Raw genomic sequence first — 1,153,433 nt, 5'->3', positions numbered from 1 at the left:
CAAAATATTAAGTGCAATATTGTGCAAATAATACAGTTTTGTTAACTATATGCACTGTGTTATATAGCTGATTTTTAGAATGTATTCATCTTGTATAACTAAAACTAAAAGGTTTTATTTTATTTTATTTAGAAATTGTTATTTATTTTAGAGGGAGAGCGCATGGACAGAAGAGCACAGAAGAGGGAGAGAGAATTTCAAGCACGCTCCCCACTGAGTGTGGAGTCCAATGCTGGATGCCATCCCAGGACTCTGAGATTATGACCTGAGCAGAAATTAAGAGTCAGACACTTAACCAACTGAGCTATCAGGCACCCCTGAAACTAAGATTTTAAAATGAATTAGGAAGATGGTAAATTGTGAACACTTGAAAGCAATAAGATTCATGAAGACAAGAGAGTATATTCACTAGGAACAGCTAAATTCAAAGAGGTCTGTTACCTCTTTTTGCCGAGGTTTCTAGATTAATACATCAAAGAACTATGGCAAAAACAGATTATTTCAATTTCAGCAAAAGATTTCATATGATTTCTTATGTAAGGGAGAAGATTTGGTGAATAACCTTTTTCAGAGAGGTAGATTAGCAGGCTGATTTACTTAGAAAAGAGACATCTTTGGGTATTATGTAAGGGTTCAGTCTCAGCTTTTTTTATTCATTATCAAGCAAACGTTTATCACATAACTGCTATATGCCAATCCATATGCTAAACACCTAGAAGAAAAAGGCTTTTACCATCAAGTATGGGAGACTTAGCCAAAATCAGGAAATTAGTGTTGAGGTATCTACAGATGAATGTGGAGGGGATCCAAAGAGAGATCTACAGAAAATCAGCTTCTGAACTGAATTGTTGACTTAAAGCAAAGTTAAGATTACTTAGAAACTAAGAAGAGTGACATGTGGAGGCCAGTTAGCAAGTGCAAAGGAGATAGGGCAAGAAGATTTATGGTTCACTCAGAAAATTATAAGCAAGACATAAGGCAAGGGAGAATGTGGTAAAGATATGAGTCTGGTATTATAATAAGGATTCAGAAGAAAATGTGAAATGTAAGCCATGCTAAGAAGTTTATAATTCATCTTAAAAGCTGTAGGAAAATATTTAAAAGATGATAAAGATGGTTTTGTCAACTTGAAAGATTACTCCAATTGGATGGAAAGGGACATGAGGATGGGAAGGAGGAAAGTAGTAAAGAATGTATTGCAATCAGGCATTCAAGTGGCAGTTTAAAATCATGGCATTGATGAAGGGATGGAGACATCTTTTAAAAAGAGTAGTTAATAATTCATCCAATAACTATTGAGCATTTATGATATTTACTGGGCTAGGCGATGGGGCTTCCATGCATCAGTGAGTGTCACTGAGTGTCAGTAATTCAGTTTTTACAAGGTGATGAGTGCTTATCAGGTGCCAGGTACAGTACTGAGGGCACATTCTCAAGTTACCAAATTCTATTTTAGTTCTCATGCCAACTTGTGAGGCCCATACTATAATTCCCAGACACTGAAATGAGGAAAAAGAGTCTCAGAGTTGTAAGGAATATATCCAAGATCACCAATGATTTGAGAGAGGCTAATACAAACATTTTATCAATCAGGTTTTCAGTCAGGGAAAGGGAATATGGATATTCCATTTAGTTAGATGGACAGATAACAAATTGTTTTTAAAAGTGACTGAAGAGCATAGAAGAAGAAAATGATTAGGAGGTAGTCCAGAGATGAGCCAGAACTGCAAGAAACTATCACTACACCTAGAACTGGAGGTACTATCAAGAGAGGGACCCTGAGCCACAGCTGAAGAGCCAGGGCTATATCACTGGAAGCTCTAACTGCAAAGCAATTGTAGCCATTTTTAAAGACAAAGGAAGAGGTATTTCTCCCTGGTTTCTCCCTTCTAACTGTTCTCTAAACTTTGTCCCACCAATGTCTTCCAGAAACAAGCTGGTAAGAGAAACAGTGAAAAGGAGTATATACCATTACCCTTCTGCCCATGCAAGAAAGAAACCTATGTGCATCTTCATGGAGTTTGGCCTTTATCCATCGGTGTTTGAGAATGTATCAATTTTCTTAAAATAGTGAAAAATAGATTAAGATTTGTGTTTTAGATAGATCACATCCCAGCTGGAGCATCAGTAGAGGACTTGGAGAAAGCAACACTGAAACCAGAGAAGCCCCTAGAAGACTTCTGCATTAGTTCAGAAAAGACTGAGAACTCTCATGCTATGGGATACCATTAACCCAGAAATGGGACAGGAGAGCAAGAGCAGATTAGGCTGGGAAGAGAAGATCATTGATTTGGAAAATACTAAATTTAAGGTGTTCCAAAGAACTACAGAATAGGGAATCTGTAGCTTGAGTTGTCAGAGGGAACATTTTTCTTTGAAAGCCATTGGTTAATATAGCTAGTATTTGAAGCCATGGGTGTGGTTGAGACAATTTAGAGGGAAAAGAGAAATATATAATGTCACGATGTCCCCAGAATTATGCCATCAATTCTAACTAGTGTGAGGAAAATCAAGTAATAAGCCTCTCCATAACATTTTGTAAAAATACGGCTTATATGGATCAATGAGCATAGAGCAATGGAGGTGAGCTAAGTGGTCTGTGAAGGGTTCTCTTTTGTCCATTTAGTGCCACTAAAGTGCAGTGAGCCAAGTAAAAGCAGGAAGCCCGAAGAAACTGGATAAATCTTTTACCTTTTAAAGCATATATGGGGTAGCTATCAAATTTGAAGTGTAAAATATCTATTCTAAAAAATAAAATCCCCTCTGAAATTTCAGATTTTACTATTATTCAATAGATTTGTATTTCTTTATATGAACTAAATAATATCTGTACTTGGTCCCTTAGATAATGAAATATTTTATAGAGATGTTTTAATTCATATCTCAATAGAATCAAGAATTTATCCATCAAAGAGATTGTATATATATAAACATGCGTTAATATATGTGCATATGATATACCATTAAAGAAGTTTTCCTAAAACAATAATAGGTACTGATTTGAAATGCCCCACAATAATCTGAAGCAGACATGTGATATATGAAAGAAGTCATAAAAGAAACATTTCTCCGTTCAAAACACTTTCAATATTTCAGACAAGCAACACCTGGAAATTACTGAAAAAAAAATGTAGAAAGCTATATATTTGTAATCACAATAGTAAAACCCAGAAATTTATCTGATTACTTAATGAATCACAAAACCTTTAAAAAATAACTGGGAAATCATCGGCCGAAGAAAACACCGTTTTCCATCAGAACAATTTTAAAATACGCTAATATGTAAGTTATTTATACACACTCACCCATACATATATTTTAAGAACTACTCAATATCTTAAAAGCAATCACAAAATCAGTCTTTAGCTTAATCCTCATCTGCATTTTAATGATTTCAAAATATAGCCACATTATAGGGCTTGAGGTTGCATATTGCTACATTACTAGTTTCATAGCATTGTGGCTTTCCATCTTGATAGCAATGAATTCTAGTAAACAGAGCCATTAACAGCATTTTTGTAGGGTCAAATGGAGCTATGGCACTAGAAGTGTGGTGCTAACTAAAATTTGAAGGCTAGTATGTTACACTTAACTATTTATTAAGGCATTAAAATGAGGTCTCCTCAGGGATGTTTGAATGTTTTTCATGATCTTTGCTCCCCTTGACAGTTTTAACTTTTATGTGATAATTTTGAGGAAAAAAAATCACCTAAAGTTTCACAAAGTCTGAAGTTCTCATTAAATTATGAGATTTATAAAAGAATATGGCATTCTAAATAAAAGTAATCAAAACTAGGTAATGAGTAAAATGTTCATGATCATATTTAGAAGTATCTGTGTGGGATGCTTGGGTGTCTCAGTTTTGATCATCTGCCTTCAGCTCAGGGTGTGATTCTGGGGTCCCCGGATGGAGTACCACATTGGGCTCCCTGCATGGAGCCTGCTTCTCCCTCTGTGTCTCTGCCTCTCTCTCTCTCTCTCTCTCTCTGTGTGTGTGTGCCTCTCTCTCTGTTTCTCATGAATAAATAAATAAAATCTTTAAAAAAATTGAAATTTCTGTGTTATGTTAATAATATGAATACAGAAATAATTATTTTGAATTATGCATAACATAGGGAGCACCTTTGATCAGTACAATTCAACAAAAGTGGGATTCCCTAGTCCTCCAAGAATGTGGTAAAGATTAGTTTTGTCTTAATAAAATGAAATACCAATATAATATCACACTATAAAACCATCCTTTAGTTCAGAAAATTGTTCTTTACACACTGCATGTTTTAGTTTGCAAAAACATAAGTAATATTACACATATATCATTTTACATGAGCATAAAAAATGGAAAAAGCTATATAAATTTAAATTTTCTATTTTGACTTTTGAGTGCATAAAAATAACATTCCTTGAAATAATAGATTACATAATTATATCCTAAATATCTACAATATCAATTAGATTCTAACATAATTTGGAAAGATATTAGCGTTAAAAACAAATCTGGTTCTGTATCACTAATGATATGGAACACTATTTTACTTGTTCATAGGCAAACATGTTTTATATAAGCAAAATGTATTTATTTTAATGGAAATTAGAAAAAAGAGTCAAGTGTCTGCTTTAGAAGAACATATGCTAAAAAATTGGAAAAATACAAAGAAGAACCTGCACAAGGACAACACACAAATTCATGAAGCATTCCATATTAAAAAAGTGAAATTTTATGCACATGATTTCATAGCCAGTATTATTTGGGTTAGAGTATAAACTTTGGAAACTGAATTGACTTAAAATAATACTAAATAGTAGCAAAAATGGCACATAGATATATGATAAAAATCTTGCAAGTGATACTTGAATAACTGATATTAGAGAAGCATGAACGTAGTCCATTCCCTCTGCAATATTATAAAAGAAGTTGAAGTCCAGAGAGCTTAGATGATTTACACAATTTGACAAAACTCTTGAGTACACAAGCAAGTCAGAATACCTGCCTCTTAGGAATAGTACCTTCTGCTGTGCTAGGATAAACCACCTCCTTACCACCCCCTTGATAATTGCATTAATTGGAATAGAATTGAATGTACAAATTATTAGTGGATTCATATAACTAACTCTTTTAAGAAAATTTTAGACAACTCTTTAGCAATCAACTTAAAATGAAACTGCCAAAACGAAACTTAAAACGAAACATAGGTACATAGGTATATATCTGAGCAATTTCTAGAAACAAAAGGAAGGACACATTGTCTTAACCAATTAGGTAGTTCTTTTTATGAAAATGAGTGTTTATTTTTTATTCAATTTTGACAAAATTGTCCTTGTATTAATTTTCTTACCAAATTAAAGTTTTAAATAAACATTTATTTAAAATCTGACTTCCCATCTTTTTACTTCCTTTGTTCTGGTACCTCTGTATGCCATTGAATACAGAAGTATTTCAAAAAATGGTCAACTTGAATATAATTTACATACACTTGGGATCCCTGGGTGGCGCAGCGGTTTGGCGCCTGCCTTTGGCCCAGGGCGCGATCCTGGAGACCCAGGATCGAGTCCCACGTCGGGCTCCCGGTGCATGGAGCCTGCTTCTCCCTCTGCCTGTGCCTGATAGTCTCAAAGTACATGGCAACCAATAATAAGTGTTTGATCTAATCATCTACAGTTTCTTTAGTACGAACAACATGAACCCTGAGTAGAACTAGCAAATGAATTGAGGAATGTCAGTATATTTCAGGCTTCGACTAAAACTTACTTAAAAGGTCTTGATTTTTTTTATTGCGGAAATATCTTGCTTTGTGTTCCCACAAAATCTGGCACAAAATGTTTTAGAATATTTTGCATCTTGTTTAAAAAGAAATGTCCTATATTCTTACTTGTTACATGGAAATCTGTACAATTTATTAAGTGATTTGTCTTTAAGTAAATGAATTGGGTATTAATTTAAATTTTTAACTGCACTGTGTGGTGGCCTTTAAATCTTCCTATTTACATCAAAGTGTAAATTTATGAAGCCATTGATTTCACCCTGCCATGTTTAAAGAGAAACTTAAGGTGGACTTTGAGTGTATTATTCTAAACTTGCTACAAGATAAACATTTTTATTCCTATCCTGAAGCAGGCGCATGCATTTCAAAACACACTATGTGGCCTTCCACTGAGCTAACTACTATGTGATTCTTGCACTGAGTTTAATGTTGAGGAAGTAAAACGTATTACAGCTGAAATATCAACTGAGATAATATGGCCAAGATAACATCTAGATTTCTCCAGACATTTTAAAGTTAGTTTAAATCTCAGAGTGATATAATCTTATAACTCTAAGGATTTTCATTATTCTAAACCAAAGTATTGTCATAAATCTAATAAATGTATTTAGCAGTTTCATAGGATACAGTTTTAATGTATGAAATCTATTGTATTCCTATATTTTAGCAACAATTTAGAAATGGATTTAAAAAAAAAAACAGTACCACATAAATAACATTAAAATGGGAAAAATTTTAAGGGATAACTAACAAAATTTGTGCCAGACTTGTTTAATAAAACAAAGAAAATATTTCTGAAAGAAATCTTAAAGTTATAAAAAAAATAGAGATGTACAAAAAAAAATAGATCAAAGACTCAGCATTGTTAAGATGATAGTTCTTCCCAAAGTTAATTATAGATTCATCAAATCCCAATTAAAATCACTTTTTTTGTAGACATTCACAAACTAAGATGCTACATGTAAATACAATGGATCTAAAATAGACCAAATAATGAAATGTGAAAAACAACAACAAAGTTGGAAATTTTACATTATATGATTTTAAGATTTACTACAAAACTACAGTAATTAAGACAATGTGTTTGATGTAAAGAACACATATAGATTAATGGAATATAATGTGTATATATAGATATATATATATATAGACTCTTTCATACACAGTTGATTTTCAACAAAGATGTTAATGAAAAGAAAGATCCTATAATTTAATTAAATAGGAAAGAATTATCTTTGAGGAAAACCGTGGTGAAGTAACTGGCTATCCATGTGGAAAAATATAAATACTAACCCTTATTACACGGTGTTAAAAGTTTAACTCCAAAAAAGATTAAAGACTACAAAGGAGCAAGGAAAACAACAGAACTTCTTGAAGAGGACATTGGAAAAAATCTAAGTGGCTTTGGATGAGCAAATATTTCTTAAGTAGGATACAAAAAAGTAAGTTAGATTTCATCAAAATTTAAAACTGGTGTTCTCCTGCAAAGAGGGAGAGTTTACTCCACCCCAAGATTGCTAGAACTCATACAGCAGTTCAGCAATGTGGCAGGATACAAAATCAATGCCCATAAATCAGTGGCATTTCTATACACTAACAATGAAACTGAGAAAAGAGAAATTAAGGAGTTAATTCCATTTACAATTGCCCCCAAAAGTATAAGATACCTAGGAATAAACCTAACCAAAAAAGTAAAGGATCTATACCCTAAAAACTACAGAACACTTCTGAAAGACATTGAGGAAGACACAAAGAGATAGAAAAATATTCCATGCTCATGGACTGGAAGAATTAACATTGTGAAAATGTCAATGCTACCCTGAGCAGTTTACATGTTCAATGCAATCCCTATAAAAATACCATGAACTTTCTTCAGAGAGTTGGAACAAATAATCTTAAGATTTGTCTGGAATCAGAAAAGACCCCAAATAGCCAGGGGAATATTGAAAAAGAAAACCAGAGCTGGAGCATCACAATGCTGGATTTCAACTTGTACTACAAAGCTGTGATCAAGACAGTGTGGTTCTGGCACAAAAACAGACACATAGATCAATGGAACAGAATAGAGAACCCAGAAATGGGCCCTCAGCTGTGTGGTCAACTAATATTCAACAAAGCAGGAAAGACTATCCACTGGAAAAAGGACAGTCTCTTTAATAAATGGTGCTGGGAAAATTGGACAGCCACATGCAGAAAAATGAAACTCGACCATTCTCTTACACCATACACAAAGATTAACTCAAAATGGATGAAAGATCTAAATGTGAGACAATATTCCATCAAAATCCTAGAGGAGAACACAGGCAACACCCTTTTTGAACTTGGCCACAGCAACTTCTTGCAAGATACATCTATGAAGGCAAAGGAAACAAAAGTAAAAATGAACTACTGAGACTTAAGATAAAAAGCTTCAGCACAGCAAAAGAAACAGTCAACAAAACTAAAAGACAACCTACAGAATGGGAGAAGATATTTTCAAAAGACATATCAGATAAAGGGCTAGCACCCAAGATCTATAAAGAACTTATTAAACTCAACAGCAAAGAAACAAACAATCCAATCATGAAATGGGCAAAAGGCATGAACAGAAATTTCTGCAAAGAAGACATACACATGGCCAACAAGCACATGAGAAAATGCTCCGCATCACTGGCCATCAGGGAAATACAAATCAAAACCACAATGAGATACCACCTCACACCAGTGAGAATGAGGAAAATTAACAAGGCAGGAAACAACAAATGTTGGAGAGGATGTGGAGAAAGGGGAACCCTCCTGCACTGTTGGTGGGAATGCGAACTGGTGCAGCCACTCTGGAAAACTGTGTGGAGGTTCCTCAAAGAGTTAAAAATAGACCTGCCCAGCAATTGCATTGCTGGGGATTTACCCCAAAGATACAGATGTGGTGAAAGACTGAGACACCTGCACCCCAATTTTTATAGCAGCAATGTCCACAGTAGCCAAACTATGGAAGGAGCCTTGGCGTCCATCGAAAGATGAATAGATAAAGAAGATGTGGTTTATGTATACAATGGAATATTACTCAGCCATCAGAAACGACAAATACCCACCATTTGCTTCAATGTGGATAGAACTGGAGGATATTATGCTGAGTGAAGTCAGTCAATCAGAGAAGGACATTCATCATCATATGGTTTCACTCATAGGGGGAATATAAAAAATAGTGAAAAGAATTATAGGGGAAAGGAGAGAAAATTAGTGGGAAAAAATCAGAAAGGATGACAAAACATGAGAGACTCCCAACTCTGGGAAATGAACAATGGGTTGTGGAGGGGGAGTGGGGGGGGATGGGGTGACCTGGTGATGGGCACTGAGGGGGGCACTTGACGGGATGAGCTTGGGGTGTTATACTATGTGTTGGCAAATTGAACTCTAATTAAAAATATATGCAAACAAAACAAAACAAAACAAAAACTGGTATTCTCCAAAGACATCTTAGGAAAAAGAAACAGCAAACAACAGACTGGGAAAAAGTATTTGCCAACTATATATCCAGTGAAAAACTTATATTGAAAATATATAAATAACTTACAATTCAATTAAAAGAATTCAAGGGATCAAAAAGAAAAGGTTGCTTTAAAGAGATACTTCACCAGAAAATATATTAGAAATGGCAAATAAACATGTAAAAAGATACTCAACATTCTTTTTTTTTTAATTTTTTTTAATTTTTATTAATTTATGATAGTCACAGAGAGAGAGAGAGAGAGAGAGGCAGAGACACAGGCAGAGAGAGAAGCGGGCTCCATGCACCGGGAGCCCGATGTGGGATTCGATCCGGGGTCTCCAGGATCGCACCCTGGGCCAAAGGCAGGCGCCAAACCGCTGCGCCACCCAGGGATCCCCTCAACATTCTTAATTATCAGGAAACACAAATTTCAAATATACACACTAGAAAGACTCAAATTTTAAAAAACTAACAAAATCAAGCCTTGGAAAAAGATATGGTGCAATCAAATCTCTCAAACATTGCTAGTGAGAATACAAATGGTACAGTCAAAAAAACAAACAAATGGTACAGTCACTTTGGAAAATATATTTTGGAATTTCCTTATAATACTAAGCATTTGTTTATCACATGTTCCAGAAATTCCAGTGTTAGGTTTTTAACCCACAGGGAAAATATATTTTCATACAAAGATGTGTGCATGAGTATTTGTGGAAACATTCATCTTAATAGCCAAAAACTAGGGATCCCTTAGTGGCACAGCGGTTTAGCGCCTGCCTTTGGCCCAGGGTGCGATCCTGGAGACCCGGATCGAATCCCATCCATCCATTTATTATCCATTTTCCCAGCACCATTTATTAAATGTTGGGCTCCCGGTGCATGGAGCCTGCTTCTCCCTCTGCCTATGTCTCTGCCTCTCTCTCTCTCTGTGTGTGGGACTATCATAAATAAATAAAAATTTTTAAAAATAGCCAAAAACTAGGAAGAACTCAACTACCCATCATCTGATGTATGTGTAACCAAGTTATGATACATCTAAACAACAGAGCATTATTCAGCAATTTAAAAAATCCTATTGATAGATGCAACAATATGGTTGAATTTCAAAAACATTCTAAATGAAAGAAGCCAGATGCAAAGACTGCAAACTATATGATTCTATTTATATGAACTTCTATAAAAAGGCAAAACTATAGGATACAGGGCGGTTAGTGTTTGCTAAGGTGGACAGCAGGAGGAGGCATGATTGCAAGGTGATGAGGGAATTTCTGGAGGGTGATGGAAATGTTCTGTGTCATGATTATGGTGATGATGACAAAACAGTACACATTTGGCAAAATTATATGGCTAAAATTGATAGATTTTAATTTTGTAAATTATATCTCAAAAAAATGAGAAAAAAAATCATCAAAGACTCAAAATTGCTTTTGTTTTCATGGTTTAACTCTATTGATACTTAGTATATTATAAATTAATACTGTAAAAAATATAAAATACTTATTTAAAAACAAATAAAAATTTATGTGCACATAATAATAATCTATAAATTAAAAATATGATGGGGCAACTGGGTGGCTTGACAGCATCCAGTTCTTGATTCCGGTTTCAATCATAATTCATACTCAGCCTGGAGTTTCTCCCTCTCCCTTGCCCCTCCCCACCTCCTCACCCCACCCTTGCTCATGTGTCCTTGCTCTCTAAATAAATAAATAAATAAATAAATAAATAAATAAATAATAAATACTATATTAGGTATTATGAAAATATATTTTAGAATATTTTACTATCTTTCAAAAAGTAAATCTATTACATATTTTATGACAAAACCTGTATATTCAAAACAAAATTAACTCCCTGAGAATAACATTGTGTTATATTTTTGCAAATCTCTTTAATGTCTGCCTAAATAGGAGATTCTCATATCCACTTCTATATTTAATTTGTTGTGGTATATTTATTTCTTTGAATATTTATTTGACAGAGAGAAGGAGCAAGAGCTAGAGAGGTAGAGAAAGAGGGAAAGAGAATATCAAGCAGATTCCATAATGAACAGGGAGCCTTACTTGGGGTTCTATCTCACAACCCTGAGATTATGACCTGAGCCAAAAATAAGAGTTGTTTGCTTAACTGACTGTGCCACCCAGGCATCCCTGTTGTCATAAATTTATTAAGAAAATATAGTTACACACACATAAATATTTTGAATAAGGAGGAAGATTTCGTGGCTTTTTCAATGATAGTTTCTTAAAAATGAGTTGCACTGTGGAATATGAAACCCTATAAATCCTTCTTCTACTGTTGTGTTGGATCTTAAATGGATCTATAACCCATGCATGCAATAACAAACATTGGCTAAGATATGAAGCAATAAGATTTATTAAGCATTGCTTCTTGATAAAAAAAAGTGATAAACACAATGAAAATAATTTGACATTATCTTTTAAAGCTGAATAGGTATAGATCTTTTAAAAATATTCATATCTTTGCCCAAACAAATAAGTATAAAAATATTCATAGCAGTATTGTTTGTAATACCAAGATACTGGAAACCTTCTAAATGCCCATCAGAAAATAATGTATAAATAAATAATAGCAAAACCATACAATGGAATATAATTATAAAGCACTGATCAAGACAGAACAAAGATACATTCAACAGCACATACGAATCTTAGAAAAGTACTGTTGACTAGACAAAAATAAATTGCTTAAGAACATACATTTTATAAATGAGGTTGAAAAACAGAGAAAACTGGAAAAAAATATTGCTTAGGGATATATGCATATGTAACAACTGATAATACAGCAAGTAAATGTTAGGGAAAAATTTAAAAACGAGTCATTCTGAAGGGAAGGCATGGAGAGGGAATTGAAAAAGAAAATATAGTATCTTCAACCAGGGGTAATGTTTTATTTCTAAAATTAGTGTGTTTTATTAATTATTATTATGATTCATAACATATTCTACCAGCATGTGTGTTATGCATGTTATCTATATATATATGTTCTAGGATTCTTTTAGTAGGATTTCCAAAGAGTTTTGAGTAAAAGACTTTCCATCTGCTTCATAGCCTGCTGAGATTCCATACAGTCACACTTGTTTAAAAAGAGGGATAACATAAAACAGTATCATATAAGATTTTCCTGATAGTATGATAAGAAAAAAACCCATATTCAAATCACAGATCATTTCTTTCAAAAATCAACATAATATGCACAAATATAATATGCATAATATGCACAAAGTATACACTACACATTGTCTTATGACTCAACACAATTGAGACTGAATCATTGAACCCACAGTTTTTCTTTCCATTCTTCCATTAATTTCTACTCTAAGCAAACACAAGCAGTGCCTCACATGAAATATGCCCAGAAATTGCACCACAAACATCCATTCTTGTGAAACAATGAAAATCAGAAGCAAACAAACAAAAAAAAAAGTTTCTCATTCTACTCACACTTCTCTCATTTTGGCTCTTGGGTGGTTCTTTTTAGACCCACACAGATTCATTTAAGCTCTGCTGATGCAATACAGCATTTATTTTCATGACTTTCCCATCAAATTTAACAATCAAGCAGTAACAATAGACTATATATTTTCATGGCATTCTTTCAGGAAATTGAAATATAATAACTTTGAATTCTGGCCTTATTTTCAAGGTCAGACATACAGTTCATGAAAACAGTGTATTTATGGTTCTGTAATAGAATATTTGATGTTATGCAGAAAAAAATTCTCTGTAGGATTTTATAAGGAACTGTCACGGATGCATTTATTTGATGACATCCATTGTAGGATATGGAATGATGTCAAGAAGACTATTATTTGACATACAGCCTCAGTGGAATGGTCACAATTACTAGACGAGCAACATTAGTGATGTTATTTTCATCTTTTATTTTTCTGATTATCTAGCCCTTAATTTTAGTTTTTATTGGCTTTGATGTCTTTCAGGCTAAAGACAGCTTTGTAAAAGTATTAATGCACTCTATCCTCATTATAAAGGTGCCTTTAGGAGTCATACATTTTGATTGTAATAAGTAGGCTGTGTTATGTTAAGGATAATTATCATTGACAAATTAACACATTTATGAAACCAGTGAAGAACCAGTGGTTTTATATAATTAAAAATGCTTTAAAAAGAAAAGAATATGTGATCTTTAATTGACAGTACAACTTTTATTTCTGGATTCTGAATAATAAAGCCAAAAGTATTATAGATTATAAAGTACTGGAGGTTTTGTCATTTTGAAAGACTTCCTTTTTATACATGCCATCAATATAATAAACATACTATCTATAATAAATCTATTATTGTTCTTTATTTTTTATTAAATGAAAGTGTATGTAAAATATCAATTTTATATCAAAACACCATAAATGAAACACTGCATCAAGAAGAATACTATTTTTTCAAGCATAATTAATAGTGTTATATTACTTTCAAATGTGTAATACAATGATTAAGCAATTCTACACATTTCTCTGTGTTCATCAGGATAAGTGTGCTCCAAACCTCTTATTATCTATTTTATCTATTTTGCCCCCCTCCCTAACTACCTTCCCTCTGTCAATCACAACTTATTTTCTGTATTTAAGAATCTTTTTTTTTTTTTTTCTGGTCTCTTTTTTTCTTTGCTCATTTGATTCTCAAATTCCAAGTGAAGTTATATGTATTTGTCTTTCTGTCACTGACTTATCTCATTTAGCATTGTACCCTCTGGGTCCATCCATGTGGTTGCAAATGGGAAAATTTCATTTTTTTGGCTGAGTAATATTCCATTTTTATATATATTTATATAAATTTTATATATTATATTATATATTATATATAATTAAATATATAAAATTTCCATTTTTATATATGTGTATACACACACACACACACTATACCATATCTTTATCCATTCATTATCAATGGACACTTAGGTTGCTTCCATATCTTGGCTATAAACAATACTGCAATAAATATAGAGATGCATGTATCTTATCAAATTGGTATTTTTCATTTTCTTTAGGTAAATACTCAGTAATGAAATTACTGGATCATATGGTAAAGAGGAATACCATTCTAATTATAAGATACTCACAGTTTTATTTTATCTTCATGGATATAGATAGTAATAACAAGTGATGAATTACCTTTATGTTCTCCATACTCACAATAGTCATACAAATACATAACATGTCTCTAATACTAATTTACTTTTTTATTTTTTTATTTTTTTAGAGACAGAGTGTGGATGTGCATGCAAGTGGATGAGGGGCAAAGAGAAAGAGAGACTCTTATGCAGGCATGGGGTTCTATCTCATGATCAGGTCTGAGATCATGATCTGAGCTAAAATCAAGAATTGGACGCTTCAGCAACTGAGCCCCCCAGGTGCCCTTCTAATACGCATTTTTAAGAGTTATTAAATGTGTGACCCCTTTAGACTTAATACTCATAGGCTATAACCTAGAAAACTAGGGAGTCTCTCAAAGTCAGACAACCAATAATCTCAGTATTTTGCAATTAGGGATGCTTGAAGTATGTTCCTCAGTTCTTCCATGATGTCTGTACAGTTCTTCTAAAAACTGATTCATAATCCCTAAAATTGTTGAAATGCTGGATTAAACCTGGGAACTACTGTTCACCTGTCATATAGGTGACAATTTGGAAATTAGACTGTAGAAGTTATATCCCAAAGTTACATAAGCTAAAATGAAATTGAAGAAGGTTGGAGACATCAAGGTTAGAGAAGAAAATGACCTATCACTGGAAGTTCTAAATTTGTCCCTGTTAAATTATTCTGTTCTAAGTGAAACAGATATCAACAGGAAGTTGATATCTTCCTCACTGATACCTCAAAAATGTTATCCAAATAATATATATTCATTTACTAAAATAATACACAGTAAAAAAATGAACAGTTTGGTTGTGCACTTTTCTTTCTTTTTTTTTTTTTTTTTTTTTTTTGGTTATGCACTTTTCTAACTGGCATTTCTAATTTGAATAAAATAAGAGGCTAGTTCATTTAATGCCAAGTACAAAAGCTTCATCTGAGCTCAAATGAAAAAAAAAAGTTTTAGAATGAAGACAATAGATAGATTTTCCTGGATTTGTAGCTTCTTTATAACTTTTATTCCTCACCTTCCCTTCTCCATCCTGACTCCACACTTGTCAGGTGACAGAATAAACAACCATAAACTTTAAAATTTTCCTGCAACTACCTCATGGGGCACGAAAGTGATATAAGGCTTAAGAAGGAACCCTCATCTGTGGCTTGAAATAATTCATTTTGGCCAGCAGAACAAGCTTAACATTAGGCATACAGTCTCAATGCATACAGAAAAGCATTTTCAAAGTAGCTAAAACTCACTCCTAAACAAATTTTTGGAGACTTGACCTCTGTGGGATAATACTCTCTGAGAGGCACAATATATGAAAGGCTATAAATAAGGAACATGACATAGGGAGGGGGAAACTAAAAGTCTGATTCCTCTTTAATTTTTTTAATTATTAAGTTCTACTTAAAAAAATCAGAATTTTAAATAATGTCAAAAAAGTACCTGTTTTATTATAAATTTCCTAAATTTGAAGACTTGTATGATGCTGTTTTATCAACCCATTTTTGTGTAACTTCTATAAGAGCATAGACTTAGGAGACCAGGTACATCTTGTGAAAAATTAAGTAAGGTACTTTCCAATTTTTATAATAATAATTACAAATAAAAGAATGAAATCACAGGATAAAAACCATGTATCTAAAAGCCTTGTTAGAAAAGTCATGACAATTACTAAAAATTAAAAAAAAACTAGATCTGTTTGTCTTTTATACATGAATTAATCAAATTCATCTAATAATTTTCTACACCACAGTAAATTTTCCTGGAGTAGTATGTATAAAATTTGGCCCAGAAAGATTTTCTTTATTCTAAGACACACCTAAAATAAAGTTTAATACATCAGTAGAATACATTTTCCATTGTACTTACTATATTTCCCTTAAGATAATGAACATTTTTGTAGCTTAAATCCAAAGGCTGGGATGGGATCCAGGATGGGAGGATATAGAAAGGCAAGATGTAGGACAAAAGTCTCTGTAGGTTAATATCATGCCAAAATCCTACAGAACTGTCTCATGGGTTTTTAGTACATCAGAGCCAGTTCTCCTGAAGCTGACAGAAATCTCTATATCTAATTGTTGTATAATTGTAGAGGAATAATATAACCCTGCTTTGATTTAGCAAATGGAATTTTTTCCAGCAAACTCTATATCAAGGTTCAGTTGAAACAGCTGTGCAGTTCTTGCATAAACCAAACAAAGGCAGACCTTTAAAGGATAGACAAAATTCCATGCTTTCCTAAGCTACTTTGAAACAGCAAAGAAATGCTTTCTTTCCAATAAGAATAATGTGGTGTCCTCACAAGGTCATTTTTAGTAGAGCCAAAAATCAAATTATGGAGGGGTTTTTCCACTCTTTTTTAATGATAATCAGAGTATATGACAAAAACTGAGAAGAAAACAGTGGCATCTCCAGTTTTGAAACCACACTCCCTCTGTCCAGTGCCTCTTGGATTATCCACTTAAAAAGCCATTTGTCATGCAACACAGATACTGTAGAAAGGAGCCCTTAGCATATATGTGTTGAATTATTCTTGGACTTCTCTTTTTTTTTTTTTCCACAGATTTGCTGAACTGATCTTTAGCATAAATAAGAATTTTTTTAACTAAATTTTAAATTTTTGAAAGGTATTGAATGACTACTGATATAAACAATGGAAAAAAAATTAGCCCTTATATTCCCTACATAATGTCTCTAAGCTTCTTGATTTTTAATTATATTTTTAGTATTAAAATTATGTCTTGATTAAATAAGAACTCAAACAACAAGTTGCACACTTCTCAGGCTTATAAAAATGGATGTAATGCAGACTTTAAGCTCAAAGAGTCCCATGTGGAAGAGAACATGTGGATCACAGCATAGGATGGCAAGGATTAGATGAAGTAGTGCAGGACTGGTCAGCTTGTAATTGTAGAATAGACTTTTCACCAAGAGATACAGAATGCTGCACTGTATTGCAAGTAGGGCCATGTAATCCTAAACATCGATATGAAATGAGAATATATCACTATTAACCTATACTCTTTTTGAGGACTTACCTCCTAACTTTGAAATTTCCATCATTGTGTAAATCTTTTTAAGAAAAAATTATAGGGGTACCTGGGTAGCTCAGTTGATTAAGCATCCAACTCTTGATTTTGACTCTGGTCATGATATCAGGGCTGTGAGATTGAGCCCCACCTAAGGCTCCTCAATGGACAGAGGAGCCTACTTGGGATTCTTTCTCTCCCTCTCCCTGTGCCCCTCCCTACCTCTCTCTTTCTGAAGAAGAAGAAGAAGAAGAAGAAGAAGAAGAAGAAGAAGAAGAAGAAGAAAGAAAGAAAGAAAGAAAAGAAAAAAGAAAAAGAAAAAGAAAGAAAGAAAAAGAAAGAAGAAAGAAAGAAAGAAGAAAGAGAAAGAAAGAAAGAAAGAAAGAAAGAAAGAAAGAAAGAAAGAAAGAAAGAAAGAAAGAGAAAAGAAGGAAGGAAGGAAGATAAAGAATTTGGGGGACACCTGGGTGACTTAGCGGTTGGGCAGCTGGCTTCATTTAAGGTCGAGATCCCGGGATCCAGGATGGAATCCTGCATCTGTCTCCTGCAAAGAGCCTGCTTCTCCCTCTGCTTACGTCTCTGCCTCTCTCTCTCTCTCTCTCTCTCTCATGAAAAAATAAATAAATCTTTAAAAAAAAGAATTTGGAAACTGATAGGACAGGGCTCAACTAAAGACCATATTTTGAGTTAGTCATGTTGACAGATGTAGAATTTATCTCCACACATGTCTACTTTCATGGGATGCTTTAGCCAGAAGGACACCTGTGAGAAAAAAGTTCTCTCTGTAGCCGGGAGACAGGGAATTAGAACATAGGAGAGGGTGGATGATTTTTCCACTTCTGTATAGAACAGAGAACTAGGATTTAATGTGTCAATGAAAGCATGGAAGTACAGTAGGGGTGAGCCGGGGGAAAAGGAATACCCACTGAAAGGCAGCAGTGCTCTTTGGTTGAACATCGGTAATTTCTTTTAAAAGTAACCTTGTTCAAAAAATTCTTGTGAGTGGGGATGGGAAAACTCTTCTAGTGACCAAAGTCCTAGGGTTGAGCGGGTTAAGAGGATGATCTAAGAAGATAATAATCTCAAGATAAATGTAACCTCATTTTTTTTTCTGTCACCTTATTTGTAACTGCAGGCTAGTGACAGCTGGGGAAATTCAAGTTACTTTAGAGAGATTCAGGTAAAACTTTATTTCTTTCATCAATTTACCCAGGGACTTAATTAGGCGACTAAAAAAATGCAGTTGCCTAAAATGATATTTGAATACCAAAGGGATTACAAGTGGTCTCACCTCACTAACTTCAGAGAGCTGCCAAGAGAATGTTTTCCAGAAATAAATATGTATGGAAGTATCAGACAAAGAATCAATAAAGCACCTTGAAAATTAATTTTACTCTTTTTATTATAAGTTGTACAATAAATAACCTTCATCATTGCTTCAATTGGTGGATCTAGATTTTAAAGTTAAAAGAACTTTTGTCTCATAATTTCTCTTCAAATTAAGATTTTAGCTACAGTAGGTATCATGTTTTCATAGTATGGCTTTATTTTGGTATTTTATTAAGACAGATTTCAGAGCCACAAAAAAATATATACAAATTAGGACAACTTGGAAAGTTTTTATTTTACTCAAAAGATCTATTTTGTGAGTAATAAGAAAGCTAATATACTTAGGGAATTCAAATTATCATTTATGTATAGATGGGGGAATTAACACAAATTATGATGCAGTATATTCTTCATCAAAACACATTAGCCAGGGATGCCTGGCTAATTCAGTCAGTAGAGCATGCAACTCTTAATCTCGCGGTTGTGAGTTCAAGCCCCTTGCTGGGTTAAAGATTACTTACAAATGAAATATTTTAAAAAAATAAAATAGGAGTGCCTGGGTGGTGCAGTCGATTAAGTGTCTGTCTTCAACTCAGGTGATCATCCCAGGGTCCCCACTCAGCAGGGAGCCTACTTCTCCCTCTCCCCCTGGCCCCCCTTACGCTCGCTCGCTCTCTCTCTTTCTCTCTCAAATAAATAAAATATTTTAAAAGAAATAAAAATTGAAAATAAAATAAAATCTTAAAAAATAATACAATATCCAGTCATCATCCACAAAACTGGAGGCATACTCAGTGCAACATTAGCAAATTTTGCTTGTCACATTGAGGGATAGGCACAGAATTATTTGCAAGGAGTCCAAGGCCATATCTCGGAGCATCCTGACATTTGAATATCTCTTTGCTAGCATGACTGTGAGAGCAGATCCTTAAAACAGCTCAGGTAGTAATATCAGTTCAAATATACTCTCCTATATGTTTTCACAACCTACAGCCTGAAAGCACCTTTTAATAACTCCTCCCAAGGGCTGCACTGACCATAAGAGATAGCATGCTACCAGAAGAAACCATCCACAGGAGAACCATTTAGCTTTGGTGGCTACAAGGTATTGAATTTACAGTTGTACCCAAAGGGTGTTGCTTGAGGAAAAGTAGGAGAACATACAAGATATATGTCATTTTTACTCATTCCCTTATAGTCAGGGAAAGGGTGTACTAAGAAATAAATGGAATCTATGGAAGCTTAAAAAGAGAAGAATAAAGATATATAAGCATTTCTTGCAAAGGATAAAAATCTTTTTTGTTCTAAAGAAGTGATAAAGTTGTTATACACATCATTTTTGTGAGGCAAGGTAGAAAAAAGCTTCCATATCTCTGGTGTTGAAGACTCATTAATGTATCCTCTACTCCTGTCTGTTTATTTTTTGCCATGAAAGGAACTTCAAATGTATTTTCCTTACAGAGATGGCTATCTCAAAATACCTTCAGAGAATCAAAAGAAATTTTTTAAAAATAAAAATCACTGGTCAAATATTGTGTTGTTTTGTTGCACCTGGTAAAATATTGCAATACTTTCAAGTGACAGAGTTATAAAGACAAAATGGTCTAATGTAGTAAAAAGCCAATGAAGATCAATAGAATTTGTCTTTAGGAAAAATAAATCACATGTAAAACCTCCTTTTTCCTACTCTCCCTTGAGGATTTTCTTTATAAGTATTTCATTGAATTTAAACAAGAGGATTTGTGCAAATAGCCAATGACACTTTTAACAACTATCTGTATACTTACAGAAGAGCAGCTCACAGTTTTTTGAAATAATTATATTTTAAAGATTTATTTATTTACTTACTTACTTACTTACTTAAGAGAGAGAATGGGAAGAGGTACAGAGGGAGATAGAGAATCCTATCTCCTTTTTCCTACTCTCCCTCGAGGATTTTCTTTATAAGTATTTCATTGAATTTAAACAAGAGGATTTGTGCAAATAGCCAATGACACTTTTAACAACTATCTGTATACTTACAGAAGAGCAGCTCACAGTTTTTTGAAATAATTATATTTTAAAGATTTATTTATTTACTTACTTACTTACTTACTTACTTAAGAGAGAGAATGGGAAGAGGTACAGAGGGAGATAGAGAATCCTGAAGCCGACTCCCTGCTGAGCAAGGAGCCTGATGAGGGGCTCAATCCCAGGACTGACACACCCAGGCATCCCTTGAAATTACTTTAATATTGTGGATGGAATAAAGAATAAGAGAGAACTTACATTGTTTGCATACTAAAGAATTGGGAGAAGTTTGGAAGGTATTGCCTTTTTTATAATGGATGTATATGATCTAGTAACATAATCAGAGCTCTGTTAAATATGCATTGCTACTGAAACCATGTAATCAGTGAAATCCTTGGATAAGCATTTTGGGGGAGGGGATAAAATATATCTAAAAGAAACTGAGCACCGGGTGGAGATGGCATTCTGTCACAGGAGATAATTATTTAGATAATTGTTTATCTGTCAAAATGGTCCTGCAAATGAGCTCATAATCAGAGGTGTACCTCTTTCCAGATACAGAAATATCATGTGCTATGCTACAGAGATCATCACCATCATCACTCTCTTCTTCCTCCTCCTCCTCAAGTTCATGATAGCTACCATTTATTAATTTTAAAATGGGCTAGCACCAGATTAAAGAGTTATCTCATATTGTTTTAGTTCATCTTCACAACATTATGTTAATACCATCATCTTCAAAATTCCTTTTTCTTCATTTCCCCCAAAGATAATGCTACTGGTCATTGGGGCAACATGGCTCTTTATAAGGCAAAATTATTGACTGACTTAAAATGATAGATGGGCATCCTGAGTCTCATAACCAGGTAAAATCTGACTAATCATGTCAGTTCAATATATTTCAAGTTAGTCAATTAGTCAACAGGACACGACCTTGGAGATTTATATTTAGAGTTTTTATATAGTTAGGCAATATTCCCAAGACCAGAATGCCTGGTATATATTGATGACTTCCATTGTTTTAGCTTGAATACATTATTTATATTTTTAGGTTTAAGATATATTGTTTGCACAAGAAATAGGAAAAACAAAAACTATCCCCAAATCTATGGGCAGAACCTACATAGCTAGAAATGTGGTATGTTCCCTTGGTGTAGTGTGTTCACATGAATATTGAAATGTGGCCAGCCTAAACTGAGATGGACGGCAAGTGTACAATGCACACCAGATTGTGAAAATGTATTTTAAAAATGAAGTAAAATATCTCATTAATAATTTTTTGTTGATTATGTATTTAATGATAATATTTTGGAAATATAAGCTTAAATAAAATATATTAAAATTAGTCTCATCTGTTCCTTTTTACTTTTTTTAAGATTTTATTCATTTATTCATGAGAGACACAGAGAGAGAGGCACAGACAGAGGCAGAGGGAGAAGCAGGCTCCATGCAGAGAGTCTGACAAGGGACTCAATCCTGGGTCTCCAGGATGAGGTCCTGGGCTGAAGGCAGTGCTAAACCACTGAGCCACCCGGGCTGCCCTCCTTTTTACTTTTTAATGCAACTAATGAAACATTTAAAATTATATCATTCACATTTGTGGCTTACATTCAGTTTCTCTTGGACAGAGCTATATAAACAGATATTTAGGTTTCTGGAATAAAAAGGATGCCAGTGACCTGGGACTAAAGAAATATCCCCACTGCCCTAGAGACTGTTAGGATGAGGCTGCCTCATTCTGATGACAATATGAAACATGACCTATGAAGTCAGAAGTGGTTCAGTACGTCCTGTTTAGTAGCATAGTAGTCTTTATATAGTCTGTAGAATTTTTAGGTGGTATTACCAACAGCAGTTATCTCTGGACTTCATTCGTGATCCCTTGCAAGTGCCCACCCAGGCACTTCACACCACACACACACACGTGCACACACACACACACACACACACACACACACACATCTAGATCAGGAAAGAGTGCCAAAGGGAAAAACTACAAGCACAATATAGGATATAGAAATACATGTATACGTGTATATATGCGTATAATTTATTGAATATATAATATTTGTTGTTTATTAAATGTATAATGCAAATGTAAAATAGATTATACAAATAGAGACTTACTTAATATTTCTCTATCTATTAAGCCTGGCTCTGGTTGTAAGAAATTTGTGTACCTTGTAAAAGAGCTTGAATTTTATCATGTCAACAATAAAGAGACCATCAAAAAGACTTAAACCACAGCAGTGGCATGATCAGATTTTTATTTTGTAAAGATCACCATTGCAAAATACTGTCTTCTAGGTTTATGGTTCTCTGTGAAGACAGTATTTTCCAGTGGTGATGTTAAGCAGGTAAAAACTAGATCAGAAGAGAAACACTTTCCTTAGTCATCCTTGGGTAGATTTTCTCTAGTTTACAACGTAAAATTGAAACTGTGGTAAAAGTGAAATCACCCATTACTCTTTTTATTCACACAATGTGACTCACTCAGTCTCACAGAATGGTCATCCTTGTTCTGTCAGGCTTCCAGCAGCAGTTACGATGAGCAACACTCAGTCTTGCATTCTTCTCTTCCATCATATTCCCAGCACAGAGCACATACCAACTAGCTACTCTGTTCTCATTTGTTCCTGCACACAAGTCTTCTCCCTTTCAATATGCCTATAATCGCTGGCTGCAGAGTAGAGGTCAAAACTCGAGCTCAGAGGTAAAGAATATGGATTTTAAGATCCACTTTAGCCTGTGTGGGTTTTTAGAAGTCACACAACCTCTCTGTAGCTTAGTTCCAAACATCTGAAAAAATTAGGTTAAGAAAGTTCCTGGAAATGCAAATCAAAACCACAATGAAATATCACTTCACACCAATTAGGATGGCTGCTATTTAAAAATAAGCAAAAAAAAAAAAATTAAAAGTGTTGATGAGAATGTGGTGAAATTGAAACCTTGTGCACTGTTGGTAGGAATGTAAAATGTTATAGACACTATGGAAAGCAGTATGGCAGTTCCTAAAAGAAAAAAAATTAAAAATTGAATTACCATATGATCTAGCAAATCACTCCTGTGCATATATCAAAATTCAAATATCTTGAAGAGATACTTTCCCACCCATATTTATTACAGCACTATTCACAGTAGCCAAGAGATGGAAGCAATCAGTGTTTATCAGCTGATAAATGAATAAACAAAATGTGATGAGTGTGTGTATCAATAGAATATTACTCAGTCTTAAATTCAGAAACATATTACAACATGGATGTGTCTTGAAGACATTATGCTAAGTGAAATAAGCCAGCCACAAAAAAAGACAGATACTGTATGATTTCACCTATATGAGGTATCCATAGAAGCTAAATTCAGAGAAACAGAAAGTAGAATGGTATTTTTCAGGGCCTGAGGTAAGGAAAAAGTGAAGAGCTATTGTTTAATAGATATAGAATTTCAATTTGGCAAGTTGAGGAACTTTTAGAGATTGGTTGCACAACAGCATGAATATAATTAACACAACTAAATGGTCAGATGGTAAATTTCATGTTATGAAATTTTTACCATTTATGTGGTTTTTACCACAATGAAAAAAATAAGTTTAAAAAGTAGTATCCAGGACCACCTGGGTGGTGCAGTCCGTTAAGTATCTGACTCGTGGGTTCGGCTCAGGTTATGATCTTGGGTCCTGAGATCAAGCCCCATGTTGGGCTCTGCACTCAGCCTGGAGTCTTGTCGAGATTCTCTCTCCTGCCCCTCCCACTTGTGCTCTCTCTCTCTCTCTTTCTCTAAAATAAGTAAACAAATCTTCAAAAAAATAGTATTCAGCTCACGAGGCTAATGTGAATGTTAAATAATCTGTGTAAAGTGCTATGATAAAGAACAATACTTGAAACATTACAAGTATTTAATAATTGTCAACTATTATTACTACTTTAGAACTGAATTTCTTCTACATCCACCATTTCTCTTTGGTCAGTGCTTTGGCTGGCTGATCACTGTTGAGACAATGAATGAATTTTATATAAATTTGCTTTTATAACTGAAGAGTTGTGCTCTATCCACAAAGCACACCCATAGTAGGCATAACTCATGGCTTAATCCCACTAATTCAGAACTTCTGGCTCTCCCACACTTGAATTTTTCCTTTAGAACCATTTCATTTATTTTCTATATAGGCTACAGAAACCCACTAAATCAGATAGAAATATAACTCATAATACATATTTGCGGTTTGTTATTTTTCAAAATCAACAGTTTAGAAGGGGACTTATATATATCACTTCCATAAAATAATCTGAATATCATTATTTCTGCCAAAATGTGGACCAGGGTTGTTTTATTTTAATCTCCCTGGGTCCTATTATTCTTGACCACCATCTGTTTCTTCACTCATAGTTTATGAAAAAAAAATGAATAAAATCAAGGTTAAGGTGTTTTTCATGTTTATCTAGATTTAAGGAAAAATTGCAACATCACACATAGCTATGATTTCTATCATGATCTGCTATTTTTATACATAATAGCAGAATTTGTAGTTTTGTCTTGTTTGCAAGCTTACCAAGATTGCTTTCTGCATATGATTGAGAGTTGCTTTGCAATCCATTCCTGTGTTACCATTTCCATAAAAGTACATACTAGCCTGCTGTCACTCCCCAGCCTGTTGCCACAAAATATATACATTGCTCTAAGACATAAATCTCCATTTTCAATGGTGTAATGGGTTATAGATGAGCAATCTAAATTTTTAAGATGAAAAAGCGAGTAAAAACCTATTCCACAAAATGTCACAACATGCTATATACCTGAAAAAGAATTCTTATAGAACCCCCTTCATCATTGTAGCAGCTGTGATTGTAATCACTTTTAAATGATGTGTTCCACTGAAAGGAGTTGATCACATACTTTATGCAAAGTTAGAGTACCCAAATATATCTCCTTGTCTTGTTTTGTCATCAGATGAATGAAAGCTTATCTGCTGCGCTTTATAAAGTCTAAAAAAATCCTATACACCTCATCAATGTAAAACAGTTTCTATCCTTGAAGCCTAGCCCTGAATTACTCAGCTGTGATTCATCTGTTTGATGTGTTCCTTCAGAGTAACAAACTAAGGGTTCCTGGTTGACTCAGTTGGTTAATTCAGAGTCTACTTGTCCCTCTCCCTCTGCTCCTCCCCCACTCTCTCCCTCTCTCTCAAATAAATAAATGCATAAAATCTTAAAAAAAGAAAGTAACAAACTAAAATACAGGTAAATGACATACATACATATATTCCAAAAATTCCTTATAAGTTATGGCAATATTCTATTGTTAATAAATTTGAATCAATGTGAAAATGTGGTGTTCTTTCCTCTACAAATATTTCTGGAAAACTACTAAGTTTTCTATGTCTCTTATCCATAAATTAGAATGAATTAAATTGTTTCTCTTGGGCTGAGGACACTACTCATCTGTCGTTTTGAAAAATATAATAGGGCAAATAAATGTGGTATGTCTATTACATAGCTAGTCTACATACTGGAGTGTATAATTTTAACAAAGCATGTTCCTGATCCATACATAGAATCATAAATTCCTACCAAAATTGTTCACACACATAACCATGAATACAGGATCCACCCTAAGAAAAATGGTCCACACGTTGGCCTAGAGAAAATAAGTGTTGTCTACTCCGGAGTTTTTGTACTTCCTATACTCAACCTTCTTTTGGTACCAACCACCTAGATCATCATGTGACTATCTTTAATCACGTTGCACAGGACATCTAATCCTCCTAGAAATACCAAAATATCCTCCTCAAGTACTCTATGGCTCTCCTTTTCGTCATCCACCGTAGCCTCTTCAGATGGAATACAGAATGGTCACTAACTTCACGTCATATAACACAGCATAAGCATCCTTCTCCATAATTTGGATTCTGATTTAAATTTGCTTTCTATTCATTCCTGACCCCCTACTCTCCATTGGTCGATACTGGTGGAAAAATCCATGTAAGACAATAATCAGTCACAAAGCTCTCATATTCTCTACTGTCACCCAGATTACCTACTAAACTCTGCTACCTACTTTGTGTATCACAGGCACCCGTGTGCTAAACTGCTGGCTCTGCTCTTCTTTTACTGTGCTTCTGAATCTGGATCAGTTATTCCACATCTGTTCCTAGAGGCAGGTTTCCTCCCCAGTTTCTGATCATCCCTTCTCCCTGATACAGTCTGATACAGTTGCGTTGATAGGAGTTCCTCCATGCTTCATGCTTACACCTGACTAGTGGCATGAGCCACTGAAATAACACATTGGGACTAGACTCTAAATTCATGGTTTTAACATGTATTATGCACACAGTATGATTTTGCTACTAAGCATTAATAACATGTATTTATCATATTATACTTCATTATTTTTAAAATAATTATTTGAAAAGGCATGTTACTAAAGCAGTGAGTAGCAAAATTCCCAAATAATGGCATGGCTGCTTACTGGTTTTGTTTCTGTAACTACATAATAAAATTATTCTGGATACTCTTATTATAAATGAAATCTTTAAATCCTTTTTACAGTATGTTTAAGCTTTCAGCAAGGCCTCCATCTGAATAGCCTAATTTAGATACAAATTCTATTTTGTCCTCATCTGCTTCTGTCACTCACTGCTAACTTCTCTGCTATATTTCATTATTTTCTTGTGATGTTAGTTTACCTATTTTTAGTATCAGAAAATAGCTATCCCATTTATTAAATATGAACTTGGTAATACTATATAATATTATTTCACATTCACACCTTTAGGAGATAAGTATTTTAAATGTCATTATATAACATGAAGAAGTGGTAAATTTAGAAAGGTAAATTTTTGTCCTAAGTTGCCAGGTCAGACTGCAACGACCATGCTCTTTCATCTCCCCTGTCTCCTTTTTTAATAAAGCTGGGCACTTTATCCCTTTTTATCCTGTTCTACATCTATCACATTTATTCATGGAGTGACAATGGCTTCAAATCTATTTAAGAGCTTATCTAGTTATTTGCATATGAGAGCATGCGGATGGGATTATACTACAAAGACAGGCAACACAAATAGAAAGGCTTAATCTTGTGCTTTCCAAAGTATCACTCTTTTTTACCTCTGGAACCCCTTTCAATCATCATCACATTTTTGAGCCTTCATATTGTGCTAATCCCTCCAATATGTATAGGAGGAAATAAAATCAAGAATGTATTCTATTTTACCTTCTCATGTTTTTATTGTATTAGTTTAACTAGGATATACACACTCTAAAAGTTTGTATGTACTAATATATGAATTATGCACATTATAAACACTATAACTATATACACTAAAATGCATATCACAAATACACTATAATTTACACATTATGTACATATAAACACATATAACAAATTATATATACTTAGTAAATATAAGTATATATTAACACATATGTATACATTAAAACGCTTTTTAAAATTCCATTTCCAATAGTTTTTAAAAAGATTTCACAAACAAATCTTTGTTTCTCAAACAAAGATTGTTTGAAAGAGAGAGATAGTGAGAAAGAGAAGAGCAGGGAGGAGGGCCAGAGAGAAAAGCGAGATCCCTGCTGAGCGGGGAGCCCCAGGGCTCATCCTGGGACCTTGGGATCATGACCTCAGCCAAAGGCAGCCACTTACCTGACTGAGCCTCCAGGCACTACTTTTTTTTTTTTTTTTAAATTTTATTGGTAAGTAATCTCTAAGCCAACATGGGGCTTAAACTCACAACCTTGAGATCAAGAGTCACATGCTCTACTGACTGAACTAGCCCTCTATTGCCAATATTGAATTTGCATTACACACACACACACACACACATACACACACTACGTACAGCAAGGGCAAGCCAAAGTATGTTTTCTCTGAGGATCACCACTTGGTTAATCTGAAGGTATATTTTCTTAATGATCCACATGTTTCTTTCTACTAGAGTCCACATTATTTATGCACATTTATATACATTAAATGCATCATATCTTCTAGGACTATCTCTAAATAAAGAAAACTCTTTTATAAACGGTTTAAAGAAGTATTAAACCTATTGTCTCAGAAACAGTGGGACACTATTCAGAGAAAAATAGCAGAATCTAGAATCTCTACAGTTTAACATCAACAAATCAGATACAGGTAGAATCTACCTCATTCTTGTTTAGGACTCGTCATTTAAGCCTTAAACTCACATCATTTTTACTTGTGAAGGACTAAATGCTTTCTACCTAAGATCAGGAACAAGGCAATAGTATCTGTTCTCACTTATTCTGTTTAACATCACAACCAGTGCAGCAAGGCAAGAAAATGAAACAAGATGCACAATTATTAGAAGGAAAGAATTTAAATGGTCCTTATTTTCAGATGATGTGATCGCATACAGAAAACCCAAAGGATATACAAAAAAATTACTGGAACTGATAAGTAGAATTTAACAAGGTTATAGGAAGTAATATAAATATAAAGTCAACATAAAAAATAATATGCAAAGTAGTAATATAAAAAGTAATTTATTGGGAGGCCTGTGTCGCTCAGCAGTTGAGCTTCTGCCTTTGGCCCAGAGCGTGATCCCAGAGCCCCGGGATTGAGTCCCACATCAGGCTCCCTGCATGGAGCCTGCTTCTCCCTCTGCCTATGTTTCTGTGCCTCTCTCTCTCTGTCTCTCATAATAAATAAATTTTTTTCAAAAAGTAATTTATTCTTATATTAGCAATGAACAATTAGAAGATGAAATGTTAAAACACCCCCATTATAATAACATCAAAAATACTTATGAATATATTTAATAATAGATATGGCCAGTTGGTCAGATGTACAGTAACAACTTTGATTTGCGACTGGCATCTGAAGTGGAAGCGTGATCTTGTGGCCCTGAGCCCTTAACCCATGGGATCTGATATTGTTTCAAAGTAGTGTCAGAAATAAGTTGAACTGTAGGATACCCAAAGACTTGCATGGTGATATGGGGAAAAAATATAGCCCTACACATTGGAATTGGTGTCAGAATCTTTAGCAACCAAGTGTGATTTGTACCTGAAGTTGCAAAATGGTGTTTTTCTCACACTTTTTATATTTCTTTTTTAAGAAAGAATTCAGAGCCCAGCTCTCAAGTAAGCAAATGTGTAATAACATTCAAAGTACACTATCAAGATAGGAAAGGTCATGCTCATAGGTTGCAACTGCACAGGGAGTCAGGGTTGTCTTGTTTTTTAATGCTTAAATGGGTTATGGGAGATAGCTAGGAAGGCCTCTGACTGAGGTTACTTTCAATCATTTAAGGAACTCCTGGCAATGGGTCAGATGGGAGAGTTTTTGGCCCTATGTGGTCCTTTTAGAATCAGTCATGGCAGCCTTTCTAGAAAGGGATGGGGTGAGAACCTCAATGTCCTAATGTAGCTGTAGGGTACTATAGGCAGCAGTTAGAGGGAGGAATGTATGTGTGTCCCAGAGGTCTTCCTGTAATCTTTGGAACTTGGTTTCCACCCTTTTCTATCCATCAGAAAGCATGTTTCCTGCTCACATCTAGCTAAATGCCTCCTCTGTCAAAATGTCTCCAATCATTCTATGAGCACTGTCTTACTTTCTGGAACAAGATCTTTCAGATCCTTCCCCTTCACCTTCCCCTTCAGTTTGAACATCATCCTATAAAGGAATAACTTTGATAATAATAGTATTTAAAAACCAAGATTTGGGAACTAGAAGTGTTCATTGGCATGGGGAATGCCGTAGGCTCTAACAAACAGAGCTTAAAACATATATATGTATTCAAATCACTAGTTTAACCTGACACCTCAAGTTTCAGTCTGATACAATGGGATACTTCCTTTCCCTCCACCATTCCTCAGTTATATCCCCCACTTCCCATGATGAAAACCCTGACTCCAAAGATCAGCAATATATTTACTCATTTGCTAAATACAACTCTACATATGCACACACAAAAAAATAGTTTTGGAATACTGGATAAAAACAAGATATTAGGGATCCCCAGGTGGCTCAGCGGTTTAGCACCTGCATTCGGCCCAGGGCGTGATCCTGGAGACCTGGGATCGAGTCCCACATCAGGCTCCCTGCATGGGGCCTGCTTCTCCCTCTGCCTGTGTCTCTGCCTCTCTCTCTCTTTCTGTGCATCTGTCATGAATAAATAAATAAAATCTTAAAAAAAAAACACGATATTAAGTAAAGTTCATGATGTTTTTCTGGTTCCTTCTGTCTGTAGCCTGAGCTTATACTGTGAAAGGACAAGGGAGTCTGCTTCTCCCTCTCCCCTGCTCATTCTCTCTTTCTCTCAAATAAATAAAATATTTAAAAAGATAAATAAGTAAAACTTTAGCATACCATGAGAAGTCAAAACCATTTAGAATATGTATAGAAAATCAGGGTACTGTCAAATCCTCACCTATCCCTTCCACATGTTTCTTACATTGCAGTTTTTAGTAATGAACTTTGTTAGTTTCTTGTTTATTCATCCTCTGTTACCTTCCAAACCTAAGCATGTGTATGCACACCCACATACTGGAAATCACTTAGCAGCTTATAAATAGCTGCATTGTACTGTATTGCATAGAAATAAAATAGTTCAGTTCTTCATTTTTTAGTTCTAATCATTTAGGTCATTTCCAGGATTCTGTAGTTAGAAACAATGAAACTATGAATCCCATTGTGTAACTGTATGGATGTGTTTTGTATTATGAGATGGCATAAAATACAGCAAATTCCCAAAAGTAAGACTGGCGGTATCTTAGCATCCTCAGACAGTCGTAACAAAATGCCATAAACTGGGCAGCCTAAACAAAAGCAATTTATTTCTCCCAGTCCTGGAGGCTGGCTATCCCAAGGTCAAGGTGTGGAGCAAGGTAGGTTTCATTCTGAGAGACCTCCTCTCCTGGTTTGAACACAGCCACCATTGCACTGTATGTTCACATGACTTCTTCCTGCTATCTGGGTCTGTTCTTATAAGGACACTGACTCCGTCCTACCACGGCCCCACCTTTATGATCTCATTGAACTGTAATTACTTCTTTATAGGACTTATCTCCAAATACAGTCACATGGGGATTAGGACCAACATTTGAATTTTGGGAGGACATGTGTTTAATCCATAGCAGATGTGTCAAAGGGTACTTTTCCCCTGTCATTGTTTAGATTCTCTACCACAACTTTTTCTCTCTATTTTTTTTTTTTGTAAAATGTATATATGATAAAATGCAAACATTTTAAATATGAGTTGAATATGTGTTTAAAAGATTATGTACCATTACCCAACACAGACTATATAGAACATCTCTATCATTCTAGAGATTTCACTCATGCCCCTTTCTGGGAAACTCAATCCCCTCCAGAGGCAGCCACTTTCAGACTTCACTTAACATAATGTTTCTGGAGGTGGGGCAAGATGGCAGAAGAGTAGGGTCCCCAAGTCACCTGTCCCCACCAACTTACCTAGATAACTTTCAAATCATCCTGAAAACCTACGAATTCGGCTTGAGATTTAAAGAGAGAACAGCTGGAATGCTACAGTGAGAAGAGTTCACGCTTCTATCAAGGTAGGAAGACGAGGAAAAACATAATGTTTCTGAGATACAGATGTGGTAGTGTAGTTTGTATATGTATCCCATTTCTTTTTATTCAACATAATGTCACTAAAATTCATCCATCTTGCTAAGTGCATTTAATACATTCCTTTTCATTTCATCGTATGAAAATAATTTTTTTAGTTATTTCCTGACTGATGGATATTTGTGTTGTGTTTAATTTTTGGCTACTATAAATAAGGGTAGTATAACCATTCTTGCACGAGACTTTAAACACATATTACCATTTCTATTGTGGATATGCAATTGTTGTATTATAGAAATGTGTTTCATTTGCAAGAGATTTCCAGTTTTCAAAAATGTTGTGCCATTTAGTGCGTCTTCTGGCTGCATATAGAGTTGTAGCTACTCCATTTTTTGTCATTATTTGCTATTGGCAATCTTTGATTTTAGCCACTTTTGTGTATTTTAATTTGCATCCCCTAATTAATAATGACTAACACCTTTCTTCATGTGCCTTTTTTTGGATATCCTCTTTTTAAAAACATCCACAAGAATCTGAAAAGAAAGACACACACACGCAAAGAAAACCTCTACACAATTCTAATGCCTTTTGGGGAAGACATAAGTTTCCCTTTTTAATGTTGTGTTCATTATGTAGACTAGATACAAATCCTGTCAGATCAATGTAGTGTGAATCTTTTCCAGTCTGTGGTTTGTCTCTTTTCTTGACCATGTGCTTTAATTAAATTGCTTGCTTTATCTCTGAAAGCTTGGTTTAGATTTTTCCCATGGAGCAATACATAGTGCAAAGATCTTGACAGTTTCTCAGAAACAGGAAGGGCAGGTGAGGGCAGTCCGAACACAGGTTCGCTCCTGATTCATCCTGGAGGTGTTGAATCACTTCCACTCAAGCTGCCATGGCATTGAAGGAAGTGCTAACCTCCTAGAACTGCCGGAGACCTTAGGCATGTCCGAGAAATGTACATACCTTTTTTCACTGTTGAATTACTAAAACTTACTAGTTTTAAAGGACTGTTTATGAAATTGCAATATTTAGCATTAATTGATATAACCACACACTATATATTATCAAAATAAATAAAATAATATGGAGATTTGCTTTTCATTGTGCTTATTCTTTTCTTGTAAATAACCAAAAAGAATAAGGGAATGTTAGATGTGTACCAGTAAATCATTGGGCTTTTGTGGGATTAGCTTTAGCCATAGGAGTGATTTTTTCTTTTTCTTAAATCATTAAACCTTTTTTTATATATAGTCCTGGTCACAGCTGAATTTGCCCTTTGTGTCCTCCAAGCTGGACTACTGTGAGGAATTCTAATCAAGGGTTTCTTGAAGAGCTTCTCATAAGTTTCCTGAGTTGCAACCTGGGGAGAACACAGCATAGAGCTTGTTAACTGCTTCTGATTGTGAACAATGTGTGCCCAGAGGGAACAGTCAGGCGATCTGCCTCTGAATAATGCCTCCAGCTATGTAAACCTCCCAAGGTGCTTCATTTGATATTAATAGCTGAATCAAACTTTTATTTACTGGAAATCCTCTTTCAGTCACTTAAAGATGGAGAATTTAAAAACTTTTTTAAAAAGCCTTACCATATCTAGGGCTTTCCCATTTTCCATCTTTTATCCATTTCAATATAAAAGCCAGGGTCAGGTTAGCCTGAAAAGAAAATGTAAGAGTGCATGTCTGCCTCTGTCTCTGTCTCTGTCTCTGTCTCTCTTTAAACCACAGGGACTGTTAAGTATTTATGTTACTCTTCTTTTTTTATTTTTTTTTTAAGATTTGTATTTATTCATAAGAGACACAGAGAGAGAGAGAGAGAGATGCAGAGACATAGGCAAAGGGAGCCTTTGCCCCCGCAGGAAGCCTGATGTGGGACTAGATCCCGGGACCCCAGGATCAGGACCTGAACAGAAAACAGATGCTCAACCGCTGAGCCACCCAGGGGTCCCTATTTATGTTACACTTAAGACAATATATGCTTTTAGAACAATTAACCTTAAATATCCATCTCTTTGAAGTATATGTATATGACATAAATACATGCTTTTTCTTATGTATAATATATAAATATATGCCATCTTATGTACATATAAATAGCAAAGGTTTAACAGTCAAAATTATAGCCCCAATTCGCAGAAATTAGTGATGTTTGTTATAATACATTTTGGCATAGCTATTCCTCTGAAGCCATTTGATGTCATAGCACACAGACCATAAAGTTAAATATTTATAACCTATGCCTTTCTTAGCCCTTCCTTTCATGAGGACAAGATAATTGCAAAAGTAAAGCCTGCTCTCCAACAAATATTTCACAGGGTTGCTAACAAGGAGTCACACACAGAATGAAGTTTCATTTGAGCTTACATCCTTCCCTCACACTCACATTCTGATAATAAAGAGAACTGCAGTGGCCAAAAGTTCAGAAACAAGAGCCAGTAGAATATGGCACTGAGGTCCAAGATGATGGAAGAATTTGAATAAATGGTTCTTGACCCCTGCGATCATTGCTTTATATTGTTGTATGAGCCATATTCTGTCTGCAACAAAGAATGTAGCTCAAGTTAAGAAGGCAATTTAATAATACAAATTCACAAGGTTATTCATCTTGTTTTGCTTCTGTTGCAAACAAAACATTCTAGCCCACTGAGAGAGTACTAACTAAATAGTACATTTTTAATACTTCATATTTGTAGAACACATCCACATGCAGAATACATGCAGAAATATTTAATATGTCTTGCAATTTTTTTCTCTTTTATAATTGAGGAAACTGAAGCTTGAGAAATTTTGTAGTCCTAAATTCTACAAAACTAATAAGTATCAGATAATTGATTATGACATGCTTTTTAATCTGTACTTATACTAACTCTACTTAATATAAATGAATTCTATTTATACTACCCATTTAATGAGAGTGGTAAATGTTGTGCCCAAGATTGTGAATCCGAGAAACCACCAAGGAGCCGACACCGATGCAAGCGCATGAGGGTTTATTTACAAGCTCGAGCTTGGGTCCAAGTATACTCGACACAGCGGAACAGGGACTTGGACCCAAGCTCGAGCTTGTAAATAAACCCTCATGCGCTTGCATCGGTGTCGGCTCCTTGGTGGTTTCTTGGATTCGCAATCTTGGGCACAACATTTGGGGGCTCATCCGGGATCCGAGAGACCTCCAGGATCCTATCTGGAGGGTTTCACGTGTGGTGAGTGCACTCAACTTTTTCCACCTTTTGCGTGCATATTCTCTGAGAGCTCTACCTGTAAGAATTCCCATCTGTATTGGGTCGGCATTGGCTTAGGTGAATGCGCTGGCGGGCGGTCGACCAGGGGTCTTGAGGAGATGTCCCTTGCCCACAGAGAGGATGGGGTCCTCATCTGCAAAGAGGGCCGGCTGCCAGCCCTCTGGGTTGCTTTCTGTTTTGTCTCTGCCGCTGCACTGGAAAGTTTGTCTGTTACTGTGTTCTTGTTACCTGTTTTGTGCGCTGGTCTGTGTTACTGTGTTCTTGTTAACTGTGCATTTGTCTGTGTTACTGTGTCTTTGTTAACTGTCATAACTGTTTACATAAGGAGAGGGAAATTTCAAACTCACTGCATGTCAGAATGGCCAACCTTTGGCATGGGATGACCCCGAGAAGGAACTTTCCACCTACCTACTATCTTACAGGTTAAGGTCGTGATCTTCAGGGACAAACCGGATGGCCACCCTGACCAAGTGCCCTACATCCTGGTCTGGCAGGACGTGATCAAGAATTCCCCTCCTTGGCTAAAACCATTTTTACCCCCCAAAGTGCACAATTGGGCTGAAGGTAAGGAGAGATTCTGGGTCCACCGCCAGACTCTAGGGGTCTCCAGGCTGCCGCGGGCAAGCCTCCCAATCTGGCCGAGGTATGGCTATGTAAGACAGGGTAAGGATGAGAGTCCAGCAGCCTTCTTAGGAGAGAAGAGCTTGCAGGACTTATAGTAGCAGAAAAAGTCAATAATAATAAAGTCCGGAAGAGCAACAAACCAAACTAAGTGACCGGCAGACCTGAAACCTGGCCAATATCCTGCTGGCCACAACCATGGACGACCCACAGGAAAGATGGAGGCACCTCAAGAAGCTGGCTTCAAGGACAGGTAAGGAGGATGGCCCTGGTCCCCGTCGGGAGCACCCCAAGCTGAAGAAAAACCAATGTGTTTATTGCAAAGAAGAGGGCCACTGGGTGAAAGACTGTCTTAACAAAAGACCTAAGGCCCCTGCCAAGATCTTGGAGATGGAGGACCTGGACGACTAGGGGAGTTGGGGTTTGGCACCCCCTCCCCAAGAGTGGAGGGGCAACCTGTTGAATTCCTAGTGGACACTGGGCACAACATTCGGTTTCATTACAACCCCAAGGGAAATTGGCAAACAAGACTTCATGGGTGCAAGGGGCCACGGGCACAAAACAGTACTCATGGACTACCCGAAGAACTGTGGATCTCGGCATGGGCAGGGTATCCCATTCCTTCATGATCATCCCTGAGTGTCCCTACCAGTTGTTAGGTCGGGATTTGCTCACCAAGATGGGGGCACAAATTTGCTTCCAACCCAAAGGGGCAAAAATCCTAAACAAGGAGGGGCACCCTATTCAGATGGTTGTCCTGAGTTTAGAAGACGAATATCATCTCCAGCAAATGCCCTCAGCCCCAGTGACTGACATTGACCATTGGCTGCGGGAATTTCCCCAAGCGTGGGCAGAAACTGGGGGAATTGGGCTGGCCCAGCACCGACCGGCCATATACATAGAACTAAAGCTGGGCCAGACCCTGTCAGGCACCGCTAATACCCCATGCCTCTCATAGCACGTAGGGGAATCACACCCCACATATGGTGACTACTGGACTCAGGCATATTGAGGCCTTGCCAATTGGCATAAAACGCTCCCTTGCTGCAGGTTCAGAAACCGCACTCTAATGATTACAGGCCAGTCCAGGACTTAAGGGAAGTCAACTGGAGAGTAGAGGATATGCACCCTACAGTCCCAAACCCATACACCCTCCTCTATTTAAAAGATGCCTTTTTCAGCCTGCCTTTAGCACCCAAGAGCCAAGACCTCTTCGCCTTTGAATGGAAAAGAGACCTTGAGAAAGGCATCAATGGCCAGCTCACCTGGACTTGAATACCACAAGGATTCAAAAATTCACCAACCATCTTCGATGAGGCCTTACACGAAGAATTGGGTGAGTTCCATTCCAAGCACCCTCATTTAATATCCTTTTGGTGGCAGAGGACCAGGACACATGCCTGAGAAGCACCAAGGACTTGCTCCAGACCATAGCGGCCCTAGGATACCGGGCCTCAGCTAAAAAAGCCCAGATCTGCAGAGCAGAGGTGAGCTACCTTGGGTACAAATTAAAGGATGGACAAAGATGGTTGATGGATGCACGGAAGGAAACCGTCTTAAGGATCCCACAGCCGCAAACTGTCCACAGGGATGGACAGAGGATGGACACCAAACATGCAGCACAGACCGTGACCAAGAAACTGCTGGAAGACATCTTACTGGCGTATGGCTTTCCTGTTAAGACTGGATCAGACATCGGCCCACGATTCGTCTCTAAGGTTAACGCGGGCAGTGGCACTAGTACTTGGGGCAGATTGGAAATTACATTGTGCATATAGGCCCCAGGGCTCAGGACAGGTAGAGAGGATGAACAGAACATTAAAGGACACCTTAACTAAATTAGCCCTGGAGACTGGCAGGGACTGGGTGACTCTCCTCCCTTTTGCCCTCCCTTTTTTTTTTTTTTTTTTTTGTGAAGTACCTTCTTTATTGCCCTGGGGGATTGCCCAAGGAAACCTATTTCATTTTGCCTGGGGAAACGGGAATGGAATTACAGTGGTGGTCTCCTGGGAACTATGGAGGCTGGGCCACTTTCATGGACTTTGAGGACACCTGCAAGGTTAGGTGAGAGCATAGGATGGGCTCCACCCCATTTTGGGCTTTAATATAAGATATTCTCATTCATCTCAAGGGCTGAAGCTTTCATCTGAGTTTACCAGGTTACGGCAGGCAAACTCATGAAGCCCAAGAGAGTCTTATGCCGTGAAGGGGCAGAGTGCCTGGTACACTGTGCACGTGGAATCTTGCCCTATATAGGCAAGATTATATAGTATTTTGCCCTATATAGGGTGAGGAACTCCCCATATAAGATGGGACTGACTCCCTATGGGGCCATATTTGGTATTCCTCCACCTATTATCCCCAATTTAGCAGCAGGTCTCCAAGGTGAACAGCCTCTGGCATGTTGGAAGGTGCAGAAGGGTTCCATGTGAACAGCAGTTGAACATGGGTCAGTCGGTCCTGAGAGATGGGCGAGCGCCATTCCGAAGGGACTGGCGATGGCCTCCGTTGCCCTCAGCTGATGGAAAGGGAGTCGGGTTCAGATCCCCGAATCTGGAGTAGTGGAGATGGGTGCTGCGAGGCGTCCAGTGCGGTAACGCAACCGATCCCGGAGAAGCCGGCGGGAGCCCCAGGAGAGTTCTCTTTTCTTTGTGAAGGGCAGGGCGCCCTGGAATGGGCTCCCCGGGAGAGAGGGGCCGTGCCTTGGAAGCCTCGCGGTTCCGCGGCGCCGGTGAGGTCTCGCTGGCCCTTGAGAATCCGGGGGAGAGGGTGTAAATCTCTCACTGGGCGTACCCAGACAACTCCTTTTCTCCCTCCAAATGTTACAACGAACCCATGAGCAGGTGTGGCCTAAGCTGAGGACCCTCTATGAGACTGGGCCACCCCCGGACCCCCATCGATACCAGCCGAGTGCCTGGGGGTACACGGAGATACCAACACCAGACACTTCAGCCTCGCTGGAAGGGACCTTACATCGTGATCCTGACCACTCCCACCGCTCTCAAGGTCGACGGGATTACTCCCTGGGTCCACTACACCCACGCCCGGCCAGCTGACCCACACACCGTTCTCAAGGACTTTGTTAAGACTGTGCCGTTCTCACTTACCCCACTAATGTTGCTTCCCCATTAGCCATTTAAAAATGTGCTGCCAATTCAGCCTTGCTTTTAAAATCTTTTAAGGGTTAAAAAGATGGGAGCATCTTAACTGTAGAGAGGCTTTTGCTAGCGGGTGGGGGGGGGGGCTATGTGTTGCCCCAAATGAGGAGTGTTGCTTCTTTTTTTTTTTTTTTTTAAGTTTTTTTTTTTTTTTTTTTTTTATTTATGACAGTCACACAGAGAGAGAGAGAGAGGCAGAGACACAGGCAGAAGGAGAAGCAGGCTCCATGCACCGGGAGCCCGATGTGGGATTCGATCCCGGGTCTCCAGGATCGCGCCCTGGGCCAAAGGCAGGCGCCAACCGCTGCGCCACCCAGGGATCCCGAGTGTTGCTTCTTTACTGACCACTCAGGAATAGTCCGGGAATCTATGGAAAAAGTCAGAAAATGTTTGGCTAGATGTAAACGGGAGCAAGAACAGCAACAAGATGGTTTGAATCATGATTTAATCATTCCCACTGGCTCACTCTGAGACCAACCTGGATCCATGATTGGGTCCTTCCTTAGGTTCCTCTGAGAGGGGGAAATGTGGAGGCCCAGAAAAATCAAGGCCATTCCACCTCAAGTTTAGCGTTAGCACAAGTACAGCCATCCCAGGCCCCTGTGAATAAGAGCTGAAATTTACATTCCTTCAGTTACAGGAAGAAAACAGCTTACAGCTTAAGGTCCTAGAAAGTCCCATATTAGAATAAGAACAGAGCCCAAGCCAAGGGCAGGAAGCCTCTATTAGAATAAGAATAGAGCTCAATGCCCTTGAAAGCCCCATATCAAAATGTAAACAGAACTTGAGAAATTCCTCCACCCCTTCTGAAAATCCCCTAGACCAGCCTATAAAAAACTAAGCTAAAACCCACCTCCCCACCTCGGGGTCCAAGTCCCTGATGTGTTGGGTACACTTGGACCCAAGCTCGAGCTTGTAAATAAACCCTCGTGAGTTTGCATTGGTGTCAGCTCCTTGGTGGTTTCTCGGATTCACAATCTTGGGCACAACAGTAAAACTTAGGTCTTTAATAGTTAAGATATTAGCAGGGGGAAAATAACACTGGGTTGGGGTTAAAAGAAGTATTTGAGGGCACCTGGGTGGTCCAGTGGTTGAGCGTCTGCCTTTGGCTTAGGTCTTGATCCCAGGGTCCTGGGATCCAGTCTCGCATCGGGCTCCTCTCAGGGAGCCTGCTTCTCTCTTTGCCTATGTCTCTGCCTCTCTCTTTGTCTCTCATGAATAATTTTTTTTTAGATCTTAAAAAAAAACAAAAAACAAAACCTGTTTATATAATCAGGCTGGAAAAGCATGACAAATAGCCATAAATTCCTGGATCTAATCTGGCAGATAGAGCCTGTAACTGGAATTTTTAAGGAATATGCGTTGTTGAAGTATAGTGTACACTAGCATCATGGAACAGGACTCGACTCTTCAGCACAGTGTGGAGGGGAGAGGATAAGTAACTAGGGCTTCATCAGATGTTTTGGGGCTCAGGCCAGGTTGCGGCCAAAATTAGTATTGAAAAAAAAATCAGTAGCCAATTTGTATGTAAGTTGACAGTGGACAGTTAAGAGAAGGTACTCTATGTGGAGGTCGAGAAAATTAAGGCCATTCCACCTGAAGTTCAGTGTTAGCACAAGTACAGCCATCTCAGGCCCCTGTGAATAAGAGCTGAAATTTACATTACTTCAGTTACAGGAAGAAAAACAAAAACAAAAACAAAAACAGCTTACAGCTTAGTGCCCTAGAAAGCCCCATATTAGAATGAGAACAGAGCTCAAAGTCCATGGTAGAAGGTACCATATCCGAATGAGAACAGAACTTAATGCTCTTGAAAGCCCCATATCAGAATGTAAACAGAACTTGAGAAATTCCTCCACCCCTTCTGGAGGTCCCCTAGACCAGCCCATAAAACTAAGTTGGAACCCACTCGGGGTCCAAGTTCCTGCTCCGCTGTGTCAGGTATACTTTGACCCAAGCTCGAGCTTGTAAATAAACCCTCGTGTGTTTGCATCGGTGTCGGCTCCTTGGTGGTTTCTCAGATTCGCAATCTTGGACACAACACTCTACATGCTTAAGTTCAAACAATTGGGAAATGAGAGAGGTTGGAATTTCATATATACTGATGTGGTAGAGACACATATAATTTGGTTCTCAATTGCTGACTCTTCAAACAGGCCAGAAAAACTTGTTGATCAAAGTTAAGTTTATTAGATTTATCACAATGGAGACCACAACCTTAACAAAGTCTTAATAGTCCTAAAATGGGAAATTAAGGCAAAATGTTTGTAGAGTTTTAGGAGACTAAACTGGATGGTTTTAAGAGGATCTTTCTCAAGTAGAAATCAGTCAGGATTTGGTAGCATTTAAGACATCATAACTTTATCGGTGGGTACATAGAAGCAAGGGTCTTGAAGCAAGTTTTGATCAGGAAGCGGTTAGCCTTGATAAGTAATCCTTTTAGTTGGTTCATACTCTTATCTTCTAGAAGCAGGTATTTCCTGGAGCAAGCAACTAAATTAATTTTGCTTGGCTCCAGCATAGTTTAATACAAGGACAGGGAATTATCTTGGGTTCTGTTCCATAGCTTAGAAGAATTGAGTTTTAGTGTCACTGTGTGTGATAGTGTGTATGTGTGTGTGTGTGTGTGTGAGAGAGAGAGAGAGAGAGAGAGAGAAAGAGATTGAGAGAGAGAGAGAGAGAGAGACTGAAGTTGTCAAGCCTTGGGGAGAGGCTCAAAGAGAGACTTAGAGAAAATTATAAGTGTGGATATATATTATCCTCCTGTTACTGTTACTGAGAGTTACTGAGGTGGAAAACATAATAGTGATATTCCTTCAGTGTTCTCAGTCCTGTATGCTGAAACTATGATTCATATATCTAAAGTACTTTTTTCAGGGGCTCTTGGGTGGCTCAGGTGGTTAAGCATCTGCCTTCGGCTCTGGTCATGATCCCAGGATCCTGGAATCCAACCTGTGTCGGGCTCCCTGTTCATCAGGGAGTCTGCTTCATCCCTTGCCCACGCTCCTCCCCGCCAACCATGGTCTTTTATGATATCTCTCTCTCTCAAGTAAATACATAAAATCTTTAAAAAATAAAGTATTTTCTCATAAATTATGACTTAACAAACATAAGTAAATGAATGAATCTTGGGCTCAAATGAAGAAATGGAAATATCCTTCAAACCTAGAAAGTTTGAGGAATTTTCAAAAATCAATTTCCTCTTTGTGATTTTCACCTTACATGTTGACCACAGAACCTCATTCTGCATTAGTTATTATTCATTCTTCCAAAGTGTATGTCATTGGCCTTAGTGTGCTGACTGCTGTAGTCAAAAGAAGCCCAGGAAGGAAACAGGCATGAGTTTGTAGGTATCTGGCCTTAGGGACACCAGCTAATTAGAGATGAAAGGGCAGCTGACACCTTAATATTCATAGCCATTACTAAGTCTTTGCAAGAAGGCAGAAGAGGTAAATAGAAGAATGCTATAGACAGGCAGATTTAACTGTATTTAAAACAGTGCTTTCAGGCACATTAAAACAACATATTTTAATAACCTTACCCATTTCTCTAGATGCCTTTGCTTTTTGCCTAAAATATATGTAAATAAATTTATTGGAAAGTGTAAGAAACACCAGAAAAGTACTATACAAATAACTATGATGATTCAATAGCTCTATCAAATATTCTGACATTTCTGTGCTAGTTGTCTGGGTTTCATATATTTATTTAAAGCCCAGGGAGAAAAAAAGAATTAATCAAATATCTTAAGTGTTATAAAAGTTTATATCATGTACCCCTAAAGTTTCTTCATATACCCCTAAAATGCATATTATCAGATTATTTTCTGACAAAAATTTTACATATGCTCCCAAAATAAGAACACTGGTAACTGGTAATATTTTTATTTTATTCTGAAAATAGAAGACTGAATTGCATTATTATTGTACAATAATAGTCATCCTAGAAGGTTCCATTCAGAAACGTGTGTTATAATAAAAATAAATAATGAAGTATTTTGTTTTTAAATTATAACTGTTCAAAGATAGAATACTACTGCTTTGTGAGATAATGACTTTAATTGTTAGTGGAACTGATAAGATATTTTGTGAATGACTGACTCAGAGTCTACCAAGAAGAAATTTCTACATTGGGAGAATGGGCGGATTTCTTAAACTTTCCTAAAGAGGATTTTAAAAAGTAGTTCAAAACCTTGGTAGATAAGTTGGTATGACATCACACTTTAGTATACAGTTTCATAACAACCAAGGTGATCTTAAGTTTTCCCTCAGCTTGACCAAACTTCAGAGAGGTTTCTTCCTGCTTCTAGATCCCTGACCTCCCTTTCCTTAGAGCATTTATGTTACAAAACTAGTACTTGTCATATCTGCACCTTTGAGATATAAATTCTTTAAAGCTCCTGTCAGTTTTACAATCCAGGACTGTCTTTCTCAAGGACCTAGGAGCTATCCCTTTGAAATACTATCATCAAGGAAAATAGTGCCCTGTCTCTGTGGGAGAATAGGAGCCTCACTTCAGTAGTAGACTAACTACAGGAGGCCCATTGGTCCAAGCTATAAAACTACCTCCTATCATGAAGATACAAGATTTACTTTTCCTTTGGATAGGGCTAATTTGCAAATACAGAAGGCTTCAGATTTCCTCCATCCCAGTTCTTAACAACTCTCTAGCCCTTTGTTTCTTTTTCTCAAAAAGAAAAAAATAAAAAGATAAAAGGTTTTTTTTCCCACTAATTCGCTGATTTATTCATTCAACAAATATTTACTTAGAGCTTCTTTGAAGGTACCAAAAGGATACAAGATGAGTATGTTTTCTGAATGAGATCAATTAATCAAGATATATAAGTATATAAACAAGAATAATACCAGAAAAATGTAGATAGAAATGAAGTAGTCTGAAATATTAATAGGAGTGAAATGATTTGTACCAGGTTGGTGAAGAGATGGACTATTCAGAGGAAGATTCATGGAGAAACAAGTATTTGAGCTGGGCCTCTAACAATGGCAAGGAATAGTGCACTGGCTTTGGATCCATAGAGAAGAATGTTTTAAGGAGGAGGCTTTCAAAGCAAAGGCAAGAGGACAAACAGAGCTGTAGACTCCTCCAAGACTTAAAAGTAGTGCAGTGTAACCAAAACAAGGTTTATTTAGGGGAAATAAAACCAGAAAATTAGGCTGGCCTAGATCTTGAGGGCTCTTGAGAACCAAGCCAAGGATTTGGGATTTTATCCTATGAATAATGAGAAGCTATCAAAGCATTTTTAACTAGTGAAAAAAGTGTCCATATTTGCATGTTAAGAGGTGTACTTGGCAATGATGCAGTAGCTCTCAAACATTTTTGCTCCCGTATTACTTTAATTATTTTGAAATAAAAATATAGTAACTCATTATAAAGATGTTTTCCCCAAACTAACACTTTGAATCAGCATCTTGTGAAGAGGACATGGAAAAGAAGGACCAGTATGATACCTTGATTACAGAAGCATTTTTCAGGCAGGTCAGTTCCAGAACAAAACACCCATGGAAATGGAAAGTGTGGAACATGATTCCCTTAAGATCATCTGGTCCCATGTATTTCTTGGCAAACCTTTGCCACTCCTATAGACAAGCAGGTAGATACAATATTCTAAACATTACTGAAGGACAGTGCAATGGTGAATATGAAGACTGGAGACTGAGTTAACAATAGAATATTTTTATTTTAGTCCATGCACAAGTTGTTAGTGCACAAGATACGGCAGCAGAAGTGGTTTTAGGTGCTGCTGCATAAAAAGTTACTCTACACTTATTGTCTTAAAATAAGAGCCATTTGTAGTTGCCTATGAATCTCATAAAGTGAACAGAATCCTCTGGCTCTAGGTTGACTCACTCATGCATCCACGATTTACTAGCACACAGGCTGGGGACCCCCCAGTCTAGGATGGCCTCATTCACATATATCCAATGCCTGTCATTTGAGGAGATGAGGGTAACTGGACCATGTGTCCCCTTATGGCTCAGGTTCATCTAAGTGTGGCAATATGGAGATGGCAGAGTTCCAAGAGAAACAAACAAGACATTTGGAAGCCTAGACTTGAACCTGGCACATTACACCTGCTGTATTCTATAAATAAGTATGTTACAAGACCAGCACAGAATCAAGGGGTCACAACATAGACTCTAATCTCTTTCTGAGAATTGTTGCAAAGTCATATTTCAAGAAACATGAACACAAAGAAAAGAAGAATTGTGGTCACATTTGCAATCAGCCACAATGGTGATATAGAAGGCTTCTGAGATTTTAGAATGGGGCTACTTTAAAAAGAATCTTCTTGCAGGAGCGGGTAGGTCATATCAATGGGAAGGCCGTCTAGGGTGTGAAGATTAATGAAATAGCGGAGATTTACTTGATATAGTGTGGTAAAGTAGATGTAGTCAAGAGAGAGTAGATGTAAAAGAAAAAAGACTGGGTGAATTATTGGCTATAGAAAGAGTAAAGTTCTTACTAAAATTAATTGTAGTTGAATTGTAAGTAATATGGAGTTAATTAAAATTCATTTTAATTGGGTCAATTAATCTATTTGTAAATTTGGGCAACTTTATCACGGATAAAGAGAAGCATTATATTAGTTTTTGATTGACAAAGCCTTCAACTCCATCTAATCCAGTCCCTTCCTTAACACATGAGAAAATAGAATGTATCAATCAATAATACATAGTAATTATGTTATTTAACCCATAAATAAAAAGCATTTGCCATAACACACCTGAGTCCAGAACTAGTAATTTTAGAGACCAAGTAACTCAATTATGTGCTCTGAGAAGTATTGTCAAGGTACAAGTAAAAGAAATCTACAGGTAATGTAAAATTCAGTTTTTCATCATCAACTTCAACCGCTTTTCAAGTCTTTAATAACTGATCTGCATGTTGTCCCAAATCATATTTGAGAATAAAGAAACATTGAAGAAAACCTAGTCCATTTGTTTTAAAGCAGTGTTTTAAAGCACATGATGGCTTAGTTCAACACACTTACATAAAATGATATTGAGCAAAAGTGCAACTAAAGTCACTTGCTGAAGACATTAGAGCTAGTTGTTGGCAGAGCTGGCTCAAGGACATATTTTTTCAGACTCCCCAAATGGCTGTCCCCCTACCCCTACTTTGAGGCAGGCAGAGGAGCAGGAACAGTGAAAGGAAGACAATAAGGAATAGTATTCAGAGGCATAATGTGAATCCCAGATGATGGCCTGAGAAATATGGAAACGCCTGCATCTAGAACACGTTTGCTGTGTAAAGAGTGGTAGACACAGTCCTAAACACAAGCCCATGTGTTTGTGAATGTCACTGACCACTGAGTGCTCTCACTCATCAGAAGATGCAGATCTTTAGACTCACAGATTTGTGAAGAGAATCCATCTGTTCATCTTTTATTTTACTCATTTGTGCCTCATTTTCTTCCACAGATAGGATCAGAGGGTAGCTAATCAGTGCTCTATTTAATCAGGTCTTCTGATTAATAGTACATATTTTGCAGGTAATTAAATTCTCCAACATTAGGATTCAAGTAAATATCTTTGACATTAAGTCTATACCAAGCAAAATATAATTTTTCTTTGTTGAATCAACAACCCTAATAGTTCAGGGTTATGATGATGAGTTTCATTATCATCTTATTGCTAAATTGCAAAAGGGTCTATCCACTGAGATCCCTGAGCTCCAGGATACTACACAACAGACAGAGCGTGCATAACAGAAAGAGAGAAAGAAATCTCCCTTTCTGCACATCCTGCACAGAGCTTCCTGTTTCTGTTTATAAATTTTATACATTTACAAATGTTCATTTTGGATTGTAAATAAAGACTGAGGAAGAAGCAGCCCGTAGCATCTTGATACTTACGACAGATGGGGTTAACCATGTGGAAACGTTTAGAATACAGAAAAATAAATGTTACATAGTGAGGGCTCTGTCTTACACAAATGTCTGGTATAATGCAAATCAATTAATTCTTGTAGTATTTTAAAACAATATCTAGTGAAAACAGGAAGAATTAAGGAATAGTGTAACAAAATTAAGTAATAAACAAGTAAAATTAAGTATTCATTCCAGACATAAAATAATAAAATGCAGTAATCCTCAGTCTTTAAATATCTTTTCAAGCTGAATTTGAAAAGGCAGTGTGATCTCTAAAGCAGACAAGTTTTATTAAAACAATAATTTTATTCAAAGAAGCAAAATTTCCCTATGATTAGAATATAAGTTGCTAGGAAAACCTCAAGGCAAAAATATTTTTCAAAATATTTCTTCCACACTTACGCCCCACACACACACCAGAAGCTCCATAACACCCTGAGAGAAGCTCCAATAGCATCTCTGGCCTTCCTGGGAAACCCCCCACTACACCAACCCAGGCCAGGCTTCTACCTCGTGGTCAGCACCTGCCATAGTGTTAAAAAGAATTGATTATTTCCCGATGCAGGGGCTTGGGTGAAGGCACCAGCTCCCTCATCACAGGTGAAAAAAATAGCTGCAAAAATATAATTTCTTTAGAATTGTAAATAATGTATCCAATGGCCCCCATCTATCACAGAGAATCGACACCCACCATCAAACATTTAAAAATATACATGCAAGGGTTCTCTTAATGGCCAGAAATTTTACATCATTTCTTTTTCTCCTTTAACTCATATTTATATTCCAATTCCTTTACAGACTTAATGTAATATTAATGCAGTACATTTTTATCTGTAGGTTTTTTTCATTGATCACCCTATCAGGCCACTGTACTGCCTAACCCCAGGGGGCATTGTTCATATAATACATATTATTTCTTAATTCCTTGAAAATGAAGTATGTTAATTTAAATTTGTTTTCTTTACATTTCCCAATTTCCCATGACCATAAAGCCCTAAGATTTTAAAAAATTTCTTTGGAGGTCAAGTTACAATTACAGCAATGACTAGTACACAGTAAAAATAATTATATTACCTATTATGATAATATTGTAAAATAAAAATAATAAAATGATACTGAAAATTAATTTTAAGTTAACTGGGCCTCCTTTTATAAGTAATGTGTCATCAATTAATAGCATTAGTTGCTAGAATATGAAAGAGTTCAGTACCTACTCTATCCTTCCTTAATTCTCACATTCAAATGTGACATCTGAAAAATCTTGTTTGCATAAATAAGTGGGTGGATCTGGAAAGAGTTTTGCAGCTAAATTCTCTGAACTACAGAGTTATATGGCAAATATCACCTAAATATCTTTCATCAAATTTTATTTATGTTCTGTTAGAGGATAGTCTAATTTCTTCCCCTTTTAATTTTGTAGGAAAGAATGAAGTAAAAATACCTGATTTGGAGCATGGTTGTTACCTATCATTAGATTCATTCACTTTTTCAAAACCAACACTTACTTTAATGACCCCCAAATTCTTTTTTCATTCCTTGAGAGATACTCCTATATATTTCACAGTATGAGGTGAATATCCCAGTTTAAAGACCAGTAGACTAGGCTATCTGACTGTTGTGTACCCTATTTCCTATGGATATATTGAAAATGTATTGCTGTACAGGCAACACTAACCTCATCCCTTCCAGTATGTGCAAAGGTGGTGAGGTTATGAGAGGCAACAGAAGAAATGCAAGTATTTTCAGACAGTGATGGATGTTACATGAGATAGAACAAAACACTCCATAATAGGAACCATCATGAAAGTCAAAGTACAAATCATTCAAGAAATGACGGTGCCTCATTTAAAAATAGCAAGGGACAAATGTTTAAACTCTTCTTAAGTAATTTAGAACTTATCAATAATCTTTCAGAACTTAAACCACTATTAAATGGAAAAGTTCCTGTATCCCCCTAAAGGTAATAGAAAACAGGAACTATTGATTAGTTGCCAGTCCTACTATTTCTAGTTCACTACTATTCACTCTTCGGTAATCTGAACTAGAACAAGTAACTTAGATACCAGCTAACAGGCTTCTACCATTTCTCAAACTTAAATCTTAATACTAACCAGTACCAATAATTTCCAAACATCTAGCAACTTGTATGAGAGAAGAGACAAAATAAACTTGCTTAAACTATGCCCAGTTAGGTAAATATGGGCTCAGCACTCCTCATCTGCTGTGAGACTGTGGAGAAAGCTCTGAGGTCACCATACTCATCCATGGTCTCATTTAATATGGAATAATCCTGCCAATATAAAGTTGATCTAATAAGTGTCCAGAATATGATTAAATCAGGTGACTATTTCATCCTATTAAGCAGGATTGAGAAGGTATAGAGAGAATCACCCCTAATAATGCAAAATAGTATATTGATATAAGTACAAAAAATTACCAACTTCATCCATTCCAGGCATTAGATATGGAACATGGTAGGCATGGTACAATAGTTGATTGTAGTTATTTAAATTAATTAAAGGTAAGTAAAACTGAATTTTCAGTTCTTAAGTCCTACTAACCTCATTTCAAGGTGCTTTATAGCTGCATGGCCTAGTGGGAATCACATTGGACAGGGCAGATGCAGAACATGTCCATCATGGCAGGATGTTGCATTAGACATATCAAAACAGTAGAAAGCCAATTTTAATTTTTTGTTTAATAGACACATGGTTTCTTTGTAATATAAATATTGTATGATTAACGTAAATATTATATGACTCATCCCTAAAAGAAAGAAATAAACAATTTATTTTAATGGATGTTTTAATGGGTGGTGGCATCTTTAAAATCATCTGAATATCATATGATATATGGAAAGATGAGATTTTGTAACTCTACTCTGGTGGCCAACAGGTTAATAAGCTTCCAAAATTGAGCGATTTATACTTTTACAAATAAGAAAAGGCCAATTTCAACCAATTTCATTATGTAAAAATAATTTATAATCAAGCCACTCATCAAATATTGAGAAATATGCAATTAAAATAGATTATTGTATGAGTAGTAATTTTAATCTTGACTTTAAGGCTTCAAAACACATATATCGTGCTTATTATATTGTGTGTATGCATGTGTGTGGTGTGTGTGCGTGTGTATCTGTGTATGTTAGTTTTTTTATTCAAACTTCATGCTTTACATACTCATTTTAAGTGCATTGATTGGTCAATTTTAGCAAGTATGTGGCTATATAACCACAGTCAAATTATAAAAGATTTCCATTGTCTCGAAAGTTCCAGTGAGCCCCTTTGCAGTCGTTCCCTACCCCAATAGAATCCGTGGAGACTGCTGATCTATTTTGCATCACTATAGATTAAATATATCTTTTCTGAAATTTCATGTAAATGGAATTATCAGTATGTACCTTTGTGTCTGGTTTCTTTCAGTCAGCATAATATTTTAAAGAATAAATCATGTTGTTTTGTGTATTAATAAATAATGCCATTGATACTGAATGTAATTACATTATATACCATTATATACCATAATTTGTTTAATCATTAGATGATTGGCAAAGGTTGTTTCTACTTTTTGGCTCTTACAAATAAAGCTGTTATGAACATTTACACATGAGTTTTTAAGTGGACAAATGTTTTCATAGCTCTTAGGTGAATAATTGAGAGTGGAAGATCAGGATTATGTGAAAAATTTAATTTTAAAGATTATTCCAAGCTATTTTAAAAATCACTTGTACCATTTTAATTTTCAATACCAACATGTGAGACTTCTGTGCAGTGATATTTCTTCTAGCTTTAATTCTCATTTCCATAATGACAATAGAAGCATACTTTCAGGTGCTTATTGGTTATTTGTATACCTTATATGAAGTATGTGTTGAAATTTTTATCAGATTGTCTGTCTTATTATTTAGTCCTAAAGATTCTTTATATATTCAGGATACAAATAAGATATATTCATTGTGTATCTTCTCCCAGTCTGTGGTTTGTTTTCTTCATTTTCTGAAAAATGTCTTTAAAAGGCAGATCTGCAGACTGAATAATGGGCCTGGCACCACCTTGCTCCTTGTTGATGCTGGGTGGTGGCAGAGGTTCAGATTTCTGTTGGAACCCACCAATGTCATCCTGGGGAAGTATTGGAACATCGCCTGTTTCCATCAGGAGGTGAATGAAAGATAAGCTCCTTGTTTAGCTTTGGAGATACCACCCCACAGGGGAATCTGTGAATATGAATATGCTGCCCTCTTCCCTAAGGACAAGGCAGGAGTGGAATGGAAAATCAACTTGGGACCCAATTAGGTAAGGGGTAGGCTTACAAATATTTTGTAAGTGCTTGACTCTAGTAGGGTGGATTTTGCCAAAAAAGGTGTTGTTAGGTCACACTCTTTTTCATCCTTTGGCTGGAGGAAACAGGCTTTTCTTGGAGTTTGTCTGTGAATCTAGGAATTTGACATTTCTGGGTTAGAGGCTCCTGGAATGCACTATTTGAGATTGTTGAGAAAACCAAGAAACTCACTGCCTTGCATTTCACAAGTCCCAAGTTCCCTAAGGAACACAATTCCTTCCTTCTACCATTAAGAGACTTTCTAGGGTTCCCTGGGTGGCGCAGCGGTTTGGCGCCTGCCTCTGGCCCGGGGCGCGATCCTGGAGATCAGGAATCGAATCCCACATTGGGCTCCCGGTGCATGGAGCCTGCTTCTCCCTCTGCCTGTGTCTCTGCCTCTCTCTCTTCTCTCTGTGTGTGTGTGACTATCATAAATAAATAAATAATTTTTTAAAAAAAAGAGACTTTCTATAACTATCAGTTATGTTTCAAGGGGTCTTTAGTTTTAGGGAAGCTAATATTTCTATTTGCCAGGAAAAAAAAAATATATATATATATATATAATTTTTAAATCTCATTAGCAATATAATGAAAATATTAAAATACCTAATAGCTACTTAATGACTTTCATAGAATACAAGATAAGGTTTTATTTTAAAATCTACAAACTTTAAGATAAAGATAGAAATAGGAAAAGATATCTTGTTCATGGATGTAAAAAATCAATATTAGAAAAAAATCATTTTTTCTAAAATAGAGTTATTGATTAAATGCAATCCCAATCAAATCCCTAAATGTATTTTCTGGACAATGAACTCATGTGATCAACTAGCCCACTCAGTCTTGTATTTCTTGGGAGAATATTTGGCATAATCGGAAAATCAGTTTGTGAGAGCAAACAGAATGTATTTAATTTCATTAATATTAACTAGGAATCATAACATAAATATCAAGATCTTTGCCCTCTCTAGTAATTATTGGAATCAATTCTGAGTAAGTTATATCTTAGACCACATAAATATTCTCAATATCTTTAAGAAGGAATTATAGCAAATGTTTAATTATGTCTAAAACAAAATAATCTGTAAATATTATTTCTCTTCCAGTTTCCTGAATTTTTTGTACTTAAGTAGAACTTCCTAAATACTTATAAACCATTACATCTTCGTGATTGAGTCAGTCTCATAGTTCTTTATTACAGGACAATTGTGAGTGACTTATACTCATAAATCACCTAGGGACATTATACATTATGATGGCTCTGAAAACTATTGGATTTTCAGTAAGATAACGGCAGACACTAGATTTTAAACATACTTTAATGCACATGGTACTAAAGCACAATAACAACTTACAAAATAATGTGGTTGTTCTTAGACTTATTAAAATTCAAGTCTCACTACAATTTCTTGTAAATATTTGCAGAGTATCAGTTTATAAAGATGGGCATACTCTATAACGGTTCAACTTCATTAAGAAGATATAAAGTTCTCTTTTATACAAGTAATTAAATTCAATTCTTTCTTGCATACATTTCTTTTGCAAGATTGACTAAGGTTTGATAACAGAAATGCTTTCTGGATAGGCTTAATCAACTCTAGATGGTCACCAAGGGACAAGGCCCTGAGCACACATGAGCAAAATCAATAGCTTCCCATCTCGTGTGGTTTGAAATGCTCAGAGAAATCAGCACATACAAACCTCTCCCCCACTGATTACCAGCAGCTTTGTAATCTAAACTGCTCACATTTTCAGTTAAAATGGAAACTCTTTGTGTAAGATGTAAATGCTGCCTGAGAGGGTATTATTTCAAGTCAATTTTCAACCATCTAGTTATTATTACGTTTATTAATTAAACACTTGGCAAAACCTCAGAGACTTGGTCTTAGGAGTAGTAAATTTTGGTAGGTGTAGAAGAGGTCCAGAGTATAGAGTGTAACAAACTTGTTGGCATTTTAACTATGAAGGCTGAGCATTCACGGGTAACTGCAGAAGACCTGTCAGGCAGAAAAAGTAGAGAGCAGAAAATAGGACATGAAGGATAGAAATAGGGACTTAAAAGTAAATTCCATGTGCCTCAAAGCTGGAACATATTTTGCCATTGCACAGATGTTGCAGAATCTTTTTAGAGATGCTTATGGGTTCATCTCTTCAGGCTATATTTACGCAGGTCAACAGTTGAGCAGTTTGATGTAGCATATGCGTGCTTACATCATAGTTGATGTAGCATTTAGCCCACATGTAAATCTGTGAAATTTCCAGATCACAGGAGAGATCCAGTTTGCTATTTTCACACCACAGACTGGCTGCCCAAACTCTGCTGTATAGAGGAGCCTCTTGATTCCTCTGTCTGTATTACATGGGTATTCCTACATGCTTGATATCAATTAACACAGACAAGTGAGACTGTATGGAACTTATCCTTTAACATGACATGCATATATCACTATCTGGTTGGGGAAGAATGAGACAAATGAGTCCCAAAGTTTGTTTGTAGTAGGCTTTATTGATTTTTGTTTCCAACCAAATAATTCTTCCTCTGCATGCTCCACATAAAGTTAGAAATGTGGCCTTTGGGGTAAAGGAGAGGCAAGGAAATGATGCCATGTCTGTCTCATCTCCATTCTCACAGTGTGTCTAAGAAGAGACTCAAACCTTATTGACTGCTGCCAGGACCGACCGGGGCAAAATAATTTCATTAACAGCATTAACATGCAAAAGCTGACTGCTCAATACTCATTCCTGGCCATGTCCTTCCTATGCATGGTAAAATCAAAGGAATTAAAGTCCCTATGTCGCACTCATAGTATGCGTTGTACAGAGGTGAAGATCAGTTTGCCTCCTCCCAGCATCGCAGGAAGTCCATAAAGTCATGAATTTGGGGGTGGAGGGAGGGAGTAGTACTTAGTATGATTCAATGAAGATGTTGATCATTCTTGAAATTTCATAGAAATTATGAAGCTATTTGCTACTTGAATTGTATCACACAGTCAGAAAGTAGAAGAAAAATGGTTCCCACCTTCTGTTCCTGAAAGCAGACTCTTAATCTGTGAAGTGAATAGCGGAGACCACGATGCTCTAAATCACTGGAAGAGAAATGGATAACTGGAGGAAATTTGTTAATCTGAGCTGCTTTCTAAAGTAGCCACAGAAGCTACTATTGTTTACAAACTTCAAACCAAAAAGCTGAAAATGTACTCTGCCTAGCCTGGGTACGCAGTTTTCAAAATGTGGGAGTCTTCTTTTAGGATGGGGCTCTAAATCAGCAAAGCAAATGTTATTCATCGAGCAACAGGGCCAACAAAAATCTGTCGGCTGTGCAAGCAAAACTTCATGCCAATAAGGTTGCCAGGCTATCTGCCAATGAATATTTATTTAGGAAATACCCTCTGAAACTCTTATTAAGGTTTGCATCTCTCAAGATGCTGTAGCTTTCATAGACATTGCCACTTGTTCTCAAAACCTGACACCCATCAACTACTACTCCAGCTTGACATGAAGTTATCAGTTCCATTGTGAGAGTCCACCAATAGATAAATGTCTCCTGTCTGCTCATTGGTCTTCCTTTCTACAGTACTTTTCTATCTCCTTAACAGAGCTGTGCCAAATTCTATTGTTAATGTTTTTATTTTGTATTTACCATGTAATGTTTTATTCTAGAGTTTACATTTATTACTAGCTTAATTGTCATAACAATCTTATTACATGGTTGATAAACCCACTCTACAGGGATAGAGGATGAATATTGACTGAGTAATTTTCTCAAAGGCACACTTTTTTTAAGTGTGAATCTGGGTGTAGAACCAAAGATTATTTAATCTAAACTGTCATGCTTTGCTGCCTCTTTGGTACCAGCCCATGATGGATCAAAGCTGAGGGAAAGTTGAAATATTAGTGTAGTACATTCTAAGAGTCTTACTGAATATGACTGTTGTTTATTTACTTGATAGTATACTCAAAAAATATGTCTAACAGAGACTCTGCCAGAAAAAGAATAAATATGGTGTTTCTTAGGGACAAAAAGATTGCAACATGTTTTCCCAATAAGGACTCAAATAGAATAGATTCTCAAAAGATTACTTTGAGTGAAAAAACAAAAACAAAAACAAAAACAAAAAAATGAATGAATAGGTTTTCATTCCAGCACATGAGAAGTTTGAATATAACCACTCCATCCTACCAATAAGTAAAAAGCTGAACAAACTAAAATATCTACATTTCTTCAATGTGTAAGAAGTGAAATCATAGGGCAAACTACTGCCCTCCAAATTGGAGCAACCCTTGGAGCAAATACAAGGAATCAGAACTTAGCAGGGCAGAAACCTATGATCAGGAACCAGTGCTAGGATAGAGAAACTTGAGCTGTATTGCTGAATAGAGTTGAACATGAATATGAAACTATATATGAATTGCTGGAGGCTCATTGTGGACATTGCTGAGATATAGAAGCTCCAGGGGCACCCAGTCATAGGATGCCCCACACTTTTGTTAGTTTTATCTCCAGGATCTCTCCTAGATCTTTATGGGGGATCAAGGAGAACAATCGCCTTGTACTTTTGGTAGGAGAAGAAGAAAAGGAACATCTTTTTAAAATGCCAGAACATTCTATTCTTTTTAACAAGTTCTGCCCTCAGGAGAAACTATTTAACCAGAGCCTAACTAACATGGAAGAAGGAAAACACTCAGATCTAGCCAGCTCTAGACTTCCTGTTCCACATATGGGCAGGGGAACTACTAAACACCTCTGAGGGTCCCAGTCCAGAAGCATAGGCCCTAGAAGACAAGAGATCTACTCATAGGACTAGGGAATATCCTCCTCCCCACACCTTACTACTGCATTACTAAAGCCTATTTATAGAAATCTCTGATCTACTATGTAATGCCCATCTATCAAGAAAAAATTACAAGATGTACTTAAAGGCATAAACTAAGTTTGAAGAGTCAGAGAAAACATCAGAACTGGATGCAGATAGGGCAAGAATGTGAATTATCAGACCAGGAATTAAAACAATTATGATGGATATGTGAAGGGCTCTAAGGGATAAAGTAGACAGCAGGTAAGAACAGATGGGCAATATAAGCACAGAGATGGAAAATATAAGAAAAAAAAAAGGAAATGCCAGAGATCGGGGGACTGGGTGGCTCAGTCAGTTAAGGGTCTGCCTTTGGTTCTGGTCATGCCTCTAGGGTCCTGGGATAGAGCCCCAAGTCCAACTCCCTGATCAGCCGGGAGACTGCTTCTCCCTATCCCTCTGCTGCTCCTCCCTCCACTTGTGCTCTCTCTTGCTCTCTTTCACTCCCTCAAAATAAAAAATAAAATCCTTAAAAAAGAAAAAAAAGTAATACCAAAGATCAAAACCGCTATAAAAGAAGTGAATTGACTTTAATGGGCCTATGAGATTGGGAATGGCTGAGGAGAGAATCAGAATGTGAGGATATCTTAGTAGACACCTCCAGAACTGAAAGCAAACAGAAAAAAGCCAACAGAAAAAAAAAGCCAAAATGGAAAAAATTTTTAAAAAGAGCAATATATTTAAAAACTGTGGGACAGCTGAAAAATCTGAAACGTACATGTGGTAAGAAGACCATATAGAGAAGAAAGAAAGGAACAGAAGAAATATTTGAAAAAATAATGATCGAGTATTTCCCCCAAATTAATGTCAAACACCCAACGAATGATCCAGGATGCCCAGAGAAAATCTTGCAGGATGAATACCAAAACCAAATAAAAGAAAAAGCAAACAAAGAAACACTAAATATAGGTATATCATTTTCAAACTACAGAAAATCAAAGGTAAAGAGAAAAATTCTGAAAGAAACCAGAGGGAAAAACCCCTCACCCATAGAGGAGCAAAGAAAATAAGAATTACATCTCATTTAGAAAAAAAACAAAAAAACAAAAAACTTAAATCCAACTTCTCCATAACCATGAAGACAAGAGAGTGGAGTGAAATATTTAAGTGTTGAGAGAAAAAGACACCAGCCTGGAATCCTCTAACCTGTGAAATTATCTTCTAAAAGCAAAGACTTTCCAGACAAGCAAGAATTGAGGGAATTTGTTGCCAGTAGACCTATTTTGCAAGAAATGTCAAAAGAAGAGCATTAGAGACAAGGAAAATGATATTGGTCAGAAAGCCAGCTCTTCATAAAGAAAGGAAGAACATCAAAGAAGGAATAAGTTAAAGTAAAAAGACAAAATTAAAACTTTAATTTTTCTTATGTTTGATTGAGCTAACTGATAACAGTTAAGCCATGGAGAGCAAGCTTCAGAGGAAATGAAATTTAAAATGAAATGGAAAAGAACAGAGAGGTTAAAAAGATTAGGTTGATAATAATAGACAACAGATGACAGATAGCCAACTTAGACATTGCAAGTGTCTCCACAAAAGAAAACTAAATAAATGGAAGAAGAAAAAAAAACATTCAAAGTACAATTAGATACAATATATCAGATTTAGAAAATTAAAAGTATGCAACATGACCAAAGAAAAAAATAATACAGTCAAATCAAACCAAGGTATAAAATAATAAAGATATGGAATTTCAGAGATTAAAAAAAATCTTTGGACATCTAGACAAAAATATTAAATCACCCAAGGGGAAAATAATCAGATTTTTGGTAAGGAAATGAAAAATGGTAGGTTAATTATTTCAAAGTCCTCAAGGAAAGAGAGTATGAATCCTTTAGAATTTTATATCCATATAATAAGGAAAGGGGAATAGACAATATCTTTACTCATTCAAGATGCCTTGAATCCTCCTTGAAAAAGACCCAGCCAAGTAAGAGATGAATAGAAAAGCTGTGCCAAAGGACTCGGAGTGAGCATTGAGGCTTTTTTAAATATAGGGTTAAGCCTAAATATCAGTGGGAATTTTTCTCACATGAGAACATTATGTAATTTATAAATTTATAACATTTTACAGTTATTGCCCTGAAAACATAGAAAGGGTGAAAGGGATGAAATATAAGAACAGAGTAGCAAATGTGACATTAAGAGTTTATAAACTGAGCATTATAAATATAATTATGTATTTTCAATAAATAATGAAACTTCTAGAGGACTAAAAATGTAATAGTTACAGCAAGGGGGAGGGAAGGAGGGTAGAAGGCATTGAAAGTACACTAATTATATCATGTAGAGTGGAGAAGCAAATATATTCGCTAAAAATGAAGAATTATGCACAATAATATTAGTATTATAGTTAGCCACAAAAAGGACAAACCAAAATTTTCTGAAAGAGCACGTACATACAGAACAGACAAAACAAACACCATCTTATGGTGAAAGCAAGAAGGAAAAGCAAAAGAAAGAAGAGAAAGGAAAGAAAAACCACAGGAGCATAAAAAAGGAAAACGGAAAGATCCTAATATGTAGATCAAATGCATCTACAAGTTAAAAAAATAGATAAGCCAAATTTATTATCATAATATGCAAATGTCCAGATTAAGTTTAGCTCACATTGCACAATGAAGATATGTATTTACAGAAGGGGAGTGTCGTGACATGTGGAAGTAGACACACACAGTCCTAGCCCTACCTTCTATAAGTGTAAATAAAATATGAAATATTGGGAAAACACACAAACAACAAACAATGTGCATCAGACCTCATCTTCTTGGCACACTGTGGCAAGGAATACACCTGTATTGGACTCACCAAGGAAAGGGTTTCAGGAGTGAAAACTTGCTCCATATTGCTTTCATATTTATAGAGAAAGGAGGGGATGAATAGGGAGCTTATAATCAAGGAAGTGGCTTCAATGAGGGCTTCCAGAGCTCTACCCTGACATCAACTTGCTTATTCAATCAGATAAGTTATTGGTAAACATAAATATGTATTCTAACTCATTAAGATAATTCAGGTCCTGAGCCAGCTTCTAACTTAGCTACCTCAGTGGTAGCTGAGGGATGAGCTTTCAGAGTATCTGGATCTGTCTCCCTTCAAATGTATCTAAAGCAAAATTAGCCAGGATAATTAAAAATCAAATCATGAGTCTAATGAATAGATACTGAGGGCAAAGCCACATACCACAAACCTTGAGGTAAGACCAAGGTTTAAACTCAAGGCAAAGCACCTTCAGAAATAGTTTATAAAACGTATAATAATAAAAATATCATTACAATATTCCTAACATGTTCAGGTGTCCTAAAGCATTCACAAAAACTACCTCATGTTAAGAGGATAAGTAAGCCATCAATTAACCAATTTACTAAAGTAGAAATAGTATAGATGTCATGATGTGCTCATCGTTTAAGGAAACTGGAAATTGATAACACCATTACAGACCAAGGAAAGTGAGCAAACATATAAAACCCTACCATCTGGAAATGATGATGATGATGATGATGATGATGATGATGATGATGATGATGATAAACCTTGAAAACTACAAAATATTTAGAAACTTTTGCCTCAGTTGGAGGTATGAATTTTATGTATGGAAATACAGGTAAAGTACTTAAAAAATGCCTGGAATTTAGTGAAATCATAGGTATTTGTCCTTCCCTGGCTAACTTATTTCACTTAGTACAATGCTTTCTAGCTCCATCCACATTGTTGCAAATGGACAGATTTCATTCTTTTTGATGACTAAGATTACGATGTATGTATACACCATGTCTTCTTTATCCACTCATCAGTCGATGGACATTTGGGCTTTTTTTCCATTATTTTGTTGTTGTCGACAATGCTGCTGTAAACGTCAGGGATCATGTATCTCTTCAAATCTGTATTTTTGTGTCCTTTGAATAAATACCTAGTAGTGCAATTGCTGGATGGTAGAGTAGTTCTATTTTTAACTTTTTTTTAAATTTTTATTTATTTATGATAGTCACACACACACAGAGAGGAGAGAGAGAGGCAGAGACACAAGCAGAGGGAGAAGCAGGCTCCATGCACCGGGAGCCCGACGTGGGACCCGATCCCGGGTCTCCAGGATCGCGCCCTGGGCCAAAGGCAGGCGCCAAACCGCTGCGCCACTCAGGGATCCCTATTTTTAACTTTTTGATGAACCTCCATACTGTTCGCAGAGTGGCTGCACCAGTTTGAGTAACCGGGGGAGTTTCATAAAGACACTTTATTTTTAATCTTTCCATCTCCAAAAGCTAAGCCAGCATCTGGTTGGTAGGAAAGAAATATTACACATACAATACATAATAAATAACAAATTTTAGTATCAAAAATAACTCTTCAGAAAATCATTTGCTGTCCACTAGGAAGATACTGACTTATGTTTGTTCTATTGGTTTAGACTCTGCAAGGAAATCCTATACGGGGAAAAGTGGGGTAGTAATCACCACAGGTATAGTCCAGATTCCCAACCATGGGGTTGGGAATATAGTTAGCTGCCACCATGGGGTATGTAGTGAGCCAGAAAGATTCAGAGTGCCAGATGCCCTCAGGTGATGTTTTTGCCCTTTTCACCTAGAACAGTGCTGGGACCCTAATGAGATTTTGGCAAATGTTAATATAAACAAATAAAAAAGGGAATAAATGTCGATATTGATGCATACATTCCATATGGATTATGTGTCATTGACTCTTTTACATAAAAAACTAACTTTCTAATTAACCCAGGTTTGAAAATGAAATATTAAAGTGAAATGCATTAAACCCATAAATAAAATAATTTTTTCAATTTTTTTTTCACTACCAGCTTGTTTGGTTGAGTTATCCCCCTACTTTAGACTGTTTAATAGTTCCCTAATGCCTTTAGACCCAAAGTTCTGTGATGGCCTCCTCTGCTCAACTCTCTGGTGTCTTTCATTTCCCAAGCTCACATTTGGCCCTTGAAACTGGTGATCTCCTGGATTGAAATAAAACAAAATGTTTTGAGTGAGTAAATGAATGAATTGGCCACTAAGAATTCAATTATCTGTTTAAAAATAGAATTGGTTGTTTTTAGGTTTTTAAAATGCCTGTCTTTTTAAATTTTGCCTATTAACTATTTCATCGCACATGAACCAACTTAGAATGTCTTTCCTTTTAAGGTTAATATTGCAAACCCTAGTTCTAGTCCGTGGTAGCACAATGCAATTACCTTTCTTCTTCACAGCCTCACACTATAAGTGAGTGATATTTCAATGCAATTATCAGGAAATGTGAGAGAAAGATAACTGTCTGATTGGGCAGCAGTGTGGAATGGAAGAAGTCTCTTGGGATCCCCATTCTGTGGGATGCTGCTTTGCTGGCCTTGCAAAGAACTTAATTGTGTGGCCTTATCCAGTGTTTTTAGGGCAGAAATATGTGAATAATTAGGACACCAAAACACTGAAACAGAAACATTTTGACTTAAACCTCTCACTTAGGAGTAGAAATGAGTTAATTTTGCAAAACACTGGAATGCATTTTTTTTGGCATTTATTGAGATAAACGCCCTTAATTAAAGCTTGAAATATAGAATACTCTCTTAACTGCCATAAATTAAAGCAAATTGTCTGCATTTTTATTGTGATAAAATACTCAGTAAGTGCCAGTCTCAAGAAAGTGACCTCAGATTATAATACAATGTGTTTACTTTTGCTTGTTTCATTTTAATTGCCATTCTAATTATAAGAAAGAATGTAGAGTATTCGGATGGTGCCAAAGAATATGTATTGGTTCATGCTTAGGTTACAGATCCAAAACGTATGCCACTAAATAAATAAGCACTAGACTGTGATTTGAATGCATTTTCTATATATAATAGTTTAAACTTGATCAGAGCAAGACCCTTAATAACTGTCCCAACAGCAAAGCCTCACATGTATAGGTTTATCAAAGTATAAATCTTATTCTACTTTAGACTCCATTTACTCATGTATTGGTAAAACTAACAGGCTATTTGAGCTGACAATCATCAAAGCTATTTTTTTTCTGGCTATCGTAAGCAAATCAACAAGTTAAGATGATAATGTAGTATTAGTAGCAAAAACACCAGTTAATTTTTATTGGGCACTTACCATGTTGCCACTTTTCTAAGAATTTTATATGTACTAATTTATTTCTTCTGTTACATTATGCTCAGAATGAACCTTTGAAGTATATATTTTTATCCTTCTTTTCCAGGTGAAGGAACCGTCTCCAAATTTGCCCAAGGTCATGTGGCTAGTATGCAGGCAGGCTACTAATGCAGTCAGACTCAAGGGCTGGCCGTCTTAACCATTAGACTGTACTTAATTGTATCAGTGTATGCATGTTTGAAATGGCCATGAGAAGCTAAATTATTATAGGCAAACTCTTAGGAGATTGACTCCTGATCCAGGTGCTAATTCATTATTTGATAACTTGCCAGTAAACAGATAATTTCATCTGCACATAGCTCTCAAATTAGGTTAGATCTTAATTTTTTGTATGAATATAGAATCAGAACAAGAGAGGCTAAGTATTACTAAGGGATGTTTCTATCAAGTTTCCATAATATAATGAATAAGTCATTCAGCCTTGGGGTATTTTTAAAAGAAAAGTGTTATTAACCTCTGATTATTTCTGGGTGATACTCTTTTTCTAGACATCATAATATTTCCTTCCTACAGTGATGCATTTGTCACTTCTGACCTTTTTAAAAATTAATTATTAAGGTTTTGCCTTTCTTTTGTCACTTAAAACTTTCCACTTCTATTAACCAAATACAAATTCATTTTTATTAATAATAGTTTAAGTGTCATTATTCTTGATTCTAATTTTTATAGTACAAAAAACTCAAGTTATTCTTCTTCCTACCTTAGAAAGTCAATGTAATTCGGTAGATTGTGGATGAAATTCAGAAAATATTGAATCTGAAGAATAGAATGAAAAGTTTCCTGAAATACTAAACTAAACATCAGTTAAAGACTTAGAGTTTCTAAACTTATTTTAAAAGTTAGTAACAGAAATTATGGGAATGCAAAATTACTAGAAGAGTCAGAAATGTAGACAATTCTATTTAGTAGAGTAAATCAAATAATGTAAAGAGCTTATTACAGTTTAAAATCCCATTCCAAAATCTGAATCATTTATGATACAGTGAGCATGTGGTTTCATAAGAAGAATAGGAAAAACAACCAAAGAAGGGCAAAGTCAAGTGGTATCTATGAGATTGTCATTAATTTTTCTTTCTTCCAAATTTAAATACACTCTTCAGAGGCCTGTGGGCTGCCAGGAACATCTGTGAATGTTTTTTAACATTTAACATGTTTTATTATCATTGTCAAGGTTGCACTTTCTATTTGAATCAACATTTTTTTGTGTTATAAAAAACAATATGTATCCATTATCAAAGATGAGATATTTGGGAAAATTTTAAAATGGAAAATTTAAGGCACTCATATTTCTTTAACCAAAATAAGACAAATTTAGTTTTTATATAATTTCTCTCTTTTATATTAAGTTAATGCTTGATTTATACTTTATATATTATTTTATAGTTTGCTATTTTTTATAATAATATTATTTTCTGAGTAATTTTCTACACTACAAATCTGCACAAACTATATAATAGCAGTATAAGGTTCTCATTGAATGAAAAGATCATTTTTTGAGGATTTTCTTATTGTTGGATATTTTTGGTTGAGTAAAATTGTTGTTTATGTAACCAATAATACAATGATTGCTTTTTACATCTATAAATGTACACAACTCATATTATTATTTTTTAGATTATTATTTAGAATAGGTTCTTGGAGATATAATTATTGAGATAAAGGATATGCACATTCTAGTTTTTATTATATAAAAGAGTTTATTATTATATTTTATCCTTCCTGCGGTGTATGAAAGTACCCAATTCATGACACCTTCACTAGCACTGAATATCTCTACCTATATATCTATATAGAGAGAGGAAGAGACAGAGAGAGAGAGAAAGAGATGGAGAGAGAGATTTATTATAAGGAATTGGTTTATGTGATTATGGGTGCTGAGAAGTCCCAGGATCTGCCATTTGCAAGTTGAAGACCCAGGAAAGCCAGGGATGTAGTTCTAACCCAAGTCTGAAAACTGATGGTATAAGACCCAGTCTCACTCTGAGGTCAAGAGAATACCAATGTTCTGGCTCAGTCAGGCAAAGAGAGAGAGAGAATGAGAGCAAGAACACAGCCAGAAATAATTACCCCACGATCCAGTCAAGTTGATATATAAAATTAACCATCACAGCATTATTTTTTTAAAGATTTTATTTGTTCATGAGAGACACAGAACGAGAGAGAGAGAGAGAGAGAGAGAGACAGAGAGGCAGTGACACAGGCAGAGGGAGAAGCAGGCTCAGTGCAAGGAGCCTGACATGGGACTCAATCCTGGGGCTCCAGGATCACACCCTGGGCTGAAGGCAGCGCTAAACTGCTGAGCCACCTGAGCTGCCCATCCATCATAGCATTATTATTTTTATTTTTCTCTTTTCTGACTTTATAGGTGAAAACTTATCTTCTGTTGTTTTCAGTTGATTCTCTTTTATTATTTATCATATTTTAGATATTTATTAGGAATTTGTTCCTCATCTTATTTCAGCCTACACTCTTTTTTTTTTTCTATTGAGGCGTTATTGTTCTGCTTTTTTTATCAATTCTTTATATTCTGAAAGTAACATACAAGTATGTGTGTTTAAATATTACTTTTAGTTTGTTTAATGTTTCTAATAATTTTTATATGTGATTTTACTTGATTATATTTTAAGAATGGCTGCCCCCGAAAAAGAAGGTCATCTCTATTTCATCTGAAATCATAGAATGAGGAACATCTGGTAACTTGTGCGAATAGTTAACTCTCTATAGAAATGGATCTGTATTATTTTCAGTGTTAATTTGTGGCACTTGTTGACATCATCATTAGATTTTTTCATTTAGCTCTTTATATTTTTAGCTCCCTATCTGTGTTCTATAGAATCCATGTCACACAAGCTACTTTCAAGGTAGACATCATCCATAAAAGCAAAGAAAATATTCTCAAACAAAAGTGTGTAGAATAAAAAGAATGCTCATGAGTGGATATGGACTAATCAAGCTTGACAAAGGACTAAGTAATTGGAGGGCAATTCAACTGCCCTTTGAGGAAGGATTCTTGGCCAAATTCAGACTGCTAACCTGCACTCTACCAACATTATCCTGCCTTCTCTTCATGCAATTCTTCTACTCAAGAAACGGTTTAGAAGTTATCTCAAGATAACATGCGTCTTTATCTCAGTGCAAAGAATTTTTGTTTAAAAAGCCCATAATAATATATATTTTATGGAAGAAAATTAAAGCTTGTGCCTGAGAGAACAAGTGAAATACTGTTATGATACCCAAAGAAATAAAATACAAATCAGTCTTACTCTTCCACCTCATTATGAGCTCTGTATATCTCCACATGTGTTTGTGGCTTCCTATTCTTCCCACTTGTGTTCAGTTGTCTGTCCACACAGGTATAATTTGTTGTTCTTGTAGCAAAATTTCTGCCATGGATCAGCAGACTGTGTTTATTTAACTCCAATGTGCAGTGAGTGAGACATTACTGGTATTGTTATAAAAATGGTCAGTGTTCCTCAGTATTTATCCTATTCATTTTCCAGTACTTGCACTGAACTCTGTGGAGTCACTGGAAAGGGGACATTTTTCACAGCAGGGAAGGATGGTTCTCTGCCCAGACAACCAAGGATTCCTGGTCTCAGGGGACCTGTAAACTTGTGTGACATACCTGCAGAATTTCATCTTAGAAGAAGGAAGGAAAATCCTGTGAATGTGTGTTAATTTTTCTATTTTAAATATTTGTATTTTCTAAAAGTGAATTGTATAAAATATTCCATGGCTGTTTAAATCAATTGCTAATGCTCTTTAACAATTCACAGAGACATAGTCCTTCCCATAATATATCTGAAAACAATACACAAGAAATGTTTTTTATTAGTAGATATTCCAAGAAAAATTTTGTTTACATTGATGTTTAAAACAATAAAGCCAATTACCAATCTATCAGACTTTAATGTTTATATGTGAAGATATATTTAGGTGTAGGAAAGTCAGTGTTTCAGATGAAACATTATTTATGTGGCATGAATTTATGTTATCAGGAAATGATCCTGAGGTCATGCTTCCCCCATTTTACTAATGCCTGACACTTCTTATTAGACCTCTGTAGGTTTTTTGTTTTAGTTTTTTCTTTTTTTAATTTAGATGAAAAAGCTTTCTACTGCTTTAAATAAAATTCAGATGCCTTGCTTTGGCATATAATGTACCCATAATACAGTCCCTACCCTACCTCATCATCCATCTCTTGCACATTTTCTTCTGTACTCATAATCATTAGATATAATGTCCAAACTCAGATATTCAAGACCACAAGTTAATGTTCTTATTAACTATGCCAGGATAACAGGTGCTAACTAGAATGATTCCAGGAAATGCAGAATATGCTGTCACCACCTCACCTACTCCAGACTTCATGCATCTCTGATAATCTCCCAAATGCAATCTCGGTGTCCACACGTCATCACTGATCATGCTACTTCTGACTGAATTGCATCCCTCTTCCTCCAATTCAGTACATCCATATGACAAATTTGCTTCAAGTCCTAGTTCAAGAGAAGCCCTTTCTGTGCACCACTGTGCTCAGCACAGGACCACTCAAAGCTCACATGTTATGGAGAGTAGATTGTATAGGTTTGTCCAATCAATAGACTTTGTATTGAGATGTCCAATGAATAAATGGGTAGAAAAACATTCCATGCACTTAGAATTGTGAGTCATCTATCCCAGAGTATTATTAAATTTATCTAATCTTCCTGAGAGAATATTTTAATGAAGAGAAAGAGAAGAAGTGTGCGTGCTGGGTGCTTTCAGAAAAAAGGGAAAAGGAGCATCATTTTAACATGGAAAAGCATTGAGTAAAACATTACGAACAGTGAGAGAACTCCCTTCTTCACAGTCTCACAAAGGTCCAGCCCCATTTGAATCTAATTGTTAGGTTCCAGGAGTTGGTTTATTCTTAGAATGAAGTATTTTGTTTTAATTAAATGAACCTCATACTCATTTTGCATTTAGAATAGATTTCTAAATTAATTTTTCCACTCCCTCTTGTCATCCAAAAGCATCTAAGGTAACGCAATTTTCAACAATTTAAAAACAAATGGCTTCAATTCAACTGGCCTATATTTTATGCCTTTTAAAAAATTAACTGTTATCACAGCTCAATGTGCCAAGTGTCAACCTTATCAAATTTCTCAGTGCCCAAGAAAATGAATGTAATTGCTTCCTCTCTATGATATATTGTACATAATTGGCTTCCTATCACAAAGCAGCTGGAAAATATTCACAGATTCTGAAAGAAGGCTGCATTTGCATGCAGATAATAGCCTCAAATGTGTATTTTCACTTTAATATAAGTTGTGACAAAAGCAAAAATAAAGTTTTGTTGATATAAGGAAACTAGCAAAACAAATAGAAAGACCAATCAATATTTTTAAAAAGAGGAATGCCTGGGTGGCTCAGTGGTTGAGCATTTGCCTTCAGCTCAGGGCATGATCTTGGAGTTCTGGGATCACGTCCCACATTGGGCTCCCTGTGAGGAGCCTGCTTCTCCTTCTGCTTATGTCTCTGCCTTCTCTTTTATGCCTCTCATGAATAAATAAATAAAATCTTCAAAAATATATTTTTAAAAAGAGTTTTAAATATATATACATATATATATACACACACATGTAAATACAGCTATTGAGGTCAACTCTATAATGTCTCTCTGATATTTTATATTCCTACTTTTATAATTGCAATTGCCTATCACTTCAAATGTTTTAACATAAATAGGAGTGCTAGTATGGAGATTTAGGAATTTTCTGTACCACCTAGAAACCCATATGGAACATAGATACCAATAGTGACATTTATTCAATTGTAATTTATAAGGCACTTGTAGTTTGTCAAGTCTACTCAATGAGAGCGCAAATCCCCTATTGGCTTGACTGTATCCCCATCATGTTGACAACTAGCATGCTTGGGGTACCTAAGGGAGTGATGCAGGAGAACCAGATGAAATTACCTGTGTGAAAGGTATCACTTATCTACTACTGGGAGGAGAGTTGACTAACAGACTTGACCCAGCTGCTGTCCTCTGGATCCACCACTCTATATGATCCAAGGCCATACCTCTCATTGACTGCTTTCAGTCAATGCAAAACCATAGCAGGGACACCAAAGCTGTCTGTTGTTGCCTGATCTGGAACTTTTCTTATGGAGGACTTTGGCACATGGACTCTCACTAGCTGCATTTTCTTATAACTCTACTGCGGTCTGATACTGTTTGCAAATAATCCCTCATTTTTCCCCTTCTTTCACAGACCCCATCACTGCCTATAAGCTCTATGTTCTTTATCTCTCTTTTTTCTTTTACTGGAATTTCTTCTGAGAAATGTCTTAACTGTGTAATCCCATCTTGGCATCTTCTCTAGAGCCTTGAAAACACATTGTTTACTCCTACTTTGAAATTTTATATCCCAAATGCTATCTGTTCTCAGGCCCTGAGAACATCACATCTGCAACTTATTCTCAAACACTTCAGAAAAAAATAGATATATATAATAGACAATAAGAGAAAAAGAAAGCAAGAGAGAGAGATGGATATAGTAAAAGTTATAAAATATTAACATTTGGGAAATCCAAGTGTCCATGGGATTTCTTAATAATCTCATAATTTTCTACAGGTCTGATATCTCAAAATAAAATGTTCAGGAAACAATCCCAATTGAGAGCCAAAAACATATTTTACTAGCATTTTATTGGAGATATGGGGACCAATCACCTTCATTCATTACCTTAGCCAAAAATATACATTATAACATTGTTACTGTCCTACTGTACAGGCCTTAATAAATGAGTTAATAAAGAATACTAGAGATATATAATTATGAACTCTAAAAAATTATAAACTCAAAAAATAGAAATTACAAATTAAAAATTTTAGGGACATCTGGGTAGCTCAGCAGTTGAGGGTCTGCCTTCGGCTCAGAGTGTGATCCTGGAGTCCCAGGATGGAGTCCCACATTAGGCTTTCTCCATGAAACCTGCTTCTCCCTCTGCCTATGTCTCTGCCTTCTCTCTCTGTCTCTCATAAATAAATAAATAAAATCTTTTAAAAAATATTTAAATAAGTAAATCCACAAATAAAAAGCTATTATTGGTAATTAGGTTCAGATATATCAAGATTCTAACTAAGAAGCCAATCTTTGGTTGATATGCATAAATGGATGTAAGTGATTGTGTGTGTGTGTTGAATACAATAGGAGAGACTTGGTGACTATACTCTAGCACTTATCTCTGTCTTCTCTTTATAAGCTTTTGTTATAAGCTTTTAATAATATCTTTCAGCATCATGAGGATATCACTAGGATCTTTTCCCATTTCTGTCACCCACAAAGCTGATAACTATAAAAATTTAATGCATATAAATTAAAATCAAAATAGAAGAGAGAAGCCTAAATCGTGTAAGAAAAAAAATCACAAATTTCTATCAGTACATCATTTGCTAAATAACATGACCTAATATAGGAGAGCATAGAGGAAATGCACACAAAGAAAGATCTGACTCCAAATTTCAGCCCGCTAATTGGGGAAGACAAAGCACTCTTTCATTTTAACTGAGGCCAGTTTTAAGCAGCCAAAACATGTCTATACATTCCATAGAGAAAATTGCATGACTGAATGCTGCTCCATGCCCCAAATATGTCATCAGTTCTCAGTTCAAATGCTCATCCAGATGTGAGTTTTCTCTAAAGTTATGCGTGGATTCATGAGATGACTAAAACAGGAGGAAAAAATTTTGGCTGTCTCCAATGTGAAGAATATATGGTAGTAAATGCCATAATAATGCATAGTGTGTGATATGGGGTTAAAAAGAGGAGAGTCTATAGAAGTAATAATCTCTCCAAGTGAGAGAAATTGATTGTGAATTTTCCACATAAGCAGTATGGACCAGGTATACTAGTAGATGCTGTGTACTACCATCCAGATCCTCCTTCAAGACTGAAAGACTTCTCAGTCTTAGATGTTCATCTTCTCAACTAATTGCCCTCTGCTAAGGGGAATCACTTTCCCCAAAGAAACACACTCTTCCTGGAGACATGACTGGTTGACATGGGAGTATAAATATCTAGCCTTCTTGTCCTGTCATGAGACAACCCTACGAGCCAGTCCAACTTCGAGTTTCCCAAGGTCAGCTGAGGCCTTGATATGACTGTACTGCAGCCTAATTTCTACTCCATTTATTTCTACTCTCCTTTGTCCCTACACAGGTCGTTTCCAAGAGACTGATCGGTTAACTTCTTGCATGCTAGTGTGTGTCTTGGAGTCTATTTTCCTGGAAGCCGAATTGATGCAGTTGGTAATGAAAGTGGTTAAGGAAAGCAGAATCTAAGATAAAATTTTGGAGCTGGATCACACAGCACCTGTCTAGCAATGAGGACCCCAACACTGGCAGCAGATGGAGTATTGATATACCCTGGAACAAGGTAATGGTGTAATTCTTAAAATTATCATTAATGGTAAACTTGAATGGTATTCTGATGAAAGTAGCTGCACCAATCAGTAAAATGTATCAGATGGTTTGAAAAGCAATATAAATGGTCAGAAACAAGCTGAATCTGCCAAGGGAGGAATGACAGGAATCATAAGAGTACATATGAGATTGGAGTCTGAAGGAACTGGAGCAAGAGGCTCAGGAAGAAAATAAAGTTAGATAGGGACAGTTTATCAAGATGCAACCAGTCCTGTAAGATCTGGATTTAATATCCTGGCATCAACCCTACAGAACATTACAAACATGCCATGAGAATACCCCTCAAAGCTTGAAGAGAGTGAAGAGAGATACAAGAATTGCCATGGCAGACAGTGAAAAAACCCAACCAGTCTCTGTTTTTTCTTCTTTGGGTTGCATTCTCAAATGAAGTATATAAATCACAAACAATTGTTACTGAGACTCTACAGGACAATAAAACTACAAACTATGATTTATCCTGAAATACATGTGTTATAGTAAAACCCAATCAACCTCTGTCTCAAAAATAATATTTGTCATTAGGATATATATTAGGAATTTTTTGGAAAATCAGATAATTAACCAACACTGATCTATTGAAATCAAAATTTACTATTCACACACACACACACACACACACAAACAAGGATGATTCTCAAGAGATTAAATCAGTTATTCTTTCAGAGAAAAAGTATATAGTGTTTCTGTGGCAAAATGCCCTTTTCTTGTAGTTTGCCAGCCAGAATGTAATGTATGTCATTCTCTTCTTACTGGCAAGATGAAAGTGAACACAAATAGAACCAAGGGTTCTCCATTTCCTCCACACATTCACACATTTTTTCTTTGTGACATTTTGGAAACTTCAGTAAGAGCTTTGAATGTGAACACGGAGGAGATGATTGAAGGGCCAAAGTCCAATGATGGTGCCAGACATAAAGGAAAGCCTCAGAGTGTAAAATGATAAGGTATTCAGAGAAAGTCATATCCCTCACCTATAGCAGCTTACTGGACAGAAATACAATCAATCATCAGAATTGTCAAAAATTTGTTGAGGCCAATGGCTGGAGGAGCCTGATGAGAATCACCAGATCAGACTTAGTCTAAGGAGCTTCATGACCAATGTGCTGCACCTCATACATGTACACATGCATGCAAGCACACACATACCACATGTCTCCAACTACAGGAAGGTAGCTTGTTACTACTCAGAGTAAATAAATTATTTATCTTCCTTTGCCAAAGACCTGATATATTAGAATCTTCATCTTCTTTGATTTTCTTTAAAGAAAATTAAGTATATTTAATTTCTTATTTTGAGAAGTGTGGCCTTCCACCGAAAAGAAAATATAATTATTTTTAAGTCTTAGTGAGATAGAAAGTTGCATAGCACCTTTCTAAATAAAAATCTGTCACTTATTTATAGCAAAATACTTTGGAAATATTGAGATTAACTTTGATAATTAAGCATATCTAACCCAGAGATGCAGAAACTTAGAAAAGAGTGGATCACAGGTAGAGTTTAGTGACATTTGGTAGTCTGGCAGTCAGCTCAGTTTTAGTATTACCATCTGAATTCAGGATTTTTCATTTATTACTTGAAATAACCTTTTGCTGTAACTCAACAATAATAATTTAAATGATAAACAGGATAGGAATATTTTAATGAAGTGCTTCACTATTTTAGGTGGAAATCTTTCCCTAAAATTTCATATAACACTGATTTAAAAGTCTGCTTTAGTGAAGAGGGCTATAGTCTAGTAGATGTCAACACAGAAGAGATGGGCCAGGCAGACTCCAGTCATCTGCTTTTCAACTTCAGGTACATTCTGCAACTCTACATGCCTCATTTTCCTTGACTATAAAAAAAAAAGATAACAATATTTCCTAACTTATAAAGTTAATTATAAGAATTAAATGGATTACTGTAATGTAATTAGTATAATTAATGGATTATGAAAGCACTTAACCCAGTGCCTGAAACATAGTAAGTTTTCAATAAATGTTATTACCTTTCATTCCTCAGTTTAAAGAATGTGGAAATTAAAGATCATGTTCATATCTGTTCAATAGGAAGGAATAAATAATCATTGAAAAGTTATTCTGTATTTAAAGTCTATTCCTCTCTCTTCTATATTCAAGATTCATTAGTTCCTTAACACAAATAAGGAACCTGATAACTATAGCAGCTTGGGAATCTGCCAGGTATCACAGAGAGAAGATAGAAGAGTGGGAATTTAAACCCAGGTCTTTCATACTGCAAAAGTCCTACCTTTTCACCATCGCCCACTGCCTTCTAAATTATGTTTGAAAGATGATGCCTTTTAAATTTTATATGGAGTTGAAAATCGCATTAGACTGGAAATATTTAAGTGCCATATTTTCTTGGATATGAATTTTAAAGTCATAAATATGGTTCTTTATGTCTGTTCCATGGCAGAGAATTTTATGCCAAGGGTCAATTAAGATAGAACAAAGATCCAAGGTAGAAATTTTGTGGCTTTTCAAATGTGTCATTATTATTTCTTCCCCTTTTTGCCCAGAAGAAAACATTAGGAGCAGAAATATGGAGTGGGGAGAGGTAGAAGGATGTAGAATCTGCAGCTCACTCTCTGCTGGTGTTGGAGAACAACAGCCTTCACCGGTGGTGGCTGGACACAGAACAATGCCAGACTTGTGGGAAGAGGGATGGATGCTAGAATCCTCCTTAGGGAACTTCATAATGAAAATAGTTTATAAAACTGCTCCCTCCTCTGGACGTTTAGTAAAGCATTAGAGTCAACTGGCTGTTGTCCTCCTCTGCTTAGTGGAAATCCTCAGCTTATCTGATCCCTCTATGTCCTTGGGAATCTCCCGGCTATCTTCTCTGTAATCTGGATTCGTGCATGGGCAGATAGTTGTTGCTGTCCTCACATTTATCTCCCAGGACTGAATGTTTTACACAAATTAGTGGAATAAATAAATAATGAGTGAAATAATTCACATATTTTGTGAATGGACACATATACACACAAACACAGATCTTCACTGTCATCATAAAATAAGGCATATATGTATTTATGTATTTGTAAAGATTATATCAGTATGTCATTTGGAACTCTTTTTCTAAACGTTACCAACTGGAATGGTATTCTGAAAAATTCTTTGTACTTTTTTTTTGGTTTTGGGTATAATGAAATATATCCCAAATGTGAAAACAAAATTAAAAATTAAATGTCTGTTTTTTTTTTTTTTCAGTTCTTGAATCAACTTCAAACATCTGGATGGATAATTACCAAATTTGCATGATAGGTTTCTAGAATAGGACGTGTAGGGTGCTCATGATTCTATTTCAGGTTATCCTAGTAGGCACCTCAGAGAAATAAATAGTAAAGCAGACTCATAAATACAGAGAACAAATGTTGTTGTCAGAGAGGAGGAGGGTGAGAACATGGGCAAAATGGATGAAGGGGAGTATGAGGTACAGGTTTTCAGTTATGGAATGAATAAGTCATGGGGATGAAAGGTACGGCATAGGGAATATAGTTGATGGTACTGTAGTAGCGTTGTATGGTGACAGATGGTAGCTACACTTGTAGTGAGCACAGCATAACGTATAGAGTTGTTGAATCACTATGTTGTACACCCGAAATTAATGTAACACTGTTTGTCAACTGTATTAAAAAACTAAGAGAAAAAGAAAAATATGCTACCAAGGAATGCTTTCTGACCTAGAGCGACAACCATATAAATCATGACAGTATGAACAGAAAACTAACAGTGGTTTCAACTACAAACTCCAAATTGGAAACCTTGATGGCCGATCCTCTAAATTTGGTTGCTGATTTGTAACTTAGCTGCTTCTCACATGGGTAGTTCTATATACTGTGTCCCAGAGGTTGTGGCAACAGAGACTTATTTAATGATGTTTAATAAAATACTCAAGATAAAAAAAAAATTAAAAAAAAATACTCAAGATAAACCAGGGATTCCAGCCAAGTGAATAATAAAATTAAATTTTAAATAAAATAGATCATGGTATTTATCTTCCATCCAATATAAGATATTACTTTTGTCTGATACTTTCCTTAAATCATTAATTAAATCCCTCCTCATTTTTCCTAGGATTGATGTCTGATTTGCCCATTGAATAGAGGATACTATGGAAAAATATTGATCAGGAAGGAGAGAGAAGAGCTCTGAATACAGATATAGTTTGTGATTCTGTGATTATAAACAAAATAAGGTTCTATCCAACTCCCTTCCTGGCCTGGAACTTTACAGTTTTGCATTAATGAAACAAGAGTTATTGACTCCTCCAGAATCCTAGAGAATTTATGAAGATAAATGCAAATTTTTAATGTAGATTTTCTTAAAGTGTCAGCATGTACTTGACAAAAAAACTGAAAATTCCTGCTTAAACATCTCTCCTCCAAGAACCTTCCTGCTAATTGTACCTGCTTAAAATTACTCAGGACATCTCTCTTCCTTCGGCACTGCTGTCTCAAATACAGACTATTCTGATGCTCTCTCTCTCCTCTGCATCTTCGGTAATCACACAGTCCTTATGCTTAGCTCCTTGGGAAGACTCTTCTCCTCTCAGGATAATCTGAGAGAACTGCTCATCTCATTATAATCAGTCTTCTGCTGTCAAACCCCTCGTCCCCACCCACCTACTTTGGAGATTCTACTTTCACAGCCCTAAGCAACATTTCCTCTGACACCTCTTGAGCTGGGTTATGAAGAAAAAGCCCTTGGGATATATAGCTTCTTTCTTTCTTTCTTTCTTTTTCTTTTTTTCTTTTTCTTCTTTCTTTTTCTTTTTTCTTAAGAGTATAGGGACAACATATATTTTTGTGCATCATTCATTACATTTATTTACTCAACAAATGTTTATTGAGTGCCAAATATGCACCTGACATGGTTTAAGGCTTTGGAAATGCATAAGTGAAAATAACAAAAGTCTCTGCCTTTGTGGAGCTTCTATTCTATTGCAGAAAAGGAGGGGAAGACTGGTAATAAAATAAAAGGTAAATTTACAGTGTGTAATAGGTGATAGGTGCTTTGGCAGGGGGAATGTAAGGTAGAATTAGGCAGGGACCGAGATTTCCAGTTTTAATTTGAGTAGTTAGGGCAGTCTTTACTGAGAAAGTGTCATTTTAGTAACCATATGAAGGTGATGAAGGAGATATCTGGGGGGATCGTATGTCAGAAGAAACAACAGGTGTGAAGTCCTTAGGCAGGACTGTGTTTCAGAGACAAGGAGGCTAGTGTGACTGGTGCAGGGCATTGAGAAGAAGGGGTAACGAATGTAATCAGAGAAGAAGCATGGCTGTGGTGAAGTCTAGGGTGGGGAGTACACATTATTTCAGACCTTCTAGTCTGAAATAGACAGACTTTGGCTTTTACTGTAAGAGAACTGGAAAGCCACTAGTTTGTTCTTAGGAAGACTCACAGGATCTGATTTATTTTTCAACTAAGCCACTCTGGCTGCTGGTTTGAGAAGAGACTCTGGAAGCAAGTAGCAAGAATGCAAGTTGGGAGCCCAGTTGATTTTCTTGCAATAATTAACATAAGAGGGGCATCTGGGTGGCTCAATCAGTGAAGTGTCTGCCTTCAGCCCAGCCCACGATCCCAGGGTCCTGGGATCAAGCCCCATGTTGGGCTCTCTGCTCAGCGGGGAGCCTGCTTCATCCTCTCCTTCTGCCTGCTGCTCCCCCTCATTGTTATCTCTCTTTCTGTCTCTTTCTTTCTAATAAATAAATAAGATCTTTAAAAAAATAATTCATGTAAGAGATGGAGATGATGGTGGTGGGATCATAGTGGTAACAATAGAGGAAGTGAAGAGACATCTAATTCTGCATGCATTTTGCTGGTAGAGCCAACAGTAATTGCTGGCATGTTTGAGTTGAAAATATGAAGGGAAGAGAGGAGTCAAGGATGGTTCCACGGCTCTGGATCTAAGTAGCAGGGAAGGATGCAGTTGCCATGACCTAAGATGGAAATCACTGCAGGTAGAGTGAATTTTTAGGAGAAGCTCAGAAGTTCAGTTTTGGAACTGTTAATATATGCAGTCCTCTCTTCACGTGGTAATGTGGGACCTTAAACTGATCATGTTAGCTAAAAGCAGGCAAAACAATTTTAAAACCAATGGGGAAATTACAATTGTGTCACCACCTTTAAAAGTTTTTATCAAAATATTTAAAAACTCTCTTACTCTTATATAGGGAAATGAAAAAGTACAAAATAATGTTCAGTACACTAAAATTTAAAACATTAGGAATACTAAAAATTAGAATGTTTATTTCCTATAGGAAAGAAGCTTATCAAAAGCAAGTTGAACAGTGCTTACTTTCTTAGCATATAGCTTGCAATATGGAACAAGTATCTCTTCCATGACTTGACAAATTATCCTACTCCTTTCCAAATTAGGATCTTTTGAGCTTCCAATATTGTAAAATTTCTGGAAACTTTTTTTAATATGCATTTCCTCACTGGCATCATTTTCTCTGGGACATCTTCATCTCCTCCGTTACAACCACTTTCCCCATTTATGTCAGTATGTTTGCTTTCACTAAGCTCCTCTGACTGCATATGTATAGTGTCTCAAAGCGGGAGAATGTTAACATTCACAAAAACAGCTCTGTTTTCTGTAACTTCGTGTTGGTTGTATTCAAATTTCATTTCTAGTTTTATGAGCTGTCACTTTTTGTTTCTTTTTTTTAAAAAATATTCATTTGTTTATTTATTTGAGAGAGGGAGGGAGTTTGTGAGCAAGTGCACATTGGGAGGAGCAGAAGGAGATGCAGAGAGAGAATCTCAAGCAGATTCCTAGCTGAACACAGAGGCTGACTTGGGGTTCAACCTCACGACCCTGAGATCATGACCTGAGCTGAAATCAAGAGTCAGAGGCTTAACCAACTGGGCCACGTAGGCACCCTTCATTTTTTTGTTTCTTTGCTACACTTTCTTCATTGTTAGTCAATATCCTCTGTCAATTATCCCTTTTTGTAAAATATAACATGGGTTTGTTTTGAGGAGGTAATGCAACCACATGCTTTGCTGTCTGTGCAAATACACGACACCCAGTCACAATTGAATTTGAAAGAAGGGCCATGATTGGTCACTGATTATAAAATGTATCTACCATTTATGTAGCTATTTGTGGACTAAAGAGATAGCAGTAAAGGCTATATTTTATGCAATGACTTAGAGTTAATATTTTATGGTAACTGGAATTTGAACATGTTTTCAGAAGACTGATATAATTTAACTAAACTGTGGGGACTGGATGCACCTGGGTGGCTCAGTTGGGTAAACACCTGCCTTCAGCTCAGGTTATGATCCCAGAGTCCCCAGATCAAGCCCCACATTAGGCTCTCTTCTCAGTGGGAAGTCTGCTTCTCCCTCTGCCCCTCAGCCTACTCATGCTCTCTCTCTTTCCCTCTCTTACTCTCTCTCTCTCAAATAAATAAATAAAATCTTCAAAAAAATAAAAATAAAAATAAAAAAAACTGTAGAGACTGAAATTTGTGAATACTGAGACCATATAAAGCAAAGGCTGCTTTATTTAAGATGTCCTTTAGACAGTCTCATGTAGATATTGAGATAAAGAAGTCTGGAGTTTGGAGAGATAATCTTGGTAGAGAACTAAAATTTAGAGTACTTGAAAACAGGAAGCAGACAAAAATTCTGGATCAACCTTATAATTTTCTCTCATATGTAGAGTGCATTCCAAATGCATAAACTTGATGTTTTACTCCCAACATTAGATGTCAGGAGGTCTTCATGTAACATGTAGTTTATATATTCTAGAGTACTTAATGATCTCAGGCCAAGCTGTTAATGGTATACCTAGAATTGTACTTTCTAAATTGATAAGACCAAAGAACACTGTATGTATGCTTAAGGTGATACAGATATGAAATAAGTATTAACTTGTGTTGAGTCATTTTATTCTTTGGTATAGCACTTTATTTGAAGAAATTCCATTTAGTTTATTTATGCAGTGAAAGAAAATTAAAGAACTTACTGAAATACTCTAAAAAGTTTTGTCCAAATATTTCAGAGAATAAAACCTTCAAATCTCTATTAGTTCCAAGAAACATCAACTCCAAACTGAGCATGAGCTACCTGGTTATGTGTAATAGTTTTCATAAGAACAATTTAATATAAGACTTGGGAAAAAGTAAAACCAGATAAAACAAACTATTTGGTCTTAATGTCTGGTGGGCATGACTACTTAAAACTTCCCATTTATATCCTCTGATTCAAAAATTAGAACTAAATCTCCTTTAGGCATGCTGATATTAAACTCTGATGGTTTCTTAATGAAATAAACATTGAAATGTAGCCTTGTTCTCACACTAAGAAATTTTCTTTGTTTTTATCTTAACAACATAATATTGAGAATCAGAATATATCTAGAACATGCTCTGTCTAAGACCTTGAATTAGAAGAAAATAATATTCTGAGTTTTTAGACAATGAATTTTGTTATTCTTTCTATCTACACACCCCACTTACAGGGCACCACTGTCAAACATGCTAACCTCAGCATTCTCCTCCTTCTAGTTTTACCATCTCTCTTTCCTCATCATGGTGCTTCTTTCCCCTGGATTCCTGAAAATCTGTGTAAGCTTCCCCCTATTTGACAGTCCTTCCGGTGAAACTACATCTTATCTTTTTCTCCTCCATCAGATTTGCCATACTCTAGATCTTCCCTTCTTCATTTTCTCATTTCAGAATGTACCTGGTTTGTCCCTACACTTGAAAATTGATGTAATAAATTGTTAATAGCTAACAATATATTAATACCTCCATGTGGATTTACATTTTAATCAGAAACCACTATACATGCAATCCCATCAAAAGGATTTTGCTCTATGGTGGTATTTCTGCCACCATGGCTAACTACTTAGGAAGATATTACTGATTAATAACCTGAATCACTCTGCAGCTGGTTTCCTTAGCAACCACTGCAGTAGGTTCTTTCTTAAAGTTTCTTCCCCGGGTCTAAATTCTGATAGAGATCTTGAGTAAAATTTGCTTTTATAAGGACATTGGTGGGATTTCCCCCCCACCTTGAATTTAAAATCATAAATATCAGAGCTTGAAGGCAACTTTAAGGTCACCTAGCCCAACACTTTAATCTTACAGTTACAGAATTTGTGACCCAGATAGGTTAGGTGACTTAGGCAGAGTCCCAAAACTTCCTGACAGAATTGGTTCTTAAACTCTTAGTCTCTCTACCATGCCTTGTGAAATGTACAAAGAATATAAAACACGTGGTTTAAGTGACAGAGCTTAAAGCAAAGCCTGCATAAAAGTCAATGGAATAGTGAATGCTGTAATCCCTCAACAAGTGGTTGCTGAGCAGTTACCTGTGGACTTGGCTTCAGTGGTGACTTGTGTTGCATTGTCATTGAGATGGAGAACTGCCATCACTCAGCATTGCTTGAGGCTACACAGTGAGGAAGACATTTCAGAGTTTGAATTTTTTTTAAAATAATTTTAAGAGTTGTTTTTTTCTAAAGATTTTATTTATTTATTCATGAGAGACATACAGAGAGAGAGAAAGGCAAAGACACAAGCAGAGGGAGAAGCAGGCTCCTTGCAAGGAGCTCAATGTGGGACTCGATCCCAGGTCTCCAGGATCACACCCAGGGCTGCAGGCGGCACTAAACCGCTGCGCCACTGGGGCTGCCCAGAGTTTGAATTTTTGATAATCAATAGCCTGAGCATTCTCTATAACCAAAATTATAGTAGATGAGTAAACCAAGACTTGTTCAAGTTCCTGAAAAGTGAGAAAGACACTGAAGGCAAGTCGGTATTTGGACCAACAGCCCCTGACTTCTCTCCACACAAAGAATGGCAGTAAACACCTTTCGGGTCATAGAAGTGAGCCATATGGGAGACCAGAACTATTTGTTTTTCCTTATGTGCAAAATTACTCGGGTATTTATAGTGTATGAATACAATAATGAATTGTTTAGGTTACAACTTGTTAACTCAGAGCACACCACACAACTAATGAGGCCAAGGTCACAAGTTTATTCCTTTGAGGACAAATTTAATTTCATTCTGTTCATGCCCTCTGACTGCAACCTGCTACAGCTCTTAGGGAGCTAGAGGAGCTTTATTGTACTGGAAAAATAACTTGACACTCTTGCTCCATCAGAAAACACACACACACACACACACACAAGTTCATTTATGTATTGGCAAAGAGGTCATTGTTTTCCTGAATAGTTCACTTAATTTGTACTCAGACTCATGTGACTAGGATGGTTTAATTTCACTTCATTTTAGATAATCAGTGTAGTTGTATGATGTAAACTGCATGTAAGAATTAGAGAAAAAAATCAAATTTTATTTTTGGTGATTTTTTATTTTTATTTTTTTTTCATTTTTATTTATTTATGATAGTCACACAGAGAGAGAGAGAGGCAGAGACATAGGCAGAGGGAGAAGCAGGCCCCATGCACCGGGAGCCCGACGTGGGATTCGATCCCGGGTCTCCAGGATCGCGCCCTGGGCCAAAGGCAGGCGCTAAACCGCTGCGCCGCCCAGGGTTCCCTTTTGGTGATTTTTTAAAAAGATTTTATTTATTTATTTTAGAGAGAAAGCTCATGAATGGGAGGAGGAGGGGGTGAGAGAGGGAGAAGGAGAGAGAATCTCAAACAGGCTGCATGCTGAGTGCATAGAGCCTGACGTAGAGCTCAGTCTCAGGACCCTGAGATCATAACCTGAGCTAAAACCAAGAGTCAGACACTTCATTGATTGAGCCACCCAGGTGCCCCAAAAGCAACATAGTTCATTCGTTCTCTTTCCCTTCTTTCTTTCTTTCTTTCTTTCTTTCTTTCTTTCTTTCTTTCTTTCTTTCTTTCTTTCTTGATTTTATCTATTTATTTATTTTAGAGAGAGTGTATGTGAATACCAGGAGGAGACAGAGGGAGAGGGACAAAGCAGACTCTGCACTGAGCATGGAGCCTGAATTGGGGCTCACAGGCCCAGGACCCTGAGATCATGAAGTGAGTCCAATGTTCAACCAACTGAACCACTCAGGAGCCCCCCAAATTTTAATTTTTAAGATTAAACATATACATAGACATTTATAAATATATTGTTTCCAACTCCAGGATCTCCTTAACACATGTGTTTGACTCATTGAAAATATAGTCAAGATTGACATTGAAAATGGATTTAGGAAGTGCCTTTTAGTTCTCTTTTTAAATCAATTGCTGAAAGAGGAGGAAAAGATAGAGAATTAGAATAAAAATGAGAAGAGGGTGAAATTAGAAAGAAGAGGTGAAAACCCCAAATACATTCTTTTGCATTTTCTTCTGTTAACCTCATAGTTTTACCTTAAGTGTACCTATAGTTCATTTTAAAATGCATTAATCTAATATCTCTTTGTGTTAGTGTTAGGTGGAAAGCCAGGGAGATTTAATGAATCAGTTCCTCGCCAACATCTGGAAAACACTCTTGCTAAATTTTTGATAGCTGTTCATGCACCTTTATTCTTCCATGAATATTTAATGATAAGTTTATCAAATTTCACAAAACAATCTCAGTGAAAATTTTACAAATTAATTTTATGAAAATAGACATCTTTATAAAATCAAATTATACCACCCAAGAGCATGATGTGTCTCCGCATTTATTCAGATCATCTCCTACGTCCTTCATTATAATTTTAAAAGTTTTCTCATTCTCTGTTCAGGTAATTCTTGTGGTTTGCTTTATACAAATATTTAGGCTTTAATATTTTAACATGAAAATATATTTTCTGGCACTCTTAAATTGCTTTCCAAACTCCTGCACACTGTTGGTATAATGATTAAGCCAAACAAACTTGGGACATTCTTTGAATAATTATTTAGGGCCTTGCTATATAGATGGAGCCCAAAAATAGAGTACAACCCCCGAGACATAAATTCAGTACAAAATCCTGAAGCTGAGAGGGCCAATTTATATTGCACTTGAGAGTTGCTATGTATCCCTCTTTTGGGGGACACATTATTGCCAAATGAAGAGAAAATATAGTTCTTGATAGAATTAGCATAATGGAAGCCTGCATGATCTGTGAGATTGATGTGAAGATGGCTAATTATAGGTTTAGGTTGAGGAAAACATATCCATCTAAATATATTAGAAAACATACAAATACAGATAACCAAAGTGTAAATTCAGTCAGATGATTGAAAGGCAGGTGTTTGACATAAGACCTATATTGATACTTTAATACTCTTTTAGAAGTAAACTGACAAAAAAAATTGCCTGTTAATTTTAGTTGGGAGCAAAAAATAAGGATACTAAAAAAAATAGTGCTACTAAATCTCTGAGGCAGTAAATCTGAAATTAGAAGTCCACATATTTCAATGTCTTATAAAGTGGTATCATAGGATAAATAAAATAAGTGATTATTGAATTTCTTGAAATAAAGTAAAACAGTGAATCAAAAACAACAAAGATATACTTTATAAGGCAAATAAAGTAATTATGGAGTTGTTAACCTTCAAATCTCCAGACTTTTAAGATACTTTATTTACAATTTTCTTCCTTGCCCCTGTTCTCCTCTATTAGATTTTCTAATTAACTCTCATTCCTTTATCAGATGTCTGCTCAGATTTAACTCCAACCAGGTATCCTTATTAAAAACTATTGCTTGATGGCCAACCTTCAATGTTTGCTTACTGAACAAATGAATGAATGAGTAAATAGATGAATGCCAAGAAGAGGAAAGCCCAGAAACTGACTCATTTTTTCTTTCCTTCCCCTTCCTTCTACCTCTCTCTTAACAATCCTCAAATCAAATTATCTCGTACTGTGATTAGTCTCATCCAAGTTGTGTCAAGACTATTTTACAGAAATAATTAACTACGTTAATACCATTTTTAAACTTTATTGTGAAGCATGGAACAATTATGGATGTAATAATATACCATTCATTTCCTTTAGGTATGTCAGAACTCAGAAGAAAGTAGTAGGTACATCAAGATAAATGAAAAAAAAAAAAAAAAAAGGAATAGGAAGCCGAAAGCAAGCATGGTAAACTGGGAATGATATTCAGTTGTTTACTTGCCAATCTCAGTGAAAAGGAGATTTGGTTTTAGCATGAATTAAAAAATAGGAGACCAGTTTGGAGCTAATTCAAGTTGGGTAAGTGAGAGGGGTTGCACAGATAAAGCCTGGATCCTCAAATGGTGACAATCTCAATAAAAACAAAAACTAGAAATAAACAGTTTTAAAATCTATTTGTGGGAGTGGAAGGAATGGAAGGATGTTGGTCAAAGGGGACAAAGTTTCAGTTGTGCAGGATAAATAAGTTCTAGAGATCTAATGTACAGCATGGTGACTATAGTTGATAATACTATATTGCATAGTTGCTGTGTGCTAGGAGACTAGATCCTAAGTGTTCTCACCATATACCTATAAATGGTTAACTATGTGAGGTGAGGGATATGTTAATTGACTTGACTGTAGTAATCTTTTCACTTGTATATGCATATCAAAATATCGCACTATATATTGGGGCACCTGGGTGGCCCAGGCAGTTTTGCATCCGACGCTTGATTTTGGCTCAGGTCATGATCTCAGAGTCCTGGGATTGAGCCCAACTTTGGGTTCCATGCTCAGTGGAGAATTTGCTTGAGATTCTCTCTCCTTCTGCCCCTCCCCCACGGGTATTCTCTCTTTCTCTCAAATAAATAAATACATCTTTAAAAATTATATCACATTGTATATAAATATGTATTTAATACATTTTAATATATTTAATACATAAATATGTATTTTAATATATTTTTAATATACAATAAAATGTATTTAAATATATACAATTTTATTTGTCTATTATACATCAATAAAGTTAGGAAAAAAGGCAGGAAATGAGACTTCATGAATTAAAGTCTTCCTTTTCATCCTCAAGTTTCTAGGCTTCTATGATTTCTTAGCAAGATGTGAATATACAGTTTGCTACTTATGTCTTAGTTTTTTAAAAATGAGATTACTGATTCTAATAAAAGACAAATGATTTTTTTAAAACTTTATATTCAGTCAAGGAAACTTTTCTCTTTTGTGATGAAGTCTTGGAGTAAAAAATTAATAAAAAATGTTTACCTTGACAATTCTTAGCTATGTTAATTTAGATTTAGGTCTTATAGTTTTGATAACAATACAGCACCCAAACTACCAAAAAAAAGCAAAATAAAACAAAAACACAAACCTTAAAATATTTGGTATGGAAGAAATTTCCAAAAGCTGATAAAGAATATTTATAAAAATGCAATAGCAAACATTACACTTTAGGGTTAAACATTAGAACAGAAAGCTCTAGAGAAATATAAGAATCATTACTTCTATCTGATACTGTACTTGTGGTTCTAGGCAGTGTAGTGTAACAAGAAGAATAGTTTTAAAGGGAGCAATGTAGAAAGGGCATGCCATATTGAAAAACTGTAAGATCACCTATGTAGAAAATTTAAATCTCTACAAATTAATAGAGCTGATAAGACTATCAGCAATCTCTGTGAATATATGGTTGATATAAAAACTAAGATCATTCTTGTATATCTGTAGCAAAGCATTAGAAAATGTAACCAAAACCAGAATGTAAATAATACTAGCAATAACATATAGAATATACTTTTTTTTCTAAGATTTATTTATTCAGAGAGAGAGAGGCAGAAACACGGGCAGAGGGAGAAGCAGGCTCCATGCAGGGAGCCTCATGTGGGACTCGATCCTGGGTCTCCAGGATCACACCCCAGGCTGCAGGCGATGCCAAACCACTGCACCACCAGGGCTGCCCTATATAGAATATACTTGAAAATAATTATAACAAAAGATATTTAAGATCTTTGAGTAAAAGATAAATATATTTATTGTTTGGGAAAAAATTACAATCAAAAGACATAAAAAAAGTTTTAACTAACGGAGATATATCTACTGTTCTTGATAAGTAAATTCAATGTAAAGAAACTAGTATTATCCAAATTAATCTATAAATTCAGTTTAATTACAATAAAATTCTGATTGTGAGAGGAGGGGCAAGATGGCGGAAGAGCAGGGTCCCCAAGTCACCTGTCCCCACCAAATTACCTAGATAACCTTCAAATCATCCTGAAAATCTACGAATTCCGCCTGAGGTTTAAAGAGAGAACAGTTGAAACGCTACAGTGAGAAGAGTTCGCGCTTCTCTCAAGGTAGGAAGAGGGAAAAAAATAAAGAAATAAAAAAGCATCCAGTGGGGAGGGGCCCCGCGAGGAGCTGGGCTGAGGCCGGGGCGAGTGTCCCCAGGACAGGAGAGCCCCGTCCCGGAGGAGCAGGAGCTGCACCAACCTTCCCCGCGAAAGGGGCCCGCAGGGAGTTAGAGCAGGACCCAGGAGGGCGGGGATGCCCTCGGGCTCCCGGGGACACTAACAGGCACCTGCGCCCCGGAGAGTGCGCCGAGCTCCCTAAGGGCTGCAGCGCTCGGCGGGACCCGGAGCAGCTCGGAGGGGCTCGGGCGGCGGCTCCGCGGAGGGGGCTGCGGGGCGGGAGCGCGGATCCAACAGGGCAGGCCCCGGAGCTCAGGGCGCCAGGACACAGCCCGGGATCCGGCCTCCCCCCGGTACAGGCAGAGGCCGGGAGGGCCCAGGACAGCGAGGACGCTCCTGCCCCGAGCGGAGCAGATCAGCGGCCCCGCCCAGGAGCCTCCAGGCCCTGCAGACCGAGAGCTGCGTAGTTACTGCGGGAGCTGACTCCAGGGCTCTAGAGCTGGCCACCACCACTGGGGTTGTTCCTCCTGGGGCCTCACGGGGTAAACAGCTTAAACGTCTTTCACTGAGCCCTGCACCAGGCAGGGGGCTGAGCAGCTCCACCAAGTGCTAACACCTGAAAATCAGCACAACAGGCGCCTCCCCCAGAAGACCAGCTGGACGGACAAGTTCCAGGGGAAGTCAAGGGACTTAAAGTATACAGAATCAGAGGATACTCCCCCGTGTTTTTTCTTTTTTGTTTTTGTTGTTGTTGTTGTTTTGCTTTTTGATTTCTGTTTGCTTCCCCCACCTTTTTTTTTTTTACTTTCTGTCTTTTTCTTTCTCTTTTTCTTCTCTCTTTTTTCTGTTTTTCTTCCTTTTTTCTTTTTCCTTTTTCTCTTTTCTTTCCTTCTTTCTCTCCTCTCTTTTTCTCCTTTTCCCAATACAACTTGTTTTTGGCCACTCTGCACTGAGCAAAATGACTAGAAGGAAAACCTCACCACAAAAGAAAGAACCAGAAACAGTCCCCGCTCCCACACAGTTACAAAATCTGGATTACAATTCAATGTCAGAAAGCCAATTCAGAAGCACTATTATACAGCTACTGGTGGCTCTAGAAAAAAGCATAAAGGACTCAAGAGACTTCATGACTGCAGAATTTAGATCCAATCAGGCAGAAATTAAAAAATCAATTGAATGAGATGCAATCCAAACTAGAAGTCCTAACGATGAGGGTTAACCAGGTGGAAGAACGAGTGAGTGGCACAGAAGACAAGTTGATGGCAAAGAGGGAAACTGAGGAAAAAAGAGACAAACAATTAAAAGACCATGAAGATAGATTAAGGGAAATAAATGACAGCCTGAGGAAGAAAAACCTATGTTTAATTGGGGTTCCCGAGGGAGCCGAAAGGGACAGAGGTCCAAAATATGTATTTGAACAATCCTAGCTAAAAACTTTCCTAATCTGGGAAGGGAAACAGGCATTCAGATCCAGGAAATAGAGAGATCCCCCCTAAAATCAATAAAAACCGTTCAACACCACGACATTTGTTAAGCTTGCAAATTCCAAATATAAAGAGAAGATCCTTAAGCAGCAAGAGATAAGAAATCCCTGACTTTTACGGGGAGAAGTATTAGGGTAACAGCAGACCTCTCTACAGAGACCTGGCAGGCCAGAAAGGCCTGGCAGGATATATTCAGGGTCCTAAATGAGAAGAACATGCAACCAAGAATACTTTATCCAGCAAGGCTCTCATTCAAAATGGAAGGAGAAATAAAGAGCTTCCAAGACAGGCAGGAACTGAAAGAATATGTGACCTCCAAACCAGCTCTGCAAGAAATTTTAAGGGGGACTCTCAAAATTCCCCTTTAAGAAGAAGTCCAATGGAAAAAATCCACAAAAACAGGGAATGAATATATATCATGATGACACTAAATTCATATCTCTCAATAGTAACTCTGAACGTGAACGGGCTTAATGACCCCATCAAAAGGCGCAGGGTTTCAGACTGGATAAAAAAGCAGGACCCATCTATTTGCTGTCTACAAGAGACTCATTTTAGACAGGACACCAACAGCCTGAAAATAAAAGGTTGGAGAACCATTTACCATTCAAATGGTCCTCAAAAGACAGCAGGGGTAGCCATCCTTATGTCAGATAAACTAAAATTTACCCTGAAGACTGTAGTGACAAATGAAGAGGGACACTATATCATACTTAAAGGATCTATTCAACAAGAGGACTTAACAATCCTCAATATATATACCCGAATGTGGGAGCTGCCAAATATATCAATCAATTAATAACCAAAATTAATACATACTTAGATAATAATATACTTATACTCGGTGACTTCAATCTAGCACTTTCTACACTCGATAGGTCTTCTAAACACATCTCCAAAGAAATGAGAGCTTTAAATGATACACTGGACCAGATGGATTTCACAGATATCTACAGAACTTTACATCCAAACTCAACTGAATACACATTCTTCTCAAGTGCACATGGAACTTTCTCCAGAATAGACCACATACTGGGTAACAAATCGGGTCTGAACCGATACCAAAAGATTGGGATCGTCCCCTGCATATTCTCAGACCATAATGCCTTGAAATTAGAACTAAATCGCAACAAGAAGTTTGGAAGGACCTCAAACACTTGGAGGTTAAGGACCATCTTGTTAAAAGATGAAAGGGTCAACCAGGAAATTAAGGAAGAATTGAAAGTTTCATGGAAACTAATGAGAATGGGGATACACCGTACAAAATCTTTGGGATGCAGCAAAAGCAGTCCTGAGGGGGAAATACATCGCAATACCAGCATCCGTCCAAAAACTGGAAAGAACTCAAATACAAAAGCTAACCTTACACCTAAAGGAGCTAGAGAAAAACAGCAAATAGATCCTACACCCAGCAGAAGAGAGTTAATAAAGATTCGAGCAGAACTCAACGAAATTGAGACCAGAAGAACTGTGGAACAGATCAACAGAACCAGGAGTTGGTTCTGTGAAAGAATTAATAAGATAGATAAACCATTAGCCAGCCTTATTAAAAAGAAGAGAGAGAAGACTCAAATTAATAAAATCATGAATGAGAAAGGAGAGATCACTACCAACACCAAGGAAATACAAACGATTTTAAAAACATATTATGAACAGCTATACGCCAATAAATTAGGCAATCCAGAAGAAATGGACGTATTCCTGGAAAGCCGCAAACTACCAAAACTGAATCAGGAATAAATGGAAAACGTGAACAGGCCAATAACCAGGGAGGAAACTGAAGCAGTCATCAAAAACCTCCCAAGACACAAAAGTCCAGGGCCAGATGGCTTCCCAGGGGAATTCTATCAAACGTTTAAAGAAGAAATCATACCTATTCTACTAAAGCTGTTTGGAAAGATAGAAAGAGATGGAATACTTCTAAATTCATTCTATGAGGCCAGCATCACCTTAATTCCAAAACCAGACAAAGACCCCACCAAAAAGGAGAATTACAGACCAATATCCCTGATGAACATGGATGCAAAAATTCTCAGCAAGATACTAGCCAATAGGATCCAACAATACATTAAGAAAATTATTCACCATGACCAAGTAGGATTTATCCCCGGTACACAAGGCTGGTTCAACACTCATAAAACCATCAATGTGATTCATCATATCAGCAAGAGAAAAACCAAGAACCATATGATCCTCTCATTAGATGCAGAGAAAGCATTTGACAAAATACAGCATCCATTCCTGATCAAAACTCTTCAGAGTGTGAGGATAAAGGGAACATTCCTCAACATCTTAAAAGCCATCTACGAAAAGCCCACAGCAAATCTCATTCTCAAGGGGGAAGCACTGGAAGCCTTTTCCCTAAGATCAGGAACAAGACAGGGATGTCCACTCTCACCACTGCTGTTCAACATAGTACTGGAAGTCCTAGCCTCAGCAATCAGACAACAAAAAGACATTCAAGGCATTCAAATTGGCAAAGAAGAAGTCAAACTCTCCCTCTTCGCCGATGACATGATACTCTACATAGAAAACCCAAAAGCCTTCACCCCAAGATTGCTAGAACTCCTACAGCTATTTGGCAGTGTGGCAGGATACAAAATCAATGCCCAGAAGTCAGTAGCATTTCTAAACACTAACAATGAGACTGAAGAAAGAGAAATTAAGGAGTCAATCCCATTTACAATTGCACCCAAAAGCATAAGATACCTAGGAATAAACCTAACCAAAGAGGTAAAAGATCTATACCCTAAAAACTATAGAAAACTTCTGAAAGAAATTGAGGAAGACACAAAGAGATGGAAAAATATTCCATGCTCATGGATTGGCAGAATTAATATTGTGAAAATGTCAATGCTACCAAGGGCAATTTACACGTTTAATGCAATCCCTATCAAAATACCATGGACTTTCTTCAGAGAGAAGAAATTATTTTAAGATTTGTGTGGAATCAGAAAAGACCCCAAATAGCCAGGGGAATTTTAAAAAAAGAAAACCATAGCTGGGGGCATCACAATGCCAGATTTCAGGTTGTACTACAAAGCTGTGGTCATCAAGACAGTGTGGTACTGGCACAAAAACAGACACATAGATCAATGGAACAGAATAGAGAACCCAGAAGTGGACCCTGAACTTTATGGTCAACTAATATTCGATAAAGGAGGAAAGACTATCCATTGGAAGAAAGACAGTCTCTTCAATAGATGGTGCTGGGAAAATTGGACATCCACATGCAGAAGAAGGAAACTAGACCACTCTCTTTCACCATACACTAAGATAAACTCAAAATGGATGAAAGATCTAAATGTGAGACAAGATTGCATCAAAATCCTAGAGGAGAACACAGGCAACACCCTTTTTGAACTTGGCCACAGTAACTTCTTGCAAGATACATCCACCAAGGCAAAAGAAACAAAAGCAAAATGAACTATTGGGACTTCATCCAGATAAGAAGCTTTTGCACAGCAAAGGATACAGTCAACAAAACTAAAAGACAACCTACAGAATGGGAGAAGATATTTGCAAATGACATATCAGATAAAGGGCTAGTTTCTAAGATCTATAAAGAACTTCTTAAACTCAACAGCAAAGAAACAATCCAATCATGAAATGGGCAAAAGACATGAAGAGAAATCTCACAGAGGAAGACATAGACATGGCCAACAAGCACATGAGAAAATGCTCCCCATCACTTGACATCAGGGAAATACAAATCAAAACCACAATGAGATACCACCTCACACCAGTGAGAATGGGGAAATTAACAAGGCAGGAAACCACAAATGTTGGAGAGGATGCAGAGAAAGGGGAAACCCTCTTGCACTGTTGGTGGGAATGTGAACTGGTGCAGCCACTCTGGAAAACTGTGTGGAGGTTCCTCAAAGAGTTAAAAATAGACCTGCCCTATGACCCAGCAGTTGCACTGCTGGGGATTTACCCCAGGATGCAAATGCAAGAAACCCCGGGACACCTAAACCCCGATGTGTATGGCAGCAATGACCACAATAGCCAAACTGTGGAATGAGCGTTAGTGTCCATCGAAAGATGAATGGATAAAGAATATGTGGTTTATGTATACAATGGAATATTACTCAACCATTAGAAATGACAAATACCCACCATTTGCTTCAACGTGGATGGAACTGGAGGGTATTATGCTTAGTGAAATAAGTCAATCGGAGAAGGACAAACATTATATGGTCTCATTCATTTGGGGAATGTAAATAATAGTGAAAGGGAATACAAGGGAAGGGAGAAGAAATGGGTAGCAAATATCAGAAAGGGAGACAGAACATGAAGTCTCCTAACTCTGGGAAATGAACTAGGGGTGCTGGAAGAGGAGGAGGGAAGGTTGTGGGGCTGAATGGGTGATGGGCACTGAGGGGGGCACTTGACGGGATGAGCACTGGGTGTTATTTTGTACGTTGGCAAATTGAGCACCAATAAAAAATAAATTTATTATAAAAAAATAAAATTCTGATTGGTGGAATTTTTTTTAGGTTATTTATTTATTTATTTATTTATTTATTTATTCATGAGAGACACAGAGAAAAAGAGGCACAAAGACAGGCAGAGGGAGAAGCAGGCTGCATACAAGGAACCTGAAGCGGGACTCAATCCCGGGACTCCAAGATCATGCCCTGAGCCAAAGGCAGGCGCTAAACCACTGAGCCTGCCAGAGATCCCCTGTTTTGTGGAATTTAATAGTGATTCTAATTTTACATGGGTGCCGTGAAGGACCAAGACCCACTATGGTAATTCTGATAAAGTGGAACAAAGTAGGAATACTTACAGTCCAGATATCAAAACCTACCACATGATTGTTGTGAGAGCAGTGTGACATTGATGGAAACAGAGATATATTGTTCAATCGATAAATAGAAAGATTTCAAGGAGAAAAACACAGTAAACTTGGTATCTAATAAAGATATTGCCTTAATGAGGAAAGAACAAATTATTAAATAAATGCTTCTAGATAGTTGGATATTTATGTGTAAACTTTTAAAATTAAATATGTTTCATAAAATATGTAAAAATCAGTTCCAAGTAGATTAAAGCATAATTTGACCTTTTTAAGGAATAGTGAATAGTGAATATTTTAGGACTCACAAATAATATCATAAATTATATACTCAGAGAAAAAATCTCCTACAAGTTTACACAGCTAGTTGTATGAGAATATGAGAATTTTTTTAAAATTTATTTTTATTTATTTATGATAGACATAGAGAGAGAGGGAGAGACACAGGGAGAGGAGAGGGAGAAGCAGGCTCCACGCCAGGAGCCCAACGCGGGACTCGATCCTGGGACTCCAGGTTCGCGCCCTGGGCCAAAGGCAGGCGCGAAACCCCTGAGCCACCGAGGGATCCCCGTAGTATGAGAATTTTTATGTTTTTGTGATGATCAAGAAAAGGGGAAAAAAGGAAATCGCACAAGTATCCATCAATAGAAAACTGGACAAATAAACTTGTGATCTGTGTAGATAATGAAATAATTTAAGGCAATGAAAATGAACAAATATGAGCTACATGTATCATTTTGGATCATACCATAATGTATGATCAAAAAGAAAAACAAGTCTCAGGAAGAACAACATGGTAAAGTATAATTTCTATAAAGAATGAAAAACAGAAACTATATAATATATTTGGAAAGTGGATAAATACACATGCATGTATTCATGAAGAAGATAAACAGTAATATCAGGATAAAGTGGTCATTATTGCTGTTCACCAGTATTTCTGGTTACTATGCCTTCTAAGTAGATGGTAGCTCTCTACACTTTCTCATGCCTTCTGGGTTAATGGGACCAGATAAATTACTCCATCCAATGATATGTAGTTGGAAGTAACGTCATTTCTATTCAGGTAAAGCATTTAGTTGTTCCTGTGAGATTTTCCAGAAATCTCACTTTTCTTACTAGCATGGAAGTTATAATACTTCAAAATAGTGGCTACTCTGGTATTCTGGGTCTGTGAGTGTCTACCTATATGAACTTTTACCATAAGTAAGAAATAAACTGTTGCTATTTTTGCATGACTATCATTTAGGGCATAGTTTATTATCCAGCCTATCCTGATTGATATACAAGTATAGTTAGCTCTGATGTGATTGTGGAGAGATAGTAAGATTTGCTGTAATTTTAATGTTTTATCCTTTTAGTGGAATTACAAATATAATTTTCCCTTTTCTCACAATTTCATTTGGTTTGATTGGAAACTTTATGGCAAAATGAAATATACAGTAGACAGCCTTTAAAAAAAAAGTTGATAGGAGGTAGGTTGTGTAGTAAAGTGGAGAATGTTCATGTGTTTGGAATTAGTATTTCTGACTTATCCTATCTTTTCCTTCTTCTCATTTTAATTCCACTCTCATTTAGTCCCTTCACTTGCCTCCCCACACCACCTCTTTGACTCAAGAAAATCCAGAGTAAGCATTGTTTTACATAAGGCAGTATGGTCTGTCCACAGCTCTTTGTTCAGGAATATGCATGAGTCAATTATTAAGTTGGAATCCATACAATTTGAAAAAAATGAAAACTCATTACAAGGTAGATGGGTTGATGATGATGATGATGATGATGACGATGATACTGATGATGATGATGATGATGTTGATTTACAATAGTACCCAACTAAAAGAAATCGTATTTGATAAAAATTTTTAGTATACCTTGGGGGACCTTAAAAGGAGATATAGGCCTATTTTTGAATAACATTACATACCTATTTCCCTTATCATGGGTAGAAAAAAACCCAGTTTAAGATTGCTTCAAGAAATAACAAAGGAAGAGAAAATTTGTTAATAATACCACTGCATTTCAGGAGATGAATATATGTAAAAGCCAAATGAGCTTTTAAGTCATGAAACATTCCTTCACCCTGTGGAACACAGCTGAAGCAATGTTAATTATTTGCTTTCTACTCAGAATACTTCAATTTATTTCTATGGTATTACATTATTGTGGTATCTGAACTGAATAAATAATAGAATATTAGTTCCCTGTAGTAAATTAAGAAAGGAATCAGTATAATAACCCTCTTCAAGAAGAAGAGATAAGAGCAGTTATACAATCCATTCATGAATCATATTTATTAGCTTCTCAGCAGGGATTTCTATTTAAAAATCAATACTTTTTTCCCAATATGCACAATTACCTAGAAATTAGGTATATTATGCATGGAAGAATTTGTCACAGGAAGTTTACTTTGGGATCTGACTAACCTACATTCTGCTTCTATCATTTGCTATAAAATCTTAGGCAATTATCTTTTTATACTCACATAAGGAAGACAATATTTCATTCACATGTTTTAGGAATTAAATAGGTCACATAAGTGCCTATAATAGAAGCTAGCACATAGTAAATGTTAAATAAATGGCATTAACATCATTATCATCACCATCATCATCACTGACTTTGTGACTTAGATGTTATTGTCAATAGCTTACATTCAAGGAAACTGAGGCTCTGATAAGTTAATTGACTGGTCAAATTTCATACAGATGTAGAGTAAAACACTAGAATTCCTAAAATCGTCAACATCCTTGTAGAACCAGATTATTAGTTTGTAATTTGAATGTCTCTAAAACCGTCAGTATAACTTTTTAGTAAGATGTGCAAATTCAAATGCATGCAAGTGAGGGATCCCTGGGTGGCGCAGCGGTTTGGCGCCTGCCTTTGGCCCAGGGCGCGATCCTGGAGACCCGGGATCGAATCCCACATCAGGCTCCCGGTGCATGGAGCCTGCTTCTCCCTCTGCCTGTGTCTCTGCCTCTCTCTCTTTCTCTCTGTATGACTATCATAAATAAATAAAATTAAAAAAAAAATTAAAAAAAAAAAAACAAATGTATGCAAGTGAGTGCGGTAAGTACTGTCTTTTTTGAGGAAAAAAAAATGCAGCCATGTTGTCCAAACCTTGATTGGAAAAACCTATAATTTTTATTTATCAATTGAAATCAAGGTTGAAATATTAAATCTCAAGTCCCTAAGTCTTATGATTAGATTCCTTACCTATGAATAACTGGGTACCAAAAAGAAAAGAGAATACTTTCAATCCAATGATAGATGTGTACCCCAAATTAAACCTTGTACAAGCATCTGAATGCACCAGTGCACCTTTTGTTGTGTATCATGGTTCATTTTTGTCCCCATCCACTAAATATATATTATGTATCTATTACGAGCAAGGATGTGTATAAAGCCCTGGGCATACAACAACTCTATCCCTACCTTGGAGGGACGCACTTTCCAAAGTGGGAGAGCAATGTTGAACCCCAAATCATAACAGACTTATTAACCCTGTGATTGAAGTAAGCAGAGTGTTCAGCTTCCTTCTCAAAGTAAAAGTCTAAAGAATTGCTACGGAGGAATTTGAACAAAAAGAATGTTGTGCATGAAGATATAGAGATGAGAGAAATAGTGTTTTCAGAGAAGGGCAAAAAGCCAAATGATTGAGGATGGACTAGACATCAGGTGAATGGTGAAAGCTGGCATAAAATATGTTCCCAAATTTATCCCACATCATGTAGGCTTCATATTTAAGGCCAAGGAGTAAAAAACCCAAAAATCAAAGATGAGAGTGACATGTTAGATTTACAGTTTGAAAAATTATTATGACTACAGCCTACAGGATGGTAAGCTGAATACACCTTTCCAGTGATGCATGCAATCGTTTATTCATTTATTCATTGTTTGTTCTTTCATATGTGTATTCTTTAAACATATGTTTTGCTCACTTACTGCGTGTTGAACAGTGTAGCACATGATGGAAGTTCAGTGTAGAACAAAAAAGTAGTCATTCTCTTCCCCTTCCCTTGGTGTCCCTCTTTCCCACTGTCTCAAAAGTTTATTGAGGAGTGTCAGAGTGTCAAAGACTGACAGTAAACAAATATTGGCTCAGTTACGCATCCAACTCTTGGAGTCAGCTCAGATCATGATCTCAGGAGTGTGAGATCGAGCCCCACGTAGGGCTCCATACTCAGTGTGGAGTCAGCTTGAGATTCTCTGTTTCTTCTCCCTCTTCCCCTCCCTCCACTTTCTCTCTCTCTCCCTCTCTCTAATACAAACAAATAAAAAATATTTAAAGAAAAAAGGATTAATAAAATAATCTAGTAGATGAATATAGTAAATCACATAAGAAATGATGAGGGTTTGAAAGAAATATCTAGTGGTAGAATTCTAAAGGCAAGAATAGAAAAGAGAAGTATTTAGAATGTAGAACTTACGGGACATGGAGACAGATTGAAAGTAAAAAGTAGAAGAAAGAAAATCTTAAAAGAACTGTAAGGATTCAATTCTGACATTTTGATGAAACCAAAGCTACTGGCCTACTGTGTTCCTTTACTGGATAGGCTAAATCAAATTGTGTGCTACAAAGTAAGGCACACATTCAGAGTTTCAGGTATTTATCTACAGGTAGTTTTTCACTCATTTTTCAGGATTAGAATAATTAACTTATGGTATCTATTAATGCTCACACAGGTACATTTAGAGAGGAAATACGTGTGTTTGAGTTTTTTGTACCAACTCCCATTGGCTTATACTCACGTAAGATATAATGGTCCCAAGACACAGCATTCAAGTCTGAGACCACTGCTACCCTGGCCCAATGTGATAATCGGATTATCATGATCTGTCACGATCGAATCCGTTGGTGGTGGGGGGTGGGGTAAGTGGGAATTCCAGAACATTTAAGAACATCAGGTAGGTGAAGAAAGGGAGTAAACTTAGTGCATACCCAGAGTATGATCTGTGTACACAGCCATGCCTACAGTAATGGGTTTATATGGAAGAGATTTTTTTTTTTAAATGGACACAGCCTGGAAGCCAGGAATCTTCAAATCATCCCACATACTAGTAAATATTTAAGATATGAATGACAAACTCTGTGGTGGCTTTATGCAAAGTACACACCCATTCTTAGCAGGTGGCCCTAGAACCAGGCATACCTTCTGACTTTCTAATTTCCTTTATAACTTGAATTGTAATTCTTTTTTCTTAAGACAACCTTTTCTGGGATGCAGATGGCTCAGTGGTTGAACACCTGCCTCTGGCTCAATGTATGGTCCCAGGGTCCTGGGATCAAGTCCCACATCAAATCCCAAGAAGAGGGAGCCTGCTTCTCCCTCTGCTTATGCCTCTGCCTTTCTGTCTCTCATGAATAAATAAATAAAATCTTTAGAAAAAGAAAGAAAGAAAGAAAGAAAGAAAGAAAGAAAGAAAGAAAGAAAGAAAGAAAGAAAGAAAAAGAAAGAAAAAGAAAATCTTTCCTACTCAGCCAAAATCAAAATCTTTGACAAAGTCAAATTTTGGACAAATCCTCCATCCTTTTAATAACTCTGTGGCTTTCAAATTAGCCACTTTCTCCAAGCCAAAAATCAGAGATATCTTATTTTGCATATTTCCTTTCCCTTCCTATTCTCTTCTCACATCTCTCGCGTACTACCTGAGGTGAAGTTCACCCAGTTGAACCTTATGATATCTATGTAGAGAAAGAAGAGAAAGAGAGGAGGAATGGAAAGTTATTTGAGTTCTTGTTGGAGTTAGTAATTCCACTTTGAATGGTATACGTTGCTGTAGAACCTATTGTCTCTTTATCATAGTTTTCTCCTCTTACTTCACTTCCCCCTTTTTCCTTCATCCACTCCTGTCTTCCCTGAAGAATTATGTAGCAGACTGCCATTAGGGAAGCAAGAAGGATCCCACTACATTGGTACCCCACAAATTGTGGAATTCATTCTATTAACCTTCCTCTCTAAGGAAGATCAAGTAGCCATCTACCTCTCAATTCTTTGTCATGTTGACATTTGGGAGGACAGGTTGCTATGGCAGTGGCAGGATAGCATGCTCCAAGTTTGGCCACCATTTCTGAATGGTTTGGAAAGGTCCTTAAATAGAAAAAAAAAATGATGGCAGAAATGCCTAAGAATAAGATAAGACAGTAGACAGTTTTTGAAATTGAGAAATAGAAGACTCTTTCTGGAAAAATGAATTGACATTATAGTCTAGATGAGGAACACAGATGCAGAGATCATATATGCAAATATAAATAGGAAATGTAACTTCTATAGATTCATTCTAGCTCTGACAATTAATACCCTCAAGGTAAGTTGCAATGAATACAAGAACTAATTTCTTAAATAGAATTTTAGAAGTAATTTTAGAAGTAATCTACACTTGCCATAAAGATGCTTTCTTTATTCAGGTTCAATGTGTCACTTTTATACTTTTATAACCTATTTAACATGTGGCTATAGATAGCCAAACTCCATAAAGCAAGGTGACCAAACAGTAATAAACTGAGAACACAGACAGATTATAGAGGAGGTATAATTTCCATCAGGCCTCCCCTGCTCTATTCCAGACCTAACTAACATTTCAGGCAAGTGAGGGTTGCTTGAGTCACAGGAATCAAGTTAATTAACAAAAGCTAACACAACCTTTCAAATATATGAAAAGAATATATTAACTCACAGAACATTTTTTCTTCACTCTGGAAACAGAAAGAGAGCACAAAAATAAAACAATTTTGCATAACTGGTGGGCAAATGCCTCTTGGCTAATTTATAACCTACTTACTACCACTCTTTAAAGTGATCCTAACTCCATAAATGGCTTGCATAAATGTAAGAATAATTTTCTAAAAAACAAATTCCTGAATCTTTTTAATTCATAGAACTTCTATTAGGAACATCTGTAATTCCACATGGGCATTCTGTCCCTTTAACACTCATATGGATGGACTCTATTTTATTTAAAAGCACAACGCAGGGAGAAGAAATGTGTGGGAAATATCAGAAAGGGAGACAGAACATAAAGACTCCTAACTCTGGGAAACGAACTAGGGGTGGTGGAAGGGGAGGAGGGCAGGGGGTGGGGGTGAATGGGTGACGGGCACTGAGGGGGGCACTTGACGGGATGAGCACTGGGTGTTATTCTGTATGTTGGTAAATTGAACACCAATAAAAAATTAATTTATTAAAAAAAAGAGGGAAAAAAAGCACAACGCATTAAAGTTATGTAAAGGAGTATACATATTTAGATTCATTCAGCAAGCATTTCTTTCACATGTACTAAGAAATGTTTTCTACCAACAAGGAGTATGTGAACTAAAGGGAAGATAGTCACTTATGCAAGTTAATAATATAAAATAAAATTTAAGAAATGCAATAAGGCATTGTTTAAATGGTGATATAGGAAAGAAATTTAGAGGAGACATTGAAGCAGAAGAAGGTAATCAAGAAATCATAAACCAATGAATATATACTAAATTTGAACCACACTGAGTGGAAGGGATTATGCAAGATAACATTGATTATAGAACATATATCACTAGCTCAATTTTGTACAGGACATGACCAATGTCAGTGAACAAAAATGCAGGCAATGTATGATAAATCTCCAATGAGTACAAGAGAAACAATTTCTATGAACATTTAGAAGAAGCATATAACCTGTTATAATGGTGGAAGTTTTTAGGTAGGAGGTAAGGTTTGGATCAAGCTTTTAATAATAGCTATAATCTGATAGAAATGGAACATTTTAATCAGAAGAAGTCTGTTTTGTTTGAATGAAAGATTTCTAAAGTTAGCATTTGCCTCGGAGAGGATACTGGAGCCTAGTGCCTAGGATTGGTTCCACATGTTCAGAAATTTGATTTTGTCAGCATTCCAAGAGTAGGTCAATTGCTGAGGATGAAACTCACATTAATCAAGTTCACGGAGCCTGAAGTATAAATGAGAATATCAATTTATTAATTTACAACACAAGCAGAAGTAGTTGGGAAGCCAACTTACAAGAAATTTGCCTGGTGAACAAGAAGCCAGAGGTAGAATATAAGAGGAGTTTTTTGTTAAATATTCAATATTGGGTTATGTTAATCACTTACTGCCATCTCCAGAAAAATTCCTGACAAAATTAGCTGAGTTTACAGTTTGCAAGTCAGTCATATGGCAGGGGGTGGTGGAGGGGGTGCTTGTGCAATCATATGGATGGAAGGATGGATGGATGGATGGATGGATGGATGGGCCATGTTAATATTTGTCTCACTTGATCCTGTTTCTCAATGGCTCCACAATACATATGCTCAGCTGTCTACTGAAAGATATTCTTTACTGGGAAGAAGTATGTTTAATATTTGATAAAATTTGATAAATTTGATATTGCTAGTAAATCCAGTTAGAACTGTAGAATATCGCAGCATTTAATTCACCACTAAGTGGTCTTTATTTAAAAGCAGTATATGTTCATTATAGAACACTTTAGAAAATATTGAAATATTCAAAACAAAAAATGAAAATCTCCTTCCTCTACACAGGGCTTGCTGCCTTCATTCTTTTTCTCAGCTGTAACTACTGTTAACGGGTTGGGATGTAGTTTTCCAGCACATATTTGCATGCATATGCAAGTAAAAAAGCATGTGCATATACTATTTTTAATTTAATCAGACAACATATAGTGATCTCCAACTTGCTTCTTTCACTTAAAAATATAATTATGCATAATCTTCTTATAGTAATACCCATAGCTGTAACTATAACTCACTTTTCATTAATAGCTCCATAATATTGCACTGGCTGGATGGATCAGGCCACCATATGCACCCAATTCAACACATTTTGTATTGCAGTGTACATTTAAGAAGCTTGTTTGAGTAAATCTTATCACAGACTAAATTCCAAATGACATATATATTTTATATTTTGAAAATTTGTGGTTTCCCTACAAAAATTGGCATGAAGCATCTGTAAACTTCTGGCAAAAGCGAATGATCGTACAGATTTCCCCATGGTTTAAATAACAGAATTTTATAAATGTTTACAATACTTGCTAGTCGGCGAAAAACAGATAAATTTTGTTTTAATTGGCATATTTTAATTAAGTGAGGTGAGCTTTTATGTGTATTATTAGTCATTTATATGAAATGCTTGTGCGAGACAGAGAGAGAACTGGCTTTTCAGGTCTTTTGCCCATTTTATGCAGTTGCTTATTTATTTTAAATAAACCATTACTGTTTATTTATAGAATAAGGAAAGTACGCCATATGTATTGCAAACACTTTTCAGAGCTTATTGTTTTGTTTTTGAATTTTGTTGACAGTGAATAATTTGGGATTTATTTTGTTAACAAAGGTAAGAGTTCAGCTCTTTTTCCTCAAAACATAGCTAGTTATCCTAATCCAGTTTATTGAGTAATGTGTTTTCCATCACTGAGTTTTGAAACGTATATTTATCATGTACTAAATATCCCATACAGAGGGTTCTATTTTTGTCCTCTTTTTTGTTCCATTGATTTTTCAACCCCTAAGCCATTACTGCATTGTTTAATTAGTACAGCTTAGTATATACTTAACATAGTAGTTCTCTGCCGTTAAAAAATATTCTTTGACTTTTTCTTCTTATTCTAACACATTTATTTATACATCTAAATTTTAGCAAGTTTTTTCTTTAAGATTGAAATCAAAAAGTAGAATGAGAAGGAGGAGGGGAGGAGATGAGAATCATAGTAGTAATTGATTTAGATATGTTTCTTTACTATTTGAACTTCCAGTAAATTGATGCCACTATTTCTATGCAAGCATAGGGAGTACTGTCTGGTTGTTCGAATTTTCGCTCATGTCCTGATAAAAATATAAATTGTGCTTACATATATTCTGCAAATGTCCTTTTTTTAAAAAATGATTTTATTTATTTATTTATGAGAGACATAGAGAGGCAGAGACACAGGCAGAGGGAGAAGTAGGCTCTATGCAGGGAGCCCGATGTGGGACTCGATCATGGGACTCCAGGATCTCGCCCTGGGCCAAAGCAGCGGCTCAATCTCTGAGCCACCCAGGAGTCCCATATCCTGCAAATTTCTTGTTAAGTTTCTTCCTAGGTGTATTGTGCTTTATTGTCATTTGAAAGGCATCTTTTCTATATAGGAAAGCTGCTCTTTGGTTCATTTTTAATTTGACCTGGTCACAGTACTGATTGCTTTTACCTAATGGTCATCACTAACTTCAGTCTTTCCCATTACCACCCAAATCCATGCCTTTGTCAAGTTCTCTCATTAATGCCTCCTAAGTACCAATAACGTTCAAATCTATTCTGTCCTCTCTGTTGCTATAAATCATGCTCAACTTCAAACTTGTTATGGTGTATGCCCTGGACTATGACATGCTCCATCTCATCCTTTAACTAAAGTATGAATATACATATTTTACTTCCTTATTTAAAACTCTTCAGTGGTTTCCTATAATATACATAAAAAGGAGAAAAAATCCAGGCTTCTTAAACTTGCACCAATATCTCTCAGTCCTCATCTCTTTCTCTTCCTAATTCACATTTCATACCTCGTAAACACCCAAACAGGCCTCCCAAGGTTTCTGCCTCTGTACTTTGGACTTCCTTGATATACCCCTAATCATCTCTCCCTTTGCTTGAATAGATCCAACCACCCACCCCTGGAGTAAGCAGCACATCTTCCTCAAAGTTGGTCTGGCCCCACACTGAAATGTATTTATACATTTCCTCAGTGCTCCCCATAAATCACTGTGTATAGACCTATTTCATATTACACTTTGCACTATAATTGTTTGTTTAAACAGTTGTCAGCCAAATATATGAAATCTTTAAAAACAGATTCTGTTTCTTAGTTATCTTAGAATTCTGTACGTAAGAATTTGTTTAGGTAAACAGATGAATGAATGTAAAGATTAAATATTATTAAAGGCCTGTTTTGCATCAGAATCACAATTTAAGGTGCTGTATATACAACAGTGAACAAAACACACAAAACTACTTGCCTTCATTGATGTCACACTCCAGTGGAAAAATGACTGTCAATCAAAAAATAATGAAGGAAATATGTAGTATATCAGAACTTTGTAAAACTGAAATAAGTGGAGAATATAGCATGTCACAGAAAGTTTCAATTTTATAATGATAAAATTATATGTACTTCATTTCAATTTTAGCAACTCAGGTTTTATTTGCAGAACTGAGAAATCGATCATTTTTTATATTATTTATTTATTTATTCATGAGTGACACACAGGGAGAGGCAGAGACACAGGCAGAGGGAGAAGCAGGCTCCATGCAGGGAGCCCGATGTGGGACTTGATCCCGGGTCTCCAGGATCATGTCCTGAGGCAAAGGCAGACACTCAATCACTGAGCCACCCAGGCATCCTGAGAAATCTATTTCCATATTTTATAATAAAAATAAAAATTAATGAAAATTTCAAAAGGTAGTAGAATTAATGACTTGTGGATCTCAGTGGAGTTTTTGTAAAAGGTAATAGAGGGAGTGAGTGACCTGGAGAAAGACATAAAACATAAACTCAAATTCTTATTATAATTAGATTTAATGAATATGTAAAACAAACCTATCAGTTTGTTAAAAAAGCATCTAAATGGCTACTCTTAGATTCTGTTCTTAGCAAGTGTGGATGAGGTAAACATGGCATCGAAGTAGGATAAGCAACTCATCCTGGTGGCCTGGATTTCCTGGTACTCAGAGAGTGGCTTCATTAGAGATATTGGTAAGGACAAATTTTAAGATATGTCCACAGACTTGGAAATCCCAGCAAGAACAGGGTTATTAGAGATCAAATATCTAAGAGTCCAGGAGAAGAGCACTCACATGATATTAAAATCATCAAGAATCATTGACAGAAGCAATTTTGGAGAAAAGAACGGCACACCAGCAGGTAAAATCTTTAAAGAATGAGGAAAAATAATCTGAGGTTATGTGAAAAAGTGTTCCTCATAATGTGGTCCACAAATGGCTACGCAACCAGTGAGGTAAGAGAAGAGATTGCAAGTAGCCATTTACACACTCTCTCAGCAGATTATTAAGTTTGTTTTTAATACCCATTAAATCTAATAATAATAAATTGAACTTCTGTTTTATGCCCATTTTATTTCATTGTCTGTAATTTAATTTTTATTGTATTTATTGATCTGAAATAGATTGGGAAGAAAAAAAAGTAAACTAGTCCTTCCCCACAACAAGTTTGCTAATCACTGGTATAGCTGACTGCAGCAAGGGGTTATGAGTAATATGCTAGGATGGCATGAGAAAGCCAGTAGCCTCTATGAAGACTAGGTGGTCCAAAAGTGGCAGCAAGATAGGATGGTCAGCTCATCCAGATTTGCATGGGACTTTCATGGTTTTAGCACCAAAAATCCCAAGTCCAGAAAATTTTTAGGTCCCAGGTAAACCAGGACAGAAGCAAAGAAGACACCTACTCCACCTCCACAGCTTAGTGGTGCCGGTTATGAGGTAGAAAGCATAGCCACTCCTTTCCAAACTTCTAATGGTCTCCTATTATGGGAGACCGAGGTGGGGATAGTCCCATCAGGAGAACCAGGAATAGGAATTGTGTTGACTCTCTTCTTAATCCCAGAGCATGAGGATTTCCTTATGGCACCATAGAAACAGTAGGGGAAATGGAATAGCATGCTACAGCTTTACTTTCAATTTAACAAGATGAACTGGGGGCAGGAGTTGTGTATATGGGGATTTACTATTTATAGAATGGTAATTACATTAGTATTAAGACATGATGACATCTGGAGCTGCCAGCTCTCTCCCCGTTGTTGCCAAGGACAGGGGGGTAAGCAGAGGAAGCTGTTTTACCTGGAGCATATTTTCTCTCCAAAGGAAGGCACAGATCAAGTGCAGTAGTTAGTAATTCAGCTCAACACTATTACTGACCAAAAAAATAGTTGTGTTGGTTAAACAATTAATGTTGATTATTTTATATCAGCCCTTTCATAATGGTGAACTAGATCACAGCTATTCCTCATCCAAGGTAGTGTCTTCCTTTAGCAACTGCCAAATCTTTAGACCAACATGAAAGAGAGTAACACCACCCAAATTTGCCTAAAGAGATTTGCAACAGAAAGCCATTTAAATAATTTATAACAAGGATTGGATTTACATACCATCTGGTAAATGCAGTTGGGGAACTGACCTGAGAAGGTGAATTAGAATAAGAAAATTTTGCTTGATGAATTTGGAATCAGAACATAGGTAGTAAAACAGCCTTAAGCAGCCATTCGGCAAGCCCTGGAAGTTTGGTAAGACTGTCTGTTCTAAATAGATATAGCTGTCCAATGGAAGGAGTGTTTCTGGTGACTGGTGATGACATCTTCTCTGGATGGTGCTAAAGAAACAATGACTGATTCTTAATTAACTTTCACTTTTCTAGATTCCATGGGGACTACCAACTTTCAGTCTGAATTTGTTGTTGTTGTTGTTATTGTTTTATGAATTTATTTATTTATTCATGAGATATAGAGAGGCAGAGATAGGCAGAGGGAGAAGCAGGCTCCATGCAGGGAGCCTGATGCGGGACTCAATCCCGGGACTCCGGGATCACGCCCTGAGCCAAAGGCAGACGCTCAACCACTGAGCCACCCAGGCATCCCTGCATTTGTTATTATAGCATTATCCATTCCATGTTTCAACCTACAATTACCAAGTAGGTAGATTATTTTTCATCAATTACATTTTAGAATGCTGCTCCATGAAGACATATGGAAGTGCATCTTTATCTTACCTCTGACTTATCTTAAAACAGCCCCATGGTATCAGCTGCCTCAGAGAAGATTTTCAGTAGACAGTATTGAACCTCAGGGATTGGCAGCTAATACCACACATGCAATACACAAGCAGTCTTATAGATGGCTGTCATAGAGAATAGTACTGCCTGCCGTGTCCTTAAATTGAATGTCCTATCTTAATACTAATGTAATTACTTTTCTATAAATAATAAATCCCCATATATGCAATTCCCATCCCCCCAGTTCATCTTGTTAAATTGAAAGTAAAGCTGTAACATTCTATCTTAGGTGGCACCCTACAGTACTTTATGGATGGTATGTTGGCAGTGCTTCTCCAACTTTAATTTGTATACAAATTATCTAGAGATCTTATACAGATTCATAAGATCTGTTATAATGCAGATTCAGCAGGAACAGGCTGAGCCCTGAGATTCTGCGTTTATAACAAGCATCAGCATTGCTGTCTGGAGACCACATTTTGAGTAGAAAATGTTTAGGGGCTTTGTCACTAGCATCATGTCACAGTGATGCTTTGCAGGTTGCACAGTAGCAATTGCTCCCATCAGGGGATTTTCACTATTGATGGTTCTTCACTTAGTCTCTCCACAACAGATCCTACTTTGGGACTTCAGTCAGGTTCTTGATGTCTCTTGCCCCTTTACAAAGCTCCCTTCAACAGGTGGATAGCTCAGGGCAGCATAGTTGTGTAGAACCTGGGCTCTACCATTTAAATGAAAAGTGACTTTAGGCAATTTTCTTAATTTGTATAAAGTCTTGGTTTCCTCACTTGTAAAATGGATGAATAATAATGGTGATATTAATTGTAATATCATGTAATTCCTAAGAGTGTTATTAAGATCAATGAGATAATGCACATACAATTCTAAATATGTAGCACTTGATATATATACATTTTATCGTTGTTATTATTATTGATATCATTATTATCATCCATTTCATGTTATCTCATGGAATCAATATCTTATCTGCCCCTGGATCCTTCTTTGCATTCTGAGGCATCTTCTCCTTAGCTTAGCTTAAGGTGAGGTTTCATTCCCTCATGAGGCTGCACAAAAGGCTTATAAGGCAGTATCTGCCAGTACCTCTTAGCAATATCTGAATTCAGATCTCAACGAAACTAAGAACAAGCTCCAGAATCTTCTTGACGTTCTCATACCACTCATCCATTCATTGAATTCGAGAAATCCTGTATTTTTTTTAAAGTATAGCTATTATGAGTTACTTAGGGAAAACAATTGTTTACTTAGGGCAGAATCTGTTATTCAAACTACATGTTTTGGGGGGCACCTAGGAGGCTCAGTTGGTTGTGTCTGCCTTCAGTTCAGAACATGATCCCAGGTCCTGGGATTAAGTCCCACTTTGGGTTCCCTACTTGGGGAGGAGAGGGATGTTTGTTTCTCCCTCTGCCTCTGCCACTCCCCCTGCTTGAGCTAGCTCTCTCTCTCTCTTTCTCTGTCAAATAAATAAATAAAATATTTTTTTAAAAAAGTACATGTTTGGCAGCTGCTAGGTAGTAGCTGGATGTTAAGTAAGAGAGGTGAATTAGCATGAGACAACTCTATTTCTCAGAGTGTTTGTCTATGATTAGGTTGATTTTTTTTTCTGTATTTAGCAACTAAGAAAGAAATTTAGGAATGATTTAATTAATCCTTGAATTCTGTCAATTTTACTCTCCACTGGAGAGGCACTAAGAATTTGTATTTAAGAAAACTGTCCTTCTCTTGTATCACCTGCTGATTTCTGCAGGAGACCTACCTAGCCCGGTAATTTGTATTCCTATTTTTAAATTATGTATAACCAACATCTAGGTAACTCCCATTAATAGACATCCCCAGGTGCAAGAACAAAGAGTGGTCTTTCTATGAAGCAACAATGCATGCTTTTGCTCTCACCAGGAGCAATCTGTGGTTCACTGATTTGCTTATCTGTGTACTTCCTGAAGAGCCTCCCCTTTATCCTAGGAGAGGACTATCATTTAGAATCCATAGCATTTTAGATAGCATAGTATTTTGTTTCTTAAAAAATTCTATCCCTTTTGGTCACAGCAGTTCCTGGCAAGTACAGTAGTCATTTTCCTAAATAAGCAATAAATTATCAGAAACTCTCAGATATCCTGCATCATCTAAATTAATGACCTACATTGTAGTTCTTTATTTTCTAAGATGAATGGAAGTGGTGAACTGTTAAATAAGAGACTCTAGAATTTAGAAAGAAGATATAATATTGGCTTGGTTTGTAGAGTAATTAAGGCAATCCTAAAGCAAGTGGCTTGACTGTCACAAGTTCTCTCTCAGACTTCCCGAGCAAGTGATGGAATACAGAAAGCTGTCAACTCAGTCACAGACCAGCAGTCTAACAAATCACTCACCAGTGAAATAAAGTATCCTTTATTCTGTCCTCACCTCCCAGGCAGATTTACACTCGAATTAGCACAGCAAATGAACCCATGGAGAGGAATTTTGCAGAAGTGGTACTCTGCTGTCATAGTCAAGAGGGTGGGCCTCCCTACTCCTAATATGCAAATATGAGCCTGTGTTGGATCTTACCAAAAGTCCAGCATCCTGTCTTCTGTCAATAGCTGGTAGGATTATAGGCCAATGCCAGTCCCAAACTACTGTAATTGTATTTTCTCAGTTCTGTGCCTGTAAGCTCTAGCCAACAGACTTCCTCAGTGTTACTTAGAAATACTTTATTCACTAAGGAAATTTTGGAGTCATTTTAGAACAACATGAAACAAATACCACATTTATCACAATTAGTCAATGTTTAAAAGTGGGTGATTTTTTAAAAGAAAACAATATTAAGTGAATTAACTATTCATTGTAGATCTAATAATTTAACTGTGCATTGTTTCATAGAAATATTACTGAATTTTAGAATATTTTGACCAGCACTTCTTTTTAAGTCTCCTATAAATATCAGTATTCTCTCCCAGAGAGGTATGATCCTAGCAACACTCAAAAAAATGTCAGTCATGCCTATGACTGTGCAGGTACACACACATACTGGTTGACTTTTTTTGACAGATTTGTCTACTGTAAGGATTCAGAAGGATCCAGCTGGTGCAATTGTCAACATGGCCTATGTATCAAATGTTGTCAGGCTTAGTTGAAAATGAGTTTATTTTCTTAGCATCGCTAACAGCTATCTTAATAAAGCTGCCAACATTGCCAAATATAGCTTGTTGGTGTCTGAGATGTTCAAGTCATGTAAGAACTTATATCACAAATCTAGAGAAATACCACCTGGTATACGGGTTGGATTTGCTGTTTGTTTGTTTGAAGATTTATTTATTGGATACAGAGAGAGTGCATGTGCTCGAGCAGTGGGAAAATGTAGAGGAAAAGAATCTCAAGCAGACTCCCTGCTGAGCACTGAACCTGATGTGGGGCTCAGTCTCACATCTCATGATAACATGACCTGAGCTGAAATCATGAGTCAGATACTTAACTGCCTGAGCCACCCAGGCACTCCAGATTTACTGTTTCCTTTTTGATGCTTGATAAATAAGTTGTAAGTATCTTCAATGCTTGTTCTACCCTCAATAATCAAAATTATGAAAAAGAAGTTTGTAAGGGGTGAGTGTGTGTGTGTGTGTGTGTGCACGCACACATGTGTTCAGCTCTTTGGAATTAAAGTTGTGCTTTCCTGAGTTCTTTCTATGTGAATTGTATAATTCACATTTTTTTTCAAAGTGAACACACACACAAACACACAAACATCTGCCTAAGGTGAAAATATTTTGTTTGATAAAGCAGTTTCTCCCAAATTTTTTTTTTTTTTTTTTTTTTAGTTTCTCCCAAATTTAAGGACACATTGTTTAGCACTTATTATGCAGTTTTTATCATTTCAACTTGAACTTGTTCTTATATTGTCTTTTACATTTTCTCTAGTTATTTCAAATAACTAGTTTTCCTATTAACAAGATTAAAAGTCAATGGTAATGACTGTCTTCCACATTCTTTTGTATTTCCCAAGCATTGAAAAATGTGTTGCACACAGAGAAATTGTGAACTCAATAAATAATAAATAAATGCAAATATATTTATTAAGTGTTCTTATATGGCATATATGGGCATAGGCCTCATCAAACATGGCTACTTTTGTGGCACCTGGGGCTAAATCATTTGAGTATCTGACTTCAGCTCAGGTCCTGATCTCAGGATCCTGGGGTCAAGCTGCATGTCAGGCCCCCTGTTCAGGAGGAGTCTGCTTGTCCCTCTCCCTCTGCTCCTCCCCGCTTCCTACTCATGTTACCTCTCTCAAATGAGTAAATAAAATCTTTTTTTTAAGTAACTACTTTTAATGGTTTCCTATGTATTCTCTCAGAACACATATACATATGCGAGAATGTACATGCACATACATACTTGTAGAAAATTATCTAACAAGACCATAAATCAGCTAGCTATGTTTCTTGATTTAAATAAACAGAGCATCTTCCCATATCACTACAGACATATCAATTTCATTTCATTTAATGGCTGCTGAGTATAACTATATCAGTGTACTGTATCTAATTTAACCAGTTCCTGGTCAATGGTCATTAATTTCCCAGTATTTTTGCTATAGGAAACAAAGCTATATTGGAGATCTTTGAACATATATCATGACATAATTTTGTAAGCATGTCTATAGAGATCATTCCTAGCCACAGAATTGCTGGCTCAGAGACCATACAATTTTTCAATTTGATGAATATTGACTATTTGACCTCCATAGCATTTATACTAGTTAAAGAGTTCATGGTATATCTATACTCCCCACAAAGCTCATACTGTTATTAACTGTAGCCTAACCAATAAAATCATTAGGGAATTTCTTTTGAGATAGTTCTGGATAGTTCAAATCAGAATTTCAAAGTGAAACCCACAACATAAAGTTTTTTAACTCTGGATTCAGGAGCACTTGAAAATGTTTATTTGGGCACTTTCATTTTTCCCTAGGGAAAAGTCCATAGTTTTTTATATTTTCAAAGGACTATGTGACCCACTCCCACCTATACTTGCAAAAATCTACCTATTTCCAGAAAAAAGTTTAAGAAATACAATTATTTGTTTTATTTCTTTTTACTAATTTAATCTAATAGTGAAAGTAAGATTTCCTTTTTCTAAATTCTTGATTTTTTTAGTCCTCCTGGTAGGAAAAAAAGAAAGCAAGCACATCCCAAATGGAAGAATGTGACATCACTTTGATTATTATTTAAAGGTTTTTTTTTTTTAATTTTGAGACTATGTTCCTTGTGTTTCTTGTCCCAAATATATCTGAACCAAGAATGAATCATTAACATTCTTCTCTCTCTTTTCTCTTTTCGCATCCCTGTGACAGCTCTTTTTACAACCTCTTATTTTATCCCTCTAGTCTTTGCAGGCAGTGCTGCTTGTGCTGTTTGTACCCACTCACTTGTTTTCATCAAAGTAAATGTAAGCGTATAAAGTGGGCCATCATCTCTTTGGTATTACTTTAGGGTGATCCTGAATTAGTCAGGATAGGTGACTTTATACTGTAGGAACAATAACCCTAAAATCTCAATTGTTAGAAAACACAACATTCATTCAGGCTGCTTGAGTTCCAAGGCTCTTGCATCTTACCATATGCCTTGTGGTCTTTGTGGCAGGACAACAGAGTGCCTGGAGAATCTACTGCTAGCTCTCTCATTATAGCCTGTTGATTAAAACTTATTGCATGTCCCTGCCTAACTGTAAAGGTAGTGGGAAATTTAAAAAAACAACTGAGGTATTTGAGAATAACTATTGTCTTTGCCACAAATACCCATCCAAGAATTTTTTAGTTACGAATACCTAACATTTAGGATTAGCATTTGTCTGATACTGTTCTAGGAGACTTGTATGTATTATCTCATTTAATTTTCATGTAAATCCTATCATAAAATCAGAGATTGAGTAACAGAGAGGTTATATAACTCGATCAATGTCATCCAGAAAGTAAGTAAAATATACAGGAATCCAAACTCACCACCTCTGGAGCTCCTGATTTTGCCCACTATTCACACTGCCTTTTTCAGGTTTTCAGGTATTCCACAAATCCTTGCCAAGAACCTGCGGTGTACCTGATACTGCAATGTGTGCTAATGATGTATCTCATCCTGGTCCAGGGAGCTCATAGCCGTAGGAGGGGCACAGGTCAGTGGGGACAGGGGAATGAATTCAAGGTTAGGAGGTTGGAATATATAAAGGTGAGGAGATATGAGAGTGTGTGGTGGGTTAGAAGGGACTGGAGTGTAGGCTAGAGCGAGCAGTGACAAGATATTTGATGGGAAAGACATGCAGGGACCAGAACCGTAAGAGCTGTTGATGCTGGAATACAGATAATGAAAAAGGAAACAATAGTCTCTTTTCATATTGCTAAAATTAAGTTCTCCTAGAGGAGTAACCTCTTCTAGGAAGATCATGTTGACTGCTTCCTTTGTGGTGGGTCTCCCTCCCATGGTGGTATCCAGCCTGCCCTAGGGAAACTCCTTCCCAGTACTTCTCCTTGATTTTTGGAAGCTCCTCACGCTCTTCCACTAGACTATCATGATTGAAGGATGCATGTGGTTGTGCTGAAGTTTGGATCCCCAGCAGGAAGTTCCAGGCCCATGATAGCATTTAGCACTTTCTTTTTACTCTTTGTGTTCTCTTGAATAACAGGATATTTCCCAAAGCCTTGGTTGCCTTAGATCAATTATAGAATACTGTTTTATCAAAAAACAAAAACAAAAACAAAAAAACAGCTCTTTCTTTTTTGTTGTTAGAATTTGGTATTGTCAGATGCAATGAAACACTGGGACACCTGCACCCCGATGTTTATAGCAGCAATGGCCACAATAGCCAAACTGTGGAAGGAGCCTCAGTGTCCATCGAAAGATGATGGATAAAGAAGATGTGGTCTATGTGTACAATGGAATATTACTCAGCCATCAGAAATGACAAATACACACCATTTGCTTCGACGTGGATGGAACTGGAGGGTATTATGCTGAGTGAAATAAGTCAATCGGAGGACAAACATTATATGGTCTCATTCATTTGGGGAATATAAAAAATAGTGAAAGGGAATTAAGGGGAAAGGAGAAAAAATAAGTGGGAAATATCAGAAAGGGAAACAGAACATGAAAGACCCCTAACTCTGGGAAATGAACTAGGGGTGGTGGAAGGGGAGGAGAGTGGGGAGTGGGGGCGAATGGGTGATGGAAACTGAAGGGGGCACTTGACGGGATGAGCACTGGGTGTTATTCTATATGCTGGCAAATTGAACACCAATAAAAAATAAATTTATTTTAAAAAAGCAAGAGTCATGCAAATGAAAAAAAAAGAATTTGATATTGCAGAATGTATTCATGAGTGAAAATATGCAATGTATTAGCTACTCTCAAATTATGAAAAGAAAGGATAAATCAAGGCCAGGAAAATACATACTACTGAAATAGCTATCTCTCTGAAATTATTGAGACTATTCTTTTTAGTCTTCATATATAAAGGAAAGCAGTCTTGTAAAGTTATAAATCAAATAAGTATTTTGTAAGAAAACTGAGGTTGTAGGTGATTTTCTAAAAGATCATCTCCTGGTACATCAGTAACTGGCTTTCTCTTTTACTATTCATCAATTCTTTTTTTTTTTTTTTTTTTTTTTATGATAGTCAGAGAGAGAGAGAGAGGCAGAGACACAGGCAGAGGGAGAAGCAGGCTCCATGCACCAGGAGCCTGATGTGGGATTCGATCCCGGGTCTCCAGGATCGCACCCTGGGCCAAAGGCAGGCGCCAAACCGCTGCGCCACTCAGGGATCCCCCTATTCATCAATTCTTAAACTGAATATCTTATTCCAAATAATTGATGTAAGGAGAAAGGATTCTCCCTCTAGATATCAGCATGTTTCATGTTGGAAAATATCAATAAAATCTCAGATAAATTCTAAGTTACAGTTTGAATTTACCTACCCCGTCTGTTGGCCAGCATGAGTGATCACAGTCTCCGGTGCTATGAACAAATAAAAATGCTAGATAGTATTCTTTTGCCTTTCAGGTTTAACTTAATTTACTTCTCCAGTGTATTTATTAAACCACTAAAAGCCTAAAAATAATTCTAGTGCATTGTCTTCTACTTTCCTAACACTTATTAAAAACATACTGGGCAATCTGCACCTTCAGCGTTCCTGATGTTTTCCTCTATGGCCTTTGATGATCATGTCACAGAGATGAATTTTGAATCATTTGTAGTCTGTGTCTGTCTGAACTGAACTTCCAGGCTCAGACCTCTCTGTGGAATGGAAACTTGAATTGTGTTTAGCCTGTTACCTCCAGCTGAGTTTCGCGTTGACTTGACATATCCTGCCTTTTATTTTGTGTTATTTTCCCTGTTTCTATTGAACTATTTAAGAGAGAAATCTGGTTCCCTTGGCATTTTTTTCCCTCCTAGTTCAGGAGCATAAACATAACCACAGCAATGGCACCTTGTCTCTCTGAGTCCCACTTCAGTTTATCTGACCAGTGTGTATGTGCCTGACCTTTACCATTTCTCATTTGTATTCTTCTACCTTTGTAATACCCAGTAAAGATATTCCAGTCTATGTTACTTACCCCCTAAGGGCTTGCCAAGAAGGGTCAGAAGTGATAAAATGCTGCAGACCTGAATATGACTTGTTTTACTGATGTATTTCTTTAGCTTTAAGAAGCTATCTAGAAATCTCAGCACTGGAAAGGGCTAGCAAACATTTGGAAACAGAAACCACATTTTACAGGGAGCTGAACAATGGCCTGGAGAGTATGGGTGATTTAGACAAAGTCACATAGCGACTCAGGTAAAGCTATAAACAAGAGTCTGGGGAGCCAGAGTCACTTCTGCCTTCATACCATATGAGTTCCCTCCTTTGGAACAGCTTCTAGTGTATATTTGACTTTTGGGATGACCAGGATCTATAATCATATGTATGGAAATCCAAAAAAGATAAGGCAGATCCACTACCCTATATAGAACTAAGAAAAGGTTAGGTATTCCTTTCCTCCTCAGGTTCTATGTGACCTGAGCGTGACCAGTCAGGTACCTTGTTTGATTCTTGAGGAACTGAAGCAAAAGGAAGGTTAGTGAAGGATTTTTTACAGCTCCTAAATAGAGTTTAGAGCCCTGTGGTGTGGTTACAGGAGCTAAGAATACTGCAGCCCAGCAACAAAAGGATAATAAGAGGTGATGCCACTTGCAGAAGTCGCAGTTGATAGCCATTGGTGATGACTGGATTGTCTTGACTCTCTCTTGTTTGGCTCTTGCTATAACCTGTATCTGGCCTTCTTGTAGATTTTCTGAGATATCCCCTGCAATTCCAACACACTCATTTTATATTTAAATCAACCAGAGTCCATTTTGTTTATTTGTGATTAATAGAGTAGCAATAATAAACCCATTAGGGATGCTGCTGCTAATTTCCTTGGCACAAAGGCAATTTCTCTTCCCTCTTGTCTATTGTTAGATCTTACTTTTTGGTTTTATTCACAGTAAAGCTCCTATCTATTTCACAGCACCTGCTGCCATAGAAATAATAAAACAGTAATTGTGAAAGGAGAAAAAGAAATGAAAGAAAGAAAAAGGGAAGAAGGAAGGAAAGATTAGAGAGGGAAATGGAAGGAAGAAAATAGGAAAGAAGGCAGGACCTTCCACATTTTCCCTTTTCTGAGGCCAATCCTTTAATAAAAATAGCAGTCAATGGTGCTGAAGGCCAACAAAAGTTCAAATAAGGGATGACAGAAAAGTAACCATTGGATCTGGCAACACTCATAAGCCTGGTGGTGGTCTTCATTAGCACATACATTAATGGCCTTCATTAGTACATCTTCAGTGGAGTGGTGCAGAGAAAAGTCTGATCAGAGTGGATTGAGAAGAGATTAATAGATAAATAAGTAGGAGTAGCAACTACAGGCAGCTCTTTCAAGATGTGTTTGTTTGTGATGAATTCGTATCCTTAAATCATACACTGAATTCCAGCTGCCTCTTTTCATCCAAACACAAAAGTCTCAGAAGCCCCTCAAATGGAACAGCCTGTCTCAAGGCAGCCTCACACTGGCTCTCTCTTTTGTGCCCACAGGAAACAAACCATTTGCTCCAACAAATCCTAGAAGGCAGTGTTGACTCATCCCTAACTCAGCAATTTCTCCTCTGCCCTGTTGTTTACAGTCAACTAGTTTATCCCTCATCTCTACATATAAGGATATAAGACAAGTCTATCAGTGTACTACCTCCACCTTCAGGAGACACTTAGCAATTCTGCCAAATGGTCCACTGAAGTACCATTCCACAGTCTTGAGGTGAGGAGCTGCAACTCTCCGCATACAGCATATTTCCTTCCTCCGTGGTAGTGATGGGGGTTATAACACATTTCAAAACTCATTCTTAGGAATGTTCTTTCTCAACAACTTCTGGAGCTTTTATTCCTAAGATGTGGGAAATGTATCAAAAAACCATGAAACTTTTTTTTTTCTTTTTAGCTGAAGCATTAGAAAATGTATGACTTTCACACCTTTTTTTTTTTTTTGGATGCATTTCTCTATTGTATCCTGGTACCTCAGCAAATATTTTCCTTTAACATCCTTCCACGTCCTGTTTTATATAGCCAAATTATCCATTTCTTTGGAGTCCTGGGACTTCTCTGTAGTGCTTACTGAGTGACAAGCAGCAGAGGCTGAGAGATGTCATACCCTCAAAGAGAAAGCCGATTCCATTAGGACTCTTCCTACTTTCTTAGCCCCCATGCCAATTAGCTACCAAAGTTAAACATTTTTTTCTAGAATGTATTTCCCAAATCTGTCCCAACCCCCTTTATCTGTTCACATTATCCTTCAAGGAACCACTGAGATCCTCTTGAATACTTCATCTAGTCTTGGCCCACCAAACCACTGTAATTAGCTTTCAGAATCACATATGTGGTTCTATCTCTCCATTGCTTGAAAATCCTTCCATGACATCTGATTGCCTGCTCTATAAACTCTAAATTCGCAAACTGGTTTTCTAATTCCATCTCCAGAATTATTTCCTGCCAGCTCACATATACTTCCAGTGATACTGAACTGTGATCTGCACATAGGGATGACAGCAGGGCATTTCTCAAATAGTTGGAAATTAAAAAAATATACATTCTCATAGTTAAATCATAAATCATACCACAAGGGAAAAGAGCAGAGATATGCAAATTCACCTTAAAGAAAGAGTATGATTTCTATTATCGCAAGCAGATCAGAAGAGAAAGAACAGAATTACCACCAATAGAAGCTGACCCTGACTTCCATGAGGAGGTAGACTTGCTGCTATATATTGGAGGCTGTGTGGAGAATAGAACTCAGGGATTGATTCCCTCAGAGGCTCTGGATGTTTCTATAACTGGTAATGACCATGACTGGCCAACTGCAACAACATCTCACCAAAGAATGCTAATCAAAGCCTTAGACTCCTCAGGGATAAAGATCTGAGGACTTGTGGGCAATGATGATTGGTAGAGAAGGAAGAGAGTAAATATCATTTCCTCAGAAGAAGCTGTAGCTGCAGGTATATCTTACCTGACTACAACTCATTTTATAAGTCTTTCCTTTCTTTTTTTCTTTTTTCTTTTTCTTTCTTTTCTTTTCTTTTCTTTTCTTTTCTTTTCTTTTCTTTTCTTTTCTTTTCTTTCTTTTCTTTTTTTCTGCCGTCCTTCCTTTTTTTTTTTTTCCAGAAATTGTGAGTGACCGCCAATTGAAAGCATCATTCAGAAAACAGATTGAATTTAACATGGGTCAGAATTGATTCTGAAGTGGTGCAAGGGATTGATCTCCCATACTGTTGCCTTGGATTAATGAGCCCACTTCATGTTGGAGCTTGGATACAACAGTGAGCCATGACCAGAGAATCCAATGAATCCACCCTATGTCCCAGAAGTTGACAGCTAGTGGAACACTGGAATATCCCCTTAAAAGTGCAGGTGAAGTGTTAGCTTTGGGATTGGATGTGATTGGTCAAGATGCAGCACATACACTGTGAACAAACTCTGCTTCGGAGGGCTTATGTTCCTTAAACCAGAAGACATGGGTTTGGAACCAAAGAGTAGGCATAGGAGATCTCATTATTTTTCCTACTGATTCTTTTGGGGGAATTTGTGCTTTCCTTTTCCACAGTTTTAGTTTTCACCAGACTGTAGAGTTTCAGGGATGGAAATGCTTCTAACAGGGAACATAAAATATTTCTTGGTATTTAAGCATGAGATTGTAGCCTTTTCTGAACCACACCCAACCAGTGTTCTCATCCCAGGTCTCAGGGTCCTGAGTTGAGCAGAGAAGACTAGCAAGGGCTCCCTGAAGTCAGACTTGTTTGAAAATCTACTAATCTCATAATACTATCTGAAATGTAGGTTTTAATCCATTCTGCTCTCTGGTTATAATGATAAGACTCTCTTTAAATGGTGCTCAAAGACCCTCTGGCTTTTCCACTATGCCGTTGAGTTGGGAGTTGACTGATTTAAGCCAGTCATTTGTTTACTTTCACTGTTTTAGTGACACTTTAGTAACAACCACATGACTTCACACATCTTACAATTGCTGTTACCCCAGTATTTCTCAAATACTAGAGATATTGTATAAGCAATGCATCTGCTTAAACTATATCCAACACAGCTCAGCATAGGTGAACATCTTAATCTTAATCACTGTGAGGTCTCAACATGCCCATTTACCATCATTAGTGCTGGCACTTCATCCTGAGGACTTTGCTAGGAGAAACCAGACCCTAACCTAGCTGGAAGAACTCTAGAAGCCAGTGTAGAATATGCTCCTCAGGGTTGTCCCACTATACAGGCAAGGCAGTAGGAGTATTTTAACACCAGCTACTGAGAGTATTGGCTAAGCAGTGAACCCAGGGAGCAGTAATTCCCCAGCCATTTTGACCTGCTGTACTCATGGCTAAGCAGGCATCAGAGACAGAAGAGCCCTTCAACAAAGAGAGATGCTGGAAGTTAGCACCCCTTCAGTGGACAGGACAGTGGATACAGGTAAGGTCAATGTTACTAGAGTCAAAGCCTGGAAATTTTGAAGTTTTCAAGATAGTTGCTTTTTATCACTTAGCTCTCCTCCTAACCAACTCATGGCTTTCAGAAACTCTTTGTTTCAAATTCCAGTAGCACTATTGGAATTGTCCTGATGCCTCCACCAATTTAATTGCTCTATGCCCTTGTGCACATCATGTATTAGAATATCCTCCTCTGATACTAGCCTAGACGACTATTCATCCAGAGAATTTAGATTTCCCCCCTTCTCTAAAGCATTATCTGTTTCCGTGGTTACTTCTGTTAATAAGTCACTCCTGCCTTCTTATTTTAGTGGAATTTCCAGCTTTTATTACGGTTCTCATCATACTGCATTGTAACCCAGGATATATTCCCAACTATGCAGGAGGTTTTTTATGGCCTTACTCATCATAGCTTAGCCTGACGTCTGGTACATACTAGACAGTTATACTGTGAGAAAAGAGATTGAAGAAATCCATTAACCTTAGGAAGCATTTTCTGCTTTGCTTTAGGTATCTTAATGAAAAGATGGGAAGGTAGATATTATCTAGAAACAAACAGAGGCTAATTTCATTAGAAGCCAGTTACTAAGTCATCATTATATATTACAGACACTTTTTTAGAAAGGATATAGGAAATCAAATTACAACAAAATATACAGAATTGGTTTATTAAGAGGGAAATATGAAAGCAAACTGAGCTCAAGACCAAGCATGCTTGTGGCTTGGTCTGTTAAATAAAAATGTAATTAAATTACTGGATAGTACCTGTTACTATATTCCCCCTTCCTCCCGTGCTCTACAGCCCTCAGCTTCCTCTTTCATTTTATTTTTCCCATAGCTCTTAAAACTGTAGCATCTGAACCCCCAACTAGAATATAGGCTTCATCAGAATAGGTTTTTTTTTAAAAATGATTTTGTATTATTATTGAATTTCTCAGTGCCTAGAAAAATTGCTGGCTCACAGTAGGAACTCAATTATCAAAAGACTGAATAAATTTAACATTTTAAGCAATATTCAAGTGATGTATTACTTTGATTTGTTTTTTTAAGGGAAAGAAACAAAAATTAAAAGGTTAAAAAACAGTGCTGTTAAAGACAACATATAATTTGTTTGTTTAAGGTAACAATTTGAGTTATTTTTAAATTAAAGTATATATTAATGCAATTTTTAAAATACAGACTAATATTCAAGGAAGTTATTTGGGGGTGAGAATTTTTAAAGCAATAAGAGAATTTAGTTGGGAATATCTATACTATAGAATGTGTTAAAGAATTACTATACACCCACATACACATAATAAAATTATAGCTATTATAGCATATATTGAATTTCTCATTATTACAGAGTTACTGAAATCTTTAACCAAAAATGACTAAAGGAAATGTATATCCTCATTCTTTTCCCCCCTCAACTCTGCATCATATTGTTGTTATATGATTTAATCTATAACAAGGTGGTCCCATTGAATTAGAACTTCCTATTTATTCATAGAAGCATCGGTGTCCTATCTACCATTGCTCAAAGAGCACATTTAAATTATAATCTTCACCAACTGTATGTTTGACACTGCTTCTGCTTCTAATTTATTACCAATCAATTGATATACTACTACTACTCACTGTTCTTTTTAAAAAGCCATGATTCTTCAAAAAGAAAAGAATGATTTGGTGTAGGCATCTGTCAAAGCAAGAAGAATCTTTCTAAGTTGCAGCCCTGGTGTGTGAATGCCACTCCTTACCTATTTGCTTCTGCTCTGAGATGCAGTAATGAGGTGGAGAATATAAGGCTTCCTTGGGTTATGACATGAAGACTTCTAAGTCTGAATCACCCTGGTTATTGCTCCTATAATGCTTCCTCTGTCACAGTGTGAGATGAAGATCTTCCAATTAATCACCAGCTATGGACTCCATAATTGTTGCTTCATCACTTATTTAGAAAATAGTGAGGCAAGTTTTTCTCCAGCCTAATATCCCTTTTATGAATGAGGGGGCTTGGGTCTACTGCTTGGAAACATCATGAGTTTTGAAGTAAATTCTCTGACCTGAAGCAAGAGAAAGAAATCTGGGACAGACTTCTGAATTCATCTTTTAGAAAGACAGGAACTATTAGACTCTAGAGAAAATAAATAGCAGCTATAGAATGTATGGAGGACTCTAGGTTGGGTTAGAGATGTCAGAAATAACTAAGGTGTTCATTTAAGGGCGACTAAAGGAAAATAAAAGGATTTGAGGTGTTTGTCTTAGCTGAAAGCACTTTAAATGGAGAAAGGCAACTTCAGAACTTATTTATAAGCTTAGGTAAAGAATTAAATTGAATTTCACTGGGTTCTGTGATAGCTCTTGCCATGAACTTAGCCTGTATTTTATTGGATTTCATTCTAAGACCATCTTTTGACCAAATGAGGTTTTCCAGGATAAAATATTTTGAAAGTAGCGTCAGATCTACCTTTCTCTAAAAGGCGTTTATTCCTGTTCACTATCATAATGAATAGATGCATTTTTCATCTTCTCTCTGGGAATAGAGTCACATTACTTGGTTATATAACAATAATATTTTTATTTATTGAATTCCCATGTGCTATGCACTGTAGATACATTCTATCACTTAATCTTCACGGACATTTGGTATTTTCTCCGGCTTATTAATGAGAATCATAATGGTTAAGGAACTTGTCTGTGAATAGAAAACTTGATGGCAAAGATACCCCTCGAAGTCAACTGTTTGATTTGTGGTAAACAGCACTCAAAAGTAAGATTAAAAGACATGTCCATCAGAATCATATGAGAGGCTTTCCAAAATGCGTAGCTCAGGCTCTGGCCAGAGCTAGTACCAGGACTTTGAACAAGCTACATGGACAGCTAAAATCCTACACTCTAGGGGAGGAATCCAAGTCTCATCCCTCCAGTGTCCTTGTTTACAAATAATGCTGAAGGCAGTAATCCCAGCCATGCATACATATGTAGGATACGTGACAGGACCTCTGGCTAGAGTTCTACTTATTTCAATTCTGTGCCTGGTGGGTGTAAATTCAGGAGCTATTACCTTTATCACTGAGGAGTGGGGAGGGCCAAAGGGTTGGAACCCAATTTTATTTGTTCTATCTAGGAAGAAAATAGTGAGGCAAAAGGAGAGTCCCAAAAGAGATTAGAAAAGTCATTTTCTTAAATAAAGTTCCAGGAAATCAGAAAATGCTAAACTCATGTTTCTTTTTGCATTCAGGGCTTCTAATTAAAGTAGCCCAGGATGGCTTGGACAACCTGGTTCAGGATGGCCACTGATGCCCTGTGCAGTGGAGGGAGGACACAGCATAGAGAATGTGGTGAATCATCGGCCATCAATGAGGAGAGCCATGAAGTTGAAATCTCCCAGGGATGCTGCTAATAGCAAAGGATGGTATGATAAATTACGTAAGCAAAAAGCAGTCAGTCTTCTCTGCTATGTTCCCCCAGAGGAAACAGTTCCAACTAGGGGTTGTTTATGCATTTATTAATTTATTAAATAAACATTTACTAGATATCTTCTCTGTACTTGTCCTAGGTCCTTAGGAAGCAAAGTTGATAAATTGGTCTGGTTTTTAGGAAGAGAAAAAAAAAGGCTTCAATAAATGGATGTGGCTAGCTTTTGAATTGCTGATAATTCATCTCCTATTTTGCTTTTTGCTACTTTAGAAAGAAGCTCTTCTACCCATTCCTGGCATGAGAAATGTATCAGGAAGTAATAAAATAATGCCTACTCCCATCCAGGATGGGAAGAAAATCTTTCTACCTCTCAAAACTGGATGATTAAGGTTTTGTACTCTAAAAGCTGAAGTCTCCTTATGAAGGTTGATCAAGCCTTTTTGGACAAATCATCAAGTCCAATTAAAGAAAGAGAAGGGAAGGAACAAAATTAAGGAAGAAAATTGTTCCTTCTTCCCCTCTTGTTCTAATAATATACTGAAAAGGAGTGACAGGGAAAAGAAATTTGTGTCCTGGAGTTTACATACTTGGCTTTCATCCCTATGATATCTCAGACTATCTAGGAGTGTGCTCAGGAATAGTTTACCAGGACGATGAATTACTGTCAATGACTAGGCCAAGATAAATTATATTTTCAGCTCTGTGTCTAGAGTGACAGGATACTATGATTGTCAGTACAATCAGACCAGGACAATAACAGGGAGAATAAGAATGGCTCTCCAAAGAAAGAACTGTAGGACAGATATAGACACTGGATAAATCTGGTGTGAGAGGAATAGTCAACCCACTTGAGGTCTACTACATCTCTTTCCAAGAAATCTTAAATTATCTATCCATTCATAAAAATACAGAAACTATATTAGTCCTTTATAAGAGCTTAATAAGTATTAATGCAACTAAAATAAATGGAGGCTAAAATCTTTTAAGTATATGCAATATGTCCATTTTTAAACCTGAAAACTGATTTAGAGGAAATTGTTTTTTAAAAATTATATTAACACCAGATGTGTAGAATTCAGTAAATGGTGTTAGAACAATTACATACCCTTCTGGAAGAAAGTGAAAGTAAATTTTTTTCATAATTTTCAGCATAAGAAAATGGATCAGTGATACCAATTTTGAAATCATAAAAATACCAAATAATCCAAGTATAAAAAATTATGTTGAAGATTCTTTATAAATATGGAATAAGACTCCAAATCCAAAAATAGACCTTGATAAATTTGATGACATACATTTTTTAAAAATCTGCATTGATCAAGCTTCCAAAAGCAAAGCCAAAAGAAAAATAATTTGTTTCTTTAGGAGACATAAAGTATTGGTATATCAATAAGAAAATGTCCATCAACCCAGAAGAAAAAAAAAACATAGGTAAACAGAAAGAAGGAAGGGAGAGGATTCATAGAATAGGAAACACAAATAATTTTTTAAAATATGAAAAGATTTTTAACTTACCTCAATCCAAGAGATATATGATTTTATTTTTTAAGATTTATTTATTTATTTGAAAGAGAAAGGGTAAATGCACCCAAATGGAGCAAGGGGCAGAGGGAGAAAGGGAGAGAATTCTAAGTAGATTCCCCGCTGAGCACAGAGCCCAACTCAGGGCTCCAGCTCATGACCCTGAGATCATGACCTGAGCTGAAACGAAGAGTTTGACTGAACTACCCTGGCACCTGGAGATATAAGAATTTAAAGTAGGTTTCTATTTATTTGCTATCAAGTAGATCAAGATAAATAATCAATAATGTACTGAATTAGCAAAAGTATGTAGTAACAGGATTTTCAGACATAGAATATAAATTGAAGCAACTTCTAGGGAGTCTAATTAGGAAATAATAATCAAAGTGGGAAATGCACATTCTCATTGAATGGTTTATTTCTCAAGATCTGCTCTATATGTTAACTGATATGTGTAAGAATAGGCTCTTGTACAAGGATATGCCATGCAGTCCTATTTGGAATAGCAGGGTAAAAGACTTCTCTAGCCTTCAATTCATATGATGATGGTTTACTGATATGATGGGATATTATACATCTTTGAACAACTAGGAAGAAAAAGGTAAGTGTTATGGTAGGTTTCTATTGCTGGTACTGTAACAAATGAACACATACCTAGAAGCTTAGAACAAAACAAATGTATCATCTCAGAGTTCTTTGGTCAGACTGTAGGTAGGGTTCTTGCCCAAGTAATTCTGAGTATTGTCAGGATTGTATTCCTTTTTGGAGGCCCAGAGAGAATCTGTTTCCTTGCTTTTGCCAACTTGTAGAGGTCACCCACATTCCTTGTCCCATGGGTTCTTTCCTTCACCTTAAAAGGCAAAAACATCAAACCCTCTGAATCTTACTCTGTGGGCACTCCTCTCTCTCTCTCTCTGATCGCAACTGGAAAAGGTTCTCCACTTTTAAGTATTCGAGTGTTCAGATTGGACCCATCTGGATGATGCCAAAAGTCTCCCGATCTCAAGGTACAGACTTGTAAGCACATCTGTAATGTCCCTTTTACCATGTAAATTAACCTGGGCACCAGTCCCAAGGTCCCTAGGTCCCTAGGCATCAGATGTTCCAAGGGATGGACATCTTTGCAGGCCATTATTCTACCTACTGCAGTACATATCCATGCAAATATAGTGCTAATGTCTTTTTTAAAATGAAGATATTATATATATAACAAAAATAAAAATAGTGCTAGAATTACATGTAAAACCATTGATATTGGTTACCTGCAGAAGATGGATGACATAGAAGAGAGAGGGAGAATTTTTTCTTGTGCTTTCTTTTGTACCTTTTGAATTTTGAATCATGTAAATTATTATCATTACAAAACCCACATGTTTTTTAAAGGATAAAATCAAACCTCTTTGCAAAATGTAAAAGGAAGATACATGTAGATTGATTTCATTCCAGTCAGGGACTGTGAACCCTAGTATTTGATGAATAATAAATGTGGCTTAGAAACACTCCAGGGCCCTTGTGGAGGAGAACCTAGTGGAGAATGAGCTAAGAGAACAGCTACCAGGCAAGAACAGCAGGGGTTGACTCATTGACCTGATCCTACTACTAGGGCATCCCTGTATCTTTATGTCAGCCATTCCCCAGAGCCTTAAGAGAAACTTGCATTACAACCAGCCACAGGAGAGAAATAAAAAGTGGGGAGGGAGATTCCTCTAATTTTATTAGCATTATTCCTTACAAACTGCACTGATGGATGCTTTGATTATGAAAGACAGATGACAGAAGCAAAATTAGAAGAGTTGATCATGTTTTAAATACAGGGTACTGTTCATATATTGCTCTCACAAAAGAAAAATAGGCTATGTGTTAGCCTATATGCAAGAGTCTTTAAAATATTGTTGAACATTTTATCTCAACCTAAGTAAAAAAGGAATTGTTGGTTAAGTCAGTAACGTTTGTGGTCTACTCTTCTTTGGCACTAATAACCTTGTTTCAAAAAACTAGTTTCGTATATTAATCTGTATATAAGAAAGGAAATATTTGTGTTTAATTAGCTATATTAGTGTCTATGTGGGAACATAGGAGAAATTAAAGTAGTCTTGGTGCTGTTATGTATCACTTCAGGGATGACTGGATTCAGTATTTTTTTCTGAAAGTTTTGAGTCCTGAAAGTCTGGAGTAATCAAAGTTATGGTGCCAAATTCTCTTTGGTGGGTTGTTTTTGTTTATGTTTTTGTTTTTGTTTTTTTTTTTGCTTGTATTATAAAATAACAATTTTTCTCTTCCTGGTAAATAAGTTTTCCCCTAATATGTGAGAAACATTTTAAGCTCTTTAAAAAGAAAAAAAAACTATCTTAGAGACAGATTTTTTATGTAGGAGGCTAAATACCATTGATAGAGTAGCAAAAATTCTCCTCGTGGAGATTTAATGAGTTAAAATTGGCGATATTTTTAAAGAATGCAATCCCCTCCCAAGAAATCAATCCTTAAGACAATGAAAAATAATTGAATAGAAAGCTAGACAAAGATGCTAACAGGAAATTCAAAGATGTGAAAACCTAAGTGATTTAGCTAAAAATCACATGAAATATTTAGCAGCTGTTAGTGAAAATTAAATCCAAATCAAAGTAAAAAAAATACCATCTTAAATTTAATAGATTGGCAATTTTTAAAACTTGATAGTGCTAAGTGTTGACATAGATGTGAAGAACTCTTAGCTTTGTAGTATAATTTAGCAAAAAACTAGTAGAGTTGAACACACACATACACTACAACCATAGAAATTCCACCACCAACTATGCACTGATGAAATTGTCATTTGTCCAAGATGTACAAGATTGTTCAAAACAGCATTGAGTTTTATATGAAAATAATGGAAACTAAGTAAATTACCATCAAAGAGAAAATAGATAAGTGAATTATAGTCTCTAATAGAGTATCAGTGAAAAATGAACAAATAAGTGTAGAAAATGACATCATGGATTAATCTCTCAGACAAGAAATCTTTCAAACAACTTGTGGAAGACTACAGTCTGGTGCTATTTCAGTCTGCTGGGGCTGTCATAACAAAACACCACAGACTGAATGGTGTAAGCAACAGTTATTTCACACAGTTCTGGAGGCTGGAAATTGAAAATAGAGGGGCTGGCATATTCAGTTCTTAGTGAGAACCCTCTTTCTGATTGCAGACAGCTTCTTCTCACCACCAGCGAGAAGGATACCACACTGTGTCCTGTGTTCTCACATGGTGGAGGAAGAAAGAGCAGAAGGGAGCCCTCTGAGGTCTCTATATGGTGAGGGCCCTGCCCATTTGAACTCATCTAAGCTTAATTACCTCCTAAAGGCCCCACTTCTAAATACCATCACATTGGGGATTAGAGTTTAACATATAAATTGAGAGTGTAGGGGACTGGGGGACACAACTCAGAATATAATAGGGTCCTATATATTCAATTTTAAAATCTTAAAAAAAAAATATTTTCAACCTTTGTAGTAAAAGTATGAACATCATAAGTCAGAATAGTTATTCCTTTGGGACATGGGAGAGAAGAAAGAGATCAGTAAGAGATAGACCTGCTGAGTCTCATGTTCACCTTCATGAATTATAAGTATGGGACATGTTGTGTAAATGTGTCCAAATAGAAGTTCATAAACAGAATAAAATGTGCTCATTAAAAACAAATTAAAATTCTGAGAAATAATACACTCAAGGTGCTTAGGCTGACTCATCTTTTTTTTTTCTTGGAATAACTTTGTTTTTAGTTTCTTGCTTAAAAGTCCATTCAACTACTCCTTTTTAAAAAGAAATGAATTCCTTGGTTCTTGGAAATTTTCCTTACCATAATAAGTTACTGCCTTCTTAATGTGAGTGATACTTTCATGCTATAAATCCAAGAAAAGCTTGTGGGCAAATATCAGACTCACCCTTATCATATTATCACTTTGATATATGATATATATATCATTTATATATAAAATATATATCATATATCTCTCATATTTGAGAGAATGTTTTTGCTCTCCATCTAGCTCTCCTTAAATGTGGACAGCTCAGTCATTATGATGCTGGCAACTTTACATCTCTCCTTTCCCTTCCTCCAAATCTCATCACTTCTTTAAGAGGTCTCAGTTTGTTATATATATAAAGGCTTAGCAGTTTGGTATAGAACATTAACCTCAAATTTTGAAAAAAAAAATCATTTCTGAATTAGTTAAGATTAATATGTCATCCAAATAAATAATGTAAACCAACGGGTCTTGGAGACAGATTGCTGGGATTCTAAACTCTGACCCTCACTTAACATAGTTACTTATCTTCTCTAAACCTCAGTAACTTTATTTGCAACTGGGAATAATGTTAATACCTCATAGAGTTTTCTAAAGTCTCAAATGAGAAAATGCAGGCAAGGAACTACTCATAGTCATTGCATTTTTAGAGCTTACTTCCTACCAAGCACTGATGTAGGTCATTCCTTCCCATCCTTCCAACAATCCTTTAAGCAGTTACTGCTTCTATAATCCCGTTTACACATGAATGAGAAGCACAAAGGGTTACACAGTATGTATACAGTCAAAAAGCTGAGGTTAGAATGTAGGCATCCTTAGGGGAACATTATTCTATTCACCACATGACCAAAGATAGAATGCCAGGACTTGGTGACTGATTGGGTGAGAAATAAAGGAGTGAATCGACTGTTGAAGGATTCATAGGGGGAGGAGAAGTGGAGGAGGAGGATTCATAGGTTTGTAGCTGGTAGAAACAGATAAGTAGGTTGTGACAAGTGTCTAAAATGCTGTGCATAAAGCTATGAGCAAAAGGTAGTGATATCTCAGAGTAAGAAGCTTAACCGCCTGTGAAAATTGGAGAAAGTTTCCCATAAAAAATGGATATTTCGGGGATCCCTGGGTGGCGCAGTGGTTTGGCGCTTGCCTTTGGCCCAGGGCGCGATCCTGGAGACCCGGGATCGAGTCCCACATCAGGCTCCCGGTGCATGGAGCCTGCTTCTCCCCCTGCCTGTGTCTCTGCCTCTCTCTCTCTCTCTCTGTGTCTATCATAAATAAATAAAAAAAAAAAATTAAAAAAAAAAAAAAGGATATTTCCCTGGGTCTTGAAGAGCTACTGTAGTAGAAGCTTAGCAGGCAGAGAAGTGTAGGAAGGGCACACTAGAAACCAACTGGGTAATGCCAAGAAATGTAATGCAAGGTACCAATCCCTATGCAATTCTAATTTTCTGTTTAATCTGGTTATTTGTGAGCTTTGTGAAAATGGAGTTTAGCTGGATCTCGAATTCAAAACGACAGCAAATAGTGAGCTTCCAGGGACACCAAGACCAATATTACACATTCCATATGCTCCATTTCACTACAAATGAGCAGCTTTACAACCTGACTCCCTTGAGAGTCTTCAAATAGAGATTTAATTAGAAAGCATTAGAGAAACTCATCCTGAAATAACAAAGGCAGTGGTAGCCATAGGAAGACATTACCCTAGTGAGAACCTGGTTCACTCACTGCAGATTCTATCAGGAAAATGGACAAATGAGAAGATTATCTCCAATATCACAAAAAGTACTGACATATAAACTTATAGTTAGATAATAAATATTTTTAAGAAGTGTTTCATTCAATGAAACTAGTTTATTAATTTCTGCATTATCCATGGAAACACAGCAGAAAGAAGATTGTAGAAGATACAGTAAAACAGAAAAGAGCTCTTGAAAAATGATCATAGCTCTTTTGTAATGATGACTTTATTATAATTAATAATTTGCATTATATTAAATTACCAGTGTTTATACTAAATATTTATAAATATGATCCAAGTTTTTTGATTGACAAATGACTGATAGAGCTATTGATAATGTGATCCTTATTTTAATACTGTTGATATAATTTTCTAAGTTTGTATGATCTCTTCAGAGCCAAGTATTCATTATGCAAACAGTGCTAAAATACATATATGCATGAGGTTGTAATTACTATCTATCCCAGAATCATAGATAAGCTCTATTTTGGGAATAACTGATTTGTGTCTAACAGAAGAAATGAGGGATAATTAATTGTCTTGAATCACGTATCCTCATTTATATGTTGGAACTTACCTGTGGGCCATACTGTTCTGTAATCCTTGTTTTGAACAGCTCTTGCCAACAGCTTTTAATTCCTAAGTATATTTATGTGAATGTCTGAGGCTGACATAGCCCATATTTGAGGTGAAAGTATTTCTTACCCACTGATGTATCAATAAAACTTAATGTTTTGTAGGAGAGCTAATAGGGTGCATGGTAAGGGATATGGTAGGGGTAAGTGCTTCTTAAGATGGATGATCATAATGAAAAGTAAAGGAAAAAAGGAAGAGAGAGAGAAAAAAGTAGCAGTTGTGTGCATGCGCTTGCAAACATGTACACGGACACACACATACAGACCTATTTGAGCATCTGCTATGTGCCAGGCACTGAGGATGCAGTGAGCATATATGCCCTGCATTCACAGTGCTTGCATTACACTGTAGGGAGACCAGCAATAACTGGAGGAAATTAGTATAGGAGAAAAATAACCTAGTTACGGATCATAGAGAGGTGAGAAGGGAGTAGCAATGGACATGGAAGCTCTCAAAGATAAGGGGATATATCAGCAAAGATGTAAAGTCTAATAATAGCAACCCATTAGGATGTTTGAGGAAAGAGCATCTTGGCAGAATGAATAGCTACTAAGAAGGTCCTGAGATGCCCGCCATGTTCCATAAATGGTGGGAGAGCTGGAGGCTGAGAATGATAGAAATGAGGTCACAGAATTTGAGAGGCTAGACCATGTTGGGGTTGTGTTGATCATACTAAGGACCTTAGGCTTGTGCCATGTAACACTGTAGTCACTGACCAAAGGTCACTCTTGAGCACTTGAAATGTGTCTAGTGTGACTGAATTTTAATTTGATTTTATTGTAATTTTAAATTAAAACTTTAAAATTGATACTCAACTCAGTTATTGGGAAACTTCTCAGTATGTTTGAACAACTTGGGTATGCAAATATATTTTAACTGTAAATTTAATTGAATCTAAACATGAATCAAGTGTTTCCAATTAAAATACAGTGCCTGAGTTGAGATGTAGTAAATATATAAAATACACACTGACTCGAAGATTGAGTGCCAAAGAGGACTTTATTTATTTATGTATTTATTAAAGATTTTATTTATTCATGAGAGACACACAGAGAGAGAGATGCAGAGACATAGGCAGAGGGAAAAGAAGGCTCCCTGAGGGGAGTCCAATGCAGGCCTCGTTCCCAGGACCCAGGGATCACGACCTGAGCCAAAGACAGAGGCTCAACTGCTGAGCCCCCACAAAAGACTTCAAAATATCTCAATTTTTGTATCAATTATATGCTGAAATGACAATATATATAATCTGATCATAAACCATCCTAATAGGCAGAGGAGTATTAATGTGTGAGAAATGAATACTGATAAAATTCTATTGGGAATGTATATTAGAGCATTTTCTGGGAAATATTTTTGAGAAAATACAGCAAAAAATTAAAACAGAAACTTATTTATCAAGCAACTCCACATGTAGAAATATATCATGCAGAAATGAGTATCACAAGAATAAAGCTATAAACATGCCCCTTACAACTTATTTAAAATAGAATCAAACTAAACAGCCCCAAATGAGGGACACATTAAATTTGTTATATAGTCATACAATGTAATACTAAGAAGTCATTTAAATTATAAATGTATGTGTATCATTATGTAGGGGCAGTTGTCAATTAACCTGGAGAAGCAGTCTATACATATTGACACCATATCATAAAATTTCATGAAATATAAATAATTCCATAGAAACACATATTTAACTTAATTTCTGTCTTTTTCTGAGAGTTACACATTATAACTTTAACAACTTTTTCTGATGTAGCATAATGATATAGGTGATTTTTACTTTCTCTGGCTTCTTAGACTCTAAAATTGCATACATTTTAGGATATAAAGACGTAAAGACTGCAATGATAATAATAATGTGAAAAACTAAAGTGTTGCTGTTATTTTCCTTGCTGAGGGACTTTAAGAGTATTGTTCAAAAAAATGCAGGTATGTTTCAAAATCATAGATCATTGTGGAAATTTAATGATCTCCTTTTGGTCATGGAGATGAAATTTTAATAGATGCTATCAATGATAATGATCCCATTTTTTTATAGTTGAATGAGTTTTAAAACACATTTTGTTAAATAACCTTTGCATATATACCAATGAAGTACTAAGGAAATCTTTCTAATGCAATAATATAGGTTATATTTTTTTAAATCAAAATAACAAAAAAAAATCAGTTTGTAGTTCAGAATTCCATGGTGTCATGAGCTCAGCCTTAGATGAATGTAAGTTCTTCCAGGACTCTGCTTTATTTATGGCCCTTTATGTGAGTTTTGCTGGCTGTGCTAACTCCAATTTTTAGGTGAATAAAATATCATTATGACTTCTTTAGTGGAAAAGAAAAGGGAAAATTCATTCAAGGTATGCAGAATATTATTAAAGATTACAGAGACAGAAATGAGCAGAGTACCAGGGAATGACATTAATGTGGCCTGCCTGACAATCTAGAGAGGAAGAAGAAGTGTGTGCAAGTAACAAGTGGGAATCATTCATGGCAATCCAGAGGACTAGCACTGAAGAATCTGAATGTGATGAATCTGGTGAGACCATTCTAAAGACCTGTGAAGGCTCCATATCAGGGGAAAGAATATTGACAGTCTTTCTGGTAGTTTCCAATGAAGCTATCACCTCTACCTAGCGTCACTGAAATTAATATTATCTAAGGACCATTTTTAGACCTTGGAGTCTACATTTTTTATGTATTGACATAGGGGCACATGCTCATGCTCTACCCAACTCCACCAATACAACAATTTTGTAATTGCTAAACTAGAGTTTAAACAAAATGCTGTCTGGTTTTTATTGTTGTTGTTTTTTATTTGCAGTAAAGACTTTCTATTGTGCTGATGATCTAAGTCAAGGATCGTAAATGCAACATAGGCCTTGCATAAAAGAAATACATATTTTGTATACACAAAGCTTATGCAGTGGACCTTCAGCTTAACCCCCCCCCCCCCCAAAAAAAATAGGACAATGAAATTGCTTATATTAGGATATATCTTTTTGATCTTCCTTAGGTAAACACTAATGTCCATCTTCTACAGAAAATCCTTTAAGATTTTACTTAAGCCTTCTTTATCTCCTTTACCTAAGTGATCTTTTTAAGAGAAATCACTCTCTATGAACCACTCCCAGGGAATTATATAAACCACATTTACAGTGTAGACCCAGACACAGAATGTGTAGATAACACTAAAAACACATCTTAATATCTCAGTTTACTAAATTATTTTGAAGCTTAGTAACATAGATTCCAGTCAAACCAGGAAGAATGTTTAATCAAAAAGAGCGTGTATTTCAAACTTCAGTCTTGTTCCATGAAATATTTCTCCATTTCCTATGAGACAGAAGAGAGAGAAGAAAGAAAAAGACAGGCTTGGGCTTTTTGGTCTTGAATATGTTTACATCATTTGCATATAAAATACAGAATAAACTTGGAGTTTAAAAAGTAACAAAAAATAAAAAGAAAGAAATATTTGCTGTAGTTTTTGTCATGACATGATGAGGCATCAAAATAAATGACTTGGCTCAAAGGCTGAATGAGCCACAGCATGATCATCCAAAAGAAAACACGGTAAATTACTCAGTCAAAAGATTCAAGCAGCAAAGATCACTGGAAGAAAAGTCTGAGTCTTTAGGAAGGCCAAGGAGATGCTTCTGTTTTAAGTCTCTGGTATTAGAAATGATCTCTGTCCTTACAAGCTCCAAAAAGCTGTGGATCCACGTTTATGGCAGAATAACCTTGTTAGCTGCTAGAGAAAGGTCAGAATTCTCACCCAATCCACCCTTAAGTCTTGTCGCCACCATCACAACTTAGTGCTGGTTAAAAGGGCTCAAAAGGCCTGTTAACAGAAAATTAAGGTAATGAGTTTTTTATTTTCCATGTTGAAGTAGTTCCTAATCCGTTCTCTCAGCTGTGACCACTCAATCATAATATAGTTTAAAATAGATTGGCTGCCTCACTCAGTAGCAAATGGGAGTTCAAATGAACTCTATTCCTGTTTGGACCATTAATAACAATAAATCCGCTGCAACATGAGGGACTTTATATAGATCCCTCTCATGCATTTCACACTCACTGAAAAACCTATCAGCAAAGTTTGCTCAGAAGTAGCTAGGAGGCCAATATCATCAACGTCGCATTGCTCAACAGAATTATTTCGTATATACATTGTCTCTATTACTAATTTCATTTAGTGCCTTTATTTCTGAACATGTCAAATATATTTCCCATATCAACTTTATTCAGCTTGTTCTCACAAGAAATTTTATACAATATTATTTATCAATGTACATGGATTCTTCTATTCCTTTTCTTCCCGCACTGAGAAGTTCTGATACAGTCTGTTAGAGGATTATGCCTCCTTTTTAAGAATCAATTATATGTGGAATCTAAAAAAAGCCAAACTCACAGAAACAGAGTAGAAAAGTGGCTACCAGGAGTCTGGGGGCAGGGGGAGAATTAAGGAGATGTTATTCAGACTTCAGTAAAAAGAGGAGTACATTTTGGGGATCAAATGCACAGCATTGTGATCAGAGCTCACAGCACTGTTACTGTATACTTGAAAATTGCCGAGAGTAGATCTTAAGTGTTCTCATCTCCCAAGAAATGATAATTTCATGGTGGAGATAATCATATTCCAATATATAAGTGTTGCCGTAGTGGTAGTCATACTGCAACATGTAAGTGTATCAAATCAATATGTTGTACATTTTGAACTTACACATTGTTGTATTGTAACTCGATTATATCTCAATAAGGCTGGAAGAAAAAAACTTCACACTTCTGTGTCTATGAAGTTTGTTTTTCCTTTGGACCTAAGAGCTGTCAGTCTGCCGAAATCACCAATGATCTCTGTAAACCAAATTCTTCACTCTCAGCCCTAATTTTCCCTCCCTAGATTCCTTCCCACTTGATAAGGTCCCTCATTTACCTCCATAAATGTTTTGTTCTTGACCATAACTTTTATCCTGCACATAATTTCCCCAGTGAGTGCTATCCTGCACTTGCTCCACATCTGCTTCCCTTCCCTGCCCAGGGCCGAGTGCCCTCCTCAGTCCAACACACAACACATTTAGAATATTCCATTGATTCTTGGTCATTTACCCTGTTCTACGCTTGAAGTCTTCTGACTTTTAGTCAGGCAGTCATTTCTCTGAACAGTTTTAAGTAGATTCCCAAGGAATAATAATTAAAAACACCCAAACTGCTTCACTGGTTTGCAGATAATTGGTAGTGTAATAGAACCTCCAAATTTCCGGGAAAGCATGTGCTCACTTTGAATTTGAACTTACAAATACTTTCATTTATCTTTATGTCTAAATAGGATTCTATAAATGAATCCATAAATATAAAATCCCTTTTATAGCTATTTATTCTTTGACATAAACTGAGAGTGCCTAGGACTAAAATGTCGAATATATTTAAAGGCAGGTAGTCTGCTACACAACAATATTATATTCAAGGCAGACACCATGTTTGCTTGTTTCAAATACACTAGTTTAAAAACATGGTTGTCCCTCTTTATTTGTGGTTCCCATTATCCGAGGTCAACTGTGGTCCAGAAGCAGATGATCCTTCTTTGAATATATTGTCAGCAGCCTAAAGCTAGTGCCTGAATCCTTCACCTCCCTTCCTCTCATCGCATAGGCATGTTATCATCTCACATCACCACAAGAAGGATGGTGAGTACAGATATTCAGATATTTAGAGCGAGACAGAGAGAGACCACATTCACATAACTTTTATTACCGTATAACTGTTCTATTTCATTATCGGATATTGTTGTTAATCTCTTACTGTGCCTAACTTATTATTAAACTTTTTCATAGGTATGTATAGGAAAAAACATAGTATATATATAGGGTTCAGGGCTGTCTGCAGTTTCAGGAGGCCACTGGGGGTCTCCCCACAGATAAGAAGGAGCTCTGGTACTTTAAATAGGTACGTCATATTCGTATATTTGAATAAATATGATCAATTATTCAGGCATCCCTCTGAGTATGTAAGCATTTTTTAAAAGTGTATTGTCTTCTAGTTTTCTTTTTTTTAATATTTTATTTATTTATTCATGAGAGACTCGGAGAGAGAGGCAGAGACACAGGCAGAGGGAGAAGCAGGCACCATGCAGGGAGCCCCACACCGGACTTGATCCTGGGTCACCAGGATCACACCCTGGGCTGAAGGTGGCACCAAACCACTGGGCCACCGGGGCTGCCCCCCCCCCCTTTTTCTTAAGATGTCTTCTAGTTTTCTCACCCATTTCCTAATTTCCAAGTACATACAAATTACTGAGTCTAAGCTTTTCATAGATACATGGATTAACAGAATATGTGTTGAGGAAGCAAAGTCCAGGAAATACAGGGTTTTTTTCTTATGGAAAAGAATAGAAACTATAAAACTAATTTTTGTTTTGTTTGTTAACAGTGTTTTGAGAATCTTATTACACAGTTTGGCTATTGAATGGAATTCAACTAGAGTTGGTATCTTTATACAATACTTGGGGATGTTTATCAGCTCAGGACAGACCCACCCATAGTTATAATTCAGCTTTCTAGGTTAGAAGAGCTGAGGCTTGTCTGTAGCATTATCATTCCTTGCAATCTGTGGGTTTTTTTCTTTCATGGTGACTGACCATTATCTTCTCCTTCTCTTATTCCTTCCTCCCACAAATACTCTCACCATTCAGGATCTTTGGATTTATGCATATTTATTTACTCAGAAACTATATTGGTAAGTTTTAAATACTCTAATTTACTGGTAACAGTCACTATGTTACCTTCTGCTGTAGACTACTAATGTTAACACACGAACAAAGAATTCAGCTAAAATACTGTAGCTCTAAGAAATCTCAGGTTTTAGTAAAGGGATTTGGAGATGGGTAGGAGATTAAGGAATTTCCCTACATCCTGGGAATAAGGAACTCTACTACATATGTACCAAAGCCAATCTCAGTCCTACAGCCTGGGGCACAAAAGACTGTTTTGTGATAATACATTAAGGAAATTATTTCACTCTAAGCACATTTGTTATATCTCATGAAAAGATATAGATCATTAAACCATGTGAAGGATTTTAAGTCTCTCAACTTCATATAATATCAATATTTTTTATTCTTTAGGTGAGGATAAGCATACAGACACAAAGTATATTTTAGGAGGCTATGAACATTTAATAAGTAGCTTTAAAGTGCCATGTTGTGCAAATGACAACAAGGCATTATTTACCTGTCTTACCCATTGTATTAGGCTAAAGTTTATCTGCTTCATTAAGAAAGACAAAACGTCTTTTCAAAAGTTTTCTTCTTTTTTTAAACTTTTTTTCTTATCATCAGCATAATTCCATAACATAGAAGCATGCCCTCAGTACATAAAAGCAAATTTCCTATGATAAAAAATGGGAAATAATTTATTAAAAGATAAATTAATCATTTTATTCTTTACTCATATAACTCATGATATCTCACATGTGTCTGGGTAACTCCTGTTAATTCCTTTCATAGTGCTTTCATGAATGTGGAGGCAAAGTTCACGGTGGTGCTCTGAGCTCTGGTAGCCCTCAGCATTCCTTGGCTTATGCCCACATCTCTGCCTCAGTTGTCATAATACCTTCTTCACTTCTGTGTGTGTGTGTGTGTGTGTGTGTGTGTGTGTGTGTGTGTGTGTGTGTTCTCCCTCTGGCCCACTTTTAGGAAGATCTAAGACTTAGGGCATTTGGAGCACACCTGAATAATACCATATCATCTCCCCATCTCAACATTCTTAGCTTAATCACGTCTAGCAAGATCTTTTTTCTTTTTTGACATATCAGTAGCCAAGGATTAGGATGTGGGTTTCTTTGGGAAGCGGTGGTTCAGTTTTAAGCTCGCCACAGAGATATATATTGTTTAGAGTATTCCCCCATTTCCATGTGGAACCATATGTTTCTATAATTGATTCTTAGTGCTATTTCTCCAACATCCCCATCTCCCCGCAGCAGCCATTCTGACTTCCTCTACCTAGTAGGAAGAGGGAAGAGATAAACGTACCACTTTTAGTCTTCTTCTTTAATTAAGAGAAAATAAGTGTGATAGACACGGAGTCACGTGCCTGATATGCATCCCCACCCTTTTGCTGAAAGAACTTCAATTTGATTCTAAAGATGATGCATCTGGTCCTAGACAGGTGCTCAGGATAAGGTGAAGTCAAGCACAGGTCTGCTGTCCCCCATCGTTCCCCAGACTTCATGCAGCCACATCTGGCCAGTGATGCAAAGGAAGTCTGTGACAGTCTTCCAGAAAGGATTGTGCTTTTCTAATAACAACTTCAAGCTCAAAATGTATATATCAGGGGAGACAAGAGGTAGGCAAAGGGAGAAGGATCTGAAGGCAAACCGTCTTGACCCCCATTGTTGCTTTTCACAGGTTAACACTTTTGAAGTGTATGGTGTAGGAATGTATGATCAAGTTACTGCCAATTAATTCATTTTGCTTATGTTTCTAATTGATGTTAGTTTATTAGGTGGTTTTTTTAAGATTTATTTATTTATTTATTCATGAGAGAGAGAGAGAGAGAGAGAGAGAAGCAGGCTCCATGCCGGGAGCCGGACGTGGGACTCAATCCCGGGACTTCAGGATCGCGCCCTAGGCCAAAGGCAGGCACTAAACCACTGAGCCACCCAAGGATCCCCTATTAAGTGTTTGAATTGAGAGATGTTATGACCTTACCTTTACTCCCCCCACATTTAGCTAGGATATTCTGTTTTGGTTTTCAATCAATGTGTTTGCTACTGCTTAGATTAAGGGCAAAATATATATATATATATATATATATATATATATATATATATATATATATTATATATTATAATATATATTATTATATAATATATATATTATATATGAGGGCAATATATATGTGTGTGTGTGTATATATATATATATATATACACACACATAGAGAGGGGAGTATATATAGGTATATATAGGTGTATATACAGAGATATATAGGTATATAAATATCTATGTGGTTTTACACCTCAACCAGCTTTGGAAGTATACCTAAATGAACATAAACTGTGATCTATGATAAAGGATGAAAAGCAATTTGGCTTTGATGCTTGGAGAGTTTTTAAAATAAAAAAATTTACTAAAAATCTAAAGATGGTGCTAGAATTTGAAATACTGACCAAACAAAAAGCTAGACTTCTACATAATCATATGATTTTTGGAAATGCATAAATAAATGTCTTCTGAATTGTCATTTTCAGGAACAAAATCAAATAATAACAAAATAAAAGGTAAACATAAAGTTAAATGCTATAATGGAGCAGTGCACAGATAACCTAAAAGGTGTGCATACATAGACTCTTCTCATGTTGTTCTCCCAAAATTGGATCAAAATTTAGGTCAAAAAATAATTGGATCAAAAAATCCAATTATTTTGTACTATCTGTCTCTGGATGGGGAAGTCTTATTGGTGATCTGGAATAGTGCTGTTGAAATCGAAGGGCCCTCGCTGTGTAACAGTGAAGAACCATGTCTAATTGAACATGCCTGTTTTAGTTTCTATTTCCTTTAAAACAATAAAAATCACTGAGAGCTGTCCCTAATGGAAAAAAATCAAATGATGCTGATAAAGCAAAGCTGAAATGACTGGGGAAGTCCAGAAATTGCAAGTGAAATTCAAAAGGATTTGCATTTGCTGTGTAAGTTGGCTGATGTGGCAAATCACATTTAATGCTGACAACTGTTAAAAATAATGATAAATGGAGACCAAAAATAAGCAGATAAATGAAGCAAGCAAACCAGAGCCACTGAGTTCCTAATAGATGACAAAAGCTCTGACATGGGTTGAAATCCTTTGAATGGTAGAAAATGCAGAGGATGGAGGAAACTTATTTACAAATCTCAGGAGTTTGAATCCCAAGTGTGAATATTGTTTCCATATTAATATTTTATCCATCTAGTCAGCCTCAAGTCACAGGTGCAGTGGTTTTAAAATATAGATCATATGCTTCTTTAGGTTATGATATGTTCAAATTTATAAACTCATAGAGAAAAATTAGTTTGAAAGTAAAATTGTTCAGTTGTATTTTTAAAAATTAGTTTTATTGCAAAGGTTCCAAAACAATTGGCAAACCTTAACGTTATCCAGTTTATCTGAAGCTACATGACAAATATTGAAGTTAGAACTCTTATAGGTCTTGATATTAAAAGAGCATCCCAATCCTTATTCATACAGAGAGGACTACTGCACCTGGTCTGAGAATTGTCTTTCATATATATGGCAAAAATAAAGATATTTGGGGGAAGCAATAGTGGTTTTATGAGTCTATTAGGCATTATAATAGGAAATAACTATGTTTCTTCAATCAGTTCTAAGTCAGCTGTGTTGGAAGGAGAGTATACCAGATGGCAATTATACATGTGCAGACCTGCATGAGCATTTGTGCAGATATATTAAATATCAGCTTCATTGGAGAGGACTGCATACTTTTACCTGCTAGATAAAATGACTATTAAATGCCTATGAAAGCACTTTGTATGCTTCAGGTTGGTCTATCAATATGAAAAAGCATATATCACAAATTATTCTGGGCTGGTTCCCTCCTACCCAGAATAACCTTGTTCATTTACTCTAGATTGTTAAACAATTTTTATTATTTCTATATATGCCATGATGTCAGAATTGGGGAGACAATAGATAATCCAATATAGGATTGCAAAATGGATTGGCCTCATCTACAGAATACAGAGTAGCAAGTCCAAGATTTGGCTGAGAACGCAGAGTTAGTCATTGCTGCTAAAATTATCAATATAATTAGTTTTTGTGTTTTGATCTTCTATCCAACCAACTTGCCAAACTTGTTGATCCCAATGATATTCTATAACTGACATTTTGTTCTAATGAAAGGATTTTATCATGTGATAATAGACAGTTTTGACAGTCTTGCTTTTTTCTTGACTTACCATATAGCTCTTTTTGTTTGTTTAACCTGTGTTACTATATTTGTTGATGAGTCCAGTAAAATATGAAGTAGATTCAGAGCTGGTTTGTGTCTTTGCTCATCCCTGAGTGAATGAGAAAACTTTCAATAGTAAGCATATTTTTACTGTAGAATATTGGTAGATAATTTAACAGGTGAAGGAGTTTCCTTTTATTCCTAATTTACTAATTTTTTTTTTATCAAGAATGGGAGCTAAAATATACCAAATATTCTTTCTGTACCTTTTAAGGTAACAGATTGTTTTTCTTTTATCTATTATGATGATGAATGTCATTTATAATACTTTTTAAAATAACTCCCTTTGTCTTCCTGTAATATACCTGACTCAGTGATGATACTTGATTTTGTTTTCTGGAAGTTCCTAAATTTGTTGTTTTCATATTGTGATAAAGTGGTTACAAATAAGTTGAGATGTGTACTGCTTACCTTTCATAAATCATACTGGCCTAGTTTTAAGGTTCTAGGTTAAGCCAGCGCATAATTGAGCAATGTTTTCCCTATTTTCCACGCTCTGTAAGAGTCTATATGATCCTTATCCCTGGCATTTTTTGAGGCTTTATAACCAAGTGCACGCTCAACTTTTATGTGTGTTTCTTCCATGCTTGAGAAGAATATGGGTTCTCTAATTCCACATAGGTCCATTAAATTAAGCTAACTGATTGTTCTATTCAAACATTTAATTTCTTCACTAATTTGCATGTGTTTAAGGTGATTCTTGGTATGATCATGATAACAAATTTGTAGTTTTATTAATATTAGCTTTATATATTTTGATTTCATTAGAAGCATTCAAATTTAGAATTTTTATATCGTTCTAGTAAGTTAAAAGTTTTAATATTATACAGTTTATCTCTTACTCATACAAAGTCCTTTGTGGATTAAGCCTCTTGCTTGGGTGTAGGGTGATTTGGAGATAGAGATCATACAATATAGTAGCAACAACTTCATGGCTTCATTGTCATTTCTTAAAGAGTAGTAGAAAGGGAATGAGGATACTCATTGGTCTCAGCCTGGAAGGGATGTGCCACTTATGTTCGTATTTCATTGGCCAGAATGAGTCACGTGGCTATTAATGATCAATAAGAGGACTCTGTTCCTGTTATTCTTTTTAGACCAGGCAGAAGGAAAGCTCCATCTCTGAGCTTCTTTAATGGTGAAGGTATAAAAAGGGAAGAGGGAAAATTGTATCTGACTTCTAAAGTCTTCACCTGTAAGTAACACATTATTTCTATTCACATTTTATTGGTCAAAGAAAATGCCTATGCCTAACTTCAGCAGGGTGGGAAATATATCCTTGACATGCCCTGGGAAGCAGACAGTTCAAAATACATAGTGAACATAACTATTAACTAGCATATTAAGAAATGTTAAGAAAACGTTAAGATGATATGAACTGAGGAAGTGGCAGATATGGACATAAATAAATTCATTTTAATATATTTGCATGCATAAGCAGCAAAATTTATTGAATTTTTAGGTAATGAAATAAGTGATCCTTCCAGCATCCCATCTGAGTAGGTTAATAGTGTCTAAATTATGTGGAAAATGAGGAGAAACAGGTTTTATTCTCATTGAGGCAGAGGGGAAAATGAACTTTATCTTTTACTAAAGAAAGGAAAGTTAAAATAATGTAGTATATAACCTTGTATCTAATTCTTATTCTTTATTCTCATTGAGGCAAAGAAGGAATTAGGTGCATCTTTAATTATAAAAGTAAAGCCAAAATAGTGGGTTATATACACATGTTTTTAGTTCATTGCCTCTGCATTTAGAGTTTGGGTACCCAGAGCTCTCTAAAAAGCTATAAATAAGAGGAGGATAAGAAAAGAAAGAAAGAAAACCTAGCTCTTTAAGCAGGCATATGAGAAAGAAGATGTTTTTTTTTTTAAAAAGGAAAAAATCCCTTATTGTGCCCAAGGCCATACCAGTGTCTGTTGGTTGCACTCTTATCTTAAAGTCCACTTTTTCTATGACTCTTTTAAGAGGCTCTTGTCAGTTTAAATTTCTTGACTGTCAGGTGCAATGGTGATGTGTTTCATCTGGCTGTGTCAAGTACATCACTTTATTCCTGTTCACAATGAAAAGATTTCAACTGGAAAGGCATGCTTTGGAGAAGACTTCAAACCAACTAAAAACCAAAACGTACCTCTTGAAAAGAATCAAATTAAGTTTGACATGAAGTATGGCAGCCTGGACCGTTCAGATCACAATTAACTTTGACAATGTTCAATCGATTACACCTTCCATTGTGGTTATACAGAGACTATATTGCATATTAAAAGTTTCAGGATGTTAGCTAGCCAAAATTTAGATCTCCTTTATCTCTAACTGCAAAATTATATAATTTGATATTTGTTATAAAAAAATTGTTCCTCACACAAAAAAATCATAGATATCTCCACAATGCTTAGGAGAAAACTTTTAGTAAATTTTCAAAATCATTCATGTTTTGAAAGCTAAAACCTTACTTCTTAGTCTTATTTTCTCCCAAACCACCACACAGGCAGACACATACCCACATACAAACCTTATGAATTTTTATTTGACTAAGCTATAAAAAAGGGGGCGTTCAGGCTCAGGTTCTATTTCTCTAACATCGTTTTTTTTTTATTAACATATAATGTATTATTAGTTTCAGAGGTAGAGGTCAATGATTCATCAGTCTTATATAATACCCAGTGTTCATTACACCATATGCCTTCCTTAATGTCCATTGCCTAGTTACCCCATTCCCCCAGCAAACCTCAGTTTGTTTCCTGTGATTAAGAGTCTCTTATGATTTATCTCCCTTTTAGCAATTATTTCCTCCAGGGTACTCTAATCAAGCTATTCTTACTCATGGTAGCATTGCAGCATACTATCCAGAAAAGAAACATCTCTTCCAGTATCTCCTATAGAAAGATAAAAAACTCATACAAGCCAAATATCCAGAAAACATCTTCTTCAGTCTATTTTATCCAAACTACGTTGTTTATATATGAGCCATACTCTGTTACTGGAGCCTGAGAGTTTGGCTTTATCCAATTAGTCACCATCAAGAATAGAGAGTAGGGGTAATTGAGGTCAATCTGTATCAAATATTAATAAAGAGGAAGGAGTAGAGATATTTGAAGAAATTATAGTCAGAATTTTCCCAGAATTAATGAAAAACATTAATGTACACATCTAAGAAGCTCAACAAATTTCAAGTAAAATAAATTCAAGGACACTCACATGCATCATAATCAAATTGATAGAATCCAGTGACAAAGAAGGAAGTCTTAAAGGAGCAAGAAAGAAAGAACTTTTACAGGAATCCTCAGTAAGATTAACAACTGATTTCTCATTAAAATTATGATGGCCTGAAGGTAGTTGTCTTAGTCAAGTCAGGCTGCTATAACAGAATACAATAGTCTGGTTGGCTTTCTCACAGTCCTGAAGATTGGAAAGTCCCAGGTCAAGGTGATGACAGACTTGGTGTCTAGTGAGAGCCTGCTTCCTGGTTCATAGATAGACATCTTCTGGCTATCTTTTTTTATCCTCGTAAGGTTGAAAGAGGTAGAGAGTTCTCTGAGATCTTGTTTATAAGGGCAACGAAACTCATTCATGAGAGCTTTACCTTCATGGCCTAATTGATTTTAGATAATTTAGATTTCTAAACTTTCTTTTTTATTTTATTTTATTTCTAAACTTTCTAATTTAGAAGATTTAGACAAATTTTTCCCACTTAATGGGAAAAAAATGGTTTTTCAACAAATGGCACTGAGAAGATTAGATATCCATATGATGGATGATGATGAATCTGTACCCTTACCTCACATCATATGCAAAAATGAAGTCAAAGTGGATCAAAGACTAAATATAAGAGCTAAAACTATAAAACTTTTAGAAGGAAACATAGGCATATGCTTTTGTAACTTTGGATTAGGCAATTGCTTCTTAAACATGATACCAAAAACCTTAAGAATACTAAAAGACAACCCAGGGTTACCTGAGTAGCTCAGTGGTTGAGCGTCTGCCTTCAGCTCAGGGCATGATCCCAGAGTCCTGGGATGGAGTCCCACATCTGGCTCCCCATGGGGAGCCTGCTTCTCCCTCTGCCTATGTCTCTGCCTCTCTCTGTATCTTTCATGAATAAATAAATAAAATCTTTTTAAAAAATAAATTAATTGGGTAGCCCCAGTGGTGCAGCGGTTTAGCGCCACCTGCAGCCCAGGGTGTGATCCTGGAGACCTGGGATCGAGTCCCATGTCGGGTTCTCTGGGTGGAGCCTGCCTCTCCCTCTGCCTGTGTCTCTGCCCCTCTCTCTCTCTCTGTCTCTATGAATAAATGAATAAATAATCTTAATAAAATAAAATAAAATTAATTAATTAAATAAAATTTAAAAGATAAAAGACAACCCATAGGTGGGAGAAGATATTTTCAAATCATAGATTTGAGAAGGGCCAACTATCCAAAATATACAGAGAATTCTTACAGCACAACAATAAAAAGACAAATAACCTGATTAAAAGGCAGAAAAGGGATTTGAATAGATATTTCTTCAAAAATATATATATAATGGCTAATAAGTACATAACTTGATGCCATGCAAAAAAAAAAAAAAGAAGAAAACCCAGAAAAATAACAAGTTTTGGTAGTGTTGGTGAGTATGTGGAGAAGGTGGAATTCTCATACATTACTAATGGGAATGCAAAATGCACAGCAATGTGGAAAACAACTTGGAAGTGCCTCAGTAAGTTAAACACAGGATTACCACATGACCTCGCAATACTACTCCTAGGCGTATACCAAGAAAATTGAAAATATATGCCACACAGAAACTTACACATCATGTTAATAGAAGCATTATTCATAATACCCCAAAAGTGAAAACAAGGTTAATGTCCCTAAGCTGGTGAATGGTCGCAGAATGTAGTGGGGGAGGCACCTGGGTAGCTCAGTCTGGTAAGTGTCCAACTCTTGATTTCTGCTCAGGTTTTGATCTCAGGGTTATGAGTTTGAGCCCGATGTCAGTCTCTGAGCTCAGCATGGACTCTGCTTAAGATTCTCTCTCTTCCTCTCCCTCTGCCCCTCCCCCACTCTCACACACTCCAAATAAATAAATAAATAAATAAATAAATAAATAAATAAATAAACAAACAAACAAACAAACTCTTTTTAAAAATGTGGTACATCTGCACCATGAACAGCCATAAAGAGTAATGAAGAAAATACTGATACTGATACTAATGCTACAGCATGGGTGAACCCTGAGAACATGAGACTAAATGAAAGAAGCCAGAAACAAAAAAAAATCTTACATTTGCATGTCTGGTATACAAAATAGACAAATCCATAGGCACAGAAGGTAGATTAGTGGTTGCCAGGGAATGAGGGAAAGGGTGAATTGGGAGGTTTAGTGTTTCTTTTAGAGGTGTTAGATGATGTCTGAAATTAAGTAGTGATGGTGGTTTCACAACATTGTAAATATACTTAAAATCATTGTATATTCTAAAAGGGCAAACAAACAAACATCGTCTCATGGTTACCATCCTACATCCGCTGAAATCCACTTTCACAGTCCCAGCTTTGGGAGATCTCCCCGTCCAGAAGGATCTGTTGCAGTGAAAGATGCTGGCCCCATGTATGCTGGCCCAGTAAGCCCCAGCTTTGCAAATATAATTAATCAGCTTCCCAGAGAAAGGCAGCTGTAGGGCAGCCGCTATGAGGCTAGAAGAATGACAGTGCGGGCAGCGCCCAGACACGCGCTCAGTTAACCTCTGCACCAGGAAAACATCACGTAAACTCAGGAACGGAGACAAAGTCAGAGTGCCCTGGAAAGAAGGCTTTCTTGTAGAAGCAGCATTTTAAAGGAACCTTGAAATTAAAGTGAAATGTAATTATGAAGTAGGGAGAAGAGGACATTGAAAGTGGAGCTAGCAGCATGAACAAACGCCAAAGAAATGGTGTGACTGAGGACAGAACGCAAAGAACACATGGTGTCCAGAGATGAGGCAGGGTAGGTGAGGCTTCTCAGAAGGGAATAACAATTTGTAGGAACATAAAAACTCCAACCCAGAAATTGAGATTAAGTTCCTTCTTACTACTGTTGCTGTTGTTGTTGTTTTAGGAAAAGAATATAAAATGCTTTGACAGTGGCTTCATTTCCCTTGTAGAATGCTACCCTTGTCTCTGGGGTGCAGTAGGGGAGATGACAGCTGCCAACGACTCTGTGCAAGAAAACTAGGAATTTTTTAGATCTGAGAATCTTACATTTTTGCTGTATCCCAGTACATTTATAATTTGGATTCTCATCAGTTTTCAGGAAAGATGTATTCAATCATTTTATGCTTTCAATAGAAAAAATTACAGACAGCTGGGCTTTCTTACCCTATGCTCTACTTAACATTGACAAGATCATATTCTATTTTAGGGAAAAAGCAATTTCAATGCCTGGCATCCCTTGTTTCCTTTCTCCACTCCCCAGCTGTCCAACCTTCCAGAAAATTATTTACCTTCAAAATCAGGATGAAGCCAAATAGCTGAATACCTTGAAAGTGAACTTATGAAGTTGAATTTCTTACACAGTGTTATTCAAGAAGATTGAAGAGGAAGGGAGTGATCTGATTCTACATGTGGACCTGGGTATACTGACTTTTAAAACAGCTTTATCAAATGCATGTTTCCGGTGGAGTCCAAAACCACATCATACTATAGACTTTGCCTTGGTTTTGCACCTTATAATAAAATAATTGTAATTAAGTACTTCTTTGGACTTTTGATTCTCAGTACCATCAACCGCTTGGATGCAGGGACACTGGAAATGTAGGTATATCCTAAAGGACGTTGGTCAGCTGAAAGGCATTTTAAGTCTTTTCCAAGACAAAATATTACTGCACTATTTTTGTATTTGCTCATCAAAAAAAAATCAAATTTTGTTTGATCAGGTACTTCATATTACATTATTAGAAGGTCATATAGCACAAACTGGTCATTTTGGGATGGAGAAAGCAAATTACATTGTAATTCAATGCAGACTGACAGGTTTTAGATCAAAGAGTGGTTCCTGGCAATTTTCGTAATTAAGAAAATATCTATAAACATGAGGTTTGCAATACTTAATTTGAATTCAGCATGGACCACTTTCTCCTGATGCATATATAAATGTGTTATTTACTTTTAAATGAATAAACATGACTTCAGTAACTTAGTTCTTGCTTTAAAGATAACATGCTGATAATTCTCTTAAAAATTACTTGTATTTGAGTAAGTTCACTTGTTTAGAGTTTGGTGTTCATAAGATTCAGGCATCTAGTGTGAGCCGGTTAGTTTCCCTTTGCTGCATGGTTTCAGACAATATGCCTAAGCTTGGCTTGTTATTACAAATAATTATGACTCATCTCAAGGAGGATGGGCTAAAAACTTTATATCCTCAGGCAGCCCGGGTGGCTCAGTGGTATAGCGCCGCCTTCAGCCCTGGGTGTGATCCTGGAGACCCGGGATTAAGTCTCACGTCTGGCTCCCTGCATGGAGCCTGCTTCTCCTTCTGCCTGCGTCTCTGCCTCTCTCTCTCTCTCTGTCTCTCATAAATAAATAAAATCTTTAAAAGAAAAAAAAAACCTTATATCCTTTAGCACAAACCCAATCTTAGAAAAGAGAGCAAAGTTTATTATGGAAAACCAATTTATGTCCTTAACCCAGATACAGGTTTCCTATTATTCTATTACGTTTTACATGTTTGGTGTTCATGCTGTATTGGAATGAGAATTTAACCAAAGGAACATTGTGAAATATTGCTCTGGGAAAGGAAGGTTTTTTTTTTTTTTCTTCCTTATGTGTTCTTTAATCAGAACAAGTACTTTGGAGCTAGGTTAGAGAAAGGCATGCCCCAGTTCCTGTTTTGTCCATCTGGGAAATATAGTATCAGCAATTTCCTGAGACACTGGTATCCAGACTAATTTTTACCTTCTTTTATAACCCTTCCAAATGCCAAAGGGACATCCACAGTGTCAATAATCATCCAAAGTCATTTTTATTGGGCATCTAGTAGATAGTGTTTTCAGCCAGTGAGAAGAAAGCCTCTGTAAGTAATGTATTTGTAATCAATACATTCGTGTATTGTTTCTTGTTTTTGTTTTTGTTTTTGTTTTTTGAAGTCGAGACAATAGACTATGACCTCAGAACAACAGTTAATGATGCTGGGTTAAGGATGAATTTACAAGGGGCAAAATGGCAGTTTGGGATGACTGGGCTCTAGTGTAGAGGAGGAAATGCAGAAGTTGGGAAAACACAAAACTGAAAGTGGTGAGGAAATCTGCAAAGAATGTGCCACGTAGCTTGCGAATCTCCATAAAACTCTTTATAAAACAGAATAACCAACGAGCAAACACTCAAAATCAATGCACAATATTTCCAATTACCTGGCGACATATATCCTCCATGAATTCCAAAATACAAGTGAAAGGGAATCATCTCCAACATACTCAAGACAGGCATTGTGTTAGCGTCCACATGGGAAGAAGTAGGGATGTGTGAGAGATCTCAGAACAGAACTGAGAGCCCATATGCCTGCACTGGAAAACATATCAGGCTGGTGACTAAGGAGGAATGTAGATAAGTTCAATAGTCTTACTGTGATATAGGGGAAATAAAAGGAAAGAATAAAACATTTATTCTGAGGTGCCTGGCTGGCTCAGTCAGAAGAATGTGTGACTCTCAGTCATGAGTTCAAGCCCCATATTAAGTGTGGACATTATTTAAATAAATTAATTAAAATAAAACATTTATCTTACTTTATCAATATTATTGGATACTTAAATAATAGTTGAGGGAGAACCTCTATATATAAAATTATTCCAGTCAATAAATGAAAGATAAGTGATAGAAATAGAATATTATTACAACTCCTATCAAATTAATGGATCTAGGTCATGGCATTCATAGCTGCCAATATTGAAGAAGAAGAAGAAGAAGAAGAAGAAGAAGAAGAAGAAGAAGAAGAAGAAGAAGAAGGAGGAGGAGGAGGAGGACAACCAAACTACATGTGAATCCTAATAAAAGAACACAACTTGTGGTGTTGCCAAAGGGACTGATCAGACCTCTAAATCAGCTGCAAAGTTGTAGGAAATATAAAGGACAGAGGAATATTCAAAACTATAGGTCAAACAGACCTAGTTCTTCAATAAATTGTAAGGAAAAGTAAGGGATGGAAGGAAAAGCTGCAAAGTAATAGTGACTTAGACACATCCACAAATTATCAAAAGATAAAAAAGGAAAAAAAGAAAAACCTCAAAAATCTAAAAGTAGGTGAGATTCAAGATAGTTTTCATGGATGCACACTCAAGAATGAACCATCAATGATTTAACTTGTTTGGGGACTTACTGAATTTGTGCAACTTACAAGGCTCTGTGTTAGTCCCTTGAATACTTAGAAGATAAAACTGTAAAGAAAGTGGCTAGTTTTATGGGGAGTGAGGTAATGGAGCATATATAGGACCTCTGTGTTCTGGGCATAGTTCTCTCTCTTTTAAGATTTACTTATTTATTCATGAGAGACACACACACACACACAGAGAGAGAGAGAGAGAGAGAGGCAGAGACACAGGCAGAGGGAGAAGCAGGCTCTTCACAAGGAGCCTGATGCGAGACTCAATCCTGGGCCCTGGGATCACGACCTGAGCCAAAGGCAGTTGCCCAACCGCTGAGCCACCCAGATGTCCCTATAGTTCTCTTTCTCAACATGAGTGTGGTACTAGGGTGTTGATCTTAGGATAACTCATTAAACTATACATTTATTTATGTGTGTTTCTGTACCTCTGCCTTATTTACATTTCAGAAATTACAAAAAAAGACTGAGAAAATAAGTCTATATGGTCAGATCCAGAAATAAAACAGGAAATTGTCATTTTTAATTCTTTGATCTTTTCAGTGCCAGGTGACATGGCAGGTGTCATGCAGGGGACCAGAACTGAGCTCACATTTCCAGATTAAACCTGCTTTAGTTTTCCTATGGTATCTCTAGAGATCTAAACAGAGACTAGCACACTGTAGGTGCTCAATATATATTTGTTGAATATTAGTAACTAGGTTCCAAGTTTTTAACACTTCAGAAAATGTTTAAATCCAAAAAAGGATGTTCTTTCAATGCAAGTTGAGGAAAAACTGTCCCTTTGCAAGGTTTAAGAGAAGCTGGCCTTATAATTTGAACTCTTCATCATAATAAGGTAGGCATTAAGATGTTTTCATGAATGTACAGATGAGAAAATGTTGTCATTGCTTTTGTAAAAGTTAGGTACACCAAAATACAATGTGTCCCTGATTCAAAGCTAAACAAATTACAGTTGAAGTCCTGCAAATACACACATGTCAGAAAACACTATTAGGCCAATGATCAATGATGTGTAAGTACCTAATTTAAAAAAATTTTAAATACCTTGTTTATTTTCGATTTTGTGTTGGGAAAATTCACTATCAAATCATTTTTTGTTATCCAATTTCATTTCATTTCATATATAAAACTTATACATAGAATGAATTTTCTTATTCAGGTAGCATTAGGATTATAGCCACAATTTTAATATAGTTATTAAAAGTAAATAAAAATAAAGGACAATATGTGCTGGTAAATATTAATTTTCCCTTTATATTTTAACAGTGAAGCCTGTACCCAGAACAAAATGGTAGTAGATTTCAACAGAAGCACATACACTTTTAATACCTTTGATCATATTTAAATTTTTGATTCCCTCCCCTTCTAGAAATAATGGAACAAGAGCATAAATGGAAATTAAATGAAAAAAATCAAAGCAAATGTCAGAAACATCTTTCCATAAAAGATTAGAAACACTTAAAAAAAAAGAAAGAAAGAAAACTATACAAGCAAGACCTATTCAAAACACAATTATACTAGATGCCATCCAGAGAGGGTTGGCGGAACCTAAGCACTAAAAAAAATAAGCCTCAACAAGTGGACTGATGCTTACATACTAAGCCTTTCCTTATTCTCCCAAAGGCTCACTTGTACTTGGATATTGGTTACTATGTGTCAGTCCATAGATTAGGTAAATACATTTTGCTTTCTCCAGTGAAAGGTACACAACATAGGAAAATAATTAAAGCATACATAAAGGCCTTAAAATGGCTTTGATTGTTGCAGTTCCTAAAAGGGTAGAAAGGGACGAGGCCAAAAATTCTGAGAGAATTTTTTCTTGCAATTTGTCTCCCATGCAGTGTCTTAAAAATGATAGGCTTGGGGCCCCAGGGAATCACAGTAGGCTAAGTGCTGAACTTTTGGTTATGGTTCAGGTCATGATCTCACAGTCATGAGATCAGGCCCTGTATGTGGCTTCATGCTCAGCACAGAGGCTACTAAAGTTCTCTCCCTCTCCCATTGCCCTTCCCACACTTGCTCTTTCTCTCAAGAAAAAAGAAAAGAAAAAAAGAAAAGAAAGAAAAAAAAGAAAAGAAAAGAAAAGAAAAGAAAAGAAAAAAGGAAAGGAAAGGAAAGGAAAGGACAGGAAAGGAAAGGAAAGGAAAGGAAAGGAAAGGAAAGGAAAGGAAAGGAAAGAAGGAAAGGGAAGGAAAAGAAAATAAAAGATGAGAGTCTCCCAAGGAAGAATCACTGAAGTCCTCCCTGGATGGCTGATCCAGTTAGCAAGTTTCAGCACCCTGTACAAGGTTATGCAACTGCTGAGGTAGGACATCTCTCATTCTCCCCAGATACCCAATTGTGTTTCAAATCTATTAGAATCTCAATTTTTCTGATGTCTCTTAGGCATACTTGCAGTAGCAGTGTAAGGTGTGTTCAGATGTGTCCTCCATGACAATATTGTAACTTCCAATTGAAGGAGTTTAGAGACGCTACTTGGTTGTTGTCAGTTTAGTAACTACTACTGGCAGTGCCTTAGATATAGGCCTCCTCCTAGTGATTTCTTCCTGGATTATGTGTTTCTTTTCAAAATAAATATTATCAGAATGCTATTTTGAAAATCATTAATGTGCTTTCTTTACTGCATTTCTCTTTGAGCTTCACTTAAGGCATCTATCTTGCTGGGGTTTCATTAGGTTTTTCTAGGAATACCTAGAGTAAGAAATGAAATAATATTTCATTTTTGGCATTCAAAATGGGATTTCCTAGTGAGACAATGGCCCTACAAACAAAGACATTTTCTTGAGAGCAGAGTTTCCAGTTTCTTCTATTATGTTCAATTCGGTAAGGGTTAAATCTAGAGGACTGGGCTCACAGAGTCGCCAGGTAACGATGTGGTAGATTGGGAGTATGAGGTCACCAGGCCTGCTGATCAAAGGCAAGAGGAGGCTGAGGCACAGGCCAAAGGCAGAGAAGAAAAAGATAAAACAGACTATTTATCCCTGGCCCTAAGGCACTGTATAAAGTGAAGTTAAAGAGGCAGGTGTGAGGTGTGGGCTTAGCACACACACCTGGCTTTGGCTTGGACAGGGAGAAGTAACAATTAAATAACAGGGGAAAGCAGGAGTCTTGACCCCACTCCTCTGTTGGAATCTTGAGAGGAGGCTGTTCTCAGCAACCAGAGGTTCAAGTTGAAGTTTAACATACAGTAGACTCTGTCTTTCCCACCTGTCTACAGCTAAGCCTCAAGTCAGGCACATACCCTAACACCTGATAGTACTCTGATCTAACAGCTTGAGACAAATTTTTTAAAAGCTCTGAGTTTCAGCTTCTAGATTGGTAAAATAAAGAGACTGGACAGAATCCTTTTTAATATCTCCTGCAGATTTAAAATCAGATGACAGGTTTACTTAAAACAAACAAACAAACCAAAAACCCTCTGTGGCCACAGTTTGCTAATCAAAAAGATATTTCTGCTTGGCCTACATGTATTTTTTTCTCTTGTGTTCCTTTATTGCTTGTACTTATCTTTTAACAAACAGTGGGAGTTAGCTAGATATATTGAACTGTAGTTTCATTTTGTAAGAAAGAAAAGATTTATGAAAGTTATAGAATTACAACTTATAGTAATAAGGCAAATGACATTTCTTCAAGAATCTTAAGAATTACAAAAGTAGAGGTGGGTCAACAAATCACAGATTGCAGAGAAAATAAAGTAAGATCTGAATAAAAATTATATAGATTAACTAAAGTTATGAATGTGAATTTCTAAACATATCAATGAATTACCATCAGAAATGGTTTTCCTCTAAAAAACCACATAATCTATCCATTTGGGGGGAAATTTCTCTTACAAAAGCTTTATGACTGTAGGAAGGAGAAGTTGGGTTCCTACTGTTTCTTAATATTACCCTCTCCATTTTCATGCAAACAAAAGAAATAGGAAAATGAATACTACGTTTGGTTACTTCTTCCCAGTCTAATGCATCATCTTAGCCAGAGAAGCAATTCTCTTTTTTTCTTAAATTTCTGCATGATTGAATTGTCATACATCTATCTCATAATCTACTCAAAGTAAGTGATATATTTCACCAAAATCTAAAGGGTTCCTACATAAATATCTCATTTTCTTTTAATGTTATTTAAACACTTGAGTTATCTTATTATCATCCCAGCCACAAATGACTTTCCTGATGGCCACTCAAATGAATTTGAAGAACAATTCTGACCTTGCCTCTACTATGAAGGTATAACTCTCATTCTAATTACTTCATTTGTCCTTCTTTTGGACCTTGGGCTGTCAAGGAGGAAAAAAAGATGTAACATTCCTGGGGCTACAGTTATCTGACTCATACTTACTTAAAATAGCATTGTTATCCACCACTTGTCCTGGTCACAGCAAACATTGATAGAGATATACTTAATGGAAGGAATTGAAGGCTAATTAAGATAAATGTGCAGACAAAGTAAATGAAAATTTTATGGAAAAGATAAAGTAAGATTTAAGAAAAGAAAATCAAGGTCACAATCTATGCTTGGTTATCTTTGAGCTTATTTATACTAATATGATAAAGAAAGGGGAAAAAAATCAGGTAATTGAAATGATACATATTTTATGGGGAAAAATCACCTTACAAGAACAATTTTGGTTGACCAACAAAGGCAGGACATATGGTAGGAAACCTTCAGAAATTAGAAACTTAGAGAAAAAATTAAACAAGTCAAGAAAAGCCATTCATACAAGCAGAACAAAATAGCTAATTCAATTATGTGAATGATTAAGAACAATTACAGACAAAAATACTTGCTGTTGAGAAAAAGAAAAAGGTTTTCCCTGTATTATCCAGGTTGACTGGTTGCATTAATTTAATCATTGGATTGATTAATCACTTAGCTTTGTTCTTATCGGCACAGCCTTCGTGTCCTAAAGCCTTAAGCCCATGGGGTGTATTTAGTCTCATTCTCTTCAAACTGAATCTTTGAATCGATTAATCACAGAATGCTTACTTATTGTGCTTCATCTAGTTTTGTGTCTCAAAAAAAAAAATCATTTGTATTTAGAATATATGTTATTTATGTTTCACATAAAGCAGTATACCAAAGTTCAAAAAGATTATTTATTTTTCAAAACAGTGTAGCTCAATAAATAATAACATCTATTAAATGTCATCGAACTATACACTAACTCTTTATTAACTTAAGTAATGACAGATATAACCAGATATTCCTGTATAACCCACCTTCAACTTCTGCAGCCTTTCAAGATCATCCTTCTTTTTTTTTTCTAAGATTTTATTTATTTATTCATGAGAGACACAAGAGACAGAGGCAGAGACATAGGCAGAGGGAGAAGCAGACTCCCTGTGGGGAGCTTGATGTGGGACTCGATCCCAGGACCCCAGGATCATGACCTGAGTTGAAGGCAGATGCTCAACCACTGAGCCACCCAGGCATCCCAAGATCATCCTTCTTTGATACCCACATTGCCTCTGTCTTTTGGTCAGGAGAAGCCAAGTCTTTGCCCCTTTCTGTTCCTGAGCAATCTCAATAAATACATTTGGGTTTTATGCAGCCTAATGGTCACTTACTCCCTCTCTGCCTTCATAGTCCTCTACTCTGCTGTCAAGTCAACTTTATACTGCTTTTCTTCCATACTGTATGACCCCGAAGGATGACATATGCCCTTCTCTTAGTTCTCCAAAGAAATTATCATAACTACCTTTTTTTTTTTTAGCAAAAACTCACCAAAATCTTAGAGATAATAGAAAGATAAAGAAATGCAAAAGTAGATTAAGATAAAAGAAATGAAAAAAATGGATGTTCCTACTCATGTAGCTGTACAGGTTCTCTTCCTGGATGGATGTGGTTCTCAACTCCGAACCTACTATAATTTCAAGAACAGAAGAGTGACCCTTTCTCTCTCAGGCTGTCTTGTCTGAAGTCTAGACCCTCACCCTTTTGAAGTTGTTGATGAGGAAGCAAGAGCTTTCTTCCATTGTTTTATGTTTTCCATTGTTTTTATTTCCCTGAGTGTAAACAATTGCAAAGCTGCAACTTAATCTAAAAGAAAACAAACTTTTCATTATTATGCATATTTTCATTAATATTTGGTTTTTCCTTACCTCTAAATATTCCCTCCCAGACTGGAATATTGACTTTTACTTTAGAAAATTTAAAGACCTACAAACCCTGTTCTCTTTTCCCTCAAAGTTAGGATGCAGTCTGCTCTCAAAATTGAATCCAAAGTGTATGTCATGTTCTGGAGACTATGGGGGGAGGGGGGGAGTGGCAGTTTTCCTCACAACTAACCATTTAGGCTTAAATAAATACTTGGATCCTGTCCCAGCTAGTGTACTCTTACTACATTAGACATTGTTTACTAGCTAGTTAGTATCCAGTTATTCCTGAAATTAATAGTTGTGTGAATGAAATCAGCAGAGAATTCCTAAAGCAATTTGCATATGGAGTTCAGTAATATGTCTGAGTTTATGGATGATTTGACAGTGTTTTTTCTTAGTCCTATATCCTGGAAACTTAAAAAACACAGGATGCATAAATTGACTTCAGTTGAATATGGCTTGTATGGAGCTATTAGTCTGCTCACTTATTATCTAACTGAATTTCACCTTTAAGTCACCATGTGGGAATTGTTCAGAGCATTTTAATTATCTTAAAAAAAGAAAAAAACTCTAAACACTTAAAACATTGAGTTGTTCATTTAATCTCCTTTTCCCCAAAAGAAAAAAAAGAAATCATCCACAACTTTCCACGTAGACAGAGAAGTGCAATTCTTTAAAAACCATGGATACTTTTGAAAAAAGACCCAAATATTTTGTCTCGTTCCCTGGAAAAAAACACTCATCCCACATGATACTAAATTTTCTGACTTACTTGAAAATGAAGTATGGATTATTCAGGGGAAAAAGGCAGAACTGAGTTCTAATCCAAAATTTGGAAATGATTTTTGGTTGGAAATTCTTCTACAGTTATCATAGATTATGATAGCCATGCCATCAAAGTTGAATAAACTATCCATGATTCATCAAAGCCCTGAATAGATCAAGTGCAAAGCTAATAGGATGATATTTACAGAGCACATGTTTTCCTTTACCTGACCATTAGAAATCTATTCAGAAAATGAAGAGGGGCACCAGGGTGGCTCAGTGGTTGAGCATCTGACTGGCTCAGGGTGTGATCCTGGGGCCCTGGGATTGAGTCCCTCATCAGGCTCCCTGTGGGAAGCCTACTACTCCCTCTGCCTATATCTGTGCCTCTCTCTCTGTGTCTCTCATGAATAAATAAATAAATCTTAAAAAAAAAGAAAATGAAGAGACTAAAGATATTAATAGCAAAAAGGAAAATTGTACAAAAAATTTATTTTAATGATGAAGAGTTTGAAATGTTTACTTACTAAATACACATATATACCTCCCAAGTATCCACTTATTTGTTTAAATAGATTTCCTCAAACTAGTTTATGTTCACCCAGAGCCCTACTCAAGCTTTTCTTCTCCAGCAATCTGTTGTAGATTCATGATGGTTTTGTAATTATTCTCTCCATGGCTAGTCCCTTCAACTGATACCTAAATTTCCCTGGAAAATAATTATCCAACCCTGCCTAAGCCTCATACATCTTTAACAGTTTATTATTCTATATAAGACACGCTAGGATGATAGCTACCTTGGTGACAGGAAGCAAGCTTCTGCCACCACCAATTACTTTCTTCATGTATACATTTATTTATTCACTCAACAAAAGTTTAATGAATGAGAATGATGGTACCATTGGATTTATTTTCTGCACTTAGAAAATAAACATGAAAAGAACATCCTTGATGAGCATGATCACTTACTAAGGGATTCTTACTAGTCTAAATATTGAAATTTTTATGCGTTAATTATATGGAAAATATTGATATTTTATATTTAAAGATGCTAATAATATAACTAATTAATGAAACACATTAAATCATTTCTCTTTGTTCTTCCTAGAAATTATTATGAGTCTCTGGTATTTCATCATAACTAAAGCAGATGAAAACAAGTAGGTAGACATGACTACTAGATAGCTATACTCTGTTATGACAGATGAAGAACTCAGTACTTAACTGGGATAAATAAGTATTTAGTTGTCCTTGTCCTGTGCTATGAAAACATCGTATTAGCCTATAAATGTGAAGGTTTACATATTCTGTTATCTTTAAGTTTTCTAATGAAAATTCTCTGGGTCAAAAATACACCGAATTCAGCTGGATATAGGGATGAAGTACTATATCCTGTACTTTGGAGTATGTGACATACACTTAAAAGATATTTAAGATAATAATGTAAAAATCTTAATTTGGGAGTCATATCTAATTCCAGTTAAAAGGAGGAAATGTAAAACAGAGATGAAATCTGCTCAGTACAAAATGGCCAGTCACAAACTAGATCACTGAACACTGAGATCAGTCACTTTGTATTGAAAGGCAGACACCAAGGATTTGACCCTAAATACCACCATTTTGATGGGATAGTCCTTTGCATGAGTTATCTAAATTGCACTCTAGTAAAAATAAATAAATAAATAAAAAGGAATGTGGTACTAATTATAGAGGGATAAAATATTAAATGCGTAAAGTTCAATCAAAATAATGAATGTGTGAAAGAGGTTGCCCTGGGATCTGGCTGGGATATCGAATATGATCACCTAGCCATCAAAAACACTGCATTAGTCCAGAGCCAGCTAGTTTACTCAGCCCTAGGGGGAGCTGGGTTGCTGTAGCATGGGTAAGAATCCATGAGCTCTTGAAATTGAATCTTCTCATCTCAGATTACACTCTCACGTTAAAGGAAAGGTAAAAAAAAAAAAAAAAAAATGGGGCACCTGGGTGGCTCAGCAGTTGAGCATCTGCCTTTGGCTCGGCGTGATCCTGGAGTCCCGGGATCGAGCCCCACATTGGGCTCCCTGCATGGAGCCTGCTTCTTCCTCTGCCTACATCTCTGTCTCTCTCACTGTGTCTCTCAAGAATAAATAAATAAAATCGTAAAAAAAATAAAGGAAAGGTAAAAAACATAATATATGTATTAGTAGTACAAATATTTGTGTGATCATGGAATTTAATTGTGTATTCAAATTTTTATAATTGTTTTAGTAACTCCATGACCCAGGGATGTTTTACTTAAACTTTTAAAATGTTGAAATAATTATAGACTCAGATCTACAAGAAGATTCAAAGATAGTGCAGAGAGGTCTTGTGTACCCATCAGCCAGCTCCTCCAACAGTGACACCTTACACAACTACAGAACATTATCAACTCCAGGAAATTAATTAGAATGGTATAATTAACTAGACTACAGAGCTTACTCAGGTTTTGACATTTTTGGTACTCAACTTTTTGTACATCTTTGTGATTCATTCTATGGCAATTGATCATACGTATAGATTCTGAATAGCCATCATTATTATAATGAAGACACAGAACTGTTCCAGCACTAGAGAATGCTTCCTCACACTGTCCCTAACTCCTCTTCCCTAACCCCCAGCAGCACTAATCTGTTTGCCATCTCTTTAATTTGCCATTTCAAGAATACTGTATAAATGGAAACACACAGTGTGTTTACTTTTGAGGCTGGCTTGTTTTCTGGCAGCATAGTGCCCTTAACATTGAACCAATTTGTCTCATGCATCAATAGTTCATTTCTTTTTATGTCCAAATAGTATTATGCCATTATCTGGATGCACACAATTTGTTTTATCATAGACAGTGAAGGACATTTGGGTCATGCCCAGTTTTTGGCTATTTTAAAGAAATCTATTATGAATATTCATGCACAGATTTTTGTATAAACATAAGTTTTCATTTTCTAGGATAAGTGCCCAGAAGTGCAAGTGCTGGGTTATATGGTAAGTATATGTTTAACTTTGAAGAAACTGCCAGACAAATTTTCTAAGTGGCTGTATCATTTATACTTCCACCATCAATGTAGGAGAGACTTAGTTTTTGCACAACCTCACTGGCATTTAATATTATCAATATTATTTTTATTTTAGCCATTTTAATAGATATGTAATGGTGTCTTATCATGGTTTTAATTTGTATTTCCTAATGAGTAATGTTGTTGAATATCTTTTCCTATTTTTATTTGCCATAAGGATATATTCTTTCATGACATGTGTGTTAAAATCTTTTGCCTATTTTCTTATTGCATTGTTTGATTTCTTACTGTTGAGTTTAGAGAATTCTTTATATATTCTGTATATGAATCATATGTCTGATATGTGATTTGCAAATGTTTTCTTTAAATCATTGGCTCATCTTTTCAATTTCTTAACGTGGTTTTCTACAAAGCAAAATAATTAATTTGGAGGGAGTCCAATAATTGAGTTATTCTTTTATGAAACGTACCTTTGGTGTCATGTCTAAGAATTTGTCGCCTGACCTTAGGTCATGAAGATTTTCTCTTACATTCTTTTTCTTTAATTTTAAAGTTTTATATTTTACATTTATGTGTATGATCCATTCTGAGTGAAATTTTTGTGTAAAATATGGACTTTAGGTCAAAGTTCATATCTTTTGAAATTGATGCCAGTTGTTAAGAAGGCTCTTTTCTTTCATTGAATTGTTTTTTTTTCTCCTTTGTCAGAAATCAGCTGGGCATATTTTTTTTTTCACATCTGTTTTTTTAACCGGTGAAAGAGAGAAGAGAGAGTTCATGCTCTTACCAGCTACATGGAGATAGAAAGATAGGGTCTTTCTTTCAGGTGGGCATGTGTTCAGCTGAAAACTGGAGTGTCCATTACTAAATAAGAAGAGGATAATGAATATTCAAGGACAATTTAGAAGTCTACCAAAACAGCCATCCTTTAGAAACAAAAACAAAACCTGATTCAGCAATTTGGCAGGTTTTCCCTCCCATCAGGGTCTGGCAGAGAAGCAACATGGCTGACATCTTTGGGTCTGATGGTCCCCAGGTGCTTTCTGCCTGCCTTACTAAGAAAGCTTTAGCATTGGATCCCAATCCTTTGCCTTCCTCTCTTCTTAATTATACATTGACTGCAGTTTTCCAGACTTGAACCTGGCAAAGCACTCTTGATTTCTTTTTGGTGACTGTTTTATTTGTGGTTCATGATCTTTCTATTTCTGACTCAATTCTGGTCAAGTTTAGATCGCTAATGACTTGTCCCCAAAGTTCAATTATTTTGGATTTTGAGACTTTCTTGATTCAGGTAAAACATGACAAGAGCCACAGTTCCTGTCTCTGAACACTGGAAATTACAAGGGAGAAGCGAATGACACACTTGATAAGTATAGCTGTATTTCATCTCAGGGCAAGTACACCTTTATGCCATGAAACTTCAGACCCAAGCTGTGGAGGCTGAGAGAATGAGAATATGCCCTTTCTCATCTTTACCTGTAGTGCTTGATCACACCTGATGTTCAAATGGTGTCCAAGTGAGTCTTGGTATTTTCACTCAGGTAAGGAGAAACTAAGCATTGTTAGAAAAATCTGTCCTGTTTAATCATATGCTGAGTCCTTTTTGGTTCCAAGAGAAGATGAGGCTGGTTAGCATCCAGTTGATTTGGCCCCTAGGTGCAGCTGGAATGGGAGCTTGGCTAGTATGAGGAATGAACGTTGTCAAAGATGAACCTGATTGCCTGGGACCCATTGCGAGAAAAATTGACATTTCTGTTACATTATTATGTTTTTTATATCCTTTGAAAGGTGTTAAATTTGTAAATGTGCACTAGGCTTTCACATGAGTAATAGACGGATGGATCGATAACTTAGTATTCTCAAAGGTGCCTTGGAAAGATGACTGTAGCTCTTTTTTTAGTACTGCAAATATGAATATTTATGGTCCCAAATCCTTTTTAAATTGTAGAAAACTGAGAAGTTAGGTCAAACAATAATAACTCTATCAGCGTTAGTGCTGGTTTATATGAATATGTCAAAAAAATTCACATAACTACCATCATCAGGTGTTAAATTTTATCATTAATGGCAGACGTATTTGACACATTTATCTTTGAGCTTTGACACATATCCAGAGAAGGTGTTTAACAATCAACTTTGACTTACATTTCACTGTACAGGAAAGGTGAGTATGAGGTAAAGGGAAGTAACGTAAGCACTGCATGTGTGGGTGGTAAGTGGTTAGCAGTGAGTGCTATGAAGTCAGATATCTTGGAACCACCATTTAAAAGGTGGTAACCTCAAAAAAAATAAAATAAAAACTAATAAATAAATAAATAAATAAATGGTGGTAAACTTAAGTGAATTATTTAACATCTGTGCCTTATTTTTTTCACTAGTAATTGAGAGTCATATTATTAAATTCCAAATATGATATAGTAAAAGATAATCGATATCAGTTGTTTGAACAATTGTAAAATATTTTATTCTTATCACATATTTCAATATTTCATAAGTATTATTCATTTATTTACTCATTCAACAAATACTGACATACCTAAATACCCAGTACTTAAGTATTTAAATACTTTAAGTATTTAAGTACCTAAATATCAAGTACTTACTATTCTGGTTTAGAATTTATTAGTGAAAAAAGCAGAAGAAAACTTTTGCCCTTGGGAAGGTTTCTTTTCCCTTTTGTTTTTATTTTTTTTAAATAATAAATTTATTTTTATTGGTGTTCAATTTGCCAACATACAGAATAACACGCAGTACTCATCCCGTCAAGTGCCCCCCTCAGTGCCCGTCACCCATTCACCCCCACCCCCCTGCCCTCCTCCCCTTCCACCACCCCTAGTTCATTTCCCAGAGTTAGGAGTCTTTATGTTCTGTCTCCCTTTCTGATATTTTCCATACATTTCTTCTCTTATATTCACTTTCACTATTATTCACTATTTCACTATTATTTTACTATTATTCACTATTATTTATATTCCCCAAATGAATGAGAACATATAATGTTTGTCCTTCTCCGACTGACTTACTTCACTCAGCATAATACCCTCCAGTTCCATCCACGTTGAAGCAAATGGTGGGTATTTGTCGTGTCTAATGGCTGAGTAATATTCCATTGTATACATAGACCACATCTTCTTTATCCATCATCTTTCGATGGACACCGAGGCTCCTTCCACAGTTTGGCTATTGTGGACATTGCTGCTAAAAACATCGGGGTGCAGGTGTCCCGGCGTTTCATTGCATCTGTATCTTTGGGGTAAATCCCCAACAGTGCAATTGCTGGGTCGTAGGGCAGATCTATTTTGAACTCTTTGAGGAACCTCCACACAGTTTTCCAGAGTGGCTGCACCAGTTCACATTCCCACCAACAGTGTAAGAGGGTTCCCTTTTTTCCGCATCCTCTCCAACATTTGTGGTTTCCTGCCTTGTTAATCTTCCCCATTCTCACTGGTGTGAGGTGGTATCTCATTGTGGTTTTGATTTGTATTTCCCTGACGGCAAGTGATGCAGAGCATTTTCTCATGTGCATGTTGGCCATGTCTGTGTCTTCCTCTGTGAAATTTCTCTTCATGTCTTTTGCCCATTTCATGATTCGATTGTTTGTTTCTTTGGCATAAGATACCTAGGAATAAACCTAACCAAAGAGGTAAAGGATCTATACCCTAAAAACTATAGAACACTTCTGAAAGAAATTGAGGAAGACACAAAGAGATGGAAAAATTTTCCATGCTCATGGATTGGCAGAATTAATATTGTGAAAATGTCAATGCTACCCAGGGCAATTTACACGTTTAATGCAATCCCTATCAAAATACCATGGACTTTTTTCAGAGAGTTAGAACAAATTATTTTTAGATTTGTGTGGAATCAGAAAAGACCCCAAATAGCCAGGGGAATTTTAAAAAAAGAAAACCATAGCTGGGGGCATCACAATGCCAGATTTCAGGTTGTACTACAAAGCTGTGGTCATCAAGACAGTGTGGTACTGGCACAAAAACAGACACATAGATCAATGGAACAGAACAGAGAACCCAGAGGTGGACCCTGAACTTTATGGCCAACTTATATTCAATAAAGGAGGAAAGACTATCCACTGGAAGAAAGACAGTCTCTTCAATAGATGGTGCTGGGAAAATTGGACATCCACATGCAGAAAAAGGAAACTAGACCACTCTCTTTCACCATACACAAAGATAAACTCAAAATGGATGAAAGATCTAAATGTGAGACAAGATTCCATCAAAATCCTAGAGGAGAACACAGGCAACACCCTTTTTGAACTCAGCCACAGTTACTCCTTGCAAGATAAATCCCTGAAGGCAAAAGAAACAAAAGCAAAAATGAACTATTGGGACTTCATCAAGATAAGAAGCTTTTGCACAGCAAAGGATACAGTCAACAAAACTAAAAGACAACCTACAGAATGGGAGAAGATATTTGCAAATGACGTATCAGATAAAGGGCTAGTTTCCAAGATCTATAAAGAACTTATTAAATTCCCTTTTGTTTTTAATAATTGGAGTTATACCGAGTATCCAAAATTTTGCTTAATCCATTTCATGGATTTATTTTAAAATGGCTCATTTTTACTACATCTTAAACTTTCAAACTTCAACTCACACATCATCATCAATTCTAATCATGGTGTTGTCTCTTCAGAGATTATCCAGAGAAGTTGGTTTCAATTCTGATACTGAGTTGATTTAATAGAATACCCGTTATGAAAGAACATCCGTGGAAGGGTGCTTGCTTGTCTATGGGCAGGCACAGATGGTAACGCCAACTTTCATTCTTTAGGCTGTGGCTCTGTGATATCTGTTTTCTCCATTCAGCGTATTTAAGAGAAGGGAACAGAGTGTCACTAGCCACATTCTGCCGTCACTTACACTGCATGAGAGTAAATAAACTTGCATCTTTTCTTAAAGAATATAAGAACAAAAGTTATTTAAAGAAGACTAAGATTAAAAGCCCTCAAATGTACAATGTTAACTACATAGAACTGTTTTTCTTCCAGACCTATTTTTTTAAAAAGCTGTGCTTTATTTTTGGTAAAAACAAGTCTTTTCTAGAGCTATTTAATTGTACTAGCAAAATTTGACAACTGTATAGGATTTTGATTTCTAAACACCATCCTAAGTTTTTCTTATACATATATATATGTGTATGTGTATGTGTGTCTGTGTGTGTACATATATATGTACATATATATACACACACTTGTTTTATAAAAAAAATAATTTATCACCATAGTCTTGATGTATTACCATAAGATTCAGCACACTTTTAGTCAGGGCTCCTTTCCATGAAGATTTTCAATGGCCCATTAAAATGGTCAGAATAATTGCCAGGAAATTCCTCCCTCTGTGTTGTTCTTGAACCGTACACATGTTTGGAAATGCGATGAAAAATATATAAATCACTTCTAAGATCTTATTATAATGTCTCAGTTTCTCCAGCTACAATAAAATCATTCAAAGATGGTCCTCACTTCTGCTGTTTTCTTGCAACATCTATTCATACTGCATTTTTGCCTCCTTTCTCTTCCCTTTGCCTCCACAAATATAGTAGGAAATGAAGAGCCAGACACATTTAATTTAAGCAGTAATCAGAGGAGAAAGCTTTGTTTTCCTTTTATCTCAGGCCTAGAAAGCAGGCATGTATGTGACCATCAATCAATTTTAAAGTTGCTTTGCAAACTACTCAACTATTTAGCTTTTTGATCTTAGTGATATGCTAACCAACACATAAACTACCTCCTACAATCATTCATTCATAGTTTTCACAGCCATTTCTCCACGATAGCTAAAAGAATCCTATTACAGCTCCCAAAAGCAATGCAATGTTTTGCCTTTCACTAGCAAAGAAAAGCAGTATCTACTGAATTCACAGTAATCCGATTCGTGAATTCAGATACTTTTGATCCAAGAATTTTTGTTTTTTTTATGCCTACCCCATTTAGATGGGCTGTATCCATAGCTCAGAGTTGGCTGGGAAATTGGCCATCCCTCTGTTTTGACAGAGTCAATATTGATAGTGGTGGAATCACTGATAGCTCCAAGATGTTTTATTTTGGCAGGGGGTAGGAAAGTTGGGGGATCTGTGGAATCCAATTTAATGCTCATTCATATTGCCAAAATATTTTCACTGAAATCAGATAATTTAGTTTTAAAGAATCACACCAATCTCCCTACATATTTTCTTCTTTCATAGATCAACAGGAAATAAGTTGACACATGTGGTTGACATCATTAGGTCAGATTTGGGTTATGGAGACAGAGCTGCCTTCAGCATTTTAGGCTTCTTCTTTGATTTAGAAACCCACCTAGAAGAAAAGATTGTCAGGTAACCCACTGCTTCCTGATAACATTAATATGCTTTTTGCATAGCAATATTCTCCTTTAGGTTTGAAGATATTTATATCGTTCTGACATAAGTGATAGCCAAAGAAGAGATTAACCAAAATATTTGAGTCATTTTGGTCTTCTTTGACAAGGTCTCCTACTGCCTCAGCTCAGTTCAACCGAAGCCCAGGAAATGGGTGTCTTATTTAGTGAGTTCATCGATTTAAGTAGCTGAATCTTAAATTTATTACTGTCTACTGTACAATTCTCCTTCATGATCTGTAAGTACTCCATGTTACAATAAGCCTTCAGTTAGAAGTACACAATAAATATATTTTAAATTTATCAGATTTATCCAATTGTGTTTGAATTTGTATCATCTGAAAAAGTAAAGCAAAAACAGGCTTTAACAAATATTTTTCTTTTTAGGAAACAAAGGCACATGCCTTTGACAAGTGCTATTGTTAAGGGCTACTAATGTGAAGAGAAATATATAGTCCATTTTCCTTGAATTTATTTTGACCTTGCTATTTTGTGCAGTGCTAGGTTTTTCATTATTATTATTTGTTTCCTTTTTTGATCATTTGCCTTTTTCAAGAAACAGTTCATTTTCTTAAACGAAGAAAGAGATTCTGAGAAGCAGTCATTCCAAACAATCTCCAGAACACAATTTCAAGCTACTGGTCCAAAGCATTTGGCACTTTAGGCAATAATTTATAATCTTCCATTAGACCCTGCCATTTGAAATAATCACACTTTTGTTATTTTATCTTGAAAATTGTGTTCTCTGGGGCTGCCATTCAAAGAAAAATATACCAAAAGGTAGATAAAACCAATCATTCTGTCATTCCCTGTTCTGCATTTTAGTGGAGATGATGGTGACAGATGAAAATTCTTTGAAAGAAGGATTGCCTCTGTGTATCAACTCAAATATAACTTGTTTTGCATTGTCAGATAACAATGCTGACTGGAGCAATGGAAAAATAAACATGGACGGGGCATCAGTGGAAAAGTCCATCACTCAATTTCTACCAATAATAAATAAATGGAGAAAAAAATATATATTCATTACATGGTTGAAAGACCTAAAGCCCATAACATTTAGAAATGCAATTTCCAAACATCCTGTGAGCATTTTCGGAAGCGGTAGCTGAATATCAATGGGGTATTTGTTCATCGCCAAAGTCATGTTGCTATTCTTTTTTTCTTCACCATGTTTCAGTCTGACCTATTTCCTTCAGTGATGCAATGGGACGTAAACCTTGACCAAGTGTGGGTCAGAGCTGCTATCAAGTTGACAAGCACATTGGAGGTGAGAAACTGGTGAAACTAGGTATCAATCACCGAATGACCACCCATCCTGAGGTTAAAGCTTTTTCAAACGTTCTGAATTAAAGAAGTTGTACTCTTGGTCACCTGACATTGTTATGAAGTGAAGGTTCCAAAGTTTTTCAGCCATGTCAACAAGATGCACGAAAGTGTCCCGGATTGATGAATGCCAGATAAAAAAGTCATAAAATCACTAGAAATACTGCTCTGCATTTTGAGGATTGTATTCTGAATCTAAATGTATCCACTAACTGCATTTTTTGACTGATGACTAGACTGACTAGTTTGTCTTCAGACCAACAATTGAAATGGAGAAGATAGCCCCTTTGTGAATTAGATCCAGTCTTCAAAATCTGGCAACTGAGTGACACATGAAAACAGAATACTTAATAGACAGTGGGTATGCTTTCAATTGTTACCTAAAATGAATTTATTTTCTCTGCCTTCTGTTTAATTTTCCTCAGAATGAAAATGGTCATCTGACTTGAGTCTATAACTTTCCCAATCTTAATGTCTACAGTATCATTTCTGCTCCCTCCCTGTTTTATTACATGGAAGAAAAAAAAAATAAGGTATATAAGCTCCAGAGAAGTGAGTTGAATCTAGAAATTAGTCAAGGTGCTGCTTTTTCTGCTTTCTGCTTTTGTTTATAAGCACTCCCACAATATTGGGCAACATAAGAACTCCACATCCCATTAATGTTGAAGGAACTCAACATTTTGCAAGTACAACAAGTTCTACCAGATTACTTGTCAGGAAGATTTTTTCAGGAAATGCATATTTACGAGCATTCACCTTCACCAGATGCCTGCTGAATGGCGTTTGGCTTCTTGAGTTGTTCTTGCCACAAAATGCCTCAACATGTCAACAGCAGGACAATTGGATTGAGAGTATTACAGAATTTTTGTGTGTTGTTCACGTGAGGTATAAAATTAAAATATTTCAGATTAGATATAAAAGTAATCATTACCAGAAGCACCTGGGTGACTCAATTGGTTAAGCCTCTGACTTTTGATTTGGGGTCAGGTCATGATTTCAGGGTCATGATCTCAAGCTCCAAGTCAGGCTCCGAGCTGGGCCAGGAGCCTGCTTGAGATTCTCTCTCCAACTCTCCCTCTGCCTCGCCCTCCAGCTCATGCGCATGAGCACTTGTGCTCTCACTCTCTCTCTCTAAAATAATAATAAAATGATAATAGTAATAATTACTAGAAAAATTTCAGTTGCTTCTGATTTAGAAAGCAAAATGAAGAATTTTGCTGTTCTTTAGGTTTGAAGAAATCGCAATTCAGTTCAGGTAAGAAAGGGACACTCTAATCCCTAAATTCCTTTAGATTAATGCCACAGGTGCATAGATTGCAAGGAAACTGCAACTGCGCATGTAACAACAGCAATCAGAGATGGAAAGACCCTCAGAGAGGAGGGATTTGCAACTCCTCCCCGGAAGTCAGAGCGGTAGTAAAATAGTCTCACTTGAGACAGAGCCGGGCCTCAACCACGTCTTCTCCCTCAAGTTGCACACTGGAGACATTTGTCAGAACAGAAACGGATTAATTCAGATTCCATTAATGGGAAATGTTATAATTTGACCTGGTCTTTTTGTATTCCTCTTTGTATTTGCTCTCTTTCAAACAGCAAAACATAGGGAACATTATAGAAAATATGTTTAACCTGTTTGAAATAACAATATTTAACTACTTTATCACAGTAATTCATTTTACATAAGCCCTGTTGCTTGCAGACCCTGGAATCTTAGGTCAGGACCTGGAAAGATCCTGAATAGTCATCTAGGTTAGCTATTTGCTTCCTAGCCCTTTGAACACTCCTCTACTCATTTTGTAGTAAAATCTGCTGATGAAATGAGGCCAGCCAGTACTTGGAACTCTCTTGTGAGCTGTTAGTTTTATTGTCATCATTATTACTGTTTCTCTAAGTGTAACAAGACTGCATTTTTAAAGTATTCTATAATTCAGATTTTCTCCCAGATTTGATTACCTTGTCTCCTGATTAGTACAATTTGGAGGAGTATTACTATGTTTGTACCTGCCTTTACTCAATTTTTATGTACAGAATTAAACCCTAATTTGTTGAAGTAATTGTTGCGTTTTGTTTATTATATCTAAAAACTGTATCCAATTATTGTTTTGTAAATGATCAAAACGTTTTCATTTTCCTCTGACATATTCCTGTTAAATTATATTGTACTCTGTATGAATGGCAAGGAACATAAATCTGGCATGGTGAATATATGTGTATTTACAAGATGTAACTATAAGTTAATGGGATTGATTGAAGGTGTGATTTGGGAATTCAGTTTTATAATTTCATAACCACTCCTTATATGGTTATAGATTCATTTTCCCCAAAACAGTTCATATTTACAGGGAATACTGCCCTCCAGTCTTTTCAGAAACAGAGTTGCTGATAAATAAATTCAGAAATATAGCACTGCATAATGCTCTGCAATCATCTTATTCCAGGAGTCGATCACTTAAATTGGACTGGACTGCTAGAGCTCTTAAAGGCCTTCAAGCCAAATAAGCAAAGGGGGAAAAAAGACTTCTAGGGAAGCTACTGATATTTGCTAAATGATTTTCACTTACTATTCTACTTATAAAATTAACTCCCTTCCTGGGTCTCCTGTCTGACTCTTGTGCTCTTGCGAGGGAGGGGCTGGCCAGAAGTTAGGAATATCAGCCAATCTTCCTTCCAGTCCTAGTGGGCACATGGCTCCTGCTCTTTCCAAAGTGAATCCATACAATGACCAGGAAAAGAGAGAGACAGTATAAAAAGTACAATAAGCGGGACGCCCGGGTGGCTCAGCGGTTTAGCGTCGCCTTCAGCCCAGGGCCTGATCCTGGAGACCCGGGGTCGCGTCCTGCATCGGGCTCCCTGCATGGAGCCTGCTTCTCCCTCTGCCTGTGTCTCTGCCTCTCTCTTTCTCTCTGTGTCTCTCATGAATAAATATATATATACACACACACACACACACAATAAGCTCCAGGTAAATAGGAATTTAAAGTCCTTATTACCCACTTGTGTTCGTTTGAGTTAGCCTGTGGGCCGGTCTGGGATTACCAAGTAATGGCAGGAACCGGAGAGGAGGAAGTAGGGTTGGTGGGAAGAGTCAGAGGCTCTGCGGGAGCGATGATGCCTGGAGCGCAGAGAAGCCGGCGGTCACGGAGGCTTCTGTGACTGCAAAGCGGGGGGACGCCTTCGGGCCGGGGTGCAGGACGCCTCTTCCCCTCTAAGGGATCTTCAGCTCGGGAGCTCTTGCTCTGTGCCTGATCCGTGCGGTGCCGCGTCCCTCCCCTGGCGCGGGGCTCATTCTGGTCCACCTTAGATTACCTCCGGAACCCCCAGCTGCGATGATCTTCTATGCCGGCCCTGGCTCCTATTGCAGCCACCGGCCACACGTGGCTACTGAGCAACTGAATGTTTAATTTTCACTAATTTAAAATTAAATGGCCACCTGTGGCTGTGGCTTGGAAATAGCATTGGCTTGGCAATGTCACACATTCTGCAACTTGGAGCGACTTCCTAGGGCGGGTTGAACCTCGCTTTCTTCTCCAGGGCAGGACTGGCTGGAGGGGCCTGCTGCCTCGGACAATCGCCATCCCGAGGACATGAGAGGTGCCCACCTCTAGGGGGAGCCCGAGACCTTCTCTGAATACCGCTCACTTGCCGCTGCGGGAGAAACCCGTGTCTTGTCAGGCCCTTCCTACGGGGTGAAATCAAGTGGGTTCAGAGTACAGATTAAAGCCCTGGCCAGGGGATGTGGAGCACAAAGATAAGGGTTGTAAATACCCACAGAACTTGAATGGTAAGGAGGCAACAGACGCCTGACGCCCAGAAAGGGAGAAGGGCTGCTGGCTGGCCCTCACAATACCCGAGTTCAGTCTCTCTCTTTTCTTCCTTCTCATCTCTATTCTAGGACAAGATTGAGATATTTAGAAGCCCTACACTCTTAAAGACTGTGGTGTTTCACCCATATATCATCATAAATGCAAATGACCTTAGAGAGTAAAATAAATGCAAAGGAAAGTCAAAGTTTTTTTCCAAAATGCTGTTGCACTAAGCACGCTGGTGAGTCTGCCTTTTAGATTATCAGGGACTTCCCTGTCTCTACCCCAGGCACTTTTTTGTCAATCCAACAACACTCACGGCATTTTTGGAAAGACTTCCTGGTCTTTGGGGCAGGCAGCCCAAACCCATAGCCCTCTAGGGACAGTGAAGTACATACTTTCTCTTCCTATTCCTGTTCTAACTTTGGAGCTGCCTATTGCCCCAGTCAGAACGAAAAACCAAAGACGTGGGATAGACTTTGGAGAAAGCAGGAGGGAAGACCCAGTGGCCATTAAATTTTGTAGTTCCTTTAGGTTAGGGCTTCTTAAACTTGAGCAACACAGCAGAATCACCCGGAGGATGTGTTAAACCACAGACAGAATGGCTTCATTCCAGAATGTGAGACTTGGTAGGTTTGGATGGGACCTGGGAATTTGCATTTCTAATAGATTCCCAGATGATTCTTATGATGCTAGTCTGAGGACAATACTTTGAAAATGAAAATAATTTCTTTAGGTCTTGCTTTGGAATTAGGGTCCAAAGTCCTGCTGCTGTAGGGAAGTAGTCTTGGCTCCTTTGCCAGCTCTGTAGTGTGTGTGTGTGTGTGTGTGTGTGTGTGTGTGTGCGCGCGCGCACGCGGGAGAAAACCCGTGTCTTGGGTTTTGGAACAGTTGTGGCTGAGAGCAAGATCCAGCATTTCAAGTCTCCTAACCAAATGCAGCCTTTAAAATAATCTTTGAATACCCTTTAAAATAATTGAAAACCCCAAGAACAGGACCCAAATATTGCTTCTATTTTTTATTCTTCTTTCGATGTTGCCATTTTTTATAAACTCTACTCTCCCTTAGTGATCCTATGACTTTTCATTTCCTGAGCCATATTTTAGACTCAGGGATACTGGCTAAGACAGAAGCAAGTCAAGCATTTCTGTTTTACTGTGCCCATGAGAGATAAGAAAACAGAACTGTCCCCCATGACATCACCATTTTTTCTACACCTATGGGAGCAGTAAAGCCTGAAATGGTGGTTGCTGGGCCAATGATAGGTCTATACAGCCAAACTTCCTTCCTTGGTGTGGAGAAGTTGTGGTTGAATTGGAGGTCTTAGGAGGTTGTGGAGAAAGATATGAGGTTGCCTAAGACCATTTTCTAAACAGATAATTAACTTTGAGAATGTGTTGATCACCTGTTTCAGTAGAGCTCATCTGAAAATGAGCCCTCATCAGTCCCCTTGTGGGGCTTTCACAAAATACAGCAACCTGGGCCTCATTTCTAGAGGGTCAGATCTAATGAGTCTCATTTCATAAATGATGGACCTGAGATTTATTTCATATCACACATACTGGCATGGTTGAGTTTGAAATGCAGTTGCCTGACACCAGCCTGTGTTGTTTCTATATTAGCTGCTTCTATTTAAATTAGGTGACAGTAATGATACTCCCCCCAAAAGAGAAAGATCCACCTTCATCCCCTCACTTAAACATGATAGCATCACTGATGGCTGACATTGCAAGGGAAAAGGAATTTTAGTTTTCTGACCTTACCACAGATTCAAAAGTTGTAGGGACAGGAAGAGTGTATTATGCTTACCTCTTCTGTGAGAGCGCTTTTGTAAATAGTCTGCATATCTCAGGGCTCCAAACATACACTTTATAAAAGTCCAGATGTTAACAGACGCTCCGCAATCAATTTTAACCTTGGGTAATTGCACTCTTCCTATCCAAGGGCAGTTTCAACAGGATGTGATCTATTTTGTTTTTGGTTGCTATAAGTACCTATAGCTCAAGAAGTGCTGCTATAATAACCCACTTTATCCCAGCTAGTGGCTGATCTCCAAGGAGCTCCAAACGTTTTATTGGTTTCTTATTAGTTATCAAAATTGAGGTCTTCTGAAGGAAATAGAAACTCTTATAACTTCCATTTCACAGGTAAAGCAGTCAAGGCCCAAAGGCTAAATGATTGTTTTGTGGTCTCACGGAATCTGGAGCTTTTGTGTTTCTGGGGTCAGGAGTCAAGGTCTAGAAATAAAGACAAAAGCAAAATTCTGCTATATGAAATATCTGTCTTGTCATCTCCCATCCTAAAAGAGAATGGAACTTTCTTTCTGGCAAATTCATCATAACTTCTACTTGACTCATAGAATAACAAAACATTTTTCTTTCTCCCTCATTTTGTGCTGCTTTTTAAAAAGTAGATGTAGGCATGAGATATTAAATATCAACTTATAAGAAATTTAACTTATATTTTTCTTTTGTATAAATAATCAGAAATATTATAATATTTATATTTCATATAACATATTATAATATTCAGAAAAATCTCCCTGGATTTGGAACTTTGTAAAAGCATAGATGGTACTTAGAAACTGTGCTATGCCATGCATTCATCTTTGCGCTGTGCTATCTTTGTGACAAGTGTGGTTGTATACAAATACTAATAGTCTGTAGGAGGAAGAAGAAACTGTAGGTTAGGTGCCTTCTATTTGTTTCCAGGGCAACTTGTGCTCCCTTCCAACATAATGTCCAACCCACCACTCTGGAGTTAACTAGTCACTGGTCTGAGTTGCAGGGGGGCAGAAGCTGTTTCCTTTATCATTATACCCCAAATACACAGAAGACAGCCTTGTGTCTACTTAGCATGTATACCTGATTTATTGCATTTGCCACTCTAGAAGCACTTTCTATCTGTGGCTTGTAGACAGACCCACATGGAAGCTATTCAGGAGGTTCAGCCAGTAGGAGGCATCACAGGAGATTTAGGGCGGAAGGAGAGCAGGAATATAGTGGGGTTTCCTCTCTCTCTCTCTCTTTCCTGGGTTGCCATGGGTTAGTGCTATCTATTTACCAAAAGTCCTATGACAGTGTTCAAAAACATTTCATGATGCTTTCTTTTTCAGAAATGACAGATGGATTTTAAAAAAATGAAAAGAGAAGAAAACAAAAGAAAACAAAAAATAGCCAATCATTTGAAGGTGACCCTTTCCAGAAACTTGAAACTTATACTAGGCTGAGTGTCAGAAAACTATTTAAGGAAATTGATATGGTTCACTGTTAAAAAACCAATAAGTTCTAATGTACTGTTATTTGCCTTTTTACAATGTTTATTTTTATTTATTGGCGAATTATACACATTTATACCCGAAAGAGACCCACTTCAGACTGATATATGATTAGTGGTTTAATTGTTCTTCAGAAACACCTTAAAATCTTCCGCACTCACCGTACCAGTCTCTATGGTCAGGATCACGCGTGAGAGAATAGGAAACTTCTCTGATCTCTTAGATGACTTGGTTCCAGGTTATTTAGAGTTGACAGATTTTAATCCTTGTTTTATCTTACTTGATGTCACATTGATAACTGCATGATGAATCTCAAAACTTAGCACACTCAAATCAGAGGTTCTTAGAGCTGAAATATTTCTCCACTTTGAAACCTCATAGGATTTTTTAGTATTTCCTGTATCTCCCATCACTGTTGAGAATGTAGATGTCTTTCTTCCTGTGCTCTTTGCAGCCCTTGGCAGGGTGATTGGCACTTTATAGATATTCAGCTCATAGTTGCTGGAACAATCTAAGGGATCATCTAGTCACACTTTATGATATAAAACAAGAAACTTCTGTACATAATTTCTTAGGGATGGTCATATAGCTTCCATCGAAACTTTGTTACATGCAGGAAGGCAGTTTAAATCTGCCATAGTAACTTAACCAGGTTCACTCCTTTTTCTAAGGACAGTTTGTGTATCTGAAGTCAGTTTTCTTGCTTTTTACTTACAAGTCTACTCTTCTAATTTAACACACTTGGTTATTTTTTTCTTTTTTATCAAAATTCCCTACAGCATAATGATTCCAATTCATGTTCACCTGATTATACTTGTTTGTCACTACCTCTCTATTTGGCCCCAAATACAAACTTATAGATTTGGTCTGATTACTATAGACTGTGAAACTCTTCCTCTCATGTTCTGATCATGCTTATTTTAATGCTGAATGAGATTCCATTGCCTCCAAAGAGTGAGTTTTGTATCATAATCATCCAAATGAAACAGTAACTGTTGGTGTTTTTGAGAAAAGAAGGACAGTGGTGTGCGGAACCACACAGCATTATCCAACTGTTCAACGAGAAAAGGGGTCCCTCCTTAAGAGGGTTAAAGGAAGTCTGACTTCTCAATAGAGAGAGTTTCTAAGTAAGTTTATCCTGTGCAAGAGAGGCAAGGTGCTGGACAAAACACAGCATGAGTACATATGGGTTTCTTTTATTTGTGCAAAAATGCATTCCATATACCATTGAAAAAAAAGTTTGGTAACATGAGGCAATACTGTGGACAAAGAAGAGAGAGGATATATTAAACCTAGATTTGCACACAGGTCAACGGTTTTAGAATTTTTAAAGAATAATTTGTAATTCCCATAAAGTGGACTCACCATACGTCTCTGTTATAGCCAGTAGTTAGAATCGAACAGATTTGGCATGCCATGTTTACTCCCTCGGAACCCACAACATTATAAACTATATTTTTTATTCCTTGCTTGGGATACAAGACCAAACTATTGGTGGGAGGATAACCTCTATTGTTCATGAGAACATTTAAATGTAATTCTACTGCTTGGGAGTGGGAGGGGGTGTAGAGTAAGGCTAGAGGAAAGTCTTCTCTAATTTGCCAGATTGAGAAGTAGATGTTCCTAGAATTTATTAAATAGAGAAAAGTAAATCACGATGGTAAAGACTTTTCATTTAGATCAAGAAAAAAGCCAAGATAGAGTTTTCATATCATGTAGGAACTATAAATGGTCATGGCTGTTAAAAAAATTCTACTATAATTTCTTAGTCAGTTAAAGCTTTCATACACTTATAGGTATTCATAGTGTAGTACCAAGAACCTATAGAAATTGGGCTAAAAATAGTAAAATTTGATGACAAAAGCTATACTTAAAATGCATTATAAGTATTTAACTATAGTTAAATGCAATGTATATCATGGGCCATTTATAAGCTAGAGTTCCTCTAACTCATCCAGCCTAGTGGTTCTCAAACTTATTGAGCACCAGATGCTCAGAGATACACATTAAAAATGTAGTTTTCAAACCCCACACCCTGAAATTCTAATGCAATAAGTAGGTCTCAAGCAGGACTTCATAATCTACATTTTAAACCACCTTCCTGTTGACCCTGACGCAGTGGTGTTCTGCCCACTGGCTTGAAATCATGCATAAAATGTTTTCATTTTAATTGGTTTCTGAAATATCTGTGCCCCACTTTCCCCTCAAAGGAAACTGCTGGAGCCCATAGGTACTAATCAAACAAGAGAGGTGTGAGGCAGATTTATGGATTTTTAAAACTTTCATTTTCAACTAATTTTAGACTTACAGATTTATTGATTATTTTAAAAGGCCTAGTTCTTAAATGGTCCTTTGATGGTGCTCAGCATGGTGAAATGATGTGTGTGGTAGAAACATGAGAACTGAGCTCCTTGTTGCCTCTCGCCTACACTGTAAAATGACATACTCACGTCTATTTATATAGGCTTTATGAATCTTCATTTAGAAAATCCTCACCATTTATTGATATATGGTATACCCTCTTCTTTTTCTCATATTTTTATGCTTCAAAATATGAAGCCAGACAGCTTCATATGTTGAGGAACTATAACATGCTCATAGTATTTAAATTAAGCCTTAAAAATCATACAATTTTAGAACATACTCTGAATATTTACTGCTAAATTTTTCATTAAAAAGAAGTATGTGTAGTCTATGCAATAATAAATGAATTTTGTCCAGCTATTGAAAATTCAAAAAAAGGGGGGGGGGTGTGCCTGGGTGGCTCAGTAGTTGAGCATCTGCCTTCAGCTCAAGGCGTGGTCCCAGAGTCCTAGGATTGAGTCCCACATCGGTCTCCCCTCCAGGATCCTGCTTCTCCCTCTGCCTCTATCTCTGCCCCTCTCTCTCTGTCTCTCATGAATAAATAAATGAAATCTTTAAAAAAAAATTCTTTTAAGTTCAAAGAAAAAATTTTTCAGTATATAGAAATGTTAGTGACCTGTGCACAGTCTTTAAACAAAATACCTCCACTAAATATTTCAGTTACATAGTATGGTTGAATTTTGTCATTCTACCATGTTCGAAGTGATTTTAAATATTTAGTTAGCTTAATTCAGCGTGAGTCATTTCCTCCTGGTTTTAATGCTAACCTCAGAACATATAATGATTGAAAGAAGGGATCATTATTATGTATTAATGGTAAAAATTAAAGTATATTTTAACACACTTGTGAATTTCTAAAGCTGACAGCAGTAAGGAATATACTAAGACATTTTCTCTTTATTATTCATATTAAATATGCCACTTTTAAATTCTGTAGGCAGAATGAGACCCATAAATATGGTAATTATATTTGAATACTATGAAGTCAATATACTTAGAAATTAAATATGTTGAAGCAGCCAAATTCTTTTCTTATTGGCTACTAGTTAAAAAACAAAACAAAACAAAAAAACAGAAATAAAAACAAAACCGAATACCTCCTCAATGAGGGACCACTGTTGCGGTTAGTTAACAGTCCCTACTGTGTAAATTGGTATTTAGGTACACTCTGAAAATTGAGGTTTTTGGGACAATCGGCTATTATAGCTTCTTCATAACGGTTAAGGCCTATCACATAAACCCTTCTGTGTTTTGGTTTGCTGACCTACTCCATCAGAGTCATTACGAACTATTGTGCCCATCAGCAGCCCCAGTTTCACATCTTAGATCTCTGCTGATAGAAGACACATGTTCTCAAAACCCAGCTACAAACATCAATAGGTATAATGATTTTTTAAATTTGAAACTTCCATTTTACATAACTCAAATCGGGTCTAGATTTTGCTTCTGAAAAATCATCACACATATTGGAGAGCGAGAAAGTAATGCAAGGGGATGAGTAGGGGAGGATCCAATTGGACTCAGACTGTTGGGACTTGAAAACACCCAGCAAACCTTTTTCCCAAATTGGTGACTGAATCCATCCAGCACCAGCAAGGGAACTATCAGCTGAGGATGCAAACACCCTCCTTCTTCCTTCTGGCCTGGAAGATTTGGACCAGCCAGAAGGAAGCAGCAAGGTCTTTGTATTTTAGCTTTGCCACGAGTTTCCACTCTAATAGACCTCAAGAATATAGACACCTTCTGTTAACAATACTAAGGTTTTGGGCCCAAAACATAGCTATTAGGTAACAACTGTGTTGAAGACAGAATGACAAGAGCCAGGTCAGTGTGGTCTGAGAGAGGAGGGATTAGCCCAGCATTGTGGATTGTAAGGTACTATTCTTGGCTTAATTACTGGTGGATGATCTGACACTGAACTTTAACGATTGTCAGCCCTGATCTTTCTAGCTGGAAGACGTTATGATAATATCTATATCCTATGCAGGAGATCATGCAGTGGTTACCTAAAAGACTACTTGTGCATGAAAGAAACAATCACGGCTTGCCATTCTAAGGGTATAATAAGAACACATTTGCAAATTATTTAAATGAACTTTTGAATACAATCACTTTAAATATAGCAAACTATAAAACTAGGTTGGCGTCTGAACTTAATCCTAAGTCATAAGTAAGTCCCTCAAGTCATTTTTTTTCCTTATTTCTTTCATAGTGTTTGAAAATTTTTAGATGAGATAAGTCATGAATCATGAGGAAAGAGGGCTACATTCCATAGCTGGTCTTGTGATTTGCATGGATAACTTTAAAAACTGCACATTAGAAGCAACTCAATAAAAATGAAAATTCATAATCAAATACAATAGGTTGGCATTAACTTGAATTTATCCAAAGATTATCCCTCCCTCTAAATATATTTCCCAAACTAAGGTTAGATAGCTCTCCTAGAACAGATCATCATGCACAGCATATTGATAGAAGAAATCAAATCAGAAATCAAACCAAGAATTTCCTTCATGGACTTGGGCCTAATTTTCCCAGCTGACCCCTACAGTATTTTGTCCTCTCAGCCGACACATTCCATCTGATACCACAGCTCTGTGCAAGCTCTGCACAGAGTGCAGAGTGCACTCGTGTACTCCTTAATCTCCAGCAAGTTAGCTAATCAACCTTTGTCTCCATTTTGTCGTCTTTAAACAGGGGTAATAATAATAGCCATTCTACAAGGCTGTTGCAGGATTTATTCCAGTATAGCACTTAGCAAGCTGTCTGGCATAAAATGGGAGCCTTGTAATCTTACCTATTATAATACAATTATTATAATTTTTGTAATTGTCATTATGAGGTATCTTATCTCCCAGCTAGTAAGGGTTCACATCTCTACCTAAGAATATATGACTTTTCACATTGTTCTTATTGAAAGAATGAATAAATAAATGATTGAATAAATGAAATAATGAAAAATAAAGGCAAGCCCTAGAGAGATAAGGAGCTTGGATACTATTAAACTGCAGCCCTTGCTGTTTATAATTTCAGCCACTCTCCCCTTCTTTACTTATTCTTTGCTCCAGACAGATAGTTGTCCTTCTTGAGAAGGCAGTTCACCTTCTTAGACAAAGAAAGAGTCTTGATTGGGATAAAAGATTGGATGTAAAGGATAATTTTCCTGTGGTAGATTCTGAGGAGCACCATTCACTTTTAAATAACCAGAAGCCAAGGAAATAGAAAGTCAAAGATTTTAAAGTTGACCCAAAGGCTTATAGTCCATTCTTTGGAGAAAACAGCACAATATCAAAAACAAATACAACATTAATCAAACAAATTAGAAAATAACCACAAAAGAAATGGGATATGAAAGTGTTATAGAGAAAAGCTAGGAAGAAGAAAAAATTGGCTCAGGATTTAGCCTGGAGGAGGGGGGAGAGTTTGGTGACATCAGAAGATCTGACATCCCAGGGAAAACATCTTGGAGGGAACAAGTTCATTCTCATAGTATTTCTTGTCTTCAAATTTATCCCAGGATTTATAGAGTTGTTCTAATTAATGACCCATGCATCTTTAAAAATGCAGACTTTGGAGTCTGAGAGGGCAAAGATATTGGACATTCATACTCTGGGATGAATGGTATTTCCCTCAACTCGGTCTTCTCAGTCTCCCCCATCTCTGTAAACAGCAACTTCCAGTTGCTCAGGTCAAAAGCCCTGGAATGACCTTTCTCTCTCTGTGCACATCTAACCCATCAGCAAATTCATAAGCTCTTCTGCCAAAATACACACAGAGTTTAAGCACTGTTTACCACCTCCACTACTCTGCTCCACCCAATCCAGGAGAATCTCTGCCCTGGATCATCCAAGAGTCTTCTAACTGGTGTCTAAGCTTCTGCTATTGCCTCCTTGAGGCTAATCTCATACATCAGTCGGAAAGACTCAGTTAAAATTAGGACCCATGGTGTCACTCCTTTGCTCAAAACTCCATTATTGCTCTCCTATCACTCAGTGTAAAAGTTACAATTTTTTTTCAGTGACCTACAATGCTCCACAAGATGTTGCAGTGCACCTCACCCTACATCCTTCACCTTGCCCTGATCTAGACATGCTCCTGCCTCATGATCTACCTCCATGTTGTTCCCTCTGAATTCCTTCAGAGTTCTCTTCCCCCCAGACACTGCATCCATCCATCCCTCACTTTCTTCAAATCTCTCATCAATATCACCTTCCCTAGCTACTCACCCTAAATTTCAAACCCTGCACTCAACAAAAGCTACTTCCTGACTTATTTCCTCTCTATCCACTTTCTTGGATTTAATTGGTTTTTCAGCATTTATTACTGTCTAATTTATCCTATATGTATATACTTACCTTATATTTATATTTATACTGTTTACCACTCATCTCTCCCACAGAAATAGAAGTGCCACAAGGGTCAGAGTTGGGGTATTTTTTGTTTGTTTTTTGGGGTTGTCTTGGTCCATTTTTTTTTCTCATCCCCTAAAACTTCTACTACATAGCAGGTCCTCCATAAATAGTTTCCAAATAAAATGAATGACTAAATGATCTTAATTATATGGTTATTATTTAAAACACAGCTGCAGCAGATTCCCTAGAGGACACCAGTATGCCTCTTTGACATCTGTGTGTTTGGGGATTGGGAAAAACTTTGACATAGAAAAGTAATTTGGGATTGAGACATTGGGCCACAGGAAAATATCAGTGAGTCCCAAAATGGAAAGTGAGAAAAGTGGATCCCTGAGTATCTAGAAGGTATACTGAGGATATTGTTCAGCTGGGTGACATTTTCAAGAGGTATAAAGAAGTTCAAGAACAGTATGAGGGAAAAAACCACAGAAAAACAGAAAAATTGATAAACCATATTTCATCTATTTTATAATTTTGCCTCCTACAGCCTGCCTCTTCTTCCTTCTTCCAGGAACTTAGTAAAGATCCATAAAAGGGGCCACCTAGCCCTGATGCTTTTAGTACTGCTTTCAGAAGATGGATTCTATATGGAGAGAGTCCTATGGCCTTACACCCACCATTAACCTGCTCTCCCAAGCCTAGAGTGCCAGAGAGGAGTGAGTGGTAGATTGGGGTTCTTAAATTCTAGGCTATTTGTGGAAAAGCAGAGCTCTATTCATCCAAACCTGTCCCCTCTCTCTGAGAAGACTTCACTCTTGCTTCTCCTGCCTGGAAGATGCCCACAGATCCCTAAAGAGGCTTTGTTAGAATAGGCCAGATATATTAGCCAATAACAAATAGGAGGTAGGCTTGGAGATACGGTAAATTATTCTTGATTGTCATCTTCAGAAAAACTCTTGCAAAGCACATTTCCTCTTTTAGGGCTGTATACTACAGAAAGAGAGAAAAAATACAGGCTAGGGATGACAGTGCCCAGGGGGCAACGTTAAAGTCACAAGTCACAAATTATTTGTGGAACTATCAGATAGGGAACTGTAAATTGAAGGCAGCCATGCATTTATTGATATTTATCCTCCATATCATTTTATTCAATCTAGCCTCTGAATTACTCTGTCTCCAGAGGAAAGAGTAATGATAGGAGAGAATAATTAAATTAATTAAAGGATTATTAAAACACAGCCTCATCCTGGAGCCCTTCCTACTAACTTGGATTATCTTAATATGATTTTAGGTGTATGTGTGATCTTTATCATTCAAATACTGGTAACATAATTCTTAAAACTAGGGGAAGCAAAAAAAAAAAAAAAAAAAACTAGGGGAAGTACAACAATGAAATATCACCCATCAGAAAAATAATCCAAAACTTGGAAATAGGCAAGGGATAGTAATTTAGTGCAGAACTGAACTTTAATCAGTGTGGTTACTTCATACTTCTGAGGTACAGATGTTAATTTGTTGATTTTAATTGATGGACTCAAAGAATTTCTGTCCAATGAAATAGAAAACCTAAATGTTTATATTTTATTGTACTATATGACACTAACTAGTTTTATATCTAGCCTTCTAACCTATCCATATATATATGGATCTATATACTACTACATGGATATATATATATATATATATATATATATATATATATATAAAACTAGCTTCTCAAATGCTCTTTGGACTAGTTTTAACATATTACTGGTTCCCCCATTAGTCAATGGACCAAATAAAATCCTTGACTTTTTTGTTTTACTTCTGTATGAGAGTTATACTTCTAACTTTTGAAATTATACTTTAATATTTAAAGACTCTTTGTTAGCTCTCAAACACCATTCTGTGTTCTAGTGAACTTATCTAATGGGACTTAGTATATTGGTAAATAATTTTATGCTTACTTCAAAAACTGAGATATTACATTTGTCATAAATTACATAAATGTGTAATTTACATATTACATTTGTCTTTCCTGTTTTTTTTATAACCACATCACCTGTATCTCCAATCCAAGTCATAACATAGTCAATTCCTACTTTTCTCATAGATCCCACTCCATACTTGGCAATCATGACTCTGCAACAAGTTATTTGTCAAAGGTAGCTCTGCCTAAGCTGCTTAAACAGTAGGCAACTAGAAAAAATATTTAATAGATCAATTTTTTTCTCTATCCTTATCATTCCAGAAGCAGATATGTAAATCAAAATTTTATACAAGACTTTACACTAAGCTCAACAGAGAGAAAAATATCCTAAATGTCCTGTTGTAGCATTAAATTAAATGAGAAATAATGGCGGCCAAAGATAATAACATCATTAAATGTTATGGTGCAAAAAAGTTTTAAAGAAGAAAAAACTGAAAATGAATACTCACAGAAAATACATTTTTAAAACAATTATTGTTCTGCCTTTGCTCCTATGCCTTTAATGTGACACTTTCCAACAAGGACAGCAAGTTTCTGAACATTCACAGATATAATTTCTTCTTAAGGAAATCTTTTCTTCTAGTTATGGTCAAGTTTTTCTTTATTATTCACATCTTCATTAAAGGGAAACCATAATAAAAGCAAAAGAAACATTTCTAAAGATGATTATATATGATTAGCATATTCTACAATTTGGTATTATTTTCATTCATCCTGTCATGCAACTTCATTGTTATTTTTAGCAATTTTATTCCAGAAAATGGATGAACATTCTGACATTAAAGGGAGTTAAATAAATGAAATGAGAAAAATTGGTAAGTTTGCATAATAGAGTTTAAGAATGCTGTTTCTTCTACTTGCTGACTGAATAAGTATCAGTGTTGGTTAATATAATTTTGAAAACTCTTGGTTTTCTTTCTACAGTGTTATCAGTAAATAATAGAGAATATAGAGTTAAAAGGAGAAGAAAATATAAATGATGCAAACTTCTGTTCCAAGTGAGATTCCTTGTGATATGGTTTTTAATTAAGTTTAAAAAGTAAAATCCTATTCATTTGAAATGTCAATTTCTTTTGGTAAAAAATTTCTTGGGACCCTTGGGTGGCTCAGTGGTTAAAACGTCTGCCTTCGGCCAAGGGCGTGATCCTGGAGTCCAGAATCAAATGCAAGATCATGCCCCGCATCTGGCACCCTGCGTGGAGCCTGTTTCTCCCTCTGCCTGTGTCTGCCTCTTTGTGTGTCTCTCATGAATAAATAAATAAAATCTTAAAAAAAATTCTTAAAAACTCTAAAAATTAAGTTAGCCAATTCGGTTCCTATTCATGTTCATAATGCTCTCCTTCAGGTTTAAATTTATGAGTAGTTGTTCTTAACGAAGAAAATTAGTTCATAACACATCAGCCATCATTGATTTAGACACCTTTAAATATTAACTAGTATAAGCTAATTTTTTTTTAATTGAGGTCAGATTTGGCCCAAGGTCACACTAAAATATTGCTCACTGTCTACTAGTGACATTTGCTGAATATTACCTTGGGCTACATTTTTAGCATTCCCTCTGGCATGCTGTGATTAGATGTGACGTTTCTTGGCCAGAATAAAACACAAGGTCGATTCTGAAGAATATACTATATCTTTTTCCAGGCAACTTTGCATTTGCTTATCTATAGTACACAGGCAGTTCGTTTTAAAGCATAGGACTTATGAACCACTACTAGCACATGCTAAATCCTTCGCCTTACAGGATGCCTCCCTACATTGTCCCAGCCTATGACTACCTCCTGAGCCCTCAACAAAATCCCTGAGGAAAAAAAAACACAGCTGAGGTCAGAATTCTCCAGCTCCAACTGTAATAGGCTGTGGGAGTTTATCTTCCCACTGCCTGGGAAGGGTGATCATTTTCATCAAGAAGAAAGCCCTCTCCCCCCACCACTCCCCAGATAGTGTTATAAAAGATGATTGGGATATGTAAATCTATAAGAATTATTACTCAACTCTGTTATGAGTTACATAAGACTTTGTCAAACACCAAACAAGTATCAATTATTTATAAAAATACTTAGAAAAAACCAACCCATTGGTATGTTTGTGATAGGAAGAACAATTTTGAAATGTCATGAGCTATGCTTGATATTTTATTTTTCTTCCTAAAGCCTTTAAAAAATAATAATAACCACCTTTGGCCTGAGAGAGCTGGCTAGGCTCTCATAATCACCCTGTTGCATCCACTTACCCTGATTAGAGAAAATTAGTAAATGAAAACATACTTGAATTTTGCTCTTCGAACGAAATGCACGGCTTGTAAAATTCAAGCATTTTTCTCAACCAAACATATGGATACTGAATAATTAAAATTAAGTAAAAAAAATCCTTAAAAGCCACTAATAATCTCCAATACAAGGAAAACAGTCAATTTAAAAATTAAAATACAATTATAATTATTTTTCCTGGTATGGCTATTGATTCTTAGATACATGCACAGTAAAATATACTAAATGTGCAGATATGATTTTCTTTTAAACTATGTTTTATCTAGAAAGGCACACCTAGAGGTGGGTTTAGAATCCAGGATTAATAAATACATTTAATAAATACATTTAATAAATACAGGATTGTATTTATCAGTAACTCAGATTATCTGAAATTTAGAAAATAATCCCCTCACTCCTTGATTTAAATATTGTCTAATGCTATTAGGAGAAACTCAACAAAAGGCCAATAAGGACACGTCTCCTTCTGTATGCAGCTTTCTATCTCTGTAGGTATCTAAGAAACTTTACTACATGGTGAAGGAGGCTGAGCTGTGCTCCTTCAACTCCCTATTAAATAAAGTGACTGTCAATATCTGGGTCAAAGCTACGGAGCATAGATAGTTCTTTATATCTATAAGGAGTGCAATGAGCCATCCAAGCTAACTCAGCAGAGAGAACATTTACTAACAAAATGATTGTAGAGACCCATTGACTTGATGGATGTCAGGGATTGTATAGAACCAAGGAGCCCAGATGAAAATGGTAACAAATTTGAAAGCTTTTAACAGGCTCCTTTTATTCACCCTAGCATGGTTTATTAGCATGACATAGGCTTCCTGTTTTCTCTCTTTAATGATACTGTGCTATGAACCAATGAATGTTTTCATTTGGAAAATAAGAAAGCATTGACATGTTATTTGAACTGTGGTTTCTTTAGTGATGCCAAGGGAATAAATATGCTAATTCTGTGCTTTGAGGAATGTACTTGGTAAGGCCCATTACTTCACTGATTTCAGTGGATACCAGGCCCAGGTAAGAAAAGGCTAATAGCACATACCTTGAAATCTTCCAATGTGCAGAAGTTTTGACTTAGAAAATGGAGAATTTCAGTGACCCTTCCACATACTTTTGATGGTGATCTTCATATTATATTCTCCATAGTAAAGTTTAACTCATCATTTGTTAATTAGAATACTTGAAGCAATTTACCTCAAGCTATTGCTTGATTCTTCATTTAAAAAAGCAGTTTACTATGAAAAGTTACCATATCCGTTTTGAAATACTCACAGACTCTTACACAAATAATGCTTTTTCATAGAGGAATAAAGGACAATCTTCTTCATATACACATGAATGTACAAAGACACAATCTTTGAAGAAATCAACCACGGATCACTAGGGCTTTTACATCAGGAGCTAACAGCAGAAGTGCCACCTCGAAAGAGTGTTCCTTGGCTTTAAACTGGAACGAAACAACTCTCAACATTTGCAAAACATTCCTTTATTATTAGAAATAAATTATTTGTATAAAAAATTGCATGCGTCAACCATTGCATTTATTTTTAGCACAACCCAAGGCTTCAATCCGGTCAGCCATTACAAGAAACAGATTCATTGTCTTATACAAGTTGAACAAGGTGGGACAGGAACGGGAGTTCTCACAATCACAGAAAAATACTTACAAGAATAACATCAGACACGGTTTATTTCAACAGCATTTTTTTTTCACAAGCTAACATTAGTTTTCCTTTTGTGATTTTTTTTAACTGCTTATGGGTAAGCAATACTTTAGCTTGACACTCATTGGTTGTACTGTATAAAATGTTTTTTTTTTTCCACTCTGTTTTTGATACTTTTGGCTCATGGCTACTTTGTGTTCCTTACAAGATTGACTATTGATTTGATTGATTGTAGTCTACAGAGATCTCCAGGAGTGAGTTTTGGCGGTGTCATGTTTATTGTTTAACATCACATACCAGATTTCTTCACGTTATACCATTTCCCTGTTTCAGATTGAATGATTGCTGTAGCTGATATATGTTGTCTTAGTAGAGGAAGCTGTTAAGACAAATTAAGACAAATTAATAGGATATCAAAATAAATTATTTTGCTAAAATGATTTTAAAATTCAAATCCTAAAATCACTATTTTATGATATTCCATTTTTACAACATGTTACATATTTTTTAAACCATGTAGTAGGAATTCAGTGATAACAGGAATAATAATGCAGCAACAATTTTAATTTGTAAAACCACTGCTATTTATAACTACTTAGCAGAAAACTAATAATGGAAAAATTCTAATCATAATAAATTTAGATGAAATTCAATTTAAATGTGTTTTGAGTAACAAAGATACACAATATGAAAAATGAAAGAACACATAAATGATCTGCAAAAGACAAAAAAATATTTTTTTACAACCTAAGTTAAAGACTTCAATTCTTTGAGTCTGATTTGATAACCAAAAACAGGTAAGTAATTACAACTACTTGTGCTTTGACAATGAGTATTTTTCAATTAAAGAAAATAATACTTTTATTTTTTCATTGTTTATTTGGGGGGTGGGGGGCAGAAGGAAGGGAAGAGAGAATCTTAAGCAGGCTCCATACCTAGTGCAGAGCATTATACAGAGCTTGATCTCATGATCTGAGGTCATGACATGAGCTGAAATAGAGTTGGACCCTTAAGCGACTGAGCCCCCCAGGTGCCCCTTAAAAGCAAATAATACTTTTAGACTCTAGAAGTAAACATGGTATACTTGTATGTTCTATAAAGTACATAGAATATTTGTAAATATTAAAGTACATATGTGTATTGCAGGTACATATTTATGTTCCGGTTTCAGCTAAAGGATACAAATGGAGGTGTTTAAAAAAAAAGACTCAAAGAAGGAAATAAATATTTTATTCTTCTGATACCAACTCACTATAAAGTAAAACCTATTATTGTAAGATTATTAGAAAGCTATAAATAACAAAGTATTCTAAGTCAAATTTATTATACTCATGTTTAAGTTTTCAGAGAATATAAACAAATCCAAATAATCCCTTTGGTTTTTTTGAAAGATGTGATGGAATAAATCTCTCTTCTAAAATTCAAATGTGATGTCCTATATTTCAGTGGAATTCTGGAATGCATAATCATAAGAAGAAAAATATGAAATAATGCTAAATATGTATGTATTTCACTACATAAATCCAATTCAAGATGAAACAGATTTTTAGGTAATTATTTAGTTTTTGAACGTTAAATAAGCAAATTATAAAGCTCCTCCTCTGAAATAGAATCAGTTTATTTACATCAATATAATTGACCTGACAAGTTCCTAGCAGAGATCGAGATCACACAAAGTTCACAATCACAAAAATAAGTGCAGAGAGCCTTAAGGAAATGCTAATTATATGTGTTTTTGCTATTTTTTTTATTTCATTGAATATTATGAGCTTTATGCCAAAAAAAAGCTAACGTATCTGCTTCTCTTGTCTCCATTATTCACACTTCTAGGCTATTATTGTGGCACATAGAAAGGAAGTGGGTTTTTGATATGGTTTTAAATTACATTCTGTTCCCTACAAAATGAGTTTAAAAAGATCTGTGAATCAAGTCACTGGGCCTCAGTTTCATTGCTAGTCCAAAATCCACAATATTGGGTTTTTGTGAGGATGGAGGTGACTAGGTTTGTGGGGGAGCAGCTGCTGTCTGAGAGAATGAATATGGAATCCTACTTTCCTACTGACCCCTTCCAAAAGGCTAGATGTCTGTGATGTTCAGTTGGTGTGAAGTGAGACAGTGATTTTTATGCTTGTGTACTATTTTTAAATTTTTAGAAAATTTTCTAAACATATAATGCCCTCATATACCTCTAAATTCCCTCTACAAAAACAAAATCTGTTCTTCAATTATGTTTTTGAAGGACTTTCATATAGTCTTTGAAGAAAGATGAAGAAAAATTGTCATAACAGAAAAACAACCCTTAAAATGGTTGTTCAATGTCCTGCCATATTCAATATCTTCAACGGTAGCTAAAAATGTAGGAAATATGTTTCAAGTTTGTAGATAACTGGGAAGAAAAATTATGGTTGAAACAGAGTAATAAGACCCCAATGGCCTTGAAGAAGATGATGTTTGGAAGATGTTAAATTAACAGAAGGTGATTTGGATCAGACCACTCAAGGATCATTCCAACTTTGAGACTCTATAGCTAATTAAAGATTCATACTTCATTTTTTGAACTCTTCAAAGCTATCCCCAGGGAAAAAGAAGGTAGAATTCTACTGAGAGCTCTGACTATAATTTACAAAAAGAAAGTTATCTTAATTTTTCTAATGGTTAGAAAAAGGGATGCAAGGCTATGGACATGGATGATTTAGTCAATGGGAAAACAGTGACAAGGGACAAATTGTGGAGGCAGAAGTCTTGGGAGAATCTTTATACTGGAAGTTTTACAGAGCGAACTGGATCAGAGATGTACATGTGAGCTACTAGGGAGTTTTTACAGTGGCTATGAATATACTTATGTGACAATCAGTTCTGGAATGCAGCAATGGTGAATTGCCTTGTGGACACCACACTGTGTTCATAAGCTAGAGAAAGCAGTTCCACCTCCAGCAGCAGCTGTTTTCATGAATTATTCATGAACATAGCTTAAGAACTACCATGTTACAGCATTTGTTAATTGGGTACAGTTGATAAATTCATACACATCAACTTGCTTCTAACTCCCTTTCCACACACTTTTATGAAACAACACTTGACCTTTTTTTATGTGAAATGTAGTACTCTGCAAATTCAGTAATTAACATGGACTCATTGGCCTCCCTTCCAGCTTCACATTACTTATATTTATTCTGTGTAGATTTTGAAGCTTGAAAACCTTAAATATGTGGCCAGAATTTCTGGCATTAACAAGTAATCTTTAAGATGAAGTTTCTAAGTGCAAAGGACTTATAGAGCTCTATGGCCATGAAGGAAAAGCATTGCAATGTACATCATAAATACATTGCTAATTGGTCCGAAAAAATCCCAGCAATGGAATAGCAGACATAATTATCCAAATCCTCCACATATTAAAAAATGAAGAAAGAGGGATGCTAAAAGAGTAGTTTTTGAATTTTAAGTCTTTTCTACTAATGACAGGGCAATCTACATTTTCCAAGGCAGCAATGACACTTCTATCTTACTTATATGGTGATTCATAGTTTGCAAAACACTTTCTCCTATGTCACTGCAATGGTGACTTGTCACAAGTCTCATAACAGAAAGCATGAGAATGCAGCAACATGGATACTGTTCCAGTAGATTAACTAGCCCCTAATTAATTGAGAACAGACTCCACCCAACCCCAGAGGAGGCATTTTAAATCTGAGGAGGCATTTTAAATCTGAGGAGGCCTGGGTAACTCAGTAGGTTGAGTGGCGGACTCTTAATTTTGAAGGACACAGGTTTTCCAATATTCAGTTCTACTTCTAAAACATAGGCACAATTTTAGAAGAAAAATCCTGCATTTAAGTTATTACAGTCATTGATACTTGTAGGGAGTGTGATTTTAAAGACTTGCCTCAATTAAAACCACTAGTACGTGTAGTCAAGTTAATAGAGACATATGGAGTCCATGATACTTGGTGATACAAGTGAACAAAGATCAACAGTGGTTACCTGGAATAGGACTGCAGGAGAATATGCACTGTCTTTCCTAAATGTGTAAACTATAATCACTTCATTGGACCCAATTTACTAAAATCCAAACTACTTAAAAGATAAATATATTTAAAGTTGCCAAAGTACAGTTTAACTACCTTTTAGGTAGTAATTGACTTTATCTTGATTCACCTTTTAAATTTTCTTTTACCTTCCAAAAGTGAGCTTCTGACTCTTCCAGAATAGTATAGGCATACCTTCCATTAAGATCTTTCATTCTTATTTCAGAGAAAGTAGGGAAATGCATGCTTCTTATATAATTTCCATTTCAGTATCAACCAAAAATAATAGAAGGAAAACAAAGAACATGAGACTTGCTTCTATTAAATATGGGATTAGTCTTTATCAGTGCTGGGACTATTTCTCTTCAGGGAATTTATTTATTTTTTAAAAGGGTGGTAAAATTTTATTGATTTTTTTTCTCCTACCACTTTCTAGAAGTAAGTCTGGGATGACTGGTATTTATTTCAATTTTGTTTGGGTGTTCCCATTTGCAACCACATTACAGAAAGTTTCCTGGATTGTTGCTAAAAAAAAAAAAAAAAATTCCAACTACAGACTCTGATGAGTTGTAGTGGGAAATGCCAACAGCCGGCCAACAGCAGCTTACCAGCATCCTACAACAGGTTTTAACTGGCTGCTCTGATGCTTTCAAGGTAGAAAAACACAGATAAGATTCTGCCCTCAAATCATAAGCATTGAACTCTGACACTTTTGATAGTAGCTATAGTGCATCTTTTGCTAAAAGACCAAATAGGCCCATTATTACTAAATTGCTTACCTATAATCAGAGATGATTATAATGATTTGTTACCAAAACCAGTCTTTATTGTAACTACTCTTGCAGTTTTTCAAGGTTTCATGTTTGCAGAAAGGTGAATATGTGGGGAGTGTTTGTGGAATTTTTAAAAGACTTCTTTATGTACAGGTGACTAAATTTGGTTATTAGGGAGCTGAAGGGAATCTTCCCAGAAAATCTGACCAATAATTCCAAGAAGTCTGATAGCAATTATAGCCAATAAACTTAATTGATCAATACTTATCTTTTAAGGCCATTTTTGCATATGGGGCATCAGAGTAGACAATGTTCATCTGGAAATCTTTATGTAAAGAAATGTTTATAAATCTAGTGCAGATTCTGTTGTTATAATAACTAAATTGGATAAAATCCACACTTCATCTTGCCTGTATTTCTTGTCAGAAGTATAGAGAATAGGGAATACAGCCTGCTGGAGGAATCTGAGAGGAAGAGAGTATTTTTGTATAGGGTTTTATCCTTAATTATTAAATACTTGTTATATTTCCAAAAGACAGGAAGTCTGAGGTCTAATGCAAGAATCTTAGCTTTTATATCTTTTTGATCCATCAGAAGCTAGTAACATAAAGATTGCTTTTTTTTTTCTGTACTCAGCTATCTGGTATTTTACAATACAGATCTTCAACCTGTTCGTTACTCTTCCATAGATACCAAAATGGACCACTTAAACTCTACTGGATTAGCTTAGTAGTGGTGTATTGTTATGGTGCACTCCTTCAGGGGTGACTACAGAGAAGAGGAAGGTAGGTGAGGAAGGGACAAGTAGACCAGTAACTGCAGGAAGGATCCTATTTTCAAGGTCATGAAGCTTTGAGAGAAGAGCTCTAATTATCTTAATATAGCCAAAAAGGGGGCCACTTGGGGATAATAAGTATTAACTATGATTTAACCTAACATGTTGGCTCACTAGTTTTCTCATTTCCCTAAATACCTATATATCATATCATTTATTTGTGTAAGATCATTGAGCAACAAATAAATCAATAAAGAACAACAAATATTGAACTAACAGACTGGAGAGTAGTTTCTAAGTGCTACATAATAATTCTATAAATGGAAGATAATTCCAAGCTTCAGATGCTTGGTTATGCCTCAAAAGGGAGCCACAAATGTGATACTTTGTAAGAGATTTCGTATGCATAGTTATGCTCTAGAGAAGAGCCACTCGCCTTAAAGTTATTTGGTTCTAACCAAATGGTTCTAACTGCCATGATGGTCTCATGGTGTGCGAGTACCACCGTGCCCGTGGAACTATGCAGCACAGTCCCCAAGACTAGAAGAAGAATGTTCAACGTACATCTATTAGGAAGTGCTCCCGCTCTTGACCATCGGAAAGTCTACAGATGACTTACTGTTGGTTTCAAGACTCTCACAGAGTTCACTTTTCACCTCTCCATTTGGTCTGTCATTTCCTTTTTGGATCAGTTTGCTTTGCATGGTGGCAGCTGTCACCACAGCCTTGAAGCTCCTCTTGCGTTTTTGAACATTCTGCTCTGGATGAAAAATTATAATATAAACCTTGGGCATATACAGCATGCCTAGAGACACCGAAGCACTTAAACTCATGGAGACAGTAAGTGTTGTTGTCTGGATGTACATCTGAGGGGAGAAAAAAGAAAGAATCAATGTTGGTAAGCCTGATCCAACATAAAGTAAATTGCACAGCCATTTTTCTATAACGGATTATTGCAGCTTCTCTGTTCAGGGTGCATTAGAAGGTACTTATAGAAGTTGCCCTTAATAATAGTCAAGCAATTCTCTATTCCTACCTGCAAATGTGGGTAAGGTTGTATTGTTTATGGAGCCTAAATCCTCAAAACCAACACAAACAATTAAGCTGATGAAGTTTAGTTTCATTTTTAGATTATAATTAAACCTATACAAGAAAGGGAACAAAACCATTCTGGCCAAAGACTAACATTTTATGCCACACATCCTTTCTTCAGAGAGGTATTAGAGGGTCGAGTGTAATTCTTTTAATAATAAACTTAACCTAGAAGCTTATGGTGGAAATGAGTGGGAGTGAAATAGAACACTGCTATTGCCCACCATTGCTTGAATAATGCCAGCTAGCATTTGCATTTTCACATCATGACTTAATTTCAGCTATCAAACTTGATAAATCATAAGCATGCCATAAGGCCTTGATTTTTTAATACCCCCCCCCCCACCACCACCAAGTATAATCCCAAAGGGTTTCTCAATGGTGTCATCATATCAAAATAAACGTGGTTGCTTTTACAAAATACATACCACTCTTTCCTCCAACATTTAAATATGCCCTCTGGGGATAGTATCTTGACATCTGCATTTTGAAAATTCTCCTCCTATGCTCATTCCTTATACTTATTGCACTGAAATGGACTGCCCTGGTACTTAAAAAGAGCAGTCTCTCTGGAAGATTCTTCTTCCCAGAATCTAGAGGTCAACAAGCTGAAAAAGCCAAATCTAAAGTCACTGCTTTTGGCTTTTTCATTATGGTATGAAAACAGACATGATAGCATTTTAATCTTTTTTTTTTTAATTTCTCAGTGTTACTGAGTTATAACTGAAAAACAGAAATTGTGTATTTAAGGTATACAACTTGATGTTTTGATAAACATATGTACTGTGAAATGATCTTTGCTCTCAAGTAATTAACATATCTATCACCTTATGTAGTCATCACTTTTTTCTTTCCTTGTTTCTTTTTATGTTTTTGTACTGAGAGTGCTTAAGATCTACCCACTGAGTGAATTTCAAGTACCTAGCACAGAATTGTAAACTACAGTTGCCATGCTGCATATCAGGTCCCCAGAACTTACCCATTCATAACTGAAACTGTATGTGTTTTGACCAACATCTCTTCATTTCCTCCTTCCCCTCCTCCTAGCAAACACTGTTCTATCCTCCACTTTGATGAGTCTGACTATTTAAAATTCTACATATAAGTGGATGATGCAGTCTTTGTCTTTTGTGTCTGGCTAATTTCATTTAGCATTGTGTCCACCAGATTCATCCATGTGGATGCAAATGACAGGATTTCCTTCTTTTTAAAGAATGAATAATATTCCATTGTAGGTACATACCACATCTTTAAAAATAAAAACCTTTGACCTACTTCTGGTTTTTGTGTCCTGAGCTCAAAATATAATTCCCCCCAAATAACTTGGAATACTGGGGCCACAAAGAAGCTCTTGGAGGTCCCCTTTTTCCTTTATTTCGTTAATATCTGTTCACTCTAACAGTATGAAAATATAAAGTTGTCACGTTGTGTCAGGCAATCCCCAGGATCTAAACTAATTGTATCTTTTTAAATAAAGGATCAAAAAACATTCACCTTCAATGCTAAGTACCTGAATCAGCACATCTCTTAACAGAAGGCAAAGCTGTCAGGTAAAGGACTGTCTAAGCTATGAGAAGAACTTCCAGTACTAGTACTAAGAGACTATCCATGTCTGTGAAATTCACACCATACTGAGTTTACTGTTTGTTTACCACTAAGGCTGTCTTTTGCATAAGACCTCATTGTGAGTATGGAATTACCCTTCAACAAGGTGATATAGATGGGTTTGTTTCAAAGTTCACTTCCTCCAGGAAGTCCGCCACGATAAATCTTACCTTAATTATAATGTTATAATGGTGTCTTATTTTACTTCTAAGCACTAATGCATTGAAAAATTAATACAGCAGAGCACTTACCAATGCATAACTACATAATTATAACTGTGATTTATATGTACTTATAACTGTGATGTATATGAACTTAGCAGTAAATTATATGAAATGCACAACTAGGGTATAAACTTCCTTAGAGCCTGTAACCTACATTCTTTTCCTTATAAGCCACTAAGAAATTATACAAGATTCTACACACACACACACACAAAAAAAAACTACTAGAAACTGCTAATTATTCTTGGGTATGTAAAGATCTTCAAGAAGATCAGGTTTCCACTAGATCAGGTTTCCACAAGATCTCATTTACACAAATCATACAGAATATGCCTTCCCAATTTCTCCATTCTGTCAAATGGACATCAGCTCTGGCTACAACATAGGGTTGAAGACATTTTAAGTAAGAAACATAAAGTGACAAGGTATGAATCCAGATTCTAGGTTGGACTCACATGTATTAGCTCCCACAGAAACACGATTCAAATACATTCTTCTGCCAAATGATAAATTACTACATGTCATGACCTCTCCAATCAATAAGTGAAATCCCCTGTTAAATCTGAGAGAACGAAGGATCTACTACAATTAAGAAGGTCCTGATAAAATGTGGTTTATGTACCTTCAAATTCCCCTAAGCTTTGCCATCTACTTTTAAGCAACTTATTATTATGAATACTCAAACTTCAAAGTGTTAGTTAATTCTCTCTAAATTTCTACTTATTCTCCAGTGAGCATTGCTGCATGAAGCCTTTGCAGAAAACAGGCTATAGAGAAAGGACATTCAAGTAGGGAAACAATAACCCCAAATGCAAACTACAGACATAAATATCCCAAAGCCACTGAAATAGGTAACCATCAGTTTTGTCCCAGTCAGAGTCAGACCCTGCCACCTCACTTTAGCTTAAAAAACAAACAACAAACCAACACAAGACCTCTAGAGGTCAAACAGACACGAAATGATGGGAATACCCACACTGATTAGCTGGATTCTTTATATAAATCTTAATCTGTTGGTCTTGCTAAATGCATACTACTAGTTTAAATAATACATAAATACCTTTCTATTTTGAAAACCTTGTAAATTTTCTCTGCTACCATCAATATAAATGGTAATTTTCTTCCCTGATTCAAAATCATGTCTGTAATATATAATAAATTTAATCTTGCTAAATATTAGGCACGAAGAAGATTCGGGATTGCTAGTTTCCATATTAAATATGTTATTTCAGTCTATCCTTTAGGCAAACCAACTCAATGGAAGATCTAATAAACAAAGACATGAGGATTAAACAGCACTATGCTTAGTGTCCAAGCTCTCTATCAGACACTATGTTTTCAAATTATACCAAAATGCTGATTTTACTCATGTGCTTTCTTAAAGCAGCTTCTGAAAAATGTTCATGTGAAGTTCATACAGAAAAGCATCTATACAAAACTGTACCCTAAAATCCAGAACCTTACAGTGATCTAGCATTTGTTACAGCACATTGCACTGTAAGTGTTTGAACGTCATTTTTGAATATTTAATGAAATGAAAAAGGCATATGTACATAACCCCAGTGAAAGCGACAATGGCATAACACACAAATAAATAAAAATGGCATCTGTTCTCATTCTAGAGAGACTAAATCTTCAGCAACATGGATTATTGCATTCCAAATATCTCTCATACATAAAAATAAATGTAGAAATTAGAAGATTGAAAATGAGTGTTTGATTCCAAAAGGACTCGTGGATTTTTGTATAGCTATAGAAAATTCTAGTTGTCTGAGCCCTGTAAGGAAGGAACACCACAGCTTATAGTTTTTGCTGTTGTTTTTAAGATAAAGAAGTTTACAGGAAACTCTGGAGTTGCCTTGTGGGTGGTAAAAGCCTCAAGTCAACCCACCAGGTGACAATCTAAACACTAATAAAACTTCCCTGGCAATTGATCTTATTTTCATCTCTGACCTTTAATTTCTTACCTATGAAGTTGGGGGAAAATAATACTTTTCTCATAGAAGGGTTACAGAGTGGAATGACATAATCTTTATAAAATGCCTCACAGGTTCAAAATAGCAGTAGCTCAACAAAGATCATTTACCTTACAACTTTGAATCTAAAAGGACATTAACAAAGCATCCTTCCAGGTATACAGGATTAGAGAGGGGCCTATGAGTCAGTATCTGAAGCAGTTTTGTTTAGTGAATAGCTGACTGCTATGCTCTAACAATACGGTGTCAAGGGAAAGCCTTTTGTAATCTGACTTCAAAGCAGGCAGAATAAAAATTTTGCCCAAAAGTCAACTCTATTTGCTGATGTCAAGGCTATATGCACTGTCTGGGCTACAGTCCTAGGATAACATATTAACTCTCTGCATCGAAGTTATACCTTCCCGGAAAGCAGAAGGGAACAATACTAACTCCCTCTAACCAACATAAATCCATCGAGGGATGCTGACAGTGGTATTGGGTATGTTAATGTATCCTTGTTTTGTCCAACTTTTTTTTGTGCCCCACCTTCTGCCCCCTGTCACTTCAAAATATTAATAACTGGAGGAAGGTGACTACCTTCTCTATTATGGCCATTGGCAGCCTGTCACTTCTGCCTCCACACTCCAGAGACATTTTGAACCTGCAAGAGTCAGATGCACTAAAACAGGTGTCAATGATCTGTGGAGAAGTCAGGAAGAGCTGGCACAATGGGGCACACTACCACGACACCTTTTCTGGGACCTGCTATGGTAACTCTTCATTGTCCAAAGGGGTCATTTGTGCCCATCCAGGGTCTCTTGAATGTAGCTCATGGCCTGGAATAGTTGAGGAGGGAGGAGATTATACTACTTCAGGAAAAATGTCAGTCTTCTACCTGCACAGAGAACTCCATAGACTCGTACAATCCAATCTGGTAAGTTTTCATCCCCTTAATAACAAAGGTGACGTATTTTGAGATCTAAAACCCAAGGCAGGTTTGTGCCATGTGATAAGAAACAAATTCATTATTTATTCCTGAATATTTATTCCTGAATATCTCTGCCTTTCCTTGGATGGTTTAATCTCACTTTTTGCTACAGTCAGCCAGATTTATTTGGCTATTGTGCACACAGTTTGACCAGTGAGACAGTTATGTTAACACTTAAAGCCTGCCTTTCTCTGTTTCTATTATCTATCCCCTCATCTGTATCTCCCTCAAAGTGCCACCTGAATCCAGAAATGAATTTTCTCCTGCTTTTCAGCAGGGCTTCAGTCAATGGACCGCAAATCTCCTTACTAGAAGTTATTAAAAAAATTTTTTTTAAACGGACAAGTTTACAAAGAAACTGCGGAATTGCTTTGTGGTGGTTAAAGCCCCAAATCAACCAATCATGCAACATTCCCTAGCAATTGGGTACAGCAAACATCAAAGGCAACAATACAACCCTTCTGGCTGAGCCTGGATGCTGGTGAACCATCACCAAGTCTCTATCAAACATTTTGTAAGGGGCATCTGGGTAGCTCCGTGGTTGAGAGTCTTGCCTTCGGCTCAGATCGTGATCTTGGGGTCCTGGGATCAAGTCCCACATCGGGCTCCTTGCCGGAAGCCTTCTTCTTCCTCTGCCTCTGTCTCTGCCTCTCTCTGTGTGTCTCTCATGAATAAATAAATAAAATATTTTTAAAAATTTATCATTGCTTCTGTATTATTTATTTCAAATACCTTGCTGGCTTCCTCTATTCAGCCAATTCTGAGGGATCTTCCTCATGTCTGTGTCATTTTTGTACTGATACACCCCAGGCCTCAATCCTTAGGTATCTAACTCTCTCCCTCTCTCTCTCTCTCTCTCTCTCTCTCTCTCATCTCCCTCTTTTTGTGTGTTCTCATTGCTTTCTTGATCATCACCTTTGGCATTATGGCCTTAAACCAGGACTGGCTTCCTAAGTGTGCTACCTGCACACAGGTCCCTTCATTCAGAGCTCCCTTCACGCTTGATTTAATGCTCTGACATCACTGTCTTGAAATTATTAATAACTTTTGAACACATACACCTGCATTTTGATATTTCCCTGGGCCCTACAAATAATATAGGTAGCTCTGATTTGAAAAATTATTTAGATGAGGACAAATTCCAGACTTCCCTCAGGAAATCTAATCACCTTCTGGGTATTCCCTTTGGATGTCTGACATATAAATAAAACTAACAAGCATCTGAACGTCGTCTATTCCTAAACTTACTCTTCTGGTCATCTTCTTTGTTTTAATTCCATCATTAATTGTCCAAAGGACAAAACCCTTGAAATTGTCCTTGACTCCTCTCTTAACACTCTTTATCTATGAAGAATCCTAGTGATTCTACCTTCAGTATTTATTCAGACAGGTCATTTTCTGCTACCCCTACTGGAACTACATTGCTCTTAGTCAACATCATCTCTCATTTGGAATATCACTAAAGCTGTCCTATTGACTTCTCTTCTTTTCCCCTTGCTTCCTTCTGCCTGGTCATCAGATTGATCTTAACACAGCAGCCAGAATAGTACCATTATTCATAAGTCAGGTTAGGCCATCCCCACTCCCAAAACTTTATAATGACTTCCCATTGATGGTGTGCCTACTATGACCAAGAGGGTCCTCTGAAGTGACAGGGCTTTATTCTTTCCCTCATGCACTCTCTTCCCACCATACTGGCCTACTGGCTGATCCTGGAATATACCAACCTCACCTTTGAGGTTGGTATATGATGATTCAAAAGCCTCACCTTTGAGGCTTTTATATTTTGAAGGCTTGTTCCTTCATTTCATTTAGTTCTTTCTTGATCTGTTCTTCCCAGTGAGATCTCTCCTAAACTATTAAATACTATAACTCCCATCCTCCACCAGCAATCCTCAGCTTTATTTTAATCCTCAGCATCTAACATTTTCTAGCATAAAAGTCTATATATATTTTACTAATTTAATCTATGTATTGTCTATTTCCCTTAATTAGAATAAAAATTCCATGAGTACAGAGGTTTTTACCTATTTGGTTCGCTGCTACAAACTCAACCCTAGGAACATTGCCTGGTCAGCATACATTTGTTACATCCTGGGATATAGGTCTTAACTCTTAAATTTGGCATTTAAAGGAAATGACCTATGTAGTTTCAAGAGGGAAACAATAAATCAGATTCTAAAGCTGGAAAATAGAAAATGTCTCAAATCAACATCTAAGGTGAGACAGAAACTCTTGGATGGATAAACATGATGCTCTTATTTTTAACTGGAAATATGACAATATTCTTAACTTAGCAACAGACAATATAAATTAAAAGTCAATGGTCTCCATTTGGAAATATGAGAGCTCTGCACTCAGCCCTGGATCTTTCCCAAATATTAGAACATTATAGCCGAGGGTAATCCAGTCACAGTATTTGTAAGCTCCACAGACCTAACTTGAAGGACTTTAGGAGACAATCAATGTAAAATATTGGCACAGCACCTGGCACATGGTAGTCAGTAAGTGATACCTACTAATTTCATAACTTAACCTTGACCCTGTTCTCTATTCATCTTCCTCTGTCCCTCCCACAGTAAGACTTAATAGTACTGCTCTTTCAAAACCTCAAGATTTTTAGTTCTTTTTTTTTTTGATTTTTAGTTCTTTAAACAAAAAACACACACATGCACCCACACAAGATATGGGCACGGATTATCTATTCATATGGAAATATTACTTATGCATGTGGGAAAATCTAGGGTCAGTATATTCAAAGACTCATAGTCTAGTCTCATTCTGGGAAAAAGCACCACCCTGAGTGTTGTGCTTCTCTTGTCGGGTAGAAATCAGTGTTGCTGACCCACCCACAGGTCAGAAACATTACACTGTGTTTTCATTAGGAGAGATGGAGATGGTTTGCTCTGACCCACCTGCAGTCTCTCACCATATCCCCTTTTGCTCAGGACACATGTTAAAAATGAAGAGTCAAATATGCAGAACTGGGCTGGTTCACATGTGAGGTCTGAATCCTTAACCTCAGACTTATTGGGAATGGTGGGAACCAGATGCACAGAATAATAAAGCATCAACCAACAAGTAAAATATCAGCTCTGCCAAGGGTAGAAAAGGACAAGTAGAAGCAAACTCATGATCCTCTAAAGAGGAGTAACAGATATTGGATTTATAATGAGTGTTTATAATTAAATATACATGATATTTAATATTGAGTTAGTAAATACAGTAATTTATTTTTTATTAAAGTCTGATAGACATTTTATAATGTGGATGTTTTAAAGTAGAGCATGATTCAATAAAATGTAGACTTTAATTTGCAATTATTCTCCATAAATATTATTTATAGAAACATAATAAAAAATAATTTCTTGAATAAAGGTGTCACATTTTCTACAGTAACATATGCAAATGAATGTGAGACATTTAATTGCTGAATGTTTATTGGCTTATCTCTTACAGGTATTTTTCTCCATGTTTCCCTCCATGGACTCCTGCTTCCATGCTGCCTTTTAGCACTTTATCATCTTGCAACAGCATGATCAGAACTAAAGATAACGGTAATGGAGACACCTTTAATTATAGTAATTTCAATAGTATCTATTTGAACAGATAGAAAATACAATAAACATAATATTAACAAATAAACAAGAGTTTAAAGAAAGAAGCAAGGGGGAGGAAATAATTACTGCAAGAATGAACTTTATCTGTGAGCTATATAATCCTTTTTTTCTTGGCAGTCAGCAAAAAGAAAATATTTTATTTATTTATTTATTTATTTTGAAAAGAAAATATTTTGAATCCTACAGTTATCATTGTTTGGAGATAGAAGCTTTGCTGGAATTTAAATTAGAGGAGAAATTTATTATTTAGGTTGCATTACTGAAGGAAATTTGGTAACGTTATGGAAATGGTTCCAACAATAATTTTGTAAAAGGTACTAAATCTTTATTCCTCTAGATACATACATCCCATATAACCCTTTCTAAAGCCAAAATAATTAGATCAGTATCTCAGTGCAGTAACTTTTGTGAAGGCATGTTATAGAAATACTATTTTTTCCTGGTGATATTACTTTATACAGTAAATAAGAACCAACAGAGATGGTGTTATGGCTGAATTACATCCTCCTCAAAATTCATGTGTCAAGTTCCTAATCCTAAGTGACAATATTTGAAGAGAGAGTCTTTAAAGAAGTAATTAAGTGAAAATGAGGTCTTTAGGGCGGTCCCTAATACAATCTGACCGGTGGCCTTATGAGAGATGAGAGCCAACAATCACATCAGGGATGTGTGTTCACAGAGGAAAGACCCGCTGAGGACACAGAAAGAAGGTAGCCATCAGAAAGCCAGTGATAGAGAGGCCTCAGAAGAAACCAATACTGTCCACCCCTTGATCTGTGACTTCTAGTCTTTAGAACTATGAGAAAATAAACTTATATTAAGCCACCATGTCTTTGGTACTTTGTTATGGCACCCTGAGCACGTTGAACACAAGTGGGGAAATAATATCACTCAAAGAGTTCTATCAGTTCTATCATTGTAATTAGTCTGTGCTTCAATATATCAACAATATCTCAGATTTCTGATTTTATTTAACATATGAATTTAGGAGCTACACAATACTTATAACCAAAATACCTATTAGCTGTTGGGGATAGTAAATCACCATTATGCCAAATTTTTTATGTACATTAACCCCTCACGATAATTTTATTAATTCAAGAGTGGGTCTATTTTGGAGAATTTAAATATCATTTTCAAACAACTCATGAAGATACAGCTGAGGTTTGTCTCTCTTGAAAGCCCATATCCTTATACACAAAATGGCTCCAATAGATACACAGCAATGTGAAAGAGCAAGGCAATAATGATTTGAATCTTTACCAATTTGGAAAACAATCATTTTTCTATTAGAATTGGGTCAAATTTCATAAAAATTAAGAAACTCAGCTAAAGCACCAAATTAATACTAAACTGAGAATTCAGAGTTTTGTTTTTTTTTTAAAGACTGCAGCTATTGGTCAGCTACTTTCCTTATGAACTTTACCATTGATCCTAGAGCAGCTTTCTTAGGATTCTATCTTGTTGAACTTAATAGGATCATCAAGCTGGAAATATTTGCCCAAACAGCTGGATAAGTTAATCTTTCTAAATAAAGATATTTGCATTGAGTTTGCACTGGCCAGAGCAGAGAAGTACCTGATGGAACCACTGGCCACCAGAGAGTCAAGGATTCTCTTCATTTAGGAGACAAATTGCCACCACACTGTTTCCACATGTACACCACTCCATCTCTCAGCCAACAGACACAAGCTGCGGACAACACAGTAGGCAGAAAACTGGGAATCACAAATACAGATGAATATACAATCAAGAATTAGCAAATACTTATGGAGAACCAATACTATGAAAGAGAAGTATCAGACTCCACAAAGAGAATAATAAAAACCCAAAGGAAGTGATCCAATAGAGTTAATGCAAGACCTTCGAGGTAAAATTAATTATCTTTGAAAGCTTTGAAAGAATAATGAATGTGTTCAGAAAAAGTATCCAATCAATATCAGAAAAGTTAACGTTTTCATCATTAAAATTAAAACCTCAGAATAGAAAGACTTTTGATTCTGGCTATAAAGGAATAGCTATAATCAAACCAAGCCACCCACTGAGAATAACTATTAAAGAATCATGAAGATAAAAAAGAAAGAAAGGATGTTTGGAGGTATCAGAGAAGAACCAAGGCAGCCAGGACTCAAGGGGCCAAGATCCTAGGAAGGAAAAAAAAACAAAAACAAAAACACAAACCTTGATGTGAGCCAGGCATTCTCCACTTTTATCCATAAGGAGTGTGCTGATTCAGTGTATGAGTGTTGGAGGGCAGAAATCTTAAGAAAGACCTTTCAGCAGTCTCATGGGGCTGAGGAGACAAAAACTGGAATTCAAGGTTATCAATGCAGCCAGGATTTGAACACCCAAGATTCCAAGGTACCACAGAGAAGTGAACCTGATGTTTTATACTGATTTTTTTTTCTTGAGACCTTGCTGAATCCCAAGTGTGAGGAGTAACAGGCTAAAGTAATAATAATAATAATAATAATAATAATTTAAAAAATCAAACATAATTCAGATTCAGAGGGTAACAAGCTATATGGCATATGCAATTGTATCGTGAAGGCAGAGAAACAGAAGTTGGAATTCAGGTCCTTTAATTAGAATGAGTAGTCTTAAACATCCTGGACTTTTAGCTAATATATCTGAAGACATATCCTCTAGGATAAAAGAAATATCAAAAATAGACAAACCTATAGAATTGCAATCCTGGACTATTTTAAGGTGAAATGCCTCTACTTTAACTGTTGACTAGTAAAGTTGAAGCTTCTCTAAAGGAAAATGAAACATCTGTAACATCTGCATTTTTTTAATGTACAGTGTCAGGTATTTACTTAAAGATAACCAACCAGGCATGCCAGAGCACAGGAACAAATGACCAAAGTCAAGGGGGAAAAATCAAAGGGTGAAAGTGATGCTACAAGTGATCTAGATACTGGGCTTCTCAGACAAAAGTTTACAAAAACTTGAACATAAATATATTGAAAAATGTAATAATTGAATTCAATAGATGAGTTTAACAGCGGGTTAGATACAGCACAAGACATGACTAGTGAACTGGAAGATAGCACAGTAGCAAATGTCCATACTGAAGTATCAAGATTATAATTAAGAATTTTAAAAATACAGAAAACATGATTAGAGATGTATAAAACATGATACAAAACTTGAATATATATGTATTTGGAGTCCCAGAAAAATAAGAGAAAGATAATCAGTTAAAAGAAAAAAAGAACTTAAAGAGATACTAGCCATGAATTTTCAAAACCTAACAAAAAATGAACTGTTAAATTACACAGAGAAAAAATTTACTACAGGACTACATTCCGAGCAGTCTTCACAAATTTCAAAGAATTGAGGTTTGGAATATATTATCTGATTAATGTGTAATTAGGGTGGAAGGTAGAATCAGGGCAGAGATAAATAACAAAGATATAAGAAAAGCACCAAATGATTGAAAATCAAACAACACATTTCAGAATCACTTGTAAATCAAAGAAGAACCAATAGTGAAAATTAGAAAATATTTTGAACTGAATAGTAAGATACAATGTATCAAAAGTTAGAAGATACTGCTAAAGCAGATAATATATATTAGAAGAGATCCAGCTATAAGTATCTACCTCACAAAACTAAAGATAGACATTAAACCCAATGAACATAAAAGGAAGAAAATAATAAAGGTGAAGGATAAAACTCAATGAAATAGAAAGCAGATGCAAAATAGAGAACAATCAACAAAGTAAAAAATTCTGTGAAGGGACTGTAAAAATAACAAACTGCTCACAAGGCTGACCAGGAGAAAAAGGAACAAGACACGGTATAAAGTTTAAAAAATATAGTACTAAACTAGTATTAGATGCTGTTAGGAAAAAAAAACTAAAACAAAATACAAAACAAAAATATAAAAGTATATGTTTAAAATTTGAGGGTGACCTAGGAAAAAATTGAAGTAGAATCTACACTTCTGAACAATCAAAATGGAAAAAAAAAAAAAAAGAAAGAAAATCATTGGTTAACAAAAACTCAGAAAAGAAAAAGAATAGAAACATGAGATTATAGTAAACATAAAATCAAGTAAATTGGCAAACATAAATCAGTAGTTTTCATGATACAGATTAAATTCCCCACTTAAAAAACAGAGCTCATCAGAATAGATTTTAAATGTTATTTCAATAAAGAGAACACTATAGATGAAGGCTAAGAATGAACTAAATGGAAAAGATGTACCAGAAAAAAAAAGTAAAGACAGGGGAAGATGGAATGGCAATATTAATATGGAACAAAATATGCAAGGGCATGTGAGTGGCTCAGTCAGTTAAGTGTCAGACTCTCGATTTCAGCTCAGGTCATGATCTCAGGATCCTAAGATTGGGCCCCATGTTGGATTCCGTTCAGCAAGGAGTCTGCCTGAGATTCTCTCCTGCTGCCCTCTCCTGCTCACATGGGCTCTCTCTCTCTCATTCTCTAAAATAAATATAACCTTTAAAAAAATCTTAAATTATACAAAGATCGATCCATGTAACTACCTATCCAACTACCTGTCTATCCAACAGTACATTATTACAATGTGTGAAGAAGCAAGTCATAGATATACAAGGAGAAATCGACAAATCCATTTTGTGAGATTTTTAAATCACCTTTTCAGAGATTTAAATTTAAATATACAACATAAAATTAAGGTTAAAAATAAATAACTCAAGTAACAAAACTGCCATTTTAATTGCATTATTTTAAAACATCATGGACTCTTCACAGAGATTGATTATGCATTAGATTACCAAAAAACACAAATAAATTCAGGAACATATAAGCTACCTTCATCCCCCCTAAAAGGCAATCAAATTAGAACTATAACTAATAAATAAATAAAGGTTTTTGTAAAATAACTGGCACCCCTGTAAGTAGTTTGCATTAAAAGAAAATTATGAACTATTTAGAAAAGGACAAGCATAAGAGCAGTACATATGAAATTTGTGGATTCAACTGAAATGATGCTTGAAGAAAAGTTCAAAGACTAAAATGACAACCTTAGGAAACAGTTAAGTCTTAAAATTAACTGTGGATCTAGTCAAAGTGAAAAATAAACTCAATAATTGTAGAAGGAAGGAAATATCTGCGATCTGAGATAAAGAAATGAATGAGGCAAGAAACTAAAGCCAGTAGACATAGTCAATAAAACCAAGTCATATTTGGCTGTATTTTATCAAAAAAGAGATAAGACATGACTAATAAACATACACATTATAAAGTGGTTATAAATACAGATACAAATTAGATTCTCAAATTATAAAAGCAAATTATGCATAACTTTGTGCCACTAAATATACACATCTAGGGAAAAAATGCATTATTGCCCAGGAAATAAGGCAAAAAATGCTTTATTGGCCAGAGGTGGGGGGGGGGGGTACTGATAGATTGAGAACCATGTGGGAAAGATGAAAAAGATAGTGCATAATTGACAGAACAGCGCATTCTCTCACCACTCCCTGGAGTGGAAACAAGGAGCGTGACCACCGCCCCCCCACCCCCAGCTCCCATTCTGTCCCCACCTCTCACCCTTTGACATATTTACATCAGCACGTTCATGGTGCTTTTGATCTCATGATATGTGGGACCTCAGACTTTAGAAAGTACAGTCCCGTTCAGATTAGAGATCCAAGTGCTCAGGAAACACAGTCGGAAACCATTTCTCGGAGATCCAGTCTCCTCCCCTAATGCCTGCAGCGCCTCGCTGCTGTGGAAAGGAGACAGGTGGTGATGAGCAGCCTCTCTGGAGTGCTGCGAACACGAACTGAAGGCTAGCGTCCACCCACCCCTCGTCCGTGGTCCGTGGACTGTCTCTAAAGAGACAGAATATCAAGATTGGCTGCGTTGCTATGATCAGCCCTAAGACAGGTGAGCTGGGGAAGAGATCAATGTAACTCTCTCGGAAGGGCTGCGGCTCCATATCGGGCGCTGTCGCAGATTCAAAACCCTCCCTGTGTCCCAGGCTCTGATGAACGGCATCTCATAACTCAGGGGTCAGGACTCCTCTCCCCAGCAAGGTTTTTACCTCCTCTTGTCTTGTGCGCATGCCCAGTGCCTAAGTGCTGGTAGTTCTGGCCTCACCATCTCACCATTTCTGAGACAAGCTATAAAGGGATGGCTTGGGTGTAAGCAAATCTCATTCCTGGAACTGATGCTCCCACAAGAAGATGAAGGGCAAAGTAGCCAGATTTCTATGGTGGAAAAGCCTCAGACCTAACATTGTTTTAGACTTTGTACTACTGTCCATCTGTCATGCCTGATACAGACACAAGGATCTGCCTGAATGCCAGCTATGGCAGAAGCATTCAGGAGAACTAAAACTTTACATATATGTGTGTGTGTGTGTGTGCGTGTGTGTGTGTGCGTGTGTATACAGTGACCTCCCCAAGTCATCATACCTAGCCATGGTGAAGGCATGCTGCTAAAACCAGGCCAGTGATCTGCTCAGTGTACTGTGCACATACATTGACACTAAGTACCTCATGTTGGAAGCTCCGTTCTTTGTGGTAATGACAGCTTTCAGGAAAAGAGAATTCTTTCAAATGGATCTGAGACATCGAAACACTCAGAAATCACAGACTAAAGAAGTTGTGGGTATCAAATAACAACCAGCGAAAGGTGGAGAATGCTTTCAGCGGGCTTATACTTTTCGGTCACAGCTAAAAGTTCCTCTTCCTACAGATAGATCATTCATAAACTCTGTGGTGTGAAAAAGAGCTTGGTTGTTCTACAATCCCATCTAAAACTGAAAAACCGTATCCAGCTTAACAGAGGCATGTACTCTGAATGAAGCTTCTAGAAACTAACTCAAGGTCTTTACCGCAGTAGTTTTAACCAGCCACCAGGACTATTTCTTGACACTCATATTACCCTCCTGGTAGTGCTGCAAATGATGTAAGTTAGAGAAAGAGACTTGTGAAGTCTGACCTAAATCAAGATTCTTGTAAAGCATATTCTAGGGCCAATAATCAATGAGAAATCCCAAACATCGAAATCTCCTGGGAGAGTGAACCCAGAAGTAATCCCAGATGTCCCCCCTCCCAAAAAGCATGGTACCAGAACTGGTTTCATTGATATGCTGAATGCAGATGATTCATTCTGACTCCCCTCAGATTAGCTGGACCACTGCTTCGGTCCTGAATGGCCTGACTCACTGGTATCTAAGGGAGTCTTCTCCTCCTGGAGCCCTATGTTGTTCTGTTGAGACTAAAGTCACCAGATGACTCTTGTAATCATCAATCAGCTTTCAAAATGATGACGCTCTAACATTAAATATTCTACTGAACTATCCAGAGAATACTGGAATTTTCTTGAAACTCAGCCAGGTCTTTACTCCACCCTCACCTGTAAGCCAATTTTAGAGTGCTCGGTAATGCCGACTGTCCACAAACTCCTCTATAGCCCCAGCCTCTCCTCCCTACCTCTACTCTGTGGCCTTAACTGAACTTGTTCTCTCTTCCTAAAAATATCATCTCCCCTCCCAGGTTTCAAGTGATGGCTGTTTTTATTCCCTTTATCTATAATCCCTCAAGGAAGACAATAAGGTTAAGGCAATCGTTAGTCTCCTTTGCTACTTCTGGGTCATTGCAGACTTATCCTTTTTCTCAAATACCTTGCCTTATTAACTGTCACAACATTCAGCTCTCTATCCTCTCTCATCTTATTCCTACACCTGCCATCATTTGCCTTTTCACTGGAGGATCTAGCTCTGGCTCACAGCCTTGCTCTCTATCTCCAGCAACATGGTTATTTGTGATAAATTCTACATCTATGTACCTGATTGTTCCATCCCCTTGATCTATAATTCAGATTATTTTCCTTATCCTCCTCATTTCTAATGATGTTTTCCTTTACTCCATCCATCTCAGCCACTCACACTCACAATCACAGCCTGGATCTTAAAGAGTTTTTTTTAGCTTCGTAATAAAAGCCATAACATATTTTTGGTTTAATATATTGTTTTTTGGTAAGAGATTATTTACATTATCTTGTACTTTTCCTTAAGTCATGCCATTTTTCACTTAGAATAAATGGAGAGTAATGTTCACATGCTTCATTGATGTGAACACTGTTGCCCAGGTGTGACAAGTAGCTAATATCCAGAAGGGATGGGCATTTCTCATTTCTCATAATGCATGTTTCTGTAAGGAAATGGCTTGCCAGACAGCCTATTAAGGTACCAGAATTAATGTAAATGTGTACAGGGATCTTTTGCAATAAAACTGGTTATGACTTGTTCCAAGTATTTTAAAATCGAGGCTGTTAACTTTGATCATACTTCACTGTGATAGAAGGTGGACTTTTCCAAGTGTGAAAACACTTGTATTTTCCTAAATAATAAGGTACCATAACTTGTATTTTCCTAAATAAAACCCAGTTATTATCAAATAAAGTACATGCAGTTATAATAGCTATTTTCTATATTATGGTGTCAACATTTTTAATTCAATATTTTATATTCAGAAAATGACTTTGCATATGTATGTAGGCTTCTATGTTGATTACCAACATCACAACAACAATATTTACTACAGTTTTCATTGCAAAGGTCCTATTAGATGATGGATTAAATGAACTTTTATGGATGGCATAAAGACAATTGCCATATGTACCACTGTATGTATAAAATAATATCTCAAAGACCACAAATCAATTATAAACAGAATTCTGGAACATAAACTATTTTTAAGTTGGAGGACCATCTGGATGCTGTTATTAAAGTGTGTTCCTAAGAGTAGGAGTAGAGAATTATGTGGAGAAATTATTCCATTGGTAAATCTGATAGGTTGAGTTCCAATATGTTCAAACTATTGATGCTTCTGACTTCAGAGTAACTGCACCCAAGTGAAACCTTTGAAACAGCACTGAGTACCCTCTCTTTTAATGTTTCAGAAAAAATAGGCCTGTACTTTTCATTTCTTTTCTTTTTTTTAACCAAGCAATTTAGGTGCAGAGTTATAAATATAGTAGCTTACCAAGGAGAGTATTTTGAGGGGAAAAAAACAGGTATTTGTAATTGGCACAATGGGTATGGCAAAGGTATCAAAATGTGTGTTCCTCCTTCCATTTTATGGAATTGTTTCTGGGAAGTTCCTGATCAGTCAGAGACTACTCTGACTAGGAACAGTGTGGCCTTTTAAATAGTTTTCAACCAATATAATGTGAAAATAAAGGACAAATGTCATAAAAGTGTTTTTATAGCATTTACTACAAGAAACTAGGAAGCATGTGTACTCTCTCCATAGTTCTTTCCCTTTTCGCTGACTGGGTGTTTAGGCTCATGAAGCACTAGAGGATGGGAACACTATAGCATCAAATAAATAGGGGTCCCTGAATCACCACATGGAGAAGAGCAGCGAATGAGAAACAGCCTCAGACTTCTGTGAGAGGGAAATCCAATTGTACACTCAGAGCTTTCACTTTGAGTTATTTTTCTACAAGTGGTGGATTTGTACTGGCCAAGTGGTTAGTCAGTTCCTCTGGCTAATGTGTGATAGCTGAGCAGGGTGAAGGATAATGTCTATGGCTATGTCAGAAAAACGAATTTACTGTATCCTCAGCTGGACTCTAACAATTGACCTTGAGTACATCATTACCATGTTCTAACAAAATATCTAGTCTATCAAATATAATCCCAAGCCCTTAAATTTATTCCTAGGTTCAGTGACCTAGGAATGCAAAAAAAAAAAAAAAAAAAAAAAAAAGGAAGGAAAAAGAAGCAAGCTGGGTTTTCTATTAAATTTTTAAAGAAGAATCATTTCAGGCACTTTATATAGGTTTTAGGACCTGACGGAGTTTATAGGAAAGTAAGCCTATATAACTCAGCACTTCCAAAAGGGAGTTGGACTGTCAAATTAATAGTCTGAAATTCCAAAGTCAGCAATTTAGCACCTGTGCCTGATGTACAGCTTTTGCTTTTGCCTTTTTTCCTCAGCTAGTCCACATCTGACACTGCCTCCAACCAACTTCCTTGTCACTGGAAACAACTATTGTCAATCTCTGGAAACCTAAAATTTTAATAAATAAATAACCTGCAGACTTATCATCGATAACTCTTCTTCTCACACAGTAAACTTTTCCCAGGTTCTATAACCTCTTATTTCTTTTTTTTTTTTTTTTGAATATGTATGCTTTGCTTCTATTACAAAGACTTCCCTCTGTGTCCTTTTCAATTCATGCATTTCTCTTATATATTATTGCCCTCAATTATTTACTCTGCTCTCCCCTATAGTAAGATTACACATCTTTGCCCATTGTCATATGATTTATGAACTGCTCCTTGGGAAAGGACTTTCTTCTTCATTTCATCCTTATCAAGGTTCATCATGTGATACATTCTAAACAATGAGTTGGAACAGATATGATGGATACCATGCCTGAGCAGAACAAGCTTTAAGCATCATTGTGTAGTTGCTTCTTGCTCTTCTCTCCTCCAGGAGAATGGTATATTCCATATGGAGGCTGTCCTTCGGCAGTGCAACTGTAAATCCCTGACAAGCAAAGCAGGTGAGAAAAAGACCACTGTTTTTGCAAGCCACCGATTTTTGAGTCGTTTATTAAAGCCTAAGTAATATATTCTGGTGACTCAAATTGGTGCAGTTGAAAGGCCATTCTATTGAGAGAGTCAGAAAGCTAAAGTTAAATGCTTGACTTGGCCACCCTTTAATGTGGTAACTCCAAGCCAATAAATTAACTTCTGAGTCTCTTTTTCTTATCAAAACAAGAAAATTTATTCCTGACCTGATAAGCGAACAGGGATGATTATGAATACTGTATAAAAAAGTGTTCTGTAAGTACTGAAATAACATACAGATGGTTGGATGTTAATGTTATTCAGTTCTGATATATTTCCTCAAGTATTTCTACCCTCAGGCTTTCTGTCAAATATAAGGGATTTAGGAACATCTGGTTTTCACAAAGAGTTGATCAGGAGCAGTACAACTGAAACAATACAACCAAACCAGAGAGGTAATTAGAGGTAAAGATCAGGTCATCCAGCCAAAACCATGATCCAATTGGGCACCCAGAAAGCCCTAGGCAGGGTAGGAAAAGCAAGCCTTACACACTGGAGGAAAACCCAAGAGATACTAGAAGGGAGAGTCTCCCCAAGCCTAGGATAATAATAAAGTATATTTACAATACTGTTTACTATGTGCCAGACTCTTTATAAGGACTTCTCACGCACTCTCTCTTGATATGAATTCACACAGGCCTTTGAAGGAGGTACAATGTCTATCCACACTCTGCTAATAAAGAAGTGAAGCATAGAAGTGTCAGGCCACTTGCCCAAGGTCACAGGGCTTGTGAATGCCACAGTGGGGATCTCTTTGACCAGATGGGTGATTGTATGGCTTTAAAAAGGAAAGGGAGTAAAGTCTCACAAATTCTGAGAAAACACTGGATTCAAAAGAAAAACATAAAAGAAAATAGATAATCAAGGCAAACCTATCCATTCCTTAAAAAAAAAAAAAAAGTACTACCATCAATACTAAAAACATCAGGAAAAATGAAAATTGTTAACCTGATCATTTGTTGTTTTCAAGCCAATAATTTCTATTTAAAAGAAATCTCCTTTGCTCTTCCTGCCCCCTCCACATCCACCCCTCTCTGTCTTCTCTGCACTGGGATCAGTTCTCCTGCCGCAGCCCCTCATCGCCTGAAAATGTACATCTGTGCAAAGTTTGTCTTCACTCCCTTCTTGGTCAGGATCACCTCTCAGGGATCCCTGGGTGGCGCAGCAGTTTAGCGCCTGCCTTTGGCCCAGGGCACGATCCTGGAGACCCGGGATTGAATCCCACGTCAGGCTCCCGGTGCAAGGAGTCTGCTTCTCTCTCTGCCTCCTCTCTCTCTCTCTCTGTGTGATTATCATAAATTTAAAAAAAAAAAAAAGGATCACCTCTCAGCTGCTGAGCCCATCACTGTCTGCAGTGGTGCTAAAACCACCAGAGACACTGACAGATCAGAGCCTCAGCCACTTGGCAGCCCCATCCCCCTGACCTCAGTTATTTTAGCTGGAGCTTCTGAACCATTTCAAAGGACATTTCAAGGGGCATTGACAATAGCAGCCAAGTTCACTGGGGCTGGGGCTGCCACAGTTTGCCCTCCTGGGGCCATGGGGCTCTTTTGCCTGATGGTGGCTTTTCTCATCCTCATCCTCTCCTGTCATGTGATGGAGCCCCCTCTTCACCTCCCATAGGTCTTTCTCCCACGTCTCATGTACCTTGTGTGTTCTTTTTCCTATACTTCCCCAGGCAGCCTGAGGAAAGTAGTTGGCTCAGAGTTTCACAGAGGGAACACAAATAAATACCATATTAGTAAAAAATATATATATAATAAAATCAGATAAGTGAACAAAGATTTATTGACAAAGATGCTTATTAGCATAGTGTAACTCAATGACCAAGAATAGAATGAATAAATAAATAAATGGCACAGCCATGGGAAACTATAAAGAATAAAATATGATCATAAATAAATTAAAAAATTAAAAAAAATTAAAAAAAAGGGATCCCTGGGTGGCGCAGCGGTTTGGCGCCTGCCTTTGGCCCAGGGCGCGATCCTGGAGACCCGGGATCGAGTCCCACGTCGGGCTCCCGGTGCATGGAGCCTGCTTCTCCCTCCGCCTGTGTCTCTGCCTCTCTCTCTCTCTCTCTGTGACTATCATAAATAAATTAAAAAAAAAATTAAAAAAAAAAAAAGAATAAAATATGTTGAGACAGACTGCATCTTTCCTACCATCCCAAGACATTTATCATTAACCTTGAGTATTCATGAGAGGTAGAATCATGGGTAATGGTATCTCTTTCTGGTTTTATGGTCTAAATTTTTCAAATTTTCTACACTATATATAAATTACTTTTACAAACTAAAGAGATACGAAACAAAGGAGATACACCCTTCATTTTACATGTGCGTGAATGTATATGTGTGTATTTTATTAAAAACAACAAAGAGAACAACTAATGAAAGGATATAAATGAGATCATCTTTTAGTAGCTCCCCATTGCCACTGAGCAAAGTGGGATGAAGCAAGCCATATTCACTCAATATCCCTTATGTACTAGACAAATTATTTTTTTAAGATTTTATTTATTCATTCATGAGGCAGAGACAGAGGCAGAGGGAGGAGAAGCAGACTCCCTGCAGGGAGCCCCATGTGGATCTTGATCCCTGGACTCTGGGATCATGTGCTGAGCCAAAGGCAGATGCTCAACTGCTGAGCTATCCAGGCGTCCCTACTAGACAAATTAATAAAAATATGATTGTATTGGGGTTTGCATGACTCTTCAAACATGACAATGAGAAAAGCTAATTGTCCTCATAGAGAATTACTCCTGTCTTTGAAGTAGAGATTATCTTAATGAATTATAAAATAAAATTTTAAAACTCATAGTTTTTTTTTTAAATTTAGGAATGTAATAATTGAATGATTCTTTGCAAATATAAGCTTATGGACTATTTATTGTTGATTTTGCAATCCTTTTGAACACTAGCTTGCATTATTAATGTATTTTCACAAGGTCAATAAGAAATTCTTTATCGAGGCGCCTGGGTGGCTCTGTTGGCTAAGTATCTGCCTTCAGCTCAGAATATGGGCCTAGGGTCCTGGGATGGAGCTCTGCATTGAGTTCCCTGCTCAGCAGGGAGTCTGCTTCTCCTTCTATCTCTCCCTCTGCTTGTGCTTTCTCTATATCTTTCTCAAACAAATAAATAAAATCTAAAAAAGATTATCAACTATCTTACTTCAAAAGAACTATACATTATATGCTTTCAGTCCATTGATAACTCAGAGTTCTACAATGCCCACTTTTAGTGAATTTTGGTGTGCCACAAGACAATTTGATACCATATATTTTCTTTTTATTTTAGGAAATTATGATCTTTTCATGAGACTAATTTCCACTTCAGAAAGTAACTCATTTTTAGCAAAAACTTTCAGTTGATACATTTTATATAATAAATTACATTTTCATAATATATTTAAAGGAACATACGTTTTACATAACTAAAATGCTATGATTATTAAGTATTTGGCCATAGACATTCAAAAGCACTTCTTAGATCTTCATGTTTACAATCCAATTTTAATAGCTGCATAATCCCACTCCTATTGACAACAAATTAAAATAACATCCTAATGTTATATATTTACATTTTTCTTTCTAATTTCGGCCCATATTATCTAAAATTATACTCCTTATCACTCCTTATCTATATTTTAAAGCTTGAACTTTTAGCCTATCATTATGTCCTGTTTACTACATACTATTTACTTCCTTCACATCTTTTTCTTAGGTATTTTTACTTCAAATATAACATTTCTTTAGAATTACTACTAGAAATGGACTTATTTAGACAAAAATATTTATAGATTGCATCAGGATTCGACCAGAGAAGCAGAACTAATATCTAATATATAGATAGACAGATAGATAGATGATAAATAGATAGATAGATGATGGATATATGGTAATGGATAGATACATGATGATACATAGCCTGGAATATCTTTTGTCCTTTATAATTCCATATCAATTTTCATATATATCCACAAACACATCCCTACTGGAATTTTTCTTTTTAAGATTTTATTTATTTATTTTGAGAGAGAGCGAGAGCATGAGCAAGGTGAGGCACAGAGACAGAGGGAGACAATCCCAAACAGATTACACATGGAGCATAGAAACTGATGCAGGGCTCAATCTCATGACTGAGATCATGACCTAAGCTGAAAACAAGAGTCAGAGGCCTACCCAACTGAGCCCCCAGGCGTCCCCACACCTACTCAAATTTTCACTGGGATTGCATTAATATATATATCAATTTGATATCTTTGCAAAATTGAGTCTTCCTATCCAGGAATGTTTTATATACTTCTATTCATTTAGGTCCTCTTATTAGTATATTTCCATAGTATTTAGTAGCTTCAGCATAGGATCATGTTATTTTGTCAGATTTATTTCTAGGTATTTGATATTTATGTTATTATAAGTGATTTCTTTATAAAATTTCACTTTCATGTATTCATAATTTTACATAGAAATACAATTAATTGCATATATGTATTGCCTTATATCCAGTGACTTTTTAAATTTATGTATTAATTCTAACATCTTAGCTGTAGGTTCTTTTGAAATACCTATATTCACAATTCATGTCATCTGTAAACGATGAGTTTTTTCTTTTTAAACTTTAATCCTTTCATTTGTCTTTCTTGTCATCTTGCATCCTTTATTTAAATTGTGTTTTCAATCTTTCAATGGAATCCTGCAATTTTCTTAAACAAGTATTATGTTTTCTTGTTAGAATTATTCTTGGGATTTTATGATTCCATTACAAATAGGGTATTTTTTAATACATTACATTTTCTAACTAGTGTCTGGTAGGATATAAGAAAGACATTGATTTTTTTATGTTTATAATGTATCCAGTCATTGTATTGTGAGCAAAAATTTCTTACTAATGTAAGAAGCATTTATTTGATGTCTTTTGATATTTGAGAGATATGATAGTTGGGGGGAAAAAAGGTACTTTTCCCTCTTCCTTGTTAGGAAGTAGAATTCTTAATTCTGTTTTATATCTAATTGCATTGGCCTAAATTTGTGGACAAATTCTAAATAGAATTGATTCAAATAAATAAAAAAAATAAATAAAAAATAAAAAATAAATAAAAAATAAAAAAAAGAATTGATTCAAATAAACATCCTTATTTTGTTGCTAATTTTGTAATAGTATCTCATCATTATGAATGATACTAATTCTTTAAGATACATACATTTCATTATAAAACGGGAGCATCTCTCTAATATTATTCTTCTCACAGATGTTTTTCTTTTAAAAAAAACAGACATTGAAAGTTTCACTTAATAATCAACTGATAGGATCTTAAGGCTTTTATGTTTTAACCAACTAGTTAATTAGATACTCTGGTATATATATTATCTTTTTATTTTTTTAATGTTCTGTTGAATTGTTGCTCCCAGTATTTTACTTACTTTTATATCTATATTCATAAGAACAGTGTAGCAACTTTTAAGTAACATGTACTTTCTCTTTTTAATGATTCATTTATTTATTTTAGAGAGAGAGCATAAGTGAGAAGGGCAGAAGGAGAGGGAAAGAGGATCTTAAGCAGATTCTGTGCTGAGCCCAATGCAGAACTCTATCTCAGGAGCCTAAAATCATGACTTGAATGGATACTAAGTGTCTGATGCTTAACCAAGTGTGTCAGTCAGGCACTCCACCATTTATATTCTTAATAACATATTGCCTTACAATAAGTAAGGTATCTTAAAAATACTACAAGTTCTTAAAAAATAAAAGCACTCAGTGTTTAAGGACAAGACAGAAAAAAAATATGAAAGTGTATTTTATCATCAAACTAAATGTGTTTTAGAATTTAAAAATAATACATTTTCTTATCATAAATTCCCATTGCATAAAAATGTTCATGCAAAGGCAATGCTTTTATAAGAAGATCAAAGGATGAGATAAATATATTTGGTTTTGAGACTTCATAAATTTCTTCCATTTAACAGGCTTAAACCATACCCTTGTGGAATATGTTCCCATGAAAAATCCATCATTTCCTAGCCATACCAACTTTGGCAAATGATTTAATATCATCAAACTTCAATTTCCTCATCTGAAAAACGGTTATAACAATGCCATCTCTAATTGCCTCACTATATAACTATGAAAATAAAATGAGGTAATGCATGTGAAATTGTCTCATAAACCATAAAGACCACAAAGTTCTGCAGGACATTGTGGATATGTGGTATTGACCATAAAATTTCAATATCTGCCCATGTCACAGGCCTAAATTCAGAGAGAAATAGTTGTTGCAAATAGAATGAAAATGCCAAATAATAAGAAAAAGAACAAAGTACCATTTATGTAATATTGAAGATTTATCAGACTAATTATTTCTCTCTCCTCCCAATGTTGTCAATATCAATCTACATTGATCCAATTCCATGGCCTCTCAGTTTCTTGCAACTTGCAAAAGTTCTTCATCCCATTTGTCTTAATAACTGCGCGTTTGCCAAAGTCCCACCCTTAAGCATTCTAAGCTCTGACCACCATTTTACTCTTTCAAGTCTCTTCCTTCAGTACCAATGCCAATAATTCTTCAACCTGACACTTTCCTCCAATACACCAATAGTTAAGCCCTCTCGCATTCCTCATTCCCTCCTTATATCTTAGATTTCATTGCCATTAAAAACAACGCTTGGCAAATACCCTCCACTCCCTTATTCCTCTCTCCTGTTAATGCTTGTTCCAGGATACTGAATTCCAAGCCTGTTTAAATTTAACTCACTGCTGCTTGTATGCCTGCACCCACTGGAAAGCTAAAAGAGAGCTTGTAAATTAGCCTCATTTTAAATTGTTGATAAGCCTCGACGGAGCCTCTTTCAATTCTATTAGATTGTCCTCAAGTTACTGTCTCACTCTTCAAGAACATGACTAATTCCCTTCTCAAAACTGTAATAACTACTCTTCTTCTCACCTTTATTTGATAACTAGGAAACAGAAAAGACAACTTTCACATACTTCTAAACCACACCAATAACCTCCTGGCTCCTGTAATAATTATCCACCTTTTCTCTGGTCACTAAGGCCAACTCACCATTTGTATGCAAGATTCCATCTCTTTGATCTGTTAAAGGATGGCAGCTCATTTTTTTTAAGGTTTTATTTATTCATGAAAGACACAGAGAGAGAGAGAGAGAGTGAGGCAGAGACATAGGCAGAGGGAGAAGCAGGCTCCTCCAGGGAGCCTGAAGTGGGACTAGATCCCGGAACCCCAGGACCACTCCCTGGGCGGAAGGCAGATGCTCAACCATCGACCCACCCAGGGGTCCCAAGGATGGCACTTCTGATGATTTCCCCTCTTTAATTCTCAACTATTAAAAATATTTATTTTCACCATTTTACAGTAAAATTCAGTGGAATTATTATCGGTATTTGCTGAATCCACTTGCCTTTCTCCATCTCTGCTGAACCCACTCCAATCTAGCTCTGTAAAAACTGCTCTTTGTCTTCACCATAATGTTGCCAAATCCAATGACCATTTCTCAGTCCTTATCTCTCAGAAACATTGGACACATTTAATCAGCTAATCAGTTTCCGTTGCTGTCCTAAAACAATTTGGCATATTCTATTTTCTACATTCCAAAGTGAGATGTAGTCCTCCAACTACACAGGATTTTCAAAACAGGCAGTCAAAAATTATATGTATTTTTAGAGGATTTTATTGATTTATGAGAGAGAGAGAGAGAGAGAGAGAGGAGGGATGGAGGAGCAAAGGGACCACAAGCAGACTCTGCCCTGAGAGCAGAGTCCTACACGGGGCTCATCCCATGACCCCAAGATCATGAACTCAGCTGAAACTAAGAGTCAGACATTTAACTGACTGAGCCACCCAGGTATCCCAAAAATTATATGTATTTTTAATCCTCAACTGACCATCCATCTTCATCCTCAACAGGAGATTTTACGAACCACTGAAGGGATGACAACAACTGCAAGTATGACCCTATCCAAACAAAATCGGTCCACAGTATAGATTGACCACAACTCATTATCTCCTTATCAGATTTTCATTTTTCCAAAACCTTTCTATTCAGACTTGAGCATCAACCACCACAATTTTTTTAAAAAGATTTTATTTACTTATTCATGAGAGACACAGGCAGAGGGAGAAGCAGGCTCCATGCAGGGAGCCCGACGTGGGACACAATCCCGGGACCCCAGGATCACACCCTGAGCCGAAGGCAGATGCTCAACCGCTGAGCCACCCAGGCATCCCAACCACCACAATTTTTATCTCAGGTATTTTAGACTAGTGCTCTGCCTCAACGATAATTACCCTATCTGAAGGCCTCAATTTATAAAGTGTTTGCTTACTTAGTGCTTATGACGCAAATGTCACAGTTCAAGTACTTGATGGAGAAAAATATTAAATGAAGTGCACTTGTTTTGAAGATAATTTCATTTAACATCTCCAAAGCAGGGCATAATTAAGTTACTCTGTCATACAAAATGATGGAGGCCTTAAATAACTAACAGCTGGTTACCCCAATGATGGAGCAACAGCAGGGCAGCCGTTGGCAAAGAAGCTGTGCAAACTCAGCCCAGGCAGTATGCTAATAGGCCTACAGGAGGGCAAAGGGAATAGCTGAGATAGGAAGACACCTGAAAAAGCCAGCAAACAAGTCTCTGTAGTTCCTAGTATGCATTTCAGTGGCATTAATGCACAGAAATATTAACGACAAGCACTTACCTATCAGTCCTGTAGTCAAATGCCTTTCTGTGTCCAGATAAATTTAAAGTTGGTCATTGTAGGTCAATGAGCACATTTCTTAGCAAGTGCTCATTTAAAAATGTACTGTTTAAAAACCATATTTAATTCAAGTAAGAGATTAAGGTTAGCTTATTCATTCATTTAATATTAGCACAGTAATTTACAAAATCACAATCCCTGTAACAAATCAATATGATTGTTATTTCCTTAACTCTTGCACAGATTTTCATGAAATCAAATTTGCAACAATGATCTTAAAATGTTAGAGTTGGCCTTTGTAAAATAAATGTGCTATTAAAAATACTAAATAATTGCCTCCCTTTTTGGAAAGCTGAATAGAGTTGTGTTTGCATGAATCTATTGTTGAAGTTTTGGGGTTTTTTTTTTTTTTGACAAAGCTTACTGTTGCTTGATCTGCATGTCAACAAGGAGAAAAAGAAAGTAATTTATGTACTTGTGTGTGTGTTTATCAGAATTGTTAAGTCATATTGTTGACCTTCTTGACTTGAAATCATTTTGAAGTCTGTTACCAGATTAACTCTCCTAATTAGTATTTTATCATTTTTAAAACAAGAATTTATTATCATTTACTAAGCATTATTAAACAAGCAAATTTAAATCAAGCAAGCTTTTTTTTTTTTCAAGCAAGCGTTTAAAGTAACAACCATGTCAGTCACAAGGTCTGTGTCCTCAAGAAGTTTATTAATCACAAGAGAAAACAGATACAGAAGCAAAAATGTCACAATAATATGCTAAATGATATAGAAGCAAAACAAGTAGTATCTAACCCTGACTGGGAGTTCAGTTACAGTTTCCTGAGGGAGATGTGCGCAAAATAGATCTTGATAGACACATTAAATACAGGAAGGGGGATAAATGAAGAGTTTTCCAGGCAAGGGGAACAGCAGGAGCAAAAGCACGAGGGTGTGAAATAAGCATAATAGCATTTGCCCTTGGTCTTAATAAGTAATTGATATCCACGAAATGGTTAGTGGTATCTGGGGAAGAAAGCTAAGGGATATTCATAGGGGCTTTTATATGAAATGTTGACTGTTAAAGAGCTTGGTCTTTAAGGAGGTTTAAAAAGAAATTAAAAACCACAGCTCTCTACTGTAGTATATACAAAGGATGGGTATAAGCTAGACAAAACGGAAGACTCACAAATCTTTCGTGGTTGCCTTTCTGTCAAAGTAGCAATTCTCAACCTTTTTGGCCTCAATATTTCAAAATCTTACAAATTATTAAGGACGCATAAGTGCTTTTCTGTTTATGAGGCTATATCTGTCAACATTTATAGTATTTGAAATTAAAAGAGAAATTTAGAAAATATCTATGACGCTTTAAAAAAATAATAATGTTCAGTCCATTATACGTTTAAAAAGTGAACACGTTTTGAAAAGTATCTATTCAAAATATTATAAACAAATAAATATTTGTGTATTTATTTATAAACATTGAGCAGCAGCTTTTTGTTTTGTTTTGTTTTACATTTTTGCAAACAGCTTTAATTCCTGGCCTAATAGAAGACAACTGGACTCTACTATCTTCTCTATTCCATCTGTGGTTATATGTTGTTTCAGTTAAATTATATAAAGAAAACCCAGTCTTACAGGGATAATGTAGTTGGAAAATGGATTATTTTAATAACCTTCACAGATAATATTCTTCTTTGATTTTACCCTGTTACTCAACCATAGTAGTTTATTAAAGGTTAGTTGTAATGTGGAATCCAAAACAATGTCAATAAAGTTTCCATATACCATTACATTAAAATCCATTGGTCCATTTTGCACTTTGAATGGATCTTTCATCCCTACATGATGTTGTAACATCATGTATTTATTACTGAGTAAATATTTGCTCACCAGGCTATACTAGTCTTTCATGTTGACACATTCATTATACATTATCAAAAGATTACACTTGGTAATATCACCATTGATCTTATCAGAAAATTCTTCAAGAATTCAAAACCTATCAAGCTTACAGTGATAGTATATATTTTCCAAAATTTTACTTCTTGCTTGAAAGCTCAAGTTTTATCATTGGCAACAAATACTGTCAGTTGTTTTCCTTCAAATGACAAGCTTACTCCATTCATTTTCAAAGAAATATCTGCCATATACCCAACTTTGAATAACCATAATTTATCTGTCAGTCATTTCTGTAAGCAAATCTAGCATTCCATGAAAAAGCAGCTAGTTCAGCTTGCAATTCAATTTCATAAGACTCTTTCCTTGGGACAACCATCCTACTTTGGAAGTTTAGAAGCGCTTCCTTTTTCATCATGTAGAAATCTGGTAAATTGAGATTTAGTGAAATTAGTAATTCTCACTGTTTCATCAATAGCACCCAAATGAAATCATTTTCTCCTCCAATTTAAGTGCATGGTGGCAAAGAATATGATGATTAATAGTATGGATTTGGTGTCAGTGTCTTGATTCATCTTAAGGCACCAGCACTTACCTGCAAGTGCTTTTGCATCAATAATGCAAATATCAACCCAGTGAAAAAGACAAATGGTATTTTAGTATTATTATGAAAATAAGTTTTACTTCAAAGATACCTAAAACATTTGGGGGGACCCCCAAATATCCTCAGGCCATACTTGGAAAAATGCTATGCCAAGCCTCAAGTGTAAATTCCTATGCCTGACATCCAAATACAATCTGGTTCCACTCTACTAGGCTTACTCCACTGGCCCCCCTGGTGCTTTGGACAAGAACTGAATTATACCATTGGCCTTCTTGGTTCTCCAGCTTGTAGATGGCAGATCATGGGACTTCTTGGCCTCCATAATCAGGTCAGCCAATTCCTGTAATGAATCCCTTCATAAATCTCTATGTCTAGATCTAGGTCTAGACATCTTAGTGGTTCTGTTTTTCTGGATAATTTTGGCCAATGCACATGCCATTTGTGATTTTTCCTTGGAAATTAGAATGATCTCCTAAACTAGACTGTAAAATCTCCACAGATGTCTTATACTTCCTCCTACTTTACTATCTATAATACTTGGCCCAGGGTTGAGCATATAATAAATAATGATATTGATATTTTGAATTTTATGTCAATATTTTTAGAGTAGATCACAAATACACATGTGCTTCTACACATGTAAATATCCTTATATAAAAATATTTTAATATAAACTATTTTTAAATATCTTTTTTGAGTAATTAATAAATATCAAAGATGTACTTAGGGGATCCCTGGGTGGCTCAGTGGTTTGGCACCTGCCTACGGCCCAGGGCATGATCCTGGAGTCCCGGGATTGAGTCCCATGTCAAGTCCCACGTCAGGTTACCTGCATGGATCCTGCTTCTCTCTCTGCCTGTGTCTCTGCTTCTCTCTCCCTCTCTCTGTGTAACTCATGAATAAATAAATAAAATCTTTAAAAAAAAGATGTACTTAGTAATATGGAATATCAATTTATAAAGTAATGTACACCTTATAACATACAGATATGATGATAATGTAGCTATGTATAGTGGAAAGGAAACTGGACTGGGAAATAGAAAATGTCCATACAGAATAGACCTAGAAAGCCATATGCACTTAGAACAGCCACAAAACTTGGGTCCCAATGACTTTAACAGCAAAATACTTTCCTTTACCATGATATTTAAATAAGAAATTTTATGAGATCTTTTTTCTTATAAGCAAAGTAATATTCAAATGCAATCTTTTGATGTTAACTATTACCCTGAGACTTGTAGAATAATTGTGAATTAATATCAGGTATAAGATGACTAGATGCACAGCCTGACAATTAGAAGGACTGGACACATCAATGAGATATCATTGAGTGTTCTGTTATACATTGAAAAAACCATCCAAAAATAGCTGAGGTACATGATACTCCATTTAGAGGATGGCTTGAATACTGGTTAAGAACTCTGTACACATCTCACACGTAACCTATGTAAGGCAGAGAGCCTCCATGGTCCAGTGTTAGCAGTCTAGCTTTGAAAGCCTTCAGGAATGCAAGACTCTGAAGAGGTGGTACAAATTTATACAGAGCGCCACACAGAAAAATTTCATAGAAACCATTAGGTTTCTCTCTTCTCCTTTAAAGCTTTACCCTTATCCTCTGCAACCCTCACCTCTCTCTCAAAACCTGCAGTGTCCTGTCCAATTCCTCTATCGCATTGTACTCAGGTTCTTTTTTTTTTAAGATTTTATTTATTTATTCATGACAGACACACAGAGAGGAAGAGAGAGAGGCAGAGACATAGGCAGAGGGAGAAGCAGGCTCCATGCAGGGAGCCGGATGTGGGACTCAACCCCGGGTCTCCAGGATCTGGCCCTGGGCTGAAGGCGGCACTAAACTGCTGAGCCACCTGGGCTGCCCCTGTCCTCAGGTTCTTGAATGTGAACACCCCTCCACTTCAGCCAGGCCCCTGCCTAAGAGCACTTTCCCCTACTCTGCCTGCCATCCTCTTCATGATAATAGCAGTAGCCTGTTGAGTAAAGTCTTCCGTCTTACACATAAATTCTGAAGGTGAAACAGTGGAAGGTCAAACCTTGGAGAGTTTTTGCAGTCATAACTGCACACCAGGACCAAAAAAAAAAAAAAAAAAAGTATAAGCATGTGACATTTCTTAAAATTAAGTTGGGAAAAAAAAGATCCTTACAGAATATTCCTTTTATGCAAATGGATAAGTAGGGGAGGTAGTTCACATTTTTAGAGGTCTTCTTGGGAATGGGTCCTCATGGACTCTACACATACCCTCTTACCTCAGCTTCCTTGCCTGTCTCAATCACCATATTCCCTCACCGCTACACTCCCTGATATTTCTTCTCAAATAAATTACCTACACTCAAGTCTTTGTCTCAGCCTCTGCTTTAAGGGAAACCCACACTCAGATAATCACCATCTTCTATGAAACATGCACTACACTCTAGAATCTTCACACAGATGACATCCAGTCCCAGAATAAGGCTGGTAGAGTCCTCATTTTAAATGTAAGGAAATGGTGCTTTACAAAGATTAATATGCCCAGAGCCATGTAGATAATATATAACAAAACTTGAATGTGAGTATTTTTGGATTATTCATCTCCAAAGTTATACTATTTCTTCTACGCTACACCAATTTTGTCAATAGTCCCAAATATGAGTAACTCCTATATGTAGTACCTTTGGGAAGAACAGTTCAAATGATTAGGGAAGTTTGTTTAACCTATGTTTACCCTATTCACTGTGAAGTCTGAGGTTGGAAGTTTCTAATCAGATTAGTTTATCTCAAGAGTTCAAAAGTAAGCATTGCTCTATAAGTACTGGTACCATTTTATGGGTTTTATAAAATTAGATACTATTTCACAGAAACATAGTTTTTTTTTCTATAGACCCTAGACAATTTTCTCAATGTAGACCATATTCTTGTTTTATTTTACCAAAACTTAATTCAGAACTATTCCAAGTGTTCAAAAAAGAAACAAGTCTTAAAATAGTGTTTCTATTATCTTCACTTTACAGGCAAGTACAATGGAATGAATATTGTCATTTAAATTTTCATAAATACTTTATGTGCTTTTTCAAGAAGCTTCAGTTTAGGAAAGGGATTACTCACAAATTTAGAGAGCTTGTATTTTATAAGTATGTAAATGTAAATGTACAAAACTTAACAACTTTTACAAAGTTGCAAACTGTTAGAAATAATGGGATGTCATACAAACAACAATCAACTGGGAATGAAGAGTACGTGAATTCTTCTTATTATCCCTTTCTTGCAGAGTCCATGAACATTTGGTCAGTTTATTTTATTTATTCTTAGCCACAAGTGTCTTATTTGTAAATTAAGGTTAATAATCAGGAGGACTATTGAAGGAATAAAATAATGGTTGGAAATAACTTCAGAAATAGAAAAAAATAATAAATCAGTGGGTGTGAAATGATTGCTTCCAGTCTAGCCTTCAATAAATTTCAGAATATTTTAATCATGTGTACAGATTATATATGTTTCCACAAAACCCGCTTCTTGATTGATTGTCTTTTTGAACTAATGTCTAATTAGGGAAGTTGACTTCAGACAGGAATAATAAAAGAAACTATCCTTTCTTTCATTGTATAGTATTAATTATGCCAGATCTCCACAAGCCTTAAAAATCCAATAGTTGTGGGGTGCCTGGGTGGTGCAGTCCTTAAGCATCTGACTCTTGGTTTGGGCTCAGGTTGTGATCTCAGAGTTGTGAGATCAAGTCCCATATCAGGCTCTGTGCTCAGTGCCGAGTCTGCCTGGGATTCTCTTTCCCTCTGCCCCTCCTCCCGCTCCCCTCTCTGTAATAAATAAATCTTAAAAAAATATATATAGGAGGAGGGGCAAGACGGCGGAAGAGTAGGGTCCCCAAATCACCTGTCCCCAACAAATTACCTAGATAACCTTCAAATCATCCTGAAAATCTACGAATTCGGCCTGAGATTTATAGAGAGACCAGCTGGGATGCTACAGTGAGAGGAGTTCGCGCTTCTATCAAGGTAGGAAGACGGGGAAAAAGAAATAAAGAAACAAAAGGCCTCCAAGGGGGAGGGGCTCCGCGAGGAGCCGGGCTGAGGCCAGGGGGAGTGTCCCCAGGACAGGAGAGCCCCGTCCCGAGAAGCAGGAGCTGCACCAACCTTCCCGGGTGGAAAGGCGCCCGCAGGGAGTTAGAGCAGGACCCAGGAGGGCGGGGATGCCCTCGGGCTCCCTGGGACACTAACAGGCACCTGCGCCCGGGAGAGTGCACCGAGCTCCCTAAGGGCTGCAGCAGGCACGGCGGGTCCCGGAGCAGCTCGGAGGGGCTCGGGCGGCGGCTCCGCGGAGGGGGCTGCGGGGCGGGAGCGCGAATCCAACAGCGCAGGCCCCGGAGCACAGGGAGCCGGGACACAGCCCAGGATCCGGCCTCCCCTGGGACAGGCAGAAGCCGGGAGGGCCCAGGACAGCAAGGACGCTCCTGCCGGGGGCTGAGCAGATCAGCGGCCCCGCCCCGGAGCCTCCAGACCCTGCAGACCGAGAGCCCCGGAGTTACTGCGGGAGCTGACTCCAGGGCTCCAGAGCTGCCGCTGCCACTGTGGCTGTTCCTCCTGGGGCCTCACGGGGTAAACAAACCCACTGAGCCCTACACCAGGCAGGGGGCAGAGCAGCTCCCCCAAGTGCTAACACCTGAAAATCAGCACAGCAGGCCCCTCCCCCAGAAGACCAGCTAGACGGACCAGTTACAGGGGAAGTCAAGGAACTTAAAGTATACAGAATCGGAAGATACTCCCCCGTGTTTTTTTTTTTTTGTTGTTTCTGTTTTGTGTTTTTTTTTCTTTCTTTTTGATTTCTGATTGCTTCCCCCACCCCTTTATTTCACCTTTCTTTTTCTTTCTCTTTTTCTTCTCTTTTTTCCCTTTTTTCTTCCATTTTCTTTTTTTCTTTTTCTCTTTTCTTTCCTTTTTATCACTTTCTCTTTTTCTCCTTTTCCCAATACAACTTGTTTTTGGCCACTCTGCACTGAGCAGAATGACTAGAAGGAAAACCTCATCTCAAAAGAGAGAATCAGAAACAGTCCTCTCTCCCACAGAGTTACAAAATCTGGATTACAATTCAATGTCAGAAAGCCAATTCAGAAGCACTATTATACAGCTACTGGTGGCTCTAGAAAAAAGCATAAAGGACTCAAGAGACTTCATGACTGCAGAATTTAGATCCAATCAGGCAGAAATTAAAAATCAATTAAATGAGATGCAATCCAAGCTAGAAGTCCTAACGACGAGGCTTAACGAGGTGGAAGAACGAGTGAGCGACATAGAAGACAAGTTGATGGCAAAGAGGAAACTGAGGAAAAAAGAGACAGACAATTAAGAGACCATGAAGATAGATTAAGGGAAATAAATGACAGCCTGAGGAAGAAAAACCTACGTTTAATTGGGGTTCCCAAGGGCGCTGAAAGGGACAGAGGGCCAGAATATGTATTTGAACAAATCCTAGCTGAAAACTTTCCTAATCAGCGAAGGGAAACAGGCATTCAGACCCAGGAAATAGAGAGATCCCCCCCTAAAATCAATAAAAAACATTCAACACCTCGACATTTAATAGTGAAGCTTGCAAATTCCAAAGATAAGGAGAAGATCCTTAAAGCAGCAAGAGAAAAAAAGTCCCTGACTTTTATGGGGAGGAATATTAGCGTAACAGCAGACCTCTCCACAAAGACCTGCAGGCCAGAAAGGGCTGGCAGGATATATTCATGGTCCTAAATGAGAAGAACATGCAACCAAGAATACTTTATCCAGCAAGGCTCTCATTCAAAATGGAAGGAGAGATAAAGAGCTTCCAAGACAGGCAGGAACTGAAAGAATATGTGACCTCCAAACCAGCTCTGCAAGAAATTTTAAGGGGGACTCTTAAAATTCCCCTTTAAGAAGAAGTTCAGTGGAAAAATCCACAAAAACAAGGACTGAATAGATATCATGATGACACTAAACTCATATCTGTCAATAGTAACTCTGAACGTGAAAGGGCTTAATGACCCCATCAAGAGGCGCAGGGTATCAGACTGGATAAAAAAGCAGGACCCATCTATTTGCTGTCTACAAGAGACTCATTTTAGACAGAAGGACACCTACAACCTGAAAATAAAAGGTTGGAGAACCATACCATTCAAATGGTCCTCAAAAGAAACCAGGGGTACCCATCCTCATATCAGATAAATTAAAATTTACCCCAAAGACTATAGTGAGAGATAAAGAGGGACACTATATCATACTCAAAGGATCTATCCAACAAGAGGACTTAACAATCCTCAATATATATGCCCCGAATGTGGGAGCTGCCAAATATTTAAACCAATTAATAACCAAACTGAAGAAATACTTAGATAATAATACACTTAAACTTGGTGACTTCAATCTAGCTCTTTCTACCCCCGATAGGTCTTCTAAGCACAACATCTCCAAAGAAACGAGAGCTTTAAATGATACACTAGACCAGATGGATTTCACAGATATCTACAGAACTTTACATCCAAACTCAACTGAATACACATTCTTCTCAAGGGCACATGGAACTTTCTCCAGAATAGACCACATACTGGGTCACAAATCGGGTCTGAACCGATACCAAAAGATCGGGATAGTCCCATGTATATTCTCAGACCATAATGCCTTGAAATTAGAACTAAATCACAAAAAGAAGTTTGGAAGGACCACAAACACGTGGAGGTTAAGGACCATCCTGCTAAAAGATGAAAAGGTCAACCAGGAAATTAAGGAAGAATTAAAAAGATTCATGGAAACTAATGAGAATGAAGATACAACCGTTCAAAATCTTTGGGATGCAGCAAAAGCAGTCCTGAGGGGGAAATACATCACAATACAAGCATCCATTCAAAAACTGGAAAGAACTCAAATATAAAAGCTCATCTTACACATAAAGGAGCTATAGAAAAAGTAGCAAATGGACCCCACGCCCAGCAGAAGAGAGTTAATTAAAATTCGAGCAGAATTAAATGAAATCAAGACCAAAAGAACTGTGGAACAGATCAACAGAACCAGGAGTTGGTTCTTTGAAAGAATTAATAAGATAGATAAATCATTAGCCAACCTTATTAAAAAGAAGAGAGAGAAGACTCAAATTAATAAAATCATGAATGAGAAAGGAGAGATCACTACCAACACCAAGGAAATACAAACGATTTTAAAAACATATTATGAAAAGAAAAAAAAAATCAAAAAAAAAAAATAAAAAAAATAAAAACATATTATGAACAGCTATACGCCAATAATTAGGCAATCTAGAAGAAATGGATGCATTCCTGGAAAGCCACAAACTACCAAAACTGGAGCAGGAAGAAATAGAAAACCTGAACAGGCCAATAACCAGGGAGAAATTGAAGCAGTCATCAAAAACCTCCCCAGACACAAGAGTCCAGGGCCAGATGGCTTCCCAGGGGAATTCTATCAAACGTTTAAAGAAGAAATCATACCTATTCTACTAAAGCTGTTTGGAAAGATAGAAAGAGATGGAGTACTTCCAAATTCATTCTATGAGGCCAGCATCACCTTAATTCCGAAACCAAACAAAGACCCCACCAAAAAGGAGAATTATAGACCAATATCCCTGATGAACATGGATGCAAAAATTCTCAATAAGATACTAGCCAATAGGATCCAACAACACACACACACAAAAAAAAAGGATCCAACAACACATTAAGAAAATTATTCACCATGACCAAGCAGGATTTATCCCCGGGACACAAGGCTGGTTCAACACTCGTAAAACAATCAATGTGATTCATCATATCAGCAAGAGAAAAACTAAGAACCATATGATCCTCTCATTAAATGCAGAGAAAGCATTTGACAAAATACAGCATCCATTCCTGATCAAAACCCTTCAGAGTGTTGGGATAGAAGGAACTTTCCTCGACATCTTAAAAGCCATCTACGAAAAGCCCACAGCAAATATCATTCTCAATGGGGAAGCACTGGGAGCCTTTCCCCTAAGATCAGGGACAAGATAGGGATGTCCACTCTCACCACTGCTATTCAACATAGTACTGGAAGTCCTCGCCTCAGCAATCAGACAACAAAAAACATTAAAGGCATACAGATTGGCAAAGATGAAGTCAAACTCTCCCTCTTAGCTGATGACATGATACTCTACATAGAAAACCCAAAAGCCTTCACCCCAAGATTGCTAGAACTCATACAGCAATTTGGTAGCATGGCAGGATACAAAATCAATGCCCAGAAATCAGTGGCATTACTATACACTAACAATGAGACTGAAGAAAGAGAAATTCAGGAGTCAATCCCATTTACAATTGCACCCAAAAGCATAAGATACCTAGGAATAAACCTAACCAAAGAGGTAAAGTATCTATACCCTAAAAACTATAGAACAATTTTGAAAGAAATTGAGGAAGACACAAAGAGATGGAAAAATTTTCCATGCTCATGGATTGGCAGAATTAATATTGTGAAAATGTCAATGTTACCCAGGGCAATTTACACGTTTAATGCAATCCCTATCAAAATACCATGGACTTTCTTCAGAGAGTTAGAACAAATTATTTTAAGATTTGTGTGGAATCAGAAAAAAACCCAAATAGCCAGGGGAATTTTAAAAAGAAAACCATATCTGGGGGCATCACAATGCCAGATTTCAGGTTGTACTACAAAGCTGTGGTCATCAAAACAGTGTGGTACTGGCACAAAACAGACACATAGATCAATGAAACAGAATAGAGAACCCAGAAGTGGACCCTGAACTTTATGGTCAACTAATATTCGATAAAGGAGGAAAGACTATCCATTGGAAGAAAGACAGTCTCTTCAATAAATGGTGTTGGGAAAATTGGACATCCACATGCAGAAGAATGAAACTGGACCACTCTCTTTCACCATACACAAAGATAAACTCAAAATGGATGAAAGATCTAAATGTGAGACAAGATTCCATCAAAATCCTAGAGGAGAACACAGGCAACACCCTCTTTGAACTTGGCCACAGTAACTTCTGGCAAGATACATCCACAAAGGCAAAAGAAACAAAAGCAAAAATGAGCTATTGGGACTTCATCAAGATAAGAAGCTTTTGAACAGCAAAGGATACAGTCAACAAATCTAAAAGACAACCTACAGAATGGGAGAAGATATTTGTAAATGACATATCAGATAAAGGGCTAGTTTCCAAAATCTATAAAGAACTTATTAAACTCAACACCAAAGAAACAAACAATCCAATCATGAAATGGGCAAAAGACATGAAGAGAAATCTCACAGAGGAAGACATGGACATGGCCAACATGCACATGAGAAAATGCTCTGCATCACTTGCCATCAGGGAAATACAAATCAAAACCACAATGAGATACCACCTCACACCAGTGAGAATGGGGAAGATTAACAAGGCAGGAAACCACAAATGTTGGGGAGGATGCAGAGAAAAGGGAACCCTCCTGCACTGTTGGTGGGAATGTGAACTGGTGCAGCCACTCTGGAAAACTGTGTGGAGGTTCCTCAAAGAGTTCAAAATAGATCTGCCCTACAACCCAGCAATTGCATTGTTGGGGATTTACCCCAAAGATACAGATGCAATGAAACGCCGGGACACCTGCACCCCGATGTTTCTAGCAGCAATGTCCACAATAGCCAAACTGTGGAAGGAGCCTCGGTGTCCATCGAAAGATGAATGGATAAAGAAGATGTGCTCTATGTATACAATGGAATATTACTCAGCCATTAGAAATGACAAATACCCACCATTTGCTTCAATGTGGATGGAACTGGAGGGTATTATGCTGAGTGCAGTAAGTCAGTCGGAGAAGGACAAAAATTGTATGTTCTCATTCATTTGGGGAATATAAATAATAGTGAAAGGGAATATAAAGGAAGGGAGAAGAAATGTGTGGGAAATATCAGGAAGGGAGACAGAACATAAAGACTCCTAACTCTGGGAAACGAACTAGGGGTGGTGGAAGGGGAGGATGGCGGGGGGTGGGGCGGAATGGGTGACGGGCACTGAGGGGGACACTTGACAGGATGAGCACTGGGTGTTATTCTGTATGTTGGTAAATTGAACACCAATAAAAATTAATTTATTAAAATGAATAAATAAATAAAATTAAAAATATATATATATAATAACTTCAAATTAGCATTTATAAGGCACTTTTTATATGTCAGGAACTGTGCTAAGAACTTTATATTCACTATCTTCTTTCAGTTTAATCCTAACACAATCAACAAGTCAGGTCTTATTCACATTTTATACATGATGAAATTTGAGCTATAATGGGGATAACTGATGCATGAAGCAAGTGTCACACAGTGAATCTTAGAGCCAGCCTTCATGCTAGGTTTCGTATCTTCTGAAGCTTTGCTCTTGCTACTTCATCTCATGACAGTTATTTATCAATATAGGTGAGTCTTAGCAACTACATAAAATCATTTTCATAAAAATTAGACTTATCTACTATTGAACTTATGTAGCTTTATTATATGGCAATAATTGATTTTATAGATCAAGATGTAGACAGACTTAAAGATTGGTATTCCTTATACATAGATCTCAAAATTGAATAATTCTGTTCTCTTTTCCTTTGTAAAGCTGCCATACAAACTAGAATTCTGAATATCTGTTAGTCAAAACAGTAACAATTAGAAATCACAAATGATTGATTTTAATGATAAATCCATTTGAATACTGCCTGAAATGCTTCTTAAAGTCCATAAAGATATTTTTGCTAGGATAAATGAAAAGTGTTTCTGAAAAGGCAGTGGTCTATATGAGAAGAAGAAAGTGCTAGGAAGTTCTTTTTTTTATTTATTTATTCATGAGAGACAGACACACACACACACACACACACAGGCAGAGGGAGAAGCAGGCTCCATGCAGGGAGCCCGACGTGGGACTCCATCCTGGGACTCCAGGATCACGCCCTGAGCCGAAGATGGCACTAAACTGCTGAGCCACCTGGGCTGCCCAGTGCTGGGAAGTTCTGTTCACTTACTGATTTGGCTAGAGAAGGTTGTTGAGGGTTTTTCGTTTGTTTTGTTTTTACTAGAAAGTGGATAAAATATTTTCATCTAATAAAATTGTTCTATGAGGAAATCCTCTCTCCTCCCTTAGAAAAAGGGGATCGAAAAGCAACTGACTTTAAGAAACCAGGGGCTCAGTGGCACGTGGGTGGCTCAGTGGTTGAACATCTGCCTTTGGCTCAGGTCATGATCCCAGGTTCTGGTATCGAGTCCTGCATCGGGCTCCCTGCAGGGAACCTGCTTCTTCCTCTACCTATGTCTCTCATAAATGAATAAATAAAATCTTTTTAAAAAAGAAAAGAAAAGAAACCACATGCTCTGTTGCCAAATGCAAGGGTGAGACTAACAGTTGGGGAGGCAGGGGGCCAAGTCTGTCTTGGGCAGAGTAGAACACGGTGACCCTAAGACTAGACAAACACTGACACTGGGAGAAGTAAAGCTTTTCCCAGACAAGGAAAAGAGTAGCATCTAGCAACAAGATTAACATGGATGTGCTGAGAGTAATGATCATCTTTCCCTGAAGAACAGATTTTAGCATGAGGTGGGGCTGAGTTGTTGAAAAAAATCCTATGGCAGCCTCTGTGTGAGAAGAACATGAACAGATGTGTGCATTAGCACAGGTTTATAGCTGTGCTGCTTTTTAGACTTTAATTTTTGTTTTTTATTAGTTTTCTTTTGTAATTATAAGTATAATAACATACAGTGTTATATTAGTTTCAGGTATATATTTGATTTCACAATTCTATACATTTACTCCGTGCTCATCAAGATAAGTGTAGTCTTCATCCCCTTTACCTATGTCACCCCTCCCCCTCACAAACCTCCCCCCTGGCAGCACCAGTTTAATTTGTTCTCTATATTTAAGTGAGATTTTTTTTATTATTATTTACGAGAGACACAGATAGAGAGGCAGAGACCTAGGCAGAGACAGAAGCAGGCTTCACGCAGGGAGCCTGATGCAGGACTCGATCCCGGGGCTTCAGGTCACACCCTGTGTCAAAGGCAGGTGCTCAACCATTGAGCCACCCAGGAATCCCTTAAGTGAGATTTTTTTTTTGTCTTTTCTCTTTGTTTTGTTTCTTAAATTCCACATATGAGTGAAATCATATGGTATTTATCTTGACTTCTGTCACTTAGCATTATACCCTCTAGGCCCATTCATGTAGTTGCAAATGGCAAGAGCTCATTCTTTTTATGGCTGAATAATATGAGTAACATTTATTTATTTATATATTTATATATATATTTATATTTATCAATATATATTGATATTTATTTATATATATATATTTTTATCCATTCATCTATCAATGGACACTTAGGTTGCTTCCATATCTTTGCTATTGTAAATAATGCTGCAATAAACAGAGGGGTACATATAGCTTTTCAAATTAGTGTTTCCATTTCCTTTGGGCAAATACCAGTAGTGAAGTTACTGGGTCATATTGTAATTCTATTCTTACTTTTTTAAGGAACCTCCATACTGTTTCCCACAGTGTCTGTATCAGTTTGTATTCCCACCAACGGTGCATGAGGGCTCCTTTTTCTGCATATCCTCACCACTCCTTATTATTTCATGTCTTTTTGATACTAGCCATTCTGACAGGCGTAAGAGGATATCTCATTGTGGTTTTGATTTTCATTCCCTGATGATTAGTGCTGTTGATGTGCTGCTTGCTTTTGACTAAATTGTTAACTATCAACTCTACATGGAGATCTCCTTGATCTATCTCTAACTCAGACATCTCCCCTATGTTTCATTCTGGAAGATGGAGTGATTTATCTGATCGATAAAATTAGGCAAAGGCATTAAAAATGCACAACTCCACTACTTCCAGGCTCTCTTTCTGGAATCAGTTGGCTGTAGGAGGCACATTCTTCTCTCTGTGACTGCTGTCATGAGGAATGACTTCCCACAGCGTGACTGGCAGGGGAAATCTCGGCTCTGTAGACCTGCTCACTTTCTTATAATGAGTCTCAAGAACCAGACTTAGCCACTGGAGAAGGGAAGAGTGTTAGAAAGCTGACATTCAGCTCTCAGATCCAAGCTGTATTCGTAACCCATATTTACTATAGTGAAGATGATAATTTTTAAAATTTATTCATAACTGTATTAATCTTGGAATTGGTTTAGTATCTATGGAAAGAGAGGAGCATAATTGTGATTCTCATACAATAACGATTCTTTTGATATAAAGTATTGTAAATTGTCATCATTTTTTAAAGAAGCAATCTAACCAGTGGCTCAGATACATAGGCACAGTACTTAGTATTATGTAAACTAAACATAATTTCAGTCTTAGAGAATGTCTGCATATTAATCATATGTGGCTTGTCAATGTCATACACTTGATTATAATGGCTTTTGGGGTACCTTTAATAGCCTCATTCATCTACCACATCATACTCAAGTCTCTGTGTTCATAATTTATACTTGTATATCTTTAAACAAACAAAATAAGCAAAATATAAGCCAATAGTACAGTAGCATAGTAATTGTTTGCAAGCACTTAGATAAGATGTCTTAAGAAAATGCTTGGGGAAGACAGGTAAATGCATATTATACTTTGTTTTCCTTTATTTTCAAAGAGCCCTTCAGACATTTCTTAATGCATTACCAAAAAAACAAAAAAAAGTAGAAAGAACTGAAATCTTCAAAAATAGAATTGCTATACATTTGAATGCCACTGCCACTGACTGAAAGTATAGAATTTCAAATTGTACTTCCCTTGAAAACATGTTGCTACTCTGCTGGCTTGGGTTACTAAAATCACAAACTGAAATGTTTAAGATTGCACAAAAATCCAGCTCCTTCAAAGCAAATCGAAGACTGGAAAATACTATATACTTGGTTAATATGGATGACAACTGAATTAAGTCCACAATGTTCAATTGAATTCACAGGATAAATCATTTCCGATGAGCATTTACAATGGACCTTTTAGAATCACAAAAACACGAAGTTAAAAATCAATTAAACAAACAGAAAAATGCGACATTTATGTATAACTGTTTATTCTTTCAAATGGATATGGCCCATTAATAATGAAAACATTTGCAAATTGTGCTACAGCACTGGGGCAGAGACCATGGCTCTTGCTTAAAGGTCAGGAAAGAAGTGAGAATATAACAGTCCCACAGCAGGACTCAGTGAGCCCTCTGAAAACATGCGGCCTTCGAAACAGAGGTCAGTCAGTGCAGGGCTTTAGAACAGAAAGCTAGGTTAGAGCCAGTTAGCAAGTCAAAGTCCCATCATAACTAAATGACAAAATCAGAAACCAGAAATGAAGAAGATCCAAATATTTTAGAACTAAGTATAGTAGGTAGATTAAAATCAATTAATCAAGAGATGCCATTAAAGTGCAGTTATGATAGTACGGCAATCAGAACAGATTTGACACATTGAAAAGGATCACGGGTCTTGATAATTTTTCATTCTAGGTTTGAAAATTGACTTTATTTGGAGTAGAAACCAACTATCCAGGAACTTAAAAGTAAAATAATAATTGGGATCCCCAAGTTGAAGAAGGGAGTGTATGACTAGACAGGGATTGCTGAGTAATAAAAATTGTTAATTATTTTATCATTCAGTCTTCATGATTAGGGGTTCTTAAAATACCAAAAATTGTGTTAGCAAAGAGAGCAACCATCAGTTAAATCATGATACTGAGAACTAATGTGTGAAGATTAGTCCAGCCTATTCATGTGACAATTATTGACAAATATCCTGTTAATGAATACCAGCAAATGCATTTATATTTTTTTGCTCCACTGAGAATGCAGGAAATAGGATAATATTAAATATCAGATACATAGAAGGAATTTGATATGTAATGGGAATAGTGATTATGGCCAATTCAGCATAAGGATGGAATAAAGAGCAGCATAGTGTCAATATTCTCTCCAAATTAAAACAAAACAGAAAAAGTAGCAGCCTGTGGAAAGAAGATGGAGGCACAGGTGGGAAATGTTCCTAATTATATAACTGTGTACTACACTATCAGTGCTTTGCATTTTACATTTGCTATCTCATTCATTTTCATAAGAATCTTATAAAACTTTTTAAAGATAAAGAAACTTGCATGCAGAAAGTATAAATTGAGCTTCGTAAGGAATAGTGGATGGAGGGACTATCCTTCACACCTGGGTATGTCGTCTCCCAAATGCAGGTCTCTTTAAAAAAAAAAAAAAGATTTATTTGAGAGAGAGAGTGTGTGTGCATGCATGTGCATGTGAGTGGAGGGTGGACAGGAGAGAGAAAGAGAGAGAGAGAGAATCTTAAAAAGACTCCCTGTTGAGCATGCAGCCTGATGCAGGACTCAATCTCAGAACCCTGAGATCATGACCTGAGTCAAAACTAAGAATTGAATACCTTAACCGACTGGCCACCCAGGTGCTCCAAATCCAGGCCCTTTTCATTAGCACATTGCCACCTAACTTGGCATTTTCAAGCTACATCAGACTGAATTTACTGATTTATAAAGAGAGATTAAGCAGCTATTCTCATCAGACAGACCCAGCTGGAACTGCCTTGGCTTTGATGGGCAGTCTCCTTGGCTTTGATGTCCTTGCCCCACTTCAACCATTGTAACAACTGAGAAATTGGTTTAACATCTTAAAATTCTTCTAGGTGGAATATTTTCTATCCCTCCTGAAGAAATCACAATACTTCTGTAATTAGTATATGTGAAACTTCAGAGTTCCTACCAGAATATAGGGATAAGGCTCTTTGTATTGAAGTAGAAATATGAGTCTTAAATGATAGGCAATTGTAACCTTTGATGCTAAGAATGCCTATCAAAAAGGGAAGGTGGAATTGCAATCAGATTTGTCATGAAAGAGAAGCACCAAGGGGTTATTTTTCAGTAGAGTTTAGATAGAGACCTCCTGCATGTTGAGTGGAACACAAAATTCATGGGAATGATCAGACTGGTGCAAAGCAATAGATTTCTAGTTGAAGACTCGGAAATCAAGGCTAAGACAAAGAAGTCCCTTCAACTTGAAATGTGTCCTAGAGAAGACAAGAGACAGATTCTGGAAATTTAAGAAATTAGGCACAGACTTCCGAGGGTTAAAGGATTTCATAATGAGAAATCCTCTGGGCTCTGAGGCCATAAACATTCTCAGGCTTCACTGCAGGACATGAGAGACCTGAGTAGAGAGAAAGAGAGCTTTGCATACTGAAAGCTACTTTAAGAAACTCAATTTTTTCTAAATGCTATAGTCTTGCCTGGGATATTTTCCCTTATAAAAAAATAAAACAAAGCCTTGACTGTACATACATGCTGACCTGTGCTGGATGAAGTAAAAGAAAGATGGAATCCTGGGACAAAGAGAAGCCTAATCTCAGGATTGAGACCATAAAAACAGAGTCATTAGCATCTTGACCTCTGAACATTGGTGGGGGCCTCAGGAGATCAGCTTTCAATGGAGTGCCTGGTATGTAGGCCCCACGGAATTAGATCTCATCTTGAGAAGCCCCTTTCTGGCACATCTCTGTGAGCTACTAAAAATTGTTCTGCAGAAAACACTCATCCACATAGGAGACATCGTGTCTCCAGAAAAGTGGGGGTAAATGGCATTGCTGGCTGGCTCTTTTGTTTTTGTCTGATTAATGAGTTGGCAATTAATATTAAATAATTTATAGCACAATTTACTTCTTTATTTTTTTCCACCTTCTGCCCTGTTTTATACTAATACATGCACGCTTCACTTTGGCAGTACCAATAAAAGATGAACTCTAATGGACATAATGTAGCAATGGTGTCAAATTGGGCCTTTTATTACATGAAATTTGATTATGGGTCATAAATTATGTATTTATCTTGCATTAAGTGATGAAAGTAACTTGCTAATTGGAAGAAATCAAAGTTATTGACCTATAGTGAATCTCTTCTACATTTACTGTTGGCATAAAATAGGGTATCATGACATGAATACAGCTGCATATTTATTTTGTTACTAGACATATATCTTCTTTTTTTAAAGTTTCCGAGAAAACAAATGTAGTCCCTTCAACTTGAAATGTGTCCTAGAGAAGACAAGAGACAGATTCTGGAAATTTAAGAAATTAGGCACAGACTTCCGAGGGTTAAAGGATTTCATAATGAGAAATCCTCTGGGCTCTGAGGCCATAAACATTCTCAGGCTTCACTGCAGGACACTCTTCTCTTTGGAAGAATTTATGAGAGATTTATTCAGAATTCAGATTTATTATCTTTTAAGGTTATGAAGTCAGGTTGTCTCTTAGCTACACAACCACTCTTATATATAGTCTGGTCTGTGATGTGGGAGCATCTTTGTAAACTACATTCATTCTTATTAGCTGGATTTCCAATTTGTTGTGCCAGGGGCAGGAGGAAGTCTGAAGACAAGGTAAAAAAAAGAGGGGATTTTCTCTTTCCTAAGAGTGCCCAGCAATGACCTCTACCAACATTTGGCTTGGTCTCCATTTCTCATCTTCACTTCTAGAGTAGCCTCAGGTACTTTTAATAAGAATTAGCCAGCTGGGCAGTATTCTTCCTCAAAGGAAAGAATTCTAGGTCCAGGACACTTTTCTCCAAGCTCCTGAGGTACCAGTAGCAGATGGGCAGGGCTCCCTACTCAGAGATCTGAGATCCAGCTTTGAAGCACCAAACTCCCCTGAGTCCTGAGGTGCCAGCTCCACCCACAGCAGACCTTCCTGCAACCCCACACTTGAAGCGTGAATCATGAATCCATAGACCCCCTCCCCCAGCTTTAGATTCTGATAACTCAATTTTTTTCCTTTATTTTCCAGCCCTAGGGAGTAATAGCTGCTTTTTGAATGTATTACTATATTACTTCAGTGCTCTCTTTCATTTTTTATTGCCCCAACATCTTTGTAACCATCTCTCTCGCTCTCTCTCTGTTTTTAAAGATTTGTTTTATTTATTTATTCCAGAGAGAAAGAGAGAGAGAGAGAGCGAGTGCACATGAATGTGAAGCAGGGGAGATGCAGAGGGAGAGGGAGAGAGAAATTTAAGCAGACTCCACACTGAGGGCTGAGCCCCACCCAGGCCTTCATCTCACCATCCTGAGATTCATGACCTGAGCCAAAATGAAGACTTGGCTACTTAGCTGACTTAGCCATCCAGGCATCCCTAACCAACTCTCTTTTCAAAGTTTTCTCTGCTATAATACCTCATGTTATTTTTTTTCTTTCTATGGACTCTGACTGAGCATAGTATATGTATATCAAAAAGTTCCCTGTAACATAATTAGAAAAAAGTGCCTCAAATTAACAACTTTGACCTATCCAATATTTAACAGCTTTGTTGTTGTTGCTTTTGTTTTTCTTTTAAGTGGGCCAGAGCACAGGACTAGGGCTGCCATCTTTAATAATTGGCTACTTTACATCTGGGAACTCATTTGGATGTTTAACTTTATTTTTGTTACTTTTTAATTGATATATAATACAGATTCTGAAACATACATAGAAAGCATTAATCTTATATTTATAGCTGGATTAATTTTGTATATTTATGTAAAGATCCAGATCCAGAGGTAGCTCATTTTTACCACCAGAGACTTTCATAAGAACTCTCAATAGCAGATCGTTCTCTATAAGGAGAGAACAAAAGAGAGCACACTCGTGTTAAGGTCCAAGATAAAGCATACAATATTTAGTGGTATCAATACAAGGCTAGTAGTCTGACCATTTTAAATAAAAATTATAACTGATGGGGTGTCTTGGTGGCTCAGTAGGTTTAGCATCATCTGCCTTTGACTCAGGTCATGATGCCGTGATCGTGAAATCAAGCCCTGAGTCAGGCTCCCTGTTCAGTGGGGAGTCTGTTTCTCCCTCTCCCTTTGCCCCTCCTTACCATGGTGCTCTCTTGTTATCTCTATCTGAAATAAGTAATTAAAGAATAACTGATATGAAACTGCTTTTCCCTCCCCACTAATAAGTTAAACAACTTTGCTCATATCTTCTGGCCATAGAGTTTAAGTACACTAAATTGTGTAATCAAGAGAAATCATGAAATATCATTTGTTATTTTACTCAGAAGAAACTTTCCAAACATCTCTTTTGTGCCAAGGATCTGGTTAAATATTAAGGTTATTGAGAGGAATCTAGCATGGTCCTTACCCTGAGTATAGCTTCAGTCAAGTGGCAAATATACGCACTGGTACAGATTAAGTTTGATAGGGATAAGAAGAAGGAAAGAAAGAAGGATGTTATGAGGCCATAAGTTTGGTGCTTTCCAGACAAGAAGAATAGGAAATACATATTTTAGAGAAACCACATTCAGGAGCAATAAAAAAATGTAGAATGGCTGATGCATCAGGAGAGATGTGGGCTTACGAGAACACTAGAAGTTTGGACCTCCAGAAATCCATGAAGATTTTTAATCCAGAGTCTTTCTTTTTTTCTCTTTTCTTTTGTTTTATATTTAGGAAGGTAATACTAGATGCAGACTGGATAGCAAACTTTCGGGGTAAAAGGGGCTAATGATTAGGAGATTGATAGATTTTTGTTAAGTTAGTAGAAAAATAAAGAAGCCTTGAACCAACTGGAGGTAGCAATAATGAAGTAAAAAGGCCAGATTTAAAAGGTTTCTGGAGAATTTTGGAACTTGGAGATTTTGGTGACAGATTCAATGTGAGGAATAAAGGAAACGGAGGAGTTGAGTATCACTGGGGTCAGGGCATGGGCCATTAGCAGAGATTAGACATTGAAGGAAAGCAATGATTTCCATTTTTGATTAGTTCCTCCTGAAATACCTTCTAAACACATGAGTTGGTATGTTCAGTGGCAACTGGACATGCAGTTCTGGTGCTTAGAGAAAAAGTCAGAGATCAAAAGAATATGTTTAAGAAACAACATCATGAAGGAGGAGAAAGGAGTTCACCCAAGGAAAGAATTCTGAGTTAGAGAAGTAGAGAACCAGGAGGAAGAACACCATTGTTTAGGACTAAGGAAAAGAAAGAAGAAGCAGCAAAAGTCACAGAAAAGGAATATTTACTGAGGTTGGAGAAGAACCTTTAAAGTATGATGTTTTATGTTATACAGAGGCAGTCTGGCTGGATAATTCAAAGTGTGGATCCTGGAGATAGACAACTGGGAGTTGACTCCATTCGTCACCATCTAAGATGTGTGACCCTGGACCAGCTGCACTCAGATTCTTCTGTGTAAAAAGTTACCAGATTCTTCTGGTAACTACTTCCCAGGGGAATGGAACTACTTTCTGAGAAATTGGTACATTAATACATGAAAGAATACTCAGAACCATGTTTGGCATGTAATAATAAGTACGAATAAGCATTAGCAATTGCTATATACCAGAAGCTTGGTTTTTGCCATTCATCTCAGAAGGTCTTCCCTATATAGCTTTTAATACATTATAACATAAACTATGAGGTACTATATCAACCCAAAGGGGATTAGACTTAATTGAATGGCATTATATCAGAGTACCATTTTGTGAATGTTTGCTTATTTTGCAGACCATTAAGTTATTTGTCATCTGTTATGCCTCTTTAGTTTTTATCAAACCATATTTAATTTTTCTAACCTTTAAAAAATAAATCATTTTTAGTACTGTACTTTATTCTTATGATTCCTTTCTGGATGCTTTCTATTTTGTTTACATCCAACTGGTAATAATATACTTATTTAAATAATGGTAAGAGTTTGTACTCACATCACATTCTTTATGAAAGGATTTCCAAAAGTTCTCCATGAATTATTTATTTTAATGGCAGGGTAGTTAAGAGAGTAAGTGCTTAGTATTTCCATTTTACAGATTTTTAGAAAATGAGTACAGAGTTGGAAGATGATGTTTTAAAATTCATTGAACAGCTGAAGGAGCATGGCTTCATTATATTGAGGTGCACTGAAAAGTTGGCTATCCAGAAATCAACCTTCCACAGCCATAGTATTTGCAGACAAAGAAATAGTTTTCAAGGGAAATGAAAGTATTCATCACATATCAGACTGCCCATATGATTACAGCTGTAAGTGACAGTCAATGGTAAAAACAAACAGGAAAGGTAAGTAAAAGGAAGAAGGGAAGGTTGATAGGTCAGCAGCAGAGGCAGAGATAATACTTGTTAGAAAATAGTAAGTAAAAGGTGGATGAAATGAAAAAGCAAACACTTGTCATCATAGGGTCTTGATGTCTCCACACCAGATTAGATCAGGTAGGAAAAGTTCTAGAGACCTGGTAAACTCATCAGGAGATCGAAATACCAAGTGAGAAAGCAGGTAATGCAGGCTGTGAATGGGTATTAGAGTGTGACAATTAATGAAGAAGGGAGGGTGTCACATCAGTGAAGTCCAAGAAGGGCTGATCACAGGTCTGGGCAATAGCTGTCAGCAGTCTGGACTTGGATCACCCAGGAGGACCTGGATGCAGCAGCAGGATGCCTGTGACAGAAGTGATCAATTTATGGAAGATAACAGAGACTTCTAGAGTGTTTTCAGGATTTGATGACTAGAACCAGTTTACTTTTTAGAGCAAGTACAGTAGCAAGGTGGGTTGAAGAGTTATCATATGACCTGTTGGTTTCAGTTATAAACTCTTTGTCTTTTTTAAAAAAGATTTTATTTATTTATTCATGAGAGACACACAGAGAGAGGCAGAGACCTATTAGGCAGAAGGAAAAGCAGGCTCCCTGCAGGGAATCTGATGTGGGACTCCTGACTCCATCCCAGGACTCTGGGATCACACTCTGAGCTGAAGGCAGACACTCAACCACTGAGCCACCCAGGCATCCTATAAACTCTTTGTCTTAATGGTGAAGAACCTGCCATTGTGAGAGTAAGTGACTTTGCCTTTAAGTCTTTGGGACTGGGAATGTTCATTCCAAGAATGAAAGAAGGAAAAAAAAAAGATTTATAATTTGGTGATCAGTAAGAAATGGGAGAAAATGGGAAAGAGCTAACTGCCCTTTAATGCTATAGCAGTGAAAGTCACCATCTATCTCTCTGTTAGCCTACACCAGAAAACTCTAAATTTAAAGGATAAAAAAGAATATTTGTACTTGATTTTTACAAAGAAAGTTTGGTAAAATGTTGACAGAAGAAGAAAATATTGGCTCATGTACTGAGGCCATTTTAGTAAAAGCTTTTGCAGATTCTTAGTATTCTAAAATTATTACAAATATTACATATGACATATATTAAATATCATAATACATATACAAATATGTGATAGTCAAAAACAGAACTTCAGATTCTTATTCTTTATGACTTACTCTTTGTAAATAATTTGAGAATGCTCTTATCTCCAATTTAATGCTTATTTTGTCACATTTTAAAATTATTTTGTTTTTAAAATTAAAAGGACATAAGAATGCTATTCACTAAATATATACTTTATAACACATAGTTTAGAGTGTCTAATATAAACACAGAGTTAAAAGAGTAGATATAATTATCAAACACGGTACAGGAGATACCTGGGAACAGTTCCCTGATCTGCATTCCAGGGGTTTCCATCCACATCAAGCAAAGGCCCTTCTGGGCCATCTACCATATGGATTATCATGGGTCCCATATCCTTCATTAGGATTGCATTCTTCTGGCAAGCGAGATTGGCTAAAAGTTAGGGAGTAAGACTCAGGAGCAATCAAGCTGATTCCGAGGACCTGGTAATATTATTATCAGAGAAAGAATTTCTCCTTCTGCTGGAGTTGCTACACTGAGAAGCTGTGATCTGGGATTATTGACCTTCATCTTCTCCTTCATAAAGAGAAAACTTATCTGCAACTGAGAAAATGAAGCCCACATGAAAAGGAAAGCAAGAAAATAGCAAAGAGAGGGATAGCATGGAGGAGGGGGCCCGAGCATAGGAATATAAGATGAACATGAGCTGTGGCTCTGACCAACTGACTTTCATATAACTAATTTGCCTAATGTTGCCTTAATCAAAGTTCAAGAGCGCAAAAGATGTTGACCAAATTACTTATGTTTTGGGAAAATCAAAGAGTGATACAGGCATATTAGAAAGTCAGGAATATAGAATATATGGCAAGAAAATAATGACCGAATCATGATTTTTAATTTTCAAAGACTTATTTTTAGCCACCAAATATGGTGGTACTTTATTAACAAGTATTTCAAATCTGGCATATTTACAAACTGGACTTTAAATTTTTTTAGCTTGATATATACTTCTAATATGGACTATATTAAAGTAAAAACAAACAAACAAAAAACACTACACATTAAGGAACTGTAAAATTAACCACCATGCCAAGACAGTTACTGCTCACTAAATGGTGTTGTGGTCTCCCACGTTCCCCAGGCTCCTGCTGACTAGGTCAGAGCGCTGATGGCAGAAGTAGGGGTGTGTATTACTTGTGTGCTGAAGCATTTGAGAACCAGTGCTCGACCCCCTCAGCTCCTTTTTCCCCTGCCACAGTGGCGGTGCAGGTTACCTGCTGAGCTCATGGATCCACCTGGTGGAAGCATTTTTCATTGCTGAGTGACCACATAGAGCAGAGTGGCTCCCAAGGGTTACAGCATACTTCGCAGGACTAAGAAATAAACTTCTGTTCTGAAGTTTGGGGGCTGTTTTGTTACCACAACAGAACATAGTCTCTCATCACTAGTATTTCCTTTTTTATTTCCTGGGGTTCATTTTGCTCATGGGATTTCGTTCAACAATATCTGAGAGAGGCATTTCAAAAAAAAAAAAAAAAGGTCCAAAACCTTTTCACGTGAGTACCATTGGACCATTGGAGAAATATAGATGTGATTTGTGAAGATTCTATTTTCAAGGAATCATGCATATGCTTATGGTTGCCAAATGTTTCATAATTACTGATCAATTTCTGCATATTATATTTTAACAAGACACATCTTATTAAATTTAAAATGAAACATTCTAACACTCACTATAATTTTTCTTTTTTCATGTTAATCCAGGTTTTCTTTTGGTAGTATAAGTCAAAATTTTTCCTTCCTCAGGAACATGAACTTTTTTCCTACTGATTTATTTTTTCCTATTCACTACATTTATAATATGTATATACAACAGCATCAGTGTACTGACAATTTTGCAGCTAATAACTATTTTAATTTTTATGTCTCAGTAGACATATAAAGCATTATGTTTTTCATCAATCACTTCACCAATTATTTTCCAATTATTCTGCTAAAATTATACATGTATGTAATAAAATAAATTATGGCATCAATTGATTGTTCCTGGTTAATTTTTCCCAACAAAGTATTTACTAGTGTTTAGAAAGGAGATGATTTTGTGCCTGAAATCTTTAAAAAGTGTGCTGGAAAGAGCTTCTTGCTCACCAGTTTCCAAATAACTAAGTTTTTTTACTAACTATAGTGCAAAAATATCAAATTCACAAGCTAGCAAGTAATGATAACTGGTAGTAGAACCAAATTATAGAGGTCTTTCATGTGAGGAAGGAAAAATAAAGGTCTTCAACTGTGTAGCTGGAGTAGAGTTTCAGTTTCAAATCTCCAGAGTGGAATAATGAATAGGAGAGTCAACTCTTGTCACTGGTTAGGTTTTTAGATTGATGGATGTAAGCAAACCCTTACTAGGACTAAAAAAGACTTGTTGTATAACCAGACTCATAGATATATAAAAACCACAACCATTCTGCTTTCCTTCTGTCACCACCTAAATTTCTTCTAGTGTCTTAATTGCATAGGCTTACTAATTGATCTAACCACTAATTAACATGAACATTGACAAGAGTGGCCCCAATTCAATACCCTCAGTATCTTCTTGAATAGATATTCAGACTGCAGATCTTTCCAGGAAGTTCCTTATAGAATTTATATGTTGACATATTTTTCACACACACACCCAATCTAAAGCTGGCTCCTATTCAGTGAAAGCAGTCCAGTATAGTAATGGCTTGCAACCCTTCAGAGCCTTGGGCAAGACCAATGTCCCCCGAAATAAATGGAGCAAGAAAGGGGCACTTTCTCAAGCTCTGAGAATTGTATTTATCTGTAGTTGAAGGTAAGTAGAGTCAAACCAAGAAAAATTCAGTGAACAGAGTGTCAGTCTTGGTCTGTTTTTTCTGTGCCTCACTTTATGACACTTCTTTCAGACATGTCCCTTGCAAAACCCTTGCCTTAGGCAAAATGGATTTTAGATCTTTTGCCTTTTCTGACTGGAAACTCCCAGGAGGGACTCGTCTTTCCCAATAAGCCCTTTTCCACCTCTGAAAACCATACTTATCTTTTTTTTGTTTTGTTTTTTTTATTTATGATAGGCACACAGTGAGAGAGAGAGAGAGGAAGAGACACAGGCAGAGGGAGAAGCAGGCTCCACGCACCGGGAGCCCGACGTGGGATTCGATCCCGGGTCTCCAGGATCGCGCCCTGGGCCAAAGGCAGGCGCTAAACCGCTGCGCCACCAAGGGGGATACCCAAGTATCCCGCATACTTATCTTTTAAAGCCTCACTAATTTATTTACTGGAAGAAACAGGTCCCCAAAGTCTTTCTGTATGGCCTCTGCTAACTAGGATGAATAAATGAAAAGCAATTCCTCTCTTAAAGGAAATAACAATCGACTGGTGAAGACAAATCTAACCAATACGTGAAATATAATACAGTATACTACATGGCCATGACATACTAAAGTTATCACAGAAGCACAAGAAAATGGACCTAATCCAACCTGAAGTCTTCCAAATCACCCACCATCAAATAAGTGCATCTCCGTCCTCTACTTACCCCATACAATTTTCCTTGTGGCAGGGTGCACTGTGATTAAGAAACTGATTTTGAAGTCAGCCAGGGCTTCAGATCCCAGCTCTGCCACTTTCCTCACTTTGTGATTTCGGGCAAGTCAGCCTTACCTCTCTACACATCCATGTTTTCACCCATCTTATCTCTAAAATGGAATAATAACAGCACTTATGGCTGCAGTGTGAGGATGCACTGGGTTACTACAACATTTTGTTAGATCAGTGACTGGAATTTAGTAAATAATAAACATTGGCTATAAATATTTTGTTTTTTTTTCTTTTGCAATTAGAGATTATTGCTAGCATAACTGTAATCTTTGATAAATTATAATTTCCTTTGAGGAACCTCTCTGTGTTGCCAAAATGCAAATGGCAGGGAGTCAATAACTGCTTCTTGATCAGCACTCTTTCTGCCTACATTTCTGTATTCTTAACCTTTTTGAAATCTAATTTATTTGTATTTTCCCTCCACTCCTGGCAGTATTAAAGTACCAACTTTCCTTTGACCAGGTTCAAAATGATGGCCAGGGCCTGAATGAAGCATCTGTTCCTGTTAGCAGTTCCTTCTGTGGGGGTATGTCCCATCTTTGCAAGAAACATTACCACACAAAACACCCCCACCCTTTGACTCTCTTTTCCTGTGACCCACCACCAAGTTTTCCAAGTTTATAATTTGTTCAACAATAATGTCAGTTCTATTAATTCAGATATCTTTTCTGGGCTCTGGGTTCTCCCTCTCCCCATCTTCACCCTTCAGTATGAAATCTTCATTGCTATTGTTTTACTCATTGTTGAAAAATATCTGCACTGGAAGTACAGGTATGGGATGGCAACATGTAAGCATGGTTAGCAAACCCTTACCTTAGAGTAGTTATTAGTTATGACTGAAGAAGTAAAGATTTCTGATTTCAACTCTTGGCCTAAATTTCATGTCTCAGTATATCTTTGTATATTAAATATCTTTTTGGTATTATAAATGAATAAGATTTGTTTTACTGCCATCAACTAAGAGTTGAGAAGTTAAGTTGGTTAAACAAATGGATTGCCTCTCAAATAAATGATCCAGCATGTATTTTGAGGAATGGATGACATATATAAGGGAAAATCTAAAGAAATCATGTAACCCTAGAATGATCTGAATTATATGGAATTCTATTCTATTGACTAAATCAAGACCATTAGTAAATAAATATCAGATAAAAACTGTTTGCAAATACTTATTTGCATATGAATGGAGAGCACCAATGGAAGCGGCTCTACAACATAGACCTTCCCAAGGTGATCTATATATGGTGCCTCTCCATAACACAAACCTACATGTGGGGACTTAACAAATTAACTAAATGCTACTAACTCCTAATTATTCTGGGGAGGGTGAGGAAGGGAGACAAATGATTTGAGGATAAGTTTGGGAAGTATACTAGAACTCTGAAAATGGGCAGGGAAGTAAATATTGGAGATTAGAAATCATTTTTAATGATATTTTCTTATAATTTATTGTTAAAATATTGGAATAGATAGATACATGACTGGTTAGAGAATGGTTAGCTACATAAGTAATGTCATATTATAGGATTTTGATTTCTGAGATGTTGCATTTGCTACGAGAGATCCTTGAGGAGACAGAGTATATCATTTTGAGAGATCCAAAACTGTATTTTTGTCCAGAGAATGCCTGATATGATCACAAATAATTCAAACTGAACATGGAATGGGGAGAGGAATAAAATCCCACATTTTGTTGTGAAATCAATTACAAATTGAGCACATTATGAAGTTAAATGCAGTGTAGAAACCACAATATAACCAAGTAATAATAAAAATAAGTATTATTGCCATTCATTGAGTGCTTAATATTTCCCAGGCACTTGAAAGATATCTATTCAATGTTCCAATGTCCCTTTGAGGTAGGTAGTTATTGCTTCCAATACACAGGTTGTTTCAAATGATGCTTAATTGATTTACATCACTTACTAAAACTCTCATAGCAAATGGTGGAGATAGAATTTGTTTTAGGGGAAAACAAGAAAAAGCTTGATCAGAATGAATGGGTGTAGTCCCCATCCTGAAGCTCTGGGTCATTTTCTACATGAGGAGCCCTGGCACCAGTCTGTGTTGGGGTAGAAACAAGAAACATTGCATGGGTGTTTTATCAAAGACCAATGAAACTCAGGATATCCAAAATTAAAAATTTTGACTTCCCGTCACTGGCTCTACCTACTTCATTTCAGTTTCAGTATTTCTTAAACCAAGACTTCTCAGGGAAGTTCAGTGGGAGCACTAACAGAATGGTACCATGCAGCTGGGAACAGCTGGCTCCCAGAACCCCTTCCCAGTCTGCACCAACGCTGTCAGCATAATGTTCATCCCCAGTTGCTCTCTGACCATTTACTATCATGTCACAGCCTGTGTTCTCCTTCATCATCAGCTCTCTTCCCCTCCTCTTACCTTTATCCTCAGACACTTGGATGTGAACTCAGATTAAACCTGTTTTTTCGGATGATAAAGAGGAGAAACACTGAGAAGCAGTTAGTGAGACAAAGGAGGCTTAGAGTCCTGTTAGTCTACAATTAATTCTCAATCAACCTAAATAGATTAAATATTTATTCCAAACCCATCACAGTCAGAAGTGTATATTATGAAATGTATAACTCTCTTCATATATGCTCACATACAGTTTTTTTCAGCATTCTCTTAGGGTGTTTCAAGAACATAATTTCCAACATCAGGTTCTGAAAAGAAACAATATGGAGAGAATAGAATTGGCCTTGTTCATGCACTTGCACACGGTTCATTCCTTCCACAAAAATTACCTGCATATCTACAATGTATCAAGCACTGCACTGTGTGTATAGGAAACAGAGATAAAGAGAAGAGTATTCTAACCTTCAAGGAGCTCAGTATCTCATAATTTAAAGAGCAAGTACTGCAGATGCTGGAGTTATGGTCCATCCGATTTTGTTTCTCTGGTTGACTTGCAACTAGAATATCAACAAACAGTAATAGCACTTCACCCCATGTGGTTAAGGTATACTTCAATTTTTGTGTGGTTTTATAGTAGCCCAGTTTAATAAACGTGTAGAGAACCCCTAAAATGAAAGAGTACAATATAGTTTAAACAATTCAGACTTTGGAAACTTTAGGCTTCAGAGCCAGATCTGGATACCCAAAGTAAGTACTGTCTATACAAAGTCTTATAAGAATGTATGAAATTCAGAACATTCTTTAGTGTCCATGCCAATTTGAATTAGTATCACTAGTTCACAAGTCAGCTTGAGAAAGAATATTATGATCCACAAAAAATGTCCTGTTTTTATTCTATAATGATTTAAGGAACTTATCCTGAAGTAATAATGAAAATTGTGGAAAATCATATTTGGATAAGGAATTTATTTCAAAGGTATGTATCACAGTATAAACAATTTATAATTCAAAGGAAGTAATGTCTACTATCAGGAATATTTAAAAATAAACCTGGTATATTACTGGCATCCACAGATGACATGTTACATAATCTTTTTTCAAAACTGGTTAAAACTCACTTTTGGAAGAAAATATTCTCCCAAACTACAGAAATTACTTAGACGGGTAGGATTTATAAGTGCCTTTTTTTTTCTATTTTCCAATTTTCCTATAAAGTCAGTATTTTATATATCTAATTAGTATATATACTTTGTTTTTAAAAAGGGATATTATCACATTAATGAACTTAGAAAATATAGAAGGCAATTCATATTTCATTTCACTTTTCTTTATGTTGTTATATAAATTTCTTGAGTAAACACATTTTTAAAATTTAGTATTTCTCAAGAATGTGTGTCAATAAAGAATCAAGCTAATCTTGTGTCTGTTAAATAAATAAAATATTTAAATATGAAAAAATGCAAAGATAAAGCATCTCCATTCACTATGCATATGTGATTAAATATAAATTAAAATGTTTAATGACTAGTATATCAGCTTAATATACTATATTTTAAAGTATGCATTCTTATACTTTAAAAAATATTTTAATATCAAACATATTTATATAATTATAATAATAATATTATTATTACTATTATTAGAAAATTGGTCTTAAATAATGATATACCATGTCTGAAAATAGCAGACTAAATGATTAAAATGACTAAAATCAAGATGTCGGCAGGGTTGCTATCTTTCTAGAGGTCTTTTCATGCCTTTTTCAGCTCTTAGACGCTGCCTGCATTCCTTGGCTTTGAACTCCCTTCCATCTTGAAAGTGAGCAATAGCCAGTTGAATCTTTGTCAGGTCACATTACTCTGATGTTATCTTCCTCCCCCACATTTGAGGTCTCTATGGTTACATTAGACCACTTAGATAATCCAGAATAATCAACCTACTTTAAAGCCAGTTGATTAGCAACCTTAATTCCATCTGATACCTTAATTCCCCTTTGCCATGTAACATAACACATTCACAGGTTCCAGTGATCTAGAACGTTTGAGTCTGTGGACGGCTGTTGTTCCACTCACCATGGCTGTTAGTTATGGAACTTTACATTATCTATCCAATTAATAAGTTTAAATACACATTGATCTATTTTGATACAACTTTTCTTGCAATTTAAACTTATATTTGCATTGTTAATTAGTGTCTTTGTGTCTTAAATATACACATAAAGCTTTACTAAATTCTTATAGCAAATAATTTGAAGATTTTGACTTTATGTGTATTTACATTTGTTACATAAATCTAGTCTCATTAACCTAGTATAAAATTGCCTGACAAGATACAGGACACTTAGCTGAATTTTAATTTCATATAAACAACATGTAATATCTTGGGATCTCACAAATATTGTACAGAACATATTTATACAAAATCATTCATTGTTTATCTGAAATTAAAATTTAACTGACTTTCTCAATTTTTACTCAATGAATCTGGCAACTTTAACCTAATATTTTTTTTAAAGTAAGTTTATGGGTGCCCTGGTGCCTCAGTCAATTGAGCATCCAACTCTTTATTTTTGGCTCAGGTCACGATCTCAGGGATTAAGCCTCACATTAGGCTTCCTGCTCAGCAGGGACTCTGATTAAGGATTCTCTCTCTCCCTCTGCCCCTTCTTTTTTTTTTTTTTTTTTTTTTTTAATTTTTTATTTATTTATGATAGGCACACAGTGAGAGAGAGAGAGAGGCAGAGACACAGGCAGAGGGAGAAGCAGGCTCCATGCACCGGGAGCCTGATGTGGGATTCGATCCCGGATCTCCAGGATCGCGCCCTGGGCCAAAGGCAGGCGCCAAACCGCTGCGCCACCCAGGGATCCCTCCCTCTGCCCCTTCAACCCCACTTGTGCTCTCTCTTTCAAATAAATAAATAAATCTTAAATAAATAAAAAGTAAGTTTAGGAAATGATGACTTAATATATACTGAGTTACAATGTAAAATGGAATAGATATTTTTTTGCTTGTCAGCACTCCATATTGAAATAGAATATTTTAATATTATAAATATTTATAATTTTCCTTCTATACATATAAACATATTCCAAGTTTGCTTTGCTATTCGAGGGCATTGAGATTTCATGATGTTATGATAAAATTATATTTTAAAATATAGTTATATAGCTCTTCTTTTGATGTTATTATATGTGCAATTTCATTTCAATAGTGGGAGAGATGACCTGAAAAGGACCAACTATCCAAAAATAAAGGTAAAATATTGAAATTGTGAAATAAATAAGAAAATAAAAATTTAAGCTTTGGAGAAAAATGTGCAACAGAGTCCCTTTGTAACCTACCATTCACTAAAAGGAGGATTAATAAGGAAACTCTGGACATTGTTCCTCTGGAGAACGTAAAGAGAATTTGTGGAATCATATGGAAGACCTCTTACAGGAAACTAACACCCAAACATGAATGTAACTGACAATAGTGGAATGGTTTCAAATAAAAGCTGGAGTTTGTTCAGATTTTAAATGACCAAAAGTAAATATTTGGCTACCAGGAATCAGAAGAAAGTATGCTGCTATGGCACATGGGACTAATGTAAGCAAGCATCTATGACTTCCTTTTTTTTTTTTAAGATTTTATTTTTTTATTTATGAGAGACACAGAGAGAGGGGGAGAGAGAGAGAGGCAGAGACACAGGCAGGAGAAGCAGGCTCCATGCGGGGAGCCCGACTTGATCCTAGGACTCCAGGATCACGCCCTGGGCCAAAGGCAGGCGCCAAACCACTGAGACACCCAGGGATCCCCTGCATCTATGACTTCCTAACACAGACTAGAAAACTGGTAGTGAAGTGGGAAGAAAGAAGGTCCTCTGGTATATCATATCATATAGAGTAGCCTTAAATTATGGTAATATTCTGAAAAGGAGAATGTGAAGCAATTTGAAAATGAAGTCATGCTTTATGAATTTATAACATGGGGCTTTAAATTAAAAAATGGTATGACATATATAGTTAACTTTGCCTAAGATATGTTCCAGGAAATATATCAAGTAAATTTTACTACATAGAAATGTATGTTCCCATTGATTGACATTATATTCAGGCTGTTTTTTTCCAGAAAATATACTGTTCATGCTTTTTAATCATATATTACAAATATATCATTTTTAATACACAGTTAAAGATTACTTCCTGATAGAATATATTATTAGTTAAGAGTGGGGAATAGGACAAAAAACCCTTATAAACAAACTTATAACATCTTCTCTACTATTTAGAGTCATACTGCAGTCATAAAAAGAGTCATAAAAATAACTTTAAACATAAAATCATGTAATAATTTATATTAAATAATTAGGCTCTACTCTTTTAAAGCAGATGAAAGTATGAAACATTTATTATCCCCTTGTGGCTAGATCTACACTAAAAGCACTGGCTGCTGGAGTTAGGGCAGATTTACATAACAAGAATAGAAACTTAAAATGTCTCAAGTATTCAAATACATCAGCACAAAATATGGAGATGGAAGAAGATGCAGAATGTCAAAGCAAAACTTGATGGAACTACCACCCCATGCTGCCTCCATGCAGCTAGACTGAATGCAGTGTAATTTTTAAGTATATTATTTAAATTGGTGTACAGTTTATAACTATTACACATTGTGATCAGTTATAATTGATCCTAAAATATTTTCTGTTTTAGAAATATGTCCTTTATGTTTCAAAATAAATATATATTTCTCTGTTGGTCATACAGGATTCTCCACCAAGAGGAGGAAAACTCTTGGCACCGATAGGTTTTCCATACTCAAATTAAGCCTTAAAATATCATGAGTTACTTTTCAAGAAAATAATAGCTTTTTTTTTTTTTCAGTTACAAAAGGACTTTAAAGTATCAGCTTCCTCCTCTTGTCCGTTGTCCATAAGATGAGTGAAGTTAGGGGGAAAAAAAACACATGGAAGAAAAATTCACCGGTCCATAAGGAAACTTAACTGGCTCTTGTTACCAACGCTAGAATTTGTCACAAGAGGCCTGCTTAGTAGACATTATTTCCTTCTCTCTTCCTACGGCATTGTGGCAGAGCAATTTATGATACTGTATTGACTGGAAGCGCAAGGAAAATGTGGTAGAAGGGGATAAGGAACTCACTAATGTGAGGTGAAATAAAAATCAATCCCTAACAAGAGATTATTTTACACGTTAACTTCTCTGGGGTCACATCAAAGTCTTCCAGCCAGTGGCTCATGTATTTCTAGCAGGGGAAATGATCTGAATGATAAACAAGGAGTAATGATGAGTAGAATGTACCAAAGAAAAGCTAGGTAAATGTGAAACCAGCAAAATCTGATGAGCTAGGAGATGTGTACTATCAGCTATACCTGATAGCCCACCCTTCTTGATTGTTTTTCTAACTAGAGAGCAAAGAAATTTATAAATTAATTAGAATATTGAGTACTGAGTTGCCTTTTTCATTTTCCTGCCTCAGATATCTCTGTAAAACCAAAAGAAACATAATAGGGTTTTTTGGAAAAGGAATTCAGATTCTGGATCATATGTTTGTATCATGCTGTTGATGTGAACACACTTGATTAAGGTTTCTGAGGCTGATGGCTGCCTTAAGCACATTTGTCTTCTGAAATGCTCCATGCATTAATCAGCATCCTTTGCTATATATACATAATCATCTTCATGTGCATTTGCTTAAACATTAGGTCATGCCTCTGAGTGATTGGCCATTTCTTACGTAACTGGCAATTTTCTTTAACAATAAGAGTGTCTTAGAATTAGGGCCTTAGAGAAGTGTGAGGAAATCCTGGGAGCAACTATTCCCTAGGCTCTAACATTCCAAATGAGGTTGGAAAAAAAACCACACGGTCAAGCCCTCATTTTATAGATGAGGAGACTGTTTCAGGAAGTTAACTTGTTTTATGAAGGCCACAAGGATGTGAAGGAGACAAGAGCCATTCAACCCATTTTCCCACTTTTGTCTAACTCACTTTCTGGCACATACTTACTCAGAATTGGCTTCAAAATGTTTACCACTTTCCTATTCACCTAATTCAACAACAGCCTTTTAGCTGACAGTTATTTGCAAAACATACTTATCAAGCCATTGTGGGGTTAGCAAGAAGTGAGAGTCAGGAATAAACGCCCCCCCCAAAAAATATATATATATATGATTATTGCCTCTACCGAAAGGGTTTGTGGATGGGGATACAACCATAGGTACAAACATAAATGCATAAATGTCAAAGAATACAAACTTGGAAGTGTAAAATATTAGATGCCCAGATAGAGTCCATGTATGCTCAGAAGCTGTAATGTTTAATAAATTAAAGAAGATTTTAAAGATTGGTTGATTCGATAAGAACACTGGTTTCACTGAAATGAAAGGCTGTCGTAGAAAGGCAAGATTTGAAGTTTAAGTTTGAGCAACTGGTCAAGAGGAAATAACTTAAGAATGCTTCATAGAATCTTTGGTAACAACTATAGCAATTTCTATTAAGGAACTATTCTACAATTATCAGTTTAATGTTGGTCTCCTCTACCAGAATTCAAGATGCGTGAAGGCAGGCCACCTCTAGATCCATGAATACTGTCAGCATTAAGCAGAATGAAGGTGTTAAGTAAAAATTGGTTGATTGAATAAATATATTTTTTTAAAAAGTGACAAGCAGAAGCAGCATGTGGAATAAGTTCATGTGGCAGAAATCTGGAAGTCACTCTCTAGGTGCAAGTCCAAGAGGTCAGGTTATATCACCAAGGACACCTAGATTTAGACTAAGGATCTGACCTTGGAAGTGGAAAGGAAAGACTGGATCTAGGAGCAGTTTCAAATGAGTAATACGATTTGTTGACAGTATAGGCAGGGGGAAGGCAAGAAGAAGTCTTCTGTTAAGTCAAAGTGTGGAGCTCTGAAAAACTGGTAATGTTGATAGAAAGGAGGAATTAACATAAGATTAAGCATAATGGAGAAATATAAAGCAGCAGCTAAAATCAGGAGATGGAGACGTGGAGTCAAACAGGGTAGGTTCAGCCCCAGGCACAGCTCATGGTAGCAGCGCGAATGCAAAAATTCTTAACTTCTCTGCATCTGTAGGAGTTGAAAAGAGATTATTTATACATTAAGTACCTAGTCTGGTTTTTGGCACACAGGAGGCATTCAATAAATAGTGACTACTTCAAAGATGATAAATTTGGATTTTTAGATATCTCAATCTCACAATTTGGGTTTTGGATTACTTTCAGATTCTGGTTTTAGATTGTGTAATTTCACATTTTTGTACATGTAAAAGAGCAGGCACTAAGAAAGCAATTCAAAAACACAAGTGTATCTTTTATAGCAGAAGCCACGTGAACAATGAGAGCTCAAGGGAATGGTGCCTGGGAGAAAGGCCAAAATCAGGGACAAGTTGAGCAGAAGGAAGATGAGATCAAGGAGACAAAGAAACAAAAGATATTCAAAGCGATGTGGTTTCCCAGAGTGTCAGGGAGGGGAAAAATATAAGATGGGAGTATCATTAGTGATCACAAATGTGTATGCATGTTGTCTCTATAAAATACACTAGAAAGTAATAAGTGAGGGAGAAATAAGTAATTAGAGGGCTTTTTTGGGAGACTGTACTTTATAATCCCTTGTTAGAAACTGTCTGCTCATTGTTGTTTTTCTTACCACCTTCTATACATATTTTTCTTTTTCGTTCCAAATGAAATTCTTTATTTCATGCTTGTTATTGTCAGTTCTTTACAATATGTAGGCAACACAACCAAATGTTCAATAAATTTCTGTTTGATTGGACATTTTAGCACGAGGAAAGTGTTTTGCTGAAGAAAGGACAGTGCTACAGTGATAAGCTGCCTGCTGATGTAAACACTTTATGGTTTTATGACAGGCTCACAATCTACCAATACTCTTTTCAATTCAATTCTATTTGTGTGGATGAGGATTTTAGAGAAAACAGCTGGCAAGAGAAACATATGACATTTAATATTGCCTGAGAAGATGAAATCTACAAAACTCTGTATATGTGTGTGTGAAATGTGTGTGTTTGTGTATACTCACAAAGGTTATATTGGGAGTCGTATTCTACAGGGTTTGGGCCAACAGACAGCAGAAAACATCACATCCCTTGGTATTTTTCCAGAGATACACTTGACTGAACAAATAACCCAGCGACTCTAAAATTCCAATGAAAACATTCGACTGATTGCAATTTTTGAACTAAAAAGATTTTTTCCAAAATGAGAATAACCTCAAGGCATCCTTAACAAACAAACAAATAAACTTACATCAGTGGTGTAGGTTTGGATTGGTTCAAAATCACTCCCTGTGAACAAGATTCAGAACACTACCAAAATGGGAACCTTGCAGATAACTGCATGGAAACACTACATGACATTTTAGAAATGATTTTAAAGAGAAACAGCAATAATATTGAAATTTGACTTATTCAGATGTTATGTGCAAGGTACCTGAAGTTACACAAAAAGGAGACATACAGTAAAGAAAAACTATTGAATGAATTTGGTCACAACCATGACAAATAGAGACAGCCAAAATTACCATAAAATTTGCCCAAGATTACCAGAATATAAAATCCATTTAATACCCAAATTTACATGATGACAATAGTGATTTTATATTTAAATTGATTCATAATCATTCAGAAATGACTTTTATTTCTAAAAAATTTGCCTTTTTATATCAACTATCAAAATTCATTTGAATATCACAGCAGATTTGTTTACTCAAAATCACAGTCTACCAGAGATTCTTTTCCCTTGTGTCCTTACCTTTGCTTTTATCCACACAAACTGATTTATACTCAATGCCACTATTTAGGGCCCAAATATCCTTCTCCATACTTGGTTAGATGCAGTCATCAGCAATTGAAAAGAATCATTTTCTCTCCTTTAGCCCAGAATGAAGGGAAAACAGCAGACTCTTGCTTTAAAGTTAATTAGATAGAATCCTTGTGGTAGCCACACAGAAGGTTGAAATCACAAAAACCTTATAGTGTCAGTGCCGCCCTTCCTACTCTGTCTTCCTCTGTTCCCAATTCAATTGGAAATGAGTCTCTTTTTTGTACTTTCTATTGTCACACGTCAAGCCCCCAATATTTCTTGCCTAGATTTCTTCAATAATCTTCCTATTGTCTATTTTCCTATCCTTGCACACTACAATTCATCTGACTCACCACTGGCTGACAAATCTCACAAAATGGAACTGTACTGAGAAGACAACCATGCTCAGAAAAGATTCAAATGTACTCAAGTCCCTAGCAGATACTCAGGTACAAACTAGACGTTAAGCCCCACAGCAAAATGGCTGCCAGTTATCTGACTGCCTTCTTTGGTGTGTACTCTTATAATTTATTGCCCAAAGTACTTTTTCAATGTTAAAGGAGTGGTATTAACAACAGGGCTTATCGAGATATCTAGGTCACCCACCTCTCCTCCTGACTATGCTAAACTCAGAACACTTCCTCAGTTACAGGTTTTACCCACAATGCCCTGACCTTTCCTTCTCTGAAAGTTTAAACCCCCTGCTCCTATTGCCTAGAAGGTGGCTTCCATCTGTTTCTCTCCACCCTTCATGACCTGTTTAATGCACACCTCCTTCATGCAGACTTTCTTGATTCCTCAAAAGGACAGGCTAACTTCTGTTTTTCTCCATCTGTGGCCCTAAGACCTCAGAGTAGGCACTTTGCCTCCATTTATGTTACTCTGCCTCAACTGGTCAACCATGGGCTTGGTTTGGCCCCTTACTGGATCCTAAACAACTGGACAGCAAATTTTGCTCATCTTTGCATTTTCCTAAACACCAAGCAAAGGTTCCTTTTTATAACAAACATTTAACAACTATTTCTAATGAAATGTCATCACTGGCAGTAAACTGATACTTAATTTGTGGCCCCTAAAAATACTTATTTAGTAATGGCATTAACCCCAAACAAGAGGAAATTCACAAACTGTTCGTGACAACCAAAACTCTTGAGTCATTTTACAAATTCAAATTCATTCACCCGTTTTTGTGTCTAAAAGTTTCCACAAAATACACATTATCCAACAAAAGCCTGAATATGACAATGTACATTCATGTTGTCTTAGATAAGTTTTTCCTAAAACTTTCACTTAAACCCTTCTATATGCAGTCATTTCTATTTTTATCATATAAATTTACTTATTAAATGAAATAAAATCTAAGTATTTGTAAAATAAAAATCCTCCATCATTCATCTTCCAATATCCTGATACTATTCTAGAGAACTAACACGTTTGAAGAATTTTTGTTTTGTTTTTTGTTGTTGTTGTTATTTAAATGGTGCACTTATATCTGGGTTATCAATTTTACATTGTGTGTGTTGACTACTCCAGTAAAAGATGAGTGATTTAATGTGCTTGCACAACCCCTCTCTATGTTGCCTCTCCTTAGTCACCACCCAAGTTTTTAAAGTTATGTTACTATTTTTAATTTAACAAAGTTTACAATATTTATATTCACTTCCATAGAAAATTAACATTTCTATATTTTATACCCAGATTTCTTCTAATATGTAAGACCAAAACAAAAAAGTGATTTTTGTATATGACTACTAAATATTACTCCCTTCAGATTCATCCAAGTAGCATGGTTAGCATTGCAGAGAAAGAATAACTATAATTATTAACCCTACCTTTTAAGAGGTAATTAGACAGTGGGTCTAATAAGTACTCTTATAATTCCCTTTTAAATTTCTTCATTTCTTCTAGGTTACATGCAAGTGCCACTGTTATTCGTTTCATATCAGATGTGCTTTTTTGTTGTTGTTGTTGGATTACATCTAGAATAATTCATACATGAGATATGCAGGCATCAGATTTTCTGAGCCACATACATTTTTAGCTTCACATTGATTGATAGTTTGGCTGGCTATACAACTGTAAGTTTAAAATACTTTCCATCAAAAAGTCTTTGCTCATTGCCTTCTAGAACCCAGGGAAGCACGTAAGGTCTGATTTTCACGCCTCATATGTATCTTTCCTCCCCTCCAAAAGTTCTTGGAATTTTCTCTCAATTAGTGCAATTTTAGTGAGATGTGTGGGCTTTTCAATTTTAAAAACTGTCTTTTGGGGCACCTGGGTGGCTCAGTGGTTGAGCGTCTGTCTTCGACTCAGGTCCTGATCTTGGGGTCCAGGGATCAAGTCCCACATCAGGCTCCCCACAGGGAGCCAGCTTCTCCCTCTGTCTGTCTCTTCCCCTTCTTTGTTTCTTCTCAATGTTTGTTAGATACATTTTAGAATTCTGTATCTACACTCAAAGTATTTTAAGTTTTCCTCAGATTTCCTTTTTTCCTTTTTCTCCTTTTCTCCTTGGATTTTCCTCTGATTTTACACTTCGCATCTGCACTCCAGTGTGAACCCCAGCCATCCCACATTTATGTCCAGCCACTCAGCTTCTGATTTTCACATTAGTATTTTCATTTCCAGGACCATTTTATTTTCTAATCGATCTTTTCCACAGCAATCTATGCATGTGTGTATGCTCCATATTCTCTTGATTCTTGGAATGCCCATTAAAATTTATTTTTTAAAGAATTCTCTTATATTTTCTGAGTTACCTCTGATTTTGTTCTGTGTATGTGTGTATGCATTTTTTAAAAAAGATTGTTTATTTATTCATAGAGACACACACAGAGAGAGAGGCAGAGACACAGGCAGGGGGAGAAGCAGGCCCCCTACAGGATGCCTGACGTGGGACTCGATCCCGGGTCTCCAGGATGACACCCCAGGCTACAGGCAACGCTAAACCGCTGCACCACCGGGGCTGCCCTGTATGCATCTTTTTAAATTGTGATATTGGGGAATGCCTGGGTGGCTTGGTGGTTGAGCGTTTGCCTTTGGCTTTCGTCTTGATCCCGGGGTCCTGGGATCGAGTCCCACATCAGGCTCCCCACAGGAAGCCTGCTTCTCCCTCTGCTTATGTCTCTGTCTCTCTTTCTGCATCTCTCAAGAATAAATACAATCTTTTTAAAAAAATAAAAATAATCAATCAATTGTGATACTGGTTTTCAGCTATCATGACATGCTTGTCTGTAGCATGATTATGATTTAGGACAGGTTGATTGATAAGGATTACTGGCATGGTCCACATTCCTTTGATGTGAGAGCAGACTACAGACCTGTGTAGGTCAGTGACTCTTAACCTGACTGGCTTCTCTCAAAGATGCATGGCTATAGGCACACAGACAGGTTGGGGACCTACCATAGAAGGTACTTTTCCTAAGAGTTAAGAAATGTATCATGTCTCTATCTTGTATAGAAGATGTATTTCAGATTTCCCACCTGTTCATGTCTGTCTGAAATAAAGTTACTTCCAATTTTGCTTCATTTCTCTCTCAGTGTCTTATACTCACACAAGGAGCATAAGATAATTCTACCATCAGACAATTCCCATTTTTTAGAGCAGAATTCTGTAACATCTGTACTCTATCCTTGTTAAGTTAGAACAGAAAGAAAAAGCAAGAGGCCAACCTGTCCCAGCTATTTTGAAATGCAGCTCTTGACATAATTTTTCTGATGGTCACTCCCATGCCCAAGTTGGGTCTTTATACTAACCATAGGTTTAGAAATTATTTGAGACTATCATGGTAAGAGTCATTTCTGTCACTTGGGCTGTACTGTCCTTCTTTTAATTTCTCTATAAATCATACCCATTGACTTTTATTTTTCAGGATTTTCTCAAATTGTTCTACCTTCTGTTGACTCTAAAAATATGATGGTGTCCTCTTATTTTCTCTCTCTTTCCTGTCCTCCTTTTCTTCCTCTTTTCTCTCCTTCTCTTTTTATTTCTTTTTTTTTAACATCATTGTTGCCTTAGAGGAAAAGGATATATATATATATATGTTTGTGGCAGCCCATACCCTGAACCAGAAGGCAGACTAAGTTTATATATATATATATATATATATATATATATATATTTCTTTTAATGATGCCAATAAGTCTGCTTTGCATTTATATTTAATAACTGGAATTTATACAATATAAATAAATAAAAAATAAATAAGATACAAATAAATATTTGGTTAAATATTTTTCTACACTTTGGGGTGGGTTGTACTAGCCACATGATACTGCATTTAAAGATTTTAAAAATTTTCATAGCATAAAAATGTGATATGGTTACAGCCAAAGGAACTATTTGCTTGCAATCTGCTCTTCCTGGCACCCTGTGTGCTCCATAAGATATAAGCATCTACTGAATCATGGAAAATGCAATTTGAAGTTACACAAGTAAATTAGTCACTGCATTCTGTACTATCAACAGTCTGGGGTGTCATTAAAGTTCTGTCTAGATAGAAGAAAAATGAAGTCTATTTGTATGGCATTCCCCCTGAACATTTTTGAAATAAGGTCATGGTCACTATGACTAAAAAAATTTCACAGTTTAGTCTTCATCAAATCTAGCAGTCTAGCATTTTAAACATATTAAGAAAGCTAAACCATTTTAATAAGATGAGTTAGTTGAGGACTTAGTTCCCAGGTTGACTCTAATCGTATAGTTGATTAAATTATTATAATCTGGCCATAGAAAATTCAAACCCTTTGTAAACTCCATTTCAATTTAAAAAAAAAAAAAAAAGAGAGAGAGAGAGAGAGAGATGAATGAGTAAATAACACAATCTCACTAACAGCCAAATTAAGTAGCCCTAGGCCTCACAGTTTTTCAGAGCCCCCAGAAAAGAGGAGCCCTTGCTTGGACTCTAAGCAAGGTTCATTGAGCAAATATTCCTTTATGCTGTCAAGTAAGATAGGCATCCCCCAAAAGAATTGCCCTAAATGTGTAAGTTGGCAATTTTCTGCAGCAGTAATATGGAACACAACCGGGGGAAAAAAAAAGTAATCAGCCTGGCTAGGGCAGCATTCCCTAGGAGAGCCACTTAACAGGCTGGCCTACGCTGTGCCCTAGAATCTCCTTATTTCATTTTTTTCCTTCTGTATCTTCATAAGCATATCATTTTAAGTGAGTGCGCAAACGAGATTACATAAATGTTTTCTTTTCTTGTTGCCTTTCCTTTTTCCTTTTCTATGTGGTTTTCCCTTTCTAGAGTTGATTGCAACTCTGTATGACTGATTTTGCCGGGACATCATCTACCACGATACCTGAAATAGATGTCCCAATGGGTGGCACCATCCCTTGGGACACTGCAAAGCCTTCAAAGGGATCTGCTTCAAATGACTGTAGGTTGACAGGTAAAGAAAACACTCTTCTGTTTCCACTTCCCTCCTGTCTAAGGACACGATGCACTGCTGAGAGAGACACGTGTGGCTGGAGAACTACCTCTGGCTGCTCCCTTTTGAAAGTCACTTCCATTGTTGTCTAGGGTACACTGAAGGTTGCTCAGCCTGTTTTTCTCACCTCAACTATTCCCTAAAGCAGGAATTTTATTATTCTCTTCCAAACTAACTCTCACCATGCTTGTTAGAGTTATGCACTTTTCAAATCTTAACCTATTTCCGAAATTGCTTTCTGATAACACCTCACTTTCTTCCAGTATTTTAGGCTAAATGTATGAAGGCTGTTACATGTTGCCTCAGGTACAATTCTCTCTTCTCTTTGTCCAAGTCCTACAGAGTCTGGTTGCCCTCTTCAATCTACTTAATCCGCATAATCTACCCCCTGGAGTAAGTCTCTATGTTCAAGGAAACACATCCAGTGAGGGTGCTGCACAGACATGGTTTCAAGGGCTGGGGATGTTGAGGCAATTATCTGGTTCAATATGAATGTATTCGGTCATCAAACACATTCTTTCTTGAGACTCTATGTTGGCTCAGCCCTTGACTCAGTGCTAAGGATATGACAGTGAGGAAAACCAAAAAAGGTCCCTGTCCTCATGAATTACAGCTGAAGAGTAGCAACGGCCAATGTTTTAATGGTCGCTTATCACATGCTAAACACCAGTCATAATTTAGCTCTTGAAATTCTCAGTAAAACTACCATACTGTTGGGGGGATGCCTGGGTGGCTCAGTGGTTTAGCGCCTGCCTTTGGCCTGGGCGTGATCCTGGAGTCCCGGGATCGAGTCCCACATCAGGCTCCTGGCACGGAGCCTGCTTCTCCCTCCTCCTGTGTCTCTGCCTCTCTCTCTCTCTATGTCTATCATAAATAAATAAATAAATCTTAAAAAAACTACCATACTGTTGGGCTGGTGAGACTGGGGACCTCAAAACCGCCGACCCCAGGCCAGCAACCTCCCAATAAAGCCGCCTTGCCCCTCACCCCCATCTTCCTGCCAACTCTGCCTTGCTGCCCTACTGTAACTTAGCTTACAAGACCTGTAACCCTTGTCCTAGTCGGAATGCCACCCTGCTCCCATCTTCCCGCAGAAAACTCTTTATAGACCCCCCCTGCAGATTGCCTGGGCGCAACTTCCCTGGCCCGGGAGTTCCCCGCTGTCTCTCCCCCCCCACCGCCCACTCGTTGAGGCCGCGGAACCTCACCCAAGAGCCCGTCCCATTAAAAGCCTGTTTCAACCAACTTTTGCCTGGCCTCTCTATTCCATTTCACTACCGATTGGATTAAACCTGACACATACGGCATCTATTAAGTACCAAAAACAAAAACAAAAACAAAACAAAAAAACCACCATAATGAGACGACAGAAGTTTGGGGTTTTTGTTTTAAGTCACCCACCTTCCTGCTTTTTCCTAGAGGATATGAACTCAAGTCTGCTCTAGTTCAAGAATAGGGCTGGGTGCAGATGGCAAGGGACTGCTTTATATTGCTATGTGAATTTGCATTCTCTGGGAGAATTTATTATTATCTTCAGATGTGTAGCCCTTGCCTACATTTCCCCAGCCGGTTTGGCAGAGTCAGGACTGGAATCCAAATTCACTTTCTCCAGAGCTTATGCTCTTCCCTACTCCCCTCATCCATCTCTGCACCCCCACAGGCTTCTGCCTTTTGATAGACAGTAAAAGAACGAGGGAGGGAATGACAAGGCAAAAGTATTTGATTAATTCTATCAATTCTCCTTTGTTCTATGTATGCTAAACAGAACTCAGACAAGTATCATAATTCCTTTTTGCCTTTCTCCCTACATATTTAGCAGCCCTATTTCAGAATAAATGGTAATGACAATTTTTTTTTAAAAGAAATGCATATGGCCCATCATTGAAAGAAGAAAACTTCTCTTTCAGGAAAAAAAAAAAAAAGAAACTGTTGTAATGGGGATCAGTATAAGATGAAAATAGAACATTCCCATGACATCCCAGTCTACCTTAAATCAGAAATAAGCATTATAATATTATATTAGGTTGTTCTTGTGTAAGGCAGTCCATTCACATATTGGGTGGTCATTCGCTGGGAAGGGACTACATGAAAGGCTCTGTTAAGAGACATATTCACTCAGATACACATCTGATGGCCACTGCTTCCCCTCCAGGAATTTTTCAAGGCTGACATTTGCAGGTGAGAGGAAGAAATAAAGGGGTGGGAGCATGCAGAGGGAGCAGTCTAGGATGATTCCCAGGTTTCTGAGTTGAACTACTGGATGATGCTGCACCAGAGGAAGAAAGGTTGCTTTGGGAGATAGGTGGTGGTGGTTGTTGTTTTGGACATTTTTGAGGTATTATATTTCCTACTTTAAGGGTGTTTTGTTTTGTTTCCACTCAATGAACTGGCTGAAGCACTGTGTTCCTTGGAGCTTGGCAATATCATAACCTTTGTCTGATTATCTCAGCTTTATGAGTGCAATTAGAGGTGGTAAAATGTGTATTTAAGAGATTTCTGCCATCCTAACAGCCCCTCACCATCCCAGAGGACTTTTTTTCCTTACAATTACATTATTTATATTTTACTTTTTAAAAATCTTTTCAGCATAATTATGAGTTTGTGTGAGTCTATATTCAGTCTCAATGTGTCCACCCCTCCTTCACAACAACTTTTGTATAGGAAAAGAAAAAGTGCATTTATACTACAGCTAGTAGAATGCAGCAGTAGGCACAAAGCTAATAAATGATGTCATTAAAATCTATTGGAAAAATATAATTCAACTTATTTTAAAATCTAAAAAAAAGTAGGGAAATTAAATGGAGTTTTATCATTGAATAAACATTTACTTTACAGAGGTGTCTTCATGAATGCTAAAATGGACCTTTATAATTTTATTTTACTCAGGGGTTTTCCAAAACAATCTGTCTATATTATTCAACTAATTTTACCTTTTATTCCTACTACTGTTATCATTTCAGGGATACCTGTATGGTCATATGAGTTTTTCTTTTGTCGATTACTCTAAGAAGCATAAGTAAATACGTAGTGAAAGAAATTTTGCTCTTGTGCTGTCTCCTGTGTTACAAATCCTACATCACTGATGTACAATTACATGATGCATAGCTCTCTTTTTTGCTTTCTCGTCTCAGATCTGAATCCTCACCGTGTTCCCCTGCCCTTGAGCTTGATCTTCTCCTGCCTTTGAGCCTGGCACCTTGCTGGTGCTGGCAGGCATCAGGCAGGCATGGGCTGGGAGCCAGGCTTACAAGGAAGGCTCCGGGAAGCAGACTGACATGGGCTCAATAATTAGCACAATACTGGACACAATGCTCGATAAGGATCTACTGAATTAATGGATGTGTGTACTGCCTGACTGCTAGAAACACTTCAAGTTGATAACATGGGCTAATTGGCTGAGCATTATAAATGAGAATGGAGGACTGACCAGCTCTTTGGTCCTCCAAAGTCTATAAAACTTATGTAAAGCCTTCTTTTAAAGACATAGAGCTTTATTCACCTTTAATATCTGTGTCAACAATTTTAGCAAGGTGAAAAATATAAATATTCTCATGAATTTTGTGTATTGCTACTTTGAAAGAGATTAACAGGTAGCAAATTTTAGGTAAAGCCTTAGGATAAATGTAATTATATTACATAAAGTACCTCAGTAGCCAAACCTTAGCTACTTATAATAGCTCTCGATGTAGAGCAGGTCCAGATTCAGCAACTCCAAAACTCACTAAATAATTTGAGGACTTCACAATGTTCTGAAAATTCCTACAATTAGCATTTCTTCCTGATTTCTTTAGTCTTTTCCATATTCAGTTATATCATGAAAACAAAATAAATCCAATTAACATATTTTATCATTTGTCTTACAATGTGGTTTTTTGACTTACTTTGATTCCAAAAAGCCAAGAGGGAAAAAAACATTTTATCTAACATTCAGTCATATTTCCATAGGTGTGGATATATCTAGCCCCAAAAGTCTATACATAAACTCCAGGGTTTTGGAGGATGTACCGTGGAGCCCATAGGCTCAGCAGCACTCTGCCACCCCAGCATATTCACCTGTCCATTTCTTCTTAAAATTCTTCCTATCTCCATCACTGCTGTGAGGGGACAGCTACAACTTAGCATGGTTTTAGTTCTGAGAGACAAGGGCCATTTTTTTTCGAGTATGTTATAAAAAAGCTTATTAGTATGATACATGTTTGAACTGCTGTGATAATAGTATCCTATAGCTAAATGCTGTACCACAAATTTACTTATGCTAAAAAATCAAGGCACTGAAAGACTTATCTAAATAGAAATAACATCAAAAAAAGAGATATAACCTCTTATTTGTGTTTGCCCTCACCCACTGCCCTTGCAAGTCACAATATGAGAAGTAAAAATGTAAAGCAGGAGAAAGAAAAAGAAAAGGAAGTTAGATGTCAGAACTCAGGAGATTTTGTCTGGGTATATATTTATTGCCCACAAGAAAGCAAAATAAACTACTTATGGCCCTTTTCAGATAGAACAGTATATTAAAAAAAGCAGTCCTCTGTTCAAATACAAGAAAGAGTACCACTTAATGTTCTTAATAATTCACATAATGCAGACATTTCCAGACTCTGAAGAACATTGTTTTGCCCTGACTAGTTCAACTAACCATATCAAAACAGACCCAACAGACTGTGAGAGACTTATTTTCCAGCCTAAGTATTCTCTCCTAAGTCAAATTTACAAGTTTGATCCCCATGAATTTCTATCTACATATGTCAAAAATATAATGTTTATTAGGTTTAGAACATCAAATTGCATTACTCTCCTTTCCTGCTATGTGCTTGGTCCCACATAAAATATTCATGGGCTTCTATCAGGCCACCTACGTCATGAAAGGTCACAGATCTGGAACCCAAAGTAAGATTTTTCTATTCAGCAGCAAGTTTGCTGAAGTACATTTCTTTGTGTCCAAACATGGTTGAAAGCCACATTGATCTCGTAAGGGATGAATGCTCATACTAATGAGCTCTCCATGCCCATGTTGAGTACTCTTTCCTCTGAATTAGTTGGGATTTTAAGAGTCATGCATGACCTCACTTGGAATGTTAGCGAATGGGGAACGTAATTGTGCCCAGGATGCTTGATTTCTCCCTAACTTCTGATGATAGAGGGTGAAGCGATCTTTAAATTCTCACTCTGAGAGCTTTCTCATCTGTACAGTAAGACTGAAGGACTATTCTTTCAGAAAGATATCATTTCCTTTGTTTCATAAGCTGACTTATCTCTGTTAAATTAGCCAAACCTTGGGATCCATGTTTAACGTTAGTTCCCTGCTTTTCTGGACAGAAAACTATGTGTGTCCACTTCAGCACCTGCTTCCTTTTTCATATAAATCCCCTGCAAGGATTTACGTGGAAAAGGTTAACTGGAGATTAGTGACAAAAGAAAATTATTTTAAGAGATTTAATTGATCTTCACCCTCTGAAATATCATAAACTGCCTTATATAACTGCCCACTGCTGTCTTCTTTAATCCTTCCACATCACCTTGCACATATGGAAAAGTGATAAGCACAGGGGCTGAGGAGAAAGAGTAAGATGGTTCAGATCAAACTAAGCCATTTCAATTTCTTTTGTTCTTGTCACTTTACTAGAAACCCTGCTTCCATGACTAAAGCCAATCATAATTATGAAGGAATAGCTTTTTCCCAGAGACACACAGGAACCAGGAAAGGAGATATTTGTCATACAATGGGATATCTCTGTGATAGCTCATTCCTATGAATCATATCTTCCTTTTCTCCCATCGTCTTTTAATTAACATTAGGAAAAGAACAATTATCTTTGTAGATAACAGACCTGGGAAGAGAGACCCAGAAAGTAATGTGAGATCTGTCAATTTTCTACCTTGCTAAGGAGGACACTTTAAAGCCTTCTTCATGGAAAATCAACCTTAGTCAACACATATTCAAAGTTAAGTAACTTTGAGGGATTATATATACATTTCTAAATAAGAATAATACAGACCGAATCATCTTGAGAGAATATAAATGAACTGAAAAGATGGAGAAGCATACTAAAGAAAGAAGTTAAATCCATGGAAGTGTTGGCATATGCATATCTTGCACTTACCTTTTCTGCTGACTGTGCTGTACCAAAAAAGATAGGAATGAAAGCTAACCAAATGATGCAGGTGGTATACATGGTAAATCCAATAGGTTTGGCTTCGTTGAAAGTCTCTGGGACACCTCTTGTTTTAATCGCATAAACAGTACATGTGACCATCAAGAGGATACTGTACCCCAGTGAACAAATGAGTGACAGATCAGAAATGTCACACTTGAGAACTCCCCTGGCATTCTCTGGGTCTAGAGTCCGCTGTTCTCCATAGTCAATGATGATGTGGGGAGGGTCTACAACAAACCAGACGCACACGCCCAGGAGCTGGACAGAGATGAGGCTGAAAGTGATCACCAGCTGGGATGCTGGACTAATGAACTTGGGTGCTGTGACTGATTTCTTCCCTTGTTCAAATATCCGGTGGATTCTGTTTGTTTTGGTAAGAAGGGCTGCATAGCTGAAACACATGCCAAGTCCCAGAAAAATCCGGCGGAAGGAACATATGATTGTATCTGGTGCTGCAATCATTAAAAAGGTGATTGAATAACAGAGAAAAATCCCTGTTAGGAGCACATAACTAAGTTCTCGTCCTGAAGCCCTTACAATAGGTGTGTCATTATAGCGGACAAAGGTCACGATCACAAAGGTGGTGGCAATGATTCCCAATATTGCAATGAATACAGGCACTACAGCCCAAGGAGAATGCCATTCTAGTTTGATGATGGGGATAAGCTGGCAACCTGTGCGGTTGATGTTTGGTCTCTGATCCAAAGGGCAAAGTTCGCAGGAGAGCTCATCCACCTGGTAGTTGTAACCTTCACAGCGCTCACAGTGCCAGCAGCAAGGGACTCCTTTCACTGTTTTCTTCCTCTCCCCAGGCTTACAGGGCAGGCTGCAGACAGACGCTGGGTGAGTGTGTTCTCTATTAGCCCACTGCATGTCTTCCACCTGTGGGGATAAAAAATTAATGAGCCTTCCATTTTTCCCCATTTATAATATCCTAATCCTAGCCACAGGTTTGTAATAAATCCCTGAATGCTGACAGTGCAAATACAGTTTACTATCATAAGAGCCTCGTGTCTTTCCCCAATATTGACTTCTTTATGAAAGTGTTAAATGAGTGGGCCCAATAAATCATTCATATCATCAACTTGATGAGTGTCATTATTTTCCATTTGCCTCCTCAATGTTGACCAATCTGTCATTTGTAGAAGGATTTATTGACCCAAACAGTCTTGAAAATATAAATACATATATATATAAAAGCCCCATGGAAATATGTTTTAGAGTTAATCACAGATACAAATGCCAGGATCCCTGAAACACTGGCTTCGGGTATAAACGTGTACATAAAACAGTGATACAGAGCTCCTCACCATACTTGTGGAAATTCAAACCACACTGTGTCAGTTTTGAAAGGAAATGGCCAAAACTACTTTAATCTCTGCTAATCATCATGTACTCGTGGTGATGACTTTATTAATGTTTTTGCCCCTGTTTAATCATGAAATATACTCCCCCCCCCCCCAGTCTTGTATTTCCACCCTGTGAAAAAGACCATGCTGAATGAGGCAGCGTGATGGTAATGTTTTCCATTGAACAAAAGTAGTCTTATAAGTGGCTTAAAGCAGTGAAATTGGTACAAATGAGAGAGCTCTCCTAGTGTACTTAGTATCTACTTCAGAGCCCTAAAGTTCCACCTTACTCTTTTGGATTAAATCACAGAGTACCTCTACTAAGACAAAAATAATATTTTAAGGGGACTCTGCCAATCACTGACTTCTCACCTTGCTTGTTTACTAAAGGTTCTGGAGCCAGTTCCAACATGTTATGGGGTAGGGAAGAGGAGGTTTCCCATACTACCAACAATCTCAGACACCAGCTGGGTGTCTGGTAAGTTACTGCACTTCTGACATGATCTACCTGGAGACAGCATCAGATCCCAGAGTTAAAGCTCAACCTGAAAGACTGGCTCCTCCCACTTCATATGTGGATTGCAAATCCAGGTTGTCACATATGGTTCTGATTGAAGGTTCCAACAACACTTGCCTTGGGTTCAACTGGTTTGCTAGAGCAGCTCAGAGAAACACTTTACTCACTAGGTTACCACTTTATGATAAAAAAAGGAAGAGATGCAAGGACCAGGTATGTGGGAAGGGCACAGAGCTTTCAAGCTTTCTGATTATGCCACTCCCCCCAAATCTCCACCTGTTCTCCAACTCTTAAGCTCTCTGCACCCCACCTTTTTGGATTTTAGGGAAGCTTCATCACATAGACATGACTAATTAAATCAATGGTCATTGGCACTGATACAACCTTTAGCCCCACTCCCTCCCCAGACGTCTGGGGTGGGACTGAAAATTCTAATTCTCTAATCATGTGGTTCGTTCCTTGGGCAACTGGCTCCCATCCTTAGGTCATCCAGACGGTTTCCAAAAGTCACTTCATGAACATAAAAAAAAAGACACCTTTATTGTTCTTATCACAAAAAAATTCCAAAGGTTTTAGACACTTTGTGTTACCAGCAAGGTCAAAGACCATATATTTCTCATTATAAATCACAATATCGAATTTACCTTATTAGAAACACAGTGATTTTAGCAGAATGCTAATAGGATGAACTGGAAATCATTGATCATCGGAGACAACTTACTATGAAAAGCAGCTACTATAAAAGGTAAGTTCTATGAAGAGAGTGATATTGTTCACTCATGTGAAGAGACTGGCACACAATTTGCCCTCAAATCTTTGCTGAATTTGTGAAAAAGTAAGGATAGTGTTAAAAAAGAAAACCAAAGGCCCAAAATGGCATCACTTAGGTTAAAGCCCCAACTCAGTAAACTGTTGCTTGAATACCTGTATCTAATTGCAGTTTCAACCTTCCCCAGTAATATAGTCTCTTTTTTTAAAATATTTTATTTATTTATTTATTTATAAAGATTTTATTTATTTATTCATGAGAGACACAGAGAAAGAGAGAGGCAGAGACACAGGCAGAGGGAGAAGCAGGCTCCATGCAGGGAGCCCAATGTGGGACTCGATCCCAGGACTCCAGGATCATGCCCTGAGCCAAAGACAGACACTCAACCACTGAGCCACCCAGGTGCCTCTCCCCAATGATATAGTCTTATCAGGGTCAGTCAGGAATTTTCTGATGGATGCCAATGAGTCTGCCACTTGGGCCTTCTCCATTCTCCAAAGGAAGATTAGGCAAGCTGCATGATAAGATTTCCTGCTCTCCCCACTGAGGGAAGGTGACTTTGCCTGTAACAATCCTTTCTTTTGCTTATAAATTTCTTGCCCCACCCTCCTTCTTATAAAAACCTTCCATTTTGCCCAACTCCTTGGGGTATACCTCTACTTGTTAGATGAGATGCTGTCCAATTCATGAATCATTTAATGAAGCTAATTAGATCTTCAAATTTATTCATCTGAGTTTTGTTTTTTGGCAACAGGAAGGATATGACAGCAAAGCCCTGAGAAAGAAGGGGTCAACTTGAAAGTACTGGGACCTGGTGATAGAAGGTTGATCAAAGCAGCATAGGGAGCCCAATGAATGGTTAAAAAACACAACAAAACAAAACACAGTTTATCTTCCCCAAGATGAGCTCAATAAGAATTACCATATTCTGTGTCTCTAAAATGGTTGCTGATAACCTCACCTGGAATTTGTGAACTCATGTAGTCCTCTCCAACTGTGAGTAGGGTTGATTTATGTAAACCATACTACATAGTAGAAACAATTACATGTGATTTCTGAGACTAGGTCATAAAAAATATTTTGGCTTCTGCCTTGCTCTATCCTGGATCAGTCACTCCAGGAGAAGAAACACAGATTCAAGAGACCTCTCAAACAGCCCAATGGAAAGGAATGCAGGCCACCTGCCAACAATCAACACCAGATTGTCATACATGTGAGGCAACCACCTAAAAAGTGAATTGTCTGGCTACATTCCAATCTTCAGATGACTGCAGCCCCAGATGACACCATGACAGCAGCTTCATGAGAAATCCTGCACCAGAACGAGTCAGCCAATAAGCTGCTTCTGAATTTCCAATCTTCAGAAACTGTGTAAGATGATAAATGTTTTGTTTTAGATTAAATTTTGCAGTTGTTACACAGCAATAGAACACTAATACAACTCAAAATATGCTTCTCCACCCATTCTGTGACTATCACCAGTGTAGTATTCTCTTGAGAATCTACTCAGAAGGTGGTGACAGCTGTCATTTCCCAAAAACATGCCCCAAAGTGGCTTATGAAGGCAATATGCTTTCATAACCCGAAGGTTGCCTCCCTTTGGAGAACTATGAAACTGAGACTGTTCTCATGAATAGATCTATTACTTAAGAATGTTTTCCTTTCTTGAATGTGGAGTGAACAATTGAGGATAGAGAACTATGGTCCCCAAGATCACTACTTGCAGGGGGCTATCAAATCTCCCCAAGATTGAGTAGAAAATTCATGCCTGTTTAATTTCAAATATTCTCCCTTGAGAAGATAGGTGGTATTTGATGTGTCATAAGGGCACTCAAAACTATTAGCTTACTCTGTCTTTTCACCACAAAGGCATAGCAATCTATCACAACCCTGCTAATTTTCTATTAGGTTTTAACGATTTAGAAAAGTTATTTTACTTATGTGTAGAATTCCATTAGGAAAGAAAAAAAGTTAAATTGGAAGCATATAGTGGCTTCTCTTGAAAATATTGAGAAAAATGAAATGCTCCACTGAGCGGCTAAAGTATTGATTTTCTACCCTAATGGACTCTTAAAAGATAATAAAATACTTTTGTGAAGGTTATGTTTCAAAGCTAATTAATGTAAAACCAAAATTGCATTTTGTTTGGGGTTTCTATAGATTTATGATGTTACTGTAAAAAAAAAAAGGCAGCCAAATATCTCAGAAATATTAAACTTCAAGATTGGTAGGGACTTTAAAGGTCAGCTTTCTAACCACATGTGTAATTCTTTAATTCTCAATACATTTCATTTTCCAGAAGGAAGTAAGACTTGTTAACAGAGAAATATACCTCTTCCAGATAAACCTCATTACATAGTATAAATATTTATCATTGTAAGTTAAATATTAAATTTTCTTTGATCAGTTTACTATGTATTGAACTAATGGAAAAACATTTTTCATAAATAAAAATAAAGTTGTAAGATAATGGGAAAGAAATATCATAATACTTTAAATAGGCATTTTCTTTAAGAAAAAAACAATATAGTCAAGCCATATCTGTGACCTTCTTCAATATAATGGAGAAAATATTAAGTATATTTTTGTAAACATGATAAATACACAACTCCATTTCTATCAAGGAATCTATTTATATATAATTTTATTGTGTTTTGATGCCATTGCTGAAGTCTGGGAACCAACAAGTATCTACCTCAGGGAAGAACAAAGAGCAAATGGGCACCTGGGTGGCTCAGTGGTTGAGCATCTGTCTTTGGCTCAGGTCATGATCTCTGGGTCCTGGGATTGAGTCCTGCACTGGGCTCCCTACAGGGAGCCTGTTTCTCCCTCTGCCTGTGTCTCTGCCTCTCTCTCTGTGTCTCTCATGAATAAATAAATAAAATCTTTAAAAAAAAAGCAGCTAATACTTGCATGAGGATCTTGTAAATACATTAATATTTGAGTCAAATAATTTATTTTGCATATGTTGTTTAATAGTGATTTAAAACAATTCTACTTGAGAGTAAAGACTTAATTTTCACAATTTTGCTATAAGGCATAAACAAGGATCATTCAGCCCTTTTGTATGGCTATATTAACTAATTATGCTATCTTTCATACGTGTATCCATGCATTTTTAAATGCATTAAAAATTTAACACATTCCTTGTCTTTGACATTATCCTGGTACTAGGATTTCTTCCTAAAATATATAGTCTAACAAATGGATGACAGTTAGATAGACAGACCATCCAGGGACAAAAACATAGCCCATTCTGCTCTTGATAATGTTCACCAACAATGATTCATTCTCTAGGCTCCAATCCAGTACCTCTCATAGAATGTGAGCCATCAGCTGGTTTCTGCTGTCAAATCCTATTATAACTGCAGAAAAATACACCAACAGCCACAAAACCAAAATTTTCTCAGTGATTGTGCTTCTATGGTTTAACCTTTAATCTTTCCAGACCATTCTGCCTAGAGTAATTCTTCATAAATTCTTTAAGTAGATCTTATTTTTATAGAACAATTTTCTTCTGTATAGTTTTAGTAGCTCTTGGAAAAAAAGATTACAGGAAAGTTTTCCAATTCAAGGACCCATAATAATCATTTCCAGTATTCGTTACAAAATTTTTTCTCAATGTAATATCTTAATTACAATATTTTCCCCACATAGTAAGTGGTATCTTCACTGGTGTGATTACCCTACATGTGGAAACATTTTAAATACTAACAGATAACTGATAACTAATCATAATCACCTCTTTCATTCTGCTCTATAAATCACAGTATCGATAATCATTTCGGTGACTAGTTTGCCACCCCAGTATTCAAACACCTAACCCTCCATCTGTCTTATATAATGCCGTATTGTACATCTAAACATTTTCAGTGAAACTAGGTGTTTTTAAAAAGCTTTACTCATTTATTTAGAAATAATCAATAGATTTAACAAGTGCACCAATTACCATTAATTATTTAAAATGTCAAAATTTGGGAATTCTGAGTCACTTAGTCAGTTAAGCATCCAACTTTTAATCAGCTCAGGTCTTGATCTCAAGGTCTTGAGTTCAAGCCCCACATTAGGCTCCACACTGGGCATGGAGCCTAATTAAAAAAAATAAAAATAAAAACTAAATAAAATGTCAAATTTTGGTATATATTGTAAATTATGATTCACATATGAGTGAATACATGTTGTACAGTTAATTTGATACTGTGACTCAAATAAAGTTTCTCAGTATACTAGTATAAATATTCTTTTAAGAATAAATATTGCTTCCTTAATATTCATCCATTCCTTTGGGTCATGCACAGCTTTCTATTCCTATTCAAAGTAATTTTAGTGTTCTTTGAAAGCCTAATATGTGCATGTGAGATGATCCCCATAATAAAGCCCTGACTTTATCTAATATTACCTACATAACTTTTAAAATGCAGACTTCTCCTACGTAGAGAACAACTTAAAGGAAATTTTAGCATCAAAAAAATAAAATATTTGCGCAATAAGCGCAAGATTTTTTTCACTAAAACCTATAAATATCATTTAAAAAATGAGAGATTTAAATAAGTGAAAAGAAACCCCATGTTAATGGATAAGAAGATGTATATTGCTAAAATGGAAACAATCCCTAAATTAATTGACTGATACAACGTAATCCCTATCAAAATCCCACCTGGCTTCTTTGTAGAAATCAACAAACTGATTCTAAAATTCAGATGGAAATGTCAGGGACCCAGAATAGGCAAAACAATCTTGAGAGTGAAAACAAAGTTGGAGAATTCATACTTCTGATTTTATTTTTTATTTCTTTTTTGTTGTTTATATGTTTTTAAAATCCAATTAATTAACATATAGTATATTCAATTAATTAATATATAGTATATTATTAATGTATTATTAGTTTCAGAGGTAGAGTTCAGTGATTCATCAATCTTTTTTTTTTTTAAAGATTTTAGTTATTTATTCATGAGAGACAGAGAGAGAGAGGCAGAGACACAGGCAGAGGGAGAAGCAGGCTCCATGCAGGGAGCCCGATGTGGGACTCGATCCCAGAACCCCAGGATCATGCCCTGGGCCAAAGGCAAGCACTAAACCGCTGAGCCACCCAGGTGTCCCTCATCAGTCTTATATAATACCCAGGGCTCATTACATCCTGTCCCCTCCTTAATGTCCATCACCAGTTACCTGCCCTCCAGCAACCTTCAGTTTGTTTCCTATAATTAAGATTCTCTTATGGTTTGTCTCTCTCTCTGATTTCCTCTTGTTTTATTTTTCCCCACTTCTGATTTTAAAACTTACTACAAAGCTATAGCAATCAAGACAGAATGATACTGGTATAAAGATAGACAAATCAATGAAATAAAATTAAGAGCCCAGAAAAAACCTCTCACATGTATGGTCAATTAATTTTTGACAAGTCTTTCAAGCAAATACAATGAAGAAAAAATAGTCTTTTCAACAACTGGTGCTGGGACAAGACATGACACCAAAAATATAAGAAACAAAATAAAAATAGATGAATTTAACTTTATCAATATTAACTCCTTTGTGATTCAACAGGTACCATTAGAAGAGTGAAAAGACAACCCACAGAGTGGGCATAATTATTTCCAAATCATGTATCTGATAAGAATTTGTATCCATAATATATATATACACACACATATAGTATATATAATAAACATATATAGATGACATATATTTTAAAAACTTTAGAAAACGTTTAAAAGGTAAATAACCCAAATAAAAATGAATTGAAGAGACATTTGTCCAAAGATGATGTATCAAAAGTGCCCAACATCATTAGTCATCAGGCAAATGCAAATAAAAAACACAGGATTCACTAAGATGATTATAATAATAATCAAGTGTTATTGAAGATGTGAATAAACTAATACTCTTGTGATGCATGAGTGGCTCAGTGATTGAGCATCTGCCTTTGGCTCGGTCATGATCCCAGTGTCCTGGGATCGAGTCCTGTATAGACCTCCCACAGGGAGCCTGCTTCTCCCTTTGCCTATGTCTCTGCCTCTCTGTCTCTCATGAATAAATAAATAAAACCTTAAAAAAATTAACACTCTTTATATTGCTGTTGGGAATGTAAAATGGTACAGTTATTTTGGAAAATAGTTTGGCAGTTCCTTGAAAAGTTAAACATAGAGTTACCATATGACCTAGCAGTTCTACTTCTAAATAATTCCAGTCCAAGAAAACTAAAGACATTTGTTCAAAAAAAATCTGTATATTAATGTTTCTAGGAGGATTATTTATAATAGCCAAAAAGCAGGAACAACCCAAATATCCATTAACTGATAAATGGATAAATAAAATGTGCTATATCTATACAAATATTAAAAGTAAGTAAAAGGAATAAAGTGTTAAAAATAAATTTAAAAGAATAAGTTCTAATATATGCTCTAAAATGGATGAACTGTGAGAATTTGTGAAGTGAGAAAAGTTAGTCACAAATACCACATATTGTGTGATTTCATTTCATATGAAATATACACAACAGGCAAAGGCAAAAACAGACAATAGATTGGTGACTGCCGGGGCCTAAGAAGAGAAGGGAACACAACTGTGTGCTCAATGGTACAGGATTTCTTAGGTAATGGCCTAAAATTAGATGAGGGAGATGGATGCACAACTCTGAATATACTGGAAAATACTGAATTACACACTTTAAAGGGGAAAATTTTATGGGCAAATGTGGATTATTTAAATAAAGCTGTTCTTTTAAAAATATGCAAACTATTTAACTTGATACATTCAGGAAGGATAAATATTCAGTATTATTTGGCATGTAAAAAAAATGTTGCAGGGCAGCCCAGGTGGCTCAGTGGTTTAGCACCGCCTTCAGCCCAGGGCATGATCCTGGAGTCCCGGGATCGAGTCCCACGTCGGGCTCCCTGCATGGATCCTGCTTCTCCCTCTGCCTGTGTCTCTGCCTCTCTTTCTCTCTCTGTGTGTCTCTCATGGATAAATAAATACAATCTTAAAAAAAAAAAAAAAAACATTGCATACTCACCGTTCAAGACACAAGGTTCAATGTAAGGATTTATCAGTGACCAAGACATGGTTCTTGACCACCAGAGACAGTGTAGGTGGGGAAAGAGATAGGCAAAGAGCCTGTTACACTTCAGTATGAGACTCCCTAGAAAGGAGTTAGGAAATGGTGCTGCTATAGGAGCATCCAGCAGGGCCATCCAGCCTAGGCTTCACAGGTATGTGAACAGTAGCCCAATGGATGTGGAGGAGATAACCCAGGAAAGAGGATGGCAAGAGGTCACCAGGAAAGAAAAGAAAGGAAAGGAAAAGAAAAGAAGAGAAAGGAGGGGGAGAAAAGAGAAAAAAAGAGAGGAAGGAAGGAAGGAAGGAAGGAAAAAGGTCATTCTAAGCCACTGAGAGGGGTTTGGATGCTGTCTTACAGGTGGTCCAGGGGATCCTCTGAAGGATTATAACAATGATAGAGGTGGTGAGTTTCATGGTTTAGAAGAATCCGTGAACTGTAGAGAGAAGACTGACAGAGCCTAAGACTCCAGACAGGCTAGTCACACTGATGTAGAATTCCAGGTGAAAGGTGATGGTGACAGGAATCTGAGCATGCAGTGGACAGGGGGAACTTTGGAAACAGCAATAGGTTTTCAGACTTTACTGTCCAGGCCACAGAAAGTGATGAGTGACTAAAGGATTTTAAGCAAAATATGGTATTATAGCTTTATGTATGTATGTGTATAATTATTTATTTAGGAGATCACTGTGGTGACAAATCAGAGAAGAGAGTGATACAGAAGCAAGAGTAAGAATTAGAGGGCACATTTTATAATTCCTGGCAAGACTAGAGTCTGGTAACTCTGTTAGGAGCAGTGATGAAGAAGATGGGATGGATTTGATATATATTAAAGAAAACAGAGAGGAATTAAACAATGGCATCCAGACTTTTGATTTGAGAGTCATCCTTAGTATTTGCTGACTTCCACTCTTCATGTCTAATCAACCACCGGCAACACGACTTACAGGATTTTGCCCCTAACTCCCAGGGAATGGCTAACTATTGAATCAATCCTCCCTACTTCCCTATCAGACACTCACACAGTACCTTGTATTTCAGTGGTACTTTACAGTATATAATTATGTATTTATTTGATTTTCTTTTTTTTTTAAATAAATGGTTTTATAAAGGTTAGGTTATGTTCCTCAAAATTACATAATGGGTTTACTCAAAACACAGATCCCTGGAGCTCAGTTCTTAGAGATTATAATTCAATAAGTCTGGGAAGGAACCTCAGGTTGGGATTTTTAAAAGCCCTTCTTCCTGTGATTCTAACAGATGTAATCAGTAAGCCATACTTTGCTAAGCACCAAATAAAAATTTATTTTCTGCAGAAGAGTAAGAGCCAGGTCTGTTTTTCTACTGTTGCATCCCAGAGCCAATTGTGGTGACTAACCCCCAATAGGTATTAGTAAATATTTGTTGAAGTAAGGAAGGAGTGAAAGAACAGTGAACAGGTAATGGTGCCTTTCATTGAATAGAGGCACCTAAGAGAACGACAGTTTTAAAAAGTAGATCATGTCATGGTTCTCTATCAGCTCAAAGTCCCAGTGAGGCTTCCAAGCCAAGAAACTCACAACTCAGATGGACACTTGAGCTATATTCATGAGTCAGGTTTGCAGGAGGTAAAGATTTCAGAGGCACAATCATGTTCAAGACAATTGAGATCATGACTATTTATTAGCAAATTCTCATCCACAGAAACAGAAACAGTGATAGAGTGAAGGGAAGCACAAATGGGGCCCTGGAAAGAGTAAATTTTAAAGAGCAGACTCAGGAAGATCAGTAAAGGAGGACGAAAAAACATGACCAGATGGAAACTAGGGAAGAATATAGTCCAAGGTCCATGACACCAAAGACAGAATTTCAGGAATGAGGAAATGGTCAGTGACGTCCAAAGATAAAATTTCATGAGGATAGGATTTGAAAACTGAGAGTCCCTGCTTACTCTTATGAGAGAAAATTCAGCTTTTCTGTGAAGTCTTCTCTCATGTACCCTATACTAGGCAGGTAGGTATGTTTCTCCTCTGTATTTATGTTTCATTATTTTATCATAAATCTTTGGAATTATAATTATCTGTTGATGTGCCCATTTCCCAACTAGAGAGCCCAGTAATCTCAGGGACAGATTATTTTTTACTTTTCTTTACCTGTTTTAATACCTAGGATTCAATAGGAAGTCAATGTTTGAAATACATACTGATAAATACATAGAATGTTTGACAAACACACCAATGATTATCATTACTCTATTTAGTGTTTTGAATAGATGTGGCTTCAGGCAGTAGGCAGATTTGAATAGTAAATTTATACACACATACACACACACACACACACACACACAATAATTTAAAAAGATAACTTGGGGAAATTTTGCACTCTGACACATACCTCACAGGGATATTGAAAAGATCTAACAAGTTAGTATCTGTGAAAGTGTTTTGTGAACAGAAAATGTGAAAGACAGAAACTCCATATATATCCCAATTTATGGTGAGGCAGCACTGGGAAGAATGTCCCTGCTCTCTACCTATAATTATAGTTGCTGTCCAAAAATTATGTCAGAAGCAATAAGTAAAAAGCCACCATCTCTGGATTTCATCCAGATCTGCTATTTCTTGCTTTTATTTTCCCACAATATCAGCTCTTAATTTAAATTCCTGGTAACTACCACATGAGATGACCATCTTTCACCCAACTCTATGCAGAGAAAACCCTTCAGGAGAGTGCCTTCTGCCTTTGGCCTTGAGCTTAAAGAGGGTGGCATTTTTAAAAAGATTTCATTTATTCATGAGAGACACAGAGGGAGAGAGGCAGAGACATAGCCAGAAGGAGAAGCAGGTTCCCTGTGGAGAGCCTGATGTGAGACTTGATCCCTAGGACCCGGGACAGGACTTGATCCAAAGGTAAACATTCAACCACTAAGCCAGCCAGGCATCCCCAAGAGTGGCAATTTTAAGTGTACATGTTGGCATGCATATTGTGGGATGGGTGGATTCAGGGAAGAGTATAAGAAGTCAGACCCACAATACTTTGGATAAACAAAATGGTCAAACCTTATGATAGAATTTCATCCCAAAACAGTACTTATGGGTGGTATTTAGAGCAATAGTGTTGAGCAATTTTTTTTCTTAATTTTAAATTTGTGATAAAAGTTTTTATATGAATTCTATGGAGTAGTTATTTTTAATCATAAGCCATTGAGCTATGACTGCGATACTATGTTTATAATTATATTCTAGATAACCAAAATTAGTTTCAAATAATTTTCTTAGGTTTCTTCTCATGTAGGATTAACTCATCTGAATGTTTACTATAAATGACAATTTTAACTTCTCAAGATGATCTGGTATGTTAGCTCTTTTTTTGAATATAATTTAAAAGCATTCATGTTATTAATTTAAAAGTTAGCACTACCTTAAAATATGACTTACATGTCATATGTAAATATCTACATTAAATACATTATGCCAGTACTTTGTGATGACTAAATTCAATTAAGCAGATCGTTCATTGCTAATAATAAGTAGAAGTAAATAATATGAAAATAGGCTCTCTATGGGCAATTTTGTAAGCTTGTAGAATATTCCTTTTAATTATTTACATTTTTTCTTTTTCCTACACTAAGCTGATTATTAATGCATGCAGAAACTAAGATAATTCATTATAAACCATTTTGTGATATTCTAAACAACATAATAGATGTTCAGTGCAAAATGCTTTTCCATTTTTGATCTTGGCCCATATCAGTCAATGTACATTTAACTCCATCCATGGAATGTTACAGGAAGGAAATAACTTCAGAATGTGAAAAGATAGAAGGATTTGAAATGAATATTTTCCATGGTAAGCTACTTTATATTGTTCAGCAAACAAAACATAAAAGGATGATGATGGTGGGGTGCCTGGGTGGCTCAGTCCATTAAGCATCCAACTCCTGATCTCAGGGTTGTGGGATTGAGTTCTGTGTCAGACTCCATACTGGGCATGGAGCCTGATTAGGGTTTTTTCTTTCCCTCTCCTTCTGCCCCTCCCGCTCGTGCTCTCTATCCCTCTTTCTCACTAAAATAAATAAATATTTTTTAAAGTGATGATGATGATGATGATGGTGGTGGTCTGACAGTGATAGCTAACATTTACTGAGGGCATACTATGTGCCAGAACCATCCTAAGCAATTAACATTAAATGCTTAAATGATGCTGAGTTAGATATCCCATTTTGTTTAAGGAGTCACAAAGCAATAGGTAACTGACCACACATTACAGTTATTAAATAATGGAGGCCTGAAGCCACAAACTCAATCACAGAATTTTATTACCTCCACAATTTTACCTCTCATACCAGTACATGACACATGATAGACAGTTAAAAAAAGGAAAATTGAATAAACATCCAGAATAGGAAGCAGAGGAGATAGGAGGCAGGAGAGTAGGTATAAGGTATTTGAAATAATAGTCTGGGTGGAAGGAGCATGTCACCTAGATAGGAGAAGCCTTAGACAAGAACAAGAGATGAGCAAGTGAGACCACGGCAGTCAGTTTATTGGAAATAGAAAAGAAAAGGTGAGTCTAAACCAGATTGAGAAAGAAGAGTAAAAAAAAAAAAAGTAATAATTTAAAGGATTTCTTCACCCCAGGCCAACACAAAGACCTTAAGATAAGACAAACAGTTGTTTCATAGTTTGACTATGTTTTATCCTACTGATTCCTGTCCCCTCAGAATCATTACAGAAAAGTGTCCTCTCCAGCAAGGATTCTTCTAGCTATTTTATTCCAAAGAAGAGCATCATAAAGTTAATTTTATCAGCTTAGTATTATTCAAAGTACCTACACGGTACCCTTCCTGTCTGAAAGGTATATATATAACATAATCCCAAATGAATATATGTAAAATCTGATACTTTATTTGAATTAAAAACAGAAAATACCAGTTTTAAAAAATTTTCTATTCCATATTGAATTCTTAGGGCTCCTATATTCCACCCTCATAGAGATAGATGTGAAACAGCTAAACACCAACAAAAAAGGCTGCTGCAGCCAGAGAGGAATAGAGCTATCACAACTGAGACACACTATAAAAGTAAATGATTTCTGAAAAATGGAGAGAACCTGAGGTTGCCTTTCAGTCCCAAACCTAGAGGGGAAAGGTTCTTCTCGCAAAGTGTGGCATAGAACAGGAAGATTGAGAGAGATTAAGACAGAGCTCACTTGGATTCAGCATGAGCAAAGTGACCAAGCAGAAAAGAACAGAAATGAAAGAGAAATTGAATAGGAAACTATGGATGGCATTTTGGGGACTATGACTCACAAAGACATACTTTAATGTTTTCCAGAATTGTTTGTATCTGTGCTACAATAAATAGTACTAAATGGTAGCTCCAGCTAGTAAAATGCAATGTAAAGAATTGTTTAGAATGTGAACTCTGAACCACAGCAGACATAAAAATTGAATTGTCTGAAACTTGTTAGGAAAGGCCTACATGATATTAAGACATGCTTATTCTAATACAGAAGTGACATGCAATGTATCTGAATTAAGGCAACAATATAAGAAAAGGAGCTCTATGACATCAAAAGAAACATTTCTAGCCAGCCATAACTAGCTAAGGGTTTCCTCAATGTATTAAGTAATAATTTATTCATTTATTTAAATATGAATTGTAATAACAGTATAATCAACAGGGTGTGTACTAGGAATATAAAAATAAATGAAGCAACATTTATGCACACAAAGAGCCCATTTAGAAGGGATTAGAATTAAACACTAAAATCATGTGATCAAATATTTGATGTTTGTGAAGCTGGGCTACTTTCTTTCCCTCAACCTGGCAGAAGACTAGGGATTTACTCTCTAGAAAAGGTGAAACATAGGTTCTCTTGGATGCAAGACACCTGGCACAGTGGGTCCAGTACCACATTAAAAGTAGTCATGGCAAGTGGAAGCACGAATATTGAATTGTGAGCTTTCTAATCCCCTTCCCCTACTTGGCTCACAGAGTATTAACAGCCTAGTTTACATCCTCCAAGCAGAGGATTAAAATATTCATCTTTGGGAGACTTTTAGACTCCTCAGCCTAAAAGAAAAGATCTAAAGATCTAAACATCCTGACACTTAGGTGATTTCCCAAGTGATGTCCATTATCAACAAACACAACCATGTGCAGAGAGTTTTCAATCAGCTTTTTAATGTACCTTTAATTGAGTGGAATCCAAGTATCACTGGTCACAAAAGATTTTCTACCATGCAAAATAGACACTAAATCAAACAAATAGAAAAAAAAAATATTTCAGTAAAGAGAGGCTATGCCTAAAAAGAAAGCCATCTAAAAATTAATAGCTTCAGCAATTTTTTAAATTTATTTATTCATGACAGAGAGAGAGAGAGAGAGAGAGAGGCAGAGACACAGGCAGAGGGAGAAGCAGGCTCCATGCAGGGAGCCCGATGCAGGACTTGATCCCGGGTCTCCAGGATCACACCCCAGGCTGAAGGTGGCACCAAACCACTGGACCACCCGGGCTGCCCAGCTTCAGCAATTTTTTTAAATGAATGCCTAAAACAAGAAGCTGTTTATATAAATAAAGGAAAATTCAGAGAGCACAAAAGAACTCTTATACATCAATTATAATTATTATTATAAAAATATACTTACATTCATTATAATTAATTATTTATGATTAATGATAATTATAGATAATAGAATTAATTATAATATTGAATTATGATTTTAGAAATGGAAGCCAATAAAAAAACTAGAAGGTTGAAGTAATCTCCAAGAAAGTGATCAAAAAGACATAGAGAAAGAAATCAGGAGAGGATTAAAGGATTAGTCTAGGAAGCCCAAGACCTAAATAAGGATCCCAGGAAAAGAAAATGAGGAGTTGGGATTTCAAAAAAACCATTTTCCCAGAAGGAAATGATATAGAATCCTAGATTAAAAGGTCCTACTGAGTTCCCAGCATAATAAATAAAATATACACATAACTAGGATATATCCTGTGGAGTTTCAGAATAAAGAGGACAAACAGGAAGTCTTAAAAGATTCTAAGGATGGAAAAAAAAAAAGGAAAAGTGAAAAATTTACAAAGAATCAAAGGATCAGAATGGTCTAAGATCCAAGAAAAAAAATGAAGTAGTGCCTTCAAATTCTAAAGTAAAATGATTTCCAATCTAGATTTTGATAACATGTTGTTTAGCATAATGTCAAAGTGAAGATATTTTTATATACACAAGTTCTTTAAAATTTCTAACTTCCATTTTCAGCCTCAAGTGCTATGGGTGGGGGGCACCTGTGTGGCTGTGTGGCTCAGTTGGTTGCGTGTCTACCTTCAGCTCAGGTCATGATCCCAGAATCCTGGGATCGAACTGAGCTCACATTGTGCTCCTTGCTCAGGTGGAGTCTGCTTCTTCCTCTCCCTCTTATTCTGCCCCTCCCCCTGCTCATGTGTGTACCTGTACATGCTCGCTCTCCCTCAAATAAATAAATAAAATCTTAAAAAGAAGCAGCAGCAGCTATGAGTTGATGTGCTATACCCAAACAAAATAATAAATGAAGGAGGGGCAGTTGGATTACAGAAAATAGGAGATGCAATACAAAAGAGATGTGAAGAAAATCCCCAGAATTATAGTAAAAGGAGATTCTGGGATGCAAGCTATGCTGTACACTTGGATACCAATCTAAGTTACAGAAGCTGGAAGGATGTCTCCAAGAACTTAAATATAGCTAACCAGATGTCCTCTGGAGAAAAGTTTGGGAGTGAATTGGTCTTTAGTATATAAAAAGCAACACACACCAAAAAAAAAAAAAAAAACCCAAAACACTAAGCAACCAAACAATTTCAAAGTGATGATTATTAGTTACAAGGGCAACAAAAAATTTTTCCAGGAAAGTACATAACTCATCTGTACATTATGTGCATCTATATTGGGAAGACGGTAGGACAGGAAGTGTAAATGGCAGATGACAAGTATAAAGGAAATAATTCCTTCCATCCCATAGCAAGAAGTCAATAAACTGGCACAGCAGAAAAATAAGAAGTAGAAACTAATGTAAGCAGGTTATTTAGAAATACAAAGTAAAACATATCAAGGAACATTGCACTGAATGTAGGCACATTTGAGGAGATGTTGTTTTCCAAATAAACCTTATAGAACCGATGGACTTTTAAAAATCCTGTGTACCAAAAAGAAAAGAAAAGTGGATAAGAAATGGATAAGGAGAGACCTAAAAATGAAATACCAACTGAAAATCCATACAAGGTGCACTGATGTAAAAGGAACAGTTTGCACAAAATTATTGACATAGAGACCAAACTTGTAAAGCTTCTCAAATCATCGAGGAAAAAAAGCACAGAGACAGAAACAATGCTAGAAAATATGGAAGACAATAGAAGACAGTATGCAAAAATTATAGATAACTAATATATCTACACGGGAAACCAAAACAATTGTTATGCTAAAATATAATCAAAGGAATGAGGAAGGAAAACATTTCTCTGCTCAAGAGACCTCTGTGTGAATAGACTGTAAGGGAAATTAATGCAAGAAACACGATAAAACATAAACCTTTTGGGAGAGAGGGACAAGATTAAAGAAAAGCCCAACAAATCAAACAAGACTAAAAATGGTTACCTAGTTAAAACTAAAAATGAGGATGATCTCAAACATTTCCACCACAACACAACTGCAGAATAAAAACATATATTTTTTAGAAGAAACTTTTATGATGACATAATTAATAACCTGCAAAGTTTTCTTTCACATTTGAGGACAAGAGGAAAATTTTATTAGATATATCATTACTGAGAAAACATAACATTTTAAAATATACTTAATTGGAAAACTTTTGTTCGAATATGTAATCATCTGCTGAAAATTAAAGCAAACTTGGGAAGTTCAGAGAGGAAGCCATAATATAAAAGGTGTCACCTCAACTATTGAAGCAAATGAGAGATCTACAGAAATGTGAGTAAATCTAGTATACAAATATTAAGCTTTAAAGGATGTACAATGTAAACCAAAAAAAAACCAATTATAATCATCTGAATTCCAAACCCCCATGTTTAATGAAAATATAACTTGCATGTGCTTTTACAAGCAACAAAGCAAGCAACAAGAAAAAGAAATGTTAGAAAAGTGATAAATTGATAAATTCTAGAGCTCAGAGAACATGTATTTAAAAATGAACCCTCAGTTTGTTCTCTATAGTTAAGAGTCTCTATCTTGGTTTGTGTCTCTCTCTTCTTTTCTCTTTGCTCCTTTGTTTTGTTTCTTAAATTCCACATATGAGTGAAATCATATGGTATTCATCTTTCTCTGACTGACATTTCACTTAGCATAATACTCTCTAGCTGTTTTAACCATGTCATTACAAATGACATGATTTCATTCTTTTTGATGGCTGAATAAAATTCCATTGTGTGTGTGCGTGGAGGGGGGGCACATCTTCTTTATCCATTCATCTATTGATTGGCATTTGGGCTCATTCTATATAAACTGACAGTTACCAGAGGGGAGGTGGGCAGGTGGATGGGTTGAAGATTAAAGAATGCACTTGTGATGAGCACTGAGTGTAGTGTGGGTGTATTGAATCACTACATTGTACACCTGAAAATAATATAATACTGTATGTTAGCTAATTAGAATTTAAATAAAAACTTAAAAATGAATCATATATAAATTTTTAATAGATTGTGACAAAACAAGATGACCTTGTTTAGATCATATTTTCTGATGACAATTTCCAGTGTAACTGGAAATAAAGTCATAAACATAAATGGAACTGCTTAGAAATTAAACAATAACTTCCTTCAAAAAGTCGTCAAAACTGCAATTAGGGCAATTCAGAAATAAAAGATAATGAGAATATTGCACACAGTGTTCTGTATTTAAAACAAAAATTCATATTCTTCAATGCTTTTATTATAAAATAAGAAATAATAAAAATAAATGAACTCAGCATTCAACTCTAGAAGCTAGGCAAAAATAATAACATAAGACTAAGAAAAGTAGGAGAATTAATAAAAATAAAAGTACACATTAAAGACCAAGAAGACAGAATAATAGTGAATTAATTAAAACCAATAACCAAGAACAGGTTTTTTTTACGGAATAGCCAATAAAATTTACAGATAGCTGGCAAGCCTAAATTGTAGGGGAAAAACAAAAGAAAAAACTCAAATACAGAGCTTTAATTCTGATACTACAGATGTAATCATAGATACCAAAAGGGGGGAGGAAATAAGAAAATACTAAATTTAATATATAGTATAGAAAAATACAGTGTAATATAATACTATATTGCTTTATAAACATTCCCTGATCTCCCAGATCTTGAAAATAGTCTATGACATAGTTGTATTCTCTAGCTGCTGTGTTCCTTTTCTTTTCCTTCTTGACTCATCTTGTACAAACACTGTTTTATTCCCTCTGCACTATCATCCCCATGCAAACTAGCCTTTGCAATGCACTCATCTTAAACACTGTGTGAGAAAACATCAGCATTCAAATCCGATCACCTCTCCTCAACCCATCTCTTCTTCGAAACCCTCCTTTCTTAACATCTTGAACACTATCACTATTGTTTCTCTTAGTGGCATAAATGTTGGTTCTCCTTCTCTGTTGCTTCCCTTAACTGTACCCACAGTTCTATCCTTCATGTTTTCCAACTTGGCTTTCTCTATCAGATGTCCTCCCATCCTTCCCCTGGCTTCAAACAGCTCACTGCTCTACTTCAATGCTGAGCTGGTTTCTTGCCAACTTGTGCATTTCCAATGTCCTGCTGACCAAGCGCTTTAAGACAGCGACAAAGCATGGGAAACAAAGTTTATCATGTCTAATCTGTATTCCTCATCTGGCCTAAGGAATTTTCTCCTTGATTTCTCTAATTTTGTCCAATTGATTTTCATACCCAGTATCAGCCACAGTGTAGATTTTTTTTCATTTACCCATCCATTGTTTTGTCTAGCTCTACAAAGTCATTTATCATGATGGTATTTCCTGACCACCATAAAAGGCTTGCAACTAGCCATCCTTTGTCTTTTGATCCATCTTCCACATATATATTAGGGCCAAATAAAGATATCCTAAACATCCTCTTTTATTTGTTTCCTTGCTTAGTAGAAACTTATAATGACTTCTCACTGACAAAGCAAAAATAAAAATTGGTAATGTTAGTTAAGCCCTCAAACCCTCTATCCCAGTCTATCTTTAGAGTGTTACATAAAAAGCATATTCAGGAATTAAATGCCTGATTCAATTTTTGTATTCATTTTTCTTGAATATATATTTTGGCTTTCTTTTTCTATTTACTCCTGTTTTGTCTCTGCCTAGAATACCATCTTTCCATTTTTGGCCATCAAAATACTACTATTCCATTCTACATGTAAGTTATTACTCCATCCTAACAACATGTGAAAAGCTGAACAGACTGAGAAATCAAAAATGCTTCTAAGACAGGTGAGGACATAGAGGGCATGCCCTGTTCCTGAGACTGGAGTGACAAAAAGGCAAATAGAGAAAGTTACAGCTTACTGGACCAGAGACTCCCTTGCAGAAATCACCTTGGGAAGCAGTGCTGGGGTAGAGAACCCTGACCTGTAATTGCTACAGGCTTAGGGTGGACAATTCTAAGACTTAAAACTCAGTGGCACCCAGCCTTAGTGGACCCCATAATTTTCTCAGATTTATTTCCAGGAGCCTAACTAGGTTCTCAAAGTAAATATCAGGGAAAAATCTTCTCATGCTTCTCATGCCAAGTACTCTGGTTGTTTTCTTTTGTTTTTAAGTAGACTTCACATGCAGCCTGGAGCCCAGTGTGGGGCCTGAATTTACCACCCCGAGATCAAGACCTGAGAGGAGATCAAGAATCAGATATTTAACCAACTGTGCCACCAGAGTATTCTTTAACAAAGCCTGCCCTAGGTGAAACTGTCAAGCAGGTTAGCTAACTAGAGTCTAACCTACTGGAGGTATTAGCAGAACCCAACTGACCTAGGGGAAGGGGAATACCCAACCCCGTCCCCCTCTAGCCATTTTGTCACGGGGCGGGCGGAGGGGTGGAGAACAAAACTGAAAAATACTTGTGAAGTTCACATTCCAGAGGCACAGGCTCATTAAATGACTGAGTACTAATCCTGAAATCATACATCGCTTCCCCTCCCCACACCTTACCACCACATTACTAAAAGCCTATTAGCAGCAGCAACTTTTACCCAACACATCTTGTCTAGCTATCAGGAAATTATTACCAGGCATACCAAAAGGCAACAAAACTTAAAGAGACAGAATGAGTACAAGAATCAGACATGGCAGAGATGTTGAAATTATCAGATTGAACATCAGGTTTTGGAATCAGATCAGGATTTAAATTTCTGTTTTAGGGGCACCTGGGTGACTCAGTGGTTGAGCATCTATCTGCCTTTGGCTCAGGTCATGATCCCGGGGTCCTGGGACCGAGTCCCACATCAGGCTTCCTGAGAGGAGCCTGCTCCTCCCTCTGCCTATGCCTCTGCCTTTCTCTGTGTCTCTCATGAATAAATAAATAGAATATTTAATAAATAAATAAGTCTCTGTTTTAAAACTTACTAAACATATTCCTCTGAGTCTAAGTTTCCCCATTCGTGAAAGCAGGTCAATAATAGGTTATTTCAATTGACCTTAAATTCATCGACAACACCTCCCAGTTTGACCATGGGTGATTCTAGACTGTGGAGAAGAAAGTATTCCTGGGCCTAATTAAGAAAGACCGAATTGCAAAAGAAGAAGAAACTTAACATCAGGAGCAGATTATACAGCTGGTGGGATATCAACAAAAATTATTTTGCAGTGGAAAAAAATAATACCTTACTCCAAATGGGTTTTTTTCTCTTTTAAAAAAGATTTTAATTATTTATAGACAGAGAGCAGGGGAAGGGGCAGGGAGAAGCAGGGTCCCTACCGAGCAGCAGCCCAATGCAGGGGTCCATCCCAAGACCCTGTGATCATGACCTGATCCCAAGGCAGATTCTTTTTTTTTTTTTAAAGATTTATTTATTTATTTATTTTTTATAGAGAGAGAGAGGCAGAGACACAGGAGGAGAGAGAAGCAGGCTCCATGCTGGAAGCCCGACGTGGGACTCCATCCCGGGACTCCAGGATCGCGCCCTGGGCCAAAGGCAGGCGCCAAACCGCTGAGCCACCCAGGGATCCCCCACAAGGCAGATTCTTAACCAACTGAGCCACCCAGGCATCCCTCAAGTGTTTTATTTTTTAAGGACTGATTAAATGAATACACACAGAAGTCCTAGAATAGGGAGCATCATCACCAACCACCATCATTAGTTCCTCTCTCCACTTATTTACCTGCTCAGCCTGTCACTCTGCCTGCACTAGTCCTCTTCCCAAAATATATCTGACATATACCTTTCTTCCTGTTTGAGTGAGATATTCTATTTTATATTTCCTACTCTGTAATAATTATAATAAACAACAGACACATTGTTGGAAAAAACCTCAAATGTTCCATTCTCTGCACAGATTTTTTTCCAAAAAATGTATAGCTCCCATATATCACTGCTATAGTCTCATTACTGTGTGACTGACATATCCTATGGACTGTTTTCTTTTTGGTGATATTAATTAAATAAACACAAATAGCTTAATGTCAAATAGCTTCCATTATTCAGAGATCTCTGTACACTTGCTACACTGATGATGCAGCTCTAAAAATTTATCTTGTCATTTCAAAAATGGATATAAACTAGTAAAATGTCAGCTTTGTTACCTTGTGTCCCTGAAACAATATTTTGTTTGATCAAAAGAAACCCCGAAAGGTGAATTTATCATATAAATGAATGAGTCTCACTGAGCACTTTGCTTTCCGTGGATTAGAATGTGTGTATATCTTCCAAAGCATGACACAAACTCTCTAATACATCCAGTCTGGCCTAGCAATCTGAACTCAGATTCACAGATTAAGCTCATAGAAGCTAACCCAACTGTATTGATTACAATATGAAATATGACTCCATTGCATTCCAACACACAAGCTTATTTCACTATCTCTAGAGGTTTGTTAGGTGATAATGTTCCTGAAAATTGTACACATGTAACTATGGCTCTAGCTGGAAAGCAAATCAATGACAGCTTATCAATAAAAATATAATAATACACATAAACTCAAAATAGAGGCTGAATGCATTCTGGATTGCCAATGGCAGGGCAGTTAATTTCATTACTCACCAAACCACTGGTGATGTGAAAAAGGTGTTCCTTCCCTGCTCCCAGATCTCATGGTACTCTTTGGTTGATTTCTTTTTTCCAATTTCAAAGCTTATCTTGGGTATGCACATATATAATAATTTGTCAATGTTTTATATTTATATAAGCAGGCACACATATTTTCCCAAATAAAACTTAAAATGAGCTAAATTAAATGGAGCTTTGTAAAAATGTTTAACTTTCTGGTTTAAGTTTGAAGGGATAGAGTTGCATCCCTGTAATCAGTAATGTATGGGTGCAGACATAAGAATATCAAAAAAAAATTGTAGATAAAAATCAAAGTTAAGTTTTGAAGAAACCACTACAGAATAAATCAAAACAGTGATATAGGAGAAAATAAGAACAAAAGACAAAGCCCATATGTAGAACACAACCTAGAAATAGTTCTCTGCTTAAGAGGAAATCAGAATAAACAGGAGAGTTAATTAAAATTATTTTTAAGTCTTCAGATGTAGTTTTTCATTTGTTTCTTTTCTGATTTTTTAGCCTTCCTCTTTTTTGTTAATATGAGTTATTTTTCAAGGCACTGAATTATATAATTTTGTTTAGAATACTGTAAGAGCATTGCATGGTTAATATTTGACTTTTTAAAACAATTCTGTTTCCTGTTTTGACAATAACAGAATAAATGAAAGAAGAAAGATTAAATTGTGGACACAGATCAGTCTTATTTTTAGAGGAGTATCATGGAAATAAATAATGTGTGGCCTATAACTCAGAATTGAAGGGATAAGAGCAGTTAGAATAAATTATAATCTCAAAGCTCAAGGAAACACCTAAAACCCAAATATGAACATAAATGAACATAAATAAAATTATATAGAACACAAATGCCAATAGAACAAAACAGATGCAAAAAAACAACAACAACAAAAAAAAAGAACAAAACAGATGCAATTTATGTTCTTGATAGATTCATAGGAAGCTTAATCTGGTCCATGTGAGTTGAGTGCGGAGGTACAATTTAAAGCCTAATCCCAAAACACTAAACCAAGTTGCAAACAGGATGTCCATAGCTATATGTGAAGAAGCCAAGCATGCAAATAATGAAAGGAGCTTCATATGAATATTTTGGGCCAAGAGATGATCTTCATAGTCCAGGTTAAGAGCTAGGTTGGAATCCAACGGGGTCTGGCTAGATTTACCTTACTTCACTACTATCAGCTTACATGATGCTGGGAACATCTATAGACCAGAATCGTCATGCATAAACTGTTGTGCCCAAGATCGTGAATCCGAGAAACCGCCAAGGAGCCGACACCGATGCAATCACACGAGGGTTTATTTACAAGCTCGAGCCTAGGTCCAAGTATACCCGAGGCAGCGGAGCAGGGACTTGGACCCCGAGACTACGAGGCTTAGCAACTTTATAGGGGCCAGTGGCCAATGGGATACACATAAAGTTGCACAGTCATGCTGGTCCGCTGAGCCGAATTTCCGGTTAGGGCGTGTCCTGGTCTTTGACTAGGGCGGGGCAGTGCCCTAGGAAATAAGCAGGTCAGCACAAGGCAGGTGCAGCCCAAAATAGTCCTGCTCTGCCTGTCCAGGGGTATGGGGTTTTGTTCAGTTACCTGGGTCCCATAAAACCACTCTGTAGAATTTATGACCATTATTGAAATGAATAATTATCACAAACACCAGCATTTACTATACTTGCTATGTTCCATATCCTTATCAGTTGTTCAAGTTATCAATTTATTGTTTATAATTTTTCTAATTATTTTAATTGATTACTACATTAATTTGAATGCAAATAATTTATTCTGAGAGTTTTGGTATCTGACACTTCAGATCATTAAATGATCAATTTGCTAACATTTTTCAGTTTTAGTTGTTTTCTTTCTTTTTATGTTTGGTATTTGTTCATTTGTACTGCTGTAAATGCCCAGATACTATATTCCTCTTAGGGTAAAATAAGGGTGGAATACTAATGCTCTCGATAAATGCATTCCACTCTGAACACCAGATTTGAATCCTCTCTGCTTAAAACTTGGTAATTCCCATGAAAAGCAATTTGATTTGCTGTAAAAGGACATGCCAAGGAAAAGTCATATCTCAGAATACTAAAATAAAATACAATGGCTCTGTCTATAAGGAACCAAACACATCCACTTGAAAACCGAACATGTTCTCATCTTGGAAATGCCAAAAAAAAAAAAAAAAATAGCTTGAGTGCTTTCTTATCCTTACTTCTCCAAGTAATAAATTATTTTGGGGTTAGATACACACAGCTAGAGAAATAACCCCTTTTGTCTAAAGTCAGTCCAATGAAAAACAAAACACTTTGTATCAATGAAACAAAATTGTTCATGAGAACAGATGCATGTTTGAATAATTTCAGTTCCCAAAGTGAGGCAAGCAGTTAAAAACAAAGTTATTGTTTTGTGGTTTTCAGATTGGCACCTGGATTGTAAAGCTTCAAAATAGGTCTCAGGGAAGACAATATAGCTAGAGTTACAGTGGAAAAGCAGTCCTCCTTAAAAAAAAAAAAAAAAGTGTACATACTTTTATAAATTTTAGCTAGAAACTTTTCCTCATTTTCAGAAAGAACTTCCAGGCTTGCAGACATCAATCATCCTTGAGACTATTAAAAAAGAAGAAAGAAAAGACTCTAATTGTAACTTGCTTTTTGCTCCAAAAAAAGTATTTTGCCTCTGAAGAGTGTATTAATTCATTTGCATTGCCCTTAGTTACTTTCTCTAATTAGGTATAAATGCAAAGATTTCTTAATTGGGGTTTTTAGTTTTATTTAGAATCCATAAAAATACATTACCAAAAATGGGTATGATAATGGGTATCATTTTTAATAGAGGAGTTAGGGGACAGTATAAAGAAGAAATATAAAGAGAAAAACAAAATAGAGTTCTGTCCTTGCCCTGATTAGCTGCCTACAGGGAGGCTACCTCCTAAAGAAGAGATCGCGGATCTTATCCCATCACATTCACTATCTCTAGACAGACTGGCAAGTGCATCAGACTGCAGCAATGCCTCACTGGTGATTTCCTCCTTGACAGGATGTTGGGAAGAACAAAACTTTGAATTCTTAAGGCAAAGCAAAGGCAGCTGTACCAAGGTGAGACCAGGTAATGCTCAGGGTCAAATGCCACAAGGACTGCAAATAAGTAAAAAATCTAACACAAGTTAGATATGACAAAGCCAGGCTCAGATGCCCTGTTGCCATGTTAGTAAAAGAGGGACTGGTACTGATGCAAGGCACTTTATATGCATTTTGCCAGAGCAAATCACGGTATGTGAGTGATATGAGTCATGTGCACAAGGGAATGGGCTGCAGAGTTGAAAAGGCAAAATAAGTCTAGTACTGATCTTGAAGCAAGTGTCAGCTGCTAGTCATTTCAACACCAGTTGAAGAGTTTCAACTTCAATGAGATTCAAACCCCATCTCAATTTCTGTCATGCTGGATAATTCTTGAATGGATCAAATCGTCTGATTGGACCTCGGTTCCCTCTACAATGCCATTTAAATGACTAAACAACTTATAATGAGACTAGAGTCAGAGAAATGTGTTTAGAGTCAGAGCTAAAAATGCTCAACTGATTTGGTGAATTCTTCCAATTGTACAGGAATATTTAAGGATACGTTTCAAGGCTCCACGTGGTAAGAGTATAAACCATTATTTTCAATGGGAACTGAAAATTTCAATCTCACTTTTTCTGTTGCATAGCTTTAGTGGGATAGTAGTGAGTTGAATACCTCTGAAAGTCACATGTGCCCTATTTGCATTTGGATACACTATGTTTTTTCTTTGAAATTCTGGATAGTACTGAATAGCAACATCTGTAATCACGTCAACAGACACATCATTTTATGATCTGGGAAAGCTAAAGCAACAAATGTATCGCTGCTTGAAATCTAACCTCAAGATAGAAAGCTGTGTTTTCAGAGGGAAAGGCTAATCTGCACTTATGTATCAGCAGCAACACTTACATCCTGCTCTGCCTTTGCTCCATTTTTTAAAGACATGACTGAACTTCTTTTTCAGATGAAAGAACATAAAAATGTTGGGCAGTGAAGTTTTTCAAACCTGTATAATTTTTAGTCTATATTAGTGATTATATGTCATTGATTTTTTTATCTAGAAATCGAGTTAGTAGCAAGGCTTCTAATTATAATGAATTGCCAATATTCCATCTGGTTTAAAAAGCCCCCAAATAACATTGATCTGTTTAATGGAAAGGTAGGAAATAATAGAGAAAAAAATTATATAAAACTATTGCATTCTTGATTCATATATTTTAGAAAGATGTTTGTTTACATCTCGTGATCTCAAACAATAGAAGTATGTTCAGTCAGCTTCTATTGTTATTTATAAATGAGTTAATAAATAAACGGAAATCTCTGCATGGAAATGAAATGAGCCAGCAAAATACCAGAGTACAATGTAAAAAAATAAATACCACAGATAAGATTTATTGGTCCAAATATGTCCTTTTTGTATAAAAACACAGCATGATGAGTAGTTAGGTCTTATATAGAGAATAGATTACTTTCTCAAAGGTTTGTTCATGAAAACTAAAGCACTGCATAATCACTGCAATAATTCTATAAGCACCATTCTGCAGTATGAACATTCCAGTTTTGAAGACTATACTAAACAATTCTAAGATTGATGGTATTTAGGAATAGAGTGAAGATAGTGTGAGAATAAATAAAGTGTCTATTTACCAAATTTGTTAAATAAAAATATTAACAAAATACATCAATAAATGACAATCCTGTACTTAATTTAATAATTATTTTCTTTCTTTTTATTTTTTAAAAGATTTTATTTATTTATTCATGAGAGACACAGAGTGAGAGAGGCAGAGACACAGGCAGAAGGAGAAGCAGGCTCCATGCAGGGAGCCCGACCTAGGACTCAATCCTGAGTCTCCAGGATCATGCCCTGGGCCGAAGGCAGCACTAAACTGCTGAGCCACCCAGGCTGCCCTTAATCTAATTATTATAGTGGCCAATGAAGTTAGGAGAACTTCTCCAACTCCTCTCCTTAATGTGAGTTTCAATACAAAAATCAGCTCCATCTAAAATTTTATTAGTCAATTTTCCTCCCTCTGACAGAATCATTACATGATCTACTGATCCTACCATCTGTCCACACACTGAAATATATATTCCATTATTTCACCTGGTCCACCATAATTATTATTACTAGCATCTTCCATCTTGTACTTCCTTAGGAAAAAAAAAAAAAAAAACAAAACTACAAAAGTAGTAAAACAAAACCCACCTCAGGATGCTATGCCATATTATTAGCAAAACGATAATATGAATATTCTTGCCAATAGCAACAGCTGATAATTTCCCATCCATCCATGGATTTTCTTTAATTCTTAAAATGGGTGTATGATGTCTAAGGCATTTTCTTTTATGATGTCTAAGGCTATTTTAAAATAGCCAATTGATTTAGACTTACACAAAATTTCCCAAAGCCCTGAAACTTAGCAATATGATCCACAAGGTGCATATAAAAAAGTTATAGATGATAAAATTATAACCTGCCAAGCTGGATGAGTCATTAAAAGGACTAAACTAAGGCTGAGAGGTAAAATGCCTTGCTGTCCAAAGCTTTATAAAGAAGTGTGTGGGGTAAAATTCTTGATAAATAGAAATGAGATAAGATTACATTTCTGTCAAAGGCATCACTAAGACTTTGTCATTTTCTTGTGATAAAAGAAATGTGCTCACTTCCAATTCATCCTGAACTACTTACCATGGGTGATTCGTAATGGCTGGTTGGCTTCTAATCAATATCTTAGTCTTAATTGACCAGAGTCCTAGCATGAGGGATGTTGGCTGCATTGAGTTTCATTCAAAGAAATGCAATACCAAGTGTTTATTGTTGAAGAAATGCTCACAGTAAACTAAATAAGAAGTTTCAATGTGGCACAAAACTTAAGAATCTAAATTAGGAAATTAAACTTAGGTATAACTTACCTTTTTTTTTTTTCCAATGGGTATAACTTACCTTAAAAATAAGCAAAGGCTTTTAATAAATGGCTCTAAATGTCAAAAAGATGACTAAAACAAACAATTACTAAAGAAATGTATGGTTAAGTAAGTTGCTAACAGTATTCAAAATGTTGCAGCACTTCCCAGTGTAGAATAGGTAGGCATAATGTTTTTAGGCTTAAAATCCCTTTTAAAGAATGTGGCAATCCTAAAGGCCTCTGGGTACTCATATGTACTTCCCCTGGTTATAAAGCAGTTAATAAGGCTTTTGGCTCTATAGAGGACATAGGCATTGCACTCCACTCTCAGTTAATTATGACATCAATGGTATTTTTAAATTCTTGATATTTTTGAACCATTCTCTCTTAAGTTCTCCATATTATAAAGAATTACTGCTTTCCTTATGAAGTAAAAAGAAGCATATTTAGCCAGAAACATTCATTACGTCTCATGCCACCAGTGAAAACACTAAAAAATCATAGTGTTAACATAATGTTGGATGGGACTTTTACTTTACCCCAGAAATCCAAGACTTAAAGCTCAAAGGTCCAAGAAGAGTTGCCTTTGACTTACATTCAGAAAAGTCAGCGGGCTATCATGAAGGCCAACCAAGCTGCTCCAGCAACACCCCATGTTAAATAAGCACCCACCTCACCCCAACCATAATATCTCATCATGTAGGGAACAAATTGGTGGAGGGGGCATCCATCTAAGTCTCATCAGCCTCCAGAGAAAAGCAATATTCACGGTAGAGGCTACTGGCTTCCCTCGTCAGAATGAGGGTTTGCCAGCCAAACTACTTATAGAGACTACTGGTATCTGCATGAAAAGATGTTCTGGGTGGATGTTTGCTGAGCAACAGATCCCAGGTACAACTGGGGCTACCACTAGAGAGATGGGTGGTAAGATAGTTTTTCAGAATCTCTTGATGTATGTCCCAACATATGTGAGGCAGGTCAACCGAGAGAGTGCTTATTGCTAGAGATTTCTAAAGGCTGGAGGCTTGCTGGAGGAACCTGAACAAATTGGATAAAAAATGAAGATAACAGAATATCTCACCCAGTTCAGAGTAAAAAATTAGGGTGATGATTATGGTTATGTTTAGGGATAGTGGGTGGCTTCCAGAATCTCAGCATTGTGGAAAAGGATTTAGTAGTTCAAATGGCTTTACTTTTATGTGAAAAAAAAAATATGTAGAAGTTAGATACCAGGTCAGAACCATAGGTTTTTCCAGCAGCCTCTGAGTCACACAATGAGTTCAAGTCACATGTCCTACTCAAAGAGTTTTGACTGGAGATTTTGATCAACAGCAAGGAAGGAGGGATATTACGGATATTTCTGAAGGCTTCCTCATCAAAGGAGATGTGAGGCTGACGCTGAACTCAACTCAAAGAACTCACACATACTACTGATTTGAAAACTCTCTGTCAGCCAAGATCACTAACAGACAGAACCAAAACTGAATCAGAGGTGAGAACAAAGGTATTTTCCTACCACTGACGAGCCTCCAGTTAGATAAGATGAACATAGTTTCACCTATTGCTCTTCCCTGCCTCCAATCAGCTGTAGAGAAAAGGAAATAAGAAGCCCAAAGACAGAACATCAACCCTGGACACACACTCCTCCTCCAATCCCTGCCCACAAGCCTTCTCTCACACTTCAGTTGGCCAAAATAACAGCACCATTCTCCACTGGAAAAATGAGGGGTAGAGCCTTGGAATAGAACATGAGATTGCATCCAGGTGATGCTGGATTTGTTTTGGTAGCCACAAATGACCAGAAAGCTATGGAATTGGGACTCAACTTTTCTAAAAGACAGGAAAAAAAATAGTATTTTCTTTATACCACCATAAACCAAAATTATTTAGAAAAACATTTTTCATAACAAGAAAGGAAGAAATTTGGCTGCTGTTTCATATCAGTTTGAGGATCTCAAAATTAGAACAAAGAACAGAACAGAGAAAGCAAAAAAGGGGGGAAACTTCAAAACACTATTACCTCCTTTTGACTCAGAAGTTTCCAACATGAGTTCATTACTCAGTTTAAGATTTTGTGAATTTTCATGACATCAAATATATTATTCACACTTACACTGATGATAACAACACAAAAGGATACATTCTGAGAAATAAAATATTTCTAAATTATTTCATTTTTTAAATTAAAAATTTCTGTTAACATAAATTAACATGTCAATTTTAAAAACTAAACAGTTTAGGGTTATCTGATCAGCATACAAAAACGTATGGTTCTCTGCTTTACAAAAACTGCATGGCTTTCTCTCTTGTCCCTCTGTGGACTGTTATTTTAACTTCATATAATTACAAACTTTTTAAGATTTTTTAAAAAAAGATTTATTTGCTTATTTTAGGGAGAGGGAGGAGCAGAGGGTGAGGAAAAGAGAAACTTTGGCAGACTCTGCACTGAGCTCAGAGCCCAAAGTCAGGCTTGATCTCATGACCCTGAGATCATGATCTGAGCCAAAACCAAGAGCCAGACACTCAACTGACAGTACCACCCAGGCACCCCAAATTTTTGAAAATTTGGGGATTTGTAATCCCCAAAAATAAACCAGAGTAGAACAATGCCTTTGCAAATTAACTGCTAAAGAGCAGATTTTTTAAAAGCTTAATTTTGGGCTAAATTAAATTTATGTGGAGATCATTAATTTGTTGTCTACTAAAAAACATTATAGAAGGGCACAATGCTTTCCCTCGGTTCAGTTGATAATGAAGCTGGAGGGGGGAGGTTCTTGTCTCATGGAGTCAAAGAATAAATCTCGAGGACAATGGAGAGTGAGTAAATATGAGCGATAGGGTTTTATTAAACAAGGTTACGAAAAAAAAGCTCTCAGGAGTGACAGTGGTCCCAACAGGGTTCCCAACATGGGTGTCCACTGACAGTCTTTTATTTAGAACTGACCAGGGAGCTTGTGGCCTCAGCATTCTTGTGATGTCTTGGTTTGAGTAAGGACTAGTGATAACATCTTTAATGGCTTATTTCCTTTTCAGGGTCTGGTAATTGTTGGTCAAAGTGACTGTTACAACAAGACCCCACCTCTGACACCCAGAGAGGGTGGTCTGGTTTGTTCCACCATCTCTGGCTTCGTTACACCTCCACATTTTGGGGATTTTTGTGAGCCTGATCCCATAGCCTTCTACCTGTTTCTCTGTATCTAGCCCTGCCTGTCCCTTACTCAATGAGACCCTTCAAATGTTTATCAATTGTCTTGGGAGATTTTCAGTTGGAAATCATGAAAAGGATTTGGATCTAGCTCAGATGAAACATGCTAATCAAATGTAAAATCTCTAGGTTGATGGTATTGAAAGGGAATTCAGGGAGAAGAGCAAATCAAGACATGTAATCCCCAAAAATAAACCAGAGAAGAACAATGCCTTTGCCAATTAACTGCTAAAGAGCAATGATTCAGCCCTACACACATGACTCGTCAAAATCCCACTCTATGATACTTCTCAAAATTATTCTTTTTTAATTTATGCCTCAAATGTGAGCTGCTCCAAATGAACCACAAAAGCTTCACAAATACCTAATAAGGAAAATGTTATTTCTTTTCTCAAAACAGTGGGCCATCTAAAGCCTGAGTAGTTTCTTAATCTAGTTTTATTTTTTGTTTTACATAATGTAGCAACAAGCCAATGTTTCCCTAATTTGCTACCTACAATGAGGCTGGCAGAAGTACCAAGTAACTATTGTTTGCAAAGAGGTGCTTTCCAATTTAGGTATTAAACAATCCTGACAGGCTCCATGTAATGAAACTTTTGTTCTCCCAAGATACACTGAACTTGTTCAGAAAGAAACAAAAATGCTGAAACTAAATTTTATTTTTAATTTTCTTCTACTGCAAGAAAAGGACACTTTATACTCAGCTTGGAACTGCCAGTCAAATACTGACAGACCAGTACTTCTCAGGTAGTGTTAATATGCTATCACCAAAAGTGGAATAAACTTGGTGGAGAACTTTCAGGGAAGAAGCTTTCCTTAGCTGGGGTCAGTCTGTTTTGCTATGAGGATAGTGGGGGCCATGGGGTTTCTCCCATTAATATGTGGTCATAAAGCATGTCTTCTATACCCCTCTGGCAACATAAGTTATCCCAAAACACAGCCTATCCAGTTAGAAAGGAATATCTACTCTGTTACTGGCTGCAAAGTGTTAGGACTATAAGCTGAATACAGAAAGGCAAATCACAGACACCCAAGTCAGTCCCAGGTCTGCCAGGTTTCCAGATCTAAACAACATCAATCCCAGAAATTATCTTTTTTTAGATTCTAGTCCTTAAAAATGCTTAAGAGTTTTCCATCAGAGCTCCAAGAACAATTTACCCCACATAATGAAATATTCTCTCTCTAGTCACCTGAAATGTGAATGTATTACTTATTCACTTGGATTTCAAGACCAGCACATTCTGGTTTTCCTTTTAACCCTTCTCTGACTCCAGACTGCATCACATTTTCCCAATCTCTCTGATTCCTAAAGTTAACTTGATATTTTCTCTTGGTTTCTACGGGCTACCCACCCAGTAGCCTCTCCCCCTCTCCACCACCTACTGCTTCTTTCCCATCTCATTTCTTTTCAATCAGCACTTTGCCTCATTCCTACTCTCTACATCACATATTCATATTTTCTGGCCTTTAGTCATTTTATATTTGATTTCAATTCACCTGCACTCCCCCACTGGGAGACGGTATAGAATAATGTTGGATGAAAATCCTTGCATCAGTGAGCATGGAGTGGGATGTGGGTCCTAAACATCTGTCAGGTAGGATATTTCTTGAATTTATAACTTTAGGGCTCGAAGCATTAAGCCACTCCAGCTGCAATAGCCAACTCCATTGTATGAATATAAAATAAACTAGAAATTAGAAATTCAAAATATCTTCTATACACCAGGAAGCAACTTGCTCACTGACAAGGACTAGAAGTCTCTAAAGAAGTTTTTATAAGTGGTCATGAATAATTTAGTTTAGAACTATTCCTATTACTCATTTATTAGAAGGCTGAAGAGTTCTTGAAAAACACCTTCCTTTCCTTGAAAGCCACTGATGCCAAATTATAAAGCTATTTAAAAACTTCAGGAGCATTCTTTGATATATTCTTCCCAGTACCCCCATCCATAAGTTACCACTTCCTCTGGTTACCCCATCCTAGGAAAACCAGACATGTGGAAGAGCAAAAACACAATCTAGAACTAATTCTGGAAAGTGGCATCCAGTTAATTCATATATTCATTAATAAATATTCCAACAAAATATTGCCATATATTTAGAATTTTGGCAGCTTAAGTTATGACCAGATTTAAACATCACTCATGTGATGTCTGTCATTTCTTTTCCAAATCTAATAATCTACACAACTAATAGATAATTACACTCTTCACATAAGACATTTCATGAGGTTACTTCTAAAACCACATTAACACTGCTGGACTAGGATAAGAAGTGGGCTCTTGTACTTGCTCTTCATCATGCCAGGATCCCTCTGCAGTATAATTCTAGACATGTAAGAAAGAATAATAAAGTTGTTAGAGACTATATAATTCCACAAAATGTAAAGGAGCTGTCACCAACAGAAGACATTTTTTATTTATTTTATTGTTTTGGTTTTTTTAGATGGCGGGGGGGGGGGGTGCGGTTGAGAGGAAGGGAGAGAGAGAGACAAAATTAAAAGCACACTCCATGTCCAGAACAGAGCCCAATGCTGGGCTCCATCTCACAACCCTGAGATCATGATTTAAGCTGAAATCAAGAGCCAGACACTTAACTGACTAAGCCACTCAGGTGCTTCACCAACAGAGACCATTTTAAATAAATACCAGAAATGTAGGAAATAGAGCTTGATTGGTTGAAAGGCAAAAATAAGTGGAGAACTCATAATCTAGATATACTGCTAGGGTGCTTCAAAGAACACCAATTTGCCCAAAGAAAACTCCATAAAGATAGAACACCCAGATATAGCACATAATTTGAATGTTTTAAGATTTAAATGATTTTAAACCACTGTATTAAAAATAATAGATGGGGGCAGCCCCGGTGGCGCAGCAGTTTAGTGCCCAGGGCATGATCCTTGGAGACCCGGGATTGAGTCCTATGTCAGGCTCTCTGCATAGAGCCTGCTTCTCCCTCTGCCTGTGTCTCTGCCTCTCTCTCTCTCTCTCTCTCTCTCTGCATCTCTATGAATAAATAAATAAAATCTTTAAATAAATAATAATAATAGATATGCAGGATCACTGATGGCCTATGTTACAGAATCAGGGTAAGATATCCACTCCATTCAGTTGGCATCTACCTCTCAGCATCTACCTCTAGCAGAGGGCTCTCCTTAAAGAAATTGAACAAATACCTGGGAATTCTAAGACCTCTAGCATGTATTTATGCTGGCCCTCCTCAGGAGGAAAAAACCCTCTTAACCAGCCAGCAGATTTGACCCATCTGGTCTGACTTCTTCAGATCAGAGATTCAGGAGTGGGGAAAGTCAATCATTTTTCTCAGCAGCTGAGGAAACCCATTCCAAATATCCGGGAATTTCTTAAACCAACTATCACCAAACAGCATGAAAGAACGAACAGAACATAAACAAACTGAAAAATCTCTGATCTTCAAGGAAATGGAGGTATTTCACAGAATGAAAAAGAACTGTAGGACTACCTGGGTGGCTTAGTTGGTTAAATGTCTGACTCTTGGTTTTGGCTCAAGTGGTGATCTCAGAGTCATAAAATTGAGCACTCCTTGGGCTCCATGCTTATTGGAGTCTGCCTGTCCCTCTCCCTTCCTCCTTCCCCACTTGCACTCTCTCTCTCTAAAATAAATGAATGGATAAAATCTTCACACACACTAAAAGAACTTAAAAAAACTGCAAATAATATATTTATACAGATTCAAGGAGAAAATCTACCCATAAATATCAAATAAGATGCCATTAAAATCGAATACCAGGGTTCAAAACTGCTACTACTAAAGATAATAGTATAATTGTTGAAATTAAAAGTTGGAAAGGGTGGAAGATAAAGTTTAGAACATGTAGAGCATATAATGCAAAAAGACAAATATGAGAGATAGAGGACCATCCCACAGGGTACGATGTTTATTTGGTTCATAGAATTCCATAAGAAAAATCAGAGAAGATTGAGGGGTGTTATAATATCTGATAAATAATATAAAGAAATGTTCCAGTGCTAAGGACATGAATCTTCATACTGAAAGGGTCCACTGAGTCTCCTGTACAAGGAATGACAGACGACACCAAATGAACTGAAGGTATTTCTTATTAGCATTATTGGATATTAGAGACAATGAGATAAATCCTTCAAAATTCTGATGGAAAATAATTTTCTCTCAATGCTTCTAGATCCAACCAAATTATCAATTAAGTACAAAAATAAAGCTTTTTTTTGAACATTTACTGAGATAGTTTTCTTCCCTTATATCCTGGCATGGAATTTATTTGAAGATGTATCCCCAAAATGTAGGAAGTAAACTATGTAAGAGGAAAACATGAAGTTCATGAAATGATATTTCAGCCCAGAAGATGAATTCAGGGGAGGCCAGTCATACAGCAAACTTAGAAAGTAACCAGTAAATCTGGGAGTAGGGAGACAGGAGGCCCAGAAGGGAAATGTCCTAAGTGGTTGAAGGAAGACCCATAATGATATGAGAGAGAGAGAGAGAGAGAGAGAGAGAGAGAAGGAAGGAGGAAAGAAGAGACAGATGGAGAGAGAGAGAGAACAATGACAAACATTCAAGAGAAAATAAGCAGAATGGTGATTGGAAAATCAGGACAAATATATATATTTTTTTATGTATAAATGTCAGGCATATAAAAATGCATTCAGATGTTAAGCAATAGACTGAGTATAAGAAAAGACAACCCATCTGACCTTGATGCCAGGGACATTCTGCTTTGGGTGGCCCAGGTTTATAGCATCAGATGTTTTAGAGGAGGAAATGGAGTCTCATCCCAGACCTTAAATAATGTTTACACAGCCATAATAATGTAAATGTTTATTTGTTTTCTACTTTTGGAGTCATTTGAGGGACAAAGAAAGAGAAGCACCAGACAGAATGTCAATGTTAACAACTTATTGATGTAAAAGTGACAGTGTGGCTCAAAAAAATGGGTGGCATACATGAGAAAGAAGAGCATAACAAAGTGTGTATGTTTTAATATATTTTTCTTATGAAGCTGAAAGTTAAGATTTATGTCATAAGATAGATGTCAAAAGGTGGGAGCCAGGAAGAGGCTTAAGTATATCTTTCCCTGGTCACAAAATTTACCAGAAGGAAAACCAGAGTCTCAACACAACAAATAAAAACAAACAGAAGCAGAAGAGGAGAGAGTGAAGGGTAGCAAAAGTGAACCACATCCTTACTTTTTTATCATAATGTGTAAATAACTTGATAAATGAAGGACTCAAGATGTGAGAATAATATTTAGAGTGGTCACCAGAGAAACAAGAACAAAAACAAAGAACTGATAAACAATGCAAAGAGATTACCTCTTGACCCTTGGGTCCTAGGCCTGGACAGGCACAATCAGGTGCCTTTTTTTTTTTTTTTTTTTTTAGAAATATTATACTTTATTGAATTCTAGAGCAGCTAAATCTACCATCTGTGTTCACCAGTAAGAATGGAAGGAATATAGGAAGGGTAAAGTACAAGTCTACACTATGTTGGAACTGCTGTCGCCACTCTGACTGCACCTGAGGCAGTCTAATACCCTTTAGTACACAGTAATGATCCATTCTTGTTCAAAACAACAAGAAGTGATTTCTCTTGGGATTCTGAAGTGCATTTATTCACACTGATTGTGCCCTCTGCTTTAGGAAGGTTCTGACTTCACCCTTTTCCCATCCTCTAAAAGCTTGACTTTGAACTATAGCAATCCACCCTAAAGGACAGAGAAGGCTGGGACTCTGGGAGCATGAGCCACACTAGCCCACACTAAGAAGTTCACTCAGTTATGCTCTAACAGGTGCTCTAACAACTTTCCACTTCAAAAAGCTTTCTAAAGTGAACACTTCAAAGTAAATTTAAAAGTCAAAACACCATTTTAAATGGCACTGCTATCATCACCAAACAACCTGGGAGTGGAATTCATAATTCTGGGTTCAGGCAACCATGCTTTTCAGTGTGCTAACAAACACCCAAAAGTAACTCATGGTTTAATAAATAAACCATGACATCAAAAATTTTACTGTTATTACTGGCGGAATATTAAACTCATCATCATTGCTGGACATTAGAAGCAAATTCACTGATTTCAGCTGGAACAGAGAACTCTGGAACACATAGCCATAGGGTTTATCATGATCAAGTGAAGGCTTTGCAATTAGTCAAGAGAATCTGAGCACAGACAGAAGGGATATAAGAAAAGGAAGTGATGAATTTGGAAAGCCACATATTCATCACGAATACATTCTCATACCAGATGTAAAAGTGCCTTTTTTTAGGAGCTAAGAATTTTCCCACCTCTCACATGGTCAGTGATGAAGCTGTACCTGCAGGACTGACTTTTGTTTGAAATCTTAACTACCTGAATGTTAAAATATGTCTTCCAATTCTGTTTTCATCTTGCTTTTTTTCTACACAGTTAAGTCTTTAAGTGTGTCATGACCTGAAATCCCTCAGGGTGACTAGAACTCCATTTCTTTCATTTTCATTTTCTTTCTTTCTTTTTCTCCTTTTTTTTTTTAATTAGACACTCACAAAACACAGTGCACTGTTTTTTGTTTTTTTTTTTTTGTTTTTTGTTGTTGTTGTTGTTGTTGTTTTATTTTATTTTTTTTTAACAGTTTCCTTTTTTTGAACTGTTTTGCTGGCTGGCTCAGAGACTACATCTATTGTCTGATGCTATTGATTGTCCTGGCTGTTAAGGCGTGGAATTGGCACTTCCCCTGCAGAGGTTCCCTAATGAATTCTGACTCGATTAGGCCAGGATAGCATAACATGACTCACTGTCTTCTGTTGACCCTATTGAATTCCAAGCTGTCTCAGAACCAGCTTACTTGCTATCCTCTTAAATTCTCTGGTGGTTTTCCCCCCAGTTGGCTTTGAGCTCCTGTATACTGTAAGGGTAGACAACAGATCCTTTAGGGAGTGAAACAAAATCTGCTCCTTGACCCATGAATCTTGTTTTCAAAGCTGAGGAAAGAAAGACAATTACTAACCAAATCACCATAACTGAATAATAAAATATCAATGTGGGACTCTGGAACATTGTATTTGCTTAAATATGCACACCATAGTTTTTTGTTCGTTTGTTTTACTGACACTCTTACATTTTTTTCTATGATATTCTTACGTTTAGGAGGCAACAACCCCTTCAAAGACCATTCTATGTCCTAAGGCATTAATGTGAATTAAAATACTTTCTTTTCTTGTATTTATGTCTTTCTTACTCTCGAACCTTAATTTCTGAGTGGAATTTTAGGTCTTGCACCAAATATATTTCTCTCATCACCCAACCACTAGTCCTCTATCCCCAGGCTTCTACCCACTCTTCTTGAGTGGTTAGTAATAGGAAACATGGTGGAGGCCAATGGAGGCAGCACTGTACAACAGAAGCAGTTGGAGTCTTGTTCAAGTTCTATAGCTGAAGACATATGAGTAAGCCACTTCTCTTTCCTGATCCTTGGTTTCCTCGGCTGTAAATATCCTTAACACTTGCAAAGCCAATGCACCATGTGAAGTGGGGCTAATATTATGTAATATTTAAAAACTAAATTCACACCAAAATAGTGCAAAATTATTCAAATGTGTATTGTCACTCACAAAAAGAGAACTGAAAAAAAAAAAGAGAACTGAATTCATAATATAGAGCACAATATACGAGGTCATCTTTCTCCAGTGTTTAGTGTCTCTCATACTTATCTCTACATCTCTTCTTTCCTTTTTTTTTAAAGATTTTATTTATTTATTCATGAGAGAGAGGGAGAGAGAGAGAGAGAAAGGCAGAGACACAGGCAGAGGGAGAAGCAGGCTCCACGCCGGGAGCCCGATGCGGGACCCGATCCTGGGACTCCAGGACCGCACCCTGGGCCAAAGGCAGGCGCTAAACCGCTGAGCTACCCAGGGATCTCCTCTTCCTTCTTTTAAAACTCTACAGAAAATTCCTCAAAAATCAGCCCACACTATTTTTTGTCTCTTTTTTTCTCTCTTCCCACCTTTTCTGATATTTAAAATTTTTTTATTCCTTAAAAAGACAATGAAGATTCTGATTGCACATCTCTAGGGCATAAATTCCCTCCAGTCTGAAAGCACAGTAGAGAATTCTTCATTTATATCAAAGCCTAATTATAAGTTAAACTTACACACACACACACACACACACACACACACACACACACACACACCGAGTCCACACTGACTCTGCAGCTCCCTTTCTAGGTCAGCGAGGCAGTTTTCTTTGGAACCATAGTTTTCATGGTCTTTGAATCGAGGAAAATATCCTAGAGTCAAATCCTGTAGTTGTTGATTCCAGTGCCTCCATAGCTTACCACAGCCATCCTATTTCAGTAGGAACTCCTCTCCATAACTCAGAACCCTATTTCTCTGTCCTTCGCTATCAGTTCCTTACATTATTAGTATCACTGTTGGTATCCAAGTCTAACTCCTCAGAATAAAGCCTCAGTTAGTGGTGCAGGGCTTTAGGCCATAAACCAATCCATGCTTGAGTGCCACACCTCCTGTATTTACTCTGAATAGTCTCTCATTTCTTAAGATATTTGATACCTGGGATGCCTGGGTGGCTCAGTGGTTGAGTGTCTGCCTTCCACTCAGGGTGTGATCCTGGGGTCCTGGGATCGAGTCCCAAACTGGGCTCTTCACAGGGAGCCTACTTCTCCCTCTGCCCATGTCTCTGCCTCTCCCTCTGTGTCTCTCATGAATAAATAAATAAAAACTTAAAAAAAGATATTTGATACCTTATGAAGTAAGGTTAAAAGGCTAATTTCCAATCTGCAGTTATATAAAAGGAACTTCTTAGGCTGTCTCAATTTAGTGAATTTAGCTAATACTGAGTCAGAAAAAAAGAATCCCAAAACAAAAACAAGTAATACATAGAGTAATCCAAAGAGTAGATTATCATCCCAAACCATTATTCTAATATCAGAAAAGAAACTAAAGTTTCCCTCCAGCTCTGGTATAGTATTTCAGAGACAATCACAGATGACATCGAATAATTTGGAAATTTCACAGTAAAACACTGAAATTCCATTCTAATCTACATTCTAGGTGATGACTTACTCCAAAAAACACTAAGCAGGACACTTTTCATTCAAATACTCTCACCCCAGAAAACTCTGTTGCCTCCTGGCAATAAAACATAATGAAAATATATCAAAAAAATATTTAGAAGCAACTTAAATATTTATTGAAGTTTCTGGGCAATTCTAAAAGATGAATCTCTATGTAATCCATCTAACCAAGCACAATTTCTTAAAATCCTTTTGTACCCCTTTGAGCATTCTTTCTTCTACAGAAGTTTTCTTGATCTTAAGTATCCATTTCTCATCTCTGTCTCTCCTTCTCTCTCCTTTCCTCCCTCCTCTGTCTCTCTGCACATGTACTTTTTGCATTTTGCATTTAGCAGCTACTCTGTCTTTTTTAACTTTCAAATTTCCCACCAAACCAACCCATGCTCCTTTCTTTATTCCTCCACCTCTCATCTGCTACATACATTCTTTTTTTTCTCTGGTGTTCTTGATATAAATCAAACAAGCTTATTTCAATGATTTCTGATTCTCTCCTGATTATGGACAGCAAAGATGATTCTCCTTAAGGACACAAGAGTGAAAAACTCATAATAGTCTTATAGTCATACTGTTTCTGTTACATATGAACAGCAATATCATAAAGTATTGATTTGAAGCCAAATGAAATAATGGATTTACATATATATTTCTGACACAGGAGGAATTTTTGGCTAAGGAAATAAAAGGAGCAAGATGGAGAGCAGCATACACTTTAGCCAGAATCCCACACCCCTCTGGGTATAAGCCCCTCAGTCTCCTGAACCCATTCCCATTTAGCATCCTGAAGAAGGAACAGGAATAAGAAAAAGGAGACATAAAGAGGATGGCAGAAAAGAGGTTTGTGGTTTCTGCAAGGAATGAGTAAACTAACTAGTGTGGAGAGGACTACAGCTTGCCTTAGTGTGTCTCTTGCTCCATAAGCTGATCTACATATTTGCTAGATGATGAGGAGGGCAGAGGCAGCCACAAAACTCCAGAACAGCTGCTTCTTTCTCTTCTACTCAACATTTAAACAATCTGGGCAGTTTAGGGGCAGCCACTAGGGAGCAGCAGCAGATGGCTGCCATGCTCCAGAGGTGGACTCCTGAATGGTGAGGGTTCCCGTTAGGAAAAGCAGGGATCTTTTTTATCCCAATAAATGTGATCTACTGAAAGGCTGCAAAAGGGCACATTTGTGAAAATATACTGTTTTTAATTTTGGTCCTTAATTTAGTTCTCTAAACAAGTATTTTATTTTATACATCAGCTAAAGAATAATCAGTGAACTCAAAAAAAAAAAAAAAAAGAAAGAAAGAGAAGAAAATAACATTTTCTCTTCCCATCTGGACTTAACTCATATGAAGTAAGGGAGAAATGGTCAAGTAACAAACCTACAGTGAAATTTTTCAGATTCAATCCACATTTACTGGGTTTGTGTGCCAATGACAGTACCAGAATTTTACATGAGCATTATTTTACATGAAGGAGGTATGAGAAGTTCTTTTTCTAAATAAGGGTAAAAGACTGAGCTTCACACACACACACACACACACACACACACACACACTACATAAAAAAATACCAAAAAAAAAAAAAAAAAAAAAAAACAGAAGAAACCAAATATTAGAAGTTAAGTTTTGCTGGACTATATGTAAATCCAATTCTGATTAAATCTATGCATATCTCAATGTATGTCAAAAATCCCCCCAAATGAAAAATGAAAAAGTTGGCTTTTTTAAAATGTGACTTTGCGTGACTATTATCCTCTACATAGAATAATTGACTTCACAAATAAGAGCTAACAATCCTACAGCATTTTGAAGTTTACAAAGTATTTTCACATAGGAAACCTTTTAGATCCTTAAAAAAGATTCAATCAAATAGGAACTAGTTAGTATGTAATACTTAGTATATAATATATACTAGTTATTTATTATATAATAGTAACTCCAAATCCTACCTCGGTGAGGAAAGATTTCAGAGCAGTAGTGTGCTGACTGGGTTGGCTTCTATTCTGGAGCAGGGATGTTTTAATAGGATTAAGGTGGCAATGGACATAACAACAAGGCTTTGCTCTGATGCTGGTAGAATGTATCATCATTGGCCAACTAGTTTTTTTTTGGGGGGGCAGTTTTTATGGAAAGGGCAAAAGCAGTTGGTATTCTCACAAAAGAATTTTACTTTTGTCCATCTTCTGGGGTACACCAAGAGTTTCTATAATTTTTCTACTGAACTAAAACTCTGCTGCAATGTCTCCTGAGTTTGTTCACTGAATTGTTCACTTACATATGTAAAAATAAGGGGGAATTAGTAAAAAGTAATTTAAACTATAAGATATCTGCTTAGTACTCTGTTACTAACCAATATTATAGAAATAATTGTCAAATTTTGAATTGGTGTTTATCTTCAAAATTCCCTAAATTCCTTAAAATGAAATCAGGTCAACATGAAGTTCAAGAAAATACTAGAGAATAGACTGAGATGTTTTGTAAAAAGATAACCTACTTATACCACTTGAAAAACTAGGAAAAAAGTTGCAGTTAGAATAAAGGATAATTTTCTTTTTGTAGCAAATAAGCCCTAAGTCAAAAGCAGAACTATTCCCTCATAATTTAAATGGCCAAGTGGCATTGTGAAGTTATAAATGTCTCTGAAAACCACCTTTTTGTAGACTGATGGCATTTACTTGGGAATGCCCAGTGGTGATCAGGTCAGTTCTTTACAGTGACTGATGCTGTTACAGGATGATATCCACACTCAACGTTGAGATCCAAATTGAAAATTCACTCTTTCAATAGATCTCCTATGATTCCCCTTCCCATTCCCTCTAGTCTTCATGAACATTCATAGACAGCCCCCCTCTACCTCTGTGCAGTCTACTCCCTACCATTGGCACGCCTTCCCTTCATGTCCTTAGATTAGAACATTCAAGCTCGTTCTAGCTTCTGTGTGACTTCCTCCTTGGAGCTCTCTCCTATGGCACCCTTTTCCCTGAACTCTCTCTCCTGCATTCTTATCTACCTCAAGTCATCATGAGGTCCACCTTTTCCTGGTTTCCCCATATCCAGTCATTCACCATTTCTTCTTGACTCTACTTCTTCCAAATTCCTAGAAGCTTGAGCACTGGAGTGCGCATGCATTCCACTTACGCTTCTGCTGAGTGAACTTAAAGAAAGCAACTCATTGTTAATCTTACTTTCTCTTTTTAAAAAAACGGTCATTCTACCAGTATCTCACTCACACAGTTATGATAAAGATTAAATGAGTTAATAAATGTAAAATTCAGCTTAAGCCAACATTTCTCAAAGTGAGCTTCAAGGAATATTAGTTCCACAAAATGCTCTTCAAATAAAAATGGGATTCATGGTCAAATCAATTTATTAAACAGTACGTCCCAGTCCCAGGCTGACTTCTCAGTCAATCATGATGTGCATCAGCATATTAAAGGCTCGGCAGGTATTGCAGGAAAACAAAACAAAACAACAACAGTTGTCCAGGCAGTCCCTAAACTTTGTTGACCAGAGAGCCTTTGTGTGCATTGACAGGAGATAGTTAAAATCCTGCAGAACCTGTATTCTGAGGAGGGTGTTGGAAAAAATGCTGACTTAGATAAGACCCATCATCATCATTTTCCAAGTTGTTTCAGCCTCAAGTTTCCAACAGTTTTAGAAAAAAAAATTATCTTTTATTTTTTATTTTTCTGTTAGAGAGGCAATCTTCTAATTTTCAGAGCCACCACGAACTCTCAGAAAAATGAGCCAATTGTCCTGTGGGAGGCTGTGTCATCACGGTAGTAGAATGGTATTAACTTCCTCAGGCCAATTATTTCTTCAGACTCTTTTAAAGGATATGAAAAAGTTCTGTTTTTCATGCGATGCCCAGTAATTGCTTAGCCAGCTAGGAACAGATGCGAAACTTCATCTCAGGAGAAAAGTTTAACATACAAATATGCGAAAAGCTGAGAAAGAGTGGAAGAACTCTGGGGAGACTCAGGAAATGGATAAACAGGCATGAAGGCAGATTCAAGATGTGATCGCCATGCCTGAGTCCTGATACATCTACCTCCAAATGTAAAGCTGCTTTACTGTGTATGAGGTAAAAGGGCAATCAATGCTTGTGGACTGATTGTCTCAATGTCACAAGCAGAATGCAACCAAATTTGAGATGGCACAGCAGGAATTCTGAAATCATTTTAGTTTTCCCTTTTTATGGAAGCAAAAATAAGCCTAGCTCCCATTTATTGTTCAGGTGTGGGCTGTTCTTCTCTACCACGACATCTTCTAATTCTTCACATGGAACTTAGCTCTCTTATCTTGCTGCAAAAGTGCTTTCTGAATAAACTAGCATTTCTCAAATCACATCAGTTATTTCTACTTAGCTCTGCTTTATTTCAGTCCATCTAACAGAACAAACTCAACTTCTCTATAACATAGTCCTATTTTTAAAACATATTCTAAAAATGCGTGTCTTTAAAGTCAAAAGAGAACTAATAGCATAGCCATTTTTAGTAATTTTTACATTTTTATTAAAACAAAAGAACCTCTCCCATTTTCTTTTTTTTTAATTTATTTATGATAGTCACACAGAGGGAGAGAGGCAGAGACACAGGCTGAGGGAGAAGCAGGCTCATGCACCGGGAGCCCAACGTGGGACTCGATACCCGGTCTCCAGGATCACGCCCTGGGCCGAAGGCAGGCGCCAAACCACTGCGCCACCCAGGGATCCCTTTTCTATTTTAGTTTTCATAGGCTGTAAGCAGTCGTGCTTCTTCAAGTAAATATCCCAAGGTGAAAATAATCACATAAGGCCTCTGATCAGTGAGGTTTACATGGTAGCATTATTCTATATAGATAAATGAATGAGGCCTTACGTTTTTTAGAGTACATATTTTAGCTAAAAAACAATAAGTAAAAAGACAAGAAAACACATATAACGTAACTCTACTATCTGAAGTATCCAATTAGAAAATAAGAGATCTCGAAGAAATTCTAGTGAAAAGCTATATTTGGTTCCTAATTTTATAAACCTAGAAACTGAGGCCTCAAATATTAAGTCATAAAGCACAAATATATCTAAGGATTAGTGAGAGTTCAGGTTGAAAACAAGTCTCCTAACTTCCAGTGACACTTTCCACATCATCACAGAACTTCCTAGGGTCTGTCCTTTAAGTCCTTCTGTACCCTGAACAACATGAAATGACATCTCTATCAAACATTTTATGGATATCATTTATAAAAATTGACTGGTTCTTTGATAAACTGACTTTATGGCTAGGGTCATTAGTTGCACAAATTTAAAAAATTTAATTCACAGATCCTGAGCTCAAAGTATGTTCTTACTAGGAGATTCCCATAGTAATCTGTCCTTTTGGGTTCCCTTTAAACATTTGTACAAAGACTTTCAATCAGTAGTCTCGAAGATCATACAGTGGTTTAATCTAAAAGTCATGTCTGATTTTTGGAATCTAAAACCATGGTCTGAATGCAGAAAAGATGCATATACCAACGGATCTGACAGCTACGAAGCAGTCAAATGAGGACTAATACAGAAAGCCTACTGGTGTGTTAGAACAACTTAAGAAACAGAGCAGGGGCAACTTTGAGGAAGTCTTGGAAACTCAGTAAGAGTTTCATTTTAATACCACAGGCAGCAACTTTAGTATAGTATTGATAGAAGGAATGTAAAAAAGAAGCACAAGAAGAAAGAATACAGGTCTATTTTCAGAGACTATTATGTTCAAAGGAGCTAGACCTAGGTAGTACTACTTTTAAATAAGAACTTTTTCTTCTTAGGTGTATCTGCTGCAATTGTAGTAAGTGCACCACATCCAAGGTGTCACTATGCCAGTTTTAAGTTTAAGGTACTACAGCAATAATGTCTCTTTCTTATTTTCTAAAAACATTCTATTTTAAAGGTTAACTATAACTCTAAGACTGTCCGATAAAAATGAATTAGTTTGGTTCTGAGATAAGACATCACAGTCTTTCCTGTTTCTCTTTACATAAAACTCAACAAACGTCATAGTGGGTTTATACATATTATTTTGCTGTTGTCCTTCAAATGGTGAATGGTTAAACAAACTTAGCACATATATACCATGGAATAATACTTAGTAACTAAAAGGAGCACACAACTTGGATAAATTTTGAAGGAATTATGTTGAGTGAAAAGCTAAACTCAAAGGATTACGTACCGTATGATTCCATTTACACAACATTCTTGAAATGACAAATTTGTAGAAATAGAGAACGCATTAGCTGTTGGCAGATACTGGGAGAGGCATATGGGAAGGATGTGGATCTGGCAATAGAAGGGCAACATGGGAATCCTTGTGGTGATGGAAATGTTCTGTATTTTGACTATAGTGGTAGAAGCATGGACCAACACAGATTGGTCAGATTGCACAGAACTAAACACACTCGCACACACACACACACACACACACACACACACACACACATACATCACATGAGTACAAGTAAAATTGGGGAGATTTGAACAAAATTGGTGGACTGTATAAATGTCACTGTCAAAAAAAATGTCAATGTCCTGGCTGTGATATCACACTATAGTTTTCAATATAATTGGGCAAAGAGGACATGAGATCTCTATTATTTGTTATAACTGCATGTGAATCTGCAATTATCTCAAAGTAAATTTAATTAAAAATTATTTTAGAACAAACACAAGCAAACAAGTAACGGTCAAATTTAGTATTTTTAAGTGTCCTTGCTATATCCCTCTGTCATTTATTTGTGGATTTATGCTTAACCCCCTGGAGACATATACTACTGCACATTTCTAGAACTTCATTGGAGATAAGGATCCATAACCTCAGTAAAATGCAATAGGAACTTTGGGGAGGATCCAGCTTCTGGCTCTATTTCTCTTCCTTAAATAGTGGGACTTTTGAGGAAAGATGTCATGTTAAACTTCTGATTCAGTCAATAGACATGGTAACTTTATCCTTTTTAGTTTCATGCCCTTACCAGCAATTGACCCCTATCTATAGCTGGGGGTGACATATTTTATTCTTATATAATACTTTGCAGTTTTCACTTGTAATTCTCTAGTGTGCTGAAGATTTTAAATAACACTGATCTGTCCATTGAGCTTTTTAAAAGTACCCTGGCATACAGGGTTCACATATATTTTAGTAAATCTACTATAAGAAAATGACCTTTTTTTTTTACCAGTTATATCTCTATTTTACAATATCATTTTATGTTTATAACCTTATTTTAACCTTTCCTATTCTACTTATCATGTTAAAATTGTACTTACTTTACTCCTCCCAAGGTTAGAATAAGGATTAAAATATCACTTATTATAACTTTTATTACCTTATTATCGCCATAAAAGTCTAGAATCACCATCTTTCTTTGCCCTTCTTTGGTGTTGATATAAAGAGGCACTTTGTATTTTATGTTATGTCCTTCTTTGAGTTGCAATTTATTCTTTGATTTGCCTTTTCTAATTTGACCTCTATCATTTTTTTAGCTTTCATTTCCCTTGCTCTGTCACTGTCACAATTACTTATTAAAATAACTAATCAAGCCCTTGTGATGAATTTTTTTCATCAATAGTAACAGACTTTGTAATGCTCTACTTATATTTTCCCTGATATGCTACTAGATTCCTTGGATACTATTATATTATTCTGGGAATCTGCCTTCAATGAGATTGAGATAACTGAATCCAGCATCTCAATTCTTAATGATATTAAGCCATATTTTATATGGCATAAATTTGTATTTCTTAAAATACCACATCAATGGCACATTGGAGGCACTTTATTTTTATATGGCATAATTTTGTATGTTCTTAAAATATCAGCATGATTCTTACTCAGCTGAACAGCCTAGATGAATCTATTGGTTGTAATTACTGATGAGGAAATCAAACTTGACTACTAACTAAAATTTATTAACTCTCTTTATTCTTTCTTCCTAATTTACTGGTTTGTTTGTTTATCCTGCTATGATAAATGAATCTGATTAAATCCTTTTAAATGTCTAATGGAACAAAGCTCAAATCAAGTAGATGAACAGATAAGGCAGAGATAATCTGTCAGACAGGCAGCAATGGGTATTGCTCCTTCAAGGTAAGCATCAGAAACCAGGAAACAACTCAGAGGTCCCACAGAGTACAGGAAGTTCTGCAAATGGCATAGCAGGAATAAAAGCCACTGGTAATAGTAACAGTTAAATCCTGAAGAATCTTATGTGGGTCTCATACATATACTCTCCTTGTTCCTGTGTGTAACTGAGTTTTCCATTGGTTTTTTATATGGCTTGATTAGATGGATCCTGAACTAGATTCTCCATACTGGCTTTTACATCCCTGTTCATCCTTGATTACTGTTATGGCTCCAAGCTCTACTCTTACCCCATGTGCTCCTAGGTTATACTTTATCTCCAGATTAGTATTTTAGGGTCAGCTCACTTTAATTGCCTTGAGACGATAACATTACTTTTATTTTTTAGTTCATTAATTTATTCAGTGAATATTTAGTGAAACTCATATTGTGCTAATTGTTATAAAGATTTACAGACAAGTAGAATAGATTCTTTGCCCTAAATTATCAATGCTTCTCTGAGAATGAATGGTAGGGGCCTCTGAATGTCAGGCTTCTCCCATCTGGCCACCCTAATATTAGGGTCTTTCCAGCTTGTTCCCATGGGGATATCACAAATCAGATGGATCAAAACAGTTTCCAGTTCCCAGTCTCCAGACCAAGAGAGAATATGATTCTTTGTGAACACTAATCCTACTTTGCTAATAAGGATGTGTGTTTAAAATAGACGAGAATAAAGGAACATGGATGGATGCATTGTGGACTCATGAAAGAGACGTATCTTTGGATTCTCCACCTGCTTAGTGCTACTAGTTCAGATATGACCCCTGGGACTAAATCTGAAATACCTACCTCCATATCATTACAGCACCCTGCACAGCAATGGTGCATTGGAGGCATTTTATTCTGAAATGGATGGATGGATGGATGGATGGATGCTTTTTCCATGGTCTATACACTCTTGCAACCATTTCTGGCCACTGAAATAACTGAAGATTCAATTTGAATCTCATCTATCAAGAAATTTTATTCAGTCCCCCAAGTTGGAAGTAATCATTACATCTTCTGAGCTCATAGTTTGTTCTTTAATCTGTACTTAATTATACTTTTATTGTAGTTATTCAAGTATATAATTGCCTTTAATGAATTGCAAAACTTTTTTTAAGATTTTATTTATTTATTTATTTATTTATTTATTTATTTATGAGAGCACACAAATTGAGGGGCGATAGGGGCAGAAGGAAAGGGGGAAGCAGGCTCCCCACTAAGCAGGGAACAGGACATGGGGCTTGATCCCAGGCCCAAGAATCATGACCTGAGCCAAAGGCAGATACTTAACCAACTGAGCCACTCAGGCACCCTAAATTGAAAATCATTTGATATTTGGAAGTTTATATTACTGAACTTTGTACTCGTCAACAGTTTAGCATTCAGCTCAGCAGAGAGAAGTCACTGAATAAATAATCTGTGCGCAAGTCCACTTCCTAATCAATGATCCTGGATCATTGTTCCATGTTTAATTAGTATTTAGAAAATATCAGCATATTATTCATGACATTCAACAAATACTTATTGAGCACCTACCCTGGGCTAGCAAGAATATAGTTAAAATTTAATCACCTTGACATTTGCTCAACATGTCAAGAACATGAATTTACCAAATGCTTATTTTCTCGTATACAGAGATAGATCCACTGACCCCAAAATGACCTTTTTTAAAAAAGAATAAATTTACACCTAACAATCCAAAATTATTTTTCACAATTAGTCATCTTGTTATAAGGAAAGGAAGCAGAATAGTCTTTTTCAGAATTGATTATAAAGGCAGGAACTACAGTGGCATATCAAGTTCTGTCAGAATGTAGTAAAATCTCAAGAGAATTGACTTCATGCTCATGGTTTGTGGGGAAGGGAGAACTTATAGATGCTTGCCTCACAGGGTGAACTATCTTTCATAAGTACTGACCATGATAAGAAAGAGCATTTCCAAATGTAGGCAACTTGGCAAATGGGGAAATCAAGGCAGAGAGAGAATGCATGACTTCTAAGAATCCAAACATTTAAAAGGTCAAGTCTCCCTCAAACACTGTTCCAACTTCATTCGATCCATCCTTACTTCAAGACTATTTCAATAGCTCTCATTATAGAAAAGCTGCTTCTCTATGCTATTAATGAATCTAGTGGATTTGGTTAAAAGTTTTTGATGTTTGGCCAAAACAGCAATCCCATGAGGCAGATGAGGACACTGAGGAATTCTCACTTTCTGCATTCGAAGCAAGCTGAGGAACCCCCAGTACAGTATATATCTGACTGACCATCTACAGGAAAAAAATATATATATATATATACATAAATATATATATATTCAATGAAAATATCTTTTTATAAATACTATATAACAAGGACATAGGAAAGACAGATTTCATTGGGTTAAACTCCACCAGAAATTTTGCCCAAGTTTCTGGTTGTCCCCAAAGCCTGTAGCCCAGTTTTTAATACCAAAATAAACATTTTGGGTGTGCTGCATAGGCACAGATAAGTTATTATGGCACATGTACCTCTTTTTAAGATTAATCCCCACCCCAAACAGGAAGATAAAGACAGAAAAGACTTTACATATGTGGAATTTTAGATTAAAATGACAGGTCGTCAGTAATAGGTTGGTTAGAGTGGCAAAACAAAATGAAGCAAATTATCATTACCATCTTCATTTAACACCGAATATGTGACAAGCAATGTTCTAGGATCTTTGTGTATGTGATTTCCTTTAACTATCTCATGAATTCTGTGAAGGCATCCTGACTGTTTCCATGCAGATGAAAGATCTGAGACTAAGATATAAAATGACATGCCTATGGCCATAAGACTCATCAATGGATGGATGGAATTCAAATATCTTTCTGACTTTGAGGTCTCATTCTTGACCATTATATTCTAATGTGTTCTGTCTTTATAATAAGCCTATTTATACAGATAAGAAAACTGAGGTTCAGGATTCAGTAACTGGTCAAGAGTTACTCTACTAAGGAGTGAACCACTCAAATTAAATCAGGGTCAATGAAGCCTCCAAATCACGCAATGGACACTGTGCCACTAATAATTGTGGTTAAGATACTCATATGAAGCCACTGTCCTTTACTAAGTTTATCTCAAAATTATTTACTTGAATAAAAAGAGAAAAAAATAAAACCATAAAACAGGCAAAACCATATGCCTCATTCCTACTGTAATCCAAAAAAACGTAGCTCTGGTTGGAAGTATAAAAAAGGTGAGCCCTGCATTATTTTAGGTACATCCAGTAACCTCCATATACCTCCTCCCTTTGGACTTAGAGCAGCATATGGCTGTTCTCCTCACAATTCAGGCTCAGCTGTTTACTCTGAACTTCTAGGTTACAATATGTTTTATAATAGCTAATAAGGACCACCGGCCCTCTTGAGAGACTCAGCCTAACAAAACGGAAAGACCTAATTGTTCAAATTCACTCTAAGGTAGACAATACACCCTTCATGCATGGACTGCGATGACTGAATAGAAAACCGAAATCAAACTAAGCAATTATACTAACTGATGGTAATTGCTAAATTAAGAACATATGTTAGTTCCATAATAAAGAAAAAGAAACAATAATATTGGGAACACTAAAGACAATGCTTTTGAGGAAATAAAACACTTCATAATTTTCCAGGAAAAAAAGACAAAAAGACTTCCTCGTTTTACAAATTCTTTTACTCCACTAAAGTATATTCAGGGCAAATTTGTCACACTCATATATGCTTAGTCGTATACTCTCTGTGTACAAAATTGTCCTATAGTTGAGTTCAGCCAGAAAAACTGGCTTTTTGAAAATATGCAGAATTCAATCCAGTAACAGGCTGATATGATAAATGCTTACCACGGAGAGTGTAAAATCTGTTGTGAAGTCTGGTTTAATAGGTTAAGGAGAGATGGAGTACATGGGGGAGAGTATCCTCCCCTGTCCCTCAGCACAACCCTCAGCAGCAGCCAGATTAGGAACCTGTTTCTGGGCAGCTGCTGCAAAGCAGCGCACATACCTTGCTCAGGGTGCCTGGTACCTGTACTACTAGCACTGTTGGTTGAGTGTGGCTCTATCCTGCTAGTCTGTGAGTGCCCAGAGAACCACATACTCAGTCTTGTCTCAAAACTTAGCACGGAGGGACCCCTGGGTGGCTCAGTGGTTGAGCTTCTGCCTTTGGCTCAGGATCCTGGGATTGAGTCCCACATCAGGCTCCCCTCAAGGAGCCTGCCTCTCCCTCTGCCAGTGTCTCTGCCTCTCTCTCTGTGTGTCTTTCATGAATGAATAAATAAAATCTTTAGAAAAAAAAAGAACAGAATGAATTTATCCAATCCTCAAAAAAATAACTCCCTAGCCACAATAGCTAGCCATATGCTACCACACAAAAAGGACGTTTGTATTTATCTTCCATAAAGGTTACTTTTTTTTTTGTAAAGGTTACTTTATAAGTGTAGATGGATTGGCTAAAGTATTAAGGCCAGTATTAAAGATGGGCAAAAATAATAGACAATGGAGACAAATAGCATTTTAATGAAGACTCCTCAGAACTTTCTAAAGCAAATCCAAGTGCCTCTTCAATAAGCAGTGCTCTGCTCACTACAGTGATTATTAGATCTCCCACTGGCCACATAGAATCATGAGATACTGGATTAATTATAGGTAATATTGATGGATTTCACGTGTGCCCAGCCCTGGACTAAATGCTTTATTGTATTCTTTCATTTAATTCTTATTGCAACCATATAAGATAGGTGCTACTAATATTTCCATTTTCCAGATGATAGAACCAAAGCAAAGCATTTGTTCCGTGCCTTGACTACTATCTAAACAGAACTTTAATAAATTGGTCACTTTCCAAGTACTCTGTACTCCTTCAAACAGATCACCTTAAAACAGGTCACTGATCGAAGGAGAAACAATTTGTCCTGCTGAACTCCAGAAGTCAATCCTTGACGTATAATCTCTCCCCCCAGCCTAATTCACTTACTTTTCTGCTGAGAGATACATTCTCTCTGTTTCAGTAAAGCTGGCACTGCTATTTAGTTATAAATAGTCATAACATGCATGAGAAATAATTCTTACAAATTGTTTTAATATATTTTATGAACAATAACACAATAATAAACATAAAACTTTCATGCACTGTTAAATGTACATAAAAGAGCAACTTGAGATTCAATACGGAGTTCTATAATAAATATATCATGCACATACAGAGATATGTGTGTATATGCACTTGCATGTATAAATATTTTAGGTATCTTATATATATTATATATAAGATATTATATATTATATATAAGATATATATATCTTATATATTAGTGCACATGTTTTTTTAACCATGAACTTTGTTATCATCCCTAATAATAAGAACATAATTAGCAGTTTGGCATTCATAAACATCAGATAAAAAGTAGCTTCCCTATTTTAACCCTTATCAAATTTTCTTTGCCACATCTAATTATTTTATTTCACATAGGTCCACTTTTAAAAAGGCTTTTGCCAAAAATCTATTGATTTTCAGATTGGCATTAAAAACCTATAGAATTATCAAAGCAATGCTATGATAAATGTTGCAGAACAATAGATAAGATCTCCTTAGGCTGCTACATGTAGTAAACTGTAGATATGTAATCTTACAAAGCACAATAGTAGTTGGAAATACAAGCTGTCTTTGTGCATTATTGAATGCAGAAGTGTGATAATTATCAGAAGTCATTTCAGAGACAGTAGATCATCAATATCCCAGTTTTATTATTTCTCATCATCTGCTTCCTTTTTAAAAACTTTGGTGGTTGATGCTGCATGAGCATACTACTATATTTGGAGATACAGAAAGTGAAAATGTATTAAAAATACCAAACCTATGTCTTTTGAGTGGGTTCAAACACAAGAAAGCACATGTGCATGTGTTATACACACAGAGACGAGAATGATCTCCACCCTTCTGTATGTCGTCGTGAGCTTTTACCTACTGGCTAGGATAATGTATGGCTAGGAAATGAACTTGACTATTCATTTAGGAAATAAACTCAATTCTCACAGAGTTGTGTTGGCTTTGAAAATCAAGAAGAGGAGAAATACTTAAATTATAGAAAAGAATGAAATACACATTAGAATCATACAACAGTAGATGAATATGTTCATCTACTGAATGCTGAAGTTATTTGAAGCATTTAATTTGAAGAAATATGTTGAAGTTTATTTGAAGCATTTAAAAGCACCTTCCTGCTTACAGAGGAAACACTGCTGTTACAGTGAGTGATTGATTCCTTGGCCCTTCACTTCCTATAAATAGTCCTATTTTACAGTTGTCGAAGATGTGTTCATGAATGAACTCCAATCCTTAGCTAAGACTCTACGGCACACTCCTTATTTCTCTACACTGGAAGAAGCCATTGTGCACTGATACCCCACCACAGGTTATGAAAATGTGAAATAATTCCTTATTTAGGGATAAGCAGATGCTGTGCCAACCACCCTTATACCCTGTTCCCTTTCTGGGCCTCTCTTATCCCTCAAGTTCAGGATCAGCTTCCTGCTCCAGAGCCCCTTATCATTGGTGGGTGCCAGTACCACATAGCTCTCTGCAATGTCTCCACACTTTTCCTAAGAGAGCCTCTCTAGAGGGCTGCTGCCAGCCAGACACATTTGATGAAGCTCCTCCACCCTGCAGCCATCCTGCATGCCACCCCCACCAGGTCCTCATAAGACCTGGTAGGAGACAAAGCCCTCTGTGTTGGTGACACCAGGGCAAGCAAATGCCCAGACACCTTTGGCATCACCCCCAGGGCCTGGGACTCCACTTAGGCTAGGCTTTCCAAGTTTTCTTGACATGGCCACTTCTAGGACCTGCAAAATCTGTGGGTCTTGGGCCTTGTTGACACCCCACATGTGTGGGGACAGCAGGCAGCCTGAAAGGCTGTTAAATGATCTGAACATCACTTTTGGGTACATTAACCGTCTCTGGTATTGTGATTCAAAGAGGTAATGTAATATAAAGCATAATTCACTTTCATCAATCATAAGATCTCAACTTAGGATATGGCAAAGGTGAGATATGCTTATTTTTAAGCTTAAATTAGTCATTCATGGCACACTCTGTCATTCCTCCACACACACACATGTATACACACAGAGTGTACCAACACTTAGCCAATGAGTCTTTCAGAAAAAGGCAAAATTTCCCTAAATAGAGTACAGTCACTTAAAAGGAAATGAGGTCTTTCATTAAACCCCTCCAGATAGATTTCTTTATAGATATTTAGAATTTTTCATAACATTTTAAAGTTGAAGAAGGAATAAAATTATATATTTTCTAAAAACTACAAGATAATTCTAACAAATCTTGTATTATAAACATAAAAATAAAGCATCCCTTCTTGAGAACTACATACATTAAGGTAAATTTATATTGATACTTACTTTTAGATGAAGCTGATTGGTCCAGTGCCCGATGATCTTATATTCTGCACTTTTGTTGGTTATTTGATACTGAAAGATATCATAACGTCCAGGAGCATCTCCATTTTCATTAAAAGTGACAGGTGTCCCAGCACTACCTATAAATGTTTAGAAAACAATGTTAATAAAGTTTTAGTATGGTAGCCCACTGAGCTTATTTTTCTCTAAGAAAGAATGGTAGATAAAATATATTGCGTGTAGTAAGAGATATGAAGATTGCAATCCATACAAGGTCATTCTCGATAGCATAATAGCTTCTAGAAGAAAAGAAATCCAGACATACATATAGGAAGAAGACATGCTTTATTATGCACATTAAAAAGTAAATGGTGAGTATCCAAGTTAGGCAATGTACATAACAGTTAAATAAATAGAAGTTGATAGGCTGAATATTCCATTCTGGCTACAGAGAGTGACAGTCAATAGAGATGAGTGTAAATGTCTTGAAGCATAATAAGAACTACAAACAGCAACCAAAATCTGGCAGGAGAACATCCTAGCCAAATTCCCTTGAGTTTTGCTTTATTCAGACTTGAACTCCACTCTGAAGCAGTTCCCTATTCAAACTCTCTTCTCAGCCCCTGTTTCTGTCATCTCTGCCGGAGAGTGCAACAATGTAGACCACTGTTGGGAACCTCCCAGGGGGTGAGACAGTGATCACTGAGAAGTCCCAACTCTGCTCAGATCATAAAAGTTCCTCCAGGTCACTGGGGAGGGGCAGCAGGATGCAAGAAATGTAGCATTTTCTGAACTCTCATTTCTCTAAGAAACTTTCAACTTTTCTCTTTTCTCCTCATAGCTTCTGCTCACTTTTACTTGCCCTTTTATTAACTGTTCCAGAATGACAGGTTGTAAAGGTACAAGGGGATGGCTATTCCCATGCTTCCTTGTTCTGTGGGGCCTCACTAAGGGAAGAGACCTTTCTGTTCTCCAAAAGCCCTTAGCTTCTCCCCGTTCCCCCACTTAGTCTTGCTGGATGACTTTGCTATCTCCACAAATTCACCTGACATCAATCCCTTTCTGTTGTGCCCATCTTCTCTCTGCAGGCCCCGTCCCCTGAATTTCTACAAGTAGAAATTTAAAATATCCTTTGTATGAATCTGGCCAACCCTGAAAAATGTAATTGAGTTGGCCTTTTGTCCAGAAAATAATTTAAGTGACAAATGTCTCAATATAGCCATCGCTTGATTATGATCTACTCACAACACAGGTAAGAATATAAATATAAACAAACAAATCAATCTCTTAGATTTAGTTATTTCAGAAATTTTGAAGTACATTAATTTTTAAAAGCTTTTTAATTGATGAGCACTAGTGGAGAAATGGAAACAAACAATGTGGGGCTGTGAGGTAACTTATACTTGTCAGGTACTGCTCTCAGAGTCTATATACCTCCTTGAATATTTTCTGTTCAATAAGAAATCTGTTGGAAAAAGCTGTATTTTTATCACTAAGCATATTGAGCACTTCAACATGTTTTTGTAGGAAAAAGTGATATATCCAATGAAGGTTTTATTTGCAAATGTTTGGCTCTGTTGAACATTGTTCTGGGGAAGAGCATGGGCTTGGGATTCAGGGACTGAGTTTGATTTCTGGCTCTGCCAATTACCTGCATGATATGGGCACCCTCACTAAATCTGTTTTCTCAACTGTCAAGCATGCATAATATCTGCAACCTCCCTGGGCTATTCCAAGGGTTACATGAGATGATGTAGGTAAAGCACTTAATGCATGGCTGGCACATGATGGGTGTGCAATAAATGGAAGCCATCGTTGTTATTATCTGTTCCCTTGCCTACACTTCTGCTCCCATGATCTACATTATCTTATTTCCACAATGCAAAAAGCAACACAAGAATAATTCATTTGCCTTTATGAGAAAATATTATAAATATTATAAGTGTAAGCCATTCTGTTTATTGTCATGTTTACTACTTTCCTTCTTCCCTCTTGCTACAAAACTCTATCCATTTTCTTTCTCATAATGACCTGCACTACTGGGCAAGCAGGAAAAAAAAATGAGAAAGCTAAAAATGAAATCATTTGATTTAGCAAACTTTGGCACCCTTAAAAGAATGAATATATAGGACTTAAGTCATTGACCAAAATGCCACAGGAAATAGCAACTTTCAATGGAATCTCAATTATTCATGCTCACCTTTTCCTTATCTAATTTATTTTATCAAGTATTTATTACAATCAATAAATGGAATTTTATCTTTGGATTAGAATATTATAGTTTAATTATTTAGGGATCAGATTACTGGTACATGTATCAGTTAGCCTTTGTTCACTGGAGACTTGAGCTTCTGACTGTATTCTCCATCCCCATTCCTGTTATCATTCCTGGTGGCCTCATCATCCACCTGGATAACTCAACATCCTGGTCTCTGTGTTGGCTGACTTCCTCACTTCCCATTATCATCCCTCTCATGCATCTCACCACCCACCATGATCACACTTGAAAAGCTGTCCTTTTCAGGAACTACATCATCTCCCAAACTTTACTCTCTGATTACCACCCTCCACCCTCACTGCAACAATTCTATGATCCCCTAAATCTACTGACTCATTCATTGCCCTAAGTTGGTCTTTATACTTCACCTCCATGATAGTTTGTTTACCTTCCTGTTCTTGCACTGGTTCTATGGTCTTCTTCCAACCAACTTTATTTCTCTGCCAGATCACAATCCATGTTTGAACTCAATTGTATATCTCCTTTGCCTATATTCAAGCAGCTGAATGTTGTTTGAGATAATCCTAAAACTTTAGTATCTGGAAGGGCCAGACCTAGACTGAGGCAGGTGAGGTAACTCAGGCATGACTGGGAGAGTGGGTGCCTCCCTACATTCTGCACATTAGGCTCCTCACTTAGTTCATCTGTCCCAACCTGCTGTCTGGTCTTACTTTAAATTCATGACCTCCGATTTCAAGGGTGTGTTCAACATTGCTCTGGAATCTTCCACACTTTCCCAACTAGTCTACCTCCCTGCTCTGGATGACTGACTGTTTTAGGCCTCACATATCCAATACCTTCCTGCCAACCCCCCATCACTTCAGCTTGTCTCATCCTTTTTCACTGAGAAAAAGCAGCAAGAGACAAACCTCCCTCATCTCTTCACCACAAGCCCTGCAAGATCCCTACATGTGCACTCATATTAATCTTCCCTCCTGATGAGGCGCACATCCACACTCATCCTTCCGGGTTCAGGCATACTCCTCCCCTGGTGCAAGGACCCCCATGCCCTCACTCACTTCCCAGGCACCCTCAGGTTCTTTTTTTTTTTTTAAGATTTTATTTATTTATGAGACAGAGAGAGAGAGAGAGAGAGAGAGAGAGAGGTAGAGACACAGGCAGAGGGAGAAGTAGGCTCCATGCAGGGAGCGCGATGTGGGACTATATCCCAGGTCTCCAGGATCACGTCCTGGGCCCAAGGCAAGGCTAAACCACTGACCCACCTGGGTTGCTCCAGGTTCTCAGTTCTCTTTTCCTCCTTGGACATCAACAATTTTTAGACTGTCCATATTATTCCCTTCAGTTGACAAATGAGTTCTAATAGCTCTCATCTTAAAAAAAAAAAAAAGGCAAGCAAACAAATCCCATTACTGACTCTATTGCCTCATTTATCCACTCTCCTGTTTTACTAACAGGACTTTTTATGTGAGCTGTCCACACGCTCTCTATTGTCTTATTTCCCCCTAACTCTTCATACCATTTTAATTTGAAATTTAACCTCATATCTCCACCAATGAGTTTCAAATGTATACATCTAGCCCTGAATGCAGACTTGTCCAACTACTTGTACCTCCATTTGGTTGTTTGATAATCATCTTAAACTTAATGCATCTAGGTATGACGTTTGATTCTTTTCATTTCCAAATATGTTCTTCGTAGTCTTCCCTTTTTAGTAGTCAGCTAACAACAGTCCATTCACTCAATCAAGTCAAAACCCCATATCTAACTGTAAAATGGGAAAAAATGAATGTAAGCTCTGGGCTTTAATTAATAACAATGTGACATTATTGGCTTATTAATTGTAATAAATGTACTGAACTAATTCAAAATGTTAATAATTGGAGAAACTGTGTATTGAGTGGGGGTGAAATATGAAAAATATCTGTACTATCTTCCCAGTATTTCTGGAACTCTAAATCTAAAGATGTTCTTTAAAGTTTAAAGATTTATTTATTTATTTATTTATTTGAGAGAAACAGCATGAGCAGGGGATGGGCAGAGGGAGAGAGAACCTCAAGCAGACTCCACACTGACCATGGAGCCTGACACCAGGCTTGATCTCATGACCCTGAGATCAGGATCTGAGCCAAAGCCAGGAGTTGGATGCTTAACTGCTTATACTACCCAGGTGCCCCTAAAGCTGTTCTTTAAAGAAGTTTAAAAAAAACTAAAAGAAAAATGATGAAATGATTTTAAGCAATACATTCTGTGCAACCCAATATATGCAAAATAGTATGACATCAAAATGTAACCGATATAAAGAATATTAATGAGGTATTTTACATGTTTTACATTCCAAATCCTCAAAACCCTGTGTACTACCTACAGATCATTCCAATTCAGACTAGTATTTCAAGTGCTCGATAGCAATTCATATCAAACCGCATAGGTCTAAAAGACAAATTATTTCAGCAGTCATTGCTCTAACCCTCCATGCATTGAAGAAGTCCACTGATGAATCCTTTGGATCTCCTTTTCAATTTCAACTGGGCTGAATGCTTCTGGCCTCCACTTTAAGTAAACTGAACCCCCTTTCACTAGTTTCTCCCCTAAAGAAGTGTGGATCCACCAAAGTCTGATCCAGGGCTCAGTGGATACCAAATCCAGAGACGAGATCCTAAAATAAAATCCCAAATGCTCTGGTAGTAAAAACAAGCAAAAGCCTACATCAAAGGCATTAACAGATTCTATCTCCAAAACATATCCAGAATTTACAATAATTCTTTCTCTGCCTGGCAGCCAGAGTGATACTTTGAAACACAAATCAAATCATAGGGCTCCTCATCTTAAGATCATACAGTGGCTTTCCATCTCACTTAGAATATAACACAAAATGTTTATCATGGCTTTTAAGGCCTTATTATTTCTACAGTCTTACTCATTTCTTTAATTCATCCACCCTGGGCTTTCTTTTTTTTCACCCTTGTTTTTTCAAACACATGAAGTTTGCACTAGCTCAGGACTTTTGTGGGTTTTTTCTTTTCTCTCTCTCTCTCTCTCTCTCTCTCTCTCTCTGTGTGTGTCTCCAATATATTATTTCCATTTGAATATTTGCATGACCAGCTCATTCTCATCATTCATATCCCAGATCAAATATTACAGTGATATGTTCTGTGAGATCACCATATCCAAATTAGCCTGCTTCCGCTCTCTATCACTCATTCTTACACACATTGTTTATTTCCTTCATAGCCCTTATAGGCATAAATATGTGGTTTATTTAACTGACATATTGTTATATTATAAGTTCTATGACTGTGGAGCATTTTCCCATTATATTCCCTACAACATGTGAGGCATAGACTGTTGGCTAAGCACCCAAATCCATTTTCTCTTTTCTTGGTCACATAGCTTGGCTACATTTCCAATCTTCCCTATAGTTAGAGGTGGCCAAAGGATTAGCTCCAGTCAATGGAATACAAATTATAGGTCTAGCCCCTCATTAAGAGCCTCTTGAATGGTCTTCCATGATCATTTTGCTCTCTGACTGGCTAGAATGGAAATATCATGCTGGGCAACTAAGGAAGCTACATGTTAAAGATGGTGGAGCTTGCATCAACCTGGATTCCCGTGTATTTGGAGGAGGTCTTTGCCAGTAACTGGTTCACCCATCCATTCATCTGGTACTATTACCTGAGTTAAAAAAAAATTCTATCCTTTTTGAGCCATTATAGCTTGTGAGTCTACTTCTTACAGCAGACAATCATAATACACTATTTCTAGAAAAGTAGGTTATCAATTGTTATTAAATGCAAAACTAAAATTATGTTAAATTTGGAAATAAATGCTTCACTTCATATCCCTGTATATAGCTTTAAGAATAAGACAGAATTTTACAACTGAGTATCAAAGCTATTGGCATGGATCAGTAACTACTTTCAGATTTTCCTTTAGAGTTGATATTGATTATTGCAATCCACAAGGCTAAAATAAAGGTGGAATCCAGAATGTGTAACCATACTCCAGAATTTCACTCATTCACCTTGACTAAAGTATTCACTTGGATTTTTTCATAAAAACTAAATGTAGAAATGCCTGGGTGGCTCAGCAATTGAGTGTCTGCCTTTGGCTCCGGTCATGATCCCAAGGGTCCCAGGATCGAATTCCGCATCGGGCTCCCTGCAGGGAGGAGCCTGCTTCTCCCTCTGCCTGTGTCTCTTCCTCTCTCTCTCTCTATCTCTCATAAATAAATAAAATCTTAAAAAAAAACTAAATGTAAAAGTATTAAAAATTTATGTCTACTTTTACGTTTTTTGTGTTAAAAATGGTTTTCTTTAGCTAATTGCTTTGGTGTATGAAATAAATAGGACAAGAAATGTGGTTGAATGGCATTTCTAATTCTTTCAGCCAAACCCTCCTTGATTTTTCCATTAAGAAATTAAACTGACAATAGTATTTTCTCTTGTAGAACTGTCTTTATGATGCTTGCATTAAGTTACTTTAATAATCCAAAGTGTCATTAACATTAATGAACACTATTTCAGAAATAGAAATACAATCTATAATTGCTTTGATAGTATTCAAATAAGCTGATTGAACTTTCAAAATAAGAAAAGATCTATTATTTAGTGATACTCATCTCAGGGAAGTGGATGAATTAGGAAATTTAAATAAAATCTCTGATAAGAAAAGTGACCAGAGAGACTACTAAAATATCAAATGTTTGATTAAAGGAAAAAATGGAAAAGATCATGTAATAATTAGGCAAGATTAATACTACTTAACTGGATTTTGGGAACAAACTAAAGTGTGTGGCAATACTCTGATTTCAGTATATTTTCATTCTCTAGCAAAAAATCTTTCTTTATCTTGAACAACTTAAAACTTCTATTGCTTCTTTTCAGGAGTATTTAATATCATATATATATTTATCTGTATACATAATTTCTATTATGTTATTAATTAATCATTACACATATAACAGTAGTGAATACATTTATTAAAGAGAAGTATGTGGGTACATATATTCCTGCCTTTTCAAATTTGCTGTGCTAGGAAGAGGTCTCTGACTGTCTAGTCCAATGTGTTGCTGGAAAAGAAGGACACTTTTGCCATCTAGATTTAAAATTGTCAAATTTATCAATTTTTATAAGAATGCTTACTATGAGAGGTGCCTCAAATAGTTCAATCAGTTAAGCATCTGACTCCTGATTTTGGCTCTGGTCATGATCTCAGGGTCCTATAAGGAGACTGCCTAAGATTCTCTCTCCCTCTTCTTCTGCCCCTCTCCAATACACATTCTTGCTTTCTCTTCCTCTCAAAAATAAACAAAAAAAAAAAGAAAAAAAAGAAAAGAAAAAAAATAATGCTTACTATTTAAAAATTTCATTTTTGATATTTGCCTTCTTTAAGAGAGAGAGAGAGAGTCGGGGAGGCAGAGGGAGAAGGAGAGACAATCTTCAAGCAGACTTCTTGCTAAATGTGGAGCCTGCCTCAAGGCTAGATTTCACCACCCTGAGATCATGACCTGAGTCAAAACCAAGAGTCCACACTTAACCAGTTGAGCCACTAGGTGCCCTTGAAGCTTCTTTCTTTTTTTTTATTTAGTTTTTTTAATAATAAATTTATTTTTATTGGTGTTCAATTTGCCAACATACAGAATAACACCCAGTGCTCATCCTGTCAAGTGCCCCCCTCAGTGTCCGTCGCCCATTCACCCCCACCCCCCGCCCTCCTCCCCTTCCACCATCTCTAGTTCGTTTCCCAGAGTTAGGAGTCTTTATGTTCTGTCTCCCTTTCTGATATTTCCTACCCATTTCTTCTCCCTTCCCTTCTATTCCCTTTCACTGGCTGGCTCAGTCAGTAAAGTATATGACTCTTGATCTCAGGGTCATGAGTTCAAGCCCCATGTTGGGTATAGAGCTTACTTCAAAAAATAAATCTCTAAAAGCCCTTGAAGTTTCATAGTAAGACTGATACTGGTATGGCAAGTCTGAACACCCTCTTCTTTCTTCTCAGAAGTGTTCTGATTTCTCTTTGCTTTATCTTCTTTTAGAACCATTTTAAGTTCCACAAACAGTGCTGTTTAGATTCCTGGAAAATATATAGAATCTAGAAATCAATAGGGAAGATTTGACATCTTTACATCTTCCTATTTGTGAGCATGAATTGTGCCTCAGTCATTTGAGTCTTCTTCTGTAGGTTTTAATAAAGCTTTATAATTTCCTTTTCATAGCACTTAACCATTTTTTGTAGATTTATTCCTGGGAATTAATATTCTCTGATACCACCATAAATGGTGTCTTAAATTATATTATCTACTACATTGCTGCTAGTATATAAAATGCAGTTGATTTTTTTTCCCTATTAGTCTCATGTCTACCACAGAGGTTCTCAGGTGGGGGTAATTCTGTCTCCCAGGAGACATCTGTGTTTCAGAAGAATACATGTGCAAGGCAAATCTGTTTCAAAAGATAGAAATATTGATTATTCAGGAAGGGTAGGATGATAAGTTGGTAATGGGAATATATGTTTGAGTATAGCTATTTGTCAAAATCCTAGTTTTTGGGAGAAGGGGAGTATTTTCATAAGTGCTTATTACATTCTTTGAAATAACCAAATAACTAACAAACTAATAAATGAAAGTGGACCTTGCATAGGTCAATAATAAGCATGTGTCATGAATCAAGGAGCCAAGAAGAAGAAAGAGAAAGAGATAAGGAAAGAAAGGAGAGAAGGAAAAAGACAGAGAGTAAGTGAGCAGAGGAAGGGCAGGAAGAAATAATGAATAAATGAATGAAAGAAAAAAAAAGGGAAAGATTCACATCCAAATACAGCGTTAAAGGAAGGGTTTATTGGAAGACAGTGCTTTAACTGTTGTAATTCTGCAAATTAACTGAATGCTATATTTAGTCTTGTTATTATGCCCTTGGAGAATATGAATCCTCCCTGTAGGTTTATGCACCCCCCCCCCCAAAAAATGGGTCATATACAGAATTGCCTTCACCCAATTCTCTAAAGCAGCTTTTCTGTATATTTTTAGGTTGTGTATTAGTCAAACTTCTATCAGAATTCTCAGTTTATAAGATATTACTGACTGGGATTAGAATCACATATTTTTAAGCCAAAATGCTTAATTCACTTCTTCATTATGAAGATTTTCTTGGAGAGTAAAATAAGGCTAAACTTTACCTCTTAAGAGTTGAGTCATAACTTTATTTCTTGCTGAATGTCAAAGTGTTCTTTTATCTCAGGTTTTAGTTTGAAATATCATTAATGTACAGTCTTTCCATGTATTTCAGATTTAATATTTCATTAATATTTACAATTACAATGAGTCAATCAAATACAGATAACTATAGGAACAGATGCTTAAGTGTTTAAAAAATGGATAAAATATCAAATTAGGAGAGGTCTACTATTTTTGACAATAATTTGTGTATTGAATTTAAAAAAGGGTACTACATCATTTATTTATAATCGACCTGATTTTCTCTAATTACACACACTGTCAATGTATATTAGGACACTGTGTTAGATATGAATTATCTACGTTACCATAGGGATTTGAGGTGTTTCTATTTGATGCTATACGCATAACAATTTGGAGCATAATTAAAAGAAACAGTAAAACATATAAGTAAAAAACTCATGGTCTGACTTCAGAAGTTGACCTATCAAACAGATAAAAACAGATAACTATTAAATATTATATTTTCAAATATATATGAAACATTTAGAAAAACATGATTTTCTGCTGAAAATGAAATATGGATATATTGACTAACCACTAGTCAATGAAACTTGAAATCTTGAACAACAGCTATAAAAAAATTAAAAAGTTAAAACAACACCAAGAAAGAAAAAATTTTCAAAAAGTCCGAGAGATTTAGCAAAAACAAATAAGCACTCATGTTAGCTAACTGTTTAGTAAAAGAGAAAACTACAACTAAATTTAGAGCACTACTTAACAGAAAACAACATTATTTCAAAACCTGAAGGGTAGATTAGTAAAGGCTGTCCTCACAGGGAAGTTTATAGAGAATTAAAATTTTTTATTGTTACTCAAGTCCTAGATGTATTTATATTAAAATTTATAATCTCAAAATGATAAATGTTTAAGCATGGCATCAAATTAAAAATATTTAAGAAATAACTGATAATTTTAATAACAAAAATTAAAAATTTCTGAATTTCAAACAGTTTTCAAAAGAATCAACCGATAGAAATATAACAAGCGATTAATATTAAGATGCAAGGAGCTCTTGCATATAATAAGAAAAATTTATCACTCTAAAAGTAAACAGAAAATTCTGAAATTAAATAGAAACAATTACAGTACAAATATATGTAATGTTTCATCCAACTAGAAATAAAAGACATTAATGTGATAATGATGTTCCCATTTGGTCCAAGAACAAATATTATAGATGAAAGTAGAGTAAAATTGACACTTTCATGTTCTGATGATATTTTTTTTTCTGATGAAAATTTAAATTGATACAACCATGCTGGAGGCAAATTTTCAAGAATTAAAGCACAGTTTTTCTTTGATCCAAAAACAGAAATTGATGCAATGAAAATGGGCAGATGACTGTACAAAGACATATGTATAAACATATTAACTGTGCTATTGTTTCTGTATTCAGATAATGGAAACAATTGGCAATCTAAATAGACACAGATATATAAATCTTTAGTCCAGTGCTCTCTATTATGGGGAAAATGGGAACAATATAAACTTACATCAATCAGGCATGGATAAATAAAATGGAAAAACATGTAGCCCTTAAAATTATAACAGAAATGCATATAGTGAATATAGATAGATTTGATGGTATGTTTTTACTTTAAAAAGGATTATGCCTTTTGACCTAATGGTCAGCCATTAGGATGACCATATTTTTCAAAATGGAAAGTAGCAAGGGTTGATCAGGTTGTGGAGAAATGGAGCCTTTATACACTGCCATTAGAAATGGAAAGAAAGAAAGAAAGAAAGAAAGAAAGAAAGAAAGAAAGAAAGAAAGAAAAGAAAAAGAAATGTAAAATGGGGGACACCTGGGTGGCTCAGAGGTCGAGCACTGAATAAATAAATAAAATCTAAAAAAAAAAAAGATTTAAAAAAAGAAAAGGATGATACATGACACAACCTGCATGAACCTTGAAATCACTGTAAATGAAGAAACCAGTCACAAAATGCTGCATATTGTATGATTCCATTTATAAAAAATATCTATAATAGGTAAATTTATAGAGTCCAAAAGTAGATTAGCATTTGTCAGGGGCTGGAGGGAGCAGAGAATGGGGAGGGACTATTGTTAGGCATGATGTATCTTTTTGGGGTGATGAAATATTCTGGAATTAGATAGTGATGATGGTCACACAATCCTGTGGCCAAGCTAAAAACTTCTAAATGGTCTAGTTTAAAAAGGCGAATTTTATGATATGTGAATTATGTCTCAATTTTTAAAAAGTTACAGGTTAATACAAAAATATTAATTTGAAAAAATACATGCATTCCTATGTTTATTGTTTATTGTGGAATTATTTACAATAGCCAGATTATGGAAGCAGCCCAAGTGTCCATTGACAGATGAATGGATAAAGAAGAGGATATATATTTTTCATATATGTATATATTTGTATATATAAAATGGAATATTATGTATATAATATATAATGGAATGTCATATATAACATACATAATATTATATTATTCATATATTATATATACATAATGGAATATTACTCAGCCATAAAAAAGAATGAAATCTTGTTATTTGAAAAACATGAATAGATCTAGAGAGTATAATGCTAAGTGAAATAAGTTAGAGAAAGAAAATACATGATTTCACTCATATGTGGAATTTAAGAAACAAAACAATGAGCAAAGAAAAAAGGAGACAAACTAACAAATAGATTCTTTTTTTTTAAACATCTTATTTATTCATTTGAGAGAGAGAGAGAATGAACAGGGAGAGGGGCAGAGGGAGAAGAAGATTCCCTGCTGACCAGGGAGCCTGTTGTGAGGCTCAAACCCAGGGCCCTGGGATCATGACCTAAGCCAAAGGCAGATACCTAACCAACTGAACTCTCCAGGTGCCTCCCCAAAACAGATTCTTCACTGTTGAGAACACACTGATGGTTACCAGAGGGGAGGTGGGGAGGGGGGTGAAACAGGTGATGGGGTTTAAAGAGTACACTTATTACAATGAGCACTGTGTAATGCATAGAATTGTCGAATCTATGGATTTGACACTATATTGGAAACCTGAAACTAAGATAACATTGTATGTTAACTATACTGCAACTGAGTTTTCTTTAATTACAGGTTAACATATAACATCCTCTTGTTTTATATTATATATGTATTATATAGGTAGATGGACAGATAAATGAATGGATGATGGACAGATGATGAATAGATAGAATAGGATATAGATACCCATTTTGAAACAAAAGCACTAAAATGTTATCTTTGCATAGCAAAATGAATACTGATCTACATCTTTTATTTATTTCCTGCAAAAAGTCTTATTTTTATTTAAAAAAACAACAGAGAAACAACAACAAAAAAATCTATTTACTTTAAAATATAGGAAAGACAGATGACCTGGAGAAAAGAAATAAACGTGTCTTTTGGCTAATCCTATATTTTATATCAATGGCTCATATACACAGATATTAGCAGATAGAAGAAATAGCTCTCAGAACTTGATGACAACAATCTTCTCCCCTCTACAGCTGAAAAGAAATAATGGAGAGTCTAGTTCATTTACCCTGGTTCTGTAAAAAAGAAAATATAAATAAATAAATAAATAAATAAATAAATAAATCAATAAATAAATAATAAATAAGCAAATTCACCATCAGGTCATTCAGACAGCTTCTCTGAGAAGACCTCTAATATTATTTCCTTATTTTTGTCTAAAAGATGTTAGCACCTGGAAAAAAAAGGGGACATATATTCAACGATTAATGATAATTAGCACTGATGTTCCTCAAGATCTTGATATCATATGTCTGGGTTTGGGTCTGCAAATATAAGCTAGTGGAACACCTGAATGACAAAATCTTTTTGATTAATATGAAAATAGCTTTTAGGGCAGTCCCTGTGGCGCAGCGGTTTCCTGCAGCCCAGGGCATGATCCTGGAGACCCTGGATCGAGTCCCACGTCAGGCTCTCTGTATGATGCCTGCTTCTCCCTCTGCCTGTGTCTCTGCCTCTCTCTGTCTCTATGAATAAATAAAATCTTTAAAAAATAGCTTTTATACAAATAACTATATGGTACAAGCGAGCATGCATATTAATCAGGGATTTATGTCTCCATTTTATGTATAGTTCCGTTTAGCCTTTATGTCAATGACAAAAGAACAAAAAATTTCTCATATTTTCTAGTATGTTTATTATGAGTATAGGAAGGGGCAACTCTTTTACCTTAAAACACAAATATAGGTTTTAAATCTATGCTTATAGAGGTTTTATCTGCCAGCATATTATTTATTATAGCTTTATGCTGGAATGCCATTAAAATTTGTCTTAATTAGGAATAAATTCCTTGGTTGCATTAAAAAATAGAAGAGAGTGTGTTATTCATGCTCATTAGAGAAACCTGTTGCCATTTTAAAATTCTATTTTATTGAAAGACATTGGATTAAAAAGCTAATAAGGGATTAGGACGAAGCAAAGTGTTTTAAAGTGGTTCTAAATACACCTGTGAAAACAAAAAGTTAGTTCTATGCCCAGGGCATCATCACCTGTCTCTCTTTTTAGCTGTGCCTAGGATTTCTGTATCCAAGTACACGGTACCACTAAAGTTAAGTCATGAGGGGCATCTGACACCCCTTGAGAATTTTTCTAGGCTTTGCCTATTCTTTCTTATTCATCAGGTTGAATGGGTTTCCTATTCCCACAGACTCTGAATCTTGGAATCTCATTTTCCCTGTTCCCTTTGTATCTCAAAACTCAGCTCCATACTATTCATCTCAGTGTTGACTTAAAACCCTATAGAGATCTGCCTCTCATATTTGCTACTTCATATAAACTCAAAAGTAGTATAGGACAGTGCTTTATAACCTAGTCTGATCTTCCTAGACACCCAGAACCAGGGTCCTGTCAACTTCCTCCTGGCTTTCCTAGGGGAGATTGTACATTGTCATCAGCTCCATTGATATCATCCCTTATTAATGGCTGGACATTGGGAATATACACAAATGAAAGTCTATCCTTTACTTAAGATGATCACTGAGGTGTTAGTGATTTTATCTTTAAAGTGGTGAAGTTAATGTTGACTTTTCATGATAGAATGTTAAACGACAAATATGATAGTCACTCCAAACAGCTATCCCAAGGGAGAAGGATATAGTGGTAGAAAGTGCAAAAGCTTTGGAATCAAACCTGCCATAGCTATGCGATCTCTGAGGAACTATCACTGTGTATGTTCCCTCTTCTGAATGAGATATCACCTACATCATAAGGTAGCTGGAAGATTAGAAAATATAACATTTAAAAAATATAGTATATTGTCAATAATCATAGTTTTCATCCTTCAGTGCCATGTATATGAATGTAGAATAGATCAATAATGTTATTCAGCCAAATTAGTAATTAACTAAAAAAATTATCTTTTTCCCCATTGATTTAATCAAGGGTATAAAAAATTTAACCATGTTGACATTTCATTTTCTACACTATGAATTCCTATTTGAGAAGAGCTAATGACATAGCTATTTATGTTCGTATTGTTGATTAACATTAAATTTCTGTACTTTTCTCTATATTTAGCTAATTGAGGAACTGATCTGTTGAATCTCACCAAATTTAAGAAAATGTAATAATCAAAAGCATTAAACCCACCTGACCCTTTACTTTGGGCTTTATTGCCTTCTGTTGAGGCCCAAGTTTGTTCCTATGAATAAAACTAAAATTTCAGTATATTACAGAATATATTCCTTCAAAAACAGAAAAAAAAATTTACTTCAGATAAACTCTGCAGAATCTATTTTTAAAAATATTTCCTATTATGAATCTCACATTTAAAACATACCTCTACCTATGAACTCTGGTATAATACTAGAATTAGCAAGATAGGTAAAGTAGTATATCCAAATGTTTAATGCCTGTGATGTATCTGCTCATCCCTTCACATAAAGGGAGGAAACCTGATTTCTTGAATTGTACTGGCTGACACTGGGATCATAGGCACACCTATTAGAGCACCAGACTAATATCATTCAGCTCAACCATGAGTTGTTCATTCACTATAATAATATGAGGAAACAATTTCCTGCTTTGGTGAAATAACATAGACTTCCTACATACATGCAAGTATTTACATATTATAAACTCAGAAAACCAGAGAATTGAATAGTGGTTTTTAGGGGTTGGAGGGAGGGAGAAATTGGGAGGTATTGGCCAAATGGTACAAAGTTTCAATTATGTAAGATAAATAGGTTCTAGAGACCTACTGTACAACATATGGCCTATGGTAACAATATGGCATTGTAGACTTAAAAACCCGCTAAGAGGGTAGCTCTTACCATAAAAGAAAAACAAAAAGCAGTAAAAAGAACAAAAAGAATGAAAAGCAGCAGGAGGGAACTTGTGGATGTGATGAAGACGTTTATGACCTTGATTATGGTAATGGTCTCACTAGTGTACACTTATCTCCTAACTCATCCAGTTGAATACATTAAATATGTACAGCTTTTTGTATGTTAATCATACCTCCATAAAGCGGTTTCAAAAAATTCACCACCGAAACCATAAACATTTTCTTTGTGAGAAAACTGGTATCCCAGGTTAATGGTGATGGCACTTTCCAATTTTTTTAATTCATAAGGAAAAGTCCTATATGTTTTCCAAAATAAGTGTCTGTAAAGAATAATAACAAAAATAGTCTTTGGAAATTTTATGAAGCTCTGTTTTCCTTCCCTTGAAATTGCTAAGTGCTTTATGCTTTCTGATTTAAATGTCTTCTGAAATTGAGCTCTGGGAAGTTGATAGAAGCACTTAACTTTATGACTTAAAAAAAAACCCTCAGAAACTTAGATATACACAATATATATTTTGCATTTTTAAATCCCGAGAATAGCCTAGGAGAATAGTGTATATAATATATACTAGACAGCAAGATCCTGCAAGTCCCTTTTATCTAAAGAAAAAAGTCAGGAGGCATACTTCTCTTTTTATTCTATCATCTGGAAACTTGTAGAAATTCTATCTCTATCTGTTGGCTACCTCAAAATTAACTAATTTGTTCTCATACCCTAATTAAATTCAAATACAAAATGCGAGGTTAGAAAAAAACAGAAGCTCGATAACTGAAAGTCACTTTAAAAAATTGAGTGCTTTGGGACTCTTTTACCATTCAACAATATGAACTTTTGTAACCAAACTTCTTTGCATTCATTTTCCATTCCATTTAACTTATGTCATACTGGTTTCTAAAGTTCCTCACGATCTCAATGGTAATGACATGATTGAAACAGTTATACCAAATCTGAAGGATAGGTTACAATGCTACCTTGCAACAACGAGTGATTAGTTTCTTTCATTGGGAAAGGGGAAAAAAATTAATGCTCACATTTTCTTGGTCTATAGTCTATTCTGTGTGTACCAACAGAGGAAACTATGTCCAAGAACCAATATACAAGAAGATATGCTCCACCTATTTATTGCCATTTAAAAACTAAGCTCATGCTACTGTCCATCTTTGTCATCAAAGATAGGAAGAAGCAACATATCAAGTAGCAAATGAAAGGAGTTGTGTATTATTAGTCTTAGAAACAATGCTGATATTTTTACTTTTTAACTTAAAATATTCATTATAGAGATATCTATATGTATTGTAAAGAAAATTTGAAAGTAGGGATGAGCGACAGAAAGAAAAAGAGAATAAAAAAGAAAATATTTGTCCATATAGTGACCTTTCACCATTTAGTGACAACCATGGTTATTGCTTGATCTCCATTCTTTCTCATTATATCTACAGCTATTTAAAAAACAATAAGGTTATACCATCTATGCATTTTTAATTCTTTGCTTTCTTCAATAATTATTAAGAATATATATGATATACCAATAACACATCATATAATGATAATAATATATCAATATATTAAATAAGTACTTTATAAATACATATCAATAATATATCATATTATAACAATAATCATGGAAAATTCTCTATGTCAATACATAAAGATCACTAATATAACCTTATTGGCTATACATTTACTATGTTTATATATGTACCAATTTACTTAACTAATCCTACACTGGCAGATATTTATGGCATTGCCAATTACCTGGTCATATAATGATACTGCCTCAAAATCTCATGCAAGTATGTTTTAAAATTTTCTTCATCTGGAGTTGCTGTGTCAAAGGGTACACATATCTCAAATTCTTTTTAGGAACTTTACGTTTAAATAAGCAATGTCTACGAATAACCACTAATTTTTATATAACATAAAAAAGCCTCAAGACTTATTCTAGGATGCTAACACACACACACACACACACACACACACACACTGTTCTCTCTCCTACTTATGTGGTCTTTATTTTTTTTTTCAAAGATTTTTATTTATTCAATCATGAAAGACACAGAGAGAGAGAGAAAGGCAAGACACAGGCAGAGGGAGAAGCAGGCTCCATGCAGGGAGCCGGAAGCGGGACTCATCGGGTGACTCCAGGATCATGCCCTGGGCTGAAGGTGGCGCTAAACCACTGAGCCAACTGGGCTGCCCTGTGTGGTCTTTAATATGCCCACAAATGACCTGGGATATTTTTAAAAGGCAGATTCCAACTCGGTGGCTCTGGAGTGTAGCCTAAGTGTCTGAGGTTCTAACAAGCTTCCATCTGATGACAATTTTGCTGATCTGCAGACCATGAGGTGTAATAAGAGCCTACAGATCTAACAATGGATTGTTGTAAGATCATCAAGGAAAGTTTTCACCTTCACATCTGCACATCACTGATAATTACCTAAATTCCATAGACTCTTGAGGGGTCTATCAATGAGCTTTATGGAATTTTTACAACACCTTTAACGGTTAGTAAATAGCATCCATGTGAAAATGCATTATTCTGGAGGAAATAAGTACTTTAATTCAAAACTCATAGGAGTCATGACACTAAAAAGCTTGTTGATGGTATTGTATTGTGCTTGATGGAATGAATAGACAGACTGGTCATGTTGTGTTCCATTTTCCCACTTTGCATGCTAGATCCTTCTTCCAAAGTCTTTCTGAAAGAGACACCGTGGTAGTTAACTCATTGCCCTAATCCACATTCACTACCGGTTTCTCTCTTAGTGCATCTATGTGGCACAACATGAATTATCTATCTAAAGATAGGTATTTATTGGCTTAAGAAATAAATTAATTTTAAACACATTTGAAAGAATTTAAATTGCTCTTAAAGGAGTCTCCTAAAAAATGAGTGGGAAATATCAGAAAGCGAGACAGAACATGAGAGACTCCTAACTCTGGGAAACGAACAAGGGGTGGTAGAAAGGGAGGTGGGCGGGGTGTGGGGGTGGCTGGGTGACGGGCACTGAAGGGGGCACTTGATGGGATGAGCACTGGGTGTTATGCTATATGTTGGCAAATTGAACTCCAATAAAAAAATAATAATAATTTGCAACCCCCCCCAAAAAAAGGAGTCTCCTCCAAAGCCACTATGAAGCATATGGATGTCAGCTCAATATTGCTGAATAGGAACTGCCAGAATTATAACTGGCTCATACTTAAAGCATTAGCAACAGTCCAAAAGAAGCCATGCGTTCCTGTGTTTTTCAAATTGGGGCGTCAGTTCTATTGAGAATAGGGGGATGTATGATTTATGTTTCTCTCAGGAAGATGCTTCTCCTGAGAGAAACACATTCTGAATTGAAAACCTATTTTCAAAATAGTCCCAAAACCTAGGGTGGGGAAAAATTTATGTTAACCAACAAAATGAAAAAAAAAAACACAGCTCTTTGAGTATACATTATCATGTAAACATAAATGACTATGGATGGATTCTTTTTCTGGAAATGGATTTTGGTGATAGTCACAGAACTATGCAAATGTAATTAGCGTCACTGTTCACTTAGAAATGATTAAAGTGGTAAATTTTGTTACATATATTTTATCACAGTTTTAAACAAAAAAAGTAAACAAATAAATCAACAAAGACTGTGGGCCTTTCCAGATACCAAACAACTAAAAAGCAAATACGATAATGGCTTAGAAATTGTTGCTTTGCTCAAAAATGCCTGTTTTTCCTTATATAGAAAATAAAGACTTAAAACATTAATGTCTCCCTGAAATGTGTGGCTAGAAAAGAAGCATTCACTGGTTGTTTAGGCCAAATTTAATTTGGGTAATTATGTTTTTGCTGCTTCAAAGTCCCCTAAAGTCTCTCATAATCCATGTCACTTCTATGCTTAATCTGTTTATAGTAGTCTATGCTCTTTCAAGTAGCCCTTACCATCTGCCCCTAAGGTGGCTACATTTCAGCAGGAGGGTATATGATTCCTCTATTCCAAAAGTTCCCAACATGAACAATTATTCCCCTGAAGTTTGAGGATGAAAATTTACCTGGAAGCACCTGTGAAAGAAATGAAAAAAAAAAAAAAACTTCATAAAGATAGGTTATCGTTAGCAGTTACAATGTTAGCCCCGTCTTCCTCATATCTCAAGTTTGGTTTAATCCATATTTTTGCAGGATCAAAGTACACTTTGAAAAAAATAAAGCATTTTATATCACACTTTTTTCTGTAATATGAGTATGTTTAATATTGTATTTTTAAGAAATGACACATTTACTATTTTGAAAATAAACTTTTATCAGGTGCTAAAATGTATTTTTTGTTTTGTAATCCTGGCTTGCCTAAATATTGTTTGATTTTAATAATACTTTCCTTTCTCTCAGTTATGTCTCTATAGAGAGCCAACTCCATTAATAAACAAAAGAGATGCACCTTAAATGACCCAGACTCCTCCAGGTATCTCCCTACTACTCTAGCACAAGGTAGAAAATTCCCACCACTAGCATAATTATTTGGAGTATGCAGAAGGTTATGTATAAAATACAGTAGGATTGCTCTGAGAGGCCAACCCACTAACTTGTCAGTATATCAGCACAAGATAATTTTACCTTTAATCAGCTCAGTGCAGGACTCTGATGATATGATGCATAGGGACAGTGGGTTTCTCTAGGAAGATAGTCCAGAGTATTGAAGGGCAGCCTGGGCAACTATGCACAGACAGCAAAAAGACACTACACTGTGACATGGAAAGCCATAAATAGTGCCAGCAGGACCAAACTGCAATTGTCAAGTACTGATCACTAGCATGTGCCTAAGATGACATGCACCTGCTTCATAACTTAGTCTACCTTGCTTCTCTGCTCTATTTATAGGTGACACTACAGAATGTCAGCAACACTCCAGTCTAGATACTTTGGAGTTACTCATGTCAGTTTCTTCACAGAGTACGATCTTCAACTTCTGAAAATTCTCCCTTATATCCTTCCTTCTCCCCTGCTCCTTGAAACCTGATTTTGCACATGAGCTTTCTGATTGCTCACTGTGGTCCTCCATCGACCAGAGTGATAGCTCTGAAATACTCATCAAATTGAACTATTCAAAAATTTCAGATGCCTCCCTATTGCCAATAAGATAAAGGGCAGTTTTGTTTATCTCATATCATGAGCACCCCCATACCCACCTTGGGACTCTACTGGCCTCACTGCCTTTACTACCTCACTGGGCACTGAATCTCACTGCACAATCTGCTCTGGCTACACTGTCTATTGGAGCTACACACTAGATTCCCCAGGCAGAGCATCCACTCTCCCAAACTTGCTTAAGCTCTTCAAACAGCCTGAAGTCCGCATTAGTCTTTTCTTCTGCTACTGAAGTCCCAATCCCCTTTCAAGTTCTTGTCCAAATGCCACTTTAGCACTTTGCTTGCTTCTCTATTTATTGCATCTATTTTATTTTGCATGGAAGTGCATCTGCTGACCATGTAGTAGATCTATTGTCTCACACACTATGAACTGTATGAAGTAAAGATACATTCCTCTCATCACACGGCATAGTGCCTTACACAAAGCAGATGTGTAACAGCCATTTATTCAATTTATTTTTAGCAGTGGATGGTCCAAAATTCCAGAGAAGAGTAATCTAAGAGGAGTAAAGGGGAAATAGAAGAGACTTAGAGACAATGTGTCACAGGTATTCCACAGGCTTATCTCTTGGCTTCAGTGTACCTCCCACAATAGTTTTCTGAATAGCCTCATTACCCTAGCAGGGGGGTCCATAAACCTTCTGCAAGTCATTCTCCAGAAAGACTAGCTCATTTTGAAGTTATAGCCAAGCAAGAGGAAGCCCCACAGGGGGGCATTCCTTTCCCTCCAAGCCTAGCAAGGGTGATGTTCCAAAAGCAAAAGGTAAAACCTGGCTAAACTAAAGTAGCACGAGAAGGGCACAAACAGGAGACAACAATATTAACACCAATCATGGTAAAATTAATAATGTAGCAATACCTAGAATTTCATTAGCTTCCAGTAATAACTTTGCATCGAGCAGGCTCAGAAGCTGTGATGTGAATGCGACCTTCCGCCAGGAACCCAGAGCTCTCTGGTTGGATGATGTGAAGGATCATTAACCACATCTTGCTGAAGAACATTATAGGTTATAAAAATGTCATCTAGACCATGCCGACAAGCCCATCTGTATTTAAGGCTGAATCCCTTTGAGATAAAAGCACTCCATGTGGCTCAAATGGGGCTGTGATTTCAGATGTCAGAAAACTATTAACACATAACCAGAGCACACAGGCTGTAATAGAGCAGCTGAAGGAATGTGGGATATGAAATCTTTCCAATTGCCTCACTTACAGCCTAAGTACTCATCAGAAAAGTACACCTTAGACAGAAAAAAATTTTTTTGAGGATTTCACAACATATTAATAAAACTGATCAGAGCCTAAGATAGCCTTTTGTGCAATTAATGGCTGAGATTCTATTGTACAGGACAGTAAGGAGGAGAGGTAAAGATACTTAGCATTGGAATTGGATTCCATCTGCCTTGGGGGAAAAAGTGTTTTGTGAGAATTTTATGAGAATCAAGATAACTAAGAAAAAGATATTATTTCAAACTGGGATTAAACCTAGTAAGTCTCTTTTCTAGAATCATATCAATAGAATGAACTGATATCTAAGAAGTAATGAACTATTTTAATATCTATGCATATTAAGTATAAAGCTGTACACATTGTGTATCTGTCTCTTTGTGTCTTATCTCTCAGTGTGGACATATAAGAATAGGTACTGAAATGTGCACACATATATTGTCTGTAGTTTCTGAGCCTAAAGCAAATCAGTAGTAAAGCTCTCTGAATAAAATTCTCTCTGAATTGAATTCTCTCCAACATGTCTACTCCCCTCTTTTCATTCTCCTTACAATCCCTGTGGTCTTTTGAAACTGGGGAGCTGTTCTGGAACAACTTCATTCTTTTTTTATTTTTTCCTTCTTCTTTCCTGCTGCCACCATCCTGACTTCAGGTATATCCAGGTGGGGAAAGCCCATGAGGAAAAGAGAGGCCCTGTGTTATATTATAGTTCCTTCCTTCTCATTTCAACTTCATAATAACCAGAATATACTGCCGGTAAATGTGTCATCATGAAGTCTAATTACTTCTAACCAAGAGGGTTTTTCATTCTCTAGGGTGGATCAATATATCGTATTATTATTATTAGCAATTTTAAAAGATTGTTGTAAATGCACCATAAAATGTCATATCACCTGCTTTATTCCATATTACTTTTGTCACTGCAAAAAGACTGTGTAGTCAACATCAATTTGTAGTTAATTTTGAGTCATACTTTTACAGTGCTGTTAACAATGGACATACTTTATCAAGAATTTCTCTAGCCTAGATCTGTTCATTTGCTCTCTTTGTCCCTAGAGCAATGATCTGTGACTATTCAATAAAACCTTTTAAACTGACCATCTACTGTTCTGAACCCCAAACAAATGAAAATAGGTCTGCAAATCTGTGAATTAAATTCAATTTGGCTTATGCACACTCTTTCTTCTTCTCTCTGTGTAGATAGATAGATGATAGATGATAGATAGATAGATAGATAGATAGATGATACATAGATAGATAGATGATAGATAGATAGATAGATAGATAGATGATAGATAGATAGATAGATAGATAGATAGATAGATAGATGCTCTCTTTATATGTATACTTGTATGTATGTGTGTGTTTATATATCTATATAATGTATATATGTATACCTATATACATATTGTCACTATTATTATTTTGAACAAACTATCATTTACCTCAGTTAAGAATAAGAAAAATAAAAGTTATTATTTTTACTTCCGCATTCCTTCTTCAACACTTTCTTTATGCAGATCAAGTTTCTCACCTATATTATTTTTCTTCTCCCTAAAGAACTTTTAACATTTCTTAACAAGACTTGTCTACTGACAACACAGTCACTCCATTTTCATCTGAGAAAGTTTTTATTTTCCCTCTACCTTTGAAGAATAACTTCTCAGAGTACAGGATTCTAGATTGGTAGTTTGTTTTCTCTCTCTTAACACTTTAAATGTATCACTCCCCTCTCTTCTCCCTTGCATGGTTTCTGAGGAGAAGCTGGATGTAATTCTTAACTTTGTTCTTCTTTAGGTAAGTTTTTTTTCTCTGATTTCTTTCAGGATTTTTTATTTAATTTTCTGCATTTTGAAAGTAATATGCCTAATAGTTTTTGTTCATTTAGTTTTTATTTTGGCATTCTTCTTGCTTAGCATTCTCTGAACTTCCTTGGTCTATAGTTTAACATCTGACTAATTTGGGGAAATTCTCCATCACTGTTTCAAATATTTCTTCTGTTCCTTTCCCTCTTTCTTCTTGTGTTCCATTACACACATGTTATTCTTTTTGTAGTTGTCCCACAGTCTCTGGATATTCTGAACTATTTTTGTCAGCATTTGTTATCTTTGCTTTGCAATTTGGGATGTTTCTATTAATATATTTCTACTCAAAGATTCTTTCCTTCACTGTCTCCAGCCTATTCATTAGCCTACCAAAGGCATTATTCATTTCTGTTATTGTAGGTTTTTTCTCAAATTTATTGTTCGTTATTTCTTAGGATTGCCATCTCTCTTACACATTTCCCAAGTGTTCTTGCATGCTGCTTACTTTTTCCATTAGAACTCTTAGCATATTAATCAGAGTTGTTTTAAATTCTGTCTGATAATTCCAACATCCCTGTCATGTCTGATTCTAATATTTGTTCTGCCTCTTCAAATAGCATTTTTGCCTTTTGATATGTCTTGTAATTTTTTCTTGATAGCTAGACACAACATACTGCATACAAGGAACTACTATAGATGTTGGGTAATGAAGTACTAAGGTCAGAAAAGCATTTTATTAATGTTTATTTATTTTTATTTTTTTAAGATTTCACCTATTCATTTGACACACACACACACACACACACACACACACACACACACAAGCAGGGGTGAGGGAGAAGCAGACTCTCTGCTGAGCAGGAAGCCCTATGTGGAGCTAGATCCCAGGACCCCAAGATCACAACCTGAGTGGAAAGCAGACACTTAACCGACTGAGCTACCCACATGCCCCAGGAAAGCATTTGATAGTCCTATGTTTACGTCTGTTTTCTTATCTCTCTGGATTGTGACCATTACAAGTGTTTTTCAGGTTTTTTCTTCCTCTTTTAGGTAGGACAGGATGGCTTGAGTGTGCTGAGTCAGGTAGGCTTTGATAATACCCCAACAAGTTAGGCTCTGGTTAACTAGTTTCCCCTGAGAGCAGGTCTTGTTTAGAATAGACTGTCCTAACTTGTTTCAAATTGGTTCCTTTTCTCCTCCCTGAACCAAAAACACAAAGGGATTTTTCTCTATTTACTAAGGGAACGGGGTTGAGCTCCTGAAGGTATATCTCACAAAACTGTGGGGCCTCCTGTGTGTCTGGCTCCCCTGGATTTTTTAACTCACAGAGTTTTCCACACTGAGCTTCCAGCAGTTCATTAATCACAGGTCAGGTTTTCCTGCCCCGAGACTGGTTCCTGAAGTGGTGTCCATTCTCAAGTCTCTGTTCCTGTAATCTACAGCTTCCCAGATTTGCCTTCTTGTCCCCCCATCTTGGGCCCTGTCTGCAGTTTGTCCCATGACCCTCTCTCTCATGGATTATAAAAACACTGTTGATTTTTCCATCTGTTCAGTTTCTTACTTTTGTTAGGTCAGAGTGTTGACTTCCAATCTCCTTATATGTGGACCTAGAAATCAGAAGCCTCACAACTATATTTTTAGTCCAATAAATACATAAGTACTATGAATGAGGGCCTGTGCCTTCAAGAAGCATCCTTTATTTGGTAAAGAAAACGCAGATATTACTAATTGAAATAAAGAAAAAAATAGTAAGCAGCAAAGAATAAGCATGGTGCAGAGTAGGCCTCAGGGGAGAAAAAGCAAGTTCACTTCTACTGAGTACATGGAAAAGCTTCCTTGAGAAGCTGCTATTTTGTGCCAGGTAGCATATGAGGCAGTTTTCATACACTATTCCATTTAATCCTCACATCCCTGACAATAAGTAGTTTTAATCTCTATTTTGCTGGTGAGAAAAAATATGAAGCTTAGCAAGATTAATTGATTTGGAAAAACACCCCTGATTATTTGTTCACCAGGCCACTTTCCACTATGACCTGAGATTCTGCAGCTGAGGGTGGAAGGTAGGTGAGATTTGGGGAGGTGATATAAACATAGTATACAGCATTAACTGAGGCATAACACTAAGGGAATCCAAGACATGGTCTGGGATCTGGACTATATGTCTACTGTGGCAAAACTGTTCCTTTTTATATGGAGAAAATAATCTTCTCCAGACCTTCTCCTCCTGACTCCCAGCTGCAGCTGACTGTCCAGAACTCTCACATGACCAGCTCTGCCTGGAGGTTGGGTGAGCACATTATGACCTCCAAGGTAATCTGGATTACATTAAAATGGACAAGATGAGTGGATATTGGGTAGGGACTACTAGCATTGTCTGCCATGCATAGAAAGCACTGAATAAATGGTAGTTCTTAATTATTATTACTGTGTTTTGTTGTATTTAGGATACACATTTCCCACATATTAACATTTCTTAAATCAGTATATGTCCTACAATTAGTGTTAAGATAAACTTCTATAACTTAGCTTTGTATTAAAGATACTTGATACTCATCCATGTGTCACCACAGTGAAGTTGCTTTCCTTGGTAGCACCACACATGGCTTAGCTTTAATTTAAATTTTAATTTCTAATTGTGCTTTAAAATGTCGACAAAAAGATGATGTCATGATGGCCATTCAGGCAAATGACTGTTACACCAAACAAAACAGAGAGTTGAAGGACATACATTTTCTTTAAGAGGCAGTATTGCTAGTGGTCGAGAATATAGGTGCTGGATTCAGAAGCTTGTTTTGGTTCTGCTATTTATGAGCTGTGTGACCGTGGGGAACTTATTTTCTCCTTTGTGGCTCATCTGTAAAATGGGGGTGACAATAAGGTCTGTGTGAGGATTAGATGAGTTAATGTTGATAAAGTGCTAAGGTATCCAGCACATAACAAGTGCTCAATAAATGTTAGCTGTCATTATTATTAACATTGTTTGAAGCAATGGACCACTGTAAGGGAATAAATGTACTCTGATATTATCTTTTAAGTCCAAAGTCAAGTGCTTTCTAAATTCTAAGAAAAAGAGATATACACATGTAAATAAAACTGTGTATATATGTACATTTACAGTTATTCAAAGAAAAAAATCCATACACACAAGGGAGAATAAAGATAACAGAAATTGTCAAATATCTTGGAATATACCATAAGACCTAAAAAGCTAAGGAAAGTTTTAGATAGATACCCACAGAGTTTCATAAAGACTAAGACTCAGTAACTGTCAAAAGCTTCAGTCAGATATTCAAGAGAAATTGTTTAATATCCAGCAATACATACTTCTATTATAGAAAAATCAAAACTGTGTATTCAACCAAATAGGAAATGCAAACAAAACCCAGAGTTCTTAGATGTGCTTCAAAATTATTCTGTCAGTCCTAAGGCAAGTAGGGAGGTTAAGATCATAGGCATAGGTTTTAGAAAGCAGGTCATTACTATGCTGCCCAAGGCCAAAGGTCATAGGGAATATGTAGACTGTGAATATGATGAAGGTTTAGACTCAAATGTTAATTTTGATACAGAAGAACCAAGTCAAATAAAATCAGGTACATGAATGTACAGAATGGTGAGATTAGTTAAAAACATAATATATATTTAATGTAGTGTTTCTTCTTTCCCAGAAATATGGTTATTAAGTTAATTGTGAATCTTACATTAGGCGGTATCTTGGATAAGTGTTACAATTCCAAACTTTGTCCTTAAAGGCCAAATGAAAAACATTACTTTTAGGTAGGTTTCAAAATATTGAAACATACATATGCATATTGTGAATTCAACATTTTTAACATAAATCACTTTGATTATTATATATCAAAAGCAGCCTCATTCTTCACTAATTAGTGTTCTTTTTTTCATCATAATCTGGTTGAGTTTTTTGGAAGAAATGTAGATAAAGTATGAGAATTCACATCATCCCTTGGCTTTTCTACTTTAAGATCTAATTTTCAAACATTAAAAATGTCTGATGCCATGGCCATATGGCAGTGTTTCCCATGGACAGAAATGATATATCCCCAAACACCTCAGTCATGCTGCAAAAGAGCCAGATTTTTCTCCTTTGGAAAATTAGTCTATTCTATCAAAATCTCATGGAAACAATTACTGGTTTTCTGTGTAGAGCTCACTTCAGTTGAAGTTGACTGCTGCCTGAATCTTCCTTATTCTGCAACACTGTATATACAAGAATTATATGTTACAGCCAATATCCAAATGCCTTCTAAGTCCTACAGTGGTGAGACACAAACTGGTAACATGGTGAATTATTTCAGTTTAACATTCAGTTCTCATGAAAGACTGCTAGTTGTTAAAGGCAAGCATTATGCACTGATGACGATCCTTCATAAATGAAAATGTGAACAGATTTCACAATATTTTCAGGTTCACAGGTATTTTATAGGTTTTTTTTTTCTGATGCTAAACACTTAAGGCAAAATGTCTTGTTTAATTATCCTTGGGAACAGAAAAATAACACAATGGAAATGTTTGCTTATTTTTCTTATTCCTTCTCCACTAAGGATATTAGTTGACACTATTTATGTAACCAAATGTTTACATACATTGAATACCAAGTACTTATTGTACCTTTAAAATATACCTCTATGCATTTGAAGTAAGTGAATTCCTCAAAGTGGTAAGAGAACTAGCCTGGATGATTGGCTGATAGGTGTGTGTCAGTGAATAGATGAAGTAAATGAGGGAAGAACTTCAGAAAAAAAACTCACCAAGCTGTCTCTCATGAGATACATTTCACTTACTGCACTACAATGATCTGTGTATGTTCTTGTTTCTGCCATTTAACTGGTAGCATCTATTTCAGTGTCTGAATCATACATTCTGTACAATGATAGCCATGACCAGAGTCCATTGGATCATGTGGGACAATGTCGTAATATAAGAGCCATTTTCCCAAAGGGCAGAGTAACTCTCTGTGAGGATGGTGATATATCTCTGCTGTGAGCCTTATTCACTTCCAAATCCATTCACCACAGTCTACCCAGACTTAGAGCTTTTAAAAGTCTTTCCGGGGGTAGGAGGTATAAAACGAATGTTCTGATTAGTATCACTTTAGTTTCATGATCATAACATTCAAAAGACTTTAACACTGCCTGGAAATCTCCCTCCATTTCTCAGTCAGCTGGCTCTCTCTCATTGTGCTCAACAAATGTTGCCTGGGTTGTCCCCTCTACGAACTCTCCAACCATCCCCACCTTCTTCTTGCCTCTGCTAATGATCTCACTTTATACTTCCCTGGAAAACAACAACAAAAACAAAACTCATAAAGCATAGCCCCGACTTTTATTCCACAGTAAATTTTCAAGATGTTTGACCCAAGCCCTTCCCTATCTGCCTCTCTAGCTGAAGGTAGAAAAAGTGTCTATTCCACTAAAGGTCAACTCTACTCTACATATTCTGGTCATTACCTCCCCCATATGCTCAGGAGCCTCTCTTCATATGTCATCACATCTCTTACTGCCTCCTTAACCTCTTCTTCATTACCGAGGAGGCTTACCTATCAGCATTCAAATGTACGTTAGTTCACTTTATGATGGGGGAAGGAAGAGATGGTGAAAGAAGAGGAGGGACAGAGAAAAGGAGGAAAGAGGAAGGAAGAAAGAGTGTCTACCTTTGATACCTTGATCCTTCTTCAGCCACAACCTTATCTTTCTACTTCTTTTCTCAGCCAAAGTTCTTGAAAGTTACCAAAAAAGGCTCTCTCCATTCACTACTCTATCTTCCTTTACTCTTCAGCCCTCTGTAGCTAGTTCTGTCCCTCAGTATTGAAGCTTCCTTTTCTAAGATCCCCAGTTGCCATCCATGTTGCCTAACCAGAGATCCTTACCAGTTCTTTTTCTTTTTTTAATTTTTTTTAAATTTATTTATGATAGTCACAGAGAGAGAGAGAGAGAGAGGCAGAGACACAGGCGGAGGGAGAAGCAGGCTCCATGCACCGGGAGCCTGATGTGGGATTCGATCCCGGGTCTCCAGGATCGCGCCCTGGGCCAAAGGCAGGCGCCAAACCGCTGCGCCACCCAGGGATCCCCTCCTTACCAGTTCTTACCTTCTATGGCCCCTCAGCTGTATGATAATGCCCACCATGCTTAAGAAAATGAGTTCTGAGTCTTATGGAATTGGAATCACAGTTCTACCACACATAGGATGTGTGATCTTTTTAAACTTCCACATCTGTAAATGGGGATAGCAATTATTTCCCTCGTGTGTGTGTGTGTGTGTGGGGGGGTGATTACATTATATAATCCCTGCGAAGTGTGCAATCTAATGCCTGGCACATAGTAAAATATTGTTAGTTTTTATCATTAGTAATATTATTGATGTTCATCCTTCCTTAATCATTCTCTTACCTTATACTTCACAAAACAACACTCACCAGAGGAAGAGAGACAGTTGCTCAGACCCCTACTTGCAGTGTCCAGGGTTGGTGTTATCTGTGTCACAGCCACCATGACTTTGCCCATGAATGAAGTACTGCCGTCTTTCCTAGGCAACTTTTATGGGGTGTTTGGGGCCTGTTCACAAACAGTACTCCTAGAAAGTCTGTGAAGTCTGTCTTCATATCCTTCAATGAATCTCCATTTGGGTGAAATAGCCTACCATATTTGGCTTTTATTGCTGCAACTAAAAACCTGATAAAACAGTCAAATTTCTAACTCAACTTATTCTTCTCTCCAAATTTCAGATTCACATATTCAACCATGCCCTTGTCATTCTCACTCGGCTATTTCAGAACCATCTCAAATTTAACATGTGCTGAACTGAACTATTGATCTCCCTCTACCCTGTCCCAAACGGCTTGCCTCACAGCATATGGCAACACATCAAGAATCTGGAAACTATAACTGAATATTCTCTTTGTTACTCTCCACATTTTCTAAGTGGTCAGTTTTGCCTACAAAATACATCTTAAATTTGTCTACTCGTTTCTACCTCCATTTGTTACCACCCTGAGTCAATCACTACTATCTCATATACGAACCAAAAGATCTGACTTCAAAGTTTCTCACACTTTCCCAATTTGCTTTCTTCCAGTGCATTCTCCTCAAGGCAAGGAAAATTCTCAGAACAAAATTAATGTTATTCCGTTACTGAAAATTTCTTAATGGTGTCTCATGGTTTGCACATGGGAAAAAATTCATAACCCTTACTATCACTTCCGAAGCCTGAATGATTTGGCTTCTGGTTACCTCTTTGACCTACTCTGCCATTTATTTCACCAGGACCTGATCTCCTTGACTTCATTTCACCTCTTTAAAACAGATGGGCTTTCTGTTTCAGGACCTTTACACATGCTATCTCCTCTTCTAGGAAGGCTCTGACCACTCAGCATGACCTCAGACCAAACTTTAGGAAAACCTTCCTACTGTATCAATGTTAGTGAAGTATTCTTACCATGTTCTCTTAAGTCATGCTCTACTTCTCCTCCATAGCTCTTATCATACTTGGAAATTACCTATTTCTTGGTGTGATTATTTATTATCTGTCTTCCCTGTTTGTCTGATTTTTATAAAGATAATAACTGGTCTGTTTTGTTTATTCTGACATTTCAAGCATTCTATAGTGCCTGACACACAGGGTTACTCTTCAAATATATGTCCAATGTTTGAATTATATTTCCATGGGTAACACCCCAATTGCTCTACAGTCTGTGATGCTTCCTTTGAGTGGTTCTGGTTGCATTTTGAAACAAAAAGTTAGAAATGATGGGACTGGGTGACAGAATAGATTCAATAGCCAAACATGTAAAACCAAAAGCCCACTCTGGCTATTTTCTCAGATGACTAGATCCAATTATGCTTTTGGATCAAGGTTGACTTGATCATACATCTGAAATGTATGAATAATGTCTTAGAAAAGAATTACTGTGACTTAAACAATACTTTTATATTAGCAAATGTCAAACAATGATGTTCAAAAAGATTATCAGGATGATGTAATTCTATCCCTTTTTTCTGAAGGAAAACCTAGAGAAACTCTGTATTCCCACCATAGTTATTAGAATATTTTATTCCTATGTTATCCCTACAGTGACAATAGAAATCTTGGAATTCATCTGCAACCTACTTACCACAAGGTTGTGGAAGACAGCCTCAGGGTGACAGACTTAGGCTTTTAAAAGCCATGTCAATTTATGCAATTTCTTACGTTAACTTACATAAGGTGCATTTCTTATGTAAGTAAATAATTACTATCTTCATCTATGTATAATAATGTGTATCCTAAGTGTGAATATGTATGACAGAGACAAAGGTGGGAGAACTACTTAAGACAGCTTACATTTGGGGGCACCTGGGTGGCTCAGCCAGTTAAGTGTGTCAGACTCTTGATTTTGGCTCAGGCTGTGATCTCAGGGTCCCAAATCAAGCTCTGTGCTCAGCGGCGAGGCTGCTTGAGATTCTCTCTCTCCTTCTCCCTCCACCCCTACCCCTCACCCCACGCATGTGCACACACTCTCAAATAAATAAATAAACCTTTTTTTAAAGAGCTTACATTCTTACTCTACAGGTTTAAGGTCACTCTTATGTATAATTCCCTCTTCCCAATGTCAGGAATCACTTCAGCTAGGAAGAACAGTTTTCCTCACTTATACATGCATCTATCTCAGTGACTAGCATGGCATCTTACCATACAATACACTTACTCATATCAAAGTGGTTCACTTTTCTGCTGCCTCTATGGCTCACAATAAAAAAATTGTTCATGTGATATATGGAAACCTCAAAAACCACAAAGCTAAATAAAAATAATAGTCCAGGGCAAATAATCTGTAACAAGGATACCTATGAATACTCTTGGTATTTATTTTAATATAGTTCAGTTTAATAGGGTTGTTTGCTTTCTAATCAAAGAGCAATCCGTATTTCTATTTATCTTCCTCAGAAGGAATAACAAGAGTCTATCTTGGTAATATCCATTGCGGGCAACAAGGGGAGTTAATTGAACCCAGGGCTATCTCAGATGATGCAAAACATGTCCTTTGATAATTCTCAGTAAATCTTATAACACAGACAATAAACAACTGCTAGATTTAAAAGTCACAATGGCATAGTCCTAGAGTTCATATAGCAGGATTGAAGGAAGGTTACAACTTCCCCTAGAATCAAGAGAAAATGCCATCATTAAAATTAAAGTGAACTTACTTCATAAGCATTTCTAGAAATAACTAGAGCCCTCTGCAGGTGCACTTGCATTCTAATGCTTCCTCTACATCTGGACTTGAGTTGATATGAGGTGACAAGGGTAATTTTCAGATCAATTGGCATAACTACATGGTTTATGGTTATAGTGAACATCCCTGGTGACCAGTGTGTAAATAAATCCCAACACAGCCAAATCCCTGGCTCTGGTCTGGCTCTGCTACTACCTAGTTCTGCAAATTTAAGCCACCTCTCTTGGCTTCAGTTTCTATAAATTGAAGAAAAATGGAACACTTTGTCCTTAAGATCAACCTCCAGTTCCAAATTCTTAATCAGAAAAATTATGGCAGGTTTAAGAAAATAATTAAGGTCTACAGAATTAAAATCAAAGAGACTTGCTGAGGTAAGCAACAAAATTTGCAAAGGACCATGAAGGTTCATTTCCTTCTAGACTAGGTAAACTTGTACCTAGTATTTATGTGGACTTGAAAATGATAAGTGTTTTAAATAAATTAATTCTAAAATGAAGGCATTTAAAATTATTAGCTGCTTATCAGCATGAAACACAAAGAACACTGAAGTGTGAGATTTTTCTATCGAAACTCATCATTAAACTTTCACTAACAATGCCATCATTTCATTTCCCCTCTGTGATCACACCATCTCTCAGGTACAATTTTAGGTTTAACAGTCTTAAAACTAGGCGAGACTAGGAAAGCTGAGCAGGCAAATCAAATGATTAAGTTTTTTAAAGTTTTACAGGTATTTTAAGCCTTGGGAAAGCTTAATTAAAGTTAATGAAGAATTTAAAATGGGAGTGAAAATTAAAGCAGTAGGAAATGTTAAAGAAAAAAATTACTATTCAGGTGAAAAAATCCAGGAAGAGCCACAGGGAACTGATGCTAATCATCATCGATTGAAGAAACTAGCTCTGGCAAATGCAGGAAGTGACCCGGAGAAACAGAACTGCAGAAACGTGGGCAGGAAAGCAAAAGCAGGGGAGATGTGTAAAATGGACGATGCAAGGGAGATTTTATTTTTCAAGCAGAATATTGATTCTGCTTAACCATACTTTTCCTGATTTTCATATTATCATAAAGGCAATCAGAATATCCTCAGATCTTGGGGCACCTGAGTGACTCAGTTGGTTAAGCAACCGACTCTTGATTTCGACTCAGGTCAAGATTTCAGGGTTGTGGGATGGAGCCCTGAGTCAGGCTCTGCACTGGGCATGAAGCTTCCTTGAGATTCTCTTTCCTTCTGCCCCTCCCCCACTAAAAAATAATACCCTCAGTTCTTCAAATTCACTCACTCACTCACTTATTCATTCAACATTATAATTGGATCTCAGTCTATCAGAACATCTGGTTGAATTTTGTACCACTAAATTCACTATCCACTTATCCTATGAGAATAGATTGCAATTGAATTCCATAATTGTATGAAATAAAATGTAAAATTTAAAACCTCAATGAACTTGGTCCCAATTACCGGTTACTCATCTTGAACCAAGCTTATCCCTGACTAATCCTATCAATAAATGAATACATGATATAACATTTTCTGGAATATATTACTGCAGATGTATATTAAGCATCAGAATCAGTGGTGCTGTTTTAATTTATCAAATAATATCTGACATGCACAGAGACTAAAAACCAAGTAGCTGTCCAAGTCTAAAGAAGCTGCTTTCTTTCGCTCAATCACAATAAGAATGATCATGTCAAGAATTATCACTTTAAGAACTATCACATGTGATTTACCTGAATCCCAAATAGATATATTTCCAAACCATTGTGCCTGGGAGAAAAACAGCATTAAATGATTTTAATCAGGTACCTCACAGTACCTCATTGTACCTCACAATACAGTACTCTGTAAAGGTACTTACAGAAATGCACAGAAAATAAGTTAACCTTGGCACTCTCCTATTGCAGGACATAAATATTGTGTCCAGCCATTTCTTCATGATTAGCAATGTAATATAAATAATAATAGCTATCTTCAGTAGCCTATCTGTTATCAAAATCAGGGAACTGCCTACTGAACTTTTAGTATTGTCTTTCTTTTTTAGGAGGGAGGTGGAGGTTCCATATTCAAAGTATAAATAATAACCATAAAGTAATATCTCAGGTACTAAATGCCCACATTTGGGGGATTGGAGAATGATCTAAGGCTAATGACAACCATGATAGTCAGAGTGGGTTGCTGAGGGACTGTGCCCCCATACATTAATCTCTTTTGGAAGTCAAAACAGTGAGTAATGTACAAGAGGGCCATAGTCAAAGTCTTTAACTTAATCTCCTGAGGGCATTGACTGGGATGCCAATTAGTGAGAGATCTGTGCTCCCCTCCTCATGTCACCATCTTGGAAGCAAGACCCACCAAGCAAAATAGCAGTTATGAGAAGGGCTGACAGTTAACAGTTGGAACTGAGGAGGTATATCTTTAATTGTTGGTGGTGCTTTGCTTTTACAGACAAACTGTGGTGACTATTTAAAAAAATTAAAAAGTGCTGTTTCTCATCAATAAGTGTTGCCTTTGAAGGCTACATGTACTTAGGGGAGCAAATTCATCTACATCTGACATCAGTTGCACGGTCTAACCTTTGGCAACAGATTAATGCATTAGCCAGGAACCCAAATGAAAAGTGCTTATGCACACAGTACGATGGCTCTGATTTAGTAATGTTCACACAGCAATTTATATTTAGTGACTGCTACAATGGTTTCCATTACTTTTTCTTCAGGACAGATCCCTAAGGTATTATCTCCATTTTTTTTTTTTTTTTTTTTAAGGTGAGGAACCTAAGGCATCGAGTAGTTACTATGGAATCACAGAGATTTAGTCTAAACTATGTCTGCATACACAAAAACAACCTTTTGGAAAATAAAAATGAGTCTAAAATGCTTGCTTGACATTAAACAGACTAGCGACATTGAAACATTTTTTTAGTAGTAAAACTCCACTCTCCCCCCAATAATGTTACAATTCCTACTTATAAACAAGATAACAACTACATTGTCTTTGTAAAAAAAAAAATAAGTATAAATTTTGAACATTTATTCATTTTAGGGCGAATAATGGTTTTGTGAATATAAAATTTAAAATCAGAGTGCATGAATAATAGTACAAGGCTTTTATCACCCTCAGCAGCTGTGAATTTCGGAATTCTTAAACTCCACAGAACATAGGATCACTGGGTATAGGGGAGAAATTTTTGCTTAACCTAGCTATGAAAAATTATAAATTCAATAAAACCATCACAAATATGTAAACAGGCCATAGTGTGTAAGGTGGGAATGTGTCAGAACCATTGAATTCAGTCACTTAGTCAACTGTCCAGTCTGGCCTAGAGTGGGTGTTGTGGGGTGAGATGAGAACCACCAGCAGAGGCAGCTTCAAGGGCAATTAAAAGGAAGCAGGAAAGATGGCCTGTGGCTCATGGAAAGGCCCCTTCCTCCTCCAGGTTGCAGATCTGTCCCCTCTCCAGCACCAAACAACCAACTAAAATTAAGTAAAGAAATGTTAATGTCTATATTAATTTTTTAAGAAGAAGCAACAGCCTGTAGCCGATAACCTGGATGCAGAACTGTCTCAAACTACTGAGAAATAATTTAATGGAATGAGAGAAAAGACGGGGAGAGATAAAGAAAAGCAGGCAGAAATAGATTCAGCCCATTGGAGTTGATGGCATCATGTGTGTTGAGACCACAGAATTTCTGAAGGCAATTCAAGAGCCACAGGGTGAGTCACGTCTCACCCAGTCATGGAAGCACTTCTCAACAGAAGCTAAATGTGGTGAACCCAGATTCCAGAAGAGATAAGGCCATGGTCTCTCCAGGGACCAAAAGGAATCTGAAGACAATGGCCTGGCCTTGGCCATGAGAGAGGAGGTAAAGTTAATTACAAAGAAGGATAGGAACAAGAAGGTGGAACCAATGAGCAGGACTGGGTGAACAGAGCACAGGATCCCAAACTGTCAGACTTGGAAGGAATCTGAGAACATCCTTTAATCCAAGAAGTCTGAGGATGACACATCTGAGGCACACCTGACACCTATCAGCTCTGTCCCTAGTCTCTTCAATGCTTCAAACTGGGTCAAAGTGAATAGCAGGGCACCGACTTACCCAGCTACTCTGTGTGAAGGCTGCTTTCTAGATCTACTGTAGTAAAATCCTTTAGTTCTTTACAAAAGGGAAGCTGTGGAGGACGTGTGCTAATGAATTGGAAGGGAGGAATACATTTTGAATAAAGGAGACCAGAAACTCCAATAATGGTTTCTTTGAAAAAGAATTCTCTTATTCCCCAAATCTGTGGAATAGAAAATTAAGTTGTTACACACAAGCAGCAGCAGGAACCCGCTTAGGGTAGCATTTCTCTTAAACCAGAAAATATATGTGATTGAACTTTGTAAACTAAAAATAACTAAAAAGGGAAATAATAGTGAAGTGGCCCTAGATTTGAGTCCTTATTTCATAAAGTGCGTGTGTACGTGTGTGTGTGTGTGTGTGTGTATTCTTCCTGAAAATAAATGTGGCACACACATATTATCAAGTATTTGGAAAATAGATGGAAAGATAAAAAGAGAAGAAAAATATTCAATTGTAAACCTTCCACTTAGGACCACTCTTAATATTTTAGTGCATTACATACCAGGCTTTATTGGTATATACATCTTTGCCTTGATTGTAAGTAGAATTGAGATCTTAATGCTTTCTTTTTTTGCTTGTCAATACATGGTACACTTGTATACAAGATTTAGCATTATAATCTTAAAACATTATCATCTTAGAACATTATTTTATAGGCTATGTGAAATTCTATTACTTTTAATAGATCCATAAAGTTAAAAAGTTAAGTCTTCCAATTACCACTAGTTCAAATTAAGTTGTGGATTAATGCCCTTGGTTTCACTTGCATTTATTTGGTTACTAGTAGGATTCATCATTTTGCTTGTTTTGGGCTGCTTGCATTTCTGTTGTGTATTGCCTTTAAGTCTGTGGGGGGAGAAGCAGACAAGCTTGGGAATAAACCCACTGCAAGCTGTGCCTAGTCAGTGAATTGGTGAAGAATGGAAATGGCCCATATGTGCCAGGTGCTCTGGAGGTATTTTTCTCCTCAGGCAGTAAGCTTTTTTAAACAGCTCTCTATATAGTAAGTATATTAATCCATCCTCTGCCATATCTATTTAAAATATCATTGATTTGTCTTGTTTCATTTATGGTATTTTCTTGCATATAGGAGGCTTTAAATTTTTATGTAGTTAAATGTTTTCCCTCATGGTTTTTGGTTTCGGTGTCAAGTTTTGAAAACTCTCCTCTATGCAACAACCACACATACATATTCACCAGTAGTTTCATCTAGTTCTTCCAAGATATAATAAGATTGGGGCTTCGAGTTTGGAAGCCATTCCTAATCCTCACATTAACCCTGTACTCTGCTCCACTAATCTAAGGTTTAATCTGATCTGTGCTTTAATTTCATCATAATATATGATTACTATTAGTATCCACCTCATAGGACAGCTAAAACTAATAAAGAGAATAATCCATGGCATAATGCCTAGCATATAATAAATACTAAATAAACCCTAGAGATTATTTAACTCCCTTCTACAAGTGAACAAAATTTTACAGGATACAATAAACCAAGCCTAGATTTAATTTTTTCCAAATTTGCCCCAATGCTATATTTTGAATAATACATATTATGTCCCACTAATTTGAAATGTTGCCACTATACACTAAATGACTCCAGGTGTTTGGATACATTTCTAGACTTTTTATTGATGTCCATTGATCTGTCTGGCTAGTAATGCAATACTGCTGCCATATTACAGTCAGTATGACTGAATAATGTTTTAATTACTTTCAGTGCAACTATCCCACCATAAATATTCTTTTTTTCATAAAATGCCCTTGACTTATAAGGTTGCCAAAACTCCTAGTTAAAGTTCCAAGAGGGAATTAACAAAAGTATATGAAAATGTCACTTTTCTAAAGAGCACTCACTCCAAGTGTTCCCTCTAAATATGTACAGAAAGTCCAAGGTGAACTTTTCTGCCCAAATCTTACCTAACCCTAATCACTATCTATGTTCTGCCCAGTAGTGTAAAGTGTACAAAGGTCAGCATCAAATGTAAAAAGAGAGAGAGAGAGAGAAAAGAAAATTAGGTTTTTAAACCTTTGTGAAGACAGGATTGATGAATACATTGCGCCTCCCCAAATCACTCCCTAAACCTAGCCCCATGGACCCATGAGACCTTAATTCACCACAGGATGGTGGTCAGCCAATTCTGGCACACCCTGCTTTCATCCATTAATTACCACAAGGAAAAAGAGATCAAAATCCTGAGGAGGCTGAGAATGGCTGTCAAGTGCCAACACTTCCTTTGAGTGTCTCTGCCCTGCAGCGAATGGCTCATTCACGGCAGAGTGGCCAGGGGCTTCTTACCTGCCTCTCTCCCATCATTCTCGTCTAGTAGGAAGCTAAACAAATGCCAAGACAGTGACCCGGAAGTGCTTCTGTTTACTACTTTTTCCAAAAGAGCAGATTTAAAATTCCCTCACAGAAATAGAAGAGAAAAAAAAAAAAAAAAAGGAGCCCTCTAGCAACTTGCTTCAAATCAATAGATGCTATTATAATGGCAGAGAGTTCCCACGTCTTCACAGTGGCTTCATCTCCATCCTGTCTCCTATTTAATGATTCTCAGGTTCTGTGTGCAAAGCATATGTTTCAATAGATCACTGGTAAGGCCGTGTCATTAACTATTAAAAACACCATATTCATGTTCCTACTCTACTTTTTTATTTAATTTCACAATAAGTACCTTAAGGCTTTCCACATTACTCTAAATTTACATTTTGTAACTGGCTTTTTGGGTTCTTTTACTTTCTCCAGGGACTAAAAATCTTAAAGGAAGATAAAACTGAAAAGGGATCTCTTAATAGAAATGTGTAAATTATGCTGAAGATAGAATAAGCAATGAGAAAAACTGCTATTTTTCTGATTAATTCTGGCCATCAGGTAGATCAGGAGTGTGAATGTGACAAAAACTATATGCAAACGTGTCTAGGACCTCTTAAGCCTCAGGAGAGGAATGAGAATCTGAAAGGCTGGAAAGCTCAAGGGGTTCATTAGGCTATTCAGAAAGAAATTTCAGTTTTTCTTCTGCAAAGAATTCAGAAAACAAAGAAAAAGGCAGGAAGGAAGAAGACATATCTAAAGAGATCAACAGGAATCTATAATGACCTCAATTTCATGAGAATCTGTACACACAATAGAAAGGCAAATAACAAAAAGGAGAATATTTGTAAAATGAGAGTCAGGAAAGCAAAAGCACATAATAAGCTAAGGCTTAGAAAAATATATGTGGCATGAAATACATTCTCCTTCCCATCTACCTCCTCTTCCTCTTCCACCTTCTTCTTTCTCTTAAAGTGCCACCCAGTTCAAGAAGGGCCAAAAAAGCAAATGTCTTTTGTTACTCATAGAGAGGATGATTAATGACTGTTTGCAGGTAGAGTGCTGTTCTATCTCCCATTCTCTTCTGTAGTGGAGGGCAACTGTCAGTTAAAGATGGCTAAGACCAGTGTTCGCATGAAGCTAGCTGGTGGGAGAGATTGTAAAAGGCACTTACTAATTCTGAATGCATGGAAGATTCTCAGCCACGTTCACTTACGAGTGACCATATGTCCTGGTTTGCCTGACACAGTCCCATTTATGCCTGACTTTCTGGCATACTTATCAATAGATCACTTTTCTCATTTAAGAATATCTTTATTGGGATGATGAATTATATGGTCATCTCGCAAATATATGAGAATGCCAATGGCATTTGACATTTAATTGTTTTCAATAACCTTAGAGAATTTCTGGAGAAAAGAAGTGGTGCTGTGAAATTGAGATGAGCATATATTCTCATTTTCAAAAGTGGGAGGAAGGGAAGTATTATTATATCTAGACTAAGGAATACAGACTTGATAATCTGAGGGACAGATCACCATGCAGATTTTTGTGATTTTTTGTGACTTTGAAAGAAAGAAAGCAGCCACCACGAAAGAACATGAATTTATAAAGACTAAATTAGGTGAGTTCCACCTTAATTCCTTCCTTATTCAGGCGACTATAGAGCATGCCACTGGATTCTATAGAAAGATAAAAATGGATTTTAACAAGACTTCAGACAAAATTCTTCATATTCTTAGAGACAAGGATAGAAATATGAATTGTCATACCATTTGTTGAGTTTTAATTGAATGACTATTCCAAATAGTGTTGACTAATGTTCACTAATGAGCAACATTAACGCTGCCCTTGGCACTGTCCTTTTCAATATTTTTCTCACCAAATTGGATTAAAGACATGCTGATCAAAGTTACATGTGACGCATGGCAATAGCAGATACTGAGATGACAGAGGCAGAATCCAAAACTATCTCATCAGACTGGGAAAATGATCCAAGACTTAATATTAAATTTCATGGGGAGAAACAATTTCACAGGGAGAAATTTATTTTCCAAAAACAAGTTGCACAAAAGCAAGAGAGTACATAGGATTATCTAGTAGCAAATGTGAAAAAGAAATAAAAGTTTTGCTGACTAAAGGTCATATTGTGGTGAGTTGGCCACAAAAGCATTATATCAAAATCAAGATGGTGATATAGCAATTCTATTTTGAGCCCAGAGTGTCACACCCAAAATGACTCTGAGCAACAAGGTGACAAACTGGGAACCATGCAGAAAATAGCAGGATATTGAGTTGTAACTGTCAATTCTTTAAAAGAATAATAAGTACAATAGCAATAACAACACAGATTTGCAATCCTTTGTCTACATTCTGAAATACAAAAAGTTACAAAACCAAAAAATGTTTAACTCAATTGTTGCTAAATCCTGACCTGAAATGAGGAGAGAAGGCTACTTGTGGTCTTTATCCATTCCAACTCAGTGTGCATATTTATGTGTTTATTTGCAGAAATAGTCATGTACTTGATTATGGTATTCTGTCCTATGTTCCACTGGGAATGTTACATTATCTCTCCGTGTATCTCCATATTGCCTTTAAAAAAAACTTAATAATAAGAATTTCAAAACATATCTGATTTCAAAGGCTTAGATTGAAGGACTGTGAACTAATAATAATGTTATTATATGAATACAATATATAATAGCATGTATTATAGCATATATTATCATTAAAATAACAATAACATTATCAATAACAATAGCTAATATGTGAATAGTGTTATATGCCACTGTGTTGTCGTAGCATCTAGACTAGGAGAGGCATCACTGTGGCAGAGGTCAAGACCCAAGAGCAACCCGTGGCCATAAGAAACAACAAGAGTAGACTTTTGCCTCTCTTTACTTGCTGCTGGAAACAGAATTCATGCCATCTGTAGACTGGGTACACTTTCAACATCCTTGGACAATTTAGGGAGAAGACCTCCAATGGAAGACAATGGACTTATAGGACCTACAGGGGTGTTGTGCAAGGTGATCCCTTTGAGTAGGGAAAAAGGGAAATTTACAAAGCAAGGATCAAACTCCATCCTATTGTCTTCACAGAAAGTTATGGGGCTTGAGTGAGCTGCTAGATACAGTGTGGGTGGGTGGCTTTTCTTTCCCTTTTAAATGGCAATCTTATGTTTGTCAAATTTGTCATGGTAGATGCTCAGTTTTAATAACTCCTAACTTATTAGTTATTATTTTGAGTGCTTTAATCCCTCCAAATGTGCTGTTCTGAATTCTAAGAGTCAGAAGTATTTCTTGAACATAAAAGTTTAGAGATTTTAGTGGGGAAAGTAGACTATATGACCTCTAAGTTACTTTCCAACTCAGAGTGTCTTTGGTTTTACCTGATGCTCTGGAGAAGTATTCCATTTATTAATATTTCCTCTAATCTTAGTTGGCATTCTATTAGTGTTCTTCGCTGATACCACACAGTGAATAGATGTAACTTAAATGTATCAATATAGACCTTTGTCCTCAATTCTATTAACAGATTCAGTGCAATATGAACTGCACTCATGTTGAACATCATTTCTACCTAACTCACACATTATAATTCAATCTCTTCTGATACTTGTTCCATCTTTCAACCTGATAGCCTCTTCCCATTTATTTCCTTTCCCTACTCATGCTTTGGACTCAACAAAATCCATATTCCAGCTCTCCTGTACAGCTTACAAGAGATTTGATAATCCCCAAATAGCAACTAGGTAGATTTATAGTTGTCTGTGTCATAACAAGTGGGGGATATAAAAGGCAGTGTGTTTCTCCCTCGTCATAATTCTTAAATGCAGGTGATAACATCTTCTGTGATCTATTTGGGATTCTTTCTCCCCTAAATAAGAGACTTCATTGTCTTCTTGCACTGGGTGCTCACATCCTCAAATCTGTATCTATGTAAATCTAGCAAAACATCTCAGTGTTACCAAGCTTCACATTAGCTATGCTCCCCAGACTATGGAGTGGGTGAAATTTAGATTTCTAGGAAACTTACCAGGTGCTTTGCACTGTGTTAGATACTGGGAAAATAATGATAGTTCTTAGCCCCCAAGAACTCAAAAATGTAAAATAAAAAAATAACTATAATTTAATGTAATAAGTATAATAAAGGAGAGAGCTACAATTGGCCAGCCAAAAAGGGTCATGTGATCCCCAGATAGGAGGAAACATCATTCTTTCTGAGCAAGTTACCACAGCAACAAGAATGACAGCTGACCACTTAGCCAAATTACATTGGTGAAAGTCATCTAGCAATTGTCATTAGGTTTGTACATGCCTGAGCACAACACCTGGGTCTGGAAAAATAATTGAAAAAGAAAAAAATAAATGATTGGAGCTCTGGTCACATTTCCAGGCAGAGATCTTAAAGTACACTGATGTGCCATAAAAGCAAAGATTAATATGGGTCAAGCCTCCTATCTTCAAGGTGGTGGTACAAAGACAGGAAAGGAGTGTCCAGGCCGATCACCTCGGACTCAAACTGCCTCTTTTTTTTTCTTTTTTCTTTTTCTTTTAATCCCAGTGAGCCATTTAAATGTCATCATTTTCTACGTGTGCCATGATAGAAATGTGGGAAGTGGGAAGCACTGTAAGGATAAGCCAAAGACATTTAAATTAAAATTAAACTGGTTCATTGATTCACTGATTTATTTTTTCCTTGATAAAGATATCAGCGGATGAAATTGGTTGGAAGCAGCAACATTGACGAAACCCAAACATGAGCAACACAACAATTTGGTATTTAGTTTTGTGATTTGCTCATTTCTTTTTGAAAACTGTTTCTGAGAATAAAATTTATATATATCTTTAAAAAATATTTAAAAATTGAACTCCTCTCTTTATATTTGTTTTTTATTTCTAATATATATCTGTTATATGTAAATAGCTGATAAGTATATATAGATTAGTATCCTGAATTCAAGGAAAAGAATCAAATAATATCATGGAGGAATCTTATTCTGAAGTCTCTTTGCAACTGTTGAGCAGCTCAAGCTTTTCATCTGTAAAGAGCCACTGAGTGTTACATTTGTGTGAAGTTGGGAATCTTCTGAAAGATTCTCTAGGCAAGGTAACAATGTAGCAAAAGGGAAATCTCTTTATCTGAGCTGCTTAAAGCACCGTTAAAGCAGTGGTTTCTCCCTTCAGGCAGAAGTACTACTTAGAAGTATTCGTATGAACAAAAACAAAAACAAAAAAACAAAAACAAAACCCAAAACTCAACAAAAAACAAAACCCCAAACTCAACAACTTCTATTTTGTAAATGATCTTCCAAGAGGTACCTGCTACCTGGAAAACTCTGTGTATCTTCCGTGTGCTCCCTGCTTCCTTCTTTCTGACCAATAGTGGAGTCATGGCTCTGGCTGCATGTGCTGTCTCAATTCCAGGAAGAGAGTTTTTCTAAATGGGCTCATGGTGAGGGCAGAGAGACCTCCAATCAAATGCTGGGTCTCCTCCATTATTTATTTTATTTTATTTTATTTTATTTTATTTTATTTTATTTTATTTTATTATTTATTTTTTATGATAGTCACACAGAGAGAGAGAGAGAGAGGCAGAGACATAGGCAGAGGGAGAAGCAGGCTCCATGCACCTGGAGCCCGACGTGGGATTCGATCCCGGGTCTCCAGGATCGCACCCTGGGCCAAAGGCAGGCGCTAAACCGCTGCGCCACTCAGGGATCCCTCCTCCATTATTTTAAATTTAAATGATAAAAATACTATTTTAACTAACAATTTGAAAACTGTTTTTAAATTCAGAGTGTTTATCTGAAACTCTAAATCATTTTTATTAAAGCTTCCCACTTCCACACCTATCTTGAATTTTCTTTAAATTCCTGCGGCTTCTATCTACAAAGCTCTCCATTACATTGTTTGTTTCTTCCTATTTTCCTACCATTTTATTCACTCAGCCTCCCTTATTAATTCAATAAAAATTGTATGCTAGGGTCTATGCTTGGAATTAGAATTAAAAAGATGAGTAAAGCATGGCCCCTCTCCTCAAGGGGACTGCAGTCCAATGGAGAACATTCTACTAGTCTATTTTTTAAATTAGTTCAATACTTAATTTTTATACCTCTGAAAATATCACCTAAAATGTGCATACTGCAGAAAGTCTTTCCCAAACTGATATTCTACCTACTATTATTTTTGGATGCATGGACTAATAATTTATCATTAAAACTTAGAATTACCTCTGATAGAAAATTTTGAATGAGGATACATTAAAATAAAATTAATCACAGAATTTTAGGGCAGGAAGGGGTCTGTAGAGATCTTTCGGTGTAACGTTCTCATCTTCCTAATGAAACACCAGTGCCTAGAGAGGAAAATAATTTTATTTACTCAATAAATATAACTGGAGCATCAACCATATGCCAGGCACTGAGGAAGAAGCTGGAAATACAGTAATGAATGAGATCCACACTACTTCACTGTGTAGGTAATAAATAATTAGACACGTAATTTAATTATAATTGTAATTGATATACATAAGAAGTAGGAGATGCTGAAAAGGTATGAAATAGGGTGATGAAACCAATCTGTATATTCAGAGGCTACTTCTCTCAGAAGGTCTCCTTAAAGATAGGACTTAATGGACAGGAGAATCACTCAGGTGGCAAAGCTGGTATTGAACTGAAACTAAACTTTCTGAAGGCATGAGTGGCATATCCTCTGCTATAAGTTGGCAATTTTCCTACTCGTGGTTATTGCGGGACCTAGGAAATTTAACAAAAATCCCCTACCCCTGGACAAGCAGAGCAGGACTAACTCCATTTTGTGCTGCACTGGCCACCTCCTGTATGACCCCCACATGACCTGCTTATTGCTTAAGGCGCTGCCCCACCCTAGTCAAGCCAAGGAGCACACCCTTACCGGAAATCGGTTCATAAAAATGTAACCCCGCCTTGTACCCACCAAAACTGCGCGCCAATTCCGACCAGAGTGATAGGCTAGTTCAAGTGGTCACTATAGGGTAAATTGTGATTCAGTTGGCCACCTGCGTGCAGACCGACATAACTGTGCAACTTTCTATGTGTGTTACAATCCCATTGGCCACTGGCCCGGATAAAGCTGCTAAGCCTCTTAGCCTCGGGGTCCAAGTCCCTGCTCCGCTGTGTGGGGTATACTTGGACCCAAGCCCAAGCTTGTAAATAAACCCTCCTGTGTTTGCATCGGTGTCGGCTCCTTGGTGGTTTCTCGGATTCGCAATCTTGGGCACAACAGTTATCTATTGTGCATAGACAATTAAATTGTGAGTAAAGATTGTCTGTTTTGTTTATAAGTTTACCTAGCTCCTGCCTATCTGTTCATCTTTCAACAACAGTGTTGCATACATATATAAACCCCATTTCTTTAATCAAAAAACACTTTATTGCCACATATTAAGGTTTCCATAAGTGGAACTTGCTTTTTAGTTGTTTTGTATCCTTAATTCCTTTTATGTCCAGAAAAATGACTATTATTAAATCAATTTTTGCAGGAGATGATAATAGAATCGAGGAAATGCTGTTCATGTACATAGATTAAATATCTGTATGTGTATTTTCCCAATAATTTCTTTCTGATAGTGAGGCCATGTCCCTCAAAACTAGGCTGAAACTTAAAGATTTGGAGATCCGAGAAGTTTCCTCCAAACTGAACCAACCAATCACCTACTACAGAGGAGCAGGGACCTTGTCTCATTCCCAAGTATATAGCTTCCAGGTATCATGCTGACTTGTATTTTCTTTCAATTGCTAGATACATATTTTTAGAGGCAGATATAGAAGATCCTTCTCAAATGATAAGTTAGCTTGAATGACTACCCTTCCCCAAATCCATATTTCGGATCATAAAGGATGATGTATCCAGGCAGGTATTCCACAAAGACACAATTATTTTTTTTTTTTTACTTTGGAGATTATTTTTTTCATTTTTCCATGATTCACTATATTTATTATTTTTTGTTCTCATGGATAATCCTCTCGCTTTACAAATGTGTTTTACTTTGATTTTATGAGCCATTCCCAAACCCAATATCTAGAAATAAATTAGCAACTGCTCTAAGTATAAAGAGTATCATTATCATTCAAAGCCTGGAAGCTTCAGGATTAAACTGGATATATCCTTATTCACTCTCAAAACACTTTTGAATTATATTCTCTTTCTTAGCATGGATCTCCTTACTCCATAAATACCTGTGCATATGTTCATTGTCTCTCCTCTACTACGAGATTCTTAGATCAGGGATACACATTATCTATTGTTGCATCCCACCTATACCACATGCCTGACTCATAGTAGGCACTTACCAAACGCCTGCCACAGGACTAACTGAATGACTGTAAGAACGAATGAATGAGTGAATGACTAATAACAACGGCTTCCCTTTACTGAAGGCATAATACGAATTGGGCACCGTGTTAGACAATTATTATAAATAATCGGATTTAATTCTCATAATACTGTAAAGCAGGTATTACTGTCTCCAATTTGCAGATGAGAAAACTGCTGCTTAGAGAAGGTAAGCAACTTGACAAAGGTTACAAATCTCAAAAACGAGAGCTTTAATTTGAACCTAAGGCTATCTTAAAGCCTGTCCTCTTTCTTATTCACTAGGATGGGGCTCAGCCAAGTGTGGTCTGCACTTCCATGCCCACCAGTGTTAGTACATGAAGTTTTGTTGCCCCACACATTCCTTTACATTTTGCCTCTGGCTGCTTTGGGGCTACAATGCAAAGTTGAGAGGTTTTAATGGAAACTGTCTAGCCTGGAAGGCTAAATGGTTTATTACCTGGCCCTTTAAAGAAGAAGTATGAGCTCCCTGCCATAGGCTATACTGAAGGCACAGACCACAGGCGCCAGAGGAATGGAAAAGGAAAAGCAGAGAATCCTGCTCCAGTGAGAACCGTGGTTTTCATATTTGCTGAATCCACAATTTTCTCCCACTCTCCACTCCAACACAACTGGGTTCTTTTTTTTTTTTTTTTTTTTTTTTTCACAACTGGGTTCTTATGGGATTGCATAACTCCCTGGCACAGCTCCAATTTAAATTCAACCAACCTTAGGTTAGTCACATGTTGGTCTTGTCCAGCTGCTGCCCATACCTTATCTTTTACCTGTCCTTGCTTGGTGCGATGGCTAGCTCATTCCCAGCACAGCCCCGGATATTTCAGGATGAGAACAGTAGAGAGCTGAAACTTGTTAAACAATTAATTAGACTTTCAAAGGGCAGAGATAAGATAATCACATTCTTCAGCTCTCAATGTAAAGTGTGAAGACATGTTAGGAAGGCTTTCCCTTCTCCTAGGTATCTCTCTCTCCGCTACATCTTGTCTTCCTCCTCTCATGTCTCCACTTAACTCTTCATGTACACATCTTATTGAATGTCAAGTATTTGTTGCATTAATTAAATAAAAGTCAATGCTCCTTTCTTAACATTAAACCAGACATTTAAATATGTTACATCTGATATAAGTTACACAAGCAAGATATTTTTGCCCAGGCAAGGCCCTAGAGGATAGTTGCTTTTATTGGAAAAACTTTGGATGATGGGCAGGTGCTTCTCTCCCATTGTTCTTTTCATTTATGATCGATGAGTTAGGAGTAGATTAAAGCTCTCCTGGGAGAAAATAAATTTGGACTGCGTTCTCTTTTCAGTAAGATAATCATGAAAACCTTTCTGAGAGTTTTAGATAACCCCAAATAAGGTCAAAAGGCAGTAAACTGTGACCTCCATGACAGAAAGAAGGAATTGCACTTTTTCAATATTGTATTTTTCATTACTGTATTTTACATTACCTAGTGCAGTGTCTGTTATGTAAATATTTGCGAGTGAAGGAAAGTTGAGTGGGAGGGAGGAAATGACCCATATTGTGTATTATCACAGTTGGCTCCCAGTAACTCTTGCTATGACTTGCTTCTTTTGGATATGACACAATGAAAGAGAATACCCTGTTTCACATTTTGATAGAGGAAGTTTTAGGACAAGTGGCAGCACTCTGCATCTGGGGAAGAGGTGTCCTCAAGCAACACACTGCAGTTATGAGAAGATGGTTTGGTTGTCCTCCATATCTGTAGGGCTACAAGACTAACTCCACTGGGACACCATCAGGAGAAGCAAAACCTGTGGCCTGTTCAGGGGCAGCACCTGGCCTGGAGAGGTTTTGCTGCTTTTCAGCATGTGGAAAGCAGATCCATGACAAGAGGGGCAGATTCAGGGAAAAATGTAACTAGTACTATAGATTCTTATTATTCTCTGGGTAGGGAAAGCCTGGGAAAAGCCTGAATTTTCTACGAGTTGAAAATTGGGAGCCCACGCACCTTGTGTATTTTGTGAGCCTGACAGTTGGCCACAGGTTATTGAGGCCCAGAAGCTTGGCACTTCCATGTCACCCTCTATTACTTCACTACACTGTGATATCAGTGGAAAACAACGTGCCAACATCTCAACGAATCGGTTACCAATTTCTTTATCCCAATGGTATGTGACAAACTAGCCAGAAATCATTGGTGCTTATCCAGGGTACCTAAACCCCTACAACTCCAGTAGCTCACACCCATCTGTGTTTGCCTATCTATATATTTATATACATACATTTTTACTATGAAATATAATATACACACAGAAAACAACAAAATTTAATCATACACCTTAATAAATTATTACAAAACAGACCTCTGTGTAACCACCACATGGGTCAGGAGATAGAGCACTGTTGGCATTTTCAGATGATGACTCCACACTCTATGTACTCTCATGGACTTTCCTGTACTTTTCTAAGTCACAAATCTCTTCTCTTGTCTGAAGAGAAGCATTCTTACTTTTAAGACAATGTTTTCCTTGGTTTGTGTTTTATTATTTCTACCTAAATGTGCATCTTGTTCATCCCTAAGCCTTTTAGTTTAATTCTTCCTGTTTTAAATTTTTTTTTATTTTTAAAAAATTTTATTTATTTATTCATGAGAGACACAGAGAAAGAGGCGGAGACATAGTCAAAGGAAGAAGCAGGTTCCTTCTCAGGGAACTCCATCCCTGGACTCCAGGATCACACCAAAGGCAGACACTCAACCGCTGAGCCATCCAGGCGTCCCAATTTTTCCTGTTATTTAAACTTGATATAAGTAAAATCAAATTTTTTTCCCATTGGAACTTCATCTAATAGAATCAGTTTATCTGTTGGGCTAGTTTTGATTCTGCTTGTAAGATTCACCTTCAGTGTTACATGGTTATATGTACTTTATTTCTTTTCACTGCTGAATAGTATTCCCTAAGGTATCCCTATAATTAGTATATCTATTCTAGTACCAATGAACATAGCGTTATTTCTAGTTTGGCTTTATGTACATCACTACTATAAACATTATTCTTTTAAATATATCCTGATACAGGGGATCCCTGGGTGGCGCAGCGGTTTGGCGCCTGCCTTTGGCCCAGGGCGCAATCCTGGAGACCCAGGATCGAATCCCACATCAGGCTCCCGGTGCATGGAGCCTGCTTCTCCCTCTGCCTATGTCTCTGCCTCTCTTTCTCTCTGTGACTATCATAAATAAATAAAAATTAAAAAAAATAAAAAAATAAATATATCCTGATACAAAGAGATATATTTTCCATTAAGTATGTAACCAAGAATAGAATTGGTAGATCAGTTGGTATGCCTGTCTTCAAACATAATAGTTAGTACCTGTCTGGTTTACAGAGTGGTTGAACCAACTACACTTCTACCAGCACTCTGTGATAAACTTTATAGCTTCATATCTTTGCCAATACTTGATATTCTCAGTATTATTTATAGATAGAAATAGATTTTTTTAAAAGATTTTATTTATTTATTCATGGGAGACACACAGAAAGAGAAAGACAGAGACATAGGCAGAGAGAGAAGCAGGCTCCATGCAGGAAGCTGGATGTGGGACTTGATCCCAGAACTCTGGGATCATGCCCTGAGCCAAAGACAAGAAACTCAACCACTAAACCACCCAGACATCCCTAAATAGATTCTTATAGATAGCTATTGTAATCTTATTGTGCTTTTATTTTGCACTTCTTAGATTATTAATGGTATTTAAAATAATTTTAACTTTCCCTTTTTGTTGTTTGTGAAGTATGTATTCAAATTACATGTTTATTTTCATTCTGTTGGGTTGTCTGCCTTTTTCTCAATGATCTGTCCTGTTTTTTCTAAGTAGGTATTCCAGAATATATACAAGCACTTCAGTTGTTATATGTATTGCAAGTAAACTGTCCCATACTCTGGCTTGCCTTTTCACTTTCCCTAAATCCAATAGGAGGAGACTCATATTAGGAATTTTTTATTAAACCTAGAAGAAATAGGAACTCAGAAAAGATCATTTGAAGGTAAATCTTGAATATATATTCATTTTTTTTCCAGGAAATTAAGGAGGCTTCCAATGAACAAAACAAAATAACAAGGTTAAAGAGAACACAACCAAAACTTCACAGATCATATTTTGTTTGCAAATGAAATTGTGAAGGAAGCATGAGTAACAGAAAAGCAAAGGATCGAATTTTGATAGCCATATTTAGAGGAATTGTCCAAAAAAATAGAACAAGGAGATAAGAAAGTTGAAGAGTTGGCCCCCAAAGCAGGAAAAAATTCAGGTCAAGAAAGTATCATTAATGATCTCAATGAACTATATTGGATGTGATATTTAATTTCATGGGTCAACTTGGCTAGCCTGCTAGGGCTATTGTTCACTGGCCTGTCCTGAAAATTTTGGACTCATCAGTCCCTACCACTGTATGAGCCAATTCCTTAAGATAAAACTCTCTCTACAGATTTACACACTATTGGTTTTGTTTTTCTGAAGAACACTGATCAATACACCAGATGACCCAAGGATTCTAAATACAGCCTGGAAACCTAAGAACAGAGATGGAAGCAAAGTTTATTGGAATTAAGAAAACTGAGTCAGTATGATGCTTGGATTAGTTTCAGAACCATTGAGGATAATAAGAGAAAGTATTTGTTTATCATTAAAGTTATTGAGAAAAATAAGTATTCTAAATGGGAATAAATGACACCAACAAGAACTGGGGGATGGAGGTATACAAGGAAAGCATGAACCTTCAAAGAAGAGTAATTGTTGAGTGTTGGTGATGGAATAGGGTCTCAATGTAAACAAATACGAACTCTTCTTTCTTGTCTTACTAATACAACTGAGAGAGCAGTACTTTTAACTGAAGAAAGTTTTCAAGAAAGGTCCATTCATCACCTATTCAGTGATCAATAGAATCTTAAGTATAATTAAGGAAAGGTAAAAGGAGTCTCTGAGATGTAGAAGTATATTTTCACTTAAAGTAAATAATCCCTTTGGTTTAAGAAAAAGGCTAAGAACAGAAATGTGGTTGTTTGGTGGAGTAGGGCTGAGTTGCGTGTCAATAAAAGTGAGTTTTGGAAGTTGTGGATAGAAAGGAAGAAAATAGAAGCTTAATAAGCCCTATAGGCTCGGAGTCACAGAGATCTGAGTTTAAATTCTGTACTCCTACTCCCATCCTCTGTAACACACCCACACTTACAACCTGTACGACTATGCAGTATGAAACAGAGTTTTTAAAAAGTGTTCTTGAATACTCTCGCAGTCATCTGAACAATGAAATAGCTAGATTCTTCCCAAAGAATAAGGTTACAGTGTTCTCCTCACACCAGAAGAAGGAATGTGCCATTCCCAGATTCTCAGCAGCTGGCTTTCTCGCATAACTACAGTAAATAGCTGACAACTAAATGCAGAATGCTTGTCATCCAAAAAGTCTATTTGCACTGTCTTGACAGGTTGCTCACTCCCTGGCCCCATAAGGAGAGAGCAGTCAGGGGCAATTTTCCTCTACTGGAACATAAACCCACTGTGCATCCAGCAGGGGCTGGCCTTTATCCACCCTTCAGATGAGATGTGGAAAGGCACTGGGAATGTGTTCCTCTTTTTACTATTAGCTTGTAAGATTGTCCAATAAAGCCTGTTCCTTGCCCATGGGATTCTGTGGACTCCATCTTGAGCTCTGTTGCACAACAGTGATCTGAGACAGGTAAGAACCATCTTTAGCTTTGAGACCCTAATACGTAAAATAGAAATTATGCCAACTACAATAATGAGTTATTGTGAAGACTGAGCAAGATAATGTATTTAAGATGCTTCACACAGGACCTATATTACACAGCTAATAGAAGAAAATTTAGTTATGGCTAAAATAATTAAAACTAAGTAGACTCAATTTCCCAATTAAATGATAATGCCATGGTACTAGCCTCAACAAAAATCTCTCTTTATATACCTGAATAGAAAGTGCCATTAGAGTTGGGGAGGGGGAGAGTTTCAATTAGGAGTAGGGTGGCTGGAAAGGATATTTAGCAAAAAGGGAAGACCTGGCCAGAAGTACATCTACCTCTGCACATCTATCCTACTAACAATTGTAGACTGCATTTTCACTTCTAAGAATGACCCAATAGCTACTTTCTTTATGTTTGTGTGTATGCATGTATATATATATATATATATATACACATTATAAATTTATATATATATAATTTATACATTATATATATATATAATTTATAAATATACCAAATATATGAGTAAATGTCTCTGAAGGATCCCAGGTAAATCTGTTGCTATATGTCTGAACTCTGATAGAATGTATCTGTGACAGTTGTTGGATAGATTAAATATTTGGGGGGTAGTAGGTCTGTCTTGTTCTGTTTACGGTAACATGGACAGAGAGCTGTGAGCTAGGAATGTCTCTGGTTATTATAAGGAAGCTGTCCAGAGGAAATTAGAAAAGAGCAGCTCTAATTGTATAAAGCAGTCAAAGCAAAGGCTAATTCTTGTGTTGGATGTGCTTCTGAATTTATTGCTACTGCTACTAGGGTTGGCCAGAAGGACCAAAACTTCAGACATCGGTAAGACAACATTAGAGGAATGAAACTTCACTTGGGTCCACTGAGGCGTAATCTGTATGCCTATAGGGATGAGACCAAGGTCAAGCAAGGAGGAAAGTGAGCATGTGAGCAGGAGAGTGAGTGGAGCCCATGAGCTTCTTCATCATGCCACCCTTGTTCAAGAACACTGCTGGCAGGAGAGGAAGAAAAGGGACCTGCCTTCCCAATACTCTACAGACAACTCACAGAATTCTGCTCCTTTATACTATTTAATGCTTTACACTATTCAGATCTTTAGGGCTTTTTAAATGTAAATACAACCAAGAATAATCAAAATTTTATAAATTAACAGACACTTAGCTCCAAGCGTAAAGAAGTGTACAAAGCTTTTTCTCAGTGGTAGCTGTGAGGTAGGGAAGAGAGAAGACCAGAGTTCATGAATTCCGAGAGAGAGGAAAGCAGGCTGCAAGGAAAGAGAGCTGGAGGAAGGGAAAGGCAGTAATGGAAAACAATGTTGCCTAATCACAACATGGAGCCAGGCTTTTCTGATGAGGAGGACCTTGACATAGAAGCGGGAGAGAGAGCTAACACTTTCTGAACAGTAGGCAGTCCTACTGTGTGTCACTAAAATCAGAAAAATACTCTGAGTACCAGAATTTAATTTTTACTCCGTGATCTTTGAAGTTCTGTTATAATTGGGTCAAACTCTGGAATAATGGCAAATATCCAGACCATCTGTAGAATGAGAGATAAAAAGAACAATAAGGGTATGTCTCCATATAGAGACACCCACCAGATGTCACCCACCAAGGACAGTGACTGCAAAGGCCACTCTCTATAGCCTTGGTGTCAACACTAAGTGACATGTGTTAAAGGTGCTGAGAAGGGAGGTGTCTGTCTGTAGGACAAAGCATTACTTCTCCACTTGGAAGGTGTGTTCAATATGCCATCCTGGGAAGATTGAACTCTTCTAGCAGCACATAATGGAAAAATACTATGGCGCTGGATGATAAATAGAATATTTCAGAATCTCAAAGGCTACACTCAATATTGCTTCTTTTAACTGAAGAACATAGAATTTTACACAGCTCTAACTGGAAACAAAACAAAACAAAACTGCAGTTTTTCTCTGTCCCCTATCATTGTAGAGTTACTTACTAGCTTTGAATTTAGTTAAGGTTATTTTAACCAAGTTATTCCTTTAGGAGTTGATTTGTACCAAATGTCAAATCCTGAAAAACTAAAATAATCACCTTCCAAATATCAATCTTGTAAAACAGATGCAAGATTTGAAAATTAGTAGGTCGTACTTAATGGGCAAATTCTTTTCACAGCCTAATGCTTTGTGTATTTAACTATTCTCATTAATTTATTTTAGCACAGAGAATGGTGTTCCCCTTTCCCTGCTTCGGCATCCAAATCCTCAACAGGGAAGAGCTGGCTGGAAAAGTAAATAACTTAATAATCACCTCAAACTTCATTAACATTAATTAGACATGCCACCTCCCTTAAAGAGCACAACAGTCATTTGGCTGGAATAACAAATGACAAAACAGAAAAACAAATTGTCAACATAGGTACAAAAACCTTGCTAATTTATTGGAGGCTGGTGGATAATAGGTGTTATATCAACATTATTCCTTTGTGATCCATTTTCAACCCAATCCTTTCATTAGCAATGTTTATTTTCCTAATTTTAAAAGTAATAAGCATCCTTTTTGGAAAACCAAGGAGATAGAGAAAAATACAAGAAAACAAGAAGAATTAATAATGAAGCTGCCAACCATACATATTCATTGTAACACATCAACATTCCTCTTTCAGTGTTTGGCATACATAAGTACTACACACTACCCCATATATGCTTTGCATTTTATATTTACAAGGATCCTCTGTTAATCATTAAGTCATTGTAACCTTAATGCCTGTAATACATACCATTTTGTTGCCACTGGTGTGTCCTTTTTATCCCTATCATAAAAAGTTTTAATAAGAATCTTTATGCACAAATACTCTAATTTCAGATTGTTAGAGTAAAATTCCTGGAAGCAGTATTCCTGGATCAAAAGGTAAAAAAGGGAAGAGCTGATGAGTTATTTTCCAGAAAGTTTTCTTTATTTTAGAATCTACTTCATCTTTTGCCGGCCATCTAAAACAGGACTCTCATCTCTGTCCCTGCTCATCAACCCAAAATATTTCTTCTGGATATACTTTCTAATTCCATAGATGAAAAATGATGTCTCAAATTATAATATGTTTAATTGATTGCTTCTAAAGCTTAAGAGTTTTCACAAATACTCAAGTGTAGTTCCTTTCATGAAGTCTTTGAATATATTCTTTGTTGAATGATATTTGGGGATTTTGAGAGAGGTTGCTATAAATCTGTATGGCCATTATAAAAATTCAATAAATTAATTTTTTCTCTTATATTTGAAGCAAATATTTCTCCCAGCTATTTTTTAACTTTGTTCACAGTGTTAAGCTTCTTAGTTAAAACTACATATTTTTCCTAGTTCCTTTGAGTTTATAAAATTTCCTTTCCTATAGATAAGCTATGCACTATCTATTTTTATTAAATATTTAATTTATGATTTGTCATTGTACACAAGACTCTGATCTGATCCCACTGGAACTGTATTGGTTTATGGCTTGATGTGAGAATGAAGCTTGAGCCTTTTTCAAATAGAAAAACACGTTATTTTTCCCACTAATTTGTGATACTTTTCTTCAGAAATTCAATTCTAGTATATTCCACAATCACTCCTATAAAAGCCAGTCTAATTCTATACTTAATGTTGTCTACAGATTAAAAGAAAATACTTGCTTTTTAATTGTTATTGTTAAAATTAAATGAAACTGAAACTTGTTAAAGAAATTAGCTAACAAAATTTTCCACTGCTGACCAGATATTATTAAAAAAACATTGAACCTATCATGTTTAATGGTGCATAGATTTTCCCAAGCTGGATAACTGTGAAATAGAGTGTAACCAATGATTTGAGTGTAACTGTGATTAAACTTTCCAATGTTGGAAGACACTTTTAATGAGAGCTATTATCTATATTTATAGCAGTTTCATTTTTTACTTCAGCTGCTTCTTACTCAGTTTTTTCTTCCTTTTTTTGCAGTTGATTTGTAAAGTATTCCATTAATTGTCTCATAACTGTCATATCTATAGAAAATTCTTAGCGTGCCTTAAAGTGATCAAGAAAACTCTTGAGTGTCAAAATGTACTAAGTCTTATTTTATATCTCTGCTTCTCATCCAGGTTCTGCTTAGGCAAACCTAGTTAGATTTAATGATGCTATCATGCATTTGCTAGCAAATTATATTAGTCTGGGCCAATCAGACCCTTGAGATATGTCTGTCCCTCTAGGTTCCTTGCCTGAACTAGATGTCCATGTAATTCCTGTCTAGCTTCAAAGTCTAGCCAGAGGCATTTAAACTGGCCAACAATGGTCTCTTGCCTTGACAGTGTCATATATCTAGAAGTCTAAGCCTAAAATTGAGAAACAGAATCTATGTGGCCCTATCTATCCTCAACGCCACCCTTTGTCTATATTCCCCGTCTTGCCTCACAGATCTGTGCTAAAGTCGTGATTTTTAAGGATCTCTTTCTGTTCTTACTAGGATTGCCTGGATAGGGTGACTCTTCCAGGTGCAGGTAGGGGAGTGGGTAGGGAGGACAGGAATTTCGATGACTATATTCAAGAATTCAAGGAAGAATTCAAGGAAGAGAGGTACATCATAATGCATCACAATAAATACTAAATTAGCAATACATGAAAATATTGCTACATTATTTAAGTTACATTAACTCTTAAATGAAATTAAAAACAATATGCAGACTAAGATCTTCTATAATTTAGGTAATACTTACTTTGCGCCAAGAACTGTATCATGTACTAGATACACAGGGTTAAAAGATATAGCCTCTGTTCCCAAGTAGCTCATAGCACGGCAAGCAGACTAAGAAGCAGTATAAGAGAGGGAGGCACAGAACTATAGGGAGCAGATGGGATGGATGCCTAACTCAGACTGTAAACATCTGGAAGACTTCCTGGAGATTGTGAGCTATGAACTGGATGTTAAAGGAAGAGAATTTTAAATAGATGAAATAGCACATTAGAAGGCTCAAAGCTGTGAGAAAATAGCCCATTAAAGGCCCTGCAAATATTCCAGTGAAGGTCTTAATTGGTCAGTGGCAAGAGATGAAAATGAAGGGTTTAACAGGGTCAAATGATTAAGGTTCTTATATGTCTTGCTAAGGATTTTGGATTCTATTCTAGGCCAACGAGAGGTACTGAAGGATTTTAAATAGGGGGTATGCTCAGATTTGCATTTTGGAAAGATTTCTCTGGCTGCAACCATGTCATTGAAAAAGGATGGGAGTCACAGGCATTAAAACGATGAAGGATTATTCTAGCAACCCAAAAATTCTCTTACTCTAAAGAAAGACAGTGAAGAACAAAAGGAGGCAAAATATGATTGTAGATTATATGGTTAAGGAAATAGAAATAAGAGAAAAAGTGAAGGCAAGTCTAAGATCTCCCAGATTTCTGGCTTTGGCAATCAGGTTAAATGGGATGTTATTCACAGTGTGAGAGAGATTTGATTGAAGATAGATAGAATTAGCTTGAGTGACCTGCCAAATGTTCAAGTGGGCATGCAGGGCTGGGACTAGAGTGAGGTGAATGAGGTGAGTGGGGCATTCAATTGGATGCAGATATTAAAGAGAAAAAAAACACAAGTGACCAGGATAATTATTATCTTAATGGAAAGGTTTTAAAAATCAAAATTAAGAAAAAAATCAAAATTAAGGCAAAAATCCATGAACAAAATAGCAAAATATTAAATAAAGACAAGATCAGTACCAACTTCATGCCATCATGAGGAACAAAAGGAAAACCAGGAACGCGGATTCCAGCACATGGGGATGGGGCAGTGGCGACAGCAGAGTTCATAGAAAAGCCCCATCCCTTAAAGAAAGCCTGGACTGAGGGAGATCAGATAGTCCCCAGGGAGGCAGAAGGCTTAGAGAAGGTGGTTTTGTTGTAGGGCTTTTTTTTTTCCTTCAGCTTTTGCAGTACCATGTAGAAATAAAATTGTGAGGGCAGCCCTGGTGGCTCAGCGGTTTAGCGCCGCCTTCAGCCCAGGGCCTGATCCTGGAGACCTGCGATCGAGTCCCACGTCAGGCTCCCTGCATGGGGCCTGCTTCTCCCTCTGCCTGTGTCTTGGCCTCTCTTTCTGTGTGTGTCTCTCATGAATAAATAAATAAAATATTTTTTAAAAGAAAGAAATAAAATTGTGAGATATTTAAAGTGTACATCGTGTACATTGATGAAAGAATTCCTCCTATCTAAGTGAATTAATCCAAGGGAGGTATTTTTTATTTATTTTGTACTTTTCTTTTATGGGAGAAGAAACTTGAGCATGTTTTATTTTGGTTTTGGTTTTTTTCTGAGGTTAAAAAACTGGTGAGGGGCACCTCCGTGGCTCAGTAGTTTAAGCGTCTGCCTTCAGTCCAAGAAATGGTCCCAGGATCCTGGGATGGGGTCCTGCATCCTGCTCCCTGCTCAGTGGGGAGCCTACTTCTCCCTCTGCTTCTGCCTGTCGCTCCCCCTGCTTGTGCACGTTCTCCCCCACCCCCTCCCGCCAAAAAAAGCACAGGATGGAAGCAAGGTGAGGAGAGCAAGAAGTCAGGGAAGCACAGGGGTTGAAAGGGGGCTGGGCAGACAGAAGTAGCTAATGCTGGGGGAGACTAATTGTGGCCAGGTTAGTGAGGAAAGGTCTACAGAACTAAGGGGGTTTCCACCTAAGAACTGAACATGAAGAAAAGTGCTTTTATTGTCTGAATAACTCATCAGCACATCTCCCCTCTGCAGGTCATTCTTTTTTTTTTTGAAACGTTTTTAACATTTGCTCACATCTTTTTGCGTTTCTCCCCATCCTCAAGTTTAGAGGAATTAGTATGCAATACTTAACTTCCTGTAATCTCCCTCTCTTTTGAGCATCAATCAGTAGTTTACTAATGCGAAGATTTAACAAGGAACAAAGAAGCATTACAAACACTGTTTGATGAAAATGCTAGAAATGGTGCTTCAGTGCTGCTCACAAGGCTTCTGAAGTGCTCTTACCCAACCTTCAGGCGGAATTATACTCCTGGCTGCAAAGGCTTGCATCCCTGAGTTCACCACAGTCTGCACCTTAGAGCGATTTTTCCATAAAATACTTCTTTTATTTTAGTAATATAATACCTATTAAAAAGGTGAAAAACAATGCAGGGAAATGCAGTAAATGTTTTGTTACTCAGGGAAGGAAGATATTCCTTTGTGCACTGCTATTGTCTGAGCTAAATTCCAGAGGTTTATAGTAATGGAACTGAATGCAGAACTACCCCAGAGAACTACTTCCCCCAACTTGGGAAGTATCCAGCTATCAAATTAAAGGAGTCTCCGAGGCTGGTGCTTTTCTGGCCATTTTTAATTAGGCAATACTCTGGTGAAACTCTCACAATCTAAAGAGTTGGTTTTGGGATCCCTGGGTGGCGCAGCGGTTTGGCGCCTGCCTTTGGCCCAGGGCACGATCCTGGAGACCCGGGATCGAATCCCACGTCGGGCTCCCCGTGCATGGAGCCTGCTTCTCCCTCTGCCTGTGTCTCTGCCTCTCTCTCTCTTCCTGTGTGACTGTCATAAATAAATAAAAATTAAAAAAAAAAAAAAAGAGTTTAAAGAGTTGGTTTTTTCTCCTACAGTAAATGGAAAAGGGATTTTTAAAGTATATGCAGTGGCTTGGTTTTTGTTACAATGTTATTTAGAAGAGTATGTTAGAATGATTGAAATATAACAAAACCCTTCTAAAAAAGTTTTAAGAAACTAAACAAATATAAGAAAAACTAAACAAACAAACGTAAATTTGCAGGAAAGTTAACAAAGGAATACTTCTCATTTATAATATAGTGCTTTATTAATATTTAACTCATTTAACTTATCAAAAGTTATATTAAAATTATTTTTTCAGTTGCATTTGCTACAAAACACTTCAGGCATATCTGTGTATATACTAATAACTAAACATATATGAAGCCTTTCTACCTGTGAGATTTATTTGGGAGAGAATATTTCTTCTTATACCTGAATGACCCAGACTTCTTTGCTTATTAATGCTCTACCTAGCTGATGCTACTTCAACATTAAACCTTTCCTGACCAAGCTATGTTTTTCATTAACAGTTACTGACTACCATAAATCAATGACTAAAACAATGAAGCAATGCATTAATCAGTAACTGTAGACAGGTTCTATGAGCTACATGTCTTTGTAACCCCAACAGAATCTACTGTAGTGCCTGGAACATTAGCAGGTCAACTAAATACTGAATTATTAATTATATGTGTATCACACAAATTGAAATACCTTTACTTCAAGAAATTTATTTCAAGAAATTCTCCCTAAATTTTAATGTCAGCTTCTGAGGAGAAAAGCAACCTGGTCTTTAAAATCTTCACTGGCATTTTTTTTTCCTGTAAAGGTAATAAACTTTATTTTGAATGTGGTGGAAAAAACTAGTAGATGATTTCTGAATGTCTGGTTTTATAATAAGGCAGGTCACTGTCCTTAGAGTTTAGCAATCACTAGAACCAGAGGGACTTTTATCTAATCTTAACCCTGCACCTGACTGCCAAGCAGAGCTAATCACTTAACTTCTAGGGAATTAATGGGTTCATCTGTAAAACACGATTGCCATCAAAGGACTTGAGAGGAAAAGACTAAAGATAGAATGACCGCAATGACAAGAGATTTAAAGATTCAACAACGCTATCAAAATTCATGATGAAGCCATTTTCCATACTTTCCCTCAATTGTAACTGTACTGCTTTTATGACGATTGAATTCAATAAAAATAAGCTTATAAGAGCTCTGTAGTGCTGTTTTGTATCTGCTGGGTTGATGCTAAATGTAAATCCCCTTGCTTTCAAAAATGTAAAATGTGAAGCACTGTGAAAATTCATGATGATTTCATTAGATGCCCAAGGAACCTGGACTCTGATAGATAAACGGCCTCCACCCCTGCCCCAATGATTTTGATAAGGCTGAAAAATAAAGAGCAATTCATATATTTCTTTTTATCACCTTCTTCCTCTTCTATTTCCTCTTTCATTTTTCTATTACATTTGAATTTGACTTTTATGTTTCTGCATCTTTGTGGTTTTCCATCCCTAAAGCAATTGGAAGTTTTCTGCAGGCTCCAGGGTGCCATTTTTAGGGTCTGGTGAGGTTCCCCCTTCGGTGTATATCAAACAATCATTTTTAAGCTCCAGTTAAAGAGCCAGAGTGCCCCAGAAATGCTGTAAGCCCACTAGGGGCTTGCCTGACTGAGGTAGATGCTTCCTTCTTACTGCAATGCATATTTTTCAGGGCAATGATAAATACTGGCTCAAAAGAGATTGATGGAAAGTATATCTAAAAGACAAAATGTCTAGGTCTATTAAAAAGATGATTTTTTTTCCCAGGCACTATGACATCTGTTCAAGGTAAGTAAGCATCACTCACAAGGGGATAGAGAATCTTAACTGATATTGGGTCCCCAGTGAGACAGAAGAACATCAGAACCAAGACACACATTGTGAAGATAGTAAAGTGATTATAATCATCCACTTAATTTTATACAGCTATTGTAACAAGTGGGAGGTTGGTATAGAGAAGTCGGACCAACTGGAAATTCACAATTTCTAGGCCACAAATAACAGAAAAAGTTGCTTCATGTATATCGGTATCTGATATAAACCATGTTGGGTCTAAAGGAACTCAAGAATTCAACTTAGTGAAAATGAGGCTGAAGATTGTAAAATTGAATATAGCATGGCCCTACATTCTAGCAATTAATGACTGAAATTTTAAGAAAACTTCTTTCTACAAGAATGCTAAGAAATCATTTTTATATCTCACTTTTATATTTCTTAGCATTTTCTCATCCACTAGCTCACTTGAATCTCTAAACAACCATATATAATAAAAAAGTTACTATAATCTATATTTTAGAGTTTAAAAAGTTGAGAGAAATAAATTACATAATTTGATAAGTGTGATAAAGGGGGCCTCTAGAACTCCAGTCCTGATTTAGTTTACCCAGCCCAAGGCCATTCTCACATCAAGCTGTAACAATATCTGATAAACTAAAAATGTCTATTACATTTATTTTTAAGCCATGTTCAGTCAAAAAAAGAAACTACCTAAGCTCTCAGATGCCTGAAAAACAGTCCAATGAAATTTAATTTTTTAGCCAGTCATAAAACAATGGAGGACATAATGTCATCTTCTTCTCGAGAGACTTTAAGTATTTATGTACCTAAGTAAAAACTGCATCCTAACCTAAGAATAGTATATTTTATTTCAATGCTATATTTCCCACATTATTTCATTAGTGGATTCCTCCTTTCCTTCTTTCCCTCCTCCTTCTCCTTCTTCCTCCTTCCCTTCCCTTCCTTTTTTTTTTTTTTTTTTTAGCAAATATGTACGTATAACTAGTAATTACCAAGCACTTACAGTGTACTGGGCAGTGTGCTAGGCTCTCTGTTACAAACATTTTAAAGTACAATAAAAGAAACAGGAAGCAATGGAAGGAGTCAGCTATTTTGGGGATGAGCCGAGTTATAGCTGATCCCAGCTGCAGGCCCAGAATGTTGGGTTGGGCCTCCTTGTATTGAAACCACACACAATGCAGATATAGAGGAGCACAGTGGCTAGTCAGTTCCTGCTGCTGGCCCCTTTATAGCTTCTACCATAGTAAATGCCAGTGATTATATATATAAAGGGTATGTATTAATCCTTGTACCAAATATGGAAGGGACCTTAGAGACTTCTAGTCTCATGGTTCTTAAATCTAACCAGGCACCACAGACATGGGTAGTTCTTACAATGGATGGATTCTTGAGCTCTACCAAGGAATGAGTATGTACAGGAAGGAAGTTTTTAAAAAATCTGTTCTTCTAGTATACTCTTTCAATGATTGCTGAGTAGCCTGTTTAAAATGACATTGGAAATCTTTAGACTATAATCCTGCTTTGATTCTTATTATTTCAAGATCTAAAACCAAGTCCCAATAGTTATGTTTTATAAGAAAGTGTTTAGTCATAGAAATACCACCCGAAGAGGAGAATTTGCTATTCTAGTCTACCTAACCAAAGCTCCTGCCCAGGAGACTGGAAAGTGACAGAAATAAAGAGTATGCCAGGGTAGAGACATCTAGACCCCTCTGAGGCAAGCTAAGAAGATGAGTGTGTCAGAGAATAGCAATCATGGTAAATAGTCTGACTGTATGCCCTGGATTCTTTGGACGGTCCATTCCTCATCCCCTGCTAATGGTTATGGTTGTGCAACGCTGAAGCTACCAGTTGAGACAGTGGCTTCCTGATCTCCCAGCTTCCCAATGCGACAGATCTGGTGGACCGGTTCTGGGATGGTGTTCTTGGAGTCACTTTTGAAGGCCTAACCTGGAGCTTCCCTTTCCAAGCCCCCCCACCTTTTTTTAAAGATTTTTATTTATTCATAAAAGATACAGAGAGAGAGGAAGAGACACATGCAGAGGGAGAAGCAGGCTCTCCGCAAGGAGCCCAATGTGGGACTCAATCCTGGATCCCAGGATCACACTCTGAACCAAAGACAGACGCTCAACTGCCGAGCCACCCAGGTGTCCCTTTCCAAGCCCCTTCAAAAAGCTATACACACTAATTTATAATGTTATATTCTCTTCTGCTAAAAAGGGAGTGTTTTCTGTTGTCTTAAAGAGTGCTGAGTGATAGGGCACCTGGGTGGCTCAGAGGTTGAGCATCTGCCTTTGGCTCAGGTCATGATCCCCGGGTCCTGGGATAGAGTCCCTTGCAGAAGCTTGCTTCTCCTTCTGCCTATGTCTCCGCCTCTCTCTTTGTGTTTCTCATGAATAACTAAATAACAATCTTAAAAAAAAAAAAAAGAGTGCTAAGTGATAAAGACCTGAAGAATGAAAAGGAGCCATGTGACAAATCTGGAAAAGAGAATTTAGGCAGAGAAAACAGGAGGTGCAGAGGATAGAGAGGATGGAAAAGGACTTGGTATGTTCAAGGAACAAAACAGTCACTTTGGTGGAGCAGAGTGAACAGGTGGGAATGGGAAGGATGACACAGAGCAGGAGACAGATCAGGGCCACATCAGTGAGATCAAGTTCAAATTTTTTCTTAAGTATACTAGAAAGTCAACAAAGAGTTTCAATCAGGCATGATCAAATGAAGAATAAGAGTGTTACTTTGAATGTCTTGTAGAAAAAGAAAGCAAAATGACTAGTTATAGAGCTGTTGGAGGAGAAAAGAAGGAGTCAAGCAAAGGAGAAATTAAGGGTGAGCATTCAGCTTTTAGCTGAATCAAAGGATAGTTACAGTACAATTAATTGAAATAGGGATTGCTAGGATAGAATAAGCTTGTGTTCAAAGCATCAAGTTTTTTTTTAAGATTTATTTATTTATGATAGAGAGAGAGAGAGAGAGAGAGAGAGAGAGAGAGAGAGGGGCAGAGACACAGGAGGAGGGAGAAGCAGGCTCCATGCCTGGAGCCTGATGTGGGACTCCAGGATCGCGCCCTGGGCCAAAGGCAGGCGCTAAACTGCTGAGCCACCCAGGGATCCCCCCAAAGCATCAAGTTTTTTGTTTTTTTTGTTTTGTTTCTTTGCACAAGTTGAATTTGAAATGCTAAGTGGACATCCAAGGGGCTATGTCAAGGAAAAGTTGTAAATTAAGAGTCTATAAAAGAACAGTTTTCAATATAGAGACCTTCATCTGAACCAGGTCAAATTGTTTTAGCTCAAGAGTCAGGGGGAAAAAAACCAAACCTTCTGAGCACAGTGCATCCAAGCACTTATTTCTCATGTTATCTATTATCAAAAACCATCAGCAGTTCTACTCTATTAACCCCATAACTGCAGTCACTTGCTTTCCCCAGAATTCACGAACACTTCCCTCAGACCCAGTATGGTCTGGACCTTTCCTGCCTACCTATCACCAACAAATAACGAAATCAGACTGGTCATCTATAAACCTCCTGCTCTGTTTAGTTCATACTCCCAATCCAGACCAGTACCCTGAAACCATAAGCTCCAGTCTTCTTAACTTGCTATCATAATCACCTAGAGAAGCCAACTTGGTGCTTCTTTATTAACACATTTACAATATTACTAGACACCACATCTCATGATGCCAATCTCCTTGCTGGTGTATAAACTTGCCTAGCCCATTCCATTTGCGAGTTTCATCACCATAACCATCAACATTCTTCTGGTTGTTTTTATGACTGTTATACATTAATAACTGGCTATATCAGCCATTCTTTGATATTTGTGTGCCTGAAATCTCTACAGAGAGAATACATATGGATATATGTGTTACCACTCTTGTCTTTATATTTATATGTGCATATATATAGGCATTTGTGCACATGCCTAAAAATATATATACACATATACATATAAACGTTATACTAACATTTTGTCATGAATGTATTTGAATTCATAGCCATTGAAAAATGTGAAACTGTTGAGATTTCACTAACTGAAAATATTGGAGAGCCTCAAGATATTTAAACATTCAAACTTAAAGATCAAATTATTTATTTTAAAAAAGAAAATAAAAAATAAATATTTTGGCATATTTATTCAAGAATAGCAGCAACTGGAGGACTATTTCCTTTAGGAATTTTTACTATATTAACTTTAAACTATTTATTTATACAGGTTGTCTGGTTTGTTAAAATCTAATGCAAATAAAGAAGACCCAAGCAATCGTTAAATATATCACTAGGAAATGAATTTAGATAAAGTTCTATTAATATAGGAGAAAACACATAATTGCAAAGGTTGACATTAATTTTAATGTTGCTAATATTTAGTACAAAGAGGATGCATGCAAATAACATCTGGGTGGTTTTGTTTTTGTTTCAGTACTCATATAAATCAGAGAAATCACCTATTGCATTAGGAAAATTTATAAAGTACGTATATTAGGGTTCTCTATAAAAACAGAACCAAAGGATGTTTGTATCTTTAAATATATTATATATTTATAATATAAATAATTATATATATATATATATATATATTTTTTTTTTTTTTTTGTCATAAGGAATTGGCTTATGCAGTTAGGAGGCTGACAAGTCCCAAGATCTGCAGGGTGAGTTAGTAAGCTGGAGACCCAGGAAAGCCAAAGGTATAGTCCAGTCCAAGTGTGAAAGCCAGAGAAGCAGGAGAAGTGATGGTGTAGTTTCATTTGAACTATAAGGTTGGCATGTTCAAGACACAGGAAGAATCCCCATTCCAGTTCAAGTCTGAAGGCAGAAAAAGCCGATGTCCCAGTTTGAAGGTAGTTAGGCAGGAGAAATCCTCTCTTACTCCAGGGAAAGTCAGCCTTTTTGTTCAATTCAGGCCTTCAACTGATTGAATGAGGCCCACCCACATTAGTGGGTATAATCTGCTTTACTCAGCCTATGAATTTAAACGTTCACTTCATCCAAAATCATACAGCAACACCCAGAATAATGTTTGACTAGTTATCTGAGCACCTCGTGGCCCAGTTAACACAAAACTGACCATCAGATTAGGCCAACATTCTCTCAGAACCTTTTGTCTTTACTCAAACTCCATGCTAAAGAATAAAGTGACCATGAATAATAATAGCCATAAGAATACAAACTACTTTAGGTCTGTTTTTAAAAAGTATTATATGCTTCTCCTCATACTGCAAAAGTAGATAAAATGCTCACCAAGACGTTGGTCCTTGCTACCTCATGCCTACCTGTCAGCCCTACTGCCAATTTCTTCATAACAATTCATTACTAGATAAATCTTTGCAAACATGTCATCATAACCCTCCCCAACCAAGAATGTATGATGATGATGGATGGCTCACCAGAGCAGCAAAGGCAAATTAACTTTCACCTCTACTAAGAAGAGACTATGGCCATTATGATGTATTAGACATTTCTTCTTTTTTTTTTAATGGGAGTTAAGTACCTATACCCAATATCAGAATTTCAAAGAGGAGCCAGAATTGTAAGAAAACCGGAAGCAATAGGAGTACTCAAATGGTACGCAGGGTTTGCATTCGAAGCACAAGAGACAGTTCCACCGTGGCAATATCCGCTTAAGAATGCTGACTTTGTGCTGGATGGTATGCTCAGCTTTTTACAAACAAGTCATCTAATTTTCACAGTAGCCCTATCAGATAGGTTCCCTCCTGGTCTTCATATTATACATGAAAAACAACCTAAGGAACAGAAAAATTGAGTAATTTCCTCAAAGTCAATCACTTTGAACCCAGATAATCTGGAATTCTTGCTGTGAAACGTACTAAAGAAAGGTTTGCCTGGAAGTGTTTGGGAGACTGATTAAAGAATGTCCTGAAAAGTGACTTTGGGGATAAGAAAACTCTCTGTCTCCATTCCTATTTCACCAACACCAATATTTCAAATTTGAGGACAGGCTCCTATCTATATTCCCACAGCTAAAAGCTAGATCTCCCAGGGCCACATATACCAGGTCTTCTCTTTTCTAATGCTCTTCTGAGTCCTCCATTGGCTTTTCTTTTCCATTTCCCTTCTGGATAATTGCAGCCAACACTAATTTTCTCTCTTCTAACCACCTTTCTGGGTGATTAAGTGAGCACATATTTTCACGGATGGTCATACGTCAACTCTATTTTCTAATTTTTTCACGTGCATAAACCCTGTCAACTGAAACAGATTTTATATCACTGTTATTATATTTGCATTCTCTAAATAGCTAGACACATAGTAGGTGTTTACAGATAATCTGTTTGACACCACTGAATTGGATTAGGTAACATTTAAATTTAGACACAGGAATTTAATAAACCCATTGATTTTCCTTTCTAAAAGGCTAGACTAATTTCTTTTTCAAAACAGTTTTTTCCCCTTTTCTAATAGTCAGTCTTAGACTCCTGACTTTTTAGTCTAATTGGCCTAATTTAAAAATCAAGTTGGCAGCAGCATTTTCCATAACTATCTGGAGTTATGAAGCAGTTAGCCAGAGAAGTGTATTTGACAGCTAAGTTATTTCTCTATAGAAATGCACTGAAATTTAGAAAGAGATCAGTTAGGTTTGTAATATCTACTATTTTTCTATAATACCTTTTGCTCCCCTGTGGCGTCAGCTTGAGCTATTCTCCCAGCATCCCAAAAGTGTGTGCTGCTAGAAAGTATGACTTCATGATGCATCATGCCCAACATTCCAGTAATTGTCTCCCTGCGGAAGGCTGGTTCTCACATCCCCCACTCTGCCACCATTTGCTGTTCAAAACTTCTACTATATCTTCCATTCCATTTGTGCTATCCCCAAAACTTTAAGAGATAAGAAACTTCATCCTCCCTGAGGGTGTTTTTAAGGATCATTCTACTCTCATGCATAGACAGAGTAGTTGAGAATATTTGTAGGCAGAGGATAAAGTATCAGTAAAGAGGGAGAGAGCAAAGAGATGGGAGCAATTGAGAGAATAAAGCATGGGAGAAAAGAGGCAGGGTCATAAACATGAGTGGAGGGGTTATTCTCCAAACAAGGCAGGTGAGCTCTTCCTTCATGGATGAAGAAGAAAAATAAACATATCAAGGGGAGCAGGAAAAGGATAAGAGTTTCTTATTTTTTTTTTTTTTTTGAATTGGAGAAAAGTAACTGCAGGAAAGATGATCCTAGAGAGGCTGAACATTTTCCTTAAAGATGTAGGGAGTAAGATGATTCGCTTGGGAAGTGCAGCAGGTTATTAAAAAGGTTTAAGGCCACCTCTGTGAGAAATGTCTTTGGGCATCGATAGAAAGTTAATAAACTGTGGTGAGAGCCTGAATGAAAGTGGATGATGGCGCAAATATATAATGGTTGAGTCACTGGACCCCTGTAGCTGTCAGGTAATTCAGGACAGGAAACTAGGTAGAAAGCATGGAAAACAAAGCTGATCCCAGAGACAAATGATTCTAGAAATTGGAGATGGAAAGCATTAGTGTGATTAACTGAGAGGTCCAAGCTTGTTGGGACAGAGGGAAAAACAGGAGCCTGCCAGGCCTGCACATAATTGTGAATAAGCCATCCAGGGACATGAGTGGTAGGAGTGATAGAGCTCAGTAGACACAGCCACCGGTTGCCCTCCTTTTGCTCAAAAAGAGGAAATTAAGAAAAATAAAGCAGGTCAATAGCCATGCTTTCTCTACATGCAATTTTGAGGAGTTATGCTTTTCAATGTAGCCTTTATTTCCACTTCAAAGGATTGTGACATCTAATATTTGAAAATACATATTACCCCACACTACCTATTACCAATTTACATATCTATAAAAACATTTACAAAGCAATTATTTAATCAAAATAACAATAGACCTTAAGTTACCAGTTCTTTTGGTTAATATCTGGGTAATTTTACAGAAATATTTATTTATTTAGAAACTATTATAATATAAATTTAAGATACCTAAACTATTTTCTGATTTAGAAGGAACTCTTTCATAAGAACATAACTGACTGGATTCCTTAATTTGAATAGTGATGACTCAGAATTTCAGTGGGTTATTTCTATTTTCTCATTTTTCACAAAGAAGGCTAAACTTGCTCCATATTGGGAAGTGTAAAAAAAAAAAAAAAGCCAACAATGCATTCTTCAGATACCAGGTGTGTTTATACTTGAATATTTGAGGCTCAGTTTCTGAAACAAGGGAAAGAACTTGGAATTTGGGTTTTTTTTTTAATTTAAATTCCAGTTAGTTAATATACATTGTAATATTAGTTTCAGCTATATAATATAGTGACTCAACACATCCATATGACACCCAGCGTGCATCACAACAAGTGTACTCCTTAATCCCCATTATCTATTTCACCAACCCTCCCACCCACCTCCCCTCTGGTAACCATCTGTTTGTTCTCTAGAGGCAAGAGTGTTTTTCGATTTTCCTCTTTCTCCCTTTTATTTTCCCTTTGCTCGTTTGTTTTGTTTCTTAAATTCCACATATGAGTGAAATCATATGGTATTTGTCTCTCTCTGACTGACTTATTTTGTTTAGCATTATACTTGCTAGCTCCATCCATATCACTACAAATGGCAAGATTGCATTCTTTGTCATGGCTGAATGATATTACATTGTATATATACATATACTATATCTTCTTTATCTCTCCATTCACTGATGGATACTTGGGCTATTTCCATAGTTTGATTATTATAGACAATGCTGCTATGAACATTGGGGTGCATGTATCCCTCTGAATTAGTATTTTTGTATTCTTTGGGTAGATACCTACTAGTACAATGGCTGGATTATAGGGTGGTTCTCTTTTTTAAATTTTTGAAGAATATCCACACTGTTTTCCAAAGTGACTGCACCAGTGTGCATTCCCACCAACAGTGCAAGAGGGTTCCCCATTCTCCATATCCTCGCCTACATCTGTTATTAATTTTAGCTTGTTCTGACAGGTGTGAGATGATTTATCATTGTAGTTTTGGTTTGTATTTCCCTGATGACCAGTGATATTAAGCATCTTTTCATGTGTCTGTTGGGCATCTGTATGTCTTATTTGGAAAAATGTCTATTCATGTCTTCTGCCCATTTTTTAATTGGATTATTCATATTTGGGCGTTTGAGTTCTATAAGTTCTTTATGTATTTTGGATACTAACTCTTTATCAGATCTGTCATTTGCAAATATCTTCTCCCATTCAGTAGTTGCCTTTTAGTTTTGTTGACTCTTTCCTTCGTTGTGCAGAAGTTTTATTTAAATGAAGTCCTAATAATGTATTATTGCTTTTGTTTCCCTTGCCTCAGGAGACATATCCAGAAGGAAGTTGTTATGGTTGATGTCAAAGAAGTTACTGCATGCATTCTTCTCTAGGGTTTTGATGGTTTCAGGTCTCACATTTAGGTTTTTCATCCATTTTAAGTTTATTTTTGTATATGGTGTAAGAAAGAGGTTCCATTTCATTCTTTAGCATGTTGCTTTCCAGTTTTCCCAACACCATCGGTTGAAGAGATATCTTTTTCCCATTGGATGTACTTTCCTGCTTTGTCAAAGATTAACTGACCTTATAGTTGTGGGTTCATTTCTGGGTTTTCCATTCTGTTATATTGATCTACGTGCCTATTGCTAGACCAGTACCATACTGTTTGGATCACTGCAGCTTTGTAATATAACTTAAAGCCCAAAATTGTGACGCCTCCAGTTTTTCTTTTCCTTTTCAAGATTATTTTGGCTATTTCGGGTCTTTTATGGTTTCTTTTCTTTTTTAAGATTTTTATTTGTTTATTCATGAGAGACAGAGAGAGAGGCAGAGACATAGGCAGAGGGAGAAGTAGGCTTCCTCCAGGGAGCTCAATGTGGGACTCAATTCCAGACCCCGGGATCATACCCTGAGCTGAAGGCAGATGTTCAACTGCTGAGCCACCCAGGAGTCCCTTTTTATGGTTTCATACACATTTTTAGAATGATTTGTTCTATTTCTGCGAAAAATGCTGGTGTTATTTTGATAGAGATTGCAATAAATGTGTAAGATGATTTGGGTAGTAAAGACGTTTTGACAATGTTTGTTTTTTCCAATACAAGAGCATGGATTGTCCTTCCATTTCTTTGTATCATTTTCAATTTTTTCATCAGTATTTTATATTTTTTAGAATGTAGGGTTTTTACCTCTTTAGTGGAGTTTATTCCTAGGTATCTTGTTATTTTTGGTGTAGATGAAATTGATTTCTTAGTTTTTCTTTCTGCTGCTTTATTATTGGTGTATAGAAATGCAACAGATTTCTGTATGTTGATTTTGTATACTACAACTTGCTAAATTTGTATATCAGTTCTAGCAATTTTATGGTGGAGTATTTTGGGTTTTCTGTATAGAGTATCATGTCGTCTGTAAATAGTGAAAGTTTTACTTCTTCCTTGCCGATTGGGATGCCTTTTATTTATTTATTTTTTTGTCTGATTGCCATGGCTAGGACTTCCAGTACTATGTTAAATAATAGTGGTGAGAGTGGACATCAACAGGGGGAAAGACTTGATTCATAGAAGTTTTGCCTTGTGATTTAGAAATATCACAGCTGCGGGTGAGTCAGGTATAATTTGCAGTGATGAAATTTGCTTCTTTGCTGGTGAGTTCCTTTGCTGGTTGGAGGCTAGAGGCCAGGATTTGTCTGGGTAGTGTCTTCTCTGGCTACTTTACAAGGGCATCATGGCCAAGTGAGGGTCAGAGGTAGATGTAACCAGATGCAGACTTTAGATCTTCCATTTGCTTTTCATTTCCAGTTTCTAGAGTCATTTATCTCTGGGATCATCTCTGTTGTCCATGCTTTCTACCTGTTCCCTGTCCAGAATTACCTGACAGCTACAGTGGTCCGGTGACTCCACCATTATATATTTGCACCATCATCCACTTTCATTCAGGCTCTTACCACAGTTATTAACTTCCTATCAATGCCCAAAGACATTTCTCACAGAGGTGGCCTTAAACCTTTTTCATCATCTGTTGCACTTTCCAAACAAATAATCATACTCCCTACATCTTTAAGGAAAATGTTTAGCCTCTCCAGGGTCATCTTTCCTGCATTTACTTTTCTCCACCTCAAAAGAAAATTAATGTATAATACGTAGTATACATTGTGAGAGAATGGAAATACCTGGGTTTTGGAGTCAAACAGACAAGAGTTCGACTCCTAGATTAGCTATTATGTGATAGGAGGTTTTAGGAAAGTTATTTAATTTCTGTGAAACAGTATTTTTTACCCATAAAGTGGGTAATATGTATTTTACAAAGTTATTGTAAAGAATAAATCAATAAATATTTAAGCATTTTGCATAATTCTTGGCACACAATCAATAAATTGTCACAGTACGCATCACTTCCTTTTAGAGGCCTTGCAATATAGAGGTATATTTTAAAAGTAATTCTTAATGTAAAGCAAACATAGATTTCAGTTTCTAAGCTTTATGAAGTGGTCAAAGTTGAAATGTGTACTCAATAAAGTATTCATCAGTGTGAATAGTCTTAAATCTGTAGGAATTATCCAGCAATCAAATGCCGGTAACCTGGGCAGTGTGGTTCAGGTATTGTACTAAAAGGAGTCATAAAATAGGTTGTAAATGATTTCATCAAACCTTTAGTCCATTCCCATGAAAGTACACTGTTGTAGTCTGTGACAGTCAACATGTGTGAAAGATGACATTACAGGGCCTTGGAACCACTGAGGTACCTTACAGAGGTATATTACTGGAAAGCCTTGTGATAGCTGAAGTTTACCCAGGCTGCGATCCACTGGAGTTCTTAGCTGGGCAATCTTTTTCTGGAAAAATGCCACACAATTTACCAGGCCTCCAGGGAGCTGGGAAATTACAAATAGAGACTTGAGAAGTGGGTGGATTTTTTTTTCTTCAAAGCAGCAGCTGTTAGGATAAAAGGCAATCTTGAATCTTTAAAAAAGAAATCAAGAAATACAAGGTGTTTACTGATTTCTATAGCAAGTTCTATTTTTTTCTCTTCCTTTACTTCTCTCTAAATTCCAATGTTATATTTTTTAAAGCAACATTCATAATTTTTACTTCTCCCTAATCTATGATGTCCTTAGAAAAGGAATGTCTTGTCTATACCTCATGAACATACCCTCTCTTACACTGTTCTCCCTCCCTCTTTCTGTTCCAACCCTGCCTGCTTGCTTGCTTGCCTTCCTTCCTTCCTTCCTTCCTTCCTTCCTTCCTTCCTTTCTTCCTTCCTTCCTTCCTTCCATCCTTCCATCCTTACTCGTTTAACTCATGGGATCCTCAAATGTTATCTCTGAAATAAACAAGTGGATATTAGAGCAGTCATCATTCTCACAATAGATTCCCTCCTTCCTTGACAAGGGCTCTATATGGGAATATAAAGAAAGGGAAGTTTGAGTTTTAATCAAAACTGTTGCTGTGTGATTTTTTAAGAGATGGCATACACAGAATAACAAATGGCTTCTAAGATCCTTACCCTCTTTAAAACTCCAAAATTCATTTTCTAATTATAAGGAATATAGTGATAAGAATATAAAACTTTTAATGGTTATAAAACAAATTAGGAAAAACATATTATAAAAAATTGTATTTAACCTAAAATGGTAATACTGCCTCAACCAAGGACACTTCTTTATAATTCTTTCCTCATTTTTACAAATGAAAGGAAAGAATGTTTTCATAGGAAGGGGATGGACTTTTCATTGGCATCTCTAAGAAGAGTCTGAGAAGTCTCAAAGCTTCCATACTAATGGCTTTTTGGTAAACTGGTTTGTGAGTGTCTGTTTTGCTGCCTTCCTACACTTTCTCCTGTAGCAAACACAGGGATTAAAGATCAGTGTGTTGGTCATTCTACTGTCATCAAAACATAAAATATTTTCTGCTCTCTTGAGCTGCCATCTCATCAGCACTAACAGCTTGACCTTGCACCCTGATGGTATATAGGATACACCTGCCTTTAAAATGTGTGAACCAAATTTTATCTGCAGTGATTTTTCTCTTTATCCTTTGATCTGTCACTATTTCTTCACAATGTCAAAAGCCTCAGAGCTTGGCTTGAATGGTGATCAAACCCAAAGGCACACAATTCTGGGTCTGATCCTGAATCTACACAATCAAAAATCTTTTCAATTCAGACTTAAACCCTGCACTTTGCCTGATAATAGTGAAGTGCGGCCATCACTAAAGCTCTGCTTTGTCCTTTAAGCTTTTAAAAAATGAACATAATGAAGCTATAAAGAAATGAAACAGATTTCTTATACCACGTGTCCTATTATACATGCATTTAATGAAACATGTCCCTTTGTGACCCCTTGAGAGGTTAAACACTCTCTTGGTGCTGTTGTCATTGCCTGGAACACTATTTTGGAATTCCTCCTTGGAAATGATTTCAAACATAGTTTCCTGGATCTGTCAGAAAATCAACATCACCAATTTATTTTTCACAGGACAGTCAACTGGTCTAATGTATTTTCTTCCTCTCATTCCCTTTTTCCGCCTCTCTCTACTTAGACTTGTCCTCTCATGCACTCCTCTGCCTGTTGATTCACTTCCATTTAATGAACATTCATTTAAAGATAAGCTCTGTGAGCAGAGCTTCCCTCTACACCTGTGTTAAATTGCACTGTCAAATGTTTCCATTCTTTACCTATAGCCCATTGTCCAATTTCTGCAGGGAAAATACTAGAAATGGAGCCTCTTTTTCTAGGCCAATCCTCACCTCATTGTGTGTATTTTACTGTTGTTTTGATTATTTTGTTTGTTTGTTTGATTTTCTGAGAAATGGGCTGGCCAAAACCTCTATAATCCTAGATGTGAGAAACTGAGTGTATCAATGGACACCTGGGGAAAAGTGTGTTAGGAGATGGCTAACTAATACACGTGTATTTGACAACATCACACCCCTGACTGGGTATTAAGAACCATCAGAAGGCACTAGATAATCAAATCTGCATTTAAACTATATTATTTAACTTTGTTCCTGAGCCCCATCTTTATCTATTTTATTTCCAACTGGACCTCTCTCTGAATGGCCCATGGGGAATTCACTCAACATATCCAAAACAAAACTTTATCTCTGTAGAGCTGTTCTATATTTATTTAACACTTCCATTACCTAAAAGAAAATAAAAAAGTTATTCTAGACCCTGTTTTGTTTCTCCTTCATCTAGCCAAGCATTACTAACTGCTAGAGAATCTATCTCCTACCTAGTTCTTGAATGTGCCCAGGCTCTGTCTCTGCTTCCACTGCTCTCCTCATCACTCATTTTTGCTCTCCCTACTTCCAGTCTTGTCTCTCTCCAATCAATCCTCCATGGGGCCATAAGGATGATCTTTCTAAAAGACAAACTATTCACGTCACTCTATAGTGTAAAAGTCCTTTGCTTTTCATGGCCTTCAGGATAATTTTCACACTCTTGCCATTGTTTATATTTAGTTTATCCAACCCTTTTCTCACTAAATCAGTGAAGCTAAACCAAGAATGAATCCATGACAATATCTTCTCTCTTTTTGTACTGCCTGTTTTTAATGGTCTTCAATGTATTACCATAAGTTGTGATTCATTTCTATCAGTATTATTATTCTATGAATTGTCCTCTTGGGGAGCCTTTACAATCTTTAAGAACTGGGTTATCATTCAAGGGCTGTTGGCATAGCACTTGTAGTAGGCTGAATAATGGTCCCTTCCCAAAGATGTCCATGTCCTAATTCCCAGAAACTATGAATATATTACACATCGCATGACAAAGAGCAATTAAAGTAGCAAATGGAATTAGCAGTACTAATCAGCTGACCTTAAAATAGAGAGATTATCTTGGATTATCCCAGTGAGCCCAGTGTAATCACAGGGTACTTAAAGTATGGAGAGGGGACAGAAGTGAAGGTCAGAGTGATTCAATTTGAAAGGAACTTCATTGTTGCTGGCTTTCAAGATAGAGGAAGAGGATCTTGAGCCAAGGAATGTTTTGCCTCCAAGAGCTATAAAGACAAGATAACAGAATTTTTCTTAGGGCCTCCCAAAAGTAATGTAGTTCCATCAACACCTTGATTTTAGCCCAGTGAGACTCATTTTGGACTTCAGGCCTCAGGAACTGTAAGATAACGAATTTGTATTTCTTAATTTGTGGTAGTTTGTTACAGCATCCATAAACAACATATATATCACTAATTCAGTTACCCACTGGTTTATAAAATAATATATAATACTAATTAATAATAAATACTAATATACTCTAAAAGTATATGCCACTACTACACATTTTTATATGAATAACATTTTATTTTAAGCTTGTTCATTTTGTAAATTTCAAGTTTACATAAGGCTTAAGACTTCAGAGATAAGATATATAGATATGAGTCAAGAGTAGAAATGCTCGAAATACATTTCTTAATGATTTTTAAAGTTTTAAGTGGTTAGCCATACTATATGGACAAGAAATAAAGAAGACAGAGAAACACAGAGAAAGAACAAATGGTGGCATGAAAATGGGTCACAAGTTATATGTCCACTTAATCATTTCAATTCCTAAGAAGTAAATCCATTACAGACTTGATGCCTACCCAAGACCAGATTAAACCAAAGTTACCTATGCTGGTTAGTTCTAGAAGAAACAGCTACAGTTAATCTAAGTCATTTACTGGTATCAAAATCATTTTATGAAGCCCAGTCCAATCCCTGTGGATTGAGTAAGATAGGCTAGACTGAAGAAAAAAAAAAACCTCAAAATTTTCTTGTTTTAAAGAACAATGACAATTTTCCTCATGAAATAGTTTAGGGTGAGTGTCTAGGGCAATGGGGCAGCTCTCACAGTCATTCAGAGACCTGGAATGATGATTCTTTGTCTCCTTCTATATGTGGTTCCAAGGTCTTCCTGGTGTTCAGTAGATGAGTCAGCCAGAAAGAGAAAATGTATGAAGTGCGTGGGAGAAGTCTGTATGCTGGGCTTCAAGTGGCACGTACCCATTTCTACAAAGGGAAACTGGGGCATGGGCGTACTTACATACAAGGGGGCCTGGGAAATTGTCTAGCCTGCGCACATAGAAGAAGGAAGAAAAAAATAGTGGACAGCAGCTAGCAGTCCCTGACACAACTTTATTACATGAAAGAATAGATTAAGGACTGGGGCTCATAGATGAGGGTCTAAAGAAATTGAAATGATGGAGGAATTTCTGAAATCAGTTTCAGGAAGAATGAGTTATGACTAATCTCTGACATCTCTCTGAAGATCCTGGGAGCATTTAGGTGCTGGACTTCCTCCCAATTTCCAGAAAAGGGCTCTGATAATCCACATGTGTGAAGAGTCAGGTCTCCTTTTCACAAGAATGTCTCCCCTGGATATAGTAACTGAAGTTGGGATGATGATATATGGGTAAGTAATGTTAGGCCAGGCTGCCTGTCTTTTATAGGCCCTCCTTAGAGAGCACTTGCCTTCTTATTTAAAAGAAACTGACACTCTTGTATCTTCTGAAAGAGACAGAAATTGAAAGACTGTAAGAGATCTCCTTTCCCTGATCCTATTTGTAAGGCTGCAGATGTGTTATATGGAACATAACACTGCTGGTGGCAGTCGTGAATATGGCATGAAGAGGTAGACGAGCTATATTCTTCACAATGATGCCTCCTTCATGAAGCCCCCTATATTTCTCTCACTTATTTTTTTAAAACTCCATTGATTAGTGATTCCCTGTGGTTGTTACCTGTTGGATTCCATTGAAAAGTTACTCCAGCTCTGACTGGCAGCCAGCAGCATAGGCTAGGGGTGGGAAATGGGAGCCCCCAAAACTAATCTGGATTAAAGAATGAGTAAGGCAAGCATTAAAGAGCCCCATGAATACTCGAGGTCAGAGTGCCATGGAATCAGAACACAAGCCCAGGAATTTGTAGTTATTAATGCTCAGAGGTAAGTTGAAAGAGCTTTACTTTAGACAAGCTGATCACAACAGATCAAGGGAATTAGTGTTTGTATCAGCAGCCATACTGTGGGCAGCCTTGGATTTACAGGGGTGGCCAAGTGAAAGTGTAATTACCCTGAAAACAATGATCTGCAGACGCATGTGAAACATGTCAGAGTGGGGAAGAAGGACATGAATGTCAACAGAATTTTACCTCTGGGAGTTTAAGAGAAGTTTCCAATTAGCTATATCTTGGTGCAAATCAACTCATCAAGTTGCTTTTCACTAACATCTACCTAAGTTCAGCCACCCTGAGCAGTAGGAAAATGGTGAGAACACTAAAGAAATTAGAGTCACAGTAAATAACACAAGTGATTAGAAATAGTGATGAGAAGGGAAAAAATAAGAGCTGTTACTTTCACTAAAAGAAGGGCCTATGGATAAGATGCTACCCCTGGCCTCCAGGAATTCACATTTTCTTTTTTAAGATAGATAGATAGATAGATAGATAGATAGATAGATAGATAGATAGATAATAGATAGATTCATAGATTATTTATTTATTTATTTATTTATTTGTTTATTTATTTCAGAGAGAGCTCACAGGAGCAGGGGGAGTGGTAGAGGCAGAGGGAGAAGCAGACTCCCTACTGAGCAGGAGCCTGAAGCCAGACTGATCCCAGGAGTCAAAGGTAGATGATTAACAGACTGAGCCACCTAGGCACCCCCAGGAATTCATATTTACATAAAGGGGAATGCATGTTCAAACAGAGTCCATGTGAGGTGATTAAGTAAATATATCCCATATCCCTCATTCACTAGAGACCTACTCTCAGGGGTTAGAAGATGGGAACCAACTCAATCACTGGAGTGAATTCTTTTTAAGGAGACATATAAGACTAGCTTATTGTTCACCAAACTGTATCTCTCTTCTTCCTGGGCTGGCAGGCAGCATCCCTCCCAGCTATGCGTGTCCATAACTGAGTTCTGGTCAATGAAATGTGAGCAGAAGTACTGCAAGACCCTTCCAGGCCTACCTCTGAAAGACATACTGCTGGCTCTCCCATGTGTTCTCCCCTTCCTTATTGGTTAGCCAAGTGCAAAGATCCAGTAGAGCACTGTAAGGCTCTAGAGGATGGGAAAGTCACTGTGTGAAAGGAATCTGAGTCTGTGAATGGCTGACCACATGGAGCAAAGGGCCCTCCTTTAGCCTCACTAACCTCCTCTGGACTGTGATATTTATGAAGAAATCAACCTTCATCATGTTAATCCACAGAGAGGCTCTGGCAGTGCTTATTAAAACTATCTATCCTGACAAAAATGCGTATCTTAGGGATGCCTCATGATGATCCATTTATGTTGCCCCCTTTGTGGGTGTGAATGTGTATAACTTAAAGACATATTTGTTCAAAGCACATCTTAAAATATGTACCTGAAAAGGAGAAGCTGAAAATATGCACATATGCACAATAAGCTTCTCTTTTAGGAAAAAAAAAAACGATCTGGGATTCTGATTGTTATAATACAAGTCTCCTGTAATAGTCTTCAAAACTGATTTTAAGCAGCACTTTAAAAAGAAACAAAAAAATCAGCAGCAGCTTATAATGGGGCCTGGGGAAGAGAAGGAAATGAAATAAAAAGATATCCAAAGTTACTTAAATTGATGCATATTCTTACATGTAGCTAGAAATGTATAGTTCCCCATGTCAGCCTTTATAGTCTGTAGGTTCTCTCAGATGAGGTAACATGCTGTGAAAAAGAATTGCAAAGGAAATGACAAGAGCAGATGTTTGCTCAAGACAACTGGAGATTTTCTGAAAGCATCAAAGCACACAGCCTACAAGTTATCACCAGCCAGGCGGATTGCAGCTAGTCACAAACCTCTAGATTTGCATCTTGAACAAGTTGGTCTCTTTATGAGTAATTTTATTATCTTCAATAATGAAAGAAAGTTAGCTGCTCTTTGTGCCACCTTTAACTTAGATGATAAATTATCACGTGCATTAATACATATGATGCATGCTTATTTCAATCTGGGGCAACTCTCCTTACAAAGCACACCCAACAATCTGGCCCCTGATTGTGATGCTCAGTACCTCAAAAACAGCAGCAGAAAGTGTTGAGTAATTTTAGCTAGAACAGCAGCAGAAAGCCCTGTTAGTCCCTTCTAAGGTTTACCCCACCCCTTTTAAAGGTCCACAATCCCTATATTGTTTAGGAGTAGAGGGAATACGGAAGAATTCAATGTGGTTCATTCCTAGTTTAATGCACTGACTACAGCAAAAGATCCACAGGCTTTTATTTTATTTTATTTTTAAAAAGATTTTATTTATTCATGAGAGACACAGAGACATAAGCAGGGGGAGAAGCAGGCTCCCTGTAGGGAGCCTGATGTGGGACTCAATCCCAGATCCCCAGGATCATGACCTGAGCCAAAGGCAGGTGCTAAACCACTGAGCCACCCAGGTGTGCAGATACACAGGCTTCTTAATAGAGACAAGGGATGACCTGAAAGTTCAGAAGATAAATTGAAGAGGCAGACTCATCCAATTACCATGCTGGACATTTAAACATGCCTCTCTGTGGGATTCCTCAATTTATATTCTGTTTTTTCAAATGGAAATACTTTTTCATAGTATGTTTATGAGAAGTAATATAATTCATGCATATTAAGCACTTTCAAAAGACCACCTCTGACACAAAGTAAACTCTGTGCCACCTGCTATCATCATCATCATCATTGGCGGATCAAGTTAGAAAAAAAAGAAGTAGGAGATAAGCAAGTCCCTGATTTTAGTGGCAAACATAGATCCCTTGCTGTGGTTCTTTGAGAGTAGACAGATCCTCCCTTCAGTGGCTCACCTGCTAGACTGGACAGGATATTCAGAGTCAACAGTTCTTTGATACCCCAAAGCCTTTCACAAACATGTGGATCTGGACTCAAAATAGCATGTTGCATTTCTATGCCCGTCTAGATGAACACTTCCCTATTCTGCCAATACTCCAAACTATAGGGCTTTCCCCAGGCAGGGTGATCCCTGAAGCCAGCTCTTAATGTCCCTTACTCCCCCTTCCAGCCCAGAGCCATGGGCTCTGGTCCTATTCTATTGCTGTTACCTTCCTGGAACTTCCAGTTCAGGAATTCATTGCCCTTCCCACCTCTGGTCCTGAGTCCATCCTATTCCAGAATACATTGGAGGAGTTGGAAAGTATCTGCTCCTATTTCCCAGAAAAAAAAGTCTTCAGATTTTTTTTTTAATGAAAATTGGTATAACCCATAGCAGAGCTATACAAATGAAGTTAGTTTAAAAAAAAATAAAAAGAAAACTGTAAGTCAGGCAAACCTTCTAGTCCGAAGAAAATTCTGATGAAATCAAGACTTGCCACCCAAGATTTGCTCCAAGAGGATTAGAAATAACTTGTTTCTGATTTGCATGAGTAATGGGTCATTGCTCATGAAAAATATTGTTAAGCACTTAAAAATATAAATTCATATATTCTCTATGTATTATTTCCCTCTTTAGTAAAATAAGATTTCCTCCAAGTATATCATAGTATTTAATTAGTATGTTCCAGTAACTGGATAGTACAAAATTTATGAAACATTATTTAAAAATATATACTATTAGTAAACATATACATGTAATTTCATATATTTAATATTTTATTTAATATTATAACTATATAAGTACATACATACTTAAAAATAATTAGTGAATCACAAAAGTCAGGTAATTTTAGCTAGAACCTGTTTCAGGTAAAATATTTTAATATTAAATATATTATATATAACATACATATTCACATTAATGAATATCAATATGTAAGTTTAATAAGTCAGTATTTAAAATATTCCATAAACTTATATGGGTTTTGGTATGATGTATGTGAGTACATTGAGACCATATTTTTAAAAAACTCAGGGTACCTGGCTGGCTCAGTCAGTAGAGTGTGCAACTCTTAATCTCAGGACCATGAGTTTGAGCCCCACGTTGGGCATGGAGCCTACTTAAAAAAAAACAAACAAACAGGGATCCCTGGGTGGCTCAGCGGTTTAGTGCCTGCCTTTGGCCCAAGGCATGATCCCGGAGTCCCGAGATCGAGTCCCACATTAGGCTCCCTGCATGGATCCTGCTTCTCTCTCTACCTATGTCTCTGCCTCTCTCTGTGTCTCTCATGAATAAATAAAATCTTAAAAAAAAAAAACCAACTCTAGCCACTAATATTCATAAATTAATATATGAGAGCTATATAAATACAGAAACAACACCTGATTCAGAATTTCATTGCCTCGGAATAAAATTGGCTTTTAAATATAGTTTTTGGGGCAGCCCGGGTGGCTCAGTGGTTTAGCCCTGCCTTCAGCCCAGGGCAAGATCCTGGAGACCCGGGATGGAGTCCCACGTCGGGCTCCCTGCATGGAGCCTGCTTCTCCTTCTGCCTGTGTCTCTGCCTCTCTCTCTCTTTCTCTGTGTCTCTCATGAATAAATAAATAAAATCTTTAAAAATAAATAAATAAATAGATAGATAAATAAAATAAATAAATGTTTTTGAATCTAAAGTAACTTAAATGAAAAATCTAGCTTTACTGAATTGGTACAGTGAGTTTCAAAAAAAAAAAAAAAACCTCAATGAGATATATTGCCAACTAGTTAGATGTCTCTAATACAGGCTTTTCCAATTTCCCACTAAAATAACTATGGACCCTAAAAACATTTTTAAAAAAAGAAAAATAATAACAGCTAATGAAAGTACTAACAGTAAGCCTAAGTCCAGGATCCGGAGAGAATTTTTAAATGGCTTACAGTAGATTTAAAAGTATACCTGGTGAAGTTCCCACAGAAACAAAAGGCAAAACAAAACAAAAGCCCTACTCAACTGAAATGCTGCCAACAAAACTGTAGGTCTTCCCTCTACTGCTTCTCTTTCTAGACTCCATATTTCCCATCCACTACCTTGAAGACATGACAGATTTTTGACAACCTAAAAACTAAGTAGCTGGGCATACTGTGAGGTGAGGCACAGAGCGAGTAGTGTCTTACTAATATTCTTTTATATACACGAGTACAGTTAACAGCTAAGATTACATGAGTATTTGCATTCTGATACAATTTACCATTTCAGAAAGAAAGGGGTAGAGTTAGCTCTAGCACATTAGGAAAGGCACAAACCCCTACAGACACAAACTCCCTATAGGGGGAGGTTGTGCACATGAACATCACTTCATTTTAAGAAATGCCAGGAAGAAAAGGAGTGTTGAGAAGGTGTCAACTGCACCGCTGCAGCCTCTTGAGGCAGCAAGAATAATCTATGTCCATAACCACTACCCTGCACAGCCCCTCCTTTCCCAAATCCAGCACCCTGCCACAGAACTCCTCCTGCCTGCGCCCTTGCCTGTGGCACTTCCAGGCTGCTTGTCTGTGCAGAACCACTAATTTCCCTTTACCTCCTGAAGAAATGCGGACCCCAGCTGGCTGGCTCGCAGTGGGAGCAGAAGTTGCAGAAAAGCAAAGCTTCCTGGGTAGGAGGACCGGGGCTTGAAGCCTTATGCATCCCCCTATGGTATTCTCAGCCCGTGAAAGGCCAGACAAAGGAGTAGAGAGAAAAATCACAGAGAAATTACACGCCCACACGAGTTCTGGAGCTTGTTCCTCTTACACAAATGTACAAACATAAAACAAAAACATATCACACCTCTGGAAAACACTCCAATACAAGGCAAAAGAACTGGATTCTGAAAAGTCATAGGAAGAGAAGACCTTCAAAAACATTTCAACAGCAGAATTAGATGAACATCTTAGAAAACAGGAAACAAGAAAGAATAGAATTAATGATGTAGGAGCCTAAAACACAGGAAGTCCTACAGAAGCGTCTGGGCCTTATAAGCCGAGGGCCCTGGCTACTTGTCCCTCTTCCCTGTACTCACCCTATTCCAGCTGCTTCACTCCCCCTGCTGCATCTTCAACCACACCACCATTCTTTCTTGAGGTTCTCCTGAGGTCCTGAGGCCTATCTCCCACTTTGCTCAGGTCTCTGTACCTGGTTGTCTTCTTCAGAAAGGCTTTTCCTATTCAGCAGGAGCTTCTTTAGTGCCCTCCCTGCTTTAAAGTAGGCAGATTCTTCACAGCACGTGGGCACAAGGGCAGTCTCTCATAGTGATTACCGGTCTGTGTTCAAACCCTGGACCTCCCATTTTCTGGCTGTGTGAGTTTAAGCAAGTTACTTACCTTCTCTTTGCTTTATTTTTCTCATGTAGTACTAAGGGCAGCTGACGTTATTAGCATCCCGCTGCGTCAGCACTCACCATGCTTCTGCCCTTGGTTGGCTTCATACTGCCGCATCTATGAAAGACCTTTAGCCAGAAAGTGTCCTAGAAAGCATGCTCAACCTTTCTGCAGGACAGTCCAGAAGTGTCAAGGTGTTAAAACTAAGCACTCTAAGGAATAGAAGCCTGAAGATAAATTTCTCTACTTCCTTACCCCTTGAACAGAACAGTGGAAGCCAGCTCTATACCAGAGGTTTGCAACTGGACTGAGCCCCAGCAGCCCAGAGCCTACACACCCTGTAATGGCTTTCTTTTCTTCTTTTCCTTTCCCATCTCAGTTCTCCACACCTTTAACAGTCCTCCCTAAGGTCCCATCTCACTTAAATTGTTTGCATGCAAATGCTACCCTCAGGGTTTGCCTCTGAAAACCTTTGAAACCTACATCATAGGATAATCTTGTAGATTAAGTGAGTTGATATAAACAAGTACTTAAAACAGTAACTGGAACAGACCAAGCATTCAGCAAGTATTAATTTTATTAATTCATTGTTATATTTCAGTGCCTAGAACAATGCCTGGTAAAAGGTACCTGCTCAATGAACACTTTGTGGAATGAATAAAAAGAAGACAATAGTATGTATGAAAGAAAGGGAAGATGAGAGAAATAAAGAACTGTAAGGGGAAAAAAATATGTCGGCTCTATTATAATTCAAATTGGAGGGTAGTGAGGGCTAGAAATAGCATGGACCCAGAAACCATGTTAAGAATACAGAAACAGAATTAGAGGCTATTCTTGAATAGAAAGAAAAGAGACAAAGAGGTGAAAGTGACCAGAATGAGTATGATGAATGTGAAGGGCAAAGAACAAAAATCAAAGCTAAGAATTTCAGGAGTTCCTAAAGAAGAAATCAAAAGTTCTCTTTAGGAATGGTAATAATAACCAATGGAAGTGTAGGCTAAATATTTTTTCTAAAACTTGGAAGGGGCAGGGGGCTTAAATATGCAAAGAACGATTTCTACTTTCTTCATTCACTTCATAGATCTTCACAAAAAAAGTAAGCACTCACCTGTTTGGATGGAGCCCAAGACATTCTTTGGCACATTTCATTAATAGAAAAATGGGGTTGGTTCCTGCTCTTCAGAAGAGAAGGAACCTGCCAAATCTCATTTCCCACTTCCACATAATGGGAGCCTGCTGGAGCTTGGGCCTTTGGGGAAGCTGCTATCATCTGTGTGACTGGCTGGGTATGTGGACTCTGAGTAAGCAGGTAACTTCACTAAATCCCACAGTATAAGCTGTACTTTCCAGTTTAGAAATCTCACATTTGGAGGATACTCAGTACTGGGAAAGTCCAAAATACAGTGGGACTTTAAATGCGATTACCTTATTTTCTCTGTGACTTCTCCCCAGTCAAGTTCTCAGAGACAAGAATTAAAACCCTAAAATCCCTGCGAACTCCTAACGTCTTATACCTAAACAGACTCTAGAAATTATTTTTATTTTTTATTTTTTTTTAATTTATTTATTTATGATAGTCACAGAGAGAGAGAGAGAGAGGCAGAGACACAGGCAGAGGGAGAAGCAGGCTCCATGCACCAGGAGCCCGACGTGGGATTCAATCCGGGGTCTCCAGGATCGTGCCCTGGGCCAAAGGCAGGCGCTAAACCGCTGCGCCACCCAGGGATCCCTAAAAATTATTTTTAGAATTACAAGGATAAGAAGGTAAATGTCTCTTAAGCTTTGAGGCAAAACAAAAGACCTTAACTAAATAGTTATGGTTAAGAAAATCAGACTGTTCTAGGATATCTCTACTGCATTAAATGTCAGAAGACAATGTAACAAATCTAAATAATTCTGGAGCAAAAGTACAAGATCCATGGGTTTTACCCAGCTAAACTAAGGGGACAAAAATAGAATCTTAGATATTTAAAGGTTTAGAAAGCTCATCGTTTTACTGAGAAAATTCAATAGGAAAAACAAAACAAAACATATAGACCAAATGAAAGCTGAAACAAAAGCAAAGACTTCTGAATAAGGATGAAGGTCAATTTGTGCAACAATAAATAATATACTAGTGGGATTGGAATTGCAAAAATCACCCTAGGAATATTAGAGGTAAATCTGGAAAAGTGAATTGAGGGTTGATCATGGAGAACCCTGGATGTGAGTCCAGGGAATTTATCAATCTTTTTGTAAATAACATAGAACTAAATGAAAACTTTTGAGCATAAAAAAGTGCAATAAGTAAAGGGCGTTAACCTCTATACAAGAAGGAAGCAGGATAGAAAGCTATCATAATAGTTTTAAAAGGAGAGAAGGAAAAATGGAAGAAATAATATGATGTAAAATACAATAGTAACTGTTTAAATGTGAGGTTCAATATGGAGAGAGATACTAATCAGAAATATCAAAAGCAGATACTAATGTTGAGGTTACTAATTAAATTATAAAATTAAATAAACAGGTATATTTTAGGTACAGGGCACCTAGAAAGAAAAATTGATGTTATCTATTAGCTATGTACATTTGAGGGGAAGAGCTATATAATTAGTTTAGTTACCAAATTCATCTTTTGATAATTACATATAATGTCTCTTGTCTTAAATATAATCATTTAATAAACACTATACTATTTTATTAATGAACATGGTTAAAAGTTATAATTTAAATTATACATCTATGCTTAAATTTTAAATAAAAATATTTTTTAAGATTTTATTTATTTATTTGAAAGACAGAGAAAGAGAGAGAGAGAGAGAGAGAGAGAGCAGGAGCAGGGGGAGGGGCAGAGGAGAAGCTGATCTCCCACTGAGCAGGGAACCTGACTCCAGGTCCCCTGGATCATGGCTTAAGTTGAAGGCAGACACTTCAGCAACCCGAGACATCCAGGCATCCCAAAGAATTCTTTTTAGAATACATTTATCTGTTAAAGGGACCTCAAAGAATGGAGGTTTCAGATTATGTTTTTATATTAAAACAAATTTGCCAACCGGAAAGACATTTGTAGAAGTAAAAAAGATTTTATCATTCTTTAACCATGTGCTTTCCTAACATTCTGCTGGGGAGGCTTACTACTGATTAACTACATTGAGATCACATTTAATTAGGTCTAATACCTTAGGCTTTATCAGCAGGATATAAAAAAAAAACAAAACAATGGACACCCTGAGAACTTATTGTAGAACAAAGTTAGAGATAGACTCAATTTTGACCTAAATATTTACCCTTGAGCTTGAATCATCTCAGAAATTTGAAGAATCACTTTATAGGTTTCCTGATTTCTATTTCCACCTGCTACCATACAATATTTCTTTAATCCTTAATTTCTAAACTTTTAATTAGAAGAAACTGAAGGAGTATTGCCTGAATATTCCCAATGGCAGTAAACAGAAGAGAAATAAACTCTATTCCAGACATTTTATTACATAAAGTCTCTAAAAAAGATTTTATTAAAAATCTTTAAATCTTTAAATCTATAAAAATACATTTTATTACATAAAGTCTCTAAAAAAATTCAAAGTCTTAAAAAAAAAGATTTTTAAGATTTTATTTATTTATTAATGAGAGACACAGACAGAGAAAGAGGCAGAGACACAGGCAGAGGTAGAAGCAGGCTCCATGCAGGGAGCCCGATGTGGGACTTGATCCCGGGACTCCAGGATCACGCCCTGAGCCGAAGGCAGGTGCTAAACAGCTGAGCCATCAGGAATCCCCTCCAGAAATTTCTTATTTGAATTTAGCATTCTATGACATTTTATTATCAGTATGGACTATTTAGAAATTTTCTACTTAAGATTTCTTTATTTAATACACTGTATTCTCATATTCCACAATCTCATACCAGTAATAAGTCATTAGAAGCACTCAAATTTAGATTACTTTATTTCATAAGCATATGCATGATCATTGTAGAATCATGGAATTATGACAAATGCATATATATCCATGTAAATTATGAATACAAATACTTCCCCAGACACAATGAGAATATATTATTTTCTCATTTTCTCTGTCTAATAAGTGTTTGTAAGTAGAAAATAACTGTAAGTAATCAATTAGGTATATCATTTGTATTATTAAAAACAGAGTGTTTTCTTTTTAAATGAGGTTTTCTTAGAGCAATACTATAAAAGCTTCCTCTACACATTTCCTATTGGGACCTAACTGCATTTGATATTAGAAAAATTGCCATAACATATAAAATCTAGGAAGCTACCATAATGACTATCCCAAAGAATAAAAATACCACCAAAACTCTAATTAGTTAAATGTGTCAGAAGTTATTCCTTTTACATAGTCATTAACAAAATTTAGTAGGTAGCCAGAACAAGTACCATCATGTTTTTTCATCATGTTAGGTATTTAATATAATTTTAAATAAACTAAGGTATTTAATTTAATTTAAACAGAAAAACTGTAGGTAGGTTATCAAAGATTGTAAAAGACCAATCGTAAAAAAAAAAAAAAAATTCTTGTAAAAATTAAAAGCGCCACTAAAAAAAATCCTAGGAGTTATGTAATTAAGTCTTTTGTATCTATTCAGAGCAATAACAACTATCTCTTATCTAAGAAAAATTCTTAGTCACACACAGAGAGAGAGAGAATGGCAGAGACACAGGCAGAGGGAGAAGCAGGCTCCATGCACCGGGAGCCCGATGTGGGATTCGATCCGGGTCTCCAGGATCACGCCCCAGGCCAAAGGCAGGCGCTAAACCGCTGCGCCCCCCAGGGATCCCTCTAAGAAAAATTCAAAGTCTCTAAACAAATTATTTTTCGTCTCTTGAATTTTACGTCTTGTATGAGCTTCACTTTGAGAGTTAGTAGTAAAATCTCTCCATATTCTAATTTAAAGGGAAATATTTTTTTTAAGATTTTATTTATTTATTTATGATAGAGAGAGGCAGAGACACAGGCAGAGGGAGAAGCAGGTTCCATGCAGGCAGCCTGATGTGGGACTTGGTCCCGGGTCTTCAGGGTCAGGCCCTGGTTGAAGGCAGGCGCTAAACCGCTGAGCCACCTAGGCTGACCCAAAGGAAAATAAATTAATGAGGTCATTCTCTCTAGCTAGCGATCATGACCTAAATCATGAAGGAAAAAAACACATTTTTCTTTTGTTTCATGGAAATATTAATATAGCATGTAGAAAACTTTATGAAATTCAGTTTTAAAATTTACACATCCTATCTTGTGAAATTCATTTGAATTACTATTTCTGCTTGGTTGAAATATGTAATAGCTTATCTATACATGAAAGGCAGCGGTATGAGTAAAGTATCTTTTTTGCTTTATCATTGTTACTTTTTTAAATGAGGAATTATTATCTTTTTATATAGCAGCTTTCTCCTTTCCATTAATCACTGTCTTCTGTATAAAATTTCAAGGGATGAAAACTACAAATTTTCTTAAGAATAGTTAAGGAGTGAAGAATAATCCAGTTTTTTTAAAGGCATACTCCAGATAAATCAACCATGTTTAAGTCATTTCAGTGATTGTCTTCTTTTTCACTAACTTACCCATAAAGGGAAAGGTCCTTTCTGATAAAATGAAATGAAAACATTAGCATTATTATTTTTTTTTAATTTTTTTTTAATTTATTTATGATAGTCACAGAGAGAGAGAGAGAGGCAGAGACACAGGCAGAGGGAGAAACAGGCTCCATGCACCGGGAGCCTGATGTGGGATTCGATCCCGGGTCCCCAAGATCGCGCCCTGGGCCAAAGGCAGGCGCCAAACCGCTGTGCCACCCAGGGATCCCGCATTAGCATTATTAAAGAATGTTTTTATACTGATTTGTCCCAGTGAAAACTGTAATAAAATAAAGATTAGCAAAGCACATATTTTTCTTGCCTTTACTTTGTTAAAGTATTTCCTTCACTGTATTATATGTAATATACATGAAACTGATGTCAGACTATACGTTTGGCAATGAGCAATGTTTTTTTTTCTTCCTAATTAAAAAAAATGACTTGATAGGAAAAATATTTTATTTATTTACTTGTTTGTTTGTTTATTATTCTTAGGTAATATCTACCCAATGTGGGTCTTGAACTTACAACCCTGAAGTCATGAGTCATATATTCTACCAACTAAGCCAGCCAGGTGCCCATAAGAAAAAAAAATTTTTTTAAAGTCCTACAACTAAATTTCATTATAAATACGAATATAAAAATTCCACAATAAAATACTAAATATTAAATAATCATCATATCTAGCATTATATTAAAAAAATAATACACCACATCTAAGGAGTTTTTATTACACAAATTAAAAATTAGACACTAGGAGAAAAATTACTTTAATAAATTCATTAGCAAAAGAAAGAACAAAATTCATAATGATCATGTCTTCAGAAAAAATTTAAATTAAAAAGTAGTTTTTAGTACAAAGTGACTATTAGAGATCAACAATTAGCTTTAAGCCCCCAAAAGGTAAAGGCACTCTCATTAATTATCAGGGTCAAAACAAAATACCCAGTATTATAATCAGTGTTGCATGTCGTTCTGGATGTCCTAACTAATGCAAGAAGACAATAAAAGAAATGATGTAAATATAGAGAAGAAAGAGACAAAATTATGCTCATTTTCTAACATGAATGTGTACTTGAAAAAAAATAATGAATCATCTGAAATTCCACTAGAAGCAGCTAGATAGTAAATAAAAGTGCCACTTATAAAATTCTTATGTAAAAAAAAAATTAACAACTTTCTAATATACGTCCAATGATCACCTTAAAATACTATGGGGAAGAGATCCCTTTAATAATAACAGCAGCAGGGCAGCCTGGGTGGCTCAGTGGTTTAGCGCCGCCTTCAGCCCAGGGCGTGATCCTGGAGACCCAAGAGACCCAAGAGACCCCATGTCGGGCTCCCCTGCATGGTGCCTACTTCTCCCTCTGCCTATGTCTCTGCCTGTCTCTCTCTCTCTGTCTCTCATGAATAAATAAATAATAAAATCTTTTAAAAAATAAGCATTCCTATAAAAAAAATAACATCAGCAAATAAAAAATGTCCATAAATAAACTTAGAATTTTCCAGAACTGTATTAAAAACTGGTAATATATTACTGAGAGCCACACATAAGCTGAATAAAAATTTTGTATTACTACCTAGTATTGATACAGTATTCTCTTCAAGTGGATTTGTAAATTCAACCTATTTCTAAAGGAAATCGCAATTCAGTTTTTTGTAGGAACTTTACACAATGTACCTATACAAGAATAAAGCCAATTTTGAAACCCATACTAATGGAATTTATTCTACCAGATATTAACATATATTAATTCAAATGCAATATTTAACACAGAAGTTGTACTAGCAAGAAAAAAATGGGTAGTAAGATCAGTGGAATAGAAAATTCACAAACAGAACCAGAAAATGTAATAATATAGCATAGGATTAAAATAGCCATTTCAATCATTTTTTTAAATGATGGCATTTTCTATAAATAGTGTTGAATGGTGACTATACATGTTAAAAAGTTAGATGTCTACCTCATATCTTTACCTCATATCTTACAATATAAAATGAAGATGAATTCAATATTTTATTATAAAAGAATGAATCATAAAACAGCTACAAGAAAAAATATACTTTTTAATAATTCTGAAAGCATAGTATATCTGTTTCATCTAGTTTAAAACTAATTTCCTAGTTGAAAGGATCAGTGTGAGCTGATCCTGAGTATGGAGAAAGACCTCAGTGTGAACAACACATAATGGAGAATATAAACTCAGCAGATATGAGTAAAACAAGAGGGCTTATTGATATCTACACACCTAGAGGGTCTCCAGTAACAGCAAAGAGAAAAACTTTTGGTAGTCAGTCCCCAGGCAGTGATTGCTATATACCAGTGGAAGGATGTAGGAAAAGCAGAAATGGTATGGAAATAGGCAACACAAGGTAGTTGTACGTCTAAGAGAAAGGCCGGGTTCATCTCACTAGATCAGATGAGAAATAGCATTCCATAATTGTAATGGCAGAGATCAGACAATGTGCACATGTGCATGCATGCACGTGTGCATGTATGTTTCTGTTTGTCCCAGAGAGAAGAGCAGAACGCTGTTTCCCTGCCTCTTGGAATTAACTCAGAGTAGCCATGTCTCCTACAAGTGATCAGACATTCACAGGCTAGCCCCTGCCTGTACAAGTGACACACAATCCTCTGAAATTGCTTCACTAAAATCTAATTACATTTGTTTAATTCCAATATACATTGACCTTAATTCAAACTATTGTACTATAATACATTTGCATCGTTTGATTTATGGCTTAAAGCACTCAGATTCCAAATAATTCAGTTGTGAGTTTGGAGTACAAAAAGAAAAGCCTCATTAAAAGATAATATTTTTGGATAACCCAGGCCTCCTCTGGGAGATTTTTCCATAGGGTTGTCAACACACATTTCCAGGTATAACACAAAAACAGAAAGTAGAGAAAAAAATCTTGATAGATGCTACCTTATAATTTTAAATTGCTATAGGACAAGTAATACTATACATGGAAGAATGAACTACAGAAATAAATTTGTAAAATATATGCCAGATCAAGGGTTAATGTACTTAGTCTAAAAGAGATTCCTCTGAATCAATAGGAAACAGGGGAATACCCAAAATAGGCAAAGTAATGAACAAGCAATTTGCAAAATAATAAATATAATTGGCTAATTAGTATACAAAAACTTTTAAGTCATTAGAAATAAAAGATATGCAAATTCAAATAATAAAATAAATTTTACCTTTATTATTGATAAAGATGAAAAATAATAATAATACCCAGTTTTGCTAATGTACAAAAAGATAGGTCAACTTACCCACTACTACTGTGGGTAAGAACATAGGACAATTTGATAAGATCTATTAAGAAACTTAAAGGTAAAAAAAAAAAAAAAGAAACTTAAAGGCAGTGATTACATGTCTAAGAATTTTTCCTAAGAAAATAATTGAACAAGTAAACAGATTGTTGTCATCTTCTTCATATACAAAGGACACCGTGGTATTATCAAAATTCTAATGAATTATTTATATTTCAGAATGAAACTTGTTCAGTATTGTGAAGCCCTGTCCCCATAGTATACTCAAATCAAGAAAACACAAAGTTATTTTTTAAATGGCACCCACAATTCAAAAGCTCTAATCACAAGAACAAAGAAAGACACAGAATAAAAGACACAGATGGAGACAATGTGAGTCCCATTCGTGCACCTGCGGGGAAATGGATTCTCTGGAACACTAAAAAGCTGGAGGCAGAAACAGGGACACCTGGGCACTAACTGTCTTCCTTTCCCTGGATGGGAATGAAGTCTAGCTAATGCTAAATTTGATTCAAGAACCAGAAGAGCCCAATATTTGTATAGAGTACCTTAAACAGAAGTGCACAGATTGTTAATGTTAAGTTCTTCCAGAAGGCTGATGTAAGCTCTGGGTACAAAAGACTTGTGGCTTAGCACAAATTGAGCATTTTCGCACATGGAATGCCACTCTGCTTAGTATGGGCAATATCAACAGCAATTCTGTGATCTATTTAGGAACCAGGGGCCAGGAAGACCTCCGCCAAAATGTACTGTGGTAAATCAGAAACAACATAATGTACAATATGTGTGCAAGTATGGGCTCTTCTCATTAATTGGAAATATGCAACACCTTTACACTGCACCTATTGGAATTCTTGCCAATCTTCAACTGCTTAAACTATGTGTAAACAGAATCCCCAAACAGAATCCAAAAACTTCCTAGACTTTGTAAACATAACCCACTGAATGAAGCAAAAGCATTTCCATTTGCTATGTTTGATATCTTCAGTCCATCCTGCAATTTGGACAAGGTCACTCACTAATTATGTGTGTCAATGTTATAAGTCTATAATTGTAATCTGGATGTTTTTATGTCCCTCCCATGATATTTAGGGGATAAAGTGTCCTAAATACTTCTAACCTTTGCCACACTTTATCTTCTCAGGCTTCATGATGTCAAAATAATCTTAATAGAAATGAAAAAGTTGGGCAGCCCGGGTGGCTCAGAGGTTTAGTGCTGCCTTCAGCCCAGGGTGTGATCCTGGAGGCCTAGGATCGAGTCCCATGTCAGGTTCCCTGCATGGAGCCTGCTTCTCCTTCTGCCTGTGTCTCTGCCTCTCTCTCTCTCTCTCTCTCTCTCTCTCTCTCTCTCTGTATGTCTCTCATGAATAAATAAAATCCTAAAAAAAAAGAAATGAAAAAGTACAATCCATCATTATTCTAAATAGATTTTCTATAGGAAACCAACTATGCTCATGGTTCTAAACATCCAAAGATTTGTCTGACTGGAAAATGTTGTCATTACAGCAATGCTGTCAAGTTTCTTAGAGATTCAGAATTATATCCCAACTTAGTACCATTTCAATAAAATATAGTCTTTCTCATTTTCCCTCTAAAGATAACTGCTCATATGATATTAAATTTAACACTGGACTAAATATACACTAACATGTGATTTCTCCATTCCCTTTTTGACCAATGGCCAGACTTACAAAATGGCCATTTCCAATGGCCATTTTTTCCATTAACTTTTTCATTCATTTTGCAAATATTTATTGAACAGTACTTAGGTAAGCACTAAGCCAAGCCATGAGAATATAAAGTCAAATAAGACATGACTACAAACCTCAAGAGAACTGTAGTCTAGCAAGAGTCAGAGGAGTAAATTTGCAATTCACCGGCAGCACAGTGAGTATTACCTACTGATTAAGGGACATGGTGGAGGAACAACGAAATCAGACCAATGCAAACGAGGATGGGCTCAGGTCTAGGAAGACTTTCTAGAGGTGATCCTTGAGCTGAGTTTAGAAATGAGAAGGAAAAGGTGACATGTCAAAGATAGGAGTGCAGATTCTTAAAAAAAAAAAAAAAAAAGCGGGGATGGGGAAGCAACTAACAAGTGATCCCAAAGATGTGATAGAGCATGATTAATTTACAGAATCACAGCCCAGCATAGTTCAAGTGAAGGGCACTTGTGGAAAAAAGAAAAAAAAAAAAAAAAGAGCCTTTTCAGGGAGGATGTGATGTGCTAAGCCAAGGATTTTCAATATGATGCTAAAAGCTGCTGGGAGCCATTTAGTAACTTTAAGGAAGAGAAAAATGTGATGAGATAAATATTTTGAAAACAAGCCCTCTGGCTGCTCTATGGAGGATATACTGAAAAGAGAACCAACTTGAAAGAGGGAATTGGGATGTTATTGCAATAATCCAGGCAAGAAATTTTAACGGCTTCAATTAAGGTAAGAGAGATCTAGGGGAGAGAGCAGATTTAGAATATATTTTAGTACTGGTGAAACACTGTATACAGGGAAAGAAAGGAGTCTAAATTGGTTTTACATTTCTGATTTGGAGGACTAGGTGGATGCTGTTTAACTCACTAAGATGAGAAATTCAAGCAAAGGAATAGGTTTGGAGTGAGAAATGATAAACTTAATTTTGAACTTGACGAGTTCAAGGTCCAAGTGCATTGGTGCAGGATAGAGCTGGATAAATGAAAGGTCTAGGTCAGAGATATGGCACATACCTATACATGAGGTAATAGAAGTCATGGGAATGGTCAAGGTTATAGTGTTGGGGTGGCAGGAGATGTTATGCAGAAAGAACAGAGGTACTAGCATAGAACCCCACGAAACCCTAAATTGAGGGGAGAGCAGTAGGCAGACAACAAATAATTGCTAGAGGATCAGATGAGGAAAAGGAGGAAGAGGAGAAGAGGAGATCCAAACAGGCTGATGGAGGAAAATCTCCAAAGAAAGTTAAGTGTTTCAAATACTTCAAGGAGGTCATTTAAGATGAACAAGACAAATGTTCATAGCCTTTAGCAATGTGGAAATCAGATCTGAAGGAAACAGTGGTAGAAAATGAAAGGAATGGAGAAGTTAACCAGATTCCAGAGGCTAAGGAAGGAAACAGGCAGTATGAACATAGCATATATCAATGTTCCAAATAGTCAGAGGAAGGAAAGAAGGAGGAAGACATGCTCCAAATCAACCACTAATTTTAAAATTACTAATTATTTTCATGATTAATTTTTCCACAATGCATATTTTGGCAACATCCTTTTCTAATAGAAAGGAAATCTTTTAGAAACAGTTTTATGTTTCCATAATATAAAACAGAACAGAAGATAAACTCCTCCCACTTTCTATTCTGATGCCAAAGTTGTAATAAAATAGCAGCAGTAAGAGAAGCAGCAACTGGGAACTGGAGTGAGTGCCCTGGAAGTCCCCCGCCAAAGTTACTCAAAATCGTGTTGCACCCATACTTGCCATTCAGGCAAAGCACACTATAACCTACTAGAGTATAAATACATAATATTCACTTTACTGTATCTTACATCTTTTAAGATCAAGATGTCTTGCTTAGTCACCTAATATTTAACACTGCTTTCGAGTAATTCTTCCCAAGAGATTTAAACTATTGCTCTCAATGTTCCTAGTGAAATCTCCTCTCACATCCCCATTTCAGACTAATTCTCCCACAACCACTTTATAGAATTACTTATAGTTTTTACTGATGTTTGTTTCTAACTCTAGTTTAATATGTGCTATAAATTTTTAATAATTATGCTGACTTGCATTTATATAGTGTTGTTCACCCTGAGAGATCACAAAGCATCCTTTCAAAACTATACACTGCTCACATAAATAAACACCAGGCAACGTTAAGGATGATGAAAACAACCAGTCATACAATTAACATGCTGTTTACCTAGCTCTGAAACAATAAAGATGCTTCACAAGACTGGAGCTGGTATCAATCACAGGAGATGCTCCATTGAACACCATGCCATAGGCTGATACCATCTCTGACTGTTAACATAGACCATTTTTTATTCACTAGGATAGAACTCCTATCAAGTCAAATTGAATTAGTTTTGCCAAAAAGATCAATGGCCATTTAAAAAATGTTTGAATAAGATGCAAGTACTTTATGCATACTTTTTTTTTTTAAAAAGTCTGTCTTTCTTAAACTAAACTTTTACTGCTAAGTAGGGAACTCTATGCTAATAGCTGACACTATAGGTGGCTCCCAGGTCACAAATCTGGACTCAAATAAGCACTCCTTCCATGATCTTGAACAAATAATTTATACTACCTATATTAGTTTGATGGTTTGGAAGGAAAACTGTATTATCTGTGACTCAAACTCAGCAATTCTGGATTTGAAAGATCAGGAAAGTATGCTGAAAGATTCCTCTAGCCACAGATGATTTCTGCAGAGCAGTCTTGTTCTGAGGCCTCACATTATTTAAGGTAGGTACACAAATTAGCCATAATACTTGGTAACTTAAATTTTCAAGCAGTTACTGTTATAGTGAAAATATAGAACTTCCCAATTGTCCATTAATAAAGCATCAGTTAAATAAAATTAATTTTTTTCAAGAAAATATTAAGGAAAATACTAAGGCAAGGCTAAGCGTTTACACTCTGGTTAACATCTTCCTACAGTAAAGGACTAAGATCTTAACAACTTTTACTATGAAAATAAGAAGTTGAAAGTGAGGGAAGTTAGGAATTAGTGATAAATAAAACCAATAAGGGCAATTTATTAGTCCTTTATGTAGAAAATGATAGCAAGTATAAAACTTATATTTGCCTATATGGTAAAACTTTATTTGTATAGATTAAATAGAGAAATAATAATTACTGAGTATGAAGTATATACTTGACAATGTGCTAAATGTATTATATTTTCTTTATCCCATGATCCTTATAACCATTTAATTAAGTAGTTGTAGTTGAGTTATATTTTGTTAGCAATATATTCCAATACTTTTCCAAATTGCTAAATTTTTTTAAAAGATTTTATTTATTTATTCATGAGAGACACAGAGAGGGAAAGAGAGGTAGAGACACAGGCAGAGGGAGAAGCAGGCTCCATGCAGGGAGCCTGATGTGGGACTCGATCCCAGGACTCCAGGATTATGCCAAGGGCCGAAGGCAGGTGCTAAACAGCTGAGCCACCCAGGGATCCCCAAATTGCTAAATTTTTGAGTATGGAAATTTGTGTGCAGGATTCTGGTTTTTAAAACCACATTCATGTTTAATTCAATTGTTTCCTGTGCATATCTTCACAGTGTAACCTACATTTCAATTTGCACTCAAGCTTGATTCTCTTTGAGTTGTTTTGCAAAGATGACAGCATTTACTGAAAGAGTTTTAGGAATCACTTTCTCTAGTTTCTGCATATGGAGCTTATGGCAGAATCAGTCATATCTTGGATCTGAACCAGTATGGAATTTGACATCCTACTCTTTAATATATGCCATCCTTCTCTATCTGGTAAGAAATATGACTTTATTAGATTTCCTCTCACTTCTCTTCTTTTCCCTCAACATCACCAGCAGTTGACTTTCTTTTCAAGCTTATTTTTAAGGAAAGCAATAGAGATGTCTATAGCTTCAAAAGGAAATTTGCAGAGTTGGTTATGCTCAGTCATTAGCTAAGGAATCCACTTCTCTGAAGCACATGGCTTGCTACACACTGTGGAACTTGGAAGTTGCTCTCAAATATAGAAACATGTGAATGCTAGACCTGTGAATAATAAGAGTGAATTTTATTTTAACCCACATTCACAGAGGAGAAAGCTGAGGCTCAATAAAGCTTAGTTATATACCCCATCACACATCTAGTAAATGCGAGAGTCTTTTAGCCAACGTCTAAAAAATGCCAACCCTTTCCAAGAAAGAAAGTTTTCTTTCTTCTACATCTCAGCATCTCCCAGCCAGTCTGGTATAGTGAATGGCTTGAATTGTTGGAACTACTTTAATAAAAACTAATTTTACTATAATTTTGATTAGAACAAAAACTTTCAAAGTCTGACTCCTATCCTTGATTTGGCAACTAACCAGTTGTGAGGTTTTATCCAGTCATCTTAACCTTTCTGGTATTCAATTTCTCTCTTCACTATAGAAATGAACAACTTGTCAGGTTTTAATGAGCTCCAAGGCCCAATAGTCTATAAAAGCGTCGCTGCCAGGAAAAGCTGTGTGTGTAATTGCATACAAGTATAAACTGCAAGGTAATTAAGAATTGTTGTTGTGTTGTTTTTCATTTAATTTGGTCAAATGCCCCTCATGCAATTGGACTGCAATATTAAGGTGCTTACTAAGCACTTGCATTGTAAACGTTTTAAGAATGAACTTCGGTTTATTCTATACCTAAATCACCCTGATTTTAATTTGATAGGTCTAAACTTAAACTGTTTTTACTATAACATTTTAACAATGCATACTGAATATAAGTGGGCCCCACAACAGAACTGGATATGTTCAGTTATAGTTCTCTTTCTCTTCATATAATTGGGAAGAGTGCTTCAGATTCATGCAATTTCCTTATCCATCTCTTGATATCCATCTAAATTATCGTATCTTTTAAACCAGTGTTTCTGCATATAATAACCACAGTATATAGGGAACTCAAATATAGATGATGCATTGAGGCATAGAGAGGCTACCTTAACTTGCCAAAGTTATATAGCTGAGAATAAAGCTAATGAGATTTGGCTCTGGGATCAGCTTTTTACCATTGCACTGCACTGCCTCAACCAAGAAGCTTTTAGAAAACAGATGACTGGGTACCACCTGGTACATACTGAATCAAATTCCAGGAACATGTCTGCATGTGTCTGAGTGTGTGTTCAATGTTCCCAAGTTGCTCTAATGGGGCTGTTTCCAATGCATGGAAATCACCAAACTAGACTACCTACAAAAGTGAAAAAAGACTCCATTTGCAAATGGAAGAAGTCAGTGTCCAAGCATTTGCTCTTCTAATTAGAAGCCTGTCAAACAATAGCTTTGCTTACCTCAGAGATGCACTTAATATAGCTGCAAAGACAAATAATTTTCTAAGCATCAATTGCTTAGAAAAGCCAGAATTTTTTCTTGTGACTCTAGTTCCAAATGTGGGAGAACTGAAATGTCCTCAGGAAGTAAGACTGTCCAACACAAGCTGACAACATAATGTTATGAAAAGAAGCAAGGCTCTGCAAGCCTGGCAAAAGGAAGCTAAAATCCTAGCCTTGCCATTTGTGAAAACATATGAATACAGGCAAATTATTTCAATCTCCCTGTACCTTAGTTTCCTTATTTATAAATAGAGAATATAATAATAGGAGCCACTTCCACAAGACCGTAGGAGGCAGGATGGCATGAGAGTTAAGGGTGATTTAAATCTCAGCTCTGCCACCTACTTCTCTGAGATGAAATTCCTCACCTATGAAATGGGAATTCTAAGACTCAACCTAGAGAGATGAGGAGTAAATGAGATAATTAGTATGAGGATTGCTGCAATGATTAAATCAAATCTTTATATTGAAATTAACCAGTAAAGGATTTTTAAATATTATTTTCTCATTTTAAAATTTCATCTCAAGGTAGAATGTCAGGAGAAAGCATCCACACTGGATGTGCTCAGAAATCCATATACCATCAGAGATTACAAAGCAAGAAAGCAATTTGAAGACATGTTTCAGAACTATAAAATAAATAAAATAGTATCTAGTTTTCCTTGATTTGGTATTTTTAAAATACCTAGGTGGAAAACAATATGAGGTTTTTCAAAAAAAAAAAATATATATATATAAGACTATTATCTGACTCTGCAATTCCACTTCTGGGTATATATCTAAAGGATATGAAATCACTATCTGAAAGATATTTATATCCCTATGTTCACTGCAGCATTATTTATATTAGCCAAGACATGGAAACAACCTAAGCATCCGGTGATGGATAAATGAATAGAGAAAATGTGGTATGTATAGAATATATAACATAAAATGGAATCCTATTCAACCCTTTAAAAAAGGGTATCCTGCCATTTACAACAATATGGATGAAACGATGTTAAGTGAAGTAAGTCAGAGAAAGAAAGACAAATATTGTATGATCTTAGTTACATGTAGCATCTAGAAAACAATACAGAAACAGAATTGATTGGTGGTTGCTAGAGGCAGAGGAGGGAATGGGTAAAGGTGATCAAAGTGTGCAAATATCCAGTTATAAGATGAGTAAGTTCTGAGGATGTAATAAACAGTAAAGTGACTAAGGTAACAATATTGTACTGAATATTTGAAAGTTGCTGAGAGTAGGGATCCCTGCGTGGCTCAGTGGTTTGGCGCCTGCCTTCGGCCCAGGATGTGATCCTGGAGACCCAGAATCGAGTCCCACATCAGGTTCCCTGCACGGAGCCTGCTTCTCCCTCGCCTGTGTCTCTGCCTATCTCTCTCTCTGTGTGTCTCTCATGAATAAATAAATTAAAACTTAAAAAAAAAGTTGCTGAGAGTATATCTTAAAAGATCTTAACACACAAAACAATATGAGGTGATGTGTTAACTAACCTTACTGAGGTCGGCAGTTTGAAATATACACATATATCAATCTTCATGTTATATACCCTTCTTTTTCATGTTGTATACCTTAAACTTATACCATTATATCTCAACAAATCTAGAGGATAAAAAAAGATCTAGGGTGAGCATTTCAAGGATTAACCTCTGGTCATTACCAGAGCCCCTACCAGAACCACACTCTCCACTACTTAAAAGATCACCTTCCCTACTACCTCTCCCACTGTGTCCCACTGCCAACTTGTCATTATCAACCACACCAAATAGATTTTGCTCCTCAGTGCCTATACTCTTGCTCTTTCTTCTGCCTAGAATGTAACCCACAAACCACGTCTTCACCTAGCAAAATCTAACTTACTCCCATAAGACCTGACCAGAAGCTATTTGTCCTTTCCTGAAGTTTCCCAGTCAGAATGCATCATTCTCTCCACTGGGCTCCCATTGCCATGCATAGTACCCCCAAAAGAACCCATCTCAATCAGAGGGTACCTGCCATGATGCCCTTAACTCAGTGATTGTCAGACATTAAATGAAGATATGCTCTGAAAGATAAAGTATAAAGTTTTGAATATCTGAAAAATATACTAGTGTAAAACTGAACCTAGGTCATATGTATTAAAACTTCAGTGAAAGGATGCAACTAATTGGCAGTTTAAAAAGTCATTCTCCCATATAAAGATTTTATAGTTTAATATATTATAATGCAGATCCAATAAAATGTCTACCATTTTCATGTTTAAATATTTGAAGAGGTAGAGGCTAATGTCACAGGTACATAGAGTAATTTTCAGTGCATGTGCTATGAAAATTATCCACTTTTTATATCATACCTTACACTGACCCTTCTGATTGAAAAGTTTTTAAAACTATACTAACCTTTATTTCAATCATAATCTTATAGAAAACAGAAGGGGAGGGAAGGGGAGGGAAGGAAAGGGAAGGGAACAGAAGGACTTGAAGTGAAAATGAGGAGGAAATCCAACAATGGCTAAATATAACATTTTCTCTATCTTGGTGTTCCTTAAAGAAATTATACAAACAAGAGGTACTAAATTTTTTTAATGAAATAATGTTTGAGCTGTTTATCTAACAGTATCATTTGCCTATATGTTTTTACAATACTTTTTCTTCCTCTTTCATTGGATAATACCTATGGAGAGATATAATTTAGAAGAGTGGATCTCAGTGTAGCCCACAGACCCTGGGCAGGGTCGGGGGGCCTTTCAGGTGATCCATTTTCTTTTTTCCAAAAAGAAACCATTTTCTTTTTTTTTTTTAAAGGTTTATTCATTTATGATAGACACAGAGAGAGAGAGGCAGAGACACAGGAGGAGGGAGAAGCAGGCCCATGCCAGGAGCCCGATGTGGGACTCGATCCCGGGACTCCAGGATTGCACCCTGGACCAAAGGCAGACGCTAAACCGCTGAGCCACCCAGGGATCCCCCAACCATTTTCATAATAATATTAAAGTTGCATTTGTCTCTTCCACTATATTGATATTTGCACTCGTTGTTTAAAAAAAAGGCAATGGTAGATAAAACTGCTGACATCTTACCATGAAGAAGGCAGTGGAGCCAAGCTACACTAGTTGTCAGTATGTTCTTCATTGCTACACACTTGCAGTAAAAAAAAAAAAAAAAAAAAAAAAAAAGAAAGAAAGAAAAGAAAAAAAAAAGAAAGAGAAAAGAAATTACTTGTTTCACTGAAGAAGAACCCTGATGAAGCAGTAAAACATATTGATTTTTAAAATCTTGACTGGAGTAAAAAAACATAATATACTGTATGATGAAATATAAAGTACACACAAAACACTTCTGTTACAGACTAAAGGATGATGCTTGACTCACAGAAGGATGAGGGGGTGGGGGCACGTATGTGATCCTTTCTCTTATGAGCTGAACTAGTCACATTTTATTTATTTGTTTTTTTTTTTTTAATTTTTTATTATTATTTATTTATGATAGTCACAGAGAGAGAGAGAGAGAGGCAGAGACACAGGCAGAGGGAGAAGCAGGCTCCATGCACCGGGAGCCCGATGCGGGATTCGATCCCGGGTCTCCAGGATCGCGCCCTGGGCCAAAGGCAGGCGCCAAACCGCTGCGCCACCCTGTTTTTAAAGATTTATTTATTTATTTGAGAGGGAAAGAGCATGAGTGGAACAGGGGAAGCAGAAGGAGAGGGAGAAGCAGACTCTCAGCCAAGCAGGGAGCCCAACACCGAGATCCCAGGACACCAAGATCATGACCTGAGCTGAAGAAAGGCTTAACTGACTGAGCCACCCAGGCACCCCAACTAGCCATCTTTTAAATGGCACATCATTTTTACTTGGAAAAACTACTGATAGATAATCTACATTATGGGACTTGGGCATTTGGAAATTTCTTTTCAAAAATGAACAAAGTAAACCTGTTAAGAAAAACAGATGGGAATTTTAGCTGATAACAAATCTTGAGTTTTCAAGTAAAAATTAGTATTTTGGAAAACGTGTCCTCCTTTCACAAAAGGTAGAGGTAATCTAAATTTAATCAGGCTTTTCTGATCAGACTTTCTTGATTATATTGATGCTGATATAAATATAATGTTTTATTATTATATAATAAAAGATTCCAACATCTGAAACAGATATATGACTCAATAAACCAATATTATCCAAAAATTTCAAAATCATCTATAGTTTTACTTGGAAAAACTAAAATCATCTATAGTTTTACTTGGAATATATATATATGACTATAAATATAGTCATATATATCTATATATATAGTCATATATATCTATAGTTTTACTTGGAAAATATATATATGACTTTTCATATATATATATATATATATATGAAAATACATATGACTCAATAAACCAATATTATCCAAAAATTTCAAAATCATCTATAGTTAAAAGATTCATTCAAAGCGCAACATAGACCAATTAGATTTTAAGTTTACTGATACAGTCTCAGGTTTTAGACTGGAATTAACCTTTATGAAACAGTCTTGCCAAACTGTGGTATAGAATCAATGACAACCAAAAAAGATATTAACATACTCTTCCCTTTCACTACATATCTATGTGAGACTAGATTTTTTTTCAATAGTCTTCACTTGGAACTTCAAATTGCAACAGGTTGAATGCAATAGAAATGAGAATGCAAGCTATATTCTATTAATCCACACATTAAAGACATTTGCAAAAGTGTCAATGATACCACACTTCTCATAAAAAATTTTTTTCTTCTTTTAAAATAATTATTTTTGGAGCACCTAGGTAGTTCAGATGGTTAAGTGTCTGCCTTTGGCTCAGGTCATGATCTCAGGGTCCTGGGATGGAGCCCTAACTCGGGTTCCCAGCTCAGCAGGGAGTCTGTTTCTCCCTCTTCCTCTGCCTCTCCCCCTAGCTCCTATTTTTCTCTCTCTGTCTCAAATGAATAAATAAAATCTTTTTAAAAAATAAAATAAAATACTTTCATTAAAATGTTAGTTATATCAACATGTAATTGGTTTATTATTGTTACTTTTCAGTGAGTTAATAAACACATATTTTAAATTTTGTCATTTTTAATTTCTAATATGGATAATCAATACATATAGCACATACAAACAAAGGCTTTGGGGGTTCTTAATAATTTTAAGTGTAAAAGGTGCTGAGACCAAAGTGTTTGAAAACATCTGATTTAGAAAATATATGTTAGGAGTCTATATAATTTGATAGAAGACAAACTCTCTGGCAATGTTATTTTTCATTCAGTTGAGTTTGGAGTCTTTTGCTATACAGATTCAAAGATCTATATGTCATCTATTCAACAACTATTTCTCAGTTCCTGCTATGGGCCAGGTGCAATAGAGAAAGGCAAAAACATAAGACATGGGTCCTGTCATCAGATCTCTCAGTTTCCATCACTACCACTTAAATCTTCTGAAAATTCTCTTATTGATTTGCATATATTTATTTCCCTAAAGAAAGCTAAGGAAGTACTACTTCTTAAAATGGCAGAGGCCCTTATCATAAAATGCTACAATCGGAGTTTTAATGTAGCTATTTAAAACAGATGAGATGCATATATTTTTAAACTCACCATGGAAAACCTCAAAAGGACAATCTAGAAGAATTGAGTCATGCTCTTAAAATATGACACTCCTTGTGAATCAGAAAAAAAAAAAAGTAAAAACCTTTGAAGTATGACCATATCCACAGAAATACATCCATGTTTTGACATAGCACTCATATTACAAAAACTATATTAATAAATCATAAGAGATATTAAATGTTACCTAAGATTATAAATTTTACAGAATGTTTTTAACAACAAGGAAATTTGCTCAGTGTTGCATGGAATAGAGAATGAAATTTTCTGATTTAGATATTATTATTGCTTTATTGGGACATCATAACTACTGCTCTAAAAAGGAAAAATTTTATAATTAGTAACAAAGATAAACTAACATTTTGACATGTAAATCACTCAATAAAACATAAAATATACATAAAAAGTTATCTTTCACAAAAGGTAGAGGTAATCTAAATTATGTTTCTACTTTTTAAGTTTACACTTCTACACATTTTTGTAATTACAGAATATAAAAGATATATAGAATGCATATATTTATTCATACTACTTTGCTTTGCTTGTTAAGTTCTAATGCCTATGTTTTACCTCCTAATTGAAATGTATGTTTTTATAGGGCACCTTGTTAGTCAAATTATATCTTTGGCATCTCCTAACATCTTATTCACTATTCTCCACACAGTATACACTCAGCATGATTACATGTCAAATTACACTTAAGTTTACCTTGAAATTGATGCATTGATGCACATGCATTGATGTTACTTTTTCAGAGACAAATGACTTGTCTGTAACATGTTGTTATTATTTTCACTATTTATAACTCCATCTGGAGAAATATTTTGCTGGACAAACAAAATATCTACATTTGAATTTTAAAATGTTGAAAGGCATACATTCTTAGCTACTAGCCCCATCTTTTTCTGTGGCCTTATTGCCTTACAGTTTTATATATTTATGTTACCTGTTTAGTTCATCCCTCTAAAATATCAATCTCTTGGTTTGGATAAAGGCTTTATAATCAAGACCAAATAATCCATTTGATGGTAACTCACTAGAAATATAATCCTAATAACACAGCAAGAAACTATAATGGCTCTCTTTCGCCTACAGTAGCAGAGCTAAATTATTCTACTTGGTTTTCACTAATATACATATTCTCATGCCAACATATTAGTCTATCTTACTTCTCATTACTCACCAACAAAAGACTTACAATATTCTGTACAGTATTTTATGGTTACATTTCTTATGATGCTAATTAATTTTTTTAAATTTTTATTTATTTATGATAGTCACAGAGAGAGAGAGAGAGAGAGAGAGAGGCAGAGACATAGGCAGAGGGAGAAGCAGGCTCCATGCACCGGGAGCCTGATGTGGGATTCGATCCTGGGTCTTCAGGATCGCACCCTGGGCCAAAGGCAGGCGCCAAACCGCTGCGCCACCCAGGGATCCCTTATGATGCTAATTAAAGACCTATGACATTTTTCCTATTTTCTCCAATTATGGAAATACTACTTGTTCTTTTTTCTTCCCCTTAGTTTTGTTTCAAAATAAAAAAAAGGAAAGAAATACAAATACAGTTGAAGAATTGTGAACTTTTTCCAATTCCTCTCCCTCTCCTCCTTGCTTCCCAGAGATAACACTATCCTAGGCATTTATCATTTCTACGTATGTTTTTATTCATTTTAAATATATGTATGTATCCATAAAAATATATCCTATGTATTAATGTTTCTATAAGATTATTATAGTTTATATTTTATTTTATCATATGTTATACTATACAGCAATTAGTTTATATAACTAGATTTATTTAGGTAGGTATATCATACTAAATGGTAAAAGATGGAATTCTTTCAAACTAAGATAAATAAGAAGCAGGGATCCCACTTTTGCTACCTTTATTCAGCACTGTACTGGAGGTCCTAGCCAGTATTATAAAGTAGAAAGAAAAATTGAACAGCATACATATAAGAAAGGAAGAAGTAATGCTACATTAATTTGTAGACAATATGATTTTTTATGTAGAAAAGCCTAAGGAACCTACAAAAAAAATGGCTAAAATATGAGCTAATAATTGTTGCTTCATAGAAAACAAGCATATAAAAATCAATTTTTCTATTAGCAACAATAATTCAGAGATGGAAATTTTGAAAATAATTGAACTGACAAGATTATCAAGCATATGAAATTATTGGGGTAAACTTAATAAAACGTGCAACATTTTTACGTGAAAACTACAAACACTGTAGAGAGAAATTTTAAAGTACCTAAATAAATGGAAAGATGTACCATGTTCATAGATGAAAAGACTCAAAGTTGTTAAGATGTCAGTTGTCTCCAAATTGATCTACAGATTCAGCACAATCCCAATTAAAGTCATATCAGTTTTTTTAGAAATTGACAGATTCTAAAATTGATATATAGATGCAAAAAACTTAGAAAAGCAAAGTAATTTTTAAAAAGAAAAACAAACAGAATTTACTATCTGATTCCAGAACTCATAAAGCTATGGTAATCAAGAGAGTGTGATATTAGAATAAATATAAACAAAAACATATGAATCTATAGAATAAGAAAGTCAAGAAATAGACTCACACATATATGTTCAAATGATTTTCAGCAAAAGAATATTCAATGGGAAATGGGTAGTTTGTTCAAAAAATGGTGATGAAACAATAGGATGAATATATTTTTCTTTTTTTTTTTTGAATATATTTTTCAAAATGCACCCCAAACCTTACTTTATACCATATTCAAAAATTACCTTCCTATTGATCATAGACTTACATGTAAGAAGTAAAACTATGAAACTTCCAGGAAAACTTTGGTAACCCTGTGTTTAGGCATAAATTTAGCTAGGATCAAAAAAAAAGATTCATAAAATAAAAAGTTGATAAGTTGGCTAAATCAAACTAAAATTGTTGTCAAAAGACATCATAATAAAAATGAAAAGAGAAAATATTTATATTATATATATATGATATAAAATAAAAGACCTGTTTCTAGAATAAAGAAATTTTACAACTCAATAATAAGATATCAATTCAGTTTTTAAAATGAGCAGAAGATCTGAAGAAACAAAGAAATACAGAAATGGCAAATTAGCAAATGGAAAAATACACAGGATGATTAATAATCAGAGGAATGCAGACATGCAGAGTAGATTCACAATGAAAAATCACTATACACCCACTGGTATGGCTAAAATTAAAATGACTGACAATATCAAGTATTGGAGAAGAGTGGAGCAACTGGAACTGTCATACACTGCTGTTAGGAATACAAAATGGAACAGTCACTTCAGAAAAGTTTGACAGTTTCTTATAAAGTTAAGTGTATTCTTCCCATACAATCCAGATATTCCCCTCCCAAGTATGTACCCAGGAGAAACAAAAATATATATTCTCCCAAAGAGTTGTACTTGTATGTTTGTAGAAGTTTTATTCATAATGGAAAAAAGCTGTAAATAATACAAATTCCATCAATTGGTAAATGGAAAAACAAATTGTGGTATATTCATGAAAAAAAAAAAGAATTAACTACAAATAGACACAACAACATGGGTAAATTTCAAAAGCTTTATGCTTAGTAGAAGAAGCCAGATATAAAACTTGCAAAATGTATAATTCTATTCCTATTAGTTTTTGAAAAAGTAAAAATATACTGACGGAAATCAGATGAGTGGTTTCCAGAGAAAGGGATGGTGGGGAGGGAATTGACTGAAAAAGGCAGGAAGGAACATCTGGCGTAATGAAAATATTCTATGCCATGATTGTGGAGGTGGTTACACAACTGTATATATGTGTAAAAGAACACATCAAATTATGCACTTATAACTAACGGGCTTTATTGTATGTGTATTTTACCTCAGTAAAGTTTATAAGATAAAAATTACTGGGCTGGAAGGAACCTTAATTCTCATTTCTCAACTTCAAGAAAGTCATGGATAATAATATCTAAGATTTATATATTATTATAATGAGTTTTCATAAGATTTTCCTTGACTTCATATTTGTTTTATTCATTAGCTTCCAAATCTTGGAAACAATCTTTTTTTATTTTATTTTTCAGTTCTTTATGTAACGTCGACTCCCAGTGTGGGACTTGAACTCACATCAACATCACAAGTCCCATGATCTACAAACTGAGCCAGCCTAGTTCTCCAGAAACAACCACTTTGGGTTTTAATTTTGTCTCACATCACTTGCATAGCCACAGAAAACTAATCTGACTCCATGATTCCCAGTGTTCTATTGAAATTATAAAGGTTCTTTGTTTTCTCTTTTAAATACTTTTTTTTCCACTAACCAATTTTCCTCTGCTTCTACAATAGTAGTTATCATTAGAGGTGGTTACCATAGTAATTGCCATAGTCACCACTGTCATTAGGACTGCACCTCAAGGTTAAGTAAGTTTCCAGGGCTTGAGTCCTGGCCCCACCATCTGACTATGTAAGTGAATATGTGCTTCAGTTTCCTCATCTGCAGAATAGGGATAAAAATTGTTCTCACTTCAACAGATTATTTGAAGATCAAATGAGATAACATACAAACTACTTAAAAATATACCTGGCACATCATAAAGACTCAATAAATGTTAGCATTTCTATTAGCTTCATATTTTTTCATTGGAAATTCCAGAAGAAAAGAAAACAGTGTTATTCAATAAAGCACCAAACTCAGATTTTAGATCAGGAATCATACTCAACTGTAACCTCAAAAGTCAACAGAAAAGTCCTCCTCTACTTCTCAGTGTGTTGTAGGGCTTCTTTATTTTTTGTTGTTATTGTTGTATTCTTAATTTCCTGATTTATGTTACAATGGAGATAAATTAAACATTGTTAGAAGGATATTTCTTATGTCTATTACATGTATGTATGTTTGCATTATGCATGTGTGTATATGTATATGTACTCTTACTTATCTTGACCTAAATGTAACTTGGGATTCTTTAAAGCACATGTATTGGAGAAATTATTTGGATAGGAAAACTAGGAATACACAAGGCCTGCCTTGGCTTAACCTACCCTCCTACAATAAAGGCTTCTAACGAAACAAAATGTGTATACAGTAAGCAAAGGAAGTCACTTATTATTAGATTGGATTGGATTAGATTAGATTGCATGATTAGCTGGATTAGCTGTGACTTTAGCTCAAGCTCTATGGTGGAACTTTACAAACGAGGGTAGACAATATAATATGAAGGCATCTTTGTCCCTATTTTAGAGGGAAAATGAACCAGTTACATAAGCAAGGCTCAGCTGTGCCTTCAAGTAGGCCAACCTGGTCCAATCCTCAGACAAGGATAGTGATCTTTTGTCAATGGCCACATGTACAATAGCACATCTACAGAATAAAAGCTAGATGGCCATGGCCTGTTTAAAGAGATCATTCTAGTCCCTCATTTTTACTGTTCCTTCAGGGAATCTTCCACTGAGAGCCTTGTTCACCTGCTTTTAGCCAAAGGATGACTCCACTCAAAACACAGCAGTTAAAGCTCAAATCTGATCCATTCAAACCAACCTCTTACTTCTTGGGTAGGCGGGACTCCATGATAATACAGAGTGCAGAGAGTTTATTTTCCATATAACCCCACAGCAATTCTTAAAATTGCTGTGAAAATTAAAATGTGACTAATTATTATCTGATATAGTTTGCTATAGTATACTTGCCAACTACTGATATTATAATCTGGGAGATAGTTGCAAGACAAAATATTTCTTCAATATTCAGTAGTATTTTCATAATGTGAATTTCAAAGAAAACATTTTCAAAACCAGTACTTCCCAATAACAGTAGAATGGATTACAAGCTCATGTGGAGGACATGCATAAACCCTAGAAGAATAACTACATTTGGCTTCCATTGGCTTCTACAAAGTACTTACACTAAATAATGTGCCATTTCGAGGATTTGGGGAAAATAACATACTTTTTTAGTAAAAAATATCTGATTCCATTGACAGAAGAGAAGAATTCAGCATGGTAGTAAAAAAAAAAAAATCTCCTTAAGATTTTTGTGTCAGTTTCTTCCTAGATTCTTCTTTCTCATAATTCAAGCCTCAGTTTAAATATCACTTTAGTGATGATGTCACCAACTTCTCCACCTAATCAGTCCCACCCTCCTCCCAAGATATATTCTAGTTCAGCATTGTAATACTTAACATTTTGTATCTGCTTGTAAATCACTGCTTGCCCCACAGACCTGCATCTTCCTCTTAAGAGCAGAGACTGTTCTTTGCTCACCACTGCTGGTAATGATCCTAATAAGGACCAGTACAGAGTCAGCATTTATTAGTAATCTGTTGAATAAATAGCTTGATGAATGAAGATTTTATTTTATTTATTTATTCATGAGAGAAACAGAGATTGGCAGACATAGGCTGAGGGAGAAGCAGGTTCTTCACAAGGAATCCAATGCAGAACTTGATCCCAGGACCCCAGAATCATACCCTGAGCTGAAGGCAGATGCTCAATTGCTGAGCCACCCAGGTATCCCAAGATTGAGCGATTTTAATAGGCTACCTTCAGAAGAATAACCTATTTCAGTTCCTTTGATACTTGTAGGACTAAACATAGAATTGAAAATTCTTAGTCTAGTCCCAATTCCTTGACTTACTATCTGTGACTTTTGAATATATTACTATTATACATCTTTGTTATCAAATGGCATAATAGCATCTACTTACTTTCCCTCCCATGTATGACTGATATGGCTAATGAGAGGATATATATATATGTATAGAAGTACTTTAAAATGAAAAGCATTAAGATGCCTGGGATTATTATTATAATATGCTGCAATTCAAGGTAATTAATTAGCACTAAAAACATTCAATATGGATAATTTTAAAATTTATCAAAAGAAATCTTTCACTGAGATACATAATAAAAAACCTGAGAAATTATTGTTAAGGGCTCATCCTCTTTAAATATACACATTTGTTTGAATATAAATCTCAAATGACAAAAATATTCTTCACCTCAAATACTAGTAGAATTTTCGCAATTCAAAGTCTGTGATGAGGATAGAAAACAATACACAAAAGGCTTAAGCAATTAAATTGTTTATTCCTAACCAGTATATAGCTTATTTTAGGTGAGCCCTCCTACTTTGCATTTCAAGTGATCTGAACCCAGTCTAGAATCAATCAATTTTATGTCTTTGTGACATTATTGTCTTTGCCAGGAAACTACAAAAAAGTCTTTTTAATCACAATGGGGGAATCCCTGGGTGGCTCCGTGGTTTAGCACCTACCTTCCACCCAGGGCATGATCCTGGAGTTCTGGGATCAAGTCCCACATCAGGCTCCTTGCATGGAGCCTGCTTCTCCCTCTGCCTGTGTCTCTGCCTCTCTCTCTCTCTCTCTCTCTCTCTCTCTCTCATTCTCTCTCTCTGTGTTTCTCATGAATAAATAAATAAAATATTTTTTTAAAAAAAAAAATCATATTCCTTTATTCACAAAGGGAAGTATTTGAAATCTTAGAGAACTATCACTGGATAACACTATGGCATTCAATAGCCTATTCCTAATTAAAACCAAATGACAGAGATGGATGAGCTAATCCGGTATTATGATTTCAAAGAACCCTCGCATGCTTAGGGTTAATTTTTATTTTAGGTTGAATTTCTAAGCACAGTGCCTTGTGCTATCAAATGAAACCACCGATCACCTAAGCTCAACATATGGGCCATTCAGAATAAAGTATCTAAAACCTGTAGTAAATCGCTAAAATTTTAAAATAGTGCATTACACTCATCTGCAAACACATCATGCTTAAGTTATGACACTTTAAAAATGTAGTAAAGAAGATGAATGTTGATCACACTACTCTGAACATTTCTGATTCTTGGTGTTGTCAATTCATAAGATTAAAAAAATAGTAAAATAGGTAGTGAAGTAGCTCTGGAAACATTTTTTGTTAAATGCCATCCAAAGTTAACACAAGCTGAAATGTCATTTGGTTTATCCAACTTCCTCTTCAAAGATACAAAGAAAATCAAAAATTCTACTCTTACCCAGTCCCTATGAAATTAGAAATTATTTTGACAATGGCAGTCTCTATGAAATTAGAAATTATTTTGACAATGGCAAGGAAATATATCCCTTCTTTCCACCACATCATTTTGTTATTTTTGTTTACTTTATCTATATAAAGAGGAGTGTGTGTGTGTATAGCTATGTCTGTGTATGTCTCTGTATATGTGTGCACAGGCTCCACTGTAAACTTAAAAACTCTTGGTATTAGAAATTTACTTTCTAGTTAGCTCTGTAGAAGAATTTCTGTGGAAGCTACTCAGCTGAAACCATCCTCGAGTTTGCTAAAGGTGTTACTTAATTTTCATAGACATTTTGTGTGTGGAGGTTACTAGAAAAAGTATGGACTGGTTATTTTCTGCTTCAATACCAGGGAAGCACATTGCTATCATGTTCAGAAGCCAAAAGATGACTTCAAGTAATGCAAAAAAAAAAAAAAAAAAAATCCGACATGAAATGCTGCTTGTTTATTCATATGTTAGCATATAATTGTCCAAAGTAGTATCATTTAAATTTTGCATCTGCACCTCATTTTAAAGGTTCAGATGTTTCAAACTGATAAAGCACACAACCCATAAAGGTATAAAAAGAAAATATTATGCAAACGTTGCAATAAAAATCTCATTTTTAAAGTAATATCTGATAGCTTGTGCCCATATAGAACATGTTTAAAAAGAAAGGAAAATTTTTCTCATCAAAATCTACTGGTTAATTACACACTTTCCTAGTAGGAAAATGCCATTCCCCTGCCTCACCCCAACTGCTTTCTATGTATAAAAAAGGTCAATTCTTTTTTTTGGTTTTGGTTGAAATACATTGAGTAGAATAAAAAAGATATGCCCAACTAATTCTTATTTAAATACTACATGGAAACAAATGTCCTGAAATGTAATTTGAAGCTTTTTTATAGAGGGCCAATGTCATTTAAAAAGATAAACATGAAGGTAGAAAAATCAGAAAGCACTTATTTATGGAAATGCATACAATGTGTAGCAAAGCACTGCAAATTTTCTCAAATGCCTCTTAGCATTCTAGAACCTACTGACTCTAGAATTTGTGACAATTCTGAGATGTTTTCATTAACAACTAAATGAAGAAAAGCAAATGTACTTTCTTCCCTGGTAAATAAAATAAAAGCATTACATACTAAAAAATAAATACTAATCCCTACACTGATGTTTTAGATGGAATTATCCTTGAGTACTAGTTGCAAGAGGATAATTTCCTCTGTTCACTGTCCAAGACAGAGACTGATGAAATTAGGCAATTAAGGAGTATGTTTTCATGATACTGATTAATATTTAAAGATTTCTTTTTTAATTTTTATTTATTTATGATAGTCACACAGAGAGAGAGAGAGGCAGAGACACAGGCAGAGGGAGAAGCAGGCTCCATGCACCGGGAACCCGACGTGGGACTCGATTCCGGGTCTCCAGGATCGCGTCCTGGGCCAAAGGCAGGTGCTAAACCGTTGCGCCACCCAGGGATCCCGATACTGATTAATATTAAAACAGTCATGAGAATGCTGTTTCCTAGAAGATGAAATATACTTCAGGAGTCATATTTATTGTCTATATGCATCAATCAAGAGCCCAACATCTGAACAGTGTAGAAGTTCTATGTATCCATATTTTCATAATTTTTCAATTCAGCTTTAGTAACTATTTTTTCACCATAATTTAAATATTACATTTATACCCCTTCAGCCTCAACAATCATAAAAAACAACTATGATAACAATAACACAATTATATTTGGGCTATAAAGAATATTTGACTTTACTTTTAATGACACCTAAACAATTGAATATGATTGATCAAAGACCTTAAGAAGTTACCTGAAACTGTTTCCTATAATCATTTTCCAAGATTCATTAAAAAAAAATTTTAGAACCTCAAATATGGCTGATGTCACTAAGATCTCTAACCAAAAAAAAAAAAAAAAAAAGAAAAAGAAAAAAAAAGAAAGAAAAGGAAAAAGGTAAGTTCAACAAACAGTACTGCAGCAACTAGACATCCACGTGCAAAATAAAATTAATCTAGACACAGACCTTACACTTTTCATAAAATGAACTCTAAATGGATCATATATCCAAACATAAAATGTAAACCTATAAAATTTCTGGAAGATAACACAGAAGAAAACCCAGATGACCTTGTATATGACGATGACTTTTTAGATATAACATCAAAGGCAAAATCTATAAAAGAAATAATTGATAAGCTGGACTTCATTAAAATTAAAACCTCTGGTCTGCAAAAGACAATGTCAAAAGAATGAGAAGACAAATCACAGACTGGGATAAGATATTTACAGAAGACACATCTGATAAAGGACTGTTTTCCAAAATACACAAGGAATTCTTAAAATTAAACAATAGAAAAATTAACAGCTCAATTTAGACATGGACAAGAAACCTGAACAGACACCTCAACAAAGAAGATATACAGATGGAAAATAATCCTATAAAAATATATTCAACATTAGATGTCATTACAAATTAATACCATTGCATACCTATTAGAATAGCTAGAATCCAGAACACTGACAATGGCAGATGCTGGCAAGAATGTGAAGCAGTACTGCCACTTTGGGAGACAGTTTGGCAGTTTCTTACAAAACTAAATATATTAATACTTTATGATCTAGAAAGAATGTTCTTTAGTATTTACCCAAATAATTAAAAAACTTATGTCCACACAAAAATCTGCATGGGGGTGTTTATAGCAGCTTTGATCATAATTGCCAAACTTGGAAGCAACCAAGATGTCCTTTAGTAGATGAATAGATAAATACACTATAGATAAATACACTGTAGTATACCCAGACAATGGAATATCATTCAGTGCTAAAAAGCAATGAAAAGATGAAAAGATGAGGAGTAAGATGAGAAGTAAGTTTAAATGCATAGTACTAAGTGAAAGAAGCCAATCTGATAAGCCTACATACTGTAGAATTTCAACTATATGACATTCTGGAAAAAGAATGTCTCCATACTCTCTACTATGGAGACAGTAAAAAGATCAGTGGTTGCCATTGGTAGGGGGTAGAAAAGAATAAGTAAAGAGGCAAAGCACAGAGGATTTTTAAGGCAATGAAACCATTCTATATGATATTATATTGGTGGATCCTTGTTATAAAACGTTTGTCAAAACCCATACACTGCACAGGAAGAATTAACTCTACAGACTTCAGATGCATCAGTGTAAGTTCATCAATTGTAAGTTCATCACAAATATACCAGTTTGTTCTGTATATTGATAGTGGGGGAGGCTCTGTATGGATGAAGACAAAAGGTAAATGGAAAATCTGTACTTTCTACTCTGTCTTGCTGTGAACCAAAAACTTCTATAAGTCTAATATTTAAAAAAATTATGAGAACATGACCAACATGAGAAAACCCTTGATGTTAATATTTTCTTTACCACTTTCTAAGAGATTATAGGTATTGTACTAAAAATTTAAGTTTTCATATTTTAAACTTCATTAGTAGGTATTAAATATTTTATAAAATAATTCATTGAGCTTTAAAAATTAAATACTGAATATCTTTCAAAGTAAAATTAAATAATTGAATCTAATGTTAATGGAGATACTGGTAGGAATGTGCTTTACTGTCTCTTTATCAAAAATTGCAGTGATCCCTGGGTGGCGCAGCGGTTTGGCACCTGCCTTTGGCCAAGGGCGCGATCCTGGAGACCCGGGATCCAATCCCACGTCCGGCTCCCAGTGCAAGGAGCCTGTTTCTCCCTCTGCCTGTGTCTCTGCCTCTCTCTCTCTCTCTGTGTGACTATCATAAATAATAAATTAAAAAATTAAAAAATTGCAGTGAAATGAAGCCAAATATAAAAGAGTACAGATTACAAAATTTCATTTATAGGAGTAGAAAAGCAGGCAAGTCAGGAAAGTGACACAAAAGGAGCACAAGAGGCTTTTAAGGGGCCAATTGAGGATTCTGGGTTTGGTTGGTGTTCTGGATATTGTTTCAGTATTCTCAGTTTGTGAAAATTCATGGAGCTATAGACTTTTTTGCTATGTTTTTTTTAAAAGCAAAAAAAGGCAGTAAATACAGTTCTTCATTAAGTTTTGATTGAAGCAAAGAGGGGATAGAAACATGGGTATATAAATTTTTACATAAGCCCGCAGTTAATATTAAAATAGAGAACAAAAAGGAAGTTAAGAGAGTTTCAAGGACCTGAGAGGAATGGCCTTTTCAATGTATCATTCAACAGGCTGGAATTTCTTAGTATTACTCATGAGCTAGTATAAATCCTAGGGACATCAATATAGGCTGGACAACCAGCAAAGAAAAATGTAAGATTTGGGGAAAATTCGAGTTTTCTTAAGCAGAATTAAGAGTGAGGTAGGAATTAGTAAATATCTTTCTGGGAGACCTTAATCACATCCCTTTTACCTGCCAAAAATGTATTTTCATTTCTGTTTGAATTACTTTTTAAAATGCACAGGGCTTGTGAGTTGTAACTAATTCTGTTTTGTAAAGTCCATTCTTCTCTTTTCTGTGGACATGGACAACTGAATGGTTTATACATGGTACAATTGTTCCCTTTAGCTGAGTTGGATGTGACCAATGACCTCCAGCTTATTTTTTTGCATAAGTCATAGGTGTCTCCTTCACTGCCTGTCAAAGTGACTTTCTGAAGAGTTTCTTAATATAGGAGGTATACTTTATTCCAGAACACATTCCCTGAACACTATTTCAAGCAACAGCTTCTATCCCTTTATCTATCAGCTCATTTTACTTTGGACAAAATGGACTAGTATGGGCTTTATGTCCTCTTATTCCAATACCTCATCCTGTGATGTCAATAAGAGATAATGGGTTCAGAAGGTGACTCCAAGAGAAGAGAGAAAAAGTGAACTAAAAAAACCTAATAATCCTTAAAAATAGATTAATTATGCCTTGAAGAAATAAGAAATTAACTTCAAACAACAGAGTATCACTGATTATCTTAGGTTTATCAGATGCTTTGAAATCTAAGATTTGTAGGGAAATGTGTGTGAGTAGGTGTGGTTTGAGAGGTGTTTAATTGTGTATGTTTGAAATTCAGGAAACATACAGAGACCTTATTCTTATCAGGTAGCAGAAGGAAAATATCATAGATTTCCATTTGTTGATTATTCACAATGTGTCAGGCATTGTGCTAAGCCCTTCAGGGTGATTTATCTCATTAAATGCTCACAGAAACACTGCAAGGGAGGTATGATTATTATTTCCATTCAAAGATGAGAATATGAAGGCTTATAAAATGTAAATGATTTATCCAAGGACTTACCACCCCTAAGTAGGAGAGCTGAAATTTTAGCTCATTTCTGTCTCAACTCAAAAGCTCATGCTCTTAGCACTTGTCACTATCTTGATCAGTAAATGATCACAAGGGCAAATAGAGAATTACTGGGAAGAAAAGAGGATAAGAGGACTGGAAAAGAAGTGTAAGACACAAAGGAAAATGAAGAAAGGAAAAGAAGTGAAAAATGGAAGAGGGACAAAATACAAATAGCACAGTGCAGGTATATAACAGATACTCAATAAATGTTTGTTTAATCAATGTGCATGACATTTGCAAGTAAGTATCATAAATACACACTCCATAAATATTTTTTAATTAAAATTGGTCATTGTTCCCTTAGCTACAGACAAAAGTGTGTATATGGTTCAAAAGAAAAGTTACAGTCATGGTTTTCAAACACATGCAAGAAACTGAGAAAACCCAAATCCCAAAAGTGTTAACAATTAGGAACCTGAATTAAAAAGAATTTTCTCATTCATATCCCTCACTTTCAAACTAACTTCGTGATTAAACTTTAATGTAATTATAAGAGTTAATAACCTTAAGGAGAAAAATAATCAAGTCTCAATTATAATTTTCGGGTAGATTCTTTCTGAAGCAACATATCACCAGAAAATAATTACCCTTAATAACGTGGGAGCTATTCCATTAAGTTCTTTCCTTCATTAAAAAAAAAGTACATAATTTTGAAGGAAACAGAAGAAATCATGAGAGAATGAGCCCCATTTGATCTACTCTACACATCAGATGCCTGTATCAGCAGTATTGCACTTTTCCATTTACTTTGAGAATGTTGTAAAAACAATCACATTTCTCTTCCTATATCTAAGAAACTGATGCTGCTGGGAAAACCTTGGTGATTGGTGCCACGGCAGAAGCATCATTTCTGATATCTGCCTTGTTCATTCCCATTAGTGATCTTTGTATGTAGTGCTTTTTAATTATTTTTAATCTTTCTTAAGATTCCCAAGTCCTCAGTCCCAACGCATCTATCTCATCATCTTCATAAGATAATCCAAGTACTAATCACTATATCCCTATTGATAAAATATCCTCCATATATAATACAGTTTATCTCTTTATTAAGTACTTCTTATGTATTATCACCTTACATTTAGATTTCACAGGAACCCTAGAAAATATTACCAACCCCATATTATAGATAAGGAAACAATGATTTAAAGAAGTTTTGTCAAAAAAAAAAAAAAAAAAAGAAGAAGTTTTGTCACTTGACCAAGACCACCAAATAGTGTGTGGTTAACTGGATGCAAACTAATTATAAAGCCTGGGCTTTTGATCACTATGTAAAATACAAACTGTCTAGTGTAAACACCTTCAGAAACTTCCCACTACCCCAAATCCTCTCTGCTCACTCATCCTTCTTCATTCAAGGCTTACTGCCATATCCCTCTTTAGACCCAAGGCCAGACCTTAATCCTCAATTACTAAGCCTACAGCACTTCATGTGTTTCTGGGATTTAAATGTTTATTCATAATTTCTTATCACATGATGAAGAAGTTCAGGAATTACAAGAATAAAGAATGAGTAAAAGCAGCCCAGTGCAGTGGGTGAAGCTGAGTAGAAGCGCAGGAAAAACTAAGGCAATGTCATTGATTTGCCTCAAGCTATTATCTGATGCTGGCTCCAACTCGGCCCACACATAAGTGTTTACAGATTAAGGGAAGAAATGAGAGATTAATAAACTTTGTGCTTTATGACTATAAAAGAAATTAGAATTTAAAAAACCCCACAGTTTATCACCTAATCAGTTGAAAACAGAGGCAGGTACATTTACATTGCTAGATTACATGATGACTTAACTTGTAAGATTAATCTTTTATAACCAGCCTAAAGTTTCCTTAATCAGAAACTGAAATATCATTTAATTTCAAATCAGCCTGTTTATTTATCTTTATATATTCAATATTACTATATATATCATTCATTTTTTAAATATACAGTATTTCCAGGAATACTTTACTACCTGCAAACCTTCAACTTCAAAAATATATTTAAGCACATATAATGTATTTTTTACATTAATGTATGTTTTTACATTGCACTAATACATTAATACATATATTAAGTAAATATAATGTATAATGTAAAGTACATATATTTTAAAGTACATGTATTTTTAAGTACATATATTTTTAAGTACATATAATGTACTTCCAAATTATTAATAATTATTTTCTCAATTTTATTTCAAATGAGGTAATTATCAAAAAGGATACTCATATTTAAGATTAACACACTTGACTTTCATCATGTTTGACTTTGCTTTATCTCTATTTACTAAATAGTGATTATTTAGGTAATAGTTAACCACAAGGAAAATTGTGCAGCATTCGCTTCTACAGATGACATTTTATGCCAGTTTTTCCAGATATTGACATTTTATATCTTGTTTTCTACTTACAGAAGTAGATAAAAAGTAGTGCAAAGCCAGTATCATCGATAAAATATATACTAAAATGCTGAATTAACTCCAGTAAATGAACTATAATTACAAAGAAAGATCATGCAGGGAAGTTCTTTTTCAAAACCTCTTGGTTTTTAGTCAAAGCACAGTGCCAAAACAGAGCCAGCCTTCAAATAATCTATGTTCCCTTCCTCTCTCCTCCCTTTCTTTCCATTTCACTTGTGTTTTCATTTTCTCTTTTCAAGTACTGTTCCCTCATGAGGACTACTGGAACTGTCTCCTAACCTAACCACCCCTGTCTTCAATCTCACTTCCTCCAGTCTGCAAAATGCTGCTGTGGTTATTTTTCTAAAACACAAACCCTAGCACTTCACTGTCCTGTTCAAAAAGCTTCAGTTCCCTGTTGCCTGCTGTGTCACCTTCAAACACCAGAATTTGACAGATATTTCTAACTAAGCCCAAGCTCATCTGGTCAGTCTCATTTCTAGGCTCCTCCCATGCCACACACTCAAATTCTTGCAAAGTAGATGCTCAGCTTTTTTAGAAAACGGGTTTTTCCTTATCTTCCAGTACTATTAAACTACTCTGTTTGTTTTTGTTTCATAAATCCACATATGAGTGAAATCATATGGTATTTGTCTTTCTGTAACTGATTTATTTCACGTAGCATAATATCCTCTAGTTCTGTCTACATTGTTGCAAATGGCAAGATTTCATTCTTTTTTGTGGCTGAGTAATATTTCTCTCTCTCTCTCTCTCTCTCTGCATGTGTGTGTATACACATCTTCTTTATCTGTTATTCAGTCAATGGACTGTCATTAATGCCTTTTCCCCATGTTGTCCACCTAAGAAATGTCACTTTTCATTCATAATTTAAATCAGGTGTATGTATTCTTTGAGGTCCTCCTTATGTATTTCCTTGTCTCAGCTTTATATTGTGTTCTAATACTCATGCCTTTATCATAAGATTTATCAAGTTGAATTCTTGTTGGTAATATGTTTGTGCCTGTCCTTTGTTACGTTATGATATCTGAGAACATACAGGACCATGTTTCATTGGTCTCTGTATTCCTGATGTCTAACACAGAACCCTATTATGTACCTTTATAAGATTGTCAATAAAATGTATATGGGATAAATAAATGATTCATAAAAGATGAAAATAGTTATAAACAATAACAACAAAAGACAACAATAAGAACATTGATAGGCATCTGTATTTTAAAAATATACCTTTAAAAGAGTATGTAAAGACTTTAGAGCTGGAAGGGATTTCAGAGATGAGAATATTTTAGTATAATCCTTCTATTTATTTTATTTTTTTTAATTTATGAGAGTCACACAGAGAGAGAGAGAGAGAGAGAGATGCAGAGAGAGAAGCGGGCTCCATGCACCGGGAGCCCGACGTGGGATTCGATCCTGGGTCTCCAGGATCGCGCCCTGGGCCAAAGGCAGACGCCAAACCGCTGCGCCACCCAGGGATCCCTATAATCCTTCTATTTAAAAAGTGAAGCTAGATGGGCTCACAACACAGAGGAAAAGTAATAGCAGAACCTAGACAAAAGCCTGAGATTCCAAGACACAGTCAATATGCTATGCCACTATATAACATAGTGTTGGTAGATTTAATTAGAAACCGAACAAAATTGTGATTCTGCTTTTTTGGTTTTTCAATATATTTTTGTAAATACAATTATTTCAAATATTTTTCTTACAATATATTTCTAAAAGTGATGATATGTGCTGAGCAAATATTCTGAAAAAATTACACTAATATCCACTCTCACCAAGCATATTTGAAAGAACCAATAAAATTACTTTTTGATAATCACTATTATAATTTTCATGTCTTTGTAAATTTGACAGATGGAAAACAATATTTTATTACTGGTTAAATTATCTTTATGTAATTACTAGTGAAGGTTAATGGTTTTTTTTTCAAATGCTTATTAACATTTACAAGTTTTGCCAACTGATTTCTTCAAGATGTCATCATTGATGTCAGTTACAGTGGCTCTTTTTACATTTGTGATATTATCCTTTGACCTAACAGCCCAAATATATCCCTTACTTTATATTTTGTTTTAAAACTGTATTTATGATATTTTTTAAATATCTGACAGTGCTGAAATTTTACTAAATCAAACCAGTCTATTTTCCTGTTATAATTTCATTCACTGTCCTATTAAAAAGCTTCCCCATTCAAATCTAATGAACCGTCTTTTATTTTTTTCTCTTCTTTTTCACTTAACTCTAAAATAAATTCCAAGTGGATAAGACTCTTATGTGGAGGAATCATGTCACTTGATCTTACTATGAGTTGATAATCAATTAATAGAATGTCCTTTTCCACAGAGTTCTAAGTCCATCTTTATCACATCATAAATTCATATGTAAGTATATACATATACATACAAACTGATTTACATATTTATTGTTATATATTTCTGGTGATTTCTATATAATTCAATTTACCATATTTCTATTCGGTACTAATTCCAATTTGTAGTGACTATAGCTTGTCATTAGACTTAAATATTAAATGTTTGGTAGAAATAAACTTTTCCTCAAAATAATTTCAGTTTTTATTCATTTATTCTCATAATTAAAATTTAAATATTGTTTCAAACTCTAGAAAATACTCCTTTATCATTTGGTTGGAATTATACTAAGTCTGACTACAGATTTACTCAGATTAATATTTTTCTTGTAATTAGTTTTTCTGTCTACAAACAAGGAATGTTTCTCAATAAAGTCATCTGTTAATATAGGTCTTTCAAATTCCTTGGTTCAATTTATTACAAAATATTTTATTTTATTATTTTTTTAATTTATTTTTTTTGGTGTTCAATTTGCCAACATATAGAAATAACACCCAGTGCTGATCCCATCAAGTGCCCCCCTCAGTGCCTGTCACCCAGTCACCTCCCCCCCGCCCACCTCCCTTTATACCACCCCTTGTTTGTTTCCCAGAGTTAGGAGTCTCTCATGTTCTGTCTCCCTTTCTGATATTTCCCACTCATTTTTTCTCCTTTCCCCTTTATTCCCTTTCACTATTTTTTATATTCCCCAAATGAATGAGACCATATAATGTTTGTCCTTCTCCGACTGACTTATTTCACTCAGCATAATACCCTCCAGTTCTATCCATGTCGAAGTAAATGGTGGGTATTTGTCATTTTTAATGGCTGAGTAATATCCCATTGTATACATAGACCACATCTTCTTTATCCATTCATCTTTCGATGGACACCGAGGCTCCTTCCACAGTTTGGTTATTGTGGACATTGCTGCTAGAAACATCGGGGTGCAGGTGTCCCGGCGTTTCACTGCATCTGTATCTTTGGGTTAAATCCCCAACAGTGCAATTGCTGGGTCAAAGGGCAGATCTATTTTGAACTCTTTGAGGAACCTCCACACAGTTTTCCAGAGTGGCTGCACCAGTTCACATTCCCACCAACAGTGCAAGAGGGTTCCCCTTTCTCCACATCCTCTCCAACATTTGTTGTTTCCTGCCTTGTTAATTTTCCCCATTCTCACTGGTGTGAGGTGGTATCTCATTGTGGTTTTGATTTGTATTTCCCTGATGGCAAGTGATGCAGAGCATTTTCTCATGTGCATGTTGGCCATGTCTATGTCTTCCTCTATAAGATTTCTGTTCATGTCTTTTGCCCATTTCATGATTGGATTGTTTGTTTCTTTGCTGTTGAATTTAATAAGTTCTTTATAGATCTTGGATACTAGATATTTTAAATATTTTTTGCAAAGGAAACAGAATTTCATTTCCCATATATTAGTCAATGATTTCTTACTAATGTATAGGAAAGCTCTTCATGTTTTAATATTATTTGATCATCTTCCTAAAGTAATTCCTTCAAATGTATTTTTTCAACTTATTGCCTTGAGATCAAATCACTTGAAAATACTCATACTTTTTCATATTTAGTAGTAATCTTTTTTGTTTCATGTTTGTCACATTGGTTACAATTTACAGAATATTAGTAATAATGGTAAGAGTACTAATCCATCTCTTTAATAGGAATAACAACTAGAAATATATAATTGGTTATAGGTTGAGTACTTTATTATGTCAAACATTTATTCCATTTCTAGTTTATGTACAGAAATGGGAGATATATTTTAATCAAATGACTTTAAAGAATCTTATGAGATACTTATCCTTGTCTTATTTGACCTCTTAGTGTATTTATAGTATATTTCCTAATATTAAGTCATATTTATTTCTTTTAGATAGCTTAAAGTTATTTTATGCAAACACAGTTGCCTCAAAATCAGACTGTAATATTCAGAGACATTCATAATTATATATTTGGAAATTTGCATTAAGTACCTGAAATCAATACTATTTCTAAAGAAAATAAGACGCTGGAAAATTCTACCTCTATACTAGCCACTGTGATCAGGCAAGTGTATAGTTTCCTCAGAATACTGAGTACTGAAATGGCTAGATCACCATCTCACTGGGGAGTTCAGGGAAGCTGTTAATTCCTCTTTATGTCAAGAAATTCAACCACAAAGTGAAGACTAACATTAAAAATATTCCAAAGTTGATTCCTCTCACAGGCTCTCACAGATTCTACGTGATTCTTAACTGTGTCTCCTTTAGCTTGACGAAAACTCACCCACGCAAGGAAGCTGTGAGAGTCTGAGCCTAGAGGGCCATCATCCCCTCTCAGGTATTCATGTTTTCATCAATTTGCTCACTTTGGTTAAATTTTCCCCCTAAGTGACTTAGGCACCCCTATGAAAAGGAAATGTGTACTACTTCCTCCTCACCACTGATAATTTGGAACAGATCTGACATCCAAAGTTTGGCTAATGAGATTCAAATTTCTAGTAAGAATTGAGACTTAGAAATATATACATGTTAATTTTAGCAGGTGCCCTGAAGAAATAGCTGCTAATTTGTAGAAATGTAGATGGCCTTCTGTTATCTACTCTATGAACCTAGAAGTGGGGAAAACCAATATAAACAAAATCAAACAAAGGAAACAGGGAGAAGTTGGGATTTCTGACCGGTTTTTAGTTCTTATAATCAGCCCTTTCGTTAGACCTTGTTGTATTCTGCCTTGGGGTTTCCTGACATACCTTCATAAATTCTTCCTTTTAGCTTAAGCAAGTTTAAGGTGGTTTCTGCTACCTACAAACACTCTTGTTTAGTATGCCCCAGTGCCTGCCCTGCCCCTGATGTGAGCTCAAGTACAGAGAAAAGGAGTGAGGAGATCACACTGGAATTCTACCCAACACTTTTTCTTTCTAATAAATAAGGTTCTCATGACAACAGGAAAATCTCTGATTCTATACAAGATGTAAGTATTAATATTTTATTGCCTATAGACCAGACTGAAAGAATTGACATCGTTGCTTAAGTTCCTGAAAAATCGGAACTCCTCTTCTTTATTTTATGTTTTTTCTTTTGATAAATCTTTGTATTTAAAAAATTTATAGAAACAGTGTTTTGTTCAAATGGTAGCAATAAAACTAATCCAAAAGGCAGGCCTTTGTTTCCCTCTGGCTCCCCAAGTACAGAGAAAAGGTTGAGAAAAGTTGTAAGAAACACATGAGTAATTCCAGATATGCTATGAATCAGAATGTGCTTAAAATACATATACCGAATATAGCTCAGGTAAATTTTTCCATTGATGAGAAAATAACAGTTTGAGTGATTAAATTCAATCAAACCACCATTGTTGTTTAAGCCTTTGATGGCAATAGTACTTTGTAGTTTAGTAGTTTGACTGTGTTTCACCTTTACCTAGTTGTTGTGTTAGAGAATAATTCTGGTCTGAAATACTAATCATTCACCATTTGAAATTCTAAGATTATTGTTATGTTCTCAGTTAAACAATAAAACTGGAAGAAGCATGACCTTTTAAACCAAGTATCTTTAAACCATTGCTTAATTAGGCATACTGCACACAAGGTTACAATCTCAGCAAGACTGAGTTTTAAACAGTTACTTTAATTTTATACCAATGGTCTGTGCAGCATCCAGCTGTTCTGGCTCCTATGTCTCCTGCTATTACAGACTGGAAGTCTCCCTTCATACCAATGACAAGGTTTTATTTACTATCACAAATTAAAAGGGATCGTGAAAAGCAATCTGCCTCGATATATCATTAATATCAGAAAGAACTGGTTTAACAGCAGTTTCTTTTGAAGCACAAATTGCACTTTATTGCAGACATTATCCAATATTTAAATGGACATTACTAGATAATTCCATCCAAAGTCAATTTTTAAAATTACTTATGAGTACCTTTCGTAGCTCAGGGATCCTGACAGAAAATCTGGAAGGCTACACTATACAAAATTGATCATTGCCTTACAAAGCTCATTCTTTGACAACTAGTAGTAGCTATGCTAAGACAAACTTAAGTATATAATAATTTTTTGTTGTCATGTACAGTAAGCAGCTCTGAATCTAGTCAAGTACATTCTCCACACCTCAGGGTATTCAAAACTGATTATTTCAAGGAAACTGGGGTTTGGCCAATGGTCCTCTCATATTTTCAGGCTTTGGGAAGTGAATTAGCCATCTCACTAGGTGAGAACACTGACCATCACCAACACAACCCACTCAATTGGCATGCAATTAACAGCATATAATAGCTGTTAGCTAGGTTCCCAGTATACACTCTAGATGTCTACTTCCAATTCCTACAAAAGCCTTGTCAAGAGCAATAATATTTAAGCCTATGGATTTGACGTGCGCTCCATTTAGCTATTAGGACATATCAACGTTCCTCCAGGACCAGCAAGTAGCAATAAGGGAAGTGGAGTGTCCAAAATTATGACCACTCCTTCAACCCAGAAGCTCTTATTTTTAACTGACTGAAATGTTAAATTTCTGAGTAGCAGTCTTTTGAAGATCGAGTCTAAAAAGCAGAGTATAAGGGAAAGCTCTTCATTTATTCTTAACAGAATATGGTAATCCCCGTATCATCAGAGCTTGAGAGAGTTGTAAATCTAGATCAAAGAAGATTATCTCCCTCCTCCTGAAAACTCTTTTAAAAATACCCTTCAGTGTTACAAGCATTACATTCTTGGCTTTGACTGTGGATACATGTGCAAAACAGCCAAAGAGAAAGCTTCTGCTTTTGTATAAAATTTTGTTAAATAACCTTGCTTATTAGGCTGTCAAAGTCCCATATGATACATTTCTTTTAGAAATAGTTTCCAAGAAAATCAATTCTCTCTTAAAAAATACGTAGGCTTGCTTCTATCATATAATGAAAGTTATGTATCCCACTGATGTCCCTTTACGTTTTGGCTGCTTGGGAAGCTCAGAACTTGATGGAGTCTTGTATCCCGGTTACCATATTTGTTTCTTCTTCCTTAAATGTTTTTGATAATACACTTCTATTTGAGCCACCCTATATATCTTTTTATCAGAAATAGGCAAGGCACTAATAATTAATTAACACTAATAAATAGCCAACAATGAAATTTAAAAATTGACAAACTCCCTGAAAATTACTAAAAATCAGGAGGATTACATAATCCATAACAATCTTGCTTATGCTTAGATCTCTCACCTTGTAGCATCAGCTGTTAGAATACAGACCTGTTTCAAGCCATTAGCAAAATAAATCTCCAGGGAGCTCAAAGAGATTCTCATTTAAGTTCATATACTAAAATTCATGTATTTTATATGATCCTCATATCTGGAGTATACTTACTCTTAGATAAGACATAGTTCTATATGCTTTAGTGGTTCCTGTTGCTTTCAAGATGAAGAACACATCTTAAGAATGGCCTGTAAGACCTCTTGTGTTCTATCTTACTCTTATCTCTGACACTCATTTCCTTCAGGTACGCCTGTAGAGGTGTTTCCCTACTGCAATCTCTCAGTTCAGCATACCTCTATTTTCAGCACTCACTAGAGATTATATTATTATACTTGTGTGTGCTTTTGTGATTATTATCTAAATTTCCAAGAAAATCTAAATCTCATTATCTGTTTTGACTATTTTTTTAGCCGTGGTGTATCTTTAGCACCTATCACAATGTTTAACACATTCTGTGTGCTCAATAGATGTATCTTGACTAAATTAATGGAATTTTATATGTGCTACTCTGTTCACAGTGAGTTTAAAGAAGCAAATTATGGAAGAGATCAGCCCTAAAAAAAAAATCACAAAAATAGCAGTCTGATATAGTAGAAGGGGAAAAAAGACTATAAAAAGGAGACAGAAGAACTCAGGAATCATTGGAGTCTAGAGGCAAATTGTCTTAATAATCATTAGGCATTAAGATGTTTTTAATAGTCTTTAATAACATCATTATATTACAGTATGGTATAATAATGAAAGTCATCAAGGGAAGGTTTAGCTTTTATCTATGATTAAGATAAGAGAGAAATTGGCAATTCACCTTTAAAATACTTTAATCTTGTGTTTCTTTAAAGATTTTCCCATCTGGAGTTGAGCTTCAATTATTGAGAAAATATATTCATTTACATTGCTCTTCACACCTCCTAACTTGGATAAATGAGAGTGTTCTCCAACTTCACGTTAGGATAAATAATCTTGTGTTATAATACTTCTTTTTTGCTCAATTTTTATAATTGCAAGAAAATTATTTTTAAATTCCCCTTAATATTTATATTTGTAATGAAAGGATTGTTATGTAATGTCTCACAAAAATTCTGCTGAAAATAAGGATACCCTGTGTTGAATATAAACCAAATTTTGCCTCATGTTCCCTGCACAAAGCAAAAGAAGAAGTTTCCACTTGAATTCTAAATTGAAGATGACCTTGTGCTTTTTTGAGAAAGGCTGGCAGCTGAGGTCACTAGAGTGTATTATGATGGACAGTGTAGTGCTGTGTGTGGCTCAGAGGCATGTCCATTGTGTGGATTACAGCCAAACAGAAAGAATTAGACAGCTCAGAGCATTCTATCATTTCATTTGAAAATAATGGTCAAAATCATGGGCAGCAACCATTACAACTTTCATGAAAGAGCAACAACATTCAACAATTCCATCACTTCAGACAGGCAGTTGGCTATTCTCAGCCAAATACTATGGGTCCAGCATATTTTGAATCAGCTTCTGTAACACTCACAGAAAGCAGTATTTCTGCTTCTGCAGGAAGCAAATCCCATCTACACTGCATCGTATGTAGTTCTATTTTACAAGATGTAGCCCATTGTTTTACATTGACCAAATCATTCAAAGTGAAACAAAGGAAGAGAAGACACAGAAACTTAACACAGCACTCTGAGAAGGTAAATATGTAGCAACTCCGAATCATCTACCTTCCTCAAGCCAACTTACTGTTTAAAAAGCTTAAAATCAGTTTTAAAACAAAATATCTATAATTCCTTCTCTAATAATGGCACAAACAAAACATTTTAAAAGAAATCTAATCTGTTGTCAGTGGTTCCAAATAAGTCTCTTAAGTTATTTCTGAAATAGTGGTATTTAAGTAGAATATTTTGATTGATAGAGGCTTATTTTTAACTTCTGCTTCTTTCAGGAGCAGATTAATGCTTCTTTCAGGAGTGCAAAAAAATATGTTAGAGATTTAAAAGCAGGTGGAAAAACTCACACTTCTGATTAAAAGGGGAACTGCTTCTAATCCTGAGCTTCCCACTCTGAGTATCTTCCCTATATGGGTGGGCAGGGGAACAAACACTGTCACTTCTAAAGTATATAAGGACAAAAAAAAGTTGTAACTTACCATTAAAATTTACAGCCCGAATATAACCAAGAAGCTCTTTCCCATCAATGGCACTCATTCGTGGGCAGAGGCCGATGTATCCAGGGCAGAGATCTTTGTGCATACTGTGCAGAGCATAAGCCATAGAATACACTGCATCAATTACAAACTGGACCTTTCCTTCCTGCTCATAAGATGAATCCCTTGCAATTCGTTCCAGCCCTGCAAAATAAAAAAGAAAACCATTAATTTGGTGTTAGATTTCACTAAAAGATGGCATTAGGGCTAAGATTTCCACATTTGAGGCACACTTAATGAGACAAAACTATTTGATTTTACTTTCAATTACTTTAATCCTATACTTACTGAGTCAGACTTTTAAACTGGGTATTGAATTTTTTATTTGGAAAGAACAGAAACTATTCTATTAGCAACAAAAAGATATGAACTAAAAAAAACCATATCATTTCATTATCTTTATTTCCACCTTACTGAGTCCTATTATGTTGTACATTCTAGTAATTACACAACATTTTGGTAGTGTCTTGATCTCATAAGTAAAATGTGTAGATTGCATTCTTTTCATCTACTTCAGTTTCAGGAGTATCATTTAATTAGTGTCTCAAAGTAAGGTCTTTTTTTTTTTTTTTTCACCCTGACATGCCTATTCTCATTTTGAATGTGCTTTACTTGGGAGCCCTTTTTGTAAATATTAAATGACAGTGTTTCCATAAGTGAACCAGCTATCTTCAGAAGAATCATTCAACTTAATCTTCTTCTTGAACTCAATTTTTCTTTTTCTTTAAGATTTTATTTATTTGAGAGAGAGAGAGAGAGCACATACCCAAGCAGGGGTAGGAGCTGAGGGAGAAGAACAAGCAGACTCTGCTTTGAGCTCAGAGCCTAATGTGGGTGGGTTCGATCTCATGACCTGAGCAAAAATCAAGTGCTGGATGCTCAACTGACTGAGCCACCCCGGCACCGCTTGAACTCAATTTTCTATTTTATTTTATTTTTAAATATTTTCCAGCTTTACAGAGATATAATTGGCATATAACATTGCTTAAGTTTAAGATATACAAAATAATGATTTTATATGTATATATTGTGAAATGATCTCCACAATAAGGTTAGTTAACACATTCATTACCTCCAATAGTAACCTTTTTTTCTCCCTTGTGGTGGTAACATTTAAAATTTACTCTTAGCAACTTTCAGGTATATAATACAGCATTGTTAACCATAGTCACCATGCTGTGCTTAGATCCTCATCAATTTTCTATTTCTATAGTAATTGATTTAATTTATTACAGAATCTAGTGGTCTGATAAATTAGTTTTCTAGGACTTTCCTGTCACCTAACTGCCAGCCCACATTTCCAATTGCCTATCATATTTCTATGTAGTCTGCTTCCATGTCAAACTCAATAGAGCTAAAACCAGGCTATCATTATAGGGAATTCCATCATTTTCCTAAAACCTCCAACTGAGGCATTTGCAGGTTTAGGAGTAGAGAGGGAAGATCAATTCTTACAAAGTATCTTCAAAGTGCCAAAAGGTATATTGATTCCTTCAATCTGCATTTGCTGTATGATCTAAGCTAAGATCCACACAGATACGGGAGCACTGTCTTCTCCCATGTGTGGCACTTTGTCTCCTGGGTCTTAGGACAGTGCTGCTATGTCAAGAATGGCATCAAGGGACTTTGTGAAAACAGCCCTTTCACCTTCTGCCAAAAACCTCTCTCTCATAGTTTTAACTACAAAGTAGACAATTCATAAATAAATATTGAAGAATGGTCACAGCAAACAAAAAGATACAGTTGTTTCTTAAAATATCTTATCTGGTGACCAACCACTCTGGTTAGTCCAGGATTGAGGGATTTCTCAGAACATAGGACCAAAACCTAGATATTCCTGGGAAGACCAGCATGATTGCCTATGAAAAAAGAGGCAAATGACATATCAACTTAATGATACAAGACAGAAATAACTACTTTGAGGTAGGTCTTTAGGTCCATAAGACCCCAGTTTCATTTATTTTGTATCACTAAATTTGATAACTGGAAATGAAGACTATAAATCCCAGAGCAGTCATTCCATTCTTGATTATCTTCTTAAGTATAGATTCCCTAGGGCCACTCCAGATTTACTGAATCAACATCTCCCATTTTGGGGACATGACAAATCTGTAAATTCCAAACACAGATATCTAACTGTCTTAGTTTGGGTTGATAAAACAAAATATCAAAGACTGGGTGGCTTATAAGCAAAAGAATTTGCTTCTCATAGTTTTTGAGGTTAGAAGTCCAGACTCAAGGTAACACCATGGTTAGGTCCTGGTGAAGGATGTCTTCTAGGTTGCAGGCAGCCATTTTCTTATTATATCCTTACATGGAAGATATATTTCTGGTGACTTCTTTTAAGGACACTAATCCCATTCATGAGGGCTCTATCTTCAAAACTTCATCTAATCCCAATTATTTCCCAAAGGCCCCACATCCTAATATCATCATATTAGGGGGTAAAGTTTCAACGTATAAATTTGAAAAGGACACAAATTGTCTGTAACACTAAAATTCCAGGTTATGTGGTTTGAATTGCTGATCTGTAAATCCCTCTGCTACAAACACACACAGACACATACACCCACATGCATCCTCCCCTCATCACCCTTCTGTGAATGTTATTGCTTGTTTTGCTTTCTTTTGCATACTTTATTTTTCTGTATGTGTGGATCCTCTAATAATCAAGAAGATGTCATTTAAAAAATTATCTATCTATCTATCTATCTATCTATCTATCTATCATCTATCTATCTATCTATCTATCTATCATCTATCATTTTCGAGAGGGACAAAGAGAGGGGAAATTTCAAACAGACTCCCCACTGAACAGGGAGCCTGACGCAGGGCTTAATCTCACAACCCTAAGATCAAGACCTGAGCTGAAATCAAGAGTCAGACACTTAACAGACTGAGCCACAAAGGTGCTCCTCTTTTGTGTACTTTATAGAAAAGACAGAATTTCTTTGTCTCTATTACCACTTAGTGGAGTATGAACAGCAGGCATAGAAATGGCAGAAAATGCCCAAGCCAAATTGATTCCAAGAAAGTAATGACCATGAGAACATTAAGGAATTTGGAAAATTTTCAGGATCCATAAAATATAGATAAGAGCTAGATGTGTATGAATGTTTTGTATACATTTTTTTAAAGATTTATTTATTTGTTCATGAGAGACACAAGGAGAGAAGGAGAGAGGTAGAGACATAGGCAGAGGGAGAAGCAGGCTCCATGCAGGGAGCGTGATGTAGGACTTGATCCCGGATCCCAGGATCATGACCTGACCAAAGGCAGATGCTCAACCGCTGAGCCACCTGGCATTCCAAATATTTTATATTTTTAAATTTACTCTATCCTAAAATGTTTTGGATTTAACATATTATGATTTTATTCTAATGCTACTGCAACCTCACTATCAATCTATAAAAGTATTTTTTCAACATTCAATAATTGGGATAAAGTTATATGTGACACTTTCATGATAAATTTTAATGGAGATGCCCTAATTTAACAGACAAGTTCTTTTTTAAAAGTATTTATTTGTTTATCTGAGGGAACGAGAGAGAGAGAGAGAATCTTAAGCAGACTCTGCACAAAGAATGAGCCCAAGGCAGCGCTTGATTTCATGACCCTAAGAACATGACTTGAGCCAAAATCAAGAATTGGACATTTAACCGATTAAGCCACCCAGGCACCCATAATAGATATACTCTTCCTTGATTTTTCCTAAAATGACTCAACTTTATATATAATAGATTTATAATTAATTCTCAACACCATACACCATACATCTTATTAAAGCATCTTCTTAAAGGGACATATTTATTTTTTTAAAGGGACATATTTAAATTTGCACTTGTCAAACAACTTATTTCTTTGACTAGCTATAAACTTCTAGTAGTATGGGCAGAGATTAAATATATCCAATTTTGCACTTTTTTTTTAAGCAAAAGTTCAGAAGGTTGTTTAGCAACTGTTGTCACACAAGTCAGTGGACACTATATGACTCTTTCCATAAGTCAATGTAAGTACATGGTGACAAACTAAAAGACTGAACATTATTACCATTTCTAAATTTAAATAGAAATCATTTTATTTCTTTCCAGGATGTTTAGACAATGTATTGTTTTATTCCCTAACATTTCAATTTCAGGAGGACCCTTAAGATTTTACAAGAGCTAGAGTTTGTGCCTCACTTCCTATATTTGCTTGTCTTATTCATCTAAAAGAGGAATTTAAGAAGCTGACAGTGACTCATCAACTTAATTGGCTGTAAAATTTCATTATGCTATAGTTTCTAAAGTTAGCGTTAATGCATTGCTATAAAGTGCTAAATATTGTCAAAGGCTATATGTCAGCCATCCATTTAAAACACTGATTGTAAAGTTGTGATGTGTTTTAGTATATAGCTTAAAATTAACAGCATATAGCAAAGTGTTTGCATGGTGGGAGATGAAGTCAGCCTCATAAATTTTATAGCAAGACTGATTTATATTTTCCTTAATGAAATCTAAGAATTCTGATTTGTGTTCCTGGACAACAGAGTAAATTCTTATTGGTCCAAGAAATACTATATATGCCTCAGTTAAGGTCTTTCAAACATCACGGGGTATCTTCTTGGTTTTCAAAAGGCAAATCTGCTCAAGTTTGCAAAGTGCAGTATATATTACAATTTAAGTTCCTAAAATAAGCCTGACTCGAATTTTAAATTCTTTGACTGACATAGTTGTTGAGCTTTGCTTTCTAAGAATTTCTGATTTCTCGAAGTGTAGTTTAGTTTTGTAGATTGAGATTAGAGGTTATTTTCCTTTTCCTGAAAGTATGTTAATATAATGATAATCCAATAAACTGATCAACTGAAGAAGAAGGAAGAAAAAAAGGAAGTTCTATTAGTCATTTTATTCCCAAGAAACCAAATATCCAATTGGTTGATTTTTTTACTACACTCTTGGCATGTAGTAGAAATAATCTCACATTCTAAATTTGTAGGTTAAAAAGTATTTATTTGGTTTCTCCCTGATTTTTTCTTAAGTATGCAGTAACTATTTTAAATTATTAAATTGTGTTCCTGCAATTAAGGTAGAGAGGATGCTAGGATGAAGAAAGAGAACCAGTGAATGGCTATTAATACATTTATGCATATCAGATCAGATTTAAAAGTCATTCTAAATTCCACAACTCCTTATGCCTCACTACTTGATGCACCAGAGAAAGGACTGTCACGTCCCACAACAAGCTTTCCCAATGCCCCCCATGTATGTAGTAACTGCAGAGTGAGTGGCTAAAATCAGTGAACCACACCAGTGACAATCCATGAGAACCAAAAAGAACTTCACTGCACACTAAAAAAGATCACTATTGAGTCCACACATATCATCTTTTACTGAATTTAAAGTGATTTGCTTTCAAGGATACAATAGGGGGAAGAATGGGAAAGAAACAAGCATATTCCATTATACAGGAACATCTCCTAAGCAGGAGGGTATGCAAATGACGCGTGCACTGCTCCCACTGGCACTGCAGAGTGATGAGAACATGGGCCCTGTGGTAAGGCAGAAAGACAGACTGCCAGAGGGAAGCAGCTGCTACAGGAGAATGAAGACTGACAAGTGGGGCATAATTTAAGTCCTGAATTATTATTATTCTGTGGTTTTCTTTTTAATTAGATAAAGAAACTAAGAATTAAAACTTGAATAATTTGCTCAAGACCACACAGTTATGGCAGTAAATGGTAGTCAGGTCTAACTCAAAACCTTGGCCATTAATTATTACACCACCTCCTCTTCCTCTGTGAAATTTTGTTTCTTCCAACTCAGGCTTACCTTTTACTTCTCTGAACTTCTCCGACCAGTGGGTACATTTTCATTATTCTTAAACTTGAGCTATTTCAAATCTAGTTCCTCATGAAGAAGAAAAGTTTCAGTTCTCTAGATTCAGATCCCAACTAACAAGGCAAGTGGCTTTGGGCACATTCCTAGGACTCTGACCAGGGAAAGTTGCCCCCAGGGACCTCCATGATGGGTTATACTCAGCCTCATCTGCTGGCACTACCTCACCTCTCTCTGCTCCACTTTTAAGTCTGAATATATAACATGAGATCTCCTGCCACAGAACACTTAGAATATTATAAAAACAATGTATACTTTTACAGAAATACTGAGAAATACTAACAAATGGCAATATTTATATTAAAATATACCAAAAAGGGGGAATACGTTCCTTTAACATTGTAGGCATTTTTCATCTTGCTTGTGAATTTCAGCAATACTCTTGGGATAAAACTGGCACAATGTGGCTGAAGTTCATAAGCAAGATGATTAGATATTTGTGGCAAAAACCAAAGCTAATGAAAGTTAAAAATTAATATTTATAAAAATAAAGAGTATTTTAGCTTTAGAAGTAAAGAGTGTTTATGTATCTATGTGTCTATAAGATTTCTCTAAGAAAGTAACATGGAACTCAAAAGAATCCCACACCTAAGGTTCTGCTTTGTAGATTCTTCACTAAGCTTTGTCAAGGACCTGTATAAACAGATGTATTGGACTAATGAACTAATTTGAGCTTCCACCTTATCTATTTACAAAGGGCAGAGAAAATGAGAAGATAAGGGTCCTCTACTGAAAATCACCAGCTCTCTATTTCTTCTGTAATTTAAATGTAGTCCCAAGAACTGAAGGCTCTTAGCTGCCTGAGGACATATCTGAGACACTTGTAGATCAACCCCTGAAGAGTGCTACATCAGCTCACAATGACTTCTCTCCCTTGTGTGCCTGGCAGGAAATGGAAAGTGCTTCAGGCAGGTGCCAGGTGTCCCCTTCAGGTGTTAAATTTTCCATGCAATGCCCTAGGGTATTTAAAACACTGAAAAACTTAAGGTAAGAGGCAAGTAAGATTAAAAGTCTATCTTCTGGCAAAACAACCAGTTTGTTTTTTTTTTAAGATGCTCAGAAGAGGAAATTATTTCATAGATATACCCCTAAGTCCCCAGACCAAGAAATGACATTTGATTAAATTCAGTTGAATTTCTCTACATAATTATCTTAGATCATGCACATCAGAAACAAATTTTGATTCAAGATAGTGCATAAGACTATTGACAGAGTTAACTCAATAGTTAATAGTAGAGTTTCTCTCTTTAAAGTATATTTAAGCTCCTCCATAGAAGAATCCAATTTTCCCTCCATAAATCCCCTTAAGCAGGTAGGAGATTGCAGACTTTATAATGTGGCTTCCAATGAGCTTTTAAAAAAACATTTTTTATTTCTTTTTAATTAGGAAAGCCATTCAGTATTAATAGAAATGTGAGGGAAAAAAGTATAATGAAGAAAACAAAGAATATCTATTAGCCTACCATGTTAACCACCATTTACATATTGATCTCTTGCCTTACAGGATTTCTCTATTTTCCCCTTTTATTTTTAAAAATTAAGAAGATTCTGGGGGGCGCCTGGGTAGCTCAATTGGTTAAGCATCTGCAATGGGCTCAGGTCATTATCCTGGAGTCCAGGGGATGGAGCCCCACAGGCTTTCTGCTCAGCAGGGATTCTGCTTCTCTCTCTCTCCCTCTGCTGCTCCCTCTGCTTGTGCTCTATCTCTCATGCTTTCTCTCTCTCAAATATATAAATAAAATCTTTTTAAAAAGTAAGATTCTGTGTATATTTTTTAATCTGCTATGTTCACTTTACCTATAGTGAAAATTTCCCTATATTGTAAGAAAGCATAGTTTTTATACTTGCATTGTAGTTCATTCAATGGATTCAGGTTTTTGCATTTAACCATTTCCCATACTCAAAGTGATATTTTGTATAAGGTAGAGATCTAACTTTGTTTTCAAAATTATGAACCAATTCTTCCACACTATTACTTGAATGAATATTCTTTTCCCCATTAATTTATATAAAGTCACTTTTAACACACATCAAACTCTTATATGTTCTTGGATATATATAGCCGGGGTTTATGCTCTAAGCCACTTGTCTCTTAATATGCCAATACTACCTATTTTACAATTATTATAATTTTAAAAGTCCTACCATCTGTTCATGCAAGTTCTATCAAAATTCTTGTTTTTTTTTTTAAATTCTTGACAGTTCTCACAAATAAACTTCAGAATTATTCAGCTAGTTCCAAAACTTAAAGCTTTTATTAGAATTGTATTGATTTTTAAAATTAGTTTCAGAAGACTTGAAATAGCTGCAATATTAAATGTCTCTTTTGGAAACACAGGATCTCCATTTATTCAAATCTTCTTTTGGAATCCTCAGTAAAGATATGTCACCCACCCATTTCTTTTTAAGTAATGCCTTGATATTTTGTGTTTTCTAGTTTTATGAAACAGAATTTTTTTCATTTTATTTTAAACTGGTTAATCATAGTGCAATTAATAAATTTACAATTCATTCTTTTTTCAAAAAAATTTTTAATTTACTTTTTTAAACTTTATTTATTTATTCATGACAGAGAGAGAGAGACACACAGAGAGTGAGAGAGGCAGAGACACAGGCAGAGGGAGAAGCAGGGAGCCTGACATGGGACTTGATCCTGGGACTCCAGGATCAGGCTCTGGGCTGAAGGCGGCGCTAAACCACTGAGCCACCTGGGTCGCCCAATTTTAATTTATTTTAGAGAGTGAGAGAGAGAGAGAGAGAGAGAGAGAGCATGTGAGCAAGGGAAGGGAAAGGGAAAGAATCTCAAGCGGACTCCAAAAGAAGCATGAGCCCAAGGCAAGGTTGGATCTCAAGACCCTGAGATGAAGACATGAGCAGACACCAAGAGTCAAATGCATAACTGACACAGTTACCACCCAGACACCACCCAAACCCCCTCAATTCATTCGTAATGTTCAACATTTTCTTCTTCCCTTATTTAATCACACCCAGGAAGTTGGAGCCAGGTAGGAGCATGGCACAGAGGAGGCCTGAGAGGTGGATAGGGAATATTAAGAGATTTTGTGGGCTCCCTGGAGTCAGTTTGTCTTGTTTCTACATCCAGTAGGAGGCTCTTAAAGGGTGAAATAATTGGGTTCAAAAAGAGCACGGGTCAGAAGAACAGACAGGAAGGATGAAGGGGTGGATGGGGTAGGCTGCTTGGGAGGTTATTTCATAATATGAACAAAGGCATATGGTGGCATGGGCTAAGCTGATGATGAAGACAGAGAAATGTAAATGCATTGGAGATGTCAGGAGATGCAATTAACAGGATTTGGATGGAACTGAAGTAAAAGGTGTTGCCAAGAGTGACTTCCAGGTTCCTGGCTTATATATCTGGAGAGACCTTGCTGCTCAATGACACCAACAATGAATGGTGCCTATAGGCCAGGAATAGGTTGTCCCACCAGATAATCACATATTTGCCTAATGGGCAACGAACATGGTGTATTTGATCCTGTTAAGACGGGCCAGGGAAATCCCACAAGCCTGCACCTGAAAATTCTATCTCCTTCTTTGGTACTAGAGGAATGTACCCTTGCTGATTTGTGGCTTTGTATAGAAGTCCCAGTCAGGGGTCCACCCCTGGGGTTCATTATTTTTGTTATTACTTACAAAATCCCCAGGAACTGGGGAAAGAGATGACACAGGAATTATTTCTAAGACTATATTACTTTGCAGCAACTGACTTCACTCATTTTATTTGCAAGTCATTAATCATATTGTCTCAGATACTCTCTTTGGAACAAAAAGCTGAACAGTAAGTAGGACAGTCTGCATTAAATATACACATAGGAAAACAAAATTTTCCTCCTTTCTACTCTCCCTAGTCTCACCTTCCTACTCCCCTACTTTCTCACTCATCTTAAGATTTTTGGGGCATCTGGGTGGCTCAGTGGTTGAGCATCTGTCTTTGGCTCAGGGTGTGATCCCTAGGTCCTGGGATCTAGTCCTACATTGAGTTCCCTGCAGGGAGCCTGCTTCTCCCTCTGCCTTTGTCTCTGCCTCTCTCTGTGTCTCTCATGAATAAATAAATAAAATCTTCAAAAAAAAAAAAAAGACTTTGTCAACAGTGAAGTAATGTCACTATAAGAACACATATAGGGCAGCCCCGGTGGCTCACCAGTTTAGCGCTGCCTTCAGCCCAGGGCCTGATCCTGAAGACCCAGGATCGAGTCCCACATTAGGCTCCCTGCATGGAGCCTGCTTCTCCCTCTGCCTGTGTCTCTGCCTCTCTCACTCTCTGTGTCTCTCATGATTAAATAAATAAAATCTTTAAAAAAGAAAGAACACATATAATGAGACCCTAAAACTTGCAATTAATAAAATAGGAATGTTCAGACTAAAAAAAGCTTAAAAATTAGCCTATCTGCTATTTTTGAACTTCATGACATACCCTATTAGTGTTTTTAAAATCACTGTAGTGGGTTACAATCAGCACTTTTTTTTTAAATAAAAAAAACAGAAATCAGTGCATTGCACATAGTAACAGCAAGTATTGTTTTTTGAAACTTTCATTTCAGTTGGAAGGCATGTATGCACTGTGTTGCCATACACAGTAAAATTCCTGATCCGGAGAACAATCAAAAAGAGTTTGACAGGTGCCTGGGTGGCTTGGTTGGTTTAAGTGTCTGCCTTCAGCTCAGGTCATGATCCCGGGGTCCTGGGACGGAGCCCCGCATCAGGCTCCCTGCTGAGGGGGGAGCCTGCTTCTCCTTCTTCCTCTGCCTCTCCCTGCTTGTGCTCTCTCCCTCTCTACCAAATAAATAAATAAAATCTTAAAAATAAAAAGAGTTTGAAATTCACAGACGTCTCCAATCTTCTTATTTTGCAAATGGTGAAACTGAGGTAGAGGAACATAAAGAGGTTTTTCCAGGTCTAACATTATCAGGAAGAGACAGAACCCTAACACCTAATTCCAGGATTCTTCCCTTTATATCAAGTTTTTCCTCAGGGGCATTTTCTCTCCCTTTGTAATTAAGTTCCATTGAGGATAAGTAAGACTTGAGGGAATCCCTAAGTGGGTTTGCCCAAGAAGAATTAAAAGCCTTGAAGGAAATTAACTAAATCAATTATGAGAAAAAAGTGAATAACCAGAAGTTGTGAGTTACCGTAAGATTCTCTCCTGCCAACATAAATGGACTATTGGAGAAACCAGGAACATCCCAAAAACCGTGGTTTTTTGTTGAAAATGTCAAAAACAGAAAAGCTGTTAAGGAATTTAAATTTCAAAAAGAAAACCAGAAGTACTTAAGTATAAGATGCATATCCTTCAAATGAAAATTTTCGGGTATTTGTGTGTAATACTGGAGCACCCATACGAAAGAGGAAAACAATCATTGTCTTTGTGCAGTGTGGTCAATCCTCTGGGTGACCGATTGGGTCTTTCACTTTTCTTCCTAATTTTAAGGGTCACAGCACAAGCGTGGGTATAATGCCAGTGGCTGATTAAAGCAGGTCACAATCTGTCTGGGAGAGTTTCTGTGCCATCCTTCATAGGGACAGGGACCAGACAAGATGACCTCTCTTGTTGCCTTCCAATTAATTCAATCAGCTTCTGCTTCTATCAGACATCTTCACGATGCAGACCATCCACTCATTCCAAGTCCTCACCAGGAATCAGTAAACACAGAGGCTGCAGACTGCGTTTAATGAATCAGCAAGACTCTTCTTCCACTCATTTTTGATTTACAACTTGTTTCTCAGTATTATTTTCTCTCTCAATAACCTGAAACTTTAGGAAGGACAGGGGCTAGATCTGCTCTGAGTACCCACTGGGCCTAGCATGGTGCCCAAATCTGTCTTAGGTTAATATCAATGTTTTTTAAACCAATCTGAACCAAGTTTCGTTCCAAAGAAGGACATATCAATCATATAGTCCCAATTAGCTGTGCATAAAGCCACCATCCCTTTTCTTTAATATTTTATGAAGTGCCACTCTAGGAAACTATATGGGATATAATAAAGTACAACTGGGAAAACTTTTTTCAAATAAACCAAAGCTATTCCTTCTATTTTTATGTTCAAATAAATGTACATAAAAGGTAGAGTCAGTAAGGGTGTTTTGCTTCTTGCTTCTCTCCACATGGATTGGTAGGATAATTTCCATAATAGAGGAAACAGACCATCTGAGACTAACTGCAGTAGACAGTGTTAAAACAACAGATCCAAGATGAGGTAAGTGCTCATTTCAAACCCCCCATAAATCAGGAACGTGTGGCTGTATTTCATCACTCCTTAAACAATAAAGCATCAGTATTCATTAAGTAGAACTCCTACACACTGTTGCCTCAGATCAAAAATTGTAACTGTTGACTAGGAACATACCTTACAACGGAAAAGGAGTAGATTTGTTTGACAAGTCTTTTTTTAATCTAACTAATATAAACTGTGATGTCCTTCAACATTACATGTAAACCAAACTGTAACTCATGACTTAGTGTGAGTCCTATCTAGACCTAGAAAACTGTCCAAGACAAAAGTGGAAATTTGGACCTGTGAGGAGTAAATTAACCAACGAGGGTTTGTTCTGGCAACAAGCCCTGGTTTCACCTTGAGAGATGGAGCATGACCTATTGGGATCTCCCAATATTACCCCTGTATGCAAATGCCAAAAAGAATTTTTTTTGAAAATATTTTTATCTTTAAACCTTCAAGGCATGCAAATACAAAGAAGAATTGAAAATATTTTCATCTTTAAACTTTTTTCTCATGCTCTGAATATCAAAACACATTTTGTGAGAAAAATTATAAATAGAAGGTTGATATATTTAGAACCAAAGTGAAAATCATAGCCTGAGATGCACTTTAAATTTAGTTCTAACAAATCTGCTTTTTGGATTCCGTTCTCAGTGGTTTATTTTTACTCCCCAAATTATGTTACTACCATCAAGGACTTGGATAGAAACAGGGAGCTATGATAAAGGAAACATTTAGACATAATGGCTCAAGTGTACAAATGTTCATAAACAGCCTTCTTTTTTAGAAGCTGAAAGGAAGAGACCTAACATTTATCAGATCTATTATGAGCCAACCACCATGTTAGACAAGCTGGATATGTTTTTACATAATTCTTACAATAACTCTATGAGGCAAGTTATATCATTCCCATTATTTTTATTTTATTATTTTTTTACATAGGAAAACTGAGTCTCTGGTTAAACAGCCTGACCACTGTCACAAACATAGTAAGCTATAAAGCCAAGACTCCACACTTACTATTGCTTCAGAGACTTATTCAAACTGTCTTGCTTTTTCCATTACAACTCTGGTCTAAACAATTAAAGAGGGTGCCCAGACGTAAGATAATGAATTTAGATTAAGATATAAACCTGTTGCCAGATCCTTGGATATACCTGTCATTTAGCAAGGCTGCTCTAAGCACCTGGTAAACATCTGGCCTTTGACTTTCTATAATAGTCCTGTGACTTCATTTTCTGTATGCAGTGGCAGCTTTTAATATGTGATTTCTGATAGTCTTTCAATCAAATGCTTTTTGGAATGAGATGGAAGTCAGGTATGGGAGTCATTTGGTAAATCACCCTCTCGTTCAGAGTCAACCTTCATAGAAAAGCACTTATGCTTCTACTCTATCATTGCTGGTTCGTATCTTGACTTCTATTAAGTCTTCTGGCTCTACCACACATCAAGGCTATCTGGGCAGAGACCATTGGTTGTACTTCAATATTAATTCACCACTTTTTCTGTAGTATTAGAACTCATGATTTTTAGCAGGCACATGGCTGACCAGAAAGACTTAATTTTCCAACCTCCTTTGTATATAAGTATAGCTGCCAATAGGATTGTAAATAAATGTATAAGGTGGCAACTTTCAGGAACCTTTCTTAAAAGACATGGACACGTGCCCTTTGTCTCTTATTTTCATCCTGTCTTCCATCCTGCTACTTAAAAGACAAAAGTGGTAACTGGTAATCTGCCTTTCATCTGGAACCAGAAGGAATTAGAGCCACACCCTAGAGAAAGCAGAGTAGTATTAGAAGCATAGGGTTCTGGAGGCCTGAGTGAAGCAGAGCCATGGCACCATTCCTGAATGGCCTCCTCTGGATTTTACTAGACAGAAAAATAAAGTTCTGTCTTGTTTAAACCAGTGTTATTTTCTTCCCTGTTACTTTTAGCTGGACATAATCCTAAATGATATATAATCGTGATCTCTTTGTGTCTAAACTCGAGAATAGTAACCCAACAAAAAACACATATTTAAAAAAAAAATAGAATAGTAATCCACTTACCGCATTTTGAATTTTTATTGTACCGTCTTTGTGAAGTAGCATGAAATAGTAAGAAAAATATGAAATTTATGATAGAAATCCCTCTATTTACTAGCTTTGTTATCTACAGCAAATGAGATAACCTCTCTTGGTTTCAGTGTCTTTATCAGTGAATAAGAGGAAAATGACCTCAACTGTTGTTATAAGCAATCAAATTAAAACTACAATTTTTGTTCCTTTTTACAGATGCAAGTAGTATAGGTTTACAGATTTTATACCTATGACTTTAAAACACCTTTCAATCCAAGTGTCCCTTTTCTAGTTTCACCTACTCACTGAATTAATGAATCTTCTGACTTTCTTCAAATAAATCAATTGTTGCTTATAAAATGAAAAAATAAAACAACCTTTGAAGGAATTCTCCTCTTTATGGTTTCTAAAATAATCTCTGAATCCTATCTCATTTTAAGACAATATCTTAATGGTCTACAAGAGCAGGGACCATGATTATCATTTGTCATTTTATTTCCATGTACATGGTAACATTTCGATAGATTTTAGTGTCATCTTTCCCATTCTTGTATGACAGTTATTCCTGTAACAAAGGGTCTTTTCCTTGGCCATGAAAAGTTATGAGTAAATTTAGGTCCTACCTCCATATGTCACCTCTGGCAACCTCTTGTCCTTTACTTTCTAAGAACAAATCTATACTTGATTATGTCCCTTAATAAAAACTAATTATTCTATTCCACACTCTTATAGCCTAATAATAAATATAACAAATACACAGACTCAAAAGCTCTCTCTAATGTTATTATAATTAGCATGTATAGATTTTTTGTGTATCAGTTGGATGTGTTGGTCTAATGTAGAAGATCAGAAATAATCTGACAAAGTGTTTTTGATATGCATGCCTGTTTTTCATTCTTTTCTCTGTGAACTAAGTTCACAGAGTGATTTTTAGTTCCATATACCTTTCATTTTGCAAATGCTATTTTGATCATGATATTGTCTCTTTCTGCTCCCATAATTAGGACTATGTCAAACCAAATTATGAGGGAGACTAAGTTAACATCCAATGCCTCATGCCTCTTCAGTTCTAGGTCATTTAAATAGCCACTCTTTGGGGATGCCTGGGTAGCAGAATCAGTTAAGCTTTTGACTTTTGGTTTTGACTCAGGTCATGATCTCAGGATCCTGAGATCAAGCTCTTCATAGGGTTCCATGCTCAGGGCAGTCTGCTTAAGACTCTGTCTCCCTCAAACCCTCCCTGATTCTACCCTCACTCTCTCTCTCTCAAAATAAATAAATACATAGCCATCCTTTCTCCTCATCCCTATCCAACAGGTTTCCAATATCAATGAGATAAGTTGCTTTGTAAAAAGATATTACATGGTTAATAATGTTCAAGGTGTTACCACCCCGAGTGTACTTTGTTAACACACCTTCACTTCTTTAATGTAAATCATCAGCAGGTTGTAGGTAGGAAACAATCACCTAATTTAGATGGCCATTTATTTCAACTACCCCAATGATGATCCTCTTCTCCGATTTCTAGATATTAACAAAAAGAACGGAGGGAACAATAGTAACTCTAGTCAAATTCTACAGTACTCCTTTTCTATTTGACACTAGTCATTTGAAATTAAATGTGTAAGCACATTTAACTTAAAAAAAATCCCCTACGTATTATTGCTTTATTTTTTTCAAATTATTGCTTTAATAAAAATTCTACATTTCTTGAAAAGTAAAAATTCACTAAAAATTCATTAAACAAGAAGTACAGTAGGGGCATCTGGGTGGCTCAGGAGGGTAAGTGTCTGACTTCAGCTCAGGTCACAATCTCAGGGTCCTGAGATCACGCCCAGCTTTGGTCACTGCACTTAGTCGGGAGTCTGTTTCTGCCTCTCTCTCTGCCCCTCCTCCTGCTCATGTTCTTTCTTTCTCAAGTACATAAACAAAATCTTTTTTAAAAAAGCAGAGAAAAAAAATCATCAAGTCAATTACTGTCTTTTCCTCCTAATCTAATTGAAAGAAATGCCTTTCAAGATCTTTTATTCCTCCAAAGAAGATACACAGATGGCCAACAAGCACATGAGAAGATGCTCAACACCACTTATCATCAGGGACATACAAATCAAAACCATGATGAGATGCAACCTCACACCTGTCAAAATGGCTAAAATTAACAACACAGGAAACAACAGATGTTATGATGCATAGGAAGGGGAATCCTCCTACACTGCTGGTGGGAATGCAAACTGGTGTAGCCACTCTGTAAAGCAGTATGGAGGTTCCTCAAAAAGGTAGAAATAGAACTATCCTATGATCCAGCAGTTTACACTACTAGGCATTTAGCAAAGGACATGAAAATACACATTCAAAGGGATACATGCACCCTGATGTTTACCGAACCATTATCAACAATAGCCAAACTATGGAAAGAGCCCAAGTGTCCATCAACTGAAAAATGGATAAAGAAGATGTGGGGTATATGTGTGCGTGTGCGTGTATGTATATACATACATACACGTACACGCACACATATATATATATAATGGAATATTACTCAGACATCAAAAAGAATGAAATCTTGCCATTTGTAAACATATGGATGAATCTAGAAAGTATGCTAGCCAAATAAGTCAGTCACAGGAAGACAAATATCATATGATTTCATTCATATATAGAATTTAAGAAACAAAACAGATGAACATATGGAAAGGGAAAAAGAGAGGGAAACAAACTGTAGAGAATCTTAATTATAGAGAACAAATAGAGGGTTGCTGGAGGGGAGGTGGGTTGGGGGATGGGGTAATTGGGTGATGGGTATTAAGGAGGGCGCTTGTTATGATTAACACTGGATGTTGTATGTAAGTGGTGAATCACTAAATTCTACTCCTGAAACTAATATTATACTGTATGTTAACCAGCTAGAATTTAAATAATAATTTTCCAAGTGGCATCTCATCTTCTTTACTAATTAATTTGCTATTTATTGTTTTTGCTCCTTTTTAATTTCTTCATAATCATTCCTAGCTTTTATTTGCTGTGGCAAATACTTGCATGCCTTAATAATTTGGTAGATCTTTTAGTTCTTTTTTTGGATATTTGACCTCTTCTACTTATTTGTAGATCATCATACCCCAATTATGTGACTTCTTCAACTAAGGTAAATCCTACTGAAATATAATCATTAGTAGCTTCACTAATTATCAGAGAAGTTCCTACGACTCCTATTTTGCGATCAATCTCATTCTCTTAGACAAGACATGTCAGCTGAAAACAAAATGCAAGTGACTAAGGATGAGGGGGAATCTCAAACTAATTCTTTGTATTTGAAAGTATCAGATTAAAAACTGCACTTGCTCTATTTCCTTTCTTCAATGAATCATTGGTCAAATCTATCAAAAACTGCAAAAGCCATCTGAAAAGTGTATGCTTATTCTATCATTCTAAAAACTCTTTCAGATATCTTCTACATACATTTCATTCCTTGTTCCCAAAACTCTAAATGCTTTTTAACATTTCCTAATGTACTAATACTGCGTCTTCCTTGATATTCACTCTCTTTCAGAGACATTCAAATATTTCCTATGCCCTTGAATGGGGGAAAATTGTCTTATCCCCATCTACTGCAAGGATAAAATAAGATACAATTACATTAACGGACATGAAGAATGAATTCTACTTTACCCTTCAAATAGGCTTTATCATAACTAAACAGTTAAGCATACAATTAGTAGAAAACCAAGAAAGCATTTAGACTAATTAGGCCTAGAGTCTAGGAGACGAGTTCACAGACTATGTCTGTGAAACAGTAATCAGGTCGATTCGGTCAATTTAAAACAATAAATAAATAAATAAACAAACTCAGAAACAGAAAAAAACAAAAACCTGCCAATAGTTTTCTTTCTCAGCTAATGTAAATGCAGCCTTCAAGATAAGCTGTTCTTCACATAGAAATAGAATTCATATTCTCCAGATTATATTCAAAACTTTGTAATATATGGCATTCTAACTTTGAAAGAGCCTTTTCTGAACTAGCTATGTGATCAAGGGAGAGAAGGAGAAGAGCATCAAATGTGGTTCAAATGACTACAGATAGGAAAACAAAATGTTTTGTTTCTAGTATATATTTAGTTTTTTTTTTTTACAATACGATTTAGAGCATACAATAAAATAATCACTATAAACATCTTACATACATTGCACTTAATTTGCATTTCCTGCTTTCCAGAAGCCATACAGAAGTCTAAGATAGCCTAATAATGTTCAAAAGACTAACAACAACAAAAAATGGCAATGAACACAATAACAGACTAATTACCATTCAGGGAGAAGAACAATGGAAGCATTTTTTTGCTAGCTGTAATCAGTTTATAATTGTGGCCCTGTAAACACAGCAACACATAAAGAAACAGCAAGAAACCCCCAGTCAGCTTCCATGTTATAAATGTAAGAGATGTTCAAACTTTTCATCTGCATTGCCCTGACAGATGATGGGGACTCCAAAAGTTCTTAGGTGACTTCTCCCTTCGTCAGTACCGGCATCCGGACCAGGAGTACAGGGTAACGTTCCAGGGGAGCTAATTTATTTGTTTTAATGTTAAAATCACTGGAGCATGATTTTAACACAAGCTTAAAATATAAACAAGTAAAACTAAGCATCAGGAGAAAGTAACTTCTTATTTATAATGAATAACAAGCCTAGGGATATATAAAAATATGAAAAATGCTCTAAACTATGAGATATTATCTGCTATCATGATTTGTTTAAATGATTTCATTTAGTGGAATAGAAAGTATGAGTTGCTTTCTGCTATTCCAGCCATTTACATTGTATATAGTAACTTTCTAGAGATTTGCTATATAGATTATGTCACCAGACTCGGAGATCAATTTATCGGGAAAAGGAGAAAGATGAGCACTCTCTTTTAATTTATTCAAGGAATTGAATAACTAACCTGTTTTCTAACATATAGCTTAGAGAATGGAATTCACTATGTATAAGAGCGTATTCCTAAAGACACTGTTAATGATGTTCTTCCTTTAAAAAAAAAAAAGTAGGTCATTGGCAAAATCAAAGTATATACTGAAATTTATTTTTATTTAGTAAATATGGAAGTACTGGCCTTCCTTAATAAGAATCTACCTCTATGTAGCTTCATAAAGATGCAATAGATAATATGTCCAGTCACACCAATAATTCAAATTAAATGTTGGGTATTTTGCTTTGCATTAGTATTCATTCATATAGTCATATTAGTCATTGTATTAAGCCATTTATTTTAATACAGCATTTTATTTAAAAGGTTGTTTCTGCCCTAAAAATTATAAGTCCTAGAAGTGAATCGGCTCTATTTTCAGATGGCTGTGCCAAGACAATCAGAGGGTGAAGAGAAAAATTTGCCAAGACAGAGACCACCTCTGGAGCCAGGGCTGTGCTAATGGTAACAGGAACATATGCTAAGAATGGTCCAGAGTCCAAACTGGTGAAGGTGAATGGGGAAGAGCAGCAGTGAAGCCCATAGGTGTAGATGCAGACAAGAAGACAGGAATGACTGGTGGCTCTGAAGGTGAGGATCGGGGGCTCTGAGTAAAATGACTTGATTGTAATGTCAGGGGTGCCAACTGCTTTGCTAGACTGTAAAATATGTGTCAGATGCCTTTCCTGTGGGGAAGTAAGTACAAAATTTGAGATTCTCATTAACTCTTTGAGATCACTGGGGTGCCGTTTGATAAATGAAGGTCCCAATGTTGTAAAAGGAGCTCAGGCATCTGTTGGAATGGCTGTGTATCCTGAAGAGCCCAGCTTCTTAATGTTCCCTTTATCCAAAGAATGTGTCTGAGTGACAATGGCTCCTACATCTCATGCATGCAGTTATTATATTAAAGAGAGAGAGAAGTAGACAGAGAGAGAGAGTCAGAGACAGGGGAGGGGGGGGGGAGGAATCTATTCTGGCACAGCAAACAGTTCTTAAGAACTACTACATTACTACATTCTTTAAAAAAAGTAATTAATTTGAGATGTCACCTCATATAATTGAATACCTTCAACTGCTACCAGCTTTCTTTGTCTACATTTTCTTTGACTTACATTCACAGCACAGACTTTCTTTTTTAGAGTTATTATTATCTTTCTACTTTCTGTTTTTAATGCAAAGCATTGGCTATATTGTTTCATATGAGTCAGCTTTCCCAGATCAGTCTTTTTTCAAGTACTGCTATGAGGAGGGAGGTTACCAACTCATGGCAGTAATTCCACATTGAGTTCTGCATATTTTCGATTCAAGCACACAATCGGGGAAGAGGCATTCTCTCTTCTTGCTTAGGAGTTCTAGGGGAGAAACCGACTTGAAATGTCTGCTGTCAGTTCACAGCACTGCATTTAAAGCATAGACTGAAATGATCTTTCAAACTGTTCTGCTCATGATTTTTATTTGTTGCCATCAGGTGAAAATAGCCCCTTGGGGTATAGCCTCATGGGTAAAAGAAATAGAGGGGTGGCAAACTGAATTACATAAAGAAGAAAAGGACTCTAAAATAGATAAACATCAATTTTAATCAGGTTATTAATCACTATGCTGAAATTGAACATATAACTGAAGGGAAACAGTTTTTTTGGAAAGACGGAGATACTGAATGGAGACAGAGATACTGAATGGGCACACCTGAGGATACTGTGTTCTTTCTCAATGCAGGCACAGGCTTATTGATGCTAGGTTTACTTTAGAAATCAGGAGTGCCTCATTTGTAAATACCCTTTCAAAAGAAGCTTTTAGATTCTAAGTGAAACATTTCCAGAGTGGTGATTTAAAAGATCTGTGTGGAAAATTCGATTTTTTTCCAGTGTCTGGCAGTATGGTGCTCTGGAGGGACAGGTTCATGGCCACAGCATGCTCCTCTAGAACAGGTAACTGAGGAAGGCCAGAACAGGGACCTCAGATTGTTCCTGGTCCTGGGAGCCTCTTCATATCTGATCAGTCTCTCTTTTCTTGGTGGGAATTTAAGAAAACTTCACAGAGAATGGTTGTGTTCTCTTTTAACCAATATCTACTGCCCCTGGAAGCCCAAAGTAATCAAACCAGTGCTTAAACCACTGGTTTATAATGTATGATCCCCAAACCACAACAGCAGTATCCTTTGTCAGGGAAGTTCATAGAAAAGTGAATTCTACAGTTTCATCCCAGTTATACAGAATCAGAAACTCTGGGCTCTGTCCAGCAATCTGTGTTTTAACAAAGTTGATACTGATTTACCGAAAAGTCAGAGACAATGGTTTAAGCTCTAAGCATTTAAGTGCAATTATTCTGTTACTCTCAGCTTTAGTCATTCATTAATTTAAACCTGATTGTCACCTCTGACTTTACTACCATAACCCTTACATTTCAAGCAGTTTCAACCTGAAACACATCCATAGTTCTAGAAAATAAAGCCATTTTTCTGATTTCTTTTTTTTTTTTTTTTACAGCCCTATATGTAAGTTATCAGGTGATGTTTCCATTCCAGCCATGAATAGTATATTCATTCTGTCTAAGCCATTTCAGTGACGACAGAAACAGAACAATATCCAGCAACTTTCAATATGAGGTCTGGTCACAGCCTGGGCCCAATTTTTCTTTGACTGTTTCTGCACTGCCCTTCAGCCACAGAAGATACAAGTTCTTTCCTTGTTCCTCATTCTCTCTTCTTCCCTATTGAGGTCCACTCTATAGAATTTACATCTCTTCTTCCCTATAATATAATTGGAAACTACAAAACACTCTTTCATGCTCATGTTAATCTGCCTGTACCCGTTTTTGCCTCCCAGAAAGGGTGTGATACACATGATCACACTATGTGAAGCTTTGTCATGGCAGTTTTTCTATCAGCTAGCTTTTAAATCTTTACTGGATTATTTGTTTCCTTTGCCTACTTGTGATAAAAAGTGTCCACTTTTTCTACTTCCTTTCTGATCAATACTTTAAAAATTAAAATAACAGTTTCCTTGGTAACAGCTACCCACTGCCCTTTTATATTCTTTGCCGAGTTTGGTCTGTTCTAATAATATGATAGAGTGGAAAGGTCACTGCAGGTTAGAAGGACTGAATTCAAGGGACAATTCTAGCACTTACAGACTTATCTGTACTTGCCACTAAAAACTCTGAGTCATAGTCTCCTGATCTGGAAAACAGGATTAATAATTACCTCTGTCCTATACACTCCATACAACTCTTGAGAAGGCCAATTTTTTAAAAAAAGTATGAAAAGTCATTGTCAACAGTGTAAAGAGCTGTATAAACCGGAGTTACTACCATCAGTGAGAGAACTTATCAGATTCAAAGTGAAAGCAAACAGAACTAGGACCCCCAAGCTATCACAAGTCTCCTTAGAATAACAGTGGCCTTTTAATCTCTAGAGTCAGAATGCCACAATCTACACAGGTTGAGCCAACTGACTAGCTAGTAAATGTTTGTAATAGAAAGCAACTAGGAACTATTCAGTTTTGCTGAAATAGTTCAAAAGAGAGAAATTTGAAAATATAACATATTTCCATACTTGGAGGAAAGCCAGAACAAAAGGAATCAAACTACTAAAGACCACACTACCTAAAAGAACCATGGAAAGGGATTTGGAGTCTATCCTATATGAAAATGTTTACTAATATAAAATAGGTTTTGTGGTTAATCAATAATGCATTAATAGGTTATGGGGAAAAATCATTCCCATAAGGAATTATTTTGGGTCATTTAACAGCAGTATAGATTTACGTCAATTTAAATAGCCCTTGAAAACAAAGCATAATATTTACTTCCCTGGGTTTTCTTTAAGTCTTAGGAAAAAATATCAATTTGGAACTCAGAAATCACCAAAACAAAGAAGCTGAAGTAAGACAGAATGTCTTTGCTCTTTTATTACTGAAACTACATAAGAAATTAAAAAAAAAAAAAAGCCTTCGGCACTAGCAGTATTATCTACATTACTTTTCCTTGTATATACTCTTGAAAATATCAGCCTATTAACCTTGTAGAATGCATTTTCATAGACATTTTGCTCAGCATGAGTGTACAACCAATCCCAAATTGTTAGTGTCAATTCCTCAAGCGTGGTGTCACCTAAGGTCATTTTTTTTCAGCTACCAAGGATTAGAGTCCTTTAGCAAAGCACAGTCCTTAAGGTTAACATATTGTCATCACAAAGACCTATTTTCCAGTTCCAGAAGATAAATGTTTTTATTTGCTACAGAAGAAATGATAGCAAACAATAGAACACAATTCACATTGATTTTTTTCTTCTGAGAAACATCTTTCTAATCCATATCACTTATTCTAACATATAAATACAGTCTTCATTAGTAGCCAGTGTATTATGCTGCACCCTAAAAATTTGTTATCCTGAGATTTTTCAAAAAATTAAAAAAATCACATTGTGCTCTCATATTAAGGAAAAAAATGTTAATACATCCTAAACAACATTTTTCAATGATGGTCCACAAACCACCTGCAATAGAGCTAGCTAGGATACCTGTTAAAGTACTTCAACTCCATTCCTCCTGAGTCAGACTGGAGGGGAATTAAGAATATGCATTTTTACAATACTGCTGTTGACTCTTAGTCGCACCATAGTCTACGAAACATTGTTTATCTTAGCCAATAGTTCACAAGTCTACTGCGCATTATGTTCACCTAGAGAATGTATAAAAACATCAATGGCCAGACCTCACCCCACACCCATTATATCAGCATGTATGGACTTTAGGTAGGGTTGCCAGATGAAACACAGGACATGCTTATTTAACAAACATATACTAAAGAACTATTTGTTGTGTATCTGAAATTTAAATTAATCTGGGTATCTTGTATTTTTGTTTATCAAATCTAGCAGTCCAAGTGATGGGACCCACGCATAAGAATTTTTAAAAGCTTCCCTCTGAGTCAACTGAGCAGTTGAGGTTGAAATCAACTAATTCTAAGCCAAGGTTCTAAAGATGTTGTGATGAGCACTGGGTGTAATATACAACTGATAAATAATTGAACACTACATCTGAAACTAATGATGTACTAACTGAACTTAAAATAGATAGATAGCTAGATAGATAGATAGATGATAGATAGATAAATGATGTAATATAGAATCACAGAAACACTCAGACAATAGTGACAATAGAAGCAAAGTTTAGATCATCTAGCTCAAAAGCAGACAAACTAAGTGATTGGATCTGTTCCACCTTGACTCATTTGTTTTCCAAAAAATTTCACAGGAATTGACTACTAACTTTAAATTAGGTACATAATAAATGAAAGGCATCAACATAAGATTTAAGTTTTATTTATGAAACTATCTTTTTAAAAGGAAATATCCTCTAAGGAAACACTTAGGAAATATTAAATAAAATTGGGTCCCTAAAACTTGGTTTCCATGGTCGGCTAAACTCTTTCATAATTCATAAATTGATTTCTGCACTCACAAACTCCTCTGGATCCCCAGGATTCCCAGCAGGAGGGAAGTCATAAATAACAGCCACATCTCTCAATGATACCACTCTTCACCCTGGAGCATTTATAAAGCAGCACAAAGTTAATGCCATTTGCTCTTCAAAAGAAAGTTGGGAGCCCTTTAAACATTGCTTGATTATCCAAATGATATCCAATCAAATGTTTATTCCAATGATTATCCAATCAAATGTTTATTCCAATGATTATCCAGATGGAATAAACAAAGATACAAAATTATCCACAGGTTTACATAGTGAGGAAGAAGATGAAGGTTAATATGGCTGTGAAGTTGAACAATAAATGCTGATAAATAACAACCCCAAAATTTCTGAGAAGGTAGAATTCCTTCATTACAGTCGCTCTGATTTTAAAACACCAATATGATCTACAAATAACAATTTAAATAAAATAAAATGATGAATATATCATTAACCTGATAACAGTATCTTAAAAAGAATTTCAGCTTGCAAGTTTTCTCAATATGAATAAGATTTTTAAAGATGGAAATCTACATAAACCTGAATTCTAATCAGATAACTGCTTTCAGGGGCCAAGTAAATTTTAGCAGACTACATTTTTGTTATATATCTTTGTAAATGAAGGAAGAAATTGCCAAATGGATCAGTAGGAAAACACATGATCATTTTAAGGGGTTTTTTCATTATAATTTATAAGATTTTGTCCCACATATCAAATTCCATGGAAATGTTCTAAAAAGGTATAGATCCAGCAAATACTTACCAGCAATCATCTTACTCCCCACAAGACAAAAAAAGAATTTTAAAATTCTCTTGATAGCTGCTATCACAGCTCCAGATTTGGTAATAAAATACCCATGTCTTCATAATGTGGTATTTACCAAAGGAGGAAACAGAAATGACCAGCAGATGATTGAAATGATCTTCACTGAGTTGAATCTGTGACAATAATAATAATACAGTGGACAAGCCTGTCACCACACTGACCTACATGTCTCCCAGGATTTGGTGGTATCTACAATGTTGGTATTTAAGATGATCACATATCAAAGTTCCTAGTAAATTATTTCCCACTAATAATTTTCACATGGTTGCTAATAGAAACTTGCTGACAGTTTATACACAAAACAACTGAATTTAAAAAAAAAACTATATATGAGATACCACCTCCTTGAGGTTCGCCACGTGTCCATTTCTCCATTTTGTGTCTAGGAGAGCATTAACATGTTGATCTCTGTGAATGTATGGCATAAAATCAGTTGGCTAAGATACTCCTTTTAAAGTGCTCTTCAAATACAGTAACTCCCCAATCATGGACTTTATATTCATTAATAGCAAATAAACATTCAATTCACATTCTAAGAAACATTTTTGGAAGACCAGTTGGAGTATGGCTCATTTCTACACTTGGTTCAGCCCTTAGCTCAAATCAGACATTCTTCAAGACATACCTTTAAAAAAGGAAGGGCTCTGTTCTCTCCATTAAGTGAGAGAGATGAATTGGACATTTTATAATCAAAATTTGTCTACCAAAGAAAAAGTTCATATAGAACTGTAGATTACAGAAAGAGTAAAAAAAAAAAAAAGAGTCATGAAATCTAAAGGTTTCTTACCCCCATCCTATTAGTTATTATCAGAACTGCAGTTCATTAATTCTTGAGATATTCACAGTTTATAATTCTCCTAACTTTTCTATCAATATAAAGGCTCAAATGTAATCAGAGTTACCATGCTAAACCTCTTAATTTTTTATAAGTACTTCATCTGTGTTGTGATTAGGATTAGTAAAGATGGTTTAAACTGAATGGCCTAAGAACATCATCTGTAATTTGAAGTTTATCATTTACATTTTTCACATTTCATCTGGAGTTAAAAGTACAATGATATATATTCTTAATTTTCTATTATTTATTTTAAATATTCAATCATAAATAACATTCCCAGCTCAATTTAATTTTTTTAAATCACATTTTGGATTCTTCTAAATACCAAGCCAATGTTCCATGGGCCATGAATATATTCATGAGGTCTGCAGCCAGTGGTGTGCAAATTTATCAATAACTTTCAAGTAACAGAACTGAAAGACTGCTCCAATTTGAAGTCTACTGACAACTCTCTGAAGCCAAAACCTTTCAGTCTATCAAACATGGATTTATTCATGATTTTTGACCTTAAGAGATTCAGGGGAAAAGTACTGAAAAATTGAAGGTCTAATCATTGGATAAAAACTACTCATAGTTTTAAAAAAAACTACTCATAGAACATGAAATATTCTTCCAAAATCCATAGCTATCAGTAAGATAGTGTAAAACAACAAAGCAACTCAAAATTTACTGCCCCTTCTCTTCTCCCTTAACACTAACATGAATTTTTGTCTGCTTAAACTCAATACTATCTCAAGATACATTTTTATGTCCATGTTAAAAGCAGGAATAAGGAGATAACAAATATTGGACAAGTCTATTTAATACATAAAAGTATATCTAAACATAAATAGCATTGGAAAGATATTTAGGATAGTCTTCTTAGGGGATAAATTTACTCCAAAAAAAGTGTAAGAAGAAAATGCCTCTATAAGAACAAATGACATCATGATACTCTAAGTTCTGCATTAAAGAATGTCTCAGAATTTTTTCCAGATTTACACAGTACCAAGTCCATTGTCTTCAACTTGTTATGCATTATATTGAGATTCATATTTTAGAGCATTTTCTTCCATTGTGTAGTGTTCATCACCTTCGTAGATACAAAGAGAATGGCAAGGACAAATTCAAAGTGTGTAACTATACGGAAAGGGCTTTTGAGTTTGCATCTTACCAAGAGAGAACAAAGACATCAAGGAAAGTTCTGATGGAGAAAATACAGATCTAGTTACATTAGTCTGGAAGTATAAGACAAAGGAAAATGGGGTAGAAGTATGAACATTTTCTTGTAGATTGGGGAGAGGAGCAGATGTAGTTACTTCCATCTCACAGAGATAGGTCAATTCTGTATGCGCCCCATGCCCACTCCTAGGATTAATTTGAATGACAAGTTCAAGTTAGAGGTAACTACAGAGATGAGCATCCTGTGCATCAGCAGGGAGATAAAGAGAGCTGTAGCTTTTTGAAATATAGCTGTGCTGGCTCTGTGTCAACCTTGTGGAGAACAAGGGAAAATAAGCAGTTCACTTCAACAGGACTATAGTTTCACTTAACTGAACTCCTTATATATCCATGTATAAAGCTGCAGGGCTTGTTGGTCTTGAGGCAGTACCAGGGCAGACAACTGGCATTCAGGAGCCTGAGGCTGTTGAAAAGAACCTTCCCCATGACATGAAAGTGAGAAGGTCCTTCAAGAAGGATCTGACTTTGACAGATGGTGATGAGAAAGAACAGTGGTGATGGTAACTTGGAGCAAAAGCTCATTCTGAGTAGTCCTACTGGAGAACATTTAAGAGACTGGTTTGACTGCCTTAGGGAGCTAGAAGAAGTCATCTGGAGAGCTGGCAGGACTAAAATGTCAGAATAATTAGTTTAGACAATCTAGCCCTTTGCTACCTACCCATAGTGTGATCAGTGTACTAGAAGCAGCAACACCATATGGAAGCTTACAGAAATGCAGCTTCAGGATCCCTCAGACCTCTTGAGTGAGAATGTGCATTTTGACAAGCTCTGCCTATGATTCTTGTTCATATTGATGTTGGAGAAGTACTGCTCCAGTATTTAATTGGATCACCTGAGATGCTAAAGCTGGTGAGCTCAGGTATCTCCATTTTCAACAAACATTCCAGGTGAAACAAGAGGATCACAAACACCAAAGCTGTAGTTTAGGAACATCAATCTGATGAAGATGAACAGGATGGATGTCAGGGTAAAGGGATAAGCACCAGTAACAATAACAATAATGTAGATATGATTATACCTATGCAATAGTCCAGCCAAATTAAAACTACCTCTTTGATTCCCAGTTGGCACACAAGAACAAAGGATGGATAAAGTATCTAGGAGCTCTCCTTATACTTAGAAAATTCATCCCAAAGGTAGCACCTCCATTCCTTCTTCCTCCTTCCTGGACTGCAAGAGGAGTAGGAGTAGGTTAGGTAGGAGGTAGGAGTAACCTTACTTACTCCTGTGCATCAGCAGGGATAATACTAGTAATCTTATAGTTACCAGCAGCTGAGCTACCAGGAATGTTGTCATTTGTTAGGCGTTCATAACTGTGGTTGTTGCTGTTATAATAATAATAATTATCACTAATGCCTTGGTTATGCCTCCTCATCTATCCAACCTGCCCCCTGTAGATTGGGCTTCTTTAGCTCAGTAGGACTGAAGAACCTGAGTGAGAGGGACCTGAATTTAAAGCAAGTCAGCCCAAAGCTGCAGAAGCTAGTCATGTTCTTCCCAACCCAAGGAAACAGAAGCCAACGTAAGGAACAGACTGGGCCCTGATGTCTCTTCCAAAGGCATATCCAGAATTGGAAGAATCATCTCACATGGCACAAAATCAGAAAACAAAGACATATTCCTTTTTCGAGTTCAAAAAAATGGTCATCCTCAAACACAAGTTCTAATTTTCAAATTGTTTCTGATATATAATTGTTATATATATCAAATTGTTTCTGATATATAAATTGTTTCTGATATATATATATATATATATATATATATATATATATATATATATATATATTTGCAGATGATGGCAATGACGATAATGATGACTAATGCTGCTGAAAATATTCCACCTTACCAAATTACTTTGTGGTACCTTAAAAACCATAAGCTCTACAAATCTCATCATATCCTAATGCATTGGTCTGTACAGACCCAGGAAGGAGACCAGCCTCTGTCATTCATCAAAGTGTCCTTCCTAATGCACTCGAGGTTCCCCTTAGAAGTCCCTCATCTGCTCACCAGGCAGGCTTCTTCCTCACTCCTCTACTATGAAATCACTGCCTTTAGTATATTTTCCTCCTGTTTTTCTTATTTAAGTATTAAGTATTTATAAGCGTAATGTAGCCATGCCCCAGTTCATCAATAGCAATTCTTTATATTTAAAGACAGAGAAATGTAGGACATTACTGAGTTACTGTTTCTGTCTCTCTCACTCCATGCTGATTTGTTTCTTTAGCTGGCCTCTGAGCTTGCTGTTCATATCATCCCAAATCTGCCACCAGAGTATAGTTAATACTTGGAGGGCATGACACTTTATACAGAATATCCAGCTTTATGGATCACTTAAGTGGTGATCAAGCCAATGATTTGGAGAGAAAAATTATTAAATCCTTCTCTCAAATGTAAACCAAAGTAAATTATGATGAATTAATGATTTTAGTGTAAAAAATAAATTTAAGAAAAGCAGACTGCTAATATAACCTTGATTTGAGGTAGAACCTCCTACAGCATTATACCGAAGTCAGAAATCTTAAAAGAAATGATTACCTGAATACAAAACTTGTGAAATTTGAAAAAGCTGTATTTTATCAGCAGCATTAAAAGGCAAATAAATATTTGGGGTAAATATTTGTAACATATGATGAACAAAAGATATAATATCACATATGGAAAAGCTGAAATAAAAAAACTAGAGAGATTTGAAGTAAACTTTTGGAAGTTTAATGGCAAAGGTTATAAAAAGGATATTCAAAAAGAAATATATTCAGCCAGTATGCATACAAAATGTGTTCAATCTCACATGTGTAAAACACAATTCAAAGCCACACTTAAAACTATATTATTCACCTATTAATATCTCATTCAGTGCTAATGGTGGTGTTTATACTTCACCTAGCTATGTAAAAATGTACTTTAATCATATAAAAAGTTGTTAATTATTAAAGCAACTAAAAATAGGGGACTTAAGTATAATGGAATACTTTGTGGCCATGAAAATTTATTAGCTAAATCTATAATTATTCACTTAAAGATAGTTCATGATATATTGCTACCTTAGAAAAAAAACAAGTTAATGTGAAGTATTTTTCCTTAAAAATTGTTCTTTGTAAAATGAAAATAACAATATGAATATGTTTGCTTAGAACACTAAAATATTCAGCATAATATCTGGGTGGTATTTAATGGCTTACTAATTAAATTTTTATTGTTTATATATATATAATTTTATATAGTATGTATGTGTTGGTTATGAATGCATGTTCATTAATTTTTAAGTGAATAAATATTTACATTGGGTGGGTAGGGAATGGGAGCCAGCATAATATTGCTGGGGAGCCACAAAATATTCAGAAGAGGCTCCCTCTCTTTTTGCTAGATATAAATGTTCCACTCCACAGAGGGAAGAAAGACAGGCAACAGTGATAGTAACTCCTTTGCTCTGACTCTGATTTCATTGCTTGGTCCACTTTCTCAACTATTCAAGGAAATATAGACAATTAAATATCAACATGGGTTGTACTGGCTATTAGCAAGTAAGAGTCTCATAATGGTTTATTTGGCTAATGTAAGCAATATGTGTCAGTATTTATTTACGTGAGATTTCAAAGGACTATGACACCCCTGAGTTTCCTTTGTTATGTTAGAAGAACTTTTGAGTGAGCCTCACCCCTATGATTTCTCTGGTCAACCTCTTCACTTGGCTGGCCAGAGCACCTTTTCAGAACTTCTGCCTTAACCCCTTCAACTACAGCCTCTCCTAAACAGCCATTTTCCTCCAAAGCTGGAGCAGAAATGACAGTATCACTTAGAGGTATGCTGCAAACCAGGAGAGAATCATAAAAATAAAATTTTGAATTAGAAAAGAAAAACCTTTGTCAATTGAAATCACAAAGGTCAAAATGTGCAGAGAATACAATGGTGACAGAACTACTCCCTTTAAGGAAGAATGGTGCTTGTTCACATAATCAAAGCATCATGTGAATTAAACTCCTAGACTGTGGACCATGAACTTGGTGAACAGGAAGAAATTTTCAGGTAGTTCTTGGCAGAATTTACCGACCTTGAACAGAAGATCCAGATATTTATAGAGGCAGGTCAGAGACCAGTCTCCAAATAGCCAATTCTCTGCTACTAAATGAAAATCTTCTTTGAATAAGTTGGTGGTTCTCTTGGTGCCCCTGAAGCCCAAAATTATTTTGTTTTTCCATTGTGAATTTTTGGGGGTGTGATGATTTGTTTCCTTTTAAGATGCCATCCCTGGGGCACCCACTAATTAGTAAGGACCCTGGAACCCTGTGTCCGCAGTTCAGGGAAATTACCAGTAGATGGCAACATTGGTTTAGTGAGTAATATAGCCGGTACCTCTCTACGCAGATTGCAGGTAGCCCTATAGATAGTCTCCCTGAGATGTTAAGTTTAATTCTTTGTAAACACAAAAACTATATGTAGATTCCAGCACTTAGAGGGAAAGAGGGACCGCTAACAATAAAAGTGTATAAGTACCATGGGAAGTTCATTAGAACAACTGGTGGTTGCCAGAGAGAAGGAGGTCAGAGGGGTGGGCAATATGGGAGAAGGGGAGTGGGAGATACAGGCTTCCAGTATGGAATTTATGGGATGAATAAGTCATGGGGAGACAAGGTACAGCATAGGGAATACAGTCAACGGTAGTAAGAACACTGTATGGTGACAGATGGCAGCACACTTGTGGTGAGCAAGCAAAAGATACAGACTTGTCCAATCACTATGTTGTATACCTGAAACTAACGTAACATTGTGTGTCAACTATTCTTCAATAAGAAAAAAGTGAGGTTGCACTTCCAAATACGAAGTTGAAAAAAATCTGTAGGTATTGAGAGTCTCCTAATTACCTGATACCTTATTATCTATTAGTATTTTTGTAAATTCCATATCCAGAATTTATACTCTTCTACAAACTAAAATGCAGCCTTCCCTAATTGCCTTCCTTCCAGCCCTACATGTTCTAGTTATTGATATTTAAGCAACATTTTACGACCACCATAACCATGTAAACTGATGTCCTTAATTATCCCTAAATGAAGATGCTGACCACTGTGGTCAAGAGCTATGGCCTTGGAAATGAAAAGCCATAAGTTTAAATTGTTTGCCATTTACCTGGTCAGATTATTTAATCTTGTTAAGCTACGGTGTCTCTGTCTATAAAATGGTGTTAACAATATACCTGACTCATAGGATTATTAAATGAGAGAATATGTGCTTAAAATGTTAAATTTAAAGCACTGTGCCTGGCACATAGTAAGCCCTCATTAATGCTATCTATGGTCATTACTTATAGGAAGTCCTTGATTGGACACCTTTTCCTCTGTTTGAACATTCGGATGGAGCAGCAGACCCACATAATCACAGTTTCCCACCCTAATCACAGAGGATGCAGGAAAAGGCTACCCCATTAGCAAGGGGCTCCCTGGATCCCCCTCCTTTTACAACTGATTTTAATCTTTCTGTCCTCTCAGTACATCCTCTTTGCAGTTATAGCTCTTATCAATGCTGATTCTCATTTCCCTGGCTTACTGGCCCCACAGTTTTTCCTGCAGATGTGTCTGGCAGGGTTAGTATTCCCCCCCCCCCATTCCATTTCTAATACTTTCTTGAAATTCTTACTCAGCAGGGTCAATTTTTCTTTTAGTTATCTTTCCAAGCATATTCCAAACATACTGAAATGACTGGACACAGCATTTTATTTTCTACATATCCCCTCCAACTCTATTTCATGTCACTGTCTCCTTCCTCAGTTCTTGTCCTACCATGGTGGGCCAGGTTAGTTAGCCAGTTGAGGTAAAAGGTATGTCATTAACCCACTGATCTCAGAAGCTTACCACTCCTTTATCTAATGATCCCAGCTTACAGGAAATTTAGCTGTAATTCCATTTCACAATCCGTTTGACAAAAATGCCTGCATCTTATCTTCATTGTGAATGTGCTGTTCTTAGAACTCAACAACATTACAACCTGAACCAGAAACAGTGACCCTCTCTCTCTTTAGGGTCGCATTAAAGCAACTTGGCTGTGGTAGCTGAATTGCCTCTATGTATTTATAACAAGGGAGAGAAGATGGAATTGGCTGAGTCAAGTTTCCATTAAAATCTACTCTACCTTTTCTAAAGATCTAGTAACAGTTGGTAGGTCTTTTAGAATCTTAACCAGCCCTATCCTGCTCTGCTAGAAATTATTCTACAAGGACCCACCCCCAAACAGAGGAGCGGCGGGATTCTTTGCCCAGACTGTGGTCTCTCTACCACTTGATATTCTACAATAAACCTATTCTGAGACTCTCCTTCCATCTGAGAGCCCGAGTACACAAACAGATGATGGCCAGAATAAATGACTACAGAACTCTGACCCACAAGCCCTACAGTAATCAGCCTGGGAAGCCAAACCACACCTATGCAGGAATTGGTCCAGAAAGGTCACAACTTGACCAAGTCAATGACTTCCAGTTTCTTCTTTCTTTCTTTCTTTCTTTCTTTCTTTCTTTCTTTCTTTCTTTCTTTCTTTTTCTTTCTTTCTTTCTTTCTCTTTCTTTCTTTCTTTCTTTCTTTCTTTCTTTCTTCCTTCCTTCCTTCCTTCCTTCCTTCCTTTCTTTCTTTCTTCCTTCCTTTCTTTCTTTCTTCTTTTTTTTCCCCTGCTCTGCTTTCGACTCAGGACCAATCAGTAAAAGCCAAATAATCACATAAACCAATCACATAAGATGCCCTGCTTGTAGTTAGCCTATCTTCAGCTTCTCCAGTGCTAATAATGCCCAATCAGAGCATACCTGGAATCATCTTTTTTTTTTAGTACAAAGCTTTCTCATTCCCCTCCCTATCTTTGAGTCTCTGACAAACGCAAGTGATGATGGTTCACTCCCTTGCCAAAGCCAGCTCTGAATAAATCCTTCTGTTTGTTCTCATTTGGGTAGTCTTTGTCATTTCCACAGATTTCCTGGAGGTTCCACTGAAATACCACTGCACTGTCCATTGCTGCTGACCTTAGGTTTTCATCATGCACGTACCCGTGGACATCCTTGGTGCTTGGGGTTTGTTGAATACATACAGATGTGGTAAGTCAGCAGAAGCTCTGAACTCTGCTCCCTTTGCATTGAGTTCCTTAGTTACTTGTCATGTTTGGTAGCCAAGTTTGTTACTGTCCCATTTGTTTGACATCTTTAGCAGGCCATTCCTATTCATATGCCTTTTCACTTCCTTTTGTACTGTTTGTGTTGTGCTGTCTTAAAATATTGTTTCTCAAAAAGTGTTGTTTATTCTAAACACTTAACAGCATTACAACTCTGTGAAGGAGACTCGCAGGGTAGAACACAAGCATAAGCCTTAGAAGTCTATTGTTTGAGCGAGCATCACAAACCAGAAAGTTTGAGGTTTTCATTAGATAGGCTTCCATCTGGACAAACTTTGCTGTGGGTCACTGATAAAACTGGATGAGGTCTTGCTTCCATTTCCATTTCTTTTTTTTCCCCCCAGTCCTGAGAGCTTAGCTTTCATCCTTAGAGAGTGTTTTCTCTGCTTTTCTGACTGCCAGGGGGCAAAGACTGTCAGGTCTGCTTTTAAAAGCAGCCAGCAGGTCGGGGGCCTGAGACATAAAATACACAAGTCTGGCTTTTGAGCAAGTCTAAATCCTCTCCTCTAAGAAAAACTTCTGCTTCTTCTGTGTACTCCCTTTATGATCTTAATCCTTGGAGTATCTCTCTAAATGGCATAACTTCACCAAGGATTATATGGACCTTCATAGGCCATATAGGGAACATTTGAGTTGAATAGAATTGTTCATCTGAGAAGTGAATCAAACAAATAGGAATACAGTTTCTCAGGCCCAATGGACAGGACTTTTTGGATGGTGTGAAGAGGATTCCAAATAAAATTTTGATTCAAAAATTGCTTCTTTAAAAAAAAAAAAATTGCTTCTTTAAAAGAGTCTTCAGGTGGCTCAGTTGGTTAAGCACCTGACTCTTGATTTCGGCTCAGGTCATGATCTCAGGGTTTTGAGATCTAGCCTGGCATCAGGCTCCCTGCTCAGAGCAGAGCCTGCTTGAGGTTCTCTCCCTCTCCTGCTGCCCCTGCCCCTCCCGCCATGCTTTTGCATAAATAAATAAATAAATATTTATTTATTTGAGAGACTGAGTGTACAAACAAGGGGGAGAAGCAGAGGGAGAAGAACAAGCAGATTCTCCACTGAGTAGGGAGCTCGACACAGGACTCAAACCCAGGTCCCCAGGATCATGACCTGAGCCTAAGGTACTTAACCCACTGAGCCACCCCAGCACTCCATAAATGAATAAATCTTCAGGGATGGCTGGGTGGCTCAGTGGTTGAGCATCTGCCTTTGGCTCAGGGTGTGATCCTAAGTCCCAGGATTGAGTCCCACATTGGGCTTCAGGCATGGAGCTGGTTTCTTCTTCCTCTGCCTGTGTCTCTGCCTCTCTCTCTGTCTCTTATGAATAAATAAATAAATAATCCTTAAAAAAATAAATAATTAATTAATCTTCAAAAAAAGAAAAGATTCTTTGGCCAGGGTAAATGAATAATTTGACCAGTTTAAGCAACCAGCTAGACTCATTTCCCTGGTACCTCCATCCTATCCTTGTCCTTCATTGCCTCCTTATATCCAGGTGTCCCTCTTCCTCCTTATTCTCTCTCCTTCCATTCCTCTGTCCTCCCCTCTTCCTTTTCCCCTTGTCCAGACTTCCTACATTTTCCCAATGCTTCTCCTAAGATCCTAAAATGCCAGTTGCTTCTAAAGATCTACCCCTTTCAGAGCCAGATATGCAGGCAACTCTAGAACTTATATGTCATATAGGAGCTGAATTAAAAGCAATTTAAGGAGTTCCCTAAACCAGACAAGATCAGGTATTATTCTTAGAAGAATTTAGAATTCGTCTGAGTATATATGACCCACGGATACTTGACCTATATCATTTTTAAAAGGTGTTGGTCAGAACCATGCCCACCCAAGATGAAATAACTGTAAATATGGATGGTCAACCTCCTAGCATCTACAAGAGCTACTCTTTACTAAACCCCTTCATCTTTGCTCAACCTCTTTCTCAGAGTAAACATACCACACATGTGGTAGGTACTTCAACTAATGCATAGGCTCTCCTTACCTTTCAGTCTTTAGCTGAAACCTTTGAGTCTTTGAAAAACATTTCTTCCTGCTCTACAGTACTACCCCTCCAAATTTAAAAGAAGAGACTTACTTTGAAATTAAAATTATAATATCACATAGAAGCCAGAGTGACTATTTCATGAGGTTCCAATGGACTCCTGCATTTATAACCAAGCTGTGTCTGCTCTAGCTATATCTCTCCTTCCTCTGTTATATTTGATGCATACCCCAGATAAAGGTATTGACACATGCATTATTTCAATTTCCAATTGCTGCTGTAACATATCACCACAAATTTAATGGCTTAAAACAACATATATTTATTATTTTATAGTTATGTTTTTTTCCAAAATGGGTCTTCCCGTGCTAAAATCAAAGTGTCGGTAGGGGGGCATTCCTTCTAAAGGTTCTAGGGGAGAATCCATTGCCTGGCATTTTTCAGAATTTAGAAGTCATCTGAATTTCTTGGTTCATGGATCCTTCTTCTACCTTTAAAACAAGCAATGGGGAATCTCCAAATCCCTTTCTTCTTCTACTTATAAGGACTTTTGTGATTATATTGGTATTACCTGGATAATCTTGGCTAACCTCCTCCACCTCCAGGCTAGATAATTAGCAACCTTACTTCCACCTGCAAACTTAATTCTCCACTGCCATATAGTACAACATATTCACAGGTGCCAGAGATTAGGATGTAGCCATCTTTAAGGGCCTATTATTCTACCTATCATAATCTGATGTCTGCCACTCCATGGGCTAAAATTTCCACTGACCCAGGAAAAATTATTGGAGGAGAGCCTATTGAAGTTCAGATAGATCCAACCATCCAGTTATCCAAATTTCTCTAATATCCCTTGGAGTCAGAAGCAAAGAAAGGCCTCAAATCTACAGATAAAAGTTTGACACACAAAGGCCTTCTCATATCCTATGCTAGTCTTTGTAACACTTGTCCTGCCAGTAAAGAAATCAAACAAGACAAGATATTGATCTGTTCAAGACCTCAGAGCTATCAACAAAATTATTATCCCTTGCTTTCCATTAGTACATAACCCAAATACCATCTTACCATCAATTCCAAATGAAAACACTTGCTACACTGTGATGGCTCTCTGCTCTACCTTTTCCAGTGTGCTTCTAGACCAAAAAAGTCAATATGTCTTCACCTGGGGAGGACAACAAAATACCTGGACAGTTATTCACCAAATCCCATCCTATTTTTCCAGATTCTCAAATAAGATGAAAAGATCTATATTCCTCTTGTTATTCATTTCTGACACAGGTAAATGATCTACTTTTTTCAGAGGACAATTAAGCCTATAAAAAAGGACACCTCTCAGCCTTATGAGAAAAGGACCTAACATTTCAAAAGCTGAATTATAGTTTAACCAAAGCAGAGTCCATTACTTATGAGTACAAGTTATCTATGAAAGGAAAACGCTCCTGATGGACTAAAGACTACGCAAACTTGCTTTAGCCCTGGGCAAAATGACAATTTAGAAGGTTTCTAGGTTTAACTGATTTTGCAAATAATAAGTATCAAATTTTTCTGGGTTTGCAACATCTCTCAATGAATTGACTAAGGCTTCTGAAAGACATACTCTCCTCTGAAAAGCAAAACACAAATAAGCCTTCTTTAAAATCCTTAAAAGAAGGCTCTTTAAAATCCTCCCTCCCTAGGCATTCCTTACAACAGAAAGCCCCTTTATCTATTTGTTCACGAGAGATCTGGACAAGTTGAGACTTTAACTCTTCTTGAGAACCATCAATTTCTATTGCTTAATATATCCTTACCCTTGACCTGGTTCAAAGGCTTGACCACCTTGTCTTAGGAGATTAGCTGCCACTGAAAAACTTGCCAATGCTTTTGCTGAATTAGTTCTAGGCTTCCACTTTGACCTCATGGTTCCTCACACAGCACAAACAGACTTTACTGTTGAGAACAAATCACATTTTTTAGCCAGTCAGTTAACTTCTGATGAGACTGTTAGTCTTCCTCACATTACTATTCACCACAGCAATACCCTAATACTGCCAGTCTCTTGCCCCTACCATAAGACAGGAAACTTTATGATGATCTTATCCAAAGTAAGGAACTTCCTATACATCACTCAGATTTAGTAGAGACTCCCATTGAGCACCCTGACCTATGATTATTTGTTGATGGATTATACTTCAAAATGAAAACTGAAGGTTATAACATAGGATATGTTGTCACTAACTTAAATTCTCCGTTAGAATATAGTCTTCTAGCCAACATAAAATAAGCTGTGGTGGCAGAACTCATTATGCATACTGGAGCTTGTCTTCTAGCCAAAGACCAGAGAACAAACACATATACAGAGAACAGATATGCCTTTGGAATAATACATGACTTTTTAATGCCTTGGAACCAAGGGGGTCTCTCAGTTACGCTGGAACATCATCAAAAATGGACAAGTTAAGGAACTTTTAGATGCTTCCTAAAGAAGCATCTAAAGGTTGAGGCTGCTGCAAAAAGAGACAATATGGAAGCTAAAGGAAATAGTATATTAGATCCTTCTACCAAATAGGCAGCCCTCACTAAGGCTATGATCTTAATTAAACTCTCGAAGGATAAATCACTTGAGGGATTCAAAAAGGCCATTGTGACATATCAACGTTAAGTCCTTAAAAAGAAAGAAAGGGAAAAATTTGGTTGTACCTTTTATTCAGATCATCTCTTGTACTTACAAAGATGCGTGGAGGCACAAGATACTTTCAAATGGATGTTTGCTGAATTTCTCTATGAAACACCTCATTATAGTAAAAACAAACTGGTTACTATCTTAAATCAACATTGTTGGAGAAAATTCATAGACAGTTGAGGCTAATTTCAGGTTATATGTCACCTGTTAACAACACAATCTTGGAAAAACTATAAAGGTTGGACATAACTAGGAACCACAGCCTCAAGGACTCTTTAAACACCTCCACGTGGGTTGTATACAGCATACATCCCCATGGGATTTGAATGTATTTTAGTTAATGTATGCCTATTCTTAGCACCAGTTGAAACACGTCCTTGCTAAAAAGTTCCAGTCTGCACACTCACTGAAAAGTTGTTCGATTATGTGTTTCTAACCTGGTGCATACCAACTTTTACCTAAGTGACCAAGGCACATGCTTTATAGGAACCATTTTAAAAGAAATAAATAAGCCATTAGTCTCTTACTAAAAAACTACATTGCCTTTAACCACCGCAATCATCTACATTGGTTGAAAAAACAATGGCATCTTTTTTTTTAAGATTTATTTATTTATTCATGAAAGACACAGAGAAAGAGGGGCAGAGACAGAGGCAGAGGGAGAAGCAGGCTCTATGCAGGGAGCCCGACGTGGGACTCAATCCCGGATCCTGGGATCACACCCTGAACCGAAGGCAGACGCTCAACCACTGAGCCACCCGGGCGTCCCGACAATGGCATCTTTTAATTAAAATTAACACAATTTTCAGTAACCCATGAGCCTCCTTTGGGAGGCCAAAGCCACTTCCACTAGCCTTTATGGTCCACTCCCTCAGGGACATATCACTTTTCCACCTGTGAACTGGCAACTTAAAGACCCATTCACATAGTGACCTATGACACTATACTCAGACCTGTTGCAAAAAGACATGACAAATTATTGTAAGGGACTCATGAAACAAACCCAGCCTTATCATTTATAAGTTAAAGCTGCCTTCCTACTACATCTTCCTAAACAGTCTCTTCATGATCTTCCACCAAGAGATTATGACTACTAGCACAGACATCAGAAGAAAATGCTCTTGATGCTCATTAGAAGGAATCTTATTAGATACTCTTAACAAACAAAAAACTCCAGGGAGTCAATCCTTGGCTTCATGTTTTACAAATAAGCAATTCTTAGTACTTCTAAGCAACACAATTCGAAGTTACTCCAATAGGGGATCTGAAACGGAAGATTCTTGGATGTCTTATGGAAGCAGCCAGTCTTCAGATGTAGACAGCTGACCCAAAACCTTCAGAAAAAGCACATGATCTCAGATAGTAGCTTCTGCCTAAGACATCAGACAAACAGCCCTAAGTCTTGTTTTGTTTTGTTTTACCTTCTTGTCTATAACCATTCTTCTCATTTTCTATAGACATGTTTGTCATTCACTCATAATGGCCGTCTCTTTTTTCTCTTTACTAAAATTGCTATTATAATTATAGTGAAATTTGTTAAATCAAATCTACTAATTCAAATGACATTCTTAGATTCTCCCAAACAGTAGCCATTGTCCTTAAGATTACCAGATGAATCACCTATAACCAGATCCCCTGATAAATATCTCTGAGCAATTTTTGTCTTATCAGATAAAACCATAAAGAATTATAGCTGATGACATTTGCATTTGTACCTACATGGACAAATGACTTTAAACAAATCAACCTATGACTTTGCTATTGTCCTTCCATCCAGAAGAGCCAGTTATTATTATCTACTGATCAGACCCTAGATAATTCTAAATTTGAATTCCATAATCTTCACTGGATGATGAGCCAATTACTCACTTTGGGGATTCAGATCTGTAACCCCTCCTAATAGGGATTCAGATCTGTAACCCAGATAATGTAAGGCCTTGGTTGCATCCTCATGTAATGAAAAATTCTTTTTTTTTTCATGGCTCTTCATGTGCCCGTACTATTACTACTTCATTTGTGACCAGGATGCCTGGTCCTGTTTGCCTCAAACTAACACCTTATATACTTTAAGAATACTATGCTATGATTTCTCTGTATATGGAGACCTTAATTCTAAATATCACTAAGCCTTAAAATTTCAATTCAAATACTAGCTCCAAATAAGGCCACCTTTGATTATTCAGGAATTCTACCTAAGAGAATCACTGACTCACTATTTGTATGTACAATCAGGGCTTTGCTCCCAAAAGTAGGAATTCTATAAATAGAAAGACTGTAAGAAACTTAACATTAGAAGAAATTATTAACAATATCACCTTTTCCCTAGATGGAATACACATCAGTCTCATCTCATTGTAAAAAGTAGTAAGGAATGTTTTCATTGATTTAGATTTCTTATTGATGCTTACAGTGGGTCTCCATGCCACTAATATTTCTGGCTGTCCATAGATCACTGAAGCAGGTAAGGTAGAACAGCCTATACTTACCTTAAGGAAAATATACTTGATCTATAATGTGATCCTAATATCCCACAGAACTTGTGCTCATGGTCTGACTTGGGCAATCAAGGTTCCCAGTTCCAACACATCTTATAGGAACCTATGAATTGTTCTAGTTTTCATGAGAGCGATCATGATCCTGGTTTGTTGCATTCTATTTAGAATCTTAAATGTTTCTCTGCAACCAATCATTAAATGATAGCTATGATAATACAAAAACAAGAAATTAAAGATTTTGGGATACAATGACTATGGAGACAGCCAAACCCTGCATGAAAAAGATGTGGATCTCTAGGTTTCCATGAGTTAATCAACCAGTTGCGTGTGAGTGAATAACCCAATGTGGGGGATTTAAAGGCTGAATATACAAATGGATAATGATCAGACCATATATGATAGGAGAACCCTGACCCACAATCTCTGCAGCAAGCTCCAGGCAGCTTCCTTATTTTTGTTTTCACTTCCAACTCAGGACGAACCAGAAAAAGCCAAATCTACTCTAAAATCACATAAGATACCCCGCTTCTGGTTTCCCTACTCCCAGTTTCTCCATAGTAACAATGTCCAATCAGAAAATACCTAGAGTCTTCACTTTTCTTTTTTTAATTATACAGTTTAGCCACTCTCCTGACTATCCCTGATTTCCTGTCAAATGCAAGAGGTGGTGACTGAAGCATAACAAGCACTGAATAAATAGCCTGTTTGTTCTCATTTGGGTGGTCTTCATTTATTTTCACATATTTGCACACTGTCCATAGGCAACCCAGTACACTAAACTTTAGCAAGTATACTTGTAATGTAGAAAATGCAAAATAGCTTAGGAATTATTTATTCTCCCCTTTAGGATATGTGTATTCTTGGAAAAGTTAAACATCTCTAAGCCTCAGTTTTCTCATCTGGAAAATGAGCATAACAGTATTATCTAAATAGATGTGGTGTAATGATTAAATCTGATAAAACAGAACATGCTTATCCTATTGCCTGGCACAAAGGTATCCAATTAGCATTGACATGATGATAATGAATATGATGGTTTTTTTGCCTGCTATGTTCTGCAAACTGGATTGTAATCATATCTTGCTATTTGTTATGTCACACTGATGTTAAATTACATCTACAATGGAATACACACACACACACACACACACACACACACACAATCACACTCCACTGTAGATGCAGGATTTTTTTTGAAGATTTTACTTATTTATTCATGAGAGACACAGAGAGACAGGCAGAGACATAGGCAGAGGGGAGAAGCAGGATCCCTGAGGGGAGCCCAATGCAGGATTCAATCCTGGGACTTCGGGATCACTCGAGTGGAAGGCAGACGCTCACCCATTGAGCCACCCAGGCACCCCTGTAGATGCAGTTTCTCAACATCAATGTGTATACACACACACACACACATGCACAATTTCAAGCACACACAGAAGTATACAGAGTATGATGAACCTCCTTGATTTGTCATCAAGTTTCACCGATTATCAACTCATGCACATGATTTTCATCCATAGTTCCCCAGTTCACCCTCCCATATTATTTCACTTGAGGCAAACCCCAAACATCATTTCATTTTTATATTCCAGTATATATTATTAAAGAATAAAGACTCTTTTATAAAATATAGCCATAATACCATTATCACCACTAAAAATTCCTTAATATTATATGAGTTGCTTGTACTTTGAATCTAATATGGTGAGAAGTTTAACATTGATTTATACACACTTCAATAGTTTCCACACATTTATGGCTCTTTTCTTCATTTTTACCTTTGTTTAAAATGGTGTTCATAAAAATGAATGGTCAGTAATTGGATTCTATATTTTTGTCAAGAGAGAGGATTTGAAATAAAACTGAGTTTTGTCTCCATTAATATCTATCTTCACTACCTTAGGTGAGTTTTCTTTACATTTTTAAATATTTTAATATTAAAATATCCAAGCAACCTAGAGTAGGCTGTATGATATTTACTATTTAGTTCATTTTAATACAGTAAAAAGAATTATAGCAAAATGATACCATGGAGAATATGTATGAGGGTTCACTTAATGAGTGCCATAAATATACGTTTAAATATTTTCAAAATATTTACCATTTCCCTCAGAAATAATTTACCTGAAGGATGATGAATTTTTGCTTGTCTGATTCATTTGTAAGGTTCAGTTTATTTACTGAAGATTATCGATGTACAGTTACCCGTAAATTGAGAAAATATCCTGTAGGTTGCATATTTACGAAAAGTCCTTCCCTATCATTTATCATCCTCTAAACACATCCTGACCACTTTTGCCATCATCAGTTTTGAGCAATTGATTTTCAGAAGCAAACATTTGAGGGGAGTGGATGAAGGGAGGTTGTTAGAGCATTCCTGTTTTTATGAGTCAATAACTCACCTCAATGAAAAAGATTTAATTTCACCAAGGTAAGTGAAGTGCCCTTTTAAAAGGATAAAAAGAAAATATCTTAGATTCATTCTATATACTTATTTCATTAGATGTTCTTTTTCTCTCTATTCCTCTTGACACATTTTTTTTCCTTCCAAACTATAGTAAATGCCACAGTATCCCAATATCTTCATAAGCCTTATAGAAAAAACACTTAGAATCAGAGTTAATTCAGCTTAGTGAACCATGGTCTTTAATTCTGTCTGTAAAATAGCAACAATGATGAAATGAAACAAAAAAAAATCCTTAAGAAAAAATTTCTTTTTCCAATCAGAAAAAAACAAAGATGGTAAAAAGAGAAGAATGTTCTAAGAAAAGTACGATTTTTTTTCCTAAGTTTTTATTTTAATTTTGTCAAGTGCTCATCAGGACAAGTGTACTCCTTAATCTCCATCACCTATTTCACTCACTCCTGTGCCCCCTCCCCTCTAGTAACCATCAGTTTGTTCTTGAAAATTATGACATTTTAAATTTATTGATAGAAAATATGTTAGTCAAATGTCATTATTAACAGAAATGTCTTATTTTCATCTGAAAAACAATAAAATTGGCTTCCAGATATTTTCCTTTCACAAATCTTAGGAGACATAACTTAAGAACCTTAGTGTAAGTATGTCCTAAAACCAGTTAAGTCTAAATTCAAATTTCTGTGTTACTAGCTTAGGGTTTGATTATCTTCTTTAAGCGAATAACATCAACTGTTCTTTTAAATACTTTCCGGGAGAAAAACCAGAAGATATAATTGAAGTTGAAAATACAATCTTTTCTTGCTTGCTGTCATTAAACTAACTTTGAGACCCTTAGTGACAATGGAAAATATCAAATATCAAATCTTTCAACTATAACAATTCCATTCTTCTCAAAAGTTTATTCAGTCAACCTCAAATAAATTCTGTGAAAGATTCTCTCGTCATTCAAAATTTTAAAAGTTGTTAATTTTCATAACTCTTCTCAGAATTAATCTTGGCACCATGATGAACGAAAGTAAGTAAAATTTTCTCCAGCATTAATATACCCTTATAAGCCAAATTCCAACTATATTCAAATTGGAGGAAATCATATCCAGTTGTTGAGAACTCTGACAAGGAAATGACGGTTTAAGGTGAATGGCATATTGCCTACTATTCAGCTTCCTCATGTCAGGAAACTGGTTCATTTTTGGCAGAACCTGAGGCATGCTTTACTTAGTCTACAGGTATATCTTGGAATGCCCCTCAATCAGTGATTCCCTCCACATCCAATTATGACCAATTCCTGTCACCTCAGCCTTCTAAAAGTCTCTCTAATCTGCCCCATTGCTAATGCCTTAGTTCAGGCAGTCCTCAGCTCTCAGCAGAATTTTAACTAGAGGAACTATTTAAGGGAGCTCCCTTACTTCCATGGCCACCCACCCAATAATTGATCCTTAATTGAAAAACCAGAGATCCATCCTCCTAGGGAACAAAGCTTAGGATATCTAGCAAGCTAGTGTCACACACAAAACACTTCACAATTTAGTTTCTCCACACTTCACTACCCTCTCTCCCTCTGTTTCTCCTCCTCTTTCTCATCTTCCTCCTTCCTATTCACCCACACATCACATCACATTAACCCTAATTTCCTCCCACCTTCCCAAACACATAGCCCTTTGAAACTACACTTGGACAGTATTATCATAGAATTATTAATATTTATTACTAACAAATAGTATTATAGCCCACTCTACAATCTTTGAAACTACACTGGGTTTTTTTTTCCTATTCCTATGAATAAACTCACACAGTGTCATAAATATTTATTCTGTTGACTACCTCCCTGTTAAACTATAAATCATGTTTGAGTCTTAATCATTATTAATCTCCTTGATAAATATTCACTGATGTGAAATTGATTCTGACAGACAAATCAATGTAATATAATAGAGATCCAATAAATAAACTACAAATATTTAAGTATTCATTAAATGATAAAGATGTCATTTCAACTCCATTTAACTTTACTGGGATTTGTAGTAAAAAATTTGAAGAAAATATGTTAGACCTTAGCTCATACAATACAATAATATGTATTCTAGATATGTTAACAATGTAAATGGGTTTTTTTAACTATAGAAATACTGAACAAAAATAAAAATCAATATTTATATTATGTTGGAGAACAGAAAAGATTTTTCCAAGTTTGACTCCAAAGGCAGACATCAATCAGAAAAGTAGTGTTGGCTTCCCTAATTAAAAAAATCTATAGCAGTGTTGTTCAATATAACTTCCAGGATTGATGGAAATGTCCCATAGCTACACTGTCCAATTCAGTAGCTGCTAGTCACACATAGTTACAGGACACTGAAAATTTAACTAGTGGGACTGCAGGACTGAATTTTTTATTTTAATTTAAATTCAAATTACATTTAAATTTAATAATTACTTGTAGCTAATGGCTGCTATTTGGGGCAACATGGATCTATAGGTTCAAATAAGATCCTATAGAAAAAAAATAAAAATGTAACTCACAAAATTGAAAGAAATACATCCCTTGGTTGAATAACTACATTATAGTCTTAAAACATAAATTGCTCTTTTTTAAAAAAGATTTTATTTATTTATTCATGAGAGACACACAGAGAGGCAGAGACACAGGCAGAGGGAGAAGCAGGCTCCATGCAGGGAGCCCAGTGTGGGACCAGATCCTGGGTCTCCAGAACCACGCCCTGAGCCGAAGGCAGATGCCCAGCCACTGAGCCACCCAGGTATCCCAATATAAATGCTCTTATATGATAGTAAAAACAAAATCCCTATTGGAAAAAAAGTAGAGTTACAGACGATATGCAAAAAGAAATAAAAATAGCCAATTAATATATGAAAGCCCCTCACCAATGACTAGTTATTGGAAAAATGCAACCTGCAGCAATATACTGACAACTCTAAATTCTCCCCGTCAGCCCTCTCCCATCTTCACCTCTTTCCCATTAGTCAGATTTGAGTCTATCCATTCTACTCTTTCTTAACATCTTTCTCTTCTTTGATCATTTTTTTTGTTTTTGTTTTTGTTTTTTTGTTTTGTTTTTGTTTTTGTTTTTGTTTTTTTTGTGACAGCCACCTGGCAAAACCTCAGTCTTGGATAAATGCAACAGTCCACAGCACCGACTACAGAACATGACATAGAAAGCTGGACCTCCACAGCAGAGGTGGATCCCTGGATGTGTGGTCTCGCTAGCTTATTCTCAGCACACCCTGGCCATCCCACATGTATCTTTACCAGCAGTCTCCTCCTTTTTTCTTCACTGGCTCTTTTAAAAGCTTTCCACCATTTCCAATTTCCAACTCTGACCTATTGACTACTAGTCTCAGCTCCTACTTCCCAAGAAATTAAAGACCACCACCTGACAAGAACTTTCTCAATCTCCAGCCAGTATAACCTACACATTAACTCCCCTTTGTACTTATTCTTTATGCTTCCCTATTATTACCACAGACTCTTCAAGGTCCAAGTCTGTATTCCACTCACATTCTGGATTTCAGCCTCTATTTTTATTCCTTCTTTTTCTTGCCTTTTTATTTCACCCTAACAGCATCTACCCCTGAAGCATTCAAAAACACCTAATTCCACTCTGATTTTGTAGAAAATATATGATGCAATGGCTGACGAAATCAGCTCCAAATCCCAGCTCTGCTGCTCAATGCTATATGATCATGTTCAACCTCTTTCATGTTTCTTTCTCCTTATCTGTAAAAGCTATCCATAGTATAGTCATGAATATTGAATGAAAAGATTTCCACAAAGCACTTAGCCCTGTGCTCAAAGTATGGCAAGCTCTTAGAAGATAATAGGTGTTTTCATTACTATTGTTAACTCTCCTTGGCCTCATATTCTTTCCAGCCATCCTTATCTCTCTTCTTCTGTTCAGAGTAAAACTTTTAAAACTTCTCTTTTCAACTAATTTTAGCTTCACAGAAAAGTTGCAGAAAGAGTACAGAGTTCCATGTTCCCTCCATCTAGTCCCCCTAGTGTTAACTACATTGTGTAACCACAGCCCTTGTTCCCCATCGGAAAGTTATTATTGCTGCAACACAAACTACAGACTTTATATAAGTTTCACCAGTGTTTGCACTAATGGTATTTTTCTGTTCCAGGATCCAATCTGGGATCCCACCACACAACTAGTTATTTCTCCTTAGTTGCCTGTAGTCATCCTTTATCCATCCTAGTCATGACCTTAACACTTTTGAAGGGAATTAATAAGTTATTTTGCCGAATGTCCTTCAGTTTGGATTTGTCTGATATTTTCTCATGTTACAATTTGAAAAATTCTTGCATTTTTAGCAAAATGCCACAGGAATGATATCGTGTTCTTCTTAGGACATGTCAAGAGATTCATGATATCAGTATGTCAGGGAAAAACTTTTTGGAAGAATTATCTCCTCTCAGTGATCCCACTTCATCTCTTCCCTCCTGCTTCTCAGTCTACTGTTCCCTGACTTCAGTTCCCATCAGTCTATTGAAGCAGCTCTTATCAAGGACACCAAGAACTCTCTAGCTATTTGATTTAAAACACACACACACACACACACACACAAACTTCTTCTCTTCTTTTTTTTTTTTTTTTTTTGATTCTTCACTCTTGAGCTACAATAGTAGCCTCAACATCGCAGAGTACTCTCTCTTACTCAACACATGCACTCAGCTGCAGCAATGCCACACTTACCTGATTTGTCACTAACCTTTCTGAGTGCTTTTCTCAGTCCTCTGTCCTGACTCCTTTTCTGGTTCCCTTCTTCTCAGTGTCAGAGTGCTTATTTATAACAAGGCACTCTCCCCGGAAGAAGGCATCTACATCTTTGTTGTTACTTGCCATCCATATACAGGTAATTTCCACATCTATACCTTCAACACATTTCTCTCTCCTAATTTTCATACCTACATATACAAGTGTGTTCCAAACATCTCGATAGGATATCCTGTAGGAATCATAAACTGAACATATCCCCCCAACCAATCCTCACATTTAGCCTCCCCCACACCTACTAAACCACTATAGATATAAACTCAACAAAGTAAAGAGTAGGTCAAGAATGCTATTTGTCCTTTGAAATAAATTTTTATTAATGCAGTGTAAGATTGCATTAGATTTTGTGGCACCCACACCACATAATTGACACATATTGAGCTGACTACAAAAGAAAAATCTCTGTTTTCTTAATAAACATATTGCTATAGCTGTTTCCCCAGTTTTGTAGTTGTACAGATAAAATTCAGGACACACTATGTCACTCTGTTGAATCTGGCCCATCACTCAAGTCTGATATATTCTGGGATCCAAACATGGTAATTCAATTATTCGTTAAATCAAGATACACTGAGCAAGCACTAAATGCTCAATGTTTTGTGAGACACTGGAAGTGCAGTAGTAAGACAGACTTTTAGTTGTAACCTCAGTCCATTCTTCTCTTCTTCTACAGTATTACAGTTTAATCTGGGCTCCTGGCCATCAGCTAGATACAATGCTGCTCAAAAGAAATACAATAAAAACCATATATGTGGTTTTAGATTTTTAGTAGCCAAGTTAAATGAGGTAAAAGGAGGTAAACTTCATTTTAATAACATATTGTATGTAGCCCAATATATCTAAAGTATTATTTTAAAATGTAATTAATATAAAAAGTATTAATGAGATATCAGAACTTTCATTCTAAGTTCTAAAGGTCAGTGAGTATGTTACACTCAGAGCACATCTCAGTTCAGACCAGCCACATTTCAAGAGTTCACTAGCCTCATATGGCCACTGCTACTGTACTGGATAGTTTAGAGGTAGAGAAGTGTAACCATGTTCTTACATGTGGAGTGTGAACACAAGTTACACTTGCAATTTACTCAGTTTGCCATTCCTCTCACGCAAATTCAATGAGAATGTCTTCTTAATCTTCATCTAAAACATGCGATCCAAATACAATGAAAAAGTAGGAAGAAACAGGATAGAGCTCTGTCACACACAACTGGATACTTATACATATAGCTTATAATGATCCATTAGTCAGCAGTTCTTCTCGTACAGCCATTCATCTAATTACTTATCTTAATTGTCTTTACATCCACCCTATAGTTCAGTGTGTATTTTCATAATAGTTAAGGACTTAGAAGACATTTGTTTGGTCCCACAGCCTCTCTAGTAAATCTCCAACATTTCTGGGCTTGCTCCACCACCTTATTAAGGAGTTAATTCACAAGAACTCCTCGATAATCTTTTTGATATTTCATCATATCTCCTGCCCTATTCTAAGAAAATGTAATAGTTGACTAAATGTTTGGGTTGCTGTCATGACTATTTACAGTCAGGTGGAGATTAAGAATGTTAGGGTTTTGGGGCACCTGGGTGGCTCAGTGGTTGAACATCTGCCTTTGGCTCAGGGCATGATCCTGGGGTCCTAGCATCAGGTCCCACATCAGGCTCCCTCTGCCTATGTCTCTGCCTCTCTCTCCATGTTCTCTCATGAATAAATAAATAAAATTAAAAAAAAAAAGGATGTCAGGGTTTTTGGGTCCTGGATGGCTCAGTCCATTAAGTGTCTGCCTTTGGCTCAAGTCATGATCTCAAGGTCCTGGGATTGAGCCCCGCATTGGGCTCCCAGGGTTTATTTTTTCATTTTTAATCACTAGTGATTTGTGGATTTCCCGAATTTCTGAAGAATGTATTTATATCGTGTGTGTGTGTGTGTGTGTGTGTGTGGATTTGAGTGAGAGAGAGAGGGAGGGAAGGAGGGAACGTGAGTGTGTATATGTATAGCAGGCTGTAAGGGAAAACAAGGGAACTTGCCTTAACTATATTTGCATAAAAGAACACAGTTTTTTGTTTAGATTCCCTCTTATAAATGAAAATATAGGATTTATAAAAAATATTTCCATTCATTTTTACATAAGATAAGAAATTTTATTCATATTAAAATGCTATTACCACTGTTACCATTATTATTTCCCAGGTTGGGGTAGCCAGTGCTCATCCCTCAGTGAATCACTTCATGTTCTCCGATGGCAGATAATCTACATGAATTAGTGACAAGGGATGTTGTAGAATTTGTTTTAGTCATTGCCTTAGCATTGTGAAATAAATTGAATATATATATATGTATTCTCTCATAAATATATATAAGACATATATATTTATGTCTTACAAGTACACATGAGAAAGAAAGAGTCAATGGCCAAAGTCAATGGCAGATAACAAATCAATAAATAAAACACACTCTACTCTAAAAGTCCACTGATGCATTTCCCAGACAACCATTGCTGTCTAAAGATGGTAGCTCTCTCTCTTACTTCCTTCTTGTTGACTAGGAGAAAGGTGCCTTGTAAGTGGGAGGAGAGGATATGCCTGATAAAGGACTATATTCAATGTCATGCGAATCTGTCTCATTGAAGGGCTGTATGTGGCCACAGATTTTGGCTCAGCTTCTGATGGGGCTGAAGGGGTGAGTCATTCACTCTTTTTATTTGGCATGTCACAGTAATGATGTAATGATTGCTAAGGGCACCTGTCCAAAATGTACAGGATTCTTTATGAAATACAGCTTGAGATATCAGTGGGAATATTTTTTTAGGAAAAAAAAAACAGGAAATAAGATGTTTTATTATTTTTCATACTTTCCTAGTGACTATGGATTATTTTTAAATATTTCAGCCTTCATCAACTCTTAGCAGTCCCATTATATTGGATCCTTCCTCCCTAAACCATATGTAGCTAAATTAAAGAAGATAGCAAAGTCAGCCAAATGAACATTAGGAATAAAGATTCACAGAAACGGTCTCTACTACAGAACCCTGTCAAAGAACCCCTTCTTCCTTAGGACAGTAGTTTAAAAACAGCAGAACTTAGGATGACCACTGTGTCTGCTGCTACATCAGAGTTTACAAAATGACCACCCAAACATGACCTTCTTTAAAATATATGACAGTTGAATGAGGTGCTATTATTTTCTTTATTACTATTATTACACCTGACTAAATAAATAGGAAACCTAAGATTTAGAGATGTTGAACAACTTATCCAGAGTCAACCAGCTAATAAGTGACAGAGTACCAGACTGCTCAGTTAAAATCCATAGTTCTTGCCACAAATGGCCTCAGGAGACTGTAAAAGTACACTTAGAAGTGTACTTAAATACACAGGACCTGGTAAAATAAGAGAACCATGCCAAAAACAAACTATAAATTTGTACCTTTAAATGACAGCTTATAAACACTGATTTAAAAATTCAAAGGGATCCCTGGGTGGCGCAGCGGTTTGGTGCCTGCCTTTGGCCCAGGGCACTATCCTGGAGACCCAGGATCGAATCTCACATCAGGCTCCCGGTGCATGGAGCCTGCTTCTCCCTCTGCCTGTGTCTCTGCCTCTCTCTCTCTCTCTCTCTCTCTGTGACTATCATAAATAAATAAAAATTAAAAAAAAATAAAAAAATAAAAATTCAAAACTTTGAAACTGTTACACCCAAATGAAATGTTCACAGATAAAATAACCCCTTGAGGGTATGCCCAATATGTGTGCTGCCATTGACACAGAAGCTGGAGACTGCCATGATTGAAGCAGCCTTTTGATCCTTTCAGGGCTTCTTTCATGGGTTAAAATCACAATTTTGAAGTAAAAAAGAAAACATGAAACCTATGGCACTTATGGGAGGTAGAATTCAAGGAATCTGTCCAGGACATACGCCCTGATCGACAGACAAAACTTCAACCCAATTGGTCCATCACTCTCTGGAACCTGTCTTCTTAGTCTCCATATTGCTCCACACACCTTCTTGGGTAAGGGGACTGCATAAGAGACTCAGATCTGTAAGACTTAATCTTATTCACCCTTTCACCTTTAAGAGGGTAAAAAACAAATACTCTAACAAAAATGATGTGACTGCTGCTGTTCTGTGTCTAGGGGAGAAACTTCTCAAAGGAAAAGTCATCAATGTGATTTATGAAAAGTGTCTTATGAAAAAATTTATGAAAGTGTCTTAGAAGGTAAGCCTGATGGGAAGGTGGGAAGGGGAAGCTAGTTCTTACTGGGAAAAGGGCTATACTGTCAGGAGACAGATCCTTGGGTTACATATGAAACAAAATCACATTTCCCTGCCTTCACTGAGAACCCCCTACATACAGGTGTACACATATATAAACACAATCATTCCTATTTCTTGGCTTCCCTAAAGTTCTATTTATCTACCATTACAGCAATTATCACATTATACTATATTGCTTTTGATATACTCGTATGTTTTTATAATTAAACCTGTGTGAACTTTCTCTTTGTATCTTTTACCTGTACAAGACTGGCACATGTTAAGAATTGTTTGTTGAATGAATATTTGAATAAATGGCTGCTATACATATTTGTTAACAAGATGGAACTCTAACTCATTCAGCAGAATCAAGTCTCATGTATTATCAAGGACCTGATGCCAAATTTGTTCCTACTTCTTTGCTTGTCCCTGAATCATCCAGATGAATCCTGGACTTTAGGAAGCATTAGTTCTGAGATGACCCACGCTAGAATCCACAACACTCCTCTATGTGCTGTAGAGAAGAGAGGGATGGCAGAGAAGGCAGAGAAGGATGTGTGGACAGGCTGGTGTGGGCGTGTCACCCTCACTGGGCCTGGCAGAGCTGGCCCTGCTGCACTGCCCAATATAGGGATCAGCTTATCTCCAAGAGCAGCAATGACCTGCCACAGAGCACTTGAAAACTCAAGCACATGAGAGAAATGAAAGAGAAGAAGGGACTACAGTCTTGACATGCCCCAAGTACACACTACCAGGGATCCCTGTCCATCCAGATAAGAACTAAAGGAGAATCTTTTTTGAGATGAAGGCTAAGAACTTAAAAGGAAACAGAGGACTATTTTCTTGCCCCCAAATTGGGATGTTGGTTCAGACACATCTATACATTTCTTTATCTGTGAAATCTGCGGAGGGAGAGAATCTCCAGAAGACTCCCCACTGAGTGCAAAGCCCACCCCAAGGCTCAATCTCAAGACCCTGAGAGCATGACCTGAGCCAAAATCAAGACTCAGATGCCTAACCAACTGAGCCACCCAGGTACCTGAATTTGTGAAGTCTTTAAAAAGGAACATAAATTCCTTTAGTTTACATGTAATAAATCATTTTTATGCACTAAAAAAACCCCTTGAGTATTATATATTTGGATGGTTGAACTTATTTTCCATTTCATTTTGAGAGTCTAAATCTCCAGTTTAGTAGACTAGATGTTCTATTTTCTTTTACAGATGAGAAAGCCATCTCAATAAGTGCAGATCTGCATAGCTGTACAAATTCTCATTCAATCATTTGTTATATACCTCCTATGTGCTAAAAGCCTGGTGAACCTGAACCTTGGGGCACAGTCATGAGTTGAACCCAGATCGTTGCTTCTCTTTTGTCCAGAATCTGGTATACATACTATCCTGTCTTCTCAAAAATTGCATAGTGAGTGGATCCACTCATAGTGTCTGGTCCACTCAGACTTGCATTCTGACATGATGATGGTACACATTGGAAGAGATGATTGCCATAGCCTATCAACCTCATAAAGGGTAAGAAGAGGCATCCAAACATTTTCCACTTATCTTAATAATTTGTAATGAATGCATTTTTTTATTTATTTAGGTTATTCTTAAACCTATTTGTATATTCAGTATCTAAACTCAATCTCTATTCAGTTAAAGCAAAAAGAAATATAATTGTATATGCAACTAAACATTATAAAGCTCAGTTGAAATAGCAAGCTATTTTTTCTTTACTTACACTTAAATAACAGTTTTGCCTACATTTTTCAGTTTTTAACCTAGGTTTACATGCTATGTAATTAGATATGACAATTGTATTAACTAACAAGCTATTCAATATGAAACCTTTTTATAAGAAGGGATGTGAAAGTAACTGTAGACTGAATTTTCAAAACCATGTAACTATCCTTCACAAAAAAGAAAAAAATATGCACTTTGTTACTTTCATTTTATAGAAAACCTTCTTCTATCAATTCCTCTTAAGAATTTTGCGGCAATTCCCTGACTAATGGTAATCACTAAAAATTAAAAGCTACGGCATATGCTGGATGGCTGTATCACCCCATAAATCATATTTATTGCCATTTGTTAACATGCTGCTTTAACTTCAGAAAATTCAATGACAGTTCATGAATTTTGGAGGATCTCAAAAAATATATGCCATGATTTTATGCTGAAGATGAAAGGAATGTTGTTAATTGTAATGTATACTGGGAAGTCATATGACATTCTCAAATTTAATGGTAAAGTAAATTCAGTTAACTCTGCAGAAACATAAGGAGTCTTACACAATCAGTTTCTTGGCTGGCCAAAGGCAGATTAGGAATCAGGAAACATTTAGGAACTTAAATTCAATACCTGAGATGTGCTTTGAAAACTCTTCTACACCAAGTGCAGCTGGTAAAAGGAGCAGCCTGAGATGTAATGAAGGTGGGGTATGAAGATACCTGATAAAAGACAACAAGAGCTACCACAGTGGAAAACTGAGATAACCACTATATACAAAAACTCATCTCTGAGCAGTCATTCTTCATATTCCAAGTCTTCATTCTTATCCTGAGGGTTAAAGCTACCTCTTTGTCCAGATACAGGGAATTTCCCCTAGGACACTGGTTGTCTTAGTCTGCTTGGACAACATTACAAAATACCATGGACTGGGTGGCTTAAACAGATCTTTATTTCTCACAGTTCTGGAGACTGGGAAGTGAGACACAGGGTGCCAGCATAGTCTGGTTCAGCAAGCTCTCTTCTTGGCTTGCAGATGGCTGTCTTTGTTGAAACCTCACATGACAATAATAGGAAGCTCTGGTGTCTAAACATCTTGTAAGGGTACTAATCCCATTATAGAGGCTCCACCCTCATGAACTCATCTAAACCTAATTACCTCCCATATAACCTCACCTTCTAACACTATCATGCTGGGGTTTATGGCTACAATATATGAATTGGGGTGTGACATAAATATTCAGTCCATAATACTGGTCATAAAACTTTAGTGTGCCCAAAACCACTTTGGGATATATAGGAAAAATTCAGATCACCAGTATACAACACTTGAGATTCTGATTCATTCCATCTGGGAGGTGGCCAGGAAATACTTTCAAAAGCAGGCCAGGGAATTCTGAAGCAAGGGTTCAGTGGCCACATTGTGAGACATTCTGCCTTAGGTTACCTTTAGGCAGAAGGGACTACTTGCAAGTCCCTGTGCTGTGCCTGAAGGAATGAGAAGAAATTCTGAGACCAGACTGTCTTATGGATGGTAAGAGCCAAAGCCAGGAACTGACAACATAGGCACATCTACATAAATGTTAGCAAAATGGTGCTTGATTTGAGTGATGTGTATATACTCATTATCCAATCCCCACCCCCATGTATATTTCTATGACCTTTGGGAAAAAAAATTTTTTAAGATTTTATTTATTCATTTGAGAGACAGCATGAGCAGGAGGAGAGGAAGAGGGAGAGAGATAAGCAGACTTCCCGCTGAGTGGGAAGCCCAAAGCTGATGCCCCATCCCAGGGCCCTGAAATCATGACCTGAGCTGAAGGCAGATACTCAACCATCAGAGCTACCCAGGCACCCCTGGAAAACTATTTTTGAGCAAAGGGAAATAAAAAATAAACTTAGATCATATCCAATCTAAAGATGAGTTTTTTAAAAATTTTTTTTTAATTTTTTATTTATTTATGATAGTCACAGAGAGAGAGAGAGAGAGAGACAGGCGGAGGGAGAAGCAGGCTCCATGCACCGGGAGCCCGATGTGGGATTCGATCCCGGGTCTCCAGGATCGCGCCCTGGGCCAAAGGCAGGCGCCAAACCGCTGCGCCACCCAGGGATCCCTAAAAATGAGTTTTTAAGATGGGTTTCAAGAGGGGTAGTAGATGAGAACTGAATGCCAATTAGGTAAATATAGCTATGTATAGGCTAATGGGATCAGTTTAGCCAAAGAGAGCTCATCCTGAGCAAGAAATCATCTCACTTACTGTGTGATGCTAAGAAAACCCCTCTTAAAAGAGAAACAATAATAAAAAACCTTGTGAGGATTATATTTAGATACACATGATATTTTTTATTTTCTGGTTTACTTTGTCTTCTCTGATAAACATGAAGGGAAATCCATGGTCATAAATGGTTCACTCAAACAAACAAAAGATAACATTCAGAAAAAAAAGCCCCAAGGACAACTGCTCATTTAACTGTCCTAAAGATAATGTAGTATGATCAGATAAAAACCCTGGATGGACAAGGCTTTCACAGATTTAACTGCTGGAGCTTAATTTTTAAAACACTGAAAGCATAACCTTAACAGCTTCAAAGCATTTTGCAACACACATATTATGATGATTTTTAAAATGATTATTGTTCACATGCATAAGAAGGAAGCATAAAAAGAAACAGAATTATATTGTTGAGGAAATTCAAATTACTTTTAGTGTGTTGCACTAAAAAAAGTTCAAGTTGCCCTTCAAATATATGACACTATTGACGTTTCAAGTAAAAGAAAAATGAATGGAATCTTGACGGGATACAAAATTAACATAAAAAATTCAGTAGCATTTCTATATACAAACAACAAAATTTCTGAAAAAGAAATCAATCCCACATATGAGAGCATCAAAAATAATAAAATACATAGAAATAAATTTAACTAAGGAAGTGAAAGATATCTATACTAAAAACTACAATAAATTAATGAAAGAAATTAAAGATACATATAAATAGAAAGGTATCTCGTGTTCATGGATTGAAAGAATTCATATTGTTGAAATGTCAATATTATCAAAAGTCAAATATAAATTCAATGCAATCCCTATCAAGATTCCAATGGAATTTTTTACAGAAGTAGGAAAAACACTCATAAAATTTATATGGAACCACAAAAGACCCTGAATAGCCAAAGAAATCCTGAGAAAGAAGAACAAAGCAGAAGGCATCACACTTCCTGATTTCAAGAGATGCTATTTTGATGTTATAGTCATCAAAACAGTAAGATATGGGCATAAAAACAGACAAATAGACCAATGGAATAGAATCAAGAGTCCAGAAATAATTCCAAGTATATGTGGTCAACTAATATTTCACAAGGGAGCCAAGAATACTCTATGGAGAAAAGATAATCTCTTCAATAAATGCTGCTGGGGTAATTGGATTTCATATATAAAAGAATAAAATTGAACTAATTTCTTATACCACTCACAAAAATTTAATCAAAATTAAGTCTTATAGTTGAAGACTTAAATATAAGAAGCTGAAGCCATGAAACTCCTAGAAGAAAACACAGGAATAAATCTTATTGACTGGAGTCTTAGTAGTGATTTTTTAACACCTAAAGCTAAAGTAATAAAATCAATAATAAACAAGTGGGACTATATCAAACTCAAAAGCTTCTGTCTAGCAAAAGAAACCATCAAAAATGAAAGACAACCTATAGAATGAAAACAAATATTTGCAAACCATATATCAGATAAGGAGTTAATATCCAAAATATACAAAGAACCCATATGATTCAATAGCAAAAAAAAAAAAAAAAAAAAAGGCAAAGAACATAATTACACACTTCTCCAAAGAAGATACGTGAAAGGCCAACAGGTACATGAAAAGATGCTCAACATCACTAATCATGAGAGAAACGCAAATTAAAGCCCAATGACATATTGCCTCATACCTGTTACGATGGTAATCATCAAAAAGACAAGAGATAACAAATGCTAGTATGGATTTGGAGAAAAGGGATCCTCTGTGCACTGTTAGTAGTATTATAAATTGGCTCAGCCACTATGGAAAATAGTATCCAGGATCTTCCAAAAATTAAAAATATAACCACCACATAATCCAGTAATTCTACTCCTGATAATGTATTCAAAGGAAACCAAAAAGACTATTTTGAATAGATATTTTGCACCCCATGTTCACAAAAGCATTATTTACAAGAGGCAAAACATGAAATAACATAAGTGTCCACCAATGGATGAATGGATAATGAAGTTATGGTATATAAATACAATGGAATATTATTTAGCCATAAAAAAGTAAGGAAATCCTACCATTTGCAAGAATATGGATGGACCTTGAAGGCATTACACTAAGTAAAATAAGTCAGACAGAGAAAGACAAATACTGTGTGATCTGATCTCCCTTATATGAGTAATTATTTTTTTAATTTTTATTTATTTATGATAGTCACAGAGAGAGAGAGAGGCAGAAACACAGGCAGAGGAAGAAGCAGGCTCCATGCACCGGGAGCCCGACGTGGGATTCAATCCGGGTCTCCAGGATCGCGCCCTGGGCCAAAAGCAGGCGCCAAACTGCTGCGCCACCCACGGTTCCCTATATGAGTAATTATTTAAAAAAATCAAACTCATGAAAAAAAGATCAAACTTGTGGTTACCAGAGGCAAAGGAGGGGGGGAAATGGAGGAAAGTTATTAAAAACAGAGGAGGGGGAAATGGAGGAAAGTTATTAAAAACAGAGGAGGGGGAAATGGAGGAAAGTTATTAAAAAACACAAACTTCGAGTTAGAAGATAAATAAGTACTTGGGATGTAACGTACAACATGATGACTGTAGCTAACACTGCTATACTATACATATACAGGAAAGTTAATAGAGTAAATTCTATGTGTTCTCATCACAAGGACAAATTGTGTTTTCCTTTTTTTCTTTCTTTTCTTTTTATTGTATCTATATTAGAAGATGGATGTTAGCTGAACCTATTGTTGTTATCATTTCATAGTAAATGTAAATCAAACTCTCATGCTGGATGCCTTAAAATCATACAGTGATATGTGTCAATGATTTTTCAATAAAACTAGAAAAAATAAGACCTCCTAGATACCAACTTAATTTGCTCCTCTTAATGATTCTGGTGAAATATTCCAAGAAAAAGGTAAGGCTCAAGTAAAACAATAAAAATTCATTAGTTGAGTTCTGGATGCTAGAAGTGTGTTATCACTGATAACACACTTGGGAAGCAGTTTGATAAACACAAAAAATGTTTGTAATGATAAATTATTGTTGAAATTAAATTGAATATTTATATCCTCAAAAAAATCTATTTAATTTATTTAAAACATGAAGTTTGCAAACATTTAGATTTATTATGGATTTTGGTCTCAGGTCTGAAAATGCCATTTGGCACAGAACCAGATTCAAACAGGAAAACAAAAATTAGGTGGATGATCCCACCTCTGTGTCCTAAATGTCTCTCTAAAACTTTAGGAAATTAATTCAAAGGACAGAAATTTGGTTGCTTTAAAGCTAACAACTTCAAAGTGAACACAATGTGTTTCTCTGCTTTAAAACGCATACATAAACTAATTTCTAAAAGGATTAGGCCATGTTCAAGGCCAGAATACTTGTTCAACATGTAGATGCAGGCTGCTAAGACTGACATGAGACTGGAGGCAAAAGAAAAATCTGACAGCCATTCAAGGGCATCATCTCACAGCTTTCAAAATATACCTTCTTTGGTCAACTTATTCGATTTTGAGCCAAAGCATTACACAACCACTTGTTTAATATAATGAAGAAATGATATCAAAATCTCAGCTAAATTCCACATTACTGAAGCTCACAGAGAGTGCAATGTAGTCTTCCTATAACCACATATTAATTTCCTAGCCAGAATTATGTCCTCACAAGAGTTTTTTTTTTCTAAAAAATGCAGGAGCCACCGGTTATGACAGCCAACATATCAAACTCCTATATACTAATTATATATGAGAAAAATAGTGTAAACAATAGGCAAATAAATAAAATAAAATAAACAAGAATTCCAAGGAGGCACTACCAAAAGAAAGATGTTATATAATTAAAAACATCTACTAAACTTTGAAACAGAATACCTGATTCAAGTTTGATCATGGCATTCCCCTATTTCCTGTGTAACTTACAATGAAATTAAAAGTCCGTGGTCCACGTGTCATGCTGCCTGCTGCTGTCTGCTCCCTTTTTCTCCAATCTCAAACTGGGGCCAGCCTCCTCCCTAGCGTGGGCACCCATTGGCTCCTCCTCAATCACATGACACAGACCACACACATGTCACTCCTTAAATTTAGTCTTCCCTCAGCCACATAATTGGGTACCCGTTTTACTTTTCCTTTGAAACATTGGTCCACATGTGTGATTATACATTTGTGTAATTTAATTTTTCTCTTCCTGAGAGCTTATGTATGGCAAGTGACATAAACAATAAATGATGCTAAATTTAATGACATTCCAGGTCTGACACTAATGCTATGTTATTTTAGACAAGCCAACTAACTTTTCTGAGCTTCAGTTTTCTTATGTATAAATATGGGCAATGACACCATAACCTCTCCATATTTTATCTGTGCTAATATTTACAAAAACATTTTGCAAAATTGGAAAGTGCTAATCAAATTTAAGGTATTATTGCTATTATAACATTAAGATTATAACCCAAAGAACTGTTTAATTAGCTATTATAGTCTTCATTTAATTGCTATAACACTACATAGCTAAGGCTGACATCACATTAGGTATCTCAAAATTTTGATTAATGTTATTTTCTTTAATACAGGCTATGCCAAGATGTTACAATAAAAAGAAATCAATTGGTTACTTAATTGTTTTATTTATGTGGATTATTTCACTAGCTTAGAAAATATAGGCTGCATGCCACATTATAATTAAAATACACTTTGACATAAATATTTGAATGAGTATGAAAACTAGACATACACTTTATACACCAAAATGATATGACTGGCCAATCATAAGTAGACTTAATGTCTGAGCTATTCCTCTAAGAGTAGAGATTCATTTATGCTGATCTATGCACAATTCTCACCTCATCCCCTCTTCAAATGACAAGGTAAGAGGATCTATGGTCCTCGTGCACTTCTGTCAGAATTAAGGGAGCCAGATGGAACATGACCATAGTCTCATCTTTTCTATACCTTAACCCACTGGCCTAATAGCCCCAGACAGCAAAAGATTTGTGATGCTAAAAGAATTTACTCCTGTCTGGATATTTGGGAATTTGACTCCTGTCAGGTATTGCAACAAAGTCAAGTGATTTCAATTTACCAAGCAAGGACAAGAAATGGTTTCAGGAAAAACCAAGGTGATGAACTATTGAGCATTCAGTTCATTAGCTGTCATCCATCTTGACATCTTCATCTTTCAAGCAGTACTGCAGAAAATCAAAGACTGGTAGTGCTTCCTCAAAAAAAAAAAAAAAAATCAAGAAGGAAACCATACCCTCTTAAGGTTAAAGTGACCGTGAAGGCTATTTCAAATGGATTATGAAAGATAACCATTGCTACAGAAGTGAAAATTTTGATAGATGCTCAATCATAAATACTACCTGTGTTCTTAAACAGACAATCTTAAAAACAATATCTTTAAAAATATGTACCGAATGAATTGCAGGAGTAATTTTTAGCTTATTCTAATTTGATGCATTCTGCATTTTAATATGCAGAGTAGAGATATGCCAAATAACTGACCTTTTAGAAATAGCATCTTGGAAAAAAAAAGAAAGGACCCAAGAGAAAAAAATGTTTTCCTGAAAAATCAGCCAATAAACTGTGGGCTATAAGACTCCAGTGACACAGCCAAGTACTGGTAATATCACCTCTCTTCTTTTGTTTCTCTGCTCTGCTTATTCAGCATTGAGGTACTGAAACTCCAGTTTTTCTGCACTTATAAGTTTCCTGGAATTACGAGTAATGGAAGCAATCAAAGACATTAAAGAAGTGGTTCATAACCTTCCCCAGCAACTATCTCTTACCAAGGGGAAAGAAATTGCTCCATTCCAAGTTTTTAGAGATCCCTAGAGATAAAGATGAGATGAACATCATGCTGTACTTCTGTTTCTCACATACAATTTTATTAATGCTAAGAGACATTGTAATATTGCACTTGAATCTCTCTTTCCTTAGATATTCAAAGAAGAGTCCTCCTGACCTACAGAGACTAAAAAACAAAATAAAACAAAAACCCTCTCCCATGTCTCCCCCCTTCTAAAATCTCCACAAAAACATGTAAGTCAGGCTGTGAGAGAAAATGTTAACTCAGCTGGTATTTTGTGTTGACTGGACCACAGGAACTAAGACATGGACACTCGGAAGACTCTATGGTCTTGAGTTATTGGAGAACCGAGGGCTACCCAGGTGTTTGCTCTGTTCATCAGCGAAAGCCCGAGGTACAGGTGGCTTAAGCAGGCTGCCTCCAAAGACATGTTCAGAATCCAAGTATCTACATCTGAAAATTATTTCCAAGGCCTTCAGCCTGAAATTCTCCAATATGTTATTAAAACTCTTATTATCATCACAGTACTACCACTACTCCCTCCACCCCAGTATACTGCATGATTCTTGGCCTGGGAACTATACCAGGCACATTGCATAAAGCAACTCATAGAACACCCGCAATAACTGTATGAGACTGGCATTATTTTCAATCGATAGGTGGGAAATAGGCAGATAACATGCTCTAGGTTTTTGCTACTTAAACCATGGTCCATGGAATAGAAGGTATAGCACCACCTATGAACTTGTTGGAAAAGTAGAATCCAAAAAAAAAAAAAAAAAAAGAAAGAAAGAAAAGAAAAGTAGAATCTCATGCCCAACCCAAGAGGACAAAATGAGAATCAGCATTTTAATAAAATTTCTAGGTAATTAATATGAATATAAATATTGAGAAGAACACTCTTGGTTAACAGAATTACTGAGATTTAAACTCTAACTCACAAATCCAGATATTAAAATAGTCTCCTCTTCTTGATGATGCAAATACAGCTAATGGATTAAAAGCATTGAGTACATTTACACTTAGGCATGATTTTTTCATTAGCTGACAAAACTTGATACTGAAAATTATAAATTCTGGAAGAGAAAAAGGTAACCTGGAAATCATAGCAATAGTAGATACCCTTGGTAGGGGAGTACAAGAGAACCACTGGGTTCTTTGAACACTTTGTCCATTTCATAGTTTGGCTAAGGACTAAACGCTGACTCTCTTAGTAAAGCTGTTCCAGGGCAGCCCCGATGGCTCAGCGGTTTAGCGCCCACTTCAGCCCTGGGTGTGATCCTGGAGACTGGGATTGAGTCCCACCGCTGGCTCTCTGCATGGAGTCTGCTTCTCCCTCTGCCTGTGTCTCTGCCTCTCTCTCTCTGTCTCTCATGAATAAATAAGTAAAATCTTTAAAAAAAAAAAAAAAAAGCTGTTCCAATTTACCTAAAGTGCTGACATCAAATAACTCTAACAAGAAGCTCAAACAGTCTTAATTGAATTATGCACAGATACAGAAATACCTGCATGAGTAAGAAATTCTTTTAAGTATAATTCAGGGGCACATGGGTGGCCCAGTTGGTTACACAACTGACTTTTGATTTTGGTTTCGGTCATGATTTCACAGGTTGTGAGATCAAGCCATGCACAGAGCTCCACTCTTAGCATGGAGTCTGCTTGCCCCTCTCCCTCCCCTGCTTGCACTCTCTCTCTCTCTCTCTCTCAAATAAAAATAAATAAATAAAATCTTTAAAATACAATTTTGGTTTTTCCACTATGTATAATAAATCAAGCTATATTAACCAATCAAACATTCATCTGGGATCTGCTGTGATGAAATTCAAGCCTAAGAAGTAATCAATTTTTTTTTTATTTTATGTGAATTAGCATCTGCTCTTAAAAAAATTTCCCGTAACCTTAAGTTGGTTACAAATCTATACTATACTCTTATTTATATTATCAAGTTTTCTAAAGCAAATCTTCTTATTTCCCAGAATAGCAAGGTAAACTGCAGGCATCCACAATTCAAATTATCATAATTAGAATTATTTCTATTGCCTTTTCATTAAAAACTAACGGGACCCTATTATTTTTCCTTCCATTTTTACTTGAATATTTTAGTAAGTGACTTCCATAGTACCCAATTTCTTTAACACTTTAATGAGACAATATTTTCATTTTTTTCTTGGAGAATTTAGTACTATTTTAAATGTATTTTTCTTGTTCACTACATTCTGTTATTGTAACCATGTGTCTTAAGGAGATACTCATGTTATATCAATATCTAAGCCTTTGAGCTTTTTATTTAAGAATGAAATTTTGGCCACATAGTTTTTCACTATAAAATTTTTCCATATACTACATATCGTAAAATGACTTGTTAATGAATAGATTTCCAGAGGAATAAAAAAGAGTTCTCTAAAAAAAGAGTATTTTTAATATAAATGAAAGGGAATACAGGGAAACTCATTTTTGAAAGGAATATTATAATTTTTCACCAAGCTATCATTCTAATAGTGGAAAATATATACTAATTTTATGTCACAGATGAGATCAGAGCAGATGAGATTAGAGCTTCTGTTTATATAATCAATATTTGTTAGATTACTCTAGCTCTTATCAGGAAGACTTGAAAATTTAATAAAGAAGATATATTTCATTTTGGGTAAGTAGCTGTGTATGTGAAGATTAAAAGCATTGGCAGTGCCTGCAAATGAAGTCCTTTATTTTCTGTAATAGAATAATGCAGCATTGGTGTTGTGACTGCTGTAAAATCTCATAGAATGAGCCTTAATGTGTACTATATGGTTCACTTTCAGACCCAGAAAGCCATAGGGTGCTATTCTGGTCATTTCTTGCTACATAACAAACTACCCCCAAAATTTCATGGCTTATAGCAATCATTTTTATCATCTATTATATTTTTATGGATCAAGAATTCAGGAAGGGCCTCTTTGATCAATTCTTCCCTCTGATCAATTTTTCCGTGCCACCAGACAAAGACAGAAGTCACTGGATGGTATTCAGCTGCTGGCTGGGCTGCTCCAGAGGGGCCAAGACAGCTGCACTCACCTTTCTGGAAACTTGGAGGAAATGATTAAAAGAGTGGGCTGAGCTGCAATTGACTGTGGCATCTACATGTGGCCTCTCCAAAGTGGTGGTGGTCTCAGAATAATCAGGCATCTTACTTAGCAGGCTAGGGTTCCCCATGAAGAAATGGCTCAAGAGTCCTGGATAGAAGATATAAGGCTTCTTCTGATATAGCCTCAGAATTCCCAGAATGTTACTTGCACTACATTTATTGTTTAAACAAGTCATTAAAGACAGACCAAATTCAAGGGGAATGAATTTAAACTCCACTTCTCAATAACAGAAGTAGCAAAACATGTGCAGACATCTTTAATCCACCGCAGGTAACCACTTAGGTCCTCATGTCCTTCCTTGCCCAGCCTAATAAGTGACTTAAGATATTTTATACATATATTACATATACTGAGAGAGAAAGAGATAAATACAGATATATACACACACATATAACAGAGTAAATCTCCCATTTAGTATGATTTGAAGTAGCCCCCACTTTCCCAAATGTAACTCCCTCATTGAATTCAGGCCCAGAAAATAAGTTGAATAAATAATACAATACAGAAAACTTTATTATCCCAAAACTAATCACCCATCATAAAGCATAAATACCATCACCACCACCCATTTTTTAGTTTACTTCTCTTCTTTTGTCCTTTTATAGTTGCTTAGCACATCTTTCAGATGCTGCTAAGGAAGATAAAAATGAGATACTATAACCTATTAGAATGGCTAAAATCCAAGAAAATTTACAGTATCAATTGCTGGCAAGGATGTGAAGCAACAAACTCTCATTCATTATTGGTAGAAATGCAAAATGGTAAAATCACTTTGGAAGACAGTTTTGTGCTTAGTTATAATGCTAAAAACAATCTAACCATATGATTTGTCAATTGCTGGATTTAGCATGATGATTTGAAAACTATGTATGCAAAAACACATATATGAATGTATGTGTATAGCAGCTTTATTTGTAATCACCAAAAACTGGAAGTACTCAAGATGTCTTTAAAAAAGTACGGATAAACAAACTGTAATACATCTACACAATGGAATACTCTTCAGAGATAAAAAGAAATGAATTATCAATCTACACAACAACATGGATGAATCTTTTTTGGGGGGGGATTTCCAAGTTTTATTCAAGAACTCATACAAAATATTTGAGATAAATGAGTTATAATCCTCATCTTCCTCCTCTTCCTCGTCCTGGTTAATCTGGAAGTAACGCAACTGGTAACTCTCTTTGCTGTTAGCAACTACGCGCAACCAGTCACGGAGGTTATTCTTCTTCAAATATTTTTTTGGTGAGATATTTCAAATACCTTTTGGAAAAAGGCACTTAAGAAGTTACAGTAATTTTGCTCTTGCTTCTTTCGATGGTTACAACCCCTCCACCAAGATTCCCAGCTTTTCCATTCATTTTGATTCTCTATTGAAGAAACTGCTCAAAATTAGCAGCATCCATGATTCCATCTTCTACTGGGTGGGTGCAATCAAGGGTAAACTTCAGAACTTGCTTCTTTTTTTTACCCCCCTTCGCCACAAGCTTTTTCACGGGCGCCATGGTGGCAGCGGAGGCAGAAAGGGCCATGGATGAATCTTAAATGCACATTGCTAAGTGAAAAAAGCTAGTCTGAAAAGGCTACATATTATAATGACTCAACTTACATGACACTTGGAAAAGACAATCAGTGGTTACCAGGCTTTGGAGAAGGGGAAGGGTTGAATAAACACAGGAGATATTTTTGGTACTGTGAAACTACTGTGTATGATACTGAGGTGACAAACACATGACATTATTCATTTGTCAAAACCCACAGAACTTTATAACACAAAGAGTAAGCCTAATGTATGAATTAAAAAAAAATTAAGTGGTCAGGGGATCCCAGTATGGAATACAGACCATGACAAAAAGAATCTAATTTTAGTATGAATATATAACCTGAAATCAGGAGTTGAGGTTAAACAATGGTGACCGAAGTAACTTTGAAAATTACTGAAGAAAAAGGAATAGTACCTAAGCACTGTATTCTAGTTGATAAAGATGTTTTTCATGGGGTATGGGTTAACTATTCTGAAACTGTTATACATGTATAACAAATAGTGGGAGTTCACTGTGGGAGTAGAAAGTTATAGATAAGCAAGAAAAGAAGGCTAGAATGATTCGTGTGGTGATAGATTAGAGTTTGAGATATCAATATTAACTCATGTTCAGTTTAATACAGATACAGTTGGATAAATATAGAAATAATTATAGATACATGTATGTACAGAGGTTAGCTTATATCTATTTATTTCCAAGCTCTGTCCACTGACTGAAAAGGTTAGAACAACACTCTGGTAACAATGGGCAGCCCCTAATACTCAACTTGGTTTCAAATTTCATTCTCCACTGAAAAGTACCATAGCTCTTCAGAGAAATGACTGATTCTGATGATGATGGGAATAGTACTTAACCTCCATGGTCTCACTCTCAAAAACCCATAACCCCAGTCTAATCAAAAGAAAACATCAGGCAAACCCAAATTGAAGGACATCTCCAAAATGCCTTACCCATATTCATCAAATAGTCAAGATCATAAAAAATAAGCCAAGTCTGATAAATTGTTACCATTTATAGGAAGACATAGTAACTAAATTTAATGCAGGCACTATGTAAAACCAAAGAAATATGAATGAAGTATAGTCTTTAGTTTAAAAAGAAATGTTGCTGGGGGAAAGAAGATAATTACAATAAAAAGGAAGTTCACAAACCTATATTGATAGAAAAATAATAATAAGACCAGAAAATTGTTTAATCATTAAACATTTTTGTGATTTATTGTCAAAGCAAAATAACACAATAATTTGAAGGAAAATATGTAAATATAACTTTATCTGCCTATATTGAAATGAAATAGAGAAAAGAATACTCTCTGAAGAGAACAAAAAGTTCTAAAAGGCAAGGGGAGGCTACAAAGGCATAGCAGCAGATCCAGGGAGAAAATCAGAACAGCCTTATGCAGAAGGATACCAGAAGGAGAAATGAGTATGAGAGTCATCAAAAAGATGTTTAAGAAATTATAGATTATTGAAAACCAGGATGGGCTTTTATCTGACCCTAGAAGCAGAAGATATCTAAGCCACTGAAAAGAAGCACCCCAACTCAAAACAATATAATAAAAGGAAAGATACTTAGTAAATAACACTTAACCTCTGAAAGCAAAGAGAGAAAGAGGGATTGAGGCTGAAAGTAAAGTACATATTGTGGTAAGAATAATGGTCCCCCAAAGATGCCCTCACCCTACTCCTCGGAACCTGTGAATAATGTTACAACACGAAAATTAGGTCATAGATGGAATTTAAATTGCTAATCAGCTGAATTTTAAACAGCTGGATTATCTGGGTGGACCTTATATAATCACAAGTGTCCCTACATAGGGAAAGAGGGTGACAGAAGAGCTAGAACCAGAGAGCTCATGTATTGGTCTACTTAGGCTACCATAACACAATGGGTGGCTTAAACAACAGTTCTGAAAGTTGAAGTCTAAGATTAAGGTGCCATCAGGACTGATATCTAGTGAGAGCTCTCTCTTTGGATTGCAGATAGCTGGCTTCTTACTATGTACTCACATGGTCTTTCCTTCTTGCATGCGAGTAGAGAGAGACTGGGAGAGAAAGAGAGAGAGAGAGGGAGAGAGAGGGAGCAAGTTCTCTGATGCCTTTTCTGATAGGGACACTAATCCTACCAGATCAATGCTCTACCCTTACAAGCTCATTGAGCCTTAATTATTTCCTCAGGGACTCTGTCTCTAAATACAGTCACATTGGAGGCTAGGTCTTCAACATATGAAAATGAAATTTGGGGTGACATAAACATTCAGTCCACAACAGATGGGATCATGAGAAAGACTTGATTGGTCATTGCTCACTTTCAAGATGCAAGGGGGCCATGAACAAAGGAATGCAAACAGCCTGTAAGAAGTAGGAAATGGCAAAAGAAAAAAGAAAAAATTAGATTCTCCCTTGAAGCCTCCAAAAAGAAATGCAGTCCTGCTGATACCTTACTTTCAGCCCAGTGAGACTGATTTCAGACTTCTGACCTCCAGAAATGTAAGATAATGCTTTTGTGTTGTTTTAAGGCATTAAGTCTTGGTTATTTGTTACAGCAGCAATAGGAAACTAATACAATTATGAAAAATGTATGGGCAACTTAAAAGAGAAAAATAAAAGCACTTAATTTCCAAAGAATGTTGTTCAAGGATGACAAAAACTATCCTGAGACTTACAGATATGTTATAAAAGAAGATAACTATCCATAACACATAACCCTGTCAAGGTTTGACATAACCCTGTCAAGTTTGTAACAAATATGTTCCACATGTTGTTTGGGATATCAGCCCTCCTCCTATTTTGTTAATGTCGATTTTAGCAGATGTGGACTTCAGTAACTAGCACAGTACCTGATAAAGAGTAGAAGTCCAATAAAGAATAAATCCATTGTACAAACTAAATGGGGCTATAAAATAACAAAGCTCACTATCACATATGCATTGTGAGATTGGATACATTAGTAAAGGAAGGAAGAGAGCAGGGAGCTAAAATTAATGGAATACAAATAGAAGTCAAATTGAAATCCAAGTGAAAATGCTAATTCATTCCTAGTGAGACATTTTTAACCATTGACAAAGCTTCTGAGTTTCAGTTGAGTCTTCACAACATCTTGCAAAAATGCATGGCAAAGATACAGCTGAACACCCACCAGCTAAAGCTGGGCTATGATTGTTCTGGCAAACACACAACCCAGAGTAAATATTGTCTTGCATGAAGATGTGAGGAGGTGGATTAGGCATTGTAATTATCACTTGCTGGTATTCTTTTTAAAGATTTAATCATTTAGATGAGACTCAGCATCACTAAAAAAGAAGTCAATATTTCTGTGAGCCAGGGAGCGAACAGTATCTTCTGTTCAGCTGTTACATGTACCTACCAAAAGTCAACTTCACCTGCTAGTTATTTATTCAAGACAGCACAGGTAAAGAATCATGAGCAGTAACTTCTTCCAATTCATTTTCTTGGACACACTGTGTTCTCATATATTATCGATAAAAAAAGTGATATTTAAATAGAATTACATAGTAATCTTGCTATATTATCTTAATTAATTTTATAACCAGCATTCAAACACTGTCCTCTGTGGTATATCTAAAGTATTCACATGCAGATTAACAACAGTCACTCTGACAGAGCTTTCAGAATATGACTTCTGTTAATCTTCTCCTTGTCAACCGGCATCTACTGATATAAATTCCTTTAATCTGAGTTCCTGACATTAAGCATTTGTAGAACAACATCTTGAGACATTGATTAGCATACCATGCCTTTGAAGTAGTGCCCCTAAATTTCAGTGCACAGGAGATAACCTGGAACTCTGGATTCCTGGGCATCAGAGAGATTCTAATTTTTTAGGCCCAGTATGGGGTCTAGAAATCTATATTTTTAACACACATTCCAGGAGACTGATCCATAAGATCGGGTATAAGTAAGCAGATCCATTTTACAGTCATAAGAACTCTGTACAATGATATTATTGCTCAAATTCCTTTCTTCCTTTCTTTAAATTTCCAAGCCTTTATGTACCTACCTCTTTTAGTCCTCACAATAATCTTGCGTTTTAGGCAAGATTATTATCCCCACTCTGATGAAGAGGCAAATGGTTAAGTCAACTTGCTGTATTAGTCTACTCAGACTGTCATATCAAAATACCATAAACTGGGTGACTTAAACAACAGAAATTTATTTTTTCACAGTTCTAGAGGCTAGAAGCCTGAGATCAGGGTGCCAGCAGAGTTAGGTTCTGATGAGAACTCTCTTCCTGACTTGCAGATGGCTGCTTTCCTTACTGTTACTATGTGCTCCTATGGCCTTCCCTCAACTGTGTTCAAGAAGAGACAAATCTCTCTCTTCCTCTTCTAATAAGGCTACTGATCTATCAGATGAGGATCCTATCCTTATAATCTCACTTAACCTTAATTATCTCCTAAAAGCCCTACCCCCACAGCACTTGTATATTACAACTAGTAAGTAGGATCCAGAGTTTTCACTCAAATTGGCTTTATTTCAGAGCACACACCATTTGTACCCTACCTTGCCACTTTTCACCTCTATTCTGGGCCACTGGCAAGAAATCATGATTGAGCTCTTGGTGATAGGGGCATGGGGTTTGACTAGGATGAATAATCAGACCTCAATTGCCTGAGAGTTGACTTTAATATAACATACATTATTTTGTTAAGCTTTGAAGATCACATTTTATCTGTTGGTTTTGACCATTTTATTCCTGCTAATTTATCACTAGTGAAGTATTTGTTCTCAAGGAGAGCATTTAGACTTAAAAATGTCACGAAAGGGTAAGTATGCATTGGAGAGAGGTTTATGCTGAGGGTTGAGGCCCATATAGGGAGGGAGATGGGAAGAAAAAGTGCAGACTGGATGAGCAGAGGGAGGGTAGATTATTATCACTGACTCTACTATTTCTCCTATGGAAAAAAAAAGAAAATAATTATTAACTTTATCTCCTAATATATGGCCAGCACTCTACAATATTTATTTATTTGTTTATTTGTTTACAGATATTTATTTATTTTAGAGAGAAAGAAAGAGAGCATAAGCAGGGCAGAGGGAGGAGCAGACTCCTTGCTGAGTGAGGAGCCTGCCTGGGGGCTCCATTTCAGGACCCCGAGATCATGACCCAAGTGGAAACCAAGACTCAGATGCTCAACTGGGATTGAGCCACCCAAGCACTCTTATAATATTTAAATATACGTATATTCCTTACATAAAATATGATACATAAACTTATATAAATATTACATATCTCCTTCATAAAAAATCTTGAATGTTATATAATTAGGGCTCAGAAATATGAGTTAAGTTGTCCAAGTCCTATAGATATTAAATATGGAATCAAGAACTTTAGCAAACTATGGAGAAGTAAGGCATGATATTTCACATTTAGGAATTTGTCTAGGAAACTTTGGAAATTTAAAACTCAAACTTTACATGGAGTTCCTTCACTCAAAAAACTTTAACTACATAAGAGGTAACAGAGGCAAGGGCAATTACAAATAAATCAAATGTAGAAAAGGTGTTCTTGTATTTCACTGAAAATTCCCTCTCAGAGTGACAAAATAATTTCCACTCCAAAATAATCACATAGTGTGAATCTAAGTATAATTACATCTTATATCTTTAGAAAGTGTGTCTAAGCAACATTACAGAAAGAAAATTTTGGTAACTGAAATATATAGCCTAATGGAAGAAAAACACAAAAATTTTCTATAATAAATCTTCTGGTAAGCAGAGACCTCTATAATCCTAACTGAATAGGCTCATTTTTATATATTTGACACTCATAAATTCAATAAGACATCATACTTTCTCGACATCAACACCAGGACATTTGGCTTCCCAATTATTTATTAATCAGAAATTTCAAAAGCATAAATGTCCCATTCAGAGAAAGAAAGAAGAGAAAACAAGATAAAAGGAAGGGGAAAAAAAGAGTAAAATAAGAAAAGGGCCAGAGGAGTTTAGTTCATAAAGGGAGGGAGAGGAGTATATATAGTCAAGTCCATTCTCGCAAGGGCCCAGCATGGCAAAGCCAGGAAGATCAGACACACATCAAACACACAATTCCTATTCTGATGTTTTTTCCTACTGCACCACAGATTACAAGGCAAGAAGCTCATATTCTCTATTTATTTAAATATAAACATAGGAAACAAATGCATGGTTTGTATCTATTCCCCAAATAATCTTTATATAATTAGCATTTGTTTTTAAAAATGATTTTACTTAGGAAAGAAGGTTGGTTAAAGTCAATAATATAAAACTGATCATATCTTTCACACTTTGCATTCCCAGGAGACTCTTCCCTTGCTTTGTCTAATAGATTCCAATCCTCATTTTCTATGCAGTGTAAGTAAGGGAATAGAATGGCGTCGACAGACTACTGTTAAGGCAGGTTGGTAATATAGAAAGATTGAAAGTGAGAAGTGACAGGAAAAGTGTTCCAGATATCTAACCCCAACTTAGTGGTTAAAGCAACAGCAAAAATTATTCTGCTTGAGTCTGTTCTACAATAGAACTTGAAGGGGACAACTCATCCTTGTTTTGCTTGGCATCAGCTAGGACACTATGAGGTGTGGAAACTGGTGTTTTTTGAAGCCTCAAACAACTAGGACTGGAACAGCGAGGATTATTGGGCATCTCCATCTCTGTGTAGTTTCTCCCCATGATCTCTCCTGCATAACTATGCTTCAGGATAACATAGCTTCAGGATAGCTGGACTTTTTAAGTCTTGGTTCAGTACTCTCAAGACATGAATCCAAGAGAGAGAGAGCAGGTGGAAGCCATATCACTTGTTATTATCTAGGTCAAATCTATGCTTTGCTTCCTTTGTGTTTATAAGCCTTCCCAGTTTCAAGAGAGAGAACATGAACCTCACCTCTACATCAAGGTGATGTATCAAATTTACATTGGAGGAAGAACATGTAGGATAGGATATATTGGTGAGCCCATCTTTGGAAACTATAACCGGCAAAGATATCCTTCCAGCAATTCTTAGGAAATAAGGACAAAGGCACCGTGAGGGGTATCAAGCCAGGGAACTGCTCATTTTCTGCCCATCAAAATGCTCACTGAAACAGAAATGAATTAACAGCAGACATAATGCTTTGCAGTTCCTTTCTCAAGAAGCATCCACACCCCCTTCTCCAATCCTCTTACCAGTGTCCACAGCTGCATCAGTTCCATCCTGACAGCTGTGAGCTCCTGGCAGCTCCATTTGTTTGCCCAATTAGCCACAGCCCAGATGATGGTCAAGCATGGGGACCTGCTCAGCCAGAGCCAGTAAAAATCCACTCCTTTATATTACAACATGGAATCACATTTTATAATTGGGAGAAAGCAAAGAAGGGAAGGGCAAGGAGGAAAGGCAAATGACAGTGGAGCAAAAGCAAGTAATAGGGAGCAGATGAAGAGAGGGGAATAAGAGAGAACACTGCCTCTGGTTCTTGCCCATTCCTGAGGCCCAGTGCCGTCTTTAAGCTCAATAAACCAGAAACCATATTCTTACTAAATTCCCTTTTTGTTTAAGCTACTGGAGACTCACCAAGGCACAATAATATCAGTTTGAATATACATAATCTTGTGTCAAAGATTAGTTGTGTAGATGGACCGTGCATGAAAGGAGCTGATCACCTTCTAAGTTTTTCTGGATGCAGAAAGAGTTCTAATTTATACACAGATCAAAACAGTAACAGGCTTCCTTTTTTTTTTTTTTTTTTTTTTTTTTAGGCTTCCTTTTTAATAATTTATTAGAGACAGAGATAAAGATCATGAGCAGGGGGAAGAGGAAGAGGGAGAGAAAGCAGCAGACTCCCCACCAAGGAGGGGGCCTGATATAGGGCTCGATGCTAGGACCCAGGGATCATGATCTGAGTGGAAGGCAGGCGCTTAACCAATTGAGCCACCCAGGTACCCCTCAGGCTTCCTTTCTTTAGAAAGTGGGCCTTTGCAAACCTGGCCCATCAGAGGCTCACCTTTTCTTCCTGTGATTGGGGCCTCTTGAAATACAAACCAAACATGTAGAAACTGACCAAAGTAATAAGTAAAGGGAACAGAGTTTTTAAGAAATCCATGTTATTACATATTACAGATCAAACAACACACTGGGAACAGTTGAGAAAGAGAAAAGCTGATGCCAAACCAGCCATACAGTCTGCAGTGATCTGATTTTTCCATCCTCTAAAGCCAGTCAAGTACCATCACTGTGAACCTAAAACGGCTGAAGAAAGCAGAGATGGCAGGTAGCACTGATATTATTCCAGGTGATTCCTCCTTTTATAAAAACCTCGACTTGAGGCCTGAATTTATAAAATGTTCCATCTATGGGAATTATTTTCTCTTGATGTTTTGACTTGGGAAAAAAATGCAGATGCTAGCAAAGTCAATGAGTTTACTTCTAAGCTGTTCAGAGCAACATTAGATCATTTGGACTACATTATAATGTTGATCAATCATTATTGAGGTCAATCCAAAACTTAAAAATACTCAATGAGGTAGAATTTCACCTAATTTTTAAAAATAAATGTAAATGTGCAAATATACAAATGCATAAACAGAAACATATAAAATAAATAGAGGTAGATAGAAGTATAATCATCTAACACACATATATCCTGATTCCAAGATTAGTTAAGCAAGCTGGACTGTGTGAGGGATAAAATCGCATGGCACTAGATTTTGCAAACACAATAACTGCAAGTTCTTTCATAGAAAATACCCTCAGTACACTTTTAGATCTCTAAAAAGGTTCATTAAATGTCACAATTTAGTACAGAAGCAAGGCCTCATCTTTCTAGTTTGGTTCTATAAATTTATTTACTTTAAGCTTTTTTCATTTGTTAATGGAAACTAGGATAATTTAGTGTGATGAAAAGAGATCAGTAGAGTTTACTCAATGTCGCCCGGCCACTGCGGCCCTATAAGCTACTGACAGAGGAACTGCTATCCTAGATGCACCCCACACCGCCTCTGACACTCAGTGGTACACTCTGCCATTTCCCTAGCTAAACGTATGTCTAATGATACGTAGGAAAGGAAAAACAAAATGCCATGTGCTGATGTCCAGCTCAAAGAAAAACAGTATGGATCATGCTGCCCTACAAGTCTGTGAAGATCAAAAACAAGCATATAGAATGGCCAAAGCAGGTCACTCTCCAGGGCAGGGAGGAGTGTGACCCAGAGGGACTGGGCTCCACTGGCCTGCACATACACCAGAGGTAGGTAACTCCATCCACAAACAAGGAGGAAACCACCCACAGCATCACACCTGTATTTAACATCAGTCCAGCCCATGGAAGGGTAGCTCAGCCTAATCTTCCAGAGTGCCAACCCCACCACCACCACTGCCTCCTCAGTAGCTCCCAGTGCCCTCCACCCCTGGCATGTCAATACAGCAGCTATGCAACAAATATTGAGCACTCTCTATACAGCAGTAATCAAAACAAACAAAAATCCTGTCCCTATGGAAGTTTTACTCCAGGAAGGAAAGAAATACAAGATAAAAACAGATAGTAGGAAAGTCAGAACAAGCCTTACTGTATTCTGATCAGGGCATATGTTAATCTTCAAGGGGCCTGAACATAGAGCCCTGAGGCAAGTCATTGCATTAGCCATGAAATAAGAGGGAGGGCCAAAGATGGAGTCTATATTGTCAGCACTCCTACACTTTACCTTTCCCACCTTCTTATTTTCATTTGAGTGGTTTGATCCAATGATTCTCAATTTCAGTCTGCTGCACCAGAATCCTCTGAAAGACTTATTAAAACACAGACCACTGGAACCACTCCCAGAATTTCTAACTGAGTAGGTCTGGGGTAGAGCCCAAAATTTTACATTGATGACAAATTCCTAGGTGCTGCTGAGGCTGCTGGTCCAGAGGTCACACTTGGAGAATCACTGGTTTAATCTCTCAGGAAGTCTCCCCTACTCATTCATCCGTATGTATGCAAATGCCACACTTAACTTCATTCCTTTTTTCCTTTTAATTTTTTTTTATTGGAGTTCAATTTGCCAACATATAGCATAACACCCAGTTTAACTTCATTCCTAAGCACAGTATCTTTTATGAAGTCTTTCCAAGTTGTTAAAACAAAAATAATTTCTCTCTCCTCTGGGTTTCTATAGATAGCCACAGTTCTCTCAGACCATCACCTCCCCTTGTGTTAATCTGTAAATGAATATTCCTTAAGAGTAATGATAGTGAGTCACTTATGTTTGCATCTCCCATAGTGCATGACAAAGATATTCAATAAATGTTTTAATTGAATTAAGGATGCAGACCATGACCTCAAGAAATTCAAAACATTTCAGAAGAGAATGGAGAATCTTCCTTTAAATGAGAAAAATGGTCTTAATGACAAAGAAGCATGGACTTTCTCCAGTTTTTTTTTTATTTCCTCCCAAATATTGCTAAAATCCACTTTATTCCAAAAGTAAATTCCCTCTCAGGGTTTTTTTTTTCTGAACTCAAATAGTTAATGAGAGATCAGGCTAATATACAGAATGTAACAGCTATGGGCTTTACTGGTTTGAGTAATTACTTCAAGAAATATCATATCCTAAAATATTTCCAAGGAGTGCATCCTTTTATTAGCACTCTATAAATCTGCTGTCACTGTGGTATCTGTAGGGAATGCCTGTAAATTAAAAAATCAAATAACAAAAATAACATTGCCACAATATTTTTTTAGCAATCTGTTCTGAAGATCTGAGTAGATGCAGTTGAAATATGGACTTGGAGCTGAAGTGATTAGAACTTAGAGAGAAAACAGTGCTATTTCTACTTGCCTTTCTTTTGCATTTACTTGTTATTCTCTTAATCTTGTCTGGGGTAGCTTCAGGGCTGGGTTCTGTTACATGGTGATATCTTACTTTATACAACTAAGTTTAGAAGTCAATCAGACCAGTGAATAAGCTCATAATGCTTAGCCCCATGATGTAGGTGAACCTAGAAACATTTTAGCTAATTCATTTTGGGGTGATTTCTTTATGTAAAAATTTGGAAGTAGGAGCAAATATAAATGCTCACTAAACCTGGCAATGATGAAATGTCAAAGCCCTCATATCAGGAAGAAGTTGTAAAGTTTCACACTGCTGTGTCATTCTTGTAAATGAGAAACACCCATCAAACAAGATGTACTATCTACCATAAGATTCATTCATTTTTTCATTCTGTCCTGTAAGAGGTAGTCTTCTCGGTTGCGTCAGTTAGCTCTTGTCTTATGGTATTTAGGGAATAAGCATGATTTTCTTCCTCTCCTTTGGGAAAGTTCTCTCTGACTAGATTCCTGATGCACAGGTCTTAATGATAAGCAAGTCCTTTGTAAATGCATGTACATTTACTCTGTGGCAAAAAAGCAAAATAAACTTTCTTTCTTGAACAGGGAGATCTTTAATCAAAGGATCTGGAAAACTTACCTAACGACTCACCAAAAAGAAGTAATGCCTTTTCTAGAAGAGACAAGGGAGAAATACAAATAATAGGAAAAAGAAAATCTGTGCACTACCGAAACCCAACTACAGGGGATGCTATTTGCTTCTCTTGGTGCCTAGAGAAGTCTAAATTTTGGAAAGTCTCTGAATTAAATGGCGCTATTGCTACAGGCAGAGGTGGCAGCTGCATTTATAAACAACCATTTCTACTTAGTTACCCAGGTAAAGAGAATCAAGATGTTGACTTTGTAAAATATTCAATAGGGAATAAAAAAGGTGCAATGTGGGACCCACTGATAAAGGAAACGCCTCAATTCTGACAAAATCAGTGAGCAATCTTCCCTTAGCACCATTATTTACTCCCTAAAAACTAGTCTTTCCATCCTCTTCCAAAAATGTCCTAATACTGTATTAGAAGTTTAAAAGAAAAAAAAAAAACTTCTAGGCTTGACTCTACACTTACTTCCACCCACAACATCATTTCTATTCTTTGCTTCAGAGCAAAACTCATCAGGTAAGAGGCACTACCCAGGTCCTCTCTGCTTTTCTGCCTTATTAGTCCCAGATATTAAATAAAATTGTGTATTGTTGATTCTCAATTTTCATCTCTGGGCCACACATTTCCTCTGCACTTGGGTTTCTTATATGCAATGTTATTACAACATAGATGTTGGATAAGTACCTAAAACTTAATACACTCAAAACAGAATTTCCCACCCTCTACACATTCAAATCTGAGCCTTCCTAGTCTTTTTTTTTCCATTACAGAAAATAGTATTGCCAATCACTTAGCTATTAAAGCTAAAAACGTGGTAATTATCCCTTCCCCCAGCCCTAACTATCAAAGAAGAAGCTGGATCTGTCACATATTTGGCAGTGATAGAACTTACATGACAATTTGGTGGTTTGGATGGGGGAGTTCTCCCTGCATCTACAGTTGGCTCCTGTAATCTATTTCCTATAGAGCACTAGGTGTCATAGTTTCAACACTTAAATTAGGTCATTCCTCTATTCAGAATTCTTTAATTCATTCCTATTAATCTTATGGCAAATTCCTAAATCCTGGCCTGTAAGCATTTTTTTTTTGCTCTAACTCTTGCTTACCTCCTACTGGTCTCAAGACACACTGGCTTCTTTCTGTTCTTTGAAGGTGCCATATACTTTCCCACTAGTCAAGGCCTCTGTCATGTCCTCTGACTTGGGTGCCCTTCCCTGTCCTTCATGTGATGGTTAGTCTAATGTCCCCTCTCCCTGACACCACATTATAAATAGCCTCTCTCCTACAGCAGCTCATTTGATTTTCTTCATGGCACACACACCTCTCCCAATACAGTTCCACCTCCCACAATCCCCCACACCTATGATTTAAAATCTTCTCTTTAGTTTGTTGGCTTACTTGTCTTTCCAGTACATAGCAGCTCCAGTGCCTAGAATAGATTCTGGTACACAGTGGGATTTTAATTAAAATTTACTAAATGAATGAATAAAAGCTGGGCTTGTATTAGAAACGACAAATACCCACCATTTGCTTCAACGTGGATGGAACTGGAGGGTATTATGCTGAGTGAAGTAAGTCAATCGGAGAAGGACAAACAGTGTATGTTCTCATTCATTTGGGGAATATAAATAATAGTGAAAGGGAATATAAAGGAAGGGAGAAGAAATGTGTGGGAAATATCAGGAAGGGAGACAGAACATAAAGACTCCTAACTCTGGGAAACGAACTAGGGGTGGTGGAAGGGGAAGAGGGCGGGGGGTGGGGGTGAATGGGTGACGGGCACTGAGGGGGACACTTGACGGGATGAGCACTGGGTATTTTTCTGTATGTTGGTAAATTGAACACCAATAAAAATTAATTTATTAAAAAAAAAAAGCTGGGCTTGTCCTGACCAAATTTGACAAAATGAAACCCGCTCTACATCATAAGCTCTGAAGTAGGAAGGACAGGGAAAATTTTTTTATGTTTGTGCAATTAACATTTTGGAATTGAAACCTTGGTTTATTCTGCTATGAAAGTTATCATGGATCATCCTCAATAGCACATTATTTTTTGAAGGATATCTGATGCATGTTTAAAAGCCAGCATATATTAAGATTTTAGGAGGTCATGGAATCTTTGATAGTCTAAAGCAAGTTTGGATAGGAATATCTGGAAAAAATTCATATACAGAAAAAATATATATATAGTTTGAGTGAAGTCTATCCATTCTGCACTCTGAAGACTCTGAGTCCTAAATAAATAAATCCTCTATTTACTACATGAATAACAAGATTCCATTGTCTCCCATTGTAAATCTTGGGTCACTGTTGGTTTCACATATAATTCCTCTGTATATCTGAACTTGCCCATGCCTCCTACAAATTGAAGAGAAAGATTAAGTAAATTGGGAGTAGTGAAAGGAAGTAATACATGTATTGGACACTTGTATGTGTCCAGCTGTGGTGTAAAGCCCTGACAGAGGGTTTTCTCTTTTTCTTTGTAATGCAAGTACCTGACCTAGGCTTCAATTGCCAGGCATCAACTTCAAAAATAGCTCTCTCTCAAATAAACATATTGTCAGCCATGCACTAGAGAAAGAGCCAGGCCACACCACTCCCTTCAACTCCCAGCTCCTTTGTTTTAGTGATCTTGGTTGGTTTCAATGACTGACCAGTTTAGGCCTTGTTTTTTTTTTCTTTTCCCAAACATTAAATTCCCATTCTTATATTTTAAATTCACCAATGAGAAGTGAGAACAACAAACCCTAGTCCCCACCCTTGACCACAATAAAAGCACAAACTCCGGTATCTCCTCTCATGCTCCCTCTCTCACACCTCTTACCTCACTGTGTGGGCCGATGTGCCATGTATTTCCAGGGATTATAAGTAATTAACCTTTTGCTTTTTCGAAGTTTCCTGATGGTGATAACTGAAAGGTGTCTTACATTCATAATAAGAACCACAAGGGCTGGTCACTGGGTATTGACAGGCTGAGACTAGCACCTACCACCAGTACTCTAAAATATATTTTCCATGGATTACTGCATTTAATTCTCAAAACAATCCTGTGAGGTCAATGAGTCCCATTTCTGTGGTCTGGAAACTGAGGAAAAATGAGGGTAGGTCACTTCCATGATGGAGCCTAGATTCATATCCAGGTTATAAACTCCTGTCTCTATATTGTGCCATGTATTCTTATTTTAAAAATGGCTCATTTACTGGGCACCTGGATAGCTCAGTGGGTTTAGTGTCTGCCTTAGTCTCAGGTCATGATCCCAGGGTCCTGAGATTGAGCCCCATGTCTGGCTTCCTGCTCAGCGGGCAGTCTGCTTCTCCCTCTCCCTCCGCAGCTTCCCCTGCTTATTCACTCTCTCTCTCTGTCAAATAAATAAATAAAATGTTTTTTTAAAAATGGCTCATCCATTATTGCATTTAACTACTGTTCTGGACACCTCCCTTAACTCTCTGGCTTCATTCATCTTCTGTTACTCTTATCTTTGCTCACTTCATGCAAGCCCCATGAGCTTTCTTGCTATACTTTGAGCTAACTTCCTTAAACAAAAATCAGCTATGAAAGCAATTAATAGACTTGGCAGTACTATTGTGAAATATAATTATTTATATGTATAATTAGGAATCTATGCCTTCTTACAAAATGTACTTTGGTTAAAGTTTTATTTAGAGATGATTACCTCAACTAAGATACTTGGCAATACACAAATATTTGTGAAATTAAAGTTTATTAATAATAAACTTTAATAATAAATAATTATAAATTAAAATGACTATGGAACAAATAGTGTTACGCTAGAGGCATAAATATAACCTCATTAAAACATGCTAATATTTTATCCAGTTTGTAGATATTAATTCCAATTCTTTCAAAATTGCCACAGATTTATTTATGTAAATTACAAGCATACAGAGTACAAACATTCTACTCCATTCTACATAACATATTTACTGGCCAAAATGTGTATCTCAAGTTCGAAATATTGGGAAAATGCTGCACTTCTTAAAATACATTTGTGCAAAAAAAAATACATTTGTGCCCTTTTGCTTTTTAAAGTGTATTTTTAATATTTTGATATCCATTTGCTTCTTTGAAAATAAAATCACTTTTAGTCTTCTTGACCTGTGAATATTAGTATATAACTGAAAAGACTTATAAATAACGAAGAATCCATTTGATATGGTAGACATGTTAAGATTGCTCTATGGCTTGTGACTGCAGCAATTATTATAAATCTTTTATTGGTGAATTTTCATCTATGGCTTTCAGCCATGTTCAGACATGTCTTTCTATTCTATACCAGCCAGCTATTTTCCTGCTGTTTGATCTTAGTAACTCAGAAGGACACCATGCTGGCTGGGAAATATCTTTAACATGCAAAAATACCCAGAGAAGCTTATGTGAAAAGTCACATACCACCACCAAGCATTTATTATCCCCTTCTTTCCTCCCCAGATACAACTACAGTGTTGAAGTTGCTGTACATCCTTCTCCATTGATATTTTTATTTTCTCTCATATGTATCTATTCATAAAAATAGAAGTATCATGTCATACTCTTATTTTTCATATCATCATTATGTTTTTAAGATTTGGCCAATGTTAATATATGAAGATCTACTTCATTTATTGATGTCTTAGATAATATAACACAATTATTTATCATTTCCCCTATAAATGTCCATTTATATTGTTTCTAATTTTTCACTATTAAAATCAGTGCAGCAATGAATACCCATGAGAATTTCTAGAAGAACTACTAGTGCTAGTATAGAATGCAAATTTTCAACATTAAGGGATATTGCTAAACTGTCTTCTAATGTGGTTTCACCAATGTATTTTCCCACCAATAGTGTGTGAGAGATTCAAATACCCTACAACCTCTCCAGTAATTGGTACTGCCAATATTAAAAAAAAAAAACAACAGGGGATCCCTGGGTGGCGCAGCGGTTTGGCGCCTGCCTTTGGCCCAGGGCGCGATCCTAGAGACCCGGGATCGAATCCCACGTCGGGCTCCCGGTGCATGGAGCCTGCTTCTCCCTCTGCCTGTGTCTCTGCCTCCCTCTCTCTCTCTCTGTGACTATCATAAATAAATAAAAAAAATTAAAAAAAAATTAAAAAAAAAACCTTATCTGATGGCTGTAGAAGTATATATCCTTGATTTTTTAAAATCTGTATTATCTTGATTACTGGTGAGCTTAAGCATTTTCCTGTTTATTGGCCACTTAATTATTCATGGTTATTAATTGTTTGTTCCTGTTCTTGGTTTTTTATTCTACTCAGTGATTATTTCACCTTTCTCATTGATTTCTGGAGTTACTTATACAGACTGGAACCTAATCTTTTTTTTTTTCTGGTCTTGTTTTGTTTTGTTTGTTGTAATAAGAGACTCAAGTATATATAATGCAACTATCATTTCTTGGTCTGTAGCTGGCCTTTTAACTGTTTGTTTTAATACACAGTACTTTTTAAGTTATTTGGTATTGTCAAATTGATCAGCTTCTTCCTTTTGGTTTTTGCCCTTTTTTGGTGGGATTGTATGGGTATATACACCCATACAAAATTTGTTTAAGTGTTGTTTAAGTGTTGTTAAGTGTTGTTTCCAGATATATGTCTCTAAATCTGTCAGGATTTTATTTCATTTCAAAATGTGAGGTATGAACCTAATTAATTTTTTTGCCCATTTATATTGCAAATTACTTCAATATAATCAGTAATCTATTCTCTCCTCACTGATTTTTTAATACCATTGTATTCATTTGATTTCCCATATCGTCAGTTCCTGGGATCTCTATTCTGTTTTGCAATAAAGGTACAAAAACAAATTAATAACTATCTTATAGGTAGCCCATAGCTATTATTGCCATTTTGAATTTTTTAATATAATGACACTTGTTTCTATACCATAAAAAGATTCTTAAATAATTCTTATACTCAACAAAATTACTACTTCTAAAATCTGTCAATAAATGCTCTTGGATAATTTTACATGTACACTTATATTCTGTAAACAATAATCTTATTACTTAGTTTCTAATTCTCACATGCTCTTTTTTCATTCTAATCCCTATATGCTCCTCTTGTCTTACTGTATAGCTATAATAAATAACCGACAGCATGAATTCTTCAAGAAAAGAGAAGCATATTTACCATCTATGTTTTAAACTGTTACTAGTATATTCAGATTTTCTCTTTTTCCTCTGTTGATATTGGACATTTATATTTTCTTAGAAAAGTGTTCATTTAATCTAAGATAGCACATTATTTAAGTTATTTGGCATAACATGTTCAGAATATTCTCTTATGATTTAAAAATCTTCATTAGATGACAAACTATATCATTTTTATTGCTTATGATGCTGGATGTGTTGATGTGTCCCCTTTTTTATTGACAAATTTGGCCCAAGGCTTGTCTGTCTTAACCTCCTTTTCAAAAAAACATCCTTTGTATTTTGTTAGTAATCTTCATATTGTTTTGTTGCCTATTTTATTAGTTTGTGCTCCTTTTCATATGATTTCCCTCTTTCCATTTCTTTGTGGATTCTCTGCTATTCCTTTTCATTTATTTATTTATTTTTTTATTTATTTATTTATTTATTATTCCTTTTCTAATGCTTATGTTAAACCCTCACTTGTTTATTTTCATGACTTGTTTTCTAATAAGTATATTTATAACTAGAAACCTTCCTTTAAGTGATTACCACATCCCATCAGTTATTATATGTACTGTGTTCAGTGTCATTCAATTATAAATATTGTATGATATCTACTTTACTTTCTTCATTAGCTCATAAATTATTTAGATGCCTACTTTTCAATTTCCAGCTATATGAGAGAGTTTGAGCTATTTTTTATAGTTCATGTCTAATATGTTGAACTCAATTCATGGAATTTAGGGCAAACTTTTTTGGAGGGACCTTGTGCCAGATGATACCAACACATGTTAGTCAAATATTTATGATGTGTTGGGCACTATCCTAAACAGTTCACCATGTTTTAACTTGTTAAATCTCACAAAAGTCCTACGTATTATTATTACTTATAATCTGCAAATGAGGAATCTGTGCCATAGTAAGACAAAGCTTAACCACCTTGCACACCTAGTATGTTGTGGTGCTAAGACTCAAACTTAGTCAAATTCCAGAGTTGCACTTAAAACCTCCAAAACAGACTGGCTTGAAGAAGCACGCTCAAAGAAAACAGATATTCACATTTGTTGAATGTACAATTGGATATATATCTATGAGATCAATTTTGCTAATTGATTTATTCAAATCTTTTATATCCTTTGGCCTAATTAATATATTAATTTCTGAGAGATGTGTTAACATCTCTTATTTAGATTATTATTTTGTTAATCTCATCTCACTGTGCTTTACTTCTTTTCTTTTTTTTTTTTTTTTTTTTTTTAAGATTTTACTTATTTATTCATGAGATACACAGAGAGAGACAGAGGCTGAGACACAGGCAGAGAGAGGAGCAGGCTCCATGCAGGGAACCCGACATGGAACTAGACCCCAGGTCTCCAGGATCATGCCCTGGACTGAAGGTGGCACTAAATGCTGAGCCACCGCACTGCCCATGTGCTTTTACTTCTTAAGTTCATTTCAGTTCATACGTGTCTTACCTTTTGATGAATGTTTTTTTTTTTTTATGAATCTATAGTTCTCTTTACTTCTACTATCACTTTACACTAAATTCTATTTTTGGATATTACTTTACTATACCAGCTTCCATTTTCTTTTTCTTTGAATTTTCCTAGCAAATCACTTTTCATTTTCATACATGTGTACACATGCATACATAATACACAAATGCGTGTATATATTTGTGTAATACACTGCATTTTTACTGGATTTGCATTTTACCCAATCCGAGATTTTCTACATTTTAATGGCTGAGCTGTACTATAACTATTGATATTTTATGTTTCACAGTTCTAAAACTCATTTAAGTCCTTGATCATTTTGAAGTATTTTTTCATATGGTTTAAGCACAGTAGTATTTTCTTAAGGTGGCTACTACCTAGAAAGTTCTCTAAGCATTAATGATCTGACCGAAAAAAAAAAAAAAAGAAAAAGAAGAAGACAGATATGGGGTAACTATACATAATTGTTATCATAGCAATTTTAGGTGATATGAGTTACCAGCTTCCTTGATATTTTGATGTCTCTAAAAAGCATGGAATTATAAAATCTTAGTACAGAGATATTGATTCTTTTACATATTTCCAGGCATATAAAAAATCTTAGTACAGAGATATTGATTCTTTTACATATTTCCAGGCATATAAAAAATCTTAGTACAGAGATATTGATTCTTTTACATATTTCCAGGCATATATGTTTTATGTTTTTCTATGGTCCAGAACGAAAAGAAGCTATCATTACTTCAATTTTGATACAAGATAAAAAGGAAATCTGAAGCACCAGGAACTACAAATACAAAGTTCAGTGAGCTTTAACCCAGTTGAATCACTAATATGATGGGTTCTAAGGAAATAAAAAACTCATTTACATAGGCTGATTTCTTACATTGCCCTGATGCAACCTTCTTCCAAACTCTCACTGCTGTGATTTACAAAAAATGAAGGAAAGTAATAAATTGGACACTTTCTTACCAAAACCACCAGAGGTTTGTTTGAAATTTAGGTATGTTGACTGGAGACTTTTATGAATTTCTGGAAATTGATGTCAATATTTTCAAGTAATAAATCACTGGCAAAGCAGAAAGTATATAAATTCTTTATAATATGGTAAACCCTAGTAAGTAATTCTTCTCTGCATTTCTCTTTATATTGCAGTAAGAATAGAAAAGGGGGGGAAAAAACAGAGATTTAAGGAGTGAAACAAAGGACTAAAGCTTTGGTCAGTGGAGCAAAAACGTAGTAAGAATGCTCACAGAGAAATGGAGTTGTGAAAAGCAGAAGGGAAAGCCAGAGAACAGAGATGGGATAACATGGAAACTAAGGTGAAAGGAGAAGTAAAGACAAGAAGTATCCTGTGTATTAAAATCAAGGTGTTACTACTACTTTAAATTGTTGGGACAGTGTCATTAAAGTTGTAGGGAAAGAAAAAAAAAACTCACCTTCTTTTGGGAGCATGTTAACATTTTTTAAACTGTGCATTATTCTTCTCAGTGGATAAAACATTTAAGGTCAGAACTGTACTAGAATATCCAGATTCCCTGCAGTTGGTTTTCTGCCACTGAAACCTCAAAACTAGATATTCTCAGCAGTGTACTGCATATATTACACAGGTGCATAAAAGATTTATAACTCCTCTTGGTCCACCTCCGGGGAGCATTTCATCATCGAAGAAAATAACTAAACTCATTTGAGCCCCTCTTTAATTTTTAAAATGAAAATCTATATCCATCAGGCATATGTCAGGGTGTTCAGAGAGAGAAAACTAAGATAACTTTTGCAAAATTCTTTTTTTTAACACAAAGTATTCAGATTATAAAAAACTTACATTAATAAAAAGAATTTACCAAGTAATTACCAAGTGCCTAATATTATGCTCTATATTTAAACTCTCTACTACAGTTTAACACACACACACACACACACACAGATGAACATGCACGCACACATGCACACATATACACAGTTTTAGAGAGTTTAAAGAGTTTTTCCTCTTCTGACATGTATTGCTATTGTTTCACCTTTCATAACTTTCACAGAGGAGCACTTCTCAACCTAAATTGTGTCTGCATGGTGCACTTACTTTGGCTTTTTTAAAAAAAGATTTTATTTATTTACTTGAGAGAGAGATAGTGAGAGAGAGAGAGAGAGAGAGAGAAGCATCAGTGGAAGGAAGGGAGCAGGGAGCCCAACACGGAGCTCAATCTCAGGACCCTAGGACTATGATCTGAGCCAAAGGCAGATGCTTACCAACTGAGCCACCCAGGTACCCCTTACTTTGGCTTTTTGATATAAATGACAAGTCAATTCAAAAACAACCTCATTTACTGTACTTTTTATTCCATACATGAGTAACTCTACTAAGCATATTAGTTTCCTTTAAAACAGAGAAACTTACTTTAAATTTTAGCTTAACAAGAGCAAAACTTACTGTAATCACTGAGAGGGAAAACCAGCTGATGCCTATAAACTGTATTATTAGTTATCAGCCAAAGTGTTTTGTATATATTATTTAGTACTCACAGGCCTTAGAAAGTAGTACTATCGTTATCTCCATTTCCCATCTGGGGAAACAGTCAAATATTCAAAGCGTGAAATAATTTTCTCAAAGTTGCAGAGCTAGGATTTGAGTGTAAGAAGTCTAGAGCCAGAGTCCAATGCCCAACCACTGTAATGTACTCTTCAGCCTCTCTAAGACACACATACAGGAGTATAAGCAAAGAACTATCATTAATTCATACTAACTAGATGTAACTGAGGGTGAATATGCCAAACATGTAAATATATCAGTTCCTGACCTCACCTTTTCCAGAGCTGTGTTTTGTCTTTTTTTTTTTTTTTAAGATTTTATTTATTTGAGAGAGAGACAGAGATAGCGACCAAGATAACATAAACAAGGAGGAAAGGGAGAAGCAAGCTCCTTACAGAGCAGGGAAATCAACGTGGGACTCTATCCAAGGACTCTGGGATCATGACCTGAGCGAAGGCAGCTGTCCAACCCACTGAGCCACCCAGATGCCCCTGTGTTTTGTCTTTTTTTTAAAGATTTTATTTATTTATTCATGAGACACACACACAGAGAGAGAGAGAGAGAGAGAGAGAGAGAGAGAGGCATGGACACAGACAGAGGGAGAAGCAGACTCCATGCAGTGAGCCCGACATGGGACTCGATCCTGGGTCTCCAGGATCATACCCTGGGCTGAAGGCAGCACTAAACCACCGAGCCACCTGGGCTGCCCCCACAACCCCGTATTTTGTCTTAAGCAGTAGTCTATATGTCCAGGCTCTCAATATAGCAACCTTTTGACTGAGACATATAAAATACTTCCATGCTCTCAAAAAAGCCAATTGGTTTCACCTATTCCAAATATGTCAAACATTTGCTATCATGACAAATATGTGGAAATTCAAATAGTTTTCAAAACTATATATTTCTACTAAGTCAATATTTCTTTAAAAATGGAATTAATAAACTCTTATTTGAGTATTGATTACTTAATGGGTTATCCCTATTAGGATTATTAGAAAATAAATGAATAAATAAATATAAGTGTAAAATTTTCCCACATACTTTGTTTCTAAGGAAGTATCTCAAAAGCAATGCCCAGAAATCAGTGGCATTTCTATACACTAACAATGAGACTGAAGAAAGAGAAATGAAGGAGTCAATCCCATTTACAATTGCACCCAAAAGCATAATATACCTAGGTATAAACCTAACCAAAGAGGTAAAGGATCTCTACCCTAAAAACTACAGAACACTTCTGAAAGAAATTGAGGAAGACACAAAAAGATGGAAAAATGTGCTCATAGATTGGAAGAATTAATATTGTGAAAATGTCAATGCTACCCAGGGTAATTTACACATTTACACATTTAATGCAATCCCTATCAAAATACCATGGGCTTTCTTCAGAGAGTTGGAACAAATCATCTTAAGATTTGTGTGGAATCAGAAAAGACCCCGAATAGCCAGGGGAATATTAAACAAGAAAACCATAGCTGGGGGCGTCACAATGCCAGATTTCAGATTGTACTACAAAGCTGTGATCATCAAGACAGTGTGGTACTGGCACAAAAACAGACACATAAATCAATGGAACAGAAAAGAGAATCCAGAAGTGGACCCTCAATTCTATGGTCAACTAATATTTGAAAAAGCAGGAAAGACTATCCACTGGGAAAAGGACAGTCTCTTCAATAAATGGTGCTGGGAAAATTGGACAGCCACATGCAGAAGAAGGAAACTAGACCACTCTCTTACAGCATACACAAAGATAAAATCAAAATGGATGAAAGATCTAAATGTGAGACAAGAATCCATCAAAATCCTAGAGGAGAACACAGACAACACCCTTTTTGAGCTTGGCCACAGCAACTTTTTGCAAGATACATCCATGAAGGCAAGGGAAACAAAAGCCAAAATGAACTATTGGGACTTCATCAAGATAAAAAGCTTCTGCACAGCAAAAGAAACAGTCAACAAAACTAAAAGGCAACCTACAGAATGGGAGAAGATATTTGCAAATGACATATCAGATAACGGGCTATTATCCAAGATCTATAAAGAACTTATTAAACTCAACACCAAAGAAACAAACAATCCAATCATGAAATGGGCAAAAGACATGAACAGAAGTTTCACAGAGGAAGACATAGACATGGCCAACATGCACATGAGAAAATGCTCCACATCGCTGGCCATCAGGGAAATACAAATCAAAACCAAAATGAGATACCACTTTACACCAGTGAGAATGGGGAAAATTAACAAGGCAGGAAACCACAAATGTTGGAGAGGATGTGGAGAAAAGGGAACCCTCTTACACTGTTGGTGGGAATGTGAACTGGTACAGCCACTCTGGAAAACTGTGTGGAGGTTCCTCAAAGAGTTAAAAATAGATCTGCTCTATGACCCAGCAATTGCACTGTTGGGGATTTACCCCAAAGTTACAGATGCAGTGAAACACCAGAACATTTGCACCCCAATATTTATGGCAGCAATGTCCACAATAGCCAAACTGTAGAAGGAGACTCAGTGTCCACTGAAAGATGAATGGATAAAGAAGATGTGGTCTCTGTATATATTACTCAGCCATTAGAAACAACAAATACCCACCATTTGCTTCGACGTGGATGGAACTTAAGGGTATTATGCTGCGTGAAATAAGTCAATCGGAAAAGGACAAATATTATATGGTCTCATTCATTTGGGGAATATAAAAAATAGAGAAAGGGAATAAAGGGAAAAGGAGAGAAAATGAGTGAAAATATCAGCAAGGGTGACAAAACATGAGAGACACCTAACTCTGGGAAGCGACCACGGGGTAGTTGAAAGGCAGGTGGGCAGGGGGTTGGAGTGACTGAGTGACGGGCACTGAGGGGGGCACTTGGCGGGATGAGCACTGGGTGTTATGCTATATGTTGGCAAACTGAATTCCAATAAAAAAAATATATATATAAATATATAAAATAAAAGAAAGAAATTATTGATCAAGGAAAAAAAGGAAGTATCAGTCACCTTCATTCCTTAAATGTTATTTGTATTGTTAATTCTCATGTTTCTAAAGCTCTGATCTCTTCTCTGAGTTTCATCTCTGCCACATAGAATTCTTTATCTGAATACCCAGCATGCTTTCAAAATCAACATGTCACCATTCTTGAAGCTTCTAAACCCATCTATATTGAATATATTTCAGTGCTCGTAGAGGAGTGCATGACTCAGGGTGAAATAAAACTTTTTGAATGGTACATTTTCTGACAAAAATTCAGATGTGACTTATATTACTTATCAAATCTTAACCCCAATCATCAAAATTAGAAATCACCCAATCCACCTGCTTCATTTTACTGCTAAAGAGACTCAGACTCTTAGAAAAATGTGACTTGTCCAAGGTTATCCTGAGTTGTGGCCAAGCCACAACTAGAATCTTGAATCCTGATTTTTTTGTGTAATTGCTGTTATTTTTATACTGAGCATACTATGAGCCAGCCACCATAGGGAGTGCTTTATTTGTATTATCTCATTTAATCCTCAAAACAACCTTGTAGGGTAAGCATTATCCCACAAATGAGGGAAGTGAAGCTCAGGGTGGTAAATCCATTCTAGGTTTATGGACTGACAGCATCAGAATCCCAACACATGCCTTTTTCTCTTTAAATTCCCTGATTTCAGTCAGCTTTTCTAGAGCAATGCTCTTTCTGTGTCACTCACTTTTCCTCCTATGAATGAAAATTGTATAAACATAGAAGTACATTTGACCATTTTAACCATTTAACACTTCCTGTATTTTTCACAATAGAATGAACATATAAAATGTGTTAACAATCACATATTTTGCACAACTGCTTTGAATCCTTAAATAGTTTCAACTTGTAAGATATGTCTACAAATCATAAGATAGCCATGCATTTTATTATGTTTGTATTCTATTTGTCAGTAATTGGATACCACGTATTGGATTCTATTAAACTGTTTATTAAGTTGTCCAGTGCTTCTTTTCCTGAATCACCACAGATATTATCACTATAAATCAGCACCTTTCAAATTTCATTTCATGATTACTCAAGATATATTAAAATATTTTAGTGGGTGTCAAAAAAAATCTCAAAAATATTTTCCATTTGTTTCACTTATATTTTGGAAATCTGCATGTTTTATATGTTAGCTTAAATTTGGGAAGGGTTAGGAAGAGATATAAAGTAAGTTTTAAAATGGAATATTATTATAACTATAAGTAACCATAGAGGAAAAAACAAACAGGGGAAATTATTAAAGAGTAAGAATACTAGTAAATTTAAATAGGTAGTAAGCAATATGAACTTCCTCACCTGCATAAAATCAAAGAATTTGAGATATCCACAAAGGCAGCTAGGTAAACCTCTCTACCTCCTCTAGGTTGATGTAGTCCTAATATTGGAATGCTTGCCCAAGAGCAGACCATTTAAGCAGTGACTATAGCTATGAACAAGCAATTATATGTTTTTCATCATGGCCAAAATGCATCATGTGGGCCATCTACACAATCAATTGTTCAGCAATCCAATTTGTGTCAATAAGACAACATTAATAAAGAATTAGGTAAACTATTGTCTGGTTATATCATGCATAATAAACCACCAACTATTTCTCAAAAATGTCCTCTCCATTCTTCCTCTGTGGATATCACCCTAGGTCAGACAACATCATCTCTCATTTCAATAATTGTATTAAGCTTTTAATGGGTCTCCCTATCTCCAATCTCTTCAATCCCACATTACACTTTAATGACTTTTCATCATCTTGAGATTAACTAGAAACTCCTTTTTGTGCTTGGCCATTGTCTCCATCTCCAGCTACAACTGGCCACTCTCTACAGGGTAGAGACTGTCTTATTCATTTTTATGTCCCAGTATCTAGCTGAGGGCCTGGAACATATAGAATACTCAATTGACTGTTGAGATGGCGAATAAATGAAATAGATTAGTATTTCCCCATTGTGCCTGATCTTAAGAATCACTTGGGTCCTAATTTAAAAAGGGATCCCTAAACTAATCCCTTAAGGATTCATATCGACCAATTTGTAATGGGACAAAAGATTTTGAATGTTTATCAAGCATTCCAACTAATTTTCATGAGGATGAATGAGGAAATGGGAAAATTACTATAGTCATTTAATCATGAGAATTAAGAACATCTGTCCTTTTTAAAAAGATTTTATTAATTTATGCATGAGAGACAGAGACAGAGAGAGAGAGAGAGAGAGAGAGAAGCAGAGACACAGGCAGAGGGGAGAAGCAGGCTCCCTGCTGGGAGCCTGATGTGGGACTCAATCCCAGGACTCCAGGATCATGTCTTGAACCAAAGGCAGACACTCAACTGCTGAGCCACTCAGGCATCCCTTGAATATGTGTATCTTTCACAAAATGGCTGTCTTTGGTTTGCCTCTCTTTGAAATATCCATGGGGACACACTTCCCCTTTTACCTGGTACCTAAATGTGTTGTGCAAATTAAAAAAAAAAAAAGTTTTTCATCATACAAAAATAAGAGCATGAGAATAATCTATCCTTAGTTCAGAATATAAACTCAGCAAGAGGCTTGGTTATATTTCAATATTGTTTGTATTCTTTCAGCCAAAGTTTTAGATATGGCCTAAAAATGTCATGACTCAGGGTAGTTATTTGTAGAATTGCTTTAAATTTTTATCTAAACCACTGTAATTTCATACCTGGCATTGAAGCTATCTAGTTTGCCTGCATGAACTCCACTTACCTGATGATTATGCAGTATTCGCTGAAACTTAGTGTGTAATATTTTATTCTTTAACTCACAAACTTGTTCAAAGAAAAGACTTTGCTCCATAATGCCACCTACCAATATACCTCACTCCTTAATCCTTGCAGTAATATTTTCATCTCTACCACTCAATGGAAACTTTCTTTTTGAAGATCACTAATGATTTCTGAATTGCCAAATCTAACAAAATTTAGCAGTACCAGTTGGCTTCTGGACTAAAAGTGCAAAGCACGCCTTTCCTCCACACTCATTCATTGTTGGCTTCCTGCTTTTTCCAACCCTGCTACTTTTGGGTCTCCTTTGTTAATTTTTTTTTTTAATTTCCTTCCTTCCTTCCTTCCTTGCTTGCTTCTCCTGCTTCTAAATATGTTTGATTCCATTTTGGAATCTAAACTTGTTCGTCTGGCAGTTCTTCCAAATTTGGCAAGCTGTTTGGGTCTTATCACACAATACTCCTCTCCATATATCCTATAGTCTAGACCAGCACTAGTCACATGTGGCATTTAAATTAATAAAAATTAAAAGAACTTAAACATTCAATTCCTCAGTCTCATGATCCACATGTCATATGCTCAATAGTCACATGTAACTAGTAGCTACCATATCGTACAACACATTTATAGAACATTTCCATCGCAAGAAAAGGTCTGTGGGGCAGTGCTAATCTAGACAACTGGACTATTCATCTTTCTCATCTCTGAGTTTTAGCGCATTCACTCCCTTTATCTGGAATGCTGCCACCAACCCTATTTCTTCCTATTGAAATATGACCTCTTTTTGAAGATTCGCCCTAAATAATTGCCTAACTCCAAAATCTTTACTAATCACTCCAGCTTAAGTTCTACTATGAACTCCCAAAGTCTTTGTGCCACTCTTACCCATGCTGCTTTGTTCTGTCATTATTGGTCTGAATGTCTGCTCCCCTGATTAAAGATCAAAGCACCTGAAGAGTCGATATTTGCCAATTGTCACTGAGTACTTTCTGTGTGCTAAACTAAGTCTTGGTATTTCTCAGATCCTTACAACTCCCCTGTGAAATATATAGTGTTTCACCATATTAATGTTAAGGAAATAGATTTAAGATGATGAAGTGATTGGCCAAATGAAAGTTTGAGATGGGAAGTAATTGTCCAGGGTCACGGAGTGGTGAGCCCAGAATCACTCTAGGTCAGTCTAACTTCAAAATCCATATCCTTAATCATTGGGACACACTGCTTTCTCTATCTCACTCACCATATCAATGCCCACTCTATATGCCCAATACTAGGCATAGCTCCATTGGTGAATGAGTGAATAAATGAATAAATACCTCAAATGTATAAGGTAATTTATAGTTCATAAAATTTGTTGACAGCCATAATTCATTTCCAAATGATTTCCCCCAATAGCTCTAAGGCTGTTGTACAGGAAACATTGTCTCCATTTCACAGAGGCTGAGAGAGTTCAGAAGCCTCCTAAAGTTTACATTGCTATTTAGTGACAGGAACAAGACTTCAGGCTAGGTCTTCTACTTCCAAGTTCTATCAGTCTTTCCTTTCAAACCCCTGAAGGTTCAAAACTCATCAATACACCAAAGATTCAAAGTGTCATATATCAGCATACTATTTTCTTTTGTCTTTTTTTATTCTTTAAAAAACATGATAATGAAGCTTAATTGTTTATGTCTGTGGGATGGGGCAAGGCAGTGTAGTTAAGTTTTCAGTGTTGGTTAAATAGCCACATATTTAGATCTTTATCATTTTGTTTTTGCCCTAACCCCATTAAAATAACTTGCTTGTATTAAACAAAAATTCTGGGAATGTTAATTAGCAATTTAGCTTTGAATATGCATGATTATTTTAAGTCTGCTAATAATATGCATAGGTCTTATCTGTAATTGTATCTGTCAAGTTCTCCCTCCCCCCCTCAGGAAAACCATTTAAAACACATTTGGGAAATGTTTGAAAAAAAATAATTCTATTACTCTTACTTTCCAGAATTTTCTTAAATGTTTTATGACTATAATTATTTTTTCCTTCTCCAGGCAGAGCAATATATCACAACATACATTATCATATTTGTTGACAAAATACAACATTCAAGGAATTAATTTTATACCAGCTAAATAACAGAAGAAAAAGTTATACTGTATTATCTTCTTTATTTTATTAATTTTATCATATACTTAAACAGTTTTGTATTTTGTCTTGTATTTGTAATTACACTTCAAAGTATCGTATTTCCATTTATTTATTAATTCATCCATCTTGGAGCCTTATGTATTTGTGTGTGTATATATAGTTAGTTAGTTAGTTAGTTAGGAGTAAGATATAGAAGGATTAAATTCATCTATTTTGCGTAGCTTTTCCCTGTGATGTTGCAGATTCTTCACAAAAATTATCTTATATAACCCAAAAAGGAGTGTAAAAAATAATTTGCCCAAGAAAACCCTGCCAGAAAATGGCAAAGTTCAGTCTGAACCCAGGCAGCCTGATTTCCAAACTCTATAAATTTTTCAGTATAAGTGACCAATGATTAAATGGATGAATATTAAATAAAAGGCCACTTGAGTAAAAGATAAATGTGCCTGATAGCCAATTATTAAAAATTTTTATTACATAAATAAATAAATAAATAAATAAATAGCTAGAGCACAATACACATCAGCTCATTTGCCTCCCCACCAAAAGAGAACATTTCCAAATAAACATTCAGAAGAAATATAAGATTAGGAAAACATTTCAGCAATGATGGGGCTTTTATAAGATTACTCTTCCTAAGTTCAATAGTCTTAATGCATAAGCAATTTGCTTGAAGCCTATAATGCCCTTGGATTTCAAGTTGAGGAATTGAATCATCTGGAAACAGAAAATTAAGTATCTAAAATATTGTTAACTAAATAGATTGAACCTTTTAGAACTTTAAGTGCTTCCATACCAAGTCCAAGAGATAGAAAGAGGAATGATGTTCTCTACAACCAAATATTGCCTTAATTCCAAATTTAACTTCTGCAATTTGATCTAATGTTAAATCAAGGCAAATGGGCCCTCCACATGTGAAGAGCTTACACCAACTTAAAGCAAATGCATCACATGGGCAAGAATGCAAACTGAAATGGTAGTGAAATTTCTTTTGCTATATTTCATTCCTGTTTCCCATACCTACAGCCACAATGCAAACCTTTCTCCAGTCACTTTACCACTGACTTATTTTAAAAGCTTTGTAACTCTTCTCCTTGCCATCAACTTTTCTTCCCACTTCCACTCTGCCTGTAAATGGATGCTAGAAACATCTTCCCCAAAGACAGCTTTTATCACAAGTTCAAAACCTATCACAATACTCTAAAGCTTGGTATATACAGACTCTTAAAGTCTTTTCCCTCTCACCATTCTAGTCTCTCATGTCCCCTTGAGGCAGATTCTACATTAGTTTTAAAAAAAAATCAACTTTTTTGTCTGTGCCTTTTGGTGGTGATCCTACTTTAGAGCTTCTAAACCTGCTTTATAAATTATCCCAGTGATCCCAATTTAGAGCTTCTATACCCGCTTCATAAATTATCTTTGACATATTTTCATCTGGGTATACTAACAGTTTCTGTATTAGTCAGGGTCCCAGAAGGAAACAGAACTCATCCCAGATGGTTCAAATGAAGAGATTTTAATGAAGGAGTTATTTACCAAATTGTAGACAGTTAAGGAACAAAATGGTGAAACATCCAGAGACTAGCAATAGTGCGAAGACAATATTACTGATAGGGATGAGAGATGAGAAAGAGGGTTGCTTTTCCCCCCAAAAGCCCAGTTAAAGCAGGAGTCATAAAGGAAGGCAGTGTGGAGGGAACAATAGCCTAAAAGGACACCACCACAGAGCCAGGGCACAGGATCAAAGCAGGATGTAGAGAGGAAATATGCCACCTCTTTCACCTCTCACCCTCCAATATCCTTCTAGTACCTTCCATTAGCCAAGTACACGATGAAGAGAAGAGAAGGGAAGAGAGTCTTGGTCATGCAGTCTTCAAAGGTCAGCTTCCCAGGGATCAGGGAGGACACAGAAAGGTGGAGAATGAGTGGGAGCATGGCAAGTGGAGAACTTGTATGGTCCCCAGCTAAACTGTAGCCTTTTGGAGGGCAGTAATTGCTGAGATCACTGGCATTCAGAGTGAGACAACAGCAAAAAAACCTCACTGAAATTGCAGCTATGTGTTGTTTTGAGCAATTTCATTTATTTAGAGGTTCAGCTTCCTTATCTTTAATATAATAATAATGCTCTATTTATAGAATTATTCTGAATATTAAAATAAAAATGTAGGGCAGCTCAGTAAGTTAAGAATCTGCTTCCAGCTCAGGTCATGATCCTGGGGTCCTGGGATCAAGTCCCACATTGGGTTCCATGCTCTGTGGGAAGTCTGCTTCTCCCTCTTCCTTTGCCTGCCACTCCCCTTGTTTGTGCTCTCTCTCTCTCTCTCTCAAAATAAATAAATAAATAAAATCTTAAAAAATATATAAAAATAAGAATGTGTATAAAATACCTCACAAAATAAGCAATAACTAAGTGGTAACTACTACTGTTACTGACTAAATGAAAATTAGTATAATAAAACTGACTCATCAAACCTCTTATAATAAAAGAATGGACTATCAAAGATAAGAATCAATGCATGTTAGTGGTCACCTTTGTAGCTCACCTCCACCCTGCATCCCCTTGCCTTAAAAAATATGGCACGACATCTTAGGAACTTGGCAGGCAGACTATTTTATTTTACACTAGTGATTTGGATGCCATTTCTCTTCCTCCACTCAGTAACAGACGGTGCCCTGGACAGCAGTGACATCTGCAGCCCCAAGGGAGAAGGGTCAGCACAAATTTTAATTTTGCTTTTGGTTTGGGGCTTTATGTACACAAACAGAGTTTTTTTTTTCTTCCCTGTCAGTTTGCATCTAGCTTTGTATCTGACATTTTTAATGCTTTATGTATTTGGATTAACCCAGAAATTTATAGCTCCAGGTTTTTGCTTATTTTGCTTTATGTTTCTAAATTCAACCTCCTTGATTAAAAAAAAAGGCAAAAGACAATGTGGAAAAGCATTCTGGCTGTCATTTCTATATCACTAAGCATGTTAGAAAGAGGGCATTCTGATTTTTGAGTTTCTTCTCATTACAAATTGTTAACATTTGAAAATTTTAAATAATAAGAAACAACAGTACTAGGGATACCCTATAAAAATCTGGTCAATTTGACTCTGCTAGAGAGGAGTCAAGGTGAGAGAAGAACATTTATAAAGATTGTAGGTATGTTCACTGGAAAGGAATGAGATTCTACACTGATTTCTGCTATGAGAAGTATAAACAAACCAACAAACAATAAATAAGAGAAGTAAAGAGAGCAGGAGAGAGAGGAAAGGAGAAAGAAAGAAGGAAATTGAGAAAGGAAGGAAGGAAAGAGAGAGAGAAAGAAAGAAAGAAGCAGAAAAAAGAAAGAAAAAGGCTTTATTCTTAGAAGGTCAAGCGTCTGTACTGAGAACAGTTTGATCCTCCTGAGTTCAATTTTCAGGAGAATTTCTGCAATAGGAGCCTTTCCTGATGTTTGAATGTTGTGGCTACATTTGGGACTATAAAAATTTCCTACTCTGGCATCCCACAGAGAAAAAACATCTATCCCTAAGAATATAAAATAGAATCCTCATTACTGAGACACTAACCTCAGTGGTATTTGTAGCTTCCCTGTGCCCTGGGGCAGCCTTCAAAGGTCAGGGAGAACACTAAAGCCTATATCCGTAGGATAATTAGATCAAAACAGACCTGAAGGCTGGCCTCAGGTAGCTATTTCTAATGGGAATCAGTCACAGGATAAAAAAAAAAAAAAAAAAACTACAGTTCATGCCCAAATGTTCTCCTTGGTCAAGGAGGGACTGGCTAGATAGAATCAATCAGGATTCAGGGGTCATTTCTGATTGGCCTGAATCTAAAACACCACAACAAAACTCAAGAAGCTTCACAGACAAATAATTACATAGCTAATTTAGGTGTTTGGGTTAGATAGATGATTCACAGTCCCCTTCATCTTCTTAGACTTGATTATTCTAAACTAGATCAACGTTCTGAATTTACAATAGACTATTGAGACTTACTTCAACTGTGCAATGGGTAGAAGAAAATAAAACAAACTGGGCCTTCTTTAGTTTTGATGCCAGAAAGACAAATAGAATGGTGTGCCTAAATCATTCAAACTAGTAGATCACATTAACAGAAATTCACTGTAAGATAAGGAGATAGATGGGATTTCTGGTGCTAGTTCCTTTTTCTGGCCCTTAAACAAGATACTTATTTCAATCCATTACAGTTTTCTAATCTGTAAAAAAAAAAAAAAAGGATACTGGGTAAATAATCTTTAATATTTCTTCCATCTCTACAAAAAAGTTGTTTTATATACCAAGAAGGATAATTGCAGACCTATATTCTGATGAGACTGCATTTCAAGTGGATCTGCAGCAGCCAAATGAGTACACAAAAACTAACACCAGATAAAAGAAGGACTCAGCCAGAATCACGCCAAATTGAAGAGGCCAAGTCACAGACACAAAAGAAATCCTTTAACCAAAAATAGCTCATGCCTGAAGTTATATTGTTGATGTATTCCACATATATTTGTTGGCTATGTACCCAAAGAGTTGGTTTAGAGATATATGGTAGATAGATAGATAATGAATAGAGATAGAAAAATAACAGACATTTTCAACCATATTTTCTAAAAAGAAAACCAACTGTACAAAAATACATGTATCTAATGAAAACATAAAAATAATAGTAGAGACAATACAGTTTAGTAAGAAAGGATCAAGGGTGAAAAATAGTACTCAAACATATGCCAAAAGATCCTACACAGTAAAAAAAATAAGCTGTGGTTTTTACTTTTAGCTCTCTAGAATTTAAATATCATTATCCTCATGAGCACTAGTTAACAATATAATAGAAATCATTTACTAGCACTATATATTAAGAACAAAATACACACACAAAAACTGTATTTGAATTGACTTAGTCAAGGCACCTGGGTGGCTCAGTTGCTTGAGCATCTGCCTTCCACACGTCATGATCTCAGGGTCCTGGGGTGGAGCCCTTATTGGGCTTCCTGCTCAGCAGGGACCCTGTTTCTCCCTCTCCCTCTGCCCCTCCCCTTGCTCATGCTCTCTCTTACTCTTTCTCAAATAAATAAATAAAATCTTTTTAAAAATTTGACTTAGTCATAGGAATATTTCCTTATAAGATGGAGACCTGGGAACACTTTGCACAACCAAACACTGAATGTCACCCACCAGTAGATTAAATAAAGAAAATTAAAGAAAAAAAATGAACACCTGGATTAATTGCATAAACCTTGGTCAAAGATAGAAGTAATACATAAGAATTTCATAAATAAATAACATGTAAGCAACCTAAATACTTTTTAAACAACTAGATACCAGCTAAATAAACCTTTCACTTCTTTTCTTTGTCTTTCTTCATCCTTATTCTCTCACCTTAAGTAAAGGAAAATGAAGCACGTTATTTGCTAGGGGGTTTATGCACATATTGAGTCATAGCCCAATCTCGCAACTTTAAAGTTCATGTAGCAACTAAAATTACTTAGGAGAAAAAAAAGGAGATCATGTTCCATTGCGGAGAATTGTCTTTCATTATAGTGTAAACCTAATAAATGCATTACCTACCATAGAAGTATTTTTAGGGTAATAAATTCAACAAATTTATCTGGTGTCTTCTAAGTGGCAGGCATAGTAGACATGAAGATAAGCAACAAGGACATGCTCCTTATCCTCATAGATTTTATCATTTAACAGGAAATCAAACAATCCCATAAATAAAGTTATAAATAAGTAATTATGTAAAAGTGAGTATAGGTCTCTATAAGCATATAGCAAGGAGTTCTGACCTAGTCAGACAGGTAAGACAAGTTGCAGGCTTTGTATTCTGTACCTGGAGTCTCACTCATCAACAAATAGGTGAGAAAAGTATTTCCAAGAACAGAATGCCTTTCTGATACTTCAAAGTCCTGTCCTCTGGGCAGCCACTGACTCTCACCTCTATATCCAAAGCTGACTCTTGCTTTTCAACTGGCCTTCCTGAGTGAGAACTCAGGATGATGAGCCTCCCTGATGATGAGCTCAGAGATGAACCAACACTTTAGCACAAACCTCATATTATCCAACACCTTCCTTATCCATTAGTGATGGTTATGGACCATGATTGGGTTTGCAGGGACCCCAATCAGACTCATTGCCCCTTCCTGGCATATTCCTACAGTGACATACTATGTAGTTTAAAAGCCTAGTGAAGAATTAGATAAACTCAGAATTTTCTAGAGTTGAGGAGCACACACACATCCAACCACAAAGTCCTAACTTCTTAAAATAGAAGTTCTGAACAAGAGGCAACCATCAACATGGAATGGAGTACAAAATCAATCCAAGATTACCCTCCCATCCCACCCTGCTCTTTCCTGTCCTCTGTACCCTTAGAATAGCCAGAAGAGTACCCACTCCTGTCTTAATTAGCACCTAAATGTCTTTGAATGATCTGGGAGATAGAGAGCAGGAAAAAGAGCCCAGGGGAATCTGGGGTATAGCAGGAAATCATGGGATATTTAAGGATAGGGAACAGAGAATGAATTTAGCCTTAATAGAGAAATTAGGTATAAGGGGTATAAATGTGTCTGGAATTTTGCTGCTCTGTTTTCTTCATCTGTTGGTTTAAGTACTTAACTCGTTGATCTCAAGATGGGTTATGGGTATGACAAGGGTATATGCAATTCTTGTCAATAATGTGGGGAAGCTCAGATTTAATTTTGCAGTTTATATTAATATGCAGAATGTCCCTATCATGAATGTCTCTGTTACAACATCTGCTGTGGTTTGATGATAGAGACCTTGTTAGCCAACTTAAATAAAGTAAAACATCATTGTATCTGCAGAGGGTTACCTGGGTTAATTGTGATTATAAAGAATAGGATGAAAATTTTACCATTTACATTTTACCACCCCATACTATTTATAAGGCACTTGAAGAGAAATGATATTGTGACAATGATATTGTGTGCCACAAAGGATAAGAAAATACAGTTTCCTGCCCATCAGAAGCTTACATTTCCTAAGGAAAAAAACAAACTTGCCCTTGGATTCAGATAAGAACCTTTGTTATTATATAAATTGGGTTTCCTCATTTTATTTCAGAAAAGTTACATTTGAAGGTAGAGGATAGCTAGAAATGCCCATCCATTCCTATGCCACTCTTGCTCCCTGAAGGTTTAAAACCATTCTTGAATTAGTGAATGTATTCAAAAATTAAAAATTAAAGCATATTTGTTTATGAAATCATCTAAGACTAACTTCTCTAAACTCTCTGTTCTCCTTTTTTTATCCATAGTATAAACAGATTTCATTAATTTCTGAGCAGGCCACACGAATTCATTAATGCCTATAGATTAAAGGCATGGTAACATAAATGAAAAGTCACTGAATACATATTTTTCTTAAAAATTTCATAGTTAATTTATCTTACAGAGTCAAAATTTTGTTATCCAAAATATATATGTATGGAGACTTTCTTGAGTAATACTCCCATTCCTAAATTACTATAGTTCATACGTAGCCAACTTCCTAGGTAATAAAATATATAAAATGTGAAGTTAAACTTTGATGTTTGCCTCGTGTTTATTCTGAGTGGCAATGAATGAGTGTCCTAGAACAGCACAGAAAAGGGCCAAAAGAAAGGTAGGCTATATTTTGGAAGGATAGAAAAGCATTATTCTGGAAATGAGTCTCATCAAGTTGGACTCATTCAAGAGATTTATATGCTAAGAGCCTGGTGATCGGATTAAATGTGCCCCTTCTGGGTTTCTTGAAAAAGAAGCTTTCAATGTGGACCCTAAATGAGGATGAGATATACCTGAAAATCAAACCAAGAGAAACTACTTTTTCAAGAAAAAAGTCAACTGGAGATAGATTCTTAAGACTGAGAAAGTAAAACCTGTAGCCAATTTATAATATTCCAAAAGGACAGACTGAATAATGAGATTATTTGTAGTTTCTGAATGCTTACAGTGTTTGCCTAAATATTTCCTTAAAATAAACCTACTCTTGAATTACATTTGCCATGTGAAAGATAGTACTAAGCTACCCAGAGAATCATCAAGGGACAAAGTTCCCTGGCCACAGGGCTGTGGTCTTTGAGGAACACTGAGCTCTTGTGTGGTTAGAAAGTCATCAGTAACAGAATACCCTATGTGTGTCTGTCTTTGAGAGGGAGAGGAGGGGCTGGTCATGAGAAATTGTGTTGAGTTTGCTCCTCTTTTGGCAAATCATAGTCACTAATTATTTATATCAAAAGTATTATCATCTTCATAATCCTCATCTCTAATGATAACCTGAGTCTCTTATTCACACTCTTCCCAACTCAGTCTATACTTACCCCAAATACACACCAAAATTATTAAGAGCTGGAGAACAAATTGTTTGCCCATCCCCATAATCATCTGTCCTGAAAGGTCATTTAAACATTTAATCAAACCCGAGGCCTTTGGGGGAAGAATGTGAGTCATGCAGCCAGCACAGCAGTCTGTAGTTGGTTTTTGTGTCAGTCTCAGTGATGATGTAGACTGACCCCACGAAAAATCAGTAACGGGGACATTTTCTCTCAGTAGTCAGGGAGAAAAAAACTAAACCATTTTCTGGACTGCAGTGAATTAAACCTTCATACCAATTAATAAAAATCCTCTGGGAAATATCCAGCCAGAATTCCCAGAATGCTGGCCATGTATTGAAATGTAAACTAATGCTCCTGAAAAAGAGGGGGTAGGTGGGCATCCTAAACTAATATGAATTGTTTTTCTGCTCCTGTGAATCAGCTACACCACCAACCCTTGCATTAGGTACAAATACACAAAAGAATGCTTTTGTTTCATAAAAGTAGCTCAGACAAATGACACTCCTCAGGGTGCCGAACCCAAAGCTGGCAACCAGCCCTTCTCTGCACTCTGGTCTGTTGGTACCTTTCACTTTCACAGCTATCAGCCTGCTTCAGACCTCCACTCTCACTCTGACTAGGGACAAAGAGAAGATCACGATGGAAATCCTTCTGTGTGCTGCTAATAAGCCTATTTAGAGTCAATGAGAAAGCCTCATTTTGCACCAATAAAAGCCTTCACGAGTTCTACTGAATCAGTAAAACTGAAGTGTTTCTGTGCACTCCCTGTCCTCATTTTACATCAGTCTGAGAGGTGAAGCTCAGCAAAACGTTGGATAAAATGACCTCTACGTTTCCTTCCCTCTCTAATGTCCCTTGATTTTCTGTTGGTAGTGGGATTTGAATTTTATTTAAATTATCATGTATTCTGATGGATTCCTAAACTTTTCTTCAGTTTGAGATAATCTGACTGTGGTCTGCTGAATCAGCACATTTGGAATCCTGGATGTCTCTTGGCAAAGAACTGAATATTGCTCCTATCTAACTGCTTAGCTAACGTTGTCTATATTCTTTCTGAAAAAGATCTGGGTAAGAGACAGATGTAGAGCATATTCTCACTTCCCACAGCAAGGCTAGGGAAAGCTTTGGTGTTTCATGAGCCATGAACAAAAGGGAAATTCAAACCTGCATTTTAATGTCCTCAATAAAAGATATTAATCATTTTCCCAAATGAAAATCTACATTTCTAACCATTATTCATGGTGATGTAAGCAAATGAACCCATAGCTAAAAGGTTCTATATGGGTCAGTGGTTTAATGGAAAGTAATACAAAGATGAAATGATATCATTGTTGGTTAGACTACTACCTCCCTTCCTAGCAAATGCTCAAGTCATCTCACCATTAGGATGTAGTGGACAGCTTCGTAAATAAACAAATTTTCTAAAAACAATACAAGTTCTACATGTAAGCTCAATATTTTAGCTAAAGAGCATTTTGGTAACATAAGAAAGAACCAGAGCAATAGGAATGGACTTTGTTTCTAATCCACTGATTAGAACCACGACTGGAGACAGGAAAACTCCCATCTAGAGACAGGAAAAATTAGCATGTTAGCAATAATTTCTAGAGGTTAAATTACAGGTCCAAGATCACACAGCTAAGGTGTAACATTTGAGTATCTACCAATGAAGCTGAGAATTCTACTATACACAGAAAACATAATAGAAACATCTACTTCTTCTTAGGTCTTATGATTTAGTTGATAAACTTGCTAGCACTTTGAACAGGTTTTCACTTACACTGCAAAGAAAAATGCTTAGCTAAATTACTTTCTGTCTGGGTGGTAAGTAGCATACCACCACCATCTGTAAAATAATATTTTTGTAGATGAGAGGGCATATTGCTTAAAGGAACTGAGAGGTGAATTATTTTGATAAATTAAGGAGCATTCTCATAGTAATATGCTAGTGAAATAATGCTGAAAAGCTGTATATCATTTTAATTTTAATAAATCAAATCACATTTTATAGTCACTGGGAAGTCAGTATTTAAGAAACCTGTGGTGAATCCATTTAATATAAATAATTTGTTTGTATTACAAATATTAACCTCCTGATTTTAGAATTTTAATTTTTTTATGTATTCTTAAAATGAGACACGTTCATGTCATGTTAAATAAATCATTTCACTTATTGATAATACATTACATTTGTCAGGATGCTTTCAGCGGCAAATAATAGAAAATGCAATGCAGAATGGCTTTAAAATGGAGAGGATTTATTATTATCTCATATCACAAAAATGGAAGGGCATTCCAGGGCTAGTTAATTCAGAAGTTCATAGATGTCAGCAATGACTGAGATTCTTTCTATTTTTTTATTGTACTACCATCAACATCATTCTCCTGCTGCAGTCCCAGACACCAACTGCAGACATAACAAAAACCAGAACAAAAAGACTTCCCTCCCCACACTAACTTAAAGGTCCTAGAAAACTTTTCCATCTATCTCCTTGATCAGAACTGTATCACAAGTTACTCTTTCAACCAAACTCTGACAAGCAGGATAGGACCATCGTAACTGCACCAGACCAATCAAAGTTAACTGGGCTACATGGATTATACGTTAAAACAAAATGGTTGCTCTATAGGTCTGTCAGCCTAAACCCCTACTATCTGATGTAGGTGGCTATTTACATTTAAATGTAAACCAAATACAATTAAATAAAATATAAAATTCAATTTTTTAGTTGCACTAGCCACATTTCAAGTGACCAATAGTCACATGTGGCTAGTGGCTACCCCATTGGACAACACAAACAGAGAAAATTGTTTTCATCACAGAAAGATCTACTGGATGGTGCTGGATTACAAGGGAAATTGCTCTTGGAAAAGTAAGCAACAGTACCTGCTGTACTCCCTATGTAGCAGACAATGAGTTTTATATAAGCATACTATCTCCTCTAATCTTGCCCAGTATTATTACCATATCCTAGTCTGCATGCTATGCTAAGGATGGAGAAACTTAATTGGAAGTACCTTGAACTAGCTAACATACCTGCTGGAAGGACATAGTTAAAGTCTTGATTCTAGAACTCTTTCCATTTGCCATCTCTGTTCTGTCTACATGTCAATATCAGAACAACTTTCTCCTCATGGTGAGGAACTTGATAATCTCCCCAGCTTCGTATTTCACAGCACTACCTCCTCTCACCCCCCAAGAGGGACTGATCTTCTTCCTTCAGTTCCAGTTTTAAATAACGCTTGGAGGGACTCTGATGGTCCAACTTGTGTCAAGCACCTGCCTTAAACCAATCAATTATAGCTGCAGAGACACTGGGGAAGGAATTAGGGTTTTAGATCAGAAATATTTCCTTAGGCAGTCCACCCATAGATCCTGAGGACAATTCCCAGAAAAACCAGAATTTCAGAGTTATTTGCTTCAATATATTTCCTGAAAGCTGAGTCCTTTGACCTCTGACACAGGCCTTCTCCAATTTGCTTTCCACATACTTTCTGAGTCACTTTCACCTAGTCTTATTTATAGGCTACTGAGTCCTAACTTTCTCACTACAGCAAGGCCTTTTTTCTCAGCTTCAGATTCACATAATCAACTACTTAGATATCTTTTATGTTGTCCATTTCTCCCCATCCCCAGGGCAGTGTGGCCATCATAACCTGGCCCATCTATCTCGTCTCTGGAGGAATTATTAGAATATCTAACTGGTCTCCCTTCCTCAGTACTATGCCTCACCAGCATTATGCTTACAACCAGAATAATCTTTCTAAAATAGAAATCCAATTATGTCACTGATCTGCTTAAAACCTTTTAGTGGCTATTCATTGCCTTTCAAAACAAACTTTGACTCCCTCATGAGCCCTGTAAAATCTTACTTGATCAGTCCCTAGCCTATCCTTCTCTCTTACTATTTTCCCACCCTATGCTCTACCACAGCCATACTGAACTTGTCAGTTTCTCAAGCCACTATTCTTTCTCTTGTCTGCTGGCCTTTGTGCTTCCCTCTATTTGAAACAACAATCCTTCTGATCACCTCTTCATCTTGTCTGAACTCCACTCATATTCTAGTCTCAACACAAATGACACCATTCTTCTCCTCTATACTACATTAGGTCTCCCTGATATACATTCCCACTCATGAACCACAAGACAAGTCATTGCAGAGACATGACTCAATTATTTATCTTCTCAGTTATACTGTAAGCCCTGTGAGGGCAAAAACCATATCTGTGTTATTCACCAACATGGCCTTGACATCTATTATACAGTGTCTGACAAAAAGCAGACAATAAATAAGCTGAATTGAACTCATTTAACAAATACCTTAAGAAAGCCCTATTTGTGCCAGATGCCATCCTATGCACCAGGAGGCAACAGAGAAAAAACAAAATCCTTGCCTTCACAGAGCCTGTGTTCTTGTGGGGAAAAAAAATCAACGATATACTAATAAACTAATAAACATGATTAAATTGAATAAATAAACATATTTTCAGCTGATATTTTCCATCATGTTTTCCTAATTATCTTTTCATTATTCTGTTACCATAGTGGTAGTAATATGGATATACGATACTTTCCCCCTGCACCCCCCCGCCGATAATATAAATGTAGTTTTTGTAAACACACTATAGAGTCATGACATTTATAATCAGGAAACAAAATTTTCTAATTAGAATCTGAATGATGGATATAAGCCTGTATGTGTTTCTTGAACCATATTCTAATCTCTATATTAGCAATGCAGTCTGGAATTTAAAGACAGATAAACTACCAGAAGAGTTCATTTTATTCTTAAATTATGCTAAAGACCCTTTTAATATAGCCATTTGTATGGAGCTTTTTGTTTCATCAAAAATATGTAAAAATTAATTCCAACAATTAAAATATTTGTCAGCTAAATGTATGCCAAACTAGGCCTCATGCATCATGTCTGAATGATTAGAATGGAGAGCAAGAGGAGTATTTGACCATCAGTTTTGACCAATTAACTAATTTAACAAATATTTAATGTTAAGCATATTCTAAGTCCTTAGGATACTGGCCCTGCCTACTAAGAAGTTACAAACTAATCACTTAATATTTTTATGGTCTTTTTTTTTTTAAGATTTTATTTATTTATTCATGAGAGACACAGAGAGAGGTAGAGACAAAGGCAGAGGGAGAAGTGGGCTCCATGCACAGAGCCCAGTGCAGGACTGGATTCCAGAACTCCAGGATCATGCCCTGAGCTGAAGGCAGACACCCAACCGTTGAGCCACCCAGGCATCCCTATGGTCTTTTTTATAAAACATAAGCTCCTTGAGGAGAGGGAGGGAGAGGTTTAGCATGACACAGTTTTAACAAATGCCACATATAATCAAAAATAAGACTCTCCAGGAACTTTACTCAATAAGCCTTAGTAAACTCTGATCACACCTCATTTTATGCCTTTTTGTCTTAATGTATTCAATTCATTATTCAAATACACAGTTCTTCTTGTTTGGATGTGTTCCTAAAGGTTTACGGTAAATTCAACAATTCATAGTAGCCACAGGAGTCCCTCAAATCCCATGGGTTTAAAGGAATCCCAAAATAAAGCTTCTTATATTTGTTTTGTAATACAAAAAATTAACCCCTTGTATGTGACTGTGTTGTATTCTTTTAGGGGGAGAGATACCAAATTCTCCTAATGTTTAGCCACCTGTATATTCTTTCTTCATTTTCTTGCTTTGTTTTGTTTTAATGAACTGGTACCCTCAATTGAGAAATCACTGAGAAAAAGACAGCTTTTTCTAATGTTTTTCTGTGCTTTTCACCCCTCCCTCATTTTCAATGACCCAAGTATTATTGTAATGTTTCAAATAATTGGTTCTCAGAAGTACTTAACTGTCACCTGATTGTCTGTATTTCTTTTTCCATTTCTTAGTCCTTCAGGGTAATATTCCAGAGATCATGTTCATCCTGATTTTTGTGAGTCCCAACCAATCAAGCTAATGTCAGAGTCCATTGAATGCTTGCAGAAAGGGTTTCCTAGGCTTCTAAATTCATTTTCATTCTGTAGAATGGGTGTTTCTCTGTTTTAAGTTATTCCTGAAAAACCTGAGAGTTTACATACCCTTGAAGTTCACTCTAATTAGAAGGTACTCCTCACACTTCTATTAATTCTAACAGTATTAGTGCTTCCCAGACCAAGAGCGTCAACCTGACCTCCTTAGTAGTCAAGAAGGGCCAAAGAGAGGATACTGGAACTTTGGTAGCCATTGGGGAAGCATTTAGGATACTACGCTGGGGAAAAAATAGTGGAATGTATCTGTATAACTCAGACCCTTGCTGGGAAAGGCCTCTGGGCAGGAAAGGATTGAGGAAAGAACCAAGTACAAATAGATTTCAGTCCTACCATCACCTTGGATAGCTGTAGGGCTTTGGACAACTCACTTAAACCAGATGGGTCTCAATTTCCTTTTCTGTAAAATGAAAGAATAAAACAAAATGATCTCTATGAGCCTTTCCAGCTCCTTTACTCTATGTGCATTTATGACTGACAGTGTAATTTTTAAGTTTTCAGAGTATTTTTGGTTCCTGACATGGCAAACTTTGCAATCTACTTTGCAGATTTTGAAGATACAGGTGCATCTGTGTATATTTCTTTAAATTTAGCAATTAAGCTTCCCACTTTCAAATTTCCTAATGAGGACACACACATACATGCACACACACTACTATATCTTTATACTTTACTGATCTAAATACTTATTGAAGATTGTATATACAACATAGACTTTTGATTATAGAGTTTTGCATTTGACAATTTAAAGTCTTATTTAAATGATCTTCTGTAGAACACCTTGGGTTTATCAGTAATCTTTAGCATAGCTGAATATTTATTCTGCTAATTGAACATCAGGTGCTGTTGCTATCTCTATAAACTAACTGTAATATCCCCTGTTACTCAAAGTGTGGCCCAGAGCCCATTGGCATACACATCACCTGGGACCCATTAGAAATGTAGAATGCCTCACCCCAGACTATGAATTTTAACCAGATGCTCAGTTAATTTAGGTGCACAAAAAATTTCTAGAAGTGCTATTATACATTATAGTGCCTCCTGAACTGCTTTAAAATTAGTGCTTTTTTTTTATATAAGGAAATGAATAAATGAGCGAATTAATTTAGCAGAGTGAACTGCTATAATTCAGTGCCACTGGACTTAGAGTTATGAGAACTTATAGTTGATAATCTCTCCTATTTTTTTAAACTATAGTCCTAGGTCTGTTTTTCTAAAGGGCAGGGGGCCAGGGAAATGAATAAAAAGTATATGTTCTTTTCAAGACCTATTCTCAAATACTACATATATCATTGAAAATCAATATGAAGAATATTAAAATACCATTTTCTATAGGATTATGTAATACCCAATATGCTACTTCTATTTCACTTTGTAGCTGATTTTAAAATTCTATAATGCATTGCTGTCATACATAAAGTATTATAAAGGAAAAAAGTATTTTCCAACTATGTGGTAATACTCTGAAATAAGTAAATAATAAAATAAATTGAAGATATAGAAGTCAAGGATAAATTTAAAGAAAACAGACCAAGATTGTAGTTGCAGCCCTGAGACTGTGTGACAACAATTTACTTAATATTTCTGGGTTCCTGTTTCTTCATCTAGAAAATGAGAGAATGATCTTGATTTTACAACCAATCTCTAAAATTCTGAAATCTAGTATGGCTGAAATCAATGCCTGTTTTGCTATCTATTGAAATTCAATATGGAAATCTCAGAAGTGGCATAAATAGGTCATTCTGGGATTTCTGCTATTGTACTCACTAACAACAGCCGCATATAGGCTAACAACCACCTCATGGTGCTAATGTAAAGGCATTGAGCCCCAAAGAGTTTTACTCTAGATAAGGGGCAAGGAGCATTATAAGGATGGCAGAACATATTTTAACACAGGGAAAGTTACCTTAGTTTCCTTTCATTTGGAGTCACCAAATCAAATTGTCTAAATCCATCTCTCTTGTTAACCACCCAGTTGACTCATATGGTCTCCATGTGCCCTGAGTGCATGGGTGAAAGCTTCCACCTTCTATAGCCTTCCAAAGCAAAAAGAGGACTGTGAAGAGGTAGTTACATCTGAGAAGTCATCTAGTTAGTTACTCTAGTCCTACATAATATATTGACAGGCCTTTCAGGGAGCTAATTATTGAACTTGCTATTTGGTTCACTGACAGAATTGCTTGTTTGTGGGAAGAAACATATCTGTGCATTGCTTTTTCCATTACCACTATTTCTATCATCATAAATAAGAATCAATAGGCCATTTCAAGTAGCATATGCTCACCACCATTTAGCATCAGACTGTCAGCCATATGCAGGCCAAGCAGCAGTTTCCAAACCTCCCAGCTAAGGATTAAAACCCAACAGACAAGGAAAGCACTTCAAATGCCATAAGAAAAACAGTGTATATGCATATGAGCAATAAAGGGATAAGAGTGGTCCATTCTTTGTTTCTGTATCTGTAGCACAGTGTCTGGCACAAGGCAGGTCATCCAAAATGAATGATCAAGTGAATCATGATGAATAAACAGATAAATTAGGCAAAGGGAGGTTTTAAGATGCTCTCTGAGACCAACTGAATTTATGGAGTTGGTCTGGGATATTGTTTTGATAAGAGCACAAAAAGCTATTCAAATTGAGGATGAAAAAATGAAGGCCAGGACACAGTGTGAGCCAAGAGGGAGCCCGTCTCTGGGGAGCACAGACCTAGGACCACTTCCCACATATTCCAGTCCTGCAATACTATCAGGCCTCACTGTGGAAGACGATAAATCAGAATGACAGTCATAAAAAAGCCAAGCAAGACCTCAGAAGAAAAATTCTCCACTGCCAATGCAATTCTTGCTGGACAAAACAATGGCTGATTAGGGACTGATCAGAGAAAAGATGGGATAAAGAAAAAATGAGGTGGTAAAGGGGATCAGTGGGAGAGGAGGTCAGACAGAGGCCTGAGTAGGGAAATGGGTCTGTAAAAAACATGCAAAGACAGAGAGAGATGATGAAGACCCACAGTTCTTGGGGGGCTGTCGGTGTCTGGGTTGTGCACAGTGGAGAGGCATGAAGCCTGAGAGTGGACAAGGGAGGGAGGGGGAAACGAGAGAGGGGTCAGATAAATGTCTATAAAATTACACCCATCACCACTGATAACAAGTACAAAAGAATCCTTTTTGCTTCTTGAGAAAGACAAAGGGAATTTTAAGTAGGATTAAGTAGTAGTAGCTTTCAGAACTCAGCAGCTTTCAGAAGCAATAATAACTACATAAATAGCTAAGTGGATGGTAGGAATTGCTTCACTTTGGAATTTGGCCAGCATATCAAAGTTAACAGTAATATCACATCTTTTTGAAAGCTTTCCTGAGATTCTAGGAGGAAAAATTATCTCAGAAAACTGTTTGCACCAAGTTATTTTTCGGAAGAGGATGCTCCTCACTGCTTGAAGACATTCTATCTCCCAAAAATTGATAAGACAGAAGCCCTACCCTGCTGGGAAGCACTTTCTTATCCATGTAAATACATTGCCAGTATTGCCCCCAACGGAAGCAAATAATTACGTTCACAGATTATCATTGCCTAATGTAAAATTTTACTCAAATATAACCCACAAATGATACTCTAAATGCAGCAAAAAGGCCCTTGTAGATATTCCTTTTAATACAGTTCCCTAACTTTTTGACTCACTGTGGATGGTTAAACATGAACCCTGTAAGGCTGAAATTTGAAACATGCGCATCTGTTATTCATTCTGGATAAATTGGAAATACAAATAATTTTCAAACCCTGGACACCCCTATTCCAGAATATCTATAGGTTTTCCTTCTTAAGTATATTTGACTACTAACATTTTAGGATCATCTTTTCTCCCCAAAAACAGAGGTGAAAACTGACTGTTGATAGTAATGTGGGGCACAAATATCTTCTCTCAATATCTGGAAATATTCATGTGTTACCGTTTTTAAAAAATTAAGTTATAGGGTACCTGGGTGGTTCAGTAGGGTGAGTGGCCAACTCTTGATTTTGGTTCAGGTTATGATCTCAGTTGTGAGACAGAGCACCTGGCCCCTGCAGCAGATCTGCACTCAGTGGGGAGCCTGCTTTTCTCTCTCTCTTCCTCCCTCTCTTCACCCCTACCCCTGCTGACAAGCTCTTTCTCTCTCTAAAACAAATAAATAAATCTTTAAAAACAAATTAAGTTAGAGCACTGCATCATTTATTTCTTTTCCACCCAGAAACAAGTTATTTCAGTATCACTCACAATGGAATTTGTCTGAAAATCTGTTTACTAATCCCATTCCCTAAGGGATTAATGCTTGCCCTAGCACTTGGAGTAAACACCATTGTTATTGCATTAGAAATAGTTCTAACTAGGGATCCCTGGGTGGCGCAGCGGTTTAGCGCCTGTCTTTGGCCCAGGGCGCGATCCTGGAGACCCGGGATCGAATCCCACATCGGGCTCCTGGTGCATGGAGCCTGCTTCTCCCTCTGCCTGTGTCTCTGCCTCTCTCTCTCTCTCTGTGTGACTATCATAAATAAATAAAATTAAAAAAAATAAAATAAAAGAAATAGTTCTAACTAACAGGTCTTTACGATTTTAGCAACACTCAAATAAATTGAAGGAATCTAAAGCAGATATGCCACCAAGTCTGGACTGTACCACACCCTGGTCAGAATTTTTCATGCCTGAAATAGGAATCAGTATACACTATCTACAAATGCTAAAAGGACACCAACTTTTTTTTTAAAAAATAGAAATTTAGAGAAACTGGTTATTCTGAAAACTAGTAAACAATTATGATTAATTAATAACTAATTTCCTACCAACTTTATATATATATATAAATTCTTTATATATACACACACATATATGAAATAGAGTTGGTTACTTTGTTAACTGGTCGACTTTCTTTAATATGGTATAAATAACAATAGAATGTGAATGTGTGTACTCAATCAAACAGTAACATTCAGCAATCAGAATTAAACCCAGTGTAAAATATATCTGAATGAAAACACAGAAGTTACTCCATAAACTCCCCTTTCAAATCCTTCTAAAAACTAGGTCCTCTTTATTTCCCATTATTCCTTAACTTGCACGGTTCTCCCCAGTAAGCTGGACCTCTTCCCTATCCTGCATACATCTCCAAGCCGTGTCCTACCCTGTGCCTTTGCCTTGCTGGCTGACCTTTTCTCTCCTCTCAGAAGCTCTTTTTCAAATCTTCCTTATCAAACACTCATCATCTCCATGAAATTTTGAGTTTTACAAACTGAACTTACAGTCATATATTTTCTGAAGTTCCATAACATCTATGTCTAAGTCTAGCTTTTAATTAGGATTTTTCTCCCTGTACTAATGAACAATTCTGTATCTTTTATCCCCAAGTGAATCACATAATTTAAGGTAACATCTCCCTCTTAATGCCTCTCCCTAAAGCATCTATCAAGATCCTATCCCACAGCTAATTTCTCTTTCTCTAGTCATTCCTTCTGAATGCTATATTTATCTGAAAACATGCTCAAATGTGCCCTTTCCTAAAGAAAACTTCTGTAACCTGCTTCTTTCTCAAGATTTTCACCATATCTACTTTCTTTCTTTGCCAAACTTTTTTTTTAAAGCACCCTTTCCCCCATTTCCTCTATTTGGGCTCTATCTCAGCCCCTCACAATCTGAGTCTCTCACACTTCTCATCCCTTAGCCACACCTCTCAGCAGCACTGAAACTGCCAGTATCCCATCTTTTCTCCTGCACACTGAGACTGTTCTCCCACCATGCTCACTTGCCTTTCCTGGCTCCTCCCCTAGAATCTTCAGTCATTATCCCTTAGCTCTGCTCCAATTCCTCTGGCAATTGCATCTCTGCCCTTGCCTTTAACTTCCAGGTCCCCATCTGCGACTCCTGAGCCTATTTTTACTGCTCAGTTCTCTGTGGGGTCCCAGACCTTATGCTGCTACCTGCTGGGAAGTTCATGGGGCTATCTCAAAAAACCAAATTCAAGTTCATCCCCTACAAATTGACCATTCCTCTGTCTTCTCTGCTCACTAATTACATCACATAGACCTAGCTGATAGGGATTTCACATTCAGAGCCTCTATAACTTACCCCCACCCCAGTGTTAGTCACCCACCACATACTGTCAATACAACTTCCCAGGACTTCTTTCCTCTGTGTTCTGCCCTGACTTGCACATCCTGGTCTAGGCTGTGACTGTCCATCACCAGGACTACTGGGTGGGTCTCGACTGACCTTTCTACTTTCTCTCTCCTGATTTCCAGTCCTCCTTACACTTTTGCCAGAGGAAACTGCTTGAAAAGGGTATCTAAGCAATTCCCTAGATGAAAAGTCTTCAGTAATTCTACCCTAAGGTAGGATAAAGCCCAAATCCCCATAGCTCTGAAGTTTCTAGAAACAACATGAAGAACTTACATTACATGACCCCAACCTATCTCTTTAGCCTCATGGCCCATCACTCTCCCACTCACTTATTACCCTACCCTCCCTCCCTCACGCCACCAGCCACCTTGATTGTGTTACCCCCCCCACACACACACACACATCCTCCCCCCTCCCCCCGCCATGGCTTGAACAAAGGAGGCTTGTCCTAGATTCTGGAATGGCTTGCCATCATGTCTTTACATGACTGACAACATCTTGCCATTCAAGTATCATCTCAAATGTCACCTCCTTGGAGAAGCATTCTGTGACTGCACAGCCTAATTGCCACCCTCCCTGCCAATACCACCTGGCCAGCCTTTCACATTTTCTCCCTTGTATTTCCTGTAAGCACACCTCAGCATCTGGAAGATTCTGTTCATTTAAATGTTTCCCTATTTAGTCTCTGTCTCCTCACACTGGAGTGTAAATCCCATGAACACAGACCTCATCTCTGTTCCAGTTCCTGGAAGGGTGCCTGGCATACAGGAAGCCTGAAGTTAGACCCCTCCACAGCGCACCACCTATTTTTCACATCCCCGTCCTTATTCTCTTTAGATTTCTGCTCTAGCATTGATCATATACTACCTTTGTTGAGGAGCTATTTCCAAAGTAAGTGATTAGAGGGAAAGGAGGAATCAAAATGTGGGAGTGAGGGGTAGGTGAGAGAAGGGTAAATAATTGTAAAATGCTCATTCAAGTTTTATAGTATTCAGTGTAGAAGATTTATGGATCTTTGTTAAAATTATCCCTGATGTTTTATGGTTTTTGATCCCACTATAAGCAGCATTCTTTAAATTTCATTTTCCACATATGTGTTTCTATATACATATGTTTCCACATATGCATATGTGTATGGATAAGATTTTTTTATTGACTTTGTATCTATGGTTTTGATAAATTGACTTCTTAATTCTAATTAATCTTTAAAATTCCATAAGTGGAATAATGTACATAATCACGTTACCTGAAAATAAAAAAAGTTTCATTCTTACATTCAAAATATGTACATTTAATATCACTATTATTTTTAAGCTCAAGATATAGAAGGTAAAGCATCAAAAAATCCTAGCTGCAAGAGCTATGCAGTATATGCAGAACAATAATAGGATATATGGTTGGATATAGTGGAAAAAAAAGTGACTGTCTTATAGCAATGTATTATGATCCATCATCTTCACTACACATTAAGTTTCTAGAGACCAGTATCATTTCTTGCTTATTTGTCTATATTCCACCAAGCCTATCAAAATGTGTTGCCCATAGTAGAAACTCAATTTCTTAAAAAAAAAATTAAAAGATTTTATTTATTTATTTGAGAGAGAGAGCATATAAGCAGTGGGAAGGGGTAGAGAGAGACAAAGAAGCAGACTCCCTGTCGAGGAGGGAGCCCAATGTGGGGCTTGATCACAGGACCCTGAGATCATGACATGAGCCAAAGGCTGATGCCTAACCGACTAACCCAACAGGTACCCCTTAATGTTTTTAAATAGAACTCAAATACCCCAGTGTTGGGGCACATTTCACATGGTTAAGAAATACATGTTGACTGTAAGAACCAGTGAGTACATACAAGTTTGTTGAATGATGACTGTATACGCAACCCTGATGAGAACTAGTAAGAGATACAAAGAAATAGAAGATACTCTGATCATTATCCATATAGGAAAACTTCATTTCCTAGGTAATGATAAAACAAATGTGCCAAGGAAAACATATCAGTGGGTACCTGTGCATTTCTTTATATGACTGTTCCTCTTTCCATGTGATCCTAACTTGCATCCAAAATTCTCCTCCCAAAATTCTGCAAACCACACATTTCTTCGATTATTGGCAAGAGTTCGGCTTCTAAAATAGCGATCAAACCCTATTTCAGAGAAGAAAGGTATGATTTTAATATTCTTTCAAAATCAAACCCAAATACTGTCAGAGTTCTTGAATGGATATTATGCTGTGATCATTGCATGAGAAAAAAAATAAAACAAACATATTAACAAATGGGGGAGAATCAGAAGCCCAGAAATTGTTCTTCCCTTATGGTAAAAGCCAAGGCTAATCAGTGTACAATATTATCACCCTTGTTCTTCCCCATTTCGGCTCCTGGCTCTACAGATGAACCTAACAGGACAGCCTGTTGTTGGTGTCATCCTCACAACTTCCCCCTTTCCTCTACATCACAGGGACCAGCAACCTTCTGCTATATATTCGGAACCAACTCAGACTTTTCTCATTCTTCTCTGTCTCCTAGCAGGAGCCAATGTTCTAGGTTTCTATGACTCTACCTGTGTCAAAATATCTTTTTTATATGTTCCATTTTCAGCCAATCCAATAAACTAATCAGCACTGAGGTAATTTTATGGGGTCATGGGTAATGGGCCAAAGTGTCAGTCTGCTCAGGGGACAATCTCATCAAAGGGAGACTACCTGGAACTCATGCCTTACTCCAAAAGATAATGGGGAAAGAAGGAATTTCATGCTAAGATGCTAAGACCATCTGGGAGACAGACTTCCTTTCAGGGAGGTTCCACATCTTTGCTGTTTCATTAATTTATCTGTGGGGTCAGCCCAACCTCATGTCTCCATTTTTTACAAAGCAAGCACTCTCCCCACATCAGTGCTGTAACCATCATCTGTGCCATGGAAATATGCAAGGTTAGAGGGAAATATCATGGAAATAGCTAAGGCCAACTATATCTCCCTTAAAAAAAATCTAATGGGTTACTCTTTCCTAACGAAAAATGTATGTTGGGTTAAGTAGTTACTGTCTTGGTAATTCTACCATCAGAATTAAACATTCTTTCCAGAGTCATCAACGATGGGTGCATTTCGTCATATGCTGATATTCTGGTTTTACCTTTGAGTGTTGATTCAGTTGGATTGAAACATATTCTATGGCTTTTCCTTACCATCAATTGATGCTCTTTTGGGCAAAATCGTTACAGCCCCTTCTGCAATCTCCTCCTGTTGATAAACAGGTGCTATTTTGGATCCCCAACTATCTGAGCCAATCCAGAGAAAATGACCACTTTGGTTTAATTTCTTTGCTGCTTCCAATATCCTCCTACAGGAATAAAACAAACAAATATACCATATTTAACCAGAAATACTACACTTATGAATGTTACAAGACCAGTTATATCAAATTATATGCACTCAGTAGGTCTCCGTTAAACAATTAGTCACATACTAACTGCCTGAGTCTTATCATTTCTAAAAGAAACATATTGAATACTCTAACTCTGGCACCTGTTAATCAGGCTCATCCTTAGCCTCATTCATACCATTCTGTTGATCATCTTTACTTATCTCATTTCTTTCAGTCCTCAGGTTTTACTCTATAGCCATTTCAGTCTTAGAAACTAGAAGGCTGTTGCATCTCTGTAGCAGAAGGAAGGCAGTCTATAACTGCATGAGAATGTTGCTCCTGTGAAATCTCACAAAATTTTACATTGAACATGAAATATGTGAAAAAAAAAACATGTGTGTTGCAAATGTAATCCTCCATCAGGAAGAAAATTAATCAGCACCTGATGTCATCTTCATTGGCAAACATAATCACCGCCCGAGCATTAGGTGTTTCTAGCAGGCGTTTGATAATTTTTTCAAATTCTCCAGGTCTTGGTTCACGTGGGATTTTCTGTGATTGAGCAATGCAAACACCACCTATTTTAAAAAGAAAGAGAGGGTGACTCAGAAAAGGCACTTATTTAATTTACAAACTTAATGAGGTTAGCTACTTTATAAAAACATATGATTCAATGCAGTCTATTGTTTTTCAAAATGTGTCATTCTCTCTTATTAAAAGTAATCACGTTTGTTTGCATTATAATATGTATGAAATAAATGACACCAATTATTTAATCATACATCAGGGTTGCTGTTTTATTTTCCAAGTTTAAACAGTTTTTTTTTTGTGGCTGTCTATAATAAAACCAAAGGACATAAAATGTGTAATGAGAATCAAGGAGTGTACAGAAGAATGGCTGTTTTGATTCATTTGACATAGTTGAAAAACAAGAGCCTGGAATAAGAGTATGTCTTATAGATGAGACCACCAGTTAGGTAAAAAGATCCTTTTCCTACTTTCATTTATTAGTAGACCTCCTTTAAGTTAATTTCATTTTACAGCTTACCGTATCACAACAATATTTGTATGCATCAGCAAAATGGTATATTATGAGACAAGTGGTCTTCAAGAATGTTTGAGACACAGGCAAATCCCAAAGGTTCAAATCCTCAGTTGACATTATGTCTCTACCAAGAAAATCAGTATGACAGAAATCACATCTCATTATCATATTAAAAAAGGAAAAGAAAAGAAAAGGAGAAGAGAAGAGAAGAAAAGAAAAGAAAAGAAAAGAAAAGAAAAGAAAAGAAAAGAAAAGAAAAGAAAAGAAAAGAAAGAAAAGAAAAGAAGAAAAGAAAAGAAAAGAAAGAAAAGAAAAGAAAAGAAAAGAAAAGAAAAGAAAAGAAAAGAAAAGAAAAAAGAAAAGAACTCTTCCTTTGGCTTCTCCTTCTAAGGCAATGAGAGACCAAAGAGAAAACTTTAGAGAAGATCTCTGCCACCTATTAGTGCTCCTCAATTTTAGTGGATTAGAAAGAGAATATATTCTAATATTAGAAGAAAAAGGAATATTAGCAATATGCTTCAGTTGCATTATGGTTTAAATAGGCTTTTTTTTTAGTCAGATGAGAATTAAATAATCATTTATAACATTGCTTCAGTAAGCAAAGGCATTTTTACTTCTAAGCAATTGCCAATATATTCAGTCACCCAAACATTACTAGGTTCCATCACATGTTATGTATTCAGCTGGACAGCATGAATACACAATCTAATCCAGGAGTTACTATCTGGTCTGGGAGATAGGCAGTCCAATAAATTGTCATAGAATATGTGGTACATTTTAGAATTAAGAGGATATAACCTACACAATAGGAACACAGAGGAAGAAGCAACTCAAGTCCTTGAGAGAGCTATATGCAAATATGCATCCATTTAGGAACAAAAATAGGACATTTCTAATAGAGGCCAAGGTATGAAAAAACCTTGTTTGATCATGGCCTATGGTTAAGACCAGCTGGGTGGAGTTTGGAAAGAATGGTCAGGCCCAGCTTGAGAATGACTTTGTTAGACATGCCAAATAAACCCACTAAAAGTTCTTAAGCAAGAGAATTACATGATGAGTTTTATGCTTTAGGAAGAAACCACAGGTAGCCAAACAAAGAAGAAATGTCTGGTAGCCAGACAATGTATGTTCAGTGTGTTGTGATCAGACTTACCATGTGTGGCAATAATGTATAATAACAGTGCTAGAGTACTGAAGGTTATATATCTGATAAGTTAGAGTATGGTCAAAGTTATCCCTACAGTAGCAAAACTCTTTCTAACCTCTTCAGGGGTGAGAACTGCCCATAATCCACAGACAGAGCCTACCAATATGCCAGCAATAGTTCTGATAATTGATTCATTCCTTCATTAAATATTTATTACATGCCCACTATCTGACAGATACTGCACAGGGGCTGTGATCCAATGGTGAATATAATAGACATAGTTTCTGCCTTCGGTGTTTAGAAATGTTGTAGATGAAACAGGTTTAATGCAAAACAAAACAACAAGAATAGATATATAATTAAAGATTTTGGTAAGTCCTATGAGGATGAGTAAGGGCATTTCAATTGCATTGAAGAGTGTTCAGGATAAGTCTCCCTGAAGTGGTGTTGAGTCAGAAAGAAGAGAGAATGGATTAAGACAGCATGAGAAAGGGCAGGAATGAACCAACAGAGCTAACGAATGAGAGGAAGAGAAACATGAGATGAAGATGAGACGTAGACAGGAGCCAGATCCTGCATGGCTTATGTAGGTCCTGTGGAAGATTGGGCATAATTAAAGTGCTTAACTGCCTCATTCAATGTTTCCATTTCTTCTCTCTTATAAATATGTCTCATCTGTGAATATTGCATTTCATAGAAGAAAAATGGATGAAGGTCACTAATGCAGAGGACAACCCAGAGTGGAAAGCACAGGAGGCACTGAGGCCCATTAGGAGATCACTGGAAGAGGCAATGGAAAATGAGGTCTAAGATAATGCTACTGGCACTGAGGAGGAGCAGATGGAGCTGTTAGAATTTGAGCTAGGCTCAATCAAGCTTCACATGATTTTTTTTCCCAATTTTATTGAGGTAGGACTTACAAATAAAAATGGTATATATTTAGGCTGTGCCGATCTTGTCTAAGTGGTGAGGTAATGGAAACCACTAAGCATGACACTAAGTGTTATAGTCTGTGTGATGCCACCATTAAATAAGTGAGCAACACAGGAGGGTACACAGGTATATAGAGGAGAAAAGAATGATTTTTGTTTCAGGACAGGTTGTCTTTGAAGTACTCATGGAACATCAAACTGAAGAAGCTGATCTGGAGCTAAAGAGGAAGATAGAAAATGTAATGACAGTTTTGTCAGGTGTTGATGCAGTCGGTGGATGAAGGGTTGGGAGTGAACAGATCACTCAGAGGGAATATTTAAATCAATGACAGGAAAAGGGGAATGATGGAGCTCTGCAAAACTATGAGCTTTGGAAAGGAGGCTAGGAAATGCAAATGGAAAGGAGCAATCACATATTTTGATGAGAAAACTTTTGAGACAAAGTCCAGTAGGTATGTTGAAGACTGCATAATGTTTTCAAAAATCAAAAAATAAACAAAAAACTGATGAATAGGAGCATTAGGTAACTATAGAAATGTTAGAACAAAACTGTAACACTCTAGGGAATAATAGCTGTTTTAAAATACAACTGTCCTTTTAATTAAATTGCTATGATTACTTAAGCATCCCATTAAAGACATGTCATATCCTAAGTATCATTCTGAGATTACTACTGACTCCATAGCCAGAAGAAACAAAGGCTGAAAAAATTTTATTATGACTATTTCAGATGAGTCAAACAGGAGATCCAGACATAGCTTAGTCTGAATTCATTGATTTATTAATTCACTAAGGATCTATCAAACTTTTTTGTTTGTAAAAAGCTGAGTTAGTTAGGTTGGATTTTTACATAATCTTAATCCATTTCATATTTTTTATGCCTCTGCCTCATATTTGTCAGCAGGGTCAATTTGTGTTTTCCTGGAAAGAGGGACTACACAACTAACTTATTTCAGCTGAACAAATACTTATGAAGAAACTGTTCCACATGGCATTTTGCTGTTCGATGTCCTATGGATATTTTATTAAACTGTGGACTGTATTACTTCTCAAATGATTGGAGCTAGAAGGTTAGGGTTCTTTTCTTAGCCCTGAAATTCATTCACACTTCTTATCTTTACATCAGTCAAAAAAGTCTGACAGTTAATCCATTCACAAGCACTCATGGTCTACTATGTTTTAGGAGCTACAGACATTCAAAGATTGCCTGTCCTTAGCATCATGTAATATAATCAAATGACAAGATGTATACACAAGAAAAGCCAGATGAGATTATAAAATTATCTAATGATGAAAGATAGCATAGGACATATCAAAATGCAGTAATAAATGCCATCACCCCTCAAAACAGTCCTGTGACTTCAAAAGAAGTCATTTATACTGTCAGAATTTGATTAAAATACCAGTGAAATTTAGTCAAACATTCATGCTTCATTAGAAGATATGTTCTCCTATAGTACCTACAATACCTTTCCTATAATATCTAATGTTTTAATTTTTAAAGAGAGCCTCTGACTTTATTTCGACTCCTGACATAAGCAGGAGGAAGAGGGGTTCTCCACTATCAAAAAATATGTCTACTGCATCTATTTTTCCATATCTTACCCTGAAAGAGTGCTGATTGTATACAATTCAAGGTATATCAACTTTCCTGTTCTGTAGGTGTGCCCAGTTCTGCAAGAAATAATTTCTAAAGCTTGGCACTTTCCTGACGTGTAGGAAAATAATGTTGCATGGAGGAATATATAATTGCCTGTTTTCTGGAATTTGCTGTCTGATTTCCTTGCTTGTGTAGATTTTTTTCTTTTGATTGTTTAATGATAAATGGAAGATCATTTCTAGAATTGAACACTTTATGTACTCTTCACAACACACAAGACCATTCTTTCTCAGTTTCATTCACTGATACCTCATTGGTCCTAATGACAGCATTCTAAGGCTGGTATTATCACCATATACCTGATGAAGATTCTGATAAACAGGGTATCAACAGCTAGCCACAGGCTGGAGTCCAGGTTCAGAGCCACATCCATCTGACTCCAAGTCTAGACTTTTCCTATCATCTTGCTTATCCACAATTGACTATACCTGTTGCTTAATGGTTTAATAGATACAAATGATTGATGAATAAAATAAAGATAATTTACAGATTCATTAAAAAACCCAGCAGGTTGCCCCTTATAAATCAAATGACAGCTACACAAATACAAATATAGTACTTCTATTAAGAACTTAAGATACTTAGAATCTATGCAAATTTCACGCAACTGACTTACAATTCTTCAGTATATAACCAGTCCACCCTCAAAACTTACCAACTATCCCTGTAAATGCATGTCTTCAGAAGGATTTTCCTGAAGTACTCCATATTCCATTTCTCCTTTGCATTGAAGCAACTACAATAATTATATTCTTTTATTTTGTTATTTTTTTTCTCACCTGCAATGCTACTGAACCTTGTCTTTCACATTTACTACATACCCCATATTACCTATCACTATGTTTGATACATAAAGACTTCAACAAACCTTTAATGAGTGAATAGACAGAAGACTTATAATAGGCACTGCTGGCATAGAGAAATAGAAATGACACAGTTCTGCCTTCAAATACCTCTCAGTCAAGGAGAGAAACAAAAGGACACATGTAATCGTATGTTTAAAAATAAGTGACATAAAAGAAGTAAGAAAAGTGTGGATCATGATATTTCAGAGGAAGTTGTCACTGAAATGGGTCTGTCTCCCCAAATAGTTTTTATCAGGGTTCAAAGAATTAGAATACCTTAGCCTTTGTTTGTTTATCTGTGGAGTGGCACAACAATTTGCTTTCTTTGATTCAAGAACAAATTTGTAAACAATTCAATTTCATAAGTTTTATATCTTTATATCATGGATGAGTAGCCTGAGATCTCAGGTCTGACAGAGGAAAGATATGTTCATATATGTTAATTTGCCAGTGCAGAAAGATATTGGAGTGAGGAAGAAAACAGATTTGGCATCAGAAGAGTGGATTCTGTGTGACTTGAGACAAATCTCTCACTTTTCAGTTTCCTCATTTCTGTAACAAAGTCCATAATAATCATCTCCCAGATATGTCAAGAGAATCCAATTTAAAAGTGCATTATAATAAATATCTATACAAATGTGGTACCTTATTATGTTATTAATAATAATCATCATTGTAATCAGATAAGTATCATCACCAAACCTGACAGGGTAGATAGTGCTATTCAGACCTAAAATATGGGATTGTCAACTGATCATATTCTTGAATCATTCACCACTCTTTTTATAATATTATCCAATGTCCTCAATTCTGAGAAATGATACTTGTCCATTTGTCTATACTATAAATAAGATGAATAGATTTCACTTTTCACCTATTATTGGTCAACACAATGAGATTAAGACAATTTCAATAAGAGTTGAATGGGAAAAGTTACTTATGTTCTCCTTTTCAATCCCCCAATTCCTTCCCTAAAGATCCAAGTCTCTTTTCAAAGGAAGTCCATAAGTATTTTGAAGATCTGGGTTGAAACTTAGAATTTAAATCTTTAAAGAATAATAGTAAAAAATATGAAATGATTAATGGTGCCAACTATTAAAGAGGCAAAGATTGCCGTGAGAGCAATCACATGTTTTGTTTCATTTAACATTTGCCTATAGATTATAAAAAAGCTGGATCGAACATGTCCAAGACAGTGTTGTTACAGGTTGGTCTCCCCAGAAAGCAGATTCTTAGAAGGAATTTGAAATGCATATTTGCCCTTGGCTTTTACCCTATGGAGGGTCAAGAAAGGAAGCAGCACTGAGCAGAGAAGTCCAGCTGGCTGTGGCCCAATGACAAGCTACCCACACCACAAGGAGCTAGAATGGCTCCCAGAGTAGTTCTGAATTAGATCATTATATTTCCACATCAATTAGTCATTGAATGTGGGCCCCTTCCTGAGGTGGCAGGGTTGGGGTGGGGTTAGAAATTGGGCAAGGCAGCTCTCTGCAGCAAAGCAATCCTTCAAGAGCCAGTAGAGCAGTCAAAATGGCAAAGCCAACAGGTCCTTTGCTGAATGGGGATGTGAAGAAGCACTTATCATTTACATAAATTAAAATTTATAGAGAAATGAAGATATTGTCTCTAAAATAATAGTATACATCAAATAATTAATAAAATAATTTATAAAATCATATTGTTTAATTTCAAAACTCCTCTTCAAAGAGAATTTATTGAACAACAAAAGGCAATCTATATAAACAGCACAAAACTGGAATTATAGGCCAGAACTCGGATCATAAAATTCCCTGGAATTTCAATAGAGAAGTTTTGTTAAAGCATTCTGAAAGGATAAAGTATCAAATTTTTAGTTGTTGCTTAGTTGTTGCTTATTTTTAAGAACAAAATCTCTATTAAGAATGTGGAAGGAGAAAAATAAAACCAGAAACAATGCCATGCCACTAAGTTCCAACTGTGCTGACAATCTAGAAGGATTAAATTATTAGGAATGAAATTACTTACGAAGCTGTAAATAGAATATTAAATACTACTTTTTTAAGTAACATGATTATTGCCAGTGTTGGTTTGTTCACAATTTCTGTCAAGTTCTAAGTAAATCAGGTCAAGTTTCTGGTTGTTTATATAACCTGTTAGATCTGCATGCCAGACGTCAGTTTGGTGCATAAACAAATCAACAAAATTACAATTTTATCAGTTGTCAGAGAGAATCGCTAGATATTGGTAAAAATTGGTCAAAAATTTTGATTGACCTATTAATTGCCTATAATTGACCATTTGGGCCAAATAAAAATGTGACTTAGTCACCATTATTTATTTCTTAATGAATGTGCCTTCAGATAATAGCAATGAACAAAACCAAATGACCAGTTTTTGTTTTTTTCTTTTTTTTTTTAAGATTTTATTTATTTATTTATTCATGAGAGACACAGAAAGAGAAAAAGAGAGGCAGAGACACAGGCAGAGGGAGAAGCAGGTTCCATGCAGGGAGCCTGATGGAGGACACGATCCCAGGACTCCAGGATCACTCCCTGAGCCAATGGCAGATGCTAAACTGCTGAGCCACCCAGGCATCCCCTGTTTTTTTCTTAAAGACAATAAAAACACATAAACTCTTCTAAGGTTCCAGACCCCAGTTCCAATTACTGGGAGGGGAGGAGTTTCCCCACCACCCACCCACCCATTGTCCTGACACCAACTGGCTGTCCTACAATTCAACTCACTTCTGACTATCTACCCAGAGACAGTGTCAGGTCCCACAGGTTTAACAAGAGTGCACCCTCACCCCACTTTAGGCACCAGTCACAATCCAGATTGTTAACTTCACTTCTGACCAACTGGCTATAAGTCAGAGGTTCCTAAGACCCTTCCTTAGGTTCAATTAATTGGCTTGAACAACTCACAGAATTCAGAGAAACATTTCTTTTTCTTTTTTTTTTTTTTAAAGATTTATTTATTTATTCATGAGAGACACAGACTGAGAGAGAGGCAGAGACATAGGCAGAGGGAGAAGCAGACTCCTCACTAGGAGCCCAATGCGGAAATTGATCCCGGATCCGGGATGACCTTCTGAGCCAAAGGCAGGCGCCCAACTGCTGAGCCACCCAGACGTCTCACAGAGAAATATTTCACTTACTAGATCACTAATTCATTATGAAACTACATAACTCAGGAATACCCAGATGGAAGAGATGCATAGAGTGAGATATGGAAAAAGAGCACAGAGCTTCCATGCTTCTCTGACTGTGCCACTCTTCCTTAATCTCTAGGTGTTCACCAACCCAGAAGCTCTCCAAATCCTGTCCTTTGGGGTTTTCATGGAGGCTTCATTACTTAGGACTGATTGATTAAATCATTAGCCATTGGTAATTGAACTCAATCTCCAGCCTCTTCCCCTTCATAGAGGTTGCAGTTGGAACAGAAATTTCCAACCAGATCATCAACAGTTGGTTCTCTGGGCAACTAGCCCCAGTCCCCAGGTTACCTAAGGGCTTTCCCAGAGTTGCCTTATTAACATAACAAAAGACACCTTGACTACTTTCATCACTTAGAAGATTCCAAGGATTTTTAGTTCAGTCCTGGAAACAGGAGAAAAACCAAATATATATGTATTATAAATCACAGTATCACAACTCTCCGCTTTAATTAGCCTTGACATCATTTCTTTCCATCTTTTTGGAGATATAAGTAAAACAGCAGCTTTGTCTACTGTAATTGGTCTTTTACTGATAGTTGAATAAAATTTGTTCTAAGGTTCAAATAAGTGTAATCACACCTTTTGTAACAATATTTTCACCTCTATATGTGGTGTACAACTGGGATTTAGCAGAAAAGTGCACAACATGATCAAAGTGTGTACGTTTGTCAGCTTGAAGTGCACTCTGTGAAAGAGAAGGTTTATCTTGCACATTACAGTAAAGAAAAAGTGTTATCTTTAACAACATGGATTAAAATAGCAAAATTGCACCTAAATCTGTGCTCATTCTCTCTCTCTCTAAAACATTTTATCCTTTTTCCTGTATCAGATGCCATATAGACTCTTAAAGGAACTCCAAAAAGCAATGAAATAAGGAAATGAAGGATGCCTGATGCCTCAGTGGTTAAGTGTCTGCTTTTGGCTCAGGGCGTGATCCTAGAGTCCCGGGATTGAGCCTGGCTCAGGCTCATTGCATGAAGCCTGCTTCTCTCTCTGCCTGTGTCTCTGCCTCTCTCTCTTTCTCTGTGTCTCTCATGAATAAATAAATAAAATCTTAAAAAAAAGAAATAAGGGGAATAATATTCCTGGTACAGAAAAGACATGACCCAAATGCTACTTCTTTATGTGTCCCATGAAGAGCAGCAACAGGGAAAAGCCACCATGAAAAGAGAACCATCTCCTTCCCCTCTTGCCTGTCTCTGGTATCTCTGATGCTGATGCTGTGGAAGCAGATTGGGCTGGGAGAGTCTCACAAGATCAGTGTCCATACATAGTAGGCTTTCTAATTTGGCCAATACTCATCACAGATCTAAGGATTTGTTCAGAGGAACAGAGTGGTATGGTGGTTATGAATCTTTTCTCTGGGGCTAGACTTCCTAGCTCTAAATCCTGGCCCTTCTCTTACTGACTAGTGATGCTGGGTAAGTTATGTGACTTTTCTGTGCCTCTGTTCCTCATCCGAACATCAAAAGGATGCTACTATCTTCCAAATGCATTACTATTAATAAATAAGAGATTAAATAAGCGCTTGACAGCTTAATTTTTGTCACAGAAAACATATTAGTTGTACATTTTTTAGAATCAAAATTGACAAACCCCGAATAGAAATGGTAATTCATTTTCATAAAGCAATATTCACTTATAACATTATTTCAAAACACCTCAAACTTCATTCTCCAAATGCACACAGAATAACTCTTACAAGAGATTCCAGTCAATGGAGTGTTAATTATAGAAACTCCTACAGCCAGACGGGAAACTTATGCCTACCACAAGCTAGACCTAAACTTCTGATGTGTTGCCTCTTCCCACTCCAGAAAATTGTAAATATCTAAGGAGATATGGATAGGTACAGCATGCGGGAAAGATTCAGGTAAAGAAAGAAAGAGGGAGAAAAAAGAGGAAACCAGGCAAGGGGGGCAGTGAGAAGAGAAATAATATGGGAGAAGAAAGGGAAGGGGAAAGAGAGTAAAAGTAGAACCCAGAGAGACCAGAGAGCACAATATCTGGATCAGAAGCATCTCTGGAGCTGGGCAAAAAAGGATTCTCTGGGGATCCTTGGGTGGCTCAGCAGTTTAGCGCCAGCCTTTGGCCTGGGGTGTGATTCTGGAGTCCCGGGATCAAGTCCCACATCAGGCTCCCTGTATGGAGCCTGCTTTCCCCTCTGCCTGTATATCTGCTTCTCTCTCTCTCTCTGTCTCTCATGAATGAATAAATAAAATCTTTAAAAAAAAAAAAAGATTCTCTGTAGGGTCAAAACAGCAAATGTGGGGTTAGGGACAGTTAAAGACGTAGAATTTGATCAGTTTTAAATAAGTTTTACAAATGTGTTGTACGCATTTGTATTTCTTTGGATTATTTTCTGAGTACCATTTTTGGAGTGTCTGGGGATTTTTATTTTGTTTTTGCCTTTTAAAATAGATCACCAGATCTTGGGGCCAATAATATGACAAGAAGTTTTAGGATGATAAAACTAACCCCCTGTAAAAGCTCAAAGGCCCAATATGTATGGATTCACTAAGAGAAGAAAATTTCATATTTTCCAGCCCATTGCCTGGAAAAACACTTATGTCAAAACTATTGGAATCAAAGTGAGCACTGTTTAAATTTCTTACCCATTTTGGACTACAGGGAAAAAGTTAGTATTGGGCTGTGAATTAAGCCCATCACAGTTAGACTAGAAATTTGTCATTCAGTTACAGGTTAGGAAGTCATTACAAAATTACAGCCATTAAATTTAATTACTGAGAGGGAAGGAGGATATCCATGGGACCCACTCTTCTTCTTCAATTACTCAACAAATATTTATTGAACACTTGTTACTTGTCAGATGCTTTTTAGACAGAGTATGGAGCAGTGAACAAGATGGGGAAGGCTCCTGACTTCATAGAGCTTATTTTTCAGTATACCTCTAGGATCTAGAAAAGCCAGCTACTTGTGGGCATTTTTATTGGATGTATGATGAAGAAATGAGTGAACAAGTGGCTCCTATTTCATAATTAGTGGAAATGATCTAATAAAGAGATAATAAGCATGTTTAAGTATTAAAAATACCATTATTCAGAAAAAGGCAAAGCATCTCTACATCTATGTTATATGTGTATATAAATTAAGATCATTTCCAAATAGCTTCTGCCAATACTACACTCTCAATAAGATCTCAACAGCAGCTATCACAGCTTGCAAAGCATGAGTGTTCTTCTATCAAACACCCAAGAAATATTCTATTCTACTTAACAGCATTACTTGAATTCTGTTATGTATTGGCTTTCATTCAGTGGCCTCTACTCAAAGCAGCATTTTCAACAAATATTCAAAAGGGGATAATATTCTCTATTTAAGGAAGAAGGAACCAATAACTAAAACATTATTATTTTAGCCAAATAATTCCTTAGAGCAAGAGTTTCACCATGACCAATGTACAGTAGTGACTAAACTAAGAAATGGACTTCTGAGAATAAAAATAAGCAACAAAAGCTTTTAAAAACTCACTCTTTTGGCAAATGCAAGAACTTGTAGTGTTTGGAAATGAAAGATCATTTTCAGCACGGTTTGATCTATGTGTTTGAGATATAAAAAGGTTAAAAATATAGTTATATATTTAACTTCCTGGATTTAAATTGGACTAAAAAGAGAAAAGATTGAATATACATGTTTTTGATAGCAAACCATTTTATATTTTAATTATTTAAAGGATTTTTTCTTTTAAAAAGTTTAACAGCATTACTGAAGTGTAGTTGATACACAGAAGAACTTACACTTAATTGTGTTAAATGTACACAAAATCAGGATAATAAACTTATCCATCATCTTCAAAAGTTTCCTCTGTCTCTGCCACCACTTTTTTTAATAGTAAGAACACTTAACATGAGATCTACCCTCTCAACAAATTTTTAAGTGCATAATACTGTGCTGCTAACTATTGTATTGTTAGCACTGTATTGTATAGATCTCTAGAATGTATTCATCTTTTATAACTGAAACTTTATACCCATTGAACAACTCCCTATTTCTCCTTCCTCCCAGCCCCTGGTAATCACCATCCTACAAGTTTGACTATTTTAGACATCTCTTTTAAGCAAAATCATATAGGATTTGTTTTTCTGAGTCTGGCTTATTTCACATAACATGATGTTCTCCAGGTTAGTCCACGTTATGACAAATAGTAGGATTCCCTTTTTTAATATCGAATAATATTTCATTGTATGTATATTCCACACTTTATTCACTTATCTATCAAGAGATATTTGGGTTGTTTCCATAAGCATGGCTATTGTGAATAATGCTCCAATGAACATGGAAATACAGATATCTCTTTGTGATCCTTATTTCAACTCTTGAATAAGTGTCATGAAGTGAAATTGCTTGATTATATGGTAGTTCTAGTTTTAATTTTTTTGAGGAAGCTACACACTGTTTTCAATAATAGCTGTACTACTTTACATTCCCACTAACAATGTACAAGAGTCCCAATTTCTCTACATCCTTGCCAACACTTACTGTATTTGTTGTTTGATTGTTTTTTTGTGTTTTGTTTTGTGATAATTGCCATACTAAGAGGTGTGATGTGATATTTCATTGTAGTTGTGATTTGCATTTTTCTGATGATCAGTGATGTTGAGCATCTTTTCATTTTTACAGTAGCCATTCGTATGTTTTCTTGAGAGGAAAATCCATTCAAGTTCTTTGATTTTTTTAAGTTGGGTGATTTGTTTTTTTGCTACTTAATTGTAAAAATTTAAAGGACTCTTGTTAAAATAAATTTTTGACTAGATTTTACTAAAATAGAGGAAAACTAATACCTTCAGACGCAAGACTCCTCCATACACAAATGAAATCAATTATTACCTTTTCCTTAATGAAAACTCCATTTTAGAATAGAAAATAATAATAATGACTCAAAGAACAGTAGTTCACCATGTTTTAATAACTAATTTCACCCTCATAATACCCAAGTGCTACTGTATAAGGTAAATATTATAAAATTCTTTTTATATTGAAGAAACTGTCCCCAAGTTCACAGAGCAAGGAAGCAGTCAAGTGAAGGACTCATGAACCTTATCCTAATAGCTAAGTAAGTATACTTATTATACTTTGCTATTGTCTCTCAATAATTGACTTCTTGGTCATTTAATCTCAATATACATAATTAAACACAGCCCAAACAAGTAATATAGTACAATGAAAGTGAAAACTCCAGAATTTTATACTATCAGAACCAAATAAATTAGAAAAATGCCTTTTAGGTTGCTTTAGGTTAGATAGAAATTTCATTCATTAACATCCTCTCAAAAAAGTGTCTTTCATGCATCTATTGCCCACAAGCCCAGGCATACCTGCCATCACTCACAGAATGCTGAATGCTTTGTTGGTATATGGAGTTACAAAATGAATGAGACATGGTCCCTGGTCTTCACATACTTATAGTAAATGAATGCTGCTGCTGAATGCTTTGTTGGAATATGGAGTTACAAAAATGAATGAGACATGGTCCCTGGTCTTAACATACTTATAGTAAATAACACAATATATAAATAAATATTACAATTTGATGTGAGAAATACTATCATTCAGTGTAGCATAGGGACACAGGACCAAGAGAATAGAGTCTAGTACCTGTGAACAAGATTCGCTGGCTCCTGCCAATGACCATGGGAATACATGGTCAGAGAAGTGTAAAAAGGGGCTGTATAGTAAATGGATACACACCAGGATCAAGATCAGAAAATATTTCAGAAGTGAGCCTGTAATTAATTTAGCTAGCTAGAAACCAGTAAAATCTATTTCTAATGGATACAATCAATCAACAGAAAAGTTTGGTATTTCCCATGAAAATGTGATTGTCATTAATAATTTGAATATGATGTAGTAAACACCCTGCACTTTGTACAAAAGGGGATTTGATTTCACTTTTCCACAATAAGAAACAGACAATTCACCTTGGGGTGGGAGAAACACAGATAAAAAATAAATAAACAACCATTGATATGGCCACTTGAAGGAAAAAATAGCAAAGCATCAATCCTAAGAATGAAGGATTTCAGTTGAGTTCAATAAATTTTAATCACAATTAATCAAACTGCTATATACATGGTATTACTTATTTCAATGTTAAATATGTCGGAACTTGTGAGAATAGTTTTCTAAACATTTTATTCCTATTATTGCAAACTGTGAAAATGTACAAGGCAGGGCAAAATTACATCATTTAGGGATTTACCCGCAAACACTCTTTCACCAAAACTAAGAAACTTCTATATCCTCAGTGTTACAGAAAATTTGTCAGGTGTGTTATAACATTTTGCATTAAATTATATCGTTTATCTAAGGGGGTTCTTAGAAAAGAACATTAAGCTTTCAATAGTCCCAACATTATCCAAGTACAAGAATGAAAACCGATCAGAATTGCAAATGACAAAGGATAACAATTTGTTACCTCATAAATTTCTGTGATATAATATCTACAATTTCCATTCATGCGAAGACTCCTAGCTAAAACTCATGCTCTTTACAAATGCATTATATCTCAACCATATATAGCAAGTAAAGACCTATAAAATGAAAAGCAGTTTGGCTTGTGGGGAAAAAACCCTGAATATGAATAGTATGACAGAAGCCATGATTCTATCATTAAAACAACAAATTCACTCATGATAGATATAATTTTCTTATCCCTACATTTCATCATGTCCACATTCCCTCTCTATGACCCTGGGCAGACACTTAGTCCTTCTGGCTATGGAGTTTCCTCATTTGTAAAAAGAAAGGTGCTTGACAGAATGATGTTGAGATTCCTTTGAATTCTGACATTTCATATTTCTATGAATATACCACATACACTACCTCCCATGAGTACTGTGAATTATGTAAGTTCTAATATGGGAATAGAACATCATGTAAAATACAATAAATCACTTTTTTTAAAAAAGAAAAGAAAGCCTATAAGAGAAAGACTAAAAAATACACAAGAAAACTTGTCCAAATAAAAATTATGAAGCATGGCTTCATGAATCAGGGCATGACTGGGAAACTTACAAACTGATTTTTACAAGAGTATTACAGCCTCAGTCAGGTGCTTAGGATCTGGAGATCATTCATTGAAGTACTATAATTCCTTTTCAGTTCAATAAAAATGAAATGAGAGTGGGAGTCAGGCAGGCATCATCATGAAGAAGGTGGAGACATGTTTGTGCCAATTTGTCTATCAATAGCTTTCATTTGTCTCTTCCATAACAGCTCCCTTCTTTCTCATCTTTTAATTCTCTTCTCCTATTTCTTTACCATACTCCATTTTCCTTTTCTTCCTTTCTTTTTTTCTTCTCTTACTCTACCCTTTCCCCTTTCAAATACCAGATAATGGTGCCAGGTTGTTTGATACATGCCCTTGCAATGATTTCTGTCCTATCACTAACCCAGACTCACTAACAGGGCAGCAGCAGCAACATACAACTTATTGTATGGCCTGGAGTCTGGTTAAGCATGACAATAGAATATATTCATTTGAGCTCCACTTCTTCTAAATATCCAACTAAGTTGCTGAGTATAAAATGAGGATAACAGGAAAGAAATGTCATCATTGTTATGAAAGCTAAAAAGCAGATAATAACCATGTCATATTGTCATAACTGACTTATGGAAGCAGAGAAAAACTAAAACAAAAGCCCACAAGATGTGGGGATGGAGCTGATGACAACAGAAACAAAGCAGTCACTCCACCCAATACCAAAATGCCCTGGAAATGAAGGCTCCAGAGAGTCCAGAAAGTGGGGTTGAAAACTGAGCTGGGTGAAATATTTGTAAGTCCCTTTTTCAACCCCAGTCCCTTTGCACAGAAGATCAGAGCATCAGTTTCTATCTATAGAGGATGAAGTCAGGGACACCAGACTAGCTTAGGACTGAGCAAGTGTCTATAAAGTGAAAGCCTGCACGCTGAATGGGGAGCCCCTGGTCTCTCTCCTTGCTGGGCACTCAGACTTCAACAGCCTAATATTCATCTCCCAGGCAGGAAATTAGGGGAATCTTCTCTAGAAAAAGTAACCAAAGGGAAACAACACACTGATATCATATGGATATCTTCCCACCAAATAACCATGTTGATAAGCTCACTTTACAGTAAAGCCACAAGTCAGTGAAAATTGCCACACTTCCCAAGCTTCCAAACAGCAAGGAAGCACCAATTCTTTTTTTATTTTATTTTATTTATTTATTTGAGAGAGAAGAGCACAAGTAGGGGGAAAGGGAAGAGGGAGAAGCAGGCTCCCAGATGAGCAGGAAACCCTACCTGGAGATCCCAGGACCCCTGAGATCATGACCTGAGCTTAAGGCAGATGCTTAACTGACTAAGCCACTGAGCTACCCAAGCACCACATTCTTAATGTGTCACTAAACAGAAGAGATGAACTCAGAGGACACAAGTAGAAGATAACTGATAATATTAATGTTCTCAGAAAGTGCTCCTAGCAATTAAAAAGCATAAATGAGATAGAAATATCTCAATAAATAAGTTCTAAAATAAAGTTGAGGAAATACTTAAAAGGAAAAAAAAGAAAAAATCATCATGACATAAGAGGATTCATTAGGAGGTTCAACATTCAAATTTCTAAGTCTCAAAAAGAAAATAAAGGGAAGCCATTACCAAAGGAATAAAAGAATATTTCTGAGAACTAAAGAACATGAGTTTTTTTAGTTGAGCATCCTAGCCATCAATTGCCATCAATTGCCTAGCCAAAAGAAAAAAGAAGGAAGAGAAACAAAGAAGACCTACATGAAGGAACATTAGCACAAATTTTAAAACACTTAAGAGTAAAAACAAATTGCAGAAAAAGGATTAGTACTCAGAATGGTTTCAGATTCCCAGTGGCAGTACTCGACAGAATAAAACAGAGCAATCCCTTCAAAATGCTGAGGAAATGTGAGTTTTATTCTAGACAAACATAAAAACACCTAAACTATAAGTCAAGTGTGTGGGTAAGAAACAGTCTATTTTGGACACAGAGAAATCTCACAAAAAATATTTACTCCCCATGTACCCTTTCTAGGAAGCTTCTGGAGGATGTACACTAGACAAGAACAAAACAAGAAAGAGGATGAATCTGAGTCCAGATAACAGGTACTCTAACACAGGAAAGGTAAAGGAATTTCTCAAAGTTATGATGAAGAAAGGCCAGAGTTAACAGTTTATAGATCTATAGATAATCTAGTTCAGATTAGAGCAGAAAGATGGAAGGCTCCAGAAGTATCTCCAAGAAAAAAGAAGCAGAATTGATGGAATGTTTAATGTGTTTGGATGTACAGAAAGAATATGCACAGTTCTGCTAGAGTTTGAGGATGAATTCATAATAGATATATAGAAAAACAAGCTTATGACAAAGCAAAGAATTATTAATTCCCGGAAAAACAGCATGTTACTTTACTACCTTATCTAGATCAATTGGGACATTGTGTGCATAGTCACGATGACATAAACACTGAAAGACCAAAATTGTGATACAATCCTACTAGAATTGGAGAAGTTATGTGTGGTATCTACATGTCCATACATGTGCAGTTTATGTATTGAGGGTGGGGCATTAAGTAGCAGCCTCCATACTAGGAAGGCCATCAAAACAAAACAACAACAACAACAACAAAAACAGGATAGCAACATAAATATGTTCTATTGAGGGGTGCTTGGGTGGCTCAATCAGTTAAGTGGCCCACTCTTGATTTTGGCTCAGGTCACGATAACAGGGTACTGTGATCAGTCCAACATTGGGCCCCATGCTCAGCAAGGAGTGAGTCTGCTTAAGGATTCTCTCTCTTTCTCTCCCTCTGTCCCAACCCCCACTCTCTCTCTCTCAAATAAATTAATTAATTTAAAAAATGTTCTATGGAAATATGGAGGTGAATATAAGAAAAATCACACCAGGAGTTGAAAACAAATCTTCTAGATCAAGATTCAAAAGTGGGAGGGGTAGGGTTGCACTACATATGGTATCACTTAGATAAAATACATGCTTAGAGCTCTGCTTTTTAAGGTCATAAAGTAGGAAGAAAAAAGTTTGAAGATGGCAACAGGATTTTAATCCTACCTAGTAAGAGAAGCATTCTCTATAACTGGGTTTCTCTTAAAAATGTTTCTGCATCATTATCCCTATGTCTATATCATCTTACTTACTTGGGGTTTTGTTTGTCCCTAAGTAGTTTCACATCCAAATTCCAAAGATTCTTAGCAGATATAGCAGTAACTGTTTTCAATGACATAAAGAACCTATCATTTCAACAAAACTACAACCGTTTATCTGGACACAATTTGCAATTTAATATTTGCTGTTATGATAACGAAAATGAGTTCTCTCACATCAGGACATAATTATCACCCAGGTAATCTTATTTGACTATTTCAAGGACCACAGAGGAATGAAATGGGCAAAGTGACCAGAGTGTAGAGGGAAACAGAAGAAGACCCAGAAGCAGCTATTTGTAGCTGTGGGCCTTGGACGTTACACTAGTATTACAGCTATCATATCAGGTATGTGAGTTTACAGTAACCCTGGTAAGTGTTAGATAGTATTTCATAAGAGAAAGGGGTAGGAATGAAAATTATACCAATGGTTGTCCTCCAAATCCCTCTTCACAGGGTTTGAAGCCCTGGTAAGGGTGCTTTCAGGAAGACATGAGAAAGTAAAAAGGAGCTTCCTGGCAAAATTTTAGCCAACTATCCAGAATTGAAACTTGATTAATGTTATGGGAAATAAATCACAGATTTCAATAATCTGTGGCTCAAATACATGTACATGTGTTTTTAAAATACATGTTATATGCTGAAATAATGAGAAATTAATTTGTACCTCACAGTCCTTTAGAAAAGATTTGCAGTGATTTCTTTTCCAAGGACAATGGGCTATCTATCTTTAGACTACACAGTTAATCAAGAGGTCCCTTGCCCTAGCACTCACACAGGATAAAGGCAGATAAAACATTAGCAATGAGGAGAAATGTCTGGTGCTGAGAACTGTATCAAACATAGGGCATGAAAAAACAGACCTTGATTTTCAGAGAATTTGAGATCTAAGGGGTAAAAATAAATAAAAGGTATTAGATTCATAAGTCATTCCTTCATTTTAATACCAAATAATAAATATTCATTTTAAATCTCATGGATTTTGTACCAACACGACTTGAGCATAAAATCAGGAACAATCATGTAACTATAAAATGTAACTCAAAAAGTGTTAAATTCTTTCCCTGCATTATATCACTGTATAACAGGGATTATACTGTGTAATCCTCTGGGTTTCATGGGTGTCCCAGATACAGTGATTTAGTGAAATCAGGTTGTTACAGTATTTGCTGATAACAGGCTTTTCTCTCTACTAACCAATATCCACAATCCCCCCTCCCTCCCTCCCTCCCCTCCTTCCTCCCTTCCTCCCTTCCTTCCTTCCTTCCTTCCTTCCTTCCTTCCTTCCTTCCTTCCTTCTTTCCTTCCTTCCTTCCTTCCCTCCTTCTTTGTTTTATTGAATTGACATCTGTATATCTTTTTTTTTCAAAGAAAAAACCCCACTAATCTTCTTAGACATTGATGGTGTCAGTGTGAGTATCACGTTCTTATCAGGCTCTAATTGGACACAGCATTGTGCAAAGGAAATTAATGAACATGGAAGCCTCTAAGAGCTTACAATTTATGTGGTAAGTTTAATGAGGAAAAAGAAGTCAATGCCTTTCATAAGGGCCAAATCCATACAAATAAATACTACTTCACTGTGTTCCGAAAGTTAAGTCTCCAACAAATGTCTGTGGACTCAGGTAGGCAAGATCACAATTTATGTGAGAAAAGGAAAAAAGTGGGCAAAGAAGAGAGAAGGAAAGAAAAGAGGCATCAAAGCATCGGAATGAATAGGAGATAGTTCTTGGGCACCTGGATGGCTCAGTGATTGAGGGTCTGCCTTTGGCTCGGGTCATGATCCTGGGGTCCTGGGATCAAGTTCTACATTGGGCTCCCTGTGGGGAGTCTGCTTCTCCCTCTGCCTATGTCTCTGCCTCTCTCTCTGTATCTCTCATGAATAAATAGATAAAATCCTTTAAAAAAAAAAAAGAAAGAAAAGGAAGTGGTTCTTAATAACTTCAGGTCGTATGTGACACAGAAAAACAGCAAGATCTCAAATACAGGAACTTTTTCTTTCTGTTTCACATTTATTATTATCAAGCATAAAAAATATCCAAAAATAACACTTGGTTTGTCATTTTTAGAGCTCATCACATACATTTTGTCTATTTTTCTGCAGAATAGTTAGCATTCAATTTATTTTTGCATGGGTGCTGGCACACAACATGAGCATAAAACTGTGAAAAATCAAATAGCTCAAAAAGTGTAGGTGGGCTTCTGTGAAATTTGTGCTGAATGAATTTTTAGAAAGCAGAATGCAGTACTAGAATTGCTGCACATGTGTTCTATTATTAAATATCTAACTCTTCTAAATTGGGAAGGATAATAATAAGCAATCTTGTGGAAGAGCTGAAGACCTACACAGTACAATACTGAAACCAAAATAAAACTTTTTTTTTTTACTTTTATAATATCATTGTGGCATCACAGGATGAAAACAGAGCAACATTTACTGGAAAATAAAAAGAACACTGCCCCTTACCTTACCATCCTTACATTATAAAAATTGATGATTTATTTCAGTCTTTATCCACATAAATCCATAATAATCAGGTTTTTATAAATGTGCAAATAATTCTTATATTTGGTTTTTAATGGAGCACTGTACCATTAGTATGCCTCCATGCTATTTCAAGAGAAGCAGCAGAAAGAACACCAATTTTTGAGCAAGGAGATGTGGTTTCAGTGTTAGCACATATTAGTTCCCTGGATAGTCATGATAGTCATCATTTTCTTAGCTACCCAATTCCCTATGGAATTGACATAACCAATTCTACTTATTCTTCCTTTTCTTGGACATGTAGGTCATGACCAGTACTTCATAGGTATAAATACCACTGTAATACACACTTCCTTATATAGCTCTTTTCATCCTTTGAAGAATATTTTTGATATAACTTCATGGCAAGGTGAACATATTTATACATGCTTCATACCTTTTGATACAAATGACCAAATTGTTTTCCAAAAGATTCATACCAACATATACCGTTACCAGCAATTCATGACTGCACAGCAGCCTTACCAGTATTGAATATAATACTTGATGTTTTGCTAATAAAATATCTGAAAAGGGATATTCCACTATACTACTGATGTTAAGTGTTATCTTTATTTTATTTTACAATAAACAGTAGAAGTTGTCTGGAGTCTGGAAAGTTAGTAAAATTTTAAATTATGACCCACAGTCCTATAAAGGACTATGGATATAATTTCACCCAGTTTTTCACCCACAGAGGAATTTTTGATAATTATATCATTGATTATCCTTGACTCCTCATTGTGCTTAATTGCCTTCATCCAGTGTGTTACCAAGTCCTACTGTTTCAAGCCCCAAATCTTTCTTAAGTTTACCCACTCTTCTCTCTCTCCCCATATGGCCTTAGTTCAAGCCCTCCTTATCCCTCACCTGGATTACATTAACCTCTTCTCCAATATCTCTGCCTGCAGTTCAATGGTTAGCATTGTTTGTGGTCTAAACTATCAATCTTATGATAGGTGTTATTCCTCTGAATAAATTCGCCAGTAACATGCCTTTTTTTCTTTTCATTTTTTTTTAAAGATTTTATTTATTTACTTGAGAGAGAGAGTGAGAGAGCACAAGCAGGGAGACTGGCAGAGAGAATAGGATAAGCAGGCTTCCTGCAAGTAAGGAAGACTGGCATCAGGCTCAATCCTGGGATTGATCCCAGGACCCTGGGATCATGACCTTAGCAGAAGGCAGATATTTAACCAACTGAGCCACCCAGTTTCTCACCTTTTTTTTTTCATTACAAAATCTGAACTGTGTGGCATAGCACACAAGGCTCTTCACACTCTAGTCTTTAGTCTCCATTAACTCCACACCCATTCAACACACAAACACCATACCCATTCAACACACATAGGCATATAATACCCAAAAGCTGTTGTAGGCCTTTACTTAGATGACTACCATCTTTCAAGACTCATCTCAGGGCTGTATTCTCCTAGAAGACTTCCCTAACTCCACATCCTGCCAGTATTGATTGGTCATTCATAATTTCATCAACAAATTTGAAACCTCAGGTCAGAACATTCATTCCACTGTATTGTGGTTGCCTACTTAGCTGCTGATTTTCCCAACTAGTCTAATGGCTCTTTAAGGTTAAGATGTGCCTTTAAGTGAATCCTCAATGCCCTTCAAAAAATGAATTGTTAGTGATGGTAAATAAATGTCCGGTGGATGAATACATAAGGAAATGAATGGTTCAGGCTCTGCTCAATGTCTTCCAGTGACAATACCTACCAAACAGTCCATGCTCTTTGTTGTGACCTTTAAAACTAGAGAGCTAATATTAAATTTCTGCTGCATATGACAGGGCAAATGGTCTGTCAAATGTACAAGATGCTGCTAAAGTATTTAGTGGTCTGAAACATATGTGAAATCAGTTATTTTGAGTGACTTACTAAATAGAATACTAGATATTATCTTTGTCATGTGCACTGAATGTGAGGTCTACCCTAATGATAGACAAATACATAGTAGAGTGCAAAAAAACTGCAAAAAAAAAAAAAAAGAAGAAAGAAAGAGAGAGAGAGAGAGAGAGAGAGAGAGAAGAAAGAAGAAAGGAAAGAAAGAAAGAAAGAAAGAAAGAAAGAAAGAAAGAAAGAAAGAAGAAAGAAAGAAAGAAAGAAAGAAAGAAAGAAAGAAAGAAAGAAAATAAATGCATTCAAGGAAAAATTGAATTTAAGGAAGATGCAGAGCCTCAGGTGCAATTTGGCTGTCTCAGAAGATCTTCCTGCAGATCAGGAAAGGCTGTCGGAAAGAAGCAAGTCTAGAAGGATGCTGCCCAGAGGCAAAGGTGTTGACACACTTAATGGATTCTGGCAGTTGTTTTCACACATATTCACAATGGAAGAAGGAGCTGAAGCAAGATAAACAGAAAAAGAAGTATGTGACCAAGTGTATTTGTTTAAAGGAAGAAGTAAACAAGAGGAATGAGGGAAGTAAAGAGATATCATATCTTATTTATTCTATAAGCATGAAGGCAACAATTAAAAAAATAAGATGATTCGATATTAAAGTAATGTAATTACTATGTTGCTTTACTGGAAAGGAAATACTGCCTTTCAGAACCTGTCTAATGCTTCCCAGTAGAACTTTCTGCACTGATGGGCATGTTCTATTGTTGCATTGCCGAATACAGTAGCCACTAGCAACATGTGGTAGCTGAGCACCTGAAATGTGGCTGGTATGACTGAGCATCCTCATTGTTCATTGTAGATGATTTTAATTTAAATAGTTCCACATGGTTAGTGCCCTTTGGGGCTGGGCAGAATCTATACACCTATAGCTTGAAATCTTTTTTTTAAGATTTTATTTATTCATTTATTTGAGAGAGAATAAGTGAGCATGGCAGGGAGGAGTAGAGGGAGAGAGACAAGCAGACTCTGCACTGAGCACAGAGCCCAATGCAGGGTTCAATCCCACAACCCTGAGATTGTGACCTGAGCTGAAACCAAGAGTCAGACACTCAACTGAATGAGCCACCCAGGCCCCCCCAAAATAGGAAATCTCTTAAATTTAAGGAGGAAGAGGACTTAAGGGGCAAGTTAATTTGTTTGGGAAATAATTAAATAACTTTCAGTGGTCTTCACAATTTATAATGTACTTTTCATGCATTTTAACAAGAGTATAGAAGCTGAAGATGAATATGGACTCTATCAAACAGAAGCACTAAGAAAGGAATTAGGGCCCTATGTCCTCACCTACTTACAATGTGGCTCCTGTGGAGCGAGGACCCTCCTGAGCCATGCTAGACAAGCAGGAGACAATAATAATTAGGAATACAGACTCTGCAGTCAGACTACCCATGCTCAAACCCAAACCCAGTTCTGTTTTACTGGCTATCACCTTAGTCAAATTACTTAACTACTCTGTGCCTGTTTTAACTCCTCAACTAAACCGGAACACTAATAGTATTGACCTCATAGGATTGATACAAGTTAACACATACAAAACATTTAGAACAGTGCCCAGCATACATAGTAAATAAATTTCACATAATGGATTAGCAATTCACCCAGGTATCAGCAGTCCCCAAGTACACAGAGAAACCTCTTTTGGAAGGACACACTGTTCTGGTCTTAACTCGTCCTTCCTAATACAACATATATGTCTGTCTCATGAATATCAGATGAGGCCTCAGATGAGGTCTGAGACAAAGGAAAACACAATATTAAACCAATGATAATAGACGGTCTTCAACCAACTTTTCACTTCCTCCCGATAATCCAGTTGCATCACCCTATTAGCCTAATTGTTATCCTATCTTGTTTGTGTGGCCACTTTTCCTTCCAAATTCTAAAAGTTTACAAACTATGGTTACAATTATGAGCTGATCGTTCCTATAAATTATTAAATGTTTTCATGTGAATAGAGCATTGCAAATGACATTCATTGTCAGAATTCTTGAAGGACTTCTATTTTTCAACTTGCAGCTGGGGTGTACCTTGTACTCCTTCTTGTTCTTGGTTTCACCCTAGACTGTTTCTGAACTTTCTCTACTTTCCAAGCCTCCAGTGTCCCCTTCTATCTGTCACTCATATACCCTTTACCTCTCCTTCCTCCTTTCTCCAGATAGCTCATTGCTTGGTGCAGGTGGTTTGAAGTTTTAAAGTTTTCTAAAAGCTCTCCAGAGGAGTGGAATAATTTGCCTATAAGTAGAGCTTATGTTGAACACATTAGAGGTGAAATTTAGAATACCTAAGAAGAAAAGCATTAAACTGAAGAATAAAAAAAATGAATAAATAAATAATTTTCAGGAGTGATATGAAATAAATTAAAGATTTTCAAGGTATTACAGAGCTAACAAGCCACAGCATATGACAAGGGTTCCTATATAATTGCTAGGAAGGAAAATGCAAGAATATTTTCTATTCTCCTCCAAATAACAAATTCAATGATGTGCTTTGAATCAGCAGAAGAAAACACTCAGGTTGTGAAGATGCTATGAAAAACAGTCATCTCCAGGGGTTTTATGAATTAATCCTTACCTGAGGCATGCTTTTGCATGCTCAGTGTGAATTATTCTTTGTAAAATTATAATGAGCAGAATAGAAAATGCTGCTTGTAACTAGGTTAACAAACAATAGATTAATAGCATTTCATGTCAGCCATTTATAAACTGAAAAGTCAAAAGCCCAAATATATACTTATCAAGAATTCATAAAATATTTGTTTTAAGTAGAACATAATTGACCTTCATTTTTTACACTTGGAAATCACTGGTGATTATCCTAATAATTTCAGAGGGCAGAAGTCTCAGGAGGACACTAGAATAATATGTCTTTACAATCCTTTATTTTCCACTTTGAAATTGAAAAACTCATAAGAAAGAAAACAGTCTCCTGAAACAATCTGAGTTACTAACAAGTCCATTGCTTTTCAGGCAATCTTGTGCAATAAGTTAGACAAATGTTTCAGCCAGCACTGTTTACTGACATCAACTCACATTGCAATATATTATTCCCTGGGATGTGTAATAAATTACAGGTGCTTAATAATTTATCATGGTTACTTTGAAAGGATCACACAGCACTTAGCATCTAACTCAACAGAAAATAACTACTGACCTCCTCACAACAAATTCCAAAGATGTCATTTTTATACTCATTTGGCTAACATTACTTTAACCCTCTTCTTTAGTTTCTCCTCTAAATTTTAAAATAACATCTTAGTTGGGAAAAAACTTCAGGGTTATCTAGGATCAACCCTCCCAATGTAGGAATCTCTCTGGCATCTCCAACAGATAACTATATAAACTTTTTTTTTAATGTTCCTCAGCATCTCTGAAGCACTATTCTGTTTGTTCATTGGTAGGTCAGCCACTTTGTCTGGTTTGGCTTTATTGTGAATCTTTACTTGACGGGATGAGCACTGGGTGTTTTTCTGTATGTTGGTAAATTGAACACCAATAAAAATTAATTAAAAAAAAAAAGAATCTGTTATTTTCACTGCAGCATTTGGACTTTTAAAAGCCATGGAAGCACAAAGTATGTAAAGGTTAACACTCCTCAATGGCAACACCACAGACTAGAAAGTAAGAAAGTCAATCAATGAACAAGCTGTTTATCCTTAGTTAATGCCAAATCAAGGGTGTATTTTTAGCTGACAAACTGAAGTCAAGGTTGGCACCACACAGGGCAAATCACAGACAACTAATAAAAAATTAATAAAGTATCTGTTATTAGGAAATCTTTTTCAGTGTTCACAGTTGGTCAATCCACTGAAAGAATTATAAAGAAAAGGCATAGCTCTCACCCTTGAAGATTATATGATCTAGCTAGGAAAAATAATAGGCATGTGTATAAAGCTGGATTGTTGAGTTCAAAGTATATTATGTAAATAGCATACAAGAGTGCCTAGAGACTAATAATGAAGTTTAATGAATTGAGTTAATCAAAGAAGCTTTTCTTGAAGAGGTAGAGGTCTTAAAAATTAGAACTATATTTTTAAAAAGAATCAGAATGTCCTGTATCCAGAAAGGAATGGATATTATCAGGTCACATAATGAAGAAAAATTCAAAAGGACTACTGAAAATGAATTTGTATAATTCAAATTGGGAAGGCAAGAAGGAGAGGAAGAGATGAATCCTGCAAATGCTTGACTGAAACTAAATTTGCTATGAAATGAAGCTATGAAATGAAGCAAAGAAAGAGTCCAGGGTCTGGAGTCATAATATCAAAAAACAATAAATGAAGAGGTCTGTCGCAATTCTGGGAACCTTTTTTCTATCCAGAAAAGGATTAGAGCCAGAATGAGAATAATTCTGAAAATGAAAAGCCTAAGATTCTTTCCCTAAGGAACTATGTCCTGCGATCTGTTAGAAAGACCCATTCTCTCATGGTTGCAAGGATGAGGCCCTCAGAATCATACCTAAATACCGAGTCAGACACCAAGTACAGCTGCAACATGGATTAGCTCCCAGGAGGATGCAATCAATGGAAACATACTTCTCTACTTCTTCTCAAGAAAACATTATAAAAGGGACAGACTTCAAAAGCTTTTGAATGAAAGAAAGTAGAGGTTTCAATTAAGTTGTATACAATCATAGGTGCTAAGGGCGATGCAGGAAAATATAGATCCTTCTCACTTACAATGAGTTACACCTCAATAAACACATCACATATTGAAAATATCCTAGTAAAAAATGCATCTAATAGACCTAACCTGCTGAACATCATAGCTTAGCCTAGCCTACCTTAAATGTGCTCACAACAATTACATTAGTCTACCGTTGGGCAAAATCATCTAACAAAAAGCCTATTTTATAATAAAGTGTTTAATATCTCATAATTTATTGAATACAATACTGAAAATGAAAAACAGAACATTATAGGTACAGAATGGTTGTAAGGATACTAGTTGTTTATCCTTGAGACTATATGGCGACTGTAATGGCTGCCTGGGAGCTGTGGCTGACTGCTGCTGCCCAGCATCATGAAAGAGTATAGTATGGCATATCACTAGGCTGGGAAAATCTCATAATGCAAGATTCAAAGCATGGTTTCTACTGAATGTATACTGCTTTTGCACCATTGCAAAGTCAAAAATTGTAAATCAAACTGTTTTAAGTCAGGAACTGTCTGTAGTGCATCCTAAAATATGGTTAAGAGCATGGAGATTAATGATTGGATTGAGGTGATTTGGAAATTCACTCTAGTAGTAAAACCACATATGAACATACCAAAGTCTTTCACCTGGCCATTTTTTCTTCTGTTTACACCAAAGTGGTGACTTTTAACCAGTCTTCATGTGTTCTTCTCTAAATCTATATCCCTTACTACTCCCAATTAGCATTATGTACTCTTCTTTCTTAACACTAATCATAGTTTATAGGTTATAAATCTGTATATGCTGGCTGATTATGTAAGAGGATAGTGTAGAAGCCAAGACACTTACAGAGATAGTTGCTATGGTTTAAACTTTGGTTCTAACACTTAATAGCTGTAAATAAATATATTCCATTCCTCTTAATGGTTATTGTAAAGATTGGGACTTAGTATATGTGAAGGTGGCAGAGCAAATGTCTGGCATGAATAATACTTTGATAAATATGGAGTTACCCCAGTTGGATTCACGACAGCAGGGACCTTTATTTTATCCACTACTATTTCTCTGGGACATTGCCCAGTGTTTGGGATGTAGGAGCTGCTTAGTGAATATATGTGGAGTGAATGAAAAAAAATTACTCTAGCCTTTGCTACTCATTAAGTCCTTGATATGTATGTCAATAGATGTTCATCTTGTCCCCTGTTCTCAAGTACTAGGGCTAAGACGTTATTCCCTTTGTATGATCATACTTACACTTAACCAAGCACTTTCCCAATACTTAGGAAACCAAATTTAGAGAAATGTGGGTGGAGGCAAAATCCCCCAGAGTTTGCAACTATACTATCAAAAGCTTTTACATTATAAATGTATAAAAAATTCATAACTCTAATGTATGTTTAAGAAAGGCAAAGAAATGTTCAATCCCTCTAACTAATAAACTGAGGGTCTTTTGGCCACAAAATGTAATTATTTAGCCCTGCTCTAAATCATTCATAAAAAATATTTAGTTATGGGTCTCCACAGCATGCTTATGACTTTTAAAAATTGATTTTTATAATGGTATACACAGAGGTTAAACCACTGAGTTAAAAATGAACACACCAGTAATTTCTAGGCCAGAGAAAGTAGCAATACCAAAAATTTAAAAGGTAAATAAATAAAATATATCTTCAATTGACTGGAGATATTAAAGTTAACAGACCACTAAATAATATGAGGTTATTCTTGAGGGTCAGGTATAGAAATCTCAGGTCCCTTGTGCCTGTAGTTAGAGTCAGGAAAGAGGTAATTACACTTACATGGCTCAGACAAGACATGGAAAGAGACTAGAATTGGTTGGATTGGATCTGAGTCATCTTATCTTTTTTTTTTTTTTAAGATTTTATTTATTTATTTATTCGAGAGAGAGAGGCAGAGACACAGGCAGAGGAAGAAGAAGGCTCCGTGCAGAAAGCCCGATGCGGACTCAATCCGGGACTCCACGATCACACCCTGGGCCGAAGGCAGGCTCCAAACTGCTGAGCCACCCAAGGATCCCCCTATGAGTCATCTTTTCTATAATATGATTCATAGGCTTCTGAGAGATTCTTGGCCTTCACGATAGCCAAAATATGGAAGCAAACTAACTATCTGTCAATGGATGAATGCAGATACACACAAATACATACAGACATGCAATGAAATATTATTCAATCTTATAAAAGGAAGAAATCCTGCCATTTGTGAATACACGTGTGAACCTGGAGAATATCACATTAAGCGATATAAGCCAGTCACAAAAAGACAAATACTGCATGATTTTACTTACATATGGAACCTAAAATAGTCATATTCATAGAAACAGAGAGTAGAAAAGTAGTTGCCAGGGACTGGGGGTAGGGGAAAATAGGGAGATGTTGGTCAAAGGGTATGAAGTTTCAGTTATGCAAGATAAATTCTGGAGATCTAATGTACAGCAATGTGACTATAGTTAATAATACTGTACTGTATATTTGAAATTTACTAGGAGGGTAGATCTCAAGTATTCTCAATACAAAAAAAAAAAAAAAAGAACAGGAAAGGAAAAGAAAATGGTAACTATCTGAGGTGATATATATGTTAATTAGCTTGATTGCAGTAACCATTTTTTTAAGATTTTATTTATTTATTCATGAGAGACACAGAGAGAGAGAGAGAGAGAGAGAGAGAGAGGTAGAGACACTGGCAGAGGGAGAAGCAGACTCCATGCAGGGAGCCCAACAGGGAACTCGATCCCGGGACTCCAGGATCACACCCTGGGCTGAAGGCAGGTGCTAAGCCGCTGAGCCACCCAGGGATCCCCAGTATTAATAGCAGTTCTTTTTTTTAAAGATTTTATTTATTTATTCATGAGAAACACAGGGAGAGAGAGAGAGAGGCAGAGACACAGGTAGAGGGAGAAGCAGGCTCCATGCAGGGACTCTGACATGGGACTCGACCCTGGGTCTCCAGGATCAAGCCCTGGGCTGAAGGTGGCGCTAAACTGCTGAGCCACCCGGGCTGCCCTTTGTGGTGACCATTTCACAATGTATATGTATGTATATCAAAACATCAAGTTGTATACCTTGAATATATAGTTTTCATTTTTAATTTTTCACATAATTTTTGTTAATTATGCCTCAGTAAAGCCGAAAAAAATAAAATAAAATAAGGTATAATGAAAAAATATATACCTGAACTCAAATCCCACAATTAGAGCTCAATTTCTTTGACAAAGAATATGTGTTCTTCAAACTGGAATACTTTTTGACTCCTTGGAGGTATGGAGTCATGTGCCAAAAACTGTGCAAAGTCACAGGATAAACAGGGCTTATCTTCCTTCAAATTACGTTTTCCTTGAAGACTTGAGGCAGAGGGAGACAAATGTTTTAACTGGTAGTAATTTAAATTATTTGTTTATTGGGATGCCTGGGTGTCTCAGTGGTTGGGCATCTGCCTTCGGCTCAGGCCATGATCCGGGTCCAGGGATCAAGTCCCACATTGGGCCCCTGCAGGGAGCCTGCTTCTCCCTCTGTCTATGTCTCTGCCTTTCTCTGTATCTCTCATGAATAAACGAATAAAATCTTTTAAAAAAATTAAAATAAATTCTGTTTATTTAAACAAATGGATAACTTGTGCTATAGAATGAAGATCTGTATGTCTTTTGAAAATAAAACATGAAACTACAAAGAAGCATTACACTTGTGGCAGATCATCTTAAGCTGCAGAGGAGTTTGTGCTGAAGAGGTACAATTCACTGGGAAAGATTGAGAAAGAAGAGGGAAAGGAAGACAGGTCATAAAGGCAAAGTTCACAATCTAGCTGAGACCCAGCTCAGGAGCAAGGGAATCTGGGAAACCCAGACATATTGGAAAAAAGAATCCTCATTACCGAAGCAGGAAGGCAGCAACTAAAATTAACAAAACACTAGCAAAGTATATCATCAGAGCCAATAAGATGTGGTGTGGGAATGGGGAAGAGAACAATTCAAGGTTTGAGTGGGACAAGGGCCAGAGCATCAGAACTACAGCACTTGTTGACTCAGTGAATAGAGGGCAAAGCAAAAGCACACATGTGCACACTCACACAGATTCAGAAATAAATGTTGACAATTGTGTGTGTAGGGGAGGAAAACAGAATTCAATCAGGATAAACAAGAAATTGCTTACAGGTGTCCAGATGGACTTACCATTATAGAAAACAATACATGTTTGTAACTTCCAAACTATGTGTTCCAATATACTAACTTTCTAGGTACTATGACTCTTCTGTGGTGGTTTCTTTTTCCTCTCAACTTAAATAAATTTTGTTCCTTAATATAAACTTAGAAAGCAGTTTTGTCTACAAGTTCAGTGTTTTCAGGGGCAACGGAGACTAAACCTGAGTAAGTTGGCCACTCAGGTCATTATTTTTAGATCTTCATGCAACAGAATATAAGCATGGTTGCTTTTGAGCATACAAGACTACTACCAAGTCTGAATTACTCCTTGTGGGTTGGCAACAATGTCAGCATTAAGAAAAGAAGAAGAAGAAAAAAAAACACATAGACACATCTAAACCATGCTGCTACAGTTATGACCACACCTTTCCAGACACATGAATAAATTTCAATGATGGAATTACAATGTGGTCGGCTAAAATGAACTCAACAAATAATGGATATTTGATCTTAAAACAGTTGATGTAATGATCCCTGGGTGTTAGATATGCAAGTGATAAATCACTAAACTCTACCCTGAAAGTAATAATACACTCACTATATGTTAACTAACTTGAATTTAAACTAAAAAAAAAAAAAAGTTGATCACTTGTCCTATGTTATTTTTTCTTAACATTCAATTCACATCATTTGTAAAAACAGAGAGAGAGCTGAATGAGCAACAAGACCAGGATGACATTATTCTTTCCTATCATTTTCCATGATGGATAGGTACCTCATGAAGGAGAAAGTATCTAAGAGCATGCCAGAAGTCTGGCCACATTTTAATCTCATTTCATAATTATTCAGCAGGATTGTGGTAGAGACTCTCTTACTCTCCAAGATCCACTCTTTCCTTGTCTTGCTCATTGTGGATTCCCCTTGAATTTTACTTCAGGGAATTTGTTTCTATCCTCCTTAGACCCAGGTTTCCAAATTCTCTTCTATTTTTATGTATCCTGGAGGAAGGCATTTAAAACATAAAGAAAATCTGAATTCATCTTATATTTTAAAGGGAGAAAACTTAATTCTGGCCAGTAGCACCAAAACAGAGGTTTAAAGTGTATTTCACTTTATACAATTGATAACATTACACTGTATAATTGAAATTTGCTGAAAGTAGAACTTAAATGCTCTCACTGAAAAATTTTTAAAAAGATAAATATGTGAAGTGATGGATGTACTAATTAACCAGATGGGAGGAATCCTTTTATAATGTGTGTGTGTGTGTGTGTGTGTGTGTGTGTGTGTGTGTGTAATTACTGCAATGTATACTTTAAATATATTATAATTTTACAGGTCAACTACACCTCAATAAAGTTGAATTTTTTAAAAACATTTTATTTATTTATTGTATTTTAAGAAGAGAAAGAGGGGGGAAAGAGAGAGAGAATGGGGGGGCAGAGAAAGGAGAGAGAGAATCTCAAGCAGACTTCATGCAAAGTATGAGCCTAAGGCAGGGCTTGATCTCATGACCCTGAAACATGACCTGGGTTGAAACCAAGAGTCAGATGCTTAATTGACTAAGCTACCCAGGCACTCCTAAAATTGAAACTTTTAAAAAACATATTTCATTTTATGCATATCACATATTTGTATTCAAAAAGCAGAATCCTTTAAAAAAAATCCATTAAAAAATAGCTGCCCTGTTAAAAACTATCATCCCATACTTCCCTCCCCCAGCCTCCTTCACATCTACATGTGGCTACAGGACTAAGTTTTTGGCCAACGAGTTATAACCAGGAAGGATCCTTAACGCTTGTTCATGTTTCCCTAAGAACATTGTTTACCTCCACTTTGTGTCCCCCTCTCCCACCTCTTGCAACCTGGAATATGGACTAATGGTGTGTGCCAGCTTCAGTGTTGTAGCTAAGGGCAACCCCTTGGGACAGGGCAGAGTAACAGATAGAACTACCCAGTTCTCTAATGATGTGGTAGAGCAGAAGTGTTGACCAATCCTGGACTACCTGCCTACTTCAAGAACATTAAGTGAAAATGAAATAAACTTCTATCGTGTCTATATTTTGGGTCTCTGTTTCCGTAGCTCAGACTGTATCCTAAACACAAAGTTGCTATCTGGGCATGGAGAATTGTCAAAACAAAACTGAAAATATCTGGCAGTGGCCTAGTCACCAAGTAGCAGGTGGTTAAGGACACAGATATTGCAGGCTACAAAGCTAGTGACCCTGGTAGTAAAGCCAAGTGCTTCACCTCTCCAAGTAGTAGAAGGTAAGATTGTCACTCAAAGTCTACTTCAAGAAACTACTGTGGAATGTTCCCCCAGGCCAAACAATGGGAGCTAGCCCAGACACAAAGATTCAAGTGGTGTAGGTATAGCTTTCCCATTCAAGCCCATTGCTTCAGATGACCTCATGGTAGAAGCCTTTAGGTGAGGGAGAGAGTTAAAATGGGTTGTGCACTAAAGCCAATAAATAAAAAAGGTAGAATCTGCAAGCTTAAGAGCTATAGCCAAAAGTTGATTTCATATACAACATAATAGAAGCAAATGACTGGAATTTTTTAGGAAATTGCATTGCCAAAGAAAACAAAAGCTTACCTGACAAAGCCAGGGATTGTTCACTATACTAAATATCAAGTCCCCATATGTACACCCATGGAAAGCAGGCTATAAAAGGAGAACAGCTCCCAATGAGGGGACACTCTCTAAGGGACACTCTTCAATGCTCACCACAGATGTGGCCACAAAATATGGGGGCCACCAAGAACACAGGACAGAGGAATTGCTCCCAAAGAACAAGGTAGGGCGGCCAAGAAGGCCTAACAAGGACTGTCAAGCAGTTCCTGCCCAGAAAAATGTGATAACTGCTACTAATTAGATTCACCTAGTTGCTTTCCATTTTGCCCTTTCCAACTGAGGATTGTGTAGCACATAACTAATCTTTTAGTGCACAGGTCACCAGGTCCACATCTGAACTAATAGAGAGGCTGAAATTCTCCCAGAGACACTGGATTTTCAGTTGGGCACAGTAATTAGATGAAGTTTGATTTGTCTCCTTTGGTAAGGAAGTAAGCACATCCTCCAATGGGATGAAGAGTGAGAAGGGACACTTGGATGCTAGAGGTGCAAACTATGGCAGAGACACCTCCAGTGACCCTTCTCCTCTTGCCCTTTTAGGTTGGGGACTTCCAGAGAGCTGTGAACTCCCTCAGCCTGAGTCTACACTGCCCAACCTTTCTTGTAGCTGACTAGGCATGGCTGTGACTAGATTTTGGAAAATGGAACGTGAATTTTGACCACTGAAGTACATGTTCATAAAGAAATTGCTTGTCCTCAACTTTCTTTCACTCTCTTTTCCTTTCCCATGAGCTAGAATGCAGATGTGATGATGTCATGTGTCACTGTTGAGCAGACAGATGGGAATAGTACCCTAGAGGTGCAGAGCAACAAGAAAGAAAGAATATGGGCCTCTGGGTGACTTTCTGGAACCAAGCCTCCTACTCTTTCTGAACTGCCTTCCTAAACAATATCTATATTGTTGAGGCACTATAAGAAATAGTAGTCTTCCTTTTATAGCAGTGAAGACTGTATCCTAATTAACCTAGGGGAAAACTGGGAATCAGAGTGATTGGAGTACAAAGAGTAGACGGTACATGAGCTAAAAGTCAGGAAATACAAACTCTGTCATTTTAAAAAGAAGAGGAGGTTGGAAGTTGAAGTAGGGATTATACTGAAATCCAATAGCCTTCATCAGAGTACAACTAACAAAATCCAGGTAAATGAGTGAAACCATATTCAGTTTGACAATGCTCTCCCTATAGAAATAAAAGGAATTATAAAACTAAGTCATTTATCTTTTATTTCAATGGATCAGGATAATAATAGAAGGCCACTTGATCTATTCAAGAAGAAATCCTATAAAAAAATGGTAATTTACTTGAAAAGTGAATGGTCACATGCCTCAACATTTGGCACCAGATATTAGGAAAATCACATAGTAGAAAGGCAGTAGACTTTCATGGTTAAGAGGTCCACTCTTGAAGACAGTTGGACTGGTTATGCATCCTAACTCCCAAAGAGCTAGCACTCTGACCTTGAACTCTAGCCTAGACTCACCATACCTCAGCTACCTATATCTCAGTTTCCTGTGGATTAAATGAAACAATGCACAAAGCACTTGTGGCATTGCCCAGTTCATAGTAAGACTGCAATAAATACTGTCTAAATTAATTACCACCTGATTATGAAAAGGTCACAATTAGAAGCCAGGCAGAAGCCAGGCATCTAAACCCTCAGTCTTCTGTGAGACTGACTTCTTTTTCAAGTTAGCAAGCTGCAAAATTTTTAGTGTCTTAGGCTTCAAGGAAAAGCAGGAATTCAATCAGGAAATGTATTTAAAATAAATATACTGAATAAAAGTCAGGTTGATGAGTTTTCTTAAAAACAGCTTCTAGGTTTGAGGAGCAAACTCTCATTTCTCTATGCTTACATCCACCTGAATAAGGAACATCAGGTCTTTGAATTCTTGCTTCCTATTTGTGTGATATTGAGCAAGGCCTCAGACATCTTTGAGACTAGGTTTCTTCATCTATAACATGGAGACAATAATTTCTACCTCATGGATTGCTCTAAGTATTAAATGAGATAATACATATAAGATGCTCACTACCATGCCTAGCACGTAGGAAACATTCAGATGATGGACAATGCAAACTTTATTACTGGTATACCTATTGTTACACAAAATACCAAAATACTTTCCATATCATAAAACAATGACACTCTCACGTGAGTTTGAGACCCACTGATTACAGGGCACACATTTTGTGCTATTTTCTTATCATGTTAATATCACACTGACCAGCCAAGTATGTTCTCTCCCAATCTCCATCAACGGCAAAACATTATTCTTGTAAGCCCCTTGTGTAGGGATGGGATGTTTTTGTGAAACACAGAGTCTCCCCTCTGCAAAACTAAATGCCTCACATGAAATTGTATCCATATTGTTGTTTCTCATTAGTGCCTTAGTCTATCCAACTAAGCTGACCATTCTAAGTTTGGCTAAGTAATAATTACAGCAAGTCTGTGTCACCCAGAATCCTCAAAGACATAATGATTTCACAAAACTAAAATTAAGATTGCAAAGAAAATGCCCTCTTAGCCTCCAGAGAGCCAACTGGAACAATTAGTGTCATCGGCTAACCCAACATCCAGCACGGAATGGGGCCCTTTCTCTTTTACCCGTTGATGGCGATCAACCTAAAATTAAAAACACATTTGAAGAGAAAATGAGACTTTTCTTTCCTGGACTAAAATAGAACCTTTCCTCACCCACCTACAATTCCAATTCCTCATCCCATTTCCATCAGGATAGAAGATATTTGGAATTGCTTCTTTTCATCCATTGTTTCAACTTTATTTTTAAAACAATCCATCTTGCCCAGGGAAACATGTTTATGGTGTTTCCTTTTGCAGGTTTCTGATTATAGTCACCACCCAGCTGACCCAATTTTCTAAGATGATTTTTCTCAGCTGTGGAGCTGTTTGCTGAGTGGTTTCATAGTTCATCTGCTTCAATTCCATATTGCCATAGTCCCTAGAACCATCTTGGCTGCATGTGGTAGGCACTTCATAAAATGGACAATACTGCTGCCCTTCTTCACTCAGGCCCCAGGGGGATACATGGACCCAGGTCACACAGCATAGTGGTGGCAGAACTAAGACCAGAATCCATCATCTTTGTTATCACCATGCAGACAAGAGCCCTTGATCCTCTGTAAATCAAAACAGAAATTAATGAAGAACTTCAATTTAAGTGTACTACTAGGTAAAATCATGTGGGCACAGCCTTATTCTAGGACTTCTGCCAATGCTATAATATTCCCTTATTAAGTCTTGGCTGTCTTCTATGATTGTCATTTGGGATTGTCGTCGTTGTCGTCTTCTTCTTCTTCTTCTTCTTCTTCTTCTTCTTCTTCTTTTGTTTTTTGTTTTCTTTGTTTTTTGTCTTTTTGTTTTGTCCTCTCTCTTCCTTTGAGGATATTTTTGACTCTATCCAGTTGGACTGCTTGCTGCTTGGCTGGTTGTCCCGGCTAAGAGCCCAGGCTAGAGCCAGTGCCCACTATGTAATCATTGCAGATTATGTGATTGAAAAGGGGCTTTGTATATCATTATTTGCTTGCTTGGCCAGTTTTCAGGCTATTTGTTTGCATCTACCTTGAAACAAAGGCAATGATAATGAAGCACAGAGTTTTACACATTTTAGTTCACCATCTCCACAGCAGGTCTTTATACAGGAATGTAACCCATGTTCAAATTCTACCTATCCATCCAAATCAAGTCCACTTGTCCCCTCTCCACTGAACCTTTCTTCACTCCCTCATTCCTGTTTCCTTCTCTGAAAAGCCACACCACTTCTCTTTAGGTCTCCCATGACAGTCATTTCCAACCATGTATTGAAATGGTTCACATCATGTTTTGTGTCCTCTATTCACTCACAAGCCCTTTGAGAATAGTTTACTTGCCTGCGTCACTTGTGGAGACTTCCTAGGGACCTGCACTGCCTTCGCCATATGCTCAGGAAACACTGGATGGGAGAATACACAATAGAGATCAAGTGTATCTCTTCAACCTGAGCAGGAGCAATTCTAATTCTTTAGTTTCTCAAACAGTCTTGCTATAACCAAAACAAGCAAATTAAAGCCCTTCCTAGAAAGGGCTTTAATTTATATTCGAGTCTGTACTATTAGCAGGACAAGTTCACATAATTTTTTAAATAGTTCATTTTTACTTCCAGGATAGCATAGAGAACAAGATAACATTCAAATGTGACTGTGGTGACAGAAGTTATAAACTCCAAAGTGTGCTGGATTTATAAATAATCAATATTAAAAATGAAAATCACATCTACCTAGAAACATTTTTTTTTAAAAAAAAAGCTAAGTCCCCGCCTCTCCCCCCGCCCCTGCTTACATCAGATAGGACATAGGTAATTTCTTCTAAAATATATAGGACAAGTGAAAACCTTCCCTTTCTTTAAAAACTGAAATTTGATTTAGTAAAAATGCACTTTGTCGTATCTTTCTGCAATACTTTTCCTCATCTGGGTTGGAGTAAAAATTTGAGAGAATAAGTAAAGCCTCAGGAATTATTTTCTAGGTAGTGAAATTGAGAAATTTAAAATTTAAAACTTTTAAGTTAGAAAACTTCTTTCTGGATAGCTTGATTACATGAGTAAATAAATCTCCAAACGTCCAGATTCCCAGCTAAAGACAATAGCATGGAGGTCCATCAATACTATATTGAGAATGTGTCTATTTTTAAAAATCCAAATTTCTTGATAATAAAGTAGTCACCATTTGGTTAAGATAACCATGCAGGCCTTTATGCTTTCTCTTTTCTTTTCTTTTCTTTTCTTTTTTTTCTTTTCTTTTCTTTCTTTTCTTTTCTTTTCTTTCTTTCTTTTTTTCTTTCTTTCTTTCTTTCTCTCTCTCTCTCTCTCTCCCCCTTTCTTTCTTTATTCTTTCTTTCTCTTTCTTTCTTTCTTTCTTTCTTTCTTTCTTTCTTTCTTTCTTTCTTTCTTTCTTTCTTTCTCTCTTTTTCTTTCTTCTTTCTTTTTTTTCATTCTGCATGCCTTTTGTCCTTCCTTCCTTATATCATTTCCAGCTGTAAAAATCGCTTGAGGGCCGAGACCATATTGCCAATAGTTCACTTTAATTGGAAGCAGTAGGTGCTTAAGCACTCATTACCTAACGAGGAACATCACAATAACAAGCTTAGTTTGTAGGTCAGTGCTAATAAGGCCAAGGTCCTGGACCTGACACAGATGGACATTTGCTCTATTCCATGACAATAAGCTTTGGTTTGTGCTGTGGCTCTCCCAATGTGGTGGGAGGAAGGGCTGAAGTGTGTGGACCATACAAAGTAGGTGAATATTCTAGTTCAAGTCCCTATTACAACCAGGGTTGGGGAGGTACAATCAAACATAATTAAACTCAGAAGAATTAGGTTGTGGTCAAGGTCAGAAGCACCTCCATGTAGATAAGACTCATTAGTTCTCACTTCTGTTTTTTTTCAGACACACCCAAGTGGGAGTCATGCTTCTATCAGGAACACAGACTTATGAGCACTGATTATCAAACAGAGAGTACACTCATTGGGCAGGTGAAAGGGGCTATCCTCATCATTTTGTGGGGTACATATTTTTTTAAAAGGACCCATGTAGATAATGATACCCAATACTGAACTGAAATTCAGTCCACTTAACCAGTGCATATGAAGCACTTTGGATCTCATTAAAATACAGCTTCTGATTCAGCAAGTCTGAGGAGGGACCTGAAATTCTGCATGGGTAGTAAATTCACAAGTGGTATCAGGGCTCCTTGGACCTCATTTTAAGTTGTAGGCTTTGAAAGATTCTCAGAGTGGCATGTGCATAGGAATCCTGGACCTTGAACATCTAAATGGTCATGAAAGTTTTGAAGAAACTGACAAATATTAGAATTATCAAGTTTCAGGAATCAACAGACCACTCACAATCACTCAGAAAGAATGGTCAAAAGCAAGTCTTAATGAGTGCTGAGAATTCTGAGTCAGGTGCTCCTCTGTGTCCCTTTTTAGAGCAGGCAGCCAGGGGCTGTAGGACACAGGGCAGGGGCCTGGTCTTGTGAACATTGGCCAGAGAAGTCACTGCAGCTGATCTTAGACAGGTGTGGTGGTGCTGATGGGAGGCAAGGGAGTAAAAGGTATTTAAATTTTAGATCCCTGCTATGATGCTAAGATCAGAATTGTACAGCTATAGGTCAAAGTCTGATGCAAGAGTTACAAATCATTTTAACCAAAAGTTGGATGTTTGGGGCTTTGCAGTCTTACCCATGTCAAATACATTAAATCATTGCCCCAGGTTCCATTTGACATTAACAGCATGGGAAATCTCTTGGGGGTAATCTGAGGTGAAATCTTATCTACTTTTCTCCTCTCTAGTTGTGGTCTCTATATAAAAGGTGGTGGAGCAGCTGAAATTAGGCTTACAGAGTCATGTTCACAGAAGGACTACAAGTGAGGGCGAGTCGGCTATGAGCTCAATAAAGAGTAAATAGACAAATGTACATTCATAAATGGACTGCTTTAGACATTTGTCAAATATTTGCCAAAAGAGCTTTTCCCTTGTCAAAGGAAGGCACTTTCCTCTCTAAAGGACTCATTTCACAAGTAAGTGTGACAAAAGTTTAGATATTAAATGCCTAAGCTGAAAAAGAAATTACTGCTCTCTGTATCTTTCCAGATAGCTCAGCTGATACCCTTCCTGGGCTAAATACTGTTCGCATACAAATAAAACTGACGTCCTTAGGTTAGTATTGTACACAATGAGACACTAATAGTCCCATCAGAATCATGAAGCCTTGGGCCCCTGGGTGGCTCAGCTGATTACGCATGTGCCTTCAGCTCAGGTCCTCATCCAAAGGTCCTGGGATAGAGCTCTACAATCAGGCTCCCTGCTCAATGGGGAATCTGCTTCTCTCTCTCCTCCCCACTTGCGCTCTCTGTAACTATCCCTGTCTTTCTCTCTCTTCCAAATAAATAAATAAATAAAATCTAAAATAAAAAAAAATCATGAAGCCTCTCCAGAGAACACTGAGCAACATGATAAACTAAGCTAACACAGACCTTCTTCTGATTACAAACACATGGAAAATTGTATATTAAAAAAATCCAAAATAAATATTATAGCATCATCTGAACTTGAAGGAAAGAGAGGATTCTCAGGGGTCATAAACAAATAGGGAAGTCAAAGTCAGGGATGTGAGCTAGAGCTGTGGCTGGGACATACAAAGGTATATTACTTGTGTATATGGGTACTACAAGGTCAGGCATGGAGTCCTGGCCTTGGACGTTGGCCCAGTTAGGAACCAGAACTGAGCACCTGGCCCACCTTGTCTTCCTAGGCCTTAAGGAAAAAGGAAAAATTCCACCTCTACCCGGGGATGCTGAAGTGTAGTTTCCACTCTAAATAGACTTAAATTATTAAAGATGTTAAAACAATAGAAAAAGCCATTCAGAAGTGATAGTTGCCATTATCACCTTAAATTCAAATTGTCCCAGAAAATAGAAAAAAATAGCCAAACTTTTTATGACCTTGATACCCAAAGGATAACATAAACAAAACTAAAAAATAAACCACAGACTGAAAGAGGATAAGTGAATGTACATAAAATACAGAGAGTATCAAGAATATATAAAGGACTTACAAAAATCAATAAGAAAAAGCCAAAAAATAAATAAATAAAATTAAAAAAAAAATAAGAAAAAGCCAAACGGTCTTCTGGAAAAATTAACAAGAGATACATGCTGGTATTTCACCAAAATAAATTTCACTCATATTCCAATAAATATATTAGATTTGGCTCAACCTCAATAGTAATAATTTTTTAAAAAGTAAAATGACAAATAACATGATATTTCATATCTATCATGATGACAAATATTACTCACTTAAAAGTAAGTAAATATTAAAAAGCCTGATACCAATCGTGTGTTAAGACAGGGGGAAACTTTAAAACACTGCTGGTCAAAGAGGAATTTGGCATCAACCGTTTGGGGAACAAATTGACAATGTCTAGGACAGTTGAAGATGCACATGTCCTAAAAAGCCAGCAAGTCCACACCTAGGCGTTCACCCTAGAGAGATTCTGACACATGTACAGGGAGATGTGACTAGGATGTTCCTTGTAGAAATGTTCATAAATAAGAAGAAATCGATTAGTAAATGTTGACATGTTCTATATGTAGTATTTCATTTCTTTTCCTTTACAAGAAAAGATCTGATGCAATTATCTTACAAACATTTATATTGCCCAGTCAGGGATATGGGTTCATAGATTTTTCCTTTTCTGTATTTTTCAAGTATCTTACAATTCACTTTTAAATAAAAGTGCATTATAAAGTCTAGTCAGAGCTATACATATTGTTAAGGGAGGATATATATTCCTAAAACATAATCAAGCTTATGACAAATAGGTAAATTACTCAAAAAAATGTTTATACTATTGTTTTGTATAGAATGTATATATGTAAATATACACTATGTATATATATGTATGTATGCACACACACTATGGGTATATGTGTGTATATATATACATACTCTATGTATGTATTATATATACATACATACATACAAGCCTGGAAGAATACAGAGAATTTTTAATAGCGTTAACCCTGGGAAGAAAGTAGTATGGATAAATGGGGTCAAGATGGAATTTTCCCATTTTACTCCACCTGATTTTGTGCCATTCACATATGTATGAACATGTATTCATATGTTCCTAGTGTACTGATTGCATTGATGCAATCAATTAATGACGTTTCTCCATCCACAGCCTTTTTCCCATAACTTTGAGGTCTACTTCCATCTGACTCTGGTTGACCTTATGACTCACTTTGGCCTACACAATGCAAAGAAAATGATGATGTACCAAGGTGGAGGAGGGTCTAGTTATTCCAGCTGAAACTATTCTACACCTGCACACAAACACTTAATCCCCTAAACATGTAAGAGCACCAAGTCAAAAATCAGAAATCTGCCTACCAGACTCACAGTGACCACAGAAGCCTGAGACCAGAAGAAATGTTCAGCTGACCCATGAACTCATGAACAATGTTTATTGCTTTAAGCCACTGAGTTTTAGAGTGATTTTGGCATGCCTTAATAGCTAATACACACATTCATCATATTTTTAAGAAAGGAAAAAAGGTCCATCCATTCTAGTAAAGGTGACCTGCTGATTCATACCTAGACACATGTAACTCCAAGCCTTTATTATTAACGTCATCATTAGGGTCTGACATCAGAATTTGTTCTATTTGCCCACAAACTATCCAGTTTCTTATTTCTTATCCAGTTTTTTTCATCTTCCATGAAGCTGGACCCCCATCAATCTAATCTCAGGTGGAATCTTGTAGCATATCATCTAGCATGGTGTATCATGTACCTTCTTTTACCCATCATCAAGTTTCTCTAACTGATGCTGAAGAGAAGACAGCAAATAACAGACTGTTCATAAACATGTGCTGCATTTGGCAGTAGAGTCTAAGCCAAAATGAATATAAAGAGAAATCATGTTGAGTGCTAAGTCTGCTCCAAATTGAGTCAACTGAAACACAGAACACATCTTAGCAGACAATACTATTCTGCATCTTGATTTAGCTACATAGATCAAGTGACTGACATAGCAGAAGGATATAAACCTGAGAATCTGAAGGATACATTCTGCTACAAACTCCTGCTGACTTTGGGCAAACTGTTTGAACTATCTAGGTCTTCCTCCCTCCCTTCCTCCCTTCCTCCCTTCCCCCCTTCCTCCCTTCCTTCCTTCCTAGAGGTTGGATGACTTATCTCTTCGGTTACTTCCAATTTGAACATTCCATGATCCTGAGACAATGAAACAAACCCCAAGGCCTTCCAATCATAAAAATAATCTTTTCGTTCCACTTTAGTGTCCACAGATTTTGGTGTCCTTTCTCTCAATCCAAATCACTCATTTGAAAAATTTGGACTGAGATGAAGATTTTAGCCAAATGCAGGCTGAAAAGTAAATTCCATCAGAAGCTCGTTTATTCTTCCTTGTTAAATTGTCTACATTGTAAATGTTCTCTAAGGAAGAGATGTTGGTAATCACAGCCAACATCATCACATCATAGAAGAGGAAATTAAGGCCTAGAAAGGTCCTATAATTTACCAAATGCCATAAAAAAATCTTTGCAAGCAGCATGAGCTCTAACTTTATGTTTTCTAATTCCTGGTCCATCTATTCAAAAAGATTTATTGGACACTTATTAGATGCTATGCTAGGCAGTAGGGACCCAGGAGTCCTAAGACAAACTCATTGACTTCATGGAGTTCACAGCCTGGTGGAAGTGAAGGATGAAGAATCTGTCACACACACTAAGGCAAAGGTGTTTGTGGGATGCTCTGAGAACCCAGAGGATAGAATATCTCACTTTATTTAAAGAGACATATAAAACTTTGTGGAGAAGGAGACAACTGAGCTGCATTTTGAAAAATAAGGAGTTTAGGCATATAGAAAAGAAGAGCAAAGAATATAGCATATGCAAAGGCATTTAAAACACACACACACATGCACACACACACACATATATACCACACACATACACTACACACATACATGCATATACCACACGCACGCACACACACACATACACATGCACACACATTTGGAAGACTATAAGCTGCTGATAAGCTTGAATCTAGGATGCAGATTTGGAATATCAGGAGACATGAAAGAAGAAATAGGCAAGAATAGATAATACCAAGGAAAGAAGCTGACTCTTGCCTAGGAAAGTGAGGAATGAGCCAGTAAAAGACCAAAAGACGTACAGGACATAGTTATCCTTGCTTTTAACAATGAGAATGCTCCCAACAAAAAGGAGACAAGAATATGCAGCTAATGAGTTAGAGGAACAATTGATTAGGGAAGGAAAGAGAGCAGTGGGAGGCTAACACATGTCTACTGCTCTTTCCAGTTATCTCTGCTGGATTTCATTCCCTCCAACCACAAAATGCCATTCGTCATCCAAAATCTGATCCCCTGGGGAAGGTGTTGGAGATGTTCAGCAGGGCCAAGCCTGGGACCAGAGCCCATTGCTGCTCACAGTTGGATCAATGAGTAAAGGCTGTGCTGACGCTAAGAGAAGCATGGCCTAGGGAATCACTGAGACCCACAAGACTCAATCATAGGTAGCACTGAAGTAGTAAAGAGTCCAACAAACCTGGGTGAAATCTTAGCAAGTAGTATATTACCTTAATAGCCATGTGACTTTGACAAGGCTATTTCACTTCTCTAAGACTCAGGGTCCTCATCTATAAAAAAAGATGGAGATACATTAACACCTACCTCCTGTCATGTATATATATTAAATAAAATGATGCATATGAGGCACTCAGCACAGAGCTGGCACATGGCAAGCACTTAGTAGTCCATAATTACAATTATGCAATGAAGCATCATGCCTATCCCTAAAGAAGTCTAGAACTTGACAGATAGTCCTAGAAGCATTCCTCTTGATATCTCATCCCCTTTATACCCCTCTATAGGCTTCAAGTTACAAAACATTACGTTAAATGGGCCTCTCCTCTGCTCCAAAGCAGCATTTCTTACATTCTTATAAAACAGATTCAGTCTAAGCTCAATAAAGGATTAGAACTACTCTTGGAGTAGCTAATAAAATTTTTAAAATTTATTCCCTTCCTTGTACCACTGAATAGACCCTCTTTTAAAATGTGCAAAGAGTACTGGAATCAAAATACATATCACAAGCTCATATTTCATATGGAAAAAATAGTATACCTGCCACCATTCCTCCTACCTCACGGTGGTTTTGAGAGCTAAGGACTGGGGTTAAGAATGTCCTTTTAGATGGGAACTTTGCTGAATTTTTATCCACTCATCTCTTCCCTTCATGAATAAAAAAATAAATAAAAGTAAAGTTAAATCTTCTACATTACTGGAAATTTTCATATGTCTTAGCACCATCTACAATGTTGGAACCATTAAGAGAACAGCAATATTTCTTGTATAATAGAGACAAAGGAGGAGGATGGGTGGGAAGGAGGAACAGAGCAGAGCAGACTTTGGAGAAGGGGTGGATTTTTACCTGAATAATTCTTCCTCAAAACTCTGAAAACTTTACTTACAACTTTTAAAAACTATAGTCATGATGGATGTGCTGCTTTCAGAACTGAGCCTTATTGGAAGCCTTGAGGCTTCTGTCAAGCTTTTTATTTATTCATGAGAGATACAGAGAGAGAGAGAGAGAGGCAGAGACATAAGGGGAGGGAGAAGCATGCTCCATGCAGGAGGACGGATGTGGGACTCAATCCCAGGACTCCACGATCATGCTGTGGGCCAAAGGAAAGTGCCCAACCACTGAGCCACCCAGGCATCTCTCTGTCAAGCTCTGTCAAGCTTTTCAGATCAAAGACATGGGTTTGAAGTTGAGGTTAATTATACTTTGTAATACCACTAAAATAAACATCACAAACAAAAGTTTTAAAAGCAAGGAATTGATTCTTTGGATTTAACTATACCTTTAATAGGTAAGCATTTGGCAAACATTATATTTATGAAAATATATACTTGGATGAATTGAGGACCCAGGTCATACAGACATCCATATTTACTGAGGGTGTTTTTTTGGTTAGTTTGTCCCTCTGCTTGTTCATTTTGTTTCCCATTTGACTGACCAGACCTTAAACTAAAATGGCCAAATGATCTGGTCAAACTTTCTGGTAGGAAGAATAATACTGTGGAGAAAGATGAATGGATAAAGAAGATGTGGTTTATGTATACAATGGAATATTACTCAGCCATTAGAAACGACAAATACCCACCATTTGCTTCAACGTGGATGGAACTGGAGGGTATTATGCTGAGTGAAGTAAGTCAATCGGAGAAGGACAAACATTATATGGTCTCATTCATTTGGGGAATATAAATAATAGTGAAAGGGAATATAAGGGAAGGGAGAAGAAATGTGTGGGAAATATCAGAAAGGGAGACAGAACATAAAGACTCCTAACTCTGGGAAACGAACTGGGGATGGTGGAAGGGGAGGAGGGCGGGGGTGGGGGAGAATGGGTGACAGGCACTGAGGGGGTCACTTGACGGGATGAGCACTGGGTGTTATTCTGTATGTTGGTAAATTGAACACCAATAAAAAATAAATTTATTTAAAAAATAAATAAATAAAATTTTAAATGATGAACAACACAGGCATATGGTATATGATACTAGTTTGGTTAAAATATATATCTTTCTCAAAAGACATTGTACATAAGCATAGAAAATTAGCTGAAGGCATTTATACTAAGATATTAACAGTAATTTTCTCTGGTTCGTAGCATTAGGGATAAATTCATTTTTTATGTGTCCCCTCTCTCTCTACTATCTCTCCCTCCCCATTCCTTCTTGCCCCCTCTTGCCATTAAAACAGCTATTAATTACTAAAAACTACCTATGGTTATCAGTTGTCTATATAAACCAAACCATCAGAAACTTCTGCTTAGAGTATAAATCAATATAACATATAAGAGGAATTAGCAACACAGTAATTATTATCACTCCCAGGTTTTGACTTACCATGTTCTATACATTGTACTGTTTCCCATGCCTTAACTTTAACCCTGGAAGGTGGTTATTCTTATTATTACTATTCTACAGATAAGAGAACTGAAGTATGAGGATATTAAATAATTTGCCCAAATTCACACCACTAGTAAATTGTAAAAGTACAAAACTTTTTATGGCCCAAATCCCACAATGGCAGAGACTGCTCTTATTCATCATGCTAAGGTGTGAACAAAAAGTCACAGACATGTGCAAAGACATCTCTAATAATATTATTACCTCTGCTTTATTCCACTTGGATTGATATAAATACAGCATCTACATCTACCAACTTTGCCCAGTTTGCTCCATTTTGAAGTTTTTTAGGCTTTCTCCTCTCACACCTTATTGTTATAATATTAAACTTCCTTAGGCTGTTAACTAGCATGCCTTTCTCCTACAGAAAGTGGAACATGAAGAAGAAATTGTCTTATAGTTATACAATGGATTACAACACAGATATTAAAAATATTAAGGAAGATCTCTATAATTGATATGGAGCAATTTCTAGGATATGCAGTTAAGTGGAAAAATCAAAGTGCAGAAGAGTATCCCTAGTACAGTACCTTTTGTAAAAGAAATAAGTGACTATAAGAAAATACATGTGTACTGCCCATTTGTACAAAGAAAATGTGAGAAGTATCAACCTGAAAGTAAAGAGATTAGTTATATAGAGAGGATATGAAAGGACTAGAGAGAGGGGAGAATGGGTGTGGGGTAGCAGGGACAAGGATAGAGTGACACTTCTCTGGTTATATCATTTTGTAAGGCTCTGGCTCTTAGAATGACAATTACAGTTCATACTTTCCCTAAGCAATAAACAATTAAAACTTGGGTGAGGAACAAAATGCAATGCAAAAATGCAACACAAAAATTAAAAATGAACCTAACTCTACTACAAATGAATCACAAAACCACACTACAGAGGTGGGGAATAATAAAACTAAATAACTGGAAAACAGTATCTTGACTGGATACTGTAAAGCTAAAGACAAAAGTAACTATGTAAACGCTTTAACTTAGTGTGTTTCTTACATAAGTATAGTATAACGATGTGCACACTAGAATTAAATAAGTAAATGTATTATAGAAAACAGGAACCAGATTTTTCACTATTGGAAAGAGAAGTTACAAATAAAGGAGGAAGACAAAAGTGAAGCCTGAGGTAGTATAAATGCATGTTAATATTGGATTGTGACCCACAGAAGCAAATAAATATCCATGAGTCCAGAATCATGGATGTAAATAACCAACATTTAGATAGATAGGAGAGAAATATATCTTGCTATTGAATTCCAATATCAACGTTGAAGGAAAGAAATAGAAAATCACCATGTAGCAAATAGCATAGTAACAATCGCAGAACTGAGATCCACCAATGTATGCTAAAATTGTGGGTGAAAGTTTGAAGAGAAACAGGATTTCCATAGTTTCAAAGCATGCACCCCAAAATATTTGTTAACAACATGGGAAAAGGTCATAACTGTCAAGTGAAGAAATCCAGCAGAAATCATCTTAACCAAGTAATCAATGTCAACACAAGACATAATGACATCACAGACCAAGATACGATGCACTGAGGAGGACACAACATCATGTCTATGGTATCCTTGCAAAAAATACATACCCTCAATCCAATCATGAGAAAACACCAGACAAACCCAAATCAAGGGACATTTGACAAAATAACTGATCTATACTGGTCAGAAATAGTCATAAAGGTTAAGAAAAGGTGAAGTACTGTTACAGATTATGGGAGGCCACAGAGAAAAAAAGGCAACAAAACGCAATGTGGGATACTGAATGGAATCCCAGAAAAACAAGACATTAGTGAAAAAACTGGTTAAATTTGAATAAGGTCTTTATTTTAGTTATGGGTGTTATGCCAGTGTTAATTTCTTGATTCTGACAATTGCACTATGGTTAACTAAGGCTTCAACCTTGTGGTTGAACCTTGTGATTTTGTCTACCCAACGTAGAGCAGGGATATCTGGAAACTCTATACTAGTTTTGCAACTTTTCAGTAAGTTTAAAGACAGTTCAATATCAAAAGTTGAAAGAAAAGATACTGTCTTTACTCCAACAGAATTGAAAATGTTTTTGAAGAACTAAATGTATTTTTGAAGAGAAAGACCAAATTTGGGGGGAAAACACACTAATGTGAAAATAATAGCAAGAAAACTACATTTGCTCCAAAATTTCTACTTTTTGGCAATTATAGCTTAAGAATTTGTATCAAAAGTTCTGCCCCTTATATTCAACACATTTAAGAGTTTCTAAAAAATAAATAAATAAATAAATAAATAAATAAATAAATAAATAAAAGTTTCTATTCCTCAACTATAATCAATCTTAATATTCCAATTTTAGCAAAGGCATTTGACCCCTTCCCAAAGAAGGGACCTTAAGAAGTTCTTTAACATCTCTTAGTTATTTTCAACTCTAATTGGGAAAAACCTCTAATACATTTGATTTGAAGCCCAAATGAACCCTACGGTTAAAATGGACAATTAGGGCAGTTTATTTTACTTTCATCCGCTGAAATGTTGTATTTATTTGCTTTCTCACATCATGATAAAGCCAGGTTTGGTTTCGTTTTTTTTGTTGTTGTTGTTGTTGTTGTTGTTGTTTTTCTTTTTTCTACTCCTCTATCCTATTCTCTCCCCTATTTAACGGTGTCTGTCAGAAGAAGAGCTATCAAGAGGCAGCTATGCAAGTTAATCAGTCAGGGCCTGAGCGCCCAGGAACTGTTTGTTACAACAGCAAAGGGAATGAAGCATATATAATGAAGCCTCCAAGCAACAGACTAATTAATACCTCTCTCTTCTTTGAAGAAAATGACCCAATATTGAACTCCAGTGGATTATACAACATTTTAATTTACTATCTGCTAAAAGGAAGACTACTTTATAAAATGCATTCCTATTTATTCATTCGCTGATAACACTAGTAGTCATTCAAATTGGACCCCCTGGCCAAGGTCTTAAAAGAAACTTGACTAGGACAAGTAGATATTTAATATATGTCATTATACTCATGCCTCTTGTTTCTACTGAAGCAGATACCATATGGAAAGAATTTTGTGTGTTGCTGGCACACAGGGCAGCCAGTAACCCCTACTTGTTGCTTCTTCCTCCTCTCCCTCCACTTTTGTTCATGTTATTATTGGCAAAGTGCTTGCAAAGATTTGCTTTCCAGACAACAATTCAGAATAAAAGGCAGGAGATAACCACTTAGAAATAACAGAGGAAATCTAGTCAAATGAAAAACTGCTGAGGAATTAAGAGAGGCAGCATGACAAAATCCTACACCTCACTTTGTTGCCAGGTATGGGAACATGAAAATCTTAAGCCTCCTGGAGCCTTTCCTCACCTGTGTACTAAGACACTGGAGCTAAATGGCCTTAAATGAACTTCCCAGATTAAAAATGATTCTGTAATCAAATGTTCCTCATGTTGCCAGATCTAGCAAATAAATATACAGATGTCCATGTTCCATGCAATATTTGGGATATACCTACCCTAAAAATTACTCATTGCTTACCTGGAATTCAAATTTAACTGAGCATCCTATATTTTATCTGCCAGTTCCCCTTCCCCTTTCTGAGAAATTAATAAGTAATGCTATAATTTAACTTCCAGGCTTGGATTTTTCTATAAATCCACCACTTCCTCACTGTGGTACTCAAGCAATTTATTTAATTTTTCTAATTATCTTTCCTCATCTATAAAATGGGATAATAATTATTAGAACCTGCTCATAGGATTGTTGTGGGAAGTAAGTCAATCTATACAGTGCTTAGCAGAATATTATGCATCTAATAAATGCTTGCTCTTATTATTGTAATTATTTTCTTATTATGTTTGCATTGAATAAAGTATTTGTTGAAAGAGCAAATAAGTCAATAAGCAAAGTTTGGTTTGATCAGAAAGATAGAAAATGTCTTTGCTGAGCAAGGTGGAGGGAGAAGAAGAGTGTGTGAATAAATTGAGACTTCCTAAATTACACTGTAAGATTTTCCTGTAATCCCTTAATAATAATTACTGTCAGGCTTCAGAATGAGGAACGCTTACAGAATTTTCTTCCAGTGTTTTATACATTTCATTTTTCATTTCAACTCAGAATAAAAGGCAAAAGAATTGGAGTGAAACAAGTGAGATAAGCCCAAACAAAAATGAGGAAAAGGAAAATATGTAAATTAAGAACACACTTATCACTAGCCCTTAAAAAAAAGGAATTGACAGGGACCTCTAGTGAAATATTTCTGTCTAGAGGCTGGTTTACAATCCCTGCCAAGATTACCTGTGCCTGGATAGCAGCCAATATTTAAGCTTTTCTCTTCAAAGTGTCCTATCTGCCCCTTCCACCTTCATGTTCTCAAGAAGTCTCCTAAGAACCCATCAACACCAATACAAAAGCTATAAAATAACATTTTCCTCTTGGCTAGATGCAAAAACGAGAACAGCAGAAAGGTTCTCTATGAAACTTGTTTGAATCACTATCAACTCATTCTTTCTGCTGACTAGACGAGTAAAAAAACTAACAAATAAAGGGGGCCTTAAGTTTCCAGCTACATCAGCGGTTTCCAAAGACCATTCCTTTTTCCCTGGAGCCAGGATCAACATAAATGATTCACTGTCTTTATAGCTGTATTCATAGGTATGTGAGGGTATCCCACAGACTCAAATGAGTCCTTTGTCTTTATCTGGACTCAAGAGATTAATTATTCCTGTCAGTGTAAGTCTGTCTTCCTGTTAACAAATCCCAGTGGGTCTTTTTCCCTAGTCAATCAGATAAACTCCAGATTCCAACATTTTAAGGGAATTTTTTTTCCATTACATTGCTGCTTAATTGTGCTGCCTCTAAAGAATATGTGACTCTCTATAAGGCCTTCAATTTCCCCTCCTAATTTCTTTAATGAGAGACCAGTCTGACAACTTCATCAATTTCACAAGTATACACTGTTGTTTGTTGAAGAGGATTCTCAGTGATTATAGGAACTCTGTTCTAGTCTCACATTCCCATTTTAATAGTAAACTTTAAGAGAAATCTGAGGCAGTCAAGTTGAGAACTGAGCAGATTAAATGGCAGCCTTTGCACATGTATGTGTGACCTGCTCAGCAGAGAGAAGCAAGTTCAGGCAATTTTGTTATATTATCAACTATCTAAGAATAAGTGGCATTTTAAAGCTATAGGAACAAAAATGTGCATGTGAAAATACTTTCTAAAATTTAAGCTTATCACTATAAAATCAAGTATTATTAGTTTTATTTAGAGAACAAAGAGGAGAAAGATGCATAGAAAGCTACCATTGAGGTTTGAAAGTCTCCAAAGAAGAAATATGACGAGAGAAAAGACAATGTATTGTGGTCTCCACTCTGTTCCTATTATTTCATTTCTCAGAGCCTCAGTTTCATTTATAAAAGGCAAATGATGAGGTCTACTTCAGAGTTTCTTATTTGATTAAACATAATAATGTATATAACACCACCAAAAATAGTGTCTGACAGTTAGTAGATGTTCAATAAAGGCTAATTTCCATTGTGCTCTTCTTCAGCATTCCTTTTTGAAATAAAAATATAACTGAAGAGGCCACAACTTGATTCCTTTATTACTTCCGAGCAGTTTCTTTATTAACCCTGTAGGAATCATGTCAGAATTCTCCATAGAATATACTAGAAGCAAAAGTTATTCTTAGACTTAATTAAACTTGGAAATTTTAACTTTTCCTCTCTCTCATAATGGTATTCCTCACCCAAGGTAGAGCTTACTATTAGTTTGAAAATGAATCATGAAGATAGACCTGGAGAAAGAAAAATAATCCATGCAATGGGAGACCTTCCAATGAAGACGTGCATCTTTCTCAATCCTGAATAACAAATCACAGAATCAGAGGCACAGGGGAGGGACTACTGTGTGACCACTCTTTAAAGGTTCCACAGATGATTCTAGCACCTGACAAGGATCAGGACACAGCACTGATGTAGAGCAAGCTTGTGCCTAGAAGGTAACAAAGCGTTCTATCAGAAAGCTCAACAAAATTAGTATTGAAACATAAGAGCTGAAAAAAAAAGCAGAAACCTGTAATAGAAGAGTCCCCTCTACATCTACAGACGAAATGGGACCTCTTTCCTTAAAGAAGAATTACATGAAAAAGAGGCATTGTCTACTGTCTATGCTCAACCTCGTGTACTGAAATACCAAATAGCACCTGACCCAGTGTATTTCACAAAGTACATTCAGTAAAGTTGTCTAATGTCATCAAAACAGTGAAGGACTGATCTGCATGGAGAATACACTTAGACTCAAAATCTACTTTATTGTCTCCTCAACAAGCATCCAAAACACAATATGGTGAAATCTAATGTGGGCAGATGGAAGGAGAAAGCTAGAAGATGAAAGGAGATAAGGGTAGTTAAGTTCATAGGAGTAACTCTAGGAAGACACTTGGAAAAAGAGTAGATCCATCCAGCTGTAAGGACTGGCTTGGTGTGATCTTCAGTTGAGAGAAAAATGCCACAATGAAGAAGTCTTAAGGACACACTACAGAGCATGGTGCCAGCTGCTAGAAGGAAAACTACAATTGACCAGACCAGAGATGGAAAGTCCCCAAGCTAAAGCTATGTCAGAGGCCTGGAAGAGGGGGAAAGATGGAGTGTTTAAAGGCAAATTGACAAAAGTGAAGCTGAGAAACAAAGGAAATCATTCAAAGACTATTTCTGATTCCTTGTTTTAAAGATGGCAACATTATCCTGAGCTTGGGATAAAGTCTTAGAAACTTATATTGTCATTATATTCCATTTGAACGAAAGGGCATGGAACCCAAATTTTGGATAGAAAAGGCTGAAAGATCCAGAGATTTCTGGCAAAAGGAAAAAACCTAAAATTTGCCTGTAATATTTGCTTACAATTATTATTTATTTGTGTATATTTCTTTTTCTCTTAGGGACTCTAAACCTGTGATCTTTGCATTCCACATGGTGCCTAGTAAAATACCTGACTCAAAAATCTTGAGCTCAATTTGATCATAAATCATAATTTGATCAGATGCCATCTGGTCTGAGTTATAAAGTCAGATAAGCCTAGGTTGAAACCAGTTTCATCACTCATTAGCTGTGTGACATTGAAAAAATTAATTATTCTTTCTAAACTCGACTTCCTCATCTGAAGATGGAATTGTTGAAAAGACTGAAAGAGACAATATGTATAAAGTACTTGCTATAGTGCCTAGAAAATTGCCAGCATTTAAGAAAGGGTAGTTCCTATTATTTTTATTATTGAGCTCTTTATTTTTTCTTCTCACACACATAATCCATGGTATCTGATGCTACACATACATCAGTCAGCTAGAAATCCAAGTAAATCAATAAATAAGAAAAGGACACCAATCAATCTTCCAATTTTTCTACCTTGAGAAGATCTTGGCAACTGGTAGTGAGAAAAAACAAAAATCTGCTACAGAGATGCATCATCTTTGTTATCAGAACAGAGTGAGATGATATCACAGTTATCAGGGGTCTTTACAAATGAAGACAGCTCTACTGATATAATGCTATTTCATTCAGTCTTCTTCAAAGAATCAAGCAATAAATAAATAAATAAATAAATAAATAAATAAATAAATCCATCCTGCTAAAAAAACAATTGAGATGCCTTAGCTTTTGAAGAAATGCATAAAACAGAAAATATAGCTTTAGTTTTCGAAAAGTAGACAATATTTCATTAGAACAGGAATAAAAATATAAATTAATGGAAATTTTCCCATCCAAAGACATTGTTCTTAGAATACTGGTTCAGAATTTAAAATGAAATCATTTTATAGTCTATGAAGTTACATTTTCTGAGAAGATGACTATCAGGACATAGCTAAAGACAATCATCTTAATATATTCTGGGCAGACCCAAGGAAATGTTAGCACTTTAAACTGAGACCTAGGGGTACCTGGGTGGCTCAGTCAGTTAATCATCCTACTCTTCATTTCAGCTCAGATCATGATCTCAGGGTTATGGGATTGAGTGCCACATTGGGCTCCCCACTCAATGGAGAGTCTGCTTGAGATTCTCTCTCTCCCTCTGCCCTTCACCCTCCCCTCACACTCTCTCTCTCTCTAAAATAAATAAATACATCTAAAAAAATAAAAATAAAAATAAACTGGGACCTAAATTTGGCTTTGGTCTAGGCCCAGAAAAAATATTTATGTATGATTATTTCCCAGATACACATAAAAAAGAAATTGAATTGAAATATGTGAATGTCATTGGATTATGTCATTCTAAGCAGATAGATTTTAAAATCTAAACTATTCCTATTTTGAAAACAGTGACATTTAACTGTTCTTTTCCTGCTATTCCCACTTCTTATATGAATTGAGTGATACTGTAAATCCCCCTCCAAAATTATTTAGCAATACTTAAAATTCAGTAAAGAACATTCCCACCTCCAGGAGATACCTCTCCTTCATTATTATGGATGACTGACACATAAACAAATGTGATGCCCAGAATTGGAGCCAGTCCTTTTCTTGCAAATATTCACACATCAAACAATTCTTTCCTCATTTTCATAAAGACAGTTCTGGCCGTATTATCATAGCTAAAGGACAAAGTAGATAGCTCTCAAAACTCAATTGATCTTAGTTATCTAAGTCTTACTTTAAATGAAGATAACAGAAATCCTTTCTCTATGTAAAAAGGTTAAGCTTAAAAAAAAAAGTGAACGATTTTCTGGTTCATCCTAAATAGGCTTTGGAGAAAGAATTGCTAAGTGTGAAACTCCTCTCCTACTGAATTTCATTGATCAAAGCATTTTGTAAAACAAGCAAATGCAAAATTTTGAGAGGCATTTAAAGGCCTTGTCTTTTGGAAGTTAATACCCTTTGCTTAATTTATCATTGATTTCCATTCTCTTTTCCTCTCTTACACTCTCACCATGTATAAAGGAATATAACAAGATTCTCGTTTGTCAAGAATTTAGCTTGAATTGTTCAAGCTCCAGATACTCATGGGGACTGTAAAGCATAGGAGGTATGCATTCATTTGGATCATATCAATACCTATCGCATCCCTACTATGAGCCAGGTTCTGGGTAAGCAGTGCTGGCTTACTCCTGCCTCTGAACACCACATAGCAGGTGCTTCTTGATATATCTTTGTCATGTTTGTTCACAGGGAGTACATTAATAGAGTCCCAGGAACTCGAAAAAAAGCACTCATCCCAGGCTGGCAGGAGGGTAAAGAGAAAGTGCCTCCCTCCACAAGCCTTTATTGCTTGCACATATGCTAGTCAAGCACTGCTGGGCTCTGCTGCCCCATCACAGGAGGATCATCCAGCTCTGTTCTACCTCCTTACTCAACTGTTCAGGTCTTCAATATTCCTCTGTATCCATCCTAGAAGAGATTCAATGCAACTCCCCAGAGGTCCAAACTATAAATGGGGAAGCTTTCTTGCTGATGACCCCTTCCCAACCCTTCTCTACACCCCTCCTCTCCTCCTTCCAAAATCTGGGGCTAGAAGTATAAATAATGTTGACATATAAAATACTAATTTTAATTATAATTTTTGATTATACAAAATACCGTCCTGCTCAGAATGCTTTTTGACTTAATAATAATAATAATAATAGTAGTATTTATAAAAACTTACCATGTGCTAGGAAATGCATTTTACATTTCCTTCCCTAAGTGGCCCTGCAAAATAGGTATTAGGGCCAAGGAAGTTAAGTGTTGGGTAGGTCAATCCCTGACTTGACCAAGGTCAAACAGTAAGTGATGGAGACAATATTCAAACCAGGTCTGTTCAGATGCCAAAGGCCAGCTTTTCAAAACACCCCATGCTGCTTCATAAGGTCAGGATGTGAGAAGCAAAGCAAAAATAAGATTATAGCCCTAGGAATTTGCTGAATACAAATCTGTTACCCTTCAAAAATTTAACAAAAGCCAAACCAAAAGAAGTATTTAATTTCTTTCAACAAAAGACAAACACTGTAGAATAAGTTCAAGTAGCCTAAACTTTTGATTTGTACTACTGTGAGTAGAACATACAGTAGTTTATGTTTAAATGAATGCTGGCAATGGAGTAGAATATAATGCACCATAATTGATTTATGGATACTGTGTCTCTTAATAACTCACAGTTAGCAATTTCCAATTTTAAACCAATCCCCTTCAATAAGAGCCTGCTCAAAACACTTAACATCATTTACTTTGAATACCTGGGGCTAGAGCAAATGTTGCCCACCATAATAACCTGATCAGCTAAGCCTGCAGTAAATGTGTTACTCCTACCACCCACATGTTGCTCTGTCCAGTGGTTTGCCCTATAGGTCAAATTCTCCCCTAAAACTTATTCTACGCACAGTATTCAGGTTATGTTGCCTAAGGTCTCAACTCCATTGCCATCTCTCCATTCATGGAAAACTCGGACATCTTTGACCCTAATTCTCTTTCTATATATCATTTTCCAATCTTTGTAAACATACATAAATATTTATATATATTTATGTAAACAATTTATTCATCCCTTCTGTACGTAGACCAAGTAACTCACTCAGGGTTTTGTTGTTGTTTTAAACACCGGATAGACTCTAGTTTAGGAAGAATGGTTTTACTTTCCCTATAACACAATTGTAATGACAAAAGAGCACTCTATATTCTCAATTCCCCCTTATTTTGGTCAGTTTCAAATAACTATCTCATTTTCCACAACTCTATTTCATTTTTACACACAGATACCATCGAGTCTCTGGCTTATCTCCATTTTAATCACAAGCATTATTTCTCTTCTCAGCACAATAATTTCTACAACTTGTGCAATCAATAGTATCAATTGACTGAATTATTTTAAATATATATAGCTAGATAAAGTTTTTTTTTAACCAAATATCATACAAACCATGAACACCAACAATTAACTTTCCAGAAAGCATTTAAGCATGTATTTTTGTTAAACATCTCTGTTCCTTCCACTTTGAAACTCATCAAGTTCAGAGCTACTCAATAGAAATATGATGCAAGTCACGTATGTAATTTTAAGATTTCTAGTAAAAGTAAAAAGAAACAGGTGAAATTAAATGTTATCATTATTATTAAAGTATTAATATAAATTAAGTAAATTTATTTATCCCAACATATCTGAAATATTATCAATTCCAACATGTCATCATATAAAAATTGAGATATCATATACTTTTTAAAAAGATTTTATTTATTTATTCATGAGACACAGAGAGAGAGTGTGTGTGAGAGAGAGAGAGAGAGAGAGAGAGAGAGGCAGAGACGCAGGCAGAGGGAGAAGCAGGCTCCATGCAGGCAGCCTGACGTGGGACTCGATCCCAGGTCTCCAGGATCAGGCCCTGGGCCGAAGGTGGCGCTAAACCACTGAGCCACCTGGGCTGCCCTTGGATACTTTTGTGTATTAAAAAATCTAGTATATGTATTTACTCTCAATTCAGACAAACCACATTTCAAGTGCTCAATGCCACCTGTGGCTAGCAGCTACTATATCAAACAGCACAGGTCTAGATCAGTGATTCTCAACCTCACGGCACACTGGAATCACCCAGGTAGCTTTTAAAAATCTGGGTGTTCAGACCACCCTCAAACCAATGACTAAGAATCTCTGGGAATAAGACTCAAACACCAATATTTATTAAAACTTCCAAATGATGAGCAGCCAAAGTTGACAACAACTTATCAAAAACAGTATAGAGAATGTTAACAAACACAGGAATGTCACCACTTGTTTATTTAAATGTCAAGAGATGCAACAATGGAGCTCATAACTTGTATGAGAGCAAGAGAGACATTACAACAAGTATTCACAACGTTGTGAAAACCACTCAAATAAAAATGTGAACAAAATACAACAGGATAAAAGAAAGGGAAAGAACACCAATTAGTAGACTGATAAAGGGCTAAGTACCCATGTGCTAGCTGGTAGAGATTGTTAAAGGGCATCAGCTCAGGACTAGCGAGTACTTTTTGAATGGGGACCATTAAGCGGTTTTCTGTGACCTGAGCAAAAGGCATTTTAGCCCATACTATAAAAAACTCATTAATCAGAACTGAACTCAGATTTTATAATTTCTAATAGATGTTGAGCCACAATTTGCTTTTGCCCTATATATGGGGGGAAATGGTCTATTAAAGGAAAAGAAAATTTTAATAGAAAATTTAAAATTAATATATTATCTAAATAAATAAAAATAACTGACATATTCATAAATGAAACTCTTAATCTATTAGCTTGATGCACTATATATATTAAAAGATTATCAGAGTTATTCAATTATATTTGTGAAGAAAAGCATAGTAATTCAGACTTATTTCAAGTTTATGAGTCTTTTTGTGATATGAGCACAAATGCTCTTGAATCTATTTTTCCACTGTCAAATATGGTTCTTAGTATAAGCTTTCTAGGACATTTTATCCAATTTATCTACTATAGTTGTAAAGTAAGAATATGTCTCCAGCACCCTCCCTACCCTAGGTTCTTTTTCTAGTATATCCTCATTCCCTTATTTGCTCAAAATGAGCTCAGAATGGTCCTCCTGCATGAAACCTCCCTGACTATTCCCCACAGCCCCTCTGTCTGTGTCACCTGGAATACTACAGACAAGCTTCTTGTTATACTTACTCATATAGACAAGTAAGCACAAAACTGTAATTTTTTTCTTGCAATACTATGAGCTACTTATGGGCAGTTTCATGTCTTTTTTGCTTTCCTATCTCCAGCCCCAGCACAATGTGTGGCACATGGTAAGTACTCCAAAATATTCTTCAAGTTATATTAAAACAGAAAAGGGCATTTCATAGAACCAAACCAAGAACCAAAATATATTTCTACAAGAATAAAAGATTTACACACACACAAAAAAAGATTTATGCATTAAGCAAGGGTGCACAGAGATTTCTTAAAACTGATTATTTCACTTTAAAAGGAAAGAGAAACAGCAAGTATCTGCTTGTATGCTGGAAATTTCCCTACAAAGTAACATTATGATTTTCTCCCCTTGAAAGAGAAAAGCATATATATCATGATTTCTACACTGAGTATTAGGGAAGTGAACATGTTTTGTTCAAATAACAAAATAATTGGAGTTACTAATACACTGGTCAGCATGACCCAGCCAGGAAACTTGATCTGCTAAACTTACCTTCCTAAGTAATACAAAGATAATTGGGCCAATAGAAATAATAATGTGCTGCACAACGCTCTCCCTAGATCTTCAGAAAAAAATAAGTCGGCAAATAAGAGAATCACCTTTGAGAGAAACAGAATACTGTGGCTCTGGCCTGCTCTGAAGGACAAGAATGATAAGGCAGGGACAAGGGTTCAGAGGAGTGAAGGACTCATTGCTCACAGACCAGGGCTGTTGCATGTCTGCTGTAATGATTAAATGTCGCTCCTGGGGCCCAATTCTACCATCCCAATCTCCCTTGGGACATAAAAATATAGAACCTTACAAGGTGGAGCCCTGTTCCATGAGACTCCTTCATGCTACATCTGCTGTTGGACTCATTCATCTGATACACAGAATGCCTAGACCATAAGTATATCTTATATTAAGGCCATAGGTGAGGTGGATGTTTGGTAGTTATTGGCATTGCCTCATTTATTCCCAATAATGCTCAAGATATATGAGATTTTACACACACACACACACACACACACACACGCAGCCCATAACATAGATAATTCTACCAATTCAACAAACAATAATAACCTATGCCAGAATAGGAACTCTATAAGCTAAGGTTATCTGCAAACCTCTTAAATTGGTCCTCCTTGGGAAAAAAATAGTAATACATTAATCCCAGACACATTACAAGGCCTTGCTTCTTCATTTCCTCTTTATTTAGGAAATCATCTTTTCCTTTTGCTCCCAAATGCAACTGCATCCCTAAAAATGCCAATCAGCCTTCCTGTTTAGAAACTTACAGTATTTCACATATTATTTCTTTAATCCAAATCAGAGTCTTAAATAGGTTTTGAATATATAGTCCTAATAAGCTTGGAAATAATAGTTCTCTCTTCAAAGAGAACAGTATTGTTAATTTATAACTGGCTAAGGTTAAATTAATAAATCATAATCAAGCAAAAGTAGGTCTTGAAGAAACTGCCTTAAGCCTCCATGACTTTACAATTCCATATTCAGCACTCATAATAAATCCCAATTCATGTGTGTGAATATATAAATATTCATGCATTGTTAAATGTGCACCTATAAATGCACAGGATACATATGCAGATGTAAATGTATTTTATGACTTCAGCTTATGAAAATGTCTCATAGACATATATTGGTCTTGGAGAAACTACCATTTTGATATCCATTAGATGTAATATATGAGTTTACCATTGTGTCACCATCATGGTATAATGCTATTGTCTAAGATTTATCTATTAGATAACTCAGAGGTATGTAAATGCTCTAGAAATAAAAAGAAAATTGTTAAGCCATTAAATCATGGTCATTAAAACATTTCTGTATCCATCATAATCTAATCCTCCAACTCCATCAAGTTTTAGCAGCAACGACTTCCAAATCCATTTACCACTTTTGGGTCTTCCTCTGCATCCTTGTTAAATGATGACAAATAGCTTAGATTGGCTAACTGCTATTGAAAGATCAAGCCTAAGCCAAGCTTTGAAAACCCAAACCAATGATTAAATCAATAGAGTTGCCCAAATTAAGAAGCAGGCAAAGCTCCACATTAAATGGCTAAGCTTTAGTACTCCCTGAGTTCTACTGTTTACTCAAACCAGGAAGCCAGAATGATAAAATTAAACATTTGGACTGTGCTGCAGTCACAAAAGTTCTCAAAGAATGTTAGAAGGAAATTTTATCTCCTTTTCATATTGCACAGATTGAGGAAACCATTTGATTCAGTGGCTCAATGCTAATAAGCCTTAATTGACAACAATAAACTTTTATAAATAAACTACTTGATCCATGCTAAGTTTGTATTGGCTTGTAAATGGGGTGGTAACAATGCTACAAACAAATAACCAAGGGATAGGAAAAAAGCTATAAGAATGGGAAGTATGTGTTGAATACTTTATATATTAGACTTTGTGAAGTGTCTGAAACGTATTATTCCATTTCATCCACATTGATTCATTCATTCATTCAAATGAATTCACAGGTACACATATGTACAAATATATATCTACACATACATCCACATACCACTGGATATGAAGTAGATGAGGAAACTGAGGTCCAGAGTGAAGTTACTCCAAATCTCACAATTAGTGAATTGCCAATAGGGGCAATAGGCTTGGACAGGTGATATGGGCTTCCAGTACTGAGATCTAAGCCAACCAGGGACACAGGCAGTCACAGAATTACAGCATAGAAGGCAGAAGTCCACAGATTCATTTAAGGTAGAAAGACATAGGAGGAAACAGCTCTTGAGTATAAATCAGGGTTCATGTTGAGATTCAAGTCTCACATCAGAGAAAAGTTAGATATCAAAAAGGAAGCATTTCAGGATTTGAAAAAGCCCCTGGATGCTTTGGCCCAATTTATAAGACACCAATCTGTGCTAATTGTGTATAAGCCCATGGAGGCAGAGGCAGGGTCTGCCAGTCTTTGCAACTGAACACCAGCTCTAGGCTGAAGACCACTTATGCTTCTAAAATCTCCACTACAGAGTTCCAAATGTGGTGCTTTCCTCTTTTCCAATTATCACTATCCTCATCTCCATATTAGAAAAAAAAAGCAAGAACAATAAGAAATCTACTTAGTTCAGTCATCTGGGAAATGCCATGGATAATACAGTACTATGGGTCAAATAATGCATTCAAGAACAAGTCAATTTAGCGGGGAAAGAAAAATCAAATTGCTTATTTTACGTCATGCAGAGCAAAAAATAAAGAAAGAAAGAAACCATTTGAATGTTGTGCTTTTCAATATATTGATATTGGGTAGACATAAGCATATTCACCAGTCATCTCCACACTTTGTCCCTTTGGTATATTATTTTTTAAACTGCCTTTTCTTCTTGGAATCAAATATGTTTATCCTTTTGGGATGCTTAATTCCTTAATGTCAATCAATTTTTTTTTTTCACTAAGCAAGCAAGTTCTTTGTTTTTTCAACTAAATTCTTTAATCAGCTTTTGTTCAGAAACTGTTTATTTCTATCTGCATTACAAATGCTAGATTTAACCAATCTCTCAACCCAAGATAATACAAGGAGGAATCCTGTCAGTTCACCCATTCCTCTCAGGAACAAGACACTGTATTCTGTATTTTTGAGGAAAAGAAATAATAGGATTAGACTAAGATTGAGGATGAGAGGATGTCAGACCAAAGGCATGTGGTCCTTCTAGAGTCTTCCCATCTTATATGGGGAATTGTAATCCATTTGTGCTAAATGTTTTGAGTATTCTCATTATGCAAAAAACATTAGAGCCTAGTATATTTTGTTACCATAGTTCTGCCTACTGGGAACTATAATTAAAGCACATTTGAGCAAATGCAATTTTATTTGTTATTAAGCAACTAAAAGCTTAGTCAACCTTGCAAATATGGCATTATTTTAGGATTACAATATGAGCCAGCCAGTAAACTCTATTAGGTCCTATCTTTATTAGCAATGCCTCCTGTTCCTTTTATAGGAGACTTCTATACTATGTAACAGTGGTTCTCAACCTTAGGATGCATCAGAAGATTTGTTAAAACAGTACTGAGCCAGGCTCCCATTCCCTCTGATTCCTTAAATCTGGGATAGAGCTCTGAAATTTGCATTTCTAATATGTCCCTAGGGCATGCTGATGATGCTCATCTGCAGACCACACTTCAAGAACCACTGCTATACAACGTAGTGGTTAGAGCTTTGGAGTCAATCCCACCTAGGTTCATATCCTGGCTTTTCTAATAGCTATATGTCCTTAGGCAGCCTACTTCATCTCTCTAAGCCCCAGTTACTTACTCCAGTTAGTGGACATAATAATACCTATCCAATAGGCTTACCATGAGAATTAAATGAGATAAAAATATAGAAAGTACTTAGCCCAGTGCCTGGCAGGGGAAAAAAGTAATGCATGGAAGTGATCGGTGTATTATTATTATTGTTCTTAATTGGATAAGTATATCAACAGCTACCTCAAAGTATTTATAGCCAGCAGTGTGCATCAGACTCACTTGATGCACAGGTAAAATTTTTGTAAAATCTACACAATGAGCTACCATCCCCCTCAGAGATTCTGATACAGTCCATATTTCATTGACTCTAAGATGCCACCAATTATAAGATGGACCACTATGTTATGTACTGCTAAGAAAGAAATTCTGCAATTATACCAGGATTAAACTAATAGAAAATACATCCATATTTCAGAAATGAGAAAATGTGAAAAAATGTACATCCTGGAATTAATAAAATACAGTAGGTACAGAGGTGAATTTGCGCTTGCCTCCCAGACTACTGTGATGTGCAATTATGGTTAAAAATCACTGACCTAGTCAATCTGCTAGCTGCAGAGGAAACCCAGAGTTCAGATGCCTCAAAGCTAAGAGAGCTCTCAGGTTGGAAGCCCTGGAACTAGAACATAGCCCAGTCTCATGATTCATTATATAATTCCATTGGCTATTAATGAAATAAAAACATTTCTGCTTGGTTTAATAGCATCTACATTCTAACCTTGGAGAGGACTTTTCCCACTGAATAGCTGTTACTCACATGATGAGAACAAATCAATCTATTGATAGAGCCAAACAGATCAGAGGACAATTTAGTACAGTCTGCAGGAAGTGTCAAGCCAAGACTTTTCTTCACAAACATGAATCCCAATCCTGAGATTTGAGGAGCACAGGGGGAATCTTTTAAGGAACACAAAACACAATTTCCATTTAGAAGAGAAGGGAGGATGGTCAAGGTCCCACACATTACTGAGACTGCCCATGGTAAGTTTTTATCTTCCATCTTGATTTTTAAATTGTACTTTGTAAAGTGTTGGGGAAAAGAAGCTGATTTTGTATATTCTTATTATTTGAGCAAACTCATGGTAGATGCAATTTCCCTTCAGCCTAAGAACCTTGGATGAAGACATTAGTAGCATATGACCTCCTTCAACTTTATACTAATGCTCTCACCCATAGGAATGCATTCATTCTGTAACAAAACATCGAATCTGACATTTCTATTTGGGAGCTTACAATTTCTAATAACTTCAGCAAATGGTCTCTGGTAGTCTCCATATGTGAGTGAATTATAACAAGAAAATAAAATAATAATAATTTTAGCTCCTGAAAATTCTAAGAATGTAAATCACTAATGAAATGTTGAAATAAAACTATACTTGTATTTGCAAATTTCCAATTATGAAAATTTCATTTAACTCTTTCCTATTTGTGACTACCCAGTCCCTCCTTAAATGAATGAGATCACTAATAACTACTAGTTTTCTAATGAGGACTCATTCTAGATAAGACAAACAAACATAAGATGTATAAGTCAAGGAGTACAAAGGACATTTTTAAAGGTCAAAATAGTGACAAACTATAGGAGTCATAGCTACAATTGAAAAATACATGAGTTTGGATGATTTTCTCACTGTATTGGAACCACACACACACACACAAACACACACACACTTCATGAAATCTATACTTCCAAAAATATTTTTTTTGTATGTTGGAAACCTCTCGTGGTCCTGGCTCATATTAAATTCCTTTCTATTGTTATATATTCAAGATTTACCACAATAATGTTTTCAAAACTGTGATGTTCTTTTTTTTTTTTTTAGATTTTTTTTTTTTTTATTCTTGAGAAATAGAAGGAGAGACAGAGCCAGAGACACAGGCAGAGACACAGGCAGAGGGAGAAACAGGCTCCATGCACCGGGAGCCCGACGTGGGATTCGATCCCGGGTCTCCGGGATCGCGCCCTGGGCCAAAGGCAGGCGCCAAACTGCTATGCCACCCAGGGATCCCCAACTGTGATGTTCTTAAAGCTTCATGTCTCTAGTTACAGACTAGGAAATACAAGATATCATAAAACAACAAAAATGTCTACATAATTTAAATGATTCCACATGTAGAATATAATTTAATATGAAATTCAGTCACCTGAATAATGACATCCTAGACACTGGTCATTAAGAATATCTGTCAACTTAGAAGAGAAGGAAGCAGCAATATCATTATAGGAAATTAGTTTCTGTTTTACTATAAATATAGAAGATGGTATTTTTAACCAATCTATCTTAAAGGTTTAATTACACAATGAATGCAATCCTTACTTTCCGTATAAGGAAAAGACTGAGCTTGTAATTCTTCAATTCCATTCACCAATTGTAATATCCAACTGACTCATGTGACCTTTCCACAAGGATTTATCATCATTGAGGGAATCTTCGAGTACCTTATCTATTTTTCCCAAAACATATAAACATATATAAAGTTTGATGTCATTCATGTATTTGCTGATTTTAAATATTTTCAGTTCCTTGGAAGATATAAGAAAAAATTTAAAAATAAGCATTAGCAGTGCCTTGGAGATTCTGGTTTGTTTTAGTAAAAACAGCAATTATTTCAAATCCTCTGCTGATTAGAAAGTAGCAAATCTCACATGATATGTCAAAGCGTTTTGATATTATGTTTTACACTCCCATGAAATGCTATTAGCATCTCTAATAATTATCTGAATGTTCAACTTTTCCCAATATTCTTCTCTCAGTCTCATGTGTTTGTTAGATTATTGTTTACCTAAGAAAAATATGCTACAAAGAGGCCCACACAGGGATGCCTGGATGGCTCAGCAGTTGAGCATCTGCCTTCAGCCCAGGGCATAATCCTGGAGTCCCGAGATTGAGTCCCTCATTTGGCTCCCTACATGGGGCCTGCTTCTCCTTCTGTCTGTGTCTCTGCCCCCCTTTTTGTGTCTCTCATGAATAAATAAATTTAAAAAAACCTTTAAAAAAGAGGTCCACACAACAATTTCAGGAGGAAAGAATAACAGCCAAATACCCTTTCCTTCTTTAGTATAATATCTAGAATTCCAGAAAATGTAAGTCACGGGGTAATTTAGCCCACTTCACCTTCAGAGAAACTTCTAGAAATTTTCAACTTATCCTTGTATATGGAGTGGAGTAAGTAAATTAGGTGCATGAATAGTAAGGCAGATTAGACACAGTTTCAACAGCTATACTCAGAGGGTGCTAATTAATAGAACAACATCAATCTGGTTCCAGGTTTCGAGTATCATAGAAGGATTCTTTCCTAGGTTCCATTTGTTTCAACATTTTACTCAATGTCCTGGTGAGAACAGAAGAGAATCATAAAATTTGTAAAAGGGAAAGTGACCATATTAGATATTAGATGACTCAATTAGGATTGAAAGAGAGGCTGACAGGTGAGAAGAAAGGGCTAAAATAATAAAATGAAAAGTTTTGAAGTAAACTTTAAATGAGGTGATTAAGTCCAAAAGGACAGTAGTCTTGTACAGAATGAACAGTAGCAACAGTTTAGTAGCAATCCATGTTTAGATATTTTAGTCTTTAGAAAGGTTAATATAAATCAACAGTAGAAAGAATATTTATTGAATGAATGAATAAAATAGTGTAGAATCAGTGGGAGAAAAGGGGAGGGAAAAAGAAAGAAAGGGAGGTGAAGGTATGGAGAGGAGGAAAAAGGGAAGAAAAAGGGAGGGGGAAAGGAGAATCTATATGAAGAGTATCAAAAGCTCCATTTGTTTCTGTGCTGCCAAGACCAGCCTCAAAGTACTGAGGTATAAATATAGACAAATTGGATACATTCAGGGGTAATCTGAGACATACAAACAGTCAAATCAACAAATCAATTAACATTCAAGAAATTCTTGAAGGAATCAGGCACATTTAGCCTTGGAGATCTGATAATCATGTTCAAATGCCCTAAAAACTTTAAAGGGAAAAAAAAATTAGAAGGTAAGTAAATAAGCTGAGTGCTTGAATAAGAAGGCATATTAGGGATCCCTGGGTGGCGCAGCGGTTTGGCGCCTGCCTTTGGCCCAGGGCTTGATCCTGGAGACCCGGGATCGAATCCCACATCGGGCTCCCGGTGCATGGAGCCTGCTTCTCCCTCTGCCTGTGTCTCTGCCTCTCTCTCTCTCTGTGACTATCATAAATAAATAAAAATTTAAAAAAAAATAAGAAGGCATATTAGTCACAGTTTCAACAGCTATATCCAGAGAGTGGTAATTAATGGAACCATATCAATCTGGTTCTAGGTGTCGAGCATCATAGAAGGATTCTGTCCTAGGTTCCATTTGTTGTAACATTTTACTCAATGTCTTGGGTGAGAATAGAGATATCATCATAAAATTTGTTACAAGGAGGACAAATGAATGGAAGGCGTAAAGCAGCAGAATTAGATTCTGTTAAAGTAATTCAGTGTCAAGAGTTCTCCAAAGATGAAATGGCTCAGTTCTCAAAGGATAGAGCTACTAACCACTTTCTCCAGGATATATTAAAGCCCTGACTGGAAGATCCTTGGCACAGCTTTTGTAACAGTAATTCAAGCATAAGATAGGTGGGGACTAATTTTTGAAAGTCCCTCCCAACCTTAAGATTCCAATATTTAAACATTTTTCTTTGGTGTAAAGTAGGTTCTTGCAAAAGATTTTCTCTTATAAAAACAATGAAAACAAATGGTTAGTCTCAGGAAGATGATCTAAGTGTTCAGAAAACCCTAAGAGAATCTTCTATTTTGTTGCATGTTTGCTCTCTAGAGAACTAATCTCCTTCCCCTGGAATGTATTAATATCTGTTTGTCCTCTGCTATACTGGCTGACTTTGGGAATTTGCACACAGCACACTTTATCTTGCTAAATATAATAGTCTGTCCAGCATTCTTCCTTTATGAGAAATCCCTATTCACTTTCATAAATTATGTGAATGGATCTGAAGTGTATTTTGCTTTCTTCAACAGAAACTATTCCCAAAAGTAGCCTGAAAACATGCCAAACATCTGCTCCTACACACAGTTCAAAATATGATATTGATATGTATTATTATGGGTGAATTCTGAGTACAAGGCAAAATTACTCCTGAACAAATTCCACCTCCTCCCACAGCCTAGTCACAGGAAGCTCAAGGAAATCAGCATAATTCTAATATTTGCTATGCTAGCTGTAACTAACCAGGTAAGCCTGATAAAAGCTTACCATTTCAGAACATTCCAAAATCTAATATAAATTAGATAAATGTAGTATGATAAATATTTCTCTTATTTAACAAATATTTTAAATATTTTTTTATCATTTGCTGTACTTTCATATTCAAAAATGTTGTTTTTCAACTCTATGAGTTCTTGGGTGCCTGCGTGTTTTGAGTCTATTATTATATAGGCCTACCCCATCTTTTTTTTAATTTATTTTTTTATTTTAAATTCAATTAGCCAGGGATCCCTGGGTGGCGCAGCGGTTTGGCGCCTGCCTTTGGCCCAGAGCGCGATCCTGGAGACCCGGGATCGAATCCCACGTCGGGCTCCCGGTGCATGGAGCCTGCTTCTCCCTCTGCCTGTGTCTCTGCCTCTCTCTCTCTCTCTCTGTATGACTATCATAAATAAATAATAATAAAAAAAAATTTTTTTTAAAATAAATAAATAAATTCAATTAGCCAACTTCTAGTACATCATTAGTTTTAGATATAGTGTTCAATAATTTATCAGTTGTGTATAACACCCAGCGCTCATCACATCAGGTGCCCTCCTTAATGGCCATCACCCAATTAGCCCACTAGCCCCCCCTAGCAACCCTCAGTTTGTTTTCTAAGTTAAGAGTTTTTCTCCCTCTTTTAATAATCAAATGCAATTAATGTTTATCATGGCATAAAGAAAGGTAACCAAAATCCCTAAATCCTGAATTCTTTCTAGTCATCTACAGAAGCCTCTTCCATGCACAGCAAGTTCCCTAACAGTTATGTTCATAAAGACGTTCAGAGTAAATACAACCTTATTATTAACTAGGGCTTTGGCCTCAAACACTCCTTTGGTCTACTTCCCTGGTGAACTGGCCTAGACTTCATATGAGCTTGGCAGACTCCTCTTGTCCCTTGGGCTAAAGAATAATAAAAACAACCCAACAGCTAATCCTCTCAGTCTGATTATATCCCGATAAAGCCTCTGTTCTGGCACAGATTACATCTACCCAGAGCAGGCAGGTTTTCCTAACTGGTAAAGTCTTTCTATATACCTGTGCTGTCTGAAACAGTCGCCACTGTTCACTTAACACATTAAGTTAACTAAAATTAAATAGTATTTAAAATTCAGTTCCTTAGTTGTACTGGTTACAAATTCAAGTACTCAACAGCCACATGTGGGGCCAGTGGCTCCTGTATAGAACATTTTATCACACTATTGGACAGCACTGCTCTAGGATCCATTTTGTTCTTGACTTGGGCAAACCTTGGTTTTAGGGTTAGGCAGACTTTATCTTCCACTAAAGATCTGAGTGTGCAACTGTTTACCCATTTGTTCATTCAACAAATATTTATCAATTCCTTTCCTAGCAGCTTGATATATAATCATGAACAAAGAGATATAGTACCTCCTCTCACAGAGCTTATTATGCTCTAGAGGAAGACCAACAATAAACAAGCAAATAGCTAATAGAAAATATTATTTTTGTGAATTCAATGCTACTATATTTCCCTTATATACTTTAACCTCAAAGTAACAAGATGTTTTTGTTTCAAATGAGCCCATCTCTATAGTGGTCAGCCTTTCTCTTGATGTACTTCAGATGGTAAACACTGACGGTTTTAGGATTTACTTACTCTAGAGTGATTTTTAGTCTCTTTTTCTTTAGAATTTCTGCACACAGCTTAATTCTTGCCTGTGCCCTTGATTCCTCACAAAGAGTTCTATAGGCTTTATAGTTTCAATTACCACATTTATAGGTGTGACAACTTTAATTATTTATATTCCCAAATATACAAGACACAACTAGACATCCCCTCCTGGAAGACTCTACCCTAGCTTCTTAAATCTTGTCATTAGATATTCAGAATGCCTCTTCAATTCATATTTCTCTTCTATTCCCAGTGGGCCATATAATCTAAATGGTCATTACTCATACCTGATTTACTGAAACAACCTCCCAAAAAGGTTTAATGTCTCAATTTCTCTTCCTTTCGATTAATCATGCCACTAAATCATGTTTAATCATAAGAGTCTGAGATTTCCCCTCTCTATATTCTCTACACACCATGAAAATGCATGCCCACAACAAGTTTATCTCCATCCCCTCCCTGTTTGGGATCACCTCCCTGCTGCTGAGACTACCACTCTCTGCAGTGGTGCTAAAAGGACCAACACTGACAGATGAGTGCCTCAGAAGCTTGGCAGCCACCTCCTCTGACTTCACTTATCCCCATTAGCAGCTCCCAAAATGGCACCATTTCAAGGAACATTGACCCAGCCGCCAAACTCATTGGGGTGGTTGGCTCTGGGGCTGGGATTGGGACTGTTTGGGAACATCATCATTGGTTATGCCCAGAACCCTTCTCTGAAGCAACAGTTTATCTCCTATGACATTTTGGAAGCCATGGGGGTCTTTTGCCTGATGGTGGCCTTTCTCATCCTCTTTGCCATGTGGAAAAGCCATCTCCTCCTCCCATATTTCTTTCTTTCACATCTCTAATGCCATGTATGTTGCTTTCCCTATACCTCCCCAAGCAGCCTGGGAAACATGGTTGGTTCAGGATTCAGTAGAAGAAAAACAAACAGGGATCCCTGGGTGGCGCAGCGGTTTAGTGCCTGCCTTTGGCCCAGGGCGCGATCCTGGAGACCCGGGATCAAATCCCACGTCGGGCTCCCGGCGCCTGGAGCCTGCTTCTCCCTCTGCCTATGTCTCTGCCTCTCTCTCTCTGTGTGTGTGACTATCATAAATAAATAAAAATTTGAAAAAAAAAAAGAAGAAAAACAAATAAATACTGTATGAATAACAAAAATAATGACCTGTTATTACCCTGACCAAAAATCTACCCTGGCTCCCTATTAGCTATAGGATCAAGTTTATTTTTAATGAACTTACTGCTTTGAAAAGATAAGGCTAAAAAGGAATGATTTTGTCATTAAAGTGAATGCTTCATTTAGGAGTAGGAATTATACCTGTTTAATCTCTAAAAATGATCTTAGATTTTTCAGGCTGATATACCACTTAGCTCCTACGATATGTTATATCCTTGCCCATGTCTCCTCCTTTTATCTAGTTAAAACTTTCCTAATCATCTTCCTCCCAGTTTCCACAAACTCTTCTCCTGCAACATACACACACACACACACACACACACACACACACAGGGGGGAAAATCTTTTAAAGATAATTTGCTGAGTTCACTGATACAAATGGGAGTTTTAAGAAGCACAAGCAAACTATTTCAGCATTATTTTGCCAATTTAATATACCTTTCCCATTTCCTTGCCACCCACATGAAGTCCACAGTATGGCTTTTTCCATAGGGTCCCAAGCTAAATAGCTTGAGTAAGTCACTAAATGGCTTTCTGCAGGCAAATTTTGGATCAACATCCACAAACTAAAATAATCTCAGCCTTTAACCTAAGAACCTACTGGTGATTGATAATTTCCCCACTGGCCAGGATGATTAAAAAAAATCCAACTCTTTAAAAAGAGATGCAATTGACATATAGCACTGTATTAGTTTCAGGTATACAATATTTGTATACCCTGGGAAATGAATACCACAGTAAGTCTACCTACCATCTATTACCACATAAAGTTGTAAAGTTATTAAAAATATTTTTCTTGTAATAAGAATTTTTAGGAATTTTTTCTTTTGGTAATTTTCAAATATGCATGACAGTAATATTGACTACAGTCACTGGGTTGAATACTACATTCCCACAATTTGCTTATTTTATAATTTGAAGTTTGTACCTATAGACTACTGTCACCCATTTTGACCATTTCCTTCCCTCTAGCAACCACTGTTCTGATCACTGTATCTCACAAGATTAGTTCTGTTTTGTTTTCCCATTTGTGTTCTTTTTTAGATTGCATATATAAGTTAAATAATATATCATTTCTTTCTCTGATTTATTTCATTCAACAAGGTCCATCCATGTTGTTGCAAACAGCAAGATTTCCTTCTTTTTATGGCTGAGTAGTATTCCACTGTATAAAAAAGTATGATATCTTCTTTATCCATTCATCTATTGGTGGACACTTGGGTTGTTTCCGTATCTTGGCTATTGTAAATAATGCTGCAATGAATATAGGGGTGTATATATATTTTCAAATTAGTGTTTCCATCTTCTTTGGGTAACTTCCTAATAGAATTGCTGGACCATATGATCTTTTATTTTTTTAGGAACTTCCATACTGTTTTCCATTGTAGCTGCACCAATTTACATTTCTACCAGCAGTGCACAAAAACATCCTTTAAACCACATCCTTGCCAACATCTCTTATATCTCGTCTTTTTGATAATAGTCATGTAACAAGCATGAGGTTATTGCAATGTTATTTTGATTTGTATTAGTGATGTAGTGCATCTTTTCACATGCCTGTTGGACATCTGTATGTCTACTTTGGAAAAGATCTATAATGGTCCTTTGCCATTTTCTAATTGGATTGTTTGTCTTTTTGTCATAGAGTTATATGAGTTCTTTATATATTTTGGAATGTTAACCCCTCATCAGATATTTGATTTGCAAATATTTTCTCCAATTCAGTAAGCTGACTTTCCATTTTGTTGATGATTTTCTTTGCTGTGCAGAGGTTTCCTCATTTCATGTAGTCCTGTTTGTTTATGTTTGCTCTTTCTGCTTTTGGAGTCAGGTCCAAAAAAATGACTGCCATGACCAATTTCAAGGAGTTTATCATCTGTTTTCTTCTAGAAGTTTTATGGTTTCATATCATATATTTAAGTTCATTACTTTATTGTGATCTCAAAGTAAATATTTATCTTCTAGGTGTGTTAAATGTCTAAAGAGCAAAACTATGATTTGGCCTTATTAGTAATTAAAAGTATTGAAAGGTTCTTTCTTAGAATGCTCTACCTACTTTTCAAAAATATCTATTTCTGGGGCACCTGGGTGGCTCAGTGGTTGAGCGTCTACCTTTGGCTTAGGTTGTGATCCCAGGGTCCTGGGATTGAGTCCCACATTGGGCTCCTCTCAGGGAGCCTGCTTCTCCCTTTGTCTATGCCTCTGCCTGTGTCTCTCATGAATAAATAAATAAAATCTTTTTTAAAAAATCTATTTCCTTTTTTGAGGATTTAATGTACAAAAGTCAAGTCTCATTTATTATTATCATAATCTGCTCTAGCAATCAAAGAAAAGGAAGTTTTTTCTTATCTTTCTATCATATATTATTGGAGTTGAATTAATTCTTAAAGTTACAGTATGTCCTTAAAACAATGATACAAGTTACTTGATATTTAAAATTACTAAAACTCATGTTTTCACTTTTTTCTGCATAATAATTACTGTTTCTGCTGTCATAAATGTATTAGACTTTAAGAAGCTATGTAGACTTTTATATTTCTTATTCAGATCTCTTGAAAAATGTTGAAAATTATTAATACACATACATATATACACAATATAATATAAATTATTATACATAAACAATTTACCTAAATAAGACTAGATCATAGCAAATCAATGTTTAACCCATTTCCTAATACCATTTTACAGGAGCTTCAGCTCACTAGAATTAATTGTATTGACTTGGAAGAGCACAGAAGACATATGTTATATCACAGGTCACAGACAAATCCTTAACTGTGCTTAAATGCTTTTGTATCTCTATGACAATATTTAACAAACACATACAGTACTTGCTATGCCAGGCACTGTTCTAATCCTTTTATAAACGTTAAATATCATTTAACATTGTGAGTTAGTGTCATCATCCCCATTTTACAAGTGAGAAACTGCAGCATAAGAGAAATTAAGTGTCTTGCTTAAGTCCCTAGAGCTAAGTGGCAAAGTCAGAATTTGAATCTAGAAACTAGGCTCCAGTCTGAGCTCTGAAGGGCTCTGCCCTTTATATTCAAAATTGTTTCTACATTTGAAATCTAGCTTCACTAGGAGGGTATTATAGCTTTTAATTACGTGGGGAAAAAAAACTTCCTCTTTGATATATGAAATCATTTCCTGGCTGCTGCCACACTGACACTAAAGGTCTCCTTGATCGCCTGCCCCTTGGCTTGGGTGGTTTCCTCCTGTGCACCCACCCAGCTCTGTGCCTGGTCCTGTGGCAGCACCTACCATGATTTCTGCATATTAAATATTAAGTTCTTTAAGGGTAAGAAGTTGGTCTCGTTCACAGTTGCAGCTCCAACATGGACCTTGAGCTGATAAAGCAGCCAAAGAGTTAAATTGATTTCTTATCAAGTTTTGATAAATAAATAAATTTGTTCTCTCTACCCATGGTAGTAGGCACACATTCCAATTTTTAAATTACCAAGTATGTGGAAATAGGCTTATGATTTAAAGGAAACGATAATACAGAAAAGTAAGTTAATGGGTGGTTCACCCTTGTCTTATCACAGAGCTTTCAAAATTTGGGGTGTTTCAAACTTAAAAGACACTAAAGTCCTTCATTTGAAGAACTGCCAACACAGCTGCACTGAGCTGTTTAAACTAAAAGTCAAAGAATATATACCAAGCTACTATAACAAAACACTTCCATCAAAACCTTGCAGCAAGGATACAATTGCCAGCTAGCACATTTCTCTCCACAAGAAATGACATTATGTCATTTTGTCCAAAGGACATCAAAACAACTTGTCAGTTTAACAGAGGATTTCGATGCACCACAAGAAGCCTTTCGCATACCACTTTAAGTATTTCCAGGAAAGTTGTTATAGAAGCTCTTAAGGCACTATAATTAGAACCCAACTAAACTTATTAACCAACACGAACTATAACTTTTCTAAAATGTCTACCTCTTTATAAGTGGAGGAATTTTTAGAAAAGTCCTACCAACTCTTGGAAAATACAGTTCTACAGAGAAACAATGTTGTATTTCCTTTCATTCAGTAACATTTACTCAACAAATTATTAATTATGTACCTATGATGTGCTAGGTACTCTTTCTAGGATACTTATATGAGTCCTTCTGACAATAAAACTGTATTTTTTAAGTGAGTTAGTAATTTACAGATCTTTTAGTCCAGTTTAACAGCATTAGTCAGTAAATTCTTAATATGCATGGGAAGGAAGAATTATAGTTACCATAAATAATTCTGTATTTTATATAGTGGCAGGAACATATATAGTTATATGTCAGTTTAAACATGCAGTTTGAGTGTCTGATTAACTGCTCATTTTACATTTTTTGCCTAATTTAAGCAAGCAATTCACTGTAATAGTCAAATTAAGTTTTGTATAATGTTGGCCATAGGTTCATAAAATGAGGGAGCAGAATGGTCATTGGAAGACATCTTCCTCCTAAATCGCAAGCCCCTGAAGAAAAGAATCATGAGCTCTGTAGCTCTGAGGCTGGAAATATTTCCTAGCATGGACTGTGCATCAATCTATGATTGTTAGAATGAATGAATGACCCCATGCAAACTCTCTGTAACATATAAAACTATATTCCATTTATAAAAATTTCCAGAGGTTCCAGACATGAAGATGGGTATTTGGTCACTACCCTAATAATATTAACTCTTCCTAAATGAAGAGATCATACTGAGGCTCTTAAGGCAAAATAATATAAAGCTAACCAGGGTAATTAACCAACACAAACTATAACCTTACTAACAGCTATTAATTTCAGTGAGATTTCCTTAACTGTATTAACTTTTCCTCATTAATTTTTTACAAACTTTTAATTGATTAAGTCTTATTTTAATTCCAGTATAATGTACAGTGTTATATTAGTTTCAGGTACACAATATAGTGATTCAACAATTTCAAATATCACTCAGTGTTCTTCATGACAAGTGCACTCCCTAATCCTCATCACCTATTTTACCCATTCCCTCACCACCTCCCTTCCAGTAACCATTAGTTTGTTCTCTATAGTTAAGAGTCTCTTTCTTTGTCTCTCTCTCTCTCTTTCTTTGTTCATTGGTTTTGTTTCTTAAATTCTACATCTGAGTGAAATCATATGGTATTTATCTTTTCTGGCTCTGTTTTGTTTTGGTTTTTACTTTTCGTTATTGTTTAGGCTATTCTGATAGTAAGTTAGAGGTTAACAAAATGATAAATTATTACTCTGCTTTTTTGTTACCATCACAAATTCTATTAACAATACATACTTATCCAAGCTTATCCCCTTTTTATGCCTTTGATAATATCATAATATGAAATCTGCACCTCTAGTCATGTTGTAGTACCCTTTCTACTATAATACATGTTTGCCTTATCTCTCCACTCAATTGTAAACCAGCATTAAAGACCTAAATGTAAGACCTGAAACCATAAAAATCCCAAAAAGAGCACAGGTAGTAATTTCTCTGACATCAGCTATAGCAACTTTTTTCTAGATAGTCCCCTGAGGCAAGGGAAACAAAAGCAAAAATAAACTATTGGGACTATATCAAAATAAAAAGCTTCTGCACAGCAAAGGAAACAATCAACAAAACTAGGAGGCAATCTATAGAATGGGAGAAGATATTTACAAATAAAATATCTAATAAAGGGTTATTATCCAAAATTTATAAAGAACTGATACAACTCAATACCCAAAAAGCAAATAATTCAATTTAAAAATGAGTAGACAACATGAACAGACATTTCTCCAAAGAGGACATACAGACGTCCTACAGACACATGAAAAGATGCTCATCATCACTTATCATCAGGAAAATGCAAATGAAAACTACAATGTGATATCACCTCACACACATCAGAATGGCTAAAATAAAAAACACAAGTAATAACAGGCATTGGCAAGGATGTAGAATAAAGGACTCTCTTGCACTGTTGGTGGGAATGCAAACTGTTGCAACCATTGAGCCTCAAAAAACTAAAAATAGAACTACTCTAGGTAGTACTTCTACCCACACTACTGGGCATTTATTCAAAGAAATCAAAAACACTAATTCAAATGGATGCATACACCTATGTCTATAGCAGCATTATTTACAACATCCAAGATATGGAAGCAGCCCAAGTGCCCATTGATTGATGAATGGACAAAGATGGGAGGTCGATCTATCTATCTATCTATCTATCTATCTATCTACCAATCATCTATCTATCTGTCTTGGAATATTATTCTGCCATAAAAAAGTATGAAATCTTGTTATTTCCAATGACATGGATGGCGCTAGAGAGTGTAATGCTAAGCTAAATAAATCAATCAGAGAAAAGCAAATATCATATAACTTAACTCATATGTGGAATTTAAGAAACAAATGAGCAAGGGAAAAAAGAGAGAAAGAGAGAGAGAGAGAGAAACCAAGAAACAGACTCTTAACTATAGAGAACAAATGGATGGTTACCAGAGAAGAGGCGAGTGAGGGGATGGGTGAAACAGGTGTTGGAGCTTAAGTAGTGCACTTATGATGAGCACTGAGTGACATATGAAATTGCTGAATCACTATATCATGTACCAGAAACTAATATAACACTGTACATTAACTTATTTGAAAATAAAAACTTAAAAAAAAACTTGCTATATTTAAATAAGTTCAAATTAATTCTTAAAAATGAAATATATTTTTTAAATAAATAAATTGTAAGCCAGAATAGGGGCCAGGTTCCCACCCCTTTCTTGCTACCCTCATACACCCTGGCAGGATATACACTATTGAATCTACTCCAATGATATGTTTAGAAACGATAATATGGTACCACAAAAATGGGAGACAAAAGGCAGAGAAAAGTATTCCAAAAGCCTCTTCTGGAAAATTGAATTAAAACTTTCAGTAGAAGTGAAATACTCTTCTTTATCTCTTTAAAATTTATACATAATCAAATTCCACTAGCTCTAACCTGACAGCATTGGCATCATGTAATATTCATTGTGTCAAACACTATAATTTGACCAACAAAAGAGGCATTCTGAGGTCCCAGCCACCTTCTTCTGTAGTGGGAAACACTAAAGCTTACTTTCCCTGTTTCTCTTGGAGCCAAGACTTCCCAGGTGACACAGCTCTGGCTGGCATTGTCACTTCTCCCTTTTTCTTGCCCTGAATATATGATGCCTGGGCCTGCATTGTACATTTTATGAAGCAAAAAGTATAAAAATGAAAAGTCAACTTACCAATGATAGTGAAACAGAGGATAAAATAGCATCATTAAGCAACTGAACCAATGCCAGCAAACTCCTACCCTCAGATAGCTTGTAAGAAAAAAAAAAGGTTTTGTTTGCGTAAGCTACTTTTACAGCTAAATTCCTTCCAAACACAGTAATGGTTTAAATCCTGGTTTTACCTTTTACTAACTATGACCCTTGGCAATTTACTAAACTTCTCTAAGCTCAGTTTCTCATCTATGGGCATAAGTGCAATTGTTCCCACAGAATTATTGCAAATTATAGTAAGTATGAAACATACATGTAAAGTAATTGGATTGAACTTGGCACATGGTATTACTTTCAAACATTAAAGGCATACTTTAATACTAAAATATACACACTTAGGAATGTTTTTAAAGTAAAGCTTACTTCATTTCCCCCAAATAATTACATATAAAAATTAAGTACTTAAGGGTGGCAGAGAATTCTTTATAAAGCAATTCTCACTCTATCTCTCTCTTAGGTCAAGACATCAATAATTAGCATTAAAATGCACAAATATGCTCATGTGTGATTACAGTAGGTGGTACAAATATCAATAATTACTATAATTTAAATTTTTGTATTGTTCTAATTATTGTCACAGAAAAGTAAACTATTTTCTTCAGCACAAGGATAGACTGAAATGGCCTGCAATTTCCCCACAACTATGTCTTACCCCAACACTCAGATACCCAAGGCATTGTGAATCTTTAGTGTTTCATTATTCAGTTATTTTCAGGACATTCAACCATGCCTTTTGAATTACAGAAGAAAACAGCAGGTCTCTGGTTTTTGCTTTGTTTTGTTTTAAATCATAACCGTTTTAGCTTCACTTCACCATGAACACCATTCCAGCTGTTTCTTTGGAAGCTTATCTTCCAAAACCAATAAAAGACTATGTTCTCAAGCCTAGAGACTTTCCATTTATAGCTTTCCATTAAGCTTCTTAAAGGTAGGTATTTCTTCCAATTAAATATTTAAAAGGTAGGTCCTTTTATGAACTGGATTTTTTGTTAATTCAAAAAGAGATAATTATTTATACTTTGAAATCCTTTCTAAGAGGATTTGAGTTGACCTACAACAAAAGACATAAATAGATTAAGATTGTTAAAATAAATCAAAACACATCAAAGCACTGGGAAAGATAATGTAAATATAAAAATCATTTGATTATACACAAAATTTAGCTCTGAGCTTCCATAAGACTAAGGCAAAAATGAAAATACAATCGATTAAGCAATTCTCAGTACTTTACAAAGCAGATCTATAATATTTTCATATACTAAGTGTGGTCTTGGTACTAAATTCCAGTAAGAGTTTATCTTTTGGGCCTTTCTTCAAGGAAAATTGAGTTTCATAATACACAGTATTTTCATCAATGAGGTTCAGTGACTGCTTTGAACTTCAATAAAAGTCAATAGCATGACATTATGCCAGTAATTTTAAACTTATTTTTAGCCATGGAACCTTGAAAATAAAATATTATGCAGGAGCTCAATATACAAAATACATAAGTAAGAGCTTCCCTAATTGAAACAAAGTTAAGGAGCCTGAAGCTACCATAATCACCGATTCCAGAATCTGGGTGAGGAAAAGGCCTATGTAGCCAATAAGCTGATCATATTAGCTACAAATATAAAAATGCAAATCAAATGCCCTACAGCTAATATCACACTTAATAGTAGAAGATTGCATGCTCTTTCCATAAGACAGAGAACAAGGCAAGGATATCTACTCACGTCAGTTCCATTGAAGATTGATTGTACAGGAGGTCTTGGCCAGTGCAATAGAGCACAGGGGGGAAAGGAAAATAAGGCAAACAGAAAGGAAAGGGAGAATCAAAGCAAATACTCACAAACAACCTGATTGAGTATATAGAATAGCTTAAGAATCTTAAAAAAAAAAAAAAAGCCACTAGAACAAATAAGTTAATTGAGTAATGTTACAGGATGCAAGATCAATAGACAAAAGCCATTTGTATTTTTATATAGAAGCAACAAACAATTGAAAATGAACAGAAAATACATTTATAATAGCACCAAAATCCATAACATATAAGGAATAAATTTAAAACGTGTGCATGGGTAGTACTCTTAAAACCACAAAATATTACTGAGGAAAATTAAACAAGATTTAGATGTAGATATTGCTGAGGACTGAATTGTACTCCACTAAAATTCATATCCCTAATACCAATGTGATAGTATTTTAAGATGGGAACTTTGGGAGGCAGAAAAGTTATATGAAATCATGAGTGTGGGACCCTCATGATGAAATTCGTGCCCTAAAAGAAAGGACATAAGAGAGCTTGTTTCTCTCTCTCCATACACAAAGAGGAGGTCATGTAAGCACACAGCAAGATGGTGGCTGCCTCCAAGTCAAGAGAGAAGCAGCCTTTCCATGAAATCTACTCTACTAGCACCTTGACTTTGAACTTCCCAGCCTCTGAAACTGTAAGAAAATTAATTTCTTTTTTAAGCCATCTAATCTATGATATTTTGTAATGACAGCCCAAGCTAAGACTGATATATACCATTTTCCTAGATTAGAAGACTCAACGTTTTTAAGATTAAGATAGCAATTTACTTCAAATTATTCTACAAATTCAGCATAATCTCAATTGAATTCCCAGCAGGCCCATATGGCCCAGAAATTCCATTCCTAAATATATACCTAAAATAATTGAAAGCAAGGATTCAGACAGATACATATATCCCAATGTTTAGTGCAGCATTATTAAGCATAGCCAAAAGGTAGAAACAACTCAATTGTCCATCAACAGATGAATGGATGAACAAAATATGGTATATACATACAATGGAATATTATTCAGCCATAAAAAGGAATGGCATTCTGACACATGCTACAAGATGAATGAATCTTGAAAACATTATTGCTAAATGAAATACACCAGACAGAAAAGGACAAATATGGTATGATTACATTTTTATGGAATATTTAGAATAGACAAATTCATAGAGACAGAAAGTAGGTAAGAGATTACCAGGGGGGCACCTGGGTGGCTCAGTGGTTGAGCATCTGCCTTCAGCTCAGGTCATGGTCCCAGGGTCCTGGGATCAAGTCCTGCATCAGGCTTCCAGCAAGGAGCCTGCTTCTGCCTCTGCCTGTTTCCCTGCCTATCTCTCTGCATCTCTCATGAACAAATAAATAAAATCTTTTAAAAGAGAGAGAGAGATTACCAGGGGCTGGGGAATACTGGGTATTACTGCTTAATGGGTACAAAGTTTTTATTTGGGGTGCTGGAAATTTGTGGAAATACTGGTGATGGCTGTACAAAATTGTAAATGTAATTAATGCCATTGAATTGTATATTTAAAAATGGGCAAAATGGCAAAATTTGTTATATATATTTTACTACAAAAAAAAACTACTTCCAAAAAAACCCTAGGAAGCTTTTCCATAGAAACCTATAAATTGATTATAAAATATACATAAAAATATAAAACACCTAGAATAACTAGAACCACTTTGAAGAACTTAATATAAGTTGAAGAACTTTTATTATCTGACTAAAGACTCACAATAATGCTCCAATATTTAAGACAGTGTAGTATTGCTGTAAAGGTGGATATATGAACAGTGGAAGAGAACAAAATGTCCAGAAATAGAGTCATATTTGATCAATTAACTTTCAATGAAGTGCCAAGGTAATTTAACAGAGAAAGGAATTTTTTCAATGAATGATGTAGAACATTTGGATATGCACGTGAATAAATGAACTTTGATCTCTCCTCACATCATACACAAAATTAACTCAACATGGATCATAGACTTAAATGTAAAAATAAAAGTCTCTTAAAGAGAACAACTTGCAAAACTCCAAGAGTGAACTACACTAAAATTAAAATCTGATCTTCAAAAGCTCCATTAAGAAAATGAAAAGAAAAGCCACAAATCAGGGGGAACTGGGATGAAATATATATATATGTATATATATATAATATATATTAATTATTTATATTTGTATATATTTTTTATTTTATTATTTCTAATTATATACACATATATATATGCACTCACACATATATATATATAAAGTGGTGTCAGGGGTGTGTATGAATATAAGAACTTATACCCAGAATTTAATAACCTACAACTTAACAAGAAGACAAAAACTCATTTTAAAAATTGTCAAGTGGGGGATCCCTGGGTGGCTCAGCAGTTTAGCACCTGCCTTTGGCCCAGGGCGCGGTCCTGGAGTCCTGGGATCAAGTCCCACGTCGGGCTCCCGGCATGGAGCCTGCTTCTCCCTCCTCCTGTGTCTCTGCCTCTCTCTCTCTCTCTCTCTCTCTCTCTCTCTCTCTCTCTCTATGTCTATCATAAATAAATAAATAAATCTTTAAAAAAATAAAAAAATAAAAATTGTCAAGTGATTTGAACACACTTTGTAAAAGAAGATGCATAAATGGCCACTAAGTAACCAAAGAATGCACAATTACACTAGTTAACAGGAAAGTGCAAATTTAAACCATAGTAAAATATCATTGCAAAACCCACTACCATAGCTAAAAGTAAAAATACTAGAGCAAGTGGAAATCTCACACCATGCTAGTGTCAAAGCAAAATGGTTCAATGGCTTTGTAAGGCAGAATCTTATAAAGTAAAACGTATATCATATGACCTGACAATCCCAAGAGTGATTAAACCCTATCCTACAAAAATACCCACAGCCAATTTAGTCATAGTAGCCAAAGCTCTGGAAAACAACCTAACTACCCATCAACAAAGGAACAGATAACCGAACTGTGATACATCCAGTCAATGGAATACTACTCAGTAGTAAAAAGAAATAGGCAATAAAGAAAAAAAAAATGGCTATTTTACCATTGATACATGCAGTGACATGGATCAATTTCAAAAATACTTTACTGAGCAAAAGAAGATATGCATACTGTATCATTCCATTTATATGGAATTCTAAAACAAGCAAAACAAATCTATAATGACAGGTAAACCGATCAGTGGTTGCCCAGGGCCACGGATGGTAGGAGATAGAGCTGACAGCAAAATGACATGAGGGAATGTTTTTGGGTGATGGAAGTATTCTATGTCTTGACTGTGGTGGTAGTTACACAAATGTATTCACTTGTCAAAACTCATCCAATTCTATACTTAGAATGGGTACATTTTATTAAATGTAAACCATACCTCAATAAAGGTCTGAGAAGTGGAAATAAATCCCTACAACCATTGCTAAATCCCTATCATGTACTTGCTGAGGCTGTGACAAAATGGATTGTCAAAGCAACACAGCCAAGCACACCCACAGGTAAGGTGAAGTGTAGGTGTAAATTCAGTTTGAGGATAAACAGAATTCTGAGTCACTGGCAGCACCATGGGCAATCTCTCCCTCATGCCCAGCTAGGAAATGTCCACATTTTTTTTCCACCATCAGTGTACTTATCCCAGATAAGCAACTTAAGAGCCAGGAGAATGTCCATGCAGTATCTTCCTCCTGAACAAAGACAGCTATTCTTGGCAGTGGGTACTTGAGACAGGACTCAGGAAACCTCTACCGTGGACAGCTCTGCCCAGAAACTATATTATTTAGCAATTTGATCGGTGGGTGATAAGATGTTTGTTCATCTTTGTAATTTTCATTGCTTCCCTAAACAGGATAGCCTCCTAATTCTCAATCCCTTCTATAAGATAGTCCCTTAGGAATTTGTTCAAAAACCTTGGGTTTTAACCAGAAGTGATTTTAAAACATTGAAAGCATAATTAATGTGGTAGTTTATACATTGTTCTTTGTGCAGATATAAATTCATCCCGAAGCTTTTCTAAATTTTTTAATAAAGCCTATTTTTTCTGATTATCTTACATACAACTTCTAATACTATTAATATTAATACTATTGTTCCCAAATACTTCATGATCTTAACGCAAATCCTCAGAGGTCTACAATAGGCCTGGAATTAGGGTCCAAGGATATGTCTTCTAACACTTCCCCGGTGATTCTAGCACAGATAGCCTTCAAACATGGTTTGAAAAATACTGCTCTAATGGATTCACTGTTTCATTGCTATGTCATAGATATTTAACTTTTTAGTCCTCTAATTAGCTTGGAGTGAGTTGACAGACTGGCTAGATAATAAGCAAATACATAATCAAATTCAATTTCACCACTATATACTTCCTTAAAACTGTCCCTCACGAGTATGGGGAAATTTATAACTGATTGTTGACTTTTCTTCTTGTTAAACAAATTTTAAATACAAGTGGCATTGATTCTATAAAAATAACATCATAGGAAAACAACTCATAAAGAATCTTTACACTTAACTCCTAGAGAATGGAGATTCATTTTGCTTAAAAGAACAAGAAATAGCTTGCTGTTATAGATTAAATTTCTTCTGAGAAAAGGTGTGAACTCTTACAGGTGGCATCCAGATGGAAAATTAGTCCCTTCCCACCCACGCAAAGAAAGCTTTTAAACCTCTTCCACAACAGTAAAGAAAGGGAAGACATTTTGTGACAAGAAATCTTGCAACCTATACATTGGAAAGGTACTGCAACTCTTGGGAGCAATCCCTATCATGTGTCAAAATCCTTATCATAGTGTCAAATAGAACAGATAACTAAACTACAGAAATTGAGTTGATATCAAAGTCTGAACTTTAAACAATGGTGGAAAGACTGACAATTTTTCACAATTATATCTGGTTTTGGTCTTAAAAGTGACTAAGTTAACATAAGCTTGTATGGTTTAGCATGGGACATAGGAGAGGATCAGTCAATGCAAGGGAACTGAGAGGATAACAGAAGAGGATCAGCCACAACCAGCCAGAAATACCCTCTTAGCTTCCCTTGGTTAAGGATTCTACCAATATCTTAATGAGTGAAATTGACACTTAATCCCAGAAGACCATGTAATTTTATCTGTATGACATTTATTTATAGATTTTTCTTTATATAAGCCCAAGCTAATTAACTATTTAGTTCATTTTAAACAATTTATTTAAATCCTCAGTAAATCCTTTTAAGGACTTAAAAGGTATTCAAAGTAGGCGAATCCAATCAACAATTGCAATTACAAGAAGAGCACCTTTTTTTATTAGTGGTTCTTAATTTTTATGAAAGAGTTTTAAGAAAATTCACTGAGTACTTTATACTATAAATTATTTTAATATGAATTCAATTAAACAAGCTCAAGAACCAGATGATGAAACAACAAAATGAAACAAAAAGAAAGATTGCAGAAGCAAGGAAACAAAGTAAGGGTCAAAATAACACTTAGTAAAATAATAAATAAATTATTAAGATCAAAGAGCTAAATAGACAAAGCTGTAAACTGAATTACTGACTAGAGGAAACATTTGAGAAAATAACAGTGAATGCAAAGAAAAAATATAGACACTAAATGAATTATAAGAAAAGTAATATGTATAGAAAGCAGAAAAGGTAGAGACCACAGTAAATGCAACAGAACAGTATTCACAGATACAGTACAAACTTCTCTTGTATTAAGAAAAGAATAGGGGATCCCTGGGTGGCGCAGAGGTTTAGCGCCTGCCTTTGGCCCAGGGCACGATCCTGGAGACCAGGGATCGAGTCCCACGTCGGGCTCCCGGTGCATGGAGCCTGCTTCTCCCTCTGCCTGTGTCTCTGCCTCTCTCTCTCTCTCTCTCTGTGACTATCATAAATAAATTTAAAAAAAGAAAAAAAAAGAAAAGAATAAATGTGCAGATTGCAAGGGTGCATGAAATTTTTAAAAAATACATTTTGCCACATTTTGCTTTTACAAAAATAATAGCATCATTACTAATAGAAAGAAAAAAAGAAAGGGACCATGGTTTTGCCAAGATACTATTTTATCATTTTCCTAGTTACTTAGTCATTACAAAAGAAGAAGGAAGAGGAAGAGAGATGATACAAATCATTCATTTGTATTGATCACAAATCAGGTACATGAATTCCTGAGAATATCTGCTTATACCTGATATATGAGAATTTTAATGCCAGTGATTTTGCCTGATACTTGTCTCCAATTTGAAGTATTTGAAAGAGAACTCCATATTTGCCGAGGCCCAACTGTGCTCCTGATTAAAAGAGGTCTGTATTCCATAAATATTTACACCCTGCTCCACAAGAGCAGGGAAACAACTTAGTGTGCCTGTTGCTTTCCCACTTAAACATACTCTACTCAACAAAACAATTGTGGATCATTTTCCACCTATAATTATCTCTTCTGCTAGAACACTGTTAGTAGAACGTCCATTCCCCAAATACATAAGCTGTGCTTTCCCTTTGTTCCAGATAATATGTGACTTTGCATGGTGGGAGTACTAAGAATAAAAAATAAAACTGTAAGTTCATTTATAGTTATAATGATATTATTTTAAACCCCTTAAGGCCAGGCTGTGAATCTTTGACCAGACATAATCTCCACTAAGTTGCAGATCTAAGTGACTTTGCCAAGTACAATTGTATTTGCAAGTCTCTAACAATTATCTACTCTCTTCTCCATACTCTCTTGCATTTCATTTAGGGTTGTAGCAACTGGCTCACTGTAAACCCCTCAACCACTACTCCAGACATTATTTTTAGTAACTCAAACATTCCTTGTTCTCTTTTTCTCCATTGTGTTCACCTAGCAAAACCCAAACTCTGTTTAAAATCCAACATTCTGGGACGCCTGGGTGGCTCAGTGGTTGAGCATCTGCCTTAAACTCAGGGTGTAATCCAGGGTACGGGGATCAAGTCCTGCACTGGACTTCCAGCAGGAAGCCTGCTTTTTCCTCTATGTCTCTGCCTCTCTCTCTGTGTGTGTCTCTCATGAATAAATAAATGAAATCTTTAAAAAAATAAAAAATTTAAAAATATAAACAATTAAAAAAAAATAAAACTCAACTTTCTATTTCACACTTGACCCTGACAGCTGAAAATGGCTGGAAAAGAACACTTACTTGAGTTACTCAATTTCCTATAAACTTTTTAAGAAAGAATTTTAAGAAAATTCTTCATTTTCTTGAAATAAATTTATGACCACAAATCTCAAAACAGACCTCATCACCACCCAGCATTTTTCTGTTTCCATAACAAATTTTCCCCCTCTCTGCCAACAATTTGCTTTACCTATTTTCCTCTTACCTCAACCCTTAAAACTCCCTCCTTCCTCTGACTCTCATTCTTGGCTTATGACCTTGACTTCTATTTCACTAAAAACTAAAAGCAATCAGAAAAAAAGTCCTCATTTTCTCATCACTGAATCTTCTAACCTACTTGCATCTGACCCATCAATTCTGTCTTTCCCCCAGATAAAATAGCTGACCTCTCCTTGGTCCCTTTTGACCAACTCTCCACGGTGTACCAGATTCTGGCCCTTCTTACTGTCTCAGAATTTTGCTATTGGAATTCTTCCCCACTTTTTCCATACCCTCCTCAGTTTTACCCTCTCAAATGTATAATTTCCATTAGCATGTACACACATTGTTAAAAAAAATTCTCTCAATTTGAAAAGCAAACAAACAAAACAAACTTCCTTGATCCTATTTGCCCCTCCAGGATTCTGCTCACTTCTCTACTTCTCCTTTGAGAAAAGAGTTATCTCTACTTACTCTGATTCACTCTTCATTAACTCAAATCAGTCTCTGTCTCTGCCACTCCCATGGAACTGTTCAAATCAAGGTCATCAACAATCTCCATCTTGCCCCATCTGTCTCCAAATTAACTCAACTTCTCAGAAGTGTTAACTTAATGGATCATAGCCTTGTTCTTCAAATACTTCACTTGTAAATATTTACTTTCCTTACTTCACTTTAGAGTGAAGAACACTAGAATGTAACCCCTTGAAGTAGAGACTCTTCTGTATTTACTGCCATATCCCCATGCCTGCTGAAACTAATACTGGCCCCATAGGAAGTGCTCAAGAAATTATTTCCTGAATAAATGAATGAAAAAGTGTTCTTTGCCTGCTGAAACAACATGGGTTCAGCTCACTGTTGGCTTGGGAAGGGCAAGTTTTTGACAATGTTAAATGACAAGTGCTATGTCTTCTACCAGTTTACACTGTCCCCACATAGAAGCATTGTATGCAATGCTCAACCTGGTCATTTCTTTAACCACTTTCCCATTTTCTAGTGTCCCTTCTCCCTCACCTGCAAGCATTCAGCATATTCATGCCATCCGGTAGCTGTCTACATGAATACATGGCCCTCACCAGGGCCTCTGTTACCTCTGAAGCACCTCCTCCAGAAGAACAAGCATACTGCAATCATATGATGGTATGATGCAGCAATATGCAAAATGTACCTGCTTCTATCAGGTCAGCCTTCCCAACCTCTCCTCACTTTTCCCCTTGAACAGAAAGTTCCAGCAACTTATGAGTGCTAAAATCTTCAAGATGGTTTTAAATAAATGTTAAAGAATAACTATGATGGTTAAATGTACATGTCAACTTGACTGCATCATGGGATGTCTACATATTTAAACACTATTCTGGGTGTGATGATGAAGGTATTTGGAATGAAATTGATATTCGAATTGACAGACTGAGTAAAGCAGATTGCCCTTCCCAGTGTGGGTAAGACTCATCCAATACATTTAAAGCTTGAAAGCATCAAAAGGCTTGGAGAGAGAATTTGCTCTCTCTGCCTAACAATGTAGAGCTGGAATTTACAACATAAGATTCTCATGCTTCTCAGATTGCAACTATTCTCATGCAGGTCTTCAGACTGCAAATCTTGGGACTTCTCAGCTTCCATAATCATTTTGTGAGTCAAACCCTTATTACCTATTGATCGACTGATCTATCATTTCACTGTATTTGGCCAGCTGGAGTAAAATAGGGTAGACACTTGAATCTTTGGTATCAGGTAGGTCCCTAAGATTCTATCTCAGAGATAAACATTCCAACTCCTCTTTCTAGCAAAGATGGAGAACTACAAATTATTTATCATCTTTTTTTTCCCTTTATCTTCTTCTTTTAAGGACCACCACTTTCCCCAGATTATTTCAGAATGATTTGTATTTGAAATTAATGAAATTATGGGTTTGTATGGTAGATTTTACTTGAGAATGGATTACCGGGATCCCTGAGTGGCGCAGCGGTTTGGCGCCTGCCTTTGGCCCAGGGCGCGATCCTGGAGACCCGGGATCGAATCCCACATCAGGCTCCCGGTGCATGGAGCCTGCTTCTCCCTCTGCCTGTGTCTCTGCCTCTCTCTCTCTCACTGTGTGCCTATCATAAATAAATAAAAATTCAAAAAAATATTTAAAAAAAAAAGAGAATGGATTACCATTTTTGTTTAATTACCACTCACACCTTCTAAAACACACATACACACACACAGAGAGAGAGAGAGAATTCAGTGATTACTCATGACCATAAGAGAGATTTTATCTCAATATGGGTGGTAAATATATAAAGATTCCTAGTGCCATTTTATGCTTTATTTCTTAAAAAATAATGTTAATCCTTCCACAAGAAAACATTTCATCCCTTGGGAAGAATCTTTGATTATTCCCATAATTCTGCTTTATTTTATATTAATAACTCTTTTCATTAATTTTACTATTAACTTTCGACTTCTAGCAATGTTTTATCACTAGTGATTTTTTTCAGACAACCACAGGGTAATATGGTAAGGATTAATAATTTAATAAAGGAGAATAACTTTTTTAGATTCCTAGAAAGTTCCAGGCCAAGGTAAGGTAATTTTCTTATAAAAGATGCCAAATGAAACTGCATCTTAAAATATGTTATCAAGTATCTCCTTAACAGAAATCTATACACATACCTGTTGCTCAGCCAACTTAAATAACATTACAGGACTCAAGTCAAAGATGCCCCAATAGAGAATTCATTATAATAGAGCTATTGTTAAAGTCTCTAACTTTCAGTAGCTTCTGCAGATTTAACAAAGAATTTTCAGGGCATTGCCATAAGACGTGTTTTTATGCCTAACAGAGCCATCTGATCAAATTCTTTTAAATTTGTAGTAGGCACCCAATTTTTGAAGATCACCCACACTGCTTGTCAAGGTTAATTATTTCTTTGGATTTGATCTGCAATATAAAGAAAATGAAGCAAAGAAAGACAAGCAAGCAAAAAGGTATAATCTCTACCCATGTTTTCCATTTTTATCTTTCAGATAGAAGCTTTGAAGATGCATTTGAGGGACACCTGGGTGCCCTAGTGGTTGAGCATCTGCCTTTGGCTCAGGTCATGATCCTGGAGTCCTGGGATCGAGTCCTACATTGGGCTCCTTGCTAGAAACCTGCTTCTCCCTCTGCCTATGTCTCTGCCTCTCTCTCTGTGAAAGAAAGAAAGAAAGAAGAAAGAAGAAAAGAAAAAAAGAAAGAAGAAAGAAAGAAGAAAGAAAGAAGAAAGAAAAAGAAAGAAAGAAAGAAAGAAAGAAGAAAGAAAGGAAAGAAAGAAAGAAAGAAAGAAAGAAAGAAAGAAAGAAAGAAAGAAAGAAAGACACATTTGATTTTATGATACAGAGAGTAAATGGCTTCTTTCTCATATGAATCCAAATATCTAACTAGGGTTAAACATTACCTTTTAAATTAGGCTGATAGATAAGAAGAATTTTAACTATAATATTCATCTTGTTTCATTTATATCTTATTATGTCAAATAATAAGCTTCCTTCTAGAAAATGTTAGAAACACTGGACATAAGGACATGAAGGAAGAAGATAAACAGACCAAAATTCTAACCATCTTCATATTAAAACAAATTCATACTTATAGTTATAACACTATTAAAATTCTCCTTCATGCCTCAGGACCTGAGTACTAAATTTTCTGTGATATATTTGAGAAAACTATGTGCTGTTCTCTAAATTATTTAAAACTATTTATGTTTTTATATTGAAATTTAATCTCAGTTTTTGTTTAGATTAACTATTAAAAGTAAAACATTTACCTAACCCTTATTTTTGTCTTGTAATAGCATTTGTGCTTGATTTTAGTTAAATTTGTTAGTTTTAAATCAATTAGTGTTACAAAATAATATTTAAAAATTCCAAGGCCACTTTAAAAACAGCCTCTGTTCCCAGTTACTATAAAGCATCACTCATTGGTCATGAGTATTTTCCATATATTTGTAGGTTATCTTTCATGTAGCATAGGTAGAGTATTTAATTGCTTATCCCAAAAAAAGCAATTGAAAAGTCAACTTCTTTGAATTTTTCCAAATTTCAAATATATTTCTACATGCATCAGCGAGATAAATCATTTATGAAACTCTCATTAGAAAGCATTACATAATACATGTTGCCATCATATCTGAGATTTCTAAATCATATCTTTCATTTGCCTTCTTCCTTATTTAAATTTTCTAGGGTGAGTTTTGAGCCACATAGCTTTTCCTAAAGTGACAGAGGACATCAGTGACACAGAACTTACAAGTTGTCTTTTCCATTTCTGCACAAAATCATTTTGACTTTGATTAAAGTGACTGACCACCAGAGGGTTGACTGAATTGACAGACTATTACTTTACCTGTTAAGAAATCAATTTATTCAATCAAAAGGGCAATCTGATTGTATTTCAGATATGACCTAAAATGATCTTTATTAATGTTGAGACAACCAGTTCAAAACAATCACTAAAGAATGAAGTATTTCAAAACTTATTACTAACACTCATTACCCATGGCTCCAACAATTTGGAATTTTAATCATTTACACCTATTCCCTGCTGGGTGAGTTCCATATGACACTAAAGTATACAAAGAATTTTACTCTCCCAAACACCATGATTTCATAGGTAGAACCTAGAATGAAATTGCCTAAGAAGCATTAATGATGTAGAAAGCATAAACCTAACTTAGCATATGGTACCTTCATAGAAAATCTAAACACTACTTATATGATCCACTGGGTAGGAAAAAAATCATGGAAGAAAAATGGAAGCTTTATTTATTTATTTTAGAGAGAGAAAGAGAGAGAGAGAGAAAGAGCATGTGTGCACGTAGGAGAGGAGGGTCAGAGGGAGACTCTCAAACAGACTCCCCACTGAGCTGAGTGTTGAGCCCTATGCAGGGCTCAGTCTCATGACCCTGAGAGGATGACATGAGGCAAATTCAAGAGTTGGACCCTGAATGAGCCACCCAGGTGCCCCTAAGATTATATTCTTAATTTTGTGTTAAGTCAAATGTTTTAAATGAAATTTAAAAAGAAGACAATGGTTTCACTTTATCACAGAAATTACAAAGTACTAAAATTTCAAATTATACCCCACTAATTTGGAATTGTGAAAATTTTGACTTTTTTTCTGTCTTGAAGTTTATATTTGACCCAATGTAAAGAGAAGTTCTTTAGACTGTTTTTCAGTCTTTATAAATAACATGGACACAGACAAGGACTCCATTCAGTGCCTGTATGTCTTTGACACTTCTCTAACATTTGACAACTCTCCCTTTAAGAAAATTTATCCCAAGATCAGTCTTTCTCCAGGCAACAGAAGCTGACCATAATTTAATAATGTCATTTTCATCACATTATATTTATTTTTATAGTTGCCTTCTGTTTTCAGCAGAGAATACTGGTTTTCTATTCACAGTACTAATATAAGGTTTTCTCTTTAAATAAGTTTAGAATACAAAGTGAATCAATTTAAAGAAAATATTGGTAATAATTGTACAGGTGGTAAGCAAGTATATCTGAAAATCAAGACAGTGGTAAAAATGGCTAGATATTGGGAAGTAAATATATAACCAGTACATAAAAAATTATGGACAAAACTGTAAGAGGAAAACCATCTACTTGGGTGAACAAATTAATTTCAATCCCTTTTCTAGTATTCATTTGCATACCATTGCATTAATTCTAAATTACTTCTGTTTATTTATTTGAATGATCCTATCAAAACCTTTACTCAACAATATTTTGATAGCTTCTTGTTCAATACAGTAATAGCCTGAGAGTAAAAAGACTAAATCCCTTAGACGGGGAAAAAAGAAAAAAGTCTGTAACTCAAAAACTTCATTCAACAAATGCTTATCAATCATTCAGTACATCCAACATGATAAGCCAGATTTGAGGAAGGATAAAAAGATCTGTGTCCAATCATTATTCAAAAGCTATTTTTTGAGTAGCTATGATATGCAAAGCCACTTGTTGTGTAGGATTTAATTAAAGGAGAAGAAGGAGAAAAAGGAGGAATAATAAGAGGAGGAGGAGAAAGATGGGGCCCATCCCCATAATTATTAAACAAGGATTCTGAATTCAAAGAGATTACCATCTAGTCATTATCACTTATTATTATCCTTGTGTTTTACTTATAGTCCTAGATACTATTTCATTTTCTCATATATTGCCTTAAAAAAAAAAAAAAGCAATGTAGGGATCCCTGGGTGGCTCAGCAGTTTGGCGCCTGACTTCAGCCCAGGGCGTGATCCTGGGGTCCTGGGATTGAGTCCCACATCGGGATCCCTGCGTGGAGCCTGCTTCTCCCTCTGCCTGTGTCTCTCCCTCTCTCTCTCCCTCTGTGTCTCTCATGAATAAATAAATAAAATCTTTTTTAAAAAAAAGCAATGTATTATTCAGTAAAAGGTAATATTTAAGAGACATTTCCTTTGAGTGTCAGATTCTATGAAACTCAATAATAAATTCATGAAATACAAAACAACACAACCTTAAACCCATAGCAATGTTTATCAAATTCTGCAGACTTGGCCTTTCACATCTTCCAAGGCCAATTCTTTCCTTTTCCCCAAGGAAAGAATTCAAAAATCTGTAAAATAAAGTCACAGTACTAAAGCAGTACTAACTTGAACATATGCATTTAATATAAAAGCCCACAAGCATAACTTGAAGTTTAATTATATGAATTAAATTTGTTCAAAGGAAGCTGCTAACCTTACAAAGATAATGCTTTCAATCTTTACTATATGTGTATATTTCACTTAGGATGAGTGGAGTTGTGAAATTATAATATAGTTATTAAACTACTTGCATATATAATCTTTTCTTCCTCTTTACACTATGATAGAAGTCTATGAGCACTTTCACAGAAAAAGATAAAATCTATCATGTTCTAAGAAAGGGTGGTAGGTTTTTGATATGAAAATGGATTTTGATTCAACACTTAAAGGATATTGTCATTTCTGATGTACTAAAGGCAGATTTCCAAAAAACTTTTGTACCATATGTACTCACATATCGAGTATCATTTTATTTAAAAAAAAATTTACAGAAAGATTACAAGACTTTCTTTGTACCCTAGACCCTATGTGATGGTATGGAAGGCTTTCCCAATGCATCTGAAGCTGATGGTATACCTGGCATAAACACTATGCCAGCCCTCTAACCTAGCCTTCTATTTGTATGGACTGTTCTCTCTTTTCAAAAGGACTATGAAACAGCCAATCAAGCCAATAAATACAAACATCAGTCACCTGGGAATCAACTTTAATTTTTCATTACTTCATTTCAACCAATAGTACGGGAGAAGGAATAATATTTGCTGTCAAAGAGATTAAGCCAGAAAACTGATCCTGCAAAGGTAAGCGAGGATAGTGACCCAACCATGAAATCCTCTGGCCTTCATAGCTATTTCACCAAATCCTGGGGCCATTCCTGCCTTCCTGCAGCAAATGGGGCAAATATGGTTCCAAACACTTTCAACCGCCTAACTCCATCTGAAGCCTATCTACTCAGTTCGGATAATCAGTGCCTGGGCTCCTTCCAGGATAGCCAATCCCCACCTAGTATCATAGTTACTATCTACACCCCTCCCTGTCTTTTCTTCTCAGTCAACATTCAAATAGTATGCCAGCTACTGTTAGCAATGGAAAACATTGCTAAAAAGAACAAATCCCTTAGGGCAGGGGTGCTCGCTAATTCCTACAATTTTAGATATCCTGTCTCATGTGGCAGCTTCAACTAATTTTGCTTTCCATAAAAGTAAAAAAATATTTTTAATGTGAAAATCTTCCAATATTACATATTTGCGGCCATTTGAGTCTTCAATTCTACTTAAATACCATTTTACTGCCTTGAATGTTCTAATGAAAGCTTTTGCTGCTTCTTACAGTGTATTTCTTTGAGTTCTTACTATAGCTTCTATGATGGTCTTGGGTCCCTCGCTTCCTTAATTAACTTCTCATCACATAGAATCACTAGAATTTCTTATTAGAAATGAATACCTCAAATTATTTTTATCATTAGACTTTTTTTTTAATATTCCACAAGAATAACATTTCAAGAAATTAGAGAAAAGGGGGGGGGCTTTCTATCACAAATCCAGGATATTTTTGAGATCTTAGGTGATGAATTTTCTATTGTTAAGATCTATCAAAACCTCCTTGCAGACAGAAGGGGAAACATTACTCACATTCTGAGGGTGTCAAGAAGGAAAACAAAACAGAATCACTGAAGCCATTGATAAACAATAAAGATCTGTGTGGTTTAGCCACTTTTAATCAGGAATTCTTTTACCTGCAACCCAAAGCATTCTAAGTCTCGGAGATCCCTATTAGCACAGCCAGATCAGTTTACTGTTTACACTATTACACTAATTACACTATTAATCAGAGATGAATAGTGAGAGTCATAGTCTGGAGCAGGGAAGAAGGTAGCACTCTGGTGATGCCTATTCTGGGTTTCCTGACCAAGTTTCCTCTGTAGTTTAGTTTTCTACAGTGTACACAAACCATCATCTGCTCAGTCTCAGGATGGCAAAGACTTAGAAACTGATCTCCATCTCCCCCTAGGGCCATGGCCATTAGTTAATCCACAAAGAAGAAATCAAGGCAGTTAGTTACCTGTAGACCAAAGGAAAGGTTGTAGACAGAAGTCTCAAGGTAAACTAATTCTCCTGCAGGTTAAAGTGGATGGAGGGAAGCCCTGATATGTAGCCTTTGCCAATTTTCACGATATAATAATCTCAGGATAGATTTCAAACAACCAACAATTTGATAACTGGCTAACAAAATTCCTGAATATTTAACAATCAACTCTGGAAAGACAGTGCTAGTTCCACATCAATAAAAGTAAGTATATGTTTCCTTGCTTCAGATGTTAGTCTAATAAAGTTATCTTTTTTTCTGAGAAATCATTGTGTACCAATAGGAAGATTATTAAAGGAAAGTCAGGCACATAAAATTCATAATCAGCTCTTCTCTTCATGGAGAAGAGTGGCAAGTTCAGCAACCTTTGTAAGATAGAACCAAAAATCATTCCTAAGGCAACATACTTAAAAGTGCAAATTAACTTAAAGTAAATCAACACCTAAATACCTAAGGCATAAGGAAAATGAGTATAATAGTCCATCTCATAGGGTGGATGAAAGACCTAAATGAGATCACGGATGAGAAGTCTTTTGGTGAGTTATAGGCCTCTACAGAAATGTAAAGGATCATTCCTCATAGAGTGGAGTGAGGCTAACCAGACAAGGCAACATCTGGGTTCCCAGGACATGGTAATTGATGATGACAAGGTCAAATATGGAAAGGGAGGATGCCTGGGGATACTGGGAAGACAGAGCAGCAAACAGAGCCCACTGACCTTAATGACAGTGGGGTTAATTGTGTTCACACAGCCAAATTATTTCCTAACCACACCACCACTGCCTTTTTCCATCCCTTTTATTATACAACCATTACACTAAGACTTTAATTTCTCTAATGTCTCAAAGGCTATATCTGTAAAACTGTCCTCTAAGAGCTGTTTTTAGGATATTCAGAATAAAGATCTAAATGCTCATGAGAATAGGCTTCTCCAAATTCAAGATCTAAGTATGGCTTAGCAGGTTAAAAGGCTGGCCTTTGGGACTGAATTCTAACTCTTCTAGCTATATGCCTTGTACAAGCAATTTAAAATCTTCATGCCTCAATTTCCTCATCTACAAATGGGGATGGTAATATTTAACTTATTAAGGTTTTCAGATTAAACAAACTAAAACATATAAATTATTTGTATAATTCCTGGCATATAGTTATGGCTCAATAGTTGTTGGAAGCTATTATTATTGATTTGAAAAGTATTCCAGGGGCAGCCCAGGTGGCTCAACGGTTTAACCCCACCTTCCGCTCAGTGCCTGATTTCTGGAGACCCAGGATTGAGTCCCACGCCAGGCGCCCTGCATGGAGCCTGCTTCTCTCTCTGTCTGTCTGTCTCTCTCTCTCTCTCTCTCTCTGTGTGTCTCTCATGAATAAATAAATAAAATCTTTAAAAAAAGAAAAGTATTCCATTCAAAATTTAGATTAAAAGTCTTTTTAAACATATAGTAAAGAAATTTTAGGCAATTAAATTAGTTTTAGGATTTTTTTTTTTTTTACCACTTAAGTGTCAACTTTGCCTCACAACTAGCCTTCTTATGGTTGAAAGTTCATTGACTTAGTGTAAGAAAGCTGCTTAATACCTCATATACATCCAACATGGAAGGGACAGAGAGAGGGAGAGAGAGACACCAGAGGAAGAATCTGATCTACAACATGTACATCAAGTCACATGATCATCCTCATACCAATTTCTCTGGCCAGAGGGTTGGATATGCTGACTGGATGGAGCTGTGATGTTTGGAAAATTAGAGGTCTGGGTGGGAAGAGATGAAGTGGATAACCTACAAAGGGATCCTATAGTTTCAAAACCATTTCTTCTACTCATTTCTTACACTCAAACTATAAAAAACAGTCTATTCAGCAATAGACATGATTCAAATTTTGACTGCCTATAATTCTGGTAAGTACCATGTTACATTAAAAAGATGATGTTGGCTGCCATTTACTGCCATTTACTCTTGCCCTTGTTTTCCACCTCCAATAAAAATGGTAAGGAAATTTCCTTATAATGAAAATATTTACTAGCTCCAATATTGGTGGCTACTGTATTTTTTTGATAGAGCCAATTTTCTTATTTCACTATAGTGACATATACCAAGGTATAGAAGGTTAATTGTGTATATAAAAAGACACCAGCCAAAAGCTAAAAAGAGAAGAATTTAAACAATTCTATTGCTGAATAATGACAACCAATTTGCATGACTATAGTTGGACTGACTGACTGAATTATAACCACTTCTTTTCAGACATTCATAAAGATAAGATCCAAGAAAAAGATTAGGCACCTCTTGTATGCTTTTCTTCACTGTTTTTGTCATACAAACAAGCTTAGATTTTTGACTTAACGCTGCCTCGGTTCTCAAACTGCAAGCTTCTCCTTATGACAGTAGCTTTCTATTATTATGATGGATGAAACCCCAAATAATATTTATCCTATTGGAAAAAAAAAAACATGAAAATGTCCAGAGGAGAAAAATCTCTAAAAGTAATAAATGAAATACATCCACCAATAAAGGGGAATAGAATTTTGGTCCCTGGTCTCCTTTTCAAGTATTACTCCTCTGGAGGGAATGCAAGACTATATCAGAAAATTAAACATGTCTTTAGTTCCTACATTCCAATACTAGATACTTTAAAAGGACCAGAATTAGCTTAATGAAATTTTAAAAGTAACAAATGCTTCATGGATCCCATGTATAACACATTTCTTTCTATGAAACCCCTATAACCAAATGGATCCTTGAATGACAAAGCTAGGGAAAAAGCATAAAATCAGAGAAATTAAGAGTGATATGAGCCTTCTATTGATACCAGCTCTATTTCTTTGCCTCTATGTCCTATATATCTAAACCTCTATCTATCAAAACAACATATCCTAAAGAACAACATGGTGACAGAGATTAATTTCAATCTGACAAATGCAGTGAACTAAAAAATGAACTATATCATAAACCATCGCTCTTTCTCAATCCAAATAAAAAAAAATATCCTAAAGAAACTTACATTCTCTAGGAAATAACTAGGGTAATGTGGAAGGTGTTCAATACATTTCTGAAATACTGCATGAGTAATCAGTCAATCTAAAGCCATGCAGAAATTATCCTTTAGTAAAATGCTTTCCCATGTTCCATGTTAAACATGGCTTTGTTCACTCATAGTTTTTTCAAATACTACTCTTATCCCCCAACAACAGAGTTTTAGACTGCAAAGGCTAAATAAAAAGTTTGTTGACATTTTTTCATTTAAACCAATCATTTTGGCATCATAGAAACACTGCCATATTCATTTACTTATCCAATCTATCCACATGATTCACTTCTTTTCTATAAAAGAAAAATGCACATCTTGATTAATGAGATAATCTGTGAAGCAATTGTGCTAACTTTTCTAAATTTCATACCTATTAATTTCAATAAATTTCCACTAATTTCTGCATTATGAAATTGATTGAGTGGGAACATCTAATCTGTCTTTACAAAATCCTTTATTATTGCAACTATACTTCTGCAGCTTTTTAATACTATTTTTTGATCTTTTCATCAATATTGCTGAAGTTGTCCATACCTACCATCCTAAAATGTGCCACCTATTTTAAGTAGCTAAATCCACTCAAATTTTACTTCAGAGTAATCTCAGGTTATCAAATTGATTGTGCCATAAGGCATGAGCACTAGAACATTGTGTTTAAATGCATAGACTGCAGTGTGAACTGGCAAAAACCCCATGCTTGACAGGGAACATTTGGTCAGTGGACTCTTGTTACATTGATCCTGCCCTCTCACACTTACCAGCACCCACAAACCTACACAGTGTGTACCGGGGCAGCAGCAAGAATAGAGAACAGCTAGAGCTATTTGTCAAGGTAAAAAAAACAATAACTTAATGATATAAATAAAAGATGCCAAGATTCCAAGCTTCAATAACTAGATGAAAGTGTCATCACTTTAGAAAGTTGAGATGGGGAGCTGATGAGAATCATCTGGAACTTGGTGAGTGTGGGGTGATGCCCAGTTAAAAAGTAGTAGACAACTGGATGTGGGATACTGAAATCTGAGTTAAAGGACATGCACATGCAGAGTTCTCTGCACATGCAGAGTTCTGAGTAAAGAGAGAACACCCCCATGAGAGAGAGGAAGAAAAAGCTAGAGACAAAGGCAGGGACAGAAAAAGAAGTATCAGTGAATGGGTAAATGTGAATGAGTATTTTTAAAATGTTTAGGGGCACCTGGGTGACTCGGTTGGTTAAACATATGCCTTTGGCTCAGGTCATGATTCTGGGGTCATGGATAGAGCCCTGCATTGGGCTCCCCGCTCAGCTCCCTCTCACTCTGCCCCTCTCCCCTGCTTTGCGCGCATGCGCGCGCGTGTGTGTGTGTGTGTGTGTGTGTGTGTGTGTGTGTTGGCTCACTTGCTCTCTCTCTCTCTCTCTCTCTGTCAAATAAATAAAACTATTTTTAAAAAATAATGTTTAAAATTATAACTGGCAGATGAGGACAAAAAAGTATACGCTAAAAAGAAAAACGGAAGGGGGTGCCTGAATGGCTCAGTCCGTAAGCATCAGACTCTTGATTTTTGGTTCAGGTCATGATCTCAGGATGGTGAGACTGAGCCCCACATAGGGGCTCTGTACTGGGCATGGAGGCTACTTAAGATTCTCATTCTCTCTCTCTCTCTCTCTCTCTCTCTCTCTCTCTCTCTCTGTCTCTCTCTCTCTCCCTTTGCCCCTCACAACCTCCTGCTCACTGGTGCACTCTCGCGTACTCTCACACCAAAAAAAAAAAAAAAAAAAACACACACACACACACAAAAACGAAAAGAAGAAGAAGGAGGAGGAGGAGGGAGGAAACCAGGTGAGAGAAGGGCCTTAAAATCTATTCATTTGTTATTAATTTATTTAATAAAGATTTATTGAGCATCTACTCTGTGCTAGGCATTGAGGTAGAAGAGGGGCATATCCAGGGACAAAATAAATTCAGCCTGTGCCCTCTTGAAGTCTATAGTCTAGCAAAGAAGAGAGTAAGAATTGGACAGACAGCATAACCCCCCTCTTTCCTTCCACACCCTCCACAAATATGAACAATTGGGATAAATAGCCAAAAAATAAGAAAAAAAATAAGGTACAGGTGCTGGGAACATATACAAAAGGGAGCTACCTAACCTTGTCTGAAGTATTAGTGAAGGTTATCCTAAGAAAGTGACACTATCCGGTGAGTCATAAAAAAAGAGAAAGAAAAGATCACCTAAGTCAGAGGGAGTAAAGATCTCAACACTAAAGAAGAGAGTGAAACATACAGTGCCAGGCAATAAAGACACCCTGGCAATCTTTAGGATCTTCTTGTCCTTCTTTTCTCCCGCTTTTTTTTTACTTTAATCCCAAAGCCAAGTATAAGAAAGCAGTTCAGGGTGGAGTTGGAGTTGGAGTAGACTCTGCCAACGGTTTACCCAATATCTATTTACCAGTTCTGCCTTACTAAACAGAACCCTGGGACGCCTGGGTAGCTCAGTGGTTGAGCATCTGCCTTTGGCTCAGGGTGCGATCGCAGGGTCCAGAATCAAGCTCTGCATCAAGCTCCCTGCAAGGAGCCTGCTTCTCTCTCTGCATATGTTTCTGCCTTTCTCTGTGTGTCTCTCATGAATAAACAAATAAAAATCTTTAAAATAAATTTTAAAAATTTAAAAAATAAACAGAACCCTAAGTTTTTTAGGGTAGCAGTAAACCCAGCTAAAACATTAACTTTGTCAGCCTGTCTTGCAGCCAGGGGTAACTTATGACAATTCTGGTCTATAAGACATAAGAATGAAGCTGGGGATTTCAGTTTTGTTTTCTCATTAGCAGCACAGCTCCTTCCTGTGGGCACTTGGTTTTCTTTTCCCTATCTTGAAAGACACAATGAGGCCCCAAATGAAGCAGTCAAGCCATCTTGTAAGGCAAGGCAACCATAAGAATGAAAGCCACAGGGGCTCCTGGGTGGCTCAGATCATGATCTCAGCGTTCTGGGATCTAGTCCTGCATCAGGCTCCCTGCTCAGTGAGGAGTCTGCTTCTCCCTTTCCCTCTGCTCTTCCAATGCCCCCACCTCCACACTCATGTGCATACCTGGGCTTTTGATCTCTCCATAATGAGTAAATTTTTAGAAATCTTTAAAATAAAATAAAAGCCACATACTAACAGTGACAACTAACAGTGCCTGCAACTTCAATGACATTCTGGAACCTCTGCAACAGTTCCAGATCCTCTACCTGTGGGCATTGTGTTAGGAGAGAAAGCTACCTTCCATTAGCTTAAACTAGTGTAGACCAGTTTCTGTTCCTTGCAGTCAAATGTAATCCCTAACTGGCATAAGGATGTAGTCGTGTGAGGGAATAATCACTGTCAAGACAAACAAAGTAGGGAGGAAGGAATAGAATAGGAATAGGAACAGAAACAGGGATATAAAACCATTTTTAGACCCTTTTTACAACATGGATACTGTTATTCCCACAAATACATAGGATAATCAAGCTATACAATCAAGTAAGTGCTGCGTTATTTAGGATAATGCTTTGGAACTGTAAAAATTATCTCCTGAAAGTTGTTTAGCTTTAAACCACAGAAAACTAGGATATTTGAAGACATCTAGTTGTCACATCATAATATTTAAAAAAAATTTTTTTTCTCCATCGTTGTATTTTAATCAAGACCATGTGAGGAAGTAATGGAAGTGTTGTTCTGAGAACTCAGCCATGTGCTATAGCAGGTGGTGGACATTTAAATGGCATTATTTATCATAAGTAGCATATAAAGGAGTATCGTAGAGTCTCTGATTCCAAAAATGTATGGCAATTTGGCAGAAGACCAGTGCTTTTTTACTTATTAAAGCATAAGTGGGTTTTCAACATTTTCCTTTTCCTAATTATACATATTGATTTGTCATTACACTCCCATTTTGAAGCATATGTAAAGTCAGCTCTGGCCAGCTTGGCCAAGAATCATTACACTGGCACATTCTACAATGTTGTCCACTGTAGCACAGATTTCACTGTAAAGTGTATCCAGTCTAGGATTTGAATCCTGTTCTATCACATGCTAACTGTATTACCTGAAGCAAGTTACCCAATCTGTCTGAGCTTTAGTTTCCTGATACCTACACTGTATGAGTATTAAATGAGATCCTTTATCAACAAACACAGAATATACAAAGTCCTTCACTGCTATAAGCTCTCTACAAACATTATCTCCTTTCTCTTTTGCCCATTTCCTATATTGAACTGCACTTGAGGAATTTTCATTAAAGGAAACAGAAGCAAAAGCTAGTAAAATCTGTTCCTACAGAACAGATTCCAACCTAATTAAGTGCAACATGAAGACAGGGTTTCTACTTAAATTCTGAAGCAAGGATTATAAATATACAGAGGTTGGTAAATATCAGTTGCAGCCATTACTGGAACATCATGCAGACCATATAAAGAATATTTTAAGGACTAATTCCATTTTCAAAAGGCTATGATAGTATTATGTAATCACAAAGCACAAAGCACAGTTCACAGAAAAGAATTTAGAGGACTCACTTTCTTGGTCCTTGAGACACAGGGTAGGGGATGTTTCTGGGCAGAGCCCTGAACAGAGAGTGTTAAGGATGAGGGAGGCTTCCTGACATACACACCCCCATCTTCCTGTGACCTTTATATTCATGGCTGTCTGCCCCTCAGCTGTGTGTCTCCCTCTGCTTGAACTGGCATGGCAAATATCTCTCCTAGGAGAGCAGAGGAGAGTCCCTTACCAAGCATCCCCTCTCTGATGAGTTGTCTCTGATTATTTCACTCCTCTCAGGGCAATCTGGCAGGCAAGAGACAGTGAGAGTAAAATGATTTTAAGTAGGACCTGAGTGCTAAAATAATAGTAATATTTATGGGTACTAAGGGTTTTTTTTTCCTTGAAATAACTGTGAATGGTGGCATTTCCTTCCTTCCTTCCATTGCCTCAAAAATGTCGGTCCATTTGTTTGTTAATACAAATGTGCTGCTTCCTTGGTTCTCTCCTAAGAAGGTTGGTGGGGAGGGGAGAGGGGAGAGAGGGACAGGAGCACCAGCATTATCGCCTTGTAATTATTCAGAGGATGTTTCATTTTATTTTATGTTAGAGTGGCCAAATTTGTATTATTCCTCTGTTGCCCTAATCATCATCATAAATCAGGAAACAAGAATCTCAATGTCCAATTACCATTCAGAGTAGATACAGGAAGAAAATTAAAGCTCCCTTTCTAAGTGGAAGAAAGGGCAACTCCACTGAGCTTCCTAAGGGAATGTATGCTGTGCTGAACAGTACATTATTGAAAAAGAGATAAGCAATTGTGTGATGTACAATTGCCAACACTTTCTAGTCTTTCAACTTCAGTTCTAAATGCTTACGAGGAATAATATCTTCATATTTTTCAAAAGGCTGCTATAGGAGAAAACCACTTATACTCCCTTGCATTCACAAGTATTGCAAACATAGCATTTATTATTTAAAGGAGAGAGACAGAGATGGAGGCAAAGCCAGAGACCAAGAGAAGCAGAGAAACCAAAGTCTTAGTTTCCATGCTGTAGAGGGCCAAAGCTGGGAATGTTTTCCAACAAAACCCTGCCCTCATCACCAGGCTCAGAAGCCCCACATCTCACCAGCTACTTCCTCTAAGAACCTGAAACCAGAGCGCTACTGCAAAGAGAGATTTTTTTTTAAAGGAAATGAACTTTTAAGAAATATAATAAGCTCAAACCTAACCTATTAAATTATTTTCTCTCCTTGGTAATTTTTCTACTAATAAAGGTAGAAACAAGTGAGACTAACTTCCAGCAAGTCAACTAAAAACTACTGACCGGGCAGCCCTGGTGGCTTAGTGGTTTAGGGCTGCCTTCAGCCAGGGGCATGATCCTGGAGACCCAGGATTGAGTCCCACATCAGGCTCCCTGCATGGAGCCTGCTTCTCTCTCTCTCTCTCTCTTTTTCTCTCTCTGTCTCTCATGAATAAATAAATAAATAAAATCTTTAAAAAAAAAATACTGACCAGTTTGGTCACTATAGCTATATTGTGGTAGTATAAAAGAAAAAGGTGAATCAATCCAGTTGTTATCAATCCAGTTCAATCAACAAGTCAAAGTGGTAGATATTCTAACTCTATAAAATTATACCTAAATTAAATACCTAAGTAGACTTTACTTTAAAAAGGCAATATCCATCATGTCACTAGAAAACCTACTGTTTTTCATAGTGTTTTAACACAGGGACCTCAGTCACACAAAAACATTTTTTGAAAACTGATGAATTTAGCCACATAGTTAATAATTCCTAGTTATTAAGTTTGTTGAATCAAATTTCAACAAATTTTTAAGGTAGTAAATACGAGATTAGGTTCATATTAAAAAGAATTCTACAAGATACAGTGAAAAAACACAGGCAATTTTTATCTCTCTGGCTTTAGAGTATTTTTAAATTTTTATTTCCTTCTATACCAGCTTTATAATTGAGTTGAATTCTGATAAAACAATATGTCATATAAACCTAAGTCCTATGCCTTAGGCATTTAATAACTGGCAACAATATTAAAATTACACTTATTAGTTCTAACTTTTTTTTGTCTAGGAACTAGCTAGCTCACAGCCCAAACATGATAGTAATTCATAGTTAAAACTGTGTTTGGATCTTCTTAGAATACTATCACTTGTTATCTTCCTCAGTATTGATGGTGTTTTGTTTTGTTTTTTCCGCAAAAAATGTTATTGTGGCTATATAGACCGCTCTATGGTAAATATAGAAATTCTAAGTCATCTTTGAAGTAGTAGTTCCTCAAACACAGTTCCACTGTAGCCAATAAGGACCATCTCAGTGTTTGAAAGTTTAGTCCAAACTTTAATTCATTAAAAAAATGGAGAAATAGTCAAGCATATTGTAGAGTTTCTACTGTAAATGTCGATTTCTAATATAAAAATGTTTTAAATTCTAATGATCATAATGACTATCCAACCCAAAGATCCACAGATTGCTCCTTTCATCCACCCTTGGCAAGGCAAGAGAGACAAAAAGGCTTTAGGGGTGGGGCAGGGGCTGGTGAAGGGAGAACAAAGAATTCAGTCACTGGCTAAAATGCAACTAAAAATAGATTAAGCCAAATTTTCAAGAATGTTTCTTCTAGAAGGAAGCATGTAAACCAGGAAAGAAAGAAGATATCAGTAACTAAGAGTTGTTGTTTTTTTTTTTTTTTACCAAATTTTTACTAATAAAATCCCATTGATTTTAATGGCAGAATATTATACCTTTCTATACATTTTATTTCACCAACCACTTAAATTTTATGGCTTTTTATAACACCTAAAAGGCACTGTAGTATAGTGACCTGAGTTCAAAACCTGTCTTCCACTTAATTTCTCACCTATAAACTGGGAATAATCATATCTATATTATGATAACATATTTTTTAGTGCCTTGAAAAGAGCCTGCCACAAAGCAGACACTCCATTTATGGTAATAACGTAATATTTTAGATATGAAAATACTAAATGGCTTTGTAGAAACCCATCTGTGTCCCTTGCTCTCGTATGCACCATCATTTGTACATAGCTGCACACTTCAGGACACTTTTTCTCTCTAAGACTTGGAAGAAATACTTCTTCCTTTATGTTTTCAGTAAGGCCTTTGGCTTTCTAAGCCATTTCTTTCATAACAGGCTTTATCTGCTTTTATTAAGGATTTTTTCCTTTATTTAGAACAAAATTAAAATGTTTATGAATTTTGTTTATTCATCCATTATTTATAGTTTCTTATTATGGCATGATATATTTTTTAAGTCTTCCTTACCAGTTAGTGCAAACAACCTTCACACAGTCAATTGAACCACACAGATCTATGCAAAAGGAACACTGAGAATACTTTCACCTGTACAGAAAAGACATTAATTTCTAAACCTGGAAACTTGTTTTTAAGGAGGAATTTATCTTTCCAAATATTCACAACTGGTTACTTCCTGAAACCTAAAACTATGATTATTTCTCCTTTAAGTTTTAAACTATTAATTTTACATTTCAAAGGGATGTTAGCTCAGAAGCAAAAGGCTTTGATCATTTCATCAACTAAAAACTGTAAAATTGAATTCATGGAGGCACACCAAAAAAAAAAAAATCTCCTTGGCTGACAAAATTTCCAATTTTAAATCCATGGTCATCCTTTATTCAATGTTTGCACAGCTCCATGGGATCTCGTTTGCTCATTAAAGTGTGTCCCTCCATAAATAGTGGGTTTCAATATGGTTTTCTATAACCATAAAATTTCAGAATATTAAAAACCATAACATCTGAAGGGCATTTTAGAAAATAATTTTGTAATTTTTCTGAGATGTATTCCTGACAACATCTGTGACTTCAAAATATCGCTGCATCTAGAGAATATTTCAAGTGTTCCTTTTGATATGAAAGCCTTTTCTCCAAAGCTAAGCCTGTAAATAAAGTCATTTTTAGAAAAGATGGAATTTAGTCAAATATGGAATTGGTTTCAAATCACTGCATGGCTAATCATTTGCTTGACTAAATTGATAGCTTGTCAAGTCTTTTTATTATTATTATTATTATTAACAGCTGCCACCTCTTCTCTAGCATTTCTGGTGCCTATTCTTGCAAGGATTCAATAAGGTAAGATGAACTAACATGCACAGCTCAAGGCGTGGCACATAGAAAGCACTCAGTATGTGGCAGCTCTTACTATTTTAATAGCAATATTTTACTTTGATATTTTAAACAGAGGGAGAGAGAAAATGATTTGTCCAGCATTAGCCAATAGGAGTTTCCACTGTTTTCTGGGGGTTTTCTATATTCATCATTATTGATACTAACAATTGAGATTTAATACTTTTTTCTTCTCTATTTTAATTGAGAAAATAGAACTAGTTGTTGTTGAATTAGTCTCCCTGCAATGCTCACTCTTGCCCTCATTTTCTCCATTCTCTACACAGCACTCAAATTATCTACCACATACATCAGACCATGCCCCTTTCCTGACTGAACCCTCCAAACTTAACTTGCACACCGCAAATGAAGTCCAACTTCATCCTGTGGCCCTTGAGGTCTCCCAAGAACCAGTCTCTCACATCATTCCATGGCATGTCTTCCCTCCTCCTAGTCACACTGGTCTTGTTTATGTTCCTTGCCCTTGGTCATCCCTGTTCTCACCTCAGGGCCTTAGCACCTGTCATTGCCTTTGCCTATAGAGCTCACCACTTGTGTCTTCACAAGGCTGGGTCCTTCTTTCTATAAAGTAGCCACAGAGACTACTTCCTCAGAGCAATCCCTCCCATATCCTTCTCTAGAAAGCTCATCCTTCTGTTCCTTTGTTCCCTCTTCATACTCTATTACCCAATCTATTTCATTTCCTTCACTTTTCCCCATGACTTTATTTTTATGTAACCAATTTATGGAGAAATCTCCACTTCTTAGAATATATAAACATGAAACATTGTCCCTAACAGTACCACGTCAACCTTCCTTTCTTGAAAGGAAATAGCTCTTACGGCATCTGAGCCAAAGTCCATAGCTTTTTAGCCACTTGTGATGGCAGTCTCATTTCAGCCACTTGTGATGAGAGCAGTCTCATTTTATTTAGGACTTGGACTTCTTCATTTCAAATATCCATCACAGAGTTAACTCAAAGCTACTCTCTTCCCCAACACAGGCCAGACCATTGTGTCTTTTGGTGGACAATAGAGTGAAATCCACTCTTTTTTTAAGATTATTTATTTATTTATTTATTTATTCATGAGAGACACACAGAGAGAGGTAGAGACAAAGGCAGAGGGAGAAGCAGGCTCCATGCAGGGAGCCTGACGTGGGACTCAATCCCAGTACTCTGGGATTCCGCCCTGAGCTGAAGGCAGACACTCAACCAATGAGCCACCCAGGCATCCCAAAATCCACTCTTTTTATACATTTCTCCTTTTCCTTTTCTCTTTCAACTTTCCCTTTCTTCTCCCCTTAGACACCAGAGTCTCATGGAACCTCAGTCTCACCCTCCATACCTAGGAGAAGAGCTACACAAATGAAGACTCTCTCTCTTTTTTTCTATGCTGGTTGACTATGGAGATATGACCATATTTTTCCCCTATCCTCCCTCCCCCACTGAAATGTGGTGTTTTGGTTCCATCATGAGCTGGTTTAGGTATCCAGGGCTGCCTCTCTTAGTTCACTAGTTCATTTGCTCATTCGTTCATATAAGCAGCCATGCTTATATGGCGCCAGGCACTGTGGAGGCACATGTGCAAACAGTTCTTGGAGTCTCTTCTAAATCTTCAACATTTGCTTCTTTTTTCTCTTGCAAGTCATGTACAACTCACTGGCAGTCAATATCCTGTTCAAAGACAGTACACAAGATAGTTGGCCAGAAGCAAACTCCATTATCTCTGTTTAGCTAAATCTTTATAATTCTGAAAAATAGAGGAGCTAGCCTTGCTCTCAGTAGAAACAGCAATAGCTACTTTAGTTTAACAATTAAAATTATATCAATTCTAGACAACTCTGAGAGAGGGAGCCTCCTTGTCAGATAAGCTATCATTTTTTAATAGACTATTTCTTAGAGCAGTTTTAGGTTCACAGAAAATTGAGCAGAAAGTACAGAGAGTTCCCATATGCCTCTGCCCCCACACATGCACACTATTATTGCAGAGTATATTTTTATGTGCCTGGACACATATTGGTGGTAAAAGGTTTTCTGTGTCTTTTTGCGATTTAACAAGAATCTAACTACGAACCTTCTGAGAAAAGGAATGATGTTTTCTGAGGGAAGTACCCTTTCCCTTACCTTTCCAAGAGAGCAGCCCTGACAACTTTGCCTTTCCCCAAGAGCCCCAATACATGGTCCAGCTCCTGCATTTGGCTATTCCCCAAATGACTGCAAGTAGAGTCACCCTAACAACTGGAATCCTCTTGAACACAGACCACCACCACCCTGCTGCCAAAAACCAGGATGGTGTAAACATTGCCCCATCTCTCCAGCCACCACTCACCCCTGTCCTGGGTTCTCCCAGTGGACTTCCAGTCTATCCTTAGATATACCTCACTAATCTTCAGAAGTATGTATCAAACACTCACTTTTCTTCTCTTTAGAGAGAGATCAGGGATGGAAAAGAACAGCAAGCTTAGGCTTGCTAGGCTCCAAAAACAAAATTCTCCTCTCCCACTCTACTCCAATGGTAGCAAAAAAAGCTTACAGATTCTGGCAGAATGAGATGCCTAGTCCACAATTATAGCAAAGCCTCCCAACACTGGTTCATTCAAAGTCCCACTCGCTTGGCTCCAAGGAGGGCAAAGGACCTTCCTCCTTTCATGAGAGATGGGCAAAGCAGGCTTTGAATATGCACTCCCCAAAATGCTGACTCCTACCCCTTCCATCATCTTCTAATATTGACTGGGTTTAGTGGACAAGCTCATTCTTCCTTGAAGCCTCTCAGTACTTACTGCAGAAGGGCTGTTGCAGTGGTCAGTAGCACCTTGAACCTGGGGGTACATTAGTTCTTCAGGTCCTCAGCTTTGAGCTGAAGCCACTATTCTAAGACTCAGTGGGTAAAATACCATTGTTATGTATCAGTTTCTGCTCTGTCAAGCTCAACTTATTCCTTTCTTAATTTCTACCACCTCAGTCTATCCTCAGGACCTAGAAAAATGTTTGACATATAATAGGTACTCATTAAAGACCTGTTAAATAAATCCTGTTTTGAATACTGCTAAAATGAGAATTTAATTATATCAGAATGAAGCCTATAACAAGCTTAACAGCCCTAGTGGTGCAAAATCAAAAGAATATAATTTTAATTTAGTTAAAATATATATCCATTTTATTGTATTGTGCCCAATATAACAGAAAACTATTTTTTTTCCTACATGGCATCCATTTTATACGTTTTCAGATAGAGATGATGACCCTGACTCCTTTTCTTCTCTAGGCTTCTCATGACACATGGTTTCCAGACTCCCTACCCATCTTGGCTGCCCTTCTTCAAAGCATTAATGTTACTTTTAGGATGTGGTCTATCAGTAACAAGTAGCTGGGCCATCACTTCCTAAGAGCTAGATATTCCTTTTCTGTTAAAGGAATCTATACTTGCATTAAGATTTTGGCACTTATTGTATGGGGTTAATTTTTTCAGTGAAGGAACCACATAGTTGGTTCACATTAAATATGTATGGTCAATAAACCTCAGATTTTCTTTATATGGACTACTGACGAGTCAGATCTTCACATCCTACACTAGCTTAAATGCCTTTTTCAAACATAAATGTTGAATCTTACATTTAGTTCTATTACATTTCTTCTTTTTATTTTTGTCCTTTTGTTCTAGTTTCTAGAGGTTCTTAAAACCTTGTTAGCATATTGAGATATACAATTTGTCATTATTTACAAATTTGACAAACATATTTTCTATCTTCATTTAAGCCAATTTTTCCCCAAATATCTGCAGAGAAGGGAGCCAAGTCAGAGAGCCCTGGGGTGTTTTTCCTTTTCTGAACTGGCACTTTTTGAATATGGCTGCACATCCAACTGCAAATCTACCTAAGTCTGCCTAATGTTGCCCTCATGCAGCCCACATCCTAATTCTCTCTCTCCCTTTCTGTTGTTACAAAACTGGAGCTTTTAAGAAATGCTATATAGAAAAATTTAAAAGGGATACAACAGTTCCATGATTAATAAATAAAATCACTGTCTCCTCAAAGATATATTTGTTACTATGCTTTATGCATAACTATCTTTTTTCTCATAAAAAAAAACTCCACTTCATTACTTTCTAAATTATCACAACCTATCCTGATTAACCTCAATATTGTTGTTCTGATCTTCCAAAGATCTTCATACCTTTTTTGAAAATCAGGATACACGTCCATCTTCAGACTCCTCATAAATTCCATAAATGCCCCCAAACCCCACCATTTACAGGGCCAAATCATCCTATTCCTTAGTATTTAGGGAACTCTAAGTCTGAGCATTGACAGGGGCTAGACTTCCTTCTATTCTCCTTAGGAATTATATTAGTCATTTTGGGCTACTATGAGAAAATACCACAGAGTGACTAGCTTAAATTACAAAAATTTATTTTCTCACAGTTCTGGAGGCTGGCAATCCCAGATCAGGGTGCCAAGCACGGTTGGGTTTTGATGAGAACTCACTTCGTAAATTACTTGCAGATGGCTACCTTTTCACTGTGTCCTCACATGGCAGAGAGAGAATAAATCTATCTAGTGACACTTCCTTAGAGGGCACTAATTCCATCATAAGGGTTCCCACCTCATACTTCATCTAAAACAAATTATCTCCCAAAGGCCCCCACCTCCAAATACTATCACCTAGAGTTAAGGTTTCAACTATGGATCTTGGAGGGACACACTTTAGTCCATAGCAGGAATTAATTAGTTATTCATATTATTTGTTTTGCTTGCCTTACTCTTTCTTAATTTGAAGATTATTTGCTCTGCTGGAAAGGATGAAATATAAGAAAATTAAGATTTAAGTTTTCTATCTTTTCTCCATAATCCAAGTAGAGAACTTATTCTGTCATTATTCCTTACTCCAAATTTAAATCTTTAAAAAGACATTTTATGAGACAGCATTTTTCAGAGCTATCATTTATTCTCAACAGGTCTCACACTTTCTGCTTTGGCATTTCCCCTAATCATACATCACTATATCCCCCAGGATTTCTGCCCTCAACCCTGTCACATTCAACTCATTTTCATTGATGACAACCAGCTGCTAGCAGCACTTCAGAAAGGGCAGTGCTTTACCTCTGCCTGTCACTCACCCAAGATAGACTATCTGGGACATCTGAGTTCTGCAGCCTACCATCAAAGAAGACTGTTCCTACCATCTTTCTAACAATGGTCCTTAAAGAAAATTGAAGCCCTGTACTTTGTAAAGGTTCATTTACTGCCTCAATTTGGGGTACTTAAAAAAATCAATAGCACTCTTAATTCCCACTGGAGATAAATAACCCAAATCTTTAACTATGCATGAACATAGGAAATTTAAGAAAATATAAAAAGACCGTTTAGCCTTCAAATGATCTGTTCCCTTCTTAGAACTCCACTTTTCCCAATCTGGTTGGCATCCAGATTTGGAGATGAGAGGGGATGAAAGAAAGAGCTTGTGGTTTTTTCCTATAAGATAGGGAGGATAAGAGTTTTCTATTTTTAAATTTTAATTTTTCTTTTTTGTTGTTGTTTTATTTCTACTGAAGACTGAATTAGGAAAGATCTTTTGCTGTACAATCTAGAAAGCTTTTATTCAAAACTTCTCTCAGAAGCCATTCTAAATATTCTTAATCAGTGTATTTTTAGAAATCACCTTAAGGCCTTCCTTTTCTTGATTTTTGTCAATATGGTATCTTGTTGTAACTATATTTTCTTGACCTTAATGAGGTTAAAAATCTTTTCACATGTGAATTATCTCAATATATGCTTTTACCCATTGGATGTTGTTTTTAGTTGAATGTAAAGATAGTTTATTTATATACAGTAATTTTCTGCTTGATGATATATGTGTCATACTTTTTGTTTCCTACTCTGTTGTTTGTCTTCTGACATTATTTTATGATGTCTCTCCTACCCAAAAATTGTAAAGATATTTTTTTATCTCACTGTCTAATTCTTTTAACCTATAAAGTTCCATATGCTCTGATCAATGGAAAAGCAATATTCTTTCTTCAGACTTATCTTCTCTAGTCCAAATATCTTAAGCCTTTTTTCCCAAGGTTCTTATTTTGAGTTTTATATCCTTGAGACTTACTCCAAATAATCTCCATGGCCTTTTATCAGATTTCAACAACCATATCACTAATAAAATTAATTATAATTATAATAGCAATATCTAAACATTTATTGAACACTTATTATGGACCTTGGACTGATCTAGTTATTTACCTGTACCTTCTTATTTAAGTTTATAAAAACACCATTTTATATATACAGAAATTTAAAATTATGGTGGTTAAGTAGTCTACAGAAGGTTTTACAAGTCATAAATGCTAGAAGCAGAATTCAAACTTGGGAAGTTGGGTTTTCTGCTATAAAACCCATATGCATTACATGGCATTTTATTGTCTATAAAAAAAATTATACACATTTCTTCCACAGACCTCTAGCTAGAAGGGACTTCCTAAACATTAAATCACAACCTCTAGGTTTTAAAAAGTATAGTACTGATGACCCACAGAACAACCCTCTCTCATATAAATTCTAGACACATACATTAAAAAGAATAGATTCATTAATAATGAGAGCTAAAATCACATGTGTAAACACATTGCTTTTAATCTATTCAATTATTTCCCCATAAGCACTAACTGTGCATCACAAATTATGCTGTCTAGAAGACATACAGCAAAACTTACAGCTTGGAAGATTCATTGCTGTGGTCTAATGGAATACTTTTCTGAGAGAATGAAAATTCTGAATCTCCAAGATGGAATATCCCTATCCACTATTTCTTCATTTCATTAATCAAATTGAAGATGGACACAGAAGGCAAACTACACAGGAACACCACTGCATAATTAATTTGCACATCTCTTCATCAGTTACATATAAATATATTTTCTTTTCATGCACTTTAATTCAGGAGTTGCAAACTGGTAATACTCAGTAGTCAAAATCAGCCTGCAGAAAACTCTTAATTGTTCCACACGAATGAATATATGTTCTCCAGTTTGCCACAGGCAATACTATTCCCTATTGTCATCACACTTGGCCTGATGTGATATGTTTATGTAACCCGGCCCCACCTCTATGGGCATTTGAGTTTATGGTCCCTTAATAGATCTAGTGTGATCACGAAGACAGTGAGATAGAAGCCCATATTAAAGCCCCTATAATCTAAGCCTGCTACACATTGCCCCCCAAATAAATTTAAAGAGATAAAGCCACCATCCCACTGTACAATCAACCAACACTAGCAGTCACTCTGCTATCCTAACCCTAATTCTCCCTGCTGTCTCTTTCCTTTTCCATACCAAGCCCTAAATGATAAGCTGTCTAGTTGCACTCATTGCTCACTCAGGAGTGACTAGGAGGCTGCACAGTCAGATTACAAAATTGGTTACACAACCCACATCACAGGGGTATAGTTGTGACCTTCCACAAATCCAGTGTTTTCACTGTGTGCTGTATGGTACAAGTTCCAATGGATAAAAGCGAAATTGCACTATTCTATCTATCCCTCAAATAACCTTGAACACTGCTGTAGAGTGGATCATGGAGACAAAATTGGTTTTTTGGTAAAGAAAAGAACTGAATATCCTGCTTTCCATCTAAAAATAGCAATACTGTAGGAAAGCTCATAAAACCCTGAGCCTTCACTCAAGTCATTTTAAAAGTCCTTGGTTAGAGTGGACATGGAAAAAATATATCTGCAGAGCTTTAAAAGTAGAACCTAGAAGGAGGTTATGGTCATAAACTAAAACAGCTCAGTTTAGATCAGTTCCCAGTGAACAGCAAGGCAAAGAACTTTCACCTTCAAAAAAAATTTTTCAAGTATGTCTTTTAAAATCATAAAAATAGGGACTCCTCGGTGGCTCAGCAGTTGAGCATCTGCCTTTGGCTCAGGACATGATCCCGCGGTCCCGGGATCGAGTCCCACATTGGGCTCCCTGCATGAAGCCTGCTTCTCTCTCTGCCTACATCTCTGCCTCTCTGTGTGTCTCTCATGAACAAATAAAATCTTTAGAAATATATAATAAATAAATAAATAAATAAATAAATAAATAAATAAATAAATAAATAAATAAATAAAATAAATAAATATCATAGAAATAATGTCAATGTTGGAAATATTTTCAGAGCTATATTTTAGACAGTGAATGATATTCCACTAAAAATAATCCTCAAAAAAAAAATTCTCTCCTCACCATGGGGCAGAAAGTCAAAACAAGGCCAGACCACACTTAGGAGCCCAGGTTCTTTGGAAAGTCCTATCAAATCATTTCAAAGGCAAAGGATTATAATAATATTTGCATTGTTAAGGCTATGTCTATATGATGCTGGCAAACACTTGATTAGGTTGATGCACTCAAGCAGTCAGTCAATTTAGTGAAACATTTACTCAAGCCCATGTTGTTTGCCTATATTAACCAAGTGATTGGTTGGCTTGTTTGATTGGCTGGCCACTTTCTTGGACAGCAGAGTGTTCTCCCACTTTCTCTTCAGCCACTTGGAGCAGTGGCCCACAGCACTCACTTCCCATTTCTATGCTCTACAGGATAATTACCTATTTACAAGTATATTTCCCTCACTAAACACTGAACTCCTCAAATGACAGGTGCAGCATTCTATCCATCTTCTACCTTGTCTAGTTTCAGGGTCTGCATAGTTCAGGGAATCAGTCGATGGCATGGCTATAGCAAAGTTGCCTTTGCCGTGTAATGGGAATTGGTCACATTTCTTTTGACCTGTCTAGAGGGCACTATAAAAATGGTTAGTTAAGTGCTTCCCCCCAAAGGCCACACACTTTCCCATGTCTACAATGCTATGTCTGCTTACCTATAAGAGGCTTCTCCACTCTGCTCTTTCCACTCAAGACTTCCCCTCTTCCAGTTCATATGCCACACCTTCTACAAAGCATTCCCTGACAGTTATTTCCCCCTTCTGACTTCCTCTGTTGTATGCCAGATATTTGAACATTTAATCACAAAGTGCTAGCTTGCTCTGTATTCATCAATATATATTTCATATCACTAACTGCAAAAGATTATTAAGCTCTTTGAGATTTGGTCCAATGCATCTGTTTAGCTGTATCCAACTGTTTTATTTTTTTGTGATAAATTAAATAATAAATGATACCTCACAGTTGTCCAGTGTTCTATGCTTTATTTCACTCAGTATAAGGGCAGTTCTAATGCCTACGTCCAACATATTAGAAATCTTAGGCCCAGAGAAGTTAAGGAACTTGCTTATGATGATACAAATAGTAAGTCTCTCTTGGATCCTCTTAGTGAGAGTTGGGTATCTTTCTGTTTAGGCACATATCCTAACAAAGCCTCCTTAGTTTCCCATAGATTTTTACTTTTTCCTCAGCATTATTGTTAAGATATATGAGTCTTAACACAGAATCTACCATCCTAATGCAAACTTATAGCTACCCAGTATATCTCATCAAAGGAATCCTTTACTTAACAGGGCTACTTGAAACACATATTCTCTCTATGTGCTAGATATCCACTGCCCACTGTACAAGCAAGAGGGCACAGAACTGGGGAGCTGGATCCCCACAGTACTGGCCCCATTATAGAGACACAGAATTGGCTCTATTATTGATCAAGCCAAATGGCAACTTGCCACGTAGCCAACTCTATGGAATTCAACTATGGGTCCACAGTTAAAAGGATGTGAAGATACTATTACATTATAGAGCCCCTTCATTGTAGATTCTTGAGGGAGAGTCCTGTCTGGTCTAAGTACCAAGGACATAACTTTTCCAAAATAATTGTGCTATCTTTGCTTATGGTCCCTACGGCATTTTTAACTAATAAGGTTTCCTTTTTTGGTTAAAGGTGAATTTTTTATCTATCCTAAGTGAGTAAAAAGGTATTATAGTCATCTTTATCTTATTCCAGATCCTACTTAATGCCCTACATTTACTTTTCCTATTATTTTCCTTCTGCTTTTAATTTAAAATAGATAAATGAAAGGATAAATGAAAGAGAATACTTCTTATTCCTCTGTAACTCTCAACCTCCCAGTCCCAACTATTTGTGCTTTCATATCTCTCCCCACCTCTTCCCCAGCATCATATGCTCAAAAATGGACTTAAAAACAAAATAATTTTACATGATAGTGAAATGGTTTTTAACCATTTCCTGGATGGTAGACCCTTTTGCTAAATCCACAGGCCTTTTCTCCAGAAAGTCACTGAGTTTTCTAAGACTCTGTCATCAAGGAAGAGGCCCAGGCCTCTCGCCCATCTGAGTCCCCCCACCCACACCTCCACTTCTCTCTCTTCCCAACTGTAAAATGATGGTTCTTTCAGTCCCTCTCGCTATATCTGTGCCTCACTTCATGCCACAACCTTAACTGGCACCCTAACAAACCCCCCAGTCTCACTGCCATCTCCTTTTTCTCAAAGTACAACTTTCTGCTGCATCCACCAGGCCAAGCCTCAGCTAAAAAGTTTTATACCTCACAACTTCAATAATGAGCAGAAGAGAACAAGGAGCAGTGGCTATCAGGACCTTATAAATGATGGAACAGAGAGACAGACTGAGAAGCTTCCAGAAGCAGAGTCTGAAGCAGTAGTACATCAACCTTGCAGAACACAAAAATCCCAAGGAATCATGGGTAGATAGATGCTGAATTCCAACTCTGTGTGCATGTGTATGTGGTGTGTGTGTAGGTATCTGTATGTGTGTATTTAAAATTGTACCATATGTAATACCAGCAAAAAACTGCTAGCTCTGATGCTTTTAATATAGATCTAAGAATTAATGAAGAGAAGTAAAACTGAAAACATGGTTTGACTCTGTAAAAGAAATGGCAATTACAGTTATATACAAAATATATTTACCATTTATGACTTATTACCAGATGCAAAATAACTAGCATGGTAATATATATATATGTGTGTGTATATATATATATATATATATATATATAATCAATTTTATCATAAGTTGAATTTGTTTGCATGCTAAAAATTGCTTCCTGTCAGTTGGGTCTCAAGATTTGTTGCTCACAATTTCCAACATTAAGGGAGACATTGACAGGAACCATATCTTATACTCCTTTTGTCTTTTTCCTAAGCATCTAAATAACGGAGCAAGAGATGCCTGGAAATTGATAATTTTGACCAGAGTTTGCACACATATCTGAAACCACCAGAGAAAAATCTAAGACAATATGTAAGAATATTACAGTACACACAATTTATAGAAAAATGAGAGGATTTGCAACAATGGGCCAAAATAAGAAGTCTACATGAAGAAAGTAGATTTGGAACTTAGCCTTAAAGAAAATCATGAATATGAATTTGGTGGAAAGGCATTCCAGTCCAGGCAAAAAAAAAAAAAAAACAACTGTTTTCTGTGATACAGAAGATATTTAAGTTTTTAAAAAACTGCTTATTTCATATTAATATACCCATTACATTATAATGAAATAAGACAAGCTTTGAAAGAACACTTATAAAGAAGAACTTGAAAACATTATTTTTATTTATATACCTATAGAAATATATATTCATATCTTGACTGTTAGTTTTTAAGAAAGCAAATGAAAAATTCAGAAGCCATAAAGCTGCCTATAAAGCTTAAATAATAAAAATGATTTATTGTAAAAATAGAATAATGAAATCACCAACAGTGGATGACACAACCAAACTTTATATTCTTTGCTCAAATAGAGTAGTTAAACTAAGGAGAGGTACTTTCTCACCTTCTTGGTTTGAGCCTACTAAAATAATGACTATATTTGATCATATGACAACCAGAATAATGAGAGTTGTTAGTAAATTCATATAATTGCAATAATCATAGCAAAACTTGTCATACTGTATATGGTGAAAGCAACTGAAATGTTTGAAAATCTGAGTTAAAGGGAAAGACTTTAGGAACTCACCAAAACATCTAGTGATCAAGGAAAGCTCTCACTCCACTTTCTTCAGTGCTCCCTTAGGAATAGCATACTCACCACATTGCAATCTAAACTCCATGTGATCTAATAAAGAGTCTGGGTATGTAGGTCCATGTCCTCAAACACCAAGATAGGATCAAATGTGAAATATATTTATTAGTTGTTACAGGCTGAATTGTATGCCCTCCCTACCCACACACCCCATCCCACCACCAATTTCATATATTAAAGTCCTAACCCCTAGTTACCTCACAATGTGACTGCATTTGGAGAAAGGGTCTTTAAATATATTAAAAAGTTTTAAAGAGGTTAAAGGTTGTCTCAGTTAAAATGAGGTCATTAGGGTGGGCCCTAATCCAGTAAGAGTGATGTCCATATAAAAAGAGGAAACCACAACACAGACAGATACAGAGGTAAGACCATATGAAGACCCAGGGAGAAGATGGCTGTCTCCCAGCCCAGGAGAGAGGACTCAGGAAAAAGCAGCACTTCCTAGACCTTGATCTCAGACTGCCAACCATCAAAATTGTAAAAAAAAATAAATTGTTGTTGTTTAAGCCACTCAGTCTGTATTACCAGTTATGGCAGCCCTGGAAAAATCATACTTTATAGGAAACTCTTTGAGAGGAAATGAAGAGAAACCTGGGAGAATCATGAACCCACAAAGCAAGTCTGACCCTGAGTGAAGAAGAAAAAGAAGGAAGGAGGGAGGGAAGAGAAGGGAAAAGAAGGGAAGGGAAGGCTGGAAAGTCTGAGACAGCAGTACAAGTCTAAGGCAAGTGTGGCAAGGCTGTAGAAATGGAAGCCCAAGCTGTAGAAATGGAATTCCCCAAAACGGAAGCCTTGGTGCCCCTGCTATCCTCAATAAATGGCTGATAACTGCTCATGAGCAGCATCAGTGATGGGTTTCATAGCACAGCAGTTGGATTTGTCAGTTTATTACACTCCTTACATTCAGAAATCTGAGAAGTGCATTTCACAGCTGTCCACATTGGAAGACCATAGCTCCAGACAGTCCAGAAAGTTCTTTACATTCAGATAACACAAATGATCATAGAAATTTCCACTGAATGAACAAGTTTTTCAGTTTGGTTACTATGTGGAAGCTACAGAACATTCTTTAAAAAAAAGATATTATTTATTTATTCATGAGAGACACAGAGAGAGAGAGGCAGAGACACAGGCAGAGGGAGAAGCAGGCTTCCTACAAGGAGCCCCATGTGGGGCTCAATACCGGATCCCGGGATCATGCCCTAAGCCAAGGGCAGAAGCTCAACTGTTGAGCCACCCAGCTATCCCAGCTACAGAACATTCTTGTTCCCCCCAGACACAAATGTTATTCCATGCTCTGTAAAGTAAAAATCAATGGAATCAAGACTCCACCTCCTGAAGAATTCTGGTTACATGGAAGATAACTGTCCTGTAAATTACCTGTGAATTTTTTGTGAAAAAAGATGCTAGATACCCAATTAAAAACATAAAAAAAGGGCAGCCCCAGAGGTGCAGCAGTTTAGCACTGCCTGCAGCCCAGGGTGTGATCCTGGAGACCTGGGATCGAGTCCCACGTTGGGCTTCCTGCATGGAGCCTGCTTCTCCCTCTGCCTGTGTCTCTGCCTCTCTCTCTCTCTCTCTCTGAATAAATAAACAAATCTTTAAAAAATGTAAATAAATATCATGATGATTTTGCTGAGGAGCTTCCAAATTAAGGAGCTACAGGTGGTAAAACGTAGTTTGGCTGACCCGGGAGTGGGAAGATCAAAGGTGATGTTTGAGGTTTGGACCCAAAATCACTCAGCCCACACATTTTGAGCCTGCCTGTCTTCTTTTGGATAGAGGATGAAAATGCCTGTTTGTTTGTTTGTTTGTTTGTTTGTTTGTTTAAAGCTGTAAGGTGTCTAAAATGCTATGGGGAATAGAACATAAAAAACAAGTGTGCATAGAGAATTTATTGGATTCAAATCAAAACCAAAATGTAACAAAATTAATTTGCCATGCAAATTCAATCCTTGCGTCTTCAATACCAAGCATAGTTACTGAGAATAGATGCTCAATTCATGTTAGAAGAATAAATAATTGCACACATATTGAATTATAGAGTTTCATGGTGGTTAATAATAAATGGAAGTAGTTCCTGTAAATGACTGCAATTAGCATGTATGTGGTTAGGCACAGAGGGGGTAAATTATTCCAAGAAGGAAGTCACAATGAGGCTCCTCAAAAGTCACCTCAAAAGTAGGGGGTAAATGGGGCACAGACAGAAGGCTGGGATCAGCAGATTTTAGGGAAGGTTGCATCTGTAAGAGGGAGGAGGCTGAAGTATTTTATTTCATTTCCCTTTAAAATGCCAGTGCAGTGTAGTATTTAGGGAGAGATGGCTGAAATATATGAGTCTCCCCAAAACCAACATCTCAGTTCAGAATGTATTGAATGTCTTCCTGATACTGATAAAATGGAAGTTCCAGTTCTCTCATTCATTCACTCATTCATTCAGTGTTCATATCAGGCACTATGCCTCTGCTGGGGAAACACAAATTAATACAATATATTATCTACTATTGAAGAGGAAGTTAAATGCATCAACAGGCAATTATAGCACAATGTGTGAGATGTAGAAATAGAGGTTATGTATAAAGAGCTTCTAGAGCAGCGACAGAGAAGAATAAGTGGCTGCAGGATACGTAATGGGATCACAACAGGTTGACATCTCTAGCCTCACCAAGTGGAGCACCAGAAAGCAAGAAAACATATTCTATCTAGACTGAGAAGCAAAGAAATAGCAGGTGCAAAGACAACAGAGGGGCAAGAATTTTGATTAAGATAAAGTGGGAAGGTGCAAGGGCCAATAAGGTTGTGGAAAGGGAAAGAAAAAAATAATTTTCAAGATAAAATCTATGACAAATAGGTATCTCTGGAGTCAGTTGAAGGAGACTCTGGGTAATGTGGGGCACAGTGAGGTACTGGGATTCTGGAAGAACAGTAGGCAAGCAGTTGCAAGAGGAGGGGGTTCTGAAAGAGAAGTTGGAGTACACAAAGACAAACTTGATTTCTTTTTTTATCACTTTCATATGTCATGTTAAATTTATTTTTTTAACTCTTCTTAGGACTTAACTTTCTCAAGCTATGCCCAATCCCTTGCTCAGGAGTGGAGAGACAAGCAGTGGTTCTGTGATGATGTCATGGCATCGTGGGGAGGGGAAATTCAGAAATCACCAACAGTACCTGCACAGGATGGCATGTTGCCCAGAGTCACTGAAATGCCTTTGAAATTACCCCCTTGGGTGTCATGCTTTCCCCCCACACACACACAAATGCACAGGCACACACACATCCTTCTCTGAAGCAGGAGCCTGCTCAAGAGCTGAAGACTTCCCATTCCCTAGTGTCTAAAAGGAGAGTCTACCCTCTTTTCAACTCCATCTGGGGAACTCCTACAGGAGATCAATCTGGATGGCTTCACATCTTGCCATGGAATAAGCAAGCTTTGAAAGACATAGATACCTCTCCATGTGGGACTTTAAATGGAGTCCATCTAAAAGTCCTACTACAATTTAGATATTAAAAGTAATTAAAACAAATTCTTTACTAAAAATTTACATAAATTATGTATAAGATGTCTCTCAATAGGTACTCTTTAGGGATCCCTGGGTGGCGCAGCGGTTCAGCGCCTGCCTTTGGTCCTGGTTGCGATCCTGGAGACCCGGGATCGAATCCCACGTCAGGCTCCCGGTGCATGGAGCCTGCTTCTCCCTCTGCCTCTCTCTCTCTCTCTCTCTCTCTCTCTCTGTGACTATCATAAATAAATAAAAATTTTTAAAAAATTATAATAAAAAAATAGGTACTCTTTAGAACTAGAGTTTAGCTAAAAAAAAAATCAGTTTTCATGGAACTTAAGTAGAAAATTTGGCTCAAAACCCCAAATCCCTCCATGTCAAGTAGGGCAGCAGAGCTAATGCAGTGGGAAAGCCCAGCCAGGAATGGAGTCAGACAGGCTGATGGCTACTTAAGGTTCTGATAGGCTGAGAAGTAAAGAGCAACACAATAGCAATGACAGCCCCCAGTGCCTAAATTTCTACTGACTGCTTCTGTGGATCAGGCATTTCTTATTCAATCATTTCTTTTAATGTACAAAAAATCACAAAGGAAAATATAGCACCACCAAAGTTAACAAAGGACATTTTGTCATATTTGCTTTGGATTTTTTTATTTTAAAAAAGTTACAGATGAAGTCATTTATATTTCCTAAATCCCATTTCCTCCTCTTTCTTCTCAATCAGCCTCTATGTTATGAATCACATGCATATTCAGTAACATTTTCATATTTTACCACATTTATATGTACCTGTAAATATTCTAGAGTATTGCTTCAAATTTTTATTTTATTTCCTAAAATGTTCTCTTATCAACTCAAATATATGGCTTCAAAATCTGTTACTGTTGATCAGTCAGTTCTACTGCACTTATCAACTCTGCACATGCTATTAAATTTACTCACTTGTTTTGTTTATATAGTGCTTTCTCACTATCAGACTATGAAAGAAACAGGTATTTTTTTCTGTTTTCTTCACTAATGTATCATGAGGACATAAACAGTGCCTGCCATAGAGTTGATAGCTAACAAATATTTGTTGAGTAATAGAATCCAGTTAATTTATATAACTTCTAGAATATTCTTTTCTATGCATGCTTCAGAATTTATCTATTTCTGTACTAAGGTTTATTTGAATTATTCCTAATTTTTTGATAGTGTAAACAATATTGCATACATGCAGAAGTCTCTCTAATGCATTTACCTAACAGCAGAATTACTAGGTCATATGGTGTGCTTTAAAATTTATTATATGTTATCAAATTACTCTCCAAAGAGGTCTACCACTTTCCACTCTCACTGCTTTTCTACTTGCTCATTAACACTTGGCATGATTGGATTTTTTTTTCTTTTTCTAATCCGATAAAAGTAAAATGGTATCTCAGTTTTCTATTAATTTACGTTTTCCTGATTATTCACTACTATGATTGCATGTGTCTTCACACATGTCCTGGATCTCTGGATTTCCTCTTCTGTGTGGAACCTATTCCTATTCTTTATCCATTTTTCTATTTGACTTATTATTTGCCTTTTAAAAATTATCTTATAAGAATCTTTTTTTTCAGATTTTATTTATTTATTCATGACAGATACAGAGAGAGAGGCAGAGATAAGACAGAGGGAGAAGCAGGCTCCCTGCGGTAAGCCCAGTGCGGGACTTGATCCCTGGACCTTGAGCCAAAGGCAGATGCTCAGTCAGGGTGTCCCAACTTACAGGAGTCTTTAGGCTGACATATATGCCAATATCTTCTACCAGGACGTGGTCTAGCTTTCCCTTTGGTTTTCTGTCTTAGTCATTCAGAAGATTTCTAATTTCATATAGTCCAATCCATTAGTTTCCTTACTCTGATGTCATAAAGATATCCTCCTATATCTCTACCTATCTGTCATAAAGGTATCTTCCTATATTTATCTATTTATCCACCTTATAACTGTATTTCCTACGTACAGATATAAAGTTTTCTTTCTCACATTTGTCCTCTAATCCATTTAAGTTTAATTTTATAAATGATGGAAGACAGAACCTAATTTCATTTTTTTAAAGATTTTATTTATTTATTCATGAGAGACACAGAGAGGCAGAGACACCGGCAGAAAGAAAAGCAGGCTCCATGCAGGGAGACCGACACGGGACTCGATCCCGGGTCTCCAGGATCAGGCTCTGGGCTGAAGGCAGCACTAAACCGCTGAGCCACCCGGGCTGCCCTAATTTCATTTTTTTAACAAAAAAATTCAATAAAGAGTCCTTTCTGTATAGACTCTCCACCTCCATCCTATACCAACGTTCCATATGTGAGCATCTTCTCAAGCTACCTATTCTGTTCTATTTGATCTATTTGTCTATCCTTGTGCTAACTCCAAATTTTAAATTGTGCAACGTGCTGAAAATTTTTATAAATCCATATATGGGTAAATCCTTGTTTTTTGCTTTTTTTTTTGCCGGTTTATTTCAAAATTGGCTGTTCTTACAATGGTACATTTGCATATGCTAGAAGCTGCAATCACACACATACACACATCCTATAACACAACTTCACAATACTGACACATCCATATATGAACTGAAATCTGCAGTATTGTCTCAGATTATCTAATTATCCAGGTCTGCTTCTCTGTTTTTCAATAATATTTATATTTTCTTCAAAATGGTTGTACAGATTTTTCTTACATTTTTTTTCCTAAGGACCATATAGATTTAGTTGATAGCATGAAGAGTATCTTTTCTATTACATTTTTAATGGGCTATTTCTGGTATATAAGAGGAAGCAAAGTGAAAGCACCAAATCTGGAATCAGTTCACTGCAATTTCATCACATACTGTGAGCATGGGAAATTTCTTCAATCTATGACTCAGTTTTCTCAAATTTCAAATGGGATTAATAATAATCAGTGCCATCTCATAAGGTGATTGTTAAGGGTAAATAATTTAACATATATGCAAAGTGCCTGGCACATGGTAACCAAATGTAAATGTTAGCTTTCATTTCTATAAGAATATTAACTTGATTGATAATAAATGATAAATAAACCTGATTATTAGATTGATTTTATGTCTAACAGCCTTGCAAACTCTCTTATTAGTTCAAATAGTTTGGAGATCATTTTAGATTCCTTCTTAATAATGATATAATCTACAAGTAGGAACAAACTTAGTTTCTTCCTCTTATTCCTTATACCTATAAATATTTCTCTTTCTTGTCTTACTATATTATCTAAGACTTACAGCATCATAAGTGGAGCAGGAAATAAGAACATTTCTGTCTAACTCCCTTTAAAAGATATATGCTAAAATTTCACCTTTAAGATTTATGTTGCCATAATTTTTTGTTAGATACTTTTTATCAGGTTAAGGAAGGCCCACTGCATTCCTAGATTGATAGCAATTTTTATCATAAATGGATCTTGATGTAGGTATTTAGATTTTCCTTAATTTAATCCCTACATGGTAGTTTAAACATTTAGCAACAATATACTTTGGCCTGGGAATCAGCAAACTACAGCCTAGACAACCTGTTTTGTAAGGAAAAAAAATTTTAAATACAATTTTTAAAAAGCATATTAGAACATATCCACACCTGTTTATTTACATATTATCCATAGTTGCTTTCAAACAATAAAGACAGGGATGAGTAGCTGACAGAGACCACATGGCTCATAAAGCCTGAAATAGTTACCATCTGGCGCCCCTTAGAGAAAAAGTCTGCCCACTCTGATATACAGCATATTAAACCCCTCATCTTACAATTTATACTCTATATTGGAGGACTGAGGAATAAACAGGGAAGCAGGACAACGAGGTTTTTTGAAAAAAAAAAAATGTCTCTTCCAGCTCCCTAATTTCTCTGTTCCACCTCCTTTCCTGTCAAAGGTTCTCTTTTCGCTCTACTTCCTCACATTCCTTTTTTTTTCATCTCTTACTCTTTTGTCCCCTTATTCTATATTTTTTTAAAAGCAATACAAAATCTCCTCCTCTAACTAAATCAAGAAGAAAATGGGCCAATATTTCTTCAATATTTAGTATGTGCCAAGTGCTATACTCAATTACTTCATTCAAAGTTCAGTCACTCAACAAATACATATTGGGCATTATATGTCAGGTACTTATTCTAGGGGCTTAAAATGTAGTAGTGAACCCAACAAAGATTCCTGCTATGAAGCTCATAATTTAATGGAGGGAAACAAACAATAAAAAAGTATATAAGGGCTGAAAGCTATCAACAAAAGGAGGAGAGATGTGGGACAAAAGCAGGGAAGGAATATGTTTTGCTTTGCAGAACCAACAGTTCCAGCCAAAGAGATGCCCAACTGTGTGTTTCACCTGATAACCCCTTACTAGGTGTGCCTTGCTTGATATCCTCTTATGTGAGCCAGTTTGAGCAGGACTAGAGCTAAGGACCTGTACAGAAGCCCAAGTTGTCCTGACGTTACCTTTAGCTCCTTTCAATACTAAAATCTCCTACATCTGGGTGGAGTTTTCCAAACACTTTTTTAAATGCACAGTGTATAGCATGTGCAGATAGGTATGCATAATTGAACAGAAGTGTCTAGGCAGGGCAGCCCCGGTGGGGGGAGCAGTTTAGCATGGCCTGCAGCCCAGGGCGTGATCCTGGAGACCCTGGATCGAGTCCCACTTCAGTCTCTCTGTATGATGTCTGCTTCTCCCTCTGCCTGTGTCTCTGCCTCTGTCTCTGTCTCTATGAATCAATAAATAAAATCTTAAAAAAAAAACACTTAAAAAAAAAAGAAGTGTCTAGGCAAGTTCCCTGCCCTGCTCCCTAATACACTGAATAAAAGCTTCCTGTACCATTCCCACAGAAGGCAGTGCTTTGAGAGCTATCTCTCTGTCTCCTTTCTTGTAATAAGTAATAAAATGTCCTTTGCTTTCAACATTTCCTTGAGTTATGTTCAGGGCACCCTAACCCACAATCTCTTCAGTCCAGTCATAAGATCAACATGGATTTCACTATGTGAATGTGCTTCATAAATAATCATTATTTAATGTATGATATAATTCTTTCAAGAGTTTCATGATTTTAAATTAATCATATATGTGGTATCTAAATGTAGTGTCTCCCTTGATTGGATGGAGTCCCCAAATGTGGGCAAATGATTGGGGCCCCAGCAGTGGAAGGATTCACCTGAGGCACAACAAAGGAGATAGAAGTTGATTGAGTCCACCCCTCAAGGAGCAGATGAGTGGCTATCTACCTGAGGCAGTGGGTAGGGGCTGTTTTTAAAGGGGGAAGAGGAGCAGGTGTGGTGACATATAGCATTTTCCCTTTATTGGTAAATGTTCCTAGTTGTAAGTAGCCCATTGGTCAGTTAGGCCTGTGGATATTCTGAAGTGGGTCTCCTAATGGATCTGTCTGTATTCAGCCAGGGAGTTGGGGTTACTTTGGGCACTTCTGCATTAATCAAGTTTCCATTGCTCAAACCTGTTGCCTAAAAGTGGCCTCCTACAATATATTTATTATAATTTCATAGATTTCTAGATAAATCATATTTCTTTGTAATAAAAACTACTTGGATGCTATAGAGCTAGACTCTTGGATTTTGTTCTTGAATTACTTATTTTAAAAAAAATTATACCTAGGGGCACCTGGGTGGCTCAGTTAAGCATCTGACTTTTGATTTTGGCTCAGGTCATGATCTCAGGTATCAAGCCCCACCTTGGGTTCCCTGCTCTGCTGGGAGTCAGCTTCTCCCTCTTCCTTTGCCGCTATGCCCACCACCCCTGCCCCACTCCTGTGCATGTTCTCAATTTCTCTCTAATTAATTAATTAAACCTAGATTTTCAAATATTAGTTTTGCTTCAAATAAATCTAAGGACCTGGAGATTTATTTACTTTACCCCTAGAAATTAGGAGACAATATTACGTTCTCAATCTCCTATAAAGTCTCAGATTGTATTCTTGAAAAGTCACTTCACCACTTGAGTATCTTATTTTTAAAATCTCTTGATTAACAGGTACATTGCCAAGCTCAAATCCCATCTTGCACACTGTAATGCTACCATAATATTACTGGTAAGAAAGGCAGTTATAGAGAAGGATTTTCCGGAAAAAAATGTTTCTACTTACTCTTTAGTCACAAATTGAGGGGCTCCAGCCACTCAGCATAAAACATGAACAACATAAAAATAGGTCATACAAATTTGATCTCTTATCTATGGACGTTGAGGTTTAAAGGCAGTCACTTTGACCTAGGTTTACAGGTACATGATATTAAGAAATTTAAATAATACGTGTGTTTATTGTTAAAAAGAAAACCATAGGCGCAAGATAAGATCTTAGACCAAGCCATGAAACCTGGGCTTAATACCCAACCTAACTGCAGTTTCAACCCCCCTCAGAAATATATCTTACCCATTGGCCAGTCAGGACTTTTCTGATAGATACCAATGAACTACTCTGTCACAAGGGTCCTCTCCATTGCCCAAAAGAAGATGAGCTAATCTGTAAGATAAGACCCACTGCTCTTAAACCACCCTAACCCTAAGGGAAAGTGATCTTGCCTGAAACAATCTTTTCTCTTCTTTTCCTAATAACTTCCTTGCCCTACCCTACTCCCTATAAAACCTTTCATTTTGCACAACTCCTTAGTTGTTGTTCTACACTCTCCTTGCTAGATTAGATGCTGCTCGATTTATGAATCACTTGATAGTCAATTAGATCTTTGAATTTACTCAGTTGAATTTTTGCTCTTTAACAGTGTGTAATCAATATATGAAAAATACAGTCAAGAATTTAAATCAATCAGCCACAGACACTGATTGCATTTATTGAGTGGCCCTTAGGCATTATCTTAGGCCCTGGGGATTCAGTGCTGAGAATAAAAAGGTCAAGACCCCTGCCTTCATTATGCTTATAGCCAAGTAGGAAAACCAAATAATAAATACATAATTAGATGGATTAGGAGAGCCATGAAGAAGGAAGGAAGGTGCAGGATTGCTCTTAATAAGGACTAAACTTAGTCCAGTATGGAGGGAGAGGATAGTCAGAGAAGCCTGTCCTGTAGAAGTGGTGTTTCAGCTCCACTTGAAGGACATGTCCAAGTTAGTTAAGCAAAATTGCTCTTTTTAGAGCAAGTAGGAAGAGAAGGAAAGAACATTTGAAGAGAAGAAACTGCAAAGGGCTTGATACAAGAGTGAATACAATGCTTAGGGTTGAAAAAGAAGTCTGGTGTACCTGATGGAAAACAGGACAAAGTGAGTACCGAGTGAGGTGAAGCTGGAGACAGGCAGGGGCTGGGTCAGGTCTGGCTAAAAGTCTGCATTTAACTCTAAGAGCAAAGAGAAACCACTAGGGGGGATTTTTAGTAGTGGAGTGACATCTAGTTTCCATTTTATAAAGCTCAGTAGGGTGCTATGTGAAGCCCGGATCAGAAGGGAACAAGAATGAAGTATACTTAAGAGGCTGTTGTAATCATGCAGAGGACAGGGACAGGGATGTACGCAGAGGTACAGGCTGTGGGTGGGCAAAGGTGAACAGATCCAAATCAACAGGGACAGTGTGGGGGATGAGTGAGAAGAAAAAGCCAACAATTAACCCTCATTTTCTGACTGGCTAGATATAAGGGTCATTCACTAGGATGGAGAACATGGAAAGATGCTACTTCACACCGGGTTAGACTCTATTTCAAATGTTTTAGGGTTGGAGATAGGGGTGGAGATCCCTTCCAGACCACTTCTGCCAACCAAACTAAGTTATTAGTTGCAAAAAAAAAATTATTTCATTGGTCTCTTTTTTACTGAAGGTATAAGTAGAGTGTCATCCTTAGAAAAAAGAAACAGATGTCTTTTAAGAAAGGCAGGAGTCTGAGAAAACTTAAAGACTGCTTTCCACTGAAGCCTGAGCACTGGGATGGGGTGCAGTGGGGAGAATAGTATGATACTGTCATTTAAAAATTATAATATATATTTGGTCTTCATCCCTATTTCTAGCTCAGAGCTCATAAAAACCCTGGAATTACCTAAGCAGTGAGAACTATAAAAGTGTCTTTTGTTATGTTAACGAGGTGATTTTTGCAAAGTGCTTACATATGGGGCCTGGTTTGCCAGGATCTTCAACCCTGAGAGTGGAGGGTTGAAACTTCCAGTCCCACTCCCCAACTTCCAAAGGAAGGAAGAGGGCCTGGAGATTCAGTTCAATGATTTATTCAACCTGGCTTATGTAATGAAACCTCCATAAAAACCCAAAAAGAATGGGATTCAGAGAGTTATAAATTGGTGAACATTTGGAGATTTGAAAGAGTGGTGCTCTTGGTAAGGGCATAGAAGTTCCATGCCCTTCCCTCATACCTTGCCCTTTGCATTTCTTCCATCTGGCTCTTCCTGAGTCCTATCATTTTATAAGAAACCAGTGATCTAGTGAGTAAACAAATTTCCTGAGTTCTGGGAGCCACTTTAGCAAATTAATGAAACCTGAGGAGGGGGTCATGAGACCTCTGATATTTAGCCAGTCAGAAGTACAGGTAATATGCTGGGCTTGCCAATGGTGTCTGAAGCAGGACTGGGGAGGCAGTCTTATGGGACTGATCCTTTAACCTGTGGGATATGACACTATCTCGGGGTAGAGTCTGAATTGAGCTGAACTGTAGGACACCCAGCTGGTGTCCCTAGAATTCACTGATGCTGTGTGGAACCCCTACACACAACACTCATATTGAAATTGCTCAGAACACCAAAAGAGACAGGAATTGGAGTGGAACTCCAGAGAGATACGACTGACTCAAAAGAGGTAACACATCAAAGAACATTCGGATTACTTTACAACTCTGCTGAGGGCTGACAGTGTTCTAATCATTTAAACATTTCCCTTTTTCTTTCCTTCCTTGGTGAATGGTGATATGCCTATTGATTACACCATAAAGATAACAGGGGAAGGAAGAGAGGACTGCTTTTCTCATTCTATCCTCTTTCTAGAGCCCTCTTCCTGGTTCCAAACACTCCAAAGGGTATGCAGAATTTATAGTTATGGGGGAAGTTGTTTCTGAGCATGATTAAATACTTTATTTCACATAAAAGCTTGCAAATACCAAGATATCTGATTACAGAATCATATCATTTCTACTTTTAAGTTATATTCTAGATCACATTATATGCTAATTATGATCAAATATTTTGCAATAATGCAAATGTATTTGAATAATCAATCTGTATTTCCTATTCAACTCTAAATATATACTCTAGTGGCTCTCAAATGTGGTTCCCAGGCTAGGAGCATTAACATCACTTGGGATTTTGTTAGAATACAAATTCATGGGCCTCATTGTAGACAGAGTGAATCAGAATTCAGGAGGTGGAGCCCAGCAATTTTCTTAAAAAGCCTTTCAGGTGATTCTGATGCATGCTAATGTTTGAGAACCACTGTTTTAGAACAGTATTTCCAACTTTTTCACATTTAAAAGTGATGGTATTTGTACAATACCCCATATTAAGAGAAGCTGCTAGAGGCTTGAAGCCACCAGCCCAAAGCCCTGTTCAGTGGTGTTGGCCTGAGCACCCACCACAACCTTTTCACAGCCTACAGGGAAATTGACCTAGAGATACTCACACCAGTGCAAAATGTTCACTGTAGTTTTGTTTCTAATAATAAAAATCTAGGACTCACCTGAAAACCCATCAACAGAGAAGAATGGATAAATTGTAGTATGTTTGCACATTAGAATACCATTCACAGTTAAAATGAATTCATTGAAGCTACCTGTTTCAACACTAAGAAATCTCAAAAACATTATGCTAAGCAAAACAGGTTGTAGAATACATATAGTTTGATGTTTATATAATGTTTACAACATGCTGTACAATATTGGGTATTGTTTGTGGCATGTCTGGTTGCAGTAAAATCATAACATAATAAGACATGATAAGCAGTCTATTTGGGGCTGTAGTTAGCTCTCAAGCAGCATGGCAAGAGGAAAGAGGATCAGGGATGTGTACTAACAGGGCTTCACTAATGTTATTTTTTTAAAAGATTTTATTTATTTATTCATGAGAGAGAGAGAGAGAGAGGCAGAGACACAGGCAGAGGGAGAATCAGGCTCCATGCAGGGAGCCCAATGTGGGACTCAATCCCAGGACTCCAGGATCACGCCTGGGCCGAAGGCAGGGGCTAAATCGCTGAGCCACCCGGGCTGCCTACCAATGTTATTTCTTACACCATCTAAAGAAAATATAGCAGTAAGTTAAGATTTGACATGAGGGGAGATGAGTGCACGGGCATTTCTTTACTACTTTTTATACTTTTCTGTATATATGAAATATTTCATTAAAAATTTTTATTCAAGGGACACCTGGGTGGCTCAACTGGTTAGGCATCCCATTCTTGACTTCCGCTCAGGTCTTGATCTCAGGGTCGAGAGATTGTGCCCTACTTGGAACTTGCGCTGGGCATAGAGCCTGTTTAAGAGTCTCTCTTCCAACTTCCCTATGCCCCTCCCCCCTGTCATGCACATGCACGCTCTCCAAAATAAATAAAAAGACTTTTTGATTAAAAAAATCAGTTGGAATTTGCTATTAAACTACCTGAGGGACACCTGGGTGGCTCAGCAGTTTAGCACCTGCCTTCAGCCCAGGGCATGATCCTGGAATCCTGGGATCTAGTCCCATGTCGGGCTCCCTGAATGGAGCCTGCTTCTCCCTCTGCCTGTGTCTCTGCCTCTCTTTGTGTCTCTCATTAATAAATAAATAAAATCTTTAAAAAAATAAATAAATAAACTACCTGAGTTTTAAGACCAACTATGACAAGAGATCTTTGGTATTAGGGAGATTATTTTCTTTCTCAGACCTTCAGGTTCCTCATTTGCAAAACAGAGGAAGTTCAATTCAGTGACCTCTGAAATCTGTCTGCCTCTTTTACCCTCTCTGACCTATTTTGGTGCTCAAACAGAAAAAGCTCAAACCCCTGGCCTTTTTCCTCCCCACAGACAGGCTGCAGCCTTGCCTCCTCGTCCAGCTGTCCCCACTAATAGCCCCCTCACTTATAATGGCCTCAGCAACTGGGAGGGGGACTAATAACATATCACAAAGCAGAAGTCATAAAACCTGTGTTCTAAGATATATTTTAAGGCAAAAGGAATAAAAATAAAACCAGAAAAGTCTGGCACACAGACAAGCTGTGTGGGATTTAGAAAATGCCCTTGAATTTGTAAGCAACCTTTCCTTGAAGAAGAACCTTCCCTAAGATTCCCTAAGCAGTGGATTTCACCAAGTGGAAGTGAATTTTGAATCAACACCACAGCATTATACACTACTTCATCCCTATTCTTTGGGCATCACCTCCACTTCTTTTCCCCACCTCAATATCAAACACAATACAACACCACTAATTAGCTGATTTTTTCCCATTGTCCACTGATTCTCTAGAGCTTATTTACCTTTTCAAATAGTTTTTTTTCTTGATCCTTTGAATGTGATCAATCATTTCAATAACATAAATATCATAATTCATAGTTCATAATATTGATGAACTATGCCTACAAAGTGTGGCCAACTTTGACTAAATATTTACTACAAAATACTGTACATTATCTCAAATTATACAATTTTATACCCACCACCAAGATTTGTCATATTTTTTAGTTTTGCTAATTTACATATTCAAATCAGCACGCCAGATAAGGATAGCATTTTCTGCTTTGTGACACCATATCACAAGTGTGGTTCCAGACCTCTTTTGAAGCATTTGATTAGTGCGATGTGGTAGGAAACATATTTCATATTGACTGATAAGTAATATAAGTCAAAAACAAGACAATCTGGTTTCAGCTCTAACATGTACTAAATAATCTAAGGAAATTGTCTCTTAGCCTTGCTTTCCTAATCTATGATAGGTACAAATAGGGCTTTGTTAATAAGGTCCTACCAATCTCTGAAATCCTTTGGTCCCTTGGAATGTCCATATAAACCAACTGTTCTAGCCTTATATATGTAGTCCCAGTCTAAGTTGTCAACTTTTTTGGTTGAAAAATGAAAAATTCGGGCAGCCCAGGTGGCTCAGCCATTTAGCACTGCCTTCAGCCCAGGGTGTGATCCTGGAGACCTGGGATATAGTCCCAGTCGGGTCCCACATCAGGTTCCCAGCATGGAGCCTGCTTCTCCCTCTGCCAATGTCTCTGCCCCTCTCTCTGTGTCTCTCATGAATAAATAAATAAAATCTTTAAAAAAAAAAAAAGAAAAATGAAAAATTCATTAATGAACATGTAGACTCCAGCTAGATTCAATGTAGTATATGTATACATATTTACTTATTTATATATAATGCATATATTTTAACAGAAAAAAATACACAGAACATTTATCACACAAAAAAAATAAATGCTCAGCATTCTATTATTATACATAATAGCATACAGTTCATGCTTGCTAAATTAATTAATTAATTATTAAGTTCATACCATGTCAGAGACTATGCTAGGTACTTATGCAATTTCTTATTTAATTCTTACAGCAACTCTGAGAGGCAGATACTTTCTACCTGGTATGAATGATAGTACTATAAGATTCTAAGTCTGTCTTGGCACATCTCAGGGACAATATTAAACATAATTCAACACCAAAAACAGACATATGCTTTGTAAATGAACTTTTTAAGAATTTCACCCCTGTATATTACTCTAACAATGTCTTGCTTTTGTTTAACATTTATCTTCAGCTTTATACTTCAATATTCCCATGACATTTTCTGTTATTCATTGTTTTAATGTGCCTCTCTGGTGATTAAAAACAAAGCTAAAATAATGGGGCCTGGAATGACAATTAGTCAGTGGGATATATCCAGACCTTATTCTCACTTAGAGAAACACAGAAGAATTTTAACACCTTGTGGTACCTAGAATTACCTGTGGTACCTATTTTATCTTCACCAAACTACTTAATATATTATGTACATCAAGTTTATAACTTCCCTTGAGGGTCTATTAATCTGGTTAGAAAAATGCAGTCAATAATGTGCATTGGGTTATAGCAAAACATCTGAAAGGGCCCTTCATACTCAAATGGAAAAGATGGAGAAATGTAGAGGGAATGCTAGGTCAATTAGTAACGAGTGGAACAACTGTCCTCAAAAGACTAGTGATTAAGAAAAGATTCTCAACCTGGAGAAAGACTTGTGCCTCAGGGTTCTCCCCTTGATCTTCTTCTGTTCCCAAATATTACCAATGACTTCAATGGACAGAAAGGTTCTAAAATCTGAAGATGACAAAAAGTTGAGTGGGGTAATAAATGGATTATATAAATCAAAATAAACTTGACAGGGTAAAGATATGAGTCAAGCCAAACAAATTAAAAGTTAACAGAGATAAGTTTGAGATTCAAAAAGAAATTTCCTAAGTACAGACTGTTTTGAAAAAACTGGCCTGGCAACTACCTTAAAAGATATATAGGAACTTGAGCTGACAGTAAATTCAATATGAATCAACAATACAGTATGACTACCTGAAAGCTGGTGCCACTTTTAGCGATATTAGAAATAAGAAATTTCTGCAATAACAAAAATAAAGGATTTAAAAGAACTGAGGCCATAGGCCTGCTCTTCTTGATGCTGCTAATTTATTTCCATATTATATATAGTTTTTGGTGTTGAACCTTAAAGATATAGAGAAAGTGGCATTGAACCTTAAAGATGTAGAAAATGACATTTGGTTTCCTACACCACAAGGGTACCATGTCAGATGAAGAGACATTTTAAAATACAATTCTTTTTTGAAAAAGGTATTAATCTGGAGGAAAGAAGACTAAAGAAGGATATGATATCTATTTTTAAAATATTTTTAAAGTTGTATATAGAATGAAAATAGCCCTACTCTGAAGGACTCCAAGAGGTCAAATGAGAATCAATAGGTTCAAAGAAAGCAGACAATAACTTGGCATAACAAGGGCATTTATGGGATAGGATTATGAGATTGGGGAGTTTCCCCCATGTTAGATAAAGGGATAATAGACTGAATCATCTATTGGTAGGATATTGCATAGGGAATTAACACACCAGTGGAAGTTTTGTCTCAGTGAATTTTGAGGCCCCTTGTAAAACTTAAGGAAAATAAATTCACGATCTACAAGTTGCCTAAAAAGAAGGTGACTGTTAAAGATTTACTCTTGTTGCTAATAGTCTCAGCAAGATATGGTTTGAAGGGCAGCCCAGGTGGCTCAGCAGTTTAGCGCCGCCTTCAGCCCAGGGCATGATCCTGGAGACCCGGGATCTGGATCGAGTCCCACGTCGGGCTCCCTGCATGAAGCCTGCTTCTCTCTCTGCCTGTGACTCTGCCTCTCTCTCTACCTCTCTCTCTGTGTCTCTCATGAATAAATAAAACCTTTAAAAAAAAAAAAAAAGAAGGAAGAAAACAGAGGATAGAATGTTTCATTAAAAAAAAAAAAAGATATGGTTTGAAGTTAAATCTACTTTCCACCCCCTCCCCAAATATGTATACACACATACAAAAAACAAGCATGATTCCTTTCAAAGAGGAATAAACACAAGCCTCATTAGTTCAGGTTTTACTCTTTGAAATTTGTAGTAATTCAGAGGGGAATAGGATTAGTTTGCCATCTGAAAGGAAAAAAAAACATGTTTGTGAAGTAAATTAAAATTCTGGGAGGTAAGCTTGTCCTTATATCTAAAGTCAAAACTATTAAAAATGAGCTTGGAATTTCTGTACAAAAAAATCTTTCTAATTTCTAAATGATCCCTTCTTTACCTCAAGTCAGGTAGGATTAAGCAGCTATAAGTATTTGTGAGCAGCTGTTGGACCCTGGCTCACGGGTGCCAATGTGTCCCCGTGGATGCCCCAGAGACTCAGATCCCAGACAGGCAGATGCAATTAGCAAGAGGGTTTATTGAACGTTTGCGCAAACGGGCTCTCCGCCTCCGAGGAGGAAGAGAGCCCCGATTAGCAATTACAGGTATCTTTTAAAGGCAAAAGAAAAAAACCTGCTTAAAGACAAAAGAACCGCGGGAGTCGCATAGCATTCAGGTTATCGATTTCTCAGGTCAACATGAGCCTATTCATGTTATTCATATTATTTATTCCAATCAGGGAGTGGGGGGAAATGGTTTTCTTATCACAAACAGAATGCTTTTTGTTGCTAAAACTTCAGGAAGGCACCTGGATGGGCTGCCTCTGGATTCGGGCTGATCCTACTTGGGGGGGGGGTGGGGGGGGGGGGTTCTTCACAGCATTTATTCTGAACACAGTTGATCCTTTAACAACATGGATTTGAACTGCGCAGGTCCACAGATTTTTTTTTTTTAAATAAATACAGTTCAATAATGTAAATTTTCTTTTCCTTATGATTTTCTTAACATTTTCTTTTCTCTATCTTACTCTATTATAAGAATACAGAATACAATATACATAACATATAAAATATGTGTTAATTGATTATGCTCTTGGTAAGGCTTCCAATCAACAGTCTATTAGTAATTAAGTTTTGGGGGAGTCAAAAGTTATACCCAGATTTTTGATTGTGCAGGGCATCAGCACCCCTAACCTCTGCCTTGTTCAAGGCTTATCTATATTATACAAACTACTGAAAATAAGTTATTTTTTTAATGTTAAGAAATCCAGCTTTCATGTGACCTGGGCATTTCCCAAGTTTAAATTAGGCCCCACTAATTCAAGTTATTAAGGAACTTCTTTGGTGATATGTTGCTTTGAATTCTTGATTACAGTTAAGCAAGAAATTATAATAGAGATTTACTAACCAAAGCAATTACAAACTAGAGAGAGATAAATGTATAATGAATAGTCTAAAACTTAACTTAAAAAAAATCCAACCAAAGCCAGAGAATCACACAAACTGGCCACAAATTATAGACACTGAATCAGCCCATTGAACCTAATGCTGACAAATGCATAATGGGCAGGACCCCATGGGCATGTGACCTATGCAGTTCGCTCAGGGCCCTGCACCCAGACTGGTTGCACACTTGGCTTAATGTTCTACTGTCAATGTCTTGAAAGTCAATAATTTTTTAACTTGAGGCCCTATAGATTAAGTAGGTAGTCCTGGAGCTTGGTACAGAATCATGACCGAGATACAAAAGGCAAGCAAATGAAACGCGAATATACTGACAAAATCTAAATATTCCATTTATTAATGAGTAATGATATCCTGTAATCAAGGCACAGCCTGTTGGTTATTTTTTTTTTAATTTTTTTTTTAATTTTTTATTTATTTATGATAGTCACAGAGAGAGAGAGAGAGGCAGAGACACAGGCGGAGGGAGAAGCAGGCTCCATGCACCCGGAGCCTGATATGGGATTCGATCCCGGGTCTCCAGGATCACGCCCTGGGCCAAAGGCAGGCGCCAAACCACTGCGCCACCCAGGGATCCCAGCCTGTTGGTTAAAGTTAGAAAGAATTACTTTGCTTGTTTAATGTGTAAACTAAGGCTAATTCACGAATTTGCTAATTGTTTTCCTCTGCTGCAGATGCGAGCTGCCAACCAGTGGAACTTGAGTATTCAAAAGTAATCAGCCACCATTTCAAACTCCATCAAAAAGTCATGTATCATTTTCAGAAGGCATGAAATTTTGGTACATTTTTACTGGAGTTACAGAAGGAGTGATGAAGCTAGTGTGAATTTTAAGACAAAAACAATCTCTTCAATTTACCATGTAACATGAGAAGGGGCAAAGAACCACTGTAGTACCTTCAGCTTTTTCAGTATTCTCTGGATTGTGAACTGCCAAAGCTACACGTGAATGAGGGAATTGTGAACCTTTGCTCAAATTAATTCTCCCTCATGTGGGATGTAAAGTTCCTTCACCAGTCATAGACAGATACCTTTATACTCATATTTACATGACAGAAGGAGTTGCCCAAAACCTTAAATATCACAAAAAAATTGTATATGTCACTATTGTCTCTACCTCATTCATTTCTAAATTTTTTTTTAAGATTTTATTTATTTATTCATGAGAGACAGAGAGAGAGAGGCAAGAGACACAGGCAGAGGGAGAAGCAGGTTCCAAGCAGCGAGCTTGATGTGGGACCCAATCCCGGGTATCCAAGATCACACCCTGGGCTGAAGGCAGCGCTAAACTGCTGAGCCACCCAGGCTGCCCCATTCATTTCTAAATTTAATTCATTTCTAAACACATAAGTCTAGAAATGAAACAATCAGGTAAAAAAGAAAATCAAGATGAAGTACATATATAAAATCCATTTTAGTTTTAACTTAACAAATGTTTCCCCACTTAATTTCAAATTCATAAGTAGAGTATATGTAGATGTAGAGAAGGTATTTAATAGCACCCTAGATTTATATAACATTTGTTCCAAAGAGCACAAAGAACATTCACATACAGCATATGATTTGTCTATACAATAACCCTATAAAAATCAGGGAAAAAATGCATTATCCTCATTTTAAAAATGGTAGAACTGTGCCACAACTGTGGCAAGATAAAAGTTTGCCCAAAATGTCACACACATACACACACACACACATACACACACACACACACCAGAAAGTAAACCATGTTTTGCAAATTATTTCTCCTTTTTAACATTTTCATATGATTAGAATCTCAGTGAAAGATTATTATGAAATGTATGCCAACAAAAGATATTAGTTACAATATAATTTCAATTATAAATCATTTTACCTGGAGCTCCATGAGGTACTAAAATTTTTTTTAAATATACAAATTAAGAGATTTTATTTTTGAATCTAATCTGATATTATATTTAAATTTCACACCAGCTCATATTCTACTGACAAAAGAAAACTAATATGAGACAACCTATGATAGGAGCAGTCTATTAAACAAAATTATATTTTGATTTCTAAAACTGCCTTGAGAGAACTAAGGTTACAATTTCTGGAAGGGGCCATATACAAGTAAGAAAAAGAGCCACAGTTCATACAAAGAAACATTTTGTAGTCTGTAATTACAGCTCAGTTTCCTGACTCCCTAAGACAACCTCAAATCCTTAGTCAAATAGTTGTAGATTTTTGCTCAATTTAAAAACCCTCCGGGAGTCACGTCTTTAATTGGCGTTGTGATGTCTTACGTCATGATGTTGCGTCACCACGTGATGACGCTGTGCCATCACACACATCATCGCATATTGACACAATGTCATGGCATAATATCATCAAATTAAATTCGACAGCCCTCCCTCAGCCTAGCCCCAGGAAGGGCAAGAGAAATTAAAAGACTTTCTTTGCTCTTGTCAATACTCCTGGCCTGTAGGAGAGAACGGCCGACTTCACAAATCATTTCCTGGCCTCCTAAAACTTACTGGATCCCACAGTAGAAGTATTTGAAAGTTATAAGGGGAGTTCATGGGGATAGTTTTCATGGGTTGTTACTTGTTTTGCCCCATAACTAGTGATACTTGAATCCCATTTTATTTTTTTTTATTTTTTTTTTAAAAAGACTGAAAAGATTTAATAACCAACTCCCAAATTTTATGCTTATTTTTCCAACTTCTATTAGTTTCCTGATATAGTTAACATTATCAGCAAATTGAGCAGTTGAAGACTCAGGTAAAAACCCAAGTCAAGACTCAAATGTCTTGAGGAATTCTGGCAAGTTACATATATCCCATGTTGCTCTTGGTTTCCCATCTCTTCTTTGCTTCAAACCCCCATGCAAGTTTTTTCTTTTTTCGAGCAACCTGCGAATTTTCAGCATCCTTTTTGGCTTTTACAAAGTTGTGTCAGGCAACTGCTTTGGCAATTTTAACCCCAAGCTCTCGAGTAGCTAGCTGGTTGCTGAGTTCCTCAGCCTTCTCAATGTTCCATTCTTCCACAGCCTGGTCTATGCTCTTTTCAAGGCCCGACTTATCGATTTTTTTCTTCTTAACAGGGAGGTCAAACCTATCATTGATTCCAAAATACTGAGTAAGCTCCTTCCACTGGGTTTCACTTGGGGTCTGCTCACTATGAGACTCTTCCTCATTCTTCAATTTACCTTTCCTGGAGCGTTTTCTTTTTTTCCTTCTGAATCCTGAAGTTGAGGTTTTCTGTTCAGAATGTTTTTTATGCAATTCTTGAAATTTATGCCACATATTTAAGGGAATTCCAGAAGGGCACTCTTCATATGCATTGACAAAGCCTCCAGGTTTTGGTCCATCTGTTGGGAAATCTGAGACCTCTGTTTTTGTAATGGCCCCATCTTCTTTATCTTCCTGTAGGTTAAGTCCAGAGTTCTCTAATGGGGTTTCATCTTCAGAATTCAATTCAATATCACTTTCATTTAGGCCAGGAGGTAGCAGCCCACTCCACATCCTTTCTTCCGTCGGGAGCCGGCCGCCTGGCAGCCATCTTAAGACCCCCTGAATCCCATTTTAGAGATAAATATTTGCATATGTTAGTCTTTTTTTTTTTTTCAGGTCATAAGATAGGATAATATATGGGCTGATGAAAAAAGAAAACTAATTCTTTGGCTCCTCCTCATTTCTTGCCTTCATCATTCACCTTCTAATTCTCTTTCCTCCTTCCCCATATTCTTCTCTAACATTCTGAAATACCAAATAATGGAGGGTTGGAGACAGATGCAGCCAGTAGCTTTGACTAGGAACATTTATGTAAGATTGGAAGGAGTACTGAAAGCTGTGATAGGGGACCTTTTGCCCACACAGCCTGATGACAACAAGCAGAGTCTCTATGTTAGCATCCATTATAAACGTGGGGTAGTTGAATGAAACATATCCAAACCGTATCCAAACTATATCTGGACATTACCTGAATTTACTTATAAACTCTCCCAAAAATATGTAATTACCAATTCATTAAACATTAACATGCAGGTTGTGTGCACACATGACCTCTCTTTCATTAAATCAGTCCTTATGTGCCAGATACTAGGTACAAGAGCTCAGGTCAAGCAGAATAAACAGTGTTCCCTTGAAGAGTCCACAGAGCAGTAAGGGAGACAGGTAAGCAACAGATTTCAAGACAATCTGCTAAGGGCTCTAATAATGATAGGACAAGAGTATTTTGGAGACTCAGAAAGGGAAAGCAATATCTGGAGTTGCCAAAACGATCCTACAAGGGAGGTAACATTTTCAAATCTTGAAAAATGAGTAGGCAGAAGAGAAAAAAATTTCCAGATTAAAATGTAAAACAAAAACAAAAACAAAAACCTGGGCATATGAGAGACCCTAAAGTATTAGGCTGATTCATCCTTTAGTAGATATTTTCTCAAAATGATCCATTCATATAAATGATATTTTGAGGGATACTGACTCATACACTAACATTACCATAATCCTTCATCATAATTACAAACAGCTTTTAGATGGCGTTAAACACACTACATCAATGCAGTAGAGTTATCTTTCAGGAGTTTTCTATCCATGAGACTAAATATGTTATTCTCTTTTCATAACCAAATAAAAATTAGAAATCAAAGTCACTTGTGTTTTCTTGAAAGCATTTGACTTGCCACAAAGATCCTGGTAACTTCTTTTCTGGGATGTACATAAAGATAGATTGGAAAGATCCCTGCTGATGATTCACCGTCTTAAAATAAGCATTGAATGGTCAGCCCCAGTGGCGCAGTGGTTTGGCCCCGCCTACAGCCTGGGGTGTGATCCTGGAGACCAGGGATGGAGTCCCACATCACGTTCCCTGCATGGAGCCTGCTTCTCCCTCTGCCTGTGTCTCTGCCTCTCTCTCTCTCTGTCTGTGAATAAATAAATAAAATCTTAAAAAAAAAAAACTGTTGTATTAAAAATAAATAAAAAATAAAATAAAATAAAATAAAATAAAATAAAATAAAGTAAAATAAAATAAAATAAGCATTGAAGAATATTTGTTTTTTGATACACTATGTAAGAAGCACCTCAGCCCAGTCAATGGTAAGTGGTTATATATTCTGACATTTGGTCCCCTTTGAAAGCCACTGGTAGGTATTTTTTGCTACCATAATCCTCAAAAGGTTTTTAAAAACTAGACACGATGAGAGAATAAAAACTCTAGGAGATTTTAGCACCCAAAGACTTGCCTTTATCTTTCTGAAAATCACATGATGTTGAGAGGCAACAAGTTTCTAAACAAGTTTAGAAGTGAACAAGTTTCTAAAATGTCGTTTCTCAGCTAGATATACACATATCTTCTTGGAAATTAGCAATTACCTAATTAAAACTGCATAAAAGCTTTAACATACAGTTTTTAAACCATGTCAAATACACATATATTACATTCATTAGTATATCTATTTTATAAAATGATAAAAAGCAGAGAATTAGCACCTAGACTTCCAAAGACATGCAATAAGGAATAAGTAATGAGAAAGAAGAAAATTTCCCAATACCAATTCCTTCTCGTGAGAACATACAAAATTTTATCATAATAGGATAGTAAAGAACAAGATGTAATAAGTAATTTACATAGATAAATTATACAGTTTAGAAAATAAAATACAGAGAATATGGGGGACAAGATCTTCCCACTTCTGATGGAAATCCAATGGTATACAATGGTAGTTTATGGAATTAATCAAATTCCCAAGACTTGTTTCTTTAGGAATATTAAGTATATCTTTTTTAAAAATTCTAAATCCAGAAGAAAAACAAAGGCAATGTCAGAAATTCCTTGGTTTTGCAGATTTATTCAGATGGATATTAATGTACTTTTCATCAAGATAGAACTCATTTTATGTAACAAAATACATGTGGCAAAAACCTTACACTCAGTTTATATCTTTCAGAGCAAAGAATCTTTTATGATAGTGTAGTCATCCATAACTTGTCTGTTTTACAAGTTCAGAGTTCCACATACCACTTTTCTTAAACTGGGGCACATTTATGCAAATATGTCTCATTCATATAGCAATGTTGTGAGCCTGGAAGTGTTCACATGGAATCTGTCTACCACCATATTTTATACCTACATTGAGATATATATTCTGCAATTATATCTGAAATAGGTATAACAAACACCTGTACTCATTCATCCTATGCCTATATCTTTTCTATACTCCTAAATCTTCCTACCTCTATCTTTTCTTCTACTTTTTGAGGACTTTTCAGATTACCATGAATTGAAACAAAACAGTCCACAGGGAGATTTTTTTTAATCTTAATTACCTAGGTGAATAATGTTCTTTAAATTATTTAATTCAAAAAATAATAATAATAAATAAATTGTTTAATTCAGAGAGAGGGAAGAGTAAGAGCATTTTCATTTCTTATGGACCTGCTAGCTACTAGCAAAGCTAGGTGCTTTACATATGTTATTTAATTCATCACATCTTTTATGATCTTGGAGGGAAATATGATTGTTAACCATCACAAATCACAAAATTCAGCTGTTTGAATTAACCCAATAAAGCATCATTTTTTCAACAGAAGTACTACTAATTTTAAGTGCCCCTATGAGTTGGGCACTTTTATTTTAAAATTAACCCAACTTACTATCATTTTCCTTCAGTTTCTAGGTAAGTGGACATGGATCAAGTTACCAACCTGATTAATAATCAGGCTTTGGGGCCTCTCTAGTAGGATACTCAGCCCCAACTCCCATCTTCCTTTCCAAACACCCTTCTTCCTCGTGCTAATGCTTATGGACATTCAAATTCTGCTGTGTCCCCCAGACCCTACACTACCATCTGTGGTGTTCACTGCCAATTCTCTGCTACCCTTACTGATGACATGGACTTCATTAGTGGAATCTTGGCTCCCACCTGGTCTACCTAAATCCAGGCCTGCCAATACCACTGCTAAAGAGAATGCTTTCATCACCAGAATGGAAATGGTCTATTGCACTTCCATACAGGATGAACTTGCTTTTTCACAATAGGGAGGAAGTGTCCAAGAATGTGACATACTGAAGAAAGAACAAATTGAAGTTGGGGGCTGATGAGCCTCAATTTTTGAAACCCCATCTTTCCCCCTCTATGTGGCCTTTCCCAAGGTCCCTGCAGGGGGGATGGCTAATCCCAAGGAGTTTAGATAATCAGAGCTGCAAGGTAGAACTGACCAGCCAGGGGACTGGCTAAGCCCAGGTGTACAGGAGCAGAGTCCCAGCAAATCTGGTGAAACATACATGACAAAGAAAGCTACCCCAAGAGGGGAGCTGACCTTGACTGGCCCATAATAGAGGGCCATTCCTATTTTTACAAGTAGTAATGATGTGATGAAAGTGATATTATGGAAAGATTCAGGAGGAATTGGAGGAACCCAACCACTGCAGTCCAAGCTGTCTTTTTTTTTTTTTTTTCCAAGCTGTCTTGACACTATAAACATGGGTCCAACTACAGATATTTTCAGCAGGATCTAGAAGTCAGGACTTGTGAACACATTACAGGATATTGTAAGACCAGGACAATTCCAAAGAATTTTTGCATGAGACATGGGAAGAATGTCAGGTTACCGACAGAAATGGGGATGTTATGTGGTTGTGCTGATGGAGATGGTGGAGGAGAAAATCACTTTCCTTTTTTGGTGTGAGCAGTTTGAGATAACAGCAGGACACCCAAGTAGAATTGTCATGTTGGTTGTCACTGTCATGATTCTGGAGCCCATAGGAGCCTTTCAACAACTATTAAAATTCCTAGCCAAGGGGATCCCCGGGTGGTGCAGTGGTTTAGCGCCTGCCTTTGGCTCAGGGCGCGATCCTGGAGACCCGGGATCGAATCCCACGTCGGGCTCCCAGTGCATGGAGCCTGCTTCTCCCTCTGCCTATGTCTCTGCCTCTCTCTCTCACTGTGTGCCTATCATAAATAAATATTTTAAAAAAATCCTAGCCAAAATGAGCCAAATCCATTCATTCATTCATTTAACAACAACAACAACAAAATTAACATGTCTTTCCTTATGAAAAAGGAACGGGTACTCTCTTCTCTTTCTCACTCAAAAACAAATCTTTAAAAAATGGTTGAAATCACTCACTATTCTGAAACTTTTGCTGAAAAGCTTTGATTTGTTGAAAAAATTTACTTCAGAAAATGATAATCCCTTTAACATTCCAGACTGTAACTTGATATTGTTTTCAAAGATTCCATTAATGGGTTTTTCTTAATGTTTAACAGAAGCAAAGTCATCACAACGAGGAAACCTTATGTCATTTATCAGCTTCCTCTCTAGAGCCCTGAGAACACCTGACTCTTATTTCAATCAAACTGATCATTCATGAATACATAATCATGAATAATTTAGTGGAGCAATAGATCTATTACTTAATATAGTGCTAACCTTTTATAATGCTTCTACCCAGGGAGAAGACTAATATCTGTGTCACAGAAAAACTTATATGAGGCCTTAGCTTTTGGAGGTAACATTGTGACTCATGGAATATCTAAACACATGCAATTATAAACCACATTATGGGAAAATAGTTAACCTTTGTGTAGCATTTAAGAGTTTACAAAGTACTTTCTCAGACATTATCTCATTTGATGCTCAAAACAACCCTATAAGAGAGTTAACTCCACCTATTTGGCAGGTGAAGACAACAAGGCACAGAGAGGGGAAGTGATTTGCCTAAAGCTACCTAGCTATTAAGTGGAACTGAGATTCTCCCCCCAAAATCTATGGTCTGTCTCCACACCCACAATTCTCTTGTGGCGTCATAAAAACCAATGCCAACTTAGGCTTTTTCAAGCAGGCTCTCTCCTATGCACACAGCTCCAACATGCTATGGTTCTGCTCCCCTCTCTATCTTTCTTGGCCACCTCCCACTAGTGGCCAAGACTTCGTGCATTCGCCCTTGCTAGAGGAGGATCATAAACTACCATTTCTAGAGCAAAAATGCTTATTTTCTTATGTACCAAATCACATGCAAGCATTTCTGCAATGTATACTCATCATCTCTGTAGCCGAGGAAGCCACACATCTGGTAGTAACAGGTGCTGTACTTACTCTGTTTAAAATGATGCTTGCCATGTAATGGTTCATGTAAACAGCAAACGGAATTCTACCCAATCAAGAATTGCTCTTTATTTCAAATTCTTAAAAGAGACTTATCTCACTGTAAGCTAATTTTGTGAGAGTTCGTTTTGCCCACTCAATATTTAGCTTGATTTGAGAAACTATCTGGAATATTCTTTATTAGGTTCCCCTCTCTCTCTGTCTCTCTCTCTCTCCCTCCCTCCTTCTCTCCTTCTCCCCCCCACCCCTTCTCTCCCTCCCTCTAACCAGGACTGCCTATGATGAATAAAAGCAATGCTTGAGTTCTATAATCTGCTCTTCAGATTATAGATCCTTCAGATTCTTCATTATGCTTAAATGTTTCCCCTTTGTTTTAAAGGACATTATCCTGCATTAGATGCAAGTGATTAAAAAGTGTCATTAGATAAAACTGACATTTCTTTTATAGCAAGAGTAAACTCCATTCAATTTAGAATGTATGTCAGGTCCCTTCTTTACCAGTTACATAATAAATCATCTTGTTACAACAATCTTTTTTTTCATCTCAATCATTATTATTTAATTTTTTTTTGCTTACAAATAACAACACTCTAAGGACCACATAAAACATGCTCTTAGACAAAGCTCCAGCAAAGTGGCTTTGTGATTTAAGGAGAACAAAAGGAGATATGATTTATAATTGTACATATTTAGATAACTGTACATCCATGATCCCTTTAGGCCAGGGAACGCAAACAGAGCAGAATGCTTTCCCACTAAAATGTTTTATTGTTTCCCCAATAAAACATGTACCCTAATATGGTCAAACTTGAATTTCCCCATCCCGACCACCCCCTCATATTAGTCAAGGATAACTTCCCCAAATACCTGGTATTAATGGCACTCTTTTATGAGCTAAAATTTTAATCACTTAGAATTCATGATCAAAAGACATGGGTGGTTTGATAATAAAATCACATTCTTTAAAGGAACTTGCAGCCAGAATCCCAATTTCAACTTATTTATGTACTCACCAATAACTAAAGAGCATTTTTAGCAATTTCATCTCAAATTTCAAACTTAACAAGAAACAATAAGAGTGCCAGGTCTAGTACTAAGGGGATTCTAGGCCCCCTATGCAGATGGGGGTTTGCAAGGTAACTGACAATTCTGGATGCCTGGACTGTGAGGTTTCCCAGGACATGGAACTTCTGGTGCTAAAGTCAGGACAGTTCTGGACAAACCAAGTTGGTTTCCCTAGATTTAAGTGGAGGGAAAAATCTCCCAAATAGAACTGGGGCACATATGGAAGAGGACTTGCTCCCGGAAACAGGGCAAAAGCCACACCGGAGCCAGAACATAAGGTCGGAGCTGGATTAGAGGCTGTGATGTGCAATCCAGGAGTAGTAAATTAAACCTTTTACTGACCCCCTACAGAGGACAAGATTGGCCTCTGAGCAGGAGACAGGCTGAGTCTGCAGTTGGAGCACAGATGGTCACATAGCAGAGCCTGAAGAAATACGGGAAAAAGACATCCAGAAGGCCTCTTCTCCTCACCTGTCTTCTCTTTGTGCTCTTCTGCTAGTCTGAGTGATCAACTGCTCCCTTGCTTTCATTTAAGCTGGAATGCACCGCTTGATACTTGCATGTGTGGGTAGAGTTGAGCCCCCACTGTAACACTGGCATAAGGAGAATAAAATAACACTAGAGTTATAGGGCTTCTCTGCTTTTGAGAGGGAAAAGTCTCGATACGTTATTAAAAATATATAAACTTAGTACTCACTTTGAGTTTCTATTATACTGAAGCACTTTTCATTGGAAGGCAACAGAAGTTCTTTCCACTTTCTCCACAGGCAGCTGGTACATACTGCTTCATCTAGTATGACCAATATTAAGAAACATCCCTCTTGTGCTGAGGAATCCTTTTGCTCTGTAAGGACAGGAACCCAAGAATATGCCTTGCCCAGGTAGTGGTTATACAGTCAGGGTAAGCAGATGAGAAAACCCCAGAGGGACAATAGAACTGTCAGTATTCACCTCTTTCCACCAGAAGGTTCTTCTCTCAGAACTAAACATCAGGAGTACTCAAAACACTGATTAATTTCCCTAAAGGAAATGATATTCCTTCAAATGAGCATCAATATGATATCATGGTTAGAATCACCCATTTATTCCACTTGTTAAACACAGGATCTTGACTTGTTCTGCAACCTTTCTGAAACACTTTTCTCATCTGAAAAATGGGCAGGATAGCTCAGAATTTGTACAGCTTTTATAAGGATTACATAAGATAACAAATGTAGATTGATATTTCTGATACTAGTAGATGTTCAACAAATGTTAGTTATTTCCCTTTCTTTTTTCTGCCAATATTCTGGATGCAATTAAAAAATAGGTCACTTGGGACAGCCCTGGTGGTTCAGCGGTTTAGCGCCGCCTTCAGCCCAGGGCCTGATCCTGGAAACCCAGGATGGAGTCCCACATCAGGCTCCCTGCATGGAGCATGGAGCCTGCTTCTCCCTCTGCCTGTGTCTCTGCCTCTCTCTCTCTCTCTCTCTCTCTCTCATGAATAAATAAAATCTTAAAAAAAATAGGTCACTCAAATTAGGAAAAAAATGTTAATTATCCCCATTGACTACTAATCTTAATAGCAGCATGATGGCAACTAATTCTGTTTATTTTCTTTGTCTTTTACATTTATCTTAGCCTTCAATATCTAAATTATTTTAAATGCCATTTATCAGAATAAGTGGATAGCTGGCAGAGACAACCTGATATCTGTACTTGTAAAGTTCTAAAATGTGCTTGGACAATCAGTCTATCTACTCATTTATGTGTGTGTCTATCTACAAGTAAGCTTGTTTCTACACAGGAATCATATACAACAAGCCCCATTCTGAGCACTTCACTAGATTTGACTGTCCTCTAAAATCATGCTTTGTCAGAAGGGTGAATACTACACTTATAAACCTCTGAAGTTGATTTTTACTTATATCACCAACACAAGCATCAAGTGGAAGATGACAGAGTTCATCACCGTTTTTGAACAACAATAAAAATGACCAAAGAAAAAGAGACAGAAATCAGGAATTCTTTCTGTACTAATGTATAAAAGTCAATAACTCTTCCCATATCTTGTCCATATAACACTTTTTCAAGTCACTATAAACCAGGATGCATCATAGGAACTTGCTGAAAAAAAGCAGCTAGCAGAAGGATTATCTTTCTTAATTCTAATGTTTTTTACTCCTGAAAAATAGCTATTACTGTATGCCAGGGACTGACCAAAACATATTATATGTATATAATATATTATATACATATATAACATATAATACATGCATATAATACATAATATATATTATATACATATATATAATACACAATGTATATTATATATATAATATATATTAGATAAATTGGTTCAACATTCACAATAATTCTGTGCTTAGGGACTGTGATTATCCCCATGTTAACAGATGAAGAAACTGAGACTTGGAAAATAGCCCAGGGTCTCAGAGCTGGTGACAGCAGAAATAAGATTTAAACCTGTGTCTATTGGACTTCAAATCCCATACTCTTTAGCCATTAAACTATATAAGAGAAAAAAGGGAATCTTCCTCCTTTTCAGTAACATTATAATTCTAACCAAGAAATATATTGAACCAATTCATTTCATCTTAAAGCTCTAAAAGCATTAAACAATGTATCATAATAAATACTTTGGTTTTGCCCTCCAAATTGTCCATACACCAAAATCTGTGCGTTGTTTTTTATGAGTTTCAGGCTCTGGATCACACTTACTATCCTACAGAAAATAATACTGCCAAAGAAGTTCTTTCTCCAAACTAACTCCTACATTTGATATAAGTAGCTTAATCAAATGTCCTTTAATGTTCTCTTCATCATGACTAGGGAAAAAAACTAAAAAGCTCTGAGTTTTATTCACTTCAAAAACTGAATCTCAAAAGATTTGGGGGAAAAAAATGTTCTCATTTTCAACTCAACTTTCAAAGGTTTTTAATGGTTAATTTGATATCCTAGAGTATTCAGCAGTATCCCTTAATGAGCTTAAAACTGGACTTTTTTCTTACAGACTTGGTTTTCAGATAATGATTTAAGACCACCTCATCTGGCCTTCTTTGTGCGTTGATGTCATTAGGATCTGTCAAAGTCAAGCATGAAGGTGAACAGATATTAATTTAAGACCATTTAGAGCTACATTATCTGCATCACCAACAACAAGCCTCCTTTATTAGCCCCTGACGGGGCCTTCATTAGTTGAAACAGATCAAAAGTTAGGTGGAGATAACCCTGCCTGGCAACTCAGACGTCTTTCCTATTCCTCTTCTTATTTGTGGAGGTCAGTTCAGACACAAAGGCAAACATCATAGCTCAAAAGACAATGTTGTCTCTGAATGTCAATCAAATTAACAGATTTAAAATATGGTGACACAGCTGAGATTTACAGTTGACTTTTTCTATAATTTTTTTTCTTTTGGAAGAAATAAATCACTTTGGACTGCTCTGTTAAAGATATTTCAAATTGAGTATCAGACCCCCAATTGAAATCAAGTATGGTAAAAATAGAAACACTTGTTTTTTTTATCCAGGATTTCCCTTCTCTATTTCCAAACATCCAGCTGTGCCTAGAGTGGGATACTGCTGATAAATATCTCCTGAATTCAACTTCTGTCCATTCCCTTTGAACCCCAGTTCTTACTCAAGCTGCTACTCTGCCCATTGAGACATAGTGAGGCTTACGTTCTGTTTACAGGGCTTTCACCTAGCTTCCCCCATTCTGTCTAATGTACCCAAGCTTCCTTGCCCATTCTCACCTGCTTAATACCTGCTTCACTCAAACATCACCCTCTACAATCTATGTCTACCCTATCAATCAATCGACTGTCTAGTCTTAGCAAACATTTTCCCTTCCTTCATTTTCATCACAATTGTACTTGAGAATCTCAAAAGACTCTCCAAGTCTGGATAGGCTCTTCATTCACATTTTATTGAGCCACTTCCTTCTTAGCTCATCTCTCCCAACAAGATGCTTTGAGAACGCTAATGTATTTCCAAAAAGTTTCCCATTAACTGTAGAATAAAGAGCAATCCCCTGAGCCTGACTTTTAAGGGCTTCCAAAATCTCACTGTGTTGGTGGACTTTTTTTTCCTCCAGTCACTCCAGATTATATTGATCTCCTCTTTTCTGAAACTTTTTAGTGTTTATACCTAAATCATTGGTACTTGAGCTGAATTCTATGCTTCCTTGTACTATTTCAAAAGGGTTTTATGTATGTTTCTGGCCTGTCCTACCTGCAGCTAAATGCTGAACCTTCATATTATATTTCTTTTGTAGCACCTGGCACACCACCACACATATCATAGGCACCTAGGAGATGATTAATTCAGCACAAATGAATGAATGAATGAATGAATGAATGAATGAAGATATAGTGCTACTTCGAAACATAAAAAATACACACACACACGCAAAGAATGTTCATAGAGAAGTAAAAAGCACAATTTAGGGTAGATAGCTTTTGTCCCACGCCACACGATAGGTCCTAAACATTATTTTTAGATAGTTCTTGAAGATGGGTGAGATAAGGTTAGATGCTGCTCCAGCCCCCTTCTTTTATTTTGGCAGGGACAGAGGGAGGTGAAGTTAGCCCATCAAATGCTTGCAACTAAGAGATCTTCCTTTTCTCTCAAAGCAGTATTCTATAGCGACAGTTTCTAGAAGAGAGAAGGCAAGGTGAAAAAAGAGTAAGAAGAGAGAAGTCAGTCATTCATCACTGCCACAGCTAGGGGAAGGCAACCTTCCTCTGTCCAGAAGGCAAAAGCAAATAACATTCATTCCAGGCCACTGAGCAAATCTTTGCAGGGAATAAAATTTCTCGAAGCTTACCAGGGGAAACCAACTAGGGGAGAACCTACTAGGGGAAAAAACACTTAACAGCTAATGAGGGTCAGCCATACAAAAGGTTTGCAGGGTGGAAACCCAAATGGGGTTAGCTGGGTTAGTCTTACTACATAAATAAGAATAGAGAAAAGGACTATGACTCCAAAAGGGGCAGAGGAGTCAGTACAGAAAAAAAAGACAGTCTTCATTCCCTCAGTAAAACCCCAAAGATGGCTATTCAAGATACCTAAGATGGATATAGATTTTGAAAAGATGAACACTTTCAAAGGGGTTCAGGGTTACTGTTACCTTAGAAGTTTCTATTTAGTCTCTCAGAAGAGGTGAAAGTATGGGCCATGGGATCTTAGTTTGTCTAATTATATAGGCTGGATGGCTTGGTTTCCCCAAAGTCTATGAAACTAAGGCTGACCCAGCAAAAATTGGTTTTAGTAGAAACAGCAGGAGAGCATTTGGAATTCAAATTTTATGAGCCACCTAGGCTCTCAGTAGTCATAGGGAGGGGAAAACCCACCAGATCAGGGACCACAGGAAAATTTTATCTGCCCTCACACATTTTTCATGCATGTGATAAGACTGTGCTCCTCTAACTAGCCAGAAAATCCTGTTGAGTAGGCGTCACTGGTTCTTAAAAACTTTGAAGTTTTTGTAACAAAGTTTTGTCCTTGAAGTCTTCTGCAGATAGGACTGTAACATTAACAAAACCTTAGGTAGCCAAAGGAGTATACTTTGATTTAACATGTGTTTTCAGTATCATGAAAACTTTAGTAAAGCTAGAACGTTTCACATACAAATTGTTATAATGTGTTTGGTTTAATAAGACTTGGAAATGGAAGTAGTTGCTACTGATAAGCCCAGATGGCAATACAATGGTATGCTGAATTAATCTGATATTCCAAACAATATTGGACTTTTAAAATAATAGACGTAGCAATAAAATAGTATTCTGATTAATTATAATCCAGAGTATGGGCACCATTGGTGGAGTAGGAGGGAAGCTTTAGGGACTTGAGTGAAAAACTCAGTCTTTTTGCCATTTATGAAAATGTAATTCCACGTAGACCTTTTTTTTTTTTTTTACAATTCCAATTTTCATCCATGCATCACATCTGAGCATGAAATTGTACAATATAGGCAAAGGACAAGGACAGCAGAGGGTCACAGATGTGTGTGTTGGAAGGAAATGAGGCAGGGTGCAGCTCCTCCTCTGGAGACAAAGCTTCTGGGATGTCCCCACTTGCCCTTCTCTGAGCAATGATCCTCAACTTTGTACACACAATAACTTTGTTAGACACCTGAGGAGTGGTTCACATGAACAAATGCTCACACATTTCACTATCATTTGAAATGAGATGATTTTGAGACATGCCTCTTGACATAAATAAAGCATCTTTCTAAATACCAGTTTCCTTGTTCTTGGGGCCATAAGATTCCATCCAATTAATGGGTCCTCTTCTAACAATATTGGATATACACTACTGTCTTCTACATGCTCCCCTTCCTCCTTTTAAATGTTATACTAATTCCATAATTTTTTTTTTTTTTGAGAGAGAGAGAGAGAACAGGAGCAGCAGCAAGGAGAAAGGGAGAAAGAAAGGGAGAAGCAGACTCTCCACTAAGTAGGGAACCCAGTGTGGGGCTTAATCCCAGGCCCCTGGGATCATGACCTGAGCTGAAGGCAAAAATTTAACCAACTGAGCCACCCAGAAGCCCCTAATTCCATATTCTGTAAGCACCTTCTCTTGGATGTTAGCACCTTTAACCCTGCCACAGTTTTGAATCCATTGAAATAGTCAAGCTAAGGTTAAACCCTGACCTCTTGATTGGAAACTCTGAAGTCTAGGATACTCTTTAGGATCTTATCAGTCAGTGTCCATGTACACTCTCCCAAGCAAGGTGTTTTAACAGAAACTCAAACTTGCCCTTTGTGTATTCTTAAAATTCATTTCATTCTCAGCTTTATGGGTATATTTCCTATTCCTAGATAGCCATACCTAATGTAGGGGCCCCTGTCCATTTTGTATGAAGGCTTATTTAACTTTCCCAAAGATTTCTGGAGTAGGAAATGTTGCCCACATTTAAGTTCCTAGTAAAGCCCTAAATCATAGAGGTGGGAGATAGAATGGTGTCAGCCAGCACCTTACATTTTTACCAGGTGAGGCTGTAACTTCAGTCAGTAGGTTGCATCATCCCTAGTATGGTAAATCATGGGCAAAAAGTATTGTTTTCCATAATAAAATGTAGCATTACTTCAAGTTAAGTTCATTAGAATCTGATATCCCCCTCAATTATGCCAATGGGTCACACTGAAGAAAATGTAGCTGTACTAGTAGTTTAGCAAAATGAAATTAATTGTTTAAAATAAAATTGGTGGAAAGACAGTAATATATTTACTTGATAAATGCATCCATGTGTCATTTTAGTTGGAAAGCAATGGAGTAGGGAGTAGATATGATAACAGAGAAATTAGAAGCAAATGAGGCTGTCTCCTCATCCATAAAATAAATCTACCTTCTTGATTTTGGGATGGAATAAGGCAAAGAGGATAGCAGTGACCTACAGAGCCTTTCAATAATTGTCAAATATGCTTTATGAATATAGTCATGCCCTGTTTTGAAGCCATAGCCAAGAGGACTCCTCCCATTATCCAGAGGGAGCAGGGGAACCAGGACATTTGAATCACCAGCACTAACTAACTGGTTGAGCCAGTGCTCATTGTGACTCTGAAAGAAAGCAAGCAAGCAAAACAACTCACTCACCCATACCTACCTCCCAATCCTACTGGAGATTAAATTAAAAGGGCAGCATAGCACCTTATTTATCTTTATACAGCCCGATAGCATTCAGCAGAAGGCCCTACACAGAGAAAGTACTATAACATTTATTGAATTGAAATGTATGGTGGCAAATACCATACTTTAAAAGTGCTAAAAGACTGTTTGATATGCTTAGGCTAGTCAAAAACATTGTATTTAAGACACAGAAGCTTGGAAAAGGTGGTTGGTAGAAAGCCAGTTTGGCTAACAGATAGTTTGAGTGTCTGACAAGTGCATTAAAAGCAGAAATTGGTAAACAACTTCCGTGGTATGGTAAAAGCTTTATTAAGGCAGTTCTGAGTTTCAAAGAAAAGCTGAGAAAAATCAAAAAATGAGGCAAATAAATTTTATTTTTAGAGCAGTTTTAGACTCACAATACAACTGAGCAGAGTACAGAGATGTCCCGTATAACCCTTGCCCATGCCCCACATTATCAACACCTCCTACCAGAATACTTGTGACACTCAATGAACCCACACTGACACGTCCTTATCATACAAAGTCCATAGTTTACATTATGGTTCACTCTAGGTATTGTATATTCTGTGGGTTTGAACAAATTTATAATGACATGTACCCACCATTAAAATATCACACAGAGTAGTTTCCCTGCCTTAAAAATACTTTGTGCTCTGAACACAGACTTTTAATGTTTTGATATACCACAGAAACAGAAACCCTCTATTTCTGTTCCACATTCAGACCCATCTTGAAAGCATAGCAAACAGGGAATCAAGAAAAGAAGATCAGGGATGCCTGGGTGGCTCAGTGGTTGAACATCTGCCTTTGGCTCAGGGCATAATCCTGGGATCCTGGGATCAAGTCCCATACTGGGCTCCCTACAGGGAGCCTGCTTCTCCTTCTGCCTATGTCTCTGCCTCTCTCTCTGTGTCTCTCATAAATAAATAAATGAATTTTTTTTAAAAAAAAGAAAGGAAAAGAAGACCAGTTATTGAGCCATCATTATCAACAATGAATAAATACTGAAAGGAGTGAGACTTCAAGCCCAGGAAAACAGAAAGAAGAAAGAGAATCCCCAAGGTTGAGAGGAGGCAGGAGTAGCTTTAGGAAGCCTCTGGGTCACTCAGCTGGGGAAGTTTAGTGCCTGCTATCCAAGCAGCTTCTATTCTTCTCTTCTGTTTCTCCTATTTCGTCCCAGGACAACCCCTAGATTTTAATGCCCTTTACGTAGTCCCTAAAGAGCAATATCTGACAGGGATCCTCCAAGTATCTAGTGGCTGACTGAAGCCTCAGACAGTAACAGGACTCTTCAGCCCATGCTTGGCCAACCCAAACCTGAGTTTGGCAGTAATTGATCTGGTCTGGCTCAAGTACTACAAACAAATATCCTGTCCAAGGGGAGAACAGGAGTCACATCAGTTATTCTTAAGGTTTCTCATGGACTCATAGGATGTTAGAGCAGGAAAGATTCATGTTTAGACAACTTAGTCCAACCAAGGTCTTTAAGGAGGAAGAAATTAAAGTCCACAGAGGTAACATGATTTTGAGGGTCATACAAAGAGTTAGAGACTGAACCAGGCCAGAAGTCTTATTTCTTGACCCCCTGTCCAGTGTTCCAACCACTACCCACACATCATATGCATGTGCTATTCTCCCTTTACACAGCCCTTGCTATTTTAAATTGTTCTTTGTCCATACTACTTTTCCCAGGCCAAACCTTTAATGCAGTGTATGAGCCTGTGTATGCGTGTGTTTGTGTTTAGCAGAGCACTTGTTCTGGAAGAAAAGCACACAGCTGTTGGGGAGTGTCTACGTGCTCACTCTGGCCCTCTGGTGTTCAGCCAGGCAAATGCCAGCATTTTTCATGTGTACATTCATGGACTTCCCTCAGATAGCTGTGATTTTTAGAGCAGTTTCCAGCCTTGAGGTTACCTATGGTTCTAGCTTATTTTCCAACAAATACTTCCAGTTATGGACTAGCCACTGGGGGGAATGTGACATTCCCTGGTCTATGTTCTCTGTTTCCATATGTGGAGATCAAATCCCTTCTGAATATTGCCACCAAAAACATAAACCACCCACCCAAGACTGCTATGCCTATGAGAAGCTTTCATTTATATCAAAACAATGCAAATCACTTCAAGCTGGCTAAAAGACATGCCTTTCTTTCTTTTTTTTTTTTTTTTTAAAGTTTCCTCCCCCAGGAATTTTTTACTGCCCAGGTAACCCTTCCTGGTAACCTAAAGTTTTACCATCTCCCTGGCTCTTTTACTCTTCTTTCCCATTCTCTTGTTCTCTCTCTCTTCCTTTTAGGATTGCTTGGGATTCTGTATTCTTCTCATTCTGCTAACTAAAACAATGATTTTCATCTGTGGGGTGATTTTGAACCCCAAGGGACATTTGAAAATGGATAGAGACGTTTTTGGTTGTCCCAGTGAGGGGGAAGCACTGGAAACTAGGTAGAAACCAGGGATGCTGCTAGGCATTCCACAGCACACAGGACAGGCTCCCACAACAATGAATTATCCAGCCCCAAATGCCATGGGGTTGAGAATCCTGGGGTTGAGAAATTCTTAGCTAGAGAACTTGGCTGTAGCCAGTTTTATTCTCAAATATAGTTCTACACTTATCCAAATTTCTTCCTACCTCCGTAGAAAGTGGCTATCGTTTAAAATAGCACGTTTTTACTTCAGTTTTCCTAACAAGATCCAGATTAAATATCACTTGCTCTTGTAGCCTTCCGTGATCCTTCTTTCCACTCCTCCATCTGTGCTCTCATGGCACTTTTGCATACCACCATTCTATTTGTCCATTTTGTCAGACCATAGCAGCATAGATCATTCCCTGTTAGTCACTCGAACACAGACACTGACATAGAATAGGCATTTAGTAATGTTTATGGAATTGAGTTTGATGTTCATAAAGCAGTTCCCCCACCTCAGTACCAAGACTGACAGAATGGTGGAGATTGCATTGGCAGCAGAAGGCAATCATAATTCCTGTTAGAGAAGGCACAAGTGCCATGGGAATGACTATATGACAATGCAATATATGGCCTTAGTTAAAAGACCACTCACTGGTCCTCTTACTAAAGAGATCCAGAGATGACAGGGCACAGCTATCAGAAGTACTCATTGTCAACAGAGGATATCAACCAGACAAGATTGTTGCCTTTCCAATCTTCAGTGAGGCTATCACAGCTTGCAATTTGCATTGCAATCAGGACTATTTTAAAGGAAGAGGTGTAACAGCCTATCTAAGTATTGCTAAAGCATACATAAATGCCCATTTTTCTTGACTGAGTAATGATAAGTGGTACAATTATTTTAGAATTAGCAGTAATTTTCCAAAGCTTTGTGAGCAGTTCATGAAGTAATGGAATTTCAAATGGTAACTTCTAGATAAACAATCAGTTAGTGAAATAGGGGGGGAAAAGGATGCCCATATAGAAAGAAGAGAATTTATTTAAAAAATAAAAAAATTATAACGTTTCTAATCAGCCATTTTGATCTCATCTTCCAAATACTGTTACATCAAGCCATCCAACCACAACATATAGAAGCACAACTGAAGTATTATGCAATATCATTTAGATATCTTTTAAAAAGTCAGTGACAATCAAACTTTGATGCTTTCTAAGGATAAATACGTCATCATTTTGCTTATTTAAAAATAAAAATAGTGGAGAGAAAGAATAGTGGCAGAAACCATCTGGATTTTGCATGACTTCATCCCTGCCAAAGTTAATGGCTTCTGCTTATTACCCTGTTATATTACCCTTTCTCTTGCCTCAGCTTTAAACCATGCCCCTGGATCAGATCCTAATACTTGTAGGCCTGACAGCTACTTCTCCTTAGAAGTAAATTGTTCAGGTAGCACTGGCTATTTGCCTCAGAGCACACTGGCCCCTACTGAACCATGCTTGGGAATCTCAGTTTAATCTAATTTAGTATTTCTCATCTTTCTTTCCTCCACTGCCCACCTAGAGAGCCTTTATAGACATTTTTTGCCCTCAAATACTTCCCAACTCCCTCCACGTGAAATTTTAATACCACAGATCTACTGTACATCTATTTATGCCATTTTCACATCTAAGAATTTTTTGTCCCTGTGGTAGGCAGAATAATGCTCCCCCAGATATTTTCACATCCTAATCTCTGGAACCTGTACATAGGTTATATGGCAAAAGGCAATTAAGTTTGCAGATGGAACTGAGATTGCTATTCTGCTGAATTTTAGATGCAGAAATTATCTTGGATTATCCTGGTGGGTCCAATGTAATTACAGAGTCCTTAAATGGGGAAAAGGAGACAGATGATCAGAAAAGAGAAAGAAGGGATCATGAATAAGACTCAGCTAGTCATTGCTGGCTTTGCAGATGGAGTAAAGGAATCATGAAGCAAGGAATGCAGGCAACTTGTAGAAGGAGGAAAAGACAAGGAAATCAATTCTCTCCTAGAATCTCCAGTAGTGAACACAGCCCTGCCTGTACTTTAATTATAACTCAGTGAGACACATTTTAAGCTTCTGACCTCCAGAACTGTAAGATAGATCTATGTAGTTTTCTTTTTTTTTTTTTTTTTTTTTTTTTTTTTTAGTGATTTATGATAGTCACACAGAGAGAGAGAGAGAAGCAGAGACATAAGCAGAGGGAGAAGCAGGCTCCACGCACCGGGAGCCCAAGGTGGGATTCGATCCCGGGTCTCCAGGATCGCGCCCTGGGCCAAAGGCAGGGGCCAAACCGCTGCGCCACCCAGGGATCCCCAGATCTATGTAATTTCTAAGCCACTAAGTTTTTGGTGATTTATAATAGTAGCATAGAAAATTAAACCCCTTCACGACCCAAACCAATTTTTGTCCCTATGACGGCAATTCTGCCACCATTGAGAATGCACGATCTAATTCCATCATTGTATTTCTATTTCCCTACTTAAGTACTGAATTAGAAAGAAACATGCAAGAGAATTCTGGCCAAAAGACATGATAGGGAGTCTTCTGGAGGTTTCTGGGAAAGGATTTATTACTTTTGAAAAAAAAATGGAGAATTTCCTTTTGTTTCTCTATAGATGTTGCCATTTACATGAAAACTTAGATCTGTTACAATGAAACAATGAGGACATGAGGATGAAGAGGAAGCCCACATGCTAAGGACAGGAGAGCAGAAAAATGGAAAGAAGCTAAATCCTTGCTGCTTTCATTGAGCATTGACATAACAAACCCTGGAATCAACATGCCTCCTGCCTTCTTGTTAGGTAGAAAGATAAATGCACTTTTGGATTGGGTCCAAGGTTTGCTATCAAAAGCAGCCTTTCTTCCTTTTACCAGAAATGCACTCAGTCTGTAAACAAAACACCCACTACTAGGTATCCCCTCATTAGCTGAAATTTAATATGGTCAACAGGAATATTTGAAGTAAAAGATTACTTCAGTCTGAGAGATTATAAGAATGAAATGCTAATTAGAGATGTTGAGAGACAATTAAGAATCCCTTGAACAGCACAAACGGTCCTCTTTGAGCTGGCCTTTACCCATATTCCCAGCCTATTCTCTCTCATTTATCTTTCTCTCCCTAGCCCCCATCTTGAACTCCTGTAGCCCAGTCACACTGAACAACTTGCCATTGCAAATACATGCCTCTCAATCTCTGTGCAATTGAATGGTCTCTAGAGCTCTTTTTTACCTCACTAATACCTGCCTTTTCTTCATAATTCAACTTGTATTGGCTTCATGAAACCAACCCTGGCATCACCCCTGCTGAGAGAGAATTAATCATTCATGATCTTACTTTACTTGTGTTCCTCCTGAATCTTACGTACATCTTCATCTGCACTTTTCAAATTGTTAGAATTGCTGTGATTGCATGAACCAGCATCTGATTCTCCTCTCACTAACCTGGGCTCTGAAGGCAAAACCTGTGGTCTTCATATGTAACCCCTGCTCCTGGTACTGTGCCTGGCCTAGAATGGGAGGGAGGAGAGAAAAGGAAGGAGGAAAGGAAGATGAATATGAATCAGAGAGCATGACTTTACAGCTTGGATGAGACATCAGAATTAAAGATACCATTTGGGTAGCCATCAGCACACAGATGATAATTGAAAGTGAAAGTTTGGATGAGATTGCCAAGAATGGTTCTTTCAGAAACATTTACCATCGGGGTAGGGGTAGGAAGAGGCGAAAGTGTCAAGAGGGAGGTCTGTCTGCTGTTAAAGGAGGCAGTTTTCAGAAGAAGGAGGGATCGGCAGTGGTGGATGATGCAGAGGAGTCAGAAAGAAGAAAGAAAGAAAGAAAGAAAGAAAGAAAAAGAAAGAAAGAAAGAAAGAAAGAAAGAAAGAAAGAAAGAAAGAAAGTAAAGGCGTTGGACTTGGTCTCGGAGAGATAACCTCCAACAAGTAATGTCACTAGAATTAGAGAAGAGGATAAATGGCAGGAAATTAAGCCGAGAGTAAATACTGAATTGGCGTGCCCATGGTGAGCACACACTGTATGTGCAAGCGTTTGATCACAAAAGGAAGGGGGAAAATATGACTTTTTATCTTCTTTTGTTCCATACTCATATAGGCTGATAATCCTGAAAACATTTTTATTCAATTTTTAAAAATACTAATGTCTTTATACATTTTGGTCCATTCAGGAATAAGCCCTTTAAGGATTTTACCAAATGAGTTATCAGGTGCCTATCCTGTACAAAGGAGATTATAAAATATAGTCCTCTCTAAACTGGGTTGGCTTGACAGCCTGGGGATTAACTAAATGGTCTGATTTCTGGGGTAGGCCCCTGCTCTAGGAGAAAGGGCATTAGATAGGAGCCAGGACACCTGAGTCCTGGTACTAGATTTTCCACTAACTCACTCTATGGCTTTCACTAAGTCATTCATCTCTCTGGGCCTCAGTTTCTCCCTTTTGAATCTGCCATTGTTCTCTGATTCTACTCCTTGGTACTGGGAAACGATTCAACCATTCAATGAACATTTACCTATTGGTTCAGTGTGCAAAGCATTAAGCTAAGAGGCTAATTCTTCTAATGGAAAACTCTGATCCCTATTATCACATAAATCTCTCCTGGGAAAGGTAACAATCTGAGCTTTTATTATCATTAACACTAATGTAAAAATGTTTCCTTGGTTATAATAATAATGGCAAACATTTCTTAAGAGCTTACTGCATGCTAGACCTTAAGTTTAAACTTTACGTGGATATTCTTTTTTAATCATCACAAAAACCATAGAGGTAAAGACTATTGTTACCCTCAGTTTACAGATGAGGTAAGTGAGTCTTAGAGAAGTCACTTACCTAATGTCACATAGTGGTATCATTGAGCGATTCCAGACCAACGTCCTCAAATTCTGTTGTATTAGTCAGAATTCTCCAAAGAAACAGAATCAATAGGATGTGTAGATGGACAGGTAGAGAGGGAGAGAGGTAGGTAGGTAGATACATAGGTATTTATTTTAAGGAACTGGCTTATGCGGTTATGGAAGTTGGCAAGTCCAAATTCTGCAGGATGGGCCAGCAGTCTGGAGACCCACAGAAAAGCTGCCAAAGGTGTAGTTCAAGTCTGAAGATGCTGCAGTACTCCTTCTTGCTTAGGGGAAGGCACTCTTTTTGTTCTATTCAACTGATTGGATGAGGTCTACCCACATTAGGAAAAGCAAACTGCTTTACTCAAAATGCACTGATTTAAGTGTTAATCTCATCCAAAAACATTCCCATAGAATGTATTCGATAATCTTTTTAAAAATATTGGTTTACTCTAAAACATTTCATTGTTTTTCTCACTCCAGTTAATAACAATCATCCACATCATTGTCAGAAGTTTGAGAGTCATCTCTGATTCTTTCTTCTCTCTCACTCTGTACATCCAATTGCTTGAGAAAACCTACTGATTCTACTTCCTAATGCTACTCCTATTTGTCACCTCACCTCCATCCTTGCTACCACAACTTTATTTAAGGCCCTGTCACTTGTTGCCTGGACAATTGCAATAACCTACTAACTCATCTTGCTGCCTACAGATGGATTGGATCTCTCTGTCCATCTTTCAACCTACTGTCAGAGGGATCTCTCTGAAATACAAATCTGGCCATGTTGCTGCCCTATTTTAATCCTTCAATAGGCCTCTCTCCTTGGTTTAGTAAACAGATCCCTTACAAGACTGTTCTCATTTATTTTCCAGTCTCATCTCCTGTCATTCACTCATAAACCCCTACTCCTCGCACTCTGCCTTGCAAAAACATTTGCGCTCCCTTAAAACTGCCATTCTCTTTCTTAGTTCTACACTTTTGCAAATCCTTTCCCCCTCTGCTTCAAATGGCAGCTCTCTTTATCCCCAAATCAGTTCAAACATCATCATTTCATGAGAGTGTTTCCTGAGATATCTGGAAAAAACAAAGTACTTCACACATGCCCTCCAAGAACCTCAGTATAGAATTTTCCAACCACCAAAAGTAATTCCCAGTCTAGAATGTAAATCCCTAGAAGATAGTGTTGTGTTCTGTTCATTTCGGTCACCTTAATACCTAACAACATAGTACCTGGATGTATGAGATCAGGGACTTTATGAAAGTATTAGGAGACCTTAGCAGAAATATGACCTTCTGTAGATCACATTTGTGGTCCCCTCACCCTTTAGTAAAAAAAAAAAAAGGAAAGATGCGTATAATTTCATAATGTAATAAAGAGCTTAAAAATTACTGAAGGTACTAAAAAAAAATCACTGAAGGTGTCTAGATGCAGCAAGCAGCCCTATTTTTCCTTGAAAGGGATGATAAGATACTTTTTGTCTTCCAAGGGTTAAAAAAAAATGTTTCTCAACCTACAAGGAAAGTTAGTATCCAAGAAAGAAATGATTGCCAGAACAATGAAAATGTACAGACCTAGACTGGACTGCACTTGCAAACACAAAGATCTTCAGATACAAAGGTTAGGAGGTAGATTTTTTTATAAAGATGATTTATTTATTCATGAGAGACACAGAGAGAGGCAGAGACATAGGCAGAGGGAAAAGCAGGCTCCCTGCAGGAAGCCTGATGTGGGACTTGACTTGATTCCAGGATCCCGGGATCATAACCTGAGCCAAAGGCAAATGCTCAACCACTGAGCCACCCAGATGCCCTCGTGGTAGATTATTTTAAAAATATAGGCTAAACTGTAGTCTTCTTGCTGTCTCCAATAGCTATGCACTTGAGTAACTGGACTATTAGAGTAGACTAAAAAACCTTAGTTTAGTCTAAACCACGTTAGTTATAGTAAACAACACATGAAACAACAAGCCACCTTCACTATAGAGGAGATAGCTTTATAGTTCTCCGCAAACACAAAACCACTGATAATCTGGGGATATGCAGTTGTTGTAACAAGCCTTAGAATCTGTAAATCATTAACATAAAGCAACAACATAATTTGTTCCACATCTACAGAAAGTACTAGAAGGTAATTGCTGAGGGAGACAGTGATTGCTGGCCCTAATCACCATGGCCCATTCTGAGGACATTGGGAAATTCTTTTTTCCCATCACAACACTTACCTGTCCCAGTCCCCGTTTAGGAATCGCTGCTACTGAAGGCTAGTAAAGGAAACATCACAGTTCCAATGACAATGACATTCAGCCTACTGAATGTTTCAAAGAAGAACAGAATAACAAATTATTATTACCACCAATATAGAAAAAGTAGGAGATAAAATGATGTATACCAAGAATGTTGGGAAATCAGAAACATAAATCCCATTGATGGACCAGGTCCTTCTTGATCATAAAACTGAAGTGCAGAAAATAAAAAGGCATGTACATCACAGGAAGCAAATTAAACTTTATTTTTATAGTTGAGAATCCCCATGCAATCTTGTATATTTATCAATGGAAATATTGAACTCTATGAAGCACACATTGCTAATGTTGGCCCATCTAGTCTCCATCTACATGCATGCCCTGTTCCTTCAGTACCCAGCCCAATGCATCCCCTCCAGAAGGCCCTCCTATAACATTCCTGATTGGAACCAATCACCTCATCCTCTGCACTTTTACAGCTCATGACCTGTACCTCCCACCAGAAATCATTTTTTTCTCAACTTGTCTCTAAGTTCTTGGAATCTTACCTAATATCACATCCATAGCCAGTGTGCAATACATCTCATCCAATGTGACCAGGGGACATCTGTTGCAGATACATAAAGGAAACCAGAATTTCCTGTTCCACCTTCATTAATCAAGTCCTACCTCCAGCTTTTTGTTTACAAGCAAAGGAGAGGAAAGCTGAGCTCTCACAAGTTCATGCTGCTGAGATCAAGACCCAAAGCATATGGTGACCCACATGGAGGGCCCAGTACCAAAAGCCAGGGAGAAAACCAAGGTTTTCCAAGGAAAACATAAATAGGGAAAAGAGGAGAAAACACTACCAGTTAAGAACAAAATACTGTAACCATCTCAAGCCAGGAATACCTTTGCTGGTGCTTCGTTGACCACTCCAGGATATTAAAGCAGGACTAGGAAGTTGGGGCACAGGCAGGAAAGGCACAAAAGGGCAACAAAGAAGAAGCCAACCATAACCATAGCCTAATCCCCTTCTCCACTGAAGGATTCTAGCCTAAAGCAGTCCCAAGCTGTGGGAAGGGAGAAATATTCCGTTGGGCTAGATTTCAAAGTATTAGTCCATTGGACTGAACATTTTAATAATTAAAATGAGACTTTTCATATATTCTGAAGTGACTAGAGAACTAAGAGTATGAAGCCAATATACCCTCCAGAGAGGAGTTCTAGGGGAATTAGACCATGATACCTAAAGAACTAGTAGCAAGATGAAAAATAAAGGAATTACTTAAAATAAAGCAGCTGTGGTTTTAAAATAAAAAAGGGGCACAATGGATTATATCCAATATGCCAGTTATATTTACACATTTTTAAAAGATTTTATTTATTTATTCATGAGAGAGTGAGAGAGAGAGAGGCAGAGACACAGGCAGAGGGAGAAGCAGGCTCCATGCAGGGAGCCTGATGTGGGACTCGATCCCAGGACTCCAGGATCACGCCCTGGGCCAAAGGCAGGGACTAAATCGCTGAGCCACCCAGGTGGACTCCCTATATTTACACATTTTAAGTCAGATTTCAATAATAGGGCTTTCCTGAGAGCTTTTCTCTCTTCAAGACTCATAGAACACAAAGGCTTCCATACTTCTTGACAGTCCCACAGAAAATTCCATTTTTTTAATGAAGAAACTTAAAAAATAATTGATTTAGAAACCATAAAAAGAATTAAAACATCTTCTTTGAAAACAAAGAATTGAGCCATGTTTATGCAGCCAAACAGAATGTTCTAGTTCTTTCCTTCTTACCTGAGCTCCTCTGATTGCTATCTGATTAGCTGGTGTTCAGAACTGGTCCATAGCTGAAAGGCCCTATCAAACAGCTCTCTGGCTGTTTTCAGATTGGACTCCATTAGTGGTGGTGGTGGGCAGTCCATATCTTGCTACAGACAACTGCTGAAAAGGTAGATATGACTGCCATCAATAAGCATGAAGGCCTCTGGTTCCAAATACACTAGGACCAAGAGAGGCAGAACAAAATGCAGATCCTTTTCAAAGCAGAGGAGGATACCTCAACAGAAGCCTTTTCTTGTCCTTGAAACTGTCTTATTTGTTATTTAGATGGAGGCCAAACTTATTTTTGACAAATATTATGATTCATGGTTGCATTCAAGTCCTATTTTTCAGGAAAATTTTAGCTACTTTAACTTAATTTAACAAATGTTGAGAGTTCTATCATGCCCCAGGCACCGATGAATAAGACTAGGTTGCTGATTTCCCTGAGAAGGTCACAGTCTAGGTAGGAGGGAGAAACGTCAACAGACTGGCACTACATAGTGTGTGCAGTGAACATCTATGTGATTCACTTGTCTGGCAGCCTTTTCTCCTTGTTTTAGGAGAGCACTTCAATTTAGCTTTGAGGAATGACCCCTCCCCCTCTGGCTCTGACCATGTGTTTCAAGTGCATCTTGCCCCACCTTCCTCTCCCCAGCTCCAGATGGGGATGCAAACTCATGCCTGGCCAAGGTGAACAGTGCCTTCCCTAGCCCACAGTGGTTGTCTGAGTGATGGACTATAACCCAACATGGCGGGGCCAAGTCTGGACCTCTCCTGGAACTTAATGAGAGGGAAATACATCCTTTCCACTGACATTGCCAGAGTGGGTTGAAGGGTATCTTCCCAGAAGACATGTCCATTTGGAACTCAGGATGTGGTCTTACTTGGAATAAGGATCCTTGTATATATAATTGAGGGAGGAAAAGCAAGAGATCATTCTGGGTTTAAGTGAGCCCTATAGTCAATGAGTATTGTTATAAGAAACAGAAAAAAAAACCAAAAAGACACAAACACACAGAAAGAAAAGTGATGTGACAATATAGAAAGAGATTACAGTTATGCAGACACAAGCCATGGAATGCCAAGAATTCCTGGCAACCACCAAAAGCCTGGAGAGAGGCATGGAATGGATTATCCCTCAGAGCCTCCAATAGGAGCCAACTCTGCCAACACCTTGATTTCTAACTCTGGCTTCACAACTGTGGGAGAATAAATTTCTATTGTTTTAAGCCATACAGTGTGTGGTCATTTGTTAAGGCAACTCTAGGAAACTAAGATAGCTGCTAAACTGGCAGATATATAAGCCCACAGCTGCCGGTGGCCATCTTCCCACCACATGGAAAAAACCTGAGGATAAAGCCAACACACAGGAAAGCAGAGCTCAAAACTGGAACTGTTGACTTCATTTTAAAATACAGAGCTGAGCCTACCTGAAGTCAGATTTACTCCTAGATTTAAGGTTTTTTAAGGTTTAAGGTTTTTTGTTTGTTTGTTTGTTTCTTTAGATTTTATTTCTTTATTCACAAGAGACACAGAGAGAGGCAAAGACATAGGCAGAGGGAGAAGCAGGCTTCCCACAGGGAGCCCGATGTGGTACTCAATCCCAGGACTCCAGGATCACATCTGAGCCAAAGACAGACGCTCAACCACTGAGCCACCCAGGCATCCCAACTTTTTAAGTTTCTGAACCCCAAATTCCCTCATAGGTTTGAGTCCAGACTGAGACAGTGAAGTAAATGCTCTCTTTACTAAAGGTGTGTACAAAGGGTTGCAATCTCAGAAAAGTCTCAACTAACACGCTTAAAGGAATCCAGGAGGGCCTCACTAAATACCATTAATGCTGGGTCTTAAACAACAAAAACAGCTCCAGGCAAACACTGAGGATGCAGCATTTCCAGAACATGGAAGAGAATCCTCGCAGGCATGTTAGAAAGTGTTCAGGTCATAAGATGTGGCATGGAATACAGTGAGTGAGGGGAGAGGGAAGGAAAGGTAAGAAATTAGGCTGTTTGAAGAACATTGTCTCTTTGTTCTCCCTGCAGCTTGGCAAGGCAAAGATGAGAAATATGACTGCAGAAACCAAAGTCTGCAACCTCAAAAGAGAAACAGCAAGTGGTAGTAAAAAGAACATGCTTTTCCCTTGGTTTTCAATGAGTTATCTAAGGAGAGTCTTAGATGTGGAGAAAAATAAGACAGGGTAGGGGTACTAAGAGAGGCTCTACATTGAAGCTTTTTTGAGACTTTGGTAAGCAAATATTCACATTTCATAGATATGATGCATGTTGGAATTTGCAAATCAAGAGTCATGAGGTCAAATCATAATTTTGCATACTTTATTTTTTTAAGATTTTATTTATTCAAAAGACACAGGGAGAGAGAGGCAGAGACACAGGCAGAGGGAGAAGCAGGCTCCATGCAGGGAGCCTGACGCAGGACTCAATCCCGGGTCTCCAGGATCATACCCTGGGCTAAAGGTGGTGCTAAACCGCTGAGCCACCAGGGCTGCCCTAATTTTGCATACTTTACATGAAAGATGCACTAAGCCTAACTTTAAGGGATCAAATAATCACTCACTTCTATGATCCTTGACTATTAGGACCCAGGAATGTTTCCAGAATCACCACTGTCTTATGAGAGCACAAAAATGTTCAGAAAACTGCATAATGAATGAGTCTTAAAATGAATCACTAAAACAAGTAAAAGAGCAACAAGAAATATGAGTTAGACAAAAATGTTTGAAAGTATTAAGAACACTTCAAATTTCAGGTCCTCCTAGCACTCAGGAAAAATAGCAATAAAGATCTCTAAATGGATTTTGTTTGTTTGTTTGTTTGTTTGTTTGTTTTAAAAAAGATAATAGCAACCTAAGGGACACTTGCCTTTTTGTTCTTTTTCACTTAAGTATTAGATTAATGTGAAATTTTGCCAGGAAATAATTCACTTGACTTCCCATCCCAGAAATATCCTTTTAGGGGAGTCACACAGTCTTTTTAGACACACCCATCCCAATCTAAGTGTTCTAGGACACACCCTGCTGCTGGCCAACATGTCTTAAAGGACTTTGGTTTCAGTGGCTTAAATTCCCCATAGCACCAAGTCACCTCATTCCCCCAGGCCTAGAATTTTGTTTCTACTTGTGCTTAAGCCAATTCACATCTCCCTGCCTTAACCCTCCTAGTCCAAGCCAACCTCAGGCCTTGCCTGCAATAAATTTCTAACTCATCTTCAGCTTCCATCTTGCCCTGCAATCCAGTTTCTACACATGATCCCCTTAAAATGTCAATCATACCATGCCACCCTCCAAATAAAATGTCTTCAAAGGTTTTCCATTGCTTGAAAATAAAATCCACACATTCTGCCACTGTCTACAACCAGTCAATCATGCCTTTTACTGATGGTTGTCTGATGACCCTTTTCCTTGCTACCAAATATCTCACAAATGAACTGTGAATATGCATTTTTTTCTTTCTAAGACACAATTTAATTATTAGCTTGAATTTATAATTATTAGTTTACTGGTTTTTCTTTTAAAATCAGTCTTCTAAATAGAAACTAAGCCCCTTGAGACCAGAGACCACATATGTGAATTCTCAGCACCTACCACAGTCCTTGAAACCTCATATTGGCTCCAATCATTTGTCAAATGAATTGAGTAAACAAGCTTCCCAGGGCTCAAAGTCGTGGCTCTAAATGCCAGAAGTCATAAACTTTTATGGCTTTTTTATCTTATGAGGTCATGCCACACACTTATATACCTGGAACACTCAAAGGCAATTAAAAGAGGAATAATACATGCAATATATTTACCTACTTTCTGATGTTGCATCCACCTATTTGTCAGACCTCAAAGAGTTCTCAACTTTAACTCAACTTTGCCCCACTAGAACTAGACGGTTTTGGTTCTCAGAATCAAGTTTACCAATCTGGGCATCAAACTTGCTGTCATCTACTTAAGCTACTGCTTCTTAACTTAAACCTAGCCTCAAACTTTGGTTTCCTGGTTCTCCTTCCTTCCCAAGAAACTTCCTATTGTAAACTCATCCTTGCCCCCTAGATCCCAAGGCTCCCACATGCCAGCAGGTAGAATGTGATACTGAATCCTGACTCTGGGCAGAGCCCACCCCTTACCAGTGCACTGCTAGCCTGTTCCATCTACCTACATCCTCCAAATTACCTCCTTCATAATATCCTGTCACCAGGATGCACTTACCTGCTCTGTGCTCATTCATCTGCTCAACAATAAGCATTCTTAGAGCATCTTCTAGACCCTCCAAGTATAGTACTGTACAAGAATAAATAAGGTATGCTACCTACCTCTAAAGGAAGATCTCTAAAAGAAGTAATTAAAATACAAAGTGTCAAGATATCTATCTGTAAGGAAGCTAGAGACTGACCAAGTGTTCATAGTGGCCCACTTCTCACCTTCTAGTTGTCTTGATAAAACTTAGGTCAGGCTTCTTTCCTTCCTACCTGCCTCTGAACTCTGTTTTCCCCAAATTGGAACAAGCACTGAAAACTGGAACAGGTCCCCTCATTAGCTTTCCCAGGAACTGGCTGACCACAACAGGACACTCTCCTATCAGGCCTCACTGGTCATTTCCCCTTTGCTTGTCAAACTTCCCTAAAAATCTCCATTAAGCTTTTGTTTACTCTACTCTGTAAAAGAAAAGACTTTTCCCCTTTGATTTTTTCATGTTTGCAGATTTTTGAGATAGGAGCATTCTCCATTACAATAGTCTTTCTTCTGAATAATGTCTCTCCTTATCCATGTCTGGATTTGTTTTATTTGATAGCACACACAGAAGAATTTTAACTTAGCTGGGAAAAGGAGAAGGAGATCAGAGAAGACTTCTGGGAAAGAATCTGGGAACAGAAGAACAAGGAAACATCAACCAGACCAATGTAGAGGAAGGCAGGAATTCCAGATGTGGCACATGGTAGGAGGTTCACATTACTCCTCTGGAAACATAGTTTCTTGATCTTTGCTTTGTGCCTGAACAGTATTCACCCCATCTGCATCCAGTGTCACTTCCAAACATCTGCCCTCAGTGAGTGGGCCTATCGCCTTCCTTGGTCCAGGTCTATCCCTCTGAGTACCCACACAAACATACACACGTGTACCTTTCCTCCAAATATATGTTCCCTCCCAACATGCCTAGAAGCCTTCAGAACACTGAAGGGATCTAGTTATTGATGTGTCAGATCCAGGCCCCCTCTCAGCATTTTCATGGACTCTCAGTCCTAGGCATCTCACACTGTTTTTGGCTTGGACTGAGTTCCCATAGCCTAGAAATAGGAGACTAAAAAGACATGAGAAATGTAAAGAGAGTAAGCTTGACTAGAAATCCTACAAGGGCAGGAACCAGATCTGACTGGTCTAATACCATATCCCTAATGTCCTAGGAACAGGGCCCATGCACATAGTAGGTGCTCAAGTATTTGTTGAATAAATTGTCACATCAGCTCACATGAATAGTTCCCACTAATGCAGGATTCCTTCTGGCAATAGCATCACACATCATTTTGAAGGGGAACACACTGGTTGCCCTTCACAATATCAAACACAAAAGGCTTGCAATGTACTCCGTGCATCCCATTTTCCCTTAATAGTCCATTATGTGCATGCCAGCCATGATACATGATGCAAATGTGGCCCCAGAGTCACATGGCCCTGAGTACCATGGCCTTGGAAGTGTATCTGAGCTGCTACACGAGGTTTTTTTTTTTTCTCTCTTTTTCTCTCTCATTGTTACAATGCCAAAAGATATGTTTAAATCATTATTTAAAATTCCTTTCTCGAGCAAACCTCTTCCCAGAGCTGTTAACAAGAAACAAAATGTGCTGACTTGAGTTTCACTTTCTCTTCTTTCCCCTGCCTTCCCTTTGTGGGGCCCCCAATGAGTCATGAAATGGCTCTGGTCAGGTAACACTGAAAGAAGAGAAGAAAGAAGCCCAGTATCTGTCAAACATGCAGATGTTAGAGAACAAAAACTGTGCAGCATGGTTTTGCCAAGGGACACGACCCCAGAAATAATTGGCACCTATTTCAATAAACTATTTACATCATCGCCTTCTGATTGTACTATTCTGGAACCATTTATTTTCAAGGAAACCATAATTATTGTTTAGTTGATAAGTTATAGAGTAAACTGGGAAAACACACTCCTAATTCTCAGGCCAACTCTTTAAGTTCTACAAAAACGACATAAATGGATTCTGATGTTTCTTTATTTCTGCAAGGGGGTGTTTTTATATTATGTTCTTCTATCTTCACAGCAAAGTATAAATTGCACCTTACAGTTCCCATCTAGTGCTAGAGTTCCCAAGCAGAATGGCTTTAATGAAGAAATGACTTTGGAAAAGGAAATAGAAGAATGTGATTTCTTTAGGGCTAGGCAACAGAGTAGAAGCACATTCTTGTCATGACTCGGGCATTCAGTTTTGAGGATGCAGAGACTAGCTGGCAAGGACAAGGGGAAACAAGGCTGGCTAACCTGATTATAGAAGCTGATGCCTCAAGAGAAACTGAGTAGCCCAATGCCCAGAGTCCATCCAAAGAACCAGGACAAATGTGAGTTTGACTCCGAAAGAATTCCACAAATCCAACAGCCATTTTTAGTGTTATGGATTGAATGGTGTCCCCAGAAAAACTCATGATAACTCCTAGTACTCCAGACTGTTGCTTTATTTTCATTGCAGGTGTAATTAATTAAGGGTCACTAAAAATGTGATTAAGATGAGATCATACTTATATGAGGTCATCCAATATGAAGTCATATTGATGTGGGCCCTTAATCCTATATGACTTATATCCTTACAGAAAAAGGAAATTTGGACACGTGCACACAAACACTCACACACAGAGGGATTACCATGTGAAGATGAAGGCAAAGATCAGAATGAAGTGTCTACATGCCAAGGAACAGGGGTTGCTAGCAAACCACCAAGAAGCTAGGGGAGAGTGATGGAACAAATAGTCCTTTACAACGCTCAAAAGGAACCAATCTTGCGGATACCTTGATATAGGACTTGAGCCTCCAGACCAGGAGACAATAGATTGATGTTGTTTAAACCATCCAGTTTGTTACTTTGCTATAGTAACATAATATAGCAAAAAAAGTAATATAGCTGGTGATAAGAGTTAGGTAGCAGGAAAAAAATACCTCAAAACAGCGACTGCACTATTAATATGACAGATCCTGGCCCTTCCCAATAATTTGCCTAGGAATCTCTGAGAAAAAACCTCAAACCATCATCTGAGGCTAAGTTCTCTTATTCTAGGGATATGACAGTAAAAAAAGATGTGAGAAATGTAAAGTCAGTAAGCCAGAGAGGGTCAAGACCCCTACACATATCAGGGGCCCAATCCACAGGCAGGGCTGTGCTCAGGGGCTTTATATAGAGTCAGATTGCAGGAGCTATGCAACAATACAGGCAGGACTGAACACCTCCACCCCTACCCCACTCAGGTGAAAGAGCTGACAAGGAATAGGCAGCGTATCATGGCCTAAACCTCAGAGTCCAGAGTCTGGAATAGAGCCCCACTTCCAGGGATCCAGGGTGTGAGTCAAGGATGGGACAACACAGTAAGTTTGCACTGACCTGGGGCTCACACCGGGACCATCACGTGCAGGGTTCATCACGGCAAAAACACTTTAAAGCCTGGAAATTTGTGGACTGAGGTTGACGACAAAATGATGGCTCTGGCTCAGACTCAGGAACTAAACAAAAATCAAAGCATTACCAAAGGCATAGGTGATGCTGGGTAGGAGTGGATCAGGGAGAAAAAGAGCTAATGTGAGAAAGCAAGTCATACACTTGTCTATCAGTGGATACATCTGAGTAATCATCAATAGATCAAGGAACAAAAATTGTCAAAATCTATATACATTTTACACATATTAAACATTTCACAAATATGCACATTATTCATTACAAAGTTGGTATCAGATTCTATATTCAATTCTTTGAGCTGCCTCTTTCTCAGGAAACTATGCTTCTGTTGAAGTTATTTAAATTTCACTTCACATCATGTGGTATAGTGTCTTTGAGTTTAGGGTCCATAGACTGCCACCCTCCACCTGCAGGTTTATGCCAGGTCTTTTTGTTACATGAGCTGCAAGATGCCCTCTTTTGGACAATGTGTTCTTGGGCAATGCCCATAAATGATAACTCCATTAAGGCAATGATTACATCCATTTGTAACAGTTTCTCTGAGTCCTCTGATACACAGTGCCCAGCTAGGAAGAAGAATCCATGATTCATCTCTGTATCCTGAAAGCCTAGCACAAGTGTGTCCTGATATAGGGTATGTGCACAATAAATGCTTGCTGAATAGATCAATATTTAGGTTGAAAAAGAAAGAAGAAGAGGAACAAGCAGCATTCCAAATGCTGACTGATACTAATTAATCTATGCATTCAACTATGTGCCAAAATTATTCTAGGTAATGTATTAGTCAGGCCAAAAATATATATAATAATAGGATTGATCCCTACTAGGAGGTACAAAGCAAGATTCAGGAATAAGAAGTACTGGCTGCCTTTCATTGAACACTTATTTGGATCTCACTCTACCTTATTTGCTCATTGAGCAAACTGGATATGCTCAGGGCAACAAGACCACTCCTAGGTTACCCACTGGTGAGAATGACCTCCTAACACAATACAAGCTAACAATTATTGAGCATTTACCATGTGCTATACATTGTTATGTATGATCTCATTCATATCTTATAGAGTTGCTAAATCTATTACACAGACAAAGAAATTGGGGCACAACAATATTAAGTTACCCAAGGTCTCATAGCTAGAATATGACAATTCTGGAATGCAAACCCAGCTTGAGAGAAGCATTTAATTACTCCCTAGCACTGTCTGGCCTGAGATCTTAGGGGTGGTCTGCACCTACAAATTATAGGCTTTGGTATTTGCCAGTAAGAAAAAAATTGAACTCTAAGTGGCTTAACAGTATGCAAGTCCCTTAAATTTCCAATATAGATCACACATTAGAAAAGAAAAGGTATAAACCCATTGTTGGAAACATCTCTGCCTTTCAGTTCCCAGAGCCTGATCAAGACTGACCTCTAGGCTCACAATACTAACACAACCATGAATCTGATGACAATGGCCGTTCAAAAGAAATTCATGAAGCATCTGTTATGTGCCAGATACTCTGCTGGATATTGACATGGAAGGGGGGCGGGGGGTGTGAGGGGGAGTCCATCCCCTCTGGGGAGGAATAAAGTCTCCCCAGATTGTCCTTCTACAATCTGGAAGAAGATGTATACAGAGAAGTTGGAATCACAGTCAGAGTGCCAAGTGGTGATACAGGAGCACAAGGCTAGATATTCCAAACTTGTCCTGATATCTCAACTCTTCTAAGTGGCAACTAAACAACCAGACCCAAGCAAAGACACAATAAGTCAGGTGACACAATAAGTAATATTTTGGCAGGATTGGCAAGAATAAGACTTAAAGTAGAAGACATACCATAGCGGTTGTGGAAACTAGTAAGGAGAACAAAGAGCTTCACAAAATTCTCCTTTTTGATCTTCCTGATCTCTCAGGAAGAACATAAATAAGTTTAAAGGTAATTAACAAATCAAGCCAAGCCCTCTCTGGCTATTTATCCTACACACCAGACAATACATCTACCACCTTCATAATATATAGCTTTGCCACACATTGGGAAAAAATCCGTATTATCCCCATTCCTTTCATTAGTAATATCTGATATCAAATGGCATGTTAGAGTTTATGAATAACATTCACAAGTATTATATCATTTGATTACCACTGATAAGAGGGTTCTCATTTTTCAGACAAGAAAATTAATCCTCAAAGTCTTATAATTGAAGAAAAGAGATTTAAACAAGTTCTTGACGTCAACGTGGGTTCCACTGCATCAAACTGCCATTGTTTACAAAACACTTAACTACAGCATTAAGAATCATAGGTTTGAAGGCACTTATTGAATGTTGCTTGTTATTCTACATTAATAGCAACTGCTGCTACTTAGCAGTTCCTAAGCCCTAAATATTAAGAAAGGCCAGGGTGAAGAACAGCTTTGAAATGATGCTCTATTTGATCACGTTCTGCAGTAATGTTAAAATCATATATACTTTCTTCGGATCCCTATAAAGCTTCTGCAGGATCACTGCACCTGCAGTTCCAATTTGCAATTTCCTCAGTCCTCCTTTGAAGTTATTCTTGCCAATTACCTGGTGTTAATATTAATTAAATATGATTTGCAACTTGAAATGTGGTGTTATCAATGGAACTCAGCTGTAGGAATAAAAGTAAAATTTTCAATTGAATTTAAATGTTTCCTTTCATTCATAGTATTTTACAACATTAATAATACTTTTGTCAAATTGATTTTTGCCTGCTGGAAGTCATTTTTCCAAAGCAATGAACATCTGAGGAAAAAAGCTTCTCTTTATGTATTCCTTTCTTTCTGTCATTGAAAATACTTTGTTTTAATCTTGAAATGAATCCATTTCAGCTAATAGAAACTTGGTTCTTGTTTATAATCCAAGAGGGGAAAAAAATGCTTCCTTTTAAAATGATACTGAGATAGTTTAAAAATATGAACAGTGGGCACTTTTTAATTGTATCCTAGAAATGAAATCTCCCTGATTTTATTGCTTGACCCCTGCCAAAAAATAAATCACTCTTGGCAAGTGTCAGTCACTTTATATACAAAAAAAGAATTAATTAAATTGGTTTATTGCATTAACATTTCAAACAGATTGTGCCAGTCCAACGACCTCTTCCAATTCTGAGATTTTAAGATTCCAAACACATGTCAGACAATAGTTGGAAGCTTCCAGCATTTGCAAATTAGAAAAAAAAATTAGAAAAAAAAAGTCACGTATGGTAAAAGATTTGACAGAATTAGGTCTATTCTGCTCCCCTGTAATGTGTGCGATGACGACTCACAGGCCTGTCATCTTCAATAAGCCATTCATAAACATGATGACTGATTAAAGGAGGTGTGTTGCCATACTGTACAAATCCACAGTGAAAAGATATAATGCTTTCACAAATTCCTTTTATCTTCAAAGATAAAGCTTTAGCTTTCTTGCCCCTTATAATGATACTGGTAGCATTAACATTTATTATCCTGTCTTCCTTTTAAAAATAATATAAGTGACAATAATAAATATAAGCAAGTGAAAGCCTGTCTAAAAACTCAAGGAAGTCATTTTTTTGAGTCACAAACTGCAAGCCCCAGAGCTTATGATTAAAAAATGTAAAGATATACCATGAACCTCTTTATTACACTATCATTGAAAACATCATATAAAATAATTAAAACAAGACAGAAATAGAGGATCCTGGTCCTAACAACCGAGGATGTGCAACATGGATAAGTCTTAATCAGCAGCAACTGAGTTATTCCTATCCCTTAGGCCAAAAATAAAAATAAATTAGGCTCAATAGGACTCTCTGGATGTCCATAATTTTCCAGGTGTCAATGAAAAGAGCAGCATCCTGGAGTTACAAAAAGTAGGGAGGTTGAGTAGGCAGTTCACCACAGCATAAGGAGTGTGATCTTGGGAAGCTTTTAACTACCTAGAAGCCTAGGAAAGACAGATTCAGATCCCACCATGTACTCTAGGCTGGAACCCTGAATTATCCATTAGATCACTCCATCTACCCAAGTAGCCAGGATAGGGAGTGTAAAATTCTGTAACATTCCAAAAGGAACTTCTGAACTGGTTTTGTTATGGGCTTCTCCATTAACCAAATTCTGTCTACTTAGCACCTCTCATCCTCATTTCTACTGTATTGTCCTTCTGGTATACTTCACATTCCTGTCACTGTAAATTTGCTTCCTAAGTACACCCATATTCACTACTACTCCCTATTACAGGTATTAAATTGTGTCTCCCGACAAGATATGTTGAAATCCTAAACCCAGTACCTCAGAATGTGACCTTATACGGAAATAAGGTGATCACAGATGCAATTAAGATTAGGTCATACTGGAGTATGGTGGGCCTTTAATCCAATATGATGGGCATCCTTATACAAAAGGAAGACACAGAGACAGGCACAAGAAAGGAGAAAATTGTGATATGATGACAGAAGAAGATATTGGAGTGATGCCTCAACAAGCCAGTGAACACCAAGGATAACTAATAAAAACTAGAAGCTACAAAAAGAAATGAAGGATTTCCCCCCTACAGTTTGCAGAAGTAGCATAGCCCTGCTAACATTTTTATTTCAGATTTCTGATCTCTAGAACTGTGAGACTATGCATTCCTGTTGTTTTAAGCCATCTAATTTGTGGCATTTTGTTATGGTAGCTCTAGGGAGCCAATGCACTCCCCCTCTCAAGGACACTCCTTGATTCTCTGCCACTATACCACACATGTTCAGAGAAAGTTTCTGTTCTCCTATGAAAATCTGCTCAATATACTTGAATTTTTTTTCAAGAACTCCTACCATCTCCCATCATCGAAATCTTCTTCAAAGGAGACTGAGAGTCCCCTCATAGCCACAAATCCATCAAGATAAGAGAACACTCTGCCATACTCTTAGCTTTGCTAAGTCTAGGCCATTAGTACCACACATTTTTTCCGTTTATGCCAATTTTCCTCAGCTTTAGTGAGATTTAATTCACAAATGAAAATTGTATATATTTAAGGTATACAACATGATGCTTTGAAATATAAATATACTGTGTAATGATTACCACAATCAAGCTAATTAACATATCCGTCATGTCACATAGTTCCTATTTGTGTGTGTGTGTGTGTGTGTGTGTGTGTGTGTGGTGAGAATACTTAAGATCAACTCTCTTAGTAAATTTCAAGTATATAATACAGTATTTTAACTATAGTTACCATTCTATACATTACATCTCAGAGCTTATTCTTCTGGCATAACTGAAAGTTTGCACTCTTTAGCCAACATTCCCCCATTTCTCCTACTCCCTAACCCCTGGCAACCATCATTTTACCCTCTGCTTTTATGAGTTCAACTCTTTCAGATTCCACATATAAGTGAGATAAGGCACTACTTGTCTTTCTGTGTCTGCCTTACTTCACTTAGCATGTCTCCTCTAGATTCATCTATGTTGCCACAAATGACAAGATTTCTTTCTTTCTTAAGGCCAAATAGTATTCTTATATACCTTTTCTTTAATCATTCATCCATCAATGGACACTTAAGTTGTTTCCATATCTTGGCTATAATGACTACTGCCACAATGAATATAAGAGTACAGATATCTCTTCAAGGTACTGATTTTTTTCATATATATATATATATATATATATATATATATATATATATATACCTAGAATTAGGATTGGTGGATCATAGAGTAGTCCTATTTTCAATTTTTGAGTAACCTCCATGTAATTTTTCATAACGACTGCACTAATTTACACTCCTGCCAACACTGTACAAAGGATCCTTTTTCTCTGCATCCTTACCAACTCTTGTTACTGCATACCTTTATATAAATCTTCTCCCCAAGAGTCTAACCTCAGCCCCTTTCAATCCTCACTCTACATGTTCTACTTCAGCAATTACCTTTCCGACCTCAATTATCAATTTTGTGAGAATAAGCTTCAGGTCTATATTTCAGTTCCTCTCTTAGCTCTAGACAAACATTCTTTGCTGTTTTTCTCCAAAAAGATACGTATTGATACCTCCAATTTATTTTATTTGTAGCCAGATTACACTTCCCATCCAATCCCAAACCTACCTCTCCATTTTACTGACTCTTTCCTATTTGTGGCACTTGTATTCTCCCAATTGCCAAGGTTCAGAATTTCAAATTCCACTTTAATTTTTTTCTTTCTCCCAAGCTCTACTTCTAATCAATTGCTAAGTTCCATAGACTCCACCTCACTAAAGTCTCCCAAGTCTGTCGCTCTTCCATTTCTATTGTCACTGCTCTATACCAAGCGAAGACTGATGTTGCAAAGGCCTTTCAATTGGTCTCCCCATCTTCCACTTCTCATTAATACAATCTTAAATACACATTCTGATAGATCCCTCTCTCTTCAGCAGTTTCCTTCATTGTCTAGAAGATGAATAAAATTACCTCTATGGAGTTAAAATATTCAACTGTGTGTCCATGTCAAATCTTTCAATTTTGTCTCCTATACTTTACGACACAAACTATGCTCTCATCAAATTATGCTATTTGCTGATCTCAAATACATTTTTGCCCTTTCAAAAAAAATTCTATAGTCAAGAATACCTTGGGCTGATACTATAACAGCTAGGATATCAAGGGACTATTTGTCTTTATTTTGTCAAGTAACTCCCATCCTGCTTACCCTAGAAGGATCTTGGCTAGATAAGAGCCATCACAGATGTCTGTCTGCATTCATGACCATCATTCACTCATTTTCTTCATTCTCCAAGATTCACAGACACTTCCCCCAAGTCTCAGATTTATTAAAATGAAAAATGTTCTAATCAAACCATACAAGCAATTTATCACTAAACAGGTTTTCACTTCACTATCATTCCATTATGATCTGTCTGAATTAATCAGAGAGGAAACTTACTGGAAGCCTCAATTTACACTGAAATTTCTTAGCAATCAATGTTTCTAGAGTGAGAAATTCAGAACAGAGTATGGGAAAATTTTTAAGAGTTGGGAAAATATATAATTTTATTAATAGGCAGACACTCCATAAAATGAATTTATACATCTCCTTCTCAGTCAAGATACTAAGATTTTTAAAAACACACTACTAACATGGTGACAGAAATGTCATCAATGTTGTAGTAAGAGAAGCGAATGTTACAGAACTAATGAATTTTCATCAGAGTCATCAGATCATTTCAGAATGGGTTAAGTTGCTACCATTTGCTATTCCCATTAATATCATTGTCATGTAAAAGGTTTAATTTTCAGCTATTTTTGTTCTAGATAAAAATCTTTGTCATTAAAATGAGGGATGATTTTGATATTTAATATATTCCATGGCATACTCTAGTGTTGAACCAATTTGGCCTTTTCAGTATTCTGCATATTAATTGACAATCCAGCCCTCCTCCATTGCCCAGATAAGTGAGAGCTGAAATAGAATGGACAGCCAATCAAGTCACAGAATACTGAAAGAATCAACACAGAAGAAATGTGTTGCTCTAATCAGGAGCATATACAAGGCATTAAAATTATTTTATCTCATACTAATGACTAAGATAGAAACAGGAATAATAAACGGCACCATCTGAATCATTTTATGTGACAGTATTACCAAAGTAAAGCAATGCTCCCCAAAAGTGAAAACTAAGTATTTCTTTTTTTAGTCAAAAGAATAAAACTGTGATCTCACTTAACTTTAGAACAATGAATTTTATCAGATTCTACAACAACTGGCAAACTATGTCTTATATTGAATTTTTCATAGCAATCTGTTTCATGCACACAAAATGTGACCTGTAGTTGAAAAATGTACAGGATCACTGCAAAAAAATGTATCATCTCAATACATACTCTATTAGTTTCCTTCTCTTGTTGAATTATCACTCTGGTGAGAACTGACATCAGCTGCTTAAATAATGCATTAACTCTACTTCCAGAAGCTGTTGTTTTCATTTGAATGGGCATTTACTCTAAGATAAACTTGGGATTCTTAACCAAGAAGATAATATAACTTGTCATCATTTAAAGTTCAACTGAATGTTTGAATCATTTCTATAGCAATAATGACGTAAATTAAATTTTCAAAAAACAAAGATTATGGTATCATGGACGCTAACAATAGGTGTGGACAGTTTTCCAATTAAATCAGTTAACCCAATCTGTCCAACAACCCCAAGCCTTTTCTACATTTTCTGCAATAGCACAGCACTGGAAGAAATATTAAATATACTATTGTATGTAATAAATGTTCATGCCCTAGTACATGCAGAATAGATCCCAAGCATCTTCAACTCTTTCAAGAAAAACCTTTTTTCCAATAATATAACTTTAAGACTCGTCCTTGCTAATTCTAGATAAGCCCAAATCACTCTCATGGTCTTTTCCTGAGCTGAAGCTTCCAAGAAAGACAACAAATTATCAATATAATTTCTTCCTTCAAGTTGAAAATCATTCAAAAACAGCCAAGAGGCACTTTAATTTGCCCACAAAATATTGTTATTATTCTTAGAGAAAAATATATACAGTTTTTTCAATAAGTCTTAATAAGAATAATAGTATTTGTTAAGTAACAATGTCTCCTTTCACCCACCAAATTATTTTTTTCTTTTTTTTTATTTTTATAAATTTATTTATTTTTTATAATAAATTTATTTTTTATTGGTCTTCAATTTGCCAACACACAAAATAACACCCAGTGCTCATCCCGTCAAGTGCCCCCCTCAGTGCCCATCACCCATTCACCCCCACTCCCCCCGCCCTCCTCCCCTTCCACCACCTGTAGTTCGTTTCCCAGAGTTAGGAGTCTTTATGTTCTGTCTCCCTTTCTGATATTTCCCACACACTTCTTCTCCCTTCCCTTATATTCCCTTTCACTATTATTTATATTCCCCAAATGAATGAGAACATAGAATGTTTGTCCTTCTCCGATTGACTTATTTCACTCAGCATAATACCCTCCAGTTCCATCCACGTTGAAGCAAATGTCACCCACCAAATTATATTGCTGACCAGTCACCAATAAGATTTGCACTTTAAGTTGTCTTCTGTTTTGTTCTGTTTTTGATTTTTTTGTTGTTGTTGTTTTTTGTTTTTTTTCACATAATGAAATGGATTTACAACCTCATGGCTAAACATAGATGTGGTGAAATGCCTACAGATATTTGGATAAGCACCTTGAAAAAAAAGCCCAGGACAGAGCTGATCAGCATCTTGTTCTAACCAAAATTTTACATACTGCTCTTCATTCCATTGTAAGCTACAGAGTATAAGGTAAGAATTATAAATGCAAAAAGTCAAATGTGACAATAAGAATATTGCTGAAGTATAGCCTTGGGGGCTACTTCAGTATTGTTTTAAAATGATTATCAGTCTTAATCCCCCTAGTGTTGGATGTTAAATTCCACTGCCTTTTTTTTTTAATTTAATGACTTGCTAATGTAAACTTCCATCTAGAACAATCAAATAGTATGTCATTTATTCAAATTTACAGTGGCTCTAATGTGCCAGCAAACTCCCTCGTCAAAACAGACAACTTTAAAAAATGTTCGCCTGAGTCAGGAGCTCTATTTCCTAAATTAGCACCAAAGTGTCACCTTGATAGACCATGAACAATAAAATCACTTATAATAAATCCAACTTCCCCCTAGAGTGGACAGCCTGGGTCATGCATCTGTAGGAGTTCTAACTATTCCATACAGATCAGAGAGCACTTGGAGACACTCAGACTTCTACAACTTGTCACCTCCAAATGCATATAAATATATGCTTACCAATCTCCCTTGATATCTGAGTGAAGGCCTCCACACCACTCTCTCCATAGTTGCCCTCAGAAGCCAGTGTTGACACATAATTCCACCCCAGTGCCGTGACAATGTCCACCATGGCTTGCGCTTGGTAGGAATCTGGTGGGACTACCCGAGAGAAGAAGTCATACCTGGTGTTATCACTTAGCTCTGGGGCTGTGGATGCATAGCTGATTTGAGGTATCTGTAAAATAAATGACAGATTATTTCAACCCATGAGAAATCTTGTTGAATGATGAATTGTCACATAAGAGATTAGCCAAAGCTATACCAATAACCTAGACATATCAGCCTGAAGCCAAAATATAGTTTTGTGACCACCGATTTTATTTTTATTTAGTATTTTATATAAGTCTCTAGGCTCCCTTTCTTTCAAAACACATTTCTAAACAGCAAGAAAGAACTTAGTATTGCTTCAGGTTCTGAAGCCAAAGAAAAACATTTGTGCTTTTTGTTGCTTCTGTTTTATACCAGAAATGATAAGTTCTGGCACAAAAAATGAAGCCAAAATGAAGGTATAATACATACATACATCAGAAAAGGTCACCTCTGAAATTGTATTTGGCTTTAGGACATAAAGGCTACACGATCACAAACAGAATTTAATATGAGATTTTTTTTTTTGCACTTGATACCATTTCAGTCTTAAGATTATACTTTTGGTAAATTACTTTAAATATATAGTTTTACAAGTCTATTCACTGTTTATTGATATAATCACTGAGTACCACAAAAATATTTGGGAATAGCCAACTATGTATCTTCTAATAAAAAGATGTTCCCAGATGTCCACCCCCAAAATTACAAAATCTATACCATAATTTCTTTAGAAAAAGAGACTATTTTCTTACATATATAAGATGAATTGCCAGATTCTGAAAACTAGGAATCCTATGTCATTTATCCTAAATAAATTCAAAGTAACAAATTAACTATATGCCATAAATCTCTCCCTAAAAAACTCTTAAAATGTAACATTTACTCATATATTAAAGTGAGGACTTTTACTCTACCGATGAAAAGTGCTAGGATAGAAGAACACATGGATGTTAAAGACGTAGAGTGGAAAGACATTCAGGCTAGATGGGCACAAATGATGTAAAATAATCTGGCAAACACAGTGGGTAAGGACATTTCAGCCACAAAGCACTGCATGTCCAAAGGTATAGAGTCAAGAAAGAGCATGATAGATTCTAGGAATCGCAGTGTTTCACATGGTGGGAATACAGGATAGAAAGGGAAGAACATCTTATAGGAAGAACTATAAATAAAGACACATAAAGAGCTAGTCATGTATGACTAGAAATGTGGATTTTATCACAAAGGAATGAGGAAGCACAGAATGACTGTAACTAAGCGGCATAATCAGATTTTTGTGTTAGATCACATTAGCAGCAGTGGAGAGAGTAGCAGCCTTCAAATTCCAATGTACACCTAGCTAGCCCCATTCCCAAAAATTCTAACTTGGTATGTCTAGAGGCTTAGAAATCTACATCTTAATATGCTCTCCAGAAGAATCTAAGGCAGATGAGCCCAAACTATGCTTAGAGATAAATTAAAGGAAAGCCATGCTAGATGCAGGACAACCAGTTAGAAAATTACTACAGAAATCTAAGAAAGTATGCAAACTGAACTAAGACAATGATGGGGGAGGGTGGGAGTGGGGAAAAGTGTAGAACCTATAAGTACCTAAAAAACAAGGTAATGTGTAGATAATAAGGGGAAATGTGGAATGACTCCTAGTTCTATGGCTTTGGTAACTGGGTAGATGATGTTTACTATTTACCAAGACACACAGAAAGAGATTTGGAAGAAAAAATTTATGAGTTTAATTTTTTATTTGCTTTTTTTGAGCTTCCTGTGGAATTATTGAAAGCAACTAAAAAGTAGGCAATAATATTGGGGATATGGAGTTTAAGAGTCATCGGGACTAGAGATAAAGAATGGTGGGGGCATAAGGAAGCAGGTAGTTAAAGGCATGGGGGTGCATGTGATCACTCAAGGAATGTATGAGGGTGAAAGAAAGACAATTTGGGAGTATGAGCTATGCAACTGTGCATCTCACCACTCCTCTGCTGCCATGCCGTAGTGGGAAAGTTTGGAGGTCAAAATGACTCCAAGATGTCCTAATTTAGGTTGCTTCATTAAAGATACAGATCTGACTGGTATATAAAACAATTAACTTTGCTCTCCATCTGATCCTGCAGTTAATGTTAGTACTAAGATGTCAAAGAGGCTGCAATTCCATCTTCCCACATTGGGCTAACTGCATAGCCTGGAATCTGTCACCCACCATGACCCTGACTAGTCCACATGGAGTGGACTCTCTTCTTGACATTCTTGAAAAGCTCTCATCATCTGAATGATCTTTCATGGGTTTAAAGAGTCCTACTCCATACCGATAGCCAATAAAGTGAAACTAAACTTTCCAAGACACAAAAGCCTCAGTTACTCAGGGAGCAGTTAGAACAATGTGCTTGGAGCTCTCCAGGGTGCTGCAGGATCCATTCAGTTTCTCTGTAACCTGTACATATATATATATATATATATATTGCCTATAACAATGATTTAGCCTATTTAACCCTCAGTTCTTCCTGGTCCTGTTCCCTGATGGGACCATATTAACTTGCTTATCAACATTGTCGGACCATAAAACCAGCCTAACCTGCCTTCTTCCTTTCCCTTTGCTGTGCTTCCTTTGATAGATACACTGGCCCTATCTTGTCAGACTGTTCCCTTAATTAAACTTTGTGCCTTTGTAGTAACGGACTCCTCAGCAAGGATACCCCTTCAAATCTCCAACCACACACCAAATCTGGGCCTCTTTTATCTTTTATTGCTTACTTCTAAATAACCTGGGAAAGGGACAATGAATGACTCAGTGAGATCTACCTTCTGCTAAATAAAAGTTTCCCAAAGATCAAGAGCATATGCATTTCTATATTCTAATGAAAGAGATTCAGTAGCTTGACTTTCATTTTGGAAGGAATTCTGTGCATGTATAAGTGGTTTGTGTATTTGTAGGAAGAGATAGGGAAACATTCCATAGCAAATTCTATAGCACTATACCATTCCCTTGTCCTGTTTGGATATATAATAATCCTCCCCACTTCCTCAGCTACTCAGAGTCCAGCAGTAAAATGCCTTATATAATCCCCACCTTGCCTATAATAATGAGCCACCCCTCTCTAAAAATGAGCACAAAGTGTGAAAATTGAGTGTTTGAAACCAAAACTAATTATCTCAAATTACTACCTTCAGTCAGTCACTTTCAGGGCTGTTTAATTAGCAGTCAGCATCATGTTTAGGATTAATTAAACAGGTGTAAAGGGTATATAAAATAAAAGTACAGATAGAGAATGGTTGTTTGAATAATTAGGTAAAGGATTTCCTCCCCAGAGCCTTGAGGAGTTTTCCCTTTGCAGATCAACATGTGAAAAAGTAATGTGAGAGTCCATGTCTGTTTTCATTTTCTCCATTTTTGCTATGTTGCAGTCTATAATAATAGACATCAGGGTACACTGATTATATTTTAAGACAGCTTCTCAAGTTGTCATAAAGTCACATCTCATTTTAATTTTATTGTGGCTGACCACTAAGCATTGGCTCACTGAACATTTTAATTTCTGTGCCAGCATTCCCAGTATTTCCACTATTCTCAAATTAACCCCCTACTGGCAATTGAAGTGGGAATTTTTTCTTAAAACCTGTAATGTTTCTTTTTTTCCCCTCTACTAAATCCATCCTAACTAATCCCTTCAGCCTAGAGTTTTATTTACTAGAAAAAAACAAGAATTGAAAAAGAGAAGTGAAAAAAAAAAAAGTAATGAAGTGAAGAGGGAAATGAGAAAGAAGAATGTACCAAAAAAAGATGGTGTTAGGGAAAGCATTCTGCGTCAGCTCAGTCTTTGTAACAAGTAACATCCTTCATAAGTCTCTGTTAACTCTTGCTTGCCCATTCAAAAGATAACCAAACTCTTCAGTCTGGGTCACCAAACCCTGATATCAGACTCTGCCCCATCCTCCTTCCTAACCTCCTATCTTCCCTGTCATGTCATGTCTTGTCTGTGTCTGTACACCTGCCTATGCTGTTCCCTATGTAGCCTGTTCTGTCCACCTGATGATCTTCTGCTCAAATTCTATATCCAACTCAAAAGTTACCTCCTCCCTGGGAAGCCTTTGCTAATTCTCTCAGGCAGAGCTGTCTTTTGCTTCTACTCACTCCCATAACCCCCACTATCTGACATGAGAACCATGACTGTGTGCTGGCTTATGAGCCTCCTACAGACAAACTCTCTGTTGATTTATTTGCTATCCCTCACATCTGACAGAGCAAATACTCAATGAATATTTGAGGACAATTAATTAATTAAACTGTGGCAGGAATTTTTATGCAGATTCTTCCCCACAGCTTTCTGCCCTGCATTCCACCAAAATATTAGACAGACTATTCTCCATTTGCCCTTCTTACTCACTCTCCTTCCTGCTCTATGTCCTAGGAAGCTGCCCAATGACTATCTCACTTGAGTTCCCTCACCTCAGGCTTCCACCTGAGTTTGGCCATTGGGAGACACAACAAAGATGGGAAGGTAGGAGACAGAAGTGAGAGTATTGATTTTCCTGACTCCTTCCCCAATCAATTTGGTGTTTCTCTATTTAAGGCCTCATTCACTGCTGAATTTCTTGTAAGGTTTTAGTGACCACTCTCTACACTTACCTTTTCAGATCTTCCCAGTGTTGCCAATTTCTGAGTACTTCCCATCCAGTGTTGGGTCCTTTAACAATGCCCACACCTTATAAATAATAACTTTGTTAACCTCTCTCCCATTACCCCTTGAGTGTACCAGAAGCCTTACTAATATACCCACTCTTCCAGGTCTCTGCAGAACAGACATCAACTGTCGTGCTTCCCCACCCTGAGCCCTGCCCTAACTGCTTAGCCCTTTGCCATCCATTTCCCATCTAGCCTTTTCTACCACTGTCCTTAAATGACTGCTTCCTTTCTTTTCTCTTTGAGTGCCTTATAACATCAAATTGCATCACTTGAAAATACCTGTCATTTTTGCTTTTTATCACTTCTTATTTTCCTTGTGCTGAGTTTCCATAAGAAAATGATGTGTAGTTAAATTAAGGCCATATTTCCACCCAAATAAAGCATATTTGAGGCAATTAATTGCATAAGTCAAGATACTCATCACCATATTTTTCTGAAAAATTGCTTTAGCTTCCAATTTTCTGACAATTGGTTTGGTTAGGAAAAAACTCTTCTTCCACTACATTTTCACTTGAGTACACAGAAGAAGAGATTCCTACTCCCAACCTTACTTCTCGGGGGGACGGGGGGGGTGTTATATAATGTGTATTTTCTACTTAGATCACTACCTCTTACCTTACTCTCCCCAAAGGGAGAAAGGACAGAATGAAAGGTCAGAATCTACACTAGTAGGGCAAGAGTAGCTAATGAGCTCTGCCTTCATTCTCTGACCTGCCCACACACATACCAGGCTTCTTTTCTCCGTATGGCAAGGAGACCAGACTAGTCCTTCCTTCTTGAGGAAGAAGCCCGCCCTTCCTCTCCACATTCCACTGACAACCAGGTGTTGAGGGGAAGCCTAAAGCCCATGTCACTGGTTAAATAAGCTGACTTCAAATCTTCTGTGCAGGCAGAAATGAATCCTAAAGTTGAGATGTTGTGTGGGAGTAGGAGGCACCATTTTGTCCTCAAGTCCACACTAAATGCTTTCCAATCCAGTTCTTAACATACAGTTGTATGTCTGAGGAAATTATTTGAGGTTTGCCCAGTTGCTAATAAAACTAATTATTTGATCTACATTTAGCTAGTCATTCTGTGAATCTTGGATTTACAAACTCTAAGAGAGGCCCAAGTCTGATTTAGAACGCAAGGAAGCAAAAGTTCTATTTTAGAAGAAAAAATTCAGTTATAACCTCTTGGATATTTCAATAAAAATAAACAAATATATATAGTAAGTATATATTTTAAATAAAAGTTAGCAGAGATTATAGTACTCTCATGACTATTCTCTACTTCTTCTAGATAGAATCCCAGATTTTTACCTAGGACTTGGTCACTCAGAAGAAGACTACATTTCTCCAGCCTTCTTTGCTATGATTATTAGCAGTGGTGAAGTTATCTTTTGAAATGTTGTCTTAAAGGAAAAGCACATGTCTTTCTCATGCACCTCTCTCTTTCCTGTTGGCCAGAATTTGGACATGATGTTTAAAGTTCGATTAGCTATTTCAGGTCATGTCCCAGTGATGGTAGGGCAAAAAAGTCACAACCTAGTCCAAGTCGTTCCATTATTTGGATTCCTAGAACCACTTGATTGTTCTTCCTGCTGCCATTCTTGCCTCTCTCAAATTTATTCTACACCAGTAACCAAATTGATCTTTCAAAAAAAATCAGATAAAATAAAATAATCTCACTCAAAGCCCATCATTTTTCTCCCATTGCTCTTATAATAAATCCCAAACTTCCTCCTGCAGGATCCTTGTGATTTGGCATCTGACATCTTTCCCTTCACTCACCTGATCCAGCCACAGTGGCTTTCTTTCTGTTCCCAGACCCAGCAAAGCTCTTTTTCCCTTTTAAGTTTCATGCCTATTGCTCCATAGTTTTGCGCAAGTCTTCCAGACTTCTCTCATCCTTCAGTCTTAGTTCAAATGTCTCCTACTGAAACAGACTTTCCTTGATTCCTTCCTATGGTGGTCTCCTCACCCTCATTAGTTCCTCATCATCCTATTTATTTCCTTCATTACACTTGACCACAGCCTGTATTAATTGGCATATACCGTTTCCCCTACTAAAATGTATTCTACAGGGGTCATCTTTGTGTTGTTTACAACCATAACATGAGCTTCTAGCACATAGTAGAGGTTCAATACATATTCACTGAAAGAAAAATTAATACATCCGATCCATCAATCAAGGACCCCTTTTATTATTTTTCTCCATGCATTGTGATTTTGAAAGATTTTTCTATAAAACTATTTAAGTAAAAATTCACTCATTTCCCATTTTCTTTATTACTCAAAGATCTACTCATTTGCTAAAGCTTCTGATCAGCAGGAGATATCTCTTTTTACCAAGCTGATAGGTGATAAAATTCAGTTCAAATCAACCAAGTGCCATTTTAGTTGTAGCTGTGCAGGCTCATCGTAGGGAAACATACAACTGCCACTAATAAATATTTTAAAATATTTGCCCCTTCTTGCTTATCTTCACCTGTAAAATGGATATTCTAGTCAGGGCTGAGACTGCTTCTATCTCCCTTAAATGAACTATGTTTCTCCCTGCTTCCATGACTGAGTCTGACTGCATGTGAGAGGGTAAAATGGGGTATTACTGAGACGCAAAGGGGCTGATGGACTTAAACACAATAAATATTCATTCATGGTCCAGAAGCTTACAATTCCACTTCAGCTGCCTTTTTTGGGTTTCCCACTGTTTGTATATCAAAATACTATGGATAAGCATAAAATTTGCTTTGTCTGTTCAAAACACTATGAACCTTCTATCCATTTCTCTCAGTTTCTGGTTTGACAAAGATCTCTGAAGAGCCAATACACCCCTTTAGGTAGCAATGAGCCACCTAAAACACAGTTCAGAAGAAGCCTCTCAGAAACCTGGCAAATTTAAGCCTTCCTGTAAGACACTCATATACATCTGATAGGTTTGCAGACAGAAGACAATTTAAGACCTGGGTCACACACATCTTCACCATCAATTCCTGCCCAAAAGATTTTTATTCTTGTTTATCTCTACAAACAACCTTGTCCATTGATTGTCAAACTTAATAGTGGAGGAGGTTAGTGAGGTGGGTTCCTCATGCTGTTCAATAGCATTATTGGTTTTCTCTGTTAAAGATCAGCTTGAAGCTATGCTCTTTCCTCAGGGGGTAGTGCTTGCCCATGCACTTCCTCAGTAATGCTGGTCTTAGCAACAGCAGCCATCACTATGATAACTTCCTGCCACCTAGTCTTGGGATAGATTTATTATTGTTACAGAACCAGGTCCAGGAAACTATAATGATTATAGCCATTTAACTTTGCCATTTCAAATGTGACTACTTTTCTGGTATGAAAACCACTAGCACTTGTGGCAAAACAGGAGTATATAATCAGAAATTAGATAAAAATAAGAGTGTTGGAGCCAGAAGTCAATGTCTAGCATTGACCTTCCCCTCCTCACACTGTCTTGTGCTGTCATGCTCCTCTCAACTTCACAAAAATGAATAAGGAGTGAGACGGAAAGGAGGAAGGAAAAGTAGAGCCAAAGAGTAGAATAATAATGAAGAGTGATGACTATCCTCAGTTTTCTTCCAAAAACCTAAGGAAATACTACTCTTCTCCCAAACCAAGACCTACTCAAAGCAATCCTCACTGCGCAATAGACAGATAGTAACATTTCTGTTTGTATAAGTCAGCGCCAAGTGTAAAATTCAGTTCCTGGCTCTCTTCTCAGTTCAGTTCCCACAGTTGATCCAAAGGGACACAAACTTTTGTGTGTTGACACACAGTGGAGCTTAGTAAAAGAAAAGGAAAGGAAATCTATTGATACAGGAAATTGTGGAGGCCATAAAGAGAGAGAGAGAAAGAGAGAGACAAGGAGAGAAAATTTACTGTACTCTAATTTTATCCTTCTCTCCCACATCAGCTCATTCAGAGTAAGCAAACTCTATCTACACACCCACACTGAAAAGGCCTGTGGTTAATTAACATAGCTGAGTATAGCATGATGTTGGTACTTTTAAGGTCACAAGTTTAATTTCATTATGGGCCAGGATGTAGACTGTACCCCTCACCAGAACCTTTCTCCTCACAAATGCACAGCACAAATAACAACGCCAACCAGAGAGAGGAGAGACAAGGTCAATTCATTCTCACTCCTAGATAAATAATTCAAAGATGGCTTGCTACTGATGTGAATCTGAAATTTCAGAGGCAAATATGAAGATCTAGTCATAGGAAGCACACTTTCTTCAAAACATAAAGAGTACATTTTGTGTATATATATATGTGTGTGTGTGTGTGTATATATATGAAAGTATACATATATATTATACTTACAAAGTCATTTCTTGGTTTCACAAAATCCATTTGGATATTCTACTGAATTGCTATATGGTACATTTTCTCACCATTTTTTCAAAGGTTTCGTAGGAGTCAGGGAAGTGGCACACTCAAATTAGGGTAACTCCAGGAGGGTTCATAAAGGGACTATTTTGGAGGCAGGAGCAGTATTTAGGCAATGGCAGTGTAAAGCCAAAATCCAGTAAAAGTCCAAAAGGGGCAGTTGTCACCTCTGAGCCCTATGGGCTAGAGAAGAGAGCAGTTATAGAACACAGAAGGAATCATGAATGAAAGCCATCTTGAGAGAAGCAATGTCTTCCCTGGGGAGACACAGCCAGCCCCCGGTAACTCCACAGAAAGGGATCTAGAAGAATTATACATTGACCTCCTACTGGTTCTTTCCTTGACCAAACTCCCTGAAAATCAAGGAGTAAAGGAACCTGTTGATATTGTCTAGACAAAATTGTCTCCCAAAACAGTGAACAGAAGGCAAGAGAGAAGGTGGAAATGAGGGGCAAGCAGACAATATCCATCTCAGGTATCATTTATCACTGATCATTAGATATTTTAAATAAATTTACATACAACTATGCAGATTTCCATCTTCCTATATTATTTTTTCATAACTTGATGATTTTAAATACCTTTGGCAGAACACTTACACTAGGACAGTTTAGTTTGACTATTGGAAATTCCAACCCTAAAATTAACCAATTCAGTTAAAATTTCTTTTGAAAAATAAGTAATGCCTTGTTTGAAAAAGAACAGCAATGATGTTAATCAAATTGATAATGACATTCTAACCTATTTATTTAAAATGAAAGACAAGCAATCCGTGAACATGAAGAAATTTACATATAAACAACCATAATTATACCCTATAAGATTAATAAACTTTTTTTTATGTCTGCTAATTACATTTTACAATGAGAAAGCACAGTAGGTCGTAAGGGAAAGAGTTGTTATAATCTATCAACTCACTAGTAGTGTGGGAATTTTTAAGCCTAACCACCCTGCATATATTCATCCAAAAGTTCTAATAGCAAGTTGAATTTAAAACTTTCACTTTTTAAGGAAGAGACTTTAATATTCCAACTAGTTCTGCAGTTCTTCTAATGTATGGTTTCTCCTGACCTTAAATTTTTCCTTATTCAAAAATAAATGAACGCTATTTTTTTCTAATTTCCATACATTTCACTGTAATTTCTAGAAAATGATAACTAGTACATATGCAAAACTGCAAATTAAAATGGTTAATTCAATACACAAAATTTTTCTGATTTGTGATTAAATTAAATATAATGCCTTTTTAATGGTTACTTTTTGATTAGTCCATTCAACAAATTAGCTCCCACTACATTCCAGACACCATGACAAGCTCTGGATATAGGGCAGCAAACAACACATGGCCATTCCACCCCTACGAAGCATATGGTCAGATGAAAAAGGCATTAAAGAAACAATCACCCAAATAAATATTTAACAGCAATTGTAATAAGGACCATGAAAGAGAAGTATAGGCTGCAAAGAGTAATGGGGTAACTCATCTTCTCTGAGGGGGACTGGGAAGGCTTCCCTGAGGAAATGACATTAAGCTGACACATGAAAAGTAAGGGAAAAAAGACAAGGAACACTGAACACCAGCCACAGAATTTCTCACTTCAGCCTTTCTTCAGATGTGTAAACCACCCAATTTGTACAAGTGAGGAGGACGGGCAGTTGACTGACAGGTATTTAATTTTAGAGTACCTGTCTCTAAATTTTAGGCTGCATAATATTATAACAAAGACCACCACTGCCCATGCTTTTCGCACATACTATTTTCAACTCGTATATGTATAATTTGGGTTCTCATATCAGAACTATTTAAGAAAATATGTAATTTTCAGTAAGAAACCACATTATGTTCTCATAGATCCTGAGGTTTATAAGGGTCAGGAGTGAATGAACAAATGAATGGATAGATAGGAAATGAAAGAATGGATAAATCCAGCAGAAACTAAGCCCATAGGGGAAAAAAAACAACTTTAAGGCAGAGCACGGGGGTGGGGGGGAAGCATATTTTATATTACTTATAAGCTCTGATACTTGTTTCCTTTAGGAAAGTAAAAAAGTGATTGAAAAGTAAAAGAAACACTTCATTTTCACTCAGGCAGTGAAATTTATTTAAAATGAAATTTTAATATTAGTATTTATTATTTCAAAAGACATGAGAAGGAGGCTAGAAATAACCCAGGAGGAGAATAATTTGGGCCTTTTCCCCCCTTACAAGATAATATGCATTTTCAGCACCTCTCAGGAGAAGGAAAGAGAAATAAATGGATCTGTCCACCTCTGAAAACTCTGCTCAGTGACCCAGCATCCCAGAGAGACAAGGAGAATGTCATTCCCTGATTTCATTATTTCTAACTACTATTGCCATAATTCCACTGGATTCTCGAGTAAAAAGATACCTTCTTGGAAAAGTTTTCATGCAGCTTGGGATTTTGAAATGAAATCTATCTCTAAATATTATTTTAAACAAAAGGTGGGGAAAACTTCTCTGAGTCCCTTAGGGCAGTAAAAATTTTCTGTGAAGAGATTTTTTTTACATGAATATGAAAAATTGATCGATTATGATGTGTTAACATTAGAAAAACCAAAATGATGCTGTGGCATGCTCTTAACATCATTTGCTAAATCACTTAAAAATTTAACTCTCCCACCCACTCATTCCCATCACTGCTGACTTCAAACTATCACCTAGCATTTAATTTTCCTTTTCTGCTGATTTCCTTGCTGTGCAATCACCACTGTGGTTCAATTTTTCCCCCAAGCATGTCAGCAGTAAAACATTAAAAAAATAAAAAGTTGGTAATTATAACCAATGAATTGAAATCAAACTTTAAGCTGGCAAGTATTCCATTTAGACTGGCATTTTATCACTCAATAATATACGATTTGAATCCTAAAAATGAGGTAGAACGTTAATAAAGACATTTGTCTCTGCAAGTAAGTTTCCCGATTGACAATTTCTTGGATTTTCAGGGATTACCCACATTCACTGATATCCTGGTTTTAAACTTATTATTTATCCTCCAGCTGGCATTCAGGTACTGATTCTAAACACCAAATACCTCTGGAAATTTTCATTTCCTTTATGTTGTATAAGCTGGTGAATTCAGGATGTTAGAAGTAGTTAAGGTCTTTTTTTTTTTTTTTAATCATTTGGTTTTTTTTTAATTTTTATTTATTTATGATAGTCACACAGAGAGAGAGAGAGAGAGAGGAAGAGACACAGGCAGAGGGAGAAGCAGGCTCCATGCACCGGGAGCCCGACGTGGGACTCAATCCCGGGTCTCCAGGATTGCGTCCTGGGCCAAAGGCAGGCGCTAAACCGCTGTGCCACCCAGGGATCCCGAAGTTAAGGTCTTAATTACAACTCCATTGACATAGGAAAAAGCCTCACCACATTCCAAAAACCAAATAGTTGATTTCATAAATGGCCATCATTGGATAATAGCAAAAGTAAATGGACAAATGTGAGTCATATTCTATTATTCTACTACATATTGAAGAATGTGCCAAGCACATGGTTCCTCTGCCAAGCAACATCACTATAACCTTAGGCTCCAAAGGGCAGCACATTAAGTTTCTCCAAAATGAACTAATTAGCCCTTTTATTACCATCTCTGCCCCATCCACAATATTTTTTTGAGACTATGGGAACCCTGGGTGGCGCAGTGGTTTAGCGCCTGCCTTTGGCCCAGGGCGTGATCCTGGAGCCCCTGGATGGAATCCCACGTCGGGCTCCCGGTGCATGGAGCCTGCTTCTCCCTCTGCCTGTGTCTCTGCCTCTCTCTCTCTCTCTCTCTGTGTGTGACTATCATAAATAAACAAAAAAATTTTTAAAAATTTTTTAAAAAATAAAAAAAATAATTTTTTGAGACTAGCTTACTGCTCTTGATAAACTTCCTTTATATGTCATATCCCACCTGCACACCTAATGAAACTCTATGTGTGCACGTGTGTGTATGCATGCACACCTATACTTATGTATGTGTGTTTGGTTGATTTTGCTAACATTTATTTAACATGTTATACTGGCCGAGAACTTTCTAAGTGCTCTATCCCAATTTTATGGATCAAAAAACTGAGACCCGGAGAAGCTGAGTAATTTCCCTGAGGCTAAATAATTTGTAAATGGTAGAATGGAATTCAAACATAGGCAGTGTGAATCTTGACTCATCTCTTAAACACTTCTACCCTCTACTAACCTTACGTCTATTTTAAAATGTTCATTCTTCAGTAGCTTTGCCATCCATGAGTGCTCAAGTTCCTAAAAGTGCAACCACAGTTTCCTGTTCTCAACTCTTCTAGTCACGTAAACAACTCTCTTAGGGTCTCAGGTCATGATTCAGCTAGAGCTTGGACACTACCATCACCACATGGATCATCATATTGAAAAGTAAATATTAACATCTCTTATTAGTAAATACAATCCTCCCTCCTTTGGTTTCTATCAAAGTCCCCTATTTGGAGGGAGCCTTCCGAGCCAAATTGGGTACCAGCAAATTGGTCAGAGGTGATGTGGGCATATGTAGAATTTGAGCAGTTTGCCTAACAATCACCCAGGTCCACAGGACAGTCAGGGGCAAAGGGGATAGTTGAGTCCCAAAGGCCATAAAAAGCATGTACAAAAACAACAGGGGGTGGTTAGCAGAGGCAGAAATCAGGAAAGGTAAAAGGATACTGAAAGGTATTCCAGGCAGTGGGGACAGTATTTGACAGAAACAAACATATGAAAGAATATGCTTAGGAAAAGCAAACAATTCAGTGGACTTTGTACAAGATGTTCATGAGTCCAGTTCAGTCTGGTTTTCTGTTTGTTTGGTTTGGGTTTTCACTTCAACAAGCATTCGTTAATCACCTACTACATGCCAATAATCTTACTTGGCTTCCATGAAAAATCACTCTTCCAATTTTCCTTGTAAATCTCTATCTCCTATGTTGGCTATTTTTCCTTTGTTTCTTTCTTTAAATGTTAGTCTTCTTCAAGATATGACCTACACTCCCTTTTCTTTTCACTTCACATCCACTTCAAATCTATTCAACCAGTACGAATCTTTTTTTCTGAGCTCCACATCCATGTCCTTGAAAACTCTTGTGTGTCCAACTGGTATGTTGAAGCATCTCCAGAACTTATAACATTTTTACCAGCACAAATTGGCAACTGGTATACCAAAAGTCTCAAACCACATCAAGCTAATCAGTGTGGCTCCAAATTTATGTAAGTGCTACATACTTTATTGTGTGTGACAATTTCTAACTACCTACATGGTATGGAGCATTTTCCTCCTACAGCATACAATCTATGACTTTGGTCTACCTTGTCTGGCCCTCATATTTCCTGTGTCTTTCAGTCATCAGGTTAGCCACCATAAATGAAGATTTTTTTAAAAAAATAAATGTAAGTCCTAATTTCCTTGAGAGAAAAGAAAATACCCATGTGCTTTGGTATGAAAGATATATTCACATTACAAAAGGTTGATTTCTTACATTCCACATATGAGTGAAGCCATACAGTGAAAGGGATTATAAGAGAAAGGAGGGGGGAAAAAATAAAATAAGAGAAAGGAAGGGAACTGAGTGGGAAAAATTAGAGAGGAAGACAAACCATGAGAGACTCCTAACTCTGGGAAACAAACAAAAGGTTGTGGAAGGGGAGGTGGGTAGGGAAATGGGTAACTGGGGGACTGGCAATGAGGAGGGCACTTGATGGGATGAACACTGGGTATTATACTGTATGTTGGCAAATTGAATTTAAATTTAAAAAATGTAAAAAAACAAAAGATTGATTTACCAGCATTGACTACAATATCTGTAGTCATTGAAGTTTTCTCTGTAATCTTGATGCTCAGTGTTGTCAGCAAACCCCACAGCACCAGCATCACCTGGGAGCTGTTTAGCAATGCAGAACCTCAGGTCCCACCTCAGACCTACTGAATGAGAATCTGCATTTTATCAAGATCTCCAGGTGGTTCCTGTGCATAATAAAGTTAAAGAAGTACTGCTCTAATCTAAAACATTGAATGTGTACTCAGGAGCCCCATATTTTCTTTTGAAAATTTTCCATTTCATACTCAAAAGGATTTTTAAATGCATTCATTGCAAGGATTATTTTGGTAGATCTTGATGTTATCATCATGAGGAGATATAAAAGCTCCCTCTAAGCTCACTTTATGAAGAAGTTGGTGCCTTGAACATGATGTTCACTTCCCCTAAGGTGAACATTTCCTAACAAGCCAGAAATTTCTCTTCAAAAAATATCCCACTACTCACAAATTATAATCATATTTTAAGAGTATTGTTTCAATTCTTATATCAAATGCTGGCTCGAAGTTTATTTTTGGTGTCATGGTAAATTTATAGATCCATGAATACATCATGTTGAGTGTTGAGTGCCAGTAAGAGGTTTTTAAAACATATCTTTACTTATTTGAAAATAACAGATGAGTTTTTGAAAAACAAAAGTTGACAAAGGCTGCATGATTGAAGTCAAATTTAAGATGCAATGTACCTTGTCATCAATAAACTTCCCGTAGCATTCATATGCAGCAAGATAATTTAGTGACATACTCATTTTTATCTGATTCTTTAGGAAAACCATGAAAGAATTTTTTTTCCTTTTTCCTACTCTTTTTTCTCCTTTTGTGCCCTCCACAAGAGCAGTCAAGCCTGTGCTCCCTAGAGAAAAAACAGATTTTGTTTTCAGAAGCCTTAGCTCACAGAGGCTATATATCTGAATTATATAGAGAAGGTGGATCAGATCATTCAAGATTTGAAGAAGAGGAGTTGGACATGGAGGGAGAGAGTACTGCTTCATGAGAGACTGGAAATGATGAAGATCTTCATTTTGCTCCTTTCCAATGTCTAAGAACCCAAGAACCTCATCAAAGGAATCCTTTACCTGTGTTTGCCATGGAAGGAATGGAGTCACTGCCTTTTAATAGCCCATGGGGGCTACTGTGAGCATCTTGATAGCGAACATCTCTGTAGCACTTGAAACTGAAATATAGGCCTGAAATATGACAATGATTGAATTTCTTAACATACTAATCAATGTGGCTCAGTGCTAGAGTTATTTGGTACAGGAGAAAAAATTTCCTTGCACTTGAGTGTTAAAGAACAAATGTATTCCTTAAATACTACCCTCTCAGAGGGTAGGCTCATGAGCTAAGACTCTGGACACTTTACTCTTTAGCAGATTCTAAGCAAGTACTTTGTACACAGTAGATGATCCATATATGTTATTGATTAACTGCCTAGTAGTGACAGTAAAACAACTCAGGATTCCTGACTTTTTATATCGGCAGCCTACCTGGTAATACTGCTTCTCAAAAGCTTCCCATATTTTTGGTGCTTAACTGAAAATACACTTTTTTTTTTTATGAAGAGCTAACTTCTTTTTCATAGACCATAACTTAGATATATGAAGACATTTATTGTCTTTCCAATTCTCTCTAATTTTCTAAATAATCTAAATATGTAAATGTTTTCATAATGGTTTGCCAGAAACTGAATGTAAATATCATTGGGCCCTCTTTTTTTAAAAGAAGCAAAAAAGGAAAGAAAACAAAACCTTTCAGGCACTTCTGTCTTGAAAAATAATACTATTTCAACCCAAACTTGATGAGATTTATACATTGCTTTTTAGATGTCCTTTAATTTTTTAATTTTAAGGAATAAAATTTGAGAAGGTTTAAAACAGTTCATAATGTCATTTAAGAATATAAACTACCTTAAATTAGGACTAGGAATACTGAAAATGTAGACTTATTCCTTTCTTAAATAAATAGAGTGGGACTAGTCAGATTCAAGGTAGCTTTTTTTTTTTTTTAAATCAGGACAAACACAAAAGAAGTGGAAGAATTGGAAAGGTTGAAATATGGGGGGAAAATATTTTTTTTATTATTATTTATTTATGATAGTCATACAGAGAGAGAGAGAGAGAGGCAGAGACACAGGCAGAGGGAGAAGCAGGCTCCATGCACCGGGAGCCCGACGTGGCATTCGATCCCGGGTCTCCAGGATCGCGCCCTGGGCCAAAGGCAAGCGCCAAACCGCTGCGCCACCCAGGGATCCCGGGGGGAAAATATTTTTAAACAAGTCATGAAGAGACTATTTTCAAGAGAGGATTCAAGAAAAGTAAGGTTAAATACTAGGGCACCTGGGTGGCTCAGACAGTTAAGCACTGGATTCTTGATTTTGGCTCAGGTCATGATATCAGGGTTGTGAGATCCAGCACTACTTCCACTACTTCTGGCTCCATGCTCAGGGAGAAATCTGCTGGAGATTCTCTCTCCCTTTCTGTCTCCCTCTGCTCCTCCCACCCCCCACTTGGGTGTTCATGCTCTCTCACTCTCTCTCTCTCTCTCTCTCATAAATAAATAAATAAATAAATAAATAAATAAATAAATAAATAAATATTTTTTAAAAAGGTTAAAGGGGATCCCTGGGTGGCGCAGTGGTTTGGCGCCTGCCTTTGGCCCAGGGCGCGATCCTGAAGACCCGGGATCGAATCCCACATCGGGCTCCCGGTGCATGGAGCCTGCTTCTCCCTCTGCCTATGTCTCTGCCTCTCTCTCTCTCTCTCTCTCTCTCTCTCTCTGTGTGACTATCATAAATAAATTTTTAAAAAAATTTTTTTAAAAAGGTTAAATACTGGATGAAAAACTATAATTAAAGTAATAAGGCTAGAGATTGAGGAGAAGATTGGTGGAGATAGAAGTGAGGCTTGAGAACTGAACATCAGAAACAGGAAAAGAAACCTGAAAGAGGAAAGTGAAAAGTGGGAACCTTTAGCAAGGAAAGGAACAGGCAAAGAAGCCACTGTTTTCTCTCCAATCTTCCATCCTTGCTAAGAGGCTAGTGCAGACTTAGTTCAGGGTAGTCTCAATCTATCTAATGATTCTCTTGGGTTACTGAGTCCCATTATGACTATCATACGGATGTTGTAATCAACACATCTGTACTTATACAAATGTAACTGCATTATTCTGCCCATAGTTTCTGATTAAACATTGCCAAATTTTCTTCAAAAGCTCTGTGTCAATATAGGTTAAGTATTCTTTAAAAATTTTTTAGAATACATGTTTTTCTTTCTCATAAGAAATAAAAGCCTTCACCTAAAGGTAACTCTTAACTTCCCACCCCCAAACTGACAAACCTAACTTGCTGGGCATCCATTCTCTCTCCCCTCCTTCTGTTACAAGATGATAAATCACTTTTTCTATCTAATATCAAGTTTCAACTTGTGCTCTGAATTGCACATACAACAGGCTTTCTGCTCTTAACATTACAGAATATCCCCTCTCTCTAAATCATTAACTTAACTTCTCAACCAGGTCCTTCCCGTCTATATTTGTATTTACTCGGGCCTCTCCTATTTTAAAAAAAAAAAAAAACATTTTTTAAAAAGAAAAAAAATGTAACCATTTCTGAAACGCTCATTCAGCTATAGTTCTCAAGCTAACTTTTGTCTCCCTTTACAACTAAACTTTTAAAGATGATCTAAACCCTCTTCATTGTCTTACCTCCTGCTCTCCTTACAATATTAAATCTGGCTTCTGTCCCAGTGCTCTACTGAAATTGCTTTAGATAAGGTCACTAAAACCTTTTGTGTTCCAAAATCCAGTGGCCAATTTTCAGTCCTCATTTCTCTTGAACCAGCATCATTAAAATTTTGACAATTCCTTCCCTGGCTTCTACACACTCTCTCCCAGTCTTCTCCTACCTCTCTAGATGTTACTTCTTTGCCACCTACTCTAATTCATCTTTCTCTGCATGGAATTTAAAAGTGAAGTTCCTTGAAGCCTGACCCAAAGCCCAATTTTCTTCATATACTTCCTTTCTTACAAGTGATAACATCCAATCATGCTAATGACTTTGATTACCATCCACGTTACTGCTATTCCCAAATTTATTTCACCAACCCAGATTTTTTCTCTAAAACGCAAATCTAACAATTGGATAATGGATTTACACTTAGAAATTTCAAATTTACCTTAAACTCAATATGATCAAAACTGAATATACAGACTCATGCTTCTGGCCATGATGGAATAACTAGGACCAACTGTTCCCCACCACCACTGTAAACAACTAGAAAACTGGATAAATTATATGAAATAACTACTTTTAGATAATAGGCAATTCAGGGCCACAACCTCTGAGAAAGGGAAACAAATGAGTTGAGCCTTATGATTGCCCTGGCTTTATGTCAGGAGTCATCTTCTGGACTGTGAAGTAGGAAGGGACATGTCAGGCAGGACAGAACGATCCCCTGAATTGAGAAAATAGAGTTCAAAGAAGCTAAAGTGGCAGAACTTTGTAGGTCAAAGAACTGGGAAAGAGGAAATTATGTAGATAGAGAGCTCCAGAAATCTGCATCCGCTTCCCCTTGACTCTTATGCTAAGTACTAAGTACACTGTACACCCTAAATACCTTACAGTTTTATTTGTCAATGATACCTCAATGAAGCTAGAGAAAAAAAAACAACAAAAAAAAATAAAGCTAGAGAAAACAACAGAAACTCACTTTAATACAAAAATACAGAGAGGTTAAAAAGAAAAAGGAAAAATTAAAACTATATACCATAGAAACACTAATCGTAAGAAAGCTAAAATAGCAATGACTAGACAAAGAAGATCAGAACAAGCAATACTTTCTGACAAAGGACATTTCATAATGATAGAAACACAATAAAAAATAACAATCCTACATTTATATGAAACTAAGTATAAATTATAAATTGTATGAAGCAAAACCTGACAGACATCAAAGGAGAAGTACATAAATCTAAAATTATAACTGGAGATTTTAATCACTCAGGAATTATTCATTGATTTTATCTTTTAGGAATTAATAGAATAAGAAGACAGAAAATAGGTTAGAATACAAAAGATTTGAATAATACTATCAACCAAGTTGACTCAATACACATTTACAAAACACTCTGTCCAATAAGCAGCACAATACATATTATTTTGAAGCGTGTAGTAAATACTAAGATAGACTATATACTGGGCCACAAAACATGTTTCAAAAACTTTTAAAAGGATGACATTATGTCAAGTCTATTGTGTGACCATGATGATATAAAATTAGAAATCAGTAACAGTCAGATATCTAGTAAATCCCTCAAATAATTGGATATTTAAACACATAGTTATAATGAGCTCATAGGTCAAAGAATAAATCTAAACAAAAACTAGAAAATGTTTTGAATTTAATAAAAATGATAACACAACAGATCATAATTTAGGAGATGCAGATACAGCAGTCCTTAAGAGAAAGGTATAGTTTTAAATGATTTAAAAATTAGGAAAAAAAATAAAGATCCTAAATCAATTAACTAAGTTTTGGCTTTAAGTTGCCACAGAAAAGAAAATTAAAACCAAAGTAAGAAGAAGGAAAGAAATAACAAATATAAATCATATATTTGGGTATAAAAATAGAAAGCAAACAATGAATGTAACAAAATCAAAACCTATTTCTTTTTAAATCTCCCCAAAATTGATAAACTCTATCTATACTAATTAAGGGAAAAAAAAAATCAATTACCAGTATCAGGAATAACTAAGAGAACATCACTATAGACTCTACAGACATAGTAAGCATAATAAAGAAATATTATGAACAACCTCATGCAAATAAATTCAACAATTTAGATAAAATAAACAAATTTTTAAGTTGAAGACACAAATTAATTTTTTTTAATTTTTATCGAAAACTTGAATAGCACCATATATATTTTTAAAAAGTTGGAGGGATGCCTGGGTGCTTAGCAATTGAGCACCTGCCTTCAGCCCAGGGCGTGACCCTGGAGTCCTGGGATCAAGTCCCACATCGGGCTCCCTGCATGGAGCCTGCTTCTCTCTCTGCCTGTGTCTCTGCCTCTCTGTGTGTGTGTGTGTGTCTCTCATGAATAAATTATTAAAATCTTTTTTAAAAATTGGATGTGTAATTAAAAGCTTTGCCATAAAGAAAACTTCAGACCCAGATGATTTCATCGGTAAATTCTTTTAAACTTTTAAGGAATAAATACAACAATTCTACACGCTCTTTCAAAAACTAGAGAAAGGGTGCCTGGGTGCCTCAGTCAGTTAAGTGACTGCCTTGGGCCCAGATCATGATCCCAGAGTCCTGGGATTGAGTCCTGCTTCAGGCTCCCTGCTCCAGGAAGAATCTGCTTCTCCCTCTCCCTCTGCTTCTGCCTGCCACTCCCCTTGCTTGTGCTCCCTATCTCTCTCTCTCTCTCTCTTTCTAACAAATAAATAAAATCTTTAAAAAAAAATAGAGAGAGATGACACTTATTTTATGAGGATAGCATTATCTTCATACCAAAACAAAAGACATCAAGAAAACTACAACTACTATCTCATAGTCTTTATGAATGTTGATGTGAAATTCCTTAACAAAATATTAGCAAATCAAATCCAGGAATATATAAAAAGAATAATTAACAAGATAAATACAAAACCATAAACCTAAACCATACAATGATCTCAACTGATGTAGAAAAAGCACTTTAAAAATTTCAACACCTAAAAAAAAAAAAATTTTTTTTTAAAAATTTCAACACCTATTTGGGATATAAAGAAAAATAAATATGTGATTAAATAAATATATAATAAATTTTCAGCAAATTATGACTAGACAGAGGAGGGGCAAGATGGCGGAAGAGTAGGGTCCCCAAGTCACCTGTCCCCACCAAATTACCTAGAAAACCTTCAAATCATCCTGAAAATCTAGGAATTCGGCCTGCGGTTTAAAGAGAGAACAGCTGGAATGCTACAGTGAGAAGAGTTCGCGCTTCTATCAAGGTAGGAAGACGGGGAAAAAGAAATAAAGAAACAAAAGGCCTCCAAGGGGGAGGGGCCCCGCGAGAAGCCGGGCTGAGGCCGGGGCGAGTGTCCCCAGGACAGGAGAGCCCCGTCCCGGAGGAGCAGGAGCTGCACCAACCTTCCCGGGTGGAAAGGCCTCGCAGGGACTTAGAGCAGGACCCAGGAGGGCAGGGATGCCCTCGGGCTCCCTGGGACACTAACAGGCACCTGCGCCCCGGGAGAGTGCGCCGAGCTCCCTAAGGGCTGCAGCAGGCACGGCGGGTCCCGGAGCAGCTCAGAGGGGCTCGGGTGGCGGCTCCGCGGAGGGGGCTGCGCGGCTCCGGGAGCAGCTCAGCAGCGGTGGCTCCTGCAAAGGAAGAGGCTCCGTGCAGAGGGGGCTGCGCGGCTCCGGGAGCAGCTCGGAGGGGCTCGGGCGGCAGCTCCGCGGAGGGGGCTGGGCACAGGGACACAGTCCAGGATCCGGCCTCCCCCGGGACAGGCAGAGACCCGGAGGGCCCAGGAAAGCAAGGACGCTCCTGCCCGGAGCTGAGCAGATCAGCGGCCCCACCCCGGAGCCTCCAAGCCCTGCAGACCAAGAGCTCCATAGTTACTGCGGGAGCTGACTCCAGGGCTCCAGAGCTGCCGCAGCCACTGGGGTTGTTCCTCCTGGGGCCTCACAGGGTAAACAACTCCCACGGAGCCCTGCACCAGACAGGGGGCAGAGCAGCTCCCCCAAGTGCTAACACCTGAAAATCAGAACAGGCCCCTCCCCCAGAAGGCCAGCTAGACGGACAAGTTCCAGGGGAAGTCAAGGGACTTAAAGTATACAGAATCAGAAGATACTCCCCCCATGGGTTTTTGTTTTTGGTTTTTTCTGATTGCTTCCCCCACCCCTTTTTTTCCCTTTCTTTCTTTTCTTTCTCTTTTTCTTCTCTTTTTTCCTTTTTTCTTCCTTTTTTCTTTTTTCTTTTTCTCTTTTCTTTCCTTCTTTCTCTCCTCTCTTTTACTCCTTTTCCCAATACAACTTGTTTTTGACCACTCTGCACTGAGCAAAATGACTAGAAAGAAAACCTCACCTCAAAAGAAAGAATCAGAAACAGTCGTCTCTCCCACAGAGTTACAAAATCTGGATTACAATTCAATGTTAGAAAGCCAATTCAGAAGCACTCCTATACAGCTACTGGTGGCTCTAGAAAAAAGCATAAAGGACTCAAGAGACTTCATGACTGCAGAATTTGATCCAATCAGGCAGAAATTAAAAATCAACTGAATGAGATGCAATACAAACTAGAAGTCCTAACGACGAGGGTTAACGAGGTGGAAGAACGAGTGAGTGACATAGAAGACAAGTTGATGGCAAAGAGGGAAACTGAGGAAAAAAGAGACAGACAATTAAAAGACCATGAAGACAGATTAAGGGAAATAAATGACAGCCTGAGGAAGAAAAACCTACGTTTAATGGGGGTTCCCGAGGGCGTCGAAAGGGACAGAGGGCCAGAATATGTATTTGAACAAATCCTAGCTGAAAACTTTCCTAATCGGGGAAGGGAAACAGGCATTCAGATCCAAGAAATAGAGAGATCCCCCCCCCTAAAATCAATAAAAACCATTCAACACCTCAACATTTAATAGTGAATCTTCCAAATTCCAAACATAAAGAGAAGATCCTTAAAGCAACAAGAGACAAGAAATCCCTGACGTTTATGGGGAGGAGTATTAGGGTAACAGCAGACTTCTCCACAGAGACCTGGCAGCCCAGAAAGGGCGGGCAGGATATATTCAGGGTCCTAAATGAGAAGAACATGCAACCAAGAATACTTTATCCAGCAAGGCTCTCATTCAAAATGGAAGGAGAGATAAAGAGCTTCCAAGACACGTAGGAAATGAAAGAATATGTGACCTCCAAACCAGCTCTGCAAGAAATTTAAGGGGGACTCTTAAAATTCCCCTTTAAGAAGAAGTTCAGTGGAACAATCCACAAAAACAAAGACTGAATAGATATCATGATGACACTAAACTCATATCTGTCAATAGTAACTCTGAACGTGAACGGGCTTAATGACCCCATCAAAAGGCGCAGGGTTTCAGACTGGATAAAAGAGCAGGACCCATCTATTTGCTGTCTACAAGAGACTCATTTTAGACAGAAGGACACATACAACCTGAAAATAAAAGGTTGGAGAACCATTTACCATTCAACTGGTACTCAAAAGAAAGCAGGGGTAGCCATCCTTATATCAGATACACTAAAATTTACCCTGAAGACTGTAGTGAGAAATGAAGAGGGATACTATCTCATACTCAAAGGATCTATCCAACAAGAGGACTTAACAATCTTCAATATATATGCCCCGAATGTGGGAGCTGCCAAATATTTAAACCAATTAATAACCAAAGTGAAGAAATACTTAGATAATAATACACTTACACTTGGTGATGTCAATCTAGCTCCTTGTACCCTCGATAGGTCTTCTAAGCACAACATCTCCAAAGAAACGAGAGCTTTAAATGATACACTGGACCAGATGGACTTCACAGATATCTACAGAACTTTACATCCAAACTCAACTGAATACACATTCTTCTCAAGTGCACATGGAACTTTCTCCAGAATAGACCACATACTGGGTCACAAATCGGGTCTGAACCGATACCAAAAGATCGGGATAGTCCCATGTATATTCTCAGACCATAATGCCTTGAAATTAGAACTAAATCACAACAAGAAGTTTGGAAGGACCTCAAACACGTGGAGGTTAAGGACCATCCTCCTAAAAGATGAAAGGCTCAACCAGGAAATTAAGGAAGAATTAAAAAGATTCATGGAAACTAACGAGAATGAAGATACAACCGTTCAAAATCGTTGGGATGCGGCAAAAGCAGTCCTAAGGGGGAAATACATCACAATACAAGCATCCATTCAAAAACTGGAAAGAACTCAAATACAAAAGCTAACCTTACACATAAAGGAGCTAGAGAAAAAACAGCAAATAGATCCTAAACCCAGCAGAAGAGAGTTAATAAAGATTCGAGCAGAACTCAACGAAATCGAGACCAGAAAAACTGTGGAACAGATCAACAGAACCAGGAGTTGGTTCTTTGAAAGAATTAATAAGATAGATAAACCATTAGCCAGCCTTATTAAAAAGAAGAGAGAGAAGACTCAAATTAATAAAATCATGAATGAGAAAGGAGAGATCACTACCAACACCAAGGAAATACAAACGATTTTAAAAACATATTATGAACACCTCTATGCCAATAAATTAGGCAATCTAGAAGAAATGGACGCATTCCTGGAAAGCCACAAACTACCAAAACTGGAACAGGAAGAAATAGAAAACCTCAACAGGCCAATAACCAGGGAGGAAATTGAAGCAGTCATCAAAAACCTCCCAAGACACAAAAGTCCAGGGCCAGATGGTTTCCCAGGGGAATTCTATCAAACGTTTAAAGAAGAAACCATACCTATTCTGCTAAAGCTGTTTGGAAAGATAGAAAGATATGGAGTACTTCCAAATTCGTTCTATGAGGCCAGCATCACCTTAATTCTGAAACCAGACAAAGACCCCACCAAAAAGGAGAATTACAGACCAATATCCCTGATGAACATGGATGCAAAAATTCTCAACAAGATACTAGTCAATAGGATCCAACACTACATTAAGAAAATTATTCACCATAACCAAGTAGGATTTATCCCCGGGACACAAGGCTGGTTCAACCCTCGTAAAACAATCAATGTGATTCGTCATATCAGGAAGAGAAAAATGAAGAACCATATGATCCTCTCATTAGATGCAGAGAAAGCATTTGACAAAATACAGCATCCATTCCTGATCAAAACACTTCAGAGTGTTGGGATAGAGGGAACTTTCCTCAATATCTTAAAAGCCATCTATGAAAAGCCCACAGCAAATATCATTCTCAATGGGGAAGCACTGGGAGCCTTTCCCCTAAGATCAGGAACAAGACAGGGATGTCCACTCTCACCACTGCTATTCAACATAGTACTGGAAGTCCTCGCCTCAGCAATCAGACAACAAAAAGACATTAAAGGCATTCAAATTGGCAAAGAAGAAGTCAAACTCTCCCTCTTCGCCGATGACATGATACTCTACATAGAAAACCCAAAAGCCTCCACCCCAAGATTGCTAGAACTCATACAGCAATTTGGTAGCATGGCAGGATACAAAATCAATGCCCAGAAATCAATGGCATTTCTATACACTAACAATGAGACTGAAGAAAGAGAAATTAAGGAGTCAATCCCATTTACAATTGCCCCAAAAGCATAAGATACCTAGGAATAAATTTAACCAAAGAGGTAAAGGATCTATACCCTAAAAACGATAGAACACTTCTGAAAGAAATTGAGGAAGACACAAAGAGATGGAAAAATATTCCATGCTCATGGATTGGCAGAATTAATATTGTGAAAATTCAATGTTACCCAGGGCAATTTACACGTTTAATGCAATCCCTATCAAAATACCATGGACTTTCTTCAGAGAGTTAGAACAAATTATTTTAAGATTTGTGTGGAATCAGAAAAGACCCCGAATAGCCAGGGGAATTTTAAAAAAGAAAACCATAGCTGGGGGCATCACAATGCCAGATTTCAGGTTGTACTACAAAGCTGTGGTCATCAAGACAGTGTGGTACTGGCACAAAAACAGACACATAGATCAATGGAACAGAATAGAGAAACCAGAAGTGGACCCTCAACTTTATGGTCAACTAATATTCGATAAAGGAGGAAAGACTATCCATTGGAAGAAAGACAGTCTCTTCAATAAATGGTGCTGGGAAAATTGGACATCCACATGCAGAAGAATGAAACTAGACCACTCTCTTTCACCATACACAAAGATAAACTCAAAATGGATGAAAGATCTAAATGTGAGACAAGATTCCATCAAAATCCTAGAGGAGAACACAGGTGAACTTGGCCCTTTGTGAACTTGGCCACAGTAACTTCTTGCAAGATACATCCTCAAAGGCAAAAGAAACAAAAGCAAAAATGAACTATTGGGACTTCATCAAGATAAGAAGCTTTTGCACAGCAAAGGATACAGTCAACAAAACTAAAAGACAACCTACAGAATGGGAGAAGATATTTGCAAATGATGTATCAGATAAAGGGCTAGTTTCCAAGATCTATAAAGAACTTATTAAACTCAACACCAAAGAAACAAACAATCCAATCATGAAATGGGCAAAAGACATGAAGAGAAATCTCACAGAGGAAGACATGGACATGGCCAACATGCACATGAGAAAATGCTCTGCATCACTTGCCATCAGGGAAATACAAATCAAAACCACAATGAGATACCACCTCACACCAGTGAGAATGGGGAAAATTAACAAGGCAGGACACCACAAATGTTGGAGAGGATGCGGAGAAAAGGGAACCCTCTTACACTGTTGGTGGGAATGTGAACTGGTGCAGCCACTCTGGAAAACTGTGTGGAGGTTCCTCAAAGAGTTAAAAATAGACCTGCCCTACGACCCAGCTATTGCACTGTTGGGGATTTACCCCAAAGATACAGATGCCATGAAACACCGGGACACCTGCACCCCGATGTTTCTAGCAGCAATGTCCACAACAGCCCAACTGTGGAAGGAGCCTCGGTGTCCATCGAAAGATGAATGGATAAAGAAGATGTGGTTTATGTATACAATGGAATATTACTCAGCCATTAGAAATGACAAATACCCACCATTTGCTTCAACGTGGATGGAACTGGAGGGTATTATGCTGAGTGAAGTAAGTCAATCGGAGAAGGACAAACAGTGTATGTTCTCATTCATTTGGGGAATATAAATAACAGTGAAAGGGAATATAAAGGAAGGGAGAAGAAATGTGTGGGAAATATCAGGAAGGGAGACAGAACATAAAGACTCCTAACTCTGGGAAATGAACTAGGGGTGGTGGAAGGGGAAGAGGGCCGGGGGTGGGGGTGAATGAGTGACGGGCATTGAGGGGGGCACTTGACGGGATGAGCACTGTGTGTTATTCAGTATGTTGGTAAGTTGAACACCAATAAAAAATTAATTTATTTAAAAAAAATTATGACTAGACAGAAACCTCAACATTATAAGAGATGTCTATTGTAAAAATACCTAGTGCTAAGAGGCTCAATGCTTTTCCCCTAAGAGTGTGTACAAGGCAAAGATGTCTATCTCACCACTTCTATTCCATATTATTTTAAAGTCTAACCAATACAACAATAGGACAAGCAAAGTTCAGATAGATAGGTATGTAGGTAGGTAGATAGATAGATAGATAGATAGATAGATAGATAGATAGATAGATGGCACACAGATTGGAAAGGAAGAAGTAACATATATGTTTACTTGCAGACAACATAATCATCTACCCTGAAATCCTAAAGAACCTACAACAAAGCTTATAAAATGAATAGGTAAATTCCCGAATATCACAGGATATAAAGTCATTATAGAAAAATAAATTGCATTTCTATATACCACCACCAACAAACTTTGAAAAATGAAAAAAAAAACTTTGAAAAATGAAAAAATTTTTTAATATCATTTATAATAGCATTGAAAAACAAATACTTAGGCATAAGTTTAACAAAATATATACAAAAGATGAACACTGAAAACTACAATCATTGCTGAGGAAATTTAAAGAAGGTATCAGTAAATGAAGAGACATGATGGGTTCATTGACCAGAAAATTCAATATTGTGATATTAATCCTAAACTGATGTAGAGATTCAATGAAATCTCAATCAAAATCCTAGGAGTTTTTTTTACAGAAGTTGACAAACTGATTCTAAAATTTATATGGAAATGAAAAGAATCTATAATAGTTAAAATAATTGTGAAAAATAAGAACATACTAGGAGAATTTCAAGATTTACTATAGAGCAGCAATGATCAACAAAGTAAAATACTGGCATAAGGATAAACATACAGATGAATGGAATAAAATACACATTCCAGAAATAGTAGGTTGAGTTTTTTAAGAAGTACCAAAACCAAAAGGAGAAAGGATAATCTTTTTTTTTTAAGATTTTTTTTAAATTTATTCATGACAGACACAGAAAAAGGCAGAGACAAAGGCAGAGGGAGAACGCGTCTCCCTACAGGGAGCCTAATGCAAGACTCAATCCCAGGACCCTGGGATCACAACCTGAGCCAAACGCTCAACCATTGAGTCACCCAGGTGTTCCTAAAACAATAATCTTCTCAAGAAATGGTGTTAGAACAACCGAATATCCCTATAGGAAAAAAATAAACCTCACTCTTTCATCATTCATAAAAATTAACTCAAAGTTGATAATACACCTAACCATAAGTGATAAAACTATGAAACTACTAGAATAAAACAAAAAATCTTCACAAATTTGGGTTAAGCAAAGATATTTAGATAAGACACAAAATGCACAGTCCATTAAAATTTATGTTAGACTTTATTATAGTTTGAATGCTTGTGTCCTCCTAAATTTCATATGTTGAAATCTCAACCCCAACATGACAGTATTTAGGAGCTGGGGCCATTGGGAGGTGATTAGGTCAAAGGGCAGAGCCCTCATCACTGGGATTATAAGAAAAATCCCACAGAGCTAGCTCATCCCTTCTGCCATGTATTACCATCTAGGAAGCAGTCCTCACCAAATACTGAATCTGCTATCACCATGATCTTGGACCTCCCAGCTTCTATATCCATATGAAATAAATGTTTGTTGTTTATAAACCACTCAGTTCATGGTATTTTTATTATAGCAGCCCAAATAGACTAAAACAGACTTCTTCAAATTCAAAATTTCTGCTCTTCACAAGGCATCACTAATAAAATTAAAAGGCAAGTTACAGACTGGGGAAAAATATTTGCAATAGATATCTGACAAAAAAATTAAAAACTCTTACAATTCAATAAGAACACAAACAGCCTTAATTTTGAAATGAAAAAGATTTGAACAGAACTTCAGAAAAGAAGATATACAAATGGAAAACTCGTCAGGGCAGCCTGGGTGGCTCAGTGGTTTAGTGCCACTTTTAGCCCGGGGCGTGATCCTGGAGACCCAGGATGGACTCCCGCATTGGGCTCCCTGCATGGAGCCTGCTTCTCCCTCTACTTGTGTCTCTGCCTCTCTCTCTGTGTGTCTTTCATGAATAAATAAATAAAATCTTTTAAAAAATGTTCAAAAAAAAAAAAAAAAGGAAAACTCAACAAAGATAAAAATAGAAATTACAACCAATGAGATACCACTACATAGCCACTAGAATGGCTAAAGTTAAAATTGATAATACAGAGTGTAGACAATGATATGGAACAATTAGAATTCTCATATGTTGCTAATGGGAGTGCAAAATGACAGAAGCATTCTTGACAATAATTTGGCAGCTCTTTAGTACATATACCATATATATGTGTGTGCATATGTGTATATATATACATACTTTTATATAATACATATTTATAACAACTAAACATGTACACATACCATGTATCACAGCATGCACTCCTGTGTCCTTCCAATATATTTCCCATGCTCCAGTCAATACACTTCTGATAATGACAGCCCTTTAAAAAATTGTGCAGTCCTTACCATGATCTCGAAGGCTCTGTGCGGCCTGATCCCTGCATATCTCTCCAATATTTCAGTCATCCTGTATATCTCACACTCTAGCCATGGTGGCTTTCCTTTCAGTCCTCAGAAGGACTATGTTTCTTCCCTCTTTAAAGCCTTCTCACTTCCTGTAATCTATGCTTATATATTCCCATCACCTAAATTCTTCCTCACCCTTCAGATCTCTGTTCAAACATCACTTCCTCTAGAAAACCTCTAATTGTCCTCCATCCTCCATAGTACCTACTTCTATTGGAATTGTATAATTTACTGTTTAATTTCTATATACTCTGTAGAATTTAAGGTTCACAAGAACACTGGCCCTGTCCATCTTATTTATCACCATATTTCCAGTACCTAGTAATAAAAAGTTCAAAAACATGAATAAGTGAATGAATGTAGCTTACAATAAAGAACAAAATAAGACCAAGTCAGCCTACAGTAATGATAAAATAAAGTGTCAATGATGACCTTCTCTGAGAGTAAGTAGCTTCTTTAATCACTGACATTTTGTTTCTAATATTAGTCCAGAGGGACCCAGAAATCAGAATAGAATAAACAAACCTATAAAAGGTGAATGTCATTTTATTTTTAAGGACTTATTCACTGTAGACTCTATGTTTTAAAACTTAAAAGAATTGGATTCATTGCCTGGGATGTGACAATGTGTATCAAGAACAATAACTAAAGTGAATGTAAATATATAAAATATATAATGTTGCATGAATTCATAATAATACTCAGAAATTCATTGGTCACCATTGGAAGTTGCTTGGGCACCAAATCATTGCACTAAAAATTGATAATAAACAAAGGAAAACTCAAATATTTAAGTTGCCTTTTCAGTAGTTCAGAGTGATTACATGGTGAATGAGGGAAAGTTCTTCATAGAAGAATTCCAACTAATAAATGCAGAAGGAGTTGTCTCTGGTGACTCCCAAATTTGTTTACTACCTTCAAGCCTACTTTGACGTGGTCTCTCCATAAGACCCTTCAAACAGCCCATCCCATATGGCAAAATTAGGGATATCTTTCTTACTTCCAAGGATCTTCTATGCCAAAAAAGGATCAATAAGCTGAAATATGGTTTGTATAATAAGAGATTCAACATAAAAGTTTTGGAATATTTTGTGGAGAATGTTGAAGGCTAGCACAAAGACTTTGTGCCTAATTTGGTAGGTGATGGGGAGCCACAAGAGATTTTCTTTCTTAGTGATGGTGTGACTTAGATCTGTGCTTTTAAAAATAAATCTGGCAGCATATTTTAAAATAGACTGGAAAATAGAGGGACAAAGGTGGGGAGAGAGTTGTGAAGTTATTTCAAAATTTAAGGAGGCTGTCATAATGGCCTGAAGTGGGGTAATAGCAGCAGGAATGGCAGATTCAGGAGCCAGAGGGGAAGTATAATTAGACAAAGGCTAACGGTTGTGATTAAAAAGGAAAATCATAAATGTATAAAATTATACCCACAGTGTCATTATTAATGAATGACTTGCAATAATATTAATAATGACTGTCAGGATTTAGTTTGCAAGCTCCAAATAGTCTGTTGGTAACACAGTATTGGTAAAATAAAATGTCAAAAAATTCAGCAACGCTATTGCATCAGAGTCTAACCAAGTACTAGAAACCACTTGAGTATTTATAACAGACTGTATTGAAAGAAATTTATTATATAGGTGATAGGAGAGAGAAAAATCCAGAGGACAGTGAGACTACCCAAAGATTAACAACAAGAGGAAGCCACTACCATGCCTAAGCCAGACAGAGGGAGAAGGTGGTATAACTAGAGACAGAGGCCAGGGTCACCCAATAAAAGCTGAACCCTTGGCAAGCTTGAGGCTTCAGAGGAGACACTTAATATCAATGTTAACCATATGACTTCAAGACAGAGACAGAAGGTGAGAAATAATTAGAAATCTTTTTCCTTTTTATCTGCCAATTTCCTGCCAGTGCCCCACATTAACAAAGATCAAAAGAAGCTCACTGACAGGGGAACTATGGAATACAGGCTAGGGATCAACCTCCTATAACATAGGGCAAACTAGAAGATGAGTAAAACCTGGATATAAAAGCAGATTCTGAGAGCCAGTACAACTATACAGCTTAGGTTGAAAGCCTTGAAATTTTCAGCCTAAGACTATAGATACAAGTATAAAATCAAGCAAATTAAGTAAATACTCTAAAACCTTCTATTTGAATTGGAAATATCGTTCTACACTGATGATTCTTTTTATTTTTAAACATGCATTTCCCAATTCTGTCTACTGAAAATGCTAAATGCAATGACAGTGCAATAGCAATGAACTCTCCAGGCACTCAGATTGTAATCTCTATCATTCTTCACTGAAATGGAGAAGGGTCCTTCTAGGAATCACTTATTTGAGATATACAGCAAGATGAATCTGAAACAACTTATTGTGCTACAAAGCAAGGATATTATGAAGAATTAATAGGGTTGTATGAAAGGACACTGGATTCAATATGAAGGAGTTCCTACCGACCTAATATAGGACAATTTTAATCAAAAAGAATAATAATTGCAATAAATCAGAACTCATTGAAAATATAATAATCCAAAAATAAATTGAACTTAAATCATCAAGTCTCTATATCAAACTACAAGTTTTGTTAAATAAAAAGAGCAAAAGTTCCACATTTTGGAATACATGAAAAAGAATTAGAAGTTCAAGATGTGGAACATTCTATATTGTAAATGAAACATGGTCTCAAACAAATCAATGATATAAAGAAAGAAGAGGGGTGCCGGGTGGCTTCGTCAGTTAAACATCCATCTCTCAGTCTTGGCTCAGGTGTTCATCTCTGGGTCATGAGTTCAAGCCCCACACTGGGCTCCACACTGGGCATGGAGCCTACTTAAAAATAAAAAAATAAAAATAATTAAAAAATTAAAAAAGAAGAAAGACTTAAGGGACATATTAACCAAATGCAATATGTGGACTTTGTTTGGGTATTAATTCTAATAAATCAACTGTAAAAGACATTTTTGAGACTATTTAAGCAATCTGAATATGAATTAGGCCTTAGATGATATTAAGGAATTATGTTAATTTTGTTCAGAGTGGAAAAAAATAGTTAAAAAAGGAAAGAGAAGGAGCGCCTGAGTGGCTCAGTTGGTGAAATGTCTGACTCTTGATCTCAAGGTTGTGAGGTCAAGCCCCACATTGGGCTCCATGCTGGGCAGGGAGTCTAGTTTTAAAAAGATAAAAAATCTTAAAAATAATTTGTAGCTACTCACTCAATGATGCCCAAAGTTGGTCAGGAAAAGCTGGGTCTGAATCTTAAGATGTAGTTCCCAAAGTTTTCAGATTATCAGAATCATCTAGGTAACTTTTAAAAATTCATATACCCTGTTCTGGGATGATGCTAAACAGTTCCTCCAAGTACCCTAAAAACCATCCAGGTTTGACTCTCATGCTACTAAGTCTTTGGAGGAAAGTCCCACTTTAAGCTGAATCATTTTGTTTATAGCAGTTTCTACACAGCCTGGAAACCTGCTGTCCAAGCACACTCTTAACAAAGTGAGCTGTCTTTATCTGAAAGCTCCTTTCAATGTAGTAGAGTAACAGTAATAATATTTGCTATTTGTAGTCAGTCTTCTAGGTACTTTATGTATATTATATCTCCTGCAACAATCTTATAAGGCAGTTATCATCTCTATCTTTTAGGTAAGAAAACTGAAAGTTAATTGTCCTTTGATTATATGCAGCTAATGATGAAAGGCTGATGTTTAAGTTAGAATCTGTTGGATTCCAAAGACTACATCCTTTCCATGATACTATATAACTTCCTTAGTAACAAGCAGGAAAAAATATTTCCTGCCATATGCACTGCATCCTTTTATTTGCTTTCAGAACTTGTTTTCCTCCAATCAGCTTGTAAATGGCAGCTGCCATAGCAGAAGACCCAGCAAAGACCTGAATAATTAAAATCTGAGTAAAAAAAATAAAATAAAAACTGGCAAAAAGAAAGAAAAATCCACATGAATTAAGGTCTTATAATAACTATATTATCAACATTAATTATATGACTTCAAAATTACTCCTTCACCAAATCCAACATGATAAATTGGAATTCCTTCTTCCCAGAAAGAAATGATGTATATAAATATCAATAAGTATGTCATAATTTCATGCATGGTGTATTTCATAATAGGAACATAGGTGAAATCAACATTTTCAAGTCCTGACATCTTTAATAAATCACAGGTCCAAACCAAAAATATTATTCTTTCAGATGAAGCATAAACAAGACTAAACCTTATATTTACCATCTCCTGCTGTAACTATTAAATAATAGCCTTACTTTGTGAAAAAGATATTCATTTCCTTTGAACTGTTGCCCCCACATCAAAGCAGAAGTATTTAATATATTTGAGAAACCAAATTGCTGTGCATAAAATCAAACTTCTTAGAATAATTTTAACCACCAACTTATTATACACTGAAAAATATATACACTCATTGTTAGTTGACAAACCTGAGAATTCCCCAGGTAAAATCTGAAACTAGCCCCAGTACATGGAGATCAAGGAGAAACCAAAGAAAGAAACTGGCAGGTTAAAGAAACAAAAGAACTTACACAGGAGCTTGTCTTTGGCAGCCACAAGATGAATAGATCTCCCCACTTGTCAAAATCTTAAAAGCTGATACAGAGGCTTTAATGGGGTTCGGTCACATATTCAGTCAAGATGGTCTCAATAACACACTGCTCTCTCAAAACTATGTCCTCGAAACACCTCCTAGTGTGGGAATGGTGGGCAGAATGTACACTTCAAGGACAGAGGAGAGGGTGAGGAGCCCCAGGCCAGCTGCCAGATCAACCAGCAGTCATATCTTCTCATGACTTACAACACTCATGCAAATTAAATATTCAAACCAACCAAAAATCAAAATCCCAAGCACTTGTGCTAAACTGCTAAAGATTTCATTTCTCATCCTTATCCAGACACACCAAGGAACAGTTTGCTAAGAGACTTTCTCAAGAAGTGAAAATTGTACATAGTGGAGGAATTAATTCCCAAGCCACAAGGAGCTAAACCAATGAGAGACTCATTCTGAAGACTAGCCTTGGTGGCCATGAATCTAGCTATTTTCCTCTGTGCCAGAATCGTGGTAGAGAGTATCTTCTCTTCCTAAGCAACACTCTGGACATCCACTAAGGTGACAGAGAGCCCATGTTCCTCCCATAGAGCTGTTCAGTTTGGCATGGAACCTAAACATTGTTTTGCATTCCAAATACTTAGCACAAATCAGAATATTCTCATAGACTAATGAATGTGTTTGTGGGTATCTTATTATTCTTGTCAGATTATTATTATCCAGCAAGTAGAGCCTGAGACAAAGACTTGGGTGCAGGTGGCTTTCTCAAGAAGTGAGTCCAGAAAGCAGGAATAAATGAGTTCGGAAGGTGAAATGGAGAAGTTAAAAGATATATTATTACCTGGTTAGAACAGTGGGGATCTGGGACTCAACTCTGCAAGGGACCCACAAGAACTATATAGAATGTACCTCAGAATTGTCCTTCTACATAACAGAACTCTAGGACATTTATTTGCCAACTCCCTACTCTGTTGCTTGAAGGTCCCCAACAAGGCACTGACTCTCCCATACTACCAGATTCTATAGTTGACCATGTTCCCATGGCTTTGCAGAAAGCTGTAAGAGTTTATATTTTTAACAAGTTGCTGCTGGTCCTGGGACCAGACTTGGAGAAGTCTCCAGAGAAATATCCCATTTATACACACAAACCAGTCTGTCTTTGAAGTAGCCCGTGGCAACTGCACTGTACTAGCTCCCACTTATGAACATCCACTACCACCTATGAAGCCATTGTAAGGATGTTCACCATACATGCCCCTGAAGTGGCGCCCATCTCAAGACCAATGCTTCTGTTCTCCCAGCACTACCAAATCACTGTCCCAAGTTTCCAGGATCAACTCAGGGTCCCCCTGTGTTAGCTGGGGTCCCAAGAAGATATTCTGGTGCTCAAAATCTTACTAGCCTTACATAAAGATTTTGCATTCTGTTAGCTCAAACCCAAGAAAGGACCAGAAGCAAAAGATACCATACCACACCTTTACTAATTCTACTCTCCTCTTTTCTCAAAAGCCCTACCTCCAATCAGATCCCTCTCTAATTTCAAGATGAGATTTCTCAAAATGACAAAGAATGGAAGTTGATCTGGAAAAAAGACTGCAACACTAGCAACATATGAGCTCCAACTCAGCCTGTGAAAATCTCCTTGTTTGCCTCTGTCCTTTTTGTTTTTGTGGGAAAGCACTGGATAGGTCTATTACTTTAATTGTGATAGTATCATGGGTTGTTGCATATGTCCAAGTTCACCAAATTACATACATTAAATATATGTAGTTATTATATATCAATTATACCTCAATAATACTTTTTCAAAAACCCTTCTTTGTAATATATAATAGCACAGAATCATTGATCCCTTTTCTCTAAACTCTGAGAAATTTCTGGAGTGACCTTTAGCATGATCATGTTATCAGTTATCCATTGCTATATAACAAATCACCTCAAAGCTAGCTCAGTGGCTTAAAATAACAACAAGCATTCATTTTAGTCATGAATCATTACATTAGCAGTTCACTGTACTTAACTCCTTTCAAATTGATTTTGAGTTCTATAGACAGAGCTTTTATGCAGTAAAAAAAAAAAAAAAAAGAAAGAAAGAAAGAAAAGAACAGTACAATATTATGAGTTGAATTGTATACCCCAAAGAAGCTATATTGGAGTCTTAACTCCCAGTTCCTAATCCCTAGTCCCTCAGAATGGGACCATATTTGGTGATAGGGTCCTTATAAAGGTTATCAGGTTAAAATGAGGTTATTAGGGGGAGCCCAAATCCAATATGATTGCTGTCCTTATAAAAAGGGGAAATTTGGATACAGAGACAGACACCCATAGAAGGAAAAAAAATATGGAGAGACATACACACAGGGATAAGATTACCACCTATAGGCTAAGGAGAGAAGCCTAGAGCAACCCTCCCTTACAATCCTCAGAAGGAAACAACTCTGCCCAAAAGTTTTAGACTTCAAGCTTCCAGAACTGTGAGACAACACATTTCTGTTATTTAAGCCACTCAGTTTACGGTACATAGTAATGGCAGTCCTAGCAGACTAATATATGGCTCAAACAATTATCTGAATTTGAAAAGCTCTGGTTGCCAGTCAGGATAATTTTAAAGATCCCTAGTCTCCCAGTCATTTCTTAGTAACAAGATTTGGTGGTGGGACAGGAAGTTTGGGTTTAGGAAAAGAATTACAAGAGTTCTTAATTGACTGAGCATGTGTTATCCAAGTCCCCACCATAAAAGTGTTACATAGAGAAGCAAAGTGACATGAAAATGTTCATTAATCCATTGGCCTTTGACCTTTGGGACAATTAGACCAAGGACAGACAACCACAGACAACATCTAGGTTTCAGAGGAAATTAGTTTCATAATTTTTGTTTTTACATTTAAGATAAAGCCCCAATCAATTGTTTTCTACCTTGAAAAGTTGGCTCCCATTTTAAGTAGATTCACATGTAAGAGCTAGGGACCTTCAGTTAATGGGGTTTCTTTCTTTATGTCTCTTTCTCTGTTCTTACCAGCCTATGAGGACTGTGACATATCTCAGCACCTCAAAGTCCTAGCTTTCTTCTTACACCATTTTCTTAAAATAATAATATTATTTATGTGTTTTTAGCCAATCAATTTACCAAAATTCTCATTTCTATGTTTTTCAATTCAGAATTTAAAGATGGAATGGATTAGTCCCCTCCACAGTGACTTTATGGTAAAAGGAGATTTGTTGCCTATTTTTTGCCATAAAACAGTCATAATTTAACATTTCTTCCTTTTATCCTTTGTTTCCTGGCATCTGTTACTTATGTTTAATTATGTTTTCCTCCCTAAACCTATGCAGTTCTGAATTCTTACATGCAAAAGAGTAAACAATGTGATTTTAATTTTTAACTGTAATAATGACATTTTTGAAAATAAAGAATGGCACTTTAAAACATGTCATTTATTTTGAATTCTGCAATTGTGGAAAAAAAATAAAAGCAAACTAGAATCTATTATGCACTGCAGACCAGTCTTCATTACCACAAATAGTCTTCTCTGGGATACAGCAAATCTGAAGCCTGGAATTTGGATCAAAGTCTTGCCTTGTTAAAAGAAGTGACCAGGGACACAGCTATTTCTCAGAGAATGAAGTTGAACTCCTTGTTCAGTTTCAAAGGGGAAAGGCAAATCTGTACTTCACATGCTAAGGACAAAAGGTCCCCCACCCCACCTTTTGGTGCTATCCACTCTGCTCATTCTATAAATTAAAAAGTTATTTTCACTGCATTTTTGTTCCTTCTAACTATTCCTTTTCCTTCTCAAAGCCCTTTTGTACTTTCATTCATTCATTCCTCAAATATTTACTGAGTACCTATTACATGCCATTCTGCTCAATGCTAGAGACACAAAGATAAGACAGACATTGTTCAAGAAACTTAGAATCCAATGGGGATTATACAGACAACAAACTGACAACAACTAAAGAAAGTATAACACAGGAAATAGGAGAATGTGGGATAGGTAATAATGAGGAATTTCACTCTAGCTGAAGGTCAGAAAGGGACTTTGTGAGGGGATGACATTTAAGCTGAGATTTCAAGAACAAGAAAGAGCCTGGCTTTTGCAAGTACTAGTGGAAGAGGTTTCTATGTGCAGGAAAGGACTGGTATAAAGGCCCTGAGGAAGGAAGGATAGTATGGATCCTCTGGGAAACTCCTCTGTGATTGCAGTAAATGAATTGACAAGATGACTCCTAAATGTTTATTGAAGAAAGCTAGACAGTAGCATGATTTGTCCCCAGACCCACGTACCCTAAGGAGAACTCTTGTTAGAATAATACTGGGATATTTTAAAAATATAATTAACTCCATAAATCTCTGTTAACTTAAAAAAAATCCAATAAGCTGACTGTTTTTATTCTTTTTGTTTTTTCTTTATTGTCTTCGAGGTGTATGTGAATGAATAACATAGTCAAAAAATAATCATTATCTTCTAATGCTGCAAAGAAATGAAGCCATTTTGCAGTTTATATTGAAATCATTTTGTAGCGCTTTCATAGGACATAGAACTCCCTAAATGTTCCAGCTAAGAGGAAGGATTTCCAAGGAAAGTAGTTTTATTGAAGTAGATATGATCACTAAGCACATGGACTTCATGGACTTTGGCATCTGGGTTTATATCCTACTTCCACCTTGTATTATCTATGTGACTTGGATATTATCTCCATTCATCTTCACAGGATTAACCCTTAGCTTCCCCATCCAAAAAGCAGGTTTAACTATGAAGGTAAATGAAACAATATACATGAAATATTTAATACAGAGCTAGGTACATGAAAGTACATAATTATTAGCTATTATAATTACATTTTATTAATAATTTCACTCATGGGTAAATCAAGAACTCATTGCTAAGTACATTTGTACTCAGAAAGTATCATTCCTTAAGAAAAAAAATGACAGACATTACTGAGAAAAAAAATGGGTGAAAAAATACCTACAAGGTTGCAATAAACTTATTCAACACTTCAAAGATTAATTTAAAACATAGTCATACCTTGCTACAGATCTTACCTCCATGAAATACCAACTCAACTTGATAAACTATCACATAAATTTCAATGAACCTGATTTAGCCATTAAACCTGATATGTTTCAATGAAGGAGGTATGAAATCAAGTGGGATTATTTCAAGAATGAAATAAAACATTTTGCTATCAAAAGCAAACACAGCCAAAATGGAATCTGAATTATAAAAAAGCCAAAACAATTTTAAAGTAAAAATAAAAAATAAAATGAGTATTATTCACTTGCTACCATAATATTTTGAAACATTATAACTATCAAAGAAATGCTCATGACATTTCCCAGACTGTTAACTGATAAGCATTTTCCTACATATGAAAAAACTTTTAGCTTTTAACTATAAAATGTAGGCAAGAGATATATCTTCTAAGAGCAGAAAACGTTCAGCTAAGTGAAGAGTCTATCCAAATTTCAGCTAGCTTTCCTCTGGATCTATTAAACACGGGTCTGAACTTTCACAAAAGGCTGATATTTCTGAAAACTTCAGAAATAATTTTTTAAAAAACATTAAATCGATGACCAACAGAGAAAGTTAACACGATGAAAATTTAATAGGCAAAGGGACTTTTATATTTAACTTACCAATGGTATTACATGTTACAGTAAAGAAAATCACGGAGTCAGATAAGAGAAAATGTTGGGTTGGTTGAGTTGGGGTTTATGCTTTTACCATCCATTTCTAAAAGGGAAGTTTACTCAGTAAATTAATATTTACTCAAAGTAATATTTCCATCCTAAAATATTTTTAGAAAACATCATTTAACCCATTCTAAAGAAGAAAAAATTATTTGGAGGAATCTAACATGTCCATTTTCATATAAATAAATGTAAACACAATGTAAGCTAATTATGAATCAATTTTTTTAGCTATTCATGAAAGCAGATCTACAGAAATCTCCAACTGAAAAAATTCCAAGCAATTCTTTTTAGGTATTGTTTAAGCTGTTACATATGTTTGAAAATAATGAGACTAAATTTTGAACTATTCACAACAAAAACTTTTTAAATAATTTAAACAAAGTTTTCTCCTAGCCTTCCCCCCAGAAGCAATTTTGTTCTGTAGTTCAGGATGGGACTGGATCAGGGAAATAGATGAGAAGACTTCACCTCAAGAGTCAGAGTTGAGAGATAAAAAAAATTTAACGGGTAATTATTTTTAAAAATAAGAACCAAGAACAAGACTATTAGAAGTAGTTGGGCATAGAGAACTCTGTTCATCTACAATTGTGGTTTGCTCCACCACATACTTAGAATTTAAATATGATAAAATAGGCCATTTTCCACAGTGGCTAGGTCTAAGGGGGTTGCCCCTTTCTGACAAATAACAGAGGAAATATTCAGTACAAATCTCTTGCTTGTTATTATCTCAGTAGACAGTAATTTCTAGAAAGTGAGGATTAGTTCTTTTTCCTCTTCAAACTAACTACACCATGCACAGTGCTCTGCACATCATAGGAATTCTTCAAAAGTTTAGTGAATTCCTTTAAAAACAAATTATTCACTAGAATAATTCTTCAATGTCAAAGCACAAAGAATCAGACAAGAGCCCTGAATTCTGAACTAATTTAATAAAGGTCATAAATTATGAAGTGTTTCCACCAAAACATGGTTAAGGATGGGTACCTAATTTTAAAATGACTTAGTTATTAAAGGACAAAACTAACATATAAATGTCACAGTATTTTCAAAGGAGCTTTATAATTTGTGTAACTTGCTAGAATTGGGGTTATCAAATTTAATATGAACAGCTTTCATCAAATTTGGATTTAATGAATGCAGTTGTGAAATGGGCAAATCCAATATACTGCAAACAGCTCAACTCTTAATTCATTCCACAGATATGATTTACCCCTAATAGCCAGAAGCATCACTTCTAAAAGCTCATGTTATAGCAGAATGGATTATATTGTATTCATTCTACCTCCAGGAAGGAAGCTAGTATCCATAACAGTAGCATTCAACTATGTGTTGTAATGTACAGCTCAACAGAACCTTTATAACATAAAATGTGAAGATATTTAAAACATAAATTTAGTAGGTTGTGGCAGATCAGAGACTTCTCTCTTTCCACTAAAGGGATATATTTTTGAATCAAATCTTTCAAATCCTAGTACCTGAGATCAGCTACAAAACTTACCCAGGACTGTAGAAAAATATGTCAACCTCTGCTGTGTAATTCTGAGTCTCAACTCACTATTTCTATAAACATATATGTGTACAGCAATGAATGTTTCTAAAAGAGCAAATTTATTCATTCAATGTGGAGGATATGTCTGCATTTGAGAACGTACTGTATATTCACATCTCCTCTTCTAGAGAAATGTGCACTATGCAGCAAAGTTCAAATTGAAAATGCTATGTGTTCTAGCTCTCCTTTTTAATATTTCACTCCTAAGAAAATCCCCCATCATATGTAAGCAATGTATCTAAAATATTCGTGATCTAAAGGAGGTTTCCAGATCTACCTAGGAAAATGAATATTTGCATATTAGCTTGACAGAAGGTATACAGAAGTAGATCAGAGGCTAAAAATCACAGCATTATAATGCAAAGAGGTTTCAAGGTCATTCTGAACTCCAAGTTCCAATCTCAGTTCTGAGAAGATATATGTTTTTGGACAACTTAATCCCTCTCAGCTTTGAATCCCTCATGTATAAATGAGGATAAAAGTAAGAATTTTTGGGGGGCAACTGGAGTTTACACACCACATATATCATCTTCAGCATGATCCTGAAACCCTGCCTCATAAGGTTAATGAGATTGAAAGTACAGGGAATTTAAAGCTTTTTTCCAAAGACCTATTTCTCCCTAATTAGCTATTGTTTACTTTCAGACCCCGTAACAAATCCACTAGTTGTCTCTGCAGAAGCCTGGACTGAAGGTCACTGACAGGATTTCAGTGTATGAACAAGCAAAGTGCTGCATTCCTCATCGGAGATAATGAGCCCAAGACCCCACCCAGCTTACATCAGCTCTCAGAACATGTGCACAGCCCCTCTCCTTGTCCTCAGATGACCTCCTGACTAACATCAGGAGCCAAATTTTGCCTCATTTTAATGTTAAACCTTCACCCCAAAGTGAACATAGGATATATGTTCCATACATGTTTGCTCTATGCATACACTCCACCCTTCTTCATGAATAATCATAATTTTCCCCCACTGTTTTCATCAATATGTGTATAATCCCAACCCCTATGATTATAAAAAACCTGCCATATTCCCCTTCGGGAAGGTGGATTTAAACCTTGCCTTCCCATTTCCTCATGTAGCTATCTCTCATATTTGTATTTTCCCTTGCTGCATACCCAGTGCCTCTCTGATTGGCTTTGCTGTGCACCAGACAGAAGAGCTTGGGTTCTGTTACAACCCACAGATCAAGCATTGCCTGAATTATAGCTATACACGCATAATAACGTGCTGACATCTCTACAGCCTCATTCCCACATTATATAGGCATTATCTACTCATGTTCTTTCCTCCTCCCTACATTACGGGCCATTAGAAGCAGAGGCCATGTCATATTCAATTCTATAATCTCAGAATCTAACACATACCTGGCATCTAACAGAACCCAATCAACTGCTACTTATATTTGGTGATAGCAGCTGGCTTCTCCTAGATGTTAACATATCAAGTAGGTCAAACAAAATGAAGAGTATCCATTCTTAACCTATTAAATTTTCTCCCTCTGTTTTTGTTAAGCTTATGTAATGGAAACTTATTTAGCTGTGAGAATCAGTTGGTTTTTTTCTACTTAAAACTTGAGATTTAGGGGCACCTGGGTGGCTCAGTGGTTGAGCATTTGCCTTTGGCTCAGGGCACAATCCCGGGATCCTGGGATAGAGTCCTGCATCAGGCTCCCCACAGGGAGGCTGCTTCTCCCTCTGCCTTTGTCTCTGCCTCTCTCTCTGTGTCTCTCATGAATAAATAAATAAAATATATATTTTTTAAAACCTTGAAATGTGGGCAGCCCCAGTGGCCCAGCGGTTTAGCCCTGCCTTCAGCCCAGGGTGTGATCCTGGAGACCCGGGATCCAGTCCCATGTCGGACTCCCTGCACAGAGCCTGTTTCTCCCTCTGCCTGTCTATCTGTCTGTCTCTCTCTCTCATGAATAAATACATAAATAAATCTTAAAAAAAAAACCTTGAAATTTAAAATTCCCCATTGTTTTACCATCTTGGATTTATCTGGGTACCTCTCCAAAAATTTAATTTTTTTGCTATTAAAAAAAATATATAGTAACAGAATTGTGGGTCCTGAATACCAGGTGAACTTCTTTTTGATTCAAAATGCTATAAATTTTCTGAGTAAAGATATAAATAATTGACTTCTGCCTAGCAGCAAGATTCCCCATTTACAATTCTTTATTAAAAAGTAAAAAAAAAATATATATATATATATATATATATATATATATATATATATTGCCACATTGTAAATTCATAGGAAAGTTACAGATTAGAGTTTGCACTAATTGTTGAAGTTCATTCCTTTTAAAAAAAATGAGATCCTGGGGATCCCTGGGTGGCTCAGTGGTTTAGCGCCTGCCTTTGGCCCAGGGCGCGATCCTGGAGTCCCGAGACCAAGTCCCACGTTGGGCTCCTGGCATGGAGCCTGTTTCTCCCTCTGCCTGTGTCTCTGCCTCTCTCTCTCTCTCTATCATGAATAAACAAATAAAATCTTTTAAAAAATAATGAGATCCTAATTTTTAAACCCTTGCCAAGATTACAGCAGCCTATTTGGCACAAACCAGATTATCTCTATCTCTTTCTTCCTTCTCTCCTTTCTCCAAAATAGTGGCCTAATCCCAGTCAAAAGTATTAACACCATCTCCAGGCTCCTTTCCACAAAGTATGCCCAAAATAGGTAGTACATCCAAGGTTGACAATCCTTAATTTGAACCTCTATGACACCTTCACTCCAGAGCTGCAAAACCCCTCTCCAGTTAATGTTTTCCAAAGAAATAAGGAATGCAACCTAATCCTCACCCTCCACTCCCACCCATTCTCCTTCTGAAATACTTTTCCCTCTTTTAATTGTGTGTGTGTGTGCGCGTGTGTAAGCCCATATACCCAGAGGCTTGAATATTTCCTACTCATAGCACCTGTTAGAGTCATATAGTTAGCAACCTGCAGAACCTTTCTGTTCCCTACAGGGATCCCAGAAACCTGAGTTTTCACAAGCCTTCCCTATGATCCTAATATGCATGCACTCAAGGTTGAGAACTTCCGCTCCAGCCCTACAATGTGGAGCCCAAGCAGGCAGATTTTCTTCATGGCTTTTCATTTTTATAAACATGCTTTAGATTCCCAATTATCTGCTGATCACCAGGCCAGGATTTCAATGACTTCCTGTTTCAGCACAACTGTGAATGGTGTCATAACGCTCGCATTCCATGATAACTAATACTTAGGTGAATAAAGCACTTGTCTCTTGGAATCTTAACTATATATTTTAAATTTTTATTTGTATCACACACACCAAGGAGATCTGAAGGGAAAACCAAAAGGAAAAAGGCAAAATACCTTTAGTGGGGAAAGCACAGAAGAGTGTCCAACAGCCCCACCTACCTGAAATGCAAATCAGCTCACACTCACTGTCTTTAACAATAAGAAAATCAGAATGGACAGTGTGCTTGGCTCAACACAATTAACAGGAATGATAAAAACAATTAACATTTATTTGGTCCTTACTGACACAGGCACTTTGTCAAATGAGACACATAAAATATTTAATCCTCACAATTTCCCACCCATCTCACAAATAAGGAAACTGAAGCTCAAAGATGCTATGCAACATGCCCAAGATCTTACAGATCTTTAATGGCAGAGCTGGGATTCCATGTTAAGTGTGTCTGACCCCAAGACCACAAACTCAAACTACTTTGCCATGCTGATTTCCAGCCCATCAGCCCTGATTTGGTAGACAGAAAGTAATGTATTCTCATAATTTCTTTTTTTTTTAATTCTCATAATTTCTTGATCGTGAATTATCTAGAAACATTTCCCATGAAACAGGACACTACAATTTGAATGCTAAGTTTGTCAGTGCCTCAATATCTCACAAACCTATTAAGGGTCTCATTTTCTTTCTTCCACAGGAGAAAGATTATAAAATGTGACATGAGAACATCAGGGCATAAGAAAACTTTACTGGTCACTGAAACTTACAACAGTCACATCAGTGTGGTACCATCTTGAACAATGGAGCCATGAAAGCAATAATACCAGCAAGGCAGTAGTAGTAGCAAGCAAACTGCCTAAAACTGAAGTCTAAATAGACTTATTGGTTGAGAAATAATCCTTGCATATATTCTTCAAGAAACAGTCAATCCTTGACAATGAATGTAAGTTTCAGCTTTGGAAACTTTGGAATCAGTTGCTTGTTTTAAACTTATCATACTGGAGATAACTATCAACCCCTCAATTAGCACCTCATTAGTATTTTCCCTTGTCTGCAGCTCATGGAAAGCTCATGTCAGAGCAGATGAAGATTTGGGCACTGGGCAGAGGTTTGTAGAAAAAAAAGAAAGGCACAAGTCTTTAACTTCAGTCAAAAGTTACAAAGAGGAGGGGATCCCTGGGTGGCTCAGAGGTTTAGCGCCTGCCTTTGGCCCAGGGCATGGTCCTGGAGGCCTGGGATCAAGTCCCACATGGGGCTCCCTGTGTGACGCCTGCTTCTCCCTCTGTCTGTGTCTCTGCTTCTCTCTCTCTCTCTCTCTCTCTCTCTCTCTCATCTCCTTCTCTCATGAATAAATAAATAAAATCTTTAAAAAAAAAGTTACAAAGATGCAAAAGTCAGAGTGGGTGGTAAGGTCAAGTCACCTCTAGTAAACACGACACAAAATTCTACAGACACCAGGCCACACTGTGAGACAGTCACCACTCATGGAAGTAGCATAGGTTCCCTCACAGATCCACAGATAAATGTTCAAATGCTAGGCTAGTCCCACTCTGCTTGCAGTTTAGGTCATGGTTGGCCAACAACCAAGTCAGAACTAATTTATGTACACTTATAAGTATATTGCAGTACTCATACAGTACTCAACTAAGACTTTATAATAGTAATCTTACTCTATTTCAGGGTTTCTCTGTCTCAATGCCACTGACATTTTGGACTGGGTAATTCTTTATTGTGAAGGGCTGTTCTATGCATTGTGGGATGTGTAGCAGCATCACTAGATTCCAATACAAATTCTTTCCCCAAGTTGTGACAATCAAAAAACATCTCCGTACACTGCCAAATGTCCCTGGTGAGCAAATTACCCTTAGTAGAGAGTCACTGGTGTATTTGCTCAATTTATCCCATATCAAGGGTCTTTAAAAGGCAAATGTAATACTTCTGTATTACAATGCAACTATTTAAAAGATATTTCATATCCCATGTTACTATACATTTCTGCCTTTCTGATTTATTCAGATATCAAATGTCCTTTATTCTGGTGGTAGTGCATTAGGTGTCCTTGGATAAAATGTCAAGCCCTGTCTGGTTTCCATTTTTCCATCTTCCTTTTCTAAACATCTGGGATCCTTGAACCCTACCCAGCTTTAGACTAACCTCCAACCTGATCTCTCAAGGACTGATCTTGGTTTGGCAAGGAGAGACACTAATCTAATGTTCTCATAGTCAGTGTCTTGTCACTCCTGCTGTTTGTTATTAAACCACATCCTTGTGACTCAGTTTTTGAAAACCAGGCATGTGCCTTGAATTGGAAAAAAAAAAAGTCCCTACTCACCACTCAGTGTCGATAATTTATGTTCTACCTTGTTCCTATATTTTTATGATTGGTCTCAGAAGCCATGATCCTCTATGATCAGGGTCCTGAATTATTCTTACCAGTTATGACTTAAAGTTTGTGACTGCCTGCATGCTGATGAAATTGTTAAGCCAATACTATTTTGTCAGTTCCTTAGAATTACAAATATCATAATGGAGGTGGCTATCACTGAGCTCCCACAATCAGTCAACAATGCTCACTAGACCTTGTTATTCCTACAAGATGCTAGTGGCTGTATTAGGTTGTTACCATTTGTGATTTCATCAACCCCCTCTAAATGCCATACTCAGCCAGTCTCATTCTGCAATCTTGTGCCCTCTTCCATGTCCATCCTATCCATGGAATTGGAGGATTTCCAGATCCAGGTTTTTACCCATGGCATTGTATTTACCTTAAGCTATGGCATTCAGACCTAAAATAGACACTAGAATTAATATCCAATTAGCTCTTCTAGATAGTTCACTCAAATTTTACTTAAACCTTAAGCCAGAATATTGCTTGTCTAGTTAGATCAATCTAGTTACATTGCTTTCCTAAGGGTGAAGAAAATTAACAGCATTAAGATCTCCGGTGCCCCTTCAAAATGAATATAATATTTGAATACAGTATCTTTTTTACTCCCATATATTTTCTCAGGAAATGAAAGATTTTTACAAGTCTCACTCCTAGAAAAACAGTTAATTGAATCAATGTGTCTACTTCATTTTCTTCCTTCTTTATAACTACAGTAAGTATAAAATTTAAGTACATATAACTCAGAAAGAAACCAGAAACAAAAAATAGAGACTTTAAAAGTATCAAAAATCCACCTAACAATTAACTTTCATTTCAGCAACTGCATGGACTAAAAGTATGCTCACTGTGGAGAGAATCTTAATAGGTCACTCTTTTCAATCATCTGCCTTTATGGAGAGCTGCATCCAAACCATTCTGGTCACTCATTGACCCTGGTTAAGCTATAGCACTTACCCCAAAGTGAATAATTATATGAGGACTTCAGAAAAACAAAATTCATTTAGAGTATAGCAAATACTTTCAGAATCTTCCAGAATTTGGGTAACAACCCTCAATACTACTTGACTTATTCCATCATCTCACAGCATGATTCAGATGAGAATCCATACTAGTGCATGGACAGGTGAAATATCCAAGGGAAATGAAGCATTGTGATCCCAAGAAAGGTAAGTCTCAAAGACACAAGTTAATTTACACAGAAAAACCCAATGCTCCCAGGGATACGGAGTGTTTTTCCAATTACAGATCATAATCCAGACAACTGGAAAGAATGACATATTAAGGTTCTTTTCCTAGTGAATGTACTGAAATTAATTTAGTAGATTTTGATTGCACTTTTCTCTTTCTATGGAATAGAACACTTCAGAATATGTTACAAGCAAATAGTAAGTGTAAGAATGTTCCATAAAACTTTTTTCCTGGGTAGATAGATGATGAATAGATGATCGATAGATACTGAACAACTATTAATTGAATACCTACAATGAATACACCAAGTACTTTTGTAGAAATACATCACTGACTACAAAGGATAAAGGTCCTTGCACTTGTGATGCTTACATACTAGTAGACTAGCTAGAAACATAAAATGTATTTCTTAGTGTATCATAGATTGTAAGTTGGAAAGCCACCACTTACAGTACAACGATGTCTAAGCATTCTCTCCTCCATTCCTCAAGAGCAGATGCACCCAATAATCACCCTGACACACTGGGAAGCCCTGGACAGGGTGAAGTGGAAAGAATAGTCCAAATAATTCCCCCTTTCCCCTTCCAAGCTTGCCTTTGCGGTCAAGCATGGCTTCTTAAAGTCATCATCCTCTCTTTGTTCCATTTTGCATCTCCCACTTTAATTGTGTCTCTTTCCCACAGTTCTTTTTTTTTTTTTTAAGATTTTATTCATTTATTCATGAGAGACACACACAGAGAGAGAGAGAGAGAGAGAGGGAGAGGGAGAGGCAGATGGAGAAGCAGGCTCCATGCAAGGAGTCCAACGTGGGACTCGATCCCGGGACTCCAGGATCACACCCTGGGCCGAAGGCAGGAGCCAAACCATCAAGCCATCCAGGGATCCCCCACTTTCCCACAGTTCTAATAGATAAAGTGGTCGCAAGGAAAGGAAAACAGCAAAATGAACCAGCTCTTCAGGGATATTCCCTAAACAGATGGGAAAGTTTCATTTTAATTTTTAATAAATATTCACTGCTGGTAACAGGTAAACCATTGAAATTGTGATAGCCTATTCTCTTAGGCCTGTTAAACAGCATATCTACATATATTCTTCCTAAATCTCTTCAGAGCTATCCTAATAGGTATTAAGTAATGTCCAATTCGATACTTCTCAACATAATGACTTATTTAATTTGTAACAGCTCTAGCTCATGTTTAGTGAATCTCTAGTATGAGTCAAACTTTGTGCTCTGTGCCTTGTTTTTAATTTTCACAATGATCTGTGAGGAATGACTTAGGATCTGCTTTTTGCAAAAGAAGATATTAAAACTTATAGACGTTAAATCACTTGTCCATGATCATTTTGCCTAGTTAAGTGGCAGAGGCGAAATTTTAACAAATGCCAGATAGCTCCACAAAATTACTGATTGTATCCTCATTAACAGCAGAAGGTTCATTATGTTGAAAAAATTGTGAACTCTTAGAAAACTTACCATACAAGCGTATGCTTCCCCTTGTTTGCTCTTTTTTTTTTTTTTTAAAGATTTTATTCATCCACTCATGAGACATACAGAGAAAGAGAGGCAGAGACATAAGCAGAGGGAGAAGCAGGCTCTCTGCGGGAAGCCGGATTTCAAGACTCATCCCAGGACCCTGGGATCATGCCCTGAGCTGAAGGCAGAAGTTCAACCGATGAGCCATCCAAGTGCCCCCCACCTTGTTTGCTCTTAATCATACTTTAATGTTTTAATGATCACTGACGAAGACTATAATACCATTGAGTTTAGAACTGAAGTGTCAACACAAATACTTTCTCCTACTTTTGCTGCAGTAAGTTTAATCTGATGGCTCAAAATATTTTGATATTTCTTTTTTTAACTTTTTTTTAATTTTTATTTATTTATGATAGAGAGAGAGAGAAAGAGAGAGAGAGAGAGAGGCAGAGACACAGGCAGAGGGAGAAGCAGGCTCCATGCACCGGGAGCCCGACGTGGGATTCGATCCTGGGTCTCCAGGATCGCGCCCTGGGCCAAAGGCAGGCGCCAAACCGCTACGCCACCCAGGGATCCCTATTTTAATATTTCTTGCACTAAACTCTTTTAATATCTGTAAGGATAGTGGGAAGATAAGAGAACAGACTCTGGGTCAGAATGTCTCCCAACCCCATTGCTTATTAGCTGTATGGCCTTGGGAAAGCTGTGCCTCAGTTTATTTATGTAAAATGGGAATAATGATAGTATTTACAAAGAGGATTGTTCTGAGGATTAAATGAGATATTACAAGTAATGTATTTAGAAGTGTGGGTACTAAATAAATACTATGTATTTGTTATTCTTTCTGTTATTACTTCCCAAAAAGCACCACCTCATCTCATTCTACTAAGCATTAAAGTCTTAGAGTTTATCAAGAAAAAATAACCAAAAGAGTAAATTTTTAAGGAGTTAAGGGCAAGGGAGAAGAAATTTTTAAACTCAAAACTCTGTAAGTACAGAGAATTATGTCTATTTGTTCATCTGTTTTTTATTCCCCAATTGCTTGGGTTGCTGATAGGTGCACAGTGGATGCTATTGCCTAACTGATGCTGTTTTTGGAAAGCATTACACTTCATAAATTATTTGAAAAGAAACCATTTTGTCTTTATGCTGATATAAGAAAGCTTTGCTTTGCAAAAACACAAAGCATGTTTATTTACTGAACAGAGGTCAGTAACATAGCCTTGCATAGAAAAATCACCACCATTGTTAGAAAATTCAAACCAATTTCGCAGCATAAGTCTATATGTTCTTTTAAACAAATGTCTCAAATGTTGTCAAATGAAAAGGTCAAGTGTACATCAATATAAAAGACTATAAAGGTCCTTATCATCCTTTAGCCTCTTCTGTTAGTGAAACAAGAATATGCTTAAAATGCATCTCCTCATAATCAATTTCTTTACTTAAAAATGTCATTCTGGATGGACATTTTATGGCTGATTAATTTTTGTCCTTTTTTCTCATATGCAAATTAAAGACCAAACTGTGTACTTCTAGTAGATCTCCTTTCTGGTGATTAAAGTGCTGATTTCCTATCGATCCACTATCCACAGCTTTAACAGAACAATGACCTTTCAATCTATGCTATTCTGTTGCTTAAATATATTTGTCTTTTCTTCAAAATACTTGTTAAGTGAACTATTAAACATTTGAATGTAGAAAACATTGTCATTGCCTTTGTCAAAAAGTCAACACGTTAAATATGTTGCACATACAAATGTACTCAATTAACATTTTAATTAAGGGTAACAAATAATAATTAAGCAGATGACATTTCATTTATTTTTCTCAACTGTAAATAGCTTGATGGAAATTATTGTTAAATCTGATTTAATTATTTCTCCTTGAAAAAACAATGACCTCAAGCTACTCATGATCAGAAATATTTGTTTTATGTACTTATAGAGTCATGTCATATTCATAAATGAGCTTCCAAATAAAGTTTCTCGATGAGAGGAGGGGCAAGACGGCGGAAGAGTAGGGTACCCAAGTCACCTGTCCCCAACAAATTACCTAGATAACCTTCAAATCATCCTGAAAATCTACGAATTCCGCCTGAGATTTAAAGAGAGAACAGCTGGAATGCTACAGTGAGAAGAGTTCGCGCTTCTATCAAGGTAGGAAGACGGGAAAAGAAATAAAGACACAAAAGGCCTCCAAGGGGGAGGGGCCCCGCGAGGAGCCAGGATGAGGCAAGGGCGAGTGTCCCCAGGACAGGAGAGCCCCGTCCTGGAGAAGCAGGAGCTGCACCAACCTCCCCGGGCGGAAAGGCGCCCACAGGGAGTTAGAGCAGGACCCAGGAGGGCGGGGATGCCCTCGGGCTCCCGGGGACACTAACAGGCACCTGCGCCCCAGGAGAGTGCGCCGAGCTCCCTAAGGGCTGCAGCACGTGGCGGGACCCGGAGCAGCTCGGAGGGGCTCGGGGGCAGCTCCGCGGAGGGGGCAGCGGGGCGGGAGCACGAATCCAACAGCGCAGGCCCCAGAGCACAGGGCACTGGGACACAGCCCAGGATCCGGCCTTCCCCCGGGACAGGCAGAGGCCGGGAGGGCCCAGGACAGCAAGGACGCTCCTGCCCGGGGCTGAGCAGATCAGCGGCCCCGCCCCAAGCCTCCAGGCCCTGCAGACCAAGAGCTCCATAGTTATTGCGGGGGCTGAATCCAGGTTTCCAGAGCTGCCGCCCCACTGTGGCTGTTCCTCCCGGGGCCTCACGGGGTAAACAGCCCCCACTGAGCCCTGCACCAGGCAGGGGGCAGAGCAGCTCCCCCAAGTGCTAACACCTGAAAATCAGCACAACAGGCCCCTCCCCCAGAAGACCAGCTAGACGGACAAGTTCCAGGGGAAGTCAGGGACTTAAAGTATACAGAATCAGAAGATACTCCCCCGTGTTTTTGTTTTTGTTTTTTTTTTTTTCTTTCTTTTTGATTTCTGATTGCTACCCCCACCCCTTTTTTTTCACCTTTCTTTCTTTTCTTTCTCTTTTTCTTCTCTTTTTTCCTTTTTTTTCTTCTTTCTCTTTTTTCTTTTTCTCTTTTCTTTCCTTCTCTCTCTTTTTCTCCTTTTCCCAATACAACTTGTTTTTGGCCACTCTGCACTGAGCAAAATGACTAGAAGGAAAACCTCACCTCAAAATAAAGAATCAGAAACAGTCCTCTCTCCCACAGAGTTACAAAATCTGGATTACAATTCAATGTCAGAAAGCCAATACAGAAGCACTCTTATACAGCTACTCGTGGCTCTAGAAAAAAGCATAAAGGACTCAAGAGACTTCATGACTGCAGAATTTAGATCCAAGGAGGCAGAAATTAAAAATCAATTGAATGAGATGCAATCCAAACTAGAAGTCCTAACGACGAGGGTTAACGAGGTGGAAGAACGAGTGAGTGACATAGAAGACAAGTTGATGGGGATCCCTGGGTGGCGCAGCGGTTTGGCGCCTGCCTTTGGCCCAGGGCGCGATCCTGGAGACCCGGGATCGAATCCCACGTCGGGCTCCCGGTGCATGGAGCCTGCTTCTCCCTCTGCCTGTGTCTCTGCCTCTCTCTCTATCTCTCTGCGACTATCATAAATAAATAAAAATTAAAAAAAAAAAAGAAGACAAGCTGATGGCAAAGAGGGAAACTGAGGAAAAAAGAGACAGACAATTAAGAGACCATGAAGACAGATTAAGGGAAATAAACGACAGCCTGAGGAAGAAAAACCTACGTTTAATTGGGGTTTCAGAGGGCGCCGAAAGGGACAGAGGGCCAGAATATGTATTTGAACAAATCCTAGCTGAAAACTTTCCGAATCTGGGAAGGGAAACAGGCATTCAGATCCAGGAAATAGAGAGATCCCCCCCTAAAATCAATAAAAACTGTTCAACAACTCGACATTTAACAGTGAAGCTTGCAAATTCCAAAGATAAGGAGAAGATCCTTAAAGCAGCAAGAGACAAAAAGTCCCTGACTTTTATGGGGAGGAGTATTAGAGTAACAGCAGACCTCTCCACAGAGACCTAGCAGGCCAGAAAGGACTGGCAGGATATATTCAGGGTCCTAAATGAGAAGAACATGCAACCAAGAATACTTTATCCAGCAAGGCTCTCATTCAAAATGGAAGGAGAGATAAAGAGCTTCCAAGACAGGCAGGAACTGAAAGAATATGTGACCTCCAAACCAGCTGTGCAAGAAATTTAAGGGGGACTCTTAAAATTCCCCTTTAAGAAGAGGTTCAGTGGAACAATCCACAAAAACAAGGACTGAATAAATATCATGATGACACTAAACTCATATCTGTCAATAGTAACTCTGAACGTGAACGGGCTTAATGACCCCATCAAAAGGCGCAGGGTTTCAGACTGGATAAAAGAGCAGGACCCATCTATTTGCTGTCTACAAGAGACTCATTTTAGACAGAAGGACACATACAACCTGAAAATAAAAGGTTGGAGAACCATTTACCATTCAACTGGTACTCAAAAGAAAGCAGGGGTAGCCATCCTTATATCAGATACACTAAAATTTACCGCAAAGACTATATAGTGAGAGATGAAGAGGGACACTATATCATACTCAAAGGATCTATCCAACAAGAGGACTTAACAATCCTCAATATATGTGCCCCAAATGTGGGAGCTGCCAAATATTTAAACCAATTAATAACCAAAGTGAAGAAATACTTAGATAATAATACACTTACACTTGGTGACGTCAATCTAGCTCCTTGTACCCTCGATAGGTCTTCTAAGCACAACATCTCCAAAGAAACGAGAGCTTTAAATGATACACTGGACCAGATGGACTTCACAGATATCTACAGAACTTTACATCCAAACTCAACTGAATACACATTCTTCTCAAGTGCACATGGAACTTTCTCCAGAATAGACCACATACTGGGTCACAAATCGGGTCTGAACCGATACCAAAAGATCGGGATAGTCCCATGTATATTCTCAGACCATAATGCCTTGAAATTAGAACTAAATCACAACAAGAAGTTTGGAAGGACCTCAAACACGTGGAGGTTAAGGACCATCCTCCTAAAAGATGAAAGGCTCAACCAGGAAATTAAGGAAGAATTAAAAAGATTCATGGAAACTAACGAGAATGAAGATACAACCGTTCAAAATCGTTGGGATGCGGCAAAAGCAGTCCTAAGGGGGAAATACATCGCAATACAAGCATCCATTCAAAAACTGGAAAGAACTCAAATACAAAAGCTAACCTTACACATAAAGGAGCTAGAGAAAAAACAGCAAATAGATCCTAAACCCAGCAGAAGAGAGTTAATAAAGATTCGAGCAGAACTCAACGAAATCGAGACCAGAAAAACTGTGGAACAGATCAACAGAACCAGGAGTTGGTTCTTTGAAAGAATTAATAAGATAGATAAACCATTAGCCAGCCTTATTAAAAAGAAGAGAGGGAAGACTCAAATTAATAAAATCATGAATGAGAAAGGAGAGATCACTACCAACACCAAGGAAATACAAATGATTTTAAAAACATATTATGAACAGCTCTATGCCAATAAATTAGGCAATCTAGAAGAAATGGACGCATTCCTGGAAAGCCACAAACTACCAAAACTGGAACAGGAAGAAATAGAAAACCTGAACAGGCCAATAACCAGGGAGGAAATTGAAGCAGTCATCAAAAACCTCCCAAGACACAAAAGTCCAGGGCCAGATGGTTTCCCAGGGGAATTCTATCAAACGTTTAAAGAAGAAACCATACCTATTCTACTAAAGCTGTTTGGAAAGATAGAAAGATATGGAGTACTTCCAAATTCGTTCTATGAGGCCAGCATCACCTTAATTCTGAAACCAGACAAAGACCCCACCAAAAAGGAGAATTACAGACCAATATCCCTGATGAACATGGATGCAAAAATTCTCAACAAGATACTAGTCAATAGGATCCAACACTACATTAAGAAAATTATTCACCATGACCAAGTAGGATTTATCCCCGGGACACAAGCTGGTTCAACACTCGTAAAACAATCAATGTGATTCGTCATATCAGGAAGAGAAAAATGAAGAACCATATGATCCTCTCATTAGATGCAGAGAAAGCATTTGACAAAATACAGCATCCATTCCTGATCAAAACACTTCAGAGTGTTGGGATAGAGGGAACTTTCCTCAATATCTTAAAAGCCATCCATGAAAAGCCCACAGCAAATATCATTCTCAATGGGGAAGCACTGGGAGCCTTTCCTCTAAGATCAGGAACAAGACAGGGATGTCCACTCTCACCACTGCTATTCAACATAGTACTGGAAGTCCTCGCCTCAGCAATCAGACAACAAAAAGACATTAAAGGCATTCAAATTGGCAAAGAAGAAGTCAAACTCTCCCTCTTCGCCGATGACATGATACTCTACATAGAAAACCCAAAAGCCTCCACCCCAAGATTGCTAGAACTCATACAGCAATTTGGTAGCGTGACAGGATACAAAATCAATGCCCAGAAATCAATGGCATTTCTATACACTAACAATGAGACTGAAGAAAGAGAAATCAAGGAGTCAATCCCATTTACAATTGCACCCAAAAGCATAAGATACCTAGGAATAAACCTAACCAAAGAAGTAAAGGATCTATACCCTAAAAACTATTGAACACGCCTGAAAGAAATTGAGGAAGACACAAAGAGATGGAAAAATATTCCATGCTCATGGATTGGCAGAATTAATATTGTGAAAATGTCAATGCTACTCAGGGCAATTTACACGTTTAATGCAATCCCTATCAAAATACCATGGACTTTCTTCAGAGAGTTAGAACAAATTATTTTAAGATTTGTGTGGAATCAGAAAAGACCCCGAATAGCCAGGGGAATTTTAAAAAAGAAAACCATAGCTGGGGGCATCACAATGCCAGATTTCAGGTTGTACTATAAAGCTGTGGTCATCAAGACAGTGTGGTACTGGCACAAAAACAGACATATAGATCAATGGAACAGAATAGAGAACCCAGAAGTGGACCCTCACCTTTATGGTCAACTAATATTCGATAAAGGAGGAAAGACTATCCACTGGAAGAAAGACAGTCTCTTCAATAGATGGTGCTGGGAAAATTGGACATCCACATGCAGAAGAATGAAACTAGACTACTCTCTTTCACCATACACAAAGATAAACTCAAAATGGATGAAAGATCTAAATGTGAGACAAGATTCCATCAAAATCCTAGAGGAGAACACAGGTGAACTTGGCCCTTTGTGAACTTGGCCACAGTAACTTCTTGCAAAATACATCCTCAAAGGCAAAAGAAACAAAAGCAAAAATGAACTATTGGGACTTCATCAAGATAAGAAGCTTTTGCACAGCAAAGGATACAGTCAACAAAACTAAAAGACAACCTACAGAATTGGAGAGGATATTTGCAAATGACATATCAGATAAAGGGTAGTTTCCAAAATCTATAAAGAACTTATTAAACTCAACACCAAAGAAACAAACAATCCAATCATGAAATGGGCAAAAGACATGAAGAGAAATCTCACAGAGGAAGACATGGACATGGCCAACATGCACATGAGAAAATGCTCTGCATCACTTGCTATCAGGGAAATACAAATCAAAACCACAATGAGATACCACCTCACACCAGTGAGAATGGGGAAAATTAACAAGGCAGGACACCACAAATGTTGGAGAGGATGCGGAGAAAAGGGAACCCTCTTACACTGTTGGTGGGAATGTGAACTGGTGCAGCCACTCTGGAAAACTGTGTGGAGGTTCCTCAAAGAGTTAAAAATAGACCTGCCCTATGACCCAGCAATTGCACTGTTGGGGATTTACCCCAAAGATTCAGATGCAATGAAACACCGGGACACCTGCACCCCGATGTTTCTAGCAGCAATGTCCACAATAGCCAAACTATGGAAGGAGCCTCGGTGTCCATCGAAAGATGAATGGATAAAGAAGATGTGGTTTATGTACAATGGAATATTACTCAGCCATTAGAAATGACAAATACCCACCATTTGCTTCAACGTGGATGGAACTGGAGGGTATTATGCTGAGTGCAGTAAGTCAGTCGGAGAAGGACAAACAGTGTATGTTCTCATTCATTTGGGGAATATAAATAACAGTGAAAGGGAATATAAAGGAAGGGAGAAGAAATGTTGGGAAATATCAGGAAGGGAGACAGAACATAAAGACTCCTAACTCTGGGAAAGGAACTAGGGGTGGTGGAAGGGGAGGAGGGCGGGGGATGGGGGCGAATGGGTGACGGGCACTGAGGGGGACACTTGTTGGGATGAGCACTGGGTGTTATTCTGTATGCTGGTAAATTGAACACCAATAAAAATTAATTTATTAAAAAAAAGAAAAAAATAAAGTTTCTCATGTTATGTACCATACTCTCTTCATGTGGTATGCAAGGAATGGTATAGTCATGTCACAATTATGTGTTTCAAGATACTAGTTTATTTCTTGTGCAAAAACATAATATAAAGTAAATAAATGCTAAATTCAATAGTTAAAGATTTATGTTTGGTTGTTAGATCCAGTTTTCCAAGTTTAGCAACCCAGTTCTGTGATATCCAGTTTTCATTTTGCCATAGACCAATCATATCTGTCCTGGTTTTGCAACACAGGAGTTGCTAATCCTGTCAAGTGGCATTATTAATTTCTGAAAGCAAAATTAGAATTCATTTTATTTTAAAAATAAATATGAGCCACTCAACACTTTGAAGCAGAGTAGAGTGATAATATAGAAAATGATACATACAGTGTCAACAAACTTTGACTTGTCAAGAAAGTAGAATAAGCCCTGTTCTCAATGTTGCCAGATTTAGCATAAATAAATTATCGCATGTAACATACTTATACCAAAAGACTATTCATTATTTATCTGAAATTCAAATTTAACTGGTTATCCTGTATTTTATCTGGCAACTTTACTTTTAAAAGAGGAGTATCTATTTTCCAGAGTGGCTGCATCAGTCTGCATTTCCACCAACAGTATAAGAAAGTTCCCCTTTCTCTGCATTCTTGCTAACACTTGTTGTTTCCTGTATTGTTCATTTTAGCTACTCTGACAGGTGTGAGGTGAAATCTCATTGTATTTTTGATTTGTATTTCCCTGATGATGAGTGATGTTGAGCATCTTTTCACATGTCAGCCAACTATATGTCTTTGGAAAAACATCTATTCATGTCTTCTGCCCATTTCTTTATTGGATTATTTGGTTTTGGAGTGTTGAATTTGATAAGTTCTTTATAGATTTTGGATACTAACCTTTTATCAGATATGTCATTTGTAAATATCTTTCCCCATCCCAAAAGTTGTGTCACTCATATATAGAATTTAAGAAATGAAACAAATGAGCATGAAGGAAAAAAAAAAAAGAGACAAGCAAACCATGAAACAGACTCCTACCTACAGAGAACAAACTGAAGGTTACTAGAGGGATGGAGAGCTGGGTGATGGGTTATATAAGTGATGGGTATTAAGGAGGACACTTGCTGTGATGAGCACAGAGTATTGTTTGTAAGTGATGAATCACTGAATTCTACCACTAAAACTAATATTACACTTAAGTAACTGGAATTTAAATAAAAACTTTTAAAAATAAAATAAAAGAGGAGTACCTATAAGATAAATTCACCCTGAGAATCAATTTCATGCTGTCTGATACAGCATGAGTTATGGAAAAAAGAGGAGAAATCTGGTGGTAGACAATGCCTTGACCCTCTCCAGGGCCCTGGGAGGGTATTAGGAAAGGCCCTTAGCCAGCATCAAGAGAGTGTGTCCAGGAGATAAACACTCATTATTTAGTAAGTCATATCTGGAGTTTAAAAGTTATTGATCTAATGTTCAATCTGTTCTGCTTTAATTGTTTTGTTATTGTGAATAATAAATAGGTCTCAGAAGATAGTGAGCTGTGTAAGGGTGTCTGTCACTGAAGAGAATGCCAGAGACACTTGGAGCACTCCACAGTTTCTTTTGGGGAAATCCCTGGAAGACAATGTAGATCCCAGAGATTTGGCTTGACAAGACTCACAATTGCTTTCCAGTGCAAAAGTGAGATTAAGATTAAGGTGGGGGGAGGGGTGTCTCATGGATCAGGGAGGCAAAACAAGGAGACAGACATCCACAGACTGAGAAACCCAGAGACAAGAGGGGAAGGGAATAAGTTTATGGAAGTGCTAGCATTTTTTTCTAGCCGAGAATTCAAAAGGGATCAGGACATACAGTTTCCTCAAAATCCGTATCTTTTAATTGGCAAAATTAGAACCGCATTTAATCATCCAGATATTTCACCAAAGACAATTTCCAGGAGGATACAGCTAGGGCTACTAATCTCCTCCCTTTCAAAAACATCCCTCTGTTCACCTCCAATTACTCAAAAATCCCATCATCATGTGGTTACTCATTGTAGAGTGATTTCCTAGCCAACCCCACCTCTACAGTCCTCATATCTCTTGTAAGAATCTTCCATGACCTAAAAGAAGGCCCCTGGCTGCTCTTCAACTCAAAAAAAGGGTCTCCTTAAAAGGGAGGTTGCTTGGGAAAAATAAAAGGGGAACAGAAACTAATCACCTAACACAGGGGTCTACCTGTATGAAAGTCTTTGGCAGGCAAGAAGGCATCTGTCTCTAGGTTAGATGGTTGTTGTTGTTGTTGCTATTTAATTGCAAATGTGTAATTTGCAAATGTGCCGACACCCTTATTATGAAGTTCAATATAACAGACACACAATTCAACAATACTAAATGTACAAATGAATGGACTAAAATTAAAGTTGGGCAGCCCACAGAAGCCCTCAGAAAGAGCTAATCAATGCTTCCCAAAGGTCTGAAGGCCCATCTCCCCCGACCAGGCAAAACTGAAAGGTGAAGGTATCCTGGCAGAAGTGCAGAGTTAAGGATGCTGCTTTCCTACTGTTTTGGATAAAGGTTCTCTGACAAGCCCTACGAACAGAAGGCGGAGAGGCTAGATTTACTTTAAAGAGATTTGATTTCCCAATGCATATTTTAAACTCCCTCATAATGCTCTCTACGAGCTTGGTGGGCTACTTCTGTCTTAAGAACAAATATGCTGCAGTTCTTTCTTAGTCTCTCCTTTGGATAATTCCCCTCCACCCCACCCCCAGTCCCTAGGCATTAAATCTACCTTCTGCCCCTTCCAAGTGCACTGACTTAGCATATTTCCAATATCATCCAATCCACATTTGTTGTATCTTTCCAGCTGGGCTCAAAACATGTCTTCTTAAAAGCCCTTCTAAACTAACTCATACATTCATTTTTACTGTTTTTTTTTAATCTGTAATGATGAACACAATCATATGTCAAGACTTTAGCATATATTTTTTATGTTATTTTCTCAGAGAAAGAATGTCAGAGCTTTGCATGTTATTCATGCCCCACACATAGCTTTAAGAAGTGGTTTAGTAAATGAAAATTAGTATAGAGGAGCACAGAAAACTCTGTTGTTCTAAGACATAATGTGTCTACTCTTACCCATCTTGGAACTCAATGGTTCAACACATTAAGGTCCTGAACCACTTACTCTTCAAAGTATGGTCTCTGAACCAGCATCACCTGGAAACCTATTGAAGATACAGAGTCTTGGGCTTCATCCAGACCCACAGAACCACAATCTGCATTTTAACAAGATTCCCCAAGTGATTGGTATGCACAGTAAAGTTTGAGAAGCACTGACTTTCCCCATACCAGGCATGAAGTAATCTACAAGGAATATCTCTTGAATATGAGAGGAGTCAATTCAGGTATCACTATTTCTGTCCAATTAAACCTACCAATTAGAAAGCAACTCTTCAACCACAGGAGTTTAAAATCCACTTCTCATTGCTTCAGTTAAATGGAAAAGAAGATAGACATAGCACAAAAGGAGAAAGAACAAATCACCTCCTGGAAAACAATTGATAAAAAATTGGTATTTGACATTGGAGGCATTGCAATAGCAAGAACCACAAAAGCAGGCAGGTCCCTGAAACCAGGGTGTATCCTCAGACAGTAGAACAGGAGCACATGGATACACAGTAGTGCCCAGCAGACGCTGGGAGTTATCAGAACCAAGCAGAAAAGAAGACAAAGTCACAGAATATCTCAGGGTTTTCCCCCCTCAGGTTTTAATGAGAAAGAATTGGAAATGTAAACCACAGTCCCACTGGCTCTTCTGCACCTAGCACTGGTATACCAGAAGCTAAACTAAGTACTCTACCTATACTACATCATTCGATCACAACTATAATAGACAACAGGTATTATTTATTATCCCATTTTACAGATGGGGTAAATGAAAAACCAGAAAGATTGTGTAATTCTTCTAATACGCACCACTGGAAGTGACAACATGGGACTCTAAACCATTCTGGCTCCCCAACCTGTTCTGCAACTACTTGTGCTTTACTGCCTTCTATTCAAGGTGAATAAAGTAAATATGGTTTTTATTACATAGTGTGGACTCAATCACTCCCAATTAACACTTTGATCAGCTTCATAAAGTCCAGAGTTGAAGAAGCCCTCCAGATATTACTACACAATCATGTCCAAAATAGGTAAACCCTATGTTAAAAACAAGATTGCCTTCACAATGAGCCTAAGGAGCCTGGCATTATGAAATGCTGTCTTAACAAGATCTTTTTCTTTCCCAGTTGATATATGCTATACGTTACAGTGAAAATCAGGTTTTAGCAAAAATGAAGCTCTTTTCCTTCCTTGGGGAATAACATATGCTGGCATGACTAAGTGCGTGACCACCTGGTCCCTTGGTGCAGAAAGACTTTGTGGGAGGTCAGGTCTCATTAGGGCAGCATTGCAGACTCTCTATTCTGAAGATCTCTCAGCCTGACCTGTGGGATCTATTTTAGTCCTTGGAGTCTGTGCTATCCTAGACCTTTCTCTAGCCATGGCCTGCTTAGAGAAAAGTATATCTTATCACTTTTATAATAAACTCAATTACTCTAGGGTTCTAGTTATCTCTGAGCATATAGACCAAGAGCCTCCAGAAATTCCCCTCTAGCAACACTCTTGGTAAGAAGTAAGTTATCCCTCCTAAGGATCTGCACATATCATAAAATAAAAAACACCTAAAACCCAACTATAGGTGGTTGTGAAAAAGCACATAAAACTAAATCATCATCAACATTTTCTACAGTAAACACATCAGGTGATCTTTTAAAACACGTTCAGTTTCATTGCACTTCATCATCATCATCATCCCATATTCCTTGAATCTCTGAGTGTTATAGCTCTCTATTGGGCTTTTAAGAAATACAAATGGAAGGGCACTTGGGTGGCTCAGTTAGTTAAGTGGCTCAGCTTCAGTTCAGGTCATGATCCCAGGGTCCTGGGATCGGGCCCCATGTCAGGCTCCCTGCTCATCAGGGAGTCTGCTTCTCCCTCTCCCTCTGCCCCTTACCCTCTGCTTGCTCTCACTCTCTCTCTCTCTCTCTCAAATAAATAAATAAGGGATCCCTGGGTGGCGCAGCGGTTTGGCGCCTGCCTTTGGCCCAGGGCGCGATCCTGGAGACCCGGGATCGAATCCCACGTCGGGCTCCCGGTGCATGGAGCCTGCTTCTCCCTCTGCCTGTGTCTCTGCCTCTCTCTCTCTCTCTGTGTGACTATCATAAATAAAATAAAAATTAAAAAAAATAAAATCTTTAAAAAAAAAGAAATACAAATGGAGACATACCAAAAATTGAGCTTGTGTATTTGCAAAAAATCTCAAAGCAAAGACTCTTCAGTGTGGTAAGAAGCCCGGAAGCACATAAGGGGGAAAAGCTGCTCCCACTTAGTTTATGGATAACAAGACTGAAGAAGGGGTAGTATGTACTGTGGGGAGCAGTTTAAAAATTTACATGCTACCCTTTTCTTCTTTTGGCAATATTAAATATTAGTTGTATTTTATATTCTGAAGGTTTATCATTTCTCATTTGGTCCCAAAGAAGATTTTTTAAAGTTTTAATATTACATGTTCCTAGGATATTTTTAAATTATTCTTACTACTTTACTTCCCACTTGCTAATTGTTGAATTTTCACGTTTATTTTTAATCATGAAAATAAGAAAACTGCCATCTCTTCTCCATTTCCCATTACCCTAGGGAAAATAGTGAACACATACAGTGTAGAAACTACAGGAACAGGAAAGAATGGTGGGACACATGGAAGCAATAGGAGGGAAATAAAGTAGATCATTAAGGTCCTTCAGGCCCAAGTTCCCATGCAGGTTTTAGCAAAACCTCTATGAACCTCATTTTCTCTACTTGTTAAATAAGCACAATACTCATCTTGCAGAGCTAGTGTAAGGGTAAGAGACAATGGAGGTAAAGCCCTGGGAAGAGTGTAGAAATTCAAACTATGACAAAGGTGATGATGATAGTGGTGAAAAGGATGGTGATGATGGTGGTGGTGGTGCTTCTGGTGACGGCAGTGGAAGCAGTGATGGTGGTAGTAATAGTGGTGATGGCATTGGTGGCAGTGGTGGTGGTGATGATACTGGACAAAAGTGACAAGACAAGGCAGAGAGCGTGAAGGTAGTAAAGTGAGAAAAGAACACTGGATACAATTTACCTAAAATCAAGAAATAATCATGATTGAGTACCTACAATGAAAAAAATATTCTACCAATCTGATCAGTAAGAACTTCATTCTGTTTAGAAAGATGCTTCAGCTTGGTTGTAAACTCCATTGAGACCCACATATAATCTAATCTGACTTCAGTTTATCTCCACATTCAGAACCCATAGTACTCAATAATTGATCCTAGGAGAAGGTTGGCCTAAAGTGTTTTTAAGTGGTCCTTTTCTTTGCAAGATATTTTTTTGTTCTTTTTATAAATGAATATAGGTATTATAAGACAGAAATTATTTCTTTACATTGGAAGCATAGCTGATGACACTTAGAGAAAACAATTAAAAGATCCCTAAAGAAATTTTCCAAAGAGGAAAACCATGAATAAAATAATTTTTCAGACAAGATTTATAGAACTAGAGTTCAAATGCTGTATGATACTTATGTTCTTAACAGTTTGGAACCATTTGTCAATCAAAATTAAATTATAGGCATTCCATTGTAGAATAACAAATTAGTCAATCTTATTAGCATGAATCACAAAAATCTCCTTAAAGCTCTTGGGTTTCTTAAAGAGTTTAACACGTCCCATTTTCTCAATGTGAATATCAATTCACATTAATCACAAGACCATAACCCATTTACTTAAAGGGTATATTACATAAAAGGTCACACAACCTGCTGTGAAATACTGTATCTTTAGTATTTGGATCACTTGGGACACTGAAAAGGAAGAATTCATTAATGAAGTGTGAGGTTCATCTTATTTATAGTCCATAGGAAAGGCGTTTTTCACAGCCATCAGAAGCACTTCTGCAGGCAAGAAGTCACAGTTAATCCAAGTGCCATGAAATGCTAGTGTAAGCCCAATCCTGGTGTTCCTGGCAGTCAGAAACATAGTAAAGGAGAGAGAAATTCATTTTTAAGAAATTAACAGGAGAAAGACTATGAGAATGTAGGAGAAGGTCAGATCCAGACAATAACTGAATCTTTCCTAGGAGGAATACCTTTGCCACCATAACAGGAAGAAAAGAGCAAAGGTGGGTTTGGCTGTAGGCTGATTTAAAGATTTGGTAGACACTGAGATGGTTCTGGAAAGATATATTCTATTTTCTCTGTGAAGTAATAGAAGTCATTTGTTAAATGATGGGAAATAGAGACAGTGGTAACTTGAAACAGTCACCGTGGATGTTGCAGAGCAAGTTAACTGGGACACAGAGGGCTGTCAGGCAATCTGAGATTGGTGAACATGAACTAAGAGGAGTCTCAAACTTCTCAATCCACATATGTCCATTTCTCCTATTTAATTGGACTCCTGAAGGCCTTACCAGATTTTGTGTCACTAGCACCTAGCACAGCCCCTAGCACAAAGTCATTTATAAAATGCTATTTGAATTCAATTAGATATAACAAGTATCTATCTGGGCATAAATAAACTTTAAATACTGTAACATTTTTAAAGTTTGCAAAATATAATTGATTTGTTAATGAAGATCAGTGTATATATGAAGGAAAACCTAAGGCTTGGACTTTGCATTCAAGATCAGTCAGTGATACAGGGGAGGTCAGGGGAGGAGAGCTCCAGGTGCCAGGAACCTGGAGAGCATGGGTGTGAAGATTAGATGGCTTCCCAGATACTTCTGCTGAATGTCACCTTGAAGGCATCAAGTTTCCAAAAAGAGGATCAAAGAAATTAACAGCACCACTACAGGGCCCTGTAGGAAAATTATGCTTTGCATGTTGGAATTTAGGGAAAAGCTCTGACAGAAACCAATCACTCAGCTAATCCAGATTTCCAGTTTTTCAAAGAGTACTCTTCCCTAGACCTCAAAAATACTATTGCATGCCTTGCTCTCTTTCTCAGGATGCAGTTCCTGCCCCTACCTGCAACCCTTCTAAGCTCTTCTTGCTGCTTCCATCCTGGAACATTATATTCCTGCTATTCCACATTATTTCCTGGTTTGAAACACCACATGTTTTAAGTTCTCAGCTTTGTATGAGCTGTCCCTTCTCATTGGAAGACCTAAAAGAAACCACATTTGATTTAACCTGTTCCAAGTGACTTGAAAAGTGACTGGCACACAGTAAAATGCTCAAGTACATGTTTGTTGAATTGAACGTACCATTCACCTTGCACGGTTATTTCTTAGGTACCAATTCATTTTGGCATTTCTGTTTTCCAACCCATGAACTAAATCTTTGTTTCTTTAAAGTGATTTCAGGATCTCGTACTATATACATTCTCTATTTGGGTTTTGAGTAAAACTTCCGAAAGACAAAACATTTTAAATGAATACTGATTTCTTTACTTTGTTCTATCACATTTTCAAAACTCAAACAGTCTGGAAACATGATGATTTGAGTTTTGTAATTTTTTTTTAGTTTTTTTGGTATTGATGCAAAAATGCCTAAAATATTACAAGAGGCATGAGGATTTAAAGACCTAAATATTTAAACATTTAAAGGCATAGGCATTTAAAGATACCTCAAAGTATTATAAAAGAAATAAGACTCTGATCATTCTCCAAGTTCAGGTATATTAGAACTAGAGGCACCCCTTGAAGCCTGAAGAAAGTGGCTTTAAAATAAATAAAAAAGAGTACCACTTTACACAGCAGGTATCAAACATGAAACTTTATTCTGAGAATTGGTACAGACTTAAAAGTATAAGTAGGTTCCAAGAAGAACTTAGCTATAATCTAGGATGACGGTTCCAACATATCATTGAGTAGAAATTAGAGCTACTTCCCTTGTCAGCAGGGTGTACCCACCCCTCACTTACCCACAAAGTGACAGTTGCATCTTTGTCATAGTTGTAGAACTGAACAGGATACATCCAGTTTGGTCTGATCTAACCTAGCATGGCATTTCTGGTGTTTTTTTACCCTAAAATCACATCTCTGTTGTTTGGGAAAATATGCTTTTTTGAAACAGACTATGGTTATTTCTTTGATTTTAAATGATTTAACAGACTATGGTTATTTCTTTATTTTAAGTGATTCATGATAGTTTATTTATATATATATATATATAGGATATTTATATATCCTATATAAATCTTATGTAAATTATAATTATCCTATATAAATTAAAATATCTCCCCAAATCATTAACTCATTAAACAAGTACATGAGGGAAATCAAAGAAGATTGTACCCCAGCCGTGAGGTGAAAGTCAACTGTACTTGAGGAGGGTAATGCTGAGTTACCAAGTACACTAAAGTAAATATTTGGTATGTTGAACCCTATTAGCCCATGTAGGAAGGAAAAGGAAAAAGTAGAAAGAAGTTATCTAGAACCAAATGGCAAGTTCAGTTTATAAAAGTTTTATTCACAAATTTTGTCATAAAGAGTCCTCCAAATTCCACTCAATAAATATAATGTTTATAAAACATGCATACAAATGGGCCAGTATCACATGTCTGGAAGTAGAAAAAGACAATGAAATTAGTCCAGTCTTTTTTATTTTTATTTTTATTTTTATTTAGTATTTTATTTATTTGAGAGAGAGAAAGACTGAGAGCGAGTACAAGTGGGTGGGGAAAGGGAGGGGCAGAGAGAAAGGGAGAAGCAGGCTCCCCACAAAGCAGGGAGCCCAACATGGGATTCAATCCCAGGACCCCGAGATCATCACCTAAGCCAAAGGCAGATGCTTAACTGACTGAGCCACCTAGATGCCTCAGTCCTGTCCTTCTTATGCCCGTTTTAATTTAACATGGGATCTGGGCAACTGGAAGAAAATCAAGGGCTCTCTTAGCTTGATAACACAGGGAACAACAGAAGGTAGAACCTGTGTTTCAACATAGAAGAGGGCAGTAGAAAACTGGGGGCTAAGCTGTTCTTGACCACTGACTAATGTTTAATAACTACCAGTACCCATTGTTATACCATGAGTCAATTCTTGTAGGGGTTACTTATGATTATAGAGTTGCCATGTCATAAGAGGAATTTTTCAGAAAAAGTAACCATTTATTAAGATCTTTCACCTCTCATTGACAAAATCATGTATTAGCACACACATTCAGGAATCCGATTAAATAACTGTTCCCACATAATGACTACTATATGTAAACGTTGAAGGTTTTTCTTCCAGCATGCAAGAGCTATTGAATTCCTCCCCTAGCCCAACCCTAGAGAAGCCACACACACACATACACACACACACACACACGAAAAGTAGATGAATCTTTATACCTAATATAAAGACTATGAAGAAACTCTGGAAAGAAAAAGATTAGTAGTAGCCTAATGTGGGAGAAAAATGGCAGCCAGTATGAAGGAGGGAGGAGCAATGTATGGACAGATAGACTGGTGCTGTGCATATGAGTTCTTTTTACTCTATAGAATTTTACTTGTCCCTTACTATTGGGGCAGATGAAGAGTAGCACCATCCTACTCTGCAACAGCTATGGGTTAATTTCAGGGCAGAACTGGAATGTGACTGATTAGCCTGCTCCTGGGTGATCACCTGCCAGTCCCCTCTACAGCCATAGCTTGGTTCTATACAGCTAAAATAGAAAAGATCTAGGAAGAGAGAAGGCTCACAGCGAAGTATAGGCAAGTTCATCATTCAGGGGCAGGGTTTTAGTGAAGGAAAGCAAATGTGAACCTCAAGTTCAGGCTGTGGTGCTATGAGCCCTTTATTCTGGGGCATACCATCAACCTCCCCTCCTTAAGCCCACCAGGCAATGACACAGGATAGGATCTGGCTTTGGCTAGTAATGTATATTCTCTTCTATTAATGTGTCACATAACAAGATTTAATGGAAGGTTTAATAACTATTGTTAACTCTGAAGAGGTCCAGTGCCAGTCCACAATAAGCATATAGCATGAACAAGAAAATCTGTGTTTTGCTAACCCTGAAATTTAGGAGACTGGTTGTAACTAGAACCTAACCAAACATTCATGATACACACAGCTACATGGATAGAGCAGACCAGAGAAGGGATGTGAAGCCTTTGCTTCTGGCTCTCCTGGGTATTCTTCAAGTCACTTTCTGTGAACTAATAATAACAGATCTAATCTACATATTCTCTCGTCTAAAATTACTTATCTAAGTCATTTGGTTACTGTTTGATAATAAGATGCAAGATAAAGTACTTGTGAACATAGAAAATTAGTGGAAAGGAAACACTGTCTGAGTGTATGCTGAGTTTAGCCACGAGCATCTATTTTTAAAGATGAGCTAATTAATTGTTACATAGAATATTCAGGGAAAAGAAACACAGGCAAAGCTTTTAGACAAACCCAACCACCAACTTCAAATACATGACACTATTGGGATAGTTCCATAAAAGCTTATGGCATGATTATAATACGGTTGTCAAACATGCCAGGATGAATACATGAGAGTAGGAAACCATCTGAGTCTCTGGGCTAAGGCAGGGGGAAAAAATGGGATTGAAAGGGACCTTGGATTTTTTTTAGTAATTATTAATCTATGTGTATCTCCTTAACATGTATCTCATTAAATAAATCAGATTGTAATCATTTCGCCACATGCTTTTTCTCCCTAATTGTACCTGTGTATAGAGCCATTGATCTTCATACTGTTTTTTTTTTTTCATGAGAGTTAATGTTATTTAAATGGCAAAGATGAAGAAGACTGGCCTTTTTATTAAATTAGAACATTCTAAAATTTAAACAACATAATCCAAATGCTAGATTCTCCCCTGAAGGATTGATATTGCACTGATATATGCTTAAAAGGCTTGAGCATACTAATTTGTTATTTTTGCAAATAAAAGATGATTCTGAAAATTGACTTTACTTCCACAGTTGGAAAGCAAAGCTAAAGAACAAATACTCTAATAATGTAAAAAAAACATATTTAATAGATTTTATAAAAGCATTGGCTAAGCATGAGAAAACTAGAAATGGCATTTTAAAGCTTATTAACATACATCTCTTTCAAGAAAATATTAATCTAATACTATAGCAAAGGGGAAGTAGCAAATATACACTTCCTGCTTAGACAAAACCCCAGCCAACATTATATGCTCTCAGATTCTTAGTGCTCATCCTTAGAGGAGAAGGGTGGTTAGTGAGCTTCCCAAACTCACAGTAAACTGGGCAATGGAAACCTGCCAGTGGAATTTCCAGGTCTGGACAACAGAATAAACTGGCTCATGTTATTTCCCTCTACTCAAACTTAATGAAACAAAAACTTGCCCAAAAAAATGGAATACAAAAATTGACCAAAACATGGCAAACAAAGAAAAGTTTACAACCGAAGGCCATGACCTCAGAAAATAGTGTGTGAGGAAAGAAAGAGAAGATTCTGGCATGGAGCAGAGTGACACCGTGTAAGGAGGTTCAGTCACCCCACACACATTCACACACACGCTCACAGACACACATACACACTCCCACATAGCCTTCATACATTACACTGGGGAGCTGCAAAATTCTGAGCCCTCACATCAATAATAGATCTGGAGAGAGGCAAGCTTAGTGGGCTAGCCTTTTGTTTTTCTTCCTCTGGGGAGCTATGGAAAGGCTGCTGAGAAAGAAATAGTAGTTCTCTAGCAAAAGAGAAGCCTCTGGCTACAGGGTGAATTAGGGGAGGATCTGAGGCATGTGGAGACTCTCTCAGGGTAATGGAGATCACTTCCCAATCAGGTAGACGTGAGGTAAGAGTAAGGTCGGGACAACCTACAACTGCACCTACCTTGGCTGAGCCTGCCTGCTTCCCGCCATGTTCTCAGGAATCAGTCAAATAGATTCAACCCCAAAAAAGCAAAGTCAGATCTGTGTTTTCTTAGTAGAAACAAGCAGGTCCCAGACTTGGGGGCAAGACAATCAAGTATTGTAGTTCTCTCTGGATAACGGGATTAAGGTCATTGTTTTCACTTTCTTTATTCTCCTGTGACTTGCTTAGTTTTTATGATGAACTTGCGATTTTTGTATAAAAATAATGAAAGTAAGAAATATGACTGTGGCACTTAGCTCACCACACAGAATTTCAAGAATCATGAATCTGAGGTAGGGGTATAACAACCATACAATATTCCCATCTTCATCAAATAAACACAACCCATTTGATTCTTTGATTTTTGAGAGCCAAAGAAAAAAGAAAGAAAAGAGGAGAAAAAGATCAAGACTTAGAAAAAATAAGAAGAGCACAGGAGAAACCTGATCTGTGAGATGTGGAGAGCCAGGCCAATCCTAGAGCATTTGATAGAGATGATCCTAGTCTTTTCCTCCTAACCCACACTCCTCGAAGTGGATCCTTCCATCACCCTAATTATCACCAAGTCCTGACATCCAGTTTCAGCCATTTACAATCAGGGCAGGACTTGAAGGGGGCTGAAGGGAGAATTAGGTTACTGTGAAATATGTGTATTTGTGTGTGTGTGTGCATGCACACGTGTGCACAAATGCACATACGTGCTTTATATGCATGTATATAGTGCTGTTTAAGCAAAACAGACTTATTCCAAACATGAACAGCTGGTATCTGAGAGAAGATATAGTCTTTACTTGAGTTTACTTCCCCTACCAACAAAAAATTTTGTTAATTTAAATAACTAATCTCTGTAAGACATAAATAAACAAGATGATCATAATGACAAGCAAGATTTAAGGGGAGTACAGCAGAATGCTTCACTCTTCTATGCCATATTTCCAGGGATCTAAGGTATCACTGAGCAGACAATGCACCATTATTTTATATGCTATTATGAAAAGAAAAAAGTGTTACCCAGCAAACTGTTAACTCAGTTCCTTCTTATCACATCAACTGCAGGACAGCTCTGGTCACGGGGATGTTCAAATGTGTATCTTAGACTCAATGAAATGCAACACCTCTCATCACTCACACACATCACTAACTGTGTGGTTCTTGAAGAATCTCTTAAGCTTCCTGGTCTGTTTCTTTGACTCAAAAAAGTGTTGGACTTCTATTGCTTATCTCATTTGTAAGATTTCTCTATGGTGTAAAAATTCTGTGGTTCCAGATCTCTGGAACCACTAAAATATTTGGTGATCCTGAGACCTTCCAAGCTGTGAAGAGCAGGAGCTCTGATGGGTTTTGCTGCTTGGAAAATCTCAAGGAGCTCCAGGCTTTCTGGCATCCCACCTCAGACGCAACAAGGAGGCACCAGGGAAAAGGCAGCCATCCTCCCTCAGCCACTGCTCTTCCTTCAACACCTCTATCCAGGGGTGGTCCCCACTGCTCATATATTTCCTGCTCCCTTTTCTCCCAGGCTAGAAGAGAAAGATTCAGAAAGGAAGACCTGAGGTCTCCTTCCATCTAAGCAAGACTCCAGATGGCTTTCTGCCAGTCAGGGAATGGCTGCCTGGGTAACCAAGTATTAACTGGAAGTAATTCCTATTCTCTCCTTTTGCTAGACTACTCATTCTTCTGGTTCCTCCCTCCTGTCTTACTAGAGAGTTAATAGTAAAAAATGATTTATTTAACTAGACTCTGCATTTTATAACCCCTGCCGGCTTCTAACAGCAAACTCCAAACCTCTTCTTACTAGAGGCTTGTCTTTAATGAGCCAGAACTACTTTTTCTCATCTAAATATTTTAAACCTAGTTGGAACACAGCAAAGAGAAGCAAGCTCAAAAGACAGAGTAGCTAGCTCCCTTACACCTTGATTTATCAATGGCTAGAGGTGGTATATTGAAATAGAGTTGTTGTTTCATAGCATCAAGATCAGTTGAAAATAAGAATGCTTTTGAAATGGGAAGGGAAAGGATTTTCTTTACCAAAATATCTAACCCTGCTAGCTTATCCATACCGACACAGTAGATTCTTTTCTTTAGTTATGTGGGTGGAGGATGAGGCCCAAAGTGAGAGATTCTGGGTCTGTTGTACAGAAAGGCAAGCCTCAAAAGGCATCCTTAGAAGAAGGTGTATGCAGAGAAGGAGATGGGTAATCCTGGGTGGGAGTGAACTACAGCTCCAAATCCACCCTCAATCCTTCTCCAACCTGCTGTGTGCTATGTACCTGGGAGGCTGACTGCTATGAGACATGTCAGCCTGCCCTCTGGCTTCCTGTTGTGTTTAGTCAATGGAAAGGACCTGCCAGGGATGAGAAGGTAGGATAGAGTAAAACTGAGACATTCATAGCCCTCATTCTGTCCCTGCTAGGTAGGCAGTGGCAGTTTCTCTGCAGAAGGTCAAAGCTCTTGCCAGACCTCTCCCACAACTACATGTCTCCATGGATTTCAGTAATCTCTGCAAGCCTCCAGAGAGGTCTCAACAGCTTACCACTGCTAACCCTTGGGTGCTTCACCATCCCAGGTTGAATCTCAACCCTCTAACACTTTGTTAATAGGTCCTGCAGTCACAACCCCCATGCATTTCTTTGGGTGTGATAATAATGTTGTGACTGTTTTTTAAAGTAACTTTATCTTTTAGAGATACATCCTGAAATATCTGGGATAAAATGATGTTGAAATGAAGCATGTTTGGCCATGAGTTGATAACTGGCAAAGCTAAGAGATTGATAAATGGGTTTCCTTTATAATTTTCTCTCTCCATTGTACATATTTAAATTTTTCCATCATAAAAAAGGTTTTTAATGGGAAAAAACTCTCCCTAATCACCCCTTTTGGATATGCTCTCTGCTTCCCATGGGTACCAGGTCTGAGACAGAAGAGGAGGAGCAGAGAACATCAATCAACATTATGAGCATCGCCTATTACATAATTTTGCCTGGAACTATCTCATAAAAACAATATGTGCTTTATTAAAAATAATGTGTTGTATTATTATTATTGTATTATTGTTGTTGTATTTTCTAAACTGGGACTAGACAGTAAAGCCTCACTAATTCACCTTCATTAACTAGGAGAACAATTTAATCTGAGAAAAAGATCTCTGTAATAAATTACTTTTTAATCTTTTTAAAAAATTGAACAATTTATTTCAACCTCAGACTGGCCTTCGTGCACTCTCCAATCTTATCTCACAAGGTACCTTTTAGCAAACCCTTATGGAAAAGTTATTTTATAGCTGATAGACATGCTCTTCCTCATACTAACAGAATTCCTGGCCCTCTCCACTTTATTCCAAAACTCAGCGGTTTCTTTTCTTCTTTTTAAAGATTTTATTTACTTATTCATGAGAGACACAGAGAGAGAGAGAGGTAGAGACACAGGCAGAGGGAGAAGCAGGCTCCATGCAAGGAGCCTGATGTGGGACTCGATCCTGGGACTGGGGGATCACGCCCTGAGCTGAAGGCAGATGCTCAACCGCTGAGCCACCCAGGTGTCCCAAAACTCAGCTGTTTCTAAACTCAGCTCCTTCTACCTCTTCTATAAAGTCTGTCTTGACCATATTAACCCAAAACAAACTCCTTAGGGATTACTATCTCTGCTTTACCAGTTACTGGGTAGCTTTGGGCAAGTACTTAACCTCTCAGTACCTCAGTTTTAGCATCTGTAAAATAGAGTTCACAACAATAAACATTGAGTGAGATTGTTGGGGATTGGCTGATACTCAGCATTCCAACATGTTAGCTACCATTATTATTTATTTTAAAAAATGTGTACTGAGCTTACACTATGGCTTTTTCCAAGTGCTGAGGATACAATAGTAAACAAAATTGAGCTCTTGCTCTCATGAAGCTTCTTTTTAGCAGGAGAAAGAGATAATTAACACAACAACATAAATATTACGGTTTCAAATAGTGCTAAGTGCTTGAGGAAACTAAAAGAATAGTTGAGCATCTGCCTTTGGCTCAGGTCATGGTCCCAGAGTCCTGGGATCAAGTCCTCCACTGAGCTCCCCATAGGAGCCCACTTCTCCCTCTGACTATGTCTCTGCCTTTCACTGTGTCTCTCATGGATAAATAAATAAAATCTTTTAAAAAAATAAAGATAAAACAAAGTAAAAATGAGGAAGGTATTAATTTTAGATAAGGTGGTTTGGACTGGCCTCTAAGAAGGTGACATTTTCATGAAAAGTCACATATTGAAATTCGTTTTTAAACTGGTTTCACTGTCTAAGAAAAAACACTTAAATATCAAAACACAGCAAACATTCGGGAACTACATGTTTTCCAAATAGTAGTGATAATCCCAAAACTCAAACTGGATTATCAATGGTCAAGAGACAAATTTGCTTTATAAACCTAAGTATCCATTTCAAAGCTGTATTTCACTACCATTTTAAATGTTCTCATCCTCCTTAATTGTCTTTTTCATACTGACCTAATTTATCAAATGGTGCTTTGTCGTCACAACTTCACGCTGTTGACAGATACTTCTCTTGCTGCTACTTCACAGACTTGGCCTTTTAATTTCTTCACCTTTAATTGTTTCCTAAGAAATTGCCTTCCCCCTGAATCACACCTTTAAACTGCTTTCATGCTACTGTTCCCCTGCTTTCCTTGTATATCAGAGTCACTGTCACTGAATTCTTTCATCTTCCCCTTTTGTATTCTTTCTTTTTTGGTCTCTTCTCTCCCATATATAGCCAAAAGGAGAGGAGATTCCAAAAGAAGCTACTAACCTAGGAGAAGGTGTGTGTCTGGAAGGAGGTGGGTGGCTTCACCGGTAGAAGTGGAGGACTCAGAGAAATAAGACGTGGGTGAGAAGTAACAAGAGTCCTACCATCATTTTCCTGACAATTTCAGAACCTAAGAATTAATAAAATAAGGATTTGTGTCAGAAAATGTCAGAAGATTCAGGAAGATACTGCAATGCTTATTTCCACTAAGGGAGGAAAAATCTCTGGTTATGAAAATTGTCACTTCATGAGTCGTTTGTAAGTCAGTTAATGGAACGAATTAAAATATATACATATATATATTTCTAGATATGTAAAATAACAGTGGACAGTTTTAAAGTCCCTGGGCTTTTCCCCTTGTAAAGCAATAAACAAGGCAAATATCCTGGCTACCCAAACATTCTTCTTTACTTCCTGCTCCTTTGCTGTGATTTTTCCTTCTTCATCATACACAGAATCCAAACTCACTCAAGATTAGAAAACATGAAAAGCTTAGAAATTAGATTCTTAAGATGAACTTCCAAGGAATTCACCTAAGACCACATAAATGTAGAGCCTTTCTTTGCCAGAAACTCAGCAACTCAGATGAATATTACTGCTTTCTGAAGTTGTGATAAATGAGGTCCACACAAAATCAGCCTGTTTTTCATCTGGTAGCATGTTCCACGTGAGCTCTGGAACTGAGCCGCTGTCCAAAGACTGGCTCATGCTCAGAACATTCCCAGGTGCCAGGAAAGGAGGCAACAACCGTCTGTGCTGGCAGCACTCTAGCATATGCAACATTGAAAGTTTTAAATATGAAAAAAAAAGCAATATGAAAGAAAATACTATTTTCTTTTCAGTAATGATAAAAAATATGTAGTTCCATTATCTCACAAGTTAAAACATTACAGAGAAGATACCTGAGAATTCCAGCCTTTTTCTCTCTCACATCCTCATACACAGATTTCCCTCATAAGAATATCCTATGTTGTCCTAATTTAAGTTCTTTTTATAAAAGAGATCTTCATGTTTCTTCTAAAATGACATGTTAAAATTAATATTGGTTCACCTTCAAGTGACCTCTGGTGTGAAACATTTTAATCTTCCAGAAACACCCTGATCAACGGAAATGATTTTTTTCTTCTTTGGTGTTTAGATTAGAAATTATGATATGCAGACATGAATTGGACAAAATTGAAAGTTTACTAAAAGAAGGAAATCACTGGCTCTAAATATCTTTTTTTAATATCTTTTTTTTAATGTGGAGATTGAATGTTTAAGAAAAGATCTGGTGTTTCCAGTGGCATGGCAAACGTGGGGAAAAAAGAGCAATCTGGGATGAAGACAAAAATGGGTGTGAACACTTAAAAACATTAAAACTGACAAAATATTGCTTTTCTATAATTATCAACCTATGCCAGCAATTCTAAACAACATAAGTGATAAAATACTCCTCTCAAAAAAAAAAAAACTGTTGAATATCTTCTAACATTTGCTATGGTTGGATTTTATGCAAACTAAGTTATATGCAAACTAAGTTAAAATATTTTATTACTCATCTTTTAATATACATTATAATCTACAAGCAAGATAATTCAGTTAATTCCTGTTATATAGCTGACTCCAGACACATGCGGTACAGATACACACATTCATGCCATAAGTAAATTCATGAAGACTCAGGAAGCATTCTGGCTCACTTTGGGCACAGTTTATGTCTTCAGCCCTCCAATCACTAAAATACTCTATATTCTTACATTTAAACAGATTAGAAATAAACAATGATAGGATATGAATTGTAAAAAAAGAAACAAGTTTGAATTAATTCATCACTCCAAGGGATCACTGGAATTTTAATTTTTTAAAAAACAAACATAAACTGAGGAAATAACACAAAATATGAGATGTAGTATTTTTGTTTGGTAAGTGCAAATTTTAGTTCATACACAAATATTTTACTGAATTTCAGTAATCATCTTTAAATTAAAATTTCTTTTTTATTATTCTTATTTGTCACTAAATTAGTATTCAATTCTAATATGCATTACTGGATAGACCAATGAATAAGAAAATCCCTTTTTTAAAAAATTCATATTAATATAATTAAAATCCATTACTTTTTTCCTTTTTGTACATAACTTATTTTATGTTTTATTTTTTACTGGCAAATTATATATATGAAGTCCAATAAAAATATATCCACCATCTATATGTCTTTTCTATATGTCATTATTATCATGCATTTCATTTCATATGAAATAATTTTGAATATAACATCACATGGAGGAGGAGAGGGTTAAAAATTATGTGCTCTGTGTACAAATACGCTATATATACCAGAGGATTTCTTGACTTGTTGTTGTTGTTTTAAGATTTTATTTATTTATTCATGAGAGACACAGAGAGAGAGAGAGACAGAAACATAGGTAGAGGGAGAAGCAGGCTCCCTGTGGGGAGCCTGATGCAGGACTTGATCCCAGGACCCTAGGATCATGCCCTGAGCCAAAGGCAAATGCTCAACCACTGAGCCACCCAGGTGCCCCTCTGGAGTTTTTTTACATTCTTTCTGACTTTCTAACCTTTTGTCTGAGTCCCAGATGTAACACAATTTACTTCAAAATTATGAGCTGGCCTAGGGTATGGTAGATTCTAAGGCAGCCAGAAGAAAATAACCCCTAAGAAAGTATAGAAAAAAGTGAAAATAACAACCAAGATACACATTCATTCATTCAGCAAATACATTCAACAAGTGGCTAAAATGCATCCAAAATTACACCAAGCACTGGTCTAGGTACTAGGAATGCAGCTGGGATAAGCTTCATGCTCCCTGATAGCTTATATTGTAATGGGAAAACACAGACAATCAATAATAAACATAATGAACAGGTAAGTTATATCACATGTTAGAAGATGATTAAATGTTATAGAAAAAATAAGAATAAATGCTACATGGAATAGGGGATCAGGAGTGCTAGGAGGTTGCAGTTCTAAATAGGGTGGATTGGTTGGTTGTCATTGGGAAGATGATGTGATGGACATGAGAATGAGCTGTGTGAACATCCGGGAAAAGAGCCATCAGGGCAAAGGCCAGACAGTACAAAGGCCATGGGAAAGGAACACACCTGTTTCCCCTGAGGAAGAGCAAGGAAGCCAAGGGTGCATGAAGCGAGTGAAAAGGAAGATGAGAGATGACTGAACAGGAAGAAGGGTCAGACTGTAAAGAGCTTTTTAAGCTTTTAAAAGGACTTTGTCTTTTACTCTGGGTAAATCAGGGAACTTCAGGGCTTTAAGCAGAGGAATGATATGATCCAACTTACAATTTTTATTTTTTTTAAGGATTTTATTTATTTATTCATGAGAGACACAGAGAGAGAAAGGTAGAGACACAGGCAGAGGGAGAAGCAGGCTCGATATAGGGAGCCCAATGCAGGACTCGATCCCATCCCAGGACCCCAGGACCACGCCCTGGGCCGAAGGCAGGCGCCAAACCGCTGAGCCACCCAGGGATCCCCCCAACTTACAATCTTTAAAAGAACAGCATTAAAATAAGGGAAAAAAACCACTTATGGGGCAATCCAGCTAAGACATCTGGCCCACATTCATCTCCAAGACAGACCTACCTGATTTAACTGGCTAGGAGTCCCTTTTTTTCCCTGATTTTTTTTTGCCTTGCAGCACTCCTGTACGTGAACACCCCATCAAGTTTCCTGGATTCAGTAAGGGCATTCTTTAGGTAAAGTTCTAAAGACACTGCCCTGATGCTAATATTTTACCATTTGAGATTAATTAATTCACCCTGAGTATCTTCAAGAGTCTTCTCTAAAACTATGAATTGCTCTTAGATATTTAACCTATGAAAATTAACTTTTTGATACAAATCAATTTATTCCATGTTAACTGAGAATTAACCAGCTGACAGGCAGGAATGAATGTCAGAAAACTGCACAGCAACACACACACACACACACACACACACACACACACACACACACATACACCCTCAATACTTAGATACTCATTATAAACTCACATTCTATCCACAATTGACTACAATGCTAATAGGTTCTGAAAGTATGCCTGAAGGTGTATAGAATGTCCTACTATGATATCTTTTCTACTTGTTTCCCTTATTTTGGCATGTTAGTATAGAATAAGGATGATATGAGGGGAGAGAAAGAGAAAAGGGAATCCCAGAAGCTGTGAGTGGCAGCAAAGCTATGAAGTAGGAAATGCAGAGGCAAGGACTCCTGGAGAAAGATCTGTCTGTCTAAAATTTGACCCAGTGCCAGCTCCTACATCAAGCCAACACACTGTCTGAGCATTAAGGAAAAACCTTGCCCCTCAAGCCCTGCCCTCACCCCAACCCTCACCTTCAGGAGAGATGACTAAATGGTGTCTCTTTGTAGCCTAATTGGTCCTCTTGGTTCCTGACTGTTATTTTAAAGACTACTATTACATTCATCCCATTTAGATCTCTTGTCAGTAAAATTTCTTAACATTTCTTTGTCACAATGGAAGGCTTTTAACTACTCAATTGTTTTTTTTAATGTCTCCTCCAAAAATAGCACTGTTAGAAACAAGATGAAAAGCATCAGGTGGGCACCAATTTTTTCCCATATTTTCCACCAAAAATTGAATCTGAGGCTAGAATTGAGCAAATACAAGAAATGCTATTTCTTGAGGTGCTTGGGTAGCTCAGTCAGGTAAGTGTGTATGTGTGTGTGTATATATATACACAATCTATTTTTGTATAATACAAAATAGATTACATATAAGCATATATATATACATATATATATAATAGATTGTTACTCAGCCATAAAAAAAATGAAATCTTGCCATTTGTGACAAGGATAGACCTAGAAAGTATTATGCTATGTAAAATAAATCAGAGAAAGACAATACTATATGATGTCACTTATATGTAAAATCTAAAAAACAAACAAATAAAAAACAGAATCTTTAAAACAGATAATATATTGGTGATTGCCAAATGGAACAGGGAAGGAATGGGCAAAATAGATAAAGGGTATTAAGGAGTACAAACTCCCAGTTATAAAATAAACAAATAAATAAATAACAGAGATGAAATGTACAGCATAGAGAATGTAGTCAATAGTATAATAATGTTGTATGGCGACTACACTCATCCTGATGAACACTGAGTAATGTATAGAATGGTCAAATCAATATGTTATACATCTGAAACAAACATAACATTGCATATTAATTTTAACAAGTTTTCTCTATTATTTGCTAACACCAGATACCTTGCCAGCGCTCACAGTTCTGAGCCGGTGATTACTCAGTGTTATCAACTCATGCTTCAGAAACACAGATTTGAATACTTATATTATTAATGCCTTCTTTCCTTTTAGGACAGTCAGCAATGGGCACACAGGGAGCCCTGTACTGAGCATGATAGATTAGCCTCTTTTCCACATGTGGCAGCTTCCATCCAAGGAAATCTCATGAGGAGATGGCAAATCCCTATTTGATATTATTTAAGGACAGTACAAAGCTTGCCTTGATTCTATCCCCACAAAGTTTCTCCACCTGAACAATGATGCCTTGACATCATTAACATGGAGCAAAGACTGTACCATAAGAGTTGACTCTTAAAATGTAAAAGTAATACAGCCAGAGGGAAAATTAATACATTTACACTAACATGAGAATGACAAGTGTCCTACTCCTTCCTTAGAACAGATCTGTGAAAGCAGAGTAGAAAGAGCCTGGAACCTTTTGGGTTTTGTTTTGTTTTGTTTTGTTTTTTGTTTTTTTGTGTGCATGTGTGGCAGTTTTAAGTTATTAGTTTTCAAAATCAGTACTTTTTAATGGAAACAACTTGACCATAAATCTGTCACAGAATTTTGAGACCCATTAAAACAAAAGTTTAATGAGAAAACAAAAAGAAAGAAAGAGCCTGGGAGATGCAGATTCTGAAGGGCAAGAGTATTGTCAAGTAAGATCACAAGTCCCTGATAGCCTAAGACCCATTAGGAAAGGTAAAATGGAGAGAAACTCTCCCACAGATATCTCCTAATGGTGCCCTTTGTCACCACAATGAGCACTTAAATGCTAGAATACCCATCTCATCCTCATTCCTATTCAAACTCCCCAAAGAATAGGGTATTCCTATGGTGTTAGCTATATTATAAATTTCTAAACATTACTATAGAGAAAAAATCTAATTTTATAATTTCTACTTAAAAATCAGAAATGTAGCTGAAAGGGAAAAGATGTAAAAGGTAAAAAAAAAAATCCACTGAGAAAGAGAATCATGCAGGGGCCACCTTGTACATATTAACCTTCACTACAACAGTAAGATCAGGCCTGGTATGCAATCGAGTCCCCTCTAGTATTGCTCACTGACACCAGGATGTGTTCTCTGACATTAGCTCAACTCCAAACTCTTTTAACTACCCAAGTATAACCTTCTTAGTAATTGTTCAAGGAGGCAAGGGACAGCATACACATTCCTCAGCCTGTGTTTTAAGACCCTTTATAAACTGAGTCCTCAGTCTATTTTGACTCCAGCCATAACTCTCCCCACAATCCTACTCTGCCCTACTACTCCTACTACTCCCCTACTTAGCCAAACAGAAACATTTGAGGGTATTCAAATCTCTCTCTTAATTCTTGACCTTTGGTATAATCAGAGTATCCAACCCTAACTCCATATACCAAAATCCCATTCACCTTACAAAACTACCCCAATGCTTCCTGATGCATTTCGTGATCCATCTGACTGGATGGAATTTTCCTTCCTCTATATATCTAGCACCTATGTCTACAGAATACATTAAAAATAGACCAATTCCTAGCAAGATTGACATAAAGCCTCACAGTAAAAGCCTATTTACCTTAGTTCCTCTTGCCTGATATATCATGTCTGGCTTGCAACAAAAAATTGCAAGGCATCCTAAAAGGCAAGGAAAAAAAGCCAGTCTGAAGACATAAAACAAGCATCAGAACCAGATTCATATACGGCACAGATTTTGGAATTATCACACAGGGAATCTAAAGTAATTATGATTAATATGTTAAGGGTTATAATGAAAAAATTCGGCAACATGAAAGACCAGGTGGATAATGTAAACAAAGCTATGGAAACTCTGAGAAAGAATCGAAAAGGAATGACAGAAATATAAAACACCTTAATAGAAATAAAGAATGCCTTTGATAGTTTTACCAATAGACAGGACATGACCAAGTATCAGTAAACCTGAAGATACGGAAATAAAAATTTACCAAACTGATGTGTGAACAGAAAAAAAAAAGTATGAAATAAAACAACTACATACTGTTGCCAGCCAGATATCTGAGGTGTTCCCCATCCCATTCCATTACCCAAAGGGCCACCTATGCATTGGGTTGAGGCAAGTTTATCAGCTCAGTTACCAATCATTCAAGGGACCTTGCCATCATGGAAGGACCAAGAAGGAGAGTATCTAAGATCCTCGGCAATGTAGTGTCTAAGCAACAGGTGACCCCAACAAGAATCTATGTATAAATGTGATGTGGGTGTTTTAATCTTTCACGCCTGCACACATGAAAATTACTACTCATTTAATCATCTTAATAAAATGTCTGTCTCTTGTCATCTTTCTTATTATGTATGCATTACTGTTTATCTCACTCGGGTATTTTGAGGCTTAATTAATAATGTGCACTGATTTGAGCCTTGGGGGGGAAGCTGAAGAAAATGCCTTATGTATATATTTGTACTATGGAGAATATAGTATCATGATAAATATGCTGTAACAGCATAAAGTGAAAAGAACTCTGGGCTAGACAAGTGAAGGGGATGATGTGGGGAACAGAGACATGGAAATTTGTATAAACCATGGCTAAAGAGATAACCAAGGCAGATATCTTAGCAAGAAAAACTGATTAGGTAAATTATAAAGCAGAAATACGTCGAACTTATTATCGTCTTGGGGAGACGGTTCAAATGTATGAAGGTTCAAACCAAGAAACATAACAGGTAATTGGCTAGATATTCTCCATTGCCTCTCCAGATACACTGTCCACCTTCTCCACTCTGCCCCAGGGGTCTAACCTTTATGGTCTACATTAAAGGGTGCCTTCACTATGGCTTCCTGTGAAGACTAAGTCGCAGGAGGTCAGAAAGCAGGAGGAGAATGAAACAAGAGTAATTTTCTTAGCACTCCCCACTATGCTGTGGGTTGACAATGGCTTTATTCCTCTACCAAGGGTCATAATTGCTGGCAGGCAGTCATCTCCTACCGTCCCTCCCCAGACACCTTCAGTAATAGGAGGGGTATCATTTTCTACTTTTACAGTATCCCTTGCTGACTTCCCTTAGGAAGTCTGCCCACATTCTTGAAACAGTCCCTTTATGCCTCCCCATCTGTTACCTGCCTAGATCCTTATTGATACAAGCATAAAATATGAACACATAAGAATAAGCAAAATTATATATATATATATATATATAAAACAAAGACTTTTTAGTTTTAACAAAATAGATCTTACACAAAAGAAATGTAAATAGGATTTACCTCCTCTGTGGGGTTTACAACCCAAAGAGTTGGTTATGCCTTCCTCTGTGTTCTCACATCTCTTTTTCACAGCATATAATTATCATGAAATTGTGGTGGGCATGAAAGCAGCTTACACAAGAAGGCTTCATTTAAGGAGAGCTTCATGAAGTGAGGGAATCTGAGAATTACAAAAATGCCAAGAGGTCTGACCCTTGGAATTATATCAATTCAAACCCCTGTAGTTGGTGTCCACGTGGCTTGTGCACAACCAAGAAATGCCAAATGTTGCCCAATTCAGTAAGGCCTTTCTTATTTTAATATATCTATCTTTTCAGTCAGATAGTGGGATCAAGAGCAGAATTTTTCATGGTCTTTTTGGTCCCAGTTCTAGCCATTGCTTAATAAACATCTGTTGATCTCCTACTCTCATTGAGAACACACAATAAGGACACAATCAATGTTTATTAATGAACTCAGAATTACCTTCCAAGATGAATTTCCTTTCAAAAACAAGCATAAGCTGTTTAAAAGAACACATTTAATATCAAAGCATCCAGGTTATAATAACCCCAACATCATGTACCTTGAAATGTTAAATATACAAGCTTGGGGTTTTGTTTTTGTTTTGTTTTTTTTTTTTCATTTTTGAGACCAAACTATTTTGAGAGAGGATCTATTTTTGAAAAAGGAATGCTCATGTCAAAGCAAGCAGAAGTGGTTCTTTTACACCTGATTTCAGAGAAGAACTGCATGTCTATCTGTAAAACCAAAGCGTGTCTCCAACCCCTAATGTCATAACATTACATTTAAAGGGTTTCCATACTGGGCAGTCCGGTGGCTCAGTGGTTTAGCACCACCTTCAGTCCAGGACGTGACCCTGGAGACCTGGGATCAAGTCCCATATCGGGCTCCCTGTATGGAGCCTGCTTCTTCCTCTGCCTGTGTCTCTGCCTCTCTCTCAATCTCTCTCTCTGTGTGTGTGTGTGTGTGTGTGTGTGTGTGTGTGTCATGAATAAATAAATAAAATCTTTAAAAAAATAAGGAGTTTCCATACAAATAGCAAACAGCAGTGCACCTAAATGACCTCCAAAGCCATCAGCCTATGGACCATAACTGGCACCAACCAACTCCCTGACATAAATCCACATTTGGTGTTATTTTTTTTTCCTCCACATCATGAACTCCTGGACCTTCCTCTGAATGATGCTTAGACATGTTCCTCCTTCATAGCACCTTCTGTGTCAGGTCTCCCTGCCACAGACCTTTGGAGCCCACAGCTTCTACTCTCAATACCTTGACTCTTTTCATTTTTACACTCAAGTTCAATTTTTCTCCAGTGCAATAGCTTCCTATCATTCTCCTGTCTGCAAAACCCAAATGGCTCAGATTAAGATTAATATACTCAGACCCACAGGTCATCTGTAAAAATGATCATATAGGGGCACCTGGGTGACTCAGTCAGTTAGCGTTCAACTCTTGGTTTCACCTCAGGTCATGACCTCAGGGTCATAAGATCGAGTCCCATGTTGGGCTCCACGTTCATGAGGGAATCTGCTTATCCTTCTCACTCTGCTCCTCTCTCCCTCCTCAAATAAATAAATATATAATCTTTTAAAAAATGATAATAGGATGGTCCTCAGGGTCCATTGCTCTGATTTTAGCATTCTTCCACTCAACTCATCTGATCTCATATAATAATCCTCTGTCACTTGGCCTCTTGGTGTCAGTGCTTCTCATATCTAACATTTGCTGGGTGCCTGAAATAAGAAGAGCACAGTGCTGAGTTCTAGGAATACGAAAATTGTCCCTTCCCTTGACATGTAATAGCAATTACCATTTCTGAGCACTTCTACATAGGGTATCTAAGCAGGGTTCATTTTATCCTCACAACAACCCTATGATGAGGCACAACTGATGACCCCATTTTATAGATGAGAAAACTGGCCCAAGTCACACAACTAGTAAGTGGCAGAACCAAGACTGAAACCTAGATAGTTTGATACTGAAAAGTCTGTATTTAAAAGTACGAATAAAATACTGAATAACAAGATCTTAGTTCTGCTAAGATCTCCAGCATGAAGGGTTACATGAGATCCAAGATGCTTTCCACCTGTTCTCTTGTGTCAATGTCATGGCCCCATCTGGAGCTTTTATCACATACTCTCAGCTGACTAATCTCCATCTCCAGCCAGCATTGTGTGAAGGCCCAACATTCACCTCCAGAGAGCCATCAGAGTCATTGAATTGACTCCTATTTGTGCTTTATTATTCTGTACATGATGAGATTGTTAGTTTGTACATATACTACATCTGACGTCATTTGTTCCTAACTTGTTCTCCTTGCCACGGTTAATCTCTCCAACCAATCTAGCAAGGGCACCTCCAGCTAAGCCTGGTACAGTGCTTATCAAATAGCAAGCAAAGTTTGTTAACAAATCAAATAATTCACTTTATCCAGGGTGTCAAATAGAAACCATCCAGATCTGAGGACACTCATTCACCTTGACCTAGCAGAGCCTCCTCCATCAATCCACCAGGGCTAAATTGACAACAAGGCTCCAGTCAACACTCCACACTTCTATCTCCTTGACTTGTATCTTGCCTTAAATGATAATATAAACACTGAGCCTCCAAAGTAGTGAAAGAAACTTTTATTTTCTCATGGTTCCACTGCCCAGGTTTTTTATATGATATTGTAAATCCAAAACTGCTATAAAAGTTAGAAGCTTCAAAGTGCCTTTATAGGATTTTGGATTGTGGTCAAACGCTTACCTTCAGTATTCTCTTACCAGTGGTGGAATTTCCTCCCCAGATACCTAATACAAGTACATTGGCTGTACTGGGAAGACCTGCAGACCTAAGCAGATTTGAGCTATTTTCCATCACTCATCATTGTAAATGTGTTTGTGTTTTAACTGTGGGGTATTCTTAAACCTTTCTGCTGGTGATGCTTTCAGTAAACAATAGTAATTCTCAAGGGCCTTATCATGAATGCAGTGATTCATCTCCAGCACAGAGAAGTGGCTTTATTTAGAACTGGCCAGAGGGGGAGGAGCATCATTATATTCCATTTGCTATAGGATCTGCAGAATTCGGTCTCATTTGCTCTGTGTAGCAGGTCCAGTTTACTCTTTTTCCTTTATCCTGCTATAAGAATCACATACCTAAATATTAAGCAAATATCCCCACATCGATGCTTTACCCAAAATTATTTCTTAATTGGTTCAAACAAAATGTACTTTGCATACCCTCCTTCAGTCTAGTTTGTGAGGCCCACAATGGCTGCCTGAAACATAGGAGACATTAAATAAATGTTTGACTAATATTTCCAAAGCAATAAAAGCAAAGAAAAAATAGAGAGAAGAAGAGAGGGAGGTGAAGTTAGTAACTGCAGGTGAAAAGAAGACAATGTCATAGACTACATCTGTCTGGTTCATAAGCAACTGAGCCCTACAGGGTTAAACATCTTTCTTTGACCTCAAGGGCTAAACATCCTCCTCTTGAGTTTTACCACTAGGAGGACTTTGAGAGAGAGAGAGAGAGAGAGAGAGAGAGAGAGAGAGAGAGAGAGAGAGACAGCAATCAGTTTAGAGCAATTCATCCCCATTGTCGGAGAAATACAAGTCAACACATTTTGACCTCTGAAGGTAGACTGCATAAGTAATATACCAGGTATCTACTGCCATGATAGTACTACATAACAAACAGCCACAAAAACCTCATCAGCATTCAGCACTAAGTATTTATTGTTTATGTCCCAGTCAGCTGGGGTTGGCCAGATGGCTCTGATGGCCAGATTTGCTCCTATGTCTACAGTGTCTACAGTCACTGGCTGTTAGCCATTATCAGCTGGCTTTGGCTGGGACAACTGAAACTACTCAGCTCTGTTCCACATGTCTGGTAACCTCCAGTGGACATGGGCTCATGGCAGTAGAGGCAGTAGAGGAGGGAACCAGAAATACACAAGGACTCTTGAGGCCTAAGCTTAAAGCTTGGTCCTCACCTCTATCTCATTCTACCGGTCAAAGCTAACCATATGGCTGAATCCAAGGGCAGGGAATTTTGACCCGCCTTCAGTGGAAATGGACGATAAGGTTACATGGCAAAGGGGGTTGTACAGAGAGAGATGAGGAAGTGAAGCCAGTAATGCAGTCTACTACAGGTATATTTATATAAAAATAAAAACTATAGTATTTTTAGCTACAAAGATAAAACTCAGGCATATTCTCAAATATTAAACTAAGAAACCAATTTGAAAAAAGGTTCTTATTTTTTCTAATAAATATCTAGTTCAATCATTATTTTTTAACTCCAATCTTGTTATTACAATTAGTTAAGTATTCACTTAAGGTAAGTAACATTTAGGTTGAGAATGAGTTGGTTTCTTTCCTCTCTGGGTATTCTTTATTCTTTATTCAAGTGATCTGGCAAAATATTTATGAGATAATAAAAAACTTTAAACAGTTTCATAAGTCTATGGAAATGGTCAATTTCTTTCTAATTTTTGGAGAAAAGGTGAATTGAACCTGTCTGATATAACAAAGATTATGAATAAATTAGAAATTTACTTCAGTATTTTAAATTTATTTTTTTATTTTTTATTTTTTTTTGATAGTCACAGAGAGAGAGAGAGAGGCAGAGACACAGGCAGAGGGAGAAGCAGGCTCCATGCACTGGGAGCCTGATGTGGGATTCGATCCTGGGTCTCCAGGATCGCGCCCTGGGCCAAAGGCAGGCGCCAAACCGCTGCGCCACCCAGGGATCCCCAGTATTTTAAATTTAATAAATACTTTCATTTCATAGTTTTGACAAAGTAAAGGCAAATCTGATTCCTAGATTTGTATTTCTCATCTGATTCAATTATGTAAGTTTATATTTTGGAAATACCAACTCACTCACATCAGGATCTAGACTAAATCACTCTTCGATATCAGAAGCTTCGGACTGAAAGAAGCTTGAAATGACATTACATCTCTGCAAAAATCAAAATCTCTATTTCTGGGTTCAGTGCACTTGACAGTTTAACTACCTACATTGTTTTTATCATATGAAAAAGAAGACTAATTTCACATCCTTTAACCTTCTAGCAATGAAATAGTTCTAGAGAATATAATGAATATAAAAGGGATCAGTGTTCGAATTACATTCGTTTATAGTTAATTGGAAAGTTTCTTTTGTTGTTGATGACCAGGGCCTTTTTGCCTGTCCATCAGCTAGTGGCTATCACTCTAATGTCTTAATCTTCAAGTGGACATTCCTTCAATTCAATACAATTATGGTAACCCATAAGTTAATATAGTCCCATAAGAGAGATGCCATCATTACCCAGATTTATGGGCAGAACCACATCCATAAAATTTAGATAATTGCTTGTGTACTGCCAGCCTATTTTGCCTGTTAATATAAATAATATTCTCAACATTAGCTACCAAGAGGACAAATTTCTCATAACTGACTCTGTACTTAATTCTGTCAGATAATCTCCTCTGCAATTTGATGAAGAATATACTGTGAACAATTTCTGACAACCTTCATTTTTCTAGTGTGTTTTGCTGAAGAAGCCCAATCTGTTGTTTGTTTGGGGTTGTTACCACATTAAATTGATTTAAGGACACCATTTTCCATTCTTCTGTCTTCCATGCTCTGTTAACTTATGTCACATTTATTAAAACTCATGGTTTTGCATGCATGTTTCAATTTGTGGTAGCAAACTGATGCAATGCAGTTTCTCCCCTTTTCTGTAAAAATGATGTTGAACAACTGCTGCTATCATTAACATATCACCACATCATAGGTCAACTCAACATGAAAAGACCTGCACAATATACTGATCAGAAAATACTACCTGGGGCATAGAATACATGTGAAGTACCTTTTCAAATAAAAACTTGAAGGAAGTAAATAGAATAAATGCATAAAAGAGGAACATATGTTTTATGTCACCAAATTATGCATCATTATTTTAAATAGCTAACCAAAGTGTTATAGGTACTAAAGCTTCATTTAAATTTTAGTCCATTTGCAGTTTTTTCAAATTCCCAAGGCGATTGGGGTGGGGTGGAATAACTTCTCAAGGGAGCTGAACTCTAAAATCTGTTTCTGGGAGATACTGCAAATTGTGGTCTCAGATTCCAAACTGTTCCAAACAAAGCTCTCTGAGCTCCTGTACACTAATTTATGACATATCTGCTTACACCCGCTAGGTTTGCACTTTATCACCAGTCTCAGGGAGCCCATCAGGGCTTACAAAGGAAAGGAAGTCTGAGAGACATAAAAAATATTGACACCAAGCTAGGGAGCATTTTATATTATTTACAGCACAGGAAGAACCCCTGGAAGTGCTGAAAATGAAGGTCATGGTCTGAACAAGTATGAGGACTGGGTTGCCATCCTCACATTCTTCATGTTATTAAAACAAAATGTCTACTCATACTTGAAGTTTCCCAAAGCCCTATATTAGAGAAGAGGTATGAGACTGGAGCACAGGAGTACACACCTCCCACTTTCACTCCCACCTCCCCAAAGAACACTTAACACTGACCCTGCTCCGGCCAGGCAGACTGACTTATTCCTGAATGTATCTTGTGCTTCCCACCTTCAAGCCTCTCACACCTAAATTTTAGCCATATTTTAAGCTCCATCTCATTTCCCACTTCCTAGACTTCCATAAATACTCCAATCCAAAGTGAATGCTCTCTCCCTCTAGAAAAATTATAGCTTTTAATTTTCCCTACCATCCATGTATCTAGATATGACTTACATAAATATGTACTGTTTCCCTAACAGGTTATACATTTTGTAAGGATAAAACCATGTCAGAATGTTCATTTAGCCCCCTAAATGACTAATATTGAGCCTTCCTCAAAGGAAATGCATAACTTAAATTTGCCTTTTGTGCTTTTAATATATTTTTATATTTTAATTTTTAATATTTTCTTCCTACAAAAATAATACAATGTCATCATACATAAAACCTTCAAATGTAAATGGGAATGTAAAAGCCATAACCTTCATTGATGTCCATTCAAAAGTGTTAATTGATGGAAAAGGAAGAGTTTTCATCATTGACTCGGGCAGGTGTTTCAGGCTAGAGTGAAGCTTAAATTTTTCATATCATTTTCTGGAAGATATTCAGTGAAAACCTACTTTCCTTTATAGTGGTGGAACCCTGGGTAGGTTAACTCCATAGAGGTGAGACTTCAGAGTGTGAGATGGAGTACTATATGTCCCCATGTCAAATTTCAATTGAAGCGATACTCCCAGGACATTTCAAATGGCTCCAACTTTTACAGAGGCTTAAAGAGTGAGGTTGTAGCTTTTCCTGAGCATTGTTAATACTTACAGTCAAGAACAATGGCTATGGAACATATCCTCATAATCATCTTCTCAAATATTATAGTTTTGCAACTTGCAGAGAAGACTGGAGGAAAAAAATACTACCATAATTTAAGCAGCTTTCTCTATAAGCTTCTGCATCTCTAAAAGTTAGAGCCCAGCCCATCCAAAAAGCTCTTCTTCAGTATCTGTTTTCAGGAAACATTTTAATCATCAATTCGAGCATCAGAAAACAAAAACAGAAAAAGAAAACGATTTAATTAAAATTCCTTAGAATTTTAGCATTAACATTCTATCTCTATCATAACATGAATTATACTTGAAGCATGATCAAGTTACATTAGCCCCCATCTCAAAGATGAACAGCCCCACTGGTGTGAGAGGGTACCCAGAGAAAGGCAAGACCAGCTTTTACCACCAGCTGACCCACAGGCTCAGAGTTCCTCCAAGGACTCTTAGTCCAAAGACTAGCCTCTACCCCAGCTCTGCAAGCAGCTAGTGCTGTGCTTTTAGTAATAGAATTAGCATTTCTCTGCCTCAATTTCCTCAGGGTATGCTGAAGCAGTAGGATGATAACAGTGAAGAATGTGGGCTTCACAGTGGTGGTGTGACAAAGCTAGTTTCAAACATTATCTCTGACATTGCTTTGCTGTACAACCTTGTTAATATAATCAATCTCTCTAAGCTTTGGTTTCTTCATCTATACAATGAGAGTAATGCTCATGGGACTATGGTGAAAATTAAGTAAGCTAATGTATGAGTGACAGTAAACTTCAGCTATTACCATTATCACTATCAACAATATTATTATAAGAGTTAAGTTATCTTCCACTCCTAACAGTTTATTAAATAATAGTAGAAGACTCTGGAGAAAGCCCCCATTCAGCCTGTAACTTTCATTGCCATAAGATTAATTTGCTCCTAAATGCTCCTTTGCACCATAATGAAAAGGTAAGGCACCCTGTCAACTTCAGAGAATCCCAGCTCAAGAATCAAATACATTTTATTTTTAAAATTAAGAACATAAATAACACTTGGAAAATAGTCCCATTTCAACAACGTCCTTGATGGTTAATCTATAAGAAACTCATCTAACTAGCTTTCCTTGAAAGACTGATTATAAGATAGAGAAAATGTGAATACCAAGCAATGAGAATGATTTTAGAAAGACGTCCAGGGAAATCAGCATGAATTACTCCTTATTACACATAAGGAAAATCATTTTTAGAGACTTTATATCAAAAGGATAAATAAACATAAGTCAAGACATATTTTCCAGGGATTTCCAGGTAACATGGTGATTTATACACAGATGCCTAAATCTCCCTCCCTCCCAGACCCTAATTGAAATGATAAACGGAATATAAAAATGTCAATATAAAGCTTCTCTTTTGACTTCCTTAATCTTATTAGGCATTCTAGATATTGGGATCAAATAATAATCTCCTTGTAGATAATTTCCAGTTTTGTCTTTGGCACACAGGCCCTACATTGACCTTGGTTCTCCTTGCTTGTGTATCTTTGCTGTCCTTCTCACAATATATGTTTCTCCATTCCCACTCATTTGTGTTTACCACTTTTTTCCACTTTATTGAAATATACTTTATATATACAAAGTTGCACATTTTTAATGTACACATTTTGATGACCTTAGACATATACATAGATTTGTGATACTATCACCACAAACAAGGTAATAAATATATCCATCACCTCCAAAAGATTTCTCATGTCCCCTTGCTTGTGTGTGTGTGTTAAGAACACTTGGTTTGAAATCTACCCATTTGACAAGTGGCAACACCATACTGTTAATCATAGGCACCATGTTGTACAAGCAGATCTCTTTATCTTCTTCACTTTGTGCAACTATAATTTTATACTGATTGAAAAACTCCCATTTCACTCTTCTCTCATTCCCTGGCAACAACCATCTGTTCTCTGCTTCTAGGAGTCCAACTAATTTAGATAGCTTATATAAGTGGAATCATGTGGTATTTGACCTTTTGTGACTGCCTTATTTTACCTAGTGCAATGTTTTCCAGGACTATTCATGTTGTCACAAATGGCAAGATTTTCTTCTTTTTTTAAGGCTGAATAATATTCTATCATATGTATGTACCATATATTCTTTATCTACTTGTCTGTTGATAGACATTTGGGTTGTTTCCAAATCTTGGCTAATTGTGAATAATGTCACAATAAACATGGAGTGCAAATACTCTTCTAGATTCTGATTTCAATTCTTAGGATATATACCCAGAAGTTGGACTGCTGGATCGTATGGTAGTTCTATTTTTAATTTTTTAAGAACCTCCACGCAGTTTTTAATAGTGGCTGTACCATTTTCCATTCCCACCAGCAATGTACAAGGGTTCTAATTTCTTCATATCCTTGCAGCACTTGTTAAATTTTGTTATTTTGATAATAGTAATCCTAAATGGTATAAGGTGATATCTCATTGTGCTTTTGATTTCAATTTCTCTGATGATCAGTGATGTTGAAGACCTTTTCATATACCTGTTGGCCATTTGAATGTCTTCTTTAGAGAAATGTCTATTCAAGTACCCATTTTTTTCAATTGAGGTGTGTTAGAGAGCTTTAGGGGATGTTTTGGCTTTGTTTTTAGGAGTTCCTTATATATTTGGTTTTGGTTATAGGAGTTCCTTATAGGATCCCTGGGTGGCACAGTGGTTTGGCGCCTGCCTTTGGCCCAGGGCGCGATCCTGGAGACCCGGGATCGAATCCCACATCAGGCTCCCGGTGCATGGAGCCTGCTTCTCCCTCTGCCTGTGTCTCTGCCTCTCTCTCTCTGTGACTATCATAAATAAATAAATTAATTAAAAAAAAGGAGTTCCTTATATATTTGAAGATTAGCCTTTTACTCAGCTCTATGGTTTATAACTATTTCTCCCAATCTGTAGGCTGTGCCTTTTAACTCTGTTGTTTCCTTTGCTGTGAAGTTTGATATTAACCCCACTTGTCTATTTTTGATATAACCCCACTTGTCTATTTTTTCCTTTGTTGCCTGTGCTTTTGGTGTCATATCCATGAAATGATTGCCAAGACCAGTGTCATGAAGATTTTCCCTTATATTTTCTTCTAAGATTTTTAGTTTCGAGTCTAAGTCCTTAATCCATTTGGAGTTGATTTTTTTTTAGTATTAGACAGAAAATTTGCACATGCAAATTTGCATTTGCACATGTGGATATCCAACTTTCCCAACACTATTTGCTACCTTTCCCCATTGTGTATCCATTGTGACATCCTTGTTGAAATTCAGTTGCTTATGAAGTGTAGGTTTTTATTTCTGGGCTTTATATTCTATTTCATTTGTCTTTATGCCAGTACCATATTGTTTTAACTACTGTAGCTTTGTTATATGTTTTGAAATCAGAAAATGTAATGCATTCCTGATTTCATAATACATCACTTTCTTTAATACCTAATTCAAGCCTTTTTGCCTATAATAAACCTTGTCTTGCAACTCTACTCACCTAGCCTTATTGTCCTACAACACTGTCCCTGGTATTCTAATCTCACAACAGTGAAATTTCATATCAGTGATTTTGTTCGTGTTATATCATTTATATTCTATTTCAATGTTATTTTCTCCCCCAAACAGAAATATACCTTCTATAGGATAAAAAAGGTTTGCTGCTTCTTTGAAACCACCATAATGCTTTCAATGTTCCTTTGAGTTTTTCCTGAAAAAAGCAAATAATTAATTAACTAATCAAAGGATAGATGACAGAGCTACATTTTTCTTCTCAATAATGGCCAATTATTATGATGATGATAATGACAAAATTCTCCCCAAAGAAATTTATTTTGTAGTTCATGTTATGTTAATTTTGCATGTCAAACTCCAAAAACACCATTATTCTCAGCATATTGTGTGTCAAAAATCAAAAATTCTGAAATTAAGACAAGCTTCAGGAAAAATAATGGTCTCTGGAAAAGAAAAATCCACAAAAACCTTTTATGATGCTAATATCAGGATTCAGAATTAACACCTGCCTTGTAGCAGAACTATGTTAAACTATAATCCTATGTATGGTTATTCTTGAGGAAAAATACATTCTGATACCTGTGATAGATCTGACTCTGTGTAATAATGAATAGCACCAGAAGTGAAGTCAACACTACGGTTGTTAAATCTACCACATCCCAGTGCCTGCATTAACCTTGGCTGCCCAGAAGCCAAAACTATTAGAAGGGGTATCTGGGGCTCTGGGCCATGGTGTGCCCTAAAGTCATCACTAAAGATCATGTAGAATCCAAGGAACCAGCCAAAAAAGATACGTGCCCTTTAAAGGTAGATGTTTTTAAGTTTATGGCAACCTACCCAAAAAACTGAAATGGTCAGTGAACCGAGATAAATATGTAAGAAAAATAGTTTCCAAAGTAACAGTCTTAAAGAGAAGAGTAAATTAATCAAATTTTAAAGAGGAAAAAAAAGGCTTGTTTACATTTGCAAATGTAAAGATGGCAAATTATTGCTTAAAATTATATTTCATTTCATCTAAACTGGTACTGTATAATTTCTCTATTAATCTTGAGGGCATTATGCTAAGTGAAATATGACAGAGAAAGACAATCACTGTATTACCTCTCTTACATATAGAATCGTAAAACAACAACAACAATAACAACAACAAAACAAGACCATACAGAAAACATAAATTTTTTTAATTTGGAAAACAGTGGTACTGAGAAATAGTCCTTCAATAATGTAGTGTTTAATATTTTTTGCTTTAAAAAATAAATGCATTTGTGTTTTCTTTTTTTAATTTAAATTTAATTAGCCAACATATAGTACATCATTAATTTCAGATGTAGCTTTCAATAATTCAATAGTTTCATATAACACCCAGTGCTCATCCCATCTCATATCATCCTTAATGCCCATCAGCCAGTTACCCCATCTCTCTACCCACTTCCCCTGCAGCAGCCCTCAGTTTGTTTCCCAGAGTTAAGAGTCTCTTATGGTTTGTCTCCCTCTCTGATTTTTTCTATTCAGTTTTCCCTCCCCTCCCTTATGGTCTTCTGCACTATTTCTTATATTCCACATATGAATAAAACCATATGATAATTATCTTTCTCCACCTGACTTATTTCACTTAGCATAATACCCTCTAGTTCCATCCATGTAGATGTAAATGGTAGGTATTCATCCTTTCTGATAGTAATATTCCATTGTGTATATATATCACATCCTCTTTATCCATTTATCTGTCAATGGACACAATAGTTTGGCTATTGTGGACATTGCTACTACAAACATTGGGGTGCATGTGCCCCTTCATTTCACCATATCTGTATGTTTGGGGTAAATACCCAGTAGTGCAATTGCTGGGTCATAGGGTAGCACTATTTTTCACTTGTTGAGGAACCTCCATACTGTTTTCCAGATTGGCTATACCAGCTTGAATTCCTATCAGCAGTGTTAAGAAGGCTCCCCTTTCTCCACATCCTCACCAACATTCATTGTTTCCTGTCTTGTTAATTTTAGCCATTCTAACTGGTGTAAAGTGGTATCTCATTGTGTTTTTGATTTGTATTTCCCTGATGACAAGTGATGTGGAGCATTTTTTCATGTGTCTATTGGCCATTTGTATGTCTTCTTTGGAGAAATGTCTGCTCATGTCTTCTGCCCATTTCTTGACTGGATTATTTGTTTTTCAGGTATTGAATTTGATAAGTTCTTTATAGATCTTAGATACTAGCCCTTAATCTGATATGTCATTTGCAAATATCTTCCCCCATTCCATAGGTTGCCTTTTAGTTTTGTTGACTATTTCCTTTGCTGTGCAGAAGCATTTGTCTTGATGAAGTCCCAATAGTTCATTTTTGCTTTTGTTTCCCTTGCCTTTGAGATGTGTCTTGCAAGAAGTTGCTGTGGCCCAGATCAAAAAGGTTGTTGTGTTCTCCTCTAGGATTTTGATGGATTCCTATCTCACATTTAAGTCTTTCATCTATTTTGAGCTTCTCTTTGTGTATGTTATAAGAAAATGTACTATTTAGATTCTGTTCTTATAGATGATTTAAGAGACAAAAGGACAACATCCCTGATGAACACAGATTTTAAAATTCTCACCGAGTTTTATACTATATGTTGGCAAATTGAATTTAAATTCTAAAAATCAGCTAAAAAAAAAGAAATTCTCAACAAAATATTAGCAAACCAAGTTCAACAATATATTAAAAGGATCATTCACCATAATCAAGAAGGATTTATTCCAAAGATGCAAGGGTGATTCAATATTCACAAATCAATCAATAAGAAACATCACATTAACAAATGGAAGTATAAAAGGTTTATGATTAGATACAGAAAAAGCATTTGACAAAATACAGTATCCATTCATAATAAAAATTCTCAACAAAATGGGTTTAGAGGAAACATACATCAACATAATAAAGGCCATATATGGATTCTTCAGAGCTAACATCATACCCAATGTTAGCTAACATCATACTCAATGAACATAGTGCCAGAAATCCTAGCTACAGCAGTTAGACAAGAAAAAAAAAAATGAAAAGCATTCAAATTAGCAAAAAGAGCAGTGCTTGAGTGGCTCATTGGTTAAATGTCTGCCTTCACCTCAGGTCATGACCTCAGGGTCCTGGGATTGAGCCCTGCAACAGTCTCCTTGCTCAGCTGGGAGTCTGCTTCTCCCTCTACCTCTGCCTAGAAATAAATTTAGTGAAGGAGATGAAAGATCTATACTTTGAAAATTATAAAATATTGATAAAAGAAACTAAAGATGACACAAAAAAATGGAAAGATATACCATGCTCATGGATTTGAAGAATAAATATTGTTAAAATTTCCATACTACTAAAGGCAATATAAAATTCAATGCAATCCCCATCAAACAACCAATAGCATTTTTCACAGAACTAGAACAAATAATCCTAAAAGTTGTATGAAACCACAAAAGACATCAAATAGCCAAAGCAATCTTAAGAAAAGCTGGAGGTATCACAAGCCCAGATATTACGCTACAAAGGTATAGTAATCAAGACAGTATGGTACTAGCACAAAAAAAAAGACACATAGATTAATAGAACAGGATACAGCCCAGAATTAAACTCACACATATGTTCAATTAATCTATGCCAAAGGAGGAAAGAATATACAATGGGGAAAAGACAGTCTTTTCAATAAACGGTGTTAGGAAAATTGGATAGCTGCATGCAAAAGAATGAAACTGGAACATTTTCTTATATCATACAAAAAAAAACCACCTCAAAATGGATTAAAGACCTAAACGATACTGAAACCATAAAACTCATAAAAGAAAACATAGTCAATAATCTCTTGGACATCAGCCTCATCAACATATTCAAGAACATGTCCCCTCAAGCAAGGGAAACAAAAGCAAAAATAAACTATTGGGACTACATCAAAATAAAAAGCTTTTGCACTGCAAAAGAAACCATCAACAAAACAAAAACTACCAGAACTACCAGTTCTGGACCAGAAGTCCAAAACAGATCTCACTGGGATTAAATCGAAGTGTTATCAAGGCTGTGTCCCTCTCTGGGGAGAGAACATATTTCCTTGCCTTTTCCAGCTTCCAGAAGCCTACATTCCTTGGCCCACAGCCCCACTTTATCCATCTTTAAAGCTAGCAACATTGCACCTCTTATTCCATCAATCTCTCTCTAATTACAGCCAGGAAAAATTCTCTGCTTTTAAAGACTCATGTGATTATACTGGACCTATCAGATTATCTCCACCATCTCAAAATCTTTAATCTTAATTACATCTGCAAAGCTCCCTTTGGCATGAAAAGTAACATATGCAAAATCTCCAAGGATTAGCATATGGACATATTTGGGAGGCCACTGTTCTCCCTAGTACAGTATAGTATGTTCAGCAGAACTCATTTAACAGTTCAATTTTCTATTGCTTATGAATCAAAAATAAACTTTTAAAATGTTATTTTATATGTAGTCTTCTTTATGAAGCATGATATCAGTGATGCAAAACAAATACTTCGGTCATCTTCAGAAATTCCAGAGTCTAGATATGGACTGGAGAAAATCTTAACTAATTATTAGTCAAGAGTCCCATGCTCAGATTGGACAAAATTAGTTAACCTTAAAGTTATGTAAGGTTACAGAATGCTGCCCTGTGAAGACAAACTGTTTTGGATTAAGCAATCCTCATTATTCAGTTTGGACTTATTGATTTAGTTAAATAGTCCTCCATCTCCTGAGTTTTCTCTCCTTTGGACAGTTACACTTTCACCTCCCTCTCTTGCCAACCCAGAATGCCCTTCCCCACCATCTTCCTGTGACCACTTTCTACTCGATTCCTTCCAGACTTAACTCAAGCTATCTCCTCTGGGATCCCTCCCATAAATCCAACCAGAAAAGGTGAAGAACCTTTCCCTAGGCTCCTGCCAAACTCTGAACTTCCCTCTTCCTAATATTCATGCTACTCTTTTGAGGTCATTCCTATAGCTGCCTGTCCACTCCTCCCTCCCAGAAATTTATTTATTTGTAAGCCACTTTTTAAGAAGATAATTTCACAAAACCTCAACAACCTGTGCATGTAGATAATTGTCAAAGAAATTGGAAGAGCCTCAAAGTTTGGATTTTATTTTAAGCGTTGCATCTCAGAGAAGTTATTAATTAACCATCTCTATGCACATCCTAGTGAGGGAGAGGGTGTGACCAAAGAAACAATATTTTTTTTCTTAACACATTTCACAACTCAAAATTCATGGATTTTTGTATGTATTTTGTTTTGCTTTAATTTTTTTTTTTTTTTTTTTTTTTTTTTTTGCTATCACTCAACAAAACAGTTTCTTTTATCTCCCACAACAGGAAAGGAAACATGTCTGTCAGAAAAAAGAAAAGGGGAAAAATAGGAAAAGGAATGCAGCTCTCAGAGAAAGGAGGAAACAGTAGGAAGGGAAACAATAAAATATGCCAGGAACTTCTCTGATATTGCCCATTTATTTGTGGAAACCAAATGTTTTGAACACTTAGAAAGAACAAAATAGAAAGTTGGCATAACTAAAGGACACAACATTACTTGTTGTTGCATCTAATATTAAATGATTTGGGGCACAGAAAGTGGGAAAAGAAAACATTTATTAATTCATTTCCTTTGGGCAACAATACTCGTAGGTTCAGTACTATTTCTTTAGCAGAAAGCATTTGAAATCCAAACTCTGAATTAATGGACACTTTACCTTTCTACACATGGAATCACCAAAAGGGATATTTTTGTTTATCTAGGCCTTATGAGGCTTTCCTTGATTCATGACTAAAAAAAAGTTAATTTGTTTAATCAATATTTATGCAATTTCAGGCACAAGTCACAACATGATTCATGCAAACTGAACAAAAGTCAATTGATCTTTATATCATAATGAGCACAACTGTGTGCAGTCAATGCTGAATTTTAAAACTGTTCTGTGGCCTTAGTCAAGTTTCTGAACAATTTGAATAACAGCTTCCTATGAAAGTAATAGTAGTGTATGTCCTTGTATAACTTCTGGGAAGGCTAAAAGCTGATTCATGTAAAGTACTCAGGGAACAGGTGCAGATTAAGCCCTTAATAAATACTAGCTAGTGTTATTGGCTTTTTCATTCAGCTACTAAAGTTTTTTTTAAGATATATTTTTTTTATTTTTTTAAAGATTTTATTTATTTATTCACGAGAGAGAGAGAGAGAGAGAGAGAGAGAGAGGCAAAGACACAGGCAGAGGGAGAAGCAGGCTCCATGCAGGGAGCCTCACATGGGGCTCGATCCTGGGACTCCAGGATCATGCTCTGGGCCAAAGGCAGGCATTAAACCGCTGAGCCACCCAGGAATCCCCCATATGAAGTTTTTTGATTTGGAGTTGTTTTTTGTTTGGGGGTTTGTTTGTTTGTTTTCTTGGTCCATTATTCTAATCTAGGTTTTGACATCTGGCTTATATTGTCTAGTACTAAAGAGGTATTCTATTTTTCACTGCATTTTCTCTTAAGTATCCAAGAAGTAAAACTTCCACTATGTGCAGATGACATGACACTATATACAGAAAACCCAGAGACTCTACCAAAAATCTACTAGAACTGATAAACAAATTCAGTCAAGTCACAGGATACAAAATCAATACACGGAAATCTGTTGCATTTTCATACAGCGAAAATGAAGTAGCAGAAGAAAAATTAAGAAAACAATCCCATTTACAATTTCACCAAAAATAATAAGATACCTAGGAATAAACCTAACCAAAGATAAAGACCTACATTCTGAAAACTATAAAACACTAATGCAAGAAATTGAAGATGACATAAAGAAATGGAAAGACATTCCATGGTCATGTACTAGAAGAAAAAATATTGTTAAAATGTCTATATTACCTGAAGAAATCTACAGATTTAATGCAATCCCTATCAAAATACTAGAAGCATTTTTCACAGATCTAGAACAAACATTCCTTAAAATTTGTTTGGAACTACAAGAAACCCTGAATAGCCAAAACAATCTTGAAAAAGAAAAGCAGATCTGGAGGCATCATAATTCTGGACTTCGAGTTATATTACAAAGCTATAGTAATCAAAACAGTATGGTACTGACAGAAAAAAAACGGACACAGAGATCAATGGAACATAACAGAAAAATCCAGAAATAAACCCACAATTTTATGGCCAATTAATCTTTGACAAAGCAGGAAAGACTATCCAATAGGAAAGAGAGTCTCTTCAACAAATGATACTGGGAAAACTGAACAGAAACATGCAACAGAATAAAACTGGACCACTTTCTTACACTAAACACAAAAATAAATTCAAAATGGATAAAAGACCTAAGTGTGAGACCTGAAACCTTATAAATCCTACAAGAGTGCAAAGGCAATAATTTCTCTGACATTGGCCATAGCAACTTTTTTCTAAATAGGTCCTCTGAGGCAAAGGCAACAAAAGAAAAAATAAACTATTGAGACTACATCAAAATAAAAAGCTTCTGCACAGCAAAGGAAACAATCAACAAAACTAAAAGACAACTTATTTAATGGGAGGAGATATTTGCAATGACATATTCAATAAAGGGTTATTACCAAAATATATAAAGGCCTTATAAAACTCAACACCCAAAAGCCAAATAATCCAATTTTAAAACAGGGAAAAGACATAAACAGACATTTCTCCAAAGAAGACATACAGATGGCCAACAAACATATGAAAAGAAGTTCATCATCATTTATTATCAGGAAAATGCAAATCAAAACTGCAATGAGATATCACCTCACATCTGTCTGAATGGCTAAAATCAAAACAACAAGAAACAAGTGTTGATGAGGATGTGGAGAAAGGAACCTTTGTGCACTATTGGTAAGAACGCAAATTGGTGTAGTTACTATGTAAAACAGTATGGAGGTCCCTCAAAAAATTAAATACAGACTACCCTACAATCTAGCAATTGCCCTACTGGTATTTCCCCAAAAAATACAAAAACACTAATTCAAAGGGATAGATACACCCCTATGTTTATAGCAGCATTATTTATAATAGCTGAGATATAGAAGCAGCCCAAGTGTCCATATTGATGAATGAATAAAGATGTGGTATATATATGTAATTGAATATTACTCAGCCACAAAAAAATAATGAAATCTTGCTATTTGCAAGGACATGGATGGAACTAAAGAGTATAATCCTAAGTGAAATAATTCAGAGAAAGGTAAATACCATACAATTTCACTCATATGTGTAATTTAAGAAACAAAACAAACGAGCAAAGGGAATAAAGAGAAAGGCAAACCAAGAAAGATACTCTTAACTATAGAGAACAAACTAATGGTTACAGAGGGGAGGTTGGTGGAGAGGATGGGTTAAACAGGTTATAAGGATTAAGAAGTACACTTGTTGTGATGAGGACTGGGTGTTTTATGGATTGTTGAACCACTACATTGTACACCGGAAACTAATATAACAGTGTATGTTAACTAACTGGAATTAAAATAAAAACTTTTTAAAAAGATAACGGCTAATGGACAACCAGTTCAATGCCTATTAAGTAGAAATTAAAATTGCTTTCAAATAAAATGAGAACATATGTCATCAACGAAGAAGTTGGGTCTAGTGCAAGTTTACAAAAGTGATAAAGTACCTTAAAACCACTCTTAATAGTCTCCTTTTTATATATAGATGTGCACTTCTATGTAAGAGAAATAAGATTTCTTCATAAAGTCTCTACAGAGACTGCACATGATAAAATTCAGGTTCTGCAGCTTTAAATGTTGATTTTCCCTTCAGGATCACAGTAGCAGCACCAAGTGTTGGTTTCCAAAACAATGTGCCACATTATGAGAGAAAAGAGGCACATGAGGATAGGCTTTCTCTCTATCCCATCCTGAAACCATCCCTCTACCCTGTAGTAGCCTTGTCTGAAATCACACTACCTATTGCTAAAAAGATGCCTCCATTTAGAAAAACACAAACCATTTCGTTTTCCCCTGAGCCCAAGCTCTGCATAGGACCTTAATTAGCCAGAGGAACATGATGATTGTGGCAGTGCCTATGTTACACAAAAAGATCCTCTAAGCATAAAAACAACTAAAAAAAAAGGGCTTCAGACAAATATTATTCAGTTCATTATACTACTGATTTTTTTTACAATATTTAACTTCAGCTTTGCTCTTTTGTAGATATAGGTCAAATAACCAGGAATGCTTTAAGTTACATGTAGAGGTTCCATAATGTGTACATTTTTCTTAAAGAAAAGAAAGAAATAGCTTTGGTACTAGTTAATCACAGGTGCTTTGAGCTTGGGGAAACATGGAAAAACTACACAAATGTAAACCTCACCAGAATCTGTGCATATATTTGGTCTTCCATAGCAATTTAAAATTGAGCAGTAATTGAGATGTTCTGGATGTGTGATTCAATTCCCACAGAAAGTATCAATGCAATTCAGTTGCCATTCCCTATATCCAAGCACACACTGACTCAACAAATGTTTATCAGAGGCCTGGAAGAGGCCCTACACTTGGTTTGGAGGATATATCAAGAAGAAAATAGAATCCCTACCCAGAAGTGCCAGCAGTCATAGATAAAACTTGCCTAATTTCCCTACCTTCTGCAAACTACCTGATAGCCCAAAATTGTTTGGGATGCAAAACAGAATTTTCAGATCAGTTATGTGGCCATGGTCAAAACACCGAACATTAATTTTAAAAAGGAGAATTCCAAAATAATTAATTAATTAATCAATTAATTAATTAAATATATATATAAATAAAAAGGGGAATTCCATTGCGAAAATCTCCCTATAAAGTTTCATTAGACTCTCCATTCCCAACACCACCATTTCTAGTCTATGTAAGTTTACCTGTTTAGCAAATGGATAGGGCTGGCCAATTGGAACTTCAAAGATTTTCCCCAACTCAGAGTTCATCCCAAAAATAATCAATATTTTGGGAGCTCTAACATGTAGATTATGTCAGATTTAATTTCCACTGCAGCAGAATTTCAGTGAAGTTCTAAGACCTCTTACCAATCTTTACGTTCAAGTTAAAGAGATAATTCTTACATCATTTTAAATTATGCAAAATTCTAACCAATAAAAAGAGAGGAAGTATAGTATATTAGTTTCCTAAGGGGGCATGCAACAAAGTACCATAAACTGAGTGGCTTGAAACAACAGAAACATTCTGTCATAGTTCTGGAGGCTGGAAGTCCAAAGCAAGTTGTCAAGAGAATCACACTTTCTCTGAAGTCTCTGGGAAAGGATTCTTCCTTGCTTCTTCTAGCCTCTATTGGTGCTGGCAATTCTTGGCACTCCTTGGCTCTCAAATGGATTACTTCAATTTCTGTTTCCGTATTCATACAGCCTTCTCCCCTGCATCTGTGTCTCTATTTTGTCTTCTTACAAGGATAGAAGTCATTGGATTAGAGCTCATCCTAATCCAGTATAACTTCACCTTAGTTAACCAACTACATCTATAAAGACCCTATTTCCAAATAAAATCACATTGTGAGGTTCCAAGTGGACTTTAATTTGGGGGAACATTATTCGACCCACTATATAGAGGGTGCAAAAAACTACTCAACTCTCTATCACTAATGAATTTCAAAGGAAGTCAAAGTTAATTTGGAATCTACAAGTTCTCAACAGATGCACAGCCTTGTCTTATCTAAGATCATAAAATCTGCAACGTCATCTCTATTACATTGATATTGTGTTTTATATTTACAAATTGCTTTTATATGGTCTCATTTGAGAGCCACAAATACAAATATTCACCCAGAAACAGTCTCTTTTTACAGATACTATGAAGCAGAGCTAAAGGAAGTTAACCTTTTATCTCACAAGTAAGATACTCTTCTTGGTGGTTCATGGATTATCTCATTTGATCCATACAAAAACTCTAAGGTAAGTGTAAGTGGTATTATTCCCGCTATAACGGTAAGAAAAACAGTACTAAATAACTTAGCCAAACCATACAATTAGTTAAGTGGCTGGTCTGGAACTGTACCTCAAGTGAGTCTGTGTTCCAAATCCATACTTTTTGGTGCTTCCCTCTTAATTAAGCCTTCCTAATAAGTCTTTAACTTTACTGAGGGACAAGATTTGCTAAAATATGTTCAGCAATCTTAATACATCATTCCCTTGATAAAGGCAGAGACTCTGTGATCTAAGTGGATTGACACAGAAGAACTCAGAGCCATTTATCATAACACATATAGGGGACCATGATTATATTTCCTTTTGTAGTTATTCTTCACACCGCAATAACATACACTTATTTTCCCAACAGTGAAAATAGGGAAAGTATTATGGTATTCAGAACAGTAAAAAAAAATGTATACACTTTTTGAATATTCTCAAATACAATAACCCTCTGGAACTTTCATTCATTCTTCTCCATGAGTGTCAAGAGGGTGACATCAGAAAAAGCCTCCATTATCCCTATTTCTCTATGACAGAAAAGCAAAATGGGAATAATGATAGGGGCACCCAAGAACTTGTCTTCCCCTTCATCTTCTGTACAACGTATGTGTGAATGAGGCTACAAACAAAGACTGTCCTACACACATCTCTCTTTGTATCCCAACTTGCAAGAAGAATAAAAAATGAGTTGTTATAACCTTAAGAAATAAAAAGTGGGAATAAATATTGTCCCAAACATAAATTATTTGGGAACATACTTTACTCTTTCCATAGTTGTTAAAGATATTGTTTTTTACCTGATGGATTAAAGAAAATGTACAATTTGGACTCTGCCTTCACTGGGAAGCCAAAATTAGTTGCTCTAAGATTTTTTTAATAATAAATTTATTTTTTATTGGTGTTTAATTTGCCAACATACAGAATAACATCCAGTGCTCATCCCGTCAAGTGCCCCCCTCAGTGCCCGTCACCCATTCACCCCCACCCCCCGCCCTCCTCCCCTTCCACTACCCCTAGTTCATTTCCCAGAGTTAGGACTCTTCATGTTCTGTCTCCCTTTCTGATATGCCTTCTTGAATATGGTGTCTCAGGAACAGATTCTGGCTAAGAATATGTGTGCATGTATGTGACTGAGCATGTGTGTTGTATATGTATATTATACTTAATCAATTCTATCTCATAAATATTATAAACAATACCACAAAAACAGAACTTTCTGGATTCTTAATGCACTCCATTTACTTGTTTACAAATAAATATTGCTAATAGCTACTATTAGTGCCTACTGGTTGTCAGGAAAGAAAGCACTTTCTGTATATATTTATTTTCCATATAATCAGCATACAAGGTAATTACTAATCCCCATTTTATCAATATAGACTCTGAGAAGTTAAAGTACTTGGTCATTCAAGACCTAGTAAATGGATGAGCCAGAATTTGGACTCAAATTCACAGAACTCTGAAGCCTGCCAGCACGCAAATAAAGTATTCACACATTCATTTATATAAGATTGTGAACCTCTTCAAGTATGCTGTTTTATCCTGGGCTTCTTAAAAATTAATCAGCCGTTCTCTTCTTTTGAGATCCTCTCTGACCTAATGGAGATTAACAGAGGTAGCCAGCATCAAGAACCCTCATTTTCACAATATCTTTCTCTTTTTAGCTCAAAGAAGCCAAAGCTTTTGGGCCTAAACTCTTTAGACAATTTCCTCATACTCAGTTAGAAGACAGATGTCTCTTAGAGGCCAAATGCTACATATTAGATTTTCATAATAAATTATGTTTCAGGAGACACGGTTTGATCTGTATTGTAACTGGATGCCGAATAGAGATCCACGTCATAAATGAGATTATATTTATTTTATAAATAGGTAAATATTATCAAGTATATTTTGACACTTTTGTGTTAGATAACAAATATTTAAGAAAGTAGGTTATTGGGATGCCTGGGTGGCTCAGCGGTTGAGCATCTGCCTTTGGCTCGGGGTGTGATCCTGGAGTCCTGGGATCGTGTCCCACATCGGACTCCTGCGTGGAGCCTGCTTCTCCCTCTGCCTGTGTCTCTGCCTCTCTCTCTGTGTGACTTTCATGAATAAATAAATAAAATCTTAAAAAAAAAAAAGAAAGCAGGTGATTAAGTTTGGGGATTTAAAGGTTTGAACTGTGCATGAATTAGTTTAAGGAAGGAAGTAAAGGAGAATGGAAAGGCAGAGGAGGGAAAGAAAGATAAATAAAGAAGAAACTCCTTAAAACTGAAAAAGGAATGCCCTAATTGCAAAATTTTTTAAATGCTATTTATAAAATCATTTAAATGTATGTAATACAAATAAATGGGGGTTAAATGAAATTATTTTAAAACATAATAGCTAAAATATAAGTCATTGTCAGAATATAGTAGAGTTCTAATTGATTATGGAGTTCATTAATTAATTTATATTTTCATAGCATAAAAAATGTGGTAGCCAAGCTATGCAGATAATTTACATAACATTCACTGAATTACAGACAGAAAGAGGAAACACTGGAAAGCAGCTTTTACTACTCTGTAATATTCTACATCAAGCTGTTTGTGCAAGACTTTATGAAACATAGTACATGGCACAACAATCTCCAATGCATTATTATACATATCTTACTTTCATTTTTAACTTCAGACACTCCTGGCAAAGCAAAAACAAAGTCTTCACAGTTTTATCGTACAGAAGCTGTGTGGTCAGGAAAGCAACTTCCCCACTCTGCAGCAAGACATTAGAAGAGCTTAATATCAGAGAGCCAAGGGTTCCACTGAGGTTTCTAAAAGTGCAGCAGTTACCATTAGAAACTTCCTAGCCCTCGGATGTGCATTTTACAGAGTGCTCAGAGGGTGATAAACAGATCTTTGACTTGATTTGCCATCTGTGAATTTGAAAGCTGTTAAAGGCACTTTTCAGTCTTTATTTCCATGATGCTACTGATCACATTTGCTAGTTAGATGTGCTCAGTATTATTCAGTTCTATTGAAAAAATTGTACTGATGCATGTCTAATTTGGCATTATCTCGGGGTTGCTCTTTCATTTTTTATAACATACCAAGTAAAATAAATCATCTTGAAACTTTGGCCTATTGTGAGTGCTTCAAATAATTCTTTTCATTTCTTCATGACCAATAGCTTACATTAGAAGGCTGTTAATACATTTGAGTAGAATTTGTGTTCTCAATTCAACCCAGACTAGGAATGAAAAACATGGAGAAGAAACATGGCCTTCCTGGACAGCCTGAATCAATAAGTTGTTACTCCTTGCCAAATGTAGCTTATGTACAAATGGCTTCATTTCCATTCCCCTTTGCAGTCTGAGCCTAGATAACCACTATTATAGGAGCTACAGGATTACACTGACAGCTGTCACACAGGCAGTACCCATGCGTTTTTCAATAACCTTCGCCTTTTTTCATTTGTTAGTTCTATGAAAGACAAAATTGTGCTGATCCTGACTATATGAAACCAAAAAGAAAAAATCCATTCCATTTTACCTGGAGCTTTTACCTCAGTGTCTTTCATCAATGTGAATGCTGCACCACTAGACCAGCTGGCCCGGTACTTTACCTTTCCAATAGTAGCAACAGGATCATTCATTCAATCAATTTAACTCATATTTATGGAGCACCTACTATGTGCCAAGTACTGTTCTGGAAGCATTTACAGCAATGAATGAAACCCAGATCCTGGACTTGTAGAGCTTTCATTCAAGAGGGTGGTATGGGAGGAGACAGAGAGGAAAGCATGTAAACAAAGAAAATAAGATTGTGGCACAACCTTGGAAAAAACAGAGCTAAAGGAATGAGTTAAAGTGAAGTTTCTCAACCTTGGCACTTCTGACATTTTTGATGAAGCAATTCTTTGTTGTGGGAAACTATTTTGTACATTATAGGATATTTAACATCATCATTGGCCTCTACCCACTAGCATCCCACACTGCAGTACTGACAGTCAAATATGTCTCCGGACATTGGTAAATGTTTCTTGGGGACAAAATCACCCTCAGTTGAGAGCCACTAAGATTAATATGACCAGCCTGGGGAGGGAAGAGGGATGAGGGACAACCTATAAGGAGAGGTAACTCTTGAGCTGACCATAAAAGATGAGAAGGAGACAGTTTTAGGATGATTTGGAGGAAGACATTTGAGGTAGAGGAAATAGCCAGAGTAAGGCTTCAGATGGGAGTGAGCTGACCTGTTTGAGGCCTGTATCCCCTTCTGGGATGAAACCACCACCAAATTTCTGTAACAAAGCCTACCATGAAGGTGATGCCAAAGACAGTGATCAAAGATACAATTATGTTGATACATAGTCATAGAACCAAAATTTCAGAACCTTTTTCTTAAATATGCACTATCATTCAGAGAACTACTAATGTTTTTGGTACAAAACTATAGGTAAAATATAATTTTTTGGAATTCTAACGACGTGAAACTTAGTGGCACTCGGTATTTTTTACTGATTTTTTTTTATTCCACTTCTTCTGTTCTTTTTTGTTCTAAAATAGTTAAATGTAGGACCCAGGAACTCTGGATATGGTGCTCTCTGTCACTCACATGCCCAACATCACAGAGTTCACTTACTTCCCATCCTTTGTTCTCTGACTCTAATGTGTACAATGTGGAAGTTGAAGTAGATGATGCTTAAAGTTCCTTCTAGATAAAAATTATGTGATTCATTTGTAAATTGTGCTAAGTCATTTTTATCTCACACTTTTGAATGTTATTAGAGCATAATCATAGCATTTTAGAATGAATGCATTGGGGATCCCTGGGTGGCGCAGCAGTTTGGCGCCTGCCTTTGGCCCAAGGCGCAATCCTGGAGACCCGGGATCAAATCCCACGTCGGGCTCCCGGTGCATGGAGCCTGCTTCTCCTTCTGCCTGTGTCTCTGCCTCTCTCTCTTTCTCTCTCTCTCTCTCTCTGTGACTACCATAAATAAATAAAAATTTTAAAAAAATGAATGCATTGCATATACTCCAAATATTTCAAGTTTTACCAGCCCATGAACAAAAATGTAGTCACATTTCCACTAATGCCTGAATTATTACGGCTCAGGCTTCCTTTGAAGTTTCCCTCAGTTATTTTTGGGGTACTATCAGCTGTCATTTCACATTCAATAAGCACAAAATCAACCACTATGTTTTCCCACTCTGACCTTTCTACTAGTCCTCTCCTCATAAGGAGGTAGGAGAGTTGGTACACTGCAATGTCTCCAGGGCCACTATGAAATCACCAACTTTCTGGAGCAATCCTCTCTACTGCTGCTTTGCAGCAATCCAGTGTGCTTTACTGGGGGCCTGCGAAGCATGCAAGGTGTCAAATCCTCCCTGGGGTCTATGGAAGGTAAGGAGAAAATTATGGAGGCTCATCCACCTGCTAACGTTATGACTACTCAACTAGCCCTACACTTCTTTCCTGCTCACTTTTATGTGGTCTTTCACAAACACTACTCCTTCCTTTCTGACCTTTACCCATCTCCACCTAGACTCCTAGACTCTGTATAGTCCTCTTTATTCTCATCTCTTTCCCCACCTGTCTCCAGGCACTTATGCATAAGACAGGTCTCTCTTTTGCCTTCAGGAACAGAAATTTTTTTTTACCATCATTTTAGGCAACTATATCCCTACAGGAGTGACTAACTTGATGTTCCAAGAGCCATAATCCATACTAGACTTTGTTAGGAAGCTCTGCCAGCTTATGGATACATGAGAAAACTGAGAGCCATTGGCATCAAGGACACCAGCACCAGGGCCAGTCTGTAAACCATTCAATTTTATCTCCTGACAAATTTACTTCTCTACCCAAGGCATCTTCCTACCTCTACCTACAGAGTTAGCGTAATTGGATTTCATGAGTAAGGTAAAATCATGCCAATCCACTAAGATGCTTTATAATTCCTTGCAAAGCTGGATTCTCTAAACTTTCTGGTAAGGTTGTCAATAATCTTGCCCAAATGTGGTAAAATCATCTCCTAGGACAACTGACTTGAGACTATGGATCCACTTAACATGAGTTTTCCTAATCAATATAAAAGCTTAGAGCCTCTGAATTCTGGAAGATGGATTCTGTAGGAATGATATGACTTTCCCTGGCTATCAACTACCCTAAGTAGGGTAGCCTCAAAATACATATGGACTTTGCTAAATCAATTTGGATTAAATAAGTTATATATTTCTAATACACATAAAAATTATTTTCCTATTTTTGTGAGTTTTTTCACAGCCAGATCTTCTGTAATCCTGAGCACCTTTATTTCTTTGGAATTGATATGGCACAGTAACAGTAAACTTCAGAAAAACTTCCAGGCTTGTGCACCTCAAATGCATGTCCAACTAGCTTCAGCAGCCGTTGTCTTGTACATAATTCAGAGAGAAAGCAAGTACCTCCAACATTCTGCAAACCCACAGAAATCCAAGTTGCTTAAGTCTCATGAATTCTATGTGCATGAACATCGCAGAGCTTACCAGCAGGAAGTTCAAACACCAGTTGCCTTGGACATTCCTAGAAGATTTTTCCTTAACTATTCTTCAGGGCACTATGATATTAATTTAGACAAAAGATTATAATAGCCATATTAATAGCAGCAATAATAGATAAACACAAAGAGATAAATGTGAAGGACAAATTCATAAGCTAACTAGGAGATGAAATGGCTTATATATCCACAAACATGCATGGGTATGGGAATGAGGGAAGGAAAGAAGGTAGTAATGACTCTCAGATTTCTGGCTTACATGATGGAGAGAATGCTGCCATTTTTTATTCAGTAGGAAGAAAAGCAGAGCTGGAGAGAAATATGGCTAATTGCATACTCATTTATACTTTTAAAATGATGAAGCACATGAAAAAGCATATATTTTTATTTATAAAATGCTTAGATTCTTTTTAAAAGGAAATATTTGTATTTACTATCTATACATTTGGCCCTCCATTATTTTCAGAACCCTTATTCCAAAGTTTTCTATATGTCTTAATAGGACACCAAATAATATTAACCAGCAGGAGAGGGAAGTAATTAAATGAAGTAATTAAATTAGATGAAGCTTTTATTAAAACACTTATGATAATGCTCACTTATTTATTCAACAAACATTTATTAAATGTCAGCTATAAGACAAATATCATTCTAAGCTATAGAAATATAGATGATAATAATAATGCCTGACATGTAAGAAGTACCAGCCACCATGCTATCATTTGACCTGCCATTAACAATCTCCATCGTGACCCTGCAAAGAAATATGCTATTGGAATAGCCGTACTTATACATAAATGATGAAACTGAGAGACATGTATAGGAACTTGGATAATGAGTAGGGAGCCAGAATTTATACTCAACACTGAGATTGCTATACCACACCTTCCTCTCAGAGCCCGAGATCCCTTCAGAAGGCAGACCACAAGCAAGTGATTGTAAGGTTTTTATAATTCTCACCTTGCTTGTTCACCTCAAATCTCACAGATCTGCATTCTACAGGCCTCTAACCACTGGAATCAGTACACCTGACATGATCTATTATCACCAGCCTCTCCCTAACCTCACTGTGCCTGTAATTGTAGCAGTCCCTGGTTTTCAGTCATTTCATTGAGTTCTCCACCTTGTAAATGGCTGAATTTCTTTTCTTTTTTTCTTGTTATTTGAATTTTTGCCTTGAATATCTAACTTTTCCTCGGAGATACATGTTCCCAATTCCATTTCCCAGAGAAGTTTCAATCCTGGAATGTCTAATAGAGTATGCTTGTTTCAACATCAGGGATATACTTAAAATGGATGTTTTGCTGGGTACTGCAAGAAACCAAGGACCAGCCAACCATGAGCCAAGGGATTTACCATGTTTATTTAAACATAATTTAGGTTTCTCCCCTCTCCCTACTCCAACAAGATTTAGCACCTAGAATGAAATACTGTGCCTTGGGTTTGTACTCTGAGACTGCTAAAGAAGTAAATCCACCTGGAAACTTCATTTGCGAAGGAGCAGGGATACATAGCAGCTGTTAGGAAGAAATTACCCTAGAACCAGAACTAAGTGCCAAATCAGAAAGGATTCTTATTGAAACCCCACCACATTTTTCCAAAGTCAAAAATATGCTGTCCAGTATGAAGCCCAGCCAAGACATCAGCAGTTGAGTTTTCAATGAAAGAGAACATTGAGGAGACAGAAAGGTACCCCCTTGAGAAACCCTGAGAATTCAGTATCTTGTCTGGTTCTGCTGTTGTGTTATTTGTGACATTCCATCCTGCCCACATCTAAATTCCAAACCTTCAGAGCTGGATTCAGAGTTTCCAGGGTAGAAAGTATAGAGTGAACCAAAGAGATCCCACACAGGCAATTGATCCACTATCTCCACTCTGGAAAAGCTACAAGGTTCTAGAGTCCTGGAAAGCAACAGAAGTGAGAGAATTCCCAAATCTGCTAAGAGTTTAGATATTAGACCCTGAGGATAAGCATGAATTCAGCTTTAAAAAATGTGAAGGTCCTTGGTCAACTTTAGAGAGACATAATTCTTTTTCCTACTTCCAAGACAAACTCAAAGTAGCTCAATGCCTAAATTATAAAGCCATACCACAAAGATGTTGATTCTTTCAGTTTGGGGAGTTGCTGAAAGAACAGCAAAAATTTAGGAATTATGAATTAGACTAGCTCCATTCATGTAGGCTCAATTTGTAAACAGTGACTTATATGTATGTGTATGTGTATATATATATATATATTCTAGATATATATATATATTCATTCTAGAATATATATATATATTATTTTTTAACTTTTTTTCTTTTTAAAAAAAAAAAAAAGAACTTTCAACATTTATGACACTTTAATTCTCAAGCACCCTAGGAGTTGGGCATTGGCTAAAGAGGTTTTAGCTCCCAAAACAAAGGAGAATGCTCTAACCCTGTGAAATATTAAGCGATAGAGCAAACAGTGTCATAAGGGAGTAAACCCTGGTCCAGTATTTAAGCCAAAGTTGGATGGTCATTTGTCACAGATGCTTTAGAGAGTTCTAGTAATTTGGGTGAGAGGTAAGAATAAATGACTCCTAAGATTTCTTCCAATCCTAATGTATATGAGGAATCATTTTTTTATAGCAAAAGCATCCAAAAGTAAAGTAATCAGTGACTTTCTTCCAATAACACAATCAGATACTATAATTCCTAGTATACTTTCCACTACATGATCTTCAGCAACACCAGTAAATTCAATTTCATACTCCAGGAGGACCTGACTATGGAAAGTTCCCTTTGGTTTCATAAATAATGCACACAAATAAAAGGCTCAATATCTGATGGATATACTTTCACATATTTTATAAGATGATCAACTTAGTTAGTAGAGGTCTACATTAGACCAAGACTGTTTCATAAACTTCTGATACCAATATAAAGAGTATCTCATAGTTAGTACAGAACATTCTAGATAATTGGATTAAACTAAATAAATAAAAATGGGATAATTTTACTGTTGGCCTCATAATCAAACATATGGCAGCACTTATTTGGCTGAGTTGGTCTCAGACTGGAGAAAAGAAGAATTTTTTCCATCATAAAGATCACAACCTTATATAATAGTATGCTTTGCATAACAGTCACACCCCTATTTTTGGACTGGCAGAGCCAGCATAAAAAGTGTTATCATTACACAAATAAATACAGCACTTTAGAGGTGTTTTTAAAGACAAAATGCATTTCCAATTTTATTACTACTTTTCAAATAGCAGAGGCTAGACAGAAGTTCCAGGCACCCTGCTTCACTGCTTTTGAAGCTGTTGCAACAGTGACCCAACTGACTATGGCCATGTATCTTCCCAAACATAGAATTTCCCAGGAAGTCTGAGGTTATTTGGGTCAAATTCATAAGTATTTGATTCAGAACCTGATAATACACCTTTTGTGTTGTATGAGCACACTAGGACATGGAGCTATCTTTTAACTGAGACATAAAAACCAAGGTAACAGCCTACTTGTATTCATTGTCAAGTTTCCATATCATTACAGCCAAAGAAATGAAAATCACATCCAACCCGCTTGCTTCTATTAATACACACAGTGAACTTTGATGTAAATGTCAAACATGCTCATTTTAGGCTTCTGGTCAAATCTGCATGGGGATAATTAAATTCCAAGTTTCCAAATCCCCCCTGTAAATTCAACATATATGATATATTTCTCTTCTTGTATGAATAAGCTATTGTTTACTATTGCTCTGAACTACTGAACAGCTGTAATTTTGCAATTCACTGGATGTTGAAGGATATAAGTGTACGGAGGGCTATGCATGTGTGTAAACTCAAAGCATGATGCCAGCACTGTGATGTTACACTAACCCACATTCCCCCATTTTCACAAAATAGCAACTGCTTCAACTGGCTTTCCTCCAGATATCTAGTAACCTGTGTCAATTTGCCTTCCCTATATACCTTCATTGGTTAGACCTGCATTGTCTGATCTGGCAGTCACTAGCCACATGTGGCTATGGAGCACCTGAAATGTGGCTAGTCTAAACTGAAATGTTCTATAAGTATAAAGTCACATACCAGATTCTGATTACTTAGTATGAAAAAAAAAAATGTAAAAGTTCTCAGTAACAATTTTTATATTGATTACCTGTTGAAATAAGAAAATTTTGTATATATTGGATTAATAAAAACACATATACTAGGAATTTTAAAAATTTCTACACACATGATTATTACTTTTCTTGTGATAATGGTGAGTTAGATATTTTTAGACTGTTTCTCTCACTCAATTGCACTGAGCCTCCTTCAATTAGACATAAGTTCAGTCTTCTAATTTTATCTTTTATGTACCTTAATCTCTTTTTATTCTTTTATCTTTCTGAGCTGCATACTGGGTATTCCTCATATTTATTTTCCAAATCACTGATGCTTTCTTCACTGGGTCTAATCTGTTGTTAATCCATCCATTCCAAAACACTAGGTTTTGTTTGTTTGGGGATTTTATTAAAAGTTTTATTTATTTATTTGAGAGAGAAAGCATGAGCTGGAAGAGAGGGAGAAGATGAGAGAGAGGGAGAAGCAGGCTCCCCACTGAGGAGGGAGCCCCTCGTAGAGCTCCATCTCAGGGCCCTGGGATCATGACTTGAGCTGAAGACAAACACTTAACCAACTGAGCCACCCAGACACCCTCATATGTTTGTTTTGACATTTTGAATATGTTTTTATTTGTTGAATTTCCCCACAGGATTTCACCAGAGCTAGAAAAAGGTTGGAAACTGTTAGGCAGTTTCTACTAATGCTGAACATATGTATACTCTGTGACCTGACAATTCCCTTCCTAGGTATAAACCAACAAAAATGGATAAATAATAACTGGAAATTACCCAAATTCCAAGCAGTAGAATGAGTAAATAAATTGTGATATATTTACACAGTGGAATACTATAACAAATAATAAGAAACAAACTACAACTATATAGAAAAATATGAATTAATTTCATATTTTTATCATTTTCATATGTTGAGATAAAGGTCATATCCAAAAGAGTATGTCCTATGTAAATTTATAAAATGCTTAAAAAAAAAAAAGACAGGCAAACTGACTATGGTATTAGAATTCAGGTTAGTGGTTACCCTTGGAGTGGGGAGATTATCTGGAAAAGTACATGAAGAGGGCTTCTGAGATGCTGATAAGCTTCTGTTTCTTGAGCTGAATACTAGTTACAGTGCATATAATTTGTGAAAATTTATTAGGTTATATAATTATGGTATTTACACTTTTCTATGTGTAAGACTTTTTTTTTTAATTAATTTTTATTGGTGTTCAATTTACCAACATACAGAAAAACACCCAGTGCTCATCCCATCAAGTGTCCACCTCAGTGCCCGTCACCCATTCCCCTCCAACACCCGCCCTCCTCCCCTTCCACCACCCCTAGTTCGTTTCCCCGAGTTAGGAGTCTTTATGTTCTGTCTCCCTTCCTGATATTTCCCAACATTTCTTTTCCCTTCCTTTATATTCCCTTTCACTATTATTCATATTCCCCAAATGAATGAGAACATATTATAAATTCAAACTCCTTATCAGTCAGATTTTCAAAACACTTGGTGATTAAAGCCTTCCGCCCTCCCTTTCAGTTTTCAATTTAAAATATAATACTCTTTGAACTCTTGCCATTTGCAATGATGTGGATGGAGCTAGAGTGTATTATGCTAAGTGAAATAAGTCAGAGAAAGACAAATACTATATGATTTTACTGATATGTGGAATTTAAGAAACAAAACATGAACATAGAAGGGGGAAAAACAGAGAGAGAGAGAGAGAGAGAGAGAGAAGAGAGAGAGAGAGAGAGAGAGAGAGAGAGAGGCAAACCATAAGAGACTCTTAACTATAGAGAACAAACTAAGGGTTGCTGGAGTGAGGTGGGCAGGGGATGGGCTAAATGGGTGATGGGTTTTAAGGAGGGCACTTGTGACGAGCACTGGGTATTATATGTAAGTAAGGAATCATTAAATTCTATTCTTAAAACTACATGCTAACTAACTAGAATTTAAATAAAAACATATATATATATGTATACACACACACATCTTTATTTCTAGACTTTCATTTTGGTTCTTTTTCAAATTCTAACTAATCATTTTTAACAGCCTCTTTTTCCTTGTTCATGTTTTAAATGCTGTCTTTTATTTCTATAAATATTTTTAGGATACTTGGTTTACATTCTGACTGATAATCCTTGTATTGAAGTCCTTGGGAAGTCTAATTCTATTGTTTTTGTTTCTATGTATAGCTTGTGCACTCTGAAATTAACAATTTTACTGGGAACTTACACGTGGTTGATCTCAATCATGAGATGCCTAAAGAATCTCAGCTGTGGGTCCTCAGCTGTGGGTACATTCCTCCAAAGAGGATTCTCATCTGATTTTGCTTGGCGTTCTGAGTCTCTAACTAGAATCATCTTAACCCAATTCTTTCACTTGAGGTTTCCTGGACAGCATATGTAGATAACTAACATAAACCCAAAATCCTCGTGAGGTCAGAATTCTCAGGAGAAATTCTTTCTTTTTATTACCCCATTTCCAGCCAAGTCTGGAACAAGCAACTCTTTCACAGCAGCTTTCATTGCCAGATGGATTTTTCAGTCCATCTTTTCACTGAGCATACAGATCTTCAAGCCTTCCAGCTTTACAGGCTCTTAATCAGGGCTGAGTCACTACCTTATAGCACCCAAGACCCTGTTTCCTATTCCACCACACGCCCCTCCCAGCACACCCCCTGTGGTGTGACAGTTAGAAACCAAGGCTCCAGGTTCCCATTATCTTCACATACCCCAAAGGCAGCCCATAGCTTAGGTGCTCACTCACCACCCTGATGTCAGTTCTACATTTTTAGTCCCTATGGATTTCCTTTAAATTTGTATGAGCTTAGGGGCACCTGGGTGGCTCAGTGGTTGAGCATCTGCGTTTGGCTCAAGTCATAGTCCCGGGGTCCGGGATTAAGTCCCACATCAAGCTCCCCTCAGGGAATCTGCTTCTCCCTCTGCCTGTGTCTCTGCCTCTCTCTGTGTGTCTCTCATGAATAAATAAAAACTTTTTAAAAAATTCGTGTGAGCTTAGCTACACATTTTTGTATGATATCCAGCATCTCTCAGTGTGTATAATTAAAAGAGTTTCTCAAAACATTCAGTCTGCCATAATACCAGAGGCAGGGGATCCTGGGCGGCTCAGCGGTTTAGCACTTGCCTTTGGCCCAGGACGTGATCCTGGAGTCCCGGGATTGAGTCCCACGTCAGGCTCCCTGCATGGAGCCTGCTTCTCCCTCTGCCTGTGTCTATGCCTCTCTGTGTGTGTCTCTCATGAATAAATAACTAAAATCTTTTTAAAAAAAATACCAGAGGCATAAGTACACCAGGTCTTCTCTATCTGATGTTTAAAAGCTAGTGAGACAATACAGTTGTTAACTTCCAGGGCTTTGGAAAGGCTCCTCTCTGTCACCTCCTGGCCTAACATCTGAATTTTATAGAATTAAAATATGTTTGAAGTGTATTGAGATAAGTTGGAATGTCAATTAATTTTCATAATATGGTATTACCTACCACTTGGTGGACTTACTAAAGAAAAAAAAAATCACCCAACAGAGAGAACCTTGCTACTTCTTTATTCTAAAGGATAAAATAATTCAGAAACCATTCATTCATACAACGAATATTCACCAAAAATCTATTCTTTGACAGGTACAGTACAAAATGCTCAGCATACAGAAGTGATCAAAACATGAAGGTAGCCCCCAAAGAGCTAGCAACAACTCTTTAAAGGGTGTTTTTTCCCCCTAAGTGCAAACTGATCAATAAGTAGAGACTGCCCAGCGTACAGTGTTAAGACTCTGAGGACAAGTCAAAGTTCGGCAGATAAAAGTGACTTGTTAAAAACATGAATTATATCATTCCGCATTCCTGCTGACATATATCTAACAGCTTCTCATTGCCTCTAGATTATAAACCAATTCCTCCATGGCCTACGGGATGTGCAACTGCTTATCTCCCACTCTTCATCGTATACTACTCTTTTTGCTTATTCCATTCTCTCTACGCTGGCTTGCTTCTGTTCTTCAAAGATGCTTGGGTCATTCTCCCTTTAACTCATTTTCATGCACTCTCCCTTTTCCCTAGAATACTCACTCTTCTCTCAGATCTTTATATGGACAACAAATCCCATCATCTGGGTCTCAGCTCAACTGAGAGACCCTTTGAGAAGGTCCTTCCCTGGCCACCCAGTATCATTTACCTATTACATCACTCTTCTTTCTATTTTCTTCACAGTACATATTGGTGTTTTACAATTTCTAATTTTTTATGTATCTTCTCATTTATGAAGCCCATTCTTTGCTTTTCTCTGTATCCTCCAAATGAAGTTGGTATATATAATGGGGACTCCCTTCATATACGAGAACGAGTAGAATAAATAATCAATGGTGTCTGCAAGTGTGAAAAATAGGAGAGTTGCTTCCGCTTGTGCCACTTAACTGCATCTTGGGAAATAAAATGAGCAGCAAAAATTTCCAACTAGTGCAATAGTTGCCATAAGGTTCAGTAGTAGCTGAAGGGAGAGTAATGAACTCTGTTGGGAACAAGTGTGGGAGACATCAGAGAAACTGTCCCGGAAAAGCCAGCAGACCAAAGACTCTAAAGAATGAGTAGGCAGCTGCTGGCTAGACATGATGGGAAAAAGCATCCGGACAGGAAAGAACCACATGCAGTGGCAAGCAGATGAGAGTCTCCTCTTCCTTTATGCTCTCACCCTAAATTCAGAGACTATAGAACTTCTCAAATGGTTCAAACGTGGCCCCCCACCCAGAGGTAGCCAGAGTGTCCTACTGTGGACTTTGCTGCCAACATACTTTGCAATGCATAAGCGAGTTGCTTCTCCCTCAGTCCTTGGTGTCAGTATCTGCGTAGTCAGGGTGTGACTGGAGAATCTCCAAGAGCCCCCCACCCCCAGCTCTCAAAATCCATCAGTAATTCCTATGCTTGCTCCAGTACATGTTATAAAATTGCCAATGCTGAAATTGTGAAACACAAAGTCCTTTTAATGGTTAAATTTTGTGTGTGGCTTATTTTCGGTTTTTAATCATTAAGAGAGAGTCCACAGAATATCTGTGTTCTAGTCTATTGCTTGATTATGGCTCAATGCATAAATCAATTATGAAATGCAGCTCTGGATTTTGGTCAATTCTAAAGCCTTGTTGTGCACACTGTCTGTGGCCAGTCAGCCTTGCCAAGGTGGGCACAGAGCAGGAAGCCAACTCAGGTCTGTGATTCTTACACCACAGAGCTTTGCAACATGACATCTGCAGACTACTTGTTCTGTATCACCTAAAGTTCTTTGAAAAACTCAGGTTCCCAAATGTAAATCAAAACCACAAGGAGATATCCCTCCATACCTGTCAGAATGGCTAAAAACAAAAACAAAAGAAACAAGTGTTGGCACTGTTGGTGGGAATGCAAACTGGTGCAGCTACTGTAGAAAACAGTTTGAAGATTCCTCAGAAATGTAAAAATAGAACTACCCTACAATTCAGTATCACACTAGTGGGTGTTTACCTAAAGAATACAAAACACTGATTCAAGCATTATTTCAGCATTATTTACAATAGCCAAATTATAAAATGCGCCCAAGTGTCCGTCCACAGATGAATGGATAAAGAAGATATGGTGTAAATATATACAATGGAATATTACTCAGCCATAAAAAAGAATGAAATCTTGCCACTTGCAACAACATGAATGGATCTAGAGAGTATAATGCTGAGGGGAAAAAAGGCATTCAGAGAAAGACATATATCATATGATTTCACTCATATGTGTAAATTAAGAAACAAATGATCAAAGAGAAAAAAGAGAAAGAGACAAACTAAGAAATAGACTCTTAACTATAAAGAACAAACTGATGTTTACCAAAAGGGAGGTGGGTAGGGGATGGGTGACATAGGTGATGGGGATTAAAAAGTACACTTATCATGAGCACTCAGTAATTATAAAATTGTTGAACCACTATATTGTACCACCTAAAACTAATATAACACTGTATGCTAACAATAATGGAATTAAAATTTAAAAATTAAAGAAAGAAAAGAGAAACAAATTCAGGATCCTGGGTCTAACCCATTCCCCCAGACCCAACTCAGTTAGAATCTGTCGTGAGTGGAGCGCAGAATTCTATTAATAAGAATAATAATTCTTATTATAGGTATATTCTTATACCCATTATTAAATGTATCATTGGTAATTCTTTCTTAGGTGCTGTCTAGTACAGAACCACCACCTCTTAGCTTTACTATGTTCTGTGGCAAAAACTAAATGCTAACACTAATAGTGGCTAGCATTTATTGGGTGCTTATTACATGCCATGATCTGTAGCATGATCTTCTCTGACTGACTTCCTTTCTTGCCCCAACTATGTTACATAACCTACCCAAGCTCACAAAGAAATCAGTTGTGGGGGTCAGGATTTGAGCCCATGTTTCTCTGACTCCAGGATCCATCCAACTGCTAACTAGACTATAGCAGGTTATGATGCTTAAGAGCTGCTGCTCTGGCAGGATCCATGATGAGTTCAAATCTCCGCTGCACCAATTTCTAGCTGTGTGCCCTTAAACAGGTTCTTTAGCCTCAATTTCCCCATTTGTAAGGTGAGACTATTAAGCAACCCTATTCCATAAGATGGTAAATTGTGAAGAATAGTCAAGTTGATTCACATCAAATGTTCAGAAGGAAACCTGGCACACTGCACACACTCGATAAGCATCCACCATTACCATCCAGCCTTCTCTTTCTCCAGCTTTCAGGCTCCTTAGTGCCTGTCACTGGTCTCAAAGGAGATCTCTGGAAACTATGAGGAGACAGATCTGAAGAAAATCTATCCCCTCTGCTGGAAAACAACCCACAGCACATGCTCCACCAACAGTGGGTCAGTAGTGTGCTCTCTGGAGATAACGGATGGCACATTATTTGAACTTAAATGTTCAAAGGGTATCAACTCCTTTCTAGCACAGAACACTTTCAGCCTTGCTGCTTCTTTTTCTTTCATGCCTCCTAATGATTCTGTCTGTCATTATAAACCTTTCGGTTCTGCTTCAACAAAGCACAAAGGGATTCCATCCTTTAATCCTCAAAATAGTTTGTCTTTATAGTTTGGCAGGTAAGAGTTGGTTGCAGCAGTAACTCCTGAAACCAGGCTCTCATTATGCCAAGAACTGCAATGTGTTGCTGCATCAAAGCATGAGTGATAACAAATGCTTTTAGATGGTGAGAACTGCTCTTTATAACTTGCCTTCCAAGTGCCCTCTTGACATAGAAGAACTTTTTTGACTACCATCAATCATCATTAGTAGCAAATGGTGATATCTGTCCAGGCGACATCTCAGCCACACAAGTTTCATCCTTAAAACATCAATAACTATAAGACTGAAATATAGAAATACAATACAGACTTTTTTCTTCTGTGGCAAAAATTATTTTATTTTATAAGTCATGTATTTACTAAATCTCCTAAGGATGTACTTAAAATTATTAATTTTTCTTTCTAAATGAAACTATTTTTATAGTTTTGCATTGAATTTTAAATAAGCCACTATTCATGAACACAAATACTCCAAGAGCCCAGAGAAAGGAGAGTCAGCAGAAAAAGTGGCATTGCCACACTACCCTCATGCAAATCCAGTAATATGCCTATGGAAGCTCATAAGCTTCCATGTCCATCCCAAAACCCACCTAGAGGAGATGAGACAGCTGAGGTACACAAGCCCCAGCAGACCACAGATCTGCTGACCAGGATGTAACTGACTTCTTTGGAAAAGCCAATCCACTAAGCAACTCCCAAATGTAGCAAGACCCATGCAAACAGGCAGCTCACTCCTCAACAAATTTCCTTTTGCTGCACCAGGCTGAGACCTTCTTTCCTCCCTCTGAAGAGCACTAAAGCTTTCTCAGATACAGATCCCTTTGAAAAATGGGGAAAAGATACTGGTCCCATAAGGACGCAGTATTTTTATTAATAAATTAGCCAAGCTTAAAAATTTCTTAAAAATATCCAACTCTAGGCAATAAATGCTTGGCTTTTGGTGAAAGCCAACATAGATGAATATGCCCAAAACAATGCTGGCTGAAGGTTTCTTCCTAATCTACTATGAAGCCAATCAATTTGGTTTAACATTCAACTCCACAGTGAAGTCATTTCCAGCATGGAGGATATCCAGGATGAGCTAAAGTTTGAGAATGGTAAAAGCTTTGTAATCAAAAGACCTGCATGAAAAAAAGGAGCCTCCTCAGAAGTTTATTTTGTTGGATGTCGACCTATAATTTCCTGAAACCACCAAGCAGTTTCAGAGACCAACACAGAATCTATGCCATATTTCAACAAGGGTGACAGCCAAGTATCAACTCCTGTGTCATGTTAAAATAAAATATCCTCATTAAAAATCTCTATCCCACAGAAGGAAACTGCATTACAGGGAAAATCTCCACTATCCTGAGAAAGCTCCAGGACTGACAATCCTGATGTTTTGCTCCACCCCAACTTCACCTGCTCCTACTACTACTCCCTAGAGCTGTCCAGTTTCTGCACATGGGCACATATAAAAACAACTGCCTCTTCCCCTGACCAGCATACAAACTTCAATAATGAGTCAAAGCATTATTGTAAAATGTTACTAATAATGTAATCAAATTATGAAAAGGGCCCTTATTAGAAAGATGGGGAAAAAGTTTACAAAATACAAGGAACCAGGGGATCCCTGGGTGGCTCAGTGGTTTAGCGCCTGCCATCAGCCCAGGGCATGATCCTGGAGTCCCAGGATTGAGTCCCACATCGGGCTCCCTGCATGGAGTCTGCTTCTCCCTCTGCCTCTCTCTGTCTCTTATGAATAAATAAATAAAATCTTAAAAAAAAAAAACACACAAGGAACCAAAGCCCAGATACCAAATACATTTACTTAAACTTCTAACTAGGGTAGTTTCCCGCTGCAATGACTTAGAGAAGAGGCAAGGAACCTTTGTTCCATGCAGAATCTGCTCTCTAGATTAAGTCTCTAATGTGGACTTCCTTGTTGTCCCCTTGGTCACCAAACCGTGCAGTTCTTCTACCCCTGACTCCAGGCCTGTGCAGGTCTTAGCCCCCAAGACCCCCAAAGACACCTCCCTGGGTTTCAAGCTATGTGGCAATAACCTCACGGTTGCCTCCTTCATCTTCTTGAAGGTTTTGTTTCCATGAACCACAGGCCAGCAAACCCAGGTTATACTAAATCCAATGTTCTCAATCAACACGTTTGAGTCAACAAGGTCTTAAGAGTTCACCTTTGCCAATCTTTTTTTTTACATGTAAAGCAGAGAGACTGCATGATTGCTCAAGGTCACATAGCAAATTAAAGAGTAGAAGCCAGGCTTTCTGTTACCCAAGCCAATGTTTTTTTCCTGGTGCCATGATGAGCCCTCTTGAGTCATGCCCATATTCTCAGGGATCCCTCTTCCAGTAGCTGCTAATGTCACTGCTACCCTCACACACTGACCTTGGATGATACAGCTACCTTACTCAAAGGTGCCTGGGAACTACCCCAACTCAGGGTTAGGCTATCCCTAGCTAAGAAATGATTAGTGCAAAGATATCAAATCTTCACTTCTATACCTGAAGACAGATTAGATTCTGATGTGATTGATGTTACAGAGCAACCCATGGGATCAGGTTGACCCTAGGCTTTACCTGAAACCACATGCTTTCTCCTGAGAATGCTGTTTAATAAATCACCTGTATAAGAATCCCTTGTCTGGAAACTGACCAGATGCCACATTTCACGAGTATTCCAAGATGACATAACAGATCAGTCTCCATAATGGTCAAAAGGCCTCCACAGACTATCTTTATCTAGAGCCCAACATTAAATCCAGTAACTCAGAAGGCCAGGAATAGCCCCCTTGTCACTTTCAGCTTAGAAATCCACCCTTCGCCTGAGAAAAGCACACACACACACACCCTCCCTTCCTGCCCCCTCAGCTCTCACCTGCCTTGTACTTAGAAGCTAAAAGACATATTTTGAAGTCAGTAAACAATCAAGCTGAGGTTATCAGCAACAGAACATTTCCTAAAAATACTATCAATGACTCATTCTTCCAGTTCTGCTCCTGAGGGAGCAGAGAAACCTTCCCCAAGGCCCCTTAATTTGCTTCTTGCATTCTAAAATCTTTTAAACAGAGAATGGGGATCTCGTGACAGCATTAACTTTAACAACAAGCCACCCATTGCTTTTGAAATGATGCTACTCCACTTCCTTAGAGGAATCACTGTGCTTGCTCCATGTTCTAACTGATGTTCTTACTGGATGCAATATTTGAGACAGGAAGACATCATTTCTGGAGATCATTTAACTATGACTTGTTTATAGAAAACAGATTCCTCACTGAGTTTGGATTTATTTCTTTCCTGGCAGAGGTCAGATTATTGACAAAATATCCAGAGAAGGTATAACCAGCTTTGTAGTAATAATAGCTTTTCTTTTATAGCACCTAAGATGTACCAGGCACCAGAAATATGCCACTTCTACTCACAAAAGGCAGACACAATGAGGCTCAGGAAGAGTAAAAAAAATGTACCAATGTTATGTAACAATTACATGGTAGAAACAGGATTTGAACCCAAGTTCATCTAGCCACAAAACATGTGATTGGTCCCCTTCCCCAAAGTGTCCTTGCCATTGCTGCAGTGCTTGAGGTTAGTTCTATCCTGCATCAACTCCTGTTCCAAGCTACGTTTCCTACAGAATTACTGGATGTTCTCAGAACTATACCACACTCTCTGACCTTGAGAGAGTGAAACAATACAAAAGGTGTCTGGAAAGGATAGAGATAAGGATCAAAAGGAATTTTGACAGGAAGAAGTTGTAAACATATTGGTCCCTATTCATCCCTTAAGTATAGCTAAAAACCACGGACACTACATCTAAGAACATAAGAAAACTCTGCAAGGTAAAGAGAAGTCAAAAAAAAGTTAAGCACCTCAGGACCCAAAGAATAACATGGTGTTGAGTTCCTCGATTTTCTTTTTTCCTTATATATTTTAGACTAGATACTAGAGAATCGAGCAATCTGGAAATTATAATAGGCATAGAAAAAATAAAAAGCCCCTTCCTCCCAAGAACCAGGAAAGGAGTGGCCTATACCCTTTAGATAGAAAACCTTTAGATAATTAATCACTCTACTCTAGCCAAACACTACAGAAAAAAATTGCAGTCCTACCCCTGCCACATCAGCAAAGGCCTAGACTATAACAAGGTATCCCAACACCCTGACCAGAATGATTTTAGAGAAGCTTGAATAAGGAGACTGAACTTTCACCTCTGCTGAGTGTAATCCTTCGCTGAGGTGGTATCAAAGGAACCCAGTGAAGACTCAGGACTTTACCTTCACCACTCAGCAGTGCCAATTCCCAGCAATGTAAGTGGAGCTTACATGGAGCAGTATCAAGGCCCCTCTTCTCCTCACAGCCAGAGTGGTGTCAGCGTCAATAAGCAATTACAAACTTTCCTGAAACACATGAAAAACTGGAAAGATTTGGCAAAAAAGTAAGAATTCTCAGCAAAGAAGGAGAAGATACAAAGAAGAACCAAATAGATATTTTGGTACTAAAATATGCCATAACTGAAATTAAAAGAAAAAAAAACCCTCAGTGGATAGGTTCAACAGCCAATAGAAAGGATAGAGAAAAGAATCAGTAAATTAAGAATAGAAAAACAGAAATTACCCAATCAAAACAATAGGGAGAAACCAGACTGATTTAAAAAAAAAAAAAAGAAGGAGAATAAGAAGAACAGAGACCTGTGAGACTCTAAGAAAAGGTCTGAAATTTAGATCATTTGACTCCCAGAAGGTCGGAGCTGAAAAAGTATTTTAAAAAATAATGTCTGAAAATTTCACAAAGACAGACCCAAGAATCTCAGTGAACACCAAATAGGATAAACTCAGAGATCCACACCAAGACATATCATAGTCACACTTCTAAAAACTAAAGACAGAGATTAAAATCTTGAAAATAGCCAGTGATAAATGATACATTAACTACAGGGGAAAACTAATAATAGAGGATTTCTCATAAGAAATCAAGAAGGGCTGAAGAAAGGAGTACAATACCTTTCAAGTAACAAAAGAAAAGAACAATCAACTCAGGATTCTATGTCCAGACAACATATTCTTCAGGAATAATATTCTTTTTTTAAGATTTTATTTATTCATTCATGAGAGACACACACACACAGAGAGAGAGAGAGGCAGAGACACAAGCAGAGAGAGAAACAGGCTCCATGCAGGGAGCCTGATGTGGGACTCAATCCTGGGATTCCAGGATCATGCCCTGGACTGAAGGCAGGTATTAAACCTCTGAGCCACCCAGGTGTCCCAGGAATAATATTCTTAAACGAAGGAGGGGACACCTGGGTGGCTCAGCAGTTGAGCCTCTGCCTTCAGCTCAGGGCATGATCCTGGAGTATGGAGATAGAGTTCTGCATCGAGTCTGGCATCGAGTCCTGCATCGGAGTCCCTGCAAGGGTAAAATCATAAAAGGGGTAGGGTAAAGGGATATAAGTTCCTATACATCAATGAAACTGGTAAAATAGACTCTGATAAATTATATATATATATATATATATATATATATATATATATATATATATATATAAATGTTATATGTAAAATCTTTTAAAAAGTTTTTTTTAAGATTTTATTTATTTATGAGAGACACATTTAGGGTGGAGACAAACAAAGGAACCCTCCAGGAAATTCCACAGAGCTTTCCCTTGGGAATTACAGTGGGTTGGTGAATGCTTGTACTGGTAATCATGGAAGGCTCTTTTCAAAGCCAGCAGGCTGACTTGCCTTCACAACAGAAAGGACTCCTTGCTAAGCCTTGTTTCTCAGCTAACCTTCAGCACAGTGGAGCCTTCCTCCTTGGAGAGGGTAGGACATTCACATTCCAATTACAAAAGCCTCACTTTGTGTGCAACCCATGCTGCACACAGAGTGGGGCAGGGAGGGGGTAGCCAGAACAGAACTAAGGCAGCTTTGATAGAGGTCTGGGCAATGGGAATAAACAAGTATGATCATTTGGAGCCCTACTCCAAATGCTTAATGCTGAAAGATATAAGCTAGATTCAAAATCAATCAGCCTTGGTAAGCTCTCCCTACGATTATACAACAGGCATCTTCAATCTTAGAAATATAAAGAAGAAAATGAATACTGAGTTATAGAGTAGTTCAACCTCCCTTTAATTTCATTAGAGGCAGCTGTCCTGAATCCTTCCAGACAGGTAAGGAGCCCCCAATCCTATTAGTAAACCATTTCATAGGATCTGCTGGCCCCATGCTCATGGTCTCCCAAACCTATGTCTTCTAGAAGACTGCTTCTGAAAACTTTCCATTACAGTTTTTTATAATTTTTATGCCTTAAAAAATTTTTAAACGTGTCTGGGAGGTTATTTGTACATTATATGTCATTCATTATTCCAAATGTAATTTTAGTCAGTTCAACATAAAAGCATCTTAATATCCTTAATAATGGCAATGGTAATTTTAAGTATTAAAATCCACATTAGGAAAAAAAAATCCACATTAGGAAAAAAGGGGCTTTGATTCATTCTCTCCTTCCAAATAAGCATGATCAACTTGGCACACACCTCGGATCTTCCTTTCCACCCTCCTTCCTCTTTCTTCCCTTTGACTTTTTTCTTCCTTTTCATTCTTCCCCCTTATAACAAAAAGCAGGGTTGTAGGGGCAGAGTCAGGGTTGACCTCAAAAATCTGATTATTCCTGGGTGCTTGGGTGGCTCAGTGGTTGAGCATCTGCTTTTCAACTCAGGGTGGGATCCTGGGGTCCTGGGATGGACAGGGAGCCTGCTTCTCCCTCTGCTTATGCCTCTGCCTCTCTCTTTCTGTGTGTCTCTCATGAATAAATATATAAAATCTTTTTAAAAATCTGATTATTCCTCTCCTTCCACATACTCAGAAACCTAAGACTGTTTATAAAAGTAGCTCTATTTTTCCCAGAAAAAAAAAATCTGTTTTTTATGTTTGCCCTGTCTTTGGCCAACTGTAACTGATTTTCTATTGAGTTCCGGTCTGTGCTCCTGATTACTTAAAAGGTACATTTGCTGACAATACCAAGTAGATTCCCTTGAGGTTTTAGAAACAATCTTCCTTTCACCAAAAGGCAAACAGCTCAGGGAAGGCTTTTCTCTGCCTATATCCTCCTCCAACTTCCCAAAAGTAGAACTGGCCCTTGCAAAAACTTTGAAAGTTTCTGAAAATTCAGAAATGGCTTCTTATATACTGTTAAATTTGAAATTAATGCCTCAAGTTAGTTTGCTTCTTTCTGCCTTGAGCTTATTAGTGAACACTAAATTTCATGCTAATGGTCCCAAACCATTTGCCTGCAATGCAGAACTCACTTTCCAGATTCCACTGATTTCATTTAAAATATGTTCACATCATCTCATGACCATGGTTCCAAGTGTCTATCAAACTTGCTCTCCTCTTACAGGTGGGCTACTACTTATTGTGTTAGTCCATAGTGCTCCAACTTTCCACTGGTACACACTGGTACATGGAGCTAGTAGTTTTCTCAAGTAGTCCTGGAATTCATTACCATGGAAACAAAAGATATAAAAAGCTGTTTTTATCTAATAGGAAAATCAAAAGGAACTCTAAAAAGATCAAAAGTGTTTTCAAAGTAAAGGTTTAACAAAATACATCCTAGCTTGGTTAAAGAAGCCTTGGGGTGGAATAATTAGGCAGGTTACCAGGGTAAAAAAGGAGGGCAGGGGTGGTAGAGTGACAGTGAAATGCATGGAGCAGCATTGGGAAGCTCTGGGTCTGGTTAACTGATAGACAAGTGGGGCTGCTGATCAAGTCTGTCCCCAGGAGTGGCTAAAAGAACTCAATTCTCTTCCTCTGCCAAGGTAGAGGAAACAGGATTAGAACTCTGCTCTCTCCCCACATATATGAAAATGTATCGTCTGTTTTTCTGACATTGATAATATCACACAAACTTAGGTCCCAATAGCTCTACCCAACCATTCTAAACTAGATTTACTGGAAATGAGGAGTAAATGAAAGAATTTTATATGCTCATTTTATCATCCCTGCATTTGATCTAGAACTTGATTCCAATGTGCTGAGGAAATGTTGTCATGGATCTTATTTTAATTTGGGAAAGGAGTAAGTGCAAACCACATGTATTTATTTTGATGTTCTCATTGTTTTTTCTGAAGTTCAAGTAGTTTTACCACATCCTGCCATTAACTTCAAAGAATAATTTTGGATACATTAGTCCTTCATGGAAAATTTCCTGATACATAAAGTGCTCTGGCCATCTGTAATAATATAAATTCTTCCCATTCAGTATACTCCTTGGAAAACATCTGTAACAATAGAAAGCTCCCATCAACACTGCTAAAGGAATACGTATTTCCCAACATTTCCTAGGGAACTATGTGTCCACTCCAGGAGCAGGGAAGCCATATGGGGTCATAGGCAGTCAGACTTGGTCCTTGTATTAAGGCCACTGCCCACTGAGGATGTGCTGGCCAGCCCATCTGCCATTCCAGCCATTCCACACTGAGGCTTACAATGTAAGGTTCATAGAACTGAAGCCCTATGTGTTAACTCTTCTCAAAGGCAATCTTTTAGAATAATAAGGAAAATGGATTTAACTTAGAACAGGGTTAAACTAACAGCAGGATTGTGTGCAGGCAAAGGAAACAATAACATAAAGGATTTAAAATCATACTGTATGAAAAGCTATACAAAGCAGTGGTTCAAAGCATGAACTTTTGCATTTGTCAACCAATGTTTGAGTCTAGCTTAACCACTTCCCTTTTTTTCTTTTCAAATTTTTATTTAAATTCTAGTTTGTTAACATACAGTGTAATATTGGTTTCAGGAGTAGAATTTAGTGATTCATCACTTACATATAACACCTAGTGGCCACTTACTTTCTATGTTTGAAAAGCCCCATTTCCTCATCTGAAAACTATACCTATCTGATGGAATTATGATCAAGTAAGGTCAGACATGCTAAGTATATACCAGCCCCTGGTATATAAGAAGCTTTCAAACATCCACTCTTGTGCTATTACTAGTAGGAGCAGGTAAAGCAATAGGAACTTTCAGCCTAAAGAACTCAAGAGATCTGCAAACATTTGAAAGGGCTGTCGGTCTCATGAAAAAGAAATGCAGGGCAGCACGGGTGGCTCAGCGGTTTAGTGCTGCCTTCAGCCCAGGGTGTGATCCTGGAGACCCGAGATCAAGTCCCATGTTGGGTTCCCTGCATGGAGTCTGCTTCTCGCTCTGCCTGTGTCTGTGCCTCTGCCTATGTCTGTGCCTCTCTCTCTGTGTCTCTCATGAATAAATAAATAAAATCTTAAAAAAAAAAAAAAAAACAAAGAAATGCATCAGAAGACAGAAGCAGGGCCAATGGGTAGAAGTGAGTGACCATGACATCTGCTCCCCCCTCAAGCACCAGGATTTCAACTGGCTAGATGGGCTTCCCCATCCTTTCTGGAATTAAAACAATCCCTAGGGATCCCTGGGTGGCGCAGCGGTTTGGCACCTGCCTTTGGCCCAGGGCGTGATCCTGGAGACCCGGGATCGAATCCCACGTCGGGCTCCTGGTGCATGGAGTCTGCTTCTTCCTCTGCCTATGTCTCTGCCTCTCTCTCTCTCTCTGTGTGACTACCATAAATAAATAAAAATTAAGAAAAAAATATTTAAAAAAAAACAATTCCTAAAACTATTCAAGAGGGAGAAAAATTTCAGTTCAGAATAAAGAAAAAAATTAATGCCATTCCAAAATGGAGTGAGCTAGTTTATGAGATTAGTAGTATCCCATTATTGACTGTGTTAAATCAAATAAAGGATGCCTTCATTTGATACGTACTATGTGCCAAGGACCTGCCAGGTATGCTCAGGAACATAAAGATGAGTAAGGCACTTCTTGCTGTTAAGAGCATTTTATTCTAGAGGCGGGTTGGGTGGAGACATATTTAACAAAATTAAGAGGAGCAAAAGGCAACACTGCATCACTAGATTAGATTCTGCTTTGGATGAAAAGCTATAATGGAAGACCAAGAAATTCTTCCATCCCTAAGGTTCCATAATGGCAAGTATTAGGAGAACTAGGAAAAATAACTTTAGAAAAAAAAAAAAACTATTTTGCACCAAGCCTCCCAAAACATTTTTTTAAATGCCCATTAGTGGGTATGATATTTGAAAACAGTTGAACTCCACTAATGAATTCAATTGAGTTACATAAAACAAAGTACAATGCAAAACTATATACTTTCTCCTTCACAAGAACCACTTTCTAACAGGGCATAGATTCTTTAAGGATAATTCTCATCATACAGATGTGATCAGCACATTTATAGATTTTATATTTATTTTACTTTATTTTTTTTTAATTTTTTTATTTATTTATTATAGTCACAGAGAGAGAGAGAGGCAGAGACATAGGCAGAGGGAGAGAAGCAGGCTCCATGTACCGGGAGCCTGACGTGGGATTCGATCCCAGTTCTCCAGGATCGCGCCCTGGGCCAAAGGCAGGCGCCAAACCGCTGCGCCACCCAGGGATCCCTATTTATTTTACTTTAAATCCTAAACTTGTACCACTTTACTACAATGAAATATTAATGCTGTTAGTTTAAACATCATGAAACTTTAAAAATAAGGTGTTAAAATAATATTTATTCATCAACCTTGGACCACTACAGTATTTTAGTTCACTGATTTAATATCTATTTTTTTTCATCATATGCTATGCCTAATACTGATCAGTACAGGCTGAAATTTAACTGTAATTATTGTCTAAAAATACAGGTTTTAATTTTAGATCCTCATAATTCAGAAAAATACATAAAAGCAAATATAAGTCTGAAGCTTCAAATCCCAATTCTCCCGGCATGTGTTTAAACCCATCCAGCTTCACATGCAGACCCTTGGCCCCACACTTCTCCCAGGACTGTGTTGGCTCAGAGCAGGATGGAGGTGACAGATGGGGCATTCAGTTAAAAAGTGGTGCTGGGTTATTTTATTTTCGTTAGAGAAGGAAGCTGTGGGAAAAATATTCTCCATTTAATCTATTTTATTTTCAGTGAGGTGTTACCTGTAAATACTAATTTATACACATGCAAAACTTCACTAGGTCCTTTAGCTGCATGAATATAAATGAAATAAAGTAATCCAAACTTAAAAAAAATAGAACTTCCAGTATGTTCTTTTCCTTGAGCAGAGGAGAAAAAAAAACCCCAAGGCTTTAAAATTCCATCTCAGTGGTTTCAAAGACAACAGAGCGTCTTATAGCTAGCTCCTGTTAAAATCAGTGGGGTTTTAAAAGTAGGAATTACAAGCTAAGGTACTGCAGCTTTAAAAAGAAAAACGATCATTTATGCCAATAAATGATTATACAGAACCAACTTCCAAATCACTCAAAACAGTTAACGCTTAGAATACTGTAAATTCTTCAAATTTTTACATTGTTGAGATCTATGACCACTTTGTGAAACAGAAAAAGTGCAGATATGATTACTTCCAGTTTAGTCAAGGGTCAAGAAGAGAGAAATAAAAAATTGTGAGCCTCTCAAGGATGATGGTTTTCCTTATTGGAAAGAGGCAAAGAAAATCAATTCACTGATATTGTATTTAATTTCTCTCTCAACAATTATGTATCTATGCTTAATGAGAATGGTACAGTCAAGATATGCATGTGACAGATGAAAAAAAAATTGTTTGAGATCAAGTTTCATAGATTTCCAAAGTGCAAAGAAGGCAGTATGGGGGGTTAAGGCTTTTCCTGGGTCCGCTAACTCCTTGCTTGAATCCCACAGCAATTCACCTCGTCTAGCTATGCCTACCCTGACTGAAGACTTCGTATTCTGCCCTCTAGATGCTCTGTACACACTCAGCTGGATTTTAGCAGAGATCCCAGGTTTTGTATTCAGTGGGAGCAGGGAAATCGCCCTCCAGTTTTCCTCATTTTAAATCCTCCTAGATGACTCTTAAAGTGATCCCTTGAGGTTTATCATAGGAGACAGATGCTATGAGGAGCAAACAAGGTTTTCACCCACTTCCATCTTCACACAGTTGAACAGAAACAGGCATCAGGTCAAAGGTTCATGGGATTCCTTACTATGCCTGAAAGAACCCTCCTCCTCTCCTGACCAGATTGATATGCTCCTACTCATCCCTCCAGGTCCTGTCCAACCCCACATTACCACACAAAGGCTTGCAACTAATAACTCTAACTTCCTCAGGTGAAGTCAGCCTTTCTTTGAAACTGTGGCTATATCGAAACTATATCACTTTATATTGTTTGTTGTTATTTTACATATTTCTCCCCAACTGGACCTAAGCAATGTGAAGGCTTAACATCTACTTTTATAGCTGTTCTATATATAGAGCGTCAAACATGACACATATGTCTATGAGATGCTGAATAAATACCTTCTGGGGAATTGATCTACTACTACCTGTTACACCTGTTAAAGAAGGAGAATAAGTGAGTAATATTTTATTTCTAAGCCACAATCTCCTCATTTATAAAATTAAGAAAATTCTACCTGGCACTTCTTCACCTTATTCTGCTTCTCTTGGAAAAAAAAGAGATTTGGCACTAAGTTTAAAGAACTATACCAAGAACTATTCAGCATCATCTTATAACACTCTGATAGGATTCTGTCCTTCGTAACTAGACCTCACTAGAACTCTTCTTCTGGTAAGAAATATCATTTCTTTTTCCCTGCAAAGTTCTTTTGCATGTGAGTAAATTATCCATATTTGATTAGAATGAAAATTTACCAGGGCACAATTGATATGTGTTTGACTAAATTACTCACATTTTAAACAGGTAGAGAAAAATATATCATAGTGTGAGTCAAAATTTAATACATTTAGGTCCACTATTTTTCTGGTTATCCAAAAAAGAATGTGATTTCTAAAGAAAGTACTTCTGAGTTATTTTAGTGCTTACATTTCTGACATTTGTATCAGAAAGTGATAGGTATAAATGTTATGCAGTTCATACCTGGGAGAAAGAAAAATTATTCCCTCAATAAAAAGGTAGCGTTCTTTGTTCAGTGTGTTTCTATTTTGGGACACTGCATCAAACATGGAAAAGAAAGGGAATTCCAACCTAAAAGACAGATTTAAAGGCTGCCATCTAGCTCAACTGCTTCTCCTCAACTACAATTCCACCTCTTATATCATCAAACTGGGGTTACTGGGCAAGAATCCAAAAGAGCAAAAATTCATTTTTTTTTTTCAAAATTGAATCCTAGTAGCACTTTTGTTTGCATCCTGGAACAACATCAAAATTTTGCACAGCTTATCTCTGGGTCCTCCAATCTTTCCCTTGGTTTTGTTTCTAAAATAAAACAGACTCTTACCACCTAACACATGCAAAGAATAACAGTACCACTACTTTTTTAGCTCAGTTGGCTGGAGCATGGGGTTGGTAAGATCCAGGCTCATGTCCAGTCTTCAGAAAACCTAGATAGCCTTGCTCCATGCCAGAGGTAAGATAGCTTATAATTATTACATCAGAATTTGAACCCAGGTAGTCTGATTTCAGAGCCTAAACTATTTCATATAATTCCTAATAATCTGCTTTACTCAAAGGAGTACCAACAACCCTAGATAAGTATATTACAATAAAGTATACTTTGAATAGCTAAGTTCCTGGTGATAAATATCTATAAGCCACAAATACCTGCACAACGAATCTGCCTAAGTATGAAATGCCATTTGTTTTATAAGCAATATAAATCAGACATTCTCAGAGCCAAGATGATAAACTACTTTGAGAACTCTTCTAGAATTGTCACAAATGTAAATACTTAAAGTGTGGGAAATAGTACTAATAGTACTAATGAAAGCTAGAGTTTAATCTCAATCTACATGAAAGGAAGCAAAGGTGAGAAGGTGGAGCAAGAACACATCACCATCCTCACATCCCAAGGGAGCCTAGTGTGGATTGTGGGGGACACAGAGACAGATCCATGACTTCTTAGGAGCTGGGCCTAACCAAGAGATCCGGGGCTATGTTATACCAAGGAACCCAGGCTCTCAACCACAGGGGGATGCCTAGGAGAGTCTTGGAAGGAGACTAATGACCAACACTGAGAACATATGCCCATTAGTTTGCTAAGCTTACTGAAGTAAAGCAGCAGAGACTGGCTTCATTCTGGAAACAGATAAAGGTGGCTTTGGATAATGTTATACTTGGACTTCCTCCCACCCCATCAGCCTGGTGTTCATTATGTACTTAAAATATATAAAGATTACATGTATATTTCTATGTTATTAAGAGTGCTTAGAGATAAGGAAAATCCCTAATTACAGCTAAAAGAGATGTCTCTGTCATTTTCCAGAGAGTGTATTCTATCACTTAAATTGGTAAATAAGCCCTTTTTCCCCACCATGGTGAAGGAAGGGCCTCTTGTGACCCTCTATTGATTAAGACTGCTGTGGAATGTTATTTGCAATCTCATTGCATAATGGGAATCAGGAGGTAGCTGTCATGGTTTCTGAAGACAAATTGCTGGTAGCTGAGACAAATCATAGCTTCTTTCGTCTTTTACTATTCTCAATTCCCAGTTAATGTGTATCTTACAGTCTAAGTTTCTTAAATCAGTCTGCTCTACTGTCACGAGTAGTAAAAATGACTAAAAGTGGTAATCTGAGTGACCCTGCTTTAGGAATCATGTTCAAGTGACCATTATGCTGATCATTACTCCTGAGCTATGCATTATTTAATAAGGAACACAACTTCCAAAAGGGCACACAATTAAAAATAGATCCATACAGCAGCTGCTGTGATTATGACCAATATGAACAGAAATCCAACCAGGCATGAGTCAAAAGAAAAAAGTCTGCTGCCAGACAGAACACTGTTCAATCTCATTTTTGTTTTGTGTACTTTGACTTGCTAAGTCAGCCAGCAAGTGATTTATATGGAGCTGTGGTTCTCAAAGTGGTCTGTGAAACAGCAGCATCAGCATCACCTGGGAACTGTTAGAAATGCAAAATCTTAGACCCCAACCCAGACCTACTGACTCAGAAATTCTGAAAGTGGGCTCAGCAATCTGTTTTAACAAGCCCTCTGGGAAATTCTGATGCATGCTAAAGTTTGAGAACTACTGGGCAGGAGCCAGGGGACAGCCTTTGGATTCTAAGTCTTCCTAGAAAGGTACACTTTTGGTTGCAAAAAGTTATCTTCAGAGGAGTCTGGGAAGAAACCTGTTCTGAAACCAAATAAAACCACTGCCATCTTCAGTTTTGCTATAAACTTAAAACTTCCCTAAAAAACATAAAGCCTATAAAATTTTTTTAAGATTTTATTTATTTATTCATAGAGACACAGAGAGAGAGAGGCAGAGACACAGGCAGAGGGAGAAGCAGGCTCCATGCAGAGAGCCCGACATGGGACTCGATCTCTGGTCCCCGGGATCACACCCTGGACCAAAGGCGGCGCTAAACCGCTGAGCCACCCAGGCTGCCCACCAATAAAAATTTTTTTAAAACAAACCACCACAATCTTTAGGATGAATGAGTAAAAAGAAGAGACAAATACAGGACTTTCCTTATGCATGTATTATGTCTTCGCTGTGTGGGAAAGTATATACACAAATACATTATATATTATATTTATATTTATCATATATATTATATATAATATATATACACATTATGTATATATAATATATAGAAAGGTTTTCAGACAAGTTCTTAAAAAATAAGTCGCATCCAGGGCAAGGGGGGCAGCAGAGGCTGTTGGTGCAGCCTGACACACTGGGATAGAGGATGAGGCCACTCAACAACAGGTCTGGAACTCATGCCACCTTCTGGCCTAGGGGGAGGGGTTAGGGGCAGAGAGTGCAAGGGGGTAGTGGAGATGCCAGGCAAAAATATTTTCCTTAGGCAGCCTTAGGCAGCCCCGGTGGTGCAGTGGTTTAAGGCTGCCTGCAGCCAAGGGTGTGATCCTGGAGACACGGGATCAAGTCCCATGGCAGGCTCTCTGCATGGAGCCTGCTTCTCCCTCTGCCTGTGTCTCTGCCTCTGTGTCTCTGTGAATAAATAAATAAATAATCTTTTTAAAAAAATCTTCCTTTTGTGCTTAAACCTCATTAGTGAGTGCTGCTTGCAGCTGTGGGACCAACAGGAGGGCGAGGGGCCTTGGGAGGGCTCTCTGATCCCACCTGACTGTCCCGTCCATCCCAAGGTTATGCCCAGATTGTCTTCACCATGGTTTCTTTCTCCTTCATGCCCTGCTGCCCCCTCCTGGCCTCCTCCTTCTACTTACTCAGCAGACCTCTGGACGCTTTCCACGGACATGCTGCTCGAGCGCTTAATCAAGGCTGCTCTGTTTATCTCTTACGCTGGAAATGATTTCTTCTACTGCCTCCTCCACCTGTTCAATGTCTCTGAGGGACCTTTAGTAGGCTCTTGGGTTTTTCCAAATGGGCCTCTGGATCACTGCCCCTATCGCGGTGCTCAAGTCTCTCACTGGTGTCACCCACCTGGTCACAGCCACTGACATCATGGCTGGCCTGGACACGGTGAAGCGTGCCCGGAAGAAGGGACCTGGAAACCTCCAGCCCCTAACTGCCCATCTGCCCTGAGAGTCTCGCTGTGCCCTATGGCTCCCCTCTCCCTCTTTCAAGGTCCCAGGCTCACATATTCCTAATGTGTTGTCTGGCCTGCTGGGAAGCAGTGTCAGCTTCTTTGGTGTGATGTCACACTCTTCAAAATCCCAAGGACCAGTCCCACCCTTGGGTTTCCCAAGGATCTGGACTTCAAATGAGGAAGGATGCTCAGGAGGGGCAGTACTCCTGGGGTACCCATAGGCCTGTCTGAGAACAGGGCATGTTTGCACCTGCTGGCTCAGCCCTGGGGTCTGGCTTGGCTTGAGACTTTAAGGATACTTGAGTGAGGGAGACAGGGTAGGGGCCAAGTTTCTCAGAAGGCAGGGAGTCAGACTTGTGTCCTTGGCCAGAGGAGGCCTGTGGCACCATGGCCAGGAGGGAGAGAAGGAACCATGCAGATCCTTTCCCATCCCAGTCTCCTGTGTCAGGCCTAGCCTGGCTCTGAAAACCTCACTGATAAAGGGGGGGGTGGGGCGTCTTCACTCTCCAAGACTTGGTTTCCTTTGAGATACTTTTGGACCAGGACCTAGGTTGAGGGGAGCATGGGGAAAAAGGAAGGTCCATCTGGATGCTTTTCTCCTAGTTTTTTACTGACTGGCTTTGTCCTATCATTCCACCATGACCTCAAAGAAAAGCCCTCCCTGCCACCCAAGCTCATGCCCTGTCTTTGCCCACTTGCTTTATTTTCTTTATGACATGTCACTGGCTGTCTACATTTGTTTGTATACTTTATATTTTCTACCCCTAACAGAATGTAAACTCCCTCAGGACACAGACTTTTCTTATTCTTCCTCTATCCCCACAATGAAGATTAACCTTAACCTGGCATATCATAACTACTTAATAAATATTCACAAACAGAAAAAATAATAAATAGCATCCATTCGCAAGCCATTCTCTTGGAAAGACTCCTCACTATTTTCAAAACAACCTCATTACTTAAAAACACCCAAAAGATAGACATTAATCACTAAGTAAGCTCTTAAGACATCTTCAGTATTCACAGGATTTCAGACTATTCACAGCTAAGGAAAATAAAAGTAAAATTAATTTAAGTTCACCAAGTTTAAAATCTGCTTCACCCAACAAGAGTCATGATGCTCCTTTAGCATTTTGAGCACATGACCCCTACACTGATTTTAAGTTACTTCATGTCATGAAGAGCCATAGTCTGTGATGTGTGAGTCTATCTTACAGCAAGGTGTTTTAGTAATTCATTAATTCAGCCCCTTTGTTGCTCCTTTAAGGGGCCCTATCATACCAAAATTCACTGTAGAGCTAATGTGTTCAGATGAGCCTAAGCACTGTCTTTTTTTTTTTTCAAATGATAAATGATCTTAAGAAATCAAAGTGAAATAACCTATCACTAAGTGATTTATGAAATAAATAATGGTCTGTTCATATAATCAAAAATAAGCAGCTATTTTTTAAAAGTTTCCTACTTCTCAATCCTATACAAATATCAGAATCACCTAGCAATTACTTAAAATATACCAATGCCAGGGCTCCAGCTCAATTTCACTGATCTTGGATACAGTTTGAGCAGCCGTATTTTTTTCTTTAAAGCTATCTAGGCAAAGCTAACAAACAGCCAGGGTTGAGAATTACCAAGTAATTCTTGTATACTAACCAACATGGAAATATCTCCCAAATATATTATTACATGAGAAAAGTCACAAGATATATATCTTTTAATAAAATTATGTGTCTGTGCATATAATTTTATTAAAATGTGTTTAGATAAGGTCTCTTTCCATTTTATACCATTTACTTATTCATTTCTTAAACTTTTCAAAATGAGAATGTGCTCATGTCTTTTACTTATTTTTTAATTTTAAAAATCTGTTTAGAGAAAATGTGAATTTGTAGGAAAATGAGGAAGCACATGAAAATAGTAACTCCCAAAATATACTATGTCTCCTTCTTTCCCCCCTTCTTCCTCCTTCTGTTCCTTTTTCTCAAAGAGTATAAAAGTAAAATAAATAAAATTCCATTTCTGTCCTATCATCCAACACACACTATTTTCAATGTTTGGGATTGGGGTGAAGGAGAGAGTAGAGACCGAGGAGGTAGAAAGATACAGTTCATTCATTCATTCCTTCATTCATTCACTTCGCAAACACTTATTGGATTCCCAGATCGTTCCATGCTAGGTGCTGGAAATACAGCAACAAAGGAGAAAAATGCCCTCATCTATATCTTAGATATCATCTTTCCCTAGTAGAGCTTTGTTACATGTAACAAAGAAACTTAATCTCATCAATATAAGTGAGAAAAGACTTACCAAAATAGAGGCAGATTTCATCCCTTAGTTAATGGTAGCCATTGAAGAATTTTCAGAAGGGAAGGGTCATGGTAATATACCATTACTATTCATATATATATATATATATATATATATATACACCATTTTATATATATAATTTTATAAATATTTATATCTGGCTACAAGTTTAAGTGCCAGTGACCATGGACAATGCCCACTTCCCCCAGTACAGCCACTTAGAGCCACTATCAGAGAGAGTACCCCTCATCTCTCATCTAATGTGAGTGAACTCTTCACAAAGTTAAATTAGAGCTTGCTACAGTGGCAAAGGATTGACTTAAGATTATCTTTCAATTTGCCATCAAGTAATATTTAACATGAAATGTTACCTCCTGTTGAATTTATTGATCAGGCTCATATATTTGTCCATCTAACTAAGATGAGCCTGAATAAGACAGATTTGCTTCATCTGAGTTTACAGTTAATAAAGCCCACTGTATGCAATAAATAACTCACAAAAATGCTTGGCTTTATAGAGTGGTTGCTACAATTAGTAGAGTCTCTTGAAAGAAACATATCTTTGTAAACATAACAAGGTAGGTGAAGACTTCCAGGGTAATGGGATGTTTCACTGTACTTCATTTGCTTAACATTAAAGTCAATTTTAGCCATTTATAACCAGACTACTTGCACATGTAAAGAAATAATCCCACCCACAAGTGGATTTCTATTTAAGTTTCATTTGATTGCTTTGGGAAGCATACACTAAAGACTACTTAACCCCTATCCTTCAAGAGTAGAAAGTTCATTCTTTAGGTAAACTAGAAAAATAAGAGAGAGAGAAATCACCTCTGACACTGTCCTTTTATTACCCAGATGCATCTATGTGGACATTAATGTGAGTGATTACCTCCAAACATTGACGTGCTATTTTTAACTTAGAAATGTTCAGTCCTTGCTGAAAGTATGTATATGATTAGTATTTTGAGGAACAGAATTGCTCTAATTTAAAGGAGGGGGTGGAAAATGTTCTAGAAAAGGGGAAAAATCTGAGCTCTTTATAAAGCATATGCAAATTCCTCAAAATTGCTTTTTTAAAAAAATTTAAATTATGGGCTTCCCAGTCAACATTTCCAAAAGGCTCCTTCATTCTTTTTTTTAATTATTTCTAAACTACACAATCTCTGAAAGCTCAGTCCCTCTTTTCACTGGTCTTTCTGCAATACAAGAGCCACTGGGGTGGCATTTTCACCTCTAGATACATAGGATGAAGCAGTTCTGGGTTTGCTATTCTGCAGTTACATGTCACATTACCCTAATTGATACCACTATTATCTAGAACCATTAAAGATTAAATAATCACCTAAGTGGACCATTCTGCCCCCATACTAACCCATTTATGATGTGTGTGTTTTAAGGCACAGCAGCGCTTCTAAAAAGTTCAAATCCTTAAAGTCCTCATCTGGCTCTCAAACTTGTTTTCACTCTCAACACACCTTGGAAATGTGAAACACTTCAGGCCATAAGAACACCGGGTCCTGTCATTTGAAAAGCCTCTAAGGTCATTTTGATAAACCAAAACACTCTGCTAGGGCAATAAAGAGAGAGAAGGGTATGAACTCTACCTCATGGGGATGAAAATCACTGGTTTAGTAGTGCATTCATGGTCTTATGCACAGGGGCCACAGGACAACTTCCCGCTCTAGCCCCCTGTTGACTGTCCTCTGAAGTTAAAGAAGATGATTTTTTTTTTCATTTGTCTCTGGGTTTTGATAGGAAGAGAAGCAAAAATAGAACATCTCTTCCCGCTACAGAAGAACAGAGCCAGCTGTACTCCTGGGCAAAGGAGGTGGCCACCCACGAGGTGTAGTCTCTGGTAGGGGAGCTAAATTAACCTCTCCAACTGATGCCTGAATCCCCTTCACAAAGACAAATCATTTCATCCCACTGTCGGTGATTCTGCAGAAAATAGAATCTTCCTGACTTAAACACAGACATACTATATGCAGATGACTGATAATACAGAGCTCCTTTCCTGAAGCCAGTCTTCAATTAGAACATGGAAGGATAAGGGGACAAGAGAAACTGCCACAGGAAGAACAAGGCTGAAGAAAGAGAAAGATGCCTGGAGGCCTTTGTCTCCTACACAACTTAGCCCAGGCAGATATAGCAGGTGAAGACAAGGCTATTCCAGGGTTGTCCAAAAAAAGAGAACTAAGACATTTGGATATTATGTCCAATTTTAGCACAAGTATTTCCTATAGATTTTTTTAAAAAGTTCCAGCTACGCTCTAAAGACCTCAACTAATGTTTATTGTTGAACAGGAGAGCAAGTAAATTCATTAAGACCTGGTTTGCATCCCTTATCACTTTTAATTGTGTGCTTTTAAACCAAGATGCAGTACCTTCTTTTAACTCCATTAATTTAGGAATAAGTGGCAATATATTGATATCTGTGCATCTTTTTAGATGCTGTGGGTCTTATGCCATCCTGAAGGGGCCCAAATTCCAAAAAACTGTCCTAAATGTTCACCTTTATTCAAGTCATAGCATTTGGCTAAATCACAGTATTATTTTTCAAAAACAAATTGTAAGCCAATCTCCAATGCACTAATTTGCTAATCATTCCTTTATTAACTATTCAACTATTTCATGGCAATCCTAACATACATATTTAAACAGAATACATTCACACATAAAGTGAAACATTTTCTATCCCAAGAATGATTACCATCATCTCAGGATTAATATCAGCTTAGAGTGGGATGCCTGGGTGGCTCAGCGGTTGAGTATCTGCCTTTGGCTCAGAGCGTGATCCCGGGATCTGGGATCAAGTCCCACATTGGGCTCCTTGCAGGAAGCCTGCTTCTTCCTCTTCCTGTGACTCTGATTCTCTCTATGTGTCTCATGAATAAATAAATTAAATCTTAAAAAAAAATCAGTGTAGAGTGCTGGCTGGAGTCTCACATAAATCATCAAAGTAAATTAAAGTAGCAAAACAATAAAATTTATAATTATCAAATTCACATTCATGTGGTTCTAAGTCCAGCTGGAAGATGGGCTGAGCACCTATAGTCTCTCACTTACTTTTAAAAGACATACATTTTTCAAGCCCCAGTAATTTGGCTAATAAATAGATTTGCCTCCACATAATAAATGTTCACTCTGTGCCAGTATACTGATTTTAGTTATGATATTTACCATAGCCAACACCCCCTCTTGACTAAAAGTCACCCACTGTCTGTGATCTGGTCAAGAGTAGCAAGAGCAACCCTCTCATGTGCTGACCATCGTCTTAAGAGTTGACCTGGAGCATTGGACTCTGCCCAAAGAGTCAATGGTAATTCTCCCACCTGGTCAAATAAGGTCCTTCCAGAATTACCCAAGAGGGTAAAGAGAGATTTGGCCAGTCAACGAGAGAACAAAACACAGTGAAGCCAGGTCTAGACTACATAAAAACAAAACCCACCCTTCAGGTGGCCTGAAGGTCCCTTTGGCAGCTCAATAAGCAATTGTCACCAATATTCCACTCCCCAAATCCTTGTCTGACTATCCTTGTCTTTGGCTGACCATCAGACAGACTACAAGAAGGAGATAGGATTCATAGGAATTATAATGGAACTGATGGGAACCAGGATTAGTGTATAAAGGGAAGGGAACAGAGGGAAGGGAGAAGGTTTCACTCTTCTCTAAAAGTAGGTGTTATAAATGGGAAAAGAGAGAGAGAAACCAAGAAACAGACTCTTAACTACAAAGAGCAAATTGTTGGGTACCGAAAGGGAAGGGTGAAATAGGTGATGGGGATTAAAAGAATACACTTATCATGTTGAGCATTGAGTAATATACAGAATTTCTGAATCACTATATCACTATATTGTACCCCTGAAACTACTAGAACACGGTAGAACACTGTATGTTAACAGAATTAAAATTTTAAACTTTAAGAAAAGAAAAGAAGATTTTGTTGAGCAATAGCCACTGAATTAAGGACAGAAAAAAGATGATTTGGAGCAAGTGAGAAGAGAAATCAAGTCAGAGAGGAAAAGATGGGAAAGTCACTGAAACTAGATCCCATCACAGAGCACAAAATGGCATGTAGTTCAGAATTGAGACTTGAAGAAATTCTAGATCCTAGGATGTGGTAAGAAATCTGGAAAATCCTGGTCTTCATCTTGTCTCCAGGCAAGGGGTAAGCTAGCTCAAGGGAAATTATTCTAGAAATGACGAATTAGATCACCTCTGGCTACCTATTTTAATCTTGTGTCCTTCTCATTGCCAAAAGGCTCTTCTTAATGTCCTTCCAAATGTCTCCAGCATTCTGTGCCTCTTCAATATCCCTTAGACACAGAGAGCTTCTCCCCAGCAGCATCCTCATTTCAGAAAATCTCATCAATCTGAAAATAGTCATTAAGCTGCTTCTTAGCATTCTGTCCTCTGAACTAAAGAGATTCATACAGAAGCTGGACAGCCACCTAGGGAGAAGTTACAAAGAGGATTCCAGCATACAAAGTGAGCCAGACTACATGGTCCCCCAAGATATCTTCCAAACCAAGTGCCCTTGATTCAATTCCTTTCATCTTTTTTGTGAAGTTTTCCACCACCAAGTTGTCCTTTTTTTGTTACTATAGCTGTCACCTGTCCAACTTCTCCATATTCCTTTAGTATTTTTAAATCTAATATGCACAGGAACAGTTTCTCACAAAATAAAACAAAGTCTCATTAATTCAGATTAAGTTGGAAAAGTCATGTCCCACTAAGAAATCAGTGAAAACTATTTTCAATTTAAAAAATTATCTATTATAGGATACTACATTATAGATATTAATAAAATGAGAACGTTAATGAAAGATGGTGATTACAACTTTATTTTTATGGTACTTTATACTTTTCAAATTATTATTACAGGCATTATTTGGTTTCATCAATTTTATTCAATATGTAAATATAATTTATAGGTAGTAGTTAATCAAATCTATATCAGAAAGGCTTGAATTATCCTGCTAAACTTGAACCTTTAACTCAATAAGAATTATATATAATTATTCCAAGTCTGCATCAGAGCGGTCTGAATTAATGAGGTTCTGCTCTATTGTAGCTATTATAAACCTGACAATTTTATGGCCATGTTATATCCTAGAGTGTCACTCCCATCTTCACGTTAGTAATAAATACTGTTTCTTCACACAGGAACTTTTGTCATAACAGAGCATCCCATTTTAAAGAAGCTTCATCAAGTAAATTATCTTATACCTCAAACACTATAGAAATGTTTTATATGAAAAATGTGCTAAGATTTCATTACACTCTCTAAAAACACTTGCTTTGACTTACAATCAGCATCAATAGGAAGGTATCCCAAGATGTTAAGGCTTCAACATGTCACAAAAATTATCACTTGTTTGTTCAGGAAAAAAAGAAAGTCGCAATTAATCCAAACTAACTAAATCAACACATGTATAAACCCAGTCAGAGAATCCTCTATTTGAGGAACCTGGTAACCCTGAGAAGGTCAGTGAACATCTTCACCCTGTTCACTTTCTTCTTGAACCTGTGGTTGGAGTTAGAACAATGGTCAGAAAGATAATGTCTTTACCTACCTTAAAAAGTCTTAAAATGTTAGCAACCATGATGGACACGGAGCTTGCTGCAGCACCTATGACACCAGAAATCTTGTCAGGCTTGGTGAAAATGGGTGGATCTCCATTAGCACACTTCACATCAGAAGCGTCTTTCTCTATCAATGCCTGCACGAACGTTAACGACTGCTCCAAAGCATAGGTGTCCCTGGAGCAAGTGTCAAGGATCCGGACACCCAGAGTGATATTGGAGAGGAGATCAGGGTCCTTATTAATCTGGTCGATTGCATAAAGCATGGCTTCCAGTCTGTGGATCCCCTTCTCCTTCTTCAGCTCCCCACAAGGTACTCCTCTCTCTCCCTTTGCATGGACAGGGAAGAGACCCCCCAAAATGATGTCGCCATCCACTCGTATGGAATGAGCATACTCCTGGCTGTGAGTTCTTTGCATCATTGTGAGGATCCAGTAGAACTTGGCGGTCAAGAGGAAGAAACAAGGGCAAGAGGCTGACCGCTTTCCCTCGCATACCATTTTCTCCACAGGTTGTGTTGCAACCCAAGACCCAAAGTTTATTCTTGCCACAGAAGAAGGGGGACCACCAGAGGCTGCACCTTCTGGAGGCTACCATCAGGGCCCATGGGAGAAAAGGCTCTGTGAGTTTCAGCAAGTTTTCTTCATTTGAATGTCACAGTGAATTTCCATCAGACCCCCTAAGGTTCAAATTTATTTCCATATAAAGTCAACTTGCCTGGAATGGTGCAAAAATCAGAATAACAGCTGAGGTTCTGAAGGTGGGATGAGGTCAACAATTCACGTCCTTGAAGTCAGCCCTGTAGCAGAATTATTCCTGGGGGGGCAAGGGAAGGGAAAAAAAACGGTTCAGTTCAACGGGTCTACATTTTCCACATTTTTCAGTCCCGCTTTTTTTTGTTTCATTTCCCCTATTCAGTAAGAAACTAATTTTTTTTGTTCCCCCTATGATTCTGAACACCTGGCTGCACTGCATCTAAACAGAGAGATTGATGACACTTTTGGAGCAAGGGAAACAAAAAAGTATCAGAAACTAGGTTGATTCTCCCAAGCCACAAAGTATTTTTATTTACCATTTTATTTCAATAAATCCAATTTCCATGCAGGTAAAAATCCTGTGATTGATGGCATTATTTCTTTTCAAATCTGTTTTTACTTTTTACAGCTGTCTGGAATTTGGCATTTAAATTTTGTCCACAAAATCATAATGAAAGTCTATTTTCTATGATGTATTCAACAAGCCAGTCATCTGTTAATGACATTTTTTTGGTACCTCAGATTTTCCAGTGGGGAAAAAAGGAAGGAGGGAGGGAGGGAGGGAGGGAGGGAGGGAGGGAAGGAAGGAAGGAAGGAAGGAAGGAAGGAAGGAAGGAAGGAAGGAAGGAAGGAGGGAGGGAGGGAGGGAAGGAAGGAAGTCAGTAAATCCAAGGACCCCAAAATGTATACATTTTATAGCTCATGAAAAGATTTAACACAAAATGTCAGCTTTTTGTACAAATTGTCTTATTCTCTGATAACAAAACAAAGACTTGAAAATGAGACACGTGAGGAGGGTTATGTGTGAAGATATTCCTATGAATTTGTTGGGGTGGAAGCAATGGGTATTCTCACAGCGCTGAAAGTAAACACTCTTTGATCCTAGAATCACTAGGAGCAAATCAGAGCTGGAGATCAATTGAAGAGCTTCTTAATTTTGTCTGACTCAGGGGGAAACTGGTTATTTCATCAAGGCTAGAAACAAGCTGAAGTGAAAACGTCTACCAACAAATCTAGAGAAAAATTTTAGGACCTTCAATCTCAAAGAATTCCATGAGATTCTTTCAAAGGACTTCCGAGAAGGCTTAACTGAAAGCAAGAACTGACTTAACACAAGGGAATCTTATATTAGAAACACACTTATAATTAAGTGAATAAATAGCACCAACTTATTTTGGCAGGATGGTTCACCTAAGCCTTGTTTCGAACCTATTTTTATATATATGGGTCTGAAACCTGAAATTTAAACAATCCTCCTCTAACCCAGACAACCAACATCTGGTTGTGTTTTCCATTCACGTGTTTAATTTCCAGTTCATAAAATTTTCATTCCATCCTCCCTGTCCCAAAGGAAAGGATACTGCCTCCTAAGAGGATAACTGAACATATGTCCAAAAGCCTTCAGAGAAAGCTGCATTTTTCTCGCTTTCAGATTAGTAAAGGGGGCTGGCTCATCATAGCCCACCACCCTGGATTTCTGAGCACACACCTGGAGTACACTCAGAAATACAGCCAATGGCCCACCTTCCAGGATGGCTCTATTCTGGCTTTGACAAGCATTCCCTGCCTCCTGGCACAGGCTAAGCCCTAGACTCCCTCCATTCTACCACCAAATACTTAGTCCTTTTCTGATTTTTCTCACCACCTGACTGATATTCCCTCATGTTCAATTCTTCTAGCAGCTGCTTCTCCCTCAGAAAATCTGATTAGACAATAGCCTGACCTCAGGCATTCCACAAAAGGAAACACTCAGAAAGTCAACTTGACTTTCTGGGTAAAACCACTGAAGTGATGGACCATAAATTACATCAACCACCCATTAGGAGATGTAGGATTATGTTTTACAGTTTCACAAGGAAGACCAGTTATAAGACAGTAAAATCTCATTAACTCTGACCACTAATTCAGAGCTTAAGACCAAGTCCACATGGCTAGGCTGACCCTTCGCATATCCTTTCTGACATAGCACAGAATAAATGGATATGGGAAGGAGAAATGTTTAAGGGAAAAGGAAGGGGAAGGACACCTGTTGTTCTCCAAAGATTAGCCTTTCTTCATTATACTTCATTACCAAGCCTCCTAAGTACTTAAAAGAATAAATCATTTTCAATTATACAAACATAAAAACAGTCCATCTGTTAATTACAAATCATCCTTCCCTGTTCATGTGGCATTAACCTAGTTCCACTTGCTGTACAGTCCTGGAATTAATAAAATTGAATTTCTTATAAAAGTATTTGTATTTGTAATAATGTTTAGTCTCTTTAGAATCTCATAGGTCTATGCAGAGCTTTAAGTTAAGGAAAGGTTGGGGATGATTAGCAATGAGGCAGGAATTCGTTTTATTTAGTGGATGAATGCACTTAAATGGAAAATGAGAGGTTCCATTTTGGTTATTGTTTATTGGACAGCTCACTTAAATTTTTGCTTAAGTTCCCTCCTCTGCAACATAGAGTGAATGGTGCATAACCTCTTTCAAGCTTGGTTTTCTTGTTTGTAAAGGTCTAAGAGAACCTGGAAATTGCCATGCTGCACAAACAGAAAGCTCAGTACCTGGCACAGGGTACATGCTCAGTTAACAAGACCTGACATTGCTACTCTAGTCTGTTAACTCACTTTCCACTAAAGCAGTGCAAATTTTTCTGCCTTTGCCCCATTGGTAGGGTTCTTACTGAATTTTGTTTGCCACTTCAAAATTCAAATCAGAACTACTTATAAAATACTGAAATACTGCAGCTATTTCAAAATCGGATACGTTGTCATAAAAATCAGACTCTCGACAACAACTGAAAGGTTTAGTTTCCCTTTTAAAGTTTAAGGAAAAATATATTTCAAAGTTTGTGTTAAACCACATAAATTCAGTTTCATTGTATAACCTTGTATAATCTTACTCTCATGCAATTTTTTGTGAGCTTTAATCTAAACTTATCCCATTTGGAGTTGATGAGTTTTAAAGAAATGATGACTTTTTCGTACTACAGAACTAAATAGTTCTACTTGGTGTTCTGTGCTTGGTTTAGAATAAAACAGGTTTTCTCTCAAGTGGACCTTCCTCTGGGAATGGGTACAAATCTTGCCTGTGCTGATGGATTTCTTCAAGGACGTGTGAGGTCTGCAAACCTGAAATCAACCTCCGAGGGGAGCAGATGCCTTACACTATTTCTGAGTCCACAGAAAGGGCTTCACGACCTTTGAGGAGGCTTAACCATTAACCCCCGAAGCCCTTACTGTTCACCCCTTCTGGGCACATCTTAAGTACAAGGAACATCATACATCATTAGCACTTCACTGAAAGTCCCTGCTGGCCTAGAGAGGACTCTGGCACTCCTAAGAGTGCTCTGTTTCCTGAAAGGCCACAAGTAAGGACAGCTCCTCAAGGGCCAGGGCCCTGTATTCTGCTTCTCTTTATTTTCTACATACCTCCTCTGCACCAAAGACCCAAGTGTGTAACACAGTAGCTCATGAATTTTCATATGCCTATCTTTTAGAAATGACAAAATGAGGCCCAGAAACGTTGAGTATGGCCCAAAGCCCTGAGCTAGTAAATGGCACCAGTCAAAATCCTCTGGCCTCCAAAGTGGATCCTGTCCTTCAGAAAGCCCTCAGTGCTGCAGACACTGGCTGTGAAAGCACACATGAATATGAAGGCCCTTCCCCTCCATTGAAATCTTTTAGAAATGTATATATCTTCAACAGTTAGGTCTTTAAGAAAAATAATATACTAATTAGGAAGAGACAATCTGGAGGCATTTCTAGGGCAGAGTAATTTCCAAATTCCTCAAAGGGTTGAGAATATCAAATACAGTTTGTCCAAACCTCTGCTTCAAACCAGGTTTCCCGGCCAGCCTGATGCCAATGAGAACAAACCCACCATCCCACATGGGACCCATCAGGTCTGTTAGTATGTCTTCCTCCAGGATTTGGCAAGTACTTTTAAGACATGATACGGTAAAATCCTCACTGAGGAATATCATTAGCCAAGAATCGTGACTTTTTTCTCATAAAAAGGCCAAACGGCATCCCTATGCTGGATTCCATTCAGCTCTTTAACAAAAAGGTTAAGCTGAATATTGTCATCAACTTAAAATTGCAAATCTAGCAGTTTCACCTGAAACTGCTCACACTTGCAGCTCTTTTTGTTGTTTTAGAAAATGCATCACATTTGTCTACTATCTCCTATACTACAGCATATGTGCATGACCCTGAAATCTTGGGGGTCCCCAGAATGAGGATGGGCCCCAGACAGAGCCCTCCCCTGGCAATGGAGGCCTGGAATTGGATCCTTGTTTGACGGTCACTGGCTGGCGACACTGAACATGTCATTTCACCTCTGTGTGTTTCCATTTCCTCATCTGTGAAATGAGTGAGATAGACCATATGATCTCTAAGGTATCTTCCAGCTCCCCTTTCTGAGATTCTATTATTTAATAATAAGGGAATGAGATTATGCTCAAACACCAGAGCAAGGCTTTGCCAGCTGAACACAATAACTGATTTTGTTTGCAAGCTGAGTGACTTTTTCCCATCAGTGAGAGAGGGCTGTGAAAGCTCTTCTGTATAAGCAAGCCCTATATTAAGAAAATCTGATACATGAGAAGCTCAACTTACTAAACAGATAAATTAGACAGTGATTATTTGCATCACAAAAGAATTCACCACAGGTTTCCTTTAAATAGCTAAATCCCCCATGCATTTAAAATGCAATCTGATTTAGTAGAATTCAATTTGTGCAGTTTTTTCCCAATAACATAGCTATTGCATAAAAAGACCAGAGTTAAAGTAATGAAAAGCTACTTTTTAGTATGTATCATATAAGAGGGAAAGAGAGTGAAACCAACATTTACTGAATGCCCGCAGTGCACCTGGAGCTTCACACACATGATCTCATTTCCTTCACAAAATATACCTGTTAAGATTGGTGTCACAGCCACCATTTGGGATATGAGAAACCTAAAAACAGAAAGATTATGCGAATTTGTCCAAACTCTTGGGCCAGAATTCAAACACATGACTACTGCTATGTTCTTTCCCTTACTCTGTGCCCCTTGGGTTCAGGAGACCACAATAGATGATATGTACATAAGTGTGTATCCTGGGGTGCAAGAAGTCCCTGATTCCAATCTCACTCCCCTCAATACTTGCTATATGGCATTGGGCAAGTCACTAACCTGGGACTAGTTTCTTTGTTTCTAAACTGAGGAATGATTTCTGGTGACCTCCCAAGACTGTGAAGTCAAATGATATAATAACATACATATACGGGATACCTGGGTGGCTCAGCGGTTGAGCAACTCCCTTTGGCTCAGGGCATGATCCCAGGGTCCAGCATCGAATATCGCATCGGGCTCCTTGCAGGGAGCCTGCTTCTCCCTCTGCCTATGTCTCTGCTTCTCTGTCTCTCATGAATAAATAAACAAAATCTTTTTTAAAAATAACATACATAAAAGTACTCTATAAATTGCCAAGTGCCATAAGAATGTACAGGGATACTCTTAGTTTAACAACCAGTCCTGGAACTCAAGTATTTTACTAGTGTTTTGTGCTTAGAGGACCTGAAAAAAAAAAATTCCCCATCATACTCAGAGCTGGCCGGACCCTAACAAGTCCTGTGTCTAAGGAATCAAAGGAGATTGAAGGAAAATTGGAAAGAAGGACACCAGAGGAAGTCAACGGAAGTGCAACATCTGACCTGGAGAACTGAAGGTTATGGACACTTGAAGCATCCAAAGGGCTATTCTGAAGGAAGTGGTGACAAGATACCTTCTGCACTGAAAAGAGGACAATAGGAAATCTTCCTAAGTTGTATACAGGCTATAATACAGAGCTTCTACCAGAAAGGGTCATTACTGTTGGAAAAGTTAGCTAAAAAATAGCTGGTAGATTTCTATCTTTAGACATAATCTTGCCTGGAAAAGTATGAAATTGGCAACACACGTGCTTAATAATCTCCACATACTCTTCTTGGACTCTCCTATATCTATCTTTCCACTTGTGCTCACCTGCCTTCCCCCCTCCATCCCCCCACCCCACCTCCAGCCATCCCTGCCCAAACCTGTATCTCCTCCCTCCCTCAGTGCTGGTATGTTCCACAAGTCACACTCTTAAGACCTGGTTCTCCCATTACCTTGGCCCTCCTCAGGGACTGAAGTGATTCATTAACAGGCATCAAAACCTAAAGATACACTACTGTCATCCCTTAACTGGAACATCTGCATTTATAAGACAATTTTCAAGAGATCCACAATTTCTTTACCAAAGAAATGTATCTAATAATGTATCTAATACTAGTCTTAACCTAGTAATGTAACAAGTCAAAGCCAGGAGTTATCATGAATGGGTAACCTCTCAGCAGTATCCCTCAAATCACTCCAACAGCAATGCCTACCACTCAGAAGGCAGGTCTGGGATAAGAATACATCATGCTCAAGGTCCTTAGTCAGTGAGTGAGTTCATCACAACTTGTCAAAGCACCAAGGAGAAATGAAAATCAAAGAAAACATCTCTCTGAGCCATGGAAGAAAGGAGGAAGGGAAAGAGGAAGGGAGGGAGGAAAGAGGAAAGGAAAGGAAAAGGAAATCTAAATTCTTAGAAAACCCATTCTTGTGATAGAAACAATGTGATCCTGCTGACTCTGTTCATATCCTCTCCCGGAACAACATGTGGAACGACTGCCACCCCCTACCTGCCCCCACCCTCACCCCGAGAAAACTACAAGTGTGAGTCTGGTGATGTCCAATCAGGTTCTATGAAGAAAACAGCAACAGCTTCCCAAGACTTCAAAAGCCAGCCAATTCTACAGGCATGGAGATGGGGCTGAGTCTTTGCTATGGATCCAGTTAAAAGATAAATCCATGCAGCACCTTCCTTTTAAGACACTGAGACAGAGCATCTCCACTTCCCTAGCTAAAGGTAAGGTCTTCTTTGTGTTGGGCATTCTAACTACGGGAAGAAGACAGTAAGGAAAGAAATGTAAAAGGAAAAACATCACTGCTACCATGAGTGAGCACCTGTGTGTGCGGTATACTGTGCCTCAAGCCTGAAGACAATGGAACATTCTTACACAAAGATTGGCACACAGTGTTGCCAACATGAATGTCAGCCTGTTGTTTGCTGCATACATACCAATTAAACCAGCCCATAGCTCCAAAGGGCTCAGCTAACTCTGAAAAGAGCACATCACTCCAGACCTCTAACTTTCCCTCACACTTATAAGAGCTCAACTCTTCCTTTTATCGATTCCTTTTGTAGTTAGATGTTTTTAGAATTATTCAAATAGTCATAATTTGCAAAAGAAGGATGGTAGGGCAGAACTAGCCAGCACAAACCAAATAGAAGAAATAGAGACTAAATAACAGTATAGAGCTGTGTTCTCAGCATCTTTTTCTTTATTCTGGGGGTAAATCCTCTTCTGGAGAGCCTCTCCTGAGCTGCTGCTCCCCATATCCCTGATTTAAAAGCAAAAATGCTGTTTTTATCTCAGGTATGATGCAACCTGTAGTTGACTCTGAAATAGGAAAATTGCATTTAAAAATCTTACTTCATTTTCCCTGACGGATAAGGCTTTTCTCCTCCAAATGATCAAACCACATATTTTCAAGAACCAGGCAATGAATCTCATACAGCTGACTCTGTCTCCTACAGAGATTTTTCAAGACATTATTCACAAGCAAGTGACCAAGGTAAACTAAAGTGGTTTCTGTAGCCATTTGCAATTATTGACAAACAATTTCATAACGGAAAATGGAAATTACAGTCAAGTGCAATAAGCTGTTTATCCAAGATCTACCTGCTGGTGGCTCTTTTCCCTTTTTATTCTTTCTTTCAAGCAAAATACAAGCTATTATCAGAATGCATTTCCACTGCTTATGATATTTCTTGTCAATATCTCCACCGACAACCCTATTTTCCAGTTGTCAGTTGGCAGGATTTGTACTCAATCGCGGTAGTAGCCAAGCCAGTACTGTGTATTCCTGGGTGTTCCGAGAGATTCCCTTGCCGTCAGGGCCGTGGGAAAGGATCACCCTCAAATGGCAAATAGGGCATTCCCTTCCCCAGCAGGACTAGCTTCTAGCTTCGGGGACTGAGGGGCTTGGACTCCTACAGCTGGGCGGAGGGTCTATCTTCACCCCCCCTCCCCAGCATCCTGGGAGCTCAGGCACTCTGACCCCAGGCCCTGCAATCTGGACCGTGAGGGAAACAATTCTTCAGGGAAGTGTGGGGGTGCCTTCTTGCGCAGTTGGGCGACTCGCACACCCCTCTGCATTTCATTTGCACCAAGGGAGCGTGTCAGACAGACGGGGGTTTTTGTTGTTGTTGTTGTTGGCTTTGGGTTTTGTTTCTGGTGATTCGGTTATATTTTCACCAACTGTACGAACCTCAAGGGATCTCTGTGCTGCTTGGCAGAGCAGATGGGTCGCTATCGGCGCGGCTCAGAGGGTTCTCTACCTCGGTCTCTAGCTCTACCTCTCTCTCAGCCGGCGGCCACTCACCCCGCCCCCGCCCCCCTCTTCTCTGCTGCATCTTCCTTTTTCTTCTCAGTTCCTTCGGCGGTTGAACCTGGGCTCCGGGCAGAGCCCAGGGCCTTAGAGGTACCTGGTTTCTCTTGCCTCTCGCGCGCCGCTGGGGTATCCCAGCGCCAACCCCTGCCCCCCCGCACGCCCGGGGCTCCGGCCGCCGCGCTGCCCGCCCGGGAGCGCCTCCGCCCGCGCCCCACCTGGTGCCCCGAGCGCCCACGCCCGCGCGGGTCCGCCGGAAGCTGGGGCCACGCTGGCCGCAGGTGCTTCGGGGGACCTGTCGGGCGCATCTGTCTTTGCTCTTTCAACTCAAAATCCCTGTGACCATTCCTCCTGTCCCCCACCCCCAACAGGACGGGGAACCCCAGTGTTTTCCCAAAAGCCACAAAAGGGAGGGCGCGGAAATCCCAACCTCTCCGGGCTAACTCAAGGCAGAGGTGCAGGGGTGGAGGGGTTCTCGAGAACCTCCAAATCACCCGGCTTCTCCCGCGACTCCCGTCTTCCCTAGGTCTTGGTTAGACATTCATCCAGCCACACGCTCAAGAAGGCGGGGGTTACCCCCGACTCATCCCAGAAGCCTCTAACTTCGGAAATCCTTCCCGTTAGATTTGCACAACGGAGGTACCTCGTCATCTCGGCGAGGCAAGTCCGGATTCCGCCAGGGCAGGTCCGGGAGGTCACCCCGGGCAGGCAATCCAAGGAAGGGCGCTTTAAAATCCTGCCGCCGCGCGCCCCTCAGAGCACCCTGGGCACTCCTGCCCCCGTCGCGTCGTTCGCCGACTAAACTTTTGGGGGATCACATCTCCAAGCCCTGGGAGTTCCAAGCTAAGCCTTCCTCTTTTCTGAACCTCTTCACTGGAATGTAATCATGGGAAGACAAGAGGGGTGGCTGCCTTGTTCTTTGCAACGTAAAATCAACAGATACCCAATCAAGCTCCAATGCCCGGCCAGCCCCTCGCCCCCTGGTGCCCACTCTCCCTCGCCCCCCCCCCCCCGTCCCCGGCCCCTCCCCCCGCCCGGGCTCTCCCAGACTCCGGTGTGCAAGGCCATTTACTTGTGCCCAGGAAAAACACATCACTAAAGTGATGGGAGAAGAAACGGTGCACCTGGCCGTCCACTGAGCGGTTTTAAGGAAGAAAAGGGAAAGGGGAGTGAAATCGGGGGGAATCCTTTCTTCCGCAAGCACGACCTCTGGGGGCAGCTCGGGGTGGGGGCGCTCCTTCCTGTGGTTCGGCACTCGCTCCGCTTTTCCTCTTTCTGCTGCTCGGCGCGTCTTACCCTGCTCCCCGCAGAGGGCGCGGTGAGGAAGCCCGCGGGGGGCCCGCAGCTCCATGTCAGGGGCGCCGCCGCCGCCGCGCCAGGCGAGCACCGCGGCCGCACTTGTGGCTGGTCTCCGGGCTGAGCGGGCTGAGCGGGCTGAGCGGGCCCGGCCGGCGCCAAGTGTCTTCCATGTGAATAACAAATACTCACACCGGCGGCCGCGATTGGTCTGCGCCCGGCGCCTCGCGATCCTCCGCCCGCGGCCATTCACCCGGCGCGGCGCGGGGAGCCGAGGCCGGGATCACGCCCGGGATCGCCAATCGCTTCGCGCCAACCAGTCACCTCGGGAAGCAGGAGGAGGAACCCCGAGGGGCGGGAGCCCCTGGATCTCGGTGCGGCTGAGCCAGCCTGGCGCGGGCAGAGAGGCGGCCGCTCGGCCGACGGACTCCCCTCCGCGCTACATCACCTCAGCCCGCGGCGACGCCGGGACCAGAAATGTCAATAGTTGTGACTTAGGGGGGAAAAAAAGGCAGCCCCGCCCGCCCCGCCCCCAACAGAAAAAGGAGGCCTGAAAGACGGGGGATGGGGTGGGGGGAAGGGGGGGAAGAAGTGCGGGCGGGTGGAAGGAAGAACGCGGCTGTGGCTGAGGCTGTGGGGGCCGAGCAGCTCCGACTGCCGGGCGAGCCCGGACCCGCGCGGGAAGGCGCCGCACGAGGGCCACGCGGACCCGGGAGTCAGGACCGCGAGCCGGGGGTCCGCCTTCGGGAGCCAGCTCCGAAGAGGGCCACCGTGAGGAATACGTGGTCCCGCCACACGCTTCCTCTCCGGGGACGCTCAAAGTAAAGCCCGCCAGCGCGCGGTCCCCCTGCAAAGTTTACCTCACGCGCCGCGGCTGTTCGGCCATTTGTCCAGCCCGCAGCTCCGGCGATGGTCTCCCCCACCCTCGCGCCCGAAGGTCTCGGGGGGCGCCTTCTACCGAGCCCCCGGAGCTCGAGCATGGACACAGGCCGGCCGGACCGCGGGCGCCGCGCAGGACGGGGCGCGGGCGGTCACGGGGCCCGTCGTGGTATTGAGCCGAGTCCAGCAGCCGCGGAAGCGGGGCGGGAAACTCCAGAGGACCGGCGCCGCGCGGCTCCCGGGTTTCTGAGGGGGAAGCTCGGGATTGCTGCGCCTCCAGCCGAGGGAAACCCGCGGGCTCGACGTGCGCAGTCCAGCGGCCCCCTCCTGAGTTCCCGCCCGGGCGCCGCGCACCTGCCGGGGCGCGCGCCAGAGGGAGCCCCTGGCCGCCCGGCGCCGGGGGAGCGGCGGCCCGCGCCGCCTTGTGTTGGTGAGAAAGTTCCATCTAGAGGCGGCCGCGCGCCACTGCAGCCCACACCCCAGGCCGCCAGGTGAGCCGGGGAGCCCGCGGCCGGCGGCGTGGGACGCGGCGGGACCGGGGGACAGCCGCCCGCCCCAGGGAGAAGGGGGCAGACCCCTGCAAGGTAGCTCCTCCTCCCGCACTCGGCAGCTCCGCCAGGAATTTCAACTTTCTAAGCAGAATGAACGTCGTGAGCATCAGGACAGGTATCTTGCGTTGTCCCGTATATGACTTCTCCTGTTCAGGCTTCTCTAAGTCTCACACCCACTCTGTGAGGTGATGGAAATCATAAGTTACGTCTACCCTACAGATGAAGAAGGAAGCCGAGGCTGAGAGACGCAGCTGCAAAGTACTAGCGCCAGAAACCAGAGCTGCCTGGCTTCCAAACCCCACACACACTTCCTCCAGGGGGCTGTTGCTTTTCCCAAAACTGGCATCGGTGTGTGAAGTCTCCGCTGAAGAGACAGCTGTTACACGAAGCTACCCTCTTTGCCCCCTAGAAGAATCTACAGGTTTCCAGCCCAGGAGAACTCCTCCCCTTTCACCCCCTTCTCGTATTCCCTTCTTTTCTCTCTCCCAGCTTTACAGGAAGGCTACTTGATTGTAGAATCATTATTTTTTAAAGATTTTATTTATTCATGAGAGACACAGAGAGAGAGGCAGAGACACAGGCAGAGGGAGAAGCAGGCTCCCTGTGGGGAGCCCGATGTGGGACTGGATTCCAGGACCCGGGTAATCATCTCAACCACTGAGCTCAGCCACTGAGCCACCCAGGCATCCCTAGAACCATTATTTTATTATCACAACCACCTGGAGGGAAGAAGGCGGCTTTGGAGAAATAAAATAGTCTGGGTCCCCTGTCCTCAAGCTCCTATATAGGGATCCTCATTTCACTCTATATATATAGCACAGCCTTAAAGGGACTGACCAGCAGGCAGTACAGCCTGGAGCAGAGAAGGTGCTAGGAGAACCCCTGATACAGAGGTCAGATTAGGGGTTGGGTAGGCTCATCAGTCCTATGTCTGCACGAAGTTTGGGACACCTGGCAGGACTCCCTTCTTTTCACCCAGAAGTATGATTTCTCAACAGCTTGATTTCTGAAGTAGACAGCCCACCACCCCACCCCAAACTGCAGGCTGGTGATGTATGTCTGGCAGTTATCACAGGTCATAGGGGTACATGAGTGTCTCTCTAAACCCTTTATTACGTATTCATTAATACACTTGAACACTGAAGATATGAAGGAGAGGGCAGGCATAGCAACCCTGAAAATACTCAGCCCACAGAGCTGCTGACCGCACCGTTGTCTTCAGGGTCTGCTAGAGGCTAGCTGTGAGCCCAGTAAATAGATTGTTCCTCCAGGGAAAGCAGGGAGGCCAGCACCCTGGCACTCTGGTGGGCCCATTTCAGATATGAGGACAGCACAGTTGGTTGTGGCTTTGGAGGCCTGACAAGGCTAAGTGAGCTGCTCAGGGGAGAAGGGCCTAGCGAGCCTGCTTTTCTCCTTTCCTTATGGATCTTCACCTGCAGAGAGCTGGGGTCCTACAGGCACATCGCTGCCTCTTTTGGTGCAGCCCTCTGAGAGATGAGGAAAGCTTAAGTCTCATGTTTGGTTTTGCATCATCTTTAGTTCTTGAAACTCAGAATGGGACCATCATCCCAGCCCTACATGAAATCTGGTCAATATGGAATAGATCCACTATGCATATTCTGGGGTGATTTCAGTGAGTTTATGTGGTGGCCCCAGGGCAAGTGATATAAACTCATACACAGGTTATAATCCACCGAGACTGATAGCAACATCAGGGCAGAGGAAGAGAGATCATCTCCACGAGTCATTGGTCCCTGTCAGTTATAAAAGGCACATAAAAAAGGCACTAGACGGCCCAACCCATATTCATCAAGGTGAAACCCCATGCCTCTGCTTACCCTCTGCTGCAGCCTGTGTCTCAGGAGTGTCTAAAGCCCAGGCAGTCCAGACAGCAGGTAACTCCAGAGTCATCCACCTGGTTCCTTCTTGGGCTATCACACTGCCATATGAAATATATCTTTGGAAGGTGTCTGACCTCATCATCCATCCCACCCCAAATATTTATGCAAACCAAATATATTTCCTGGTGGTTAATCCTCCAAGAAGATTTGCCTGTAATCTTCTCATTTTCAGTTGATTTAAAATGTGAAAAACTGCCCATGTGTTAGAAAATGCAAAAAAACAATGCCATATGTTTGAGGTCCATTTAACTCAAGCTGTGATATGTATTCCACACATGGAGATTTATGCCACAATTCCTGCTTTGGGGTAATCATTAAGACTCGGAACCTTTGCAGGCTACTCACCCAGGAGGAATATTGACAGCATGAAGCTCCCACATGGAGCAAAACTGACAGGGAAAAGTGGGAATGGGATTTGTTTCTTTTGGAAACTAAGACAATATTTTTCTTGTTAAACCATCTGCAAGTGGTGGTAAGTGTATCATGTTGGTTTTGCTCAGTTTATTAAAACACTGGCTACGGGAAGCAAGATCAGACATGTGGGACTGACTGGGCCAATGAGGTTCATGACAGTGATCTGCCCCTCACCTTCATAGCTCACACCTGTGTGTAGGCATCATGGGAGGGATTTCCTGAAAGGATATATATGGCAGAGTGTACAGTAATCCCTAACTGGCTTCATTTGTGTTCCCTCAGAAGCACAACCTGAGACTAGGATTCAAGAGCAAGAAGTGAAGAAAGCCCCAGGAATCAGGTGGGGAAGTGAGCCAATAAAGGGTGCATTATCAAGCCAGCTGCCACTACAGGCCCATGGAACTTAATATCAGTGGAGAACTCTGGAAGCCAGGGTAGCACACACACCAGAGTTGTCCCAACCCACTCCTAGCAGTTGTTGGTAAGAACTGCTTACAGATGGTGTTAATTTCCAGCAATTTCAGTCTACTACCTGGGTGGCAGCCAGCCTCCAGAGGCCAGGTAAAGCCCTGTTGGCAAAGAAATGTGGGTGCTGGCAGTTAGTAGGCAAGCAATGTGTAATCAAGAAGTCTGAGGAAAATATATCAGGTGACAGCATCTGCAACATCTGCTATTAGGAAAACCATACAAAACTTACATGGATCAAGGCAGTGTCTCTCCACATGTGGTCCTGGAACCACCTGCCTCAGAATCACCAGTGAGCCAGGTATAAGTACAGATTCCTAGGCCCAATCCAGAGCTGTTTGAATCAGACTCACTGAGATGAGGCCCGGGGATCTGTATGTTTTGCAAACATCCCAGGTGATTCTGATGGTGTTCACTAAAATTTGAAATCCACTACTTTCGGGAAATAATTCTCCACATAGGCAATCAGTGTTTAGTTTGTGTTTAAATATATAAAAAGTTACTTGCAAAGCCTAAGGAAACAAACCTTAAAAATCAGGAGCCTGGGAAGCGAATGCCCATGCTATCCAGATCCTTGTTTTCTTTTTTACTACTCTTTTTACACTGAGGAGGTTCCATCCAGTGCTTTCTGAGAAAGAAAAGAGGCTGAGTTTCATTCCTAATTCTGTCATTGATAAAGCATATTCTCTTAACCTTTTAACATTTCTGTCCCTCAATTTTTTACCTGTATGTGGGTATGGAAAAGACAGCCATCTGTTCAACTTCCCTATCAATAGCATAGAGTTGTCACTTGAAAGGGGCTAACACAACACACACACACACACACACACACACACACCTAACTGCATTTTCCCACCTCTCTTGCATCTAGGTGGGGTCACATATCTAGTTGCTGTAGAATGAATAGAAGTGATGTGCACCACTTCTAGATAGAGGAAATTAAGAAGCAAATGCTTCCTCTCTTTCCCCTTCTTCCAGGTGGACACAGAGACTTTCATGGCCCCAGAATTGGCAACTCAAGATGGAAGGATCCTGGGTCCTCAAATTGCCAAGCTGAGGAATGCTGCCTATCAGCAACATCCACACTGAATTGTTAGGTGTGAGAAACTTTCACTGTGTTGAGTCACTGAAATTTAAGGCTTCATTTGTCATAGCACTTTGTTGTTATTCTAACTAATAAAGTGGTATTGGACGAGGTCCTTGAGAGGGCATAACTGCTGTTGACCTGTAAGCTGTACCCAGGCAATCATTGGTTCCTAACCCTATCCCCTATCCTTGGAATGTACATTTTGCCTACTATTCCCATGCTAGCAGCTGTTTCGAGGATGTAGCCTTGAGAGAGTAATGTGTTGTTGAGACCATATGGACTGGATATGTGACTGAATCCCATTATGGGTGCTATATAAACTTTTAAGATTCTGACAGGTGGGCATAGCGATCTACTTGTCTTGTAGCCACCCAAGACAAGCCTCATAAGTAAGTTCCCTGCTTGTTACACATGCCATCTACCAGTCTGGAGTGGTCTGCCACTTTCTAGTTCTCCTTGCCCTCTGATTTGGAGACGAGCTTCACATTTCACCCAGGGAACTGCCAAGATAGTGAGCCAACAAGTGGACATGGTAAAGTATGTACCCGCTAACCTAAGAGACACAAGGGAGAAACATCTCTGCTTCTCTAAGAACCACTTCAGCATGGTTGTATGGTTGTATGCCCTTCCTCAGCAACACTTGTGCACTCAGAGGCATAGGGCCATGTCCATGTCCTTCCCAAGCCCAATCCTCCCTACCTCCTACCTCCAACATAGTCTGGCCTGACAGAAGGAAAAGATAGCAGCATTGCAGTGTTTGCCTCCTCCCTGTATAGCCATTCAATGGGACCAGACACATCTTCAAGCCAAGGGGACTGCTATTGATGAAGAATATATATATATATTCTTTTGAACTAGCTGGGAAAAAGAAACTCTTTTTCCCGGCACTGAAATACCCTCATTATTTCTTCTCCACCTACCCTTCTCAGACCAGCTCCATCCTGTCATTTCCTCAAAAACTTTCCCAGACTTTTAGAACACCCTAATATGACCTGCACAACTTAGCTGTGGGTTGTTTATATTAATGCATTTTTTTTCTCTTATTGCACCTCTATCAAGCTGGATTGTTTTCCCTTATGGTATAGTAATGACTTCATCTGGGTCCTTGCACCTATAGTATGTAATAATGAGTTACTGGGCTGTTAACCTTGGAAGGAATCAAGAGCAATACCACCACCACTGTGGATGTCTCCACCATATGCTACACCAAGACTGCCTCCTCCTCCATCACTACCACTACCTACACCACCACCGACACTGCCATTGCCTCCTCCTCATCCTGCACCACTGCTGCTACCATCTCCACCACCGCCATCTGCATCACTACCACCACCTTTACCAGTCCTCTTCTGCCACCCATCACACATCCACCTTACCTCCCTCCAAGGCTAAAAGGTAACACTAGAGAAAACTTAATATAGATCATATTTTTAAATCACTTTGTAAAAATTGCTGGATGTAACTCAATCCCTAAGTGACTTTGAGTCTTATGTTTTGGTTCTTTAGGTTTAAAAACTATTTAAACCTTACTCCTTAATAACTCATTAAAATTTTAACCTGCATCTCATAAACCTGTGTTCTTATAAGGAAACCACTTAAAACAATGTTTGTTAGACAGAAAGAACAGAAATGTTAGCTACTAGTTGCTATTGTCCAAGAAACAACTTGTATTACATTTCATATGGCTTTAAATTTGTAACAAAGATTTCTTGTGATAATTTGATATCTGAAATGAGCATTAGTTTCAGGAGACTTGCAGTGACAGGATGTTTTGGCTTGTTTTGCTACTTATCAGGAAGTAATAACAAAACAAAAGTATACAGGTGAGCATGAACTCAATAATAGTCTAGATAAGCTATTTGATTCTTTCCAAGGCTAATCATCAAGCAACTCATGATTACCTGCTTGGCCCAGGAAACTAAATGAGGTCATAACCACTACATCATAAAATAACACAGTCTAGCCTGACAGATATGTAATAATACAGAGAAAATATACAACAACCAATAGCTAAATTATATAGGTCAGAATAGGCTGCTGTAGGAATTTGAGAAGGTTTTGATAAGAGAGGACCAAGGTGGTCTAGGAAGGATAGGGAGAGCTTACAGGAAACACAACTTTCCCCTTCCTATAGTCCAAAAGAATCTTACTAATATATTACTTCCTAGGTACAAAAATGTGACTTATGGTAAGCAAATCATGAAACTCACACAGATATACTGAGATACCAAAAGAACCCTGCTAAAAAAAAGTTAATTTATAAGGCAGCATAGGTGGTGGTACCTACAATTGTCTAAAAAATTACCCTAAAATTTAGCAGCTTTAAACAGCACACATTTATTATCTCACATTTTCTATTGGTCAAGAATCCAAGCCTGACTTACATAGGTCTCCAGCTCAGGCTCCTTCACAAAGCTACAGTCAAGATTTGACTAGGACAGAATCTGCTTCCAAGCTTACTCAGTGGTTGTTAGCAGGATTAGTTCCTTGTGGGACATTGGACTGAGATCTTTGGTTGCTTGCTAGCTATTGGCCAGAGGGTACCCCTAATTACTTGCCACATGAACTTCTCTATAAAGCAGCTGACAACATGGCAACTAGTTCATCAGAGTAAGCAAGTGAGAAAGAAATCAGGAGAGTGCCAGCAAGATGGAAGTTAACAGTCTTCTGTAATCTAATCTTAGAAATGACATCCCATCACATTTGCCATTATTCTTCTATTCATTAGAAATGAGTCACTAGGTGACTCAACCCTCACTCAAAGGAAAGGGGGTGATTACACAAAGGCACAAACTCCAGGAAGCAGGAATCTTCTGGAGCCATCTTAGAAGTCTGCACACCATTGATGTTGTTGATTTGAGGATCTCATCACAATAAGGCTTGCAGAGCCTTGAATATGTCTGCCTATGGCTCCATCGGGCACTCAGAGCAGTTGTTAAGCAAGGAAGAGCATCTACCATTTATAAGTTCATAAATTCTGCAACTGACAATGTTAATATATTGTTGCATTTATGGGGGGGGAGTCTGTGAGGTAGACAAACAGTTGGCTGGGATTCCATTGCTTTTTAATAGCTTTGATTTTATTATTTTACTTCTGGATGGTCACAAAGCACTCTAACACAGGTCCTGCCTGTACCTAAGCAGTCTTATTTTCTTTTTTTCTCCTTTTATTCCTTCCTTCACATTTCTTCCATTTTTGGATACTCAGTGGTAACTTCATTGGAGGAAAGAAGAGTGAAACAAACACATGATCATCTTTTGGAAGAATTATTGCACTTCTTAATCCTTTTTTTTTTCCCCCATTTCAAATTGAGAAGAGGGAGGCAGGAAAGCAAGCAGAAAGGGAATCAAGGAGGGAAGGAGAGAGAGGAGGGAATGTGAGGCTCTGGGAAAGACTCTAGCCACCTAGGGTTTTATTGCCTTGAATTAGAAGTGAGGGAGATTCCCAGTTCACTCTTCTGAGATAGAATAGCGGGATCCAGGAGCGTTTCCAGGGGCAAATTCTGGATGCAGTTTTTTGAGCGGGAAAGCAAGTGGTTGGCAGAGGCAGGTATGTAAGCTGGTGGGAACCCTAGGGGCTGTAGGCGGGGATGGCTGCCTAACAGCAAAGGAGAGCAATGAGACCAGGGTAGTGGGGCTAGGAAGGGCAGGAGAGGGAACTGTGCCCAAAATAATAGCTGGTGAGCAGGGCCAGGTCACCATAAGGGGATATGAAAAGTAAGAACCTAAACAAGAAGTGGAGAAGGATAATCTCTCCCCCAAGGTCATAAATGGTTGCTGAGAACAGTGAGGAGTATTCAGTTGGGCCCATGGAAAGTCTCCATCCCTGTTCATTTTTCTCTTCTTTCCTTCTCCAGCCTTCTCTACCTTCACCTCCAAATTCTACCCTTTCTCTGTTCATTTTCCTTTCTTCTCATCTTTCTTTTTCTCTCTCTTTCAGTCCTTACTTCTTATGTGACCTTATTACAAAACAAAAGGATATCTATTATGTATTATACTTCCAAAATAGAATTTCCTGTTCCCTGCTCTAAGTTAAGAACCTTAACAGATGGCTATTTGTTTAAAATCTATGTCTTGGGATGCCTGGGTGGCACAGCAGCTGAGCGTCTGCCTTTGGCTCAGGGCGTGATCCTGGGATCCAGGATCAAGTCCCACGTCAGGCTTCTTGCAGGGAGCCTACTTCTCCCTTTGCCTGTGTCTCTGTCTCTGTCTCTCTTTCTCTCTGTGTCTTTCATGAATAAATAAATAAAATCTTTTTTAAAAAATAAAATAAAATCCCTGTTTTAACTTCACTATTTTTTAATCTGTGTAACCTTGAACAGACTTTTTTCCCCTTCTCTGACCATTGATAGAAAAAAAGTTTTCATGTCCCTACATCGAATCATAACAATTATTATGATTGGATTGAATTTCTATATGTTGTGCTTGGCTATGACACAGCACACTTATCAGTAAATTCTTCCTTGATAAAAGGGTCGTTCTAAGGTTCCCAATTAAACATTAGCATGGCCATCAAATGTAAATTAAATTTAAAATTGCAGGCAGCCTGGGTGGCTCAGTGGTTTAGCGGGTTTAGCGCTGCCTTCAGCTCAGGGACTGATCCTGGAGACTCAGATCAAGTCCCACGTCAGGCTACCTGCATGAAGCCTGCTTCTCCCTCTGCCTCTCTCTCTCTCTCTCTCTCTCTCTCTGTGTGTGTGTGTGTGTGCCTTTCATGAATAAATAATAAATCTTTTAAAAATATATAATATAATAAAATTGCTGCATGTAACAAATAGATTGAAAAATCTTACAATACAAAATCAATACAAAGAGAGACTTATGTTAAACTGGTTTCAGTAGTCTATATTGCAAATATATTATGACATCCTAATGAATGACACTAAGAGTTTATTGGGAACAATGAAAAAAAAATATGATAAGCAACAATTTGATCTCAGGCTCTGAAAAAAAAAAAGAAAGAAAGCTTAGCTCTCAAAAGCCTAAAATCAAGCTTTTCACCTCAATTCTGATACTATTTTAGCAGCATGTATAGGACTCCAGCTGCTAAACTCTGAAGTGTGATCCTGTCACAGTCATGGCTTAAGGAGGACTATGTCACAGCAGTGCCTTGACTAGGAAAACTCCCAGAGATACTTGAATGTCACTGAATGGTCCTATGGCTGCCACAAGTGAAGAAGGGCCTCACTCTTCCCCACCTCATGCAAGGTCAAAACATCCCCCTAGTCAGGAAACATTTCAGGCACACTCAGTGTCCCACCACAAAGACATTTTAGACAGTTCACTGTGCTGAAGTCCAAATAAATCAGATGAAGATTTTGTAAACTCCCCAGGAAATATACTAGCATGTCTTGAGGATGGTGCTGTGCCCAAACAGCAGTGGATATAGGTGGCCATTTTACCATCCAACAAGACCAGCTGTTTTGCCAGTGTGGCTTCTTCTGAGGAACTGTTTTCAGAAAAATGCACTCTTACACATTCACTTCTGAAGCTAAAATTAGTCATATAAGGTCTAAGATTTTCTTTTGTCTCTCACAATCACCTCACCTGGGCTTTGGAAAGAGACTAAGAGGTAAGGAAACAAAAAGAGGAAAGACAGTGAGAGAGAAGGCAGGAAGGGAATCTAGAAGGATGCTTCAGTATGAAGGAACAGAATTAAAGTCACCCAAAGCACAGAAGCACTGTTTCTAAAGTACTCAAATTTCAGCCAAACCAAGAACCACCAGGGTAGAAAAAGCTGTTGACTTTATCTTGTCCAAACCCTTCAAACCACAGTGAGGAAACCAATGCCCAGGGCAGGGCAAGGACTTTCCCACAGTCCCCTGGTGAGTTAGAGGAAAAGATACGAGTAGAAGACTGGCCTGCTGACCCTGGCCTAGTCCTTTGCACATCACCCAAGAACTCATATAAGGAATGTTTAGGTTTACATTTTTAGATATATGTATATGATATATGTGTTTATATATATTTACATATAAATGTATATGTATTATAGATTTCTTTCTCTGCATTTGTAAATTATTCTATACAATGTTCTTTTCAAATTAAGGTAATAGGTTTTCTATTAAATCACACTCTATTATTTACTGGATATTTAAATTTACCTGACCCAAAGTCTTAACCACAAGTATATTCAAATGAAGAAGACAGATAAAGTGAATATTGCAGTTTATTTACATTTCCCAAAAGCATTTACTAAGCATTACTCTTGAACATAACATTATTCTAGCTACGGCTTCAGCTTCCTATAGTCAATCTTATTTTCAAGATTGACTGTGAATAAAAGGCAGAGAGCCTATAATGACCTGTACTCCTCCCTGAGAATAGGATAATTCTTGGCAGTGCCAAAAAACTGGCAAAGATTGCTAAAGCTCATCTTCCCAGGGTAACCTGACCTTAGTTCCCAGCCTTCCTCCTTCCAGTCCCCTGATGTACTCTCCCCTGAAAGCAAAATTAGGAATAATTTTAACAAAGGGACAATAATGGAAACTCTTAAAGCTTAATACATGCAGTCTACTTCTTCATTAATGAGAACTACTCAAATCACTAAGCTGCATCAAATGAAATAAACCAGGGCTGAAAGCAGTCAGATGTTAATTAGGTAGACAAAAACTATAATTTCCTACATTCTGTCCTCAACTAGGATTAAGCTACCTGGCTTCTCAAGGATGGCTCCTAAGTGATTTTTTTGCAACTGCTTAGACATATTTAGATTAGTGCCAACTTATATTAAGACAATGAGACCCTCTGCATTTCTAGAACTTGTTTCCTCCACATGCCCTCCTCCCTTTTCCAACCAGGACCCAGAGGGCTATGGCAAGGTATGATGGAATTTCTGCAATGTCCTGCTCTCACTTCTATTCCTTTCTCTATCTCTCTCTTTAATCAACCAACCAACCTACATACCTACAAATAACTAACTAATCCTCTCCACGTTAACCCCCTCAACCCTCCCACACATTCTTAAGAATGACTGAAATTTCTCCTCAACAAAACCAAACCAAATCCAAACAATACATTTAAAAAATCATTCACCACGATCAAGTGGGATAGCCATAGCAATCAGATAACAAAGGGAAATAAAAGACATCCAAACTGGTAAGGAAAAAGCGAAACTCACTATTTGCAGATTGCATAATACTACATATAGAAAATCCTAAAGGGGGATCCCTGGGTGGCTCAGTGGTTTAGCGCCTGCCTTCAGCCCGGAGGTGATCCAGGAATCCCAAGATGGAATCCTGAATCAGGCTCCCTGCATGGAGCCTGCTTCTCCCTCTGCCTGTGTCTTTGCATCTCTCTCTGTGTCTCTCATGAATAAATAAATAAAATCTTAAAAAAAGAAAATCCTGAAGACTCTTCCAAAAAATTACTAGAACTGATAAATGAATTCAATAGGTCGCAGAATACAAAATCGATATACAGAAATCCATTGCATTTCTATACACTAATGATGAAGTAGCAGAAAGAGAAATTAAGAAAACAATCCCATTTACATTTGCACCAAAAACAATAAAAAGCTTAGGAATAAACTTAATAAGGAGGTGAAAGACTTATACTCTGAAAACTATAAAACACTGATAAAAGAAATTGAAAACAACACAAAAGAAAGATATTCCATGCTCGTGAATATTTGTTAAAATGTCCATAACAATATTTGTTAAAATGTCCATACTACACAAAGCAATCTACAGATTTAATGCAATACCAATTAAAATACCAAAAGCATTTTTCGCAGAATTAGAATAATCCAAAAGATCCCAAATAGCCAAAGTAATCTTGTAAAAGAACAAAATTGGAGGTACCACAATCCCAGATTTCACGATATACTGCACAAAGCTGTAGTAACCAAAATAGTATGGTTCCAGCACAAAAACAGGTACATAGATCAATAGAACAGAATAGAGATCCAAAAAATAAAACCATGATTATATGATCAATTAATCTTTGACAAAGCAGGAAAGAATATCCAATAGGAAAAAGTCTCTTCAACAAATGGTATTGGGAAAGATGGACAACAATATGCAAAAGAATGAAACTAGACGACTTTCTTACACTATACACAAAAATAAACTCAAAACAGATTAAAGACATAAATGTGAGACCTGAAACCATCAAAAACCTAGAAGAGAGTACAGGCAGTAATATCTCTGACATCAACTGTACCAACATTTTTCTAGATATGTTTCCCAAGGCAAGGGAAACAAAAGCAAAATTAAACTACTGGGACTCTAACAAAATACAAATCTTCTGCACAGCAAAGGAAACAATCAACAAAACTAAGATCACCTATTGAATGAGAGAAGATATTTGTAAATGACATATTCAATAAAGAGTTAGTATCCAAAATTACATAAGGAACTCATAAAACCCAGCACACACAAACACAAAAACAATATAAAAAATCCAATTAAAAAACAGGCAGAAGACATGAACAGACATTTCTCCAAGGACATATATACAGATGGGCAACAGACATATAATATAGAAAGACGCTCAAAGTCACTTATCGTCAGGGAAATGCAAATCAAAACCACAATAAACTATCACCTCACATCTGTCAGAATGGCTAAAATCAAAAATAAGAAACAGCAAGTATTGGCAAGTATTGGCAAGAATGTGGAGAAAAAGGAATCCTCTGCACTATTGATGGGAATGCAAACCAGTGGAACTACTGTGGAAAATAGTTTGGAGTTTCCTCAAAAAGTTGAAAATAGAATTAACATATGATCCAGTAATTTCACTTCTGAGTATTTACCCAAAGAATAAAAAATACTAATTTGAAAAGACATGTGCACCCCTACGTTTAATGCAGCATTATTTAAAATAGCCAAGATAGGGAAGCAGCCCAAATGTCCATCAATAGATGAATGGATAAAGAAGATGTGGTATATATATATATATAATTTTATATATATAATGGATGTGGTATATATACATACATATATATGTATATATATATATGGATGCGGTATATATATATATAATGGAATATTACTCAGCTATAAACAAAGAATGAAATCTTGTCATTTGCAACAACATGGATGAATCTATTTTTTTGTTTGTTTTAAAGAATTACCTTTAATTGAATTTTAGCACATAGGAATATGCAGTATGTAGCAATTCTTAAATCTGGTTTTCCTCTCTCTTTAGTTTCTCTCACCTCTTTGGTTTTTACTCAAATGTCTCTTTCTTAGTGAGGAGGGTAGAGTTTTTAGATTTTTCCAAGTTTCAGTGTCTGACTCAATAGAAGACAGCTGGTTTTACATATTTGTTTCAGTCTTAAAGAACATGGATGAATCTAGGGAGTATAATGTTAAGTGAAATAAGTCAGTCAGAAAAATATAAATACCATATGATTTCACTCATATGTGGAGTTTAAGAAACAAAGCAAACAAGCAGAGAAAGAAAAAAAGGCAAACCAAGAAACAGACTCTTAACTATAGAGAACAAACTCATGGTTACCAGAGGATGGGGGGGATGGGTGAAACAGGTGAAGGGGATTAAGGGTACATTTATCATAATGAGCACTGTGTAATATGCCGAATTGCTGAATCATTATATTGTACACCTGAAACTCATATAACACTACATGTTAACTATACTGAAATTAAAATAAATAAATTTATTATTTATTTTAATTAATTTTTAATGACTTAACTTCCATCATCCATTTTGTTCATTATACTGTTTCAAGTGGAGTCCATCTTTTTATCTCTTGGGTGCTCAAATACCCTTACATTCTCTATTTCAATCTACACTCAAGAAAAGATTGAAAAACTTTACACTAAAATTGAAATGACTACCAGCACTTAAAAAGTATGTCTCTCAAGAGAGGATTTGCATTTTAGCAGAGTTCTGTGAAGATATATGCCCAATGCCCACCCAGTTTCCAAGGCATAATAGACTCTCTTTTTGTTTAATTGAATTGATATATAGCTCAGTGTGCAAAATGTAATACTTTCAAATAAATCCCCGTCTTCATGAGAGCACTGCTTTCAGAGTGATAATTTACTATTGATAAAAGTTCATATAGGAGAGTGCCAGAGTTGTGGATGACCAGGTAGCCATTTGAAAAAATGTTTGATTAAAATATTATTGTTAAACTGAAAACTTCAGTATCTGTTTTGCCAAAGTGGCCCTAGGAGATTCTACAGGAGTTTATAGAGTTGTCACCGAAATGAAGCACCTTTAATAATGAGAAGTTTTCATTCTCTTACTAGGTAAAGACCGGATAAAAATGAATATAAAAACCTTGCTGTTCTGGGCAGGTAAAGAAAAAAAAACAAAATATTGTCTTTTCTTCTCTGTTCACAATCTCTTATCAAGAGTAGACTACCAATGCAAGAAAACCTTGTCATTTTAACAGAGAGGAGCCAACTCTCAATGTGATACCAGTGTACTTGTAAAACTCACTTCTCCCAATCTCACTCCATCCTGATCATGCATACAATTCCTTATTAAAAGTCTCCTTCAGGGATGCCTGGATGGCTCAGCGGTTGAGCATCTGCCTTTGGCTCAGGGCGTGATCCTGGGATCAAGTCCCACAGCAGGCTCCCTGTGTGGAGCCTGCTTCCCCCTCTGCCCCTCTTTCTCTATGTCTCTCATGAATACATGAAGTCTTTAAAAAAATAAAATAAAATAATAAAATATTGTTGTTTTAGTATTGGCAAACAAAATGACTCGTGAAATAATTTTAATGGATGGCTTGTCTTACCAACTAGTTAATAAACTTGAATTAGAGAAGTCATGGATATGATATCTGAAGGACTTATTCTCCCCAGCTCCTGATGCATGCCTTACCTATAACTGAAGTTCAGCAGATGCTTGCTGAATAAGTGTGAGAACTGATGAATAAAAATGAGATGAATAGAAGGATGGGGCAATGGATAGATGGAGAAATAAATGAAAGAGAAGAGTATTGATAGACTAGATGGTGAGTCACAGATAAATGCCACAATTTACTTTCACCCAAGACAAGATGTAGAGGATAAATTAGAAAAATAGGTATGTATCGGAGACAGAAAAGGGAAAAGAAAAGGAAAACAAAAAGATCAGTGAAAGAAACAATATGAGAGGTAAGATAGCGGTGATGATAAGAAAACCTTGGCACTCCAGGGTGTCAGAAAATTATCTAAAAAAGAAAAAAAGGAAGAAAATTATCTGAGACTTGGAAATAGGCAAAAAGAGATTACTGGGAACCCTTTCAGTAAAGGGCTGGGCTGGGCTTTTTATTGTCTAGGCTGGTTTACAACTCTGCAGAGGAACAGGTTAACTTGTAGATGTTTGGTAGAATAGGTAACCAGAAAGGTTATGGTTTATGGCTCTGTTGGATATTAACCAGTTTTGTATATAACCCCTTAATCTTATCTTAGTATTGCCTATAAATGCCTTGCTACTCAAATGTTCTTTGGACCAGGTTTAACATCTTACTGATTCCCTCATTAATGAGTTAAACAAAATCTTTGGTAAATGTTCATTTTATATTTACATAAGAGTCATGATTATTTCTTTACCAAAAGTATCAAAGATGTTCATGACACATCATTAGGGAAACATTAGTGATTTATGAACTAGAACACCTAGGGTTCCGCCTGGTTCTCAGACTGCAATACAACCAGCTACTTTGCTATCTGTGAGAGTCTTATTTTCATCCAGTGATACCAAAGGAGTGAGAAGTAATATAATTCATATACTTCTTTTCAATGGCCAAAGTAAATATTGAAAAGAGTAAATATTTGTTCATTCATTCAATAATACTTATTAAGTAACTATATTATATGTTCTCTATACTAGGAAATATGAGGAAATATACTTTTTTATATAAAATTCAGTTGTTTTCAAATTCTAGGAACATGAAAAGCCATTGTGAAATTTTTTACCAATTTAAAAAAAATAAATATAATGGTTCTCTTTCTGTTTGAAGGAGACTAAACTTGGAAATTCTATACCAATACCAAAAATATGCCTTCAAAAAGGCCAATATTTTTCTAAGACTGAAGAAGTAAATAATTCTAAAACCCAAGCCAGTTACTAATATTAGAAAATTTCAAAAAAATGGGCAACAAAAACTTTTGACAATTCTTATACAAATTTCTGCAGCTGTAGTAATTAGATTGAGGTCTACACAAAGCACATACTGCTCCCTCATCCCTCTAATAATTACAGTTAATTGGTAATCTGAGATAACCCATGTGGACTTGGTTAGGTTGGTTAAACTACTGTGTTAAAGAGATCATGATGGTAGGTTCTCTTCCTAGGTGAGCTACCTAGTTGCACTCAATTCCACAGCTGAAAACTGGTCCCATATATTCAGTTAGCCATAGGAATATAGAGCAGTGTGAATTAAAGAGTTCATAACTAGGAATCAGAGAACTGGGTGTTAGTCTAGATTCTACCACTAATGGCTAGATATCCTTAGGTGTCCACTCTGAGCCTCAGGATCATCCTCAAGATGATGTCCCTTATGAAGTCATGTGTTATCATTATTACTACGAACGATTTAGAGTTTGCTGATATTATTAGAGATCAGAAAGTAACTCACTAAAACAGCAGTAAGATAAGTCATTAAATGTTAAGAAGTGGTGTTGTAATAAAAATGTGTAATAACTGATAAAGGGAGTCATCAGAATAAATACATGTGACCAGTTCAGGAGAGATAAGAGAGTGCCCTAAATATAATCAGGACTTATTTAGACCAAAAATTCCAAACCTGGAGAAAGCTAACACAACAATTAATATTAACCTAAATCAAGTGTCATTTTAGCAGCACCCTACTACCTCCAACTCTGTGCTCATCAAGATGACATACTATCCATGAATGGACTACTCATTCAACAGCTAGGGTCTGTGGCCCTTCCACTACAATTTGGTAAACTGAGTTTTCTATTTGCTAATAAAACATCCTATGAATCTCGTTTGATTTAATCAACCCCAAGACCACTTAAGCTTCATGAAGTGACAAATTCAATTTCATTATTTTAAAATGAAGATCTCACTCTGGGCAAGAGTAATATAATTCCAAAACTGAAACCCATGAGGTACTACCTGAAACAGGTAGCCAGCCATACCCTTACCTGCAATGAGATTGCATATGTGGGACTTTGACCAGAATTTAACTGTAAATAGGAGAACACCATTAGCAAACCTATTGATTAGGCTTCATTTTAATATCTTCATTGAAGCACATCTCCCAACTACATGGTGACAACAAAGAGATTTCAAGAAAAAGGAAGAATTTTCTATACAGTGAAAGGCACTGATTCAATACCCTACCACTCTAGGGTCTTCATAAGTTGTAGAACTTGGGAGAGCAGCCTAGGAATATAGATGCTTAAGACAATAACATTTCAACTTAACTATAGTACTGAGAATAATTGTTATATTTCATTTCTAGAGAGCTCTTAAAGAGACGTTACATAGCATGTGCATTTCAAGTCAACAAATATTTTCAGAAGGCATGCTGCACCCAAGAACTATGCATTTCAAACACCACCTCTGTCAGTAGGTTCCAATCACTAACAGCCAAATGGCAAAGGCTCCTTAAGGGAGCAGTTAAGCCCATTTGAATGTCTTAATATGACAGGCTCCTCCATTTTTTTAAAGAAAGAGATTAAAATTGAAATACTGAATATTTTAGGGACTTGAGAAGTCTATATAAAGTCTTTTTTTTTTCACTTACAAGTCTCAGGGACAGATTTCTGGCTGTGGTCTCTGGGTCACCTGCTTCAAAACCACAGAGGAACTTTTTTTTTTTTTTAATTTTTTTGGTATTTCAGTTCTTTGCAAGTGTTTCTTAATTTCTTTTTTAAAGATTTTACTTATTTATGATAGACTTAGAGAGAGAGAGAGAGAGAGAGAGGCAGAGACACAGACAGAGGTAGAAGCAGGCGCCATACTGGGAGCCCAACGTGGGACTCGATCCTGGGACTCCAGAATCGCGCCCTGGGCCGAAGGCAGGCGCTAAACCGCTGAGCCACCCAGGGATCCCCAACCACAGAGGAATTTGATGAGAATGCAGATTTCTGGGTCTACAGATTTACTAAACCAGTGCTTCTGGAGTGGAGCCTAGGAATCTGTATTTTTAATATACTCCCCAGGAAATTTCTAACACATGTTGGGTGAAAAGGACCCTAAAAATAAAAACCAACCTGAACACCATATTGCTAACTTCAGATCCTTTTTGACTATATCTACTTAATCTCTCTCTCTTCTTTAGCTTAGTTTATTTCATATGCAAATTCCAGAATGTTGTAATGCAACTTTCTGGAATCATTCCTTCTCTCTGATCCTCAACCACAGCTTCCTAAGACCTCAAAATTACATAAAAGATCATTTCATTTATTAAAATTTTATTTATTCATGTGAGACACAGAGAGGCAGAGACATAGGCAGAGAGACAAGCAGGCTTCCTGCAGGGAGCCCAACGAGGGACTCAATCCCAGGACTGCAGGATCATGACCTGAGCCCAAAGGCAGATGCTCAACCACTGAGCCACCCAGGTGCCCCATAAAAGGTCATTTCAAACCTAGAATCACAAAAACCACTGGTTTCTCCCAGTTTCTGTGGACTTGCCTCTGTCATATCATGACAAACCATAATTGATCTGTTTTTTATCAACTATAAATCTGTTACAAAGGCTATGATGCTGGTACTGAAAAAAGCGCACTGGTTCTGATGATAGGCAGACCTCTTGTGATCCTGTCTCACTGTCTTTTGGTAACTCCTCTTATTTTGGACAAGTTACTTAATCAGTCTGAGCTCTAGTTTACTCATCTAGAAAATGGGAATCATAGTGCTTGGGATTGTTTCTGTGATATAGGAGTTCAATTAATTCAATCATGCATTCAACAAATATTTACTGAGCAACAGCTATGCACCTGGCACTCCTAGGCCCTTGAGATTCATCAGTGAAAAAAAAAAACCCAAAAGATCCCTGTCCTCGTGGAGCTTGCAGTTTTAGAAAAAAGAACTAAATAGTAAACAATAAATAAAATAATTTAGTAAATTATAGCATAGGGTAATAGTGTTAAATATAACAGGAAAAAAAAAGAGGGCAGGATAAATGGGATCAGGATAGTAGGGGTAGGGAAATGGGTCAAGGTAGGCTTCTTTGAGAAAGAGGATTTGAACTGATTTGATGGAAGGAGGGAGTGACCAAGTGGAAGAACATTCTAGGCAGGGAACAATTGGAGCAAAGGCTGTAAGATGGGGTAATGAGGAGGGGATGCCTTGTAAGCCACCTTGAGGATTTGGCTTCTATTCCAGGTGAAATGGAGAATGGTTGCAGGATTTTGAACAAAGGAGTGACATGAGCATCATGATTCCTTACCTATCATTAGAAATAATGTACTTCAATTATATAATCTAAGATATTGCCTTAAGTCCAAAAAAATTTTAATAGATGGATTATTTTCAAGAGTAATAGATTCTGCTTGGGCTTCAATGATTATTCCTTATAATAGAGCTTTAAAACCAGAGGAAATTTGCTAAAAGGCTCTACTACATTGGCATAACCATCTCTAAATATGATTTCTGGGGTTCAGTGTGTGTGTTTGTATGTGTGTGTGAATGAGTGTGTGCACACACACACTCAAGTTAATACCTGAATGCTACTGCCAGCCCTACTGACATTTTAGGTGCAAAACTGTGTTCCTAGACGTGGAGCAGGGTCTGAAGAAAAAGCAGTAGCTCTAGACCTTTAGTCATGGGCCATTATACCCATGCAAGAAATGAAAATTTAGCTCTAGAAACACACAACTCAGATCACTTGACATTCTAGTGAAAGATTTTATAAATTATTCATTTTCTCAATTCTGCATAGGTAAGTGAGAAATGATATGATGTTGGATCTGTGCTTGGAGGAAATGGGAAGGCATTTAGGAGGAACCACATAATCTTCAGGGGGTTCGGAAATAGCTGGCAAGGGCAAAAGGGTATCCTTTCCATTTTTTTTCTCCACATAATCCCTTTCAAGGCGGACCATGTATTTCAAAGAAATTTTACTACTAGAACTCTGTGGTACATTTTAGGGATCCTAGTAGCAAGGGTATTAATTTCCCATATTTCATTTCATTCATGATATTTTTATTGAAAGGTAATTTTTCTTTACAGGCCATTGTACTTGCTAATATTGCCTGAATAAAGTGTAATGGTGCAATAAGGTTAAAATTGTCCATGGAATAGACAAATGCCAGATTATTGAATGGGGACACTTTGTTTGCTGTTCCATCATACTTGTACAACGAACTTCATGGGTCCTTTAACCATTAAACTTTCTTACCCAAAAAGGACAAAACTTTACTATATTAACATATTTATCTATTAAGAGATAAGTGCATTAAAATGTCACCCTGTGTTAATCTCCATTTTTTTATTCATCTGGAAAATTGAACTAAGCCAGGTCAAATCTCCTGATTGAACATACAAGCTGATAAACTTCCTTCTTCAACTCCCTTCTAATTGCTATTTAACCTAAATGCTAGCACTTGCTATTATTAAACTATTTTTCTAAAAATGTTTATATCACAATTAAAATTGAATGGATTATCCAGAAAGGCTCTCATTCAAAATGGAAGGAGAGATAAAGGGCTTCCAAGACAGGCAGGAACTCAAAGAATATGTGACCTCCAAACCAGCTCGCAAGTATTTTAAAGGGGGACTCTTAAAATGCCGCTTTAAGAAGTTCAGTGGAACAATCCACAAAAACACGGACTGAATAGATATCATGGTGACACTAAACTCATATCTGTCAATAGTAACTCTGAACGTGAACGGGCTTAATGACCCCATCAAAAGGCACAGGGTTTCAGATTGGATAAAAAAGCAGGACCGATCTATTTGCTGTCTACAAGAGACTCATTTTAGACAGAAGGACACCTACAGCCTGAAAATAAAAGGTTGGAGAACCATTTACCATTCGAATGGTCCTCAAAAGAAAGCAGGGGTAGCCATCCTTATATCAGATAAACTAAAATTTACCCCGAAGACTGTAGTGAGAGATGAAGAGGGACACTATATCATACTTAAAGGATCTATCCAACAAGAGGACTTAACAATCCTCAATATATATGCCCCAAATGTGGGAGCTGCCAAATATTTAAACCAATTAATAACCAAAGTGAAGAAATACTTAGATAAGAATACACTTATACTTGGTGACTTCAATCTAGCTCTTTCTATACTTGATAGGTCTTCTAAGCACAACATCTCCAAAGAAACGAGAGCTTTAAATGATACACTGGACCAGATGGACTTCACAGATATCTACAGAACTTTACATCCAAACTCAACTGAATACACATTCTTCTCAAGTGCACATGGAACTTTCTCCAGAATAGACCACATACCAGGTCACAAATCGGGTCTGAACCGATACCAAAAGATTGGGATCGTCCCTTGCATATTCTCAGACCATAATGCCTTGAAATTAGAACTAAATCACAACAAGAAGTTTGGAAGGATCTCAAACACGCGGAGGTTAAGTACCATCCTGCTAAAAGATGAAAGGGTCAACCAGGAAATTAAGGAAGAATTAAAAAGATTCATGGAAACTAATGAGAATGAAGATACAACCGTTCAAAATCTTTGGGATGCAGCAAAAGCAGTCCTGAGGGGGAAATACATCGCAATACAAGCATCCATTCAAAAACTGGAAAGAACTCAAATACAAAAGCTAACGTTACACATAAAGGAACTAGAGAAAAAACAGCAAATAGATCCTACACCCAGCAGAAGAAGAGAGTTAATAAAGATTCGAGCAGAACTCAACGAAATCGAGACCAGAAAAACTGTGGAACAGATCAACAGAACCAGGAGTTGGTTCTTTGAAAGAATTAATAAGATAGATAAACCATTAGCCAACCTTATTAAAAAGAAGAGAGAGAAGACTCAAATTAATAAAATCATTAATGAGAAAGGAGAGATCACTACCAACACCAAGGAAATACAAACGATTTTAAAAAACATATTATGAACAGCTATACGCCAATAAATTAGGCAATCTAGAAGAAATGGACGCATTCCTGGAAAGCCACAAACTACCAAAACTGGAACAGGAAGAAATAGAAAACCTGAACAGGCCAATAACCAGGGAGGAAATTGAAGCAGTCATCAAAAACCTCCCAAGACACAAAAGTCCAGGGCCACATGGCTTCCCAGGGGAATTCTATCAAACGTTTAAAGAAGAAATCATACCTATTCTACTAAAGCTGTTTGGAAATATAGAAAGAGATGGAGTACTTCCAAATTCGTTCTATGAGGCCAGCATCACCTTAATTCCAAAACCAGACAAAAACCCCACCAAAAAGGAGAATTACAGACCAATATCCCTGATGAACATGGATGCAAAAATTCTCAACAAGATACTAGCCAATAGGATCCAAGAGTACATTAAGAAAATCATTCACAATGACCAAGTAGGATTTATCCCTGGGACACAAGGCTGGTTCAACACTCGTAAAACCATCAATGTGATTCATCATATCAGCAAGAGAAAAACCAAGAACCATATGATACTCTCATTAGATGCAGAGAAAGCATTTGACAAAATACAGCATCCATTCCTGATCAAAACTCTTCAGAGTGTAGGGATAGAGGGAACATTCCTCAACATCTTAAAAGCCATCTACGAAAAGCCCACAGCAAATATCATTCTCAATGGGGAAGCACTGGGAGCCTTTCCCCTAAGATCAGGAACAAGACAGGGATGTCCACTCTCACCACTGCTATTCAACATAGTACTGGAAGTCCTCGCCTCAGCAATCAGACAACAAAAAGACATTAAAGGCATTCAAGTTGGCAAAGAAGAAGTCAAACTCTCCCTCTTCGCCGATGACATGATACTCTACATAGAAAACCCAAAAGCCTCCACCCCAAGATTGCTAGAACTCATACAGCAATTTGGTAGCGTGGCAGGATACAAAATCAATGCCCAGAAATCAATGGCATTTCTATACACTAACAATGAGACTGAAGAAAGAGAAATCAAGGAGTCAATCCCATTTACAATTGCCCCAAAAGCATAAGATACCTAGGAATAAATTTAACCAAAGAGGTAAAGGATCTATACCCTAAAAACGATAGAACACTTCTGAAAGAAATTGAGGAAGACACAAAGAGATGGAAAAATATTCCATGCTCATGGATTGGCAGAATTAATATTGTGAAAATGTCAATGCTACCCAGGGCAATTTACACGTTTAATGCAATCCCTATCAAAATACCATGGACTTTCTTCAGAGAGTTAGAACAAATTATTTTAAGATTTGTGTGGAATCAGAAAAGACCCCAAATAGCCAGGGAAATTTTAAAAAAGAAAACCATAGCTGGGGGCATCCCAATGCCAGATTTCAGGTTGTACTACAAAGCTGTGGTCATCAAGACAGTGTGGTCCTGGCACAAAAACAGACACAGATCAATGGAACAGAATAGAGAACCCAGAAGTGGACCCTCAACTTTATGGTTAACTAATATTCGATAAAGGAGGAAAGATTATCCATTGGAAGAAAGACAGTGTCTTCAATAAATGGTGCTGGGAAAATTGGACATCCACATGCAGAAGAATGAAACTAGACCACTCTCTTTCACCATACACAAAGATAAACTCAAAATGGATGAAAGATCTAAATGTGAGACAAGATTCCATCAAAATCCTAGAGGAGAACACAGGCAACACCCTTTTTGAACTCAGCCACAGTAACTTCATGCAAGATACATCCACGAAGGCAAAAGAAACAAAAACAAAAATGAACTATTGGGACTTCATCAAGATAAGAAGCTTTTGCACAGCAAAGGATACAGTCAACAAAACTAAAGGACAACCTACAGAATGGGAGAAGGTATTTGTAAATGACATATCAGATAAAGGGCTGGTTTCCAAGATCTATAAAGAACTTATTAAACTCAACACCAAAGAAACAAACAATCCAATCATGAAATGGGCAAAAGACATGAAGAGAAATCTCACAGAGGAAGACATGGACATGGCCAACATGCACATGAGAAAATGCTCTGCATCACCTACCATCAGGGAAATACAAATCAAAACCACAATGAGATACCACCTCACACCAGTGAGAATGGGGAAAATTAACAAGGCAGGAAACCACAAATGTTGGAGAGGATGCGGAGAAAAGGGAACCCTCTTACACTGTTAGTGGGAATGTGAACTGGTGCAGCCACTCTGGAAAACTGTGTGGAGGTTCCTCAAAGAGTTAAAAATAGACCTGCCCAATGACCCAGCAATTGCACTGTTGGGGATTTACCCCAAAGATACAGATACAATGAAACGCCGGGACACCTGCACCCCGATGTGTATAGCAGCAATGTCCACAATAGCCAAACTGTGGAAGGAGCCTCAGTGTCCATCAAAAGATGAATGGATAAAGAAGATGTGGTCTATGTATACAATGGAATATTACTCAGCCATTAGAAATGACAAATACCCACCATTTGCTTCGACGTGGATGGAACTGGAGGGTATTATGCTGAGTGAAGTAAGTCAATCGGAGAAGGACAAAAATTGTATGTTCTCATTCATTTGGGGAATATAAATAATAGTGAAAGGGAATAAAAGGGAAGGGAGAAGAAATGTGTGGAAAATATCAGAAAGGGAGACAGAACATAAAGACTCCTAACTCTGGGAAACAAACTAGGGGTGGTGGAAGGGGAGGAGGGCGGGGCATGGGGGTGAATGGGTGATGGGCACTGAGGGGGGCACTTGACAAGATGAGCACTGGGTGTTATTCTGTATGTTGGTAAATTGAACACCAATAAAAAATAAATTTATTTTAAAAAAAGATTTAAAAAATTGAATGGAAATCATTTGAGATGGAAAATATGGAAGTTTAATGTATTCCTTTGCCAATATAGTTAATAAGAGCACGGACTCTGGAGTCAACCTGCCTGGTTTTGAAACCCAACTCTGTGTTCTGTGCCCTCCAGCTGTGTGATCAAGGGCAAGTTGTTTAACCTCTGTAAGACTCAGTTTCATTGTCAGGGAAATGGGACTAGCAATAGGATGTTGAGACGATAAAATGAATTAATATATAAAGCACTTAGAGCAGTGCCTGACCTGTGATAAGCTGCTAAATAAATAGGAATAAAGGAGCGCCTGGGTGGCTCAATTGGTTAAGCCCCTGCCTTAAGCCCAGGTCATGATCCCAGGGTTCTGGAATCAAGCCCCACTTTAGGCTCCCTGCTCAGGGGTAGCCTGCTAACCCTTTTCCCTTTGCCCCACTTATGTTTTCTCTCTCTCACTCTCTCAAATAAATAAATAAAATCTTTTTTTAAAAATAAAATTAAATTAAAATAAACAGGAAAAATATCAAAAATCAAATGGCTCTCTTTATAACCTACTCTAAAGAAGTAAAATTGGTGATTAGGGGGAGACTAAAATCACTTCCTCAAGCATTATTTTACAAGCTACCCTCATAGCCCACCTGTTCTCATTTAATCTCTCCAAAGTCCTCTTGTTCATGGGGACCATGCCTCCCCCCCGCCCCAAACATAGCATCCATACAGGTGATTCTAAGCATGAAGCCAAAACTTTCATTTCTTCTTTCTTTCTTGAATGTTCTCTGATTACTGGGGAAGAGACCTCAGGTTTGCCTTCGTGAGAGGAGACTTAATATGGTCCACCAAGTGTTATCTGTGGTATTTATGGAAGCTGTGTAAAGGGACAAACCCTGAGGGTATGAAAAATAGAATCTAAAAGTGGTTTTATAGTTCACAACCCTCTGCCACCCTGGTAAAATGTTGATCCTGCCAACCTCACTGGGGTTGATGTGGAGCAATATCAGAGCCAAGAATATATCTATAATAAATGCCTATAAATACACATATAGTGACCATGAACTCAAAAGTGGTTAGCCCTTATACCCCTCTCCCTCTCTGAGAGTTCTGTACTTACTCCCTCTGCCTGGCACAGTCTGATCCAGCTCACACATTACCTACTCAGAAAAGTCTTCTGTGATCAAGCTAGTGCCCAGAACAATGGCTAGTATAAGACAGACACCTAAAAAGTAGTTACACATAAATGAATGACTGATCTTTTCACAAAGCCAAATGACAAAACTTATCATCTTTTTTGAGGAAATAGGTAACATACCCACGAGTTTCAAAATTCAAGTAATACAAAAGGATTTACAACGAAAAAAATCTTCTTTATCCTTATTCCTCATCCATCTTGTTCTCCTCCCAGAAGTAATTGATGTTTCCATCTTCTTGTGAATCCTTCAGAGATACTGTGCATTTGCCAACCAATATATACATAGTACGCCCTTGCAGCCCTCCATTTGTGACCATTTTAGACAATCTTCTGTTCTAACCCTCTCTTCCCAGAACTCTTGTAACTTTGCTTTGTGTTTTGCCTATTTTTAAAAACTAATTTAGTTGAACTTACAGAATTATCAAATCAAAGAAAAATTATTTGAGTTCCTTTAAATTGAGAAGTTTTCTAGTATTAAAAATATATTTTGTTTATACAAATTTATTTTGCAACTCATTTTTCAGAAAACTCTTTGTTGCAAAAGCAAATAAATGTAAAATCTGTAGATAAGTTCATGAGCAGATCGTCTTTCTGTGGTCTAGAATATATTAAGAAGAGGTTCAAAAACACAGCTATGGAGAGCTATGGGGTATTTTTATATTTAACATCAGTACAAAAGTGATTTTTTAAACAGAGGTCTTCTTGAAACCAATTAGCCACTTTTAACTTTTGATTTTTTTCTAGAATTACTGACATGGGTTAAAAATCTCCGTGTCTATGTGATTAAAATCTAATTATGCTTTATAAGCCTCTAATGCCAACATTTCTGTATTTCTACCCACTCAACTGCATGGAGCCATAACTTATTCTTTCCTCATGTCCAAAGCACCTTTACCTGTCCTATCCTCCTATCCTCCTCGCAGGAGTAGTAGACCAATCTTTACCCAGTACAGATCTCTCTACCTGTTTCTTTTATCCCCATTTTCAGATTTTCAGTTCTTACAAAAGTTTCTAAATTAACTGACTTGAAATCAATACTTTCCCACCACGAAGCCTATTATGGAAATGAATGAAACTGAAGAGTAATGAATTAAAGATAATTTTGCTTTTTATACCATTTGCCATATTTGACTCACAAATTTCACATTTAAACAAAAGAAGTTAGAGCTGAAATAGAAAACTATTACATGATGAAAAAAGAAAAATACTTAATAGAAATTAAATTAATTATCAAGGGCAGGTATATTTCTCTTAAGAGGAAAACAGATAACTTCTGACAAAAGTGTTCAAATGAGAGATTTATGACAGTATTAGTTATGCATTAAATATGATTTTTATTTTTTTTGCACAAACAACTAGCAAATTGCCATAGAAAACTTGGACTTTTTCCCAACCTGTGGCAAACTGAATTAAACCTGGGTTCAACCCCTGCCTCACAAAACTCAGAGAAATATTTTACTTAATAGATCACTGGTTTATTATAAAAGGATATAATTAGGAACCGCCAGATGGAAGAAGGTATGGGACAAGGGCACAAAACATCCACATCCTCTTGAAGTGTGCCAATCCCCTTTAATTTCCAAGCTTTCACCAGCCCAGAAGCTGGTGAAACGGTGGGGGGGGGGGGGGGGGGGTGGAGACTGCCCATCCTTTTGGGGTTTTAGGGAAGCTTCATTACATAGGCATGATTGATTACATCATCATCCAGTAAATCTCCAGCCCTCCTCCCCTCCCAGGAGGTCTGGGGATGGAACTAAAAGTTCCAATCCTCTAATAAAAGGGTGACTGGGTGATGGGCACTGAGGGGGACACTTGACAAAATGAACAATAAACTCATCGAACTCCAATAAAAAAAAAACTAATCGAACTCCAATAAAAAAAAATATATACTTACTAAATAAATAAATAAATAAATAAATATAAAAAGTTGACTCCACAGGCAACCAGCCTTCATCCTTGGGTGGGGTCCCAAAGTCACCTCGTTAACATAACAAAAGACACCTTTAAGGCTGTCTGCCATTACTTAGAAAATTCCAAGCCTTTTAGAAGCTCTGTGCTGGAATAGGGATGAAGAACAAATATATATTTCTCATTATCAATCACAATATCACAAACAGTAACTTTTGTACTTTGTCTTCTATTGCAGATAGGCTAGGTTTCAAACTGGTTAGAGAAATCAGAAAATGTGACTATAGAGTTTTTATAATTTATTAAATATTTTTTATATTATGAAAACTGTATATATGTATATCATATATATAAATATATATGTGTGTATATTTTTTCCATAGTAGAAACTATAGAAAGCAAACCAATACTTAACAACATTTGCTTGGCTGGAAGAAATATGCAGAATATACACTCATTCTCAAATGGAAGTTCACCTGAGGTGGTATTAGAATGTAAAAAAGGGAGGGGGAGACAAAGAATGTGATTTTTTTTTTTAATCAACCATAGGCAAGGATTTTAAGGGTTACAAAACACTGGCAGATGAGAGATATAAAGACAATAAATGAATATCATGGCTTTTTGGGCTCCTGCCCTGAGCTCACAATCATAATTCTAATAGCCAACATTTTGACCATCACTCTGTGCCAAGTACTGGGGCTAAGCATTATGGCATCATCTCATTTATTCCTCCCTGACCCTACATGTACACACTATTAATATCTCCATTTTTTGGATGGAAACAGTGGATGCTTCCAGGCCTCAAATAACTTATCTAAGATCATATAGAGAGTGAACTCAAAGCCAATATTTGAAACAGGATATCCATGCTCTTAATCACCTTACTCTACTGGAAAGAACTGATTTTTGCCTCTCATTAAAACATTCCCATTGATATCCTTGCTATATTTGACTGTAACTACCTTATACAGTCTCTTCTCTTAAACCATATCATTTCTTAAGAGCTATGTTTCAAAATTATTTGGATTTTCAGCATAAACTAGTAGTCATGGATTATGTTAGGAATCAAATTGTCGAATTAATGGCTCCCTACAAATATGTTCTGTGATGAGGTATATAATGAAAGCTCTTTTGTCTACTAGGAATAATAATAATAATAGCTAATCACTATTATCATGTGTTATTGTTCTGAGAGCTTTAAGCTTATTAACTGAAATTGATTTAACCTTCATCACAACTCAGTGGGTAAGGTGCTATTATTATATCCAATTTGTAGATAAGAAAACTAAAAATGTGCTTTTTGAAGACTTATGAAAATATGCAATCCCTATAAAGATATGAAACTATAAAGAAACTGCAGAATAAATACTTAATATATATCTATATAAACAAACATATAAATGCTACCATATATAGCATACATAAGTTCTGTTAATTATTGAATCCAATAAATTTCAAATCTTTATTACATCTGAAAACAACTTGTAGGATAGATTTTTCTCACTTACAGGGATTCCTGAGTATATTCACTATGCTTGCTAAGACATCACAGCCAATTTTTAAACAAGCTATTCATTGCCAAATAACTCAAAAACAAAACTATAAAAATCTCTCAACATTCTTACAAAAAAAGAGACAGAGAGAAAGAATGAGAGAGAAAAATGTTGGGGAGTTTCCCAAAGGAAATGAAAAAAAGCTCAAACTGCCATAATTTGTGCACAAAACAGCTTAAGGAGCCCAGGAAGAGCTGAGGACTTGACATTCACCTTGTTCAAGTTCATTCTAAGTTTAAGATGCTCCAAAGAACCACAAAATAAGATTTGAAAGCTGATGATCCTGTTCTGCTCCCTGCTGGCTGTGTGACCCTGGACAAAGGCCTTAGCAGCCCTGTTCCTTATCATCAAGCAGGGCCATTGTAAAGACTATACAAGATGGCATATTGGAAAAATGCTTTGCCAGCTATAAATTTCTACAGAAGATGTGGCTGTTAATCCTAGCTATACAGTTTTTCTCTTACTTGGGGAAAGACCATTAAAATTGTAACATATTTTTAAGAGAAATTTCGGGGTTTTTTTACCATTAAATAAATGCATTATCTGACAAAATGTTGTCAAGTATATATCTGCCCTTTCTATAAATGGCTAAGAATAATAATCCCATTGACTTTCTGTGAATGAGCATTTCTTCAATGCTGGAGGCTTATTTAAGTAGTTTCAGCATACTCCAAAACATTTGTTGTGCCAACCAGATCTCATCAAAGCATCTTGGACACTATGGCAGCCACCAGCCTCTGGGTAAGGTGCTGCCAAAGACCTAAAAGCCAGATGTCCACTCTATTTTCTCAAAAGCCCAAATTCAGAGGCTGCCTGTTGGGCTGCCCTGGGTTGTGTGAGAATGTCAGAGATTCTCTCTGCACTCAAGGCCTGGCCCTGAGCAGAAGAGATACAGAACTTCTTTTCTTGCATCTGATGAGATAACTCAATCTACCAGCCTGGTTTCCCTCAGCCTTAAATTTTTAAGGGGGCTAAAGCAAGGAGCACCTACAGGCCCATCTTAACACAGAGGTCACAGGATGCAAAATAAGGAGAAGCAGAGAGAGAGAAGCATGGTGGAATCCAGCAATTGTCCATCCATATGCCAATTAATTTCAACAAAATTCCTACCTGGCCTAGTAGATCCTCCAATATTGAGTGCAGTCAAATCTCTGTTCCCCCTTCTCTTAAACTGTCTCCTCATGCCAATACCTGTTTTCATGTGCTCATATGCATTATTTATAGAATTAATGTTTTCTTTTTTTTTAATTTTTATTTATTTATGATAGTCACACACACAGAGAGAAAGGCAGAGACATAGGCAGAGGGAGAAGCAGGCTCCATGCACCGGGAGCCCGACATGGGATTCGATCCCGGGTCTCCAGGATCGCGCCCTGGGCCAAAGGCAGGCGCCAAACCGCTGCGCCACCCAGGGATCCCCGAATTAATGTTTTCTACCTGGGAGAGATTGTGGCAGCGGTAGTTAGAGGGGAGAAAGATTAAGAAGAGGAAGGAGCAAAGGGTAACATAGTCCTAATTCAGAGCTAGGGAATAAAAATATTCATCAAAAAAATGTCATCAATGACACTGAGCTTTCCTTGAGGGGAATTTAGAAAGAAACATCAGGCTATATCTGCTCTTTATCAATGATGGTCTGCTCTTCGGGATTTCCTAGGCAACCATAACACCCAGGCATTGACTAGCTCTCCAGAATGCAGACAGTAAATGCCCCCAACTCTTAAGAAAAATAATGAAAAAAAAATATTATGCTTACAACACCATAAAGGGATTAAAAATGAACCTACCAAACTAACAACATTCAGATTTGTACTAATTTGGGGGGCCTGTTGCTGCTCTGGGATTATACTGGTCCCTCCTGTAGACTGAAGACTTCCTTATATGTCCAGGGAAATTCTGGTCACCCAGCAGACACATTGTTCTTGGTAGGATTTTCCACAGCAGGCACATCACAGAGATAGCTTGGCAAAATAGACTATTAATAATTGTGTCCTTTAAGAAAAGTCTGTAACTTTGTGTAGTGACAGATGGTAACTAGAATTATTGTGGTGATCATTTCACAGTGTATACAAATGTCAAATCATTACGTTGTACACCTGAAACTAATATAATGTTGTATGTCAATTATACTTCCAAAAAAGTATGTCCTTTATGAAAAAGGCTTCAAAATATGTAATACCTTGGAAATTCTTTGAAACTCATTTTAAATCTTCAATCTGGCAGTGTCAAGCAGACACAATGTGAAGCAGCATATGTTTTTAAGTATCTCACAGCTGTCATCTTAAAAGCTGTGTCGGCTTTAGTTCCACCAACATACTCATTTCCTGCAAATAAAGGGTGGAACAGACAAATACCCATATCTCTGCATTCAAAATGCAAGTGCTTGAGTATTATTCTTCACTTACATGTAGCACTTTTTATTTGCAAAAGGCTTTGCAAGCACCCTGGTTACTTACTCCATATGGTGATCCTGTGAATTACATTTTCTAAATTGACAGACAAGAGAACTGAAACAGATTATGTCATAGGGCAAATGGCCTGCACTCCTGTGTCCTGCAGCCCCATGCATTAGGATGAGATGGGGGAAATGATGATGAGCAGGGTATGTATGTTCAGAGACCTGAGAACCACGACTTGTTCCTGGGGAGACCTGTTAGCTGATGACATCTCTTCCACTGGGCCATGTGAACGTAATGCTGGTCTACATGTTATGATTCTTTTCTCCAAAGATATTTAAAGTACTTTTCAGGTAATGACTCACAAATTACTTGAACATCTTTATGATACATGTCTATGGCAGATATTATCTCCATTTTAGCAATGAGGAAAAAAGCACAGAATCAAAAACAACTTAGAGCCTCTCCGGGTTCCCGGGAAGCAGGTTGATTTAGCACAGGACCTTGCATGTAAATTCAAAGAGGAGCTTGTTGACAGAAAAGACATCAAATGGGATTACTACTTGCGACAAAACTAAGACATAAGTAGATGTTAAACCCGGAGCAGAGTCCATTGCATTGCTGATTATCGATAAACATTAATTGACTGCAGTAACATAAGAATCTCTTTATTCTTTGCTTAGGAGCCCATCCCAGAACCACTTCAGTCATTTAAATTTCTTTCCAAAGCCAATAAATTCTTACTGAAGTATTTTGTTCACCTCTATTCATAAAATAGAAGCCCCTTTTGTTTCTCTGACAAAATTCAACCAAAAAAAAAAAAAACACTTTATAAAAGACACAGAAAAAAGAAATGGAGCATGTCTAGTTCCTGCGATGCATAATTAAACAGGTACCTCTTCATGTGTGTGTGCTTATTCATTTGACTTTCCAGCTCTCCCAGGGATCCAAATGTAAAATAGAGCACTTGGGAACAACTCCCAGATTTACAAGGCACCCTAGGGAATACAAGGTCTATAAACTGACACATTAGCCTCATCCGTAGCCGGGTATGAAGTACTTATACTGACACAATATGGACCACAGTGTTCCTAATAATTTGGTATCAGTAACCAATATAGCATTGGCACTGAAATGTTCTTCATTTCCCTTAACTGCTTCCAGCCCATAGAAAAGCAAATGCAATTGAGTGGAAATTGCTTTTCAAGGAGTTGTGTCTGCACAAGAAATGTGAAGCTAGGGATTGAGAGTCCATCTCATCAAACCAGGCCCAACACTGAGCACTTTCTATTTGAAAATGTGACAAAGTTCATATGGTGGCTTCCTGTGTTGAATTTATATGATTTCCGTAGAATCATACTGAACAGTTTTTACAAGCCAGTAATCAGGAGTGCAAAAATATAGCCTTTGCTTTTCTTGTCACTGAGCTGAACTTCTATCTCAAGCTCCCAGGCTTCTTCTGTAGCAGGAAACTTAATCTTCCTAATTTAATTCAAATTATTAATTCTTCAGCCATTTCCTGGATAAAATCAGACAAATTCAGGGTTTCACCCTTTCCCTTCCATTCCCTTGAAATGGCAGGGTGGTTCTGTGGGTTTGTGTGTGGCAGGCATTGGGGAGTGAGAATCCCTCCACCTGCTGGTCTTTGGTGATAGGCCTCTATTTCCAAGGTATATCCTGCCCTTGTGCAAGTGCACATTGCAGCTTCCAGCTTTGCCACCCCGCTCCTGCTTACATTGAACCCTTGTTCAATGCCCACAACCCTCTCACCCATGCCCACAACCCTCTCAGGGACACTGAAAATTGCTGTGGACTCTTCTCTGGGCTTTGGGAGAATCAAAACTATCAGAAACTTTCTCACATAGACTGGCCAAGCTGCTGTCTCTGCTTTGCTGCTGCTTCAATGCATTAACGAGGCTTGCTGCATACTCAGGCTTCCCCCAGGAAGGGAGGCACAGGTCATCCCTTCCTGAGGAGCCCTCCAAATCAAGCTGAGCCTTCTAATATGCTCACCCAGGGATTGATGACTGCTAAACAATGACTCCAGAGCCAGACTGCTAAATACAAACACTGGCTCTACACTGTCACTTTGGGCATATCACTTAACCACTCTGTGCCTCAGTTTTTTCATTTGTAAAGTGGGATCTATCTTATAAGGTTGATGAGAAGAGCAAGTGAATTTAAAAGACATTCCCTTAGAATAATGCTTGGTACAGAGTAAGTACCAGATGTGTTGGGTAATGTTATTGCTGTTAGTCCATGGTGGAGGCTAGGATAGGGCATCCCTGCTCCTGGAAACATATCAGCACACCCCACCCAGCCTTTCAAGAGAAGAACTAGCTATCACCTTCATGCTATCTATCCAAATCTATTGTCTATTGCATGAAATTTGTGCTCTGAATCCTTCAGTCTCTTAGCCTTCTGGCTCTCAAAATACCTTTTATCTTTCAAAAGCCTGGACTTCTGCAATTTAATCTTTCACTCTACTGTAGATATCAAAAAACTATTGCACTACTGGAGGTTCAAACTCAAGAATTTGTCTTCTACACTTTTCTTTCCCCAAAGATAATAACCCTGTGCCCTGTGATCAAATGTATATGATGGAAAAACTCTAAGCTGAAAAGTTAGCATTTCCCTTATTTGAACTGCTAGTCTGATCAATTTGTGGGGTGAAAAATAACAAGGAGACTAGACTGGCCATGTCTATTCCATGCTTCAAATATTTCTGAGAATCATGAGAGCAGTTAAACTAGCCAAAGCAATATTTCACTAATTACTTGAGACAATTCATGGAAAAATTCATGGAAAAACAACAACAACATTAAATCAGGTGTTCTGTAGCCATATGCAACAACAAAAAAACAACCCATACCACCCTGACTCCACTGCTATCACTACTATTAGGACAAAGATGCTAATGGATTTACTGAAAAATTAAAATTAGTAATAATGTGTTCCCACAAGAGCTTTGTTCTGAGCATAAATGGCATCAATGCCTTGAGAACTAATGGTTATCTGATTTAAGAAGATCCTCTAGAAATGTGTTTAAAGCATGGATTTCCCATTGGGATTTTCATTTTAAGCTCTAAATATGTTTTTGGTTACTGAACCAGATCCTCTGGCATTAAAGTACATTCCCAGTGCATACTCAGAGATATATGGCCTCTTCCAGGCCACTAGAGCAATATTTGATGAGTTATGACCCAGGTTACAGGAGGACATTACTCACCCTGAGTCCATGAAAACATCTGTTTGGCTCCACAGGCTCTAAAGTTGCAGCTTAAAGTAAAGTCTTCAAAAGCCTTTTTAAGAAACACCTAAATGACACCACCAGGCATTTTAAATCAACCCACATACATTTGAGCTTCAAGTGGTCAAACTGTGTGTGAAAAAAAGATAACACCTTTTTCTTAACAGTTCTACTCTAGGGGGATCCCTGGGTGGCTCAGCGGTTTAGCGCCTGCCTTTGGCCCAGGGTGCGATCCTGGAGTCTCGGGATCGAGTCCCACGTCGGGCTCCCGGCATGGAGCCTGCTTCTCCCTCCTTCTGTGTCTCTGCCTCTCTCTCTCTATGTCTATCATAAATAAATAAATCTTAAAAAAAAAAAAACAGTTCTACTCTACCTCAATACAATGTTCTTCCACCTTCTGAACACCTCCATAACATGCTTTCAATATCAGCTTTTCAGGTACTAATGAATCCACAGCCTCAGCTCAGTGGTTACAACTGAGTTAAGTATGATAGATGAGAGTCAAGATCCTTGAGAATGCCTCAGGCAGGGAGCTTTTAAAATCACAGATTCATTTATGTATGTAAATGGAGTCTGTCCCATGTTTCTGTAAAACCACTAAACTATTGATCATTTTCATTGGCATCACTTTCATTCCAGCAGTCTCCGACTGATATTAAATGTATAATTAAATGACTGCCCAATTGTTTGGTTTCAGATAATGGTAATAGCTCACACTTACAGAGGGCTCATTATGGTCTACTCACCGTACTAAGCTGTTTATGAATATTGTCCAATTTGGTCCTATAAACATTGCCATTTTACATAAGCCTCTTGAAAGTTTGGAAACTTGTCTAAGGTCACACAACTCATGATCGTGTTAAAAATTAAAGCAAGCCTTGTGTGAAATAAGTCAATCGGAGAAGGACAAACATTATATGGTCTCATTCATTTGGGGAATATAAAAAATAGTGAAAGGGAATAAAGGGAAAGGAGAGAAAATGAGTGAAAATATCAGTGAGGGAGACAGAACATGAGAGACTCCTAACTCTGGGAAACGAACAAGGGGTGGTGGAAAGGGAGGTGGGCAGGGGATGGGGTGACTGGGTGATGGGCACTGAGGGAGGAACTTGATGGGACGAGCCCTGGGTGTTATGCTATATGTTGGCAAATTGAACTCCAATAAAAAATATATTTAAAAAATTAAAGCAAGTCTTTACAAAATTCTTTTCTTTTAAGATTTTATTTATTTATTCTTGAGAGACAGAGAGATAGAGAGGCAGAGACACAGGCAGAGGGAGAAGCAGGCTCCATGCAGGGAGCCCAACGTGGGACTCAGTCCCAGGACTCCAGGATCACGCCCCCAGCTGAAAGGCAGATGCTTAACCGCTGAGCCACCCTGGGGTCCCAAAATATGATTATTCTTATAAGACTGTAAAAATATTATAAGTAACCCTTACTTCTCAATTCTTACAAAAAAACCTCATTTTAAAAGGTGAAGTCCCATTATATAAACAATAAAAACTTAAAAACAAATTGAACAAGACATTTTGTCATAAAAACAGTTAATTTTGTACTAATATCTGCTTCCTAATAGCCCATGCTTAAAATAATCAGTTTTAGTTTCCCAAACTTAATTTGAACTGGGTAATTTTTTATTATACACGGTACTTGGATTAACTGTTGACTTACTGTTACTTTCATCCATTTTTCACTCTTTGATAATATCACATTTGAGTGGTAGTTCATTTTTATGCCATTAAAATGCAGAAACACTGTACATCCATATAAAAGGTCACATATAGGGCCAGCCCCGGTGGCGCAGCGGTTTAGCGCCGCCTGCAGCCCAGGGCGTGATCCTGGAGACCCTGAATCGAGTCCCGCGTCAGGCTCTCTGCATGGAGCCTGCTTCCCCCTCTGCCTGTGGCTCTGCCTCTCTCTCTGTCTCTCTCTGTCTCTCATGAATAAATAAATAAAATCTTAAAAAAAGTCACATATAATGTTGTAAAACCCTCCACAGCTTACATTTAGAGAGATACTTATAATAATTAATCTCATCATGGGGCAACTTTTATTACATGAATAGATCTAAATGATAGGGCTGCACTGAGGGATAAATTGGCATGGACAGGGCATAGACATTACATGATATAAGTGCAAAATAAAGTTTTTAGGAAAAACTTACAGGCAAAAAAGTAGTAGAGGTTATAAGCTTCATCCTCTTGCTATCTTGGAGGCTATCTTGGGTCATGCACAGCCCAGCCGGCCATGGAAAGTACACCAAAGGAAGGACACTGTACCTGTGCCACTTTGCATAATTACAGAGGCATTGAAAGGGGTCAGTAAAGATCTACATATCTATAAAATGATGGTAACTCAATGACAAATGAGATGGCCTGTTAGAAAGAGGAACTCACCTGGGGTGCCTGTGTGGCTCAGTCTGTTAAGAGACTGACTTTGATTTCAGCTCAGTTCAGGATCCCAGGGTTGTGGAGATCCAGCTAGCACCAAGCCCTGGGAGAAGCCACTGGTGGGGCTCCACATTTGGTTCCACCCCAGGTTCTGCATCATGCTCCATGCTCAGCAGTCTCCTTGAGATTCTTTCTCTCCTTCTCCCACTGCCCCTCCCCCTGCTCACGCTCTATAGATAGATGGATAGATAGATAAATAGATAGATAGATAGATAGATAGATAGATAGATAATCTTTTTTTAATATTTTATTTATTTATTCATGAGAGACACAGAGATAGAGAGGCAGAGACACAGGCAGAGGGAGAAGCAGGCTCCATGCAGGAAGCCTGATGTGGGACTCCATCCAGGGACTCCAGGATAATGCCCTGAGCGGAAGGCAGTGCTAAACCGCTGAGCCACCCAGGCATCCCAGATGAAATCTTTTTTAAAGAAAGAAAGAGAGTCTCACTTGAGTTCCATCTCTGGCAAAGCCCACTCTTCTGAGGGGCTGTCCTGGACCCCAGAGCTTACATCTGTGGGGCAGAAATGAACCTCCTAGAAGTCTCCGGAATTGTATATTTTCAGGATTTGAGCAAATATTTTTAGCATTTTAGTCTCAAATAGGAACAACTTCCAATATGTTAAAAGAACACAGTAGCCAACTTAAAGGGGCTCCCAATAGCCAGATCTGAGACAATTTGAGTAACAATGACAAAAAAAGAGAATATTATGTTATAACCCATGGACTGAAATAAAAGTCCAGAGTTCATAGTGATATAAATAAATTAAACACATACATACATACATAAAATGAAGAGCAATCTCTTCCATATAATAGCTTTTCAACTAACAAATATGGGATGAAGGAATCATGAAAATAGAAAATCTAGTTGGCAAATACCACAGTAATAATTGTTTCAGACAAGAATCATTGACAAATGCTAAAATTTGTGAGTGAAAATTTTATGAGAGATAAGGTAATTACAGAATCTCAAAGTATTTATATTTCCATATGATTTGTATGATTTACAATGAGAATAAGAGTAACTTTTTGGAGAAACCTGACAGACCTCTCCTTCAACAAGTGATTAAAGTTAACATCATCAGTAATGGGGCAAGTGAATACTCTGTGCCTTGCAATATGATGCACTGAAAAGGATATGATATCATGTATCCATACGGTATTCTTGCCAAAAATGTATTATCTCAATTTAATCATGAGGAAAAATCAGAAAAATGATAATTGAGTTACATTCTACAAAATAACAAGTCAATACCCTTCAAAAGTGTTCAAGTCAATAAAAGGCAAAAAGAAAAAGACCAAAGAACTAGAGGAAACATCACCAGAGCAACACTATTGGCCTTTCTTAATTCCTCTGCTGGGGATCCCTGGGTGGCGCAGCGGTTTAGCGCCTGCCTTTGGCCCAGGGCGTGATCCTGGAGACCCGGGATCGAATCCCACATCAGGCTCCCGGTGCATGGAGCCTGCTTCTCCCTCTGCCTGTGTCTCTGCCTCTCTCTCTCTCGCTCTCTCTATCATAAATAAATTTAAAAAAAAAATTTTAAAAAAAATTCCTCTGCTGTTCCCCTGAGGGTGGGAGGGAAGAACAGTGGCAGCTAGGTTGCTCTGTGCTGCCTGTGGCTAGGTGGTAAATCTGCTTAGTCCTAGACAAAAACATTAGCAAGACCTAGAGCTATATTCTCCAACCGCTTTATCAGTTATTAAGCTGACATTTTGCTCTCTATCAGGCTGATTCCTGGACTGTTCTCAATAGGTCTGAACCAAGACAGAAAAGAGATAGTGTTATTTATTAGTAGAGTGATCATATGCTTTACTGTCCAAACTGAGACACTTCTGAGGAAGGAAGGCAACACTATTAATAATTACTCCAGGACTGCAGGCAAATGTGGGACTTGTCCCTGGCAAACTGGATGCATGATCACCCTATTTATTAGCCCAGTTTATACATGAGCTGAGACATTGAAAATTAGACAAAATGAAATTTAGGGTGAAAAGTAACACTCTGAGAATGCTGAGCTGGCCTAGGTAAAAGGTAAAAGATACCTTTTTTATTGTAAAATAAAACACAGATACAGAAAAACACAGAAGTGCATTGCTTAATGAATACTATAAACACTCAAGTAACTGTCATCTATGTCAAGAAATTTTTTTACCAACCGCCACAATAGCTCATCCATAGGCCCTACTGCAATTACAGCCATCTCATTCCCTCCAAAAGTAACCTCTATCTTTCCTTATATAGTTATCACTACCTTATATTTCTTTTTGGGTTTTTTTTAGACTCAATAGTTTTTAAATGTCACTTAAATCTCTTTATCTACAGATTTTCCCCTCTGGTTCCTGCCCCCCCCCCCTCACATTTTATCCAGTGGAAAAGTCATGCCATTGGCCTGGTTTCCCACAATCTGGGTGTTGCTGGCTGCACATTCATGGTACAGTTCAACATGTTCTTCTGTCCTCTATATGTTCTGCAAATGGTAGCCGGATCCAAACACTTGATCAGACTTAGACTCAATCCCTTTGTTAAGTCTCATAATGTTTCTTTTTTTGTGATGTTAGTAGCCATTGACACTCTTTGCCAAGATCCATTAATTCATTGGGAGCAGTCAAGTGGCGATATTCTACTTCTACATTTTATCTTCATTTATTAGCTAGAATATTTCTATAAACTGATGCATAATTCATCTATTTAGCTACCCAGTGTACCCACTGATATTTGTAAAGAAATACTTGATTCTTTCCATTTAAAAAAAGTTCTAAGATAATTAATTCCCTGTCATCTTCCAAATATTATCAATAACTTTATATCACTATGAGCTCATTAATTTAAACATATTATATGAGTTTCAATTCACTGAGTTTCTTATCCTTAATAAACCTCAAATTGTCCCATCTTTGGCCAATGGAGTCCTCCTCAAGTTGACTTCTGAGTCCTTTTTACACTACCAGAATAGTCTTTGAAAGCCATCTTACTGTTTGGTATAACAAGATATTCTAGATTCACCATGTACAAGAGGGATTTTTTTTAATTTTTTTATTAGAGTTCAATTTGCCAACATATAGCATAATACCCAGTACTCATCCTGCCAGTGGCCCCCTCAGTGCCCATCACCCAGTCACCCCAACCCCCTGCCCACCTTCCCTTCCACTACCCCTTGTTCACTTCCTAGAGTTAGGTGTCTCTCATGTTTTGTCACCCTCACTGATATTTTCACTCATTTTCTCTCCTTTCCCTTTATTCCCTTTCACTAATTTTTATATTCCCCAAATGAATGAGACCATATAATGTTTGTCCTTTTCCTATTGACTTATTTCACTCAGCATAATACCCTCCAGGTCCATCCACGTCAAAGCAAATGATGGGTATTTGTCGTTTCTAATGGCTGAGTAATATTCCATTATACACATAGACCACATCTTCTTTATCCATTCATCTTTCAATGGACACCGAGGCTCCTTCCACAGTGTGGCTATTGTGGACATTGCTGCTATAAACATTGAGGGATTTTAACTAGATGATTTCTAAACATTCTTCTGGCTTTATAATTTTGAGACTATAACATCTTAAATTAATTGGAAACATTTGTTTTTACAGTAATCCATATAACTGTTTTTCCATTATAAATTTTTACCTCTGTTATGGCATTTATCAAAATTTGCCACGTGTCAGAATTATTTTAGAAGTTTCACATTTCTCTTGCCTACCACACTATGAACCCCTGGAAGGTGAGGATACACTCTAACACATTATAGATAGTGGATAAGTGCTTACTATATACTTTTTATTTTTTTTTTTATTTTTATTTTTTTTTTTTTATTTATGATAGTCACAGAGAGAGAGAGAGAGGCAGAGACACAGGCAGAGGGAGAAGCAGGCTCCATGCACCGGGAGCCCGACGTGGGATTCGATCCCGGGTCTCCAGGATCGCGCCCTGGGCCAAAGGCAGGCGCCAAACCGCTGCGCCACCCAGGGATCCCCTATATACTTTTTAAAGATTTTGCTTATTTATTCATGAGAGACAAAGAAAGAGGCAGAGACATAGGCAGAGGGAGAAGTAGACTCCCTGCAAGGAGTCTGATGCAGGACTTGATCCCAGAACCCCCGGATCATGACCTGAGCCAAAGGCAGACGCCCAACCACTGAGCCATCTAGGTGCCCCTAAATGCTTACTACATTAAACTAAACCATAAGACTTGTCTAGTTTACAATCTTAGAAGACTACATGATTGGATGAGCTCTCTACATATAATACACATACAATTTGAGGTATAATCACTGATAAACCAAGATGGCAAATAATTTACTTGCTAATATGAAAGAAAGAACAGGATATACATCAATATTACATTTCAAATTAAACATTAAAAAAAAAACAGATCCCTTACAAGTTATGGGCTCTATCCTGTATTTTGAGAGGTCTTTGGAAAAATTTCACAACACCCCCTAACTCTTATTTTTGTAAGGAATGTCAAGTGGGAAGGTTTCTGTCCAGAACACTGCAAACTTAGGACCCATTAATGCAGAACCACTGCCATACAGATGGACAGAAAGGCCAAGAACCATGGGCTTCGTTTTTTTGTTTTGTTTTGTTTTGTTTTGTTTTAATTCTTATTTCTTGTTGTGCAGGTAGCTAAAGAAGGAATCCTGCATGTTATGGGGTTTTGCTATTCAAGGCAGAATATGGGTGCAGAAGGTGCAGAGAAGCCTGCTCTAGGTCTTCACATTTATGAAGCCTAAAGAGCAGAAACTTCTCCTTCTGTTACAAGAAAAAAAAAATGAATAATAATGTTAAAAGTAGTTGCTAGCAGCATGTTCAAAATGGACTATAGCCATATGTTCTTATTTAATCTAAGCAACAGGCAATGTAAGTATTTAGCATTTTTTAATGAAATGGTTTATTGTGGGTATCCTACTGTTCTGTGGAAAGCTGTATAACTATTGCCCTTCTTGTCAGAAAATTGAACTTTTCACTCCCTGGTAGGTGCCTTAAGAAACAGGTTAGTCGCTCAGTGCATTAAACATTCAATAATTTCCTTTGTTAAAAATCATTTTTAGAGTTCTGCCCCTGGGAATATGGAACACATACTTTTCTCCAGTCCTCCAATGAGTGCTACAAGAGACCTAGTTATTATATATAAAATCAACACAAAAAGATGTTGAAAGGTAAAGAGAATAAAGAGACACCCTCTTTAAAGATTCACCTGGCAGTATTTTGCTCTGTACATAGTCAACACGGTTTTGCTTTGTCTACATCATGCATTTGGAAAGTGTCTCATCGTCAGAGAGCCCAGGGGTATGTGTTTCCCCACGGACCACTTGTTGCTACTCTCCCTGATAATCCTGATAATCTAACTAAGGAAACATACACTTCAAAAAGCACCCAAGAGGTGGTCCAATTATGGTGCGTATGAGCATCACCACGTGACCAGATCTCTGTTCTATTCTGGGCTGAGAAATCTCAGAATATAAATTCAAAGAAATTTCCAAAAAATCCCAGAGTAATGAATTCTTTTTTTTTTTTTTAAGATTTATTTATTCAGAGAGAGCGAGAGAGCGGCAGAGACACAGGCAGAGGGAGAAGCAGGCTCCATGCAGGAAGCCTGACGTGGGACTCGATCCCGGGACTCCAGGATCACACCCTGGGCTTCAGGCGGTGCTAAACCGCTGCACCACCGGGTCTGCCCAGTGTAATGAATTCCTTCTCCAGTTCTTAACAACTAACATCAATTGAGCATCAACTGGTCACCAGCATTATTCTCCAGGCTTTAAACAGATTAACAAACTTCATTTACACCCCATGAATTGGATTCACCCTTTTCATCTAGGAAACTGAGCCGCAAAATGGTTACATAATTCACTCAAAATCATCGAGGAAGTGGAAGAATCAGGATCTAGACCTCAGTAATCCAACCTCTAGATGTCTCTGGCTTTGGAGACAAAAATGCTTAAAATGGTGTGTTTTGTTTTGTTTTGTTTTTTGTTTTTTTTTAAGGATGGTCCAGGGTATTTGCTTTGGGATCATGAGTATTGGTTATAAAGCTGGTTCCTGGGTCCACCCCAACACTATCAAATCCAAATTCTGTGGATACCTCTAGGAATCTGTGTTTTCAACAAGCATCCCAGGTGGTTCTTGTATACATCAAAGCTGGAAACTTACTGACTTAGACCATGAGTCAGCTCCTCCAAGAAAAACGCACTGATTTCTGGGAGAAAGTGAGTCATACACACAGGCCCCTCTTGCTGGTTGGACCCTTATCATTCCAACCTAAAAAAGTGACAATCAGAATATGGCTCTCTGAAGCCAGGATTCTAGAAAGAAGTGCTATAAGCAGACTCTATACACCAGTGTTGCCTTGCAGGCTTGCTCTTTAGAGTTTTGGGTTTTTTTAAGATTTTACTTACTTATTCATGCAAGACAGAGAGAGAGAGAGAGAGGCAGAGACACAGGCAGAGGGAGAAGCAGGCTCCATGCAGGGAACCCGACGTGGGACTCCATCCTGGGACTCAAGGATCACGCCCTGGGCGGAAGGCAGGCATTAAACCGCTGAGCCACCCAGTGATCCCCCTCTCTTTGGAGTTTTAATCCAGGGTCTTAATAGTGGTATTCTAATCCCATCACATGAACAGGTTATTGAATAGTAACCACTTGATAAAAAAAGATCTAATATTTCCCTTGCTCATTTAACTGAAGTTTATACTATACTTCTGGACAGTACTCTGCATCATGATTACCCTTGAAAATAAAATAACTGGATGAATGAAAGGATGAATGAAGAAATATACTATGGAAGTTCATTTACATGGATCACACATAAATGCTATCAAAGTTCATTCGTTTTTTTGATCATTTTATACCAAATAATAAATCATTAATAATATACTTAAAAAGATATTATTAAAGTTCATTTGGGTGGATAACATTTGCCCCCTGAGCAATATAAGTATGTGTGTCCTTTATGATGTCATGCTTCAAAGCCGACCATTTGCTGGTGATACAAATTGACAGGATTGAGAGGTGAGTTGTGGGAGAATCATTACAAATGTTACCCTGAAGAAATTTAATATGTGTCTACTGTGTAGGAAATATTAGTGAAGTAAGTCCACCTGTTAATATAGAAACATAAGTGATTTCATTAAAAAAACAAACTGAAAAAGAAGTAGTGGCTTTCTTTAATGATATTTTAGATAATCCCATAAAGCTATTTGATGTGACACTGTGGAGAGACACAGGCAGAGAGAGAAGGAGGGTCCTCGCAGGCATGAACTTTGGGAACCAAATAGAACTGAGGGGATTAATGTTTTTCTAAAGTGGTGCTAAGGGGAGTCTGGATGACAAAGTTGGTTAAGCATCTTCCTTCGGTTCAGGTCATGAACCCAGGGTCCTGGGATTGAGAGTCCCATATTAGGCTTCCTGCTCAGTGGGGAATCTGTTTCTCCTTCTGCTCCTCCCCCCACCCCTGCTAGTGCTTTCTCTTGCTCTCTCTCAACAAATAACAAAATCTTTTTAAAAATAAATAAAATTGTACTAAAATATCACTACCTACTAGAATCTGGAGTAAGGTTGGCCCCTTTGGACCACCCAGGGCCACATAATGAATGTGGGAATGATCCCTAGCTTTGGAGTCAGATAGTCCTGGATTCAAATCCTACATACTAGCTATGTCACTTTGATCCAGTCACATATGTTCTCAGAGAACTTTTCCTCACCTATAAAATGGGGATAGTTATACACACTTTACAATACCATTAGGGAGAATAGAGGAGATAACAAATGTTAAGCACCTAGCACAGCTGCTCACACATATTAGGAGCTCACACTCCATACATATTAATCCTCTCCATGCAAGCAAGCCAATAGTTACCAGAATAATAAAATCAAGCACACGTCAGGACACTCACCAATAAGGGACTCCACTGACATGAACTCAGATGACAGCAATATATGGAAGTTGTACTTGCAATGGTTCATTATACACTTGGCATTCTTAAAGAAGGTAGAAGAAAAGGTTAACCTTGACCTTCTAGCTCTTCTTTAAAAAACATACCTTTATTTTTCTTTTTTTAAGATTCTATTTATCTGTGAGAGACACAAAGAGAAAGCCAGAGACATAGGCAGAGGGAGAAGCAGGCTCCTCGCAGGGAGCCTGATGTGGGACTTGATTTCCGAACCCTGGGATTAGGCCCTGAGCAGAAGGCAGACACTCAACTGGTGAGCCACCCAGGCATCCCTAAAAAAACATACCTTTAAAGTCATGTGAGGCGGGATCCCTGGGTGGCGCAGCGGTTTCGCGCCTGCCTTTGGCCCAGGGCGCGATCCTGGAGACCCGGGATCTAATCCCACATCAGGCTCCCGGCACATGGAGCCTGCTTCTCCCTCTGCCTGTGTCTCTGCCTCTCTCTTTCTCTCTGTATGACTATCATAAATAAAAAAAATAAAAAAAAAAAATTAAAAAAATAAATAAATAAATAAATAAAGTCATGTGAGGGGATCCCTGGGTAGTTCAACAGTTTAGTGCCTCCCTTCCGCCCAGGGTGTGATCCTGGAGACCCAGGATCAAGTCCCATATCAGGCTCCCTGCATGGAGCCTGCTTCTCCCTCTGCCTCTCTTTCTCTCTCTCTCTCTCTCTCATGAATAAATAAATAAGATCTTTTAAAAAATAAATAAATAAAGTCATATGATTAACAGCTTGGTTCCACAGATTATAGAATAAAAATTACAGAAACAATAGTTAAAATAAATTATAGGTTATCTGCTGTTTCACACTTAAAAAGAATCTTATGTTCTTAAAAAGACTGTTATAACTATACAGCAAACCTAGTGGCAACACAGCAGGGTTTTTGTAGTTCTCTGGAATTACAGGTAATAATGAGGCTCACAGACTTCACTTTCCCCTCCCAGGCTGGTGTGAGGGCTGTAAGGCCAGGGAATGTGGCTCAGCTGTGCGGTTGGTGGTTGCTTGGGCAGGAACAAAGTAGAAAAAACAGAAACTGAGGAAGCAGGATCACACTTGTCACAGACCAAGGCTGTAAGCCGAGCAGCGCTGGCGCTGGGCACTCCAGCAGAGGTGCCGCAGAGAGGTGATTATACCACATCATCCTCACCTCGAGAAAGACACTTCTGGCAATGTGGTTTCTGAGAAGCAGGAAGGAATCCAGGGTCACAAGTTGCCTGCTGCCTGTTCTCCCCTGTGTGTACATCTGATGTGCTCCTTAGCGAGCCTCAGAAGCTATAACAAGCTCCGTCTGTTTCTGTTCGTGGCTGTTCCTCCACGCGTCTCACATGCTCACACCTGTGCTCAGAAAGCGCCTGCTTCTCGTGGCCGTGTCTCCCACACAGGGCTGTCTCCCAGAAGCCAGGGATCGTGTCTCAAGCCTGACAGGTGTAAACAGAACTTGAACAGAGATGGGATCATTGTGGTGGCTCTCCATCCTTGGTCCAAATCTCTCTCAGTCTCTCTCTCTCTGAATGAACTCTTGTGAGACACAGCACAGAGGACCCCCTCCTGCCATCCTGTGTCTCTCTCAGTCCTTTCCTCCTGGCTTTGTTAGCTCAGCGAGTACAGAGAACCATGATGTTTTTTTTCTTTATCTCCCCTCAACCAAGTGGTCCTCTAGCTTTCATCACCAAGAAATTGTTCTCCTTTACCCAGCAAGAAATTCAGCATGAACAGATTCAAATTTCCAGCTTTGAATTCCAAATAAGAGCTTTGAAAGCTTTGACTTTTCATTTTAAAAGCCAGGAGTTTGGGATCCCTGGGTGGCGCAGCGGTTTGGCGCCTGCCTTTGGCCCGGGGCGCGATCCTGGAGACCCGGGATCGAATCCCACGTTGGGCTCCCGGTGCGTGGAGCCTGCTTCTCCCTCTGCCTGTGTCTCTGCTTCTCTCTCTCTCACTGTGTGCCTATCATAAATAAATAAAATTAAAAAAAAAAAGCCAGGAGTTTCTGAGAAAGAATGTTTAGAGGAAAGGGGTTGATGGGAGTTGGATTTCAAGATCTTAGCTTGAATACTAAGAGCTAGGCTGAGAGACTCTAGGTGTAACATTGAGCCAGAGAATGGGAAAGGATGTGTGTTGATTTAAGAGCCAATTTGCCACCACACAAAGGGGAGATTAGGGGCTGGGAAAAGGAGCTTGGAAAGAGGAGGAGGGTTTCCATATTGGCCCGGGTACTTGTACAACCATTTGTCCCAGGTGGTGTCTTTGTGTGCATTAGAAAAAAAAAAAAAGTGCTCATTCCTCAAGACTTATGACTTTTATTTTCCAGAAAATTGTCATAATCAATGCACAAATCAATGATGTCTGTGATGTGAATAGGGCTCTTAGATGGGACACCATTGTGCAATGCATAACCATTTCATTAAGGCCTAGGGGGCACACATAGTCCCTGCCTTCTCCCTCAGTAAACACTGAAGGGCCGAGCTGTAGAAATTCTTCAGTAGGTTGGGAATCTGAGAGCAGTCAGAGCTGTGCCCTGCTTGCTGTCATCTTCGGAAGGAGGCAGGCTCTGCATACCCTCAGTAGCCTGCAGCTGCAGCAGAGTAGAAGTAGCAGCTGGTCCCCTGAACCACAGCTGGGTCTGTGATAAGCACCCCTTCCCACCTCAGTTCTTGGGGCCTCTAGGAAACCCAAAGGGGCACCGAAGGCAACTGAGAACTGAGAGTCAGCAAAGCTACAAGGGGTAACTGTTCCAGGAGAGCCGACTCCTAGCTGAGCCCACAGATGAAGCAACAGGGACCTGGAGGAGGCTGCTGATTCCCAGAATAGCAAGTCCCCAAAACAGCCGTGGTTGGGACCAGATCTGGAGAGGGAGAGAATGAATTTCTGGGGAACTTGCCATGTATGGCTTGTGCCTAAGAGAACAGATGATGAGCCACGAAAATGTAGATGCCCACAGACAAACAAGACGGTCCAAAAAAAAAAAAGACGGTCCAGAAGCCTTCCCCCAGATGTCAGGATGGTGGATAAGCCCCTTGAGGTAAAGAGTCAGGGAGAAGAGGAATAGGGGAAGGAGGACTCTGACAGTGATAGAGTTACCTCCAATTGGTAAGATTACCCTTTCCCCTCCCTATTCATTTTGTTCTCAAGACTGCTATATACATTTTCTTGACTGCCTGAATTTTCTAACTATATGAAGGTTGTGGCTGCCACAGACAACACACTCATTATGTATTTCTCAGGTGTCTCCTTCTCCCCGTTTCTCATCCTTCTTTCAGCTGCAAGCTAGGAATTCACATTTCATAAAAACCAAGAGGAACATTTAACCTTGTAAAACTTCAGACTTCTGTGGACTTTCCCCCATTTCTTTTACCCTGTCTGTTCTCATAGAGTAACTAGTGGTACAGTTTTTTTAAAAAACTTAATCACACATAGTTGTTGAGAAAACTGGAACAAAAGGATCAGTAACCAAGTTGTGTTGCCAATCCACCGCAGTCAACAGGGGACCTGTCCTCCGCCACAGGTAGCCAACAGGACTGTAAGGGAGCAGCCGGCATGCAAGGGAGGGCTTCCTCATCATGACAGTCTGGAGGGCTTGACCCTGAGATATTTATGGTGGAAAAACCAAGTTCTTCTTCCTTTCCCCTTCCTCACTCACACAGTGAGAGTGGTTGGGTAAAGCACATGGTCTCTAGCATGTACTCTTTAACTTGAGAAATAAAATAGTAAATGCCTCATTTTACAGGCTTATATTTAATTTTAACAACTGCAGGTTTTAGATTCTTTCTGAACATGAGTAGTCTAACTCCCTGCTCTACCCAGGCAGTGGTTTTAACACAATCCAGGACCTTTTGTATCACCTTTCTTTATTCATAATCTAGCACTAACAGTATAATATTCTGTGTAATTGTTTCATAATAACAAATGCTAACATTTATCGAGCATTTACTTATGTTGGGAAGTAGTCTAATGATATTCCATAAGTTAGCACATTTAATTCTTGCAACCAGATGGGATAACTACCATTATCAGTTTTATTTTATAGACGGGACAATCAAGGCATAGACAAGTTAAATAAGGTAACACAGCCAGTAAGTGAATTTAGAGCCCATCTCTCAAGATTAATGGACTTAGCTTTAAGAAATACTACAGGAATAATATGGGAGTTCCTCTGTCACCTTTCCTCTCTGTAGATTTAATACAAACCCCCTCATTTTAAAACAGGTTTGACAAAATAATCTCACTATGGATCTCCTCATTCTGATTACTGGTGGACTATATCTCTAGGAAAATTGGTCTAGTTATTATATCCGTGGTTCAAACCAAAGCTTTGATTTGACCTCTCTGAAACATATTCATGCTACATTTTGATTTATTGGTTGTTTTTTTTCTCTAACAAGACCCAAACTCTGCTTTCAAAACAAGTATCTCATAGAAATAATTCCTGCATATATGATATACATTCATTCCTAAGAAGCTGGATGACAAACTGACTCAAATTTCAACTGCACTTGGGAAGCTTGTTTCTCACAGATATTCTATACTAAATCTTTTATAAAAGAAAAAAATCTCATATTTGTTACTTTTGCAAACCTATACATTATACCTATGTCAGTCTCCTCAGAAAAGATGTTAATGTTCCCAGTCTGTCACCCTAGCATTAGTAGTAATGTAACTAGGTGGCCTTTTTTAGCCTTATAAAGTCAGTAAGATCTTCGGCTAAGAGAAGAATACCTCCTCAGACTGATGGTCAGAGAAGTCCTGCAGTTTCTTCTATGAGGCTCTTCTCGGCGTCCCTTTCAGAACACAGCCATCACCATTCTCAAGTTCCTGGGGGAGTCATGAAAATGATTCACCCCTGGAGCAGAGAAAGATTTCCATCAGCCTCAGCTCTTGGGATCTCTGTCAAGAGAAAGATTCACCCCTGGAGCAGATCCACCTCTGCTTTACTTCCTCTGCTCCCTTTCCCCCAGCTGACTTACCGAGAGCATTCACCTGTAAGCTCTGAAAGTGTCCAGAACTGTGTTAATAACGGCACTAGCTACAACACTTCCCCTCACTAGAGCATGGGATTGAGTCTCACGTGAGATCCAGCACTGCAGCTACAGATGGGTACCAACCAGCACCCATGGTTTCTTTACTCCCAAATGGATCTAGTGTGCTAGGGGAACTTGGGGTCTGGGTATCTCCAAGTTGAAACACAGTTCTCTCCCTCCCAGCCAGAGAAATTCTGTCCAGCCTGACAGGGCCTGGAGAGGGGCCTAGTGGCTTGCATGCTCGAAATGGCTCTTTCCTTGCTATTTATTGATGGTGAGGCTGAGACTTAGAAATGAGCGTAAGATAAATAGTAGATTTTCAGCCTGCCGTGTACTAGATACACAGCTGCCTCTGGTGGCAGCCAAGGGGATCTTGCACTTGAAGGTTTTACATCAGGGTTTGGCACCAAAGTTACATGTGGACATCTGTAGTCTTCTGTACTCTGGCCCACATTTCCCACAAGCTCCTTGAGGAGGTGGTACATTGCCTCAAGACAAGGGTTATGTATATCAGGGACTTCTGATCAAATACTACTACCTGATTTTTCACTCAGGAGTCTACATTCCCACCATTCTGGAAAATTTATTATTTATGTTATAAATATAAGTCACCTTTTGGGTTAAAAGTTGTACTCTCTGACTTCTAAAAGTTCTAGTCAAATGCTTCTAAATAGTATAGAACATTGGATAGCTAAAAGTAGCTCATGTCTTATGCTAGAATTATTTTTTAATTGCATTCATCCAACTGGATTGATATTCTCAGTGGCTGTTGTTGTTTTAAGAGTGAAAAGTAAAAGGCAGAGATCCCAAGAGCTGAGGCTGATGGGTTCTTGCCTATATTTCTGCTGACTGATTCCAATGGGGGTAGATGTTCAGCAGCAGCAGCCTGAGGTGTTGGTTTTGTTTTTAGTTAGAAACTAAGAATATCTCCAATGGTTCCACTGATCTCCTCATGCCATCCTCAGACCATTCTTTACTTCTTAATAACACTTCTTTTTCTCCTTTCTTAGGAAGAATTGACTTTTCAGTTTAGCCCTTATGATTTGCAGAAGAAAGAATATGAAGATTTTTGCCTTTAGAGGATGAAAGATTATGAAGAGAATGTGGAATTAAAATGGATATTTTTTAATATGATATCCTTTATGAAAAATCAATATGGCTGAACAATAAGGGAGCACACCCCGTAAAGTTTCTGCAAACATATATCTACCAAACATAAATCAGAGAGAAAATATTTAAGTTAACTTTATTCAAACAGAAAAAAATATAACAGTAAAGTTCTCTCTGAGACAGAAAAAGAAACATGAAGACTCTGGGTGACTTTTGCAGCTGTTTCGGTGGTAGCTTTCCTGTCTTCCTGAGTGGGAGGAGGAGGGGGGAGGAAGAATAGGAGCAGTAGCAGAGTGGTGGCAGCAGTAGGTGCTGACATTAGAGTACTTACTGTGTGCCTGGACCTGTGCAAGGTCTTTCCATGCTTTATTTAATTCAATCCTTAAGGAAATTTCTGAGAGATAAATAATTATTGCTACTATTATTCCTACTTTGCAGATAAGAAAACTAAGACTTCACAAAATATAAGTAACTTGCCTAAGGTCACATAATTAATAAGCAGTAGGGCAAGGTTTAAACCTAGGCATTGGTCTGACCACTCAGACTCAGAATTTTAGTGTTGAAGCAGTCTCTGCATGGTCTCTATCCAATCCCTCATCTTACAGATGTAGAGCCGACACCTAGAGTATAAATGATCCAGAGCTGCAAGGCGAGTTAGTGGAAGAATATGGGTGCCCCTTACACAACACAACACAACACAACACAACACAACACAACACAACACCAATATAACAGCCCCTTCCTTGTGGGACTCCAATTCCTAGAGTAAAAGAAGAGATGCTACTGTGTATAACACCATCAAGCACACACTACACATATTGATTATGAAGTAGCATTGGGTAGACCAAGCAGCCAGGGAGTAGTGGGTTCTTCTCTCCATCTGCCCTCTTAGGTGATGTCTGGGGGCTGTGGAAGCAGAACCAGCATGCAGGGCAGTGCTGAGAGAATTCAGGAGACAGGTGAGATCAACTGAGAACAGGAATTTGAGTGGCCCAAGGAGCTGCCATCAGTAACAGCTGAGAAGTTAAGAGGCCAACACATCCAGAGCATTCAAATGCTACAGAGTGCACAGGAAATATCCAGAAATCAAACTCTGAAAACGGGCACCTGGGTGGCACATTTGATTAAGTGTCTGCTCAGGGCATGATCCCAGGGTCCTGGGATGGTGTGCCACATTGGGCTCCCTGTTCAGCGGGGAGTCTGTTTCTCCCTCTCCCTTTGCTCCTCTCCCTGCTCACGCTCTTCCCCTCCCACAAATAAATAAATAAAATATTTTTTTAAAAAACCAACAACCTGAAAACAAAGAACTGCAAGTAGAATAGCACTTTGTGAGAAGGAAAGCTAAAGTTGTACCAGTTCTAACTGGAGGATGAATGCCTGACCTCCCTACTCCAGAAAGAGGGAACATGACCACTATGCAAGTGTATATATGCCATGTTTTCCTGTCATTTTGTTATGAAACTTTTCAAACAGACAGAACAGCTGAAATAATTGTACACCATATACTGTATACTCCCACCTAAATCTGACAATGGGTGTTTTAACTACATTTGCGTTATAGCATTCTGATCCATCTCTCCATCCCTCTACCCATCCATCAATGTCTTATGTCTGATGCATGTCAAAATTGCACACATTACTATACTTCACTCTTAAACACATCAGCCTGCATACCATCAGCAAGAGCTCATATTTGTTTATAGTTCTTTTCACTTTTTGGTATAAAGCCTTCATACAGTGAAATACACAAATTTTAATTCACTTATAGTATATTAACAAATCCACACCCCTGTCTAGCCCAAACCCCTATCATGGTCTAGGACACTCTCATCAGCCCAGAAAGCACCCTTAGGCTTCCCTGTAGTCAGTACCTAGCCCCCATACCAAAGGCAACCACTGTACTGATTTTTTTTCAGATCAGTTTTGCCTATTCTAAAACTTCTCCAAAATGGAATCATGCTTTATGTGTTCTTCTTTACTCAGTATAGTCTTTTTGAGATCCATGCGTGTCTTCATGAGTACTAGAAGTCTATTCCTTCTTACTGCCAAGTAGTATCCATTGTATGTTGTATGTTACATATCACAGTTTGTCCATTCTTCTCTTGAGAACATCTCAGATATTTCCAATATTTAACTATCATGAATAAAGCTGGTATGAATATACTTATCCAAGTTTTGGGGTAGACATGTTAATTTCTCTTAGCTAGATAACTAAAAGTAAAATTTCTAGGTGGGTCACTGGATAGATGCAATGTTTAATTTTATGAGAAACTGCCAGACTTTTTTCCAAAGTAATTCTACCACTTTATACCTCTAGCAAAAATGAATGTAAGACAGTTCTGCTTGTTCCATGTCCTCACCAACCTTTGGTGTTACCGGTTTTTATAGTTTTAGCTGTTCTGGTGGCTAAAATTTTTTCACATAATTTTCTTCTTTTGTTTGTTCATTTTTGGGTTTTGTTGTTGTTTTTATTTAAATCCTGGTTAGCTAACATACAGCATAATATTAGTTTCAGCTGTACAATTTAGTGATTCAACACGTCCATACAACACCTGGTGCTCATCACAAGTATTCACATTATTTCCCATCCATTTTCCCCTCCCATAATTCAGAGGAGGGAAACAATAATTCCTTCTGTCTTCATCACTCATAATAGCATTCACTGGGCACTCTCTATGTGCCGGATGCTGTGCTAAGCACATGACCCCATTGTATGAGACTTGCCTTGATGATTAGCATTTTCTTCATGAAACTACTTAGTAACTCTGTCACAGCCATACATCAAGTCAGTGGTACCAGCTGTACTTGCCTGACTCTAAAGCCACTGGTTGTAACGTCCTCCACGATACCACATCCCAAGGCCAGTGCTAGAACAGAAAAACATTTCACATTCAGAGCTCTTGTCTCTCCTTCCTTCTGCATAACTAAGTCTCCTCCCATGAGGCATACAAACCTTTTGGTGAGTATGTGGAATAACTGGAGCAGATTCGAAACTTAATGAGAGTCCGTAGAGCCACAGCTAACCCACCTGAGCACCATGAAATATGATCAGTTCCAGGGTCCACTGCACCATTCATCCTTCTGGCCAGCCAGGTACCTCCTACTGGGCACTCGTAGGGTGCCTAATGCTATGCTAGACACAGGATTCCAGAAAAAGTAACGTGTTTCATGGAACCTAAAATGCCACTATTTTATATACTACTAAAAAAAATAAATAACATTGCTTTCTTACTATTTAGAATTTTAATTTAAACTCATTGACGGAATTATTTTTATACCTAGGGACAGTGACCCTGTGGTATAAACCTGTGCTCACCTGATCTTAATCTTTTTCTAGCACCTTTGCCATGAGAATAATTTTGAGACAGGTTAAGAAACACCTGGGTTTTACTAGCATTTACCAACCACTTTGACTTAACTCATACTTTAATTTTCTCCTTCAGTAAAGCCACAAGATACTGGAACTTAATGAATTTCTACTGAAAGGTAACATAAAATAGCTGATAAATTCATGTTTGGTGCCTTAATGACAGACCTGCACCAGGCTTGATTAATCCCAGTAGCTTCTCCTATTGCCTTAAAATTCTGTCACCTAGCCCAGGGGATGTGACAAATTCTTCTGCCTTCAGGGGTTTTTCTTGGCCTACAACAGGTAGTCCTTTTGCACGTTTCAAAAGAAGAAACATACCACAGCTTCATCTGCTTGCTTTCTTATGTATCTTTCTTAGGTACTTGAGAGCATTTGATTTTACTTTGTATAAAAATAAGAATTCCAGTTGTCTCTCTAGCAATAAATACCCAATTCCCTAATATCAAATGCATGCCCTATTGCTCTGTTTCTGTGCCTTTCTTTGTATGTAGCTTTGCAATGCTGAATCATAGAGTAATGTCTTTGAAGAATTTTTCTTGACAAGCAAAATTATTGTCTTAACCAAAAAAAAATCTCTTGAAGAATTGAGAGTGTACTGGTTAGGCCTATTCCTGAGCCCTGAGGAAGCTGGTCACCTTCTGAGCAACCTGATCTTTCTTCCAGACAAGACATATTTTAAGACAATTCTATCTTTTCTTTTAAACTCTGTTAAGTTTCTTATTATAGACTAAATTGTCTCATGTAACAGCATGAGCTTTCTAATATAGTTCTTCCATCAAGCCTGGACTTACATTTTTCTTTAAGTATTAGAAATAATTATTTCTTATAAGTATCCAACCCATTAACACATGGATCATGTACTTTGGCATGAAATGTATTGCCTTCCGAATTGTAACGAGGGAATTATTTGGTGCCTGGGAGGGATAGAACAACCCCTCATCCTCAGCCCCCTCAGAGTCCCAAAAGCTGTTCCCAAAGGAGTCTTGCAAGGTCCACATCTGACCAGTATGTGAAGCAGCAGGCGGATCACGTTCCATTCCTCCCCAGTCAAGCGCACCTCTCTCGGACTTCACAGAACCTGTCTGCACCGTGCGTCCTGCTGCAGCATGGCTTAGAAGCCAACTTTCACAAAACCTTAAAAGTTTGCAAGCAGAGGTTGTACAGACTACCACATTCTCTTATTCAAGCACAAGCAATCTGGTAGAGTCAGCCTCCACTGGAAACACAAACTGCGGCCCTGCATTTGGGTGAGGTATACTTGTTCTTATCCTGGATTACCAAGTTCTCTAAGCATGAGAATCATACTTTACCTCTCCTCCTCCTTCTAAATTTCACATCGTGTCCCTCGACAACTGTAGCAAACCCTATCCTTGCATATCCTTGACTTCAAACAGACCTATGGGCTTTGCAATACTACAAAGGAAAGGGTTTTTTGAAGACAGTTTTAAATGTCTTTTGTTAAAATTAAACTCAACAATGTACATCACTGGATTGACAAGAGGACTGTATAAAAAACAGTGAGCTTATGTGTGCTGAAAGCCAATGACACTACATCACCAGTGCCACCAGAGTCAGGTTGTCAAATGTAAAACAGACAAAAACTCATCCAGAAATGGATGAACTATGGTAAGGAACAATCCTGACTTCAGGAAGTACCACAGTTTAACCCCTCTGACCTTACGTAATCTCTGAAAAGGGTGGATTCAGCTGTCATTTCAGGAATCACTTTTACACATAAGGGACAATTATCTTTAAAATTCTCTTTTCTAAAAATGTCCAACGTCACTCAGTATCAGAGGAATACGAATCAAAACCACAATGAGATACCACCTCACACAGGTCAGAATGGCTGAAATAAACAACTCAGGAAACAACAGATGTTGGTGAGGATGAGGAGAAAGATGAACCCTCTTACACTGTCAGTGGGGATGCAAACTGGTGCAGCCACTTTGGCAAACAGTATAGAGGTTCCTCAAAAGGTTAAAAATAGAGCTACCCTATGACCCAGCAATTGCACTACTATGTATTTATCCAAAGGATACAATGATAGTGATTCGAAGCAGCACCTGCACCCCAATGTTTATAGCAGCAATGTCCACAACCACCAAACTATGGAAAGAGCCCAGATATCCATCGAAAGATGAATGGATAAAGAAAATGTGGTATATATACACAATAGAATATTACTCAACCATCAAAAAGAATGAAATCTTGCCATTTGCAATGAATGGATGGAACTAGAGAATACTATGCTAAGAGAAATAAGTCAGAGAAAGACAAATACCAGATGATTTCACTCATATGTGGAATTTAAGAAACAGATAAACATAGGGGAAAGGAAGGAAAAATAAGATGAAAACAGAGAGGGAGACAAAGCATAAGAGACTCTTAGGTATAGGCAACAAACTGAGAATTGCTGGAGGGGAGGCAGTAGGGAATGGGGTAACTGGGCGATGAGCATCAAGGAGGGCATGTGGGACCCCTGGGTGGTGCAGCAGTTTGGTGCCTGCCTTTGGCTCAGGGCGCGATCCTGGAGACCCGGGATCGAATCCCACGTCGGGCTCCCGGTGCATGGAGCCTGCTTCTCCCTCTGCCTGTGTCGCTGCGCCTCTCTCTCTCTCTGTGACTATCAAAAATAAATAAATAAAAATTAAAAAAAAAAAGGAGGGCATGTGATGTCATGAGCCCTGGGTATTATATGCAACTGATGAATCATTAAATTACCTCTGAAACTAATGAGACACCATATGCTAATTAAATTAAATATAAAATACAAAATAAAATAAATAAAATCCTCTCTTTTCTATCATACAGCTAAAATGGGAATAAGTTCAATATAGACTGAAATTTAAAGAGTAATACCAATGCACATTGCTGAAAATAACAATGGGCCTTAATTAGTTATGTTAATTTATCTAATAAGAAAGAGAGCTTTTTTTTTAATTTAAAGGATGACTTAAAATGTGATTTCTGGTCACAGACTAGAGAAGTATTGATGGTTTGCAATTCTGCAATAAAAGGATGCAAAATTCTAATTTATGAGTAGATATTTAAATATACTATCAACTACAAGCTTCTAAATAATTAAAGGAAAAACTCTTATCTAAAACAAGTAAAAGATTAGTCTTGAAAATAGAAGCACAAATAGTACCCCGAATTATAAATTCTAGGATTCAGTTTGTCTTTTCCAACTGTCAACATTAGCCTTCTTTCCATTTTTAGCCATAATATATAATGTAGCCAGACTTTCAATGCCTGAATGTATTGTAAGCATTTTGCTTTTATTAACTTACATTTTCCAAGAACACAGAGTTAAACGAGTCCCACAGATCTCATTTTATTCATAACCAAGAAGTCAGTATCAAAAGATAAAATTAGTGTCCGTGACCAAAACTATTAGATATCAGATCCACATCCCAATCTTTTGCTTATCCTATCAAACCACACTCTCTTTCCATTTTCATTTCAATTTTCTTCATTCATTTCTATTAACGTGTTCAATCAAAACGAAGTGAGTTTCTTTGATGGGGGGCCCAGAACATTAACAGCTCAAAAGCAAACCATTTCTCCTCTTTTTAGTTCCTTTATCATCTTTTCAACTTACATGAAAATCCATAGCACTAAAAGAAAAAATTTTAAAGAAAGCATGACATTTTTCAACTGTTTGATTATTCTAAAGCTTTTGCATCAGCCAGAAGATCAGGTCTTTCATAATGGATTTTCTCAAGTTACACATCTACTTCTTCCTTTGGTTTCTTGATTTTATATATCTTATATAGTGCCGATATGGGCAGCTCCAAGAAACAGTGATATTCAAGAGGATAATTGCCCAATTACCCAGAGATATTTCCTGGGCAATTAATCAAGAGAAATAATTTCTGACATTCTATTGAATTTAATGCACCATCTTACATCCTAAATAGTCAGCAAATATCTAAATTACAAAGCATGAATAGGAACTTTTCTGAGGGCTGAGAACTTGAAGTCTTAGCTTCACTGTTCTGAAACTCAGTCCACCGTTATTAAATACAGAATTCCTACTGACTTAAAAAACAGAACCGTGTAATAGCCAAAGTGCTTTTAGAAGATCAGAATTATGCCCTTGGGTTTGATTTATTATGCACAATGATAAATAACCATATAGAATAGTGAAAAGTTGGGTAAGTAAAACAGTAGCAAGGGCTATTTTGTGCTGTTTTATCCTAAGAAACATCATTTTCAGATTTCTGCAATACTATGGTCAAAAGCCTACAAAGGAGAGTTAATTATATTATTTGCAAGAAATCTGATTTCTACAAAGCACTTTATACTCTGACTGAATGTATAAGAGAAAATTATCGAAGCAATCAAATAAATTGCTAATTTCATATCCCTTTTAGTTAGAAACAATTAATGCAGTTAAAGAGTGCCATGGAAGTAAAATTGCAAATTTAAGGTTTATAATTTGGGGAATATTTTTCATTCAGCACAAAAATGATAAACTGGTCACTAAGCCCTGCCATCAAAGTTGAGACTATAATTTTGGGTTTTGTTTGTTTGTTTCTTTCACAAATAAGCAATGAAACTGCTTCAAGGGGGAGTTCCACCAAGCAGCCAAGCCCCGTGCTGTTTAAAACTGAAACTGAAATCTGAACTAAGGCAAGTCAAAGTGGAGGTACTTTGAACATTGAACATAGCACCCAAGTTTGGGCTACAGTGAGCTGGGGCCTGACTCTTGCTTGTATTAGTTTCCACTGCTACTGTAATAAATTATTACAAATTTAGTGAATTAAAATGGCGCAAATATATTATCTTGCTTTTCTGGAGGTAAGAAGTCTCGGTAGACTAAAATCAAGATGTCAATGGGGCTCGGCCTTCTGGAGGCTCTAGAAGAGAATCAATTTCCTTCTTTTTCCAGCTTCCGGAGGCTGCTCACACACTGTGGCGTTACTCCAACTGCTGCTTCTGTCATCACATCTTGCTTTTCCGCCTCCTCTTTCACTTTTGAGGACCCCTATAATTACACTGGGCCCACCTTGAGAATCCAAAATAATCTCTCCATTTCAAAAGCTGAATTTAGGGGTGCCTGGGTGGCACAGTCCGTTAGGCGTCTGACTCTTGGTTTCGGCTCAGATGGTGACCTCAAGGTACCTTTTGCCCAAACCTTTTTGCCATGTAAAGTCACATTCATGAATTCTGAGGACCGGCGTGGACGTCTCAGCCAGGGGGGCAGGGGGGCAGGGGGGCATTCTGCTGGCCACACCCGAAGAGCACTTGCTGGCTAGCAGCTGGGAGGGGGAGCCCGAAGAGGCCGCCCCGGAGCTCGGAGCACGGCGATCTGTACTCCGGGACGTGCCGGAGCAAAGGATGCCTTAATGTGCCCGCTGACCAAATGACATGGGCGATGTGAGTGAGAGAGGAATGATACGCAGGAGGTGTGAGGAGCAGCCATGCGTCAGAGCAGAGAAGCCAAATGACGCCATCTCTCAGGCAACTGGGGAAAAAGCGAGCCGTGAGCTCCATCAGTGCTCTGCCGCCGGAGAACTGGTGCTGATCCTCAGACTGCTTGCTACTGGCCTCCAATGTTGCAAAAGTACAGAAATCGAAAGTCAGCTTTTAGAAAATTGGATAGCAGTTTGACAGAGTAACTCAACGTCTGCAGAATGTGGTCATTTAAAATGTGCGTTTATATTTTTCTATGTCTTTTTATTTTCATTTTATATGTCTTTTTTCTTTCATTTTATTTTACTAGCAATTCATTTTTATTGTATATTTTCAAAACTGTCAGCCCTCAGCAGATTGGAAATAATTGGAAGCTATTGTTCCCTTTCTCTTTCTTTCACACACCCAAAAACTCTGGTTCTTCATCAAGGATGGCTTTTCAAGAAGCTCTGTGTGAGGGGAGAGTGCATGACTCACAGAAGGGAATTCTAGGTGAGAGGCCCCTACAAATATCCAAGGAATCAACTGTAAACACCTGCGAGGCCCAGGAAATTCCACACCAGCTCCAGACACTCTCCATTCATTATGAGCTTTCCTGGCTCCCTCACCCTTCCTGCCTCCTGCTCCAGCCCCAGAGGCTGGGCTAGCTAGGAGAAGGGGTTGGGGGGGGGGGGGGGGGCTCAACTTTAAATCACGCTTGGATCACTGATTATTACAAGGGACTAAACACTTTAGTTACTGAATTGAGAATGTACTTTGTGGTTTAAAATGAAAAGAGGACCGTGTTGATTGTATAACAGTGAACAGAAAATTCATGACGACTGTCCCAAGTTCTTATCCAAAGGCCAGAACAAGAACAAGCCCCGCAGAACCTTTGTAAAGGGAGAGCTGACAATAATAGAAGTCGCTTTGTGGTTTTGTCCCTCAAGTCATAATTGTTCAACCTAATAATTATGTTATTCTTAGATATAGGACAAGTCTTAATATAGAGCCAGCACTGTAATGAGTTATGGCAGGGTTTCTCAACTTCAGCAATATTGCCTATTGGGCTTGATAATTTTTTGTTGGGAGGTGGGAGGGATGTCCTGTGCATTAAGGGATGTTTAGCAGCATCCCTCATCTTTAACCCCCAGCACTCTCACCCCAAGTTGTGACAACCATGGATGTCTCCAGGTACTACTAAATGTCTGCTGGGTGGGCAAAATTGGCCCAGTTGAGAGCCACTGATATAAGATAAGCAGTAAGATTTTTTTCTTCCCCCATCCAATAATTACCTCTCTAGCAAGATCCAAAGCATCTGAAATCCCATCATTCAACATACTTATTCCCCATTGCAGGCATATTCTTTTAAATCCAAAGTCCTCTGAGAATGGACATCTAAATGTTATCAGTCATTGATACATGACTGCGAATGGGGTCATCAGATTTCTCTCTTTCACAGAATGGCCTATGTTTAATTTCCTGGTTGTCTGAAGTCAAAATGAGATGAGTAAGGCACAAAGATCTGGGAAAATCTGTTGGTTCCTTACATCCCCAAATCATCTCTTCTCCTCATCTTCTCCCCTCCCCTACTACCAATTCTCTCTTTCAGGAGTTCCACCTCTCACCTATATTTTGGCAATGAATTTTTACTATGTCCTCCAGCACCAGTTACATGTCCCTCAAACCTATCCTTCACATTGCCCTTTCTAATCATGTCATGTCCCTACTGGTAAGTCTGTAAATACCTGCCATCACCAGAGGAGAACATCCAAGCAATGTAAAAAGACATAACCCTAATTCCATCCACAGCACATAATTTCTGTCCCCCCAAGTCTTTGCCCTTGCCATTCCCCTTCTTTTTTTCTTTCCCCATCCCTTTGTTCACTGGGAAACTCCCATCGAACCCTTCTGGCTCAATTCTAGCACTTAGGTCCTTGAAAACAAGCCCTTTTCTGATTCCCTCAGCAATATTTAAGTGCTCCTTTTCCTTAATCCCAGATATTAGTAAGCATATCTGGGCAGCCCCGGTGGCTCAGCGGTTTAGCGCTGCCTTCAGCCCAGGGCGTGATCCTGGAGACCCGGATGGAGTCCCACATCAGGCCACCTGCATGGAGCCTGCTTCTCCCTCTGCCTGTGTCTCTGCCTCTCTCTTTCTCTGTGTGTGTCTCTCATGAATAAAATATTAAAAAAAAAAATAGTAAGCATATCTTTAGTGTAGCAGTTACTTCTTTGTGTTTAATAATTTTCTTAATGGATTTCTTTTTTTTCTCCACGAGACCATGAGCTCACTGAAGGTAAAAACAGTCATCTGGTTGTTTTTGTGAAGAAGCTTATGGCTTGGTTTACAGGCCCCGTGTATGTATAAGGCCTCTGCATTCCTCCCTAGTCTTATCTGGCCACACTGTTCATCTTGCTTCCAATGCTTACACCACACAGACCTCCATTCAGTTCTAATCCATCATGTTTTCTCCCACATCCAACCTCCCCATATGGCCTTTCCTGTTTGTAGTGTCCTTTCTCTTTTCCTCCCTTGCATCCTGTCCCTCTGTGAAAACTCTCATTGTCCACTTCTCAGCTAAATGTTACTTCTTCCAAGAACCTTTTTTAAAAGATTTTATTTATTTATTTATTCATGAGAGGCAGAGACATAGACAGAGGGAGAAGCAGGCTCTCCGAAGGGAGCCCGATGTGGAGTGGATCCCAGGACCCTGGGATCACGACCTGAGCCAAAGGCAGACACTCAACTGCTGAGCCACTCCAGCGTCCCTCTTCCAAGAACTTAACGTTAACTGCCAGACCAAGAGAGGCCCCTCTGTTTCTTTCTTCCAAGGAATTTTGTGCTTCTTTTTGCACCATTTTTCACTTATTACAATTGTGTTAGTGTGTCTCTCCCACCACCACACTCAGGTATAAGAAATGTGCTATTACCTTAATTTCTAAGTAAAATTCAATCTGATTCTGAACTTCCCACTCACCAGGAAGGCAGGGGGGGGGGGAGGGAATCATGTTTAGTCAAGGCTGTTGGAGGCCTCTGGAGTGCTTAAGACTCAGAGTAAGAGCATCTAGACCTTACCCCATTGTGTCCTATGCTCACTACTGAGATACTCACTGCCCAGTCTGTGGTTTATTCAAAGACAGAAGGCTCCAGTGCTTCATGCCAAGTTTTAGGGCCACATCAGGCTGAATATCATGGCACTCAGGGTTCTGTCACCCTAGTGGCACTCTATGGCCACTTCTCTCTGAGGTCCCAATGTGCTACTACCCCCAGGATTTCAACTTTTGCTCCTAGCCCTCCAAGCACCAATCTGACCCCTAATATTTGCAGGAGCCAGGCAAGAGTAAAATGGAGACTTCTGTCTCAGACATCCAAATATTTTCAAAGTCAAAAAACAAATCAACAAATTATTGAATGAATCCTATTGCTCTATGCTGACACATATATCTTCATAATCACCTAGAAGATCATATTTAAGTTAAGAATTTTTGGACTCCTCAGAGTCCCATGCTGGAGCATGGTGGCCTAGCCATAACTGGTCCCTGTCCCACACCCTCAGCTGCATTCCACACTGTGAGGGGCCTCATATGCACCCCTGTGGACTCTCTAGCCTGCAGAACCAAGCTGTATCTACATCCTTGCAAGTGCCACCGTTTGGTTACTTTTTGGGCCCACAGGTGTTTAACTGATGGCATAATGGATGGACCTGAAGAGGCTTCAGAGGGTGAGGCTGTGTGGATTGAGACTTTTGGATTACAAGCACCCAGAATGCAGTCTACAGAAGAGGACTCAGGGTCCAGGTGGGCATATTCCCTTAGTTCCCCCAGACTCTTTGTCCTGGCAAGATAAGAGTATCTGAACAAAGGCCAGAGCAGAGCCCTGTAAAGCATGGAGCCCAAAGCAAAGGCCTCTCTTACCTGGATCTGAGGGTAATCTTGAGATCAGATACTCAGGCCTGGCTGGGACTACCTCATAGGTACACAACAATAAAAGGCAGCACCAGAAAATAAACTTGTTCTATATGCTAACTCAACTAAGAGTTCTACTATCCATACTAATAATTCAATTATTACTGCTATGTGGAAGCCAAGTGAAAGGTCTATCAAAATATTGCTACACTAATAAATAAAAACCTGAAATCTTATAAAAATATATTAATGGCCTGAGGCACGTGGGTGTCTCAGTCAGTTAAGTGTCTGCCTTCAGCTTGGGTCATGATCCTGGGGTCCTGGGATCGAGCCCCACGTCAGGCTCGCCGCTCAACTGGGAGTCTTCTTCTCCTTCTACCCCTCCCCCAGCTCATGCTCTCTCTCTCTCTCTCTCTCTCTCTCTCTCTCTCACTCTCTCTCTCCTTCTCTCTCTCAAATAAATAACCTTTTTTAAAATGCCAAAAAAATATTAAGAGTCCTATGAAAAAAATGTATTCTAGAATGAAATGTTAGAAATAGTTTTAAGCAAACCTTTTTCTTTATTTTTTTAAAGATTTATTTATTTATGAGAAACAGAGAGAGAGTCAAAGACACAGGCAGAGGAGAAGCAGGCTCCCCACAGAGAGCCTGATGTGGGATTTGATCCAAGGATCCAGGATCACACCGTGAGCCCAAGGCAGACACTCAACCACTGAGCCACCAGGCGTCCCCAACCTTTTTCTTTAATGTAGAACTTCTCAGAGGCTTTAGTATAAGAATGTGGTCTGTGAACCCCCAGAGAGGCTAATAAAGTAGACAATATTCCCCAAACGTATATGGATGTATGTGTGTGTGTGTGGCACGTACACACACCTATGCCTGTACACACATGCATGATATTGCTTTTAGCACAAGAATTCTGATAATACTATCAACCAAATAAAACAAAATCTCGTATCAGTCAGAGTTCTTGAATGCAAGTGATAGATCTAGTTTAAAAAATAAAGAAATTACGTGGAAGATTACCAAGAGAGTCTTCAAGGGCCAGGCTGGAAAACCAAGCAGTCTGAGAAGTAGAAACCACAGGAGGGAGACCCAATCTTTATACTGCTAACAGGGAAATATATTAATTCCCAATCGTTTCCACTTCCTATTTCATAGGGATATTCTCACAAGTAATAGTGAAGACATAAAACCAAGATGTAAAAGAATATGATCCTAATTCTATTAAAAAGAAAGAGCAATGTACAGAAACAGTTTCAAAAGAAAATAGAACAAAATGTTAACAGTGTTTTTTTCTGAGTGATAGTTACAGATAATTTTTATTTTATTTATGTACATAAATCACATTTGCAATTATAAAAATAAAGGTTTTTAAAATTACTTTTTCAAGTCTAAAGGAAAATGATCGCCAATGCCAAAAATTCTGTGACAAAGTCCACATTCAGTTTTCAAATTCCTCCTGAGTTCATAAATTTTGATAATGAGTTTTCCTAATTATTAGATGATCATTTTAAGTTCCATATTATCCGAGGAGTTTGGATGCAATAAAAAATTTTAAAGCTCTTTCTTGCCTTTTACATGAGCAAGTAGGCCATTATATAGAAATCACAATTTCAGTAAATTATTGGTATTAGTATGCAAAATCCCTGCTGTCAGTAATTAGTATAGACACCACTAGTTGATGGTTTGGGGAGGATCTTGTAAGAAGGAACTCTAGGTAATGCTTGCACATAACTTCAGATAAGACCACTTCACAGATAATTTCACTTTTTCAAAACAAAGTTAGCTCTTTATTAATATAGCAACATAAATATTAATAAATTTATTTTTTATTAAAAGGAAATCAGGATTCACAAAACAAAACCTCACAACACTATCCTAAATAACACCAGGCAAAAATGAAATAAAAACAGAAATTATAATCCATTATTTTAAAATAGCAACAATTAGGAGACTACATACCAAAACTTTGAGATGCAGTCAAAGCTGCTTTCACAGTTAAATTTATAGCCTATGTGTCCTATTATTAAATAAGAAAAAAATAAATGAATTACATCATCAATTACAAAGAAACATTCAGGAAACAAAATAAACTTAAGAAAAGAGCAAAGAAGGAATTAGGGAAAAGTAGAAGTTACATTAGTAATATAAAAATAGACAAAATAGGATTTATGAAATAAGTGCTGTTCCTTTAAAAGACTGGCAAGTCTAATAAAAGAAAGAAAAAAAATGCAACCAAAAAATTAGAAATGAGAAAGGAGCTGTAACTATAAATATAGAGAAAAATACTTTTAATTATAAGATAATTATATGTAAAAGTCTGCTAATACATTTTAAAATTCTATGAAACTGCATGATTTTCTTTTAAAATATTATCTTTTAAAATGATACCCAAGAAAAAAAAATTAATAAAATGATACCCAAGAAATAGTAGTTAACCTGTCTAGACCAAAGTCATAGAAGAAAACTTTAATGTTTTCAGAGATTAATCTCCCATTCACCTGCCCTGAAAAAAAGCTTGGAGCCTAAACAGTGCTATGAATGAGTTCCTCCAAATCCTCAAAAAATAAGCTATTCCTATAATCTATACTAATCTAGAGCATAGAATATGATTTTTTGAATCTTATAGAAATAGAATTTAAAAATGTAAAAAAATAGAGTAAAACTACCATTTAATCTTATTCATGAATATAAATGCAATTATCCTACATAAAATGGAAGGAACTGAATTCAACATTGTTATATTATATTGAAAGAGGAAAAGACCCACCATGATGAAATAGGATGCACCTCATGCAGAAATAATCCAACAATGAGAAATCTATTAATATGATTTATTGTAATAATAGGTCAAGGAAGTAAAACCATATAATCATATCTAGTTTCCCAGAATATATTTAATTCAACAATTTCCAAAAAAATGTTTAGTGTATGTGAAATTGGAAACCACTTCCTTAACCAGATGGAGACGTCTATTTTGGGACAATAGCTAATATTAAAAGCTGGTGACCTTCCTCAAAAGTCAGGAATAAGAGCAAAATTAATGCTATTGCTTACTTAATATATGAGGTATAAATATTGTAAGGGAAGAGGGAAAATTATCATTAATTACACTTCAAATGATTGTCTACTTAGAAGAGAATCAACTAGGGGGACTAATGGAGGAGTTCAGAAAAGTTACCAAAAAATCCATAGCTTGAGCCTACAAGGAGCAACCAGTTATAAAACATAATGAGAAAGTGATCCCCCCCCCAAAAAAAGAAAGTGATCCCAACAAAGATATGGCAATAACTAATAATATAATTAACAAAAAATATGCAGGACCACAAAATTACTGAGGAAGATACAGGAAGCCTTCAACAACCTTGACATATGACAAATTCCTGAATTGGAAAATTAATATTACAAAGATGGCAACTCTCCTCCAGTTAATTTATAACATTGAAGCAATTCTAAATAAAATGCCAATAGGACTTCTTTTGGAACTTGACTGAAATATAACTAAAGTTTATCTGAAAGAATAAATGGACAAATGTAGCTGAAAATATTTTGAAAAAGAAGAGTAATGCTTGCCCCAGAATAATGTTTGCCCTATTAAAAAGTTAATCACATTATTATGTGGCATTATTATAAGGCAAATTATAAAATGACAGTAATTAAAATAGCATGGTTCAGGAATAGAGAATGATACCAATCAACCAACAAACAATAAATCCAGAAAGCACTCCAAGTATATGTAAGAATTTAATATTTGGCAAATGTGGTTTAAAACAGCAGAAGAGGGAATTTTCAATAAATGATGATGCAACAACTAAATAAATATTTAGAGCCTTAATCACATCTATATCAAAAATAAATTCCATTTGGAGTAAAGATTTAAATCTTAAAAATTAAAAGAAAAACATAAACAAATATTTATATAACATTGAGATGGAGAAGACTTTTTAAAACATATCACCAAAAGCAGAAATCATGAAAGAAAATAGGTTTATCTAAATGGAAAATGTAATATTTTTATATATCAAAGACATCATGAATTAAATTGGTACATATATGACATGGGGCAAAATGTCTGCAGCATATAGAACAAATGGCTGATGGTTTTAACATATAAAGAGTTCTTATAAATCAATAAAAAGCGAACTCCCAACAGAAAATTAGCAAATGTGTTTATTCATTCCTTCAACAGGTATTCATTGTGCATCTAATATGTGCCAAGTATTGTGCTAGGGGGTAGAAATACAATGTTAAAGAATCTAGACATCCAGACACAGTCTCTTCCCTCATTCATCCCGGTATGAGAAACAGGCACACACATAAAATGTAAATAAACAAATAAATAAAGCTACAAATTGAGATAAGGGATTGAGTAATGAAGGAAACCAAGAACCAAGACAGCAAATGGGAAAAGAGTGGTGAGGACTGTTTTCAAACAATGCTCTGGGCAGGCCTTTCTTAAGATGTATTTAAGCATTACATAAAGGATACCCAAGAGAGCAGCTTAAGCAGAGATAACATTTACCAAGCCCCTGAGGTGCAGAAAAGATCTCGGCATGTTGGAGGAACCAGTGTGGCTGCATCATAGTGAGCAATAGAGAGGTGAGCATGGATGGGAATGGAGAGAACAATAAGTGTCAATTTGTATAGGACTGTGCAAGCCATGGTAGAGGGGTTAGATTTTTATCCTATGAGCAACAATTTACTCAATTCTATTTATGATCATTGTTGCCACCGTATCAAGAATGTACTGAAGTGGGTCATGAGTCAAGAGTAGATTCGGGGGTTGTGATGGTAATCAAGGGAGAAAAATATTCATCAGGATTAAGTGATAGCTTAATTGAAATTGCAAAGCAGCATACAGATTAAAGGTATACTTTGGAGATAAAACTGATAGATTATGCTGGTCTATTTGATATAAGAAAAAGAGGTCATCAAAAGGATCAAGGATGATTCTTAGGTTTCTAGCTTAGGCAATTGGTTAAGATGGTGGTGCTATTTACTATAATAGAGAAGATGGAGGAAATAGGTTTGGGATAAGAATGAGGAATTAGATTTGGGACATGTTATGTTTGAAAGATCTGACTCATCCAAGGGAAGATATTAAGCAAGCACATTAGATATGTGAGTCTAGAACTTAAAGGTCAAGGTAGGAAACAAATTTGAAACCCTTTAGCATAAAGATGGTACTTAAATCCATGGAGATTGAAGACTGTCATGGGGGAAGAACATAGGAAAAAAAGAGGGACCTGACTCCTCAAAGGTAGGCAGAAGGAATATAACACTGATCAGTGAAGGAGGAGGAAGACCAGGAAAGAACAGTGTCTTGGGTATGAAGAGAGAGCTTTCAAGAGGAGAGAGTGGTGAAGGTGAGGACAGAAAAGTATCCTCTTGGATAGGGTAATATGGAGGTGACTGGTGACCTTAAGGACATTTTCAGTGCTGGTGGTGGCAGGGGAGTCAGAGTGTGAAGAAAAGTAATTGCAAGATGGGAAAATGAAGACAGTATATAACTCCACAGAGAAGTTTAGTTATGAAGGAGAGCTGAGAAATGGCCAATAGATGGGAAAGTGGTTTAGATGCAGGGACACCGGAATATGTCCACAGGTTGATGAGAATGATCCATTCAAAACAGAGACTGGTGATGCAGAAGAGTGAAAGGGGGAAACCTAAGGAGGAACTCCTCAGAAAGGCGACAGGGGATGGGATCCAGAGCATAAGAGGAAGGGCTGGCCTTTGAAACATCCTCCATAGTCAGCAAAAGGAAGGAGATGATTACCAGGTTAGTTGGGTTGGGGTGGGGAGGAGAGGTCTGGTGGTGGAAGGATGAAGAAGTTTTTATGTAATAGCTCCTATTTTCCAAGGGAATTTTGAAGTAAACAGGTATGAGGGGATCAGAAAAATATGGGGAGAGATGAAAGGGTTTATCAGTTTTAGTGGGAAACTGAGACTCTAACAGGAACAATAGCAGCAATCTGAGGTTGGAAATAACAAGTTGAAAGCGAAACTAATTGACTGCACTGTGTGAATTTCTTGAAGAGAATGTTCAATCGTCCCCACAGATAGTAAAGTTTTATCCAGAGTTGGGATTTTACCAGGAAAGTCAATTGAAAGAAATTGAGGCTCAAGACCGCTGAGAGCACTGTATTTCAAGGATGATTACCATGATGGACCTACAATGTCTAGACTAGTCAAGGAAGAAGTGAATCTAAAACAGAGGCTGATGGGGGCGGGGGGAGATGGGGGAAGGAGGATAATGGATTATCTGTCAGTCAACAAGGGATCCGGAAGGATAGGAAGATGGTGATTGGAGTGGAATGTCTGATAATGTGTTAGTTCGGGTCCTTCTAGAAGCAGACACCAAGGCAGGGTTCAGCTTGCAAGAGTTTTATTAAGGGAACATCTGTGAAGGAAAAACAAAGAAACGGGGAGAGGGAGGCGGAGGCCATCACACCATAATGCAAGTCTGACACCAAGGAAAGGAAGGGGGCGCGGGCTGAGCAAGGAGAGCCTCAGACTACATGCAGCAGTTCTAAGAAAGTTTGGGCCAGGCTGCCGGGCGGCCCACGCACACCGCTCCGCTCCTCGCTCCGAGTCCGGCACGTGCCACCGCGGGGCTGGGGGTAGCCCGGGAGCAGCGCGGCCTCGGCCTCGGCCTCGCCGCGGACTGAGCGCACCTCCTGGGAAGGCAACTTAGAGCCATGGGGGCGAGGGCGGATTCAGAAGGACAGAAACGGTCCTTGGAGGCGAAGCGAGCTACCAGGAGGGGGCTGGATGTTGGGAGTTCAAGTTCAGCCACAGTTATGCATCACACACTCCAGACTGCGTCGACGACCCCGTAGCCACTGGGGATCTGTACACTGATTAAAACGGTCTTCTGGCAGCCGGGGGGGGGAGGGGGGGGGGCAGCTTGCTGACACAGGATTGAGGCCCAGACGACCCGGGCGGTGGCTAGTCTACGAAGAACTCATGATGAAAGAGACTGCCTAGGAAGCTGGGAAGTTACGAGGAGGGAAGAGGAGGCCACCGGCCTGTGACAAGATTCTCCAGGAAGCCGGGCTGGGGCAGGCAGGATGAGGAGGTGAGCTCGGAGAGCCGACTCGCCGGCCCTAAGGCACACGGGCCTCCCGAGGCGCCGCGCGGGCAGGCGCTCCGGCTGCACCCGCTTCGCCGCAGCGACGGGCTGAGGGCGGTGCGCGCGGCCGCCCACGCGGGGCTCGCCGCGGGCGGGGAGGAAGGCGGGCCGCGGCGGGCGCCGGAGGCACTCGGGCTGCGGCGGGGCGCTGGCGTAGTCCCGCCGGCGGCCGGGCGGCGGCGCTCAGGGGCCTGAGGCGGGCTCAGGGCGGCGCGGGCCTGCCGAGGCCGCGGGCGGCGTGCTGGCGCTCCCGGGCGGCGCCCCCGCGGAGCTTGGCGCGGCAGCTGGCGGCGGCCTGGCGCGTGGTGACGGCGCCCGCGGGCGGGCAGCGGCTCCCCGGGGCGGCCGGGCGCAGGGCGGCGGCGCTGCGGGGCGACGGCTTCCCGAGGCTTCGGCCCGCACGGGCGGCAGCGGTCCCCATGGAGAAAGACAAAGACACGCCGGTTAGAAACGGGACCCACGCGCCGGCTGCTCCCGGCCAAGCCGGGACACGCAACCCCCCCGTCAGCGCGCTGCCGCCTCCGCCCAACAGGTTGTCCCACGGCCCCGGCCCCGGGGGAACCAGCGTCCGGCTGAAGCCTCTCCCAGGTTCGGGCAATGTAAGGAAAGAGGAAAGGTATCAAAACCCTGATGTAAAAAAAAAAAAAAAAACACACACACACACACACACAAAACCTGACGTTTTCTTCACACTCCGGCCCTGCGATTCTAGCTTTAAAATTTTCCCGTAAGGAATAATTATGAATACATACAAAATTTCCATACAGAGTGTTCAGTTCAGTATCTATAACAGAAAACAACAAAAACAAAAGGCAAAAAAAAAAAAAAAAATAGAGGAAAAAAAACTGGAAATAGCCTATATCCAACAGTAAGGTGTGGGTTACAGTCTTTTTCTTATAGTGGATATTAGCCTGCTATTAAAATAACGCTGGGGAATAATACCTAATCATATGGAAAATCATCAGTTTTCATCCCCATTTGTAGTGTGTGTGGAGGGATGTGTACTTCCTTATACGTGGACATACACAACACACCACAGATGTATTTTACACAGATGTGTAAAATAATGGGAGAGAAACACCCCAAAATGTTAGTCATCTCCAGGTGATGAGGCCGCAGGTAATCTTGAACTATTTCCCAAATTGTATACAATAAGCACATTTTATTTTTATGATAAAAACAAGTTAATTTAATAAAATTTTACTCCATTCTTATGGATCCATTCTGTCTCGCAATTCAAATTTATGAAAATAATCATATTGTTTAGCAAACTGGTGGGCATCAGATTTTAAGAATGATGGATGATGCCCAGAAGTATTTTTTCTTGAAAGGTTCTGAGTAAATCAGAGTATTACAAAGCAGTTTATCCCTTAAATATTCTGGTCTTTTGTGAAGTTATACCTTATTTTACAGTAGTAATCATTTCTACTTCAGACAAAAATTGGGGGCAAGGAAGTTTTCTGGGCTTTTAACAAACTTAATTTGATTTATGATCGCCACAGACTTGGGGACACAAAGTTTACTAAAAACAAAAAATATATATGTTTTTGGAAATGTTTTATACAATACCAATGTTTTAACAATGTATTCAACAATTTTCTCTTTAACTTAAAAGAACCTAGTGGGAGCAAAACTAAAATGTTACAATGAACTAGAGTCAAACATCCTGGTCTTTCAAGAGAACACGTTAACATTTTTAGCAGTTAATTAATCCTTAGTAAGTCTGTTTTGCCAAACCTTGTCCCAGGAAAATGCATAAAGATGACCATAAAATTATACTGATATAATGTAGGGGTAGGACGCCGGGCACTATTGTTAAATTGATAGAAAGTCTGTAAGTTCCAATGATATTTTAAGCCAAAGTGACCTCAGAGTTGTCGGGTTGATTTTACTTAATGATGGAACAAACCCAAGGTTAGCTGTTCATCAGAATATTGCTTAAATAGGGGCGCCTGGGTGGCTCAGTCAATTGAGCGGCTGCCTTCTGCTCAGGTCATGATCCTTCGGTCCTGGGATCAAGCCCCACATGGGGCTCCTGGCTCAGCGGGGAATCTGTTTCTCCCTCTCCCTCTGCTCCTCTGCCTGCTTATGTTCACGTTCTCTCTCAAATAAATAAAATCTTAAAAAAAAAAAAAGAATATTGCTTAAATATATGATGACCTAATCATCCACACCGTCCTGCAAGTTTCCCTGTTTCTGAAGGGACTAGATAAAATCATCATATCTAGAGGCACACCTCTAGTAAATATTCATCAGAAATGAAATTTACAGGGAACAAATCCTAAGAGGCCAAAAGTTTGTATTAACTCATCACTCCTGCACAAAAAGAAGGTTGGTTGTCTGAGGTGTTTATAAAGCATTCTCTCTCCAAAAACCTTATTTTTCCACCAAATAAGTTATAACATAAACAGGATTAAATACAGATAAAACAGAGGAGCATTTATTTTTCGTGCTGTAGTCCAACTTTCAATATCCATTCAGTGAGTGATTCAATTTAATTTGACATTTTTGAGTACCTATTGTCTCAGGCACTGTGCTTACACTACTAAAACCAAAAAACAAAACAAAACAAAAAAGGGTAACAGGGGGTTCCTACCTTTGAGAAGCTCTATCTAGAAAATTACCTTCAGATTATTAGGCTAACTCAGACCCTGGAGCTAATCTAAATCCCTAAATCACCCCTCAGTCCTGCCAAAGCTTTCCTTCTCACATTCTTTACATGAGCTAATTTCCTGTCATTCCTTTGCTCAGATTCATCAATAGCATCCCACTATCTCCACACTAGCTAAATTATTAATTCTTAATCTTTCAGGGGAGTCAAAGACCAGTCTGAGATTCTGATTAAAGATAACAGACTTTGTCCTCCAGAAACATGCACACAAATGCATATACCATATCCTTTATTTCACTGTACTGGAAACAGATTTCCTGAACATATGCAATATATTAAAAAAAACAATATTTATAAAGGATTATGCCTCCCTCACATTGTTATTTTTCATAAAAGAAAAATGGTGCCTTCCTGAAGAAAATTCATTTAAAAAATTCTAACTGCTCAAGTAAAGTAAATCTCAATGAGATCTGGCTTATTGATATGAAATTGTGATACGGTCTTTGACACAGTAACACGTACATCTTCTTCGATAATCAACGGCAACTTTTTTTCTCCACGGTAACAGTACTGAAATCTTTGACTCACAAAGATACACAGAACCAAAGCAGAATTCCACAGAATGCTTTGTCAGTTTGAGGTAGCCTCTGTACTGGAACACTAAATTCCTACAAGACTTTCAAGCTAGAGTCAAGTAACATTATTTCCTCTGCTTTCACATTCAATTAAGACCTCTAGAAAGGCAGCAAACCTTTGTCTAGTAGAGAAAAAAACATCATATTCTGTTCCTCTTTCTTGGTAATACCTCTTGGAAAGGTGATGACAGCAGCTGATATAGAAAGTAATGAGACACAATGACACGTGGCTATCCTTCCCTCATCAAAGCAGGAAAGCCATGATGTATACCTGACATGACTGGCTCACATCTGCCCTCAGAGGACTATCATTTTTTTTCTTCCATTTGAATATTAGATAGATAGAGAATTATTTTGAAAATGTTGACAGTCTTTCCAAATTTCCAAAAAGTGTCCTAAAGTGGAATTCTTCTTTGATGTGAAGCTTGATGCACTGAGAGGCATCAATAGTTTCATCCAGTTGCATGCTGAACACCCACGTCTTTCTAATTCTGAAGATATCTGACATAATTGACTGCCTCAATTCTCTTTCATGGACTGTATTTTAAGGAACTTTGCACCAAACTACTGGACTCTCCACTTCCCTAACATACACTATTATTTCTCACCTCCATGCCTTTGTGCTTGGCATTTCACCCATCAAAAAATGTCTTCTCCCTCCTTTCATCTATTCAAACACTACCCATCCCTCAAGACCCAGACCAAAGCCACTCCTGACAAGGTTTCCCTGATTGTCTCCGTCTGAAATGATCTTTCCATTTTCTGAACTCCCACAACAGTTGAGACCACCAGCTTCAAAAATGCACCATTACCTATATTTTCACAAATACCAGAAAGAGCTATGGCCACGTTTCTACCATTTTCCTAAATCTCTTTTGCCACCCTTAAAAGAATAACTAGGTGGATGAAGAGGGAGGCTGACAATGCTTGTCACTAGAGTGACCAACTGATTCATCTGAATTATTCCTTTCCATGCTTATTTTCATACAAAAAGTTTATGTGCCAACTGTGTATTTGTCATATCTGTAATACCATCGTTGACTGTTGAATACACTATCATCATACATCTACTTCTGGGGTTTTCAATCATTGCCTCTCAATTCCATGGCCATCCTGGTATTGAGAGGCAATCCTGCCTCTCAATTCCATAGCAATGCTGCTACCATTTTCAAAATAACTTTACATTCTAGAAGAAAGAATTTAAGCAGATCTTGAAATGAAGGTAAGCATGATTATATGGAAAGGGCTGTAACTGACATCATCTGTTCAAATAAGATATAAAATTATATATATTCTAGAGCTGAGCAGTAACTTGAAGATGATCTTTTTCAATAGAGTCACATTGCAGATGGAAAACTGTGGAGAATGAGGTATTTTGGAGCAAAAAACCAAAATTTGCAAAGAATCAAAGTCTCAAAAACAAAATGGTAACAAAATCATTCAGAGCCAGAAAGGTTTGTCCTAATTAGTTCATGGATTCATCATTAAGGATAAGTGAAATTAAGGAGTTAAAAAGAATTAAATAATAAAGAATGAAAATAACTCAAAATGTGAAAGATGAAACAGATCAGTCATCTAAAGAAATGACCCAAAGACTGTCTTTGACGCTACAAGTATTAAGGTGACCTGAACTCAACACCACTTATTTTTATCAATATTTTAATCATTTAATTACTGTATGCCAGGCACACAGTAATTTTATTTTAATTTTGGACTAAGTATTTTACAGATGTGAATGCAATTTTATTAAACTGTAATGGGAAGAAATTGCTAAAGGAGATCATCTATAGTAACTATGTTACGAAAAAATCAAGAACTCAAAAGCTGGCCATCTGTCTGCAGCCTGATCTAGTAAAAAGGATGTTCTGAGAATTGAAGAACATCTGGTCTGAGTGGCAAATATATTCCCTGGGAAAGATGAATGCATTATACTACCAGAACTTGCTGATTTTGGTCACTGAGAACTGATTTGATGCTCATCAAGCAATCTTCTAATTATAATTTAGTAGATTGTAGATTTGCCTATTTGAAGAAAATACCCTGAGCCATAAACATGAGAAGCCAGTATGCCTGGTATCTCTCATTGCAAATTTTAAAACTAGCATTGTGGAATTTACACACCAGTATCTAGAAGGCTGGTTAGAATAACACAGTTCTCTAGTACCCAGTCACCTTGCCAGATCAACCAATCATCAAGGCCAGCCTTAGAAAGTAATGGCCATGTCAAAGTTACCTATGAGACCTGGCAGAGAGGTTAGCCTACCCTATCTTGTTCACTACCTTCAAATTACAATACCATGATTTCAAACACACACGTAAACATATACACATCCATGCAGAGCATGTTCACACACACACACACGAACCAATTAGGAATGAAAATGATGGAAAAGGGGGGAAGAAAATATAGTGTTTCTCAAGGCTCCAGGGCACCACCTTGTGAATTTAGAGCTTAGTTTTTACAGCAGAGAAGGCTGGAGATTTTTAATGGCACCAGTATTTGTTTCACTTATTAAAGGAAATTAGTCACCTACACACACACACAAACACACACACTCACACACACACAAATTCAAGTAGAAGTAGAATTGGGACATATAAACTTACATCAAAGAGTAAATATCAAAACAAAACATTTCCTGTGTCTCACATAATATGTGGTTACTTAAGGGTTTCGTTTTTGTTTGGGGTGCAGGGTGCATTGTCAGTTTTTGTTTTCTTATAACATCTGCATAGGAGAGACACCTACAAATTATAGCAAGGTTCTAACATGACTTATCACAATTTCTGACAAGACTTTAGTTCTCAATTTTACAGCAAGAATTCCAAAGTCAGAATCCAATAGAACAGTAGAACCCTATATCCAGGGTTGAGGTTAACATACATATAAAGCTACACTAATACTATAAGCCTGAAAGATATGATCTTACTTGTTCTACTACTGAATTTTAACTATTGGGAAAGTATTATGAAAATATACTTTTAGTGCGATTAACTTTTTTCCAATCGGTAATGGAGTTATAATTAATCCCATTTTCAAACAGAACTACTCAGTAAGTAATACATTGAGAAGTACTGCCATCTTTGGGAGAATGTAGTATTACTGTCTATCTAAAGTAAAATTCAAATATAAATACTTAACCTCTATAAATCCTATCATGGACATTTGGCATGGGACACATATTTTTAATGGATTTGCCTTCTGTGATATAGTTTGGTCCAAAAGATCTAAAATTATCTAAAATAAAAGATCTTTAGAAAGATCTAAAATTCTTTAGATCCATTAATCTCTGAAAGATAAAGCAATAATTGCATTGATAACAGATACAGGTTAGCCAAATAAACCCAAAATAATCGATTAAGGATACATTTTTATACAGATGATGATGAGTCATATCAAGAAGATTAAAACACAATCTGTTTTGAGAAACAAATGAAAAACTATTTGTTATTTGCATATATGAGGTTGGAGATTTGAAAATTTAGAAAATGGGTGCCTGGTTGGCTCAGTCAGATCAAGTGTGACTCTTGATCTTGAGGTTGTGAGTTTGAGCCCCACACTGGTTGTAGATTACTTAAAAATAAAATCTTTTTAAAAAACGGTATTTAAAAATTTAGAAATACTTGTGGTTTGATATTAAAACATCATTGCTTTTTACTGGCACTGAGAAATTAAAACTGTTTTGTACATACCGAAGATTTTTACACAAATCTAAAGGTAAATCATTTCCCTGAAAATTTTACCTGGCATTTCTTTCTCAAATGGAAAAGAAAATAACCCAATCAGCTATTTTTGGTTACTAGCAGTAATAATTATTATATATATTTCACTTTTTATTAAACTTCAATATTTATCATAAAATAAATGAGTGACCATGATCTCTTTCTGAAAGCAATGTGAAATACTACATTATGGTCACATGAAGAATTCAGTATATACTAGAAACAAAGAATAATTTAACACTTGGTCCTGAACAAAAACTGGTGGTTTAAATAACAGTATAGTAAAATGAAAGTTCACAGGCCAAAGAATAAAAATATCTGGGTTCTACAAAGTTCATACATACTGCTATGTAGGGGGAAAAATTGGGGAAAAAAACTCCACAAGGCACAGAATGGTGTAAAAATATGCTACTATTTGCATAAAGGGGAATGTATACATTTATATGTTTATATAGACATAGAACAGTTCTTGAAAGCCCAAGAAACTGGTAACTTGGCTCTGAGATAGAGAATGAGGGAACAGACAGATGGGATAGGAAGAAAACTTACCTTTCACAGAACACTTCATCGTACTGTTTTTTGTTTTTTTTTTTACGTGTATATGTTATTACCTACTAAAATAATCTTTAAGAGATAGCTGGTCTCTATTCCTGACTTCTTAACTACATGTGAGCCCTGGTGCAATCACTTAACTTTCTCCACTTTAAAATGAGGCTCTATTAACTCTCTAGAGTTCCCATCTGCAATTCAACAGAATTATGGCTCAAAGGATGGCATATACAAAATGCCAGGTGGCTAAAAAAAATTACTATTGGACTTGCTTTGCAGGGACTTATATACATGATATTATAATTATTTACATTTCTACCTGCTCTAAGAAAAAAAAAAGCACCATAGCAAGCAAATGAGTCTGGGAATAAAATTGGTGCTTGGCAACTCAACAGTGTTTCTCTTTGTTTCTGGTTAATCTTCCTTCTTTACACATTTAAACTAGTGCTTACAAGATACCGACTCCCAGAATATATTTTGATAAATGAATAAATATTAAGAATAATTGTAAAAAGGTAGAATTTGGGGAAGCCCGGGTGGGTCAGCGGTTTAGCGCCGCCTTCAGCCCAGGGCCTGCTCCTGGAGACCCAGGATTGAGTCCCACGTCCGGCTCCCCACATGCAGTCTGCTTCTCCCTCTGCCTGTGTCTCTGCCTCTGTGTGTGTGTGTGTGTGCCTCTCATGAATAAATAAAATCTTTAAAAAAAAATAGTAGAATTTTTGTGGTACAGTTTAAAAATGAATCCTGAGATGTGAAAAAAAGCTGAAAAATCACCCTCTAGTCTCATAAAATTAGCCCAAGAATCTCCTAAAATCATTCATGATCTTCATGAACACTAGATACTAACAGAACTAGAGTAGGCAAGAGGAGAGAGAGCAACAGAAAGGTTAGGCCAAAGGAAGACATGAAGAGGACCCTGAAAAGAAAGAAACCCAAACTGACATCTGGAGAACAGAGAACAGGAAAAGACCTGGTGATCCATTTATTCATGATGATACTGCACTTCAAAGAGCTTAGAGTCTAGTCACGGGGACAGTCTAGTTAAATAATAATGAAACAATAACACAAAGGATGAGCGTGAAAAATAAGAGGTTAGGTAAATGTGAGTTCATCAGAGGAAGAGCTTCAAACACGGGTTGGGGCTCTCAAGAACAGATTCATAAAAGAAATAGGATTTTGAAATCTGAGTGATAAGCAAAATGATGGTGGTAGCATGGGCTAAATAAAGTCAGCAAGGAAAGTCAGTGCTGGTAGCAGGATGATGAATTTAGTTTTAGTCACAGTTTGATTTTAAATAATAACTTTACAAAACCTGTTAGAAATTATTTTCAAATACTTGGTTGCCAAATTTCCTTCACAGACTACACAGGAGTGATGACAGGCTAGTATGCTATCAAAAGTGACTAAACAGGCTCAAATACAAGATCAATATGCATCTAGATGTAAGTTTTAATAGAGCAGGTTTTGGATATGAGATAATCACACTTCCACAGGATGTTTGGCAAACCTCTTCCAGTATGTTCTTGCAAGTACCTAGCATCATTTCCTATCACAACCTTCATACTCAGGAGTCAGCTCCACCCAAGATACACAAAACCAGGAAATCAAGAGGTGCCAGTTTTACTTTTCCATTGATTAAGTTCTGTGAACCGGGTCTAGGTGATGTAATAGACTGCTGTGGATTTTACTACATAAGAAAGAATGTCAAAACAAAATAAATCAAAAAACCACCCTCTATCTCTCAGTGATTTGCTAAAGCTAAAAGAATAATAAGCACTTAATAAATGTTGGCATAATACATAATATAAATTCAAGATACTCACTATCTTATGGGTAAAGAATCTGTGTGTGTTATTGGTAACATGGTAAATCTTTTAAGAAATTTCTAAGCAAAATTTCTGAAATGGTGGCACAGGATAAGAAAGAATACCAACAAATATAAAGAAGGTTGTTAAGTCCTCAATGCAGAAAATATATATTCTAAAATTCTACTCTTCATTTTTTTTACAATCCTTCAAGTGCTTAAATACACAAATTACCTTTATTCAATAATCTCTTAGTGACTTAATGAAGTGAGAATGGGTATATAAAGGCTTGCCAGGAAAAAAAAAATCAATGTTTAAAAACAAATTTATTTAGAAAAGAAGATTTGAAACAAGTATTAGTTAAAAGTTTATGATTTATTTTTTTTAATATTTTATTTATTTATTCATGAGAGACAGAGAGAGGCAGAGGGAGAAGCAGGCTCCATGCATGGAGCCCGACATGGAACTCGATCCTGCGTCTCCAGGATCACGCCCTGGGCGGAAGTCAGCGCCAAACCACTGAGCCACCTGGGCTGCCCAAAGTTTATGATTTAAAATAATTCTGTGCTACAGCAATGCACTTTGTGTTCTCCTGACATGAATATTAGGTTTATGCCAATGCCTATTATTAAAGTTCAAATAACAAGAAAAAGAAATTCTTTTCAAAGCATTAGAACAGAAAACTTAAAAGTTTTTTTTCTCATTTTGCTATAGATTATAAGACTATAATTTAGCTGTCCTCATCTAGTTCAAGTCTGTCAGCATTTGACTTCAGTTTTTAAGGGTCATAGCTCATCTATAAAATTCACTCTATTAAAACTAGACACAGAAAGTCTCTCAGGAATTCTTCCCTTTAAAGGCAGATCTTAAAAGTTAATCAAAAGCTGGGTAGCTCACATGGTATACAGACCTGAGCTTTCAGTACTAAGTCACTGATTTCAATCCCAAGCAGGGCTGACTTCTTAAAACTCATCACATACCCTCCTCAGTATTCATTGGCCTGGGCAGAATAAACAGGCTGCTTCATGTCAGCTCTGAGGGCACATAAATTTCCACCTGGAGAGCTCCAGTGGCTATTAAGATGGCAAGATTTAAAGCTTCATTGTTAGGTTCTCCCTTCAGAAAGGAGATGAAAAGAAATCTGGAGAAAGCAGTGAGGGCTACAGGAATATATATGACAATGCAGGACCTAGTTTTTAACTGTTATCTTAAATATTCACATATCCAAAAATTGCAACTTGGCAAAGTAAAATTAACATACTTCAATCACCTGTTCAATGTTTACTAGCACATTTTTCCCCTTAGAATCTGGCTGTGGATACTAAATTAAGTTTATCATATGGGTTACGTCAGATTCTATTGGTTTAGTGAGATGGCTTCCTCCTAGTTTTCAGAAATAGTTTCTGCCTTGATCAGAAGCATAGAGACTAGAGACACCTGAGTGGCTCAGTCAGTTAAGGTTCTGACTCTTGATTTTGGCTCAGGTCATGATCTCAGGGTTGTGACATCGAGCCCTGCATTAGACTTTGAACTGGACGTGGAGCCTGCTTAAGATTCATTCTCTCTCTCTCTCTCTCTCTCTCTCCTGCTCCTCCCCATGCCCCTTTTCTCTCTCTCCCCCTCTTTGGAAGGAAGGAATGAAAGAAAGGGACTAAGTCACAAATTCTGCACATATCAAAGGTATAGGACTCAACAAACAGATCTTGTTCAGTCTAAAAACACTTTTATTTTTTAAAATAAGTTATTTCCTTTCTAAAGATAGTCTTTTAAAAATAGGTCTCACAGATTTTTTGTAAAGCCCTCTAAATATAACACAGGTTAGTTCACACTGCCTAACAGTATTACAATTTAATTATCCAGCACCTCCTAGAGTAATACCAAATATATGTTACATTATAGACTGTACACATGGCAGCAAGAAGCAGTAGTAGTTGGGGCAGATGGAGAATCAGTGCTAGTCAATCATCATTTCCCAAATGAAAAACTGAAATAGAAAGGCACTGACCTAAATTATGCAATAAACCAAAAGAATGTGAATAGTATAATATGCTATTTATTATTCTTTGTAACCTCTTCAAAACCTAGGGCTTAAAATGCACATACGCTATTGACTCATAAACCTCAAGCCCCTGGACAATCTCTCTCTTGACCTATATAGTCTGTATCTCCTGGTCCTACTAAGTATCTCCAATGAGATGTTCCAAAAGCACATCAAACTCAACACATCTAAACTTTAATTCAACATTCTCCCCCAGAAAAATGTTCCTCCCTACCTGTGTTCCCTACCTTGAAGAATGGTCTAACCCACTTACCCAACCAAAATTCCCAAACCTGCCAATCATATTCAATTCCTTATTCATCTCCACTGCCTGGAAAATTCCACTTCTGAAATAATTATAGTATCCACGTCTGTCTACACAGGTTTCATTGCCTTACCTAAATGTAAGCCCTTATCACTTCCTACTTAGATTTCTGGAGCTTGTTTCTATTTGATTTTCCCATCACAAATCTTACTTTCCACCCCAATTCAATCTCCTCAATTCTATCAGATACCCCTGCTTCAGATCCTTCAACAGCTAATCTTCAAAATGATTAAAACTACTTGGTTGGTACATAAGATCTTTCTTGATTTGGCCATCACTTTGTCTCATATTCCTTCTCTTGGTCTACATATGATCTCATGTCTCTGCACCCACCTGGAACCTATCTCTATCAAAATTCAATTCAAGGGGATCCCTGGGGGGCTCAGCGGTTCAGCGCCTGCCTTTGGCCCAGGGTGTGATCCTGGAGTCCCAGGACCGAGTCCCCCGTCGGGCTCCCTGCATGGAGCCTGCTTCTCCCTCTGCCTGTGTCTCTGCCTTTCTCTCTCTCTATCATGAATAAATAAACTCTTAAAAAAAAATTCAAGAATGAATTTAGGGAATTCTGAAAAGTCTCCCCCAACCCTCCAGAGTGCTTTAATATTCCACTTGTGTATACCCTTATAATGTGTTCTTCTTCCATGAGAAGGAACTGTTTATCTCTGTAACCCTAGTACCTAACGCAGTGCCTCACACAAGGCATGAGCTCAAAATGCCTAACTGAATGAATGACACTAAACTACAAAACAGTGAAATCTGAAGAAAATGCATCAAATTCTTTGATTTCTGATACCTGAGCAAGCTTCACAAGGGCAATTTGCTTATTATTACAGATCTATCCCTAGATATTTTTAAACTATTTCAGTTTCTAGTAAGTTTGTTAAATTGAAATCTTCAATCTTCAAAAGGCAAATAAAGACCTCATTTCAAACACAACTAGTCCTACAAGTAATAAACACTTTAATTAACATGTGGTATAAAGGCCTGCATCACTCAAGAAGCTAAAAAGGAATCTGGGTTGACTTGACCTAGCAAATACCTGTTTGCCTGAATGTCTAGAGTACCACCTATCATCAATAACAGGTAAACAAATCTAGCTGCCACCACCCAATGGCCCCCAAATCAAATGCAGTCACCTCACATCTGTGTGAGTGTGTCAATGTAATTATTGACTCCCATCCTTACAGAAATAAATGCAAAAGACAGAAGAGAGAAGCCCATTACTATTACAGGAAATCTAGAACTACAGACCAAGGTCTGTGAGAATATAGGAGTCTAGGACCCTGTAACTTCTCTGCCTCTGCTATCTCCTGTTTGCCTATACTGTAAGCTATCACCCATCCACTCCTTCAACAAATGTTTTCAAAGCATCCCTATGTCCCAAGCATTGTGCTAGGCACAGGGCCAACTGAACTGTTCTCAGTCTCTTACATAAATCTCTCCACTGGGAAGACAGACATTAAATCAATGCACAAATATAAGCATAATTATAAACTGTATTATATGACAAGAAGGAAAGGAATATGAAACAGAACCACAAGGAAGACATACTTCAGGCTGTCTTTTACTCAGATGTGACAATTAAGCCAAGACCTGAGACTAAGTCAGTCAAGTGACAAACATACAGTAACAGCAGATCTGTGTTTTAGGAAGATAGTTCTGACAGCAGCATGGAAGGGAGATTAGAAAGGAGGTCAGTTACAAGACTAATGCAATAGTGTAGGCAAGAGATAAGAGTCCAAATTAAGCTACCAAATATGGAGATGGCAAGGAGGAGCCAAATGTAAAAAACATTCAAAGGCAGGTGGATAGGCATTGATCACTGATCAGGTGAAGAGTTTTAAGAGAGAAAAAAAAGTCAAGGTATTTCCTAGGATTCTAATTATTCTAGGGAACTAGGAAAGGTAGGAGTATGAAAAACTCAAACAGGGAACACACATAGAAGGAACAAGTTTAAAGTGAAGATAATTAGTTTACTGAGTTTTTGTTGCATTTAAGGTACTGGAGAAACATCCATAAGAGAGGTGTCTGACATGCAACTTTGAAAGCAAATGGTCTTCTAATCAAGAGAATAGCCAGGCTAGAAAACAGGTCTGGGGTCATCTTCACTGAAGTGATAACTGATACTCTGAAAGTGAAAGAATTGTTGAGACAGTATAAAAAAAGAAAAAGGTCTAAGGAAATTGTGATCCATATTAAAAGGCCTAGTAACAAATGCCAGTGGCAAGCTAGAAAGGATCAGAGTTCACAGGAACATCAGTTCAACAAATATTTATCAACATTCACCATGTTTCAGGTGCTATGATAGATGTCAGAGGTATAAAGATGGAAGCCCTGCCCTTATAACGCTTATAGCCTAAGGAAAAGGCACAAATAGATCATTTCAATATAGGTACTGATGGGGCACTATAAAACACACAGGGGGGAATCTAGCCAAACCTAGGAAGTCAGGAAATACTCACTGAAGGACATAGTGTCTGATATAAAGCTTCAAGACTAAGTAAAATCATGCAAAGAAAGTTGGTAAGGGAAAACTAGATGAAATCAAGAGAATATTCTAAACTTTTGGAACGCTAAGCAGGATAATGGATAGTGAAAAGAACTGGAAGAAGTTGAGAGGCGAAAGTGATTTAAACTGGAAAGAGTTGGGATCCCTGGGTGGCGCAGCGGTTTAGCGCCTGCCTTTGGCCCAGGGCGCGATCCTGGAGACCCGGGATCGAATCCCACGTCAGGCTCCCGGTGCATGGAGCCTGCTTCTCCCTCTGCCTATGTCTCTGCCTCTCTCTCTCTCTCTGTGACTATCATAAAAAAATTAAAAAAAAAAAACTGGAAAGAGTTATTCTTGGAAGAAAATAAGATGGGAAAAGTGGGCAAGGGTTTTTTTTTGTAGAAAGTTTACAAAAAAATTGGGGGAAATGTTACAGAAAAGAGACTGGAGGAGGCTGACAGGTTATATGAGGATTTAGGAAGAGATATGGGTAAAAGAACGTGTATGAAGTTTACTAAGCTTTATATAATTGTACCTTTCTATCTCAGAAAATTTCTGTAAAATAGTTTTCCAAAGATTCTTGGGCTTGTCTGGTTTTTTTGGGATACAATACCATGCTGAGACTAGCCCAAGGTGACTCATATAATTGACCATAGAAAGTCTGGGAAAAGTAAATTTGTATTAATGGCCATGAAGAGGTCAAGCATGATGAAATGCAAGAAGCCCCTGGCTTTAGCACTTATGTGGCCACTGATGACCTTCAAGTGAACTTTTAATAGAAATGTAGGGGTGAAAAAAATTGCCATTAATTTGCAAGGGAATGGTATAGGCATGACACTATAGCATTCATTCATTCAACAAATATTGAATGCCTACTATGTACCAGGAACCATCCTAGGCCCTGAGGAATCAATGGTGATCAAGACACAAATCTAAGAGCTTTATAGTCAAAGGAGAAGAAAAACAAGGAAATAGACAGTTACAATGAAATCAGTGCTAAAACAGAGCAGTATGAAAGTACATGGAACCCTGATAGTGAAAAGGAGAAAGAGATGACAGCAACTAGATTAAAGATAGTATGGAGGCAAAATTGACTTTCTAGCTGAAAGAAATTTAAGCATGTTGGTGGGTTGAGGGGGATAAACCTGTGGAAAAAGGAGCACAGAAGATGGTTGTTGGAGGAAGGTCTTGGGGAAAAAGATTGGCAAGGTATAAGTATTGGACTTGGAAAATAAGAACACTTCTTTCTTCAAAAAACCAAAGCAGGAAGAGGGGATAAAAAAATAATGGAGATGCAGAAGAGGAGCATAAAGAAATGTCCTCTACCTTTTGCCATGATACTTGCTTCTTACAAGGAAGCAAAAATATAGTTGGAGGCTTTAAGTACAGTGGAAAAGTTTTGAAGTAGGCAATGTGAGAATTAGATAAATGAAATAGCTAATCAATCCCAATCCCTAAAATTACACAAATGACAGAAGGAGCAATCAACAATTAGTTGCTTGCTTTTTGTTTAGATCTGGGAGTAGAATAGGAAGCGTAATGTGAGCTGCACTTCAAAGAATTCAATAGGCATGAATTAAACAAAAGTAAACTTTAAAGGAATTATCAAAATAAATCACTAAATGTATACAAATACAGGGTGCATTACTGAGTAGCAATGGCAGAAGCTTAGAAGCTCACACAAAGAAGGCAGACAACAGAAGCCATCAGTAACAGAAATAAAGAGGAACTCACAGGTAGAGAAACTATGCAGATTAGAAGATGAGGTAATGGAAAGACAATCTTAAAAGCAGAGATATATTGCTTTTATAGACTAATGATAAGCCTGAAGATAACTGATGTAATGTTCCTGCCTCCCCCTTTTCCTTCCTTCAACATTCTCTTAGCACCTGTCATATGCCAGGTATACTGTGAGGCACTGCTGATACAAAGACAAGACATAATTCTTGCTTATAAACCTAGAGTATGTTCATGAACCCACAGCCAATGTTTACAACAAAAGAATAAAATCAAAAGCCACTTGGAGTTTTGCTACTCAAACTATACATGCTTCTATAAGACATTAACAACAAAGGAGCAAAATTATATGAAAAGTTCATATAATTTTCAGCAATCAGCAAAAGGTGCTATCAAAAATGGCAGATTAAAGACTCATAAAATAATACGTTCTAACTTAATAAACTGCTATGTATCTTGGCTTTATCACAGATGTTACATCTGACTTTTCATTAAATGGTTGGATTAATGCCAACAAAAAGGCAATGAACTACAAACGGCAAAGCAAGATAACCAGAAACTAAGTGCTAGAAAGTATTTCAGCAGTAAATTAATAATAATTTTAGTGATAACAGTAATAATGCATATTTATTGAGTTCTTACTTGAGCTAGGCATTGTGCTAAGTATATTATATATATAATTAAGTTTGTATAAGTTCTCACAAAAAAACCTATCTATGAGGTAGCCTCTAATATCATTTTATAGACAAGAAAACTGAAGCTAAGAAAGATTAAGTAACTAGTAACTTGAGGAGCCGGACTTGAACTCAGGTCTGATGGTTCTTAAAAATCCTTGCCTTAACCACTGTATCACTGTTTCCTCAAAAGAATGGAATAGTGCCAGGCACATGATGATACTTTCATCTTGAATAGTGTCATTGAAGGAATGAACAAAAGGACATAAAGCAGCAATTGCAAAGTGAACCCAAATATGGAAAACACAATTAGAAAAGCATAAGTGATGCTTTAAGGATTCACTAAATCATCAACTCAAACTGTACAGTACAACTGGAGGTGTCTGAAAAGCTGCCACAATTGGCAGAATGGCCTAAAATAATGTTACAGGAGTTGTGATGGTTCTTTCTGAGTGAAAACTTCAGGCTATTAATCTGCAAAGCCAAAGATGGAACCACCACCAGGCGGTTCAGAAAAGGAACTGCAGATGCTGACCAGAAAACTCCCACATTTTCTCAGTATGCAAAGGACTGGTGCTATATGACATAAGAGTCAAGCCCCCAGGTTACCTTTAATTCTATCACCTTTTTGGGCTTTGGGGTGGGTTTTTTCTTTTTCAGAGCAAAATAGATTCACACTATGAATCTGGTATCTACCAACTTTGACTTTTTTTTCTTAACTGAAGACGAACATACTATGTTCTATTAGTTTAAGGTGTACAATATCATTGAACAATTCTATACATTACACAGCACCCATCACAGTAAGTGTACTCTTACTCCTCTTTATCTAATTCTATCACCATTAAAATGAAAGAAAATCATGTGTACTGGAACAATGATTATCTTGTAGTACTATCCAGACCCCTCTTCTAAAAAATTCCCACCAAGATGCCTTTTATTGGGTACAGGAACATGTTTTGTGGTCACTAACTCTGCCACCAAGACCACCAATAACAGGAGCAACAGAGAGCATCTACACCAAGAGCAGCCAATCTATAGCAATTTATGGCCAATAATCTCTGAAGAGGCCTGGCATGGGAGACTTGCCCACCAAGAAATGCTTCTAACTCACCTAATCAGATTTTCTCTTACAGGAGTCTGAACTCAAGCTATACAGAGGAAAAATAGCTGAAAAGCAGAGAAGGCAAGCAGAAGTAGTGAGGCAGTTATAACCATATTGAGAAGATATAGAATGAGGTAGTTTAAAAATAAAAAGTAAAAGCAGAATCTGAGAAGGGCTAAAAGCAGCAGAGAAGTAATAATGCTGCTAAGATGGCCACACCCAGTTACTAAAGTTGCATTGATTTTTTTTTCCAGTTTCTATTAACACCTAGGTGAAATCTATATGGTGATGGTAAAGCCAGTTTTTACATAAGGTCTAGCCACTTCGCTCTCCCTTATTTCACCATGTAAGCTATCTAATAAACCTCTCATAACTAGCTACAGACCAACTAAATTCTGTCATGCTTGCAACCAAAAAAAAATGTGTAGTACAGTATTTTTATATGAGTGCATGTGCACTCACACACCTGCAATTAGATGACAAGGAGTTAGGTGGTGTGTAGCAATTCAAACATTGTGGGTCTTAACTTTCATCTTGTAGCATTTGCGATTTGAAGACACTGTTACTTAGCTCTAGTTAACTGTTTTAGAAAAAAGGGCCTTCAAAGATGCATCTTAAACCCTAAAATTTAGTAATTCCTATCATTAGAGATTAAAAAGAGATCCAAGCAAGCTACAGGAAACAAAACCATCATCTCTTCCTCTCGTGTGCACAAAAATCAGTTTGTGTCCAATTTTATGGCAAGTGAGTGATTTTATTCTCTCGTATCACAAGAAACAATTGACTAGTTAAGATGGCCAAGCAAAGGACAATTTAGAAATATATGAAAATGTTTTGAAAAAAGTTTAACTTGAGGATATACTGAAAATTACTCATAAATTTCACTAAGTATGTTCTTACCTATCTTTATTACAGTCCCATTAGCCCATCTTATCACCTCAAAGCCTGCCCATTCAAAGGAAAGGAGAATGAAGGTCAGAAAGTCTCAACCATCTACAAATGCCTAGCACACTAAATTCCAAGGAATTCCAAAATTATCTAATGATCAAAAGGCTTGAAAATGACCTAGGTAGGCATTCTCCTACAGAAGCTTATACAAAATGCCTCTAACAATTTATATGTCAAAAATTAAAGAAAACTATATAAAACTCCTTTCCCTGAAAGTATAAATTTTTTTCACATAATTCAATCATTTGTGCACACAATGATTCTTAGTGCTTCGCTATTTTTTTTCTTAGAAAGTATTCCTTGCTTTACCTTTCCATCCAAAATAAAAGCTACCAGTCACAACGAGTATTTTGGGGTTCAGGTCTACCAAAGCACTTGTCTATGGAAGAGTCTCAGTTTCTTAAAAAATACTTTTGCACAGCTTTTAGGAAGTCTGACTAAAGTTCCATTTCTCAGAGCTACTTTATTTTCAAGATAATCCCACAGATAGAAGAGATTAAAAACCAATATTCAAAACCTGAGTTGTAATAACAGTTCCATGCACTTGGGGTTCATTTTGGTGTAATAACTTTTCCTTTCAACATAACATCATCACACACTCTTGTACTGAAAGTGTTATGAGATTATATAAGGCAGGGACACCAGATAGATTATATAAAGCGAGGACACCCAGATAGGTTGCAAGTTATTATTGTTCAAGCATTCAGAATGAGGTTTGCTTGGTTTATTTGGCTTGGCTATTTTTTCAAGCATATCATTCTATTTCTTAAACATTACAGTGTTTTGTGTGACAGGAATATGCTCCAGATACCTGACGCAAGTATTTGAATATCAGAATCACTAAGCAGCCACACAACACAGGTGTTGGAAGCCCAGCATTTGATCTGAAGTTGAGAATATGAAGGTTCATCCAAACCTAGGGACAAAGGTTCTCTGATGTTGCAAATTATACAAGTCCCTAAATATTAAAATTTTATTATCTTATTGTTAAAAAAGCAAAATCAAAAACAGTCAGGTGCGTGGGTAAACCCTTTTAGCAGATAATCTAACAGTACTTGGGCCTCAACTGAAATTTGGAGTACTGCCACTAATTACTACCAGTGGCAAGACTCTTGAAAAAGTACCATTTCCTCTTATCTCTTCATGACACATTTACCAACGAAATTCCTGACCTGGACCAAATTATGCTTTCCTGAAGAATCCGCTCGTTCCATAATTGAAGCTTTCTTTCAAATAGTACTGCACACATACTTTTGTTTTATAGAAACATTTCAGGGACACCTGGGTGGCTCAGTGGTTGAGCCTTCGGCTCAGGGCATGATCCCAGGTCCGAGGATCGAGTACCCCATCAGGCTCTCTGTGAGAAGCCTGCTTCTCTCTCTGCCTGTGTCTTTGCCTCTCTCTCTGTGGGTCTCGGATGAATAAATAAAAAATCTTTATAGAAACATTTCAGCTATGTTAATATTTGTTCCATGTCAATATTCTGCACATGACCAAAAATAAAATATTTGTGTGATGGGGCAGATACTAGTGAGAATTTTAAGACAGAGGAGTTATTCTGAGGAGTAACCATAAAAATAAAGCCGAACTTAAGATGAATGTGCTTAAAACTACCTAATACCTTTTTCAAGATAAAAAAATCTAAGAATAGTAAACTGGTACTATCTGATCAGAAGAAAATAATAAAAATAATTAGATGTCTTCATTGTCCCAATTAAATACAAAGCAGCACTTAAAATCTGATGTGTAGCAATGAAGTTCTCTCTTCTAATGTATCTCTTTCAATCTAAACTTCAAGTGGCAATAAAAAACATTACACATTTTAAAATGGTATGAAAATCACTTAAGTAACCATATCTAACACTTAATGTAACATGCCAAGCACTATTCTAAATATTTCACATGTACTTTTCATTTTATCCTCAGAACCCTATGAGGTAAATATTATCCCCATTTCACAGGTAAGGTAACTGGGGAACAGAATGTTTAAGTTAAGTTGTACAAAGTCACATAGGAAGCAATTGTGGATCCAAAATTTTCACCAATTAACTTAACTCCAGATTATTACATAAAGCTGCCAATAAGGTAATGTAGTGAATGTGCTTTGCAAATGGTAAAATGTGCAAATACAACATGAATTAAGAGCACATGCTTTGTAGTCATACCTAGTGTCAAGTCTCAATTCCATAATTTACTACCCATGTGAACTTAAGTAAATCACTGAACTTCTCTAAGCTTCAACCTCCTACTCTATAAAATAGAGATAATAAAGTTAACAGTTCTTATTGGCGGATTTTACTAGTGCATCTTCTTAGTAGATGAGGGGCACTATGCATGTAAAGGATTAGGAGAGTGCTTGGCATAATAACTCCATGAATGTTCATTATTACTATCTAATACTAAGAGTTCTATTTATTAACATAAACTCTCATTTTAGTACTGAGCATTTTCTAAAGTAAGTAAAATCAATATGGAGGTATAAAAGTTCATGAAATTAAGACCCAAAGTCTCAAAGTATATGACAGCACAATTCTGAGATGGAAAAGGCTACCACTTACTTTAATATCATTATTAAGTTTTTATATAAAGTGCCTGGATATACATGAAAATGTGCTAGGCACTAAGCAAAATTATTAAGACATAGTCCCTGACTTCAAAAATACACAATCAAGCAAATTAAACTCTGCTGAGTGGGCACAAACAGCAGAACTTCCTACTTTGGGCATCTTCCCAACCAGACACAACTATGGTCTTCATTAAGTTCCCCTCTGCTTGTGGTGTGGTAGTGGTGAATATACATGCAGAAAAAGTAGTTCAAAAAGAAATAATAAACTCAGTAAACAGAATTTAGAGTGATAAAGATTTAGGAACAAATGAGCTGACTTTCTACCCTCTTACCTTCTCAAAAAACATTTTGGCTATCTTGATACTAATGATCTGTTAATTAACCAGAAGAGAAACCAATTCTAAAAGAGAGGAGGAATGAATTTGAAAGTTAGAAAAGCCAAAATAAATGCAGGTGAGTTTAAGTGAAAAATGTTTTATTCAGCATTCTATCATGCACCTAATGTCTTAGAAACCAAACAAGTAATAGCCAATCTTAAGATTGCTGATCCTTACTCCTTTCCAAGCCTGAGGTTTCTGTTGTTAGCTTTTAAAAGTCAAAGGAGGAGGAAAGAAAAGCACAGGGTACAGAAGAAAACAGCCAACATCATGCTGCACATATCTTAGAGCTCAGCTTCTGATCAACTAATAAGAGCTAAATCATAATCCTGGGAATCCTTGGATTCCATTATAAAGGTAACTTCTAAAACTCCTAAGTAAGGATCTAGAATATTTCCAGGAGACCTGGAAACCTAATTCTAAAGTTTAAAAAGCACTTCTTTTCTAGTGGTCATGCTATTTGAAAGATCCTTCGCAACTTCACAACAGGAAATGATACCACTCTTGCCTCCCTCTATCTCCATACCTTCTTGATAGAACACCTATGGAGAAACTCCTCTGTCCATACCCACAGTCTAAAACCATAGCAATACCACAAAATTCCTTCTACTGCATCCATGGGCTCTTTAAAGCAAACCGAGTAGAACAGCCTATAGATCATAAAGCAATATTACAAATACACATTCCTTAAAAAAAAGGTACTTTTCAATAATACAAGCAATCTGTGTCAACCAAAAACTTAGCTCATATCCATAAAAGTAGGCCAAAAATCAAGGATGGGTAGTAATTTACATATTCTGCAAGAGTGTGTGTGTGTGTGTGTGTGTGTGTGTGTGTGTGCGTGTGTATTTCAAAAAGAAGCTTTTCTTCCTACTAAGGTCAGGAGGAAAGAGTGGGTAAAACAGAAACATGAACAAACAACAGCAAAAATGGGTATTATGCATACAAGGTCTATCTGTATGTTCTAATGAACACCTGCCCAGTGTCAGCCATACCTCACATTCAGCTCTCACTTGCACTATCCAAACTTATGAAATTGAAATGCAAGCCATACTTTTTACTGTTTCTCCTCTTCCACTGCACTTAGCTGTGGAAGGTACCTCAGGAAACAAGAGATGAATTCTACAGGAAAACTCTTAATTGATGAAACAACAGCAACATAGATAAAATCTGTAGCCAGAGATAGGTTTTAGTATCAAATAAGCAGTTTCTGATGGCTCTTAACCTACTTAATTACTTATCCCCACAACAAAAAGTGCTATAAATATTTGCTTATACAGCCTGCATGCAGAAAAGCTTCTGGCACAAATTTCCTAGGACTCTTCTCATAAGAGCCTCAAGCCTGAGCCCTCTGAGAAGACACAGCACATGAGTCAAGATAACACCAAAAAGTAAAGATGAAGACCAGAAAGAAATACAAAGAACAAAGAATTTCAAATAACTTACTTGTTCATTCTACCTTTCTAAACTTGTCCCAATTTAGCCTCCAACTCCTATCTGCCATAAACTATTAATTTGTCTACTATGATAAAACATTCCAACTCTCTCTAGGCAATTCTAATTTAGACAGACATAACCTGACATAGTGCTATTTTTTCCTCTATGATCCAGATGTGTATTATTTTGGCAGTCCTTGGAATCCTTAATTCCTCCTTCTAAATTTCTGCTCTGTGGCCCTAGAGCTAATGGAGGAAACAAACTGGGAATAGTCCTGTAGAAATAGGTGAGCTGCAGTAAAGGAATTCCAACAATTGGGCTCCCCTCCACCAACATCAGGCTATTTTTCTTTCTTCCCTATAGTACTTAAAAAGTAAAGTAGAGAGCAAGAGGCTGACATACAGATGAGAGGCTGTAGCAAAGAGCCACCCCCAGCTTTTTAGGAATACTCGTATCTTTTCACTGGTTGTAGATACTTAAGTCTGGAAAGCATCTTTGGAATATGTCTTGTGTGTAAGAATGCATAAAAGAGAACACCTTGCAAAAGTCAAACATACAGATTTAATAATGTGCAACTAATGACGATGGTTTATAAATGAAATACCACCTACACATTTAGTTCCCTAAATATATTATGCTATTAATCATTAAAGTTAGATCTATAAGTACAAGTTTTCCACATGTGGAAAAGTAAATGTTTTTAAATTAAAGAGAAATTATCACTCTAATTCTTAAAAATAAAACTATCAGGGTATATAATTCAAGTGTAGCTGCTCATAGTCACTGAATAAACTTAAATTTGATAAAACATTTAAGTTTCAACCAATGCACCTTTGTTGAAGCACATTTAGCTGAAATAACTTTGAGTCTGGTTTATTTCCATCACATATAGTACATTTTTCCAACAAGAGCATGTACATTCAATATAGAACATTTCCAGCAACAGTTACAGTCTTTCTAGTTTCCTTTCACAGTATATTTTAGTGCAAAGCACTGGGAAGGGTAAATGTTTTTCTAGCTATAGAAGCATTTTATTATGACCTTGTGGATCTTCAACATTTTAAAATTTTATACAAAAGTATATAGATGGACAGGGTCCCTCCTAAGTACAGGTGTGAACCTCTATAAAAACATGGTAAATTCTCTGCTGTACCTTTTAAAATTATAATTTGACAAAAATTACTAAAAAATAAAATATTCCCTAAAAAGTACAAAATATTGATACACAAAAACCTGCCCAATATTTCATAAAGATAGATGTACTTCTGTTTTTCCTAAAATCTTGATTACAAAAAAATGGATAAGAATTCATTATTTTCCAAATTTTACAGTAGGAATCAAATATCATCTAAAGTAGTCTTTTAAGATTTTACCTGGGAGAAAAAAAATTCAGGGTTTACACTCCCATCTTCCTTTTTTAGCAATATTTAAAGATATAAACTAATATCATAAGAAGTGGTTGTGCATGGATTGTCTGCATCCATAAAATATCAGTAACCTATTTACTACCTTCATACTAACATTAGTAAATGTGTGGTCTTAAAAAAAAAAAAAAAGAAAGAAAGAAACTGAAAATTAAGTTGCATCTATTATTAAAGTGCTTTGTATAAAATTTAAAGAAAAAAAGGGGGAATGTTTAATTTTCATAAAAACTTCAGATGTTTACAAATAAAAAATGTAATGATCCATGGATGAAAATGAACTGGAACTTTCCTGTAGTATATTATTTTAAAATGAAACTCAAACATTTAAGTGCTGGAGAACAAGTTAGAAAAAAAATGAATGTAAAAATAATTACAAATATTTAGTAGGCTAAATATTTATAATATGTTGATACTAATTTCTTTTGGTCCTAACATATACTCACTAGGAAATATATCTGTACAACCCAGATGAAAATTTTGCCAAATAAAGTGAAACAAAACTAAAATCACTAAGATATAGTCTTTTCATCAATAAAAATCACCAGTGGTGATATATATTCTTCAGGTTGTTCTAGCTATAGAAGCATCTTATTATGTTGATCACTTTAATCAACAAATTGTTTGGAAAACAAAATTTGCAATGTTTTTGTAAAAACTGCAGACCAAATGCACAAGGTCAAGGGTGGTTAGCTGATAGACTGTGATGACAATACGTAATGTCACAGCTACTTGAAAGTGCTGGGAGAGGCAGTGCCTTAGAAACAAGTGGTTAGATGGTTATTATTTTAGTCAGAAAACAGTAGTTACAGTCGAATATTTATGAAAATGTTTTTCCTTTTTTTTTTCTCATAGTACCATTTGAAGACGTTTAGTGGTTCTAACACCAATTTAAAGTCTTTCCACAAAAATGAACTCCAAACCTTTTCGTACATCACTTGAAGTTATCTGAGGAGAAATGGGAATAAATGAACACTTTTGAGTTTACCAATAAAACCTTGTTTTTAAAATTATACAACAGTAAATGACTTCTAAAGGATGGTTTCATCTCAAGTTTCCACAAATAAAAAAATGTGTGATACTCAAACCACAACATTTAACCTACTCCACATTCAAACTCAGTATACTGTTTTAGAACCTGATTCCAAAACTAATTCAATGCTAATTAAATATATTAAATGCCTTAATATAGGGAAACAGATACTGAAGGTAAACTTTTAAAAATATAGAGAGACTTGCAAAAACAAGTATAGGGAGTCTACTCATTTTTATATTGCATTTTAAAAATCTACATTTATCCCAAAACCTTCTAAAAAAGTAAATTTTTTTCTTTCTTCCCAATAGGGATTTTCCTTTTCTTATAACGCACAACCACACAAAGAAAAAAAAAATCCTACTTAGTTAATATTAACTATGTTGAAATGATCACAAAAAGTCTATTTAAAACAAAAAGGGAAAAATAAGATTTGGAATCTAAATAATCACTTTTTCCACATATCAAAACTAAAAGCAGTAACTAATACATACTCCCAAGGAGAAGGAAAAAAAAAAAATCCAAACTTCTATCAAGTTTCCTCCTTTGACTGGAAGCACTATGTTAAATGTAAATAACAAATGCTAATTGTTCTAAATTCAATTTGGGGATTTTTTTTCTGAGTGCAGCACTTTATTTAGCCGTCACAGATTAATTTTTACAATAATTACAGTGCCTCAAAAGACTTTTTTCCTATAATTATCGCCTTCACAAATTCATTCTAATATATTTAACTTTTCCTACAATGTATTAATTAGTAGATTAAGTCACTAAATCAAATTAAGCCTGTGCAAAGTTAGTTAAACAGAAGACTTCTATTGTAAACATAAGCCAATATAAATGTATGTATTTTACAACATTGAGGAAAGCACTGACCCTGTGCCATCTACCTATAACTATATTGCATTGTCCTGTGGAAGATAAGTTCTGAAGTTAACTTTTGTTCCCAAGCCACTGGAATAAAGGTCACTGAAGAGGTAAAGGCAATATGCACATTACTCTTGCAGTTCCCATTGACATAAGATATATGGAAGCAAACGTGTTAAAATGGAACTGGCTATAAATTATGGTCAAATGATTTTTTTAGTTCGATGGGGGGAAAAAAGCAAAACTCTGTAACTGTTCCTCACCAGACAAGAGCCTTAGATCTTGTACTTCGGCCTTTGGTTTTGTTTCCTTCAGGTGAATTGGAAGCATTTGCCTTATGAGTTTTCTTATGATGTTCAAGATAAGTCTTTTTGGCAAATGCCTTTCCACATTTATTGCATCTGTGAAGAGAAAAGTTTTTTGTGACTTTTACTTCAATACCAACGTCAGCCACTTCATATTTTTTACTAGGAGAGTTAGAAGTGCCATCATGTTTTGAATCACTATGTTTTGCCTCATCCCTCGAAGGGCCTCTTTTTGCCACTTTATTTAGAACAAAATCAATGGGCTTCTTTATAGCTCTGATCTCTAAACTGGCTGTTATTTTCCCAAGATAGCGGGATGACTTTTTATGAACCACAGTTATATGTCGTATCACATCGCGCTTCCGACGAGTTTCATAAGTGCAAAGAGGACACTTGTAGAATTTAACATAAATGTTATTCCCATCTGTGTGCAACTCAATGTGTTTAGTCAAGTTCTGTTTGGAAGTAAACTGTCGTTTACAAAGTTTACAGTAAAGTTGCTTAAAGTCAAAGCCAGCTGAAAGTTTTGGTTTCCTGGTTTTTTGCTGGCCACCTGCAGCAGACGGACTAGTTGATTTAGGGCTTTCCGAGTCTTGTTTAACTTTATTTTTCTGTGCTGCCGGTGTGTTCTTTTTTTCATTTGAATGATTTGTTCCCTTTAATTCATTCTGTGGAGAATGGGTAATGGAAGGGGGTGAAGATTCTACAGAATCTGCTGGTTCAACTTTAACTTTTATTTCTGAACTGCTGGCAGTATTATTAGGGCCTTTCTCTCTTTTAGAGTTTGTTCCAGAAAGAGTTATCTTGTGGACAATTTGCATATGTCTTTTAAGCATTATTTGTGAACTATATTTCCTCTTGCAAAGGAGGCATTTGCATGCAGTTAAATTGTATTCAGCCTTTGAAGACGACTTTTGTTTTCGAGTCTTAAAAGATTTTTTAGGAGAAACAGAATCCAGGAACAAAGGTTGCCCAGGCTTTGTTGCTATATCAGGAGTAATTGAATCCCTCCTTAGTCCTCTATGAACTTCATCAAAATGCCTCCTTACATTCGCTTTTGTAGCAAATGATTTACAACATACTGGACAACTCCTACTTATTGGAACTAGAACATTCTTACTGCGTCCTTTGGAGGACTGGTTTGGATTCTTTCGCGTTTCAATGTACTTTTTTAGTTCTTCCATCTTTTTCTTATGTACTTTTCGAATATGACGACGAACACCTCGTCGGGAATTGAATTCTTTTCTACAAAGACAACATATCAACTGGTGACCAAAATCAGAATTGTCAGAAGTTTCCAAGTCAGCCTGTGATTCCTGAGGTTGCTCATCAGATGGAGGTGCAACTTCATCTGCAACAATCTCAACAGGAGGGGGCTCTACAGTTTCCACCTCTGTATCTGTAACTGGTACTGTTTTAGACTGTTCAGTGCTAGTTTCCTGTATTTGAACTTCGGTTTGTTCAGGAGTACTGCTTGACTCTGTGACTTCAGTAGGATTATCAGTCCTTGAAATATACTGAAACACTGCATTCTGATTAGTTTCTATGGGTTCTAGCTTAATAATATATTCTCGTTTGTCCACACTTGGATATATGGCTTCTAGGAGATCGTTTATGGCTTGGCTTTGTTTATCATTTACATCAGGAAGGTCTGTTAAGGAAAAAACAACATTTTAATCTGAAATAATTAGCCTGCTCTAGCTCTGTAATATTTAAAAATCTATTATAAACCTCTATCTTAAAATTTATTATATTACTGGTTTGTATTTCTTTTTATAAGAACATTATCTACTTTTCCATATTTTAAAACTAGAATTGAACTAAAATTGATTTAAAATCTCATCATGGTACACAAATAAAATGCAATCTGAAGAGCTACTTCTAAGTGTCCTTAATACAAAATAGATAAGCACATGAGAGTACTAAATAATTACAACAGTACTTCAAATCTTTAGTCTAAACTTTTCAAGCTAGCAAAGGCAAATCAAAGTTCTCATAACCCAATACAGATAAAACAACAAAGAATGTACTATTATATATAAAAATGCTTCTTTTTTTAGAAAACATAACAGCATTCCTATTAACATAATCCATAATAATGCAGTCTACCTGTATAGAGGGACACTTAAAGATTTTACAGAAATGAAAAAGAAAGATTTGTAGGATATAAATATGAATGACATGTAGAGACGTATTTGCTAAATGCAGTCCTATTACAGTTCTTCTTAACATGACACAATCCCATTCAAGTAAGTGATTAAAACCTAACCTATAGATTTATGCCAAAAACAGAGCTAGTTTTATTTAATTGTGCAATAATTACATCCTGTTAAGGCAACCAAGTATTCTTACTTTAACAGAGTTATCAAACGCTAGTTATGTTTCCACATTCAATTGTAAAATCTAGCAACAAATACAGCATCAAACCTGTTATATATTTAGAATACAAGAAATGATTCATTATTGCTCTTCTAGTAATCTTTCCACTTAAAAGGGATAAAGTAGTGTCTGTAAGAGGGATAACACTTTCACAGGAGCATTTCTAGAATGAGTCTTGCCAGAAAAGTGCACAATAAGTCAACAAATCCATTTATTTATATTTCTAAAAATCAATTCTACACTGAAAAAAAGAATAACTATCAGGAATATAACTAATTTTCTACAGGTACTTTAATTATTAAAAGGTCAAATTTGAAACTAATCCCTACAGACAGCCTTTTCATTTATATCTCAATGATAAAAACAAGTATACCAAGATCTAACAGTAGCAGGAAAAATTCCCAAATATGAAATTTTTATTTTAACTATATATATATATATATATATATATATATATATATATATATCCTATAATATACTTTAAATCAGCTGCATGCTAGTAATTAAGTTGTACTTTTGATATTTGGAGTTTTCATTTCATTCCCATCCCAAAAAAGTTAAATTGAAAAGTGCACAAACTCCACCATGCAACTACAGTATCAAACTGACGAAATAAATTCTATAAGCTGTAAGTCCACAAAGAGTTAAACCCCTGAACAAGAAATAATGAAAGTAACCTATTACTTATTAAAATATTTTAAGGAATTTATTTCATTTCCTTAAAGCAAGAAAGTAATACCATTATATATACTACTAACTTAATCATACAGGGGCAATACACTTAATCAAACAAACATTCAGTTCCACAAAGACCGAATTAGCCTACAACCTGCCTTCATCAAATTAGCTACTTCAGATCTCAAGTTGGTCTATAATACCATCTAATTTCTGATAAAAATGATTGATCTATAAATAAATTTCACAGAGAATAAAACAGATCTTCAAATCCAGACCCGGAAAAAAGTAGATTAATATTTTTTAATGCTCTTCACCATCCGTAAGAAATCAACTCATTTATTCATTCTTTCTCTAGTTTCAACCTTCTAATTTACTTAAGGGTAATCTTAGTAAATTATCAGTCATATGTATCAAGCTGTTAAAGAAGCAAAAATGAAAAATACCAATACCCCCTTTAAGCACTGAGATTTTAACTTAGAAAAATCCTGAATATAAACTATCCAGGAAACCTAATGTTTTATGTCCATATAAACATTCAAAAGCAATATCCAACATTTTAACATAAATATATTTCTAAACCTAACCTCATGTATCTTTAGAAAAACCCAAGTAAAAAGTACTATCATAAAAGTACCTAAGAAAATGAATATATAATACTAAGTCGAGTATTATAATTTTATTACCATTATTAAATTATTGATACCATTTTAACACAAACATACAGCTAGAGTATAAGAATACTTTATTTAAAATGCATAACTGAGTATATGAATAAAACTTACTGTCATCCATCTGGAGACTTGGTGGGCAGTAGAATTTTTTATGGGTAATCAAATTTGGTAATCCTCTGAAGAGACTGCGGCATAATTTACATTCAAAAATAGTGTCCACGTCTTTTAATAAAATGTGCTTAAGCTGTTTAGTTCCTGAAGGAAAAAAGAAAATAAAACTTAACACAAAAGGTAACTTTAATATGCATTTTTAAACTGGGCAACCACTGTTGATGATCCAAAGTGCAATTACTCTTTGAAAACAAAATACAGGCATTGCCAATTTCCACCACAGTGTATTCAGAACTAAGTTATAAACAAATTCTAAGTAAGATTCTATCATCATCTGGATATTGTGACAGCTAAAATTGATATTCTTTTTCTAATTCAGCAACCAATCAATTCTTAGGATATCCCAATAGTGGTTCCAACATCTGGCTAATCATCACAACAACCAGGCAATAAAGATGTACATGACCCACCCCTAGAGATTCTGATTCAACAGATCTGGAATGAGAAAGAAGAATTAAACATGCCCCCCCCCCGAGCTCCTTGCCAAAGTTTCTGGCTGGTTCCTTTAGCTCCCTTCTGGAGTTCTATGATACATTTTCCCCTGATTCCTTAAAGAAAGATTGTCTGTGACTTTGCTTTTTAAACTCAGCTCAAACTACTTTAGGTTTGGGGCCAAAATGGGATTATGGCCATTGAGTCTGAGAGTAATCTTTATCCATGATCTGAATTTTGCTTAGGCCTCTTGATACCGCTGTAAATTTATTCAAAGCCTTTCTCCCTCAAAAACACACTCCAAGTGCAATTAATTAAATATTGATGGTTTAGTTTAATTTAAAGCCTGTCTTTCCCACTAAATTATAAACTCTAAAACAGCCAAGACCAAACCTGTCTTACTTACAACTACAAAGTATTCAGTTCTAGCGATACTCAATAAAGACTAGTTGAAGAAACGCCACTGATAGAGGCAATCTAAGCATTATGACAGAAGATCAAAAGGCAGGAAAAAAATAAACAGTAATGAGCATCCAATTTTTAAAATAAAAACATCTATCAGGAATAAAACACAAAGAGAAGATCTTTTGTCATTATTTCCTATAGGTTTTTGCCACAGGTAAGTTGGTAAAATTGATCTGCCATGCTTTACTAATTAATTAGCCTTTAATTTCCTCAAAAAAGATGGTAATAATATTGACTTAAAGAGGAAAAACAAAAGTGTCCCGAAAAAAAAAAACTATCTAGGTGCAGTGTTCCATCATTCCACAAGTACTTGACACTCTGTTAACCTCTGGGACTACTAAAGAGTAAACTCACTATACTATCCATCTTGTAAAATGAACAAACCAGAGCAAAAATCTATCTTAGAGAATCATGAAAGAAGATATGAACCTAAATCCCAGAAAAAATTAAATTACACATCTGGGTTTCCACTGGGAAAAAAATAAATATAATGAAATCATTTCCCCCATTTCTCAAATACAAATCAATGTTTACTGCACTAAACCGTATTACCACAAAATCAGAAAACATAAATTTAAAAAGATTCAGAGGACAGCTTGAGTACTCTTCTTTATATAAAAGTAAATTCAATTTTAGTCCATTTCACATTGCAAAATATACTGCCAACAGACTGCTAACATATTTACTTCATAATTAACCTCCAAAATGGGCAAACCATGAAAGAAGGTAGACTGATGATAAAAATATTTTAGATAAAACTCTCTAACATATCCTAAAAAGTATCAAGTGTAGTATTAGTAAGAAGAAAACAGGAAATTTTGCACACTCTATTCTAAATTGAAATACCTGCTAGACTAATACTAAAGATTCAATTCTGCCTGTAAAGACAGTAAAAAAGATTGAAGAGGAACAAGCTGAACTAGGTTTAACTTAAGAACCCAATTGAAGATTTAAATAGAGAGTATGAAGTTATGCATAAAAAATAGTTGCTGGTAAAAATATAAGACTGCATCCCTAAATCAGAGATCTCACTTTGTCTACCAAGTTCTCTCAACCATAAAAACTAATTAATTTAAAAATTTTAAAAATCTATATAGAAAGAGGTAATCTTGTTTAGTCCTAGCTATACAGCTAGTTATATTCAGTAGAGTGTATATTTGTTTCCAAAAGCATCCCCCTAAAAAAAAAAACTAACTCTAACCTTAACTAATCAATCTTAATTATCATTCACAAATCCCTCCCCCACTGGACCCCACCTACTTACACATACAAGGCACAATTGTGTTGATGCTGGTACATCAAATTTCTATCAAAGCCACGGGTTCACCAAATTGTCTCTCTCTCTCACTTTTCAGGCCTTTACTAAACTATGTTTTTTTTTCTCCCTACCTATAACAATCTCCTACTTCCCTCGTCTGGCTCACTTCTAGTAATGATTCAAACTCCAGGTTAGATGTCACTTCTTCCAGGAAGCCTTACTGATTCCTGGTTTTTGTTACGAATTTTTCTCCCCAACTCTCACAGCACCCTATACATCGGTACTAATATCCCACTGTCTTGGAATTAATTTTCTGTATTCTCATTAAACTGGAAGCTCTAAAAGGACAAAGACACCTTTAATGCTCACCCAAGCATTAGAAGATGATGCCCTCAAGATGACGCCTGATTGACGTTTGTTAAATGACATATTGAAGAGCTCTATGTTTAAAGAAACCCTCTCTATAAATCAGATTTTTTTTTTTTTAGTCTAAATAAAGTTGACTGGAAAGTAAAAAAAGAGACCTCAAAGATTTTCTAATTCAACTTACACATTTTATGAATGAGAAAAAAAAAAGATGTTGCCCATTCCATAAATACAGAAGTTTTTCCCTAAGTCAGTCTTAGTTGCATTTTAAGGTTTTGTTGTTTTTCACATGTAGTCATAATCGCTTTGGTCATAATGGTCTCATCAGCTACCATTTTGTGACTGCTTTGCTCAGTAACAACTAGATATGGCCAATCAATTGCTTGTCAACAGCTAAAACTTTGTCACCTGAGACAACAGACATAGTCAATCTAGACAGCAACATAAAGTTCTTCCACTACTCTTGATCCTGAAAGATACTATCTTACTCCTAATTATTCCTTTTCCTATATTAGTAACTTTTTCTTGCCCTAGGTCTTAAAACTATCTTAAGAGCCACTATTTACCGATTATATAGATCATTAATCAGTATCTTTCCAAATGAAAAACCCAGCCCTCCAAAGGGTAATAAGGCTTTTGATGCCTAAAAATCAACTAAATTAGTGAATATTTCAGATTCTCCTAATAGGTGCACAGTGAAAATTACTTAAACCTCATCAAGAGTTTCGTCATGTGCTATTCCTTAATATCAAATACACTGTATATACTGAGAAAAATGTTTACAAGATTTTTTCCAAAAGGAATGAATATTCAGTTTTACATTATGGTGGATAGCAGTCACTTTATCTAATGTGATATTAATTCTAACTCTTCTGTGCCAAAGATAAGCTTTCTTTTTTTCCCCTTAATATATAGATATGTTGGTCAATGACCATTCTAAGTTGTAGCAGTAATGATTTTTAAACAGTATAACTGCTTGCTTTATGATGATTCACATGTGAAGCTCAATCTTTTTTAGTTTAACTATTTAAGCATAGCATCATCTCAACATTGCAAGCAAATCTGTAATTCCTGTCAAAACTAATTTCCAAGGTCAGTATATGAAGAAAATTTTTAATTGATCATTCCTTATCAAAAGTTCCTAAAGGTATAAAGTAGGGAAAACTTAAGAAAATTTAAATTATCATCTTAAAACCACCACCTGCAAGAGTTGGTTTAACAAAAAAAAGTACTAGGTTAAGTATGGAACATTGCCACATACTACAATAAGGTTATTAAGCAGAATAAAATTGTTATAGTGCCTACTTGGTTAATCTTTTAGTCTTACAAACATTTACTGAACACCTCTTAAGTATGAGGCTACAACGCTAATCACTGGAAACATGAAAGTGAAGGATCTGATCTGTGCCCTTAAGAAACTCTCAGACTAATATAAATGTCTGTGGGCAGTCCAGGTGGCTCAGTTGTTTAACGTCACTTTCAGCCCAGGGCGTGACCCTGGAGACCCGGGATTGAGACCCACTTCGGGCTTCCTTCATGGAGCCTGCTTCTCCCTCTGCCTGTGTCTCTGCCTCTCCCTCTCTCTCTCTCTCTGTTGTCTCTCATGAACAAATAAATAAAATCTTTAATATATATATATTTTAAATATTAACATTATATATATATTATATATATAAATGTCTGCTCTTCTAGGAACACAGCCTCAGATTGCATGCTTTTAAGAATGTAAGAACAAATCAAACAAATAAATCTACACCTGTCTTATTCATCCAAAACATATCTAATATGATCTTAAATTTCCTGCAATTGTTATATAACAACCAAAAACAAAACTCATATCATATGGCACTCTTTTATGTATCTCTAACAAATCACACTTCCATCCCAAGTTTCTGTTTGCAGACTCAGGACTGAGGCATTGCCATCCAGTCACAGCTTATAAACTAAATGCAGGTAATGTTGCTTTACACAGTACAAAACCAAAATGAAACAAAAACTTTTAGGTTAAATGACCAAACCTAAGATGATAATGACAACAGCAAATACCACACAAAGCTAATTCTCATTTTTCACTACAATTTACTCCTCCCTATGATTCAGAAAAGATGCCCTTCCTTGTACACAGTAGTAATATATTCCACAGACAGAACCTTTTTTCTATGATATATATTTTTTACAATATTATATACTTAAAGGATTCAAAAAAAACGGTCAACTTCATATGAAAGACTAGTTTTGAATACCAGACTAAATAATTATCCTTTACTCCCTATTTTTCTGTTTCTAACCTTAGGGAATTCAATAGCTCCTTTGCCTCTACTAGAAGACTAAGAGACTAAGAAAGAATAATTAAGCTCAATTAAATCAATTTTAATAAATGTCTCATGGAAGTACATCTTTTTTGTTATTGTTACTTAAATTTCTGTTTCAGTTTGGGGAGAGAAGTCAGGAGAAAGGAAGCTAAAAAAAAAGTATTGATAGAAAGGAGGGAAATTTGAAGACACCAAGTCAGAGGTGATCCTAGAAGGACTAAGGCAGCACTCTAGCAAAAGGCAGAGCCCAGTCAAGATAGCACTAGAAGCCAGGGATTCAGAACAAACAGCATGTCTCAAAGTCATCCAACCATCAGGGATTTCAGAGTATAAAATCTGTAGGTTGGAGCAAAATAGGCAGCCTTCTAAAAAAAATGACGTATCTATGGAGAGAGGTCAAACAACAGAGAAATGTACTGTTAGTAAAGCAAAAATACGTAACAGTGTGTAGAGTCAGCTACCATATATACTGGGAGAAAAAGCAAGGGAGACATGTTTGTATATGTATAGAGGGTCTCCGGAAGAAGACACACAAACAATGTAGCAGTGGTTGCCTGAGCAAAGAGACTTATTTTTGTATTTTTATCTGTCCTTTTATTCTTATTTTTTTTAAACCACAGGCACTTATGACTTAATCCAATAATATTATTTATTCCAACACAGGAATATTACTTAATTCCAAAAAGAAAAATCTATTCAAATTAATTTACAAGTGAAGCAGCCAGAAATAAAAAGATATCAGAGGTCAAGAAGATTTGTAATTTAAAACCAGAAAAATAGTCTAAAGCAAAAACTGAAGTGTGAGGCAAAGAGAACAAGTCAAAACTGATCATGTAGTCAGTACAGCACACGTGGAGCCGATAGACCTAAAAAACGAGTTAACCCCTTCCTTAGCCTTTTATGAATTTCCAGCTTGGGCAGGAATGAATACCAGGTTCTATACAGCTCAGTGTACACAGGAGAAGGTGAGTCACTTAAGAGATGATACAGTAGCTGAAGACAACTGAGCTTAAAGATTCAGCCAGATATCCTAACACATTACTAATGCCCCACCTGACCAGCTCTATACATTAACACAAGCAAAGAGCATGGACTTCGACTTCAGATAGTTCTTTAAAAGCAACGTGTGTGACCCAGCTATAATGGATACAGCCTAGAGAGAAATGAGTGGCTGAAGACGTGGTTGGGAGTAGAATGGGACCAGGAGGAACTCAAGGATTGAGAATGGATCTTCATTCCCAAGTGGCCCAAACTTCCATGCTATTCTCCCAGTTTCAAGTCAGCCAGGGCTTGGCTACTTCAGTGCTAAAGAGCTACACCTTAGCAAACTTTAGATTATACAGATACACAGGAGATTATGATCATGAGGAAATTAAAATTGCTTACTTCTGAGACGCATTAACAAAGTAAATGAATTCTTTTTTCTAAGTCCAAAATTAGTTTCTTTATACTGTTAAGCATATTTCTACATCACTTCTAATTTAAATTACTGGGTACTTATAATCAAATTTATAGTATTTTCAGAATTTGCCCAAATAAAACAGAACTCAGAAGGCCAATTTGCTGGGACATTTAAAAGAGAACATTTCACTCATTTCACAGACCCTTTTCTTTAGTTTAAATTGTAAAGAAATAGCAAATACAGAAAACAGACATGACCACAGTGCAAAAGGAAAATAATTAATTTCATTTCTAAATATTCATCTTCTAAACACAAATTTTGAGAACAGGATCTTCTCAAAAGATATATTTTCTAACACAAAGCATTTATGAATGAACCAATTCTAACTTCTTAATCAAAAAACACAATAAATTATAGTAGCATAAAATAATCTTATTAATTCTAAATTTTGGATTTTAAAAAAGAAACCTATATGGGTACCTGGGTGGCTTAATCAGTTAAGTGTCTGACTCTTTCAGCTCAAGTCACGATCTCACAACCGTGAGATCGAGCCCCACATCCGCCTTCATGCTGGGTGTGGAGCCTGTTTAAGATTCTCTCTTCCCCTCCGTCTGCCCCACTGGCCCCCCTCTCCCTCACTAAAAAAAAGAGAAAGAAAGAAAGAAGAAAAGAAACCTACAGCAAAGAACACAACTAAATGTGAAAAGCTATTACCTTCATTTCCATGAGAAAGAAAAAGAATTATATCTCTACTAAAAGTAGCTAAAACAAACTCTCACTATGACCAGAAACTAACCATTCTTTTGTTATGCCAGAAATATATTATAAATACTTCCCCTAATAAGTAAAATTTTAATTATATTTACCATAGGAAAATCTGACTAATCAGTTACTTCTGTTAATGAAGGGCAACTACAAAAGTAAAAAGAACAACAACAAAAAAGTAAAAAGAACAAGAAACACCCAAATGGGCTGCACCTCCATTCAACATGAGCAAGGCTTGGATATACACTCGATACCTACTTAAACATATATATATAAAAGCAATGCCATGAGAACTATAGATTTAAAAATAGAAGAAATAGATTTGAGTCAGAAATTTAAAAATGTTTATTTTTGATTAAGGAGTAATCTATTTCTTAGATCCTAAAATAAAGCAAATATATACTATTTCTCTTTACAATGACTTAAAAACAAGCACCTCAAAGCATTTATCAATACAAAACAAGTGGTTATATATAAATTATCTTTCCCTCTAAATCTCAGAAATTTTTCATTAAAATAGTGAGTGTTAGAATAAAAAATACTCCAATCCTTTAAATTTCCGTCACTTAGATGTCCCATCAATTATGTGTATTTGCTTATTTATACCTAACCAATAGTTTGTAATGTCAGTGAAGCCAAATCAACAAAAGGTGAAGTGGATCATAAGAATCACAAAAACCTAAGATCTCACTGATAACACAGGAGTTCTAACAGTTCTCAGTCATGTATATGCAGTAAGCAACACCTACTTTAAAGCACTGGATTGCAACTGCACAAATCCATTTATTATATATGTAATTATTATAATAATCTAATATAGAAAGAAAAGCTAAACAAATGTATCCAAAGAGACCAGAGCTGGAGTATTTTTCCTGTCTTGTGCTCTATCAAAGATGTTGAAACTCCAGGGTTAGGCAGGAGAAAGAAGGTGAGTCACATAAACAGAGATGATAAAGTAATTAACCTAGAACAATCTCAGACTTTCTGAATAAATAATCTACCCTGCCAATACTTATAAAGACCCAGTATAATTTACGACTGCCCTTTGAGGATTTACAAAGAATATGCCAAAAAATAACAATAAATTGTTAAGAAGAGGCACATTACCAATAAAAATACCATATATATTTCTTTAAACCATACTAAGCTTATCTCTGTATTAATATATAAAATATAGTACTGAAAAAGAATCTAGATCAAGTCAATATTTATTCATCCACTTTCTTAAAATATGACAATTAAAAGTATTCTATAAAACCAAAGTATACATTTTTAAATTTTCAAAAAATTAATTCTAAGGATTGCTAGGTAGTTTCTAACTACTATGTGAAGATTGAAAAATATCCTAAAACATTCATACCTGATCGAAAGCACTCAATTATTTGTTGAATACCAGATTTGGATGTCTGTAGTGGTTGCTGTAACAAAGGAGCATCTCCAGGTTCCAGGATATAAACTACATGGAAGACAAACACCCACCCCAATCCCCACAAAAAAAGGGTTATTTAAATCATTTACTATTGAAGTAAAACAACGGTTTGCTACAATCATGTTAATGATAATCACACTTGTTTGTATATACTTCACCATCATCTTTGTAAGGCAAAATGAAATAATAGAAAAAAAATAACTAAAACTATTCTCAATTCAAGGCTAAATGAAAGCTACTTAAGGCTTCAAACGCAAAGATTTACTATTTTGGTATTATTTACTACATATTCATCATGTTTGCCTTTTTATTCCCCTTGAAGAGGAACCACTGTATTTAATCAAAATTCTAGGACAATGAGGACAATGATGGCCTAGTCACATCTCATAAACCATTCCAGAACCCTGTAGACAATCTATTACAGCTCTCAAGGCAATAATGAGAGCAAAACTCAAAAACCACTGTCTAAGGAAAGAACTAATGAAGTGCATGATGACAGATATTCAAGAATGTTCATTGCACCACTCTGCAGCACTGTAAATAACTGAGAAAATTTTTCAAAAAACTTTAAAATCTCTCAATAGGAACCAGACTAAATAAACTACGAAATATCCCTACAACAGAATCCTTCATGGCTGTTAGAAAGCATGAGCTAGATCTACATGTATCAACAACAGAGGATGTCACTAATGGATTAAGCAACAAAAAAAGGTTATAGAATATGATCTCACATTAATATGTATTTCAATATACACAGAAAGAAATGTAACGTATGTGCAGACATTAATATACACAGAAGTAGTCTGGTAGATACCAACAAAACAAGGGTTCCGTCAGGGTGGACTTTATAGGAATGATTTTCACTTTCTCCCTCGCACTTCACTAGTACTTCAGAACCTGGGCTTTTACAAGTGTGCATGTTAAAAAAAAATTATAGTAAGTAAAAATAATATTTCCACTTTAAAAATAAAAATTTTCATTTTCATATATGAGCTCTGCTTTCCAAAGTTCTTAGATTCACAGTATAATTATATAATAAATTAGATAATGATGCTATGAAACAAGGTAACTGAAAAGGAAAACTGAGTTTTTCCATCAGATACCAAATAAAGAAATGATTATAGCAGAGAAAAACCAACCACTTTAATTAACTTTTTTTTAATATAGTGTTCTATGCTCAACTATTACCATCTTAATCCAGGATCATCCACTCTGTGGGAAAATAAAAAGGATGATTTCAATAATGCAGGCTGCTACTGATTCAGGGCCTGATCTTGGATAGCATTTAGCTTTCTGCTAAGAAGGCTAATGCCTGCTGCTATGTATATAGACACAGCCTTAGATTCCCGGTTAAGGCTTTAAGTCTTGTGCTCAGTGCACACAAATGGGAGGAACAATGTCTCAGAACCAAATCATTTGGGATCCCTGGGTGGCTAGGCGGTTTAGCACCTGCCTTCAGCCCAGGGTGTGATCTGGGAGTCCCGGGATCAAGTCCTGCATCAGGCTCCCTGCATGGAGCCTGCTTCTCCCTCTGCCCCTCTCTCTCTCTCTCTCTCTCTCTCTCTCTCTCTCATGAATAAATAAATAAAATCTTAAAAAAAAAAAAAAAAGAAGAACCAAATCATTTTATTAAGCACAACTTTTCCATAATTTTAAGAGATACTTTAGGGGTATTTTAAATGAATTAAGAACATGCACACACCCACAACTCATTTTGAGAACATCTGACATTGGCACTTCCTGTACAGTGATTAAAAGTATGAAAACTCCAGACCTGGACTTACTACACTGAAATCTTTTTCTGACATTTATTAGATACAACTAAGGTAAATTAAACTCTCTGAACTTTTTCTCATCTCTAAAATGGGGATAATAAAAGTACCTAAATCACAGGGTTGTATGAGGATTAAATGAGCTAATCCAAGAAACTAGTTAAAACAGAGCCTGGGATATAGTAAGTGTTCAATAAATGTTCTATCACCACCACTACCACCACCATCATTATCAGGTACAAATCAATTGCCTTCTGACACCCAAAACTGAAAAACGGTTTCCAAAATCTAAGTAAGAGAAGTAGAATTCAATCCTTGAAAGATGCAATAGCAGAAGTTTGTAAACAGACTGATTGATGACAACATTTATTTGGGTTAGATGGATCTCTTTTCACTATTTGTATGAAACTGACAACGGTTTACAAAAAATAATAAAAAAAAAAAAGAGGGCAGAAACTGAACAATTGTAAAGAATAAAAAGCAGCAACATTTGGCTGTATACGTGGCAAGAATTCTAGATAGGGAAAATTAAAAAAAAACAACAACACAGTAATGAATAAGGGAGGGATATGGAGAGAAAATGGAAACTTGTCCCTAGAGTCTCCTTTACTCATTTAAAAACGCTCCAGAAAAACTTTCTATAACACACCAGCTTCCATTTCCACATGATTCAAAGCTAGAGCAAAATTTTGTTACCTAATCACCTTCAGAAAACTGCTACTGTGAGACACATCAACATCCTAAGACACCATTCAAAATAATCCAAGGGCTAGGTTAGTCATCCGTGGACACGTCCATTCAGTACACAGATCTGTGTAGCTTTCATTGCAAAAAAAAAAAAAAAAAAAATACCATCCTTCATTTGAAAACATTCAACACTAAAAAAACTTTATATATTATTTTATCAAAGTTTCCTGTCATATACCCTGTCATCCCTTCCAAGATCAGCTTACATGACCATTAGGAAAAAAGCCATCATCTCTCTCCAATCAAAATACCCAAACCCTCAGAAGTTAACATCTGTCTTACAACCTTCCAAGAACATACTTCCCAGAATCAAATACCTACTTTTGTAACAGTCTCTCTACCTTAAAACAAGCCCCTTACAGTACTTTCTGCTTATGATGTCTGGGATTTACTTACAAATAATAGGGATAGGAAAATAATAGGGAAGAAGTTGGAGGCTGGAGAAGGGAACAGTGGAGAAGGGAGAACAGAGATGAAAAGAGATTGTCGATGTATTGATGTGTTGAGTTGTGTGATGCTTACAACAGGTTCCCTACACAATTCTATCTACTTTTGAATGTTTCAAAATTTCTGTAAACAACATTCTTAAAACACAACTCAGAAAATACTGTACATACACTCACAGGCTTATACCACCACCCTTCACTACAAATTGACCTATCCTATGAAGACCTCCTCAGGAACACAATACTCTCATCCAGGGACCTGCCCACTATTCATAATTCAAAAGAGGATAGACCTCTGATGATTGCCCATTAAAAGAAATTCTCAAACATCATGTCATCTTCTTCCCTCCATCTGAAGGCATCCTCTTTTAAAAACTATCATAACATCTTCCTCCTAGTACTGGAAATATCCTCCCACACAGCACTTACCTTCCTCTGAAATAGTGACAATTAACTATCCTAGAAGTTAACAAACTTCTAGCTTTCCACCAAACTAATCTTCAGAAAGTGTTTAATTCTTGCTAAGAAAGGAAAGAGAAACAAACTACTTTTGACCTGGTAGCCTGAAAAATAAACTATATTGACAAAGTTTCTGGTAAAAAAAAAAAAGTTTCATTTTTAAAATTAATGCAACTTCTATGACTTACTGTTAATGAGGGAGAAAAAAGCAAAGAAGTTCTAATATTAAAACATTCAACTCTGAAAAACATCTTTAAAAAGACATTAAAGTCTCCAGGAAACTTCATGAGAATACACTAAACAAGGCCTAATCATAAATGATCTTATTTATTTACTTGTCTATATCTATTTCTTCCCAGTCAAAAGTTCTATGAGGGAATAACTTTATCTGTTTTGCTCACCACTTACATATCCACTACCTTCGACAGTGCCTAGCACCTAACAGGTGTTCAATAACAATTTGTAAAAGAAATAAATACATGAACACTTAAACTTCTTCCTAAATAAGAAGTTTTAGTAAAATGATTTCATTAAGTAATGCAACTTAAAAAAGTTGCATGTTCTAAAAAAAAAAAAAAAAAAACTGGAATAGCAGGTCAGTGGAACACAAGTATAAAAGGCATTGGCTTTCTACTTCAAAAGTAGCAAACTCCATTCAATATTTTGTAATATATAAATGACACACAAAATACACAAAAATATGCAGTATGAGGGGTGCTGAAATTAGATAGGTCAGGAGCAGTCGAACAGAAACTGGATCCCATCCCAGGACTATTTTATTAGCAGAGATAAGTTATTACTGACTTCCAATAAATCAGTGGGGGGGATAAGGCCATAGTACAAATTTTATTCTCATGAGTACCAAAGTTTTCTGAAAATGGGAGTTCTTCCTCTTTACCACTGCCATTTTTTCCCATTAGTCAGAAAAGTTCTCTAGTTGAACTCTACTGTGACAGAACTAAGTACATTAAAGCAGTTAAAATACTCCAACAACAACAACAAAAAAAAAAAAAACAAGCAAAATCATAAAGAGTCCTAACAACTTTTAGGTCAAAAATAATAATAAACACCTGCCTTTAAACTAAAATGGAATAGCCTTTGCATGGCTACATATGAATTCGATGATTTCCTATTAAGTTTTACCTCTAAATGCTTGTGACTAAACACATCAAACTTCTGATAACTAGAAAAACTCATTAGTTTATCTAATTTATCTAGAATAAATATCTAATTTATTCTAGTTTATCGCATTTACCAAATTAAAGTTTCCTAATACTCTTGAGACTCGAGAAAACTTTTTCATTCATAAATCCAACTAAAAACAGTTCCACTGAATAAACTCTCCTAAAAATACTTATGTATTCTGCGTAAATAACCAGATTTTTTATTTTGCAATACAGTATGTACCGTCCAAGAACATTTTTAAAGGCTTCGGTTAGCAAGACCCATTCTTCTGACAAGCTGAGTTTAACAAACTTTTTTTTAGCCCAAACTAAACTCTTTTTTAGGCTTTAACCGCTATTCCCTGATAAAAATGCGTAAGAAACTTTTAACTCTTAAAAGTTTAAATGAATCCACTTTCACGAAGACATGCTTTCTTTCATGTTTTCTACCACCTATTTCCTCTTCTGTCTGTCTTCAGTTTTAAATATTCAAAGGACATGAGGGTATACTGCTAACTGCAGGCTGCCCGGAAAGAAGGAAAAGGGACTGAGTGATTGGTCTTGTGGAAAAGATTTAAGGTGACACTTGCAGTACTTCTTTTAAGGGATCAAGTAGGGGAGACCTCTTGTTTGTACAAGCTTTTAGCTTCATAACTAGTTTTATGCTGGGGAAAATTATAGCCTGCTTACTTAGAAACGACTTCTTGGGCAGGAGAAAAATAAAACTGGAAGGAAACACAAAGCAGAGTGGCTTTGACGGGAGGGCAAAGTAGGAGAAGAAAGGAGTACATACACATACCTGGTTCACAGCATCCGTGATGATGGTGGTCAGTCTGACAGTATTTATCCCTTAAAGGCATTTTCAGTGGGCGAGACCTACTTTCCTTTCACTGTAAGAAGCTCTTCATTGCGGCTTGGCTGTTGAAAGAAGTACAAATCCGTCACTCACCCTGAACTTCCTGGGGGGGTTCTGGCTAGGTTTTCCAGATACGTTCTCTCCACCCGCCCGCCGTTTTCCCTCCACGGACCCGTACCTTCCTCTAGAACTGAAAACAGGAAAACGCACGAAGGCTTCCCCAGCCCAAACTCCCGCACAGGTTCACCGCCCTACCCGGAAACGCAGCCTGCGGCGCGCAGCGCAAGGCGAGGGCCTGGCCGGCTGCGCGGGCGGCAGCGGCCTCGCCGGCCCCGGCGGGCGCGCGCGGAGACGGAGGCGCGGAGCGCGGCGGGCACGGCCGGCGCCGGGGCCCGCGGGGCGGCGGGCGTGGCGACAGGGGCGGTAGAGGTGCGGCTCCCGCCGGCGGCCGACCCACGCCGTGCCCTCCCGCCACGCACGTGCGTTGGGGTCTCCCAGGCGGACCCCCGTCCCCATAACCAAGTGCGCCCAACTTACTTAACTCCTAGGGCGGGCCGGCGGGTAGGCGGAAGGAAGGAAGGCCGGCCGGGCAGCCGCGGGCACAGCCTGGCGTGGGAGGCGGCTTCGGGCCCCACCTGGCGCAGCCTCGGCGGACCACGCGAAGGGGAGCGGGGTTCGGGCCCGACGCGCTCCCAAAGAGTCCCCGCCGGCGCTGACGCGGAAGCGCCACAGCTCACCACGTCCCTCCGCGGCCCGAGGCGACGGCGGCGGCGACGGCGGCGGCGGCGGCTCACGGCGTCCCTCCGCGCTGTGGAGCTGGGCGGGCGGGCGGCGCGCGGGCGCAGGCAGTTGACAGGAGGAACCGCCCCGCAGAAGCCGCCGCCGCCACCGAAGGAGCTGGAACCGGAGCCGGCAAGACCTGGGCGCCCCTCGCCGGGGCAACGGCTGCCGCCGGAGCCCGGCTCCCCCCAGCGCCGCTCCACCTGCAACGGTCCCTCAGGCTTTTGGAGAGGGGCGGGGAAGAATGGGGCTTCCCCCCCACCTTGGGCCTTTTTTGGTAGCAGCTGTCGTTTCAGGAAACTTTATTAAGTCGGTCTCTCTCTTTCTCTGTCTCCCCCTCCCCGAAGAGCCTGAGCTACCGCCGCGGAGCGGGTAGGAAGGGGAAGCAGAGACTCTCCCGCAGCGACAGGGAGCGACTGACTGACCCCGGACGGAGATGGGGCGAGGGCAGGAAGTGACAAGCTCTCGGAGTGGGTGGGGGGAGTGTGGCCGGCACGCCCGGGAGCGCCGCGCGCATGCGCCCGCCCGGGCACCCGGGCCTGTGGAGGGCGAGGCGACGCGCGGCGGCCGGGCAGGGGGAGGGAGCCTCGGCCGGGGTCTCTCGGGCCGGCCGCTCGTTCGCGCGTCCTCCCGCGGGCCGACGGGGCGCCGAAGCCCTCGACTGTTCGTGCCCGGGAGACGGGCTCATCGGCAACCAAACTGTTGCTTTCTCCTTCCATTGGAACCGAAACTGGGAGGGTTGGAAAAGCACGGGAACGAAGTGTAGGAAGAGGCTTGACCAACGGGTGAGCCGTAAGTAGTGATTCCGAATAGGTGGTTGGCACACTTAGGGTAAAAGTCGATTGGGGAGGTTTTGTGGTTGTTTTGACCCAACAGTTTTCCAAGTGTGCCTCTCAGCACTTTGGGGTTTTCATCAAGTTCTTGGGAGAAAACTATCTGGTGGTGGAGGATCGGGATTGATTGCTGCGGAGCTCGCCTTCTGGAACTGGAGGCGGAGGCGGAGGAGGTGGGTCACGTGGGCCGGACTTTCCCTCCTCTTCGGCGCCCGCGTCCCGCTTGGAAAATCCCCCGAAGATCGCGGTCGTCTGTCAAATTCCGCAAACCCGTGGGGCCGCCTCTTAGGGCAGGAGAGCCGCCGCAACTCCCAGAACGGAATTCTTGTTCTACAAGCAAAGACGTGTCCACTGTCAGGAAATGTTAGGGGAGAAAAAGTCTGTCCGCTCAGTTTTCTCTTCTCGGGCTGTAAGATCCACTGGAAACCTCAGTTGTGTAGCTTGAACTGTCAAGTTTGCCGGGTCCTGAAAGAGCAGTTTAGTAGTAGCTTGGTGTGTATTTTGGAGGAGCAAACGAGTGACTGAAATCTGTTTTAAAAAATTCATAGGGAAGTTTGTGGTAGGTCCTGTAATTAATAAACTGATAATTGATCAAAAAAAGTACTGAACGGAGCATCTGCATATGGGTTGTAGCAGCTTGATTATAGGGATAACAGGAAAAGGAAGAGTGATCCAAGTGACCCACTTTTTAAAGGGAATTCCAGGTACTGAACGTTCTACACATCAGTCATGTACTGGTATGTTGGATCCTTATTTTTCTGTCCCATTGTCAAGAGGCATCACACAACATCAAACTAAGTTGCAGTGCCACAATAAATTAATTTAATTAAATGCCACAACTTATATTAAGGTAAAAGAACTATGATACGTGCACATTATGGTGTTTATCATGCAGCCAATAAAAATTGTGTAATATTGTATGCAGTATGCTAAAGCATATCGAAAGAATTTGAATGTGTCACCTTAACAGTGGAACAGGTAATTTTTATTTAACATTGGAGATGTTTGGTAAAAAATTTGAGGTGAAATATTTTCTTCCATTTTCAGAGGACCCTTTCCTACTTTTATAAGCACATTTAGCACGGGTTTAAAAATGAATGTGCAATTCTAAGTTTCCATAGACCTGAAAAGGCATTGCTTCAGATATGTGAATTATAATTGTTTGCTGGCCACATAGGAGTAATAAATAGTTCGCTTCCTGAGTAAATGCAGCAGTCTTTATATTTCAGAGTGGCTGATACTAGAGGTACTAGCAGTTGCTTGCTAATGGAAAATATTTTAAACAATTTTTAAGAAAGTAGAATTATAGACAAGATTGGAATGTCTTTGTGGGTAAAACATACTGAATACTAAATCATAAAATTTTAAAGATAAAAAAAAACATGGAAATTATCTAATGTTACTTTATAAATGAAAAAAAAAAAAAAACTGAAACCCAGGGAGGTTAGTTGATTTGCTGAAGGTCACGAAGTAACAACTGGGTCAGATACCTAGATCAATCCTTTCTATAACAATACTAGTATTGTTACATGGATTGAGTAGTATGTGTTAAGCTCAAGAATAACTCATTTAATCCTATCAGCAATTCAATCCTTTCATTCTACAGGTAGAGAAACAGAAGGCAAAAATAGGTTAGATAACTCAAGATTACCTGATAGGCAACTGAGCCAGCATTTGAAACCAAGCAGTATAGCTCTGAAACTCAGGACATTATTCTATACTGCCTAAACTATGTCACCTACATTATACCATAGCAATTTTGGATCACACTATATGTAAAAGATCCTGTCACTTGAGAAAGGTATTAAAAAGCTATGTACAAGTTTATGAAGTGGAAATGGAGTTGCTAAATCTTAAAAGAGTTTAATTGAAATTTGACAGGACACCAGAGCTTAGACTTTGGACATCATCTGGAATTACCGTCCTACTCCTAAAAACACCATGCACAAATCACCCCAGAAAAATGATGTCTTCTCTTCATTGTTCACTGCTGCAACCTAGGTGACACATTATTACAGCTTTAAGGAACTTTTTGATCCTTAAGTCTGGAATTATGTCCTAATGACTGACCTAAAACCAATGGTTTAAAATTATTCTCTCATCTTCAAGGCAGGAAAATTTGACCATAAATATACACAGACCAGTACACATTATTACTGCATAAGAGACCACCTGATGCTTTAAAACCATTTTATGTACTCTCAATTCTATAGATCAGTGATTTAGACTGGCCTTGTCTGGAATCATGCATATAGTTATTTGGCATCTTAACTGGGCGCCTTCATGACTGGTTGTTAGTGTTGACTATTGGCTAGTTCTATCTCATAGCCTTTCTTCCTCAAGATTAACCTGGGCTTCATACCTAGGCAGCATGCCAGACAGGTACAAACAGGAAGCTGTAAGACCTCTTGAAGCACAAGTTACTTGACATCACTTCTACCACATACATTGTTAGTCAAAGTGGGTCAAAAGGCCAGCACAGATTCAGGAATTAGGAAAACAGATTCCCCTCCCGGATGAGAAGAACAAAGTCCTGTTTCAAAGGGACATGCATAATAGGAATGGGAATTATTTTGATGATCTTTCACAATAAATATTTCAAAAATGATACTAAAGCTGCTGAAATTTTTTTTAATGCTGTATGATTCCTTTAAGAACAGCAAAACGAGCCACTAATCAAACCTATTCTTTGACTAATTGGGCCAAATTGGTGGCTTTGTGTGGATAAACTTTGAGGATTCCTTAACTTTTCTAAGTGGATTTCTTTTTCTCATCATTTTGTTGCTTTTCTAAACACATCTCCCACTAAATCACAGTATAAAAACCTAACACGAAGTAGAAGTAATTATGGTTCCTATAGAACCTTTACTCTGGTCCAAATTTTGCTAACTTTGATAATGATGTGACATTTTTAATTCATAATTAAATTCATAATTATGTACAAAATCAAATTACGGGCCAAAATAGCGACTGAGAGTTTAGAAAGAGTCATGGAAAAATTTATTTAGAGGGACAAATATTAAACTGTTGATGTATTATCAACTATATAGAATTTAACACTTAAGGTTTGTGGAAGTAACATAATATGAAAAAAAGAAGATATTGCTTACCCTAAGGTGTTTATTTTAAGGAGAGAAAGGAGTAGGTTGTACCTGGGTTGCTGCCCTGGAGATAAGTTGCCTACGAGGAAACCCCTGACATGGACTTGTATCTTTCATTCCTGGTGCTAAGGCACACATAGGTCTGGCTGGCCAGATGACACAATGCATACACCATGCTGCCATGAGGGCACCAAACCATCCTTGACAAGTCTTTCATTTAAATGTATTTCAGCTAGCATGTAAGTGAATTTCACTTTTTAAAAAATGCTTTTTGCTATAATGGAGTTTGTTTATAAGTATTATAATCTAATAACAGCTAATGATAATTTTGTCATTTTTTTTAACTCAGTGTGCTAAGTACCTTCTAGTTTTCACTGAAACCTTTTTTTTTTTTACAAAGATCCTGGGTTAGATATTATCCCATTTTACATAAAGAGAAACAGTGTCTGAGCCAAGATTTAAATATAGGTCTGTCTGAGTCCAGGTCCTGTGCCTCAAGTTACATATATTCTAATTATTACTAAAATGTTATATCCAGGTCAGACCTATCCCTAGAGCCTCTAAACTCTTAACTACTCATGAGACAAACCAAGCATTTCCCCAAGCATCTCAAAATTAGCAGGACCAAAACTGAACTTCTTACCAAACTGTTCTTCTTCAAATTTTAATCAACAGTGTTCCTATCCATTTAGCTCTCAACACAGAAGTCGTGGAGTCATGGAGAAGAGCATTCGCACAGATGCAAAGTAATGGAAGTTACCTGTATATGCAGGCTTCTCATCTCACTTATCCCCAACATCTACCCTAGCACCATAAACAATTGGTTATACCTCAGAAAGTTTGAGATAGTTTCCACTCCGCATATGCACCATCAATCCTCTAGTCTAAAACCTCATCTTTGAATTATTGCCATAACTACCTCTATGGTCTCCCTACCACTTATCTCTCCCTTAATTATTCCACACTATCAACAGAATTACAGTCCAAAACTAATATTACTCCCCAATTGAAAATCCCTATTGACTGCCAATTTTTTACATGAAGAAATCAAATCTTAACAAAAAGCATAAAACCAGCATACATTTGGGAGTCGGAAAAATCTGAATGTTAGTCCTGTCTCCATCACTTACGGGTTTTGTGTCTCTAGGGAAGTAAGAACCTCTTCTGAGCCTCAGTTTTCTCAGCTGTATGCTATTTTCAGCATAGTGAGAAATTGGTTAATGAATAAAGCACTCAACAAGATCCAGAACACAATACAGGTATATAATAAATACTCATTACATCTGGCCTTCTCACAATGTCACAACTTTATGCTCTAAGGATTTCTCACCCTTTTCAAAAATTACCAAAGCAAAAGTAAAACTGGGTGGAGAGGGAGTGTGAAACACAAGGAAATTCTAGAGAAAGTTATCAGTTATGTGGGTATATCCATTTGTTAAAGCAACTATTAGAATAATGCAAGAGTGGTTACCCTTCCAAGAAGGAGAAGACAAGTGGAACTGAATAAAGGAATACCAACTTGGGAATTACTGGCTATTTTATAGATTTTGACCTCAGCAATCATTACATGTATATTGCTTTATAATAATTCAGTAAGCTGATAGTTCTGTTTTATGCACTTTATGAATGTGTATAATATTTCACAATAAAAATGTTTTTAAGGTAGCTGACCTAGGTCTTAATGCCTCTGAACTACATCTTAGAAACAGAAATTAGAAATAATTACTGAACTTTTCAAGATTTTATGCCTTTGCACATGCTACTCCTCATGCCTGGAAATATCTTTCCCCTCCATCTAGAAAACTTGTACTCATCCTTGAAGACCCACTTCGAATGTCATTTTTTATGAAACCAGTTCCCATGAACAAATAATTGCTCCAACTTCCTTTTCCTATAGTACATCATTCTGATCAAATCTCTGACTCTTCAATCAGAATTCATCAAGAACACAGACCATCACTTATTCCTCTGTTTTGCCGTCATCTAGCACACTACTGTCACATAATGGGCAACCATTAAAAGTTACTGGATGGGCCTGAGTGACTGAATTAGCAGTAAACATAATAAAAATTTAGTGGGGAAAATAAGTTTTAGGAGTTTGGTTTATTTAGGCCCTTGGCCTAATGGGACACCCATTTCCAATGTAAAGAACAATCATACATACAAGCACAATGAAAAGAACTACTAGTGTATAGAGTCGGCAATGTTGTAGAATGTATACCACAGCTGGATACTTGCAACTACTAAACATCCATCATGTAAAACCATTCATGACTTTGTGAGGGGTGGTTTTTTGTTTGGATTTTTTTTTTAATTTTGAAAAAAATCTCAAATTTCAACACACATTGCAAGTAATTTCCATACCCCCTTTAACCAGATTCACCGATTTTTAGTATTTTGTCGTATTTGTTTTCTCTCTCCATATACATTTTTTATTTTTGAACCATTTTAGAGTAGATTGCATACATCATGGTCCTTCATCCCTTATTACTTCAGTGTGTATTCTCTAGAAGCAAGGATATATTATTATATAACCGCAGTGCAGTTACCGAATTTAGGAAATATGACATGATAAATTTGATTTGATTTGATTAAATATGATTTGGGGCACCTGGCTGGTTCAATAGGTGGAACATGCACTTCGATCTTGGGGTCCTGAGTTAGAGCTCTACATTGGGCATAAAGCCTACTTAAGCAAAACAAACAAAAAAACATGATTTGATAAAATACACTTGACCCTTGAAACAACACAGGTTTAAACTACATGGGTCCACTTATACATGAATTTTTTCAATAAATACAATACAGTACTATAAATATATTTTCCCTTCCTTATGATTTTCTTAACATTTTCTTTTCCCTAGCTTATTTTATTGTAAGAATACAGTATGTGATACATATGAAATACAAAATTTTTAATTGACAGTTTATGTTATTATTAAGGCTTCTAGTCAACATGCTATTAGTAAAGTTTGGGGGAGTCAGGATTGTATGTAGATTTTTAACTGTGGGGTGGAAGGGCCATCAGCAGCCCTAACTCCTGCATTGCTCAAGGGCCAACTGTACTGTTTGTTTTTTTTTAAGATTTTATTTATTCGTGACAGACACAGAGAGAGAGAGAGGCAGAGACCCAGGCAGAGGGAGAAGCAGGCTCCATGCAGGGAGCCCAACGCAGGACTCAATCCCGGGTCTCCAGGATCACACCCCGGGGCGGAAGGTGGCGCCAAACTGCTGGGCCACCGGGGCTGCCCTGTACTTTTATTTCATCTACAGTTTATTATTATATATATATAACATACATATTATGTTATTATAACTGTGTCAGTTATCCTGATAATGCCTTGTATGGACATTTTTTATTGTCTATATATAAAACCCTATCCAGAACCACATATTGCATTTAGTTATATCTCTTTACTTCCCTTCAACCTGGAACAGTTTTTCAGTCTTTCTTTGTCTTTCATGACAATAATGTTTTGATGAATATAGGCCAGTTGTTTTAGAGAAAGAGTCAACAGAGGTTTGTTGTGATTAGATTGAGGTTTTACATTTTTCTGAATGTTCTACAACATAAGGAATGTGGTGTCTTTCTTCAGAGTATCAAAACCAGAGGCATGTGATGTCTGTTTGATGTTAATCTTCATCACTGGTTTAAGTGGTTGTTTAGTTTCTCCACTGTGTAGTTTTATTTCTGCTAGGAATAAGTAATTTGTGAAGAGATAACAATGATTTTATTATAGACACTCCTTTTAACTATTGATCTTGGTAATTCTATTTAGGTTTTACAAATTATCAAAGCAAAAGTAAAAGGATAAAAGTTAATTGAATTACATCTTTATTTCTAATCTGATCATTAGAAACTAATGATCAATTATGTAACTGGAAACTGTTTTCTGGTTTACTCTTACATGATAGGAAGTTGAAAGAAAAGTTTATAATTATCCTGGGTGCTAATTTATTACTGGAAAATCCATTCAACCAACATTTACTGAGTACCTATTTATATTCCAAACATCCTGCCAAACTGAGAACATACAGTAAGACAAGTTTTCTGACCTTTAGTCAACAAAAATTTACTTAGTGCTGTATACACCAGGTCCTAGGAAGACAACCATGAATAATTTAGAAGTTCTTATCCTCTTGAAGTCTCTAGTCTAATTATTGAGGCATTCCCAACCTAATAATGATGACATGTAAAAGAAGTATATTATTTCATAATAATCACATAAGACAGGCAGAGAAGAGATGATTGAAAACATGGAATCATAAGGTCCCATACGCAACAGCAGCTGGGGACAGCAAAAGGGAGTATTTGCCGCGAAGAGTTTTTCAACTCTCTTGAATTAGATAAGAGAACATTATAAAAGATGAATAATGTTGGTTTTCTTCCAAGTAAATATTATAATGTTTCCAAGACCTATTCCTTAAGGATAGCCAGCTAACAGATTCTATGGTAAGGTATTAACAGGGTAATGCCTTCTAAACTCTAAGTCATAAATGTTTTGCAATTCTATTTAAACAAGTAGTCATTGAAGAGTTTTGCATTTGAAATTATATCATTAAAAAGGCATTCAGGGGGTGCTTGAGTGGCTCAGTTAAGCCTCCAACTCTTGATTTTGGCTCAGGTCATGATCTCAAGGTCCTGAGATGGAGCCCTGCATTGGGCTCAGTGCTGATCATGGAGCCTGCTTAAGATTCTCTCTTCCACTACCCCTCCCTGCTCAACACTCGCTGGCTCTTTCTCTCTCTCTCTCTCTCTCAAAAAAAAAAAAAAAGACTTGAATTTTTCATTCATTCTCTCAACTGCTCCTCCTTATGGCCAAAGGGGTTTATTTGCAAGACTTGAGTTGATAAGGCTGCAGTTCGACTGCAGAACAGAATGAAGTTAACTTGTTTATGTAACTCTAACTTCATCAGTGTATTGATCTGAACTACTAAATCAAAATCTTCTCTTATAACAAAGTATCAGAAAAATGTACACTTTTAGCTTATGGAAACTGAGTCAAAAGTTAAAAATCCATACATGTGCCTTCAGGTCTTAATTCCAATTGAACACATGGACTGATATATATCAAACCATAACCTACAAAAAATATTACTTTAATGAAACATTTTAAGTAAATGACTGGTTTCTGAACTTATATTTGTCCAAGAGTTTAAATAATTTCTAAAATAATTTGTACAAAATGATCACTTTTTATCTTAAATCAACATTTATTTTTCCATTCAAACTTTCTAATTTTTTCAAATGAAAATTGTATATCTTGAATATCTAAAATTACAGTATATGTAAGTAGACGGTATTTTATATAGTCAGGAAGCTTGCTAGGTGTTTCTTCTACTTTCAAGTCATCAGATAGTGACAACAGACTATTTATAAAGCAATTTCAGTGTTGTAATTGTCATAAATGGAGTAAGAAAAAGCTAGATTGGTAAGAATTTTGAAAAAGAGCATCAGGAAATTACTCCCTCAACTCAGGCAGAGTAGTTTCCATTTAGGAGAAAGCACCATAGGATCCAAAGTGTCAAGATTCTTGGTAAGACCTGTGTTGCTAGGCAGTACTAAATCATCCAATGACACCTACATGCTGGAGTTAATATTCTTTCAATGCCATAGAATGACACTTTCTTCTTGGTACTTTGTGGGGAAATATCTAAATCTGTCATTCTCTTTTCTCAAATGCCTTTGAAAAAAAGTGAGTCAAAGTTCAGTATCTTTCAAAACATCTAATTGCTAGAAGAGACAGTGTGCCAAAACAGTCAGGAATGGCAGTTTCATTTATGGGAATAAACCTGCTCTACATTTCTCAGAAATTTGTTTTCAAAAAGGAACAATTGCTATAGAATATTCAAAGATCCCCCCGTTTTAATGTTAGTTCTCTTTTCTTAATTACTTATAAAACTGAGAACAGTTATACAGTAAAGTGAAAGATCTCATTGAAATAACTCCTTTTTTAAATTGTGGTCTTTCAGGTCACAGGATGGTCATTTTAAACATGGAACCCAGTCAGATGAATAAAGATGCCAAATAATGCACAAGTCAACTAAATTAATAAAATGAATATCCAAAGACTGCTCAATAAGTCAACTATATTTTATTTGGAAAACATTTGAGACATTTGTATCTCATCTAACTGTCCCTTAGGATTTCACTTAAAACAATGACCTCATGTGTTCTAAGAATTAAAAAACGAATCTACAGAAGATATTTCGTAGTCTACTTGTTCATTCCTACATTAACCTTGTGTTTAAAAGAGGGAGAAAAATCCAAGAAAAAAATATAAAGAGGTTGTGAAGAGAAAGAAAAAGTTAATTGGCATTAATAGGTCAAGCTGTTGGCTTATGTTTTGGTTTATGAAAGAAACCAGTGAGTAAAATATATATTCTAATTTGAATTAGGAGGGGCAAGTCTGATTTCTTATTGCATGGTTCACATGAGAAAGTTTCTTCAAATTTACCATATTTTGAGCTGTACGAGTTTAGGGGCATGAAGAATTGGCTCAATTTACCAATCATTTTTGGACAATGTCAGGGTTGGAAATAACTTCAAAGTCATCTTTTAAATTCCAACCTTCCAACTAAAGCTTGCATCTCCTTTACGATATTCCTGCCAAGGGCCAAGCTAAAGCTTGAACATTTCCAAGTAATAGGGAATTTACCACCTCTTGTGACAATCCATTCCACTTTATTCTGTTGCATTGAAATTGGCCTCCCTAAGCTTCTCACACCCAGCAAGGATGAGTATATAGAACATATGTGATTCCTCTTCCATCTAAAGGTGTATTTAAAATCTTTGCTGACGAGGCAAAATTTCATTAGTTTATCCTCTAAAAATATTAATTATCCAATTAGAGTATTTTGATTCATTCATGTAACAGATATTTAGTGAGCACCTGCTTTATTCCAGAAACAGTACCAGGGATTGGGAGATTTATCAATGAGCAAAAACAAATTCCATGATTCTTCATGGAATTTACAGATGTACGACTGCTGTCTCCCCACAGATTATATGAAATCTATTCATGCATATGCTTTCATTAATTTACTTACTGATTAAAAATGCCAAAATAACTTTTTAAAAGTTTCCTTCTGTTAAACATTCAGCAGAAAAATCATGATTATCAACAGAAATATTCAATTTACATAATTTGAAAACCATATCTCTACCAAAAATACACTACTGCTTATATTTATGGAGTTAGTACAAATATACATATGTCTTTTGCAATGATTTATTTATATACACAAATAAATTTGCATAAGAATAAGATACGACTAAGAAAATACAATTACTTAAATAATCAAAAACCATTTATGAAAATCAATTAGCTGACTTTTTGAAGTTTTCAGATAGGATCTTTGTGGATAGTAGGCTTAGTTCTTACATACTAGTAGTTTGATTTGCTACAAAATTAAATCTGCAGATGAGCTGGATATTGGTAGTAGGATTAAGTAAGGAGCAAGGAAAAATCATTCAAGGGGCACCTGGTCGCTCAGTTGGTTAAGCATCTGCCTTGGACTCAGGTCATGATCCTGGAGTCCTGGGATCACCACGCATTGGGCTCCCTGCTCAGCGGGGAGCCTACTTCTCCCTCTGCCCCTCCCCCAACTCGTGCTCTCTCTCACACACTCTCTCTCTCAAATAAATAAATCTTGCAAAAAAAGAAAAAGCATTCAAGACTAAGCTATGTGATTTAGGTGACCCACATTACCAAGAATAATATATTGAAAACTCCTAAGGAAAAATCTACAAAGCCTTCAGTTGGTACCATATACACAACCATGTTATGAGAAGATGAATTCCTGTATCTTTGAGGCCTATTCAGGATCTTTTATAGGTAAATGGACTCCTACCTTTATAATCATAGTTGATTAAGCCAATCATTATTTCATTAGTCACAGGCAACTATATACAGTCTGCCACATAGTAGGCACTCAATGGACATTTTTGATTTAATGAACACATGGGCAGAAGTAAAAGTAGACTCAGGAGTGGGATAAAAGGGACTAGAAAGAAAGGGAACTATTAACTCATTCAATAAATATTTATTGATCTCTATAAATAGATCAGGCACTGCGTGTCAGATACTGTTTCAGGGTATATGGGGGGAAACAAACCAGACATGATTGTACTAGCCCTCAAGGAGTTTCCAGTCTAATTGAAAAGAGATATTAACCCAAAAACTACTTACTATGACGTAAATATAGTGTGCATAATATAAGTGATATAGTAAGACATATAGGGCCATGAGAGATTTAATAGTGAGATTTGACCTTGTTAGGGAGGTCAGGGAAGGCTTGCCAAAGGAAGTGACAAGAAACTATCCAGATGAAGTGAGGAGAAAGACGGTCTGGCAACTGCAAAATCCTTGTGGAAGAATGACGGCTAGTAGGACTTTGCACAGGGAATGTGGTATGAAATGAGGCTGGAAAGACGTTTGTAGCCATCTGTAGAGGTCCTTTATCTTAGGAGCAAAGAAAAAGCATTACATGTGTAGCAAAGTTAGAGATCTAATCATTACAAACTCAAACATACACACAAAATGTGGTGTCATTATGTTGTGGTGTGTGTGCATGTACACATATACAGCTATTTGGAAATTGAGATATCACTGACATTTATAATTGATATAATAAAACTTGCCCTTTTAAAGTGAACAAGCCAGTGGGTTTCAGGATATTTGTAGAGATGTACACTCAACACTACCTAATTTCAGAATATTACACTACCCAAAAAGAAATCCTATAGCCATTAGTAAATCTAATTCCCTCTCCCCGCTCCCCATAGTCTGGGGCAACCATTAATCTACTTTCTATCTCTATGGATATGCCTATTCTGGGCATTTATATAAATGGGATCATAGAATATGTGGCCCTTTATGTTTGGCTTCTTTCATGGCATTATGTTTTCAAGATTTACTCACGTAGCATGTATCAGCACCTCATTTCTTTTGGTTGCTAAGTAATATTCTGTTGTATGGATATACCACATTTTATTTATCTACTCATCAATTTATGAACATTTGGGTTATTTCCATTTTGGGCTATTATGATTAATGTTGCCATGAACATCTGCATGCAAGTTTTTGTGTTGGCATATTATTTTCATATCTCTTGGGTTATACTATGGAGTAGAATTGCTGGGTCATATGGATGTCCTATTAGTGTTCACTATTAACATCTGTAGTAGATGAATTTCTTGACCTGTTCTTCTACTTTGTGTAGTTGGAGCCCAGGACTGCCCCTCAGCCCCTGCCCAGCCTCTCCTGGGATCAGGCTGTATGTTTGCCACACGTTTCATCTAGCTCCTGGCACACTATCCATAACAGGCTTGCCAGCTCTAAACTCAGCATCCAACACATGGGAACTGAGGGAGAATCAGGAATGCAAATGAAATCTCTCTGACTGAATACACCACAGCCCTTTTAAGTATGGTAGGCATTCCCCCAAGTGGGCAGGACTGACCTGCCCTGCAGGGAATCCCAAAGAGTGAGTGGAGGAATAATCTATCCACACCTGTTGGTCCCCCCAGATTATTGAGCATACTTGCCCCAAATGAGTCAGGCCAAGAGAAGGCCAGCATGACCCCTCTCCTCTCCAGAGTTTCAGGAACCCAGAATAAAGAGATGAGAATTTGTCCAAATATCTTCACACCCTCGTTTCTGCTTTACCCTTTAGTCTACCAACAAGGGTAGCCTTTATTTTTACTTTTTCCACACTTCAGTGATTCTCTCTAGAGGGTGTGTGGAATTCTGTGGAGGTATTACTAGTTGTCACAATGATTGGCAGCTGCAACTAGCATTTAGTTGAGCAGGACAGAAGATACCAGATGTCTCAAGGTGCTAAGGACCGTCTTGTGAAACATTCCTCCTGACGTTTTTTAATAATAGCTTTCCTGAGATAAAACTCACATACTATGAAATTCACATATTTAAAGTATTACTCTCAGTTTTTGTTAGTACATATACAGAGTTGCACGACTATCACCACAATCAACCTTAGAACATTTCATTACCCCCAAAAGAAACCTTGTACCCATTAGCAATGACTCCCCATTTTACCTCAACCTCTTATCCCAAGGCAACCATAAATCTACTTTCTGCCTGTATGGATTCTGAATATTCTGAATATTTTGTATAACTGGCTGTATATATTTGATCCTTTGTGTCTGACTTCTCTCACTTTGTGATGCTTTCAAGGTTCACCCATGTTCTAGTATGTAGCAGTACTTCAATTTTTTGATTGCCAAATAATATTCCTTGTATGAATATACCACATTTTATTTATCCATTCATCAGCTGATGAACACTTAGGTTGTTTCTACTTTTAACTTTTATAAATAGTGCTACTAGAAAATTCATGGGATCATAGAAGCTTTTGTGTATCATAGAAGCTTGTGTACAAGCTTTTGTGTAGCCATGTTTTCATTTCTCTTGGGTATATGCCTACAAGGGTAGTTGCTAGGTCATATGGTAACTCTATGTTTAACTTTTTGCAGAAATGCAGACTATTTGTCATGGCAGCTGCACTATTTTATGTTCTTGACAGCAGCGGATGAAGGTTCCAATTTCTCCATCTCCTTGCTAATACTTGTTATTGTCTGTCTTTTTATTATAATCATTTTAGTTAGTATGAAGTGCTATCTTGTTGTGGTTTTCATTTGCATTTCTCAAGTAGCTAATGATACTGAACATCTTTTCATGTGTTTATTGGCCATTTGTATATCTTCTCTGGAGAACTATGCCTCATGTTTTAAATTTTTTTTTTTTTTTTTTTTATGATAGTCATACAGAGAGAGAGAGAGAGGCAGAGACACAGGCAGAGGGAGAAGCAGGCTCCATGCACCGGGAGCCTGACGTGGGATTCGATCCCGGGTCTCCAGGATCGCGCCCTGGGCCAAAGGCAGGCGCCAAACCGCTGCGCCACCCAGGGATCCCTATGCCTCATGTTTTAATTTCCCACTAGGCTTTCATAAAGGTAAAAAAAATGCTTATAATTATCTGAGCCTAGAATCTAATTCTAGTTTACATATACAGTTGACCCTTGAACAACACAAGGGTTAGGGTTAGGCACTGACACTCAGTGCAGTTGAAAATCCACATATAAGCTTTCATATAACATAAAGCAGTCCTTTAACACATATTTTATATGTTATATGTATTATATACGTATTCTTACTATAAAGTAAGCTAGAGAATGAAAAATAGTATTGAGAAAATACATTTACAGTACTGGACTGTATTTTTATAAAAAAAAAGAATCTGCATCTAAGAAGACCTGCACAGTTCAAACCCACAAACGGTCAGCTGTAATCATGGGATATTTTTGCATGATTTTAATATACAGTGAAATGCAAAACATGCATCTACCATGTAAGTTGAGTGTTGCCTATACCTTGTTTTGTTTGGAAGTTTAGCAAGTTTTGTTCATTATTTCAGAATATACCAACAGTAGCAGTGCCCTCACGGTGTTTGAATTGCTGGTACAACATGCTTTTCCAGATCAGCTCCCATTTGTTGCTGTGACATGCAGATATGTATCCAAGGGAGTCTGAGACTCCTTTTAACAAACTTAAAAATACAGGGATCTCACTGAATGTTAATGATATGGGTTTTTTAAAAAAATATTTTACATCATTTCTAACTTTTTTAATGTTGTAGGACACACTGTTATCTATGCTGTGAAAACTGCATAATAAAATAATGTAATTTGTAACAATCTATTGTTTTTTAATCTTACTTTGATTCTGTTTCCAGAAGCCTGTCAAACAACCTTCTTCTGATATGGTATTGTTTTCCAATCTGCCTTCTTCCTTTGTCTGGCAATACAGTATCCAAGGTCATTTTATGCACCAAAGATTGGATGCAGTGGGATTTTAAGACCAGATACATGTTTTGTTGGTGTCATACTTCATCACTGCCTATTGGATGTCAAAATAAAGGGAATTATTCTACATTGTATACCAAATAGAACCAAACTCATTTATACAAATATCGTATTTCCTAATTTTCTCCATTTCAACTATCTGCAATTTGTCTTGTCTGTTATCCATACTTCAATTATGGCTATTTCCCTCTTTCTCTTATCATATACGAGTAAGTCTCATCTGATATTATGTATCCTAATTCTGGTTTTTACTTCCACTTGTACTTCTGCCCTCTCATTTTCTTTTATTTCTTACACAGAAGAGTTTTTTACTTCTCTTAAATTCAAACTTTTTCATTATAACAAGACTCAAGCATCTGACCCCCTCATTATGTCTTTATTATTATATATTTATTATTATTATATATATATAATATATATATATATATATAAAGGCATATTATCTATGCCTTTCATTTCAGGATAATAAAGAAAGCATTATAAAACATTAGTTATAAAAATGGTACATTGGATCTGAGAGGGTTGAGAACCACTGCTCTATACTATATCCTCATCCACCATAGGACAGCAAGCTTCAGGGCCTGGCTGTCATATCATAGAGGTGTCTTCTCTACACTATGGCTGGCTCTGTGATCTCAAGTCTGGTTCATTATACGCTACAGAAATTTAGATAATCTCTAGTCCAAGCCTGGTTTCAAGATTAAAGAAGTCAGGTAACTTCCTTCTCAGCCCCAAGGCAATAAGACCCAAAGCTCAGCTTCAACTGTGGAAGATGATAAACTCATGATTTAAAGGCCAAATTAAAATGTGGTATTTTAATGATTGCTAACTATGAATGTTTTAAGTAGAGTAGAAGGTAACATAATCATGTTTGGGTTCTATAAACTCCAGCTGCTGTTCAGACAATGGACTGTGAGAGGTTCATGTATTGACTCAAGAAAAGCAGAACAGCCTTTCTGGTTTTCTCTGAAATCTAGTGAAAACAAGGCTGGTATTTCCCCATGCTCTCCCAGGCTATGACATATCATTATATTCACCCTTTGTCACTAAAAGTAATCTGGGATCTAAAGGATTAACAGCATATATAATTTACAAAGACAAGAGACATACAATTGGGGAGTGGCTTAATGATCTTAAGAATCTAGCTCCCAGGGATCCCTGGGTGGTTCAGAGGTTTAGCGCCTGCCTTGGGCCTAGGGCGTGATCCTAGAGTCCCGGGATCAGGGATCAAGTCTCATGTCGGGCTCCCTGGGTGGAACCTGCTTCTCCCTCTGCCTGTGTTTCTGCCTCTGTGTGTGTGTGTGTGTGTGTGTGTGTGTGTGTGTGTCATGAATAAATGAATAAAATATTTTTAAAAAAAAGAATCTAGTTCCCTTGTATTCTAATTTTATGTATTGATCATCACCAAGCAGCATAGTTGCTCAGCTGTGGACTGGGTCTTTACGGTTTCTAACTAATAAAGACGACAGATCTTAGAATGGGAATCCAGTTGCTACTGCATGAGCTGGAAAATATGGAGACTTTGTCTATTCTTGCTTTCTCAATCTGAATCATCCCATTTTATGTTAGTTTTAAAATATGATTTAATGAAGTTGAATTAGATCCAATATCAAAACATTGCCTATACTTAACACATGGTATTACAGTAACAAGAGTCACATTGATCCATGTGAACTGTTTAATGAACATTGTATTATTGATCCAGCCACCAATATGCTTATGACATTCTGGATCAGAAAAGAGGAAAGAGTCATCGACTGCCTCACATTATTTTGAGGAGGAGGCAGGTATAAACTGCATGGAATGGAATACCTAAGCCATGATGGCCATGAAAGAGACTCCCGAGAAGGATCGTAGAACCTTTTCATGGGAAATATTCACCAAGGAAAAAAATACATCTATTCCTATTGGTAATAAACAGAGGGAAGAACTGAGGATGGATTTCTTCATCTCTTTCAGACAGAGGATTCTGTAATTCCTTAAGGATTCTAACTAAGATAAAATGATTTGAGATTTTTGGGGTCCTTTGCGGGCAGAAATACTTGATTGAAATGCTAGTTTACTCTGGGTACCTAGGTTATACATGCTTTCTGTTTCTTTCTCCATGTTGCACCAGGAATTTCTAAATAAAATGGAGCATCTCTATGAAGTAAGACCTTTTATCACACAGATTCAGCAATCCTTTTGCTTACCATATTAATTTTCTAAGGCTGCCTGCCATACAAGGTACCATTAACAGCATGGCATTAAAAAACAGGCATTTATTGTCTCATCGTTCTGGAGGCTACATATACAAGATCAAGGTGTCAGCAAAACCACACTGCCTCTGGAGGCACAAAGAAGGATTTGTTCCAGGCCTCTCTCCTAACTTCTGGTAGTTCTTTGTCTTGTAAAAGCCTAATAATCTTCACATGATGCTCTCCCCATGTGCGTGTTTCTGTGTCCCAATATCCTTGTTTTTATAAGGACACTGGTTATTTTGGAAAAGGGTTCCCCCTACTCCAGTTATAGCTTCATCTTAACCCATCAAATCTGCAATAACCATATTTCCAAATAAGGCCACATTCTGAAGTGCTAGGGGTTAAGACTACACCATATAAATTTGCAGGGGAGGGGGGATACAATTCAACCTGTAACATCTACCGTTTTGCTTAACACAGTAATGCTTTGTCTGTGAAATTATGGCTGTGGGAAAGGAAGTAAAACAGTGGTTTTGAATAGTGGTAGGCAACCACGACTTCTAGTTTCAATTTCTAGTCCTCCTGCTTAAAAATAAAATAACAGAAGTCTCGGACAATTTTAAGTGTCCCTAAGTCATTCTGAGTGTTTTTCATGACAGACAATATAATAGCAATAGAGATACCACCACTCATCTTAGAAAAGTGTGCAAAATTACCAGTCAAACTTCAAAGTGTCAAGAAATTTCTACTTTTAGACTTGAGCATATAAACACTGCTGACATACACCTTGGCCTCCTGCTGTCATTTTCCTCAAGATTAAGAGTCTTCAGAGCAAAATCCAGACCGAGCAAAATTACGAAATAAAGGAAAATTGCCTTTTGACACTTTCCTTCTCTTCCTTCCTTTGCTTCCTCCCCTTGCACAGCCAGCCTCTTTCATTTCCCTGTGTCCTGTTTGCCTTTCCTGGCCTGGATCCTCTCGGATCCTGTAGACATTCTGCCTAAGCCTGCCTACCTTGCCGTTTGGCCCATCCTGCCACTACCTCTCCGGGTTTAATAATGTGGAATCTACCTCCAGAAATCTGCCAGTTCTGGATTCCCTCAGGAAAGATGTGATCTTTGATCATACTTGCAAAACTAATGAGCTTGATCCATGATAATGTGGTTGTGGGAGACTGATAAAGGATCCTTCCATCCCTTCTAGGTAAATCTGTGTTGGGAAAAAAAAAAAACCACTTCTGAAACAATGATGGATGCCTCTGTTGTATAATTCAGCAGAGTAGCTTTCACTGGGATCCTCACACAGGGATAACTACATAATTTGGAGGGTCCAGTGCAAAATAAAAATGACAGGGCCTAGGACCAGTGCCCCAAACCAAAGAGGACAGTCAACCCCCAAAGGATTGTAACTCCCATGCCAGTTCACACTCAGTACCTGGATTGAGAGTATTCAAGAGGGTCCCTCTGAGTCATCTGCCAAAGGTGCTGGGGTGCTGCCACTCTTGAATCCATAGGACACACACCTGACTCTGCCCCACTTACATCTGTACTAAGGCCACTGGAAGGGACAGAGTGGGAAAACAGAATGCGGGCTTCTCCCTCTGCTGAGACAAAATGGTTGCTGGTCCAGAGAGGGTAACAGTGGCTTGGGGCAAGAGTGGGGAGGAGGAGGCAAGGAGGCCCAGGGTACCCGGAGGTAGAGAGCAGGCAGCCAAGGACCTAGGGGAGGGGGTGGCAGGTGGCACTGATGTGAACCAAGGCTCCAAGTCCCCAGTGAATGCTCCAGTGTCCCATTAGACTTCACTTACAAAATACAAATCCAAAGATAAAATTACTGAGCTTCAATCCACTAGCCACAGAGCATTAAACCCCAAACACCGTGGCATCATAGAAAAGGGGGTGATATTGTCATGCACATAGATCTTTGGAGTGGCCCCTCAACCCCATGGCATCATGAGTACACCACGACATAGTACAAACAGTTTACAATTGGGAACAAGAAGATCCAAATTTGTGTCCTGAGTTTCTAACTTAGTAACTAAATCTTGTTATCATTAAACTTTTTAAAATCATGCTTTATCATTTATGATGTTATCATGTAAGGTGGTATCCTGTAAGGCTTAAATTAAATAAGGCTAGCATGACAGAGACTACAAGGTAACCACTGAAATCCATTCACTTCATCTTTGGGCACACAGCTAGACTGTGTTTCCTTGTTTTTCTTACAGATAGATGGAGCCATATGACTAAGTTTTCTACAACAAAATGTGAGCAGATATGATATGCTGCTGCCAGCCCAGGACCAGAAACATCTCCCACAACTACTTCTCTATTTCTTTCCTATTCTGTAGGCTGGTTGTAAGTGCTGATGAGACCCCAGAAACAGGAATCCATAGCCCCGGGTCCATGGAACTACAAAGGATCTCTGGATAGAATTCAGAGAGTCCGTGCTATAAATGAGAAAAATCTTTAAATCTTTATTTCCTTAAACCTCTATTTAAAATGTTGTGTTTCCTTTCATTATTCATGTAGTCAACAAAGCACAGCACTCAGAGCAGCATCTGACTCTTTCACTAATAAAAACCACCAATATTGTCATAGTTCATTACAATTGTTGCAGACATCTCAAAATACGATGTATGCTCATCACTACTTTGATATTATAGTAGTCATCAGACCCATGCCTAGATCTTATGATTTAATGCATTAATAAAAAGTATAGATAATACTATATCACAAATTAAAAACTTTAATTTACTAAATTAAACTAATAAACTAAACTTTAAAAACTTGAATGACTATATTTCAACATAATTTTCATTATGTAATTGTAAATATTTTATTTCATGCATTTGTAAACATTATTCCAAAGAGGAAGTTTAGAGGCTCAACCAGACTGCTGAAGTGGCTCATGGCACAAAAAGCTTAAGACCCCTGGTAGGATTATGCCAAGCAGAAAAAAGAAATCTAGACACAAAAGCCTATTTGTTATGTGATTCCATTGACATGTCTTTCTAGAGAAGGTTAATTTATAGGGACAGAAATCAGTGAGGGAGGAAAGAAGATTGACCACAAATGGGTACTTTTTGGAGGGATGACAATGTTCCAGATCTCAGACATGATGATGGCTACACAACCATATATGTTTAACAAACTATTTGAACTGTGCACTTAAAAAAGGGAGAATTTCACTATATGTTAAATTACACATAAATAAACCTCAAAAAAAACAGAGGCACCTGGGTGACTGACTCGGTTAAGTATCTGCCTTTGGCTCAGGTCATGGTCCCAGAGTCCCAGGATCGAGCCCCGAGCTGGGTTCCCAGCTCAGTGGGGAGTCTGCTTCTCTCTCTGACCCTCTCCCCTTTCATGCTCTCTCTCTCTCTCTCATACATTCTCTCTCTCAAATAAGTAAACCTTCTAAGAAAACAAAAACCTTGCTAGGGGATATCTGAGTCACAGATGAAATAAGTCTCTCTAGTAACATGGAGGGGAGTCAACCACTGACCTGACCATATGTTATATGTGAGAGGAATAAAGTTCTCCTGCATTGAGTCCAGGCTTGAGTCTATTTGTCACCACAGTTTAGAGTGCCTTAATACATGTAGTAGATGTTTTTTGTAAACTATAAAACATAATACAGAATACATTATTGATGCCACTGCTTTCTTCTGCATTGTGGTGGTGATGGTGATGGTGTTTGGGTTTGTTTTGTTTTTTAGTTTTAGCTAGCCTAAGGCTCACCATAAAATTACTCTCTAAAGCAAAAACAGAAAACTCACAATTATTCATCAAACACATTAAAAAAAGAGATTCACATTGCATGCTTAGTCATTTTTATGGGCTGAATTGTGTCCCCTTAAAATTCATATGTTCAAGCCCTCACTCCCATAGCTCAGAATCCAACTGTATTTGGAGACAGATCTTCTAAGAGGTAATTAAGTTAAACTGAGGTAATAAGGGTGGCCTCTAATTCAGCATGACTGGTTTTCATATGAGAAGAGAAAATCTGGACACAAGTACACTCAGAAAGAAAAAAATCATACAATGACCTTCTCAGGAAGAAGGTAGTCCTCTACATGCCAAAAAGAGAGGCCTCAGAAGAAACCAACCCTGCTGACATCTTGATCTTGGACTTGCAGCTTCCACAAGTGTAAGAAAATACATTTCTGGCATGGAAGCCACCCATTCCAGTACTTTGTTATGGCAGCCATAGCAAAATGAATACAGCCACCATTATATTTCAACTACATATTTCGTTTAAAATCATAGCACTATAGAGCTGAAAAATGCCCCAGCATCTAATCCAAGCCTGTCATTTCATGTATGGCAATAATAACTAGCAGTCTTGAGTGCCTACTGTGTGGCAGGCACTGTGAGGCATATATATATTCTAATGTACACCAATCCTGCTCTTTGTATTTGCAATTTGTTATTATTCCCATTTTTTTATTCCCAGAGCCAGAAAGTACCAGAAACTTGGACTCAAACCCACGTCTGCTTGGCACCAAAATCCTAAACCCCACCAAAGGAGTTAAGCAATTTGTCTAAAGTTAATAACTGAGTCACAGGAGGATTAGAGCTGGAATGGAGGTCACTTGACCCCCAAACCAGTATCCTGCCTCAACGACTGTAACATCTTGAAATGCAGTCTTATAGATTAGTGCACTGGTGTGTGGTTGTCTCCAAAGGTCTGAGATCAACTGGAACTCATTCCTGCCTTGTCCTCTGCAGATATTTTGTAAAGCATGAGAGGATTTGAACACTTCAGGAAATGTATGAGCCTTCTGGACTAGGGGAATCTGTGAGAGTGGCTGGATAATAATGCCAGGGAAAAGAAGGGAACAAGTTCACACTGATAAGGTTTAGGGTTTGAAATGGAAGACTCAAAGAGCAAGGACTTAGAACATGAGAAACAAAGTTTTCACCTTACAGACAGATTCATAAGCTGTCACACACCCTACGTGTTTTTATACACAAGCTGCATTTGAGTGGGAAATTCTGGGACTTGGAAGGTTTTTCTTTTGAAGGAATTGCTTTTCTCCTCTCATACCTATATGGCATTAACTTGAACTCTTTTACTTTATGTTCAAGTTTGTTCTGACATCCTCATTAAAACCAGACTGAAAACTTCATTTTAAAACTCCTAAATAAAACCTACAGCTCATTTCTGTGGTGTGAAATGCAAGATGTTAATTGTAAGCATGAAACTATTTTTTTGCAGTGTTAGGGGAAGTTGCTTCTTCTAAGCTGTATTTATGTAAGAATGCCCTATATCAGTGGATCTCAAACTGTGGTCCCCAGGCCAGCAGCACTAGCATCCCCTGGGATGGGAACTTGCTAGAAATGCAACATCTGAAGCCCCACCCAGACATACTGAATGAGAAACTCTGCAATCTGTGTTTTAGTAAGCCCTCCAGGTGATTCTGATGCATACCTGTGCTCTATCACAGATATTTTTTAAATTTTTTAAGACTTAAAATATTGAGTCTAAAATCTTTAATAAGTAAAATAATTTAAAGGAGAAGTTGTCAGAATTACCCAGGCCAATTATCAAATCCTCTTCTGTCAAAGATTCAACATCACCTATTCCTGTATTTTGGTCTTTTGAGTACTTTTCAATAACACTCTGTAAGCCTTGAAAACAATGTCCTGACTGAGCAACTGTGTAATTACAAATAATTGGCACTTTAATTCTTTACAAAGTTTTGATTTTCCATTCTGTTTTTAAAAAAAAAAGTGCCATTTCTATGAAAATATTATTTTGAAGCATAACCTATTCCATTTAGCATTTTGATATTGAAATGAGGAATATATCAAAATGTTAGTAGTAGTTAGTTCTGGGCAGAAAAATTATACATGTATTTTATCCTTGTCTTTGTATTAATATTTTTTTCTTTAAAATATTAAGGTAAAAAAAATAAAATAAAATATTAAGATAAAATAGGTAAGCCATGACGTTCTATTAAACCAAGTGAAATTGATTATTCGTAATGACCATAGTCAGATCCGCCATTCATAGGTAAAGAAGGATTTTTTTAAAAAATTTATTTATTTGAGAGAGAGAGTGCATGCATGAATGGGGGAAGAGGCGGAGGAGAGGGAGAGAGACAAGCAGACTTCCCACTCAGTGGGGAGCCCAACACAGGGCTCGTCCCAGGATCCTGAGATCATGACCTGAGCAGAAGTTAAATGCTTAACCAACTGAGCCACCCAGGCACCCCAAAAGATATTTTTTTAGATGTGGGAGGATACAGAGGGAGAGGAAGAGAGAATCTAAAGCAGGCTATACACCCAGCACATGAGCCCAAGACAGGCTCAATCTCACAACCCTAAAGTCATGATCTGAGCTGAAGTCAAGAGTGGGAAGCTCAACTGACTGAGCCCCGCCCTGGCATCCCAAGAAAGATTTTTTTATATATATGAATTGACATAGAAAGCATTTTCAATGAACAAGATTGAACAGAGACTTTTTTTTCCCATTGTTTTTCTTCTTGTCCTTGTAGTGTATCACAGATGGACTGACTATATTACATGAGATTTAGGCAGGAAATATTCTAGGGAAAAAGTCCAAATAGATTTATTTTAATTGTAACAAAGTGTTTTTAAATGGCATAATGTTTTCTACATTAAATAAAAGAATATGTTTTGGAATCTATAGAGAAGTTCTTTTTATAATACATACATAACCCTTTGTGTCATGCTTCATGGTTCTCAGTTCCATGGGCTGTTGATGGCAGTTTGGTTGATTGGTAGTTACATTGTAATGAGAAGGGATTCATATTTTAGCTACTCACTCTTTATTGCAGTAACCAAGATTGAAGATTTTTATTTTCCTCACTTTGATTCTTCAAGATGTGTTTTCCTTAACATAGATCTATTGTTTCCATTTTTAAACATTTTTCATTTAGATTTCCTTAGGTACTTCCTGTGAACTTTATGGGCCTCCATTCGTATTATTGCTGTAGTTGCCACTTTTTGAAATCAATGAAGCACAGCCTTTCATAAGGTTGACTTGTACCAATCTAGTGAGCTAGACGAAAGCTTGGCATTTTATTTCTCTACAATTTCCTACCCAAATAATGACTCTGTGATGTTGTTAGGCTAACTTTTTGAACTCTTAAATATGTCCTCTTTCCTTATGTTCATTTTTGTCATTTCCCATTTACTGTGCTATTTATTGTCTTTGCACTGTGGTTTAGTTAGCGTCAAAAGCCCTGGATTAAATCCAATTTCCGCCATTTACTGATTATATGAATCACTTAACGTCTTTGAACTCCACTTTTTTCAGCTATAAAATGGAAGTAATATTAACTACATCACAGAGGCTATAAAAAAAGAAATAATATTATATAAAAAGAAATAATATCATAGTGAGACCATAAAATCTTAGAGTAATTACTTTTATTGTTTTCTCTCCTGACGTGAGTGCCCCAGGTAGCATGAAGTAGCTAAAGAAGGGGGTGGAAAAAGTGTAATTCAAAAGAATTAAAGTTTGTCTTCAGAATTGAGCCTAAAACTTCTCCTTGTCACAGTCTCTCTGCCACATACACACCCCTCCCCTACATCCTCCTTGTCTTTTTTCAGCTATCTTTTTCAGATGGTTTGGCTGGGGAGGTTTTTAACCAAGTCTATGAGACATTTCTATACTGAAAGAGTTTCTACGATGGAGTTGGAGGCTGGTGGGGAAAAAAAATCCTAGAAGGAAACAAAATCTAATCTAGCACTTCAGTCATCTGTTCAACCTATATAGTTTCCCTCCAGAGATCACTGGTACATTCTTACCTCAAGCCAGCTTGGGGATAGATAGGGACCTACGATAGGAATTAAAAACAGCTGGATGGCTATGCAGGTGTGCATTTCGGTATATAGAGAGTCACTGAGCTTCATGGGGATAAACAGACTTTGGAAGGGAAGGAAGATGGGTTTTGTGACATGGATGAAAGGCACATTTCCAATTCCTCTCTGACTTGTCAGACTGGAACACGTATGTAGGGAGAGCTGAGTCCTAGAGTAACTAAAGAAGGGGAACAGAAGTAATAGTTCTAGGTCACTAATATTTGAAATGTGACACTAACAAAGTGGTTGGTGGTAAGTAAGATACACTGAGGATTGCAATTTAGTGGTTAGTCTCTCTCATTTCACTGCATTGTTTGCTCTGTTTATTATAATCTTTGTCCAGTGGAGGATACTTCATTTACCTTCTATTCTCCTCTTTTAAAAAGCCTGATAATTTTCAGAAGTAAGAAACTGTTTGGACTTACCATAGTTTATAATAATGGAAAATAGCATTTCATCAAAACTATAGATGGATGGATTCTGTCTACCTAATATAAGAACAAGAAAACTCTTAGGACACTAAATGACTCAATGTATTCACTGCAGACACGGCCCTCCAATTTGCCCACATATTTGCAGCAGATGATATTATTTATTTTACAAGGATGTTATGATAATGAATGGGACTAATGTTTATAAAGCATTGGAAATACTACAGTCTAATTAATTTTTATGTATTTTTCCATAATGTGTGTATGTGGTATGAAAAAACACCTTAAGAAGAAAAATGGCAATATCTACTTTGTTGGCCCAAAACACAGAGATTAAAGGACTTTTTCATTTTAAGTTAAAAGAAAGCATTACTATCATCTATTCTATTTTTTATGCCTCTACTTACAACTTTATTTTTTTTAGTTTTTACTTAAATTTCAGTTAGTTAACATACAGTGTAAATATTAGTTTCAGATGTACAATTCAGTAACCCAACATCTACATACATCACAAGTACCCTCCTCAATCCCCGTCACGTATCACCCATCATTTATTCTAAGAACCATAAAGGATTTTATGTTGTTCAGAGACTAGAGGAGCTACTTTATTTGTTCTTTGATTACACCCTACTGACAGCAACAGAGACAAATTCATTCTTTGACTCAACATTTATTGAGCATCTACTATGCACTATCCTGGGCTCTAGAAATTCAATTTTATTAATAAGACACGATTCCTCTCCTCACTATAGACAAAGTCTATTTAAGAAATTCTCATTTCAAAACAATGAAAAAGGAAATATAATCATCCATTTCAAAACTTTGTGGTCTATCTATGCAACAGAGATACAGTTTGCTCACACAGAAGAATAATTCTGTCCATCTGCCAATGTTACTTTAAAAGACATATCATACTTCCAGGTCTAAACATTCCTAAATATTAAATGTTTCAAACTAAAAAAAAAAATTTAACTGTGAACTTTTAAAAAAGAGAATATATGTGAAGTACAACCAAGAAATATTATTTAATAGGTTATAAGTAATAATGTTGAGCCAAATATCAACTTCGATTGAATTAAACCTAAAGCATCCTGCAAGAGCAAGTTTTGCCACCAATAAGCTGTCATTTCATAAAAATCAGTCACTAAAAAGTAGTTCTTTGGGGGCATCATTGATGTCTAGTTACCAAATAAATAACGAGGTAGGTAATAAAGGTTTTATCTCCTTTAACTTGGCTGTCCCCTTTTATGCAGATACATCTGTCAATGCAATTTTCCCTGGAGAAGATACTGTCACACCACAGAGAGGGACATCCAGCCACATTACTCACTAATTGGTCCACACCTACGACCTCTCAGCAGCATACCATAGAAGATGCAGTAGATTTTGTATTAAAATAAACAATCATCAGCATCAAGGTTACAATATATTATCCAGGACACAGGAGTAATTAAGGAAACACATTATTGTCACCTTTGCGAATCTTATACTTCACACACACAATGATGGAGCCTCTCAATAGGAGGAACAGACCTAAGTGAGCCTTCCATTGGATGGAAGCCTCCAAAATCACAGACAACTCTAGTCACTTTAAGATTACTAAATTTGCCATAATATGGCAAAAAATCAAAAATCACCATCATTAACCAAAATTTCTTCAGTATCTATGGTGAGTAAAACATAAGGCATAATGCTAGGGATACACAGAGAAATAAAACATAACACTTGACCTAAGAGAAAATGCTACCTGAGTAAAACTAGCATACTACCCAAAAAGAAGGATAAAAACCATAGACGCATTAGGATCTGAACTTGTGTCACTTAAATTATGAGATGTTACACTAATATTTTTACGCTGAAAATTAGTAAATAAAAGGAAATTATTAAGCATTTGCCCTGCCTTCTTAGGAGGAACAAAAGCTTGTAGTGGAAATCTCTTATTTACAAAATAATTCCAGCTAATGAACGTAGATTCAGGCAAGAATCTCAGTGGATGCTCAAACCATTAGATGAAAAGATGATATTCAAAAAAAAAAAAGAAGAAGAAGAAGAAGAAGAAGAAGAAAAGATGAAATTCAAAAGAGCCAAAATTTCATGCCATAATTATCTGCCAATCACACATGGGAAAAAAATGGAGGGATGTGAATCATTTATTGCAAAATCCTAAGAACTGTCAAATCTAAGTGGTAGGTAAACTTATATATACTATATATCTACATATATATGTGCATGTTCCTTATCCTGATATTTCCATCAAAGGCTTTTTTTTCCAAAAAGCCTAAGAAGGACTATGCCAAAATATTGGCAGTAATTTTGTCAATATAACTATAGGCGATTTCAGTCTCAACTTTAAAAATATTATTCTCTAATTTCAAATTTTTTCTTAACGGATTACACAATATTTTTATCATCAGAAAAAGTGAGTAAAAGCAATGTAGGCCTCAGGTAGAAATGTGTGTAAAAAAAAAAAAAAAAGCCTTAAGTCTATCCATTTAAGGCAACAGTGATGTTGGGCTATTGTTGCTTTGGTTCTGACGTTATTTAATATACTAATAGTTTCCAAAAGGAAGTTCAAGGCATATTAAGTCATATTTCAAATAGTATCTTGGCAAAGCAAGAGGGAGGGGTGCACAAACAGGCCAACCCAGACATAAACTGCCCACAGAGTTCATTAATAAAGAGGACATTTTTTTTAATCTTGAGAAAAAATTCAATCTAATACCTCTGGGGAAATTCTTTTCTGCATAGTTATTAGATAATAGAGAAGCCTGGAAAGCAACAAATGGCAAGGAGGAACCACAGTGGAGAAATGGGGAGAGCTCTTGGAACGATAACGGGAAATGAATTAGAGCTTTAGTTTCCAATGATGTAAGTGAAAACTGGGTCAGTGCTGGTTGGGACTGGGTATCAAGGCAGGAGACTGCCTTTCCTCACCGTTCCCTGAGACCATCTCAGCCCCGTCATGTTCAAGTTGGGCACACAAGAAACCTGTGAACAGCAGGGCTAGCAAAGCATATAAATTGGAGCCTTCAGGGATCCATTCATCAAAAAGACCAAAAAATTAAATATGCAGAAACTGCCACAAGATGACAGAGTGAAGAGATAAGGTTACAAAAATATGTAAAATATATTAATGCCAAGAAGCAGGAGAAAGCATTTAGCCTGGAGCGAAGAATAATGACATTAAATAAAATTAAGACAAAAAATTGTAGTAAAAAATATTTATTCTTTTTAAGATTTTATTTATTTATTCATGAGAGACACAAAGAGAGGCAGAGACACAGGCAGTGGGAGAAGCAGGCTCCATGCAGGGAACCCGATGGGGGACTCGATCCTAGGACCCCGGGACAGGACCTGAGCCAAAGAGGCAGACACTCAACCACAGACCCACCCAAGTGCTCCATAGTGAAAAGTATTTAAATGGTGTCACTGGAACATCTCTTACTACTTGCCTTTACATACTACTGCATAATTTATTAGTCTTATTTTTCATGTACAGTGACCTGCCGGCATTAATGCTCTTCCCTTAGTCTGGTAGAGGCTTACACTGACTTTGTATTACATAATAGTATAACGCAGTGGTGCCCAAATTTTGCTGTATATGAGGGCCATTTGGAAAATTTTTGAAATCCCAATGATCCGGTGTCATCCCATACTTATCAAACCAAAATCAAACTTATATTGTGCTTATATACTCTGTACAAGAAACCAAAGATTATCTCCTCTCTTTCAAATAGTATTCTCCATCTAAAGAAAACCAGATGCACTCTTCTCTGCTGCCATCCGTAGGCCACCAGCCTGTCCCTAACTCCTCTTTACCCTGGCCCTCTCATGGCCCCTGGCCCTCCATGAGGGTTTCCCAGGCTACAGGCAGGAACTCGGCCATCTAATTTGGGGTAGAAGTAAGATCAGTGTTTCCCTACCAAGCCTGAGCCATCTTAGGAAAGTGGAGGACAGACCTCAGATTTTAGGGCTGCTGGTAACCCCAGCAGGTCTGCTGTGGAGCTGCCACATCCACTAATCAAACAGGATGGGAACTTCCTTTCCAGAGCTGTTTTGCTTTTGTAGCTGCCAGTAACCCAGGGCTGAGGCCGACACATTTTTCACCCCCTACCTTTTCTGAGCCTCCTCTTTATTGACATATAATTCACATACAACACAATTTAGCCATGTAATTGTATAGTTCAATAGTTTTTAGTATATCCATGAGAGTAGTACAACCATCACAATTTTCATCACCCAAGAAAGAAACCCTGAAGTCATTTCCCATTTCTCCCCAATGGCAGGGCCCCTTGGCCCCTCTAACCTCAGGCAACAACTAATACACTTTTCATCTGTAGGATTTGCCTATTCTAGAAATTTCACATGAATACAGTAATACAATACGTGGCCTTTTGTGTCTGACTTCTTTTACTTAGCATAACAGTTTCAAGGTTCACCTATATATCAGCACTTCATTCATTTTTCTTGCTGAAAAAATTCCATTATGTGGATTTATTACATTTTTTTCATCTGTTCATCAGTTGATAGGCATTTGGTTACTTCTACTTGTGGATGTTAGGAATAATGCTGCTATAAACATTTGTGTACAAGTTTCTGATTGGACATATATTTTCATTTCTCTTGGGGATATAACAGTGGAGTTGCTGGGTCATATGTAACTCTATATTTAATGTGTTGAGAAACTGACAGACACTTTCCCATTAGCAACTGTACCATTTTACATTCCCACCATCAATATATGAGGGTTCCGGTTTCTTCACATCCTCATCAATACTTGTTATTGCCTCTCTTTGAATTATAGTCATCCTAACAGGTGTAAAGCAATTATCTACTTTTGATTTGCATTTCCCCATTGAGCATCTTTCCATGTGTTAGTTGGCCATTTATATATCTTCTTTGAGAAAATATCTATTTAAATCCTTTGATCTTTGGACAGTGAGTTCACCGACCCCGCAGGGCATTCTCTGCCCCACATGGTACTAGTCCCTGCAGAGAGCCCCTCCTCCCTGGAAACAGGCTGTGGCTGGAAAAGGGGCTGGCTCCTCTCTCACTATACAAAGCAAGTTCAAGGGGAACCTGGTGCTAAACAATTAGCAGGCAACCTGCTTCTGGGCTGGAGTTTCCTACGTTGCAGAGCAGGTCCCTCTCTGCAATCTATTGAAAGCACTCGACACAAAAGTCTGTTAAATAAAGAAGAAAAGGAAAGAAAGAAAGAGAGAGAGAGAGAAAGAAAAGAAAGGCCTTTCGACAGAACCCTCGACAGAAGGGTTCGTAAAAAGAGAGAGAGAGAGAGGGAGAGAGAGAGAGAGAGAAAGAACTTTTTTAAAAAGAAAAAGATTTTTTTAAAATCATTTGCCCATTTTTATTGGGATATCTATCTTATTGAGTTTCTTATATATTCTTTACTCGAGATAAATTATATCAGACATATGATTTGCAAATATTTTCTTCCATTCTGTAGGTTATCTTTTCACTTCCTGTTGGTGTTCATTAAAAGCACAAAAGTTTTTATCCAATGGTTTCTTTTATCTCTCTCTTTTTTTCCTTTTAACCAATCCTATATACAGGTGGTTCTACAGAAGGCTAGAATATAGGCTTTTAGTAAAGCAATAATTTTCATCTGTTAAATGCTGCAATTCCAGCACCTAACACAGACCTAGTACATACCCTTAATAAATATTTGTTGAATATTTAATATTGTTGATATTAATTAATTAATAATTAATTAATTTGTAGTTAATTAATTAATATTGTTGATACCCTTAATAAATATTTGTTGAATGAATGACTGAACAACATTCACATACACTCAAATTTTAATGTTTCTGGGAGTATATCCCATCTTATTTAACTATGGCTTTTTGAAACCAAAGAAATGACCCTAGCTCTCAGCCCAGTGAAATATTAGAGGATCATTCAGCTAAGCACAAACGGCAAGATCACCTATATCCCTTCTAGTCTTTCATCTTGATTAACTCCGTCCTATTCATGGAGGGGTTGCTAATCAGGGTAGCAATGGAATAGCCACCCTAGACCTTTCCTGCTGCCTAAACTACAACCAGGAATGGACTTCAGTGGTCCTTCCTTGCTTGCCTTTCAAGGGACAATTATACACATATTTGAATTCTTTATTATTTTAAGTGAGAGTCATCTAGTTCTGTAGAAGCTAATTTTTAATGATCCAAAGAAACAGAGTCACCAGGGTAAGGTCTATAGAGCCCTCGTCACATCAGCAGAAGGGCACTTCCAGGTCTTCTTTGGATGAACACTGAGAACAGATGACAGTCCATCAAGAGTTCTGCCACTGTGGCGAGCACAGAGTGATGAAAGCCCAGACACTGACAGTCCACTGAAGCACCACAAATGAGAACCCATCTTTGCTGCCCTCTGTAATATTTTTGGCTGTAACAGATACCCTTGTTATTAAAAGTATTAAGTCTCCTTTCACTTAAATGAATGCTGATTGGAATATTTATGTTTAACCTTGTTCAAACTCATTGGAGCAAATATAAGTAAGTGGTCTGGAGGGAAAAGGAGCATCTCAAGTATTAAGGTAAGGACCCTTCACAGTCTGGCCATGAATAGATTCAAGACCGCCATTAAATTTTTTTCTTCTTTTTATTAAGGTATAGTTTACAAATAAAACTATAAGATATTTAAATTATATAATGTGATGATTTGGTATTATATGTACATTATGAAAAGATTTCCCCCTAATTAGCACATCCATTACCTGATACATTTACCTTTCATTTTCAGTGTAAACACTTAAGTTCTATTCTTCTAGCAAATTTCAATTATACAATACAATGTTAAGTGTACAGCTATCAACTATAGTTGTCATGTTATACATTAGACAAAATATTTTTTATCTTATTTTCATTATGTTGCTTTTCTAAACATGTATCCTTTATTGTTCCCAATTATCTACAGAAAGATTTTCAAACTCCTTGGCATGGCATCAAAGGTTCCTATTATCTGGTCCTACCTTGTCCCCCTAGCTTTGCCCCACCTTTCTTCAATACCTGTGAGCCACCTCTCCCGTCTTCCAAAAGTGTCAGACTGACTCCCATACTCTTTGCATTTGCTTGAACACAATGATTTCATATGTTTCTACATCTTGTCATTATATTTTAGAAAAGCAATCTAGTGACAGATGGTGAATACTTTCCATTTCTTAGCTGTATACTTAACAATGTTTTTGGCCCTAGCTTATTAGTTTTATTTTTATTTCTCAAATCAAAACTTTAATATCAAAAGTTCTAGAAGCAGATGCTTCCAAACAAAAGAAGAGCAGAGCAGTTAAATATGTGAAAAAAGTACATCTTTTAAAATATCTAAAGCAATAAGCAAAATTAACAACATAACAATTTATGCCTATCTAATAATAAAATTTTTATTTTTTTTAATTTTTAAAAAGATTTTATTTATTTATTTTTGAGAAAGAGAGAGAGAAAATGAGCACAAGTGAGGGGAAGGGTAAAGAAAGAAGCTGAGGAAGAAGCAGACTCCCCACTGAGCAGGGAGCCCATTGCAGGGCTGAATCCCAGGACCCTGACCCTGACAATGACCTGAGCTAAGGCAAATACCCAACCGACTGAGCCAAGAATAAGCTTTTTATATTTTTAAAGTATCCTTCATAGATCACATTGTAGCACAATAAATAGACTTCTTAATAAAAGAACTTTTGTTTTCACTAACCAGGTGCCTTCTCAACAAATAAAACTGATAGATTTTACCCAAATTTCCTTCAAAGAGAAAGGAAACTGCAGCAAGGGTAAAGTTAGATGGATACTCTCAAATATAGCTGGTAGATGTAAATCAGTTCAATAATATTAGAAAGTGATTTAGAGGGACACCTGGGTGGCTCAGTGGTTGAGCGGCTACCTTCGACTTGAGGTCATGATCCTGGGTCCTGGGATTGAGTCCCACGTTGGGCTCCGCACAAGGACCCTGCTTCTCTCTCTGCCTAGGCCTCTGCCACTCTCTTTGTGTCTCTCATGAATAAATAAATAAATAAAATGTCTGAAAAAAAAAGTGATTTAGCATTTTAAATTACCTATCTTAGGGCAGCCCGGGTGGCTCAGTGGTTTAGCGCTGCCTTCAGCCCAGGGTGTGATCCTGGAGACCCAAGATTGAGTCCCACGTCAGGTTCCCTGCATGGAGCCTGCTTCTCCCTCTGCTTGTGTCTATGCCTCTCTCTCTCTGTGTCTCTCATGGATAAATAAATAAAATCTTTAAAATAAATAAATAAATTACCTATCTTGTGGTCTTACAGTCTCTAAAATTTATGTTTTTAATGATTATCCAATATTTCATCAAATGTATATATCATCAGTTATTTAATCATTCACTTATCACTAAATATGTAGTTTTTTCCAGTTTGCATGCTATAAATAATGCAATATATATTTTTATATAATTTTGACATCTTCTAATTTTTTTCAGATAAATTCTTAGAAGAAATATTACTAGATCAAGAGGTAGAAGAACTTTTAAAGTTTTAATTTTAATCAATCCTATATACTGGTGATTGTCTACAAGGCTAGATCAGAGGCTCTTGTAGGGCAGTGATATTAGCTTTCTTAAATGCTGTAACTCCAGCACCTACAACAATACCTGACACATCATATGCCCTTAATAAATATTTGTAGAATTAATTATTGGATAACTTGCATACATCCAAATTTTGGCAATTGTCCCTACAAACTTCTAAGAAGACATCCCAGTCTTATTAAGGAAGCCCAGAGGAGGGCACCTGGGTTGCTCAGTCAGTTAAGCATCTGCCTTCTGCTCAGGTCATGATCCTGGGGTCCTGGGATCAGGCCAAGTTGGGGTCCCTCCTCACTGAGGAGTCTGCTTCTCCCTCTCCTTCCCTCTGCCCCCCCCCCACTCATGACTTCTCTCTCTTTCTCTCAAATAAATAAATAATCTTTAAAAAAAAAAAAAAAAAAAGGAAGCCTTGAAGTTCATCAGCACTTGGTCAAGACATTCCAAGAACAAATATGAAATTTGAACAGACCTACCTAGTTATTCTGTCTTGTGCTTTAAAAGAGACAGTAGAATTGCAGCAACAAGTTGGTGATGACAGCCCTCACCACGGTTGCTTTGATCTGGTCTCATTGCTCCCAAATTGATTAACAGATTTAATGTAATTCCAATAAAAATCCCAGCAAGATTTTTTGTAGATATTTACTCATTTTACTGTAAAGCTATAGTAAATATGGTAGAATGGTATAGATTAAAGATAGACATACAGAATGGCAATATAGACAATACAGATAAACATAATGATTGACAATGAAACAGAAAAGTCCAGAAATAAACTCACATATATATGGTAAATCAATTTTCACCAAGGGTACCAAGACGATTAAATAAGAAAATAACCTTTTCAAAAAGAGTGCTATAAAAATTGGATATCTGTATACAAAAATAAAAATGGATCTTACATCCTACATAAAAATTAATTCCCAACAGATCACAGATCTAAACGTAAAAGCTAAACTATAAGACTTCTAGAAGAAAGCAAAAATAAAGTCTTCATGACCTTAGGTTGGGCAAATAATTTTTTATAGGATATAAAAACATGAATTCTAAAAGAAAAATATGACAAATTAGACTTCATCAAAATGTAAAGCTTTCATGCTTCAGAAATCAGTGGTAGGAAAATGAAAAGGTAAGCCACAGGCCTGGAGAAAATATTAATACTTATACCTGATAAGAGACTTGTGTCCAGAATACAAAGAACTCTCATAATCAACATGACAAATAACCAATTTTTACAATAAGCAAAAGAAACAAACAGAAAGTCCATAAAAGAAGATGCATGAATAGCATAGAAAGATGTTCAATGTCATTAGTCATCAGGGAAATCACAAAATACTACTACACAATCCCTACAATGGCTATAATTAAATAATGATAGTTATAGAAGATGTAGAGAAAATGGAACTTTCATAATTTTCTAGTGGAAATGCAAATTGGTTCAGCCACTATGGAAAACAGTTCAGTAGGTTTTTTTTTTTTTAAGATTTTATTTATTTATTTATTTATTTATTTATTTATTTAATTCATGAGAGACATAGAGAGAGAGAGGCAGAGACCCAGGCAGAGGAAGAAGCAGGCAGAGGGAGAAGCAAGCTCCATGCAGGGAGTCTGACATGGGACTCCCTCCGGGGTCTCCAGGATCCCGCCCTGGGCTGAAGGCGGCGCTAAACCACTGAGCCACCGGGACTGCCCTTGGTAGTCTTTTAGAAGGTTCAACATGCACTTACCACATGACCCAGCACTTCCACTTGTAGGTATTTACCAAAGAGAAATGAAAACATAGATCTACATAAACATGATCCTCTATTCATATAGTCAAAGCTGGAAACAATCCAAATATCCATCAAGTGGTGAAGGGATAAACACATTTGGGTATTTTTGTATGATAGAGTAATGTACAATAACAACAAGGACAAAGTACTGATACAGACAACGAATTCCCAAAGCATTATTCTAAGTAAAAGAAGCCAGATACAAAAGGTTCCATTTATACAAATTCTAAAAAGGAGAAAACTGTAGTAACAGAAAACAGGTTGGTCATTGTCATGGGCCAAATGGCAGAGTATTGGTGGAAACATATGGGAACTTTTGGGGGATGATGTAATTGTTCTATATCTTGATTATATCTTGTCTGTTGCAGGACTGCATATATATTTTTCAAAACTCACTGAAGTGAGTGAGTTTTATTGTATGTGAATTACAGCTCAATAAACCTGATTAAAACCTCTTAAAATACTGTTTAATAATAGTTTCATTTTTAAAAGTTGGGATGAAAGTAATGTTTTGATGTGGATGGGATACTGGTCTCGTAAAGATGGTAGATAAAAGTGTGAATATTGAATATACCTTTCCCTGGATGGAGATGTGTCAACAACACAGCTTCTTCTCCCAGAGATTAGTACTCAAATCAATCTTATTAAATACTAATATAAAGAAGGTGATTGCATAGGAAGCAAAGTTTATACATGACCCTTAAATTTCTTCCAATAGTGCAGGCTAAGTGAATGAAGATGAATTGCTGGATGATTTCATACTGTGTAAATAGGATAGATCATGCATTATAAGAAAAGCAATTCAAACCTATATTAATAATATTATATGGGCTAAAGTTATTTTCCTGGAATATTTTGTTTCCTGAAATCCTGATACCTATTAAAGACATGATAATGGTATTACAGTTAAAAATTTTTTTTATCTTTTAGAAGTAAATACTAAAGTACTTACAATGAAGTGATATGCTATCTGGGATTTGCTTTAAAATAATCCAGTAGGATGGAGGAAAGTTAAGAGATGAGAGTGCTTAGGAATCTAGCGAGAACATGACTGGACATGTATTGATAACTATTGAAGCTGAGTGAAGAGTACAGGGGATTTACTTTTCTATTCCCTTTATTTTGTGTATATTTGAACATTTCCATAATAGAGAAGTGGGGTTTTTAAGTTTCCTAAGTTAAAAGAAAAATCTATCATAACATAGGTGAACTTGGTCTGGAGTCATCCTGGACTATGCCACATAGCCCATAAGGGCATCCATAAGAAATTGAAAATACATTCTTAAAGTTTTATTTTCAAGTTGAGGCAAGGGTGTGTAGCAGAATCACCAAAGATGCTCATCCGTTCTATTCCAAGAGCCTCTCTAGAAGATTTGATCTGATTGGGTGGGTGTGTTTAGGAACTGAGGGCTAAGACAATGTTCAATCCCCTGGGAAAAGGGAAAAGAAAAGGGAAAGGAAAAGGAAAGGAAAGGAAAGGAAAAGGCTAGGTGAGCTTCCAGGATTTCTACCAATGAGAAATCATTTGAGGAATATCTATAATCAGTGGGAAGGCAGAGTTTCACCACATCATCCCAACAGTTAAGTTGAACTACAAAGCCGGTAGAATGCTAGGATCAGACAGAGGGTAAAAGACAAAAGTATTCCACCCTACATATTAATTGCCAAAAAAATACTATTGGAAGGCACCTCCTTGTCAACACTTCAAAAAATCCAGAGAAGGGTAACTAATTATTTTATTAAAAACTCAAAGATGGGCAGCCCGGGTGGCTCAGCGGTTTAACGCCACCGCCTTCAGCCTAGGGCCTGATCCTGGAGTCTTGGGATCGAGTCCCACGTCTGGCTTCCTGCATGGAGCCTGCTTCTCCCTCTGCCTGTGTCTCTGCCTTTCTCACTCTGTGTGTCTCTCATGAATAAATAAATAAAATCTTTAAAAAAATAAAATAAAATAAATAAAAACTCAAGGAAAATCTATGAAAACAAGAGACCAAAAGACAATATTGGGGACTTGAAGGTTGTAATTTCATAGAGTTAGAAATAGTGTCATCAGGACCTTTCACTCAATCCTAGCACACTAGAACCAAAGAATGCCACTTGAAACTTAAAAGATACAGATTAAGCTCAAATAAAAGGAAATATATTTTATAAGAATGTTTTAGCCAAGAACATGAAGATGCTTATGCAGGATTTAACTAGCAAATAATAAGATATAATTAAAATCAAGTAAAATATCTGAGAGACAAATCCTAAACATTTATAGACTAGCCATTTGAGGCATCATGAAAGGCATCTAAGCTTTTACCATAAATCCATTGGTATTACTTCACAGATAGAATTGGCCAAATCATCCATGTTGCCAAATACTGCAGTTCTTAGTTTTTTAAGATTTTATTAAAACCCATGAGTCACTGTCACAATGGCTCTTTGTCCTTGACAAAAAGAAAGACTCTCCATCTCTACAGTCAGACATGTGAAAATACTAACTATAAGCAGAAAAATGCAGCATGCTACCATCCCAGCCACCACCCTTGAAAATCTGCTCTTCCAGTTATTTACTACTGTGTTAACAAACTACCTCAAAACTCAGGAGCTTAAAGGAACATCCATTTTATTATACTTTTTGATTTGGTGGGTCAGAAATTTGGGAAGAGCTAGGCTGGGTGATTCTTCTGTTCCATATGGCATCATTGAGGTCACTCACGCTATTCAGCTGCTGGCTGGCCTAGGCTAGAAGGTCCCAGGTTACTCCTCTCACAAGTCCAAAGTGTTGGCAGCGTTGCTGATGGCAGGGTTGAGTCGAGTTCTTCTCCCTCACTATATAAGCTCAGCACCTCTCCATGTGTTTTCTTTAACAGCTAGACTTCTTATCTGTTGGCTGATTTATGATCAGGGTTCCAAGGGACAAAGGAGAAAGCTGTCAGACCTCTTAAAATCTAGGCCCAGAACTGGCATGTGTCACTTCTGTTGTGCTCTATTGATCAAAGCAATCCAGGCCAGCCTTGATTCAAGTGGAGAGGAATGGATCTCTCAATGGAAGGAATGTCAAAGAATTTGAAACAATTTTTAATCTATCACAGATGTCCTCAGAAAACCATCAGGAGAAAAAAATCCCTGTCTGCCTTTAAGGAAGACCAGAAAGGAATTTTTCCTGGACTAAATGTTTATTCAATAAGAAAGATAAATAGTTCTACATATCTCAGTATTCCTGTTCTTAGCCAGACCACCAGAATATTCTCAGTCACATGTAGAAGTGGGTTTTTTTTCTGTTTGCCTATATGTGAGTGAATGTATATAAAATATGTGTGCATATTTTCATATTGTATATGCATTCATCAAGTGCTTTTACTAAAAAAGAAATTGAGACTGTCCTAAATCACATATGATAGAGAATTAGTCTTTTCAACTTAATTTTCTTAGAGAAGCTTAAAGCTTATCACAAGGAATATACAATATTAGCAATAATAATGATTGCCAGTGTAAAGATACATAGGCATCTTTTTCTACACTATATCATTTAATCATTACAAGAATTCTGCAAGCTAATACTACTAGCCCCAAGTCACATGCCATAATCTGGATTTGAACCCAGGCTGACTATAGCTCTAATGCCTACAGTCACATTACAAATGTGGTAGAGAAATAACAAGTGTTGACAAGGAGGTGAAGCAACAAAACTCTCACACACAGCTGGTGGGATTGTTAGTCGTTACAGTTATTACAACCAATCTGGAAAATGTTTACTTGAAAGTATTTATCCTGTGATCTGGTATTCCTACTACTAAATTTCCTAGAGAAATTCATGCCCATGTATGAAGAGACATATACAAACATATTTATAGCCTCATTGTTAGTAATAACACAGAAATAAGAAACAACACTAATGTCAATCAATAGTAGAACAGAGAGCTAAGTGGTGGTGCATTCATATATTGAAGTAACATTCACTACTGAAAATGAATGACCTTAGAATAACATGTATCAATGAGGATAAAGCTCATCCAAAACTGAGGCAAAAGAGCAAGTTACAAATGAATACTTAAGTATAATTCCATTTATAGAAAGCAGAAAACACTGAACAATATGCTCATTAAAATGCATACATGGGGTAAAACTATAATGAAGTAAGACAGTATTGTAAAAAAAAAAAAAAAAATTCAGCCAGGAGGAAGAGGAAAATGATCTGGCAGGAACACAGAACCAGCATTTGGAATGTGGCAAAGTTCCACCTGTTGGCCTGGATGAGAGTTCATTGTTATCTTTCTTTTAACTAAAAATGTATCCTTTACACAGCTAACGACACCAATTGTTCTCCTAGCACATTACAATACCTGCAATTAGTTTGCCACACTGCAGCTTTCCATTGATTGGTTTGCCATCATCCACCCAGCATGACCCAGGCAGGAGGAACTAAGCTGATTGATGTCCCTGCCCCCATACTGACCAGAAAACTCCAAAGTCCAACGTTCTCCTGGAAATCGGCTTTAATAAATGTTTGAAAATCTGTTATATGAAACGGTATGTTACTGCTTTTCTCATAAATCTCTGTAACATTGTTTCTAACTTATTAAGGTGAAAATATGTGATTCTCCAGTTTTCCTTTGCATTTCATTTTTTAGATCACTACAGATAAACAATACAGCACTATAATTAACAATAATGTATTGTATAATTAAAAATTTGCTAAAAGAGTAGGCCTGTGTTAAGCGTTCTTTTTTTTAAGATTGTTTATCTATTCATGAGAGACACAGAGAGAGAGACAGACAGACAGACAGACAGAGACAGAGACACAGGCAGAGGGAGAAGCAGGCTCCATGCAGGGAGCCCGACACGGGACTGGATCCGGGGTCTCCAGGATTATGTCCTGGGCTGAAGGTGATGCTAAACCACTGAGCCACGCAGTATGCCCCTATGTTAAGCGTTCTTACAACAAAAAATAATAATATAAATGAAGAGGGTAGGGGGAAACTTTTGATGATAGATATGTTTATGGTATAGATTCTGGTGATGATTTCATAGGCATGTATGTATCTCCAAACTCATCAAGTTATGTACATGAAATATATACAGCTTTTTGCATGTCAGTCATATTTCAATGAAGTGGTGTTTGGAAAATCACCATCACATGCCATTATGAAATATTTCCCTTAGATACAGAAGACTCATCACATCTATGTAGAGAGAGGGTAACCATAGTCTCTATTATGAACAAATTTGTCTAAATTTGTCATGCACCAAAGAAGGTTAAAATGTGTTTGTAGCTTCATATTAAAGATTGATGTAATGAAAGAGAAAATTTTTACTGCTTCAGTGTGGAAAGATGACATCATCAGGGAAGAAAACAGTACTTTTAAAAAGTGCATTCTATTTTGCAATATAGATGTGCTAGGGCAAGAGAGAGTAAAAATGTCTTCAATTATCAAATTTTTCCATTTTTACAAAGGAAATAAATACAATAATTAGAAAAATCCAAGTGAAATATATTTTATTTCTACTCATTGGCATAAATGCAAAGTAGAAAGACTTCTTGGAGTTTTTTTCTTTCCTTTAACAGCACATTAATGTCCAAATAACTGAAGATAAAGAACCACAAATTATAATCTTTTCTCCCCTCACGTCAAAGCCAAGGTTTACTCCCAGCTATTTTAACAGGTAACGTATTAAGTCAAAGGAAGTAAATTAAAATTCATCCTCTGGAAGGCACATTTTTTACCAGATTAAAATGAGACAGTAAGTTATGCATCAGGTAGGAAAAACCACGCTTTCAGGGCAATTTGAAAGCAAAGTATTTTTCTCCAGTTGTGAAACTTCATAACAATATATTTTTATAAATTTTATAACTCCTATGGAATAGTTTGACATATTCCATTTCTTTTTAATTTTATAAGTAATGCATTTCAGAATCATATGATCTTCTATTACATGTGCTTAAAATAACTATCTTCAAGGCAAAGAATAAAATCAACATTATATAATGAGGGTTCATGTTTGCTTTTAGTAATATTAATAGGATTCCCTAGTAACACTCATGATCATTATTAATACAATACTACATTCCCTAAATCTTTTCTGGACAAGAGTAAACATAAGTAATATATAGAATAAACTTTACCATGTTTGCACTGAGTATTGTATATTATCCCTAATCCTTATGACACCCCTGCAGATTGTTATTAGCTCCATGTCAAGCAGGAGGTCAGTGAGGTTTGAAAAGGTTGAGCAAATTGTTGAGCACTGCATAGCTGGTAAATGGTCAGATGGGGATTGGAATCTAGGTGTTCAACTGCTTCTATGTTATTATACATATTTATACTCATGTCAGTCAAAATATGGCCTTTGGACTACAGCAACTTTAACACAGCAATGCCTCCTATGGAAGGACAATTTCTCATGTCCCCAAAACACCATCATTTTAAAAAAGGTTCTACTTTAAAGGTGTTTTTCTGTTACTTGAAACTTAACTAGAACCTAGATTTATTCTGAATTATATAGATACTAAACCTTCACATTATCCAAAGGTTGATACAGATACATCCCCCAGACTAGCAGGCACTTCTAAATATTATTGTTTACAATTAACTGGGAAAGAAATATTCAATAAAGATATTATTATATCGGGGATCCCTGGGTGGCTCGGCGGTTTAGTGCCTGCCTTTAGCCCACGGCGCGATCCTGGAGTCCCGGAATCGAGTCCCAGTCGGGCTCCCGACATGGAGCCTGCTTCTTCCTCCTCCTGTGTCTCTGCCTGCCTCTCTCTCTCTCTCATAAATAAATAAATAAATAAATAAATAAATAAATAAATAAATCTTTAAAAGAAGATATTATTATATCCATTAGGAATCAAAGCATGATTTCAAGCCAAAGAAATTCTGAAAAAGAAGAACAAAGTCAGAAACACTACACTTTCTGATTTCAAGCTATACTGCAAAGCTAGAGTAATCAAAAAAGTATGATTTTGGCATTAAAAACAGATGTGCAGATCAATGGAACAGAAAGGAGAGCACAGAAATAGACCCATGTATATATGGTCAATCAATTTATGAGAGAGGAGCGAAAAATAAACAATGGGGAAAGCATAAATCTCTTTAATAAATAGTTCTGGAAAAACTTGGATAGCCACAAGCAAATGAAAAAACAGACCTCTATCTTATGCCATATGCAAAAATCAAGTCAAAATGGATTAAAGACTTGAACATAAGTCTGAAGCTGTAATACTCCTAGAAGAAAACAGAGAGAGTATGCTCCTTGACATTGGTCTTGCCAATGATTTTTTGGATTTCACACCAAAAGCAAAAACAAACAAATGAGAGTACATAAAACTAAAGAAACTCTGTTCAGCAACAGAAACCATCAACAAAATGAAAAAGGCAACCTATGAAATGGGAGAAAACATTTGTAAACCACATATTCAATGATGTTAATATCCAAAATATATAAGGAACTCATAAAGCTCAATAGCAAAAAACAAAACAAAATAACCTAAATTAAAAATGGACAAAGAAACTCAACAGACACTTTTTCAAAGAAGACATACAAATGACAACAGGTACCTGAAAAGGTACTCAATATCACACATCATCAGGGAAATATAAATCAAGACCACAATGAGATATCATCTCACACTTGTTAGGATGGCTCTTATCAAAAAAAGAGATAACAAAAGTTGGTGAGGATGTGAAGAAAAGGGAACCCTCATGCACTGTTGGCAGGAATATAACTGGTACAGCCTCTGTGGAAAACAATATGGAGATGCCCCCAAGAAATTAAAAATAGATCTACCATATAATAGAGCAATCTCACCTCTGAGCATATATCCAAATGAAATAAAACCATTATCTCAAAAAGATATCTATACTCTGTTTACTGCAATATTATTCACAATAGCCAACGTATAGAAACAACCTAAGTGTCCATCAGCAGATGAATGGAAGGAGAAAACCTGGTATATGTGCACACACACACCCACAAACACACACACTGGAATATTATTCAGCCTCAAAAAAGTAGGAAATCTTGTCATTTGTGACAATATGGATGAACCTGGAGGGTACTGATGACATAAATCAGACAGAAAGACAAATCTTAATTGAATTTAAATGTTTTTGAAGATTTTATTTATTTATTCATTAGAGACACAGAGAGAGAGAGGCAGAGACATAGGCAGATGGAAAAGCAGGCTCCCTGTGGGAAGCCTGATGCAGGACTCAATCCGAGGACCCTGGGATCATGACCGGAGCCAAAAGTAGGTGCTCAACCACTGAGCCACCCAGGTGCCCTTGAATTTAAAGTTTTTAAAAAGAAAAGAAAAGAAAAAAGAAAGACAAATCTCACATGGCATCACTTATATGTGAAATCTAAAGAGAAAAAAAGAAGTTGAACTCAGAAACAAGAAGTAGAAAAGTGGTTGCCAGGGGTTGGGGTATGGGGAAAATAGGGAGAAGTTGATAAAAGGATACAAATTTTCAGTTATAAGGTAAGTAAGATCAATAAGAGGATCTACTGTATAACATAGTGACTATAGTTGATAATACTGTATTGTATAATTGAAATTCCCTAAGCGAGAACTTAAATGTTCTCATCCAAAAAGTGTGTGTGTGTGGGGGGGGGGGTGGTAAATATGTGAAGTGATGGACGTGTTAATTAAATAGATGGATGTGTTAATTAACTAGATGTATATCAAATCATCACATTGTACACTTAAAATATCTTACAATTGTGTCAATTATACCTCAACAAAGCTAAAAATAAAGAGTCAAAGCATAATTTCAAACTGATCTCTACTTGATGAGTTTAAATCACCAGATCCTTATATAAGGGAGATATCTTTGGAAAATGATATGACCATTTATGTACTCAAATAGATGAGTGCACTACAGTTTGACATTTTGAAAAACACTGCATTAACAAAACTCACTAGCTCCAATAAATAACAAGATTGTGATTCTGTCCATACTGCAGTTCTCATAGCAGCAGACAATAGAAAAGGAGGAAGAGGAGGAAGAAAAAGAAGAAGGAAAGAGGAGGAAAAATAAAAGGAAGGAGAAGGGAAACCAAGAAGAGGAAAAGGTGAAGAAGAAGAGGAAAGGAAGAGAAGTGATAGAAGAAGAGGCAAAAGAGTAGAGAAGAAGAGGAGGAGAAGCTGCTATGATATTCTAACTCCAGATTATTATTTGAAATTCTATTCACAGATATTTGCAACCCTCTGAGCTCTCCTGGGTACTTGAATTACATAGTTGTACTAGATCCTAACTGGGGACAGATTTTTAAAAGATGGTATATCAAATCACCTCTGTCCCTCAATTTTGACACCATTGCCAGAGAGTAGAAACTCTGTACCATAAGTTTGGGCTTGCCACATTAGGGAGTATAAAGTTCAATTTATCAAGTGGGGAAATAAAGCTGATATTTGTTAAATGCCTACTCTGTAGCTAGGACTTAACACTAGGTATATTAAATGTATTTTATCATTTGATAATATTAATATTATAATAGCCATTTTACAGATTGAAAAACTGAAGTTTGGAGAGATTAAGTACACTCCTATGGTTGCACCACAAGTAAGTGGCAGCCCAGAATTTAATCCTGCTAGAATCTTCTATGCTCATCTCTTACTTCACTGCCTTACATCAATATGTATGGGGCTTGTTAGTGATACATTCTAAATAGCAGCTCAGGGTTCCTTCCCCTTAATTTCTCCTTGAGAAAAGCTGATGTGGCCAGAAGCCAAAAATCACTACTAGTGACCTATGGGACAATGGACCTAAGTTTTCAGTATGAGTCAAAGTCTCTTGCATCAACGTGACTTGCTGCCTTGCTTTACTTTAGCTTACTACTTACTTTAGCTTCCCATTCTTAGCTTCTCACCTGTTTAGACTTAAGTATGGCGTAACAAAACCTTTTGGAGAGGAGGGAGAGACAAGGGTGCCCTTGTCCATGGTCCTGAACTATGGGTTGTTCCTCTGGGAAGAAGAGATGTGGTTATGGATGTGGCATAGAGCACAAACCCAGGAAGGTCTGCAGAACTACATAGGGTCCAAAGGAAAGGATGCATGGAGTGGATGGCTTAACCAGCACTATCCAACAGGATTTTCTGTAATGGTGATAATATTTTAATTCTGCATTATTCAGTGTAGTAGGCATTAACTACATGTGGCCATTGGGCACTTGAAACATGGCTAGTAGATGAGTAATCAATTTTTTATTTCATTTAATTTTAACTAATTTAAATTTAAATAGTCACATGTGTACTATATTGGACAGCACAGATTAGGTCATCAGCACCAAGCTGCTTCCTGAAAATGCAAATTCTTGGGCACCACACTAGATGTACTAGGTCACAATCTCTGGGATGAGTCTATGGATGTGCACTTTTAACCAGGAAATTCCTGTGCTCACTGATACTTCAGACTCACTATCTTAGAGGGTCAGCCTTCTGAAACTTTTCCCCTATGCCCACTACTGCCTATTGCCTTCCACTTTCACTTCAGTTCCTGAGCTTGTCCTGACTTAGAAAATTTTAAAAGCCTCAACTCTACTCTCAGCCCTGCCTTTATACCTGGGACCCAGTGGCTCAGGATGGTTGTTGAGTTTCCACATCCTCCCTCTTCATCCCAAGATTACTAAAGGGCCAATATTACAGGCACTCAGGATATGGAAACTCTAAGCTCCTGCCTGACTCTGCCCTACATCATAATACTCCCAAATTCATGTTATTTGCCCTCCCTATCCATGTATTTTTGTCTAGTCCAGAGGACAGGCATTTACCTTGGTTTCTGCTGCATTAAGTCCCTCGTCCTTTCCCTAATTTCCTCTAGTTATAGGGATGGTACCTCCTAGTGCCCACCAGTCTGTCTCAGAAGGATCCTCATCTCCATCATCTCCATCCACAGTCAGAATGTGTGCAGAGCTCTGGTGACACTGACCACTACCCTTCTGACTTTCAACTTAAACTCACTTAGAATGAACCTCTAGGTTCTGATAAATGGCCAATTCACTCATAAATGTGATATATTTTTGAAACACTGAGCCTTGGACTGCTAGTTCTCTGTAGCTAAATCTATTTCTCTAAGCTTCACATACTGATCACATAATCCCATAATCTGGGATTATGAGTATGCTACACTTCTGAGCCCACCTTAATTAAATATTTTCAAATTTATAATGGAAGTCAGAGATAAAACTAAATAATTATTTTCAGGACAATGAATTCAATATCTACTGAAGTTTTCATATCTTCTCCCTACCACCACCACTACTCATACACACACATATACACCACACAGAATGCACCCCAATAAAACACTAAAAAAATTTTTCTATGATTTCCACATTTGACTGACAGAATGTGTAGATTGTTACATAAATCATCCCACATAGAGCTTCTACACTAGTATAGATCCCTCTCTCGTTGCACCCAGGCTTAGTCGTGTGACTTGCTTTGGCCAGAAAGACATTTACCAAATATGACAGAAGCAGAGAGTTGGCAAGCACTTGCACACTGAGACTTGTCTGCTCGGAATTATTGCCATTGGCATGGAAGAAAACTGGCTCTGCCACAGAAGCAGCCACACCGAGGCACTCTGTTGACAGTCCTAGATGACCTCCATGTAGGGAGGAGGCCATGTGACAGTTCAAACCCCCAGATCACTGTACATGCATGAGTAACCCCAGAAAACCAACAGAAGAACTGCCCAGCTGAACCCAGACCAAACTATGAGCAAAAATATCATGTTTTAAGCCATCGAGTTTTGAGACAGTTTGTTACATAGCAACAGTTAACTGATATGCAGAATGACCCTAGGACATTTGTTCCTGTTTTATAAATTTGGAATGTCAGTTTCACAGAGATTAGGTAACTTATTCAGGATCTTAGAGCTAGAAAGCAGCAGAAGAGGATCTAGAACTTTAGTCTGTCCCCAAGTTCAGCACCTCTCCACAACACTAGGATGCATCTATATAACCACCATTCAAGGAGTAAAGGGTCCTCAGTGACCCCAGTCCTCCCCAAACCCCATTTACTGACCTAGTCACCAACCTCCAGCATCCCTTAATTTTTTTAAGATTTTATTTATTTATTCATGAGAGACACACAGAGAGAGAGAGAGAGAGGCAGAGACACAGGCAGAGGGAGAAGCAGGCCCCATGCAAGGAGCCTGACGTGGGACTAGATCCCGGGACTCCGGGATCACGCCCTGGGCCTAAGGCAGGTACTAAACCACTGAGCCACTCAGGGATCCCCAGCAGCATCCCTTTATTGAGGATAAGAGTCATTCAGCTCCCTCTTGGCCTCCTGGTAACCTCCCCCTTGCTAAATTTATCATGCAAAAAACTAAGGCCATGAATTATTTTAAGGGAATCGTTTGAATACAGCTAGTGGAAGCATTAAAAGGTGAGATGTATCTTATATGCAAAATGAATAACCTGGATCTGCAGTCCTGACATAGGTAATCATAATGGAGAAAAAGAGAATCAAACTTCTCTGATCTGGAGAAAAGCCTTATTTAAGGATTAGAAGAAATTCATTGGTGAAAAACAGATTCTAGAATCAAAGTTCTTATTCATAGAGGATTAATAGTTATATTATTTAATGCAAAACTAAATAATGAAATGGATTTAAATGGCAAAATAGTGAAAATGTGCCACAAAACTGAATAAAGTTTTTAAATGGAAATCTTGCAGTAAATAAAGCCATGACAAATGTATTATGGAAAAAAAAACTCACCTATTGAGAAGTTTGTATAGGAATTACCAAAAGAGAAAGGAGATGTAAACAGGTTTATTCATTTCTTTTGCAAATTCCTAAATAACATCACATGCCTATTAGGCTAATTCATGGATTTAGTTCCAGGTGAAGCAAATGATTTGAAAGAAGTCCCTACTTCTTGGCTAGAGATGTGCTTAGTTTGCTACTATCAATAGACAAGCTAGCCAGTCTTCTGAGTTTTTTGGCTTAGGAGCCCAAAACTTAATTTTCAAATGAAAATGTTCATATCTACATGTTATTTTTTGCCTATAGTGATAAAACAGTAAGAAAGCATCTGGCATAAAATAAGTGAAACAATTTCCAAATCATCTGAAGAATAACTCTGAGTGTGATGATGTGAGGTCATTATGAAAACTGGCTCACCCACAGGGTTCAAAGACAGTGTGAATAAAACATGTGAACTCATAAACGAACTTTCCCAGTATGCATTCATTTTCTTGCAGCCCTTGGTCCACACAACAGAGTGAGCAATCACACAGGTGTGTCAAGTAGCCTATATAACCCGACTTGTTTTTGTTTCAGGAGAGCTCGTGTGCCCACATAATTTCACTCAAGAAAGGAAAGCAGAATGGGCTAGTGAGGAAGCAGCACTGCCTTTAACCCATCATTTAACCTCTCTGTGGCTCATTGTTCTGCGAAAGGTGGGTAGTAAAAGTCATGCTTCCTACTTCAGGAGTTGCAAGCATAGAAAGTGTAAACATGCTTTGAAAAAGTTCAAAGTGCCGTGTGGATACAAAGGGCTTTATATCTGGTAAAGAGTATAAAAAGGCAGCAATCTCACCACCCAGCCACGAGGCTGCTGGTGATGTCTCACATGAAAGCAGAGGCATCTGAAAACACAAAAGATCTAAGAGGGAGCAGAAATAAAGATATGCTGCTCGCAAAAAAAAAATTATGGTGCCTATTCTGGGATCCTCACATAAGAAAATAATATTTTGAAAAATTGTCATGTTAAATTAAGCTACCCTTGGGTGACTTCAAGCTATGCAATTTGCAGTTAGCACATGCTTAATTATATCCTAGAAGAATTCCTCTAATTCTCATTCATGACAATAATCCTGCAAAATTTAACTTGGATCCACTTACAAAGACTTATGCACAAGGTCAATGATAAGAAATCAATCATTTCTTTTTTTCCACCTACTTTCTGAATGATGATTCCCTTTCTCCAACATGGTACAAGGGCTCCAAATCCTGTTTGCATACAAGCCACACATTTTCCCTGTACCATCTTATCTCGATTCATAATTTCACACGCAGTAACGCTGAAAGAAGAGTGTCCAAGCCAGTCTATTTCATTTCATTAAATAGACATTATTTAGTTATATTATATCTGGTGCTTTTCTTGTACCTACACCACATGTATTTTACACTGTTTCTGGCATCCAGAAGGGAACACACTTAGGAATAAGTCCTTGAATTCAAGGAGCTTATTCTAAGAGACATGGTAAGAAAAATCAAAATCATAATGCAAGCCAGAATAGAAGAGCTTCAAGAAAGGTTTAAAAGGCTCTTGGTCATAAAGAAAAAGATCACATCTTGTCTTGTCAGGATGAGGTTTCAGAAGTATGCTTTCTAAATAAACCTCAAAGCAGAAATAGAGATGGAAAAGAAAAGATGTGTTATTTGCCCAAAACCATGTTATTTGCCAAAATAATCAAAGCATGGGTGGGAAAAGGAGAAAAGACAAATGCAAAGACTCTGAGGTAGCAAAGCAAAGAGCACAGTAATGGTTTACTAGTGGTGAAATCTGGGTGTTGAGGGCACTAGTTTCTACAAAGGGAAGAGTGGAAAGATGAAGCATATGAGCTTTTCTTATTCTGAAAAGCCATAATTGCCAGGCCAGCATTCAGAATATTAGAGAATCTTTGAAAAGAGGAAGGCAGGAAAATACAATATTTCACCACCATAAAACCACATCTCTACTACATAATCATTAACACAAATAATGTATAAAATGATAAGATCAAACGTACATGTTTGCATTGAAATCCTGATCAAATACTTTCTTTACTATTTTATGTATATATTTATAATAGTATTGCTGGCTATCCTTGTAATTAGCTTTCTATAAAAAACATTGTCATGTTTCATTTTGTGGTCATCAATTGCTATTCAATTATTCAGGATTAGGGAAGTTTCCCCCAATATAATATCAAATTGGTATCTGGGCTTTACTTTCAGCAGTATGGTTACCAAAGCACCCTATTTGACCTTCCTGCAGAAAACAAAATACAAGATAAAATACAATAAAAATATTTTTAATACATCAATTATTTGGCTTTTGAGTAAAGGGAACTCAGTAAAAGTAGGAAAATGAAGCCACTTTTGGCTTGGGGGGCATTTGCCAAACCGAATGAACATGCTCCTTGTTTTTTTCCAGTCCCATAAAGCCTCAAAATAAAGGCCACAAAGCCCAGGATTCACTCAACATGGGGGATTTAATAGGAGATCCCCTTTCATAAAGCTTACCTCCAGTGTAAGAGTGAACTGGAAAATAATTCTGACACTCACAGAACTGAAAACAAAATTCCCCAGAACTGTAGTCTCAGAGAGGGTGGGACTCTTCCCTAAAATTTCTTAACCATAGTCTTCATACAGTTTTTTTAAAAAGATTTTACTTATTTATCTGGCAGACAAAGAGCGTAAGCAGGAGGAGCAGCAGAGGGAAAAGGAGAAGGAGGCAGTTGTATTTTAGTATATATATTGCCAAAGTGAGCACTATGTATTTTTTGTTTATTTAAATATCTGCTTCATAATTTCTATGGTATCTTTCTTGTCCTAGGACAACTCTCAACTGATGTTTTAGCTTATGACTTTTTGGACATCCTGGGTAATGTGAATTTGGCCTTTAAATCTGCATGAAGGCTGGACACTGGGGTCAGTTAAGCATCTCCCTTTGGCTCAGGTCGTGATCCTAGGGTCTTAGGATGGAGCCCCACATGGGGCTCCCTGCTCAGTGGGGAACCTCCTCCAGGTTCCTGGCAGAAACAAATTCAAATCCTTTCTGGAGAATTAGATTTATCACAGTTTTAAAGAATTCATGCAAATAAGTTCCCAGAAACATGAGGTCACAGTGTACAAAAAAAAAAAAAAAAAAAAAACTCTACCCCCCCAAAAAAAATACACAAAACACACAGGAAAAAAACAATACTATGAGCAAAAGCCAACAGAACAGACTGAAAAAAGTCGAAATGGCTTCATATCTAAATAATTTAAGAATGGTTTAATGTATGTAGAAAAAGAAAGATACCATTGAAATTATGAAGCAGATATTTACATAAACAAAAAATACGTACATACATACAAAAAATACATGATACATACATATCATCCAGAAGGTGATACAGAGAGAGATGCCTGGGTGGCTCAGTGGTTAAGCATCTGCCCTTGGCTCAGGTCATGATCCCAAGTCTCTGGAGAGAGTCCCATAAATGGCTCCCCACAGGGAGCCTGCTTCTCCCTCTGACTATCCCTACCTCTCTGTGTGTGTCTCTCAGGAATAAATAAGTAAAATCATTTTTTTAAAAAATGCAATACAGAAGCATCACAATAGAAATTACAAAAAAAGGACCAAAAGATATGTCAAACCAGAGCTCTAAAAGGACAGAGAGAATAAGAATAGGAAAAAAGAATATTTGGATGATTAAGAATTTTTCACAAATGATGGGTTATCTCTCCCCAAGCTGAAGAAGCTCTAATGAATCCCAAGCTTAATAATAAAAAAAAAAAATCCATCCTTAGAGATTTATCTGAATCTCTGCACTCCCAAACTGGATCAGTTTTGAGCTTTAGGTATGATCTCATCTGTTAAAATAAAAAACAGCAGCCATGAAAATTCCTTCAGCAGATAAAACCAGTTTAGTCATACAAAGTTTAATTTATCTTATTTTGTAAGACCGATCTGACCCTAGTCATTTATTGCTTATGCCTCTGAAAATCATACACAAAACTTAAACTGTTTCCCAAAGTTGATATTAGGTAACCATTGACCAGTTCCCTATTATTTAAGAGAACTCATATTATAACCAATCACTGTAAGAATAAACAGTCAGTGCTTTCTCACTACATAAGCTACTTTATAACAATAAACTCCTGAGCCTCATTCCATGTTTTGGTTTGGGTGCTCCCAGTTTGCAAACTGCCTTATTGATGTGTGCACAACAAAGTTTTATTAATTACTACTTCAGTGATCCATTGATTTTACTTTGGCTATTAGTGAACTTTTTTGTTTTTTTAACATTTTATTTTTAAATAATCTCTACACCCAACATGGGCTCTAACTTAGAACCCTGAGATAAAAAGTCACATGCCCTACCTACTGAGCCAGCCAGGAGCCCCTGAACTTTTGACACCTCTCTGACAGTCCTTTTATCCAATCAAAAATTCTCTACTTCAAGAAGAAGTAAGCAGGCTCAGTGGCAAGAGAGTCTAGTTCATAGCAATATCCACTTAGTATGTTGTAAAATATCTTGCCATGTAAAGCCAAAGAAATACCCACGAAATTGCAGTCCAATTGAGGGTTGTCCTGAAAGGTCTTTAGGTTCTCCAAAAAGAAGCTTGTTTTGTGTCACATCATTTTTCTTCCCTATTTGTGGGCCAGATTCAATTTGTTAGTACTTGGATATTGAACATTTTTTGCAAATTAAAGAGAAAGTCACCTTAGACAAGGCAAATACAGGCTTATTGGAAACTTGATGATACTGTAAATCATTACAGAGCTTAGGTTCTGTACCACTGCCGTCACTGATCAAATAGAGGGCACTGCTTTGAAACCGGCAAGGACCCCTGGGACTGGCCTAATGCTTTTTGCCTTCAGCTTCTAAAGTTTATCACATTACTAATGTTTGAGCTTCTGGATTCTGCTGGCTAGTTTAATCATCTTGAAGTACAATAATACCATTAACAGTGTTAGAAATTATTTATCCTTCTTTGTACTATCTCTTTCTGCTTGATTCATTCATTTTATTTATAATTTTGCAGTTATAAGTTTTCTTCCCATAATCCTTCTCTTTCTAGCCATTCCAAGTAAAGACCACACTATCCTCTTTCTTTTATGATAATCTGTTGCTATGGAAATAGAGTTTTCAAACAGGGATTAAGTGATCCAAGAGTAATAAAGAAAAAAATACTTTCTAAGAGAAAATTTGTTCAAAAACCATCCCTTTAAACTAAACTATTACATAAGCTTTATACAATTATTAACTGAGCTCTTTAACAAAGTGTAGGTCCTAAGCAATTCAGAGAAACATAAACTCTATAAAATTGTGTTCCAGCCAAGGAAATAAGACATGTAATACAGTGTACAAGCAATGTGGTACTGTATATAATTCAGATATTTTTTTAAAGTTTGAGATCATAAATCAATAAAAACAAAAAATCAAAGACTAATAAATAAAGACAGATGGGCTTAATATGGATAAGCCATTGGAATAAGGCTTTAAAGCCAGAAACAGGAATTTTAATTTCATGGTTAGAAGTTATGCTTAGAAAGAAAGAGTAATGTGATCAACATGCTGCCCAAGGAAGATGATTTCTTTATTCAGTGAACACTTTCTGAAAGTTTAATTGACATTGGGTCCTAGACTAAGCAGGAGGACAGAAGAGAATAGAAAATATTGAGACAATGTATCTTGGATCAGGTTCCCTAGAAGCAAAGCCTGAAACATGGATTTGGCTGTACATGATGTATTAAGGGAATGCTCTAGGAAGAGAAAGAATAAGAGGAAAAGAATAAGGCTGGGAATAAGAATAAGAAACTTAAACTAAGATGTGTCAGCAGGAGTCTGGCTTCAGCTTGATTCCTTGGAAAGCCCTGGAACATGAACAATCCCCCAGAATTGTTCCCACCTTAAGGCAATGGGAAAAGCCTTATACTCCCCTATTAGGCAGCAATTGCCTTGGAGGCTTCCCAGGGGGCAGTGGTGAGTAATTTGCCAAAGGAGTTAGTGGTCATAAAGAGCAATTCTCCAAACAAGTCTACAGGAGTGAATTGTTAGTAGACAATGCTCACAGCAGTTGAGGGATGGGAGCCCTAACCTGCCAAAAGGGATCTAAGTGAGACATCAGCAGTGTAAACAATATCTTTAAAGTGAGAGAAATTAATTTTGAATTTAGAATCCTATACCTGGCCCTCAAAGTCCTCTGAAAGAATTACTTGAGAGCAACATTGTGCAACAAGTTAAATGAGCTCAAGAAAGAGAAATGCATGGTATACAAGAAAAAATGATAAAGAAATATGTAAAATTTCTAGTTAATTCTAGTAATTGCTAATGCAGAAATCAAGAAAAAAATGGATGTAGAATTCCAGATGATTACCATATGGCAGATGGTGGTATAGGATGGGGAGGAGAAAAATGGAAGTATCCTAAGGTAAGTAGCTGTGTAGAGGAAAAAATAGATACAGATTAACTCTGGGCCTGTCCCCTCTAATATGGGTGTTATGGGCTGAACTGCATCCCTACAAAATTCGTATGTTGAAGCCCTAACCCTCAGTATTTAAGAATGTGATTACATTTGGAGAGAGGGCCCTTACGAGGTGGTGATTCAGTTAAAATGAGACTGTTAGGGTGGGGCCTAATCCAATCTAATGGTGTCCTGGTAAGAAAAGGACACGTGGATGCACAAAGAGATTCCAAGGAGGCATGCACAAAGAGGAAAGACCATGTGAAGTCACAGCAAGAAGATGGCCCTCTGCAAGCAAGGAAGGAGGCCTCAGGGGAAACCAAGCTTGCCAACACCTTGATCTTGGATTTCCAGCCTCCAGAACTATGAAAAAATAAGTTTTTGCCGCTTAAGACACCCAGTCTGTGGTGTTTTGTTGTGGCAGTTGTAGCAAACTAATTCAATGGTACTCCCTAGCTACATGTGGTTATTGAAATTTGCATGGATTTGCATTAACTAAAATTAATGGCATTAATTAAAATTAAAGCTTCAGTCCTTCAATTGCACTAGCCACATTTCAAGCACTCAACAGCCACATGCAGCTAGTACTACAAGAAAGCATTCTTACCTACAGAACATAGATCATTTCCATCAACACATTAATTTATATTAGATAGTGCTGCCCTAAAATTTGAAGGCAAATTTTAAGTTCAAACATATGGGATAAAAAAGGAAAATGATTAGGAAAAGAGAAACAAAAATTAAATGCAGAAAAGGTAATAAACCCAGCAAAAACCTAAAAGGAACAGAAAATCAAGAAATAATGATAAATATAAGATAAACTAGTAGGACTATAATTAACCATATCTCCAATAATAATAAACACAAATATGTTAAATTCCCCCTTCAAGAGACATAGATTTACACATTGGGTAAAAAAGAAGGAAGAAAGGAAGGGTAGAAGGAAGGAAAGAAAGGAAGAGAGGGAGAAAGGAGGGAAAGAAGGAAGGAGACAAAGAAGGAAAGGAATTTTGAAGAAAAATTTAAAATAGAAGTATGGAAAATACACAGTTGGTATGAAAAAAATAGCAAACGTAGTAATATTAATACTAAACAGTATGAGAGGGACACCTGGGTGGCTCAGTGGTTGAATGTCTGCCTTTGGCTCAGGTCATGATCCCGGGGTCCTGGAATCGAGTTCTGCACTGGACTCCCCACACAGAGCCTGCTTCTCCCTCTGCCTATGTCTCTGCCTCTCTCTGTCTCTCATGAATAAATAAAATCTTTAAAAAAGATAAACACTATGGGATTCAGGATTTAAAAGTGATAATAATAAATGAAACCAAAAAAAGAATATTTTATACTAAAAATATATATATAATCGATTACAAAGACTAACTCTTAAAAATAAAAGGTAAAACTGACAAATCCTCCAATGCCTACATTCAGAAAGGGAACTTTCTACTCAGAAATGGAAAATATACTATTGGATAGTAAGCAAATGTGACATATATTAGATCACAGATAGGTAAAATTCCAATACATTTCAAAAGTAAAAAAATCTTACAAGCCACGTTAACTGACCATATCACAACAAAAAGAAAATAATCACCAAAAAACAAAATGTTTATCGACTAGGAAATATTTTAAACATCCTTGTAACTCCTGTGATAAAGAGGAAATTAAAATGTTATTTAGAAGGATCCCTGGGTGGCTCAGCAGTTTGGTGCCTGCCTTCAGCCCAGGGCGTGATCCTGGAATCCTGGGATCAAGTCCCATGTCAGGATCCCTGCATGGAGCCTGATTCTCCCTCTGCTTGTGTCTCTGCCTCTCTCTCTCTCTCTCTCTCTCTCTCTCTCTCTCTCTCTCAGGAATAAATAAATAAAATCTTTTTAAAAAATAAAAATAAAATGTTATTTAGAAACATTATTTATTTTATTTGGAAATGCTAAAAGAAAGAAAGAGAGAGAGAGAAAGAAAGAAAGAAAGAAAGAAAGAAAGAAAGAAAGAAAGAAGAAGAAGCTATTTACAAAGTAATGAAAGCATGCATCCAGTCAAGATTCTTATTTGGAAGCAACAGAAACAAACTCTGGCTGACTCTGACAGAAAATGACTTTATTAAAGGATACCTGTTAGCTCGTAGAAGCATTGGCTTAGCAGTGGGACTAAGCTTAGAGCTTCACAATGAAGATGATGTCCACCAGTGTGCCACCAAACTAGCCTGCACAGGGCAATGCTACTGCCACCACCAGGTGCCAGCAGCTGCATCTGGCACCACTGACCCTGACAGCCTTGGATGCTGAGACTGCCCTGGTAGTTGGGTCACCGCTGTCCCAAGAATTTGGTCTTGCTGCAAATGCCACTGCTGTGACTTCTGTGCATTGCTGACTGTTAATTCAAACACCAGGGTAGCATCCCTATATTTGGAGCCTAGATTGTGTGCCTGTGTCCAAGCTACAAGAAAGACTGACATTTTCAGCTTTTATAGAGAAGGCAGGCTTTGTCTCCCATAAGATTTATCAACTCAAAAGCAAAATAAGCCCAAAGAAAGAAGGAAAAAAAGCAACGAATGAAGACAAATATAAACAAAATGGAAAAGAAAGATAAGATAGACTTAATTTTCTAAAAGACCAATGGGGTAGACAAACTTTTATCATGCTGATTAAGAGAGAAACATGTTTTGGAGTAAAAAAAGGAACATAGCTATAGAAAATTCTTATCTTTAAAAAATATTACATAAGGTCATTATCAACAAATTGGAAAACCTAGATTTTTTTAAATATATAAGATAATTAAGTCAAGAGAAGACAGAAAACACAAGGAGACCAACAACCACTGGAAAAAATAGAAATGTAATTTAAAAAATCTATCCCTGAGAAGGCATCAAGAAGATCTGATGGTTTTACAAGTGAGTTCTAGATAAAATTAAGGAAAAAATTATTTCTATTTTATACAAACAATTCCAGATTGATCATAGGAAAGGTAGAAAGTTTTTCCACTTTATTTTTCAAATGAGACATAATTTTGCACAATAAACTGCATGCTAAATTGCACACTAAATAAGACAGTTATTGATAATATTATTCAAAAATATAGGTGCAAAAATCATAAACCAAATATTAGTAAATCAAACACAGCAGTATATTAATATTATATATAATATATACTGTATATGGTATATAATATATATAATTTTATATATTATAATTATATATAAAATGACCAAATAAGGCTTGTTGTAGGAATGCAAGGCTAAGTCAATGTTAGGAAATCTCACTGACAAAGGAGAAAAATGTCAGGATTTTCTCCATTTTGATAGATACAAAAAATGCATTTGATAGAAGACAGCAGTCTTTTTGAAGTAAAAATTCCATTTTAGATTTCAGAAAACCTTTTATAAGGTAGGAATAGAAAGAAACTTCCTTTTTCTAGACAGAAGTTAACCATCAGAAACAAATTATTTTTGATAGTGAACTATTAAAGGCACTCTAATTAAAGACAAGACCTGGAAAATATATCAGATAAAAGTGGGTTGCAAGCAACAGAAACCAATTCTGACAAATTTAATCCAAAGGGAGCGAAGATTTCTCAGAAAGCTTGTTCATAGCATCAACCAAGAAGGTTGGAGAACCTAGCTCAGAAACAGTATTTCTTTGGTCTCTAGAATCAATGAATTATAGTTTTTCTTGCTTACTTATATATGGTTCACTTTCTTCAAGAGCCAAAATCCTAGGATTCTAAGTCTAATTGGCTAAGCTTGGGTCATGGGCTTGCCCATTGACGATGCATGAGCATTGATGGGAAAGTCCTAATGAAAAAAATATCCAAGGGCCCCTTCTACTACCATAATGGGAAAGAAGGTCCCAGGATTTACCATTCTTCCATGACTGCCCACCATGGGGGGAGAGGTTATTCCACAAACACAAATAATTCATCAATCAATCAGAAAGTGATTAGGAGAAAGAAATGCTGGAAAACAAACAAAAAAATGTTACCACAACATACTAGTCAATGTAATAGAGACAAAAATTTTTTTTTAAGAAAATGGAAATAAGTGGGAAAGACTTCAAAGGAAGAAATTAAACACTTATTATTTGTAGATTATGTCACTGTCAAGCTTAGAAAGTTCATCAGAATTTGCTGAAAAAATATTAAGATATTACATATATAATTAATAGAAGTTCAGGGGCACCTGGGTGGTTCAGTCAGATAAGCATTCAACTCTTGATTTTGGCTCTGGTCATGATCTCAGGGTCCTGAAATTGAACCAGCATGGGGCTCTGCAATCAATAAGGAATCTGTTTGAGATTCTCTCTCTCCCTCTCCCTATGTCCCTCCCTGCCTCTAAAATAGAAAATTAAAATATGTAAAGAAAAAATAGAAGTTCACTATGATTGCTAAGCACAAAATCAACACACACACACAAATCCATAAATTTCCTGCATTCCAATATTCCAATATTCCAATAACCAATTAGAAAATGTAATGAAAAAATACCTATTCACAAAAAAATAATAAAATAAAAATAAGAAATAATGAATTTAAAAAATCCATTCCCAGAAATAGCAAAAGCTGAAATATCCAGGAATATTCCTAGTGAGAAATGCATAAAACTTATGTAGATAAAAATTTAAAATTTATCTAAAAGATATACTAAAGAAGACCTGAGTAAATGAAATATATCATATTTCAGAATGAAAAAATTCAAAATTGTAAAACTACCCAATTAATCCAAAAATTCAATATAATCCCAGTCAAGATCCAAGCATGGGAAAAAAAAAATCTCCAAGTATGGTTCTTTATGGGATTTATAAGCTTGTTACAAAGTCCACCTGGAAGAGAAAAACGTATAAGAAATACACTTGAAAAAGAACAACTAGGGAGCATTTCCCATACCAGCTTTCAAAACATAGAGCTTTAATGATTAAAACATGTGGTACAGTCAACAGAGGACACAAGGGAACCTAGAAGCAACCAGTTTCTGTTGTCATAAAGGCAGCATTTTACATCAAATGGCATTGGCGCCACTAGCTAACCATTTGGAAACAAAATTAGATCCCTACTTCCTGTGTTGCACAAAAATAAATTCCACATGGATTAAAGAGCTAAGTGTAAAAACAAAACTATAAAAGTGTCCTAAGAAAATACAAGATTTTTTTAATATAATCTTAGAGTGAAAAGCTTTTACCAGACCCAGAGGCCATATATTGACTACTTCATTACATTAAAATTTTAAATAATAGAGGTATATTCAAAAAAATAAGAAAAAGCAATAGATCAGGAGAAAACATTTGTTAGAGCTCCTACAAATCAGTAAGAAAAAGACAACACAATTTAAAAATAGGCAAGGATAAAACAAGTATTTCACCAAAATGTTTCACACTAAACTTGTGAAAAAATTATTAGGATTACTATTGATCAAAAGAATGCAAATAAAAGCAACAATTGGATAATTTTTACAATCAGATTTGCAAATCTTAAATATTCAGTGTTTGTGTAGGAGTGTTAGGAAATGGCCTTTATGGAAATATAAATTGGCTACAGCTTTTTGGAAGACAATTTGACAGCATCCGTTAAAATTTTAGATGCATGTACTCTTTGACCAAGAATTCCACTTTTAAGTATCTATCCAATAGAAATATGCTCTCAATTATGATACAATGTATGTAGAAAGCTTTTCACAGCAGTATTATCTGTAATGGCTGAACTTTGAAAACAATCTAAATGCCCATTAGTAGAAGAAAGGGAAATTAAGCCTCTACTATGTAGAATTATGGAACCATTTAAAGAATTATGTGGATGTGTATATACTGAGATAGAAAGTGTGCTAAGCCATTAAGAAAAAAACTCAACTTGAGTGAACAGTATGATCCCATTGACGTAAAAATCAAATCCTACAGTTTATGAACCTATACATGTAAATGCACAGGACAAGGACCAAAAAGACACACAGCACATTGTTTATGGTGATTATCTCTGGAGAGGAGAGGGGGATTGGGGAAATGAGACTCATTTCTTACTCAAACTTTCTCCTTAAGATGTTTATTAACAAAGGGGCGTCTGGGTGGCTCAGTCAGTTAAGCATCCAACTCCTGATTTTGGCTCAGGCCCTGATTTCATGAGGTGAGATCAAGCCCTGCATGGGGGCCTCTCAGCTCAGGAGGAGTCTGCTTGGATATTCTTCTCTCCCTCTGCCCCCTCACCCAACTTGCTCTCTCTCACTCTCTCTCAAATAAATAAAATCTTTTTAAAAAATGTTTATAAAAAAAATGTGCTAGTGCCTACTTGCACAATCCTATTACAATTTTCAAAAACTGAAAAATTATAGTGGAGGCAGAGTGGAGGAAAGATTAATGAAGAGCAAAATGAGAGAGAGAAGATCAGTAAGGAAGACACCATCCCCATGCAAGCAAGAAGGAGATCAGCCCAGGATAGGAAACCATACTCGGGATGAAGAGGACAGAGACTCAAAAGAGAGAGATGTGCAGTCAGTGATTGAGCAGATGTGGGCAGAACGGGGAGGAATATTAAAAGATATGCAAGTTTATGGGGCAACTTAGTTAGAGGGAGGATGTCATTTAGATGGAGAACCTGGGAAGAGGAGCAGGTTTGGAGAAAATATAATGAGTTCAGTTAGGCATATTTGAGGGTTCTCTGGAGGACTCAAGTGGAGATGTCCCCTGGACACTATGCTGGAGATAAAGGCACAAGTGATCAGTGCCCACATGGTGCCTGGAGCTGCAGGTCTAGAGGAGACCTGCATATGCCACTGCATACAGCTGGGAAGAGTAGAACTACAAGCAGAAAGTCCAGGAGTACACTGACCCTGAAGGGTGACCAGAGGAAGAGGGAACCAGAAAGAAGACTGAGAAGGACCACAGATGGGAGGTAAAACAAGGAAAGGGGGTGACACAAGTTAAGCGAGGACAGAATTCAGAGAAAGAAGAAATGGTCAAGAGAGCTTTCTATCACCAAAAGAAAAAGCAAGACCCAGAACATTAGAGGTCACTGGTGAGGGACAAGGTCAGATTCACTGAAAGGGAAACACAGATGCCAGGTGACAGAGGCTTCTGTGAGGCATGGGCTGTGAAGAAGGGTGACAGCAGATGGAAACTCATTTTACAAGAAGCATGGTGACTTTCTCTTTTCCTAATGTTCTACAGAAAACATGCATTACCATCATCAAAAGAGAATATTTTAAACAGAAATGTGTTTTAAAATAAAAACTTTAAATGACTGTGACAGGAAGTAGATGTAAGATACATACAGAGAAGGACACGAGATCCAGGATTAGGGAAGATGTTTTTTAAATGGTTGCAAACCGCATACTTCCAGACTGTAGAAGAGAAAGAGTGAAGACCCAAGAGACCAGAGGGAGATAAGTGAGCAGGGCCACCGAGGACAGAAAAGGCTGAGTTCCTCATCAACAAAAGGGTACCATCTCTCTCATTAAGACAGAAGAGCAAGAAAAAGAACAGGGGCAGAGCAATGCATATTTCTTGGTAGAGGAGGATGTTTGAGGTGTTTTGGCCTGACAGCCTCTCCGAAAAGTGAAGGCAGCCCTCAGAAATTCATAAGGAAGAGAGGCAGCCCTCAGAAATTCATAAGGAAGAGAGGACAAAGAACAGGGCTGAGGACTGAAGGGAAATTTTATTTTATTATTTATTTATATTAAGATTTATTTATTTATTTTAGAGAGAGAGTGAGTAAGCAAGCATGGGGAGAGGCAGAGGGAGAGAGTCATCAAGCAGACTCCACACTAAGCACGGAGACTGACCTAGGGCTCAATCTCATGACCCTGAGATCATGACCTGAGCTGAAGTCAAGAATCAGTAATTCACCTGACTGGACGACCCAGGTGTCCCTGAAAGGAAATTTTAAAATAGCTTCTGAAGACATTAGACACACTGCAGAACCACTAGGCAAAATTGAGCTGAAGCTCTCAAACATTTTTATTCTACATTAAGAAATACATTTTAGGGACACCTGGGTGGCTCAATTGGTTAAGCGTTTGACTTCAGTTCAGGTCATGATCCCAGGGTCCTGGTATGGAGCTCCACATCAGACTCCCTGCTCAGTGAAGAGTCTGCTTCTACCTCTACTCCTCCTCTTTCCCCTCTCCCTCTGCCCCTCCCCCTACTCTCTATCTCAAATAAATAAAATCTTTTTTTAAAAAATCTCTTGCCCCTCCCCTCCCCACTCTCTCTCCTTCTCTAAAAATTAAAAAAAAAGCATTTTATATTATGTCCCAACACATATGTACATATATGATGTGTATAACACAAAAGATTCATGAAACAATATTTATACTTCCCTTTTGAGATGAATGCTTTCTACTCTATCCTTTAAGAAAGAAACCAAAAAACCCACTAGATTGAACTCATCAAGGGGTGGTGACTCACAGTTTGAAAAACACTAGTTGAGTACTGTACTAATTTCATATAATTTGATCAGTTTTCCTGCTCAACTTACCTGATAGGGGAACAGAGAAGTTAAGGAGGATGTGTTAGAAGGATAAGAATTGGTAGAGTCTCAGATAATGGCAAGAGGAGCATGTAAAGATGGACAGTAGGGTGGATAAGAAAGACAAAGGAGTCAAATGAGAACAAACAGCGGGGTCTGGGAACTGGAGATCCCAGTGCAACTGAAGAACAGGCTCTCTGGCATCAGAGCAAAGGAACTCAGAACTAGTTCTCAGTTCTTAGATTTAAGTGTCAGAGACAGTGATTCTGGGTGATGACAAGACCCAGGTGTGAGCCTCAGATTCAGTAGGATTCATGGAAGTACATTGCAAGGATTGAGAAACTGGAGAGAGAGGACCATAAAGTTTTTGCTGTAGAAGTCTGGGCATACTGTGGGTGTTGCCTAGGTTAGCTGGTAGAGAACATTAAAAGCTCAAGACAAATATAAGAAATGTCTTAGATTAGCATTGTCCAAAGAATTTTGTCCAGTGATGGAAATATTTTATATCTGCCCCATCCAGTTCGATAGGCACTAGCCACATGTGGGTATCGGACACTTGAAATGTGGCCAATGTGACTGTCAAACTGAAATTTTAACTCTCTTCATTTTAATTCATACAGATTTAAATTGCCACATATAGCTAGTGGCTATAGTAGTAAGCAGTACAATTCTAGATGAATAACTATCAGGAACACATGCAGTCAGTTGAAAGTACCACAATGGGATGATTCTAAAGCACTGAGAATCTGTTGATATCATTTACTTTGATGAAAAAAAGGCAATGTAATCTGTTTATTTTACTTAACAGAATGTTAAACACGGAGAAATATACTTTAGAGATTCAGAATCCTTGATCTGCAGAGATTTAAGGTATTAGGGCAAGAGGTGTAGAAATACAATTGATCCATATAAGCCGGTACATAAATCAATGAGTGGATGAGTTCCTCAAGACAGCAAAAGTGGGGGACAAACCAACAGTGCTTCATGTGACCACTGTAATGTACTTGGGGACCTTGCAAATTAGTGATGTGGGAAAGAGGTTAAAGGGCACCATAGGACTTCACAAGAAATATAAGAAGAAATTATACTTCATCGACTTTCAGATGTTGATGTTTGCATCATTTGCATGTTTATAGCTCTTCCCATTCAATTTTTCCACTTATTTCCATATGGTTTGTGTTTCTCCCTATAACTTTAAGAATTCAATTATCATTAAAAGCTATCCCAGGTTTTGAATCAAACATTATCTCAGCCTGAACTCAGCCATTGCTCGCCAGGCCACCGCTTCCCAAGTGTAGGAATCTCAAATACAATGAAGCACCATACCCACTGTATTCTGTGTTGTGGCTATTTTTGGCTGATGGCTCTTCCATATAAAATTTACAATCAGTTTTTCCAAGTCCCACCAAAAGAAAAAATCCCTATTGAGATTTTGATGGGAACTGGACTGAATTTATAAATTAAGTTGGAAAGAATCAATGGCCCAAGATATTGAATCTTCTACTATATCAACATAGGATCTCTCTCCATGTATTTAGATCTTCTTTAATATCTTTCTATAAAGTTTTATAATTTCCTTCATAAAGATTATGTACATCTTTTGGTAGATTTATTCATCATAAGTACCCCTTTTTGTTCCTGTTATAAAGGGGATATTCTTCCTCCTGTTACATTTTCTATTTGTTGATGGCAAATAGTTTATATAACATTATATCCAACCAACTTAATTCTATAAGAAGCCTATAGATTCTTTAACTTTCTGTGTAGAGAATCATATTATCTGCAAATAATGACTAATTTGCTTCTTAATTATTTCTTGCCTTCCTAGAAATCCAATAAAATGTTAATGAAACTCACAACAGTGGGTGCTGTTGCCTTTTTCTGGATCTTATAAAGAACACTTCCAAGATTTCATCATTAAGAATAATGTTCACCAAAAAAAAGAATAATGTTCACAGTAGGGCACTGTTTGTTTAATACCCTTTATCTGATTAAGGGAATATCCTCCAATATTTGGCTTCATAAGATTTTTTTAAAAATCATAAATAGGGGATCCCTGGGTGGCGCAGCGGTTTGGCACCTGCCTTTGGCCCAGGGCGCGATCCTGGAGACCCGGGATCGAATCCCACGTCGGGCTCCCGGTGCATGGAGCCTGCTTCTCCCTCTGCCTGTGTCTCTGCCTCTCTCTCTCTCTCTCTCTCTCTCTCTCTCTGTGACTATCATAAATAAATAAATTTAAAAAAAGGAAAAATTATTTCCTATATTTAAAAAAATAAAATAAATAAAATAAAAATCATAAATAGGGACACCTGCATGGCTCAGGGAATGCCTGGGTGGCTCAGCAGTTGAGTGTCTGCCTTTGGCTCAGGGAGTGATCCCGGAGTCCCAGGATCGAGTCTCACATCAGGCTTCCTGCATGGAGTCTATGTCTCTGCCTCTCTCTCTCTCTGTGTCTTTCATGAATAAATAAATAAAATCTTTTTTTAAAAATCATAAACAGATTTTGAATTTGTCAAAATAATTTCTGCATCGGGACGCCTGGGTGGCTCAGCAGTTGAGCATCCACCTTCCACTCAGGACATGATCCTGGAGTTCCAGGATCAAGTCCCACATTGGATTCCTGCATGGAGCCTGCTTCTCCTCCCTTTGCCTGTGTCTCTGCATCTCTCTGTATCTCTAATGAATAAATAAATAAATAAAATATTTAAAAATAATTTCTGCATCTATTGGATTTATTTTTTTCTCATTTAATCTCTTGATATACAGAATAGTGCTTATAAATACTTGAATATTAAACTACCCTTGCATTCCTAGAGGAAGCCCAGTATAATCACAATGCATTATCTTTTTTATATACTGCTGGATTTTGGCTTGCTAATATTTAGTCTAGAATTTTTTCCACCAATGTTCAGGAATGAGACTGGCCAATAATTTTCCTTTTTGTACTGTCCTTGCCAGATCCGGGTGTTAACTTTATGCAAGTTTCACAGAATGAGTAGGGAGGTATTGTCTCTTTTTCTATATCCTAGAAGCATTAGTATAAAACAGAAATAATTTATTCATTAAAGTTTGGTAAAAATATCTGGGCCTGGTATTTTTTGTGGGAAGATTGTAACTACTTATTTAGATTACTTTTCCTGTTTTTTCCTTCTGATGAGTTTGAAATTATAGAATCTATTTCTATTCTTTTAGTAGTTACCTTTATAATTTTAAAATTTTGTTCTTATTTTAATCAAAGATACATGTGGACATAGCTTAGAGTCAAATAGGGTTTTTCTGGTTTTTTTTTTTTAAGATTGTATCCACTTAGTTGAGAGAGAGAGAGCACACGTGAGCAGGGATGGAGGACAGAGGGAGAGGGAGAAGCCAACCTCTCCCCACCCCCAAGCACAGAGCCTGCAGCAGGGCTCCATCCCAGGACCCTGGGATCTATGACCTGAGCTATAGGCAGACACTTAACCGACCAAGTTACCCAGGCACCCCAAAGTCAAATAGTTTTTGAGTCAAATGCAGCCTCATATCCTAACCCCTAGAGGTAAGTACTCTCAATATTTTAACGGATTCTCGTGCTATCTATGTCCCTATCTCTACATAACATGCTTATATTATTACTTCTTGATTTTTCTGTTTCAGGCATTATATCTTGCCTTCCCACTCAGGAAAGTAAAGGCTTGACATACTTTCACACATACTCCATATCCTTTTGTAACCTAGCATATATGCACAAACATCATCCCTCAACCCACACAACATAGTTATTTGAGTTTTAGATAGGCGCTGCTGCCTCGCACACACATTCAGAACCTACACTTCAGTATTTAAAGCTTAACTATACTGCGCTCCCAACTGTGCCTGCCCCTCACCAGCCCAGAAATCATGACTCATCCCATCCATAGGAAATCTTTAGGGTAGGGGGGCTAGCCACTTCATAGAAAATCTTTCCACCACTCCTCCTTTTGTAGCCACATCATCGCTCCACTTCCAGGAGCTGCTTAATGACACCTAAACCATTAGAGGAGTCCTCAACCAGTTGCTCTGCAGCTTTCTCCATCTGGATGCATATGATGCCATTTATTTCTTCCAGGTATACATTGCATTTCAGAGAGTGTCCTGTTGCTTTCCTTTTTATGAAAGTACATATGCTATTTCTTTAAGCAATTTTGTATATAATTAATTTATATTCAGCATCTGGTAATTCTAAATCTGAAGTTCTTAGGAATCTATATAATTTTTCATTGTTTCTGCTGATACCACATAAGCTTGTAAGTCAGCTTTCCCAGGCCATCTGAGACAATTATCATTCATCCACCTGCTTTTCTAAATGAGCTTCCTCAATTTGGCTGCTATTGTCTCCTCACTTGTTCTGATAGGCTTCTGTTTTTGTGGGGGAGGGGCATAGGGAAAGAGAAACATCTTAAACTCGCTCCTCACGGAGCCCAACACAGGACTCAATCTCATGACCCTGAGGACATGACCTGAGCCAAAATCCAGTCGGATACTTAACCAACTGAGCCACCCACGCACCCCTAAATGGATATTTTTAAAAGACAGAAACCTAGGGGCATCTGGGTGGCTCAGTTGGTTAAGTGTTCAACTCTTGATTTCGGCTCAGGTCATGTTCTCAGGGTCTTGAGACTGAGTCCTGTGTCAGGCTCCACACTCAGCTTGGAGTTTGTTTCTCCCTCTACCTCTCCTCCTGCTCATAAAAATCTTAGAAAAAAATTTTTTTAAATATCCATTTATTATCATACTTGTGATTTGGGGAAGGGAGTGAAAATAAATGCAAGCATTCAATTTATAATGTTTAATTGGACATTCTCCATTCCTAAAACTTTCCTTCATGTTTAAGTTAAATTCTAAAGTTACTCAATTCTAGAGCCCTGACTCCTGAATTCCCTTCCCAATTTACATGCCACTATCCTGTATAATTTAACTCTAATGTTTTAATCCCCACAAATAAGATATTATTATTTTATACACATAAGATTTGTTAGATTACCAGTTTGTTCACTAGATCTTCTTCTATTTCAGACTTTACTTCTGGAGACATTTTTCTCATTCCTTTAGAATAGCAGTCTCAAAATGTGCTTTATAGACTTAAAAGAGTTCTGAGACTCTCTTAGGAGGCGTCTAAAAGGTCAAACTACTTTCAAAATAAAACTAAGGTATTATTTATCTTATTCACTATGTTGACACATGCCTTCACGGTGCAAAAGCAATGGTGGGTAAAAGTTGCGGGTACCTTAGCATGAATCAAGGCAGTGAACCAAACTATGCATAGGAATCGTTCTCTGTCACCCGCTCTTAGCAAGTTTTCTGAAATGCTAGTTCACTTAACAGTATGCTTGGTGAAGCAGAAAAGAACATATTAATTTTATTAAATCTTGGCCCCTACACAATGTCTTTTTAATATTCTCTGTAACCAAATGGGAAGAACAAAAAACACTTCTGCTGAATACTGAAGTATGATGGTTGTCTCAAGGAAAACACTTGTGTGATTGAGTTGCAAGCTGACGTAACCAGTTTTTTCATGGAACACCATCTTTACTTAAAAGAATGACTGACAGATGAACTATGGCTATTCAGACTTGGATAATTGGCAGACATTTTCTTAAAATTGAATGAACTGAGCCCGTTATTTCAAGGAAAACAACTGACAGAATTTGTTGCCAATGACAGAATTCAAGTTTTCAAGGAAAATTAGAATTTTAGAAAATTTATATTTCCTGCCATGGACTTGACAGCTTCTCAGTTCATGGGCTTTTCTAACAAGATCAATGATGATGTTAATGAATGTGATTTTTATATCAATGTTTAGAAGACCTGCATTATCAACGTTTCCCAAATCACCAGCCTATGATGTCACAAAACTCATACATAGGTAAAAGATCCATTTAAAGTTTAAGATAAGCAAATAAACTTTAATGAAACAAAACACAAAAAGTTTTATGATATGGCTTTCAAATTCCACATTGCAACTAACCATTAGGAAACTACCATTTGTTGAGTTTTTGTGTAGTACCAAGAATACTATCCACCATTATTTGAAAAGGCTATATTTAAAATACTTCTCCCTTTTCTAGCTACCCATCTGCATGAGGACAGATTTTCTTCATACATTTCAACCAAAACAACATACAACAACAGAATGAATGCAGAAGCAGGTATGAGGATCTAGCTCTTTTCTATTTATCCAAACAATAAAGAGATTGCCAAAAATGTAAAACAATTTCTCACTGATGTTTTTGTGTGTAAAAATAAGTTATTTCTTCTTAAAATATGTCATTTATGCTAACATCAAATGTTTGGGGGTTTTTGTCTTTTTTTGGTTTTTAGAGAGGGAGTGGGGAGGGCCAGAAGGGAAGAGAGAGGGAGAGAGAATCTTAAGCATGCACCATGCCCAGCAGGGAGCTGAAAGTGAGGCTCCATCTCACAACCCTGAGAACATGTTCTGAGCTAAAATCAAGAGTCAGATGTTTAACCCACAGAGCCACCCAGGCAAATGGGTTTGTTTTAATAAATTAATAATTTTTTTAAATTTCAGGTTTAACTTCTAATAGGGTAAAAACCCACATATACAAAAGCTCTTTGGAGTCCTCAATAATTTTTCAGAATGCAAAGGAATTTTGAGACCAAAATGTTTGCTTTAGGAGTTAATTTATTAGGGATCTGTTGGAGATAAATTGTCATAATTTCCATCCCCTTGCCTACGTTGCATTCTGGGTATTTTCCTTCAATCCATCCATCAATGATTCTCTATTCCATTGTTCAATTTGCCATTTAACCAACTCCTTTTAACAATTCAAAAAAATTTTTAAAGATTTTATTTATTTATTCAAGAGAGACAGAGAAAAAGAGAGGCAGAGACACAGGCACAGGCAGAGGGAGAAGCAGGCTCCATGCAGGGAGCCCGATGTGGAACTCCATCCAGGGTCTCCAGGACCAGGCCCTGGGCTGAAGGCCGCGCTAAACCACTGAGCCACCGGGACCGCCCAACAATTCAAATTTTAACAACTCAAATTTTAACAATTATGTTTTCCCATTTTGAAATTTATATTGGTTTCCTTTTAAATCTTCCTGGTTATTTTGAATAGTTCCTTATTGCTTTCTCATTTCTATGAGATACCAGGTTATTTCTTTTTTTGTTGTTGTTTTGTTTTGTTTTTTAAGATTTTATTTATTTATTCATGAGAGACACAGAGAGAGAGGCAGAGACACAGGCAGAGGGAGGAGCAGGCTCCATGCAGGGAGCCCGATGTGGGACTCGATCCAAGGTCTCCAGGATCATGCCCTGGGCTGAAGGCGGCGCTAAACCGCTGAGCCACACAGGCTGCCTGATACCAGGTTATTTCTTCAAACATTTCATACATGATCATAGGATACTTTATATCTGATAATTCTGAAACCTGAAATCCTTTGTTTATTGTTTCTCCTGACTCTTCTCATGGTGAGACAGAGGCTTTTTCTTCTGTCATTTTGGTGATCTTTGACTGTGAGTTTATATTCAGTAGATATTAATCTATAGGAATCCTGAGGGCCAATGGAGGTTGCCTTCCTCCAGAGCAGGTTTTCCTTTGCTTCTGTTAGGGGCCAGGGAACACTAGACCTAAAGCTGCCTTATCTCCCTTCCAGGTCTGAACTAAAATAGAAGTCTCATGTTCTATTCATTCACCTTTCATTGGGCACAAAGCTTAGTCTCCTGATTGCCTTTGCTTACTGCTCACTGCATCTGCTACTCAAATCTCAACAAATTATTCTTTTTTTTTTACACTGTTAGATATTTCCCTCATTTTCTACAAACAGCACTGCATTTGAAATCATGTTACTCAATCACATGTATATCATAATGTAATCAAAACACTTTATTTTTGCCTCCCACTGTTCCATTAGGCTTTTTTTAGCAGAGGTAATGTTTCCCTAAGCCTGGAAGAAAGACAGTCGTGATTCAGAAACTAGGATGTCCAATTCTGTATAATAATTATAACTCTGGGCTTGATTTAGCATAAATCGCCTCCTCTCCCAGCTCGCTTCTACTTCAAGCTGAAAAGCTACAATGAGAGAGGCTGATTGGCTTCTTCCCTAATTCACTGCCTTGTGCTTCTCTTCTCTTTCTTCCTCTTCTCTCTCCCAAGCTGATGTTTGATATCATCAGGGTCAAAGTAGGAGGATGGCAAAGAGACATGGGGCAAACATTCTTACTTGAACCAATATCCTCAGCTGAGGGTTAATGAGCTCTGCAGAGCTTACTATCAGTGGATATCTTTCTCTCATAATGTGCAGCCCCAAACACATGCCTTTATAACCTGAATGATCATTCATAATTCCCCCTTTGTTTTTGTATACAGTAGTATTTAACCAGCCTCCATCTTCTGATATCTTCTCACTCATTGCAAATGGCAGGCCCTAAGAGAAACCACACTGGCTTTTTCATCCAAGTGCCCACATCTAGTCTCTGAATAATGAGACAGCATTTGAAAAAAAAAAACAAAAAACAAAAAACACCCTCAAAGTCAATCCCTCCCAAAGTCTGCCACAGGGTGGTTGGTCAGCCCTTCTCTTGCCCTCTAGATTTCTGACACCAGAATCAGATTCCAGCCCACACATATCAAAGCTCTCCAGATGGTCCCATGGAAATTCTCACTGGACCTGAGATAAAGAAGGAAGTATCTCCCTGGGTAACTTAGTCATTTGAGTGGTTGACTCTTGGTTTCAGCTTAAGTCGTGATCTCAGGATTGTGAGATCGAGCCCTGCTTCAGGGTCCGAGCTCTGCAGAATCTGTTTCTCTCTCTGGCCTTCTGTCCCCTCCCCCCCAACACACACACACACACACACACACACACACACACGTGCTCTCTCTTTCTCTCTCTCTCTCTCTAAAATAAATAAATCTTAAAAAAAAAAAACTCGGGGAAGAATTTTGGTCCAACATTCTGTTACTAATCAATAAGTATGTTTTGTTCAGGAATTAGCTGAGCATTTAGTTTACCAAACTGGAGAAAGCAGAAGCATGTTCTAATAATATTAATTAATTCATTTAGATTATGTAAATGTATGATAAAGTACCTTAAAAATAAGGCTGCAGTATTCAGTCATACACTGAAGGTCCTGAGCTGTGAAGAATAGTGTAGACACACCCACAAATCAATGTCATTTCTGGAAAATAATGATCAAGTATACTACAGTAAAGGACCTGCCTTCTTTATTATGCAACATGCTCCATGTACACTGTTACATGACTATGTCTCAACCCACTTTTACCTCATTTGGATGCACATGAGGCCGTTTATTCCTCCAGATACACATTGCATAATTATTTTCCGCTCTAGTAAATGAATAGCTTAATTAGCTCTTTAATTTGATTTTAAGAGCTGAAAAAATATAAGTAATAGTACATTCTTTTTTTAAAAAAATTCTAAATAATCACACTTTGTGACTAGCTCTTAAATATGCAAACTGTACAAAAAGAACAGAAAAAAAATTAAAAAGCAACCTCTACTAAAAGCTATTTTTGACAATTAAGAGGATTTTTCTTATTTACTTTAGAGAAGAAATAGTACAAAAGTAACTGAACACATGCCAGAATAATTAGCATCTCTTGGCTCATTTAAATTATGTGCACATTGCCATTTTAATGCATTTTTTAAACACCCACTTGCAATTTTCTTTTATTCTCGGAAGAAAATTAATGACTTTCCACTAGGTATGACTAGTAAAACCAAATTTGTTTCCTGTTTTCTTGGAAAACATATATCTTCCTGGCTTTATAGACCCACTTTTAATAATAATTAAAAACATAATAATAATTGTACTTTGCATATATACAGTACTCCTGCATGAAAACTAGAGGCATTCATTTATGTAAGATAATACCTCTATAGAAATATCTATGTTGTTTCTTCATGCTCACTGTATAAATGCTGATTTTAAGGATAACCTACTATTAATAATAAAAAGATTAGGACTGTGATTTTCTTTTTTTCAGGAAAATACTTCAGTAGCTCCCTAAAAACAAATTCAGGTCATGAATTTTACATATTTTCTCCTAAATTTAAGGCCCCTGATGATTAGTCACAAAGTAGTGATTAACAAGAAGTGCATGCATAAGCATGCTTCATGTCCTAGGAGATAAAAACAAGGAACAAAAAGAGAAGAGTTAGCCACTTTCTCCTTTTGAAGATACAATGTGGAAAATTTGGTCATAGGGACACCAAACCCACTAATCTGAAAGCTGTAATCCAGATCAACAAATCTTTGTCATTAAATGTTTCAACATATATGACTTAGCTAAATATCATCATATGCTTCATTCTGACTTCAGATTACATGGAAAACTTTGACACTACCTGTCTCCTGTTATCCTGTGCTGGGTCTGCTCCAGGCCCCGACCAGATACCATGTGAAACCACAAAAATGAAAGTGTCTATGACACAACCTGAACCCTCCAGAGGCTCCCAGTCAATTGAGAGATATGACTGGTGCACAGGTAATTATTTTAAGGTAAAGAGTTAGAAATTCTCTAAGAATCAGACAGAGTGCTGAGGAAATTCACAGAAAGGAACTATTACTTCTGCATGGAGGGACTGGGGAAGGCAAACTCAGTCCTCAATCATATGGCCAAATAAAGCCATGAAAGTGTACGGGCTACAGGAGGGGCCCTTGCAGGAAAAAGTGAGCATTTGTCATTGGGGAGGAATGAAGCCCCACTTCACTCATACCAATGTTTGCATAAGCTATACAAAAATTAAATAAGGGTATAGCTATCAGAGAATTGTCCATAAGCCAAAGAGAATGAGGCAAGGTCAGAAAACATGATCAAGTAATTCAAAAAGACAAAAAGCAGGGAGCTGGTCGAGTAATTAGCCTGACACATGATATTTTTACACTGAGCCTCTTTAATTCTAGACCTAAGTCTTAAATAGGATATTTTAGAAGCTGTGATCTGGTCACACAGCTTTAGGGAGCTGTCACATGAGGGAGGGACATGCATGTCACGTGACATGTCCATGGCCACTCAGATGCTGAGAAAAAAGAACAAGCATACATGTTGAGTCCAAGTAGATGGAGAAAACTATGCTGTTAGCCCAAGAAGACCTGAGTTTTCCACCTTCCATTAGAATATTCACTTCTGGGGGCACCTAGGTGCCTCAGCTGGTTGGGCAACTGACTTGATTTTGGCTCAGGTCATGATCTTAGGGTTGTGAGATGGAGCCCTGAGTCAGGTTCTTGCTGGGCATGGAGACTGCTTAAAGATTCTCTATTCCCCATTCTCTATGACCCTCCCACCACCCCCACCCCTAGCTAAAAAAAAGAATATGCACTTCTTTGCTTCAAAAGAAGAAAAACTAATTATAATACTGCCATCTTTATTTTTGGAGACTTATTCCCTTCATTTGATGATCTACAATCAAGCTACAATTGTGGAGACTAGATACATCACCAAAGGGTCCTTGAAATTATGCATTCATCATTTCCAAGATACATGTGCAGCAATAACATTCATATTGTTTTATCGTATTTTTGACAACAAAATAACATTTATAAGATATAGTCTTTAAAACTAATAATTTTTGCAAAAGCATATAAAGATCTGATTATATATTTTAAAGTTACTCTTCTAGCACATGTAGCAACTAGTTCGTGGGCTGATTTAAGTTGGCATGTGAAAATTAATCAACATCCTATCTTTGATCCATGCATGTAATTTCATCGATTTCAATGGAATCAATCTTCAAGGGGCAGGGATAGACACACTCCATAATTATATCTACCAATCCAATTGCTATATTTATTACAAAAGCCACTTCACTTTCCATACTGACTTTTGGAAACTCAAAGTACATACATTATATTCTATTGAATTTGTTCCTTTCGTATGCAGAGTATGAAGTCCATCATGAAATTTGTAATATAAAATTACCAGAACAAAAATTTATCTAAACTGATGAGAGTGAACACTTCTGAATATTTCAGAGGAAGATACAAGTTTACATTTTCTTCTTTATAATATAACTGAGGGTAGAGGGAAAAACCCTCCATGGGTCTCTTATTAATAGTCAGCAATAATACTCATAATCCTTATGTTTTTGTCATATCCTTCAAAATGTTGAGTTTTACCTTCTACAAATCTCTCCCTTAATTCCTTTCCAAAATTCACTCTGACTTGCCTTAGCAATACCCTCCAGTTATAGTCCAAAAATATAATGTGGAACTTAATTAGATGCTTAATACTAAAAAAGTCACTTTATGCTTCTGAAACTAGGATAGGTAATGAAACAACCAGTACTGAGAACGTTAAACCAGTTCACAGAGCTCTTTTCAAATACGGCATCACTTAAAATTACTCAAGCCCACAACAAATAAATTGAGCAAGAAAGATGTCATAGAATCTTTTTTCATTATTTTTCTTCAGAAAAGAACATAAAGTCAGGTATTTTTTTTCTTGAAGCCCCAATTTAATTCTATTCTGAGTTAATGTCTTTTTTTTTTTTTATTATTTAAGTTAGGAGCTTCTTCTTCTTCTTTTTTTTTTTTTCTTCTGATGTTAACATGAAAAAGAGTCCAGGACTATGCCCAAGGGAATCAGAAACATTTTACTTTGCTATTAAAACCCACACAGTTTATCTGCAAAGAAGATGTCTATTTTGGCACCAATTGACAGTCTTACTAAACAAGTGACACCATGAATATAATCTTCAGGAGCCAAAAGACTCTAAAATCAGCTCATACCATCCAATTTTTTTCCATTGAAAGCATTTACTCCTTCTAAACAAATTAACTCAAAAGGGATCTTGGATTTAAATCTAAAACATAAAGCTTTAAAACTTTTAGAAACAAGAAAATAAGGGAAAACTTTGGGTCTCAGGATAGGCAAAAAGTTCTTAGACTTGACACAAAAAGCATAATCCATAAAAGGAAAACTCAATAAATTGGACCTGATCAGATTGAGGGCTTTTGTTTTATAAAAGACTGTGTGAAGAGGATGAAAAGCAAGCTACAAACAGGAAAAGTATTTACAAACCACATGTCTGACAAAAGACTAAGATCGAAAAGCTATAAAGAATTCTCTGATTTCAACAGTTAAAAAAAAGTGAACAATCTATTAGAAAATGGGCAAAAGATATGAACAGATATTTGAATGAAAAGGCTATACAGGTGGCAAATAAGTACATGAATAGGTGTTCAACATCATTAGCCATCAAGGAAAGAAAAATGAAAACCAACCACAATGAAATATCACTATGCACTTATCAGAATGGCTAAAATGAAAAACACTGGCAACATCAAATGCTGATAAGGATGCAGAAAAATGAATCACTCCTACATTACTGGTGGGAAGGCAAAACAGCAGTCATTGTGGAAGATATTTTGGCAGCATGGCTGGCTAACTGATGGCCCCCAAAAGGTGTCCATGGCCCAATCGTCAGAACCTTGAAAACATCACCTTACACGGCAAAAGAGACTTTTCAGATGTGATTAGATCAAAATCTTGAGGTGAGACTATCCTGGATTATCTGTGGGTGTAATGTAATATCACCAGTCTTCCTAGAAGATGAAGACAGGTGTCAGAGAGAAGATAAGGTGCTACAAAGCTGGCTGTAAACATGGAGGAACTGGTGGAGGCGAGGAATAGATTCTCCTCTGGAAAATCCAGGAGGAATCTGCCCTGTCAATTGAGTAAGACTCATTTTACACTTCTTTTTATTTTTTTAAGATTCTATTTATTTATTCATGAGAGACACAGAGAGAGAGAGAAGCAGAGACATAGGCAGAGGGAGAAGCAGGCTCCCTGCAAGGAACCTGATGCAGGACTCAATCCCAGGACCCCGGGATCATGACCTGAGCCAAAGGCAGACGCTCAACCACTGAGCCACCCAGGTGCCCCTCATTTCAGACATCTGAATAAATTTTAGGCCACTAAGTTTGCAGCCACCATAGAAAATTAATACAAGTAGTCTCATAAAACACACCACTATCAGTGACATCATAATTGTCTCTTGGGTGTTTATGCCAGAGAAATGGAAAACTTACATTCACACAGAAGCGTGTACGGAAATAATCATAGCACCTGAATTTGTAATAGTCACTAACCAAGACGGCCCTGATGTCCTTCAACAAGTAGGTTAAACAAGCAATAGTACATCCATACCACGGAATACGACTCAGCAATACAATGGGATGAATCATTGATACATGAAACTATTTGGAAGAATCTCAAGGGAATTATGCTGGGTGAAAGATCCAGTCCCAAAAGGCTACAAACTATGTGATTCCATTTGTCATTCATAAAATGAGAAAATTATAGAAATGGGAAACAGATCAGGGACAGAAGGTATGGCAGGAGGGGAGAAGGAAAGGTGTGCTTATGAAAGGGACACATAAGGATCCTCATGATGGAAGTGTTCAGGGTCTTGATTGTAGTGGTAAATATACAAACCTACACATGTGATAAAACTGTTTAGAACCAAACACACACACACACACACACACACACACACACACAGATAAGTACAAATAAAATGGGAACAATCTGAATGAGAAGAGTGAATTACACCAATGTCAATATCTAGGTTGTGATACTGTACTATATTTTTATAAGATGCTACCATTGGGAGAAAGTGAGTAAATGGTATATGGGATTTCTCTGCATTCTTCCTTTTTTTTTCTTTTTAAGATTTTATTTATTTACTTGAGAGAAAGGAGAGTGTATACCCATTGTGGGGAGGGGCAGAAAGAGAAGCATGACCTGTGCTGAAGGCAGACCCTTAACCAGCTGAGCCACCCAGGTGTACCACTCTGCATTATTTCTTGCAACTGTGTGTGAATCTACCATTATATTAATAAATTGTCAATTTAAAAAGGCATGTATTACTATCAGCATACTAAAGTAATATCTTCCTCTTTAACAGGCATTTTATGTCCCTCATATAAACAAATACTATTAGCATTTTAATAGAACTATTCTTGTAATTATTACAAATGGTTCCATACTGATATAAATTTTTTAGTCATAGAGGAAAACTATTCTTAAGTCAGATATGATTCAATACTCTAAATATTTGCTTTTTATTTTTGCCATTTATACATTTCTACATGCCCAATTCTACTAAGCCCTTCATATCTGCTGCCACAAGTAGAATGGTAGTTAAGGCCTCAGGCTCTAAAATTCAGTTATCTGGGTCTCAAACCCAAGTTTCATTATTTATGATTTATGTGTGCTTAAGTTCTCCATGACTTAGGTTCCTCCACTGAGAAATGGACCAAAAACTAATCCTTACAGAAAGGGTCATCGTGACAACGAAATGAGTTCATAAATGCATATAAAGACTGGACACAGAATCTTAGGGCACCTGGGTGGCTCAGTCGTTTAACATCCGCCTTTGGCTCAGTTCATGGTCCCAGAATCCTGGTATTGAGCCCCACATCATGGGGCTCCCTGCTGAGCAGGGAGCCTTCTTCTTCCTCAGTCTCTGCCCCTCCTCCTGCTCCTGCTCTCTCTCTCAAATAAAATCTTAAAAAAAAAAAAAAAGAGAGGACACAAAATCTTATACAGAGAAAACACTCGATAAATATTACCTATTATTCTAGTACATATCATTATTCCCACTATTTTATCACCATCAGGGTATAGACCATGACTGCACACAGATGGGACCCACAAACCTAACAGGAGGAACTGTAGAATGAAGGCCATGCCAAGACAAGGGAACACCCATCCTTGTGATGACATGAGTGGGACCTCTTGTTGCCCACTAAATGACTTATTCCTGGAAATCTCTTCATGCTCTGTACTAAAAAGTTACTTTACTCTCTCCCTTTCTCTCTATGCCCATGCTCCCACAGTCCTAGAACACAAACTAATCTCTTTGATTAAATTGAATTCAGGGTATCTCTAAATAGTAACAGATTGTGTTTCCATGTTTTGTTGGTAGCTTAATTTTTTTAGAACTTTAGAAGAGATGGTTTAGGTATGTAATAACAGAAAAGGCAAAAAGTTGTAGCTTTAAGAAACTGTGGTAAAAAAAATATGTAACATGGGACGCCTGGGAGGCTCAGTGGTTCAGCATCTGCCTTCAACTCAGGGCGTGATCCTGGGATCCGGGATCAAGTTCCGCATCAGGCTCCTTGCAGGGAGCCTGCTTCTCCCTCTGCTTATGTTTCTGCCTCTCTCTGTGTGTCTCTCATGAATAAGTAAACAAAGTCTTTGAAAAAAAATGTAACATAAAATTTACCATTTTAATCATTTTTAAGTGTGCAACAGGTAAGAGGTGTTAACCATATTCACACTTTTATGCAACAGATATCCAGAACTTTTCATCTTGCAAAACTAGAACTCTATACCCATTAAAAAAAACAACCCCCATTTCCCTCCTCCACAGTCCCTGGCAACCACCATTCTACTTTTTCTATGAGTTTGACTACCTTAGATACATCATAAGTGAAATCACAAAGTATTTGTTTTTTTGTGACTGGTTTATTTCACAAAGCATAATGTCCTCAAGTTTCATCCATGTTGTTCCTTTTTAAGGCTGAATAATATTCCATTATATATATATATATTTTTTTTCTTTATCCATTCATCCACGGATGAACACTTGGATTGCTTCTACCTCTTGGCCATTATGTACAATGCCTCTATAAACATGGGCATGCAAACACATATCTCTGAGATCCTATGCCTTAAATTCTTTTTTTTCTTCTTTAAATTCTTTTGGATAAATACACAAAAGTGAGATTGCTGGATCTTGTGGTTGTTCCATACTAAATTTTTTGAGGAACTGTTACTGTTTTCCATAGTGGTTGCACCATTTTACAATTCCGCCAACAGTGCACATGTTCACCAAAACTTGTTATTTTCTGGATTTTTGAGAGTAGCCATACTAATGAGTATGAGGTGATATCTCATCATGGTATTTGTATTTCTTTTCTGATTAGTGCATCTTTTCATGCATGTTGGCCATCTATATGTCATCTTTGGAGAAATGTTTATTCAAGCATTTTGCCTATTTTTCAATTGGGTTATTTTTCATTGAGTTCTTTATATATTCTGGATTTTAAAAGAATGCAACTTTAGGGACACCTGGGTGGCTCAGTGGTTGTGTATCTGCTTTTGGTTCAGGTTGTGATCCCAGGGTCCTGGGATTGAGTACCACCTCGGACTCCCCCAGTGAGCCTGCTTCACCTTCTGTCTATATCTCTGCCTCTCTCCGTGTGTCTCACATGAATAAATAAGTAAAATCCTTTAAAAAATGCAACTTTGAAGGTAAAAATAAAAGGGAGTGAATTTTTTGTAATATTATGAGTCAATAAATTTTATAATTGACTATGTCAGCAACTTGAATGACTCTTATGTTCAGCAAGATTGGGGGGCAAGGTCTTAATGCTTTGTTCTCCCTCTAGCACCTTACCAGTGCTATACACCCAGGACCCACCCTATGTCTTTTGTGAATGGCTTCTCTCTCCTCCCTATTGACAAAGCCAGAAACTCCACTCTATTTCTATTATCTCCTATTTCCAATCGGTTTCCAAATACTATCCACTTTCTCCATGACTAGATAACCCTACAGGAATTTTAAGTACCTTCTTAGGATAACAATGAAGCAAAGTCTCCCATAGCATGAAAACAAAATTTGAGCCACTCCTGGGTGGCTCAGCCAGTTAAGCATCTGCCTTTGGCTCAGGTCATGATCTCAGAGTCCTGGGAAGGAGCCCCACATGGGGCTCCATGCTCAGCAGAGAGTCTGCTTCTCCCTCTGCCTCTGCCTCTCCCCCCACCCCTGCTTATGCTCTCTCTCAAATAAATATTTTTTAAAAAATTGAAAGGAGTGGATATTTGATCTTTTTATAAAAATATCAAAGTATTATTATAGGCAAAATCAGAAATTTATTGGATTTTATGTGTATTTTACAATTCAGTGCTGTTTTTATTATAAATAATGTATGAGGGCTAGGAGGGATGTCATTAGCTTGTCAGTGCTTAGGGTTTTTAAACTTCTTAATCCAACCTAATTTTACCCTAAAGTCATCTCACTGTTCTTTGCTATCTAGTTGCCACTGCTCAAGTTTTGGCCGTTGCATTATCACTTACATGACCTGCTCCTTTCAAACACGAGCCCTCCCCTCTCCTTAGAATCAGGCCTCTACAGCCCAGATTACCTTTCTCCAAAGACCTATCATCATTCCCCAGCTGGAAATGACTTCCCACCACCTGTGGCCAAGCCTAGATTCCCTAGCATAAATTTTAAGGCTGATATCTGAACCCAAAGTACCTCTTGAATGTTGTCTTCTGTTATGTCCTTTCATGTACCTTGCCAGGCTAGACAACCTGCCCTCTGCCTTCTCTCACACAGATCACTTTCAGAAGCCCCCCTTTACTCTATTCCCTTCAGCTGGAATTCCTGGCCACCTCTGCCACACACACCACCACCACCACCACCACCACCACCACCACCACTTTTCACCCAAACAATAATCCATCGTTTAGATCAACAAAACATTTACAAGTTCAATTCATTGACTGGTGCTCAGGCAGCCATGCAACCATCAACTGTGATGCAAACCTGCCTATGACACTTAAAAACCCAAGAGCAAAAAGGTTATTAGTTCTTTTCCCAATCTACCTCCCATTTTCATGATATGCAGACCTTGATTCCTCCATATCTTCTTCAAAAGACAACCCTATCCCAATTGCTAGCTATGCTCAAAAGGGAATAGGGCAAATTTGATAACTTTGCCACTTACAGCTGGCCTTTGACCCTTGGGATCCAATCTGAGCTCTCTTGACTTTGTGTCCCCTGGTTTTGGCTTTCTGAGTCATAATCAGCATTTGGGCACTTCTTCCACAACTTATGGTGAGCCACTAGCCTTCCTAGTATTATCTGAGCACACCTCCTCATGCCAAATATGTGCAATTATAAATTAAAGATCTATCTTCAGCATCCAGCTGCCATATTTCTGGTTTCTAATTAGCTTCAGCTATGAACAGTAAGGATGATACGGTGAAAAGGTGCCATATCCAATTATCTCAGAAGGCACTATGATGTCATTCGCATCCATCTTGTGTGCTAATGGAATCAGTTTCCTTACACTCTTAAGTTTGAATCCTCCTACTAATTGAAGCAATTTTATAGTCACTCCCATATGCAAATCTTTCTCTTTCATGTTCCTGAACCCAAATGCAATGTGGTGAGGGGCCCGGTAGGGAAGGGGTCCTCCACATCACCAAGCAATTCTTGGGACACCAACTGGATGTCCATGAATTCAACTCAATTCCAGCACTATCTATGCCTAGATAGCACCAGATTCCACAGATTTTGGACATAAGACACCCCTCTCCCAACTTCACACACCAGTAGCAAGCCCAGGTTGTCATCTGGTTTCTGACCAACCCACTACAGATTGGTGGTTCCCACAACCCCCTCCTTGTATTTCAGATCCAAATCACAAATTCAGATTGTCACTGTACTTCTGACCAATTGGCTATAAATCTGAGGTTCCCAAGACCCTGCCTTAAGTTTGATTAATTTTCTAGAGTGGCTCACAGAACTCAGGAAACCTATTTACTCACTAGACTACCAACTTACTATAAAAGGATAAAACTCAGGAATAGCCAGATGGAAGAGATGCCTGGGGCAAGGTATGGGGGGAAAGGCACAGAGCTTCCATGCCCTCTCCAAGCATGCCACCATCCTCAATCTCCCCAAGTTCATCAACCTAGGAGCTCCCTGAACCTCTCCTTTTGGTTTTTATGGAGGCTTCATTACATATTCTCACTGATAGAACTCAATCTCCAGCAACCTTCCCTTCCCCAGAGGCCAAGAGGGACAGGAAGTTCCAACCAGCTAATCACACAGTTAGCTGCCCTGGCAACCCCAATCTTAGAAGCTTTCCAAAAGGGATGCCTGGGTAACTCAGCATTTGAATGTCTGCCTTCAACTCAAAGCATGAACTTGGGTCTAGGGATCCAGTCCCGCATGGAGTCCCAAGTCCTGCATCCGACTCCCCACCCAAGGAGCCTGCTTCTCCCTCTGTCTGTGTCTCTGCCCCTCTCTGTCTCTCATGAATAAATAAATAAAATCTTAAAAAAAAAGACCTATTTTAAAAAAGACCAAATATACTATATTTATTATTAGAAACTACAATGTCACATTTTCCAACTGCTGAGAATTCAGTATCATCCCTACACTGTAACTAGATAAACTGAGTCCTGGAAATCAGGATTATTTTCTCCAGTACAACAGTCAAGGTTTCTTTTGTTTCAGATACAATGTTGTTCAAAAGACCAGTTGGTCATATCTGGGAAGCCAGGCAACAAAGAGGATCAAATTCCCTAATAGACTTGAGAATACAGGATGGCCAGCCAGCTGCAGTGTTGGAAGTACAGCTTCTCTCTCCTTGACCTTGACCCCTATGTCATTCTGTTATCTGCACTTTCACCAGACAGGTGCTTACATTGTCAGCCCCATCCACAGAGAAAAAAGAAGTCAGAGTAGGCCCCAAAGAATTCAGTCTGCAAGCTCATCCCATTCAATCTAAAAGTTTGATATCCAAGCTACCACTTTGGGTAGTGGTCTAAAAACCAGCAGGCTGGTGAGACACATAGCTCTTTTCAGCCTCAAACAGCAAGTGCTTTTGGTCACCACAGCAGGCTCTCCAAAGAAAAAGTAGGAATTGACTGTTTACCCCACTCCGTCCTCTCAGGGTTGCTGACACCCCTCAAAACCACTAGGCCCTAGCCTCCATGACACCTAAACATGCCATAAGAAGTACTAAGCATACTATACAGCTGTTGCATCTTTTAAATGAACATAATGTTTCAGAGGCTACAATGGAGCCTGATGAAAGAATTAATGTGGCCCCCTTTAGAGCCAGCCACTGCGTCAAAATAAAATACATTTAGCCAATGTATTCCTTACCACTGACTATTTCCCTGTCTATTCTAAGACATTCATTATCAGATAGCACCCCAGTGCTATCATCTTACAGTTTGTTGCAGTTACATTGAAATGACATCAGCCCTTGTCCATTCTCATGGTCAGATAAACAGGTGTAGAAGCAGTTCTCCATTGATAGAAAAGCTTTCATTGCATTTTTTTAAGGGGGAGAAGCTGACAATATTCATACACTAAATCAAAGCCTTAAGTACTGCAGGAGAGAAGACTCCAAAAACCCTGCATCGCATCACAACACTGACATCTGTTGGCTACAAGTGCACTGGATCTTCTGGTCCCTCCTTGCTCGGCAGCTGCAGGACAACTCCCTTTTAAACTAAATCTCATAACGGCCCTGGACTATTTAAGGTATGTTATGTCCTTCATTCTTAATAGATTGCAAACTTGTGTTCATAGTTTCTCATATCAGCCTTCAACTCTCTCATGAAATAAGACTTTAATGCTATTTTAATTCTCTTCTGAAACAAATCACACATTAGTGGATGCAATACCCACATTCATACAAATACAAGCTGCATAAATGAGAACTGTCATTTTACTGATACTATTTTGAAATGTACATTATGAGGAAGATTACACAAACATGCTTATTGACACATTAGCATGTCCCCCATACAAATGCTTCCTGCTATTCAGCCTGCTATTCTCTCCTTTCTTGACCCCATTCTCCTTTGTGTTTTTCTCTTCTCCAGATCCTACACTCACTTCTCTTTTTCTTCCTCTGCTCATTCTGAGGATCCACAAAGACTCCCTCTCCAGGCCTCTGGAGGCCTTCTAATGCATAGTGTCTATGGCACTCTGTAAGCACATGGTTTAATATCCCATAGGATAAGAACACCTTGAACTTTCCTCTTCTGTGTCCCCTGAGGTTTCAAAGACTTAGAATAAGAGAGATTATCTCCCAAGTCCTTTATTTAATGCTGTGTTTTATCAATATTAATCAATATCTATAACTTTACCATAGAAACTGAGCTGTTGTCCTGCCTTCTGAATCAACACCCCATTCCAACTTCCCCATTTTTACCAAGTGCAGCACTATCCTCCCAGCCCCTTAACTGCAACTGGATGTGGTCTTGTGGCTGGCTCCCCTTTATTCTCTCCCACAACATTCCATATCCCTTCCCTTAGCAGGAAGCCTGACCCCCATCCACTGCCTCTCGCCCAGACAGAGACAACAGAATGCTCTTTCCCCTCCATGACATGGACCATCTATGGTATGATGACTCCCACTTCCCTTCTCCAGCCTAGACCTCTCCCTACACTCCAGACCCGCGTAATCCACATAATCCACAATTGGTCATCTTCACTTGGCTATCCCCCTGGGGTGCCTGAAACTCTCCATATCTAAAACCAAACTCCTATTCTTTCCTCCCTCCTCCACAAACTGTCTCCCTCTCCTCTGTTCCTTATCTCCATAAATAGATTATTAACTTTGCCATGCCAAAAGCCTGGGAGGCATCCACAACTCTATCTGTCCCTCAGATATCATACCTATCAACCACAGAAGCTTGATTAATTCATCTGTTGATACCAGCTCCTGGGCTATTCTTTATTTCATTCATGTCTCACCAACCCAACTGTAGCAGAGACCATGGTCTACCACCTAAGATTTGTCCTCCTTTTCTATAGCATGGAATTGTCACAAGGAAACAGCTGTCCAGACAGAAAGTATATTTTCTAAGCCCATAGTGTCTGGCATGGGGAAGAGAACATATGGTTAGTTTTGCCCATGGAATATAAGCTGATGTGACTTGTACCACTTAGCACTTAGAAAGCAGATGTACATCTCCAAGGCTCTTTCCTCATTTACCATCTGAACAGGGTGGACTCTTGGGTCTTAGAGGATGATGGCACCATGTGATAGAGGAACCTAGGTCTCTGAATGAGCACTTAGAACGCTGTCTACCAGGAATACCCATTTTGGGCTGTGACACAGCGTGAAACAAACTTGTTGTGTGGAGCCAGAGCCATGGAGAGTTCTGGGCTTGTCTGCTGCAGCTCCCGAAGCACACTCCGACACTCCCTAGTTCAGGGCACCATCACTGCTCCCCCAGGTTATGACAGGTGACTCGGTGGATCTGTGCCTTCAGTCCTGTCTGCACGTGCCTCTAGCACACAAGCACCATGGAGGCAGGGCCGGCTCAGCCTGTTCAGTGGATCCCGCCAGGCCGCACAGCGCCTGGTATGCAGTAAAAACCACTAGGATCCATTCTGCCCAATTTCTCCCTAGTTCATACTCTCCTCTCTTGGTTTCTATTACCTCATGCCCCCTCCCTCTTATCCTCTCTCTCTCTCTCTCTCTCTCTCACACACACACACACACACACACACTCACTCACTCACTCACCAAGGGTCCACTTGAGCCCTCCTTCCAGTCCTCATGATCCATCTGCTCTCATTCCTTCCCCTTCCCTCTCAAGTTGCTTATAGCTCAGCTTCTGTGAATTTTTCTCTAACTTCATGTACGTCTATTATTCTAATATTTAGCAACCCCACGGTATTACTCTCCTTGTCCTAGACCTCCTCTTGCATTTGCAATTAATCCTTTGTATCTGGAATGTATCTGCCCCATGTCCTGTGCCACATTACACACTCCTGAGGGAAGAATTGAGGTTCGCTCTTCAGAGAGCTTCTCAGCAATTGCTCAATAAATGCTACCCACTGAACCCAATAATTTGCTTTAAATAACACCTTACCTAGCATCTTCCAGATGCCTCTGGGTCCAAACTTTTTTTTCATATATTTGAATTAGAGGGACTTTAATAAATTACATATAAATCTAAGATGAAACACAGCCTTTACAAAGAAAAGTATCTTTCCATTACCTCCTTCATGACAACAGTTTTTCATAAAGGGAAAATAGATTGTTAGAGTACGGAACAGGCAATTAGTTCCAATGTATAGTTATCATTAATAACCACTCATAGTAAAATTATAATTTGGTGTCTATTAAACCAGTGCCTGACACACACAGTAAATGCTCTGTCAAACATCTCATTTAATTCTAACAACAACCTATCAAGAGGTTTTCTTGCTGTTTCTGAATTTTACCAACATCTTCCTGAGCTTCCTTTCTCAAAAGAGTCCATAACTGAGGAAGGGAGCTCTCCTTGAGACATCTGAAAGGCTCACTCCTGAGGCCTTCCAAAAGGCAAGGGGTCTGGTGAGTCAGCCAGAACACAGCCCAAGAAGAGCCAGGAGTGATCCGCCTCAGAGAAGATGCTCCTATCTTCACAGGGTGGCTGCTGGGAAGTTAGGGGCAAATCTTGGAGAAGAAAGACTTGGTCTCCACACAGACACCATTATCACCACTGCAATCCACCCACGTCATATGCTCCACTCATCAGAGAGTCCATACATCAATGTCTGACATGCCTTCAGCAGATGACTTGAGTCATATGAAGCATGTGGAAACTCTGTGTCCAACATTCCGAGAATGTGGACACACAGGCCAGCCCGGGACCAAAATCCCTTCACACCATGCAATTTAGACCCCTCCAAGAGACATAACCTAGCTTGTAAGTAAATCTGTTAAGGCTTTCAGGTGTGCCTTACCATGCATTTGAAGAATTATTTTTCATTTATGAGCTGTACATTATCACTTTGTGTGCAGCCATCATATATAAGATGCTGCACAAAAATAATTGATTACTTATGAGTGACAGAGTAATTGGCACTACCCTGGTTATTCAGCTATTTTTATGCATTATAATTACCAGCTTCAGTACAGTAGACAGAATTTAATGTTCTTGAAAATTAATATTATTGAAGGACTTGATACAAAAGCATGTAATATTCTTAAATTAAAAACTTGTCACACACTGATTGAGTCTCACATTGTTGGCTATTTATCAACATTTTGTTTTAATCACTTCAGACCTTTTTATCAAGGTACAGAGCCTGGAGCTTATGTCAATCCAGTACAACTAAATTCTAGTAGCTCATAATCTAAGCTAAAGTTTGCCATAATAATATTACATATTTAATGTTTTAAAGACTGAGATTCTTTTGCCTACTGACCTGCATTGTAGCTATGAGTTCCTTGAAAGAAAAAAAAAAGAGTCATTTATACATGATCCTAATAGGTGCCTGGTGTGCTAAGGCTGCATGAGATATATTTAAAAAACAGAATAATAGGCAGCCGGGGCGGCTCAGTGTTTTAGCGCTGCCTTCAGCCCAGGGCCTGATCCTGGAGACCCGGGATCAAGTCCCACGTCGGGCTTCCTGCCTGTGTCTCTGCCTCTCTCTCTCTCTCTCTCTCTCTCATGAATGAATAAATAAATAAATAAATAAATAAATAAATAAATAAATAAATCTTTAAAAAAACAGAATAATATACAACAACAACGCCTGTGAACTCACTAGAAGAAATTCCATTTTCTGCACTAGGTCTAGCTGTGAAACAGAAGAGACCCTGACCAGATAAAAGACATGGTTGTGAAGTTGGATGGGCTCCTAACTGCATGTCCTCCTGCCCAGGTGAGAGTACCAAGTCAGGTATCTGTCATTACGCTTTTGATTGAATAAAGAGAAACTTTCCCTTTAAATGACTTAATCCCAGTCTCCCAAAATGCTTATTACTTCCAGAAACCTGCTTTTCTCTTCAGTGCTGTGATAAATTTCTGTTTACTGCAGTCTCTTTCTTTCCTCTTTTATTCTATTTGCCTTTGTATTTTTAACAGCACAAAAATTTTTGCCACATTGCCCACATCCCGTCTGAGCTGCCAGGCCACACTAGCCATCTGCGTGCGGCTTTCCTGACTATTCTCTCTCCTGAATTCATTTTGCCTGATCCTTCCTTCCCAATCCTATCTATCTTTTTTCTCTTCTCAGCAGTTAGCCAACATATGGAACTATATAGGGTGCTTAAACACTTAATTCCTAAGTGTTTACATAGTACTTTTAGTTGCTTGTTCCTAATGTAAGAACCAGATTCGTAGACTTTTTAAAATCTTATTACTTTCTTTATAATAATAATTAAAGTTATGTTTTACTCCTGTGGCTCACGAATTGCTTTTTTATTTCTGTTAGCAGAAGTCCCTTAATAGAAAATGATTTCCCAGTATAGTGACTTAATAGATATATATCAAAAAATCATAGAACATTTTACTATTATTAGTCTTAAGAAAATTAAAGTTAGAAAAGGCAGGGCTAGAATCAATTTTAAATTTAAAGCCAAAATTCTGGGCAGCCCGGGTGGCTCAGCGGTTTAGCACTGCCTTCAGCCCAGGGTCTCATCCTGGGGTCCCGGGATCGAGTCCCACATCGGGCTCCCTGCATGGAGCCTGCTTCTCCCTCTGCTTGTGTCTCTGCCTCTCACTGTGTATCTCTCATGAATAAATAAATAGAATCTTTAAAAAATAAAATAAAGCCAAAATTCTAATATTTCTTCACAATCACATTAATAGATTAACATAATTTTAAGTAATGGGCTATACTGTTCTAATATACACCAATTTAATAATCAAAGTAGTATCTGCCAACCACTAACTCCCATAAACTTGCATTAAAAATATTTATTACCCCATACTGTGTATTTAAAAAATCAAAATGGATTATAAACCTAAGATTTTAGTTCTTACTATAATTAATAAGAATTAAAACTATGGGGATCCCTGGGTGGTGCAGCGGTTTGGCGCCTGCCTTTGGCCCAGGGCGCGATCCTGGAGACCCGGGATCGAATCCCACGTCGGGCTCCCAGTGCATGGAGCCTGCTTCTCCCTCTGCCTGTGTCTCTGCCTCTCTCTCTCTCTGTCTGTGACTATCATAAATAATAAAAAAAAAAGATTAAAAAAAAAGAATTAAAACTATGTATTTCACTTAGAAGGAAATAAGAGGATTAAATCTTTGTGACCCTGGATTGGGAAATGCTTTCTTATGTATGACAAAAAAGTGTAAGTGACATAAGAAACAGGTAAATTGGACTTCATCAATATTAAAAACTTTGTGCTTTGGAGAACACCATCAAGAAAGCAAAAAGAGGGACACCTGGGTGGCTCAGTGGTTGAGCATCTGCCTTTGGCTCAGGTCCTGGTCCTTGAGTCCTGGGATCAAGTTCCATATCAGGCTCCCCAGGGGAAGTCTGCCTCTCCCTCTGCCTATGTTTCTGCCTCTCTCTCTGTGCCTCTCATGAATAAAAAAATTTTTTTAAAAAGGCAAAAAGGTAACCAACAGAATGGGAGAAATATTTGCAAATTATATATCTGATAAGGGTCTACAATCCAGGGTATACAAAGAACTCTTAACACTCAACCCAATTAAAAATGGGCAAAGGATATGAATAGCTATTTGCCCAAAGATGATATACAATAGTCAATAAGCACATGAAAAGATGTTTAATACCATTAATCATTAAGGGAATACAAACCAAAACCATCATGAGATATCACTTCACACCCACTTCACAACCCACTAGGTTGGCTATAATGGAAAAGATAGACAATACCAAGTATGGGCAAGATGTGGAAAAACTGGAGCTCTCAAACAGTAATGGTTGGAATGTAAACTAGGGCAGCCACTTTGGAAAACAGTTTGGCAGTTTCCCAAAAATTTAAACATAGAGGGACACCTGGGTGGCTCAGTGGTTGAGCACCTGTCTTCTACTCAGAGAGTGATTCTGGGGTCCTCCTTGCATGGAGCCTGCTTCTCCCTTTGCCTGTGTCTCTGCCTCTCTCTGTGTCTCTCATGAATGGATAAATAAAATCTTAAAAAAAAAAATTTAAACACAGAGTTACCATATGACCCAGCAATTCCACTCTTAAGCACATGGCCCCTAAATATGAGAACATACATCCAACAGGGCACCTGGGTAGCTCAGTTGGGTGAGCAAGGGACTCTTGATTTCAGCTCAGGTCATGATCTCAGGGTCATGAGATCAAGCCTTGTGTGGGGCTTCACATTCACAGGAGAGTGCTTGAGATTCCCTCTCCTTCTGCCCCTCCCCCCATTCACACAAATGCTCAATCGGTCTCAAGTAAATAAATATTTCTTAAAATAAAACATACATCCACACAAAAACTTATACATGATTGTTCATAGCAGCATTATTCACAATAACTAAAAAGTAGAATAACATAGGGATGCGTGGGTGGCTCAGTGGTTCAGTGTCTGCCTTCAGCTCAGAGCATGATCCGGGGATCCTAGGATCAAGTCCCACATCAGCGGGCTCCCTGCAGGGAGATTGCTTCTCCCTCTGCCTATGTCTCTGTCTCTCTGTGTCTCTCATGAATAAATAAATAAAATACTTTTAAAAAAAGTAGAATGACACAAATATCCACTGATTGATAAATGAATACACAAAAGGTAGTATATTCACGCAATGGAATATTTTTCATCCATTAAAAGGCAATGTATTCATACTACTACATGGATGAACTTTGAAAGCATTATGCTAAGTGAAAGAAGCCAGACAAAAAAGGCCACATATTGAATTATTCCATTTATTTATGTGAATAGGCAAATCCATAGAGACAAAAGTAGATCAGTGGTTGCCAGTGGTTGGTGATGGTCCCACAACTCTGTGAACATACTAAAAAAACCACTGAATTATATATTTTAAAAGGATGAATATTATGATATATAAATTATATCTCAACCAGCTGTTGACAGAGTGCTTACTGACAGAATGTGCTTTGTGTGGTCATCAGTGAAGGACAGGATGTGGAGATGGGGAAGTGTCTAAGACCTAGAAGGGATAGAATTCCATTCGAGGACACCAGTGTCTTCAACTGGCCTTCCTCCTTTTTTTCTTTAGTCAATTCAGAAAATCAGTTATTTGTTGATGTCACTTTAGGTGAATTAACTTCTCCTGACCTCCGTTTTTCTAAGGCATTCACCCCCCCGAGTTAGCACCTGGACATTCATTCCCAGCACACACTAACTAGAGTCAGGGCAGCTACTCTTTTACTCCCAGCTCTACCAGATGGGAGACTTGGCTCATGGTATTTAACCTTACCAGGCCTCATTCGTCCTCACTGTAAAAAAGGGGGGTTATTTACACTCACCTCACAGACTATTGAGAATGAAACAATATACATTTATTGGGATCCTTGACAGGACTAAGCACTTTGCAAATGCAGCTGTTTTTGGCTCAAAGGCTCCTTCCAGTTCTCAAAGTCTCTTAGATATCCAATGGAATTACAACTTATGTAGTATATGTAGTAAAAACAGTGACTCCACTTCAAACAGTTGAGAAGGTTGTCATAATTCAGTGAAGTATGAGCCAAAAAAGATGGAATGTATAGCAAGAGTTGTTTAGTCAACAGAAGAATATAAAACTTGTCATTTTTAGCATGCATAATTATAAACTGTAATTCTAAGGAACTAATCAAATGAAAACTAAAGAGGAAAAATAGTAACAAACATACAATATGACTTAAGTCAACTTGACATAGAGCATTAAATAGTAAGAAACAGCTGAAGTCCTCTTGTCATTCTGTACAAGCACTAACATTACAATGTTGTATACTTGATGCTTTTTTCCGTCTTATGCCAGTTGCCTGATTACTCAGAGAAAGTAGTTTCCATAATCTGGCTAGATCCAGGGCCATGACTTTCTTATACTGCAGATTGTTCTGGAGGGTTACACAACTGATAGATGTGCAAGTATAAGTCTATGTTAAGCTGTAGTGACACTGTTCTCTCTGTCCCTTACATTCTGAGTCAGAGAGAAGACACTTTGACAATGGCATGCGGTTTCTTCCTCCTCATTTGGATGCCTGCATGCTTGGAATGCTATTTCTTAGACTGTCAAGCAAACATTGTCATCATTTGCAAAATGACAAAATTATAGGGATGTCTCCTCTGACTGCTTTGATGGACTGACTTCCAGCTCTCCAGGTACTTTCCCTTTCCCTCAAGCAGCAATTTATCTAAAAGTTAATTACCAAACATTATCTCTCCTACTGAGCTAGCCCAGCAGTCTGAGTTGAGAGTGAGGAAAGGGGGGAATCATAGAAGTGACCCTCTGAGTTTTCTCAAAAAATCGAGAAAGTAATACTAAAGGAGAGCCTTAGTACTGACAACAAACTCCTACAAGAAAAATCCCTTACACTTAGCTGCAACATGGTTTCATTTCATTTTTAAAGGAACACGTGCTACATTAAGAAACAGCAGCCTGTGATTAAATCTAGAGCCATTCAAATCCCTCCAAGTCTGTGAACATATAGTAAAGAACATACTAGTGTTTACAGGTCAGCCCCTCAGCCAACATGGGAGAAGAGGGGAGCAGACACACACTTCAGATAATCATTTAAAACTTACTAGGGTTTCTACAGCAAGCTCGTCCTTCTTCAATGGTGTCCATGGGGAAAATGGCAATCCATGAACACAAACAAATGACACGTTATCCTGAATCATAATTTTAAATACATGAAAATGATACCATCCAACAAATTATTCCATAGTACCGGTAACTGTTAAATTATGCAGGTCTCATCAAGACAGCTGACATGCACAATGACATTTAGAATAACATTATTCCATTTTAGTCTTGTGTTGCCATTTGTGAGACTCCACAATTAATGCAACCTACCATGGGTTACCATTTTGACAAACTGGAATATTGCACGTATGTGATATAGGCACTTAATAGAGAAATTGATTCAGAAAAGGGAACCAAAATAAATTCTACAAAATCTGAGGCATATTAAAATAGAAATATTTGGCATTCAAATAGATGACCTATACAAAACCTATGCATTTGCATACTTTTTTTGAAAGGAAATGAACTCCAGAGCCAGATGAACTGAATTTATACCTTGATTCTGCTAAGCTGCGTGACCTTGGGCAGTTTAACTTTTCTGTGCCTCAGTTTTCTTATCAGTAAAATGGGACTAGAAATAGCACCTATCTCATAGGCTTGAAAGGTGAATTAAACGAGTTAACGAGAGTAAAATACTCCAAACAGTGTCTGGTACATGGGAAGTACTGCATAGGAGTCAATTGTTACTACATCTACGGTACTAGAGTAGAGGTGGGGGCTCCAGTAGGGTACCATTTTAGCATGAAAGACTCAAGTGAGCCCCTTGGCTTGGCACTTCTGGATCCTTGGGCCCCAAAAATCCAACCTGATTTCCTGAACCAACAGATGAGCCCTTCCATTAGCAATGTAAGGGGGTATTCATGAGTTCTCTTTTGTCCAGGTACTTTCAACTCTTAGAAAGAACATGGCCTGGATCAGCAAACATTAATTAAAAGATGCCATATTCATGCATTACTACATTGTAGAAAATTGTGATACAGTAGAGTCTACCCATAACAATAATATTTATAAAGCCGTTTTGACAAGTCAGAAGGCACTTCATGGGGATGCCTGGGTGGTTCAGTGGTCGAGTATCTGTCTTCAGGTCAGGGCATGATCCCACAGTCCTGGGATTGAGTCCCACATCGGGCTCCCTGCGGAGAGCCTGCATCCCCCTCTGCTTGTGTCTTTGCCTCTCTCACTGGGTCTCTCATTAATAAATAAATGAAATATTTTTTTAAAAAAAGAAAGCACTTCATGATCCAATCATTATTATGAGCATTTAGCAATTGCAAATAAAGCTTTAATTAACATTTGTGTACAGTTTGTTGTGTAAACATAAGTTTTCATTTGTCTGGGATAAATGTTCAAGGGTGCAATTGCTTGGATATATGGTAGTTGTATGTTTCACTCTATAAGAAATTTCCAAACTGTCTTCCAGGGTACTGTGCCATTTTACATGACATAAGGGTGATTCATTTTATGGGTGCCTGGGTGGCTCCATCAGTTAAGCATCTGCCTTTGGCTCAGGTCATCATCTCAGGGTCCTGGGATCAAGCCCCACATCAGGCTCCTGTTCAGCACAGAGTCTGCGACTCCCTCTCCCCCGGCCCCTCTCCCTCAACCCCACTCGTGTTCTCTCTGCCTCAAATAAATAAAATCTTTAAAATAAAAAAAAGAGTGATCCATTTTATCCATATCCTCACCAGCATTCAGTGGTGTCATTATTTTTCATTATAGCCATTCTCATAGGCATATAGTAATATCTCATTGTGGTTAAATTTGCATATCTCTAATGAATAGTGATGTTGAACATCTTTTCATGTGCCTATTTGCCATCTGTATATCCTCTTCAATGAAATGTCTGCCCATGCATTTTGCCCATTTTCTAATTGTACTGTTTGGTTTTTCTTATTGAGTCTTAAAAATTATTTATATATTCTAGATGCTAGTCTTTTATCAAACATGCGGTTTGCAAATATTTTCTCCCAGTCTGTAGCTTATCTCATCATCTTCCATTGTCTTTCACAAAGCAAAAGGTTTTCATTTGGTGAGGTCCAATTTATCAATTTTTCCTTCTATGAATCATGCTTTTTGTGTCAAGCTTGAGAACCCCACAGTAGTAGTCATTAAGATGACCACCAACTCATCCAGGTTTGTCCAGGACTTTCCTGGCTTTAGCACCCAAAGTCCACATCCTGAGAAACCCCTCAGTCTTAGACAAACCGGGTCAGTTGCTCACCCAAACTGGAACCAATGGAGTCTTGCCCCTCTTTTGCACTAAAGCAGTGTTAGCTGAGCAGTGGAGGGGCTCATGTCAGAGAGATGTCCTAGGACTTAGAATCAGGATGTTATATCACTGACACATGAGTAGCTGAAGGGAACACATGGTAACTCTGCCCTGTCCTCTCTCCTACAATGGGCTCATGTTCTGGAAAGGCAAGCTGGCAGAGACACTTTGGGCCAAGGATGCTCAGTCCCGGCTGCACTAGATTCCCCTGAAAAGCACTTCAAAACTAATGACTGAGCCCCATCCCAGATCAGTTAAATGTGCCTCTCTCCAAGTGGGAGTGGGGCTCAGGCATCTATTAAAAACTCCCGAAGTGATTCCAAAGTGCAGCTAGTGTGAGACTGTCCCTCTGCTGCAGCCTCCAGGAGTACAAACTGCTTGTGGACACGGATGAGAGCTATTTGCCACCACTGTACCCACAGCACCCCCACAGTGCCTGCATATAATAGGCATCCAAAAACATTTAATAAGTTTGTTAAATGAGCGAATAATATAGAAATGATAAAAGACTAGTACCAAATATCATTTACTTTGTCTCTCCCGCTTGGAACTGGAAGATAAAATGAAGTGCAAGATCAACGGAAGGATAAGCCTCCCCAAAACTAGACTGTCCCTGTCTTTCCCAATCTCCCGAAAAGTTACTGGAGTTGAAAAGCCAAGAAGCCCCAGATTGCCTCGATGGACATTTTCATCCCCACCACTTTACAGATGGATAATTTGGCTGTGGGACAGTGAGAGCTGTACCTCATCTCTATGTGAGTTAAAAATTCAGACCCCTCTTATCCCCCACCCCCCGCATCAGCAGCACCAGGGAGCTCATTAGAAATGCAGATTTTCAGGCCCATCCCAGAGAAACAGAATCACAACGTGCATTTAAAGAAGACCCCAGGTCCTCTGCAGCTCCTTAAAGTGCAAGAAGCCCTTGTCTAACCCAAAAGACTGAGAAGTCCCAGTGGGGAAGAATCAGCTAGCTGTGCTCAGCCCCTGGGAGAGTGTGTGAAAGGAAGAGACCGCAGGAGGAGGGTGGAGGAAGGGGTGGAACCCACCCTGAGGCCAAATCTCAGAGCTTTTTGACCTTCACAAAATCCCCAAAGCATCTAAGGACCTGAATCCTTAACTCACCAAGTCTAAACCTGGAGCAGGTAAACTGACACAGCAGGGGAGGACAGACTGTAGATGCTCTAGAGGGTTTATATTTGCCTCCTGAAGGATCTGGGTGAATTTAGGGCCCTGATCAGTTATTAAGTATCATCCTGAGATAGATCAAAGAATGTGGCCCCCTCTCTGAATTACCCTGCTGAGGCAAGCTCCTCGGGAGCTTCAGTTTGCTCAGGGAAGCAGGGTGGGTGGGCCTCCTTGCTCCCTCCCCCACGTGGCCAGAGTTCTGTATTTCCCACATGACGTCCACTGTGCTGGGCAATCCCCCCCCCCCCCCCCCAAGTACCAAGATCTCTTAGGAACCCTCCCCTGAAATGCTCTGTCTAGAAATTAGTTAGCCCACGGGTATCCTCACCAGCCCTTGTGGTGGGAAGCGATTATTTTCATTTCCTTCATTCTAAAAGCAGATGGAAAGAAGTGGCTGTGGTTTTTTTCCTTTGCATAGCAGGAGGACTTACACCTGCAAGGAAGTTAATTAATTAATTATGCAAATTCCAGATACCTTTATGCAACTTTCTCCAGATTCTAATATCACCTACGTGTCCTTCCCTGCAGAGACAAGAGCAGAAGTTCACGGAGAACAGCCTCCAAAGTGGGGTGAACATTAAGGGAAAGGCTAAAGCCTCAACTCACTCCATCCAAAACACCTCTCTGCCCTCAGTGTAACCTGACCACAGCTACACATGCAGAGAAGCACAGAATGGGTGCTCTCAGCTAGAAACTGTGCTGAAATAATTATGCTTTGCGCTTGATGAAATTACTTAAACTACTTTCTGCTTTACAACATCATATGCAGAAAACATTTTTCATGCCTGGGCCATGGCCTGAGGCAGTTTTTGCATTCTGCATCGGGAGGAAATTGATTAATGTGAATGTTTTAGTTGTGGTTGTTGTTTGTGTATAAACTTTTGTTAAAACAAGTACGGCAGAATAAATGACCTTTATGTAGACACCTATTAAGGCACTAAAAGGCTTGGCTACATTCATCTGAGACGCGTACACATAACGAGTGGAACAATGAGGGGATCAGCAGCTGCAAGGGGTTGAATTGAATTCTTCAACAATGGAAAAGTTTTTCAGACCCAAATACCAGCAATCAAAGAGAATTTTTGCAGATAATCCGAGAGAAAGAAAATAATAAAATAAAAAAAAATGCTAGCCAACTTTGCACCAGTTAGCATAAGGCTGCCATCTGAAACATGTCAGCTTAAGAGCAGACCGTACCACCATTCTTTTGCCCAACTGCAGTATTCAGAACTGTTTCCCCAAATAATCCCAGATGGCATGCCACAAAATTTCAATTCATTTTAAAAGCTTTCTTTGCTGTTATTATGTGATTGAAAGTGCAAAAGCAAGTTGCCATTCTCATGGCACTATTTGCATTGGCTATTATCCCCTAAAATCCCCTTTAAACAGCTACATTGTCAGCCCATAGGCCTCATTTAGAACTACAAAAAAGCCCAGATTAATTCGATCAAAGAAAGAGCCAAGTACAAAATGCACTTTTCAAACTGTATCAGAGTGGGTTCGCTTTACAGATCGCTTCGGGGCAAGAACCGCAGGGGAAAGAAAGCCCTGAAATAAAGGTTGGTTACGAAGCGAAATAACTAGGTTTGGCTCCTTCTCTGATTTATTGGAGCACCTCAGGGCGAAATCTCCAATTAAAAATTCTTCGAGGGAAAGATATTTAAATATAAATGCTGAAACAGACCCCCACAAACGGCAGCATCCCATTTGCACCCTTGGCCCTCCGCCACCATTCTCAGGAGGCCGCCGGACGCCTTGCCGGGGACCTGGGTCGGCGCAGGCGTCCCTGAAGGCGCGAACGCGCAGGAAGCCAGAGGGCTCTGCACCTGCAAACGTCCCTATCCGACTGTTCTCGCCCCATCCCCAGAGGAAATGTTTTTAAGTTCCCGCAAGAAAAGAAATGGCTGGAAAACAAAAGGAAACGGTGATGACAACAGTTCTTTCCACCAAACAAAACAGCTTAAGGATTCAGTCAGGTCGAATTCCGGGCTTAGGACGCCCGCTGCCAGCGCGTTTCTGCAGGCGGGCTGACGGCGCCGGCGGCAGTCGAGGGCCTGGCGCTTCTCGTTTTAGTCTCACCTGGGGGTCTGGAGGTGGGGCAGAAAGCTGGCGCGAGCCCAGCTGGAGCTGGGGTCTCTAAGGCCGCTCCATTGGCTTCCTAGGCAGGGCGAGCAGCGTCCGCGTCGGCTGGAGCAGGTGCGGCGGCGCGGCGGCCGGCGGGCTCCGTCCCTCCCCGCCCAGGCTGTGCCCTTCAGCCGCGGCTTTTGTGCGCGGGGAACATTCTCCTGGGGAGGGAGCCGGCGGCCCCGAGGGAGGGCGACGGCCGTGCGCAGCAGGACGCGCCGCTGCTCCGGGGGCCGCGCCGAGCCCGGAGAGGGCCGAGAACGCGGGCAGCTGCAGGCAGGCTCGTCCAAGCCCTTGGCAGGAGGGAGGAAGGAACCCGGAGGACTCCGGCCGCTTGTTGGGGCTCAAGCTTCTCCTCCGGGGACGGACGAGCCCAAAAGTCCCGAGTTGTCTGCTCTTCCCCAAACCCACCCTGGAAACAAAAGGACACCGTGCTGCTGTAATCACATCTCACAGAACGGTCAGAAAGGGCACGCTTAGCCCCAAAACACCAGTCCTGAACTTCTTGGCCGCATGCTTAGCCAGAAATGCACAGGGCTGGTAAGTTTATTCAGCTGGCTCGTAGGGGCTCGCCACCCCCAACAACCAAATCCTCATCGTCCCGAGAATTGTCTAAAGGAAACAGATATGGATGGAAAACCCCATATTGGATGCTACTGGGCCTCCCATCAGGAAAACAGAGGAAGAAGTAAATGGTGAACACTATGCGGGAAAGAGAATATAGAATCCAGTTGTTTTCGGTAAAGGAAAACATTCCATCTTCCCCCAGATCTTGCCCTGATGGTCCTAACTTTTAACTACAGCAACACAGTACAGAGAAAAACCGTTCTGGTTTTTTGAGACCTGGATAAACTTCCTGAAATTCTGCAAACCAAAACCTGGCCAGCAAAGACAACTGCATCTGTCCATTCACTATGAGACCAATTGAGTCACGGGGAGAAAACACACCCAGGGTAATTTCTTTCTAGTGAATTTCAGCAGACTGCTAACAGTTGCAGGGAAATGTTTCCTGTGACTGACTCCCTGTAGTCTCACTGGAGCCCTATCTGAAAACACAATTACTCCCTTGTTTGATGATGAGTCAAGAATATTCCAAGCAAAATAAGAAAGGAATATCAGCACCTTCCTTGTTATCACCACTGCCAGCATTCAGACACCCAAGGTGATCCCATCAGGACTCACAAGGACATTTTTTAAGGCAAATTCTTTGAGGCATTTTATTTTATTTTGAGGTGGGCGGGGACCAGCCAGTGAAGGAACAGGTGCCATGGTATATTGTAAAAATCTCTATCAAGGCTCTGTTAGGAGATTTGAATTCTGGTTCTGGCTCTGCCCCTGACTAACAGAATGACCTTGGCTTAGTCATTTTCCCTCTCCAGATCTTCCTTTCCTCATTCATAAAATAAGACTAAACTAGATGATTTCCAAGGGCCATCCCAAAAATAACATCAAAGAGTGATGAGAACATTCCTCTGGAGAATCCAGACCACAGTAATACAAATGCGTTTCTCATATCCTACGTTTTCTATGTAACAGAATAGCCTCACTACCACAGGTTGGACTTTGGGGTTTTTTAAAATATTTTATTTATTTATTTATTTATTCATTCATTCATTCATTCATTCATGAGAGACACAGAGAGACAGAGACATAGGCAGAGGAGAGGCAGGGTCCCTGCAGGGAGCCTGATGCTGGACTCGATTCCAGGACCCTGGGATAACAACCTGAGCCAAAGGCAGATGCTCAACCACTGAGCCACCCAGGCATCCCTGGGCTTGACATTTTTCCTCTTAGCCTTCTAGAGGCTCTGGTCATCCCTAGGCTATGCATAAAAATTAACTGCAACCAGGTTCCTTTGAAATTAGCCACAAAGTTTCTGGCAATTGGCTGCTACAACTGATTTCTAGTCTGAATCCTCCACAGGGAAGCCTACTTGACCTATCTGTCCATGGGGCCCAAGCTGTTAGTCTTCTAAAAACAGTTTCTATGTTTTCTTCAGTCAAATGAAAAACAGGATGCTATTTTTTAAAAATTATTTGACAAATATATCTCCTAAACTTTTTATATTTATAAAGGGGAACTCTTGGCTTAGTTATAAATATTTCCATATCCATGCATTCATTCAAGAAATATTTATTGACCATGCAATTTGCATCAAGCACTATTCTAGGTTCAATAAATACAAGAGTGAAAAAGAGTAAGTGCTCTGCTCTCATGGAACTCACATTCAAATGGGGGCCAAGAAGAGACCACAAACAATCAAAAATAAGATTAGTATAGGGTGTTGGGACAGGAACCGGGTAGGCTACCCTGCAGCAGTGGACTCTTCAGAAGACCTAGGGAGGAGAGCACTGTGGGCAGAGAGAAGAGCTAGAGACAGAAAGAAAGCCAGTGTGGCTAGAATGCAATGGTGGAGGGAGTGGTGTGAGATAAAGTCAGAGAGATAGGTGCAAGCCAGACAACTTATGTGATTGGATTTTATGCTAATTATAGGAGGAAACACATCAGAGAGTTTTAAGCAGGGTAGTGACATGATCTACCTTCCATTTTTAGAAAGTACTTCTGCTCTGGGAAGAATGGATTCTAGGTGGAGCAAGTATAGAAGGGAGGTTATTTCAATAATACAAGTAAAGGTAAAAGTGGCTTCAACTGAAAGTAGTGGTGAAGTAAGCATTTCCAAGACATGTCTTGGAAGACTTGTTACTGGAGCAAATGGGCATGAGTCAAGGAGAGGACACCAAGGGAAAGAGAGGAACGAGTATAACTTCCAGATGGGAGAATTGAGCAAGTCTCATGGGGTGGGAGGAATTAAGAGTT

At 37.1% G+C, this 1,153,433-nt stretch overlaps 2 protein-coding genes, 1 long non-coding RNA gene and 3 pseudogenes across 10 annotated transcripts; 2 read left to right on the top strand and 4 right to left on the bottom strand.

Annotated features, from left to right (window-relative positions):
* Positions 1–187,773: 187,773 nt before the first annotated feature.
* Positions 187,774–933,979, bottom strand: GRM8 (glutamate metabotropic receptor 8). Of its 6 annotated transcripts, none has more exons than XM_072764125.1 (11): positions 933,563–933,979; positions 922,147–922,972; positions 773,068–773,284; positions 585,732–585,867; positions 585,111–585,265; positions 583,934–584,071; positions 464,194–464,394; positions 331,086–331,222; positions 273,349–274,284; positions 194,109–194,410; positions 187,774–188,350 (listed from the first exon to the last, which is right to left on the bottom strand). In XM_072764125.1, exons 2-10 carry the CDS (start codon positions 922,654–922,656, stop codon positions 194,114–194,116), a joined length of 2,727 nt encoding a protein of 908 aa, XP_072620226.1. In that variant the 5' UTR covers positions 922,657–922,972; positions 933,563–933,979; the 3' UTR covers positions 187,774–188,350; positions 194,109–194,113. The 6 variants fall into 6 exon arrangements, with proteins under 6 accessions (XP_072620226.1, XP_072620227.1, XP_072620225.1 ...); XM_072764126.1 differs by having other exon boundaries at positions 194,164–194,410; positions 933,563–933,973; XM_072764124.1 differs by lacking the exon at positions 933,563–933,979 and adding an exon at positions 932,703–933,499.
* On the bottom strand, positions 517,208–531,913 carry LOC112928894 (large ribosomal subunit protein eL22 pseudogene; annotated as a pseudogene).
* On the top strand, positions 657,880–658,307 carry LOC112928954 (ATP synthase F(0) complex subunit C2, mitochondrial pseudogene; annotated as a pseudogene).
* On the bottom strand, positions 729,212–730,113 carry LOC112928892 (protein FAM204A pseudogene; annotated as a pseudogene).
* A 71,518-nt stretch (positions 933,980–1,005,497) lies between the features above and the next one.
* ZNF800 (zinc finger protein 800) lies at positions 1,005,498–1,150,991 on the bottom strand. 3 transcript variants are annotated; one of them, XM_072764121.1, is made up of 6 exons: positions 1,150,572–1,150,991; positions 1,049,790–1,049,908; positions 1,044,335–1,044,430; positions 1,035,915–1,036,058; positions 1,032,034–1,033,726; positions 1,005,498–1,005,823 (listed from the first exon to the last, which is right to left on the bottom strand). In XM_072764121.1, exons 2-6 carry the CDS (start codon positions 1,049,848–1,049,850, stop codon positions 1,005,637–1,005,639), a joined length of 2,181 nt encoding a protein of 726 aa, XP_072620222.1. In that variant the 5' UTR covers positions 1,049,851–1,049,908; positions 1,150,572–1,150,991; the 3' UTR covers positions 1,005,498–1,005,636. The 3 variants fall into 3 exon arrangements, with proteins under 3 accessions (XP_072620222.1, XP_072620221.1, XP_025866562.1); XM_072764120.1 differs by lacking the exon at positions 1,150,572–1,150,991 and adding an exon at positions 1,050,384–1,051,058; XM_026010777.2 differs by lacking the exons at positions 1,005,498–1,005,823; positions 1,150,572–1,150,991 and adding exons at positions 1,028,992–1,030,818; positions 1,050,384–1,051,058.
* LOC140599691 (uncharacterized) lies at positions 1,051,154–1,066,278 on the top strand. Its single transcript, XR_012002643.1, has 3 exons — positions 1,051,154–1,051,418; positions 1,054,691–1,054,799; positions 1,060,534–1,066,278. It is a non-coding gene; the product is annotated as an uncharacterized lncRNA (long non-coding RNA).
* Positions 1,150,992–1,153,433: the final 2,442 nt, after the last annotated feature.

Source organism: Vulpes vulpes, chromosome 7, assembly GCF_048418805.1.
Source record: "Vulpes vulpes isolate BD-2025 chromosome 7, VulVul3, whole genome shotgun sequence".
Lineage (NCBI taxonomy): Eukaryota > Metazoa > Chordata > Mammalia > Carnivora > Canidae > Vulpes > Vulpes vulpes.
Note: the sequence above shows the minus strand (reverse complement) of the source record. Positions and strands in the feature narration are given on the sequence as shown.

Coding starts and splice junctions, on each gene's coding strand:
- GRM8 (XM_072764125.1), bottom strand. CDS start 922,656: ATGGTATGCGAGGGAAAGCGGTCAGCCTCTTGCCCTTGTTTCTTCCTC. Junction 585,266..585,731: donor GCCAATGAAGATGACATCAG/GTGCTGATTAAT, acceptor TTATTCCTGTAG/GAGGATATTGGAAGCAGCAA. Junction 194,411..273,348: donor CAGCACAGTCAGCAGAAAAG/GTAAGTGCAAGA, acceptor TTCTCCCCTCAG/ATGTACATCCAGACAACAAC.
- ZNF800 (XM_072764121.1), bottom strand. CDS start 1,049,850: ATGCCTTTAAGGGATAAATACTGTCAGACTGACCACCATCATCACGGA. Junction 1,033,727..1,035,914: donor AAGTCTCCAGATGGATGACA/GTAAGTTTTATT, acceptor TTTCCTTAACAG/ACCTTCCTGATGTAAATGAT. Junction 1,005,824..1,032,033: donor AGATCTAAGGCTCTTGTCTG/GTGAGGAACAGT, acceptor TGCGGGCCGAAG/CCTCGGGAAGCCGTCGCCCC.